Consider the following 1,153,433-nt stretch of genomic DNA (forward strand, 5'->3'; position numbering starts at 1 on the left):
TATAAAAAATCTTTTCTTTCAAAATAAAGATCCAAAGTTTAAACCGAATCAAAGTTTCAAGATCTACAAAATTCTGATGACAACAAAAAACCAAACCAAAATAAAACAAAGCAAAATCTCATTAGATAGGAAGGACAAAGCCAAATTGTCTTGAAATGAAATGTGTGCTACATGGGTTATCTGTTTTGGAGCCACAAAATCAATTTGCCACAAGATAAAATAATTTCAATCAAGCATTTTTAATTAAACTAGTTTACTACGGCACCCCATTACCGAATTAAAGAACTAAATACAGTATTTATAGACACTTCTTAGGAACTTCAAAAATAGATAACAACAATTATACTTAAAATTCCACGTTAAAACAAAATCCTAATACCCAACAGATTAAAGTAAGTTATTAAAGAAGGAACTCCACAATGTTCATTGTTTTTTGCTGCTTATACTGTGCAACATTTCAAGGGTCATGAGAAGACAAACCAAAGAGATTGAGAACATTCCTTTGGCTGAATTATGTCCTTGTAGTTTCCCACAGATCATTCAATTAAAGCAAAAAGCTTTGAAGGATTACAATAATAATCTGAATCTTTGACTCTATTTATACTATTACTCCAAAGAAGTGAATGTTATCCTATGAAAATCAATGACATAGGAAGCAATAAATATGCTATTATTTTGGACATTTTTGAGACTAGGTCTTTAATAATCAATCACAGAAAATTCCTAGCTCAAAAACCATCTTTGCAAGAATAAAAAGATTCACTTTAAAATATGTGTTAAGTATATCTTTCATTCTCAAAGACCAGAAACTGTGTGAGTCCATAGCTATTTCTCCAGGTTCTGTAATGTTCCTTCAACATTCCTTCTGAGGATTTAAATGGATTTAATTTTTACTGGAATGAAATTTAATAAAACCATTCCTCATTGCAAAATGTCAGTTATTGGAATAGTGATCGTAACACAAGCTTTCAGCTTTTCATCCAACTTTTTATTACTAAAGGATTTGATAGTAACACGTTTTTCAAGTCAGCCCTTTCATCCTTAAAGAGCAACTTTCCTCCTTTCAGCTGTCATTCTAACATCTCACCCAGCCCTTCCTCATTCCTAAGCATAGCAGCCCACTTAATCATAAGCATGTTACAAAAGAGAAGTAACAAGTAGGCTCTGCAGATTCGAAAGCATGCCAAGTTGTGGATTTATTGAGAAGACAATTTTAGTTATTGACCTTCAGAATTGGGCTAGGTCTTAACAAACATCGGTCCAGACTCTGACCTCCTCTGTAATATCCCCCACAGATCATATCAGCAAGCTAAACCAGTCTAATTCTAAGGAGTTCATCATCTTTTGTGACAGACCATTTTGCTTTGAGTAGTACGAACGTATATTATAAATTATGTTAATTCTATCAACTTAGATCTGCTTTTCCATAATGTTCACTGATGGGGACTCCTGGATCTACACAAAGAACGTCTATTCCATCTTCTCCAAGACAGCACTTAATAGTTTTGAATATAAATATGCTATCCACCCATCATCATGTTGCCTTTCCCTTTCCAAATTAAACATTGGCACCTTATTCAATTTCATTCCCTCACCCTTTCTTATGTAAATGTACTACAACTTGCCTATATCCATCTTAAAAAATGTGGCTTCCAGAACAAAAGAAGATTCAGACATAGTCTGATCAATGACAACTGAAAAAGGGCTGCCACCTCCCTATTGTAAATCCTCTTCTTGTAGTTTTGCTCCTTAATATGGGATTTGCTTGCTGAGGAATGATATCAATTTTGAATTTACAGTTAATTCAACTCCCTAGGCTTTTTTTTTTATCTGATATGTTGTCAGTACAGTCTCTTTAATCCAGTATTTATTTTTTTGGCCCTATATGAAGAAATTATTTTCTTTTGTATTAAAATTAATCAAAAAAGAATTGGGAAAATGCTTAAATACCCACAATTTCACCAATCTAAGCATGTCAAGCCAACTCTTTAAATTTTTCCCTAAGTCTTTCCTATATGCTTAATAGTAACCATATCACAGAGGCCATCTTGAACTATTTCATTTTATATTATGTCATAAATATATTTCCATATTTCTACATGGATTCCAAAATTTTCATCTTTTTAAAGTCTTCCACAAAAATTTTCATCAAGTTGATACGTCCCAGTTTCATGAAGCATTTCCAGTTTTTATTATTATAAATAATTCTATTTATTTCCTTAGAATAAACTCCCAGAATTACAAACTTGGATGAATCCCTCTATGAGTCTATAGTGCTACTGCCGAACTGTTTTCAAAATAGGAGATGCTTGTGCTAGTTTTCCCTAACTCTTCAGGAATGAACATTTAAGGATATCTTCGTCCCCCTCAGATTACTGAATGAATATTCTGGATATTGAGTTTAACTTCTTTTTTTTAAGATTTTATTTATTTATTTTAGAGAGAGAGGGAGAGCAGGGGGAGGGGCAGAAGGAGAGGGCAAGGCAGAGGGAAAGAATCTCAAGCAGACTCCCGGCTGAAGTAAAAAGCCCCACATGGGGCTGGATCCCAGGACTCTGAGATCATGACCTGAGCCAAAACCAAGAGTCAGATGCTCACCCGAGCCACCCAGGTGCCCCACCCCCCACGAGTTTAACTTCTTAATGTTAGAAAATAAAAAGCCATTATTGTCCTTTTCTACTTGATGCCGAATTCCCCAGCAATGCTATGCAAGTCTCTGTTACAACCTGGCCTCAGATTACCATTCCCCGGTCATCTCCTCCTGGCCAGGCAGGATTAATAACCTCCGCCTGCCTCCTCTGTGTTCTGGATAGCCCTTTGTACATGGACCATGGGTAAGAGAGCTTCAGTAAGCGTGAGTAAGATACACAATCCATCACATCATTTCATAATCATTGTCTACACCTCTGTCTCTCACCTAGACTGTAACTAAGGTTTTCAAGGGAAGTCTGAAGTGTTCATTTTTCTTTTCTTTTTTTTTAAGATTTTATTTATTTATTTGAGAGAGAGAGAGAGCACAAGCAGGGGGAGCGGTAGGCAGAGGGAGAGGGAGAACCAGGCTCCCCCTGAGCAGGGAGCCAGATGTGGGACTCGATCCCAGGACCCTAAGATCATGACCTGAGCGGAAGGCTGATGCTTAACGACTGAGCCAGCCAGGCTCCCGGAGGTCTTTGTTTTTCTATCACCACCACCTACAAGTGTACCTAACAAAAAAAGTTAGTGTTTTATGACAGAATAGAGGAACATACCCATTCCATCTTGTCTACAATGGCCTTATTGTTATAATGGTATCCTGTTATTTTTTTCAGATGTATTTTACTGGTTATTATTAATATTGAGTATTTTCCCATGCTTAATCATTGAATCACCTGTTTGTGGTTATCTATGTCCTTTGTCCATTTATATGCTGAGATAGGCCTTTGTATCTCTCATCAATTCGAATGTTCCTTTAATTTCGTTTAGCAAATAGTTACAGAGCATTGATTATTTGCCATGTATTGTTCTAAGTGCTTCACAAATATTAGTTCATTTAATCCTTGCAAAAACCCTTTGAGATAGCTGTTGTCAGAGGCACAGAGAAATTAAGTAGCTTGTCCACTAGTTAAGTGATAGAGCCAGGATATGATTCTAGGAACTTCAGAGTAAGAAATACTCCAAAGTGGGCCCCAGACATCCTCTATGCACTGACTCCTTCCCACCCTCTCCCCCCGTGCAATCCTGACTGTGGAAATTTTACCTTTGTTTCCGGAAAGTAATTTATTTTCCCTGCTCGGACTGACATTCACTTATCTATAGGACTGACTTTCTCCACAGCTTTTTCCAGCCTCCACTGCTGGGGATTATGCTACTCCGTCAGCTAGACAGCCTGCTTACCTCCTTCAGGCCACCTGGGTGCTAGTAGGTAGACTGTACCCTCCACTGAGAAACTCCCATGCCTTGTCCCAACTATAAGACAGAACACTTAGCGACAATAAAAACTTTCTTCTGATCCTGAGCCTACCTCACCTTTTGGGTGTCACAATCTTAAACTGCTGTTTACACCTGCAGAGATCACGGTGTCCCTTAGAGTGTTAAGGCAGACCCCCATCCTCCAAGGCACAGCATAGGGAGACACAAGCTTCCGCCCCCACCCCACCCCCAACTTTAGCATCTTCCGCCACTTCCTGGTGTAGTTCCCATTGGCCATTGCCCTGGCTTGTTGCACTGAGAGAATTTATTGGTCTTTTTCTTCATGTTCTGTTCTCATTTTAAAGTTTAGAAAGTTGTCAAACCTTGAAAGACACTAGGATGGGAAGGCAAGTGTCATGTACCTCCTTTAAAGTTCAATCTCATTAATTTTCACTAATTAATCCACCTTTTGGCATTCTTCTGACTATGAATTCCGTTTTTCAATATATTCACATTAGTAAGTTTATCATCTAAAACTTGATAAAAATGTCTCTAGTGTTTTCATCCAAATTACTGGCTCAAAACTACCCAGGGTTTCCTATCTTATTTGAACACCTATGGGTTTATGCACCTGTCCTGTAACCCAGCCCACTCTTCTCTCTCCCGTCCATTATGCTATCATAAGAGATTTTGGAAAATGCCTTCCTGAAATCCAGGTAGATTGTTTCCACAGATGTGCCTGATAAAACTATATTTGTGTTAAGAAAGGAAAAAAATGTCCCCAGGGATTTTGCGATCTATATGTTGCATTGCTTTATCTTAATTGTATTTCTCTTCCATATTTGGAAGCTGTAAAGTTGGTGTGGGATATCCCTAAATGGCTATTGATCTTCATTCATCCTAAAAGTCCCTGGGTTTCAGAAGTAGGGCTATCTACTTACTAAGGTCCCCAGTTTTACAGTTTCCCCAAGGTTCCTCTAAGTCTGGTAAATTTTCTCAGGAGAGCCATAAATATTTCACAAGGTAGAATTGACTGTTACCTTTTTTTTTTACTCATCAGATATTTCTTGATGACTAGATTTGCATAAAAATAGCTTTCCAGTAAGTATTATAAGGAGGCAGATTATTTCTTTACAGTCATCAAGAAATAGTAGGAATGATTTTGAGAAGAATACAATGGAGACTTTTTTGAGAAGAATTTGAGAAGAATACAATGGAGACTTTTCCTTTTTGTAAAAAATAGTTTTTGCTGCTTTCAAAATTACATGATTTCAGTTGTTTATAAAAATAGATCTCTTTCCACTTGATCCAGGGGGCTTCTGTCTTCACCTGAAAGACCCTCACTATTTCCACTCCTTCATTTCATTGACCTCTTTAAATTGACATCAAGTAAAGCTGGAGGCACAAAGTTCCAAGTACATTTAACTAACAGATCAGTGGTCTAATCACTTACAGAATTCGATTCTGCCTCAGACATTACTTTGTATTATAAAATAATTTTTCAGTGGCTCAGATATAAGAAAGTAGTTTTACCACCAGATCTTAAAATTTAGAATGAAAGTCTTGAAGTGATTGCATGTAAAAAAATTCCATCTAATGTTAACCCTAGCAACAGGGCAAGCATAACAGAAATGAAAACCTTTTACCTCCTCTATGAAATTCTTGACATTTTCCCATTGCTATAGGGATTTTCTTAGCTGAATGCACACAAGCAACTTTAAAGTAGTGCTTTCCCTTAGCAAGCTCTCATGATATTTTTCTCTAGTGCTCCAGAACTAGAATTGTTAGATTAACCCCTCCCTTTTCAGAAAATAGAATCTAATTCAGATTTCTCCTTTTAGTCATATGTCATTTTAGAGTCACGCTTACCCTATTCGTCCTGACTTTTGGTAACCTCTCATTCCGCAGAACAAGACTGAAAAGAATGAATATTTTGTAGTTAGGAAATTTAGTAACTACCCCCATGGACTACCAGAAAGCTTAAAATAAGAAAGCTAGCACGGGTTTTAGTTCCTTAAATGCAGTGTTGGGTTTTTTTCCTGCTGATTCACTGGCAGGACCAAGTGAACAACTGTTTGCTGGTATGAAAGGCATCCTTTTACTTTAACATGTCATCAAAAGTAACATGTTCAAAATGCACTCTCTTGTTTTTAATTGTCAAGTACTATATCGTTTGTGTGTTTTCATGTATTATGTATTGTATTGTGTATTGTGTGTAATCTTGGCCATTTTCCTTCAAAATCCAATCATAAAAGTAAACTAGCAGCATATATGCCTAGCTCTGTTGTCACACCCATTCGAGTTCAGTTTAGTGATGCTCAGAAATGGGCAGTTAACACCTTTGCAAACTGAGCTAAAGAGCCAGTTTCATTGTGACGTTAATCGCAATTTGTCATAATTTTATTTTAATGTAGGCATCAAGCAAAGAAACAAAATGAAATACACTGTCAAAAAGTTATTTGTGGATGCTTTAGAAAACATGAATGGTTCCATTTATATGCATGACAGTGAGGAGTGCAACAGAAAATGTTAAATCCCACACCGTAGTGCTGAGTACATTTTACCCTGTGGCAATACCAATGGCTGGATGAAACAAATGTGCCCTTTGCTGTGCACTAGCAAAATTACCGTGTCTTCATACACCAGAATTAGTGACACTTCACACTCTTGGGAAGCTTAGAATAAGAAAGCTAGTGGACGAAAGAATATTATCTAATGTACCAACGATTCAAACGCACACGTGATGAAACCATTCTTGTTAGCGTAACACACACAGAATGAGATCTTCAGAATTCCGCAGTAGCAGGTGTCCAATATATAAATATACATCCAGAACCGTACCTTTGGCTTCTCTCTAGTTGTTTCCCCTTTTCTGTTACTCTTCTTTTTTAAGGCACTGACCTTACTGCTTATTCAAGAACAAGGTACCTGAAGTGACTATCGTGTTCTTCAGATTAGAATAATAAATGCATATTGTTTTGTGCTACTATGAAATCCATTTAGAATGCCTTTTAAGTAGATGAATTCTTTTTTCTTAAATAGATAGCTTTTTCCGCCGTAAGAGCTTCATCTATCTGATTATTTTGGATATAGAGTTCACTGCCTAGTATACAATCCTCTGCTTAAAATAATATTTATTTAATATTAAAATATTAAAATGAAAAAATAAAATAATACATTAAATGTATTAAAGATATTAATATTAAAATATATTTTGTGCAGTTGTACTTCTGACAAAATCGCTTATTGACTCACAAGGGTCATTGTCAGCTCCTAAACAGGATATTTTGCAAAAGTTGAGAAGTGTCATATGCCAGATAACCAAAATAAACATCTCCTCATTCATTTCATTTCGAAGAATTAGAATATTACTTTATGGTCTGTACTGCTCTCCCACATGCATAGTGATTGGTAAGACTCACTTCAATGATTTAACACTGTTCAGAAACTTCCAAATAAATTCTGATTAACTAGCTCAAGCTAGGCTGCCGGTACCACAGAGCAGGACCAGATCTACTTACTTACTATATACACAACATTTAGGATAGGCTCTGGCACATTACAGGATATCAAGAAAGGTATTTGGTTTGTACACAAAAGTTACTTACTTATGATTTTAATAAGGATTGGGAAGGCAAAAATGCTGTGCAATGGGAATCTAGGAAGAGGAGATAGTTTGGGAGGTGGGATGGATGCCTAGTTGGGAAGTCGGTCAGGTAAAATAAATAAATAAATAAATAAAGTCCAGGGAATGGTTACATGCTGAGAGAAATGCCTGTAGGAAGGCCTGAAAGTGGGAAAGCCACCGGTACTTGGGAGGGAATTAAAATAAATCCAGCATGCCTGAAGCAGAATAAGCAAGAGAAATAGGCAGGGGGCTAGAGGTTGAGACAGTGGTGACATCGCAGAAGTTGTCATAAAACAAATTAAGGACAGACATTATCCTAAAGCAACAGGAAGTCACTGAAGTTTTAGGCAAGGGAATGACATCATCCACATAAATATATTAACATATGAGGGCTGTTCAAAAGGACATTTACACGAGTGATTATCAATGTATTGTACACCAGTGGGTCATTCACTTCTTCAAGTCTTTACTCAAATGCCCCTCTTCCATGAACTTCCCACCTTTGACCATCCTAAGAGTACATGACCACTCCTCCCATACCAGTTTCCAGATCCTGCTTACTCTTCTTTTTTCCTGTAGCACTGTCATATTTTAACATTTTAGACAATTGTCTTACTTATTAGTTTATTTTCTGTCTTCTCTTGCTAGAATGTAAGATCCACAATGATTTTTTTTTCTAGCAAGTGCCTGGCAGATGAGTTTTCAACAAACATTTGTTGACTTAATGGCACATCACATTATTATTTAAAGCTATACTGTAAGATGGTTCATCTCTCAGTGTTTATGATTCAACACACTCGGTTTAAAAAAACGGTTTCCTAACTATGCAGTCCTAGGCAAAGCGTATACTGTAATTTAATTCTTAAACATGAAAATTGCTGCTGCAGCAGAAATTCATCATGTACTTATTCAAGTTTATGGAAAAATGTTTTTAGTTGATTTTTTAAATTGAGCAGATTTTAAGAAAAGATTATGAAACTTGGGTCAGGAATCATGAGTCACAGTGACAACTTAGCAATTTTACAATGTTGTTGCATATCCCTATCAAAATGTACAGCTATGCTGACAAACTTACAGTATTTTCACAACACAGCAGTGATTAACCCTTTAAACCTTTACTTTTGAATGATTGTAACCTTACTTGACCGTGTTCTAAGGACTGATACGCTGTTGGTAAGTTACTTGTGACAATGTCTAGAATTCTTTGGAGGAAAGCCAGTTGATTTGTATAAAGTGCCAGGCAGTCTGCCTTGAATTTCCCTGTGTGTCTGACCTCATCTAATCAGAAGAACCCTTAGAGTTTCCTGGCTTATTTCACAAATTAAAATTTTCTGAAAAATCCATTCTTTTCATCCAAGTCATTATTATCCATGATTCCCATCCATTCATTAAACTCAATTAAAATTATTGAGCATCTACTATGTTTTAGGTACTGTGTTGGTTATCAGTCCATTCATTTGTTAGCTCACTGGCCACACTTATTTATTTGTATTGGGGGGAGGCACAGATTTTAAGAGGTTAAATGGGACAATTACATAGCCAGGAAATTAATTTATCTGTAAAAAAGTGAGAAGAGTTAAGTAGAGAAAGACATATTTGCTTTCTATGAAAAAAATACGCCTCGAAATAGCTCCAGTTTTAAAAAATTATTTGGCTGTAAACAAGGTTGAAAGCAAGAAGATGAGGTTATAATTGAAAATCTTCTTTGTATAAACATTTATAGATATATGAACCAAATATAGGAAATCAAAAAGTAATATTATTTCAATTATATGTTTAGCACTAGGAGGAAATATGTTCACATATTACTAATAGTCTGCTTTCTAAACCACTTGAAGACAACTTACACATGAAACCATAGTGCAAGATAATAAGACTAAACAGGGCAGAGTTTTTGCTGAGCTTGATGTCTTGCCTCTGCACTCATTTTTAGAAATCGGGGGTACTTTGTCCATATTTGCAAAATCAGTGCTATTCCAAGTCTGAATCAAGCCAGGTAGTATTAAGAATGACTTTTAATCACTGTTCTAGAGTTTCTCTTACCAGCTCTCCTACCAATATTAGAATCCTGCCTCTACCTTGACCTGCTCTACCCTTGACTGGGGTCTGCTCTGCCCTGAACACTTGTCTGGATAACCAAGTACTGTCTGCTTGGTCCGGCTCACCATGGCTAATAGCACTAGCTCTTCTGGCACATTGTTACCCTACTATGTGCGATTTGGGCTTAGGCACCTGTGTCTTGAACCCTAAAGGTCCCTATCCCATTTTTTTACTCTTTCTGTAGCTGGAGCAGCCAATAAGACATCAGAATACGTGTTTTCAGCAACAGTTAAAGCAATCTATTCTACATAGACTTGCTCATAGTTGATAAAAATAGACATAGATTGTACCAGAACATCCTTCCACACCTGTAAGAAAATCTTTCATTCCATTAGCCCAGGATATCCTTCAGCATCATGAAGGTAGCTCATGTTCTTTTATTTCTCAAATAATTCTGCTTAAGTGCTGTTGTTCCCATGCAGAAGTTCCATGCAGAAAGAAATTTGCTAACTATGGCATGAGCACATCTCTACTGACCCAATTTCACACAAGCCTCTGCAAGGTAGCCTTATCACATTCAGGACCTCTCATCCACTCTGTGGGGCTGGAAGCCATAGTGTATTGTTTGATGATAGGTGCCTTGGCTTTCTAAATGGAGGAGGCCAAGATGAAGCTGGTAAAGTTTAAAACTGGCAAGGTATCAAGCTTCAGAGGTATCTGTCTAAACTCCTGGATGACAGTAACACTTAAATCTATCATAAATGTCACATCCAGCCTTTGAGATGGTCACAACGGAGAACAAAGTGGTAACCATGACTCTTGAGCAATGAGTTCCTTGACTGTGGACAGACCTCTGTCATTAAAATGATTCCTCATACACACAGCTGTCGGAAATGAAGCAGATGAGCATGAGGATATGGAAATGCTGCCATGATTGCTAGCTGAAGCTCAGACAACTGCAACTAGAGAAAGCACACGAGATGTTTTAAGGACATACTGATGCCTGGGGGTAAGTGGCAAGGCTGTGGGCTGCTGGGGGACAATAGCCCCTGAAAGATGATGTACTTGAGCAGATGTAATTACCATCAAGGGCTTATGAGCAAGAGATTGTGTATCTGAGGCAGGTCTCAAACAGAAGCAGCCACACCAGCCATTACTGTAGTTGGAAATCAATCAACAATATTTATATACACAGTTCAGAATGGACTATGGCTCCCTAATAGGGACCATGTGGGAATGATAATCAATAACATCTCCAACTGCAAAGGACAGCAACAAGCAATAAACCATGCAGCTGCCAAATAATGTCCCTCACTGGATATCACCAGGCCAAGGACTAAAACTCCCAACAAAACTTCGAAGATGCAAACAGCCGTATGTATATCTCCAATATGCGATGAAATATGTACATCTTCAAAATTTTGTGGTCTATTAATAAGAAATATTTTGATGATCCTAGGAAATAATGCTGCATAAATATTAAGTGTATCGACTTACTCATTTGATTCATATTTTATTGCTTTTGCCCTCAACGTGGAAGTTTTAGGGTTTTCTTCTAATGTCAATGTTCATTCTTACTTAACAGCAAAATCCTGAGTGACGTTAACAGGGTTTGTAGAATAAAGTCAGTAACAATGATAAAAAATTGGCTGTCTCTTCACATCTAACAGATGTAAGAGATGCACCACTGACATTGATTCAGGTGTCATTAAACCAAATGTTCATCTTTGATAATGCCCGTTTAGAAACATCAATACAGAGACATAACAACATCCCAAGTCCATACGTGATAAGCGATGATGCCAGACAATTTCCTGAGTTTTGTTTTTATGACTACATCTAAAATCATTTGCAATGACAGTAGAATTAAACCACTTTTAGATTAAAAACACAAAATCTTAAGGGGAAGTTTTCCATTGGTCAAGTCAATAATGGCCATAAATTCTGGGAATTACAACAATCAACTCATCTCTAGTTTCTCCATAGGAAATAATTGGCACTCTAGCATTTTTTTTTTTAACCTATTTCCTACTTCAAAGTGAAAATGTGAGGATGGCTGGGTGGCTCAGTCAGTTAAGCGTCCGACTCTTGGATTTGGCTCAGGTCATGATCTCAGGGTTGTGAGATGGAGCCCTGCATCAGGCTCCGCGCTCAGCGGGAGTCTGCTTAAGATTCTTTCCCTTCCCCACTCCCTCTGCCCCTCCCCCCCACCCTGGCTTTGGCTGTCTCTAAAATAAATAAGTAAAAACATTTTTTAAAAAAGGTGAAAATGTGATCCTCTCTTGAAAATTTCGTTCTCCAAACTAACATTTTTTTAAAAAAGGAAATTATGTAATTTATTTCATTACATTTTTATTTGAGGGTTAATTTGGGAACATTCTAGCATGAGGCTAACATAAGCATTAGAACAAACTATATATGTAGAGTCCTCTAATTTGCTAAACCTCCCACGACAATGCTCTGTCCTTTATAATGACTCTCAAGTGGCTAAAGTCTAAGTCCTTGGACAAAGAAAAATACTCAAGGCAAGTAGAAAAACAATATCATTAAATGGATTATGCTTTAAAAAGAGTAAGGCCTTCCTTGTTCCAGTCAAAATTAGTTTAAACAGTAACACAGCCGCTCATTCTCATCTGGTTATACTGAACATCAAATAGCCTAAACTTTCCATTTCTCTTTAATGTTGTCTTTACTGGAGACACAGAAATGGTTGACTGATATAATTATAGTTGATAATTATATAATTATGATTGTAGTTGATCTAAGTAATGATTTTTGCAAGAGAACTTTTAACACCGGCCGGTAATGCATATATTCTAGTTACACAATTGGATGAGTGTGAGAATAGCAAGTCTTCTCCCGCACACTGCTATGTTCCCAGAGCTGTATGGAGACAAATGCGTGGCCTTCTACACACTCATGCAGTGAATTATCAGACGGAGCCCGAGTCACTCACCCTAAGCAGCCCAGCACTCACCCTAAGCAGCCCAGACTGTAAATTGAGCTGTGGACAAATACAAACAACAATCAAAAATAGAGGAGAAAGTAAGATCATGAGAGGAAAACTTAAAGATGATAGACTTCTGGAAGGTGAGGCACACTGGCTCAGTCCTCACATGTTTTTAAGTTAGAAGTTTATTTAGGAAACTTCCTTCCCCAGACAGGCTCTCATTTCTCAGAGAAAGTTCTTCTCACTCCCAAAAATTTCCTTGAAATTCTCTCTCTAGATTGGGAAAAGAGACAGAAGGAATGGCTGTTTGCTACAGCATTATTGCACAATGACTATGTGTATGTGCGTGTGTTTTCTACTCTTTTTCTGTGAAAAATAGGAGCTCAGTCCAACCCATGATGATATTTGAAGTAATCTGGTTTTACATCTCAGGATCTAGATAAAATATTATTTTCTCACTTTAGAAATGATACTAGTAGAATAATGTATTTGTCAGAGAACTATATATAGTTCCAAATAATAAAATAAGATAATAAAAATATAATATAATATAACCTTAAGTTAACAAAATAAAAAAATTACTCCAACAACAACTACTCACTGAGTACTATTAATCACATTTATTGGACTTTCATTGTGTACTACACACTGTTATTGGCTTTTTTTTTCAATGAGGTGTTGTTTTTGTTTTTAAAGATTTTATTTATTTATTTGACAGAGAGAGACACAGCGAGAGAGGGAACACAAGCAGGGGGAGAGGGAGAGGGAGAAGCAGGCTCCCCGCCGAGCAGGGACCCCGATGCGGGGCTCGATCCCAGGACCCTGGGATCATGACCCGAGCCGAAGGCAGACGCCTAACGACTGAGCCACCCAGGCGCCCCTGTTATTGGCTTTATATGCCATTATCACATTTGATGATAATAACTATCCTTCGAGGTAGATATTATGATTGTGCCCATTTTGTAGATAAGGAAACCCAGCCTTAAAGGCTGCAGAATTTGCCTAAAGTCACACACCTAGTGAGGGCCAATGCCAGGAACTCAAACCCGGACTTGTCCAATTCTAAACCTAAGATATTAGCTACCATGCTTTCTAGCCCATGCATTTTAAAAAGGGCTTTTCTGACTAAGGAGCAAATTAATATAATGAAATGAGAGTCTAGCATAACCTTATATCTTTATTAGAAGCAATGGGTACACTGCAAAGAACACTGGATTAGAAGTTTGACAACTAGAGTTTAGGACTGGTTATGCCATTACCTCAGTGTGACAGAGGGAAAGTCACTTAAATTCTCTAGTCTTAAAGTTCCTCATCTGTAAAAAGAAGGCTAAAATAGAGGATTTGGGAAGGATTTGCAGATCATGATATAACTTGCTATGAGGTCTTGAAGGATGAGTAGTAGTTTACCTGGTATGGGAGAGAATATTCAAACCAGAGTAATTAATTCATTATATTATTTTAATGTATGCTCAAGTCATTTTTTAAATCATTTTCCAATTATTTTTCAGTAGTTCTCAAGGAATCTTAACCTCATACTTCTGAGAGTACAGATTTCTCCTTATAGGTTTTTCACAAAGTTTTACTTTTGTATATCACTATGGTCATTGGTCTTCCAATGAAATTCCCCATAATAGTTTCCTCTCTTTAAATCTGGGCTAGCTCTGTGACTTGCTTTCAGCTGAGAGAATATGACAGAACTGATGCTGCATGACCTTGGACTTAGGTCATAAGAAATCTTAAACTTCTACCAAGGTTTCTTGGAACATTCTACCTTGGGATGTTCCCTCTTGGAAGCCACTCACCATGTAATATATGTGACATCTCTGGACTCTCACATGAGGAGCCCAAGCCACATAGAGATGCCCTATGTTGGTGCTCGGCTCCAAGCCTCAGCTGAGCTCAGTGAGCAGCCAGCATCAACTGCCAGACATGTGAATGAATAAGTCATCGTGGGCAGCCCAGTAGAGACTTCCAATGATTACAGCCCTGGCTGTCATCTGATGGCAACCAAATGAAAGACTTCAAAGGAGAAATGCCCAGCAGAGCCCTGTTAATTCACAAAATTGTGAGAGAGAGTTAAAAATTATTTTTTAAGGGCACCTGGGTGGCTCAGTTGGTTAAGTGACTGCCTTCGGCTCAGGTCATGATCCTGGAGTCCCTGGATCGAGTACCGCATCGGGCTCCCTGCTCGGCAGGGAGTCTGCCTTGCCCTCTGACCCTCCCCCCTCTCATGTGCTCTCTCTCTCTCTCTCTCATTCTCTCTCTCAAATAAATAAATAAAATCTTTGGAAAAAAAATTATTTTTCAAGACAAAATTTGTTATAGGTAACCAGAACAATAATAGGAAACCAGAACGGCCATATTAGATTTAAAACAGGGAACAAAATGAAAATATCATATTTAAGTTATTTTCATTATTATACATTTAAAATGTACATGTTCCTTCAAATATGCCGATTGCCATGGAATTTATTTATTTATTTATTTATTTACTTATTTATTTATTTTTAAAGTTTTTATTTTTTTGAGAGAGAGAGGCAGTGTGTGCACACGTGTACATGTGCAAATAGGGTGGGGAGGGACAGAGGGAGTGAGAGAATCTTATGTAGGCTCCATGCCCAACGCAGGGCTTGATCTCACAACCCTGAGATCATGACCTGAGCCAAGACCAAGAGTAGGATGCTTTACCAACTGAGCCACCCAGGTGCCCGTCCATGGAATTTATTTCTAACCTGACTGTTAGGGGGAATAAAACTTAATAAATATGGTGTCCTGACTTGGAATATACTGTCTCTTCATTTACTTTTATTCTTAAATAACTTGAATGGTTTCATGGATGAAATGTTATACTTCTCTAAGATAATCTAGTTGTTTGAATCTCAATCTTACTGACATTCTATGCAACCTACTACTTTCTTGCTACATTAGAATGTTCATCAGTTTTACAGTCTCTTTCATTTGTCTCCTTATAAAAGTGAAGCGATCTTTTCGTCTCTATACAAATGCATTCAGGATATTAAAACTTGCTTTTTGTTGCCAGTTGCTTTTAAGTTTGGATAGGCCTGTCACATTTATGTTTGGGGATGGTATATTCCAATATAGTTATTTTTGGACCTCATGGTTTTTGTTTTTTTTTCTACTCTGACAGAAAATATCCCTGGAATAAAATCACCCTGTAAATTATCTTAAGAAGGACATTATCAGTTTTAGACAAAAATGTGAATTTTCCAACACCACCTAAGTTTGTTGCCTGAACAAATCAGGAATTAAAGTTTCTTTTACTCCTGTTGTATCTTACAAATAAACTGAAACCAAGAGCTTGAAGACATTTGCCTTCAGGTGTTGATATAAATGTGTCTACATGTCATCATTGTTGGTTTGTTTTTTCTGTATTAAATCTGATACTCAGAAGAAAACATAGGTATTAAATCAGATTTAGAAAAAAATCTGGGTGGTGACACACATGTATATTGACTCAAAAAAATTTCAATATATATTTTTAAAAGGATGTTCTGAATATCTGTTGTATATAATCTCTTCTGATCACTGAGAGAGATCAAAAGATTTTTCAGTTTGTAAAAATATTGAATGTCATTGCCTATTCCTTTTTTTTTAATAGACAGAGAGAGAGCGAGCAGGGGGAGGGGGCAGAGAGAGGAAGAATCTCAAGCAGACTCCACACAGAGTGTGGAACCTGATGTGGGGCTCTGTCTCACAATCCTGAGATCATGACCGGAACTGAAATCAGGAGTCAGACGCTTAATCGACTAATCCAGTCAGGAGCCCCACCAATGTCCTGCTTGACTAAAATTTATTGAATGTTATTTATTGTGTTCCTGGGCCTTCAAAGGGAATATACTGATAAGGAATCATTTTTCTTCCTCTCGATGTATTTCTACCTTTTGATCAATTTTCTTTCCTTCAATTTCATATACAACATTCACGGTTGTATTTCTAGGTTTTCCTAGATAGAAGAACCTGGCATTTCATTTTTTTTTTTAAGATTTATTTGATTTATTTTAGAGAAAGAAATGGTGCATGCAAGTGGGGGGAGGGAGAGAGAGAATTCTCAAGCAGACTCCCTGCTGAGCATGGAACCTGACACAGGGCTTGATCCCAGGTCCTAACACCATGACCTGAGGTGAAATCAAGAGTTGGCTGTGGGGCGCCTGGGTGGCTCAGTCGTTAAGCATCTGCCTTCAGCTCAGGTCATGATCCCGGGGTACTGAGACCGAGCCCCACATCGGGCTCCCTGCTCTGCAGTAAGCCTGCTTCTCCCTCTCCCACTCCCCTTGCTTGTGTTCCCTCTCTCACTGTGTCTCTCTATCAGATAAATAAATAAAATATTTTAAAAAAAGAGTTGGCTGCTTAACCGACTGAGCCATCCAGGTGCCCCAAGAACCTGGCATTTCTTAATCTTTGCCACTGCAAATATGTTATTATTTTCAAAGCTCAGTAAGACCTTCTTCCAAAACAATCAATAACATTTCAAAAGTTGGTTCTACATTTGACATAATTTACTAATTTGTATATGACACTTTTATAGTCTGCAGATTTTCAAATATTTTTCTGCTACTACCCATGACAGAAGGATGTCCATGTGTGGGTTACCCTCCCATGCATAGCAGCAGAGACATGAGCAGTACACCAGCGATATACTATGGCTTCCCATACTTTACAGTGCTATCTGTACATAAGTAACCACATGTAATTTCAAACTGTTATAGAATTGACTGTGAATCTACTCCAATTTAATTTTGAAAAGTAAATCACTTACAGATTATATTATTTTGACCATTATTGGAAACATGTTACTTGCTCCAAATCTCTTAACTAATATCAATATGTGTGACATGACATTACTATTGGACTATTGGAGAATCACTATTCTACACTATTTCCTTATTTCATGAAAATTGTCTAATTTATCTGCATAATGTTGTTCATAACATTCTCTTATCCTCTTAATGTCAGTGGGATCTATTCTGCCTTTCATTCCTAACACTGGAAAATTGTGTCATCTCCTTCTTTCTTTGACTAGTCTGGTTAATATTTTCCTTGATCAATTTCATTTTCAGAAAAAAACAGCTTTTGGTTTCATTGATTTTATCTATTATTTATTTGCTTTTTCACTTTTATTTTTATTATTTCCTTCTTTCTGAAGGAAATTCTGCTGAATTTAATTTGTTCTTTTTCTAGTTTCTTAAGATTGCAACTTAAAGTTTTTAAGTCTTTCTTCATTTTTTTTTTAAAGATTTTATTTATTTATTTGAGAAGAGAGAATGAGATAGAGAGAAAGCATGAGAGGGGAGAGGGTCAGAGGGAGAAGCAGACTCCCCGCTGAGCAGGGAGCCCGATGCGGGACTCGATCCCGGGACTCCAGGATCATGACCTGAGCCGAAGGCAGTCGCTTAACCAACTGAGCCACCCAGGCGCCCGGTCTTTCTTCATTTTGAATGTAAGAATCTTCATGCTATAAATTTCCTTCTAATCACTTCTTTACTGGCATCCTACAAATTTTGATATGTTGCATTTTCATTATCATTCAGTTCAAAAGTAAACTTTCCTATGGGAAAGTTAGGCACATGGATTATTTAGAATGCATTGTTTAATTATCAAATATTTAGGGATTTGCAGATATCTGTTATTTTTAGTTAAATTCCACAATAATTAGAGAATACAGTTTGTATGATTGTAATTCTTTTAAATTCATGAGACTACAGAATATAGTCTATCCTGGTGAATGTTCCATATGTTCTTGAAAAGAATGTGTCTTACCAATGTTGGGTGGAGTTCTTTATAAATGTCAACTAGATCAAATGTTTATATGGTTATTTCAAGCCATCTATACTCTTACAGATTTTCTATCTACCTGTTCTATCAATTACTAAGTGTTGAAATCCTCAAATATAATTGTGGATTTGTATGTTTTTTTCCTTTTAAAGCTCTTAGTTTTTGCTTTAGCTTATTTTTTTTTAAGATTTTATTTATTTATTTATTTGACAGAGAGAGAGAGAGAAGGAGAAGCAGACTCCCACTGAGCAGGGAGCCTGATGCGGGACTTGATCCCAGGATGCCGGGATCATGACCTGAGCCAAAGGCAGACATTTAATCGACTGAGCCACCCAGGCGCCCCTGCTTTAGCTTATTTTGAAGCTCTGTTTGTAGGTATATAAACATGTAGGATTGCTATATATGCTTGATGAATTTGTATCATTATGAAATGTGCCTCTTTATCCATACTAATATTCCTTCCTCTGAAGTCTACTTTATTAATATTGTCATTCCAGCTCTTTTTCTCAGATTTATTGAGGTATAATTTACACATAATAAAATTCACCAATTTTAAGTGTATAAATTGATAAGTTCTGAGAAATTTATGGGGTTGTGTAACAATCATCACAGTTATGATGTAGAACATTTCCATCACTACAACAAGTTACCTTCTGTCCCTTTGTGGTCAGTCTCTTCTCCCCACTCCTGACATCTGATATGCTTTCTGTCCCTATTGTTTATCCTTTTTCAGAATGTCATATAAATGGAATCACAACATGTAGCATTTGGAGTTTGGGCTTCTTTGATTTAGCATAATGCATTTTCATCCCCATTGTTGGTTTGTTCTTTGTTATTGCTTAGTAGCATTCCATTGTGTGGACAGACCACATTTTGTTTACCCACTTACAAGTAGAAGAGCATTTGGGTTTCTTTCAATTTGGGGCCATTCTATAAAGGTACTACAAAATTTGGGTACATGTTTTTAAATGGAACTATCTATTTCTGTTGGACAAATATCTAGGTGTCCTATTCCTAGATCATATGGTAAGACTAGTATCTGAAACCCAAGAATGGTGGTCTTAGGCTATCTTTCTTTACTCATCACACTTCTAATTAATGCTAGACTCAGTCCCAAAAGTTATGAAATCATGACTTCATAATGAACACTGTACCAGGTAAAAGGAGTACACCACAAAACCTTGATATCTATAGGTAGACATTTTAAGTCCATAAGGCCCAATAGAGGCCACCTGTAGCCAGAAAAAAAATGTCAAGAAAATTCACAGCTTAGTTCTGATCTTGATTCTACTTTGAGAATGTAAGTTTTTCAAGATTACAATAAGTAGCAATCTTTGAAAATGGGAACACCTGAAACTACTAATCCAGTCCAAATCCCCGTTTAAGAAATTCATGTATGCAGTTCAAATGTAAAGACATTCAAACACTATATTTAATTGGTAGACGTTACTTTTTAAGGATACAAAGAGTTTTCTCTACACACCCAAATAATTACTGTGAATATAATTTGGGCCTTGATTGATGGTTTTGTTCATTATTCACACTTGGAGCAGACCTCTGTACCCGTTTAAGACCAACGTGGCTAGAGTTACCTGCCCACCCCGGCTCCCAATTGTAACTGAAACAAGTAAGGGAGCTCCAAGCTGTTGAGGTACAGGTAACGAACGGCACGGTTGGCTTGCAGAATCTGCCATTTAAATGGCCCTGCCCTTCCCGGCCACGGCTGCCTTCGACAGCCGGGCGTGTCAGAGACAGAATGTAGAGGAGAAAGGGCAGGGCTTTGCCCGGCCGCGCGCGACGACGCCCTAGCCTTGGCCTTCACAGCAGCACTTGAAAAGCCCACTGGCAGGGCTGCTCCAACGCCCCCGCCGCCCTCCACGAATCCCGCAGTAGCCCGGCAGGTGTGCGCGGTGCGCGCGCACGCAGTGCGTGCTGGGTGCGGGTCTAGCCGGCGGAGGGGCTGCTGAGAGCCTCGCGGAGGGTGGTTGGCTGGTGGGTGTCGGCCTCCCTGTCATCCCCGCCTCCTCCTCGTCTCGCGCTGGCCGGGGATGCTAGCGCGCGGCGCCCCCTTGCCTGTAAGCTGGCGGTCCCGGGGAAGGGGGGGGTGGTAGCGTGTGTGAGTAGCTGGGAGGGGGCCGCGAGGCGCTCGGCAGAGAGCTCGCCCGGGTTAGTCCGCCGCCGTCACCTGACTCGTTGGAGCAGCCACAGCTGAGGTGGGGGCGGGGATGGGAACGCGGCGCGGATCGCTAGAGAGACCCGGCAGCGCTGGCGGAGGAGGCGGCGGCGGGCGGGTACAGGCTATCGGGGCCACGGGCGGCGGGCGCAGGGACCCCGGAGCTGAGGGCCGGCGGGGGGGGGGCGGCGTGCGGGCTAGGGCTGGAGGCATCTCGCCCCGGGACACCGGGTCCGCGCGCTGTCGCACACACCCACCCGGCGCGGCTTCCCTCGGCGGCCCAGGCTCCGCTCATCCTGCGGCGGGAGGCGCCGCTCCTGGGGCGGGGTGAGTACCCGCGGCCCCGGCTCGGTCCCCTCCCCCGCGCCGGGCAGCGCGCGGCTCCGGAGAGGATAATCCTAGGGCGCAGAGAAGGGCAGCGGCTGGGTGACAGCTCCGCGGCGCGCTCGAGTGCGGGCGGGGGGCTGGGCTGGGCTGTCAGCCCATCTCTGCTCCACTGCCAGGAAGGGCGAGGCGCCGAGAGACTCCGGCGCCTCCGCAGAGCCCCCGGGCGGCCCCTGCGGCGGGGATTGGGGGCGAGGGGAGGGGACTCGGGCGAAGGGCCTCGGCGGGGCTTGGGAGGCGGCGGCGAGGAAGGCAAGGGAGGCGAGGGCATAATATGGCGCAATGCTAGGATAATCTCCACCGCGCCCGAGGGAGGACGAGCCCACTGCTGCAGCAGCGCGAGGAGGAAGAGGGAAACGGTCAGGGCTTGGGTATCCGATTCAGACCCCGGAGCCTGCGGGCTACTGGGAAGAAACGCTGCGGCGGGCAAGCGAGAGGTGGGCACCCGGTGGGCGCGGCGCCCAGGGAATAGCCCCGACGCACGCCGGGGCTGGTCCGACACGCGGGGATCAGGTTGCAGGCGAAGTGCTGATTGACAGGGGGGTGCCGGAGGGGTGAGGCGGGCGGTAGGGCGAGTGGACCGGGACGGTGTCACGAGGCTGGGACCGGAGCCGGTGCTGGGGTTCGGTGACGGACCTACTCTTGTTGAAGACCCCCTAGATCGCGTCTCACCAGGGGGGTTAGCGCGTTGCTGGCTCCTAGATACCCATCCAGGGCGGGGACGGAGGAGAAGAGAGCCGCCGTGCGGCTGGAGGAGGCAGGGCCGGGGTGCTCGGAGGGTAGGGTCTGCGGGTTTAAAGCAGGACCATCTCCCCTCCTTTCCCGCAGAAGAGGAGGTGATAGACGCGGCCGGAGAAGATGTCGGGCCAAACGCTCACGGATCGGATCGCCGCCGCTCAGTACAGCGTGACAGGCTCCGCTGTTGCGAGAGCGGTCTGCAAAGCCACCACTCATGAAGTGATGGGCCCCAAGAAAAAGCACCTGGACTGTAAGCATCTTTTTATATAAGTGGGACATGCGCACGGCAGAGGCGCCCTGGATGCCGGCGTGCGGCCTGGGCTTGCTGTCGATAATGCTGCAGCTTTCAGAACTCCCAGCTGGGCTGCCCCTGAGCTCGAAATCTCCAGACGTGGAGGTGTTGCCTTGGGTCAACCCTGAAACCTTGTTTGTGTAAGAGCCATTTTTTTTTTCTCCTGTTGACCTCCAAGGTCTTGGTGGAGAAAAAAAAATTCTGTATATATCAATAGTATAAAATACTGAGGAATTGTACATTCTGGATTAGACACGTTTCACCTCTTTTTTTTTTCTTTCTCCACACACCACCACTTTGTCCAGGTTACAGGAAATCAGGGGTTGCACAGTCACACAAGCCCCCAAAGAAAATAATAAGAAAGGTGAAATCATAAAAGGTCAAACTTGTCACCCTAGTTTTATAAATATATTTTTGAGTAGTTTTAAAATAGTGTCTTCTTTTTCAGTGTGGCTGCTGAGATTTCGTGTGTGAGTGTGGGTGTATGAGTGTATGTTGTATGTAACCATACCAAACTGAAATAAATTCAAGCTATTGAATGAGGAAATTGGACTTCATAGATAATGGCGATTTCATTTCACACATCCTGGCACACTTCTTTGTCCCTTTCTCAGAAACTGGTGGGCAGAATGACTATGCTGTGGTCACAAAATGGATGTGCTTTCCCAGCATTCGAGATAGTGCACTTTTACAAGAAAACATTTCATTCATAATGCCTTTTCTTTATATTGGTTATTTGATGGGAAAAGGCTTTAATCTAGTTTGGAATCTATGTATTTCTAATATAAATTTTTCATTGGATTAACACAGTAAATATTTTGTTATTGAAGGACAAATAGGGACTTAGAAAAAGGCTTTCACTGGCTTTAGGTAGTGAAGCTCCTTATAGCTAAGGCTACATCAGAATATGTTCTATAGCTGCTGCTCAGTCTTTTTGACCTGCTTGGGACCCGCTCTGCTATGATGTTTGTTGGTAAAGGTCAGTGTTGGCATAAGAGACACAAGTTTAGCCATACCCATTTCCCATCTGGCTTCCTTTCCCCATTTTCTGGGTTTCTTTTGCTTCAGGCCTTCTCCAGTGTCTGCCTTTTGCAGCTGAGAAAATGGCCCTAGTGTTAGAATTGACTTTAGTCCTATTATCTGTATAAGCACAGCTTGATGAAGCTTACAACTGGACATTGTAAGGGTTATCCAGCCTTGTGAGGCTGTTGTGTCATAAAATTGAATAATTTTGCTTCTAGAAGCTTGTCTGAGGGGAGAACACCATTACTCCTTCCCTGAGGGAATTTTTAACAGAATTTGTTGATGTGGTATCATGTGTTATATATACAGTACAGGATGGAAGAGCCCACCAGGGCCAGGGCACCTAACAGAAGTGGAAATTATAAATTCATGACCAGCTTATTTTGCTGCAGCATGCTGAATCATTTAGCCATCTTTCCATCAGTTTCCCCAACTCTGGAAAGATGACTCATGTCTTAAAGGTATATGTCAGTCTAGCAAATATTCGTAATAAAAAAGCTATAGGTGATGGGTTTGCTAAATGCTATGAAAGTGGTAGATCAATATATCAATACATTTCATAGAACGTTCACAGATTTGAGCATTTCATTAAAACATTATTCAAATATAGACTCTTCCATATCTAAATATTTAGTCGCCTTAATCTTTTAGATCTGGATGGTCTTTTAAAAATTTTCAAGGTGGGAGGTTTTCCAGTATTTCCAGCATGTTAGTAAGTGGGGTGATTTTGAAGATGTAGAACATAACGGGGAGATTCTGTATTTAGAAAGCAGATAAAGCAGGAATTGTTATTGAATTATTAATGAGAATAATAATAACAGCTAAACATTTATTGAGCAGATACTATATGCCAGGCACTGGGCTTTACATTATTAATTTATCGCTGCTTAACAGGTTCAGGGAAGGTAATTAACTTTCACAGCTTTTAACCACTGCACTTAACTGTTGTCTGTAGTTTATTTAGTCATATTTTCTATTGGAGGGGGGAAGGAACAGTATTAGCCTGAATGGTTTAATTTACAAAATACCCATCCTGTTTGTATGGCTTTGTGTGAAATCAAGCAGCACAACCCACGTCATTATTGCAATCTCTATGATATTCATGAAGAATTTTAAATTCAGTCAATGAAAAAAATGAGCAAAAGATAAGCCGTGAAGAGTATTAGTTTTTCTTTTTGATGTTTTACTTTTTGAGTAAGTAATAAAATAAATTAACTGCACTTAAAAACAACCTTAGGGCAGAATTTGGAAAGACAGATATCACATTACTGAAAAAATGATATGGAAAATTTGAAAATAGAAATACTGTTGTGTTTATATGCATTGTAAGAGGGCATCTTTGCTTGGAATTCCTTGTGAAGTTCTTTGAAATAACAGTCGACTACCTTAGTAATTCAAAGGTTTTCAGTAACACCAGTTATAAAGTGAATCACACCTATTATTAGAACATGCAAACACATAACTGACTTTCCCTATAGGCGCTGAAGCATTCTTAAGTAATGTTTTAGTTTTGAAAATATTAAATAGTAGTTGGGAGGAAAAGAGCACAATGTAGAGTTGGGAATTTGAGACCAAAAAAATTTAATTTTTAATTTGATTGGTGTATAACTTTTGGGTTTGGAGTTTAGGTTGGAAGATTATAAGATTAAAGTTTATGGTTTTGTGATTTTTTTTCCCAGATATTGGGTTAACTGAATGGGCTTCAAATATTATTTATTTAAAAGGCTGGTTGAAAAGATTTTTTTTTTCCCTCTGCAGGTTGATAGGCCAGGAAAATTACTGTTAATTCTGGTGATTTATAAAATTATGCTTAATGATATATGATTTAAACATTTACAGGAATGATTAGTTAACATCTGGGGGCAGAATTATATATGGTGAGAAGGTAGAGATAAAGAAACTCTAGACATACAGTCTCAGATTTTTTTCCCTTTTTTTTCAATAACAGTTTCTTAGAGGAAAAATATATTCAGAAAAGCTTCACCATAATCAGCAGTTACATATTGAATTTAAAATAATATTAATATTTTTAATATTCTAAAAAAATGATTATATATCTTAAGGTACTTTTGAATTATGTAAAACTTTTATTCTGTACTACTATAATAATGTTACCACTTGTACATGAAAATTAACAAACACCTGACCATTGTTAGTTTGACATTAGTTTCTTGGGGGCGCCTGTACATCCTTGTTTCCTTTTCCTTGTAACTTTGTATACCTATTTGGTAACACATAAAACATCCAGGATTCAGCAAGTATTTACCTTCTTGGTTACAACTGTTTTACATTTCAGTTGCTTTTTTTTCCTTTTCTGCTTTGTAGCTGATGGCCTAAAGGATAGCCCAAGTCAGTAATAAAGTAATAAGATCCAGTAAGGCACCTAGTATCTACCCAAGTGCTGTGTCACCATTAAAGAACAACCAAGAAATAGAGTTGACCCAACGTAACACCTGCAGAGAGAAACTTGGAAAGTTTGGCAGCTCTAGTATAAGATTCATTTCTGTTAGTAGCTTTTACCAACAATTTCTATATATGCCATATTGTTTAAAAAAAACAACAACAACCTCTTTAACATCATCAAAATTCAAACTTAGACATTACTATTACTATCAAACCAAACCTTGTGAAAAGCCAAATTGGTTATCAGTAATGCTATTTTTTTCCCATTCTAAACCTCTTGAGGGTTTTTAAAAATGAGCTTATGCCACATAATGAGCAAATAATTCAAGTTCTGAATCTTATGTTTGAGGGATCCTAGCTGGTATTTTATAAAGGATTCCTATCCTCCCAAATTAAGAAAAAGTAAGATTTGGGGCACCTGGGTGGCTCAGCCAGTTGGGCATCCAACTCTGATTCGGTTCAGGTTATGATCTGAGGGCAGTGGGATTGAACCCCACTTCAGGCTTCACACTCCACAGGGAGTCAGCTTGACATTCTCTGTCTCTGTCTGCCCTTCCCCGTGCTTGCTTGCGCTCTCTCCCCCACCCCTAAATAGATAGATAAATAAATAAATAAATAAATAAATAAATAAATATTTTTAAAAAAGAAAAACAGGATTTTATTTCTTACTAGAATATCTGGTAGAAGTAATGGGAGATTTGGACTGTGTTTTGATTTAAGGCAAATATTGGGCAATTACCACAAAATACCTGCTGTTTTAATTTTATTCATAAAATATCTGTAAAGCAAGAAATTTTGTGAGTAAACAATGTAAATTTAACCCTAAATTTTAATTAATTACAATAACTTTAAGTTTATTTTCTATACCTAAGCTTGCTTAGTATAAATAAAATATATTTTGATTTATAGAAATGCTATTTGCACACCAATTCAGTTGATACCATATCTATATTTGTGATAAGTTAATAAAGCTTTCTATAGTGCACAAATCCAAAAAACAGGCAGAGATTATTGAATAAAATTAATTGGATCAATCTATAAAAGTTTACTGAACACTAGAGTAACTTTCAACATGAGAAGTGTACTGATTTGTTGTAAGTATATTTTACTTTTATCCCAGTTGTTCTCATTTCACTATTTGTTATTGACTAAATATACCCTCTCATTCTTCTGTATGAAGGCATGCTCTGTTCCTTCTTGATTTCACCAGAAGACCCAGCACAAGCGTGAAGATGGAGATAGTATTTTTTAGGCAATCACGAAGAGCTGGGGGAAATATACTTTTGGAAAAGCATTTGAGTCCATGATCATTGATACAGCAAATCTGTAAAGAATCCAGTCTGTATGGTCCTGTGACATTCCCAGACAACACTCAGCATGCCAGAAGAGGGGGGCAGAGAGATCCTGTGAGGGTCAGGGGTTGGCAGGAGCATGCAAAGCAGAAGAGTGGCAAAGAGTCTCAAGTAACAGCAGGGAGCATGTTTGAAAATGACTTAAAATAATTAAGCAGACTTTATATCAGCTAGTGGAATAGTAAGGATTTTTTTCTGGATCTTTTTATTTCTATATTTTCAGAGAAATCTTTTTTTTATGGTATAATGTTAATTCTATTTGGGTCACTTTAGATGTTTTTTTTTCTCCTTTGGTGATCGGTATGGTTAGCAGATACTTAACTTAGAACCAGTATAAAATTGGTAATTCAAATCAATTTTTTAAATGTTGTAAAAATTGAATATATGGAAAAAATATAAAATTATATACAGAGTAGGTAAATTCACATCTTAATTGTAATATTAGCTTGCAGCATTTTAGATTAAAATCTCGATTTTTGGTACATTGCCATATGAGTTTTAATGTTTAATAAATGACTGCTAAAGTCTTAATTGTAAATTTAATCTGTGCACTTAGTTGCTATGGATCCATCTCTTAGCTTTTCACAAATAAATATCCTTTAGATATCTTCCCACCTACCTTCAGATTGATTGATGCTGGGATATGGTGTTTTTGGAGCTTATCTAGGTTTCAATACTTGGTCAAGAAGGTCCGAAGTGACATATAACCTTCTTCCCGGATGACCTAGGATGCTTTCTTTACAGAGACTCAACTCCTGAGCCAGTTGCTACTGACTAAGCCTTCAAATATAATCATAGTTAAGTTAAATAATTTGAAAAGCCACATTTCTTGCCATTAAAAATATTTATTCTTCAGTTCCACCTTGTTGGCAAATGTTTTTCTCTTCACTGAGAAACATTGTTTGCTTGTGAAGGGAAATGTTAGCTGTCTGTTTTTTTCTTAGGTGTTTATGTAACGTGCTCTAGGTTTTGTTTCTCATAAAGGGGAGAATAGGAGAATGGCATACAAATGTCAGCTGCATGATGAGCTGTAAGACAGGATGGAGTCTTCCTAGGAGCAGCTGGGTGAAAGCACAGGCCAGAGGGAGAATTGTACCCTGAAGCCCACAGCCTTCTTAGAACTGGGTTCCTGCTCTCTCTTTGTTCCAAATGTGTGAGGATCCCTCCTGCCCTCCCATGTATATGTAAACTTTCTCTATTATGCATCTTTAAGAAAGATCTAATGTTTCCTAAAGGATTTTGTGATATGCCATTCCTGGCTACTCAGGAGAGAGAGAGAAGCTGCATCTTTGTCTACTTCGTGTGGTTTTGCTTTTTGGCCTGATCATTAATTATTTTCCCAAGGTTAGCACTTTTATTTTAAATGATAACTCTCCTTCTTTCTATATTAGCTATTCTGTCATCTGTATTTTTAAACTCTCCTTCTGTCTCTCTTATAAGCATTTTCAAGTATCTTCATTTAAAACAAACAAAGCCACCTACACACAACTCTCCTTGGACTCTATAACCTCTTCCAGCAACCAACTATATTGTCCCTTGTTTTTCTTTCACACCCAAGCTTCTTGAAACAGAATTTCACCATTCCAAAGAAAACAAACACAAGTCTACCCTTCTTTGGATATTCTGTGTCTTTGGCTTAATCCGTGCATGAAGTAATAGGATTGCTCTTAGGGGCCAGGCATTGCCAACCCAATTGGGCAAGCCACTAATTTGAGAGTTATCCCTCATCTCTCACATCCAGTGGGTACTCAGTTGTTAAAAACTCTCTGAAATCTCCTCCTTAACTGTCTCTGCTTTGCTTTAGATCAGTAATAAACCTCATTTGTAAAAAGAAGTTTAGCAATAGTACCTACCTCATCTTTAGTGAGGAATAAATGAGATAATGCATGTAAAACACCTAGCTCAGAGCTTGATTCACAAATGTGCAATGAATATCAGTTATTACTGCCACTGTTACTGTTAACCATTACTCCTACAATTGCTGTTGGTGCTACTCTTGCCCCTACTAGAATCGTTACTGCTACTCCCACCACTGTAACGACAGATATGATCACTAGTGCTTTGCCATTACCCCTTCTCCATGCTTGTATTTGCTTCCTGCTTTCAGTTGCTTCAGTTTTTTGTTGTTTTTGTTTTGTTTTGTTTTTAGTTACTTCGGTTTTTACATTAATTCCAACTTTCTCTTTCTACAGTTTGGAAGTTTAAAATCTATATTATTTCTGTTCTTTTAGTGATCACCTTGAAAAACTTAATATGCCTACTTGAAGTCTAAAGTAGAACAGTATCTTTTTATTTCCTCCCAAAGAAGAGAAACTTAGAAACTTTACTCCAGTCACCCACTTCTTACTTACATGCTGTGCTGTCTAGTGTTTTAATTCTACCATAGTTTTAACCCACAAAGCTAGACGTTGTTATTTGATACAGGCAAAGTTTATGTCGGTAAATCCTCCTTGACTTCTTTTTTCACCATTCCTTCATTATGCCTAAGATTTTCCTGAACTGTATCCTTTTGAAACTCCTTCCTTCAGTGAGGTTCTTTAGTAGTCAACTCTGATTTTGTCTTAAAAAAAAATTATTTTGCCCATATTTTTGAAAGATAGTTTATCTGTGTACACAATTCTGGATTGACAGTTATTTTTCCTTTGAAGATAATTTCACTCTTTTGGCTTCTGTTATTCCTTTTAAGAAGTCATATATGAGGGGTGCCTGGGTGGCTCAGTCATTAAGCGTCTGCCTTCCCTTGCGTCGTGATCACAGGGTCCTGGGATCGAGCCCCGCATCGGGCTCCCTGCTCGCCAGGAAGCCTGCTTCTCCCTCTCCCACTCCCCCTGCTTGTGTTCCCTCTCTCGCTATCTCTCTCTCTGTCAAATAAATAAATAAAAAATCTTAAAAAATAAAAAAAATTTAGAAAAAAAAAGTCATATATGAGTCCACCTGCCCTTAGGTAATCTCTATTTTTGTGGCAGCTTTTATAATCTCATTTGTCTTGTCCTTCTTTAGGGTATGTGTGTGTAGATATAGCTTTCTTTTTTTATTTTTTTAAATTTTAATTTCAGTATAGTTAATATAACAGTGTTGTATTTATTTCACATGTACAATATAGTAGTTCAACACTTGTAGACATTACTCAGTGCTCATCGTGGTAAGTATACTCTTAATCCTCATCATCTATTTCACCCATCCTCCTACTCTCCTCCCCCTGGTAACCATCTCTGTGGTTCTCTGTAGTTCTCTCTCATCTCTGTAAACGTCTATTTTTCAGTTTGTCTCTTTGTTGTTGTCCTTTGTTTTGTTTCTTAAATTCATATATGAGTGAAACCGTATGGTATTTATTTTTCTCTGACTGACTTATTTCATTTAGCATCATACCCTCTAGATCCATCCATGTTGTTGCAGATGGCAAGATTCCGTTATGTTTTATGGCTGAGTAATATTCCGTTGTGTAACGGAATAAGATGTAACACATGTAACCTTCACATCTTCTTTATCCATTCGTCTGTCAGTGGACACTTGGGCTATGTCTATAATTTGGCTATTGTAAATAATGCTGCAGTAAACATAGGGGTGTATATATCTTTTTGAATTAGTGTTTTCATATTCTTTGGGTAATTAGCCAGTAGTGGAATTACTAGATGATATGGTAGTTTTATTTTTTATTTTTGGGGAATCTCCATATTGTTTTATATAGTGACTGCACCAGTTTGAATCCCCACCAACAGTGCAAGAGGGTTTCTTTTTCTCTACATCCTTACCAACACTTACTCTTTCTTGTGTTTTTGGCTTTAGCTGTTCTGACAGGCATGAGGTGATATCCACTATGGTTTTGATTTTCATTTCCCTGATGATAAGTGATGTTGAGCATCTTTTCATGTGTGTGTTGGCCATCTGTATGTCTTCTTTGGAGGAATACCTGTTCATGTCTTCTGTCCATTTTTTATTTAGATTATTTGTCTTTTTTGGTGTTGTGTAAGTTCTTTATATATTTTGGATACTGACCCTTTATTGGATATGTCATTTGCAAATATCTCCTGCCATTCAGTAGGTTGTCTTTTGGTTTTGTTGGTTTTTTCCTCTGCCGTTCAGAAGCTTTTTATTTTGATGTCCCAGTCGTTTATTTTTGCTTTTGTTTTTTTTGATGTCCCAGTCGTTTATTTTTGCTTTTGTTTCCCTTGCATCAGGAGACACATCTAGAAAAATATCACTATGACTGATGTCAGAGAAATTACTGCCTGTGCTTTCTTCTAAGATTTTTATGACTGCATGTCTCACATTTAGGTCCTTTAATCCATTTTTTAATTTATTTTTGTGTATGGTGTAAGAAAGTTTCATTATTTTGCATGTAGTCGTCCAGTTTTTCCAACACCATTTGTTGAAGAGACCGTCTTTTTCCCATTGAATATTCTTGCCTCCTTTAGTTGGAGATTAATTGGCCATATAGTCGTGGATTTATTTCTGGGCTCTCTATTCTGTTCCATTGATCTATGTGTCTGTTTCTGTGCCAGTACCATACTGTTTGATTACTACAGTTTAGTACTATCTTGATATCTGGGATTGTGATACCTTTTATACTTGTTTTTCAAGATGCTTTGGCTATTCGGGGTTTTTTTGTGGTTCCATATACATTTTAGGATTGTTCTAGTTCTGTGAAAAATCCTGTTGATACTTTGATAGGGATTCCATTAAATCTGTAGATTGCTTTGGGTGGTACAGAGATTTTAACAATATTCTTCAAACCCATGAGCATGGAATGTCTTTCCAGTTCTTGGTGTCATCCTGAATCTCTTTAATCAGTGTTTTATAGTTTTAGGAGTACAGGTCTCATGTCCTTGGTTAAGTTTATTCCTAGGCACTTAATTATTTGTGTAATTGTAAATGGAATTATTTTCTTAATTTCTCTTTCTGCTACTTCATTATAACTGCATAGAAATTCAACAGGTTTCTGTATATTGATTTTGTATCCTGTGACTTTACTGAATTCATTTATCAGTGCTAGTAGTTTTTTGGTGGAGACTTTAAGGTTTTCTTTCTTTTTTTTTAAGATTTTATTTATTTATTTGACAGCGAGAGAGGGAACACAAGCAGGGGGAGTGGGGGAGGGAGAAGCAGGCTTCCTGCTGAGTAGGGAGCCTGATGCGGGGCTCAATCCCAGGACCCCAGGATCATGACCTGAGCTGAAGGTAGACGCTTAATGACTGAGCCACCCAGGCACCCCTAGGGTTTTCTATATATAGTATCATGTCATTGAAAATAGTGAAAGTTTTACTTCTACCTTGCTAATTTATTTCTTTTTGTTGTCTGATTGTTGTGGCTAGGGCTTTCAGTACTATGCTGAATAAAAGTGGTGAGAGTGGAAATGATCTTGTTCCTGATCTTAGGGGAAAAGCTCTCCGTTTTTCATCATTGAGTATGATATTAGCTGTAGGTTTCATATATGGCTTTATTATGTTGAGGTATGTTCTCACTAAACCTACTTTGTTGAGAGTTTTTAATCATGAATGGATGTTGTACTTTGTCAAATGCTTTTTTTTTTGCATGTATTGAAATAATCATACAGTTTTTATCCTTTTTCTTGTTGATGTGATGTATCACATTGATTTGCAAATATTGAACTACCTTTGCATCCCAGGAATAAATCCTACTTGATTGTAGTAAATGATTTTTTAACGTGTTGTTGGATTTGGCTTGGTGATATTTTGTTGAAGATTTTTGCATCTGTGTTCATCAGAGATATTGGCCTGTAGTTCTCTTCTTTTGCAGTGTTGTTATCTGGTTTTGGTATCAGTAATGCTGGCCTCATAGAATGAATTCGGAAGCTTTCCTTCCCCTTAGATGTAGCTTTCTTTTATTTCTCCTCTTTGGAACTTTCGGGTTTTCTGAATATGAGAATTCATTTCTCTTATTCAGGTCTGGGAAATTCTCAGCATTTCTTATTATTGATTGTGACCTACATCCATTTTCTTTTTTGTTGTCTTCAAATATGATTATATATACATTAAACTTTCACATCATATCCTTGTATCTCTAAATATACCTTTTGTAGTTTTAAATGCTTGCTTTACTGTTTAGTATGCTTTGTTTTTCAGATACTTCCTATTTATTAATTCTCTCTTTAGCTATGTTTTATCTGCTTTTACTCATCCTTAGTTTTTAATTTATTCACTTATATTTTTCATTTTTGAAGTTTTTCAAATTTGCTCTTTTTTTGGATGGCATATATTTCTTACATTCTTGAGTTCCTCTTTTGTTTCTTCATTTGAAACGCAATTCATTTCATATTCTGTATCTCACAGATCTCCATTACATGAAGCTCTGTGTTTGCTATTTTTGCCTGATCCTCAATCATGAAATGTTTCCTTTTGTGTTTGTAATTTTGGACTTCATCTGTGGGAATCCTGAGAATTTAGGATTACCTAGAGAGGATTTGTATCTGCCTCTGCCAGATCCCACAAGTGCTACCGTCATGGGAGCACCTTAAGTTGATTTCTGCTATTGGAGTTTCCCCTCTAGTGCAAGTCTAGGTCCATAATTTCAAAGTCTAAAGAGAAGACCAAAATTCTCTTTTGTAAATCATTTGGTAGCAAAATTTGTACTACCTACCATGGAAGTTTTTATGTTGAACTACAGAAATATTGTTGTATTATGATATGCTGTCCAGAGTAGACTGGGGTGTTACTTAATATCTGGGGTATGTACCATATTACTTTTGTAAAATCTGAACAATCAAATTCTGAAACACATATGGCTCTGAAGGTCTTGAATAGAAAAGTGTGAATATGTAGTCTAAATATGAGTCAGAAACTTGGGCAAGAGGAAAGCTATGATTACAAAAGCCCTAGTGATTTCTTCTTTTCCCCCTTCATTTCCCCAGAACCTAGACTAAGTGGGACAAGCTTTTCTGTTGTCTTCCTTTGCTGGAAGGTGTTCTTTTTTGTTTTTGTTTTTGTTTTTGTTTTTTCTACTGATTTTACAAAGCGTTGTAAACCCTTTGTAAAGGGTTTGATGGTCCCTTTGATGGTCCCAGCTTTTTGTGAAGGTCTTTATTCCAACTCGCCACCTTGCTTAGTCTCAAAGACCTCGTTCTCTGTTCCCCATAGGGCTGTTAAAATCTAAGCCTTCTGGCCACTCAAACTAACACCTGGCCTCAAGGAGCCTTCTCCTCCATATCACTTTACCATGTGTTTTTCTGTATCTTCTTTATGTTTTGGCCTTGAGGATCACCTTTTATTTTCTTGTGAGTTCACCCAAATGAATGGAAGGATGCCAGTAATATTTATCTAAATTATCAGGTGTGTTTTTTTTGTGTATGCAGCCTGTTTCCAATCCACTGTTCTTTCCTCTCCCTCCACTCCCCATACACACCACAGTTCATTCCTGAGAAACTGAAATTCATTAGGTTCACTATCCTCTGTATTACTTCTGGGCCTTTGTGCTGTGTCTGTGTTCTAATATATTTTAAAAATCTCATTTCTAAAACCTACCTTTAGTCATTCCTTCTCAGGACTTCAATGGTCCCCTATGCATGTATCCCTGTCATATCATTCACGGAGCTTTAGTGGCATCCTATTTAGTGATTTTTTTTCCTCTAGTCTGCAGTTTAATTGAAGCTGCCTTATCCCTAACACCAAAATAGCATGGAAGCAGGTTTGGTAAACATTTGCTGAATGATTTTTTTTTGTTACAGAGTTCATATTTCCCAAATTTCAGAACTTTTTGTTCTTGTAAACTTTTTCTTGCTAACCTTGCAGAAGAGCAAGGAGTTAAACTTGATCATTTTCTCTCAAGGTTTTCAAAGCCATAGAAGAGTAATATTGAAGGAAAACAATTAAAGGAAACATTATATTGCTTAATGTACATAGCTGCCCATTTCTTGATAGTCTTTCAACACTTGTATCCTTGTGACATGATAGAAATTTCATCTTGGGGGGCCACCTGGGTGGCTCAGTTGGTTAAGTGTCCAACTCTTGATCTCAGCTCAGGTCTTGATCTCAGGGTCGGGGGTTTAAGACCTGCATTGGGCTCCATGAAAAAAAATTTCATTTGGGGAAAATTATATCCTTGATACAAAAAGTTTTTTTGGTTGTGGATTTAAAGCATGTGTGTATTTCTCTTGGTGCATATCATCAATGATTAGATTGTAAGTGATTATTAATATTAGAGAAAATTCTTCACTAGCATTTATTGTGTGTATATGTGTGTACCCATTTGATTTAGTTTGTTTTGAGTTGGATACAGTTAGGTAGCACTGTTTTTTAATATCTACTTTATAATTCACAAGTACATACATTGTGAGTGGTAGGGATAGTTATGGAAGAAAAACATTATTTCAAAGTATATACTCTTAATTTTCATTAAAATGATACTCTATATATAGTGATACTATTCACTAACATGATAATATTACCATTAGAAACATGAGGGGTTTAGAAAAGCCCTGAGGAAGAGGGACAAGCTTAAGCTAAAACTTTGGGTTGTTTTGCCTTTGCAAAGAGAGCAATAAACATTAGCATATTTAATTTGGCTTTTAATGACCTGTTTGTAGAAATTAGAAATTACTTTCAGTATTGGGGCTTTCAATAACTTATTTAGCACAGTGCCATTATTTATTCATTTAACAAATATTTGGGTATTTACTAAATGTCAGGAATTGTTCCAGGAGGGAAGGATACCATGGTGAACAAGGTACAGCTCTTGCAAACTTAGTAGGGGAGACAGAAAATGAAAGAAATAATTACAAGTGGCTCAAAAAGAATTGAGTGTTAAGAGGGGGAGTGAAGACTCCAGTGGAGGTACTTTGCAGAAGTTATGTTTAAACCCCAACCTGAAGAACGAGTGGACTACCTAGGTTAGGTGCAGACAGGAGCTGCTGAACACTGTTCTAAGAAGAGGTTCAGAGGGGACAAGACACATTTTAGGAATTTAAAGAAGTGAAAGGTTACTGGAAAACTGAATTTAGGAGGACCAAGAATGTTAAGCAAGACCTGAGTTGTGAACCGGGACCAGATATGGAGGGCCTGCTAGGCTGGAGATAATCTTCCTTTTCACAGATGAGGAATCTAAGTCCTAAAGAGGCAAAATCATACATTCTGTATGGGTTAATACTGAATAATTCTTATCTGTCTTCCTTGAGCAGATGCCCTAACGGGTCATTGCCTTGGTCACCTAGTTCTGATTGCTGTATTGGTGCCAGGAAATATCTGGGCGAGTCATGTGAGAAATGTAAACATATTTAGGGGCGCCTGGGTGGCTCAGTTGTTAAGCATCTGCCTTCGGCTCAGGTCATGATCCCAGGGTGCTGGGATCGAGCCCTGCATTGGGCTCCCTGCTCGCAGGAAGCCCGCTTCTCCCTCTCCCACTCCCTCTAATTGTGTTCCCTCTCTCACTGTCTCTCTCTCTCAAATCAATAAATAAAATCTTTTAAAAAAAATGTATATACATACACACACACGTGAACTTTGTCTGAAGTCGAACTCACCATAAATGCAAACCAAACCCAGGGCACTTCTGACACAGTGGCCAGTCAGGAAGCAGTCCCTAATGGCATTCCAGATTGCATCTTGCCAGCCTGACCTCTTTTTGTCTTTTCCTTCTTGTCTGTTGCTTGGTTCTTGGGTCATAGAGCTAACACCAGAGAATGCTGCCTATGCCGTTGGTGACAGTGAAGACTAAAAAGATTACAGACTCATGTAACTTAGTTGAAAGTTTTCTAAAAAGTGTGTAAAATGAACTTTAGAGGCCATTTAGTTTGGTCTTATTATTTGGTGACATAATTTATAACATTCCTTAACTATCACCACTGAAATAATAGAATTTTATAATCAGGCTTAATTGTTAATGCAAAACAAAAAACAAGAGTAACCCCCCCCCCAAATCATGATATATACTAAGTATATCTCAGTATGTCTACGCCGTACTTCATGGTTTGTTAGCCTGTTAATGCCCAAGAAAAAAACATGTTAGTAAAATTAAGATTGAGAAAATAGCCAGGTAAAAAATTTTCTTTCTCCTCTTCTCTCCAAAGCTAGTAGTTGCCACTTATCATCCTCTGTAATTCTTTTCTTTTAGTATTAAAAATATCAGAAAATATCATTATTTTTTCTTAAAAACTGAAATAGAATTTTAGAAAACTTCCTATAATCCCATTCTCAACTTGATTAACTTCAGACTGTACACTTTACAGATCCTCCATCGTCTGACTAAACACTGAGACCATGGCTTAACAAAGGTTTGTTATTTTTGTCTCCCTACCTCAATAGGGTTGCAGTGTGTTCATGTTTTTCTGGGCTCTTCATTAAGCATTTTAACATTTAACGTTCTGTTTTGTGTCTGCCTTGAGTGAGCATGAGTGCACCCTTGGAAGGTTCCATGGAAGGCTGATTTTAGGCTGTGCTAAGGACCAGGCTGAGCCCACTGTTTACCACCTGCATCTCCTCATTGCTTTGTGGTTCTGTACTTTTTTTTCCCCACCAGGGAGCTCCTCATAGTTTCAGAGGAGTCACTTAACTTTTAGTTATACTTTATTGCATTTTATGAAGAACTGTGTACTGCAATAACATTACTCTGTCAAGGGTCTGTTCTCTATATCTCGGTGGAAGATAGGGACTTTGGCCTTTCTGTGGACTGTGCTAATCATTTCATGCAGTAATGCTGTGAACTCAAAGAAGTGCTTCCTCGGTTGAGTTCAGCATTACTTTTTCAGATGGATGAAGAAGAGTATAAATTGGGCACTCAACTGGTAGGAGTATAAATTGGTACAAATTTTTGGGAGGGAAAATTGGCAATATTACTTAAAACTCTTAAAAATCCCAGCAGTTTGATGGCTATAAATTTATCTCTGATAAATAATTGGCAAACTGCCGAAAAGTATGCATCCAGAGGTATTTGTTGCAGCAATGTATGTAGGAATACAAAATTGAATACGCCTAAATACTTGACTGAAAAATTGTGGGGTATCCAAACAATATGATACTGGGCAACCTTGAAAAACGACATTGTTAAAGTCTATCTGACATGTAAAGGCAATTTATCAGATGTGATCTAATTTTCTTTAAAAAAAAAAAGTACTGTACGTATATGTTCATGGTACATATTTTGGTAGAGTATATGCCAAAATGTTATCTGTGGTTTATACCCATATTAATCATGTTTTGATTATGGGTTATAGAACTATAGATCAAACTAGTTTGGGCAAAGACAGGATCATTTTGGCCCTTGTAACCAAGCTGAGGGAAAGGCAGGGTGAATGGGTGTCTCTGGTGCTTGCTTAGGATTCTCTCCCCACCTCCTATTTCTCTTGACCTAGAGTTTTACAAATTCATAGGGAAGAATTCTGATATGCCTTGCTCGGGTCATGGTTTATCTTTGTGAGTATGTGGCATGATACTATGGTTGTGGATCTTAACCAGAACTACCTTGTTGGGCATCCCAAGAGCTAGTGACTTGAAACAAGTTTTATGTCTTGCCCACATCTCAGTCTGCTATGGATGGCTCCTTCCGTCTAGGGATTCTATCACAGGGATTCTTTCAGAGTCCTCCACTGGATTCTGTGCATCTGTCTGACAGAGGAAAGAGGACAGAATGGGGGATGGGGTGGAGGAAGTATTATAGGGGAAGATTTACATTCAGCCCTAGACATCATTTAGCCTGTATTCCATTGGCAAGAACTCAGTGGCCTCATGAGGAGAAGGTGGGAAATGAAGACTAGCTGTGAATCCAGGAGGAGGAAATGGCATATGAGCACATAGTGTTGACTCTACCATGCCCATGGAAAAAGAAATTGGATTATGGCCTGTCACCTATATCCTAAAACACTTATTGTATGCCACTTAGATGTCTAGGGATTTTGCTGCTATAGTCATGTGACCGTTACTATCTAGTAATCAGCTAGCTGTTAATTTTTCTTTCTGTGAGACCAGATGATTCTGGAAATGGATGACTAATAGCCAGCCAGTAGACTCACTGCATACTTCTCCGGCTTGGCAGACATTGCAGATTGATCCTGACACAATTTTCTTCAAAGCTTTGATTTGGCCTCCTAGTGCATCCATAGACAATGCTTTGGATTTCTGCTGTCAATTATAGTTGGCACTTAGGATGAGACACATTTGCCATCCCTTGTCTAGGCAGTTTATCCATTCTAGATACTAAGGCAAAGCATTTGCTGGATTTACCTAGAACTCCAGATTGGCATTAAACTTGGATGTTTCCATGCCCAGAATTCATCAGACAATGACCTTGTCTTTAAAATCTAGTAATTCAGTGATTTGTGTGATAGGCCATGGGGAGAAGTTCTTCTTGCTCTATTTAATTGCCAAAGGGTGTTGTTCCTGGTTTTATATTTTGCATTAACAGAGAATGTTATAGCTAATGTGAGACAGGGAAAGGATGCTTGAATTTTTGCATTTAAGATCTAACCTTCTTTAGGCATCAAGTCTGAAATTAATCAATTGCCTTAAAATATGTTATACAAAGCATATTTGAATTTTAGTACCAAGAACTTTTCTTTGAGTTCTTACTTAGGTACCTACATGAATATGGTTTCTTTTTTAATGTAAGATGTTTCTTTATTCACTTTCTGATGTGTAGTACATTAACTGTCTGTCTTTTCCTGTAAGATTTAAATGAAGAAAAATAAAGGGGCTCTCTGGAGTGAAGGAGAGGCCCACACATGAGCATTGTATGTTATCGATTGCTGCCATCCTCACAAACCCCTGTGAGATAAATACTCTTATCCTTACTTTACAGAGAAGGAAAGCAAGGCCTGAAGAGGTTAGGTAGCTCACCCAAGGTCCCACAGATAATGAGGGGAGAGGTCAGGATTTTATCAGAGGTTGTAACTGTAAAACTTATGGGGGTATTTTCCTTTGTGTCATGTTTTTTGCTTGTTGTCTGTGTCTCTAGTGCCACAAGTAGCAATAATCCAAAACAAAACCAGTTAAAGCACCATGCAAATGTTTTAGGGAGAAAAAAAGGGGGTGGGATATAAAGGCGGTTCATTAGCAAATTAGCTAGATGGGCAAAACCCCTGCCAAAAGCCAATGGGAAAAAAAGGTGAAGGGGCTGAGTTCAAATGACTGTTCTTGTCCCAGTCTCACTCCTTGTCAGTTAGGTCTTTTGATGACTTGCTACTGAAGTCATCTTTACTTTACTTTATCCTATGTGTTAAGTAAGGACTTTGGGAGGTGGTGGAAGGTACAGCAGAAGGAGCACTGATTTGTGATCAGAGCACCTAGTGTAATACCGGGCTCTGTTGCTTTCTGGCTATGATCTGGCTACTGTCCAGATTAACTTTGTTTCTTTGGGCCTCAATCTCTTTTTTTCTAAGGCATCCTGGGGATATGGTAACACTTAAATTAATAGATTTGTTAAAAACAGGAATAACAACAACAAACTTTGACCTTAAATTACTCTACAAATTATTGTTATTAGAGGCAAAAACCTTTTGGGTCCTAACAGTTATCTTCCTAAGTACCTTTCAGGTCCTGTATGCAGCAGTAAATATGCCAAAGGAGCCCAGCCTCCGTTGCTCTGTGCTGATCTTGCATTACTTGAGAGATAATAGTTTATTCCTAGAAGATATGAAAAAGAAATGAGGCAGTTAAACCCTCATTATCTGGCTTCATGATCTTGTTTTGCTCTGTTGACAAATGTTAATACTGATTATAAAAGTATTAGTGTAACTTATGTTTGATTAAAATAATCTGAAATATATTAAGACCCGGTGGTATAGGTTTAGATTTAGCATTTTTTAGATATTAAACTTCTCAAATACAGTCTTTTAGAAAAAGAGGATTTAAAAAAAAATAAGGATAATTGTCCATGGAAATGTTCAAGAGCTAGGAAGTGATAAAACTAAAATATGTGGAGTGACTTTATTGTTGGGCCTACATTCTTCATGGTTAGCAATTTGCACTGCTCTCGGATTATGGTTGAAGACTTGAGTAGAAATGGAGAGACTCTAGAGAGACTTTTTTGCATTAAGCATTAATGAATTGCCCTTGAGGAAAGATATTTTTGGGTTTAAAGATTTATTTATTTGTATTAGAGCACACACATGCACTAGAGTGAATGGGGGAGGGGCAGAGGGAAAGGGGTGAGAGAGAATCCCAAGCAGACTCTGAGCTGAGCTCAGAGCCTGATGTGGGGCTCGATCACACAACCTGAGATCATGACCTGAGTTGAATGTTCAACCACCTGAGCCACGTTCCCTGAGGAAAGAGTTTTTTTAATATTTAGAAAAAAATTTTTGAATTGATAGTAAAATTGATTTTAAAGTAAAATCAGGGGGCAATCTGGGTGGCTCAGTCGTTAAGCATCTGCCTTTGGCTCAAGTCACGATCCAGGGGTTCTGGGATCGAGCCCCACATCGGGCTCTCTGCTCCGCGGGAAGCCTGCTTCTCCCTCTCCCACTCCCCCTGCTTGTGTTCCCTCTCTCACTGTGTCTTTCTCTGTCAAATAAATAAATAAAATTAAAAAAAAGTAAGATCAGTTTTCATGGTGAATCTCAGCTTATATTGTATATACTAATCGTGAAATATATTTGAAGGACTTAGACAACTTTTTTTTTTTAAAGAATTTATTTATTTATTAGAGAGAGAGAGAGAAGGAGAGATAGCACGAGAGGGAAGAGAGTCAGAGGGAGAAGCAGACTCCCCGCTGAGCAGGGAGTCTGATACGGGACTCGATCCCGGGACTCCAGGATCATGACCTGAGCCGAAGGCAGTCGCTTAACCAACTGAGCCACCCAGGCGCCCAGGACTTAGACAACTTTTAATACTAATAGGTGAACAAGACTTAGTACTATGTAGCAAAATTTAATAACATTTAGGATATTGTGTTCATTTTTTGAATTGACATTTTGAAAAACTGGTAGCTGAATAATTGAATCATTTAAAATTTTGCATGTAAGAATTTCATCCTTCTAGCTAACAGTAAGTAAGCTGTATGGTTGTGGTTAAGAATTTATAACTATTAATAAACTAATTGACCAGATACATAAAACTTCAAGGAAGTTATAGTTCTTAGAGTTTGTCAAAATCTTAAATAAATTATAAATATGAGCTATTTATTTTTAAACATTTTTTTGTGTTTTCTGTTTAATTTCTTAAACTGCTAAACTTGGCCAGCCACTATGAAAAGTGTGAAAAAGGCAAACATTTGCCTTGACTCAGGAGTACCATTCTTATTTATTTATTTGAGAGAATGAGCAAGGGAGAGAGCAGGAGCAGGGGGTGGGGGAAGGAAGACAGAGGGAGAAGCAGACTCCCCGCTGAGCAGGAGACCCAGGATGTGGGGCTTAATTCCAGGTCTCCAGGATCATCACCTCAGCCAGAGGCAGCCGCTTAACTGACTGAGCCACCCAGGCACCCCAGGAGTACCATTCTTGAGTTAAATCTAAGAATTAATTATCAGTAGTAGAGTATTGGAATTCAAATGCATAAAAAAAGAATATTAGCAATTTTTACATCATAGTATGATCCATTATGTATATTAAATACTGGTTATCTTATGTAAAAGTCAATTATATTGTAGTTTAAGTAGTTTTCTTTATACTATGTGAAAGTTTTTAGAAGAATTAATGCTTTCCCATACTAATTTAACAATTATTTTTGGACTGTTAATTAATATGGGAACCAAACTACTATCCATCTCAGTTTTCTTATAGTGCATACAGAATAGATAAAATTGAAGGGTGTTAGAGGGCGTGAGATATAAGAGAAAAATTGCCAAAATTGTAATGACTTACTTGTCCCTCTTGAGCTAAAGATTCACTATCCTATTTCCAAACTTCTATGAAAATACATAGGGTTTTATAACATTGGCCCATCTCTTTCTTTGGAGTTAACAACAATCAATATGGATATAACTCAACAAAACAACTTGTTCAGTGTATCTATTGCTTTAATAGAGAATTGAGTATTTTATTATTAAATGTATAACTGAGCTGAATTGTGTTTTCTTAGACCTGCAAACCTTCATTCAACAAGTGCTTCCTAATTTTGGAAATCTCAAAATATCTTCTAGTCTTTTCTGAATTATACAGCAAAAGAAAGATAATGAGATGACAGGTCTCTTAAAAAACTGTACTAAAGGAGAGGTACTTTAGAAATGTGTTGCATTTGTTTTGAATAACAGTATTATTTATTCCTCAAGGAGAGATTTGTTCATTACAGTAATATTAGGAACCATTCCCTGGAAAAAATTAAAATTATCAAATTAGGTTATTGTTCTTTGTCCATAATCATTAGAAAAACCCTCAATATATGATAGCCTATTTTCCCCTTATGTATGAGAAAACTTACCTGAGAGCATTTTTATATTAATCACAAATGCAAATAAAATTTTAATGAATTATTTGGAGGTAGGATAGAGGAGATAGGAGGAAACTGTTAAGATTAATAAAAAATTGTAATATATTTGATGACAATAAAGTAAATGATGAGAAATAGAAAGGAAGTAAAAAGGGAAAAATGAAGATAGTTATAGTAAATCACTGAATATAAAATTTTATATCCTGAAAGAAAGGTGGGGAGTTAAGTGTCAGAATGTATAGTACAGAAAATAAAGGTGAAGCACCTGTCATGAAGAAATGGGAGGTTTGGAGACAAATATTTGACATAGTTTAATAGAAAATCAAACATTTGATATTTATATCCATACCTTTTTGAGGATTGATGTCAAAAACTATTTTCCAAATTTGAAACCTCATTTTTTTCCTGTCTCCTCTCTTGATCTTAATTTTTTAAAAAATTTTTATTTACTTGAGAGAGAGAGAGAGCACAGGGGGAGGGGGAGAAGCAGACCCCTACTGAGCAGGGGGCCCAGGTGGGGCTCAGTCCCAGGACCCTGGGATCATGACCTGAGCCGAAGGCAGATGCTCAACCGACTGAGCCACCCAGGCATCTCATCCTTTCTTGATCTTTAAACTTAGAGTAAAGGGAGCCCCATCATATGAAGTTAGGTTAATATTTGTCATATTTTTAAAATATTTATCCCAAAGTTACTTGGAAATTTCCATTTTTAGTACTTGTTTTGTATTTATTTTTTATGGTAATTGTTTTTGTTTTACCATTTTTTGAAATTTTTTTAATATGTCTAGTACATTTTTATTGTTATGTTAATCACCATACATTACATCATTAGTTTGTGATGTAGTATTCCATGATTCATCGTTTGTGCATAACACCCAGTGCTCCACGCAGAACTTGCCCTCTTTAATACCCATCACCAGGGCTAACCCATCCCCCCACCCTCCTCCCCTCTAGAACCCTCAGTTTTGTTTTTCAGAGTCCATCGTCTCTCATGGTTTCATCTCCCCCTCTGATTTTACCCCGCTTCATTCTTCCCCTCCTGCTATCTTTTTCTTCTTTTTTTTTTCTTAACATATATTGCATTATTTGTTTCAGAGGTACAGATCTGTGATTCAACAGTCTCGCGCAATTCACAGCCACTCACCATAGCACATACCCTCCTCAATGTCTATCACCAGCCACCCCATCCCTCCCACCCCACCCCCACTCCTGCAACCCTCAGTTTTTTTCCTGAGATTAAGAATTCCTCATATCAGTGAAGTCATATGATACATGTCTTTCTCTGATTGACTTATTTCACTCAGCATAACACCTTCCAGTTCCATCCACGTCGTTGCAAATGGCAAGATCTCATTCCTTTTGATGGCTGCATAATATTCCATTGTATATATATATACACCACATCTTCTTTATCCATTCATCTGTCGTTGGACATCTTGGCTCTTTCCACAGTTTGACTATTGTGGACATTGCTGCTATAAACATCGGGGTGCATGTACCCCTTCGGATCCCTACATTTGTATCTTTGTGGTAAATACCCAGTAGTGCAATAGCTGGATCGTATGATAGCTCTATTTTCAACTTTTTGAGGAATCTCCATACTGTTTTCCAGAGTGGCTGCACCAGCTTGCATTCCCACCAACAGTGTAGGAGGGTTCCCCTTTCTCCACATCCCCGCCAACATCTGTTGTTTCCTGACTTGTTAATTTTAGCCATTCTGACTGGTGTGAGGTGCTATCTCATTGAGGTTTCGATTTGGATTTCCCTGATGCCGAGGGATGTTGAGCACTTTTTCATGTGTCTGTTGGCCATTTGGATGTCTTCTTTGGAAAAATGTCTGTTCATGTCTTCTGCCCATTTCTTGATTGGATTATTTGTTCTTTGGGTGTTGAGTTTGGTAAGTTCTTTATAGATTTTGGATCCTAGCCCTTTATCTGATATGTCATTTGCAAATATCTTCTCCCATTCTGTCGGTTGTCTTTTGGTTTTGTGGACTGTTTCTTTTCCTGTGCAAAAGCTTTTTATCTTGATGAAATCCCTATAGTTCATTTTTGCCCTTGCTTCTCTTGCCTTTGGCGATATTTCTAGGAAGAATTTGCTGCAGCTGCGGTCGAAGAGGTTGCTGCCTGTGTTCTCCTCGAGGATTTTGATGGACTCCTGTCTCACGTTTAGGTCTTTCAACCGTTTGGAGTCTATTTTTGTGTGTGGTGTAAGGAAATGGTCCAGTTTCATTCTTCTGCATGTGGCTGTCCAATTTTCCCAACACCATTTGTTGAAGAGACTGTCTTTTTTCCATTGGACATTCTTTCCTGCTTTGTCAAAGATGAGTTGACCGTAGAGTTGAGGGTCCATTTCTGGGCTCTGTATTCTGTTCCATTGATCGATGTGTCTGTTTTTGTGCCAGTACCGTACTGTCTTGATGATGACAGCTTTGTAATAGAGCTGGAAGTCCAGAATTGTGATGCCGCCAGCTTTGCTTTTCTTTTTCAACATTCCTCTGGCTATTCAAGGTCTTTTCTGGTTCCATACAAATTTTAGGATTATTTGTTCCATTTCTTTGAAAAAAGTGGATGATATTTTGATGGGGATTGTATTGAATGTGTAGATTGCTCTAGATAGCATTGACATCTTCACTATATTTGTTCTTCCAATCCATGAGCATGGAACGTTTTTCCATTTCTTTGTGTCTTCCTCAGTTTCTTTCATGAGTATTTTATAGTTTTCTGAGTACAGATCCTTTGCCTCTTTGGTTAGATTTATTCCTAGGTATCTTATGGTTTTGGGTGCAATTGTAAATGGGATCGACTCCTTAATTTCTCTCTCTTCTGTCTTGTTGTTGGTGTATAGGAATGCCCCTGATTTCTGTGCATTGATTTTATATCCTGCCACTTTACTGAATTCCTGTGTGAGTTCTAGCAGTTTTGGGGTGGGTCTTTTGGGTTTTCCACATAAAGTATCATATCATCTGCCAACAGTGAGAGTTTGACTTCTTCTTTGCTGATTCAGATGCCTTTTATTTCTTTTTGTTGTCTGATTGCTGTGGCTAGGACTTGTAATACTATGTTGAATAGCAGTGGTGATAGTGGACATCCCTGCCATGTTCCTGACCTTAGGGGGAAAGTTCTCAGTTTTTCCCCATTGAGAATGATATTCGCTGTGGGTTTTTCATAGATGGCTTTTATGATATTGAGGTATGTACCCTCTATCCCTATGCTCTGAAGAGTTTTGATCAAGAAAGGATGCTGTACTTTGTCAAATGCTTTTTCTGCATCTATTGAGAGGATCATGTGATTCTTGTTCTTTCTTTGGTTAATGTATTGTATCACGTTGATTGATTTGTGGATGTTGAACCAACCTTGCAGCTCAGGGATAAATCCGACTTGGTCGTGGTGAATAATCCTTTTAATGTACTGTTGGATCCTATTGGCTAGTATTTTGGTGAGAATTTTTGCATCCATGTTCATCCAAGGATATTGGTCTGTAATTCTCCTTTTTGATGGGGTCTTTGTCTGGTTTGGGGATCAAGGTAATGGTGGGCTCATAAAATGAGTTTGGAAGTTTTCCTTCCATTTCTATTTTTTGGAACAGTTTCAGGAGAATAGGTATTAATTCTTCTTTAAATGTTTGGTAGAATTCCCCTGGGAAGCCATCTGGCCCTGGGCCTTTGTTTTTTGGGAGATTTTTGATGACTGCTTCAATTTCCTTGGTGGTTATAGGTCTGTTCAGGTTTTCTATTTCTTCCTGGTCCAGTTTTGGTAGTTGATACATCTCTAGGAATGCATCTATTTCTTCTAGGTTTTCTAACTTGCTGGCATATAGTTGCTCATAATATGTTCTTATAATTGTTTGTGTTTCTTTGGTGTTGGTTGTGATCTCTCCTCTTTCATTCATGATTTTGTTAATTTGGGTCATTTCTCTTTTCTTTTTGATAAGTCTGTCCAGGGGTTTATCAATCTTGTTAATTCTTTCAAAGAACCAGCTCCTAGTTTCGTTGATCTGTTCTATTGTTCTTTTGGTTTCTATTTCATTGATTTCTGCTCTGATCCTTATTATTTCTCTTCTCCTGCTGGTTTTAGGCTTTATTTGCTGTTTTTTCTCTAGCTCCTTTAGGTGTAGGGTTAGGTTGTGTATTTGAGACCTTTCTTGTTTCTTGAGAAAGACTTGTATTGCTGTATGCTTTCCTCTTAGGACTGCCTTTGCTGCATCCCAAAGATTTTGAACAGTTGTGTTTTCATTTTCATTTGTTTCCATGAATTTTTTTAGTTCTTCTTTAATTTCCTGGTTGATCCATTCATTCTTTAGTAGGATGCTCTTTAGCCTCCATGTATTTGAGTTCTTTCTGACTTTCCTCTTGTGATTGAGTTCTAGTTTCAAAGCATTGTGGTCTGAAAATATGCAGGGAAAAATCCCAATCTTTTGGTACTGGTTGAGACCTGATTTGTGACCTAGGATGTGATCAATTCTGGAGAATGTTCCATGGGCACTAGAGAAGAATGTGTATTCCGTTGCTTTGGGATGGAATGTTCTGAAAATGTCTGTGAAGTCCATTTGGTCCAGTGTGTCAAGTCTTTATTTCCTTGTTGATCTTTTGCTTAGATGATCTGTCCATTTCAGTCAGGGGGGTGTTAAAGTCCCCCACTGTTATTGTATTGTTGTCAATGTGTTTCTTTGCTTTTGTTATTAATTGCCTTATATAATTGGTTGCTCCCATGTTAGGGGCATAGATATTTACAATTGTTAGATCTTCTTGTTGGATAGACCCTTTAAGTAGGATATAGTGTCCTTCCTCATCTCTTATTACAGTCTTTGGTTTAAAATCTAATATGTCTGATATAAGGATTGCCACCCCAGCTTTCTTTTGGTGTCCATTAGCATGGTAAATGGTTTTCCACCCCCTCACTTTCAATCTGGGGGTGTCTTTGGGTCTAAAATGAGTCTCTTGCAGACAGCATATGGATGGGTCTTGTTTTTTAATCCAATCTGATAGCCTGTGCCTTTTGATTGGGGCATTTAGCCCATTTACATTCAGGGTAACTATTGAAAGATATGAATTTAGTGCCATTGTATTGCCTGTAAGGTGACTGTTACTGTATATTGTCTGTGTTCCTTTCTGGTCTATGCTGCTTTTAGGCTCTCTCTTTGCTTAGGGGACCCCTTTCAATATTTCTTGTAGAGCTGGTTTCGTGTTTGCAAATTCCTTTAGTTTTTGTTTGTCCTGGAAGCTTTTTATCTCTCCTTCTATTTTCAATGACAGCCTAGCTGCATATAGTATTCTTGGCTGCATATTTTTCTTGTTTAGTGCTCTGAATATATCATGCCAGTTCTTTCTGGCCTGCCAGGTCTCTGTGGATAGGTCTGTTGCCAAACTAATGTTTCTACCATTATAGGTTACATATCTCTTCTCCCGAGCTGCTTTCAGGATTTTCTCTTTGTCTCTGAGACTCGTAAGTTTTACTATTAGATGTCGGGGTGTTGACCTATTTTTATTGATTTTGAGAGGGGTTCTCTTTGCCTCCTGGATTTAGATGCCTGTTTCCTTCCCCACATTAGGGAAGTTCTCTGTTATAATTTGCTCCAGTATAACTTCTGCCCCTCTCTCTCTTTCTTCTTCTAGGATCCCAACTATTCTAATGTTGTTTCGTCTTATGGTATCGCTTATCTCTCGAATTCTGCCCTCATGATCCAGTAGTTGTTTATCTCTCTTTTTCTCAGCTTCTTTATTTTCCATCATTTGGTCTTCTATATTGCTTATTCTCCCTTCTGCCCTATTTATCCTAGCAGTTACTGCCCCCATTTTTTATTGCACCTCATTAATAGCCTTTTTTATTTTGACTTGGTTAGATTTTAGTTCTTTTATTTCTCCAGAAAGGGTTTCTCTAATAACTTCCATGCTTTTTTCAAGCCCAGCTAGTATCTTTAAAATCATGATTCTGAACTCTAGGTCCGACATTGTACTAATGTCCATATTGATTAAGTCCCTGGCAGACGGTACTACCTCTTGTTCTTTTTGTTGGGGTGATTTTTTCCATCTTGTCATTTTGTCCAGAGGAGAATAGATGAATGAGAGAACAAAATGGTATCAGGGTAACAACGTCCCCAGAAAATATACTCTAAACAAATCAGAAAAGACCTGAAACCAGGGGAAAAGAAAGGGAAAGAACGAAAAAAGAGAAAAAAAAAGAAAAAGAAAAAGATAAAAACAAACAAAAACAGAACAAAATAAAAAAAAACAGAATATGATCAGATATGATCAGGCTGGTGCATAGATCAGTGCCCCACACTAGATTTTGGGTGTATTTTGGTCTGTTAGAAGAAAGTGCCTCCCAAAATTTTAAAGAAAAACTTGTGTATGTACAAAATAAGGGTTGATACGATGAAGGGATGGAATATGACTGTGAAGATGAAAATTATAAAAATTTTATAAAAGGAATTGATAAGTTGTTTGAAAAAAGAAAGAAGAGGATTTTTAAAAAAAGAAAGAAAAAAAAGGGGAGAGTATGTGATCAGGCAGGAGACTAGAACAGAGCCATACACTAGAGATTTAGGGTATATTTTGATCTGTTAGAAGAAACTGTATCTCAAAATTTTAAAGAGAGAACAACTTATATATATATATATACCAAAAATAAGGGTAACTACTATGAAGGGATAGAATATGACTCTAAAAATGAAAAATAAAAATTTTTTTTTAAAAGGATTGATAAGATGTTGGTTGAAAGGGGAAAAAGAAAAATTCAAAACAAAAAGACAGTTAAAAAAATTAACTTTGAAAGACTAAAGAATCATGGTAAAAAAGCCATGAATTCTATGTGCAGTATTCCCCTAGCGCTGGGGTTCTGCCATTCTCATTGATCGGTAAACTTGTTCTTGGCTTCCTGGCTGTTCGTGCTGATCTTCTGCGGGAGAGGCCTATTGCCATGGTTCCCAAATGTCTTTGCTGGAGGCGGAATTGCCCCGCCCTTGCCGGTCCTGGCTAAGTAATCTGCTCGGGTTTGCTCTCGGGAGCTTTTGTTCCCCTCCAAGCTTTCGGTACAGCTTTGGAGGACGAGAGTGAAAATGGCGGCCTCCCAATCTCTGCCCCGGAGGAGCAGAGAACTCGGGCCCCGCTCCTCCGTGCACCCCCAGAGAAAAGCAGTCAATCTCTCCTGTCTCCCTGGTCTACGGACCGCACTCCATGCTCACCCGGCCTGTGACTGATCGTTTCTATCTCTGGCACCCGACTTGGTGTGGAGTCTCCAAACCCAGCAGATCCCTGCGGTTCGCTCCCATGCCGCTCCTCTCTGGGGGAGGAAGGGGAGTCTCCCCGGATCTGCTGTTTGTTGGGTCTCTGCTGGAGGAGAAGGGGCCTGACTGTGTCGCCGATCACGGTTTATGGCAACCCCGAGCTGAGAGCCTGCTCCTTGGCTCCATCTCTGCAGCCGGCTTCCCCTTTGTGATACCTGGGAGCTCTGCTGCCTGGGAGCTCTGTCGCACTCAGGCACCCCTGATCTTTCTGTGACCTCAAGGGTCCTGAGATCACCCTGTCCCACAAGGGTTCCACCCCCGGCTTAGCCACAGGAGCGACATCCCTCAGCAGAGCCGACTTCTAAAAGTTCCGATTTTGTATTCCGCGGTTCTATCACTTGCCAGAAGTGGCCAATGGAGGGCCCCTCCCCCGCCATCTTTCCTCCCGAATATCGCCTCAGATTCACTTCTCCGCATGTCCTACCTTCCAGAAAGTGGTCGCTTTTCTGTTCGGAGAGTTGTTGCTACTCTTTTCTTCAATCTCCTGTTGAGTTCGTAGGTGTTTGGAATGGTTTGATCCATATCCGGCTGAATTCCTGAGACCAGACGAAATCCAGGTCTCCTACTCCTCCGCCATCTTCTGTTTTTACCGTTTTTTATGTGAGCAGAATGCATTAAGGTTCATTTATCATTGCTGTAAATGTTCATTAAAGACCATACTATAATCTGCTAGCGTTTATAATTTGGTAGGAGAGTCAAAATGGAATTTTTAATTTCTAAGATTTAAGTGGATGATTATTTGAAAGCTGTGCCATGTAGTCTCATAAGCATGTACTAAAGACCACAATATATTCAAATATTAAAGGCTCGCTGACAGTTTGTTACCATGATGGCTGCTTTGTCATCAAGCTGTTTTGCGCTGCTACCAGCTTCTCTTTCTTTGGACAGTCCTAAATGTCTTCATCGCCAATGTTGCAGATAGAATGGGAGAGGATGTTCCAAGCCCCACCCTGAGCCATGAAGGGTGGCACACTTGAAGTTGAAAGATCTCAAACAGGTACCTTTGAGCAACACTTAATTCCCTCAGGAGCTCAGTAAGCAGAGGGTGTAAATTAGTGAGACGTGGAAAGCAGGGATAAGACAAGCAGCCTCTACTGAGAGCCTCATTGGATAGCTATATAAGCAAACCAGTAATGATTCATCATTAGAAGTGATACAATGAAGGTATGGTGGATATATTGGGAGAGCACAGAGGAGGGAGTGGCCAATTTTGCCTGAAAGTTGTTGGGAAAGGCTGTTCTGAACTAATGATGGTTAGCTGGATATTGGGCAATGAATAGGAGTTTGCCAGACAAAGAAGCATGACGAGGCAGGACATTTAGTGTGTAGTGAAAAGAAAAGACAAGTAGGGTGGAGCAATGTAGTAAAGAATCACAGAAGCCAGCCCTAAGTCTTATTTTATATGGTAGTGAGAAGCCAGTGCAGAGTTTTAAATAGGAGTGTACCATCATCAGATATATTTTTTAGGAATATACATCTGATTATGTAGAAGACAGCCTCCTTAGGAAGAATCAAGATCAGATAAAGGTACTGGAGGGAGTCAAGTGATAATGAAGGCCTGCACAAGGACATTACCAAGGGAATAAGATGGAGAGGCTAGGGGGCGTCTGGGTGGCTCAGTCAGTTAAGTGTCCTGGGATCAAGCCCCACATCGGGCTTCCTGCTCAGTGGGGAGCCTGCTTTTCCCTCTCCCTCTGCTGTTCCCCCTGTTTGTGCTCTCTTGCTTCCTCTCTCTCTGTCAAATAAATAAAATCTTAAAAAAAAATAAAGGAAAGGCTAGAAGGGAAAGGAATTCTGCTACAGAAGCTATGATGTGGGAGATACACACACACGCACACACACACACACACAATGGAATATTACTCAGCCATCAGAAAGGATGAATATTTACCATTTGCATTAATGTGGATGGAACTGGAGGGGATTACGCTGAGTGAAATAAGTTAATCAGGGAAAGACAATTATATAATTCTACTCATATGTGGAATATAGGAAACAGCATAAAAGATCATAGGGGAAGGAAGAGAAAACTGAATGGGAGGTCATCAAAGGGAGAAAAACCGTGAGAAACTCTTAACGGTAGAAAATAAACAGGGTAGGGGGATGGGGTAATTGAGTGATGGGCATTAATGTGGCACACATTATCACAAACACAATAACGTGGGCACATGATGTGATGAGCACTGGGTGTTATACGCAACTGATAAATTGTTGAACACGACCTCTGAGACTAATGGTGTACTATATGTGGGCTAAGTGAATTTAAATTAAAACAAAACAACAACAAAAAAGAAGCTATGGGCTTGTATCTGAAGGGGAAGGAGAGCTAGGAGACCAGGATAACCTAACATTTTTAGCTGGGCAAACTATGGAGGCAAAATATATGAGTTTGAAGACATTTTCAGACTCTTACACTCAGCACATCCAAGACTGGACTCTTCATCTTGCCCCCAAACCTGGTTAATCTCAGGTCAGTCATCTGAATCTCAGCTGACAGCAACTTCATCCATCCATTTGTTTGTCATTAAAGTTATTCTTGACTCCTCTTTCTCTCCTACCCCATATTCATTTAGTCAGGAAAACCTGTTGGCTCTGCCTGTCTGCAAAACATATATAGATCCAACCACTTGTCATCACCTCCACTGCCACCATCCAATCCCAGCCATTTTATCTTACCAGGATTACTACCATAGCTACCTAATTCTGCTTCTGTTCTTCCCCCACCCCCAACAGTGTATTCTCATCACAATAGCTAGGGTGATCCTTTTAAATGTAATTCCGGTCATGGCACTGCTTTGCTCAAAACCTCCATTTCACTCACCCCCAAAACTAAAAGCCATTGTAATGGCCTTCAAGGCCCTGTAGGATCTAGCCTCTGTCCCCTCCACCTCACACTGGGCTCTAGACACATTGGTGGCCTCTTACTGTTTCTGAGCAAGTCAGGGAGGCCCCTATATTGTCACCATTCTTCCCTCTGCCTCAAATGCCCTTTCCCCAAGTATCTTCATGGGATAAGCATGATGGTCTCTGCCTGAGATGAACTAACAAAATAGTAGGAGAAAAGGAAATATATGTAGAAAAAATATTATTAACCATATTATTATATTTAAGTTCTTGGTCTATTTACATTATTGGTGATACAGGTATGATTTGGAAGTTCTCACCACAGTTACACTGTAGCTGAATTTCAAGTGAACTTTATAACAGACATTTGACCCATTTAGGATATTATTATTTCATGAAGGGCGTGGAATAATTTGCCTTTTTTTTTTCTTAAAATGATGTCTTTCCTTGTCACAGTTTAGGTAAAAACAGCTAAATCCATGCAATAAACATGTTCACTTGAAGAGACTGATATTTTACCATAGATCCCCCAGAACATTTCACTCTACTTATATTATGAGAGCTCATCAAACTCCAGTATGAACTCAACAAGCTAAAGAGTTAACAGCTAGGGGCACCTGGGTGGCTCAGTTGGTTAAGCGACTGCCTTCGGCTCAGGTCATGATCCTGGAGTCCCGGGATCGAGTCCCGCATCGGGCTCCCTGCTCAGCGGGGTCTCCTTCTCCCTCTGACCCTCCTCCCTCTCGTGCTCTCTATCTCTCATTCTCTCTTTCAAATAAATAAATAAAATCTTTTTTAAAAAAAGTTAACAGCTAGCTTAAATGAAGCACAGAATATTTGGCTAACTACAATCAAATCAGTCATATGAAATCCATTCTTCAGTATCAAAACTTGATAAACTTGACCTTTATCGATGACTTAAGTGTTTACATAAGAATTATTATCCAAGGGTGCCTGGGTGGCTCAGTCATTAAGCGTCTGCCTTAGTCTCAGGTCATGATCCCAGGGTCCTGGGATCGAGCCTCACATCGGGCTCCCTGCTCTGCGGGGAAGCCTGCTTCTCCCTCTGCCTGCCACTCCCCCTGCTTGTGTTCCCTCTCTCGCTATGTCTCTGTCAAACAAATAAATACAATCTTCAAAAAAAAATTATTATCCAAGAAAGCCAAAACCTAGTGAACATACCTTATTATTAAAGCAAGACACTGTATGTATCTAAATGGACTTTTATGCCCACCAACAAAAGGAAAGACGTTATTGTTAATTAGCCAAATGTGCAGTTGTGAACATGCTGGTAAAAGTGCCTCAAGTTATTTCTTTTTGGGTGGGGGGACTAACACACCCTTTTAATACCTTTTTAAATATTTTTAAGGTTTAAAAAGTGTTTAAAGTTTGTAATTCCTAGTAGGAAAACATTATCTGAATGAATACCCTAATGGCAAACCACTATAGAATGTTTCAGTTGCATGTGGGGCAGAGGGGTAGAGATTCTCTCCACAGCACCTCAGCTTTCTACATGAGAAGGTTAGAAGTACACTGGTTTGTATTATTGTAACATCCATTAGGTGATTGTTGCTTTTCCTTCAGCAAGGGCTCTATTTGTCAGAAGGGCATTATGCTTGACCTCCAAATTTGGCTGACAATTTACTGATGAGATTCATAACCTTTGGATTGCTCTGATATTTTGACATATTCGCTGGATTCTGGGCCATATCCTAGAAGGCCACCATAACTTCTGGATCCTGCGTGGCTGCGAGAACCTCTGGATCACTAAGAATTTCATTGAGCCCAGGCATTCCTGCCATTCCAGGCATCCCCCCTGCCATTCCAGGCATTCCTCCAGGAAAATTACCAGGCATTCCCCCAGGAAAGCCACCTGGGAAAGAGCCATACTGAGCTCCTGATTGTCATCTGGCTTCTTCCTCCCTCTGGGCTCTCTCATGTTCTTCCTGAGCCTTCTTAACCCTTTCTATTCTTTCTTTGATCTCTCGCTCTTCATGTTTTCACTCATACTTTCTCCGCCTCAAGTTATTTCTAATCTCTATGGAAATTGGCTTTCATCTCATCTTTACTCAGTTGTACCCACATGTTCAACAGCACTAAAGAAAAGTTTGATTAAGCTCTACTAATTGAAATTAGAGTTGGTAAATTTAGCGTCAGCCATTGAATCATTCCATTAATCCAAATGGTTGTAGTCATTGTCCTAAAGGATGTTTAGGCTCTAATATATTATACTCGAAATTCAACCAGGCTACCTAAAGACAATATAAAAGTAAAGTATGAAAGTGATTTTACCCCCACTTAGTGGCCTGGACCCAAATTGGGCTCTAAATTTAAGTAATTTATTTGCTGAATTAGTCACTAAAGACCTACTAGCCACAGTTTAAGCACAAAGCTTTGCCAGTTCTTTGAACAAGAGATTCTTTAACATTTAAATTCTGATGAACTCATTACACTCTACCCCTGTTGTTAAATACCTCTGTGGCGAGTAACTTTTTAAAAACTAAATGGTGAATTTTGTTATGAGTTATATAAATATGACCACCTTATTCCAAAGAATACTTGATGTAATAAAATTAATGGTTAAATAGTTGGCTTATACCTGAGAGACTTCACCTGATTTTGAAGAATTTTCATAGGCCTGATACAGGAAGAAACTAAGCAAAAGGCCTAAGGAAAAAAAATCAGTGCTGACTATAGGATATGAAGGAAAGCTAGAATAGGGCAGTTGAAATCAAGGCAGAGTGCATTCCAGGTTCACAACAAATATTTAACGAATACATCTACTCTACACTATTCTAAATGCCTAGGGGTATGTCTGTGAACCAAGCAGATGAAAATGCTTTCCTCGTAGAATTTATATTTAAGGTGGGAAGTAAGATAGTCGATAAGCAATACACATAATAGGTAAATTGAGCAAGATGTTAAAGACAAAAAATTCTATAGAAAAAGAGAGAGATGAAAGCACAGATATAGGGAGGGGTGCCTGGGTGGCTTAGTCAGTTAAGCGTCTGACCCTTGATTTCGGATCAGGTCATGATCTCAGGGTGATGAGATGGAGCCCCATGGTGGACTCTGTGGTCAGCGGGGAGCCTGCTTGAAGATTCACTCCCTCTGCCCCTCACCCCACTCGCATGCTCTCTCTCTCTCTCTCTCTAAAATAAATAAATCTTTTAAAAAAATAAAAAGAAATCACAGATGTAGGAGTTCATTAGGTGAGGCCTTGAGTGTAAGATAAAATTGATTCTCTCTCTTCGTCTGTGCCAAGCAACACACATTAGGCATTGCTCCAACTGCTTATAGCCTCTGCCAGAAATAAGATGTCTTCCAACATGGAATGAGCTGGTGCAATTCTCTGTATTTGGGGATGGCCAGAGGGGTTTCCTCCCCACCAATAGTCATGCTTTGAGGGCTTTGAGGGCATGACCAGGCATGTGTCCCTGTTGGGTGTGTTCTGATCCTTATTATAGCTTTCTTGAAAGCATAAATTTTGGGCTTGTGGCATCCAATCATAATTCTTGCCTTGTTTACACAGCTAGGGACAAGTTTTGCTCCTTTTTGTAATGGGAACTTAGAGCAGCAAACAGGTATGATCTTTAAAAGGAATTATAGCAAGGCCTATGCAGATATTACATGTCCTCCCCCCCCCTTTTTTTTGCCACGTGTTAGTTATGTTCTAGAAAAGAGGCACAGATCTTGGTGTAACTCATTTTAAGAATAATTGTCATGGGTTTCTCCCTCCATCTGTTCATTTGAGAAAGAGGAGTCATTACATGGTGACTCAAGGGTTTCTTGTAACTGTTTTTAACATCAGTGTGATATTAGTTTCTTATATTTTTTTTAAATAATGGATAGAGCTCCAAGAATTTGAGTATCTAACACAGGTTTTGGAGTTAAGGAGAAAAGAAGCATTTATTATGATTCTCTCAAAAAAGTTTTACTTTATATCCACTATATTTCAGGAATTTTGCTGGTGATGTCTTCCAGAGTTCACATTTTAGTAAAGCACACAGATACGTGAATAAACCTGCATGCTATCATAAGATGAGCTCTAAAGGTGTGTAAAGAGACCATGGAAACGCCTGTTTGGCAAAGTCCAAGGAAGCTCACAACGAAAGTATTGTGTGAACATCCAGCATGAATGGGAGCTCTAGAGTAGACAGAAAAAGAGAACGCCAGGCCTGAACAACAGCATATGCAAATACAGACAGGTGTAAAAGAGTGCAGGGGGCTCCCATTTTTGGAGGCAGTCTATGTGTGAAGAAGTAGCAGGATATGATGGAGGTTGTACAGCAGGAGCCTGTGTCAGCCTTTCTCAACCAGGGTTTCTCATCTGAACTACAGAACACAGATCATGATTTCAGTACCTATTTCCTCAACTCTCCCAGTGATGGTATATAACTAATACCATTCCAGATGCATGAAAGATAAGTCGGTTTGTCATGTTACAGTGGCTGCTTTAGAATATTGAGGAACCTGGTTGAGAAGGACTTGACTATGCAAAGCTATTTGTTTCATTAGTAGAGTGACGTGCTCGCATTTGCATTTAGGAATATACTTTGAGAGCCAATTAGAAAAAAATGCACTGCATCGAAAACTGGTGAGGTGTTGTATGGTGACTAACATAACATAATAAAATAAAATTTAAAAAAAATAAAGAAAAAATGGGTATGGGAACAAGTTATAAGATAAGTGGGATAGTGTTCCAAGGAGAAGATAGTAAGACGATTAAGGCAGAGCAGAGAAAGTTTCAGAGACGTTTACAAGGCAGGATCTGTACGACTTGGTAATTGATAGAATATGGAAGACAAGACAGAAGAAGGGAAAGTGCTGAACTAGAAAGCTGAGGTGCCTTTGTGAATGGTGGTGCCATTTTCTGGGCTAGGCAAAGTAGGTTTGAAGAGAAGGTAAGGATTTCCATTTTGTGTTCTGGTCTCTTTTAAATTATCCAGGTCTAGTGGAAGTAGAGGCATGGAAAAGGTTGCTTAAGAAGAGAGTCTTGACTGAGTAAGGACGACTGAGGAAGTAGTCTTGGGGACACCCATTATTTAAGGGATTGGAGGAAGAAGAGCCTTGATGGAGACTGAGAAGAAAAGGCAGAGATGAGGAAAGGGCCAGAAAAGGGTGGTTCTCCCACATCCCAGAAATACAACTTTGAAAATGAGATCAGTATTGTCCAGTGGCACATGAAATGCATTAGGATGGAAACTAGAGACTATCCATTGGTTTTGGCAGTTTAGTGATCACTGCTGACCCTGGAGCAGATTCAGTGAGGATTACAGTCGTTTCATGGAGGCTCATAGGAGCTGACCAAGTTGTAGTGGATTCCAGAGGTGAATGAAGAAACAGAGAAGTTCTGAGTTTAGGGAGTCTAGAGTATAACTCAGAGTCAGGAGAGGGATTTCATGTTTCTTTCTCCTCAGAAATGGACTATATTAAGCATGTGTTTAAAAGAGACAGAGGAGGGGCGCCTGGGTGGCTCAGTTGGTTAAGCAACTGCCTTCAGCTCGGGTCATGATCCTGGAGTCCTGGGATCGAGTCCCGCATTGGGCTCCCTGCTCAGCAGGGAGTCTGCTTCTCCCTCTGACCTTCCCCCCTCTCGTGTTCTCGCTCTCACTCTCTCTCAAATAAATAAAATCTTTAAAAAAATAAAATATACAGAGGAGAGGGTACAATCAAAAGAAAGAATAAAGATGTAGGCAGTAAGTAGGGAGAAAGGCCTAGGAAGGTGGGAGCCCAGAATGAGCTGTGGCTAGAAAGGAGGAGGGAGGGCTCATCTTTCTCCAAGGCTGAGGAGAGAGAACAGGGAGCTGTCATGTCACCAAATGGAAGGGAGGTGTAGAGGGTGTCAGAGTTCAAGGGAACTTTGGTTATCCTGTAACTTAAAAGCACATTGCGGTGTGTTTGTTGCTCCCACTTCTCTGACTCGATAACGGGAGCTTTGTGACCCATAGAGCTTCACAATTAAAATCTGTATCTCGAGGATTTTTGAGTCCAGGATTCCTGCCACTACTCCCTCTTTTAGACATTTTGGGGGAGTGGTAGACCATAATTAGTCATCTTTGGGACAAGTTACTGGTTTCAGAGTTGATTGTTGATTGATGGATAACCCTCTAACCTACCTCACAACACTTGCTGTCATCTGTGATAGACAATTGCTGCTCAAAGTGTATGCCCTTCAGTTATCTGTTTTCTCTAGAATTTTTCACCTCCAACAAGTGCAATTCTTTTTTCTTTCCTCATCTGTTTTTCCTTTGATGCTGTGTGTATGTGAGAGAGAGAGAGTTGGCCAGTAATATTTGTCATATTGCCAACTATAGATGAATCTTCTGTCTTTTATATATACAAAGACTCATGATTTTTCTTTATTTTGGGAATCTACACAAATAGGAGAAAAGAGCTGAAGAGAAAAGTGGGAAAATAGGCATCTCTGTCCTTGGACTGCAGGATCAAAACAGTTCTGAGGCTGTGTGCATATCGTTCCACAGGGTCTGGAGAGGCGTAGAGCCTCAACAGAAGCAGTGACTGCTCTTGGTGAAAATGAAAATGAATTCAGTAGTACCCAGGGACCTCAAGAGAAAAAGGAGACAGCAGGGGTAGAATATTTCAATAGGATTTTGTGGGAACCTACCATTGCTACAGAAAGAAATTACTAGGTTGAATTATATGAAATCGCTGATGTTGTTAAGCCTTTTTTTTTTTTTTTATTACTGAGACAACAATGGCAATTTTGGATAGTTCAACTGAATGTATTCTTGATTCTAAATATACTTGTAAACTTTTGGATCATAACCCCTTCAAGAGCTGGGGACTGCCGTCCTTGATTAAGTGTGAGTCTCTCTTCTATAAATATTATTTGGTTATAACAGTAAATGCTAACAGTAAATGCTGTATATTCCTTTCTTATAGACTGTTACTCATACAGCATGGTCATCTGCCCACAACTGAAACTGAAGAAAATATTGATTAAAAGCTGGGACAGCTTTTCTGGGGCCCTACTCTAGCCTGACCTGATCTCCTGAGATCTCCAAACTCCTATTCTAGACAAGCGGTCCTCAACAGGGGGCAATTTTGTCCCGAAGGGGAAAGTTGAGAATATCTGGAGATGGTTTTGACTGTCTTGACTGGGGGAGGGAAGGTCCTACTGCCATGTCATGTGTAGAGGACAGGGGAACTGCCAACCATCCTGCAACACACAGGCTAGCATCCTCCCCACCCTTCTCCAACCAAGAATTATCTAGCCCAAAATGTCAGTAGTGGCAAAGCTAAGAAACTTCTCCTAGACTGAGCACCAGGGAACTTAAGAAAACACTTGCAAAGTTATATATCATATTTCTTGGTGGTGAGCCTAAAAAGTTTATAAGGAAATGGACCAGAACTGAGAAGAATTAAATTTGGAGAGAAAGGAGCGAAACTGATGGCCAACATATCCTACATTTGGGAAGCTCCTTGTCCGCAGAGCATGCTTAAAGCATTTAGACATGGAGAATTTTAAGGAGTTGGACCACCAAAGAGTGAATTTTCGGTGGTAAATAACAGGGCCAGATTTTTTATACCATATGAGTGAAGGGAAATGAAAATGAGATCAGAAGTTATAGAATAGGATAAGAAGTAGCTACAACAGAAGGTTTGAAAATTTAAAGCCTTACTTGTTCTTTTTAAATTGTATAGTGATGTGTCTGTTACTGTGGTTACTAATGTGCATAAAGTCCTAAACATGGATTGTGGTACAGGTGTGAATGGCAAAAAGAACTGTGGTGTGATAAACTCTTTGGTCCTAAATTTTTAGACTTTACTGACACACATTAGAGAGGTTTAGCTTTTTTGTGACATAAATTAACTGTGTGACCCAGAAGATTTTATAAATATATTTGACTTGGTTGCTCTTAGCTCTGAGTGCTAAAGAGATGTTAACATGTCTTTATAAAGAGCTATTAAGAATGAGTAATAATAAAGCATTGTCTGTGTAATGGGAAAGGTGGTTCTATTTTGATTTAGCTTATCTAAAGAAATGGACATGAGCAGTATATAACTTTTTGATGCCAATTATGACATTGAAGCTTTGTAAATCCTAAATAACACCTTCCTGTAGAACAGTGTTCTGGTTAGTATTTAAGTTCCCTTGGTGTCTCACCAGAGCCTGTAGTAATCATGAGGTACCTGAAGTATAGTGAATCATAGGACTAACCTACCAAAGAAACTAACTGTTGCAATATTTTTAGGGTTAAAGATAGTGAATTCCACTATGGGTCATCAGAAAGATATTTCCCTCCTGGCCCCCTCATCTGTTGTGGAACCAGGGACTTAATTCTTTCTTTCTGGCCACTGAATGGAAGAGAGTGGTCTCCATTGGCCTGGTGGGGGTTCTCTGCGATTCAGGGCTGGGAGCAAAAGATAGTGAGAGGACCCGGTCTTTCAGGAGTCAGCTTACTGATTTACCTTGCTGCTGATCCCATCTCTTACATCTGAATTTCTGATCATTCATTACTTCCCCCCCATATCCACTAATCAGTAAATGTAGTCTCAACCAACTCCTGTTCCGTGCCTCTAAAGCAAGCGTAGAACCCTTTTGCAGTTTTTCCTCTTATTTTTTTCCCTTTGGAATTAAGGAATCTGTATGGAGGAGAGGCTTACATATTCTTTTCATTTCACTTTAATATTGTTTTTCTTTCTTTTACTGCAGTAAAGATAAAGTTTTATATTTATATAATAAACATGTATTAAGAACTAAAGTATTCCTTGGTATTTCAGAAAGAAAATAGAATTAGGTGTTTTTTGGACATTTCCTTCTAGGAAATTTGGTAAAGTGTTCTGAAAAATAAAAGTAAGACTTTGGGTAAGGTCAAGGAGATAGGATAATGTTGGGAAGTGTTGCCAAGGAATCCTGCTTAGGGGAGGAGCAGGAATGGAAGGTGGATAAAATCCAGCCTTGTACTAGCCATGGAGTGAAAGATGGTTATGAATTTGGGAGACATTCTAGAGGGGAGGCTATAGCTGCAGCAAAGGGGAAAAGTCTTGAGTGTCTGCAGCAGGAGTTGCCATTTTGGGATACTGTTTATTTTTAGGAAACATAAGCTGCACATATGTTGATAGGGAGCTTGATTGGAACAGAAAACCGATGCCTTCTTTCTGCTGTTTGGGTCCTAACTATGAAATATTGCTTTTCTTAGTGGCCTGAGAACACTCTAAAAGGAGGTGTTGAATATAAAGAGTTAACTGAGGATGAAGTGGCTCATCCTTTCTGAGGACAGAATAGGAAGTGATGGGCCATGGTCAGAGCATGAAACTTAAGTTAGATATTTAAAAAGACATGCAGGGTTGATGAGTGTTGGGATATGTAAATTTACTAATGTGGCAAATTCTTCTCGAGAGACCCCTCAAATACTGTTCTGTGGTCATTTAAATGTACACCCCTTGTGCTTATTTTTGGACCTAGGCTCTGTGAAAAAACAGAAACAAAACTTAAGGTCATGAAGTAAATGGGACTTGAGTGAATTTACCTGACGCACCTGAAGACTAGACACAGGTCATTGATCATCGTGTGGCAGTAGAAGGAAATGAGAAATCCACACCACACGTATCTTCTAAAATCTCCCTGGCAACGAAGTCAGCGAAGGCCATCCTTCCAGCAATTACTGCCAGCTTAGAGAACTGGCTTGAAATTCTTTGTGGATTGCCCAGAACACCAAGATCTTCTGTTTCAGTGGCCTGTTACCAATGTCGTCTTCCACCTCTATAGTGCTACCTGCTTTTTACATGTCCTTTTAAAGTTCTGTTCATCTAAATTGTCGTCTGGTTCTTAAAGCATAGAGTTCTTTTGAGCACCACATGGTGATTTATAAGAAAACATTCAGAAGAGAATGAAATGTCAAAGCAATGTAGTATGATGGCTAGTGGACATATGTGATTATTTCTACCTCATGGATGAAGACTCTAGGCTAAAGAAATCCAGGGACTTACTTAAAGGTTACATTGTTAATGCCAGAGCAGACTGTGTATGAATCCTAAAAGACAAAAGTATAAACTTCCAATTTTTGTCCTAATGATTTTCTTTTTTCAAAAAGATTTTATTTATTAGAGCACGAGGGCCTTGGGGGTGGGGAGAGGAAGGGACCCCCAATGCTGGCCAATCCCAGGACCCTGGGATCATGACCTGAGCCAAAGGCAGACGCTTAACTGACTGAGCCACCCAGGCGCTCCCATCCTAATGATTTTCTACCACCAGAGTCTTAACCAGAGTTAACTGAGGATGCAGTATTTGGCACATAGACTGCTTACCTATTTCCCAGCCTGCATGCAAGCTCACACAATAGTGTGGTACATGGCCCTAGACTCAGATTCATGCAGGCAGGTGGTTGGGCACTTAAGCTGGCTCCCTGAAGCTTTGTGACTCATGATGCTACACTAGGGAGGGAGCATGGTCAGTATCTCCTCTACTCCAGTGGGTCAGAAGAATCATAGTAATTTATAATGTTCACTGAAAAGTTGCTGATGCCTGCCCCTCAAACTGACCCATGTTTAGAACACTTTTGGGTGTAGTTTGCCATGATACCTAAACGATTGACATAATTCTGAGGACATCCTTTTATGTGTTCCACAAACAACAGACATACCTTTGGGTGTAGTTCAAACATTACCCAAGGCATGGCATTCCCTGTGGTTGGGAGTGAAGTCAAAGCAGAGAATGTCAGAGTGGGGAAAGTGGTAGAAAGAGAAACAACATACATACAAGCACATGTCTCCCCTACACTGCTTCTATTTCCTTCCTTGCTGCGTTTAGGTCTCTTTAAATGTTATTTCCTTCAGGAGGCTTTTTCTGGTCACCCTATCTGAAACAGTACCCACTATTGTTCTCTATCCCCTTATTTTATTTTCCATCACAGTACTTATCTCTCCTGGGCACGTGATAAGCATTCAGTGAATATTTGTTAATGAGTGAGTTAAATGAATTAATTAACAAAGTATGCCAGTTCTTTTTTGATATAGGTATCCAAACAGTGAATCTAATAATAATTGTGTATATATGTATCCATCTCTTTTAATGTACACTCCTATGTGTATAGTAGAGTATGTATATCTCTATATAAATAGGTACTATTTATATACTGATGGATTTATACCCATTATATTGTTATATGTATTAACATATGTGTTTATATATTATATATAGAATATATATTTATGGATGCTTTGATATCCATCCCTTATGTCTCAGGCTCTGTACTAGATATTTTGCTTGCCTTACCCACTTTAATAAAACAGCTGTCAGATAGGTACCATTATTATCTCCATCACAGTAATGCAGAAATGGAAGTTAAGAGAGGCAGCTTTGCTCAAGGTCACACGGTTACTAAATAACAGATGGTAATTGAACTGGATGGATCTGGTCTGGCTCCAAAACCTTAAATGAGTGACTTAACTATGCGGTATACTGCATCTCCTTATTTTGAATCTGCCAGAATCCTGTAGAAGAACAAACAGCATAAGAAGGAGGTTTCTGTAGTACACATTTCTACAAAGGACTACAAAAACGTTACAAAGTATACATGTTTTTCTTTGAGATGAAAAAAAAAAACCAGTTTAGAAATAGTTTACCTGGTTTAGAAACTAGGTTACATTAAAGTTCACATTGTAGTAATATAAAAATACAAAGTTTTTATGTAGCTATATTGACTCAAGTGAAAAAATTTAAAAGCTCACTCACATTTTGTACCTTTTTATTTAAAGGAGAATTTCTTTGAAGAAGGATACTGTTGTTAAGTTCTGTAAATACTGTTCATCATATAGGGTACATTTGCAAGCTGCCCCCCCCCTGCATTGATTTCTGTAAAGCCGCGGGTGTTTATTCTTTTATTTCCTGCCGTATTCAGCCTTGTTGTCTACACTTAACAGTTGAGGGTCATCAATTCTCACGCCTGCTGTCCCACCTTTGCTGCCCTTTATGCAGCTCTCAGCGCCTCCCCGGTCGGCATCACTCCCACTTCAGCTCTCGCGAGGTCATTCCATTCTACATGCCCAGCCCTGCCTAGACTGGCCCCAGTTCTCCCAGTGCCTCTCCTCAACCTTGGGGATGTCCAGCCACCTCCTTCATATTTTCGTTCTGATTATTTTTCAGTCTTCCCCATGTCACTTCAGAAGTTCTATCTACCAAATTTGTATTTCATACAATTATTTCACGTTGTTAGGTCTTCTTTCTGCATAGGAGAAGGATATTCTCTTTCTCTTTCCCAAAATGTGATCCTTTCATCCATGCTCTTTATCCTAGTTCCTATAACCCAACTCACCTGAAACAGAGCTTCTACACAAAGGACCCCTTATCTCAAGGGAGGGCACTGCTGGGGGTTGTTGAACTCTGTAAAAGGGCAGAAACAATATGATTCTGAGGGGCAGGGAGATGCTCCAATGATATTAGAGCTGGTAGACACTGTAGAGGTCATGGGCCTGGTTCCTTGGTTCCTTTTGTGTTTTGTTGTAGTTTGTATCACTTAGGATTCTTTTGGCTGCAAGTAACAGAATACCCCAAGTTCAGAATTAATAAGCTAATTTACCATCTTCTTTAACAAGAAGTCCGGAGCTGAGGCAGTTCCAGGGTTTGATTAGCAGCTCAGCAGCACCACCACAGACCCAGGTACTTTTCATGTTTCCCCACTGCTGGCTCCAGTCTATCCTCCTGAAGTCTATCCTCCTGTCTCAAGATGACCGTGATGTCCCATGCATACACAGCTGCATCCATTGAAGGAGAGGAGGCATGTGTCCACTTTGTTAATTATACAACACTGTTTATTTCAAAGGACTGCCCTTCGTATGTCCATGTCTAGCTAAAGGGAAACAGGGATGGCACATATCTGGCTTTTTTTTTTTTTTTTTTTTTTTTTGCTTTTCTGATGGGTGGGCCAGGCAGGGGGGATGGGTGGCATTTGCTGGTAAGGAAGAAGAGAGAAGGAACTAGGTATTGGTGAGGAACCATCAATGTCTGCCATTCATACTGAGCCCAAACAACCTCAGACTATCGGCATCATTATCTTTTTGTATTGCCCAAATTGGAAAGATTACCTTCTGTTTTCAAATGTTTGAGCTCTCCAATGTTGTTAACTAGTAGGAGGGAAGGGAAAGAGTAGAGAAGGAAGAAAAAAAAGATACAAATTTAAAAGAACAGTTAATGAATTTACATATAAGGTCATGTGGCAAATACCCTGAGATGTTAATGTTTCAAATCTGTGTATTAATCTATCACACTGTCGCTTCTCATTTTCTTTTTTTGGGGGGGGGTAGGTTTAGAAGATGAATGTAAGATAAAGGAACGACCAATCTTTGTTCCCCTTTCTGGCATTCAGTCTAAGGAAAATTGCTGTTCCATTAGGGTGTGACAGAATCTTGTAATTAAACTTAGGGAGAGACTTAAAAATGGAATATAAGTTCCCTTTCTAAATTTAAGCTGCTGATAAAAGTATATATAAATCAGTGACATAGAAAGTAACTCTTTCTGTCTAATTTGGTGATTCAGTTGCATCCAGTAAGAATTATGGAAAGAAATAGACCTTTGATACCAACTATCAGTTTTAGTATGAAAGTACTTTATATTGAGGCAGAGAATGCTAGCCCAGTCATAGTCGTCTCATTCATTAAGTGTCTTTTATATGCCAGGGCCTGTGTTGGGTACCAGGGACCAAAAGATACAGATAATGACCTCATTCCTACTTACTGGATCTTGAGCTCCAATAGAGCAAAAACGTATGTAAATTAACAATTATAATTTTATGTAATAAGGACTATAATGAAGATGTGTAAAGATTAGCACAAATGACAATGTCTGTCCTGTAAGGCAGTTAATATCACTCCCATTTCTAGGTGAAAATATAGAGCCGTAGAGTGGTCAAGTTAATTTGTCCATAAGTAGCAGAGTTGGGTTGTAAACCAGATCTCTGGCCCCAAGTCCAGTGTCCTTTGCCCCACTCTGCATGGAAGAGAAAACTATGGCCTCTTCTCTATTTGAGGGCAATATTAGAAGAGACTTCTTGGAGGTTATAGTATTTAAGATTGCCTTAAGAGATGAGATCTCAAAAGAGTGAAGGCAGAGATGTTCTAGGCAATAAGGGCAGCATGAAAATGTATCAGTACCATAGTGTTGGTGCACAACTCACAGCAAAGAGTAGGAAAGTAGCTGTGCCTTCTGATAAAAGGCCTTTTACTGAGGGTTGAGGTAATTGTGTTTAATTCAGTGGACAGCAGGAGGCCCCAGGGGGTTTTGAGCAGGTGAATGCCAAGATCAGAAGTGTACACTTGGGCAGTTATTTTTCCACAAGTATATCTAGTTGGGCTGGAGGTGATCCAGAGAACAGGTTACAGAGCAGTCGACGTAAGAGGTAACAAGGGCCCTGTGATGTGCTACCTTTCCACATGGTTGAAGTGGTTGAGAGTCTCATGTAGTAGCGAAAAAAGACATAGGTGATCAAGAATTTGAGAGTTAATCAGGTTTGTTGCTATTTTCTTATTTTAGTGAGCAATTATTTACAACTCTCAAAGGTTAAAGTTCTTTTTCTACTTGCATCTATTTCTTTTATTCTCTTATTTTGTTATATTATCTTTCCTCAGAGGAATTTTCTAATATAGTTTCAATTGCTTAAAACTACCAAAAAGATAGACTTATACTTTGTGGCAAGATGGAGTAACAGGGTCTGTGTTTACCCTCCTGCCTGAAACAACTGAGAAACTGGGCAAAGTATATCAAAGAACTGTTTTCAATGTATTGGACATCAGGCGGTAGAACACAGTGATCCCTGAGAGATGGAGAACAAAGTGAGTTCTGGGATTATCCCAGCTTACTGTCAAGAGAGAGGTTCCAGGCTGTAGCATGAGGTGGAGGATCCCACCTGAATTGGAGCTTCCTCTGAAGCTTCCTCTGGAGCGGAGTCTTTGGGGAGATTGATACAATTGAAATGACTTTACCCAGAGTGATCAGAAAGAAAAAAAAAAAAAAGACATAAATTACCAGTATCAGGTAATTTTGAGATGACATCACTACTGGTTCAATAGATGTTAAAAGGACCATATGAGAATACTGCTAACAACTTGATGCCCATATAACACCTTATATGAAAAGGGCAAATGTTTTGAAAAGGACAAACTACCCAGGCTCATTCAAAAATAAATAAATAACCCAGACAGCCCTATATCTATTAAAGAAATTTAAGTTATGGTTAAAAATATTCTATCAAAGAAAATTCCAGGCCCAGAATACTACCAAACATTTAAAAAAGAAATAATCCCAGTTCTACACAATCTCTTCCAGAAAATTGAAGATGAGAGAATACTTATTTTATGAGACCATTACTCTGATTGCAGAACCAAAGATATTATAAGAAAAGAAACTATAGGCCAATATCCCTAATGAGCACAGATGTAAAAATTCTTTTTTAAAAAAATTTTATTTATTCAAGTAATCTCTATACCCAATGTGGGGCTCGAACTCATGACCCTGAGATCAAGAGTCACATACTCTTCTGACTGAGCCAGCCAGGTGCCCCTGGATGTAAAAATTCTTTTTTTTTTTATTTTTTAAATTGTATTATGTTATGTTAGTCACCATACAGTGCATCATTAATTTTTGATGTAGTGTTCCACGATCCATTGTTTTCGTATAACACACAGTACATGCCCTCCTTAATACCCATCACCGGGCTAACCAATCCCCCCTTCCCCCTCCCCTCTAAAACCCTGTTTCTCAGAGTCCATAGTCTCTTATGGATGTAAAAATTCTTAACAAAATTTTAGCAAATCAAATCCAGTGACAGATAAAATATCATGACCAAAGGAGTTTAGTTTAACATTTGAAAGTTAATCAATGTAGAGGCTTCTGGGTGGCTCAGTTGGTTAAGCAGCCGACTCTTGATTTCAGCTCAGGTCATGATCTCAGGGCTGTGGGATCGAGCCCTGTGTCAAACTCTGTGCTTAGTGCAGAGTCTGCTTGTGCTTCTCCCTCTGCTCCTCCCCCACTTGCACAGACTCTCTCTCTCCCCCTCTCAAATAAATAAAATATTTACAAAAAGTCAATGTAATCCACCATAATAACAGACTGAAAAGGAAAAACCATACGATCATCTCAATAGATAGGGAAAATATATTTGACAAAATCCAACATCCATTTATGATAAAAACTCTCAGCAAAGTAGGAATAGAAAGAAACTTCCTTAATATGACGTTGGATATCTGTGAAAAACCTACTGCTAACATCACATTTACTAGTGAAAAACTGAATAAACTGAATGTTTTCCCCTTATGATCTGGAATAAAGAAAGGGATGTCTTTCTCACTGCTCTTCAAATTGCATTGGAGATTCTGGCCAGGACCAATACCATCAAGCAAAAAAAAAAAAAATTTAAAAAATTTTAAAAAGAGGAAAAGGTATCAAGATTGCAAAGAAGTAAAAACTATCACAGATAATCTATGCAGAATTTATGACAGAATCTACAAAAAAGAACTGATGAGTTAAGCAAAGTTGTGCGACATAGTCAATATACAAAAGTAAGTTGTATTTCTTAATACTGGCAGTGAACAATTAGAAATGGAAATTAAAAAGAAACAATACCATTTACCATATCATCAAAATGTGTGAAATACTTAGGAAGGAATCTGACTAAATATATGTAAGACCTGAATACTGAACACTGCACAACATTGCTGGGACAAATTAAAGCAAATCTAAATACAGGGAGAGACAGACCATGTACATAAGTGGGAAAACTCAGTATTGCTAAAATGCCAGATCACCCCAAATTGATCTATACATTCAACATAATCCCAATTAAAATCCCAGCAGATATTTTTGTTAAAGTTGATAAATTCATTGTAAAACTTATGGAAATACAAAGGATTTAAAAGAGCAAAAACTACTTTGAAAACAGAATTAGAGGGCTATCACCACCTGATTTCAAGAATTATAAAAATTTATATTAATAAAGATAGTGTGGTATTGGTATAAAAGCAGACAAATAGATCAGTAGAACAGAGTAAGTCCTGAAATAGACCCCAAGATATGTGGTCAGTTGATTTTTGACAAGGTACAAAGTGGGAAAGAATAAAAAGTAGGAGAGAATAGGTTTTTCAGCGAATAGTGCTGGAACAATTTGATATATGCAAAAAAAAAAAGACCCTATATCCATACCTCATATCAGTTATAAAAAAACTAATAATGTATTATAGATCTAAACATACAATCCTAAAACTGTAAAACTTCTAGAAGAAACACAGGAGAAAATCTTTGTGACTGACTCAAGCAAAGATTTCTTAAGTACGACACAAAAGCATGAACCCTTAAAGAAAAACTTGGTAGATAGGACTTCATCATAATTGAGAATTTCTGTTCTTCAAAAGACACTATTAAGAGCATGAAATGGGAAGCCATAGACTTGGAGAAAATATTTGCAAATTACATATCTAATAGTGGATTTGATCCAAAACAGCTCAAAAATTAGAAAACAAACAGTCCGATAAAGAATTTATATCTATGGCAAATAAAGTAACAAAACGTACATGAAAAGTATGTTCAACATTAGTAGCCATTATGGAAATGCAAAAAAAACCACCATGAGATGCCATGTCACACCTGTTAGAATGGCAGAAAATAAACTGGAGTGCTGGTACACTGCTGGTGGGAATATAACATGATACAACCATTTTGGAAACAGTTTGGCAGTTTCTTAAATATTTACTTCGAAATGATTTAAACAGTCTACTCCTAGGCAGTTACCCAAGGAATTGAAAGCATATGTCCATGCAAATCCTCGTACACAAATGTTCATGGCAGCTTTACTTGTAATAATCAAAAACTGGAGTCGCTCCAAATGTCCATCAATAGGTGAATGAATAAACAGTTTTGCTCTGTCCATATAACAGAATATACCTCAGTAATAAAAAGGCATGAACTATTGGAACTCTTGATACATGCAACAACCGGATGAATCTCAAAATAATTATCCTGAGTAAAAGAAGCCAGACCTCTCCCCTGCCTCCCTGTTCCCTGCAAATGTATGATTCTCTTTATTAGAGAATTTTTATTGTATTAGAAGATACAAACTAATGTATATTGGCTGACAGCATTTTGGTGGTTGCTAAGGGACAGTAGCAAGTGAAGGGTAGGAAGGAGGAATTATAAAAGGTATCTAGGAAAATTTTGGGGGTGATGGATATGTTCATAATCTTGATGATAGTTTTATGGATGCATGTTTGTCAAAACTTATCAAATAATATCCTTTAAATATGTGCAGGTTTTAATGTCGGTTGTACTTCAGTAAGCTATTTTAAAACCTATCTTTAAAAAAGATGCCAGATCTGGGACCCCTGGGTGGCTCAGTCAGTTAAGCATTTGCCTTTAGCTCAGGTCATGATCCAAGGGTCCTGGGGTCGAGGCCCGCATCAGGTTCCCTGCTCAGTGGGGAGCCTGCTTATCCCTCTGCCCTGCTTGTGCGCGCTCTCTCTCTCTCTCACTCTCTCTGACAAATAAATAAATCTTAAATAGATACCAGCTCTGTCTCCCCAAATTCAGCTAATGCTTTTGAATTCTAAGGAATTCAAATATGGCAGATATTTAACATTTAGATTTTGTAATTTTCAAGAACATTTTTTCTGTGTGTTTATGTCTATGCTTTGTTTTCATTTTTTGAAATTCTTTAAATGGAAACCCTTTATTTGGTGAGCAGGTAAAGCAGTAGATACTTATATAAACTACTGGCGAAAATATAAATGTTACAACCACTATGTAAAAACATTTTGTAAAGTTAAATATGTGGATACCCTACAACCTAGCAATTCTCTTTTTAGATATATACCAAGAATAGCAACTCTCAAGCTGTTTGGTCTCAGGATACCTTTAATAATAAACCTATGGACATATTAACACAAATAATACTTTTAGAGAAAATAATTATTTTCCACAGCAAAAAATATGGCAAGAAGAGTGGTATTGTTTGATATTTTTATACATTTTTTTCATGTCTTGCTCAATAGAAGACATGTTCATATCTGTTTCTATAGTCAGTCTATTGGGATATATTGTTTTAGTTGAAGTGTATGAGGAAAATTTGTCCTCACACACATACACAGTTGGAAAGAGGAGAAGTATTTTAATAGCTTTTTCAGAAAATTGTGGATATCCTTCTTTGATACTATACTATAACTCTTTAAGTGCTGTTTTCTTGAATTTAAATTGCAGTATTGATTCTGAAACTACATAAGTGGATTTTTTTGGACTCTGTTACATTAAGATCTTTTGGCATTGGTCTGTCTTTACTTTGCATTAATTGAATGTATTATTTTGTAACATTACATACTAGTCATTTAAAAAATATCAGTTTGGGATGCCTGAGTGGCTCAGTCGGTTAAGCATCTGCCTTTGGCTCAGGTCACGATCCCAGGGTACTGGGATCGAGTCCCGCATTGGGCTCCTTCCTGTGCAGGGAGCCTGTTTCTCCCTCTGCCCGTCACTCCCCCTGCTTGTGCTTGTTCTGTCTCTTTCCTCCTCTCTCTCTGACAAATAAATAAAATCTTTAAAAAAAATTAAAAAATTAAAAAAATTAAAAATATCAGTTCAATGAGATACATCTTCCAAAACGTTTTCATATTTCATTATATAATATGAACAAGTGTCACCAACAGTCTTATCAGAGAACTGGAAAATTGTGAAGCTTACTGTGGCCAACACAAGTTTTCTAAAATTCTGATTTTTACTCAAAAGATTGAACTTTATCATTGGCAACCAGTACTGTTTGTTTTATTTGAAGTAACAGGCTCACTTTATTGTTGAGAAAGTAACTGCTGAATACCAAGTCAGAATCACCATGGTTTGAAGTCTATCAGTTATTCTTTCAAGTAAAAAATAGTAGTTTACACAAGTTGTTAGTTCAGCTCACAGTTCAAACATGCAGTTGCTTTTCCTTGAGATAGCCGTTAATCTCTGTTGTGCCTCAGAGGTGCTTTATAGACACTTCCCATTTAGTGACAGAACAGGGTCAGCAAACATTTTCTGTAAAGGACCAGAGAGTAAATATTAGACTTTGTGGACCACTGAATTTAGTTTGAGTGTTGTAACTATTCAACTATGTCACTGTAGCATGAAAGCAGCCTTAGACAATATGTAAACAAATGGGTATGGCTGTGTTCCAGTAAAACTTTATTTATAAAACAAGAAGCAAGCCAGATTGCCCAGCAAGCTGTAGTTTGCCAACCCCTGACATAGGATATTAAAAAGATGAATATTTTAAGGTCAAGATTTTTTTTAAGATTTTTATTTATTTATTTGACAGAGAGACACAGCGAGAGAAGGAACACAAGCAGGGGGAGTGGGAGAAGGAGAAGCAGGCTTCCCGCGGAGCAGGGAACCCGATGTGGGGCTCGATCCCAGGACCCTGAGATCATGACCCAAGCCGAAGGCAGACACTTAACGACTGAGCCACCTAGGTGCCCCAAGGTCAAGATTTAATAAAAGTTATAACTTCTCCTTCATCAAGGACATGCCTCTCAGTAGCATTTATCTGATCATTCTTCCATTTCCACTCCAGCACCCATCCTTACCTCTCCTCCTGTGTGACCTTCCTAAGGCTAACTCTGACATCTGAGCCCTGAATTCTAGAGCTCATTCTGCCTCTAGACTTTCCCATAAGTCATGTCTATTCTCTTTGTGCCCCCACCTCTTTTTGCCTTTTCCTACTTGGTCTTAAACATACTTAAATGTCTCCCATCTTTAAACCACAAAAAACCTTCCTTTGGCCCTCTCCCCCTCATACCTAGTTTATATTTGAGCTTTATTTCCTTCATATGGCAGCAGTCCTATAGTTATACATATTCTGTTCTTCAGGTTCAGCTTGTGAGGACTCTGTAGTAGTTGACATTGGTGACCCATAATCGCTTCATGAATTTTCGAAGCTCTTTTCTTAATTAGCTCTCACTATTTCACTTTCCTGGGCTTCTGTTTACCATCTAACTGTTGTTTCACTCACTTTTCTTCCATTCATCTCTTAAATGTTGGTCTTTCTTAGCTCTGATTATTTCTTTACTTATTTATAACATAATTTCCATTGTTTTTTTGTAGGATCTTTGGGTTACCTCTTCTACTTACATGATTTCAGCTCCCATTCCATTGCTGATGACTCCCAAATTTGTATCTAGGCTAAATGTTTGTCCTGAACTTTAGAACATGCTTCCAGTCCCTTATCAGACATCTCAACATAGATCTCCAGCAGCTACTTCAAATGTTTATGTTCAAAATAGCTTGTCTTCTTTGAAACCAACTTTCCTCCCTTTTCAGTAAAAAAAAGCACTTCCTGGACTCCAAATCAGAAATCTGAAATTGTTCACAATTCTTTTTCCCTTCCCCTCTATTATCCATTTGCTCACCTGGAAATCCCATGAATTGAGCCTCCTGAACTGAGTATCTTTCTGCTCCATTCATTATCTCCATTTCCACTGCCTGTTCATTAGCCAGGTTGACCTCATCTGACTCTCAGCTGGGCTTTCTAACTTACTTTTTTCCTGTCTTCTAGTATATCTTTCCAGGCAAAGGTAATTATTCCTTATTCTATGCCTCTGCTTGCAGATAGAATTTAGTAGTCGCCGAATGATGTTGTTGACTATAAAAGTGAAATCTTATACCTCTCTGCTAAAATATTTCCAAGACCCCTGTTGGTCCATAGAGTGAAGTCCAAACTCTTCAGTCATGTGTAAGATCCCTCAGTGGTCATCCCCTAGCTCTTTAGTTAAGTTCCTCCCACCACCTGCTCACACATACCTAGCCCCCAGACCACCACAGTTCTCCAAGGACACACCACCTCTCAGGGCTCCCCACTTTGCACAGTTTTGTTTTTTTTTTAGATTTTTTATTTATTTGAGAGAGAGAGACACAGCGAGAGAGGGAACACAAGCTCAGAGAGTGAGAGAGGGAGAAGCAGGCTTCCTGCGGAGCAGGGAGCCCGATGTGGGGCTCGAACCCAGGACCCTGGGATCATGACCTGAGCTGAAGGCAGACGCTTAACGACTGAGCCACCCAGGCGCCCCCCCCCCACTTTGCACACTTGATAAAAATGTCTTTCTCACTCCTAAAGGCAGAACTGACTTTAGGATCCTCCCTATGAAGTCTTTCCTAGTCCCACTCTGTTCTCATAATGCAGTGTGTGTATAACAGTATTTACAAACATTTATTTTGGGTGCCTACTATGTTCAGACACTTTACCGTCCATGTAATAGTTCTGAAAGGTAGTAATTATTACTTCCCATTTTAAAGATGAGGGCCTAAGTCAAAGAGACATTTAATTTGCCAGAGTTGTACGTCTAGACAGGGGCTAACGTAGCCCCTGTACCTGGGCTCTCTTTGCTCTCTTGCTGCATCTCTTTACTCATTTCATATAGGGCTTTCTTTATTATCTGAACAGGTATTTGTCTCCTCTGACCAGCAATATGTTTCTGTATCCCCAGAGCCCAGTTCAGTAAATAAATGAATAGAAAAGTTTGTGACTGACACAGAATTTCAAGTATAAAGTAGTCCCATTATATAGTCTTAGAAAACAGTGTCACAGCTTAGTGATTTTTCTTTTTTAAAGAACTGTTTGCTTATATTTTGGGTTAAAGTATGGGGGGTTTTGCCCATTTTGTTCAACAATTGTTTATTGTGCACAGTGCTCTGCAAAGCTCTGCACAGAAAACAGACATTGATGTGACCATTTCCATCCTCAAGGAGCTTTGGTATAGTAGAAACTATGGCCCATACACATCTAACCTGCATACCCACCTGAGGAACAAAATGCCTCAGGTTTTACAGCAGCGGGAGGCAACATGGGGCTGCATTTAAAAGGGACCAGGAAAGATTTCCTGAAGGATGAGTAGAATTCTAATAAAGGAAAAACATTGAGGGAAGGTGTTAAAGTAAACAGGGATGATATCTGGAATTTAAAATAAAGTAAAAAGTAAGCCTGGTCTGGTCCATTTATAATTCAGAACAGTTATTGATGCCCTCTACTCTAGAATTTATTTCCGACATGGAGTATCAACTTCTTTAAACCTTATTTTTTGTAAAATGGAGAAATGCATAAAGTAAATGTATAGTTTAATGATTACTGAGTGTGGATTTTGAATAAGGAAAAGGATGGGTCTGTTTCTCTGCATTTGTTGCATGGGATTCTCTTATAACTGAGTATCATATGCAGTTCTCTGCAAGGTGGGTGTGGCCTATGAGAGAAGTCTTGTAGTATTGTCCTGAGGAGGTCATACTGTGCTATAGGAAGTACCAGTTGACCATTGAACAACCCTCAGGGGGCTAGGGGGTGTCAACCACCTGCACAGTCAAAAATCTGAGTGTAACTTTTGACTCCTCCAAAATCCTTACTGGTAACATAAATAATTAACACATTTTTTTTTATGTTACATGTGTTATATACTGTATTCCTTACAATAAATTGAAAAAAGTTATTAAGAAAATCAAAAGCAAGAGAAAATACATTTATGGTACTGGACTGTAAAAAATAAAATCTGTGTGAAAGTGGACCCTTTAGTTCAAACCCATGTGGTGGTTCAAGGGTCAACTGTACTGCTCTGAAGTCTGCCCCAGTGTGACTTAGCTTCTGTTCCTTAATACATTGATCTTTGATTGCCTCAGGTAACTTTTTGACAACACTCGCCACTTTTTCTAAATGCTGGGCAGCCCATCTTGGCCACTATATAAAAAAAAATTTTTTTTCCTCTGAGGTACAGCTGGAATCGTACAGATAATATGTAAATTGGACAATGAATGCATTTTAAAGATTTACTCTTATAAACTCAGGTCACATAATAGTAATTTAATGCATGCACGGTATTTGGAAACTTAGGTAAGTGTAATGGATTTTTTTTTTTTTTTTTTTTTTTTTTTTACTCTTTGCTCTCATTCTGCCACTTAGGTGGCAAGAATATTTATTAGCACCCATCAAAATTAAAATCTAAGTGAGGTATGCATTTAGCTGCTTAATGTTTCAAAGAAATACATTTATGTTATTGCCTTCAAATGGTGTATAGAATAAGTGTCCACATGTTTGAGACATTATACTAGAAAAGAATTAACATGAGACTTAGCTTTTCCTGGAGTTTGTAATTTGAAAGAATGACATTGGTACCAGAAAACAGATAAAATTAGAAGAGGATACAGAAGAGAATTCAATGGAGAAAAAACATTGGGTAAATCATGTATTTATGTGTGCATGTATAAAAATATTATAGCTTAATTTTTTTTAATGTGGTTAGCTATTGTCAGAGCATTTTGGGGCTCCTGTTTTAGTAAACAGGTTTAAATGTTTAACATTTGAAATCAAGTTTCATATGTAATGATTAATATTATTGTTGGATTTCTTCTACTTTCATAGATTTGATTCAGGCTACCAATGAGACCAATGTTAATATTCCTCAGATGGCCGACACACTCTTTGAGAGGGCAACAAACAGTAGCTGGGTGGTTGTATTTAAAGCTTTAGTCACAACACATCATCTCATGGTGCATGGAAATGAGGTAAATGAAGTGAACTTAACTTTTCTTTCTTTGGTGGGGTAAGGAGGCATTTATGGAAGGCTCTTCTACTTTTTATCAATTAGGAGAAAAAGAAGAGGAAATATATGGCTCAAAATCACCAAGAGTACAATTTTAATCTTCTACTTAGCTATTTAAAAAAAATGTTAAGTTAGACATTCTCTTGGGGACATTGAAATATTAAATATTACTGGGACCTAAAAGGTATGTACCATATAAATGTATTAGTGGGCAAAAATATTAGGAGAAAGGAACAATAAAATTATTTTTCCCATTAGGAACAGTCTTTTGCACCTTTAAGTGAAAATTGCTTTTACAAAAATACTTGATTTTGGAAAACATTAATAAAATAAAAATTACCCATTTTATATGGGATGCCTACTGACTCGGATTAAATTGCAGTGTTTCTGTTATATGAAAAATGAAAGATCATAAAATTTAATTCTAATTCAGTGAGTACTTTTCAGTCTTTTTCCTCCTCAGAAAAAGTCAGCAGACTAAGAAACTTTATAACTGAGTAAAAAAAAATAATGAGAATTTGCAATATCCTTTAGTATCAGAAATTGTTTAAAGGTATGATTTGGGAATATTGGTTATGATTCTAGTTTTTGTTTTTCAGAGATTTATCCAGTACTTGGCCTCTAGAAATACACTGTTCAATCTCAGCAATTTTTTGGACAAAAGTGGATCCCATGGTGAGAATATTTATGTTTTCTAATTTTTTGGATAATGCTTTGATGCAGGGTTTTGTTTTTTTGCTTTTTTGTTTTGAAGTGAGGTTCATAATCTATAATTAGTATAGTTGGTAGTTCTGTTGGGTATTTAAGAAAAAATGTAAAAGTAATTATTTAGTTACTTTGTAGAGCTTTAAAATATTTATTTGTTAGAGAATTCAGCATATAAATTACATATTAATTTTACTTTTTGTCCTTTTCAGTATTTACCTTAACAGTCAGTATTCTAGACCCACAGTTGTTTGTTTATGAAAGTACAAAAGGCAATGAAATGAAAGATACTTTCCTAATTTAAATAAAAAGATTCCAGCCTTAAACATTCTTTGTAAATTAGTAGAATTTAAACTGTAGTCATATGTTCATTCATCATACTTATTGGCTGCCTATTATGTATAGGGCAAGCACACCAAGCAAGTGGATAGTTTTCAGATAGCTGCATGTATTAAGCCTGAAACAGCCTGTTATTTGAAACGGTGAACAAAAATGCAAGGAAAAATCAGAAAGGACATTCTGTACAAGGATGGTAGCATAACGAAATTGAAATGTCTTAGAATGTCTCATGCCTACAGTATTTTTGCTTGCAGTAGGATTTTAAATGAGGCTTTTCTGGTGCCTTTATTGACCTCATTCTAGCATTATTTACATTTGGAGAGTTTTTTAAAAAATGGTACTAAGCAAAGCACAAAGGAAGGTATTTTATTAATTAGTTTTACTTCTTCTGCCCCTCCCCCCAGGTTATGATATGTCTACCTTCATAAGGCGCTATAGTAGATATTTGAATGAAAAGGCTTTCTCTTACAGACAGATGGCATTTGATTTTGCCAGAGTGAAGAAAGGGTATGTTTTTTTCTTTCTCATATTTATTTGAGCAGAGTAAGTCTTTGAGGCATACTTGACTTACCTTAACTAAGCTTAAATGCCAAATAATTTTGGTCATGAAGCCCCAGGTTACAATCATCTGAAAAGAGACTCGAAAGTATTATAGAAGTTAGCCTGGAAGTTGTAATATACATTACTTTATTTATATTTTCATGCAAAAAAAATCTGATTCGCTGCTCAGAATTGACATGGTATAACATTTTATTTGTTAATTTCAATTCAAAATTCTTAAGCACGTATATTCCTTTAAATAATTTTAAATGGAGAAAATTTAAAGTACATTCAGAGTTCAAAGAATAGTGGCTCTAGTTTGCAATAGTTATTTCAGTGTGTTTTGATTGAAGTAAAACTGAACTGTGTATATGGTGGAGATCTGTTCTTGGGAGGTAATAATGTCCTAGTATCACACACACACACACACACACACATGCACACCATAATTGAATTGATTATTAATACTAACCATTGATTAAGAAAACCTCACTGAAACAGAAACACTTACATTTTAATTCATAATTATCATTTACTTCCCTCTAAATAGATGTGGAATTTAATCAGAAGTGTTCAGTCATAAATTTGTGCAAATCTTGTATCTGTTCTTGACTTGAAATAATGGCAAAGTATTGTAGAAGGTTTAATATTTTAGTCTCAAGAATTCACACAAAAAGACAACACTCAGTTTTTCTAATAGTGACCCAGCCTTAGCTTTCAACTATGTTTTAATCATGGTGCTGAACAATTTAAACTTGTCTATTCAAAATAAATTAGTTTCTTGTGGGTGAACATTCTATAAAATTAAGGTTTTTACTTCATCCACTTCTCATTATAGATGATTCTAGTTTACATGTCTTCCTCCAACTTCTTACATGGCCCTGGGCAACCATAGCTGATGTGTCTAGCTGCATTTCAGCCTTTCTGCAATAGGTCCATAGCCTTCTTAGAAACTTCTGCACCCTTTATGTGCACATAAGGATACTTTGGGATGCTTTCCCTACCCTTGAAGTGGGAGAGATCCTGAAAGTTGCCATTTTTAGCCCATTGACATAAGCTGGGTATTTTCCTCAACTACTTCAATACTGCCACACCTGGGCCATCACTGGATGCAGGGGCTCCATCAGAGTCCTCTGGGCGGGCATGGGGTTCAGTGCCCTGTCTGATGTACCCTCTGGCATGAACCTCCAGTTGTGTCCTCAGCAGCTATTTAAACTCTATCTCCTTTTGGCCAAACTGTGCATATCAGCTTGCATTTTTCTTCCCTTGATAGTTAATAGTATATACTCTGCTCTCCCAGTCCTACAGGTTTTGAAGACTTCTAAAACATGTGTTCTCTCTCTTTCTTAAAAACAAACTGGCATTCACAAAACCTACACCTCTGTTATAGATTTGGAAAAGTCCATCTAGTAATTCAGCCAATCTCTTTTATACAGACACACTGCTTTCTTCTTGAGGGCAATGCAGAGAGAAAGAAAGCACTGCCCATGTGCTTGAAGAACAAGAATGGGGGAGAGGAAGTGGTGTAGAGAGGGGAATCAACTACAGCCTTTTAATATCTCAAAGTCATCCCACAGGATTAATAAGGACATGGAGGGGGTGCAGTTTGGAAGAATGCACGTGGTCTTGAATTTTCCACATACAAGGAAGTTGCATCTTTTTCTTTTTTAAAAACAATTATAGGGCCGACGGTGTAATGAGGACAATGGCTCCTGAAAAGCTACTGAAGAGTATGCCAATTCTGCAGGGACAGATTGATGCACTGCTTGAATTTGATGTATGTATCTCCCTAGAAAATGTGCCCTACACAATTAGTACTGTCTTCTGTTTGAAGGTGGGCTACAGGTAAAGCTGGAAATCTACTCAGGAACAGATTGAGATCTCCTTCATTTTGATGAGCTAGATGAACACTTCATGTAGGCTTTTAGCATGGTAGAGTTGACTGTGGTTATCCAGATTGAGCAGTTTCCCAGGTGTTTACTTAAGTCATGGAAAAATACGAATAATGCATTCTTGGAACCCTGTGTTCAGAGTAGAGTGATGATCTCCTGTGGTGTTTGACAGGGTGAAGTAGCTGCAAGATGTACCTTTAGCCTCAGTAACTAGTTAAATACCTTACCCTGCTTTTAGAAGCCATTTTATATAGACTGCTTAAATGACACCACCAAAGAGAATTGTTTTTGTCTCGTCATGGTCCTTCCTCCTGGCAATATCAACAGGACATCACTCTTGACATGACATCTCTCACCATACCTGTATCTTGAGTGTGGTGGTAAATACACTGGCCTACACATGTGGTAAGATTATATAGAAAAGCTCTCCCGCCCAAGGAGTGTAAGTGAAACTTGGGAAATCTGAATAAAACCTGTGGATTGCAGCAATCTCAATATCCTGGTTGTGATATTGTCTAGTAGTTTTGTAAGATGTTACCATTGGGAGAAACTGGGTAAATGGTACATAGAATCTCTATATTTTTTACAGCTGCATGTGGATTTATGGTTATTTCAAAATGAAAAGTTCAGGTAAACATATCTGATTCATGAAAATAAAATATTCTGACATGTAAGAAGATTTGTAGAATGTGAATTAATTTCTTAGTAATCACTTGAGACATTTTCATGTGCTTTGAGAAAAATTGCCATTTGATAACATGTAATTAACATATTAAATTTTTATCTTTTTCTAGGTGCATCCAAATGAGCTAACAAATGGTGTCATAAATGCTGCATTTATGCTTCTTTTCAAAGACCTTATCAAACTTTTTGCTTGCTACAATGATGGCGTTATTAACTTACTTGGTAGGTAGAACTGCTGAATGGTATCTTTGAATAAAGACTGCATCAGAATGCAAAGATTTGGATACCATAGCCTTATTAGATAAAAATCTAAAAAAAATGATTCATTCAGGTCACATTTCTCTATTCTTATGTCAGTCAAGGTTAAGTGCAAGAAACAGAAAGCACTCTAGATCTTTTAAGCAGGAAGGGTTGTCCATACAGGGATTTTGGTGCTTACAAAATACTGGAATGACTGAAGGATCTAGGCTTTGCCTCTTAGAATAAGTCCCGGTAAGTCCTGCTCCACTGTGCTAACAGCTACCTCTGATGCCACTCCTAGAGATGTATAGGGAATAAGAAGCCACTGCCACCTCATTAAGTATAATAGAAGAGCCACTCCAGCTCCTAGGTTTCTGGACCCACATACTCTAGCTGTGGTGAACAATGGACCATACACTGACCAGTGGTTCAGAGCATATACTAGAATCTCTAACTCTTAAGTATCTTCTTAGAGTGGGTTTAAAATAGTGTCTTCTGTAGACCATTCCATCATTATGTAAGGTCCACTATTTCGGGACTGAAGGGATTCATCCTAAGACTGACAAATCCTTTGGGGTGCGTCATTTGTCTCACTTCTTGTGCAGCAAAATAGTATTGTGTAAGATACCATGAAGGGGAGTAAGTCCCCAGATGGTGGTACTGGCAAAGCAATATGAACAAAGGTGATAAATCTGTATCCAACATAAACTAACTTCTGGAATAGATCGCTGCTCTTTTCCCTGGTAAAAGGAATTAATCCTTAACTTGTCACTTGGTGGATGACTCCATACTCCCTGGATTATGATGCCATGGTAGAAGCTCAGAGTTGATCTTGGGTATTGACAGACTGAGGACTTAGCAATGACACAGATATATCAGACTATGTTCTTGGACCTATTCATAACTTCCATTCTGATATAATAGTATGTTCATCAGCATATGGAGTCCTTTTATCCCTTGATCATTGCTCTTTAGTCTACATTTGTATGGAATGAAAATAGTCTCATGCTCTTTATCCATTCTGAGAGGTCCATCCACCACCTCTTCTCCAGACCTTGTTACCAATCTTCCAATTTTATTTTTTCCAAGTCCCTGGTCATCAAGGCCAGCAGTTAGTTACTGCTCATATTTTGATAGAGTTCCATTTGTCTCACCATCTTTTTTTTAAAGATTTTATTCATTTATTTATTTGAGAGAGAGAGAGAGCATGCATGGGGGAGGAGCAAAGGGAGAGGGAGAGGAAGGGAGAGAATCTCAAGCAGATTCTGTGCTGAGCCCAGAGTCTGATGCGGGACTTGATCCCACAACCCTGAGATCATGACTTGAGCTGAAATCAACGGTCGGATGCTTAACCGACTGAGCCACCCAGCTGCCCCAACTAACCATCTTTCCTTTGACATAAAGTGGAAATCGGATAGATATACTGCTTGAAGTTTGACCTACAGTAAAAGATTTCTTTCTCCTCTCAGAGTCACCCCTTTGTGGGGATATAATGACTTAGCAAACCACTTTTATAACTAGTGCTGGCAACGGGTACCTGGGTGGCTCAGTTGGTTAAGCGACTGCCTTCAGCTCAGGTCATGATCCCAGGGTCCTGGGAACAAGTTCTGTGTTGGGCTTCCTGCTCTGCAGGGAATCTGCTTCTCCCTCTGCTCCCCCACTTGTTCTCTCTCATTCTCTCTCAAATAAATAAATAAAATCTTTTAAAAAATAAAAAATAATAATAATAACTAGTGCCGGCATGAGAAACCATCTCTAAACCAACCTTGAATTCTTTTTCTCCTCAGACCACTGGTCATGGGGAGCTCCCCAGAGGCCATAGGTATGATTGGAGGGAGAAATGCAGTACAGAGGAGTAGGTGCAGTGGGACTATGAGCCATCTGTTTGTTCAGCCCACATGGGGTTCAGGATTGGCTTGAAGCTGACTGCTTCTATACCACTTTCATTTGATGATAGAGTGTTCTTGCACTTGTCCAACTCATGGGTATGTATATTAGATAACACTTGAGGTCTTATGATCACTTGATATTCTGTGGTTAGAATCTCGGTCTCTATAAGCAAGCCAAGAACAGTTTTTCCAAAGGAGATTAGTTACTGTCTGAAGAAGACACGGCTCTGCTCCAAAACACTAGAGGCTTCCACTGTGTTTTCCTTGTGGAGTGTGCCAGATGCATTCTGCAGCATTTGGATCTACTGCAGGCACTTTGAATACTTTTAGGTCTGTGGGAACAAAGGCCCATGTGGTTCTGGTTTGGAGCAGTTGCAGAGCCTTCTCCTGATCTGGATCCTACTTCTTCCTGACACCATACCTGATACTCTTTTTAGAGCAGAACACATACATGTTGTATATGTTACCTCTAAAACTAAAAAAGCTCAGCAAACTTTGGCCTCCATTTTTAGTAATAGGGGTTACAAGGTGAAGCAATTTGTCTTTCACATGGAGGGGACCTGTGGACCCAAAGACTTTGTTGATGTAGCAGGTGTCTGAGCTTTCATAAATTCTCTGTCCACCTTGTGACATACATGTGACATATGAAGGCACATAGCATAACGGAAATTCTTGCCCACTGGGTACAATCAGCTTGATGTCATTAACGTGATAACACATGGGATTGTGACAGCCAGGGCGGTTGATATCCTTGAAATAAGACAGCGAGTATATACTGTCATCCCTGCCAGATGAAAGGCAACTACTTCTGTTGGGCTCTGTTTATTGAGATAGGGATAAAAGAGTTCACTAGTTTGATAGCTGCCTATCAGGTGTCAAGAACGATGCTGATTTTATGCCAGTAAGAAGGACATGTCTGGAAATCTGCGAGTCAGGGTCATCACCTGATTAGGTTCACAGTAACCTCCTGTAAATCTCTACCTACAACCCATTTCACAAACCAGATACTCAAGTTAACTGAGGAAATGATGGAATTGCTACCCCTGTATCTTTCAAGACGTCAGGAAGCCAGTGTGGGGACTCTGCTAGTTTCAAAGTATTTCTGTTCCAACTATATATTCGGGTAACTGGGGAAACAGCCACAGAAAAGTTACATACATCCACTGGATCTAATTTTCTTTTATCACCTAATCCCCAAAAAGCTTCCACTCAAGTTGGTAGAACATGGAGTGACATTTTGGGTCCCGAGGGAGTAACATCAGTTTAGAGTTAGTGTTTCTGAAAAGTTTGGGTATGTCTCCTTTCCCTGGCCCTACTCACCCTGATAAAGGTCTCCTCTGCAGAAAAGGAAAAAGTGCTCTTGACTGTGTTTCAAGGACATTTCTCAAGAATATTTGGAGAGCTTATTAAAATTCAGATTGCTAAACCTCAACCCAGAGTTCCTAATTCAGTAGGTCTGGGTTTGAGACTGAGAATTTGCATTCCTAATAAGGTCCTGAGTGGTGCTGTTGCTACTGGTCTAGGATTTCACTTTGGGAATCACTGTGTTAGAGCTACTTCCAGATGCTCAGGCTAGCATTTTTGAATTGATGATTTTGGCATATTCACCCAAATTGACAAATTATCAATTATATCACAAAATCTAATGTAATATACTTTCCTTCCTGTTCAGAACCTTTACAATCTATACCAACTGTCTACATTTTTATCAATGATGGTTGCCAGATTCAGAGGGTAAAATGTAAGATGCCCAGTTAAATATTAATAAGTCCTATGCAATATTTGGGACATAGCTATGCTAAAAAGTTATCTATTTACAATTCAAATTTAACTCAGTATCTTGTATTTTATCTGGCAGCCCTGCTGCCAACAGAAATTTGCAAGAACTTGTACTTCTTTTAGCATGTATATTTTTTCCTCTTGGGTCAGACTGTACTTGTCTCCCTAGAGCATGCAGAGATTGCTGCCTTCTCAATCTCATTCTAGGTATTGAGGCAGTTGGCAAGGGGACAGGGGCAAGAAATAGATGGATGGGACATGAGAAAATTTTTCATTCCCTCATGAAAGGTGGCTTGATTACAGGATCACTAAGCAAGGCAGGACCAGCCTCTTCAGACTGAGAAGGAAAATCTTTTACTAGCAAGAGTAGCTCACTTTGGTTTGAATCTATCCAAGCAGTCTCCTTTCTAGTTTTTCTTCTCAATAAACATCCTAACTCTCACAAAGGAGACCGTGGTGAGGCTGGGAATTTAACTTAACCACATAGTTGTAATTCAGAAACTTACAAGATTAGACTCTTTCAGCGATGACAGCCCTGTGTCTGCAAGAGATAAGATTATTTGAGGGCAGTTTTGGAGTACCACTGTCTGACTGGTGCCTTGAGCCAATAATTTAAAATCCTGTGTTGTCATTTCCTTTGGAGTCAGAAGCAGCTATCCACTGTACATTCTACTTGCCTTATTCCCATCATGGTGGTCTCTCTCAGCAGCTGCTTGCTCTGGTAAGCTTCATTTTAGCTGCTCATTTCAGAAAACCATAGGTGATGATTTATGTAAGCATTTTGCTCCTATATAGCAGACTGTGAGAATCCAATTTTCCAATAGTTGCGGGTAGTCATCACTACCTTCGGATCCAGCCAGTTACATATCTAATCCCAGATTCCCATCCTTTTGACATTTTTGAGGGTCTGATTTCTACAACCACTTCAAATACCCAATACTGTGTTTATTCAAGAAACAGAAACCACTCTCCACACTCTAACTAGAAAGGGATCTAAAGTAGGGAGTTGGGCGCTTAAGTAATTATCAGAAGCCTGCAGGAAGTGGTTCCTGAATGACTTATAGAATAATAAATTCTTAACACGCCGGGGAAGCTTCTACTTCTGAGGCCACCACTTTACAGTACACTAAAAGTAAGAAGCTGCTGCCACCACCTCAGCTGCCTTGCGGCCCTAGGAAGCTAGAAACCAGACCCCTGAAGCCATAATCCAGGAAGTAGGGAGTCACATCAAATAGGTGTGACTATAACCACTACCCCTCAAAACTGGGGAAGCTGGAGGGTGGACAGTAGAATGCTGCCAAAGGATAATCTTACACTTCTAAGTTTAAGATTCTTTTCTTGTCACAGAAATAGCTAGAGATGTACAGGAAGATGGCTTCCGCCTCAGTTTTACTTTCCAGATCTCTCACAGGTCCATCTGATTTACAGAACTGAATTTGCATCTGACATCCTGGCTTCTCATGAGTTTAGAAAGAGAGAGAATGGGGGTTGGGTAAGGCAGTCAAACACAGTGCTCTTAGAGAGCCTTATTGGGGAAAGATACCTGTTCTTAATATGTAATCCAACACTGTATTACCTTTATTTCAGATGGGACTGTTTATCAGTAAACCAAACAACAGATCTTCCCGTTCCCCTTTGTGGGTATATCTTACTCTTCCTTACCACTCATAATGTGTTTTTGTTAAGGTTCATTTCTAGCCAGTTATTTGTCTGCTTTTTGTGTATATTTTTCACTGGAAACCCTATGGTTTCCTCTGGAGATGTCCTTATGATGAGTCCCAGGTCTATTATTTCGGTCCATGACCTTTCTTTCGAGCTTCAGTTTTGCAAGTCTTATTTGTAGACACTTAAATTTAGATATATAAAATTCAGCTATCTCCAAAACCGAACTCTTGAATTTGCTCTTCCTAATCTCATTTCTGTTGCTATATAATTAGTCTTTTAAACCTGAAGCCTCAGTTATCTTTGAGTTGCTCCTCTTACTCAACTCCATTGCCGTCAGAAATGAAGTTCTGTTGATTCCTTCTCACATCCTCTCACTAGTGTACCCTTGTTTGTTTCCTGCTTCTGCTTCAAGAACATTGAACTTACTACCTTTAAAATTCATTTAGCAGTTAAACACGTTAAGCCATGTGTTTCTCCTCTGTGTCCTGAACATCTATTTAAATGCTGCTCTGTTTTACTTTCTCTTTATGTTGACTTCAGAGATAAGATTGTGGTAAGAATGCATTTTCTCTGTATTTTAAAATAATAACCATGCAATGTATATTTTTATTTCATCTAATTTGAAAAGGATAGTCTATTGGCTAACATTAGGAACAGAAAAGGAGAGTTGTATCTTCATATTAAAGACCTGACTTCAAAAGTGGTAGAGGCGTGCATTCTTGCCTTATCACATTCTGGTGTTGAGTGGCCTTCATTCAGCGTTGCTGTCAAATTGCTCTTGTGAAAGTAACACTCTAGAAGATAAGTACGCTTACTATCCTAAGTGTTTTGAGACAGGTGTGTTTTTTGTTTGTTTACTAAATAGTGTTAGGAATTAACTATTATAAATACATTATGGGTTAGTTTTAATCAAGGACTTCATGAGCAAGTCTCTGCATCTAATGTTGGAATCAATGTTGGTGCTACAAATCTTTGCAAACATTTTATCACTATAATGAAACTGATATGCGAGTAAGATGCTTTCCTTCTGACTAATGGGCATTAGTAATAGTCTACGTACAAAGCCTCGATTTGTTTCACAGGAATGAGATTTCTTTTCATCTAGTTCTTTTCCTTAGGACAGTTGTTCTGTGAAAATTAATACCAATATGACAAGGGAATTTATCAACACGTTAAAAAGACTCACGTTACAAAGGCCAAATTTAAAATTTCGTTTCAAATACTGAAAATCAATATATCTTATCTTTTGTATGAAATACAGAGGTTCATTTCTGGATGACCCATCCCCTCTGTTAAAAATATGAATTGCTCCTGGCCCTACCCTAGTCTCTAAGAGGACAAGGGCACCTCACATCTCCCCCCTGTAACAGTACATGTTGCTTTTCTGTGCCATTACCACTGTTACAGAAACAGGAAATTATAACCTAAAGCCATAAAATTTTCATTACTTTTGTTCCTGAATCCTAAATTACCATGAAAGATATGAACAATTTAAAAAGCATCCAGAAGAGACAGAGAAAAATTGCTTAAGATTCTGATGCATTGGTTCTAAAAGGAAATTGAGATTATTCAGTTGATTTCTCATTTTGTGTTACTGCTGAAGATCTGATGCAAAGAAATAAACTTAGATTATAGTAAAGAAAAGTAATTTAAACATTTGGAAGAAATTATTTATGTGACGATTGTTTAAAAAGAAAGAATTATATTTTACCAGAATAAGTCCTTTTTTTCAAAAGTTTAAAAAAGATTTGTTCCCTTATAGCACCAAGATTCTATCTGTAGCATTAGAAAACAGGATAGAGACAATAAAGATTAGATTTGGCCATTTTTTAAAATTGAAGTGTAGTTGTCATACAATGTTATATTAGTTTCAGATGTATCAACATATTGATTTGACAATTCTGTACATCATCACTCAGTACTCACCATAAGTGTACTCACCATCTGTCACCATACAGTGTTATTACAGTATTATTGACTGTGTTCCCTATACTAGCTATACTTTTCATCTCTGTGACTTATTTATTTTATAACTGGAAGGTCATACTTCTTAATTCCCTTCTTCTATTTCACCAATCCCCCCACCCTTTCCCTCTGCCAACCACCAGTTTGTTCTCTGTATTTAAGAGTCTGTTTATTTTTTGTTTGTTTTACTTTTTAAATTCTATGTCTAAGTGAAATCATATGGCATTTGTCTTTCTCTGACTTGCTTCACTTAGCATAATACCTTCTAGGTTAGATTTGGCCATTTCTTAAAAGATTCACTTCCTTCTCAAATCTTAAGTGGAAAACAGTATGTGTTTGTTTTCTTGATTTTTTTGCTTCCCTTGAATGCCCTACAGGGGAGGTCTGTGTTAAATGTAAAATTACCCAGCCTGTCAACAGAAGGTAATGAGTAGCTACCCTCAATAATTAGTTCTTTGTGTAATTATATATTATTAAACCTTTCTTGAGAAAATTAAAAATACTTTTAAGGTAGTAAAATTACATGCTGAATGAAATTAAGAACTTTAAAGTATGAGAGAATATAAAAATAGCATGTGTTTCACCATGTGAAAATATAAAATAATGAAGAATACTAAATCATCTTCAGTTATGATCCAGAGTTGCCTGGAAGCCATTGTAGACCCTGGTCTTCTCTGTCTCCATCATCAATGTCAATAATTATTGACTGAATGAATTGATAAATGACTGGCTGGCAAAAATACTGATAAAGTGCTGGTTTTCTTCCAAACACATACGGAGAAGATACACTTGTAATGTAATTATAATGGAGCTATAGCACCTAGTGATTGTGAATTCCAGTCTTGGGAGTGCAGCAGAGAGCAGCAAAGGGATCCTCTGTTTTTCTGTTTGGGAAGCTTGAAGGCTGAAAAAGGATACAATTATGGACTAGAATGCCATGATGAGTTTGGTAAACCAAATATTTTTCACAAAACTCCACTACTTTATAACTAAGAGACACATTATAATGTTTGAAAGAAATCATTTATGGCCAACAAAAGTATCAATTTATAGAGTGTAGACAAGGTGCTTTAGAACCTCATATAGGTTTTAGTGCCTAGTGTTTTGATCCAAACATTCAAGTTTTAATTAATAGTATTAACATAAGCTTAGAAGAAAATTGAATATAATAATCTTTTCAAAATGCTTATCTGTCTCTTCCAGAAAAGTTTTTCGAAATGAAGAAGGGACAATGTAAAGATGCCCTAGAAATTTACAAACGATTTCTAACTAGAATGACGCGAGTATCTGAATTTCTCAAAGTTGCAGAGGTAAGTAATAATAAGTAACTTATGTATCTGGAGTCAATAATAAGGCTTATAATCTGGCAAGACATTCTGTCCCAGAGTCCCAGTGTATTAGGGTTGGAAGTGATCTCCTCCCAACTTCTCATTCAGAACTGTACTCTACACTCCTGCATCCCAATTAGATGATCATTCTGTGTTCAAAAACAAGTTTCATGGGTACTGAGCAGATTCACAGCTTTGCAAGGTGGTTCATCCTTCCTCTCCTCTTAATAGCTATTTTTGATTGTAAGGAAGGGCTTCCTTTTTATTGAACCCTGAAAAAAAAAAAGCCCTTAGGAAAATCCATTTATTGTTCTTAGTGTGTGGAAATCATAAATACGACCTTCTTATTTTGTTAATGATTTAAATACGATGAAAAATTAAAGTATCATTAATTTTATGAAGTTTATAAATTGTTTCTTAAGGATGTCTGTTTGTACTTAATCACAATAACTGTGTTCCTGAGGTAATCCCGTAAGTTGGTGTTTTCTCTTACGAAATCCAGTTATTGATTCATACTGGTATTGGAAGTTATGACATTGTTATTACAGTCCTTTGGCAGGTTGGCCAGTTGATTCTTATCTTACATTGTCAGTGAATGAATTGTTGGGCTGACTGGAGTGCCATGTGCGAGAAGCGTTCTGAAGCCCAACAGCAAAGCATACAAGGCCTTGGGCATGGGATGTTTGGGCCATGTTTTTGCTGTTTTTGCCATTTTGAGAATATAGCACAAGAACAAGCATTTTATACACACAATTCCAAAAGCATTCTAGTCCGAACATTATCTTTCAAATTTCATTTATTCGCAGGAATAATAATTATCACATTCAAATTAGGAGACTGATACTGCAAAATGCTGTCTCTTGACCTTTGGTCCATATAGTTTGTAATCAGAACAGAAGTCTTTTTTTATATATAATATGGGAAACAAAGGGCAAAGAATAGTTTATAGGAATTACATATACTTTAAAGCATGTTCATGTGTATTTTTCTTGGGCTTATTGATACTGATTTGTCTTTATGAAAGGATAGAATTGCTTGAAACTTTTGCTTTGGCTGCTACACGGTTTTACTTTTTGTATTTGAGAGGATTTTCCTGTGGTTTAACCCTAGTTATCAACACAATCTAGTAAAATGTGCCTGACTTTTTTCTGTGGAAAGATCAATTATGCCTAAGCATCCAGAGCTGAAGATCCTTTCATTGTTCCATTAATTCCTCATGCATGTGCTGCCCAGTTCCCCCATCTCTTATTGCGTATGTTAGATAGGTAAAGAGCTGGACAGGTGACAGTCTGAGGTATACATTTCTCGAATCAGCACTGTAAGGCTGGATCTGAGGTCTTCGTGAGAAAGGGGGTACTTATTAACTCATTCTATTTTTAGATGTAAAATTTTACTTCATGTCTCTTGATCACCTCATGTTAGCACGGGCCCATTTCAGGCTGTTGAGAAGGAAATACACAGAAATTAGATGTTATTTTTAGAGTCTAAATAACTGAATACAAATATTCTACTTTTATTTGAACACTATGACTAAGACTTTTTTCTAGAAAGATACTAATTTACAAAATTATTTTTTAATGGAATAAATACTAACTCACAATGGGCTAACGATAACTGTGTTTTCTTTAAGTAAATTACATTGTTCATAATTTAGACATTAATTGTTTGAATACCAGTGTTGAGTGGTTTGTATTATTGGTAAATACAGAAATTTCTTAACAAATGTACAAAGCTTCTCTCTGTACCAAACAGCTCCTGTGTGGTGTGCATATGTATGGACTCATATCCAGTAGCTACCCATTTTCCTGAAGAATGTGTAGAAGACTTCTAGAATGCTATTTTAAAAATACAACTATATATATTGGCTATTTGGTAAATGTTAATAAATTGTCGGCAATATTAAAAGAAACAGGGTAGTTGAACAACTGCTATGGAAATGTTCAAATATCCCAGAGGAATTGCTTGAAGTGTAGAAAACTTAGCATGTTTTGAATTCTTACAATGAAGTCTCCTAAAGCAGGCAATTGAAACTTTGTAAAATGGTTATTTTTTAGGTAATAGGCATTTCTGCTAAACACACTTCCCTTTTTATAGAACTAAGTTATTCTTAGTTTGCTATTCTAAGATAAATACCAAGTCGTAGGAGTTATGTCTCCCAGAATATTTGCAGATAGAAAGTGATGAGATTTCTGTAATATAGTCACACCTCAGCTCAAGCCTCCAATTATATTATGGTTCAGAAGTTCAGGTTAGTGAAAACAGCAGTGTCAAGGAAGAATTCCTAAATTATGTCTTTCTGTTCAAGAAATTCTTTTAACTCTCTATTTAAGAGAAACACATCATCTTTTATCAAGATGATCCTAATATTAAAAATCCATAATACTTTAATTTCAAAAATACTGACTTCATTCATATTAATATTTTTAATGGATCACCTAAAGAGATATTAAAATATGGAAATAAATGGAATGGAATGAAATTACCTTAGTTTGTAATTTCCATAATTTATAATAGTTAAGTGAATTTAGGGAAGCAACGATAGCTTCCCTAAAGCCAGAGTGGAGTCATTAACAGGTAATGCCTGTACCTCTGGGAGGAATCTGCAGCCTAATTTGCTCTAGGAGGATGAGGGTCAGTGCTCTACATCAGTGGTTCTCCACACTTGGCGATTTTGTTCCCCTCTCCTCCCCAGTGTCTGGAGACATTTTTGGTTGTCACAACTGGAGGAAGGGAAGGTCTACTGGCATCCAGTGGGTAGAGAAGGATGTTGCTTAATATCCTACAGTGCACAAGACAGACCCTACCACAGAATTATCATCCTAAAACATTAATGATGCCAAGGCTGAGAAACCCTGCTGTAGACATAGAGAAAGCCAAAGAAAGAACTTAGCTAAGAGCATTTGTCAAACAAGTGAATTTTCCAATTTCTAGTTTGCCTTGTCTTTGTAGGAGCCCAACACTTATGCTTCAGGTATTTGCTTCTGCAGTTTCATCAAAATAAGCAAAGCAGTTCATTTCTCAGAGAGACTTGATTTAACCCACTTTGTTTCTTTGAGCCTTAATTTCATCATTTACATAAAATGAGAGAATTGAAGTTACGGATTTGTATTTTTCCCCAGGTTTTTATTTTGAATAATTTTTAAACCCACAAAAGAGTTGACAGAGCAGTACAGGGAACACATATATACTCTCTTCTTTGGTTCACCTTCATTTATAAATTCCCATATTTGTGCTCTTTCTTGCTCGCTATTTCTCCTTTCTGTTCCTCCTCCTTTCCCTACCTCCCTTCCCCAAGCTACCAACGCTAGAAATTCAATGTGCTTTTACCTAGTAATTCCATTTCTACGGATGTGTCCTACAGATGTGTCCACACAGGTGCAAAATGCTCTGTGCAGCATTGCTTGCAATGGCAGGAGATTGGAAGCAACTTCGGTGTTCGTTAATACATGACTTGTTAAATAAATAAATCATAGGAAAAGAAGCTATTTAAAAAATAAGGAAACTCTGTGTGTTAATATGGATATAGGTCTGAGATATATTGTTAAATGAAAAAGACAAGCTCAGTGTATATAATACATTGTTGTATAATAATGTGGGAAATAAATATGTATTTATATATTTCCAGTTTCCTTGGATATACATTAAAGAAACTCTGGAAGGATATGTAAGAAACAAACAAAATGGTTCTCTCTGTGGAAAGAGAGGTGGATACTACACCCTGAACGAGTTATTGAAACTAAATAAACATTCCCTGTCCCGAGGATTTACTGAGCATTTATAACAATTTAAATTTAGGCTAAGCTTTTTTTTTTTTTTTTATACTTTTTAGCTGCCGTTAGCCATGGAGGAAACCTTAAATTTTATACTTCAATTTCTTAAGTCTTTTTTTGGGTTCTAGTAAAATTCTGTACATTTGTTATATTAAACTACATTAACAAAATTATTGTTCTATTATATTGAGTGGAAAACTACACAAAGCTTATTTTCAAAGTGAGATTGACAACTTTTTTATACCAAGATTGAGCTGTGGTTTTAACTAATTCTGTGGGTGATCTTCTGTTAAATGCAAAGAAATTAGTAAAAAAAAAAAAAAAAAAAACCCATTAAGTAACTTATTTTTTTTAATCCGCAGCAAGTTGGCATTGATAAAGGTGACATTCCTGACCTCACACAGGTAAGTGACTCTCTGAGTGAAAAGTGTAGTATGCATGAAATATTACCCCATAGTTTGCCATAAAAGATCTTACCTAGGGCACATAGTCTTATAAGCATTTAATGCATTTTTAATTTAGGCCAATCAATTTTCTTGGAGTTTATTCTAGCTTGCATATTTTTTCTAGCTATTGAATGTATTTCTGGAGTTACTATGAAGATTTACCTGCCCTCATAACATAGTTTCTTCTTTAAAGGCAATTGAATTTACTGTTTTGAGACCATCTTTTCATTCTTGAACTTGATTCAAAATGAAGCCTTAATTAATGTTTAAATAGTGCTTTGTCTATGAACAGTAACTTGGTAGGCATGTAGTTGGAAAACTTGAAATGTTCTTTCTGCTTGTTCTCCTAGTTTTCAACATTTCCCAAGTACAAAGGAGGGACATGAAAGAGGAGCACTCTGATATCATAGTTCTACTGCACTGATTCTTGTCTCCCCTATGGAGTAGAGGAATTTCTACTATAAAAGAGCCTTTTTTCAATAAGTCGTAGTGGTAGATAAGTGATTTTTCTGGGGAGCATCTAGTAAGCAAAAACACTAGTAGTGCTTTCTTATCAATCCTTTTATCTGTCAAGAGGGTACATTGTAGGGCTCGTAAGATGTAGAATCAGGAACCATTCACATGTGCAGATTTACTGTGTGACTTTTCTCATAATTGGCAGGAACTGTTTTTATTTCATCAACTCTTTGCTATGGTAAATTTCTACCCCAAACATGTCCTTTAACTAGAGATCGTGAGATGATAAGAGAGAATATAGAGCTTCCATCTTACATACCAGTAAGATAATGTATGAGTTTTCTGTCTTTGTAAAGAAAAAGAGTCATTATAATAGAGAAAATTGTCATAATAAAAGATGACCCACTTTTTTAATAATATCAAAATGCATATAATGATTGACTATCTTTATAATCCATTGACATGTTTCTATATTTAAAATAATATTAACCTTAAATTTTTATTAAAAATTAGGATACCATAAAGTAATGGTCTCTGTATTTATATTATTAAAATACCAGTTAAATACCAATAGTTTTTCATAAATAAAAGTCATAGAATAATTCAGAATATGATAGCATTGTATTTTTTGGCTTTAAAAGTTGGGAGATCACTGCTTCTAGTAGACAGAATATTAATATAAAATATTTTTGCTATTGTGAGAAGACAGCTGTACTTTGATCAGGTACATACCTGAATAAGATATTGGTATTATTTTGGACATGGCTTAAATATTAAGTGTGTGCAAAGTACTATTAAAAATCTTTTTATTAGATATAGATTTATGAATTTGATAACCCTGTAATAAAAAGTGAAGACAATCAGTGTGCTTTAATTTTAAATTATTTTATGATAATATTTACATTGTAGTTTGGTAAAATAGCCTAGATAAATAATACATATTAACCTAAAAAAGGTAGATATTAAATATTTTGCTCAATAAATAGCTTTTAGAAATGGTAAATCATCTTTATTTCAACTGTATAGACTGCTCTTACTGTGGAATAAAAGTAAAACTAATTATCAGAGAGGCTCCCAGTTAAGAAGAAAATAGGTCTCATTTGTCTCAGTTTGTATAATGTCTGAAAGAGACAAAGAAAAGTCTAAAAGAATACTTAAATACGTTTTTGTTTTGGGGCCCCTGGGTGGTTCAGTTGGTTAAGCGTCCGACTTGATTTCAGCTAAGGTCTTGATCTCAGGCCCTGCTTGTTCTTTTTTTTTTTTTTTTTTTTTAAGAAAATTGTAGTCTGTCATTGAAAGAAGGACTCACATACTTGGGTTTAATTTTGAATGTTACTATAATATTCATTACAATTTATAGAATCTCCTTCTCTGAAGAAGTAGTCGAGAGACCTACTATTTAATGGTGTACGTTGTGTTATCATAATTTGGTGAACAGAGATCCTATCCTTAAAGAAGGTAAAATCTTGCCCTGGGTCTTCTGTGATATACATTAGAATCTAATATCATACTTTTCTCTGCCTTTTTTTTTTAAGACCTTCAGAGCCACATAAACTTCCATGTTAACATTTATTTTAAAACTACCTCCTCATACACACACAAAGATTCTCTAGTTCATTTCTCCAGTATATATTTAAATCTCAGTATGAAAGTATTGTGTGCTTTTGGAATTTGTTAATGAGTAACCAGATTGTGATTTCTATTGGGATTGTGAGTGACAGAGCTAAATACTCTCTCTAATTCTTATTTACAGCCCCTTCCACAGGTCTAGTGGAGGCTTCTCATTGATCTGGCAACTTAGACCCACTGTGACAATATGATCAGGTCTGAGCTGGAATGGGAGCCGCTCTAGGGTTAGTCCTTTAGACAGTGTTGGGCCACGATTAATCTGGAGATGGGTCAGAGTTGCCAGGTTGTGTGGACTCAGTTTAACATCTTTGAGATTAGAACCTAATCTCTGCTCTCTGTGGCCACCACAGCCACTGAATCTAGCTGTGGCAATGAACCAAAATACCCAATATGGATGAGGGTTAATGAGAAATGGAGACCAGGAGTCTTCCTAGCAACTGGGAGTAAGAATAAGCTGCTTGTAACTGAAAAGAAGATTAGAATTCCTCTTGCAGCAAGGCAGAAAAGAGGAATTTAATAGATGTCATATTGGTTGGAAAATGCACAATGTAAAATACCAGGGTGGTCATCTATAGCCCTCTTTAAATAATTGTGCATATCATATCATCATGATTGCATTTAAATGATTTATGAACATCAGTGAATTTTTAACAAATCATTCAAAAGGGCTGTGTTGCACGAGAAGTGGAATACAATATCAAAACCAAAATGTTTCTCAGCACTTTCAAATGGTTTCTTAGATCTAATGATCAAAAATTCAAATGATCTTTTTGTTGCTTTTTTTTTCCTGTTTGGTTTAAATGATGCTTTAGAATCTAAAGCATGTGAATTATAGATGGATGCTTCATTTTCAATCCCGGACTCACAGTCAGCTTTGAATTTGTTCCAGGAAAAGGATTTTCAAAATATCATTTCCTGTTTGGCGTGTGTGTGTGTGTGTGTGTGTGTGTGTGTGTGTGTGCGCGCGCGCGTGCGCGCGCACTTGCGCACATGTGTGAGCATTCCAAATTTAAAATAGCTCCATTTATGAAAAACATCTTAGGTTTTGATGTTAGGAATTCTGGTTGACCTGAAAACTATGGTAAAGAAAAGATTTTTTAAAAAACCTGTATCACTAATGAATCAGGAACTGTGATACATTGCTGTTACCTGTTAGCTTCCACAGAATGACTCTTGATCTTTGGGTTGGTGTTTCCATCCAACTCGTCTATTGACTTGGGCATTTTTAAAATCAAACAACTAAAGATCCTGCTAATTATGGTTTGTTCTTTAAGTTCCTTTTACAACAGCAAGGGTATTCTCAAAGTTTTGCTCATTGGAAATTTGAGACAGTTTTTGCTTATTTGTCTACTACATGCCAAGATAGACTCAGTGCCATAGATACGAGTCAGGAGGCAGCCAGTATTCCTACATTTGTGAACATTACTATCAAAATAGGGTTTTTTTTTCTCCAAAAACATTTGAGGAATTTATTTCTATTAGATTTCACATGTCCTGATAAGAAATATAAATGATGAAGTATTTTAAACCTTTAAGATGAAATGCTCCAAACTTAATTTTAGGTGCAATTTATCACAAAATAACTCTCCTTAAAGACAAAAGTCAGTTTTGTAGTCTGTGCTCGTGGTACGATTTTTTTCAACTGTTGTTATTTTTGTGACTGCTACTTTATTTTAAACTTTTCATCCACGAATTATTAAGAAACCTTGCAAAAAGAATGAAATTGTAAACTGTCTTCCTGGTTTTTGGTTTGTTTGTTCTTTAAGATAACTAAGGAAGTTTATAGGAGAAAACACCACCTCTTTTTTTGTTATCCCTTATTGTTCTGTTTTGTAACTGTAAGTAGGATTTGTCCTTTTAAACAGTTTCAACACGGAATCACATGTTCTTTACATTGCATTTAACATTTAGAGGACCTATGTCTTGTAACCAGAGAGAGGTTCTGTGGCTTGATGTATTTTTTTCCTTACCATGACCCCAATGAAAAAAAAAGAAATATGAAAATTTTGAAGTTATATGTCCAGGCTTCCTAAGTTACATTATTATGACAGTTATAGTAATTATTATTATTATGACAATTAGCATGATAATTTTGAAGTTACCAGGAGTTAATTCACCTAAAAATTATGAAGCCTTTTCTATTTTCTTGCTTTTAAGAATACAGTGCCTATTCAATTTATTAAATGAATACATCTTTGTAGTATGCTATTTGTTCTATGGAGCAAAATTTTCCTTATCTCTTAAAAATTTATTTTTTTTACAACTTAGAGTTGTACTCTTAATTGCAGTTTATTGGAATTTGTTGAGTAAGTCTATTTTCACCTGAGTTACATTTTTAAATTCTGATTTTTATAACTTCTAAATTTATTATATCCCCCATAATCATTACTTTTTCTACTCTATAGGCCATAACTTTTTAGATAATGCTCATAGGGCTGACTCTATCCTACCTCCATCACGTTAAGCAAGTTAATATTTTTGTTCACTTAGTAATTTATAATAATCATATAATTACATATAATAATCACATAATTGTTCATGAATCTGTTAGTGAAGTGAAAAATGATATTAAATACCCTGAACTTTTAAAATTGAAAATTCTTAATAAAAATTCTGCTTGATTTTGTCATTATAGGTATAATGTAAAATGCACAGTTATATGAATTTCCTTGAATTCTGTGAACTATTTTAGCAGTTAGCATAAAGGTCTTCAAAATTAATTTCATATTAATTTGAAGGATAATTGTTGGAATTAAATGTATCTCTAAATGTAGTTAAATATTTCATTCATGGAATGCTATTCTTTGAATGCTTACACTGCTGTTAAGGTCTAATTTAGATTAAAATTATTTAAAGATGACATTAAATTTCTAATGCTTGAGGAATAGTTAAGGTGGAATATATGTATGAACTTATTATTTCTCTTTCTAATATACAGTAAAATGCCATCACTTTGTATTGCCTAAAATGTTAATATAAAAACAAACATTCAGGTACCTTTTAGTAAAAGAGTTGAAATATATTAAATCTTCTAATACGCAGTAGTTTAACATTACCACATTTGCTAAAGTATTTATTATGTATATAAATTAAATAGCTCAATAATAGGAAAATCTTAATTGTTGTTGACTATTAAAGGTGTGGCCTTTTCTTCACCACTATCCCTTACACCCTCCAACTTTTATTTACTATAGTAGCAATTTTTCCTAACATTTCAGTCACATGTAGATAAGTGAGATTTTACTGTATTTTCAAACTTCTGTAAGTTTCTATTTGGGCACTTAAGTTTTTTACTTGGATACAAATACCTGTTCCTTTTTCATGTGGTCTTGTGGGAACATATGGTGGACTTGATTTGAGTTTACTACATATTAAGTAATATCATAGAAAAAGTCTATCCAGTGTAATCTGTACACTGAAACCATTCTGTAGTGCCATTTGTTGTGCAGTGGAGTTAACTACCTGTAAGATGGGCCTGTCTGAGATTCCTTGGTATTTAAATACTTAAGTGCCAAAAGAACCTGGAATGAAATTATCTCACATCTGTAGTAGGGTCCACCCACAGAACTCCACCATACAAAGTTACAGTGATGTTCTAGTGTATTTACTTTGAAAGAAAGCAATGCAGACATTTATTTTTACTTTCTTATTGTAGGCTCCCAGCAGTCTTATGGAGACCCTTGAACAGCATCTAAATACATTAGAAGGAAAGAAACCCGGAAACAAGTACGCATTAGTTGTATAATTCTAAATAAGATGGAAAATGTTGCAGTCGTTCTTTATAAGAATGAGATGTATCATGGTACTGCTTTTACTCCTACAGTTTTAGGGTATGCTTTACTGTAATTCTTCTAGGTTCCCTCAAAAATCCCATCCGATTAATTTATGACAATGTGGCCCCATGTATAGGCAATCTGTCTGCAGGCTAATGCAGCAAATTAGTAGGTTGTACTTAGGTTGTCTGAACTTGCTGATGTATATATTTGCCCTTACAGGGGATTCACAATATGCCGAAAAAGAGTTGTTCATATTTAAAAATCGAGGCTGTTATCATTGGGCATGAGTAAAACAAGCACAGGTTTCACAGGTAGCCTTGAAGATTCTGTAACGTTATCAACCCTGTTGTGAAAAAAGCAAAGCCCACTATTATAGTTTTCTGCATTTTAGAAATTCAGCATGGCATGCTGCTGACATTTTGCTCAGGGATCTTTTTTATAGAGTGAATAGCAATCAATCAGCAATAAGTGCAGTTTTACTGGATTTGCATACCTTTGTGCTTGGGCATATACATTTTTTACTATTTTTCCTCATTGCATGCAAAAATATGCAGGTTCCATTTCTTGTCTTCTCTCTAGCAAGTATCAAACTTGTCTATTCATAGGTCCCAGTGCTTTCCAGTCTTTGTGCCTTGCTCAAATTATAATTCTGCTAGTCTTGGATGCCTACCCTCCTTGTCTCTGTGTGTAAATCTTACCCCTCCTGGGAGGGCTGTCTCATTAAACCTTCCTTAATCATGCACTGCCCTGTGTTGTGGCCATATTTTCCCCACATATGTGGTTTAGTTAGGTTTTCTGATTCTAAAGTTCAGGGACAACTTTATACTTCATTATCTCCATCTGTAGCTGTCTCTACAGAGTTGGTTTGAAATCTGTCTGTTGGTCCCAGCCTTATGTTTATTTCGTTTAGATTGACAGCAGAAGTTAACAGAGACAACCTATGAACTGATCATTGGAGGGCTGTATGCTGACCGTGGATTTTGCCTATGATACAGCCATCAAAATGCAATTCCTTTCCTTTTTCTTCTCTCTCAGTGTTTGCCCAGAATCTATTCGTCCTGATGTTACTTGTTGCTTGTTGTTCCATTAGCTAAGCATCATTTCTGTCATCTTTTCCAAGTTAGTATAAAAATTATTGCATGTTTTAAATTTTCGACGATGAACAACAGTATAGGAATCTCTCAGGCAGTTATGGTGGAGCTATTTGGTATGATGCATGACAGGACCTCTCAGGAGCTCTGTTAAGATTGTTAACACAGTGAAAGTGCAAGGTCTACCCCCGCTTCATTGTGGCCATGGGTGGTCAGACTTTTGTGGATAGAATGATGCCAACTAAAAAGACATGAGAGTGCATTAAGTGACATGGAGTACATTAAGATGCCCACTTCCAGTGGTTGCTGGAGCTACCCTGTATTAGAGTATCTAAGAAGCCAAAGGAATTGTGTGGGATTTACGCAAAAGGGGGCAGGAAGCCTAAGAAATGTCCCTGCTCCTGTGGTAGAAGGACCTCTTCGGCAAAGGAAATATGCATATCCTCAGGACTTAAAGCCTCTCCCTTGGCAAGGCAATGCAGGATGCTTGGTGAAAAGGCAGCTTCTCCGTATTCTTTTCCCTTCAGGGTCCCCCTCACCCTGCACAGAGCCACACTTTGCCCCTGTTACATCTGCCAGTACTGCAGTCACCAGAAAAAGCAGCCTTCTGGGGTAAATTTCATTAGCCTTAGCTTCATGTGTAAATTCGCCCCCTTGTGGCTACTGTAAACTATTTTTGGAAAACAGCTTTGTACCCATAGTTCTTTCTAAGAGTAGGGAAATAGAAACCCAGTGATCTTCTGTTTTGAATTACCTTTGAGCATAATGTTTCTCTCTCCTTTAAAATCATTTTATGCTTGTCATATTTCTTCTCTGAATTGGCTGAGACCACATATGAACTTGTCTTTTGCTTATTCCCTATTTTTAAAATAAATGAACTATAGTAGTTAACTGTTTTCTTCTTTGTATGTTTGTGCTTACCTGGGAACTTAAGTGAAGGGTGAGTACTACATTGAGTGACTTTTTTGCATTTGGTTATTACTAAAAATGCAAAAAGCACTCTTAAGACTCCACATTTGGTATTTAGAACATTTAAAACGGATTTCTGTCAATTTTACACATCTGTTTTTTCATTATACTTTTTTATTTGTCTCCCAAGGTGACTGGCATAAATGGTTTTACTTTATTTTGGTCTTCTTAAATCAAGACTAACAATCTCTCTTAGGTGTATGGACATTCCTCTTAGATTTTGGAAATCAGATTTTTTTTATTTGATTAGTGGCAAAAGACAATGTGATAAAGAAAATTAAAGTTGTTTGTCTTTAATTAGCAGTATAAAGTGATTCTAATCTCTGAGGCAATGAAGCGTTTTCAAATGTCTACTATAAAAATATGTATACTCCTTATATTTAATGGCTTTTATTCACTGATATTCATTTTTGAAGTTTTATGCAATACTGTGCAATATATTTGTATATTGTGTGTTTCTGTGATTCCATAGAACAAAAGAGAAATTGATTTTATTTTTCATGTGGGTTTACTAAGTGCTGAGGGTACAGAAAACCTGATGAGTCGATTGTAATTAAAATTACTTGGAAGACAGGTTTTTCACATCTGTATTTTGGTTTTTTGTTTGTCTTCTGGCTAGCATTTATAGCCAAAATTATTATATTTATATTTATTATTTATTCTGTTTATTATTATTATAGAGATTATTGTTGTGGATAAGACATAACAAAATTTCCTCTTTTGATGACTTATTATTAACATCCTGGAAGTAAACCTTGGCATTTTCTATGTTCATCATAAAAACCCATAGATTTATGTGTAGCAATTCATTCTCTTTTATAAAATTACATTCGTGCTTTATTCTTTCCAGCGCAGTTCACTATGTACTAGATTTCTCTTGCTGAAATCATTAAAATAAGTATTGATTTTTAGTGTCATTATCAATATATATAAAAGACTGTAGCATTTTCTTTTATAAAGGGCAAATGACTGATGGTAGGGTAGTAAATCAATGAAGAAACAGGTAAAAGGAAGAGAGGAACATGCATGCCAGGCCCATCTGAGTAACTAGAAGGGTCGTTTAGTAATGGTGCTCGTGTAGGAGCTTGGCAAACTGATTCTTGTTCCAGTTATGGTATTGCTACTTAGGTTTGAGGATGATAATCTTTAATACAGGTATTTGCCAATAAGGTTGAACACAAAAGGTTATTAATGTGATGTATATTATTAAATCTGTTTTGCTACATTCAATAAAACAAAACTTCATGATACTGTACAAAATTTCAGTTACTAAATTTCTGCTAATTTTGTTTGGCTAGTGCTGCTTGTGCTACTTTCTCTGTAGATGAGTAGAAAGCCATCCCGGCCATCCTCTAAGACTCTGACAATAGGCTTCCTGTTGAAATGCGTTTTGTCTTCATTTTGTTTTATCATTAATTTATTTTTCACCAACCTGGGTTGGTAAAGTGTAAGCTGTTTAAGCAGTCATTTCTGAAGCACTTTGCTAGAAATGATGTACAAGTCAGTGCTAGAAATAATCTCACTAAAAAAAAAAAAAAATTACTCCTTTCTAATTTTCCCTCACTCCCTTAGAAACGAGCATTGAGGTTACTGTTCTTTTTCAAGTTGCTCCTAGTTCTAACAGGATAATGGGAATATTTTCCATAGATAGTTTTCATTACAGCCATGAAAAAAACAAACCGGGAGTATACATGTGGAAGTTGAGACACATTTCAGGCACACGGCTCATAGGGATTTTTTAAATTCTGGTGTTCCTTTTATGCCTCACAATTATGTTTAAATGAATCACAATGTACCTTAATGAGTTTTCTCACTTTTTAAAATAATAAACCAGAGGGGTTTTTTTTTGTTTTGTTTTGTTTTGTTTAATTCTGTGAGGTCTTATTTTCCCTGTCTGGGCAACATTTTTAAAATTCTAATTTTATTTTTGTTGGATGCAGGCAATAATGATCAACTTGAAGATTTGAGTTGCTAGAGAGATTGATTGGGTTTAAGAATTTCTAATACTAGAAATTAAGTGAATGGAAAACATTGAAAGAGGGTGTCGTAATTGAATGAAGGATAAATTATTTTTTTAAAAAATAGTTTATCCATTGCTAAAACATCTGTATATAAACCAGTTAATGCTTGTCCAAGTGATATCAAACTTCAGTGCTTCTGCAAATATATTCATGTATATTCAATTTTAATTTTTTTGATTGCCTTTTAGATCTGGTGCTCCCTCTCCATTAAGTAAGGTAAGTTTGTTGTTTGTTCTGTTTTGACCGTTTTAGGAATTTTTGAGTGTACAGGCCAGTGACATTATGTACATTCATATTTTTGTGCAACCATCACTATCATCCATTTCCAGAACTTTTGTCATCAAAACTGGAACTCTGCACCCTTTCAATACTAACTGAACATGCTTCTCCTCAGCCCCAGGCAACCACCATTCTGCTTTCTGACTCTATGGACTGGACTACTCTGGTTACCTCAAATAAGTGGAATCATCCAGTGTCTGTCCTTTTTTGACTGGCTTATTTTACTTAGCAAAATATCTTGGGGGATTTATTTATGCTGTAGCATATGTCAGAATTTCCTTCCTTTTTAAGTCTGAAAAACAATCCATTGCACCTGGGTGGTTCAGTGGGTTAAGCATCTGCCTTCGGCTCAGGTCATGATACCAGGGTCCTGGGATCAGGCCCTGCATTGGGCTCCCTGCACAGCGGGGAGTCTGCTTCTCCCTCTCCCTCTGCCTCCTCCCCACCTCTCTCTCACTCTCTCTCACTCTCTCTCAAATAAATAGATAAAATCTTTAAAAAAAAATTCCATTGTGTGTATACACCACATTTTCTTCTTCCATCCGTCAGTTGGTGACTTGGGTTGTCTCCACCTTTTGAGTGTTGTAAATAATGCTGCTGTGTGAACATGGGTATATTAAAATACCTGTTTGAGTTCCTGATTTCAATTTTTTCAGGTATATACTCAAAAGTGGAATTTCTGGGTCTTATGGTAATTTTATTTTTAATTTTTTGAGGACAGGAAAGGTAAATTTTTTGTATTCTACTTTATATTAGTTTCTCAATCTCATGTGGTATAGCAATGTCTACTTAGTCCTCTATTTGGACTAAGTTTTTTTTAAGTAGGAGAAATTTTCATACATTTATATGACAACTGAAAACAAACTAGTTACAAAGCACATACATATTCTAAATCCCAGCCCTGTGAGATAAAACACATAATTTTATATGTGTTTGAATGGTAAAGAAGTCAGTTGTGGTTGAGTGTCTTTCTGCAGGCATGCCTTTTAGACACTCCACTGTAATAATTTTAATAACTCTTTCTCCTCCCTCTTTTTTTATCATTGAAGGACAGGATTAGGGTTATCAGTGACAGTAGCACTTATTTCCATAGGTCTGTAGCTCACATTTGCCATTGTATTTTTCAGACAAAAATGTAATAAATGTGCTCTTTCCTCTACGACAAATTTCCATTATGTGATTGCTATTATTACAGAGATGAAGGATGTCATTATGACTGACCTGGTGGTTCCCAGACACCCTGTACTGTATCAGTACCTGGCTGGCTGCCTAAGATTCCCTCCAGCAGCTCAAGCCAACAAAAAGCTCCCTGGTGATTCTGCTATAAAACCACGTTTAAAATCATTATGTTTATGTGAAAAATTCCAACATACGACTGCAGAATAGGGTGTGGTAAAAATTACGGAACCAATTGTGGATGGTCTGTCTCTACATTTTGGCCAAATCGAATTTTATTGACATTTTCTTTTTGTAATAGGATTATTCTGGTTCTGTTTCCCTAGCTCTATCATTTCTTCAGAGCTTATTGTTACAGAGCAGTTTTTAAATGAGCCTTTGAAGACCTTCATTTTACATTTATGTTGGTAGCTTCATTGTTGTTTTTAAGTTCTCAGTGATATCTTCGTAAACATTACTTTTTTTTTTAAGATTTTATTTATTTATTTGACAGAGAGAGAGGCAGCGAGAGAGGGAACACAAGCAGGGGGAGTGGGAGAGGGAGAAGCAGGCTTCCCGCGGAGCAGGGAGCCTGATGAGGGGCTCGATCCCAGGACCCTGGGATCATGACCTGAGCCGAAGGCAGACGCTTAACAACTGAGCCACCCAGGCACCCCTAAACATTACTTTCTAACCTTATTTACATGTATTGGCTTAAAAAAAAATCCACTAATTTCTTTAAGAGGAGTTGTCAGTGTCCACAGTGGATAACATACAAATTAAGTTTGATTGGTCCTTTCTATTCCCTTGATAATCTTTCATATTCCATTTGAAAATTTTGAATTTTGGTGAAGAGAAAGGCTTGAGTTGACGTTTTCTGAGCAGCAGTTTCCATACTGTTCATGCATTTGTCTTTCTTGATATGCTGAATGCTTAACACTTGTGTATCTATTGAATTTTGACTTCTTGATTCTTGAACAAATTGATATTAGACAAATATTACTTAAGTCTGAATACCCCTGAACATTATCTCCTCAGTCCTTTTTCTTAATTTATACTTTTTAAAACTTTCTTTAAGTTTGGTCTATTTGAAATTAGGTGTCCATTTATAGCAGTATCTGATAGCCTTTGGTTGGTCTTAGTCTTCATGTTTTACTTATTCTTTATCACATTTCCACTTACATTATCAGTGGACTGGTTTGAGATGCCCCATTAATCTTTCTCTTGTAAATACATGGAGAATTAAATATACCAAATAAAGGGAAATAGAATTAGGATAGTTACCTCAAAAAAATCTTAATTTTTAATATGTTACCTGACTATTAAGTTCTCTTTTTAAAAATAAACCAGTCCAGGACAATAAATGTTAGATTTTATTTCACTTTTTTAGTTTTATCTATGTCATATTAGTGATGGGATATTGTCATGATACCTTTAAACTGTCAGTGACTTGAATCTTGTTTATAAATTGTTCTCTGCCATCTGTGAACTATTTTGAAAGTTAGATTTCTAGAATTTAAAGACACCTGAAAAGACTTTATATGATGTCTGGTTAGGATGCAAAGGAAGAATGGTCTTGGTTTTTTGTTTTTTGTTTTGTTTTTCGTTTTTTTTTTTTAACATATAATGTATTATTTGTTTCAGAGGTACAGATCTGTGATTCATCAGTTTTACACAATTCACAGCACTCAACCATAGCATATACCCTCCCCAGTGTCCATCTCCCAGCCACCCCATCCCTCCTACCCCCCACCACTCCAACAACCCTCAGTTTGTTTCCTGAGATTAAGGATTCCTCATATCAGTGAGGTCATATGATACATGTCTTTCTCTGATTGACTTATTTCGCTTAGTATAATACCCTCTAGTTCCATCCACGTCATTGCAAATGGCAAGATTTCGCTTTGGTTTTATAGCAGTTATCCCAATTGATAATTGTTTTCATTTTTAGCAGCTGGTAAGATCTTTCCTGCTAATTTTTTTTTAAAGATTTTATTTATTTATTTGACAGAGAGAGACACAGTGAGAGAGGGAACACAAGCAGGGGGAGTGGGAGAGGGAGAAGCAGGCTTCCTGTTGAGCAGGGAGCCCGATGAGGGGCTCAGTCCCAGGACCCTGGAATCATGACCCGAGCCGAAGGCAGACGCCAACGACTGAGCCACCCAGGCGCCCTTTCCTGCTGATTTTATGTTTAGGAAATACCAGTTAGCCTTGACTTTAAATACATGAGTAGAAATCATTGCAATGTTAAGCCAAATACTTTAAACATAATTTTATATAAATTGCATTTAACTTTTTTAAAATTTGAAACCTGTTTTGTCCAATATTGATTACTTATTACAGTTCTCCATTTCAAATTTTCTTGAGTTTTTTCTCCCACAAGGAGTTACCAAAAAATTGCTGTGAATGTCAGAAGTCTGCAAAGTGGAGGTCCTGTTTCCCTGTGTCCTCTAGATTCGCACTTGACTAGAATGTGTTGTGCATCTTCACTTTCAGTCGTCTCCAGTCACAACTGTTACGTCTCCTAATTCTACACCAGCTAAAACTATTGATACATCCCCACCGGTTGATTTATTTGCAACTGCATCTGCGGCTGTCCCCGTCAGGTTAGTTAATGAGTATACACTGAATACCCTGAACTCTTTATTAATATTTTGATTCGGCTTTTGTTTTATTTTTATGTACTGAACCCAGATGTTTTCACAAAATCAAATCTAGTCCTAGTAACATATGATAGTTTGGGCTATATTTAGGTTCACAAAGTAATTTCTTTTACGTTTTCTACAGTTCCCTAGGCCTGTACTCTCAAAGCATCAGAAAGACGTAAGCTGTAGAAATCACCTTCTTGCTCCCACATTTAGGAAAGGAGGTGGAAGAATGGTACACACACTTCAGATTCTTCTGAAATTGTGAAGATATGGAAAATGATTTCAAAAATTAGCTTCTTCTTGTGTGAAATTTAAAGGGTGTCTTAGGCACTTAAAAAACAACAATAACAACTTTGCAGTTGTAGGCCAGTTAGCTGGTGCTTATGAGGAACTCAGATTCTGGTGGTAGGAAGAGACCATCGGAATCTTCCTAATCAGCTTTTATAGCACCTAAAGGTCAGAAAGTAGTGAGAAAGGTGGAGATGGCTGTGCATTGGGTAAAATCTCAGGGCTGCCTCAGATGAAACTCCAACTCAAAGAGACTTCCTCAGATCATAATTTTAGGTCTCCCTTTGTTTGGTTCTTTTGTCTTGAGAGGATTTATAGTATCTGTGACTGATTATGAATGCCCTGTATTTGAAGACCTGAATTTTGAACTGAGCAATAAATCCATGTCATGTACCCATGTTAACTATGTGTGTTACCCCTACTTGCTTAGTTCCGCTTTTTATAATCACCAGTTTGATAAAACCAAGTCCTTTTTGCCTCTATACTAAGATAAATTGCTTCTTCTAAAAGTTTTGATTCAGGTCTTAATCATGTTTCCCTATCCTGGCACTTAGATCAGTTATGTTTATGAAATGGAAATCAAACCTAGGCAAATTTCATGTGCTTTGAAATTAAAAAACAAAACCAGCAGAATCCTTTCTTCAAAAGAATATTACCTGGAAATCTAATATGTAAAAAAAGGCTAAGATGGAATTGCTATTTATGAAGAAGGGTGGGGAATTTGGCACCCTGGTGGCTTGGTACCTGGTCTGGTAACCTGTAGGACAGTGTGTTTCAATCCTGAATGAAACACCTGAGGCCATGTTAAAATGAAGATTCTGATATAGAAGATATGGGGTAAGCCCAAAATTCTGTACTTCCAACAGTGTCTCAGGATGTTACTAGTTTGAAGACCACACTTTGAATAGCAAAGATGGAGGAGCTTTGAAAAACACAGCCCTAACTGAATGACAATAAAAAATATAGAAGTATTTTAGATGAGGCCTCTTATAGGCAAACTTGCTACATTATAGTTTAACTTAGAAAAAAGGGTATATTAGTGACTATTCATTTTAGTATTCTTTGCTTTATAAATAAATTCTTAAGGCAAGAATTTTGTTCCATTCAAAAAATTTTAGAAAATAGAGAAAGGGGAAAAACTCCCCATAATTCTCTTACTATAATACCTTTAATATTTGGAGCATGCTTTCTTTTATCACAGTCCTAACCAGCACTTCAGATGCTACCCAGTGGACAGTAACATATTTGATAAAATTCCCCCTTAATTTGAGGCATTTAGGTTTGCCCCTTTAATTTCTGCTTTATGATTTGTTGAGTGGCCCAATGCTTGAAGGATGGTTTACCTGTGTTATTGTGTATAGAGCGGGAGTTGGCAAACTATGGCCTATGGGTGAAACTAGCCCACTGTCTGTTTTTATAAATAAAGTTTTATTGGAACAAAGACACATTCATTTGTTTATATATTTTCTGTGTCTTATTTCATGCTATACTGGCAGAGTTGAATAGTGATAGATCATCTAGCCCACAAACCTAAAATATTGAGCTTCTGGCCCTTTACAAAGTAGTTTGCCAACCCTTGGGATAGAAGAACATATGCTATACTTTCCAAAATATTATTCTCTTATTGGATTTAAAATATCCAAAATCTTTAATGCTTTTGGCATCAGTCTTTATTTAAAAGCATCGCTATATTATAAAATTTTAAAATCTGATTTTAAAATTGTATTTTCCTTTCAGCACTTCTAAACCATCTAGTGATCTCCTGGACCTCCAGCCAGACTTTTCTTCTGGAGGGGCGGCAGCAGCCGCAGCACCAGCGCCACCACCACCTTCTGGAGGAGCCACTGCTTGGGGAGGTGAGTGAAACCAGCCAGCCATGCCATTTTTCTATTTAGTTGTTTTTATTCAGGTTGTTATTGTTATACTTACCTTCTGATTGTCCAAAATGTTGCTAGAAACTTGGAGAGAAAATGCTAAGAATGGCACCTATTGATTTAAATATATATTGAGAGAGAGGCAGAGAGTCTCTCTGTAGTTGTCATATAGTTTTTATTTTAAGAGTTGAAACAAAGGCAGTATTTTTCTTTGCTATTCTAAAATTCTGACTATTTTTAATAATTGGCCTGTAGAGATTCAGGCATTAGAGGACTGGGTGTTCCTGTGAACTTCTGAGATTACTCAAAGGCAGCACTTCTAATTTGATTTGTTCAGGTGTAGCCTCCTTCCTGGATTCCTTTATACCTAAATTGGTTTTAGTTCATATTGTATTTGACTTCAGACAGTTGAAATCTGGGATGGATTCTTGTTTATGCCAGAAAAGATCCATACTAAACTAACTGAGAAGAATCACATCTAAGTGCTTGATTCCCATTTTTATTCATGGATCTTGAAAAAATAAAAATTTTATAAGCATTTGATTTAAAAAGCATATTAAATAATAATATAAAAATAAGTTAATTATTTTCAGTGCTGCACTGAGTTGGTTTTAAATACCTTGTCCTATTGCACCAAAATATCAAAATAAAATTTTTTAAGTTTAAAAGTGATTCATACAACTATAGAAACAACACAGAGGGAACAACATAAGCAATGTGGTAGAATAGAAGGTGTCCCATCATAGCTCCCCACAGCAAAAATAATTTTGGCAGCCATTCATGGACAAAGTGCCTTTGTGGGAGCTTTGGGATCCAGGTAGGAGGTTGTAAAACCCCAAGGGAGCCTGAGATCAAGAAAGGTTGTTTTGAGATGGCAGGCCTATGCCCAGAAGGGAGACTCACCAACCTTGTCCCTGGCTACAGATCTGGAAATACCACCTGTCCCTATGGATGCATTTATAGTCCTGTTTGGCCTTGGTCCTGCCATCAGCAACATCTACCAAGGGACCCAGAAGGAGCCATGCTTGCCCTTGCCTTGGGTAACAGGTCTGCTGACCTTTGGTCTCAGCTGTGAATTCTAAAATGGCCTATGACCCAGCTCCAGCCTTTCTCAGTCATGGTCTGGGAGCAGTCCTGCCTGCCCAGGAATCCAGCAAGAAACACACCTGTCCATGCCCCTAGAGGCAAACCCGCCGACCTTTGTCCCAACTATGGACTTTAAATCAGCCCTTTGACTTGGTCCCAGCTCCATTCAGCTATGGCCCAGGACTAGACCTGCCTACCCAGCAACCCAGTGAGAGCCACACCTATCCATGTACTTGCTAATCAGCCCACCATCTGTGGACTCAACTGCAGACCCTGAAATGGACCCTTGTCCCAGTTCTAGCCCTACTGACCAAGGTCCTGAAGGTCCACCCAAGGATGAGGCAGATCCAAACCCATCCAAGCCCCTGGCAAGAGGCCCACCAACCATGGGCATCAAGCATACCCAGCAGGTAGCCAAATGACCTAGCTCCAACCCCTCTCAATTGTGATTCTGTTCTGATACTCTGGGCAGTATCATTAGCACAGAGCAGGTGAAAGTCTTTACCTGCCAAAATGAGTCTTTAAAGACTGGAAGAGCTATTTACTTCTTCAAATGCACAGACACCAACACAAGGCTACATGGATTACAAAGAATCATGGAAACAAACATGATACCACCAAAGGAAGCTAATAATACTCTAACAACCAATGCCAAAGAAATGGAGATCTATGAATTGCCTGACAAAGAATTCAAAATAATCATCTTAATGAAGCTCAGTGAGATGCAAGAGAACAGAAATAGACAACAAAACAAAGTCAAGAAAACAGTATGTGAACAAAATGAGAAGTTTAATAAAGAGATAGAGGACATAAGGAAGAACTAAACAGAAATCCTAGAGCTGTAGAATATAATGACTAAACTGAAAACTCAATAGAGAGCTTCAACAGCAGACTTAATCAGACAGAATAAAGAATCTGCAAACTCAAAGATACATCATTAGAAGATACCAGTTAGGGGAACGAAAAGGAAAAAGAGAGAAGAAAGCACATGCGCCCTGTGGATGCTATCAAATGAATGAATATATGCATCAAGGGAATCCCAGAAGGAGAAGACAGAAAAAGAAGGGCAGAAAGCTTATTTAAAGAAATAGTGACTGAACACTTCCCAAATTATACAGACATGGATATGGACATTCATATTCATGAAATTCAAAAGTCCCCAAGCAAGATCAACTCAAAGAAGACACGGTATAATCAAATTGACAAAAGTCAAAGACAAAAAGAAGATCTTGAGAACAGCAAGAGAAAAGCCACTTGTCATATAGAAAAGAACCCTGATAAGGCTATCAGCACATTTCTCAGCAGAAGCCTTGCATGTCAGGAGTAAGTAGGATGATATACTCACAGTGCAGAAAGGGGAAAAAAAAAAAAAAACAACTTCAACCACAAGTACTGTACCCAGCAAAGTTGTCCTTCAGAAATGGAAAGATGAAGATATCCCTCCACAAATAAAAGCTAAGGAAGTACATCACCACTAGGCATGCCTTGTAAGAAATGCTAAAGGGGTTCTTCAAATTAAAGCAAAAGCATGTTAAGTACCAACATGAAAACATGAAAGAATAAAGCTCACTGGTAAAGGTAAATATATTGCCAAATTCAGAATACTCTAATACTGTGGTGGTGGTAAGTAAATCACTTTTAACTCTAGTATAAAAGTTAAAAGACAAAAGAATTCAAAATAACTAAAGCTACCATAATTTGTTAGTATAAACACGATATGTAAAACTTGTGACACCAAAGCATAGAATGTCAGGGGTGAGGAGGAGGAGTAAAAGTGTAGACTTTTGGTATATGATTGAAGTTAGGTTCTTAGCTTAAAATGTACTGTTATAACTATAAGCTGTTTTATATAAGACTCATGATAAATACAAAGAAAACACTTCTACTAGATGCTCAAAAGATAAAGAGAAAGGAATCAAAACATACCACTAAGGAAAATCAACAGTAAACAAAATGGCAATAATAAGTCCTTACTCATCAATAATTACTTTAAATGTAAATGTATTAAATTCCCCAAATCAGAAGACACAGAGTGGTTCAATGAATATTTAAAAAAAACAAAAACACAAGATCCAACAATATGCTGCCTATGAGACTCACTTTAACTCTCAGGACACACATAGGTAAAGTGAAAGGATAGAAAAAAGATATTCCATGCAAATGGCAATCAAAAGAGAGCAGGATTGGCTACACTTTTATCAGACAAAATAGATTTTTGGTCAAAATCTATTCAAGACACAGAGAAGGTCACTATATTATATAATGATAAAAAGATTAACCCATCAAGATGAAATAACAATTATAAATTAGTATATACACTAAATATTGGGACACCTAAATATATAAAACAAATATTAACAGAACCAAGGGGAGAAATAACCACACAATAACAGTAGAGGACTTTTTTATGCCACTTTCAACAATGGATAGATAATCTAGGCAGAAAATCAATAAGGAAACAGTGGACTTGATAACTTTAAATGGGCCCAACAAACATATACAGAACATTCCATTTAACACAGCAGAATATACATTCTTCTCAAGCACACATGGAACACTCTCCAAGATAGATTGTAAGTTAGGGCACTAGACAAATCTTAGCAAATTAAAGAAGATTGAAGTCATATCAAGTATTTCTAATCTCAGTGGTATGAAACTAGAAATCAGTAACAAAAGGAAAACTGGAACATTGACAAATATGTGGAGATTAAACAACATACTCCTGACCAACCAATGGGTCAAAGAAGAAATTGAAATGAAATCACTAAGTATCCTGAAACAGATGAAAATGGGGGCACCTGAGTGGCTCAGTCGGTTAAGCGTCGCCTTTGAGGCCTGGGATTGAGCCCTCCATCAGGCTCCCTGCTCAATGGAAAGTCTGCTGCTCCTTCTCCCTCTGCCTACCACTCCCCCCTGCTTGTGTTCTCTATCTCTCTCTCCCCCCAATAAAGAAATAAAATCTTAATTTAAAAAAAAAACACATGAAAATGGAAACATAAAATACCAAACCTACAGGATGCTGCAAAAGCAACTCTAAGAGGGAAGTTTATAGTGGTAAATGCCTACATTAAGAAGAAAGATCTCAAATAAGCAAGCTAGCTTTATACCTCAAGGAACTATAAAAAGAACAAACTAATCCCAATATTAGCAGAAGGAAGAAAATAAGAAAGATTAGACCAGAAATAAATGAAGTAGAAACTAGAGAGACAATAGAAAAGATCAGTAAACTAAGAATTGGTTTTTTGAATATAAACAAAATGATAAACTTTTAGCTAGACTAAACAAGAAAAGAAGAGCAAGAACTCAAATAAAATTATAGATGACAGAGGAAACATTACACTTGATATTATAAAAATACAAAGAGCCATAAGAGACTACTATGAATGATTATATGCCATCATATTGATAATCCAGAAAAATTAATAAATACCTAGAAACATACAACTGACTGAGACAGAACCATGAAGAAATAGAAAATCTGAACAGACCCATAATGAGTAAGGAAATTGAGACATGAATCAAAAACTCCGAACAAAGAAAAACCCATGACCAGATAGCTTCACAAATGAATTCTATCTAAACATTTAAATAAGAATTAATGCCAGTCCTTCTCTAATTCTTACAAAAAATTGAAAAGGAGAAAACACTTCCAAACTCATTTTTTGAACCAGTATTACCCTCAGACCAAAGCCAGATAGGGACCTGCAAGAAAAGGAAATTACAGACCAATAACCTTGATGAACAAAAACACAAAAATGCTTTGCCAGGTATTAGCAAACCAAATTCAGTAACACATTAAAAGGATCATACACCATAATCAAGTGGGATTTATCAATATGTGGTTCAATATATACAAATCAGTAAACATATATGATATTACAGAATGAAGGATAAAAATCATATGATCTCGATCGTGTGCCTGGGTGGCTCAGTTGGTTAAGCATCCAACTCTTGATCTTAGCTCAGGTCTTGATCTCAGGGTCGTGAGTTCAAGCCCTGTGTTGGGATTCATGCTGGGCATGAAGTCTACTTTAAGAAAAAATCATATGATCTCAACAGATGCAGAAAAAGCACCTAACAGATTTCAACATCCTTTCATGATAAAAATTCTTGGCAAATTATAGGTAGAAGGAATGTACCTTAACATTATAAAGGCCATATATGATGAGCCCACAGCTAACATCATACTCAATGGTGAAAAGCTGAAACCTTTTTCTCTTAAGATTAGGGACAACACAAGGATGCCCACTCTCCACTTCTATTCAACATAGTGCTGGAAGTCTTAGCCAGAGCAATTAGGCAAGAAAAAGAAATAAAGCACCTGATAGGCTAGCAGAACCTTGGCTCAGGGCCTGATGGTCACTTTTTGATAATCAGACATCATTAGTCTTCTGTCTCAAGAAAATATCTATAACTGTACTATTTCATAGTAGTCGAAGGTCGGCTAGAGAGAAAAAATACTCATAAATTCTCTAATTCCTAAGCAGAATAGTAAAATTTATAAGCCTTAAGAAATTGAAGTAAAGTTGTATAATATGAAATCGAGAAATATTCACTACCTTCAGTTTGTATTTATCCTATAGATACCCAGTAGGGGTTGAACATGATGCTAAGTTATAACAAATATGTTTCGGTCATTTGACTAAGCAAAAATAAATAAAATCACTTTCTCGATCTTGTTTGATAAATTCATGCCACTTCTATTATTGAAACACATTTTAATTTTGCATAACCAGACAATAAACTATAAACCTTAAAACTCTGTAGACTTATTTAGATATTCTTATCTGACCATAATGCTAGTAAGAGGATTCATTTTCCAACAACTAAGGCCATTTCAGGTGTTTATGAATTTCTCATGGGGGTTATGGGTACTGATAAATATTACCATTTTAAGGTACATATTGTAAATGATAGTATTTTTCCTGTTGGCATAACACAACCACATTTTAGCGAATTCATATTTTAGTAAACCTAAGTTAAATAATGCCATATAAGATTTTCATTCTGTGGGCTGATAATGAACATGTTTGACTGAAAGATGACAGAGCGTTTTTTTAATCCCTGCCATTGGCCCCATAATAAGGAGAGTATTTTTCTCTTCATAATAAATTCCTCTCTCAGCACAAACAAGTGAGTCTGTGTGTTGTCTTTCTGTGTATCTTAGAAGTGGGAAACAGATCATTTCTTCTTATAAATGCTTGAAGTGAAATTTCTCTTTTCTGAGAAATACAGAATTCCTATTAGGGTTTTATTAGTTGACCTAATTAGGGTTTTTGTTAGAATTAAGAGACCTAATAGAAAGTAATTACCAACATCCATTTGAAGGCTCACCATTATTATGCAATCATATGACTTTAATAGTTTCCATGGGGAATATTACAGTACAAGCAATTTTAGTGACATATTACCATTTGCTTGCTAATTAAATCTGGGGGCATATCTGTGGGCTATTTTGGAAACATGCATGTGTACACACACATACACGCAGAAAGATTTATAGAAGCTTTGAAAGTCATAGTTCTGTAATGAAAATTATAACTTGACTTAAATGTTAGCTCTTGCTATTATTTATTAGCAAGCATTTGATATGTTCCAGGTAAGGGTGAGCACTTAAATATATTAACACATTCAATCTTTATAATAACCTAGGAAGTTTAGCTTCATATCACTGCAAAATATAGATTTCCTTATAAATTTAGTTGTAGTTTTGTTTCCTCAGTTACAGTGAATATTTTCTAACACACAAAAATAACTGATTATGTACTACTTGCCAGTGAATTGAACTCTGCTGCTGTGGGTTATGGGGAGGAGCAGTTTGTATAGTTTAATCTTTTATAAACAGTGGCAGCTTTGAGAATAATAGCTGTTCCCATCATCGTAAAGTAGGGCTTTCTTTTATACTAGGGAGAATTTTGCATCAAGCAAGAAATAAGTAACATAATTGTATTTCATCCAGAAAATTAAGATTTTTAGAGATTAACACCTGTAGCAAAAGTTTTCAGCATCAGTTATGCACCATGTCTAGTTATCATACATTTCCCTAGGAAATTTTACTTTCCATCTTTCATCATATTGCAGCAAGTCTTATGACTCTCCATCTGAATAAAACACTAGCCAAAAACATGGAACTAGTATTTTAATCTTTCATACTTTTTAAGAATATTTCTATTTCTCTCTCTTTCTAATACACATGAATAGTCTTCTCCTTTCTCGCTTACCAAATGTACGAAATAAATTGTCCATTCCCTGTCATAGACAATAGCAAGTCTGGAAACTGTTAAGTCACATGGCTCTTAGCTCTTCTGCTATCACATTGTTTCTTGAACTAGCCGTTGATAAAGCAAGACGAGAGAGAGTCCCACCAATGCCAGGAGAATAGAGAAACCAAGTCTGTCTGGCTTCTTATGACCCAGTTTGGTTTCTAATTAATATTTTGGGATGTATGAGTATAGAGTAACAGTTGTATTGGGCGTGATACTGTTGGTTTGAGGAATTATTGGAAGTACCTTCTGTTTCTCAGGATTTGGGACCTACCTTTTCAGCTTACAGCCCTAAATCAACATAGCTCCTTTTTGCCTGCTGTTAATTACGCATATGTTCCAAAATTAAAAAACTGTTTCTAATGTGAAGTACCCTGTGTGCTATAATTTGTTAATGCTGTTATGAAATATATAAGATTTGGTTAGAAGGGCCTTGATTACCTTAGTGTGTCTGTAGAGTGCTTTATCTAATATTTATTGGGTTTGTAAATTGCATAGTTAAATGAATATGATTATTTTTAGTGTCAAATTTATGTTTCTCAGTTTTTTAAATGTCTTCTGGAACTTTTAGTTTACTTAGTTCTCATATTGTTTCTAAGGCTCTTAAGAAAATAGCTCCCTAATGAGTTCTGATAAAATTTCTTCATGATTAAAATAAATTTCCAGTAACATTCATGAATTCAAATATGAGCCCTGGGTTATATCACATGAGTGGGAATACAAGAATACTATTGGACTCTCTAAATGTTTAACCTAAAGTCATAGTATAGTTAAGAATTACCCTTCCTGGGCTTTTTATTTAGGATGCCAACTGTAATCCCACTGTTGAACACTAAGAAAGTATGCACCTCCTAAAGGGGTGCAGACCTCAGAAGGCCTGAAAAGTTTGGATGCTACACAGTCTTGTCTCATTCATCTTAAAAATAATTCTCATATGTTGTCACATAATGTTTATAAATGGAAAGATTAGATATAGAATTGAAAAACATCCAATAGTGTGAAATTTATGAAGACAAAAATCATGGAGCTGAGGGTTATTTTTTTCTAGCCCCTAAACTTGGACTGTTCTTTGACTGTGTTTGGTATGTTCTACAGTCAAACTGCAGCTACCAGAAAGCCTGTATTTATTCTATGGTATTCTGGACTGAAGTGACACATCAAATAGAGGATTAATAAAGTTTCATCAACTACAGTTTCCTTAGAATTGATATTTATCGTGTAGTGAAATGCATCAAAGCAGATGAAATGGTAAATCTGGTAAGAAATAGAGTTTGTCAAAGTTATTTAGAGCTGACTTCAGGTAAGTCTCTTGACCTTGCTTGCTCTCTGTTTTCCCATCTATAAAATTGGAAGCTTGATCTAGAGGATCCCACAGTCCTTTCCAGCACAAACATTCCATGATAATAAGAGTTAATACACTATTTCGTGATTACGAATGGTCCAGAAAGGTGCATACAGCTAAAACGTCTTCAGTTAGTACCTCGCCCTGCTTGGACATTGGTGTGGTTGCATGTTTCAGCTTTCTCTCTTATTTCTTCATACGCTGACACGTACTGGACATCGGTAGACCTTTTGGGAGAGGGTGAGTAAAGCTTTATTTTAAGCTTCTGTTGTGAGAGACCTCCGTCTCTGAATAACTGTCCCTATTTGGTCCTATGGAGTCTGGTATATCTTCTCTCCTTTTCCTCCTCTTCTCTCCTGTTGGTTCTCTGTCTGTGGTGCAACGTAGATTCTCTGGCTGCACTTTCCTCTGTTCCCTCTGAAGCACAAGTTTCAGATCCCTTTGCACCAGAACCTACCCCTCCTACCACAGCTTCTGAAACTGCAACTGCTTCAGCCTCTGCCTCAACTACTACAACTGTCACTGCTGTCACTGCTGACGTGGATCTCTTTGGAGGTTAGTCAGTCACATCACGGCTTTGTCCCTTTCCTGCCGGGTTTGCTAAAATTACCTTAGAGGTAAGGTGCTTAAAAATGTTTACATCATTTAACAGCACGTCAGAGTGTTCCACTACTTTTTACATGTTTATTAATATGCATTTATCTTCGCTAACTTCATCAACTTTATCTTCACTTAATTTTAGTGGCTTTAGAGCAAAGGTTGCAATACTTTGGGCCCACTTGATTTTTCCATTTTTTAAAAGTGAGGATTTAAGTTGCTATTAGAACCCTTGTCCCCTATATGCTCCTGCTCAGCAGTATCTATTTGAAGATGGTACCAGACCTCTCTATCATATTTAGGTGTGACTTTTTGACCACATTCACACTAGCTGAATGAGTAGTGCTTGGAGAATATGGAAGGGGAAGTCCTGGCTTAAGTTATTTTTTAAGATGTAAGACAAAAAATCATCTAAGAGCAGTTCAGATTTGGAGGTCTCTGAAGAGAGTTTAGTGATATGCCCATTTTTGTAACTGTAAGCTTGTTCTGTACAAGCAAAAACTTGGAGCATCTTTGGCTTTGGAACTTTGAGAGATCATCTGCTACCAACACTCAAAATGCTGATGGAAAACAGGTTTAGGTCAGGCTTTGAAATGTTTGCCTGAAAATATACTTTACGTGAAAATGTAAATTCTGACAGAGTTGATTTACAGCTGTGAGCTTGAGTCAGGTATCCTAGACTCTGGCAGCATAATATGCCTGGACCTGAGGAACCATCTGCAGCCATTTACACATTCCCATCTGAGTGGTGCTGATGTCCACACCTGGAGAAGTGCTGATGTCAAATACATACATCGAATGGTGTTATAGTCATCATAGTTTTGTGTTTCTTCGTTACCATATAACATCTTTCCCAGGGCCTTTTGAGAAAATGGTAAAGAAATTGGAGGAGGTGAGTGACGGGGAGAGCAGGAGAGGTTTGGCAGGCTCTGGTGGAGTCAGTACATTCCCCAGGGAAGGTACGCTTACACACTGCCACATAGCGCTGTGCTCCCCACCATGGCCCAGTCGCTGAGGCTGGCTGACACTGTCCGAGACAAGGAGCACTCAACTGGACACAGCACTGTGGCAAGTGTTTCACACGAGGAAGTTGCTGCTGTCTTGCCATGCTGCCGTTCCTATTACAGGAGAAAACCATTTTTAAAAAAATAGGGGAAGGCTCTTGAATGTTTTATTAAAAATAGTCAACCACTAGCAAAAGTTAGTTTTTCAGGTATGCCTCTATAACTTCTGAGACCAAAAATTAAATTTTTAGCTTAAATTTATAAAATCAACTTCTTCACCCCCTTCTACTCCCCCCACAATTAGTATTGGATATGAGTGGTTTCTCATAGGCTTATGTTGACAGAAAAACATCAAGGAAAATATGGACACGATGGGTAACTCTTGTGTGCTTGAACATTTCCACATCTTTAGCTGTTTAGATTTTTGTTTTTCAGTCCATTTGTAAGGAGCTTAATTGCCTTTATGAAATCAGTCAACTCCAGCTTGCTTCCCTCATGGCTCTCTAGAATAATAAAGCCTAATATATTGCTTTGAAATAGTCTTTGTGCCATCATGCTGTTTGTGTTGATCACTTATTACTGACTTTTCTGCATTCCTCAAGCAGAAAAATCTGTATATTTGTAAATATTGTCATGGCTCTTTCTAACCTGAAATACAGCTTTAAAAGACTAATGCTTCAGAAAGCCCTCTAACTTAATGCCAAAGAATGGAGCCCTTCTTGGGATTTTACCAGTATCTTTTCTAGACATTTGGCTATAGGTTTAGTGAGTACATCTGTAAATCTCATCACAATCATTTTTATTGATCTGGATAGTCCCACAACCTGTCCCCTGACCTCTGACAGCTATAAAGTCTCTATCATTTATGGTCAGGAGTCTATACATGTCACTGTTATGTAGTTTTCAAGGATATTCCCTAATTTCTTTCATGCTCTTTATTGATTTACAACGAATCATTTAGAGATGGGCCATGTTGTGTGGCCATTTTTTTTCTTACTCTATCACTAAAATGGGCAAGTGATAGAACTCTTTAAATACACAAGGGCACCAGATATTTTGTTTATATGACTTTAAAATATGTGCTTTCAAGGTTTTACCTAGCTTGTACAGCAGTATTAAATAGGTATCTTTAGAAATAAGTTAAAGAGCTTTAATTTCTGAAAAGTAGCTAATTAATTTCATGAGTATGAAATATTAAAACATTGAAATTTTCTATGCATTCTCATTACAAATTTGAAAAATAGGAAATGTTATCAGTTTTAAATATCCAGATTGATACCCACATAACATTTTAGTTATTTCAGTGTAAGTCATTAAAATTTTTTTTTCAGAAACATTATACTTACTAAATGCTTTATTTTTTAAAGTGAACTTTAAGAAAAAAATCTGCTTTCTGTGGTCATGCAGAACAAGACTGCAAGATAGTATTGTGCTTTTAAAAAATCAGTAAAATTTACAGATACTGATAAAAATAAAAGACAAACTTCTTTAAAATATCCTGTTTTTCACTTGAAAACTTTGCTAACAGCAACACATTAGTCTGACACAACACAGGGTTTTTCTAAGCACCGGAATGCAAAATTGATACTAATTCCTCTACACATTCGCCAGGGTACCCTTTCATTCACCTGTGTCAGTATGTGAGCAAGCCTTCATGAGGATGTAGTCTGTGGGCATGAAACCAAGTGGCTGGAAAACCAGAGAACTTAGCTCACAAGACTGCTTTCATTTGCACAAGTTTGTTGACAAACTAAGTTAATCAACCTTCCTTAAAACCAGAACTTAAATACAAGCACTTAAAAATAGATTTCATATAAGAGTCTTACAACCTGGGACCTTTGAGGAAGACTGGAATGGTGACTTCCAGGCTGTTGACAATGATTGAAACCTTTGTGCCAAGTATGTGATTTAAAGATGGTTCGTGTGACTGGAGAACATGGGGAGAGTTCAGGTGGGGAAAATTACAGCTAAGTAAATTTCAAATGAAATAAAAAAATTTTCAAATGAAATTTTTAGAAAGGCAGTCACATGCTAAAAAAAATTAAGAGAAAATTCTTCCTAGATTGCTAGAAGGAAAAAAGGCTGGTCTATAGCGGCAGTATCAGGGAGATGATTTTGCTGGGTAAAGTCTGGACTGGGTCCATAATTGTAGAACAGCAGGCACATGCATTTCCAGGAAATAGCACTGTTTGAAAATAAGCGGAATGTAAAAAACTGCAAATGGGTAACAAGGGAAAGAGAACTTGATTGGGAAGAGCTTGAATTTTCAGAACTGGAAGGATAATGCTGCCATTGATAATGAAAGAAAGCTAGGTAGTAAAACAAGTTTTGTTTTATTTACAACAAAAAAATCCTATTACCTCTCACAGCTCTTGAGCCAACTGAGCTCTGCTGAACTGTTCTCATTCAGGGTCTCCTTCCTGTCTAGTCAGGCAGTGGCTGGGGCTGGGTTCGGCTGCAGCCTCACTCATGCAAATCTCTCCTTCCTGGCCTGGAAGACTTATCAGACAGGACCTGGAGCAGCTGGGCTCCTGTCCTTAAGAGAAGTTCTTTTTTTTTTAAGATTTTTATTTATTTATTTGACAGAGAAAGACACAGTGAGAGAGGGAACACAAGCAGGGGGAGTGGGAGAGGGAGAAGCAGGCTTCCCGCTGAGCAGGGAGCCCGATGTGGGGCTCGATCCCAGGACCCTGAGATCATGACCTGAGCCGAAGGCAGACGCTTAATGACTGAGCCACCCAGGCGCCCTTTAAGAGAAGTTCTGATGGGACTAGCGGAGTTTATAATGTTTAGTTTTAAGTAACAGGAGAAGCATTTAAAAGGAGATGACAGGGAAGAAAAAAACCTCTTCTGAGGACATGGTTACAAATAATGGGTTTCACCCACTTACACATGGGTGATAATTGAAGAGGTCAGCCCATGGATATTTACTTGACCCCCAACACTGATATAACTGGTGTTTATTCCATCCAACAAAGACGAAATAGTAGAGTGTGGCATGGCTCTTGACAGTGCGGCATAGTATCTGAACACACAAACCTCCGTCAGTTTACGACCAAATCCTGACACTACCATTTGCCTGTTTGGTGACCTGTTTGGTCAAGTCACTCAGACTCCCCAAGCTTCTGTTCTTATCTACAAAGTGGAGATAATAGAACCTCTATTGTGAGATAGTTACAGGGATTAAGTTTAATAATGTCCATAAAGTATTTACACAGTGGCACATACTCACTAGTGACCACTATTACCATTTTTACTAGTTCTAGTATTATTAGCCTTGGTTCAAGGTTTTATGGGAATAAAAACAAAGAAAACAGACCTGACTTGTGGCAAAATACTTTCAGCCCTGCCAACCTCCTCTTATACTCTCCTGTGTTCTGCCCCAGCTCTTAAGATTTTCATATTGCTCTAAGCCCCCTATTACAGTGTCCTTAGCATTGCATCTGGCGAAGCAAGCCTGGCCTAGCCACACTCCAGTATTATTTGGCTTCTCCCCTGACAGACCTTTGCTCCAAAAACATATTCCCTTGTGTAGCTGAGGGAAGGAAGCAGATCAAATAAATCTGTAAGATATGAATAACTGATTGTCTCATTGTGTCTTCTAAGGATATTTGTGTTCTTGTAAAGGACCTTTCAACCCAAGTGACCAATTTATTGTTTGTTGTTCCACTTAATGCTGGGCCTCAGGACAGAAAAGGAGGAAAGTCTGTTTCATACTAAGATCAGTTTGGAACATGCTGGGTTAAACTCCAAGACAAGTTCCTTCACTATAGGACTTCCTACGGCCTAACATATACTACGTAAATCTCCAAGAAAAGGGATATACTGTGTAGCATTTCACAAGCATATATAATAAATCCTTAACGGCCAGAGGAACAGTGTTCTAGGGGACACTTGTAGATATTGTGGAAGGCAGTATTTTAGGATGAAAAGTCTAGCAGGTAAGTGGCAGATTCCAGGAATTTCTTCTCAGCAAATCATGCTAATGATAGCTTCATTCTTTTGTACTTTCGAGCTATAGAATCTCTTTGAAGACTCCAGGATTTTTTTTTTTTACCAAATTAACACGGTTTACTGACAGAAACACATTGGGTGCTGTTTGTACACATCAGCCATTTATATATTGGGCATTTATAAACTGGGACTGCCTGTATGTAGATGGATTTTCTGCTATAAATAGTAATACACTTATAGTCTTAAAGCATGAAACTATGTTTTTAGTTTGTTAAAAATAGATCATTTTCTAAATAATGAGAGGAATACAATATTTTAAAACAATAAATTTAAGTTGAAATAAAGGCATTATAGTGTCATCCCCTAATTTTGTTATTTCCTTAAATCCTTGGTTGTATCTGAAAATGTTTTTCAAGGATAACAAAGACTTAACTTTCTTACGAATACTTAGTAAACCTTTCATGTTAACAGTGTAATTATGCCTGTACTAGACCATAAAACTTTTTTAAACTATAATTGTTTACATTACCATCATATGTTTAATTTTATTGCCATTAAAGAAGACATCTATGTTTGGTAGAAACCACCAAAGAGACATCATAGTAACATAGTGAATAAGTGTTCACCGGTCATGAAAGACTAATGTCTTAAATCACGTAATAAAGTTATTTTTGTGTTTTAATTTTCACATCCATTAATTTCTAATGTTATGTAAAACATGCTTCTCCGAGCCCTTATACAATGGGAATCTTGTTACCTGATGGATCCTAATAGGCCTCAGCAGTATGAATCCTGTACCACTTGCATGTAACTAACACGAAGGAGTGCAAAGAATCACTATTTTGTGACCGCCAACAGTGCATGGGCCGTAAGAATGCATTTGAAGAAATTCATGTTGTATAAGGGAGCCTTTTCTGCAATTTAACTTGGTTCTTTTACTATATTTTCTTCTCTTTTTATTCCTTTAATTTGTGTTGTTTTAAAAACCGCACCCAAGATGCCTTTGCAGCTTCTCCCGGGGAGGCCCCTGCAGCATCCGAAGGGGCCGCCGCGCCAGCAACCCCAGCCCCCGTAGCCGCCGCACTTGATGCATGCTCAGGAAATGGTGGGTCGATAGTCACGAGCAAGTCTGTTGTTTTCTCTGTCCCGATGTGAAACTCCCGTAGTGAGATGTGGCCATATGTTTTTCTGACTTTAATTTCTTCTGAGTATAAAGGATCATTCATCATAACTGAATCAGTAGCGCTGGCACTTAAAACATTAAGACGACCAAGTGCATACTTATCAAAATTGACAATTTCTCAAGATTGACAATTTTTGTCAGTGCAAGTATGCTCTCTTAATGTTTTTTTTTTTGGTCCCCTCCTGCTGGATTGTACTCTTTTGTAGCGCTGAGTTCTACTATATAGGCATGTTTTAGTGAATTTTCAAAGCTACCAAATTGCCCAGATTGAGGATTTGAAGAACAATCTCTAATCCTAGACTGTAGGCTAATCTTACATTGAAGCATTTTAGTTTTTTAACTTGTGTTACCTACTAAATTTTCTTTTTTTTTTTCTTGTTTAGAAAAACATCCTAATCACTGACCATTGCTAATAGGATAGTAGTTCAGTCCAGGCAGCCTAATGCCTAGCTAGTGTGTGAATATCTGCATAAGATGTCTCTTACCCATAGTTATGATGCCTCTCTCTCTCTCTCTCTCTCTCTCTCTCTCTCTCTCTCTCTCTCTCTCTCTCTCTCTCTCTCTCCTTACTGATGCTATATGTGTGTCTCCACCTTCCTTTTCCAAAAGACCCCTTTGCCCCGTCTGAAGGTAGTGCAGAGGCTGCACCCGAGCTGGACCTCTTTGCAATGAAGCCACCTGAGACCAGTGTTCCTGTAGTTACCCCTACAGCTAGCACAGCCCCTCCGGTTCCCGCCACTGCTCCTTCTCCTGCTCCCGCTGTCGCAGCTGCCACCGCGGCCACCGCCGCCCCCGCCACCACCTCAGCCACCGCCACCGCCGCTCCTCCTGCTCTAGATATCTTTGGTGGTAATGATTTGTTGTTGTTGAACTCTCTCCATCGGGTGGATTGAATTCTGGTACCCGAGATGCCCTGCACACACAACTGTTACTGCATGACAACTGGGTCAACCCCATGCTGCTTATTTCGGAATTCTCCCCCGTGCTGATGTACAACTGGGAGGTGATGCTGTGTCAGGCTGGTCTGTCCAGTAGAGTAAAGGCATGTGTGTTCTTGGTCTTAGATTTGTTTGAGGCCCCTCCGGAAGTCGCTGCAGCGCCTAAGCCAGATGCTGCTCCTAGCATAGACCTGTTTGGTACAGGTAAAACCAAAGCCACCCCTTTTTTTTTGAACATTAGTTCCCCCCCCTCCAATGTTTTGATGACTGAACTCTTGATGCTCCCTTGTGATAATGCATTTGTTAAATACTGAACTTTGATTTCCGCTTTCTACTTACCTCTGCTTGGTTTTGGTTTGTTTCACTTTGGGAAGACGCTTTCTCCTCTCCACCACAAGGGGCCTCTCCTGTGCCTGAGAGTTCTCTCACTGCTGACCTCTTATCCGGTGAGTGCTTCTGCCAAGGCCAAGCCTTCTGAGATGTCTGGTGGGGGTTGTGTGTGCAGAGGCGGACACGAAGACGTGCAGGTTTGTCTGGAGTTCTTTTAAACTCAAAATTCACTTGGAAAAGAAAAAAAACAATCTCATTTTGGCCCATCACTAACTGATGAGGTTCATAATTTCCAACCTAATGCTGGTGAAAAGAGACAACTTCCCCCCCGCCCCACGCTAAAACCTCTGAGTTCAAGAAGTCAAATGTTATTTTCTTTGGGAGAGTGTATATTTTTAAATCCATTTGCTTTGTCTTAACTGTTAAGACTGTCTGCGATCTTACTGCCCGCTGTTAAACACGAAATCCCAGGAAGCCATCTCTCAAGGCTCATGCATGGCTTTATTTTCCCTTGGGTGACGTGCGATTTTTCCTGTTGTGTGCTTCACTGCAGTGGATGCATTTGCAGTACCGTCTCCTGCAACCACTGCCTCTCCAGCAAAGGTGGATTCTTCAGGCGTGATAGACCTTTTTGGGGGTGCGTACCTCTCCTCCTTCAACATGTAAACAGTCTTTATTTTTTTCCTCCCTCAGAACAGTTTCTACATCTTCTCTTTTGTTATATTCCATCATTCTTTCTTTTGACTCTGAAGTTATTTCCATCTCTTAACTGTAAACTTAAGTTTTTAAGATCTTTCCCATTGCTTTGCCATCATCATCTTCATCCTCATCAGTTCATCACAATTTTCAATGCATGGCCTAACAGAACCAGATCATTTTTCATTCAGAGTCTTTGTGTTTTTAACTTTCTGTGCATCCTAATGTAGAATCAGCTGGTTGGAATTTCCTTCTACTGTTCTTCCTTGGTGAACCTGATCTGTTGGCTAAATCGGCATTTCTAAGTTCTTAAAAGCAATATAAACGTTAACTAGATAATTTAGAATTGAAAACAAGCCAGTCGAAACTGAAAACATAAGCTGTACAGCCATACATTATTCTGTAGGGTTTATTGAGCTTAATGTTTTAAAATCTTTCCAGACGACTAGAAGATGTTTCACTGGTTTAAATGTATTTTCCTCTTACTTTATATGTTATCTGAAGGCAGGGAGATGTACTGAATTAACTCTTGCACTACTCATTAGGGTGATGCATTTAAAGTCATTTAGTAGCAGTAAATTTATAGGGAAAAGTACAGGTTTGAAGTGATTTCTTCATGAACATCCACAAATGTGCGTGCCACAGGCTAAAATGCCATTCTTAGCAAGTTAAACCACACTGAGTACCTTACCTACTGTACGTGGAAGCATCATGGTATGTGCCATGAGGGGTACAATGGTGTCACAGTCTCTGACTCAAAACTTGTGGCAAATAAACACTGAACTCTGATAAATGGGTACAAGTGGAGCTGTTGCTGCTGCTTGAATTAAGTCTGTTAATTTTTTTTTCTAACTTTAATAGAGTTCTAAATGGGAAAATTCCATTGTAATTGCCTTCAGGCAAAATTTTTTAAACCTTGGTCCTATTTTAAGAGATATCAGGATTTAGTCCAAAACTTTTATTTTTTAAAAAAGAATTGTCTTACAAAGGGGTGTTAATCTGAAATATTCTAGAACTCTTTTTTGAGAGAATAAACTGGTCAGAGCATAATTCAGCTCACTCAATCATTTCAGTTATCCCACAGGTGACAAGCTCACCACACAGTGTCATGTCTATGCATTTCTTGGCAAAACACTTAATTTACTTACTGTACTTACTGTTTACATTCTTTTACTTTTTTGCTGCACAATGGATAATGGGTAGATGCATTTGGAAGTAGTGCTTCTGAACCCCAACCTGCACCTCAGGCTGCTTCTAGTTCTTCAGCGTCGGCAGACCTACTAGCTGGTAATTAAATTAAAATAAAATGGTATTTTGTGGAAGTTAAGTTTGGCTATATCTTTATAAGTCATATATGTAAATTTCACAGTGCATGTTTTCTTTCCCTTTTGAGACATAAAATTGAAAAACAAGACACTGTCTGATAGAAGGTTACTTCCTAGGATTTTATTAAATGAGTATTAAAGTCATAGTCGTATACAAGTCACCCCTGTGGTTCCTTGGATGCTCCTAGATGCCTTACTTTTGGTTAGCCATTTCTTTTTGTTTACTAAAAAAGTAATGTGCTTATGTAGCGAATTTTATCTTGTATTGCCTGTGCCCATTTTTTAAGGAATTTCTGTGGAAAGATACCATTATGTTTGACAATTGATTCTGTAGCATGAATCACTCTAGGAGAAACTGTCAGATTTCTACTGGGGTTGAAGTTGCTGCTACCTGTGCCACGTTTTAACTAGTTTTGGGGTTTGTTGTGTTTTTTTGTGTTTTGGGGGGGTTTTTTGGTTTTTGGTTTTTATTTTGTTTGTTTTTTTTAATCTGAAAACCTCTAGAGAGAGATCCCAGTTCAATGAGGACATAGTGTGGTGTAGTCTGGTACAAGATGCCTAGGATTATTGCTTATTGCCAGGATGGGATAGATAAAATAAAAGGGAACATTTCAAAGACTCAAAGGTAGTAAAAGTCAACTATCAGTCTTCTCTGGAGGCTGGGCAAAGAGTGCTTGATGATAGCCGGATTGAGAAATTACTGTTTTTACAGGCAAAGCATTTGCCATTTGCAAGACCACAGTCGTACATTTTCAGGCTCAGGTTATCAGTCAAACTCACAAGACACTGCTGGCTTACCTCACCCTGACTTTACTGAGAAGGGGACGCAGCAGGAAGTGCGGCGGTGGCCTCACAGAGTCCTCAGATACTCAGATGCAGCTTCCAGTGCCCCTCCCTAGTCACCACAAGGGATGCATTTTGGTTATAAGGTTGGCAGGGGACTGATGAGAGTGTGGGTCACGTCGGCACAAGGAAGTTGCCATGTTTGGAGTCTCGCAGTTTAAATTTCCTGCTTTTCATGTTACCCTTGAAAGAATTAGCGGCCGGGTCTTATTTTTTCATGTAATGAACGGTCCTGGCCAGCTACGGCAGGCACAGAACATTCATTCCTGGATTAGTAATGCATGATAGCCTCACAAAAGGACACTTGTCACCTTTCAGTAGTGTAGGAAGTTTGGTATGAGGTCCAGTCTTCTCTCAAGAGGCCGGCAAGGGTAAGCACAGCCCAGCCGCTACCCTCCCCTTCCATCGGTCATTCAGACTGGCAGTTTGGCTGTCTTTTTTTTGAAGATTTTATTTATTTATTTGACACAGAGAGAGAGCACAAGCAGAGGGAAGCGGCAGGCAGAGGGAGAAGCAGGATCCCCACTGAGCAGGGAGCCCAACTCGAGGCTCGATCCCAGGACCCTGGAATCATAACCTGAGCCGAAGGCAGACGCTTAGCCAACAGAGCCAGCCACCCAGGCGCCACTGGCCATCTTTCTTAGGGGCAACAGCGGTTCGTCTGTGTCTGTCCTCTCCTCTCCAGACTACCCTGGCTAAATATGACACTCCTGGTTGTTGAATCCACTTCATACCGGTGACTGCCAGCTGGTATTTTCCTGAACGGTGAAGAACCAGGGTTCCACTGTAATGTCGCTGTGGACTTTGGAAGCTGCAAATACGATAAGAGGCAGGGCACTTAACACAAAACACAGTTGGTTATTTGGAGAAAAAATACTAGCTTGCCTGGCTTTTCTCCTGGCCTGGGTGTTCTTCATCGCGGCTTCAAATTGATCACAGAAACCTTCAGGCTCTTACAAAACCAATAACCTTAATTCAGGTTTTCAAGATTCAGCAATAGGTTTTTAACAAGCCACAGAAATAGCATAGTTTTAAATGGCTATTTGGGGGAAATGACCTTGTCAATTTCAAAATGAGATTACTGATTATAAGCCTTTGGCTTTGCAGTTATAATTAAGGTTGAGATGGCATATGAAATCAAATGTTCTGGCTTTTTGCAGAGTTCTAAGAAGTCTCTCTTTCTCTCTGGGTTACACAGACCCCAAAGAGGGGTTGTAAGCCTATCAGACACAGCCTAGAAGGAGCCTGGTCCACCATGTTGAGCATTTCCAGGGCTGCAAACCTCCCTGTGCTTCCAGGGCTGAAACCTCAGATCTTGTGTTTCCAAAACAGCCAAAAACAGTGGAAGTAGGTGCAGAGAGGCCCGTCAAAGCCTGTGGGAAAAGACAATGTTCCCTTCCAATTCAAAGTCAGAAGTCAGTGGCAGAGCCAAGAGATTTGTTCCTGGGGGTGAGATAGGGTCTAAAACACATCTGGAACAAACAGGAAGAGTTTTGTCACCTACTGCCAAGTGCAACATCGGGGACCTGAGCCTCAGCTGCACAGCTTTGAGGTCCAAACAGGGAAGTACACAAAAAGTATAGGTTAGAACACTTCACCAAAAGCAAGCTTAAAATTGCTCAATTGTGTTGTCCATCCTGAAATCTTAGTAAAATGGGAGAGAAAAGGAGAAAATTAGTGATGAAAGTGACCTTGTCATTTACATAGGTTTTACTGACTGTACACTTCCCATTTTTTCCACCACATCATCTTGTGACTTTTTTAGTGATGGGAAAGTATTTTGTGCACCTTTTCTTCTTTCTCTGTTTTTTTTTTAATTTAAATAAATTAATTTTAATATAAGTAGGAGTGAATGGGTTTAATGTCTAGCTTGCTTTACAGACAATTTTTATAATTTGTACGTATCTGAGTCTGATTTACATGGCACGAGGCCAACTATTCTTTTACCTTATATCCTGATATAAGAGATTTTAAATTCTAATTTCTCTAGGTCTTAATTATTTGGGCTAGTTTTCATACTTCTCTCTGTTCTGCTTATAGAAGAATATTTCTCATCCTTGTTTAGGTAACAAAACAGCAAGAATCCATGTTCTCATTGAAGAATATCACAGAATATTAATATAATCTTATACTGTGAGCTAGAAGCAACTTTCCTAGCCAGAAAATCCTGCTAATGTACACAGTATAAAGTCCCAGTCACATTTATATATTTAATCTAGCTGACAGTGGCTATTTCATACATTTCTGTTGAATGAATATCAATGGTAGAACAAATATTTGGTGCACTGTGCTATGGTAATTTGCAATGAAGCTTAACGTGTCTTATACTTTTGTGTGTATCTATGGGGAGAGAACAGTTAAGTCCACAAGCTGTTGAAATAAAGAGGAAGTTGTTCTTTTGTTTTTTTTAAGATAAATGAGCCCAATCATAGATAAAAAGGAAGTCCACAAATATCAGGTTCAAAGTAGGAATTTGAACTGAAAAAGAGAGAGAGAGAAAGTTATATTCTGTGAGTCTTTAAAGTCTTCTGTTATTGGCTTTTAGTAATAAGACTATTTTGTGGGAGAATAAAAAGGAAAAATAATACACATACACAGTAATGGAAAGTATAGACTCTCTATAAGTAATGTTGGTTGCTGAACAGGGGCTCTTGTTCCTCAAATTTTTTTTGAGGGAATAAATTTACATATATGTAACAAGGGAAATATGATAAATTGATTTTTAGAGGTTTTTCAACCAAAAATTAAGAATCATCTCAAAATTGGGGAAGAAAGCTTTGTCAAAATTGGTATAATTTAACTAGAAAACAAAGACTAAATGGATAGTCTTTTAAATTGGGCATATATCTCATAAAAACTGGTTATTCTTCTTTATTCAAATTTACTTCTAGAACTGTCAAATAATACCAATTCCAGAATTGAACTGTGTATGAAATATCATCTTAGTCATCTTCTACCCCTTGAGTAAAAATTTCACATTCTGTTTGGTGTACCCAAAGTGGTGAAACTAGAGAATATTCTAGAAAAGACATCTGTTTTGGCTAATGAGAACAGACTCAAAGAATAATTCTCTCCAAGTCTTTGAGATTATTGGTAGGATACAGATATTCTCCATATCTCAAGTGAAGTCTGACTAGAAACTTGAAAGTTAAGTTTGTGTCAAATAAAAGGAAATACTATTTCATACAGTGATGAATAAAGCTCTCAAACTTCTCTTCAGGTACACCAGCTAAAAACTTAGATGTTTGAAATATATAGATTACTGGATGACAGATGTAAAAATGGATTATTAAGGGAGATTAGATGTATTAGGCCTAACTTCTGAGGTTGACATCAAACAGGAAAACCATGTTCTTCAATAATAGACACAATTCTGGGGTGACTGCACCATAGGTTTTTACTAGTATAGGAATGTGCCACATCCTATCTTTAATTCCAAAGGCAGGGAATAATATGGGCCAGTCTCATGAGGCCCTTTGTAGTTTTGCATTCTCTGTTAACCAAATGACACAGGTGACTTTTTAGCAGAGCCACAGAGGTCTTTGAACTGATTTAAAATATAAAAATGATCAGTGTGGAGTTAATAACTAATAATATCCACTGAATGGGAAGATCTACAGAGAACCAATTCTTTCATACTCTGGGGTGGGGGGAGCAGTTTGAAATGTGTCAGACAAAAGGGTATTAGTTCTAGAAATATTGACTATCTCAGATTGATCTTAGTAAATGGAATGTATTAACAGCGGATTATATTACAGAGCAACTGAGATGACATCATCTTTTACATAATAGAACGAATCTGAGTGTGGAGGTGGTATGTGTGGGAGTGTGTTTATCTACCAGTGGTTTTAAAATTTCACCTTCCTGACCCAAGTGATATGTTATATCAACTATGACTGTCAGTTTTGATATGTCTGTTAATAGAACTTCCTTAAGTGTGTCGGCTGTTACCTTTAGGAAGATAGATTCATAAGACTACCTGTGACAAAAGGCAGTGTATCTGTAGATGGTTGAGCACTTGAAGGGAGATGGCGATTTAGTTACAGTGTGAGACAGTCCAAATATGCCTGTAGGATATCCGGAAGCCTACTGATTGTTACCTTCAGTTCCATAGAACATCTTCCTTAATATAATTTAGAACCATATAGAAAGAAAGAAAGTAGTGGTTTGGGTTTTCGTATTACTTACCTCTATTCCAGGACTCTAAAACTTTTCACTTAACAGGAGGAGTTTACCTTATTAATGTCTATAATTTTCTTATTTAACCCTTCATTCAGAGTATAGCAATAGGTTTTTTTTTCTTTAAGACAATCAGTTGGTTATTTTATATCACTTACAGCTTTTTAATTAGTCTAGATTTGTGAGGGAGGCACCTACTTCATAAGAACTGAGTATAATGGGAAAAAGTCATCTTTCTAGATCTCTGTCAGTTTATAAGCCTGCAGGAAGAGTACAACTCTGGAGTCATTCCCGGCTATGGAAAAGAGGCCATGCAGTATTGTGGTGAAAAACGCAAGCTCTGGAAGATTGCTGTGTGGAATCCTCGCTCTCATTTGCCATCATTTGACCTTGGGCAGATTATTTAACTTCTCTAGCCTCAGCGTTTTCATCTGTAAAACTTCACAGAGTTGTGAGGATTAAATGAGCTAATATATGTTTTGGTTTGAACAATATAAACCTGCTGTTTTTGTGGGACCAAAATGGTCAAATATTAGCAATCCATATGGTTCATAAGGTTCAACCTAAAAAAAAATGCTTAGAATTGTGACCCTGGTGCTACGTGGTGAGCCTCATGCCAGTGTTGGCTTTACCCTTCACTTTCTTAGAGAAGTCACTAATTTTTTTTCATTATTCACCTATGGACATGATCTACTTATCTTATGAAACTCAGTAGTACTAAGCAGATGAGCCTTGTGTAAATGCCTGTTTTTCTATCACTGAATCCTGGGTGGATATGTTACCCTCCCTTTGCATCGCATCCCTTTTTCCAGTCATGGAAAGATAGGATTGAATCAGATGATCGGAAGGCTTTTTCCAACACTAATATGCTGTGATTCTAGAATAAATTGTCTCTTCTTGGTCAATTTTTAAGAAACTGAGAGTAAAGAACAGTTGTCTCCACATTCACCTATAACAAAGAGAACCACACCATAGAAAAATTGCCTAAATTAACTACAGCCATTTTCCAACTTGAGGTGTGGGATGTTTCCCAAAAGTCAGCTTTAACACAGCCATCAATCTCCCTAAAACCAAACAATCCCATCCACAGAAATACTTCTAGCCCATTTTTGCTTCATAATATTAGTTCTTAAAGATCTGGAGAATGTCTTTTCTTCAGTTAGGAAAGTTACATAATGCCTATGTCACTAAAATACTAAAATCACTTCAGGGTAGCCACTGTGAACTTTAAAGACCATCCTCTATTAGGTAACTTTTCCAGATTGCATTTTTTTTCATACATATACAAGAAAAGCCTAAACTTGTGTCATTATCAGTGTCTGGGAGCAACATTACTTGAACATTATTGCCTGCTTTAGAAAACAGTAGCTGGAGAATTTCAGTGGAAGTCATTTTCAGGCTTATAAATGAGTTCTATAGAATAAGGATTTTTTTTTAAGCATTCTTTATGTTTTTGCAAGCAGTTTGTGAACAAGAAGATGTGGCTAGATTAGAAAGGAATATTTATACCCAAACTGAATATAGAAAAGACTTCTGGAAGTAACAAATTTTTTGGTAATAGAACATCTTCTACTATCTTACTGAGAAATTGCTGCCTTCACTGGTTGCGTGTTTTATACAGGAACAGTACAGAGTGAGCTTTGCTTCTGCTTCTATCTGTCGTTTGAGAGAAATTATTTGCTTCCAGCCTTCAGAAGGTAAATAATTTGAAGGCTGGTTACTTTACAATGGCATTTGATTTCTCCCCACCTTTTATATTTAGAAGTATCTTTATTCAGTAAATATTAATTCAGTGTTTTAGGCATTGTGCTGAATATTAGTTAAAAACAGGAGAAGACACAGTTCCTGACACCAAAAAGCCATCCCTGGAGCAGAGGCTGGGGATGGAAATAAGGACGTGTGATGGGAATGGGATGGAGATGTGTATCAGATGCGGAGGACACAAGAGCAGAGCATGTAACTCACACATATATGCAGTGGGAGGGGCGGGCAGAGCTGTGGCTAATAGCAGTGGGTGACAGTTTCAGTCCAAGAGGCCCTCCTGGAGTGGGCATCTGACTCCCCGTGATGGTGTTAGGGATGCAACCTAGTTTCCAGGCAGGGGAACAGAGACAGAAGAACTTGATTGCTATACAAAGGAATCTGTATTATATGAATCTGAAAGTTACGGAGAGCCAGTGAAGGACGTTAGAGAAGTAACTTTGCCAACGTTTTCTACTCAGATCACTCGAGCTGCACGGCATAGACTAGATCGGAGGAAGTCCAGACTAGATGCAGGAAGCCCCTCTGGGTAGATGTTTATAAATCCTGAGAACTGATCTGGGGGAGCCCACATTTAGCAGGAGCAGCAATGGGACTAGAACATGTATGAAAGTTACTAAGGAGGATTTGGTGGCAAAGTGCATGCATATTTTTCTGATTTGTATTTTATTATTATACTGAGCCAATGTGTACAACTAAGCATTTTCTAGCTGTCCAGTATTGTGCTTTGAAGGAACAAAATTTTGATATAATGAAATTATCTCAATTTTAACCCTAGTGAGACTTTTTAGCTTTACGTAGCTAGGTCCATTGTAATAATAGACTTGGTTGCCACAGGTTCTCTTAACAAAAGTATATATTCTTAAGTGCTATCTTGTTTCTAATGAACTTCGATCTCATTAAGGCATGACAAAACTGGCTGTTCCCAGAGGGGAGGTGGGGGAGGGATGTGAAATAGCTGATGGGGATTAAAGAGTATTTATCATGATGAGCACTGAGTCATGTATCGAGTTGTTGATTCACTACTGTACACCTGAAACACTAGTGTAACACTGAATGTTGTACTTGATTTTAAAAACTAAATGAAAATCTTTTTAAAATACATGACAGATACCAAGGCACATGACAAACTTTTAAAAAACTAACTTTCCAGTTTTACTGACTTCTCATCTATCTGCATGCATTCAGTCCCTCCTCAGTCTCCTATAATTCGTCCTGTTTTCCTGACCTTTACCTACCTTTAGTTGTTTCTGCTTATATTTCTGGAACTGTGTTTTTCCCAGGATTTGGGGCTTCTTTTATGGCCCCTTCTCCATCACCAGTGACTCCAGCTCAGAATAACCTGCTACAGCCCAACTTTGAGGCAGCTTTTGGAACAACACCTTCAACTTCGAGCAGCAGCTCCTTTGATCCATCAGGTGAGGCAGTGATTTTCAAATGTTCTTTTCATTTTTTCTGATTGTGCAATAGCCCACCTAAGGTTAGTATGGTATCAGGAAGCTTACAAGCAGATATTGAGTGGTGACCTGGTTTTAAAACTTTAGTAAGTCTCTTATTCTGTATTTTAAGTAAATATTTTCAGTACATTTTGGAAGATTTAAGGATAACCTGTAATCCTTTTCTGTGTTTCTGTTTTAATTTTTAGCAGAAATCTAACACCACACACACCATCTGTTTGCATGAGCTTCCATGCACATCGTTTAGAGGTGGTTAAGGGAAAACAAACACTTTATGCAGTATCTGAATGTGTGGACACTCCCACTGCTATTGCTTACACCCTCTGAAGCTTGCATGGCCCTCGGTTTTATGAAGTTGGGACACAAGTAGTATTCTTTGCCTGCCTTTAATCTTTCATCCTGCTGTCATTTTGTTTGTATTCTCTTCCATTCTACTCTTCCCATGCTGGGTCCTTACTACAAATTTTCAATTGGTGAGTTTTTGGCAATTAAATGTGTTTCAGAAAACACCCTAAATATATCCCCCGCCTGACAATTTGGTTGCTTCTATTGCCAGTGCTGTCTTTTTCCAATTTAGAATTATTGTACAGTAGTGTTGATGATAAATGTTCAAAATTTTTTAATGAAAATTAACCACAAAAATTTTGACGAGGATAAGATATTAACACCAATTAATGCAAATCCTCTGAGTCTGTATTTTGAATGGTCTTTCTGTATTCTAGGAACTAAGCAAGGTGGTAATTGGTTATATAGTGATCAGGAACCATCAATAACAGCATGATTCCCAATAGTTAAAAGAGTTTTCCCTTTAAACATTCCTTTAAAGTTAGAACCAAAATTGACTGCTAATAATGAAGGGGGGGTCAAAATTTTTACTTCTAAAATATGGTCAACTGTTTTTCAGATACTTATTACTACATCCAGCCCATTAGATCAGGTTTTATTCCAACACTGACTTCATAGGAAACCAGGAGATCCAGCCTTCTTTTCTCATTTAAGAATTGTTTTTAAAGATAAGCATTATAGAGAAAAAAGATAAGCATTGTAGGATCTGAGAATAAATTACTTGGGCTTTGCTGTAAATTACTACCATTTTCAATAGAAAGTATTTCGGCGATTGTTTTTAAATATATATTTTTTTAAGATTTTATTTCTTTGACAGAGAGAGACACAGTGAGAGAGGGAACACAAGCAGGGGGAGTGGGAGAGGGAGAAGCAGGCTTCCCGCGGAGCAGGGAGCCCGATGCGGGGCTCGATCCCAGGACCCTGGGATCACGACCTGAACCGAAGGCAGAGGCTTAACGACTGAGCCACCCAGGCGCCCCTCGGCGATTGTTTTTAATAAGCGTATCAGTGGCTACCACTTACTGACTGCCTGTATAGAGCAAGCATTATAATAAAGACATATATATTATCTAATTTAATCTTCACAACAAAACCATGTGGTAGTAGTACCCTCCCCATTTATACAGATAGAAAACTAAACCTCAGGTGGTAACTTTCTCAAAGTCACATAGCTAGTGAGGCATGCAACTAAATTTGAGCCTAATTCCAACCCCAAAATCTGTGCTCTTTCCTGTACATTACACAGATTTTTTTTCCATCTTTGTTTACTAGTATTTCTGTACTTTATGAGTAGACATAGGTAGAAATGTTCTTCTTGGTGTTATAGTCATAAAAAAGTATGGATTACATACTATCTCTTTTGTAAGATTGTATATTTACTTGTTTTATCGTTTTTCAGAAGATAATTTCCCTTTAATTTTGCATATGGCCTTTTTTTTCCCCCAGTCATTCTGAACCTGGTCTATTTGATTTCCAGTGTTTGATGGTCTAGGTGATCTACTGATGCCAACCATGGCACCAGCCGGGCAGCCTGCACCCATTTCAATGGTACCCCCCAGTCCAGCTATGGCAGCAAGCAAAGCCCTTGGGAGTGACCTTGACTCATCTCTTGCCAGCTTAGTAGGCAGTGAGTAATACAGTTTTTGTTTTGATTTGTTTTCTACTGCATCATATGCGATTTTTTTTCTCTATGTCTTTATGTGTATTTTTTTCTGGATTCACTTGTGGGTGAGTATATCAAGGAGTGGACAGAAATTCTTAGTGCCTTACCCGGTACAGTTCCTTGGAAGATGAACAGTTGCTGTGCCATTGTCTCACAAGCTGTCCCCATGCCATTTTTAATCTAAATTACTACAGGTATAATTAGCATATGAAAGTGTGAAACCAAGTGCATTATGTATAGTAAGTACTTAATTTTTCATTTCATTTGGAAATAAGAACATAGAGTAACTTAAATATTGACAATTGAGCATCCATGTGAATTTTTTTTAAAGATTTTATTTATTTATTTATTTGACAGAGAGAGACACAGCGAGAGAGGGAACATAAGCAGGGGGAGTGGGAGAGGGAGAAGCAGGCTTCCCGCTGAGCAGGGAGCCTGATTCAGGGCTTGATCCCAGGAAGGCAGACGCTTAACCGACTGAACCACCCAGGTGCCCCCATCCATGTGAACTTAAGTTACTCACTGAACAAGTATTTATTGAGTACCAAGCACTCTTCCAGGTTCTAAAGATAAATCATCAAACAAAATAGGTATAAATTTCTGTTCTTAGGGTACTCAGCAAGGGGAGAGACAAACAAACATTTTCAAATAAATTCTATAGTATGTTAGGTCATATAAGCACTATGGAGAAGAAACAGACCAGGCAAGGAGGAATTGGGAATGCTGCAGAGTGGGAGGTAGAGTAGGTCTCACTGAGAAGGTACAATTTGAGCCAAGATTTGAAGATAAACGGATGAGCCACATGGATATCTGAAGGAGAATATTTGCAGGCAAAGGAGACAGCCAGTGCAAAGGCACTGGGGCAGAAAACTGCCTGGCATGTTCAAGGAAGAACAAGAAGACCAGAGACTGGAGATGGGCAAGTGAAGGAGAGAGTCCTAGGAGATGAGGGCAGCTGGTATAAAGATTGACCTTTTCTTTTTAACTCTGAATTTGATTCTTCATTAAGGTTAATGGGTTCACCATTGCAGATACCTTTCACTTTTCTCAAGGCTTTAGAAGGTCCTTGATACAGACTTTTTTTCCTGTGAATTATCCAGTGGACATACTTTTGCTTCCCATTCATTGTTCCTTGTCTGGGCATCCATGAAAATGCTTTGATGACACCCATGGAGAGGTTGTTTGAGTATTTGTTCCTACTTTAAAATTTCATCTCACTGAAGGATGGTTGCCAGTGGTAACTGCTTTTGCTGGCACTCCAATGTATCATCCAGATTCTCCTTTAGAAATAAAGGATTTATACCTCTAACTGCTGAGAGTGCATTTTTTATTGCAAATGGTAGCAAGAGAGAATATTTCTGAGTAATTAAATTGCTATGTGTCCTGATTATAGTAATGATTACATGAATTCATGTATTTATCAAAATTTATAGAAATGTAACAACTCACCTCCCCCCCAAGAAAACACTGATTTTCACTATAGGTAAACATTTTTTTAATGAAAGTATCTTCTGGGGCGCCTGGGTGGCTCAGTCAGTTAAGTGTCTGACTCTTGATTTCAGTTCAGGTCATGATCTCAGGGTTGTGGGATCAAGCCTCACGTCACTTAGGATTCTTTCTCTCCCTCTCTCTCCCCTCCCCAGCCCTCCCTCTTGTGCTCTCTCTCTCTCTCTAAGATAATAATAATAAATAAAATAATAATTAAAATACCTTCCAAAACTGAAAAAAATTATCTACATACTCCCTACCAATATTCTAGTTTGCTTTTTTACAGAAATTGACAAGCTGAACCTAAAATTCATATGGAAATGCAAGGAGGTCAGAAGAGCCAAACACTCTAAATAAAAAAGCATAACCTTGGAAGACTCACACTTAATGATTTGAAAACTTACTACAAAGCTATAGTCATTAAGTGGTACTGCTGCATAAGATAGGCATATACCCCAATGGAATAGAATGACAGTCTAGAAATAAACTTATATATCTGTGCTCAATTGATTATCAACAAAAGTGCCACGACAGTTCAACGGGAAAAGAGTTGTCTTTTCGACAAATGGTGCTGGGTCAGCTGGATATCCACATGCAAAAGGATAGAGTTAGCTATCTTGCCTACTCTAAAATAATTAATTCACAGTAGATGAGAACTAAATGTAGGAGCTAAAACTATAAAACTCTAGGAAGAAAATGTATTAGTAAATAAATCTTCATGACCTTGGATTGGATAATGTTCTTGATATGACACCAAAAGCACAAGCAACAATTGATAAAAATGGATAAATGGAACTACGTTAAAATTAAAAACTTCTATGATACAAATGACACTATCCAGAAAGTGAAAACTAACCCACAGAATGGGAGAAGGTATTTGTAGAACATATATCTGATAAGGAACTTATACCCAGAATGAAGAACTCTTACAACTCAATAATGAAAAGACAAATAACCCAATTTTAAAATGGTCAAATGATTTAAATAGGCATTTCTCCAAAGAATATAGACATGTGGCCAATATGCACATGGAAAGAGGCTCCACACCGGTCGTCTGGGAAATGCATATCAAAACTGCATGACATATCACTTCTCACCCATGCAGATGGCTATAATTAGGAAAGACAATAACTAGTGTTGATGAGAATGTGGAGAAAAATGAAACTCTCTAACATGGCTGGTGAAAATGTAACTGTGGAAAGCAGTTTGGCAGTTTCTCCAAATGTGAAACAGACTTACCTGTAGGCAGAGAGTACTGCACATAAGTAGCCTAGAAAGCTCTTCCACCACACCTCTGCTCAACTTTGCTCAAATCTCGCCTTCTCCATGAGGCTTCCCTGAGCACCCCATTTAATGCTGCCTGCCCCTCACCCTCGTCCTACCTGACCAGATCCCTCGTACCCTACCCTTCCTTTGCTTTTTCCCATGGGCTTTCCTGTCACCTTCTAGGGACCTATGTAATTTATTATTTTATTGTTTTATCATCTATCTCACCCTATTAGAATGCAAATTTCTCCAGGGTTGGGATCTTCATTTTCCTCACTAATATATCCCAAGTGCTTAGAACAGTGCCTGGCATTTGTAGAGGTATTTGCTGAAGTAATACATAAACTGAGATTAGAGTAGAATGAATAAGCCAGTTCTGGGGTCCCCAACACAACTTCACTCAGAGATTCGCTAGGACTCACAGGACCCAGCACCTGGTTGTACTCACAGCTAAGATTTATTATAGCAGCATAATAAGGACACGCAGCTGGATCATCAGGGAAAAAGACACGGCAGAGCTTGGATGAATCCACCTACCGACTTCCTTATGCTCTCCCCTTCCCGTGAGGGGAAAAGCATAAGAAAATGTGGCAACACGCCTGATGTTCCTGCCCGTGGAAGCCCTGTAGAGATTCCACACCCAGGGGTTTTGTTGGATGCTGATCATGCAGCTCCTCTGTGCCTAACATGTCCCAAAGTCTCAGTCTCGCAGAAGGAAAGCAGGTGTTCAGCACGAACCACATTGTTTGTACAAACAGTTTAGACACAGTAAGCCACCGTTATCATTAGGAAAAGTATTCTCTCAGGATAGAGAACAGTTTACTAAGCTAGGTCCCAGATGCCAGGCACATAGGCCTTTCTAAGAGAATAGTCTCCAGCCTGCTATGTTTATTCTTTCCTAGACACCAGTTGCCATTAAATTGTGATCCTTAAGTATAACGTGAAGTAAAAGAAAATGTTAGATTTCTGAACATGTTTCCTAACATAGTTTCTCCTTTGTAAAATTGAATACAGTCATTCTTAGGCAAAATATGGACTTTTTCTAGACCTCTGACTCTTTGATCTTTTAAATGTCATATCATTTAAGCTGAGTATAGAGGTTTAAATTCTGTTTTCTTTTATCCTTTTATAGATCTTGGAATTTCTGGTACCACATCCAAAAAGTAAGTGTTTTTGAAGTTATCTGGCTTTTTTGTGACAATGTATTTGTATTTGAGACTATTAAATTCATTGGAGCAATAACTCACTCTCAGGCTAGGTAATTTCAAAATTCGTTTTTATTACCTTCTGGATTTTTGTTTTTGTTGTTATTCTACTAGAACTTCCAGACTCTTGGCTCTGCAATGAAAAAGGACAATCTATTTTAGTCTCCAAGATTACCACTAAGTTAGGCTAGAAATACTTGGGAATTATGGTTTGAGTGCTTTAATAGCTTTAAATTCTAGAAGCTTTAAATTCTAGAATCATTACACTATTCCTAGCTAACATTGGTTTAAAAAGTCTCTCATGAAGGATCAATTTTAAGGAGCATAGTAAGAATAATAAACAATTTGCCTTTTCTTTAAATGCACTTTTCAACATTTCTAAAATGGGGATGTATTTTACAATAGATGTATCTTACAATTCACTGTAAGGCAGGTTATAGTCATGATATAGTTGTGTGAAACCTTCTGATGAGCCCTCTCAGATCTAGAAGTGCCATCATGTATGAAACAAAATATAGGTATTTGAGAGAGTACAGGTATATAGTTTTTATAATACATTTATTTGGAATTTTTTATAACCAGTGAGGAATTCAGTTGAATTTTGTGACACATTTTTCTATTGGAAGTGATAGGAAATTCCTGTTACCACTGAGATGCAAACTCTAAATGATTTTTTTTTATCAAATGCTTTTATGCTTTCTTAAGTATAATATGATAAGACTCCTTTATAATTTTTAACCTGTTCTCTCAATAACTCAGACTGCTTCTAACCCCAAATTAAAGCATCTAATGAGCCACACACACTCTTTTCTGATTAGTGTCTTTTAATACTTTTGTGTGTTTTTGCCCGCTTGATTTTAGGGGAGATCTTCAGTGGAATGCAGGAGAGAAAAAGTTGACTGGTGGAGCCAACTGGCAGCCGAAAGTAGCCCCCGCAACCTGGTCAGCAGGCGTCCCACCAAGTGCACCTTTGGTACGTAGCCACCTGAGGCCAGGGTGGTGCTGACATTTTGCCACTTTCCTGGTGTATAGGGCCGAGTGCACTTTGTTTAATTTTGCTACTGACATTTTATTTTTTCACCCACATGGAAGGAACCTAAGCCATAAGCAATATTTACCAAAATGCAACTTGCATTAACTTTCTATTTAATAAAGATTGTGACCTATTTTTTATTTTCCTTATTTCAAAATAGTGTTTAAGCTTCTTTAGCTATCAGTTCTATATTTACACGATTATGGAAACAACTTTTCAAAAGTCTTGAACATCATTGATCATTATCTATATTTTTATCTGCTTTCTTGCCCAAGTTACGTGATTGTCTTAATAAGTAAGGAAAAATGTTTTTTTTCTTACCAGAAAGATGGGGCAGTTTTCTATTGTGTAAGTGGACTTTCATTTTAAAACCCTATTAATTCTGCTCGCCATTTTTTTAAATTGAAACTACCAACACCATCTTTTCTATAACATGTAAATAGATTTCATTTTTGTGTATTAAATCTCGATTAATATCATCATTCATTCTGGAAAGAGCATCTCACTGGAATTCATTATTTTGTGAGATTTGAAACCACAAAAAAGACATTTCCAGGGTAGGAAAATTTACTGTTTTCCTGTGTATGCCCCATTTTTAGCAAAAACAATGCTAGTCACTGTTTCCCAAGCTTATTTGTAATTTCACCTTGGCTTACTCCCTGCACTTAACTCACACTATTCTCTAAGGCTTTCTTGATGCCATCTCTCCTTGTTGCCTGAATTAATTCCTAACTATCACCACCAACCCCAGCCAAACACATGGAAGAAAATTAATATAAATTAGAATATAAACACTTTAGATGCCATTAAAAGTAATCATGCTCCACAAATTAAATACTTGAATTTTAGAATTTAAAATGTTTTCTTTTAAATAACTTGATAAATAGTAATGTTTTATATATAAACAGTTTTATTACAGTTTAATAAATAAAAATAAGTTTAAACCAATTGGAAAAAGACCTTTTAAACTAAAATTTACCACTAAACAATACTGATAGTATTAATCGAATTACAATTTATACCATAGTTTCTATAAGAAAAAACATTCTGCGCTCAGTATTGAGTTTTCAAAACCTCTAGTCTCCTTACCTAACCCCATGGTTGTTAGTTAGAATGAAGGAAATTTAAGGACTAATATTCTCTGCCTTTGGTGAGCTCAAAGTCTGAAAGATCTTAATTTTAAGGCATAATTTCTAACAAATAACAATGAAAAAATTGCCTATTGTATCTAGGTACTTATCTCTTTAAATATTTCTTTGGATTATCTTAAAACAGTGTTTAAGATGATCACGTTTGGCTATAAAATAAGGAGTTCCGTTTTAATTTTACAAAGGATACTTAGTAAAAAACTATATATCTCTTAAACTGACCTATGCCTAGGACGACCATATAATTTATTGGCCAAACCAGGACTCATTTTGAGGGTGAAAGGAGCATAATTGTTACTCTGGACCTCAAGTGTTTAGCGGTAGCTGGTGGCCCAGAGAAATGCCGAGACCATAAGCAGATAGTTCTCTGTCTTAGGGGGCTGCACTGCGTTCTCAGAAACAGAAACATTGAGAGCTACTATCTTGTTGGGGATAGAGGGAAAGAGAGTTAATAAATGTAAATAGAATCCCTAAAGAAAGAAAGGGCTTCTTTAGAACTGATCTTATAAATCTCTGAATACCACATATTGACATCAAATCTCACAATTTATATTATCATTACCAAATTAAAGGAACTAATTTTCCTATTCTCTTCTATGCAAACTTAGAGAGGCACCATGTGTTCTGAGAAGTTTATACTTTAGTGGTGTCATCCTTATCAGCAGGATAATCTTTTCATTGCTTTTTTTTTTAAGATTTTTTTTTATTTGAGAGAGAGAGAATGAGAGATAGCATGAGAGGGAAGAGGGTCAGAGGGAGAAGCAGACTCCCCGCTGAGCAAGGAGCCCGATGCGGGACTCGATCCTGGGACTCCAGGATCATGACCCCGAGCTGAAGGCAGTCGCTTAACCAACTGAGCCACCCAGGCGCCCCTTTTAACTGGTTTTTAACAGGTTGATTTCAGAACAGTCATGGTGATAGGTGCTAACAGAATCTAAGGTAGACTGGAGGAAAGGCTGGTGAGAATATGGGTATTTGGCAGATCAAATGTAGGCTTAAAACAAAAAGTGGTTGAGAGCCTGAATTGAAGGTGGAAAGGAAGACAAAAAAGAAAATTTCAGGTAGAATCCACACTACTGGTGATCATTGTGAATGAAGCCAGAAGGCAGTGGTTGTCCAGGTTTCCTTATGGGGCAGTTCACTAAGCAATGAGGCCATTTAACCAGGAAGCAGACAAAGGAGAACTACTTTAAAAATAGTATTCAGGGACCCCTGGGTGGCTCAGTTCATTAAGCATACAACTCTTGATTTTGGCTCACATCATGATATCAGGATCATAAGATGGAGCCCCACATTGGCCTCTGCACTGGGTGTGGAGCCTGCTTAAGATTCCCTCCTCGCTCTTCCCCTCCTCTTTCTCTCTCTCAAAAAAAAAAAAAAAAAAATATGATTAAGTTGGAGAGCTTACTTGGTCAACACATTTCCTGAGATCAAGACTGTAACCATACAAGGTTGGGAATTTATCAGATATTTAACAGCTGTTTTGCTTCTTCAGGACAGCAAGGCCACTAATTATCTGATTGGCAGGCACCATCACTGAGAATGAGATTAATATTCTCATTGTTTTTAAAACTCCAAAACTCCTTATTTTTATTTATGAAGCAGGAGGCTTTAAGTTGTTTGTAATTAAACTCGAGAGGAACAGACATTATGCTTTAGCATAAAGTATCCACAACAGCTGTGGAAAGAAACTAGAACAACAGAAATAATTTATCAGGAGGGCAGAGTTAACGTGTAGTTCTGTTTCTTTTGTTTATTTTCCTTGACATTTTAGACAACAATATAAAGGCGGTCAAATGCAGAGTTATTTTATCTTTGTTAAGATAAAGTCTTAGATGCAGTCTATGTAAATTCACTGCCCTTTATCCCATTTACTGCAAAGCTCTTTAACAAAGCTCTGGCTTTGCTTTTACTTCGAGAAATTATTCTGGCTTAATTCTGTAAGAAGGCCTCTGGCTTCTTCCCTCCAGCCAGTTCTTTCATAAAAGGTCTCTTCTACTTTCCTATTCCTTAAAATATGTTTGAGTCTTCTTTTCTAAGAATATTCAAGAAAAAGAAGAGAGATGACTGACATAAGACTTTGCCTCAGAAGCAGCAAAGCAGTGTTTCCATATTTCCTGGTAATCTGTAGACCTCTCCTTTCAAATAGGAGATGAAAGGGCAGATGTGAGGATGAGCATCCTTCTGCTGCCTTTTAGTTTGTCCTGATAGACAAGAGCTGAGGTTACTCTTCCCAGTTTCTTTCAAATTTCCCTCAGTTGCTGTTTGGAGGTGCAGCTATAGAATTTGTCAGCACAGAACTCAAGTTAGATCTAAAAATTGTTAACAGGACTTGAACCCTTGAAATATGTCTGCTGGCAGGGCTCAGTTGTCATGGCCATCAAGGACCCTGTGTTTCCACGGCTACTTCTTCCTGTTTTCCAGTGCACAACAGACCTCTTAAGTTTTCATCAGACAAACTGGGAAGATACTTGAAATTCAGAAATATATGCATTTGGCAAGAGACCACAGAATCCACAATTTTTTCCCTAAAAACAACATTTTCATATGCCTACAGAAGAAACATTCAGTTGAACATTGAAAAAGAAAACAAAAAAAAATTAGGATAAATAATATTTGGGGAGTAAATTATTAAGAGTTAATCTATTTGGGCAAAATAGCAAACTTAGACTATCTTTAAAATATTTGACCCATTTATTTCCTCAGGAATTTCTACAAGTTCATTTCATTTTGATAACTAGTAAAAACCTTTTTTCTTTCATATCCTGAAGTTCTAATGATAACAATTCTGGTAAATAATACAGTTATCACTGTATGATACAATCCTGGTAAATGATAGGATTCTGGGTCTGGTGAATAGTCTACCACCTAACCTATTGAAATGATGAGTAAAGAGTGAATCTGAAAATATAAGACCTGTAGCATAGAGGAGGAAAAATAACTTGCCCTCTAACTTTCTGAATTCTTGGCTGAGACTCCTATAATGAAAGACAGGTTAGCAAGAGAAAAACAGTTTATTAATATGTATACCTCATATATATATATATGTATATGTATATGTATATATATGTACGTATGTATGTATAGGGGAGCTACCCAGGAAAACATGAGTAACTCCACAAGGTAGCCTAAGCCACTGACTTCAGCACCATCTTCAGCTGAAGACAAAAGCAAGCAAGCTGTTCAGTGGCCAGGAGGGGGAAATTACCAGGAAAAGCAGGGTAATCGAAAGGTAAGATTTGTTTTGTAGATTTCAGGCAGTGTCTTCTCCATTGATAAGATCCTCTTGTGATTTAGTCAACCTTCTCTTCCTGCTACAGTGGGAGAGATCCTTACAAACGGAAATTTCCAGAGATTTCCTTTGTAATATAAATGTCCCTTACAGAAGTTTAACTTCTACTCTGTTTTCAGAACTTCTCCTGCATCTGCTGTTTCTCAAAATAATATTATGTCAAAGAGGCGTACTTAGGGATGGCATATTCTGCTACCCTTCAATATGTTCTCTTTTTTTTATTTTTTGAGATAAAATTTACATAAACACTAAATTCGCCATCTTCACAATTTTAAAGTGTACAGTTTAGTGATTTTCAGTACATCTGCAATGTTGTAAAACCATCACTATTATTTAATTCCAGAGTATCTCCATCACCCCAAAAAGAAACACAGTCCCTTTTCAGTTTCCTCCTCTCCCTATACCCTGGCACTGAATAATTTACTCTGTTCCTATAGATTTGTCTATTCTGGGTATTCAATATCAACAGACTCCTGTAATATGGAGGGTTTTGTGCCTGGCTTCTTTCACTTAGCACAGTGTTTTCAAGGTTATCCATGCTGTAGCATGTATCAGTACTTCATTCCTTTTTAGGGCTGAGTAATCCATGGTTTGGATATACCACTTCATCAACTGATGGGCATTTGTGTTGTTTCCACTTTTTGGCTATTATGAAAAATACTTCTATTATTTGTATAGAAGTTTGTGTGTGAGTATATGTCCTCAGTTGTCTTGGGCATATACCTAGGAATGGAATTGTTGGCTCATGAGTAACCCTCTGTTGAGCTTTTTGAGGAACTGCCAAACCTTCCCACAGCAGCCAATTCATTTTACATACCCACCAGCAATATGTAAGGTATCATTTGTGGTTGTGATATGCATTTCCCTAATGACAAATGATGTTGACCATTTTTTCATGTGCTTCTTGGCCATTAGTATATCTTTTTTTTTTTTTTTTTTGAGAAATGTCTTCATATCCTTTGCCCATTTTATGTTTGGGTTGTCTTTTTATTGTTGAGTTCTAAGAGATCTTTATGTACTCTGGATACTAGATACTTATTAAATACATGATTTGCAAATATTTTCTCGCATTCTATGAGTTGTCTTTTTATTTTCTTGATAGTGTCGTTTGATAAATTTGATAAACTTTGATAAACTCCAGCTTATCTATTTCTGTTTTTGTTGCTTGGTGCTCTTGGTGTCATATTTAAGAAACCATTGCCTAATCCAAGGTCTTGAAGATTTACACTTATGTTTCCTTCCAAGAGTTGTATAGTTTTATCTCTTACATTAGCTCTTTCACTATTTTAGACTCATTTTCATATGTGGTGTGACATAGGGGTCCAAATTTATTATTTTGCATGTGGAAATCCAGTTTTCCCAAAACCATTTATTAAAAAACTATTCTTATTGGTCTTGGCATCCTTGTCAAAAATCAGTTGACCATAGGTGTATGGATTTATTTCCAGACTCTTTATTCTGTTGTACTGATTTATATGTCTGTCCTTATGCCAGACATTGTTTTGATGTAGCTTTGTAGTAAATTTTGAATGCAGGAAGTGTAAGTCCTCCAAATTTGTTCTTCTTTTTCAAGATTGTTTTGGCTATTCTGGATCGCTTGCATTTCCATATAAACTTTAGGTTCCAGTTGTCCATTTTTCCAAAAGAAGATGAAATTTTAATAGGGATTGTACTACATCTATAAAGCAATTAGGAAATATTGCCATCTTAATATTAAGTTTTCTAATCCTTGGACACAGGATGTCTATCTAAGTTTTGGATGTCAGCAGTGCTTTAACAAATTGTTTAACAATATCTCAACAAGTCTTGCCCTTTTTTTGTTTGTTTATTTTTTTTTTTAGTAATCTCTATGCCCAACATGGGGCTTGAACCCACAAATCTGACATCACTCTTCCAACTCAGCCAGCCAGGTGCCCCAAGTCTTATATTTTTTTTCTTAATTTTATTTCTAAGTATTTTACTTATAGTGCTACTGTAAATGAATTGTTATTGTATTTTTTGATTGTTCATTGATAGTGAACACTACACTGAGTTTTGTATATTGATGTTATATCATGCAACTTTGCTGAACTTGTTTATTAGTTCTGATGGTTTCTTTTGTATATAAATTCCTAAGGATTTTCTATATATAAGGTGATGTCATCTACAAATAGAGATTGTTTAATTTCTTTTTTTCTTTCTAGCTACTGTTTCTTTCTTTCTTACCTGATTGCCACAACTAGAACTTCCATTACATCTTTGTCTTGTTCTTAAGGAGAAAGCTTTTAGTCATTCACCGTTAAGTACAATGATAACCATGTATTCTTTGCAGATGTCTTTTTTCAGGTTGAGGAATTCCCTCATAATCTTAGTGTGTTGAGTGGTGTTTGTTTGTTTTGTCATGAAAGGGTGTTGGATTTTGTCAAATGCTTTTTCTGCATCTAGTAACATGATTATGTGGGGTTTTTTCTTTTATTCTGTTAATATGTATTACATTGAGCAAACTTTACATTTCCGGGATAAATCTCACTTGGTCATGGTATATAATTCTTTTAATATGCTTCTGGATTTGGTATGCTAGTATTTTGTCAAGAATTTTTGCATCAGGGTTCATAAAGGATATTGGTCTGTAGTCTTCTTCTAATGTCCTTGTCTGGCTTTGGTATCAGGGCAATACTGGCATCAAAGAATAATTAGAAAGTGTTCTCCCACTTTTTTTTTTTCTTTTTTTGTATGCTTGAGAAGGATTGATATTAATTCTTCATTATACACTTAATAGGATTCACCAGTGAAGCCATCAGGTTCTGGGCTTTTCTGTGGTGGAAGTTTTTTATTGTTGACTATATTGCCTATGCTGTACTTTTCTTATAACTAGAAGTTTGTACCTCCTGACCCCCTTCATCTATTTTGCTCATCCCTGCCCACCTCCCCTCTGGCAACTACCAGTTATTCATATGTAAGAATCTGTGTTTTTGTTTGTTCATTTGGTTTGGTTTTTAGATTTCATATTTAAGAGAAATCATGTGGTATTTGTCTTTCTCTGATTTATTTCACTTAGCAGATACCCTTTAAGTCCATCCATGTTGTCACAGAGGGCAAGATGTTTCTTCTTTATGGATGTATAATATTCCATTTCATAAGTATTCCACATCTTCTTTATCCATTCATCTCTTGATGGATGCTTAGGTTGTTTCCATATCTTGGCTATTGTAAATAATACTGTAATAAACATAGGGGTGCGTGTATCTTTTTGAATTCGTGTTTTCATTTTCTTTGGATAAATAGTAGTGGAATCACTGGATCATATGATATTTCTACTTTTAATTTTCTGAGGAACCTACATACTGTTTTCCACAGTGACTGCACTCATTTACATTCCCACCAACAGCACATGAGGGTTCCCCTTTCTCCACACCCTCACCAACACTTGTTATCTCTTGTCTTTTTTATATTAGCCATTCTGACAGGTGTGAGGTGAGATCTCATTACAGTTTTAATTTGCATTTTCCTGATGGTAAGTGGTGTTGAGCGTCTTTTCGTGTGTCTGTTCACTGTCTATAGGTCTTCTTTGGAAAAATGTCTATTCAGGTCCTCTGCCCATTTTTTAATCAGATTGGTTTTTTTGGTGTTGAGTTGTGTAAGTTCTTTCTATATTTTGAGTATTAATCCCTTATTGGATATGTTATTTGCAAATATCTTCTCTCACTCACTAGGTTGCTTTTTGTTTTGTTGATTTTGATTTTTTTTTTTTTTTTTGGTGTGGTCTCAAGTTTATTTTTACTTTTGTTTCTCTTGCCTGAAGAGACATATCCATAAATATGTTCCTAAGGCCAATATCCAAGAGATTGCTGCTTATGCTTTCTTTTAGGAGTTTTATGGTCTCAGGTCTCACATTTAGGTCTTTAATCCATTCAAGTTTATTTTTGTGAATGATATATGACAGTGGTCCAGTTTCATTCTTTTGCATGTAGCTGTCCAGTTTTCACAACCCCATTTATTAAAAACACTGTCTTTTCCCCATTGTATATTCTTGCCTCCTTTGTAATAGATTAATTTCTGGTTTATTTCTGGGCTCTCTGTTCTGTTCCATTGATCTGCATATCTCTGTATCTGTTTTTGTGTCAGTGCAATACTGTTTTGATTACTGTAGCTTTGTAGTGTATCTTGAAATCTGGAATTATGGTACCTCCAGTCTTGTTCTTATTTCTCAAGATTGCTTTGCCTATTTGATGTCTTTTGTAGTTCCATACAAATTTTAGTATGATTTGTTCTAGTTCTGTGAAAAATACTATTAGTTTTTTTATAAGAATTGCATTGAATCTGTAGATGGCTTTAAGTATTATGGACATTTTAATAATATTAATCCTTCCAATCCATGAGCAAGGTCTATCTTTCCATGTGTTTATATCTTCTTCAATTTCTTTCATCAATGTCTTACTGTTTTCAGAGAATAGATCTTTCACTTCCTTGATTAAATTTATTCCCAGATATTTTCTTCTTTCTGGTGCAACTGTTTTCTTAATTTCTCTTTCTGATACTTCATTATTAGTTTAGGGAAATGCAACAGATCTGTGTATTGAGTTTGTATGCTGTGACTTTACTGAATTCATTTATCAGTTCTAATGTGTTTTGGTGGGGTCTTTAGGGTTTTCTCTGTATAGTATCATATTTTCTACAAATGCTAAGTGTTTTGCTTCTCTCTTACCAATCTGAACACCTTTTATTTCTTTTTATTGTCTGGTTGCTGCAGCTAGGATGTTCAGTACTATGTTGAATAAAAGTGATGAGAGTGGACATCCTTTTCTTGCTCCTGATCTTAGAGAAAAAGCCTTCAGTTTTTCACCATTTAGTATGATGTTAGCTGTAGGTTTTTCATATATGGTCTTTATTGTATATATTATATATATGCATGTATGTATATATTCTATATATGTATGTATGTATATTATGTATATTCCCTCTAAACTTACTTTGTTGAGAGTTTTTATCAACAGGTACTATATTTTATCAAATGCTTTTTCTACAGCTATTGAAATTATCATATGGTTTAGGGCTTTTTTGATTACTGATGGAAGTTTTTTGATTACTGATACAGTCTTTTTCTTTACATCTATTTAGATTTTTTTTTAAATTTTATTTATTTATTAGAGAGAGAATGGGAGATAGAGAGCACGAGAGGGAAGAGGGTCAGAGGGAGAAGCAGACTCCCTGCTGAGCAGGGAGCCCAATGTGGGACTCGATCCCGGGACTCCAGGACCATGACCTGAGCCGAAGGCAGTCGCTTAACCAGCTGAGCCACCCAGGCGCCCCTCTATTTAGATTTTTTATGACTTATTCAATCAGTTTTTGTTGTTTGTCTCTACTCCCATATTTATTAGTTCCTTCTTCTGCTTACCTTGGGTTTAGTTTGTTTCCTTTTTTCTAGTACCTCAATGTAGAAGTTTAGGTTATTGATTTGAGATCTTTCTCCTGCATATGGGCTATATGTTCTTGTTTCTTTGTATGCCTTAGAATATTTTTGTTGAAACCTAGACATTTTGAATATTATAATGTGGCAACTCTAGAGATCAGATTCTACCCCTTCTCCACAGGTTTGTTGTGGTTACTTTTTTGTAGTTGTTGTTTGTGTTTTTGTTGAGTGACCATTCTGAACTAATTCTGTAGTCTCTGTTCTTTATTATGTGTGACCATTAAGGTCTCTGCTCCTTTAGCTAAGTGGTCAGCTAATGATTAGATAACTACTCCTGAAATTCCTTGAACCAGAATATCTCCCAGTCTTTGTAGAGGGGCTTCGAGTTGTGTTGAGGCATGTCTTCAGAGTCAACCAGGCAGTTTGCCACTCTGCCTTAGCGATCACCATCACATACTGCTTGCTCAAAGCCTCAGGGTCAGCTAGAGGCCTTCTCATGTCTTTCCTGAGCATGCACATGCATGTGCATGAACTTCTGAATTCCCAGGAGTATGTCTGAGCTTTTTAAACTCTTAATCCCCCAAACATCTCCTTCTCCAGACTTTCCTCCAAGCTTTTTGTTTAGTCTACTATTTGCCCTGTTATCCATTGCTTCAGACAGCAACAACTGAGACATTTGCCTGTAAACGTTTTCCACAAGTGGCTTCAGGTAACAACTTTAGCACTAGGTGCTTTCCCAGTTTGGTGAGACAAAGACAAGCCTTTTGGGCCAGTCTTTCCAGGGAGCCACCCAGACAAGACAAAATAAAGAATTCAATATATTCTGCTCCCTCTGGTACTATTACTAAGAATGTAAGCTGTTATTTTCAAGACTACAGCTGAGCTGGAGAACAGTGGATGACACTAGGGTAAGTTAAGATGCCACAAAGCTCACTATTCTTGCCAAGATCCAGCTGATTTCCTTGAGTAAGTACTTTCTTGGTTGCTGCAAGCTTTGTTGGTTTCCAGAGTTCTAAAATAGTTGGTTCTAATAGATTTTGACTGTTTTTCCACTGATTTTATGGATTAGGGAGAGTTTCAGAGTTCCTTACTTCACCATTTTTGCTGACATCACTATAGTATTTTCTTTTTTCATTAGGATTTTGCTTTAATGGTTAAGTTAAGTTTAAGGGATTGCAGTAGGGTTAGTTTTAAACATAAGAGAAATATTAGGGGCCCGTTGTATGACTGAAAACTGTCAAACCTGTACCTGAAATGGGATATTTGTGCTTTGTTATGTGTAGTCTTCTAAATGCTTCCTAAAACTTGAAATTAATTTTGGCTCTTGTGCAAATATATAGCAGTCAAAAAGTCAGAGAGAAGTATAATACAGCAAAGGAGAATCTAAAAATGGGGGAGGGGGCAAGGGGCACCTGGGTGGCTTAGTTGGTTAAGTGTCCGACTCTTGATTTCAGCTCAGGTCATGATCTCAGGGTTGTGAGATCAAGCCCCGCAGTGCTGGGCATGGAACCTGCTTAAGATTCTCTCTCTCCCTGTCCCTCTGCCCCTCCCCCACTCTTAAAACACACACATAATAAAAATGGGGGCAAATAGAAACCAAGCACTGATATGTAAATGAAGACACATTCTTTAGATGTCTACCCCAGTACCTGTAGGAAGATATAATGATAGGAAAAGACAAGCTTGGAGAAATTTGACTCATTTACAGTGAGGGTAGAGGAGAAGCTTTATAAGGAGGTAGAGAGGAAGCCCAGTGCTGTCAGTAGGCTGCAAGCTGGGGAGCCCAAATAGCACCATAGCCATGAACATCAAGTTAGTAACCTTGTTCATATCACTGGCATGGTGCTAGAGCCATTTTTTAAAATTTAAACTGAAATATTTTTCTTTACATAGCCACACATATTTAAAGGGGCATACATTTTAAAATTATATTCTGTCATTTTAAAACCAAATTATGTTGGTTCTTTTTGTTTGTTGTTGGTGGTGTGTGTGTGTGTGTGTGTGTGTGTGTGTGTGTGTGTGTGTGTGTGTGTTTTGTGGGGTTTTTTTGGTAGCAAGGAGCTGTACCTCCAGCCAGTTCGGTTCCTCCTGTTGCCGGGGCCCCGTCTGTTGGACAGCCTGGAGCAGGGTTTGGAATGGTGAGTGGCCACCTGTGCTAGAAATTGTAATTGACATTTCTGAGGCCTTTGCCAAATCCCAGATTAACAAATACAGCTACAGAATATAATTCTGCCCCAAATGCTGTAATGTATAACTTAAAAAATTAAGTCATCTGTATTAGACATTAAGAAGTCTACACATGACATGATAAAGTCAGCTATAAAATACTTAAATTCTGTCATCAAAATAATTTCTGTAGCATATAGTTTTGTCATTTGGGGAGTAATATTTACCAAACACATTCTTAGCTCAATCATCAAAATCAACTCTTAATCACTGTACTCGGACTTTCCACTTACCACTTTTATCACTAGCAAATTTTAGGGCCAGAGTCCATAAATAAACAAGGTTTTTATCTCTTCAGAATTATGCTCACAGAAGACAAATAATCACCAGCAAAGCCTGGTTGGGAGAAGGATGCCACGTAGCCAGCCAGGCTTCTACTATACCTCGGTGATTCTCTGCCCTCTGTCAGCCTCACAGCACCCATCATTCAAAATTACAAGTTATACTTTCTCACAGACCTGCTTTCCTCACAGATTTTCAGAAACATTGAAGACTTAAGTGTCAGGCATTCCCCTAGTGGATTCCACTCATGCTGTGAACTGCTCTTCCCTTTCAGCCTCCTGCTGGGACGGGCATGCCCATGATGCCTCAGCAGCCAGTCATGTTTGCACAGCCCATGATGAGGCCACCCTTTGGAGCTGCGGCTGTACCTGGCACACAGGTCAGTTTTTTTTAATGTCCTTAAAACAATGACATTATAAAACTGCCATGTGGCAAACTCTTTAAAAATGTTTTTACCTAAGATAATTCTCATATCTGTTTCTGCAGAAGTAAAGGAGGAGGACCCCTGGGTGGCTCAGATGGTTAAGCTTCTGCCTTCAGCTCAGGTCAGGATCCCAGGGTCCTGGGATTGAGTCCACATCGGGGTCCCCGCTCAGCAGAGGGAGGCTGCTTCTCCCTCTGCCTGTCTCTATCTCTCTCTCTCCCACTCATGAATAAATAAATAAAATCTTAAAAAAAAAAAAAGTAAAGGGTGAACATGGGAGACAGATTAGCAATAGTGTGAGGTTTGGAGGAAAATGATAGAAGTAACTCACTCTCCTAAGTCCCTCCATTCCTCTCCTGCTTAATTCAGAATAGTTCCTGAGGACAACTAGACATTTAAAGTATCTGTGCATTTATTTCAGAAAAATGAGTACTTCTGATCCAGAGTTTTATCATGTGTTCCCAGAACTAGCTAAACTCAAGGTTAGGGACACCCTCCTCCAGGCTGCCAGTTGTGCCCAAGAATTGTGAGGCTAACAGCAACAGGTTTGCCAAACTGCAGAGTCTAAGGGAGCAGTCCCTACAAGACTACGTGCACCTCAGACACCAGCCACAGTTTGGGAGTCCCAGGAGCTACCCCTTCACTTCAGACCAGCTGCCTACAGATTTGAAGGTTCTCAATATCTTAGAACAACTTACAGAACTCAGGAAAGCATGAAATTTATTGCAGTTTTATTATAGTGAAAGGATACAAATTAGATCTAGCCAAAAGAAGAGATGTATAGGGTGAAGTCTGGAACTGGGAGGGTTCTAAGCATGATGCTTTTTTGTCCTCAAGGATGTGTTACTCACCTGACATCAATGTGTAGCAGTATACGTGCAGTGATGCCAACCCAGGAAGCTCACCTGCACTTCAGTGTGCAGACTTTTTATTGAAGTTGCCTTATGTAGGAATGATCGATTGAATTATTGCACATGTGGTTGAACTCACTCTCCAACCCCCCCAACTTCACTCAAAGTCAGGGTGATATCATGTTCCCCCAAGACCTGATGCTCTCATCACATTGTTGGTCTTTCTGGTTGGCTAGTCCCCACCCTCAGTCCTCTTGTTAATATAAACTATCAGGTGTGGTTCCAAGAACCCACCTTGAATAACAAAGGCATTCCTGTTACTCAGGAAATTCTGAAGGTTTAGAGGTTGCCTACCAGGATCCAGGACAGAGGACAAACCTCCCTTTAGATGAGGCCAAATTTCTTACTACCAAGATGGTAAAACACATACACTTTGTTGAAATGTTTTGCTGCCAATAGTGATAGTCATGTTGATGAGTAACCAGTTCTTGATTCCTTTTGTATATTGCCTGGCCAAGGTGGAGGTATAGGTTTTTACCATGAGAAACTGACATGGATGGAGTCAGAACACCATGTTATGACTTTACTAGCACCGTGCCCAGCAAACCAAAACAAAAAGCTCAAATATATTACAATGGTATCAGTAAATGGTTTCACTTCTATAATATTTTTTTAAAGATTTATTTTTTATTTTGAGAGGAGGGAGCAGGGGGAGGGGCAGAGGGAAAGAATCTCAAATAGACCACCTGCTGCACAGGACTCGATCTCCCAACCCCGAGATCATGACCTCAGCTGAAATCAAGAGTCAGATGCTCAACCGACTGAGCCACCCAGGTGCCCCACTTCTGTGATATTTTAACTCACCAAATGGATGTTTATATTGTTATCCATACGATTCCTACTTTGAACTTTCTGAGTATACTTTAATCCCTTTTGCTTCCTTTAATCATCTCCAAAATCTATTATCTGCCTCTTCCCAAATTTCACTTTCAGCTTCTTTAACCCTTCAAAAGCCACAGTGACCAGAAGAGAGAATGGTGGGTGTTCAAAGAGATAAATTTAGAATGTGAGAAACCCTAGCCTTCAAGGCTATACTCAAAGCACTGGCTTCATGAGTAATTTTCTAGTCTGCTCTGAGACTAATGAACTCTGCCTCATATTGTTTCTGAGGGGAGTGAGGAAGGTTTAGGGGGTAATAGTTGGACTTAAATTTAATCTAGACATATTTAAATTCTAAGAAGGATCTCATTTATTATGAATGTTTCCTTGATGGTTGAATACATCTATGATTATTTAACACCTTTTTGAAAAAAGGCAGGACATTTCTATTTTTATTAACTTGGAAGAAGAATCTTAAGATTTTAAAAACCTTATTGTATTTTATGTGCTAAAATCTTTAGAAATAAATTAACACAATTTTATTAAAGTAGCTGTTTTTCTTGCATGATACCAGTGTTACATAGCATCAGTTTACTTAATTCAAAGAATAAAAAATAGATAATATGATGAAAATAGTGTTTTAATCATTTAATTGAATTTATGGTGATTTAGGAAATGGTATGCCATATTTATAAAAGTTTTAGATTGTAGGGGCACCTGGGTGGCTCAGTCAGTTAAGTATCCGACTCTTGATTTGGGCTCAGGTCCTGATCTCAGGGTTGTGAGATCAAGCCCTGTGTCAGGTCACACTCTGCCCTGGGTGCGGAGCCTACTTAAGATTCTCTCTCTCTCCCTTTCTCTCTGACCCTCCCTCCCTCTCTAAAAACAAAACAAAACAAAAAACAACTGTGTTATATTTCCTTTATCAGAGAAGCAGCAGAGGTGATTATACTAAATAGTAAAATAAATATGATTTTATAAGTTCAGAAAACAAAATACTGTTTTCCCTTACTGATTCCTGGACTATTCCACTATGTCTCAGTTGGTTGGTGTCATCCTTCATGATGTTGTCATCTCACCAAATTATTAACGATGAATCAACTCTTATATTTCTTTTTTTTTAAGATTTTATTTACTTGTCAGAGAGAAAGAAAGGGAGAAACAGAGCGGGAGAGCAAGAGCACGGGGAGCGGCAGGCAGAGGGAGAGGGAGAAGCAGGCTCCCCACTGAGCAGGGAGCCTGATGTGGGGCTCAATCCCAAGACCCTGAGATCATGACCTGAGCCGAAGGCAGATGCTTAACAGACTGAGCCACCCAGGCGCCCCTCAACTCTTGAGTTTCTTACCTTCCAAACAGCTTCAACCCTTGCATTTATCTTTTCTGATCTTTCTATGAAGAATGATTCCTGTTTTAAAAAATGGAAATTTGATTGATAGGTAATGCAGTCAGTCAATAGTTTCTAGACATAGGAACAAATCTAAAAATCTTTATTTCTGGAGCTTTATTTACCAAACCAATAAAAACATACATCTCTACCCCCATAATCCCAGATTTTTGAGATTTCTACCAGGCACAAGCATAAGAGAAGAATTAGACTCAAAGAATCCATGTCAATTATTACTCTATACAGATCACATGACCTTTTTCAAGGCTTCATAGCCTAACACTCCTGCAAAAGCCTGCTTCCGCTTATGTCTGTCACATAGTGAAATAATTTAGGTATTAATTAAACAGAAACAAGGTAAGTTAATTCTTTGTTGCTTTTGCTAGCAAGTGCAATATGGTTCTTTCCTATAGCATTTAGTAATTAGTCTTCTCTACAAGCTGGACTGGCAATATTGGAATTTTATGACATTCACACCTGGGAAACTCTTTTCCATCTGAAACAAACAGTGCCCCCAGACTTGACTGGTTTTCCTTTAAAATACTTCATGTGAAATTCTACTATATTTAGCTAATAATTTAAAGTAATTTCTTAAGTGACTTTCTGCAAGTTATTTCCTTTTAGTTTTTCCCTCAAACTCACTCTCACTATAAGGAAAAGTCATTAAAATTCCTTTATTAGTTTAGTGGTACTAATAACTCAAAGTAAAAATGCTTTTGTGTAGAGCAATTGATTGTTGTGTTATTGTATTCTATATTCATAATATCTGAATGTGACTGGTTTTCTACATCTTCCCTAACTCATATCCGTATGGTTGTACCAGAGTCCTCAAATATTACTTTGGCTAAATTTGATGTCAGAGAATTTCAAGAAAGCCAAAGATCATTTGAAGTGTACTTTATGAAACCAAAATTAAACAACACTGTGGCTAAGGAGAACGAAGTAGATTTTGTAAACCTTTAGCCATCTGATCTTCTGCATGTTTGTTTTCTGTGGTATGTGCTCTGCTTAATGCTTACCTGTCTCTCTGTTTGATTTCTGTTTCTGCTGTCTTGGGCTGGCTTTTCCCCGCTAGCTTTCTCCAAGCCCTACACCTGCCACTCAGAGTCCCAAGAAACCTCCAGCAAAGGACCCATTAGCGGATCTTAACATCAAGGATTTCTTGTAAACAATTTAAGGTATCTAATATTGAGCTTTTCCTGTGGGCTTATAATGACCTTGTAATGCTTAGCTATTTCAGGTATGATATTTGTACTTCTGTTCTTTGAACACATGTAAATAATAATAACAACAACTTGAGTGTTTTTACTTTTTAAATCAGTATTAAAAGCTGTCAATGAATTATCAATAAATTTTTTTAAATCTTGATTAATTTACAAAACTAAGAGAAAAGCCTCCAAGTTGTCCTGAGAAGCACAAAGATTTTACTGATAAAGCAAAAAGTTGCCCAAGCTACTTGGTAAATTAGAAAATTACCACTTTATTACCTGATGACAGGAATTTATAGAAAGCTAACATCTATTACATTGCATTTAGAAACCATCTAAGAATATACTTGGCTACAAAATTGTATTTTTTTATTTGTTTATCCTTACTTGGCCTCATCAAATAAAGCTTAGATTGTTACCCTTTGCAACTTCTGCACTTAAGCAGAATTTTAAATTTCTAACATTCTAGTTTTAAATTTCTAATGTGATTTATGACATGATTAATAATGGACTTATGGAAGGAAACTGATAAAGGAAAAAAGTTTACTACTAACCCCAGCACCTAACACAGTGGGTAGATTCTCAACAAGTACTTGCAGAAAGGGGATATACAATAATAATGCTGCTTTTCCTTTACACAGTACTTTTCATCCCCACTTCCTAGTCATGAACTCCTTTGGTCATCTCAGTGGGAAATCAAACCCTGTGACGTAAACTAGACAGATACTTTTTGTCTCCATTTCGCAGCTAAAGGAACTGATCCTTGGCATTGAGTGATTTGCTCAAGGTCACACAATGGAGGGAAGTGTGTCTACGAGTGTCAAAGTTTTGGGACCACTGTCCAATGTAATTTTTATTATGCATTGTACATCCTATACATAAATATATTTTTAAACTTTCTCTACTGCATCCTAAGATTTTTGTGGATTCCTACTTTATGATTTGTTTTTTCTTATACAAGGTTAATGAGTTTATCATTTTGAGGCTTTGACATCTCAGTCAAGTAATTCCTCCTTGTACCTGACTTTTCTATTCCATGTTGGGTTGGGTTGGACTGGGTTGGTGTAGGCATAAGTGAGACAATGAGCACTTCTTAGCTACTGAAGGTTCGGGGCTGCCTAAGGCTACTTCAGGGAGCATCCCTTTACCCACCTCTCGTTCAGTAAATACGCTGTCCTGGTGTGCCAGGAGCTCTGAGAAGCACCTGAAGCAGAGATGCTTGAGAGAGCGCTCAGAGGTTCACAGTCAAAAGGGAGACAGACACAGACTAATTTATGAAAAAGAGTTCCTCACGTGGCTAAGCCTTCACCCCAGGCAGATTCCCTGGCAGGGATGACTGGTGAAGCAGGGACTGGTGTTCCTGGGAGTGACGTTCCCCAAGAGGCAGTGTCACCACGGATTATCTCCCTCCTCCTCTCTTCTGTTACTTGTTCAACCGTTGAGTGACTCACTGAACACCATAACTGAAAAAAAAAGCCAAAAATAATGAAAATTGCTGTCATTCCTTTCCCCCCCATCTGCCCTTTTTAAAAGGCGAACTGTTCTTATTTAATAGTAAATGTCTCACTACTGAGATTTCTAGTAAGTATCCACATTTCAAAATTTTGCTGCTACAATTTTTATCTAAAATGAAACTTTACGTTAAAAGTTTTCCTAAAAATCTCTTCCCGGCTGAAACTTGAAGCAAAGAATCGTGAAAAGTGTATAAATGTGAATTTGTTATAAAGAAACCTTTTGCATGAAGATTTTTCATAGTAACTGTGAGGTAAAAATGCGAGGGAGGTAATATGTTTGAGGAATGTGTCATGTTGTTTTCTAATTCAAGTGCTTTTTATCTTTACAGCTGCAATTTTTGTGACTGAATAGGAAAAAAAATAATGAGTTTGGAGACTTCAAATAAAATTGATGCTCAGAGTTTCAAAGTGAGCCACCAGTACCAAACCCAATGCTTACTCGTAACTTCTCTTCCAAAATGTGTAGCACAGCTGTGAAAGTGAACATTAGGAATGTGTACTACCTTAGCTGTTATCCCTATCTCAAAATTGTAGTGTATTTGGGTTCTTTGTGTGTTGTACGATGTAAAAACAATGAATGGATGTTTCTGATGCCTTTAGTGCTTTTCTGGACCTCGCCCATGGACGGATGATGCAGCTGTTGTGTGGTGAGCCAGTTGGAAAGATGTGTCTGTGTCTTTGAGGGTTTTGATGTATATATGACTTTTGGACAAACCTAAACTCTCCCCATAAATTCTCTGTATCTCTGTTACAAACATGGTGTGATAATATCAAATAGTAAGGAAAACACTCTTAAATATACAAAACTTTTTTGGTGTGGAGTACATTTTTCCAATCACAGGAACTTCAACTGTTGTGAGAAATGTTTATTTTTGTGGCACTGTATATGTTAAGAAATTTTGTTTTAAAAAAAATATAAGGGTAAACGTCCATAATAAATATTTCTCCTTGAAGCTACCTTATCAAGAATGAAAAAATCATATGGAAAGAATTCCATATTTAATCACTGCTATATTAAAATGTATATTTTGATTATATTTGACAGGTTTTGCATCTAAATTGACCTATTTATTCATTCTTGATTAAATGCACTGAAAAGTAAACGGTCCGTTTCTATCCCGTCCGTGAAAATGCAATTAGAGATGTGCTATTCAAATGATTATGAAGACACCCCAAGGTATATGTGTAATTTAAAGATTACTGCAAATATTTTTATTTTATTGTGGGTTTTATGTACATCTGTTAATTTAGTATTTCTTTGTGTGTTCTGTAGACTAGTGTTCTTCCATGCCTCAATTGAGCTCAAAGTAGGTTTTGTTGTACCATTGTGATTAGAATTTAAACTAATTCAGAGAATTGTATCCTTTCCTGTACATACTGTATTCTTTCATTTTTAATTTGTTGTCATACTGTATGTGCTGATGGCTTGGCTTAAGATTTTGATGCATAAATGAGGTCACTGTTGATCAGTGTTGCTAGTGGCTTGGCAGCTCTTTGTAAAAGCATATTGGGTTGGAAAGGTGTTTGCCTATTTTTCAAATTATTTAATAGATGTATGGTACCATTTAAAAGTGGTTGTATCTGAACTTACTGTGGGGATAACATACACTGTAATGGGGGAAAATTACCTAAAACCAATTTCAAAATGGCATTTCTTTCTATTTCAGTTTAAAACCCAGTGCATGTACGCCCTCTGAGATGCAATAAACACCTTGAACAAAGAAATGCAAACATAATCTTTCTCTTTTCGATTATTTTTTAGAGAAAATGTTTCAAATGACACACAGCATATACAAAATATTGAAAATTTAAAAAACATTCACAGTGAGAAATGCTGTTCATGCCAACATAGTTCTGATTATTTTACAGTGAGTTAAAAATAAGGGGGAGAAAAGAACACTTTAATTAGCTGTCATTAAACTTGGGACTCTGGTTGCTGTCAGATAAACTGAAATTCCATATTTCAAAAAAGAAAAGGATGAACTTTCTTTTAAATTATGCAACTCCTATAATAGTTTTGTGAGAATTCTCCATGAAAGTTGAAGAATAATAAGACTTTAGATTATAGTTTAAACACACACCTGCCTGCCCATAAACTCAGACACACAAACCTAGAAAACGGGCTGACTTTATGCCTATAACTCGATTGTGACCATGATTCAAAAACTAGTCCAATCTCAAATAGAAGTATTTCTCAGCTACAAGCATATCCTTATTTCTAAAACTCTCTTGCCCTTCACTATTTAGGATTTCTATCTCGAGAACTAACTTTCAGAAGCTAGTATCTGATTATGTATTATGATTTTTGTAGATTACATTTTGGTCATATATTACTCTGTAGGCATATTGTTACATAAATGTACTTTAGACTTTAAGTAATTTTCAGTTTAATACTGTATTTTTTAATAAGCTTTTTCTCTTCATTGAATGGCCCATTCAGTGGTATAAATTCTCAATAGGTGAAACTGCAAGAGCATTATTTTTAAATCTGACACTTGAACCTTGCCCCATTGAGGTTCTTGGTGGTCCTTGTACAATTGTCACGTAGATGAGATGCTGAATGAGGTTCTCTGGGCACTTAAAAAATGAGTCTCTCTGGATAATTTTCAACACAGGTCCAGTTTAGCCATGATATTCTTCCACACATGAGCCTGCCTCTCTAGCCTCACCTCCAGCTCAGCCCCGTCCTCTGCATGCATGAGGATGTGGGCCACAGGCACACTGTTCTCTGCATCACCACACCACTCCTGAGGCAAGGGGACACCAAGCACTTTGCTGGCTCACACAGGGCCCTCTGCCTGACATGACCTCACCAGCTCCAGCAGTGCAGCTAAATCCTACTTGTCTGTCATGGCTCTCCACCCTACTCTTATCAACCCTTATGGCACTTAACATATTATATTATAATCATCTGTGACACTGGCATCCTCTGGCCAGTTGTGAGCCTCAAAGGCAGGAAAAATCTCCTGTTCATACCCTCAGGAACTAGCACGTCAGTGGGTGCCGGGTAAGTGTTTGGGATGAACACAAGTATACTAGTTCTTAGAGGTGTCCTCACCTACCTGGACATTGCTGAGCTAATACCATATTTCTAATTCCTGAAGAATAACGCTCCTATGGACATTTATTGTCAAATGTTAGAGTTTTAATAGCTGTCAGCTCATCCTAACAGAAGAACTAATATCGATTAAAAACTCATCTTGAGTTGAAGATTTTGAGTCACTTTTTATTTGGTATAATGGTTACAAGTGGTTCTCTCTATATTAAGTGTCTCCTTTGTTTGCTTTTGTGTTATTTGTTGTACCTTAAAGAAAAAGAATAAAGACCAAAGACTTTTTTGGAGGAGTCGTGGGGTTTGCAAGAGGAGGAAAGGAGTAAAACATAAAAAGAGAAATGGAAAGTCACAGAAAGATAAGTTGTGTGAAGGCCTCCTTCTGCCTCTGAGGTAGACACCTTTAATAACATAGCCCCAAATTTTTGTTGGCGGAAGAGGGGCATGCTCTGGTGGCAGTGATTATCATAGTGTTTTTTGTGTGGAAGTACTGGTTCAAAATAAAAATCAGGGTCATCTTAGTTGAGAAGTCACACTGGTCTCTATTTTCAAGGCAGTGGGTTTTGTGGTAGTTTATTGTTAATCCTCTTGGGCTTTAAGAACATTTCAGTTTCTCATAGCCTTGCTGACAGATTTCACTACTGCGCACGTTATCTGGATCCCGTCTGTGAGAGGAAACACGAGGGAGCTGTGTGTGAGTTAGTGATATGGTCATTAACCTTAGCTAAAGCCTCAAAACAGCAACGCTGCATCACCTGAATTCATTTCCGCGCATGCATGCTCAGACAGTTCTGAGACAGAAAGGGCTTCTATAACTGACTCTGTAATAGGTGCCCTACAACTCATTTACAGACGACGGGTCTTCAAACTGGCTTTGCTCTGCACCTTTGCACTTGTTTTTGAGGCCCTCAAAAAGCTCTCATTTATATGGGTTATATCTGTCAATGCTTACTATGTTAGAAATTAAAATTGAGAAACTTTCAAATGTCTTTAATTCATTTAAAAATAAAAATATTAAGGGCCACTTGGGTGGCTCCATCGGTTGAGCGTCTCACTCTTGATTTCGGCTCAGGTCGTGATCTCCGGGTTGTGAGAACAAGCCCTGCATCGGGCTCCGTGCTAAGGGGTGGGGGGGGGTCAGCTTGAGATTCTCTCCTCTGTGGCCCCGCCCACCGTTCACTCACTCTGTCTCTCTCTCAAAAAAAAAAAAAAACAACTCACAATTCAATACAGAGCTGGGGGATGAGTGTGTCAGCTGGAAAGGGTGTCCAGGCAGGGCACAACACCCACCAGAGTTCGACTCAGTCACCTAGAGAATCCTTCTTAGAGTTTCCAATACCTAATGATACTTTTTAAGAACATAAATGGAAGATGATGACATGATAAATGCTTTATAATAGAATTAAGTCTTTCTATCTGGAGATCAAGAAGTTTAATAAATATACTTTGACAGTGATTTTAAAAAAAGCTAGAAGAACTATTTAGTGATGATTGGAGATGGAAGATACTGTCGAAGTTAAATATAACCAGAAGGAACACGACATGTGCAGGTGGTAGCCATCAGGGCTGAGAGAGCAAGACAATTTGGATTAAAAGCCTATGGCCGCAAGAGATGGTAGCCTGCAACAGAAGCCAGGCCTGCAGAAAGCAGCACCCAGAAGGGTCAGGACCTAGAAGGGTACCTTCCCAGCCAGGCGAGGGGTACACAATCATCTTTTCGTGATGGTCTCCTCTGCTGTTAACCCAATCTTAAGTACTAGATTCATCTCCAACCCACCCAAACATCCCATAGTTCATTTCTCTCTTTCAGAGTAGAGAACATCTCTGGGGTAAGTCAACTAATTTCATAATTTATAAACAGGAAGTAAACTTTATAGCCTGAAAAGACTTAAAAGTATATCCCAAGGAAATTTGGAGTTGTTTTTTAAACTCTCTGCTGTTTTGGATCACGTGGATTTGGCACTCTATTGAAAACAGGAAATCGAGTTGTGACTGTGTACGAAATATTTCAGATGTAAATTCAGGGCCAGAGTTTTAGAACACCTATCCCTTCTCAGGGAAAAACAAAGCTATGTCTTCAAAGCTAAATTAAAAGGAGCATTTAGTTTTTAGAACAGAGACAAAGGTGTGGTTGCTATGTGATTGGGTTCAGAATAAAATATAGCTAAATGACTTACTGGGTGGTTATGTGTTAACTAAGGATTAGTTCACTAAAAAACCATGTATGTTTGTAACCTAACTCTCTTGGCATTGCATTCTTTGTGTATGGATGTTCTCAACCTTACTGATAAACAGTCTACAAAAATGTTAAACATACATGTCTAAAAATGAACTCAATCTTTTTCCTCAAGTCTAGTTTTCTGTCTTGCTTGGTGGTCTCACCATCTACCTAGGCTCCCAAGTCTCCCAGCTGTGTGACATGACACCCTCAATTCTCTCCTGCATTCAGTGGGGTACCGAATATACTGAACATTCTGCCTGGCTTGCCCTCTCCTACCATTCCCACTACCACTTCCTTAGCACAGCAGCTCCAGCGGCCTCCACGCAGGGCTCTTTGCCTCTAGTCTAATCCCCACCCAAACCCCCCTGAATCCAGCCTAAAGGGGGTTTCCTTCCCCAAATGCCCATCTGATCACATTTCTCTAACTTAAAAACCTGCATCAATTCCTCATCAACTAAAGGTTAAACTCAAAACTCTCTAACATTGCATTCAAGTCCAAAAATCTTTTCAAGGCTCTCGGTCTAGCTTGGTAACCTCATTTCTTGCCGTTCCTCACCAGTAGGCGGTGCTAATCTCCTATAGCAACAATCCTTAAATACTCACGGTAGCCTAAACACACCACTTACATACTTTTGCACCCCTCCCATGGATGCCCTCCTCTCCCCCAAGTTCCCCACTGATAGGTTGGAAAACCTCAACTTCTCCTTCAAAACCCAACCTAGGCATCACCTCCTCTAAGAAATATTTCTTTATCATATCTGCCCACCCTGCGAGAGCCAATCCTTCTCAAATGTGTTCCTTCAGCACCTTATACTGAACCTTTTCCACACTATTTTTTTATATGTCTGACTTCCTTAGTATGTTATGAATTCTTTGAGGAAGGGTAGAATCTAGGACTTCACTCTATATCCTGTGTGCCTAAGATTGGACTCAATAAAAGTTTGTTGAATTAAATTGATCTGACCTACTTTGTGAAATGGATTATAAATAAATATATATATAGTATCTAATTTTCAGGAAGTATGTAAAATTGGATTTTGTCACAAATTGTAAAATGATTGCATATGCTCAAGAGTTTTGTAAATTTGACTCATTTCTTACCATCATAAAACAGTATTATAACAATGTTATTGCGAAAATGTATTTCCACTTTAGAAAAATACTGAAAAGAATACTCTCTATGTATTTGATAGTTTACCACCACTTTCATTACCAGCGTCCTTGAGGTAGCTTACAAGAACATGTATAAAGGCAATTGAAGCCGAGAAAACATTCACCCTGGAAGAAAAAGACAAAACATCATCATTGTGCACAGAGGGAGAGCTGTGGAAGGTGGAAGAACAATTCATTTAGGAAACACACTATGACAGTGGGTCCCACACCTGGATGATCATCCAGTACTTGGAGAGCTTTATCAAATATAGATCTCGGGGCCTCACTCTGGCGGATTCCAGGGTAGATCTCAGGGAGACCCTGGAAACAGGCTTTCTAAAATAATTCCCTAGGGCATTCCGATGAGCAGCCAAACTTGGAAACCACTAGGCTAAGGAAACCACTGAAAACCCAGAGATCCAGTGGAATCACAGTGAGTAGCTCTGTTTAAAACTTATGGATGATTCCGGGGAATTTTCTAAATACTTCAAAATAGGAAAGCCACAAAGAGTATTGTGTTTCAGCTAGTCTAAAAATTGAGACGTTTAGTTACTAGTCATAAAAAAAAGTGGTCCATATTGCATTATGATACAGTAGTTTCCACCAAAACCCAAGCTTTAATTTGAGGGTATGCACAGGAGAGAGATGCTGCCATCTGTGGGCCTACGACTGCCCAGGACAGTGATGTGGAGCCACATCAGTCATGTGGCCGTCTGCATGAAGAGGCACAGCTGCCCATTTGGTGGGTACAATAGTGTCACTTCGTTTCCCAGGCCACAAAGAGAGCCTTTTAAAGTAAGTGTTCTAAGTACAGTGGCAAAATACTAAATTCAGGTCCTGTCTCCCAAACAACATGCTTTTATTTTTAGGCAATTCCTTGATAAGGTGGTACTTTTGTTTGGCAGTACAATCTTGGCACCAAGCCCATAGTGATTTTTTAAAAGAAAAAATAAGCAGCATGTTTGTAGGTATCACAAACATTTTTTGAAAAATTTAAAGCTGTATCTTCGAAGATTTGCTAGCTGCAACTTTTTCTAACAGCTGATCCATTCAAAGTGGTTTTGAGGGGAAAAAAATTCATGTGTCCTCCCAGATCTCTCTACTATGCACTAATACATTCTTTTCTCCTATACCCTGAGATTTATGTTGTTTTGTGATCGGGCATGTGACTTCATTAGCAGTAGTTTAAACTCTAAGTAAAGCAAAAATTGCAAAGTCTTGCCTCCTGCCAATTAATGGGAGGAGAAGGGCTGGTAGGGGGGAGGTGCTTGGAGCTCAAAGGGACTTCTCCTTACCATCCAGAAGCCTCAGTACTGTAAGGATTATTTTAGGAAATTCCTGAATTGCTTATCTGGTTTATAAGCTCCTTGATGGGCAGTTTTTAGAAAAACATTATGTTGTTAGCTAAACCCCAGTAAGCTGGAAGCTTGGGAGTAACATAATGAGGGGGGTGGGGGCAGGGAGGACGAGTTTCAGAGAACAGAGGCACATTACCCTAAACCTCCCAGCACACGCACCACAGACAAACTCCCTGTTTGTCAGGAGAAATGATTGTTGGCCTCTGCTCATGGGAAATGCCAGTCTTTCTTTCAATTATATCAGGGAATTTCTATAATCTTATAAGACTAACTGTAACTATCAGCATATTTGCTGAGCATTGACTTTATACAAGGCAGTCTAGTGTGGTTAGACCGTTAAAGGTATTTTATTCCACATGCTGAATGTTTTCCGTCACACCAGAGTCGCTGTACCTCTCTGCTGTAAAGTGTAGGCATTCATCGGCGGCAGCCATATGACAGTTTCTGAACCTGCAATAATACATTAACGTTCACAATGCACAGATATTTTAACTGTGAAGGAGGTTGGGGGTTCGATAAAATATTTGGGAAAGATATTTTTCTTGACTTTTGAGATTAGAATTCGTTTGAGTATAAAACAAGTCAATTATGTAGTCCGCTGATGGTTCTCTTAAAACTTTTTGGAAGTGTTTAATGGGGCATCTGGGTGGCTCAGTCGGTTAAGCATTCGAGGCTTGATTCGGCTCAGGTCATGGTATCAGGGTCGTGAGATGGAGCCCCTACCACACGCCCCACGCTGGGCATGGAGCCTGCTTAAGATTCCCTCTCTCCCTCTCCCTCCACCCCTCCCCACACCCCACTTACGTGCACACATGCGCACACACACGCACACACATTTGTTCTTTCTAGGAAAAAAAAAAGTTAAAGCTTTTTGGATAAAAATTTTTCTATGATGTAATGCCTTCCAAAACTCATACTGAACATAACTAAATTTAATATTGATCATGTAATCATTATAAACACGACATATTGGTATGCCTCCACAGGCCAGTGTGGTTCACGTAACAGCACCAAAAACAATAGCTCCAAATGACTATAATTTTGTATCTTTATACCTTTTTAAAAAAAGTCCTTTAGTGGTTTGCCTGCATCCGCCTTTTCTGTCAGGCTATCACTTCTTGGGATTATTGTAGACTTCCCTTGGCAGCGAGCGACCTTCTAACTGTAATTTGAGAAATTAGATCACCAAATTTGTTAAGATTATTTCTACAGCAAAAGTAATTTCATGTCACTCATTTTGGGACTCATATTTTTTGTTGTATTTTGGACATTTGAAATTGCCCACAAGGGAAATTCTAGGTAGCAGATCTTAATTGCATGGCATAGTACAAATTGCTGATGAAATTAGAAGTAAAATATATAGAAGAATAAGGAAATGTGTGGTCATCAGGCTGAGCAAGAGCCTGGAGGAAGCTTCCAAACTCTGTCTTCAGTTGTGGGAGCAGTTTCTGAAGTATTCCCTTTATCTGTGCCCGATGGGTGAAAGTGTACACACTTTTTCAGCTTACGAATCGATACATACAGGATTTCAATGACATAAATGCGAGTTTGTTTTAGTAAAATGTTTACAAACAGAGATGGGAATGTGACAGCCTCAGTTTGGTAACACCACACTGGAATGCAATCATGGATCATGATCACGTGGACTGCAGTGTAGATTGCAGTAGATGTGCTAAGTAGCCTACTTGCCCCCAGGGCTTGATGAAAGTAAGTGGATTTTAAGATGTTATTGGAAAATTTTAAATATTACTAAAGCAAAAAGATCTTAGGGGCCAATTTTGAGGCAGAGATGACCTGATTACATGTTTACGTGGCAGATGGAGAGGATGGGGGTACTACGGGGGCCTGGCTCCATCAGTTTGTAGGCCCTTTTATCAGAAACACACACAAGTCGGGAGGGAATATTGCAAACATCTGATTCCTTGAGTGCCTTGCTTCAGTATTCCCATGATAAAATTCATTACAAATATTACCATTATTTAAAGATGTAGATGTAGCTTTAGTGCAATATACAATTTCGGAGCCTTGTTATGTAGCACAGAATTAGTAATGCCCTGAAAGAGGAAGCCTCAAGGTTTACTTGGTGATATTTTTTAGCATGTATTGGCCACCTCCTCTGTGCCAGATACAAGCACTCGAGGTAATGATGACAGAAGTGGTGAGAAAGAGTTTGGTTGCCGGGAGCTGCCATTCACAACCTTCACCTTGTTCCTCTGTTGGCTGCTGTGTTTGTGAGGTTTCCTGGGCCCGGTGCAAGGTACAACTTCTGGCTTTTGAATGGGCACCTGTTGTGGACCGACTGTGCCCCCACCCCCCAAATGCATACCCCCAGTGTAATGCTATTTGGAAACGGGGTCTTAGCAAGGTGTGTGGAGTCAGATGAGGTCATGAAAGTGGGGCCCTTATAATGGGATTATCCCCTTATAAGAAGAGACACCAAAGAGCTCATTTGCATTCTCTCTGAATGTTCACAAAGAAGAGGTCACATGAGTCTACAGCAAGATGGTACCTAGCAAAATTTTGGTTGTTTAAGCCCCCCAGTCCATGGTATTTTCTTCCGGCAGCCCAAACTAACGAAGACAGCACCTTACCTGGAGGTAAAGCAAACTAGCCTAGATTTGGATTACAAGTTAATTTGGCCACTGTGCTCTCGACAGTTGAACTAACTGAATCAAACTGCCAGTTATCAAACCCAGAAAGAAGTAGACAAGGAATTTCCCTCCCTAGGCTTTATTTGTAAGGAGAAAAGAAAGCCACCTAAGACGGTTTTTCCCCCTCAGTTAAATGGTGAATCAATAAAGAGTCGTGAATCCACCTATCTACTGACCTCATCTGATGAGAACATGATTTCATGATCAATTAGACCAAATCTCCTAAGTATCTTGGAGCCTTATGATTAGGTCATTAAAGAAAGAGCAATTCTAGCTGGGGAAAAAAATCAATTTATTAGAAATATTCTTCCATTAATTAATTGGAGATGTTTACTAAACATAAAACTATTTTTTAAGCCTTGGCAGGTTATCTTTAAAATCAGTAGCGAAAATATATTTAATTGTTATAGTGACACCACATAAAAGAATATATGATCCTATTTCCAGGCTATTTCCGGCTAGAGATCCACATCTTTGTAATGCTCAGTGTTTGCTTCAATTGCCTTACCCCAATATTCTTAATTAAGGATCCCAATTCATTTTTGATAAGAGTAAACACCCAATTTGCTAGCAGAAGGCCAGAGAATTATGAGTAATTGAAATGTGGAGATTGGGATAAAATGCAAGATAAACAATGTAATTTTTGCAGAATGTAACAAACAGATCTAATAATTTAAACTAAAATAGTAAGTTATATTCCTGAATTAATTTTAATAACTAACCAATATTTAAGTGGTGAAGTTTTTATTACTGGAAAACCACTTGAATGGAATGTGATGGAGGGAAGTTAAAATCTAACTTTTGGAGTTAAGCTAAATGATCTTTATGGTCTCTTCTAATCCTGAGATTCTTTCTATGAAAAAATAATTTCAAAGTATTTTTTGATCTACAAATAAAAAGGCTAAACTCTGATCTTGCTCACATATGCATTTAAAACTTTTTTTGAAAAGAACATTTGGGATTTAAGTAAGCACATCAAAAAAGAAAAAAAAATGTTGTCTCTTCTGCCCACACACAACCATTTGAGCAAGAAAAAAACATAAATAAAATGAAACACATTATTTGAGTAAAGAAAAAAAATCACACAATTTTAAATTTCAGTTGTTTTGTAAATACTGTAGTTATTTGAATTCAAATCACTGATAAGTTTCTTCAAGCAGAAACTCACTATAGACCTTTGTACGCAAAAGACATCAAGAGTGTATTTCTTCAGCTACATGAAGTCAATTTCTATTTCAAATCTGGTAAGTGTAACAGGAAAGATTGTGAAATAAAACTTTCTGAGTAATACAGCATACTTTAGTGGTCCTAAATAGGTCATATAAGATTCATGATTCACTTGGTAAAGAAAAGAGAATGACAGAATAAAATAAACCCCTGCAAATAAAATAAGCTAAATTTTATATTTTCGGAAAGTACAATGACTTTAAGGAAATCATATGTATTCAGAATTTAAGTTTCAGCTCCAAACTACTGACACAAAATACCCTAAGTTATTCTGAATTTACAGAAATCCCAGGAATTATTTTCTAAGAATCTAAGATGAAGATTGTGTGCATTTGCAAGCATGCAAGTGTGCAAAATTCATGTCAAAGCACTTTCAGTTGCAGTGATCATATAGATGTTTCCCCCAAAAAAATCTGATCAAAAGTTTAGAGTCAATAGCCCGATCCCACTAGCACCAATGATAAAATACTGCTTCGTGAAATGCAGTTAGAATTAAATAAAATCATTTTTTTAGTAAACTACAGTTAATTTAATATTCGCTGAAACCCTGTATATAAAACATATATGTGGATATAGTAAGAGTTATGATTGATTTATTTTTTTATTTTTATTGAATGATTTTTAAACAGATTCACACTACAAAAGAATGTATACTTGTACTGAATTCCAGCTATTTTGGACAAGATATACAAAATCACTTTTTATTATAACCTAATCAAATGTTCCTTTGCATACTAATCAAGGGTATAACTCCCCATTCTCTCAAAAAAAAATAATAAGTAAAATAAATTTGAACTCTGGCAGAATCGGTGACTTAGTGAGAGAAAAGAATGTGTGCCCTAGAAACTGCCCAAAATAGCAGACCAGAAATTAGGCTTGCAATTCCTGAATTTTATGGTACACTCAACTGCAAATCACTAAAACCCTTTAGACATAATGGCCTGAACAAATTCACTTTTACTACCATCCAGCAAATATCTGTTCATTCAAGAAATGTGTGAGAAACGACTGTGTTTTGCCTGAAGACAGCCACTGGTTCTGTCTGCTGGGGCCGCCATAATGGCCTGAGCGAGTGTGCAGCCTTGGCCCATGATGAAAAGAATCAGAACCTTCTTTTAAAAATTGTATGTGTAAATTATATTCATTTTTAGGGATTTATCTAAAACTGCTAGTCAGAGAAATCGCCAAAATAATATGTGTGTGGCCCTATTAAGAAAGCTGAAATCTATCAAGGGGAAAAAGGCTCTCTCTTGAGAAAGACTAAAATTCTTGGTCCTAAAACTCTTAACATCTCATACATAGAAGACTAGCATTAAATGAAGAGGCTTTCAAAACATGACCATTTATAACTTGTGAACTGTCTTCCTTCTGCCTTCATGAAAAGTCCACGTTCCGAACATTAGTTAAATAAAACCTTGAGATCTTAAAATATCTCAGCTTCCTTATTTTTAAACTAGATTCATTTCATAGAACAAAGTATTTCTCCCATTTTTAAATAATACACACTTCAGCTGACATTTTTTAAAGCAGTAAAATAGTTGTTAGCTTTTTTATAAAATTTGCTGTATCTTGTAATTCTTAAAAACAACACCACCACCAACTAAACCAAAGCTTCTCAGACCCAAGAGAAAACACTATATAAACATGGAGGGCATGAGTTGAATGGGTCCATCTCCAAGTAACACAAGCTGTTGTAAATTATTGTCTCTACCCTGACGCTAATCATGTCACTGTCTCTATGTGTATATGCAGTTTCCCATTTAATATGCAGCCAGCACCCTATTAGATTCTTGACAGAGTAGGACCCTGAGAATAAGTCCCTTAAGAAATCACATATTATTTATGGTACCAGTTTGAAGTTTTAAAGTGTCTAATCTTAAGAAGGCAGAAAGAAACAAAAGACTTCCCATAAATGATACTTATCACCCTATAAAGGATATATACTTGACACTGAGGTGCCCATCTAGTTTCAGTTATTTATACCTAAGTATTTTTTAAACAGATGAAAATCTCCTAATTTTGAAACAATAAATTTATAAAAATGTTGTTGATAGCGTTCGAGTCCAGGCATAACCTAGGAAGTGATCTTGCTACAATAATCATAACTGGAGTGCTCTGCAATTTAAATAATCCATTGACTCACTGCAGGTTTTTGTTAGCCGTAAGTACAGTTGGCGTTATTTCCATGAATCCAGAGGCAGATCTGGGCGTACTTGAGGGGAGTGATGCGCACCGCCACGTTGTAGTCCTTCTGCACACCGTGGACATCGACCCACTGGTGGCCTGAATAGACTGCAATGATTTTGCGCTTCCAATTCTTCTTGTCTGGCTCTTTCAGACGCAGATAGACCCCAGAACCAGTGGAGCCTGACTCGGCATCGCAGTATTGATAGAGGAGATCACTGGATTCATCGGACACACTACAAAACCTGTAGACTAACTGATCGGCCCTATCATGATCAAATCCTGAGAAGTGGATCATTCCCCCAGGCAGCTTCTTGATGGCTGGACTGATTCCTAGTTCCATGTATTTCTTTTTGTGAGCACGCTTCAACTCCAGAAGAGCATAGTCATAGTCCAAAGCAGCATCCCCCTTCCCTCCTCTGGCCCAGCCTTTGGGAATGTGCGTATTCTTGACCCGGGTCCACTGGAAGGAGGGCCTCCCCTCAGGGACTCTACGACCCCGACCAGATTCCTTTCTTCTTCTTCCAGCCTTGGCTCTCTCCAGATTGTCTTTGGGATCCTCTCGCTGGTCGCCACCATTGGCTTCTCTCCTGCTCCTCTTAGAACCCCTCCGTTTCTTGCCACCACCCTTATTTCTCATCTTCAACAACCCTACCCTTAGCTTTTTACTCCCTTTGATGTAGTCCTTCCCATCATGCACACAGTGGGCAGCTGTTAGAACGTGGCTGGGGGAAATGAGAATACCACTGCAGCCCGTGGAGAGCTTCACGGCTGTGTTGAAAGGGAAATTGGTTAAGAACTTTTTGTCCAAGATGCTGAACCTGCTGTCTGTGCCGTACACCTGTCTCTTCCTCCTAACAGATGCCCCTTTCACGCTGACATTTTGAGTGGGCTCAAGGACCACATCTTGGACTTTCACTCTGGTCAAGGTTCGGGTGCCATTCTCAAAGACAGTCTCAAAGGAAAGAGAATCTTCCAGATCAGAAAGGCTGGGAAGTGGGAGTTCTTTCTGGCATTCAATGCCACACACTCTATTGAGCACCATCTTAGCATCTGCCTCAAAGCTGGGGCTGGTGAGATGGAAAGTCCTTTCACTGACAATCCGGGGGATTTTTTTTAAGTGCCACATAAAATCCTGTTCCATTTCGGATCCATCAGTGAGGGTCCACCCAAGGGTGAAAAATATCCAACAAAATAACATATTTTCCATTTTGTTCTTCTCTTTTGTCCTTAAAAATATAAAAAGAAAGAGAAGCTTTATAATGTTCTCTTTTTAACTACATTACTTATCATTTCATTTAGGCATTGAGTCCTTAACGTACCATCACCACAAATAGGAGTCCTTATTAGATTTTACCAAGATTAGAGAAACACCCTGCTAAGTAGGCTCACACAGACTTCCAAAATTAGTAAATTGTATTTCACCCAATCTTCCTTCCACCAGCCCTAACCCACCATCCCCCACCCCCACCTGCCATCTCCGCCTCTACCTCCCCAGACAACCCAACACATGGGAGGGTTAGATGGGGTGGTGAACCGGGGTCCCCTATTGCCTGAGCCACTCTCCCTTCCTAGGTCTCCTACAACCTTATTTCTAGGTGATTTAGAAATAAAGATAGCAGATGTCTAGCATTTTCCCCTGCACTTAGCTCTTCAAGAGCAGGGATCATAAATTCCTCATCTCTGGAGCATAAATGCCTAGCACGGAGCTCAGAAATGTTCATTATAATACAGTGAATTTCCTTAAACCATGGTTTGCAGACCAAGCTGACCGATGGTGCGATGTACCATGCACTTTCCTTAAAACCAAGTTGTGCTTGGAACTACCATCTAAGCAAAGCAACATACAAAATGCCTCATGGTAGAACTTTACTGTAGATTAAAATTAGTTGTAAGAATTTAAGGCTGTGGTTCTGAATTTGCCACTTGGGAGAACATGATCATGATTAAATATAGTCCCTTTCATCATTAGTCTCCTCATCCAAGAGTGGTGTTTTTGTTAAATATGTTTTCAGTTGCCAGTGTTTGATAAATTATGTAATACCCCTTGTATTGTTTACATCTTCTTGCCCTCTTTTCCAGCTTCTCTAGGCTCACTGGTATGTAAAGCTATTTCATAGAATTGATGTTTGCCAGTTTTTGCTCTGTGTGGGTAGGGGACAGTGGTAGTATTCTTTGGAGCAGCAATTTTGAACTTCCAGGTCACTGCTGTTTGTGAGCTCTGCTCCAAGTCTCTTAAACTAATAGTGAAAATACCAACGCTTAGCATATGCTATTCATTTTATAGAAAGCTGAGACAATTCAAGGTTAGATTATTCCTACAATGCCTTTACTCGCAATGTTTTCTGAGAAGGCTAGTTTTTGGTTTGGGTTGGGGGTGGTGGTGGTTGGCATGGAAAAAAAGCTAATGAGAAATGTTAGGAAGGGCCCACAACCCAGTGTAAGGTCCTGTGCACTGTCATGAAAAGCAAAAGTTGTCTCCGAGGCAGAGCTGAACATGGGCATATCTCTCTCTCTCTTTTTTTTTTAAGATTTTATTTATTTACTTGAGAGAGAGAGACAGAGAGAGAGAGAAAGAGCACTAGCAGGGTGAGGGGCAGAGGGAGAAGCAGACTTGCCACCGAGCAGGGAGCCCTATGTGGGGCTCGATCCCAGGACCCTGAGATCATGACCTGAGCCGAAGGCAGACACTTAACTGAGCCACCCAGGCACCCGAGTATGGGCATCTCTTGACACAACAGAGTTCATTTGGCCCATATACAGGTAGATAAGTTTGTTAACAACACTAATGGCATTCTTTTGATAAAACAAAAACACATACTACATGAAGCACTTTATTGTTTAAACATGATATAGTCACTGAAACGTGACGTAATTTGTATCATAATGTATTTGAAAATTATTAAGTAAATTCAGAATAATCTTTACCATGATTTGCATCAGCAAAATTACACAGAAGTTTTGCAGTTTCCATTTTTTATCTACTCATACTTGCATGCAGACAGTGGTGATTCTGGTTAATATTAGACTGTCTTATTTGCTAAATAGCTTGTAATTTGTTTTACTTTGGAGACAGGGCATTCTTTTGTACAGAGTGATGGAATGCTCTCTCTCTCATCCTTTCTCTCAAATAAATAAATAAAATCTTTAAAAAAAATCAATAAAAAAATCCACACTCATGTCACAATATTTTCTAATCATCACCATAGCAAATGTCACTTTATACAAAGCTGTAATTATATTGGTAATGATGTTGTTGAGCCAGTTAGTATTTTCTTTTGTTATCTCCAATGAAATTTTCACAATGACTATTTCATTAATTTTATTTAATTGAATTGGAGTGAAAAAGGCTAACAACTCAGTAACTCTATTGAGGCCTTGAAATCATGTTTTAGTGGGTAGTTCCTAAGATGAAAAATTATGTCTTTGTAAAAAAAAAAAGCTAAAATCAGAGTTATTTGCTGCCTCTTAGCCTAAAAACAGGGCAAAATAGATTATTTTTAAAAACATATGTGTGTGTGTATTTGACGTTATCCGCTTGATTCTTAGCAAAATTTCAATCAAGAAAATTTTTTGTGTATGGGCAACAAAATGTTTAAAAAATTGATTTTTTTTTATTTAGTCCTTTATGACAACAGCTGTCCATTGTGAACTAATAAAAGAATACACCAAAGGGGGTCCCTGGGTGGCTCAGTTGGTTAAGCATCTGTCTTTGGTTCGGGTCATGATTTCAGGGTCCTGGGATGGAGCCCGGGGGTCTGCTTCTCCTCTCCCTCTGCCCCCTCTCCCCTGCTCGTGCTCTCTCTCTCAAATAAATAAATAAAATCTTAGAAGAAGAAGAATACACCAAAGAAGGGCCCCTGGGTGGTTCAGGCAGAGCTGGGCAACCAGCTCTTCATTTTGGCCAGGGTTGTGATCTCGGGGTACCTGGGATAGAGCCTGGCAATGGGCTCACCGCTCAGTGGAGAGTCTGTTTCTCTCCCTCTTCCTCTGCCCCTCCCCCCGCCACTCCCACACACTCACACGCTCTTTCTCTCTCTAATGAATAAATAAATCTTAAAAAAAAGTACACCAAAGACTGAAAGTCAGCTAAATATCCATGTTGAGAAATGCAAAGAATCACTCTGTACATTTTGACACTTGATACTAATGATCCATGGAGTAATCAATGTGTGAAAGGCATTCCTAGGCAAAACAGAGGACATGTAAATCATGGTACTGTGATATTGTTTCCCCGGTTAGGTTTTATTTTTTTTTCACTGCTATTTAATTTAGCCTTACAACTAAAGCTAGTTAGGGATTAGAAAGGCAGAATGCAAGTATTAAATGGTAACTGACAAGATGATCTGTTGCTATACAAACCCCTGACTGGAACATGAATCTCAAATACAGAAGTTCCCCCTACTTTTTACCAAATAAAACATGCACCCTGTGCCATAATTCTCTAGGTAGACTTTGAAGAAAGCCCCATGTCATGGTTAATTTTTTGTGTCAACTTGACCAGGCTGCGGGGTACCCAGATATTTGGTCAAACATTATTCTGGGTGCATCTTTGAGGGTGTTTCCAGAAGAGAGTGGCATTTGAATTGGTAGACTGGTAGATTGGTAGATTGTGCCAACTTCCTCCTGAATGTGGGTGGGCCTTGTGCAGTCAGTGGAAGGCGTGCATAGAATGAAAAGGTGGACCCTCCTGTGAGGAACGGGGAACTCCTCCTGCCTGCTTTGAGCTGGGACATTGGGGTTTTTTTCCTGCCTTTGGACTCTAAATGAAACATGAACAACTCAAAAGAATGTCATTAGTATGTTAATAAAATTCCTAACCTGTGTATGGCAAAATAAACCCTGTTTATTAAGGGATGCCCAGATTGCTGTCCCAGATCAGCAGGGTCAGCATCACCTGGGATCTTGTTAAAAATGCTAAATCTCTGGGCCCAACCCAGAGCTACTTTCCCAAACTCTCCATAATGGGGGGAAGGGGGGCATGGGAGGTGGGGTTCCCAGCTACCCATGTTTTAACCAGCCCTCCAGGTGATTCAGATACTCAGTACAGTCTGAGATCCACGGCAGCAGTAAAGGCCCTGGGGCAGCATCCTGAGCCACACCCCAGAAGGCAGTTTATCCAGGAATGATTGCTCAACCAAGTTCCAAATGACCTCTGCTTCTTCTTTGGGTACAAAACAAATTTATTCTAAACTTTGCTCTTTTACGGTGTTAGCAACTGCTAATATCAAACGGTTCATCCATTAATAAAGAAAAATCATACTTTTTCATAACTATGTTAATAATACATCTGAAAAGATTTAAATTCAGGAGGCGGGGTGGGGGTGGAGGTGTAGAGAGTGAGCAAAACGGGTGAAGGGGGGTGGGACCCAAAGGCTTCCAGTTATGGAATGAGTCGTGGGAATCAAAGGTACACCTGAGGGAATATGGTCAATGGTATTGTAATAGTGTTGTCTGGTGACCCATGGTGGCTCCACTGTGGTGAGCACAGCATAACCTGCAGAATCAACACGTCACTGTTAAACGCCTGAAACTAATGTAACATTGTATGCCCACCACGCCTCAATTAAAAAAATTCAGTAGGCTTGTATGTAATGCTTCCAGCATCTGATGCTACAAATTCTGCACGAGCGTGGGTTTGCCAGGCCCGTCCGGTGCCCTTTGAGGGAGTTCCACAGCAGTGCACCACAGGAATAAAAGCTATGCCCACATCTAGCCTTGGGCAGGGGAAGGGCAGAGCCTTATCATGTGACCTCAGAATCACAGTAAGAGGACATGAATTTAGTTAGCCTAATTTGGCCTGTAATTTAAAATTGGACAAATGTTTAAGGACACTTGCTTCTGGGAAATCTAAGTTTGCCTTGTGGGAAACTGTCAGTGTAAGGTAAATGATAGCTCTTACTGATAGAGCAATCCACGGTTCAGTGGACACAGCTACATGTGCCCAGCATCCAAAAAAGCACCAGCTCATTGATCTAAAAAGAGACACAGTCCCAAGTGGCGGGGCAGCCGTGCCATTTTGAAAGCTTTAATGTCCCGTGTCTTCCCTCCTGCTCCTCCTTTTTCCTGTTTTCCATTATAATTGTGACCTTTGCTGTCACTTTCCAGATGCCTTGGATTTGGGGCTTCAAATTCCAATTTTGGTTAACAAAAGTGAGGCTGCAGTCATCGGTCTCCACCATGAGTCAGTGTACACACAGTTGATGGGTTGGCTCGTGGAGACAAATGGAGTGGAAGGGAACTAGGGAAGAAGAATCAGAATTTGTAGATGAATTCTTACCAGTGGAGTAGCCATTAGCCATTATTTCACCTTTGTACTTGGTCTATACTAATAGAAATGACCACACGAAACTACAAGAGATAACTTACTGTTTGCTTATGCTTTCTTTAGAGGTGTGACTGCTGATAGTATTTAGAATATTGGAGCATCTGTACCAATGTAGTGATTACGTGTATTGACCAGGCAGTAGGAATATTTGGGCTCAGTCTCATCTCTACCACTTATCGGGCACATGAATTTGGGCGATTCATTAAGTTCGGTTTCAGCATCTTCATCTGCAAAGCAGGGAGAAGAGTAATCTCTACCTCGGAACATAAGCATGGGGATTAAGTAAGATGATATGTCCAGAGAATTCTCTCTGAGCCCAGAGCACAGTAAGCAGTCAATAATAGGTTCTTTTATAGTTATTATTCTACTTTAATGGGTGAATTAATATCACTTTAAAATAGTTTATTACTTAAGCCAAAGCTATAGCACTTAGCTTTCTAAAACTTAACAGCCAAATATTTTTATTTCAGGATAGTCTCAGACACACTCTCAAACTCCCTTTTTCTTTGTTTTGTTATGTTTTTTGCTCAAGGACAGCTACATTTTAGAGACTTCCCAAATGAATGCTTTCCTGATTACTCATGCCCATGAATATCTGTGGCTTTGTACTATATTTTTCTCAGAGCTATTAAACTTAAGTGTGACTAAACATTACCCAGCCACAGAACACTCGAATTGCATTTCCTGTGTCTTACTTATAGCCTGGATCTACATTAGGAACTCTAGAACTGCATCATGCCCTCAGCCTAAAAAGAAACAGAGTCAATGTCAAAATAATTACTCCAAGAGGAGCGGTTTATAGTGAAATAAAAACCTAAGTTTTGAGTGGGTCTACCTAGAGCGTATAGAATTTTACTATGGCACGACTAATTCTATTCTAAGACTCAGTACCGCTTCTGTTTTTTGGGGTTTTTTTACCCTGAGAAGTGTATTGCTTAGCTTAAATAGGATAGACAGACTAAATAAATGATTACTCACTCTATTAAATATTTCAAATGAATTATTTTTCCTGTATCTGAAAACAAGAATGCTGACTTACCATCAAGAATCTGCACTATGTGAGGTGATGGATATGTTAATTATCTTAGTTGCAGTAACCATTTCACAACGTGTATATATACATACACACACATATCTATGTATATTTACACCTATGTATCTAAAGATATACAATGTGTATATATTTATATAAATATAAACAACATGATGTACACCTTAAATATACATAATTTTGTCAATCATACTTCAATAAAGCCGGAGGAAAAAAAAGGAATTTGCACTGAGATGCTCTCCCTCGCCAGGTGATAGACTTGCACTTACTCAGGCCTGTCTTTGCACCGGGTCCCTTGTTATGTATCCTCAGGCAGTTGTCCAGATTCATGTGTATACCGTGCTGCCATAGAACCTAATTTTGCATGAACCTGTCACACGATGCCCAGGGGTGGTGTGGGTCAGGGACTGCTCAGATCAATGACCTTGGAGGGCCAATGCCAATTTCTACCTCGGGTGTTTGTTAGGACACAGAAATGACTGGCACAGCCACTTCTGACAACACGCCTGTGCTTTATTTAGCTATCCACGTTTCCAGCCCCCTGCCCCTCCCAACATAATCTCCTCATGCAACAATTGTTCACGAAATCACAGGTGCATTCTCCCTCACCCTGTAAGGAACATATGCACAGGTGCTGGGGATTCAGGTATGGCTTTCTTCGGGAGCCATTTTTTGGGGCATACCACAATGAGGTGTACAGCCGTTAGAGATGTATGAGATCCCTTCTAAATACCTACCTATGTTTTGGTTCCTGTCGTTTGATATTAATAGTGATAGTGGTGGATTCCACACCTTACGTGCGGAAGCACGCACAGCCGTCTTCATTCCTCCTCCTCCTTCAGCCTCCACCTGCCCGGGAAAGATGGACACACAGCGGGTGGACACTGTGGCCTGGGCCAGATAGTCTCAATCACTGCAGACACAAGGGCTGGTTTGGGCAAAAGGCCGCAGCAGGAGGGGAGGAGCATGAGCAGGGAGAGGAGGCAAGTGTGAAGCGAGCGTCACATGGCTTAGGTTGTGAAGAACACTTCGAAAAGCTTTAATAGTCACCCTCACAACCTGGGAGCGGATGCAGGGCAGCGTGGGTGTTTTACAAAGTCTAATTCCCTGTCCACTTGAGCCCTCACCTAACATCACTCACTGACTGGAGTCCTGCATGGAGACAGCATTTAAGTTAAAAAGCGTATGGGATCACGGTGATGGGAAAGTAACGGTAACTAGTAATTAGTGATGGAAGGTGTTTCAGGGGTTCTGGAGGCAGTGGGCTTGGAGGGCAGTATGATTTTCAGGAAGGTTACATAACCTCTCCCAACATTATTTCCTAGTATCATTGGCTAAACAGGAATGATATTTAGAGTATTTTGGTGAGAAACTAATATGCTGTATACAAGCACAATGCCCAGAGCCCAGCAAACACCCACAAATGACCGCAATCACTATTAATATCAAACGACAGGAACCAAAACATAGGTAGGTATTTAGAAGGGATCTCATACATCTCTAACGGCTGTACACCTCATTGTGGTATGCCCCAAAAAATGGCTCCCGAAGAAAGCCATACCTGAATCCCCAGCACCTGTGCATATGTTCCTTACAGGGTGAGGGAGACTGCACCTGTGATTTCGTGAACAATCGTTACATGAGGAGATTAGCTGGGATTATCCAGGTGAGGCTCATGTAATCACCGGGATCCTTATAGGAAGGAGGGTCAGCCTCTAGAACCTGCAGAGGGCAAGGGAACATAATCTCTCCTCCAATTTCCAGAAGGAATGCAACCCCGCAGACCCTCTTTACACCTCTGGCCTCCAGAACTGTAAGATAATGTATTGTTTTTAAATCTCTACGTTTTTGATCATTTTTACAGCAGCAGTAGATGAAGGTAAGAGTCTAGGGCGCCTGGGTGGCTCAGTTGGTTAAGCGACTGCCTTCGGCTCAGGTCATTGATCCCAGGGTCCTGGGATCAAGTCCCGTGTCGGGCTCCCTGCTCAGCGGGGAGTCTGCTTCTCACTCTGACCCTACCCCCTCTTGGGCTCTCTCTCTCACTCTCTTTCTCTCAAATAAATAAAGTCTTAAAAAAAAAAGGAAAGATAAGAGTCTAGTTTTTACAACTGTCTGCCCTGGATGTTTAGAAAGAAAGAATAGTAGGGAGTGACATAAAGTGGAAAAAGAAAAGTTTGGTTCAGAGACTTAGACATAAACGAAAATTTTCACTTTAAGGAAAATTACACAGTCCTTCAATTTTCAAACTAAAAACAGAAGATCGTGTTAAAACTTTTTGGTGGCTGTGGTAGAGAGAGACAAGAACTGGAACAGGGTAGATAAATTTGTTTATTCAGCAAACACATACTGAGTGCTTACTATGTTAGGCACCATTTCAAAGTTTCTTTCCTTGTTTAAGAACCTCTGTGATAATCCTCCCGACCTGCCGAGCTGGAGTAAAAGACTTCTAAGATACCTCTCAGCTCTAAAGTCTCAGGCTAAACCACAAACGAGAAACACGTCACTTGGTCAGGAGTGATCCTCAAGAAGTTTAAATGCTGGTCCCCAGGGTAGGAACTTGCCTGCTGTCCGTCCGTCCTACCACCACTAGATGGCAGCGCGAGGCTGCTGATGGCAAATCTAACGTCCTGCACTGAAATTGTTTACATTCACTGAGCTATGATACAGAATTTATGGTGGCTCAGTTGGTTAAGCGACTGCCTTTATGGTCATGATCCTGGAGTCCCTGGATCGAGTCCCGCATCGGGCTCCCTGCTCGGCAGGGAGTCTGCTTCGCCCTCTGACCCTCCCCCCTCTCATGTGCTCTCTCTCTCTCATTCTCTCTCTCAAATAAATAAAATCTTAAAAAATATAAAATAAAAAAATAAAAGCATGTACGATTCAGCAGGGGTTAAAATCCAACTGGCTAATAATATACTAAACGGTTGTCACATATGGAATTTATCACATTTGAAAACCCATCTACAGGCCACAGAGCCTTATCCTGATGAACTGAGGGCTGATGATGCTGTCTACAGCCAGACAATTTTCTGGCAGGTGGATTTTTCCAAAAACCATTATAGCGCCAGCACTCTTCCACTCTGACCTACAGCACTGCTAAAGAGTCCCCGAAAATGTGCTGCAAGTTGTTTCAACACAAAGAAAAATCTTCAACTCGCCAACTATTTCACATATGTTTATCAAATACTTTATATAATCCATTACCAAAGGAGAAGCTCTCCACTGACTCAACACTGAAAAGAAATGGCAAAAATGTTCATTGACAGTGCGCCAATTTCTATTCAAAACACCATACCGTAGCACTATTTTCTAGTTTCAGGAATGGGGACAAAGTAATGTCTGCTTTAAAAATTTGGCAGTACTCGAGGGCAGGAAGATGGTAAAGTGACACAGTTAATTATTTTACAGTAACCCACAACTTCTGTTTCTCATCACAATAAAAACTAAAACCCCCTTTGTTTTTTGGCTATTTTTCCAGGATATGGACATTTCAATTTATGTAATGGATATGTTGTGTGTAAATCAACTTTGGGGTGAATGGCACTAAGGGAGCCCCAGGGGAACCCTCTGCTGGCTCGCTCATACACGGAGATAGGAAACTCACAGCATATGGCTCCTGACTTAGTTTTTCTCTGGCAAGTTGGCCTTTCAGAGCGAAGAATACATGTAAATGTATGAGCTTCATGACTCTGCAGGCTTTAAAGCCTCTTAGGATCACAATGTTGTTGGCTAATCGTGGGTCGGTTTAACCTATTTGCAGCTCTGGGGGAAAATAACTTTTATACCACTCATTTGGCTATGCTGTTTCCCAGCCTCTCATCTCAGATTTCTCATCTGCAAAGTTAACCCAAGGCCAGCTGAGGTGGCTTCGGCCTCCAGAATTCCGAGTCTGATCCTACTGTTCAAACGCCATATGCTGGACTTGGACATTAGAGCACCAGTCAGAGAAAGATAAATAATGGACTCGATAGGGAAAATTAACTCACATTAGCAATTGTTTATTTTAACATATAGCGAGCACATCCCATATGCCAAGCTCCAAGCTAAACAATCTCACATTTAAAAACATGAAAAAGTCTCAAGAGTGTACGGGTTTCTGAGTTGTCTGCAAGAAAAGTGGTTAGAGTATCCATGCTCAACCTCCTCTCGCACTAAGGGGTCTCCTGTAATATCTCCTAGTAAAAATAAAATTCCATATACTTGGTCACTGCTTTCAAGCCTAGATGTCTTATTTGGCTGGAACGGTTAACATTCTCTCGTCTAAATTATAAACTAGATTCTAGGCACAATGCTCCAGGATTATAGGACTTTTATAATACTCTGTAGAGACAAATGTACTGGGATAAAATGAAAATTAATTTCAGAAGTGAGAAGGGTTAATAAAAGGGGGGACTAACTAGATACGAAAAGCAGCTTCTTTTCAAATCAGTAACAGTGTAAAAAGGCCAAATGATGCTGGGGGGAGTGTTTCTACAACTTTTCAAAAACTGTTTAATTATGGAAAATTTCCCGACTACACAAAAGTAGAGAGAAAAGTAAAAAAAAAAAAAAAAAGAGAGAGAGAGAGAGAATATAACTCCATATGCCCATCACCCCGCTTCAACAATTACCAAGATTTTGCCCATCTTGCTTTATCTATCCCCCTTTACTTGTATTTTAAAGCAAGTACAAGACTGTTCAATTTCATTTCACCTTCTCATTTTTAAAAATGTTTTTCGCTGCTCCTTTTGCTGACCCGTGCAGCCAAGCTGATGAAAGACAGACAGGCAGAAAGTCAGAGAGAGAGATTCCTAGCTTTCATAGTGACCCTGCCAAAGAGGCTTTCAACCAGAGTAGACTTTCCAAGAATGGTTTTACACCTTTTTCAGTGGCATCTGTTAATAATCATAAAATACAGAGGGTCCCCTCTGGTACTGCTTAAGTAGAAAGAATTCCATTTAGAGTCCAATGCAAACACTGTTACTGTTAATATTCAACTGGGCAGAGGCCGGCACCCAGGGCTGCCTATTGGGAGAGTAGTTTCTTTGAGGACTTAAAGTGCTAAGTTCGATCCCTATCTTTGGAGCCCTTCAAAGAAGCTCTCCTCGGGTGGGTCTGCCTTTCTCAGGGAAACGTCCAGATTCTTGGGTTTTGCCCTGTCTGCGGGGGGGGCTCCGTCCTTACCTGCGAAGCTTATTCGGCGCTCGGGGCGCTGCCCAGCTCGAATCAAAGGCCCCCGCGGCGGTCAGAGCGCTGGCCAGGGCGGGCGGGGGTTGCTGCCGCGAGCTTCGCGGACCCGCCCGCACCACCAGCTGCTGGTGGCGGAGACTGCGGAGGCCTGCGCCGAGCAGTGCGCGGGCCGGCACATGGGAGGGGAAAGGGGGCGATGACGCGGGCGGGCGGACGCAGAGGGGGAGGCGAAGGAGGGGAGGAGGTGGGCTAGAAGAGAGGCAGGGAAGGAGGGAGGGGGAAGGAACCCGGACGCCGGGCTGGGCCGAGGGAGGGGGGGTTCCTCGGACGTGCGGAGCAGACGGGCCACCACCTCTCACCCCAGTATCTTTGTCCCCAGAGTGAAAGAATGAAGCACGAGGAAAAATTCATGGGTCGATTCACAAGAGAGGTCTGTCCCCGTGATAGTGTGCATCCCTTGCACGCTATCTCAAGAAGACACTTGAAAGTCTGCGGAGGAAGGGTGATGGGAGCGTGTGGGAGTTGTTCTTTTGAGTCTCACTACCCCCGGCTCTGTCTCGACCCCAGCCATCTAGAAGAACCAGAGCTGTTTCCCCACCCCCATCCCAAGCCGTCTCTGTCGGGGATCTCGCTTCTTGGGACGTATCCCCCACAGGGCAGATCCCACTGGTGCGGGTGCCCGGGTGCCCCGTGTGAGGGCTGCGTCTAACCTCAGGTTCCCACAGGCGCCCACGCCGGGGCTGGGCTGCGGGGTCCCTGCGAGCATCAGGTGCCGCCGCCAGGGGGAGAGCGTCAGTTTCCGTCCGTCCACAGCCTAGTTGGCTTTTTCTATTTTCCAAGAGTTTCGGATTCTTGCCCACCTCTGTCTTACCAGCGTGCTAACCTCGTCCTTTCTCACGCTCTTACTCTCCTCTTAGCAGACATACTCCTTTGGAGTGCGGACCACCTTGCAGGAGGGAGTCTCACTGATTCAACATCTACTAAACTGCTACTGGGTGGCAGGTCTGGGGCAAGATGCACCCATACCAAGTACAAAAACTGGGTCCTGGCCCTCAAAGTAGGGAGATCAAAGAAGTGCACAAATATTTATAACACAAGGTCTTCGCATATTCCATAACACTTGGCTCATTAGTGGGTTATTGCATCTCTCAAGTTTCTCTGTATTTTTTTAACAAAATGAAATCAGAATATATATATAATTTTGTTTCCTGGTTTTTTCACTTAGCATTTTTGTATATGCACTTGCCCATATAATTAAAATCCATTAATACTTTTTATCTGGTATAAAATAATTAGTTCTGAAGCTCTCTGTCTCACTAATTAGGTCACAATCTTCATAGGCATCTTTGAATCCCCACCTTCTGCCACAGAACCTGGCATATAATAGATGTTGAGTATGTATCCCATTGAAAAAGTTTGCCAGTGAAATTGAGTGTGGGGTAGTCCTAGAGAATGCCCAGAACTCAGAGTGGGAAGTCCCATCTGACACTAAATACCTGTGCCCGGGGCCTCATTTTCTTCAACAATAGATCCAGAAGGTTGAGCTGGATTGGGGGGGCGAGGGGGGGTCATCCTACAGTCTGCACTTCTCAAACATTAGGGGATTCTAACAATGCATAAATCCAGAAGGATTTAGTGCGAGCCCAGGTCTGACTCCTTTCATTTAGTCATCGCCCCAGGTGAAACTGACTCCATGTGCTCTCACACTTTCAGGGCCCCCTTCCTGAACCTTATACCCTGAGCACTCTTCCCTCCCCCCCCAGGTTTACTGAGATATAAGTGACATATAACACTGTGTTAAGTTTAAGGTGAACAGTGCAATGATTTTTTACACACAAGCCTTGAAAAATGTTTACCACAATAAGGTTAGTTAACACATTCTTTACCTCACCTTATTGTCATTTTTAAGTTGTTATGGTGAGAACATTAATGCTTTATTCTCATAGCAACTTTCAGAATTACGATATTGTTAACTATAGTCACTGTGCTGTTCACTAGATCCCTGAAATGTAACCATCTTATAACTGAAGGTTTATATACCTTTTGACCAGTATCTCCCCATTTCCTCCCCACCCCTCAGTCTTTGGCGACTACTCCATTCTACTCCGCTTCTGTGAATTCAATGTTTTTAGATTTCAGAGCTCTCGAGTCTATCCACGTTGTCTCAAATGGCAGGATTTCTTTTTTATCGCTGAATAATATTCCATTAAATATATAAACATATATAATTTTTTTTATTTTAAGTATATTTATATATATAAAACCTTTTCTTTATCCATTCACCTGTCAGAGGACACTTAGGTTGCTTCCATGTCTTGGCTACTATGAATAATGCTGCAATGAACATGAGTGTGCAGATCATCTCTTTGAAATAGTGATTTCATCTTCTTCACATATATAACCAGAGTGGAATTGTTGGATCATAGGGTAGTTCTATTTTTAATTTTTTGAGGACTTCCATACTGTTTTCCAGAGTGGCTGCACCAATTTGCATTCCCACCATCAGTGAACCAGGATTCCGTTTTCTCCACATCCTTACCTTGTATCTTTTTGATAACAGCCATTCTAATGTGTGTGAGATGATATTTATTTCATTGTGGTTTTGATTGCATTCCTCTGATGGTTAGTGATATTGAGTTCATTTTCATGTATATTTTGTATATCTTCTTTGGAAAAATGTCCATTCAAGTCCTCTACCCATTTTTCAATCAGATTATTTGGGGTTTTTTGGTATTGGATTGTATGAGCTCCTTATATATTTTGGATATTAGCCCCTTATCAGATACATGGCTTGCAAATGTTTTCTCCCATTCAATAGGCTGCCTTTTCATTCTATTGATGGTTTCTTTTGCCGTGCAGAAACATTTAGTTGGATGTTGTTCCACTTACTTATTTTTACTTTTATTGTTTGTATTTTGGTGTCAAATCTGAAAAACTGTTGCAAAGACCAATGTCAAGTAGCTTTTTCCCCCTCTGTTCTCTTCTGGTATTTTTATGGTTTCAAAGCCTACTTTTAAGTCCTTACCCCATTTTGTATTAATTTTTGTGTGTGGTGTAAGATAAGGGTCTCACTTCACTCTTTTGCATGTGGATATCCCGTTTTCCTAACACCACTGGTTGAAGAGACCATCCTTTCCTGAGTATTCTTGGTTTCCTTGTCATATACTGGTTGACTCTGCATGTGTGGGTTTATTTCTTGGCTCTCAATTCTGTTCCATTGATAAATGTGTCTATTTTTGTGCCAGTATCATACTGTTTTGATTCCCATAGCTTTGTACTATAGTTTGAAATCAGGAAGTGTGATATTTCCAGCCTTGTTCTTTCTCCAGATTGCTTTGGCTATTTGGGTTTTTTTTTTTTTTTTTGTGGTTTCATAAGAATTTTAGGATTCTTTTTCTATTTCTGTGAAAAATGGCATTGAAAACATCATAGGGACTACATTGAATCTATAGATGACTTTAGGTACTATGGACATTTTAACAATATTAACTCTTCTGACCCATGAACACAAGATATCTTTCCATTTATTTTTGTCTTCAGTTTCTTTCCTCAATTTTGTATAGTTTTTGGTGTATAGATATTTAACTTGATTGGTTAAGTTTATACCTAAGTGTTTTATTGTTTTTGTTATTATAAATGGAATTGTTTTTGTTTTCAGATACTTAGTGTATAGAAATGCAACTGATTTGTGTATATTGATTTTGTTTTGTTTGTTTCAAGTTTTTATTTAAGTTCTAGTTAACATATAAGGTACTATTGGTTTCAGGAGTAGAATTCAATGATTCATCACTTACATATATAACACCCAGTGCTCATCACAAGTGCCCTCCTGAATCCCCAGCACCCATTTAGCCCATCCCCTACCCATCTTCTTCCATTAGCCTTCAGTTTGTTCTCTATTGTACATTGATTTTTGTATCCTGAAACTTTACTAAATTGCTGTATTAGGTCTAATAGTTTTTTTGGTGAAGTCTTTAGGATTTTCTATTTACAAAATTATGTCATTAGTACACAGAGACCATTTTACTTCTTCCTTTCTGATTCAGGTGCCTTTTATAATTTTTTTCTTGCCTAATTCCTCCGGCTAAAATGTCCAGCAATATGATGAATAGTGTGGTGAGGGTAGGCACCCTTGTCTCATTTCTGGTCTTAGAGGGAAAGTTTTCAACATTTTACCACTGAGTATGATGTCAGCTGTAGGCTTGTCATATATGACCTTTTATTATATTGAGGCATATTCATTCTATACCCAATTTTTTTAGAGTTTTTATCATGAAAGAATGTTGAATTTTGGTAAATGCTTTTTCTGCATCTACTGAAAAGACCATTCGATTTTTGTCTTTTATTCTATTAATGTGGTATATCACTCATTTATTGATATGCATATATTGAACCATCCTTGCCTTCCCAGGATAAATCCCACTTGAACATGATGTACAATCCTTTTAATGTGATGTTGAGGGGTGCTCAGTTCAATGGGTGTCCAACTCTTGATTTCAGCTCAGGTCATGATCTTGAGGTCGTGAGATCAAGCCCCGCGTCAGGCTCTGTGCTCAGCAAGGAGTCTGCTTGGGATTCTCTCTCTCCCTCTCCCTCTAGCCCTCCCCCTCCTCTTTCTCTAAAATGAATGAATAACATCTTTTTAAAAAATAATGTGATGTTGAATTCAGTTTGCTAGTATTTTCTTGAGAAGTTTTGCATGTATATTCATTAGAGATCTTCACCTGTAGTTTTCTTGTAGTATCCTTGTCTGGTTTTGGTATGGGGTAATGCTAGCCTTGGAAAATGAATTTGAGAGTGTTCCCCCTCTTCAATTTTTTTGAAGAATTTGAGAAGAATTGGCATTAATTCTTCTTTACGTGTTTGGTAAAATTCACCCATGAAGCCATCTGGTCCTAGGCTTTTTTTGTTGGGAAGATTTTAATTACTGCTTCAATCTCCTTACTTATTATTGGTTTGTTCAGATTTCCTATTTTTCATGATTCAGACTTGGTAGGTTGTATTTTCTAGGAATTTATTCATTTCTTCTAGGTTGTCCAGTTTGTTGGCATAGTCTCTTATGATCTTTTGTATTTCTGTGGTATCAGTTGTAATATCTCCTTTTTCATTTCTGATTTTGAGTTCTCTCTCTCTCTTTCTCTCTCAATAAGTCTAGTTAAAGTTTTGTGAATTTTATTTACCAACTAAGAAAGCCAACTCTAAATTTTGTTGACCTTTTCTATTGTTTTTGTATTCTATATTTCATTTATTTCTACTCTAACCTTTGCTATTCCCTTTTTTTCTACTAACTTTAGGCTTAACTTCTTGTTTCTATAGTTCTTTGAGGTGTAAAATTAGGTTGTTTGAGATCTTTTTTCTTAATGCAGACATTTATTACTCTTAACATTCTCCTTAGCACTGATTTTGCTGTATCCCATAGGTTTTGGTATGTTATGTTTCCATTTTCATTTTTTTAAATATATTTTTATTTCCCTTTTAATTTCATCTGTGACCCATTTGTTGCTCAGAAGTGTGATGTTTAATTTCCACATATTTGTAAATTTTCCAGTTTTCCTCCTGTTACTGATTTTTAGTTTCATACCATTGTGGTCAGAAAACATACTTTATATGGTTTAAATCTTAAATTTGCTGAGACTTGTTTTGTAACTAACATATGATCTATGCTAGAGAATGTTCCACATGCACCTAAGAATGTGTATTCTGCTGCTGTTGAATGGAATGTTTTATATTTGGCTGTTAGATCCATTTGATCTAAAGTGTAGTTCAAGTCCATTTTTTCCTTATTGATTTTACGTCGGATGATCTGTCAATTGTTAAAAGTGAGGTGGAAGTCCCCTGCTATTATTGTATTGTTTTCCACTACTTCTTTCAGATCTGTTAGTATTTGTTTAATATATTTAGGTAATCCTATGTTGGATGCCTATGTATCTACAATTGTTATATCCTTTTGATACATTGACCCCTTTCTCATTACATAATGACCTTCTTTATTTCTTGTTACAGTTTTTGACTTGAAGTCTGTTTGTCTGATGTAAGTGTAGCTACCTGTTCTATTTGGTTTCCATTTGCATGGAATAGTTTTCTTTTCCATCCCTTCACTTTGTGCCTATGTGTGTCTTTGAAGCCGAACTGAGTCTCTTGTAGGCAGTATATGGTTGGGTCTTGTTCTTTTATGCATTCAGCCATTATATGCCTTTGGATTGGAGCATTTAATCCATGTACATTTAAAGTAATTATTAATAGGTAAGGACTTACTATTGCTATCTTGTTCATTGTTTTCTGGCTATTTTGTAGTTTCTTCGTTCTTTTATTCCTCTTTTGCTCTCTTCGTTTGCGAACTGATGAAGTTTCTGTAGCGGTGTACTTTGATTCCCTTCTTCTTATCTTGTATGTATCCGCGATAGGTTTTCATTTGGGATTACTCTGAGACCTACCTGAAACATCTCATAAACATAACAGTCATTTTTAAGCTGATAACAACTTAACTTCAACCACATACCCTCTACTCTTTTATCAGCCCCCAACACTTTTTAAGTTTTTGATGTGACATTTACATCTTTTTATATTCTGTATCTATAACATAGTATGATAGCTATAGCAATTTTTATTACTTGTGTCCTTCAACCCTGATTCTAGAATCAAGTCGTCAACACACCACTGATACTACAGTATTAGAGCGTTCTGGATCTGACTATATACTTACCTTTTCCAGTGTGTTGCTTATTTTCATGTTTCTAGTTCTTATCCTTTCATTTCAGCATTTGTTATAAGGCAGGTCTAGTGGTAATGAACTCCCTGAGCTTTTGTTTGCTTGGGAAACTCTTTATCTGGCCTTCACTTCTGAAGGAGAACTTTGCTAAATAAAGTATTCTCAGTTGTGTGTTTCTTTCTTTCAGCGCTTAGAATATGAACCCATTTTCTTCTGGTCTGCAAGGTCGGTGATGAAAAGTCCACTGAGGGCCAAGTATAGAGGTGGGTGGCAGCACCAGCTCCAAGGGAGCATGTGGCTCGTTGCCTCAGGCCGTGACCTCAGGGTCCACAGCATTGACAACTGCATGGTCCTGGGTGAGCACTGCATGGTGTCCACTGAGAGTGCAAGAGTTGTTGGAGTCCTCAGCAGCACCCCTAGGTCCAACAGCTAAGGACTAGGGCAAGCACTGGTAGTGGCCAGAGCCGGTGGTATGCACACGCTCTGCTGTGGGGGACAAGTGCAGGAGCCTGTGTTGTGGCAGGGGCTGGTTTCAAAAACACACGTAGTGGTTCGGGCCAAGGCAGGTGGCAGGGGCCAAGGCCCACTACTGGTGTACTGGCAGCTCCAGGGGCCCTAGCTATTGGCATGCACCACTGTGTCTTGCCATGGGCACACAGCAGTGGAGGCTGGTGATGGAGTTTGGGCTGGGGCATGCAGATGCACAGCTGGAGGGGTTAGCTGCAGGTAAGCACAGTGGTGCAGGCCTGTGACAGAAAACAGGGCTTGACCGGGGCCCATAAGCAGCTGCAGAGATTCTGGCTGTTGGCATGCTTTCCCATAGCTCCAGTCTTCTCCCTGGGCACACGTACCTCAGTGAAGGCCAGTGATGGGTGTCAGGCTAGTAATAAGCAAGTGCTCAGCTGGAGGAACTAGCTTTGACCGTGCGCACAGTGGTGGGGGTCAGCCACCGGGATGTTCTTTCTTTCCCTGAGAGGGGAATTCTGTTCTTTTCTTTTCTTTTTTTTAAAGAATTGTTTATTTATTTGAGAGAGAGAGAGAGCAAGGGGAGGGGTAGAGGGAGAAGAGTCCCCGAGCAGACTCCCTGCCATGAGATGATGACCTGAGCCAAAACCAAGAGTTGGACACCCAGCTGACTCAGCCACCCAGCCTCCCCAGGGGGAATTCTTTTTTAGCCTGGAAGGTTCTTCTTGGTGTGGAGCAATGCTGGCTTAGGAGATGGGATGATGCAGGCAAAATCAAGCTGTCGTCCTGCCCTGTTTGTGCTGTTTGTTTCAGCGTGTTGCTGAAGTTTCTTAACTGACTTCCAGAGCTCTTCCAGATCTGTTTTATTCACGGAGAGCTGCCTAGTAGTTGATCTTTGTGGGGGAAATAGAGGCTAGGGTCTCCTACTCTGCCACCTTGGTGACATCACTTCTCAGTCTATCCCAAGCCCTATTGTACTTTATTTCTGCATCTCTTTGAGGTTGTCTTAGCATCAACTTAACTTTTTAAAAATCAATTAATCACTTCATTTCTAGCATTCCCTCCTCTGGCCCTGATGCTTGATAACTCCCACTTCTCTGGTTCAGGATTCTGGCTTAACAAAGATTCTTTCTCCTGGACTCACACAGTCCCTCAGCTTTCCGGTAGCCTTGTAAAAGCAATTGAGCACCCACATCCAGCTACATCACAAATGGGCCCCTTCTAACTCCTTAAGTTCCCCGTGCTCGTCCTGTTATGATGATCTTCCAATTTTCTACTACTCTACAACCAGTTTTCTACATAAGAATGGACACTTCATACTGTCCGACTCCTACCATTTTAGTAAATAATGCATTGTAGGGAATGTTATCAGTTCTTTTAAAAACACACACACATATTGAGGTTGCTAGCCTTTCCGCCCAACAGTCCTAGACTTGATGTTCCAATATTGTGACTATCATGACCAACAATTTTATGAAATTACTTTTAATACAACCCAACCTCTCCAATAATGCACCAACAGAATTCATAACTACCCATCCTTTGTGGGCCCCTAGCTTAATGGGGACTTTGGCATAAACTCTCCAGAAATGAACCAAAATGCTTGGATACATCTCGTCACATTTGAGGGCATTGGGAATATTGTGATCTAAGGAGAAATCGTGATCCCTGTCATTCCTGGTCTTGATTAAAGCTTTTTTTCCCTAGGCTTGATTTCCCAAGAGACTCCGGACCAAAATAGAACAGCTCCCTAATCCAAAGCTAAATCTTATTTGTTATGGAAATGTACTTGGAAAGTTTTAGCCATGGAAAGACAGGAAGAGGAGATGCTTCATGGTCTATGGTCAAGGTCTAAGTGATGACTCAACTTTGTAGAGGGAGCATGATGTGCTGTGACTGGAAGCTTTTCTGTTAACTTTTAATCCCAAAGTTTGATCAAAACCCTTTACCCATTAGGGAGTATGGATCTGCATGTTTACAAACCCGGGGACTTTTGGTTAAGACAGACTGAGTACATTAAGCAAGTGTAATGGTAAGACAAAGTAAAAGATAAGATGGCATTTGTCCTCAGATTAGATATACTCTGACAGGAGCTACCCACAATCTGCTCATGTGAGGAGTGGTTGCTGGCTTTCCACACACCTCAGAACCACTGACTCTCACCATCCTTCTGTGTGACCTGAGGAGAAGCAATGATGTGTTCCCAAATGAAATCTGAAAATTGGGTCCTTCACTGAAGCCATGGTGTCACCCTTCTTCCATATGGGACCTGCTCTCTCAGATAGGCAATGTTGTTCTCTTCCTCCTTTGTGCCAGCCCGGGATCTGGGTACTTGCCACACTTTTTTGGAATTATTTGTTCCCATGTCCCCCAGACTGGATTGTGAGAGCTTCGGGGGCAGCAAAACTTTTATATCTCCAGCACTAAGTGCAGTATCTGGAATTTAGATGCTTAATGAACAGGACTGAGAAAATGCGAAAGTCTCCAAGAAGGGACTGGCATTAAGGATTCTCTGCCACGCTCATCTGTAGTTTAGAGAGCAGAAAAGATTATCAGAAGAAACTGGATTTCCCACAGAAATCACTGAGACTTAACCTAGAACCAACACAAATAAGTATGAATAAAAAACCTGAAGAGGACTTGAACTCCAGGCAACATAGCTAGGATGAAAGCATTGGGCCCCAACCAGAAAGTGTCTCAGGAACAGGATTTCACAGGAGACTGCTGGAGCATAGAGGCTCTTGTAAAGCTGAATTCATAGGAATGTAAATTGAGGCTAATAGGGCACAATCATTTATGCTTCAAGCTTGGATGCTCATGGTAGCATTCTTCTATTATTACATGTGTTTTTATTTAGGAAATAGTGATAAATAACTAATGGACATGAGCAAGCTTTCAGTAAAGATCTTTATCAGGGTAAAAATGGTCCTGTGCAAACCACACTCTTCATCGTGTATCCAATCAGGAAGAGTAAAGTTCCTCCTCCTTCTGCATGGCCCCAGGATATGGCACTGAATCCATCTTGGGCTTGTAACAACAATGCTCTCAATGGAAATGTAGTTGAAGTTGGAAGACTAAGGTTCAAAACTGAACACTACCCCTTATTAGCTATATGATTTGAGGCAAGCCACTTAACCTCTCAAAGCCCATGTTCCCTATTCAAAAAGTTGGCATGATAAAACTTGCCTGGTTATGAGGCATAAATGCAGGAAGGTATGTGAATGTCTTCAACTGTGGCCTGGCACACGATGGGCATGCATTAACTAGAGCTAGAATTCCAACTCCGTAGATCCAGAGAAGAGGTCCCTGAATATAGTTGTATGGGTGACATCTGGCCGAGGTCACTACTTCACTCCCAGGGGCCAGCAGGAGCTGATCTCCGTGCCTCCACATGACTCCTATGAGAGGTAATAGACCAGGGACCTCCAATGTCAGCTCTTCTCTCTGTTACGCTTTCCCTTCTGTTGTCATGCCCCAACACTCTGACTAGATCCAAGGACAAAGCCTCAGTAACATCCAACAGCCTTCATCACACTGAAGTTACCTCCCAGAGGATGAACACACAAGGAGTGACCACCAGAGGTCAGAGTGAAGGGGCACGAGGAGCCAGGCAATGGGAGATAGGAATAACAAACAGACCGAGCCCCGTTTGATTCTTAGGGTTTGTTTCTGATTGCAGATGTTTTGATGTAGCTAGTAAATTGGAAGGTTACCATGAAAATTCTAATGTCCAGTTTTTGTGTGTGAAAAATTAGATCAGGCGAGTCTGGTCCACAATCCCTCCTGGTGATAACTGAAGCTAAGTAGGAGCTACCAATTCAGATGAAACAGGTCCTCTTGAGTTTGACAGTTTTCTCCATGCCTTACTGTCTGTCCTGTATCCAGTCTAAGTATTGGTTTCCATTTGTCGTCTCAAATGCATTACCATTTCTCTTAGCCAACTGGATTATTTACATGGTAGGAAGCTTCCTAAAAAGATGAGGTCAGTTTGCATAACACTCCTTGAAGCAGAAGCCTTTGTTGTTAGGAAAGAGAAATGAGGTGAAAGAGAACTTGAAGTAGAAAGAACAGCAAAGAGGTATTAAATGGCTCAAGCTAAACATTACAGAGGTTCCAGCTAGGCAGGAACCCTGGAGATGGGGAGAGGACAGAGTCCAGAGATATGTTGGTGATAAAATTCAGTGAGACGGTGACTGAACATAGAGAGTAAATGAAGGGAAAGGATGATTTTAGAGTTCACAGTAGGTCAAGGCTATGTACAAGGATATTTATTGCTTTGGTTTTTATACAGTAACAGAAAAAGAGAAAACAGTGAATGCCCATCAAAGCAAAATGGTACCATGGTGTACCTGTACTCTGGGACATTATGCCATCAGGAATAAGTCAGATCCAAACAAGCTGCCTTGGAGGGAGTTCCTCAAAGTGTAAGTGAAATACACTGAAGAACATATGTCAATGATCCCATTAATATAAAACAACAATCGGAAGACCGAAATGTGTATATATATGCACATATGTATACATCCATAGACATGTACGTGTGTGTAGGATTATGTGAACGAAATGGGGGAGGCAGAAAGACAAGAGCAAAAAAATCTATATTATAAAATGTCTTTGAATTGTTAAAGAACATGTATGATTCCATTTTTGTCAAATTGCAAATGTAGGTATAAGTGTACAAAAGATGCACACACGAAATGGTTATATGGAGTTTGAGAGACTCCAAGTGATTTCAATTTTCTTGTATTGTTATAGATTATTTATAAAATTGGTATTAAAAAACCCACCCTCTATGAACATAGAACTGCTTAAAAACAAAGTTTATTAATTTTTTACAAATCCACAATAGACCTATTTTCATCATAGACACACACAAATCAAGGTACAGTTTCCAGTCATTCAACATTCCTCTTCTATTAGGTGTAAAGCCCACCACAGCTGTTTACCAGCTAGACGAACTCAGGCAGTGTACGTAATCTCTCTCTCAGCCTGACTTGTCTTATGTAAAAAATGGCAGTGATTATCCCAACCCTGAAAGGCCATTTATAGGATCAAATAAAAGAATATTCGGAAGTGCCTGGCCCCTAGTAGGCTCTGCTCAGATGACAGCTACTCTTTTCAGTGCTCTTAGAAAACACTCTCTACCCTGCTCTCAAGGGTAATGTGACTCATTTCAGCCATGGCCTTGAGGTCCTCCCTAACCTCCACTGATACTTTTCTGTTCATATCTAGGGGTAACGGTTCCTCCCTTTTTCTTTAGACTTTAGTCAGTGACTTGAAGCCAAGGAAGGAATTCTTGGCCGCTGGTCAGTGAGCAAGCATCAGGGCTCACCCGTAACTTCTTCCTTGTCCTATTTCTGGTTGATCTGACTTCTTAGCTTAACACTTACCGTTAAATTCAAAGTAATTTTTGAAACTCCTGTCCACATTTAACGAGTAAAAGCCCGTGTTTGCAGGTTTTGCAAGTTTTATTTTTGCGAGTTTTGCCACAATGGAAAGAAAAAGACTAAAAACAAACGTGGGACTTAGGCGCAACAGCATTACTGAGCACTCAGGAACGAACCACTGGGTTTACAGAGCTGCCCTCCCTGCCAGCGCCATCCAAATAGACTAGAAATCATTTGAACTTTTGAGGCAACTATGGTTAAATCACTTTGGAAGAATTAAAATTGCCTTATTTTTGCATATTTGTTCAGGGTCTACCCTTGGAGAAACCAGAGGTACTGAGATATTCCAGGTAAAGCTGCACTGTGTTGGCTCTGAAGTTGCCTAAGAATTTCAGATTTTTTTAGCAAAGAAGTTACACATAAAGCTGGATAAAACCTAACCATTCAATTTTCTGCATTCTCTGTTTTATTTCTAAAATATATCATCGATAGATAAAAAACATATAAACAAGTTTATAAATGTAAATCCCAGTCAACTGAAAGTTTCCCTCAAAATTTGCTTCTGTAGCATACAATATATTAGAACGAGTCTGTCCTGGCCCAGAGTTTTCCAAAAGGAACAAGAGGGCCCTTTTTATAACCAGGAGTTTGGACTTTTGGTATTTCTTGATTTCGTTCATATTTTATTTGTGAGAGAATTCTATTTCTGAATGGAGTCTCCTTTTTGTCTCTAAATTACACTTTGGTCTGCTTTACAGCAGAATATTTTAAATATTTTAGAAAAACAAACCTTCAGTTGTGGCCACTTATGGGTAAGTATTCCATTTGATTTACCATGATTAATATAAAGACAGAAACCAACATTTACTGTTTTTATAATGCCTTGGACATTGTTCTAGACCAGGATTTCTCAAACTTGGCACTATGATATTTTGGACTGGATAGTTCTTTGTTGCTGGGGTGGTGAGGGTGTTGTCTTGTACACTGAATAAGGTTTAGTAGCATCATCCCTGGCCTCTACCCACTAGACACGTCCACTACCACCCCCTACCACCAGTTGTGACAACCAAAAATGTCTCCAGTTATTGTCAAATGTCCTTTGAGGGGCAAGATCACCCCCAGTTAAGTAACCACTCCCTCTTCCAGATGCTTTTACACAAATAATTTCATTTGCTCTTTACAGCAGAGACTGTGTGAATTCACTTAATTTTCCCACATAGGTCACATAGTGGGTTAGTGAGTGGGTCTCTAGGACTCAAATTTCAGTTGGTATGATTCTACAGCTCTTCCTCTTTTAGAGATCATGCTGAAGAAAAAAAAGAAAGAAACCTGACTTAAGTTCAGCATTTCTTAAAATATAAAGGTTATTCTGAGTGCTATTCCTCATATTTTCTACATCTCCAAATCCCATCCTTGTCCCCAAGGGTGTGCTTTTAGTTGCCAATGATCACCAGTCTTCCTGCCAACAAATCCCTCATTTTTCTCTGAGAGATCAAAGTTCTCTGACATGAGGGTTTTGATTTTTTTTTGCCCCAGCTTTTTCCCCTTCCCCTCAAAATTCTTTTGTGATGGTTAATTTTATATGTCAATGTGACTGGGCCGTACTACCCAGATATTTGGTCAAACATTCTAGATATTTCTATGAAAGTATTTTTTTAGATGAGATTAAGTCAATAGACTTTCAGTAAAGCAGATTGCCTTCCATAATGTGGGTGGGTCTCTGGAAGAAAAGGGGATTCTGGCAGCAGACCACATTAGGGCTTGAAATGCAATTCTTGTCTGGGTCTCCAGCCTGTCTGCCAACCCTGAAGATTTTGAATTTGCCAAGCCTCCACAATCCCATAAGCCCATTCCTTAAAGTAAATCTTTTTCTCTATATGTACATCCTATTGGTTCTGTTTCTCTGGAGAACCCTGATACATGTCCCTTTCTGAAAAGCCCTTCCCCTGAATCTGCTTTGCATCTAAGCCCAAACACCCCCTTCTCCACAAAGTCAGCACTACGAGCCTCTCTCCCACTCCTGCTGGTGTTGTCCTTACCATAGGATGTTTGAAATGTTGGGATTTCTGCACTGGGAAATAAGGACCTTCTCTATTTCGTTGTTACATTTCCAAAATATGTCTAGCACAATAACTTGGATATTGTGGATAATTAAGCTTATTCATTTGAAATGTCAAAGTTTTTCTCTAAGGTTGAAAACATCTGGAAAAATGCAACAATAAACATTTCCTTTTGATATTGCTGGACTTAGATGTTTGAATTTGAACACAGTTTATTGAAAACATCCTTTTGGGGGGGGTGCCTTGCTGGCTCAGTTGGAAAAACATGCAACTCTTGATCTCGGGGTCCTGAGTTTAAGCTCCACGTTGGGTGTAAAAATTACTTATATAAAAAAACTTTTAAAAAATTTTAAAAAACCCACAAAACATCCTTTTTGGGTAATTTAGTCCTCTTTTCTCTTAAAGTTTTTCAGAGTTGCAACAAAAGAGCAACCCAAATGCAGAGACCTATAGTTCTGTGTATGGAATTCCAAGATCAGAGAAATCATTCCCCAAATCCAAGTGGTGATGAATAGACGTGTGGTGAGTGGCTGGCAGACCCTTTTATACTTTACTACAAGTTTAACTCCTTCACTCCTGCCCATGATGCCTAGTATGTCCTTACAAAATTTAGGACATTAGAAAAAAAAATGAATCGGGCGCCTGGGTGGCTCAGTTGGTTAAGCGACTGCCTTCGGCTCAGGAAACGATCCTGGAGTCCCGGGATCAAGTCCCGCATCGGGCTCCCTGCTCGGCAGGGAGCCTGCTTCTCCCTCTGACCCTCTTCCCTCTCGTGCTCTCTATCTCTCATTCTCTCTCTCTCAAATAAATAAATAAAATCTTTAAAAGATATATTTAAAAAAAGAAAAAAAAATGAATCAATTATGTGTTTAATTAGGTTTTTTTAAGTCAAAAAGGAAAGAAAAAAGCACCCAAGTGCAAGAGGAGGAATATCTCTGCTGTTGGTGAAAAAGTTATATTGGGTAGAATTTTGACCTTTAGGCTAAAAACTGAGAGTGGGTTTTAAAATAGATATATTTTTACAGAATTAAAAGGAACTTTTAAAAACTCAGTAGAGGGGTGCCTGGGTGACTCAGTCAGTTAAGCATCCGAGTCTTGATTTCAGCTCAGGTCATGATCTCAGGGTCATGAGATCCAGTCCTGAGTTGGGCTCCCCACTCAGCGCACAGTTGGCTTGAGATTCTTTCCTTCTGCCCCTCCCCCCTGCTTGCTCTCTCTCTCTCTCTCTCAAAATAAATAAATCTTTTAAAAAAAATCAGTGGAGATTTGCCACTGATGCTTCAAAAAAGTTTTTAGCAACATTCAGAATGCCTAAATTAAAGAGAAAAATAAATTTCTCACAATAACACAAATACCACAAGTCATATCACTTTCATTTTTATATTTATCTCTGGTTCTGTATTCCTTGTCTATATAGATTTATAATTTTTTCTAATATTTTGTTATAAAATCTATCTCTATCCCTCTTTTTTAAAAAATACATTTCAAAATAAGTTTCAGACTTCAGTATACTTTACCAAGAACAAATGGGATTTATTCCAGGTATGCAAGGCTGGTTCAACATTTAAAAACCAGCTAGTGTAATCTATCACATCAATGGTTAAAAAAGAAGTTATGTGATCATATTAATAAATTATAAAAAAGCATTTGACAAATTCAACACCCATTCATAATAAAAATTCCCAACAAACTAGGGATATAGAGGAGAGTCCTTAACTTGGTAAAGAACACCAAAAATGCATTGCTAAGATCATACTTAATGGTGAGAAACGAGATGCTTTTTCCCCTAAAATCAGGGACAAGACAAGGATGTTCCCTCCCACCTTTCTCTCTTATTCAACATCATACTGGAAGTTCCAGCAAATGCAAAAAGACAAGAAAAAAAAATAAATGGATTAGAAAGCAAGAAATCAAGCAGTCTTTGTTCACAGGTGGCATAAATGTCTATGTAGAAAATACCAAAGAATGAATTAAAAAAACTAAAAACTGCTGGAACCAATGAGCAATTACAGCAAGATTATAGGACATAAGATCAATAGTCCAAAATCAATTATTTTCCTATATGCCAGTGATAAACTACTGGACTCTCAAGTCTTAAAAAAAAAATCACCATTTACATGAACACTAAAAAATGTTTTAAAATAAATACTTAAGTATAAATCTAACAAAATATGTATAAGATCTATACACTTTCTATATGAGAAAAACTATGAAATTCAGGTGACAGTAATCAAAGAATATCCAAGTAAATGGAGAGATATCTTTTTAAAGATTTTTTTCATTTTTAAAGAATCTTTACACCCAATGTGGGGCTCAAACCTACAACCCCAAGATCAAGAGTCACATGTTCTACCAACTGAGCCAGCCAGGCACTCCATGATAGTCTATGTTCATGGATAAGAAGGCTCTGTATTGTCAAGATATCAGTTCTTCCCAACTTAATTTATAGATTCCACACATTCTCAAAATCCCAGAAAATTATTTTGGTGGCTATGAACAAACTAATTCAAAAATGTATATGGAAAGGAAAAGACCCATAATGACCAACACATCACTGGCAGGGAACAAAGAGGAATGATACTACCTGACTTCAAAACTTAGCATAAAGCTATAGTGATTCACATAGTTAGATATTGGTGAAATAACAGACAAATAGACCAATAGAATGAACAGAGTAGATAGTCTAGAAATAGACCCACACAAAACAGTCAACTGATCTTTGGCAAAAGAACAAACAATTGAGGGGAGAAAGGGATTATTTTTTCAATAAGTGGTGCTGGAATAAAAAAAGTAAGTGGTGCTAGAGCTACTGGATATCCACATGAAAAAAAAAAAAATCTAGACCCAGACCTTATACCCTTCACAAAAATTAACTCCAAATGGATTACAGATGTAAAGTGCACCATAAAACTTCTGTACGATAAATAGGGAAAAAATTTAGGTGACTTTGGGTTTGGTGATTACTTTTAGATACAACACCAAAAGTATGATCAATGAAAGAAAAAATTGGCAAGTTGTATTCCATTAAAATTTTAAACTTCTGCTCCGTAAAGGGACACATTCAGTAAGGAAACAACCAATTAAAACATGGGCAAACAACTTGGATAGACACCTCACCAAAGAATACATACAGATGGCAAAACATATGAAAAGATGCTTAACATCAGGAGTCATTAGAGAATTACAAATTAAAATAACCGCTACATACCTACTAGAATGGCAAAAACCCAAACCACTGACGATACCAAATGCTGATTTGGGTGTGGAGCAACAGGAACTCTGTCGTTGCTGGTGGGAATGCAAAATGGTACCACTACTTTGGGAGACAGTTTGGCACTTCCCTCTACTTTTATCAACTGCTCCTATGCTCCAGCTTTCAGTACCGGTGCTGGTCTCTCAGCTTCCTTTTCTCCCCCTCTCTGTTAGATTCTGTATAACTTTTCTCCAGTACATCTTCCAGTTTATTTTGTATCCTTTCTTGTTAAGCCCATCTACTGATGTTTTGGTTTCCCAAAAACTTTTTATTTTGGAGAATTTCAAAATTCTCCAAACATACACAAAAATAGCAGAATAGAGGGAATGCCCACATCCCCACCACCTGCTTCAACCATTGTCTTTTTTCATCTACACTCCCACACATTTTCTCCCCATCCCAGATTATTTTGAAGTGAATGTGGTAATCTTAAAAGACTACTTCGCACATGTTGCTATCTCTCCTCACTAGCCATTCTCTGGCCCCTGCTTGTTTGTTCAACCTCAAGGAGATTGAATAAGAGCCTTAGGGTATAATAGGAAAAGAACAGAAAAGTATAAACTGCCCAGGCAAAGAGAAGCTGACATCAGAGGTCTCCAGGGCTTTCCTGAGAGTCACGTGACACCACGATCAGCTCGGGAATACAGTGCGGTAGTGATAGCTGTCATATTGCCACCTGTTTTACTCTGCTCCTGTGGCCAATCCTCTGGATCCATGGCTTGTGGCTCAAGAAGTTGGGAGTTCTGTGTTTGTATTGCACTACTTTCAAGACAGACCTCACATAATTCTTTCAGACACATTTTGAGGAATGGGAGCTCACCAAGATACAAGACACACGAGCAAGATTCAGGAGAACTAGCTCTACAAAGATTGCAGATACTGGAATTATAGGACAAATTTTAAACAAGTTTGTTTCATACATATAAAGAAATAAAAATTGGAAATATGCATAAGGATGAAGAGATTGGTTTTTTAAAGACCAAGATATCTGAAAAAAGAACCAAAGAGAGTTATTCAAAATGAGATTATGATAACAGAAATGAAAAGCTCGAGAGATAATGTCAAAGACGAGATAGTCATGCTAAAAACATTGAACCTGAATGTGATTAAAGCTCTAATTTACTATCAGTTGACAGGAGCTAGAGGAACTAAAGCAAGATATGCAATTGGCAAAATCCAAACTGTAGGAAATTCTACAGAACAAACAACCCACTTTCTTAAAAAATAAATTGCAAGGAAAAAATAAAATATGGAGGAGAACCTATTGGTTAAATGGCAACTTAGAAGGTATTTACCTATTGCAATATTCATACTTTATTTGGATTCTGATTCAAAGAACTTATTTAAAATATGACACTTATGATACAATTAGGAATTTGAACTGTTACTGGGTATTGAGCCTACCATCAATGCATTAACTTACTGCACAATTTTGAGCGGAATTCAGCCATTCAGCACTCAAAATTCAATTTTGAGGGGAATACAGCTTCAGTGTATTTCTTACAAGTTGAAGATCCCACTTTTTTCTTTTTCTTTTTGTGTTTTAGGTAACAATTTGTCAAAATTTTACAAATTTATATGGCTTAAAGATTATTTTATATACAATTAACGTGCAAGTTACTTATTATAGTTTACATAGAGTAAAATACACAAATCTTAAAAACACCACTTGATAAACTTTTAATACTTACAAACGCATATAACTACCACCAATCATAATGTAGAACGTGTCTATCTTCCTAAAAGAGTTCCCATGGTATCTTTCCAGACAATAAAACCAACCCCGAAGGAGCCACCACGCTAACTTCTCTCACTGTGAAAATAGCTTTGTCTGTCCTAGCATTTTATGTAAGTGGAATCATACAGTATGCACCGCTTTGTGTCTGTTCTATTTTGCTCTTACCATGTTTTTCAGTTTCATCCATGTTTTTATGTTTCTTTTTTATTATTGTGTAGCATTCCATTCTATGAATATACCGTGACCTGTTTGTTCTTTCTTCTTGTGATGAATATTTGGGTGTTTCCTGATTTTTGACTATTATAAATGAATATGCAATTGAATAGTCTAGCATAAGTCTTTTTATGCACATAGTTGTCATAAGCATTTGTTTAACTTTGAAGAGAAACAGCCAGAGAGCAGTGCATGAGAGTCTCAATTACTCCACATCTTGTCAACACAAGTAACTGTCAGTTTTCTTAATTGTAGAACTATACTGAGTGTATATGGAAGGATCTCATTGTGTTTTTAATCTGCATTTCCCTGATAAATATTGTTGTTAAATATTTTTCTAATGCTTATTGGCTATTTATACGTCATCTTTTTTTAAAGATTTTATTTATTCATTTGAGACACAGAGATACAGAGAGAGCATGAGCAAGGGGAGAGGCAGAGGGAGAGGGAGAAGCAGGCTCCCTGCTGAGCCAGGAGCCCGATGTGGGCCTGGATCCCAGGACCCTGGGATCATGATCTGAGCCAAAGGCAGATGGTTAATGACTGAGCCACCGAGGCACCCCTCTTTATACATCTTCTTTTGTGAATTATCTCCTTAAATCTTTTGCCTTTTAAAAAATGGTTTGTTTGCTTTGTTGTTATTGAATTGTAAGAGTCTTTCATATATTCTGGATACAAGTCTTTTGTCAGGTATATGTATTGTGAACACATTCTCCCAGCCTCTGGAGTGCCTTCTCCACTACCTAAATAGTATCTTTTGATGAGAAAATGTTGAAATTTTGAGGAAGACCAATTCGTCAATTAAAAATTTTTTCGGTTTGTGTTGTTTGTGTCCCATATAAAAACTCTTCTCTCGAGGTAGTTTTAGCTTTCAAGTTGACATCTGATCTCCCTAGAATTGATTTTTGTGTATGGCATGAGATAAGAGTCAAGTTTTATTTCTTTTTCATATGAATGTCCAGTTGCTCTAGCATCACTTATTAATAACACCATCCTTTCTCTTTGAAGAGTATGAATGTCCTTTTAGTAAATCAAGTGAACATATATACCTGGGTTTACTTCCAGACTCTCTTCAGTTCTATTGATCTGTTTGTCTGTCTTTATGCTAATATCACACTGTCTTAATTACCAAAGCTTTAGGGTAAGTTTAAAATCTGTTAGTGTGGGTCTTCCAGTGTGGTTCTTCTAAAAAATTTTATTTATTTATTTGAGAGAGAGAAAGAGAGAGTGCATGTGCACATGAGCAGGGAGGGGCAGATGGGGAGGGAGAAAGAATCTGAGGCAGACTCCACACTGAGCACAGAGTCTGATGCCGGGCTCGGTCCCACTACCGCAAGATCATGACGTGAGCCAAAACCAAGAGGCGGACACTTAGCCAACTGAACCACCCAGGTGCCCCTCTTTTTTTTTTTTTTTTTTTTAGATTGTCTTGGCTAGTCTCAGTCCTTTGCATTGCCAAATAAATCATAGATTCAGATGACCGATTTCTACACACACAAAAATTAACCCTGCTAGGATTTTGATTGGGATTGTGTTACATCTATGGATCAATTTGGGAAGACTTGTTATCTTAATACCCCATCATTGATGTGTCTCTTCATTTATTTAGGTCTTCTTTAATTTTTCTGAGCAATGTTGGATACTTGTCACTGTATAGATCTTGCATACTTTTTAATTTTCTTTTTTAGCTTATTTTTTTCTTTTTTAGCTTCTTGAAGTGGAAGCTTAGATCATTGATTTTAAAACTTTCTTCTTTTCCAACATGTGTTTAAATGTATAAATTCCTACTAAGCATTGTTCTAGTTGTATCTCACAAGTTTTGCTAATTTGTATTATTATTATCCATTCAAAATAGTTGAATTTGATTTCTCTTGTGGTTTCTTCTTTGGCGAATAGATAATTTAGAAATATAGTCGCTTACTTTCTAAACATTTGGGAGATTTCTAAATTTTTGTTACTGACTTCTAGTTTAATACCATTGTGGTCACAGAACATATTGTGTGACTGTGTGACTTTGGTCCTTTGAAATTTATCAAGACTTGCTTTATAGCCCAGAATATGATCTATTTTGGTGAATGATCTATGTGCACTTAAATAGTATGTATACTTTCCTCTTTTTCATAGTTGTTGGCTGTAATAATCTATACTATACAAATGTCCATTTAGGTCAGATTGCTCATGTCTTATATATTGTTAATAATTTTTGTCTGCCTTTTCCACCCATTACAGAAAGAAATATTTTAAAATCTCCAATTCTAATTATGGATTTATCTACTTATTTCTGTCAAGTTTTACTTTCTATTTGAAGGCATGCTATCAGGTACATACCCATTAAGGACTATTATATCTTCCTACTAAATTGGCCCTTTTATCATTATTAAATGCCCCTCTTTGTTCCTGGTAATACATTTTGCCTTAGAGTCTACTTTGATCTTATATTTGCAGCTATAATTTTTATAAATATAACCTTAATTTTAAGCTTTCCTATGGTTAGTGTTCACATGGTTTATGGTATTTATGTTTTTTAATCATTTTACTTTTCAACTGTTCTGTGTCTTAATATTTGAAGTTTGTGTCTTGTAAAAATATTGTTGAGTCCTTTTTTAGTCAGTCTAGTAATATCTGCCTTATAGTGGGAATGTTCAGACTTTTCGTATTTAATGTAATTACTGATATGATTTAAAGTCTACCGTCCCAGTATTTGTTTTCACTTGTCTCATATGCTTTTTTGTCTTTGCTCCTCCTTTGCTGCCTTCTTTTGGATTAGTCAAAATTTCTCCCCCTCTATTTTACCTATTCTATTCTATTAACTTGGGATGTTCTGATGATCTAGGGAATGAATTACTAACTCAAAAGCCCTGTGCACCAAAATTCACAGTCACACTTCTTACCTTTTTGCTTTTGCACTGTAATTACAATTTTTGCTATGTGACACTGTTTGGCTTCCCACTACAAAGTCCGTGGTCCATATGGATAGATATGTATGTGTGCATTGTGTGAGTGCGTGTATTGTGTGTGTGCGTTTGTGTGCACAAACGTGTAGGCATGTACATGTGCCTGCATTTAGAGCGTGGCATGTGAATATTGCCTCGAGTCCTAAGTAAATAAACGATGAATTTTAAGAACGTATTTCATAATTTCATTATATCTCTTCACTAACTTCTCAGTACAGTGAAGTAATCCATTAAATGACAACATAATGGTCTATCCAAATGAATGGTTCTGTCGAACTGTTTTAACTTGTAAGCCGAAATTTAACTCGGGTGTTCGAAGAAAAGAGTTGCATGTTCATAAAATATCTCCAGGAGCAGGTACGAATGATGTCCTAATTTAATTCAGTATATATTTCCATGAAATACATGAAAGCCACGTGAGGGTGACATTGTCAGCCACTTCTGTCACCAGAGAAACATGGACTGTTTCATTTTCATGTGGACTTTTTCTTTTCTCACTGATTTCTTAAGAAAACACCTTCCTCTCCCTCTGGTGATGTGGTCAAACTTCGTTTGGAATGCTTCAGGGGAAGAGAGACTTTAGGAAAGGTTTGGGGCCGGAAGCCTAGAACTTGGTGATGGACACAATCAAGCTTGGCAGCCCACAGGTACGACGCAAGGCTGTGCGTGTGTGGGGGCTGTGTTTAACCAAGGGTCTGTTTGCTGAAATGGTGAAATTAAACTTTGGGGAATTTTGAGAAATAATTTGTGAAATGTAATTGTAATGAAGGTCTATTTGTTGTGGCTGAGGTCTTCTCTAGAGGCAGGAATTATATCAATTTTTTTTACCTTGATTTGGCACTATGATATAGACAAAAAGATATATGCTTCAATAGATAAATCCACAATTTTTAAATACTTGTAGTGCTAGGTATTCTGCCAGGTGACGTGGGTAATCTGAAATGAAAGAGTCCAGATTACTACTGCACAAAGACACGGTCAAGTCGATAGAGCTACAATATGAACACAAATAACCATAGGGTAAGGTAGGAAGTGGCATGAACCTGAATTTCTGGAAAAGATTATTTTCACCAGAGGCTGGGATAGATCAAAGAATGCTTCATGAAGAAGGTGACATTTGAGATGGGCCCTAAAGGACCAGTAGAATCTGACAGGTGTTATCAAATTTGATAGAACTTGAGGGCGTTGAAGGTATTATCAGAGGTAGACACGTGGCCAAAGGTATAGTGATGAGTATAGGGAAAAAAGAACAATTCTGTTTTGTTGGTACATAAGGTACAAATGGGAAAGTAGTAAAACAAAAAAAGAAAAGATAAGATGGGCCATATCAAAGAATGTTAAATGTCAAGCTGTCATTATTACTAATTAAACAATCAACTTTTTCTAACTTCCCTTACAATGTGTTTAACATAGGAATAGCTGCGATGCGGAAATACAGAAGAATGACCATTCATGGTCTCTATGTGTATGGGAAATAAAATACCATTCCCCCCAGTTTAAACTGTCTCCATTCTTTTCAACTTTATAAGTATTTTGGTTTTTAAAAATGCTTTGTTTCTACCTATATTCAGTTATAGTTCTATTTAACTTTGTATTTATATTGGATTTGTATTTACCTATCATTTACAATCGCATTAATTAGAAAGCTGCTTCAAATAGCAAGATCGTTTTCCATTTCGCTGTCTGTGGCTACCTTTGTCAGTAACACCTGCCTGTGGTACCTCTCACTGACTGAGCTTCAATCTGCCAAGATCACAGAGATTTCCATGGCCCTTGTTTTCTTCCCCCAAGTCTGAAGCATTCAGGACTTCATGAACCAGATATACTAGCTCATATTTAATATTAAACATCTAGGACATATATGGCCACCACGATATTCTATTCTATATTCTCCCTAGCTCCAGTCTGTGGTAGGTGGAATTTGGTTCTCTAAATCCCTGACTCCTGGTACACATACACTCTCTTCCAGTTATTCAATAAAGCACTAATCTAGGGGTCACTGGAAAAGAATTCTGCAGATGTAATTTAAGGTCCCAAAGCAGCTGACCCTGAGATGGAAAGATCGTCTGAGTGGGCCTGACCTAATCAGATCCATCCTTTAAACCTGGCTCTAGCGGTAAGAGAGCAAGATTTTAAATACAAGAGGAATTTAACAAGGGAGAAAATCTCAGTTGCTGGCTTTGAAAATAGAAGGGGTCATATGACATGGAACAGCTAGGAGCTGAGAGTAGCCCCTGGCTGGTAGCCAGCAAGGGAAAAGGGGATCTCTGTCCTACAACCTGAATGAGCTTAGAAGAGAATTCTTCGCCAGAGCCTCCAGACATGAACTCAGTCTAGCCAATATTTTGATTTTAGCCTTTGAGATCCTGAGCAGAGAACCCAGCCATGCTGTGCCTGGACTTCTGACCCAGAGAACTATGAGCTATGGGTGTTGTTCAATGGGTGTTTAATGAAATGGGTGTTGTTTAATTTGGGGGGGGCTTTTATTTTTTAATATGTATTTTATTGATGTATAATTAACATACAGTGCTATATTAGTTTCAGATGTGCAATGTAATGATTCAACAATTCTATATATGACTCAGCTCTCACCCTAAGCAGCAGTCACCATTTGTCACCAATGTTATTACTATATTATTGACTATATTCCCTATGCTGTACTTTCATCCCTGTGACATATTTATTTTATAAGTGGAAATCTGTACTTCTTAATCCCCTAATCTATTTTACCCATCCTGCACTCACCTCCCCGCTGGCAACAACCAGTTTGTTCTTTGCATTTAAGAGTCTGGTTTTTTTGTTTGTTTGTTGTCTCTTTGTTCATTTATTTTATTTTTTAGATGCCACATATAAGTGAAATCATATGGTATTTGTCTTTCTCTGCCCGACTTATTCCACTCAGCATAATATCCTTTAGATCCACCCATGTTGTTGAAATGGCAAAATCTCATCCTTTATAATGGCTGAGTAATATTCCGTTGTGTATCTATACCACATCTTCTTTGTCCATTTCATCTGTTAATGGACACTCGGGGTGCTTCCATATCTTGTCCATTGTAAATAATGCTGCAGTAAACAGAGGTGCATGTATCCCTTTGAATTAGTGTTCTTGTATTCTTTGGGTAAATACCCAGTAGTGTAAAGGCTGGATCATAAGGTAGTTCTATTTTTAACCTCTTTTTTCCATTACCTCCATACTGTTTTCCAGAGTGGCTGCACCAGTTTACATTCCCACCAACAGTGCACGAGGGTTTCCTTTTTCTCCACGTCCTTGCCAACACTTGTTATTTCTTGTCTTTTTGAGTCTAGCCATTCTGACAGGTGTGAGGTGAGATCTCATTGTGTTCTGACCTGTAGAACTGGGAGCTAATGAATGGGTGTTGTTTTAAACTGCTAACTTTGTGGTAATTGATTATGCAGGAAAGTGGCCCATCTCTCCTGTATCTTCACCTCCTCCTCTTTATTCAGCACTGACTATTGCATGTACATTGTAAGGTACTCTTCTCAGAGAAAAACCAACTTGCTTGCAGACATGTTCATTTTTACCAGGAATGTTCTATGGGTACATTTTTCAACTAATGTACACCAGCAAGGTAGAGTCAGGTTTCTAAATTTTTCCTTTTTATCTTTTTTCAAAAGCTTGAAAATACTTCAAGCATAAGTAGAGAATATAGCAAACCACTTTGTACGCATTATCAGGGTTAAGAAATAAAATATTACTGACCCATATAAAACCCCTGTGTACTCTTCACCCAGTCCTGTTCTCATTTCAGATAATCACCATCTTGAATTTGATGTTTCTCATTCCACATGTGTTTTTATACTTTTAAAAAACATGTATGTATCCATAAATAATATATAATACTGTTTTGCATGATATTTAACTTTACATAAATGACATCATGTTGTCTGTGACTTTCTGCAAACTGTTTTGTGTATTTTGTGGGTTTTTTTACTCAATATTATGTTTTTGTGAACAGTTCCATTTTATTTGGGTACCTAATATTCCTGGCTGAATGCTAGACGGTGCCTCACCCAAGAACTTATAAAGACACTGGGAGGAATGACACATAGGCACCAATGGATATGAAATAAAGTGTATTACTCACACAGAAAGGGCAAAAGGGGTCCCTAAGGAGAAGGGGTCAGGTTCAGTCAGAAGTGAAGAAAGAATGAAGCCGAAGGAACAGATTGGGCCCTTGTGTTGGGTAGGAGAGGAGCCTAGGGAAGAGTTCTTTTGTACAGGCTGGGCTTTGTAAGGTCTGAACTGCCCACTGGTACAAAGGGTGAGTGGTGTGCCCTAGCTGTCTTATCTAGGTTATCTAGATGTGGAACAGACAGAGAAGAGGGGTCGGGATCTAAGCGCTGTCAAAAGTCAACCATCAAAAATAGAGTAAGTCTCCAGCTCCTGGGTGACTCAGTTGGTTGGGCATCCCACTCTTGGTTTCGGCTGGAGTTGGGACCTCAGGGTCGTGGGATTGAACCCTGTGGCAAACCCCTTGACGGGCTCCATGTTCAGTGTGGAGTCTGCTTGTCCCTCTCCCTCTGCTCCTTCCCCTGTTCACACACTCTCTCAATAAATAAACACATAAACAAATAAACAAATAAATAAATAATACATAAATAAAAATAAAATCTAAAAAAAATAGAGTAAGCCTCTTTCTTACAGCAATGTTGGGAGATACAGTTCTTTTTTCTTTTTTGAAAGATTTTATTTATTTATTTGACATAGAGAGAGAGAGACAGAGTGAGCACAAGCAGGGGGAGTGGCAGGCAGAGGCAGAGGGAGAAGCAGGCTCCCCACAGAGAAGGGGGAGCCCGACGCGGGACTCGATCCCAGGACTCCGGGATCATGACCTGAGCCGAAGGCAGTCACTTGACCAACTGAGCCACTCAGGCGCCCAGGAGATACAGTTCTAGTTAGCTCATTTTCACTGTATATTTTGTGATTATATCACCGTCAGGTCCTCTGTTCCTGAATATTTAGGTTGATTTTAAAGATTTATTTATTTGAGAGAGAGAGCTAGGGAGAGAAAGCATGAGTCGGGGGTGAGGGAAGGGGCAGAGGCAGAGGGAGAAGCAGACTTTCCACTGAGCAGGGAGCCCAACAGAGGTTCCATCCCAGGACCCCGGGATCATGACCTGAGCCGAAGGCAGACACTCAACCGACTGAGCCACCCAGGCACCCCTGAATACTTAGTTTTTTTCTAATCCTTAGCTATCTCAAACAATGCTGCAGAGAACATTTTTTTACATGACTCCAGGTATATGGGAGAATTTCTGGGTCATAGGGAATGTATATTTTCAATTCCACAAGATACTCTCCATCGCTCTCCAAAGTGGCTCTAAAGGTAGCATTCTTGTTACTTGTGTATGCAGTGCTCGTTTCTTTACCTCCTTCCCAATACTTGGTATTGTCAGACTTTTAAATTTTTGCCAATCCAATGGGTGTGAAATAGAAGCTTATTTTTTATTTCATTTCTTATTTACCAATTACCAATAAGATTAGACATCTTTTCCTATATTGTTCATTCAAGTTTCTTATTCCATACATTGATCCTCTGTCCTGCCCTTTGATCTTTTATTCTATATTTTTAAATCTTATTTTTTTTTATATTTTTAAATTGTATCTGTAGGACCGCTTTTACATATTTTCAATACTAGTCCTTTATCAATTATAGGCTTTGTAAATAAATTCCTTCACCTTGGGGTTTATCTTGATCTCATTTATGGTGTCTTTTGGTACACAGAAATTTTTAATTTTAATCTGGCCTAATTTATTCATCTTATTTCTTATGGTGTATAATTTTTAAATCTTATCTAAACCATCCTTTCCTAACCCAGGGTCATAAAGACATTTTTCCAAATTTTCTTCTAAAAATTTTAAAGTTTTTCTGTCCACATTTACATTTTTATTCACCTGAAGTGTGTTTTGGGGAAAGATATGAGGTAGAGATTGAGATTTTTTTTTTCCCCAGTATGGAAAGCTAGCTATTCCCATCCTATCCCCACTCAGTTGCAACACCTCCTCTGTTACATAACAAGCTTCCATATGGAAGTGGGACTATTTATAGGCTAGGCCTTCCATCAGTCTGTTTGTTTTGCCCTTGAGTGAGTCTTACCTTGTCCTAAACTACACTGTCCTAATCACTGTAGCTTTAGGGTAGAAGATACATGATATTTTGAAGAGTGAATCCCCCTTGTTCTTCTTCAAAATTATTTTGGCAATTCCTGGTCCTTTGCTCATTCAAATGGACTTAAGAATAATACTGGTTACCTTTTATCAAAAAAGTCTGTTGGACTTTGGATTTGGGGAGAACAGATGTCTTTGTGTTATTGAGACTTCCCATCTGTGAACATTTCTTTCTTTAATATCTTTCAGAAGATTTTTTTTAATTTTTCTGTTATAAAAGCCTTACATACTTGTTAAAGATTTATTTCTAGATACCATACATGTTTTATTGATATTATAAATAACATCTTTAAAATTATATTTTTGCACTATTTGTTGCTGGTTTGGGGGAATGTAGTTGGTTTGCATAACCATTCATCTGTTGGTTCCTTTGCATATTTTATGTAGAAAATCATATAAGTTGAAAATAATGACAGTTTTGTGACTTTTTTGCATACTTATATCCCTCTTAACTATATAATATTACTATATATCGTATAGTATATGGTAGAGTATATTATATGGGATATCGAACTATATATACAGTTGGCTCTTGAACAACATAGATATGAACGGGTCCACTAATGTGCAGATTGTTTCCAATAAATACATTACAATACTATAAATGTAGTTTCTCTCTTTTATGGTTTTCTTAATAATATTTTCTTCTCCTAGCTTTATTGTAAGAATACAGTATATAATACGTATAACATACAAAATATGTGTTAATTGACTGTTTATGTTATTCATAATGCTTCCAGTTAACAATACTTAGTACTTAAGTTTCGAGGGAGTCAAAAGTTACATGCAGATTTTCTTTTTTTTTTTTTAAGATTTTATTTATTTATTTGAGAGAGAGAGAGAATGAGAGATAGAGAGCATGAGAGGCAAGAGGTTCAGAGGGAGAAGCAGACTCCCTGCTCAGCAGGGAGCCCGATGTGGGACTCGATCCCGGGACTCCAGGATCATGACCTGAGCCGAAGGCAGTCGATTAACCAACTGAGCCACCCAGGCGCCCCATACATGCAGATTTTCAATCACATGGGGGGTCAACACCCCTAACCTCCATGTTGTTCAAGGGTCAATGGCATATAGTATATGATATAGTATATATATATATATATATATATATATGGTATTACTATAGCCAAATTATATAATAACATATCAATTTTATAATTATATATACTAATTACGTAATGTAATTTTATCATACATCTATAGTACCACCCTGACACTCTTGCTGACAGATCCTACAGAAAGAAAAGATATCTAACCTATAAAGGGCTCTCTGTGATTATTTTTTAGTGATAAGTCCAGGAGCTGATTAAGTAGCTCTATTCAATGGTTCACTACGAGAATTAGGCCTATAAATACATTCCAATATTTGCCTGAAATAAAATTGAATATACTGTTTATCAGGATCCATTAGTTTAGGCTCTGCACTTTAAGTCAGTTCTCTAGAAATGGTAATAATTTTGTATTGACCCAATGAACTTTGCTGTTAAGTGTTCCTCAGAACCAAAGACATAGTGTTAAGTATAAAAGGATAGTACATTAGTCTGTTCAGACTTCCATAACAAAATACCAAAGGTGGTTTAAACAAAATACCACAGACTTGGCGCCTTGAACAAGAGAAATTTATAATCCCACAGTTCTGGAGGCTGGAAGTAGGTTTCTGGTGAGGGCCACAGGGTAGGTTTCTGGTGAGGGCCCTCTTCCTGGCTTGTGGATGGTCACCTTCTTGCTGTGTCCTTGCACAGTGGAGAGTAAGTAAGGTCTAGCATCTCTTCTCATAAGGATGTTAATTCTTTCTGATCAGGGTCCCACTCTTAAGACATCATTTAACTTTTAATTACCTCCTTACTCAACATGCAGTCACATGGGGGTGAGGCCTTCCACAAATTTTAGGGGGGTTGGCCTTCCACATTCAGTAAACAGATAACTATTTCAATAACCCCATTTAACTTACTTTTCAGGTTAATTGGTCTTCTCCATTCCCTTTGTAAAAGGTGTACATACTTATGGCCTGACAACTGATCATGGCTAGAAGCCTACTCGCTAGTATGCTCCACACTTTATTCCCATGTGTTGATTGGTGAGTGTCTTAAGAATCCGTTGTGTTGGGGGCACCTGGGTGGCTCAGTTGGTTAGGTGTCTGCCTTCAGCTCAGGTCATGATCCCAGGGTTCTGGGATCAAGCCCCGCATCCAGCTCCCTGCTTGGCAGGAGCCTGACTCTCCCTCTCCCTCTGCTCCCCCGGCTTGTGCACTCTCTCTGTCAGATAAATAAATTTTTTAAAAATCTTTTAAAAAAAAGAGGCAGTTGTGTCAATTCCCAAACTTGTTCATACCTGTTGAACTTGTTACTATAATTACATGATGTAATCTGCAAACTAGTAAGTACAAATGTGAAAAGAAAAAGTTACTGTTTCTATGAAAACTAAATTGTCAATTCCTAGAAAGATTCAATAGTTTAAAAAATTGTGGTGAAAATACTTGACAGGACAATTATAAAAGATTAGAAAACACTCAAAATCCAGGATCTGCGCCAAGGATGTTTCAGGAGTGCCTTTAGTTCTCATTCTACTTTCGAGAAACTGAGAGTGGATAGTGTGACAAACACATTACGCGTGTTGTTTATGTAAACGTGTGGTCCTGGAATCCCTCGCATCAGCAGATTCAAAGAATAGATGTCAGTAAGGGCTGACAAGTCATGTGCATTTACACATTTTATGATAAAATAAAATGAGAAGGCATGTTTTTATTATTCTGAACTGCCTTCAGCAACCGACTGCTTTTCCCAATCACTCCAGTAAAACTTCTTTTATACTTGGGACACCTGGGTGGCTCAGTCGGTTAAGCGTCTGCCTTCGGCTCAGGTCATGATCCCCCGGTGCTGGGATCGAGTCCCATGTTGGGTTCCTTGCTCAGCGGGGAGGCTGCCTCTCCTTCTGCCTGGTGCTCCCCCTGCTTGTATTCTCAAGCTCTCTTGTGCTCTCTCTCTCTCTTTCTCTCTCTGGCAAATAAATAAATAAAATCTTAAAAAAAAAAACCAAACTTATCCTACTGACCAGGGCTAGATTGGGGCATAATTAGTGCATTATTGACTGACTCAGAGTCTAAACCACAGACAGAACCGCAGTCTTCAGCACCGGGTCTCTTGCTGGCGTATATCAGTGGCCACCCACTGACATGTTTGCACGGAGGAGGCGCATGCATGCACCAGCTGTCAGAAGGCTGTGCCTGTCAATCGTGCCATTAATTTTTGAAGCGAGAAGGTAACGTGGTGAGTGTGCTGACAGATATTGCTCCACAGAACCCCGGGACAAAGGATGCCAGGGAAAAATCATCTCCTCTAGGATACTGCTTTTTCCTTGAGCAGTAGTGATGGAAAAGACCTTAATTTCTCAACCTTTGCACCTGTGGTGTGTCAAGTGCAGCATGATGGTAAATGCCAACAGCCCTTTAGAGGAACGCACTACCTTTCATCCAAGAAGTTCACATTTTTCAACAGATACTTGCTTTGAGGACAAAGGGGTAAATAGGAGCCGATTCACATTTTCATTTTCCAAAAGAGACACCACACTCAAGAGAAGCTCAATTGTTTATGCAGATTCCCTGATGATTCTACCAGTTCCAGTCTTACTTAATCTCCTCCAGCAGGCCCACAGAGTCAGACAACTCTCAGAGTGGTCAGGTTCACCACACCCTGCTCGTGACTCTCCACAGGTCTGCCGCCTGAGCTCTCTCTTCAGAGACACTGTTAAACAGCTGTTGGAGAATTGCTTCTCGGCCGGTGTCCCTACTCCCATGCCCTCCTGGCACAACTTGCAGTTAATTCAAACAGACAGAGGTTGTGAGAGTGGGGGGAGCCACTTTAGCTCAAATCTGACAGGGCAATGATTGCTGTAAACTGCTACGGGGTAAAATGTTTTGCTGACTGTAATGTTTCCAGACTTTGTTCTGTTATCAGCATCACAGTGACAAATGCATTAAGTTGACTGAAAGGGCTCTTTGAATTCTCACCAGAATAGGCAAGTTATATGCAATTTATGTTCATTAAGATTAATCTCTGTGACTGGCTCCACTGGATTGCCTAAGTGAAAATGACATGGGCTTACAGCAGCCGTAATTAGAGGGAGAGGAAGACAGCACTGAGAACTTTCTAAATCAGTGTGAAGACAGTGGTAGAACAAAAGATTCTTGGAGCTGGGAAAAACGCTGGAATCCATTTAGTCGGAGTGTTTCTTTTATAGATTAAGAAACAGCCAACATGTTTCTCATCAGGAACACCATTAGCATTTGGGTGGGACAGTTCTTTGCTCTGAGGGACCATTCCACACGTTGTGGGATGTTTAGCATCCCTGGCACCTGTCCACTAACTGCCAGCCACCCCTACAGTCATTATGACAACCAAATGCCCCCACAAACTTGCCAATGTGCCCGAGGGAGTTGAACCTCTCCCTGTTGAAAAGCTCTGAGCCAAAGTGCTCATAAACAACCAGGAAGCATGTGGTAATACAAATGATTCACTGATAACACCTTTTTAAAGTTAATGAGCATGAGAATCAACCAGAAATCTGGTTAGAAACACAGACCCTGATTCAAAAGTTCTAGGATGGAGCTAAGATTTTGCATTTCTAACAACCTCATAGGTGATGCTCAGATCCTTAGTTCCTGGATCCCACTTTGAGCAACAAGGAACCAGGGATCTAATTAAGAGGATGTCTAAACTGTCTTGGTGTCCTTACTGGTTCATTTCCCACCCAGAGTTGTGGCTAAGGAATGCCACAAAAGGGTACCGGCTCTTTGTACGGGCTTTTCAGGAGGCCTGCTCTGGCTTTGCCTTGGAGACTCTGCCTTAATTTGCTCCTTCTCCTGGGTGACCTGGTGATGTCAGATTGTCTTGGTCACCCTGCACAGCAGCCTTCAGACTGTCTTTTTGTTTCCGGAGCCCGACGTTCTGTAAGACCCTCTCCTATGGTCACATGCCCTCATCCATCCAGCTACAGCTCCTAGAAGCCCAGGTGAGACCAAAACCATGGCCCCTGCTTGTTAAGTGAGCTGGCCAAGGTGGATGGGGCCTGGGAGCGCCTCTGCACTGTCACATATCTTGGTGACAGAGCTGGCCAGAGTATTTCCTAACTCCCTGCTCAGAAATCCTCCCCAGTGGCCTCTGTTCTTGTTTCCTTTCTAATCCTAGCATTAAGAGAAACTATGTGTCACGCAGTCCACATATGTAACTTACCAGGAAATGGCCACCCACTGGTTTCTCATGGGTTCGTTTCCTGGTTGAAGCTCAATGTAGGGAAACACTCTTGCAACAGGTAACAAATGGCATACTGAAAATTAAGTTCCCGTGGGGCACTGTTGTCATTTTTTTTTCCCATTCCTGCCACTTCTGTGCATCAAAGAGCAATCCACATGGCATATTGGAGAAAATGGCATGGAGAAAATATTTGTCAGTCACGTATCTGATAAAGGATTGGCATCCAGAATACGTAAAGAACTCCTACAACTCAACAACAAAGAAACCAACAAGTCATTTTGAAAATGGGCATAGGTCTTGAACAGATAGTTCTCAAAAGATACACAAATGACCAAGAAGCACATGAAAAGATACCATTAAGGACATGCAAATCAAAACTGCAGTGAGCCACCAACTCACACCCATCAGGATGACAGCTGTGTTAGCTTGCTGGGACTGCCACGACCAAATGCCACAGCCTGGGTGGCTTAGAGAGCGGAAACATATTTTCCCACGGTTCTGGAGGCTAGGAGTCCCAAGGTGTGGGCAGGTTCGGTTTTTTTCTAAGGCCTCTCCCCTTGGCTTGCAGGTGGCACCTTTTCCCTTGTGTGCTCACGTGGCCTTTGCTCTGTGTGCACACATCCCTGGTTTCTCTCAGGATAACCTAATCTCTTCTTATAAGGACACTAGACAGATTGGATTAGGGCTTAGTCCTTATGGCCTCAATTTAATTACCCCTTAAAGGCCTTATCTAAAAATATGATTACATTGTGATTTACTGGGGTTGGAACTTGAACATATAAATTTTTTAAAAGATTCTTTTTTAAAAAAAGATTATTTGCGAGTGGGGGGGAGGAAGAGAGAGAGAACGCACAGGTGGGGGGAGGGGCAGAGGGAGAAGCGGACTCCCCGCGGAACAAGAAGCCAGATGTGGGACTCCATCCCAGGACCCCAGGATCAGGACCTGAGCCAAAGGCAGATGCTTAACCAACTGAGCCACACAGGTGCCCGAACATATGAATTTTGGGAGACGATAATTCAGTCCATTACGGCTACTATCAGAAAAACAGAAAATAACAAGTGTTGGTAAGGATGTGGGGAAATTGGAGCCTTGGTGCAAGCTGATGAAAATGGAAAATGATGCAGCTGCTGTGGAAAGCAGTACGGCAGTCTTCAAAAAATGAAAAATAGAATTACTCTATGATTGAGCAACTCCATTTCTGGGTATATACCCCAAAGAATTGAAAGCTGGATCTTAAAGAGATACGTGTGCACACATGTTCACAGCAGCACTATTCACAGTAATTCAAAGGTGGAAGCTGCCCAAGTGTCCATCGAGGGATGAATGGGTAAAGAAAATGTGGTGTATACACACAGTGGAATATTATTGAGCCTTAAAAAGTATTATTCAGAAAGAAATTCTGACACATAGTTACAACATGGATGAAGCTTGAGGACATTAGGCTGGTCACAAAAAGACAAATACTGTATAATTCCGCTTATATAAGGCCATCAAATTCCTAGAAATGGAAAGTGAAGTGGAGTTGGCAGGGGCAGGGTGAGGGAGCAGAGACCGGGGAGTTGTGTTTAATGAGTATAGAGTTCCCCTTCTACACATTGAATGAGTTCTGGAGGTTGGTTGCACAATGATGTGGGTGTACTTAACACTGTTGAACTGTACACTGGTTAAGATGGTAAATTTTATGTTGTGTATATTTTACCGCAATTAAAAATAAACAAAAAATAGCTATGGAGGTGATAGAGGAGGAAAGCCATCAGAAAATGAGTGAGGGGGCACCTGGTGGGCTCAGTCAGTGGAACATGCAACTCTTGATCTCGGGGTTGTGAGTGCAAGGCTCACGCTGGGTGTAGGGATTACTTAAGAATACAAAAAAGTCTTAAAAAAAAAAAGAGGGGCCCCTGGGTAGCACATCTGACTCTTGGTTTCGGCTCAGGTCGTGATCTCAGGGTTGTGAGACTGAGCCCTGTGTCACACTCTGCACTCAGTGTGGAGTCTGCTTGAGATTCTCTCTTTGTCCCTCTGCCCCTCCTGCTCATGCTCTCTCTCTCTCAAATAAATAAAAAGAAAATGCTTGAGGGGCTAAATAAATGGATGAATGAGAATGAGCAAATACAGAATTTTAAATCCTTATAAAACCATTTCATTACTAAATGGAGATGTTTTAAACTACTAAATTTTGCTGATACAAATCTATCTGTGAAGTGTTTCTTTTTGGTTACCCAGAAATCCGCTGCAAGGCAGGAATGGACTTTGTCGGTCCCGACCTCTTCCCCAGGCTTTGCTCAGTAGGCCACGCAGCATAATACCTAGAATTAGACGCTGCCCCAGTGACAAGCATCCCTAGGGGCTCAGGAGCTTCTCTCACTACTGCTGCACATCTGCAGGATTCTCTTTGGGAGCTTCTGGCACAGGATCCTAAAGAGTTCTGTCCAGCTGTACTTAAATTAATAACGAGAACAGCATAGGGATGTCAGCTTGCAAGCTGTTCAATCCAGAGATGGTTACACCGGTGGTAGTTGTCGACACACTGTCCTACCTCCAATGCTGTGTGTTGCTTAACAAGCCATCATCTTTGACATCCACCAGAAACCGAAGTCATTGCTTGTGTAAGGCCATGGGGAAGTAGGAAATACAAAACCCTCACGAAATTGTTTTACATTCCGAATAGACCGACTTTTCATTTGGATTTGGCTGATATTCCTACCATCTGCCATTTGCCCATACCATGTTATGGACGCTCTATAATCTTCTCCAAGACATAAATGAGGGAGTATGGAATTTACTTTAATTACATACTATTAACTTTTAAATTAATCAATTAATTCAATTTTATAGATATGATCAGCAAGGTTTTTTCTTAGCGAAAAAGTTACTTTATAATAATCATCACAATAAATGTTAGCATTTATGAGGAGTCTAAAAGAGATGACCAAGCTCAGAATGAAGAGAATTTATTTAAATGACAAATTAAATTTATTTAATGGCAAAAATTTGAGTTCCTACTACACCCTTATAGGTGTTGCTAGGTTTTAAAGCAGTTATTCCCATTATTTTAAATGTTCTTTAGTAATTTAGTGTCAAGAAAGTTTAATCCCATTTAGCAGAATACAATTTTTGTATAAAATGCAAAACCCAGTTTGATCACTGGTCTTTAAGAGAGACAGATAAATATGCTTGACCATGTGCAGATAACAGTAAGTGTAATGGAAGGGTCTAGAATCATTTTATGTGATAAATGATTAATGAACCTAAGAATACTAACTTAGAGAAAATCTGAGAGATAGGATTTCCATTTTAAAAAATTTGCAGAGTTACTGGGTAAAAGATAAGGTATATTTGGGGCACCTGGGTGGCTCAGTTGGTTAAGTGCCTGACTCTTAATTTTGGCTCAGGTCATGATCTCAGGGTCCTGAGACTGAGCCCAGCGTGGGGCTCTGCACTCAGTGGGGAGCCTGCTTGGAATTCTCGTTCTCTCTCTGCCCCTCTCCCCACTCATGCTCACTCTTGCGCTCTCTCTCTCTCTCAAAATAAATAAATACATCTTAAAACAAGTTATATTTCCATAGCATGGCGGGAGGGGGGTAGAAATATGACCACTGGATTAAAAGCAGAGTGGTATATTAAGCATATTAATATTTTGGTTGATATAAAGCTAAACATTCCTACAGCCAGTAGGATTTGTAAGTCAAACACTAACATCTGCAAAACATAATTTTGTTTTTTTCTAAGTCTATCAGATTTTTATGTCAAGTCTCCAATTGCAGGGACAAGGCCATGTTAGGGTAAACTAGGTCAGTTCAAGATTCCCCAGAAGGGGGGCCTCTTTCCCTCCCTGAGCACAGCAGGCCGTGCAGCAGAGCAAGGGGCTTAGGTAGGAAGTCACAAACAGCAAACCCTGCGTGGCAGCTGCTGGTGGTGCGGGGAGGCGAGGTGGGCGGGGTCTGGGGACACGTAGCCACACGCTCCTGCTTCTTCTCTAACTCCGCCTCGTGCGTCCCTCAGTTCAGAGGATCGTTGTATAATACGAGGATGGGAGGAGGCAGGGTAGGCAGGAATTGGGTCACTTATTCGTCCAGGTCCTTCTTGACGAATGTGACATTTTGAAGTGGTGTTTTATTTGAGGCAATGGAAGCTTTAGACTGCAGTTCCAGTGGCCAAATGGCTGAGAGTCGTGAAGAGGGAAGAGAGGAGAAGCCTTCACGTGGGGCAATAGCGTCTCACCTTACCACCACTTACAGACGCTCTGCACTGCCAAACCTTGCTCTAGGCGCTTCACATTGAACGCTTATGACAGGTAAGGAGATAAACATTTCAGCTGCATTTTACAGAGGCTGAAAGTGCAAGATTTACGCCTCCAATAACACGGTTTTAAAGACTAAGAACTGAAATCTGAAACCGTATCTGCTCCAAAGCGTGTGAGTTCTTTTTATCTATACCAGCCACTGCTGTGTATACCCGAAAGCACGCCAGCTTTAAACCGCCGCCGCGCTCCCTTGGAATACACCGAGTCGGAGAATTGAACGTTCTTGTTCACCAGAGGCATCTGGGCGAGACTAGAAGACCATGTTGCCGAGGTTGTTTCTGTTGGACAGTAATCTGTGGCATTCATTTCAAATAAATAGAACAGTAAAGCTCGAAGAAAATAATCATTTCCTCCAACCACCCCATGAATTTAAAAGCATCATTTTTCCTTTTAATTCCACAAAATGCTTGTTAAACTTAGGGTGCACGGTAATATTTAAGGAGCTGCAGCGTGCTTAGACTGCCACAGAAACGGGCGTGGTTATGCTGAGGCTGAACTCAAAGCCGAAGAGAAAGACATCTTTCCCAAGGAACGTCTCCCATATCCGAACAGTGTTGACAGAATTCTGACCCGCTGCAGGACAATGTACAATCTCATAAAAAGAAGAATTTATTGAAATTATATGAGCAATGGGGACTAGGCATAAGCAAACCATGGCCTAACTGCCTACTGGTTGCGACAGGCCCAGGCTGACACTCTCCGGGGCTGTGTCATGAAAAGCTTGCTTCAATCGTGCAGTAATCATGGGTGGCACCATGAGCCAGAGCCTCGGATGGGCCGTGGGAGCAATTCGGTTTGGAGCTCTTCTGCTCCACGCTCCTATTTCCAGAAGTGAGTGACGGCTCAGAGTCACTGCATTTACTACCGTTGATGCATAATAACACAGGAATGCACCAGGAGATAATGACTGGCACTTTTGCTCTCTGCCTTTATACCAAAGAGTGCCCTGTTTTAATTATTAGTGCGTGGAGCACTGTTGACTTGCAAAATTGATATATGCTTTGAGGATTCCTGACACCATAAAACATAATGGCAAAGTCTCTCTCCCTTCCCCCATGATATTTTTGAATGTGCCTATGGGTACATTTAACATAGAGCATACAAAATGCACATTTGCAAGACATGGTAACAACTACTATTAAATGTAATAAATAACATAGACAACTACATTTGCTTCTTCATCTGCCCGTTTGGCTAAAATGTTCCCACTTTGTGTTCTGTTTTGTGCTCCTCAAATCCTAAATATGACCTTTAAGTAGATGAGTCCTTTTTATTTTCTTTAAAGATTTCATTTATTTATTTGAAGAGAGAGAGCACAAGCAGGAGGGCGGCAGGCAGAGGGAGAAGCAGACTCCCCACTGAGCAGGGAGCCCAATATGGGGCTCGATCCCAGGACCCTGGGATCATGACAGTAGCTGAAGGCAGACGCTTAACCCACTGAGCCACCCACGAGCCCTAAATAGATGAGTCCTAAATATACATCTCAAGCTTGAACCCTTGCCTGAATCCTAGATTCATATATGCAATGCCTGATTGACATTTCCTTTTAAACTTAACTCTTATCCACTTCCCCAAACCTATTTTCCCCCAATATTTCCCTCAAGCCATAATCTTAGTGTTCTCCTTGATTTCTCCTTTCCCTACATCTATTCTGTTCATAAATCAGTTCACCTCTCAAATATATCCTTAATCTGTTTGTGTCTTTCTGCTCTCTGCTCCTGCCACCATACCGGCCTAGTACAAACCACCATCACATATGCTCCAGATTTTCCTAACATCTTCAGAACTGCTCTCCTACTTCCACTCTTGCTGTCTATCATTGTTTTTCACATCAACCTAAATTATTTAAGAAAAAAAAATATATATGTATGAAATGTTCTCACAATCATCCCCATTTAAAATCCTTCAGGAGGGTGCCTGGGTGGCTCAGCCCCCTGCTCATGCTCTCTCTCTCTCTCTCTCTCTCACTGTTTCTCTTAAATAAAATCTTTAAAATAAAATAAAAATAAAATCCTTCATGAGTCTCCATTACACTTAGAATAAAATCCAGACTCCTCACCACTGCCTGTAAGATCCTATGTAACCTGGCTGTCCTTCTCCAGCCCCATTTCAGTCCATTCCCTGCTCACTCATTATGCTCCAGCTACTCCTTTCTGTTCTGTCAACTCAACAAAACTATTTTCACATCAAGGCATTTGCACATGTGCCCCCTATCCAGAATGCTCTTTCCCCAGATCTTTGTATGACCTTAGAACCACGCAGGTCTCAATTTAAATGTCTGCTCAGAAAGGTTCCCTGACCTCTATATCTAAAGCAGATGTCCCCAGCCCATCTCTATCCCCACTCTATCACATGACCCTGTTTGGATGATCCTAGAGCAATTTTCTATAAAATGTTTCAACTAAAATGGTCTTATTTGTTTACTAATCTATTGTCTGTCTCCCACTATTAAAATACGAGCCCCCTAAAGATAGTGATCTATCTGTCTAATTCACCATTGTGTCCTCAGTGCCTGGAACAGAGCCTAGCGTGTGGTAGGCACACAGTGAATATTTGTTGAAAGATTTGGCTTTTCCTTAGAGCACGAAGCATGTTTCAAGGTAAGATATCTAGGTGGGGTATGGAGTGCATTTGCTTACTTACGATAAAAGATGCAACCCAAAGATTCAGAGGTCACCTAGTTAGCTTTTCTAATAAACTCCTTCCTCAGCCTCATTAATATGAATTAAATTTCTGCCTCTTGAACATGAGTGATAATAGACATTGCCAGTTCATTGAGTCTGACCCCTGCTTGTCACAAAAGGCAACTATTAGGTATTTTTAAAATAGTGAAAAATTAACACCTGTCATTTTATTCTTTGAGAACATTGGTGTCATGGGAGGAACTTTATATTAATTCTTACAGTCACTGACAAAGTCTCTCTCCTTGCCTAAACTTTCGTTAGACTCCTCTGAGTCCTGTTCCTAACGAAGCCTCAACTTTTGCCTCTAGAGAACTTGTAGCTGTCAATACAAATGACTTTGTCCACCTCCCACACTAAGACTTGAACAAACGCAAATATAGTTTTTACCCAGCTCAAGTCTGTGTTCCTAGCATGAGGACCTGAGCCCCTTCAAAATGCCATGCCTGAGAAAACTCAACATTGCCTAAAGAAATTTATTTTTTCTAGACAAAACCTGACTATAGGCCCCTGACCTCCCTTTTCTTGGAGCATTTACTTTAGAAAACATGTGATTGTAAATCTCTTCTCTGTCTTTGAGATTGTGTATTCTACATCCAGGAATGCCTTTCTCAAGGATATGGGACCATTCTTTTGAAATGTAATCATCAAGAAGGATAAGGCTTTTGTCTCCTGGGCTCTGTGAGAGAGTAGGAGCCTAACTTTGACCCCCATTAGCAGACACAGATGGCCTCACCATATTGACCACGCACCTCCCAACACACACAGTGTCCTGTAGTACTTTTTTTTTTTTTTAACACACCCAGGACTTAAAAAGATTTTGCCTGTGTTTTGCAGAACTTACCTCAGTTCTATCCTGAAATCTCTCTCCCATACTGCAGCAGCTCGGGTAAAATCTGTCTTGCCCCTTTTAATAAGAGTCCAGTGAATAGTTTCTCTTTAACATCACGAGGTAGCCAGTTATTATGTGCGGCATGTTTGGCTCTATTTTAGTGTAGGTAATTTCTTATAGATGGTGTACTACATCTAGCTAGCAATTCCGGCTCCCCAAGATGATGATAGTCTTCAGGAATAGTCCTTTTTTTTTCCCTTTAATCTTTATTCTAATTCCAGTTAGTTAACATACAGTGTAATATTAGTTTCAGTGTATAATATAGTGATTCAACACTTCCATACATCACCCAGTGCTCATCACAACAGGTGCACTCCTTAATCCCCATCAACCATTTAACCCATCCCCTACCCACCTCCCGTCTGAGAATCTGTTTGCTGACTTGCCTCTCTCTCTTTTTCTTCCCTTTGCTCATTTGTTTTCTTTCTTAAATTCCACACATGAGTGAAATCATGTGGTGTTTGTCTTTCTCTGAATGACTTACTTCCCTTTGCATAATACTTTCTAATTTCGTCCATGTCATCGCAAATGGAAAGATTTCATTCTTTTTGATGGCTGAGTAACATTCCATTGGCTATATATACCATTTTTTTATCCATTCATCAATTGATGGACACTTGGGCTGCTTCCAGATCTTGGCTCTTGTAAATAATGCTTCAGTAAACAGAGGTGCATGTATCCCTTTGAATTAGTGTTCTTGTATTCTTTGGGTAAATATCCAGTAGTGTAATTGCTGGATCATACGATAGTTCTATTTTTAACTTCTTTTTTTTTTTTCCATTTCCTCCATACTGTTTTCCAGAGCGGCTGCACAGGTTTGCATTCCCACCAACAGTGCACGAGGGTTCCTCTTTCTCTTCATCCTTGCCAACACTTGTTGTTTCTTGTGTTGTTGATTTAAACCATTCTGACAGGTGTGAGGTGATATCTCATTGTAGTTTTGATATGCATTTCCCTGAGGATGAATTATGTTGAACAACAACATGTGTCTGTTGGCCATCTGTATGTCTTCTTTGGAGAAATGTCTATTTGTGTGTTCTGCCCATTTTTTAATTGGATCATTTGATTTTTTGGTGTTGAGTCTTAGAAGTTCTTTATATATTTTGGATACTGACCCTTTACTGGATATGTCATTAGCAAATATTTTCTCCCATTCCATAGGTTGTCTTTTAGTTTTGTTGATTGTTTCCTTCACTGTGCAGAAGCTATTTATTTTGATGAAGTCCCAATAGTTTATTTTTTCTTTCTTTTCCCTTGCTTCTATAAAGAAGTTGCTATGGCCAGGGGCACCTGGGTGGCTCAGTTGGTTAAGCAACTGCCTTCAGCTCAGGTCATGATCCTGGAGTCCCAGGATCGAGTCCCACATCGGGCTTCCTGCTCGTCAGCGAGTCTGCTTCTCCCTCTGACCCTCCCCCCCTCATGTGCTCTCTCTCTCTCATTCTCTCTCTCTCAAATAAATAAATAAAATCTTTAAAAAAAAAAAAAAGAAGTTGCTATGGCCGATGTCAAAGAAGTTACTGACTGTGTTCTCTTCTAGGATCAGGAATGGTTCCCACCCTGATGGGAAATGGGCTCAAGGAAGGTCCTAGGGATGAATCTCTATCTAAAAAGAAAAGAAAATGGTAGTTATGCCCTGAAGTAATGCCCAGACACCTACATCTCCAAGCCTGTCTTTATCATCTGAATTCAAGCAACCCTGAATTCCTTTTATTATCTTATTTTCATCTTGCAGTTTTAACTGACTGTGGGGACTACAAGTCCGGTAGACAGTTGGGTATTGGGCCTGGGGCTCAGGGGAGGAATCTGAGCTTGGAGACCCAGAGTTGAAGTACTCAACCTTCAGATGTATATTGAGTAGATAAGATTACCCACCAAGAATGGGTTAACTAAGAAGAGGGCTAAGGACAAAACCTCCTAGGAAACACCAATGTGTTCAGGAAGGGTGGAGGGCCTTACTGCCCAACTTCTTACATATCAGAGCACATATAGAAAATAACATTTGTATGGCACAGTGCAGGCAAATTGTAAGAGATTTAAGGGTTGTCTATATGGGCTTGGTGAAAGTTTTCATTACTTTCTGTATTCATTTCCTAGGATGGCCACAACAAAGTACCACTAACCGGGTGGCTTAAAACAACAGAAATGTATTGTCTCAGTTCTGGAGGCTTTAAGTCCAAAATCAAGATATTGGCAGAGCTATATTCCTTTTGAAACCTGTAAGGGAAATTCTTCCTCTTCCTTGCTTTTTGTGGTTTACCAGCAATCTTTGTGTTTCCTTGGCTGGAAACGGTCTAACTCCAATATCTGCCTTTGTCATTACATGGCATTCTTCCTGTGAGTCTCTCAGTCTTCACATGACCATCTTCTTTCATGGACACCAGTCATATTGGATCAAAGAATCCACCCTACTCCAGTATGACTTCATCTTAATTAATTGCACCTGCAATGACCCTATTTCCCAATAAGACCATAATCTGAGGCACTGGTGGTTAGGACTTCAACATATTTTTTGGGGGGGCAGCACAATTCAATCCATAATAATTTATTTTTATTCCATAGCTCTAACAAGAAAATAAATTAAAAGTATGGGTGCTAAATATTGATTTATATTTATATCAGCTGGATATTGAATTGTATATATTATCAGCTGCCTTGTTAATGTCAGATTTTATGTTTGCAATGAAATGAATAAACTTTCTAGTAATAATAATGAATAAACTTTCTAATAACCCTTCAGATTTTTGTCTCTTCCAAATTGCTTTGAATGAAGCCATGGGCAACAGAATATGCAACATGACTCAGAACATAGCATAGCAGGGCCTAGATAAGAAGATCTTTTTCCCAACGTCTTGGGGAAAGAGGTGATCTGTATTTCTTGATAAACACTATCTTAAAGATGTAATTCCTCATAACGTTCTCCAGGAGCTGGAGCACAAGAGAATGCACTGGGGACTGCTCATCATCTGATGGGACACCAGAGGCAGTCTCTAGGGAGAGGTAGGGTGTCTCCCCACAGCCAGCAGAACTGTGGTAGCACCTGCCTCTGCAGGAATGTCAGGCAGTAACAAGCAGCAGTGAAGGGACAGAGGGAATGGCAGCAAGGTCTGGCAGCTCCTTTTGCATCTTCATCACAAATATTTGGTAGGATCCAGTTGGTGGCATTGTCACTGGGGCCAGAGAGGCAGAGGGAGCCTTCTCTTCCATGGGGAAGAGAGTGCACCTCTCTGGTTGAAGAGGGAGAGGAGGGGCAGTGGGGAGCAAGGAGTGAGGGAACACAAGACTCTCACTGTCCTGGCGACCTCAGCTGGGCCACAGCTGGGCATCGTGAGCAGGTTAAACCCAGCCACTTTCAGGAGGAGGATGCGGGGCTCAATCACTGACCAGTTTTAGAAGTTTAGGTTCATATCTGTTTCAAAGCTTTTCTCTAGCAACTTACCATCGCAGAAAAGTTCTGAGCTGGAGTAGAAAGTCTGGTTGAAAGTGCTTTTGCACCCACAACAGCCAAACTATGGAAAGAGCCTAGATGTCCATCAACAGATGAATGGATAAAGAATATGTGATATATATATATACACAATGGAATATTATGCAGCCATCATAAGAAAGAAATCTTGCCATTTGCAATGATGTGGATGGAACTGAGAGTGTTATTCTAAGCAAAATAAGTCAGTCAGAGAAAGACAAGTATCATATGAGCTCACTGATATGAGGAATTTGAGAAACAAGACAGAGGATCATAGGGCAAGGGAGGGAAAAATGAAACAAGACAAAACCAGAGAGGGAGACAAACCATAAGAGACTTAATCTCAGGAAACAAACTGCGGGTTGCTGGAGTGGAGGGCCTGGGAGGGATGGGGTGGCTGGGTGATGGACATTGGGAGGGTATGTGCTGTGGTGAGCGCTGTGAATTGTGTAAGACTGATGAATCACAGACCTGTACCTCTGAAACAAATAATACATTATATGTTAATAAAAAAATAAATAAATGAAAAATAAATAAATAAAAAGCAAGTGCTTTTTCAACCAATTTAGTACTGCTGCTCTAGGCCAGGACACTGTTGCTCTTGGAATCTATGGTCCTCATGACCAGCACAGTACTGTTGGAGCTAAACACTGCAGGCACCATGACTTGTGGCACACTGGCTTGAGAATCAAAGTAGTGAATAGGTAGACAGAAGTGTTACAGGCTTTAAGGCATCTCAGCTGGTACATGGGGGAGTCAGGGTTCTAGACACCCACATGCCCTGTCATCTTAAAACAGATGTGGTTATTTTCCTCTGTTCAGAGAAAATTGATTCTCAATTCTTGATCATCACTATTGGTGAGAAATTTATTTAAGTAATAAAAAAAAGGGGGTGCCTGGGCTCAGTCAGTTTAGTGTCTGACTCTTGATTTTGGCTCAGGTCATGATCTCGGGGTGGTTAGATTGAGCCCCACATGGGGCTCCATGCTCAACTGGGAGTCTGCTTCTCTCCCTCTTCCTCTACCTCCACCCCTCTCCTGCTCAAGTGCACTCTCTCTCTGTAAAATAAATAAATCTTTTTAAAAAGTAAGAACATTTTTATAATCACTCAAAAATTTATGATGGTTGAAATTGTACTTAAAGATGCTATCAGCTCATTTTTTAATTGACAAAAGTAATAGTAAAGTTCTCGCAAAGATGAGAATGGATTTTGAATCCAATCAAATGTTCTTTTTTTGAATTTTTTTAAAAGATTTTATTTATTTATTTGATAAAGAGAGAGAGAGAGAGCGCACAAGCAGGGGAGTGGGAGAAGGAGAAGCAGACTCCCCTCGGAGCAGGGAGCCCAATGTGGGGCTCGATCCCAGGACCCTGGGATCATGACTTGAGCCAAAGGCAGTCGCTTAAGCAACTGAGCCACCCAGGTGCCCCCAAATTTTCTCCTTTAAAAAAATATATTGATTTATTTATTTGAGAGAGAGACAGAGACAGAGACAGAGCAGGAGGGAGGGGCAGAGGGAGAGAGAGAGAGAGAGAATCTCAAGCGGACTCCTCACTGAACATGGAGTCTGACTCAGGGCTCGATCTCACAACCCTGAGATCATGACCTGAGCTGAAACCAAGAGTTGGTTGCTTAACTGACTGAACCACTCAGGTGCCCCCCAATCAAGTTTTCTCTTGATGAACAAGAATGCATTGTAAGGATTGTCATCCTGCAGCTACCTTGGAGACTACTGAAAGTGTAGTTGGTGCTATATTATCTGAAGACAGAATTTGGTCTTTTGACTGCTGCTCCAATGGGAGGGAACCCCTTCTAGCCTCCCCACCACAACCAGCTGTGGATTATGCTTTTTGGCCTTGTCAACCTAAATAAAGTGATAAACTGAGGCAAACTCAAAAGTGTCAAAAAGATAAGTTTTTAGGAAATAGCAGAAAAATTGCAAGTCAGGACATGTAAATGGTAAAAGCAAACTGCAGGCAAGTCCCTTGAGGGTTTGGGGAAGGACTGTATTTATGGGCAGGATTGTAAAGAGAAGAGAGCTCAGTTAGAGTCTGTGAAAATCAAAACAAGTGGAGACCACCCTGGAAAATTCCTGAGCAGATAGAACCAGTCCAGTCACACAAACAAAGCTCGAGTCAGCTTATTTTGTGAGACCAGCCCGAGCTGGGTCATTTCTTATTGATGCCTCTCGAAGCCATAACTAAAACGTCCCAAAGTTGATATGAGGCAACCCCTGACCAACTCCCTGTCATATAAGAAAATTCCAATATTACCAGTTTTCTATGAATCAGGCATTTACAGGAAATCAGTCTCCTAGTCCTTAAGCTTTATATTCCTGTGGACACGTGTGTGAGATTTTCCCATCTTATATCCTTCAGTTCTATTTTAGACTAAAATTCTTTCTCATGCTACTAAAGTCGATGTGCAACTTGGCCTCTATCAGAGCTATTCAATAGAGCAGTGAGTTCCATGTGTTGTGGGAAGGAGAGAGACACACTTTCTGATCCACTTTTCTTATGTGGCCCTCATAGGAGCACAGAACAAAAATGTTTCCAATGGTGGCCATCAGCCAGGAGGTTCTGTACTTCTAGGCCCTGCCTGGGTAAAGCAATCAGTATCTCTTTGCTTCCTGTCTGTTGGGAAGCTCTAAGGTAGAAGAAATTTAAAGGCAACTGGTAAAGCCATGGAAAAAACAAAGGAGAGTGATGTCTGAGAATCAAGAAGTCAAGGGCTGATGATACTCTGGGTAGACAAGAACTGAAAAGTTTTCACAAAGAGGTTGGGGAGGGGGGAATTTGGTAGGAGTAGTTTTAGTCAAGTGGTAAGAGCCCAAGCACAAATTTGCCATGGTTTACAGAGAATGTCAGTGAGAAGTGGGGACAGTAGAGGTACACAACTCTTGTGTCAGATGAATGCCCCGTGGTGTCTCTAAGCTTCCTGGATTTTTGTTTTGTATTGTCTTGGGTAAAATGGTCAAATATTAAAACCCACCCCATAGGATTGTTAAGAGGATTAAAATAATTGACATGAAAACTTCCTGAAAATTATAAAGCACCTGAAATCTATAACTATATCTCTATATTGTCAGGTATTTTTAGTTCTACTGAAAGTCTGTGATTTCTCCTATACCATCCCCAGCACCCCCATGAGGGCATCACTCTTCAAATCTGGTTAAAAAAAAAAAAAAGTAGCGAACCAGCAACAAGAGCTGGATGGAGCCAACATTTCTTTTCTTTTCTTTTCTTTTTTTTTTTTTGGTGGGCAGCAAAACAAGGTTTATTGAGCAATAGCAAAGTGATAGCAAAGTGATAGCACAAAGCTCCCAAGGAGGGAGGGGACCCGAGAGCGCTGCCACTGGCGCCAACATTTCTTGATCCTCTTTGGTGCTTAGGTGGTTATGGAAGTAAATGCCCTAGGATGCTGGTAAGAAAGGAAAGATAATCACCCCAAAGAGCTACCTCTCAACAAACCACCAAATTTATTCTCTAAGGAGAAAATATTTTTCATTCATTGTGATTCGAATTTGGCAAAATGCTGAAAGGGGGTGCCTGGGTGGCTCCATTGGCTGAGCATCCGACTCTTGATTTTTGGCTAAGGCCATGATCTCTTTCCCTCTGCCTCTCCCCCTGCTTGTGCTTTCTCTCTCTCTCTCTTCTCTCTCTCTAAAAATAAATAAATAAATCTTTCAAAATGCTTAAAAGAAGCCAAAAGACATTAATTAATTCCTTGAAATTTTCAGAAAAGATAAATTCTAGAAAAGCCTGCGAGGGTAAATTTAGGCTGGGAGTGGCCTTGGCTGGGCCTGAAAATCCTAATGGAAATACAGGAGTGTTTCCCCTTCCCCCTCCTTCCCGACAAGCTGTGGTTTTGCTTTTCACTGTTTCAATTACCCTCCAACAACCATTGTCTAGAAGCAGATGATCCTCCTTTTGGTGAGTCCTCAGGTCAGTAGTAGCCTAACATAACATTACAAAGTCTGCATCATTCACCTCACTTCATCACATCGCATAGGAATTTTATCATTTCACATCATCACAAGAAAGCTGAGTACTGCACAATGAGATATTCCAAAAGGCAGAGAGAGACCATATTCTCATAACTTTTATTACAGTTTATTGTTATAATTGTTCTATTTTATTATTAGTTATTGTTCATCTCTTTACTGTACCTAATTTATGAATTAAACTTTATCATGCAGGAAAAAAATTATATATATATATATATATATGGTTTGGTACGGTCTACAGTTTCGGGCATCCACTCGGGGTCTTGGAACATATCCCCCATGGATAAGTGTACAATCTACACTACTGTAGATTGCTGGCAGTCTCCCCCAGGGAACCCAACTCTACCATTTTAAACCTAGATGAGGTTTACTTTTGGTGTTCAGCCAGAGGAGGAGCATGTTCTAGAAGAAGGTGTTTGTAGATCAAAACCTTGGTTTCCTTTCCCATCATATTTTCATGGTAGAGCAGTTAAACTGGGAAATAGGTATGTGTAGAGTTGAAGCGGTGTCAGGCACAGCTACATGTCATTGCAATTCTATACCCTTAAATCCTGGAATTGGGTCTACCGTTGAAATCAAACCATTTCACTTCGCTCACATAACTATGATTACAACTATGTAGACCATTAATAATTGGTTTATCTTAAGAAAACATCAAAACTATTTTTGGTATATTGAGACACTATTTTGAATGACTATTTCCACTTTTTGAAAACTGATGTCAAAGCAAAAATGGCACCAAAGTTAGGTAGGCAAGAAAGACTTTATTCAAAGCTGTTGCATTAAGGGACAGATGTCAGAACTAACTCAGAACTTAACTTTCACTGAGGCAGAAGGGGTAGGGCTTTTTAAGGGCTGGGGTTAGGAAGTGGGAAAGTACTAGAAAATATTATGGGGGGGGAGTCATAGGCCATCAGTGTTTGCTAATTGGCTTTATCCAAAGGAATAATAAGCTCATAATTTTGTAACCTGGAGCAAGGTGCCCAGTGAAGTTAGGCTCCGACCCTCCCATAGGAACTGGGAGATAGGGGTACTAACTCCTTTGATGATTACATTTCAAAGAGTTGGCTCCCAAGTCAGAGAAAGATATTCCTGGGTTGCAAAACCAGGAGGATGTTTTAAAAGACTTACATACATCTCAAAGGTTCAAAGAAATCATTTACAATTACAAGTTTTCTAAAGAAAATGACCTAAGAAAAAGGAAGTCAGGGGCCCCAGTGTGAGGAAGAAGCCTGTCTGAAGATTAATCAGGCTGAGGGGAAAGGTTAAGGCCATCTTTGTTGTAATAATAAATTTTCATTTGAAATTGAAATAATTTTTTTAAGATTTTATTTATTTATTTGAGAGAGTGAGAGAAATTGAAATAATTTTTGTTCAATCTATTTCCTTAGTTGTATGTCAAACTCCATTTTTTGTTTTCTGCAATGAAAATGCCATCTGTTTTAATTTTTGCAAAACTCCAATTAGCACCACCCAATAGAACATTCTGCAATGAGGGGAATGTTCTATAATGCACACTGTGCAATCCAGTAGCCGCTAGGCACATGTGCCTATTGAGCCCTTGAAATATAGCTAGTGACCCTGTGGAACTGAATTTTTAATTTTAGTTTATTAAATTTAAATAATCACATGTAGCTAGTGGTTGCCATAATGGACATTGCAGCCTCACTATCATTATATCTGCAGAAAAATTGCTACTACCAAATGTAGTGTCTATGACCTGGGCTATCAGTGGAGCATGGGAATACTTATATTCAGTCTGCAGGATTGTGGTGAGAATCAAGTAAGATATTGTATGTAAAGTGCCTAGCAAAATGCCTCCTACAAAGTAACCAACAATGTTAGTTTCCTTTTCAGTCTTCAGGGAGCACATAATCAATGTGGCAGGGTCTTTACAATCTAGAACACAACAAACAATAGGGCCTTGGTTAGGTGGATGTTTAGGAACAGATGTGTTCATATTCTTCCTTGTTACAAGGCACAGATGCTCTTGCTTTTTTGTGATGTACAGGAAGTTAGTTAATCTTGGACACAATCATCTTCTTTATATTGACTCCAATAAAAATGCCAAATTTTAAAATCAGAAATTGCAAGCCTTTGGTTTACTCTCAATATTGATTTAATATTAATCACCTATTGCATGATATTGATGTACTCTTTCCCATGGAAGAGTTGAAATAAAAGCTGTGTAAACACTAAATCAGAATATCCATGGTCTGAAGTTTCCTCTGATCCAAAGACATGATTTTATATTATATAAATTATATATGTGTGTGTTTTTAAAAAATCTACTGCAGTGAATTACATATTTAGAAATGTGGGATACCCAGAGGAGGAAAGGAAAAATAGCATATATAATGGAGGGAAGAGAATAATTTTGGCAAATATGTTTCAGCACAATATGAGGATCTTGGCATACTGCAATTAGCCTTAATCTGAACTGAAGTTGCTATAGCCTAAGCCATCAGGAATTCCATTACCACGCTATAGATACACGGCTGGTTTCTCCCAGATACTGTTCTCTCCTATGTCTGACTTTTCCCTCCTCTGTTGATCACTGTCATGTATTTTCAGTTGTGTTCAAGAGTGCCATCCCAATATTCCCTTGGGAACTGTACAGTGATAAGTTGCCCCAAGAGATGGTAACATTTTTATAACTTGATCAGTGTATTTATATGAAAGAATAATTATTTTGAATGAACTACATTTACCCTACTGATTCAGGAGTTTGGAATGTTCCATTCAACCAAAAGCAGAATAATGGAGCATCTGATCTCAGATCCCAACACACTGACATGTAAGAATAAATCAGTTTAGCAGTTTATTTCATTGGTCTAAATATGGAGATGTCATATACTGCCTTTTTATTCTGAATCTTATGCCAAGCAGATATGACCCATTACTCAATAGCTTAAAAAGTTTCTTTTGTTTAAGCAAACTTTACTTAAAACAATACAATTTTATACAATGTAGAAATGATAAGGTTTTGCTACATATCTCTAAAGTAAATCCATTTAAGATATTTAGTTTACAAAATAATGGTATTTAGTTTACAGAATAAAACAAGACACAGCTACAAACGTTCCTCAATTTACAATGGGATTACATCCCAATAAACCCAACATCAGTTGAAAATATCATAATTTGAAAATGCATTTAATACACCTAACCTACTGAACATCATCGCTTAGCCCAGCCTCCCTTAAACATGCTCAAAACACTTACATTAGCCTACAGTTGGGCAAAATCATCTAACACAAATCCTATTTTGTAATAAGGTGTTGAATATCTCATGTAACTTATTGACTACTGTACTGAAAATGAAAAGGAGAATGGTTGTGTGGGTACAGAATGTTTGTCAGTGTATGGGTTATATACCCTCATGATCGCATGGCTGATTAGAAGCCCGACTGCCTCTGCACAGCCTCACAACAGAGGATGTACCACGTATCGCTAGCCCAGGAAAAGATAAAAATCAGAATTCGAAGTAGTTATAACTGAATGTGTATTGCTTTTGCATCATTGTAAAGTCAGAAAAATTGGAAGTCAACCCATCATAAGTCAGGACCTGTGTGTACGTAACAATGTTTCCTTTGCCAGAGTTGAACATATAATAAACAGGAAGGAAGGAAACTAACATTTGCCTGGTAATTTTCATGTGCCAGATGCACATATGGAAAAGACTCTTCTAATCCTGTTTTGTAAAGATATTTTTAGTTGCCACCTACCTTGCCCTGAATTCACTTGACTTTTTCACTGACAATCATTTTGTGATTCCTTTAGATACCCCAAGTCACCTTTGTGTTGTGATGACTGACTAAACATACTAATATTTTATAGTCTACAAATACATAACTTGCTTTCACTTTTAATTTTTATATCAAATAAAAAACATATTAGTTTCTCACAGATAGCTACTGAACTCAGCATAGACTTTTAAGTACATTATATAGGAATATCCTTATTTATAAGCATTAAAGAGCTAAACCAAAAAATATTAGCAAAAATTGGGAAGTGCTTAAGATTTCAGAAAAAATTCTCTCACAAAGTTAGTCCTTTATGATCATTTAGAAGACTTGATATATTGTTAACCTCTGTATATAATCTCTTTGCAGAATATCTTTTGTCCACAGATCTAAACGTAACTCCTCTCAAACACCTGAGTTAAAGATTTCTGATTAATGAATTGTTCACCAGTATCTGATTTACATTTACCCCTTAAAAGAAACTTCAGTATTTGATTTAAAAAAATGATTCTGAATATATTCAAGGTATAAGGTAATAAGTAGCTTCTATAGAATGTATTCTCATTTTGGAAGTGATTTGTATCAGCTAATCCTATAATGGCTAATACTGTAATAGGCAGACTAATTCTTCCCAAGAATGACTGCTGGCACACTGCCAATATTCTTTTCTCTTTGTTGGACTTCTTTTCACAGTCCGTGATATGAGCTCTGCTTAGACATTCATCTGGAACAATTATCACCCCAATCATTCTACAATTTGCTTTCTTTATTGAAAACTTTCCATTTTATAGTTTCAAAGTTTTAGTTTTTATTTTTACTTGCAGATTATAGGAGTGATTGCATTTGCAGCACAGGTATATTTCTGTGTGCACTTTCCACAGCATCCAGCTAGGATTAAGGGATAGTGTTTCAGCAATTGTGTAAGTTCACATTCTTGGGTTCCAAGCAACAGTTTCAGAAAAGTTTTCTTTTCTTCTTTGTTATGGAAAATAAAGAAATCCTGTTACAGAATCAGTTCCTATCATGAATGGGCTGATTCTATCATAGAATCACAGACTCTTAGAGTTGGACCTAGTCCAGCATCTCACTCAGTTCAAGCATCCATTATCTAGCATAATTTAGCACCCTTGATGGAGGACCATCTAGCCTTGGCCTAAGTGATGGGAAGTTCATCTCCATAAAATCCAAACATCTTGCTCTATTTATGGTGTAGTACAAAACCCAATGGATTTGGAAACAGACTGGATTACAATCCCAGTTCTAGCAACACGAGTTAAGGAAAAGTTACTTTCCTTCTCTGAGCTTTTACTTCCTTGCCTATTTCTGGCATATAAGTGCTCAAAAGATAGCTAATGGTAAACTATGAAGATAAAACTAGTTAATATAAAATATGCTCCGTGATTGATAGCCACCCCCCCCACACAATTTTCTGTCCCCACAGAAAGAAAACTCTTTTTTCTGTTAAGCCCAAATCTGCCTCTCTATAAATTAATTCATTCAATAAACATTTATAGGAACACTGTTCAAGGAACTGTCTATAACTGTGAACAAGGTAGAAGGAAACTCATTCTCAAGGAACTTATATTCTAGTGAGAAAAAACAGGCAAACAGACAATAAGTAAATGAATTAAGTTTACAGGGAAAAAAATCAAGTGAATAGATAGTGATAACCCGTTATACAGAAAATTAAAATAGGGTAATGTACTCATTATTGGGTGGCTACTTCAGGCAAGACCTTGCTGAGGAAATCTCATGCTGAAATCTGAATGACAATTGTACCCTTCTATCCTCCTTATGCTCTCATGAGCAGCCCAGTAAAAAACAAAAACAAAAGCAAAAAACCTTTCAAATAGATGAAGGCAGCTAGTATGTCCTCCCTCAGACTTTTCTTTTTAAAGCTAAACATCACCAGTCCCTCCAACTATTTCTTATATCACATGATTTTTTAAAATTTTTAACAGAGAAGACTCTGGGTTTATCAACACTGTCTTTATTCCATTTATTTATTTTTATTTTTTTAATATTTTATTTATTTGACAGAGAGAGAGAGAGACAGTGAGAGAGGGAACACAAGCAGGGGGAGTGGGAGAGGGAGAAGCAGACTCCCCTCGGAGCAGGGAGCCCGATGTGGGGCTCGATCCCAGGACCCTGGGATCATGACCTGAGCCGAAGGCAGACACTTAACAACTGAGCCACCCAGGCGCCCCTATCAACACTGTCTTTAAACATACATGTAGAATGAAAACAATTATCTAGATGTAGCCCAAACCATGTGAAATAGAATCCCTTCATCTGGATTCTGTGCTTCACTAGTGGTACATAAGCTTGCATTAGCTTTTTTTTTTGTAGTGACTATAGCAAAATGCTGACTAAATTGTCATCAACTAGAAGTGCCTGGTCTTTTCCATAGGAACTCCTATTTGGACACACTGCCTCTTCCCCAGGCATGCACACTTGTTTCTGTACCAGATTTTACATTTACTTTTGCTACAGTTTATCTTGTTCATTTCAACCTAATTCTTCCAGCCTGCAGAGAGTTTTTGAATCTTAGAACTCTCCTCTACATATTAACTCTTCTTTTTAATCTCCATATCACTCATAAATTTAGTTAATATGTTGCTAGGACTGTTAAATAGATGTCTGGCAAATACAAAACTGTTTCAGAGCCATGCTAAATTATTCAAGAAATATAATTTGCCCATGGGAAAGAAAAGACACATTGCTATGGGTAATTTCCTCTGATGTTTTCTAAATTATCTGTAGTAAGCATGAACTATTTTTAAAATCAGGATAAAAAGTTATAAAAAGACATACCCTATTACCTTTTCAAAAGATATGCCTTCACATTTTCATCTAAAAAGTTGATGAGTGTTAAAAGAATATAGACAATGATAGAGTCCTGTGACATTCAATTAGAGATTTCCCTTCAGGGCTGTTGATTTATTAACAGGGTTGTTAATTTAATCCAACTCTTCCATAGTAACATATGCATAGTTATTTTTTTAAAGATTATACTTATTTATTTATTTGACAGAGAGATTGAGAGAGAGAGAGTGAGCACAAGCAGGGGGAGTAGCAGAGGGAGAGGCAGAAGCAGGGAGGCCAATGCGGGGCTCGATCCCAGGACCCTGGGATCATGACCTGAGCCGAACGAAGATGCTTAACCAACTGAGCCACCCAGGCGTCGCATATGCCTAGTTTATTAGTATGGTATGGTAACAACATAATAATCCAGAAGAAGGTAGGCCTTTGATTCTAAGTCCTCCTATTTGTTACATTCTCAAAATACGAGATTTTTCTGGTGGAATTTCTCTTCCTACTTCTGGGTTTAAAAGTACCTTTATCAAGAATTCCTAGAGATAATTACTAACTATTTGAGTCAATCAAGCAGAAAAAAAATAATGTTCACTTCTCTGATAATACATGCTTAAGAAGCTTACCAAAAGAATTTAGAATCAAAACTTTGAAACTTGAAATAAAACGAATACTCAGAGGACCAAGAACACATTTCTGAGTGTGGGAAAGCATTTGCCTTTGAGAAAAATTTAGAATAAAAAAACCATTTTGCTGGGTGTGGGCAGATATTAGGTCTTAGAGAAAAACGGCTACATGATGTAATTGTTTTGATACAATATACACACAGAACACATTGACCTTGAGAAGTTCAGTTCTATTTGAATGTTTATCTATCTCTTTATTTCCCTCAGGACCTGACATTTGAATCTGATTCTTTTTTTGTAAAAATATCTTAAAACTGGGGCGCCTGGGTGGCTCAGTCGTTAAGCGTCTGCCTTCAGCTCAGGCCCTGATCCCAGGGTCCTGGGATTGAGCCCCCCATCGAGCCCTGCATCGGGCTCCTGCTCAGCCGGAAGCCTGCTTCTCCCTCTCCCACTCCCCCTGCTTGTGTTCCCTCTCTCGTTGTGTCTCTCTCTGTCAAATAAATAAATAAAATCTTTTAAAAAAATTATCTTAAAACGTAATCTGTGTGTTTTTTTCTAAGACTTGCCAGTAAAACCAGCAAAAGTAAGGGTCATCCCCTTAATGATATGGTCCTCTTTTCTCCAGCACCCAGATCACTCACTCATTTTAGGGCAAGAGCTGAGGTAGAGCATGATGGGTGAAACTGTTGGCACAGGCTCAGGTCAGGAAAGATGGGGAGGGCTGAAATAAAGAAGAATTTTTGGTTAATAAAACACAGCAATGGGTTTCTAACTAGTTTTCCTTGGAAAGAATGCATATGGTCTTGATAAATACATGTCTTACATCGTATCAGATCTCATATCAATGACACTCATTGGTTTTGACTGAAACCTAAGAGAGAAAACTGCCACTCTGTATTTTACCACTTAAGGCCGAAGCTAGAGAAAGTCCTGGCACGGCAATCCCTCCCGTCAGCCTGTCTCTTTAGGTGTGGCTCCACAAACATTTACTGAACTCCTGCTGAGCCCCCAAGCACTAGGGATTCAGAAATTAATGAAATGTAAATCTTGCTCAAACAATTCACAGTCAAGAAGGAAAGAGATACACTAAAACAGATGCGACTTGGAGGTGAACCCGATAAAGGTATGCCTGCATTATTTTATGATCACAGAGGGGGAAACCCTAATCTAGCCCAGAGAGATTCCCAGAGGAAATAATACCCTCCAAGCCCAGACAATTCACTTCTCAGAGCAGCATGCTCATCCCTGCCTTCCTAGCGTCTAGCTCCAGGCCTAGCCCATAGTAAGTGCTTAATAAGCAACTGCTAGACTGAACTGAGTATACTTTATTGACGTTAAAGGTTTTATGCAAGACCAGAGCGCTGATTTAAGAAGAACTGTATATTCCCCTTAATGCTTCAGAGGATTCAGGTATATATTGCTTATTTTTCCCACAACACTTATCACACCCAATATCAAATATATTAGTGTATTTATTTTATTGTCTGCCAGCCCCCTCCCCCAGAAATGTGAGCCCCTTGAGAATGGGACTTGTGCTTCCTTTGCCTAAAACTTGGCTCGCATCTAGTAGATATTCAATAAATATTTGTTGAATGAATGTGGAGTCCAACACTAGTTACACTGATGAAATAGTTTAAAAGACAATCCAATAAATTCATGAGACTCTATATGAGAATCTAGTGCCTCAATTTTTGTTGCCTAGGGCAATGGTTCTTAGTCTTTAGAGAATCTCATGAATGCTATTAATTCCCTTTATAGAAAAATGTACATACACATCAAGTTTTGACATCAATAAATACCGAAAAGTATCTGGTTGAAGGGCATCTGGGTGGCTCTGTCAATTAAGCATCTGACTCTCGATTTTGGCTCAGGTCATGATCTCAGGGTCCTGAAATGGAGCCCTGGATCCAGCACCGGGCTCAGTGGGAAGTCCGCCTGAGATTCTCTCTCTCTCTCTCTCCCTGTCCCTCTGCCCCTCCTCCTGCTCGCGTGCTCTCTCTCTCTAAAATAAATAAATAAATCTTAAAATATATATATATATAATTTTTTTTCCTCCTTCTGACTCGCCTTAATTTTGGTTAGCCAAAAAAAAGTGTTTTAGATCTATCAAGTGTTCAGATATACCACTAATATGTGAAAACTAGGCAACTATTTTAAAATGTATATAAAAAATTATTTCAAAAAACCTTTTTTCCAGGGTACCTGGGTGGCTCAGTTGGTTAAGCGTCTGCCTTCTGCTGAGGTCATGATCTCAGGGTTCTGGGATAGAGTCCCACATGGGGCTCCCTGCTCAGTGGGGAGTCTGCTTCTCCCTCTCCCCGCCCCCCACCTCACTCCTGCTCTCTCTTGCTATCTCTCTCTCTCTCAAATAAATGAATAAAAATCTTAAAAACAAAACACCTTTTCCCTATATTTTAGAGTACAAAATAAACCACGTTTTATTCAAACAAAACCCACTAACCTTTGGAAATAGTTATCCAAAAGTATTGCAATGTGAAAAACCTCTGGAGTTATAAAGAATTTTCCACATCACGGGACGTAGGCAGTCTCTGAAATGTCTCCCAAAGATCCCTGCCTCCTGGTGTGCACATGTTTTGTGCCATTTTCTCTATTTGAGTGTGACTAAACCTAGTGATCTGCTTCTGAAGAATAGAATATGGCAAAAGTGATGTGATGTCACTTCTGAAATTAGGTTATAAAAGACTGACTTCTGGGGTGCCTGGGTGGCTCAGTCGTTAAGCGTCTGCCTTCGGCTCAGGTCATGATCCCAGGGTCCTGGGATTGAGCGCCACATCGGGCTCCCTGCTCGGCGGGGAGCCTGCTTCTCCCTCTCCCACTTCCCCTGCTTGCGTTCCCTCTCTCGCTGTGTCTCTCTCTGTCAAATAAATAAATAAAATCTTTAAAATAAATAAATAAATAAATAAATAAAAGACTGACTTTTATTTTGCTTGTATTCTCTTTCTGGATCTTCTTGCTTGCTTGTTCTGATGAAGCAAGTTTCTATGGTTGCTCTGCCCTATGGAAGGCCTCAAAGAGCAAGCTCGGCCCACCAAGAACTGAATCCTGCCAACATCAGTGAGCTTAGAATCTGATTCTCCCAGGGTTGAACCTAGAGATGAAAGCAGCCCTGGCTGTCACCTTGATCTCATCCTTGTGAGAGGCCCTGAGTCAGGGCACACAGCAAAGCTGCCTTTGGATTCTTGACCCACAAAAACTGTGAGATAAAAATGCTGTTATTTTAGCCACTGTTTTGTGGTAATTTCTTACATATTAGTAGATAACAAATACATCAAGAACCACCTTATCTACTGCCAGGAACACACTGATGTCATAATTTTTTTTTTTTTTTTTTTTTAGAGAGAGAGAGAATGTGCTCATGTGAGGGTGGGGGAGGGGCAGAGGGAGAAGGAGAGAGAATCTCAAGCAGATTCCACACCAAGGCGGAGCCCAGCACGGGGTTCATATCATGACTGATTTCATGACCTGAGCTGAAATCAAAAGTTGGACGTTTAACTGATTGAGCCACCCAGGCGCCCCTCCTCTGTGTTTGATACAGATTTCAAAGCGGCTAATTCTAGAAAATTTGTAAAACATAATCTCCTCAGAGGTGTGGGAGGCATATGAAAAAGTGGGATCTTTAGGTGCCAGAGAATTCATAATTAGTATAGTGTGGCTCTCTCTGCCACTTTTTAATTGTTCAGAAACTACTACAAAGCTTCAACTGTATAGGGCTTTGTTCTTATGTCCTTTTACTTTTTGTTTGTGCTGATCTACTTATGAAGAAAATATACAGATCGGAGAAAGATATGTATAAAAAACTATTTTAGTCTCATGAGATAAACTTAGTGTCTCTCCAGTATATATCATTGGAAGAATTGCGAGAAAAATGATAAGAAAACAAAGTGCAGGTAATTTAGTATCTGTATTAAGTAATATATTTTCTACAATTATATATTATTTTCTCTGTAAACAGGGCAAATGAGTCAAAGTATGAGTCTCTGGGACTTGACCTGTAAAACGTTCAAACATTTATCCTCTGACAGACGTAGATCAGGGTCTGAACTTCATTCCAAGACCTTGAGAGCATTTTGAGATACTCCTTTTAACACAGTGATTTTTATAGTTTTGCTCTAATTTTGCCTGTTTTTTTGAATGTTTCCTCCTTTTTGCTCAGCATGGTCTTGTCATTTCTTGCTCCTTATTTTTTTCCATTGCCTTAGAGTGGTTTCATAAAGGATGAAGAAAGGAAAGGCAGAGGCCAGAGTGTGGGGGATTACTCCTGTCTCTGTATGGTTCTGGCTAACCTGATAAAACTTAATTCCTGCCTGGCCCTTTTGCACCATCACAGTAAGGCCGTGGGGTGTGTGTGTGGGGTGTATAATGGTCTTAGGTCTCTCCAAAGCCCATTTTAACTGTGGGATAGAGCAGCCTCCACAGTGTAAGGTGAGGAAGAATCCACCTTTGAAGCTCCACTAGCCACAGAAGATAAACGGGCTCTGGGGGTGGAGATGAGGGTGGAGGAGGTAGAGGACAAGTGATTGACTTCTTCCTCCAACAGTTTTTGGGTTTTTGCATATGGTTCTAGCAAAGGACATGTGTCTCCAAATCTGAAAGCCAACAATTACATGTAAATTTCCTGTGGCAATAAAAATTCTACTCTAACTGGGAAATCTTGAATGATTGCATGGATTTGTGTGGAAAACAAGTACTTAAAAGACTGGTTATTTTTTCGAAACCCCAGAATGACTTAATAACTTTCCTACCAAATCCATATAGTGTTTATCCCCTGCCCAAAGATACCTAATTTCCCTTCAGAAATTGTACCATATGTTCAGAAAAAAGGGTTTGGTCATGCTGTTTCCACTATGGCAAGATTTATTTTAGTCCTCAATTTTCCCCTCTGGCCTACGTGCTTTCTCTTGGGTCTCTTCATCTGTCATGAATGAATCTTTTGTATAACTCTCCTGAGTACAACCTTTCATATACATATTCTCCCTCTCCCATAAACCAGAGCTTCTGGAGCTCTGCCACTGCATTAGGAGCTTCAGCTTAGAGCTAGATTTGAAATGCCAAGTTTCTGGTGACAGTACAGATTGATAGTTGGTGCCTAATGCTAGGTTAGTTGTATTTCTGGCAGGTCACTGGATGCTAACCACTAGATGCAGCCCATGGATTTCAGATTAACAAGGTCAATGTACTTTGAGTTGATCTCCAAAACAAAGAATGTTCTATCTCTTAAAATTCCACTTAAGTAAAGCAACTTAATCGGGCTAACTCTTCATGTGTGTGATTTTTTTGTTCATTATTTTTTTTATAATATTTGTTTGACATAGGAAGACAATTTAATATAGTGTCAGAAACTAATGGCAATTTTAAAGCAATGACTAGCTATTCCATCCAAGGAGAACGTTAAGTGGCTTTTTGAAACATTACCTTTTTGCGATTGAAAACGTGACTTGGAAATAAATCATATTTAAAGTTTATTTTCTCTAATTATAACATCAACATTTTCAAAATATGTAGCAGATACTGAGAAGTAAAAAGCCATATAATATCACAATTTAGAGAATTCCTGTTAACATCATGTTATAGTTGAAAATCAATGATTTATTAACTAAATTACATGCAAATCTGTTCTGTAGGTGAGTCAGGGTTAAGTGGTAAATTTTATTATACATTGTTATGAAAAAGGGTTACATTCTACAAAGTTTTATAGCTTTAATTTTTTAACTTTAATTTTTTTTCTTTGGTTTGTTTTTAGTCCAGCTTTTTTGAAGTAAGAAAAGTAGGGTGGATCTGTACAGGTGTTTGGCAGAGTAGGGTATTGTGAAACTTCTCCTCCCTGTGTTGGAGTTGCATTATGTTGTTGGCTTCAGTGCCTACTGGCAAACAGTGAGAGATTTTGATGAATCCATACTGCAGAAAGGTAATGAGGTAGGATGCCAAATGATCATCTCTAATTACCTTTGGAACAAGAGAAAAAAATTGAGCTTCCTAAAATTTTACAGCATATTGCTTTAATTATATACACTCCCCTGGGTATGTTCCGAGTTGTTAAGTTTTTTTTTTTTTTCTGACTATGAAAGTAGTATATACTTTTTATACAAATTTCAAACACTATAGAACTGTAAAATGAAACAAATCATCAATAACTTTGGGGCATATTTTTTCAAATTAAAAAAGAATTCTTAAAAAAAAAGGAATTCTCTATTCAGTCAGTATTTAGTGTCCATTACTAGTTTTGATATGGTATTCCTATACAGCTAAATCAGTACATGATTCTAATAAAGCCAAATGTCTTTGGTTTCTAATATACAATTCTTTTACTGTTCGTTGTTAACAGTCTATGAATCTAGCCCAATTGAATAATCTCCTAATTATTTAAGATAGTTAAGATATTGCAGAATGGTATATTATGGCTAATTTAATGTTCTGGCTGAGCACTAACACATATTTTCCTAAGAGTTGCCGTTTTTCAAAGTATCAGAAGAAAACATACCACATTAAAACACATTGAAAACAATTTAGAAAGCACTTGGAAATCTCTTTGTATTCGGAATCATCAGTGACTCCAAAATCTGATACACCGAAGATATAGTAAGGGATAGGGCCTGAATCTAAACTGAATTGTGAAATACCCTTTAAATTGCTTTTCTGGAATAAATTTTTCTCAACTTGTTTACTTATGCACATTTTACATTGGTGCCAATAATTTGTCTATGTCAAGTGCACCACCACTGCATATTTCAGATGAACTAATGATATATATATATAGTAAAATTTAGTAGTATATTTTGTATGTAGTAAAATTTTTATATGTAGCAAAATTTTAATTCAGTGAAATCAAATGACAAAAATCATTGAACTGGATCTTTATCATAATAGTTATACTTTTAGGTTTTAAATAATATAATACATGCTATTCATGAATGAAAAATATATATATGTATATATATATATATATATATATATATATATAAAGTGATGGGAATAAATGTAAATAGATCTCTTCACTCCTATGTGGTGGATGGTGTTTTCAAATGGCACATCTCCTATCACAAAAGCTCTTCTTACATGTGACTTTGGCACTCCTCTTTGGCTTTTGTGACTGGATCGAGAGAGTATGGGACACTGTGACTTCCAAGGCTAGGTAATCAAAAGGAAAAGTGCTTTCTACCCTGTTTTTCTGAAATACTTGCTCTGGAAACCTTCAAGCTCCACGTAAGCAGCTTCACTGTCCTGAGATGGCCATGCTGTTTGTGAGGAAACCAGCTCACAATGAGAGACCTCACACGGAGAGCCTGAGAATACATGAAAAAGGAGGGGGGGCAGGAGAGAGTGAGATGTGCCTCCACAGCCCCCAGCTGCTCCCAGCTACTCTTTAACTGCAACCACAGGAAAGATCCTTAGCCAGCACTAACCAGCTAAGGCCTTCTCAAATTCTGAACGCACAGAATGCAGGAGAGATAACAAAATGGTTATTATCATTGTACACTACTAAGTTTTGGAGTAACATGTTACATACCAATACCCTACTAGAATACCCTATAAGCTTTTCCAAGTTTTTAGTAATGTAATTTCTTTGCTTCCTGTAGAACCTGAACAGCTCTACCACTCCTCAGTCTAAGGAAGAGGTTTGGACTGGTACAAGTACGAGCGGCGATCGAGTGGTAAGCTTCACATGCAGTATGTAGACAGTTAATCTAGATGGATAAATGATGTATTATGGAAGCTATACTGTGATGATATCTGGGGAAAGCAAAACAAACTAAAAAAGTCCGTGGATTCAGCTGTATTTTCTTTTTGTTTTTAAAGATTTTATTCATTTATTTGACAGAGAGAGAGAGACAGCGAGAGAGGGAACACAAGCAGGGGGAGCGGGAGAGGGAGAGGCGGGCCTCCCGCAGAGCAGGGAGCCCCATGAGGGGCTCGATCTCAGGACCCTGGGATCATGACTTAAGCCGAAGGCAGACGCTTAACGACTGAGCCACCCAGGCGCCCCCCCCCCCCTTTTTTAAAGATTTTATTCATTTATTTGATCAGCTGTATTTTCAAGCACCTTCATCTCCAAATTCAAAAACACGAAATTTAAACAAAATAGGCAATTCCAAATAATATTTATTTAGTTATGAGAGTAAAAAATACACAGAAGAATCAAGTACATTAGTTAGTACTCTGGGATTAGTATTGATACCTGTCAAGTCTCAATTCTGCCAAAACATCTATTTGCTGAAATTTTAAGTAAAATCATATTCTTGGGACACTTAATTTCTTCTAGAGATGGTGAATGGGTATTCTTTTTAAAAGTTCAAGCTAAGTATATAGTATACCTATATACTTATATACACTATATATAAGTATATAGTATACCTGATTTCTTTATCTTGTTTGCCTTCATTTGAGAAATATTCATATAGTGTTACTGCTTGCTAGTGAGGATAAATCACCAGAGGAGATAGAGGTGGTAAGTAATGTAACAAGAACACACAAGCTGGATGTGGAGAAGCTGGAATAGGAGCCTAGGAGGTCTGGCTCCAGAGTCTGTATGTCTATATTCCAAACTACTACTTTTTTTTTTTAAGAGAAAGAGAGAGAGAGAGTGAGTGTATGTGTGTGTGTGTGTGTGTGTGTGTGTGTGTGTATGCGCGTGCGTGCATGCACACATCTGTGCACGCAAGCAGGGATGGGAGGGGCAGAGGGAGAGGGAGAGAGAATCTCAAGCAGGCTCTATCCCAGTACCCTGAGATTATGACCTGGGCCAAATCCAAGAGTCAAATGCTCAACCCACTGGATCACCCAGATGCCCCAGTTGATGGAATATTTCTGGAAATATCCCCACTGGGGACAAATCTGCTATACACATGTAACTGAAGCCTTACTGATGTTATCTGTAGCTACACCTGAAGAAATACTTCTATCATTCAGAAATATTCTCAAGTACTTAAATAAAAAAATCCCAAGTATTATGAAAAAATACAGTTGAAAAAACATTATAAATATTTAAAACTAGTCTTCATGTTACTGATTGCTGAAGTGCACACTAATTTCTTTCACACTTCATGTTTTGCAATGATCAACTTCTTTACTTATGTATTAGCTGTTTCCCCTCATAAGTCTGTCTCTATATAACAGTGCCTAGCCTGGGGCTTAGCATATTAAGTGTTCAATAAATGTTTTGAGTAAATTAAGGGACAAATAACTATGTGAGGGAATATCACAAAAATATGGATATGTATATTTGACCTTCTTCAATCACTTAAAACATTGATTTAAGAACCCAAATGCATTGGATTAGATTTGTGCTAATTTGATAGCCACTGGCCACACGTAGCTATTAAGCACTTGAAATGTGGCTGGCACAAATGAGACCCTCAATTCAATGTTCAAAAACATACCAATGTCTAACAGTTACACAAAAAGATGCTCTAGTCATTAATCATTAGGGAAATGTAAATCAAAACCACAATGAGATATCACCTTATACCCATTAGAATGGCTATTACAAGAAAGACTAGAAATAACAAGTGTTGGCAAGGATGTGGAGAAAAGGGAACCCTCGTGCAGTGTTGGAGGGAATATAAACTGGTACAGCTCTCATGGAAAACAGTATGGACGTTCCTCAAAAAATTAAAAATAGAGCTACCTATGACTCAGCAATTCTACTTCTGGATATTTATTCCAAGAAAATGAAACACTGACTTGAAAAGATATGTGCATCCCTATGTTCATTGCAGCATTATTTGCAATAACCAAGATATGGAAACAACCTGTCTCCACTGATGGATGAATGGAAAAAGAGAATGTGGTATTTGTGTGTGTGTGTATGTGTGTATATACACACACAATGAAATATTATTTAGCCATAAAAAAGAATAAAATCTTGCCATTTGTGACAACATGGATGGCCCTTGAGGGCATTATGGTAAGTAAAATAAGTCAAAGAAAAACAAATACCATATGATCTCTCTTATATGTAGAATCTATAAATAAATAAATAAATAAATAAACACATACATGCATAAATAAATACATAAATAAAGCCAAGCTTATAGATATAGATTGGGAGTTGCCAGAGGTGGGGGAGTGTGTGTGTGTGAGGGGGGCGGATGAGTGAACTGTTTTTCTTTTTTTTTTAGTTTGATAAATTGAATTTAAAAAAAGAAATCACACCAACAAATGGGATAGTTGCTATACTAAAAAGTACTTGGAAGCAATGATACAGATTCATTCATGACAATGATGGGAATTGGCTTTTATCTAGATTAATTGGTAAAAAAACAGATTTAAGAAAGTAGTAAAATTTTAATTCAGTGAAATCAAATGACAAAAATCATTGAACTGGATCTTTATCATAATAGTTATACTTTTAGGTTTTAAATAATATAATACATGCTATTCATGAATGGGTACTTTATTGACAGCAGATATAATTCTACAAGGTGCTAAAACATTACACAATCATACAATCCAAATGAATATTGATGAGAGAACAGCCTCAACCAAAATTATGTTATTCTATAGGAATACAGAAAACATGAATTTTTAAAAAAGTTTTATTTATTTAAGTAACCTCTACACCCAACATGGGGCTCGAACTCAAGATCCTGAGATCGAGTCACATATTCCTCTGACTGAGCCAGTCAGGCGTCCTGAAAACATTAATTTTTCAAGAATGATTTGAAGACCAAGAACTATTTGAAAGGCTGTTACACCAGCTATTGCAACAATGAAGTTTCCATCTCCAATTCTGATGACTCATTAGTTATTTCCAGATAAATCTTTTGCCAAAGAGAAAATTATTTTTTCCCTTTATGCAAAGGACTTAAAGGAGACAGTCAAATAAAAATTGTACATGTGAAAGAAGTGTGTGTATAAATAGATTATGAAAAAGTTAGAAAAGTAGCTTATGTAGAGTTTAGGAACATAAAAGTGTTGGGTTCTGCAGAAAAGACCAAAAAATATTAAATCATCACTGTCAGAGAGTTGACATGTTAGTGGTGGTAGCAGTGAGATGACAAGTAAGTGAATTGCATTTTATATTTAAATGTGAAAAGTTATATGGAGAAAAATTAAGTAAGGAAGAATGATAGAGGGTAAGGAAGGTTGGAGAAGGAGGGATAGTAATTGCTATATTACGTGGGATGATCGGTGAAGGTCCAAACGACATTTAGGTAAAGACTTGAAGGGACTGAGGAAGCCATGTAGAGATCTGCATCAAGAGTGTTCCAGTTAGAGGGAATAGCAAGAGCAAAGGCCCTGAGGCAGGAATATGTTTATCCTGTTTGGGAGGAGGGTCAGTGTCCATCGGAGCAGAGTAAGAGAGAAGGGGAAAGATAAAGGTAACAAAGCCATAGAGATAGGAGACTGGGACAGATCATGGGAAGTCTTGTAGGTCATTTAATAATTTTGCTTCTATGCATGAGTGGGGTACCATGGGAAAATTTTGAGCACAGCACTTAAGTTTAGAATTAGTTCTTGGGTGCCTGGGTGGCTCAGTCGGTTAAGTGGCTGCCTTCGGCTCAGGTCATGATCCCAGGGTCCTGGGATCGAGTCCCGCATCAGCCTCCCTGCTCAGCGGAGAGCCTGCTTCTCCCTCTCCCTCTGCCTGCTGCTCACCCTGCTTGTGTTCTCTATCTCTCTCTCCGTGTCAAATAAATAAATAAAATCTTTAAAAAAATAGAATTAGTTCTTGTTTTTAAGTTTAGTAGAGAAAATCTGAACTATATTTTACATTTGGAAATATTCCTGTGGTTTCTTTCTTAATGCATAGGTTGTATGAATGTCCTTATGAGATGAAAACAATTGTTATTTAAAACCAAATGTGATTGTAGTTGATTCTGCCTTCTAAATCAAGTTATATAGTTCACATTTGTTGGGAACTAAATCTTTATATTGACCATCAATTTTCAGAGGGCCTGTATAGAAGAGAATTCTACTCATGGAATACTACTGAATTGGAATTTGTCTGATATTTTATTCAGAAACATTTTATTTTAAAAACTGCCAGGAAGGAGTGCCTGGATAGCTCAGTCGGTTAAGCGTCTGACTTCAGCTGAGTCATGATCTTGAGGTCCTGGGACTCTGTGCCTGCCATGGAGTCCGCTTGTCCCTCTGCCCCTCCCCCAACTCATGTTCCCTCTCTCTCAAATAAAAGAAGTCTTAAAAAAAAAAAACTGCAGGGAATTACTCTTTGATTCTTTGTATATTTCTGTCTATGGCCATACCACCCTGAACGCGCCCGATCACGTCTGATTCTTTGTATATTTCAGCCATTAGGTGTTAAAGGGGCATTAATAGGATACCTTGGAAGTATTTGTTGTATTATTTCTATGGTAAAATGCAATCTGATTTCTAAATCATTGGCTTGCTTATGAACTTTAGGAAGCACAACGTATTAACAATATGGAAATTGTACAAACACGTAGAAACAGGTAGTATTAATGACTGACCTTCAGTAAATAGTCTTAATGTATTTTTCAAATAGGAAAAAAATAGATTTTGTTTGGTTTTAGTTTAAATATAAAATTTATACTCAATTTAGTCATTGGAAGCTTCTAAGTATGTCTGCAACAACTGGGTATTTATATCCACGATTTCAACTGTAAATTTGATAAAATCTAAGTGCAGAACAAGTATTTCTAATACAATGCTGGTGTCCAAATTGGGATGTGCTATAAGTGTAAAACACAAGATTTCAAACAGCACAAAAAAAAGTAAAACATCTCATTAATATTTTTTATATTGATAACATTGACATATTTTTGATATATTAGGTTAAATAAAATATATTATTAAAATATATTTCACCTGTTTCTTTTTACTTTTTTTAAAAGATTTTATTTATTTATTTGAGAGAGAGAAAGCTTGAAAGAGAGAGCATGAGGACGGGGAGGGGCAGAGGAAGAGGGAGAAGCAGACTCCCCACTGAGCAGGGAGCCTGACTCCGGGCTCAATCCCAGGACTCTGGGATCATGACCTGAGTTGAAGGCAGACACTTAACGGACTGAGCCACCCAGGCACCCCTCTTTTTCCTTTTTTAAAAAAAGACTTATTTATTTTAGGGGGGTAGGGGCAGAGGGAGACGGAGAGAGAGTCCCAAGCAGACTCCATACTGAGTGCAGAGCCAGACTTGGGGCTTGATCCCAAGACCCTGAGATCATGACCTGAGACGAAACCAAGTCAGGCGCTTAACTGACTGCACCACCCAGGTGCCTCTGTTTTTTTTTTTTTTACCTTAAAAAAAATATGGCTCCCTGCAAAATTTTAAATTATATCTGTGGTTCACATTATGTTTCTGTTAGATAGCATTGCTCTATACTAGTGGTCCTCAAATGTGGTAACTTGACCATCAGCATCGGCATCACCTGGGAACTTGTTAGAAAAGCAAATTATAGACCTCACCTCAGACTTACTGAATCAAAGATTCTGGGGGTGGGGCCCCGTTTTAACAAACCCTCCAACTGATTTTGATCTATGCAAAAGTTTGAGAACCATTATTTTAGGCCAGTTTTTCTCAACTTTGGCTACAAACTAGAATCATCTGGGGAGCTTGGGGCAAAAAGTCCTGGTGCTAAAGCTACAACCCAGACCAATTAAACCAACAACTCTTTGGCCCAGTCCCAAGTGTTCTGTGAAGCTCTCCAGGTGATTCTAAAATGGGATAAAGATTGAAAACCACTGGTCTGGATCCATGATATTTGAATTGTGCTTTCTAGAGGAGATGCGGCTCATAGGCACCACTTCCTGCTTCTCACAAGACAGTACCATCGATGTCTGTATGTATTCCTGCCACGGAGATATTGGGCAGGGATGGGCAGGAGACTTTGTAGGTATCAGAAGTTCACGTATCAAATCTATTTACCCACATGTGTCCATCATGCCTGTTACATTAACTGTGAACCTGGCTATGCTTTCTTGGTTTAACATTATTGGGCCTTCACCAGATTCAACCTGGAATTAGCGGAAAATGTAAAAGCTTTGACAGAGCAGGAGTGAAGAATGGTATTCCTTTTAACATTATTATTTGGGGAGGATTTTCTCCAGGACAGAGCTTTATCTTTACATACTGCTCTTCCACACAGCAGAAGCTAGCAGGTATCACCGCACTCACTGACTTCCCCTGTGGGATTTCATTCCATACAGTCCTAGCAAAGGCTAACAGAGATTTCTATTCTTAGTGCCATGGAAAGTACCACACTTTAGTTTCCATAATGGTTGGTTCTCTCACTGCTGGAAGCTAAAAAATTCGGTAAATCTAACCAATGTAACCTTAAAAACCTATGCACGGTTCATGTCACCAGGAAATGATGCATATGAAGCAGTTCACTGATAAACTTTGTCAACCTTAAAAACAAAACAGCCAGTTATTTAACCAGCAAAAGAAGAAAAATGAATTTATTTAGGAATCGCAGAGGAATTGCAATTTGGGACTGTAAATTATGGCAAACCATAGGCAAGTCCCAAAATGGAAGGAAAAAGAGTATCCTTGTATAGAGGAAAGAAGGAAGTTGGGAGCGATTATTTTGAACAAAAGTTCACCGGAGAAGAGGGAGAGTTTGAGGTTGTAGGGCTTCTCATTGGCTAAGTTCATGTGGTTTCTCACTGGCTGGGTTGTTTCTGGGCAAGAAGAATTTTCCATCTTCCTGCCGAGGTAGGCTAAGTAAGCTGCCAGGAGCACTACTGAGTGAAGTGAGAACTCTCCCTTCGTTGTCTCCAGACTCCATTTTCAACTTAGTTTCTTCATTGGTTTTCACAGCTCTAACTTTCAGTTGATCGACCTCACTAACAGGTCTTGTGTAAAAGGTACACCTGCATCACTTTAGCAGAGTATAAACCTTTTCAGGTGCCCCACCTTGAAACTGCTAATGTTTGTAGTGTTAAAATGTTTTATAAATACACACCAATAACATAGACTAAGTGTCTCCTCATGGAAAATTATCTTTTTGAGTTTCTATACAAGTACTGTATAACATGATCCAGAATATACTCGTATTAAAATAAGTGAGACAGCTAGTTTCTTTTTCAAATAGACTTCAGCAAAATATTGCAACCAAATTATGTCATTGGAAAATTAATAACATAATGAAAATTTGTTCAGGTATAAGTGAGCAGTTAAGATATAAATGATACATACATGCTGTGACTTAGTCTGTGGATTTATTCCAGAATTAGCCACCATGCAGTGTCTGTATATGCATACAAATATGTAATGATTGTAATACATAGTAAGAATGAGGTGGGGTTACATTATCCCTAATGGGAATAATGCTTTTACTTAAAGAGTAATATTGCTTTCCTCAGGAAAAAAGAAAACCAAACAGCTTTATAGAGCTCCAGACATTCTAGGGCTTTTGCACAAACTTTTGCTTGAAGAATAAAATAAGGGTACATCTTTTTAAAACATTCTAATGAAATGATTCATACACCCATTTCACCCATAATACTCAAAATACCAATAACTCAGAGCTTGGTTCATCAGGGAATCCTTCAAGCCAGGTATAAAGCCTAGTGAAGGAAACCAGCATAGGTCACCCCAAAATAAATATTTTTGGGAAGAGGAATCAAGAAACAAATTTTACTGTTAGTTTCTTCCCATATATTTACCTTTCCAGTTTGCCAGCCTGGAAAGCCTAAAACTGCTTTCCTTTGTGCTGTCATTTCTCTACAAATGTATTGTTCTTTGCTGAAGATGCCACATAGACCACAGTTTTAAGCTGCTGCTTTGAGTTACTTTGTTTTCTGTTTCTTGGGTGTGATGTGCACTGCAAGCATTAACAAACTTCTTGTTAATGTCCTCTTGTTAAAGAGTGCCACCCGAAAACCTAAGATGGGTAGAGATGGAGTTTAGCACACACCCCCACCCCCAGCACTCATTCTAGTCATATCCGCACTGCAGAATGCAGGCAAAAAGTCAACTCTTTCCTTGGTTGGCAGTTACCCTGGGGCTGGCCATCCCAAGGATGCAGCTGCCTACACTAAATTCTCCACTTTTTGGGTCAGCTCCCCTGGTGAACTTTCTCCTCTCTAATACACTGAACACTGGAATTCTCAAATGAAAACCCCAAAAGGTCAAAGGTTCTCCCTTCATGTAGAAACACATCAAGAACCAGGCATCTTGAGGTTTTCAACTTAAAAACCACTTATTTTACATAGCAGTAACATGCTTTCTGTATGAAGAAATAAGGATCATTTACCTAATATCATATAGCTACATCTTTCTATCAGATTATCTTTTTTTCTCATGAAAGTAAAACATTTCCAATGCTCCATCTTGAAACTTAGTGTTTGTAGTGTTGAAATGCTTTGCAAATATACACCAATGATGTAGACTAATCCTTCCTTGTGGGAACTTTATGCTCTTTTAAGTTTACCATGAAAGTAAAACACTTGAAATGCTGTATGTGCTATATTCCCTGAATTTTTTGTACTTAGTCTCAAAGACATTAGATCAGAATACTACAACCCTATTTTAATGACTAGAGTTCATTGTGCATCAAATTGGGCAAGAAAAATTTATTTTGACTGATAGTATTCTCACCTAACAGAAATTTACAGGTTCTAATCCTTTAGTTTGTGAATCCTACCCATTCTTAACATTACCAATTATGAGCAGAGTGACTGCACAACTGTAGTTTCGTAAAAGGAAAATTAAAACAAGTTTTTTTCTCTTTTCCGAAAATTTTTGGGTTTGTTTGTACATTAAAACCTAACCTTACAAACAAGTAAAAAGGACTGAAATTTGATGTTCTGGCTAGCATTTGCATGGAAAAAGAGCTTCTTCCCAATTCTCTTAGAACTGCACATGAATATAAAAAGTGGCTCCCCCAGTTAGGCCTCATACTATTAGCATTCAAGATGACTGGACTTCCTTTCATAAATTCACATCTCCCCTATGTTTACTTCTCTTTACCTGCACTGCCAGGATCTTGTAATTCCTTTGCAGTTATGGTGTGGGGGAAGAGCCCACATACTTTTTGGGCTTCTCTTTATATTTGTCAGTTTTCCTATCTGTACATCATACATCACAGAAACAGGAATAGACAGGTAACATAGCTAAACTTCTATACGAGGGGCATTATAATAAGGTTCTGGTGTACTGACATTTTTGTTTCTTCAGCATCTTATGTTTGCTTCCTAGGCCTGTAATTAAACTGTTTCTGTTTCTGATAAAGGACTCTAATTGTAACATGCCTCAGTTAACTCCCCAGAGTGAGTTTTGTAAAGCATACCTTCTTCTCAGGTATCCCAGGTAGGTTTAACTATTTATGGATTGTAGCATTCATGGTGAAAAGTGTTAAACACAAGGAATGTTTTAAGTTAAACACTTAAACACAAGGAATGTTTTTAAAGAACTCTGATACCAATAAAGTGTTCACCGTTAATAAAATGTTCTCCCTTGAAACAAATGAGTCTAGGGAATTCAAAGAATAGGTCCAAGAAGCTTCTGGATATAAGTGTGGCCCAAAAATACAGTAGTAGCAATCTTCCTGATAAAGTTTCATAAAACATTAGATGTGTGTCTAGTTTATGGATATATAAAATGAACCCCTAATCAATCCCTAATACTATCTCTTGTACCACCATGAGGTAGAAATGAGTCGGGCAGAAACTAGTGATCCTACTTACCTGGAAAAGAAACTAGGGCACAGAAAGCTTTAGAGGTTTTTGTGTGTCACACACTCCTTTTGGCTTTGTTCTGACTCCTCCTCCATTCCTTGAAACTTCAAGTATAAATATCAATAATAACAGAATTCCAGTGCTGGAAGATCATTTATTTTGACTCTCTCCTTTGACCAAAGAAGAAACTGAAGCCCTTTAGGTTTGAATTACCCATTAATATTCAAAGAGGTTCATCAACATCCTGGTTTCTGAACTCTCACAAAATTATATAGAAGATAAATGTGACTGTTCAGTGGGCCCTAACATATCTGCAGCGTAACACACCCTGGCTTTTACTTTAATCAAATTAAAATAAAATTCCCACTGATTTCTAGAGACTCCCTCAGTGTTCTGGCCCCACGCTCTCCTTTCTCCCAGTTCTATGCTGGCCTCTGCTTTATGGGTCAAGGTTGATTCTGTTTGGCCCCTGGGCGTGGCCGGCCCCCGGATGGTGGAAAGAGAGCTTCGAAGGCCCTAGTAGGAAGGGACAGAGAGATCTGAGTCTCAGGGGCTGTTTGCAGAAGACCCCGACTGACTGAGTCCACTTCGTGAATGCTCCCATCCCTCGGTCCCGCAGCCGCTGTGTCCGCCTGCACCTCTTCATTTCGCACCTTCCCAGCTTACCAGGGGCTCCCGCTAAGGGCCCACCTCGGTCAGGGGCGACGGTACCCTTAAGGCCACCGGGGCGGGCGGGGCAACCTGGCCTTGCTGGCCGCGTGGGTCTCGGGGGTAAGAGCATTCCCTGAACAACGGAGGCACGCCCCACGCAGGGACGGGCGAGGCCAGTTGTGATCAGAAGCCCTGTGCATGGAAGGGAGCGACTCCCGCGGCGGCCTCCCCCCACCCCGCCATCTCCGGGCTCCCGCGGCGCCGCCGGAGCCTCGCTCTTCCTCCTCCTCCTCACTCGCCGGCTCGGCTGATCTCCTGCCATGACTCAGCGATTCTCGCAGGCTGCCCGGCTGGGGACACCGGCTTCTCGCGGGCTCCTCCCGCCGCGTCCACCCCCTCTCGCCACCCACGCCCGCCCCCGACCGCCAGCTCTTTCCCAGCGCGGCCGCCGCCGCCGCCGCAGTCAGCGCGCGCGCCGCCACAGCATCCGCCGCCTGCCCCGCTCGGCGCACGCTCCGGCCCGACCCCGCAGCCCACCCGCGCACCGGCCATGGAGCCCGCAGCCCCCCGCCGCCGCCACACTCACCAGCGCGGCTACGCCGTGACGCGAAACCCCCACCTCAACAAGGTGAGTCCGCCGGCCCACCTGGCGGCCCAGGGGCCGCTTTCGGTCGGACGCAGGCCCTCCGGAGGGTCCCGGACTCGGCCTCGCCCCTCTGCCGGCTCTCCCGGGTCGCGCGGCCCTCGGTGAGAGCAGAATGGAGGGGCCGCCCAGTGGGCTCTGTGCCCCGGCAGTGTGATGGCGCTCGGTGCTGGTCCACCCCGGCATCCCGTTTTGGGAAAGAAGGTGTGACTTGTTTACAGTACTTTTTGGCTTCTCAAGAGCCAAGCCAAAGAAAGTAGCATCAGGCTAAGTGCGTGAGTTGACTGTTTCTGTGAAGAGAGAGCAGGTAGGCTGCCAGCTCAGCTTTGTATGTGCCACCCACTTACTGGTTACACTCAGTGGGGCAGTTATTGGAGGCTGCTCCGGATTGAAGTGGCCCTACTGGTCTATCCTGAGCAGAAATGAGTTCTGAAAGCCTCAGGTCACATTAACAAGCTCGAAGTCAAGGCCTCTTGGTTTCTGGAGCGACACGATTAAGAGGCTGGGAATGCCTGGTGGGTGGCTTCTGCCTTGGACACTTTGCATGGCCTGGTACAAAATCCTTGTCCTAGACATGGGACTGTGGGTAAAGCCATGCCTATTTTTTGAATCTGGACTTCGGGAAATGAAAACATTTTTTTTTTAAGACCTCTTATTAAAACAAGAAATCAGTGTAGTTAGACAACCTTTTTCAGATCCTGGTAACGTTTCATTTTTCTTCACGGTAAACACCTAATATTTCTCTCAAATGAAATATACCTAATTTATAATTTTGCTTATGTAGATACTAAGCAGTCACAGTCTATAACCAGGTTTGTTTCTAGATAGTTCTTTTTGTGTAACTGTGCTTTTGACCTCTCCTTCTTATTTAGGATATGGGAAATGCCATCAGTAAGGACAGAGATCTGTTTAGTCATTTTGGTCGTCTCTTTAGTAGATACTCTTCATTAGGAACTGCACCTCAGCTCTTACCTTCTGGTCATGTTGCTGGTGATTTGTTGATCATTATTAATGGCTTGAAGACTGATTTTTTTTTTTTTTTAAGATTTTATTTATTTATTCTTGAGAGAGAGAGAGGCAGAGGGAGAAGCAGGCTTCCAAGGAGCAGGGAGCCTGACGTGGGACTCCATCCCAGGACTCTGGGATCATGACCTGAGCCGAAGGCAGACGCTTAACCATCTGAGCCACCCAGGCCCCCGAAGACTTGTGATTTCTTTAATAAATTGTAGCTAGTGTGAGTTCTTTCTGATTTTGTGGTGACAGGTAACTTTTACAAATACATGGTTATGTAGTATTTGTGGTCATAAGACATGAAATTTTAAATAGTTCCTACTTATTTTTTTTTTCAAAATAAATTTAATTGCTAGTTTGATTTTTTTCTTTTTATTATTCTGCAGGTTGGGGGCTATTTTCAGTAGAACAAAGGTAAAATCTGATGTGACAGAACAATTTGTGACTTTCATGTGTATCTGCTTCCTGTAATTTATGACCAAATAATGGGTTGTCACTTAAGAAGGACTGCATTAGTGGTATAACCTGTTTGGATTTCCCAAAGTCATGGTCAAGTATGAGTGTTTCGAGTGGATATTTGGAATAGGTAGTCACTGAGCAAGAGTCATTATGCCTTTTCTGTATGCATCAAGAATACATGTTCTTAAAATCTTTTTTGGCTCCTGTGCACCTGTAAGGATTAACTCCTACTTAACAATAATATCACGGAGATCTTCCACCAAGTTGAAAGGTGCAGCATAATATGTTAAGAGCACATTTTTGAGTTTATAATTGAACTTTATTGTCTGCATAGAGTCAAATTGGATTTAAAATCTAGTTCACCAGCTCTGGGGTGATTAATGGAATAAGCTTTACTCTTCTTACTCAGTTCTAAGATAGCTGTGTGGTGCTTATAGAAGTCACAGAATTGCTTTACATGTACCTTTGAAACTATGGCTGTGGGACATTCTTGATCTGCCCTGCACTGAAGATCTCTTGGCTTTAAAGTTTTCTGATAACCCAGGAATTTTTATTGATTTTTATGAGAGCTTTGGCTAGTGGATCATGCCCTCTAAAACCCCAGCCTGTCATCTGGCTACGTGAAGCCTTCTTCAGCCAAAGTAACACAGACCTTCATCACCTTACCTTTTTGGTAACTGCAACAATTTTGCTGGTTTTATTTTCAGTATTACAGTCTGTCCTACATGTAGATAGGAGAAACATTCCTTCATCAATTAGTGTTTTCTTCATGTTACTCTTCTGTCATCCAAGAATTTATAATAGTTTTTATTATGCTGAATGTAAAATCAGTCTTGTCAGGTTTACTGTCTTATCCAAATTGATCTCATTAGTCCCCCAATTTAGTCTTCCACTTGAAATATATTTGCAGAATCTCTTACTTAATGCTTTCCTTTTTGTCTGTGTAATTTCCTACAGTTAAAATGGCATTAGTTGATTTAATAATGATCTCTCTAGGGAAGACTTTCCTAATTATTTCAGTCCTAATATTATTACTTGACACCTCTGTTTGTATGTATTCAGTAGTATCATGTCATTTTGTATTTACTGCATTTTATTTTTTTCTTATTTTGATTGTCATAGGTCAGGAGTCATACTTAGTACAGAATTTTGCTCATTGGGCTTTAAATAAATGTTTATTTAATGAATGAATGAACCATGTTTTTATTTCTTTTGTCTTTTAAACAGTACTCAGCTTTTAAAGCAAGAAGCTTTTAGAGTGGTAGATTGAACATTATTTTAAGACATCCTGTTTAATGTAATTTCGTGGAAGTAAATCGCTTTGAAATCTAAAACTCAGTTGACTCTCTATACGTTTATACAATGTATAATGGATACAGGAGAATAGTTGGAATTCGGTTTAAACCTGACCATCCGTGAAATTTTAATTACTTGCTAGGTAACGTTAAGGAGGTGATTAGTCTTGGTAAAATCAAGGTTGACAGTAGATGTGATCCAAATTTAAAAAAATAAAAAATTGTAAAAACCGAAGGGAAATAAGGTCTTTCTTCATTGATAATATGATTCTTGCTATTTGCTTATACTCAAATTACATAATTACAGGTAGGATTTCTTGTAGTATTTGGGAAAGTACCTCACACTTCTGAGATTCAGTATCTTTCTGTACATAGCCCACACTATCTTTGAGGTGCTTTTCTTTGTGTTATATGTGCTTATCTAATGTTTATGATTTTCAAGGATACCTTCTGATTTAGATTAGTTGTATTTCAATTTTTTTCTCAGGAATTTTCATGTGACTAATAATGTTTCATAAATCAATCTTCAGAATTAAAATTCTACACACAATAAAAATCTCTTATTTGTTATTTCTAAATGTATTAGTTTGTTTCTCTAACAGTGGTAGAAAATACTAATTGATAGCTCTATCATAATTGTGATTACATTGTTTCCATGTCTTTAAGATTAAATAATAACATGACCTACAAGTAAGTCTCCAAAATATACCACTCTTTAATATTTTAAGCATTTTAATCCATTTTAAGTTAGTGACTTACTAAAGTCCATTTTGGCCAACATTATTAGCTTTTAAATCTAAAAAAATGAGCTTCCAGTCAAGTGCATTTGTAGATGATTGTGTCTTGGTATGTCAAGACCTAGTTGGAGGTGTTGTAGGGAAAGGAGAGTCAGGACTATGAAGGAAAGATACGTTAAACCTACTCTTTTTCTTCAGTGTAATCTATACCAGAGTTAATCATCCAGGAATTTTTACCTACCACAGTTCTCTGGAGTTGCCTCAGCAATATGAGAAACTGATGTATTATTTAATGGAATCCCACTGATAGGAATGCCATTGTGATGTGGGTGTACATATACACCTCCATACCTGTTACCTTACAGTGCTTCAAACAACAGCGGTAGCATAGGGTAACACAAAATCAAAATAATGTGCTTGAATGAGTAGAAGGATGAGTTTGATTTGAGAACTTTTTTTTTTTTTAAAGATTTTATTTATTTGACAGAGAGAGACACAGCGAGAGAGGGGACACAAGCAGGGGGAGTGGGAGAGGGAGAAGCAGGCTTCCCACGGAGCGGGGAGCCCGATGTGGGGCTCGATCCCAGGACCCTGGGATCATGACCTGAGCCGAAGGCAGACGCTTAACGACTGAGCCACCCAGGCGCCCCTGATTTGAGAATTTTTGAGACTGGTGATATGGAGTATAGGAAATACTGAAGAAAGTCTGAGATTTTTCATTTTTGTGTTCTAATTTCCTTCTAACTTTTGGGCAAGTACGAAAAATGCAATGTAATGGAATGAACATTCTAAGACATTTTATCTAGAGGAAAGCCTGAGTCCCAAGTTGTGAGATTTTGAGTTGTGAGATTTTGAGTGAACTTTTCTTAACTAGCTTCAGTTACTGTCCTTACAAAGTAAAGTGATAATTTCATTCATTTATTATTTTATTATTTAGAAAATATTTGTTTGTTCAGAACCCACTATATGCTAGGTAATATTCTGGTTCAAAGAATATAGCAATGAAGAAGATTCTTGTTGTGAGTGCACTTACACACTTCTGTTGTAATGTGATTTCTACCTCCTTCACTCAGATATTGAAAAAATTATTTGAGACAGTGAATATTAATGGTTGCTAAATTATATATTCTAAAAACAGGAGGTCTTTTAGTACTATCGTTATTAATATAGCACTTTTGTATAGAAAATCTGAGCTCATAGCTGGAGCAATTATAAAGCACATTTTTTTTAGTGTGCTAACCCCCTTCTCTTGAATTTTTGATGACATGATTGTGTTCCCTCTTTATTTTATAGTAAAAAACAAAAATATATCTTCTCTCTGGGAAAGATTTATATTTTACCCTCAGATTCATATAATTGAGCTTGACTGATGTCACATGACCTTTGCAATCTTTCATACACTTTCACAGAATGCCAGGTATAAAGAATGTATTTGTGAAGAAATAGAAAAAGGAAAGCTTTCTGCTTCTCAGTACTCTGTTCAAAGTATGTAAAGGCTTGGAAATATGAAAGAACTTGGCTTGTTAGAGAAAGGTAGAGGTATGCTTTGATAGTTAAAATTATTGGGAAAAGAGGGAGTGAATTGCAGAGACAGGAAATTTAAAAGTTCCAGTGGTGTGAAACCAGCGTTTACTTGATTCTGTTTGACTTTGGAAAAAATCAGTTACTCTGACAAAACAAATATTTGGACTGTTTTCCAATGGTTCTCAAAATTGACATGACCAAATATTGTGAGAGGCTCAAGATTGCCCTGATTTGGCCTATTTGTTACTTCATTATTTTATGTTGTTGAACCAACTCAACCAACTTTGATAGTATATAGATCCAGAATAAATCGTAAGATATGTTACAATTAAGTAGGACAGATTTGGAAATGTTTCCAACCTAAATGATTAGGTTTTCTTGGACATGGACATGGGGCCTAAATGTAAAATGTGGATGTTTGTATTCTTAAAATGATATTTAAAATATTTTATGGCTTATATGTCAATTTTTACCTGTTTTTAGCTTACTGTATATAAAGTAGTACATTTTATTTTATTTTATTTATTTTTTTAAAGATTTTATTTCCTTATTTGTCAGACAGAGCGAGCACAAGTAGGGGGAGCGGCAGGTAGAGGGAGAAGCAGGCTGTCCGCTGAGCAAGGAGCTCGTTGAGGGACTCGATCCCAGGACCTTGGGATCATGACCTGAGCTGAAGGCAGATGCTTAACTGACTGAGCCACCTAGGCGTCCCTTTTTTTTTTTAAAGATTTAAAGTAGTACATTTTAAACAAAGGATTATTGTTGCCTTAAGTGAATTTAGAGAATTTAAAATATCAACATTTTCCCTCAGGCCTTAAAAATATATCTAGGTTAGCCATTGATTAAACTGTTAGATATTTGAGGCTTTTGAGGTTTAAGAGAGGGGAAAGACAATATGGCTTTAAGTTTCTATAGTTTAATCTGGTAGCTTGGAAAATCAATATAATAATGAATAATAGTCTCTAAAAACATGGAAATATAACTATTAGAGCTTTATACTAATAAACCCTACACCTAAAACACTAGGATTATTTTTTTAAATCAGGTAATGTTGAGTAAGAATATCAGCAAAAGTACTTATATGTTCGTACGAATTTTCATAATTGCATTGTGAGTATCCCTGGGGTAGTTAAATTCTAAACTGCCTCACGAAGACTTGGAAATCTGGAGACTGAAGTTCTAAGACTCCATTGTAAAATTACAGCTAGGCCCTTTAAGCTTAGAATATATTTAATACATTTGAATTGTCTATTCACAGTCCTCTAGAAAGGTATTTTAAAACTTTTGTGATTGCACACATACATAATGCATGTATAAATGTAATGTTATGGGCTGAATTGTGCCCTCCCAAGAGTCATGTATTAAAGTACTTATCCCTCGTATCTCACAATGTAACCATATTTGGAGCTAAGATCTTTAAAGAGGTAATAAGTTAAAACCAGGTCTTTAGGGTGGACCTTAATTCAATGTGGCTGATGGCCTTGCAAGAAAAGGAAAGACGGTGTGAACACAAAGAGAAAAGTCAATGAGAAAAGCCTCAGAATGTAAGCATCCCGACTGACATCTTGATCCTGGAGTTCCAGCGTCCAGAACTATGAGAAAATAAATTTCTGTTGTTTTAGTCACTTAGTCAGGTACTTTGTTATGGCAGCCTTAGCAAACTAATACCCATATAATTGAAACAAAATATCATAATACAATACTTTGCTGCTTTTAGTGCACCCTAGTAGTACCTACTCTATTTCAATTTTTTAAAAAATGTGAGGGGTGTCTGGGTGGCTCAGTTGGTTGAGTGTCCAGCTCTTGGTTTCCACTCAGGTCATGATCTTATGGGTCGTGAGATTGAGCCCCATATCTGGCTCCGTGCTCAGCAGAGAGTCTGCTTGAGATTCTCTCCTTCTGCCCCTTACTCCACTTATGCACTCTCCCTCTCAAATAAATAAATAAAACAAAATATTTTTAAAAAATGTGAATCACAACCCATAGTTAAAAAAAATTACGCTCTATAACTTCTTTAAGTTGTGCCTTCACATACCTAGGGAGTGATTAGAGAGTAACTTTCTTTTCTGTGTCTTAGTGTTGCACATATGAGCCTCTAGTTTGCCTTGGCAGCACTGGCCCAGCCTCCTGCTGTTTTTCTACATGTCCAAATTGAGGTAATCTTTTAAACCAATAATCTTGCAATTATGAGAACATTATTGTTACTAATAGTGGCAGATCTTGGTTAGTTAGCAAAAGTCCTTACTTGGTTGCTCAGACCCAGGAAAAACTAAAACTTGGTTAATTAGCATTTTTGTAAGCTTTTAAAATTTTACTTATTCAAAATCTTATACTTCATTTTTACATACGGTAACTATAACATAATGGTGACAGAATTGAGAGCAAATATATTGGTCATATTGTTGTGGGGTTGTCAAACCCAACAGTCAAGAAAGAATTCTTGAGACGTTTTGTGGTGCTGTTTGGTAAATTTATTTGAGTAGCATGGCAATAGGACCCATGAGCAAAAGAGCTGCACTTTTGCTCTATCAAGCTGGTGGTTCTACGCTTGGTACTTGAGGGATAGGAGATGTGCAAGAAGTATTAAATCATAAATGTCTTCTTTGAATTTCTGCTCATAAAACTACTTTCACAAGATTTCTCTGGTGTTTATCATTCAGTTCGATATTAACTATTGGTGAGATATGCAGGCAGTCGTGAGACTCTTTTAAGAATGTAGCAACCAGGGGTGCCTGGGTGGCTCAGTCTGTTAAGCATCTGACTCCTGACTGAATCAGTGGCTCAGTCAGTTAAGTATCTGACTCCTGATTTCGGCTCAGGTCATGATCTTGGGATTGTGGAATTGAAGCCTGCATCAGGCTCCGCACTGCAGGGAGTCTGCTTGAGATTCTCCCTCTCCATCTCCCCCCCCCCCGCCCCCGTGCCCTGTGCATGCATGCGCGCGTGCGTGCTCTCTCTCTCAAATAAATAAGTAAATCTTAAAAAAAAAAAAAGAACTTAGCCACCAGCATGTATTTGATCCTTATTGGAGCTATGGATGTTATAGATCAGTCTTCTGGGCTTAAAGTGAACATTTTCTGCTTCTATCCCTCATCAGTATCAGTAAATATAAATGAGAATAACTCACCTGTTAATAAAATTATTTTCAGATCGTTCCACAAAGCATAAGCAAATGATGCTATAGGTAAGAGATGTATTGAAAACAAAATGCTGTAAAAAGACTAAAAATAAAGACATGGGAAATGCAAACAGGGTTACACCTGACATCAGACAATGTAGAATCCATATCAAAAAGCATTAAGTGAGACAGAATACTCTATAATGCTGAAAAGTACAATTTTGAATGAAATTAAAAAGTAACGAATATCTGTGCACCAAATAACACAGCACCTACCGTCACAAAAAAAGACCCTGCTACAGAACATGCAAAGAGAAATAAACACTAATACTAGGAGACTTTAACATATTGCTCTCAGTGCAGGACATATAATATCAAAGGGACAAAAACTGTTTCCATATAGGAATTCCTTCCTCAAATTTCTCAGGAAATTTGTTTTACCAAATAATGAGAAAATTCACTTAAGCAAGTGGGAAAATGGAAAACAGTATTATAACTAACCTTTGAGAATCAAAGCTTAATAAATAACATAGAGATATTACTGGTTTGAAAGATCCAATGATATAAGTCAAAAGGAAGAGCTGAAAATAGTGACATACAGAGTCAGAGGTTAAGGTTGATATTTTCTAATCTTTATAAGAACATGTAGGTGAGAGATTGTAATGATCTAATCAATTAGGCTTGTAGCTGTTGCCAATATCTGATAATATCTCTTTTAACTCCTGTCTTTAGACCATTTACATTTAATGTGATTATTGGTATGTCTGGATTTCTGTTCACTATTTTATTATTAGGTATCTGTTTCCTCTGTGTTTCATTTCTTTATTTCTCCTTTCCTGTCGTCGTCTTTTATATTGTTTGAATATTTAGTCCATTTTAATTTGTCTTTGAGTTTTTGACAATATCTCTTTTTATGGTCCTTTTTTGGGACTTGCTCTAAGAATTATGCTACACATAAGTTTTTGGTCTACTTAAAATGACCATTTTACCAGTTCAGTCAGAATGTGGAAACTTTATTATCATGTCTCACTACTTTCCTCTGATTATGTTATAGTTGGTATATTACATCTGCTTATATCTCCATACATTACGTAGAATTCTTTAAATTGATATATAATTGACATACAACATTAAATTAGCTTCAGGTATACAACATAATGAGTTGATATTTGTATATATTGGCAAATGATCACAATAAGTCTAGCTAGTATCTGTCACTGTATGTAGTTATGAAAAATGTTTTTCTTGTGATAAGAACTTTTAAGACTTTACTCCTTTATAACTTTGAAATATGCAATACAGTATTATTAACTGTAGTCACCATGCTGTATGTTCATCCCCATGGCTTATTTATTTTATAACTGGAAGTTTGTACTTTTTGAATACATTTACCCATTTCCTCCACCCACCTACTTCCTACCTCTGCCAGCCAGCAGTCTTTTCTCTGTATCCATGAGCTTGTTTTTTTTTCCTGAGTACTTTTATTATTATTATTATTAACATATAATGTATTATTTGTTTCAAGGGTACAGGTCTGTGGTTTGTCAGTCTTAGACAATACACAGCACTCACCACAACACTTTTGCTGTATGAAGCTGGTGGTTCTACTTCCCAATGTCCTCCCCATCTCTCCAATGTCCATCACCCAGCCACCCCATCTCTCCCACCCGCCTCCACTCCAGCAACCCTCAGTTTGTTTCCTGAGATTAAGAGTGTCTTACAGTTTGTCTCCCTCTCTGGTTTCTTCTTGTTTCCTTTTTCCCTCTCTTCCCCTATGATCCTCTGCCTTGTTTCTCAAATTCCACATATCAATGAGATCATATGATAATTGTCTTTCTTTGATTGACTTATTTCGCTAAGCATAATACCCTCCAGTTCCATCCATGTCATTGCAAATGGCAAGATTTTCTCTTTAGATTCCACATATAAGTGAGATTATATATAGTATTTGTTTTTCTCTGACTTTATTTCACTTAGCGTAATGATTTCAGGATCCATCCATGTTGTTGCAAATGGTGAGATTTCCTTCTTTTTTATTATGGCTGAATTAGATTACATTACATATATATGTGCCACATTTTCTTTATTCATTCATCCATTCATGGACATTTAGGTTGTTTCCATATCTTGGCAGTTGCAAATAATGCTTCAATGAACATGTGGGTGCATATATCCTTTCCATGTAGTGTTTTTGTTTTCTTTAGATAAAAACTCAGGTAGAATTGCTAGATCCTATGGTAGTTTTATTTTTAATTTTTTGTGGAAACTCCATACTGTTTTCCATAGTGGATATACCTATTTCCATTCCCACCAACAGTGCGGAAAAGTGTTCCCTTTTTTCACATCCTCACCAATACTTATTATTTCTTGTCTTTTTGATAATAGCCATTCTAACAGGTATGAAGTGATTTATTGTGCTTTTGATTTGCATTTTCCTGTTGATTACTGATAGTGAGCTTCTTTTCATGTATCTGTTGTCCATCTTTTATCTTCTTTGGAAAAATGTCTATTCAGATCCTCCGCTTGATTGATTGTTTTGCTATTGAGTTATGAAAACAATTTTTGATGTAATAATTTAATGTAATGTTTATTATTTTTTATTTTATTTCATTTTATTATTATAATTTTAAAGATTTTATTTATTTGACAGAGAGAGACACAGCGAGAGAGGGAACACAAGCAGGGGGAGTGGGAGAGGGGGAAGCAGGCTCTCCGCGGAGCAGTGAGCCCAATGCAGGGCTCGATCCCAGTACCCTGGGATCATGACCTGAGCTGAAGGCAGACGCTTAACGACTGAGCCACCCAGGCGCCCTATTATTTTTTATTTTAACTGTCATACATATTTTATTTTAATTTTTTTAAAGTTTTTATTTATTTGAGAGAGAGAGAATGAGAGATAGAGAGCACGAGAGGGAAGAGGGTCAGAGGGAGAAGCAGACTCCCTGCCGAGCAGGGAGCCCGATGTGGGACTTGATCCTGGGACTCCAGGATCATGACCTGAGCCGCAGGCAGTCGCTTAACCGACTGAGCCACCCAACCGACTGAGCCACCCAGGCGCCCCTGTCATACATATTTTAAAGAATTTAAGAGGGAAAGGATAACCTGTTACAGTTACCCAGACATTTGCCATTTCAGGTTTTCCTCAGATATCATTTCCTTTCCATCTAAAGAATTGCCTTTAGTGGGACACCTGGGTGGCTCAGTCTGTTAAGTGCCTGACTCTGTTCAGCACAGAGTCTACTTCTTCCTCCCCTTCTGCTTCTCCCACTGTTCACACATATGCTGTCTCTCTCTAAAATAAATAAATTTTAAAATTCCTTAAAAAAAATTGCCTTTAGCATTTCTTTTAGAGCAGGTTTGCTGAAGACCAGTTGTCTTAATTTTCCTTCATCTGAGAATGTCTTTATTTCACTTTCATTTCCAAAGGGTATTTTCACCAGTTGTAGAATTTTGGGTTGACAGTTGTTTACCTTCAACACTTTAAAAATGCCATTTCTCAGGCCACCTGGTGGCTTAGTTGGTTAAACATCTGCCTTTAGCTCAGGTCATGGTCCTAGGGTCCTGGGATCATATCCTGCATCGGACTCCCTGCTCACTGGGGAGTCTGCTTCTCTCTCTCTCTCTGACCCTACCCCCTGCTCCTGCTCTCACTCATTCTCTCTCTCTCTCAAACGAATAAATAAAACATCTTTTTAAAAAATACCATTCCTCCTTCTTCCGGCCTCCCTTGTTTCTGATGAGAAATCTGCAGTCATTCGAATTGTATGCATGCAGTGGGTCATTTTTTTCTGGCTCCTTTAAAGATGTTTTCTTTGTTTCTAGTCATTTTGAAATCATTTTTCTGGATTTAGATGTTTTTTAGATTATCTTCTTGGGGTTTGCTGAGCTTCTTGAATTTGTAAGTTTACATCTTGTGCCAAAATTGGTAAGTGTTTAGCCATTATTTCTCCAAATATTTTTTCTTTCTCCTCACCTTTTGGCATTGTGTTGATACAAATGTTAGGCTTTTTGGTATTGTCCCACAGGTCCCTGGGCTCTGACTTTTTTTTTTCCCTGTTTTTTTTCTTTGTTTTTAAGATTGGTTGATCCATCTTCATGTTCAGTGACTCTTTGCTCTTATATCTCCATTCTGTTCTTGAGCTCATCTTAGGAATTTATTATTTTAGTTACTGTATTTTTCAGATCTAAAATTTCCATTTGGATCTTTACAGCTTTAATTTCTTGGCCAAGACTTTCTATTTTCCCATCATTTCAAAAGCTTTTGCCCTTATGATTTGGGGTTTGGTTACAATAACTTTTTAAATCTTTGTCTGATAACTCCATTCTCTGTATCATCATTGATTTTCTTTTCCTTTGAAATAAACATTTTCCTGTTTCTTTGTTTGCTGAATAATTTTTGCATATATCCTGGACATAGGCATTAGTATGATATTCTAGGTTTTGGCTAAATCCCAAAGGGAATACCATTCTTTTTAATTTTTAATTTTCAACCTGGTTAGGTCAGTTCACAGGTCAGACCTATCTTCTATGTTTTGTGGTTCCAATATTACATTTTCAAAGCCACTTTGTAGTGCTGTTTGGATCTGTTCCATCATGTGTACTGCCTTGTAGCCAGGGTAGGATCTGTGCAGTGGTTTACACCATAGTGTAGTTCTCAAATCCTTTGTAAGACTATTTAAGATCAGGTCTATATATGCATAACTCATAGGTGAGTTCAGGAGTTCACATAAAACTTTGTGGGATTGCTCTCTTGAGTTCCCTTCTTTCTATGATCTTGCTGATACTTTGTCTCCTTGAGGCCCCCCTTTCCCAGCCCACTAGCCAGAAAACTGGGCCTTTCAGTTTCCTTGCTTGGCAGTATACTTCCTCTACCTGCATTTATACTTAGGGCCAAGTGACTGGAAGACAGAGATAAATGCAACAGACATTTGATCCATGATTTTGGGACCATTGCTCTTCTGGTTAAAACGAATGATTTTCCTTTCTTACAATTTTAGACATCTGTGGTGGTTGTGCTCCTGTCACCCACTCTGAGATTCCCACAGGGGCTGGGGCTGGAGAGAATGGAAGATAATAGTGGATTTCCCTCTTCTGTGACCTTTAGGAGTCTCCTTTCCTGATTCTTGGACCAGAAAAAGAAAGCTGCTCTTGGCATTCTTTTTGTCTGCACTCGGTTGCTCTTTTAGCTTTTTAAGTCAAGGCCTGTTGATTACAGACGGGGGCGGGGCGGGGGGGGGGGGACCCAGGCTGCACTGAAGGGCAAATCTCCAGGAAATTTACCTCGGATTCTGGTCTTCTTCCCCATTCTTATGCTGCCATTTACTTTTCAGACTCTTCAGATAGCTGCCCAATGCAGTCTGTACAGAGTTTATAGTTGTGTTCTTTGGGAGAGACAAGATAAAATATGTTTACACCATTTTGCACAGAACCAGAACCCTTAGGTTGTTATTTTTAGGATGTGAACGTGTGAAACTTAGTCTAACTTGGTTTTAAGTTTCAGGGGGAAAAAATCAGGGAATCTCCTCTCAAATATATATCCCCCCCCATTTACTGGGTACATATTTGCTATAGTAATATTAGTAAGAAAGGTTATCCTATGGAAAATGGTTTATGTAAAAATAAGAACTCAACATAATTTATAAAATTTCTATATTCTAAGGATTTAGAAAAATCCTTGGCCTTTTTAAAAAAGATTTGTTTATTTGAGAGAGAGAGAACGGGGGAGGGGCAGAGGGAGAGAGAATGCTCAAGCAGACTCCTTGCTGAGCAAGGAGCTGGATGCAGGGCTCCATCTCACCACCCTGAGGTCGTGACCTGAGCCGAAATTAGAGTCAGAGGCTAAACTGACTGAGCCACCCAGGTGCCCCACTTGGCCTTTTTGATAATGTATGTTTCACTTCTGTTTCTCTTCATGCTGTGATGGAGAAAATACTATAGAAACTACAAGGTTCAAAATTCCTCTGGGGAAGTGTGTAGGTTGTTATACTGGCTTATATCATAGCTTTATCTTTTAATGTAGTTGCCCATGGGACCTGGAATATAGTTAGTATTCTGTAAAAGTCTGTTGAATGGAAAAATGAGGGATATTTGTTGAAGTAACTTTTTGTAGCTCTATTCTGCCTTTCAGATGTGGCTGTAACTTCTCCACAGATCACATTCTACATTGTGGGGTGTATATGCTATTGAGTATGTGTCCGAGAATCTCTTTCCTGCAGTGGGTATAGGGATGACTGGTGTATCATTTAGGATTGGGTTTTGATATATGTAACAACACCACCAATAAAAACAAATAATAGTGACTTGGTTAAGATGTAGCTTATTTTTCTCTGGCATATGAAGGAAATCGAAGGTGGACAGTCTAGGCCTGTGTGGTGGGTTACAGAATCATCAGGAACATTGCTGCTCTTCCGTCTTCAAGAACACTTTATGGTCCTAACTGACAATTGGTCTATAAATATCATTTGTATATTCCAAGCTGGCTGCTGGAAGAAATGAGAGAAACACAAGAAGGGCCACTTTCCAGTGGGGTCAGCTCTCTTTAAGGGTCCTGCGCCACATCCCATCCATCACTTCTACTTACATGTCATTGCTGGGAACTCAGCCACAGGGCCTCATCTAACTATAGGGGAGTTTGGAATTTTAGTCTTTTATCTGATACAATTCCACCCCAAATAATATTGGGTTCTCTTGCTGGGGAAGAAGGGGAGAAACAGATGTTACAATAGGCAATTCACAGTCTCTGTCAGAACTGCCAGAAACATAAGGATAGAGATTTAACAAATGTAAATAGTGAGTATGGTTATATTATTCTTACAGATTGAGATAAATGGTTCTTAATAGTTTTAATATTTTTCATAGCCTTACAGATTGACTATATAAAAATAAAAATGGAAAAAAGTGGAAAGTTTGTCTCCCACCCACTTTGGTGCCCCAGCTAGTTTGTTCCCCTTTCCTAGATGCAACTATGGTTTCTAGTGATTAGTATGTTTCCATTATATATTAAAATGTATTGTATAAAGTAAATATTTTTAAAGTTAATTTTCTTTTCTTTTTTTTTTTTTTAAAGATTTTATTTATTTATTTGACAGAGACACAGCGAGAGAGGGAACACAAGCAGAGGAGAGGGAGAAGCAGGCTTCCTGCAGAGCAGGGAGCCCAATGCGGGGCTCGATCCCAGGACCCCGGGATCATGACCTGAGCCGAAGGCAGACACTTAACAACTGAGCCACTGAGGCGCCCCCAAAATTAATTTTCTAAGTTAAAATGTTATTGATTTTTTTAAAGATTTTACTTATTCGAGAGAGAGAGAGTGTGTGTGAGAGAGAACCCAAGCAGGGGGAAGGGCAGAGGGAGAGGGAGAAGCAGACTCCCTGCTCAGATCCCAGGACTCTGGGATCATGACCTGAGCCAAAGGCAGACGTTTAACCAACTGAGCCACCCAGGCGCCCTAAAACGTTATTGATGTAGGGCATGAATCAGATCTGCCCTTGGTGTGGTGGCTATGAGGTTGTGTTATGAAGACAGATGATGCAGTTGGGAGACATGGAAGGCAGACTGAGAGTCACGAGCCCAGATGGAACCTTCTGTCATCTGCCTGGTACTCAGAAACTGGTTCTGAAGCACTGTTTTCTCTTTCTTTAATGAGCTAGCCTTTGTATGTAGATTCCTTAGTGTGGTGAATAACAAATATTGTGGGTAAGTGCTGCTAACTCACTTGTAGTGTTTTCACAAAATGACATCATGAGTCAGACAAAGAACTGGGTCTTCCCATTACTCTTAGGATAAAGTTTAGCACTTTATCTAGCTAACAAGGACTGGCCTGCTCTGGTTCCTGCCTGTCTTCCCAGGGTCATCTTTCATCATTCTTCTCATAGTTGATGTTTCCTTCCCAGTACCCTCTCTAAGAAGCCAAGCTCTTCTGCCTCGGGGTTTGTGCCCCTGCTGTTCCCTGCACAATCACCCTGAACCTTTCACCTGGTCAACTCCAACTCTTCTCCTTGTCCTTCAGATCTCGTTTAATATCACTTTCCTTTTAAGCCCCTAAGTTAAGTTAGATAGATAAGTTAGATTTCTTTCCCCCGTACTTATCACATTGTTATTTTATAATTATTTGTGTAGCTCTTCATGTAATATCCTGTTAAATTCTCTAGATTGTTAGCTTCATGAGGCTGTGGACCATATTTGATGTATCACTGTTTCATTGGCTTAGTGCTTACAAGTGTAAGCATTCACTCAGCAAATATTTGGTGAAAAATATTTGGTGTATGTGGGATGATTTTAGCTAAGCTACTGGGTATCCAGACAATTGGTCAAATATTATTCTGCGTGTGTCTGTGAGGGTCTTTCTGGATGAGATTAACATTTGAATTGGTAGACTGAGTAAAGCGGGCTTCCCTACCTAATGTGGGTGGGCCTCATCCAGTCAGTTGAACATCTGAATAGAACAAAAAGGCTGACCCTCTTTTTTTTTTTTTAAGTTTTTATTTATTTATTCATGAGACACAGAGAGGCAGAGGGAGAAGCAGGCTCCCTGCTGAGCAAGGAACCCAACATGGGACTCGATCCCAGCACTGGGGGATCATGACCTGAGCCGAAGGCAGACGTTTAGCTGACTGAGCCACCCAGGCGCCCTAAGTATAAGAGAAGTTCTATTGGAGTGATTGGGAAGAGCAATCGGTTGCTGAAGGCAGTTCAGAATAATAAAAACATGCCTTCTCATTTTATTTTATCATAAAATGTGTAAATGCACATGACTTGTCAGCCCTTACTGACATCTATTCTTTGAATCTGCTGATGCGAGGGATTCCAGGACCACACGTTTACATAAACAACACGCGTAATGTGTTTGTCACACTATCCACTCTCAGTTTCTCGAAAGTAGAATGAGAACTAAAGCCACTTCTGAAACACCCTTGGCGCAGATCCTGGATTTTGAGTGTTTTCTAATCTTTTATAATTGTCCTGTCAAGTATTTTCACCACAATTTTTTAAACTATTGAATCTTTCTAGGAATTAACAATTTAGTTTTCATAGAAACAATAACTTTTTCTTTTCACATTTGTACTTACTAGTTTGCAGATTACATCATGTAATTATAATAACAAGTTCAACAGGTATGAACAAGTTTGGGAATCGACACAACTGCCTCTTTTTTTTTTTTAAAGATTTTTAAAAAATTTATTTATCTGACAGAGAGAGTGCACAAGCCGGGGGAGCAGAGGGAGAGGGAGAGTCGGTTCCTGCCAAGCGGGGAGCTGGATGCGGGGCTTGATCCCAGGACCCTGGGATCATGACCTGAGCTGAAGGCAGACACCTAACCATCTGAGCCACCCAGGCACCCCAAGGCTGACCCTCTTGTGAAGAAGAGGGAATCCCTCTTGTCTGTCTGCCTTCAAGCTGGGACATCAATTTTTTTTCCTACTTTTGGATTTGAACTGAAACACTGGCTCTTCCTGGGTCTTAAGCCTGCTGGCCTTTGGACTAGAACTGTACTCTCAGTTCTCCTGACTTCTCAGGCCTTTGTGCATGGACTGGAATTGCACCATTGGCTCTCTTGGTTCTCCAACTTGCCAACTTCAGATCTGGGGACTTGTCAGCCTTCATATCTGCATGAGCCAATTCCTTATAATAAATTTCTTCATATATGTGATGTTTATACACACACCCTATTTGTTCTGTTTCTCTGGAGACCCTTGACCAATACCAATGACAATCTCCCATAAAGTAACTAAGAGGAGACAAAACATTTCTGAAAATCTCAACTGTGGATCTGAAGTAAGAAAGCCATCTTGTGGCATTTCTGGGAATATCATGTTGATATGTGAAGTATATATCCCTTGGAAACTGAAGCATTATTCTCTGCAACAGTTCTTTATTTTTTAGGTTTTTATTTAAATTCCAATTAGTTAACATATAGTGTAATATTAGTTTCAGGTGTATAATATAGTGATTCAACACTTCCATACAACACCCAGTGCTCATCACAACAAGTGCCCTTCTTAATCCCCATCTCCCATCTAGCCCATCCCTGACCCACCTCCCTTCTGGTAACCATCAGTTTGTTCACCATAGTTAAGAGTCTGTTTCTTGGTTTGCCTCTCTTTTTTTTTCCCTTTGCTTGTTTGTTTTGTTCCTTACATTCTACATATGAGTGAAATCATGTGGTATTTGTCTTCCTTTGACTGACTTATTTCACTTAGCATTATACACTCTAGCTCCATCCATGTCATTGCAAAGGACAAGATTTCATTCTTTTTTATGGCTGAGTAATATTCCTTTATAAATATACACACACCCTCCACATCTTCTTTATTATTAGTTGATGGACACTTGGGCTGTTTTCATAATTTGGCTATTGTAGATAATGCTTCTATAAACATCAGGGTGCATGTATTACTTTGAATTAGTATTTTTGTATCCTTTGGGTAAATACAGAGTAGTGCAATTGCTGGATCATAGGGTAGTTCTATTTTTAACTGTTTTCCAGAGTGGCTGCACCAGTTTGCATTCCCACCGACAGTGCATGAAGGATCCTTTTTCTCCACATTCTCACCAACACCTGTTATTTCTTGTGCTACTGATTTTAGCAGTTCTGAGAGGTGTGAGGTGATACCGCATTGTAGTTTTGATATGCATTTCAGTGATGATCAGTGATGTTGAGTATCTTTTCATGTGTCTGTTGGCTATCTGTATGTCTTTGGAAAAATGTCTATTCATGTCTTCTGCCCATTTAAAAAAATTTTATTTATTTATTTTAGAGAAGGAGGGGCAGAGAGAGGTGGAGAGAGAAAATCTCAAGCAGACTCCCCACTGAGCATGGTCCCCCCCCTCACAATGTAGGGCTTAATGCGGGGCTTGATCCCACAACCCTGAGATCATGACCTGAGCCAAAATCAAGAGTCAGATGCTTAACTGACTGAGTCACCCAGGCACCCCTCTTCTGTCCATTTTTTAATTGGATTAATTGTTTTTTTGGTGTTGAGTTTTGTAAGTTCTTTATAGATGTTGGATACTAACCCTTTATCAGATACATCATTTGCGAATATTTTCTTCCATTCCATAGGTTGCCTTTTAGTTTTTTTTCCTTCACTGTCTGCAACATTTCTTAAAATATTTTGTACCAAGTCCCCTTTGGAAATTTGGTGAAGTCCATGGCTTTCTTAAAGCAGTGGTTTCAGATAAATAGAATGCATAATGTTATAAAAGAAACCAAGTATGATATAGGTACCAAAATATTAAAAAATAAATATGTGATATTATAAGATATATTCTTCTTTATGAAAGACTTAAATAGCAAGACAGTATATTTAAATGTGAGCAATTTAAAGGAAAATTTCATATATTAAAGAGATTGTTGTGAAGGTTGCTGACATGACTAGCTTGTGTGCCTTTTCATGTTACAAACAAACTTATTGTGGGTCTAAAATTACTGTAATTTCAAAGTCATGATAAACGCAAGTGTTATTTCAAGATATATGCTGGAAGTTTAATGTGATAAAAAATATTATTTCTATTTATGACAGTCACAGGAACTACTACTACTGTTTCTTTTGTTTATTATCTTCTTTTACAATGGAAGAAAATACTAAGTTTTACAGTGCAAAAAGATGCCCATATTTATTTATTTATTTATTTAAGATTTTATTTATTTATTAGCACATGTGCCTGAGCAGGGGAGGGGCAGAAGGAGGACGAAAGAATCTCAAGCAGACTCCATGCTGAACACTGAGCCCAGCATCTGACACGGGGTTTGAGCTCACGACCCTGAGACCATGAACTTAGCCAAAACCAAGAGTCGGACGCTTAATTGACTGAGCCATCCAGGCGCCCCAAGATGCCCACATTTAAAGACTCCTGAATTATATCTACTGATTCCTTGCATGTCTGTCATTAGGTCCATGTGTGAAAGTGATATGCATTCAGTAGAAACTGTATTTTGAATTTTGAATTTTGATCTCTTCCTGGGCTAATGATACGAGGTATGGCCTTCTCTTGTGGTGCTAGGCAGTGGCAGTAAGCTGCAGCTCCCGACCAGCCATGTAACTGCAAGGGGGAACAGCTGGTCCACTTAACCATTCTGTACCCATCCGTCTACTCTGTTTTTCACTTGCGGTATTATATTCAATCAGTTATGTGAGGTATTAAGTGCTTATTTATATAATAGACTTTGTGTTAGATAATTTCAGCCAACTGTAGGCCAGTGTAAATGTTCTGAGCACATTTAAGGTAGGTTAGACTAAGCTGAGATGTTTGTTAGGTTAGAGGTATTAAATGCATTTTCAACTTAATGGCATTTTCAACTTAGGAGGGGTTTATTGGGATGTAACCCCATTGTAAGTTGAGGAAGAACTGTACATAGAACCAAACTACATGGAAATGAAAAGTTGTTTCAGATTCATATATTCATCCATTTGTTTACTTAAAACTTATTGAGGCCCTGTTCCATCTTGACATTTTACTGGGTGCTGTTCAAATATGAATATCATAGTTCCTGTCCTCCAGAAGCACCTAGACCTTTGGGTAAAACAGCACTTCAGCAGAAATAATGAAGTATGAGAAGTTGCATGATGGAAGTACTTGATGCTTTGGGAGGACCTTGGAGGATGCCTTGCCAATCCAGAGAGGAGGAGGAAGGCCTCCTCATCATCATTCAGGAATAGGCAAAAGGCATTTACAAATTCATGTTTAATTTAATGTTAAATTTTTCATACTCTGTAGATTCTTTGACTAGCTCAAAGAATTAAGAAATCAAACAAAGTTATAATTCATGATTATCTTGTAATCCCAATGTTTCTGATTCACTATATGAATAATTACTACATGTAGTATCATAGGCATATCTAGAATGGTGTAAATTTGCATGTGATTATTAGGGCCTCTACTGACAATCAGTATTACCCATTTGGTTTGGATGAGATTTGGCTTTTTTTAATCGCTTGTGTGCATTGGCAGTTTCAATAGTTTACTAAGAATTACCAGTCTGCTCACCTCCAGTCTACTTACTTAACAGGTACTTTACTGATTTGGTGACTTTATGAAATTTACCTTAAAACTTGCTTGGGGACACAGGCATTCGATTTTGCTGAAAGAATTTTAAGATCTTTTTTTTTTTTAAAGATTTTATTTGAGGGGGAGGGGGCATGCCTGCACGGGGGGAGGGGCAGAGGGAGAGGGAGAAGCAGGCTCCCAGCTAAGTAGGGAGACTGACACAGGGCTTAATCCCACCACCCCCCAATCTCCACCCCAGTCAAAGGCAGATGCTTAACCAACTGAGCCAACCCAGGTGCCCCAAGAATTTAAAAATCTTACTAATGATTTTAAGAGCTATGTTTGGAAAATGTAGTATTAACATTGATGGTTAATAATTTCTCAGCCTTAAAAGGAATCTATAAAGGCTAGTAATCTGAGTTTTAAGTGAGAAATACTTAAACTATTTAATTAAACCTCTTATCCAATATTTTAAAAATCCATTTGCTCTCTTAGGTAGAGATGCTCTTTCTCTTCATTAATTAAGCAAACATATCACTTAAACTACAAAATAGTTATACTTGCTGATATCCTGTGATACCTAGATGAAATGATTTTTAGGTGTTATGGTTATGATATTTTGCTATAAATTTTAGGGTATCTGGGGCCAAGTATATTTTATTTACTTTTTAATTAAAACTCAATTAATTAACATATAGGGTATTATTAGTTTCAGAGGTAGAGTTTGGTGATTCATCAATTGCATATAATACTCAGTGCTTACTACATCAAGTGCCCTCCTTAATGCCCATCACTCAGTTACCCCATTCCCCCCACCCTCCAGCAACCCTCAGTTTCCTGTAGTTAAGAGTCTGTTATGGTTTGTCTCCCACTCTGATTTTATTTTATTTTTCCCTCCCTTTAGGGCCAAGTGTATTTTAGATTTATTTTTGTAATCATTACTTCTGCCAGTTTAAATTACGCTATATAAATATGAGTAAAAATTAATTGCTGTGTAATGACACAGAATGTTTTTTTTAAAGAAGCTGTTGTTACTATATTATTGGTTTTAAATAATTTTCTGCCTCTTAAAGGAGATGATCACTAGAGAATTTGGTTGCATAGCTGAATGCATGCAAAATAATCATTTAAAAACTTTGGAAATGTGTATCCCATCTGGCTGATTGGTATTTTTGAAGAAATGAGGTTACATACACCAGGAAAGTTCTAGAAGTCATTATTTATATTGTTAATTAGAATTAAAAAAATCAGTTTCAAAGAACAATATTTGGCACTGTGGAAGACTCAGAAGAAGGAACCCTTCAATATATGTCCAGGACAAATTAGAATCACTTTTCTTTCTATAGTTATAGAATATGCACATAAACTCTGCTAATACTTTTGACAATATTGACATTTAAATCTAAAGCTCACTTTGATCTCTTATTTCAGAATAATAAATAATAAAAACAAACATTACAATAAATGCATTTTATAATGAACTATTCATATATAGATTACTTGAAGATTTTTGTGATTTAGACAGTGTTTTCCTTCTTGCCATTCTACTTGATTACTTTGATTTTCCTTATTCAGGAAAAACGGCAAATTACTGAAGCTTATTGCAAACATTAAAGATGGTTAGCACGGAATTCAGATTGTATCTGTTCTGTTTTTATAGTAATCATTTCTGATAAATTACTCAGGACAAAGTTACTTTCTCAGGTGCAAACGTAGTTTCTGATATAAGTCTCTTGTTATGTCAGGAATTTTGTTTTCCTTTCTGCTTGATAGTCTCAGTTTTCTCAAGAAGATATACATAGAACAATTAGTAGAGCCCAGAAGAATAGTTGTCCTGTGCTGTCCTTAGTAGTGAGACAGCATACCATTCTGCCGTCTAGGAATCCGGCCCAGAAGGTTTTGTAAGGAGGAGGGAAAGAAAAATAAAGATAGAAAATGACAAAACCAGGCTTGAACCTAGGGTGTATGAGAAAGCTTTTGGGGAATTAGAATTATAAGTGGTCTGGAAACTTAATATATCTACAGAAGTCTAAATTTTTTAACTACATGAAAGACTCAGAAGAAAGCAAATGGAAGTTAGAAGCTGCATGTATACTTTGGATACACTATCCTTTGTTGGATAGGCCTCACAGCATAACTCTAAGGTAATTCTTTGAAGCAGGTATTTGTTACATCAGCTTTTAAGGAGGAAAATGTATTAAGCTAGTGTTTCACTGTATTAAGCTAGTGTTTAATAAGGAGAATGTATTAAGCTACTGTTTATAATCTCTACAAAATATATATGAATATATTTCTGTTAGTATGAAAAAATGAAAGATAGAGCCAGGATTATTAAATGGTTCAGAATTCTATTTATTGTTTCTCTGACTGAATACTTTCTGGGAAGTTGCTGGTTGGTAATCACATTGATGTGTCATTCTTAAAAACTGGTTTAAGCAAAGTCATGCCATATATATTTTTAAATTTTCAGGGATTTTAAGATTTGAGTTTGCTTACTCATTGACTTACTTTTTTAAAATTATTTGTAAAGTGTAGTAGTAGAATATGAACCTTATCCTAGGACTTTAATTTGACCCAGTTTCCCATATTCTTAAGCCCTAGTTTTTTGTTTTGTTTTTGGTGGTTATTGTTAAGAGCTGAATTGACACTTTTTTATGCCATAGAATATTTGGCTAACAGTGTGTGGGTGTTTGTAGTTACTAACCATCAAAGGACAGGAAAAGATAGCCAGATGGCATTGTCATTTTATGGCAAAAGATACGAGAGACCTGTTAGGTCAGACCAAGATTGGGAAGTTTATGTAAAAAGAAGGACTGATATACCAATAAATGATTAAGTGCCATTATTAAGTAAATGCAGGAGCATATGTTAGTGCTTCTGATAATAAGCCTTATTCTTAGAATATTGATAATTTTGATTTTTATTTTGCAGGCAGATTTTCAAGGCATAATATTCAGAAGTTTACTACTTTTTACATATGTCCATGTATTTTTGAGATTTTTAACTTTAGTTTTTTTCCCCATTTTTAATTTCAGAATTTTTCATTTTAAGCTAGAGAAACATCTATTAAATTTTCTTTCCTTTTCAAATAGATTACTGTATATAATTCTTTTATTCCAAAGAGTTATTCATGACATTTTGCTTTAAATGATCAGTCTTCCCAGTTACATCTGTAACAAGTGAAGTATGCTTTCCATTTTATAGTTACTTTTTTATACAAATATCCCTCTTTTGTTCCTTTTATTTGTTTATTTATTTATTTATTTTGGGTGGTGAGGGCAGAGGGAAAGAGAGAAAGAGAATCTTAAGCAGGCTCCATACCCAGCATGGAGCCCCATATGGGGCTCAAACGCACAACCCTGAGATTGTGACCTGAGCTGAAATCAAGAGTTGGACGCTTAACCAACTGAGCCACCCAAGTGCCCCATTCCTATTAATTTTAAACTTAAATTTACCAAGAATTAATATGCTAATCAGTTTTCTGAGCAATAATTTTGCTGGTTTTAAAACTTTTACTATTTCTCTAAAATTAAATATTTAAAGCTTTCTGTTTTGTTTATGCAGCAAATTGCTGAATTCTAGTTATATCAGGTTCTTTTCTAAGCACTAAGGATGAAGCAGTGGAAAAAAAAAAAAAAGACAAAATTCCCTGACCTCATGGACTTCGTATTCTGACTGGGGAACACAGACCACAGATAAAAAGAAAATGGCATGCAAAAGGTTCCAGCAATACCATGAGTGTCTCCTGGTACCTGCTGGAACTCCTAGACAAGGGCCTGTCAGGCTGCACTGTCTGCTCTTCCCCAGGCATGCAGGAGGGATGGTGGGGTAGGCCCAGCTGAACACACCAGATTATCCTTTAGGAAAGGGCCCATCCATGACCCAGCAACTGGATCACTAGGTATTTACCCCAAAGATACAGACGTAGTGAAAAGAAGGGGCACATGCACCCCAATGTTCATAGCAGCAACGTCCACAATAGCCAAACTGTGGAAAGAGCCGAGATGCCCTTCAACAGATGAATGGATAAAGAAGATGTGGTCCATATATACAATGGAATATTACTCAGCCATCAGAAAAGGATGAATATCTACCATTTACATCAACATAGATGGAACTGGAGGAGATTATGCTAAGTGAAATAAGTCAAGCAGAGAAAGTCAATTATCATATGGTTTCACTCATATGTGGAACATAAGGAAAAGCGTGGAGGACCACAGGGGAAGGGAGGGAAAACTGAATGGGAAGAAATCGGAGGGAGACAAACCATGAGAGACTCTGGACTCCAGGAACCAAACTGAGGGTTACAGAAGGGAGGTGGGTGGGGGGATGAGGTAACCGGGTGATGGGCGTTAAGGAGGGCACGTGTGGTGATGAGCACTGGGTGTTATATGCAACTAATGAATCATTGAACACTACATCAAAAACTAATGTACTATATGCTGGCTGATTGAACATAATAAAGAAAAAGCAAAAGCAAAAAAAAAGCGCCCATCCAACTGCTAAGGAGCAGAGCAGCTCCAGAGGACCTCCAACTGAACACGTAACAATGAGGGCTTTTGCAGTCATAAGGGTGGCTACTATTGGAGAAAAATATCTGGGAACTGGGCACCACCTGTGCTGATAGCACTTGGAGACCTTCTGAGAAGTCAAGATTGTAAACAGTTTCTTATACTGGAGGTTCTGGAGCCATTGGTCCCAGCTAGCCCTTGTCAGCAATTTGGAGAGCTCCGCCAGGGGTCATCCAGGGGACAAATCTATTTGACTTTCTTCAGGCTGCCCCCTGGACTCAGGAGTTGAATCAGATATAAAGCTTTCCACCAGTGACATGAATGAATGGGCCTAAACATATAAAAAATTAGAAGAAAAAGTTGTCTGTTGACCTCCTTCACCTGCTTTCTGAGATTGGATGTGTCATCTACCTCTGGGATGAACCAAATTGTCTTTTTCCCAGAGTAATACTCAGGAGTCACTATTCTGCCATTGTGGGAAGCTCTCAGGGACAGAGGAGGATGGCTGTAGAATCACCCAATACAAAGTGAGCACATTTCTACCATCCAGGTTGTCTAAGAAGCATCAGGTGTGGTTACTGTGAGTGAACCCAACCATCACCTTTTTGGTGAACTTTTGCCAGACCCAGGGGAACAACCATGTCTACTCAGAGAAGCCTCTTGGGCTTTGGTAGCTCCAGGGGCAGTCGTCTTCTCCAGGGGAACTGCTCATCCCATTCTCCCAGATTAATGACTACCAGGGTTTCTCTGCTATTACTTTCCTTCATATTATGTTCCAGCAAATCTCTTCGGTCCATTCTGGATTTTTGTATCAATCCATCAGTTATATTTCATTGCTTCTTTTCCAAGCCTCATGTTTTATTCAGTCAGTGTTCATTGTAAACAAGTAACATAGAATAATAATAGGGTTCTAATGGACATACTGGCTGAGTCTGGAAAGGCTTTAGAGAAGAGGGAGCATTTGAGGTCAGACTTGAAAGGTGGAAAAGCAAGGAAAACATTTTTGTCCATGGTGTCATGAAAGAATAAAAGACTGCTGTGTTCAGGCAATGGTGAAAAATTTTGTGTAGCTAGGAGTATAATAAGAATAGTAGGATAGGGGAAGGGAGGGAAAAATGAAACAAGACGAAACCAGAGGGGGAGACAAACCATAAGAGACTCTTAATCTCAGGAAACAAACTGAGGGTTGCTGGAGTGGAGGGGAGTGGGAGGGATGGGGTGGCTGGGTGATGGACACTGGGGAGGGTATGTGCTTTGGTAAGCGCTGGGAATTGTGTAAGACTGATGAATCACAGACCTGTACCTCTGAAACAAAGGATACATTATATCTTAAAAAAAAAAAAATAGCAGTAGATGAGGTACCTGGGTGGCTCAGTCAGTGAAGCGTCTGCCTTCAGCTCAGATCATGATCCCAGAGTCCTGGGGTCCAGCCCCGCTTTGGGCTCCCTGCTCAGTGGGGAGTCTGCTTCTCCTCCTCCCTCTGCTGCTCCCACTGCTTGTGCTCTCTCTCTCTCAAATAAATAAAATCTTAAAAAAAGCATCAACATTAAGAAAAAAGAACAGTAGGAGATAATTTGGGAGAGGAGTGTTGGAACAGGTGCCTCAATCATATATAAGGCATTTTTTAAATCTATTTTATAGGGGAGGCACAGCAGGTCATAGGTGACCTATTCATGTTCATAATTTTAAAATCTTATAATTCCTACTCATTTATATATTGAATAATGTTAATAGTATTTACATTTTTCATTTGCATATCTTCACATCATTTTCTGCATTACCTAATTTCAAAACTAACAATATGAATGACACAGATCTGAAAATATTATAGTATTAGAATATTTAAAGATGAGGAAACTGAGGTATTGAGAGATGATATGATCTCACAGTTGAATGGCCATGTTTAGATAATACGAGATCTTCTGATTTTTTATTCCATGTATCTGTTGGATCTTATGTATATATGTATATAGGTTTTGGTTTTTATTCCCTTCGAATTATTGTGCTTTTCTTTTCTCCATAGGAGTTGGCTTTTACCCTGGAAGAGAGACAACAGTTGAATATTCATGGATTGTTGCCACCTTGCTTCAACAGTCAGGATATCCAGGTTCTTAGAGTAATTAAAAATTTTGAGCGTCTGACCTCTGACTTTGACAGGTAACACATTCCTGAAGATGATTTTTATATTTCTCTTAGGCAGTTGTCTGGTTTATTTTTTATTGGTTGAGAAAGTTAAAATATTTAGTGACTTGGAAAGAGTAGTCAAGTTTGAGAAGAACTTACCTATAAATACAATGATGTTTTTAAAAATATTTTTTTAAAAACTATTTGAGAAAGAGCATGAGAGAGTGTGAGACAGAGCGAGCATGAGCGGGGGTGGGGAGAGAGGGAGAAGCAGGCTCCCTGTTGAGCAGAGAACCCGATGTGGGATTCGATCCCAGGACTTCAGGATCATGACCTGAGCCGAAGCCAGACGCTCAACTAACTGAGCCACCCAGGCACCCCCTTTTTAAAGATTTTATTTATTTGAGAGACAGAGAGAGACAGAGCATGAGCAGCGGGGAGGGGGAGGGGGAGTGGGAGAGGGAGAAGCAGACTTCTCGCTGAGCAGGGAGCCCGATGCGGAACTCAGTCCCAGGGCCCCGGGATCATGACCTGAGCCAAAGGCTGACACTTAACTGACTGAGCCACCCAGGCGCCACATAAATACAATGATGTTTTAAAAAAAATTTACCCTTGGTACGAACATTGGAATAATATAAAATTCTCCTTTCTTAAATATATCCTCAAAGAGACTGCTTTTCTCTTGTGATGAGATGGTTGCTGTGAAGGTGAATTATCAGGAAATGCCCTTTAAGACAGAGTAAAACAGGACATAATGGCTTTCAGTCAGACTTGAAGTTCATTGTAGATAAAAGCATACTTTTTCAACATCCAGGCTTGGTTCTAATACTACTGCAAACTTGGGTCACTTACTTTTAGAATTTGGCTTCTATGTCTGCACAGAGATGAAGGTAATATTGTTCCCTACCTTTGGAATTGGGTAGCCTTCAGTTGAAATTCGGGCTGTGGTTCACTAGGGGCCTTAAGCACACTATTGCAACCGTTGCCATGACCACTGTGTCTGTCTTGCCCCATACTTGCGGCTGGGCCCTTTCTTACTAAGACACTGCAACTCTCTAAACCTGAGGTTTTTTTTATTTGTGGGTTGAAAGAAATAATAGTTATTTGAAAATAGTATTGCAAAGGTTGGAAGAGGTAGCAAACCAGTACCTAGTATTTGTATTAGTCAGGTTCTCCAGAGAAAAAGAACCAAAATGTACACATATCCTGCTGGTTCTATAGAGAGAGGCTGACTGACTGACTGACTGATTGATTTTTAAGGAATTGGCTTACATGATTATGGAGCCTAGGTAAGTCCTGAATCTGTAGGCTGGAAACCAAGGGAAGAGCTGCAGTTCCAGTCCAAAGGCAGTCTGTTGGCAGAATTCCTTTTTGCTGGGGGGTTGAAGATTAATAATAATTATGGAGTAGATGGGGCACCTGGGTGGCTCACTCAGTTGAGCAGCCGACTTTTGGTTTCAGCTCAGGTTGTGATCTCAGGGTCATGGGATCGAGCCCCGTGTTGGGCTCCACTCTCAGCGGGGTGGCTGCTTGAGGATTCTCTCCCTCTGCCCCTCCCTGACTTGTGCTGTCTCTTTCTCTCTCTTTCTCTAAGATGAATAAATAAATCTTTAAATAATAATAATTAGAATAATAATAATAATGGAGTAGCAGTCCAACTTCCCTTTGGTAGTCAGGATCAATCACCCCATCTAGCACAGTAACTCTTTGCTTGTTGATTCAAAGGCGTATGGTGGCCAAAGTAGCTAGCAGCAATATTAACCTAGAGTTCAATGGAGTCATCATCTCCTGGTAGAAACATTCCTCCCTTTGGAACTAAGACTTCTAGGCCAGTAGAGCATAAATTCACAGGGTCAGGAAGCCGAAATTTTGCTAGTGGGTCACTGGGGGTTATAGTGAGTAGTGCTGCACACTTCATTTCCATCCCTTGATTCTTTGACCTGTGAATCCTGGCTAGGGAGAAATAGCACCGTATAGTGGACAGTGATTCAGCACCATATGGTGGACAGTGATTCTGGCATCCAGGAGAACATTGCCCCAGCTTTGCAGGTTACCACCTACCTGGTGCTGTAACTGAGTCTTCAGAAGGCTGTTCTGCCATTCTGTCACACCAGCTGCTTCTGGATGGTGGGAAACATGGTGAATTCCATGAATATGGGCCCATTGCCAGATTTCATTTACTCTCATTGGAAGTGAGTTCTTTGATTAATAGCAGTATTGTGTGGAATACTGTAATGGTGTTTAAGGCACTCTGTAAATCTTTGGATTATAGTTTTGGCAGAAGTATTGTGTGTAGGGGAAACAAATCTGTATCCAGAATATTTATTCCAGTAAGAACCAACACCACACCTTCCATGATGGAAGCAGTCCAGTGTAATCAGCCTGCCACCAGCTGGCTTGCTGATCACCCCCTAGAATGGTGCCATAACAGCTCTTCAGCATTGGTCTCTTCTCGCAGATGGGATATTCAGCAGTGTCTCTAGCCAGGTTGGCTTTGGTGAGTGGAAGTCCATGTTGCTGAGCCCATGGATAACCTCCATCCCTGCCATGGCTACTTTTTATGAACCCATGAGTGATGACAGGGGTAGCTGGGGAAAGAGGCTGGCCTGTTTGCCTAATGTATATGTTTGCTGCTTCTTAAACTCCTTTATAATCCCTTTCATTTGTTCATAAGTCTTTCCTTCAGACTCTGATGTTTTTACTTCATATTCTTTTCCTGGGCCATTTACCTCTACCTCGTAAGAGCTGGTCACATTTATGTTTTTTACCACAGTCTATTCTCAAATATTTATTGAGCATCAACTGAGTGTCAGGTGTTCTTTGAGATATTGGGATTATTGATGATGATCTCTGCCCTCAGGGAACTTCGGTAAATTATTTGTTAAAATTATTAGATACTAAATAGTAAAATAATAAATTAATATGCTAGAAATTGACAGGTGCTGATGAAAAAAAAGTAGGGTAAGAGGAGCTGAGAATGCTGGGGGTTAGGGTGGTCAGTTTCTGTAGTTATATTTTTATATCAATCAGGATAGACTTCATTGAGAAGGTGATTCATGAGCGAGTAATCAAAGGCAATGAGGTAATTAACCGTGAGGGAATCTGAGGCATAGTGTTCTTCAGCCAGTATGTTCAAGGGTCAGCAGAGACCTGTGTCTGCAGCAGAATGAGCTAGGGGAAAATGGTAGGTTGGGAGGAGAAGTTAGTGAGGTAGTGGAGGACAGATTGTGAGTGGCTTTGAAGGCCACTAAAGGACTTTGGCCTTATTCTGGGTGAGATGGGAGCCAGTCAGGGTTTTGAACAGATCAACATGATCTGACCTATATTTCAAAAAGACTGTCTGCAATGTTGAGAATAGAATGTAGGCTGGAAGAATATTTAGGAAACTATCACATTAATCCAGGTAAGAGATTAGACCCAGGATGGTAATAATGAAGGTGTTTAGATTTTGGATATATGTTAAAGGTAAAGTCAACCTAATTTCCTAACATATTAGATATGGGTGTTAGAGAGCTTTCAGAGAAGAGGAGGAAGCAACAAAGAAACAGGAAAGGAATGACCAGTGAGACAGGAGGAAAACCAAGAAAAATATGATGGCCTGGAAAAAGAGGGTATTGAGCTCTAAGGAAGGGCAGATGTTTTCACAGGTAAAGTAAGATGAGGTCTGAGAATTGATTATTGATTTAGCAATGATGATTTCCACATCACTAAATCAGTTTTAGCATGCCTGAAAGTCATCATCTTCCCAAATGTTACAGGGTTTGCTATAACCCATCTATTTGCCAAACATTAGAATCCTTGGATCTCTGACTCCAAATTCCATGCATTTTCAACTATTCCAGGGAGTGGAAATCAACTTAAAAATGCTGGTAAGATTAAGTACAATTTTGCAAGACTATTTTAAGTTGTACTGAGCAGTTTGGGTTTTATTCTATGAATTATCGAAGGTTACAGGTAACATGATGAGGTTGAGGTTTAAAAAAAAAAGAAAGAAAGAAAGAGAACTCTGGGTTAGGAATGCCTCTAGAAAGAAAAAGGCCATTTGATACAAACAATAAGTCTCTTGAACGTGCCTACCTTAGTAATTTTTAGGGTTGGTGCTAAATTCCTTATTTTCTACTTGTCATTTCCCTTCGTTATTCAGTACTACAAGTTACAGGACGAAGTCTATTTACTTAAGTTAATGTTTAAATTATATCTACAGTGGTATTTTTATTTTAAAAAAGGGATAAAGTCTTTCCAGGTATTAAATAAAACTGTGCTGCTTCAGCAGTGATTTTAATGTTTGAATGACAATTGCTCAGGTTTATGGTTCTTTATTCTTTGAGGTGTTTAAGGATATTTCTAAAGCCTTTTTTGATCAGATGTTTTCTCTGTGACATGAAAAATACTTTGTTGAAAAATGTTTATATTTCTAAGCAGCTGTTTCATAACTTGTTGGAATATAGATCTCATTATGTCCAATTTCCACAGGTATCTTCTCTTAATGGATCTTCAAGACAGAAACGAAAAGCTCTTTTATAGTGTGCTAATGTCTGACATTGAGAAATTCATGCCTATTGTTTACACCCCCACTGTGGGTCTGGCTTGCCAGCAATATAGTTTAGCATTTCGGAAGCCAAGGTATGTAAACTTTGATTTTAAATACCCTTGTGTATTTATTTTTTTGTAAAGTTTTTGCAGTTATTAAAAAAATTGTTGAATGGAATTTAAGTTTGGAAAAACCTGAATCAAATTTCATTTAAAAGAACTTCAGATATAAATTATGTAAACACTAAAAAATATATTTTCTTTCTAGATTTAAGATCATAGAAAAGTATTACAAACCTATTTAGGTTTCCTTTTATAGACAATAACTGAGCTTGTGTTTTGTTTGGAAAGAAAGTAATTAATCATAATTAAGCTTGTCTTTGAGATGTTGATTAACACTATTATGTATACATTTTAGAAGTTAAAGCAAGGATTCCAAATTTTTCTGAAAATGAATATATTTTCTAAATTGAGGGTTGGCATTAAAGTAGCTTTTTTGTTGATTTTCCTTAAGCGAAATAGTAGTAGCCTTTAAAGATGTGTAAAATATAGAATACAGTTTTTCTAAATCCATCGCTTTACTTTATTAATTACATTACTTTAAATACTTTTGAAACAGGGAACAATTGAAATAAATATTAATACTTTTCACAGCAACAAGAAAAGCTCAAGCTGAATATATTTATGTTACAGTTCTGAATTTAAAGATAAAAAAGAAATGTTTATAAGTTTATACTGCAAATATAAAAGCCTATTAAAAGTACTTAGTTTTCAGAGTAAGAGTATTGAAAAGAGTATTTGAAAAGAGTATTTCAAAGGTAATATTTGAAAGTTAGATTGAATATGTGGATTTCCTATAGATATATTGATATAGTGGTAATATTTAGCACATTTGTGCCACATTACTCTGTATAAACAAAAGAATTAGCCGCATCATCCCTCTTATAAAGAAAATAATTAGATAAATATCTGTAGATGGTCTCTTAAATTACATTAATAGCACATATCTATATTGCATTTATAAAATAGTTTTATTAACAGTGAATAAGTATTTTATTCATAGAGCAAGAGTTACAATTTAGCTGGTAATTGTATTGTGAAGATAATTTTGGGGGGCATAGTATATTTATTTGTTAATCATACAAATAATACATACTCATTATTGAAAAAATGAGAAAATACGAATATACAGAAGGGAGAAATGCTTTAAGAATACCTAATGTCCTACCAGAAAACCCGTAAATACACACAAATACATACTGTTTCCTTATACAAGGGATCATACTATATAAGCTCTTCCTTCCCTGTCTTCTCTGAGTGACGTCATGAACATCTCCATGTTTATAAAGTATATTTCTACATAAAGAATCTTAGTAAAAAGGATGAGTGTATAACACTTGGCTGTTTTAAAATGTAATTTAAGCATATTTTTTGAAATTCTAATTTTTTGTGAGATCCTGAGAAATGCTAACAACTATTAGAGATGTAAAATAGTATAGCTCACAGTATTTGGGTTGAAGTTGACATAGAAGTCTTAATAGCAACAATTATTTTTTGAGCATTTACTATGCACTAGACGATTTTTTAAGGGCTTAGGATACATGTAAAATCTAAGAGCAGAAGAGATAGGGCGATAAAAAATAAGTGAATTGTCTGAAATGTTCAAGGGTAAAAAGTGTTAGAAAGAAAAACTAGAGCAGGAAAGAGGGATTTGGAGAGTCAATTTCTTTGTGGGGGACAGTTGCAATTTTAAAGTGCACAGAAAATGCTAGTGCAGGAGTGAGGGGGTGGTCAGGTAGATACAAAATGAACTGTGTGCAAGACAGGAGGACTGGTCAGTGCCAAGGCCCTAAAGGGGAACATGCCTGGGGACGAGAAGCAGCATAGAAGCCAGTGTGCTGGCAGTGTGAGAGAGGGGAGAGGAGTGGGGGAGGTCACCGATGGAAGATAAATGAGAAGGTACAAAACCTGGAGTTTCTTGTAGGTTAGAGAACGCTGGCTTTTACTATTAGTTAAACGGATAGAAGAATCAGATAGCTAGTTAGCTGGCTAGTGCAGTAAACCCAGTGAGAGAGGATGGTGTCTCAGATTAGGGCAGCATTGTAATTAGGGATAATGGAATTATTCTGGGTAGATAAAGAAAATCATGAGGATTTCCTGTTGGATTGGAGGCTCCCTGGAGCAGTGGTTAGAAGTATGGGCTCTGGAGTAGATTGCCCGTTTTCATGTACTTGATTTTGCTACTTGTTTGAGTCTTTAATAAATTATTGACCCTTTGTATATGCTTGTTTCCTCTATAACATGGGATTAAACTACAGCCCACCATCCTTTATCTACATATTTAAAATTTAAATATTAAGAAAAGTCTCCTTTGGGATAAAACCTGATCTGTCTGAACCCATTTGGTGGCAAGTGGAACTGAATTTATATATGGATATTTATAGTATTTATCTGACTTAGTGTCATCTGTTTTTCTTTAAAAGTGTTAATGTATTTAATTACATGGGGATTTGTAAAAAATAAATTGATACATAAAGGGAAAGGGAAGAGGTAGCATAACATTTGTAGCAAAATGCTCACAAATGTTGAATGTAGGTGGAGATACTCATCTTATTCATTCAACTTTTCCACAGTATTTGAAATTTCGGTAAAGAAATGCTTTACTGACAGAAAAAGTAAAGTTCCTAAAATTATTTCTATATGATCTCTTTATGGCAGCTTTTTTGTCATGTTGATTTTTAATGTGTATATCATGCTAAACTTTTGATGATTTTGAAATTCTTTAATAGAATAATTCTCCTGGCTTCTCCCATGACTATAAAAAAAGGAACCTACTTAAAAATGTGTTATGTGGCATATATATTTAGACATTGTATTTAATTGGAAAGGAAATTGTGATTCTGTTTGAATAATGATGGATCTTCAGACCATAGTTAGCATGTACACTATTTTTTAAAGCCAAAATTGGCAAATGTCTATTAAATCTTTCCTACTGCAACAGCAAGTATTCTAAGACATTCAGAAAATTAACAGGAGGATTATACCCCTTGTTATATTTACTTTGTGTATTTGGTGATAGTAATTAGGAACATAATAAGCGAAAGTTAGGGGATAATAGTCCAAGTACTGAGCTTAATACAACTGCAAAGAGATATAGCTTTGTGTGTGTGTGTGTGTGTATGTGTGTTTATTTTTATTTTATTTTTTTATTAACACATAATGTATTATTTGTTTCAGGGGTGCAGGTCTGCGATTCATCAGTCTTACACAATTCACAGCGCTCACCATAGCACATACCCTCCCCAATGTCCATCACCCAGCCACCCCATCCCTCTCATCCCCCTCCACTCCAGCAACCCTCAGTTTGTTTTCTCAGATTAAGAGTCTTTTATGGTTTGTCTCCTTCTCTGGTTTCATCTTGTTTCATTTTTCCCTCCTTTCCCTATGATTCTCTGTCTTGCTTCTCAAATTCCTCATTATCAGTGAGATCATATGATAATTGTCTTCCTCTGATTTACTTATTTTACTAAGCATAATACCCTCTAGTTCCATCCACGTCATTGCAAATGGCAAGATTTCATTTTTTTGTTGGGTGCATAATATTCCATTGTGTGTGTGTGTGTGTGTGTGTATATATATATATATATATATATATATATATATATATATATATACACCACATCTTTATCCACTCATTTGTTGATGGACATCTAGGCTCTTTCCATATTTTGCCTATTGTGGACATTACTCCTATAAACATTGGGGTGCATGTGCCCCTTTGGATCACTACATTTGTGTCTTTGGGGTAAATAACCAGTAGTGCAATTGCTGGATCATATCGTGGCTCTATTTTCAACTTTTTGAGGAACCTCCACACTGTTTTCCAGAGTGGCTGCACCAGCTTGCATTCCCACCAACAGTGTAGGAGGGTTCCCCTTTCTCCACAGCCTCGCAAACATCTGTCATTTCCTGACTTGTTAATTTTAGCCATTCTGACTGGTGTGAGGTGGTATCACATTGAGGTTTTAATTTGTATTTCCCTGATGCCAAGTGATGTTGAGCACTTTTTCATGTGTCTGTTGGCCTTTTGGATGTCTTCTTTGCAGAAATGTCTGTTCATGTCTTCTGCCCATTTCTTCATTGGATCATTTGTTCTTTGGGTGTTGAGTTTGATAAGTTCTTTATAGAGTTTGGATACTAGCCCTTTATCTGATGTCATTTGCAAATATCTTCTCCCATTCTGTCGGTTGTCTTTTGGTTTTGACTGTTTCCTTTGCTCTGCAAAAGCTTTTTATCCTAATGAAATCCCAATAGTTGATTTTTGCCCTTACTTCCCTTGCCTTTGGCAATGTTTCTAGGAAGAAGTTGCTGCGGCTGAGGTCGAAGAGGTTGCTGCCTGTGTTCTCCTCAAGGATTTTGATGGACTCTTGTCTCACATTTAGGTCTTTCATCCATTTGGAGTCTATTTTTGTGTGTGGTGTAAGGAAATGGTCCAGTTTCATTCTTCTGCATGGGGCTGTCCAATTTTCCCAACACCATTTGTTGAAGAGATATCTTTTTTCCATTGGACATTCTTTCCTGCTTTGTCAAAGATGAGTTGACCATAGAACTGAGGGTCCATTTCTGGGCTCTCTATTCTGTTCCATTGATCTATGTGTCTGTTTTGTGCCAGTACCATACTGTCTTGATGATTACAGCTTTGTAATAGAGCTTGAGGTCTGGAATTGTGATGCCACCAACTACTTTTCTTTTTCAACACTCGTCTGGCTATTCTGGGTCTTTTCTTGTTCCATACAAATTTTAGGATTATTTGTTCCATTTCTTTGAAAAAAGTGGATGGTATTTTGATAGGGATTGCATTAAAAATGTGTAGATTGCTCTAGGTAGCATAGACATTTTCACAATATTTGTTCCTCCAATCCATGAGCATGAAACGTTTTTCCATTTCTTTGTGTCTTCCTCAATTTCTTTCCTGAGTATTCTATAGTTTTCAGAGTACAGATCCTTTGCCTCTTTGGTTAGATTTATTCCTAGGTATCTTATGGTTTTGGGTGCAATTGTAAATGGGATCGACTCCTTAATTTCTCTTTCTTCTGTCTTGTTAGTGTATATAAATGCCACTGATTTCTGTGCATTGATTTTATATCCTGCCACTTTACTGAATTCTTGTATGAGTTCTAGCAGTTTTGGGGTGGAGTCTTTTGGGTTTTCCACATAAAGTATCATATCATCTGCAGAGGGTGAGAATCTGACTTCTTCTTTGCTGATTTGGATGCCTTTTATTTCTTTTTGTTGTCTGGTTGCTGAGGCTAGGACTTCTAGTACTATGTTGAACAGCAGTGGTGATAGTGGACATCCCTGCCATGTTCCTTACCTTAGGGGAAAAGCTCTCAGTTTTTCCCCATTGAGAATGATACTTGCTGTGGGTTTTTCATAGACCCTCCATCCCTACACCGTGAAGAGTTTTGATCAAGAAAGGATGCTGTACTTTGTTAAATGCTTTTTCTGCATCTATTGAGAGGATCATATGGTCCTTGTTCTTTCTTTTATTAATGTATTGAATCACATTGATTGATTTGTGGATGTTGAACCAACCTTGCATCCCAGGAATAAATCCCCACTTGGTTGTGGTGAATAATCCTTTCAAGGTACTGTTGGATCTTATTGGCTAGTATTTTGGTGAGACTTTTTGCATCCATGTTCATCAGGGTTATTGGTGTATAATTCTCTTTTTTGATGGGGTCTTTGTCTGGTTTTGAGATCAGGGTAACGCTGGCCTCATAAAATGAGTTTGGAAGTTTTCCTTCCATTTATATTTTTTGGAACAGTTTCAGAAGAATAGGTACTAATTCTTCTTTAAATGTTTGGTAGAATTCCCCTGGGAAGCCATCTGGCCGTGGGCTCTTGTTTGTTGGGAGATTTTTGATGACTGCTTCAATTTCCTTACTGGTTATGGGTCTGTTCAGGTTTTCTGTTACCTCCTGGTTCAGTTTTGTAGTTTATATGTTTCTAGGAATGCATCCGTTTCTTCCAGATTGTCTAATTTGCTGGCATATAGTTGCTCATAATATGTTCTTATAATTGTTTGTATTTCTTTGGTGTTGGTTGTGATCTCTCCTCTTTCATTCATGATTTTATTTATTTGGGTCCTTTCTCTTTTCTTTTTGATAAGTCTGGCCAGGGGTTTATCAATCTTATTAATTCTTTTCAAAGAACAAGCTCCTAGTTTTGTTGATCTGTTCTACTGTTCTTTTGGTTTCTATTTCATTGATTTCTGCTCTGATCTTTATTATTTCTCTCTCCTGCTGGGTTTTGGCTTTATTTGCTGTTCTTTCTCCAGCTCCTTTAGGTGTAGGGTTAGGTTGTGTATTTGAGACCTTTCTTGTTTCTTGAGAAAGGCTTGTATTGCTCTATACTTTCCTCTTAGGACCGCCTTTGCTGCATCCCAAAGATTTTGAACAGTTGTGTTTTCATTTTCATTTGTTTCCATGAATTTTTTTAGTTCTTCTTTAATTTCCTGTTTGACCCATTCATTCTTTAGTAGGATGCTCTTTAGCCTCCATGTATTGGAGTTCTTTCCGACTTTCCTCTTGTGACTGAGTTCTAGTTTCAAAGCACTGTGGTCTGAAAATATGCAGGGAATGATCCCAATCTTTTGGTACTGGTTGAGACCTGATTTGTGACCTAGGATGTGCTCTATTCTGGAGAATGTTCCATGGGCACTAGAGAAGAATGTGTATTTGTTGCTTTGGGATGGAATGTTCTGTATATATCTGTGAAGTCCATCTGGTCCAGCATATAGTTTAAAGCTTTTATTTCCTTATTGATCTTTTGCTTAGATGATCTGTCCATTTCAGTGAGGTTAGTGTTAAAGTCCCCTACTATTATTGTATTGTTGTTGATGTGTTTCTTTGCTTTTGTTATTAATTGTCTTATATAATTGGCTGCTCCCATGTTAGTGGCATAGATATTTACAATTGTTAGGTCTTCTTGTTGGATAGACCCTTTAAGTATGATATAGAGTCCTTCCTCATCTCTTATTACAGTCTTTGGTTTAAAATCTAATTTGTCTGATATAAGGATTGCCACCCCAGCTCTCTTTTGGTGTCCATTAGCATGGTAAATGGTTTTCCACTCCCTCACTTTAAATCTGGAGGTGTCTTTGGGTCTAAAATGAGTCTTGCAGACAGCATATCGATGGATCTTGTTTTTTATGGCATTCAGCCCATTTACATTCAGGGTAACTATTGAAAGATATGAATTTAGTGCCATTGTATTGCCTGTAAGGTGACTGTTACTGTATATTGTCCGTGTTCCTTTCTGGTCTGTGTTACTTTTAGGATCTCTCTTTGCTTAGAGGACCCCTTTCAATATTTCTTGTAGGGCTGGTTTCATGTTTACAAATTCCTTTAGTTTTTGTTTGTCCTGGAAGCTTTTTATCTCTCCTTCTATTTTCAATGACAGCCTAGCTGCATATAGTGTTCTTGGCTGCATATTTTTCTTGTTTAGTGCTCTGAATGTATCATGCCAGTCCTTTTTGGCTTGCCAGGTCTCTGTGGGTATGTCTGCTGCCAATCTAATGTTTCTACCATTATAAGTTACAGACCTCTTGTCCCGAGCTGCTTTCAGGATTTTCTCTTTGTCTCTGAGACTTGTAGCTTTACTCTTAGATGTTGGGGTGTTGACCTATTTTTATTTATTTTGAGGGGGGTTCTCTGTGCCTCCTGGATTTTGATGCCTGTTTCCTTCCCCAAATTAGGGAAGTTCTCTGCTATAATTTACTCCAGTATACCTTCTGCCCCTCTCTCTCCTTCTTCTGGGATCCCAATTATTCTAATATTGTTTCATCTTATGGTATCATTTATCTCTCGAATTCTTCCCTCGTGATCCAGCAGTTGTTTATCTTTTTCTCAGCTTCTTTATTCTCCATCATTTGGTCTTCTATATCACTAATTCTCTCTTCTCTCTTATTTATCCTAGCAGTTAGAGCCTCCATTTTTGATTGCACCTCATTAATAGCCAATAGCCTTTTTGATTTCGACTTGGTTAGATTTTAGTTCTTTTATTTCTCCAGAAAGGGATTCTCAGTATCTTCTATGCTTTTTTCAAGCCCAGCTAGTATCTTTATCATTGTCATTCTGAACTCTAGTTCTGACATCTTACTAATGTCCTTATTGATTAGGTCCCTGGTAGTCGATATTGCTTCTTGTTCTTTTTTTTGAGGTGAGTTTTTCCATCTTGTCATTTTGTCCAGAGAAGAATGGATGAATGAGAGAACAAAATGCTAAAAGGGTAACAACGACCCCAGAAAAATATACACTAAACAAATCAGAAGAGACCTGAAACTGGGGGAAAAGAAAACAAGAAAAAAATATGATCAGGCTGATGAACAGAACAGAGCCACATACTAGATTTTGGTGTATTTTGGTCTGGTAGAAGAAACTGCCTCCCAAAATTTTAACAAAAAAAAACCTTACATATATATACAAAAATAAGGGTAAATACAATGAATAGATGGAATATGACTGTAATGATGAAAGTTAAAAAAGATTTTAAAAAAGGAATTTATAAGATAAAAAGTTGGTTGAAAAAAGAAAGGAAAAAATTAAAATTAAAAAAGGGAGAATGTGATCAGGTGGGAAACTAGAACAAAGCCATACACTAGATTTAGGGTATATTTTGGTCTGTTAGAAGAATCTGTATCCCAAATTTTAAAGAAAGAAAAACTTATACATATACAAAAAATAAGGTTAAATACAATGAAGGGATAGGATATGACTGTAAAAATGAAAATTAAAGATTTTAAAAAATGAAATGATAAGATGGTTGAAAAAGGAAAGAAGAAAAAGTATAAAAAAAAGAAAATTCAAAAATTAACTTTGAAACACTAAGGAATCATGGGAAAAAAGCCATGAATTCTATGTGTATTCCCCTAGCGCTGGAGTTTTGCAGTTCTCATTGCTCGTTAAACTTGGTCTTGACTGGATGGTCTTGCTGATCTTCTGGGGGACGGTCCTGTTGCAGTGATTCTCAGATGTCTTTGCCGGAGGCGGAATTGCCCTGCCCTTGCGGGGGCCAGGCTAAGTAACGTGCTTGGGTTTGCTCTCGGTAGCTTTTATTCCCCGCAAGCTTTCTGGTCGGCCTTGGAGGACGAGAGTGAAAATGGCGACCTCCCAGTCTCTGGCCTCGGAGGAGCCCAGAACGGGGGCCCCACTCCTCATTGAGCCCCCAGAGAACAGCAGTCAATCACTCCTGTCTCCCTGGTCTCCGGCTACACTCCATGCTCACCTGGCCTGTAGACTGAGCATTTCTATCTCTGGCACATGACCCATTTGGCGTCTCCAAACCCAGCAGATTCCTGTGATGCACTCGTGCGCCGCCGCTTCTCCTGGGGGAGGAAGGGGAGTCTCCCCTATCTGCCACTTGTTGGGTCCCTGCTGGAAGCGTAGTGGCCCTACTGTTCCTGGATCACAGTTTATGGCAACCCTGAGCTGAGAGCCCACTCCTTGGCTGCGTCTTTGCAGCCGCCTTTCCTGCTCCCATACTTGGGAGCTCTGCTGCACTCAGTCACCCCTGGTCTTCCTGTGACCCTGAGAGTCCTGAGACCACACTGTCCCAGCAAGGGTTCCACTCCCCGCTTAGCCACTCCAGCGACATCCCTCAGTGGAGCAGACTTGCAAAAGTTCCGATTTTGTACTCTGCTGCTCTATCACCTTACGGAGCTGGCTGAGGAGGCTCCCTCCCGCCATGGTTTATCTTCCCATATTATCACCTCGGATTCACTTCGCACATCCAATCTTCCAGAAAGTGGTCGCTTTTCTGTCCATAGAATTGCTGCTATTCTTTTCTTTGATCTCCTGTTGAGTTTGTAGGTGTTCAGAATTGTTAACTATCTAGCTGAATTCCTGGGACCAAACGAAATGTAGGTCTCCTACTCCTCCGCCATCTTGCTCCTCCCTCTGGGTCCTTGGAAACGGCCAGACTGCACAGTCTGGCCGTTTCCAAGGACCCAGAGGGAGGTTCTCACAGGCCCAACCAAGAGGGTCCTTGACCTCATGGAGGATAAAAATCAAACTTGAGCCAAGAGGAGGTGAGAGCAGAATTTATTAAAGGTTTAGAGAGAGTGTTGATACTGACACAGCATCTGGGAGAGAAAGGAAGAAAGAGTAAGTCTTGTCTTTGCTTGGGGCCTGGGATTTTTACTGAGGATGGTGGTCTGGTGCATGTCTTCTCGGTAATCCTGGATCCAAGAATAGGATTTAGGCATTCTCCGTAAGTCACTTGTGCTCTTCAGCCAGGGGTCTTGTGGAGTCTGTGGTCTTAGAAAATGTTCATGATGACCCTGTCCAAGTAACTCCTTCAGTGTTCTCTATTGTGCTTGAAGACTCCAAAGAAATCATTAAATTCTTGACCTTTACGGGTAGAACATCTGTTCTGTGTTCTATACAGGGTGTGTAAGGGGGGTGCAGGGTAGGTCCCAGCAAGAGTGGAAGCAGGAAAAAGAGTGCATAAAGCAGTTTTTCATGGGATTCTTTTAGTTTCCCTATATCAATATGATATTTTTTTATGCTTAGATATTTATTTTTTATTTTGAATATGGCATTAAAATCTGACTAGGTATCCAAAATTAAGTTCTTATATGGATAACTCTTCCAGCATTTTTTTCCCCTAAGCTATGATGCTGGAGTATTCATTTATTGGTCTTGTGTGGAATTTCTTTTTTCTTTGCCATAGATACTCTGGATTTTTCAAGATGTTGCAGATAATGATTTTTAAGAATGTCAAGTTTGTTTGGATTATCTTGTTCCCATGTACCCATGACATTTTAATTCTTACAGAACTTCCAGTATTTAGTAGTGCAATATGCTTATGTCAGCACACCTAACTGTGGCTAATTTGTAGATAGAGGTGTGATTTTTTGGAGCTAGAGATGATTCTTGTATTTTTGCAGAATGCTGAGGTTACTGTGTTACTTAAATTACTTGTCTTCTGTAAAACTTTTTTAAAGAAACATTTTGTGCAAATTGATAATGCAGATATACATAAAGGACAACTAAAGCAGATTTATGTAATTTCTTTGGAAATATTTCTGTCTGTTATATTTTACACTACATTTTCCAAGAAACGTCTCTCTCTCTCTCATAAGCTCTGATTAGCTGCATATCATTTTACCATGCCTTTGGCAATTAATCATGTTGCTGTTTTTGGTATTTCTAATGCTCTGTCAAAGTATTCTTGGTCTGTTTTTATTTTACTTTTTTATTTTTTTACTGAGGTGTAACTGACATATAACATTGGTTTCAGGTACACAACAAAATGATTTGGTATTTGTGTATTGTGAAATGATCACCACAGTAAGTCTTGTTATAGCTGTCACCATGCATGGTAACAAGAAATTTTTTTTCTTGTGATGAGAACTTTTAAGATCTATTCTCTTAGCAATTTTCAAATGTGCATTTTTATTATATACAGCATTATTTATTATATGCAGTATTGTTAACTGTAGTCACCATGCTGTACATTATATCCCCATGACTTATTTATTTTATAACTGGAAATTTGTACCTTTCAACCTCTTCACCCATGTCACCTACTTCCCATCCCCCATGTTTGGCAATAACAATCTGCTCTGTGAGCTCAGTTTTTTGTTTTTTTTCTCCTTTTGGTCTCTCTTGTTGGCATTTTACTCTTTATTTAGTCCCAACTAGATTATAAGCATCTAGAGAAAAGGGATCGTATTTTAAAATTATTTCTGTATTTCCCATGCTTTTAAGCTTAGTGCCTGATTAGTGCTGAATTAATATATGTTATCTGCTATCTCATAGAAAGAGTAACTTAATACTAACTCTTTATCCACTCACATAAAAAAACATAAAGTACTGGTATGTTCTTTATTTCTCCTACTATTTAAGCATATTATTCTAAAAGGTAAGTTTTCATAAATAATTGATCTGAAAAAAATTGGACTCATACCAAGGAATCAGACTATGAGGAAGTAAAATTTTGATTACAGATAGAAAATACAGCTTTATTTTTGTTATTTTTTTATTTTAAAGATTTTGTTTGTTTATTTGAGATAGAGCAAGAGAGCGAGAGAGAGCAAGAGAGAGAGAGAGAACAAGCAAGGGGAGTGGTAGACAGAGGGAGAAGCAGGCTCCCCACTGAGCAGGAAGCCTGACTTAATCCCAGCATTCTGGGATCATGACCTGAGCTGAAGGCAGATACTTAACCAACTGAGCCACCCAGGCGCCCCAGAAAATACAACTTTAAACTCATGCTGTCCTCTTTTCAATTACTCATCTTGATTAAGTAGATCACTAATATGACTTTGGCAAGAAGAATGAGCTGATAAAACAATTTGATGATTTTTTTTTAAAAAAGGCATTTCAAAAGTTTGATCTGATTAGTACTGTTAATTGGTTTGCCAGAAGTTAAGGTGAAAAAAGCATTCAGTGCTAAAATTAATTGAAGAAAAGTTGAATTAACTGAAATTAAACAGGATTCTTTACTATAAGATTTCTTAGAATAATACCTATTTTGCAAGTTTTTGGAGGGTGGCATTAGATTTAATATAGATAATATACCTTGCATAATTCTTGGCACAAAGTAGGTGTTCCCAAGTAGTAGTTGTTACAACTGGTATTGTTATAACTTCCAGGTTTCTTGATGACCAAATGGACGATGGTATCATTCACTGAGTCTCAGAATAATGGAATATGTTTATAAGGGAGATAGAAAGTTCTTTTCAGGACAGTTGAGAGTTTTTGTTTTTTCTTTTTTTTTTTTTAGATTTTATTTATTTGCACGAGAGAGAGAGAGCATGAGCAGTGGGGAGGGGCCAAAGGAGAGGGAGAAACAGACTCCCTGCTGAGCAGGGAGCCCCATGCATGGCTTAACTTGATTGCAGGATCCTGAGATCATGACCTGAGCCAAAGGCAGATGCTTAACCGACAGCGACCCAGGCACCCCAGGACATGTTGAGTTTTAAATGTCTGTGCGACTTCCAAGTTGGGGAGTCTGGTAAGCAATTAAATGTATGGACCTGGGACTTAGTAGATAATATATTTGAAGCTCCTTATATTTAAACTCACGCATTATGTATGCTGCATAAATGGTACCTGTTTTGATTTTGACAATGACTAAGATTATCAACAAGACTAATGGGCAGAGAGTCAGTCAATAAGATGTTCTATTTTTTGTTTTATTTTTTCCAGAAAATTCTTAGAGAAATGAATAAAAGTAAATGTTGAGATAAACCAAAACAAAATACTAAAAGTTTTTCTACATTTATAGTTTATTTGTATGCATATTTCCTTCAGAATTCCAGAAAGGACTTAAGAGTTTTATTTAAATTGTGAGGACTAAGCTTTTATTACCCCAAGTGCAATTTTGTATGAGGATGAATACCTAGTGATATAGAAACAGTCATAACCATACCATGATTAGACCATGATTAGAAATGGAGATTGCTGGGGCACTTGGCTTAGTCAGCAGAGCATCTGACTCTGGATCTCAGGGTCATGGGTTTGAGCCCCCCTTTGGGTGTAGAGATTACTTAAAAAAAATAAATAAATAAAGGGTGGGCTCAGTCAGTTAAGCGTCTGACTCTTGATCTCAAGGTCGTGAGTTCAAGCCCCATGCTGGGTTCCACACTGGGCCTGGAGCCTACTAAATAAATAAATAAATAAATAAATAAATAAATAAATAAATAAATAAATAAGCAACTGACTGGAAAAAAAAAGAAATGGAGATTATTTACTCCATGGAAACATAATTTCTGCAGATGTGCCAGAAGTTCAGCAAATTTTGTAGTCTTATAGGGTGGAGTGTTGCTTTTGACATTTGGTCTGTGAAACAGCAGTAAGAAAAGCAGTTTAAAAGGAATCAATATAAAAAGAAACCTAGCCAAGGCTAAACACCACTTTAACCCAATAATATTCTCATTACATATTGCAGATTATAACTATAATAACTATTATTGAACAGTTTAGAATGGACACTTTCATATTCTTGTTTTTAAATTTTCTCATGTTAAATCTACCTGGTTTTAAACATAATCTATTTTTATGATGTATGATACAGGTGTATGATGGGAATTTCACTCTATTAAGCTATAAGTACTTCAATATCTCAGTAATTAATTATAAAAAGAGTTTAAGTTGCTTGTGGAAAAGGAATGTGGGTTCACAGCCAGTTTTAATTGCTGTAAAGAAAATGTTGAATCCTTGAAGGAAGGTTGTGGCATCTTTCAATAGTTTAATGCTGTCTAGTTGTTACTGGACTGTTATGATGTAAACAGTCAAGTGATGTAGCTTCCAGAGATTGATAGCTCTCTCCTGCTCTCCTCCATCACCTCACTCTCAGGTATAAAGGAGTTTCTGGGAACGAGTAAGAGCCGGTCCTACCATTCTGGGTAGTCCTGGATAGGACTGTTCTTGACTGGATTTGGCTTTCTTTAATTAAGCCACTTAGGACCCATTAGAAATATTTAGGAGACTTTTGAGAACCAGGGAATATTTTTGGCTTTAAGCTCTGGTTTAGTTTGTAATTTTTATTTTTTACTGTATTAGAATTTTCTATATTTCTAGAAACTCAAATAGTTGATGTTTAAGAGAGTAATTTTTTAATACTTCTAGAAAAGTGATCATTTTAATATTAGATGTTAAACTTTTTACCATTTACCTATAGTCATAAGCCTTTGATCTTAATTTATACTTATTTCAAAATATTCTTATGTTAATTGATAGGCCCACTATTTGCATCTACTCAACTCTAAAGTGTGAGAAAAAAGCACTATGTGTTAGACTTTTTTTTTTCCAAAGATATGAAACAAGTTAGGTGGAATGTCTGGACTAGTTCAAGTCTCTTACCTGTTACTTCAGTGATTTCTTAGAGATAATTTGCAAAAAGTTGTTTTTCATTTATTATGGAGATGTAGATGATGATTCCTAGAACTGGTAGTTCAAGTTAACTTTTTTTTTCTGAGCATACTAAACGCTATATTTATGAAAATTTATATGTGACTTGTGCTAAATAGAAGTGAGGTAGAATATCCTATATCTTAGTACTGGAAATTCAGAAGTAGTTTAAAATTCCAAACTTTATTCTTTCCTAAGTATTGCCATAATTAGGAAAAATTTGGAGAATGGAAAGAATGTAGGCATGATTCAAACATTAATTCTTCATATCAAGATCTAAAGATTGAGTGTATGCATAGACACATAAATCTGCTTAGCAAGGCAATGAAACTTATCTTTTACTGTAAAACCCTTGAAAGTGTAAAGTAACAGTTCATCAAGTCACTACATTCATATAGAGACTTTAAATGTGGAAAACTTGAATGGAAATGTAAGTTTAGGATCCAAAAATAACTCTGCTACAATCTGTGTGGTACATCCAGGTGTTTTGATTTAAATTTCCACACAACATACAAAGAATTAAGAAAAATTGCCAAGTCTTATGTCCAACAGTGTTTATGAAAACATATTAATTAGGGCATCATAATGTATTTTTAAGAGGGGTTATAAATCCCCATCTTTATTACTAAGAATAAAGTTTTTTTTTTTTTTTTTCACATGGAGGCAGTAGTTCATCACATACCCAGATCGCATCTGGAATATTGTGTTTAGTTTTGGATGCCATACTTTTCAGGGTTGTTGGCAAACAGAGAAGAGTGATCAAAGCAGTGACAGTTGTTGAAAACTTGCTATATGAGAAAGGGTTGGAGGAAATAGAAGTAGTTAGCCTAAAAGACAAGACTTGAAAGGGATATAGCTAAGTCTTCAGTTATTTGAAAGATTTTCGTGTGGAAAAATGTATAAACTTGTGTGGTATAGCCTCCAATACAGAGCTGAAATCAGAGGATGGACATTATTACAGAGGGAATAGATTTAATTGCAATGTAAAGGAAGATTGTCTGGTAATTGAACTCTCTGACATTGGAATAGACTTCCTCACTCTCCCTCATTGGAAATATTCACATGGTTTGGATAACCCATTGGTGATATACGTTATAAAAGAGATTCTTGCATTGAGTTGATTGTAAACTAGTTGAATTCTAAGGTCACTTTTAACTAGAAAATTCAGTGTGTTTATAAAAGCAGCCTACAGATGAATAATTCCAGGTGTTTGGAACATCTCACAACTAACTCAGGCCTCATTCAAATAACCCTGCTTTCTAATTCAGAAAGTTTTTTAGTTACAAATTTAATCACAATTTTAGGAATTATTAAAAGGAATATATTTTCAAATAAAAAAGATTTTATACAGATTTAAAGTGATTTGATGACACGTCTCATCAAAATTCCTACTCCCTCCCCCAAACACACAAACTACGTGTCAGTTTACACGGCTGTGTCCTGGCTACAATGTTTTGGTTTCAACATTTCTCTAGTTTTAATGGATAAAAAGTTTAGTGTTGACATTTTCTTACTTGATTAGATCCTTCTGATCTATTCTTTTCTGTAGTTTCTTTCAGATTATTTGTTTTTCTGTATATTCTTTTAAACTCTTGTATTTTTATATATATATTTTAACTTAGTTGCAATTTAGCTAGTAGAGACATTATTAGGAAGAATTTTCTTCAAAACAATGTTTCTACTTCCCCTACTGGCTCCCTCTGCCCAAATCAATAGTTGAAGAGAAATTGCCTGGTTAGAATTTGCTTGTATTACCCTTTCCAAAATTTCCTACGTGCCTCTAAGGTGTGCTTCTGAGATTTGAAGATTTGTTTTCATCAGTTTTCTTGACAAAATAAGCTATAATTATAATTTAAAAATTCTTTTATATACCTTAAAAATGTTGGCTATTATATGCCTAGGTAATTTTATAGTATAAAATATAAGTATTTAGGGGCGCCTGGGTGGCACAGTCAGTTGAGCATCCAATTCTTGGTTTTGGCTCAGGTCGTGATCTCAGGGTTGTGAGATCCACCTCACATCTGGCTCCGGGCTCAGTGTGGAGTCTGCTTGAGATTCTCTCTCCCTTTCCCTCTGCCCCTCCCACTTGTGCTCTCTTTCTCTCAAATAAATAAATAAATCTTTAAAAAATGTATATAACTATTTAAAGGCATAATTGAAATTATCAGTTTTAGCTCCATATATATATTTTACATCCACTGTAGTAAAATTTATAAAATATTTGATAGAATTCCAAATTAATTACCTATGAAAGTTATTGAATTCCACTTTTTTCTAAGAAATTTCTCATTTACCAATATAAGTCCTACTCTTAATATGATTGTCTCATGGCTGAATGAATGACATTTGTAATAATTTAGAGGCTATCATATTTTACAAAAATAGTGTTACCTTGTGAAGTAAAACATTTTCACTATGAAATGAGGTAATATTTTATGTTATTATTTTTTTGAGGTAATTTATTTTAAAAGCTGAAAATGTTGTAAGTATATTATTTCTCTCATGGAAGAAGTTAATTTTTATTGACAGTGTACCAAATAAATGCCATCTGTCTGTTGAATTCAGTGTTACCTTAGGATTCTTTCCAGTATTTTCTACCATGGAAAGTACTTTGGATTTTAACTATCAGAACAATATCTATTAATTTCTACTTAATTGGTATGCTCATACTAATTTTAAAATGAATAAATGAATAATAGCTTACCTAAAATTATTTTTATGTACATTTTCATTTCATGTTTATTTGGAAACTGGTTGAGTTGTGGTATATGGTGGTGGGGTCATTCATGTTTGGTAATTGTTGATTTTTTTTAATCCACTCATTCTGTAATTGAAAACAATCATTCCAAGGAAACTCAGTGATCACCCTGGTTGTAAGTACCAGAGCTGGGACTTGAATTTATGTTTTCTACCTTTTAGACCTCTGTATTAGAGCTTTCCAGAGGAAGGGGATCAGTGTGTGTGTGTGTGTGTGTGTGATCAGTGAGTGTGTGTGTGTGTGAGATCACTGTGTGTGTGTGTGTGTGTGTGTGTGTGTGTGTGTGTGTGTGTGTGTGTGTAGAGATTTATTTAAGGAATTGGCTCACACAGTTGTAGGGGCTGGCAAGTCCAAAATCTGCAGGGTAGGCTGACAGGCTGGAGACCCAAGGAAGAGCTGATGCTGCAGTCAAATCCAAAAGTAGTCTGCTGGAAGAATTCCCTCTTCCTTGGGAGGAGTCAGTCTTTTCTGATAAAGCCTTCAACTTATTGGATGAGGCCTATCCACATGGAGAGTAATCTAATCTACTTTACTCAAAGTCTACTGACATAAGTGTTAATCTCACTTACAAATTACCTTCATACACACACACACACACACACACACACACACACACACACACACACACACACAAATTACCTTCACAGAAACATATAGTGTTTGACCAAATTTCTGGATACCATGCTTAGCCAAACTGACATAGAAAATTAACCATCACATCCTCTCAGACCAGTGTTGGGTCTTTTTTATCTCTGATTGATTATGTTTTTCTACCTGGGGTCTGAGCTGTTCAGAGAAGCTGCACTCTTATCATGTAGTTTCTTAGACTTTTCCTCATTGACTAGTATGTGTTGTGATTTTCAAAAGCTAAAATTATATATTATGTTTGTTAATTAAGATTATTCTCTCAAATATGATAGTGTTTACATGCAAAGAATTTCATATCTTGCTTTCTAGAAGAGTTTAATCCTAATAGATAGTTCATGTGACTATTGTTGAAATATGGTTTTTCTTTAAAAAGTTTCTAGCACTAATTGAATTAATGACAGTAATTTAAGGTTTAAACCTAGTTTTAGAAATTGCCAAATAACATTGTTGATCACTCAGTTCTTCCAAAAGGTTCTTGCTATGTTTTCTTCCCCAACTTTGCCACCTTTTCAAAATCTTTTTGCTGATTCTCTGTGCTCGTTGTTTCTCCTCTCCTTCCTTTCTTTGACAGAAATGTAGAGAGGGTGCACTGCATGCCAGACACTTTACTAATGGGAGTACAGATAAATAAAAGATATATTTCCTGCCTTTATGAAACTTACAGGTAATATTCAAGTGAACAAAGAAATACATGCACACAGCTTGTATTGTGAAGGATATGAACAGAAGGCGGTGATAAAGAATACCAAGGGAATTTCCTTTCATGGTGTATTCAGGGATGTGTTTGAAGAGACAGTATGTAAGCTGACACCTGAAGGGTAAGGAGTTGGCTTGTGAAAACCAGGAAAAAAGCAAGCATTTGAGGCTGAGGAAGCAGCATGTTCAGAAGGTCTGAAAGTGAAGAGGGTGGTTGGAGATGAGGTTCAAAGAAGGCAGGAGTCCCTTGCAGGGCCTCATGGGGCATGGTAGAGTTTCATTGTTATTCTTCATCCATTTGGGAAGCCATTGAAGTATTTGCAGCAGAGGAATAATAGCATTCTATTACAGTTTTAAAAGATTACCTGCTGCTATGTGGATAAATGATTAGAAATGAGGGGCTAGAATGGAAATAGGAAGACCAATAAGAAGACTGTTGTGATATTGGCTCTCCTTCCATCAATCCTCATCGCTTTGAGTGGACTTGATCCTCTTAGGATATGGAGCAAGGAAATCAAGCAAGTCCCTTAGTCCTGCAGTGATGGCTGTAAGGAGGTGAGGTGATGTGGACATATAACACATAGCGTATTTAACTGCCCCTAAAAACATTAGCAGGAGATAAGAAGATCTGCTGTACGTAAGAATTTCTCAAGCATGCAGGCCTAGTACAGTTCATTTACTACCCAAGTCAATACTCTTATGATCTTGTCCTTTGTCCACTGCACAAATCCATCCTGAACCAACCCTTTTCCCTCCAGGAAGAATAGTTAGACTGTGTTTTATGCTGCCATAAAATACTATTCATTGCATTTCTGTGCATCTATTTTTAAAATTAAAATAATATTAATGTGGGGGTGGAGTTCTATAACCCTGCCTGCACGATTCAGTCTCAGCTGGCCCTTCTACTCCACAGTGTTTAACCCCAGCTGTGTTCTTGGCTCATCTCACTCTTGTGGTTGTAAGAATGTAAACACTCTGCAGCTTTATCCTCCTTCTCTCATATATTCTTCCCCATGTCCCCTGTGAATTCATTGTATAACATTTTATTTCCATGATCTAAACCTAATCCATTTCCCGTCTTTAATCTATTTCCTTCGGCATCTGTACAGCTAAGTACAGTGATCCATTCCACCCGCTGAAATGTCAGTGCTCTCTAACGTTTTCTCCTTGGTCCTGTTACTCCTTAGCTTAGTCTCCTAGTCCCCGCGTTTCTCAGCATTGTAAGTTGCAACACCACCCGCTCGGTCACCTAAACCAGACACCTCAGAGATGGTCAGGAGTTCTTCCCCTTTCCTTTCCCTTTTTGAGCCTTGCCAGTTTTACCTCTTTTTTTTTTTTTTTAAAGATTTTATTTATTTATTAGACAGCGAGTGAGAGAGAAACAGCACGAGAGAGGGGAGGGTCAGAGGAAGAAGCAGACGCCCCGCCGGAGCCGGGAGCCCGATGCGGGACTCGATCCCGGGACTCCAGGATCATGACCTGAGCCAAAGGCAGTCGCTTAACGACTGAGCCACCCAGGCGCCCGCCAGTTTTACCTCTTAATTATCTACCGAATCTCTCTTGTCCATTCAATCCTATTGCCACTCCTTTAGATGAGGCTCTTCTCAGAGTGAGTTTTCAAAAAGGGATGTCTAATTATGTCACTTTCTTGACTAAACTCATTGAATGACTCCCCATTTTTACTACCATAAAATCCAAACTCCTTAGCATGGCTTTCAAGGGTTTTTGTAATCTGGCTCCTTTGCCTACCTCTCTGTCTTCATTGTTGCCCCTTTCCTGTTCTTCACACCCAGCTCCCCACCTCAAGTCAAGCATCTCCCAAGCCCCTGGGCGGGTGCTTTCACACTGACATATAGCAACTGACTCTTTTCTGTTTATCTGTCTTTTGACCATTTTTTTCTTAAGAGTAGCAACCATACCCTTTACCTCTATCCCTAAGCCTAGCAGAGCTTAGCACAGTCTTTGTTGAGTGCATAAGTGGGCAAGAGAGTGAATAAATATACCCAGCTTGTAGTGCGGTTTGGACCTGAAGAGGCTTGGTGTAAATCTCTTTATTGCTTCTTATTAACTATGTGATCTTGGGTCTGTAACATAAACTCCCTAATCTGTAGTTTCCTCATCTGTAAAATGAATATTGTGATTATATTTAAATAAGATGATCTTTTTAAAACCTATTTGACAGGAAGTATATAGCAGAAATTAAAAACTGATTTATCTGAAGTTCAGATGTATCTACAGTTCTCAAGTATCTTATGAGGCAAAATTTCTTTTTCTAAGTCATGAAACTTGGTTTAACACTGACTACAATAGCTATAAATGGAATATATCTAGTTTCATTATAAAATGGATTTAGATAAATGTAAGAATAGAAAAGCATGGGTATCATGTGAATCATCAACCCAAATTATTTTTAGGATTAGAAGATTTCAGAATAACTATATGCAAATACAAGTTATATATTATAAATATAATTAAGGAAGATATTTCTAAGACACTAGCAAGTAAAGACTTATAAAAAAATTACCAAGAACATGTTTTTATGAGTATTCATAGAGCACAAAGGAAGTTTGTATGTTATTCAGATTCATGATCAGTATACTTACATTAGGGGTACACCCAAGGAAATACAAATATTTCGTCTTTCAGATTCAGATCATGAATCTGAAAGTTATTCAGATTCATGATCAGTATACTTACATTAGGGGTACACCCAAGGAAATACAAATATTTCTGAAAGCAGATGGAAAGTGTTAAGTCTAAGCAATAATTGATAGTATATAGTTTCTCAAGGAAGTCCTCACTCAGAAAAAATCTATTTAATATTTAAGAGTTCTCTTTTTTTAACTTAAGGTGAGCTCACTAATTTTTCCAGTAAGATACATGAGATACTGATGTCACATACTTCTTTTTGCAAAGATTGTTTCTCTACCAAATTTAGCTTCTAATTTATTATTTTGCATTTATAAGACATTCCTAACATGTGACTGTTAAAGTTTTGGATGTGGCAGTGTGGTTTCTTTTTCTTTTATTACTCTCCATTATTTCTCATGTAGCAAATAGAGCACAAATTTCACTAAATAATGTGAAATGTACTAATAAAATTTATTTTATTAGTAACATAAGTAAGGAAGTAATTTGAACACTGTGTGTATATTAAAGTATGTAACTCACTAACATGAGCGATACCAAAGAGTATATATATAGAACAGCTTTCTTCTTTTATTTGGAATGAGATACATTCCTCTAAAAAAAAAATACAAAATAATCTCAGAGGACAATCTTTTTCACTCCTTACCAAGAGAGAACCACCAATGACTATGGTGGGAAGAATTCCTTGTGGTTGGAAAACAGATGAATATGTTGCTGGAAGTCTCATTTATGTATTAAAAGCTACTTAAAAGAAACTTTTTAAAAAAGATTTTATTTATTTGATTTTTATTTGATTTATTTATATTGATTTTATTTATTTATTTGAGAGAGAGAGACAGAGAGCACAAATGGTGAGGAGAGGGAGTGGGAGAGGGAGGAACATGCTCGCCGCCGAGCAGGGAGCCTGACACGGGACTCGATCTCAGGACCCCGGGATCATGACCTGAGCTGAAGGCAGACGCTTAACCGACTGAGCCACCCAGGTGCTCCCCTGGCAAGAAACTTTTTTTTATATGAAGGATTTCCGTTGTCCAAGTATCTGCTAACTGCCACCTTGAATTTGTATAAAACCTTCCCTCTACTTGTATGCCCCCAATCAGTAGAAAAATAATTACCAGGTAGAGAATATACCTCCTGGTTTGATATTTTAACAACACAGCAAACTTCTCAGTGAAGTGTATTTTTGATTTATTCAACCTGATTTGAAGGTATTCATAACATTATGTTTTTATTAGGGTCCATATGAGAAAGAAATGCCAAATAGAGAAGATTCTTCTATATCTTTTTAGTAAAACTTCTGATGGAAACAATGTCTAACATATTGTTCAATGTCCTTTATATAAAGACCATTTGATAAATTCCTCTCAGAATTGAAGAAATGCTTTTCCCCCTTCCCAGATGCCATGGTATACTTCCTTTAATTAGACTTGAGAAACTAACTCCCTTTTCACACTTGGGCTTTGGCTATATTTTGCACTCAATTGCAGTAGGGTTTTTTAGACCATTTTCTTTTTCCTGTCTCCCCTCCCCCTCATTATGTTCTCTTTAATGAGTATGTCTTGCAAACCCAGGTTTTAAATAATCATTAGCCCCCAAGTGAAAAGCTAAGTGAAAAGCCCATGTCCTCTATTAAAAAAAATTTTTTTAAAGGCATCTTATTAGGATTTCACATCTTCTCTCTCCTCCAGGGTGAGTGGTTTCCTGCAGCTCAGGGAAAACAGACTAAAGCTTGCCAGTCTCTTGGATCTCTGTGCTCACTGTCACTTTTCTACAAGGAGTTAATGGTTTTCCTGAATCTATAACTTGTGTTGGTTACTGCCTCAAACCTTTATTAATTTAGTGAAAACATTGATCAGTTTCTTCTTTCTGTTTTCTGTTAGTTTAAAATGAAAAACAAAAGGCCAGAAATGAAAACCATCATTCTAGCCTTTGTTTTAATGTGTTCTAAGCACCAGTCCCTTTGGTTTCCCAGCTGTGAACGTGGGACAGTATTAATTAACTATTAATTAGCAAGGTCTTGAGAGAGCTCGATGGCTGAGATCCCAAAGGCTTCCTACATTTTTCTTTCAACTAATTCTTCATCAACCTGTTCCCTTCTCCCTTTTAAACTAATTTGTTAAATATTGGGGAGCTTAAAAGATTAAATTCTTTTGATTACCAATATACTGCCAGATATTAGTATAAATTTAAAATTTCTCAAGCATGCTTGAGAGTAACTGTGGTAATTTCACCAATGCCAAAAGATTTTCTTTCCTTTTCTGAAGGGGCATGCTTGATAGAAACTTAATTTTTTTCCTGATACTTCAGGTCATGTTATAAGTGGGCCACTGTATAACTACATCATAGGGAGGATTCTGCAGCTATTCACAATGTGTGGGTAACATAAATCCTTAATAAGAACAATCTAGAAATAGTAAAAAGTGACTTTCAAAATTCATATATTTCATCTTAAAAACAATGAAAACTCTATTTCTTGGATTCTAAGTCATTGTTAATCCCTATCAAGGTACATTTTCTTGGTTTGCCACTTGTTTAAGAATTTTGCTCAATTCTGTTGCCGGTCATATTCAGGAATAAATATTACTTAACACTGAACTTTTAGGGAACTAAGGTGGGATCTCTGTCAACATCTGTGAAAATTCCAACAGCACTGAATTACTGTGTGTCAGTGATCATCTTACTATTTTGCTTGCAGACCCCTTAAGAGAATTTTGAAAAATTTTACCCTTGCCCTTCTTAACTTGATATCTAAAAACTTATATCATAACTTTGAATAGTTGCAAGGAATGTAGTTTCTAGCATATTTTGATTATTAACAAATAAAAATAAAACTGTTATTTTTCATTTAAATATATCCAAAGGAATACAGTCTTATATATTCCATTATCTATTTAAAATATATAAAAACAAATGCTTTTTTAATGGAAATATTGTAATATTCATTTATCTCCTTGTATTTATATTTTCATTCCACTCTTATTGATGGTTTTATACTAATCTAATGCATTTAATGCTTGAAAGACTTTTATTGATCAAGCATTATACTTCTGTGCAACAAAACCATGTGTGTGAGGTGACATTAATATTTTTATTCTCTGTAATTAAGTTTCCGAGTGTTAAAAATTTGTTAAGATTATAACTGGCATACAGGTGATCTAACAATAGATATGTGTATTAAATTTTGATTATTAACATAAAAACAATATTATTGGAAATAAATCATTTAATGAAATGGGGATTTTTTTTTCTCCTCCTGATTCATGTATATCTAGACATATGTTAGTTATGGGTAGAAGGTAATTCTTAGGATCAGTTTTATTCCTATTTCTTAAACTTACCTATGTATGTGCTACAAAACCTTATTCATGCCAATAAATAGATGGGACTGGAGAGAATTTTGTTGTAGTAATATCACTTAATTCTTTGAACTCTTTCCAAGTTATGTGCCAAAAATCATATAGAGATATATCATGAACATTTATTTTGAATGACTTGCCAAATGACAACTCAGTTACTTCGTCCTTCAAAAATGTTGAAAGCAAAGAATTAGAAACCACCTGAATGGCAAAATGCTTTGTTACCCAGTTGAGAGTCACAGTTTTTTTAATTTCTGAGAAGTATCCAAGAGTCTTGACCAAGACTTATTATATATATATTATATATTACCAAATAGCCACTAATATCTTTTACTCTCATCAGCATTTTGTTTAACCTGATATACTCAGAAAGTATTGGGAAAATTGAAACACTAATTTCAATACATCTTTTACAGTATGGACTTTTTAAATAGAAAATATCTTTATCTTATGCTTTTGTCACAACCTGGAAGTTGCAGATTTAGCTCATTCACGTAAAGTACTTGCCATATACCCTTATTGGCCTAAATATTCCTTTTTATCGTCTTTCATCCAAAGACTTGCCAGTTCAAAACGTGTTAATATTTCTTTTTTGAATATTATTAAAAAATGAGAAATAATTTATAGATGGTGATTAATGAAAGTCCTCATGTCAAGATTAAAATGGTACAGATAGGGGCGCCTGAGTGGCTCAGTTGGTTAGGCGACTGCCTTCGGCTCAGGTCATGATCCTGGAGTCCCGGGATCGAGTCCCGCATCAGGCTCCCTGCTCAGCAGGGAGTCTTCTTCACCTTCTGACCCTCTCCCCTCTCATGCTCTCTCTATCTCATTCTCTCTCTCAAATAAATAAATAAAATCTTTAAAAAAAAATGGTACAGATAATTAAATTGACTTATCCATTTAAAAGATAAACTATAAAACAGGATACTGGTATCGCATTCATTTATTATACAGGAATATAATATATACCTGAAATTATAAGTTTTTATGAAGTAAGGAGTTTGAAAGAAAGCATGATATTACTTGGGTAAGAATGTATGTATGCATGTATTAAATTCCGGTGTTGAGCTTTTAGAAATAATTAGGTAAGAAATATATGTAAATGATAAATCCATTAATTTTGTCAGGCATAATGATCAAACTTTCTACATAGTGAAAGGTAAGAATACATATTGCTAAAAATGAATTGATTTGGTGGATAATAATTTTACCCTTGAGACAAAGAGTGGAAAATATCTATTTTATAAAATAGAATAATAGGATTAACTGTAATTAGAATAGATTATAAATTTGATAAAATTATATAATACTTTATTAAAAGATATCCAGCATATCCAGAAATATTTAGTAATTTGGGGAAGTATTCAGTGTATACTTAAAACAATCAATATCAATAACCATTTACTTCAAACCATGTTTGAAGATTTCTTTTTTTCTAGTAGACATATCCTAACTATTGAGAGTAACTGAAAAGGTATGCTTCTCATTAAATAGATGAGAGGAAGAAAATGCATTTTCAGTGTGTGGTTCTTTTGCCTTTTGTTGGTGTGTCCCTCAAGACTGAGGCCAGCTCCCACTGATTCACTCTATACCTTGTCTGAATTATGAGCCAAAAGACCCTCATTCTAGTGCCACACTTGTAAAAGCATTATGTGAAACACAGAGCAAGGGAAGCCTTATCAGATCCAATAGAATCCCAAAAGTTTTCTACCTTGGGACGGTGCATTTTGGTAAAATTCAGGATAGGTAATTTGATGTCTTTCTTTTATAAAATAGAAGGTCTGGTCTAAAAGGAGAGAAAAAGTGGATAATCTGCATGAGGGGATTAGTCTTTAGAGAACCACACCAGGTCGTAGTAGATCAATTTTAGGAAACAGAGAAATAGAAGGTAAATATCTGGAAATTGATTCCCTTAAAACTATTCATGTATTTTGTTCTCCTTGTACAAATACTTACCTGCATCTGTCAGTCTTAGGGCTTTAAGAGCAAGTGTTCTAGGAGACTGGAAACGGAGTTGCTAGTTTGTTTCTCTCTCTTTCCCTCCCTCCCTTTCTCTCTCCCTCCCTCCCTTTCTCTCTCCCTCCCTCCCTCCCTCCCTCCCTTTCTTTCTTTCTTTCTTTCTTTCTTTCAATATTTTATTTATTTATTTGAGAGACAGTTGCTAGCTTCTTAAGAATTGGTTAGAAATTAGCACAGTGTTACTTTTTGCCACATTCTGTTGGTCAAAGCAGAAACAAGGAGGGGACATAGACCCCATTTTCTAAGCTTCTGTGGCCAACTTTAATCTGCCTCAGCTACTATTTACCAAACAATCTGTTAGGTCACTGTAGTAAAATCATGCACAAAACGGACATGACAGTTTGCCTGTTGAAGCATATGGTCTCATGGAGGAGATAAACCCTAAACAAGCAATTATAACACCATGTGACAAGCCCTGTGATAGGAGAGTACAGAGTACTCTGTATACCTCAGAGGAGGTGTCCCTAACCCAGACGGAACTGGAATTGAGGGACAACTCCCAAAGGAAGTAACCCGCAAACTCTATTATGTTGAGTTAATGCTGTTTAATTTTGTCCTTTAATTTTCTGGAAGTCTTATTGAGTGGTGATAATACAGCTTTGGCTTTTTGAAAGCATATTTCTCACTTACACTTAATGGAAACCAGTGACACATTTCCAGTGATAGTATAAATTTGAATTTGTGGAAGGATGGTCTAAATCTGAGGGAAAATGGGCAGGGTTTGGTTCTTGGAGTAAAATTGGAGAGAACTTGTTTCTTAGGACCCAGCAGTGGCAACCTCCCGTGGAAAATTCTTTGGAAAAGTGGCTTCATATTAAAGGAATTTACTTGAACTGTATTTGGTAGTATACCAAGTCTGCTCATGTGGATTATACTTTTCTGTTGATGAATTTTCTTTCTCTGAAAATGAAAAAAGACTACCTAGGGACAATGCCTGTACACAGCAGTATTTTTCTTTTAGGTTAATAAAGACCTGTCCCTGAAATTCTTAGCATATGCCCATGGGTCTCTCAGTTTTCTTTAATATTAGAAAAGGAAACGAGACTAATTGGTTAAATGCTTTGATCACTAATTTTGGGTTTAGATAAAATAGCCTGCAAGAATACTTCCAAAGTAAAGATTAGCAAAAGGAAAGGCTTCTGGATAAAGGCCCAGAGTTAAAGCTGTGGGATTTACTTTATTTGCTATTTGAAAGGAACCCCAAAACAAAGCTTCAACTAAGAAGTTGTTGCTATCCAAGAATGCTGTTTATCAGAGAAATGAGAATGAAAGAATTAAACTCTAGTCCATTTATAGCAACAACAGTATGATTAATAGAGGTTGTTACATTAATATAGAGATTCCCTAAAGATTTTGGACTTGGGATAATGAGCTTGAGTGGGTAAATTTCATGTAAACACTGGGGCAAATCTTAATGGTCTGAATAAAGTGTTATATGTATAGAAGCAGTTGAATTCTCCCATCTCCTTGTTTTCATTCCTGCTACTTGTCCTCAGTGCTTTGACTTCTTGCATGAAATCAGTGGCATAACTGTAGTGCCATCGTCCAGTGTCTCTATTATTTCCGTTCTTGGATCCCACTGCAGTAGTCAGTTTATTCTGGCCCTGGATAGGACTCTCATTCCATAGACATCAAGTAACTGGAGGATTTTTTTTTTTTTGGAAGGATTTTTTTCCCTTGCATTGCCAATAAATACTTGATAGGATATATGTATTTTCCCTTAAAAGTGAGAAGAAAGTGCTTTTTCCCCTTTACTTCTTTATAGTTTGGGAAGGAGACTTGAGATACCAGCCTAGATGAGAGACTAGGTAATTATTCTGTTCTAATAGAATTTGCTAATTCAGACAGGGTCAGTAAGAGGGATGCTTGGCAAGTGATTGGTGCCAATGCAATTATGTTTGCATATAGGAGTTTACCATTCTATGACCTTTTCTCCATGTTTCTCTGTTCTCATTTTAACTTCTTCTTAGCTCTGGGTATTTTTAATTTTCCCATTGTAGTGTCATATTCAAAGAATTGTAGTCTGTCCAGCAGATATTTCTGGTGTCTTTGGGTCTGCTGTCTCGACTACAAGGGAGTTTAGAAGAAGCAAGTATCCCCTAAGGGACTGAACACAAGGTAGGTTAGGGTGACTGGTTTTGTGCCTTGCAGAGTTAAATTGTAAAATTTGTTGTGCCTTTTCTGCTCATCATATAGTATCTTGGAATAATAGTAGGACAGACTGAGAAAAACCTGGCTATATTAGCTACTTTATTTCCTTAACCTCCAATATCACAGAAAATCTTTAACACTTCTACAATCTTCCTAAACTTACCCCATTTGATATTGAAGAGCTTCTACAAATGCAAGCTTGAATGACTTGTGTTTTATCTAAGTTTTTATTCTTTTTTTTAAGATTTATTTGAGAGAGAGGGAGTGTGCACACAAGTGGGGCAAAGGGCAGAGGAAGAGAATATCTAAGCAGGCTCCTGCTGAGCGCGGAGCCCTACACGGGTCTCAATCTCAGGAGCTATGAGATCAGGACCTGAGACGAAACCAAGAGTTGGATGCTTAACTGACTGAGCCACCCAGGCTCCCCCATCTAAGTTTTTATTCTTGATTGAGGTTTTAAAAATAATGATTCATACTTTTTAAATAATCTTATAAATATTTAAAAGCTGTTACATTTTGGGGCACCTGGGTGGCTCAGTCGTTAGGTGTCTGCCTTCAGCTCAGGTCATGATCCCAGGGCTCGGCAGGAAGCCTGCTTCTCCCTCTCTCACTCCCCCTGCTTGTGTTCCTCTCTCACTGTCTCTCTCTCTGTCAAATAAATAAAATCTTAAAAAAAAACTTACATTTTTCCTTTATGTCTCCTCCGCTCCATTCTTTTAAAACTCATCCTTTAATGGTTTCCTTTTAAAACATTGCATTCTCTTTGCTGTTCTTTGAAGACCCTTTAAAAAATTACCTATAATCAGTTTAAATTTTATTGTACCTAAGTTGATTTGATTGAAAATATATAGGACTTTGATTTAATAACTGCCAGGCTTTGACTTGAGAAAGAGCTTATTCCTTCCTCTAATGTAACTTAGAGTAAAATCCATCGTGTGTGCAGTACTGGGGATATGAACTCCAGCAGCTGGGGGATCTTGGGGCCCATCTTAGAAATCTGTCCACCACACTGATTTTCCCTCCTCAGGAGGATTAAGACTAGAAATAGAACTTTAAGCATTGTCTACAATAAAAACAAATTCACAGGATTATCATTGCAGAGCAAACTCAACTAGTTACACCAAGAAAAATATCACTCATTTTAGTAATATTAGGATGTTATGTGATGATAAAAAATAAGATGCTTGCTTTTGGATGTAGGGGACTAGAGGAAATGGGAAATCTACCTTTCTCTTTTGGCCTTAATTAAAAAGTTTCTTTACTTCTATAATAGAATTGGTATTCATTCAGTCCCAAGGATGTCACCATCCATTGCCCCCCACACCTTCTCCTGAGTCCCTCTCCATGGATAGCCTTTGTTTTATCATAGTTTTATTTCTGAGTAAGCAAGACTGAAGCCTGAACCACTTTAAAGCTAGCATGATCTTATAATTCATGATTCTTCCTTAGACCTAGCAGCTCTGGTTCTCTCATTATTTCTCAAGTCCTTTGCTCTCATGAAGATCTGTTGCTCCTGTATTAACAGAGATCTTACACTGCTCATCTCTTGGCCTCTGCGTGTTCCATGTCCTAGAGCTGGGCATTGCTATACTTTCCCAGGGACTTTTCCCCTAAATTTTGAGTTCTTCTATCTGTTTCTTGGTCTTGACATTTTCAGAAGACCCCCGAAAGTATATACATTGACCACATAGCTCCCGAGTGTTCTGCATTCCAGTTTTTTGTTTGTTTGGTTTCTTTTGCTCTAGTGCTTTACCCAAAATTGGGTCAGCTAGTACCATAATCACATCTGAATGACCTTCTTTTCTCCTTACCTATATTCTTTCTACAAACTCCCTATTTCCTTCTTTTCTTTTGGTAAGAAAAGCAGAATTCCTGATTTTGAGAGTTCATGATCTTGTAGGATAGACATATAATGAAGTGAAAAACTATATGACAAATATGATAAATGTTGTAATAGAGAAAAACAGTGAGGTTCTATGGGATTGCAGAGAGATTCCAACTCAGCTTGAATGTGGGTCAGGAAATAGTTCCAAGAGGAGGTAACACTTGAACTATCTCTGATAAGCAGCTAGGAGCTAGCCTGGTCATGAAGAGGAACTGGAGGTATTGGAGAGATGCCTAAAAGAATCCCTAAAAGATCATCCAGAGTTGGAAACTAGATAGTTCTCAGGCTGATTTAGTTGGTCAAATGCCAAAAGCAAGGATGGGACCAAAAAGGGAGATAGATCAGACATTCAGCTGGAGCTGAGGCAAAGGGGACTTCGAAAATTACTCCAAGGACGGGAACAAAGCAGAGTCCCTAGGCCTTCAACTGTGCAGTAGAGTGAAAAAGAACTTTTTTGAGCCTGGAGAATGCCAGCATTTAATGAAGAGGACTGAGTAGCCAGAGGGTGATAGCATGAGGGTAAACTAGACCAGAGGACAATGATAGGGACACTCTATTTATTCACCAATGAATAATGGAAGGACGTTTATTGGTGGATAGCTAGGAGCTGGAAGTTTCTTTCCTAATGAGTTAAGGAAAAAAGGGTGCTAATCTGATGATAGTGTAGAGGGGTGGGAATGGGCAAGGGGAAATATGAAGTAGATTTAATGGGTAATCTAAGAATAGCCAGTAGAAGATTCTTAAGAAAGTCATGTTGAGTTGTGAGGACCTAGCTAACGCTGGAGAGACTGAGAGGTTTTTTTTGTTTTGTTTTTTTTAATCTTAGAATTCCAGTATAGTTAACATACAGTGTTGTATTAGTTTTAGGTGCACAATATAGTGATTCAACAGTTCTCTACATTACTCAGTGCTTACCGTGATAAGTATACTCTTATGAGTGAGTATCACTCATTCACCCATCCCCCCACCCACCTCCCCTCTGGTAACCCTCAGTTTGTTCTCTACAGTTAAGAGTCTGTCTCTTGGTTTGTCTCTCTCATTTTTTCCCTTTGCTCATTTGTTTTACTTCTTAAATTCCACATATGAGTGAAATCATATGGTATTTGTCTTTCTCTGACTGACTTATTTCACTTAGCATTATACTCTTTAGCTCCATCCATGTCATTGCAAATGACAAGATTTCATTCTTTTTATGGCTGAATAATACTCCACTTTATATATATACCACATCCTTTTTATCTATATTGATGGGAGACAATGAGATTTTAATGGATCAAACACACCTGATTGAATGGGCTTTTCTTTTTTTTTTAAAAAAAATTATTTATTCATGAGAGACAGAGAGGCAGAGGCAAAGGGAGAAGCAGGTTCCCTGCAGAGCAGGGAGCCCAATGCGGGACTCGATCCCAGGACCCTGGGATGATGACCTGAGCTGAAGGCAGACACTCAACCAACTGAGCCACCCAGGCGCTCTGAATGGCTTTTTCAAGCATCATTCTCCAGTAGGGCCTGAGGAAAAGAGAAGGCAAATGGATTGATTTAGATTTGGAGGTTTTCAGAAAGGGTGTAATGGAAAGAGAGGAAGGCAAGGGAGTTAAGAATAGTTGGCAGAATGGATAAAATTTAGCTGAATAAAGAAGGAAATTCAGTCAGGACTGACTGATAATTGAAGAGGAAAAAATAAAAGCAGATGTCAAAAGACAGACGTTAACGAGGTCAAAGTGTAGTTACAGCAGAAGTATGATACTTGGCAAAGTATAAGGTGGGATATTAGATCCTTGTATCACAGAGTATATAGAAAAGTAATTGATGAGGCAGGACTCTGTATGCTTAAAAGAAATGTAAGAAATCTAGAAGGAGACAAATCACTTGTTTCACTGTATATAAATAGGAAACAACACTAAACAAAAGTGAAAGATAAAAAAATTAGGAAAATAATTTCCACAAGTATGATGAGCTGAGGACATGGAAATATTTCCAAGCTAAAAATCCTTAATCTGTAAAGATGTGCTTGAGGTTGGTATTTTTCTAGCAGCAGAGAATAATTATAGCTTCTTTTTACACAGCCAGGGCCATTTTCTCGTGTTCCTTAGAGGTGACAGCAGCAGTCTGGCTGTACCCTCCCTCTGCTTCATGGTGCTTCAGTCCTCAGTGCAAAGGATGGGGACCTGGCCAGGAGTGTTGGAGCTTGGGCAGGGTTAAGAACACCCACATAGAAGGACGGCTTGACTCAGGGTGTGAGAGCCTCGCAAGGTGAAGGGGGAGGAAATTTGTAGGAGGATGGTCCAGTGCTGGGTGTCAGAGCCCCAGTGCATGGAGAGGACATCTGTGTAGGAGGGCTGCCTGCTTCAGAGATTGGAGACTTAGTGAAGTGAGCAGGGTGTCTCTGTCCCTCCCCCCCGGGGAGGGGACAAGATTGGTTTCATGCAAGAGGATTGGTCAAATAAGTAAATATATTAAGCATAATGGGAACTAGGTTTCTCACTATAGGAGAAAGTTGTTAAAAGTGTGAAAACTGAAGGAAGAACACTAGAATGAACCTTCTGGTGTTGAATTGGGATTGAGGGTATTAGTGTGAACATATGGTTTTCAGTGTATAGATAGATAAGATGGGTAGCTATAGAAATATATGTGTGTGTATATGTATATATGTATATACATATATTCTTTTTCTGCCCATTGAGTTGCCCTGGGAGCAGCAATACCCAGTAACAATGAACACACCTGACACTCAAATCTATATACTATTTCCATCAAAAGGAACCAGAGCTCCTTAGAGAAATTGCTGATTCCAGGGCTGCACCGGGATAATTAAAGGTGAGTTTGGGACATCTTGTACCAGTAAGTAAGCAAGTGCTCAAAGAATGAGGGGGATGTGTCAAAAGGACACAGCAGCCAGCTTGAAGGGGTTCCTACTGGCCACATCTGGGACATTTTGAGCATCAAATAAATATTTGCTATGGATTAAAATGGATTGAATAAAATAATAAATAGGAGGCCACACTGATATGAATAAATACATGAATAAATTGAAAGTTGGACAGAGAAACAGGGAGGTTTGAAGCATCATCCCATAAAATGCTTGGTAATTACAAAGGGAAAAAAGAGGAACTTTGCCGTGAAGAAGCCTGGAAGACACCACCTTAATCAAGTGATCACAGTGAACTTCACCAGTAACGGGACAAACCAGGAACACTACCACCTAATAGGGTGCAATGAGAGGAAGTGGCATCACTTCTGTGAGATTCCTACAGCAGATGCATAATCTGAATCTAGTCCTGAGGAAATACCACACAAACCCAAATTGAGGTACATTCTATAAAACACTGACTTGTCACTTTAAAAGTATGAAGGTCATGGAAAGACTGAGGAAGTATTCCACATAGAAGAGGACCAAGTAAACATGACAACTAAACACAACATGGGATTTTGAGCTGGACTTTTGTTACGCAGGACATCTTCGAGACAGACGGTGTAATGTGAATGCTGTCTGAGCATCAGATGCTAGTAATGTATCAATATGAATTTTCTGATTCTAATTATGTAAAAGAATGTTTTGTTTGTAGGAAATGCCCTAAATTGGTAGTGATGAGACATCATGTTGGCTACTTGACTCTCAAATAGTTCAGGAAAAAACAATTCTTCTTAATATACTTAGAAGAATTTGGGGCACCTGGGTGGCTCAGTTGTCTAAGTGTCTTTTATTTCAGCTCAGGTCATGATCTCAGGGTAGTGGATCGAGCCCTGCATCGGGCTCTGCACTGAGCATGGAGCCTGCTTAAGATTCTCTCTGTCCCTCTTTGCCCCTCCCCCCGCTTGCATCTGTTCTCTTTTTCTCTCTTTCTCAAAAAAAAAAAAAAAAATACACACACACACACACATAGACACACACTTAGAAGAAGAAGAATTCTAAGCATTTACTGCAGGAAGATAATATTGATCATGCCTTCTTAACACTGTCCTTCCTTCCTTGACTTCTTTTGGCTTTAGAAACACTGGTTGTCCTGTTAGATTGTTTTGTTTCTCTCTTTCTCTCTCTCTCTTTTTCTCTTTCTTTCTTTCTTTCCTCCATCCCCCCTCCCTTTCCCTCCCTTCCTTCCTTCTTTTTAGGACTCTTCAAATCATCCTATTCTTTTATATGGGTAGTAGTTTGTAATGTTTTCCCCTTGGCCTTTGCTTCTTTCTCCTTTGGCAACCTAGTCTACTCCTTTCAACTGTTAGGCATATGCCTCCTAACTCTGCATGTTTATCCAAAGTATCTCCTGATTAGACCTAAATATTACCTTAACTTAGCTTTTTTTTTTTTTTTTTAGCACTTCTTTCCCCAACAGCTCAGATTTGCTGATATAACTCAACTTTGAGCTGACTCCCAGGAGTCACTAATGCATACTTACATTTTGTGAAAAATACGGGGTCTAATTTTCTTATTTCAAAAGATCGTAAAATGAGCTTCTGTATGGAAGAGAGGATTCTTAGAAAATTGTAGAGTGGTTGCCTCCTTCACTGGGTCAGGAGCAGGGTCATGAACTAATTTCCAGAAGAAAATATAAGTCTAGTTATAATAGTTGCATGGTAGAAAATTAATTCTATTTTGATATGAAATAAACTTCATTAGGGATGTTATCTGAGACACCATGAAGAAGTAATATTATCTCATCTTACAAATCTGTTTTGAGAGTGCAATGTATACAATGTTAGAGGTTATGAGAAAAGTTTGAACTATGTACATGAGAAAATGATTCATATTTTAAAATTATCTTAGTTCTGACATGAAATAGACACAAAAGCATGAGTATTTTTAATTGGCATGTTTAAAATACTTTGAATAAAAATTAAATATTCTAAACAAATTGACTAACAAGAACATGGATGGAGAAAAGTGTTTATTGAAATTCCATTCATTTAAAAATATCATTGATAAATAATCTGGTCTGAAGTTTTCATCTTATAACTGTAACTCTGTGTATATGTTGAGGATTACTGTTTCATATTCAGCTCTATACCAGCAAGTATGAGTCCTGTCCTGCTGACTTTTGGGTATCTCATTAGGTTTCTGATCAAGGAGACAGTCCATGAAGTTTTTTTTTTTATTTTATTATGTTAATCACCATATATTACATCATTAGTTTTTGATGTAGTGTTCCATGATTCATTGTTTGTGCATAACACCCAGTGCTCCATGCAGTACGTGCCCTCTTTAATACCCATCACCGGGCTAACCCATCCCCCCGTCCCCCTCCCCTCTAGAACCCTCAGTTTGTTTCTCAGAGTCCATCGTCTCTCATGGTTCACCTCCCCCTCTGATTTCCCCCCCTTCATTTTTCCCTTCCTACTATCTTCTTTTTTTTTTTTAACATATAATGTATTATTTGTTTCAGAGGTACAGATCTGTGATTCATCAGTCTCACACAATTCACAGCGCTCACCATAGCACATACCCTCCCCAATGTCTATCACCCAGCCACCCCATCCCTCCCTCCACCACTCCAGCAACACTCAGTTTGTTTCCTGAGATTAAGAATTCCTCATATCAGTGAGGCCATATGATACATGTCTTTCTCTGATTGACTTATTTTGCTTAGCATAATACCCTCTAGTTCCATCCACGTCATTGCAAATGGCAATATTTCGTTTTTTTTTTTTTTATGGCTGCATAATGTTCCATTGTATATATATATATATATACCACATCTTCTTTATCCATTCATCTGTCAATGGACATCTTGGCTCTTTCCATAGTTTGGCTATTGTGGACATTGCTGCTATAAACATTGGGGTGCACATACCCCTTCAGATCACATTCCATGAAGTTTTACAAATTATTCTCTCAAAATGCTTGACTTCAGTGGGACATTACAGATCCTTCATTTAGTGAGCTCTCTGTAAGAGTAAGCACTTTAGTGGCACCTGGGTGGCTCAGTCAGTTAAGTGTCCGACTATTGATTTTGGCTCAGGTCATGATCTCAGGGTTGTGAGATTGAGCTGATGGGCATGGAGCCTGCTTATGATTCTCTTTCTCTCATTTTGCCTCTGCCCCTCTCCCACTATCTCTCTCTCTAAAAAAAAAAAAAAAAAAGAATAAGCACATTAGCCACAAATCTCTGCTCAGTGCAAGAGATTACAGGTGACCAAATGGCTCTTATATTTAACTGATGTAAATTTTAATATCATTCATTGTCCCCCTCATTAAAAAAGAAAATGATACTATTTCCTGAGACTAGTGATGCTTGAAAAACCTTGGCTAACTAACAGTTTCCCAAGAAATATTATTTAATGGTATATTGCCAAGAACATTTTAGATAATTCAACAAAACTGCCTTCTTCAAAAAGTCCAAATACATTTCATTTTAATTTTAGAATAATTTATTGAGTTCTTATTGGTTGCATAGTTGGATATGACAGGGATCCAAAAAAATATGTAACTTATACATATTATTATCATTTTGGAGAAACTAAATAAATTCATATAAGAAAACCCAGGAAAAGATATAATTTAGTGCCAACTTGGTAAATTAATATTTTTGTTGAGTCAGAAAGTCATTAGTAATCTGCCTGTAGCACTTACTATCATAATGAAATTTTTGGTTACTTAAGTCAATGTAAGTCTGGGTTTATTTCATGTTTTCTGTACATTTAAAAAAATTTATAGAAGCCTTATTTTTTCAGTACTGAAGTCAGCACATATTGTTGGACACAAACTATGTACCAGCACAGTTACAGGCATTGGGGGTTCTTAATATTGTGAAGATGATCAAAATGTTAAGGTGAAGGTACTTTAATAGTTGTTATCAAAAAAGATCTGTCTAAAGAACCAAGCTATGAGTTTGGGCCTGAATGATGAGAGGAGTTAACTAGTTGGCTAAATTTATAGTTTGAGACTCAAGGAAGTGGTCGAGGTTGAAGATAGAAATTTGAGAGTCGTCATCATGAACATGATATTTGAAGCCATGTCAAACACAGTTGAGAAGTGAAGGAAGATGAGAGTTGACCTTTGCCTTTAGCAGATATGAGTCATCACTGACTTTGGAAAGAGTTGTTTCTGTAGAGCAGTGAAGGAGAAAAGCCTTATTAAGAGATTGAAGAGAGAATGGGAGGTAAGAAAATAGACACAATAAGAAAACATAAGTCTTTGAGGGGTTTTGCTATGAAGAGAGAAGAGTAGGGGACAAAATCCAGTTTTTATAAGAGATGGATAATATCAGGGCAGGTTGTTATGCCAATAAGAATAATCCAGTAGAGAAAGTGACGTTGTAGCAGAGAGATGGGTAATTGTAGGAGTGAAGCCTTTGAAAAGCTGACCTGGAATAGAATCTAGAGCACATGTGAGACAATGGCCTTGAAAATAGGAAATTTCTTCCATTAATATGAGGGAAGGCAGAAATGCAGAGGCAACACAATGGAGAAAAGGTAGTCTTTTCAGTAAATGGTGCTGGAACAACCGGACACCCACATACAAAAAGGTGAATCTAGGCAGACTTTATATCTCTCATAAAAATCAACTCAAAATGGATTACAAACAGAGCGTGAGAGGGAGATGGGTGTAGGAGGTGAGGAGAAATGAGAAAGTGTGAAATGGTTTCTCAGAGACTGCTAAGTCTAAGTTGCTACGAAATCATAGTGGTAAACTTTGCAAAAGAAGAATACCAATGTGGGGGTGCATGACTGGCTTAGTTGGAAACGTGTCCAGCTCTTGATATCCTGAGCTCAAGCCCCATGTTGGGTGTAGAGATTACTTAAATAAATAAACTTAAAAAAAAAAAAAAAGGAGAGCCAATTTGAGATTTCTGGCCATAAATAGGAAGTGAATCTTACCATTGCTTTGTAATTTTTCCGTAACAGTACTTTCACCAACCATTAGCAGGTGGGATGCCTATTACCTATATTGTGGTCTTGAAATACCATTTTCTACTAAAACAAACTAGGACTTCTTAGAGAAATGGCTCATTTCAGGCCTGAGGCAGACATTTTCGAGACAACCAGGAACACTTTGTCATAACAGAGAACAAGGAAGCTGTCAAAAACTATCATCATAGAGTGCCCCAGTGGCTCAGTTGGTTAAGCGTCTGACTCTTCATCTCAGCTCAGGTCTTGATCTCAGGGTCATGAATTCAAGCCCTGCATTGGGCAAACCAAAAAACTGTAGTCATGTCAAAAGGATTCCGAGGCCAACATGAAGAGTCTTACACTGGCTAAGTATGGGACAGTTTGAATTCAATAAAGAAAATAACTGCAGTGGATTAAAACACATCAAATATGTTTAAATCCATGAGTTCATATTGATCCAAAACATAGACACACATAACACATATACAATACACGCATGTGCACGTGCGCGCGCGCACGCGCACACACACACACACTTTAGTGGAGGTTCTTGAAGGATTCTAGCAAATGAGCTCCTTTTTTTTAAGATTTATTTTAGAGAGAGAGAGAGCACATGAGCAGGGGGAGGGGCAGAGGGGAATGGAGAGAGAGAATCTCAAGCAGACTCCCTGCTGAGTGTGGAGCACAGTTCAGGGCTCAGTCTCACCACCTTGAGATCATGACCTGAGCCGAAGTCAAGAGTGGGATGCGTAACCTACTGAGCTACCCGGGGTGCCCTGCAAGGGAGCTCTTTATTTCAAAAACTGGCAAAGAGAAAGAATCCAGCATTTGTATCAGCTTTATCATTGAGTAACCAAACAATAGTTATGGTGAACTTTCTCCTTAAATAATAGTTTCAGCAAATAAATGAGGAACGATTGATAGAATTAGAATATTCCCTTTTGTAACCCCTAATGAATTAATGAGTTTAGATATTAAGCATCGGCAGCATTAAAATCAAATAAAGGACAAGATACTGTAAATGAACGAATGTGAGTTCGTTCCTTGGTGAGTCAGAAACTGCACCCCGTTGAGTTGTCAGACAAAGTACTTTATTTTGGGCAAATAAAGAGATCACCAGGAATAGCTTCCAGAACCATGACTCCCCTGAGCAAGGGTGGATGGATTCCTTTTTTTCTTTTTAATTATGTTATGTTAATCACCATACATTACATCATTAGTTTTTGATGTAGTGTTCCATGATTCATTATTTGCATATAACACCCAGTGCTCCATGCAGTACGTGCCCTCCTTAATACCCATCACCAGGCTAACCCCGTCCCCCTTCCCCCCTCCCCTCTAGAACTCTCAGTTTATTTCTCAGAGTCCATAGTCTCTCATGGTTTGTCTCCTCCTCCATTACCCCTCTTCATTCTTCCCTTCCTGCTATCTTTTTTTTTAAATTTTTTTAACATATAATGTATTATTTGTTTCAGAGGCACAGTTCTGTGATTCAACAGTCTTACACAATTCACAGCGCTCACCATAGCACATACCTTCCCCACCGTCTATCACCCACCCACCCCATCCCTCCCACCCCCCACCACTCCAGCAACCCTCAGTTTATTTCCTGAGATTAAGAATTCCTCATATCAGTGAGGTCAAATGATACATGTCTTTCTCTGATTGACTTATTTTGCTCAGCATAATACTCTCCAGTTCTATCCACGTCGTTGCAAATGGCAAGACATCATTCCTTTTGATGGCTGCATAATATTCCATTGTGTGTGTGTGTGTGTGTGTGTATATATATATATATACATATATATATATATATATATATACCACATCTTCCTTATCCATTCATCTGTCGATGGACATCTTGGCTCTTTCCACAGTTTGGCTATTGTGGACATTGCTGCTATAAACATCGGAGCGCACATACCCCTTTGGATCCCTACATTTGTATCTTTGGGGTAAATAACTAGTAGTGGAATTGCTGGATTGTATGGTAGTTCTATTTTCAACTTTGTGAGGAACCTCCATACTGTTTTCTAGAGTGGCTGCACCAGCGTGCATTCCCACCAACAGTAGAGGAGGGTTCCCCTTTCGCCACATCCCCGCCAACGTCTGTCGTTTCCTGACTTGTTAATTTTAGCCATTCTCACTGGTGTGAGGTGATATCTCATTGTGGTTTTGATTTGGATTTCCCTGATGCCGAGCAATGTTGAGCACTTTTTCATATGTCTGTTGGCCATTTGGATGTCCTCTTTGGAAAAATGTCTGTTCATGTCTTCTGCCCATTTCTTGATTGGATTATTTGTTCTTTGGGTGTTGAGTTTGATAAGGTCTTTATAGATTTTGGATACTAGCCCTTTATCTGATATGTCATTTGCAAATATCTTCTCCCATTCTGTCGGTTGTCTTTTGGTTTTGTTGACTGTTTCTTTTGCCATGCAAAAGATTTTTATCTTAATGAAGTCCCAGTAGTTCATTTTCGCCCTTGCTTCCCTTGCCTTGGCGATGTTTCTAGGAAGAAGTTGCTGCGGCTGAGGTCGAAGAGGTTGCTGCCTGTGTTCTCCTTTAGCATTTTGATGGACTCCTGTCTCACATTTAGGTCTTTCAACCATTTTGAGTCTACTTTTGTGTGTGGTGTAAGGAAATGGTCCAGTTTCATTCTTCTGCATGTGGCTGTCCAATTTTCCCAACACCATTTGTTGAAGAGACTGCCTTTTTTCCATTGGACATTCTTTCGGGCTTTGTCAAAGATGAGTTGACCGTAGAGTTGAGGGTCCATTTCTGGGCTTTCTATTCTGTTCCATTGATCTATGTGTCTGTTTTTCTGCCAGTACCATACTGTCTTGATGATGACAGCTTTGTAATAGACCTGGAAGTGCGGGATTGTGATGTCACCAGCTTTGCTTTTCTTTTTCAACATTCCTCTGGCTGTTCAGGGTCTTTTCTGGTTCCATACAAATTTTAGGATTATTTGTTCCATTTCTTTGAAAAAAGTTGATGGTGTTTTGATAGGGATTGCACTGAATGTGTAGATTAGTCTAGGTAGCATTGACATTTTCACAATATTTGTTCTTCCAGTCCATGAGCATGAAACATTTTTTCATTTCTTTGTGTCTTCCTCAATTTCTTTCATGAGTATTTTATAGTTTTCTGAGTACAGATCCTTTGCCTCTTTGGTTAGATTTATTCCTAGGTATCTTATGGCTTTGGGTGCAATTATAAATGGGATCGACTCCTTAATTTCTCTTTCTTCTGTCTTGTTGTTGGTGTATAGGAATGCTACTGATTTCTGTGCATTGATTTTATATCCTGCCACTTTACTGAATTCCTGTATGACTTCTAGCAGTTTTGGGGTGGAGTCTTTTGGGTTTTCCACATAAAGTATCATATCATCTGAAAAAAGTGAGAGTTTGACTTCTTTGCCGATTTGGATGCCTTTTATTTCTTTTTGTTGTCTGATTGCTGTGGCTAGGACTTCTAATACTATGTTGAATAGCAGTGGTGATAGTGGACATCCCTGCCATGTTCGTTACCTTAGGGGGAAAGCTCTCAGTTTTTCCCCATTGAGAAAGATACTTGCTGTGGGTTTTTCATAGATGGCTTTATGATATTGAGGTATGTACCCTCTACCCCTATTCTTTGAAGAGTTTTGATCAAGAAAGGATGTTGTACTTTGTCAAATGCTTTTTCTGCATCTGTTGAGAGGATCATATGGTTCTTGTTCTTTCTTTTATTAATGTATCGTAGCACATTGATTGATTTGCGGATGTTGAACCAGCCTTGCAGCCCAGGAACAAATCCCCACTTGGTCGTGGTTAACAATCCTTTCACCAACACATCATACTGTTGGATCCTATTGGCTAGTATTTTGGTGAGAATTTTTGCATCCGTGTTCATCAAGGATATTGGTCTGTAATTCTCCTTTTTGGTGGGGTCTTTGTCTGGTTTTGGGATCAAGGTAATGCTGGCCTCATAAAACGAGTTTGGAAGTTTTCCTTCCATTTCTATTTTTTGAAACAGTTTCAGAAGAATAGGTATTAATTCTTCTTTAAATGTTTGGTAGAATTCCCCTGGGAAGCCATCTGGCCGTGGGCTCTTGTTTTTTGGGAGATTTTTGATGACTGTTTCAATTTCCTTACTGGTTATGGGTCTGTTCATGTTTTGTATTTCTTTCTGGTTCACTTTGGTAGTTTATACGTCTCTAGGAATGCATCTATTTCTTCCAGATTGTCTAATTTGTTGGCATATGGTTGCTCATAATATATTCTTATAATTGTTTGTACTTCCTTGGTGTTGGTTGTGATCTCTCCTCTTTCATTCATGATTTTATTTATTTGGGTCCTTTCTCTTTTCTTTTTGATAAGTCTGGCCAGGGGTTTATCAATCTTATTAATTCTTTCAAAGAACCAGCTCCTAGTTTCGTTGATCTGTTCTACTGTTCTTTTGGTTTCTATTTCATTGATTTCTGCTCTGATCTTTATTATTTCTCTCTCCTGCTGGGTTTTGGCTTTATTTGCTGTTCTTTCTCCAGCTCCTTTAGGTGTAGGGTTAGGTTGTGTATTTGAGACCTTTCTTGTTTCTTGAGAAAGGCTTGTCTTGCTCTATACTTTCCTCTTAGGACCGCCTTTGCTGCATCCCAAAGATTTTGAACAGTTGTGTTTTCATTTTCATTTGTTTCCATGAATTTTTTTAGTTCTTCTTTAATTTCCTGGTTGACCCATTCATTCTTTAGTAGGATGCTCTTTAGCCTCCATGTATTGGAGTTCTTTCAGACTTTCCTCTTTGACTGAGTTCTAGTATCAAAGCACTGTGGTCTGAAAATATGCAGGGAATGATCCCAATCTTTTGGTACTGGTTGAGACCTGATTTGTGACCTAGGATGTGCTCTATTCTGGAGAATGTTCCATGGGCACTAGAGAAGAATGTGTATTCATTGCTTTGGGATGGAATGTTCTGAATATATTTGTGAAGTCCATTTGATCCAGTGTGTCATTTAAAGTCTTTATTTCCTTGTTGGTCTTTTGCTTAGATGATCTGTACATTTCAGTGAGGGGGGTGGTAAAATCCCCCTCTATTATTGTATTGTTGTCGATATGTTCTTTGCTTTTGTTATTAATTGTCTTATATAATTGGCTGCTCCCATGTTAGAGGCATAGATATTTACAACTGTTAAGAACTTCTTGTTGGATAGACCCTTTAAGTAGGATATAGTGTCCTTCCTCATGTCTTATTATAGCCTTTGGTTTAAAATCTAATTTGTCTGATATAAGGATTGCTACCCCAGCTTTCTTTTGGTGTCCATTAGCATGGTAAATGGTTTTCCACCCCCTCACTTTCAATCTGGGGGTGTCTTTTGGTCTAAAATGAGTCTCTTGCAGACAGCATATCAATGGGTCTTGTTTTTTTATCCAATCTGATACCCTGTGTCTTTTGATTAGGGCCTTTAGCCCATTTGCAGTCAGGGTAAATATTGAAAGATATGAATTTAATGCCATTGTATTGCCTGTAAGGTGACTGTCACTGTATATTGTCTATGTTCCTTTCTGGTCTATGTTACTTTTAGGATCTCTCTTTGCTTAGAGGACCCCTTTCAGTGTTTCTTGTAGGGCTGGTTTCGTGTTTACAAATTCCTTTAGTTTTTGTTTGTCCTGGAAGCTTTTTATCTCTCCTTCTATTTTAAGTGACAGCCTAGCTGTGTATAGTATTCTTGGCTGCATATTTTTCTCATTTAGTGCTCTGACTATATCATGCCAGTCCTTCCTGGCCTGCCAGGTCTCTGTGGATAGGTTTGTTGCCAATCTAATATTTCTACTGGTGTAAGCTACAGATCTCTTCTCCCAAGCTGCTTTTAGGATTTTCTCTTTGTATCTGAGACTCATAAGTTTTACTATTAGATGTTGGGGTGTTGACCTATTTTTATTGATTTTGAGAGGGGTTCTCTGTGCCTCCTGGATTTTGATGCCTGTTTCCTTTCCCAAATTAGGGAAGTTCTCTGCTATAATTTGCTCCAGTATACCTTCTGCCCCCTCTTTCTTTCTTCTTCTTCTGAGATCTCAATTATTCTAATATTGTTTCATCTTATGGTATCATTTATCTCTTGAATTCTGCCCTCATGATCTAGCAGTTGTTTATCTCTCTTTTTCTCAGCTTCTTTATTTTCCATCATTTGGTCTTCTATATCACTAATTCTTTCTTCTGCCTCATTTATCCTAGCAGTTAGAGCCTCTATTTTTGATTGCCCCTCATTAATAGCCCTTTTGATTTCGACGTGGTTAGATTTTAATTCTTTTATTTCTCCAGAAAGGGTTTTTCTAATATCTTCCATGCTTTTTCCAAGCCTAGCTAGTATGTTTAAAATCATCATTCTGAATTCTAGTTCCGACATCTTACTAATGTCCATATTGATTAAGTCCCTGGCAGTCGGTCCTGCCTTTTGTTCTTTTTTTTGAGGTGAATTTTTCAATCTTGTCATTTTGTCCAAAGGAGAATAAATGAATGAGAGAACAAAATGCTAACAGGGTAACAACGTCCCCAGAAAATATACACTAAACAAATCAGAAGAGACCTGAAACCGAGGGAAAAGAAAGGAAAGAAAGAAAAAAGAAAGAAAAAGATAAAAACAAACAATAACAAAAAAGGAAAACTGAATATGATCAAATATGATCAGGCTGGTGCATAAATTAGTGCCAAACACTAGATTTGGGGCGTATTTTGGTCTGTTAGAAGAAAGTGCCTCCCAAAATTTTAAAGAAAGAAAAACCTATATATGTACAAAAATAAGGGTTAATACGATGAAGGGATGGAATATGAATGTAAAGATGAAAATTATAAAAGATTTTAAAGAAGGAATGTATAAAATAAGCTGTTTGAAAAAAGAAAGAAGAGGATTTAAAAAGAAAAAAAGGGAGAGAATGTGATCAGGCAGGAGAGTAGAACAAAGCCATACTCTAGAGATTTAGGGTATATTTTGGTCTGTTAGAAGAAAATGTATCCCAAAATTTTAAAGAGAGAACAACTTATATATATATATATATATATATATATATATATATATATATATATATATAGACACACCAAAAATAAGGTTAACTACTAAGAAGGGATAGAATATGACTCTAAAAATGAAAAATAAAAAAGATTTTTTAAAAAAAGGGATTGATAAGATGTTTGTTGAAAAAAGGAAAAGGAAAAATTTTAACAAAAAAAAAAAGAAAGTTAAAAAAAATTAACTTTGAAAGACTAAAGAATCATGGGAAAAAAGCCATGAATTCTATGTGCAGTATTCCCCTAGCGCTGGAGTTCTGCCTTACTCATTGATGGGTAAACTTGGTCTTGGCTGGCTGTTGGTGCTGATCTTCTGGGGGAGGGGCCTGTTGCCATGGTACCCAAATGTCTTTGCTGGAGGCGGAATTGCCCTGTCCTTGCCAGTCCTGGCTAAGTAATCTGCTCGGGTTTGCTCTGGGGAGCTTTTGTTCCCTGCAAGGTTTCCATACCACTTTGGAGGATGAGAGTGAAATGGCAGCCTCCCAATCTCCGCCGGAGGAGCCGAGAACTCGGGGCCCCACTCCTCAGTGAGCACCCAGAGAAAAGCAATCACTCCTATCTCCCGGTCTCTGGCCGCTCTCCGTGCTCACCTGGCCTGTGACTGAGCATTTCTATCTCTGGCACACGACCCAGTGTGGAGTCTCCAAACCCAGCAGATCCCTGCGGTGCGCTCCTGCACCGCTCCTCCCCAGGGGAGGAAGGGGAGTCTCCCCGGATCTGCCGCTTGTTGGGTCCCTGCTGGAAGAGCAGTGGCCCGACTGTGCCGCAGATCATGGTTTACAGCAACCCCGAGCTGAGAGCCCACTCCTCGGCTCCGTCTCTGCAGCCGGCTTCCCCGTTCCGATCCCTCGGAGCTCTCCCACACTCAGGCACCCCCCAGTCTTTCTGTGACCCCCAGGGTCCTGAGACCACACTGTCCCGTGAGTGTTCCACCCCCCCGCTTAGCCACTGGAGCGACGACATCCCTCAGCGGAGCCGACTTCTAAAAGTTCCAATTTTGTGCTCCACTGCTCTATCACTTGCTAGTAGCGGCTAATGGAGGACCCCTCCCCCGCCATCTATCTTCGTGAATATCACCTCAGATTCACTTCTCTGCACCTCCTACCTTCCAGAAAGTGGTCACTTTTCTGTTCAGAGAGTTGCTGCTATTCTTTTCTTTGATCTCCTGTTTAGTTCGTAGGTGTTCACAATGGTTTCCTCCCTATCCAGCTGAATTCCTGGGACCAGACGAAATTTAGGTCTTCTATTCCTCCACCACCTTGCTCCTCCCCTGGATGGATTCCTTTTATTTAGGGGTGGCGTCAATATTTAGATAGGGAAACCTTGTTTTCGTAAGTAGAGGCAGGCATAAGGTCGCACATGTGTCATTAAGGGAACATGGCTATACACATATTATGTAAATGGAGCTGAGGCTCCTCCTGGGGTAGAGATTTTAGTATTTTAATGGGGTAAAGGTAGTTGTTGATCATTTTAGAGCTCACTCCATGGTCCATATGTGTAGACCCAAGTCAGGGGTTAAGTTTAAACAAGTCTGGCTGGTCTGGGCCGGCTGGAGGTCTTGCCAGGACAGTTGTTATGGCTCAAGGGGTGGTTTTGCTTTCTGTTTGCTGAAGAGAGAAGCTGGAAAGATGAGCTTTAGGAAAAATGTGGAACAAAGATTGGTGGATACAAGCAGGTGGGCAGTAAAGGTCAGGTCTTGGGACCTAGCTGGTAATAGTACTATGTGTCTTCTGGTAACACCAGACCATGAAGTGTCTTATAAAAAATTGGATATGAATCAGATTGAGTATTTAGATTCAATTACCAATTTCTCAAGAAGTAGGGAAGAAAGATTAATTTGTTAATCTATACCATTAGGAATGTAATCAGCAAAATCCAGGTTATGGGAAACTTTAGAAGACTAATTGTAGTGTCTAGGGATGGCTTATCATTTGGATGATAGAACTATAAATTAAATGATGCCATAAAAGTCAGGACAGTTGTTACTCTGAAGAGGGAGTGGTTTTGATTGGGAGAAAGGTGGAAGGCTTCTGGAAAACTGACAAGACTCTCTCTGCTTAAATGGGTGTTATGTACAAGGGTGGTTGCCTTATAAAATTTCATTAAGCTGTACATTGGTTGTATGTGGTTCTCTGTATTTGAGTTACATTTAACAATACTAAAGTAAACTTAAATGAGATTAAGAAATTAAAATTTATTTTTAAGTTTAATTTTTAGTTCCTTGTTAGACTTTCATAGGGAATGGGAGACGGGTGTTAAAGACTTCAGTTGAGTCTAAAAAACAGAGTTGCAAACAGCAACTCAAAGAATTATAACTTGGATATTTGAACTTAAAAAAAATCAAGTACGTTTCACATGAAAGGACTGCTCAGCATTAGTCACTCACTAAAGCCATTTCTAATACAGGCTCTCATCTTCACACTGTGGAATATGTAGTAAGTGGATTATATACTGAAAATGCCTGTTTATACCGGCTTCATGTTTTTCTAGGTGGTTTTACAGATATTATTTAATAAAAAACTAAATGAATCTATGAGTCAAATTGATAATGCTACTTAAATTCTCTATATAAAGAGTGAATGCTTCTTTAATTACAAAATATTTAGGAATATGTAATGTAAGAATGAATCTACCTTTATTATGGATGTCAGTACATTGTTTAAAGTAATTTCTCCCTTATTTATAAGATTTCTAGCTTTTATTTAAGGAAGTAATTTTCACTAGTTTGATAAAAATGGAGGTGTATTAAACTGATTTGAAAAAATTTTAAAAGTTAATGATACTTTGGCAAGTCTGAAGTAAATTAAAACTCCTTTTTTTCTGTCAGAGGTCTCTTCATTAGTATCCATGATCGAGGGCATATTGCTTCAGTTCTTAATTCATGGCCAGAAGATGTCATCAAGGTAAGTCATCTAATTTTTCCACTATGGCAAATTTGTTCTTTTTCCTATTCCATAACATATTGATAATTTTCATGATATCAGATAGCATTTGATGTGGAAATGTTGGAGTTTGGAGCCGAAGGCCAAGAAAGAATTCTTAAGATGGTTCTGGTGCTAAAAGCCTGGGGACAGGACCTGTGAGCAGAAAGGACTGACCTGGGATTGTGAGGAACAATTGATTGTATACTACAGAGCTCGGGGAGGTAAAGACAAGGGAAGTTTCCAAAAGGATTTTCATATGCTAACAAAGACTCACAGGATCCTGGAGTCCTGGCTATTGTCAGGCTAAGGTTGTTTTTTCTTCTAGCAAGGCATTAACATTAAGATTGGGAGTTCCTGAGGAAATGTAATACTCTGCCTGCCTCAAATATTTGTCAATGGGCTGCAGGTTATGAGGACATTTAATTTTATCTACATTTCCTTTTTGCCTTTGTTCTTCACATCAGCATTCACTGTCTTTTCTAGTGAATGTCACGTACTTTATATCTCTTTGATTTTTGCATACTGGATTAATTTTATTTTGGTACCGTTTAGAGACTCAGTATCCCTATTATTTCTGTCTGCTTTCTTAGTATTTCTTGACCCATTGATGATAAATGTTGAATAAATGTTGAAGTTGCCTCTGAATTTCTTTAAGCAAAGTCCCTTTTCACATTTGTTGTGTTTGATCATCCACTAAGAGGAACAGGCAGACAAAAAAAAACAATCCATTAATTCACTTCCTTTATCATTATGACCTTCAGTAGTTCATCTGACTCCCCTCTCTGAGTGATCTAATGAAAATAAAATAAGGATAGTATCCAACATTTAGTAGCCTTCTGTGTGGGACACTACCTGGATTGACTCTTGTAATTATCATGATAATTCAGTGAGAAAAGGAAGGAGGGGCAGGCTATACAGTAGTGCCTGGTGGTGATGGGAACTGAAAGCAGGCTGCAGAGCCCTTGCTCTTAAGCATGTTCTCTACGGCCTTCCTTGTCGAAGGAAAGTGAGATGTACTTGTCTCTTCCCTGGCTCCTTTTTTCAAAACAGCATAACCTATTGACACTTTGCAATTAGACATGGAAAATTTGACAAAGATCAGCTTTATGGAGTATGCAAAAATAATTTTCACCCACTTCTCAAATGTATATATTTTTAAAGCAGTTCTTTAAGAGCTGCATAATATAGGTGAACAGAAAATTGAAAAGATCTCAAAAGTATATTTTAAAATATGTTCTACTCTATGGTATAGTGGAAAAACATTGTACTAGGAGTTAACGTACCCAGTTTCCCATTCTTTGGTATTAACCAGGTCAACCACCTTAGGCAGATGATTTCAGTTCTCTGATCTTCAGTTTCCGAATCTATAAAATAAGAGAGATGGACTGAATATACTCTAAATTCCCCTTCTAAAATACCATGACTCTGCATAATGCTCTTGATGGTAATAGTAGTCTTGATAGCTACAATTTGTTGAGAATTTGCGATGTACCAGGTACTATGTAGGGTAAGTACTTTGTATATCATGTTCTCATTTTATTGAATCACAGATTTATTCAATTAACTAATGTTTATTCATTGTTTACTATGTGCCACATGATGTGCATGGTGTTGGTGCACAGTAGTGAACAAAAGAGTTGGTTCCTATTTTTGTGCAGCTCTTCTGAAAAGTACCTTTATTATTCCTGTTTTACAAATAAGAAACAGAAGATTTAATTCATCTGTTTAAGGTCAAATGACTGACATTTTCCCAAGGCTCCATGGAAACAATGAGTGTAGGAATTTAGAGAAAATCTAATAAATTGTGTTTCACAAGATTGGTTTTGCTTAAATTCGTGTAATGGCCATGAATCACAGAACAAGGATGGTAGATGCGTTAATTTTGTACAGATATCAAATAAAATAGAAATAAAGTCTCCTCATGATTAAAATGGATGGCTTATAGATATTCAGGGTGATTGGAAAGAAACTAAACAAAATTCATTAAGCCTAGTGGAAGATTATCAGGTAAGAGAAGTAGCAGACTGTATGTACTCTGTATATTTCAGAAATGGTAGAAAAATATCCAGTGGTTGTAGGAGTTAAAGAGGATGGATCAACATTGCTGTGAAAATAGGAGGATGGTGCCAAGATGCATAAACTAAACATCAGAGCATTTGGGGGCTACTCAACAATTATGCATTATTTAATAAGGGCACTCCCAAAATTGTGCTCAAAGTGGATGGGACTGGTTTCACTTTAGTTCCCACTTTGAGCTCCTGTTTCCCTGTGCTCTTCCCACTTGCCCCAAAGGCATCTGAATCTTTACGTGCATACTGTCTCTTTCTTCACTGACCAAAGTAATCATATATCTGTATTTTTTAAAAATCGTTTAAAAATGTATATCCACTTTATTTCTTCTCTCCAATCATCCACCCTTAAGATCATATGAAATCTCTTAGATGTGTATTCAATTTATATTTTTTGACAGCTTAATATTCCATCACATAAGTATTAATTTCAGAAGCCAGAGACAAGGAACTGTGCCCCTAGATTTGTAAACATATATTAGTAGGTACTTTTTCTTTCTCTTCTAGGCTATTGTGGTGACTGATGGAGAGCGTATTCTTGGCTTGGGAGACCTTGGCTGTAATGGAATGGGCATCCCTGTCGGTAAGCTGGCGCTGTATACAGCCTGCGGAGGGATGAATCCTCAGGAATGTCTGCCTGTTACTCTGGATGTGGGAACAGAAAATGAGGTAAACAATTTAGGTCTGTAAGACAGCTGTACACCTTAAAATATAGCACCAGCTCTTGTATTATTAGCTTTTTTCCAGAACTTCATGACATTCATTCTTTTCTGTCTGGTTCTTCCTCCCTCCTCAAACTCATCCCCCAACTATTACAAGAAGCTTATTCTTTTCTCTTTTCCTTTTTTCTTCCCCTTCTCTATAATGTGATCGATCTTTTACCAGCATGCTTAGTGCTTTATTCTTTGATGAACATTCACACCATTAGTCTATAGAGTGTATGTTTTACTTTGGGAGATCACAGTTTCTTTTCAAAATTACTATTTTGGTACTATGTAGGAACTAATTGCAAAGGACTTCCTAAGTTTAATCACTATGAAATCTTGTTCTAAAAGTCTGTTTTAAACCTGTGGTAGATGATTTGGAATTTATTTTTATTTTTAATTTAAGTTTTAAATTATTTTTTATTAACATATAATGTATTATTTGTTTCAGGGGTACAAGTCTGTGATTCATCAGTCTTACACAATTCACAGCGCTCACCATAGTACATACCCTCCCCAATGTCCATCACCCAGCCACCCCATCTCTCCCACCCCTCACCACTCCAGCAACCCTCAGTTTGTTTCCTGAGATTAAGAGTCTCTTATGGTTTGTCTCTCTCTCTGGTTTTGTCTTGTTTCATTTTTCCCTCCTTTCCCATATGATCCTCTGCCTTGTATCTCAAATTCCTCATATCAGTGAGATCATATAATTGTCTTTCTCTGATTGACTTATTTTGCTTAGCATAACACCCTCTAGTTCTATCCACGTCATTGCAAATGGCAAGATTTCATTTTTTTGATGGGCGCATCTTTATCCATTCATCTGTTGATGGACATCTAGGCTCTTTCCACAGTTTGGCTATTGTGGACATTGCTGCTATAAGCATTGGAGTGCACGTGCCCCTTTGGATTACTACATTTTTATCTTTGGAGTAAATACACAGTAGTGCAATTGCTGGGTCTTAGGGCAGTTCTGTTTTCAACTTTTTGAGGAACCTCCATACTGTTTTCCAGAGTGGCTGCACCAACGTGCCTTCCCACCCACAGTGTAGGAGGGTTCCCCTTTCTCCACATCCCCGCCAACGTCTGTTGTTTCCTGACTTGTTAATTTTAGCCATTCTGTCTGGTATGAGGTGGTATCTCATTGAGGTTTTGATTTGGATTTCTCTGATGCTGAGTGATGTTGAGTACTTTTTCATGTGTCTGTTGGCCATTTGGATGTCTTCTTTGGAAAAATGTCTGTTCCTGTCTTCTGCCCATTTCTTGATTGGATCATTTGTTCTTTGGGTGTTGAGTTTGATAAGTTCTTTATAGATTTTGGATACTAGCCCTTTATCTGATGTATTCTTTATTTTTTATATATTTTTAAAGGTTTATTTATTTATTTAAGAGAGAGTACTGGGGGAGGGGCAAAGGGAGAGGGAGACAAGCAGACTCCCTGCTGAGTGGGCAGCTGGACACAGGACTCAATCCCAGGACCCTGGGATCCTGACCTGAGCCCAAATCAAGAGTTGGATGCCTCACCAACTAAGCCATCCAGGTGCCCCTGATGATTTGGAATTTTTTGTTTCTCATTCCTGCATCAGTATTTTAGAATCTTAAAGTTGTCTATCAGTACATATTTTTGCTCATCCTTTATTGCTAATATTTAGGTTCAGTTATGGTGATAGATACAGAAATTAAAGGTAGAATATGTAGTTTTTATAGTCTTTTGTTCCCTTCAAAGCAATTGACCCATTAATAGTATAATATTAACTTGAACAGTTTTGATATTCATTAATAGAGAAAGTTATAATACTTAACTTCCTATATATGTGAGTGCTCATTTAACCTTTATAAAGGAAACATTTTGATAAAAGCACACTGCTTATCCAATATTTTCTTTTTCAGTACTAATAGAAATGACTTAGAAATTATCAAAGCTGACCTCTTGGAATAATCATCCAAAAATTATGTATATACATTGAACATTAAGATTTCCTCTTTATTTTTTCATATATTTAAAAAACATTCTTCTGTGGTAAATTGCAGTGACATCAAGTAAAGCTTAAAATTACAAAATCTGGGGGGGCCTGGGTGGCTCAGTCACTTAAGCATCTGCCTTTGGCTCAGGTCATGATCCTGGAGTCCCAGATCAAGCCCCGCATTGGGCTCCCCGCTAGTGGGGAGTCTGCTCCTCCCTCTCCCTCTGCCACTCTCCCCACTTGTGTTCTCTTGCTTGTGCACTCTCTCTGTCTCTCTCTCTCAAATAAGTAAATAAATAAAATGTTTAAAATTACAAAATCTGTAGAACATCTTAAGAATTTAGGGGGAGATGAAGAGGAGTGAGGAGTGATGAGAAAGGCATGCAAAAATGTAAGAATTCAGTTTTAAATTTGGGTTTTTGTTTTGTTTTTTAAAGATTTTATTATTTTTTAAAGTAATCTCCACACCCAGTGTGGCGTTCCAACCCACAACACTGAGATCAAGAGTCACATGCTCCACTGACTAAGCCAGCCAGGCACCCCTAAACTTGGGTTTTTTACTGAGATGTTGTCAGTGTAATGTGGACATAAATTTATGCACTAATGATTACACCATAACACTAGGACTCTTGCACTGATCGTTGTTTTAGTCACAAGAAATACTTTATTTCATGAAAATAGGTCTTAAAATTGTCAAATTGGCCAGTTGTCATGAGTTTTCTCACATTATCTGCTGGTATTTCTAGTATTGCTTTCCTCTTTTGGCATCCACTGCTTTTATGTTATTCTATTTCTGTCCAGTGTCCTACCCCCTCAGCCTACAGAATCCATATCCCCTGATCCTTCATCAAATTTCTTACTTTACTTTGGTGTAGATCTTGCTTTCTTTTGCCCTTCTCTCATTAAACATGGCCTGGTGCTTATTACATTTGAAACATTTTCAAGTTACTAAATTATAAAATAATCTGATAATTTAAATGAATCTGTTATTAAAATACTGTGTGTTATTTCTAGAGATTTTTTACTTATTGCTAGTGGACTTTTGGAGATATTAGGGAAAAAATGAGTAGTAGAATTTTAACTCTTCGACAGGTCACTGAGAATATCTTTTTAGCCTGAGAGACCTTTCCAAAACTCTTCAAATTCCATTATATAGATTCACTTGAATTAGACAAATATTGAGCACCTACTATCTGTTAAGGCCTAAGCAAAACCTAGGTAATAAGAGAGTTAATAATTTAAGATCTTGCCAGCAAGATGTTATGAAGCTAGAAAAGGAGATACATGTGTAACTAGTTTCAAAATATATTAAATGCTTAGAGAAGGACATTTGGCAAACCATTAGGGACAGTCAGCAAACCATTTCTCTGCCAGTTACAATATATTGTTAGTCTCTATATTACGTTATCTGCCTATAACTCCCATTTTTCTATAAATCATATTTAGTAATGGTGAAAATGTATATTAATATATGATCAGCTAGAGTTCCTATTTTAAAAAGAGTAAATTATTTGTTCCTTTTAAAAAGATAACTTAGTTGTATGTGGAGTTAGCCAGACTACAAAGTCCCCACATCTGTCTTTACTTCTGACACCAACTGCAAGTTTGGCGGGGACATTCCCCAAAGCTGATTCTCAGGCTTGATAATTCACTAAAAGGACTCACAGATCTCAGTGAAAGCTATTATAATCACAATTATGGTGCATTATAGGGACAGGGTACAGATTAAAATCAGCAAAAGGAAGAGAGGCATAGGGGAGAGTCTTAGAGGGTTCCAAGTGTGAGGCTTCTATTTTCCTCTCGGTGGAGTCAGGGGCAAGTTACCCTGTGGTGTTAACGTGTGGGGTTGATATGTAACCCCACTGTTCAGAGTTTCTATTGGGGCTTCATGACCCAGGCATGATTGATTGATTGCACATGTGAACTCAGGTACCAGTCTGACTGATTACATTTGAACCAAAACCCCTCACCCTGGGTCACATGGTTAGTTTTTCTGGCATGGCTAGCCTCCACCTTGTGACAATTAGTTGAGGCTCCTAGGCTGTTAGGTAAAATGATCAGGCTCTATCCAAAATGGTTGAATGCTCGTGAAACAGGTCACCAGATTTATGCAAGCATTAGACAGAAATATAAGAGACAAAAACACAAAAGGGAAAATAGGTCTAAATTTTAGAATTCAGTTTTAAACTCATATAAGATTATGAATTTGATCATTCAAACTTTCAAGGAAATGTAGCTCCTGTACTCTATAAAGTGTTCCAGAGCATATTAAAATTCACAGCTTCACATTTCATTTTATGAAAAGAACATAAGCTTGATATCCAAACCTGGTAAAAAAAAAAAATAGCACATAATAAGAAACTGCTAATTTGTCTCATGTTTACCCATGTTCCTACCTTTACCACATTATAGGTGTGCAATCTTGAAAAAGTTACTTAGCTCTTCTGTGCCTTAGTTTCCTCATGTAAAATGAGTACCTACCTTACAGAGTTGTCAAAATTTTATGCTCTTACAGTGTGTATGATTGTGGTTGGCATTTTATAAGCACTTAGGAAATGCTAGCTTATATGAATATAGATGTGGAAGCAAAAATCCTTCATAAAATACTGGCAAACTGAATCTTGCAGCATACTTTTAATATCAAACACTACTCAAACCATTAGCAACATCATAATTAATGGTGATGGAGGCATTCTTTTATTGTTTTTAAAAAATTTATTTGAGAGAGAGCGAGAATACGCATGCGGGGTGGGGGGAGGGGCAGAGCAAGAGGGAGAGAGAATCTTTAAGCAGACTCCATGCTGAGTGCAGAACCTGAAACCGGGCTTGGTCCCACAACCCTGAGATCGTGACCTGAGCCGAAACCAAGAGTCGGATGTTTAACCGACTACACCACCTAGGCGCCCCTAGAGGCATTATTTTAAAGAATTATCAAGACACTTGTTGGGGCACCTGGGTGGTTCAGTTGGTTAAGCGACTGCCTTCACTCAGGTCATGATCCTGGATTCCCAGGATCGAGTCCCACATCGGGTTCCCTGCTCAGCAGGGAGTCTGCTTTTGCCTCTGACCCTCCCCCTCTCATGTTCTCTCTCTCAGATAAATAAATAAAATCTTTAAAAAAAAAAGACACTTGTTATCACTATTCTCTTTGATTGTTCAGAAAGTGCTAGCCTTTGCAATAAGACAAGAAAAACAAATGGGGTAGTTGACTGACTGGAAAGACCCAGTTATCATTATTTATAGGTAATAAGTTTATTGATGAAATCCAAGAAAATCAAGTAAAAATTATCATGACCAAATTAGAGCCCTCAGTAAGGTGATTGCTTACAAAGTAAATATTAAAAAATCAAAAGCTTTCCTAGGTCTTTGTAATAACTAATTTACAAAAATTGTTTCATTTGCAATAGCAAAAGTAGTTTATTCTGCTAATGTTATATGGTGTTCAAAATTTCTAAGCAAAGAAATAATACATTTGATTTAGTTCATTAGAAGAATGATTTTTTTTTTTTTTTAAAGTACACATCTGCCTTGTCTTTCCCAAAAACTAATAGAGATATGTTGGATTTATAAAGCAGAATATGTTTTTGTCTTTTCCTTAACTTTCTCATAATTTTATTCACTTTTGGGACACACATGTCAACTGTATTCTATTAACAATAAAGCACTTACATATCAGGAAGAATAGAAGGCATTTAGATTCTAAATTAACTTTTCTGTTGCTTAAAAGAGATAGAAATGATCCAAAACATGACTTTCTTTTATTTATTTATTTATCTTAAAAAAAAAAATTATTGTTATGTTAATCACCATACATTACATCATTAGTTTTTGATGTAGTGTTCCATGATTCATTGTTTGCGTATAATACCCAGTGCTCCATGCAGTACATGCCCTTTTTAAATACCCATCACCAGGCTAACCCATTCCCCCACCCTCCTCCCCTCTAGAACCCTCAGTTTGTTTCTCAGAGTCCATAGTCTCTCATGGTTTGTCTCCTCCACTAATTCCCACCCTTCATTTCTCCCTTCCTACTATCTTCTTTTTTTTAAACATATAATGTATTATTTGTTTCAGAGGTACAGGTCTGTGATTCATCAGTCTTTCACAATTCACAGCACTCACCATAGCACATACCCTCCCCAGTGTCTATCACCCAGCCACCCCATCCCTCCCACCCCCCACCACTCCAGCAACCCTCAGTTTGTTTCCTGAGATTAAGAATTCTTTATATCAGTGAGATCATATGATACATGTCTTTCTCTGATTGACTTATTTCGCTCAGCATAATACCCTCCAGTTCCATCCATGTCGTTGCAAATGGCAAGATTTCATTCCTTTTGATGACTGTGTAATATTCCATTGTATATATATACCACATCTTCTTTATCCATTCATCTGTCGATGGACATCATGGCTCTTTCTATAGTTTGGCTATTATGGACATTGCTGCTATAAACATTGGGGTGCATGTACCCCTTTGGATCCCTACATTTGTATCTTTGGGGTAAATATCCAGTAGTGCAATTGCTGGGTCTTAGGGCAGCTCTATTTTCAACTTTCTGAGGAACCTCCACACTGTTTTCCAGAGTGGCTGCACCAGCGTGCATTCCCACCAGCAGTGTAGGAGGGCTCCCCTTTCTCCACATCCCCGCCAACATCTGTCATTTCCTGACTTTTTAATTTTAGCCATTCTGACTGGTGTAAAGTGGTATCTCATTGAGGTTTTGATTTGGATTTCCCTGATGCTGAGTGATGTTGAGCATTTTTTCATGTGTCTGTTGGCCATTTGGATGTCTTCTTTGGAAAAATGTCTGTTCATGTCTTCTGCCCATTTGTTGATTGGATCATTTGTTTTTTGGGTGTTGAGTTTGATAAGTTCTTTATAGAGTTTGGACACTAGCCCTTTATCTGATATGTCATTTGCAAATATCTTCTCCCATTCTGTCGGTTGTCTTTTGGTTTTGTTGACTGTTTCTTTTGCTGTGCAAAAGCTTTTTATCTTGATGAGGTCCCAATAGTTGATTTTTGCCCTTGCTTCCCTTGCCTTTGGCGATGTTTCTAGGAAGAAGTTGCTGCGGCTGAGGTCGAAGGGGTTGCTGCCTGTGTTCTCCTTTAGCATTTTGATGGACTCCTGTCTCACATTTAGGTCTTTCAACCATTTTGAGTCTACTTTTGTGTGTGGTGTAAGGAAATGGTCCAGTTTCATTCTTCTGCATGTGGCTGTCCAATTTTCCCAACACCATTTGTTGAAGAGACTGTCTTTTTTCCATTGGACATTCTTTCGGGCTTTGTCAAAGATGAGTTGACCATAGAGTTGAGGGTCCATTTCTGGGCTCTCTATTCTGTTCCATTGATCTATGTGTCTGTTTTGGTGCCAGTACCATACTGTCTTGATGATTACAGCTTTGTAATAGAACTTGAAGTCCGAAATTGCCAACACATGTCTTTCTTTTTCTCTTGTGAGCTATTGGAATTCAAAATATGTTAGTAACATTCTTTTTTTTTTTTTGGATTTTATTTATTTATTTGACAGATAGAGACACAGTGAGAGAGGGAACACAAGCAGGGGGAGTGGGAGAGGGAGAAGCAGGCTTCCTGCTGAGCAGGGAGTCCAACGCGGGCCTCCATCCCAGGACCCTGAGATCATGAGCTGAGCTGAAGGCAGACGCTTAACCACAGCCATCCAGGCGCCCCTGTTAGTAACATCCTAATTATAAGCAATCTAACCTAAATTTTTATGTTTATAGCTCTTAGTTAATAAATAAGGGAGAACAGAAAAATATTTAGCGTGAGATGAGTTGTTAACTCTTAATATTCTTATTTATTCATTCTGACACTTTATTCTTTTTATTTTGTACCACTGCTTTACTGAAAAGACAAAGAAAATTTAATTCAGTAAAATATGACTAAGTGTAAAATGTAATGGAGTTTTTATGTTGCTGCTTTATGTTCCGGTTTCACATGTGGAAAGCTGCTTTCAGTAAAAACATTCCTGTGGTAAAAACTTTTTTTCCCCCTGTTGTAAAAACTTTTTATCTCATCTCTTTTGTGAATCTCTGTCCAATTTTACACCTCATTGTAAAAATATAAAAACATATTGATAACACCACTTATTTTCTTATCCAGAATACTCTAGCAAAGTTTAATGAGAACTAGATCCCTTTTTTATAAACACTTTCCTCTTTTATCATAAATACCTATGTTGAGTAGTAATGAAAACAGGAAAGAAATGAGGAGCCAACTGATAGGACATTCTTCACTTGTTGTAAACTCACACTTGCCTGACTTCTTTAATCTCTGCAGCTTTCACCTAAAGGATGTTTAAAGAATAAAGACACTGATTGGGTGACTGGCTGGCTCAGTCAGTAGAGCGTGTGGCTCTTGATCATGGGGTAGTAAGTTCAAGTCCCACGTTGAGTACAGAGATTACTTAAAAATAAAATCTTAAAAAAAAAAGCCAAAGACAATGAAAACAAACCATTAAAGTGGTTGGCTAAAAAACACTCTTAATCTTTAGGTTAATAAAGCGCAAAGCATTCATTTAGGTGGGATGTTTGTGTTTCCATATTATCTTTCATTTGTTATTTCACAGTTCACATTTTCTTTATGTTACTTGTGAAACTGTAGCTATATACAATTTACTTCTGTTACCTGAAGTAAAGTTTCTTCAATTATCTTTTAAGAGCATACCATACTGGGGTGCCTGGGTGGCTCAGATGGTTAAGTGTCTGCCTTCAGCTCAGGTCACGATCCCAGGGTCCTGGGATTGAGACCTGCATCAGGCTCCCTGCTCAGCGGGGAGCCTGCTTCTCCCCAGTCCTTCAACTCGTGCTCTCTGGCTCTATCTCTCTGTCAAATAAATACATAAAATCTTAAAAAAAAAAAAAAAAAGCATACCATATTCAGTTTCTTTTTAAAATCATTGTTACAAAATCTTTTCATAGTAATTATGTTTATTATTTGTCTGTTTTCCTTTTATAAGTGACAAATATCAAAATTTGCTATTGGACTAAAGATGTGAATAGATGTTCCTTGTGTCTGCTACATGCTGGTATAGATTTTATTAGGTTTTAAAGACTGCTTCATATGTTACATGGTGTCTTCGTTTTCTAGGGCTGCCATAGCAGTACTATAGACTGGGTGGTGCACCAAAAGAAATCTATTTTCTCGCGGTTCTGGAGGGTAGATATCCAAGATCAAGGTGTAACAGGGTTAATTTCTTCTAAGGTTTCTCTCCTTGGCTTTTCTTCGTCTGGTTTTTGTCTAGTGTCTTCATATGATCTTTCCTCTGTGTGTATCTGTGTGCTAATTTTTTCCTATAAGAACACTAGGTATATTTGATTAGGACCCAGCCTAATGACCTCATTTAACTTAATTACCTCTTTAAAGACTCTCTTTCCAAATGTAGTCATATCCTGAGGTTTTGGGAGTTAGGACCTCAACATATGATTTTGGTGAGGACACAATTTGGCCCATTACATTTGGTTAGTCTTCAAGAGGGCATGGACAGTTGTTTTTGCATAGTTATTCTTCATTTATTAAATCATTGCTCCAGGTCTCAGATTTCTGATTCTGGTTTTATGTTTAGTCTGGCCTTTAGTTCATGTATACAGTATTTCTAGATCTAGAATACTTGCTGGAACTTGAACTCACAATGTTGAAGCCTCCTCCCATTTAGAAAGTTCACCCTTGTATTCCAGAAAGTACTCTTTGTATTTGGCATGAACTGGCTATGATGGAGGAAAACTGAAGGAAAGAAAAACCTAATAGACTTTCTGTCACATGTAGCTGCCCTATGTCAGAAACTAGTGTTGGCACTAAAATGTGGCCTGTTTTAGTTTTCTGTTGCTACCATAAAAAGTTATTACAAACTCAGTGGCTTTAGACAACGCAAATATATTAGCGTTATAGTTCTATGGGTCACAAGTCTGACACAAGTTTCATAAGGCTAAAATCATCAAAGGTGTCCACAGGGCTGTGTTTCATAGCCTGTCTTTTCTAGCTTCTAGAGACTGCCTCCTCTGTTCCTTGGTTCATGGTGCTCTTTTTCCATTTTCAAGCCAGGGATGTGGTATCTTTCTGGCTCTGCTGTCGTCATCACAGCTCTTTCTCTGAGTACAGCCGGGAAAGATTTTTCACTCTCAAGGACTCACCCTTAATCACATCTGCAGTCTCTTTTGCCACATAAGGTAACATATTTACAGGGTCTAAGGATGGGGGAAGTTGTCATTCTGCCTACCACAGAGTCCCAGCCAGAATGTCATCATTTGTCCCTCCACTCTCCTTCTTTTCTTTTTCCTTTCATAGTACGGAATTGCTTGTCATTTCAGACAAGTGGTCCTGCACTGGAATGAGCACTAATTATTACATAAAGCCAGAGGAGAGAAGAAGGTCCCTCAGTTTCCAGGCTTTCAGTTTGTAGTGTCATGGGCTTACTCTTTGCTGTCTCTTTTTATCTCACCCTCTCTAAATTAGATGATAATGGCTTGTATCAAGAATTTCTTTGGTTTTTGAGATACTACACCAATGTCTTGGGAACAAGGTGGGACCTTTCTTCAGTTTGGCTTTATATGGCACTGAAACTATCAGGAAGTCTTTTGAAATTTGTGGTATATTTTAGGAATACTGATTATATAAACTAAAATAGACAAGATATTTACCTGAGACAGGAAACTTTTGGGAAGTAGAATACTTTTATTTTAACTTAATAATATAAATTTGAAATTAGTGGTTCTCAGTATAGTTCTATGAACCAACCACTTCAGAATTACCAGGGGCTTGTGTTAAGAATGCAAAATCCTGGGCCCTGTTCCAGACTTACTGAATCACAGTCAGATTTTAATCATTTTTATTTCTACCACTTTTTAACATTCATGCCAGCTCATATGCATGCTGATTTAAAGTATTGCTTTTATGCAATATTTAAAATTTTATGCCTCAGACTCTTGGCTAAATGTTGGCAGTTAGTTTCCTTTTATTTATTTATTTAAGAGAGAGCGAGAGAGAGAGAGAGAGAGAGAGAGTGAATGGAAGGGAGAGGGAGAGAGAGTCTGAGGCAGACTCTGCACTGAGTGCAGAGCCTGACACGGGGCTCAATCCCATGACTGCAAGATCACGACCTGAAGTGAAACCAAGGGTTGGACGCTTAACAGACTAAAAGCCACCCAGGTGCCCTGGCAGTTGGTTTCTGTAATTGTATTGATGATGTGAGCCAGCAAAAGAGCCAAAATTATATATTCTTTACAGAACCTGATTTTTTCATATGAAAATGAGTAAACGGCAACAAAGATGATTATCTGTATATTATAAATAAAATTTTTAAAATAAATCCTAAAGTGGGGAATATTCATAACATTATGGCAGATAAACATTAATAATATTCTTAATATTCAGAGAACACTTTCAAGGCAATAAGAAAAGTCAAATGTGAAATATAAAAATTGCCTGAGGGCATATGTGCACAGATAATTTACAAATGAAGAAATAAAAATGGTCAATAAACTTATAAAAAGTATTTAACAATGTTAGAAGAGAAATACAAATGAATGCTACTTGACATTTTATATATGCAAATATATGTATTTTATATATTTAATATTTGTATATTCTATATTTATGTGTATATTTCATATACATATACACATATATATGGAAAGATTATACTTTTACCTGATGCTGCAAGAAAATAGATACACAGATGGTTCCTGGCTTATGATGGTTTGACTTAGGATTTTTGGACTTCACAATGGTGCCAAAGCTATATGCATTCAGTAGAAACCATACTTCAGGTTTTGAATTTTGATCTTTTTCCAGGCTGTGGTATGTGGTATGATCTCTCTCTTGTGATGCTGGGCGGAGGCAGCGAGCCACAGCTCCTAGTCAGCCATGTGGTCACAAGGTTAAACAGCCAATACACTTACAACCATTCTGTGCCCAGACAACCATTCTGTTTTTCAGTGTAGTAGTCAAGAAATTACATGAGATATCCAGCACATTATTATAAAGTAGGCTTTTTGTTGATGATTGTGCCCAAGTGTAGCCTAATATAAGTGTTCTGAGCACATTTAAGGGAGGCCGGACTAAACTATGATGTTCAGTAGGTTAGGTGTATTCAATGCATTTTTTACTTAAGATATTTTCAATTTATGTTGGACTTATTGGGATGTAATTCTATTGTAAGTTCAGGAAGATCTGTACTTAGATGTCATTGGATTAAGAGATTAATTTGTTCATCCTCTATAGGAGGGCAGAGTTTCAATACAGTTTGCATGCTTTAAAATGTTCATCTAGTGACATGAAAACTTTTCATAATATAGTCCCCTGTGAAAAGGGGTTATAAAACAGTCTATGATATTGTCACACATTTAGAGAGATAGTATTCTACATGCATAGACATAGGGAAAAGGATCTAGAAGAATATGCATCAAGATGCTAATAGTGGGTAGAGATTATTGGTATTCTTTGTTTTTAATTTTACTTTTCAGTACTCTGAAATTTTCTGATAGGCAATATTGCTTTTTTAATGATAAAGAAGACCCTAAAATATTAAAAAAATACTTTTTCTGACTACTAAATTTTTGTAATTTATTGAAAAAAGCTGAATACAGAATATTTAGGGTGTTCTGACAAAGTCGATATAGGACACAGGGTAAAAACCATGAAATTCAGGACATGTCCATATATATAGGATACCTGGCAACCCTAAACACACACCATCTATTTGGGAATGAAAAATAAATTATTTTTTTTTCATTATTAAGAAAATATTATTTAATTCTCAAACTCCAGATTGGAAAGGTAGGAATGTAAGAAACTAGAACAGGTAAGAGTTGATAATGATTTCTATTAACATTAAATAAATGAATACTTCAAATAAAAATTTCCAAGTTTCCAGAATTGAGATCTTTCTAATGAGTAAGTAATTACCTTCACCAGTGTATTCCCTCCTTATCTCCTCTTTGGAACTCTCTTCTATTCCTATATATTTTGTCTTTTACTGTTTTTGCCCTACTCTTCCCTTCTTTCATGCTTCTGAGTCTTTGGTGACACCACATGTATTGTATGTGACACTTCTTGCTAAAGGAAGTCTAACCTTTTTTAAGTGCTTGCTTAATTTCAAGTCTTTCATTTATTCTCCAACAAAGATCTCTTCAGTGTTTACTCTTGGCCACAAGAAGATTTTAATCCAATGAGTTAATATCACTTCTGTGCCAGGCTATTTGGGCTGTGGAGCCATTATCAAAACTGGGTAATCTTGTTAAATTGCTTTTTGTAGATACTAATTTTTTTGGTCAGTCAGATTTCCAAGAATGCACTCATTATTCAAGCCTTAATTATCATGAAATTTTTAAAAAACTGTAACTTTGGCAGGGACATTATGACTGGAAGAATTTTATCACTTCCTGATTTAATTCAAAGATAACAAGATAAAGTATTCATAAGTCTTCCTAATTGACACTTCACTGTACTCAGACTTCTTTATGAATTATACTTTAATTATTAGCGTGGGAAAGAGTGAGAGAAAAGGCAAAACCCGTAGCATCTTTTCTCAATTGTGTTCTTTTTCTAATTCACATTTTAGAGGTCCAAATATATTCCAGACTTGGAGAAAGTATTTTAATTCTGGCAGCCACTGGTAGCTCATTGGTGTTTCAACCTCAGCCATTCAGAAGCCTGCCAGTAGACTGATTAAAGATTTTAGGCCTCACAAAATAGCTGGGCTTTACAGCAGCACTGTGTCAGATTTTACATTTTATCTTAAATACATTTATATGATTAAATATGTTAACTTACAGCTAGCTGGAAAGCTTTAACTCATTGTTGTGCAGTGTAAGTCGGATGACCACAGAATCTATTGGCCAAACACACTGAAAGAGGATGCTGTTAATAATTATACTAGGACAATAGGTATGAACTGGGCTATAATTTCTTTTGGCTTTAAGCACATCCCAACTCAGATCGTTCAGATGGTTTAACCTTTTGACATCACAACACTTGCAAAAACATATCATTTATCCATAACAAACCACCTCCAAATTTAGTGACTTAAAACAATCACTGTTTTACTAATGTTTAGGATTCACTGGATGGCCAGGAAGGCCAGGATGCTTGGCACAGCCTTTCTCCATCTAGATTCTCATCCTCCACAAATTGTTCACATTCCACATGTAAAATATGCACATCTCCATCCTAGGTTCCCAGAAGTTTCAACCCACTAACAACAGCAGGCCCAAAGTTCAGGGTCCTGTCATCTAAATAAGTTCTAGACGCAAATGAAGCTTCTTGTGTTCTGCTTCTAGTCGCTGTTCAGTGGTGAGGCAGGGACAGAATAACCATAATCCACACTTCAATTAAAAATGGGAGGACTGGGCATCATATTGCCCTCAGTGGTTCATGGCAATTCTGAATTGCCCCTGGACTCAAGTTGCCAGGCCACCTTCCCCGGGTCAGGGGATATTTTTTGAGTGGGGCCTACCTAGTTCTGTTTCCTTAGAGTGGTTCTATAGTTCGTTGTTCTTTTAGGCTTTTGGATCTGCTCTCTGAGCTCTTGGCTCCGTCCTTTGAGATATCTTTCCTTTTCCATAAGACATTGTGGTGCTGCCACTGAATAGCTTTCTCTGTCTGCTTTCTGCCTGTGGAAAGTTGAGGGCCCAGAGAATAATGTTCATTTTGATGTGTCTCTGTCCCATATCATCTCAATAGCACAGTACCCTTAAGCATTTTTTAGGCTTTCTATGTATCAGACCAATGTCTACCCTGTTAGAGAAAGGACTTACTCACAATTCTTTTCAAAACAGACCTCCCTATATTGACTGGCATGTCAGTGTGCTGCTGAACCAGCTCTTTTTAGCTAGCCATGGTGGTCTGTTGGGCTCCACTTTAAATTAGTCAGTTTTTTACAAAAGGTATTCCAGCCACACACTTGGTCTTTGATTGTAGGACTTCTTTTACTTTAGAAATCTTTTACAAACAAGTGCTGTGTCCCCTATATTCTCTTTAGATTTTGCTCACAAGCTAAACTTTTCCTTCTCCATCTCATCCCTGTTTTAACTTTATCATACAGCTATGAGAAGCCAACGTACACATTAGGCATTCTGCCCGGATATCTCTTCCACCAGATTCACAAGTTCTTTAGGTACATTGTCTTTTGAGGTCACTGAAGATAACAATTTGGTCTATTGTTTCACTATTACATGACATAGATTACAAATTTTTTTTCCGGCCCACAAAAACAGTGTGTCCTTTTAAATCTCTTTCAGCAATATTTTGTAGTTTCCAATGTATAAGGCTTACACATATTTTGTGAAATATGTCCCTATGAATTTTATATTTTGGAATGATATTTTAAATGGAGTTGTGTGTTTTATTTCATTTTTACCTGTTCATTGCTAGTATGTAGAGATATAGTTCATTTGTATGTGTTAATCTTAGAGCCTACTATTGTGTTAAATTCACATATTTTTTCTAGTGGGTTATTTTGTGTGTAGATTTCTAAATATTTTCCATGTAGATGATCATGCATATACAAATAAAAAGTTTACTTTCTTCCTTCTAATCTGTATTCCTATATTTTCTTTTTCTTGCCTTATTGTAATGGCTAGGGTCTCCAGTATGGTGTTGAATAGAAGTAGCAAGAGTGGATATCCTTGGGACGCCTGGGTGGCTCAGATGGTTAAGTGTCTGCCTTCGGCTCAGGTCATGATCCCAGGGTCCCAGGATTGAGTCCTGCATTGGACTCTTTGCTCAGTGGGGATCCTGCTTCACCCTCTGCCTGCCCTCCCCCTGCTTGTGCGCTCTCTGTCTCTCTCTCTGACAAATAAAGGAAATCTTAAAAAAAAAAGGGTAGATATTCTTGTCTTGTTTCCAATCTTAGGGGAATAGCATTCAGTCTTTCACCATGAAATACGTTGTTAGGTGTGGGTTTTTCACAGATGCCCTCTGTTGGGTTGAGGAAGTTCATTCCTATTCCTAGTTTACTGGGAGCTTTTGTTATATATGTATTTTATAGTATATAAATTATACCTTGATGAAAATGGTCTCATAAAAAACAGTATTACATATACTAAAACTTGAACAGAGTGGTTCTGTTCATATCTATCAGTTTTAGAAAAAACTTGAACTATTTGTTGAAGATTTTGCCTTCAGAAACAAATCTAAGAAAAGAATTGGTATCTTTCCATTTCCTAATAAACTAATATAATATTTCAAAACTCAGTATTACTTTTCTATGTGATAAACTTTGCTTGTAAAATCAGAATTGAACTTTTCTAATTAGCACCACTGAAAGATTTTATTTCCTTTTATTTCCCCCAAATAAGGCAGAATGTTTTAATGTTTAGTAATTCTTTTTCTTATTTGACATATAAATACTATAGACATATTCTGTGTAATACAAAATAATACTGTAGGTTAATTCTCACTCAGTATGGAAAGATTTTATTTCCATTTCTCTCCTTCTATAGATGAGGAAACTGAGCTCAGAAAGTGTGAATGACATCCCTATCATTATTTCTATATCTGTGGTAACTTTTTTTTAATAGGATTTACTCAAAGATCCATTGTACATTGGGCTACGGCAGAGAAGAGTGAGAGGTCCTGAATATGATGATTTTTTGGATGAATTCATGGAGGCAGTTTCTTCCAAGTATGTATAATCTTTATTTTATCTATATTTGAATTGAATTTCAAAAATTTAAAGATAACCTAACATGGGTGCCTGGGTGGCTCAGATGGTTAAACGTCTGCCTTCGGCTCAGGTCATGATCCCAGGGCCCTGGGATCGAGCCCTGCATCAGGCTCCCTGCTCACAGGAAGCCCGCTTCTCCCTCTCCCACTCCCCCTGCTTGTGTTCCCTCTCTCACTGCGTCTCTGTCAAATAAATAACTTAAAGAAATGATTTGTATGAAATGCATACACACATACTGTCTTAATTACTAGTGACCAAATGATAAAGTCATGCGTCTATCTCAGAAAAGGTTGTCTTTGTTGCTATCCCTGAAGATACTTTTATGAAAATCTTTAGATCGTGTGGTTATTGAAATGCATGATTATGGTGAATGAGGCAGTGGTCACAGACCAAATTACCCAAGCAAGCCATTTTATGATTGTCAGTCTGTATTTTGTTTCTGGCTGCTAATAAAATGTGATCTCCAGTCATCTTTGTGGGTATATTTGACCCTTTTGTGGTAGGAAGTGGGGACTGAATATGAGTTAGTATAATCCACAAGTCCAGAATGGTGTTTAAGAACCAGGACATCCAATCACAATTCGTGAGTCTCTGATTAAATCTCTACTATTTGGTTAAAATGCAGTACTCTATTACACTTAATTTAGGTAACACTTAATTGTAGGCCAAGTGCTACTATAAAGTTTTCCAATTTTTTTTTCTTTCAGCAAAGAGACTTCCACCATAATTTAGTAATGTATTCTGAGAGAATTTTGTCACACTAATGAGACAGCTATCCCATTTATTACTATACAGCCACAAAAACCATGGACTATTTTAAAACCTGTATGCTGCCTTGGTTTTTCGTAGAAATAAACTCATCACTAGAACCAGCTATAACTAGAGACATAGTTCGGGGTTTTTTAATTATAAGGTTTAATTTTAAGAAGTTGTATGCAACAGCAGAAAGTGCTTTCATCAGCTTGCACAATATTTAGAATATATTGAATCTCTCATTGCCTAAAGTTTCAGGGCAGAGTATATTTGCCAGTTAGTAAGGGCTACTTTTTAAAAACATGGGCCTGGTTTATTTATTGTAGTTATTAACTTATTCGGTTAAGCTGTACTTATTCATAGAAATAGTTAAGGAACTGTACAGTTTAAGCTCAAGATTGCATGGTACAGTTAATGTCTAGTAGTTTCTCATATATAATGTAATGTTTTGAAATTACCTGTAACTCTTTAGATAGTAACATTAATCAGGAGATTATGTAGAGAACATTGTGATGCTATGTAAAAGTAAAGGGAAATGCAATTCTTCTCATATTTGTTTTTATTTATTTTTATTATGTTATGTTAATCACCATACAGTACATCATTAGTTTTTGATGTAGTGTTCCATGATTCATAGTTTGTGTGTAACACCCAGTGCTCCATGCAGTACGTGCCCTCCTTAATTATTTGTTTTTATTGTCTGTGTAAGTAGAGACTATCTTTATATGTACAATTTCAGTATACTTACAAAGAAACTGTTAAACAAGTTTATGAACATAGTTTGTATGGCCTATATACTTAAGTGCTGATGAAATGAAAATAGAAATAATTCCATTTGGAATCAAGGAGAAGCTTTCCTCAGAAAATGAGATTTGAGCTAATTTTGAATGCTCAGTGTCAATATAGAGTCAAAAGCTTTTTTAAAAAAGTGAATTGAAGGATTACCTAAGATGTCTGATAAAGAAATGAGGATTGACAAAAGTCAATAATTTTAAATGCAGAGAGCACCTATAGATCAGGAGTTATGCCATAGACTCTTCCCAGAGAAGAATCACAAAGAGTTTCCAAAAATAGTTTCTAGCATGCTGAGGCTTTGGGAAAAGTTTTCTAGAAGCGACACCTAGCACTACCCAATTAAATTGGGAAGTGGTCCTGAAGATAAGCCCAAGATTATTTAAAAAGAAAATGTAACCTAAATTCAAGGTGAAAAATGACTGTTGCAAGTTGAGCTACTCAGGAATCATATTGTAAGATGGAATTGATAAAGGAGTGCCCTTGGAATGAGCCCCTTTGGAAGGGAGGGGAAAGAAGGAGTAGACAAAGGGGGAAGGATAAAGTGGGTAAAGGGAGAAGTCGAGCTTCACCGTAGAACCACCAACAGCCTTGGATAACTTCATTAGAATCATCCCTGTTGCCAGTTAGATACTTAAGGGGACATGAATTTCTGCCAATCTCACGCCCCCATGCTATATTGTTTTTTTTACTTACTACATTCTCAGTGTTGGGTGGGGCAGTTTCAGATTCTTCTTCTTGACTTTCTTCATAATTATACTCTTTCCTTCATAGGCCAAGGACTTGATATGGGTGTTGTGGCATTTACTAATCATGTTAGTCTATTCTAATTATACATTTGGGTACTGAGAAAATCACCAGGCCAGTCTGTGGTCCTAATGAATGGACCCATTATGAGCTAGACCTTGGCCAAGGCTCCATTTATTACTGAATTCCAAATGCCTTTACCCTAATGAAGAGGGTGATGGCATATAGATGCTTTTGGTCTTCTGGTATCACTGTCAACTCTGTGCCCTTGAAATGTTTGGGTATTCCCTGCCCCCAGAGCACAGTTACTTGAATAAAGAGGTATAGGTCCCACTGGAGAAGGATTGAGGGAATTATTACCCTCTATTCTTACCATGGTGTTGCAAGATCTTTCCTTCTGGATTCTAGGCCTCTTACGTTAGAGGGTTCTGAGTCCAAAAATTAGCTGAGGCATGGAAGCTGAAAAAGATGTTGACTTCACTGGGGCAACTTCCCTCAGATTTGTTCATTCATCTTTGATTTATTTTGATTGTACACATTGACTAGTAGCCTTGTCAGCTGTCTGTTTTGTGTCTAGGGATGCTGTATTCTTTTAACTATCTCAATAATTCTCTGTGGGTCAGCCGCCCACTGACCCCAGGCTTGCCACTCTTAGGATAGTTAGGTCCATCTAGCTTTTCATGGCTTCTGATCCTCACCTGGACCTATCATCCCCATTTCTATCAAAGAGCCTAGTTCTAAAACAGCCTTCCCTTATGTCAGTTCTGGCCTTCAGAAGAGAACTGCCACAAAACTTGCTAATGTGGGTTCTTCTCCCTGGCATCTTCCTTATGGCTGTGGTAAATGGTGTGGTAAATGGTGTGTTTTCCGGGCCTTCATAATATCTGATGGGTTTTCTGGCCTTACAAAGCACTTGCACATACCACAATATGGTATTTGTCTTTCTCTGACTTATTTCACTTAGCATAATACACTCTAGTTCCATCCACGTTGTTGCAAATGGCAAGATTTCATTCTTTTTGATGGCTGAGTAATAGTCCATTGTGTAGATATACTACATCTTCTTTATCTATTCATCTGTCAATGGACATCTGGGCTCTTTCCATATTTTGGTAATTGTGGACATTGCTGTTATAAACAATGGGGGGCATGTGCCCCTTCGAATCACTATTTTTGTATCCTCTGGATAAATACCTAGCAGTGCAATTGCTGGATCATAGGGTAGTTCTATTTTTAACTTTTTGAGGAACCTCCATACTGTTTTCCAGAGTAGCTGTACCAGCTTGCATTCCCCCAAACAGTGTAAGAGGGTTCCCCTTTCTCTGCATCCTCGCCAACATCTGTTGTTTCCTGAGTTGTTAATTTTAACCATTCTGACTGGTGTAAGGTGGTATCTCACTGTGGTTTTGATTTGTATTTCCCTGATGCCAAGTAATGTTGAGCTTTTTTTTCATGTCTGTTAGCCATTTGGATGTCTTCTTTAGAGAAATGTCTGTTCATGTCTTTTGCCCATTTTTTGACTGGATTTTTTTGTTCTTTCGGTGTTGAGTTTGATGAGTTCTTTATAGATCTTAGATACTGGCCCTTTATCTGATATGTCATTTGCAACTATCTTCTCCCATTCCATAGGTTGCCTTTTAGTTTTGCTGATTGTTTCCTGTGCTGTGCAAAAGTTTTTTATCTTGATGAAGTCCCAATAGTTCATTTTTGCTTTTGTGTCCCTTGCCTCTGGAGACATGTCTAGCAAGAAGTTGCTGTGGCCAAGATCACAGAGGTTGCTGCCTATGTTTTCCTCTAGGATTTCCATGGATTCCTTTCTGACATTTAGGTCCTTCATCCATTTTGAATTTATTTTTGTGTATGGTGTAAGAAAGTGGTCCAGTTTCATTCTTCTGCATGTGGCTGTCCAATTTCCCCAACACTGTTTGTTGAAGAGATAACCTTTTTCCTTGGATATTCTTTCCTGCTTTCTTGAAGATTAGTTGACCATAGAGTTGAGGGTCCATTTCTGGGTTCTCTATTCTGTTCCCTTGATCTGTGTGTCTGTTTTTGTACCAGTACCATACTGTTTTGATGATTACAGCTTTGTAATACAGCTTGAAGTCCAGAATTGTGATGTCTCCAGCTTTGCTTTTCTTTCTGAACATTACTTTGGCTATTCAGGGTCTTTTCTTGTTCCATACAAATTTTAGAATTGTTTGCTCCAGCTCTGTGCAAAATACTGGTATCATTTTGATAGGGATTGCATTAAATGTGTAGACTGCTTTGGGTAGTTTAGACATTTTAACAGTATTTGTTCTTGCTATCAATGAGCATAGAATGTTCTTCCATTTCTTTGTGTACTTACTCAGTTTCTTTCATAAGTGTTCTGTAGTTTTCAGAGTAGAAAATTATTTCTTCCCATTCATGAGCATGGAATATCTTTCAATTTATTTGTGTCTTTTTCAATTTAGTTTTTCCCCACTTCTTCAGTTTCTTTCATCAGTGTCTTATAGTCTTCAGTGTACAGGTCTTTCATTTCCTTGGTTAAATTTATTACTGGATTTTTAAAGATGCAATTTTAAATGAGATTGTTTTCTTAATTTCTCCTCTGGTAGTTTGTTAATATTGTATATAAGCACCATAGATTTCTGTATATCAGTTTTATATCCTATAACAGTTTTGTATCCTACAACAGTTTTTTGATTGAAGACTTTATGGTTTTCTGCATATAGTATTATGGCATCTACAAATAGAGATGGTTTTACTTCATTCCTTTCCAATTTGTATGCCTTTTATTTTTTTTCTTGTCTGATTGCTGTGGCTAGAACTTTCCAATACTATGTTGAGTGTAAGTGGTGAGAGTGGGCATCCTTATCTTGTCCCTGGTCTTAGAGGAAAAGCTTTCAGCTTTTTGCCATTGAGTATGTGTTCATTGTGGGTTTGTCATATATAACCTTTATTATGTGGAGGTATGTTCTTTCTATACATGTTTTGTTGAGAATTTTTATCATAATTAGATGTTGAATTTTGCCAAATGCTTTTTCTGCATCTGTGGAGATGATCATATGATTTTTATTCTTCATTTTGTTAATATGGTATGTCACATTGATTTGCAGATGTTGAACCATTTTGCATCCTTGGAATACATCCCATTTGATCATGCTGTATAATCCTTTTAATGTTTTGTTGAATTTGGTTTGCTAATATTTGTTGACAAGTTTTGCCTCTATGATCATCAAGAATATTGCCTGTAATTTCCCTTTTTGTGTGGTGTCCTTATCTGGTTTTGGCTTCAGGGTAATGATGGCCTTGTAAAATGAGTTTTGAAGTGTTTACTTCTCTTCAATTTTTTGGAAGAGTTTGGGAAGGATAGGTATTAAATCTTTTTTGAGTATTTGGTAGAATTGACCAGTAAAACTGATTCTGGGCTTTTCTTTGTTGGGAGGTTTCTGATTACTGATTCAGTCTTCTTACTAGAAATTAATCTGTTCAGATTTTATATTTCTTCATGATTCAGTCTTGAAAAATTGTGCATTTCTAAAATTTAGCCATTGCTTCTAGTTTGTCCAATTTGTTGTATAATTGTTTGTTGTAGTCTTTTATAATCCTTTGTATTTCTGTAATTGCTTTTTCATTTCTAATTTTATGTGAGCCCCCCTTTTTTTCTTGGTTTGTCTAGCTAAAGTTTTGTCAGTATTTATCTTTTCAAAGAATCAGTTCTTAGTTTCATTGATCATTTTTATTGAATTTTTAGTCTCTATTTCATTTATTTCTGTTCTGATCTTTAGTATTTTGTTCCCTCTCCTAACCTTAGGTAGGCTTCATTTGTTCTTTTGCTAGTTCCTTTAAGTGTGAAGTTAATTTTTTATTTGACAGTTTTCTTGTTTCTTGAGGTAAACCTTTATCACTATGAACTTCCTTCTTACAACTTCTTTTGCTGCATCCCCTAGATTTTGGTATGTTGTGTTTCTGTTTTCATTTGTCTCTAGCTATTTCTGGTTTCTCGTTTGATTTCTTTGATGGCCCATTGGTTTTTCAGTAGCATGTTGTTTAATCTTTGCTTATACTTTTTTCAGTTTTCTTCTTGTAATTGATTTTTAGTTCATACCATTGTAGTCAGAAAAGATGCTTGATATAATTTCAGTCTTCTTGAATTTATTGCGACTTGTTTTGTGACCTTACATATGATCTACCCTGGAGAATGTTCCATGAGCACTTCAGAAAAATGTGTATTTTCCTGCTTTTAAATGGAATATTCTTGATATATCTATGAAGTTCATCTGATCTAATGTGTCATTTAAGGTGATTGTTTCCTTACTGATTTATTGTCTGGATGATCTATCCAGTGATGTAAGTGGGATGTTAAAATCCCATACTATTATTGTATTGCTGTCAGTTTCTTCCTTTAGGTTTGTTAGTATTTGCTGTATATATTTTGATGCCCCTATGTTGGATGCATATGTATTTATAAATGTTGTATCTTCTTGCTGGATTGACCCCTATATCATTATGTAATGTTCTTCTTATCTTTTATTACATTGTTTGAGTCTATTTTGTCTGATATGAGTACAGCTACACCAGCTTTATTTTTATTTCCATTTACATGGAATCTCTCTCTCTCTCCCTTCACTTTCAGTCCGTGTGTATCCTTACTTCTGAAGTTAGTTCCTTGTAGGCAGCATATAGATGCATCTTGTTTTCTCATTCATTGGGCCCCTATGTCTTTTGATTGGAGAATTTAATCCACTTTTATTTAAAATAATTATTGTAGGTATTTACTTATTTCCAATTTGTTGTTTTCTGGCTGTTTCTGTTGTTCTTCTCTATTACTTCTCTTTCTCTTTCCTTATTTGATCGCTTTCTTTATTATGTTCAGACTTCTTTGTCATTTTATCTTATATAAGTTTTTGCTTTGTGATTACTGTGAGGTTTGCATATAACATCCTGTGTTTATAATGGTTGATGAAACATTAAATTGATAAAACATTAAATTTGAACACATTCCAAAAGTTTAACACCCCCCGATATAGTAGCCTCTTTTTCCTGAATCAGTTGCCCCTGAATGTTAATAAGACAAGTAATGACTGCTTCAGCTCTGCTGCCTAAAATTCTCTATTTAATTGATGATTATTAACTAAATGAGAAAAATAGCTGTACCTCACGTGAGCTTTTAAAAAGCTAGTATTAAATTTTTTAATGAAAGAAATAAAAAGTGTTCAGCAAGGACTCTATTTTTAAATTTTTTCCCCTTTTTTACTTTAAATGATCAAAATTAAAAGTCAATTGGAAGCACTAGGAATGGCCACAGAGATGATGATTATCATATTTAGATGACATTCCCCAACCTTGGCTGCCATCACAAATTTTAGTATGATCTGTCAAATAATATTTAAGAGAAATAATCTTAGTCTAAAATCATACCATCTGCCATATACTGTAGTGTATGATGATGGTGTTTTCCTCAAGTGATGCTTTTTTTTTCCTTTCACTCCTTCAGTGTTAAAATAAAACCTCTGTATGTCATTCACACTACTCAAGAAGCTATTAATTTGGTCAAAGTTCTTGGAGGTCATATCTCAGATTTCAAAGGAATAAGATAGATAGCCCCTGATTCATGGCCGGATTTACTAAATTTATTTTTATTATTATTCATAATATTCTCTCTTTTTAAAGAAGTCATCAGAAATATAAGTTTATGTGCTCTTCATCCTTACACAAGGTTGCAATTTAATAGTTTCTTCACCATTCTACACTAAATTTTTGGCCTTAACATACATTCCTATTGTTTGTCTTTCTGCCATTTCTGCCGCAGTGAATTCCATGGCTAACTTTTTATGCTGCCTTCTTCCACCTGTTCCAATCATTGCCTTTTATGCCTGATACTGTTTTTAGTTAAATGGATATATTTATAACTTAGATGATTTGATCTATAAATCTGTGAGGCCTTTTGGATTCCACCCGTCATTTTAATCAGCATAATTTACTTTGGTTTTCATAAGACATTAAATGAAAACATATGACTCTGTGGGACACCATCTGCTATTTTTCTCTGTGGTCCAAAGGTGATGTAAACCATTTGAAAAAAAAAAATCAAATGGAAAGAATGTCTGTCAATATGAGAAAAATCAGCAACCATGTTACTTACCAAGGAACATGACTCAAATCAAATTTATGACTCAGAGTTTTTTTCCACTTTTCCATACAAAGAAAGATCAGATTGACAATTTAACCAAAGCCATATTTTTCTTAAAAATTCTATTTCTAGGGGTGCCTGGGTGATCAGTCGGTTAAGCGTCTGACTCTTAATTTCAGCTCAGGTCATGATCATAGGGTTGTGAGATTGAACCTCCATGTTAGAGGGGAATTGGCTGGGATTCTCTCTCTCCTTCTCCCTCTGCCCCTCCCCTCCACGACATTTGCACTCTCTCCCCCCTCAAAAAAAAGAAAGAGAAAAATTCTTTAAAAAATATTTTTAAAATTCTATATTTATATCTCACTCTCCACTTTTTTCAAGTGACTGAAGATAGTAGGTCATATAAGAATTAGAAATCTGCAGGTATGCCTTATGTGTATGCGTGTAAGAGTATGTACATAGATTTATATTTCTTCAAAGATTTAAGGTGGATATTTTGTTAGTTTTGCATCTTTGCCTTTATCCTGGCCCACCGTTAGAGGTACCAATTGACTTGGAGGAACAAGTCAGATTTACTATATCTTGCTGAACGTGGTTTACAACTTTTTCCTTTTAGGTGCTTTCTTTGCCTAATCATTTTTATTTAAATTATTAATTCTAGTTGCTTTAATTTCAGCATTCCTTTAATATGGGTGTAAATGTTTTACACTGATTTTATTCTGTTTCAGTCTTATGAATGTATTATTCCACTGTGCCCTATTTTCCTTACTAGAGTATGAATTGTGTCAGAAAAAGAACTTTATTATCAAGGGGTTACTGTTTTCCAGAGTATCCCACAATATACTCTATCACATACTGGGTATAAAATAACTGCTTTTGAAAAAGCATGCCTTACTGGGTGTTATGAACAAACAATGAATCATGGAACACTACACCAAAACAAATTATGTAATATATGGTGATTAACATAACAATAAAAATTAAAAAAAAAAGAAAAGAAAAGCATGCCTTAAACGTTGAATCTGACTTTCATGAAACTACAGTGACAAATGTATAAAGAAAAGGTGGTTCACTAATGTAAGCTAGACAAACACAGAATTTTCCAAATAAAGTAATTCTGCCTGTGTAAACTGAAGATTTGAGTTTTAATTGCATAGATACATTTATGCTTTAGATTTTGAAGTTTTTCTAAAGAAGAAAATATTTTAATAAATTTCTATTGCATCCATCATTACTGTTTCTTTTTTTTTTTCAAGTTTTTATTTAAATTCCAGTTAGTTAACATATAGTATAATACTAGTTTCAGGTGTAGAATTTAGTAATTTAGCACTTACAAATAACACCGTGCTCATCGCAAGTGCCCTCCCGAATCCCTCCTTAATCCACATCACCTATTTAACCCATCTTCCTGTTCACATCCCCCCCAGTAACCATCAGTTTGTTCTCTGTAGTTAAGAGTCTGTTTCCTGGATTGACTTTCTTCCCCCCCGCCCCCGTGTTTATCTGTTTTATTTCTTGAATTCCACATAAGAGTGAAATGATACGATATTTGTCTTTCTCTGACTGAACTTTTTTCACTTAGCATACTACTCTATAGTTCTATCCACATCTTTGCAAATGGCAAGATTTCATTCTTTTTTATGGCTGAGTAATATTCCATTGTGTATATATACCACATCTTTATCCATTCATCAATCGATGGATATTTTCCCATAATTTTGCTATGGTTGATAATGCTGCTATAAACATTGGAGTGCATGTATCCCTTGTAATCAGTATTTTGATATTCTTTGGGTAAATACCTAGTAGTCCAATTGCTCGGTCATAGGGTAGTTCTATTTTTAACTCTTTGAGGAACCTCCAGCTTCTGCAAAAGAAACAATCAACAAAACGAAATGCAACCTATGGTATGGGAGAAGATATTTGCAAATGATATATCTGATAAAGGGTTAGTATCCAAAATATGTAAAGAATTTATAAAAGTGAACACCAAGAAAACAAATAATCCAGTTAAAAAATGGGCAGACAACATGAATAGACATTTTTCCAAAGAAGACATACAGATGGCCAACAGACACATTACTTTTTCTTTTTGAATGAATCAAGGTCTATATAGTAGAATCCCTAAATATTTTATCTGAGTTTATTAAAGGTAAATTATATTTATTAAAGATGATATTAAGGTTTGACAAAGTCTATGTATCATGCTTCTTCTTTGTCTCTCTTCTTTATTCTCTTGACTTTTATTTAGCCAGGTAAAGCAGTATAATTCCTTAAAAGCTGTGTTTCTTATAGTTTTCCATGTATATTACCATGTGTAATAAATTGGAAAGTAAGAAGGAATATATCTGCTCCTTGGTAATATTTAAAAAGGAGACTCAGTGTAGATTTCCTTAATTGTGCTCATAGATTAAAAACAAAAGCAAAACCAAACAAACAGAAACAAAAAAACCATCAGCAGCAATGCTTTATGGGTCAAAATAAGATCCTTTGTTGTAATCTTTTCTTGCCCTCCTTAATTTAAATGTATTTATAAGCAAAGATAAAGCAGGATTGTGCTTATGAAAGCAGTTTAGTTTTTATTTTTAAAGATTATCTGTGTGGCCAGTTTGATGGGGGGAATAGTATAACAATATTTGGACAAGATGCAGTTTCATTAATGGGGATTAAAGATGCTGAAAGGAAAAGAATTGTTACAGAAACAAAGTTGGAAGGTTGGTTTGGGGTAAGGTCAGAAATTAAGGGGACTTTTTTCTTCAGTAGAAAATGTGAAAATAATTTGCAGTTAATACCCTGTGTTGACCTAACCTTATTGTTGATGGGCAGTGCGTTTCAGCGAGTAAAACCTGTTCCTTTGCGCCCCCCGCTCCTGACCTCCTCTCCCAGCCGTCCCGTCTGCCCTGCCTTTGCAGTCATGGACCTCCTGAGCTAGGCTCCCCACTTAGAATATTTGTTCTCACTCTTCCCTCTGAAATATTCTTCCCCCAGAAATTGACTTGTTAACAACTGAATCTTTTTCAGTATTTGTTGAAATCTTATGCTCTTCTAGACTTATCCTGATTACCCCAGATAATACTGAACTCTGCCCCACTTTCTATCCATCCCTGGCTCTCCTGATACTCTTGCTTTGCTCTATTTTTTTCTTATTATATAACTTTATATAATTTAGCATTTATTGCATTTACTGCTTATTGTGTGTCTCAACCACTAGAATATATGCACCCCAAGGACAGGAATCTAGTTCTCTTTGTGAACAGGTTCCTATATCAATACCTGGCACAGAATAGACACGCAATAAATCTTTGTTGAATTGTACTACTCAAAGGGAGGCCACACAAGAGAATGTGAGTGCATTGGCACAAATCTTTCACCATTACTAGAAAATTAAATTTTAATCATACTTTACTTTTGATGAGTTACTAGCATCATTTTTATGTGGAAGGGAGAACTGTAGGACATGGTGAGGGGTGAAAACCTGATTTTCTCAGGTCTCATGAACAGGTTATCCCTTGAGGGGTGGAGATAAGTACTGAGGTTGGTATGTTACATAAAGCAACTACATTTAACGTAAGTTGGTAAATATTTTTTTAAGCTAATAGATTTAAAAGTTCTGTCATTTAAAGTTGTAACAAAATTTGTATAAAATTTGCTATAATCAAGAGTTAAAAACAAAATAATCATTCATATTGCCAAGATGGTCACTTTCTGGCTAAGTCAGTTTTCCATCATTGACTGTTGTTTTTATTTCACAAACTGTAAAACAAGCCAGAATTAACACAGCATGCCATGATTTTGATTTAACTGTGATGTAGGGATTAAGTCATAAGACTGTTTTTCTTTTTGGCATTCACAGATGGTGACCTTTTTTTTTTTTTTTACATCTTCAATCAAAATCATACCGTATCCTATAGTATTCATGGTAACGATCACCACATTTGTAAACAGAAAACAAAACAAGCAACTGTTACAATTATTGCTAACCGATATGGTTAGATTGAGATGTGTAGAAATTTGAATGGAAAAAAGGTTCAGTCGTACTGAGCACATGTTGGAGTGGTATTGCCTGGAATAGGTTCATAACCCATTTCTTTAGAGGCCTCATGGCATGACTTTTTTACTTCAGTGGTTTGAGATCTGACTCAGCTCAGGAAGTTTAGAAAACTGGTTTTGCCAGCCTACACAGACCATGTCTCAGGGACGAGTGGTAAGTAAAACCTGGGCTTTGAAATCAATCCTCGGCTCCATCAACTACTACATTTGCAACCTTGGGAAAGTTATTGACCTTCCCTATAGCTTAGTTCCTTCTCTTGAAAAGTGTGAAAAATCGTAACAGCACCTACTTCACAGGGTTGGTGTGATGATTGAGATAAAACATTAAAAAACCCCAAATTACTTTTATTAAGTGGTATACATAGTAATTATAATTTTTTCCCTAGGAAGCATGATTAAGGCCAATTATTTAGTTAAAAGTTATAGGCTGGCAAATTTGGTTTAATATTAGATGGAACACTTAATAGTCAGAATTATCACAAAATAATGTATGTAAAAGTACTTACTACAATGCTTGCACATAAAAATCACTCACTAGTTGTTATTCTTGGTTGTTTTTATTGTTAATATTATTTGTGACCTCTCTGTCACTCTAAGTATATGGGGAGATATGCTTAATATGTGAAGATTTCTGCCTTAAGTGGAGGATGGATTAGAACTAAATATTCTCTGAAATGAAATGAACTTTAGGATTCTAGGAAAGTATTAAAGAAGCTGTATTTTCCTTCAACGTTCAGGATTGATCTGTATCAAAATTCAGCAGTTCACTGATCATTGTTATCATTATGAGTCAGTTGGAAATGTTTGATCATCACATTATATAATTATGCTTGAGTCAGAGGAATAAGCTTCTCAGTCAGCATTTTAAACTATTTTGTTTTACATAAACTTTAGCTTTCCCTTGCAATTCAAAGTTTATTTCATTAGGAGCTCAAGAGACAGATGGCAAGGTGATGAATTCAAGAGAAAATATTTCACAAAAAGTTTTTATTTTCCTTGTATTATATTCCATATGCTACATATTAATTTATAGTCATCTTCAAAGTAGGCTTATAATAGAAAATAAAAGTAAATACAATAAAAATGATACAAAGATACTAAAAACTATTGAATTAACTTTACAAAGAATTAAAATGAGACTTGGGCATATATAAACCATTTATGCCAATCAAGTAGACCAGTCTTTTCTCTCTTTCTTTCTCTTTCAAACATCTATATCATGTGATTATATCCCAAAGGAAATTGAAGTAATTTCTTCTTCTTGCGTATCTTCTATGACCCTCCCAACGTTTTCCTGTGCATTTACCTCAAGAACAGATCGATTACTAAATCCATCTAGACAGTTCCTCTGTTATGTCTCTGATCCATATCATGACTCCATTTGCATAGCCGTACCCAACTTCCCTAGACATTTATCACCATCTCAGAACCCTTCAGTGACTTCTCGTTGTCTTTTATGTTATATTAATAAGTTTTCATGAATTTATCTTTACTTTTGTATTAACTGTTTTCATCTTCTACGTACAAATCCCTTTCTGATCTGGCCCCTGCACTTCACCTTCCTTTCTTACCACATATTCTTTGCACCACTTATGAGGAACCAGTTTTGGGGCACCCAGGTGGCTCAGTTGCTTAAGCACCAGACTCTTGGTTTCAGCTCAGGTCATGATTTCAGGGTCATGAGATCGAGCCCTGCATAGGGCTCTGCACTCAGTGGGGTGTCTGCTTGAGATTCTCTCCTTCTCCCTCTGCCCCTACTCAACTCCTCATTTGCAGTCTCTCTCTTTCTAAAATAAATAAATCTTTAAAAGGAAAAAAAAGAACCAATCGCTGTCTGTCACACCTCTGTGTACATACTGCTTCTTGCCCCACTGTTTCTGCTTATTTAATTCTTGCTTTTCTTTCATAACTCAGCTTAAATGTCTAGAAGCTTCCTCTATGGTTCCTGAGCATGTATACACTGTAATAGCATGTATCATACTGAATTTAATTACATTTCTTCACCTGAGTTGTCACTAAGTCGAAGATACCAGAAGTCAAGGATTGGGTCTTTTTTCTTTTCCTTTAGAACACCTATCATAATAAATAATAGATGCTCAACAAATGGTTGTTGAGAGAGGGCTGAGGTAAAATCTTCTGTTCTGGAATGTCAGAATGTCAGAGATGTCATATCTGAAGACTGTATAACCTTAAGGGAATGTATATTGGATGATTATTTGAAACTGATTCTGATTCTAGAAGGAAGTATGGCTTTGTAGTGTAAAACTAACAATTCTTCATCAATGAGTGAAACATAGAGTGACTGTGTATTTGTTCAGTGTTTGTGGACAAACTTTAGTATTGTTTATTTCAAGGTAAGAGGATTTTTACATAGGAAATGAGAGGTTAGCTTTATGTGTTGCATACTTAACATATGATGTAATCAGCAAGCATTTATGTTGTTTTTCAGTTACAAACAGTTGAAGATGTAATGACTAATAATTTTAACCTTTTTTAGTTTTATTAATTAAACTCTGGATTACTATAATATTTGGATTACTCAGACTGTAGTCTCTGCACAGTGGAATTTACAACTATTGTAAATTTCATGTGTGCACAGAGAATAGAGATGCTACAAGTAAATGCATGAGAAGAATTAAAATGTTTAGTTCATCTTAGTGGTGTTTGTGTTAAATGTGACCCTGGAGAATTTGTATGGGGTTAGAAATAGGAATTTGTCAAAAGAGAGATGGAGGAGTTACCTAGAATGAGGGCAAATGCAGTGAAACAACTGGTCCAGAAGCAGATATAGTTTGACCTCTCTTTCCCCCTCCCATTGGCTCCCTTGCCCCATCCCACATGTACATGTGGTTGATTTACCTGGAAAAAAATCATTTCCATTCAGTTTAGGTTAAAATGCTAGGCACTGAATCTGCAGTTTTAGTAAAACATACCTAAATAAAATTCTGCCCATAAGAAATTGTTAGTGTACCAGTATATTTATGTGAAGTATCTAAGTTAGTCAAAATCATAGGAATAGAAAGTAGAAAGGTAGTTTCTGGGGCGCCTGGGTGGCTCAGTCAGTTAAGCATCGGACTCTGGATTTCAGCACAGATCATGATCTCAGGGTTGTGAGATTGAGCCCCTGCTCGGGCTCTGGCTGGGTGTGAAGCCTGCTTAAGATTCTCTCTCTCCCTCTGCCACTCCCCACCTCATGCGCTAGCACGAGCTCTCTCTCTCTCTCTAAAAGAGAAAAGAAAAAAAAGGAAGTAGAAAGACAGTTGCCAAGGGCTGGGGAGAAGAATGTGGGGAAATTAGTATTTCACATGGGATATTTATAGACAAATACCTGAGGCTATAAGGAAGCTTTTAATATAAATATACATTTTCCAGAAATAGTTTATACTTGTAAGGACTAAAGATCCTTGGAATAGCTTCCCTGCTCCTCTGTTTATCAGTTGATTGTATTTTTCTCCTAAACACTATAAAATACAAAAGAATTTGTTTTTAAGTATACCTTTTACACTCTGCTGAGCACTCATAAATATTAGGTATTAAAAGTCATATTTTCCTCTGACTTAGAAATTATCAGAAGGTGACCTGATTTGAATGTATTGTTCATTTTCTTGACATTTAAAAATAGCTCTTTAAAGACATGGATGCATATGCATTCAAATCTTATCATACATTTGAATCCTAAAAAGTTAAAGAATGATTTTTACTGTTGCCATCAAGAGAAACAAAGATGAAAAATTGAGTAATTCCTTCTTAGTTTGGTTATGACACTTGGAAAAAACAAAACCCAGCTGTCTTCCATCAGTATTAGTAAGAGTAAAAATAACCACAACAGCTAGCACATTTTAAAGGCATATACCAGGCTCTAAGTGTTTTTACATTCCCTTAATCCTCAAAACAGCCCTATGAGACTCTTACAATTTATCCCCACTTTTTTTCTGATAAGAAACAGAGACACAAAGAGATTAAATAAATTTCAATAGCTACCCAACCAACCAGAAAGTGACTGGGCTGAGATTCATATCCAGGTAGTCTGGCTCCAGAGCCCACGCTCTTAATCATTGCATGACATTCCTTTCTGATCTAAAAGAGTGTTATCCAGATATGTCACATGCAAATGACATGGCATCTGTAGGACAGACATCTTATAAATGCAGCTTTTGGTATAATGGTGAAGAGAGAAATGACAACAACTGTAAGCTTTTGGCTTAATTTTAAACAGGTAGCCGTGAAGATAAGCAGTACCCTAACAACTGTGAAAAAGCAGTTAACTAGGTAATTTGGTTGAAAACTGTAAATTTCTCTCTTTCCCTAAATGTTATAATTCTCTAAACAAACAAAACAGTGTGGTGTTTTGTGGTATTTGACTTATAAACAAATAGGAAATCTATGTGAATTCAGTGGAAGTTTCATTCAATGGGCATTCCAAATCTTGCTGTTTCTTGTACACTTCAGGTGCACTCCCACCTCGGGGTCTTTGTCCTTACTGTTCACTTGAACCTGCGTGCCTTTCTCTCTCTCTTTCCCTCCTTTCCTTCAAGTCTTTCCTCATTTATCACTTCAGTGAAGCCTTCCCTGCATTATTCTGTCTTAAATAGCACCTCTCATGCTGGCTGGCTTTCTCTGTCTCCCTTCTCTGTTTTGTTTTTCTCTGTGCTAATTATCACATCATAACATGTTAGATAATTATTATTTGTTGTCTGTCTCCCTTAAATGCAATATATATACTCTGTGAGGGCAAGGATTTCTGTTTTGCTCACTGCTATATCCCCAGAGCCTGACTGCTAGGAATCACTCAGGAAATATTTGTTGAGTGCATTCAATTTATCTCTGATGTCAAAATATTTCACATTAAGATTTATCTGGTCTGAATGGATAAAAAAGATACACATTTATATATATCTTACATACATACACACATACACAATGGAATATCACTCAGCCCTCAGAAAGGATGAATACTTACCATTTACATTGATGTGGTTGGAACTGGAGGGTATTACACTGAGCGAAATAAGTTAATCAGACAATTATCATACAGTTTCACTCATATGTGGAATATAAGAAACAGCGCAGAGGATCATGGGGGAAGGGAGGTAAAAATGGGAAATCATCAGAGAGGGGGACAAATCATGAGAGACTCTTAACTGTAGGAAACACACAGGGTTGCTCGAGGGGAGGTGGCGGGGGACGAGGTAGCCGGGTGATGGGCATAAGGAGGGCACGTGATGGGATGAGCACTGGGTGTTCTATGCAACTGATGAATTATTGAACTCTACATCTGAAACTAATCAGGTACTATATGTGGGCTAATTGAATCTAAATTTTAAAAAAGGGAAGAAAAGATTTATCTGGTTGTTAACTAGAATTAAAGTATTCATGCTTTTTGTTGCAAGTAAAAGAACAAAATTGAGAAAACCAGTCCACTTGGTTTTGAATAGTCCCGATCACATAGTAAGATTGAACTGTTAAATATCTAAAACAGTTGTTAAGGTTGTTGTGTTAGTTTTATAATCTATTCTACTCCCATTTCTATTCTTTCATTCTCACGTCAAGAAGAGACAAAACAAGCAAATATATTCCATAATTATGCATATTTTATTGTAAACACAGAGTAAATAGATTTTTTCTGAAATTATATTCTGCCTTACAAGCAGATTTCATCCAGCTAAAGCTCTGGAAGTCATCACATTGTTTTGGCCTTTGTTCCTAAATTTTATCTCAGTTTAGATTGATGTTTATTGACATGTCACTTTGATAAGAATTCCTGTGTTGTTTTTTTTTTTTTTGTAAAAACTGAAAAAGAATAGAAGTCATGTTTTACTTTGGAATCACCTTATACCTCTGATGTGCATTGGTTGCCATTAGATGTTGGTTTACAGTTATGTGTTATTTTTCAGTGAGGATGGAAGTCATTGTCTGAAATTGTAAATGCTGGCCTGCAGAGGTAAAACATTTTCCCAGACATCTTTTCAAATAGAAAGATAGCCATTTTAATTTGATAGTTTCACCGATTTTTAGCAATATAATTCTGTATTCAGGAAAAGAGCACGTTGTAGGTGAACAGGACGTAATGTGAATGTGCGCTTTGCTGTGGGTTCACAGTCGTCCAATAATTTTTATAGCTGTCTAAGTTATACTTTCCCCTTGGGTATGCTATACTGATCTAAGGGAAAGCAAATAAATGAGAGGGTAAGGGGAACAACAAAAACAAAGACACTGTTGCCCAGTAAACCAAGAAGTTAGCCTAGTCTTCTAGAGCTATTCCCCAGTCATACCAATGATCCCTGTAAACTTAGTTGAAGAAAATGTTCAGGGTACTTTGAATTATTCATTGAACAGACACATTGAGCATCTTTACGTGCCACACATTCATTTTGCTAAATGTTCTTGAGGAACTCAGTGTAACGGGGGAGAGAGATAAATAAATAGACATTTTTAATAAGCCTCCAGTGGAAATGAGTGTAGGGTGCTGTAAGAGAATATAGTGTACCTAATAAATAATGTGGGGGAGATGAGTTGTCAGAGAGGACCTATTTCACTTGTCTCTTCTGGCTTTGTAGAAAGAATAGTATTAACTGTTCTTTTTCTTAAGTGGCAAACCACATGAAATTAAAAGTAGGGGCAGATTTTACTCACTTTGTACATTTTGATTCACCATCATCCCTAGATATTTTGAAAAGTTACATTGAATTTCCATGAAATTGGCTTTAATCATGGAGAAAGGCTGCCTAAATGTGCAAACATAGTGAAAGCTTTCAAAGTATTTTTTCACAAGTGAGTGATTTTATGTTTAAAGACTTAGACACCTGGTCTCACCACCTTTTAATATGCCAGATGTAAGATCTTTCCCAGGCATACTCTTAAATACTTGTGTAAAAGTTAGACTTCAGAAATACAAACCAATATGGGAGACTTAATCTTATTTGTAAGATGGATGTTAAAGCAAGTTGACAAATAACATTAAAAAAATTTTTTTTGCTCCTCAACAGGTATCAAATATTCTTTTTTAACATCAATTCTGTTATTCATTCAATAAATATTGAGTGTATGCTATATGCCAGGTGGTGTTCTGAACACTGTAGATAAAGATATGTTTTTACAACTAGTATTATTAGACACATCTGTATAGAGTTCTAATCAATGAATACCCAATTATATGTTCATGGGGAGGCAAAGGTTATAGAATTCTGCCAAACTTCCACGTGTTTAGTCAGTGTGGTTGTTGGATCTTTCATTATTGTGTGCAGCTTTTTTCGTTTGTTTCCTTAACGTGTTCACCATCTTGCTGAAACATGAACAGGAAAAAGATAGAGCAATTGGAGGATCCAAAACTTGAAGTACACAGAGCTCCAAAAGACCCATGTGACAGATACTGTAAGTAAGGGCAGGCCAAGGAGTTAATTAGTATAAGAAGAAAGAAGTTCTGACTCTAGATTCATTTTCTCTTTTGCAGTAGTGTATCACTGATACTTCTTTAAAACAAACAAACAAACAACAACAACAACAACAAAAACCTTATAGTGGTTGCCCCAGAGTTTGTAATATACATTTACAACTAATACAAGTCCACTTTCAAATAACACTATATCACTTCATGGGCACTCTTAGGTGTGTTATAATACAATATTCCCAATTCCTTCCTGCTATCCCTTATAACATTGCTGTTATTCAGCTCACTTGTCCATAAACCATAATTACCAAATACATTATTACCATAATTATTTTGAACAAACTGTTATCTATTAGATCAATTAAGACAGAAAAGGTAATGTTCTTCCTTTCTTTATGTAGATCTGAGTTTTTGACCTATATCACTTTCCTTCTCGCTGAGGAACTTCTTTTAATAGTGCTTGTAAGGCAGGTTTACTGGCCCAAATTTCTTCAATTTTAATTTCTCTGAGAAAGTCTTTATTTCTCATTTACTTTTGAAGGATCATTTTGCTGGATACAGAATTCTAGATGGTGGGTTTTTTTCTTTAAACATTTTAAATATTTCACTCTACTTTCTTCTTGATTACATGGCTTCTGAGGAGAAGTCTGATGTATCATTAATTTTCTTCTTCTCTAGGTAAGGTGTTTTTTCCCCTCAGGTTTATTTCATAGTTTTCTCTTCATCTTTGATTTTCTGCAGTTTGAATATGTTATACCTAAGATATACCTATAGATTTTTTTTGGTGGGGTGGTAGGGTATTTATCCTGCTTAGTAGTCTCTGAGTTTCCTAGATCTGTGGTTTGGCATGTGTCATTAATTTTGTAAAATTCTTAGCATTATTACTTCAAATATTTCTTCTGTTCCTTTCTTTCTTCTCCTTTTGGTATACACATTAGGCATACATTATACCTTTTGTCCCACAGTTCTTGACTGTCCTGTTCTTTTTCTCTCTTTGCATTTTAGTTTTAGAAGTTTCTATTGACATATCTTTGAGTTCACTAATTTTTTTCCTCCTGTATCTAGTTTACTAACGAGCCCATCAAATGCAATATTTATTTCTGTTATGACGATTTTGATTTTTAGGATTTCTTTTTGATTCTCTTAGAGTTTCCATTTCTGTCCTACATTACCCATATGTTCTTGCATGCTGTCCACTTTTTCTGTTGGATCTTTTAGCATGTTCATCGTAGGTTATTTTAAATTCCTGGTCTGATTATTCCAAAATCTCTCTCATATATGAATCTAGTTCTGATGCCTGCTTTGCCTTTTCAGACTGTATTTTTTGCCCTTTTAGCATGCCTTGTAATTTTTTGTTGAAAGCTGGATATGATGTATGGTGTAAAAGGAACTAAGTAAGGTAGATAGGTCTTTGGTGTAAGGGTTTCGTTCTCTGGCTAGGAGTTAGGTTGGTTATAGTCTGCTGTAGTTGTGGTGTTAGAGGCAAAACTTTCTCAGTGTCCTTGTTTTTGTCTCCCTTACTGTCTTTGGATTTTCCTACATCCTTCTTAAATAGAGTCTGAGGCTTATAGTTCTTTTACCTGTAATCTCCTGTTACACTGGAGCCCTGTTGTTTTGTTAATAAGATGTGGGGGGAGGGGAGGATGCTCCAGTCCTATGTTTAGGTCTCAGTCTTCAGTGAGCCTAAGATGGGTATACGCCTTCCCCCATTTTGAAGGCTAGCGGGGCCTTTTTTTTAAAAAAAGGAGAACAGAAACTTTGGGAGTATTTCAAAATGGTTACTTTTGCCTTCCTTCTGCTGTAAGCATGAGGGAATTTTTCTCTGATCTTCACCTTGAGAACCTGGTAAAGTTCCTGGAGGATAAAACTGTGAGGGGTACCCCCCCCACCCCACCAAGAGTGAGCCCTCTGGGAGTTTTTAACTCTCGAGTTAGTCTTCACTTGGTGGCCAGCAATCCATGAATTAGAGTTCAAAGCATTGGCCCCAGTGGCAGGGTTGCTCCTGGCCTCCTGCTCCCAGTAGACTATGATTATCTGTATTTGCCTGTTTGTCTCTCCAGTTTTGCGGGCACCCTGATTGTCTACAAAGAGTTGTAATAATTTTGAGTTTGTTCAGTGTTTTTCTTACTGTGATGACTGTAGTGTCAACTTCCAAGCTTTTTGCCTGTTAGACCAGAAACGTTGACCCTAGAATCAGAAGTCTGGGATGCAGATGGCAGGAGGTCCAAGAAGATAAGGACCCTTTGCAGCACACTGAGTTGAATTACAAATTTTATTTTTGTTCTCAGTTTTAGTTTGACAGCGCAGACTATTGACCTTGCCTTAGCACATCCTGTATGAATCCTTTCCCCGTGTTGTATTACCTTGAACTCCATAGTGTTCTGTTCTGCCACATGCCCAACTAAACCTCTGATTTTCCATGACCTGTGATTATCCATGACCCACAGCCGTCGTACTTGTGGTGGGTACTGTGAGCATTGGTCTTCAGGTGCATTTTCTGAGAATGTAGAATTGTTGGCTGATTCTGAGTAAAATAGGGGCTGAGAGCTCAGATTCAAAAGCCATTGAATTTCACACACTACAGAAAAAGTGGGTAGTAAGTGGTTGGCATTACACATCTTGTCTCTTAGAGTGAGTAAATATGAGAATATAAGTATTCTGTTTATAAAAGACAATATAATGGATATCTAAGTGGCTTGCTTAATTATGGAGTTCACAAACTATATTAAGAGTTACATTTGAGAGAATGTTTATTGCTATATTTTCTTATAAAGGAATGCTATCATTCCTCTCTTAAGTATTTCTTTGAGGTGGGATTAGGTTTATTTCAAAACAGATGACTGTCTTAAGACTTAATGTACTGGAATTCAGTCTAAAAATCTTTAACAGTTTATCATAGAACCAGAGAAGTATAGCATATTAGTCTCTTCTGCTGCAGTTTGTTATTAGAGATAGAACTTTTTACAGTCAAGAAATTAATAAAAATGCACTTTCCATCCATTCTTCTTTTTAACATAACCATGGATATGTACACCTATCAATACTGTAGGAGACTAGAAATTTAAAAATCAGGTAGTAAGTGTAAAATAATTTTATATTCTCCCTTTCCATATTTCAGTGTTAGCAGATTATTGGGTATTAGCCTGGCAGAGGGAAGGAGCCATATGCTGGAAAGGTGGCAGTGAGGCTAAATGATGAGTTTCAGGAAAGAGGGACTAACAGGGTCCAACACAGAAGTGAATCAAGCAAGGTAGGGATTTAAAAATTGCAATTTAAAACAGCTCTTTTTAGGGTACTTAAATAGGGTACTTGACCTTAGGGGTTAAAGGTCCCAAAGGCATACTTGTGGGGACAGTTAAAAGGCTTGGCAGAATCACTATATTGTACACCTGAAACTAATATTACACTGTATATTAACTAGCTGGAATTGAAATAAACACTTGAAAAAAAAGAGGGGGGGAACCTCAACAGAATAAGACAACTGAAGCAGCAGAGATGGTGTCATGTAACTCATTTCTTAACACAAAACATGAAATACATTCTTGTTGTTGGCAGACAGAATCTCCTTTCAAAAATGGTAGTGATTTTACCTGATTTGGCACCCTAAAATCAATCATCTGCATCTATTAGTATAATTATATTTAAAGAGCTCAAGGGAAGACCAACCTCTGTCTTTTTTTAGATAAAAAATACTTTGCCATAAAAGAAAAACTTGTTTGCAGTCATGGAATTTTGTTTTTGGTCACAGGAAAAGGCTTAACTTTTAGGGTTTTTTGTTGTTGTTGTTGAAAATATGTTTTGGGTTGAGACGTTTGATTGTTTTATAACTTTTTAAATATTTTGTTAAAAATTGATAGTAGTGGAAAACTTGGAAAGCAGTCTTTAAACCAAGGCTCTTGTGAATCCAAGCTGGAGAAAATAGCATTTCTCTGTAATATGTTTAGTCACTGTTTATATTGAACTGGAGTTTTGCAGAAGATTTGCTCTTGGGAATATTAAAACTTTCTTATTTTGTGTATCTTCTTAAAAGAGGTCACTTGAAATTCTCATTTTAGAAACTAATATTGCAGCTTTTGCCTTTATTCCAAGGAGCTATTAGTTCCTTTTATAGAATTAATCTACATGTAAAGATTAATTCTATAAACAGATAAATATGAATATAAAATCTAAATATATAGAACTATAGATATATAAAATATATATATATATAAATTTATTTGCATACAGCTGTAGATATGCTAAGTATATGCATGCTAAATCAGTAGAGACTCATTTTGTAAATACATGATATGTATGTCCTCAGTTTTAAAGGAAAGCTTCACCTTGGCTTTAGTTGTGTGAATCTAATCCTCAGATTTAGGGAGCCAGGCAGAGTAATTTCCAATTACCCCTAAATGGAACAAAGCACAGCTTCCGTGAGACACAGAACCATAGGATTATTTGAAAGCTCAATATAGAAATCTCCCCGACTTTAATCCTGCTATCCTTTGTTTCACTTTCTAACCTATTTCTGATAGTTTTTAGAAATCTGTCACACACTTCTGTATTAAGGCCTAGAATATTGTGCTGGGATACAATTAAAGGGTGTTAAATGCAGATTATCTTCTATAACACTTGAAATTGGCACCTTTTAAAATTTAACACACAGCACTGTGAAGTATAAGGTTGCATATTATGTTTCAGGAAAAAATCCTTCTCTTTGTTAGGATTCATGGCAGTGTTAAGACTTTGCTATGCCATGGTTTCAAAGGAGATTTTGTGGATTTGTTTATTTATTTATTTGGTGGTGGAGTATCAGGAATACTTCATATTTATATCTTTAAGGTCCTTTAGCCTACCCTGATGAGTTGGTTTAATGATGTGCCCATTTTTAAATGTTGTCCCTACTGTCTTACATTCAGATTCTGAAGTTGAAAATTTTTCCTTGAATTCATAATCTTCATATTGTCTTTACATTGCTTGGTATGTGAAGAATTTGGAATGTCCCATAGTTGATATTTTGCTTACAAACCAGCATCACTCCAAATCTGTAATCTCCTCTATTGAAAAATTCCTTCTTAACTGGGGATTTGAAAATATAAACCTTCCCCTTTTTTCCAGATACCACAGAATCCACAAAATGTTGTTGTTATCGGCTTATGGGAAAACAAAGTGACTAATACAGCTCATATGAGAAAGAAGAGTGGGGATTTCATTACTCCACATATGCTTATGATTTAAGCTTTGCCAGCTTTTACTAAACCAGTTGCAGCCTCTGCATGACTCAGTTGTAACCACATTCCCCTGCTCAGCTGCTGGGCACTTCCCTTGTTAACTGATAGGACCAACCCTCAGAATAGAAAACCTGGTGAATTCGTGAAACCATGTCTATAAACTGTATTTGACTTACTTTTAAAATTTTGATCCCTCTTGAGTTTTGTGAAACTTTGGAAAGTTTCTTACTGTTCAATAAATCTAGCTTTGAAAAGAGAGCTATACCAATAAATAATTGCAAGATAAGAATATCCTCAAATTGCAAGCCCATTTCTTCTTGAGATGTTTTTATTTTGTATTACCAGAAAGTGGAATGTCTTTTCCTGAAATTTTGTGTAGGGGTCCTCTGTTAGACTTACTTTTTACTTCTTAGCTCAGCCACAAATTTCTCTTCCTTTGAAATTAAGTCAGTTTTTGTCATTAATGATACATATACCTCATTTTGACTAAAAATTTTCTCCTTCAAAAAATGACATCCTTATTCTATTTACCAGTGTAGAATAATATTTCTTATAGATTTTTATCTTTATTATAAACTATTTGAACAACTTAAGAGCTTTCTTAACCCTATCTTAACAGTTGCACATGCTTGGTCTTTCAGTATTGTTTTCAACTCTTTTTGGGCTATGAAAGGGTATTTTCTAGTTAAATGATAAATTCACATATTATGCAGCCTCTTCTTAGAGATTATCAGTTCACAATAGTATTTTAGAGTTCTGCGAACTCAAATGCTGGGTAAAGGAGACCTGTTTTGTTTTGTTTTGTCTAGTGTTTCTCAAAATCACTTGCTCAAGGATTGCTATTTTTGCAAAATCCCAGTTAACATGCTATAGCACATGGTTCTGAAAAATCCAGTTTCTTAGATGTTTCTAATCACTAAACAAAGTGGTGATCACTTTACTCAGAGGAAAGTTTAATGATTAAATAGGATTTGTCCTGCATAAAGATTAAGCTTTTTTTTTTTTATTTTTTTTTGGGGGGGGTGGTTTAGAGAGAAGAGGGATTTTGATCATTGCTCATTTACTCGGAAACCTGGAACCTGATCTGTTCTGAAGTTTAGCTAATGACTAGAAAAGAAATGAAAGTGGTAATGAAGAAGATGAGCTAAATTATAGTATGTAAAAGCCAGATACAGTCTGATAAGAAATATATTTTAATAACATATATGTCTTAGAAAACCCAATAGAAATGTATTATGCAAATCAATTGAAGGATGATAATATCACTCATTTTACTGGTAAGATAGTACAAATCTTTTTCTCATTCCACCACTTGCTTCAGCACTATTTTCTGATATACTATCCTGGTGTTTTTTCCATTGGGTGGATTGAAGAATGGGATATATGATCTACTTTCACAAATACATTACAGAGGTCTGTAGGCCCAGACCTCTGGGTATATATTTCATACGGGGTTTTGGAATAACACAGAGGTTATTTTCCTTGCTATGGAGAAATAGAGAATTTTGGAATGAGACAGAATCATAAAATTAATGAAGACTTTTATTTTTATAAGCCTCTTATTCTAGAAGTTTATATTTGGCCAAACCTCCCTTGTTTTAAAACTGAAGATAGGGAATAGACTCTGATTACAATAAATGTTTGACTGGGTCATTCTTAAAGACTTAATTCTTTTCCAAATTCTTATTAACCTGGTCTCTGAGGACAAGAGTATAGGAAGAATGCGTTAGTTGCTGACCTCTTAATCTTTCTGCGTAGATAGATTAATTTGGGGCTATAATTACTCTAGATTTTAGAAAAATTATTGATTAAAAGAAGGGGGGAACCGGTGGACCTTTCTGAGAAAATAATTTCAGGGAAAAAATCGATTTAAAAAAGAGTACTAGCCCTAACTTCTGCATTATCTTAGGAAATTTTTATGATATTATTTGACTGATTCTTAATATCACCCCTAAAGGAAACTAATAGAACAGTCTCAACATTTGTAGACTATAAATCCTAATGTATACGGTAGTTTATAATAGAAAAGGCATTTAATCAAAACCTCCCAAGAATATTTCTTAAGTGTTATAGTTAGCATTCCTCAATGTTATCTGTATATGTAATTTATTATGAGCAAAAAAAATCAAAACACAAATGGTAGAGGAACTCGTTTTAGAATATAGATTTATCAGGGTGCCTGGGTGGCTTTGTTGGTTAAGCCACTGCCTTCAGCCCAGGTCATGATCTCAGGGTCCTGGGATCAGGCCCCACATCGGGCTTCTTGCTCAGTGGGGAGCCTGCTTCTCCCTCTCCTCCCAACTCGTGCTCTCTATCTCTCTCAAATAAATAAATAAAATCTTTAAAAAAAAAAGAATATAGATTTATCATTGACAACAATAATCAGATTGGAACTATTTATCACGGAGTATTTTATTTGAGATGCCCTATCTTTACCAACATATTATAATACTTACCTCAGTACATTACACACATATCCAAGGAAAGGACCCATAAATATTCCCAGGTCATTGTTTACTCAATCATGGTTTCACATATCCTCAAGCTTAATCACAACTCTTGTGATAAATAAAGAAATCACATTGGACAAATAAAAACTGATACCTACTGAGTGCTTATTATGTGCCTGAGGTTGTTCCAAGGGCTTATATTAATTTAATTCCCTCAAAGCTGTAAGGCAGGTACTGTTATTATTCCCATTTCAGAGATGAGGAAACTGAGATACAGAGTAATAACCTGCCCAACTTCTAGAGGTAATAAGAAGCAGTTTGATTCAGTAAAGGCTTGAGCTCTAATCTACCCATTATATCGGTTTGTATTTTCCGTGAAGCAGTTCCTGAGATGGTGTTGAAGTATGAGAAGTGTATTAGGGGTAATGCCTGTAACACATTAACGAGGAGGGAGGATTAGGCAGGAAAAAAGCCTTCAGACCATAATGCACATCTGGGAAGCAGAATTGGGCAGAGAGCACCTCGGACTGTAATATATATCTGACAAAGTCTCAGCCAACCTAATAGGGTGCTCCAGAGCCAAAATTGCTTGTTAGATGAGTTCACCTTGAGTATAAATGACCTGGCCCTAGCATTACTGCTGTGCTCAGTAATTGACTGGGGACCCCCTGGGAAGAGTGTGGCTGTGGATGGAATGCTGAATCTCCCATCTTAAACCACTGTGGTAGAGGCAGCTGTCTAGCTGCACCCTTAGGCAAGTTCTTTCTTGAAGAGCAATCCAAGCAGCCTCTTTGCTTGGCTGCCCAGCACCACACAGCCATTGCATGGATGCCAAGTACCATATCACCTCCATCAGACTGGCAGAAATGTTTAAATCTGACAATGCCAAGTGCATGTGAGACTGTGGGCAGATGAATACTTACACTTGCTTTCAGGAGTGCAAACTCATAAAACACTTGGGCAGTATAGTTAGGAATATCATAACCTACTGTGTGGCATTTGCACCCCAGAGAAACTCGTTCGTAAGGAGCCATGCTCAGAAATATTCAGAGCAGGATGGTGATTAACAAAACATAATAATAAAAAAAAATGTTCAGAGCAGCATTGTTTCTAGTAGTGAAAAACGGAAAGTATTTTAAATGTCCATCAACAGGAGAATTGATAAATTGTGCTATATAGAGTATACAGTAATGTACAACACATAAAAATGGAATGAACTAGTGCTTCATGTGTCCACGTGAAGATATCTAAGAATTACAGGATTGAGGAAAAAATTGCAAAAGGAAACAGTTCAATCCACTCACCCTGAGCTGTTAATAGTGGCACTCCGATGTCATTTCCTAAGAATGAGGTACCATTCAACACCCATCAGATGCATATACAGTTTATTCATGTATATAAAGCTTGAGAACAATGTCAGATTTGCTTTTGGGTAGCATACATTTGTAGTAAAAGTATAGCATGTATGGGAATGGTAAGCATCAAGTTTAAGAGAATGGTTACCTGAGGGAAGTGGGGTCAAGGAGGGGCAAAGGGGTTTCAAGTGATGCGTGGCCCTGCTTTTGGTCTGAAATAAATACGGCATAATGTCAGCATTTCACAGAATTGTGTAGGGAGCACATGGATGTTAGCTAATATTATTCTCTAATGCTTTTCTCTATGATTAAAATATTCTTTCAAATAGGTATTCAGTAGTGAAACAGTCGGTGCATATCTAAAAGTTACTCACATGCCGGCATCCTATTTATAGATCCAAATAAAATAATACATTGCAGGAAACTCTATACCATTTCACTGAAATCCTTTGTTAAAAAGTTTTTTGAGGCAAAGCACACTTGAAAAAGAAGAACCAAGCCAGAGGTATCACAATCCCAGATTTCAGGAAATACTACAAAACGACAGTAATCAAAACAGCATGGTACCGGCACCAATACAGACAGATAAATCAGTGGAACAGAATAGGGAGCCCAGAAATGGACCCACACATGTATGCTCAGTTAATCTATGACAGAGGAGGCAAGAATATGCAATGGGGGAAGATAGTTTTTTTACTCAGTAGTACTGGGAAAACTAGATCACTTTCTTACACCATACCCAAAAATTAATTCAAAATGGATTAAAGACCCAGTGTTGGTTAAGCATCTGTCTTTGGCTCAGGTCATGATCTCAGGGTCCTGGGATCGAGCCCCATGTCAGGCTCTGGGCTCTGTACTCAGCAAGGAGTGTGCTTTTCTCTCTCTTTCTCCCCCTCCCCCAGCTCATGTGTGTGTGCACACATGTGCGCGCTCTCTCTCTCTCTCTCTCTCTCTAATAAATAAAAATCTTTAAAAAATGGATTAAATACCTAAATGTGAAACTTGATACTATAAAACTCCTAAAAGAAAACATAGGCTATAATCTCTTGGACATTGGCCTTAGCAGCATATGTCTCCTGAGGCAAGGGAAACAAAAGAAAAACTATTGGACTACACCAAAATAATAATAAAAAAAATTTTTTTGTACAGCAAAGGAAACCATCTTCTAAACAAAATGGCAACCTACTGAATGGGAGGAGATATTTGCAAATGATATACTTGAGAAGGGGTTAATATCCAAAATATATAAAGAACTTATACAACTCAATGCCAAAAAAGCAAACAATTCTATTAAAAAATGGGCAGAGACCTGAAGAAACATTTTTCCAAAGAAGACCTACAGATGGCCAACAGACATATAGAAAGATGCTCAACATCACTCATCATCAGGGAAATGCAAATCAAAACCACAATGAGCTATCACCTCACACCTGTCAGGATGGCTCATATCAAAAAGATGAAATAAGTGAGAACAAAATTATCAGACTTTTATTTTCTCACTTTCACAAATCAGATTGGTAACAGAGTCAAATTTTTTCAAAAACAGTATTTTACATACTATTAGGTGGCCTGGGTTGTTAATTTGACCTCTGTTGAGTTTATTTTTCCAGTTCTTTTTATAGATTTAGATTTGCCAAAGAAGTTCTCAGAAGGGTAGTGGAAAGACTGAGAATTTGAATTAAAATATTCAGTTTGTAAGTGAAAAGGCAGAACTTAAATCCAGGTAGTTAGGTTCTAAACCCATTGGATTATTAACTTCATTTTAAGGGTTCCTTTCAATAAGTATTATTTTAGGCACAGAAATTACTTGTCTTGGCTTATATTTCCCAGTGATACCAGAATAAAATTAGTAGTTTACAAATATTAAATTATACTTCCACACACCCCTGTGGTAGTAAACTCGGTAAACTACCCAAAATTACCCTTCTAACACAAAGATATCTTTGTTAATCAGATTTGGAAATATGTCAGTTTGTCAGAGACAGAGTTGCATTCTTGAAAATTTAGACTGAAATATGAGTGTACTTGTTAATTCAAAAAAGTATCATGGTCATTTAAAAATGGTTTAATGCGAAATGAAGTTAAAACAGTTCTTAGCACTTCAAAATTAAGTAGGGATTCTACAATAGAATTCTAATTTTAGTATGTTGGATTAAATCAATTCAACCAATTTATTAAGGTATTTTAAAGGAGAAAAAGACATTGACATGCAGGTAAGTGTACCCATACAGTTGCCAATAGAAATAGTTTTAAACCATTTTGGGTTTAAAAGACCTTCAGTACCACTAGAGCATATGATAGCTTAGTTCTTAAGGCCCCCAGGGAAGAAAAGAGCTTATTAATAAAGCAGGGAACATGATATTCTGGTATTTTTATTGGTATTAGGCAATAATACTCCCATAAGAAATACTACTAACATGGAATTATAAATAGGCATAACTTCAGGACACATTATTGGTAGGTGGCCTCTAGTTACGGAAGATGGTTAGTGTTCAAACTTTGACATTAGTCCAGATGATTGTGCCAAAAAGGCCAGATTTGTAATTTATATTGGATTTGTGCCTTCGGCTATTTCTAAATGTACAGTTCTCAGATTTGTCTTGAATAATATGATTATTAGATCTAAATCTATATTAGATGAATATAGATTTGTTATTCAGTGGCACAAGAATGTATATCATCTTTCAATGTTTTTATTTTAAGTAGTTACACATGCAGTCTTTCTTTCATTTTTACTTTGATTTTCAGGCTTCATTATAGAATAATGTGATTTTTTTTTAAAGCAAAGCTAAATCTGAATGAGTATTATCTCTTTCCAAAGTAATACCCTGGAACTCTGTAAATAATTACTGTTAACGTTCACAGTACTTTTGGAATGCCTCTTTGAAAATTATCTTTAGAACCTATACCAATTCTTTTAAATATCACAATGATGACATTTTAAGAAAAATCCTTTGAGGCTGATATTGATTCTTGGGAATAATAAGAATGAGGATATTGATCCAAGTTAGTATTTGTTGTTTTTTTTTAAGATTTTATTTATTTATTTGACAGAGAGCACAGCAGGGGGAGTGGCAGGCAGAGGGAGAGGGAGAGGCAGGTTCCCTGCTGAGCAGAGAGCCCGACTGGGGCTTGATCCCAGGACCCTGGGATCATGACCAGAGCCAAAGGCAGACACTCAACTGACTGAGCCACCCAGACGCTCCCCAAGTCAGTATTTAGATCTAGTTCTTATTTTGCAAAATATTTGTTCAAATCCATTATAGCTACAAGGTAGAACCTTAAAACAGTCAACTGGTTATAGTAGATTTACCAGATTTTTAGTGGATTTTACTATCTGCTAGCATCCTAATACCAAGTATTTGACTTTTCTGTCTTTCTCTTAGGGGCAGTACTCACTGGTATGTCTGTTCCCATGATCTTGGGTGTTAATCAGCATTCCTGGGCATTACTTGTTGCTAAATGGTGTCTAAGGATCTTTCTAGTTTGAAAATCGTATGACTCTAATCACCTGCAGCAAAATAACATACAATTCTCTTGCCGCTCAAAACTTGATCCCTAGTGTTTTGTGGAAGTTGTTGGCTTTTAGAAATAAACAGTTTGATTTAGACTAAATTGAGAAGGAAACATAGACAGATTTAGTGATTCAAACTACAGAAGTAAATGACATGATTGAGGTTGGGGATAAGGTAATTTACTGAAACCTGCATTTGAGGAGACCTTTAATTCTCTATGTTAAATCTGCAGATGGAGTTTATAAAAACACTTTCTAAGTTTCTGTGAAGGCGTTCTGGTCAAGAGAAATGATGCAGGCTAGAAGTGGAAGGTCACAATGCAGTGGTATGCAGAAGCACAGATCGGTCCTTTAGAGCCAAAATTGCCCTGAGCATTTCAGCCTATATGGGTGCTGCCCTCGAACTGGAGAGACCGGGATGCAACCTGCCCCTTCCCAGATACCCAGCTCTCCACATTCCACCTTTGCAGTCCATTAGATGGCCTCTAGACATAATTCTTAGAAAATCTTTTTTTTTAAGATTTTATTTATTTATTTGACAGAGAGCACAAGTAGGCAGAGCAGGCAGGCAGAGGGAGAGGGAGAAGCAGGCTCCCCGCTTAGCAGGAAGGACATGGGGCTCAATCCCAGAACCCCAGGACCATGACCTGAGCCGAAGGCAGATGCTTAACTGACTGAGCCACCCAGGTGCCCCAGTTCTTAGAAAATCTTGCTTCATGTCATCATTATAATTGGTTTCCTGTTAAAATTAAATTGTTACAATGTAAAAGTAACATGTCATTTGTCTAGTTCCATATACTCTTTCATATACTTGATGCTTTTCCATACTTCAAGCTTTGTGTTTCATGTCCACTGAACCAAACTCCCAACACTGCCCTCCCTCTCAAACCTTCCCACTGTCTTGCTAATAAAAGGCTCCCTTATGTCCTCACTTCCTGACTGGATGTTCCCTTTCCTGTCTTGCTTCATGGCAACATGGCTCCCATTTAAGACTTCCACTTTTCATGTAGTGCTTTCAAACAGTGATGCTTATTGGTCCACACAATATTTTAGGGTTGGGAGATGAGATCAGTGGCTTCTCTCCTCTGTCCCTTTCAGACTATCAGCCTTCCGTCCTTAGGTAACCCCCCCTCCCCCACATGCTTTTTGAGGTTTATGTCAAGTAGCTTATCATCTCTGTATCTTCTCCCAGGTTCTTATCTACTCTCCCCCGTTCTTGCCCATTTTCAAAGTCTTGTTCTCAGCTCCCTTTAACTTTCATGTTAATGACCCTTCTTGTATGTTGGCCTTTCTTGTTCTTAAGATCATTTCTAATGGCCTTTAGTGCCACGTCACTTGAGATGCACACTCATTGCTGTTATCATGGGCCTAGTCTTCCCCTGCAGCTGTTCAGACTCTAAAATACCAAAGTCATACATCTTAATATCTCCTGACAACTTCCTTTGCTTACATACGTCTGTGGTTGCTCAAGCGCAGCTTACCCAAAGCTGGAGTCAAAATCGTCCTTATCAAACCTGCTTCTTCTCCTGAGGTTTCCTTTTTTTTTTTTTTTTAAATGTAATCCATCCTTTACCAAGTTGCCCAAGCTATAAACTTGGAATTCATTCTTGATTTCTTTTTTTCTCATTATCTGCTTCTCTTCACTTGATATTGTTAATTCTGTGTCATGAATGTTTCTCAAATCCATCTATTTGTCCCTGCCCTCATTCTCGTTTCCAAGTGTGGGGCTGGGTTTTTGCAGTAGCCTCCTAAGTAAGCTTCCTGCTCTAATCCTGCCCCTCTGGTATCCATTCTTCACCCTGATCACACACCGTGAGTCTAAAGTGGAAACTATCATGTCACACTCTGCTTTAACATCCCACTCGTAGGGTCAAGTATAAACCCCCTAATACCAGTGAGGCGCCCTGCATAATCTGGCCCTGTTTACCTCTCTAGCCTTAATTCCTATCTCTTTCCCTCTAAACACTGTGTTTCAATCATACTTAGTTTACTTCAGTTCCTGGAATCTGACATTGATTTATTTAACTCTGGGCCTTTGAGTATGTTCTCTCTGCCTCCCAAATTCTTCTTCTTTCTCTTTAACTTGGCAAGTTTCTACTAATCCTTCAGGCTGTAGCTTCCTCTAGAAAGCCTCTCCTAATCCCCTTAATTCTAGATGGTGCCTTAAATTTCCTCTATTACAGCTCTTATCACACTGCATTGTAATCTCCTATTTACTGTATCCGCCACAAGATTATAAACTCTGTGAGGGCAGGAATGTGTCAACAGCACTTAGAGTAATTCCTGACCCCCAGTTGGCACTTGGTATGTTACTTGATAAATGAATAAATAAGGGAAAGAAGGAAGGATAAGGTTTCTTTTTGAGAATAGCAGAGATAAGGTTGGACAAGATCTCATCACATAGTACCTATTTAAAATACCATGACAAAATTTTTTTTAGCATGTAAGTGATTGCAGTGGGAAAGAAAATAAAAGCAAGGAGACTAATCAGGAGATTGTAGTACTGTTGCAATCATGTGGTCCAAAGAGCCTGACCTTGAATTGAGGCACTTAGAACAGAAAGCATAACAATTAATATGAAAGAAAGAAGAATGCATAACAGAACTTGACCACTGGGATGTGAGGTGAAAGGCAAAATAGAAAATGCTCCTCTGGTTTCATCCTGTTTCATTTTGCTTAGCATAATACGTCGTTGCAAACTGCAAGATTTCTTTTTTTTTTTTTTTTCTTTTTTTTTTTGATGGCTGCAGGGGGAGAGAAACCATGAGACTCTTAATCTCAGGAAACAAACTGAGGGTTGCTGGAGTGGAGGGGGGTGGGAGGGATGGGGTGGCTGGGTGATGGGACATTGGGGAGGGTATGTGCTATGGTGAGCGCTGTGAATTGTGTAAGACTGATGAATCACAGACCTGTACCCCGAAACGAATAATATATTATGTTAGTAAAAAAAATAAAAAAGAATTAAAAAAAAAAGAAAATGCTTATAGTGCTTTGACATTGGTGGTGCCGATGATAGAAATAGGGAAAGTTTGAATAGTAAGTTTTGTAAGGAAAAAGTTTAGAATTTTTAGGAGCTTTATATACACATATTAAATTAAAACCATGAAGGAAAAAAGTATACTGATTTTGGAGGCAAGAAGTGACTTTTAAAATGCTTTTCAGTAAAATATACTAAGTGGAAATTTAAGTTATAAATGCAGCTTTGGAATTTGTTGAATTTTAACAAACTCACAATCTCACAAACTGCTATTTTTTGGGGGGAAGCAGTTGACACCTAAACAAAATGACTCAGTTTTGTTTGTGATTCTTGGTTGTCCTTGATATAAAAGAGTTGTAATTTTTTTTGATGCTATAGAAAATTTCACAGAAATCCATTACAAAGAATGGTTGACGGTATATACAAACATTATCTTAAATATTTATTTCTCATTTAAAGAAAAAAAGATCCATAATATAACATTTCTCTGTCTTTTTTACTGGCATTTTGATAAGAGAGAGTTGGAGCTTCTTTGAAAGATCAGCAACAGAGATAGAGATTTAGAAGTCATTTGTCTGAAGATGACGGATGAATCCCTAAGAATCAGTGAACTTGATAAGGGGAAGATTGAACGAATAGATGATTACTGCTGAATCTTTATAATCTCCACACTCACGGAGAATAATTAAGAGGTGTCACCAAAATATAATAGATGGGGTGATAAGAAAAATGAGAGGAATATCTAAATGTTACACAGTGATACAGAAGGTAGTAGGAAGTAGAGCCCTAGTACAGTGAGCTAACATGGGAGTGAACAATTTTCTGTTCTTAGTTCTTACCTACAAGGAAGAATTATACTTGGATGGTTCTTGGCCAGAGGGAACCTCAGTGAACTTCAAATTACTTATCCTAGAATTCTAGAATATCCATAATCTGAAACTTCGCAACCAGTACTGATCTTCTGAAGTTCCTCAACCTAGCATCCTTCATGTCCTCCAGCACAAACTTTGAGGCCTCTGTGATTTTATTCCCCAACCCTGCTCTTTTCCTCATTTGAATCCTAGCCGAGGGCCCAGCTGAAGCCTCTAATTCATGTTGTCTTCCCTAAATCCCAAAGTGGTCTCTTTTATACTCCTGATTTTCCTTTTAACCTGAACTTTTAAATTTTTGCTTATATCCTTTGTCTTCCCAGTGAGACTGTAAGCATTTTAAGTACCAGATCCACGTGTCCTGTTGCTGCTTAATTCTTTGAGCACCTCAGACCTCAATTACATTATTAAAAAAGAGTAATTTGTAATAAATTATCTTTGAGGTACCCATCAAAACTAAAGTGCTCTGGATCTTAACTACTACACGTGTATGCAATAAATCCTAAAAGAATGACATTTTACTGTATCTCTTGGGGAAAATCAAAATGTGCTTGGTTGACGTGGTTATAGTGAATTCTTAACAGTTTATAATCAAAGAAAGACTAATTGTTTTCACCAATATCTGTTTATATACTTTCTATAATGACAATACCTAGTATATTGAATACATACAAATGCTGTCTTGCTAGTTTTATAAAATGGTAACTCCTTTATTTTATCACTGCAGTCCTTTTATTTGTAAATATACTGTTCACTTTGTTGATTTGATCATGACATTGGTGCTCTGTGGGAGCTGGTATATATAGTAGTTAAAATCCTGGGCCCTGCGGTTCAGTCCAGACCTTACCACTTATTAGCAGTAGTGCACTCAGCTATGGCCCTTAATCTCTCTGAGCTTCAGTTTCTTCATCTGTAAAATGGGTAATAACTACCTTCTTCTTTGGGTTGCTGAGAGAATTTAAATGACATAATCCATGTAAAGAGTAGAGCACAATGCGTGGCACTACCTAGATGTGGTGATTAGTCACTGTAATGAGGTTTTCTGTGATTTAACAATGCCACAAGAGAAAATTTGCAGTTTTCACAGGTTAATTTTATGGGTGGTATTTCTGTTAACTTTTAAAACGATTTACACCCACTATTTTATGTGATATTTTGATCATAAAATAGTAGGTTCTTTTCATAGTTATGTAGAATTGAATTGGCTAACTTCCTTGTGTTCCTCTACTTATAATTTCATAGTGACAAGGTTGGTTCAACGTGGAACAAAATATCTCCTACATGGTTTTCTTTTATTATATGATGCAGGATGCTGTATCACAAAATGAATCCAGGATGCCTCTCTCTAAATCTTTAAGAGTCAAATCAGAGTTAACTACCAGGTAGAGAAAAGTCATGAAATTAAAAATGGTACACAATATTCTCCAGGGGATAATTCTAAAATAAACTTTTGTAAATGATAAAGTATCTTGTATAGCATTTTACTCCCTATGGCTGGCTATTCCTAGATTTTACTTAGAAAATATTATAAAATTGTAGCCTGACCACATTGTGTCCTAAACACTGAAGGCAAACCATATTGTGGGGATTTCATTTTAACCACAGAGAAATTGTAACAAGTCCAAAACCGCAGGACCCAAGTAAGTAGTAGATCCGGGAATAGAACTGAGAAGGCTCTGATTTGTCTTCACGTACTGAAACCACAAGGTTCTGCTGCTTCTGAACATAATGACAGATTGTCTAGTGTTGCTAGACCATCAGTACATGACCCATCAGGAGCAAACTGTATGAGGACACTGTCTAAAAGCGTGCAGCCTTTGCTTTCTAAAGGCCTGTGTGGAAACCAGAGAAGTAGGGAAGGAGCCATTACAAGCACCAGATGATTATCAACTGATACTTGTGTTTGGGGTAATCAGTTGCTACCACAAAGTTTGCTTCTTTGCTAAGGTTGTAAAAGAAAAGTAGTAATTTCTAACCAGAGAAATGCTTTTGCCCATTCTTAAAAACATTTTAGTGATTTTTAATAAAGCTAGCTAAAGAATTTACTAGAATGGCATCATATATATAAGGAGCATAAAAATGTTATGTTCCTTTCAAGATTTGACCTCACTCCCACATTTTACTTTAAAATTTTTGCTCCTTTTGCCTTTAGTTGATTTCCAGAGCCCTGAAATGGTTGTTTTGAAGGATTTGTTCTGCTCTACTGTTGCTGTTTGGGGAAAAATTTTCCCAACTCCTCACTCTGTCAGGCCTTTTCTCCCTTAATATTTTATATGGATAAAAATTCCTTGTTATTATATTTTACTGTTTTATTTTATCATAGACTTTTTGCAGGATTATTTTCTTTCTTCCTGAAATATACCCTTGAAAAGTTCCTTTAGTTGAAGTCTTTTGGTTTTTATTTATCTGAAGATGTCTTCGTTTCAACCCTACTTAAAAAAAAAATTCTTTATTTTCACTTTTTTTAATTGAAGTATAGTTGAATCACAACCTTACTCTTGAAGAATAGCTTTGGTAGACATGCTATTCTAAGATGACAATTATTTTCTGTTAGGCCTTTGAAGATACCCACTGTCTATTGCTTCTGTTGTTGCTATTAAGTAAAAAATATTTCGTGATTATAGGGCACTCGTGTCAGTCTTCGCACACTGAGAACTTATGTTAATCACTTAGTTCTGATAACAAACTTATGATAATATGCCATTATTATTCTCATTTATTGTAGTGGAGACATAGAAGCACAGGACAGTTAAGAATACAGAATAAGTGAGGACAGGATTACACCCCAGGAGCTCTGACTCTAAAGCCTGTGTTTTAAACCACTGCCACAGCCAAGTGAATGCATAAAGAGAAAGATGAGAGATAAATATTACTAAGTATTAAAGATATTTAAAAACTATAGTGGGTGCCTGAGTGGCTCAATTGGTAAGCAACTGCCTTCAGCTTGGGTCATGGTTCCGGGTCCCGGGATGGAGTCCCACATCGGGCTTCCTGCTCGGCGGGGAGTCTGCTTCTCCCTCTGACCTTACTCCCTCTTGTGTTCTCTCTCTCTCTCAAATAAATAAATTAAATTAAATCCTTAAAAAAAACTGTAGTAACGAAAACAGAGGCTTTTTTTTTCTGGATAAAGAGATCAGTACACTAATCATTACCACTGGACTATTATTACAAGGCAGCATCAATATGCTGTGCCTTTTTTCTCATATGTAAGATAATACTACTATCTGCATCATAGAGTGGTTGTAAAGAATAAACAAGTGTATACAGACACATGCATATTACTTAGGAGTGAAAAAATATTTGTTGCCACTAGCAATAGTAGAATAAAAGAGGAAAAGCACAGAAACCAACCCTACTATATAACAGAATATAGTATCTGGTTACAGGTCATGAGAGGAAATGGTAGACTATTGCTGGCATAGTTGGGTGAATTGTCTTTTTTTCTTGAAATTCTATTCCCTAGACTTCTGGGATGTCATACTTTTCTGTGCCTTCTCCTAAACATGTGATCATTTCTTCTTTCTCCTTGGTGGCATCCTCAGCTCTTAAACATTGGTGTTTCCTATTACTCTGTCCTTGGCTACTGTATATAGGTGTGTGTGCCTCCTAATAGAGTCTCAATCATGCTCATGGTTTTAATTGTCAACTATATATACTGACTTGTAAATATATAAAACAGAAATTTTGATTATCTTTTTTTTAAAAAAGTACCTCAAAACAGTAAAAACAAATTATACCAGATACAGAGATTATTTCCTAAATTGATGATATCACTAGAAGAAGTTTTTGATTAATATTTAAGTAAACGTTTGTGGAGAAGACTGTAATAAGCATACCATCAAGGACAGCAACTATAAATAAGAAGATCTGACTACAAAAAATTTAAAATTCCTGGGGCGCCTGGGTGGCTCAGTCATTGAGTGTCTGCCTCCGGCTCAGGTCATGATCCTGGGGTCCTGGGATTGAGCCCCGCATTGGGCTTCTTGCTCCGCGGGAGACCTGCTTCTCCCTCTGCGACTCCCCCTGCTTGTGTTCCCTCTCTCGCTGTCTCTCTCTCTGTCAAATAAATAAATAAAATCTTTAAAAAATTTAAAATTCCTTTTGTAAAAACAAACAGGAACAGTGTACATGATTAATGGCACAGTATACTAGAATAGGGAAACCATATGCATGTGTAGGAGACAAGTGAAGAAAGCAAGATTTAAAAGGATTGGGAAACATTAGGAGTAACCATTGGGTGTACTAGAAGGGAAAGCTGACCCAGAACAAATAAGAGGAATCACAGAGCAGCAGTGGGAGTCTAGCCCAGGGTAGAGACCATAAATTGGTAATAGCAAGGATGTTCATGGCTATATGGCTTTCTCTGGCAATGCTTAGAATCTTGGGTTATCAGTAATGTTAATTTCTTTTGCCTTGGCTAGGTTAGGTAGGTGGATGATCATACGAATAAAGGGTCAGACAAGGAAGCTGTTCATATCAGAAATAAAAATCTGTCCAATATACTTCAAAAGCTCAAAGCCCTACAGTGTTTGGCCATTGCTGTAGAATGAAAACCAGAACCCTAGGCTTGAATTTTAGAGTTCCCAATATAAAATTCTGACCTTTTCTTTTAGTACACCCTCACATGTATCACCACATGACAGCCAAATAGGGCTTCTTGCTATTTTTTGAAAAATGTTTTCTCTTTGAGTTTTCACCTCAATTGTGCTGCTTCTAGTATTTATCTGGCTTGTAAAAACCTATATCTCTATTTTTGAAATCATAGCTGTTCCTTAAAACTTAGTTCATTTATTACCTGGTCTGTGACCCCAGCTAGGAGTGATATCTGTCCTCTCAACATCTATAATGCCTTGTTTATATCACTTTTACATTACTTCTTATTTATTTCAAAATACTTTTGTTTCTACTAAATTTTAAATTATTTGATGGTAGGGACTGTATTTTTGTCATTTTTTTATTTTACAGTGCCAACACAATGCTTTTCCTGTAGTAAGTATACAGTGAATATTTGCTGAAGGACATTGTATTACATATTTATACTAAGTAGCAAGATAGGACCTTTAGAAGAAAATGTTTTGTCTTTTCTATAGGCTAATTTTAAAGGTTTATTTTTATATGTTATTTCACAGACCTCTTCTCATGTGAATGTTTTGTCCCATAGGTATGGGATGAATTGCCTTATTCAGTTTGAAGATTTTGCCAATATAAATGCCTTTCGTCTCCTGAAGAAATATCAAAACCAGTATTGCACATTCAATGATGATATTCAAGGTAAGCTGGATGGGGAAGGAAGAAGATACAGGACAGGAGGGCCCAGATACTCCCATGAAGTTTAAGAATAGATACAATGGGAACAATCGAATAACCTGGAAAGGAGTGAGGTATTCTAATATAGTATTTCCATGAAGGATTAGATCTGAGTGATGGTAAGCACCAGCATGGAACTTTGGAGGAAGACAGTCAAAATAAAATAAGACGAATGCTATTGGAAATGAGGTGGTCAAAGAAAAGCTTAACTGTAAGATGAGGATGATCATGTTTCTCTATCCATAGTTTGTTACTGAGAACAAATATTCATTTGTAGTTTATGAACTAAAATGTACTTTACAAATATAATTTTTAAAATTCACTATGCTTAAAATCTATGGTGTGACATAGCTAGATAAATGTGTTTAAAAATAATGAGTCTCTGTACCTTTTGGGGCACACTAAAGTAATGGGTGGAATCTTTCTTTTCCCCAGATCCTTTGTGATGTTAATCACATTGTTACTTTAGTGCCATTTTCATGACAGAGATGCTTTACATTATTTCAGCTTTGTTTTCTTCTTCTTTTATTAAATTTCTTTTTGAGTATTTATTCATGAGAAGTGAATATTTGGAGGATTTCAGAAGGGAAGAAAAGAGTCTAATTTTACAGAGCTATAGCCCTAACTTGAAGATACTTGTATAATGATAACGTGCCTTTGATGCTGCAAACATAGATTTTGTAGACCAGTGTCTGAGTCACTTACCAGTCCATTTTGCAGTGGTCTCTAAAATATGTTAGGGGCGCCTGGTTGGGTCAGTTGGTGTAGAGCATGTGACTTTTGATCTTGGGGTTGTGAGTTTGAGCCCTATGTTGGGTGTAGAGATGACTTAAAAATAAAATCTTAAAAAAAAAGATAGCCACATAAACTATTGAACAAGCTGTCCTTTCTTTAATATTCTTATCTTTTGATTTTGTGGGTCCCACAGAAATGTCCATGCAGAAGTTAAAAGACTAATATTACATACTTTTGAACCATTATGCAGAATTAATAGACATCAGAGTTCAGTTTAAGACAAAGAATGCTAAATTCAAATCACCAAACAAAATGAACATTTTAGAATTAGGGTCAGAGCTCCCATCAACTAGGACTAAGAATTTAGAGGTCAAGGCCTGGGCTGCATCAGCATTAAAGTCAGGAGCACAGAAAATCTGAGGCCGATGCTAAGCCAAGGCAAGAGCACTACATGTGGAGTTGCCCCGGAGGCTCCACTGCAGAATATTCCCTCCTGCACCCAGAGGGTCACCACAGGGGAGGCACTAAATAATTAATTTTTCACTCCAGCTAATCTGTCCTAAATCTGCATATTTATATACTAACACATAGGAATTTAAGAGTATTACTGCCTTAGCCAACAAAAAGACAGATTTGAGAAAAATGGGCCCAAACTCTGACTAGAGAAAACTTTTGGCAAGTTAGTGGGGTTCTGACTAGAAATGACCAAACTTTTTTGTGCATTTCTCCATACCAAAATAGTGTCCCTAGTGACACTTTTTCCCCATATGTTTCTATTTTACCTTTTTAACCTTATGTTTTTTGCCATTTTGCCCACAATGTAATACTTTCCCCACTGTGGGCATAGAAATTGCATTCCAGTGCCAAGGAAAATAATTATGTAGCTATTACAGCCTCACCATGTAAATAAATGTTTCACACTGAACCCTTGGGAGAACTTTTTTCTTTTTTTTTTTTAAGATTTTATTTATTTATTTGTGAGAGAGAGAGACAGACAGACAGAGGGAGAAGGAGAAGCAGGCTCCCTGCTGAGCAGGGAGCCCAATGCGGGACTCGATCCCAGGATCCCTGGGATCATGACCTGAGCCAAAGGCAGACGCTTAACCATCTGAGCCACCCAGGCACCCAACTTTTTTTCTTTTTTTAACAGATATGTTATTTAAAGATAGTTTATGAAAAGTATTTGATTTTAAAAATACTTAAAATTCTATATTAGTGATCTAAAATAATTTTAAATGATAGAGATTTTGGTCTTGGATAGAGATTTAGACTCTAATGCATTCTAACTATAAATTATTTTTAACTGGAAAAGTGTGCTGGTTAAATCTATTAAGAAATTGGACATTTAATAATATAATCAGGAGACCATCAGAATTCAGCAAATTCAGATCAAAATAATAAGGTCTCATCCTCTGGTCATTTAAAATCATTATAAAAAGAGTTGTTCTCATTATGGCCTCTCTGGAATGGCTATTCTCTACCATGACACTGTAAATATTTTATGTAGAAGTGTTAGCCATAATAAACTAGTTTGATTATTAAGATTATTTATTTATTTATAAGATTTTATTTATTTATTTGACAGAGAGAGGGAGGCAGGCAGAGGGAGAGGGAGAAGCAGGCTCTCTGAAGAGCAGGGAGCCCGATGTGGGGCTTGATCCCAGGACCCTGGGATGATTATTAAGATTTTTTAAAAAATAAGGTAAATATAGCCTAATCTTATACTAAATGCTTTGATAATTGAAAAGATCAAAATCAGACATGGTAGAACAGACTTTTCACAAAAGAAGGGAGACCACTGGCCAGAAAACAGTTTAATAGCTTCAGAGTTTAACGCCACTAAGTTTTAAAAAATGTATAAAACAGCAAATGAGAAACTGATTTTCTCTATCAAGCTAGCAAAGATTTTTATTATAATCCCAGTGTTAACGATACTGTAAGAAGATATGCACCCTTATATATCTATGGAAATATAAACTGGTACAACTCTTGGGGAGGCAGTGTGTGTCAAAAACCTTAAAAGTCTACAGCTCTTTGATCCAACAATTCTCTTTTTAGAAATTTACCCTGAGCAAATAAAGGTGTGTAAAGAAAATATACAAGGGTATTTATTTGTTTATTTTAAATATGTATTTATTTTTTTAATTGAGATATAACTGACAACATTGTATTAGTTTTAGGTGTTCAACATAATGATTTAATATATGTATATATTGCAAAATGATTACCATAGTAAGTTAACATCCATTATCACCACATATGGTTACAATTTTTTTCATGTGATGAGAACTTTTAAGATCCACTCTCTTAGCAACTTTCAAATGTACAATACAGTGTTGTTAACTATAGTCACCATGCTCTACATGACATCTGCAGGACTTACTTAGAAGTTTGTACCTTTTGACAACCTTCATGCCACCCCCTACCCCCAATCTTGAGTAATCACCAATCTGTTCTCTATATCTATGAGTCTGGTTTTTGGTTTTGTTTTTTTTTTTAGATTCCACATATAAGTGAGCTCGTACAGTATTTGTCTTTCTCCATCTGACTTATTTCACTTAGCATAATACCCTCAAGGTCCATTCCTGTTGTCGCAAATATTAAGATTTCCTTCTGCTGAATAATATTCCATTGTGTGTGTGCCTGTCTGTGTATGTATCACATTTTCTTTATTCCTCCATCCATTGATGGACATTTGCATTGTTTCCATGTCTTGGCAATTGTAAATAATACTGCAGTGAACATGAGGGTGCAGATATCTTTTCAAGATAGTGATTTCATTTCCTTTAGATACCCAGAAGAGAAATTGCTGGATCATATGGTAGTTTTATTTTTAATTTTTTGAAGAATCTCCGTACTGTTTTTTCATAGTGGCTGCAGCAGTTTACTTTTCCCCTAGTAGTGCACCAGGGTTCCCTTTTCTCCACATCCTTGCCAACACTTGTTACTTCTTGTCTCTGGTAATAGCCATTCTAACAGACACAAGGTGATACCTCTTGTGGTTTTGATTTGCATTTCCCTGATGAGTGATGCTGAAAGCCTTTTCATGTACCTGTTGGCCATTTATTTATCTTCTTTGGAGAAATGTCTGTTTAGATAAGGATATTTACTGTTATTAACATTATTGTTAACATTTTTTTTATCATTAATATTATTATTGTTATTTTTTCAATTAATTATACTGATCACAAATGATCTTTTTTAAAGCGTGCATATTCTTGTGATTCAAAACAAATATTTCAAAAGAATGATATACCTAATAAAAATTGACATGAGTGTTTTATTTTAAATTACTATAATAAAAACAAAGACATTTAGAAGGTACTTGTCTCATTGTAGAAAATATAGGCTTTAGGCCTTAAAAATAACTTTCCAAACTCATTGCCAGAATTAAAATTTCACATCATGAAAATGTTAATGGCAAATCTTAACACACTAGAGTTGAACAATAAATAAAACCCTAATTATTTGTTTACCAAAAAATCGTGAACTAATGAATAACAATAGAAAGTTAACATTAATTGCAAAAGAAAAGACACATCCAAACAAAATAGTAAAGATGGTTTGTAAAAGGCAGCATTTTATTTGTTCTGTTCTTGATCAGTTGAATGCAGTAAATTATTCTGGAAGAGCCTAAACTCTGGCAGTAATAGTTGTAAAGCAGTGCTGATATGAAGCCCCCCCCCAATAGAGTGTTTTGTTCCTGATGTAGATGGCTCCCAGAAGTGTGCACTAAATGGACACCCACAGAAGTGTCCCAAGCTTCTGCATTCCCATACACAGTTTTCACTTTGTGAAGTCATGGGTCATCTCGGTGCCCTCAGGGCCTTGACCTTCTCTCCGGAGGTGGCACATACTTGGGAATGCAGCTCTCCACAGCACTGGGGCCAGTAAAAGGCTGAGCATGGTCACACTCAGGATTAGGAGGTACACCTCTGAGAAACGATGCCTGCTCTGTGTGCTTTGCCCCCAAGATGGAAGAGAACATGCTCCCTTGGGCCTCCGCAGCCATGATCCACTTGACATCCACGCTGGTCTTTAGCAGGAGGAGACAAGAACCAGAGATGCCAGAGCAAACTTCATGATCACCACTGACAAAGTGTAGGGACTGTCAGGACGCTGAGCTCCTACACCACAAAAGTGGGAAACAGACCTACATATGGATGCCAAGAAAATGATAACCAAGAAGTCACAAATAGGCTTAATTTAAGATAGGATCTCCTCGGTAACCATGTGGCCTTGGGAAGAGATGAGCCCAGCTCTATGGAGACATCCAACAGCTCTGTGACTATTAACATTAAAAAGATGAAAGCAGAGATTCCTAAGATACAAATTTTTTTATTCCCTTTGCTTTCCATACACAGCTTTAGATAATATGGTCCTATGAGGTGAATCTTTACAACAGTTTTATAGAAGAAAAGCAGCATGCATGGAGAAAAGAATCTGACCAACAAGCCCATATTCACAGGACAGCTATGACAATACTGAAATCAGTACCGGCCCCTGCTTGGATAAGTGTCGGCAGGCCAGCCATGACTAGGAAGCCCAGCAGCACATTCTGCACTTGGAGCATTTCATGCAGCATGGTCAGTGCTACTTTTGCACCCCAGGCACTACCCATGATGGACACGAAGGGTATACTCGATAAGGACAAGCAAGTAGAAATAAAGCTGCTCTGAGTGGGTCTGATCTGTAAGAGGTGTCCCCAGAATAAGCCAAATACAATCACTAGTCGTGTCATATGACACAGTCCTGGTAGGGCAATCTTCCCTACCTTTCTTAGCTTTGCTAGGGAAAATTCTAAGCCAATAAGAAAAAGAGTAAAGAACCCCAAATTCTCCTAATGTCTCCACTTGTACAATAAACTTAATCCTATTTAGTCCTGGAGTTCCCAAGTGTACCGCAAATAGTGTAACGAAACATTGTAAGCGGTCCTGTTGCGAACAGCTGGCTACAAGTAAAGATAGCATTCCTGTGTTAACTGTGTTCTTTGCAGAGTGGTGCGACTGGGTTGTCACTCTCTGGGGTTCTGGGAGTCAGCACGCTAAGACCCACATCATACTCCATTTCTCATTTTGTGCGATTTTGCTTGGAGTTGAACTCTTCCTCCACCCTCAGAACTGCCTCAGAATTGACCCCTTCTTTGACCGATGCATTGTCATCGAAAGTGTATTCTTCCATATCTTCCTCAGAGCAATATGCTGCCTTTCTCCCATCCTCAAGAATATCATCAGGGATGGATAAACTTTTGTTTTGATGTTGTGTATTTTTGAGGGTTTCACCTTGGTGTTTTCCTGCTGCCGGAAGTCCCACACATTCTGTCTTTTCCTTTATTATAGCCTTGCACAAGGCCTCCAGGTGCTGCATGCTGCTCTCCTTGCTCACATCTTCATAATCTCCTTGCAGGGCTCTCTGGAGGCCATAGATAGCCTGGAAGACTGTGCATTTCACTTCGATTCAGCTCTTTTTGGAAAATTTCAAATGTGTGTGCCTGGAACATTGTTTCTTCATCCCACAGGCCAGCATCTTTTTCCACTTCCACTTTCAGTTGGTAAAGAACCATAGTCTTTTAGCAAAGATGCCCAGAGAGTTTTCTGCAACTATGGAGGACCCACTGCTTCCTCTGAGTTCTAACTGCCCCTCTGCTTCATCAAGCTGTAACTTGATGGCGTGTTCCGATACTTCTTCTGGTTCCACAGCATCCACTAGCACATGAAGCATTAGAAGCAACATCCAGAAGTCATTTTTTTAATCCCTTCGTGATCCAATTTTAGAGGATAGTGCAAGACTGTCCAAAGATTTCTCCTAAGCTGAGCTTGCATTTTATTTATTTTTATTTATTTTTTATTTATTTTTTAAGATTTTATTTATTTATTGGACAGAGAGAGACACAGCGAGAGAGGGAACACAAGCAGGGGGAGGGAGAGGGAGAAGGAGGCTTCCCGCCGAGCAGGGAGCCCAATGCGGGGCCTGATCCCAGGACCCTGGGATCATGACCTGAGCTGAAGGCAGACGCTTAACAACTGAGCCACCCCAGGCACTCCTGAGCTTGCATTTTAGAGACCCATTTTCAGCTGATACCAAATGGGGCACCTGACACCACACGTAAGGAATTCTGGAGCAAGCAGTGTGAGTATGGCTGGAGCAGAGCCAATGAGTCCAGCATCAGTTACTTAGCTTCTTTGTAGCCTGGCCCATCCACAGCATGTCCTGAGTCTGGGTCAAACCTTCCTATATCCCTTTCTAGGTGGCAGGTGACGGGGCTGCCCCCCAGGGCAGGGGAAGGAGATTGGGTTAGGTTCGAGGATGGCCCTCACTACCCATTGCCCTCTCTGGAATGCAGTCTCTATTGTAATGTTATTTTTAATAGCAAAAAATGAGAACCCCTCTAATTATCCAAAAATAGACATTAAATAAATTATGACATATTATGGAATATTTTAACTATACAAAATACTTTAAAATATGTTATTGACATGGTACGATAGTCATAAGATATTTTTAAGTGACAGAAAATATGTTAAAATAATAGGCATGGAATGAGATTTTTTTTACAAATTAAAATTTTCTTTAGTTTGCAATATCAGATGTAGAGAACAGTTGTAAGAATGTTCATGAGAATGTTGTAAATGATCCGACCTAGACAGTCGGATTATAGGTGATCTTTTTCGTCTTTGTCCATCTGGATTTTAACTGTTTAATGCACTTGTTACAATGGGCATGTACTTATGAATAAATTTTTCAAGTGTAAAAAGACAGCACTTTTTACTGAGTTCTTGAGCCATAACACAAAAATACGTAATTTTTCATTATTTAGTACCAAAAACCTATTGCTTCTATTAGTGTTCTTTTCAAAGTGGTACTGTTATTAGTTAATGTTGTAATTTGGTATTTGCTGTCATCTCTTAGAAGAGACACTTTTCGTGTTACCACTTAATCGATACCAGTTATATGAAGGAATATTAGATATAACTGTATCATACAAGATAAGTTATACAGAGAAAAAAGGAAAATAGTATTCTGATGACACTTCTTCCTCTTACTTGTAGATTCTAAGTTAATACTCAGTTAATTTAACGTTAATATTCCAAAGGACTTTATTTTACATGTAGACACCATAATTACATTTCCCTGCATTTCCGCTAAGATGTCTTTATCTTAAGACAAAAAACTGTGTAGACTATTTTGCTATATTAGAATTTGTCAAATATTTATCCAAAAAAAGGGGGGGGCACATGAATTAGAATGCAGGACTATTTTGTCAAATATTCTTTTTACCAGAGAATTTAATTGAGCAGAATTTTTCAAACACGACTTTGCTTTCCTAATAGTGAAACCAGACCAATTAGGAAAAACTCATTAGTATTATGAGCAAAATAAGTCAATCAGAGAAAGACATGTATCCTATGATCTCACTGATATGAGGAATTCTTAATCTCAGGAAACAAACTGAAGGTTGCTGGAGTGGTGGGGGGTGGGAGGGATGGGGTGGCTGGGTGATGGACATTGGGGAGGGTATGTGCTATGGTCAGCGCTGTGAACTGTGCAAGACTGTTGAATCACAGATCTGTACTTCTGAAACAAATAATACATTATTTGTTTAAAAAAAAAAAAGGAAGATAGTAGGAAGGGAAAAATGAAGGGGGGGAAATCAGAGGGGGAGATGAACCATGAGAGATGATGGACTCTGAGAAACAAACAGGGTTCCAGAGGGGAGGGTGGTGGGGGGATGGGTTAGCCTGGTGATGGGTATCAAGGAGGGCACGTACTGAATCAGCACTGGGTGTTATACGCAAACAATGAATCATGGAACACTACATCAAAAACTAATGATGTAGTGTGTGGTGATCAACATAACAATAAAATAAAAAAATTAGTGGATAGCTTCTTTTCCTGTGTTTTAGCCTCTTCCTCTCTACTGCCTTCTTCCCATGCTTAAACTGCTTTAATTCTGAAAATAATTGCCTTGACCCTAACATTCTTTCCTCCAACAGCCCTTGTCATTCTTCCCATAAAAACATAAAAATAAAATATTTTTCTTGACCCTGTTTCCCTCCCATTTCCATCTCCATCTCCATCTCATTCTTTTCTTACCTACGCTCTTCCAAGGATTACTGTACACCTGCTGTCTCTGTTCTTCATCTTTTATTTATTCCTCAGCACACTGCCCTCCAGCTTCGGCTCTAGCATATATCACTAAAATGGCTCTCTGAAAGGTCATCAGGATGGAATCGCCAGATCCAGTAGTTATTTAGCATTTTCTTTCTTGATTGACCTTTCTTCTTTTGTTGCTACTTCTTCCCTTTGGTTCCATGGTACCATATACTTTCTTGCTTCCCACTCCTTTTTGATCATTTTTTTTTTTTTTACTTAGCCATCTTCCCCTGTATCACATTCTTCTGCCCTTTTCCCTAAATGTTTATCTTCATTTGGGTTCTCTCCTTTAGCCACTCACTGAATAGTGTTATCAATCCACATGACCTAAATACAACTGCAGGTATTCAAATTCCAGAGCTTTATCTCTGACTTAGATTTCTAGGCTGAGTTCCAAACCTGTATATCTAACTACCTTCTTGACATTGCCCCCCGAGCAACACACAGATAGGAAGCACAAGCTCATAAGTTCAAAACTGAACTATTTTCCTTGCAAACTTTTTTTCTAGTCATCCAAACAAGAAAACATATCGTTCTTGACTTTTTCCCCACCCATTCTATGCATTTAATCACACTAAATCCTGTTGATTTTTATCTCTTAAATATTTCCTCCCTCTCAACTTGCTTCTCTCTTGGGATTGTTGCCATATCCTCTCTCCTCAGTAATTGCAAGACCTCCTAACTTGTCTACATACCACCAGCCTCCAACTCCCAAATCTACTCCCCCCCCACTGCTCTCTGAATTTAGACTCTTTCAGCCTCCATCTGTTACCTGTAATAGATTATAGTTATATAATTTTATAGTTATATAGTTTATAATTTTAGTTTTATTTATGTATATAGTGTATATATACATTATATATTTATATGTATATAAAACCATATATATAATTACTGTTAGTATGTAGCAGAAGGCCCTGCATGATCTTATACCAGTTATATGAAGGAATATTAGATATAATTGTATATAATGCTTCTCCAGCATCAGCAACACTATAATACCTACAGTTTCATATATGTTCTGTGTTCTTGCTCCTTTTACATTTTGGGAGGCTTGGCATACAAATGGAGCTTGTATTCTGGGTCGTTACTCTAAGATACTTGATTGAGCCATTTCCTTAAGGAAATCCTCCTTACCAGTCTCCTCTTCTTTTTTTTTTCTCTTACACTGTTTTCAGTCTCTCTCTTGACATTAGCTTTCTTTTTTTTTTTTTAAGATTTTATTTATTTATTAGAGAGAGAGCATGAGTGGGGAGGAGCAGAGGGAGAAGCAGACTCCCGGCCTCCCATCTGAGCAGGGAGCCAGATGCGGGACTTGATCCCCGGACTCCAGGATCATGACCTGAGCCAAAGGCAGACACTTAAGCAACCGACTGAGCCACCCAGGCGCCCCTAGTAGCTTTCTGCTAGGATGAGCTTTTTGCCAGTATTCTTTGAGCCAAATAGGGGAAGATTGGGGGTCCTCCATACTGAGTATGTAAATTTGCATTTAATCTTCTTGTTTTCAAGTACGGCACCCTTGCACCCAATTATACCTGATGCCTGACAGTTATGTCTGTTTTCTTACAATTCAGATATCCTTTCTAGAGAATAAACTTGTAGTTTTTTAAATAAACCTCCAGAGTGTGGAGGGTTAGCCATCTGCGAGAAGGTGAGAAAAATGGACCTAGGTTATAACTACTTCTCAGCAGATTTTTGAGCAGCCTCCTGTTTTTCGCCTCTTCTTCATCCGCACTTTCAGAGGTACTTGGTGCCCCCTATAGCCAGGCCTTTTGAGAGTTCTGCTTTCTCAATCCAATTGCTTCTTAGCATTCCCCATGGCTGGCCAAGAATTCAGCTTTTTCACATCTACTCTCTGTTGCCATTTGCCCATCTGCCTTTTAGCTTCTAAAATTTTGTTAACTATCCTCTTCTGGTTCCTTGATCTTTTTTTTTTTTTATTTTAATCGTCTTTCTGTTGTTTTAGTAGAGTATATTTGGGGGAGGGAAAACTAAATTATGTGTTCAGTCCCTCATTTGGCCAGTCCAGCCTGCCTCCATGTCTTTGCACATGCTTGCCCTGTCGGAGGTCCTTGACCTCTTATGTTAATCCTTTGATACTGTACTCTCGGGTAGCATATACTCCTAATGCTGTGGCCCCTGATTCAACAAAATTACTTCTGCTCCCCTTGCTTCTAGTTCTGTCTGATCTATTTAGTTAATGGCACATGAGGATTATAATTATTTGATTACATATCAGTCTCCTTTGCTAGTTATAGTAATTCTAATCAGATTTAACAAATTACTGCATTAGTAAACATCCTTTGATCAGTGTTAAATACTAAGTACTCTAAAAGTCATAGTACAGAGATAAACTTCAGCCTGTCTTTGCGTAACTAAAAATTTAGTTTTCAATCTCAAAACAAAAATTACTTTGGAACAATTTATTGTGAAACTTGCATTTTTGTGCAATATTGTCTTGCCCCATTTACTCCCTTGACTGTAGTGAAATTTAAATCAAAGTAGTACCAGGAAGTAGGTCTAGGACATGTGCAAGAATCATGTTCAGTTAAGTTTTTGGTAGTGCTAAAAGTGTCTTTTTGATTTTTATTAACCAATTCTATGAAGAGAAGTTTATGTCCTCATGAGATGTTTTAAATAGAAGGCTCTGCCATCCAATGTAGACAGATTTATTTTCTCTTATTTGAGGTAATATGTACAAACTTAAAACATCTTGGCTTTTAATACACAATGATCCAGCATAACCATAAAAAGATGTCACCACATTATAGTTTGGATCTCCTGAAATATTTTATTCTGTCTGTTCTTAAATGCCCAGGTCTATTTAAAATCAAAATGATAATACAAACACAGTGATTGCTGGTAATACTTCAACTTTGATTCTTCAGCTGGTTAAATCTTGTGGTTCTGGTAGAATCCATAGAGACCCTTAAAATGATAGAATCTCGGGGTTGGGAGGGAGATTAGAGTCCCTCAAATCCAGACTTTGGGCCAGTTTACTTCAAGAAGCCTGAGATTGAGATAGCTTGAGCTACTATTAGCGAATGACTACTTATCTGGTTACTGGATACTTAACACCTCTCTGAAGTTCTCTTTTTTTCTATTTAACAGCTCTTGTGAGCCTGTCGTGTTGTCTTTTCTACATAGATCGCTGTAGTTTTACATAGGCTCTCATTTTATTTATTGTATTTATTATTTTTTTGAGTATAGTTGACCCACAATGTTATGTGAGTGTCAGGTGTACAACCCAGGGATTCAATAACGCTATATGTTATGCTGTGCTCACCACAAGTGTAGCTACCATCTGTCACCATATGGCACTATTACATTACCATTGACTATATTTCTTACGCTATGCCTTTTATCCCTGTGACTTGTTCATTCTATAACCGGAAGCCTATATCTCCTACTGCCCTTCCCCCATTTTGCCCATCCTCCCTCTCTGGCAACCATCAGTTTGTTCATTCTCTGTATTTATAGATCTGACTCTACTTTTTGTTTGTTTGTTCATTTATTTATTTATTTTGGTTTTTGCTTTTCTATTTTGTTAATTATAAAGGCAAGTTTCCCCACCCAAACCCAGAAATCAGTGATAAGAATAATAACAGGAAAAACCCCTACACCATATCATAAAAACCCGTGAGCACAGGTGAGGTGTGTCCTGGGGGCAGGGAATGGACAGAGGCCCGGCCACCAAGGATCAGGCAGAGATATCGGGGCGTGGAGGCTGCCATCCCCTCAGCCTACTGGCCTCCTCTGGGTCTTCACCAGCAGGAACACAGCACGCAAACTTCAGTGCAAGAGGCTCGTAAACCATGGCACTCTTCTTGGAGCCCATGACCAGGTACTGGTTGTCAGAAGACACATCACAACACAGGACATCCGTAGGCTCCTCTACCTGAAACAACCTTTGTGGAGAAGGTGCCGCTGTGCAGTGGATCGCCTCGTCCATGTGGTCACAAAATAGCTCCCACAGAAGGCAGACTTGAGGTTGTGGTGGTTGACGGATAAGGACTGCCTTAAACTTCTCCCTCTGGTGCGTGTGGAGAATTATGATATCGCTTGTTCTCAGGCCTACTAGCACCCCCTCACTGGGGCCGTGGGTAATGCTAAGATCTCATGCCGTAATTCATGCTGCTGCAACCTCTGGTAGCTCCTCAGGTCCCAGGAATATAGTCTGGTGTCTTCACCTCCTGTCCAGAACTTATTGCCTGCGATGTCCACACAGCGGGACATTTTGTTTTTTAGATGCCACACATAAGTATTTGTCTTTCTCTGTCTGGCTTTCTTCACTTAGCCTAATATCCTCTAGGTCCATACATGTTGTTGCAAAGGGCAAGATCCCATTATGGCTGTGGAATACTCCAGTGTGTGTGTGTGTGTACACACCACATCTTCTTTATCCATTCTCCTCTCAGTGGACACTTGGGTTGCTTCCAAATCTTGGCTATTGTAAATAATGCTGCAGTAAATATAGGGGTACATATATCTTTTTGAATTAGTGTTTTCATTTGTTTGCAAATATATCCAATAAGAGGTTAATATCCAAAATATGTAAAGAACTTATACAATTCAACACCAAAAAACAAATTATCTGATTAAAAATAGGCAGAGGACCTGAATAGACATTTTTTCAAGGAAGACATACAGATGGCCAACAGACACATGAAAGGATGCTCAACATCACTCATCATCAGGGGAATGCAAATCAAAGCTACAATAAGATTATAACCTTATACCTGTCAGAATGGCTAAAATAAAAAAGACAAGAAATAACAAGTGTTGGCAAGTATGTGCAGAAAAAGGAACCCTTGTGCACTGTTGCTGAGAATGCAAATTGGTGCAACCATTGTGGAAAACAGTATGGAGATTCCCCCCAAACCTAAAAATATAAATACCATATAATCCAATAATTCCATTGCTAGGTATTTCCCCAAAGAGAACAGGTTTTCATTTTAAATAATGTATAGAAGAGAAACCTCTACTTAATATATGACTTACCACAGTTCATACTTTATTATAATAGTGGCTCAAAATTGCAAGCATTTTATTTTCATGTTTTACATTATTTCTAAATAAAAAACATGCGACACACAGGTCTTCAATAATTATCATTTATTGTGATCTTATTTATGACTACCAAATTCTACAAGAAAGAAACAAAGAACCAAAGAATTGAAAAGAACAAACATACTATACTGATGGTAAAATGCTTAATTCATCTTTGGTACTTGGCATATGTAACACTTCATCATTGTGTCATGCATCAAACCTATTCTAAATCTTTTTTTTTTTTTTAAACCAGATATGGGTGTTTAAAGTTTAACTAAGTTTTGCTACCTTGGTGAGTGATCTAGGGATCGTTATAGGTAGAGTGTTATTTAGAGGAGTAACATGTAGATACAGCTGGAAAATACTGCAGGAGGGTCCAAAGTTTTATTTCAGACATGAGCCAATAAAGTAGTTGAGCTACATAATTACGTTTAAAAGCAAGAAAACTGCTCTGTGATCTGTGAAAGCTTATATGTCAAAGTAGTAAATGTAGAACTGGTGAAGTTTCTGTGACCCTGGGGCATGATGAAAACAACTCAGTCTTCATCCTAAATAAATTTTACATTAATTTTGTCTAGCACATTTGGAATCCACCCATGATTATTACAGGTAGGAAGCCAACTAAAGGACACATAACATCAGATTTTAATTGCTATTAACTGTCAGTTTTTCAGATTGAAGATTAAAAGATTAAATTCCAAATGTATTGAAAACCTCATTACCACCACCACCATTATCAGCAAGCATTTACTGGGCACTTACTTTGTGTAGACGGGATCAGCAGTAGGTTTCAGAGTCCCTAGAATAATTAGGTGGGAGAATCTAATAGCGCTTAGTACTGTTTTGTCTCACACAGTGCAACTAATTTACAGATGAGGGAACTAATATACAAAATAATTTCTCTAGGGGTGCCTGGGTGGCTCATTCAGTTAAGCATCTGCCTCAGATCATGATCCCAGGGTGTCCCTCTCCCTCTGCATCTCCCCCAGCTTGTGCTCTGTCTCTCTCACTCTCTCTCAAATAAATGAATAAAATCTTTAAAGCAAAACAAAACAAAAAAACAAAATAATTTCTCTAAATTCATCCAGCTGGAGTCCACATAAGAATCCAAACCCCATGCTCTTATGCATTAAATCACCACATTAAGTCACAGAATCTTTTTGGGAAATTATCAAGAATAGTAGTGAGTGGCTATCCTAAAATATTGATGTCAGTAGCCTGAGAATTTCACCTCATCTATAATCATGGGGTTGGACAACTGCAGGTTCCCTTTCTGTACCAGTTACCCTGTTGTGTGATGAGCTAAAGATGTGAATAAAGATTGCAAGCTTTGGATTTGGCAGGATCTGTTTGAGGATCACTGCAGACGATTTCTTACTTGTTTCAGGAACAGCGTCTGTAGCAGTGGCGGGCATCCTTGCGGCTCTTCGAATAACCAAGAACAAACTGTGTGATCAAACAATACTCTTCCAAGGAGCTGGAGAGGTACCTGCCTTATACAATACTTTCTTTCCCTTAAATTAATGAACAGACTTCATCTTAATTATTCATCAATTTGAAGTTTGAGGTATTCTTTCAATTTTTAGTATATTGCAGGCTATAGGTTTTATTGAAAGATTCCCCAGTTAAGTGTTGAGGCATATTCATTTGTCATAGGAGACTTTAGTATAGAGGTATACTTTATACAATCTTAAATTTCTGGAGATTATCAAATGGTGGCGTGGGTTTTTGTTTTTCATATTTTGCGGGAACAAAAAAGTTTACATTGTGTGATTATGTATAAAAGCCTTTAAGTATTTAGGCTCTTATATCTGATGCTTTTAGTATCCTCCAGTGGCACATATGAGTTTTCTTAATTTGACTCACGAGTCACTGCGCACTTATATAACAATATACAAGTTTTTAAGAGAAAAATATTTGAATTGGAGACTTGTCGTGCATTATAACTGTTCACATGCAAAAGAACCAAAACATTTACAGTTGCTGGAAGGAGATGGCAGCAAGACAAAAGTAGGCTGTTTTCTGTTCTTTTTTGCTATGAGTTAATCATTTGAAAGAAGAAAACTAGACTCCAATGATAATTCACCCCCCAAAATAGAAATTAAAATGTCAATTGAGTTTGAGCTTCTTGTGAGAAAACTGCCCAGATCTGTTCAGAATTATAGAATGTAATGAATGGAGAAATACTTTGTGGCTATATATATTTTAAGAAGCTTTAAATTTTCAAATTGAATATGATTGGGGTGCCTGGGTGGCTTAGTCGTTAAGCATCTACCTTTGGCTCAGGTCATGATCCCAGGGTCCTGGGATCAAACCCTGCGTCGGGCTCCCTGCTCCACGGGAAGCCTGCTTCTTCCTCTCCCACTCTCCCAGCTTGTGTTCCCTCCCTCACTGTGTCTCTCTCTACCAAATAAATAAATAAAATCTTTAAAAAAAAACAAATTGAATTTGATTAAGTGTATTACACTGGTAGAAATTGTGTAGAGTTGGTTTTGATTTTACTTGTTCTTAAAATGAAATACACAAAACTGATACTTAAGTGCCAAGATGTAAACATGTCAGAGTATTCAGAATATAAATCACAAGTTCATTTTCACGTCAAAATAAAAATCAAGGCTAAATTACATCTTATTAAAATTTGAGTTTTTTATTTGTGTGGCTGTTACATGCTGTATTTAATTTTAGTCAACTTCTTTGAGTTCAAATTCTTTGAATTTCCAAAGGGTTTTTGATGAATGGTACAGGCCAGTTCTTAATACTCAGCAGGGCAGAGGTATTCATGGTTGGATGATTCAAAACTGGCACTTGTTTGTCCCTGAAAAGGTCTTGGACATTCACAGATTATCACAAAATTTATCAAATACCAAAGAAGTTGATTCCTTTAATCTTGCAAGAGATTTCACAGTACTTTCTTTGTCCAAATTAATAGAGTAAATAAATGCTTGGGGACAGAGATTTTATGGGTTTTATTCTATTGTCTAATTGGTCAGGTTCCCATCCAAATGACCAGGCTTCATTCTTCAAATTCAATTAGAGGAGCTGGGGCCCAACAATAAACAATACAGTCCAATAAGCAAGGCTGACCAGGTCATTCTTTTAAGTTCAGTATTTCCTCATTGGAGCAAATCTTAATTGCATTAATAGGATTAAAGATGGTGACAGTCAAGGATATCACTGGTTTATCTGTAGCTATAGAGCAAGCCACATAATAGTGGTTCTGTTGTGATAAGAAAAGTAAATAATTGTCCTTTAGCTTACCCCAAATGTGACAGAAATACTTGGCTCCCAGTATAAATGAATGAATATAACTGTTTCGGTCAGTAGATCCATTCTCTTCTTTCTTATTAACACAGATAAAATGGAGTGAAGCATAACTCTTGATAAGTTATTATGTGGAACAACTTTTTAAAGTTTTGTTTTCATAACGTTCTTCACAGGCTGCCTTAGGGATTGCACACTTGATTGTTATGGCCATGAATAAAGAGGGTTTACCAAAAGAGAAAGCCATGAAAAAGATATGGTTGGTCGACTCAAAAGGATTAATAGTTAAGGTAAGAATTTGTCATTTTCAACTGAATAAAAATTAATGTGCCATTCCGGATGCCCATCTCAAAGATTACTACTACTTCCACTTGTCCTACCCCCAACACTGGTTAAATGCATAGCCATTATGCATGAATGACCATGTCATACAATAATACTGATACTCTTCTGAAAAAGAAGACTGGCTCAGCTACAGAATTGACCCGTGAAGTACAGAGGCCCCTAACAACTCTATGGGTTGTCAGTGCATTTGAATTAGTCTCCAGAGGAGGCAGTTTGATGCTGATACAGCTGAACGCCTAGGTATAGCTCCTTTTATTTAGGGCTGTCTGTCAAATTGCACCCTAACTAGGAAAAAAAAAGAACAAATGATGAAATAGCTACTCTTCAGCCTGCTACTTTCTCTTGACTAAATTCTTGAGGGTTTGAAAAAAAACAGTATTTGAGAAGGGCTTTAATAAATGGGCTGCTTCAATGTTAAATACAAGGTTGTTTCCCCAGCTCTAATAGAGATAACAGGAACTACTTCGTAGGTTATTGTGAGAACCAAATAAGATTAGGTAGGTTGACCATGTTGCTACATAGTTACAAGACATTAATATTGCTTCTTTACCATCTGTGCACATTAAACACTCTTCCTTAAACCGCCAGAAAAAAATACTTGTAAATTTCCTTTCTACATGAAGATGAATTTTTAAAATAACCAGTGATAAGCACAGACTTCAGGAACGTAATATAGAAGAAGCAAATGTGAAGGTGTACAAACTTTCTGGAAAACTAGCTTATGTGTATCCAAAGCCTTAAAAATTTTATGTTTCTGGGATGGCTGGGTGGCTCAGTCGGTTAAGCATCTGCCTTTGGCTCAGGTGATGATCTCAGGGTCCTGGGATTGAGTCCCGCATTGGGCTTCTTGCTCAGCGGGGAGCCTGCTTCTCCCTCTGCCTGCCACTCCCCCTGCTTGTGCTTTCTCTCTCTGACAAATAAATAATCTTTAAAAAAGATAAATAAAAAATAAAATTTTATGCTTCTGATCCAATAGTTTCCATTGTAAGAATATATCTTATAGGCTAGAGATGTACACAGTCTTTTATGGTTTTTTTTCTTTTTTTAAGTTTTTATTTAAATTCTAGTTAGTTAACATACAGTGTAATATTAGTTTCAGGTGTACAATGTAGTGATTTAACACTTACATATACCTGGTGCTCATCACAAGTGCCCTCCTGGATCCCCATCACCTATTTCACCCATCCCCCACCCACCTCCCCTCTGGTAACCATTGGTGTGTTCTCTGTAGTTAAGAGTCTCTTTCTTGGTTTGCCTCTCTCTCTTTTTCCCTTTGCTCATTTGTTTTGTTTCTTAAATTCCACACATGAGTAAAATCATATGGTATTTGTCTTTCTCCGACTTACTTATTTCACTTAGCATAATACTCTAGCTCCATCCATGTTGTTGCAAATGGCAAGATTTCATTCTTTTTTATGGCTGAGTAATATTCCATTATGCATACATACATATAGGAGGAGTAGGGTAGAGTACAGGCAGGAATCTAGCCAGACTCCTTGGGTGTCTGGAAAATGATGTGGCCATTACTGTTGAAAAGGAATAACGAACAGACCAAGTTTAGGAGAAAGATAATGCAATCCAGTTTGGACATAGCAAGTTTAAGGTACCTTTGCATATCTCATCCAGATATATATATGAATACACACACACACACACACACACACACACACACATATGGATGCCACATCTTTTTTTATCCATTCATCAGTCAGTGGACAGTTGGGCTGTTTCCGTAATTTGGCTATTGTAGATAATGCTTCTATAAACATCAGAGTGTATGTATGGATTCCTTCAAATTAGTATTTTTGTATTCTTTGGGTAAATACTTAGTAGTGCAATTGCTGGATCATAGGGTACTTCTATTTTTAACTTTTTGAGGAACCTCCATACTGTTTTCCAGAGTGGCTCCACCAGTCTGCATTCCCACCAATAGTGCAAGAGTGTCCCATTTTCTCCACATCCTCGCCAACACCTGTTGTTTGTTGTGTTGTTGACTTCAGCCATTCTGACAGGTGTGAGGTGATATCTCATTGTAGTTTTGATTTGTATTTCCCTGAGGATGAGTGATATTGAGCATCTTTTCATGTGTCTCTTGGCCCATCTGTATGTCTTCTTTGAAAAAATGCCTATTTGTGTCTTCTGCCCATTTTTTAAATTGGATTATTCATTTTTGGGGTATTGAGTTTTGTAATTTTTTTAATGTATTTTGGATACTAACCCTTTATCAGATATGCCATTTGCAAACATCTCCCATTTTGTTGCCTTTTAGTTTCATTGTTTATTTCCTTTGCTGTGCAGAAGCTTTTTATTTTGATGTAGTCACAATAGTTCATTATTGCTTTTGTTTCCCTTGCCTCAGGAGATGTATCTAATAAGAGGTTGCTATAGCCAATGTCAAAGAAGTTACTACCTATGTTCTCCCTTAGGATTTTAATTGTTTCCTGTGTCACATTTAGGTCTATAATCCATTTTGAATTTATTTTTGTGTATAGTATAAGGAAGTGGTCCAGTTTCATTCTTTTGTATGTTGCTGTCCAGTTTTCCCAACACTATTTGGTGAAGAGACTCTTTTTCCCATTGGATATTCTTTCCTGCTTTGTTGGAGATTGACAACAAACTCTTCGGTTCCATTGATCTATGTGTCTGTTTTTGTGCCACAGTGTTTTATGTTTAAGGATGTTATCACAGCATTACTTAGAATAGTGATATGTTTTATTATACAGCCATTATAAGAGTAATATGCTGTCTTAGCTGAAGAAAAAAAAGTAATATGTTGTGTTTACCTAAATAAAGGATGATTGTGAAATAATTGCGGAGTAGCCAGATGAATAGAATATACAGTCTTAAGGTTTTTTTTTTAAAGAACAATAAATAACATTAAAAGATTAGCAATATAATGTTAGATGAAAAAAGGAAAAGACCATGTTATATGTTACTATTTTATTTTAAAAATTGAGTTGCATTGTTGCCTGGGTGACTCAGTTAAGTAGCTGACTCTTGATTTCGACTTGGGTCATGATTCTGGGCCATGGGATTGAGCCCTGTGTAGAGCTCCATGCTCAGCGGGAGTCTGCTTTAGGTTCTCTCTCTCCTTCTCCTTCTGCCCCTTCCCCAACCTTGCTTGCATGCATGCACGCTGTCTCTCAAATAAATAAATAAATCTAAAAAACACTGCGTTGCATATAAAATTACAGAAGTAAATGTATAAAATATGTATTAGCTTAAAACATTATTTTTAATGCCTTTCTGTATATTCCAAATTCTTCTTAGCAATTGTGTTCTTTTAGAGCTATAAAAAATTTTTTTAATTAATACAGACTTTGCGTTAAAGAGTGTATGCATAACTCTTTGTCGCTAATGAGTATCTGTAAGGAAGTAAAACAAGACAGGAAGTACTTTTACAATATCTCCTGAGAACCAAATAATCATTTTATTAATTGTATTAACTTGAAATGTAATTTTTTATAATATATAAGAAAGCATAAAGTTTAAAGTTTTTTGGCTTAAAAACTGCTATGGCTTTCAAGAATCAGCATAAATAGAAAAAGTTGTACATTGTGGCCACTCATATTATGGTCATGAAATGAGATTTACTGAATGAAATTACCTCTGGGTCAGGCTCTGGGACTCAGTAAATCCCTTGATTTCAGGAGGCTCACAGACTAGTGGGAAAAACTCAAAACAAGCTGAAAGTTATGTCTCTATATGAAAATGTTATAGAAATATGTCCTGGGCACCTGGGTTGCTCAGTTGGTTAAGCGACTGCCTTCGGCTCAGGTCATGATCCTGGAGTCCCGGGACTGAGTCGCACATCGGGCTCCCTGCTCAGTGGGTAGTTTGCTTCTCCCTCTGACCCTCCCTCCTCTCATGTGCTCTCTCTCTCTCTCTCTCTCTCTCTCTCTGATTCTCTCTCTCTGTCTCAAATAAATAAATAAAATCTTAAAAAAGAAAAGAAAAGAAATATGTCCTTAGTGCCAGGGGTGCCCTGGAAATGATGTTCCCAGCTGCACTGACGAGAATAATGAGAATGCCAGGAGGGTTGCTAGAAAAGGTGTCTCTTCACCTCAGTTTGAAAGGAAGAGTTAGGAGTTTATCTTGAGTCTCCATGAACATCTGAAATGCCTCCTATCTGAAAGTGAGACAGGGAAGTATAATGGAAAGTTCGCTAGGAGATCTTGGCTGAACCTGTGGATCATGTCTTTCATTTCTGTGTCTTCAAAGCTCTACATAGTGTCTAGCACATAATTGACAGTAAATATTTTGTTAATAAATGAATTGATTGATGAATGGTCTTCCAGGCAGAAAAACAGCATTTGCAAAAAGAAACATTTCACTATAAGAGGTATTTAGGGATTAGATTTGAAAGGAAGCAGAAGGCTCTTCTAAATCCTGGCAATGAGCAATTGAAGCAACTTATACAGAGGAGGTTTGTGTCTTGTCAATCTAGGCATTGTGGAGGATGGATTGAAATGAGGTGTAACTGAGTAAAGGAAACTGGTTACAAAGCTGTTGTAGTAATACAGATAAAAATTAATTGGTGCCTGAAATAAAGCAGTAATTATGGGGGGTGAGTAAAAGACATTTGATTCAGTAGATGTTTAGCAAATAGGATTGGCATGCTTAGTAACCACTAAATATGGAAGGAGGAGTAGGGTAGAGTACAGGCAGGAATCTAGCAGGACTCCTTGGGTGTCCGGAAAATGATGTGGCCATTACTGTTGAAAAGGAATAACGAACAGACCAAGTTTAAGAGAAAGATAACGTGATCCAGTTTGGACATAGCAAGTTTAAGGTACCTTTGCACATCTCATGGAGATGTCCCCTTGGCAATCAGAGGTACAAGACTGATGCTCAGGATCAGGGTCTGGGCTCCTGGAGATAAAGATTTCAGGAATATCTGCATGTAAAAAGTTGGAGCCATGGAAAAAGCTATACAAATTGCATTGTATTTAGGGATGTAATACATGTAAATATCTTAAAAAGTGAAAGTCTGTGACTATGGATTTCTTTTGTGATTTCTAATGACATTTTTATGTGAAATCTTTATAAAAATATACAGATTTTAGCATCTCAAATAATTTTAGTGTAGACTTACTGAACTGAGACTCCAAATTCCATGGATTATAATACTTAGAATAACTGTGAAGTTTGTTGCCTAGACCTAATCAGTCATTCTTACCTCATGTCTTTTACTTGCCAAAATAAAGAACTGCATATATTCTGCTTGCCAAGATAAAGTTACATTTCAAAAGGTTGTTATATATTTAACAGCTTGTGCGCTATTTAATATTAAAGAAACATGAAGCTTCAATTTACCACTTTTTTTTCAAGTTTTTAAAAAAAGTCAAAATTATGTTGATTTTTGTTGCGGAACTAAGTCTAAGGATAACTAGTAAATTAATATAATCTTGCTTTCAAATTTTCATGACTTTTTGTTGTTCTTTATCCTTAGTACTTTCACAACCTCTCCTGAGAACCAATAAGAATCATTTTATTAATTTTACTAACTTGTCATGTAATTGTTTATAATACGGAAAAATATACCAAACTCCTTCACTTTTTAAAGACATAAAACCAAAAACTAAAAAGTATGGTGTGTGGTTGCCTCGTTTATGGAGTTCCATCATCATCAGACCAGATTATAATTATTCTGACAGTGAAATGGCATTGGCAGTCCGCAAGGAGGGCCCTGTCTGTAGATGCAGAGAGGGGCCCGATTCATCTCTGATGAACTGATGACCTGGCAGCAGTACTGGGCCAGTGCCATGGGGCCAAACGTCCAAGCAGGCGTGGATTCCAAGAGAAGGCAAACAAAAGCACTTGTGGAAGGGGTCCTCTAGCACCTGTGTGTAGGAAGGAATAAATATTTATCAGAAACAATCCATAGTTAATTTTTTATACCTATTCTGGGTCAGGAAGTGCTAACCCCAAATCTTGATGGTCTTTGCCACCTATCCTCTCCACCCGTACCAGAACATCTGTGCTTTTGAAAAAGGTGGTAATTCAGTATGGCTAGCCCGTATCTTTTGTCTTCTCCTAAGAGTGAGCACAAAATAAGGGGGTAGGGGAGATTGAAGAAATAATAACACTCAAAAGAAATTCTCAGCTATCCGTGATACATTTGGTATAATTAAAGACTCGTAAAAAAAGAGAAACACACAGGATTTAGGATTTCTTCGATAAGAAATGCCTATGTGCACTTTGCCAAAGGAAGGCAAAAAGCATTTCAGTAAGGGATCCTGGAAGTGGGAATGAACAGAAAAGAAGTCTTCTATACCCATATCCAGCTGATAGGAGTAGGGTAAAGAATGTGGATTCCCAATCAGATTTTGCAAGAAGGAGGAAAATGAGCCATTGGTGCAGAAAACAGAAAGTCTTCATGAAGGTGTGGGCATTTGCCTTAATGTTGCCGATCTAGAGGTCACATTCCAGTAGTTTATTCTTCTAAACCACATCTTCAAATAGACTTTGAAAATGGTATAGAAATTACCAGAGAGACCTTTATTTTTGTCTTTTGATTCTTCTGTTTTTGGCAAGTAGAGGCTTTCGGTAGTGCTAGTATTCCATTTCATGATTCCTGGCCTTCCTAAATCTCCAGCAAGAATCAATCCTTTGGGGGAGAGGCTGTGGGTAATCTGTGTTTCTTACTGGGTGGATGTCTTATGGTCAAGATCTGGCTTCGGTTGGCTGGGAGCTAGCCGTGCTGTTGGTGTGATTCAGAAAGTAAAGTGTTCATGCTGAAAGCATACATCTTTGCCTTTCATATAATATGTATCCATTTTCTTTGTGATTTGCTTCTCATTCCAGGAAATATAGAGGATTTAAACCACATTAAATTTTTTTTTAAGATTTTATTTATTTGTTTGGACAGAAAGAGACAGCAAGAGAGGGAACACAAACAGGGGGAGTAGCAGAGGGAGAAGCAGGCTTCCTGCTGAGCAGGGAGCCCGATGCGGGACTCGATCCCAGGACCCTGGGATCATGACCTGAGCTGAAGGCAGATGCTTAACGATATTTTTCACTAAATGATTTAAAGTTGTCAGTCAAAAAAAGCAGTACTAGAAATCTGTGATTAATAATTTGTTATTCTGAAACTTTTCTTCTTTAGTAAAAGAAAAATCATTTTATACATTTTTGAAAACATACCACATATCTTTTTAAAATGCATCTAGTAGAAATCTGATAAATTGTTTGGTGCAGTGATTCTCAAAACTGGTAATCATCCTAGTCACCTGGGAGACTTTAAAAAAATAGGCCCAGATTCCAGAGCCTCCTCCTGGACTTGAATTAGAATATCTAAAAGCAGGGCTCAGGAATCTCTCTTTCCTGAGGTGAGTCTGGTGCTCAGTTAGCTTTGGAAAGTTCAGATCTGGCTCACTTTTCATCACACTGTCATCCTCACTAATCCAGACTGTTTCAATAGATGGAGAAATCAACATCCATGGACGTCTCAAAGGATATGCCCTAGGTCATGAGTAAAGGGAAGAGCCTGGGGACTGCGATCCTGAGCCTTAGTCCCATGTTCTGTCTCCAGCATTTGTAGATGGTATTTTCTGTGTCTCACTCGGGAGCTTTTATTTACTTTCTGAATATCATGAGTAGTTATCAGGAATAACATAAATTTATTTGCTGTTGGCTCCTAGAATGCATTCTGCTACTGGTGATTTATTCAAGTTCCTAGCCAACAAAATTTATCACAAATTAATGGTATATTGACAGCAATGAATTGTGTGGACAACGTGGTAAAATACATTTAAAATTTTATTTTTTTGAAGATTTTATTTGTTTATTGACAGAATGGGGGTGTACAAGCGGGGGGAGGGGCAGAGGGAGAGGGAAAAGCAGGCTCCCACTGAGCAAAGGAGCCCAATGTGTGGGGCTCGATCCCAGGACCCTGGGATCATGACCTGATCCAAAGGCAAACTCTTAACCAACTGAGCCATCCAGATGCCCCTACATTTAAAATTTTTTTAAATTTACAGTTTTGGATAATCTGAGACATAGGTCTCAGGAAAATACTTTGAATTATTGAAGTACGAATGGGGATCATGTCCGTCACTTTCAGATTACTAAGCGTCTTCTAAACTCATTTTACATCATGGATTTGCAGGTCCCCATTCAATATAAACAGGCAAGACCCCCTTCTTTTGTTTGCATTTTGCAGCAGCACAGTTCATGCTGTACCAGGTTGAATTCAGTTATTTCAGCTGCTAAAAAAAATCATTTCTAAGACTTTTATGCTAGTTTTATTTTCTCACGTGGGAGGCTACTTCTTGCCTGGTGATCTAATGAAAATGAACAGATTGCCATTTTTATGGAGATCGTATGTGAATTTATTTTAAACTGTATACCAGAAGCAGCTTGGATGTATTTGCCTTGTCATGTAGTTTGTCAGTAGTTGAATGGTCAAAAACTGGTTGTTTTCTCAGACTGGGAACACCAGATGCTTTGGGCCAGGCTGTTTTTCTATGGATTGTGTGGAATCTTACTGTTTGACAAGCCTAAGCACTTTTTAAAATAAAGCAGTGGTGTATTTTCCTCTTTTTTTAGTATTTCCTATTCCTATTCTATTGATAATTCTGAAAATTTTATAAACGTTCTTTTCTCTCACCATCCTTTCTGTGGGGTTTCTCCTTTCTATTTGATGTAAATCCCAAGGAAAGACTGATTATATTTTACTGTTATTAAAGAAGAAAACATGATACTAGAATGCAGTAATACAACATTTAAAGCCAGATCTAGGAAGTGTGGTCTTCCTTGACCATATTCAACATTGGTTATTCTTTTGATGGAGTGCAGTTTTCAGTTGTGTGGTATATAAAGGGGAACAAGAGCATCTGAGAGTTCAGTTGAGCCACTAACCCGTGATAGGGAAGAGAGATGGGTTCAAGTAGGAAAGTAGATTAAAAACATTGGGGTTCCTCACCTGGGAAAGGAGACAGTGTGATTCAGTATCTGTTTTCAAATACACAAAATATTATTTTTTTTAAAAGTTTTATTTATTTGAGAGAGAGAGGGAGAAGAGAGAGTGCAAGCGGGAGGAGGAGCAAAGGGAAAGGGATGAGCAGGCTCCATGCTGAGTGCCGGAGTCCATGGTTGGGCTCGATCACACGACCCTGAGATCATGACCAGAGCTGAAACCAAGAGTCAGATGCTTAACCACTTGAGCCACCCAGGCACCACCCCCAACACAAAGGATTACTTAAGGGCACTGATACAAAATTGAACAAAAAGAAATTGTATTAAATTGCAGTAAGCAGGAATTTGGGAATAAAAAGCAATTGTTTAAGTATGGAGAAATGGTAGAATTTACATTGCCTTGGATCTTTAAAAATGTATAGACAGTTTCTTGGTTTTAATGTTTTGGTCATTGGCCTTCCCAGAAGAAAAGGGTTTGTCAAAGCAATTTCCTCCTGATTGTGTGTGTGCTATGTTCAGAGATGAAATGAAGAGACTACTAGCCTAAAGGTATGGATTGGTTAGATTTTAGGTTAAATTGATATAGAAGGAGACCCCAAAATATGGTAACTTAAACAAGTTAAAATTTATTTCTCTGTCACCTGATAGTATAGAGGTAGGCAGAAGAGAGGCATCTGTGCATCCATCTCTCCCGGGGTACAAAGAAGCTTTCCAGTTCTCACTGTCCTAGCCAGCTGGGGAGAGAGGGTGGGGGCTGGCCGGAACATGGCAGGGAAGGTGGCTGTGTCAGAAGTTGCACACATCACTTCCATTCCATCCTTTTGACCAGAGATAGTCTCATGCCACTCTAGGTGCAACGAGTCTAAGAAATAGTCTCCACCTGGGTAGCAATGTGATTGGACAAAACTGGGAAATCTTAGTATTAAAAAGGAGTGAATGAAAAAAGTTTTTTTTTAAAAAAGGAGAGATTATACACCTAAAGATTTAAGATTTCATATTGCATTTTTACAATCATATAATTAAAAAAAACCCAGGAAAATATGAGGTTTCTGGCTGGCTCAGTCAGAATAGCATGCAACTCTTGATCTTGGGGTTGTGAGTTTGAGCCCCACAGTGGGTAGAGATTACAAAAATAAAGCTTAAGATAAAAGAATTTAAAAAGGAGAGCATGAATATTGGTGGACAATTAGGATTCTCTACCATAGCATGAAAAGGGTTTCAGGATTTGGACGTAAAATTAATATGACATTTTCAAGGGGTGCCTGGCTGGCTTAGTCAGTGGAACATGTGACTTTGGATCTTGGGATTGTAAGTTTGAGCCCCACTTTGGATGTAGAGATTACTTAAAAATAAAATCTTTAAAAAAATGTAATATGACATTTTCAAATACTATAGTAAATTTATTGAATTATATTTGCATAATACTTAACACTTTGTCAGGTGGAAAATCAAAAAGACCAGTAGGCAAACCCTCTGATACGTTGTCTTCTCTAAGAGTTAATGCAGTTTCTCAGCAGCTCTCGAGACATTGTGCTGAGGTGACTCTAGCCAGTTTGGAGTAGTTTGAATAATTATCCTAGGATCTTTTTCTCTGTTTGAGAACGTAGTACACATTAAAGTTCCCTTGATATAAAAACATTCTGAAGTGCAAATCTTTAAACCTTAGAAGAACTAGACACATGGGACACTTGGGTGGCTCAGTGCATTAAGCGTCTGCCTTCGGCTCAGGTCATAATCCCAGGACCTTGAGATGGAGCCCCACGTTGAGCTCCCTGCTCAGCAGGAGCCTGCTTCTCCCTCTCTCCCCTGCTCATGTGCTCTTTCTTGCTCTCTGTCTCTCTCTCAAGTAAATAAATAAAGAGCACTACCACAAGCCTCGGGAAGAGCCATATGGCCACTACTTCGTGATATGCATTTTCTTCCTCAGGATCCTATGAAGGTTCCTCAGCTTGGTGATTGCTGTGTTGAAAGTAGAAACTCTGGCTGCAAGATCTAGTTTAGCCCTTTAGCCTCAAGTGTGCAGGAACCATGCCAAAAGCAATTTGGAATTCTGTAGCGTTTGCCATATAGAGCCTCAGGTAGACGTTAGTCTAACTTCTTGCCTTTATACTTGAAATAGAGTATATGCATTTCTGGGAAAGAGCAACAAGCCAAAACTATGTCATGTTTAGTTTAGAATGCTGGAAGCTAAAAGTTGTTATTCCCAGGAAATATGTCTCCCCAAGCTGCAACTTTATTTAGTACCTGTCCTAGAAATTTCATTGTTGTGAGAACAAAAATGGTCATGAATTTTAGCTTATATGACTTCCAGAAATAGTTCAGAAATAATTTAAATACTGTAACTCTCAAATGGTTCCAAGTTCTTATTCCTATCCAAGACCAGAATTTTTCCTTCTTTTCCAATAATGCAAGATTATTATTATTTTTTTTTTTTGCCAAATAACTAAGCAGTAATAAGAGCACTGAAGTAGCAGATAGATTGCAAAAGCTTTCCTTTCATTAAATCATTTCAGGAAAGGGAACCTCTTATTCCCAAAGCAACAGATAAGAACAATGAGTAAAAAGAAATGGTGGAATGTATAATCAAAATTAAAATTATCTCCTGTATCACTCAGCTATTGCTGGGTTATCAAAAGCCACAAAACCTCAGTGACATACAACAATAATAATTTATTTCTCACACCCCTGAGGGCTAGGTGGAGTAGCTCTGATGATGTTGGCTAGGTGGCTCTAAGTCATAGGTTGGGTTTAGGTCTTTTTCACAAGGTTCTCATCCTTGTTGGACCAGCCGGCTAGCCAGGTGACGCACTTTTAAAGCACAAATGGCAAAGGCACAAGAGAATAAGCAGAAACACCAATTACTCTTAAGGCCTAAGCTTGGAACTGGCACACTCTCATTTCAGCATACATTTTATTGACCAAAGAAATTACATGTTCAAGTCCAAAGACAAGAGCTTAGAAAGCATAAAAACTGCCTTTTGTGGAAGGAACTGTCAGACAGCACAAAGAACATTGACACAGGAAATGGATGGTGAGGAATTGGGGCTTGAGTCAAAGTCTGAACTATCAAAATATTTGGAGGGAATTCTGAGGTACTCCAAATGGCTTTGTTTTTTCATTTGTGACTAATAAATTATCATTAGACCTAGCCTTTGTTTATGTACTAGGATAATGTTGAATTAACCTCTGTAATTGAGATATGTAAGTGAAATAGATTTCCTGGCTGAGAAGCTAAGAGAGACGAGGATGGGGGCACCAGGGAGCCCTTCCCCTCAGTTTGGTGAGAGTTGTAAAGATTTCAGTATCGTCATACATTTCTTTATATTATTAAAAGGCAATTTTAAAAAAAATCTTGTCTCATAAATACAAAAGTAAAACTGAGAATATTTAGTGTTTACTCATGAAATCAGTCTAGGTTTGTGTAAGCTATTTGTTGTTAGACTTATAACTAATTCTATAAAGCCTATGATGATAGATAGGTTTTATTGAACAATTTGATGCTTCCTGATAAAAGTGGAAACTGAATTTATATGACGCTTTTGACTTTTTCTTAATAAATAAGATGAATATGACCTAACTATATTCAATTTAATATTACTGAAAACTAGAATGTTCTCTCAAGTGAATGTGAAATAGTAAGCTTCAAATTTTATTCTGAATGAAGTAAGATTTTTTTACTGATATATAATTGACATATCATTTTGTGCCAGTTTCGGGTATGCAACACAATGATTCAATACTTGTGTATATTGCAAAATGATCACCACAGTAACTCTAGTTAACACCATCATCACATATGGTTGGAATTTTTTTTTTTGTAATAAGAACTTTTAAGATCTATTCTCTTAGCACCTTTCAGATATACAGTACAGTATTAACTATAGTTGGCAAGCCGTACATTATATCCCCAAGACTGACTTATTTTGTAATGGGAAGCTTATACCTTTTGACCTCCCATTCACCCATTTTGCTCCCTCTCCCCGCCACTCCTCACCTCTGACAACCACAAATCTGTTCTCTGTATCTATAAATTCAGGTTTGTTGGGGTTTTTGGTTCTTTCTTCCTTTTTTTTTTTAGATTCTACATATAAGTAAAATCATACGGTATTTATCTTTCTCTGTCTGACTTATCTCATTTAGCATAATGCCCTCAAGGTCCATCCATGTTGTTGCAAATGGCAAGATTTCATTATTCTTTATGGCTGAATAGTATTCTCTGTGTGCGTATGTATATGTGTGTGTGTATTTTTTTATCCATTCATTCATCTCTTGATGGACACTTGGGTTGCTTCCGTGTCTTGACTATTGTAAATAACACTGCAGTGAATGTGAGGATACAGGTATTTTTCTAGTTAGTGTTAAGATTATTTTTCACAGTGTCTCAGAAGAAAAGGTAAGATAAATAACCTCTTAGAACTCAGAAATGACTAATGATGATAACTGTAAGAAATGTGCCAAAATTATAACTGTTGCAATTATGACTTTTTTCTTCTTCACAATAATTTTAGTTACAACTACAACTAATGTTGAGCTCTTGTTAAAAACTGGCACACACACAAAAAAAGAAAAACCTGGCATAATCCTAAGTACTTTATTTTTTTTAGATTTTAAAATTTTATTTATTTTAGGGAGGGAGAGTGAGCTCGAGCAGGGGGAGGGTCAAAGGGGAAAGGAGAAGAAGAGGGAAAAATCCCAAGCAGACTCCATGTGTATTTTAAAAACAGAAATAGGGGCTCCTAGGGGCGCTTAGTTAAGCGTCCAACTCTTGATTTCGGCTCAGGTTTTGGTTTCAGGGTTGTGGGATCCCTATGGAGCTCCACACTCAGCAGGGAGTCTGCTTCTCTCTCACCCTCTCCCTCTGCCCCTCCCCCTGCTCTCTCTCTCTCCCTCTCTCTCTAAAATAAATAAATCTTTAAAAACAGAAATAAAATGGTAATAACCTTTCAAAACAAGAAAATTGTAACATCTTCAGGGGTAACAATTTATAAGCAATCTGACATATACCATTTAAAAACAAATGTACGAAAACAAACATACCATTTGTAAAGCTTTTTCTCCTCCTGTGCTGTTCCAGCATCTGCCTTGGGCAAGTCCCTTAACATCTCAGAGCCTCTGTCTCCTCATGTAAAATGACTCTAATTAGTTGCTCTATTTCTTTTTTTTTTTCTTCAAGACTTATTTATTTTAGAGAGAGAGAGAAGTGCATGCGAGCAGGGCGGGGGCAGGACTGGGGTGGGAGGGGCAGCAAAGGGAAAGAATCTCAAGCAGACTCACCACTGAGCTTGGAGCCTGGAAGGGGCTCCATCTCACGACCCTGAGATCATGATTTGAGCCGAAATCAAGAGTCTGACGCTCAACTGACCGAGCCACCCAGGCACCCCATAGTTGCCCTACTTCTTAAAATTGTTGAGGGGATCATATGAAATATATGAAGAGAACTTGTAAGTCATAAAGTACGATATAACATTAGGCAGTGCTTTATTATTTTAAGTCAAAATCTTAAAAATTTGCAGCTAGAAAATTATAATTAGATGTTTCCTAGATAATACATGATACATTCATAAACAAAACATTAAGATAAAAATACACAAAGCTAGTTCTTATTCAGAAAATCAAACTGTGATATAAATATGGCATCAAGTTCTATTTTTACTCAGTGGTACATAATTTGGAAGTGCTGTGGCTAAAGCCAGCTCTGCATTCTAAGACAGTATTTTTTAACACAAATAATGTTTCATAAATGATATATATGATGACATTTCGCATTGCTATTTATTAGTGCCAGTTTCTCACAAATGTCTGTAGAATCAAGATTTTTAATATTAAATAATAGTTAAGAAAGGGAAAGACTTTAGTTTGTTCATTGTTACATCCCCATTGCCTAGAACATTGTCTGAGACACAGTATTTGTTGAAAGACTGAATGAAAGAATACTCCGATAATTGGAGAAGAGAGTTTAAGAACAGCTGTAACACATGATACATGAAGACGTTAAACACAAATACTGGTAATATGTGTAATATTCTGAAATTTCTTTGGCTCACATACGTTTGGCAGATTTAACATTTCTTTTTATTTGCTTTACTTAGGGACGAGCTGCCTTAACACAAGAGAAGGAGGAATTTGCCCATGAACATGAAGAAATGAAGAACCTAGAAGCCATTGTTCAAGAAATAAAACCAACTGCCCTCATAGGTAAACTTCTCCCTCTTTCCAGTAAACCCTACCCTGACCCCATTTTGGCCTGATTCATTTTCATACTGATTTTTGAGGCATAATTTAACTTTTTGAAATTTTACTTTTGGAATTCACAAACACAATTACATGTTTACTGAATCAACAGTACCCCATGGACACCTAGATTTATAAATTTAGTACTTACTGTCTTTTCAGTCTTAACTGATTCCAGCTGAAGTGGGGGGTCCCCCTCTGCTAATTCGGTCAACCTGTTGATCCTTGGCATAATGAACTCTTCACCAGGCTTGATAACTCCAGATAAACAGCGATTGTCAAATGGGAGTGATTTTGCCCCCAAAGAAATATTTGGCAATGTCTGTAGATGTTTTTGGTTGTCACAACTTTGGAGGGGTCGGGGGTCGGGTGGTCAGGGCTACTAACATCTAGTGGGTAGAGACTAAGAATGCTGCTCAACATCCTACAATGCACAGGAAAGCCCTCCCCGCCCCCTGACAACAAAGAATTATCCAACCCAAAATGTTAATATCCCAGAGGTTGAGAAACACTGAACTAACTGGACCCTCCTTTAAGACAAGGACCATACTTATAATCCTCATAGTACTTAACACAGTAGCTTACACAGTGCATGTGCACATATGATCTTTAATAAGGTCAAATTTAATGTGGTTAAAAAAACTCAGTTGAAGTTATAAAACTTTATGCCTTATTTTTGTGTGTATATGATGTTAGTCTTTACTTTGTATTATACTTCATATAGCTAGAAGCTCTTGTGAAACAGATGACCGTATTGAGAACAATTATGTTAATCATAATGAAAGCAAATACGCTATAACAAAAATAGCAGTAAGCCTTTATTGTTATTTTTAACAAAATTTATTATATTAGGAATATGATTTTTTTCCATTTCCATTATGCTAATTGCTTTATTCTTCTGTTAGGTTTCTTTCATTGAGTGATACTTCAATTTTACAATGGAATTGGATGATTGTCTTAAGTGTTAGCGCTGGTTTATAAAACATAATTACTTTATACCCTGAGAGACTGGAATATACTCATAGAGTTGTTTATAGAGAAGTAATAAGTATTAGGCACATTTTAGTTTCCTGATATGTTTGTAATCAAAATACCTGGTAAATGGGTCACTAACTCTATGATGAGCCAAATGTTATATCTGTGATTTTTTATATAGATACTTGTAGATTTGTAACCCTAAAGATCATTGGCATTAATAAACTTATCTGTTTTTGTCGCTTTAATGCAGATATTCTACAGTTTGTTTAGGGTCTCTTAGACAGTGACCTGACATCTCTCATTGTTTTGAGGGCATGAACTTCTTAGATTAATTAACCAATAATAGTCTATTCACTGCTTTCTCATTTCTACATTAGGAGTTGCTGCAATTGGTGGTGCATTCTCAGAACAAATTCTCAAAGATATGGCTGCCTTCAATGAACGGCCTATTATTTTTGCTTTGAGTAATCCAACTAGCAAAGCAGAATGTACTGCAGAGCAGTGCTATAAACTAACCAAGGTAAAGCAAAAGTATAACTGATTTCTACCTGCCCCCATTCCCCAGCTCCACCAATGCTGACGTACACTCTGATATTTTAATAATCTAATTCTTATCCATTATAGGGGAGCCAAGGATATCTAAGTTTCTTACCACTTAATCTTTAAAAATTAAACAACCAAGATTGAAAGAAAAGTGAGTAAGTCAGAAGGGATAAGAGCGATTTCCTTTTCTAGAATGTTGTTGTATAAATCCTCCTCTTCAGTAAAACAAAATAAACTCTGCTGTGTTTATTGATAATTTTTCCCAAGTGATTTGGAAGTATCTAAGATTTACATATGAACGCTAAAGAGGAAAAAGTTTGATTCAAATGCTTATTAAAATAACTCTTCACTAGCTATTTCTGAACATTGAAGCATACAGTATAAAACCACAATCTTATTTTTGCTTTGCTAAATCCTGGGTTTGGATTTTGATGCCATGGGTGGTACACTTGGGCAGCTCTTTTGACATCCAGCCAGGTTGGAATAGGAGGCTTCAGAGCTTCAGTACTTTATTGTTTCAAAAAAGAAAATGGCTTATTTTATACTGCGTTTGTATTAATATATATTTGACTGATAGGTTGACAAGAGCTCTCTTCCCTTCAAAGACTTGAAAATGTCATTACAACAAAATAGAGGTTGAGTCATATATATCTAGCACATTTATTTTGGAAATAAATCCAAAATGAATTAGAAAAGGTAAATATGACACAAAGTTAAGTCACTCTGCACAAATCAGAACTTGATGGTTCAGCTTCTTTAATATTATAACCTTAAATGCTCATTACTAGAATTATTGCAATTGTTGGCAAGGAGGTACTCTCTTATCTCTCTTATTTGGAATGACATCAGTGTCCTCAATAATTTAAATTTTCAACCCATCTCTAGATTTGGGGAATTTGCCTGGCATCCCTTCAGTAGTTCTTAAGTCTGTATAAGGGAAAACAAATTCCTCTGGGCAATAAAATTTTAGCATGGTGCATTGCACACAGTAAGCACATAATAAATGTTTATGTAATTATTTTGTCATATATCTCAGTAGGTGTGAAGAGTTTATAGACTCACCAGTAATAGACATAAACAAAATTAGCCAAATTTATATAGTTGTATTTTTTATTTGAATGTCTGATATAAATGGCCTAAACTCTTTCTTATCCTCTTACTTAGTGTTCTGTGTTGTTTAAAAAGGATTGAAATAGGGGCACCTGTGTGGCTTAGTCGTTAAGCGTCTGCCTTCAGCTCAGGTCATGATCCCAGGGTCCTGGGATCAAGCCCCGCATCGGCTCCCTGCTCCACGGGAAACCTGCTTCTCCCTCTCCCACTCCCCCTGCTTGTGTTCCTGCTCTCACTGTCTCTCTCTGTCAAATAAATTAAAAAATCTTAAAAAAAAAAAGAATTGAAATAAAATTGGAAGTCATTTTGAGGCTAAAAATTTAAATACTGGTTCAGCCAAAGGTTTATGGCAAAGCAAAGACGAGTAGAGACTCAGGCACAGGTGAAAGGTCATCAGGAAAGGTTAAAAAATGCAAAATGCAGTAAGATTATTGAATCATGAAACACTATAGTCCAAAAATAGTACGGAGAGATTTTCTTCTCCTTATTAACAATCCATATCCATGAGAATGTTTATTAGCTGTCATTTATTGAGTGCCCTTCCTCCTTAAAATGATGATTTTAAAACCGTAGGCAGGAAGGGAAGGCAGGGGGGCACCTGGGTGGCTCAGTGGTTAAGCGTCTGCCTTCAGCTCAGGTCGTGGTCCCAGGGTCCTGGGATCGAGCCCCGCATCGGGCTCCCTGCTCTGCGGGAAGCCTGCTTCTCCCTCTCCCATTCTCTCTGCTTGTGTTCCCTCTCTCGCTGTCTCTCCCTGTCAAATAAATAAATAAAATCTTAAAAAAAAAAAAGAAATGAAGGCAGGGAGGGAAATAAACATTTATATAATATTGCAGGTCTTTTTCTCAAATACAGGTTTTTGAAGATAAAAATATATATATCAATAATAATTAAGTTATATTAGAAAGTTGCTTGTAATTATTTTATCTGCTAAACAGAGCTGAAGGTAATCAGACTTGTCTGAAAACAAGACCTAATGTTCTATAAAATAGTGTCCTACAGACATCTAGATGAGAATTTCAATTTTCTTTCTCATCTGTCTTCATCCTTTTATACCCTGATGAGGGTTGAACTTTACCTATATACAAAAAGTGTATTATGATCTTTGTTAAAAATGAATATTAAGTTAATATTACTAACATTATAATGGATTTAGACTCTAAATAGGGATGAAAGTTACAGCCCAGCCTGTGATCATTTAAATGATGCTGTGGGTATTTGGTGCTGTGGACCTCTCAAATAGATTTCTTAGATTGTGATGCTTTATTTGTCAAGGGTTTCCTATACCTATTTTAGAAGCCTGAAGTTCTCAGCTATATTTCTACCCTCATCTTTGCAGATCAGTCTCCCTTTTTTTTTTTTGAAGAGAGAGAGAGAAAACGTGAGCAGGGGGGAAGGGCAAAGGAGAGGCAGAGAGAGAATCCCAAGCAGACTCCATACCCAGCACATGGCCATCATGGGGCTTGCAACCCTGAGATCATGACCTGAGCTGAAAGCAGGAGTCTGACGTTTAACTGACAGCCACCCAGGTGCCCCTCTTCCTTTTTGATTAGCAGTATGGAATTGCAGCACCTGGTAGGCCCTAGGTCACTGCCATCTAAAGCATGCAATATATGAGGTTTCTCAAAAACAGTGTGACAAAATACGAAGATTAGGGAAAACATGATAATTTTTGACAGTTATTGATAATTTAACCTTCCTCTTATTTGCCAATCCCATTTGTGCTAATGAGTTTGTTTCCTACATGATTTTCTATATAATTCTTTACAATATAGAAATACATAAGATTTGTTGAAATGCGTAGCTCCCTAAACTCTAACCTAAAATGTCATTCTTTCCAGTGCTCTAATGTTAACCTATCACTTTTTTATCTTCAGAAGTCTATAATCTGAAGCCCTTATAGAAATGGTTGATAAGCTTTTGGGTTGGACCCCTGCAGAGAACAGGGTTGGGGTCTTGGGGTATCCTGTGCTTTGCACACTTTTCTGAGGAGAATGAGGCAGAGAAGAGTAGTAATCACCCACTCCAGAACTTATTGCCAACATCATAAAAACTTGCCCGGATTTATTAGAGAGTTAATGAAAATTCGTCTTCTTTCAAACACTCAGTACTTTAACTATGGCGTAGTTCTGTTATGATACATTTGTTTTCAAATATCATGCTTCTTTTTAAAGTTGGTTGTGTGTCTGTGTTATAGGGGCGTGCGATTTTCGCCAGTGGCAGTCCTTTTGATCCAGTCTCTCTTCCAAATGGACAGACCCTATATCCTGGCCAAGGAAACAATTCCTATGTGTTTCCCGGAGTGGCTCTGGGTGTCGTGGCGTGTGGCGTGAGACATATCACAGATAAGATTTTTCTCACAACTGCTGAGGTATTGTAAAATACTCTGTGTTCACCAAGGCTATAAAACACCAAATGAGAGCTCAGTGTAGGTAGTTTAATGATTTATTTATATAGCATCTCACCTTGCTCCCTATAAGGTACAAAGTCGAAAGGGGAAGAAAATCTCTCCTAGTGGACAATAAGGGGTGGGTAGCAGGTTCATATTGAGTCACTAAATAGAAGACTGTTCTTCAGCGGCCAGTAGAAAAATTATTCTGATCTCTTACAAGGAACCCTTTTTTGTCTTCACACTTCCAGTCGAATTCTGTGACAGTAGTAACACAATTAAAAATACTGTTTCCACATCATAATGAAGTGGTAAGTATTTCTCCAAACCTTCGTAAATAACAGCATTTTGGAAGTTGAAAATGAAAGTCTTATTTATCATTGAGGGTTTAGGGCAGAAAACAGAAAATACTCTAATATTTTAAGCAGAAAGAAAGTTAAAATAGGGAATTAGTGTTTATAAAGTCATTAAAAGGACAGATGTAGGTTTGAGTGTGGGCCTTAAGGAAAGATTCTCAAAATATCACAGAGCAGACCCACTAGAGGGACTGTTAAGCTACTCTAAGGAACTGAAGGATCTAAAATTTACCTTAGTTGGAAGCTAACGAGTTAGCCTGCCATAGTTTCATAGATGGTGGCACAAAACCCTTAGGTCAGAGACAAATGCCTTTATTACTTATGGTACAAGAGGTACCATAAATTTCAGGTTCCCATCACCTCCCCTTACCCCACAAGCTTCAGGGGGGATGATACAATGATCAGGCATATATTTGTAAAATCATGAGCTTTTGATAATCAGAATGTTCATCTAGTTGATACCATGTTTGAACAGGATGCAATTCATGATTGAGAAATTTGAGTGAATTTCCTCTAAAATTAAACCACTATACAACATTATAACTAAACCGAGCTAAATAAAAATAAAAATTGATTAAAATTCAAATATTTTCATCTTGCAAACATACTATTCTTTCTGTTTTGAAGGGGAACTCTAAGAATATAGATAAAGAGTCTTATGCTATTGATATGATCCAAGGATTATAATCCCAATGCTTAGCACTTGGCCTCGTTCTGTGAGAACAGGTGTCTGAAGGCTATAATGTTCTGCTCCTCTCTTCACTGCACTAAAAGCATGACAGCTGATGTCTCAGAGTTTCTTTAACTCAAAAATCTTGTTAAACATAAGTAGATGTCTAATTACTCAGCTTTTCAAAGCTGTTTATACATTAAGGAAAATGTAATCGTTGTTCTATGTAACTGACACATCAAAGGGGTAAAAAAATCTTTTACTCATTGCTGTCCATGTTTGCTTTCCTAAATAACTCCAGCACCATCTAGTGACAAGGTTCATGAAAAAAATCCTTCCATTTACTGTCCAGGCAAAGTAATAATCACTACCAAAAAACTTTGAAGAAAAAAAAATGTAATGTCAGTAGTCTTATTCTTATCATAGATAGTGATCTCTCTGGTGAAATCTTTTTGACCTTTCCCTTGGTTTTCTTTCAGGCTTCAACACAACATTCCTGTTTTTCATACCACCTCATTGTTTTCTTTGTCTTCTTTTCTGTCCCTTTTAACTAAGAGCTTTTTTCTAGCATTCTTTTTTTTTTGTCCTTTTTTCTTCCCTTTTTGTTATGCTTTTAGAGATCTCATCCATTCTCTTGTTTCCATTATCTTAATTCTAAAAGTGGCCAAATCTGCGTATCTCTGGTTTCATCGTTTCCCATGTCTTCAGTTACCTGATGGATATTTCCACAGAAATGCCCTGCTCTTTCCTTAAACACAAATGCATAAAACCTTCTCACCCTCCCTCACCCCTCAATATTTGCGTTGCTATTAGTGACACCCCTTTCTAAGCAGACATTAAATCTTAGAAGCCTGACATTCTTTCATTCTCCCTTATCCCAAAGCTTTAAACACACTGTGCATACATACAGCTGTATAACTGCTCTATTATCCTGCCTGGAAAACTCTGAGAACTATTTTCCACCTATCTAAGCCTATCCTTCTGGTCACTGCTTAGGTCCCACCTCACATTTGAATCCTTTCGTGACTACTGTGGCTCATCTTGATCTTTCTCCTTAGCCGTGGCTGTCTTTATCAGACCCTTTGATATTTAGTTTAATTTCTACTTGTATTATGCTCTTGAGAGCTTTATGTTTTAAACAGTTAAGTGTTGCTCTACAATTAAATTGTAAATTAACTTTTTAAAGACAGTCTTTTATATACTTCTTTCAAAACACTGTTAGCACCCTAGTGCAATGCTAAAAAAGCACATAATAGAAACTTAGTAAATACTGAATGGAGCTAAATAGAACTAGTCATATATATCTTAGCAAGAAGAATAAATATAATACCACAGATGCTCATTGCTAGAGGGCCCAAAGAGGGAAGTCCTTGTCTAGATTATATTTTGTAGTTAACAAAAGTTACATGTGGGAGATCTAGGTGACTCTTCTTGTTTGGCAACCCAAAATTTGTTAATTTAGGATTATTACTGAAATACTAGTTGGGTCTCTTATGGAACTGGAAATCTCATGGATCAGGATCAGTCCTGAAGATTTTCTGGGCATTTTTATATCACAAAGAGATTTCTGGCTTTCCTGGTACTCTGGCAGCCTTCTGGACCTCTGATAAGAACACTTAGTGCTCCCCTGGGTCAGCCCCCCTGGCCCTGCCTTATCTGTACAGCAGCCTGGGAACAGACGCCTCACCTCCTGTCCACATCTGATGCAAGCCTTGGCCTCCTACCCTTACACTCTTCCTCCTGAGTCACCTTCTTTGTGTCCTCTCACCTGGCTCGCCCCACACCTTTCTGATGTCTGTCCAGAGGACGCTAGAGATGAGCACCATAGACAATAGCATCTTCAGGAAACGGATTCATTTAAGTCACTGGATAACTGAAAATCTAGCCACTGTAACATTTCAAAATGAAACGAAGAGAGATAATTTGAAAGTGGACCCAGTGTAGTTAGAGAGACACCAATGGAATATCAAGAGCAGCAAATAATTTTTGAGTGAATGAGCTAATAGGTGAGAGTGACACTAAGACTCTTGTATACTCTCTCTTTTCCCCAGGTCAGTGCCTTCCGTTTTAGTGATTTTGTTCCTAACGGTAGGCTCCCCTCTGTCACCTGTTGCTGCTTGACTCTGTTCCATGGTTTCTTGGCTCCCTCTCTGTATGACAGGCATCCATGGAGAGCAAAGACTCACACTGATTCTTCTTTACTCAGCCATCTTCTTCCATTCTACCATGCTGGCTGCCAACTGTTCTTTTAAAAGTGAAATAGATTTATTGTGAAATAGATAGATCTCACTTTAAAAGTGAAATAGATAGATTAAAAGTGAAAAAGATTTATTGAACACCTAACTTTCCCAGACAATGTGGTAAATTCCTTACTGGTGTTTATTTCATTTAATCCCCCGACTTAGGAATTGTTATTAGTCTTATATCACCGAAGAGAAAACTATGTTTAGGAAGGTTAATTAATTTGCCTGAATTCAAGCAAATAGTAATTATTGCAGTTAGAATTTGAATATGGACCTACCTCCCATCAGAGCCTGAGGTTTCAACCACCATGAAATTCTGTCCTTTCAAGGTTGCACTACTCATTTTTTTCTCTATCTGGGTAAATAACAATACTGGATCCCCATGCAAGTTTTTGCTTTAATATCTAAGAAATGCCAACTGATTTAAATCTGCCAAAAATCCTTTGCAGAAAAACAAGAAGTAACATGATTTTCTAAACAGCCTGTATTCAAGGAGGGGGGGGAATCAACATAAAATGGTTTTATTTTGCCCTAATCGCTGTTTGGAATAATTCTCCTTCAAGTCTCTCTTTTCTTTCTCTTAATCGCATCTCAGTAACATTTAATTCTGTTTCAATTCACTCGTTCTTTTAATGAGTGTTAATTAAGCACCTACTATGTGCTAGGCATTATTCTGGGTGCTGGCGCTACCTCAGTGAACAATAATTAAACATCTGTCAAGTTCAGAATTTGTACCTGGTTCAGATAGCATGCCCTCTCCCTTCAGTACAAGAGGCCTGCAACAGCCGCCAGCAGAGAGCCACCTTCTCTTCTCCCCCATACCAGCGCCTCGAGGGGCTTGGGTGTGGCCAGGTTCTGAAAAACCTCCTCCCTCTTCCCATCAAGGCCTATCTCCTCAAATGTGTTGGATATGAAAAGAAGGGTATGGAAAAGGTCAATCATGGCTTTTATTTACTCTCCACTTTTTTAGGCCATGAAACCATTGGAGGCAGGGGCCAAGATCTAGCTTTCTCATGGGGCACGTATACAAGAGTTTAAAGGATCCTCTAGGGCAAGACATGAGCGGTCTGGCTCCAGCTCAGCCTCCCTCCCCTTCCTCAGCTTTCCCAGCCTGTTGGATCTCATCCTCCGCAGTGGTCACTCAGCCTTCGAAGCACATGTCTTCTAGGATATGGGCTCCTCCCCAGCAACCCCCTCTTCCCATTCTCTTCACCTCTCCTTATATACATATGTCTGTAACTGCTCAGGCTAAGTGGGGAACAGAATGCCAGTCTCTCCTTCTTGAAGGCACCTAAAGCTTTCCAGGGGAGGCAGCATGCAGCAAGAAGGAGGAAAAGCCACTGCATTACTCACTAGGCCAAATCATGGTTCTAGCGACTCTCCCTGTTTCTCCCCATCTCAGCCTCTGGGAAGGGGTGGCTGTGTTTGTGGGGGTGGCAGGGCTGATTCTGCCACCTTTTGGGTTCTGAGGGAGATGGCAGTCCCCACTTACTTAGTGGGTTCATTATAATGTCAAACACTTAATTCTCTTTGTGCTAGAGTTGGGGGCCCTAATCACCAAATCTGGGGCAAAGGAAAAGTTTTACTCAACATCCTGTTACAAAGGCAAGAAATAAATGAGTTGAACAGTGTCTTTATTATAAAGTTCTTTATGATCAACTTTTGTGAATATAATTATACATTATAATATTTTGCACAATATGCGATATTCTATTAATCAAATAACAGTTATACTAGTAACTTCATCTTGCTCTCCTTCACCCCACACCCCTGCCTAAATATCCTTGTTCAGAAGTCCTCAGTCACCCATAGGATTTAACCAGAACTCCTTAATTTGGCATTGACAATGCTCCAATCCCTATTCTCTATACAGTTCCCCCCCCCAGATCAGGTCACTTGGGCTCGCTGAGTCCAGCTCATACATCTCTGCCTTTGGTCTGAATCTTCTTTCTGGAGGGCCACCGCTTCCCTGTTCATATAACTTCTAGCTCTCCTTCAGTCCCGTACTCAAGCTCCCTCCAGTGTTCCTCTGGATTTCGTAACACTCACATTTCACCTTTAGCCTAGGCTGTCCTCTCTCAGCATTTTCCTTTTCTCCCTCACTAAATTATAACTCTCTCAGGAGCAGGAACTGCTTTTTTTAACCTCTATTGGTGTTATGCTTGCCTAGTGTCTTTCATATTTGCTGATGGAATAAATTGCAGAAATAATTTCATGATTAAAAAATTTCAAAGATAGGGCGCCTGGGTGGCTCAGTTGGTTGGGCGGCTGCCTTTGGCTCAGGTCATGATCCTGGAGTCCTGGAATCGAGTCCCGCATTGGGCTCCCTGCTCAGCGGGGAGTCTGCTTCTCCCTCTGACCCTCTTTCCTCTCGTGCTCTCTATCTCTCATTCTCTCTCTCTCTCTCAAGTAAATAAATGGAATCTTTAAAAAAAAAATCTCAAAGATATTAAGAGATACTGAAAAATAAGTGTTTGATTATACAAAATGTTTCAAACGAAGAAGATTGTCTCCTTCCTCTCTGCATCCTCAGGTCTATTAAATAATAGACTCAACTGGTTTAGACTTGCCCTGCTGAAATACCTAATCAAAGTCTTAGAGCTGAAGGGAACTTCAAGGTTGCTGAGTCCGCCTCTGTGCCCCAGCAGGTTTAGCAAATAACTGAGCATATAGAACTTTATTGTTGAACCATTTGAGAGCAACTTACGGTATTATGTCCCTTTACCCCTAGATATTTCAGGACTTTTTTTTTTTTTTTTTTTTTGACGTGGTCTCTGTACCATTTTCAATTCAGGAACTTTAACACTGATATAATAGTATTATCTAATGTACGGTCCAAATTAACATTTTGCCAATTATTCATAAGAAAAGGCCTTTCTAGCCTCTAGACTAATCCTTTAATCTGCAAGAATATTTCAGTCTTTCTTTTATGGCGCTGACATTTGGGAGCAATATAGGCCAGTTGTTTTTTTACAGTGTTCCTCACTTTGGGTTGATGTGATTGTTTCCTCATGATTGAATTCCCGGTGTGCGGTCTTGTTAGGAGCACCAACGGCCTAATAATTGCATCCTACCTCAGGAGGCATATGATGTCAATCTGTCTAATTAAAAAAATATGTTATTAAGGTCTGATTGACATACAAAAAGCTGTACATATTTATACAACTAGATGAGTTTGGAGATAAGAATACACCTGTGAAATGATCACCAACACATGCACCATGAATACCTCCATCACTGCCAAAAGCCCTTTCCTGTTCTCTTTATTATTATTATTTTGTGGTGTGTGTGTGTGTGAGAGACAGACAGACAGAGAGTGCTTGAGAAGGGAGATAAGAAGACTTACCATAAGATCTACCCTCTTAGCAGATGTTTAAGTATATGCCGTTTGATTTAGAAATAGGGAAGGGTCCAGGGACACTGAATGCCGAGGCCAGTTAGGTGATTTAGATAATCCAGAATCTGGGTAAATTGAAATCCTCTTTGCAGTGTGGCTCCAACATGGCTGTCTCAGCCTCCTGCTCCACCGCTTGTGCCAGAATATGGGAAGAGAGGAAAAAATAAAACACGATGACATCGGAGAGGGAGACAAACCATAAGAGACTCTTAACTCTAGGAAACAAACTGAGGGTTGCTGGAGGGGAGGGGGATGGGGGGATGGGGTAACTGTAATGGACATTCAGGAGGGCGTGTGAGGTAATGGGCACTGAGTGTTTTATAAGACTGATGAATCACTGACCTCTACCTCTGAAACCAATAATACATTATATGTTCATTAATTGAATTTAAAAACAAATTAATTAATTAACTTAAAAAAATGTGTGAGCCGGGAGAAGCAGCGTGATCAGCATCGGCCCCCTTCCCTCCTGTACTCTTAGGGTACTTTTCCCCTCACTTCTGTCATCCTCCTCCGCCTTCCTTGCTCCTCTTCCCCCCTGTGCCTCTAGCCTATCAGAAGGAAAGCTTCCAGCACTGCATGGCCCAGTAGAAAAGGAACTGGAGAAACAGACAATGCAGATTCTGTTCCCATCTTACTAATGGTGTCCCCCAGCTATCCCCAAGTCTCTCGGGGCTGTTTTCCCATTGACAAAGGGAGAGACGAATCAGGTGATCACATTAATGTGACCCACTTCTATACATCACCATATGTGACCATTCACCTAGTTATCCTTTTAAATATAAGTAAAACCTTTTTTGTCTTTCTTTTTTTGAAAGGTTATAGCCCAGCAGGTATCAGATAAACACTTGGAAGAGGGCCGGCTTTATCCTCCTTTGGACACCATTAGAGATGTTTCTCTGAAAATCGCAGCAAAGGTAAAACCACTCTTGTTCGAGTCTCATTATTTTTCCTTCCTTCTATTGCTAAATATGCATTTTTAGGTACTGAAAATCCACTTCCTTGAAATGTATATCTGAATCAACTTACTTTGTCAGAAGTCAGGGAAATGAGACACAGTGCCTCAGCAGAACTTAGGAACTACACTTCATCCCTAGGAATTGAAGAATTAGGCTGAATCATTAATTTTCCTATCATTCTTTTTCTGTTCCATAATCTAAATAAGTTAGTAGGGTTTCATTTCAGTTAGGTTTCCCCCACTTCATCTTTTTTTTTTTTTTTACTTATTGTTTTCCATATCACACTTGGAATAGTCACCAAAATACTGCAGATGTGGTAGAGTAATATTTAGACCTTGAGTCACCTGTCTTATCCATGGTGCCTTGATATATGGCATCTTCAGGATCACAACTGATAATACTGGGCAGGGGGCAAAACAATGAGGGCAAGCAACTCAAAGCTGTTGGGCCGACAGATGAGCTATTGGAACAATTAGCCAAGAAGAGCATAAACTCAGAGAAATTTTCTTTAAGATGAGTGAGAAATTTGATTTTTTTAATGCAATATAAATGTATTAGCCTATTAGGGTTACCATAACAAAATGCCACAGACCTGATGGCTCAAACAACAATTTGAGGGCTAGAAGTCTAAGATTAGGAGGTTGGAGGCTTGATTTTCTTGGAGGGCTCTCTCCTTGGCTTGTAGATGACTTCTCACTGTGTCTTTGTGTGGTCTTTTCTTTGTGTACAAATATCCCTGGTTCTCTTGGTATGAGAAATTCACCCTTCCTATAAGAACACTACTCAGTTTGGGTCAGGGCCTACCAAACAGCCTCAGTTTAACTTAATTACCTCTTTAAAGGCTCTGTCTCCAAAGAGAATCACACTCTGAGGTACTGGGGGTTAGTACAGATGAATTTTGGGTGACAGAGGTCAGCCCATAATGGTTATGTTTAAACTAGGGTTTCTCAACCTCAGCACTATGCTCATACTGGCTGGATAACTCTTTTGTGGAGGTTATCCTGGGCATTATGGGATGCTTAGCATACCTGGCCTCTACCCACTAGATGCCAGTAGCCTCTGCCCAGTTGTGACAACCAAAAATGTCTCCAGACATTGCCAAGTGTCCCCTCAGGGGCAAAATTACTTTTGATTGAAAATCAAAACCATTAGCAAATTTATCAAAACAATACCATATTTAGGACTCACATACCATTATTTGTCTTGTTGATTGAGGGCACATGCTTCAAAAACCACATAATACTTCAAAAAACTTTAGATAATCTGCTTGGTTTCCTGTCCACGAAAGAGTATCCTATTTTCTACTGTTTATATCTCCTAGTTTTTAACGAGTTTGGATTGTTAATGCATGGAACAGGACATTATCATGTTAAGTTCAGTTTGAAGATTTAAATGAGAAGGTGTTCAGACAGACTCAGATATTACACCTAGAATAATGGGAAAACGCAGAGTGCAGAGACAGAAACTAGCAAGTCAGGACAAAGAATCAAGTTGAGGGAGGAAGATGGTCTAAGTGGACCTCAAGCTTGAGGTTTCAGGGCATGTTTGTATACAATTCCCACAATTCCAGCAAGTCTATGGAAATGACTGAAACTTAAAGAGACACTAGATATACAGGCGTGGGCAGTATTTCCGTGTGGTTACGGGGGAAGGGCCAGGAGTGGTTGGGGCTACCAAGACAGCAAGTACAGACAGGTGAGAACCAAGGATAGAACATGGTTTGTTATACTGTCCGGAAGACAGAGGCAAGAAGCCAGTGAAGAGAAGTCAGGATTTTGAGAAGAGACTCAGAACGGAGCAGTGGGTCAGAAATTAGACAAGGCCCAGTGTCAGAACGGGCATGGCAGTTATGATCGACACAGCTGTGGTAGTGAGAAACACAGGTGAACTTTTTAGTGCCTGCGAAGTTATCAGAACCTTTTACAAAAGCAATTTCAGTAGCACAGAAGTTAGGGAGAATTCAGAAAGCAAGAGAATACAAGCTGCTCTTGCAGAGTCTGGTATTGACGAGGAGAGAGTGAAGACCTCACTGAGAGAGGGGATCATTGAAACAGTGTGTCCTGGAAGCAGAAAAAGGAATGAACATAGTCTATGTCAGGAACGCAACAGTGCATAGCACAGGGGGCCTCTGGGGTGATGGAGATGTTTGATAACTGGATGTGATCACAGTTGCACAACTCTGCCAATTTACAAAAATAATTTAATCGTGCACTTAAAATGTTTGGATTTTGTAGTCTGAATTATACCTCAAAAAAGCTGTTAAAAAGTAATAATAGCATATTATAGGTACTTTGGGAAAAAGAGAAGAAACTACCCAATACTCTATTTTTCTAACATAAGCAGTTTTATTGTTTTGGTGTATTCGCCTCCAATCTTTTTTCCATTTGCTTGCTTTCTTTGCTAACATCATCCTAATCATGGTGTATACATCTATTTCATGTTTTTCACAAACATTTCTCCATAATATGGCACAGTCTTTGTAACCATAATTTTTCATAAATGCATAATTTTGCACTGAGAAGAGATACTTAATCATTCCAGTAGTCTTCAAAATCGGACTTATCCAAATAACTCTATTACATAAATAACCCCCAGTGACTACTTTTTTACAACTGGAGTGAATTAAAGAGCATAGAGTGATTAATTTTGACAAGAGGGAGAATCCATTCTTTTCAAAGAAAGTAAAGGAAGAGCGAATGTTTAAAGATACAGAGGAGATAGTTTTGAGTTGTTGGAAGGGGAAATTGAGATTGTTTTCTCTGATTAGCTGGAATGTTCTCATTCCAGTGATGACAGTCAAATGCAGATTTGACAGAGGAAGGTTTGAAATTGCCTTGTGGGAACTAGGAGAGAAAGGGTTCTTGTTTGTTTAAAGAAAAGGATAAAAGCATAATGTGTGACCACATGGACCCAGGTAGGATTAGGAAAAGTATGGCATCTCAGGAGGCAGCCATGGAGGAAGAAAGCCAGCACTGAGGGTTCCCCAGACTGGTGACCAGAATGGCAAGTGTGACAGCAAGACAGGGAGACGAGATTCTGTGATACTGGCGAGGAGCGTTAAAACTGACCAGAGTCCAGCTGATTAGGTGAGCAGGGTTAAATAAGGACATTTTGTAGGACACTGTGGTCAGCATAGGGATTGTTGAAACTGCACACTGAGTTCAAACTTAGCAGGAATATTAAGGTATTTAGTTCAAGTTAATTATCATTCAGGTCATGTCAAGACTTTTGCCACTGGATTGTCTGTGAAATCCTGTTATGATTACATTTGATAAATCTCTCTTGTGCACACTTTCTGTCGCTATCGTATTCTCCTCCTGCTATATGATTTAAAATTGCATTTTCATTTTATACCTTCTTTGTGTATGTGTGCTTTTATTATAATCTAACTTAATTTTTTTAGACAAGACAAATTAATTTTTTGAAACAGATAAAAACTGACATGTGCTCATCACCAACTCTATTCATTAAAGTAATTAATATTCTTTTTTATTCCTAGATTGTGAATGATGCTTACCAAGAAAAGACAGCCACAGTTTATCCTGAACCCCCAAACAAGGAAGCCTTTGTCCGCTCTCAGATGTATAATACTGATTATGACCAGATTCTACCTGATTGTTATTCTTGGCCTAAAGAGGCCCAGAAAATACAGACCAAACTTGGCCAGTAGCATAATAACTGACATTTCTAATTCTGTTAATGAGATCTTAAAGTCTTTCATAATTTTTAAAGATTGGAATCTTTTATAATAATTCATTAGACTAAGAATTTTACTTTAATAATAAAAGTTCATGGAAGGATATTAATATACTTTAGGGTAAACATCACACTAGACAATTTTGCTTCATTTACTTTCTTGTTATTTATGGTTTCTCTCTTCATTATTTTGCCCAAGTTCTCTTTAAAAGCTGTTGTACCTACTACTGAGAAACACATAATTTTTATATAGGGAACTAATGGAAAGACCAAAATTAGTAATAAATTGATATACTCAACATTAAAATCCATAGGTCTTTTGTTGACTGTTTTGTTAAAATCTGCTCTTTTTTTATAAAGACAAATGAATTTAGGCATAGGTGAACTTTTGCTAAAAACAGAAACGACACTTACTTTGTTGCCTAGAGAAAAATAACTTCTCAGGTATTTTTATTCCAATCCTAGATTATATTAGTTCTTTTAGTGCAACTGAACTCTAACATTTCTAAGAAAGATCGTTGCTGTTTACAATGCCTTGTGCAGCCTTAGATTTTAATATTCTTCCGCCATTGTTACATCTTCTTACCACCTTGGTCCTCAGTCAGATATCCCTTCTAAAAGCACCTTTCTTCTGCCCCTGGCTGAATGTCCTCTCCTCGCACTGTTGCTGCCAGGCATTTACAGCCTGTGGTCCCTGTCCTAAGGTTGGTATCCTCAGTTCAGCATAGCTCGAGCCATGGGAAGAGCTGAGAGAGGGAGCAGATAATCTCCTTGAGAAAGGGCTGCCTCTGGAGCTGACCTCTTAGGACAGAGATCTCCAGAGTCAGGATCGAGAGCATGGTTCCCAGAGAAGCTGGGTTCCAACATGAGTGACCTGCCCTCGCGTTTCCTTGATTAGCTCAGGTAATGAGGAGCTCACTGTGTTAACAACAAACTCACTTTCCTCTGGGTTTGGAGGAAATTTTGTAACCAGTTCCCCAATATCAGAAATTATCTTGACGTCAAGTATTGAGATACTCTAATTACCATCAGTAGTTCTAGCCCAGAAATTAATATTAATTTCAAGTTTTACTTTAGACATTCATAACTGAATGAATGGAAACAATTTTAAATTCTTAAGCTCAGGTGCAATAACATTTGCTATTTATTTGTAGAATTATTTGGAGGATTTTGTTTTTGAAGTAAAGCCTTTAAAAAGTAGAAGAAGATGTTCAAGATAAACTATACTATAAAATGATTTATTGAAGGTTGACGGTTACACAGATTGTTTTAGGTGTGAATAGAAGGGGTGGGGGTATTTCTGAAAGTAACATTTAGTCAAGAGTTTCCTCAATATAGTTTGAAAAGATCCAGAATGCTGATTTGTTTCATGTTGTCTTGTAGCTCTAACTAAATGTATTTACCTATGCAAAAGATTGATTAAAGCATAGAAAAAGTGAATGAATAAAATTACGATTGTCTGTTTCTCTTAAAATATTGTTACATTGTAAAATGATAATGCTGCATCTCAGCAGTCATGTGATAGGGTATACATTTTAAAAATATTCTAATAGGTAATTTCAGCATGACCTTCGTTTAATACATGTGTTGTCATATTTGCTGTATGTTATGATAAATGAACTACTTTCTTATCCTCAGAGAAAGATAATGAAACAAGCATTGGATGATTACTTACTAGGTTTCAGGTATTCTGTGTAGATTATCTTATTTACTGTAGCCCCTACAAGTTCCTTACAAAGTAGATATTTGAAGGAACTTAACCAAGTCCACAGAGCTAATAAGTGAAGGAGGTGAGCTCCGTGTTTAACCTTGCTTCACGGTCTGCTCTCTTCACTAGAGTGCAGTCTAGAACAGCATTGTCCAATAGAAAAAGGAAGTGAGCCACTTGTGTAATTTCTAGTGGCCTCATAAAAAGAAGAAACAGGTGGAATCCATGTTAATAATTTATTTTATGTACACTGACACGTCCAGAATATTATTTCAATATGTAATTGATATAAAAATACTAATGAAATATTTTACATTACCTTATACTAAGCTCCAAAATCCAGATATTTTCAAATACATCAAAGTCATGGAAGCCCACAGACCCCCTGAGTATGTGAATCACAAAGGTAGCACAAAAATCAACAGATAAAAGGAATAGGGTGTTTAATAAAAGAATTGGGAAAACGGGCCTACCGCACATGGAGAAAATTAAAACTAGAACCCTACCTTACAGAGACTTCCGATGGGTTAAAGAATTAAATATAAATAGTAAAAATATAAAGTTAATAAAAATTAACGTAGCAAAATATCTTTGGGACCTCAAAAACACAACCATGAAGCAAAAAATGGAATGCATTATGTGAGGCTGGGAAGGTTAAGGCCGACAAACGGCTGCTGCCATCAAACAGGGTAAAGTGGGGAGAAATCCAGGACTGTGGGAAAGGGTGGTTGCTTCTACAGAGATGGGTTCATCAAGAAAGTGATGATCGAGGCTCAAAGGCTTAAATCAGCTCAAGGCATGGCATTAAAAACTAGAAAAATGCCTATGTTTTTGCCAGAAGAATCTTTTCTGTCTTGCTCGCTGTAAGGCTGAAATAACTGAAAACAAGAACATTCTTGATCCTACTGGTTGCCAAATTCCACCAGGAATTGCATTCACAGCTTTCACCAGGCCTCATATTTAAGAATATTGATCAGAAACGGGAAGACTTTGATCTGGAAAGGGGATTTATGGGTAGGGGGATTTGGAAGACATGTGATACCCTGCTAGTGTGAACAATAACCCAGGTCTGAATACTGAAAGTCCTGTGTCCCAGGAAACCCCTCATCCCCTAGGCAAACCGGAAGAATGGACACGTCCTCCCTTGCTAATCAAAGTGGGAGCTCTTCCTGTCTAAAGATTTTGTTAACTGCCCAGCTCGAAGATCCTGTAATCAGCTCCCTCAGTTTACCTCCCGCTCTTCCCACATTATTTCTCTTTACCTCCACACACTAAATATCAGATTCCAGAGAGGAGCTGTGGTAGATACAGTTAGAAAGGGAAACCCATAAGAAGACTCCCACCAAAAGAATTCTTGATTTTGCTTATTTATATTTTCAAAACCTGAGGGAAAATATATGGGATTCTGAAATGTACTGAGAAAGGAGAAGTGCAATTTTGGATTGGAAAGGATTGATAGGGGTGCACTTGCCATCGATTCTGGATTCAGTGTGTTGCCTTGAGCAGCTGAAAGTCATTCTACTTTTGGATCAATTAGTTGGCTGAAATGTACACTTAATAATGGCCCACATTAAATGAAATTGAGAATGCAAGCATTCCTTGAAATAATGTTAGAGGAATTCAAAGATTTCAATGATAGGAATGTTGGAGTGGATTTGTCATGTGCAGTCAGACCATCTTAATCCTGGTGATCTAAGTCTCCCAAGAAGACCTATCCCTGACCCTCCTTTCACTAAAGCCTTGAGAAATACAATGGTGATGGGAATACCAGCATCCATGAAAAGCATTTTCTTAAAATATTGGGGTATAATTCACATTATATTACTTTCACATACACACCATGATTAGATATTTGTATATATTAATGCAAAATGATCACAGTAAGTCCAGTTAACATCCATCAGTAATTTTTTTTCTTGTGATGAGAACTGTTAAGATTTACTCCTAGCAACTTTCAAATATGCAATACAGTGTTATTAACTATAGTCACCGAGCTCTACATAACATCCCTATTTATTTATTTAGATTCTGCATACAAGAGCAATCACACAGTACCTGTCTTTCTCTGACTTATTTCACTTAGCATAATGCCCATAAGGTCCATCCATGTTGTCACAAATGGCAAAATTATTTTTTTTATGACTGAACTACATATATATATGAATATATACACAGTATTATACATTTTCTTTATCAATTCATCTGCTATTGGACATGTAGGTTGTTTCCATATCTTAGTCGTTGAAAATAATGTTGCAGTGAACATAGATGTGCAGATATCTTCTCAAATCAGCAATTTCATTTTCTTTGGATAAATACCCAAAGGTGGAATTGTGGATCATAAGGTATTTCTATTTTTAATTTTTTAAGGAATCTCCATATGTTTTCCATAGTGGTTATACCAATTGGCATTCCCACCAAGAGCGCATAAGTGTTCTCTTTTCTCCACATCCTCACCAACACATTTCTTTTTGATGATAGCCGTTCTATCAGGTGTGACATGATATCTCACTGTGGTTTTGATTTGCATTTCCTTGATGATAGTGATGTGAAGCATCTTTTCATGTGTTTGTATGTCTTCCTTGGAAAAATGTCTATTCAGATTCTCTATTTTTTAATTGGATTTTTTTCTATTGAGTTTTATGAGTTCTTTATATATTTTGTATATTAGCCTCTTGTCAAATATGTGATTTGCAAATATTTCCTCCCATTCAGTAAGTTGCCTTTTCATTTTGTTGATGGTTTCTTTGTGTGGAAGTTTTTTAGTTTTGATGTAGTCTCAGTTGTTTGTTTTTGCTTTTTTTGCCTTTGCTTTTGGTGTTAAATCCAAAAAATCATCACCAAAACTGACATCAGGGTGCTTACCGCCTATGCTTTCTTCCAGGATTTTTATGGTTTCAGGTTTTTCATTCAAATCTTTAATCCATTTTGAGTTGGTTTTTGTGAATGGTGTAAGATAGTGGCTGAGTTTCATTCTTTTGCTTGTGGCTGTCCAGTTTTTCCAAAATTATTGAAAGACTCTCCTTTCCCTGTTGTATAGTCTTGACTCCTTTGTTGTAAATTAATTGACCATATATGCATGGGTTTATTTCTGGGCTTTCTATTTTGTTCCATTGATCTATATGTCTGTTTTTATGCCAGTGCCACACTATTTGATCATTATGGCTTTGTGATATAATTTGAAATCAGGGAGTATGATGCTTCCAGCTTTGTTCTTTTTTTCTCAAGATTGCTTTGACTATTTCGTTCTTTTGTGGTTCTGTGCAAATTTTAAAACATTTTAAAAATGTTTTTTGCATTTCTGTGAAAAATGCCATTGGAATTTTGATAGGGATTGCACTGAATCTGTAGATTGCTTAGGGCAGTATGGACATTGTAACAATATTAATTCCTCCAGTTCATGAGCATGGAATACCTTTCACTTATTTTTGTTGTCTTCAATTTCTTTCATTAATGTCTTATAATTTTCAGTGTACAGATCTTTAATTTCTTTGGTTAAATTTATTTCTAGGGGTTTATTTTCGTGTAATTGTAAATGGGATTGTTTTCTTAATTTTTCTTTATGATAGTTTGTTATTCGTGTATGGAAATGCCAACAGATTTCGTATATTGATTTTGTATCCTGCAACTTTACTGAATTCATTTATTAGTTCTAACAAGATATTTGGTACTTTAAGGTTTTCTATATATATAGCATCATGTCATCTGCAAATAGAGACAGTTTTCTCTTTCCAATTTGGATGCCTTCTATTTCTTTTTCTTGCCTAATTGCTCTAGCTAGGACTTCCAATACTATGTTGAATAACATAGTGGTGAGAATGGGCATTTTTGCCTTGTTCCTGATTGAGAGGAAGAATTTTCAGCTTTTTACCATTGAGTATAATATTAGCTATGGGCTTATAATATGTGGCTTTTATTATGCCCTCTATAAACACTTTGTTCAGAGTTTTTATTATAAATGGGTATTGAATTTTGTCAAATGCTGCATCTATTGAGATGATCATATGATTTTTTCCTTAATTTTGTTAATGTAATGTATCACATTGACTGATTTGCTGATGTTGAACCATCCTTCCATCCCTCAAATATATCCCACTTGTTCATCGTATATGACCCTTTTAATGTATTAATGGAATCAGCATTTTATTGAGGACTTTTTCTAAATTGACATTTTAATAACTCGGAGACTTGTGGGAAATGCTGTGGTTAAAATGGGCTCCCTATTTTATTTATTTTTTTATTTTTTTAATAGGCTCCCTATTTTAATGGAGACATCAGAATCTTAGGGTTGACAGAGACTGAATAGCAGTGCTTCCAAATGGACACACAGTGGAAACAGTTATAATAGGAAGCTGGTCCACTGTAATCGGCGTAGTTTGGCCTACAGAAATCTTTGGTGGTGGCCAGTAAATCACTGGGTTTCATAGCCTGAAATGATGTTGAAAAATCTAACAACTAGGATAGCACAGTTATTGACCAAGAAAAATCAGTGCCAGTGTATACAGCTGGTACAAACACACCAGTGTATATCAGCTAAATATCAGCTGGGCTTCGGACCAAACAGGTGGGCAACCCAATGTAGACCTTACTTGCTATGAATAACAACAACAGCAGAAAAACCTGACTAGAGCCACCAATATAGAGTGTCAAGGCCTTCAGCAAATTGCCATGCATAGATATGAATGAAAGACCCCTAAGGTGATGAACTCTGTAATATCCAAAATCTTCAAGGTTCCATTTACTAGAATAACAATACATTGCAGAAAGGAAATCACTAGTCCTTTTGGAAATCACCTGGCAACAGAGCTCTGAACAAATACAAATTTCTAGTGTCTCAGAAATTATTGTGGTCTATGGGACTAAGTGTATGCTTAGGACTAAGTGTATATAGGAACAAATCCATCGTCTAATCATTTTCTCAGTGAAGAGTTAGAGTTAATTTCTTCATCATCTATCACCACATTGGATTCCTAATCACACACACAAAAGGGTTATTCTGACTGGAACTACCCAATGATTTGCAGCGGTAAGTCTCACCGTCAAAAGCTTTAAAAGAAACGGGTATGATTCTTTTTTTTTTAAAGATTATTTGTTTATTTATTTATTTGAGAGAAAGAGAGAGAGTATGAGAGGGGGAAGGATCAGCGGGAGAAGCAGACTCCCTGCTGAGCAGGGAGCCCAATGCAGGATTTGATCCCAGGATCCTGGGATCATGACCTGAGCCTAAGGCAGACGCTTAACCGACTGAGCCACCCAGGTGCCCAACAGGGGTATGATTCTTATCACATCTTGACTCAATATGATCTTTGGATCATATTAACATAATCAGATGGTGATTCCAACTGTAGCTGACAGGTTCTCTTTCTTGTAGCTACTGATTAGGCCAATGCTTTTTTGTTTTTCCTATATTCCATTAAGTAGAGTGCCACCAAAGCAGTTTGTGCTACCAATAAACAACATTACAGACTGTCTTTTTTTCAGTGTTCCATTAACTCTCTGACTCTGTGCCAGAATATAATTCTTGACACCAGACCTTGATCATCTCACTGCTAGACAAGGTATCACGCTGGTCTAACAAATTGATGATGATATTATGTTCTTGGGCCTAGAGCACAGGCATCATTAGATTTCCTGAATACCTGCTAAGATCTCATGAAAGCACAAGAGTCTGCCACCCTCAGCCAAATTTGTGGAGGTCGAATGTCTTACGCATATTAGGATGTGACCTCCATAGGGAATAACTAATTGTGTACTTTGTTCCATCTATGACTAAGAAGGTCCCTCAATATTTGCTGGGCTTCTTTGCAATTTGTGTCCACTGCTCAAACTGATTTATGGGTTGATCCAAATGCTTCTAGCTTTAACTGGGCTCAGAAAAAGGCTGTTCTAGCTGGCCCAGGCTGCAGGGAAAGTAGTTCTACCATGTAGACCTTATGAGGGAGACCCAATGGACTCAGAATTTTGAGGCAAATCAGCATTCTGTATAAAACAAGGATTTTTCAACAAACCATGTCAACTTCAGAAAATACCTATTCTTTCAACTTACTACTGGGCTACATAAGATAAAGCAAATGAAAGAAAATTGTTTTGTTCAAAAGGGTTCTGTGAAGACCTCAAGTAGGCTCCCTCAGGCCTTCACAAGTTCTCTGAAGGGATGGTTGGCATGTTAAACAGTCATATATGGAAACTCAAATTCATAGGCAACATACTTCTGATTTAATATAGGGATGTTTTAGAGGTCCTTGTATTATGTCCGTCAACTCATCTGGTCCACTCCTTAATCCACTATGCAAGTATCCTTAGCCTTTAGCCCAAGACATGATAGACCAGTAAGGAAGGAGAGGCAGAGAACGTATGTGAAGAAAGGTTGATTTAATCAGTAAGTTTTTTAAAAAGACACTGCAATATTTATAAAGAGCATTCATTCCAAATAACCATTTAAAAATATAATGTATACAATATCATGATTCTTAAATTCCAAGTGATTCAGACTGATTCTGACTTTCAAGAAAAAAAGGGCAGATGTTGGGTAGCTCAAAAGAAGTGTTGAACAACTGAACATTCAGTAGGCCAGAAATGAGGGTGGCCTTATGGATTTAAGCAGCAAGAGCTCTAAACCATCTCTCTAGAAGGCTCCCAGAGGGTGATTTGATTCCAATTACTTCTCCCAAACCATACAGAGAAAGGGCAGTTCCTCAGAGTAAGTGTTTTATGTATGTCTCTGTGTGTGTGTGTGTGTGTGTGTGTGTGGCTGGTGGTGGGGGGGCGGCAGGATGGGAGGTGCTAGAGGAGGAGGGTGGTCTGTGCTCCTATCGGGCTGGGCAGAGAAAATTAGCAGTCTACTATACATACAAAGCAGAGCTTTGAATTATCATGTCTATTTTTTTCTATAAAACCTATACTTCTCCCATAATTAATGTCTATTATTAGTGTTTCTGATAGGAAAAGAAGTATTGCTGCATGGTAACACCAAGCATGTAAAAATAGGTTCTGAAAAATTACCACCAGAAATAGCTCCAGAAGCAGTAAAGAGTTCATAAGTTATTCCTTTCATTTAGTGAATTACGTAATTTTTTATTCTATATTATACTTCTTTAAGCTTCTTTATCTTTCCATCCCTACTTCTGCTAATTTAATCATAGAAAAAAAAATCCTCTATGGGAAGTTGAGGCACATTATTAGGTGGATGGCATCTGATATGGAAAAAAAAATTAACAGTAAAAACTTGTGAATGCTACTTACTGATGGTCTTGGGGACAATACGTAGGATACCGACTCCTATACTATATTGTTTTCAGTCCTGACAAAGATTGAGAAATGAGTCTTTGGCAATGTAAGTCCCATTTGTTCCCTTTGTATAGAGGTAAAGGTAAAATATAAGGCCCTTGCTTGCGTCCCAGCCACATCCAAGGCTAGGATTAAAACATGAATGGACAAGCTGCATCATCTGGCAGGGCAGGCCCGTGACCAGAGCCTTGGTTTGAAGGTCTGAGTTGTGCCCTGAAAAGAAACTCCTTCTGAGCTATGAGTGTGTAGGCAGGGCAGAGTAGACCCAGTTCCAAGGCCTCAAGGTCAAGATAGCTTAGTGCAGGGTCTGCTGTTGCATTAGATCCTTGCCCTAGCTCAAGCACATGTGTCTGTATCCTAGACACAGAAAGTAAAACCAGAATGTGCCATTTCACCAAAAATTCTGTTAGCTCCCTGGCACATGCAGCAATGTTTGGCATCTAAGAGAATGTATCACAACATAGGGAGTGAGGCACTCATTCCCCCTGAGGTAGTAACTCTCAGCATCCATTTTTGGCATCCTGGTGGGACCAGGGCATCGGTGGGGTGCCTGAGGCCAGCCGGAGAATGAAATGCTCCCTGAGAAAGGGCAGTAGTGGTTAAAGAGAGACCGTGGAAAGCAGAGAAAATTGCAGAGTCAGCTCAGGACATCTCTTAACACGGGTGGGACTCCCAGAAATCCCTGGGGAGGGTGGATACTTTGCAATGAAAAGGAAAAGGTGTGGCAGGTGCTAGTTAGAGGTCACTGTCATCAAAATAAACTCTCATTTTTGACAAAGGCTGGTGAAGCCGGCAATTTTCAGAGGAGATGGCAGTGACTTCTCACCAAAATGCAGAGCTTGATTTTTTTCCCCCAAGGTGATGGAGCAGAGCCATCCATCGTGGTCCTCCTCAATACTGGCGCCCTACAAAGCAATGCATCCTGGCACACAGGGGAAGGCTGCCAGTACACATTACTTGTGGAACACTCTGTAGGCACGAAACTGCATCTTTTTTGTGTGTATAACGAAGAATCCCGGTATTCTTACCCTTAGTATCATTAATCAGCTGGTCAGAACAGCCAGACAAAGGACACATAGCGTTACATGTCATCTTCAGTGCTCTTGAGGCTGCACTGTTCTGATTCCTCTGCCACCGCACTTAGGATTGAGTTTTACTAAGAGAAAAAACTAGAAATAGGGGGTCTGACTTAAAGGAAGAAATGTAGTCACCGTGTGCTCTTCTCACTTTAAGCTCATTCTCCGATAATGAAAGAAAGAAGATGTGCTGTGCCATCATGTGCCAGTATCAAGAAAGAGAGGAACATTACTTATATGAGTTCAGAGCTGCAATTTGACTATCAATATTAATTACGGGTTTTGGACTCCTCTTTAATCAAGTCAGCTTCACTGGTTAAATTGACTGTTTTTATTAATTTACACTTAGTTTTCAGTTAACACAAGAACATAGAGATAACATCACAATTGCACTGTTATAAAGTTAAAAGGCCTTTGTGTTTCATTACCAGGTAAAAATTTGGGGGCTAGTTGTCTCACAGAGGATGCTAAACAGCCACTGGTCCTTTTATTTTGGTCTTATTAACAGAAATACTGCCTTAGTGAAATTATAAGCATAGGCCTCTTAATTAAGCTTCCTAGGAGTCTGAACTTTTACTTTCAATACCAAATAGTATCTGGAACACATGCTCACTTTTGTGTTTTTTTAGAAATTCTAAGAATTGGCCCAGATTCATGTGATAGTCATTCCTTAATCCATAGTCACCATGGGCCTCAAGGAGTAATTCTTCGAAAGAATGGAAAAGGCGCAGATCCTCTCCATTTCCTTCGGTTTCGACACTTTCAGCATGCTTACAGGAAATGTGTTTCCAGTTGGGATACCTAATTGTGTGCCAGAATTCCTCACAGTGCTCTTTGAAGCCCTCCACACAGATTATACCCGGCTTTCCTGTCATGCAAAATCCAGTCACGTCTAACCTTTTCCCGACATCCAAAATCTTTTTTCTTAGGTCCTGCTGATATATGTGGTGACTGTAGATCCACATTCGGAGGAATGTGTTCTTGACTGGCTTTGCTTGTGTAGATGGTTCGTAAACAAGCTTTCTGTTCAGGAAATAGGAGGCACTATTGTCCTGCAACCACTGGATTGCCGCACATACACAGAGCTCACCTGGATCAAAAGTCCCTATATAAGAAGTGAGACCTTTGTTGAGAAGTAGTTGCTGTTGTCTGTCAAGCTCAGACGACCGTCCAAATAGCTGCAATGCTGCATAGGGGTAGCTGTGAGGCATGGTTACTTGCAAATCAATTTTCACCTTAAAATGAAAATCAAATAGATTTAAGTACCATAAAATCACCTAAGCTAGTTTATCAGTGGCAACAGCATGATTTTGATAAATATAAGTTATTGCTACTATTAAGTGTCAGCTATGGGCCAGAAACTGCACTGAGAATGTCACATACACTATTCCTTCCATGTATGCATTCATGCATTCCAGTATTTATTGAACACCCACCATGTGTCAGGGACCCCATGCTAGGATAAAGAAGTGAAGAAGCTAGATGAAATTTTTGCTATTCATGAAGACTAGAGCCCAGTGAAGGAGACAGACATTAAACTAATAATTACACATCACAAGTACTTAATTTCAATGGTGAGAAGAACAGGGATCCGCTGAAATGTGTAACCAGTGAGACAGAAGTCAGTCTGGGAACCAGGAGATCTTTGGTGAAGGAATGACAGCTGAAGGATGAGCAGGAAATCACTACAGGAGGTGTTCTCAAAAGCCTAGTCCACTTGTTACCTATGCTATGCTCATGTTGGTGGAGACAATGGATCAGAAGATGAAGGTAAATTCATTCATTCATTCTAAATACTAAAATACTAAATACTAAATTTAGATTTCCTGTCTGTATTTGCTTTGTGTCATGGTACTAACCAAAGAAACATTCATCCACTCAAGTCAGTTTTGCTAAAGGTAATACTTAGATTTATAAAAATTATAATACATGTACAAGACAGTACATACTACAAGAGTTGGAATGGTAAAAAACTGGTTGAGTGAACAGAATAATAATGGTAGTATGAGACTGCAAGATGTTTTTAATAAAAACCACTTTTTTAATAAAAACATTTGTTAAAAAGATTGCATGTTTATGTAAAATTCAAGATATTTATTGAAGACAATTTACAGGGCATCCCATATTTTACATATTTCACTTTCAAACAAGTAAAGGATAGACGAATCTGGAATATTCTCTATTTGCTTCCTGGACAGAAATCTCACGTTCCAAGTGTTTCCACTAAAAACCGGGCACCCGGCAAAAATGAAAACAACTCAGGGTTCTTACCTTGGGCTCCTCAATCTGGAGGGTAATCACAAATTCGATTTTTGGCGGCAGCGCCTCCCTTGTGCCTTCCAAATATCGCTTTATATTCGTCAGGACATTTACATCTTCAAGTTTTACTTCTCCTTGGTTAGGAAACATAGAAAACAGCATTTCCATCTCTAGCAGCTGAAGCTGCAGGCATTCTTTCATTGAAGAAGACATGTTGCCTCGAAATCCACCTGCCAGGAAAACTGGAAAGGCCCAGGGGCACTAGGTTTGTTAATTTCAGCGGTGTCCAGAGAAATTTCCCGAAGGTCCCTTTCCGTGGAAGCAGTTTTGCAGGAACGCTACGCACCGACAGCTAGGGGCACAAACCGGGACACTTACACTCTTTCTTCGCTTTATCTCCCAACCCCCAAATTTAGTATACACAATATCCCTTAAGACACCTCGTTAAAATTCAGATTCCCAATTCCGTTATCTCCCCACCCCCACCCCCGCTTCCGATTTAAATCCGGGAATCTGGACTTTCAACAGGTGTTCCAAATTATTCCGTTGTAGGTGGTTGGCAAACACCTGCAGATGCTCTGCAAGCCTGAATTCTAGGAAAGGCAAGGAGCCCAGCTTGCAATCCCACCAGGGTCTCGGGCTTGGGTGGAGCTGCGCCCTGTGGCGAGGGAGGCCCGCAGTCTGGCGAGGCGGTGGTCGCATCCCTTGGCTCCGGGGTCTTGGGGGCCCCGCCGCCCGCAACGCCAGTTGCGGCGCCTAGACCCCAGCGCCAAGGACCCCTTCCGAGCGGGCCTTTACGGCTCACCCGGGAGCCACATCACCCCGGGATGGCATCCTGATAGCTCCGGACGATTTGGGTCCATCTGGCCTGTGTGTCGAAGGGCCCAGGCTAACGGGGAGTCTTACAGGTACATTAATAAAATGATGTTTAGTGCGAGCTGGTGCGGAGAGATGGGGTGGGGGTAGCGGCTCGAGAAGGCTCCCGGAGTTAAAGTTTGGGGAGATGAACCTCGAGGATCTAGAAGGTGATGCGGGAAAGGGGAGATGGCCGAGTCCACCTTGTCAGAGGCCCCAAATCAGGGTTGGTACCCCCCATCTGGGATCACTAGGAACCCTGGCTTCCCAGGAACGCAAGACTGCCACCCTCTGAGACCCAAATTTGGAGGCGGGGACTGCGTTTTTGCCGGTCGCAGTGCTCTGATGGCCCACGACCCTCGGCCCCAACCCCCGGGCCACCGCGGGGGGCCTCACCCTTCCCGGTCATTCAAAGGAAACAGCCCCAAGCCCTCTCAGAACCGGGATCCGCAGTTCCGCAGGCGCGAGCTGCGCATGATCCGCAAGGAGGCGAGGCGGGGCCAGCGGATCCTCCCCCCTCCGTGATTGGCCGGGGGGCGTGGCGATGGGCCGGAAGTCACGCAGCGCCACGTCTGCGGGTTCGGAGAGCTTCAGTCAGGTAGGAGGAGCCGCCGCTGGCTAGCTGCTCTGTGAGGTGGGGGTGAGGGTTAATCTCCGGCGGAGGTGAGTGGGGCCCTAAGGCTTGGCGACGGGAATGGGACTCTCCAGTCCGTAGGGGTTCGGCCTACCGATGGGCTGCGGGTAGGCTAGCGGGCAGGCTAGCGGGTAGGCTAGCGGACTGACCCACGGACCGCGCGCGGAACACACCCGCCCCTGCGCCTTCCGAGCGGGCCCGAGGGTCTCATGCTGGGTGTTCTGGTCCAGAGGCCTGGAGCTGGGGGTGCTGGCTCAGGGTTGAGAGCCGGGAAACGTGCAGCCATTTGGGGGCTGGAAGGAAAGCGGAACAAGCAAGCGGTTGATAATTGAATGGAGGGAAGGGGGATGCTCTCAACTCTTGTAGAGTGGTCACTGTTTGGGCTTGTAAGCTTTGAATAAAAGTGGTCGCGCCCTCATTGAACGTAGTTTTAGGACCGAAAACGCTTTGAAGGGTGGAAGCATTTTTTCTTTTTAAAAAGATTTTCTGGATTTAACAGGACTGGTTTACGCCCTTATGAATAATCATGATATATTACCGAATGGTCAGTTTTTAACAAAGTGTATTCATGCTTGTGAAAGAGATTTGATCACTTTGGACCAAACTAAATTAGCTTGCTGAATACCAGTTTTTTCTAGCTGGACAAAAGAAAAATTTTTTCACCATTTCCTTTAACTTTTGTTCATTGAAGCAATGAAAGAAAATGAAGAAAACAAGATAGGACTGCTGCTCATCTCTGGGCTAACTGGGAATGGGACTGACCCAAGAATTGAATAAATAGTACATACAACTGAGGTTGGAAACCCCAAGTTCCACTTAAAATTGGAGTATCCCAGAGAAGGAAGTACTGGTGGGCTAGGGGCCAGTTAAAGGTAAAAAGAAGATGTTACTTTCAGAGCTTAATTTAGAAGGATGTCCTGATCCTCCCTTATGAAAATAGAAAAATCCACTGCAAGAAACATTAGGAGGTCTGGGCAGTCTTGGAGAGGAGGCTGTTGTCCTTTGCTTTTCCTTTGGGTGTATGTCTCTGTGGTCTGGGAGGAATAACAAAAGAACCAACAGATTTCCCAGATATTTTGGATATGTAGTCCCAGTCCATTTGACAGTATGACCTTAGGCCCCAGTCTGTCACCAGCTACCCATGTAAATTTAGGTTATTTAACCGAGGCCCAAGCTTAAGTTTTTCCATTTGTGAAATGAGGTAATCTTTGATTGTGTAGGAGTCTGTGAATCTATGTGTGGAATCTTCATTTTAGTTGAGAGTGGACCATTTTAAGTTCACCCTGTGTCCAGGAATAGCCCTGGAGCCAAAATGAGAGATGAGTTGGGGTAATCTGCCATCTGCCCTGGAGGGGATGATGCAAATTGGGCAGGATCTTGTAGGTAATGCCTACCACCAGGACTTACTGTACCATTCTTTTCTTTTTTTTTTTAAAGATTTTATTTATGTATTTGACAGAGAGAGACACAGTGAGAGAGGGAACACAAGCAGGGAGAGTGGGAGAGGGAGAAGCAGCCTTCCCGCTGAGCAGGGAGCCCGATGCGGGGCTCGATCCCAGGACCCTGGGATCATGACCCGAGCCGAAGGCAGACGCTTAACGACTGAGCCACCCAGGCGCCCCTGTACCATTCTTTTCTTTCTCAAACATTCTTTGTTGGGGTTCAGAACGAGGCAGACCTGTTAGTTTAAGGTGGCAGTTTTTGAAGCAAATGGCCCTTGAAAGATTTCTTATGCTTGAAAAATATTCCTTAATTTTGTAGACATGGATTTAGATGCTATTAGAGAATACTCAGCATTACATGCCAAACCCAGTGGACTCGTTCTTCAATATGGGACCGCTGGCTTTCGAACGAAAGCAGAACATCTTGATCATGTCATGTTTCGCATGGGATTATTAGCTGTCCTGAGGTCAAAACAGACAAAGTCTACAATAGGAGTCATGGTAACGGCATCACATAATCCTGAGGTAATGCCTTTAGTGCTCTTATAAAGCAAACCTTTATTTACAATAACACATCTTAGTGTCTGAGCAGTTTGACCCCAAGTACAAATTCTAATTCTAGGAATGTGCCTACTCGGTATGTGCCTTTGGATTTGAAATGGCTTTTTCTTAAAGATTAATTTATTTTAGAGAGAGAGATAGAGAGTGCATGTGAGGGAAGGGGCAGAGGGAGAGGGAGAATTCCAAGCAGACTGATCACTGAATGTGGAGCCAGACACCAGGCTGGATCCCACAAGCCTGAGACTACACACAACCCGAGCTGAAATCAAGAGTCAGACACTTAACCGACTGAGCCACCTAGGCGCCCCTGAAATGGCTTTTTCTTGATGAGTGTTCATTTAGCTCATGACTGTAGAGGGTGTGGAGAGAATGAAATTGAGAGTCATTTCTTGGACTGTGTCCATATTAGAGAAATAACAGAATGTCCTTCCAAGTTAGTTGTATTGAGACAGTATAAGTAACAAAAAGTATTACTTATGTTAATTTGGTAGAGATTAGAGAGATTGGAGCCAAGGTGGGGAGAAGGGCAAACATTTGAAAAGATGTAGTGCATTTTGAAAATTTTTTAGACTGGTTTTCTTTTCTTTTTTCTTTTAAAGATTTTATTCATTTGAGAGAGAGAGAGCACACGAGTGAGAGACCACAAGCAGGGGGAGCAGCAGAGGGAGAGGGAGAAGCAGACTCCCCACTGAGCAGGGAGCCCGATGTGGGGCTTGATCTCAGGACCCTGAGATCGTGACTTGAGCCGAAGGCAGCCACTTGACTGAACCACCCAGGCACCCCAGACCCGTTTTCTGTAGTTAGGGAATATTAGGGAAGAGTTTCCTGTTCTAAATGAATAGCCAAACAGGTGGCTCCACGTAAACAAAAGTGAGCTTTGGGCAGATTACTGATGAGGCCTGATGATTCTAGTGTTATGAGAATTACTTTTTTTTTTAAAGATATATTTATTTATTTTAGAGCGAGAGAGTGTGTGAGCCAGGGAGAGGCAGAGAGAGAGGGAGAGAGACTCTCAGGCAGACTCCCAGCTGAGCGCAGGGCCTGATGTGGGGCTTGATCCCGATCCCATGACCCTGAGATCATAACCTGAGCCGAAACCAAGAGTTGGACCCTCAACCAACTGAGCTACCCAGGTGCCCCCCAATTTTTTTAGCAAAGTATTCTTTTTGACATAGTTTAACTGTTTTATTATGTATTGCCTGTAGCTCACTAATATGTGGTTTGAATAACGCCTCTTTTTGATTGCAAGAGCGTGAGACTTTTGCCTTTGTAGCTAAATCAGCAGCAAGTTAAAGCTCTAAGTCTGTGAAGGATTATAACCTCCTCTTCCCCCCACACAAGAGGACATTGCTTGTCCAGCTTGTAAATGTGGATCATTATAAATGTGTAAGTGTCTGAATGTCTAAATCACCACAATTAATGACTTGTGGGCTGAAGCCTATATTTATTGCTAGGTCTAGAATTACTTCTTAAAACAATACTGAACTGTTTTCTTCAGTTGACATTCACTCTGAACTACACTTTATTTCTTCCCCAAAATTTGAGCAGAACAGAATTGGGAGTCAGTTTTCAGCTTTTGTCACCTACTGGTTGATATATTGGCCAGTATGTTCTTAAAAGAGTCCAGTGTCATAGTGAGGAGGATCTCTCGGTGCCTTCATTGTACTCCATTTGTGCCCTGGTCATGTAATTGTTGGTGAATGCACAGATGACAACCTTTTTAAAAAACTAGTGTAGCATAGTGGCTGGTGGGTTTAAGAGTCATGTAGACTTGATGTTTTAATAGCAGCACTGATACTGTATGAACATAAGCAGATTACTTGCTCTGAATCTGTTTTTTTTTTCAAAGTAAGATTGGAGTAAGAATAGCATCATTAGTAGGATTGATGTTTGTTATGAGGATTTATATAAAACACCTAGTCCAGTGCCTGGCATTCCATACGGTCACAGGTAAAGCCACTCACCCATCAGTGTCTTTTTTAGGGGAAAACAGCTTGAGTTTACTTCCTCAGCTCACCCTTGTGAATATGCACAGATGACTTACTGTTTGCTTTTTTTTTAAGGAAGACAATGGGGTAAAATTGGTTGATCCTTTGGGTGAAATGTTGGCACCATCCTGGGAGGAACATGCTACCTGTTTGGCAAATGCCGAGGAACACGAGATGCCGAGAGTGTTGATGGACATCAGTGTGAAAGCAGCCGTGAATCTGCACCAAGATGCCTTCGTAGTGATTGGTAGAGATACCAGGTGACCATCAGAGTTACTGGTGAAAGCAGCTTTGTGAACTGGACCTAAACGATTGCATTAGTTTTAGTACCCATGATAAATTGAAAGAATTAAGTGGAACTAAGAGGCTCCTCCACCTACCTGGCCTTTTTATTTTTAATAGGATGGAGGTGGTAATCCGCTCCTGCATCTTAGGGGTTTTGGAGTCTGAACCCCAACTCTAACACTGTATGACTGGGTAGGTTACTTAACCTTTGGAGCTTCCATATGCCCATCTATAAAATGTTGATGTTAAAGCCCAACTCAGGGCTTTTGTGAGGATTACATGAGATAATGTATGCAAAATACCTATTTCCTGACCCGAGAGAAGTACTTAACGTATGTCTCCCACCCCTTTACTTCTATAGATTTACTATTTTCTCCTATAAAGTAAGAACACGTGATTGTAATTCAATATTTATAGAGATTTACCTCATAATCTACATTATTGTTGGTTCATATATTTATATCATTTTCCCATGCTGGCGTTCACTGGAAAACATTAACAATATATTATTTCACATACAGTAGCTCCCCCTGCCCCTTATCTGCCGGGGATACATTCCAAGACCCCCAGTGGATGCCTGAAACCATAGATAGTACTGAACTCTATATACCATGTTTTTCTCTATACATACATAATTATGATAAAGATTAATTTTTAAAGATTTTATTTATTTATTTGAGAGAGAGAGCATGAATGGGGGGAGGAGCAGGGGGCAGGGAGAGACAGAAGCCCAGGCAGACTCTGTGCCCAGCGCTGAGCCTAAGGTGGGGCTTGATCTCAGGACCCCGAGATCATGACCTGAGCCAAAATCAAGGGTCCAGATGCTTAACATTGACTGAGCCACCCAGGTGCCCCTATGATAAAGATTAATATATAAGTTAAACACAGTAGTAGATCAACAATAAATAATAATAAAGTGGAACAATTGTAACAACATACTATAATAAAGTTACGTGAGTGTAGTCTCTCTCTCAAAATACCTTATTGTACTGTACTCCCTCTTCTCTTTCTTGTGATGATGTGAGATGATAAAATACCTGTGTGAGAGAGGATATGAGGCCAATGTAGGCATTGTGATGTAGTGTTAGGTTCCTGTTGACCTGACAGTATGTCAGAAGGTGGATCTTCGACTTCTGGACTACAGTTGACCTCAGGTAACTGAAACCATGGCCAGCGAAACCGTGGACAAGAGAGGGCTACTTGTCATATTTGGCAGCTTTTGCCTTCCTTTACAAAAAGATATTATTGTAAAATGTTAGATTAAAAGTGTACTTTGAAACAGAAGCATTCTCTTTAAGATTTCATTTTAGAGATTCTTTCTAAAGGAAATTTCTAGTCGTAGTCTTAATGATAGGACATTAGGACAATGTCTGGTGTTTTATCCTTAATGTGTTACCAGAGAGACTTCTAAATACCACTGATTGTGGATTTGTAAGTATCAGAAATAGCCTAGTGACTTAATGTTCTGAAACAAATTATTATCCTACAGTAAAGCCATCCCACATGTAATTGCCTCTTACCGATTAACTAATTTAAATGATATAGAACTTCATTTTCTACAAGGCAGTTATAATGATCTACTTTATTTTCAGATAGATAATTTGTTCTGACTTTTTCAAATGAAAAATAGGTTCTGTATCCTTGGTAGTTTAATACCCAGTACTGCATTATGCAAAGTGTTTGCATTCAGTATTTATTGCTACTATTTTTAGGTGTTGTATATGGTGTTACAGTCAAACTTGAAAAGGTTTTTGGGTATGGTGTAGTTAGTGTATTTTTATATTTGTTTTCTAAATTCATTTAAAAGCCAAACTCTTTCCAAGAAATGTATTGTGAAAGGCTGCTGGAAAATGCTTATACTCTATACCTCTATTATCTCTGCAGTTTTCAGACTTTACAGGTTTCAGTTCAAATACAGTGAACCTATTATCCTGAAATTTGTAGCATTTGCTTTCAGAACTAGCAACTCTTGGTTTCAGAATGGGATGTGTTATTTTCTTCCTTTTCTTTTCTAGGCCCAGCAGCGAGAAACTTTCACAGTCTGTAATAGATGGTGTGACTGTTTTAGGAGGTCAATTCCATGGTATGTAGCTATCCTGAGTTGTAAATTAAACTTTAAAAAACTTAAAAAACTTTTAAGAAAGTTGTAAAAGTAGTACCATTTATTTTAGAAAAGTTTGAAAGTACAGATAAAATAACTTTTTTAAAAATGAACTTCCAGGTACAGGGGCACCTGGGTGGCTCAGTCAGTTAAGCGTCAGACACTTGTTTTCAGCTCAGGCCAGGATCTCATGGGTCCTGGGATAGAGCCGTTTATTGGGCTCCACACTCAGTGAGGAGTCTGCTTAAAGATTCTCTTCCTCTGCCCTTCCCCCCATTTGCATGAGCATGCACTGTCTCTACCTCTTTCTCTCTCATAAATAAATCTTTTTTTTTTTTTAAAGATTTTATTTATTTATTTGATAGAGAGAGACACAGTGAGAGAAGGAACGCAAGCAGGGGGAGTGGGAGAGGGAGAAGCCGGCTTCCCGCTGAGGAGGGAGCCCAATGAGGGGCTCGATCCCAGGACCCTGGGATCATGACCTGAGCCGAAGGCAGACGCTTAATGACTGAACCACCCAGGTACCCCAAATAAATAAATCTTTAAAAAAATGAACTTCTAGGTATAAAATACTAGCTTTTTAAATTTAAAAAGTTAACAATTTTTTCTGGGTGTGCATATTTTGTTTTAGCTATAGGAGATTATATATAAGAAATACTGATCTTAACTTTCTTTACTTTAGTAAGGCCAAATTTCCTGAAATAAAAACCTTTGACGTTAACTTGAAGGTGTTCATTCTGGGGAGCTTTTGTCAATATCATGTATTCCCAAATAGCTGATCACATGTGGAATCAGCTGTTACCTATCGAATAGTGGTGGAAAATATCTTTGGCCTGCTTATAATCTGATTTTAAGTTTTGACAGGTTTTCCTATTTTAGCAAATGAAGAACTACATGCAGGAAAATGGAGACTAGAATCCTGCTCTCACATCGTTCATGCCCCTTGTGAATGCAGTGACTCCATTTTGCTTGGAGGTGAATTTCCCTAGTATCTCCCTAGTTTCTCATTTTAGAGACTTCTTTAACCTCCTTTCCAGCTCCTCTGTGCTCGTCCTTCAGAGTTAATTTGGCCTGTTCCAGGAGCTTACTTCTCTGCTCTTCAACTCATTACTTAGCCCACTGCAGGCAAAGTCTCCGTCCTTGCCCCTTCAGTGAAGTGTCTCTCTCAACACTCACCTGAATTCTAATTGCCAAATCCAGTGGCTATTATAAAGTGGGGATTCTTAGCCTGGGGCCCAGGGCTCCCTGGGAAATGTGTGGTTAAGCTGCAGGGACCTGGTTGATCTCTTGATAACAGTGTGCAGAGTGTTACCAACCAGCACACGCACTTTTCTCGGGAGAGGAGTTACTGCTTTCGTCAGATACTCAGAGGGATCTGTGACCTAAAAATAACTTTCAGAATTTATATTTTGAAGTTTTTATTTCAGTTGCTGTCTTGATAGCTCTTCACACTGTGACCTCTTCCTTTCTTTCTTGAAGCTTCGACTTTCTTGGCCACTATTTCTTATCGGTCTTCTTTGTGGGTTCACTCTCTTCATATGGGTGTTCCTTATTTCTCTCTTTCATTCTGCTTGATTTTTGAATGATCATCTTTACTGCCAAAGCTCCAGCTATGTATAGTTTAATTTTTTATTAGTTCATCAAACTTTTTTTTTTTGAAAGATTTTATTTATGTATTTGACAGAGAAAGACACAGCGAGAGAGGGAACACAAGCAGGGGGAGTGGGAGAGGGAGAAGCAGGCTTCCCGCCGAGCAGGGAGCCCGATGCGGGGCTCGATCCCAGCACCCTGGGATCATGACCTGAGCCGAAGGCAGACGCTTAACGACTGAGCCACCCAGGCGCCCCCATCAAACATTTTGACTGCCTGCTATATACAACCCTCCAGGGAGTCTATTTCATGCCGCTCACAAATTAAAGTAAGAAACCCATTTTGTATCATGATGTGTGTATATGTACCTGTGTGTGTAACTGACACAAAAGTATCAGTAAATAATACCCACACTGCATGACGTGCATTCATCTGTGTTATTTAAAAAAAAAAATGCAGAGATGCTGGTTGTGTCTTACTAAGTGGATTCCATGATCCCTGATGGGCTCAGGTCTGCAATTTGTAAAGCACTAGGCTAAGTGAGGTCTCCACTTAGGTGGTCTGCCCTTACTCCAGCTTCACCTGGTGTAACACTATTGTTTATACTGTCCTCAGAATGCTTCACCTTTTGCACTGTCATTCTAGCTCTAGAACCATCACTGTTCTAATGTTTTAATCTAGAAAAACGTGAGAGTAATTTTTTTTTTTTTTTTTTTGGACCTTTCCGTCATTTCTCTCTTCAGCTTAGTGTTCTTGAGGAAATGAAAGGTTAATGTAGCCACAGCATAGGGAGAATGGGGGAAGCTAGTAGATAAGGTCAGGGAAGTAAGCACGAGTCATAACATCCCGACGTTGTAGTAAAGATTACTTACTTGAGTAAGTCTTTTGGAATACTGTTATCCTCTCCTTATACACCTCCATCGCACTAGGTTAAGTGCTGATCCACTTTGAACTCCTCCCTCTCCTTCTTTCCGAATCTTGTATCAGAGCCGTGGTTGCCTTCATAAAATACCATTTCCATTGTATACCTGCGGGGCTCAGTAGCTTAAATGACTTTTTGTCTCTAGTCCTAACTCATGTGCTTGACTTTGAAGACCTCTGATGGATTTAGTTACAGAATATTTATTGGATATTGGTCATCTCTGCTATTTCTCCTGTTTCTTGCTCTTGCTTTTGGTGCTTTTCTTGTGTGGTTTGCTATTTTTGACTATAAGCGGTTTTTCTTGGGAAATTATTTGTGGGACATTTTTGAGGTTTATGGTGAAGGCCTATTTCTGTGGCAAAGTTTGGTTATTGCTTTTGCTGGGTGCCTGGGGGTGCTACCTGACGGGTGGATGACAAGTTTCTTGATGGGAGTTCTTGGTTATGTGATTTGGGCCAGAAATCCAGGCGAGGCCTGTGCTTCTGGTGACAGCTCTTCAGGGATGGGTTATCTCCTGCTCTTCTTGATGTCAAGACAAATCTCCTAGGAGTGGGCACTTGGAGCTAGTTCACTTCTGACTCAGCCTTGCACTGAAGAATAATTCTTTGAGGCTTCAGCTTCATGAGGGGCTGGTCTTCTACTGGGTTTCCTTCCCATCTTAAGTCAGCAAGGATTTTTTTTGCACCAAAAGTGGTAGGTTAATTTCTGCTTTAGAGGAATGCCCTCAAAGCCACACTGGCTTCCCAGAGCTCAAATTTTGGAATTCTCTCTTCACAGAGGTTTTGGCCTTAGTCCTCTGTAACTTGTTGGCACAGCGATGCTTTTTTAAAAGAGATTTTTCTTTTATCTAGCATTTTTGGTTGTTTTCAGGAGTACGGTGCATCTGAATTAAATAGTTGCAGTGTTGTTGGAAATAGAACTCAGTTATTTTTCTATATTCTCTTTTTATGTTACCTATCCATATTAAATGTGTGTTTTTTTCTAACACTACCAAACAATTAACTTAATTCTCTGACATTATCTACCTAGAGGTAGGGTCAGATCCCACAGGTAAAGGGCTCAGTGCCATGTCTCCTCCCCTTCCCCCATTTCAGAATCCAGTCACCTGAGCTTCTGACGACCTCCTCCTTGGTTTGAGTAGTGTGCTAAAGGGCTCACAGAACTCAGAAACATTTTACTTCCAGATTACTGGTTTATGATAAAGGATAAAACTCAGGAGCAGCCAGCTGGAAGAGCTGCACAGGGCAAGGTATGTGGGAAGGGGCATGGAGCTCCCATGCTCTCTGTCTGGGCAGCCACTCCCCCCAGTCTGCACACGTTTATCAACCCAAACCCCATCCTTTTGGGTTTTTATGGAGGCTTCATTACATAGGCACGATCAATTAAGTGATTGGCCATTGCTATTTGAACACAATCTCTAGTCCTTTTCTCTCCCTGGAGTGGCAGGGGGCCCAGGAATAAGGGAGAGGTCTGGAAGTTTCAACTCTTTAATCACATGGTTGGTTTCCCTGGCAACCAACCTGGCCCTGTCTAGGAGCGGTCCTCGTCGTCTCATTAGCATAACAAAAGACAATTCCTTGCTCTCATCGCTTAGAAATTCTAAAGGTTAGAAGCCCTGCCAGGAATGGAGACAGAGACCAAATCTCTATTTCTTATTATAAATCACAACATCATAATGTAACAGTTACTTGTAATGATTTCAGTGGATATTTATGCATATTTCTGAATAGTTTGGAAGTTAGCATTTTAGTTTTCTGAGATGTCTTTTTTTTAAGGAAGATCTGTCAAATTCATATGGTATCAATCCATTTAAACTTTTTTTTCTTTATTAAGAAATGTGACAAATTGCTTTTTGTATTTCTCTGACAGATTACGGCTTGTTAACAACACCCCAGCTACACTACATGGTGTACTGTCGAAATACCAGTGGCCAATATGGAAAGGCAACCATAGAAGGTTACTATGAGAAACTCTCTAAGGCCTTTATGGAGCTTACCAAACAGGTGAAAATCTCTTGAACATGGTTAGAGTTTAAGCAAATGAGTAACATCAGTTGAATAATTTATCTTAATTAGATAGTTTGTCACTCCTCCTTTTTTCCAAAAATGCAGTGTATTTCCTTTTTCTTTCTAGGGCACCACAAGGTTTGACCCTTGTATCTTGCTAAATATCTGTTGGCATTTACTTGGCAAGGCACGTAGTACATTCTGAGATAATTGGGAGAGAAAACATGGGGTTCTTGTGGTTTCATATTCATTCAGATGAATTTTCTCATAGGGTTAATGTTAGGTGCTATTGGCGTGATACTTGAAGTGTCTACTGCTGAGAAAGATTTTATCTCCTGGGTAGATTAGCTTCTTAAACCAGGTTGAGAAAGATTTGGGGGGGTATAATTAATTTGACCAACAGATACTGAATGCATGTTGTTAACCCAACAAAGCCCTTGTTCTCATAGAATTTATATTCTGAAGTGAGGATGGGCCAGGGAGGAGACTGACAAGGAAAAACCCAGATCTGCCCAGTGGTGTTACATGCTGTGAAGAGAATGACAGGTGTCATTCTGCTCATCCGTCTATATAATTATTCCCACATTTGAATGCCTGTCATGTAATATAGGCTATAGTATTATTTTGAAGGGACCCTGCTTAACTGAGGCTAAATTTTGACAAAGCTCCATTACCATAAGTTATTCCATCAGTGAAACTGTTCTAGTGTCAGTGTCCAAAAAAAAAAGTTTTTAAAGGTTTTTAAATTTTACTTTGGTTTTCTACAATTTTCACCTGAATGTGTGTACCCTTTTGTTTCCCAGGTTAAAATAGATGAGTTAACTGAAACAATGGAAGATGTTTACATATACTTATATTTGCCTTATGCTTTACTCTTTTATAACTTGAAATTTTTCTTCCATGTGTGTTTTCCTTTTAAGGCTTTCTGCAGTGGAGATGAATATAGATCACTTAAGGTTGACTGTGCCAACGGCATAGGGGCCCTGAAGCTGAGAGAAATGGAACACTACATTTCCCAGGGTCTGTCAGTTCAGCTGTTTAATGATGGAACCAAAGGGAAACTCAACCATTTATGTGGGGCTGACTTTGTGAAAAGTCATCAGAAGCCTCCACAGGGTATGTAGAAAATTTGTTTTTAGAGCTCTTGGAAACCAGTCTTATTTCCAGACAGAGTGGCCAAGTGAGTTGAGTCCATGCAGCTAGTCCTGGCACTGCTGCTTGAGACATCTGGGCGTCTCCTTACTCGTCAGTGCCATTTAGAACGTGGTCTGCTCTCTGCCGTAAGTCACACAACTCCTACCATGTGGGGGTGGGGGAAGGAAAATCAGAAACTGGTGTTTAGAGCTGTGAATCTCGAACTGTAGCGTGCATGAGAATCACCTGGGGGGCTTGTTAGCACAGATTCCTGGTCCTGCTCTAGAGTCTCTGATTCTGTAGGTCTCTGGGGTAGGATTTAGGTATGGTAAGGACTTGCATTTCTCAAGTACCCAGCCTTCCTTAATGGTGCTGGTCTCCTGGGACCACACTTTGAGAATCATTGATCTAAAGGACAGCAATAGTAAGTAGCATTTTTCACCTTATCTGAATTAGACACACTATGGAAAGGGAATTCAACTCTGCTTAATTATAATTGTCTGCAAAAATCACTGTTCTCCACAGTCGGTATATTAGAGGAAAACTTCTGTAGACTGTAGTTGTACTAAGAGGTGTTCTATATTTAACTGCATTGCAGATACTAAATTGTTAGCGGGTGGGCCACGCTTGGCTTGCAGATGTGTTTTGTTTGGTCTGCTGTGTGTGTGTTTAATTGTCGCCATTTAAAAACTCCGTGATTTCACTTAAATATTAGAAACTCTGGCTTCTTTTTACCAAAATCAGAAAATGTCCATTCTCACATGGCAGTAATCAGCTGCCGTGGAGTGGCTCCTGCCCACTTCAGACAGAACTCCACAGACCTCATCCAGTCAGCTCTCTCATTTATATGGTCCTGCCTCACTGTAGTAAGCAGTTAAATTTTTAGTTGAATCAACCAGTTTGAACTTTTTATTGAATTGCTTGTTTCGACCTTTACTGACAGTTTGGTTCTGTCCATTCACTGAATGTGGAGCTCTTCCTCTCCCTTGCTCTAGGCACTGGTAAGGAGAACAAAGGCATGAGAAATGTAGCTAAAATTAATCTCTTTACAACTTGTAGCCCACTCATACCTGAGACATGCAGAGTGTGACATACCTCAAGGAACTTATGGCTGCCTTCATGTTGATGTTTATTAATAGAGACTAAAAGCAACCTTATCTTGACAATAACCAGACCTCCAAGGTCCTGTAAACCTCACTTTCAGCATGGAGAAATTCCTTAGAAACTTCCCTTATCTCTAATCACTCCTCCTCGCGAACTTAAAAGTATATAATCAGTCACTCCTCACCATCACAGTGCAGCTCTTTCTGGTATGGATCCTGTCCCCTGCTATAATAGAAGCACATATTTGTACTTTAAAATGCCTCAAGAATTCTTTCTTGACTCTTGCGCTGGCGGCCCCACATCACAGGCTACAATATGAACAAAAGCATAGGCCCTCTCACTTTCCTGAAGCTTGTGTTATGCCCTGTAGTCAACCTTATGTTCATATTCCTCACGGAAGTCTCATGTTGGATTTGTCCACCTGCTGCTGTCATGGCTAAGGAACAGCAGAATTTTCTAATAAGTTTGACATGACAGTTGCTGAGGTTTTGATAGCTTTATGCAAATTACACAAGCCATATTTCTCTCACAGTTTATAATTCTTTGCTCTTAGTTACCAATGTTTCTTGTTACTGATGGTGTGAACAAATAAAAATCATTTTTATTAGAATTAAAGCACATACCTCATCTATTGCTGATTATTATTTTTTTAAAGATTTCATTTATTTGAGAGGGAGAGTGACAGAGATAGCGAGAGAGATCACAAGCGGGGAGGAGAGGGAGAAGCAGGCTGCCGCTGAGCAGGAAGCCTGACGTGGGGTTCAATCCCAGGACCCTGGGACCATGGCCTGAGCTGAAGGCAGACACTTAACCAACTGAGCCACCCAGGCGCCCCTATTGCTGATTATTTTTTATATGTAAAGGACGTCATAGTACTAGGTCAGTTGCATTCACAAATATCTGTAGCTTTCAAAAAACTATATGGGAACCTGTCTTGCCAAACCAACTGGCTTATAAAACAGAATTTTATTTTAATATTACATCAAGTTTCAGCATAGAATTCTTTTCCAATTAGCTGTGAAAGAATTTACCCTGTAAAAACGACCAATAAACCTTTATACTATTTAAAGATTAAGACATTGGCTTTTATTTAGAAGGATAATTTTTTAAGTACCACAAGGCCAGTTATGATCATACTTTAGTGAAATATTTTTCCTTTGTAACCAATGTAAGAGAAAAAACTTTTATATGGAGGTTTATTCCCATTTCTATGACTGAAATGCATTTTAAAATTCTGTGTGCTAGGAATGGAAATGAAGTCTAATGAAAGATGCTGTTCCTTTGATGGAGATGCAGACAGAATTGTTTATTACTACCTTGATGTAGATGGTCACTTTCATCTCATAGATGGAGACAAGATAGCAACACTAATTAGCAGTTTCCTTAAAGAGCTCCTGTTGGAGGTATGGTGGGGTGATCGACTGCCCTTTAAAACAAGACTTACTGGTGACTAACAGGCATTTGAATGTCTCAGAGGCACTATTCTTACAGAGTTCCTTACCTTTGTGGCCAGAAAATACAAGAAGATACGGTAATTTTAGTCATTTCAACATGGGGCATTTGGAACCTGAAGGTAGTACTCTTTTCTTATACTGGCAGAGTTTGTGATTTGAAGCTTTGTGAAGTTTTGGTTTCTTCATAACTGACACTTTAATGAGAGTTCCCATTATCAGTCCCAAAGCCTCAAGTTTAAACAGAAAATCTCATCTTCTGAGAGCTATATTTACTGTGTTATAATATGCTTAATAATGTGAGAGAGGTTTATTCTGTTTTGCTTTTTTGGAAATCCTAGGCCAGCTTTACATATAGAACGTAATGAGAAGTAATTATTATAATATTGGGAAAGATATACTTTGAGAATTCAGTTAAATACTTTTTAATGCTCAAAAGTATTTTAGCTTTTTTTCTGGCATTCATGTAAATTTTCACTTTAGGCATTTATTGCATAAACTGAGACACAGCTGACCTAGGCGATGATTTTGTCATCCTTTAGAACTCTCATTATATGTTTGCTTTTGTAATTAATGTCATTACTTTTGATGGCCAGGCAATTATTATTTTTATCTAGATTGGAGAAAGTTTGAATATTGGTGTTGTGCAAACTGCATATGCAAATGGAAGTTCAACACGGTATCTTGAAGAAGTTATGAAGGTATTGAACCATTTCAATTTTCTGGTAGCTTCTTAATATATTCTAAGATATTTCTGTGAGGAAAACAATGCCCTCATATAAGTGAATAGGTTGTAATACATGAAACTGAGCTGTTGTCCATTTAAGGGTAAGTAGAAATCAAAAATAGGAAAAAAATATTGTCCCTGATGTGAAAAGAGAGATTCTCCCCCCTCCCTTTTTTTAAGAGCATTTCTTTTAGAAAACTTATAAATTCTTTCTCTGCCTCCTTTATAGTGAATGTAAATCTTTTTAAAGGCTAAGCAAGTTTTATAGCTCGGGAATGTTTTCCATAAGGGTCTGGAGTCCCCTCATTGAAATATAATCTTAAGGGAAGATAGCACCCCCGTCTCCCAGGCTCCTGAGAGTTTCCGTTAGTTAGAGCTTGGAACCAGCCACTTATCTACTTGTTATAGAGATATGAGAGGTTTTATTATTCTTTTGGTAAGGACTAAACACTGCCACCACAGTTATCAGGCACATTTAAGACAAAGTGTGTGACAAATGGTCCTGTGCAGTCTTCTTGAGAAGTGGGCCTATTCAGTAGGCATAGGGACTATTGCTTTGGGGTTTCACAGTGTGGGAGACAGACTGGGCTCAACTAATACAGCAAGGAAAAGTGGAGATTTTGGAGCCAAGGAGCAAAGGGGGTGGGGGTCATTAGATGGAAAATTACTGAGCAGTCATCAGGGGTCAGGGAGGATTCTGGCTAAATCTACCTGAACTCCTGAAGGCAGGCTGGGTGATTAGATATTACCTGGGGGATGGTACAGCGTGAGGACTTTGATCAGTTGTCGAAGGTAGGACATTCTTGCTGAGGTTGGACTCTGGGAGACGCGCCCACGGGATAGGACCTGTTCAGGCTCACAGGGCAAGTTTGGTCTGAGGATGGAATCTGTTACTAGTTTTGTATCTTATTTTTTCCCCCAACATCCACCAGATGACTGACCATCCTCTATACCACATCACCTGCTCTAAGAGTGAGTTAGAGGGTCCATGACCAAAATTAGATGTTTGTCTTTCTCTTTTTCTCACTAGCTAGTGTATTATTTTCCAACTTTTGTGTATCCTTTTTCAGACTGCTGCATTTTACTAGTTTTTGGTACCTTTTCATTCTTTTTTAAGCAAGAATGGCAAAGTCAAATTCTGGTAGAATAGGTGAGGTAAGAACAGCAGGGGTATAAGGACTAGGAACAGTGCCCACCAGGCCCACTGCTATCTCCTTTAGTCAGATTCTTCAAGAGAAGCTGAAAATCTGAATTTTTATGTGAACCTCCTACTTTTTTAGTCTTGGCAATTGGTGCGAAATTCCAGAGGTAGGCAAAATAAAACACATCAGGAGGCTGCTAGTTTGTGACCTAAGTAGAAGGTTGCAGTAAACGCCCTCGGCACTCCATCTGGCCCAGTGGCCTGCTGTTCATGAGGATTATTCTCAGTACTTGAGTTATCGTTTTAGTATTTTCTCATGTTCTGTCTTAAAAAATTTTTATAGGTAAAATGCCCTGTTTAAGAAACTGAATGCACCAGAAACTGTTAATCATCAATCCATTCTCCTCTGGGTGGATGAAGTATTTTGAGCTCTAGCCTTTCCTGAGGTCTTTTAAATCCAGTCAAATGCTGATCTGACTTGATCTTGGTCTCCTCGGTAGTTCTGCCGCGATCAGTCTTAACCACTCTTCTCGTTCAGATCTCTCCAAGACTTGGGCTGCCCAGTGTTGCTAGTCTTACCACTCTAATTTCTTAATGGGATTAGTCCTAGAAACCTCCTAAACCAATCTCTTTGACCCTTCTAAGCCAGGGGATGGCAAACAGGGGCCTGTGGACTAAATCCAGCCTGCCACGGGTTTATGGTTTTATTGGAATACAACCATGCTCATTTGTTGCCGTTATCATCTGTGGTTGCTTTTATACTAGTGGCAGAAGTGAGCCGTTGTGATATGATCTCTATCATATGGTCTGTGCACCCTAAAATATTTATCATCTGGCCTTTTGTGGTAAAAGCTTGCAGACCCCTACTGTAAGCCATTCTCCACACTGTAGCTAACTGAGCTTTCTGCAGTTAGATCATATCACTCTCCCACTTGGAATCTTTCATTATCTTATCAGGGGACACACTCTCTCTCTCTTGCTTTTTCCTTGGCTGTGGGCTTCTTTACTGCCTTCTCTCCCGCATACTGATACCACTTTGTATTTTAATTGCTTGTCTTCCTCACTAGCGAGCTCCAGGAGGTTTGTTCCCTATTGTATCCTTGGGAGAGTAGGTACATAATATCTGCCCATTGAATAACTGCTGTTGTGTTTCTTTAAATATATGTTATAGGTGTCTGTCTATTGTACTAAAACTGGTGTAAAACATTTGCACCACAAGGCTCAAGAGTTTGACATTGGAGTTTATTTTGAAGCAAATGGGCATGGCACGGTAAGTTTTTTTAATCAGCTACAACCGGCTTTAGCTGGACGTTTAATGATGGGAGTTCTGTATCTGGATGGCAATAGGTTATACCCCCCTTTGTTGAAATGATCAGTATGATGGTAGAATCAGATTATTTGGTTAACATACTATATTCTTATGTGTTGTGAAACTGGTTTTCTTTTAGATTGATAATGATCTTTGAGTATGAAGAGATGATTCTTAGTTTCTTAAAAAAAATATGCAGTTCTTTTTTTACAAGCAGATCATCTATATATTGTTTAAAATCTTTTCTTTGAACGGGCCACAGGTGGTACAAGGAAAGTTCAGTAGCTTTGGTGAATTGAAGTGTTGGAATGCCTGAGAATTAAGTTATGAACAACTAGAAATGAATGTAATTAGCAATAAGCATATAAAATTTTTAGGGGGCTTTCTGTAGGTAGAATGTTTAAAAAGTTTGAGATATAGTTCACATACCTTAAAATTCACTATTTTGAAGTGTATTATGTGGCTTTCAGTATATTCATAAGGTTGATTTTTTTTTTAAAACGTTTTTATATCTCACCTCATTTCATAAATGGATTGGAGGTGGCCAACAGAAAATATGTTATCTAGGTCAGATTATTTTCCTCATTAATTCCGAGCTGGCTTCTAGAGGCCTTGAACGTAAGAAAAATAACTTCTTAGGAAATGCAGTTAAAATATAACTTCAGTAATCTAATTAATGCAGAGGTTGATAAATGATTTTAGAGGGCAGATAGTAAATATTCTAGTCTTTGGGCTGTAAGGTCGCTGTTGCTGGTATAGGGTTGAGTGAGTGGGTGTGGCTGTGTTCCGGCAAAAACTGGCCAGTGTATTTTAGTTTACCAACAAACATCTATTTCATCAAGTGCTGACTGTAGTATTGAGCCTTGGAAGGCACTAAAATCATGGCCAAAGAATTTTAAAAATGACAGGAATCTTGAGGAACATGATGTATATAATATCCATGGTACTGTTTGCCATAATGTGATAAATATGATGAACCGCTTTCTACTTTTACCTAGCTTATATCCTTTAAATTTTTAGGATAAGAAAACTGCACTACTTATGTTAAATTATATATTCTTCCAAGTAAAATGGACACAGGCTTAAAGAATCTGGTGGCACAGGACAGATGGAGCTGGCCGAGGGGCAGACATAATGAACTCATGTATTTTGCCTCTGCCAGGGTGGTACTTTCTTTGTAATCAGCTCTTTAAATTTTGATAACCAGTGTCATAATTTATAAATGAATCCCCCCTCCCCCTGTAATATCTTTTGGGTACTGATTCAATCTTGTTAATTTCATTCATTCGACGTCTGCTATTATTTTTCCCCTCAGTTTTTCCGGATTCATTTTGAGTTTCAAAAGTGGTTTAGCTAGGGTGCCTGGGGCATGGATAGTGGTTTGTGACTTTGTGTTTTATGCTTTCATTACAGGTACTGTTTAGTAAAGCTGCTGAAACAAAGATAAAACAACTAGCAAAAGAATTAGAAGATAAGAAACGGGAAGCTGCTAAGATGCTTGAAAATGTTATTGACTTGTTTAACCAGGTCAGAGCTGGTGGGGTGGCAGGCTCTTGGTTACTTTTACATTATTCAGAAGGTAGAATAGTATGCTGGGGGAAAAGAGAGAGGGAGAAGCAGACTCCCAGGGAGCAGGGAGCCCGATCCCAGGACCCTGAGATCATGACCTGAGCCGAAGTCAGATGCTTAACTGACCGAGCCACCCAGGCACGCCTGAATAAGACATTAAAGTAGAAAAGTCCTGGCAGCTTCCTTGCCACAGTGGTATGTATATACAGTTGAGATTTACACTGAAATGCGGTGATAAAACATTGATGTGCTTCCTTCCCCCTACGTTTTATGATGAAAATTTTTAAGTATAATGAGTTGCTTGCACCTAGAGGCAAGATTCAGCTATTGAGTCTATATATATGTGTTGCATCGTTGAGATTGGAGTCTACAATATGGCAATGGAAGAGCAAGCAAAGAGTGGGACTAGGAAAAGCGATGGAACTAATATTTGAGTATCTTGCACATACGAGGCACTTGACATACCTCATTGTGTAATCCTTGTAATAACACAGGGAGGGGGTTATAATTCCCATTTCATAAGAAACAAAGAGCTCGGAGCTACTAAGTGAAGAGTATGGATCTAACTTCAGGTGTGTCTTATACCACTTTACCATGCATGATGCCTTCCATTGTCATGGTAATAAATATCTCAAAAGGGATCTAGTTATAAAGGAAAATTTGAATCATAGAATGTTAATGCTGGAACCTTAAGAGTTATCCAGTCTAATTTATAATGAGGAAGATTAGAGGCAAGTTTCTCAAGAGCTAGTTTCAGTGTTCTTTGTTTAACTCATTATGGTCTTCCATTCCCTTATTTCTCCATCCACTCCAGTTTAATAATCCCGTGTGGGGGCAGGGAGGAAGCACAGGATACTGTGATTGGTTTTCTAAGACAAGAGCATTCTTATCCAAGCTTTGCTGGCATTAAAGTACTTTCTTCCATTGTGTCTCGTAGGCAGCTGGTGATGCTATTTCTGACATGCTGGTGATTGAGGCAATCTTGATTCTGAAGGGCCTGACTGTACAGCAGTGGGATGCTCTTTATACAGATCTCCCAAACAGACAGCTCAAAGTTAAGGTGGGAGCGAGATTTTAAAAACTACTTTTCTGAAAATTAAAATGTATTATCTCCAATCTCTATGTGAAAGTAGTTCCTTTGTGTCATAGTTCATTATGTACGTATACTGCACAGAAAATGCCTTATATCATCTGTGTTTTGTCACATCTTAAAAATTATGGCATAACCATTCAATTGTTTGAGAAGTATTCACTTTACAAACTTTAAAGAAAAGGTGATACATATTTATAATGAAGATTTTATTATGGAAAGTTTAAAACACAGAAGTGTGGGGAGAACAAAACTCAGCTTCAACAGATTTCAGCTATTGTCCTTCACCATATCCCCCATGTTATTTTGAAGCAATCCTGATAGCCTATCATTTTGAGTGAAAATATTCCCTTTGCGTGATTCTTGGTTCATATAGTACTTTCCTGGGGCTAGATGCTGCAAAGTAGGAGATAATTTTTTTTAAAGGCATTTCATAGAAATGTTGATACCTATACGCCATTGTACACATTTGTGAAAGATAATTAACAGGTAGTAAGGCCCGAGTTCACACAAATGGCTACTGATTGTTCAGATTAGTTTTTGGCATATTTAGGCAATTTTTATCATGACCCTCTTACATAACAGGTTGCCACTTTCCACTTTATAAAAATACTTAGGGTTATTTGATCAGTGACTTAAGGCCTACAGTACTTACTGGCTATTTTAGTGGTAACTATAAGACAGTGTGGAAATGGTATCTTTTTTGCTTGAGGTATTCTTTAGATATTGAAGAAAGAAGCTGTACAACTGAAATTAACCTTGATTTTGTCAGAAATAAAAATCGTAAAAATTTTTAAAACATTTTATTAGAAGTGTGAGCTCGTGAGTGGGTGGAGGGAGAGAGAGAGAGAATCTCAAGCCAACTCCACGCAGAGCATGATGCGGGGCTGGATCTCACAACCCTGAGATCATGACCCAAGCTGAGACCAAGAGTCACAGGCGCCCCATAAAATTTTAGTGCAGTTGTATTCTGTGCTTATTTTGGTACCTTACTGTCTGACAGTGTTGCACTTGGGGGTACAATAAGCTGAAATGTAGGTCTGTTACTATTGAAATGGCCACAGTCTTTCGGTAGGAATTACGTTGAAGAGGTAGGCTTCTGAAAGGAAGTGTAATAGTGACAAATACAAAATGTTTTGCATAGGTTGCAGACAGGCAAGTCATTAGCACCACTGATGCTGAAAGACAAGTAGTTACACCTCCGGGACTACAGGAGGCCATCAATGACCTGGTGAAGAAGTACAAGCTTTCCCGAGCTTTTGTCCGGCCTTCTGGTACGGAAGATATAGTCCGAGTATATGCAGAAGCGGACTCGCAGGTAAGCTGGGGCAGTGCTATTGAAAAAATGTGCAGTGAGAGTCTGACAACATGGGTAGTGGGGTTGGTGGCAGGAGAGAAAAACTATTTTAATAGTGTTGCAGTCTCACTGATAATTAAGGGTTTAATGTCAGATTTGTTTATGCAGATTTTTAGGTTCATATTAATAATACAAAATTATTTTCATCAGTAGTTGAACAAAATTAGATGCACTTAGTTTATTTCCCCAAATATTTTTCTTTTGATTTACTACAGACTTCCTGAAACTGCCCTATTTCTAGCTATGGTATGAATAACAAATAGAGACTTGGTTTGCCTTATGTGGCCTGAAGTGGATTATCCTTTTTTCCCCTCCTTTAAAAACATAATCCTGCTGCTTTATGAAAACAATCAGCTTTGCGGTCCATGTTTAAATTAACTGGTACCATCAGCCATGCTGATTGAAATTCATCTTTGTCTCTGGACTTTGTTTATTTGAGAGAGACAGACAGTGTGCACAAGTGGGCGGGGGGAGAGGAGCAGAGGGTGAAAGCCAAGCAGACTCCGCACGGAGCTGGATGTGGGGCTCGATCTCAGGACCCCAAGATCATGACCTGAGCGGAAACCAAGAGTCAGATGCTCAACTGGTTGAGCCACCCAGGCACCCCTTTGTCTCTGGACTTTTGTTTTTTAAAGTAATTTCCTTTAGACAGCCTTGCCCTCTGCTGCTATTCTCCTGATAAGGTAAAGACCTCATGGTCTGGACTTTTAAATTTGCCCTCTTCACACACCATCATCTTAAACCCTGATAACAGGCAGTCAGAAGGAGGCATTTTATAAGGGAGCTGGCAGCTTTTTGGCAGAAGCTTAGGCCATCCCAGAATATAGGGAATAAAAATCCCTGGTGGACGGGGAGAGGCCATCTGGGACCTGAACGGTTACTTACTCTTAGGCCAGTTGTGGCCTTGCTTTTAAGGAGTAGGTTTTATTGAATTATTCAGAGTTTGGGAATAATCAAATTAGATTGTAAAATCAGTTAAGGACTCACCTGCCTTAAATAAATGGAAAACTCAAATTCTTCTCAGAGTCTTGGAATTTGTTACTGAAAGATTGAAAAAAAGAAAATTTTTCATTTGATACGTTGAAATAAAATCAAGAAGCTCCTTCCCCTTCCCTCAGAGTTGATGCTAGTTCTCATCTAATCTCCTTTCATGTAATTTGCAGGAAAATGCGGATAGCCTTGCTCATGCAGTGAGCTTGGCAGTATTTCAGCTGGCTGGAGGAGTTGGAGAAACACCCCAACCAGGTTTCTGAAGACAATTTTTTATGTTCATGAGAAACTGGGTTTTTAAAAAGTTTTTTACAAAATAGTACTGCCATTATGGTGACAGGTTCAAACACATTTGTAATCAAAATGTTTACAGTGCATCTTACTAGATTGCTTCTAGAACAGATTGTTTTTCTTAAACACTACCATAAGTAATTGTTTAGAAGTAGGTAAGCCTTATACTTGTTAAATTTAGTTTTTAAAAAGCAAAACTTACCGAATTTCAGTCTCACTAATGTAAAGTACCTGGGCTTCACTATGTGATTCAGTCATTAACTTTCTAATACATGCAGGGAAAATTCATGAGGGCTGCTGGAAAAGTAAACCTTATTATCAGCTCCTTGGAGTGTCTTTTTCCATCGCCGTTACCTAGCCACACTTGCTGTTTTACAGGATTCACCATTGTTGATACGGATGGGGAGGGTGGAGAAGACTTTTATACAAACAATTTTTAGAATGATTCTTAAATGACTTACCTCTTCAAGGAACATCACCAGGAATTCAGAGGTGTGAGATGGAGACTGTGCATCTCTACTCTGTACAGAGGTTGAAATGCTCATGCTACATTTAGGAGGATGCATGGCCCAGGCTCCAGTTATTCTTTACTCCTCTTAGTGAAGGCATGCGGGAGAAAACTAATGGTCATACCTTACCATGCCTCCGACAGAAAGGTGACGCCATTCTGATACTAGAATGTGGTAATAGAAAGAAGATCCCAACAAATCTAAATTAAACAAAGCCTGAAACCAATAGCAAAAAATGTGCAGTGTGTATTTTGCAGGTTTAAGACAATTCAGGACAGTAAAACAATGGACTATAGATGTATATAGATCTCTCTCAGGCACCATAATCAATATGAGCCAACAATATTTAAACTTGATTCAGGCCACATTCAGACATTTGCTCTTATTTACAAATATTTAAATTAAATACAACCTGAAATGTGTTTTGTTACATACAAAAAAGAAAAAAAAACTATACAACTCGGAGCAATGTTTGTTTTAAATAATTACATTTACATCTAGTTAAATGGAACCACTTGTAATGCCTCAAGTTTTTATCACCCCTTCCAGAAAATCTTTTTCTACCATCTCTTCTATTTTTTGCCTGGCTTTGCTGGAAAATGGTTTGTGGTTTTCCAGTTTCATGTCCTTGTTAGGGAAGGTGTTTGAGTAGAGGATGGGGCTCCCTGAGTGTCCTGCACATCGGCTGGTGACTTTGCTGTTGAAGACTTGGCTGAGCACATTGAAGAACGGCAGGAGCTGCTCGATACTGCGCACGGCGCAGATGGTGAGCAGCAAGTGCCCCGGCTCCCAACCCAACGTTCTCCCTGAGTTGTCTTCCTCCGGATTCTTCTGTAGAAAACACAAGGAGATTGTTATACAGATGAATACAGTCCATGAGAACATTTCAAAGGGTATAAACATCAGCAACAGTTAACAAATACAAATGATGACAGTAAGTCTCCATTCCAGACTTGATTAAACTCCTGCTTCTAACTGAAGCCTCTTCATGCCAGTTACAAAGTGTGGGTAGATGGGTCCAATGCCGTAGTCACGTTTTCCAACTGGAGTGCGTAAGTACGCTCATTAGCAGAATTGGTTTTGGAGAGGGAGAGTCAAATATTAACAGTTTATGTTGTGCTTTGCATATACTCAAAAAGCTCCCAGATTTCTGGACTCCCACTAAGGTGACCCAGGACAAGTGACCACAGAAGAAGGTTAAGAAGAGACTGCAGTCTTCTCCACGTCACCACTAGTAAATCAGGTAGTTCCCTTCTAGCCAAATGGCTTAAACTTGCCACAACATGGTAGCAGGCTTCCAAGTGAATAACTGAGTACGAGAGAAAGGAAAGGAGCACTCAGGAGAGACCCTGCCATCTGCTTCTTGTGTTAAACAACATAGGGAGGAAAGCTGGACCTGGGGTCGAAATAACAGGGTGGGTGTCACGGCTCTATTTACTCACTGGGGGACATCCTTGGGCAAGATACAGAAAGGTTCCTCATTTTAAAAAAGTGGGGAAACAATCTATTTTCCAGCAGAGAAGTCAAACGAGAATGTAGGTGAAAACTGTCAACTAAATGTAAATGCAATTAAAATAATTTGTGTACGAAGAGGCTGGTTTCAAAGGCCAACTAGATTATACAAAGATGTAGACATCAGTCTATCTAAGGAAAGTTACAAGAGAACTGGAGATGTCTGAGTTTGGGCAGAATCACAGATATAAAAACAGTGGAGAGAATGAAAACAGACATGGACTAGATAGAAAATGGGAAAAAAAAATCATCAAGGGGGACTTAAAAAGCAAAACTACTACAGTCTGTCCTATTGGTTAACAAATGGAGTTTGCCTTCTCAGATCAGATGTTTCTTTCACTAAGTTTTAGTAACACTAGTTTCCTAGTGGAGAAAGCAGATGCAAAATCCAGCTTATCATGTGTGATCACAAGCTTTGTTTGCTTATTTAAAAATGAAATCCTGAGAAAGGAAAATAGATTGAAGTTAAAATAGCAAACAAAAAAAGATCATCCAGTTCTTTAGAGCCAGAAAAAAAGAAAAAAAACCCAGCAATTCTTTAACCTCCAATCTAAAATACAGGCTATAGAAAACCTCTTCCTTTTGCTTAACTAGAACACTGGCTTTAATGACAGTCCCGGGACCGACTTTCCCATCACTGGCTACCGTTCGGTTGGCTGACCATACCACCTTTCCAGTCCCCGAAATTAAACTGCAATCCAATAGTAATTCAAGAGTAAACATGAATTTATCCTGAGGGAAAAGGCATAATATGCTTGAACCCTCCATACAACTAGTTTACAAATGTAACTGAGGTGTAATCTTTTGTTTATATTCTTGCCAAGATGTACCTGTAAGAGAGGGACTTTTACTACTAAGCTCTTGACCGATAAAGAGTGCCCCTGTTTTGGTGTTCTGCTCTTCATCAGAACTATAACACCTCCTCAATAATAAAATTAAAAACTCAGACATGTTTCCATAAAAATGATTTCTCCTTTCACTTCACCAGTCTACACTTGAAGACAGACTTCCTTCCTGTTTACCTCTCTTGTACTTGTTGAGATCCAGACCTGGGTTTGTGTCTCAATATTTGGTCCAGATGTGGCAACTTTTGCTGCCACATCACAAGCATCAAAAAGCCACCCTCACCTGATGCTTGGCCATCTCCAATCCCTCCAAAATCACTGTCTTAAAGTCCTCCTCCTTGTCCTGTGGAAGGAAAGAGGAGAACTCATAGCCTTTGTTCCAATTACAAATGTATGTTTGGCCATGAAGACCTTGTTTAAAGTGTAGAAAATGCTTTCTAATCAAAACTGTTTTCTTATTCTGGGGGACACGTTTTTGGCAAAAGGCTGTCTTGTTTATCCCTTTGGTCCAGAGAGGGGTCTTATAAAAATGGTCAATACTAATGAGATGTAGGGATGACAGAAAGTGCACGGCTTCTGGATTTATCATCACAATTATTTTTTCAAACCCTGTAATATCAAAGTGAGAAGTACCCAAGTCCTATCCCTAAACTCTGGATCCAACTTTCATCTTCATCTCTGCCCTTTTACTTAGTTCCTGAAGAATTTTAAAATCAAGTTCCTCAGATCCTTCAAGCACAACCTCCTCTTTAATCACTTTCCTCCATCCCATTGTTTGCAGAATGTGGGTTAGTTTTAGGGGTGGCTGCCTGATTAGGGGACCCAGAAGACTGGAAAATTTCTGAGCACTCAAAGCACATACTGCAAACCCCAAAAGCACATCCCCAAACTTTACATTTTTGAAAAAAATAAAAAAACTTAAAGATTTTGTCTTGTTTTATTTGTTTTGTAAGTAATCTCTACACCCAACATGGGGCTCAAACTCATGACCCAAGATCAAGGCTTGGATGCTCAACTGAGTCAGCCAGGTATCCCTGAAAATTTTTTAATTAAAAAAAAAAAAGACAAAAGATTTGGAACAAAGGCTCACTGATGAGCATGCCAAATTCATTATTTTCTGGGGCAAAGATCTCTAGCCTGATGCATACTGAAAGATATAAAGTACATAAGACAGGATATAAGTACACTTTACAAATTTTTTCTTCTTATACTTAAAAAGAAAAAGAATGCAATACCTTTGCCCTTTTCCGAAGAAGTTTTGCTAGTCGAACCACATAAGGTTTAAATTCTCGTTGGTGTATGCCCTGCCTTCTGACTTCCAAACCAGAGTCATCTGAGGCTTCTGGAATAAAGGCCCATCGGTACCTACGTATAGAAGAATTTCAACGCTGCTAAGACAAGATGTGCCATGTAAGACAAGGCTACATGAGTGCAGTGGAAAGACCACGACCCCACCACTTCAACAGATTCCAGTGGCAGCTGTGCTGCTTGCAGCCCTGTCACCCAAGACAGGATTCTTCACCTGACCCTTTTCTTCCCCATGAAATAAAGATACTATTAACTACCTCATAGGGCTGTATACACTAAATAAGCAAAGTGTTCATTTTTTGTCAGGAGCACAAAGTAACTGAAATGATTCCATCCTCATCTGTTAATGGGCAAAATCTCTACCATGTACTTGGCCAGATGATCCCACACACACAAGGAGGCAAAGAAATAAAACAATTAAGACTTCTTTCATACCTCCCTTGTATTTTTATTTTCGTCTTCAATAAGTGAAATTAATATCTATGGGAAAAGTTCAAACAGTATAAAAGGACATACTAAAGAAAAGTGGTCTCCCTCCCTCCCACCACAGGATCCATCAATATCACGCTTCCTGTGTGTCCATCCAGAGTTCATGAATAGGGCACATCTGCATACAACCAACCTCCTCCTTTTTAATGAAGTTAAAAAAGCATGACTATTGCTTGTTCTGATTTAATTAGATATCTTGGAGATAATGTCCTATAAAAACCCCATTCTCTTTAACAACTACACAGTACTCCAGTGTTGGAATGAACTGAATTAACCTGTCCTAGATTGTCCCATTTCTTGCTATTACAAATAATGCCACAATGGCTACCCTCACATAATGCTGACTTTTGTACTCATCTGACAGTACAGCCATAGGGTAAGTTCTTGGAAACAGAATCACTGGCTTAAAGTGTATCTTGAATTTTGGTAAATATAACTTCCTTGGAGAATTACTGGATGATATCTGTGTATGCTTGCAACTAGAATAATGCTTCTGTTAAGGTTACAAAGAAATATACTTTTAGATCTTTACCATTATGATAGTTACTTATAAGTGGAACTTCTGAGTATGGCTTTTCCATGTTTATAGGCCATTTCTTTTCTATAAACCATTTGTTAACTGTCAGTGGCTCATTTTCCTACTGGGTTACTGATTTTTACATATTAAGCAAGTTCACAAATATCTTTCCCCAACTCATTGCTGCCTCTTCCACTTCATGGTAGTTTTTGGTCACACAGAAACCTTTTAGGTTTTTTATGGTTATTAAATATCTTTAACTTTTGAAATATATATCATGTTTAGAAAGATATTATTCTTTCAAGATTAAATTCTCCATGTCATCTTCTACTACTTTATAGATTTTTAAAAACGGTAGTTTTAAAAAAAAAATTAGTTTTTTTTTTTTTTTTTTTTTTAGTATTACAGCCTATTCCATCCCTTTTCTTTAGTAAGGCTGTCCTGACAAGTAAACAGGATGAACTCATTTTGGTTCTGATCACGGAAGCCAAAAATCAGTACCATGAGCATACTACTTAATGTTCTTCCTAGAGCACCGAAGACTGTAGTTCTATCACTTTTGTGACGATAAGCCTCCTAAATTAATTCTGGCCACTTTCTGACAATTCTGCTTAGGGTCCCTTTCTGAATTTCTTCAGGAATAACATCAGTTTAAAGATACACGACTCTTCAAATTTATTAAGAAGTAGGTGTACTTTTCAAATGGAAGGAAAAAAGGAACTAGAAATAATCTATAAAGAATTTCTAGTTCTTACCATTAATGAAAAGTAAGCTTGTGAAACAGCACTTTTTAGAGACTTAAGCATGTCTGGTATAGAAAGCAGATTCTGGTAGCTTACCCTTTTTCCTACTGATACTCCATTCCAGAAGAAAAATAAAACATTATATCTAAAAACATATTTAATCATATGGCTAAATTCTCAAGTTAGCTATGTTTGATAAAACAATCTTAGTTTGCCTATTAAAAAATTTAAATATGAAAAGCCATAATGAAAGATTTTTGAACACTTATGAGAATTTACTTCTATTAAGTTTCTCCTTAGTCCCCTCTGCTATCATCTCTCCAGTTCAGTTCACTATCATCTGAAATGAAAGCCTCCTTGATTCCAGGCTTGCCCATCTCCAGTCCTCTGTCCAAACTATGCAGCCAAAGTAAAACTCTTAAAATGCAAGCCTGGTAACATCACTTCGTTCCTTATTATGATTCAATGGGTTCCCGCTGTCCCTAGGTTAAAGTCGAATACTCTAATACAGCTCACAAGGCCTTACGTTATTCAGCCCCTTTCCAGCCTCTTCTCACAACATTCTGCTCCTACAATATTGATTCCTCAGCATTTCACACAAACCAGGTCCATTCCAACCCCCCAGACTCCACGTGTGTCCCCCTTGTTCTTCACCATGTCAGTATAAATCTGCACTGGCGCCTAAAGCTAGGAGGGAGTCTCTGTTGTGTGATCTCAATAGCCTCCTGCATGTCAGCTATCAGAACACCCAGCATGCGTTCAACTGGACTGGAAGCTGCTGAGTCACACATCCCACTGCCTCACATACAGTAGGTATTCAATTTGTTAACTAAATGGTGTTAATTTATCCACAGCAACCATTTACTTCCAGTAACTCTTGCACAACTCCCCCCCAAATATTTCAACTTACACAAAAAACTTTTAAATTAGTCCTAGATGTCAGTTACCAAAGCAAATGCATTTTCAAAAATATCCATTTAATATCCTTGCTTTTACTTACATCTGAAACTGAGGAAGATTTTCGGAGGGCAATGCCAGAGCCAAATCCAAAAATTTGCAAGCAGACAGATAGAGGTTTAACCACCGCTGGCTGTTGTATGAAGTAGAAAAGCCATTACCTCCTGTGTAGGTTGTCTCCAGACCAGCCACAGAGGGGCCTGAAGTCCTGTAAGCAGCAGACAGTGATGTCAGCAGTTGCACCCATTTCCTAACAGGTGATTCCCAAGTGCCAGCTAAGAGTTCTCATTCCGGTACGTGTACCAGTAACTGCTGAGCAAGGTCATGACTAAATTAATTTTGCCGTTTTCCAATAAAAACTTCCCCTCCCCCCCTTTTTAAGGCAGGGTGAGAGAGTGAGCAGAGGAGGGGCAGAGGGAGAGGCAAAGAGAATCTCAAGCAGCCTCCAAGCCCAGTGCAGACTCCAATGTGGGGCTCGATCTCAGGACCTTGAGATCATGACCTGAGCCAAAATCAAGAGTCAGGGGCTTAAGTGACTGAGCCACCCAGGTGCCCTAAAAAGTTCACTTATGTTGAAAATGTAAAAATAGTACAGGATAACTTAAGTTACACTCAAGAAATATAAAAATACAAGCTGTAAAACCAAAAGACCTCCCTATTACTCGATGTCTCTCTGTAAAGATTAGGGGGGGAGGTCTTTCTATAAAAATTGTTATTAGGACTGGGGAATGCTTTTTTTTAAATAAACCTAGCACTGAAGAATAAAGTATATTCAAGACATATGGTGTTAAAGGAAACTTTTCAATTTATAAACTTACTTATACAAAAGTTCCTACATATAAAAAATTATATTTAGTCAATATTAGTACATTGCCTGTACTAAAAATAATACAGTGTAGTACACTGAGATCATGCTGGAAGATCTGGATATACGGATACCTTATTTACAGGTTACCTGACATAATAGGTTTTGCTGATGTTTCAGGGACAACATGTGACCTACCAAAACCAACACAGTTCAGGAGCTGAAATAATATTGTTTTAAACTAAATTTGTCTCAAAGACAAAGGCCATGCGTGTTGAGAGTTTAGTCTAAAATGGTTAAGGAATAAATGATACTATATTATATCCAAATATGATCATTTAGGAAATAACAGATGAATATACAAAGTATTCATATAAAACAGTATCTATACTCTCCTAGTTGTAACATTCTGGATGACTTTAGATACTGAACACTGACAAAATATGGAAATGTTAATACATATTACCGTGAAATATCTTCATCAGCAGTGAGTTCCTGCTCCATCAGTAAAAATACCTGTACCTGAAGACCGTGAAATTCATGTTAAATATTTAAACTTGATATTTAATGTTTCTTTCAAGTTCTCTTTAGGATATATTTTCATTAAACAAAAAAATAAATTTTAGGGTCCGATCAAATTAAACCCTATCTAGTTTCTGAAAGTTAAACTGCAAAGTTAGCACAGAGCCTTCCTATTGACCGAGCTGGGATGAAGCCAGGCTTTTGTCTGGTGATGATGGAACATGGTTATAGTTACTTAAAAAAAATAGTAAAGCCAATGTCTTTGTGAGGATTATAAGGGCTTGGGTTTTCGGAGTTGATTCACTTCCCTTTCTTCACTCATGTCCTCTTCCCCAGCTCCCCAAATCACTCGGTTGAGGGCGACAGTATGATCCAGGGAGGAGAACGGATGGGTGTGGTGGGACTCAGGAAGGCTGACTGTTTGGGAGATTACAAAATCTATGAAAGTCTCCGTAAAGGAAGCTTAGCTCGGGTAAGTGCTGCCCTTCCAGAGTGAGCACATGCCTCATGGCAGGTAACCCAGCGAAGCCAGCTCTCAGCCCTCCAGAGGCACCGCTACAGCGGCCTGCAAACAGGCCTGGAAGCCATGACCAAAAATCTGGTGTAGAAGAGAATACATGAAACCAGATCAGACAGGGTAACGATTTCCAAGGAAGTTTCAGCTCTGTGGAAATGGAATCTGACTAGTTTTACCGTTTTCAACTGTAAAAATTGTCAGTAACAAGCTTAACGAGAGTTCGGTTCTTTTCCAAGATTAGTTTTTATCCAGTAAGCCTGCTGATGCTAATCACACTGTTTTAACCTGAGGATTAAAATTAACTCACAAGTTCTGTAATCATGGTAGGCCAGAGTGAGGTAAGATGTTGTGGAGACATTCTTAAAAGTAACACTCTGAAAAACAGGAACACTTGCGAGTGAAGAGTTGGCACCTGGGGCAAACGGAGACTCTCAACCAATCTCTCTGAAAGACATGCAGTGTATTTTCAATAGGTTAATAATGACGATCATTTTCATGTAAGCTTTTCCATATAAGCTAGCCTACTACTTCTCAAACTATCTGGTGAAGGACCAATTTAAAAAATAAATTTCCAAACTGTTGCAGATTGTTACTTTCATAAAATAAAATAAAAATGAATTACTAGAAAAAAAGTCAAAGGAAGATATAAAGTACAGATGCCATTTTCTTATTAGATTCAACAGATTCTGTCAAATTTATATAAGTAAGTTTAAAATGCTTACTCTAAATTTCTGTACTTATCATGGACGGGATAACAGCCTGGTACTGGTCCAGAGACCACACTTTTGAGTAGCACTGATTTTGGTCAGCTTTAAAAATAAAATCACATGATAAATATAAATAGTGTGCAATGTTGCATATCAGACACTCGGTAGAAAGAGTTAGGAAAGACGGAGCCATTTATCTTCTGAGAGAAATGATCTCACTCAAGAGATGACAACTGTCCTTCCCAGCCCAGTCCCCAATGGTGGCTGTTGAAGCTGGTGGCTGCCTAAGTACACGAACTTGGGTATGGAACCATTCTACCCCAGGCCAAGTTCATCTAAACCCATTTGGTAAAGCTTATCAAAAACCTTATGCAATCCCCCATACAAACGACAGATCTCAAATGTTACTTCTGGCCAAAATGTCTCGGCTCTGCCTTTATTTTAGTTCTCCTTAAAAATAAAACAGCCCCCTATCCACAATAAAAAAAAAATCCCACTAACATGCCTGCCTGCAGCAAAATAGTCTTATGCCTCATCTTTAAGTATGAATTCTTCAGGAAACTCAAACCAAACAATAAGTAGTGACCATATTTAGGAAAACACTACAAATTCAGTGCTTGATATTTTTTTTACGTGATGGTAATCTTTGTTGATTCTGCAGAACAGATTTCTGTTTCTACAACATTCTCCATCCACCTACACTTGGTATATTTCACCCCAACTTATAGCTTAAGGAAAGTAGTTCCTAAGGAACAAAAAAACAGTTTGGAAGACAGAGAAAATAGGTTTTCACTATTTACCTTGTATATCTGGAAGATATTTCTGGTACTGGTCAATTTCACTGCTAAAAATAGCAAATGCTAATCTTTTGAGAAGCATGGCTCTCTGCTCTAGCTCCACATCTCGGTTTGCAAAGAGATTAAGGGAACTGCTCTGAGCCACAGCTACACGAGCTGAAAGAAGAACGCAAGCGAGAGGCTGTGATACACTCACGCAATCATCTGAAAAAAGATCATTCTGTCATGTTTTTAAAAATGGTGAGACACCCTATGACTTCCAAGGGTGGGAGGAGCTTGGGGTAGAGGATTCCCGGCTCTTTTCTGGGGCAGAAGGGCTGGCAAACAGACCCAGCATAGGGGAGCAATTGTGAATGTGGAGAAAGGAAGATTTAGAAAATCCCGAACACCAACAATGCCATTTTATAAAACCCTTTCACATTTCATGCCATCTGCCTAATGCCTCATTGCTTTAAAAATAATATCTGGCCTGCCCTTTGTAATTTTTGTTCCCTGCATGGAATGCTTTGTCCCTAGGCCCTCCCAGGGTTGGCTTGTTCAGTTTCACCTCACCTGTCAGCTCTTTAGGTGTTACTTAAAATCTATCATATCACCCTACTTTCTTCATAACTATTGACTCCCTGAAATAATCTTATTTATTTGATTAAGGCTAGCATAATGGCCTGGCCCATTTTTGTCTTGTAATAAGTATTTGTTGAACAGATGAATTTGAACCTTAAAACAACCCTGTGTGATCAGAGGACAGAGAATATGCTGCCCCTTTTCCAGATGGGAAACTACAGTTTTTGTTCAAGAACTTATATGAAATCATCAGACTTATCCTGCTTTAGTGCTATTTAGTCATTAGTTTAGTAACTTTATACTTTAAAAAACAAAACAAAACAAAACAAACCAACCCCAGGGCCCCTGGTTGGCTCAGTCGGAAGAGCTCGTGACTCCTGATCTCAGGATGGTGAGTTTGAGCCCCATGTTGGATGTAGAGATTACTTAAAATAAATTAATTTAAAAAAAAAAGGAAAACCCTTTTTTCAGATGAAATACTATAGGAACCCTACTATATAAAACCAATCAAGACAGAGTAGAAGGCGGGTAGAGTGATTCTGATCTTCTCGGTCCTTCTCTTTCTTCCTTCAGAGGAGATAAACAGAGGCCCAGCATTTAGTGACTTGTCTGACAGGCTGAACCCAGCTGTCAGCCCTTCCCTGCCCCCCCCACCTGTCAGTCTTTCATTCATTTAATCATTTCTCATGGAGTGCTCACGATGTGGCAAGTGCCATGCTGTGTGCTGGGGGAACAATTTAAACACAAATTAGACACGACCAAACAGTTCTACTGATTATTTATCACCTGTTGTCCTCTTTACATTTTTAAAAAAAGATTTTATTTGAGAGAGCAAGTGAGCGAGCGAGAGAGCGTGAGGAGGGGGAGGGGCAAAGGGCGAGGGAGCAGCAGACTCCCGCTGAGTGGGGAGACTGACTCACCCGGGATCATGACCTGAACCAAAGTCAGACCCTTTAACTGACTGAGCCACCCAAGCATCCCATCCTCTTTCAATTTTAACATTCCATCCCTATAGGATATTAAGTATAACTTGACAAAGAGCTAATTCAATAGTTTCTAAAGAAAAAGGTAAACAATAAGAATGGGTCATGATCAGGAAATACACTGCTTAGGTTGTCATCCCATAATACTCACTCATTAAATCTCTAAATGTTGTTTTATCATGTGTCATCAGATTGTCCATAATTGCTCTCCAACTGAAAGAAACAAGGATTACGATACATAATTAAGATTTTGTTGCTGCTACCGTTAAAAACACAGTGTTCTACTTTGCAGGATAGTCGTTGGTTTCAGTGAGATGCATTATCACAGTGAATGAAAGCAAGACCACGACTTACTGATTAACACAAGAGGCATCCATCTGAAAGAAACTGGGATCCATAAAGAGGTCAAACGCTTCTTTTTTCCAAGCTCTCCGTGTGTACTGATACCCGCTAAGACTGCTAAGCAGCTGGACACAGGCCCGGTAACTAGGGGCATTATGTGCACTAGGAGGAAGGAGAACCAGAACCATTTTAACTGATACGGTCTAACTTGAATCATGTGATTCATGTATGTTCACATTCACCTAAAACGGTGATATGAAATGAAGGCCCCATAACAGAAATAATGTTTTTCTTTAAAAATCATTACAATTCAAAGCAAAAATAATGTCATTTTGTGGTAATTCCAAAAATGGCAATAAAGGAACACAATTTGTTTCTAATAGGCTTTGAATTAAGAAATCTACTTTAATAAGAGTACCTGTGATTTCGGAGGTAGGGCACAACATAATGCATAATATTTACAAGTAAAGGAATAACCCGTTCCTTTTCATCACTATAGAAAACCATATCCAAAAGATGAGCCAAAACCTAAAAAACATAAGAAATGAAGTATAATCTAGCAGCTAAAACTGACAGCATTTGGAGGTGGGTTTCAGTCTGTAAGTCGAATACCTAGAATACCTTAAAATTATAAAAATCTAAAATCAGATCTAAGCCATTTTTATATGAATGGTTTCTGTCACTCTTTGTTTTTTTGCCCACTATAATTATAGGATAGGAGTATGAGCAAATTTTTACTATTTCCAACTGAGATAGGGAAGTATGGAAAAAGAGAGATCAAGAACCTTCTAATGTGACAGTGATTAAACAGTGAATTAAAGACTAGACACTCAGTATTCTCTTTGACAGTTAAAAGAGGGCTTGAAATAAACTAACCAAATGAACCGAGCTGTTTTAAGTCCCAACTCTATCAATTAATAGTTCTTTGGCCTCAGTCATATTGTTCTAATCTTTATGAGGCTTCGTATCCACAACTGAAAAGCGGAAACAAAAGTGACCTACAAGACTATATAACAGGATATAAAAAAAGAGCATGTCAGAGGATAGATCTAAAAATATTTGGTAAACTGTAAATTATTTCAGAGTGGCAAGCATCATTAAGCATCATTATACCACCTCTAGCCCTCCTGACCATACTGTGATACAAAAGCACTTTTCTTTTTAAAAATCATACTTAAAAAAATAGTGCATGGGGAAGGAAGCAATATCTAAAGCTATCGCTAATATTTAACAAACTAAATAGTCTGAATACAAAGTCAAAACTTTATTCTTTATAGTGATCTCTAGAAGTACAAAATGGTTTTTCAAATTTAAAACTCCTCTGGCAGAATTACCTGCTATTACTGAATTATGACATTGTTTTCTTGGAAGTTCGTGTGAAAAAACTTGATATTTACCTCAGAAAGTAATGTCAATGCATGGACACTATATACAGAAGGAGTTATGTTTGAAGTTTCCATTGCAGGTGATAACATATCTAAATAAGAGAAAAGACAGGTAAAGTTACAGTTACACCTTTTCCCCGTAAAAAAAGCTACCTGCTAACATGAGAAAGGGATGGTCTTATGGTGCTTACAGTGCGAGTTGCCAGGATTTCGTAGTAAACAGGTGCCTATAAATATGAACCCCAATGTTTGAGATCAATACCTTCAACATCAGATTCCAAATTGGTTCCATCCACCATTATTTTGGGAGAAGGCTTAACTTCAAGATTTCGTCGCAGCCATGTTGTCTGTTCCAAAGAAGAACCAGCAATGGCACCAATTGCATCCACTATTTTATGAGTCACGTCCTAAAGAAAAAAGGAAAAAAAACCACTCTATGTATATGTGTGTGTCTGCGTGCACACATGTGCTCTTATAACTTCAGAGATGATCTTATTTAACCTTATCTTTTTAGAGCTGAGGGCACCGAGACACAGAATTTTGGCAACGGCCCTCAATTCAGAATGCCTTACCTGAAGGTCTCTTTGGTCTTTTTTATTTTCCAAACTAGGGTTTTTCATAATAAACTCATTCAGAACCCTAAAAGGGCCAAAAGAAAAAAAAAAAAAAACAGGAAATATCAGTGTAAAGGAAATGATGCAATCTGATTTGTCCCAGTGACCAAGTGGCTTTGTGGCCTCAACTTCTATTTTATGTGTTTAATGAATATATGAGTATCCTATGACTCTGTTGAAAGGAATAAACATATGCACAAAAACACATGTAAAGGATGTTCCTGACAACTTATTCATAAAAATACCAAACTGGAAAGAACCCCAAAGTCCAGCAACAGAAGGGAATTTGTAGCATAATCATACAGTGATACCGAAGAGCAATGAAACAATAAATTATAGCTACATGAAATTACATGGATGAATCTTATAAACATAAGTTGTGTGAAAGAAGCAGACACAAAATAAAATATTTACATATACTTATAGTTCAAAAAAAGGGCAAAATTTATCTGCGGTGTTAGAAGCCAGAATAGTGGTTATCTTTGGGGAGAAGGAAAAGGACAGTAATGAGGAGGGCACCTGAGGAGACACATGGTGTTTTATTTCTTATTTTAGACTTGATTATATAGTTGATATGTTCACTCTAATAACTTGTGGGGTAGTGTACTAATTATTTGTATATTTTTCTGTTTGTTTTGTGTATCAACAAAAAAGTAAAAAAACAAAAAACAAAAAACAAAACCCAGCAATTTTAAATTGTAACAGAAATGGTTTCTTACCCTGTGTGTGTATAACAGATTAAAAATACTTCATGAATGAAAAAAAATGTCAACTTCTGTTATTTGCTAAAATTCCACTCAATATTTACTCTGACACTTATCTTTTGTTAAGATAAATTATATGCATAATTATTTCCAAACTAACATGTGAGGTTATATTGAAAAGCAACCTTCATATCAATTTCTATTTTATAATTAAGAATTTTTAGAACATCAGTGGAATGGTCGGTAGTAAACAAACACATAACCAGAAATTTAAAAAGGGAATTAAGTTTCTAGTCTAACTGAAATGTCCAACTTTTTACTTAAACAATCTCAGTATATACACTTGAGAAGGAGGTAGGATCCCTTATTTTCTGAGAAACGAGAAAGGAAGAAAAAGCAGGTGAGGAGAGTCTCCTATGGGGAAGCTAGAGGTGACAATAAATAGCTTTAATTTCTAATGAAATTAGGCAGCAGGGTTATTTGCTGTAACTCAAAGAACTGTACGTATAGTCCCTCTTTGAGCCTTAAAGTAACTTAGGTAGGTAGGGCAGGTGCCATTATTTTTGCTTGACAGACAGGAAAATAGCCTTGGAGAGATTTATGCGGTACCCAAGGTCACAGGAACGAGGGCTGGAACTAGAGATTAGAAAAGAAGAATTAGAAATCTTCATGAGTACGTTGTTTGATTTCTAGGATTTATATTTATCTTCTCAATCACTAAAACTCATACACACCAGTTATCTGAACTTTTGATCCAGGAATTGCAGACATTGAGTCAGTTGTTCTTTTCTCATTACATCTTCAACATCTAAAACTCCTTCAGCTTTTTGATTTAGATAATTTTCAAAATAGGTAGTGTGAGGGACTGGGAATCATCATGAGCCTGAAATTCCTGGGCAGGGGCTCTGGCTCACTTTGGCTGGGCTGGGACCTTAGTGTTACTCAGCTACCTCAGCCTGACCTGCTCTCACCAAGCTCTCACCACGATTCCTCTACCTCCTCTCTGCTTCCTAGAGCAAGAGTACATGTCCGCATTTACCAGAAAACTTGACACCATCTCACTGAAGGATCCTCACCTTCCTTCTCCACTTCAAAATTTTCTAGACCATTGGTTGCCAAATCAGAATTGCTAGTTCCCATAAGGAAAATAAGGGTCGAAGCTAAGTCTGTGTATATAGTCACACACCTACACATATAAAATCCCCATCAGAACTACAGAAGTCAACCAAAAGGTCAAAGTTCTTTGGACTTGGTTAATTTATATCCATTCAATATGAGAATATGTTGACTGTCGCTGGCCACTGAAGACCTCATTGGACTGTTTGAGGTAATGTAAAAAGGCTGGGGAAAAGTTTACTCTATTCCCTCCCCCGCCCTTATATCTTAAGCAGTCCTTTTCAGTCCTTTTCACACTTTAGTGTGCACTCACTCAAATCACTTGGGGATCTTGCTAGAAAGCAGATTCTAATTGGGGTGGTCCGGGGTGAAGCCTGTTTATGTTCAGGGCCCTGAACTCAAATGACTTTCCTCTATGAAGTTCCCTATCAGCCATCCTACTCATCCCTAAAGTAACTACTATTACACGTTTTATGTTAGTACATTTACATTTTGTATAAACATGCATTGTTTCCTCCCTACGGCCTCCTCCCCTTTTTTTCAGGCCTCATACCATATGTCTAGTTCTATACCTTGAGAATTCCATGAGAAGACAGTGATCGTGTGGTCACCCAAAACATCTGTTATTCAGCAATTAGGTCAGTGAACATTATTCTGTTCTTCAAAATAATATTTTTAAGCGAAATTGCTTACCCAAGTATAAGAAACTGCCCTGGGGCTGGAAGACTGAGTTGTATAGAGTCTTTCAGAAGTATCAACAGTGATGCCCAGCTATCCACTAAATTGGGCACTGGAATTCTGCAAGATAAATAGAGTTGTGTATATATAGAGAGAAGCACAGCAAACTTTAATTTTCTTTATATTTTCCCACAGCCTTTAACACATTTTCCTACTAGTTTCTCTGAAACATTCCCTAAATTTGTATAGACTATATAGGACAAAATTCCTAAAAGCCTTGTTTTCTATTAATATTAAATTAAAAAAAACCCAACACATTTAAAATATCCAGTGTGACTTATTAGTACAGAAATTTTGCTAGAGAAATCCCAGTTTTAATTACATGGACTCTCAGAAGCCAAATACAATTGCAGTAAGTCTCAGTTTAATTACTGACATCATACTTGCTCTCAGTCCTGTTCTCTCCATTTATATTAGCTCCTTTTCTTCACCTATGAGTCTTTATCTCATCGAAGGGAGAGTTATCAATCTGTCCTGAACCAAGTGGTCTCACATCTAGAGAAGTTAAGATTATCTCTGTTTCAGTCTGGCCTTAACCATAACACCTCTATGTATCTAAGTTCAGATGTTAGGTAGTCCTTGCTCTAAATGACAATCAGTTTAAATATATTACCTAACCTAAGTTTATAAATGTTAGTCATACATCACAAATTGATGCCAAGTTTGGTGATTAATATGGAACTGCCTTATAAGGGAGGATTAAGATTTAGGTCTTCAGTAAGGAATTTATCAAAGCTCAACTGACCTCTGTTCAGGAGAACATAAAACTGGAATACCAGAAAAAGATATTTTATCATCATTCCTAACGTTAAAAAAAAGTCAGATTAGATTACATGTTCACCCATATCAAAGTAATAATGGATTCGGTGTCAAGAGGCATGGTTTCAAGAGTTGGATTCAGCATTTCATTTATTCTTAAATGATTTTCTTACAATTCATTGTTTCAGTAGCCACAGAATCTCTAATACACTTAGGTCTTTAGGTTTGCAGGATCTGCCTGGCTGGCTCATTAACATACCCACTGACTTGTATAAATATTTCCATAGACAATGTTTCTAGCATTTGTTCTTTTAGTTTTAAAAGGAAAAATAGCAACTTCTTGAAAGGATTCAGGTGCTTGTCTCCTCTATTCCCTGACCTTTATGCGTTGCTAATGCAGTAAGGAGAGATTTCTATCAGTTATCTTACCTCTGAATATAAGCATAGAAAAACTGAAGCATGCAGACTTCCAAAGAAAGATGTTTCTATAAACAAAAGAAATCAATTTTACATTGAAGAAAAACGCTGCTTTAGCTTTTTTACTGTTGCAACCACTCTGTACTTTACTGCCAATTTTTAATATAAAACATTAAAAGAAAACAAAAACACTAGTTTGTCATAAAAAATAAAGCCATGCGAATTCATTTAGTAGAAAAAAATTTAACCCAAGAGCTGTTTAAAAAGCTGAAAATGGATAGAAGAAATCAAAAGGTTGTCAAACCTCCCCCACAACACATCAAAAGTTGATACTCCAGCCATTATTTTTACATGATCCATTTACTCTGTAAGCATCAACATCAGTTTTAATCAGCTTATACTTGGTTGGTGCTAGCAGAATTGGGTTGAAGATTTTTACGAAATTTGAATTTAAATCTATTTTACTACAAGTTTCTCCTAACTTAGTGTAATTTGTTCAAATCTGAGACCAACTCCTAATAGCCTCCTAATGTAGTCTTTAAATAGAGATAGTGCCGAGTGTAACATATAATAAAAAAGAAAACACTTGTCGTTAGAATTAGCACACTCGGCACTATCTCTAGTGGGTGGGGGGATGGGTGAGCCTGGTGATGGGTATTAAAGAGGGCACGTTCTGCGTAGAGCACTGGGTGTTATACGCAAACAATGAATCATGGAACACTACATCAAAAACTAATGATGTAATGTATGGTGATTAACACAATAAAATAAAATTAGTAACAGGCAAGAAAATGATACTGATGTCCACTGACATTTACCAATTTGTTCCTTTTTAGTACCAACTATTCCCTTGAAGGTTCCCCTTTATCATACACAAAGAAAAATCCAGTATCTAATGGATTCAGAATTTAGACTCAGAGCAAGGAGGCAGCCGTTGGAGGGTGTAGTGGTAGAATTTGTTCTTGTTTTCATGTCCTTCATGCCTAGTCCAATGTCTGGCACAAGCAGGTGCTCAAAATATTATGCTGAATTGAGCTTTCACATGCAAATTTAAAATCCTATCGCAAATGCCCCAGGGGTGATGTAGGAATAGTTAGCATGTTAGAAGCTAATATGGATATTAGCTATTCACACATGCAGGTATACTCTTCCCATTGGCAACTCAAGAAAAAGATAAAATTTTTAAAAATAAACATTTTCAGATATGTGTAACAATTCTGTTTATTTTCTCAGAAAATATCTCTTAGTATTGCTGGAACAAAGAACAGAAGAAAGTAGAGAAGTTCATAATTTTACTCATTTGCAGACTTTTATATCTGCCTAATTAGAGACAACGTGCTGTGAATAATGTATTATTACTGTATTGTATTATTATTACTATATTATTATTCATTTCCTGTAGCCCTTGCAAAGTGCGGGTTTGTACATGGTCAAGAAATGACACTGACTAGAACTAAAGTTACGGCAAAATGTTGGACATCCATTCGAGAGAGAAAGCAATAAAGAAGCTGTAAAATAATACTAATGATAATAATAAGGCAACAACTGAGGTCAGCTGACCTTGGGCTCTGGCTTGTAGGTTCTTCCTTTAAATGACCAGAAAAACCTCCCCTAAGAATTCGGTCATACCAGTCTGAACTGCCTTAGATGTTCACATAAGAGATCTAAGCAGGGAATGGCTCTTCACCAGCTACGGGAATGATCACAATAGCAGTCACTGCAGATACTGATAAATGTTGATTATGGTAGTGTGATGCCTTCCTCTCTGCAATCTGTAAAAGGACAATGCTGTACAAAAAAATATCTTACCTCCCAGCATCATTTCTGAAACAGAGTTGTCAATAAATGCAAAGAAAAGCTCTTCTTACCTTGTCCTTGGCTATGGCTGGGGGCTGCTTTAAAACTTCTTTCACGGTCTGCATAACGGTTTCTGCTCTCATGACACTGATGGAGCGAACGAGTTCTACTAGTAAGAGCTGTTCTTCACTCGCTGCAGGAATGACCTGGATAAATACATCATTGTATCTCTGTATGTAGGTGGGTACATAAGTCTTTTAAGAGAAGTCACAGAATTAAGAGAATATTTCATGGGCTCTTTTTAATATAAAGGACTTTGCAAGTCTGATTAGGTAAAAAAAATATATTTTTATCAATACAATGTACATATATCATTTCAAAAAATCAAATAGGACAATAAGCCTTACAAGAAAAGATAGCAGTGTCCTATCCTGTATCTCACATTCCCAAAGCAACCCTGCTCAATTCTTAGCTCTTTTCTATTAGAGTGATACACAGCTTTTTCCCCCATTTCATGATTTTTTTTTCAATTTCCTACTGACTTCCTACGTCAGAAGACAAAAATTTAGCTCCCCTACACTTCTCTCCCTACCTCCCAACATAGTTATGTCATAATTTTACTTAAATCAATATCTAATATTCATTAACTATTTACGGTTGTACTGTGTATTATACTGTCATACATTTCTTTTACTTTTTCTTTTTCCTAGAGTTAATAAACTGCTTTATTTTTGTTTGGTTTTCTCCATCTCTATCATAAATTCATCCGCAAATTACTCCAACAACTGTAAACCTCTCATTACATATTCAAATATATTAGATAATTAATCTTCTACCCTTTTCCTCCTGTTTTTTTTTTTTTTCCTTGAGACATCTGTTAGAGGTCTTTATGCTCTACCCTGGGTTGGTACTCCCTAGGCTTGCTACAAAGTAACATCTTGATATCTTTTCTGTGACCATCAGTCTAGAAATTCCCATTCCTTGTCTTCTCTGTCCAAACCCCTCATTCTTGGATCCCGTGTCTTCTTCCTTCTTGGTTTATTCCTCCTCTAATGGAGATGCATCTTCCAGTAGCCGAGAAAGGGTGAATTGATGGTAATACCTTTATAAAAAATAGATACTGCATGGTTCAAAATGCCTTGAGTGACAGTTTGACTGGATAAGGCATTATAGGTTGAAATTAATTTTTCCATCACAATTTCCAGCGCTGCTCTTGATAAGTCTTATCATGATTCCACTGAATAGGAATAGTATTTTCTCTTAAGAAGATTTTCAGATCTTTGATTTCTAGTGTTCTGAAATTGCATGCTGATCTTTGTGTAAATCTCTTTTCACAGTGTCTGTGGAAACTTATTTCCTTCATTTCTGGAGAATTTTCTTGTACCATTTCATTAATATTTTTTCCCTTCATTTCTTCTGTTCTTTCTTTCTGCAAAAAAGATACTGACCCTCCAGTATCACCTCTCCTAATTTTCTGATCTCCTTTCCCCTACTTCCCATATCTCTAAGTTTATATTTTATTTCTGGTATTTATCCACTTTCTCTTCCAACACTTGTACTGATTTTGTTTCATTTCTGCTATAAAAAAACATATCCAAGAAAAATTTTAATTTTTGCAAAGGTCTTTCTTAGAATTTTCTTGTATCATGGATGCAATATAGCTTCACCTCTTCAAAGGCATCACTATTATTACTTACATGTTATTCTGTTACCTGTATTGTTTCTTTTGACTTTATCTAGTTGTTTTGGTCACTGTCTATCAATAGTAGAGGCTTTCTTCATGTGGCTGGTAATCCTTGGCTCTTTATTCATATTTAAATGTCAGGAATAATAATACGACTAATATTTACAGAGTGCTTTTAAGTGCCAGACATTGGCTCTAAGTGCCACATACCTATATTCTTCCAATTCTCACAACTCCATGAAGTAGTATTTCTACCTCAGGGTCATACAGTTAGTAAAGTAAGGATTTGGTTTCAAAGTCTGTGCTCATAACAACTATTATTGCTTTTGAAACAGAAATTAAAAAGTGATGAGAACTCAAGCATTTGTGTGCAAGACCAGTGGGTAGGGAGGCCTCCCTGTGTGGTCACTGCAGCCTAGTGTTTTGTTAGTAGCCTCAAAAACTTTAGTAGCTATATGTCTTTTTTCTTGGTCAGGTCATCTTCCCAGGAGGGAATCCTCAAAATTCCTACCTAAGGGCCATATTGCTTCCTGCTACCTACTGGGGTGAGGCTAGTGCCCAGTTTTCAATATATAAAATTTTTGCGAACGCTCCTGTTTTCACCATGAAGTCTAATGTGTACCTGTGTGAATCTTGTGCCCTTGGGTTCAGAGCCTTTCTTGACCAACTCTTTACAGGGCAAACGACTCCAATTTCCTGCTTGGGTGCTTAATGCTAATTAAGAGCAAGTGGTTGCTTGAGCTGGGGAAAAGGGATCTAGAAGTTGTCCAGCTGCTCCTTATATAAATTTTCAATCAATCCTCCAGATTTCAGCCACATCCCAACCCTGTGCCTAGAGGTACCTGACACTTCAAATTCCAGAAACCATCTGTAGTTTTACAGTGGAAACTGCTTCCTTTCTTGCAATTTAGTTATCAATTTTCTCTATTAAATCAGTTACCACACACAGACGTGTTTTTTTTATTCTTGCAAAATTCTGCTGACACTTCTTATTTTTCTGTGGTCAACTCAATTTTTTGTTGTGGGTTTATGCATTTTTAAATTCTTTTATTCTCAATTTTGAAAGAGCACAGAAAAATGCATGTGTTTGTTATGCCTTGTTAATAACAAAACACAGGTCCTTGACTGATTTTAAATAGTTCAGGATTTTACTTGTCTAATGTAGTATCTGTTACTGAATCCTACCATGTAAAAAATGTCATAAGTATGAATATTTTTATTCCTTTTGAAATTTCAACATATATGTAATGTGAAATCAACACAAAAATAACAGATCAGAAACCTTTAAGTACACAAATCATATATCTTCTGTGAATGTTAATTATTTAATAGCCTTAGTAGTCTAATGAGTTACTATTTCCAATATAGAACATTTTTGAGCTTTCGAACTCACAAAGCTGCAAAAATTTCACATATATAATCCAGTTAAGCCAATATATGGATTACATTTAGAAACTAACTACTTAAGCTAGTAGTTAGTTTCTAATGGAAATCTAGTCAAGATGAAAACTCTCCATACCCTGAATGACTAACATTTAAAAAAACACCCTGTACTATGTTAACTTTTCTATTTCAAATAGAGTTAATATACGAATTTCTTTTCTTGCATAAAATGATGCTTTTTATACTTATTTAAGACATTTGGGCAATAAATACATCATTATCTAAACCTGTAGAAAAACTATTGCTTTTATATTCCTCATCCCACCCCAGGCCCACTGCAACTAACGGGGAATTGAAGATTTGCATGTACTCACCAAACGCTTCTCAAACGACACAAGAGAAGTACCAAATGGTTAAACATGTACCTTGGTCCGGGTGGTGGTTTTGTTCTGTCTTCTTTCATTCCATACAAACGCAATAGCAGCCATAAAGTGAACACCATGATTCATTGAAATGGGGCCCAATAATTCAAGGATCTGCTGTCTCAAGTTCTAAAACAATTTAAATAAACAAGTGAATTAAAAATTATGAAACATTAATAGACTGTACTTTTACCTTTTTTTGAAATACTGTATAGTGCTTTCATTTTTGCCACCTAAATAACAGTACAGGACACTTTAATAGTGTTAAAGGAGGCAATCACGGTTATTTTAACTGGGAAAGGAAAAAAAAACCCTATAAATATGACAACTGCCAATTGTCTATATGACGTAATAGGAAAACACTATATATGAAGTCCAATTACATTAGTAGATTCCTTTAAAAAGGAAAGGGAGTGTTTTATATTTAAGTGAAATTATACAACGGAAAAGCATAATTTAATCTATACGTAAGTACTTAAGTAAAATTTTAAAGTAGTTTCCACCCTTCCTCTTCCCCTAATTTCAATTGTGCTCCCATTACTCCTCGATCTAGGGAGTCAAGTCTAAGAGTAAGATTAGGTAACTGAGGACTATCAATTCAACAACTTGACTTTGCATAACATGCTTTCAAATAGAATTTTCATCTAAGTATAAAGTAGAAAATTTGGAAAATGCCAGAGTGTAACAAAAAAATTTAAACACTCAACCATTAATCATATTATGCTGAGATAATCACTATTAACATTAATTTCTTTTTCTGCATATAATTTTTTATAGAATTATAAATACAAGATTTGTTCAATTATGTAATATCCTTTTTTCACTGAAGTTTTACACATTTCCTATCCAGAGATTTCTTTAAAACCACAATTATTAGTAGCTACATAATGTAACATTAAAAGTATAATTTATTTAACCATTTCCATATTTGCTGTTTAGGATCTCTCTTTTTGCCACTACATAAGTCTATAATGATATGTATGTATCTTTGCATAATTTTGATTACCTTAGAATTCATTACTAAAGTAGATTACTAGGTCATAAACTACAAAACTTTTAAAGCTCTCTGTGCATATTGCTAAACTATTTTCTAGGAGGGTTTTGTATATTAAAATGTCAACTTAAGATGTCCTAAAGAAAAGGAATAAAATTATAATATGTATAAATGAACCTCAAAAACATTGTCACATGAAAGAAGCCATATACAAAAGACCAAGTAACACATGATTCCATTTATTAAAAATGTCCAGAAAAAGAAATGTATATGTAGAGAAAACAGATTAGTGGTTGATTGGAGTTAGTGAGGGGGAACAGGGAGTGACTGCAAATGGGCACCAGGAATCTTTTTGTGGTGATGGACACGTTTGGTGACTGTGGTGACAGTTTCACAACTCTGGATATGTAGTAGAAAAAAAAATCATTGTACTGTATATACTTAAAATGGGTGAATTCTGTGATATTTCTCAATGAAACAGTTAAAATTATTTGGGAATTAGTCAATTCATGCAGCATGTCAAAAATACTACTCAAATTATTCACAAATTCTGAATACAATCTTTAGGAAAGTCCCTGAATCAACTCCTGAGCTCCACAGAAGAAATGTGAATTGTCTAACCTTTGTGGCTCCAAGATTAATGGTGGTAACAGATGCAGAGGCAGCAACGGTGATCTTTTCTGAAGAATCAGCCTGATGCAGGATGCTCCAAAGCAATGTCACAGAAGACATGATCATATGAAGGATCGAGAGGATTCCACTGCGGGCTTCAAACAAGTGTTTTTGGTCTACGTTGACCAAAAGCTTAAATCGGGGGAAAAAACACGTATCACTTACTGAGGTTTACAAATGGGTACTTATTGGACCTCATTCTTTTCAAACTAGCCAAATATTCATGCAGTCTTACTTGGTGATACTGAGTAGTAGGATCCAACAAACAGTAATGGATAATGGCTGTGATCCCTTCTAAAAGAGTAAGAATCATATCTGGTGGAATGATTGATGCCATCCACAGAGGCCTGAAATAAAATGTATTCATTTGAACACAAGTTCTGTGAAAGAAAAGTTCATGTTCTTATCAAGAGTAAATGTCCAGCAGGTGCTAGGCACATAGTAGGTGCTCAATAAATAGTACAGGAGTAAATAAGAGCATATATTAGAAGCTTTTATATCCTAATCTCTAAAATAAGTGAGTTGTACTAGAGTTCTTTTTGGCTAAAGAATTCAATACAAAATAAACAAATATAGCCAGTAAATTTCTAGTAACTATGTAAAAGCAGTCATATCAATATTAAATGATAAAGGCAGTTCTCTCATACTTTACACGTAGTAGCGAAGGTTATACAGGAGATAAACCAGACACGAGTCTATTAAACATCTGGCTAATTTCTGATGACTGAACATGGGGATACAGATGGAATTCACCACTAAACACGAAAATCGGAAACAAGAAATAAAATCAGATGGGAAAACAATTATTTTTAATTTAAAATTAATTTTTAAAAAAATTTATTTGAGAAAGAGAGAGAGCACAGGCAGGGGGAGTGGCAGGCAGAAGGAGAGGGAGAAGCAGACTCCCCGCTGAGCAAGGAGCATGATGCGAGGCTCGATCCCAGGACCCTGGGATCATGACCTGAGCTGAAGGCAGATGCTTAACCCACTGAGCCACTCAGGCGCCCCTTAAAATTAATTTTAGTGTGACATTAATTTCCACTTAGGTAACTTATCAGATAAATCTAGGGAAACCCTTTGTTGGGCTTTGCATTACTTTCGCCAGCTCAGTCAAGAAGAACATCAAAATTAATTACAATCCTTAGAATAAAAAAAGGCCTGTTTACTCCTACCATTCTTGCATTCTTTTATCGACACTCTTTCTCAAGCTGAATTTCGTTGTGAAAATAATATACTATCTGTAATGTACTGATAACCACTAATTTATTTACTCAAATGGTAAGTGACTTTGTGGACAATTCCGTGTCAACATGTGAAAGATGTCAATGATAAAGTTAAAAATCAACCTTACCTACTATCAGATAATCCTGTTTCGTATTTGTACTGCTGGATTAGATTATCTAAATTTCGGCAAAGCTGCAGCGTCACAGAAACAACCACCCTCTGTAGCACTTTTCCCATGTAAGGCAGAGTAGACGTGATTAAAGCAATCCACTGCGGGTGCATCTTACAAGCACAATGTTGATGCAAAGCTCGTATCACTGCACAAAGGAACATGCCTTGACACGTGATTGGCTGAGCGTGCAGATACTGAAGAGAAGTCATGGGCTGGTGGGGATTGATGTGTTCCAGGTCCGAGACGACAAAATCAAAACCCGTTTCGCTCTCTTCGGGGATAGTCATTACCCGGTGTTCTAGAACAATGAGCCTCTGAAGCACTTTAAGAAGTTGTGACTGGAGTGTGCTGCCACTGTCAAATTCATCCTCCGAGAAATTGATAAGGCTGTCTTCTGAGAAACCCTCTTCGACGGCGACCACGTTCTTGCCTGTCACCTTCTCACTGTGCCATTTCTGTGCGCTGAAGATAGAGGACAGCAAGCAGTGAAGAATCACCTTCTGAACTTTGCACTTAGATAACATATCAGAGATAAAACTCGGGAAACCCTTTGCTGAGCTTTCTATTACTTTTGCCAGCTCAGTAAAGAGAAGCGTCAAAATTTCAATGCTCAGCATCTGCATGTTTCGATTGCCTATTAAGTCCTGTGCAGTGACCTTGACGTGAGTTGGGTAGTGGCTACGCATGTAATACAAGCAGAGGGAAATAAGGATTTCTATGTACATAGAACTCCGGAAGTTATGATTTGAGTCCACTGGAATGTGACTATAAAAGTCTTTGCCCATAACAGAAATCCGGTGTCTGGCCAAGAGATTCTGAAGCAGAGACAACTGAGGGGTGTATGCATTATTTACACTAGTGGTTGAAATGGCATTTACAAAAGTAATAGGGTTAGTTTTTAAGATGGCTTTGATGGCAGAAAAAGCATAGAGAGTCCTCGACGAATCATACAACTGGAGATACAGAAGCACATGCTGATAGAGCGGATGGATGTTGAAATTGGGAGATTTCCGTGATCCGGGAGAACCCATATCACTTTCAATTTCAGAAATTTCTCCCTCTCCACAGCTGTACCAGTTCTCTAAATCCAGGCCATCGCTGAAGAACACACTGTTTTGTTTGAGTTTTTCATTTGAAGTTTTTTTCTTGTCATCATCCTTTTTTCTGGCAAGTTTTACTTTAGGTTTTGCTCCTGGTTGTTTACCAGACTCCTTAACGATGGTTTCTTTCTCAGAGACTTTTTCTGATAATTTTTCTTTGAAGCTGAACTGAATGCTACTGTGACTCCTCTGTCTAGATTTGGTTTCTACGGAGGCAACATTAGAGTCCTGGAAAGTCTGTGTGGTTCCTGAAATACAAGGTGAGGAACTATTTCTGGAGATTCCATTTGCCACGCACTCATGGCCTCCCTCCGCAGACACAGACAGAAAGCGGGAACTGTCATTACTCAGCACAGCACTCTGGCTCTGCGGAGCGGACTGATCATCAGTTTGGAGCATCTCTTCGCCTGGGCCTACATCCCTGTACTTTGGGGGCATAGCTTCAATTTCTAACTGAGATGTAACTGATGCAGATTCTGCTTCGAGGCCACTTACAACTTTACAGATCAGGTCAAACACTACCTGCTGAACATCATCATCTGGGGAGCTCGCATTTGGCATTTGGGAATCTTCTTGGACATTCACATTTTCAGGATCGACTTCGTAACTCAAATTGTCCCCAGCAGAGGACTGTGAACATCCAGAGTCAGAACTCTGAAGTACTTCTATCTGTTGGTCTGGAAGATCAAAATCAGATACAACCATTGGAATTGTCTCACTGCTGGTACTTAGAAGGGAAAGTCTGTCGCTCAATGGATTAACAGTGAGACTAAAATTCTCTATTTCATCCATGGTAAGCGGCTTTTCACCATTCCCTTTAGATGCAATGAGTTGTACTTGGCTTACTGGCATATGAGGAAAATAGCAAAGAAGGAAAAATAGAAGACATATTAAAATAATTGAAATGGTAGACTGAACTCAAGATTTTTAATCATTAGCTTCATCACCAACTTATACTTTCCTAAAATTACATTTTAATTTATTACTATTTTAGACCCTTTAAGTTAGAAAATTATGTAGATGACTATTAACTAGAATTTAATAAGACAATTCAACAAGAGAAAGCCTATTAATTCAATTGAATTGAACAGAACAACACATTTAAAACAGATACAATATAAAAATTTGCCCTTATCCCCAAATAAGGTATCTTTTTTATGGCAGTTCAAAATTTTAGTTTTTTTCCTCCTTGTGTGATACTTCCCTTTAGCTATGTTATTTCTAAGAATTCAAGTAGTTTGGGAGTAGGTATATATATATATGTAGTTCCTTGATTTCAATAAAATTCAACATTTATGAATTATCTAGTATGAGTAAGGCCCTGAACCTAGAGACAATGGCGGTGAGAGAAGGAAAAGACATCATTGCTCTCTACAGAGTTTGAACTCAGTAGGGGATCACAAACACATTCATCCATTTCTATACTTTTTGAGGGGCATACTAGGCTGACGGCATTCTTTTTAGAAAGAGCAGAAGGCTTAGTTCCATATGAATAGTACCAAGCAAATGTTATAAAACTCAGGGAAAGCATGGTGACCCTACAGCTAAGGAGACTGATCTCAAGGTGAGAATTCAGCAGACAGGCAGGAACTGCAGCAAGTAAAATGCTAACACAAGGAAGTTGGGGTGATAAGCAGGGTAGGGCATGCTCTGAGAAGACTCAGGGGAAGCAGTGGAAAGGAAGGCAGAGAAAGGAAAGAAGGCTCTGTAGAGACATACTAAAGATGAAGTAGGAGCACACCAGCTCGGTCACAGCTTCATCACTCAGCAGCCATGGGACTGTGAGAAAGCCACAGCCCGCTCAGCAGCAGCTCCCTGCTCAGGGTTATTTGTGAAGGTACAAATGAGATATGTGAGCATCTTTTGTCTCTGAAGTGTAATAAACTTATCTAATCTATGGAGCCATTATCACTGTATTACAGATGGCATCACTTGACAGTTTGTAAAGTGTGGACTTCAAGTAATAATAGTGAATATTTAACAAACACTTAGGATATGCCAGTCTGCACTAAACATGTCACAAACAGGACGACATCTGATGTTCACAGTGAAGCCTGGAAAGGTGGGTGCTACGATCCCCATTTCACAGAGGAAGAAAATGACTCATGAAAGCTAAGTGTGCACTACAAGCTTATTACACATTCCCAGTGAAGTAGCTCCACAGCCTTGCAGGACCAAAACTGCTAATTACACTCTAAAGGCATTTTCATCAAAATTGAAGACTGTCTTTGCCCAGACCTGTGTTGACTCCTCCCTTGAAAGAGTCAACTGATAAGAGAGATCCCAAGTCCTCTAAGGTGCTCACTGATGAAGGATATTCTGACACATCCCACATGAGCACCGCCAGGGCACGCGGCGGGGGAAGCCCACGGAGAACACCTCACTGTTGCCAATCACCACTGTGTTCACCTCTCACTTTATTTTCATAATTTAATTGTAAATAAAGCTGTTCTACTTCCATGTGATATTCACCACTGCTGCAGGCAAAATTCTGCATGAAATGCTTGTCACTCTCTTCTCCAGGGTAATAGGGAGCCTTATTCCAATAGCGTTCTGCTTGTACACGCTGCACTGACACCCTCTGAGTTTTAGGATGAAGCAGGAGCAATAGCAATGGTTCCAAAACTCTTGCAATATCATGTCTTTGTAGCACTTGGTTCAGCCAGGCTTGTCCCACTGAGCTGGTAGAACCATCGAGGCTGTTAAGGCTATCTAACATGATGAACAGCGACCTACAATAAACACCGATAATTAAAAAAAAAAAAAAAGAAAACACCTACTTGAATTGTAACACTATAGTTTTTCTTAAATCAATATTATTATCAGTGTTATTATTTTGAATTAACTTTTTAAAAAGTAGTCATACTTAAGGATAACTGTTGACCACAGTATTTTAATAATCTGAATCCCTACAGTCTCAGTAGATACGAGAAAGGAGAAAATCGTCTTTCCCCTCTTATATACTTGTGGTTTTTTTTTAATTTCACAAGCATGCATTACTTTTATAAAATAGAAAAAAAAAACCTTAGTCTTGTTTCAGCAACATATTCCTTTTCAAGTCACCAAATATTGAACTCCCTGCAAGTCATCACTGCTCCCATGTTCTTCTGCACCTAATCTCTTTACACGTCAAACTTACGAGCTTAATTCAAGGAAAGACCTGTGAAAGGTATGGAGGTGTGGTTTGGAATCAGAAAACCCAAGATTCAAATGTAGGTTATCCACACAACCTCATGTGTGGTTTTGAGTAAGCCACTTAATTTCTCTGGTCCTTCAGTGCCTCGTCTGTATGATGAGCAAAGGCAAGCGTCAAATGAGAGATAATTATATGTAAAGTACCTAGGTCAAGGACCTATTTCATTGTACTGGTTCAATAGCAGATGATTTAAAAATGGTGATGCTGTTGAAAAAGTAATGTCCAGTAAAGCACACATTGGTCCTGAGCTGGGGCTATAAGCGTAGTCAGATCTGTGGCCTCCTCTAGGAGAGCTGCTGGTGAGACTGCTATTATCCTATGCCAATATCTAAACCACCACGTAACAGCATCTCCTTGGAAGTTGATGCAAATCTCATATTTGGGGGATGAGTCATCTTAAGTGGTCTAGACAAGTAGCAAAACCACTCTCAGGCAGCTACAGGTTCTCTGAATCCACATGAAGTGGTCAGTATTTTAGCTATAGATCTATTAGGTCCATTTCAGGCAGAAGACTGAAAATAACTGTTGGAGAAACAGTTACATAATCTACTGTTTTCTTCCTTAGATCCATCACTGCCCCCAGAAACATTTTACCTAATGGGTTTAGCATCCACTGATACTCCTTGCCCGAATCAATTACTTCATTAGGGATTGCAAGAGGGTGTTTGCGAATACTATGCCTTTGACATTTATTTGCTGGCATTGTTCGGTAAGGAAGAGCTTTCTTGTATCATCAACTGGGGCTACGTGGTTATCCTGAAAGCGGAACTACTGGTTCCTTCTTCTTGCCCTTTTGGAAACCTGGCCTCTTCCCATAATCTACTGTTTTAATGAAACTTCACTGTGAATAAAGACTCAAAATGCTGTATTCATTGCTGTATCCCCGACACCTAGAATGGTATCTGGCACACAGTAGGGTCTTGATGAATTGTCATCTAGTGAAAGAATGGGGCTCTGGGTGCTTCAATGCCATGCATTTTAATATAGCTTCGATTAAAAAAATAATTTATAAGTTCTCCTTATAAAATCTGTAAATTCTTATTTTCTACTCCTGCCAAACTAGCCAGAGGATTCAAGAAAAGAGACATTGAGATATCTGACTGTGAATCCGAATATCAAACACACCAACCTGTCAAAAGAACGTGCAAAAGATGACGACTTATTTATATGGAGATCCCTTGTGAGATGCCAAAGAACTGCAAACTTTGCATGTGCTTCCATCCTTATTTTCTGAGGAAGAATACGGGAGATTAAATTATTTTATTCTCCCTTGAAGATATTAAAGGATTTTAGTAAATCAAAGTAGCAATTTAAGAGGCAGTATTAGGTTCAATATTCATAGTACTCAACACACAACACAATAAACTGTTTTTATGAAAGCAGAAATGTAAAAAAGACTTAAATATATGCAGAAATATTAAACCTGAAGGATCATCTCATGCTACCTCACAAATCATTAGAATTTAGTGTAGACTAGGTAACCCGGTTTCTAGATTACTATATAACAGGGGATGGAAAGAACTAGTAATGCACATGTTATGATGTCTTCAGTATAGGAAGCACTTTCCCTCTTATTTTAATATAAATACTTAGTCAAAATTTATTTTATTACACTATACAATTTACTTTTGCTCTCAGAAATTATATATTAATCTCAAATGAATTTGTCATTACTTATAAAGCTGGTTTATTAGATTCAAAAATTTAAACACCTAAAAAATTATTTCTGTAAGAAAAACACATCACTTTGAGATTATCTTGAAAACATTAAGTGTTATGGTAATAATGGAAAGAACCATGGAAAAATACATTTTTCAGAAAGAGCAGCTTTTGGTGATAACGAACATGAATTAATATAAATCAGGTAGGAAATGTGAAGTTATCAAGATTTTTATAGTCTTCCTCTAGCATCTGTGGAATCCTTCAAGTAGAGGCCTCCCAAAATCAGGGACTGAAACTGTCTAAATTGCTTGTGATCAGTTAGGAGTGCTTTCTTTTTTCCCTCAGGCCTAATAAATGCTTTTCCTATGAAGGCTGTGTTTGTACATCAACCAATACAAACATGTAAAAAAAAAAATAGTATTGTAATTTTTTTCACAGATGTATAATACATTTATTCAGAACTTACGAGTTCTTTAAAATGTTATACAAGTAAACAGGTATATAATTTATCCTAGATTTACACTTAATGTAAACAAATGAAATTAAATGCAAGGCTTTATTAAACATTTTATTCCTAAACAATTTTCAAAGAATGTGCTAAAGTAGAAATAGAATTTTAATAGAATAAACTTTTTATTCCTCTCATTTACTCCTTCATTTGCCACTTCCCTCCTTGCCAAAAGCTTCATTTACTCTACAGAATGCCTTTTTTTAGGGTCCATTAAAACTCACTAGCATTTAGAGTTCTTAAAAATTAGGGTGATGCACCTCTAAAAGCTGTTTGATAAAATCTTGATGTTCCAGAGCAGGCATGGGAAGACCACACTCTTCACTGAACTGCCTGAATAGGTCAACCAGAATGACAATTCTGGCTTCTTCTCAGGAGCACCCAGAACTCTATCACTTTTACTGACTTATGGATTACTTTGTATACATTAGGATACAAAATCCTTATTTTGGATATTTATTATAATGCAAATAATATCTCCACTATTAGCATTCTGTGCCTTATAAATGTAACTTGACACACATATCACTTCATTTCACATGCATTTGTTAATGTATCCATACTTCCATAACCAAGGCCACTGCTTCCTCTTGAAATGATCCAAGAACTTGGACCAGCAACAACTTTAATCATCGCTGCCCACAATTTGTGTCCTGAACCAAGAAATAAACCCAGTATCTGATTGTGGATTACTTGATTTTTCATATTACTGGTGCTTTGGCAAAGAATTTTCTTCCAAAAACGACAGAGCAAATTTGTTTTAAAGACATGAAGATCACTCTGAAAGAATTTATATAATCTCTAATCAGATACTAGCCACAATAATTTTCCTAGAGTTTCTTTAATTTTCCTTTTGGTATAATGGGAGTGGGGTGGGTGGGGGTGGGACAAGATAAAAAAATTTACCTTATCTTTGTGGGTTAGCTGCTGACTTATAACATCCTCACAGATGCTAGAAGAAGGAACCAAGTTATGTAATTGATAAAACAGTTCCACACTTTTCTGGTGGTGTTGAGGTGTCCTATCTCCCAGCTGATCCCACAATGTTAAAGCTACATGCTATAGAAAAAGATGTAAAAGTGACAGTGTTATGAAACCATAAATTAAACCTTCTTTAACAAGCATTTCCTGTTAGGTACAACAAGCCTCTGAAGGCCAGACTTCGAAGGTCTTCAATAACCATTATGCTACTAGGATGCAATTAAAAGTGTAGCTTTCCATGTGCTCACTTTTTGGTCATATAGGCAATTAGAACCTCTATGATAGACCTTTAATGATTGACTGATTATTTTCATTTTTTTTAAGGTCCCTCCCTAATGGTATTGTTTTAAACATCAAACATGGAAGCACTTTCTGCAGGGCCCAGAGAAGACCCCATTTCACTATTTTAGTGACCTTTAGTAAATTGTTGCTAGAATACATTATCCTTAAGAGGATACAAACCCCACATTGAATATAGCTTAATATTTATGGTTATATGTTACAAAATGAAATCTAATTCATAGTCTAAATATCCAAATTATTTAAGACACACAAAACAGGTTGTATGTATTTCAGAGTTACATGTGTTAACACAGCACTTGATGATCTACGATAGCATTAATAAAAAATGTAACCATTTTTAGGGTTTACCACTATAATACTGTTACAGAAACCAACTCTCATCTAGCAGGAGAAACGATCCCATGAGGCACAATGAATTGAAATGAGATAAAATTAAGAAAAAAATTTTTTATATATAAAGAATCTACCTAACCATGAAACACTACATCAAAAACTAATGATGTAATATATGGTGATTAACATAATAAAAAATTTTAAAAAAATGTAATATAATCCAATATACTTGATGTTCTTTCTATGTAGAGGGTATCTCAAAATAAAAAAACTGCATTTTTTTTCTGAATGGCATCATACACCACAGATGATGATCAGACAATACAGAGTCAGAAAAACTTTTCCTGGGGATTTTGGAGAGCTGAGATTGTACTCTATGAAAACCAGAAGTGTCATAACCACATCACGGGGAAATAAGTTTTACTGTGTAAATGATCTTACCTCATTTTTAGCTGAAATTGTTTCCTCTGTGACTTTAGAGCCCTAACACATGCCTTCCCTAACCTCATCCCCATCTCCTCTCATCCTTACCTTCTTCCCTCTCACAAAACTGGGGACAAGACTGGCAAAGCAGTACAGATTAAGCTGGTATCTAACTTTTTCTATACAGTATAATGTGAAGAGGTATTCAGTGAAGCCTGATTATCATCTTGAAGATCTCTGCTAAGCAAATGAGGTCAAGTACCATCTTAGTAATGTATGGACTTCTTAGAATTTACCTTGAAAAATTCAGTCTTCTCAGCGATGTATCTCAGGTTGCCTGGAGTGAGGGGAGGTCTAATAACCACTGCGACTCTTCCCTGGTTTGGACTTAAGGGTTGGGCAGGCTCCACGCTGTTGATGTTCTCCCCAGTGACCATGGCCACAGACTGAGTCAGCCCCACCAGGTCCATGACCAAAGAAATAGCAACACTCTGCACACTGAAATCACTTGCTTGGCTACAAGCATTCATTAGAGTCTGGAGCCACAGCGGAGGCTGCACGTGCTCCCAGTCTGAAACAAAAAGACGGAAGCCAACAGGGTTCATTATGCTAAACCTTTCATGCAGACTCTAACTTCCAGGTTAATTTAAAAAAACAAAGCACCTCCTACTACCTTTAGGCCTTGATTCGTTAGTAAAACCACGGTTTCTCACCTAGACTGGAGCTTTAAGAAAATAAAGCAGCAACAAGAATTTCATAAACTTTTTCAGTATGTAGTTTTCTTATGCCAAGTCATAAATCTATTTCCCTGTCCTGAAAAATAGTACATTCGTCAACACACATTATGTAGCACTCATAGCACTCACTGCACTATGCGTGTGCGTATATAAAAATTAAATAATGGTAAACATATATGATGCTAGTCTTAATAAAGGAAACCAATGGATCTAAATGTTACATTACTTTTCTCCAGAGAAAGGAGTTAATGTCCTTTTTAGCTTCTACTCATTTGTAAGCAAACTAAGACATCAAAATCACAACATTTTCTAATATATATCTCCCCATGAATATAGTATTTCATTTAAAAAATCGACATATTAAATAACACTTTAAAAAATGAACTGGCTAAAAAAAAGTCCCAGTTTTAATATCTGAGTTCTCCTTAAAAAAAGAAGGCATGCCATAAAAAATATTTAAATAAAACCAAGACGACCTTACCAGTCTCCGATTTTTCCAAATGTAAGTCTGAGGTATGGTTCCCCTCAGCAATGTAAACTGGGAAACTGGAGCACTCCAGGAAGAGCTGACAGGCAGAAAGGAAGGCAGAAAGGTATTCTTTTGAAGTTTTTTGTTTACTTATGTTTCTCTCTTTTACATCTCCGTGCGAATCTCTGTCCCATTTTGGAGTCTCTCCTTGCTCTCGCTCTCGACTGAGATCCCCTGGATGCTCTGTAGCCAAAGCCTGAGAAAAAGTGTTACCCTGAATGACGTAGAGGTTGATAAGTCTGGTGAGAAACTGCTGGACATACTCCAAGCAGCACTGCATTGCAGTTTTTTGGGCTGTCTTCCCACTTCGGGGTGCTGTCCCCTGAGTGACTATGGAAGGGGGCTGGATGATGGTTTCTTCAGATCCCACAGTGGAGGCCGTTTCTGTCTCGGAGGATGTGCTACCGATGGGGATGGCAGCCGTCCCCTGTCCCTCACTCAGATCTCTGTCAATGTCATCACTTCGGTCTGCTTGATACTGTATAAACTCAGTGAATCCACTCTCTGATGATCGACTACTTGGTGGATTTTCTCCATCTTCAAACACTTCAGTAGGATTTTCAAGAGAAATTGATGATACCTGATAGACATTAAAAAGAGCAAAGGCTAAGTGGTTAAGTGTGTATATTAGAAAATAAAAATTAGAAATGGCCATGTTTTGAGAGAAGTCAGTTTGGATTAGATGATTTAAAACTTAATCTACATGTCCGCTAGAATCTTAGAATAGTTTCTATCACTGATTCATATGTCTATGATAATCAATAGGAAATACTGGTATGGGTCTAATGAATATATTAATATAAACTCATTTGCTAAATATTTATCATTCACTACCTGCATAGCCTAAGGCTAGGTTCTTGAGGGCAAAATATGTGTATGCACAAATCTCTAGGATCCATATCCCTGTTTTCAAATGACGGACAATTTATTCAGTCTACTTCATGAAATCACTTTCCTAATGTCTAAACAATGCAAAGAATGAGAAATTTTAAAAAACAGAAATAAATTCTAATAGGTCATCTATTCAGAACCCACGAGTGTGAAATTTCTGTATGAAATGTGTAAAGTACCATTTAAAATATGTGCCATTAATCTTACATTCTTTCAACAAACAGTTATTGAACCCACATTATGTGCCAGACACTGTATTAGGTACTAGGAATAAAAGGAATAGTTTGTAATCTGAAAGAGAAGATAGGAAGACAATTAAAATATCAACGAAAGATGGACCAGCTGCTGGAGTAGAGCTGGAATGCATTAACCATCCCCTTCCTACAAAGACAGGAGGAGTACAACTGCCAAGCATATTTTCTGGCTTAGTTTAAGGAAACAAAAGTTGTACATATCATAAATTGCTTAGGGACTGTGCCAGAGCATAAGTTGAATTTGAATATGAGTACATTTTAGTAACTAAAAAGTGATCTTAGTGAAGATTATTGAAGATACAAAAAATGTTCTGCGGTTACGAAGCTGGGCCTTGCCCAGTGTTCCTTGCTTCAGTGAATGACACCACCATTCATCAAATCAGAAGACAGAAACCTAGGGGTGATTCTTGGGATCTTCTCCACCCTTCCTTCCCACTTCCCCTACATCCACTTCAGAACAGCATTGAAGGGTACTGGCCATGAGTCAGCTAAGGTTCTGCCACTTACTAGCTTGGCAAGTTATTTAACCTAAACCTCTGTCTCCTGATACATATAACTGAGATAACACTAGTTCCTACATTTTACAGTTGCTGTGAGGATTAAGTAAGACAGTACATCTAAAGCACATGGCCTAATGCCTGCCATTTAGTAAGCACTCAATAAATGTTAGTGATCACTCATCACCCTTACCAATCCGTTACTAGGGTTACTGATTGTTTTCTCTTAAATGTAAGTCTAATCCATTTATTTGTCTTCAGGCCCCCATCTTGTTAGCATGTTACCACCTCTCACCTGCACTACTGCAGGTCTCTCCACATCCACAGTTTGAGATCCATGCTGCACACTGCAAAGTAACTTATCTATTACAGAAATCATGTTATGTCACTTGCCTTTTAACCTTTCAGTGTCTTCCCAATGCTTCCAAAATAAAGAATAAAAGCCCTGGTATAGTGAAAAGGCTCTGTATGACCTGGACCCTGCCTATCTCAAGACTGCATCTCTCCCTCACTGCGTGCACAGCATTCCTTTCTGCCGAAGAGCCTTTCGGAATGCTTCTTCCTTTCTCAAGTGCTCTCTTCTTTCTACCTCATCCCACCCCCATTTCTCTAGGGCTTCACTCAAACAATCCTTCCTTAAGAAAGCCTTCCTTACACCCACAATCTGGGTCAGATCACCGCATTTTCCATATTCCTACCACTCTATGTTTTCCTTCATGTGTTTATCACAACTATAATTAAATGTGCAATTACTTGTTTAATGTATGTCTTCCAACTAGCAAAAACGGGTCAGGAAGGCAGGGATTGTGCCTACTTCACCACTGAATACACAGAGTGGGTACTGGATAAAGAAAGGCTGTTTTCACTGTTTCAAAGGTAAGCACACTGAGGGCTCAGGGAAGTTAAAAACAAAACTTGCCCAACGTTACATAGCAAATAAAGTTAGTAGTTATTAGAAGAGCTTAGCTTAGGTGATTCTAAACTTCATGATATTTTTACAGTAGCCTATCACTGTAGCAGTATAAGAACTATACATATTATAGGGTGCCTGGGTGGCTCAGTTGGTCAAGCGACTGCCTTCAGCTCAGGTCATGATCCTGGAGTCCCTGGATCGAGTCCCGCATCGGGCTCCCTGCTCAGCAGGGAGTCTGCTTCTCCCTCTGACCCTCCCCGCTCTCCTGTGCTCTCTCTCTCTCAAATAAATAAATAAAATCTTAAAAAAAAAGAACTTTTCATATTATAATGCCAGTTTAGAGGCATCTATCAGAATTGAACTGTTGACATTTCTACTTCTAAAACCTTGTATTTTAATACCTTTTTGAAAAGAAGTCTCACTTAAATGGTAAAACTGTTATTAGCTTATTATTGTAAAGTTATTTCTGTATTAATCTTTTTTCATATAAGTATCATAAAACAATGGATGTTACATTAATAGAATTCAAGCTAGAAATTCAATTACACTTGTATACATTTATTTGTCTGGTCTATATTATATAACTATGTTTCAGATTATTTTATAATAAAATGTCTTTCTGAAGAGAGAAAGAAATGACATGTTTTGGACATTCAGGTATAGATACCCAATACACTAATTTTATAACAATGTATTAAGTGTGCATGGAGACAAAATTAGAGTCACAATTTTTTTAAAGAATTATCCCTTCACTTATACTTTTAAAAAAAGGAGTAAGGAAAATACTCTTGGCTTTCAAATATGATAAATTTTAGACATTTCAGTGAAGACAATACCATTGTGCCGTGGTTAAAAAGAAAAAGGAAAGAACATATATGGCCTGAGAATACAGAAGCAAACCAAAGAGAGGGAAAAGCATACTCTCAGGTTAATGCACCATTATGTTAAAAAAAAGTATATTATATTGTCCTTCATTTAATATGAATGCATGTTCCCATTTACCTTACCCTGTAACCATTGGTAAGTGCCTCCAGATGTTTTCTATGTAGTAAATATTCACATATTTGAACATGCTATTGGGAGAATGCTGAGGTCCTCCCCCTACTGGAACTAATCTCACTCAAAAAACAACAAAAAAAACAAAGCAGTTAATACCTATTTTAGTCTTATTTCTAAGAAGGTCCTAGAGGCATAAATTAAGGAAACAGCAATACAAAATGAATTCTCCTCCAACAGAATCAGTATATACATCACATATAAATAGTAAGCAGGTAGGAAGGAAAATAAGAGACTGATTTTAACTTATGTAGGATAATCCTGGGATATATTTAAATTGATTGTCAGTGACATTCATTTCATATATGAAGAGCAATATATTTAAAAGGTCCAATAAAAGAGTTTTAGGATTAATATTTGATGGGAAAGGTTGTATTAGACTATCCAGATAAAATATTTTGCCTGGCTGGAAACAAAAAAGCAACTGAAAAAAAAGTAAGGGCAACTATACAAGCCCAAACCCAGAATTAAGGTAATGAACCCTAAATGCCAGAAAATTTTAAACCTTTGTTTTAAAATAGAGCCACTGTGCCTAAATTCAACGGAATTATATACATTTTTTTCCATAGGTGCATCACAAGTGTTTTAAGTAAGATACTATGGACAGCCATTACAATTATAATTCTGTTCAACGTCATAAAGCTAGCATTAAGAATCTGGAAGACTGAATAGAGCAAAAAGATTCTAGATTGAGAAGAGCACACCAAAAATTTAGTGTATATATGAAAAGGATGAGTAAAGTTTAGATTATAAACCTGTTGTCCTATATGGTAGCTACTAACCACATGTGACTACTGAGCTGTTCAAATATTCCTGATCTGACAAAGGAACTAAATTTTTTTCAGTTAATTTAAAATTCACAAAATACTTAATTTAGTTACGATAAAACTTTTAAATATGTTTAGAACTTGGATATGTGAATCTAATTTTTCAAATGTACACTTTATAAAATTAAATACAGATCAAGTATTTCCAATAAAAATTTTGCATTTCAGTACTGTAAGTAAAAAACACACGTTGGAATTTTGAAGACTTAGTACAAAAATGAATGTGAAATAGCTCATTTTAAAAATATTACATCAATTTTATATTGATTATATGTTGAAATGATAATATATTAGCTATATTGGGCTAAATAAAATATAATTAAAATTATTTTCACCTGTTTCTATTTTTTTAATGTGGCTACCAGAAAGTTAAAAATTACATATGTTGCTTGCATTATATTTCTAGTGGAGGGCTGATATAGACAGTTAAATTGCCAAAAGCCTATAGGATGGTCTACTGCCACAACACTTGAATCTAGAAAAAATTCATTAATATTTAAATGACTACATATAAACTATTCTGCTTTGAAGAAATATAATTGGTCTAATGCCAAAAATAATAGCAAACCTTACCTTTTTGTCTTCCCATTCTTTGACTGAGTTGCTCTGCCCACTTGTAAACTGCAACACACCTCCAGTGTTGGCAGATAAGAGTGGAGGTTGAACCTTGCTAAGGATCTTTGAGCAGAGCCTGAGTGAATCTGTGAGTTCAGACAAGTGCAACGTTTGGAGATGGCTTGTCAGGGCAGAAATCATCCTGAGCAGCAACTGGGGCAAGTGTTCTGTCTGGATTTCAATGTAAGTCTCCTGAAGATGGAAAGTGAAAATGACAGAAGTTTATATAATGTATAACCCCAAAATTCTATTATTTCATTTATTTTTAATGTACATAACAAAAATAATTTTATTCATCTGCAGTATTTTATATGTATCATGCTCTTAATTAATATTGTATGGTCATTTTATTACTGACTTAAAAAATTTCTATCCCCAAATTCTCAATTTAAGTACTTCAAGGTATATATTATAAAATAACCCCAGTTTCATCTGCTATATTACAGAAATTATAATATTAAAAAAGTGAACACAATCAGTTAAAGACAAGACAGGCAGAACATCATACCTGACAGAGCACCCTCATACTTCTAGTAGGCTTCAAAATGAGAAAGCAAAGAATTGAGGAGAGAAAAGGAGAAAAGATTTCCAACAGTCTTCATTTAATAGAAAGAATTATTAGTATAAATGCAGCATTAGACCACTATACACTAAACATTTAAAATTTCAATAACATGCAGCTATGAGGTATATTCCATGTATTATGTAAGACTTATATATATGTCAGAGGACAGAACACTTGGAAAAATTTATGGAAAAAAAAAAAGTTATGCCAAAAGGGAAAAAAATCAATTTAACTTTAAAGATGAAATTTATTTAAAGATGCGGTTTATGTCCAACATGAAATATTTGAACTACTGTTATTTAACCTTCCTCAATACTTTTTTTTTTTTTTTACCAAGATGGTCTTACCAAAGAAACTATGTCCAACAAAAAATCCACCAGTAAGCAGAAATTCGTCAGCTGTAACTCAGATGACTCACTACTATCTCCAGGCCCAATCTGAAGTCTGGCATGCAATGTCCTCCTAAAAGGACAAAATTCACTTTATCAAGTATAAGTGATATGAATATTCATTATCATACATACATCACTTTCTTTTTAATGAGTCAACAGTGGGACACACACAATGATGTTCCTGTGAACATTCCCTTTCCCCCAGGACACTTAACTCCAAGTGGAAAATTTCCAAAGCAAGATTCCTAGGTTTGAACTCCCTGGAGCTCCCATCCTGTACTTCCAAGTGTTCTGGGTGGATCTCACTTTTTTGGACTTGCTCCCACTATACATATCATCTCCTAGTTAACATGGATTATGTGCTGCTTGATTTATAAACCTCAGGGCCTTCTTTCAATATCAACTTGTCCTCCTGATTTGCTGTCCCTCTCAACCTCAATCTCACAAATCCAGAATGCACCCATCCTTTATGGTTTGAGATCAAACATTATCTCCTCCAGGAAGCCTCTTCTGATCATTCCTCCAACAAACATTCACTTTAAATCCTGTAAGATTTAAAGTCCCAAGTCCTATTAAGTCCTATAAGACCATATACATTGCCCTACACTCTGAAGACACAAAAAGAATATGACAGAGTCCCTAACCAGCAAAAATATAAGCATATAGACAAATAAACATACCAATGTGGCAGTGTAGGAGTTGATTCTGATGAGAGATTTGAGGGAGTCATGGAAGGCTACTGAAAGCTGGGTTACTTCTCTATAGGACCTCCCAGAGGGGCTGAGCGTGGGGGAAGAATGTTTTAGAAGAAATAGCACAAGTGAAGGCTCAGCAGCAGGAGTGAAGGCTCAGGCACTGTTATGTTCAGGGAATAGTACAGAAGGGTGAAGAAGGGCAGATGAGTGTGTGTAAATGTAGAAATGAAGGTGGAAACCCAGGCCAGGGCTAGGTGGCAAAAAGATATTCATAATTTCCTCAATATTCCTATCACATTTTAATTTATTAAGTATCTATAACTTTTTAAAAAAATTTTATTTAAGAGAGAGAGAGAGAACACAGCAGAGGGGAGAAACAGACTCCCCGCTGAGCCTGACCCAACCTGGGGGTGCAATCCCAGGACCCTGGGATCATGATCTGAGCAAAAGGCAGATGCTTAACTGACTGAGCCACCCAGGTGCCCCAAGGTATCTGTAACTTTTAATTTAATACTAGGAATAAGCATGTGCATGTTTTACTTGTTCCCATTATAAGGTCTCTGAAGACTGGGACTGTCTATATTCTTAGGTGCTCATTATCTGTTGAATGAGTAAGCAAACAACTTTCTAAACCATTGTAGGGATTACTGTTTTGTATTTTTTTCTTTTTTCTTTTATTATGTTATGATAATCACCATACATCATTAGTTTTTGATGTAGTGTTCCATGATTCATGTCTGCGTATAACACGCAGCACTGGGTGTTAAACTGTTTTGTATTTTTAAAAGACTTCTAATTCCAAGATCGCACATGCTTACTTTTTGACTACATGCTCCCAAGGCTTGAGAGGTTAATCTGGTTCTGAGAGGATTTGGTCTAGAATCCAGAGATTCCACTCAGGTTCACCAGTATTCCTGGGTTTTCAGTTTTTAAACTTTATGTCCTAAGAGGTAGAGGATACTTATTACTCACCAGTGACAATATGGGTTGGTTCTAGGATTTTAGAAACACAAAAATGACCAAGGAATTTGTTATTAAAAGTGGGAATCATTTTGGTAAAGTGTGCTGAGGCAGCAGCCCCAAAATCTGGTATTTTCTCTACAACGAAGAAAAACCAGATTACTATAGACTGGAGAGGGGAAATTTTTTATCTATGCTGGTAACTAAGTAACTTGTTTTCTAAATTCCTTTTCAATTCTAAGATTATATGACCAATGATTCTATGTTCTAGAGTGACATGACAGAGCCAGATTGTTTATCAAATAATAGTTGTCAGTAGAATATATGTATATCTTCTTTTTATATATATATAATATATATAAGAACATTTTTTTCATTAGACTCAACTTAAAAAAACTGGCTTTGGATGCTATTAAATTAAAACAAATGAAATAGTTTAACATACCTACAACATTCTTCAAACCAACGTGCAACGTAATCCCACATATAATAAGGCTCAAAGGAATTAAAGAGAAGGTTGGCAGTTTTAATCAGCTCTGCTGTTTTCTTATTTTCCCTTAATTTACTAAAAAAGGAAAAGAGAAACAAAAACTGAGAAATATTAACATTTATTTTTTTCAGAATTAAATTTGAATGCAATGTTGTTAGAGCAGTACATATTCCTAGGTAGTTGCTAGAACACTTGCTAGTGAGAAAATCACAAAAAATAATTTTTATATACTGACACTCTATTACTTTATGTGTAGTTACTTCTCAAAGTTCAGGTTTTCATACTCAAATGTATGATCAAGATCAGAAATTAGCCTATAAGAAAAAATATCTGTGCTTCCAGCAAAGGAAGAGCAAGTTATTTTTGAACTTTTGAGTGCCTATTAATTTGGCATTACATTCTTTTGTTTCCCTTGGAAATTATTATTCTTAGCTGAAAAACAACAAAATAATACTGTAAATTGCCATAATTACTGAAATTCCATCAGGGAAAAATAATTTATTTCAAGTGGGGAACATCTGGACTATTAAGCACCCACCTACCTACCATCTCCTGCCAACCTACCTAACAATTAAAACAGTTGTTTTTATATATAGTGAGGTACTATCAATACAGCTAGCATATTATAGCACAAAAGACTAACTGAATACTCTATGGGGCAATACAGATTATCAGGCAGAGTACAAAATGAAATCAAGTACCAGGGTAGTCAATATTAACTTCTCAAACAAAAATTACAGGAATATTTATCAGAAATCAAAAACTGTCTTATTTAATAATGTAAAACTGTGTTTTAGGAAAGCCCAGGTTATCTCCAAAGCCCACTAAGGAAACACAAATGGAATGCAAATTATGTAAAAGAAACTACAGTCTTGAAACCTTTGTCATAATGATAGATGAGAATGGAAAACAGGCTGCGGAAAGTAGAGAAGAAATGAACAAGTAAGACCTTGTCAACATGAATCTATCACTGACTTAGAGAAAAGGATATGCTAATATTACATGCCTTTTCCCAGGGATTAAAAATATATATATTTATATATATGAAAGAATAACCATAACTTGAAAAAAAAATTGTTGAAAGAACCCCTGGTGCCCTTTGATTCATTTAACCCCAAGTTCAATCTTTTTCTGAACTACGATTTTGTCTCCTGAGTGTGTCAAGTAACCAAGAGGCACAACCCCATGCAAACATCCAGGCCTAGTACCAAGCAAGGTACAACTTCCATCCCTGACATATGGCAGTTAATCTCTTCTGAGCTTGGAAAGGGTGAATAAATTCCCTGGAATCTATATCTTCACATTAATTGCTAAAATTTAGTATTCTAACCAGATAGATTGAGAACCAACCTGGAATATGGTGGTTCTACTATATAATGCTTAGGCTGTAAATGCCTATTTGAAAGATCAGTGCAGTTCATTATGAGAGTTCATACTGCCAGAAGACAGTAATATTTAAAATCAGATTTACTCATTCAGAACATAAATTCCATGAGGACATCTTTATATCATGCTTAGGTTTTTGGTAATCCACCTGCTTAACTGAGCATGATCCTTGCTGAAGGGTGGTTCCATTTGAAGATCCAATTCTGCTTTGCACTGAGAATATAATGTTCTAAATACTTCAATTAGGACATCTTCCAGAATTACAGGTCCTAAAGTTAATATACATATTAAAGACAATAATTAATTAGCACTGACAAATCAGGATTATTTACAAGTTGGCCTGATCATAGGATGCTTTAAAACAACTATTTTGGAAAAATAATTTTTTTCTGGAAACTACACTAAACTTCACATTTTGATCTGAACAAATGTTTATTTAAAAATAGGTTGACATAATAAAAATGACAAAATCAAGGAAGTATGTTTTGGCAGTTAAAATAGCAATATACTTGGAAAAGTTATTTAACTTCTCTGAGCTTTGGTTTCCTCACCTAGAATGAGGATAATACCAAACTTACAGGGCCGTTACAGGGTTGGGAAAAAAATATTTGTAAGGTGGGGAGCATAGTTCCCAGAATATAATGAGTATTCAATAAATACTTATATTACTACCGTTATTTTAAATGATATAAAAATGCACAAGGCAAATTTTGCTACAACAGATGCTAATCTCCTTAAAAAAATTTTGAGCTTCATCTATTATCACACAATAGCTAAAATAAATTCTCAAAGCCACCGACCAACTCAAATTATTTATATTTAAAATTTTTCATTTTTATTCTGAGTTGGTGAGAATACATGCACATTTGCTAAAACATCTGCATGTAATTTAATAAAATTACATATTTTATTATTTCATTTTATTGTTTCAAATATTTTTGGTTTTTCTTAATTTGTCTCAGGTGCCATAACTAACTTTCCAATAGAGCTAATATCTGAGAAATATACAATGAAGATAGGGAAAACACAGAAAACAAGGGGGTTGTGGGGAATCAAGCTGAGGGAGAGAACCCATAAGATAGTCATAACATCATAAATGCTTCAATAACTTAATCAGGATTAAGAAGAGCTTAGATAGTATCTTTAAAATGACTCCTCCATTATATATATATCACAAGGTAAAAATATGAGAACATATGGCTTGGATGTATACATCCGTATCTTCTTAATGTTCTAGAGTAAATTTTAGGTAAGAAATTGTTGAGAACCTGTATTTGAAGGCCACCTCAAAATACAGCAATTTCTCTACGTAATGACTTTGTCTTATTTTTATTATGAAACAGTACAAAACAACCACACGTGATCTTATGCCCTAGGACAGTATATATTACCTAGCTCAGGTTTGTCAAGTAAACTGATTAAAATACGAAAAGGTTTTAGATCCTGCATTAAAGTGCTCTCTTCTCCAAATCCATTCACTTGTAAGATCCCCACCATTGCCTTTAAAAAAGAAAAAGTATATTAGTCATTTAAATAAACAGATGCAAAGACTTTTTTCTTAAGAAAAAATTTAAATATGACCATATATAATGGAGATTTACATCTACTGCTTTTCTGAAGTTCTGTCACTGGAGTTAGCTTTTTTCCCCCTGCTAAGGGGGGGAAAAAGTTATATTCATCCATTTTGAGGGAAAAAGAGTGCTTACATTTTCTCTAGAAAAAAAGTGGAAAAGTTAAAGAAAATCTAGAAACATAAATTCATGAGTTACTTTGACTTTTTGCCTAAAAGATAAAAATGTTTCTATTTAATATCATCAACAGGCCCCAAAGTACGCACAGTACCATGACAGTGTCTGTTACTATGCAATTGTCTTCCCACTGGTAACTCAAAACTGTATTCTTATAACCTCACTCATTTAAAAATGCTTCAGATACCATATATTTTCCTTTACTGAGTTAGCGTGAATATCTCATAATTAAAGTAAAAATAATATAAAATAAAACTATAGCTCATTTTAACCTTTCCATTACAATAGTAATTTTACCACATTTAGATTCCTCTTGCAACCAAAATTTCCATGAGGCTTCAGAGGAAATAACACAGGTCCTAGCTCATTTTTGGAAGAGCTCCAATTCGTAGGGCAGACCAGTGAGAAGATGAAACTATGTTTTCATAAAGTCATGAGAACAAAGTTGAGAAAGATCTCTGGACTTATAAAGAAGTGAATCTATCTTAAGATTACTTATTCGTTTTATTGTAATCATTTGCTTGTTACAGTCATTCTTAGGATATTTGTGAGCCTTGTCTCCCCCCTTCAACGATGAACTAATTCAATTAAGGCAGGACCTTGTCTTACACTTTGTTGAGTAACTCCACTGATCAGGGAGTAACCAAAAAATAAAGTGAAAGCACTCATTACCTGGACCAACAATTCTTTTGAAAAGGTAGTGAAATAGTAAGTGGCATGTTCTTCAGGATTACTGTGCCTTGTGCTTCTGGGTCCTATGATAGCACCGTTGTTATCAAAACCTCCATGGAAGCAAATAGCAAAATAAATTAAAATGGAATTCTCGTAACTGTTGTTCACTAAATACCAAAACAGCAAATATCTCAAAAACAGCACCAAACACTTACCAATTAGCAGCCCAATCAATGTCAGCAAGAGAGATCATTTTAGATAGTTTAATAAAGGGAAACCAGTTCAACTTAAGTGAATATCATAGTATTCTTCCAGCATTATCCTGTATTTTTTTTCAATCTTATGAAGAGTGAAATAACTGAAGGTTCAGAAAATCCAAGATAAGTTATATTGTATCTTTTCACTCTGGGCGTAAGGAGTTGTGAAGACAGGCCAAACACTCACAGAAAGTATGGAAGAACAAAGAACTTATTGCTTGAGTGGGAGACTGGTAAGGAACCGTGTGTGGGACAATAGTAACTGTTCTGATTCCTTTGATGATTTCAGAGTTTTGGAAATTGTTATTAATTTATCTTTCCTTGTCTACATACTCTTGTCAAAGGAAACACGACTTATGGGTTAAAAATGCCTTTGTTGTTAAGATTTTGAAATTTCTTCATATAATACACAATACTACTTATATTTTTATTGTCTATTTAAGCAGACTATGAGTTTCTTCATTTAGGACATACATACAACTTGATAATACTTATGTATGGCAAATTTCCCTCTGTCTTTCCTCAGCTAAGACAATACACATCAAACACCTACCAAGAAGCCATGCATAAAGTCTCCGGTTCAGGGACATATCCCTCCTCAGTACTACGTGAAGGGCTGCTGACAAGATTCTGATCATATCTGGTCGAGTGGCCTGAAAAAGTTAGAAATGTGGTTTTACTTAATCACATACAAAAACACATTCCTTTCTTTCCTCTTTAAAAAAATCCCACCTTGCAATATACTCAGAACGATAGGGCTTAGGAGGTAAGTTTCATCTAGGACTCATTTGACTTTTCAAACACAGGAATGATTACTTCCATTTTACAGATTAGTAAACAGTAAGAAAAGGTAGCACAGATATTTAGTTGTGTAACTCAATTATTTTAATCTCCAGTTTAAAGTTCTTTATCCTATCCAATATTAGCAAGATCTGACACAAAACAAAAAAAATGGAGCAAAATGGAACAGATTCAAGAAAATCATATGCCTTTAGTCTTTCACATTCATAGTGGTGTCAACTGGTGGTAATTAAGTTAGAAGTTCACTATCTTCATCAATTCCAAATCTTTCATTTCCTGATCTTTAAAACATTTTTATCTTGTAGTATTTCAAATATATAGAAAAATAAAGAAAATATAATGAAATGCTTTTGTACCCATATCCAACTTTAACACATCTTATTTTTTTTTTTCATTTTACTCCAGATCTTCTAAAGAGAAAATTCATTTCTTTCTTTGCCTTTCCTAATAGCCTTAATTAGATGTTCAAAAAATGATTTCCTGGTGGTCTGGTTTTAGCTAAAAGAGGTGACATTAAAAGAAGATAAAAGGAAGACAGCTAATTGAATTGCTATTAATTTAAAAATATTACTAGATAATGACTTTAGAATAGAATCTTGGAATCCGAGGAATACCGAAGGTATTCGTGGATATCAACTAGTCTAAAAATCATTCTAGAATAAAAAAACAGAACCTCACAGGGCCTAAGTACTTAACCAAATTCAAATACCTGGTTAGTACCTCACCTGAATAAAGAACCTTTTTTTTTAATTTGAACAATTTTTTTTTTTTGAGAACAGACTTCTTAATCATTGACTCGTCAACTTTTCACTACACCATGCTCCTTGACAGTACTGGAAAAGGATGCACCCAGCTTATTTCTTTTAAAGGAATCTTAGAAATTTAAGATGTTACAGAACACAGATCATCAATAGCTGAAAAAGTATGGTCACTCATCTGAGCACAGATGCCTTTTATTAACCTAAGCAATTCTCAAAGGGTGGTTCCTGAACTCCTGGGGATTCCTAAGAACATTTCAGGAGGTCCACAAGGTAAAAACTATATTCCTGATAATACCAAGATGCTATCTGCCTTCTGAGATGTGTTGACATTTGCTCTGATTGAGCAATACTGGGTAAACCTGCCAGCACCTGAGCATAAACAGAAACAATACAGCAGTGGCATTTACTGTCCTTGGAGTCAGGGGATTTTTTTACTGTCATGTATTTACAGTAAAATTAAAAACAAAGACAAAAAAGCTAGTTTCACTTAGGAATGTTGGTAATGAAGCAGAAAAAGGTTTATTTTATTAAATATTAGCCCCTGCACACAAATCTTTTAGTATTGTGTAATGAAATGGGGAGTATACACAAAACACTTTTGACATTACATGACAGATGTCTTGAGGAAAATCACTGTGTGACTGTTTGAATTGTGAGCTGTACTACTCGTTTTTGTTTTTTTACCAAATACCACTTTTACTTGAAAGAGGGACTGATACAAACTATGATTACTCAGACTTGAACACCTGGCAGATATTTTCTCAAAAATAAAGGGAGACTGTCACTTCAAGAAAAACAATATTCATAATAACAGAGAATAAATTTTGAGCTTCCAAGAGAAAATTAGAATTGTTAAGATTTTATTTTTAAGGGGCGCCTGGGTGGCTTAGTCGTTAAGCATCTGCCTTAGGCTCAGGTCATGATCTGAGGGCCCTGGGATCGAGCCCCACATCGGGCTCCCTGCTCAGCAGGAGGTCTGCTTCTCCCTCTCCCCCTGCTTGTGTTCCCTCTCTTGCTGTGTCTCTCTCTGTCAAATAAATAAAATCTTTAAAAAAAAATTTTACTTTTAAGTTATCTCTACAGCCAACATGGGGCTCGAACGTAACAACCCCAAGATCAAGAGTCACATACTTTACCAATTGAGCCAGCTAGGCACCCCAAGAAAATTAGAATTTTAGAAAATCTGTATTTGGCTTGAAAGCTTCCCAATACCTAAAAAACTACCTATGAGATCGGTGGTAGTAGTAAGCAATGTGATAGTTTGTTATTGTGTTAACCCCTGGAAGATCTGCATAATTCAGTAAACTAACATTTTCCAAATAACCAATCATGATGTTACAAAAGCGTGTTTGGGGGCACCTGGGTTGCTCAGTTGGTTGAGTGACGGACTCTTGACCTCAGCTCGGCTCCTAATTTCAGGGTCCTGAGTTCAAGCCCCACCCCATGCCCAGCAAACAAACAAAACTTTGGGTAAAAGATGTATTCAAAGTACAAGACAGATCAGCAGATTTTCATGAAACAGAATATGAAAAGTTCATTGATTTGGTTTTAGATTCCATATTGCAATTAATTTTTTTAAAACTACAGCTTACTGAGTTTTGGTGTAGTATCGAAGAATATGCTGTTTTAACAACAGCAAAAGACTGCTGAAACACTCCTTCCTTTTCCAATTACATATCAGTGAGAGATTTTTTTCCCATATACTTCAATTGAAAGAAAAAAAATCACAAAAGATTGAACACAGAAGCAGATATGAGCATTCTGCTCTGTACTATTAGACCAGACATTAAAGAAATTTGCGGAAAAATAAAACAATGCTACTTTATTCACCATTTTTTACTAATGCGTTTGCAAAGTTACTTTCACAGAAAGTTATCTATACTAACATAACTTTGTTACTGTTATCTTTATTTTTATTTATTTTTAACATTTCACCTTTTCATTTGAGAGAGAGGGAGAGCACAGAGGAAGAGTGAGAGGGAGAAGCAGACTCCCCAATGAGCAGAGAGTCTGATTAGAGGCTCGATCACAGGACCCCAAGATTATGACCTGAGCTGAAGGCAGACTCTCAACCGACAGGCGCTCCTGTTATCTGTTATATTTAAATGAATTAGTAAATATTTAAAAATTTGTTTTAATTTCTAATATGATATAGACAGATCTAAACTACATAAGCAAAATGTTTTTAGGATTCTCAATATATTTTTTTAAAGATTTATTTATTTTACAGAGAGAGCGAGTGATCAGATGCACACATGCAAGTAAGCATATGAGCAGGGGAAGGGACAGATGAAGAGGGAGAGAATCCTCAAGCCGACTCCCCACTGAGTGGGGAGCCCAAAGTGGGGCTTGATCCCAGGACCTTGAGACCTTGAGATAATGACCTGAGCCAAAATTAAGAGTCTAACCTCTTAATTTTAACCACCTCCCAGGTGCCCCAGAATCCTCAATATTATTTACTTATTTATTTATTCATTCATTAAGATTTTATTTGAGAGGGAGAGTGTGAGAGAGAGCACACGAGCAGGACCAACTGAGCCACCCAGGTGCCTCAGGATCCTCAATATTATTTACTTATTTACTTATTCATTCATTCGAGATTCTATTTGAGAGAGAGAGTGAGAGAGAGCACACAAGCAGGGGGGGAGCTGGACGTGAGGCTTGATTCCAGGATGCTGGGATCATGTCCTGAGCTGAAGGCAGATGCTTCACTGGCTGAGCCACCCAGGCACCCCAGGAGCCTCAATATTTTTAAGGAGTGTAATAGGGTCCTAAAACTAAAGCATTTGAGAACTGCTGCTCTATCTAATATCAGACAGGAAGATTACAGATATTTTCACAAAATCTTGGTAAGTACTAATGTCTTGGGGTGCCTGGGTAGCTCAGTTGGTTAAGCATCAGACTCTTGATTTTGGCTCAGGTCATGGTCTCCAGGTTGTGGGATCAAGCCCCCTGTCTGGCTCCCTGCTCAGCAGGGAGTCTGCTTCTCTCCCTCTCCCTTTCCCTCTGCACATGTGCTTGCTCTCCCTCTCTCCCCCTCAAATAAATAAAATAAAAAAATTTTTTTTAAAGTACTAATGTCTCTCAATCTTATTTTGAAAAAAAAAAAAAAACACTTTTTTTTAAAAAAAGATTTATTTATTTTAGAGAAAGTGCGTGCATTGGGGGGAGGCCAGGGCAGAGAGAGGGGAAGAGAAGCAGACTCCCTGCTGAGTGTGGAGCCCGACACAGGCTGCATCTCAGGACCCTGATATCATGACCTGAGCTGAAATCGAGTCGGTTGCTTAACTGACTGAGCCACCCATGTGCCCTCCTCTCCCCTAAACTACTTTTTTTTTTTTTTTTTAAAGATTTTATTTATTTATTTGAGAGAGAATGAGAGATAGAGAGCACGAGAGGGAAGAGGGTCAGAGGGAGAAGCAGACTCCCCGCCGAGCAGGGAGCCCAATGTGGGACTCGATCCCGGGACTCCAGGATCATGACCTGAGCCGAAGGCAGTCGCTTAACCAACTGAGCCACCCAGGCGCCCTACTTTTTTTTTTTTTAAGATTTTTTATTTATTTATGAGAGAGAGAGACAGTGAGAGAGAGAACACAAGCAGGGGGAGTGGGAGAGGGAGAAGCAGGCTTCCCACTGGGCAGGGAGCCTGATGTGGGGCTCGATCCCAGGACTCTGGGATCATGACCTGAGCTAAAGGCAGACACTTAACGACTGAGTCACCCAGGCGCCCTGCCCCCAAACTACTCTTAAGAACGTTAAGAAGTCACTTCTTGATTACTATTGACATTACCACACATTTCTAATATGGAAAAGAACTCTAACTTAAAGATAAAAGTATTAGGGATTAGGGTCAACTTTCCATGAAATAAGTAGAGTCTAAGAACCCATCAACTGCTGAAGCTATTAACAGCAATCACTTTTAGGACAATGTAATGAAGGCTCTCTTAAGTTATGATTACAATCAATATTTGCTTAAAATTGATTATATATGAAAGATATGGAAAGAGGAAAAGTGGGGAACAAAGATGATTTGTCTTTCCATATTCTCACGTAATCTAAAAATCTGGTAGAGTAATAGGGGGAAAATATAATTGGGTCTGGGTAGGGTATGTATTAAAAAAAACATTAAATACAGCTATTGGTTTTAAAATACAAATTATAAAAGGTAAGGCTTAAGAAAATCTTGTCTGGTAGGAATACAGAGGTGGTACATTAAGAAAGTACTGAAGGAAATTCAGCTAAACAAAAGGTTGAGAAACACTGGTCTAATGAGATTACAAATTAAGTTCTTCCCAATTTGTCTACCATGATTTAATCCTTCAGATCTTGCTGAGTCACCTATCAGTATACTGAAAGACTAATAACGTTGAATGCTTGGAAGGGAAGAAAACAATGGGAAAGTTTAAGAGTAAAGGTCAAAACATTTTTTTCAATAAAGACCCAGGTAATAAATATTTTAGGTTTTTGAGCCATATACATTACTTTAGCATATTCTTCTTTGCTTTCTTTTATGAGTCTTTAAAAAAGTCAAACTCATTACTACCTGACAAGCTGTTTGCCCAACCCTATACTGGTAAGTTTAGACTAGACTGATGTCCCAGCAGGTGTTTCTGTGAAAAGCCAGAGGCAGAATAAAAGCCTCTGGTTTAAGGATGGAAAATCTCAAAAACAGAAAATGGGGACAGTTTATGTCCCACTTAGGGACTACAGGCAATGACGTGTAAAATTCTTCAATTATTATTAATTCAATTTCAAACTGAATAATTTTGAAAAATGTGAACATGACAATGAAAATTCATTAGTTATCTACCAACCATAGTTCTTACAAAAACCCAAAATAACAGTCTTTTCTGCTAATGACTTTTTAGAAATAAACATCTTTTTCCAAAGTAGAAATTTTCCATATCTTACTACTTTTGTTCTTCCATTCTGAATGTTCACATAATGGTGTTCTACATAACTCCTTACCAAAGTTTAGAACTCAAAAAATTCAGACCACCTCTTTAAAAATGAAGACATTGATTACATTTCCATCAATGAAACACTTCACTCATGATTTGTTAACTGTTCTCATTTGTAATATAAGTACTAGAGAATGTCACAGTGACTGAATATTTGGCTTTCAAACAGCGAACTCTCCTAAGGGTCTGTGATGTATGCCAATACATCACCAAATCGCCAAACTAAGAAAAGGTAAGTTACATCAGGACAGAGATAACAGCTGGGTAGAAGGCCTGGGTCACAGAGTCCTGCCTCACTCAGAGCTAGCAATGATTATCTCTTGTTTTTTACAGGTTAGAACTTTTTTAAAGGTATGAAAAATCTATTTCAATTTCCATGTTCTTATGCAAATCAATAAGCTTTTTTTTCAAAATTTCCACAAATCCTATTTTTTTTTTAAAGATTTTATTTATTTTATTTGAGAGAGAAGGAGAAGACGAGTTGGGGGAGAAGAAGAGGGGGAGGGGGAAGCAGGTTCCCTGTTGAGCAGGAAGCCCAGTTCAGGGCTCGATCCCAGGACCCTGGGATCATGACCTGAACTGAAGGCAGATGCTCAACTGAGTCACCCAGGTGCCCCTACAAATTCTACTCCTTAAAAAAGGAACTTGTTCACTGCACCTGGGTGGCTCAGTTGGTTACGTGTCCGACTCCTGATTTCAGCTCAGGTTTGATCTCAAGGTTGTGAGTTCAAGCCCTGCATGTATTGTACTTACCAATTCATAAAACAAAAGAATTCAACTTAAATCCAACTTAAAAAATAACTATACATCAGGAATCTATGGTTTTCCAAAGAATTCCTTATATTGTCATTATTAATGTTTTACCTGACTCATGTGGAATGGAAAACAGAAGAGTATGAGGTCCAATGTGCTTCTCTGTACAAGTACACTTGAGTCCTGCACTGAAGTACTTACTGCTTCTACCTGAAATAAGAGAGCTTTTAATATCTATTGCCTGTTACATTGGGAAAGATTTACCATGCAAGTGGAATGCTTCATTTTCTCCAAAAGACATAAGTATCTTTCTCAGTTTCTTATCACTGATTAAATGTATTTACATTATTTTGAATAGGTAAATGTATCATGATGGTTTTAAAAAAATTAAGGCACACAATAGAGTATATACAGCAAAAAGTTCTCTCCCATATTTGTCTCCCAACCACTCAATTTCCTTTTTGCATGCAACCAGTATAACTAGTGAATATTTCCTACAAATATAAGTAAATAAAAACATACATGCATATATCACAAATTTTGCCTTTTTCTTTTAATAATAGATTTTGGAGATCTTTCCTTAACACTACATACAAAGCTTCATTATTTTTTCATGGCTAAAGACTCTATTTCATAGATGAATCCTAATTTTTTAATAGGCTTCTAATGATAGATATTTATGCTGTTTGTAAATATTTACTATTGTAAATAATGCTACAATATACAGATGTACAAGTACCCACGTAGGATAAATCCCTTAAAATAGAACTGCTGGACCTTGGGGTATACGCATTTGCAAAATAAATAACGCAATGCATTCCATTAAGGTTATATATATTTATATTCCCACCAGCTTTGTGTGACAATTTGTTTTTCCATGTTTCCCCGTGTGTGTGTGTGTATGTGTGTGTGTGTGTGTGTGTGTGTGTGTGTGTGTTTCCATTTTTGCCAATCTGATATATGAAATTGGTATCCTGGTGTAGTTTTTTATTTCTATCATAAGTAATGTTGAGCATCTTTTCATATGTCTGAGTTATTTTTATTTCCTTTAGATTATCTGTTCAAATCTGTTTTTCTACTTAATATTTGCCTATTTATTTATAGTAACTCTTTGAATAATATGGAGGGTAGTCCTTTGTGATGTGTTACAAATAGCTTTCCAATTATGTCATTTGTTTTTTAAAGAAATAAGAAAGTGACTTGCTTAAAATTTCCATTAAGTTATTAAAAGGAAATATAACATTTTAAAATCTGCATAAAAATGGTATAGTCATTTTGGAAAATAGTTTGGTGGTTTCTTATAAACTTAAACATACACTAAAAGAAGATATAGGAATAACTGTTTGTGATCTTGGATTAGATACAATTTCTTAGATAATATCTAATACCAAAAGCACAAATGACAAAAGATAAAACAGAACTTGAAGAGACATTTCTCCAAAGAAGATATAAAAATGACAATAACCACAAGAAAATATTTTCAGTGTCATTAGTCATTAGGGAAATGCAAATCAAAACCACAGTGAAATATTTTACACCTGCTAAGGTGTCTATTATAAAAAGACAACAAGAAGTGTTAAAAAGGATGTGGAGAAATGGGAACCCTCATATGCTGCTGGTGCAAATGTATATTGGTGCAGTCACTTGGAAAACAGTTTGCCAGTTCCTTAAAAAGTTAAACCCAGACGTACATTTGACCCCAGCAATTCCACTACTAAATGAAATGAAAACCTATGTTCACACAAAAACTTACACATATTCAGAGCATTATTCATAACCGCCAAAAAAAATTATGTGATGGACAGATAAATAAAATGTGGTATTATCCATACAATGCACTATTATTCAACCATAAAAAGGAATGAAGTATTGATACCAGCTTCAACCTGGATATTAAAAATATTGACAAGTGAAAGAAATCATTCATAAAAGGCTATATATTGTATAACTGCATTTGTATGAAATGTTCAGAATAGGCAAATATATAGGAACAGAAAGATCAGTGGTTGCCAGAGGCAAGAGTGAGGGGAAAAAGGTGGTGTGATTAATGACTATGGGGTTTCTTTTTGAGGTGATGAAGATGTTCTAAAAATTAGATAGTAATAACTGCACAACTTTGCAAATATACTAAAAACCACTGAACTATACAATTCCAAAGGGTAATTATTATGGTATGTGAATTGTATCTCAATTAAGCTGTTATTTAAAAAAAGGTAAACATACCTTTACCATATGAACCAGGAATCCCATTCCTAGGTACTTTCCCAAGAAATAAAAACATATGTCTCCACAAATAACTGTATGCAACTGTTCACAGCAACTTTATTCATTATTGCCCAAACCAGAAACAAACATTAACTGGTGAATGAATAAACAAATCGCAGTACATTCACACAATATACTACATAGCAATGTAAAAGAACAGATCACTGATATGTGCAAACACATGGATGAATCTCCAGTGTGTTCTACAAAGCGGAAGAAACCAGACTTAATGGATGATATTGTATGATTCCATTTATATAATATTCTGGAAAAAGTACAACTAAAGGAACAGAAATCAGACCAGTGTTCATAGGGCCTGGGAGTACACGGGAAGAGAGAGAACTACAAAGGGGCCCAGAAGAACTTTTTGGAGTGATGGAAATAGTCTTTATTTTTACTACAGTATTGGTTACACGACTGTAGGCATTTGTCAAAATTCATACTACTGTACACGCAAGATGTTATTTTCAGTGTACATTAATTATAGTTTAATAAATGTAACCAAAAACCTGCATAAAAATCTCAAGTCATTCCATAATCATATGGGAAAAAAGTGTAGGATGATTAACCATAATTTAAAAAAAAAAAAAACTTTTCATAGTGACCATTGAAGGTTTTTTACTCCTTGCTAATTTTCACAGTATAGCACTCTACAGAGATAAAAGGTTTCCCTCTGTTCTTAATCTAGAAATTAAAAAGTATAAGCAATCAATGTGATTTTTTGGGTACTATCTTTCACCATCTCCTTTGGTACTATATCTTCTTGTACAAATTCCATACAGAATCTGGCTGTCACTTTGTCGAAAATCCATCATTCCTATAATGAAAGCTATGACTGAGGAGAAGGTCCCCTTTGGAATGACATAATTGATGTGGCTATGTTAATAGTGGTCTGATCAGTTATAAAGACAGTAATAAAGACCATTTATTTGCTTGAGTAACAGCTGGAGATAACATATAACCTACAATTCCTTCCCCATGAAAAAAATTTTTTGAAGCTTTTAAAAACAATACTTAGTGACTAATTTGGTCTTTAAGTTTCCTTGATGAAAAATGTGAGTTCCATGAAAACAGGAACTCTGTTCGTGGCACAATTCTATCTGTCTGGAATAGTGTGCCTGGCTCGGAAGAAGTATGTTATGTGAGCAACCATACATAGACGTACCATTAGCTCAATATCACTGCCAATTATATAAAGTTGATCTTCCATGGAAAGCTTCCTGTTCAAATGGGCGAGAACATATGTGATTCCCGGTAACCGTACAGCAGGACTGGTGAGGAGACTACCCCAGAGGGCACTGTAGAAGGCTGACTGGTCCACGGCAGCAGCAACCTTTTCCAACAAGGTATTTGTTCTGAGATACAAAACAAAGGGGCTTAAGAAAACAGGCATTTAGTTTCACATTAAAAAGAAATTCTTCTCCTCCAGAATGTATGAAAGCATTCCCACTGTTATTCCATGCTTTGCCCTGGAGACAAGTGTGATAGACTAGAACTGTATTGTTCAGAGGACTAGATTTCAGCCATGGCTCCCCCATTTACTAGCTGTGTAATTTGTAAAAGTCACTTAATCTTTCTTCAGTTCCGTGTCCTCATCTGTAAAATGAAGATAACAACAAAACACCCCCAGTCCTATACATCTTAGTTACTAGTAATCCTACAGCAGAATATATTTTCTGTTGTATTTCTATGAAATTCCTTTTTTTTTTTTTAAAGGAGGCTCTACACCCATTGTGGAACCCAACATGGGGCTTGACCTCATGACCCTGAGATCAAGACCTGAGCTGAGCCACGTGCTTAACCGACTAAGCCACCCAGGTGCACCCCTCCCTTAAGTAGACTCCACACCCAGCATGGAGCTCAATGTGGGGCTTGAACTCACAATCCTGAGATCAAGACGTGAGCTGAAATCAAGAGTCGGTCGCTTAACCAAATGAGCTACCCAGGTGCCCCTCCTTCCCCACCCCATGAATTCTTAAAGGACGTTTTCCAAATGTTTCCTTCTCTTTGAAATCATATTATGTAATTCACAATAACTTTGAAAGTTTGTTGGAGATTCTAGCAGGGGAGCACAGCTACTCATATAGCCTTGACCGGAGAACGGTCCCCCTCTATTGTGGAAGGTTGTCCACTTTGATCAAGCACACAGCTTCAGGAGGGACACACATGGAACAGTGAAGGAAGAAGCGGCCACCTGTCTAGTCAGCCAGGTCAGCTGATTCAACCCTAGTGATCAATGCACCGGTGACAGATGTCACAGCCAGATTGCCCTCACATCCTGTAATTCATAAAACTTTAATGAATCAGACCTATAACAAAATCAAAGATGCATTATTGCTTTATTAAGGACTACATTTAAAAATAAATTACATTTGATTTGTTTCAAGCATAGAATAACATAATACCTAAAAATTTATTACATTGTAGTACAGTAGAGTCAGAATTAAAAGAATCTGATGATGCGTTCTACTGTTTACTTGCTATGTGATTTAACCTAACTCTATACTCCCTTCTGGCCTTAATAGAGCTATGGATTAAAAGAACATGTTTATAAATCCCTTTATTAGAATTTGTGTGGAATAACTGCTAAAACATAATGCTATGGTCTGAATGTTTGTGTCTCCTCAAAAGTCATGTTAAAACCCTATCCCCCCAAAACGATGACATCAAGAGAGGCAGAGCCTTTGGGAGGTGCTTAAGTCATGAGGGTGGAACTCTCATGAATGAGATTAGTGTTCTTATGAAAGAAATCCCACAGAAACTCCATAGTCCTTTCCACTGTGTAAGGACACAGGGAGGAGGCTTCAGTTATGAACCAGGAAGAGGGCCCTCACCAGAACATAACCTTGTTGATACTGATACTGGACTTCCAGCCTTTAGAAGTGTGACAATTTAGTTGTTTATAAGCTACCCAAACTGTGGTATTTTGTTACAGCAGCTCAAACGGACTAAGACACGTAATGAGATAAATCATAGGCATACCACACTCATAAAAATCATTATTATGTTAAATTTTTAATTGTGACTAGCAGACTTATAAAGTGTTTCCCTTAGAATTAATATAACATTAGAAACACAACTCAGTTATACACTAAATGAAATTACGTCGTATGTTTCTAAAATTCTAAGCAAGTAAAAAAGTTAACAAAAGAAAAGTTTTTAGACAGAAATTATATTTTCTCCAGTAGTTTAGGAAGGTAATCCAGTATTTTCAGGATTAGATTCTTACTCCCATTATAGGAACATATGAACCACAATAGAGTAGCTGGCCAATGCATCAGAATAAATTATTTAAATTTAAATCATTAAGTGTACTCAACTTAAGCTTGGCATTTTCTGTTTTTGCTACCTTAACTCACAATTTCCTTTGTGGTAAGAATATCAGTAACAAGCTACTAAAGATAGTTAAGGCCATCATGCATTGTCTATAGCTATAAACTTCCTAAGAAGTAATTATAGGCTCCAAAACAGATTAATTCATTTTCTTTAAAAAGTTAAAATATCAAGAGCATCATGTTACAGCTAGTGAAATAGCACTGTAGTTGGTGTTAGGCTCTTTTCCACCACTAGTAATTTAAAAACTGTTGGCACATGGTCCAATTTCCCTTTTATTAATTTAAGGTCCTATATATTATTATTTTAAATTATGGGTTGCAGTTTTTTGAGTGACTTATATGTGCTAGGGACTAGGCTAAGTGATTTCATTATTACAGTAACAGAATAGAGTATTACATTTGTTTTATAGATGAAGAAACTGAATAAAGTTCTGAAATGCTGAAAAAGCTTTCCTAAGCTGTCCAGTGTCTGTTGAGCCAGGATTTGAACCCAGTCCATCTACCTCCCAAGTCTGTGCTCTTACTACGTACCTATATTTTCAGTGCAATACACAAAACTACATATACTAAAATATTTTTTTTGTTATAGAAACTTTCAGGTCATATACTGAAGCGTCTAGAATAATTTTTGTGAGGTTAAAACATTATTAATCCAAGGATGCTTACTGACAAATCTATGACTTTGCTTACTTAGCTGCACCAATAACATTACCACCTTACCTCTCATAGTACTCCGATCCTTCTTCTAAGCCAGGCAGAATACCAGTTAGCAATCCTTGAAGACCAGGTTTCAGTGTTTTACCCAAAGGCAGGTAATAGATCTCATACAAACTTAGCAATGTTGGTTTCACAGACATGGCAGCATTCGCAAGAAGAGGAAATAACCCAGAACTATTAAAAAAATAGAAACAAAAGGGGGTGGGGAGCACTTTAACTACAAAATGTTAATTCATATGTACCTACATATATATATAAATCTTGATTCAAATTTTGATGAAATAACTTCTACTGATCAACTCAAAATGATATCCTTTATATTGATGACTTCTACATCCATTTAATCAACTCAGGTCTCTCACCTAAGCTTCATACTCATAAACCCAGTGGTTATTTCACAAAGTCTTCAAATTTCACAATTTCAAAATATGGCATCACCATCCATCTGGTTGACCAAAAAGCTATAAATTTAGGAGTGATCTTTGACTCTTAAAAAAATTGCCTCTAACTTGTCATCAATCACCAAGTTTTCTCTCCAAGTCATTCTTCTAGATATTTTTAATATTGTAAATTATCTCCATCACTACCAGACTTTTCCTTAGAAGACACAAACATTATATAGAGCTCAATCACCCTGACTTAACCAGGTACTGCTTTAGTATTGACCCGAAGCACCTGTTCTCAGTAAAACCTTTCACTGGTTTCCTGTTGCCTTTCAGATACAATCTAGTTTAATGTAGCTTTTACCATTTTTTGACATTTTGCTACTACATACCTCTGTACAGACCACATAAAGCTCACCAATTTTGCTCTTGAACCTTCTGCTCCAGCTATACTGAAGAATTCCTTTCAGGTTTGTTTTAGAACCTTCCATGCTCTTTTTGGTGTCCAGACCTTTCTACATGATGCTCTGACAGGTTCAATTCCTGCTCCTTTACTTACATACTTTTTGTTGTCTGGTGACTCCTAGACTTTCAGAAATTAGCCTAAGCCATTTCCTGGAGGAACCTGTCCTCTAATTAGACTAGGTTAGGCTCCCTATTTTGTGTTCCCATAGTACCCAACACTTATTCAAGTACGTAATTCTGTACTTATTAATTCTAATAGGTAGTTCTGTAAATATCAGAAAGCAAGGTACCGTGACTATTTTTTTGTTTCTGTATCCTAACGTCCTAGCATCAAGTCCTCTTGTGCTGAAGTGCTTAGCAAATACATTAAGAATCTCTTGCTCCTAGTTTATATAGTAAATAGAGGTCATCGAGAGAACTCCCTCAGTTTCCCACTTTTCTGCCTCCAATTTTAGGTAGTCTGATCTAAATTTACAGGTGAAGCCTCCTCAAAGCTACCTTCCCCCATAAGTGCCAGGGCCCAATGCCAGCTTTTCCCAGGGTCCTGCTTCATCCATTTTCCTTTTTTTTTTCCTCCTGTAACTTCTTTCTCTTTTTGAGATTTTATTTTTAAAGTAATCTCTATACCCAACATGGGGCTCGAACTTACAACCATGAGATCAAGAGTTGCATGCTCTACCAACTAAGCCAACTAGCCAACAGTTTCGTAAAGTAAAATTTGTGTAATTAATGAGTTGAAAAAGTAGCAAGCATGAGTTATAGAAGTCTTGCATTAAAAAAAGAAAATCTACTACCTCTGAAACTAATAATACACTATATGCTAATTAAATTGAATTTAAATAAAAGATTTAAAAAAAAAGAAAGTTATTAGAAAATTACATGCAACACTGATTCAGAAATTTGTGGTTTTTCTAAGTGCTGTTCTTTGAAATGCAGTATTTATTACTATTAAAAATAGCCTGTTAATGAGTTTAAATAGTGTTTTTTAAGACACTGATGCAGAATTTAAAGATAAAACATATATGCACAGTAAAGCAGACCAGGAAAGCTAAAAGGTTGTTTTTATTTTTTTAAAGATTTATTTATTTTAGGGTTGACTGGGTGGCTCAGTTGGTTAAAGCATCTGCCTTTGGCTCAGGTCATGATCCCAGGGTCCTGGGATCAAACCCTGCGTGGGGCTCCCTGCTCAGTGGGGAGCCTGATTCTCCCGCTCCCTCTGTTGCTCCCACTGTTTGTGATCTCTCACTCTTGCTCACTCTCTCTCAAATAAATAAAATCTTAAAAAAAAAAAAAAGATTGATTCATTTTAGAGAGGCAGCATGAGCAAGGGGAGGGGCAGAGAGAGAGGGGAGGGGAGAGAGAAGCAGACTCCCCACTGAGCAGGGAACCTGATGTGGGGCTCAATCACAGGACCCTGAGATCATGACCTAAACCAAAATCAAGAATTCAATGCTTAACCAACTGAGCCACCCAGGTGTCCCAAGTTGGTTTTTATTTTTATCTATTTTCAAAGATTTTATTTATTTGAGAGAGAGAGAGATGGCAGGGGGGAGAGAGAAACAAGCAGACTCTGCACTGAGCATGGAGCCAGACATGGGGCTCCATTCCATGACCCTGACATCATGACTTGAGTCAAAATCAAGAGGGGGTTGTTTAACTGACTAAGCCACCATAGTGCCACTAAAACTTTGTTTTTAAAAAGACTAACAAAACTGATAAACCCATGACAAGGTTGATCAAAGGAAAAAAATAAGGTCTGAGGTACCAACATCAAGAGTGAAAGAGGGAAAGTGGATATGCATATGCAAAAGAATGAAATTAGACCCCTACCATATGCCACACACAAAAGTTAACTTGAAATGGAGTAGAGATTTAAATATAAGGCCAGAAACCATAAAACTCTTAGAAGGAAACATAGGGGAAAAGCTCCCTGACATTGGTCTTGGCATTGATTTTTTTTGATAAAGCACAAGCAACAAAAGCAAAAATAAACAACTGGGACTATATCCAACTAAAAAGCTACTGCACAGTAAAAGATGATCAATAAAATGAAAAGGTAATCTATGGAATGAGAGAAAATTTGCAAACCACAGATCTGATAAAAAGTAAATATCCAAAATTAATTTAAGGGACTCACGTGACTTAATACCAAAAAGCCTCAAATAATCCAATTAAAAAACAGGCAAAGGACCTGAACACTTTTCCAAAGAAGATACTAGAATGGCCAATAAGTACACGAAAAGGTGCTCAACATCATTAATCACCAGGGAAATGCATATCAAAAACACAATGGGGTATCACCTCTTAACTGTTAGAAAGGCTATTATCAAAAGGATAAGAGATGACAAAATGCTGGCAGGGATGTGAAGAGAACCCTTGTATGCTGTTGGATGGAACGCAAACTGGTACAGTAATTATGGAAAATATGGAGGTCCTTCAAAAAATTAAAAATAGAACTACAATGTGATCCAGAAATCTCACTTCTGGATATATATCTAAAGGAAATGAAATCATGACAATGAAGAGGTATCTGCACTGCATGTTTACTGCAGCATTATATACAATAGCCAAGACATGGAAATAACTTCTATCCATGGACAGATGAACAGATAAACTGTCACACGTGCTTGTGCAGATGTACACACACACACACACACACACACACACTCTGGAGTGTTAATTGGTCATTAATAAAAGAAACTTGCTATTTGTGACAATCTGGACGGACCTCGAGGGCATTATGCTAAGTGAAATAAATAAGTCAGAGAAAAACAAATATTATATGATCTCACTTAAATATGGAAACTAAGAAAACCAAATGCATAAAAACAGAAGGGAATGGTGGTTGCCTGGGGTGGGTGGGGAGGAGAAGTGGGTGGAGGTGGGCAAAGGTACAAACTCAGTTAGAAGATAAGTTCTGGGGATATAAGGTACAGGATGGTGACTACAGTTAATAACACTGTCTTTGAAAGTTGCTGAGAGAGTAGACCTTGAAAGTTCTCATTGTAAGAAAAAAATCATAACTGAGGTTATGATGGATGTGTTGACTAAACTTATGGTAATCATTTCACACTATATACATATATCAAATATGTTGTACACCTTAAACTTATCCAATGTTGTATGCCAACTACACCTCAATAAGGATGAGAAAAAATTTCACATATATATGAAGAGAGAGAGAGAGAATTAGTAATCTGGAAGCTAGGTAAGAGGAAATCACCCAGAATGCAACAAAGACAGAGAAGAGGTTTGAGAACAAGGAAGAGAGGATAAGAGATGTGGAAGCCAGATGAGAAGATCTAACACATGCTTATGCATAGTTCTAAAACGGGGAGAGAGAATAGATGGAGTAAAGGCAATCTGAAGAGATTCAGAATTGATGAAAGTTACTGATTCACAGATTTAAAAATCCCAATGAATCCCAACCAGGATAAATAAAAAGATACCTCCCCTCTAAATACATCACAGTAAAACTACAGGGTACTAATGACAAAGATGTAGAGGAAGGGCTCTTACAGATAGGGTAACTAGGCAAGTCTTCTCTGAGGATGATATTTATTTTATTTATGACAGAGAGAGAGAGAGAGAGAGAGAGAGAGAATGCACGCAAGAGAGGGAACACAGCCGGGGGGTGGGGGGGTAGGGAGAAGCAGACTCCCCGCCGAGCCAGGAGCCCGATGCGGGGCTCCATCCCAGGACCCTGGGATCATGACCTGAGCCGAAGGCAGACGCTTAACGACTGAGCCACCCAGGCGCCCCGAGGATTTGATATTTAATCAGAGACCTGGATTAGAGCATTACAGGGTGAAGGAAAGAAACAAAAAAATGAGGAAGAGTAAACAAAGAGACCTGTGTCACAGAATGGAGTAAACTGGGTGGAAAGTGGTAGGAGTTGGACGTAATTGAGACAGGCAGGGCCAAAGTATATAAAACTTTAGAAGCCATAGTAAGGACTTTGAATTTTACTTTTAAGTAACAGGAAGAAGTCAATGGAGGTTTTTAGCAGGAGAATGACATTTAATGTATTAAAAAGTTTACTCTGGTACTGTGTAGAGGAAAGGGTATAAAAGGATAAGAACAATATTATGTGTGTGTTAGGAGGCCAGTGACATTAGAGCAGATGCTGCCAGTGAGGATGGAAAGTAGATGTACTGGAACATCTATCAGAACAATAGCTAACATTTATTGAGTACTTCTCATATGCTGCATTGTTCTAAGTACTTCATACGTCTTTACATTTTTAATTCTATTAACATCCTGTGAAACTGGTAATCTTATTCTCATTTTGCAAATGAGAATACGCACAGAGAGGTGAAGAAAATGATCCAAGATCACAGAGCTGGTAATGGTAAAGACAAACCATTTTGATTCTTAAACTTCTGTTCTTCACCACTATGAAACAAAACTCTTGGTGAAGACTGTTCATGGGAGGAAGAATAATATGGGCAAAGAAAACAAGATACTAAGTGTAACCCTTGGATTTCAGGCTTGTATAAATGGATGGAAAATGGTGCCATTTACTGAACTTTAGTGCACTTGCAGAAGGCTGGGTTTATAGAAAATGAGGTTAGGTTGGAAGAGGGTGAGCTTCAGTTGCTTTTATAGAACCACACAGAGATGACAAGTAAGCCAGAAGTTTAAAGCAGAAGCCAACACTGGTGATAAAAAGTTGGGAGTCAGCACTTAAAGGATAAACCACAGGTGTGGATAAGCTCACCCAACAAAGGAATATAAAGTGAAAACGTAAGACTAAGCAGGCTTTAAGAAATTCCATATGTCCATATAAAGACTGAGAAAGTAAACTGCAGAATATAAGCCAATAGAAAAAGACTATTTCAGGTAAAGAACGGTCAACTACATTGAAAGCTGCTGAGAGATAAAAGTATCTTATTTTTTCTCAGTGTAGTCCTCAAGTTTAAAAAGGCAGAAAGTAGTGTAGTCTCAACAATTTTAAACAAAAACTTTTCATAAATGACATAGAAGAAAAAAATCTTACATTAAGGAATAGCCTAAATTTTTCTGAGGCACTTAACTACAGAAATATTTGACACTGATGTCTAAAAACTTCCATTAAGGAGTTTTCAATATTTTAGCTTTTACTGCACAAAACATAAAACAGTTAAAAATGTTTTTTTATTTACACATAATAAAATAATTCTTACCTGTATAAAAAAAGATCTTTGGCAAGTCTCTTAGGTCCAATGATTTTGAAGATAATTTCATATGTTTCAAGTGCCTTTCGATGAACTCCACCTGGTAATGCTGGATGTAGGCATTGAGCTAGGCGTTTGCCTATGGTCAGCTTTTTGGGTACTACTTGGTACTTCGCATTATTTTGTAAAACCTTGAAGAAAACATTTTAATTCAGTTGAGAAAAACAAATTTTATCTTTTATTTCCATTTTCTAACACAGAATTATCAAAAATCGTATGGGACTTCTTTACAATCTAAAAAATTATAAAGGGTGCCAAACAATTCTTGTCTTAGTCAGTTACATCTATCAGTATATGCCATATTTAAAATTAAAACCGAGGATGTAAAAAAATTATTTTGTGGAAAAAACCCACTACATGTTAACAGAAATATTTTTATTAAAAAAACAATATTTTGCCAAATTTATTCAGAAGAGAAGCAATGATTTAATTTTTGAAAATCTTTTTTTTAAAGATTTTATTTATTTATTTGAGAGAGAGAATGAGAGGGAGAGAGCACAAGAGGGGGGAGCGGGAGAGGGAGAAGCAGACTCCCTGCTAAGCAGGGAGCCCGATGCAGGACTTGATCCCGGGACTCCAGGATCATGACCTGAGCCGAAGGCAGTCGCTTAACCAACTGAGCCACCCAGGTGCCCTAATTTTTGCAAATCTTTAATGTCAGTTATCCTTCAATCTATTTCTGATACACTGTTTGAAAGATATGAAGGAAACCAGATCTCAATATAAATATGTAGTTGGAAGAGGGACAACCTTTGCTTTAATATATCATATGATAGCAAGGAATTCTAATGCTTAAAAGAATCTACTTAAGATTATAATTGCCCAATTGTTTTTACTAACTTAATTTCCCAAGTGAACCAAATACAACTGTATTTATTCAAACATAACATTTCTTTAGAGATAATAAGGTAGAATTTATAGAAGATTCTATTTTACAAACCACCCAAAGGAGATTAGTTATTAAGTAAAAAAAGAAGTTATAACTAATGATCTGTAACACAAAATGTTTTCATAAAAAATTCTATCAGTACCAAGAAAAATTTAAAAAGTAAAATATAGCACCATTTTCTAAAAGTATTTCGAAGTTGAAAAACTTTTATAAATGAGGTAAAAATTGAGTATATTAATAAACAATAAAATTTTATATTAAAACATGTATTTAGACTATGGTCAACAAATTTATATTACATATAGAACATACAATCCTTGCCTGTTTCTCAACTTAAAGTAAGTTTTTTCAATGACTTGCATATCCTACTTTGTATTATCTGGACACAGGAAAATGTTTTCATAAATATTGATTATGTACTCAGTTATGTACATTAATTTCCACAATTTAATAAATTACTTTTAAACATAGTTTCTAGTAAGTTTTCAGAAAGAGACTCTTCAGAACAAAAAAGAACCTAACTACTTTTAAGCATATTCATACTTTTGAATGCAATTTCTTGAGGCTATTGTAAAAAATCTGAGAATTTATCAAACTGCAAATGATAAATGTTAGAAGTTAACATGTCAAACAGAAGTTTGTGCATCTAATTTTAAGATAAGTCCTTGGCACATTAAAAATGAAAGTTTTTATTTTTTTTTTTTGAAGATACCAAAGTAATTACCCATAGTATGTATGAGGTTGAACGGTAGTGTCCTTGAAATGCATTTTAAGACAATTTCTTTACTAATAATTGTATGCTCAGCTGTTTGATGTTAAAAGCTACCAGAAGAGCTCTCATTTCCTATCTTCTTCTCCACTCCATTTAATATTTAAAAGCATCCCAATTCAAGAACTGTTAAAAAAACAAAACAAAAAACCAAAAAAACAAAAACCCTCCAAAACTATAGGTGTGAGGTGAGAAAAGTTTGATCTAAGAAAAAAACAAACAAAAAACAGCATTAGAATTTAAAACTATGAGTTGATTCATAATGCCACTATAACAGGGGATTAAAACCAGATATGTTAAGGGGAAATACTCAAGGTGGAACCGCCAAGGCCTAAGTGACTACTTGACACTTTTGTAAAAAGTACTGAATATATCTAAGGATTTCCTGGGTACAAAATTTTCCTTACTGCTATATGTATGACATTTGCAAAGGACAGAGAAGTTACTACATTCTATACGCAGTTTTAAAATTTTGCTGTCAGGAACTGCAGAACCGTATCTGATGATCAATTACAGAAATTTGTTAGCCCTCGGAGTTAGCATATTTGCTTTCTAGTCTTGTGTTTTTAACAGCAATGATGGAATAACTATATTTTTCAAGTACTGTTGTTGTTTTGGCCACAAAAATATGCCTGGCTATATAGGTAGGCAACTCATGAAGTAAAATAGCAGTACCAAAAGTAATTCTGAGCTTTTGTTATGTTTTTACAATTCTTTACTTCAACCTTTAGAGAAATCCAATAAGTATAAATTCAGACTTCTGATTTTTACTTTTTATGAAATGAGTAAAATGGACATACCTTATTAAGTTTTCCAAGTGCTGATATCAAATCTGCCCATTCACTGGAATATTCAAAATTCTTTAGTGCTTTGTCTATTGCAGCTACATAGTTTCTGTATTTGGAGTCACTCAGTAATTCTAGCTCTTCTGTGTTCATCCTCCCACAGCGTCCCACTAGAGACCAGTTCCAAAGTCATGTAAAATCATTACCTATAAAAAAGTTTGCAGAAGGAACCAAAGTTACAAAGTAAAGTACTGAAACAGGCTCATATGCTCTTGCTACAAAACTATTGGCTAACTTCAAAATGTTTCTTGAGTTAAAAGTGGTCAAAACTGGTCAGCTAGTATATAGAGTCATGAAGTACTCAAAGACAGCTTCAAAGGTAACTACTCATATGCTCCTTCCCAGGGACTGGAAAATGGCTAGTGAGAACGAAGGGATAGAAAATGGGAAATATTTTGGTACTTATTTCAGTTTAGAAATCATGTTATTTTTCTTATATTTTCTGATATGACATTTGTGATAGACATACTTCTCTGCTTTGTTTTGATACTAAGATATACTAAGAGTGGTTGGATTGGAAACATCAACGACACGTAAAAAAAAATATTAATTACTTGGAAATCATCTCATTAGGCAACAAATGAGCATATAAGATAAAGGAACGTTAGCTTTTCAGAATTAGACCTTACTTTTAATAAAAAAGACAAATACATATGGTAGTTTAAAACGTTCACACATTCTTCGATATTAATTTTAAAAAGTGGTTCCAGGGGTGCCTGGGTGGCTCGGTTGGTTAAGCGACTGCCTTCGGCTCAGGTCATGATCCTGGAGTCCCAGGATCGAGTCCCGCATTGGGCTCCCTGCTCAGCGGGGAGTCTGCTTCTCCCTCTGACCCTACCCCCTCTCATGCTCTTTCTCATTCTCTCTCTCAAATAAATAAAAATCTATATTATATAAAAAAAAAAAGTGGTTCCAAATCCTGCAGCCCCTTGGGGTGGATCTGGTGACTCAGTTCTGACAAAAACAGCAAGGCAGAAGTGACAATGCATAATGGCTAGGACTGGGTCATAAAAGCGCTTCAGCTTCCTCCCTTACCCTAAGATCATTAGCTCTGGAGAAAGCCAGTTGCCACATGATGAGAACACTTAAAGGAACTTAAGGGAGCCCTATAGAGAGGTTCCCATGGTAAGGACTGCTGCTTTCTGCCAACAGCCATATGAGTGAGCCATTTTAGAAGCAGGTCTTCCATTTCCAAGCAAGTCTTGATTTGATGGCAGTACCAACATACTGACTGTGACTTCATGAGAGATTCTGAGCCAAACTACATAACTAAGTCTCTCAAATTGATGACCTACATAAATCACACTGATTTAGGCCCCTGACTTTGGGGGTAATTTTTTTTTTTTTTTTTTAAGATTTATTTAATAATTTGACAGAGAGAGACGGTGAGAGCAGGAACACAAGCAGGGGGAGAGGGAGAAGCAGGCTTCCCACTGAGCAGGGAGCCCGATGTGGGATTCGATCCCAGGACCCTGGGATCATGACCTGAGCCGAAGGCAGACGCTTAACGACTGAGCCACCCAGGCGCCCAGGGGTAAATTTCTTATACAGCACTAGATAACTAATAGAGTAGTAATAAGGATTTAACTTACGCTCAACTTAAAACCCAATGTGGTTTCTCCTCCACTTTTTTGGTATCCTATAGGACTTTCAAGTAACTCTGTACCTTTCTTTAGAGCTAGATTGATGGATGTGGAGGAGGGTCTAAGAATGGGACTCAGAGGATGCCAACATGATTAAATGAAAGGTAAAAATAGTCTCTTCAACAAATGGTTTTAGGATAACTGGAAAACTACATGTACGGGTGCTGGGTGGCTCACCTTCAGGTGAGCCTCAATGTGAGGTGCTGAGCCTCACATTGGGCTTCCTGCTCAGCAGGAAGCTTGCTTCTCCCTCTCCCACTCCCACTACTTGTGTTCCCTCTCTTGCTATCTGTCAAATAAATAAATAAAATCTTTAAAAAGAAAAACCACATGTAAAATAAAGATGTTGACTCCTTCCTCATATCTGCATTTCTCAAAATGGATGATAGATCCAAATGTAACAGCTATAAAAATCTTAGAATAAATACAGGAGTAAGTTTTTATGGCCTAGGGCTAGGCAGTCTTCTTAGAAATAACACTAAAGAAGACATCACAGGTAACAACAAAAAATAAATTGGACTTCATCAAAATGAAAAACCTTTCTGCTTCAAAAGATATCATCAAGAAAGTGAAAAGAGGAGACTTCTAGGGAAGACGGCAGAGTGAGAGGCCTCTAAGCTCACCTTGTTCCACAGATACTAGATAATAGCCGTATCAATGTAAATAACTCAAAAAAAATGACCTGAAGACTGTCAGAACAAACTTTCCACAGCTAAATGTAGAGAAGAGGCCATATCAAAGAAGGTAGGAAGGGTGGTGATAGGTTGAGAGCTAAATGGATCCATGGGACTCTCCTTGGGAGGAACACCCCAGGCCTGAAAGAGGAGAGAAACAGACTCACACCAGGGAGCCTGCACAGGGTAGATGAATCACCGTATTTACCTTTGAAAACCAGAGGGGTCAAATTTTGTGAGTTCTTACCATCAGCAGGGCTTAAAACCTGGTCCTTTAAAAATCAGGGGGCTTGTGAGAGAACAGAGAGGGTGAGAGGAAACTGAGCACCCAGCCTTAAAGAGACAGCACAAGAAACAGCCCCAATGAGATAGAGCATAGAAGCAGCAGTTTGAAAAAAACCTGGGTATCTGGGAGGGAGATTTGCTTACTAACCTCAAAGCAAGTGCTGGAGGAGCAGGGATCTTTGGGAGACTTCTCCAGGAACAAATGAGCTGGCAGGCACCATTGCTCTCCCCCACCCGCCAGCATAAACACAAAGACACCTGCAAGAACCAGTGGGGTACCAACACTTACTACCTAACTTACTAATAGTGCCTCCTGCCCACCTGTTCTCCTGCAGACACACCCCAACCAGCCAGAACCCCACTCCAGATCTTCTCCCACAGCAGACCGGGCAAACCTTGCTAATACCACCTGATCCACCCCCACACGCTTCTGTGGGCCAGTCCCCTCCAACCCATGTGCCTCTGTTCCCAACAGCTGCAGGTCTCCTTCTGTTGCTGCCAACCTTGCTGACACCATACACCCTGCCCTCATGTTCTCCTACAGCTCTGTGCTACCATATGTCTGGCAAACATTTGTTCTGACTCAAGTTAAGCCCAAGGTGGCCCCAGATGGGCTCACTAACAAAAAAAGGATCAAATCCTGCCCACAACAGGCAGAGAGCCACAGCAGATGAATGGACAGAAGGCAAAAGCAGCTCAGTCACAACAGCAGGGCACATGCAACACACACAGGAGACACCCCTGAAGCACCATGTTCCGGTCAACAGAGAACAACACACTACCGGGCATTACAGGCCCTCTTCATAGGCCACTACTTTCAAGAGCAGAAGACGTAGCTAACTTTCCTACTACATAAATTAGACACAGAATTAGACAAAATGAGACAGAGGAATATATCCCAAATGAAAGAACAGGATAAAATCACAGTGAGAGCTAAACCAAACAGAGGTAAGTAACATGCCTGATAAAGAATTTAAAGTAATGGTCATAGAGATACTCATTAGACTATTAAGAAAAGAGTGGAAGACCTCATGAGACCCTTAACAAAGAGACAAAAACCATAAAGAACCAATTAGAGATGAAGAACTCAATAACTGAAAAAAAAATACACTGGATGGAATATATAGTAGACTAAAGGAAGCAGAAGAACGAATCAGTGACCTAGATAACAGAGTAATAGAAAGCACTCAAGCTGAGCAAGAGAAAGAGAAATAATAAAAAGTGAAAAAAGACTTAAGTAACTCAGTGACACCATGAAGCGTAATAACATTTGCATTATAAGGATCCCAGAAGGAGAAGAGAAGAGAGAGAAAAGGGAAGCAGAAAATGTATTTGAAGAAATATGAGCTGAAAACTTCCTGAATCTGGGGAAAGGAAACAGAAATTGAGCTCCAGGAGGCACAGAGAATCCCCAACAAAATCCACCCGAGGAGGTGCACACCAAGACACATAGAAATTAAAGTGACAAAAAGTAGTGACTTAAAGAGGGAATTTTAAAAGCAGCAAGAGAAATGGAAAGTTACATACAAGGGAAACCCCATAAAGCTATCAGCTGATTTTTTTAGAAGAAATTTTGCAGGCCAGAAGGTGATGAGCATGATATATTCAAAGTGCTGAAAGAAAAAAACTGCAGCCAGGAATAGACTATCCAGCAAGGCCATCATTTAGAATAGAAGGAGAAATGAAGAGTTTCCCGAACGAAAGTTAAAGGAATTCATAACCACTAAACCAGCCCTACAAGAAATATTAAAGGGGACTCTGAGCAGAAAGAAAAGACCATTAACAGGAATGAGTAGGAAATACAAAAGCCGTAAAAATAAGTATATCAATAAGAATCAGTCAAGGGATTCACAAAAGGATGACACCATATACCTAAACATAAGAGTGAGAGGAGTAAGGAATGCGTTCAAACTTAAGCGATCATCAGCTTTAGACTGCTATATTCATAAGATATTATATACAAACCTAATGGCAACCACAAATCAAGAAATGGTAATAGATATGCAAAAAATAAATAGAAAGAAATCCAAGTATATCACTACAGGAAGCCAACAAACCATGAGAAAAAAGAGCAAGAGAAGAAAGGAACAGAGAAGAACTACAAAAAGACCATAAAACAAGTAACAAAACAGCAATAAATACATACCTATCAATAATTACTTTGAATGTAAATAGGCTAAACACTCCAATAAAGGAATAGAGTGACAGAAGGGGTAAAAAAGCAACACCCATCTATATACTGCCTACAAGAGACTCATTTCAGACCTAAAGACACACGCAGATTGAAAGTGACAGGATAGAAAAGCATTATCATGCGAATGAAACGAAAAGAAAGTGGGTAAAAATATTCAGATTGGGCAAAAAAGACTTTAAACAAAGACTGTAACAAGAGACAAAGGAAAACACTATATAGTCATAAAAGGAATAATCCAGGGGCGCCTGGGTGTCTCAATTGGTTAAGTGTCGGCCTTTTGCTCAGGTCATGATCCCAGGGTCCTGGGATTGAGCCCCTCATTCGGGCTCTCTGCTCGGCGGGCAGCCTGCTTCTTCCTCTCCTTCTGTCTGCCACTGTGCCTACTTGTGCGTGCCCCCCTCCCCGCCCTGTCAAATAAGTAAATAAAATCTTAAAAAAAAAAAAGGACTTATCTGGACTTATCCAACAGGAAGATATAACAATTGTAAATATTTATGCACCCGACACAGGAGCACCCAAATACATAAAGCAGGTAATAACAAACATAAAGAAATTGATAGTAATAGAGTAACAGTAGGGGATTTTAATATCTCATTTACATCAATGGATAGATCATCCAAAAGGAAATCAACAAGGAAACAGTGGTTTTGAAGGACACACTGGACAAGATGGATCTAATGGATATATTCAAAACATTCCATCCTAAAACACCAGAATACACATTTGTTTCACGTGCACAGGGGAACATTCTCCAGAAGAGACCACATATTAGGCACAAAACAAGTCTCAAAAATTCAAAAAGAATGAAGTCATGCCATGCACCATTTTTTACCACAATACTATGAAACTAGAAATCAACTGCAGGGAAAAAAATCTGGAAAGAGCACAAATATGGAGGTTAAATAACATGCTACTGAACAATGAATGGGACAACCAAGAAATCAAAGAGGAAATAAAAAATACATGGAGACAAATGAAAATGAAAACACAATGGTCCAAAATCTTTGGGATGCAACAAAAGTTGTTCTAAGAAGGAAGTTTATAGAAATACAGGCCTACCTGGAGAAGAAAAATCTCAAACAACCTAACCTTATACCTAAAGAAGTTAGAAAAATAAGGGGCACCTGGGTGGCTCAGTTAGTTGAGTGTCTGACTCTTGGTTTCAGCTCAGGTCATATCTCAGGGTTGTGAGATCGAACCCTGCATCAGGCTCTGTGCTCATCGGGAAGTCTCCTGAGATTCTCTCTCCCTCTCCCTCTGCCACTCCCCCTGCTCGTGTGCTCTAATATATAAATAAATCTTTAAAAAAAAAAAGAGTTAGAAAAAGAACAAACAAAACCCAAAACCAGAAGAAGGAAGGAAACAATAAAGATTAGAGCAAAAATAAACAAAATAAAAAACAAACAAACAAAAAAAACCCAATAGAACAGATAAACGAAACCAGGAGCTGATTCTTTGAAGAGATCAACAATTGACAAACGTTTAGCCAGACTCATAAAAAAAAAAATGGGGGACTCAAAATCAGAAATTAAAGAAAAGAAATAACAACCAACACTATAGAACTACAAGGTGTTATAGGAAAATATTATGAAAATATTGTATGTCCACAAATTGGACAACCTAGAATTATATCACCTCCCAAAACTGAATCAGGAAGAAGGAGAAAATTTGAACAGACTGATTACTAGTAATGAAACTGAATCAGTAATAAAAAAACTCCCAACAAACAAATGTCTGGACCAGACAGCTTCACAAGTGAATTCTACCAAACATTTAACAAAGAGATAATACCTATTCTTCTCGAACTATCCAAAAAATTAGAAGAGGAAGGAAAGCTTCCAATTCATTCTATGAGGCCAACGTTACGCTGATGCTAAAACCAGATAAAGACACTACAAGAAAGAGAATTACAGGTATCTCTGATGAACATAAGGATGCAAAAATTATCAACAAAATATTACAAACTGAATCCAACAATATATTAAAAATGTCATTCACTAGGATCAAATGGGATTTATTTCAGGGCTGCAAGGGTGGTTCAATATTTGCAAATCAATCAATGTGTATATCACATTAATGAGAGGAAGGATAAACACTATATGGTCATCACAATAGATGAAGAAAAAGCATCCGATAAAGGATAACATCTATTCATGATAAAAACTCTCAATAAAGTAGGTTCAGAGAGAATATACCTCAACAATGTGAAAAACCCACAGCTAACATCATACTCAGTGGTGAAAAGGTAAAAGCTTTTCCTCTAAGAAGAACAAGAACAAGACAGGATGTTACCTTTTATCACTTTTATTCAACACAGCACTGGAAATCCTACCTGCAGCAATCAGATCAGAAAAAGAAAAGGCATCAAATTGGTAAGGAAGAAGTAAAACTTTTACTATTTGCAGATGACATGATACTATATATAAAAAACCCTAAGGACTCTGCCAAAAAACTATTAGAACTGAAATATGAAATCTGTAAAGTCACAGAATACATAATTAATATACAGAAATCTGTGTATTCCTCTATACTAATAATGAGGTAGCAGAAAGAGAAATTAAGGAAACAGTCTCATTTCTAATTGTACCATAAAAGAACAAAATACAGTACCATAAAAGAACAAAATACATAGGAAAAACTTAACGAAGGAGGTAAAAGACCTGCACTCTGAAAACTATAAAAGTGATGAAAGAAACTGAAGATGACACAAATAAGTGGAATGATATTCAATGTTCATGGATTGGAAGAATATTATTAAAATATCCATACTCTACAAAGCAATCTAGATTTAAAGATTTAATGCAAATTTCTATCAAAATACCAATGGCATTTGTCACAGAACTAGAAAAACAGTCCCAACATTTATATATGGAACCACAAAGGACCTTGAATAGCCAAAGCAATCTTGAAAAAGAACAAAGCTAGAAGTTATCACAATCCAAGATTTCAAGATATATCACAAAGCTGTAGTAGACACAACAGTATGGTAATGGCACAAAAAGAGACACATAAATCAATAGAACAGAACACAGAGCTCAAATAAACCTATACTTATATGGTCAATTAGTCTACAACAAAGGAGGCAAGAATATATAATGGAGAAAAGACAGTCTCTTTAACAAATGGTGCTAGAAAAACTGGACAGCAACATGCAAAAGAATCAAACTGGACCACTTTCTTACAGCATACCCAGAAGGAAACTCAAAAGGGAATAAAGACCTAAATGTGAGACCTGAAACCATAAAATTTCTAGAAGAAAACAAAAGCAGTAATTTGACATCGGCCATAGTAACATTTTTCTCCCTATGTCTCCTCTGGCAAGGGAAACAAAAGCAAAATTAAACTGCTGGTACTACACCATAATAAAAAGCTTTTGTTCAGTGAAAGGAACTATCAACAAAACAAATAGGTAACCTACTGAAGAAAAGAAAATATTTGTAAATGATATATCCAATTAGGGGCTCATTTTTAAAACATATATAACTCAACACCAAAAGAATCTGATAAAAAAATGGGCAGAGGACTTGAACATTTTCCAAAGAAGACATACTGATGGCCAAGAGACCCATGAGAAGATGTTCAACACCAATCATCAGGGAAATGAAAGATAAACCATAATGAGGTATCACCTTATAACCTGTCAGAATGGCTAAAATAAAAAAGACAAAAAATAACAAGTGTTAACAAGGATGTGGAGAAAAAGGAACCCCTATGCACTACTGTTGGGAATGCAAATTGGTGTAGCCACTGTGGAAGACAATATGGAAGTTCCTCAAGAAATTAAAAATAGAATTACTATATGATCCACTAGTGGAAATTCACCCAAAGAAAATCAAAACACTAATTTGAAATATACTCTTGTGTTTACTGCATCATTATTTATAATAGCCAAGACATGGAAACGACCCGAGTGTCCATTGATAGATGAATGAATAAAGAAGATGTGGTATGTGTATCCACAATGGACTATTATTCAGCCATAAAAAATGAGATAGTGCCAATTACAACTCCATGGATGGACCTAGAGGGTATGATGCTTAAAGTCAGACAGAGAAAGACAAACACCATGATTTTACTCATGTGTGGAATTTAAGAAACAAATGGACAAAGAAAAAAAGATTTAAAAAAACCCAAGCTCTTAAATACAGAGAACAAAATGGTGGTTACAAGAGGGGCGGTATGTTGGTGTATGTGGGAAATAAATAAAGGGAATTGAGACTACGTGTATCTTGATGAGCACTGGAGTAATATACAGAATTGCTGATTATACTATACACCTGAAACTAACAATGTATGATAATTATACTTCAATAAATAAAATTGATTATAAGGATGGTCACACAACTCTGTACTAAAAACTACTAAATTACACAATTTAAATAAGTGAACTGTATGGTAGGTGAATTATCTCAGTGAAGTTATATGTGTATATCCCTACATATTTTTTTTCTATATATTGGGTCTTAGGGAATCTGAATTACCTCAAATTACATGCAAAATTTACCTCTTACATTTTATTGGGGAGGTAGTCTACTACTTTTATAATATTCTCAAAAATGGTTTTTAACAAAATCCTCTAAAAGGTTAAGAGTCACTACTCTAGAAAATATAATCTATATTAGTAATAAATGCTTGCACTGAAAAAAAGGTAAAAATCTATGAATTTATTAAATCAAAATTTTCTTGGTTAAGGCTGTGACAAAAAGAATGATACAAACTTCCCAATTCTCCACCTTAATTCTTTTATCCATAAAAATAAAAACAGACAAATCCCCAAATGCCATTTCTAGAGAGACTACCTTAAACACAGAGTCACTTGACTTATTCACTTTAGTACACCATGTGCCAAGCACTATGTCTGGGTACTGATTAAAAAGAATATTCCTGACCCTGATACTTTCACTCCCAATTGGGGAATTAAAATATTGCAAAATTTATGTCGGGAAAAAACTGTACTTTATTGTTATATCTTCATATTCTGGATTCTCACAGCAACAAAATAAAGCAGTATTTTGAAGTACTGTGAGAAATCCAAGATGAATAAGAACTTAAATGATAAATGAATCAAAATGAATCTTAACTACCTTCCCTTTCAACATTGATTTGTTTTGTAAAGAACTGGCTATGCAATTCACCTATTAGGGAAGACATCTTTGAAAGCAGGAACTATGTATCATAAATATTTGTATGTGGCACAGCACATAACCTACAATAGTTAAGCTCAATCTGGATGCATACACAGTATCATAAGTATAACAGTTAAGACTGGGAATGAGTTAAAAATTCTGCAAGCTGTTTTATTATCAATCTGTATATTCTAAAAATTTTAAAAACTGGATTTAACCATAAGCACAAACACACACAGCAACATATGCTTTGGACACAAAAGACCATCTTCATTTTAAAATCTATTTCTTCTAATATAAGTATTGTTACACCGGCTTTTTTCCCTCCCATTTGCAGTTTTTCCATCCCTTCACTTTTAGTCTTTATGTGTCTTTAGGTTTGAGGTGAGTCTTTTCTAGGCAGCATAGAGATGGGTCTTGTTTTTTGTTTTTTAAATCCAGTCACCCTAGGTCTTTTTATTATAGCATTTAGTATATTTACATTTAAATTTATTGATAGGTATGTACTTATTGCCATTTTGTTAATTGCTTTTTGGTTGTTTTTGTAGTTTTTCCCTGTTCCTTTCTTCTTCACTTGCTCTCAGGCTTGCTTTAGTGCTATGCTTGGATTCCTTTATTTTTTTTTAAGACTTGTTTTTTTAAAGTGCAGTTTTAGGTTTACTACAAAATGGAGAGGAAGGTACAGAGATTTCCCGTATGCCCACTAATCTGACACATTCAGAACCTCCCCATTATCACCATTAACATCACTCACCAAAACAGCACATTCTTTACCAAGGATTAATTAACCTACATTGACACATCATAGTCACCCAAAGTCTAGAGTTTACCTTAGAGTTCACTGTTAATGTTGTATATTCTATTGGTTTTGACAGATGTATAATGACATATCCATAGCTGTAATATCGTACGTATTTTTTTACTGCCCTGAAAATTCTCTGTGCTGCACCTATTCAACTGTATCATCCCTGTCAACTACTGACTTTGTAGTCTGTAAGTTTTGCCTTTTCCAGAATGTCGTATTGTTGGAAATACACAGTATGTAGCTTTTTAGTAATGTGCATTTTATGTCCCTCTATGCTAAGCGAAATAAATCAGAGAAAGACATGTATCATATGATCTCACTGCTATGAGGAATTCTTACTCTCAGGATCATTTTTTTGTGTGTTTATCTATTGTAGGTTTTGGATTTGTGGTTAACGTTAGGTTCATATAGAACATTTTGCGTATATAGCAGTCTATATTGTTGATGGTTGCTTAAGTTTGAACAAATTCTAAAAGCACTAAATTTTTACTCCCCCCTCTCTATATAATGTTATATTTTATGCCTTTTTATTTTGTGTAACCCTTGGCTGGCTTTTCTAGGTATAACTGATTTTACTACTTTTGTGTTTTCACCTCCATACTGGCTTTACAAGTGATTAATTTACTACCTTTACTACATGTTTGCTTTTACCTGTGAAATTTTTATTTTCTTCTAGTTATGGTCTTTTCTTTCCAGTTAAAGAATTCCCTTTAACATTTCTTATAAAACTGGTTTAGTGGTGATGAACTCCTTTAACTTTTGTCTGAGAAACTATCTTCTGTTCTGAATGATAGCCTTACTGAGTATTCTTGGTTGTACATTTTTTCCTTTCAGCACTTTATATCATGCCACTCCCTTATGGCCTTCAAAGCTTCTGGTGAAAAATCAACTGATAGCCTTATGGGGTTTCCCTTGTTTGTAATTGCTTTTTCTTGCTCCTTTTAAAATTTTCTCTTTATCATTACTTTCTACCATTTTAATTATTATGTTTTGATGTGGATGTCCTTGGGTTAATCTTGTTAGGGGCTCTCTGCATTTCCTGGATGTCTGTTTCTTTCCACAAATTAGGGGAGTTTACCTATTAATTCTTCCAACAAGTTCTTTGCCTCCTTTTCTCTCTTAATAAATAATGCAAATGTTAGCAGACATAAAGGGAGAAATTGACAGTAATACAATAATAGGAGGGGATTTTAACACCTTCCTTAAATCAATGGACAAATCATCCAGACAGAATATCAACAAAGAAACAGTGGCTTTGAATGACACATTAGACCAGATGGACCTAACATATACAGAACACTCCATCCAAAAAGAGCAGAATACATACTCTTTTCAAGTGCACATGGAACATTTTCCAGGATACATCACGTTAGGCCACAAAACAAGTCTCAATAAATTTAAGACCGAAATCACACCAAGCATATTTTCTGCCCACAATGGTATGAAACTAGAAATCAATTACAAGAAAAAATCTAGAAAGAACACATACATAGATACTAAGCAACATGCTACTAAACGATGACTGGGTCAACCAAGAAATCAAAGATAAAATTAAAAAATACATGGAGATAAATGAAAATGAAAACACAGCAGTCCAACATCTTTGGGATGCAGCAAAAGAAAGCAGTTCTAAGATGGAAGGTTATGGTGACACAGGCCTACATCAAAAAAAACAAGAGGGGTGCCTGGCTGGCTTAGTCAGTGGACTATACGACTCTTGATCCTGGGGTTTTGAGTTTGAGCCCCACATTGAGTATGGAGATTATTTTCAAAAAATAAAAAAAAACAAAAAAGAAAAATCTCAAATAAACAACCTAACCTTACACCTAGGAGAGCTAGAAAAAGAACAAAGCCCTAAGGTAGTAGAAACCAAAAAAAGATATACAGATGGCCAACAGAACAATGAAAAGTTGCTCAATATCAAAATCACCAGGGTAATGCAAATCAAAACCACAATGAGGTATCACTTTACTGTCAGAATGGCTAAATTAAAAAAAAAAAAAAGACAAGAAATAACAAGTGTTAGCGAGAATGTGGAGAACAGGAACCTTCATGCACTGTTAGTGAGAATGTAAATTGGTACAGCCATTATGGAATGGCTGTATGGAGGCTCCTCAAAAAATTAAAAATATAAATACCATATGATCCAGTAACTCCACTACTGGAATTTACACAAAGAAAATGAAAACACTAATGTGAAAAGATATATACACTGCTAGTTTATTGCAACATTATTTATAATAGCCAAGATATGAAAGCAACACAAGTGCCATGGATAGATGAATAGAGAAGATATGGTACACACACACACACACACACACACACACAGGAATATTTCTCAGCCATAAAAAAGAATCAGATCTTGCTATTTGTGACAACATGGATGAGCCTGGATGTTAACTAAGTCAGAGAAAGACAAATACCATATAATTCCATTTATATGTTGAATCTAAAAAATCAACAAATGAACAAACAGGCAAACAAACCAACCAGGCTCTTAAATAAAGAACAAACTGGTCATTGTCAGAAGGGAGGTGGGTGGGCATATATGTGAAACAGATAAAAGGGATTAAGAGGCATAAACTTAGTTATAAAATAAATAAATCACAAAGATGAAAAATACAGCACAGGAAGTATAGTCAATAATACTGTAACAATGTTGTATGGCAAGCACTGAGTAATAATTGCTGAATCAACAGTTGTACATCTAAAACTATTATAATATTGTCAATCAAATTTCAATAAAAATAAAGTAAAAGCATAGGCCAATATAAAGGTCATTGTAAAGGTAAACTAGAAGGCCAAAAACATCTTTATATTTCTCTTTACTGATTTTTACTTTATAAAAGAGAAATAGGGGTGCCTGGCTGGCTCAGTTGGAAGAGCGTGTGACTCTTAATCTCAGGGTTGTTAGTTCAAGCCCCACACTGGGGGCTGAGCCTATTTAAAAAAAAATTTTTTTTAAATAAAAGAAATATATATTAGAAAATGCATTAAATAAAATGCAAACAACTGAAAATAAGCAGGTGGATATATTTGCCAAATAACAATGTTTATTAACATGATTACCTACTTAATTGTTAATGCATATTTTTTAAATAGCTAAGATCATAGAGCATATATGTCTTGGTATTCTATATTTTTCACCATTTCCCTATTACTTCTTATGCAATAATTCCTAATGGTTTCATTAAATGGATATATTACACTTAAATTCTTCAAAAAAAGAGACTGACATACTAAACAATTAAAGCCATAAACTTTGATACATGATAAAATAGCTAAATATTAACACATAATGACATATAAAGAATGAAGGTTAGAACGAACACAAACTAAATCATTTCTGGTTTTGCTTCTGAGAAATCTTACAAGAAAGAACTGTAAAACCAAATTAAGTTCAGGGAAAAAAGTCAACTTGACTGGATTATCTGAAAGCATATAAAAGTAGTATAAAATAACTAAATTCTAATCAATAAACCTAAGAATAGTGGTAGAGAAAGCACACATATAATTTTTACGGACAAGGACTTTTTTTTCCTTAGCAATATTGCCAGTATAAGATATAACACATCATTTTCAAGATAAGACATATAGTATCTGTGCATGGGGAAATTAACCTAAAAATCAATTTAGTAGTAATTCCTATAAATGAAAGTATGTTAATTGTAATCAGAGTAGTAATATAATTTTGAGGCAATTTTACCTCAACTGACATATTCTTTAGACATACTTTTTAAATTTGGTATAAAGAAACTAACCAATAATGACCAGCTAAGTTTGTGGGGTTTAGAACTCTTTCATGTATTTGCAGCTAAAAAAGCTAAGAAATTTGATTTTTTTGGGGCGCCTGGGTGGCTCAGTCGTTGGGCGTCTGCCTTTGGCTCAGGTCATGATCCCAGAGTCCTGGGATCGAGCCCCGCATCAGGCTCCCTGCTCGGCGGGAAGCCTGCTTCTCCCTCTCCCACTTCCCCGCTTGTGTTCCCTCTCTCGCTGTGTCTCTGTCAAATAAATAAATAAAATCTTAAAAAAAAACAAACAGAAATTTGATTTTTTCTTAGCTAAAAATCATCTAAATATTTAAATGTAACTAAAAAGAATCCATATAGTTTGGACATGTTTAACAATCAGGTAGAATATTAAAAGCAAAATCTTATGCAAACAGCTGAAAAATTAAAAAGGGTATTTTGCGGAAGTTTCATCAGAGCTATGTATGGTATTTTCTTTTGTGTGAAAAGATGGTCCAATCCTGGGACTAGAAATTAGGTTATGCTTCCTCAATGACTTTTAATGAAAATAAAATTACTCATTACATATCAGAAGTCTAGGGATATATCACTTTTGAATTTTTCAACCAATTTATAAATGCAAATTCCAGCTCTCACATATTTTTTTCCCGTATTTTATTTTCAAGTGGCTTAGATCAATACTTCTTAGTGTGATGAAGAACCAGTTTTCCCCCAATCCACTGCTTACTGATATAAATATAAATCATGCATGTAGTTGTAGGGATATCAAATTGCTATAAACGTGAGAGACACCTGGGTTGTTCAGTCAGTTGAGCGTCCCACTCTTGATTTCGGCTCAGGTCATCATCTCAGGGTCCTGAGTTTGAGTCTTGTGTTGGCTCTGAGCTCCAAAGTCTGCTTGAGTTTCTTTCCCTCTTCCCTCACCCCCATGTGCACTCATGTTTGTTGTCTCTCAAATAAATACATCTTAAAAAAAATGTCTAATGCTTACGTTCACCTGTATTTATCTCACGTTTCCTTAACAAAGAATTTGTAAATGGTCCACAAATCACACTTTGAGCACCATTGGCTTAGATCATAATGCAAATAAAGCATTTCCCATATTGGATCAAGGAAACTTTATACACTGCCTCTTCTCCAGAAATGTAGTAACAGCTGGCAAAAAATGCACATGTTCAATAATAAAACAGTTTTCTGTAGAACCATCTCCCCCCCACCCAGCCCACAAAGATAGTGGGAGGCAGGGTCTCAAAGCACAGGACTTAAAGTCAAGACAACTGGGGATCCAAATCCTAGTTTTAACACTTAGCTGTATGACCTTGGGTAAGATGTCAAAGTTCAGTTTCCTCATCTGTAAAACAAGATGATAATACTTAGCTCAATAGTTGTCAAAACTAAATAAAAAACATATTAAACTTATCAGAGTGCCTAGCACATAGAAAATGCTCTAAAAAGTTATTGCCACCATTAGAACCAATAAAAACAAAACAGTACTAGGAAGCAAGTATGCTAATTTTACGGACTAATAATTAAGAACCAGATATCGCTTTGAACTTAATAAAGGTAGTAAAATGGAAAACTGAAGACTCACTAAATTATATCCAATTGTCTCATGAATGCAAATTAAAATTTATCATTGCCAAATGTGTGGGTTTTTCTATTAACCTGTACATATTTAACATACCTATTGAGTTCTGACTAATGTATATACCCATAAAACCATCACAACAATCAAGATTCCTCACCAGAATTGATATAGAACATTTGCATCACTATAAACAAGAAACCAAGCAATTCTACCACCTCTATCAGATGAGGTTTGAAATTAAAACAAAACAAAAAACTGGGGCGCCTGGGTGGCTCGGTCTTTAAGCGTCTGCCTTCGGCTCAGGTCCATGATCCCAGGGTCCTGGGATCGAGCCCCGCATCGGGCTCCCTGCTCGGCAGGAAGCCTGCTTCTCCCTCTCCCACTCCCCCTGCTTGTGTTCCCTCTCTCGCTGTCTGTCAAATAAATAAAATCTTAAAAAAAAAAACAACACGAAAAAACAAAACAAAAAACCCAAAACCTATTTCCTGGTAGATACAGTAACTAACATAACTAGGAAACTTGAAAATGTAAATAAAAGAAAAATTGTGATTTGTTTTTTCTTAAAGTGATGCAGGTAAAGTCAAAGTGGCATTTATAACTTTTCTTTCAGTATGGAATTGTTGAATCACTATATTGTACACCTGAAACTAATATAACACTTTAACAAAAAAAGTTATGCTTGTTAAAAAAAATTTTTCTTTCTGGAGCTGTTAATAAGCAGGTTTTTTTGACTTAATCTATAATCATATCCCTTGACAATTTAGCTGTTCTTTCAAACTTATAACTCACATAAATTGGACCTGAATTGCAATAAAGCATGATTTAGTGTAGTGTTTTTGTCTCATTCAAATATAAAGTGAAACAAAGTAGCTATTAAAAAAGGCATAGATTTCTCTAGGCAAATTAGGCCCTATGAAAATTATGAGGGTATTCATATTTTACAGGGTGAAAAGGCAAAATTTAAGAAAGAAAACATTTCAACAGACCATCTGAACTTTTAAAAAATTTGTTTAAATCATTATAAAAAATAAGTAGACCTAATTTCAGAAAATAAACACACACAGATACTTCGGCTGATTTGCTTATTACTAGCTGAGTTCCCTGCTTCCCTCTCTCCTTTGCCAATGAAAAGTCAGAGGAGGGCTGAAGAGACAAAGGACTATTCAGTATTAGCCAATTCCACAGATATATCTGGGAACTTTCCAAGAGTTTTATCACATTCCAAGTATGTAAATAAAGTACCATGCAGTTCAGGGGGAAAAACTCTACTTGTTGATTATGAATGAAAAAGTACTTTAAAAAATGCTTTATATAAATATAAATAGTATACTCTTTCCAAACTTTTTTGACTAAATGAAAAATTATCATTAACTGTTACCATTTAACAAATGAATGTGACACTTATTAATAAATCTATTTCATTTTGGTCAAAAGTTCTGGGTTTCAAATACTGACACACTAATACTCTTTAGCAAATAATTTATTCAGTCAACTCATAAATCCAGTTACTCCAGAAAACTGGAAATTCCCCAGGAGGGCTAACAATATGGATAAAAGAAAACACCTACCAGGTATTTCACAAATAAGTTAAGGTACCCACTAGAACCCTGATGGTCTGTACGTCCCCTCATCTGACCCCATCTCAAACCTTCAAAATGGTATGCACTCTAAAAAACTCCAAATTTGTGATCAACAGATCTTCAGCTTTACTCTGCACATCTGACTGCCTTCTAGTCCTAACTACCTTCTCAGGTAAGACCTCTGATGCAGCAGAGATAGCAGCATCTTAGCTAACCTTATGCTGTGGCTTACAACATGCCAGGGACTATTTAAATGCTTTGCATTATTTTAATCAATTTAATCCTATTTGAGCCTATGAAGTATGCATTATTACTGTCCACATTTAGAGAGACTGAGGTATAGAAATATTATGTGATACATTAAGTACTTCAAGGCTCAATCAGGAACTCTCTTCTCTAGTCCTATAGCTTCAAATAGCATTTAAGAATATATCCTAAATGTCTCCACCACCATTTTTCCTTTTCTATTATTCTGCTTAGAGTCCAATCCACTCCACCACCAAATCCTGTTTCTACTCTTAAGCCCTTATAATTCATTCTCCACAGAGAAGCCAGAGATCTTTTAAAATCGTATTATGTCATTATGAGAATATCCAAACTAAACACACAAATATTTTTTGCATTGTAGGGCATTTTATATTTGCTATTCTCTGTACCTGAAGACTCTTAGGTCAACTCTGTGTGACAAATTCCTTTCCATCCTCCAAGTAATATCAAACCCTGAGAAAAGCCTTTTCTGAACAGTCCATGTCAAGTGGCCTATGCCAAGCCCACAGTCTTAACATCTACTTTAGAATATCACATTATTTCCTTTCTAGCACTTCAATCTGAAATTTCCCATTGTTTGCATGTTTCCTATCTACCATCCCTTAATGGAATGCAAATGCCATGAGGTCAGAAGCCAACGTCCAATAATGGACTTGTTCATTCTTGAATCAGTGGACCCATAAAAGTGGCTGATACATAATAGGCCCTCAAATATGTTTTTGAATAAATGTATCTATCAATGTGAACACAGCTCACAAACCATTTTGCTTTGTTTTTTTTCCTGAGAAAAGCTTTGGAGAAAAGAGCAAAACTACACTTCTATTTTTTAATCGATAGCCACACTTGACCTCACTCCCTTTAAACAGACTATATTCATGTGGTTATTAAGTACTTTAAAAAATTGAAAGATTCTCCTAAGAACACCTATTAAAAAAATGTGCTTTGTCCAGTTACGTTTTAAAAAATTAGCTGAGTTTAGCATCTTTATTTAGCATACCTACTTAAATATAGAGGATGTCATTCGAGCCTCATGAAAGGAAATGTATGATACTCCCAGGGACGCAATTAATTTTAAAAGCTTTTAAAATTAATTAAATGCAAATCTTTAGTTGGAGAAAATTCTGACAAAGAGTTTTACTGCATTTTAATTATATATTTATATTTTCACTTTTGATCTTGGTGAAAATTATAAAAATAAAACCTAAGATTCAAAAAATAAAAAATCCCACAATTCTAACTAGATGACAAACAGCAAGTTTTATTTGCTTGGAAAAAAGATAGTAAAATTAATCAATATATAAAAAATTATCTATTACAAATAGTCCAAATTCTATAAAAAGGATAACTAAAGATTTCTTCTAGCTTTAAACTCTGATTTTTGTGGCACATAAACATCATGAAGAAAAGTAATTCAGAAAATAGAACAGTGTGAGCACATATTACCACCTAGAATAATTCATTAATGGGTAGCTAGGATTCTTTTGTAAGCTTCAAATGTTAATAGCTGTAACAGTGAAACATATGCCCTTGAGTTAAAGGTAATATCCTGTCCCCAAACCATAGCAGCCAAATAAATACTGCCCAAACATTATTCAAGTTGATGATGCTTACTAATAGCTCACACTGACATTGTGTAGCACGCACCATGCTAAGCCCTTTTACATAAATTATCTCATGTAATGTTCATAACAAATCCAAGAGGCAAGTACACTCATGCAGCCATGTACATATGAACGTTCTGGTGTTTGAGGTTTCACACAAAGTTAAGAGGAGGAACCAGGAAGAACTCTGGCTGGCTGACACCTAGGCCCGGTCCATAATCACTGCCTTTCCCAACTATCTTTTTTTTTTTTTTTTTTAAGATTTTTATCTATTTATTTGACAGGGAGACACAGCGAGAGAGGGAACACAAGCAGGGGAAGTGGGAGAGGGAGAAGCCGGCTTCCCGCAGAGCAGGGAGCCCGATGTGGGGCTCGATCCCAGGACCCCAGGATCATGACCTGAGCCGAAGGCAGATGCTCAACCACTGAGCCACCCAGGCGCCCCTCAACAATTTTTTTTTTTTTTATCACAACTCTTTAATTCTTCTGCCTGACATATCCTACCTCTCCTCTCTTGGTCAACTTTTCAAAAACCTGTTCAGGCTATATAGCCTTTCCTGACTCTTTAACTCATTTTTTAGACATTGTTCTTTCTTTTCCTATTCCACTTACTTTATAAAATACTATAATGGTGCAAGGACATATATTTCTGTCATTCCTTCTAGACCTTGGCTTAGGGACAAGAACCAAAGCTTAACTCTGAATACCCCAAACCTACATCACTGCTCAATACTAAAAGTGTGTAGGTTAAAGCATAAGGAGAAATAACTATAAATTCTGATATGAGGGTTTTGTTTGGTTATCTGTAAAACAGTGATCCTATTTCAATAAATGACCATGGTGGAAGGAGCACTCTATACAGGATGTATAAGAACACAACCTACTCCTGAGAAGACAATACCAAAAAGGTAAAAATATGCTCTCATATGGGATTAATCCTAGAGGTGCTGCAGGTTGGATTGTGCATCCAAAAACAGAATTATAGGTGTGGCAGTCCCTAAATTAAGGATGATGTCAAGATTCCTGTTGGATTAGGGGTATGTTCAAGGTTAGAAATTTTATTATGAAGCACCCAACAAGACCCAGTAAAGACAGGTTGTTTTTTTCTCGGGAAAGGGAGATAGAATTCATGAGGGCTGTTATGGGGGGACAAAATAATAGTTCAGAAAGAAAATATTTCAAAGAAATTACCCACATTTTTATGAAATCTGTGGACATCACTGATGATTCAATTACATATTCCGATTTAGTCATATATTTGTATCAACCACATAGAAAGAAGTAGAGTGAATAATCTAAAACTGAGAATGTCAAACAAAAAATTTGGCTTTGGGATTCAGAATGCTTTTTTCAAACATATCTTTTTAATGTTTAGTATTTGCTAATATTAAAATCCATTTGATTTCCCTATATATACACTGATTGAATTTGGTGGTGGGAAATGAAACTAACTTTTTAGGTGGCAAGAGTAAGTCAGCCTGAGAGTAAGTGTCAGCATAATATACTTAAAGGAAATCTAAATTATTTAGATCAACCATATTCTCGTTTTGTTTTCAATTATTAGGAAAAAAAACACTGCTTGTTTTTTTATAAATAGAAGGTAAAATGTGAGATAATGTAAGTAACAATGAGTGTGTGACTATACAGAATGATTAAAAAGAAAGATATGAAACACAAGATGAAGGACAACACTAATGTTAGCTATCCTACCAAGTACTTCCTCAACTTTATTTAAAACATCCCTTTTCAGAAAGTATCCTTCTCAAAATAAATATGCTCATTAGTCGCTGAGTATTATTCTTCATTTAACAATGACAAATGAGTTTGCATAACCTTTGAAAGAAATATACTCTTAACTGAAACTACTAGAAAAAATGTTAAAAAAAAGCAAAAATAATTTACTATACACTTAAACCCACCATATTAAACATTTATTTCCAAGAAAATAAAATTTAATCATTTTTAAAATAATAGTAATGTTCTCAGCATTTTTAAAATAAGTGACACACCATCAATTATAGTATCCAATTTAAAAATAGAGACTGGTTGTTACATGAACATAAAAAAATGTTATATTATATATACCGAACAGTACAAGTTTTTCTGTATTTCCCAGTGTGTTTAAATGAGTATCTGTAAACCAATTTTCTAGCCTGTGAAAAAAGATGTAATTTTTTCTAAACAACAAAAAATCCCATGCAGAGTTTTATTTTCTTTTGTAAATTTTCTTTATTATGTTAATCACCATACATTACATCATTAGTTTTTGATGTAGTGTTCCATGATTCATTGTTTGCGCATAAAACCCAGTGCTCCACGCAGAACGTGCCCTCTTTAATACCCATCACTAGACTAACCCATCCCCCCACCCCCCCTCCCCTCTAGAACCCTCAGTTTGTTTTTCAGAGTCCATCGTCTCTCATGGTTCGTCTCCCCCTCCGATTTACTCCCCTTCATTCTTCCCCTCCTGCTATCTTCTTTTTTCTTAACATATATTGCATTATTTGTTTCAGAGGTACAGATCTGTGATTCAACAGTCTTGCACAATTCACAGCGCTCACCATAGCACATACCCTCCCCAATGTCTATCACCCAGCCACCCCATCCCTCCCACACACCCCCACTCCAGCAACACTCAGTTTGTTTCCTGAGATTAAGAATTCCTCGTATCAGTGAGGTCATAGGATACACGTCTTTCTCTGATTGAATTATTTCACTCAGCATAACACCCTCCAGTTCCATCCACGTCATTGCAAATGGCAAGATCTCACTCCTTTTGATGGCTGCATAATATTCCATTGTGTATATATACCACCTCTTCTTTATCCATTCATCTGTCGATGGACATCTTGGCTCTTTCCACAGTTTGGCTATCGTGGACACTGCTGCTATAAACATTGGGGTGCACGTACCCCTTCGGATCCCTACATTTGTATCTTTGTGGTAAATACCCAGTAGTGCAATTGCTGGATCCTATGGTAGCTCTATTTTCAACTGTTTGAGGAACCTCCATACTGTTTTCCAGATTGGTTGCACCAGCTTGCATTCCCACCAACAGTGTAGGAGGGTTCCCCTTTCTCCACATCCCCGCCAACATCTGTCGTTTCCTGACTTGTTAATTTTAGCCACTCTAACTGGTGTGAGGTGGTATCTCATTGAGGTTTTGATTTGGATTTCCCTGATGCCGAGGGATGTTGAGCACTTTTTCATGTGTCTGTTGGCCATTTGGATGTCTTCTTTGTAAATTTTATTAAAACTGTTCCAAAAGTGAAATCATGAGGAAAACACAAAGATGCAAATTCAACTGTTGCCTATGCATCTAAAGAATAAGATCACAGTATTACATGAGCAAGAAGAAACTAACATTTTAGCTGAGTAATTGTACATATAGGAACATACAAAAAAGGATTCACATTGGACACAAACCATGCATGTGTCTGCACATCAGTTTACCCAAAGTTATGAAAGTATGGTGCTGGACAGGAAGTAGCACTGCAAGGGTTAAATCCCTTAATGAGCAAAGGAAAGCAGCTATAATTAATTTTGAAGATATCAAGATACTTCACAGAGAAAAATGGGAAACTACCTGTGGCACCCCTGCCTCTGCTTCTATTATCTCTTCCAATGGGCATCTTGTATCATGTTTTAAGGTTTAAATGAAAACAGAACAACAGTATTAATATCATGAATAAACAAAAGAACCGTGCTGAGGTGTTACCTACCTGGCAAGAAAAGAGAATTAACTCTAGATATTTTAGTAGATTCTGAAAGCACCTAACAGAATCAGAACCAAAATACGGTGTTGCTTATTGTAAAATCTTTATTCAGAGTCTCTTTACAAAAACTGGGTATCCTCCGAAACACTGATAAACCATGAACTATTATCATTATTATTACACTTCTCCTCACTTTGTTTCACACTCTGCTCTTACATTTTTTTAGGATATCCCTCCAACACTAGAAATATAACCGGTCAGGCACTGCAATTATTATTGTTTGTTTTTACTTCATTACTGAAACAGTACTGTCATCTTCCCAATCACACAAGCTTGCACTTTGGCCTTATTTCCTCTTCTTGTTCAAATCTATCTATAAATTCACCACCCCCCTCACCCCCTCTCAAAGTTGACTGTGGTAGGCCCTATCTTTCAGAATGGTCTTTTAACCATGTCTCCTGAATAGTTTCCACCTGGGCTATTATAACAACCTTCTACTTTCACCACCTTCAGCTTTCTAAGAGCCAATTTATTTTACACAGCAAAACAGTTTGGGCATACGCCCTGCTGGAAACTCTGAAAGTAAACTTTAGTCCACAAGAAGCACTTTAGACCAGGGCTTACTTAACACCTAAAAAATACTCTATCATTGCTATAATCGTAATAATTACTTAAAAATGAAACATAGCCCCCTTAATCATATGACTAAAGTCTTTTCATAAACTGGACCCATTCATTCAATCTTACAGTTCGTATTTCTGTCCTAGCTAAGCAAAACCTGGTGACAAAGTTTCTTTGCTTGACTGAACTTTAGTAAAACTTCTGAATCCTCTCCTAGGCCCACCTGTGCACTTTCTGCTAAAATGTAGTTTTATCAAGAACCCTGCTATATCAGCTTAACCAGAAACCCACACCTTCAGTAACTGACCACCCTCCATATCTGATCAGCCTCCTCATCATCATCTGGACACCCCAATCTATCTTCAACAAGAATCCTGTTACCCGTGATGTTTCCTTTTAGACTCATTTTCCTCCTCTGACTCCGACCCTGCTCCTTGGCTATAAAGTCCCACTTGCTGTTGGAGGTCATCAAGAAGATGCGACTGCCTGTTGAGCCATGAGCTGGACCCAGGCAACTGGAGGCTCCCCACTTCCTTCCCTGTCCTTAGAATGTGTGATATGCTTGCCTTCCCTGCTCCCAGAAGCTGGTCTGAGGATACAGCCTTGAGATAGAAACGTGGTGTGGAGGCTACCTGTACTGGGTACATGACTGAACCCAGTAAAGGCATCTATATAAACTTTTTTTTTTTTTTTTGTGGGCTTCACCTGTTTTTTTTTTAATTTTTTATTGTTATGTTAATCACCATATATTACATAATTAGTTTTTGGTGAAGTGTTCCATGATTCATTGTTTGTTCATAACACCCAGTGCTCCATGCAGAACGTGCCCTCCTCAATACCCATCACCAGGCTAACCCATCCCCCTACCCCCTCCCCTCTAGAACCCTCAGTTTGTTTTTCAGATTCCATCATCTCTCATGATTCGTCTCCCCCTCTGACATACTCCCCTTTTCTTCCTCTCCTGTTATCTTCTTCTTTTTCTTTTTTCTTAAAATATGTTGCGTTATTTGTTTCAGAAGTACAGATCTGTGATTCAACAGTCTTGCACAATTCACAGCGCTCACCATAGCACATACCCTCCCCAATGTCTATCACCCAGCCACCCCATCCCTCCCACCCCCAACCACTCCAGTAACACTCAGTTTGTTTCCTGAGATTAAGAATTCCTCATATCAGTGAGGTCATGTGATACATGTCTTTCTCTGATTGACTTATTTCACTCAGCATAACACCCTCCAGTTCCATCCACGTCGTTGCAAATGGCAAGATCTCATTCCTTTTGATGGCTGCATAATATTCCATTGTGTATATATACCACCTCTTCTTTATCCATTCATCTGTCGATGGACATCTTGGCTCTTTCCACAGTTTGGCTATTGTGGACATTGCTGCTATAAACATTGGGGTGCACGTACCCCTTCGGGTCCCTACATTTGTATCTTTGTGGTAAATACCCAGTAGTGCAATTGCTGGATCGAACGGTAGCTCTAATTTCAACTGTTTGAGGAACCTCCATACTGTTTTCCAGAGGGGTTGCACCAGCTTGCATTCCCACCAACAGTGTAGGAGGGTTCCCCTTTCTCCACATCCCCGCCAACATCTGTCGTTCCCCGACTTGTTAATTTTAGCCATTCTGACGGGTGTGAGGTGGTATCTCATTGAGGTTTTGATTTGGATTTCCCTGATGCCGAGTGATGTTGAGCACTTTTTCATGTGCCTGTTGGCCATTTGGATGTCTTCTTTGGAGAAATGTCTGTTCATGTCTTCTGCCCATTTCTTGATTGGATTATTTGTTCTTTGGGTGTTGAGTTTGATAAGTTCTTTATAGATTTTGGATACTAGCCCTTTATCTGATATGTCGTTTGCAAATATTTTCTCCCATTCTGTCGGTTGTCTTTTGGTTTTGTGGACTGTTTCTTTTGCTGTGCAGAAGGTTTTTATCTTGATGAAATCCCACTAGTTCATTTTTGCTCTGGCTTCCCGTGCCTTTGGCGATGTTTCTAGGAAGAAGTTGCTGCGGCTAAGGTCGAAAAGGTTACTACCTGTGTTCTCCTTTAGGATTTGGATGGACTCCTGTCTCACGTTTAGGTCTTTCAACCATTTGGAGTCTATTTTTGTGTGTGGTGTAAGGAAATGGTCCAGTTTCATTCTTCTGCATGTGGCTGTCCAATTTTCCCAACACCATTTGTTGAAGAGACTGTCTTTTTTCCATTGGACATTCTTTCCTGCTTTGTCAAAGATGAGTTGACCATAGAGTTGAGGGTCCATTTCTGGGCTCTCGATTCTGTTCCATTGATCTATGTGTCTGTTTTTGTGCCAGTACCATACTGTCTTGATGATGACAGCTTTGTAATAGAGCTGGAAGTCCGGAATTGTGATGCCGCCAGCTTTGCTTTTCTTTTTCAGTATTCCTCTGGCTATTCTGGGTCTCTTCTGGTTCCATACAAATTTTAGGATTATTTGTTCCATTTCTTTGAAAAAAGTGGATGCTATTTTGATGGGGATTGCATTGAATGTGTAGATTGCTCTAGGTAGCATTGACATCTTCACAATGTTGATTCTCCCAATCCATGAGCATGGAACGTTTTTCCATTTCTTTGTGTCTTCTTCAATTTCTTTCATGAGTATTTTATAGTTTTCTGAGTACAGATCCTTTGCCTCTTTGGTTAGATTTATTCCTAGGTATCTAATGGTTTTGGGTGCAATTGTAAATGGGATAGACTCCTTGATTTGTCTCTATTCTGTCTTGTTGTTGGTGTATAGGAATGCCACTGATTTCTGTGCATTGATTTTATATCCTCCTACTTTACTGAATTCCTGTATGAGTTCTAGCAGTTTTGGGGTGGAGTCTTTTGGGTTTTCCACATACAGTATCATATCATCTGCAAAGAGTGAGAGTTTGACTTCCTCTTTGCCGATTTGGATGCCTTGGATTTCTTTTTGTTGTCTGATTGCTGTGGCTAGGACTTCTAATACTATGTTGAATAGCAGTGGTGAGAGTGGACATCCCTGCCGCGTTCCTGACCTTAGGGGAAAAGCTCTCAGCCTTTCCCCATTGAGAATGATATTCGCTGTAGGTTTTTCATAGATGGCTTTTAGGATATTGAGGTATGTACCCTCTATCCCTATACTCTGAAGAGTTTTGATCAAGAAAGGATGTTGTAATTTGTCAAATGCTTTTTCTGCATCTATTGAGAGATTATATGATTCTTGCTCTTTCTTTTGTTAATGTATTGTATCACGTTGATTGATTTGCGGATGTTGAACCAGCCTTGCAGCCCAGGAATAAATCCCACTTGGTCATGGTGAATAATCCTTTTAATGTACTGTTGGATCCTATTGGCTAGTATTTTGGTGAGAATTTTTGCATCCATGTTCATCAAGGATATTGGTCTGTAATTCTCCTTTTTGATGGGGTCTTTGTCTGGTTTTGGGATCAAGGTAATGCTGGCCTCATAAAATGAGTTTGGAAGTTTCCCTTCCATTTCTATTTTTTGGAACAGTTTCAGGAGAATAGGTATTAATTCTTCTTGAAATGTCTGATAGAATTCCCCTGGGAAGCCATCTGGCCCTGGGCTTTTGTTTCTTGGGAGATTTTTGATGACTGTTTCAATTTCCTTAGTGGTTATAGGTCTGTTCAGGTTTTCTATTTCTTCCTGGTTCAATTTTGGTAGTTGATACATCTCTAGGAATGCACCCATTTCTTCCAGGTTATCTAATTTGCTGGCATAGAGTTGCTCATAATATGTTCTTATAATTGTTTGTATTTCTTTGGTGTTGCTTGTGATCTCTCCTCTTTCATTCATGATTTTGTTGATTTGGGTCATTTCTCTTTTCTTTTTGATCAGTCTGGCCGGGGGTTTATCAATCTTGTTAATTCTTTCAAAGAACCAGCTCCTAGTTTCGTTGATCTGTTCTACTGTTCTTTTGGTTTCTAGTTCATTGATTTCTGCTCTGATCTTTATTATTTCTCTTCTCCTGCTGGGTTTAGGCTTTATTTGCTGTTCTTTCTCCAGCTCCTTTAGGTGTAGGGTTAGGTTGTGTATTTGAGACCTTTCTTGTTTCTTCAGAAAGGCTTGTATTGCTAAATACTTTCCTCTCAGGACTGCCTTTGCTGTATCCCAAAGATTTTGAACAGTTGTGTTTTCATTTTCATTGGTTTCCATGAATTTTTTTAATTCTTCTTTAATTTCTTGGTTGACCCATTCATTCTTTAGTAGGATGCTCTTTAGCCTCCATGTATTTGAGTTCTTTCCAACTTTCCTCTTGTGGTTGAGTTCTAGTTTCAAAGCATTGTGGTCTGAAAATATGCAGGGAATGATCCCAATCTTTTGGTACCGATTGAGACCTGATTTGTGACCTAGGATGTGATCAATTCTGGAGAATGTTCCATGGGCACTAGAGAAGAATGTGTATTCCGTTGCTTTGGGATGGAATGTTCTGAATATGTCTGTGAAGTCCATTTGGTCCAGTGTGTCATTTAAAGTCTTTATTTCCTTGTTGATCTTTTGCTTAGATGATCTGTCCATTTCAGTCAGGGGGGTGTTAAAGTCCCCCAGTATTATTGTTTTGTTGTCAATGTGTTTCTTTGCTTTTGTTATTAATTGCCTTATATAATTGGCTGCTCCCATGTTAGGGGCATAGATGTTTACAACTGTTAGATCTTCTCGTTGGATAGACCCTTTAAGTAGGATATAGTGTCCTTCCTCATCTCTTATTACAGTCTTTGTTTTAAAATCTAGTTTGTCTGATATAAGGATTGCCACCCCAGCTTTCTTTTGGTGTCCATTAGCATGGTAAATTGTTTTCCACCCCCCTCACTTTCAATCTGGGGGTGTCTTTGGGTCTAAAATGAGTCTCTTGCAGACAGCATATTGATGGGTCTTGTTTTTTAATCCAATCTGATAGCCTGTGTCTTTTGATTGGGGCATTTAGCCCATTTACATTCAGGGTAACTATTGAAAGGTATGAATTTAGTGCCATTGTATTACCTGTAAGGTGACTGTTAACTGTCTGTTGTCTGTGTTCGTTTCTGTTCTTTGCTGCTTTTAGGTTCTCTCTTTGCTTAGAGGACCCCTCTCAATATTTCTTGGAGGGCTGGTTTCGTGTTTGCAAATTCCTTTAGTTTTTGTTTGTTCTGGAAGCTTTTTATCTCTCCTTCTATTTTCAGTGATAGCCTAGCTGGATATAGTATTCTTGGCTGCATATTTTTCTCGTTTAGTGCTCTGAAGATATCATGCCAGTCCTTTCTGGCCTGCCAGGTCTCTGTGGATAGGTCTGTTGCCAATCTAATGTTTCTACCATTGTAGGTTACATATCTCTTCTCCCGAGCTGCTTTCAGGATTTTCTCTTTGTCTCTGAGACTCGTAAGTTTTACTATTAGATGTCGGGGTGTTGACCTATTATTATTGATTTTGAGAGGCGTTCTCTGTGCCTCCTGGATTTTAATGCCTGTTTCCTTCCTCACATTAGGGAAGTTCTCTGCTATAATTTGCTCCAATATACCTTCTGCCCCTCTCTCTCTCTCTATTTCTTCTGGGATCCCAATTATTCTAATGTTGTTTCGTCTTATCGTATCACTTATCTCTCGAATTCTGCCCTCGTGATCCTGTAGTTGTTTCTCTCTCTTTTTCTCAGCCTCTTTATTTTCCATCATTTGGTCTTCTATATCGCTGATTCTCTCTTCTGCCTCATTTATCCTAGCATTTAGTGCCCCCATTTTTGATTGCACCTCATCAATAGCCTTTCTGATTTCGATTTGGTTAGATTTTAGTTCTTTTATTTCTCCAGAAAGGGTTTCTCTAATAACTTCCACGCTTTTTTCAAGCCCAGCTAGTATCTTTAAAGTCATGATTCTGAACTCTAGGTCCGACATCGTACTAATGTCCGTATTGAGTAGGTCTCTGGCTGACGGTACTACCGCTTGTTCTTTTTGCTGAGGTGATTTCTTTCGTCTTGTCATTTTGTCCAGAGGAGAATAGATGAATGAGAGAACAAAATGCTAACAGGTTTACAACGTCCCCAGCAAATATACTGTATACAAATCAGAAAAGACCTGAAACCAGGGGAAAAGAAAGGGAAAGAAAGAAAAAAGAAAGAGAAAAAGAAAAAAAAAAAGAAAAAAAAAGATAAAAACAAAAAAAAAAAAAAACAAAAACAGCAGAATATGATCAAATATGATCAGGCTAGTGTATAGATCAGTGCCACACACTAGATTTTGGGCGTATTTTGGTCTGTTAGAAAAAAGTGCCTCCTAAAATTTTAAAGGAAGAAAGACATATATGTACAAAATAAGAGTTGATACAATGAAGGGATGGAAGATGACTGTAAAGATGAAAAGTATAAAAGATTTTATAAAAGGACTTGGTAAGATAAGTTGTTTGAAAAAAGAAAGATTTAAGAAAAAAAAGAAATAAAAAAGGAAAAAGGGAGAGAATGTGATCAGGCAGGAGACTAGAACAAAGCCATACACTAGTGATTTAGGGTATATTTTGATCTGTTAGAAGAAACTGTACCTCAAAATTTTAAAGAGAGTACAACTTATATATATATGCCAAAAATAAGGGTAACTACTATGAAGGGATAAAATATGACTCTAAAAATGAAAAATAAAAAATGTTTTTTTTTAAAAGAAAGGGATTGATAAGATGTTGCTTGAAAAAGGGAAAAAGAAAAATAAAAAAAGTCAACAAAAATTAACTTTGATGAAATAATGAATCATGGTAAAAAAAAAAAAAAAAAAAAGCCATGAATCTATGTGCAGTATTCCCCTAGCGCTGGAGTTCTCCCATTCTCCTTGATCGATCAACTTGGTCTTGGCTTGCTGGCTGTTTGTGTTGATCTTCTGGGGGAGGGGCCTGTTGCTATGGTTTCCAAATGTCTTTGCCGGAGGCGGAATTGCCCCGCCCTTGTCAGTCCGGGCTAAGGAAGCTGCTCCGGTTTGCTCTCAGGAGCTTTTGTTCCCTGCAAGCTCTCGGTACAGCTTTGGCGGACCAGGGCAGAAATGGTGGCCTCCCAATCTCCGCCCGGAGGAGCTGAGAACTCAGGGCCCCGCTCCTCAGTGTGCCCCCAGAGAAAAGCAGTCACTTCCGTGTCCCCGGTCTCCAGCCGCACTCCGTGCTCACCCGGCCTGTAATCGAGCGCTGCTATCTCTGGCACCCGACCCCGCACGGAGTCTCCAAACCCAGCAGATCTCTGCAGTGCGTTCCCGCACCGCTCCTCCCCGGGAAGGAAGGGGAGTCTCCCCGGATCTGCTGCTTGTTGGGTCCCTGCTGGGGGAGCCGTGCCCCGACTGGGCCGCAGATCACAGTTTATGGCAACCCCGAGCTGAGAGCCCGCGACTCTGCTCCGTCTCTGCAGCCGGCTTCCCCGCTCTGATACCTGGGAGCTCTGGCGCACTCAGGCACCCCCGGTCTCTGTGACCCCAAGGGTCCTGAGACCACACTGTCCCGGGAGGATTCCACCCCCCGCTTAGCCACTGCAGCGACGTCCCTCCGCCGAGCCAACTTCTAAAAGGTCCGATTTTGTGCTCCGCGGCTCTATCACTTGCCAGAAGCGGGTGGCAGAGGCCCCTCCCCCGCCGTCTATCCTCCTGAATATCGCCTCGGATTCACTTCTCCGCACGCCCTACCTTCCAGTAAGCGGTCGCTTCTCTGTTCAGAGAGTTGTTGCTACTCTCCTGTTCGATCTCCTGTTGAGTTCGTAGGTGTTCAGAATGGTTTGATCCCGATTCAGCTGAATTCCTGAGACCAGACGAAATCTAGGTCTCCTACTCCTCCGCCATCTTGCCCCGCCCCCTGTCTATATAAACTTTTAAGATTCCAGCAGGTGAGTGGGTGTGGCAATCTACTTGTTTTGAGGCCACCCAAGACAAGCCTCATATGTAAATTCCCTGTTATTAAACTTGCCACCTATAAATCTGGAGCGGTTGATCCCTTTGTTCTGTCACTCCTTTCTCACCACAGACAGGGATTTCAGAGTCTGAGGTTACCAACACTTGGCACATGCTGTATTCAGAATTGAGGCCGATCTCTCTCTTCCACTGTAAAATCCCATTGCAGTGGTCCCTATACCTATCATGATGATCCTTAATAAAACTGGCCTATCTTTAACAAGAGCCAATGCCTATTTTTTAAAACTAGCCAACTGTGTAAGACTTGTTGCCTCCCACCTCAGTGCCTTTAAATATGCTCCCTTTCATCACTTAAAATTTTTCTACCAAACTATATTCAAAATGCTATAACTCTGTATATATATATATATATATTTTTTTTTTTTCCAAGTTAGCTTTATGCCTGATGTGGGGCTTGAACTCATAAGCCCAGGATCAAGAGTCATATACTCTACCAACTGAGCCAGTACAATTCAACCCCTCTAGGCTCATTCTTTAATCAGCCCTTTTTTTCAATATTTAGAGACATGACTTTCATTACAGGATAGCATTTTAAAATGCATATATACTTCATGTTTCTAAAAGTTTAATATTATTTATCTTTTCCAATTGTAAAAAAACAAAATTTATCATTTTAACCATTTTTAAGTGTACAGTTCAGTGTTAAGTATATTCACATTGTGTAATTAACCTCCAGAATTTTTTCATTTTGCAAAACTGAAACTCTACACACATTAAAAAACTCTTCTTTTCCCTCTTTGCCAGCCCCTGGCAACCAGCGTTTTACTTTCTGCTTCTGACTACTTTAGATACCTCAGGTAAGTGGAACCATACAGTATTTTGGCTTTTTTTGTGACTGATTTCACTTAACATAATGTCCTCAAGGTTCATCCATGTTGTGGTATGTGACAAGATTTCCTTTTTTTTTTTTTAAAGTAGGCTGATGCCCAGAATGGACCCTAACGATCTCCTTCCCTTTTAAGGTTTTAAATAATATTCAGTTCTATGTGTACATTTATCCATTCATCTGTTCATTTATATTTTCTACTTCTAGGCTATTGTGAATGGTGTGGCTATGAACTTGAGTGTGCAAATATTTCTTCAGGGTCCTCTTTTCAATTCTTTCGAATATACCCAGAAGTGGGAATGCTGGACCATATGGCAATTCTGTTTTTAAGAGGAACCACCAAGCTGTTTTCCACAGTGGCTGCACCATTTTACATTTCCACCAACAGTACATAAGGGTTCTAATTTCTGCACATCCTTGCCAACAGTTTTCAGTTTTTTGATAGTAGCCATTGAAATAGGTGTGAGGTAGCATCTCATGGTAGCTTTGATTTGCATTTCTCTAATGACTAATGTGGCTGAAAATCTTTTCATATGCTTCAGCCATTTGCATATAATCTTTGGAGAAATGAAAGATTTCTTTCATTTCTTGAAATGGGCACTTGAATAGTGTCTGCCCATTTTTTAATTGGGTTATGATTTTGTTGCTGAGTTGCAGTTCTTTATATATCAGGATATCAGTCCCTTAGATACATTTCTGAAAATTTTCTCCCATTCTAGATTGCCTTTTTATATTTTTTACTGTATCCTTTGATGTGTAAGAGTTTTTAAGTTTGATGTAGTCCCACTTACCTATTTTTGCCTTTGTTACCTGTATTTTTGTTGTCATATCCAAGAAATCATTGCCAAACCCAATGTCAGGGTTTCCCTTATGATCTCTTCTATAAGTTTTATGTTTAGGTATTTAATCTGTTTTGAATTAATTTCTCATATAGCATAAATTTCCAACTTCATTCTTTTGCATGTGGATATCCAGTTTTCTCAATACTATTTGTTGAAGAGGCTGTCCTTACCCGATTGATTGGTCTGGCACTCTTTGTTGAAGATTATTTGACCATATATACACTAGGGTTTAATTCAGGGCTTTCTATTCTACTCCACTGGTCTACAGGTCTGCCTCTATGTCAGTACCACACTGTTTTAAAATTATTATAGCTTTGTAATATGTTTTAAAAATCTTTTTAAGAACTTCCTTCTGCCTGAAACACTAAATCCCAACTTAACTTGGCTAGTACCTACTCATGCTTCAGGCTTCAGATTTTACCCCTGTTGTGAAGTCTTCCCTAACTATTCTCTCTCTCCAACAGTCACATATACATCTCCTTGCTGTGAATTCCCACTACACACTGTACCACAGAACTTTGCTTTACCTGACTGAACTGTGTGATTCCCAAGGGTATTAATCCCTGTGATAAGAGTACTCATCTACCATTTTTAGCTCTCACATCCCCAGCTCCTAGTCAGTCCTTGCCTGACTCACAGTAAATGACTAATAATTATAAAAATTAAAGACAACAGAATATACTCAGCTGGTAAAAAGAATAAAGTCTATGTTATTGATTTAGAAAATGCTTATATGAACTAAAAAAAAAATCAAGGTGCACAACAGTGTACATAGTATGCTACCATTTATATAAAAAGGGAAAAATACAGTCACATAATCTGCATGTATACGATATAGCTCTGAAAAAACACACAAGAAAATAAAACTGATTACTTCTGGTTGGCCAGGTGGAAATTGCATAGATGAGGGCTGGTGGAGGGAGCCTTTTCTCTGTAGAGTTTTTTTATACTTTTAAAATCATGTAAATTATTCCCTCTTTTTGGTATTAAATAAGCTTACTTTTTTAAAAAAAAGTAAAGGAGTAATGTCCCCATAGAAAATCAAATAGCAGCTGGGTAACATGTTGGCTTTACCTTCCTCCTTCATTTAAGAAATAACAAAATCAAAATGGATAAAATCTGTATCGTTAGTGTTACATTTGAACCCAGAATCATCCCACCACCCGCCAAAGAACCACAGAAACTAAGAATTTTGTGGATAAAGTACATGCTTCATTTAGTAATGTAATCCAATAGCATATTAAGTTAATCTTTAAATATTCTAAAACCATGAGCTGCGTATAAACTGCATATTGAATAAGTATGTACTGCTTATTAGTGACATACACACATACTAGCTTTTTAAAATGTAGTAGCTAGCTTCCAGGATGGCCTCCAATGATCCTCACCTCCTGATATTCTCTTGTATAGTTACCCCTCCTACACAAAATCACAGCTGGTCTATGTGCTGTCTCTTGGATCACTCATTCTGGCGCAAGCTAGCCTTTAGGTGATAAGGACACTTCAAGTAGCGCTATGGGGAGAAGCTTAGGTTTCCCTTCAACAGCCAGAAACAACCTGCTAGTATGTGAGCGAACTACTTTGGAAAGGGGTTCTCCGACCCCAATTGAACCTAAAGATGACTGCAGTCCGGGCCACTATTTGACTACAACCTCACAAAACTTAAGCCAGAACCTCACAGCCAAACTGCTCCCCAAACCCTCCTGAAAGAAACTGAGAGGTATTTATTGTTTTAAATCACTACATTTTGAGATAATTTGTTATGCAGCCATAGATGACTATAGCCTCAAAAATATTTTTTTTGTATAAACAATTTTTTGAGTATAGTTGACACACAATGTTACATTAGTTTCAGGTGATTTGACAGGTTTACACCTTATGGTATGCTCACCCCAAGTGTAGCCACCATCTGTCACCATACAATGCTGTTACAGTAGCATTGACTAGATTCCTCATGGTATACCTTTTATTCCCATGATTTATTCACCCCATAACTGGAAACCTGTATTTCCACTACCCTTCATCCACTTAGTCCCCTCACTCCCCTCCCCTCCTACATCCATCAGTTCTCTGTATTTTCATAGGTCTGATCCTGCTTTTTGTTCACTCGTTTCTTTAGACTCTTGATATGAGATCATATGGTGTTTGTCTTTTTTCAGTCTGACTTATCTCACTTAGCGCAATACCCTTTAGGTCGATCCATTTTATTGCAAATGCCACAATCTCATCCTGTTTATGTCTGTGTAATTTTCTATTGTGCGTGTGTACCACATCTTCCTTACCCAACTGTCAGCGGACACTTAGGTTGTTTCCATATCTTGGCTATTACAAATAATGCTGCAACAAACATAGGGGTGCATATATCTTTCTGACTTTTTTTTTGGATAAATACCCAGTGGAATTGCTGGATCATATGGTATTTGTTTTTTTTTTGAGAACCCTCCATACTGTTTTCCACAGTGGCTATACCAATGTGCATTCCCACCAACAGTACACAGTACGTGGGGGTTCCTCTCTCTCCACATCCTCACCAACACTTAATATTTCTTGTCTTTTTGATTTTAGCCATTTTGGCAGGTGTAAGGGGTTTGCATTTCCCTGAAGATTACTGATGTTGAGCATCTTTTCATGTATCTGTTGGCTATCTGTATGTCTTCTGTGGACAACAGTCTATTCAGGTCCTCTGCCCATTTCTTAATTGGATTGTTTGGGGGCGGTTTTTGGTGTTGAGTTGTACAGGTTCTTTATACATTTTGGACATTAACCCCTTATTGGGTATAAAGCTGGAGGTATCACAATTCCAGATTTCAAGATATACTACAAAGCTGTAGTAATCAAAGCAGTATAGTACCAGCACAAAAACAGACACATCTATGGAACAGAATAGAGAGCCCCAGAAATTAACCCACACTTATATGATCAACTGATCTATGACAAAGGAGGCAAGCATATACAATGGGGAAAAGTTTCTTCAATAAATGATTCTGGGAAAAAGGGATGGATACATGAAAAAGAGTGAAACTGGACCACTTTCTAATACCATACACAAAAATAAAATGGATTAAAGACCTAAATGTGAGACCTGAAACCATAAAAATCCTAGAAGAGAACAAAAGGAGTAATTTCTCTGACATTGACCATAGCAACAGTTTTCTAGATAGGTCTTCCTTGGCAACAGAAAGACAAGCAGTAACTATTGGGACTACATCAAAATAAAAACCTTTTGCAGAAAGCAATCCATCCACAAGAAGGCAACCTACTGAATATTTACTTTTTAAACCACACCTCTATACTCTAACTTAAAAAAACATAATAAAAGCAGCAGTTATCACATCACATAAAACTAATGGGCAACCTCAAATTAAGAGAATCAGGTAGGCTTGGGGCACAATGCTTTGAAGATAGCCTTCCAATAAAATGACAGGTACCATAAAAATAATCATGTTGCTGGAATCCCTTTTCAGGCTTAAGGGTGGACTCCTGACTAACTGGTGATAACATTTATGGACTTGCTGGTATACAATATGGAAGTCATTTAAATACTTATTTTTCTTCCAAAATGACAGATATAACTTTAACCAAGTACTATAATCTATTTTTTTCTTCCTATGGAGAAAAACTTCTGTCCAGGAAATTTTAAAATCAAGACATTGTAAGACATGTGTTAAGTGTATATGAAAAGCCACTATGCAAAGTACATCGTGTTGAAGACAAGCAGAAGCATAATAGCAGACTGGGATGACATTTGTGGTGTACAATATACACTGGAAAATTTGATTATACTAACACATATTCTAAGGGTTTCAAGTAGCTGATACAGCACACACAGAAAGCAAACGGTTATTTGCCTGTATAACTTAAAGGACTAAGACTGCTATGTTTTTATAGTTTTTCTGATTACAGTCAGTTGTTACTTTCAAATGTAAGTTAAGAGTTTATCTGCACTGCTTTATTCCTGCTGCTTTATTTTATAGTAGAGACAGGAAAGAAACTACTCCTTTGGGTGAAAGCTCTTTAACGAAATAAAGACTATTCATCAAGAGGGCTCTTTTCTTCCAAATCGAGGTTGTATCGCAGAACCTTAGATTAACAGCAACCTGACCTCTGGTTGAGTAGCAAATTATTGTGTATACTCATAAACCTAGTATTACCATTCAGGTAAATTATTTTTTGGAAAACAGAAACACCAAACCAAATGGTCTATTCACCTGAACTCTTTGTTCATGAACACAAAATAAAGGTAATTTAAACATTAAGCTCGCAATACATATATAAGCCTGAAAATAACCACAGCAAGTTGAAATACAGAATGTATTTTACAGAACAAGAATAGGGAATTTATTTTCCTGCCTATTCACATTAAACTCTTACCATAGAGAGAATTTTTTTATTACCTCAGAAGAAAAAAAAAAAGGCCAGAAATGTCTTTTGTAGGATAGAAATATTAAAATCTAGCTCAAACTTAAAAAGTGATGAAAGGAAGAAGGGAGGTATTATATTCTCTTAGTTTATTACCTTATCCATGCTTATAGGAGCTTTGCCAGATAAACATATCAACATTTCATCACTCCTGAACAGTCATCACTTTGTCATATAAAAGGTGCCCACTGATTTTTAGATTTCTTTAGATTCAAAGGTTTATCTTACAGCTATGATAGCCTAATAATAAAAGGGTGGATGTTTTATTTGTAAAAGTAACATTAAAAACATTTTTTTGAAGGGCGCCTGGGTGGCTCAGTTGTTAAGCGTTTGCCTTCGGCTCAGGTCATGATCGCCGTCCTGAGATCGAGCCCTGCATTAGGCTCCCTGCTCAGCGGGAAGTCTGCTGCTTCCCCTGCTTGTGCGCCCTCTCTTGCTGTATCTCTGTTAAATAAATAAAATCTTAAAAAAAATTTTTTTTTTGAAAAAAGACTTATTCAATAAAGATTGTTTAGTCTTTTTATTGTATTTTTAAAGTTAACTCTAGTACACCTTTTAATTTGCAATTAAGGTTTTATTTCCCAATTCTTTCACAGATAAAATTCTAAGGAATTTTCAGGCCCTGATTAATCCAGTGTCTTCCCAAATTTTGGCCACCAATCAGATATGAAATGATTTTATGGGGCCCAAGGAGAGGGCTAAGTGACACTACTAAATCAGTGAGGAATTTATTCCCTCTTCATTCTCTTATAATTCCTCTGACTGCATCAGGAAATTCTCAGATCGATGGTAGAATGTTATCAACACCTCTGTAATTCTTGCTAATCTCCCTTCTAAACAAAGAACAGCAAGTTTTAGGCTTAAGAGTGTTCAATAGCCAATAGTGTCTAGAATTTAACAAGTTTTGTTTTCATTATTTTCAACTTTATGTCTACCTTTTGTTGATGGCAAGTGATACTTTATGGTGATTATTTCAAGTTTTCTTTTTTTTTAAAGACTTTATTTATTTATTTGATAGAGAGAGAGATTGTGAGAGCAGGAACACAAGCAGGGGGAGTGGGAGAGGGAGAAGCAGGCTTCCCGCTGAGCAGGGAGCCCGATGTGGGGCTCGATCCCAGGACTCTGGGATCATGACCTGAGCCGAAGGCAGACGCTTAACCACTGAGCCATCCAGGCACCCCTTCAAGTTTTCTTTAAAAATTATGTTAACAACTACACGGATATAAAGAAAAACAAAGAAAGTAAGTATACAGGAAATACGGAGATATGGTCAAAATTTTGAAGATATAAGAATGACTGACATTTGAGAAATACTACACTTACCCATGTGGTCAAGAAATAAATATAAGTGCCTACCATGAACTATGAGCATACCATTGGTTTAGCCATCAAGGACAGAAAATAAATGCTGACAGGAAAGTCAGAAGAGAACAAAGTTACTTCAAAATGAGGTAATCCAAAAAGGATTCACAGACAAGGTGGCACTGGAGCTAGGATAGTATGAAGTAGACATGCCAAGGCAGGGAGCATGCATTTGAAGAAAGCAAAAGCATAATAATACAGGCCTGAGTGGTGGCATGTTCTAAATCTTGATTGTGGTGGTTACCCAGGTATGTATATAATGTACACATAAAATGAATGCACATTATCTGTAATTTTTTCCTTAAACTTGGTACGTCTTTGACCTATGCAATGAAAACTTATTGAGATTTTAGGCTTGGACAGCTGGGCGGGGGGGGGGCGTAAATAGGTAAATACAATAAAAGGGAATCGAAAGTACTTATTTTCATATCATACATTTTCAGTAAAACCTGTGAGCTCTTATACAAAACTTGCAGCTCTATACTTCTCAACAGTTTCATTTCAGGGAGAAAATCTACCTGAATTAACGGTTACCTATTAAATGTATTGTTCCCCCCCCCCCCCCCCCCCCCCCCCCCCGGCAAAGGAGCACAATAGCACTCATTCCTAACAAAGTAACAAAGAACAGACTAAAGTGGTCAAACTGGCTGTGTGACACCTGACAGAATTTAGCAAAATAATTTAAGATTGCATTCAACACTTAGATCCCGTTTATCAGCAACTCAGAAATGACTGCCTTAGAATTTGTTTTAACCTTGAACTCTTTCCAATGATCTAAGCTCTTAAAATTTAGTTATTAATTATTAAGTATATTTCAAGTGGCTTTTATTACATTTCATTTTTTTTTCAAAGACCTTATTTATTTATTTGACAGAGAGAGACACAGTGACTGAGGGAACACAAGCAGGGGGAGTGGGAGAGGGAGAAGCAGGCTCCCTGTGGAGCAGGGAGCCCAATGTGGGGCTCGATCCCAGGACCCCGGGATCATGACCCGAGCCGAAGGCAGACGCTCAACCAGCTGAGCCACTCAGGCGCCCCATTACATTTCATATTTTTAAAAGCTCATGACTAGAGAGGGAACTCATGCACAGTAAAAATAATGCCATTATCAACAAGTCTTGTTGGAACTTTATAATGCCATTCTCAATAAAATTAATGACTTAACCATAAAATCAAATCCAAATGTGAATTAATTATGGTTATAGAAAAGCATCAAGAGACCAGAAAAAAAAGATAGTATTCCCCTGCCATAAATCAAAGCATTAAAGTGCACTGAAACCTATGTGCATCCTTAATATTTTACTAAGGAAAATACAAGCCTTTGTTACATCAATGCATTGCCACTATATCCTTATGCCCCAGGAAGCTTAAACTGAAAGCTAGAAAGCATAATGTAGGGAATTTTAGAACTGAAAGGAGACTGAGCTCTTAATATAGGCAGTCCAACTCATGAGAGTTAGATTTACAATTTTTCAGTGGCAGCAAGCCTCAGCTCCTAGTCAGCCCTGCAATCACGAGGGTAAACAACTGATAAGCTTACAACCACTCTTTATCCATTCAGTTTTTCGCTTTCAGTACAATATTCAATAAATTACATGAGATATTCAAAACTTTTATAGTAAAATGAGCTTTGATAGATTTTGCCCAACTGTAGGCTAATGTAAGTATTGTGAGCATATGTAACATAGATGTATTGAATGCCTTTTCAAATTATATTTTCAATTTATGATGGGTTTACCAGGACATAACCCCATCATAAGTAGAGGAAGATCTGTACAGTAATTTTCAAATTGGTATTCTATATAATTATATTCTAGATGTTAACAGGTTGGCCATGAGAAAATAGGCTTTCTGGCCAGGTAAGACCTTTTAACCTTATGTGTTCCTAAATTATTTGTCAAGGAACACTGTTTTGGGGGCAGTAAGGCTGTTACTGGATTGAGCACAGTGTTTAGGGGAAACATCAGTTTGGAAAATTCTGATCTTATGAAATTCCCTTTAATGGATGACAAAACTGAGGCCTAGAGATCACATCTGGTTAGCACGAGAAAAAAAGAATGCGAACAAAATCTTTCATTCCCAGGCCGGAACTCTTTTCATTTTAACTACAAAATAGGCTCTTTAAACCGTATATAGTCAAACATTTAATTTACATTTAACATTTTGGTTATGGTGTCACATTTTCTGGTTTGTGTACTAACTCAGGTGTTTTTAATTCCTTCAAGACCTGGGCTCCTAATAATTAGACCCACCTGAAGATTTACTATTGTTTAGTACTAATGAGGAATGATTTCGTTCAGAGTGGCAGCTTAAAGTAATCACTGGAATAAAGCATTTGTATTACAACTGGTTTTAATTTACCCTTGTTACAACTTGTCAGCTCAACTAAATCACTGTGTTATCAGGTGAATTTCTTAGCATATAATGTCAACATATGTTGACATGAGAATATAGGAGATCTGCCTGCGTAGATGACAGTCAGCAACAACAAAATTGAGAGATTTTTGTCTTTCTACAGTTCTGGGCTTGTCAGGCAAACACTTAGTTTCCTATCTTTTTGGTAATTATCAAAAAAATGTTTTGATTGCTTTAACTGCAGTGTCCAAATCAGATTATCACAGTATATTTCTCAAACTCCACGGAACTGTAAGATAGTGTAAGAAACACAATTCGTTCAGCTTTAAAAGTAGTTAAGTACCACTCACCCTCCCCCCTCAGGGTAGGAGAGAAAAATGGGAGAGACCCAACAAGTAACTACTGTTATGCTGCAACTTTAAAAGGCTTGAGAATCAAAGGTGATAATGGTTAACAACTTCCTTATGACTACCCTGACTTCCTCTAATAAACTTCTGCACTCCTTTCGAACCTCCCCTCATGGAATATTAACTATGGCAGGTATTCATGTCTCCTCAATCTTAAAAGAACCCAGTAGATGAATGACACCGCACGAAGCCTGGATTCCACCAACAAAGAGATTACTCTGCGCGCCTTTACCGCACAGGTGCGACCTCCACCCCAACCTTGCGCACCGCTGGGCCCCAGCGCAGGAGGCTCGGGAGCGGCCACCCCTGCCTGGGGCCGCCCTGCAGCCTCCGCCCGGCCCCGGCCCACCGAACCCCCGCTCAGCTCCCGCCTCTCCGACACCGGAGGGCGGCCGGCCGGTTTCCAGGCTCCAGGCGGGGCCAGGGCGGCAACACCCCGGACGCCACAGCTGCTTGCCCCGAGGGGCGTCCCCGCGGCTCCGGAACCAGCCAGGCCGAGGAGGCCGCCCAGGGTCGGCAGCCGGCCTCGCGACCGCGCTGGGGGCAGGGACGCTGTTACCTGCTGTGGGCTCGGCCGCTTCCCGCCGGCGCCGCTCTCCTGGCAACCGCGGCAGCGACGCAGAGGCCGGGAGCCGAAAGGCCTAGTGACAGCTCCCAGTGTGCACTGCGCCCGCGCCCACGCCGGCGTCGACGTCGACGGCCCTCGATCCCCGCCCCCGGTCCGTGCCTCGCCTCCCGGCGCTAGTTGTCGCCACAGCGCCCTCGAGCGGACAGTCGGGGAAGCGGCCTATAGCCACCAACTACGGGGATGGTGTTTCCAACTCGCCAGCGCCAGCAACATCTTAATGGAGACTTGGAAGGAATGCTAGGAATTGAGGACAGCTTTTATTAAACAATCATTTAAGTGTTATTTAAACGATTCCTCGATATTTCATATGAGGAATTTGAGGCCCAGAGAAGTTGGGAGACTGGTGAAGTTAGGAGATAAATAGTTGTTAAAAGATTTGGACACATTTTGAGTTTATTCTCTCTCTAAATCATGTAGTAACTACAAGGAAGATTGCATTGTTTTGCCTAAACCGTAGGGTCAAAGAAAAAAAAGATTGTTTTTCACAAATGTGTGACTATATATTAAGTATAACAATCTTTTTTTTTTTTTTTAAGATTTTATTCACTTATTTGAGAGAGAGAGCAAGCACGAGAGGGGGTAGGGTGAGAAGGAGAAGTGGACTCCTCCCTGAGCAGGGAGCCCGATGCGGGACTCGGTAGTCACTTAACCAACCACCCAGGCGTCCTGAAATATAGCAATCTTTAAAAATAATCAAACACCAAGTACGAAGAGCATGTTGTGCTAAGACAAATATTTCAATAGAATGTGGCAGTATTTAAGACTTAAGCTTTGGGGGCGCCTGGGTGGCTCAGTCGTTAAGCGGCTGCCTTCAGCTCAGGCCATGATCTCAGGGTCCTGGGATCAAGGCCCGCATCAGGCTCCCTGCCCCATGGGGAGCCTGCTTCTCCCCCACCTCTCTCCCTCTGCCTGTCCCTGTGCTCTTTCTCTCTCAAATAAATAAATCTTAAAAAAAAAAAAAGACTTAAGCTTTGAGAACTAAAGGTGGAAGATACTAGGAGTTGAAATCATCACCCATGATCACCATTATTTGAAGTGGAATAGTGGAAAACAATTCTTTTAACTACGTTGTTACCTCCATCCATGATTTTGAATTATTGTGGTGGATACAGGAATTTGTGAAGCACCACAATAAACTTTAAGAACTGCAAATACTGACTTTAAGAAGATTTGTCTTAAAATAGTATCTCTAGGGATGTGGATTTGTTATTTGGAAAATCTTCGCATTAAGAGGCTATCTATAAACATGATTTTCTGAATACAAGCCATCGTTTCTCTTTTTAAAACCTAACAGCCTCTTGTTTTTGTTTTGTTTTGTTTTTAAGATATTATTTTTAAGCAATCTCTACACCCAACCTTGTCTCGAACTTAACCTGGAAATCAAGCCTCCAATGCTCCACCAACCAAGCCAGCCAAGCACCCTGAGCCTCTTGTTTTTAAAGAATTCTTTATTGTAAATTTACCACCCTAGCCTTATATTTTAGTATTTCCCCATTTTAAGTATCCCCCCCTTTTAAGTACTTACATTATAGTAGAGCCTTTTCTTTACTAGGTCAAACTTTCCGAAATTATCTTCTAGAAGTATTAAGATTGACTTCTGTGAATCAGTTTTTACTTCTGCAAAACATGACGAGTGGAAAAGTACCTGTGGAATCATTCTCATCCTCGTTTTTTCAAAGGTTATAGGAATGGCTAATCCTGTGATTCATGGTACTGGATTTAACCACACTCTCTTCTGTATAGATAACAGAAAACTTCTTAACATTTTTTGCAACTGTTTCTATCTTAGAGCAGTTGTGTCTAAATCCAGAAGCCATGCCAGGTCAATCCTGGACGTTTGTTGTCTCAGAGGAGAGCTACCAAAGGACTGACAGGGTTCGTAAAAAAGATACTGTAGTTTATTAAAAAACGAAACAAGATTGTGTTTGGGGTGGAGAAATCTGCTCTCGAACCTCCTGGGGCCAGTGCCCGCCTCTATCTCCTCCTTCCGTCATCCCCCTCTCTTTCAGCCTCATTCTTACCCACTCTAGGCAAAGGAGTGTACTTGGGCTCGGGTTTTTAAGGTCACATCCTGGGAGACTAACGCACCGGGCCACGCCCACAAGAAGAAGAGTGGGAGGACAGTTTGGCTCTCCCTGCCCACCTTTGTTCCCGCTCAGACACCAGCCAGGATTTGAAAACGCTCACGCCCCCGGGTCGAGATTTCGCGGCAGCGCGTTCTCCGCCCGGCAGGTGGCGCTGTGGGCTGGCGGGCTGTCTCCATCCCGCGATCTGGTCGCGGAGACCCTCCCCGCCGCCACTGCCGCCGCCGTCGCACGTGCAGCCGCTTCTGGCCGTGGTGGCCTGTATTCGCCTGAACCTGCGGCTGGGCGCCGGCCATGGCGGCACCTGCGGCGGGGACGCACGTGTTCCTGGAGGTGCGGAGACGGCTGCAGAGCGCGCTGCTGATCCTGGGGTAAGGCCGGCGCTGGGCGTGTGGGCATCTAGGCGCAGTGCGTAGTCTGTTGTTTCTGCGGGTCAGGGAGCCTCCGCCTCCCTCAAAGGGCGGAGTTCTGAGTTTCTTTCCAGTTGCTTAGAGCCTGTCATTTACTCAAAGTGGAGTTTTCTCTCCTACCCCGTGCTTTTATCGCCCACCCCCCCCGCCCCGGTAATCTCGGCATCACCTGGGAGCTTTTTAGAAATGCAGAGTCTCAGCCCCACACCAGACCTGTGGAACCAGAACTTATATTTTAACACGCTTTCCAGGACTCAAAATACACACTTTGTTTGAGGAGCACTGATATAACAGTGCCAGGGTTTTCCAAAAACAGTGCAAAAACAAAAACAAAAACAAAAACAAAGCCTTGCCTTCTTTTTGGGATCCTCATTAGAGGATAAAGTCCAATGTGAGAGCTTCCTATTTTGTACATAAACTCGGGTTGTTGTTTTTTTCTCCCCACGCTGTTGTCTGCAGAAAAACTGACACATTCACTGAACGACTAACAAAGGTTACAAACTTCTTATTGGAGCTCATTCTTGTATTCATATTGCGCGTTCCAATGAGAAGTCAGCAAACGTTTAACTTGTTATTCACTACACATTCAAGAAACTTTTAGGAGAAATGGTCCCTTGTTTGTTTGGTAGTATGTGACCCCCTCGATTATTCCCTTGTGACTGCCGTTTCAAATAGAGTAAATTAGATGTTAAAATCTTGAAATTTTTACTACGCGGAGCCACTCAAGAGGTAGGTCGATGCTTGCTTTTCCTTTATCGGCCTTTTCCTTAAATCGGCCAAGTATAGGTGTGGCAGTTTGGAAATTTGGCATGAGAACTGAATTCAAATCCTAGCGTCTTCGCAGGAGTAGAGTCGTTTAATCTGAATTTTTTCAATTGTAAAATATGGGTAATACTTATTAGTCTTTTTTCTTTCTCTTTTTCTTCTGTTTCTCCCTCTCCATCTCAAATCATAAGTTCAGATAAGTATCTCCAATTCCAGTCCACCCTGTAGGGTTATTAGCAGCCCTAGTCTTAAAACAAAAACAAGACAAAGTCCCTACTTCCTCTCATCAAAGGGGCCCTTCAAAGTTCCCCTAGGTTACTGTCCCTTGTTTAAGCAAGTGAAGAAACCTGACTTTGCTAGACTACTGGTTTGTCCCTAATGGTCTTTGGCTGTTGAGTTTTATCACCAACTTGCCCCTCATAAAAGCAAATGCAACCATTCTTCTGATTTCATTAAACAAAGATTGGTTTTGCCATTTCATGAACTGTATATAAATGGATTCATACAGTATGTACTTTTTTGATTCTGGCTGCTTTCCTTCAACAGTGCTTCTGAGATTCGTGTTTCATCTGTGTCATTGCACATGACAGTCTATTTTTTTCTGGCTGAGTAGTTTTCTACTGTATGAATATACAATATTTTTACCCATTGTATTGCTGGATATTTTGTGTGTTTCTAGAACTTGATTATTATGAATAAGGTTGCTATAGCATTTTAGTGGTCATACATTTTCATTTTACCTAATTCTGTAATAGTCCAAAAGTCTATACCTTTTCATTTGGTTTTTGTTAATTCATACGTGTTCCTTTGGAAAGTGTCTTCTGATTTTTTGCCATTATAAAAAATCAGGTGGTTTGTCTTATTGTTGAATTTAAAGAGTTCTTTCTAGAGTCTGGAAATAAGACTGTTCTTATTTATGCCTTGTAAATATATGAATACTTGTTCCCAATCAGAAATTTACCTTTTCATTTTCTTAATAGTGTCTTTTCAGGAACAGAAGATTTTTAATTACAATGAACTTCAGTTTATTGCATCTTTTCTTTAATGGTTAGTGTTGTTCGTGTCTTAAGAAATCTTTACTTACCTCAAGGTTGTAAAGTTTTTTCCTGTGTTTATTTTCTAGGAGTTAGTTTTAGCTTTTATAGTTAGGTGAAATTCATTTTTTGTGTTTGGAGCGAGATAGTCAAATTTCATTTTCTTTTTTCTATAAGGATATCTGGTAGTTCCATTGCCATTAGTTTAAAAGAGTGCCATTTCTCCCATCGAAATAACACAATGTCTTTGTCAGAAAACCTTTGTACTGTTTGGCATCACATATCTCTTTCTATCCTTTTACTGTTAACGTATGCCTTTAATATATAAATTTTTTAAAAGCATATGCTGGGTTGAGTTTTTCTGAGTCCATTCTGATAATCTCTGCATTTTAAATTTTTAGTCTGTTTACAGTTACTGTAAATGATATGATTGAGTCTTATTCTTGTTCCTAAACTTAAATGTTTCTGATGAGGGAGCAGAAGGCTAGCTGATACCCTGCAACCTCCCCCTACCTCCCACTCTTGGGTAGGACGTTTGTGACATTCTTCCAGGAATCTCCCACTAAATGTTAATACCTTGCTAGAGGGGAAAGCAGCCTTGGCTTGACAATGGCAAGACCTCTGATATCTTTTATCTCGTAGGTTGGAGCTCTTTAGCATATGAAAGTTCTTTTGAAACCTCCCTTTTTCCTAAATTCCCCCAACTCCAGAGTATAATCAGCCACTTCTCAAGACCTCGGTGCAGCAGCTGTTTCTGCCCAAAGGTCCTTTCCCCATGCTTTAATAAACCACCATTTTGCACCAAAGACGTCTCAAGAATTCTTTCTTGGTCGTCAGCTCTGGACCTCATCCCACCGAACCTCACGTATATTCCAAAACCCCCATCATTTCTAGCATTTTATCACTAGGTATGATGAAATTGACTTTTTGCGAATCTGTGTGGTAAATTGCATGTTTCCTTTCTATTCCTAGCATACTATGGGTTTTCATCATTAATAGATACTATATTTTCTGAAATGATTTGTGCATGTATCGTGATGGTCATTTTTTTCCTTTCATATTTACATCTGTGAATTGCAATAGAAAAATCTGTTTATATGAAGCCATTTTAGTATGCCTGGGGTAAACCTTCAGTCCACAGATGTTTACTGAGTTCCTATTCTCATTCCGAAAACTCAGATTCTAAGTGCTGGAATCCAGCTATGAAGAGTGACAAGGGCAAAGAAAAATATACTTGGCTGTCGTTGAGCTTATAGTCTAATGGTGGCAGTGGGTGAGAGGTGAGCAGAAATTATACAAAATAAATAAAATATATATGATATTGAATGGAGATAAGTACATAAAAAAAATAAAACAAAAAGGGATAGGGAGAAAAAAGTATAACCCCTTATTCCAAATGAGAAAGCAACACTTGAGTAATAAACCAGAAGGGGAGAGGTTTAGAACTGTACAATATGTGGTGAAAGACTGTTTCCCTCTGAGAGAATAGCAAGTTTGAAGGGGTGCCAAGTTCAGAGAGATGTGGGTGGGCTGGTGGAGCGCATAGTAAAGGGTCTTAACAGAGGTATGTTAGTAAATGTTTAACAACCTGCATTCTGAGAAAGCCAGTGAAACTAACAAAAAATCTTCCCTATTTGCAGCATTTACTGATTCCTGTGGTGTAGATATTTTCACTATGGGTGATGTCAAGCTACCAAAGTGATGTCAACCAGTTTGCAAAATGCCTGGAATTTTAACATCTGTCTCTAGTATATTACTGGGTCTTAGGAGCCATTGAAAGAATTTTAGCTTGTATTCAGAGTGAGATGGGAAGTCACTGGATAATTTCAAGCGGGGTGTGGTACCTGAAAGAATATAAGTTCACAGTGAAGAAAGCCTCAAGTATGGAAAAGGTGTGGACAGTTAGGGTTGCAAACACTTTGTTTTTGGACAGTCTCAACCTTGAGAGTAAGTTACTGTCACTGCTGAATACATTACTGTGGATTTCCTACAAATAAGAACATTCCCCCATATAACCACTATACAGCCTTCAAAGCTGGGGAATAAGTTACTACCATCTTATACTCAGACCTCACTCAAATTTTCCCACATGTCTACATAATATCTATAATAGCCAAAGAACCCAGTTCAGAATCATGCGTTGCATTTCATTGTGTTTCTTTAGTCTCTTAAAATTGGAAGAATTCCTCAGTTTCCCTTGACCTTCACAATCTTGACACTTCTGAAGATTACAGCCTTACCATTTGGTTTGTTTCATGTTGCCTCAAGATTAGGTTCAGGTTATACATCTTTGGCGGGAATATCACAGAAGTGATGCTGTGTTCTCATTACATCCTATCAGGTGTCACATGAATTTGACTTATTCCATTAAAGTTCATATTAACTTTGAGCATGTAGATAAGATGATGTCTGCCTTCGCCACCATAAAGTTACTTTTTTTTTTTTTTGAGGGTTTAACATTTTTATTTAGGAAAAGATTGAGTGCGAAGCTATAATGGTTCAACCTAAACCATCCCATTTTCAATAGTGGAGTCAATTTATTCAGAATATTTTTCCTTGTCTATAAAAAACAAATTGAACAGTATTTTAATGATAAGGAAATACAAACAGACTTTAGCCAGTGTGCACTATCATAAAAGAAATAGGATGGTCTTTCCCTTCCCCTCCCTCAGCCAAAGAAGAGAATACTGCAAACTTTAAGAACCCCACCAACTATCATCAGAGTACCTGCAGAACAAGGGTAGCGCAGGATGAAACTATTTCTCTATATTCCAGAAGGCAGAAGCGTGGGTGCTCTGGCTTTACAAGTAAAAGTAGCACAGGCAGGCAAAAGCTCACAGTAAATACACAACAGAACGGGGGCCTCGGTGAAGTTGTCTGACTGGGTTACTGCTTTGACAGGAAAGAAGAAAGACAAATCTGAAGTGTAGTAAACACACACACACACACACACACAAACCTTTTGTCACATTTACAGGAATTCAAACCTTTTGTATTCCCATGCTCATGGGTAGTTTTGATATACACTGTAAAGAGCTGCAATATTCAGGAAGAATACTGTAAGGTTGACAAAGGACAGGAGAATTCTTCATACTTCTGATATCTCAGATTTGCTGAGTCCAATAGCCAATTCTAACTGTTCCTACTCTTACTGATTCAGTTGGACAAGACTCTTTTTCTCTTTATAATCAGTAAGTATTAACTGGAGAGGTCCTTTGCGACTATGTATAAATACCCTTGTTCCTCATCAGGCTTGCATTTTATTCATTCATTTATTTACATCAGTATGGACCCATGGTCTTTTATTCATTGGGTTACTTATTTTTGCTCAGATTATACCAGATGTGTCCAGGGGGAGTCTCTTCAAGATGATTTTAATATGTTCCTATTATTCTTTTTTTAATATGTTCTTTTTTAATATGTTCCTATTACTCTTTGATTTTTTTTCTTTGTTTGCACGGTGACATATTCCAGGCTTATCTCATTCTTTTCCTTTCCCATCCCTGGATGTAGTTATTTTTTCAAGGAACATTATTTTGTGTATGTTCATTTTTTTTAATTTTATTTTTTTAAAGATTTTTATTTATTTGACAGAGAGAGAGGCAGCGAGAGAGGGAACACAAGCAGGGGGAGTGGGAGAGGGAGAAGCAGGCTTTCCGCCGAGCAGGGAGCCCGATGTGGGGCTCGATCCCAGGACCCCGGGATCATGACCTGAGCCGAAGGCAGACGCTTAACGACTGAGCCACCCAGGCGCCCCTGTTCATTTGTTTTAAAGTGGAAAATCACTAGGGCACCTGGGTGGCACAGTTGGTTAAGCATTGGACTCTTGATTTTGGATCAGGTCACTATATAGGGGATCGAGCCTTGCATTGGGCTCCCTGCTCAGCATGGAGTCTACTTAAGATTCTTTCTGCCCCTTCCCCCAGCTTGCGCACACATGCGTGTGTGCTCTCTCTCTTTCTCTCTCTTTCAAATATACTTTAAAAAAAAATGTAAAGTGGAAAATGACCCTTAGAAACCAAAATCTGAGCACAAAGTATCCTCATTACTATTGATGTGTCATTTTTTCCAGGCCCTAGTGCACAAAACTGTAGTGTGTATGTGACCTGTACATGTTTATGTACGAATGTATGCATGTGTATTTGTGTTTGTGTATCATACATCCTTCTACACACATATATATCTGTATTACTGTATCTCTGTATGCATTGAAGACCATGACTCCACACAGGTATTTTCAGTTCTAGTCTACCGCCGTAGGATCCATTCTGATTTTTTCCCTTGTCCTCTTTGTAACTCTTTCTCCCACAGTGAGAATTCTGGCTTTCATTATTCTCATGACATACATTTATTTGGTCAATTCCCCTCTATGTAAATAATCTCATGCTGGCATCCTTTGCTGCTTCCCTCCCCCTCCCCACTCAGTGTTGACACCTTCCTCATCTGCCTGGGCTCTGTTATGGAATGAATTTTTGTGTTTTGTGTTGAAACCCTAACCCTCAATATGATGGTATTAGGAAATGGGGACTTTGGGAGATAATTGGGTTTAGATGAGGTCATGAGGGTGGAGCCACCATGATGAGATTATTGCCCTTATAAGACGAAATACCAAAGCTGCTTCTCTTTGCAATATGAGGGTACAATGAGGACGTGGCTATCTGCAGGCCTGGTAGAGGGCTCTCAACAAGCGCCAAATTCCCTGGCATCTTGATCTTGTATTTCTCAGCCATCAGAACTATAGGAAATTGTGTTGTTTAAGCCCGCCAGTCTATGCTATAACAATATAGCAGCCTGAGCAGTCTGAGGCAGGCTCTGGAACCCTATGCTGAGTTGCCACACCCCGCCCCCCCCCCCTTAGATTTCTCCTCATCCCTCTTGAGATCTGACATCGCTTTGGGGTGGCTGTCCTGGTGGATGCCCTCCTTCCTCATTCTGCTGGGTGTCTCACCTCTACCCCAGGCCACTGTGGTTCTCCCACACTTGCATCCATGCCTCCTACCTTACTCAGCCCTCTAATTGGCTGAATTTTTCGAGAAGGGGAAGAAGAGTGGTAAGCCAGAGATGGGGTGGGGCAGAGGCTTAGAAACGCAGTAATACCCCTTGAAGCACTTCTAGTGCCAACGGCACAGTCCAGTTTTTGAAAATAAATGAAGTAGCAAAATGGACAAATTGTGTATCTGTAGAGCAATGTTCAGCAAACTATGGCCCATGGGTCAAATCTAACCTGTGGCGTGTTTTGGTACAGTTTATGAGTTAAGAATGGATTTTACATAATTTAAGCATTGTTAAAAATAAAATACACAGTATAATATGCAACAGACCATATATGGCCTGCAAAACCTGAAATACATGCCATCTGGTCCTTCCGACCTCTTCTTTTTTTTTTTTCTTTCTTTAAATTTTTTATTGTTATGTTAATCACCATACATTACATCATTAGTTTTTGATGTAGGGTTCCATGATTCATTGTGTATAACACCGAGGGCTCCATGCAGAACATGCCCTCTTTTTTTAAAAAAAACTTTTTATTTTAATCACCATACATTACATCATTAGTTTTTGATGTAGTGTTCCATGATTCATTGTTTGCATATAACACCCAGTGCTCCATGCAGTACGTGCCCTCCTTAATACCCATCACTGGGCTAACTCATCCCCCCACCCCCTCCCCTCTAGAACCCTCAGTTTGTTTTTCAGAGTCCATCATCTCTCATGGTTCGTCTCCCCCTCCGATTTCTCCCCCTTCATTCTTCCCCTCCTGCTATCATCTTCTTTTCTTTCTTAACATATATTGCATTATTTGTTTCAGAGGTACAGATCTGTGATTCAACAGTCTTGCACAATTCACAGCGCTCACCATAGCACATACCCTCCCCAATGTCTATCACCCACTTCTGACCTCTTCTTTAGAGGATTATTATTTTTTTTTTTAAAGATTTTATTTATTTATTTGACAGAGACACAGCGAGAGAGGGAACACAAGCAGGGGGAGTGGGAGAGGAGAAGCAGGCTTCCTGCAGAGCAGGGAGCCTGACTGGGGGCTTGATCCCAGGACCCTGGGACCATGACCTGAGCCGAAGGCAGACGCTTAACGACTGAGCCACCCAGGCGCCCTGAGGATTATTATTTCTTAAACATCATTTCTTAAAACTAGACTTTTGACTCTGGAGCACTTGGGTAGCTCAGTTAAGTGTCTAGCTCTTGATCTCAGCTCCTGTCATGATCTCAGGGTCATGAGATCAAGCCCCACATCTGGCACTGCACTGAGCATGGAGCCTGCTTAAGATTCTGTTTCTCTCCCTCTCTCTCTGCCCCTCCCCCCTGCCCATGCTCTCTCATGTTCTCTCTCTCTAAAAAAAAAAAAATAACTTTTGACTCAAGAGTTTGAGGATCTATTCCTTGGGAAAGACTCAGGTTCTTGCCAGTTAAGTTCAGGTCCATATGCTTTGAAAAGGAACTAGCCAGAAAATAATCTTAAGATTTTCTAAGGCAAGTTAAGAGGCCTAATCAAGATTCACCCCTGAACACATGGTATGATCTCTGTACTTAGATAATCCTCAGGTAGATGGCCTGCCTTCTGTACTTAGGTGATTCCAAGTTGCTGGCCTATCCCTGCTGTCTGCACTTAAAGGGGAGTCAGAGTGCGCAGCTCCTCTGTTTCAATGCTAAGCGTGTTTTAGCTTCATAGGATCGTTTCTCTACGTCTTCATCCCCTGCTGTACTTCTCGTGTCTGGTGGACAGGGAATGGACTGTGTTTTACTCTTGATTGCTTATACCAAGAGATTTGTGTTTGTAGTGAATTAGACTAGCCAGTTCTTTCATATCTGGTATTCATACATCACTAGACTGTTTTATTTTTTTTTAATCTTTTAAAGATTTTATTTATTTATTTGAGAGAGAGAATGAGAGAGAGCACGAGAGGGGAGAGGGTCAGAGGGAGAAGCAGACTCCCCGCTGAGCAGGGAGCCTGATGCGGGACTCGATCCCGGGACTCTAGGATCATGACCTGAGCTGAAGGCAGTCGCTTAACCAACTGAGCCACCCAGGCGCCCTTATTTTTTTTTTTAATTTTTAAAATTGGCAAGAAGTTTTTTCCTCCTCTTCTTTTTGTTTTGTGTAATCCTGGTCTCCTTATCAAAATCCTGTATATCAAACGACAATACTTATTGTAAGTAAAATACAGCATCATTGTAATGCTATCTCAGAAGCAAGAATATTTCCCTGGCTCATCCATTTACTGTTCAAATAGCAGTGCTTGACCTGTGATAGTCACTGCAGCCCTCCATGTGTTTCCATAGTATTCTCTATTTATCATGAACAAGTACAATGTAGTTTTTGTTTTTTTGTGTTTTTTTGACAGTCATATCTCTTAGAGGGGATAGGGCACTGGGGGTGGGCCCGGGACACCCCTACTGCGCAGCATGTTCATTGGCGCTGCTTCCTGAGTCCTGTGGCTTCATCACAGTAGGCAGCTCAGGAAGGCTGGAGAAGGGCTCCATGCACAGGGCCTTGAACCATTCATGTGAATGGGGAGAGCTGCTCAGGAGGCCAGGCCCACAGTAGCTGGGGCCTGCGGCCACACCGTCCAACTGATGAAGCCACACTCTCCCACTGTCTTGCCATCATCCAGAAGCTGGTCATCCTTGTACAGCTGCTGCTCATCGGGCAGCTGCTTGAGGATGCCCTGGAGGATGCGCTTCAGCCTGAACATGGTGCTCCACTCCTTGGTGTCTGTGAAGATGGTGGTCCTGTGGTTCTGGATTATGAGGAACCTGTCCTGGGGGTGGGCATCCCTCCCAGTGTGGCCTGCTGCTCCCAGCCCCTGCCCGGCCAGTACAATGTTGTTTTAATGCTCCCTTGATCATTCCTGTTTACTTGCCTGTGCCCTACTTGGGGTGGGGGGTGAGGGGCCGAGAAGGTATCTTGTTTATGGTTGTAGTCCCAGTACCTGACACATTACAGAACTCAGAAAAGCTATATTGAATGAATGAGAGAGAGAGTGAATGAATGTACAAACCATGCTAGGGTCAAGGGATGCAAAGATGAATAAGCCCCTGTCTTATGCTGCCTTGAATCCTCTTTCCAAAATATTTTAAAGAACAAGCGCATGATGTATGACAGGCCAGCATTAGATTGTGCTGATTCAAAGAACCTGAAGTTGGGGAGATGTGTGGGAGGAAATAGGGGGCTTTAGGAAATGGAAGGTGGGCTGTGTGAGCAGAATGGCTCTGGGAGCAACTCCAGGAAGGTCCAGGTTGGAGTAGCTGCAGGAAGCATTAGGATAGAGAATTGGGGCTCAGGATCATTATTAGCAATGGGGAAAAGTACACATTTAAAAATGCATCATTGGGGGCGCCTGGGTGGCTCAGTCGTTAAGCGTCTGCCTTCAGCTCAGGTCATGATCCCAGGGTCCTGGGATCGAGCTCCTCATCGGGCTCCATGCTCGGCAGGGAGTCTGCTTCCCCCTCTCCCACTCCCCCTACTTGTGTTCCATCTCTCACTGTCTCTCTCTCTCTCTCAGTCAAATAAATAAATAAATGTCTAAAAAAATTTAAAAAGTAAAAAGATAAAATAAAAATGCATCATTGCCATAAAAAAAGCCAAGAATAAAAAATATGTTCCAAAACTTTCATGTTACGATGACAGTGAAAAGTATTCTCTGACCTAATCTAAATCTTACATAGAATGATTTCCTTTTTGATCTATTCACTGCTATTTTTGGGGGGGGACAGTGACTTTAGACCATTTATTGAAGAGGAACAGAGAGATCCTTGGCCATTTTTGCCTGTTTGATCATGTGGTTTTCATCAATGAGAGGTAATTTTTTTGTGTGTTTTGTTTTTAATCACCAGGGAGCCTAAAGAAGGAGGTATGCCCATGGATATTTCTCTAGCGCCCTCCTCACTCCAGGTGAAGACCCCGGAAGGCTGCACAGAGCTCCGGTTTCCAGCAGAGGTCAGGCTCGTGCCTTCCTCCTGCCGCGGGCTGCAGTACGTCCCGGGAGATGGACTGCACCTGCGGCTGCAGGTGCGGGCAGAACCCGACAACACCAGTGAGTGATCTCAGTGCTCCTGCTCCTGCATTTAGTTTTTCTTTGTAGATCAAAGGTGATTTTTCCTTTGAAAAGTTGACCTTTTCCCAGGTGAAAAAGACTGTTCAGCAGCAACATGGAAAGAGCTGGTCAGAAGGTTCTTTGTCAGCTCTGCCACTTAGTTGTGCAGTTGAGCATGCCACTTAACCTTTCTGGAGCTTTGTTCCGAAGGCTGGGGGGCGGGGTTGGGGGGGTGAAGCAGTTAGTGTTTTTTTTTTTTTTCCTCCTAGTAGATTTTATTCTTTAGAGCAGTTTTAGGTTCACAGCAAAATTAGCAGAAGGCACAGAGATTTCCCATATAACCCCTGCTCTGTTTCTTTAACTGTAAAATTGCCCAGCTCACAGGGTTGATAGGAAGATGAAATCAGATGACAGTTGTGCAAGATCTGGTGGATTTTAAAGCGTTACATAGAAATTCATCCATTCAACAAACACCGCCCTACACTGTGTGTTAGGCTTTGATCTAGGTGCTAGGGATACAGAAGTGAATAGGCTAGGAAGGCCTCTGCCTTTTGGGGGGTTATGTTCTTGTGGGTGGGAACAGATAATGAACAAATAAGTTGCTTGGATACAGAGAAAAGTGCTGTGGTCAAAGAGGAGCAGAGTAATGGGATAAGGAGTGACTAGTGTGAAAGGTGCTCAGGGAAGGCTTCCCTCTGAGGAGGGGTAATATGTGCCCAGAGAACCGAATGATGGAAGTGATCCAATCCCTGTAGAGACATTTCCAAATAGAATAGTATATATACAGATCCTGAAATTGAGTTTGATGCATAATTTGATTTTGATTATTGCTATGCCTGTTACATTTCTAGTATTTTGTTATTGCCACATTGATTCAGTAAGATGGTAGAAATGTTTCTCAGAATAACTTATTGAATAAAATTATTGGCTCATTGCATCTCTTCACATGTAAGTAATGTGCTTCACAGGATGAAAAATGATGTGAAAGGGGAACAGGCTGTAACAGACCTGTGAGATGCTCATTATCAGGAGAGGATTATGATTTTTTTCAACTGCACCCCGAGACTTTGTGGCTGCCGCATCTATACTAAGCCTTTCATTTGAGCTGCGTGGAGCCTCCAAGTGGGGTCAGCAGGGTGGTTTTAAAGAGCCATGTAGGAGATGTGGAGCATTCCCCTGAGTTCTTGCTGCTTTAGTCATTGTCGAGTAATTTTTGCTCAAGTCCTAAATTAGTGAATAACTAGTCTTGAGTTGGGCAGAGTTGGATTTAGGAACAAGGCGTAAGGAACCGAAATGTCATGGAGCTGAAGTGACGTATCCACATGCTAAGAATGACTACTGTAATAACCATGGAAAGAAGAATGGGGTCACCAAGATGGGAAATAGACTGACAATGGAAACTGGGCAAAGGCGGGCACGAAAGCCACACTGAGGTATTTTCAGATCTGCCAGTTTTCTGGATTTGGGTTTTAGGTCCCATACTGAGGAGGTGGTGTGGAGGCCTTCTAGAGACACAGTTGGTTTGTCACCTGCCCGTCTTCTGTAACGGTTAATAAATAGCAAAACTTGAACTAGTAAAGAAAATTTAAATCAGCAAGCATGATTGTTTCATTGTAACTGTAGGACACAATAAGTTGACTGCTGAAATGTTGGTTTGCATATTGCTTGCATTCCATTGGTCTGCTGTGGCTTTACATTTTTTAAAACATTTTACTCAAATATCTGAAAAGGAAGACTTTCAAAGCCCTGTTCTGCAGTGCATGAAAGGGTATGCAAAATAGATCTCAGTATTTAATAACTTTAGTGCTTTCCACGTAATAGGTGGTGAGTAAATATTTGCTGAATGAATAAATACCGGATTGATGCATACTGATGCTGACTTGAATCAAAATGTAGTGTAGGAAGCAACTTGACATTTTTAGCATTCAGTTGTATTTTGAGGTTTTTTTAAGAAGTTGGCTTTTCAACTATAAATGTTCTTTTAAGGACTACAGTAAGCTTATTGTTGTGCTGTTCTGAATGTAACATAGGTCAGATCATGACCCTCGACATGGACATGGCTACAGTAAAGTCTGAGACAGCGCCAGCATTAGACTCATCCGCAGGGGGCAGTACTCTCCCATGATGCCACCTTGTCAGGAATTCTGACTTGAACTTGATCATGCTGGGTGACCAGCAGGGGGGAGTGTTTCTCTGAAAGTTTGTTTATTGGTTTGGAAAAGAATGTTTGGATGACTTAACCCAGGTCTACTTATTATCTGCTCAAAATTAAGGAATACTGTTTATTTCACCTTAGTGCTACAGGGATTGGCAGATACCCCTAGAAATTAAAAGGTTGAATTTTTAATTGCCAAGGCTTAAACTTTCTACCATCAGTCTTTAAAATCTTAACATATGTACAAAGTAACATAAACCAAGTTCAAATTGCTTGATTCTAATGAGTATGACCTCATTTCTTTAAGGTTTTTTTTTTTTTTTTTTTTTTTACAGACATATCTTTGTGTGTGGGTTTTTTGTTTTGGGGGAGTTTTTTTTTGAAATGAAAGTTTCCTTCATGAATAAAATAATGGAAACTAAGGGAATGCTGTGCTTCATATAGTGTGGGAAATAACATTTTTCCACAGCTTTAATCAGAAATTGAGTTTTGTTCTTAGAAGATTGAATTCTTCTTAGGAGCCATTCCATTCCCAGGAATCTGTCCAATAAAGACCAGTTTCAAGATGATTCTTGTTTTATGTACTGGTAATAGGCCAAAGTGGACATAGACTTTATTTAAATTAAACTTAAATTTGAGGGATAGAAGCAGCAGTCACGCTGATGAAAACTGGACGGAGAACATAGCCGCCGAGGAAGGCTGAGGATGGTGAGGCCCCCTGTAGTGAGCTTGATGTGAAAGCAATCGCCCTCTTTCTTCTTCCTTAATGTTGGTATTTATGGAATGAGTGAAATAACTCAGTGGTATGTTGCAGGGATAATCTAGGGCCATACCTAGCTCTGAAACACTTAGCACAATCTGTTGTTTTTGAGAACACGTCACAATATTTGCTTCTCTTTGAGTCATCAGATAATGCTAATTAAATGTGTACTTCTGGGTGGATCGTAAACAGTGTTTATTGATAGTAATTTATTGTGGCTGTTAAACTCTTTATGTTAATATATTTGTCCCACACTTCTGAGATTTGCTCTTTCATCGATTTCTCTTTAGAGCTGATTTCAATGTTTAATCAAAGCTCACAAGCCCAAGGATGTTGCACATTTTATTGCCAGTCCTGCGGTGAAGTCGTAATAAGGGACAGGTAAGGAATGTATTTTACACTGATTAATTCTGTGCCTGGCAATGGTTTTCTTCTTTTCTATCAGAATTTTTGAAGTAATTACCAGGGGAGCCGTATATGGCCTTAAAATGAGAGCCAGCTTAATGTCACTTTGAGCAAAATCAACCCTAAAACCCTCCAGCAATCATAGAGCAGTTAGGCCTTCTAAAGGTGACAAGGGGGAACATAGCATGCTGGCTTTGAGGGAGGAAGGCTTATCTTGATGGAAGCCTGTGTTGATCACCGAAGCATGTCTCTTCTGAAAAGAGGGGCTTTGGTGCATGTTTTATCCATCGTGTTGGTGAATGAGGTTTCTTCCACAATAAGTGAATTTTCTAAATCCCAGAGGCTCTTGCAACACAACTTTTTATTTGAACTATTTCTATTAGTCCCTTTCTAAAATCCATTTCCTATTTCCCTGCTTATTAAAACAGAGCATACAGAGCACAAATTAACCTTTTCTTGATGATTAGGTTAATCTTATTACCTGTTCTTGCAGTGTGCTGTGATTACTCTTTTGAGATAGGAAAGGGCCCTTTGCTATAGTCTTTGTATTCCCAAGGTGTCTCTTTTTATTATTTTTTCCATCTTCTCCTTTCCTTCTGTCATCCTACTTGTTTCCTGGGCACAAAGCCTTTCCCCTGAATATTCAGTTTCTAATCACTCATAGGTTGGAAAGACAGATCAAAACCTTATTGTTGTGAACAATCCTTACAGAAAGAAGTTAGATTTCTTCATTAGATATATTTCCACTGAGCCGGGTGCCTGAGACTTATCTGGGGATGGATCCTTCTCCATATCTGAAACCTGCTCCTCTTACAGTGTTCCTTGTCTCAATGAATGCCAGACCTCTACCTGCAGAGAGCTTCCTCTCTCCCCCTGGGGTGTGCCCCAGACCCCCTCTCTCCCTCTGGTTAGCTCCTACCTGAATTCATCTGACAGAGTATCTATTGCCAGGAGCCTTCCCTGAGCCCTGGGTTGGTTTATGTGCTCCTCCAAGGTTTATTTGCCTGTCTTCCCAATTGAGCTATAGGTTCTGGGGTTGGAATAGTCTTACTGACCTATATCCCTTATCCCCACTCATATTTAGAGTGCAGTGTAGGGTAGCGGCTAGTGGTATAGACTCAGAAGCGAGACTGTCTGGTTTGCATCCACTATTTACTAGCTGTGACTCTGGGCAAGTTACTTAATTAACCACTTCATGCCTCAATTTCCCTATTACAAAAGTTATAGATGACGATAGGAGCTACCTTGGGTTGTTTAAGGGTTTATTGCAGTGCCTGGCACATGGTAGGCATTCAGTATATGATGGCTACCACTATAATTATTATTTTTATCACCCCTAGCATCATCACCATCAGCCCCAGCATCAGGCCACAGTGCCTGATGAATAGTGTACTCCCAATAAATTCTTCCTGGGTTGAATAAACAGTAGGGGGCTTATTTTGGCCTTCCACCAGCCTCTCTTGCTTACTTTCTGATTCCTGGCAGTGCCCCAGGTAGATGAGATCATGGAAAGTTACCCTAGTATAAGTGGGGGGATTGTGAATGGAGCACCTCCGAATGATTATCTTGGGTAAGAGATGAGATGACTAAATCCGCAGAAGAAAGGAGAATGTCCTTGCTCACATTACCTACGGGCTGAAGTTGCTGCAGAGTATGCAGTCCGTGACAGACCTACTGTAGCCTGAAATGTCCAGAGGATTCCAATTTGCATTGTAGTTAAACCCGGAAACTTCTCCTTCTCTCAGTCTATTTCAGGCTTTGGTTGAATTCTCACATGAAGTTTCTGAAACATGCACGCCTATACAACAATGGCATGACTTACAAGTCACAGGAAGAGCAAGTTAAATGCAGTGTAGCCCTGTTTCCTGGTACTGCTCCCTGTAAAGGATATGCTCATCCATTATTGGCTGATATTTGTGTTTCACTGGGAAAGGATGATGATATTAAAAATGGTTACCTGTAGCGATTTTTCCTATGCAGGAACTATATCTTCTGTTTTGTGTCAATTCTTTTTCTGATCGTGGAATTGAGAACTAGAAGAATTGTGAACCTGGAAGGACAGTTTCAGTCTCCCTAACCGTGACCCTCTGGAGGCTGTGTGCTGTTAAAGCAGAAGTGGGAGAATGGGACCTTGGGTTGTAACTCCAGCTTCACCACTTAGTAGCTGGGGAACCTTGTGCATGTCAGCTCAGCTGCTTTTTAAGTAGACATAAGGAGTCTTCTTAGACATGTCAAGAGGCAGGATCTTGGTGATGGAGAAGACTTCAGAGCTTATTTAGGCCTAACTCCCACTCTAAACAGGCACCCTTTATTGGATTTCTTCCTCTTTGTAAAAACTCAAACCTGACCTATCACTTCCCTGCTTGAAATTCTATAATGCTTCCTGTTTGTGTTTCTTCTTAAGTAGACATAATAAGGCCTATTTTCCAAACTTGTCAGAAGAGTTAAGGGCTGTCATATATATAATAGCAAAACTTGACAAGCTCTTTTTAATTGGTTTTATAGACTCCTTCCACCCCCTTTTCCATATTGGTCTTTATTAACAAACTAGCAAATGACCTTGTGTAGTGTGTCAGGTCTTTTTGATTCAGGACTCTATTTTTGAGGTGTGCCAGGGAAATGACCCTCCTTTCTCCCTTTTTCTTTCTGAGAAGATAAACATGGACTTGACTTAGGCCTTGCCTCACTTAAACAAGGTTTACCTGGAAGCCTTTTCCTGTCACACCTGTGTGGCTGGCAAGTGTATGCCTCTTGAACAATGCAGAGAAATCCTTAGTGGGAGAGTCAAGGCTTTGCTTACATTTCACACTTAGGCAGCATGCCCCATGCCTGTTTGTTGGAAAAACAAGCATCCTCCAGTATCAGCACAAGGATTTCATGTTGACTTTTTATATTAAACCCAATGGTCTTCTCATTTCTCCCTCAGTTATCTGTGGGTAGTAAGGACATCTTTTGTGCTTGTTAAATAGAAAACAAAACCAAAAGAGACTTGTGTGTTCTATAATCAAAACCAACTAATTGTAAGCATCTTTTCCAGGAGGGTGTCTTGGGATAGGTTGATTTATCTGTACTGGGAACTCTTCTAATAAGAGGAGGGAGCAGAGTTAAGATCTGCTTACTGGCTAGCCTTATTATATGGGAATAAGTAAGTCGCTTTAATTTTCTAGGCCTCAGTTTCCTTATCCGTAAAATGAGGAGTTGGATTGGATACAACTATAGGAGTCCTACCACCAGAAAATTCTGATTAGTGAACCTCATAAAGTTGTACCTTGGGTTCTGTGACTCATGGTCATTTGGGTAGTGCAAGACTAATCCTTGTTCCTTTTTTTCTTTATTGAAAAAATTTCTCATAAAGCAAATTATAGAAATGAGGTGCAGAGGACTGTTTAATCTATTAAGACTCATTAATGGCTTTTAATACCTATTAGAATCAAGGTGCATGAAATCTGCTAATTATTAAGCAGTCTTTTTTTCTTAATTTAGGAACATATGATCTCAGCCATTTGTTTTGGTTATTTGAAAATAAATAATGCTTCATTTCCTTGCCATAAAATTCTCCAGTTTACATTTTTACCAGTTCATAGTATTTGTATAAAAATTGTCTGACCAGGGGCACCTGGATGGCTCAGTCAGTTAAGCATCTGACTCTTGATTTTGGCTCAGGTCATGATCTCAGGGTTGTGAGATTGAGCCCCACGTTGGGCTCCACACTCAGCATGGAGCCTGCTTGAGATTCTCTATCTCCCTTTCCCTCTGCCCCTTCCCCTGCTCTCCCTCTCTAAAAAAAAAAAAAAAAAAAGAACATGTACAGTTTTTGATTAAGCTATTGATTATGCTCTTGTTGAGACTAACAGGCCTTAATATCAAGTAACAATAATGACAAAATTTACTTTTTTGAAAATAGTCTCAGAAACAGCTGAATGGTTGTGTTTAGAATTTGTTTGTATCTCCTAGAAATAAATTCATGCCAGACTTGAGTTATATCAGTTGGCCAAACAGACTTTCAGACATAAAAGCTTTTGATTTTCTGTCCATTTGCGAGGTCTCCTAAGGTCTCTGGACAGGCCTTCCTCATTCCACCTGCACCGCAGAGCTGGGTGTCAGCCCAGCAGTTAGGGAGGCTTGGAAACTCTAGAAGAAAACAAGTAGAATGGACTTTATGGAAACATAAGAGATATCAGACTATCCAACCAGTTGGTCCACTTGACAGACCAGCTATAATTATAGTCTGAAAATAACTACTCCTATGAATGCAGTCACTTGTCTATGAAAGAGAATAAAGAGGCGGAAAAAGAGTACAGGCACAAATTGGATTGTTGGTAATATTGTACAAACTTTTGGAAAAAAAAGGATGATACTTTTATGGTCTAATTGTACTATGTACAAAATGGTAATAAAATGCAAAGCTTGGTTCATAGGATTTGTCGTCTACCAGTTGGATATTACCAGTTGAATTTATCTAAATTTCGGCAGCCATATTTTGAGCTTTAGATGTTTGATGTTGTTCTTAAGGTTCTTAACGTCCACTTGGTTATAATCCAATCTGTAAAAGCTCGATGTTGTTACCATTGTTATTGTCACTGAATAATGGCTCATTTTAAAGTTAGGGGCATTTCATTTTCTTGTCTACATGTTTAAGTTTTGAATAAGCATCATCAATCAATAGCATTGATTAACATTGTGTATTTTATTTGTTCCTAAAGCTTGTGGTTAAGATACATTAAAAATAACTAGCAAAGTTTAATTTATTATAAATTAACATTTATTATAATTTATTATAAATTTACATGTGTTGTTTCTGTTATTTTAAGCTGAGAGATAATTCAAGAAATCATTTCACTCTTTTTCTGAGCTTTGGCAGGTTTTTCCCCAAAAACTGCCTTGAAAAAAATGGTATCTATTTTATTTTGAAAGTTCTCTTGGGAAGTAGATCATATCAAAGTTTCAGGGTTTTTGACAGATATACTTTGAGTAGAGCTGTGATTATAATACATCCTTTCTTCTGACAGTTTTTATGTTTTTCAAAATATCAGAAAAATTCTTTCTGTTGTAAAAACATTTTTATCTTTGCGGTGACTTATGAATTAGGCACTTTGTTGCTCCTGATGTCTTAAGTAGATAGTTATGGGATATAATACAGCTTTTATTCACTGTGATATGGGGTCAAGTTCAGTTTGAAATACCACATTTTGTGCTAATATGCATCAAGTCTCCCAGATTTCTGTCAGTCTCGGTGCAGTTTTATTTCTGTGATCTTGCGTGAGATTTTGGCATGGGTGTCTTTTGCACTGTCTTGAGGCTTTGTTCATTGGCACTACATGCAAAATGTCAAGAGTTAGAGAATCTTAGTGATGGAGAAGATTTAGGAGCCTATTTAGGCCTGCCTCCCACTCTAAATAGGTACTGTTGCTTCTTTGTAAAAATTCAAATCTGACCTATTGCTTCCCTGCTTAAAATTCTGTAATGCTTTCCACCTATCTATAGAAACCAGTCCCTACTCCTTAGGTTGGCATGTTAACACCCCACACAGTTTGCCACCATCCCACCTTCCCAGTCTCCTTTTCTGATGTTCTGCATTGTCGGAAGGGAACGTATTCCAACGGAAAGAATTCAGTTTTGGAGCCCAGAAGACCTGGGTTAAGATCCTGCCTTTATTCATCACTTCTGGTTCTGTGAACTTACACAGATTATTTAACATTTCTGAGCCTATCTTCCTCCTCTGTAGCAGGGGAATAGAAATTCTTACCTCGTAAAGTTGTAGTAAGCATTAAACGGAATAAGGTGTGTGTGTAGTGCCCACCAGAGGTCTTGTGAAATTCAGTTAAATAGGCAGACTCACAGGGCATCTGGGTGGCTCAGTCGGTTAAACATCTGCCTTCAGTTCAGGTCATGATCCTGGGGTCCTGGGATTGAGCCCCATGTCAGGCTCAGCAGGGGATCTGCTTCTCCCTCTCCCCCGCCCCTCCCCCTGCTCGTGCTCTCTCTCTCTCTCTGTCTCAAATAAATAAATAAAATCTGCAGGCTCACAACACTACCACAGACCACATTTCTTGCCAGCTTGCCAGCAGGGCAGCATCAAGAGTTCCTCTCAGCAGGGGTCCTGCTGAAGCAAGTGACAGCTCACATACCTGTTGGGGGACTCTTATCTTCCCATGTGACACAGTTCCAGGTACAAAGCTCAAGATCCATAATCAAGCAGGTGCGGGAGCTACCCTGCGAAGAAGCCTCGTGACCTAAGCAGCCCGTATCTCTTGTAACAATTCTTTGGCATAGTTTCTAGGGTACCTTGAAAAGGACAGCATTCAGGCAAGTCCCAAGCATGGCACCCTCATCAGATATTTGCAGCTCACTCATACTTCCTTTCAGTCCAGATGCAATTTACCAGTCAGGGTTCATTTTTACCATAAGCGATGTTGCCTAGCAATATAATTCTTGCCTACCATCTACCTGGTTTCCAGGGCAACAGAGCTCCATGGTTAAACCAAAGGTGAGATTCTCAAGCAGCAAGGAGAAAGGTTTGTTAACCCTTTTATTCCAGTATGCGACAGACCTAACCAGGGGCCTCTCGTGTTATAGTTATCAAAATGTGCTTATTCATTCCTTTAACAAGTATTTAAGAACTTATACTGAGTCAGGCACTGTGCCAGACACTAGGAATATGGTGCTCATCTTTATATTGTTAACTCCCCCCATGACACCCTTAATTCCTTTTATTGTCAAAAGAACTATTTTTCCTTCAAAGGTCAACTCAGGTATTACTGCTTCTCTGAAATCCATGTCCACTCTACTCCCCTAGCACTTTGTATTTACTGCCCTGAATTTGTGGGTTGGTTTTGTGAAATCATGAATCCTCTGAAGTAATATGCAGATTTGTGTGCATGTGGGAATGTATATTTGAAGAAAGGATGAAAACTTTTGTTAAATTTTCAGGGGGGTCTAACCAGTCCCCTATGAATTTAGAACCATTACTTTGTCATGAACATTTATTATATTTATTTTATAAGGTTTTATTATTTGCTCATAGGTCTATATCTCCTACTAGAACCCTGAGTACCTTGAGAGGGGGAACTGTGTGTATTAATATTTTGTGTCAACAGAGTGCCTGCTTCATAGAAGACTTTTAGAAAATGGGTATTGAAAGAATCACTTAATATCCTAAACAGGCTCAGCAGCTTGAGTGATGCTATTAGTGAACATTTCCTAATTTGAAAGGGAAAGTTCTTCCTTATCTTAAACTAAAATCAGCCTTTCTTCTTCCTAACTTTGTCCTCTGGACTTATAAATTAAATGTCTACTCTCTTCCATATTGTAATTGCCTTTTTAAAAAAAAAGATGGACACATTTTAGTATATTTTACTTTTATATTGATGTAAGAACAGTAAGAAAGAGATCTAGAAGAATGACCATTAAACGGTAATAAAGGGAATCACATTATATTTACAAATGCCCCTCCCCTATCCCTGATCAAATAGCTGACCAGTCCATGAGTGCACTTGCTGGCAGGGCTCCAGGTGGAATGTTTGAGGGTTCCCTGGGTTTGTTGTTGCTGGTGGATCCAGAATTACTGGACAGAGGCCTGTGGCGGATCTTGGCTTTGGGCTGATGCTTGAGAAGCTGGGTGAGGTGGTAATGGAGGTGCTGCTCAAAGACCTGCTTCCACGGTTCCCTTCCAGAGACTCCAGTGGGAGAAAGTGGTGTGTTCACCTGTCATTTCCTTACTGGTAGTTCTTTTTTCTTTAAGTTTTTATTTAAATTTCAGTTAGCTAGCATACAGTATAATATTACTTTCAAATGTTCAATGTAGTGATTCCGCACTTCCCTGCAACACGCGGTGTTCATCACAACGATCCCCGTCACCTACTTAACCCATCCCCTGCTCCCCTCCCCTCTGGTAACCATCGGTTTGTTCTTTGTAGTTAAGAGTATTTTTAGGAGACTTACAGTTGAGGAGATCAAAGAAAAGGGGCTAACATGGGGGAAATCATTAAAAAATAATACATTTGCATTCAAATATTTTAACTTAAAACATGCAAATGTAGATTAATTTACTAATATTTTATTACGGAACCAATATCTTTTTGTTGAACATGACTCCACTGTTGAGTAGCTTTTTTTTATTATCAGGTATTTCATCCAAAATTCACCATCTACAATTTCTAGTTTGTGTTTTCTTAAATGGAATGAGAAGTTACTCATTCTTAAAGCAGGGGAATTGTAGACTTCTAGATTTTTACTCTTCCTCCCTTTTTCCAATGTTCTGTAATTGTATCTCCCATGTCTTACCAGTTAATTTTTTTTTTTTTTTTTACAACTGGCTTTCATTTAGTCTGAAATCTTTAGTTTCAGGAGAATAGCAATTCATATTTCCTTTGTTTACACACTATTAAATTATGTAACTAAAATAAGGTATAAGAGACATAAACAGGTCTAATCAAATACAGTTGACTCTTAGCACATGTTTCTGTGCATAGGAACGGAGGTGTGCAAGTATTCAGGCTGCTTTAAGCATTCACACTGCTGCTCATGGGCATTAGGAAGACCATGAACATGTTTTTATTCTGTTTTTCTCAGGATTAATTATTTTGAAGTTTCTCATCATCCTGCCCATATTTCTTCTTCTCTTACACTATGGATCTCCCTACTTAAGAGTAGAATAGAGGTAAATCATGTTTAGCCTTTCTTCTGATAAAGTCTGAGGTATCTCTTGTCCAGAAAAAAAATGGAACCATTGGAAAAAAAAAACAACTGGTAGCAAATATAAGGGCCTACTTAATTATAAGGCTTTTTTAAGCATAAAAAATAATAGTAGAGTGGAGCTCAATTTCTTTCCCCTTGAGTGTGATCTGGGCTTAGTGATTCACTTCCAAGGAATAGAGTATGCAAAGGAAGGAATAGTAGCTTTATTAGTGGAGAAACTTGGTAGATACCGCCCTGGCCAAATGTGCAAGTTTAACAGCACCAGTGATAAGTCATATTGATTGAGAGAGTGTACCGTCTGATAAGATGTGCTGAGAAGGTCACTTCACTTCTGTGGTATTCTTTTCCAAACCCATAACCCCAGTCTAATCTTGAGAAAACATCAGGCAAACTTAAATTGAGGGATATTCTGTGAAACACCAGACCACTGCTCTTCAAAAATTTCAAGGTCCTAAAAAATAAGGACAGACTAAAAAAATGTAGCCGACTAAAGGAGACTAGGGAAACAAGATGACTAACGGCAGTGTGTTATCTTGAATTGGTTCCTAGATGAAAGGAAAAAAAGGACATTAATGGAAAAACTAGGGAAATCCAGATAAAGTTTGTAGTTTTGACAAATCTTCCATGGTTATAAAAGATGTTAACCTTAGAGAAAGCTGGGTGGAGTGTATATGAGGATTGTCTGTACTATTTTTTAACCTTTCTGTAAATTTAAAATTACTCCCAAATAAAAAGTTTATTGCAAAATAATTAATGGGAGAAATCACAGAAGAAAGGGTTAGGTAATTTGAAATTTAAGACAAACCAAATTAAAGGGGCAATAACACTGAAAAGGTATTTGTCACAGATGATGAATAAAGGGCTAAGATTCTTAAGATAGAATATACTTTTAAAAATTAGTAAGAACATTCTAATACTTCATTGGAAAATAGTCACTGATCACAGCTCACAGAAGAAACACGCTGGTCAATAAATATGAAAGCCAGTTCAGTCTCACTAGTAATTAAAGAGTTGCCAATTAAAACCGTATGTATGGAGAATATTTTCACCCCTTACATGGAAAAGTGATAGTATTCAGTTCTGAAGAAGGTAAGTGGAAGAATTAGAGATTCATACAGCCTTTCTGAAAAGCAGTTTGCCAATATGTATGGGATTTTAAAATATGGATATCATTTGTGATTGTGGTCTTACTCTTGCAAGATTTTTTCCCAAGGACATAATCAGCTGTGTATACAAATTTTTTAATAAGAAGGTTCATCACAGGGTTGTTGATACCAAAAAACTCAAAACCTGAATATCCACCAGTGAGGGAATGATCTAAAAGTTAACTGGCAGGCCTTGGGGCGCCTGGGTGGCATGGTCGTTAAGCGTCTGCCTTCAGCTCAGGTGATGATCCCAGGGTCCTGGGATCGAGCCCCGCATCAGGCTCCCTGCTCTGCGGGAAACCTTCTCCCTTTCCCTCTGCCCCTGCTTGTGTTCCCTCTCTCACTGTGTCTCTCTCTGTCAAATAAATAAATAAAATCTTTAAAAATAATAATAATAATAATAAATAAAAGTTCACTGGCAAGCCTCTAGAATAGAGTGGCATCATTAAGAATCATAATAGAACTAAATAAACAGTGAAAGCAAGGTACAGTTTGTGTGTATCTTCTGTTCCCGTACTGTGTACATGGGTATAACTATGTTTCTTAAAAGGATTGCAAGGAAATATCCCGTCATTTTCGAAGTAGTTACTTGTCTTTGGATGGTAAGGAAAGGGTGATTTTTATTTACTTTATACCTTTACATTTTCAAACTGCCTATCACAAATAAGTATATATTACTTTTGTAATCTGGGGGGAAAATTATTGCAGACAATGTAGCTACTGACTTTCTTTCATCTTTCATGCTGATTTAATTAAGAAAATGCTACATTTCCATTTTGTTCTTTAAAAAATTGTTTTTCCTATCATCTGCAAAGAGTGAGAGTTTGACTTCTTAATAAAATAAAATTAAAAATTGTTTTTCCTCTCTCTACTAGGAAGCTCCTCAGGGTACTCCCATTGCCGAGTGAGAATTGGGGAGCTCTAGTTGAAGAATGGTGTTGTCATCCTGACCCCTTTGCTAATAAGCCACTTCATCCACAAGAGCATGACTGTTTTATTGGAGACTCTTTCTTCTTGGTGAATTTAAGAAGTGATTTATGGCAGCCAAGACCTGAACTAGCCCCAGTGGAGACACAATGTCCTTCTTCTGAGAGCCATTTTAAACTGGTAAAATATCTTTTCAAAATAAATGCTAATTTGGAAGTTGGCTTAGAAACTGGTTTCTTCTATCTTTTCTTAATTAAAGCATGCTACACAGACTGTTCCAAGGACCAAAGTCCATGATTTTCAACTGCCTCTATTCACCACCTCTGCTCTGCTCTATTGATAGAGGAAGAGATCATATGGCTTTAGACCAGAACAGCTTAAGGGGCTGGAGAAAGAAGAGAAAGAGGACTTTTTCATGCATAGAATTGGGAATGTTGCCATTTTACAAACCAAAATGCCCTACTTTCTTGTTTTTAGGACAACATATCATAATCTATATAATCTGATTTAAATTAAAAGTGTTCTTTTATTCCAAGATATATACTATACAGTTAGGCCTAGGTATTTCCCCGTGTCTGCCCATTGTTAAGACTTCTGCTGATGTCATAAAAGCAGATGCCATCAAGGAAACAGAGAAAACGGAGGAGTCAAAATGTGGAAATGAAGCTTATGCTGTGATTCCAAGTTGGTGGTGGACAATGTGAGGACAGGTGCCTCTTGCTATAGAAGTTGATTTAGGGAGAAAGAAGTTTTTTCCTTTCACTGCAGAGGACAAGTGCTTTACCTCACTCTAAAAGAAAATCAATGGCATTGACTTGGCCCTTGTGAGAAATCATTCTCCTGATGGCAGGTCAATACAGATGTGATTTAAAAAGTAAAGAAAATCATTGCCAGAGAATCTTCATTTTTAACATCTGATTATCGGTAGGAATAAAAGCATTGTATATTAAATTTCATTTAAAACTTATTTAATTTTTGTAACAAAAACTGAACCACCTCAGGAAATGTGCAATAGTTGGGCAGCTCTCAGGTTTATGTAAGTTAGTTTATAGAACTGTTTTATATTTTGAGGGTAGATTAAGGAAGTTGATCAAAGATTGAAGTTATCAGAATTATTTAAGTGCCTTATCTCTCACCATAAACACCCATCCCTTTACCTAAATATGGTTCGTTTAAAATTATCGTACCTTATCCTTGTGTAGTTTTCCAAAAATAAATGGTAAGAAGTTAATAAAAATCTGTTATGTTTAAAATGGTTATGTTAAAATCATATTTTAATCTAAATTTGTAGACTAATACTGTACTGTTCTATGTATTTTAACTTTCATTCTTGTGATTAAGCTATAAATTTTTAAAATATTTGCAAGGTGTGAATAGAAGAGGAGAGGAGAAAGATTAAATAAGAGAAACCATGAGTTTCCCTTTTTAGATAAATTCTGCACTCTATATGGAAATACATTCTTCATATTTATGTCTTTATCAGTTATATGATGCCATTTACAAGAATTTCTCTCAATTGTGAACAGCCATCCTATGCATTAAAGGAAGACCCTTTATATTCAGACATTATGGTGTTTAGTATCAAGGAGACTGTGGAAAACTCCTGTCATGACAGCTGCTTTGACAAGATTGTTTCCAAGTTAGCCTAGATGGAAGTTCTCTTTAATTGCTTATTGCAGCCATTGAAAGAGTATGCCTGTGTCCAAAATAGTAACATATATTTGGAGGGACTACTTAAACAGTGCTCTCAAGGCTCCTGTGGGAACAAGGCTGCCCTGTGCTATTGAAAACCTGTTTCTCATATCAACAAGTCTAGCCATCTAGCAGGGTTTTGAAATGTCACATGGTGACACAGCATCCTAATGCTATCTCTTGGGAAACATTTTTTTGGCGAGACAGTATCAAGGGTCCTTAGAAATTGAAACAACGCAAAGGGAAATAAAAACAAGGACAGGAGGCTAATCCACATCTCTGAGCAGTGGTGCCTTCTCTCAGATATATTGATTTAATTAGTCCACAACAAGGTCTTTCTTTGATGTCGGGTTCCCACACTGTTAGGCTGCTTCATCGCACAGCTTGCTTTATTATTTCCTTTAAGCATCGGTCAAGAGAAATGCATTACAAAACAGAGTTTCTCTTTAAACAAAATTTCAAATGCTATAAGATTTTAATTAAAAAGGCCTGATTTTAAGGATAGCATAAACAAACAAAATCCAACACTTATTTCTTTCCCTCAAAACCCCTTTTGAGTGTACAGTATGTTATTTGTGCCTGTTAATGTGGCAGTATATAGGGGCACCTGGGTGGCTCAGTCGTTAAGCGTCTGCCTTCGGCTCAGGTCATGATTCCTGGGATCGAGCCCCACACCGCACCAGGCTCCCTGTTCAGCGGGAAGCTTGCTTCTCCCTCTCCTGCTCCCCCTGCTTGTGTTCCCTCTCTTGCTGTGTCTCTCTCTGTCAAATAAATAAATAAAATCTTTAAAAAAAAAATGTGGCAGTATATACCTTTTGTTTTCAAAAGATACCTCCTGAAGATTTCCTTATTTCTTGCATTTATTGTTTCATGCTATTTTTTTGCGTCTACCAGCATCTTAAAATAGGATGATAAAGATGGCACCCCACCCTTTTATAAGATTCATAATAGTATTCTAGACTTAGAAAGTATGGTCACACCGTAACTTCACCCTATCTTTTAAGGAACAAACGAAATTGAACTTTGATTATATCACAGTGTGACTAACAGCTTTACTTTTTTTTTCTTTCCTGGGGTACTTGGCAATAATTTATTGATTTTTAGTCATTTGTTTTGTTAAATCCATAAGGCTGGGTTTTTTTTTTTTTAATTTTCTTAGATTAATGGGTTGAACTTTGTAAACATTCACAAATGTAAAAGGGAAAGAATTGTGAACTTCAGTGTACCAATCATCTTGATTCATAAAGTAGGCTTCATCTGTCCCTTTAATTCCCTCCCCAGCCGGAGTGCTTTAAAGCAAATCCCAGACTTTATGTCATTTTATCCCATATGGATTTTTCTTTTTTAAATAGCCACAGTGTCATTTCACATTTGACAAAATGAACAATTACTACTTATGATAAAATACAGGCCATATACAGGTTTTACCAATTATATTAAAGGTCCCTTCTACCATCCATTTGTTTGAATCAAAATACACATATTTGGTTGTTTGAGATAATTTGCTTTTTATTGATCACATTTTAAAATCCTGATTACCAGTGTCTTGAAAAGGTAGACTCCTTTTTTTTTAAACCAACAAATACCACTTTTCCTGCTTCATTGAAAGATAAAGCAAAATGTGCTGTAAGAGCAAGTATAAATGAAATACGTAACAGAGCACCTGATGAAAAATTCTCTGCTTTGAATAGAAAAATTTCTTCTTCTCAAGCATTGCTACTCCAATACCTGGTATTAGTTTTTAGTAAAGCCTTTAGTTTTTGGTAAAATTTAATGAAGATGGTTTAATTTAATTTGTACAAAATAGATCCTTTAAAAAGTGTCTTTACTACCAGTTTGGAGCTATACAGATAGATTTTATTGTAAGAAAGCGTGAAAATGCCCAAATTTACAGTTGAGCATACCTGCTTTCTGAGCTGTCTTCTTCCTATATCCTTGCCTACACCTGAACAGATTATCACCTGCCTTTGTTTCTATGTCTGTGGCTTTGACTTTTTTGACCTCTAATTAAAGTAAGAAATACATATATTTTTAAAGATTTTATTTATTTGAGAGAGAGAGAGCACAAGCAGAGGGGCAGAGGGAGAGGGAGAAGCAGACTCCCCCGTGAGCAGGGAGCCCAACACGGGGCTCCATCCTAGGATCCTGAGATCATGACTTTAGCCAAAGGCAGACGCTTAACCTACTGAGCCACCCAGGTGCCCCAGAAATACATTTTTTATATCAAGATCTGATAACACTATGCACACACATGAACACATGTCAAGTAAAAGTTTCTTGAAGTAGTACTTACACTGTGTTTGAAGTACTGTGATATTTCTATTCTATTTCTTTTTTTAATTATTATGTTAATCACCATACATCATTAGTTTTTGATGTAGTGTTCCATGATTCATTGTTTGCGTATAACACCCGGTGCTCCATGCAGAACATGCCTTCCTTAATACCCATCACCAGGCTAACCCATTCCCCTCCCCCTCCCCTCTAGAACCCTCAGTTTGTTTTTCAGAGTCCATAGTCTCTCATGGTTCGTCTCCCCCTCCAATTTCCCCCCCTTCATTCTTCCCCTCCTGCTATCTTCTTTTTTTTTTTTTGTAACATATAATGTATTATTTGTTTCAGAAGTACAGGTCTGTGATTCAACAGTCTTAACACAATTCACAGCACTCACCATAGCACATACCCTCGCCCGTGTCTATCACCCAGCCACCCCTTCCCTTCCACCCCCCACCACTCCAGCAACCCTCCGTTTGTTTCCTGAGATTAAGATCATCTTTTTATTTTATTTTTATTATTTTTTTATTTTTAGAGAGAGAAACAGAGCCAGCATTGAGGGGGGAGGGTGGGGCAGAGGCTGAGGGAGAGAGAAACTCTTAAGCACGCTCCACGCCCAGCGCAGAGCCTGACACGGGGCTTGATCTCATGACCGTGAGATCATGAGCTGAGCCGAAATCCAGAGTTAGATGCTTAACCCATTGAGCCACCCAGGTGCCCCTCTGTTTCATCTTTTTAAAAAATGTAGGCCATAACCAATTGAACTGATTCTATGAGTTAGTTTGGAAAACACTTGACATAGTGCTTAGAAGCACAAATTTTATTTATTTGTTTTTAAAATTTGTTTTAATTTAAATTAAATTAATCAACATATAATGTATTATTAGTTTCGGAGGTAAAGTTCAGTGATTCATCAGTCTTATATAATACCCAGTGGTCATTATATCACGTGCCCTCCTTAATGTCCATCACCCAGCTACCCCATCCTTCTACCGCCCTCCCCTCCAGCAGCCCTCAGTTGGTTTCCTATGATTAAGAGTCTCTTATGGTTTTCTTCCCTCTCTGATTTTGTCTTGTTTTATTTTTTCTCTCTTCCCCTATGATCCTCCATTTTGTTTCTTAAATTCCACATATGAATGAGATCATATGATAATTGTCTTTCTCTGATTGACTTATTTCATTTAGCCTAATACCCTCTAGTTCCATCCACGTCATTGCAAATGGCAAGATTTCATTTTTTTTTGATGCCTGAGTAGTAGTCCATTGTATATATATATATATATATACCATATCTTTATGCATTCATCTGTTGATGGACATCTGGGCTCTTTCCATAGTTTGGCTATTGTGGACATAGAAGCGCAAGGTTTAGCATTGAAGGGATCTAGATTCAAATATCAGCTCTATCAGTTACTAGCAGCACATCCATGGAACTCAGTTTCAATGTGCCTCTTATGTAGTTTTTTAGGAAGTAGTGATTAATGCTAAGGAAAATGTAATTGTACTCAAACTTACCTTAATCAGTTAAGATTCCTTAGATCAATACATACGTTATCCCACATCAGAAAGGCACTCATTCCTTACTTAGACCAGCACTCTATTCTGTGGTTTCCCAGAAGAGATGGCCAGAGTTACAGAAATTCCTTCTCCCTGCCCACTTTTATGCAACTTCTGCCATGTTGCAGTGTATCTTTGTGAGAGGACTGTTGAAGGGCTTTAACAAAGATATTGCTATGGAAACATTTTTTTTTTTTTTTTTGTAGATTCTTAATACACAGTGGCTGTCCAGTAAAAGACAAAAATTGGTCCCTTTTGGGAAGGTATGGGTTTTCAGCCTATCTTGAATGATGTGTGCCAAAAGTATATTTTGTTTATGTAACATCCACTTAGTAGTTACCACGTACCCAGGACAGTGCTTTATAACACCCCTTTTTAAATCCTAATAACACTATGAGTTAAGCGCTACTATTAACTCCCTTTTACAGATGAGGAAACCAAACCAGGTTAATCAACTTGCTCAAGGTCATGTGTGTAGTAAATAACAGGGCCAGGATTGAAACTTAAGGAAGTCTGGCCCAGACTCAGGGCTCTTAATCACCATGCTATTGCTTATAACATAACCTCTTATAAAAAACTACAAATCAGTAAGTTTTTTTTAACTTGAGGTATAACTGACATATAACATTATATTACTTTTAGGTATATAATGATTTGATATTTGTATGTATTGCAAAATATTCACCATAATCTAGTTGACATCCATTACCATACATAACTACAAATCTTTTTCTTGTGATGAGAACTTTTAAGATCTACTCTTAGCAACTTTAAATATATAATACAGTATTATTAACTGTAGTTGCCATGCTGTACATTACATCCCCATGACTTCCATGTTCTGTCACTGGAAGTTTGTACCTTTTGACCCCTTTCACCCATTTTTACCACCCCACCCCCTGCCTCTGGTAACCACCAATCTGTTCTCTGAATGTAAGAGAACTTTTTTTTTATTTATTTGCTTAATGATTAGATGGATGCTAGCCATTTAATCTGTATCCCACATGAATGAATTTGGATTTTTGAAGTTTAAGAATGGATCAGGAATTTGTCTCAGAACACTTTGCGGTTTTTTCAGGTACAATGTGTATCTTAAGTGGAAAAATAGAATTAGATGAATGGGTTAAATATTTTTGACTTCTGATGAGTGGTTATGAACCATAGATTACTTTTACATGAGTTACACTGGACTAGGAGTCAAAATAATGGCTCCAGGTTTTGATTCTCCTGTTTTCTAGAAACATGAATTGGGACAAGTCACCTAGTCTCTCTGCCTTTGTTGTCCACCGTCTGTCTATCCTAAATGGTAATGGATGTTTGGAAGTGCTTTTTAGAAATGTAAGGTGCTTCTTGCTCAAATTATTTACAACAGTTAGATTATCAAGAAGTGGCTAGGTTTGGAAAAATCAGTCTGTTCATTATTCTTTCTTTAGATTAAAAAAAAAATGATCTCTGTGCATGTGAATTATGCATACAAGCTAAATGTGTTCCCAGTATTTAGTAGAGGGCAAAATAAAATGTAAAGTTCAATGTATACTCTAGAGACTATGTTAAAATTATATATTCCTTTTAAGAAAAGCTGAATGACATTTAAATGACATTTTTCTGTTCTACAGAAACCAAAGGCAAATACCAAAGTAATTTGTAAGCGTTGCAAGGTAATGTTGGGAGAGACCATGTCATCAGGTAAGAATTTCATAATAAAAAAGCCAAAATGATTGCCTTCTTGTTAAAAAAAGAGTAGAAGGAGATTTTATAGGAAATATATATTAAAGGTAACTAATATATGTTATAGAATTGATGATTTTTAAAATAGAAATCAGCTAACATATCATCTAATATGCCAAGAAATTTGTATATTTTGACCTTTATAAGTACATAGTATTGTGTTTTAAGCATTAAGAAGTTGGGTCATTTTCAGTATTTCATATCCTCTCTGTGGTTATAAAGCAATATTATAAAGTTTGTACCTGCGTCTGTCCTGAAGAATAGCAGAGCTTTTTTCTCAGTACAACTCCTCAGTCAGAATTGTTGGTTGCTAAAGATGATGAAGTTTTCTTGGCTGCCCTCTGCCTCAGGGCTCTATGTTAGGGCTGGGGGTTGAAATGGAAGAAACCACATTCTGAGTTTTGTACTCTGTTCCTTGTTCATTATGTAAAGTCTGTTATACCACTTTCAAATATAATAAAATCCTGATAATTAAATTGCATTGTTATTTAAAGATAAGGTTTAAAAATGTCTGGAGAGCTACAACATGCTGCATTAGCTTTGGAGGTGATGAATAATTGTTTTTAATATAATTAACTAGAAGATGTGATTTAAGTGAAGCTAGTGTACCCAAGAGAAGGCAGATGGTGGTCTTTTTGTTTGTATTTTAAAATTATCAGAATATTGTAAGTAGTTACTTGCTCAGAGTGAACAGAAAAGGAAGAGTGAGTAGGGATAAAGGATGCCACTTTCAACGTCGTTTTGGAGAATGAAAGCAAGTGCTTTAAGCAACAACTTAGAAAATGTTAAGGCCTCTAGTCAAATTAGGTGAATTGATTTTTTTTTTTTTATTCTTTTCTCCCTGAAGCCCAGTTAAAATGTCAGTTAAGGAATAAAAAAGATGTACATCCACAGAGAAAGAAAAATGGAGAGGAAGCAACAGTGATGTAAACAAGAGGTATAAGCACACTCTTTTGGAAGCTGTAAAGCTGAGAGGTGTGGGAACATGCTTGGCGGTACGGAGGAAGTTGCAGCCTCAGTGTCTGCAGATCATCTGAGTGAGGAGTGAGCCAGTACTCACTGTAGAGCCTCAGAACTAGTCTGCTCAGAATTTGTAGGCAGCACGTAACAGGGAAAGCAGTCTGAGACAAGGGGCTGGAGGAAGGATGATTAATTCAAAATTTTTATATGGAGCTGTAAGACAACTAAGATTCCTCCTCTGTTTAAAACTTGCTTATACTCTCAAGGCAAGAGATTAGACGACTCTTTTCTTGGAAAATGGAAGAATACCAACCAGAGAAGAGATGTGCAGACACTGATTTGTAAGGGTCTTTCCACAGTAAAATGAGCTTCAGCCATCCTACAGTCAACAAGCCTTGTACCTACGCCTGAGAGTTTCCTGTCAGCATTTTATTACCTTACACTTAAATATGAATGGATTAATGAGAATCAACAAGTATTTGAGCAAACCTCCAACTATAAAAGAGACTGAAGTAAATAAACAATGAAGTAAACAGAATAAAGGCACTGAGAAGAAATATGTATAAAACAGAAGAAAATCTTTAACAAAAGTAATGTTCTTAAAGAAATGGAATAATATTGCCCCCATAATTCAAAGAATGTAGACTGAAAGATGTGATTGCCTAAAAAACCTAATCAAAGGACTAGAAAATAAATTAAGGAACTATCTTATCTCATAAATCAGAACCAAAATTCAGAGATTGAAAATTGGAAAGGAATTATAGGAAAAAAAATCATCATGTAAATTTCCTGAGGATAGAGATATTGTCTATCTCATTTATCACTGTAACCTCAGCACTAAATATAGTGGGTACCCAGTAAATACTTGTTGAATGAATGAATGAATGGAGACTTTTAGGATATTCAACATCTAGCTAATAGAAATTCTAGAAAAAAGAAAGACTAGAGACAACAGAGTTAGGAAATTATCAAACAACAGAAATACTAAAAAAACATTGCAAGGCTATTTTCCAGAGCTAGGGCTATGGTTTCTCAACTGAAAGGGCCCCACTACATGTCCAGTGACATGACTAATGGGATGGCAGAGAAGCTACTCAAAGCTGTATTATTGAGTAATTTCTAAACACCAAGGAAGAAGTTTCTGGAGGAAAAAAAGCAAGTAGTATACAAAAGATCAGGAATTAGAATGACATTGAACTCTTAACAGCATTGTTGAAATCTAGAAGATGGTGAAGTAATGCCTTCATAATTTAGAAGGAAAAAGATTCTATCACAGTCAAACTATCAATCAAGTATGAAGATAACACATACAGTTTTGGAAATGCAGTGTCTCAAAACACAGACCTCAAATGTATATTTTCCTTAGGAATGTACCATAGGATATACCTCACCAAACCTAAGGATTTAACCTTTAGAGAGAGGACATGGGATTTGGGAAACAGATTATCTAACACAGATAAGGGAATCCTAGGGTGAGGGACACACAGGCAGGCGCAGGGAATAAGAGTCTAGATTGAAGCAAAGGAGAGAAGATTGCAATAAACATTTTTTCAACTACAAGATGAACTGATACATTCTTCAGTTTGACCAGACATAACAATCTTGAGATAAACCATTTTATCATATGGAAGGAATTAGCTAAAGGTGCTTGGAAAGCTAAACACATGAAAAAGAAAGCAGTTATGCACTGCAGGAAAACAGAAGGCTGAACAAGAAAGGAAACATTTCCATGGTATCATGGTCATTATAATATAAGGTATAAGAGGCAAAGGAGAAACTAGAAATTTAAGAGGGAGATTTTGGAAGCAAGAGGCAGGGGGATGGGCTGAGATGATAACTTCTCCACATAGCTGTGGCTGACTCTTAAATGTGTTAAATGCATCTATTGTGTAATAGATGCCAGAGAGTCCAATAAGAATTAAAAGCTCGGGGAGACCTGCACATTTCCCATGTGTTTGATTTCATTTCTCAATCTACACACAATTGGGCAACAGAAGGTAGGAGCCTTAATGGCTTGAGGTATTTGAGCAAAACCTCGCCCCAGATTTGCTGACAGCTAAACTCTGCAGCTATAGTGAATGGTCTCTAGGGAGCCAGGCTAAGCAAAATAAAACTGAGCAGAAACATTAGCAGCTACACACTGTGGGAAGACATATTTCATAGTTTGAGTCCAGGCTAGTTAATTGACTATTATAAGCCAACAACCCTTAAAAGAACAAAACAAAATCCAGAATAGCAACATTATATTACATACAGTGTCCTACTTCCACTTAGAAATTATTAGACTTGCAAAGAAACAGAAAAGAGTGATTGATAACCAAAAGCAGCACTCAGCAAACAGGTACTGAGTAAGCACAAACATTAGATTTAGTAGACAAAGATGTTAAAGTGGCTGTTATAAATATGGCTAAGAATTAAAAGGGGGAAAAAAAACTCAGTGAACTAATGGCAAATATCAACAAATTGGAAACTTCAGAGAGAGAACTATTGGTAATTACAGAGCTGAAAAGTACAGTATCTAAAAAACTCACTAGATCAGCTAAACTACGTATTTGTGATGACTGAAGAAAAAATAATCATTGAACTTGAAGGTATATTAATAGAAATTAACCAATGCAAAGAACAGAGGAAAAAGTCTGAATCAAAATGGACAGGACCTCGGAGATTTGTGGGACAATATCAAATGTTTCAGTTAATGTGTAAATGGAATCTCAGAGGTAAGAAGAAAAAAATAACTCAGGAAAAAGTATTTGTAGAAAACAATGGCTGAAATCTTGGCAAATTTCCTGAAAAATATTAACTCTTAGATTCAAGAATTGCAGTGAAAAGTAGGATCAACACACAGAGCACTTCACCAGGCACATTGTAGTTAAACTGATAAAAGCCAAAGATGAAGAGAGAATCTTGAAAGTACAAGAGAAAAATGGAACATCACACACAGGGACTTCCTGATACAATTAAGGCTGACTTTTTGCAGAAATAGTGAAGACACTAAAATGAGATATTCAAAATTCTGGGGGGTGGTGAAGAAAGAAGAAAAAAACCTGTCAACTAACAATTCTTTATCCAGCAAAGCTGTCCTTCAAAAATGAAGGCAAAATAAGAGCATTTTCATACAATAGATGGAAGTTATGCATTATTAGCAGATCTTCTCTACAAAAAATGCTAAAGAAAGTTCCTCAGGCTGAAGTGAAAGATACCAAATGGTGATTGGAAACCACAGGAAGGAATGAAGATCAAGATAAATAGAAAATATATGAGTAAATTACCACAAGAGCAAACTCAAAGTTTAGCACAAAATTGAAGCCACCTTTTCCCTGCAATATGCCACTTCTCTAAAATTATTTTGATTGCTTTGAGAAGTAAGGACATAAAGACTACACAGAAAGGGAACCTAGCGGACGACTCTGCACAAAAATTTGGGACCCGAAAGAGCCATACCCTTACTGTGAATGTGGAATTACAGATAGGTATCAATCCTTTGGCACTTTAGGGAATTTCAAGTCTTAAACTTGGTAGTCTGTCTTGGACTAGCTATAACACCCATATGCCTGGCAAAATCAAATGTAAATCACCTCTGGAGTAAAATACCTTCATTGTAAAACTCACACTCCCACAAATAATTTGTCAAGTACAGTGTTCCCCATACAACCAAAGACAAATAAGCACACAAGTAAACTAGACTTCCTTCAACAAGAACTAACAAAAACAGAAACAACAGAAACAGACTTCTGTTATTAGAATTGTCAGATGTAAACTAGAACAATCGTGCTTTCGTTTATTGAACAATATAAGAGACAGGTTTGAATATCAAAATGCAAAGGAAACAAGAGCAAGCATATTTGGAAAAGATCTACAATAGAATTTCTAAAAAATATGTAACGGAAATTTAGAATTTAGTCGGTGATTTAATGGCAGATTAGGTATAACTTGGAGAAAGAATTAATGAATAGAAGATAGATGAGAAGAAAAATCTGTAATCTAGCACAGAGAGACAAGAAGGCAAAAAATATAGGCATGAGACATAAAACATACACCGAGAAGATGTAACATATGCTTTTTGTTTTTTTAGTTTTTATTTGAATTCCAGTTAACATATACTGTAATACTAGTTTCAAGTGTACAGTTTAGTGATTCAGCACTTACACACAATACCTGGTGCTCATTCAATAAGTGTGGTCGGTAATCCCCTTACCTATTTAACCCATCCCCCCACCCATCTCCCCTCTGATAACTGTCAATTTGTTCTCTGTAGTTAAGAGTCTGTTTCTTGGTTTTCCTCTCTCTTTTTTCTTCTGTGTTTGTTTTTTTTAAGAGAGAGAGAGAGTGGGGTGGGGGTGGGGAGGGGTAGAGGGAGAGGAAGAGAATCTTAGGCAGGCTCCACACCCAGCGCCGAGTCAGATTCAGGGCTTGATCTCACAACCCTGAGATTGTGACCTGAGCCAAAATCGAGATCTGATGCTTAACTGACTGAGCCACCCAGGTGCCCCCATTTGCTTTGTTACTTAAATTCACACATGAGTGAAATCATAAGGTATTTGTCTTTGACTTACTTCACTTATTATAATACTCTCTAGTTCCATCCACATTGTTGCGAATGGCAAGATTTCATTCTGTGGATGGCAAGATTTCATTCTTTTTGTGGCTGAGTAATAGTCCATTGTGTGTGTGTGTGTGTGTGTGTGTGTGTGTGTGTGTGTGTGTATGTATGTGTATATACACACCGCCATTCATCAGTCAGTGGACATTTGGGCTCTTTCCATAATTTGGCTATTGTTGATAATGCTGCTATAAACATCAGGGTGTATGTATCACTTTGAATTAGTATTTTTTTTTTTTTATTCTTTGGGTAAATACCTGGTAGTGCAATTGCTGAATCATAGGGTAGTTCTATTTTTAACTTTCTGAAGAACTTCCGTACTCTAACATATGTTTAGTCAGACTTCTCGAAGGAAAAGAAATATAAGGGAGCATGGCAATATTTGAAGAGATAATTGCTAAGAATTTTACAAAAGTGATGGAAAACAGTAAGCAACAGATTGAGGAGGTCCAATGAATTCTAATTAAATGAGACCCAAGTAAGATAAATAAGAAGTTTATAGCGAGACATACAGAATGATACTGCAAAACAAACAAAAACCAGAAAATCTTAAAAACTAAGAAAAATGACAGGTCACTTTCAAAGGAGCAATAATAATGGAAGTTTGAAGACAATGGAATGATAGTGTCAATGTGCACAAAGGTTAAAAACTTAACCTAGGATTTTATGTGGTGAAAATGTTCTATATGAAAGAATCAAGACAAAGATATTTTCTGACAAAAACTAGAATAATTCATTTCTAGTGGTTTGGCTTTTTATTAAAAGAAATTATACTTGTGGAAGAATAGAATTCTACCTGTAGAGAATAGAAGAAAATGATCCCAGATAGAGGGTCTAAGTTCAAGAAGGGTTGGTAAAGACAGCGGTAAATACGTGGGAGATATTAAGTGGATGCTAACTGCATAAAGCAGTAATAATGATACCTTGTAGGATTAAAATAGTAGAATCAAATTATAGTTTAACAGCAGCTGGGATAAAAAGGATCACTTCATAATGTTAAAAGGTTCAATTCTGCATCTAGTAACAGGATTTCAAAATAGTAAAATGAAAAATTGAACTTAAAGGGGAAATAGATAACTTCATCACCATGGCTCTAGATGTATAATACTCTGTTAAACTGTCTATTGATTTTTTTCTGCCTTTTTTTGTGTGTTGAGCAATTGAAAACATTTTCAGAAAATGTACTGAGAATAACTTTCCATCTTAATTCACAATTGTTTGGCACACCATTCTTAATTATTGCATGGAATTCTCTTGCCTAAATGTATAATTGTTTAGCCCAACCATTCTCAATTTTTAGACAATTTGTTTTCAGTTTAATATGAGCATATTTGTAGATAAATTTTTATAGACATGAATATTTCTTTGAGATAAATTCTTAGGTGTTTAATGATTGGCATCAGAATATTTTTAAGGTCTTCATCAAGTGGCTTTCCAGAAATGTATCATTTGCAGTTCTGAAAGCAATATGTGAACAAGTATACCATTTCTCCATATCTTCTTCATTGCTGCGTTTTGTCATTCACAAATATTTATTTGATGCTAAAGAATATCTTTTAATTTGTATTTCCTTCATTACTCGTGAAAAATATTTTTCATGGATTTCTTAAAAAACTCAGAATGGTTATGTTTATATTCATTTCTGTAAGATATTTAGTTTACTGTTTAAATGTTTCTGTAAACTAAGTAATTAGATAACCAGATTTGTTGGGAATTGTACATTAATAGACTCGGTGAGATTCTGGGAAATACTAATAAGAGGTTTACAGCATCTTTGCATGGGCTTTGGGACACCATGATTCAAAAGCCTTTTCCAGTGACTCCTAGGTTTTAGACTATAGAAATGGGGAATCAAATGACAAGTTTCTGCGTAAGTGGGCTGTGGCTGTAATGTGGCTGATTTTTCATGCGTGTGAACAGAGTGTCGTTGTGCCAGTATCCACTTGGGGCGTGTCTTTTAAAACACCAGGCCCTCCCAAGTCTCAGGATACTCTCCTTGTAGTCATCAATGCGTTGGTATCTTACACTAAGTCATTTTGGGAAAATTTTTACTGAATGTGAATTTTACCAGTATGTGTATGAAATATTTAGTTTGGGATGTTGTAATTAGGACCAACATGCCCACCATAAAAATGTTAGTGCAACAGGGAGATTTTAAATTTTCTTATTTTTGTTTCTAGAAACCACCAAGTTTTTTATAACAGAGATAATTATTCAGCCGTCTGAAAGAAATTTTTCCATCGTACCAAGGTACAAGTAGCAAATTAAGTTTATTCTGTAAAATGTGGAGAATGATAGGTACAATTGATTATTTGGGAATTCATTTTTATTTATACCTTTCTTTACTTGGAAAAGAAAAATAAAAACCTTTGAAAAAGGCTTAGACAGTTGAACCAAACCACACATATAAAAGACTTGAGGATTTATGGTTTGTTTATTACATAGTGGCATAAGTAAATGTGCTCATCATATAAATCTTCTAAATCTGAAAGTTTTTTGTGCTTCTATTTGTCAGATAATCAAGGTCTTATAACTTAATCATCAATAGGTTTTTGAATAATTATTTCTGGAATTAATTTGATTTATCTAAAATTTGAACGAGTCAGTTTTCAAATGACTCCTGTGTTTAAAAAAAAAAAAAAGTTACTTAGCCACTAAATCCATTAGCGTTTTCTCTCTTTGAATCTTTTTAGTTTGCAAACAGAAGTTAACTATAGTATGTCTTTCAGTTTATTTATGGATATCTAAAAATTATGGCGATCTGAATATAACCTTAAAATTTATCCTTCTGTAAATACTTTGATTCTGTGCCTCAGCTCTGACTCTTTGAGGGGATGTACATGGAAGACATTGTATTTAATACTGTCTAATGTTTGGGAGGAAATATCTCGCCTTCTTTTTTAACTTACTCACTGTTTAATGTGCTACAGCACAAATGGAATATTGACTTGACTAACACAGTATTTTTTCATTCAGTCAAGGGGAATAGTTAGGTTTAGGGTGGGAAGTGTGTTAAGGATTGGAGAATAGGTTATAAGAAGACTGGAGCAAACACAAATACATTAAAATATATTAAAATCCACATTAGCACAGTCTGTGAAGGAATGGGTAGCATATAGAAAAGTCTGGCTGCACACACCTCTGCCTTTTTAGGTACCCTGTGGGTATTTTTGGCTCCTCTTGCCAGTTAGAGTTATTATGAAAGGCACATTGTGAAAATTGATTTCTGTTCAAACAGGTCTCAGTTTGTACAGAACGTTATCGCCCAGTGTCTGGTGGAACTCTCCTCTGCTAGAAGCACTTTTAGATTCACTATTCAAGGTCACGATGGCAAAGTGTACATCTTGGTAAGAAGTGACTTCTCCCAGCTTTCTGTAGCTCGGTAATCCAGGGTCTCAGAAATTCTTTAGTCTTGCCATTCTCTTTTCTTTAATTCTCAGGTCTAGAAAATAAATGATCAAAAATTGAATTCATATATCAGTTTAATTCACAAATCAAACTCCCTTAATTTAATAATAAAAGATCAAGTGCCTCTATGTGCTAGGTACTGGGGATATAGAGAAATAAAACCTGATTCCTGCTCACACCACAAAATAAAGTTTTTCACTCCAAGTTGTTAATAGGCTTTTCTTGGTCACTAACTTAATTCTGTTTCTGTCACTTTTTTCCCCTATTGATTTTTCCCTATTTTTCCCTCTTGATACTCTTCTGTTTAAAATATGTTCTGTTGCTCCTATTTTTGTGTATGTGTGTATGTGGTAAGAATGCTTAATGTGAGACCTACCCTCTTCATAGATTTTTTTTTTTTGATTTTTAAGTGCGTGATAACAATATTGTTAATTATAGGCACAGTATTACGTGGAGATCTCTAGAACTTATTCATCTTGCCTAACTAAAACTCTGTGCCCTTTAGTGAGCAACTCCTCATTTCTCCCTTCCTAGCCCCTGGCAACTACCATTTTATTCTCTGCTTCTATGAATTAGACTATTTTATATTCCTTATGGAAGGTGGCATCAGGCAGTACTGTCCTTCTGTGTCTGGCTTATTTCACTTGGCATACTGTCCTCAAAGTTCATCTGCGTTGTTGCATATTACAAGGTTTCCTTCTTTTTAAAAAAAAAAATACTCCATATGTGTATGCACCACATTTGCTTTATCCATTCATCTGGTGACGGACATTTAGATAGTTTCTGTATCTTAGCTATTGTAAATAGTGCTGTAGTGAACACGGGGGTACAGATACCTCTTCGAGGTCCTGATTTTAACACATTGATGTTTGAGAAGTAGTGGCAAGTTTTGGATAAGAGGCCGTGCGGTTAGAAGAATCGTCCCCTGCATCTAAAACATGGTAGCTCGAAGGAGGGAGAGAGTTATGGTTGTTGTTAAGTGTGGCTTTGTAGCTGGCCATCCATTATGGGGACCCCGTGCTTCTCTGATTCCAGATCATTTCTACCAAAGCTAACATACTTCTGGACTGAAGTTAATACTGAGTGTGCCTCATAGTCATAGTCTGAAATCAGTTTTAATTTTCTTTTACTGTAAGGTTTTTCAGGTTAAAACTCAGGAATAGGAAACACCTGAAAACCTAAAACTTACTGCTAATATATATTTAAATTCAGGGGCGCCTGGGTGGCTCAGTCAGTTAAGCATCTAGCTTCGGCTCAGGCCATGATCCCAGGGTCCTGGGATCGAGCCCCACTTTGGGCCTGTTTCTCCCTCTCCCCCTCACCCTGCATGTGCTCTCCCTTGCGCTCACTCTCTCTCTCTCTGTCAAATAAATAAATAAAATCTTTTAAAAAATAAATTCAAAGAAACTTTGTTGTAAAAGTAATACATTCTTGAAACATTCAGACAACAGGAAGAATGTAAAAGAAATGGTATTCTCCCATCTTGTCTTCACTCCTTGTCTTGCTATATCACAGTATTTGAAGGTAAACATTACTAACAGTGTGGTATGTGCACTTCAGCATCTCCCTCTCTATATACAACTCTGTGTTCATATGCTCACATTCTGCTTTTCTGTTCGTGAAACATACCCGAGTCACATAACAAGCATTTTTCTTCTTCATGTTTACTTCACTCAACAGTATAGCATAAGGATTGTTTCTTGTGAGTTTAAATCTAGACCAGGGTCTTGAGTGACTAGAAATCCAGTGTGGCTGTTAAAGACAATGCTGCGATGAAAATAATCTTTTGTGTATTTTTAGTACTTCTTTGGAAATAGACCTTTCTAATCTAAGACACTATTAGAAGTTGTGTTTTTTAAACCGATAGTTATCACCCTCCAGAAAACTTGTACTCACTTATCCCACATAGTTAGACATTCTTGGTGCCCTACCCAGACCCTCCTTACTCAGGCTGGTGCACCCAGTTCCCAGCTGCTGAGACATGCCCTTACATGACAGGTGCCACCTTGTTCGGAAAGTTACCTCTTCCCCACCCTTGCCCTGGTCAGTCTACTGCCAGTGATTTGACCCTCGGGTACAGAAAGCAGGGGCCTCCTGTCTCAAGGTGGGACAGACTCTGTAGGTGCCATTCTTGCGTCAGAGCTCCCCATGGGATGAGGCTGAAGCCAGACTCCAGCTGAGCCCCTCAGTGAATAGCGTGCATCCAAATCCCGAAACCCTCTTCCACCAGCAGACCAGCCCCCTCTACTGAACTGGATGCTATTATCTTTTTTAATTTTTCTTTTTTAAGATTTTATTTATTTGTCAGAGAGAGAGAGAGAGTGCACAAACAGGGAGTGGCAGGCAGAGGGAGAAGCAGGCTCCCCCACTGACCAAGGAGCCCGATGCAGAACTCAGTCCCAGGACCCTGGGATCATGACCTGAGCTGAAGGCAGATGCTTAACCGACTGAGCCACCCAGGTGTCCCTGTTATCTTTTTGTACTTGCCAATCTGATACGTGAAAAAGGGTGGCACATGATTTTTACATTTCCTTATTATTATATTAACATTTTTACATATGTTTATCACTTATTTCTTCTGTTAATTCTGTTCATATTCTTTGCCTTTATTTCTTTTGGGCTGTTTTTGCCCCCTTATTGATTCCTGGGAGCTCTATATATTACAGATAATAACTTTGTTATCTACATATTAACTATTTTCTCCTAGTTGGTTGTCTTTTTTTTTTTTAACTTTATGATCTCATTGGCTCTACCAGATGTTACACTTTGAAAGACTTATCATACTTAAAAATTATATACAGGTTTCTTCTTTTTTTTCTGGTATTTTTATAGTTTTGTTTGTGTTTTGTTTTTTAGTGGTGGTATGAGATATGGACAGGGTGATGATAATATCCTTATACTTGGACTTTTCTCTCTGTATCTTTAGCTGTGGCTTTTAAACTCAGACAGCTTGGTGATTGAATCTTTGGGAAGTTCCAAGAGTATCAAAAAATTCCCCCTGTTGGAAGATATCTTGAAGGCAGATTCCAGTTCTGCCTGGAATGCTGTCAAGGTCCTCTATCAGCCATGCATCAAAAACAGGAATGAAAAGTAAGTTGTGCTTTTGTTTTCTCATTCCACATTATGTTTTAGTTTCTTTTGCCATTTGGTGTTGAGAAATCAGTGAATTAAATGGTACCATACCACTTACCTATTTGAAGCTTCTAGGAGTTGTATTGCTAAATATTATGCTTTAAAGTAGATTGAATTATTACAGATGATTCATGCTAATGTGCAGAAAGCTTGCTTTTACTGAAAATAATTGGTCTTTTTCTTGTAATCTCAGCTGTCTGTGCATATGGCTGCAGTACTAAATCAGGTATCAACACTATGAATATTTACTTATAAGCACTTTCCAGGCATTCAGGATGCAAAGGTGAACAAAACACAGTCCTTCTTTCCCCGGGCTTGTCATTGTAATAGGGAGAAGGCAGACCATCAGCAAGACAGTCATAAAATCATGAACTGATGTGGCTCCTACTAGAGCCAGGCACTCATCGGAGGGCTTCTGGCTCATTTAAGCCTAACATCAACCCTGCAGGGTAAGGTACTATTATCACCCTCTTTAGAGATAGGGACACTAAGACACAGGTGTAGAAATTACTTTAGTGAAATATAAAGCAAGGCAAAGTAGTTGGGGAGTAGTAGGGTGGGTGTAGGAGGTTGTCATTTTATATTGAAAAGTCAAGGAAGTTTTCTCAGATAAGATGATATTTAACTGGAAAACTCAAAGGAAGAAAAAGAGTGAGCCTTATCTGAGAGAACAGTGTTCCTGGCAGAGGGAACAGTTGGAAGTTTATACTTGTCTTGTACTCTCCAGTGAGTTTGATCAAATTGTAATAAGAACAGAAAGATCCCAGTCTTTTTGGGGAAGTAAATAAGAAATTTTGAAAAATTGCTCTTTTCTTTTTTGGATTATACAAGCAGTACAAATCATAAATATTCAAACAGTTGAGACATACATAAAGTAAAATATGAAAATTCTTCCCTCTCTGAAAATAAAAGTATGTTGTCTATTCTTCAACTCCTTTTTTCTATTTCTATTTATTTTTCATCTTAACATGATTTGAACGATACAGGTGTATTTTTTACACTTAAAAAAAAAAGGCAACATTGTAGAGTCTTGGAAATTCTTTCCACATAAGTGCTTGGCATTTTATGAAATGGATGTACTATAAATAATTTAACTGTTTTTCTGTTGATAGATACTTGGGTTATTACTGTTTTCCTTCTGTAATTAGCATTGTGCTGTGTGTTGTTACGCAAATTTGGTTTGTAATTATGTGTACTTTTCTTATGAGGGATTTCTAGAAGTAGAATTGCTGTGGCAAAGGTATGACATTTAAAATTTTGATAGATAATATCAAGTTACTTTGTAAAAAAGCATCGCCAGTTTATATATACTCCTACCTGGAGTTTCTATAAATTCTACTTCCCTGAAGCCTCACCCAAACTGCCATTTAGATTTTTGCCCATTTTTTGGCAGTCTAAATGAAACAGCTCAGATGACTACCCTTGTGTTGTTTTGAGGTATGATCAGAGAATATGGCTTATGCTTTGATGCTTTGGGGACTTTGGTGTGTGTGTGTGGCCTAATACAGTCACGTTTTAAGCTGTTGGTTGCTTGTATCCTCTATTTACTTGTGTGTGTGTGTGTGTGTGTGTGTGTGTGTACTTCTGTATATTTAGACTTATATAGTGAAGCTTATTAAAAACCTTTTCACATTTTTTATTCCTTTGAAATGTGCATTTTTGAGAAGGGTGTGTTAAATATAGAAAAGGTTTTTTTGTTCTGATTTTGATATCAGTTTTTGCATTATATATTTTGAAGCTATGTTTTTAGGTACATAAATGTTTGTGCGGTGACACTTTGCCTAATTACATATTTTATCCATGAAAGATTTTGCTCTTCTTCCATTTGATGCTATTTCCCTTTAATTCCAATCTGCCTGATGTTAATATTGTTATATTTCCTTTCCTTTTTTTTTTTTTTAATTGCTAATTTGTTAGACAGTAGTCCCCTCTTACATGGAGTGTCATGTTCTGTGGTTTCAGTCACCTTTGGTCACCTGCATCCACAAGCAGATGATCCTCCTCCTAACGTATGGTCAGAAGGTCAGTCATAACCTAATGCAAGGTCATGGTGTCTCCATCACTTGCCTCACTTCATCTCATCACATAGGCATTTTGTCATTTCACATCATCACCATCATAAGAAGGTGAGTTCAGTACAAGAAGATATTTTGAGAGAGAGAAAGAGACCACATTTACATAGCTTTTATCACAGTATATCATTGTAATTGTTCTATTTTATTATTAGTTATTGTTAATCTCTTACCATGCCTGATTTATAAATTAAACTTTATCATAGGTATGTATGGATAGGGAAAAGCATAATATATATAGGGTTGGGTACTATCTGGGGTTTCAGGCATCCACTAGGGGGTCTTGAAATGTAACCCCCATGGAGAAGGGGAATGTTTTTCCATTTCTTTCTTTACAGCTGTCCTTTGTTATTTTATCTTAGGTATATGTCTTGCTAACATGTACCTTGTAAACTCTGTAGGTGGATATTTTAAAACTACATTATGACTGGGGCACCTGGCTGGCTCAGTTGGTAGAACATGCAACTCTTGATCTTAGGGTCGTGAGTTCAAGCCCTACATTGTGTGCAGCCTACTTAAAATAAATTAAAAACAAAAAACAAAAAACAGGTGAATCCAGAGAAAGACAATTATCATATGATCTCACTGATATGTGGAATTTAAGAAACAAGGCAGAGGATCATAGGGGAAGAGAGGAAAAAATGAAACAAGATGAAACCAGAGAGGAAGACAAACCATAAGAGACTCTTAATCTTAGGAAACAAACTGAGGGTTGCTGGAGAGGAGGTGGTAGGGTGATAGGGTAACTGGGTGATGGATATTAAGGAGGGCATGTGATGTAATGAGCACTGGATATTAAATAAGATTGATGAATCACAGACCTGTACCCCTAAAACCAATAATACATTATATGTTAATTAATTGAATTTAAATTAAAAAAAAACCCTTATGAGTGGCAAAAAAAAAAAAAAAGAATTAACCAAAGATATAGGTACTTATTGGGGTGTTGGAATAAAGCAAATATAAATGGTCCATTAAAAAACAAATAAACAAAAAACAGGTGAATTAGAAGAAAACAAACTCCAATACAACAGTCTATTTTAAAAGTGAATTTAATCCACACTAACTGTGATTATTAATGTAGTTGAACTTATTTTATTGTCTTTTACATTGGTTGTCTTCTCTATCATTTCTTGATGATTTGGAAGTAAAAAAAAATATATCTATTTCAAGATGATTTTTAGTGGTTAACCTGAAACGCTAATATATGTACTTAAACTTCTTTTTTTTATTATCAATTTCTAGATTTAACTAGTACCCATACTCTTCACCAGAACAAGAAAAGACTCTTAATAAGTTTCTCATTTCTTCTTTCTTTCCCTGTCTTATGCACTTTCCTCTATGTTGAGATCATTTATGATTCTACTGATAGTGGTTCTTTCTTCTTAAAGAAGCCCTACCCCATTTGCTTACCTCTTACACTCCTGTATCACGGCCATAAATGTCTTTATATTTTTATTGTATCTCTACTTCCATGAAAATATTTGATGTTTTTAAAATATTTATAAATAGTATTATAGTATGTATTTTTTTGCTGTTTTTCACTTCATAGTCTTTGTTTCATTGTTTGCTTTGATGAAATATGCTCTTTCATAGTTCTTTTAAAGTTGAACTATAGTCAGTCCTTGAATACCTGATAATCTCTTATATGATATTCTCTGAAAACCTAGAGGATTTCTCTTTATCTTTGTTTTTCTAAGATTTCAGACAGATATATCTAAATGTTAGTGTTTATTCAGAATTTTCTCATGTCACATCTGTTCTTATTTTACAAATGAAGTATTCTCTCAATATCTGAGAATAATAGTGATACTTCAAGTCTTCTATTTTCTCTACTAACTCTTTTCTTTGGGTGTTAACTCTTCTCTTTGAAAAGATATTTTGTGATTGATACTTTGTTTCATGGTGTTGCTTTCCCCAAATGTTTGATGCTTCTGCTAGAATTCCTGCCTTCGGATGTATACTCCAGTGAATCAGGACCTTGTCTATCTTGCTCATTACTACATCTGGATGAGTTGTTTATTTTTTAAGATTTTTTTTTTTAATGTATTTATTTGAGAGAAAGAGAACACAAACAGGGGGAGTGGCAGAGGGAGAAGCAGACTCCCCTCTGAGCAGGGAGCCCGATGCGGGGCTTGATCCCAGGACCCTGGGATCATGACCTGAGTTGAAGGCAGACATTCAACCGACTGAGCCACCCAGGCGCCCCTAGATGAGTTCTTGTAGAAGTGTTTAATACATACAATTATGGTCACATTTGACAAAACATTTGTTAAATGAATGGTTCATAGTTTTCTGCTCATCTTTATATTTGATCATTACTGTTCATCTATGGGTAACTGTAGGTTCTTGTTCCCATAGTCTGCCTTTACGGATTTGTGAAAGAGAACTCAAAGGATATACCAGTGTGGATGGGCCAGTTTGTCTTTTGAGAGCTTTTGGGTGCTAAGGAAAAGGAATTGGTAGTAGATTTCAGTTACAGTGGTGAACTTATATTCATTATTGTGAAGGATCTTTACACTGCCTCTCTTGAGGAGAGTGACAAGGATTCAGTGTACTGTCTCATTATTTCACTCATTCCTAACAAATCCCTGTGACGCTGGAAATAAAATGACTATAGTCAGTTGTGTTCTGCTGTATTTGATTAGTAGACTTTTTTTTTTAATTTTGTATGTCATGTCTTGGGGACATAATAAATGAGTTTGATGAGTTCAGTTGGCCTGTTGTATATCATCTTTTGTTTTGCTTTTTTTCCTACTACTGGTTGACTCTGTATCCCCCAAAGGTAGTAAAGGAACTTCATAAACTGGGTAAGCATCCTGCGAGTTATTTGCTTTTGTCTTTAAGGACATTGTCTTTTAAGAGACATTAGTTTCTTTCTTTGGGGGCATTACTGAGTAAACTGTAGACTCCCTGGCATATTTTTGGCACGTGGGGTGGTACATTAACTATTTTAGTCCAATCGGCTGCAATTTTAATTTTTTTTTTTTTTTTTTTTTTTTTTTTTTTTTTTAGTGGAAGTGTGGATTGCCAGATGGCAGTCTAAAAGAGGAAAATAGCAAATGTAACTGGTTGAGCACACACAAAAAGTGGCAGGTATATATTTAGAATGTTCTTTCTTTCTAGCAATAGGCACACGTCTCTTAATATTTTGAAGTCTATTGTTTTTTTTTAATCCCCCTCCCCACTGCCCACAGTTATCCTACAACTTACTTGTTTAGTTTGCATATCAGAGTTTAGATCCTAAATGTTAACTTTGTAGCTTTGGACCCTAAGTTAAAGTATGCAGTTTAATTGTGCTAATTCATCAATTCACCCACGGCCTCATATTCTCTAGACTGGGGGTAATTTTGCCCCTTAGGGGACATTTGGCCATGTCTGGGTCATTTTTGGTTGTCACGACTTGAGGGGCTGCTGGACTCTAGTAGGTAAAGCCCAGGATACTCTTAAATATCCTACAATGCCACAGAGAGTCTCTATAACAAAGAATTACCCAGCCCAAATGTCAGTAGTGCCAAAGTTGAAAACCCCTGTCCTAGTCTATCTCTTGAAATCAAGCTGTGTCTGCCTTTCCCTCTCGGTGTCACAACCCACAATGTTCTTGAAATTTTATTTAGGCCAGCAAATAAGAGAAATTTTACTGCAGCATGAGCTCAATGAACCTCTATAATCCCACATGTTAACTTAGGGTAAACAGGATAAGTACAAATATAACGTTTATTGTTATATTTCTCTCATTTTCTCTTAGGGAAACATGAAAAATAGATTTATTTGTAATAAATGATGAAGAATTTTATAGGTTTCAAGTCCTTTGTTCTTACGTATTTAAGAGAACTTATAGGAATGTAATCACTAAGTGTAAATAAGTGTTTTTTTTTTTTTTTAAAGATTTTATTTATTTGACAGAGACACAGTGAGAGATGGAACACAAGCAGGGGGAGTGGGAGAGGGAGAAGCAGGCTTCCTGCTGAGCAGGGAGCCCGATGCGGGGCTCAATCCCAGGACCCTGGGATCATGACCCGAGCCAAAGGCAGACATGTAAGGACTGAACCACCCAGGCGCCTCAATAAGTGGGTTTTTAAAAAAGCTGAATTGAATTCTCTTCATTGTTTAAGTTAAATGAGTCTGAGTACTGGCAGTACTGGTAGTAGCTACTGGTAGTAGCTTTTCAAAAGATAAAATATGTGATTAAAAAATCTAGAGAATTTAAACTGAGAACTGTTCTGTGTTCCACAATTAGTAGAAGCATTTTCTGGCCAAATATATGGAAGGAGGAAATGATGATATGTTATATTCACCCTTAGTTTTAGTGAATTTAGGGATTATATTTAGCAAACTAGGTTTTTCTTTGTTGGCTCTGTATTGGTAAATATTGTTCTAAAAAAGAAGTATTGTTTTGCCTTAAGACAGTCATCATTACTGCCTTTTTTTAAAAAAAGATTTATTTATTTTTAAGAGAGAGAAACTTAAGTGGGCTCTGTGCTCTGACTTGGGGCTTGATCTCACGACCCTGAGATCAGGACCTGAGCCGAAACCAAGAGTTGGATGCTTCACCGACTATTCTACCCAGGCACCCCCCATTATTGCTTTTTCTAATGAAGTAGAAACACATAAATCACACCCATATACATTTCATATGCATAAAATAATACTGGTAGTTGTTTTTATTTGTGAAATAGTATTTTTTTTAATATTTTATTTATTTGAGAGAGAGAGAATGAGAGAGAGAGAGCACATGAGGGGGGGAGGGTCAGAGGGAGAAGCAGATTCCCTGCTGAGCAGGGAGCCCGATGTGGGACTGGATCCCGGGACTCCAGGATCATGACCTGAGCCAAAGGCCGTCACTTAACCAACTGAGCTACCCAGGTGCCCCTGTGAAATAGTATTTTTAAATCTTTTTTCTCCATTATTTCAGCAGGAAAATTGAAATTCTGCTTAATTTTTTTAATTGGGTAAAAACCACATGGAATAAAATTTACTATCTTAACCATTTTTAAGTATACAGTTGAGTGATGTTAAGTATATTCACATATATGTTGTGAAAGAGTTCACCAGAACTTTTACATTCTGCAACTGAAACTCTTTACCTTTTCCCCCTTCTCCCAGCCCCTGGTAACCACCATTCTATTTTCTGTTTTTATGAACTTGACTATATTAGTCTGCCAGGCCTGTCATAACAAAATGCCAAAGACTGGATGACTTTAGAACCAGAAACTTATTTTCTTAAAAGTTCTGGAGTTTGGAAGTCCAGGATCAAGGTGCCATCAAGATTGGTTTCTGATGGGCGCCTGGGTGGCTCAGTTGGTTAAGCAACTGCCTTCGGCTCAGGTCATGATCCTGGAGTCCCGGGATCGAGTCCCGCATCGGGCTCCCTGCTCAGCGGGGAGTCTGCTTCTCCCTCTGACCCTCTTCCCTCTCATGCTCTCTCTCATGCTCTCTCTCTCAAATAAATAAATAAAATCTTTGAAAAAAAAAAAAAGATTGGTTTCTGATGAGGCCTCTCTTCCTGGCTTACAGACAGCCACCATCTCCCTGTGTCCTCACATGTTCCCTTCTTTTTGTGAGAGCAAAGAGAGAGGTAGATAGGGAAGGGGTAGAGACAAGGAGAAGATCTTGATTCTCTTCCTCTTCTGATGAGGACAGCAGTTCTATCTGATTAGAGCCCCGTTCTTATGACCTCATTTAACTAAGTACTTTTTGAAAGGCCCTGTCTCCAAATATAGTAACTTTGGGGATTAGAGCCCTAACTATTCATATGCAACATAAGAATTTTTGGGGAACACAATTCAGTTCATAACACTGACTACTTTAGATACTTCATATAAGTGGAATCATGGAATATTTGTCTTTTTTTAACTGGCTTATTTCACTTAGCATAATGTCCTTAGGAGTCTTCATCTATGTTGTAGCATATAAGAAGATTGCCTCTCTTTTTAAGGCTGAGTGCTATTCCATTTTGTGTGTGTGTGAATAACTTTTTGTTTATCCCTTCATCCCTCAATGGACATTTGGGTTGTTTCTTGTGTATTATGAATAGTGTTGCTTTGAACTTGGGCATGCTAATATCTCTGAGATCCTGCTTTCAGTTCCTTTGGATATATACCCAGAAGTGTGATTACTGGATCAAATGGTAGTTGTAGTTTTAATTTTTTGAGGAACCTCCATACTGTTTTCCATGGTAGTTGCAGCATTTTACATTCCCACTAAGAGTTCTAATTTCTCCACATTCTCACCAACACTTACTATTTTCTGTTTTTTTTTAAGGATTTTATTTTAGTTTATTTTTTTAAAGATTTCATTTACTTATTTATGAGAGAAAGAGAGCACATGAGCAGGTGGAGGGGGAAAGGCAGAGGAAGAGGGAGAAGCAGACTCCCCGCTGAGCACAGTGCCTGATGGGGGACTCGATCCCAGGACCCTGAGATCATGACTCGAGCTGAAGTTAGATGCTTAACCAACTGAACCACTCAGGCGCCCCTTAAGGATTTTATTTTTAAGTAATCTCTGTGTCTAATGTGGGGCTCAAGCTCACAACCCCGAGATTAAGATTTGCACGTTCCACAGACTGAGCCAGCCAGGTGCTCCTATTCTCTATTTTTTTAATAGTAGCCATCCTAATGGGTGGGCGGTGGTATCTTATTGTGGTTTTGATTTGCATTTCTCTGATTAGTGATATTGAGCATCTTTCATACACTTGTTGGCCATTTGTATATCTTCTTTGGAGAAATGTCTGTTCAAGTTCTTTGCCTGTTTTTTTTTAATTAAAAATTTTTTTATTTAAATTCAATTAACATACAGTGTATTTTTAGTTTCAGAGGGAGAGTTCAGTGATTCATCAGTCTCTTATAATACCCAGTGCTCATTACATGATGTGCCCTCCCTAAGGTCCATCATCCCATTACCCCATCCCTCCCCCGATCCCCCTCCAGCAAGCCTTAGTTTGTTTCGTATGATTACGAGTCTCTTATGGTTTGTCTCCCTCCTAATTCCATCTTGTTTTAGTTTTCTCTCCCTTCCGGAATCTTTGCTTCTCTATTTTGTTTCTTAAATTCCACATATGAGTGAAATCATATGATAATTGTCTTTCTCTGATAGACTTCTTTCGCTTAGCACCCTCTAGTTCCATCCACGTCATTGCAAATGGCAAGATTTCATATTTTTTTTTGATGGCTGAGTAGCATTTCATTGTATATATGTGTGTGTGTGTGTGTGTATATATACACACACACACACACACCACATCTTCTTTATCCATTCATCTGTCGATGGACGTCTTTCCATATTTTGGCGATTGTGGACATTGCTGCTATAAACATTGCGGTGCAGGTGCCCCTTTGGATCACTACATTTGTATCTTTGGGGTATGTAACTAATAGTGCAGTTGCTGGGTTGTAGGGTAGTAGCTCTATTTTTAACTTTTTGAGGAACCTCCATACTGTTTTCCAGAGTTCTTTGCCCATTTTTAAATCAGGTTATTTGGTTTGGTTTTTTGTTGTTGTTGAATTGTAGGAGTTAATATATTCTGATATTAACTCTTTATTAGACATGACCTGCAAATATTTTTTCTCATTCCATAGATTGCGTTTTTTGATTACATCTGTTGATTGTGTCTTTTGATGCATAGAATCTTTTAAGTTAAATGCAGTTCCATTTATTTTTACTTTGATGCCTGTGTACTCATAAAATCATTGCTAAAGTTTGCTTAATTGAGGTGCCCTACCTGATGTATCAGGCACTATCATTGCCTAAGATAAACTTAGGTGATTTTGAGGAGATTTAGAGGAATTTGTCCTTTTTGATTGATGAAAACATACACCAAATGTTAATTTATGCTAATTTTATATCCAGCAGAATATCTCAGACCTGTTAATTTAATAATTATATAACTTACTAAAACACTTCACATGAATTCATTTGGATAGTGTGTGACTACTATGCTAGAATGAACGAGCAAGCGATGAATGAATTTGTAAGTGTCACCAACCCCTAAAGAGCACTTTATTACACCATTTAAAGAGCCTTCTATGTGCCCACATAGAAGTCACAGGCTGACATTGTCAATGTACTTTAATTAGGGGCATTCCTTTTGCAGAATAGGATTAATTTAGACTTCAGGTATGAATGTCCAAGTCATATTTTATAAGTGAGGAAACTGAAGGTTAGTTAGAGAAATAGTCACTTTGTTAGTTGGTGATAGAGCCAGAATTTGAGCCAGGTTGTCCTGATTCCAAATTCACTTCTTTTTCATTATATCATGTAGTCCTTCACCATAAAATTTTAGGAGATCTGAAAATGTCACTATAAATGTATATTCTTCCTCAAGAACAATTCCTTTGGTAGTTTAGAATGTGTCAGCATTTTGATTACTCCCCAAAATACACTACTTACTATACTATATTCAGTAAATATTTATGCATCTTAATATGTAACATCAGCAGTGGAAACTTCTGATTTATAGTATGTTCATATCTGATCTTCTAGATCAGAATTTAAGGATACAAATATGATTTTTTTCAGAAGTCAGTGCCTTAGCTTCCTAGAACAGGAATCCATTGAAAGGAAATTAATCTAAAAATACAGGAAAGTTATCAAATACCTCTGGGAAAAGATAAATGCTTCTTCGGAAAGTACTTTTCACACATTTGTCTGCTACTACCATATTATCACCTAGACGTACCCATCTGGAAATTGTTCTTCATTACAAAGCAAGTTGAGCACATGCTTCCTTAATCTGTAATTGAAAAAATTACACTGTGTATGTACAGTGGCCTAAATTCAAACTTACTTTATTTGGAATTCTTATCTATGAATTTATAATCATTAAAGAAGATATAGGAAATAAGACAGTGACATATAATACAAGTGAGGTTTTTCCCTCGAGATGCTAGTCAAAGCAGGTTTTACCTGTGGAAAGCAATGCATCTCTTGGAATCGCTTTCTGGAAAGAATCTGGTTTCCCTCTTTTGATTCAAGAATGTGAGATAAGTGTAATCATGAACTGTGGGAGTAGAAAGGGCGAGGGACCTGGGATTGGCTAAAGCAGGAAGGAGAATGTGTGTATGAAATTGTTACTTCACTTTCCTGTGTTTTCTTATCATGTGTTAGGTATTTTTATGAATCCAACCTGAAGTAGTTGTCTTCAGTTTTCACGTCAGAAGGGTTTGGGTTTTTCTTTCCTCTTTTTTTATTACCTCCTACTATACTTGGTATTATATGTGATTCCAGAGCAGGAAACCAAAGATTATTGCCATAAAGGAGTTTATAGTAAAGGCAACATGTACAAAGAAAAATTCTTTGAAAAGAGCAAAATCTACATACATGCTAAAAGCGTTTTCATAGAAAATCATATTCATTAGCTGAATCAAAGAAAATTGAAAAGAGTTAAGAAGTAGTTTCCTGCACTCCACCCCTACCCCAGTAAAAGTTGCAGAGGGCTGGGCAGGGAAAGCATGCATGTTTTTTCTTTTCTTTCTTTTTTTTTTTTAAGACTTTATTTTTTGAGAGAGAGAGAAAGTGCACACGCAGCGGGGAGGGGCAGAGGGAGAGAGAGAGGGAGAAGCAGGCTTCTCGTTCAGCAGGGAACCTGATGCAGGGCCTGATCTCAGGACCGTGAGATCATGACCTAAGCCAAAGGCAGACACTCAGCTGACTGAGCCACCCCAGCGCCCTGAAAGCATGCATGTTTTCATGTAGGGAGCTCCAATAGGCTGCCACTGATATAGTGGCAGGTGACTCGCAGAGGGGTTGAGTGGGAAGTGGAGGGTGGCAGTCATCTGCCCATAGAGATGCTCCCATTTATCTGTGTGGCCTCCGAGGGTCTCATCAAAAGCTTTTGTTTGAAGAAGGGGTTCCAGAGCTGATACAAAAATGTTTGAGAACCACTGTTCTCTTTGCTGTGCATTTCACCAGACTGGGCTTGAATTCACTGGGTCATGGCAAAGTCCCTACTTTAACAAGATTGACAACATTGAGATAGTTTTAATTGACTGAATGGTCTTCCTCTTATTGAGCTGAGATCTATTTCCCAGAAACTCTGATCCAGAGCTACCAAAAATCAATCTGTTGATTCTTGAATATGACAACTCCTCTAATATTCAGATAATCTGAAATTCAGTCCTAGATTTTCTCTTCTCCAAGCTTAAAATAGCCTCAAATGGAATGGTTTCAAGCTTCCTTTTCCTTGTGCAGTCTCTTTTTTTCCCACTTGGTCCCCTTTCCTATTACCATTTTGATTGCCCATAAGAAGATGTTGCCCCAGCCTCCTGTCAGCTTTACGTAATAGGGTAAATCAGGTACATCTTTCAGGGCTGTTTTAGGTAATTTAGATGTAAAGGGAAGAAGGCATTTACAGTGGTACCAGACAGGAGAGACAGAATTTCAAGAACCCATTAAACAAAATTTAATGTCAGGTGTTAAAGATGGTCATTTATTCATTCATTCAACAGATATTAAATTCATACTACAGTGCTAGGTACTGGAAATAGAAAACTGAGCTAAGGCATCATAGACCTTAGTAGAGTCTAGTGGGAAAGACAAATAGATAATCAGTGCTATGAAAAAGAAGCGAGCAAATCATAGACAAGCCAGGTGAGGATAGGATTCCAGGAAGAACTGATGCTTGACTGCTGTCTGAAAGATGAGAACAAGCCAACTATGTGAAGAGGCTCTGGGCTTGCCCATAAGAAAGCAGTACAAAAGGACCTGTGGTGGGAGAGAGCATAGTGAGGGCAAGAGATGGGAAGAAGACCAAGGTGGCTACACTGGAGAGAGTGAGATACGGGGACAGGGTAGGAGGAGCCAGACCAACTCAGGATCTTGGAGGCATTTTAAAGAGCTTGTGTTTGTGTTTATCCTAAAAACAATAAGAATCTTTTGAATGTTTTGTCCAGAGAGAAGGGTGAGATGGTTTAATGTATGCTTCAGAAAGATTATTCTGGCTGCCAACCAGGGAACAGTTGAATATGGTAGATCAGATAGGAGGCAATTGCAGAAGCCCAAGAGAAATGACTATAGTGGACGATGGCAGCTGAGATAGAGTTGAGAGATACTATAGTAATATTGCAGTGTTTGTGATTGATTGGATTTTGGAACCAAACCACTATTTATTGGGATAGATAACATTGGAAGAAGATCAAGTTTTGGGAGAAGATCATGAGGTTTTATATGTGTTGAATTTGAGTTACTATTTGAGTCATTCAAGAGGAAATAGCAAATAAAAAGTTAATATATAGACTTGGAGTTCAGATGAAAGGTTTGGGCTGTGTTTTTAAATTTGTGAGTCATCTTCATAGTGGTCATAATTGAAGCCAAGGATGGGTGGGATTGTTTAGGAAGAGAGAATGGAAGGACTGAGCTGTAAAGAATGGCCCACTTTTATGGGCCAGAAAAAGGAGGGTGAGCCTTGAAAGGAGCTGGAGGAGCGGAGCAGCAGGAGAGGTAGGAGGAAAGCAACAGAGTGCTGTTTCATAGAAGCTGAGGGAAGAACAAAGTACTTGAAGGAGAAGGAAGAGGTCAGATTGCTGAGGAGTCAGATCAGATGTTGAACGTAAAACGTGTATTTGGTTTAGACTGACACAGCCATCAGTGACCTTAGCAGGGACTGTTTTGTCAGGTGACAGTGCTGGGAGCTGGATTGGAATGGGTGAGCAGTGAGTGGCAGGGGATGTGACAGAGACAAGTGTGGACAACCGTTTGAAGAAGTTTGGCCCTGAGGGGAAGGAGCAATAGGAAGGGGATAGGGAGCTCACCGAAGTTAGGCAGGTGGGTTAGACCCTCTTGAGCCTATTTAAAAGCCAACAACAGGGCGCCTGGGTGGCTCAGTTGGTTAAGCGACTGCCTTCAGCTCAGGTCATGATCCTGGAGTCCCGGGATCGAGTCCCGCATCGGGCTCCCTGCTCGGCGGGGAGTCTGCTTCTCCCTCTGACCCTCCCCCCTCTCATGTGCTCTCTCTTTCTCTCTCTCTCAGATAAATAAATAAAATCTTAAAAAAAAAAAAAGCCAACAACAAGGATCCTGTTGAGAGGAAGAGAAGAGGTTGATTACACATGAGAAAGAAGTGGTGGTTGATTCCGACAGGACAGGAGGGGCTGGTTTCTCCAGCTGAGGTGTAACAACTAGCCTTAGGAGCAGGGATAATTCCCTTTCTGTAACAGGAGGGAAGATCAGAATTGGAGTGGATGGAACAGGTTTGCATACTAGGTTTGGGGACAATGAGAGTCTCGGCCTGTGATGGCTTCTATTTTATCTATAAAGTAGGAGTGATGGGGGAAGAGGCATAAGAGGAAAAGGGGTGGGTGTAGTGGACAGTTGGAAGTTTGAGGAGAATGGAGAAGATTCAAACGGTCATTTGGAGAGGAGGTGAGTGAGATGACTAGAGATGTGTGGGATTGGTAGGCGTCATTCATTGCCTGTTGAGGTTTGTGGTTGTGAATTTATAGTGTGACTTGGTCCAGTGTATCACTGAGCTGAGTATCAGCACAGAGAAAACACGGTTGGGGTCAGCAAGGGTCAAGCTCTATTGTCTCGATGCAAAGGGTATTGTGTTATTTTTGTGTTATTAAAATGATGGACTACAGAATCTGTGTCGCCTGTTTGAATGAAGACTGAGAGTTGGAAAAGGGCCTTGGCTTCTCAGCTACTGAAATGTAGCTATAGTAGAGGAGACATTTACTTTTAATTGTATAGCTAAAGCTTCTCAAATGTTGTTTTAAAAATATCGGATTACTGATGGGAAATAACCTCTTTTAAATATATTAAGGAAAACTAGTACTTTAAATGGAGCTCTAAGCACTTATTTAAATATATGCTCTGAGTTAAATTTTCTTCAAGATTGTTGGTTCATAGGATTTTTGTAATGCCACTTTATAAGGAAATTTATTGGCTTAATGTGGGATAATGAGTATCAAAGAAAAGGTACTTAATCTTCCGTATCTGCCAGAATTTCAGTTTGACATTTGTCATCTAAAGCAACTGCAATGGTCCTGGTTGATTCTGCTTTTATTCTAGTCATTGAGAGTGAAAAATGAACCTTGGATTCAAAGGCCAACTGAGTAGAGGGAAGAAGTCAGTTTCAGTAGCACTTGGGGAATTTTTTTTTTTTTTTTTTTTTTTATCCAGATGGCTGCATGAGCCCTCCAAGGTACTTAAGCCTCTATTGGAAACAAGATACATTGAACATTATGTCATTGGTCTCTCCATTGTTAAGGCTGGCTGCTATTGTAACACCTATGAGAGTAAGTGCTTGTCTCAGGGACTTAGGCAGGGCTTCAGGCCCAGGGCCTCCTGCAATACTGCCAGTCTCCAGGGGATGCCCACTATATTACTGCATCATAGCAACTCCCAAGAACCTTACTCTAGCCATTTTCTCTACTGTGTTAGAGGAAAATGATCTCCTTACCTTAAAAAAATTAGTCACTCATAATTCCCCAGGTAAAAGATAAAGGCATTCTCCTCAAAAGTAACTTCAACATCATGGAATAAAGCTCAAATCCCCTTGGCCACCTCGAGTTCCAGTTTCCCCTCTAGAAGTCACCCCTGTAACCACTCTTTATCTCAACGTAGACATATGTATATAAATGCCCCAAGAGTGTCTATAGAAATGTTTTGTGTGTTACATTCTGTGTATCTTTTCCTTTCTCTCATCATATATTGTAGTACCCTCCCACAGTCTCTGTTCTCACTCGGCATTGTATCTTCTCAGTACATATAGATCTGTCTCATTTTTCACAGCTCTCTGCTGTTCCATAATGTAGATAGTCCATGGTTTCTTGTGCCATTCTGTTACAGTTTTTTACATTTTTTTTCTCTGATTCTAACAATTCTGCAGTGAAGACCCTTGTACACGCCTCCCCGTGCAGTTCTGCAAGGACTTGTTTAAAGTGGATGGGAAGAAGGGGAGTTGCTGCTCCTGGGATATATTTATTTTACATTTTTTAAATAAACATTTTATTTGGGGTAGTTTTAGATTTATAGAAGAGTCATAAAGATAGTACAGATGGCTTCTGTGTATGTACCCTTCACGCAGTTCCAGGTTTGCCTCATGTTATCTTACATCACCCTGGCACCTTTTTCAAAACTAAGAAACCAACTTTGGCACATTCATATTAACTAAATCCCAAGCTTTACTGGGACTTCACCAGGTCTTCTACTCATGTTCCTTTTTGCTCCAGGAGCCAGTCCATGGTGTTACATTGCATTCATTCATTGTGTCTTCTTTGTCTCCTCTGGTCTTGGACAGTTTTTTTCAGAAGGACTAGTTAGGCATTTTCTAGAATGTCTTTTAATTTGGGTTTATCTGATATTTTCCTCCTGGTTAGACTGAGACGATGGGTTTGGGAAAGAATACCGTCACATACCAGGAGTACAGGGTATCCGCAGCCATCACTGGTGATGCACACCGTGATCTCTTAGCTAAGGTGGTGTTGGCCAGTTTTTTCACTGTGAAGTGACTGTTGTTTCTTTTCCATATTTTGTTCTCTGGATTCAAGTCACTGAGTCCAGCCCACACTTAAAGAGGAGGGAGGAAGTTAAATCACATCTCCTAGAAGAGGGGTGTTATCTATATATGTTATTTGGAATTTTCACATAAGGAAGATTTGTTTCTTCTGTTTATTTATTCAATTATTTTTATCTGATGGACTCGTGTATTTATTTTCTACCTTGGGTTATAATCCAACATCACATTATATGTTTGTTATTAATTTATTTTGTTCAAATTGTTCCAGTTTTGGCCTTTGGGAGCTCTTTTAGGTTGGCTCCTGGGTCCCTTTGACATGCCCCCATACTTTTAATTTTTGATCACCCTTTTACTTCCGATACTGCAGAATGCCCCAGACTCCTATTTTTCCCTGCACCAGCCCTGGACTCTGCCAACCAAGGAGCTCTGGTTCTTTTTTATTAGAGAGTGGGAGTGGCCCTTACTACTGATGTTTTAAATTTTAATAGATATTGTCTAGTTGTTCTCCTAGGGGCTATTCTCTTTGGCACTTTTACCCTTCTCCTCATACCTATTCCAGTGTTTAATACCATCAGGTTTACTAATTTTGGTCAGTCTGGTAGAACTGCATCTTTTATAAATGAGTGTTTTCCTTAGTGGTTGAACATCTATGTTTATGTTTACCAGCCATTTCAGTTTTCTCTTTTGTGAATAGCGTGTTCATGTTATTTTGCCTACTTAAATTTGTGTGAGTGTGTGTGTGTGTTTGTGTTTGTGTGTGTGTATGTGTGCGCGTGCCTGTGTTTGGTATTAGGATTTCTTACAGATTGTGAATCTTAGTAGTCCTTTATCTGTTGGAAATATTTTTTTCCAGCCTGTAGCTTACTTTTAAACTTGGTTTATAATGTCTTGTGAAATATTTGATCCTATCAAAATTAGGCTCCTATCATAATTTGATCCTATCAAAATTAAAATCAGAATTGGCAGGCTTTTGCTTTTGTATCATGTTTAAGGAGATCTTCTTTCTAACAAGTCCACCTATGCTTTTACTTCAATTATTCACTGAAGTGATGATCCAAAGATCTCAAATGGTCACTTGGTAAGCAAAATCGTTTGCTTTCTCTCAGTCCTGCACATTCATCCTTATTCACCATTTCTTCTTGGACATCTTTGCCCTGGCATTCTCCTGGTTTTCTTCTGGCTTCTTTTCATCCTCCCTTTCCTTTGTTTTGACCTCTTCCCTTCCTCTCTTACCATCTCTGCTTTTCCTATAGCCTGACAACTGTATCCCCGACTTCTTTTTCCCTTTTGCTAAAGCTCATCTGCTCTCATGGTAGAAAGTCTAATTTCTATTGAGTAAAAACTTTCAACTCTACATTTTCAGACCTAACTTTCTCTAAGTTCTTTGTTTATATCTCCATCTTATTTCTAGGTTATCTCTGCCAGATATCCCACTGGCTACTCAAATTCAATATGTGCGAGGTAGAAGAAATTCATTAACGTTCCTGGTGAACATATGTTTTCCTCCCATTTGTATCTATCAATGACATCTTGATTCTCCTAGTCACCAGGCTCAGATCCTGAAGTTGGCCATTAATTGTTTCCCAATTACCCTACTTCCAACCAGTTAGGAGGTCAATGTCCAGTGTTCTTTCAAAATCTCTTCATATCTATTCTTTTTCTCTTTAGTATTGTTGCCAGCCTAGTTCACGTGTTCAATACTCTTCATGTGGAGGTTATGTGCGTCTCTTGAGCCTGCCAGAACTCTCTAATCCAGCCTACATTCTGAAGCCAGCCTAGCGATCCCCAATCACATCACTCCCTTGCTTCCTTCTGCCTACCCAAAATCTTTATCTCCTTGGATCATTTTTGAGTTCTTCTACAGCCTAGCTCTGATTTAACCACTTTAGCCCTGCCTTGTCCTATGCCTGACACATCTTCTGTCATGTCCAATCAGAATGGAATTCCACAGTTTCTCAAATATTCATTCATCTGTGCAGATCATATATAGTTCATTGTGTTTAAGAGTGCATAATTAGGGGTGCCTGGGTGGCTCAGTCTGCCTTTGGTTAGGTGTCTGCCTTTGGCTCAGGTCATGATCCCAGGGTCCTGGGATCAAGCCCTGCATCGGGCTCCTTGCTCAGCAGGGTGTCTGCTTCTCCCTCTCCCTCTGCTGCTCCCCTGCTTGTGCTCTCTCTTTCTCTCTGTCAAATAAATAAAATCTTTAAAAAAAATGTATAATTACCCATAGGAGTCTAAGCTTTCCATTTCATCCAATGTCCTTATTTTTTTTTAATATTTCTATAAGAAAGGGATTGATATGGAAATGGATATCTTTGTTTATAAATATTGTTACATGGGTAAGGTCTTCATTAACAGACCTAAAAATTTTTTCTTCTATTGTACATGGCTCATAAACTATTCCTGACATCCTGGGGAATTATATGAAGATAAATATATAAAAATTTATTCTAAGCCCTGTGTGTTTCTGGGGTTTTTTTAACTCTTATTTTCTTAGCATCTCTTATTTCCATCATTTTTCTCCTTTTAGCGACATAAAATAATGATACCTCTACTGGTGAAGTGACTTAACCTTACTAATTTTATCACGGAGTTTGTTTCTAAATCGATAAGGCCGAAAGGGGGAGGTTGGAAGTCACAGTTGACATTGTATGTGCTAGGTTGTTCAAGTTAACTCTGAAAAGTTATTCAGGCATAGTTGAGTTTTCTGAATAGAAGTGTCTGTGGGTTCAAATAAGGTTTATATAGACACTATAGACTGTCATTCTGCTTTCCTTTTTCTTGGGGTAATACTTTTTTTATTTTTTTGTGCATCTATATCCTCTTCTTTTTTGTAAGCTTGCTATAAATCCCCTCCTCTTTAAAGTCTTTCCTAAGGTTAAGTATTGTGGTTTTAATTATCTAATAATAATATTTACTATCTTTGAGCTTTTACTATACATCAGACTTGTCCTAAGCTTTGTAATATACCATATCATTGAATCCTTTTAACGTGTGTGGGAAAGTGCTGTGGTTAGAACAAGTCATCGAAATTGAGGTTACTGGCCCAGTGAGGCACAGCTAAGATGTAATAGATTCAGGATTCGAAAACAGGTCCGTCTTCTAAACCCTTGGTTATGTCTGCTATGTGTCCTTGTGTCAGTATTTACAGACCACCATCAAAAACACTGCCTGTAAAAGCAAAAAAAAAAAAAAAAAAGAAAAAGAAAAGGATGGGAATGGATTTATTTACTAAGTCTTGCTTTTGGACTCTTCAGATTGATATCATCAAGGCTCCTTCCTGTTAGCTCCCAAGTAAGACTAACTAATCCACTCTTTTTACCTACCTAATGAAGCCTAAACTTGGCTTCTGCTTCTAAACCTAATTTCAGTCTCTACTCTTTTCCCCCGCTGGTTGCAAGCACCAGTCTTAATTTGCTGCTCCCAAGCCCATCTTAGTCTATTTTTACACCATGTACTCACAAATGGCTTCTAACCATATTAACACTTTTTGGGTTGACCTCCTTTGCTCTCTTTTCCACCTTTGACTCACATGCTCGGCTCCTTTCCAAATACTTTATTTTTTTCAACATTCTCCATATTGAGTTCTCATTTAGGTCTCCTACCTGATTTGCTTTCCCTGGCCTTCTTTGGACCTAATTCCGATAACTGCTTGTATATTCACCCCATTCTTCTCCCAGTGTGGGGTGACAGCCTTAGTCATTGTAAAACCTTCAGATCCACCTTGGCTTACCAGCCACTTTTTACCTCTTTGATGAAACTATTTGGTCGGTGTTTAAAAAACAACTGCAGTAAAAACAGAACTTTAGGGTGGGAGATTATTTGGAAATGCCTTGTCATTAGCAAAATTCCTACCTAAACGGTTTTTCAGATGCTTATAGAAACATGCAAACTATGTAATGTTCACTTTACATATAACTCCGTAAATGTCTTCTAGAAGAGTAGAGTGAGCCTAGAAAAATAAAAGTGACCGTGTTATCTTCTAGTTGAAAAAGTTGGGTATGGGGCTTCATGATGCAGTTGTAGAAATGTATTTCTTAAATTTAATAATCTGACTTGGGACTTCAGTGTGAAGTCAGTCAGTCACAGGAATGATTCTCCCATCTGTAATTGGGGGTGATTGTTAGGGCATTTGATACTGAGATGACCTGAAATATTTGGGGCACTTAGAAGTTGTAGGAGGATATTTGACACTTTACAACAGGGAGAGTATGGGATTGGAGTCAGACATGGAATCTTGTCCCAGATTTTCCATTGACTAGCTACGTTGCCAGACTAAGTGATAGCCTTTAATCTGGCTCTTAATTTCCTCATCTTTTGGGGTAAGTATACTTAACTTTATGCAGTTCCATGACTTTGGGACACTTAGAAGCATTTTAAAGAGTGTGATCTCTGTTGTATTTAGTTTGTCTTATAAACTGAAGGCTTAGTTTTCTCTTGCTACAAGTATTTAATGAATGCAGTGCTTAGCCTCAGATTTAGTTCAGCAGACATTCACTTAGGCTTCCTGTGTGTAAAACTTTCTGCTTAGAGATATAGAAGATAAAAATATAAATGAGACAGAATTTTTACTTCCAGAGTTTCAGTGTTTAATCTTGGAAACTAACAAGTTACATAAAAGCTCTAAAAGGTACACATGCTCTGTCCTATGATAGAGATGAACAAAGGGCTTTCTCATTAGTTCTAATTAAGGAAAATTCCATAGAGAAGGTAGCATTTGATCTGAGAATTAAGGGATGGAAAGATAATGGGGGCTGGAGGTTGAAGAGGAGAATTCTGAACAAAGATGGGAAATTGCAGGATGCATTTCCCAAAATGTATTTTAAAAGATATTAATAGGTTTTTTTGTGGGAGCAAAAAAGGATGCAATAGTCAAATAATACTAATTGAGATTCATATCATACAATAATTATTGCTTATTATTGTCATTTTTGTTAATAAATTTGTGAATCAGTGGGCTCAGTGAAATTGTATGTAAGCATTTTTACTGCTAGACTGCTCAAATAGCAGTAAAGTTCAGGGTGAATTACTAAGAAGCATACAGTACTTAGCACTTGTGAATCTTATGTGATTATGGAACACTTTTTCATGGGAACACTAGGTCTAAAGAATATACTTTTGAAAAATTGCACAAGAAGATCCTATATATCAGTGGAGCAGAGTGAATATAGAAAGAGAGACTCTCTGATATTAAATGAATCAAAGTTGGCAATTAAGAATTTAAGGAAGAAAGAGACTGGAGTATATACACACAGAAGACATTTTCTGTCAGCCAGTAGGTGTCAGCATACGCCAAGTACAGCTCGGTTGTATCCAGCAAGGAGAATAGACTGAAGGAGGGCAGTGAATTGTTGATAATTTCCATGAGTGCTTGTATACCAAAGGAAGGGAATTCATAAGAGAATTTATATTTATTTAAGGTTAGTATGTTTTAAGCCACTCAAATAGTGCATTGTATTTTGCTAACACATACACATTCACAAGAACCTTGCCCTACTGTACCACACAGGTAAGGTAGAAGATTTGTTTATTTATGTGCTTGTTCATGCATTCAACTAATAGTGTGTCAGGTGATAGGTACACATTGGTGAATAAAAACTTTGTAGAACATATAGTCTAGGAATGGGATTCACCTACAACTGGTATTAATCTAGTATCTGTATTGTGTATTCTGGTGACTTCATGGAAAATACCCAAAAGGCAAAGTTAGTTCTTATTGGGGGACTCAAATAGAAGTAATCCCTAGAATGGTTTATAATATAAAATATGTCCAACAGCATCAATATGTACACCAGCCACTCATGTTGGACTTTGTCCAGTGTGCTGGGCTCCCAGGATTGGGAGCTAGAAATAAGCTGGCCTATGAGGAATTAACAACTACTGGATCTCTTCTGCAAGTATACATGTGTGGCCAAGTGTTACTCACTGTAGTGCCCGGGTCCCATAAGGAGGGGAGGGGGTGGAGAGGTAACCAACAGTTCCAACTCACACTTCCCTTGGAAAATTCAGTTTCTCCTACTTTATCTTCCCTTCCCTAAAGAATGCAGATGTTTTTACAGAGACAGACTTAACTACAGATCCCATTTCTGTACCTTGGAGGCATGACCTATAAATGTTGGAGGGCTTATTTGACATCTTGGAATATTTATATAAACTCTGTACATATTTGCACTGAAATCGGTTGAAACTAAAGAAAATTTAATGGAAAATTTTTAACTTCTGACTTTTTTTGCATGAAGATCTTAATTTTTTATTGATGTACTTGGGACTTTTGCAGGTGACACTGATAATGCTAATGTGACACGTACATCTACTTCTTTCCAACCATATTGATTATGCCTGGCAGCTCTACCTCCTGAGGCTATGTGCTTGGCAGGTTTATAGGTAATCAAAGCCTTGGTGAAAAACCTTAAGGGAAAATTCCAAAAGTTGGGAATTCAGGAAATGCTCAGGGGAAGATAGTTTTTGTTTAGCCAGTTTGGAAGGTAAATCTTAATTAGCTATGCTAATTGCTATGCTATTGTTCTCTTTTTTTTTTATTTTCAAAATGATAACTCTTTCTTGTCAACAAAATCTGTCCTTCTTACATTCTTATATAAATCTCCATAAACCAAAATTTTGGGGGGAAGAAGATTTACTTGTAAGCCATGGCAACATACCTCAGGAATCATCATCCATTCTTTATTTTATAGTTTAATTCATTTGCCCAAGTTAAATAACTAAAGATTCTGTTGATATATACCAAATTCACAGGGTTATTTTGAAAAACCACCTGATTCCTGCCTAACTCAGTGTATTAATGAATCAGTGCCAGGTATTTATTTGATAAGCATGGTGCTAGGAAAGCTGAGGTATTACAGGCAGATTAAATAGAATCCCACCTTCTTGGTATCATTGGGTGACTTGAAGATATGTGATGGTTTTAAAATATGCCCACAAATTCTTTATTCCTCTCCTTAAGAAATGGAGTTTAATTCCCGTCCCTTGCGTGTGGGTTGGACCTAGTGAAACACTTCTAATGAATAGAACAAAGTGGATGTGACAGAGGGTGAATTCTGAGAGTAGATCATAAAAGGCACAGTGAATTCCTTGTCTATGTGTCTCACTCAATCCCAGGGGATCCAGCTACCAGCATGAGGACCCTGGGGCCCCAGCCCAGCCTTCAGATGACTATAGCCCCTGCTGACATCTTGACTACAGCCGCATGAGAGAGCCTGAGCCACAGCCACCCAGCTGAGTTGTTTCAAGATTCCTGTCTCACAGAAACTGATGTTTGTTGTTTTAAGCTGCCCAATTTAGAGGTGATTATGTAGCAGTAGGTAACTAACTCAAGAGATAAGACAGAAACCTGGAGTTCTTAAGACATTTTGCCCTCACTTCCAGCAAATTTCGTGGTGTCTGTGAACCCCATGAAATTGGATAAAAAATTATGTGTGTTATGTATGTGCATTTTTATGGCAAGTGTCCAAAGCTTGCGTCAGCTTCTAAACAGGGCTCTTAATCTCTGAAAGGCTACAGATCTGTTTTTATTCGGAGGAAATACAGCAGTGGGGCCCAGAGAAATAGAAAGGTTTCACTGAGGGAAACATCTCTTATATATAAGTAATTGATGTGTATTTGTTGATGAAGACTGGAATGAATTGAACTTTAAAAAGTGAAAAGAACTAACATGGTTATATGGAACAATTCTCTTTCAAAGTGTGCTTGCTTGCTTTGGATCAGGGGTGGGCAAATTGTAGCCAGCAGAACAAGTCTAGATCCACCCCCCCTTGCTTTTGTAAATAAAATTGTATTGAAACACAGCCACGCCCATTTACATAAACATTTTCTATGGCTGCTTTTACCATATACAGCAGCAGAGTTGAGTAGTTGTGACAGATGTCCAACAAGTCTAAAATATTTATTATCTGACCCTTTATGAAAAAGTTTGCTGACCTTTACTTTTTACTAATGAAATGAGGTTGGCATTCTTGTGGCAAAAAATGGTAGGTAAAATGCACTTTCCTAACTGATGAGTGAGTGTACTACATGTACTACATGTCATGTAGCGGCCTGTGTTAAAGGGAAGTAATACATTAATATTGACTCTTCAAGCCCGACAGGAGTAATTGCTGTCCTGGTCAAGGAAAAAGTGGCTATCTGGACAGCCTCCTGGAGAAATGAGATTTGTAGAGCAGAGAGCAAGGGTTAATGATGCTGGATCCGAGGTAAACACACTGGGGCCTAAACTGCTAACAAGGCCCTTCAGCCATAAAGGGCATAAGTGGGAGAGGCCTGTGTAATTTCTTACTATAAAGGAGCTCTTGCTTCCTCTGTATTTGTCTGGACAGCCTAACATTTTACTTTTTTAGCCAAAGATTTCATAAACCCGATATATAAATGATACATACGTTATTTTGAAATAAGTTTCTTGAGGGCAAGATTCAGGTCTGTTTCCTTTCTAATTTCATTTTGTATAAGTGTTGTGAACTCTCTTGTCACTAAGAGTTCTGGATTGATTCTTCCAGATGAAAGTGATACTTACTTTAGTACTGGGCTTTAATCCTGGAACTTCTGGTCTGATTCCGTTTTCTTGCAATTAATTTCCTGGCAACACTGGTTTTGCTTTGTACTTTTGGTTCCAGTGTGCTAAATGTTTATCCTTAAATATCTAAGACATTTCTCAAGCTTTATTAATAATCTAGTTTAGAAAATGTCAGGAATGGAAATGGCACGTAGTAGATCATGTCAGTGTTTTATACATTTCATCTTATTTCTGTTGACTGTGGCTGTCCAGGTGCCTGCCGTTCCCCAAGCGCAATACCCAGTGTATACTCATATGGACCTCTGGTGAACACTGGCTGAACACTTCGCTGCTCAGCATGGAAGAGCAATTACCAAATGCATGCATCTGTATTTGAAGCTAATTGTTTAAGAGTTCTGTCTGTATTGCTGGTTATGTCAGTGAGAGTATTTGTTTTCCTCACAAATTATACTTCAGTCAGGGGGCCAATCTCTCAGAGTACTTTAGCTAATTTCCTAAGAGTTCTGACCAAGTTTATAATCTAATTAATTACATTTTGCTATGAACTGTTTGGCATTTATAGAATAGTCATTGGAGAATAATATAATGAATATCTGTTTTCTTCCCTGTTTTTAATACACCTTACCATATTACCGTATTTGTGATAGATAGGTAGGTAGGTAGATAGGTAATTTTTAAAAATAAAACATTAAAACAGTTGAAGCTTCCTCTGAATCCATCCCTTGTTATCTTTCCCTGGAGGAAATGTGGTACCTGAAATTTGGTGTTTTTCATTGCCATGAATACTTCTATCAATAAGAGTGTATACTATTGATTGCCATGCATACTTTTACTAAATATGTGTACTTTTATACTTTTGCTAAATATAAATACTAAGATTATATGCTCTGAATTTATATGTTTTTAATGCCATGTAGATGGTTTCCTGTTGTATTTATTTTTTTCAACTTGCTTTTTAAAACATTTTTTAAGGTTTTTCCATGTTGATACTTGTAAAATATTCCTTTATCAAAATATACCACAACTTATTTATTGATGTATCCTTTCAATGGACATTCAAGTTATTTTCAGTTTTTTTCTATTACAAATAATGCAGCAGTTTGCATTCTTATTCATCTCTCTTTGTTAGTTTGAACTTTTCTTTACACTAAGAAATGGAATGATTGAGTCATAGAGTACATTTCAGTATGATTAGATACTTCCAGGTAGCTGTCCAAAGTAGCTGTACAGATTTACACCCTCACCAGCATTATAAACCTTCCTGTTGCTTCACATCATGGTCAACATTTTATAACTGGCTGCTTTGATATTTTGTTATTATAAATAGTATTTTCCTAATTATTAGTGTGATTAATTTAAATACTGGCTCTTTTTTAAAACTTTAAAATTTTTAACTCTTTCACATTGTGTTGGAGATAGTAGTAGCTACTTCAGTGAGACAAGAGAATTTGGCATAAGAATTATAAAAGAAGAAATAAAACTATTTGAGGGTGTTATGATTACATATCAGGAAAAAACAAAAGTATCCATGAAAAAACTACTATAAACAGTAAGATAATTTATTAAATTAGCAAATTATGTAAAGGTTACTATTTTTTAATATATAATCAAAAGCCAGTTAGAATATATTATGGAAGGGAATAGTCCATTTACAATAGAAAAAGACAGAACACATTGACTTAAGAAATGTTCCAAACTTGTATGAGGAAAATTATAAAATACTCTTGAAAGAGACTTCAAAAGTGATCTAAAATAAATGGAAATATATGCCATATTCTTGGATAAGAAGGTTAAATGTCATTGAAATGTCAGTCATCCCTAAATTAATATATAAACCCAATAAAATAAAACTCTAAAAATACTATAAGATTTTGTTTTGTTTTCAGCTAGACAGTTTGATTATAAAGTTCATTTGGAAACAAAAATAATTAGGAAAACCCTGAAAAATAAAAGAAATCATGGGAGAGATTAGCCCTATCAGATATTAAAGCATATTATTAAGATACTGTAATTAAAATGGTACTGTACTGACCCATGAATAGACAGACCATTGAAATCCATTAGAAATAGACCTGATCTCATATGGACATAGAATATATAATAAAGGTGGTTACACAAATTGGTGAGGGAATGTAGAATTTATAATTTGTATTTGGATGGTAGGGTACATACAAGGAAAAAATAAGATTTTAGTATTCACATCATACACTATGACGCATTCCAAGTAGATCAGAGGTTTTAACAAAAAAAAATTATGGGTGAATTCTTTTATCACTTTGGAGTGAGGAAAATTTTTCTCTCTCAAAATCTAAAAGCAATGAGAGAATGATGAGTTTGATTACATAAAAATAAAAAAAAACTTTTGTTCAACAAAAAAGCATCATAAAGTAAAAAAAGAATAACTATGAAAACTCTAAAAATTCAACCACAAAGGCTGATAACCCTCATATATGAAAATCTACACACAGAGAAGAAAGCAAGCTAAAACCCTATAGAAAAATGGACTACAGATGTGCACAGATATTTCATAGGAAAAGAAATGCAAAAGAACTCTTACACATATGAAGAGATGTTCAGTCGTACTCTTTTTTTTTTTAAGATTTTTATTTATTTATTTGACAGAGAGAGACACCACAGTGAGAGAGGGAACACAAGCAGGGGGAGTGGGAGAGGGAGAAGCAGGCTTCCCACTGAGCAGGGAGCCCGATGAGGGGCTCCATCCCGGGACCCTGGGACCATGACCAGAGCCGAAGGCAGACGCTCAATGACTGAGCCCACCCAGGCGCCCCTGTTCAAGCTCACTCTTAATAAAAGAAGTACAAAATGAAACATTATATTAGATTTTATTAGATTGGCAAGAATCCAGAAGTTTGACAACATATTCTACTGGTAAAACTATGCAGAAATGGGAAGTCTTGTACAATACTGGGAACACAAAATGATAAAATCCTTATGGAGAGGAATGTGGCAAAATTTTAAGTGTACTTACCTTTTGACGGAGCCGTCTCACTTCTGTAAATTTATTTCAATTAGACATTGGCCAAAAATGAAAGGACAAACACACAGGACTATTCTTAGTACTATTTGTATTGTCAGTAACATGAATGAATGAATAAAACAAAGAAACAACCCAAATGTCTGTCAAGAGAGGACTAGATAAATTTTGAGGCATGCTTGCAGTTAAGAACCATACAACCATAAAAAGTTATGACAGGTAGCGCTATGGCAAAGTGAAGAAGAAAATGTGAGGAAAATGTGAGGAAAATTTTTGAAGAAAAGTATATAGTAGGCTATTGTTTGCTGAAGAATATGAATATATTTGCTTGTATTTAAAAAAATGAAAGGATAAAACATAAAATTTAAATGATATTTATAAAAGGACGATAAGAAGACGAATAGAACAAAAATAGAAATTGGACTCTTTAAAATTTACCTGATTTTATAGCTCTGTCTTTGGAACAGGTACATATTTTACTTAATTATAAAACAGAATATAATTTTTAAAAGCCATCCCTAAAAATCTAAAGGAAATTTAAAAAGAAAGAATGTAAGTTGGTAACATAAATGCATAAAGAGGAAGGGCTCCAAGAGACTTTAAAACACGGTAGCTGGATTGCATATCTTTCTTGGGACATACCGTAATACAACAAAAGAAAACTTTAAGAAAACCTTAAAATCTCTTCAATAATCATACTATTGGTGATAGTGTGGTACTGATACACTGAGACTGTTTATATGCATTTTAGGGTAAGTCAAATGAGTAATTTTGTTAGTGTCATGAAAACTGGGAGTTTGGGCAAGGGAAAAAGATACAGATGCAAGATTGATGAGGTTAAGTAAAACTGTTGTCCTAGGTTTACAATAGAACGTTAAAATAAATACATGATTTATTTTAATCCTAAAAGATAATACTTTTTAGCTTTATTTGCTGAGAAAGGCCTAAAAATATTGACTAACCCAGTGACGGTGCATTCCTAGAACCCAGATTATTTGGTTTTTAGTTGCCATTTCCCACTAAAAGCAACCAAGATTCCATCCAGGAATGGGTGATTGCAGGTATGTACAGGTAGTGTACAAGAAGAACTTGTAATATCTTGTCCTAACTGAAAATAAGTTATCAGATATCAGGGTCATGTCAAAAGGACTAAGGAGGCAACTTGAATAGGCTCCACTAGCTAAAGATGGGTTGATTTGAGTATCAGTAAGGGTAATAACTTAATATAAGGATAAAATAATAAATATGTTTAGATCCATAAGTTCTTAATGATACTAAAAAAAAAAAAATCCAAGAAATTTCACTGGTCATTACTTTTGGAAGATGCTAGTGAGCCATCTCATTGCTTTGAAAACTGGATGATAAAGGGGGGGCAAAATCTACCATTTATCCTGCTTTTCTTCTTTGAACCCTACCTCAAAGTAACCAAATAGATAATGAAGGGAAGTTTCTTTTTATAGAAAGATTCCAGCTGATCAATCAAAAAGAAATCCTAGAATTAGGATATCACCATTTACTGACCCATCATGAAATCATGGAACTTGGGAACATCACAAAAAGATAAAGGGTGGTGGTGGGGGTGGTGATTATATGTCTCCTGGCAGAAGTATATAACCCTACCTATGAAGTAAGCTTCCCCAACGCAGCAAACCTCGTCATGTCTCTAGATCCAACTCTCAGCTTGCAGGAAATTCAGGAGAGAAGAACATATTAAATTATACCCTCACGTTGTAATTGGCAAAATTCAGACTGAGAAACACTACAAGACAACCTGGTTTCCAATGAAAAGTTAGCAAGGGGGGGAAAAAAGATAAAGAGAAAGAGAATCTATTGATTAAAAGAAACATATGACTTAATAAACAATACATTATAGAACTTATGTGGGTCTCAAACGAACTGAAAAAAAATTTAAAACAGTTGAGGATGTGAACATTTGATGACATTAAAGAGTTACTGTTAATTTTTTTTAGGTATGATAATATTGTGGGTATATTTTTAAGTGGGTCCCTATCTTTCAGAGTACATATTGAAATATTTACAGGTAACATGATAGTATTTGTGAAATTGACTTTAAAAAAAAATCAGGGGCTGAGGGTATTTGGTGTATACAGCTGAAACAAGATTAGCCATTGATAATGTTGAAGCTCATGATGGGGATGTGGGTGTTCATTATGTTTATTTATACTTTGGTGTATCTTTCAAATTTTTGACAAAACACTTGTTAAAATTTAGCTTAAATCATTTTCATTGAGAAACAGGCAATTTATTATAGGTTTCTGCTTATCAATTCATACTTCTAGAAAACAATTAAATGAAGGAAATCCTCACATTATCGTGGTGTTTTTGCAGCAGTACCTGATAAAATGTACCTGAATTGAAAGTCAATTCTCCATTCATCAACTAGCTCTAGGATGTATACTTCTACTTTATTCCCCTTGAAAAATAAGACTAAAGTAATTACTTAAAATATCCTATTATGCATTAGAAAATTATTAATAGGCCTTAATAAAGGGGAAAAGAAAAGGTTCTTCTTTCCTTACAAATGGGTATATCTCAAAGTTTCTTTCCTAGAACTACAACAGTGTTTCTCATAGAATTATGTTATAAATGTCAAATAAATTTCCAGGCTAGTCCACAAAAATCCGTAACATACTGTAATGTAATTTACAAGGCTGACAGAGTACTAAGCATTTATTACAAGCAAAAATTAAATAATTTTTCTAGGAAAGTGCTTTCTTAATTGAATTCTAAATTCCAAAGGATGAATGACTTTCCCATATCTTTTTAGGGGTTAGTCTCGTTAATATTCCTAGATCATTAGTTGCCATATGCTTTGAATTCAGGAAGCAAAGAATGATGACATTCACATTACCTGTGACTCAGACTTCTCCTACTCATAAATACTTGAAAGAGCTTAGATTTTCTGCATATGAATGATTTTAGCAATAAAAACCTGCTTTTTATGTTTTTTTCTATACATTGTAATCTCATTTGATATTCACAAGAAACCTTTGAGGCTTAAAGCGCAAATACTATTTCCCCCATTTTACAGGTGAAAAGACTGAGGTTAAAAAGTGTAATGGAAAACACTGGGGAATCAGAGGTACTGATCTGAGCCCTGATTCTTTTGTGAGGACATATGCATGTCGTTTAACCTCTTGAACTTAATTTTGCTTATCTGTAAAGTCTGTGTAATGAAACCTCATTTTACAATGTTCGTGTGAAGACTAAATGAACTGATATATGTGAAAGAGTCTGATGACATATAAGATCCTTTGCAGATTTTCATTCTGCACTGATGAAGATAATGGTAGGGCTGTTTGAATAAATGGTCATAAAAAAAGAGGAATGTTTAGGAAATGGGATATATTTCCTATTAGAGGAAATGGGGAATGTTTATCTTAGAGAAAAATCAGGAGAAAGTGTTAGATGTTGCGAGACATTTTCTGAAAGGCTCAGGTTCTGAAGAGTAGATTTCACTCCGGTTAAAGAACTGCTTTGCAGTGAGTCTACCTGTTACTGGAGTTTTTCAAGCAAAGACCATATAGTCACATGTGAGTAATATTGCAGAGGGGCTTAATTCCTCTCAAGGTGGATTATGCTCTGAAGTTCTATCATTGAAATCTAACAAATTTTCAGAGTTGGGTGAAGATTCCTGGTCACTGATTCCAAGGCCTGAGAAGCACGAATGATGAATGTCCCATAATGGGATAAAATGGCAGAAAATGATTTATAAGCTGATTCCTTTCAAGTTCACTAAGTAAATATTAATTAGGCACTTACCATATTGCAAGATGAGGTGCTGTGTACTGAGGCATTTTTAAAAAGCCTTTTCTAGTGTTTTATTGTTTGAACATACAAGATTCTGTTCTGTTTTCAATCCTTCTCTCACCTTTTAAATATATTGTGTCAGTCTTGATCTTCTCAGGTCCTGTGAGGGATATGAAGAAATGTTAACAGTGCCCACTACTATGTTCTTGTTATTCCAACTGATTTAGTTTCCAATTTTGTTGGAACTTTCCTGTGTGGACTTTAATTCTCCAGAGTAGCGTCAAAAATGTGTTGAAATGACCTCCTAAAAAAAGAAAGGGAAAATAGATCACCTAGTACAAAATATGTTTTTGCATCCTAGGCTGTAGGGATAAAATATGTGGCTAGATGAGTAATGTATAAGAACCTTAGTGCTATTTAAACATACGGATGAGTGCATTGTGTGTATTTTGTGTATTTAAAATTGAAATTTTTGTTTGAACAGTGTCTTTCATTTAGTGTACTTCATGGTGATTTATCATAATAGACTGCTTTAAATCATCAGAAATAGCAAGACATATGAATTTCAACAATAACTTCCCCAAGGCTAGAGAAGTCAGCAGGAGCTCAAACTGCTAGGTAGACACTTTTTTTTTCAAACTCATATGCAAGTGTAAAACTTTTATGAGGCTGCTTTAACGAGGTCCTTTGGGACTTAGGGTTATTTATCTAAGCTCTTATTAAAAATGAAAACTTTTCTATGTTTAGCGCTGTGAAGCAAAACTGATCTTAACAATACTGTAAGCTGGAAGAATGAATCCTGTTCTGCAGACCGACTCAAAAACAAAGTTAGGTAACTTCGGGGCTAGTGTTGCACTGACATGGTGGTAATGGGATAGTGACAGCAGAGCCAGTATTTCAAAGTCTCCTTTAATTAAAAACTTGAGCTTTACAATGCTGGTAATTTAGGGTTTGACATGACATATTAAAATGACTTCCAGCCCGGGAGCCCTGTTTCACAGAGCACTCCAGTGTCTGCCTTGTGGAGTCGTGTTGCCCCAGGACTGGGTTGCTGGGTAAGAGGTCTGTGAGCACCTTTTCATTTATGGTATCTGCACTTGTTGAAATGTATCTTTGGCTTCCGCCCTCCCCCACTGAGAAGTGGGGCACAGGAGAGAGGTTGTTTCTAAGATTAATGTGCCAGAATCACGCTGTACATAACCTAGCGGAAGAGCTGGAGCTGCTGCAGGAAAAAATTTGTAATCTTGAAACGTGTTCAGCGTCTTTGTAGGTTTGTTCTGGTTTGATGAGTCTGGGTCCTGCCGTAAATCTATTCTTAGACCCTGGGAGCCAGGATTTTAAATTATCTGTAATGCAGTACAATTTAAAGGAGTGAGGACATTATGAGGGGAGAAAGCAAATGTTACAAAATCAGCGTCAAGACCTTTTGTAGACTTTTAAGAGCATATCAGAGTCAATTTAGTCTGTGTATATCCAGTCTGCTTGGCAAAATTTTAAGATGAGAAGGTGCTGGAAAAATAATGAATGCATGGATGGAAAGGTTGGGTAGAGAGATGGACAGACAAAAGTACTTACTCATTGGTAATAGGACTGTTGGTGAAAAGGTTTCTCAGCTACGTAAGTATTAAAAAATTGAACAAACATATCTGAATGAGATCATGGTGACAAGTCCAGAATTTTGAAAACATTTATAAAATGACCAAAAATGAAAACCATTAGCCAGAGAGCATTTTAAGAAATTTTTTAAGGTTCTTACTTCAACAGTTAACCTTAATAGTGCTAATGTAAGTCATTGGAAAGAATATATCACTTAGTGGAGTCTGGGGACTCCTGAGTTACCACCTCTGTTTCATAGGAAGTAAAAATACTTCTAAGACAATAGAGAGAGGAATAAGAGTATAAAGCACACAGATGATATTTCTAAGGAGGGAAGTACAGAACCCCCAGCTGGTAATTATGGTTTAGAGTATGAAGGAGACAAAGGGCAAACACCAAGAGAGATGATGATGGCAGAAATATTGACGGAAGGTCAGAGAGAGAGGCAGTGCAAGTATAAAATTTTAAACAGGTTGGGAAATGTCAACATGAACTTAAGTTTAGGAACTTCTATTCTGAAAGAATCTCATAGCAGTTGCAAATGGGAAGAAGACTGTATGTACACGTGGTTTTACCTCTTCAACTTGAGCAGCTGTTTCAACAGTTGAGTTGCTAGGCACTGTCAGGAATAGAATATTTTAATTTTGGAGAAACCCAACTGTTAAAACAGCTGTTTGGTCTGATTAGATTTGAGCTGGCTGGGCTTAGGTTGTAAGACCTAATGGGAACATAGCACCAGGCAGATTGGCTATTATGATTTTATTGCACATAACAAAAATATGAACGGATCGTTGGTTGGACACTGACTTTCCAAAGAAGTCACATTCCCTGGTTTGTTTTGGCAAAGGGCTAAGGCAAATAACATGGGCTTTTACCTTGTTCCAGGTTCATGGACATTATCTAAAATAATTGTGCCTTATAGTCTTTGGATGCAAACATTTTTCCTAGTGTTAAAAAAAAAAAAAGAAAAGGAAAGAAAACTCCCTAGTACTATTAACATCTCTTTATTTAGTCTCTTAATAGAAAATATACCTGCTCAAGTCACTTCAAGTAGTCATTTGTTTTATTTCCTATTCTTCGTGATCTAAGTAAAGAATCCTATTAATAGCAACCACCAAATTAGTCAACTTGTAGGCAATGCATTTTTAATATCGAGATCAACTTGAGTGATGCTCACAGTGATAAAAATCTTGAATTCCAAATTTATCTCAAATACCTTTTTTCATGGAAAAGACTACACATTAGGTTAGTTTCAGGTAAATGAAAGATTTAAAGTACTTGTTAAGATGATTTGATTGTTTCTTGCTTAGAAAAAGCTGATTTTATTTGATATAACATTAATACACATTTTAAACATTCCAAGATAGGCTTCATTTCCTTTCTTTAAAAAAAAAGATTTTATTTATTTATTTGAGAGAGAGTGAGCAAGTGCCTTTGAACAGTGGGAGAGGTATACGGAGAGGGGGAGAGAGAGAGAGAAAAGTAGACTCCCCGCTGAGCACAGAGCTGGACTAGGGGCTCCATCCCATGACTCTGAGATCATGACCTGAGCTGAAATCAAGAGACGGATGCTAAAGCACTGAGCCACCCCGGTGCCCTATTTTGCTGTTTTGTTTTTTTTTTAAACTGATCAAGATAGTGTGTCTTTCCATGTCAGTATAGATTTATAATTATTATTTAAGTCTTGATTTTGGAGGGTTTCATACTTTGAAGCAGTGACTTTTAAAACTCAATGTTCTAAGTAAATTAGAAAGCAGAATTGAAGATAATACTTGGGGCATTAATAAGAGATGAACTCAGGTATCAAAAGTATAATTTTGTTACTTTCACTGAAAACTGTGTGTTTATTTTACTAACTAAAGCAAATTTTTATTTTTGAATGTTTATATCAAAAGTTTAATAAAAATACTTTGTTTATAAATGAAGTATTTTATTTTTTAAAATAAAATTAAATAAGCTTTTTTTAGTTAGATCATTAAGAAACATTGTTTTCCTTTCTTCCTATTTTGTAGGCTAAAAAATACAAGCTTCCCTTATTTTAACACTCACAAATAATTTCTCATCATTATGAATTGTTTCAGAAGATGACAGTTTTTTTATATTCACAGTATGATGTATTGTTGCTGAAGAAAAGGACAAGTCAGCTTTTGTAGCTCTTCTAGCACTGGTAAATTCAGGTGCTTAAGTACCTTTAACTAATTTCTGAGAATACCTTTAATATTTTACTAGAATATTGATTTCTTGAGTATCCCATATTTAACACTTTCCTTCCTTCCTACCTCAGTTATACACACGTACACTGTACAGTGTTGATTACTGTACAGGGATGATTAAAGAGTCTTTTTTTTTTTTTACCTTGGTTTCAGATATTGAGAGTAGCCTCTCCAAAATGAACAGAATGTAGAGTAGTGAAGCCACCTACCAGAGACACCTCATTTCAAGGGTGTGGTGGCAAGGAAAGAAAATATTGTGTATTTAATAATTTGTAAAAAATCATGGCCTTTGGAGATTAAAATGAAAGTCCTCTTAGGTTCCAAAAGCTTCCATTTAATAATATTTGATTCTGCCTTGGAACAATTTAGTCAAATATTTCTATTCTTTGACTTAAGGTGCTCCTCCTAGGGAATACATCTTAACTCATAAAATTCTTGAATAAAACTTTAAAGCATATTTGCCCTAAAATCCTATCTTTATAGGGCTAATGGGTAAATGATAGACATAAAATTTAGGAGACTTTCTGGCCTGACCTGGTAGATCTTAGTGTTTATTTTACTAAGGTATGAAAGAACCAGAGTATTACAGAGGAATTGAATTTAAGTTGGTAGGAATAAATTTTCTCTATGCAAAATTACTTGGAAATTGATTTTCTTACCTTGCCTGAAATGGATGTGGCCAGCTGCGCTTTCACTCTATCAGAGTTACATTGATGTGTGACTTCGTAAAAGGTCTGAAACGAGAGGACATTTTCTAAAATCAAGGATTGTTGCATAGAGAGCATGTGTAGGTTAGCGATCTTGGTATTTAAATTCTCATCTCTCCTCATGGAGGGACACAATTTTAGTCATTGGGATTTGCCTTTTAATGGGTCAGACAGAGTCAGCTGTGACTTTGGGTTATGCAATTTAGTATAGCTTAATAGCTAAGACACAAAGATTGGCCAGGCCTAATTCATCTGAATTGAGTTACACCATTGCCACTTGCCCTTTTGTGCAGAAAGAGTGTGTGGATTTCCAGGAGAAGGCCATCTGAAGGTGGACTTAGGAAGACTTGTAGAGAGAAGCCACAGGTACTAAAGATGACGGTGTTCCATAAAGGCAGGGGAGAGTAGAATTGGATATGTTGCCAGACCACCAGGTTACATCCCTGTCTGAAGCCATGGGCTGATAGAGCTCTGATAGATCTCTCTCTCTTCTGCTGAGACCAAACATGGTTTCACAATACATCTCAACACAGCCACTGCCAACCAATTTGAATTGAAAAATGAAGAAAACCTCTCTGTTTTACTAAGCCTAGGAAGTAATAAAAGCAGCAGTCTTAAATTTTTGCTTTGTACTCTGTGCATCACAAACACTTTTCCATCCACATTGGCAAAGGACTTAAACTGTGGGGCAGACTGGGCAGTGTTGATTAATGAAAGTGTTGGCTGAGTTGGCCCCCTGATGGGACAGGGAACCAAGTGGTTGCCAGTATGAGGTTTACTTTGGAGGATGTTATTAGAGTGGACCTAATTTATTACATCCCAACCCTCATACTTTGATTTCCAGTTACTCAGTAAAGTGATTAAAGCGTTGGAAGTGCATTTCTCAGCCTTCCCTTCCATTGATATTCTCTGGTAATGGAATGAGGTAAAAATGTGAGCCAGGAGACCTCTTCAAAAACTGAAAGCTTTTCGTAAGTGGTTATACTTATTAATATGCTAACACAGATATTATATATAGTTAAATATGGAACTGTTTTTAATATTTTATAAAAAGTGGTATCTGAAAGCAAGGGGTCCTACTCTGAGATCCGTGTATCTTGAAAACATTATGTTAAGTGAAAGAAGCCAGACAAAAAAGGTCACATATTGCATAATTCCATTAATACGAAAGGAGGACATGATTAGTTTTGGGGAATTGGGTGGTCTGGGAAACATTCAAATTTATGTGCAGAATTTTTTTTTTATAAATGAGCACTGTTGATGGGCCCTGGGGTAGCTCAGTCGGTTAAGTGTCTGCCTTTGGCTCAGGTCATGATCCCGGAGTCCTGGGATTGGGCCTGCCCACCAAGGGCTCCCTGCTCAGTGGGGAGCCTGCTTCTCCCTCTCCCTCCGCAGCTCCCCCTCCTTATGCTCTCTTGCTCTCTCTCTCTGAATAAATCAATCAATGAACCAGTCAATCAATCTTAAAAAAAATGAGCATTGTTGTGGGGAGAGAGTCTATAGTTTTGATCATATTGTCAGAGACCTCTCACCTTCAAATGGTTTAAAATTCACTACTTGCAAGTTAAAATTCACTACTTAAAAATGAATTTGTGTTGTCTTCCTTTTATAAATATATAGGAGAATATAGTTCTTTCTATATAAAGTTTCCTTTCCTCTGCCTGTGGTTTTTAAAGATTTTTTATTTCTTAACAATACAATTTTTTTTTTTTAAGATTTTATTTATTTATTTGAGAGAGAGAGAATGAGAGCCAGAGAGCATGAGAGGGAAGAGCGTCAGAGGGAGAAGCAGACTCCCCGCTGAGCAGGGAGCCCAATGTGGGACTTGATCCTGGGACTCCAGGATCATGACCTGAGCCGATTGTAAAACCTTATAGCTTATGGGTTTGTCATAGTTTTCTTAGATTTTCTGGAAAGATTTTTTAATCAATTTTTTACATTTAATAACTTTTACTTTAATACACCTTGAATTTAATTTTGAATATAGTATCAGATTGGTTTTTTAATTTATTTTCTTCCAAATATACTTTTGTATATTGTATATTTGTATATAGTTTTGTATATTTGAAATTTTTTGCAACAAAAAGTTAAAAAAATCTGAAGGACTAGTTGGCCTTTTTTGATGGACTTCTAACTATTCTAATGTTATTATGGGAAGTTTCTGGCAAGCATGTTCAAAGAGGTGTACTCTCCTTTAATGAAAATGTTTCCATTATGCAGCCATAAAAAAATGAGATCCTGCTATTTGCGACAACATGGATGAACCTAGAGGGTATTGTGCTAAGTGAAACAAGTCAGACTGAGAACAAATACTATATGATTTCACTCATGTGGAATCTAAAAAACAAAACAAATGAATAGACAAAAAGCAGAATCAGACCTATAAATACAGAGAATAAACTGATGGTTTCCAGAGGAAAGGGGGTGTTAGGGGTTGGGCAAAATGAGTGAAGGGGAGTGGGAAGTACAGGCTTCTAGTTACGGAATGAGTAAGTCACAGGCCTAGGGAACATGGTCAGTGGTATTGTAATAGCATTGTATGGTGACAGATGATGGCTGCACTTGTGAGCATAGCCTGATGTATAGAAAAGTTGAATCACTATGTTGTATACTGGAAACAAATAAAACATCGTGTGTCAACTATACCCCCCCAAATTTTTTTAATAAAACAGAATTAAACCAGTGTTTATAAATTGCAAAATACTTGGAAACAACAATAAATAAAGTATTGCCGGTCCAATCCCTAAGTTCTCAACAACTGGTATCTTGTAATAACATATGCATTTATAAAAAACAAAATCTTTTATTGTTTTTTGGCATGAACAAATAAACCTAATTTTTTTTTTTTTTAAAGATTTTATTTCTTTATTTGACAGACAGAGACACAGTAAGAGAGGGAACACAAGCAGGGGGAGTGGGAAGAGGGAGAAGTAGGCTTCCCGCGGAGCTCGGAGCCCGACGCGGGGCTTGATCCCAGGACTCTGGGATCATGACCTGAGCCGAAGGCAGACACTTAACGACTGAGCCATCCAGGTGCCCCTAAATACACCTTATTTTTAGATTGCCTTGTTGGTGTCTTATTCAAAGCAGAACCATTTTCCCCGTGCTTTTTGATTTGTGGGAGAGAGAGATTGCCTTGACAATTCATATGTCTTATGGACAAAGTTTAAAAGGCATAGCTTTCAGGGATTGTGTACCTAAATTTTTTCTCTGAAGAGCTTTTTAGTTTAAAGAGAACTGAAGAACAGTGTTGACATTTATGACTTAAAAAAACTCGATTTTTTTCTGTAATTTTCAAAGAAAATAATTTCAAAGAACTGCTGTTCATGACTTATTGAACCTTATTTTGAAATTTATAAGGAACAGTTGATTTATACTTTTCAGGTTCTGTTTTTACTAATTAGTTCTTTTAAAATATTTAAATACCTGGGAGTTAATATGGTTTATCATAACAGATAAACAGTATATTTAGTTGATTCTGAATTTTGTGTTCTTGACAGTATAAGAATTTATAAAATTTTGATTCCTTCTCCAAATTATTTATTAAATAGTTGTATGTTTATAATAAGTCTAGCACTTAGTTGTAGTCATTTGCTCGTTTTGGTATTTTGAGAGCTTAAATTGTTGAGCTTTATCATTGTTATAGCTTTGAAATTTAAATTTAAAAACACACAGATATAAACAATATTATATTTTAACATCATTAATAGGCTATTTCCTTTCTTAGGTCCTTCTAAGACTGAGGAGTCCAGATCCATTGCTAAAATATGAGAAACATGAAATTTAAGTTAAATACTTTTATCTTGAGTTCTCCTATACCATATTATTTTTTTCTATACAATATGTTGGACTCATTTGAAATATTTTAATTTTTGGTTGAGTTGTTTTCTTATCTCTATTTGTCATTTTCATCTATTACATTAACAACCTCTGGTTTTTAGTAGACTGTATCACCTTTCTATTTTCTCAGGTTCTTTTCTTGATATTTATTGGTGTTTGATTCATTCTCAATTTCACTATTTTGTTAGAAGTGATGGAAAGTGACTTTTTTTCCCCCTTCTCATTGCCTCATTAAAAATAAAGAGGCCATAGTTGTTTCTCTAGGGAATTTTGTCAAGTCAAAAGTTCAGAAATAAGGATGGTGTGTCCTCTGCTTGCATTTTGGTCTCTTTGACTAAGGTCACCTGGCTGACAGTTCTGGTCTCTTAGGAAAGCTTCTCTCCCACTACTTTGAAAATCACCAAAATAGATTTCAATTAATGTCAGATTGTTATTCTCTTTGAATTATCTTTCTTGTCAGTTTTATAGTGGAAGTTTGCTGATTTATGTCTAATAGTCTAGGATGTTTTTGCAGGAAATACCAGAAATAATCCAAATTCTGGATTATTATAATCCTGTGTTTCTTAAAATGTTTATATCATTAGCAGAAATTTGTATTGATATTTGAGCCATGGGTAGATAGTCTCAAGGATACTTCTGGCTTAATTAACACAGGCCTTAAATTTTCATAATGAGTTTGGTGGTTGTTTTAAGATAAACTGAATTTTAAATATGCCAGACCATTTCTCCATCTTCCTGCTTTCTTTCTTTCTTTCTTCCTAAGTCACAACAAAACAAGATAAAACCAAAACAAAACAAAACACAAACCACAATGTAAAAACATTAACTGAAGTTTTGGGGAAAAGTTACCCATAGTTCTAACTTTTCAAAACAGCTGTTATCATTTTTTTTTCATGTATTACTTTCTGTCTTTGTCCACATATATGGATGTTTCATGTGATTAATATGTGGTTAAGATTATAGAGAACATTTATAAAACTTAACAATAAAAAGGTAAATCCTGGGGCTAATGAATATATACTGTGGGAAAAGAAAGAATAAATGGATAAATATTAGGATAAATGAAAGGATAAATATTAGGAATTTAAGCCATCGTAGGTCCAGCTGGGTTGTCTAATTTAAAAAATAAGGTGGTTCAAATTACTAAGAAATGAGGTGTTCTAAGATACCTGAAATTTGCTCCATCATTTACCCTTGGGCTTTTCAATTTTTTTGGCTAGAATTTGTTCAGAAATACCAAGCATTTCTAGATACAAAAGAGAATGAAATTTAGATGGAGAGGATCATGCTTGAGTTTCTTTTCTATTACGTACCATGTGATCAGGACAACACTCTTCACCTTCATGAGCTTCAACAGGGAATCACAGAATACTTGAAGGATTAGATTTAAAATGCCAAAGTTGAATTCACATACCATACAAATATTTGTAATTACATAGAGACATGAATAACTAACACGTATAACTAATTGTATCTTTTTTGTTACTATGGATATCATTAGTGTGATGAATGTCCCTTTGTGTAAATTTTGGTCGTTTAGTACATTGTATAGGTTGTGTGTGAACTCCAGGATCTCATGAGGAAACCAGACTTGTCCAAGAGTGCTTGTCACTGGTCAGTGACAAGGAATGCTAAAGAATTTTAATTTCTACTTGAGTGTCCTTTTTGATAGATCATACCATAGCCACTTAGCAGCATGTTGACACCTTTGAGCAGCAGTTAAACATTCCTTTGTGTGACCCAGAAATCCCATTTCTGATTATTAAAATGACACTTGGAAAGTAAATTGAATTATTGAACATACAAATGTAAGTGGAATGTTTTTCTTACAGCCAGTAAAAGGTTAATACCTGGGTGTGTCTGAGGAAAAACAACTAATCTAATCTTTGTTTCCACACTGGGTAGCAAAGTTAGAGGAATCCACAGGTTATGGTTGCTCATGTCTGATTTAGGATGAGTCACACAGCTCAAATAAGAATACAAGGAGGGTGGTGGTTAAGTGTTGTAATGGATACAAATATGGTATTAGGCAAGTAGTTCATTCTTATAAAGGAAACAGGAGGATGTCTCCAAGGAAGTGATACCTATGTAGGGCTTGCCGGATAAACAGAGAAGTTCACCAGGAAGCCTAACAGCCTTCCAGGTCCAGAAAACTGCACAAGCAAGACATAATGTGTTTAGTGTAATGCAAGTAATGGCGTGATTTGTAGAGGGCATAAGGAAGGGGTTAGGGAGAATGAGCTTAGAGCCACTGCACTAGTGCTACATTTGACTTTTACTAAAGACAGTGAGATTTTTATTTCCACCCCAGAGAAATGTTGACAATGTTGTATAATTAATAAGAGGAGAAAGAATAACATAGCCAATCAATATAAAATAACAGAGAAGTGTTTAAAACACGAAGAAGACACTCCAAATGTGCCCTTGCTGAAAACAGACCATTTTTTGGGAAAGCGGGCAGTGTCATATTCCAATTCAGCTAGGTGGCAAATGCTTCAGAGAAGAGTTAATTCCCCACCCCACGTCAGAAATGATAGCACGGGTAACCTGACTGATGACACAGCTAAACCATCTGCTACGACTTATCATATAAACGCTAAAATCCATTATTCTCTTAGCCACTGATGCTCTCTGACATTCCAGAATTCACCGATTGGGTTAAAGGTCGCTTTACAAAAAGAAGTTTATGTAAATGGCAAATATATATATATTTCTTTTTAAAAATTAGGACAGTGATAAGAGATACTTTGATAGGGGCACCGTCAGGAAATACTCAAGTAAATGTTTTCCCATAATGACTTTCTGATTTTCCCCTTTACTTTAAGCACTAGATAGGAAGTCAGGAAACTGGGATTCTAGACCCAGCCATATCGTTTCCCAACACATACCTCATCCCAGAGAAGTCTCTACTTTTCTAGCCTTTGGTTTCCTCATTTCTTGAATGAAATAATTTTCAAGTAGGTTCAATGGGATGTAGCAGAGATGCTTCATAGGCTGCTTTGGAAGATGAAGAGAGCCTCCTGCCAACCTTTCCCGTTCCAACAGAGCAGCTTTGCTTTTATTTGTATTATAAATGGAGCTTTCACAAGACTTTGTGATAAAAGGATTCCGTCACTTTTTAAAGGTTTGAAAATCAACGAACTAGACACTTCATAGGGCATATCCAGCTCAGAAACAATTTCCACATCTGTAGAATGAGAATAACGATAGTTTCATTTTATAGGTATCTGAGGGGTGATCACGATGTTACATATAAAAAAGGGCATAGACTATAGGAAGCATTCAGTATGTTAGCTGTTATCCATCCCCCACCCCAAGTAAGTCCCTCACAAATAAGACTGCATTTCATGTGAGTAGTGAACTTTGAGTATGAAATACCTGAAAAAATTGCCTGATCTGTTTTATATCAAAAACACTATAAAGATGTCTTGGATATTTACTCTGAATTTTTAGTGTAACCATTTTATTTCTATTTTTTTGTGCATTGCTTTTCCCTTCCACACTTGAAAGTCTTCTCCTTCTCCATCAGATTTTTGAACTAATTATGACCAGACACATTTATGAAAAAAAAAATTTTTTTTGAGAGAAAGTGTGAGCGGGTAGGGGAGGGGCAGAGACATAGGGAGAGAAAGAATCTTTAGCGGGCTCCAGCTGGGCCTGGAGCCCATCACTGAGCTGGATTTCACAATCCTGAACTCATGACCTGAGCTGAAATCAAGAGTCAGACGCTGAACTGACTGAGCCACAATTATGAAATTATACACATCAATGTGTTTCAGGCTTTCCAGTGCTTGGGAAAGTGATATCAGCATCCACTCTCTAACCCTGCCCTCTGCAACCTGCTTGGAGCTTCTGTTGATATTATCAAGGAATAATGCCATGCTGCCGCCATCCCTTCGCTCTGTGAATTCCTTTCAGGTAAGTACAGCTCCTTTACCAGAGGATGATTTTTCAGTTTTACTTGTAATTGTTTTTTAAGGATCTTGTATTTCACAGGAGATAGCCCACAGAACCCGCACTTCCGGATGATAACAATAATAAGCACAATGCATGTAATGCCTTGTCTGTCTCTTTGAAATAAATAAACAATAGAGGCTCAGATTGATTAGGTAATAGTCTAATAGTGGCAGAACCTGTACTTTTCTAACTCCAGAATTTGTTCTCTTAACCTCCATCTCTCCTGCGTCTGACAGAAATGGCAAAAACACCTGACAAAGACACTGTGAATGCCACTTTCCCTTTCCTAGCTTTGCCCTAAAACAGATTTTCAACCATTATTAGTAGCTTTTGCTACTGTTAGCTTGCAGTCAGATTGCCAAATAGATGTTTAACACAGATGGTGTTACCCACTTCCAGCACTTTTTCCCTTTCTCCCAAGTCCCTCCCTCATCACTTTGACACTCCTCTGGATATTTATCTATGCTCCTGGTAAAGGACGTGGTCAGAATAGAACAACATATGTGGTCTGACCAACGGGAAAACCTCCTCCCTGGTAGGCAGCTAATTGTCACTGAGGTGGCAAATGGGAATTAAGATGCTAACTAGTTGCTTAAGTTATGACCCATAGCTACTGAATGTAACATTGAACTTATCTATGACTCTTGACAATGGAAAAATACTCATGAGCCCTCTGAGGCTGTTGAGAAGGTCACATGCATTGCTGAGAAATAAGTAAACATGGGTTGGCTCTACTTTTGAAGGATTGTGGCTGTATCCTAAGATAACTTCAGGATCAGTGTATATTGCTTGATATACCTCTGTGGTAAAACAAGATGTGGATTTTCCTATGAATTATAGCTCAGGAAATTGTTTTAAAAATTGCTGCAAGGGAATGCTTCCAAACTCATTTTACAATGCCAGCATTACCCTGATACCAAAGCCAGACAAGAAGCCACTAGAAAAGAAAATTATAGGGGCGCCTGGGTGGCTCAGTCCTTAAGCATCTGCCTGTCGCTCAGGTCATGATCCTAGGGTCCTGGGATCGAGCCCTGCATCGGGCTCCTTGCTCGGCGGGAAGCCTGCTTCTCCCTCTTCCACTCTCCCTGCTTGTGTTCCCTCTCTCGCTGTGTCTCTCTCTGTCAAATAAATAAATAAAATATTTAAAAAAGAAAAGAAAAGAAAATTATAGGCCAATATCCCCGATGAACATAGATTCAAAAATCCTCAAGAAAATATTAGCAAACTGAATTCAATATACATTAAAAGGATCATGCACCATGACCAGGTGGTGTTTTTTCCAGAGATGCAGGGATAGTTCAACATCTGCAAATCAATCAGTGTAATTAACCACATTAACAAAATGAAGGATAAAAATTATATGATCATCTCAATAGAGTTAGAAAAAACACTTGACAAAATTCAACATCCATTTATAATTAAAAAAAAACAAAACCTCTCAACAGAGTGGGTATAGAGGGAACATACCTCAACATAATAAAGGCCATAATATGACAAGCCCATATCTAACATCATACTCAGTGATAAAATCAGGAATAAGATAGGGATGCTCACTCTCACCACTTTTATTCAACATAGTATTGGAAGTCCTAGCCAAAGCAGTTAGGTAAGAGAAAGAAATAAGAGGGGATCTAAATTAGAAAGTGAAGGAAGTAAAACTCTTTGCAGATGATATATTACGTAGCGAAAACCCTAAAGACTCCACCAAAGAACTGGTAGAACTAGTGAAAGAAAGTTTCAGGATACAAAATCAATATACAAAAATCTATTGTGTTTCTATATTCTAATAACAAAATACCAGAAAGAGAAATTAAGGGGCACCTGGGTGGCTCAGCTGGTTAAGCGTCTGCCTTCGGCTCAGGTCATGATCCCAGGGTCCTGGGATCAAGTCCTGCATTGGGCTCTCTGCTCAGTGGGGAGCCTGTTTCTCCCTCTCCCTCTGCTGTTCCCCCTTCTTGTGCTCTCTTTTTCTCTTTCTCTGTCAAATAAATAAATAAAATATTCTTTTAAAAAAAAAGAAATTAAGAAAACTCAGTAGCAAAAAAAAAACCACACTTCAATTAAGAAATGAACAAAAGATCTGAACAGACATTTTTCCAATTAAGTCATACAGATGGCCAACAGGTACATGAAAAGATGCTCAACATCACTGGTCATCAGAAAAATGCAGATCAAAACCACAGTGAGCTATCATCTCACACCTGTTAGGGTGGCTGTCATCAAAAATATAGGAAAGAACCAGTGATGGCGAGGATGTGGAGAACATAAGGGAACCCTTGTGCACTGTTGGTGGGAATGTATATTGGTGCAGCCACATGGAAAACAAACCTTTTGGCCAAAAAATTAAAAACAGAACTGCCATATGAACCAGCAATTCCACTGCTGAGTGTTTATCCAAAGAAAATGAAAACACTCGGGGCGCCTGGGTGGCTCAGTCGGTTAAGCGGCTGCCTTCGGCTCAGGTCATGATCCCAGGGTCCTGGGATCGAGCCCCATGTCCGGCTCCCTGCTCAGCAGAGAGCCTGCTTCTCCCTCTCCCTCTGCCTGCCACTCTGCCTACTTGTGCTCTCTATCTCTCTGTCAAATAAATAAATAAAATCTTTAAAAAAAAAAAAAAGAAAATGAAAACACTATCTTGAAAAGGTCTGTACATCCCCATGTTCATTGCAGCATCATTTACAATAGCCAAGATATGGAAACAAACTTAAGTGTCCAACTATGGATGAATGGATAAAGAAGTTGTGGGGTATATAGATGCAATTCAACCATAAAAAAGAATAAAACCCTGCCGTTTGTGACAACATGGATGGACCTAGAGGAGATGATGCTAAGTGAAATAAGACAGAGAAAGGCAAATACCATATGATCTCATTTATATGTGGATTCCAAAACACAAAACCAAAGAAACCCAAGTTCTCTCTATGGAGAGCACAAAATGGGTAAAGGCGATCAAAAGGTCCAAAGTTCTAGTTATAAAATAAGTCCTGGAGATATAATGTACAGCATAGTGACTATAATTAATAATACTATATTGCATATTTGAAAGTTGCTAATAGATTAGATCGTAAAAGTTCTCATCACAAGAGAAAAATTTTTTTGTAACTGGGATGGTGCTGGATGTTAACTAGACTTATTGTGATGATCATTTTGCTCTGTATATAAATGTGAAATCGTTGTATACCTGAACTAATATAATGTTATATGTCAGTTATACCTTAATTAAAAATATTTTTTAAATAACTGCTCCAGTCTAATTTGCATCCATATTCTCCTGGTAAGCCGTGATACTATGTTTGATTTTCTTCCTGATACCAATTTCATACTTTGGCCTTGGTGTACCTGTTTTATTTATCAGTACTTGATTATCAGCTTCAATCCTGAACCCTCAAAGGGACTTCTGAAAATACCTTCTCATTTTGTAAGAGAGGAAACTGAGATTTCAAAGAGGTGGAGTGAGTTGGCCAGGGAATACCCACCGTGTTAGAGACAGAGCTGGACTCACCAGGCTTGTGCCCTGGTAATTCCACCTGCTACCCAGATGCAATACTTGCTGAAGTCCTGGAAGGTGGAGAGGGTATGAGTGGTAGATGAAGGCAGGTTGTATCTACCTTGGAATGTCTACACACACACATACACACACACACACCTTATTTTGCAGTAACTTAAAATTATTTATATACTACCCTGAATCAGAAATGATTTAAAATTCTGTATATCAATCCATATTTCTTTTAAGGTTTGCTCATTGGAGTGAACATTGAATAACATAAAAGTTTGTATATGCCCACAAACATTTATGGAGGGAGATACAAGAAACTTAATAGTGGTTATCTTTGGGGAACAAGGCTGGAAGACACCCAGCCCCACTCGCTCTGATCTATTTATGTCACTTTCTCATGTACTGTTTGAAATGTTTATATGATGGGTGAATGGGGATCAAGAGAGATGACTCTGACTTGGAGGATGTTGCAGCATATGAGGGAGATAGAATAAGCATCCATGATTATTGTGTGATATAAACTGAGAATAATTTTATTACAAAGTAGCCTCAACTCAAGCCTTAAAGAGATTAGGTAGAAGAGTAATTCAAACTGGGTGTGGGGGAATTGACAATCATTCTGTATTGTCCCTGAGACAGAGGAGGTCTTAATCCCTTGACGGATCTCAGCTCAGGCTCATGTCAGCACCTGGGCACGAAAGCCCTGTGTGCTCTTAGTGGTGTTAATGTCTTCTCATAGCAGCTCAACCACAGGAACTCTGTGACTGACTCTCCCTCCCTACTAGTGATTATACTTCATCTGGTTTCAGCCTGGTTGCTGAATATTATTAATCAGGAGCACAGGCACTTTCCCAGTTTCCAAGGTTCGGAGAAACTTGGCACAAGTTCATGAACAGTATCTGCTAAAGCAATGTAGTCCTTGCTGCTGCCTCTGGAGAGAAACATTCTTATCAGGAGAATACCAGGAATCACTTCCTTATGCAGGTCTTCACTGCAAGATAAAGGATCAGTGAAGAAGGGGAGGATGTCTGTCAGGATTAGAAAGAGATGGCTCTGCTTTTTCATCTTTGTAACACCTACTTAATCGTGTATTACAATGACAAGGAATGGGGCTGCTAATTTTGCCCATATTTGGGGTTTACTTTTTCAATTGGAAATTCACTGTAATGCACATCTTTTAAAGAGCTGTAAAATAGTAGAATGACACTTGTTAAAGATACCATCTTTATATTTCCAACTCTCTTACTTTCCAGGCCAAGTTAGTGACTGTGAACACTGCGGCTTTTTTTTGTAAAAATGTTATTTTAGGTTTCCAGGGATTCAGATGGCACTCCTGCTTGAGCTGTTCTCACTGCCAAATCCCAAAAGGAAAGGTTTATCGTATTAATTAGAGCTATTAACATACATGAAATTCTAACTTCTTAAATTACATTGTAACATTTCTTTCAGGCCAATAGGGATATCTTTTGGTGGATTTGTTGTAATTTTAACATGTTCCGTGTCACCATACCTTAATATCCGTAGTGTAACTATGAGCAAACAGAATCACCGATGCGTTGCTAAGCACATACTGTAGTTGTTGCACCCCAAGAAGGAGGATGGACTTATGTCACTCTCTGCTTAAGACTCTTCCATGACCTTCCTATTGCAATGAGAACAAAATCCAAACATCTTACCAGAAACAAGACCTACCTTTGGCACTCTTGGTGTACACTTAATCAGGCCAGAGGCCCAAAGGCCCCCAGCTAAGCATTATTTTCCCAGTATGTGCATGCTTCCATTTCTTCTGCATTTGGGTCTCATCCACTCTAAACGTGGAATAACTAAGTGGTATTAATAGGTGGAGCCATCTGGCTAAACTCTCTCTCTCTCTCTCTCCTAACTTAAGGTTTGACTTCCACAGAGAATTCCCAATAAGAGTCTTCCTTGGAAACTTATACTCAACTGAGAGATATGGTTGTTCCACCACCTCGAGCCCTGAGCTGAGGAAATCTTTCTTGTTCTTTCCTACACCTTACCTCATTAACTCCAGCTCCATCAGCTGCTCCTGGCCTTCCCAACTGTGTGGGTGGCATTTCTAAGGGCATAGAGCCCCCCAATTAAAGCTTCTTTGTTTCCCCCAGGTAGATAGCTAGGTTCTACAATAATTGTAAATGTTTTTACAGACATGATCCTTTTTTCTTAAATCCTCACAACAACAAACCCCATTCTAAAGGTACAGAAAGTAAGTAATCTAGACAAGTTCATGTAACTACTAATATGCAGGGCTATTTTTTTTTTTTAATACCTACCTAGGTCCTCTGATTCTGAGTCTGTTATTTATTCCATCCCATGACCGTTTCATCAAAGAAAATGGCAAATGGTCCTTTTTCACAGTCCTGGGTTTGGTATTATCTTATTTTTACCATCTGGCAGCAACAGTTTTTCTTTTATTAATATCACCCTTTAGAGAACCACAACCTTCAAACGTGGGTGCCGTGTGAGTAACATTCTCAAGCATTATGGATCTTAGCAGAAAAGTTGAGTTTCATCAGGTTACAGTTTCATGTATATGCTGTGTGATTGAATTATATAGTGAAAATATGTAGAAAAGAAGACACAGAAAAGCTTTATAGAGCTTATCTATTACCATCTGATAATTAGGGTTGGTCAGGGATATTTTCTCAGCTCTAGATAGATTTGAAATCATACACTGTTCACTGAGGAAGGATGAAGCAGATGAAGCATCTTGAGTAAGGGACCTGTATACTATGTAGAGAAAAAGATTCTCATCTATGTTACTTGTATGTAGTTTGATTTTTAACTTTAAGAAATCCACTGATAGTTGAATTTCATCATTTCCATGATGTAAAAACTATATATTCAAGTTCTCAATTGTTCAGAAATTAATAATTCTACAAGTAATTCTCCCATCCATCTGCTTTTTCACTGCCTGCTAAGACCTCTGTCATGAGAGAAGAGGGAAGGAAAATAACACATGAAAATTTGTTTTAATCATTTGGCCATTTGTTGGAATCTCAGGTAAAAAGTTTTGATGATACAGCAGTTTGAAGGAAGCTGTGGTTTAATTTAAAACTTTTTTTTTAAAGATTTTATTTATTTATTTGACAGAGACACAGTGAGAGAGGGAACACAAGCAGGGGGAGTGGGAGAAGCAGAAGCAGACTCTCCACTGAGCAGGGAGCCAATGTGGGGCTCGATCCCAGGACCCTGAGATCATGACCTGAGCCGAAGGCAGACACGCAACGACTAAGCCACCCAGGCGCCCCTAATTTAAAACATTTTAAAAAAAATATATAATCTATAGGGGCTCCAAGAAATTGTTAGGCAGAGGCCTGAGAACTTTACAGACGAGTAGCAACAAAGGGCTACAGAGAAGAGAAAGTGAGGTTTCTAAGTCTACACCATTTTTTTCATCTACTTTTCAGACACCACACAACACAAATGGCCTTATCTGTCTCTTGTGTGCCATGTTCATCTCTGCGTAAATAACAGCCATTATTACCTTTTAAAGTAACATTTTACAAATTGATTATGAAAAGATCACTTTCATGTAAAAATTGGAAAATACAGAAAAATGTAAAAAAAATTGAAATCTCTGGGAATAACCAATAATGGCATTGTAGGGTAATTCTTGTTAGTGTTTTTTGTGTGTGCTTCGAAAATGCATGTGCCAATGTACATACACCAATACAAATATATTTTAGTATAAAACTGGGCTCATTGGAAATGCTGGGAATGAGATACTGACAGTATTCTGCTCTTTCCTTTGCTTCATCTTCTGGCATGATGACAGTCTTCCTGGAGACTGCTAAAGGGCCTTGGGGGTACTTTTATATAAAGGTCCTATTATTAGGTGAGTATAGATAAGATAGGAGGCTGTAAGCCATTGCAGATGTCCAGGGTCCTATTGCTGCAGACATAACAGGAGGTGGATAGACCTTCATGAAGATGGGCAGGCACTTGCTAGAATTTGTGCTCAGCTCTCGTTGTAAAGGGAGTAGTGTTGGCACCCTCAAGTCCTGAGAAGTATCAGCCTTCTTTCTTTCCTGCTAATTCCTTTGTCCTCAGTGGACAGAGATAATCAGGAGTTGAGTGCTACTCATTATATTTAGGGAATCCAGTCTCCAAGGTAGTGATTACTGCTCTATTTTCAATCTCTCAAAACAGATTTCTGAGAATTGCCTCAGCAGTTTGGGTGTGAAAAGGATGTTGCCTTCTCCATCCCTTGTTGCCCTGCAGGGCATTCTTGGTTTGGGAAAATGAGCAGGTATCCTTAGCTTAATACAGTTCTCTCGTGTGGCTTCTGCCTTCCGCTGCCTCCTTTCCTACCTGACTACCATGCTGCCCCACTCTAGAGAGTGTTTGGAGGATGGGGCCAGGCAGAAAGCCAGCCAGAGGCCACTCGCCCTGCCCAAGTTCTCTGCCACGTGCACGCTCCTCAGGAATTTCTGTCCCTACCAAGGAGTTAGGGTTGTAGGCAGAGCAGGCTAGTTCCTAGGCCGTCTGTGGCACTGGTGTATACTCTGAGGAGCTGCTAGACTTGGGTTTGGGGAGCTTGAATAGGCTGGGGGTGCTCTGCCTTTGGCCTTACGGAGAAAAGCAGGAATTAAACGATTTGCCCCAAAAAGTTAATCATATTATCTCTTGTTTTGCTTGTTTTTAACACATTTACCAGCCCCCCCCAACTTTAAAGGAAATGCATACTCATGGCAGAAAATGTGGTATGGTTTTCATTAACAAAATGGTACGTATTTGCACTTCTAGCCTACAAAGATAGAATCTTAAAATTAAACCAACTACTACCAGCCCAGTTCAGTCCATCTGTCCTTCCTGACATGGTGGGGAGAGAAGGCCTGATGGCAAGGCCTGGCAGGCCCTAAGTAACCTTTGTGATTTGAGGGCACTCCCTGTCTCTGTACCTCTAACTCTGAAATGGGTGTGGGGAAGGCTGAAAACAAAAAGAGTCTGTCTAATTCTGTGGTGATGGCATTATGGCTGGTTTTGATTCTTATTTGTCGGTATCTATGGGAGGTTTGTTTGAAATTCAGGTTTCTGAGTCAGTAACCCTGGAGGAGAGCCCAGGAATCTGCATTCTAACAAACATCCAAAGTGTTTCTAATAAAGGTTTTCCAGAACCAAGGTAAAAAACACTTACATGATAATAGAATATATACTCCCAGTAAATGTTAAGGGAAAAATCTTTTAATTATGATGAAAACCTGGTCACTAGCTCAAATAGGTTATTTTCCTCTTGTCTTCACTTTTTATTATTAATCTGCACTTAACACAATCCCTGACTATTGAAGTAAAGTGAATCAGTGTCATGAAGCTTGTATTTTTTCTTTCCTTTTTTTTCCTTCTACCATGACCTCTCCCTTTTACACTCAGGTGCTTTGTAGAATCAAGGTGTTGGTTACCTCTGTAAGTCATCTTGCTGCCATTCAAGATGAACACCTAGCATCCCAGTGTCTCCCAGCCTGAGTTTCTTCCTTCCCTGGGGGATGTACAACATCTGGAGCCCTCTCTCCCTCTCACGGCAAGTCTGGTCTGGTAGGACAATCATGCTCCCTGAGGTAGGACACTCAAGGTGTCGTGTGGTCTTAGATCTGCCACCAACTGGACTTGTGACACTGGTCTAGTTAGGTAACCTGTATGGGTCCCAGTTCCTTTATCTGTACATTAAGGAGATTGGATTAGATTATAATGTTCCTTTTAAAGTAGATGCACACAGAGTCATTTTGTCTGTTCCCAGCTGTTCCTAATTTATTCACCAAGGCTGAATAATATAACTTTATTCCTTAAAGGGACTAGGTTTCTCCTGAATGTCTTGAAAGTGTTTAACTGAATAAAAGCATAGATAAAGCCACATTATGTAGTTTCTTTTTTTCTCTCCAAGAGAATGGAGTCCATGTCACAGGACCTTACTAACAGCCCCAAAGAAGGGTCAGGAATGATGAGACTGGAGTGCTGTCTGGGCTTCGGCTCTTCCTGCCTGAGAGACCCAGGTCATTGCTTCATGGGAGGACCCCCGGCAGATGGGCTGTCTGTCGGAGAAAAGGAAGGGAAGAAAGCTGGGATATGCTCTGGACAGCCCTTCCGCCCTCCCTCAGTCTTTTTCTGCTTTCGGGTTCACCTCCTCTGTCCGACTGTGGATCCTGGTCCACACTGAAACATTTGTGACTTAAGGATTTTCCACTGCTTTTGTATTTGCGTTTATTTGCAACTATGGTTATTCCAAGAAAGTTGTCTAACATGTGAACTTTTCCCCTTGCCTGGAGCTATTAAGGAGAGGACTTGGTTCTTTCTCACACATTTAGCACAGCTGTGGTTCAGTCAGGTGGCTTCCTGGTGGCAGGTCTTGCTTCCTTAAAAAGGTGGCTAAAGATATATGTCTGCTTTTATTATTTTTTAATTTAATTTTATTATATTATGTTAGTCACCATACAGTACCTCATTAGTTTTTGATGTAGTGTTCCATGATTCATTGTTTGCGTCTAACACCCAGTGCTCCATGCAGTACATGTCTGCTTTTAGAAATAAAATAGCATCACAATTGAAATGACTGTACTTGCTCCTCCCATGGAGGAAGCCACTCTGTTGTTCACAGGAGCTTTGCTGGCTGGAGGGGAAACAACAGCCTGGGAATGATGCCAACCTTCAAGGGAATGATGGATTGGAAGGTGTCACTGTTCTGAGCCTCCACTGAGAACCTCTCGTGAGCCCGCCAATGACTAATAGCTTCAGCAAAGCGAAGAGATGTAGAACAGGAAAGGTGTTGGGGAACCAAGCCAAAGGGACCGTGAGAAACGAAATGCCTTTCTGTCCTTGCCTTTCTAGACCTAATAAGTGACACAGTGGGGAAAAGCCCTGGCATGGAGGTGAGAGATGGGTTTGGGTTCTGAGCTGCTTCACCTGCATCGGTGTGACGGGGTACATGTCATTCACCTGCCTAGATCTCAGGTTTCTCAGAAATCCACTGATGTGAAGTGTCAGTAGTTAAAGGATTCACAGTACTGTGAAAGCTTATGAATTAAGTTCACCTGAAGAAGGAAGGCTGGCATCTAATCTAAGGCTCGAATCCTTTTAACGATAAAGACCAACCTGTTGCTTCTTACTAGGTTAGAAGCTGGGAATGTTGGTTGCAGAGGACTGACTATGTTGGAATGGCAGGGAAGGTAGGTCTGTAGCTTCAGCTGGGGCTTCATGCAGTTAATATCTGCAGTTGGCTTTCCACAATATAGGGCAGTCGGATTAATCTGTAGCATAAAAAAGGGTGCATTTCCGAAGCTATAATAAAGGAACACAAACTAAACTGGAGTAAAGAATTAGCTGAGGGCCACCTGGGTGGCTCAGTTGGTTAAACGTCCGACTCTTGATTTCAGCTTAGGTCATGATCTCAGGTTTGTGTGATCGAGGCCCATGTTGGGCTCCAGGCTGGGCATGGAGCCTGCTTTGATTCTCTCTCTCCCTCTTCCTCTGTCCCTCTAAAAAAAAAAAAAAAAAAAAAAAAGAGCTGAGCAATGTTTAGGTGCTGGTGCCTTTTCTTGTCTCTTTAGAACTGTACATACATAGTTCTTTATAAACAACTGCATTTGTCCGTACTTGCAATTTTTCTGATTCTCTTCTTTCTGGTCTTAAATTATTGTTTTCTTCTCATTTAACTTCAGCTTGAGTATCATTTGTAAAGGAAAATAAACATTTGAGACATTGTCCATTTGAACTATCAGCTGCTTTTCAGAAAGTCTTGCTAATATACTAATATTTTTAGCAGAAATCAGAGCACTGCAAACAGAAGACATGGTTCTTGATATTTTTATTTTAAATAGATGTGTTAAATCTGCCTACATGATTGTAATCTCTAATATAGTGGGAATGATGTATATCATCTTTGTATATGTGAGTGTGATGAGAGGAGTATGCATTTTTTTGGTTGTCATACTTTTCTTTTTTCTTATTTCTTATTCTCTGTTATCTTGATTTTTTTCATCCTTTTAAAAAAAATTCTCTGCTTTCTTGGAAGCAATAGTGTGCAGGGTTTTTTTTGTAGTGGTTGCTCTTAAAATTTAAAAATACATAGAATAGAAAGTTTTCTAGCAAAAGCAAAATTGTTCAATATCTTTACCTTTTTCAAACAGGCAAGAATTTTATCAATATTTTATCTATTTTTTTTATTATTGACGTATAGTTGACATACAGTGTTATTATGTTAGCTGCAGGTATACGATGTAGTGATTCAGTAATTCTATACAGTACTCAGTGCTCATTACAATTAAGTGTAGGCACCATACAAGGTTATTACAATATTATTGACTATGTTCCTTATGCTGTACTTTTCATCCCTGTAACTTATTTATTTTATAACTGGAAGTTTGTTCCTCTTAATCACCTTCACGTATTTCACCCATTCCCCCCAGCAACCATCTCCCCTCTGGCAACTACCAGTTTGTTCTGTGACTTTTAAAAGTCTGTTTTGTGTGTGTTTGTTCATTTGTTTTGGTTTTTTGGATTCCAAATATAAGTGAAATCATACAGTATTTGTCTTTCTCTGTCTGACTTATTTCACTTAAAATAATCCCCTCTCTTCCATCTATGTCATTGCAAATGGTAAAACCTCATTCTTTTTGATGGCTGAGTAATATCACATTGTATGTATAAACCACAGCCCCTTTATCCATTCATCTATTGGTCACTTGGGCTGATTTCACATCTTGGCTATTGTAAATAATATTACAATAAATATAGGCGTGCGTATATCTTTTCTTATTAGTGTTTTTGTCTTCTTTCAGTAAATACCTAGTAGTAGAATTACTGGATCATATGGCATTTCTAGTTTTAATTTTTTGAAGAACCTTCATACTGATTTTCATAGTGGTTGCACCAATTTACGTTCCCACTGATAGTGCAGGAGGGTTCCCTTTTCTCTATATCCTTGCCAATACTTGTTATTTCTTGTCTTTTTGATACTAGCTGTTCTGGACTGGTGTGAGGTAATGTGTCCCTATGGTTTTGATTTGTATTTTTCTGATGATTAGTGATATTGAACATCTTTTCATATGTCTCTTGGCCATCTGTATGTCTTTGGAAAAATGTCTATTCAGATCCTTTGCACACTTTTTTCTTAATGGATTGTTTGGTTTTTTGAGTTCTGTAAGTTTTTATATATTATGGATATTAACTCCTTATTGGATATATATTTGCAAATACCTTCTCCCATTCAGTGGGTTGCCTTTTTATCTTGTTGGCTGTTTTGTTTGCTGTGCAAAAGCCTTTGATATTGATGTAGTCCCAGTAGTTTATTTTCACTTTTGTTTCTCTTGCCTGGGGAAATAAATCCATAAATATACTGCTGAGAGTATGTCCAAGAGATTACTGTCTACATGTTCTTTTAGGAGTTTTATAGTTTCAGGTCTCACATTTAGGTCTTTAATACATTTTGAATTTATTTTTTAAAAGTCATAAGATAAGTATTCCAGTTTCATTCTTTTGCATGTAGCAAAAATGTCCACTTTTTCCTACTCCATTTATTGAAAAGACTGTTTTCTTCACTGTATATTTTTGCCTGCTTTGTTGTAGGTTAATTGACCATTTATGCTTGGGTTTATTTCTGGGCTTTCTATCCTATTTCTGTGAGTCTGTTTTGGTGCCAGTACCATACTGTTTTGATTGTTATAGCTTTGTAGTGTATCTTGAGATCTGGGAGTGTGACACCTCCAGCTTTATTCTTTCTCAAGATTGCTAAGATTACTTTGGCTATTTGAGGTCTTCTGTGATTCCATACAAATTTTAGGTTATTTGTTTTAGTTCTGTGAAAAATGCTCTGGGTATTTTGATAGGGTTTGCATTTAATCTTTAGATTGGTTTGGGTAGTATGGACATTTTAACAATATTAATCCTTCCAATCCATAAGCATGGAATATCTTTCCATTTGTGCCATTTTCACGTTTTTTTTTTTCATATTGCCTTCTAGTTTTCAGAGAATAGGGATTTCACCTTCCTTGTTAAATTTATTCCTGGGTATTTTAATCTTTTTGGTGCAGTTGAAAATGGGATTGTTTTCTTAATTTCTCCTTCTACTTCATTATTAATGTATAGAAATGCAACAGATTTCTGCACATTGATTTTGCATCCTGTGACTTTATTGAATTCATGTATTAGCTCTAGTAGTTTTTTGGTAAAGTATTTAGAGTTTTCTCTGTTATAGTATCATGTCTCCTACAAATGGTAAAAGTTTACTTCTTCCTTACCAATATGGATGCCTTTTTTTTTTTTTTTTCCTTATCCGATTGCTCTGGCTGGGACTTCCAGCACTATGTTGAATAAAAGGGACAACATCCTTGTCTTGTTCCTGATTTTAGAGAAAGCTTTCAGCTTTTCCCCATTGGGTATGTTGTTAGCTGTGGGTTTTTCATATATGGCCTTTTCTTATGTTGAAGTATGTTCCCTTTAAGACTACTTTTTTGAGAGTTTTTATCATGAATGAATGTTGTATTTTGTCAGATGCTTTTCTGCATCTATTGAGATAATTGTATGATTTTTTTTATCCTTCTTCTTGTTAATGTGATGTATCACATTGATTTATGAATATTGAACCACGCTTGCATCCCTGGAATAAATCCCACTTGGTTGGGTGAATGATCCTTTTAATGTATGTTGAATTTGGTTTGCTTATATTTTGTTGAGAGTTTTTGCATCTATGTTCATCAGGGATATTGGCCTGTAGTTCTCTTTTTCTGTAGTGTCATTGTCTGGTTTTGGTATCAGTGTAGTGCTAGCCTTGTGGAATGAATTTGAAAATTATCCTCCCTCTTCTAGTTTTTGGAATAATTTGAGAATAAATATTAATTCTTATTCAAATTTTTGGTAGAATTCACCTATGAAACTATCTGTCCTAGACCTTTGTTTGGGGGAAGTTTTTTTGTTACCAATTCAATTGGTGTTAGTAATTTGTGTATTCACATTTCCTATTTCTTCTTGGTTCAGTTTTCGAAGGTTGTATGTTTCTAGATTTATACATTTCTTCTAGGTTGTTAAGGTTCTTGGCATATAATTTTTCATTGTATTCTCTTGTAATTCTTTGTATTTTTGTGGTTTCAATTGTTATTTCTATCCCTTTATTTCTGATTTTATTTATTTGAGTTCTCTCATTTTTTCTTGATGAGTCTAGTAAAGGTTTATCAATTTTGTTTATCTTTTCAAAGAATCAGCTTTTGTTTTCATTGTTCTTTTTTTCTATTGTTATTTTCATCTCTATTACATTTATTTCCATTCTGATCTTTATTATTTCCTTCCTTCTTCTAACTTTGGACTTTGGTCATGCTTCTTTATATTGTGAATGGTATTAATGCTTGATGACATCACGGAGGTCCCCTAACCTCTTCTCAATTTTTATTATTTTTTCTTTTTACTGTGCAGCTTGGTTGCTTTCCATTACCCTGTCTTCTGGATCATTGATTCATTCTTCTGCATCCTGCAGTCTGCTGTTGATTCCCTCTAGAGCATTTTTCATTTCAGGTATTGTATTCTTCAGCTCTGTTTCTTTTTTATATTTTTTATCTCTTTGTTGATGTTCTCACTGAGTTCATCCATTCTTTTCCCAAGTCCAGTGAGTATTTTTATGACCACTACTTTGAACTCTTTATCAGGCATATTGTTTATCTCCATTTCATTTAGCTCTTTTTCTGTGATTTTTGTCTTGTTCTTTCATTTGGGACATATTCCTCTGTCTCCGTATTTTGTCCAACTCTGCATTTATTTCTGTATATTAGGTGAGTAAGCTACATCTCCTGGTTTTGAAAGTAGTGTCCTTGTATAGAAGAGATCCTCTGGTACCCTTTAGTGAAATCCCCCCTGGTCACCAGAACCAGGTGCTCCAGGGGTATTCTCTTTGTGGGCTGTGTCTGCCCTCCTGTTGTGGTGGAGCTGCAGTTTCCTTCAGCCCTGCAGGCTGCAATAAACTGACTTGCCTGCTATGGGCACACTAGGCAAGGTTTACTCCCTACACTGTTGAGAGGACTGGCTGTGACAGCAAGGGCTCATTGGTAGGTGGGGACAGTACTCAGCCTGGCTATCTGCAGTTAGCCTCTCTGCCACAGCTGCAGGTGCACAGAAGGCAGGGCTTACTCCCTGCACAGGAAGCTGAGAGGCCTACCCGGCTGCTGGAACTGTGGGCATCCTGCTGTGTGAGGTTACCTCCCCTGCCTTCCCAGGGCACAGGTCACTTTGGAGGTGGATCTGCTAGGGAATGCCAGGTGGGGCATTTGGTGCTTGCAAGGTAGATGGAGAGTGTTAGAACTGGTTTCTGCACATATCTGGCTATGTAGGCTGGGGGAGAGCAAGAGAAATGGCACGTGCCTAGAGAAGTCTCCTATAGATTGCTGCCCCTCCTGCATGGATGTAAGATTAGTCTATAAATCTCATTCACCTATACCCTAGGCACTTTTCAGACTGCTGCTTCTCTGCTGTGTCTCAGGCCGAGTTATTTAACATGAGTTCTCTAAGGGTGGAGACTCAATTTCATGACACCCGCTAGCTCTCCTGGAGTTAAGCCCCACTAATTTTCAAAGTCAGATATTATGGGGATTCATCTTCCCAGTGCAGATCCCGAGGGTGGGGGTGCCCAGTGTGGGTCTGATCCCCACTTCTCTGTTTATGATGCCCTTCAGATTTTGGGTAGTCATCGAGGGGTTTGGTTCCCAACTGTGTGTCTGCCCCTCATACCCTTTTTCTCTGTGGCCTTCCCTCTGTGACTAGGTGTGGAAGGTCTTTTCTGCCAGTCTTCGTTTTCAGAGTTAATTGTAATGGATGTACTTGTCTTGGTATATCTGTGGCACGAGGTGAGCTCAGGATCCTCCTACTCTGTGTCTTCCCCAACATGTTCCTTAACTCTCTTTTAAGCACATTATTCCCCTCACCCCACATTTTCCCCATTATTGTCTACTGTTTTTGTTTGTTTCACTTAAAAACAAATAAATTAGTTATTAATTTTAAGTATTTTAATGTTCATTCCATACTATCAGTTGTTATGCTTTTTTTCTCTTGCATCCCATATCCTTTAGTATTCCTTCCACTGACAGCCTATGAATAGCATACTTTCTTAGTCTTTCTATGTCTAAAATGTCTTTATTTTGTTCACAGTCTTGACTGATGACTAAGCTAGGTACAGAGTTCTGTACCTCTTTTCAATTTGAAGATCTATCACTCATTGCTTTCTGCCATCTATTTCTGTTGGTAAGACAGCTTTTGTAAAATTATTTGCTATTCCTCTGAAGATAATCCATCCTTTTTTCCCTACCAGTCTGTAAGAGTTTATCTTTGTGCTTGATGTGCTGTAGTTTGATAGTGATGTCCAGGTGTGGATTTTAAAAAAAAATTTTCTACTTAATACTCTGAGACCACTTCATCTGAGGACTCCTGTCTTTAATTAGTTCTAGAAAGTTGTTAACAGTTGTATAGTAAATTTCCATTATCCCTCCCCTCCCATTTCCTTCTTTTTACCTCCTATGAGGCATATATTGGAGTCTTTCAAGCTATTCTCCTTTGTCTATTAAATGTTTTTTCATATATATATATATATATATATATATATATATATATATGAATTCAAGATAAATCCCTCAGTATTGGGTTTTCCAGTTCACTCATTCTGGTGTTTATCCCCATTATTGAGTTTTCTTTCAATGGATATATATTTTTTATTTCCAAGACACCAAGTTTCAAAAATCTTTCTCAGAATTTGAAATCAGCATGCTCTTAAAGTCTTTTTCATTTGTTCTGTTTTTCTAATTTTGTCTGCAGCTGCTTAATCTTCTAGTTGTTAATTTTGTGGCTAATGTAGGGTCGATTTCTCGTGTGTTTTAGAATTTTAGTGTCATCCTTGGCTTTCTATGACTTAACCCTGGTTTTCATATCTGTGGTAGGAGAATAACTACCCTTCCTGTCTGAAAGCACTTTGTAAAGAATAAAGGCAAGATCTGGCCATTTTGATAATTAATGTGTTTGGTAGCACATTTTACCACTACTCTCTATCTTTGAAGTCAAATTTGTTGAGGACGGGTGGGTGGCATGGGGAGGAAATGAAATATGTTAGGTCATGATAGAAGTACACACCCCAGATTTTTAGTTGTCTGCTAAATGTTGTCAGCAGTTCAGGGCACAAATTGCAGAGTAGTTTCTAGAAGCAAATGGATTGTGGCTTTGTTTTTACTTTTAGAGTTCTGTGAAATGGAAAGGAAATTGTGTTTAATGACAGTAGCGCTAGCTCAGCCATTTGTATTTTCAGTTTTTCTTGACTCTGTTGTTTCTTTTTTAACCCAGTAATAGTGTCTACAATGTACCTTGCTAGTTAGCGTTTAGGTGCTTTTAAAAATCCATTTAAACTAAACTTGCTCTGGATATATAAGGGTTTCTTATATTACTTCTGTAGTTAATTACTACTTTCATTTCATAATGTCGAGGGCTTGGAGAGTCTCACTGTGGATATGATGCTTTCTTTCAGTTTTATAAACCACTTTGTTTGCATCCTTCCCTCCCTCCCCCCAAAACAAAAACAGAAACAAAAACTGTGCCTTGGCAGTTGTTGAGAGTCAGTGAGAGAAGTCACAGACTGAGTTTGATGCTGGATACACAAAATTAAACGTTTTCTTTTCATATTGCTACATTCTTGGCAACAGTCAGCTGGAGCCCTGCTTTTCTTAAACTGGTCATTTTTTTTTTAAATTGAAAAATTTGCATCCTGCTCTTTCCCCATCCTCTGGAGTGTCAAAAAATGTTCTGTACATTTTCCAGATAGCAGAAAACAATGGTAGCTATGTAATAATCAGCCTCAAAAACTGAAAACAATATGAAACAATTTCCCAATTATGAAAGCTCGCCACTCATACTTGGAGACAGACAATGCCAAAAGTGCAAAATAACTGTGAGTAAATAGAAAAAAAAAAACAAAACAAGTTCTGATGTCCATTTCCTTATACTTCCTTTCCACCTCCACTCTGCCATAAGGCTTTTTGTGAGCAAAAGCAGAAAAAAAAAAAAAAAAAAACTCCAAGGAAGACAAAGAGAGACGCTAGCAAAAGTGCCTAAGGGTGATTTTGAATGGCCACTAGAAAAGTTAAACCCATCCTAAATTTTAAAATGCTGGAAAAATGTCCAAGCAGATAAGAGCTTGGAGTGTAGAGAAGAGATTTTAAAGTACATGTGATTTAAAGGGTCAGGTGACATATAGGACCAGGTATAACATTTTAAAAGACAGGCACAGTTTAAAAGGGTAAGCATTAGTTACTGGAGCAGTCTTTCTTCTGGAGGAGCGGGGGAAAAGGCAAAAAAAAAAAAAAAGTGCTTTTTAGTGATTACATGAAGGAAAAAAGAAAAGTGGGTTGAAGGTGGGGGTGGATTTAGGGTTCTCTAAGACAAAGAGAATCGTATAATCAGGACTTGCAGCTGTTTTCCTACCACCAAAACAAACCCATTGACAGAAAAACTCATTAAAGTACCTGGGCTTTTGCTAGGCTGACAGAAAAGAGCTCCTTTCAAAATAGGGATTTTAAAAAAAACCACTCCAATATCATAAAAATGAGAAAAAGAAAGTCAGTAGAGAAATTTTGCAGAAAATCAGAAGACACAAAATCACAACCACCAATTCAGGAAAATCCTTCCCTGCAAAATGAACTGAAGCAAAAGAAGAGTGTAAATTCACACTCCAGACAGAATTAAGGACATCAAGCATTTGAGGATATGAAAAACAACTCTGAGTCAGAAATGCAAAATGGACAAAAACCAGGATAAATAAAAAAGGAGTTGATTGAACTCAGGAAATGGAAAGAAGACAAAATGGTCTCAGAAATGAAGCATAAATTTAAAAGTGCCCAATTGAAAATAGACTCTAATGAAAATTTAATAAGGGGTTTGAAGATAGACATGAAAATGACATAAAGAAGAAAATAAGGGTTTGAAGGAGAGGCAGATTTTTACCTCTGCCCTCTTAGGTTTTTTTTGGCTGGCTTTGAGAAACTGACATAAGACAGATTAACAGGAGAAAGGCATACAAATTTATATAAGTTTTGCATGACATGGAAGTCCTCATAAGGAATAAAGACCCAAAGAAATGACCAAACCCACATTCTTTTATAGTTGGTTGAACAGAAAAGCAATTGGGAAAAACTATGTGAAGAGGCTAAAGGAAGCTAAGAATTATTTTAACAAGGTCTGTTTGCACAAAAATTTTTTTGTCTCAGCTTCTGGTCCTTCATAAAAATATTACTTTCCTTCTGGTTTAGGGAGGACATCTTTCACCTGGGAATTTCATATCCTGCTTTTAAGAAAAAGAAGGAAGGTCAATGTGTTTTTCCTTGATTTGCTGTTTTTCAAGGGCTTTAACTCAAAATAATTTTTATATTAAAGTGACATATTTTAGAGTGCCTTATTCTGCCACCCTTCAGGTCTAAGAGAAATGGGAATGAAAGATAAGCAAAGAAGTCATTTAAAAAAATTTTTCAGAGTTCCGGAAACAAAACAGTGATACACAGCTAATATTTAAAACTATAAAAATAAATTATAGAAATAGAAAAAGACCTGAATCTACACAATGAGAGAATTCACTGGGTAGTTGGGAAAATTAATGTAGACTGACCAAATCTGAAACATATCAGACTAAATCTCTTAGATTTCAGGGATAAAGATAAAATACTCAAGTGCTGTCAGTCAAAAGATCAAATAATTTGCAAAGACAAAATATTTAGACTAGCATGAAACTTAAAAATCTAAAATGAAGACAGTAGTGGGGGCAGCATTTATTATTTTTTAATTTAAATTCATTTAATTAACATATAATGTATTTATTTCAGAGGTACAGATCTGTGATTCATCAGTCTTATATAATAACCCAGTGCTCAATACAACACATACCTTCCCCAGTGTCCATCACCCAGTTACCCCATCCCTGCACCCCCACCCTCCAGCAACCCTCAGTTTGTTTCCTGAATTAAGAGTCTCTTATGGTTTGTCTCCCTCTCTGGTTTCATCATGTTTCATTTTTTCCACTCTTCCCCTATGATCCTCTGCCTTGTTTCTTAAATTCCATGTATCAATGAGGTCATATGATAATTGTCTTTCTCTGATTGACTTACTTTGCTTAGCATAATACCCTCTAATTCCATCCACGTCGTTGCAAGTGGCAAGATTTCATATTTTTTTATGGTTGCATTATATTCCATTGTGTGTGTGTGTGTGTGTGTGTGTGTGTGTGTGTGTAATAGAATTTAAGCCACAGAGCATTAAACCTGACAAAGGACACTTTTTAATGCTAAAAGCCATTGTTTACCGATAAAAACAAAAAAGAGGAAAGCCTTTATACCTAGATATTAATAAATTCTCTTATTAAACAACTCCTGGGTGGAAGGGGACACATAAATTGAAATTACAGAGTTTTTAAAAAATGATGACAGGGTAGTCTTTTGTGATCGGCTTCTTTCAGTGAGCATAGTTTTCATGGTTTTTCTATGTCATAGCATGTATCAGTGCTTCAGTCTTCTTTATTGCTGAATAATATTCCATTGGCTATATCACATTTTATTTATCCATTCATCAGTTATTGGATATTTGGTTGTCTTTATTTTTTGACTGTTGTGAATAATACTGATGTGAACAGTTGGGTAGCTTTTTGGAAAAAGATAAAATTAGATCCACATATCACACCATATATAACAACAAACCCCAAATTAATTAGGGATGTAAATATAACAAATGAAAAATGATAGTGGAAAAACTGGTGAAATTTGAATAAGATCTGTAGTTTACTCAATAATATTATACAAATATTAATTTCCTGGTTTTGGTAATTACTGTGTGGTTATGTAAGATGTTAATATTAGGAGAAGCTGGTTGAGGTGCATATGGGCATGCTCTGTACTTTTCTTGCAACTTTTCCCTAAATTTAAAAATATTTCAAAATAAAAGTTTTAAAATATCAGGTAGCAAACCAAAAAAAAAATAAAGTAAAAATATTCCCCACAAGATGGGGGACTAGACCAAGGCTTATCCTTAGAGCCTTAAGAAAGGAAACATACTGGTGCCAACTAGAGAAGAGAGGTGTTAGAGGCTGGCCAAGCTCCTTTTGAGAGTTGGGACCAGGAGGTAGCTGGTTACAAATCAAGAAGGCATCAGACTGAGGGCAGTTTACTTTATTACTATAATATGTAAGATAATATGTAAGCCTTGAGATAGAGGTGGAAATTTTTCATGTATATACCATAATTAATTGTCTTTCAGTTTGGCCACCATTTATTTCAGAGCCTTGAAGCTTGTAATGGTGTGAATTCACATTCTGAGGGAAGGATGGATGGAAAAATGCTGAAGAAGTAAATGTTGGTTATCTTCATCTTTTTTATTTTTTTTAAAGATTTATTTATTTATTTGAAAGAGAGAGAGAGAATGAGAGAGAGAGAGAGCACACATGAGAGGGGGGAGGGTCAGAGGGAGAAGCAGACTCCCCGCTGAGCAGGGAGCCCGATGCGGGACTCGATTCCGGGACTCCAGAATCATGACCTGAGCCAAAGGCAGTCACTTAACCAACTGAGCCACCCAGGCGCCCTATCTTCATCTTTTTTAAAGACTCCAGGGTCTTCACATCAATGTTCAAAGAATAGCTGGTGGTGTTAAGGAGCTGGAATCTTAAGAAAATTGGAAATCTTCTAGTTTTTAGTTTTAGAAAGCCCATATCTAGGCCTTAATTATAAAAAAGCTTAGCAAAAATGATATTTTCTCAAAAAGCATGAAGTAACCCTTTTTTGTTCCCAAAAGTCTTAGTTCTACGATAAGATAAACAGTTCCATTAGGTCAGAGTTTATCCAATGTGATCAGTGCCCAAGGTCATGCAGGATAAATATGGCTATTGAAAAGCCACTCATCCCTATGAAGTAAGAAAATCCTTAAGAAAGCATTTATTGGTTTTCGTAGGCTAAATGGACATCTTATGTTTCTCCATAGAAGGATTGGTTATTTCTGTGGTTCTGATTATGCCATTTCTGATTTTTATCATAAAATCAAGCAGGAATCATAGTAGGATGTTTTTATTATTTTGGTTACCATTTTGGTTTTTTGGAATTATGTTTGAAATAATGCAAAATAGTTGATTAAATGAGATGTTTATAGTCATTATATATAAAGTTCAGACTAGGTTTAGTTATGCAAGGCTTTGTTACAATAGTGTCTCTATAAGAAAATCAAATTCATATTACATCACCTAACTTAGAGCTTTTTGTTCCCCTCAAGAACATAATTTACCATATGTACAAAGACTGCTGCTATTTAGAGTCCCCTGGATATCTTTATCCAGCATTTTGTCAAAGGAGAAATTGCCTTATGCATAATCTGAAATAATTGAAATAATTGGAAGTATAATGAGAGCCAACATTTAGAAGCTCCCTTGTGCTTCTTTCTACTCTGCAAAATAAAACTATCACTGAATGCATTCATGTTTTAAGATTTAAGTGGACTTGCTAAATGAATCTTGTTTTCTAAATGTGCAGAGGGGCTAATATAAGGTGGTTCGTCTCCCTAAAACATGTGTTAAAAGATCTTTTAAAGTTTCCCAGTACATTTGCAAATTTACCATGATGAAGTGGCAATTTGCAATATAGAGCTGATTACAGAAATCAGGATATAGTTGAACTGTATTTTAAAAAATTCATATTATTTCCTGTTCCTCTGCTTTTTATGATATATGTAACATCATTAATAATGTTCTCAGATGTCCCTGAGAGATTTGTAGTCTTGTTTTGTTTTTAGTGATTGATAGGAATTGGCTTTAAAAAGAAAGTCGTTCATATGTGTGGTTCCCAGGATCCATTTCAGCATCTGACCAAATTTCCATTCTTACTCACTTTTTATATGGATTTCATTCCATTTCTACATTTCAGTTTAGAAGTCACAGTAAAGTGAACTGAAAGGTCTGAAAAAGGGCTTGGGTAAAGCACACTGGGATTTCCCTGCTTAGGAAGTATTTTTGAAGTGTCATTGGATGTTTGTTTTATATCCCCTGTTGGGTTGTGTCAGGGGAGAGGTTTTATGTCAGTTATAAGATTTCAGACTCTGGAGCCAGAAATATGTGGATTTGAATGCCAGTTCTACCATGTGCTTACAAGTTGTGTGATCTTGGGGAAGTTTCCCCACTTGTAAATGAGAATTTCATCTCTATTTAATAGGAATAAAGGACCAACCAGTCAGTGAAAAGACTAGTTATTTATTATATTATATATTTATTATATTTTATTTATATTATATATTATATTATTATATTTCTGTAATTTTGTGGGGCATCTACTGTTATTCCTCATATTTTCGGGTTTCTTTGAAAACAACAGAATCCACCCTGGCTAGTTTGAGTGGAAGCAGAATTTATTAAAGGATATCCGGTAGTTAGGTGTGCAGCCAGGAACAGAGCCCAGTACACCAACCAGGCTGTTTAAGGGAAAACATCACTATATCATTTATCCAGGAGACCCTACCGTGCTACCCTCAGAAAGTCTGATACTTCCCTCCATGGACTCTGTAGGATGGGTTCTCCATTATTTCCTTCTCAAGTTAATTATTTCCCAAGCTCAGTGCTGAGCAGGGCATCTGGTTGGTAGAGGCTGGTCCATCATGCTGTCCTGGCTTCATGGAGGGCCTGGGAAACAAGTTTTCTGGCTCTACCTAGGAAAGTAGGACCAATAAAGAAAGAAATTCTTTAAACATTTCGAGGGTGTTCAGAAGGTGCTGGGCGGGCAGAAAATATGACAGCACTCCAGGGACTTTTTTTTTTTTATAGTAGATTGATTCATAAAGACTAAAATATATCTAAATTACAAGAAAGGTGATATTGGTTTATTATTCCTTCTTCAAATCATGTGTTTTATTTTTTAAAGTAGACTTTGTTTTCAGGCATAACTGTGTCACTTGCCCTTATCATTCAAATATTTGTCTTTATACATATAGGACATCTTGACTTTGTGGGCCATAATCACAAAAGCTAAGCAAGTTAAAACTGAGGGGATAAAAACTCATCTTCCTTATCCCCAAACCTCTGTTAGCTTTTAACATGAGTGCCATCACTAGCCAATCTGTTTCTCTGCATGGAAATATTGAAACTATTTCTCTCCTCCATGACGTGGGAACCTGCCAATTTTTCCTTTCTGATATTTTTTTTCCTTTAGACATCCTTCTCTTATCTTACCTACTAACCTGAAAATTATGTGGCTAAATTGGGTCTCTGTGAAGAAAATGAGCATGCTAGCATGGGGGAGGGGGGTGGTACTAGGATTCAACTAGAAGAAACAGGAGTCTTTTTTTTTCTTTTTCAAGTATTTCTAATTTTACAAGAAATGTATAATGATTGTTGGAAATTTAAAAACTAAAAGATCTAAAAGGAAAATGAATTTCCCCAAGTCATATCCTACAGAGTTAGCATTTTGGTGTGTTTCCTTCCAGCGTTTTCTCTGCAGGCATGCTTCTGCGTAAGGAGGGCAGTTTAAAGGAGAAAGAGGGCAGTTGTTTTTACAAAACCAGAATCGGGTTGTGTATAATGTTAAATCCTACTTTCTTCATTTATGTCATAAATAGTTTCCCGTATCATTTAATAATAGCTAATATTTATTGAGTAGTATGTGGTAGTCGCTCTTCTGAACACTTTATACATAGTAACTCATTTAATCTTTTCAAGAGTCCCTATGATAAGTACTATTATCATCTACATTTGTTCCATGAGGAAACTGAGTCACGGAAATATTTTCAAAGTTATCTGTGCTCTCAAAGTAGGTAAGTGATAATGACTGTGAGCTCACATTCTCCCTGGTATTTATCTGTGGGAGCTCTTTGAGGCCTGGGTTGAAAGTATGTTCCCGCCAGAAGGATTATTTGTGAAGTCCCATAAATAGTATGAATTCTATCCCCAAACATTCCTAAGAGTAGGCTTGTGATTAGGAATTCTCAGAGGTGCTTTTCCCTCCACCCTCCTTGCCAGACTCTGACCAAGGCTGAGGCAGGCAAATAGCCTCGTCTACTGTCTGCCTCTGGAAGGCAGAGTGTTTTTCCAATTCATTTACCATGGGGGGAATGGCAGGGAAGGCGGGGCAGATATCTCAAGGGCTTGTGATCCAACCTTTTATTTTCCAGGGCTCCAGGCTTGTCCTCTGACCTCCAGCATTCTACAGGTTAAAGCTCATGCTCTTCTACTCCAGACCTTCAAGGATGAGCAGAGTCCTCTGGGAAAACTCTTTGTTCAGCCTTGGCTTTCCAAGGGGTTTCAGAATTCTTTCCTACCTCCTAGGATTCAGCTATTCTCCTGACAATTCAACTATGTATTTAAGATTTTTAAAATATTTATTCAGCATTTTTAGTCTTTTATGCTGAGGGCTGCTTCTGACCTCAAGTCTACCATATTGGAAGAAAGGGAGTAAGATCTTTTTTTTTTTTTTTCCTAAAAGAGAATATAAGTTTTAAATTTTATGTGGTAACTTCAGAAGTTAAACTTAGAGGTCAACTCAGTTTTCTAGATCACAATCTTGAGCAGAGAAATATATTAAAAAGAAGCAGTAACTACCATTTTGGATCTCTTGATAGTGTAAAGGGCTCAATGCTAAGTGCTTTGCAGGGATGATCTCATTTAAACCATCATCACTATTCTGAAGGATAGATACTATAATTATACTATCATTCCCATAGTAAAGATGAGGACACTGAAGGTTCAGGTGATTTGCCCAAGATCACACAGCTGGTAGGTAATTTATAATACCGACCTTGGGTCATCAAGAAAAGGTTAAATTATGCTTGATAAAATCCTTTTAGGCTTGGTGCATTGCTATTTTGAAAGACAGCAAAATGTGTAATATATCTTAAATTTCCATTTAAATTGTGTTGTTGCAGATCAGCGTGCTGTTATGTATTAAAAAGATAAGCATATCAAAGAAATACTGAAGGCAGTTCACCTTGCCTTCCTTACTCCTTTGCCTCCTCTAAGAAAAATTACTCTTAAAATACCTCCCAAGGATTTTTCTGGCTATCAAATCCCAAAACACATTTGTCAGCTTGGATGAGAAGAGAAACTTTGGCCAAGGACTTGAGAGATTAATTGCTAGACGTGGATACCTTTTGTTCCATTATTCATCCCCAAACACTTCTCTCTCAACTTCAGCCAACTGTGTGGTATTTGATTATAGTGTTAATACATACTTCCTTCAGTGGAAGTGTTTCTTAGAAATTTAAATATTTTTCCAGTTGAACATTAATGTTATGACTCAGACTTAAAAAATGTGGAAAATTTCTTAGTACAATAATTTCATGTGGTAGTGTTTGAAGTACTGTTTTCTCAGGTAGTCAGTGTTTTCAGTGAACCTTCTTTTTCGTGTGTGACACTGTTTCCTGTTTGCCAGTTAGGGGATAAATATTGAGACAACAATGTGTGTTTTTCTCAAGCAACTTTTTATTCCCCTAAAGTAGCCAGTCTCTGTCAGTCCAGGAAAATCAGAAAAAAAGATTTCTGGTAAGACACTCAGCTCAAATTCAAAAGTAGACAGTTTCCCTGGTGTTTTGACTCCCTTCGTGTCAGACTAGTTCCGGAGACCCATGCTGCTGCCTCCAGGATCTCCCCTGGCATCCTTATAATCATCTGCCCTCCCCAGGCTGATAACTTCTAAGGCCAGGCACTAAAAACAGGGCCACCCCTCGAATTTACCAACCCACCCTTCCCCTGACTTGCATCTCAGGAAGCCTGCTTTGTCCTTGTGGGGTGGCCCCCTTCACTCGCCTCTGGAAGCTCTAGCCTCAAGGAAGGGTAAGGGAGGCCAGTATTCAAACTCACTGGGGTCGTTTTGCCTTTCCTATGCATGGGAGAAAGGCAAGGGGAGTGAAAACTTAAAATTTGCAGAGGAATCCGTAGCAGCAAAGACGGTATGCTAGTTTATGTCTCATTAAGTCATCCTGTTACACCAAACCTTATGTTTCCACAGCACTGTAATTATCTAAGCTAAACTAGGAACCTATCTAAGCTAAACTAGGAACCTATTCTGGTCTTCTTTTCAGCTTTTCCATCGAGTAAATTCAGGTATGTTTCTTAGTAGCTCTTGCCGTCATTTTCTCATTTGTAAAATGACTTTGAGAAGCTCAAATTCATCGAGTTCCTATGACAGTAAGATTCAGGACATCAAGGTCTTTTGCTTGCTCTTTCCTTTTACTTCCCTAGGAGAAGGGCCAATGAGTATTGTGCTTTCAGGAATTAAAAGACGCCTCAAAGGCAAACACAAAACTGTTGCCAAAACAAAGAAGTTAACTTCCTCTCTTCCTGCCTTTGCCCCGGCCTTTTGCACCAGGCTTGCCCTCGCTGTGTCCTTTTTTCCCTGTTGAGCTTCTGTAATCTGTCAGGAGAAAGTGGAAATTCATTTCCTTACGAGAATTGGAGAAAGTTCTCCATGTGAAATGTCATTTTCGACATCCTTTAGAAAAGGAGGCTCACGCAGGATTTTTGAGGTGGAAGGTTAGCCTTTCCTTTGTTCTCTTAAGTGGCCCTGTGTACTCCTTCTCCACTGTCAGCTTTAATCTCCAGATTCAATCTGTAGAACACCGGCTTTTAGTAAGTAGTGTCTGACTTCAAATGGGACGCTGCAAGTGCCAGAAGCTGGGTAGATGAAGTGAAAGGTTCCTTCTAAAATGTAATAATCTAAAACTAAATAAAGTTGGCATTATGGGGGCTGGCTGAACACACCCAGGCATGACATGAATTAGTTGCTGTGTCCAGAAGTGAATGTACCTTTAGCTGACTTTCTTCATGCAGCAGATGGGGCCGTGATAAGTGTACTTTCCTTATACTGAAAATAGAGTCCATTGTATTTTGTTCCTACTTAAAAGTTGTTCTTGAAATGTGTGTAGATGTTGTTTACAGTTACTTTCTTATAACAGTACCATTAAATGCATCAGACTTGTATCTGCCTTCACCCACCAACACTGAATTTAGCCATCCCAATGCTTAAATATCTTGAATTCATCTCAATGTTCCATTCATCAGAGCTAAATAAAATAGCAAAACAACGTACCAGTTATGAATGTATTCTGAATGATACGAACCTTCGGAAATGAAATATAATGTATATGTTATGGTCCTCTATTTCATTATCTTAAAGATGCTCTAGTAATAGTCTTTACAATATATTAATATTGAAAAGTAAAAAATTATTACATACTGAGATATCAGAATTTCTGCAGAAATGTCTATATACTTTATGAGCTTTGCTATATTTCATAACTGAACAAGGCATCATCATAGGTGTGTTAACACATTTATAGAATCTTGGAAATAACAGGACCGAAGAGTTGGGATCAAAGCATGGGCTTAGAAATCAGACAGGTTTGGTGTGAAATCTCAGCCCCTTTATGTGCTGGCTGTAGGACCTGAGGCAGACATGCCTCTGAGCCTCTGTTCATTTATCTATATATTAATAGTATTATTTACCTTATGGGTATTGTAATGATAAAGTCAGTGATTATATTAAGGAATACTTGTAATATAATAAATGCTAAATAAATGGTTGTTACTTTTATATCTGTGACTCTTCCTTCTATTTCTAATTTTGAACATCTACTTCTATCACTTTGAGAGACATGGCCCCTTATATCGCAGCCCAGGGCTATATTATGTTGTTATGTTATGTTCTTCTAGTGCAACAGCCACATTATACATTATATACCTCATATTGGCTACTTACTGTAAAGGATACCAAAGAAGGCAATAAGATTAACATGCCATCACCCCCCTGCTCTGGCTGCCACCACTTAAAATGACTAACAGCTGCTTAAATGTCTGTCTAGGGTTGCCATTGGGATCATAAATTTCTCAAAAACAGGAGCATTATCTTATACTTTAAAAAAAAAAAGATTTATTTGAGAGAGAAAGGGAGAGCATGTTGGGGGGGAGGGGTGGAGGGAGATGGAGAGAGAGAATCCTAAGCAGGCTCCATGCCCAGAGTGGAGCCCCACACAGGGCTCAATCTCACAATCATGACCTGAGCTGAAATCAAGAGTCAGATGCTTAACCGACTCTCCCACCCAGGCACCCCTGTCTTATACTTGTATAATATAATTCACAATACCCAGAAAATCGTTGGGTATAGGCCCAGCTAGTCAATGAGAGATTATCTTTGAAAATCCTAAATCTATAGTGTACCATACTGACAAGTAGAAACGGTTACAGTTGTGGAGAGCAGGAGACATGGAGTTGAACTGACTGATCTCTCACTACCCCCCCCAACCCTGGGGCTCTCCCATCCTTCATAAACATGTTAAGTGAAGGGCAAAATGCAAAACAAGAGAAACATCAAACCTCAAATAAAATATCTTGTGGGATGGCCATTTTTCAATATGGTACTTATTTTTGAAGTCATGTATTTATATGCAAATTGTGTACAAAGTCACACAGGCCCAGGCCATGATCTTGATGTTTATAACTCAATCTGTAGGAGTGATTGCTTGCCAAAATACTCCTGCTAGCTGCTGCTAATGTTATAACTGTTTTTTGTGATTTCCTGTAATCTACTTTTGCCATATTATAGCTTAAGGTTAATGCAACACAAACAACATTATTTAGGCTTGTGTCTTAGGGGCATGAAGTTCTAATTTTGGGTGAAAATGACCAAATATATTGCTTTCTAAGCTTTATTGCTTTTTGCTAGTTCTCATTTTTCCCCATCCCAAGTTATCAAACATTCTATAAAGCTTAAAACTACTTGTTTCTAAATATATACTCTCAGCTCTTTATTATCTGAGAAAAATGGAGGGGAGAACTTTTCTTAGGTTATAAAGAAAAAGGTGGACAATCCACTTGGGGTTTCTGATACAGCTATAGCAGCACCTAGGCCTTTGGGATGAAGATCATCCTGTGAGAAGCCAGGAAAAAGAAAAAGGTGATTTCTCTTACCCTCACGGAGTAAGAAGGATGGACTCTGGTTCTTTTCTCCAGCCACTTTTAATTTCTGGTCCTCATTTTCTGGCTGCTAGCAGGCGTTCATGAAGATGTGGGGAAGACAAGAGATAACCTTGATTGTTAAACACAGAAGTAGAGAACAACAGATAGAGTCAGGGGAAGGGGCTTTTGGCAGAATGCCAAAGATTATTATTTTTTTAATGGGCGGAGGGCCGCACCTTTGCTGAAATGTTATAGAACATGGTCCAGCAGTGGCTTTCATTCCCCCTACTGCCAGCAGCAGCAGCCTTCCCTTCAGCAAACCGAACAGAACACCAATGTGGAAAGCAGGTTTAAAATAAAGCCTCCCTTCTGGAAAGCAAGGTGAGACCACAGAGTTCGCTTTCCCAGCCAGCCTCTCTGTACCCCGCATCCTCCATGTCTACACTGGAAGCATCCCAGCCTGGAGCAGCTTGGAAACCCCTGGTCTTACTACCCTTGTTTCTCCCCAGTCCACTGCACTTAACTTTGTTTTGCTCGCTGATACTTTTGAGACTATGTCAAAGCTTTGGACCTTATTCCTAGGAAAACGCCCATCCACAGGGCACCTGGGTGGCTCAGTCGGTTAAGGGTCTGACTCTTGATTTTGGCTCAGGTCATGATCTGGGGGTCATGGGATCGAGCCCCGTGTCAGGCTCCAGGTTCAGTGGGGAGTCTGCTTGGGATTCTCTCTCTCCTCTCCCTCTGCCCCTCCCCCTCTCTTGCTCACATTCCCTCTCTCTCTAAAAATAAATAAATAAAATCTTTAACAACGACAACAAAAAAGATTCTCTTTCCCTCTGCCCCTCCCCTACCCCCCTTAAAATTTTGCATGTAATTTCAGGGCATTCATGGCCTGCTCACCACCACCACCAGGCACATAAAGTAAATTGCCCGGGTCCAGACCCCTTTTAAAAGTCAGACTGAATCTTCTTCACACTAGACATAAATAGCAAACAAACAGATACAACCACCTAAACACACTGTACCCTAGTCATTTTAAATTTCTCTTGGAATGAAAATGTGAGAAACCTAGATTCTAGAATGTTCTAGTTGTACAGCAGTTAGCTGGGTTGCCTTCAAAAAGACATCTCAGACTTCTCTGGGCCTCAATTTCTTTATCTTTAAAAAGATGGGATTTGACTGAATTATTTTTGACATCTTTTCCAGCTCTAGTGTTGTGTAATTTTGTGAACCAAATTGAGGCGAACACAGGAAATCAATAGTCCTCTCTACACCCAAGCGTCAGTTTCTGTTGCTAGGCTTGGATCATTAAGTCCCTCTTTTTGGGGGCCCGGTTATCCCTACATCCTTATTATTCTCTTCCTCACATTTCCCTCACCTCCATCCCTAAGCAAAAAGAAAATTGATTTATCCCCTTCCCTTTTGTTGACTCATGTAAAGTAGCTGACTACTTCCCTGTGTTCAGCTATCTCTAAACAAGTTTGGGCTAGAGAGAGAAAAAGATAATGATGGCAAGTAAGAGTCAGTGAATAGGTGGAGGGCCATGTATGGAGATAATAAATGGGGTGCTTGGTGAGAGAAATAGCACAACTCAGGAGGGGCAGGGCTAATATGGGATACACTGATTTTCAGCCTGTGTCTCCTTGAAATCAACTTTATCATTCCCCTTCTGAGAAGAAAAGAATTCCTTGGTTTAGGGCAATCATTGCTTCTAGCATGTAAAACCCAGTCATGATAATGATACTACTAAAATTACAATTTATTGAGCATCAACTTCGAGACGGGCACAGTAATAGAAGATGTGTGGATTTCATTTCATCTCTGGGGACTGGGGCAGCTAGTTCTGTTTTTCACAGAAGGAAACTGAGGCTCAGAGGGGCTAAGAAAAGCCACACAAGCAGCAAACCACAGAGCAAGAATCCAATCCAGAGTCTTTCCCCCAGACTTGTCCTTCAGTGCTAAAATGGGGGGAAAAATAAGGATGAATGTGGAAGGAGAAGGCAGAGAATAAGCTCGAAGGTCATTAATGACACTAAGAGGAGTAAAAATGATAAAGTGAACACAGAAAATCATATTCTGTAAAAAAAATGAAATAGGATTGCTCTGAGCAAGAAGAAAGTAAGGAAAAAAAAAAAAAGGACAGAGGAAAGCTTTTTTAGTACATTTGCGGGGAAGAGAGGAAGGACTGCACCAAATGGTACCTCAGAATTGGAGCCAAAGAATGGGTTCTATCCCTTACCACAACTTCAGAACAAATTTCTTTAAAAATATAGGTCAATAAGAGCACACCGTTAGGAGAGAAGCCTGGGTTCCTGGAGATAACTTATCTCTTCCCTAAGAAGCAAGTGTGTCAGTCAGTCTGTGAGCCCAAGTGCTTGATTGTAAAGAGCCTCAGCAGTGACCTGGAAAAGCAGCTGGTGTGGGAATCAGTGTTGTGTCTTTCTGACTGATGACAGGACAAAGCCTTAGGCAGTGTGGATTTCGGCCTCTCCAATGAGTTTCCTGAGATTACAGTGTCATCCATGTCAATGTCATGGTCCCCCTTCCCAGTACCATCCGCCCCTTTTTTCTGCCCTCTTCCTTGGCACTGGGAAAGGTATTTTTATTATTCAGAAGGCAAAGGCATGAGTGCAATGCACACAGCTCAGATTGTTTTTGAAAGGTCTGTCTGTTGAGTTTAAATAGACATATGGACAAAAATAAAATGCCACCCCACACGTGCCATATGCTGAGTTTAAAAGGTTGCTGGAAATGCTGTAACCTTTAGCCTCTATGACTATATTTTGCCTAGCTCAGACTCCTGATAGATGTGCTAATTTATGATGATAGGTTTTATTTTCTTGTCATTGGAAATAAAACAACAATAAAACCAGTGGCTGCCTCAAATCCTGCAGCTCTTGTTAGTTCAGAAGCAGCATTCGGGTAATGGGGCTTTTTGCTGTATTTGCAAATATTGCATTTCAAAGCCTAATTCTTGTCTCATTACCATGTAGAGAGATATTTAGAGAGTAGAGCGTGAACCAGTGATCAAGTCTTACATTCTTACACTGAGTTAAAAAATTAAAAGATTATGTCACAAAACCCATTCATGTCCACTCTGGGTTTTGGGGGTGTGTGTGTGTGTGTGTGTGTGTGTGTGTGTGTGTGTGTGTGTGTGTGTGTGTGTGTGTGTGTGTGTGTTTGTGTGTGTTTTGTCCAAATGTTCTTGCTGTGACCTACTTCTGCAGATAAGAAAAATGATTTTGCCATCCTTCTATGACATGGCAATAGTGAACTGTTCCCAAGTGTCTTGGTGTAGGTGGCCTTGTGAGGATAAGCATTAATTATTTTCAGACTGCTGATGCATCACCTCTGTGGTGTCTATATTTGTCTTCTAAGAATGCATCATCACTCTCTAATTATAGGTGATCTTGTGGGATTAAATCTTTTGAGTTAAACAGACTAGAATGACATAAAATATGCATGGAAAGCAAACACTTGAAAAACCGGTGAGCCATGGTCACTGTTGAGAACCAGACTCTGCCTCAGTGTTCAGAATAACACTTGGAACAATCTTCACATTGTCAGTGTTGCTGCCTGCCTAATCCCTATATTTTATTTTATTTTATTTTTAAAGATTTTATTTATTTATTTGAGAGAGAGAGAATGAGAGATAGAGAGCACGAGAGGGAAGAGGGTCAGAGGGAGCAGCAGACTCCCTGCTGAGCAGGGAGCCCAATGTGGGACTCGATCCCGGGACTCCAGGATCATGACCTGAGCCGAAGGCAGTCGCTTAACCAACTGAGCCACCCAGGCACCTTAATCCCTATATTTTAAATCACTTGATGATTGAGGCCATCTTTAGGTTCTTGTTTTCAGTATGAAGACTCTTATCCCCTGATTCTAATTGGAATCCTACAGTGTTACCCCAACAAATAATTTTTGTAAGAAACAAAATCACCCGGAATCCTCAGGACCCCACTAGTGATAGTTAGCTCTTCATAGAGCTGGGAAGAGCAGTGAAGGTCTCTGCTCCTTGATCTCAACTTTGGGACCTACGAAGCAGTGCTGGGCAAAGCTCCAAGCAAAGGCATTTTCTGGCCGGGGTGCTTTCTCTGGTAACATAGTAGAAGTATTGGAGTACTGGGATGGGAAATATAGAATTCCCAATCTCTTTTTAGCTCCATCCTAGAAAACATGATTTTCTTTGATACTCCTATAGAAATTAGCTAAACCTGTATTCTAGTTACATAATTCGTTAATTCAATCATTTCTTCCTTCCAGCCGACAGATATGTATTGAAAGTGTCCTGTGTGCAGGACAGGGTTATATAGAGATTTAGATAAGACGTCACCATTCCACATGCAAGTTTGGTTTTGGGGAGCAGGTGGTAAAAGAATGGTTTTACTGGGAAAACAAACACCGAGTGTCAGCAAGAAGAGGCATGTGGTCCCCCTTTCAGTGTCTGTGTGCATGAGCAAGGGCTGCCGGACATACCAGGGAGCTATGTCACGTGCAAGGTTTGAGAGTTAAAAAATCACTAATGCTTTTTCTCTTGAATCCCTCTCTAAGAAGTAGCTCTCTGAATTCAGCGGTTCAAGTGTCTAATCGATGATGAACATAAAGCTGGAGTATTTGAATATGTCAAGGATAGTGACCAAAGTATAAGGGTGCCTTTCTTGTCCACCGCCTACCACTTCTAAGACTCAGTGCCATTTTAAACAGCAAAGTTAGGAAGTGGGGGGAGGACTGCATCCAATTTCATTCCCCCACTGTGCAGCAGATGTGCCCATAGGAACAACTAACTGCACAGTGTGAGGTTGTTGGGTTTCCAAAAGGATTTAGCAAAATGGGCTTCATTGCTCATAGACCTCGAATCCTGGAGAATCAGCGTGAAGGTTAGAGACAAGTATAGAACGTCAGGCTTCTGAGAGTGAGTGAGTGATGAAGTTTTTCTGGAACATTTTTTTAACTTGGGAGTTCTAGTTTGCCCCACCCAAAGGATGAAGCAGCAACTCCTACATTAAGGGAAAGAAAGCAGACATGGATTTCCTATATTAAAAGTCAGTTAATTTAAACTTAAAGAAAAAGTTCTTGGCAGGGGAGAAGGCCAGAATATTGAAGGAGCTCTGCAGCATCTCCTCCAGAGGCATTTCTGAATAGTATCTCCTGAATGGCTTAGGTGTGCAGGTAATAGGAAAAGCTGACTCAGGGCTGCCTCCAGGCTTAGCAGAGAATGTACTCCAGGTACCACTGTAAGCATTAGGGAAGGCCTAAAAATCACGGGCAGGGAAGGGGCTAGTATTATACAGTTCAGATTCCCCCAGTGTTTATGAAATTCAACTTTTGTAACCTGAGTCATGAGCTCCTTGTTTTCTGCAAACATCAGAGTTAATAGTACCTGTACCATAAACTAGTTCACAGCATTACATTTTCGGATCCATTTTTCTTTCCACTTAAGAACAACTTTTTACTTTGTACTGGAAATTTCCTCTGAGATTCAGTTGGAACCACACAAATCCGTTGCCAGCCTGTTCCTGTGACCTGTGGGACAAAGTGACACCCCTTTGGAATTTGTCACCCCGCTCCATGCCTGCTGCACCCCGTGGCTGCCTCAGGCCCTGTGCCTTCATTGAGCACGGAGTGAATGGGCCCCGCAAGCGTGTGGCGGGCGTTCCAGGTTGGGTAAGGGAATGCTGGGGCTTACTGGGAAACCTGACCTGACTCACCCGCAGCCTGCGCCAGGCCCTGCTCCAGTCCCACGCTGCTTTCTCACCCCGGGACTGTCTGTGTATGGACTGTCTAAACATTTCCCTGAGGCCAAAATTTAATTCCCTCAGGAAGTCTTAGGTAGAGTAGTCCAGGTATGAGTTTATACAAGTGGAAGAAGGGAAGATAGGAAGAGCGTGTTTGAAAAAGAGTTGTTGAAATGACTCCCAGACCCCATCCATCTTTCCCCCAGTATTTGTTTCACACTTTATAGGTCAAGTTTTTATTGAAGTGTAACATGTAGGAAAGTACACAAATATTCATCAGTGAATTTTTTTTAAAGATTTTATTTATTTGAGAGAGAACAAGCAGGGGGCAGGGAGAGGGAGAGGGATAAATGAACTCCCTGCGGAGCAGGGAACCCGACGACGTGGGGCTCGAACCCAGGACCCTGAGATCATGACCTGAGCCAAAGGCAGATGCTTAACTGACTGAGCCACCCAGGCGCCCCTGTCAGTGAATTTTTAAGAAGTGGGTCCACCTATCTAACCAGCATGGAGATCAAGAAATAATAAATGGAGTGTGGATCCTGCCCTTCAAAGGGCAGCCTCCACTCGGACTTCTGTCATAGTTCATGATTATGGCCTATTCCAAAATATCCTGTCAGTGGAATCATACAAGAGGTGCCCCTTTGTGTCTGCTTTTTTTCAGCATTACAATTGCATGTGGCAGTCGTTCATTCGTTCTCACTGCTGTATAGTATTCTAGTTCATGAGCGTAAACTGTAGTTTATCTATTCTTCCATGGACAGACATTTGGGGGGTTTACAGTTTGTCACTATTCCAAGTGGTACAACTATGAACAGCCCTATAGTGTCTTTGGTGCTTGTGTGTTCTTTTCTGGTGGATATTTACCTAGGAGGAAAATTATGGATGTTCAGCTTTAGTAAATATTTGGCAGTTTTCCAAAGTATTTGTACTAATTTAAATCCCACCAGGGTATATGAATTCTGGTTCCCCTAAATCATCAACAACATTGGGTATTTTCTGTCATTTTTGTTTTAGCCATTCTGGTAGATGTGGTGATAGCTCATTGTGCTTTTAATTTGTTTGCCCTAATGACTAATGAAGTTGAGCACCTTCTCTGTCCGTGGGCCACATGGATATCTTTTTGGTGCAGTATCCACTCAAGTCCTTTGCCCAGTTTTAAAATTGGGTTTCCTATCTTTTTCTTAATGATTTATAGTTCTTTATACATTTTACTCTGTCCTTACTGATTTTCTGCCTGCTGGATCTGTCCATTTCTTAATAGAGGGTGTTGAAGTCTCCAACTATGATAGTATATTCATGTTTCACCTTATAGTTCTCTTAGTTTTTGCCCCATGTAGCCTGATGCATTGTTGTTGTATGTATGCATGGTTAGAATTGTTAGGTCTTCTTGGAGAATTGACCCCTTTATCATGATGGTAATGTCCTTGCATGTCTGCTTTGTCTGAAAATAATAGCTACTCCTACTTTCTTTGATTGGTGTTACCAAGGTATATGTTTCTCTGCACATTTACTTTTAATCTATATGTGTCTTTCTACTTAAAGTGAGTTTCTTATAGACAACATTTGGTTGGGTCTTATTTTTGATTCACTCTGACAACCTCTGTCCTTTAATTGGTGCATCTAGACCATTGATGTTCAAAGTGATGATTTATAATAGTTGAGTTAATATCTACTAATTTGTTGCTGTTTTCTATTTGGTCCCTATATTCTTTGTTCCTCTTTTTGTCTTCCACTCCTCTTCTGTCTCTTATGGTTTTAATTGAGCATTTTATAGGATTGCATTTTCTCTCTTTTGTTAGCATGGCGGTTATACTTTTTTTGAAAACCTTTTTAGTAGTTGCCCTAGAGTTTGTAATACACATTTACAACTAATGCAAGTCCACTTTCAGATAACACTATACCAGTTCACAGGTAGTGTGAGTACTTTAGAATAACAAAACAATCCTAATCCATCCCTCCTGTCACTTATATCATTGCTGTCATTCATTTCACTTATATATACATACACCCACAGAAGATATATGCATAAGCATACATAATCAAATACATTGTTGCTATTATTTTTTTTAACAAACTGTTATCAGTTAGACCAGTTTAAAAAAAGGTTGTATTTTACCTTTACTTACTCTTTCTTCAGTGTTCTTTGCCCTTTCTTTATGTAGGTCTGAGTTTCTGACCTATATCATTTTCCTTCAAAAGAACTTCTTTTGGGGTGCCTAGGTGGCTCAGTTGGTTGAGTGTCTGACTCTTGATTTTGGCTCAGATCATGATCTCAGGGTCATGGGATCAAGCCCAGAGTTGGGTTCTACCCTGGATGTGGGGTCTGCTTAAGACTCTCTCTCTCCCCCTCTCTGCCGCCACCCCCCCCGCTCGTGTGCTCTCTTTCTCCAAAAAGAAAAAAAAAAGAACTTCTTTTTAACATTGCTTGAAAGGCAAGTCTACTGGCAACAAATTCCCTCAACTTTTGTTTCCCTGAGGAAAATTTCTATTTCTCTTTCACTTTTGAAGGATAATTTTGCAGGGTATAGAATGTAGGTTGGTGGGGTTTATTTTTCCTCAATACTTTAAATATTTTACTTTACTCTTTTGTTTACATGGTTTCTGATGAAAAATTGGATCTCATTCTTATCCTAGTTCCTCTGTTGGTAAGTCCTCCCGCACCCAGCTTCTTTCAAGATCTTTTCTTTATCTTTGATTTTCTGTAGTTTGAAAATGATGTGGCTAAGTGTAGTAGGGTTTTGGGGCCATTTATCCTGCTTCATGTTCTCCGAGCTTTCTGGATCTGTGGTTTGGTGTCTGACATTAATTTGGGGGAAATTCTCAGTCATTATTTCTTCTGTTCCTTTCTTTCTTCTTCCGGTATTCTCATTACACGTATGTTACATGTTTTGTAGTTGTCTCACAGTCCTAGGATATTCTGGGTTATTGTTTCTTTTTTTTATCAGTTTTTTTTCTTTGCATTTTGGTTTTCAATGACTCTATTAATATAGCCTCAATTTCAGTGATTCTTTCCTCAGCTGAGTGTGGTCTACTATAAACCCCATCAAAGGCATTCTTCATTTCTGTTAGTGTTTTTGATCTCTAGCATATCTTTTTGCTTCTTTCTTAGGATTACCATCTCTCTGCTACATTATACATCTGTTCTTGTGTGTTCTGTTTTATCAGAGTCCTTAGCATATTAATTAGTATTGTTTTAAATTCTCAGTATAATAATTCCTTCATGCCATGCCTGGCTCTGTCTCTTCAAAATTGGTTTTTAACTTTTAGTATGCCTTGTAATTTTTTCTTGATAGCTAGACGTGATGCACTGGGTAAAAGGAACTGCTATAGATGGGCCTTTAAGAATATGGTGGTGAGGTGCATGAAGAGGGGAAGTATTCTATGATCCTACAATTTAGTCTTAGTCCTTTATTGAGCTTATGCCTCTGGACTGTGAACTACACAACTGTTTCTCAGTTTTTTTTCTCCCCTCAGGTTGGACAGGATGGCTAGAGCTGACTAGAGTTGGCTGTTTCCCTTTCCCCAGGTAAATTAGGCTCTGATAATACCCCAGCAGGTTAGGCTGTGGTTAACTTGTTTCCCCAGAAGACAGATCTTGTTAAGAAGAAGAGTGCTCCGGTATTTGTGAATAGAACTTTTTCCCCTTCCCAATCTGGAAGCATGAGAGGATTTTTTTTTTTTCCTTGATAGTTGCTGTGAGAACGTGGTAGAGCCCTAGGAGGTCAGTCTCACAAAGTTGTGGACTAACTTTATAATGGATCCCCCTGGAGTCTTTAGCTCTCAGGCATGTCCACACTGAGCCTCCAGCACTTCATCGATTACGAGTTCAGGTTTTCCTATTGTGACACTAGTTCCCACAGCAGTTTCTGCTCCAGTAAGCCATGGCTCCCGGTATTCTCTTGTCTCTCCAATCTTGGAGGCAGTGGTTTGCCCTGTGTCCTCCCCACTCACATTGACCCAAGAAGAGTTGTTGGTTTTTCAGTCTGTTCAGCTTTTTACTTGTTTGTATGGAGTGGCAACTTCTAAGCTCCTCACATGTGGAACCAGAAACTGGAAGTTCCTTCAATATTTTTTTTTTAAGATTTTATTTATTTATTTGACAGAGAGAGACACAGCGAGAGAGGGAACACAAGCAGGGGAAGTGGGAGAGGGAGAAGCAGGCTGCCCGCTAAGCAGGGAGCCCAATGTGGAACTCGATCCCAGGACTCGGGGATCATGACCTGAGCTGAAGGCAGACACTTAACCACTGAGCCACCCAGGCGCCCAATATTTTTTTGTTTTAAACATTAATTGGGTACAGTTTGGATATGAAATGCATTTATTGAGCAGGTGAATTCTCCTAAGTTTAAAATACGAATTTTTTTTTTTTTGCCCATCTTTTCCAGCTACAATTTGGGGGTGAGAAGGGGGTTATTGAGGTCTCTTTCTCTTTCTTTCCTTCTTTCAGTAATAATTAACATTTATTGAAATGTGCAGACCTTAACTTTTCAGTTTGATGAGTTTTGACAATTGTATATATACTATATATACTAGGTTTCTTGGCCTTGGCACTATTGACATTTTGAACTAGATAATTCTTTGTTCTAGGAAAGCTATCCTGTTCATCCCTGGCCTCTCCCCACTAGGCACCAGTAGCATCCCCCTAGTCTTGACAATCAAAAGTGCCTCCAAGCTTTGCCAGATGTGCCCTGGGAGGCAAAAATCACCCCGACTTAGAACCACTGATATATAGCTACGTAACTACTGTTGAGAAAAAAAGATATAGATCATATCCATTCCTCTAGAAAGTTTTCTTTGGGCTCTTTCATTAATCCACCCACCCTCCAAAAACAGGGTATCTGATTTCTATCATCTTAGGTTCATTTTGCCTATATATAAACTCTGCATAACTGGATCATACACTGTGTATTCTTTTTTTTGTCTGGTCTCTTTCACTGTTTTTGCAATTTATCCATGTTACTGCATTTATCAGTGGTTTATTCTTTTTTGTTGCAGAATAGTGTTCTATTGTATGAAAGTGCCACAATTTGTAAATACATCCTGCTGTTGATGGCCACTTGGCTTGTTTCTGATTCGGGGTTACTTTGAATAAGGCTGCTATAAATATTCTGTAGATGTCTTTTGGCATATTTTAATTTCTCTCAGTAAATATCTAGGAATGGCATTTCTGGGTTGTAGGGTAGATGTACATTTAACTTTTCATAAACTGCCAAACACTTCTGCAAGTGGTTATGCCATTTGATGTTCCCAGCAGCTGTGTCTGAGTGTTGAAGTTGTTCCAAGTTATCATCAACAACATCGTTTGAAGTTGTCAGTCTTTTTTATTTTAGCTTTTCTGGTGGCTATCTCATTATGATTTTTGTTTGCGTTCCCCTGATGACCTAGAATATTGAATAGCTTTTCAGATGCCTTTTGGTCATTCATCTTATTTTTTGAAGTGTCGTTTTAAGTCGTTTTTGGTTTTTGTCGGAGTCCCCATTAAACCCCCGGCCCCCACATAGTAGTCTTATAGGAACCTGCTCCTGTGCCTCAGGGACTGAGAAACCTTTTGCCATCTGAATAAATTTGGTCTAAATTATAAAAAGTACTGTGAAACATACCCTTCTGTTTTTTGTTCTCCTTTCTGTTTCCAAATATATTGTGAGGTTTAGAGAGTATTTTCCTTTAGTGAGGTCAGAAATACTCCTCCTAATTAACCAGACAAGTATACAAAACTATTTCTATTTTCTTTGGGATAGTCTTCGAATGCCCACAGCCTCACACAACAATCAGACTTATGTCATCCTTTACAGCCTTGACAAACAAATCACCAGCAGGGACCTGTCCCACACAAGGCAGTGAGTCACCTTCATAATTCTATGTCCAAGGGAGGTTCATGGTGAGTCTTTTTCTGGAAGCATTTTTCTTCTACTCATATAGGAATGTCTTTACCTAGTTAAAAAAAAAAAAAACTGTAGAAAGATTCCTTTTTCCATCTAAGTTCTGAAAATGGAACTAAGCTATTTCCTTTAATTCCAATGGAAAAGGAAGGGATTCATGAGCTTTCTTTGTTTTTAGTTTCTGTCCACCAAAATAGTTTGTTGCTAATGTGGTATTTTTTTTTTAACCTGTCCCCTGGCTGACCAGACAAAAAGATTCATCTCTGAGTTGTTTAGGACCTGATTTCTGAATGCAAGCGTGCTTGAAGCTCGGTGTTTTCTCACTGAACTTTGAAAAGGGAACATGCTGAGTCCCAGGAGAGTGTCTTGTGTATACATGCATACATGAGGTAACAGGTACAAAGTGCAATCTGTAGTTTTGATCTCTAAATACCATCCCCTTTTTAAAGGAACCAGACTCTTTGGGGAAATGGCTGATTCTATGTCTAGTTCTATGTCTAGGATAAGAAATAATGTAAGATGAGGCTGAGTCCTCCTGAATCCTTCCTACCAGAAGGAAAAAAAAAAAAGCAAGTAAACAAAAAACTATTATAAACTACTAGGATCATATCAATAGGACACTCAGGCTCCAAGGTGGAGAGGTTCTCACTGACCAAGATAGTACAACTTGAGTATCAATAAGAATGACTGCATTGGATTAAAGCATATCAAATATATTTTAAATCCATGAGCTCATAATGACGAAAAGCTACAAAAACTGTCACCATATTCCAATCTGTGGAAAACCCGACAGGACAAAAGATCTGCTTTCTTTGAAAGATAAAAGCAAAGGGAGAAAAGAGGAGAGACGAGGAACTTAAGATTTAAAAGAGAGGAGGAGGAGCAAGATGGCGGAGGTATAGGAGACCTAAATTTCATCTGGTTCCAGCAGTTCAGCTAGATAGGTATCAAACCATTCTGAACACCTACAAATGCGATAGGAGATCAAAGCAAAGAATAGCAGCAACTTTCTGAACAGAAAAGCGACCACTTTCTGAAAGGTAGGACATGCAGAGAAGTGAATCTGAGGTGAAGTTCGGGAAGATAGACCGTGGCGGGGAGGGGGCCTCTGTCAGCCGCTACCAGCGAGTGATAGAGCAGTGGAGCACAAAATCGGAACTTTTAGAAGTCGGTTCCGCTGAGGGATGTCGCTCCAGTGGCTAAGTGGGGGGGTGGAACCCTCTCTGGGACAGTGTGGTCTCAGGACCCTTGGAGTCACAGAAAGACCGGGGGTGCCTGAGTGCAGCAGAGCTCCCAGGTATCAGAGCAGGGAAGCTGGCTGCAGAGACGGAGCCAAGGAGTGGGCTCTCAGCTCAGGGTTGCCATAAACTGTGATCCACAGCACAGTCGGGCCACTCTTCCAGCAGGGACCCAACAAGTGGCAGATGCGGGGAGACTCCCCTTCCACCCCCGGGAGGAGTGGTGTGAGAGCTCACCGCAGGAATCTGCTGGGTTTGGAGACTCCAAACAGGGTTGGGTACCAGAGATAGAAACACTCGGTCACAGGCTGGGTGAGCACGGATTGTGATCCGGAGACCAGGGAGACAGGAGTGATTGACTCTTTTTCTCTGGGGGCTCACCGAGGAGTGGGGCCCCGAGTTCTTGGTTCCTCTGGGGCAGAGATTGGGAGACTACCATTTTCACTCTCCTCCTCCAAAGCTGAACGGAAAGCTTGCAGGGAACAAAAGCTACTGAGAGCAAACCAGAGAGGATTACTCAGCCTGGCCCCCGGCAAGGGCAGGGCAATTCTACCTCGGATAAAGACATTTGAGAACCAGTGCAACGCCCTCCCCCAGAAGATCAGCACGAACAGCAAGCCAAGGCCAAGTTTACCGATCAGTGAGAACAGCAGAACTCCAGCACTAGGGGAATACAGCACATAGAATTCATGGCTTTTTCCCCCATGATTCTTTAGTCTTTCAGAGATAACGTTTTAAAATTTTCTTTATTTTTTCTATTTTTTTTTTGAATTTTTCTTTTTCCCTTTTTCAGCCAACATCTTATCCCTTTTTTAAAAAATCTTTTTTTTTTTTTTAATTTTATTTATTTGACAGAGAAAGACACTGAGAGAGGGAACACAAGCGGGGGAGTGGGAAAAGGAGAAGCCGGCTTCCCGCGGAGCGGGGAGCCCAATGCGGGGCTCGATCCCAGGACCTTGGGATCATGACCTGAGCTGAAGGCAGATGCTTAACGACTGAGCCACCCAGGCGCCCAAAAAATCTTTTTTAATTTTCATTTTTAGAATCATATTCTATCCCTTCATTGTAGTTAACCTTATTTTTCTGTACATATATAAGTTGTTCTCTCTTTAAAATTTTGGGATACAGTTGCTTCTAACAGACCAAAATACACCCTAAATCTTTAGTGTATGGCTTTGATCTAGTCTCCTGCCTGATCACATTCTCTCCCTTTTTTTTAAAATTTTTTCTTCTTTCTTTTTTCAACCAACTTCTTATCAATACCTTTTATAAAATCTTGTATAATTTTCATCTTTAGTCATATTCCATCCCTTCATCATATTTGCCCTTATTTTTGTACAACTATAAGTTTTTCCTTCTTTAAAATTTTGAGAGTCAGTTTCTTCTAACAGACCAAAATATATACACCCAAAATCTAGTGTGTGGCTCTGATCTGTTCACCAGCCTGACCATATTCTTTCTTTTTTTCTTTCTTTCCCTTTCTTTTCCCCCTGCTTTCAGGTCTCTTCTGATTTCTTTAGTGTATATTTTTTTGGGGTCGTTGTTACCCTTTTAGCATTTTGTTCTCTCATTCATCTGTTGTCCTCTGGACAAAATGACAAGATGGGAAAACTCACCTCAAAAAAAAAGAGCAAGAGGCAGTACCAACTGCCAGGGTCCTAATCAATATGGACATTAGGAAGATGTCGGAACTAGAGTTCAGAATGACGATTATAAAGATATTAGCTGGGCTTGAAAAAAGCATGGAAGATACTAGAGAATCCCTTTCTGGAGAAATAAAAGAACTAAAATCTAACCAAGTCGAAATCAAAAAGGCTATTAATGAGGTGTAATCAAAGAATGAAGGCTCTACCTGCTAGGATAAATGGGGCAGAAGAGAGAATTAGTGATATAGAAGACCAAATGATGGAGAATAAAGAAGCTGAGAAAAAGAGAGATAAACAACTACTGGATCACAAGGGCAGAATTCGAGAGATAAGTGATACCATATGATGAAACAATATTAGAATTATTGGGATCCCAGAAGAAGAAGAAAGAGAAAGAGGGGCAGAAGGTATATTGGAGCAAATTATAGCAGAGAACTTCCCTAATTTGGAGAAGGAAACAGGCATCGAAATCTAGGAGGCACAGAGAGCCCCCCTCATCAGTAAAAATAGGTTAACACCCCGACATCTAATAATAAAACTTACGAGTCTCAGAGACAAAGAGAAAATCCTGAAAGCAGCTCAGGACAAGAGGTCTGTAACCTACAACGATAGAAACATTAGATTGGCAGCAGACCTATCCACAGAGACCTGGCAGGCCAGAAAGGACTGGCATGATACATTCAGAGCACTAAACAAGAAAAATATGCAGCCAAGAATACTATATCCAGCTAGACTGTCATTCAGAGTAGAAGGAGAGATAATAAGCTTCCAGGACAAACAAAAACTAAAAGAATTTGCAAACACCAAACCAGCCCTACAAGAAATATTGAAAGGGGTCCTCTAAGCAAAGAGAGAGCCTAAAAGTAACATAGACCAGAAAGGAATAAAGGGTGTATCTAACAAGAAGATCTAACAGTTGTAAGTATCTATGCCCTTAACATGGGAACAGCCAGTTATATAAGCCAATTAATAACAAAATCAAAGAAACACATCGACAACAATACAATAATAGTAGGGGACTTTAACACTCCCCTCACTGAAATAGATCATCTAAGCAAAAAATCAACAAGGAAATAAAGACTTTAAATGATACACTGGACCAAATGGACTTTGCAGATATATTCAGATCATTCCATCCCAAAGCAACAGAATACACATTCTTCTCTAGTGCCCGTGGAACATTCTCCAGAATTGATCACATCCTAGGTCACAAATCAGGTCTCAACCAGTACCAAAAGACTGGGATCATTCCCTGCATATTTTCAGACCACAGTGCTTTGAAACTAGAATTCAGTCACAAGAGGAAAGTAGGAAAGAACTCAAATACATGGAGGCTAAAGAGCATCCTACTAAAGAATGAATGGGTCAACCAGGAAATTAAAGAAGAACTAAAAAAAAAAAACCAACTCATGGAAACATGAAAATGAAAATACAACTGTTCAGAATCTTTGGGATGCAGCAAAGGTGGTCCTAAGAGGAAAGTATGTAGCAATACAAGCCTTTCTCAAGAAACAAGAAAGGTCTCAAATACCCTAACCCTACACCTAAAGGAGCTGGAGAAAGAACAGCAAATAAAGCCTAAACCCAGCAGGAGAAGAGAAATAATAAAGATCAGAGCAGAAATCAATGAAATAGAAACCAAAAGAATGGTAGAACAGATTAACGAAACTAGGAGCTGCTTCTTGGAAAGAATTAATAACGTTGATAAACCCCTGGCCATACTTACCAAAAAGAAAAGAGAAAGGACCCAAATCAATAAAATCATGAACGAAAGAGGAACGATCACAACCAACACCAAAGAAATACAAACAATTATAAGAACATATTATGAGCAACTATATGCCCGCAAATTAGACAATCTGGAAGAAATGGATGCATTCCTAGAGACGTATAAACTACCAAAACTGAACCAGGAAGAAATAGAAAACCTGAACAGACCCATAACCAGTAAGGAAATTGAAGCAGTCATCAAAAATCTCCCAACAAACAAGAGCCCAGGGCGAGATGACTTCCCAGGGGAATTCTACCAAACATTTAAAGAATTAATACCTATTCTGAAACTGTTCCAAAAAATAGAAATGGAAGGAAAACTTCCAAACTCATTTTATGAGGCCAGCATTACCTTGATCCCAAAATCAAAGACCCCATCAAAAAGGAGAATTACCAATATCCCTGATGAACATGGATGCAAACATTCTCACCAAAATACTAGCCAATAGGATCCAACAGTACATTAAAAGGATTGTTCACCACAACCAAGTGGGATTTATTCCTGGGCTGCAAGGTTGATTCAACATCCGCAAATCAATCCATGTTATACAATACATTAATAAAGGAAAGAACAAGAACCATATGATCCTCTCAATAGATGCAGAAGAAGTATTTGACAAAGTACAGCATCCTTTCTTGCTTAAGACTCTTCAGAGCGTAGGGATAGAGGGTACATACCTCAATATCATAAAAACCATCTGTGAAAAACCCACAGCGAATATCATTCTCAATGGGGAAAAACTGAGAGCTTTCCGACGAAGGTCAAGAACATGGCAGGGATGTCCACTATTACCACTGCTATTCAACAAAGTATTAGAAGTCCTAGCCACAGCAATCAGACAACAAAAAGAAATCAAAGGCATCCAAATCGGCAAAGAGGAAGTCAAACTCTCACTGTTTGCAGATGATATGATACTTTATGTGGAAAACCCAAAAGACTCCACCCCAAAACTGCTAGAACTCATACAGGAATTCAGTAAAGTGGCAGGATATAAAATCAATGCACAGAAATCAGTGGCATTTCTATACACCAACAAGACAGAAGAAAGAGCAATTAAGGAGTCGATCCCATTTACAGTTGCACCCAAAACCATAAGATAGCTAGCAATAAATCTGAAGAGGCAAAGAATCTGTACTCAGAAAGCTATAGAATACTCATGAAAGAAATTGAGGAAGACACAAAGAAATGAAAAAATGTTCCATGCTCATGGATTGGAAGAACAAATATTGTGAAAATGTCAATGCTGCCTAGAGCGATCTACACGTTTAATGCAAGCCCTATCAAAATACCATCCACTTTTTTCAAAGAAATGGAACAAATAATCCTAAAATTTGTATGGACCCAGAAAAGACCCTGAATAGCTAGAGGAATGTTGAAAAAGAAAAGCAAAGCTGGTGGCATCACAATTCCGGACTTCAAGCTCTGTTACAAAGCTGCAGTCATCGAGACAGTATGGTACTGAGACAAAAACAGACACATAGATTAGTGGAACTCAGTAGAGAGCCCAGAAATGGACCTTCAGCTCTATGGTCAACTAATCTTTGACAAAGCAGGAAAAAATGTCCAATGGAGAAAAGACTGTCTCTTCAACAAATGGTGTTGGGAAAATTGGACAGCCACATGCAGAAGAATGAAACTGGACCATTTCCTTACACCACACACAAAAATAGACTTAAAATGGATGAAAGACCCAAATGTGAGATAGAAATCCATCAAAATCCTTGAGGAGAACACAGGCAGCAACCTCTTCAACCTCAGCCGCAGCAGCTTCTTCCTAGAAACAATGCCAAAGGCAAGGGAAGCAAGGGCAAAAATAAACTATTGGGACTTCATCAAGATAAAAAGCTTTTGGGGGTGCCTGGGTAGCTCAGTTGGTTAAGCATCTGCCTTCAGCTCAGGTCAAGATCCCAGGGTCCTGGGATCAAGCCCCGCATCTGGCTCCCTGCTCGGTGGGAAGTCTGCTTCTCCCTCTCCCACTCCCCCTGCTTGTGTTCCCTCTCTGTGTCTCTCTCTGTCAAATAAATAAATAAAAACTTTAAAAAAATAAAAAAAGATAAAAAGCTTTTGAACAGCAAAGGAAACAGTCAACAGAACCAAAAGACAACCAACAGAGTGGGAGAAAACATTTGCAAATGACATATCAGATTAAGGGCTAGTATCCAAAATCTATAAAGAACTTCTCAAACTCAACACCCAGAGAACAAATAATCCAATCAAGAAATGGGTAGAAGACATGAACGGACATTTCTGCAAAGAAGACATTCAAATGGCCAACAGACTCATGAAAAAGTGCTCAACATCACTCGGCATCAGGGAAATCCAAAACAAAACCTCAATGAGATACCACCTCACACCATTTAGAATGGCTAAAATTAACAAGTCAGGAAATGACAGATGTTGGCGAGGAGGCGGAGAAAGGGGAACCCTCCTACACTGTTGGTGGGAATGCAAGCTGGCGCAGCCACTCTGGAAAACATTATGGAGGTTCCTCAAAAAGTTGAAAGTAGAGCTACCTTATGACCCAGCAATTGCACTACTGGGTATTTACCCCAAAGATACAAATGTAGTGATCCGCAGGGGCACCTGCACCCCAGTGTTTACAGCAGCAGTGTCTACAATAGCCAAACTATGGAACGAGCCTAGATGTCCATCAATAGATGAATGGATAAAGAAGATGTGGTATATATATACAATGGAATTTTATGCAGCCATCAAAAAAAAAGAAATCTTGCCATTTCCAACAATGTGGATGGAACTAGAGGGTATTATGCTAAGCAAAATAAGTCAGTCAAAGAAAGACAAGTATCATATGATCTCACTGATACGAAGAATTTGAGAAACAAGACAGAGGATCATAGGGGAAAGGTGGGAAAGATGAAACAAGATGAAACCTGAGAAACAACCATAAGAGACTCTTAATCTCAGGAAACAAACTGATGGTTGCTGGAGTGTTAGGCAGTGGGAGGGCTGGGTGGGCTGGGTGATGGACACTGGGGAGGGTGTGTGCTATGATGAGCGCTGTGAATTGTGTAAGACCAATGAATCACAGACCTGTACCTCTGAAACAAATAATAAATTATATGTTTTAAAAAAAATTTAGATAGTAGGAAGGGATGAATGAAGGGGGGGAATCAGAGGGGGAGATGAAGCATGAGAGACTATGAACTCTGAGAAACAAACTGAGGGTTTTAGAGGGGAGGGAGGTGGGGGGATGGGTAAGCCCAGTGAGGAGTATTAAGGAGGGCACGTATTGAATGGAGCACTGGATGTTATACGCAAACGATGAATCATGGAACACTACATCAAAAACTAATGATGTAATGTATGGTGACTAACATAATATAATAAAATAAAATTTAAAAAAAAGATTTAAAAGACACATGAATTGTAATAATTGGAGCATATTTGGATTCTGATTTGAACAAACAACTACTAAAACATTTTATGAGCTAGTTGCAGAAATTGGATCACTGACTGGATATTTTTGTTAAGGAATTATTAATATTTTAGTTGTAATCATGGCATTGTGGTTTTATTTTTATAGTAGTCCCTTTTTAAAGATATATACTGAATTATATACAAAATACTAGGTCTGGGATTTGCTTCAAGAGTTATGGCAGGGATTTGGATGAAACACAATGGCTATGGGTTGGTAATTATTGTTTCTGAGTAATATTTATGAATTTGTTAGACTATCCTCTTTACTAGAGAACTTTAATATCTGAAATTTTTCTTAAGTTAAAAACAAAAAACACTTAGGTATCCTGCAGATAGCTGGTGTCATGGGTTAACTGGCAGAAGTTTGAACAGGGAGGGGTAGTTGCTAGGGATCACTGGACTTGAGTGAGGAGCCCTATCCTGCTGGGTTTCTTTATAGGTTTTTCAGAGCAACAACATGAGTATCCCACTGATCCAACCTGCCCCCAACATTTTTCTCTCCCTATTTGTTTATTAACATCATACTAATGTTATGAACCTAGGGTTCTTGAGAAAAGGAATGAGATTGTACACACTTATCTCATACTGGGTCTTGATCACCCAGATATCCTTACTGAGGGACTACCATCTGGGCCCACTTATTTCTCACGGCTTAGAAAGATGAAGACCTCTCAGGGAAAGAAATTCCAGGGAAATTTTTAAAAAACATTGTTTCTTTTCAAAGACATTTTTTACCCCTAAATCAATGGAAAATAGAAAACATTTGTCAAAAGTGTTTAAAGCTTATGCTGAGTGGAATAGTTCTGAGAGCACAGCACACCCAGTGGAATACTTGTTTATGCTCACAGCCTTTTAGCAATCGAGGTGTGTTAAAGACACCCAAAACAATATGTGAGTTTCAAAATTCGCTTCACTTCCCATCAAAACATAATGTATTTTTTTCTCACGGTTGACTTGGACAAGTTATAGTCTTTACTCTCATCAGATCAAAACTTATGTTTCCATGTCTCCTCTTAAAACTCTAATCCTGCAGAAATTACTTCTCGTTTCACTGTGAAATAACCCTAGATACTTGATGTTCCATTTTGTAGCTTACCAGTCATGAATTTCAGACCTCTTTTAGGCACATGGAGGAAGGCTTTTACTAAGCTTTCCCAGACAGGAGTGTGGAGAAGAGATTGCCTGTTTGGGGCCAGTCACAAACATTGCAGTGTCTGGTGCAATCCTTGACCAACAGAGGAAGAGGGAGACCCCTTCTTATAGATGAAGAAACTAAGGCATGAAGACTGAGTAGCCTGGACCATGTTGTCTCTGGAAAATACATATGTTCTTTCTCCTAAACCAGGCTATCTCTTTCAGGTATATGTTGTTTCTGCCCTGACTTGCATTGAAATAGGCACATTCTTCAGTTAATTGGTGATGCCAACTCACAGAAGGTGCATTTTTGTGGAGAGATGGCAAAATCCAGTCTCATAATGAGTTAAAGTCCAGCATTTTAGGGCAGTTAGCTGATTTTAAAGGATGCTGACATTTCCCAACAAAATACAGTTGAACTTTGGTCATTTCCAAGTATTTGATGTCCCGGTAGCCAGAATGGTCCAGTCCACATTGTAATACACTAATGACTGAGTGGTAATAGGTTGTGTTTATATCCACCTATTCATTCCCACTGTTTTACAGAATATCTTGAATAATCAGTCAGACTCTTGTTTCTAGTTAATATGATACAGTTTGGATATATTTGGTAAGGGCCTGATTGTTGTAAATTCATCCAAATAATTTCATGTATTAAAGGACTCATACTATAGTCTGTCATCCTGGATTCAGTGCTGAATTTTTAAGTAGATTATGTCAATAGCGAAGGATATACTAGTTATCCCTGGGTTACTCCCCCATGAGTGCTACCCATTACACACCTCCAGAGAACCCCTACACAATCCTATCAGTGGCCTGTGGGCTTGGGGTTATTTTTCACATAGCAGGTGATATTTTGCACTAAGCCATCTACGTTTTTATTTACAAACACTGTAGGTTTGCAGTGTTTTCTTCGATATCTGCAATTTTGGTAACTGTCACTAGTAAATGTTATTGTTACTTAGGGTAATGTAAACAAAACAAAAAAAGCCTTAGTTAAACCTTGGATATTATATATATATAATCAGCCATTTGTACTTATTTCTTTCAAAATAATTAAAGAGACATAGATTCATTCATGAACAGCAGACAGAAGATGCATCTGTAGCAATATTTAAAATACATGAAACATTTAGGTATAGTAATAATAATAATAAGCTCTATTCATTTATTGAGGGACTCATCTGTTCAGGGCCTTCCAGGCCATTTACATTCTTTATCACTTATCCTTACAGCCATCAGAGGTCGGAATCAGAGGGAGCTGGGGCTCTCGGTGGTCATTCAGCTCAGAGGGTGGGGGCGGGGCGGGGGGGTTGCAGGTTTAGTCTCGGCTTTCCCTTAGTCCAGAGTCTGGATCTTTGCTCTCCTGCAGCTTCTATCTGTGCACGGAGTGCTGCCTTCTCCTGCTAATCTGTTTTAATCTGTTTTTATATTTCTCTGTTTATTGTACTCTATCTCTAGCTTTCTAGTCTTTCTGTATCAATTAGAGTTCACCTTTCTGCACTTTCCTAGTATCCCTCTGATCTTCTGGCTTCTGGAGCTTAGATGGTGGGTATAAAACTTACGACTCTGAACCTTGATTTCTACATGCCCTTTTCTAGTCCCAGACCCTAGGCTGTTCTTGACTTGGAGAAGCCCCATAAGCAGTTCTGTGTAAAAGAGCCCCTCTTTGTTTTCCTTGGGGCATAGAGTGAAAAAAAGGCAAAGCTCAAAGTAAAACATCACATAGCATTTTCCTCTTCAGTGTGTTCCCCTCTGTCAGTATGAGAGTTTACTTCTGTTTCATTTTGTAGTTATAAAATCCTCATAAGCCATTCTCTATCTGCTCTTTAAAATAAATAGATTAATTAACAGTTTTATGATCCCTGTTTATTTCTAGCAACTCTAAATAACAGGCTTAAGAAATAAATGGTGTTTATTTAAAAATGGATATATTACCATGTTTTCCTTCTTAAAGATTTATGTGTCCTTAAATATTATATTTTCAAAGTAATGCCTAAGTAGTAAATGGCCAAAGAAAATAAGCATCTGGTTACAATTTGATCCCTTTCTTGCCAGTCCTTAGCTGTTATTTGATGATTCCAAGTCATAATCTTTTTTACTGAACTGCCTAAACGATGCCAGTATAACTCATCCTGCTTTTTAAACTTACATACAAAAATTCCTTTCTGAGATTTTGTGCCAATTTCTCACCTGTCCTGTTGGCTATCCTCATTTGCCAGAAGCTCTCTCTTCTAATCAGAATTATTTTCTCTTTACAAGAAGGGCTTTAATCTGCATTCTAGCTCTTCCTTCTCCTACTGATGTCTAATCCAAAAGAAATAATCTACTTTCTTCTTAAGAAATAGAGTGCCTGCATCATTTTAACTGCTACTAAATCTGGCTTAAAATTGGAATATTATGGATTCTTTCTTCAACTGAAGTTACTATAGCAATTATCTCTTAACCATAATTAGGTAGAAGGGAGCTTTTATGATGGAATGAATACTAGGCTCAGAAACAAAGACCTGATTGCAAACCCAGTCTTGTTCCTTGCTTAAAGTAGTGAGAAAAGTTACTTACCTTCTCTGAAAATCTTGGTTCCTCTTTTATAATTTGGGGACAATCAAATTAGATATTTAATTCAAGTGGATTTTGTAGGATTTAGTGAGATGAGACTGCCTGGCACTTAATTTTTTCACTGCATAAAAAACGTATTAACATTTACTAAGAAACTTTTACAAACTATAAAAAAAGAAATTAAACCCCCTAGTGGTAGGTAAAGAAGAAAGATGTGAATTCAGTTAACCAATTCACAAGAAAAACAAATTATTAAACATTTGGGAGAATGTTTAAACTCATAGCAATTAAATACATTCAAGAAGCATTGAGATGTCATTTCTTTTATTAAATTAGTACCGATTAAAAAAGACTTAATGGTGATGACATTGCCAGTTGGTACAGCTCATTGGAAAAAATATGCATCAAATTATAATAGTATTTATACTTTTCAATCTAGTAATCCCATTTCTATACTTTTCAATCTAGTAATCCCATTTCTGAGACTCAATCCTAAGGGAATATTCTAAAATATGGAAAAAAAATCTGTAAACATAAAAATTATTTAATTGTTGATTATGATCTTAATAAACTTGGAAACAACTTAAGTTTGTAATGGATTAAGTTCAGATGAATTATTTTGCAGCTATTAAAATAAGAGTAAAGACTTACTAAGCAACATGGAAAAATGTTTATATCAGAAATATGCACATATAATCATTGATATAAAAAATGAATCTTAAAACTATATAGAAATAGATCCAAGTGACAATATTTTTAAAAGATTTATTTATTTGAGAGAGAGAAACAAAGTCAGGGTAGAGGGAGAGAGAGAGAGAGAATCCTCAAGCAGACTCCCCACTGAGTGCAGAGGCCAACGCAGGGTTCAGGCCCACAACCCTGAGATCATGACCTGAGCCGAAATCAGGAGTCAGACACTCAACCAACTGAGCCACCCAGTGCCCCTAGACCCAAGTGATAATTATGTTAGATTATTATAGTATATGTTTTTTTCTTTTTTCCTGTTTCTCCAAATCTTTTGTAAGGTAATACTACTTTTTTTTTTAAGGTAGTATTACTTTTAGGAGTAAAATTAGAATTTAAATCTAATGTATTCAGTCTGAAGAAATATTTATTGAGTGCTTATTATGTGTGTGGAAAATCTGCTATGACATTTTGAGTCTAAAAACATGCCAGAATCTTTCTTCATTATTTACTCTAGGGCAATAAAAAAAGCAAAAAAGAATGTGCTTAGTGGACTATTTAGAATAAGTAGTTCATATACAACCTAAGATTTAAGGTGCTATTGTGTGTCACCTAAGCGTTTAATGCGAGGCCGTCAGCCCAACCACATTAAATGTAATGGTGTTCTGTCTCACTATAGCCATCTGCTTTAGGACTCATTCCAAAATTAACTTACTGGCTTACTCGGGTCATTCCATGGAGGAATATGGGATCTCAGTGATATATTGACCAGAACATCAGTGTGGGCAAGATTTTTAATAATGCATCTGAAAGCTACGTGTAGAGGTAACTGGATTGAAGTAAGCTTTAGACAAGGTCATTTGCCAAGAATTGTAGCATTTTTTTTTGTTGTTGAAATTTTTACTGAAATAATTGTAGATTCACTTGTCGTTATAAGAAATAATGTCAAAGATTGCTTGTGCATTTGTGCACTTTGCCCAGTTTTCCCCAATGGAAACACTGTACAGAAACATTCTACGGTGTCACAACCAGGGTATTGACATGGTACAGTCCCTCCCATCTTACTCACATTTCCCTAGTTTTATTTTATTCCTTTGTGTATGTGTGTACACATGTATTTCATTCCATACAATTTTATCACCTGTGTATGTTTGTTTCTACCACCACAGTCAAGACACTGAGCAGTTCCATTAACATCTCAACCAGGATCTATCCTATTGCCCTGTTATAATCACACATCTCTCCCCTCTCCACCACTCCTAGCCCCTGGCAACCGCTACCCTGTCCTCTATTTGTAAAATTTTCTCATTTCAAAATGTTGCATACAATGGAACACAATAGAAAATCCAGAAAATAAACCCACAAGTATATGGTCAGTTAATCTTCAACGAAGCAGGAAAGAATATCCAATGGGGAAAAAAATCTCTTCAACAAATGATATCGGGAAAACTGGACAGCAACATGCAAAAGAATGAAACTGGACCACTTTCTTACACCATACACAGAAATAAATTCAGAATGGATTAAAGACCTAAATGTGTGACCTGAAACCATAGAAATCCTAGAAGAGAACATAGGGAGTAGCTTCTTTGACATCAGCCATAGCAACTTCTCTCCAGATAGATCTCTTGAGGCAAGAGAAACAAAAGCAAAAGTAAACTATTGGGACTACATGAAAATAAAAAGCTTCTGCACAGGGAAGGAAATAAACAACAAAACTAAAAGGCAACCTACAAAATGGGAGAAGATGTTTGCAAATGATATATCCAATAAAGGGTTAGTATCCAAAATATATAAAGAACTTCTAAAATTCAACACCCAAAAAACAAATAGTTCAATTAAAAAATGGACAGAAGACATGAACAAACATTTCTCCAAAGAAGACACACAGATGGCCAATAGACACATGAAAAGATGCTCATCATCACTTGTCATCAGGGAAATGCAAATCAAAACTGCAAAATCAAAACAATAAGACCACCTCAACACCTGTCAGAATGGCTAAAATTAACACAAGAGACAGCAGGTGTTGGCGAGGATGTGGAGAAAGGGGAACCCTCTTGCATTGTTGGTGGGAATGCAAACTGATGCAGCCACTGTGGCATTTCCTCAAAAAGTTAAAAATAGAACTACCTTACGATCCAGCAATCATACTACTGGGTATTTACCTAAAGAATACAAGGACGCTAATTCAGAGGGATATATGCACCCTTATGTTTATAGCAGCATTATTTACAATAGGCAAGATATGGAAGCAGCCCAAGTGTCTGTCGATTGATGAATGGATAAAGAAGAAGGGGTATCTATATACAATGGAATATTATTCATCCATAGAAAAGAATGAAATCTTGCCATTTTCAACAACAGGGATGGAGCTGGAGATATAATGCTAAGTGAAATAAGTCAGAGAGAGGCAGAGACCATGTTTTTGTTCATAAGTGGAATTTAAGAAACAAACAAGCAAAGGGATAAAAATAGAAAAAGACAAATCAAGAAACAGACTCTTAATTGTAGAGAACAAACTGACAGTTACCAGAGGGAAGTAGGGGTAAAAGATGGGTTAAATAGGTGAAAAAGAAAAAAAAGTTGTATAAATGAAGTTCTATAGTATATAACCTTTTGAAGTTGGCTTTTTTAAACTCAGCATAATTCCCTGAAGATTCTTCCAAGTTGCATGTATCCATAATTTGCTTCTTGTTATTGCTCTATAGTATTCCACAATAGGGATGTACCACAGTTTGTTTAACCATACCTCTGGGCCGATTCCAGTTTTTGGCTATTAAAATAATGCTGCCAGAAACATTTGTATACAGGTTTTTGTGTGCACATGAAGTTTTCGTTTCTCTGGTCTAAATGTCCAGGACCGCAGTTGCTGGATCATATGATAATTACATGTTTTCAAAGAAATTGCTAAACTACTTTCTAGAATGCCCATACAATTGTATATTCCCCCAGAAATGTATGGGAGATTTTGTTTCTTTGCCAGCTTTTCGTGCTGTCCTGGTAGCCTTATTTTGAATCAAAATTTGGGACAGTTTTCTTTACCTCAACTAACCAAATAGTTTTGGTAGAGACCCATGTGGGATGACTAGATTTAGAAAAGAAAACCACATTAGGGCATATCAGAAGCTGTCTCTCCCACCCGACACCCCCACCCCTCGCCAGAATCATTCACTTAACTCTTAATAGACTACAGAGTAGGTTGGTTTGAGATATTTGGCCCCTTTAGTCTCCAGATAACTAACCAAAAGGATTCAGCTCTCCTTTTGTAGCTGTTAGGCCCACTCTCCTTTATCAATATCAGGAAATAGGATTGGACATTGTTTCTTTCTCCCTTGTTTGATAATCTTCTAGAATAAAAATGTCTTCTAGAAGAAAAAATATTTTTATATGTATTTTTAAACACCCTAGACCAGTGTCTTCACTTTGCACTGGTCTGGAAATGAAGATGCTGGATTAGGAGTTAGAAGACTTGTGTTTGAGTCCTTATTAGCTGTGTCACTATAAATAAGTCAGTTACCCTTTCTAAGTTTGCTCGGCTGCATAAAATGGATGGACGAGACCAGTAGCTCTCAAACTCTAACATACCTTAGAATCACCTGGAAGACTTAGGAAACCAATTGCTGGGCCCCATCCCTAGAGTTTCTTATTCAGCAGGTCTAGAATTGGGGCACAAGAACTTTCCTTCCAACTTCCCAGGTGATGCAGTGAAGCTGGTCCAGAGACAGTACCTTGAGAACCACTGGGCTAGATTATGCTAAAATACCCTCTGGGCCCAACAGTCAATACCATCCTTTAACCCCCCCCCCCCCCCCGAAAGAAAACCCTCAAATTTGCTTTCTGGTGAAACTAGTTTTGCATTTGTCTTTTTTTTTTTTTCTTAAGTGATACAGATATATGGCAGAATTTAATGCCACCATTAAAAAATATCATAGAAGAACAGTCATTGTCATGGGAAGCTTACCACAATACATTATTAGGCTTAAAAGAAGCTATATATTACAAAACAGCATATATAGAAACACATAAAAAATGGTAGTCTGGAGAGATCTAAAATGTTAATAGTTATTGCTGTTAAAATTTTATTTTCCTTTTTTTGTGCTTTTCTGTGTTTTCTAATTTTGTCTATAATTCATATAATCATTAACCAGTTATTGAAACAAAAAAATTGAGCAATACAACTCTCAGTTTCTCTTAAGTTTTATTTTATTTTATTCTCTATGTTTTAATAATTGCAGTAAAGAACGTGTTGAATGCCATCCAACAGAAGTAAGCTGTTCAGGTATGAGATAAAATTGTCCAGGACCCTTTACAAAGGCAGCTATGACCCTCCTTAGCCCTTTCCCTAAAAAATTTGGTAAATCACCTTGTGCCTTCTTCCTACTTGGTCTGGCCCCAGGACCATGCATTACAGCATTGCGTTACTGCCTACTTAATATGTTCATGACACTTTGCCACTGTTAACTGGTGGGAATCACAGCCTCGGCTTCACAAGCTAGCCTCTCCCACATCCTTGACAGTAGGGTCAGAAAGCATTTTATCTGGCATGTTTCTTGCTTGCTTGCATCTCTCTTAGAAGAATTAATATTTACAAGTAAAATAGGAATTTAAAAATGCCTAAGCAGCCTGAAGTAAGATCTAAGCAGTCTGAAATACTAAGTCTGTTTAGATGGCAGAAAGCAGTCATCTGCTATAGAAGGGGATTTTGTTTAGCAGGTGGGTTCAGGTCCCCACCCAGGATTTCTAATTGTACTGATATCCCATATTGTCTTACTCAACACTCATGCATGTCAGTAGTAAGAAAGATAGCTAAGAACGAGCATATCTTCCTTGAAAGATGACTTTTAAAGTGGTTTTGCTGCTAAATGTTTGAATTAATCAATACTGGAGAAAAACACTCCTCTGTTTCAGAACTCTGGGAACTCTGGTTCTGACTAAACTTGTGTGGTCCGAGGCCTGTCGCCAACGGCCGGCACGGTGGGGTTTCTGCGACCCCATGTCCACGGCTGCACCTGTAACCGCGGGTTCCCTCCTGCCACCTTCTCTGCGGTAGATATTCCATAGGAATTAGAAACTCAGAAGACTTTTTGATTCGTGAGTGGTGGTGTATTTTATTGTGGTGGCACTGTTTTATATCATGCATTTGAAAACCCACCCAGAATTATTTATTTTAACAAATACATGTTGTGCTTGAGGCCGTATATTTTTATGTGATACCTAAAGACTACTGCTGTCTAAATGTTGGCCCCATGCGTTTGCTGTCATTAGGCCAGGGCCTGGATTTGCTTTCTAGAATGGGAAGCTTCAGTAATGGCATCCGAACTCCTTGTTCATGACAATGCCAGCAGTATTGGCCACCGTCCCCTTATTCTGGAAGAACTGATGAGAATTTCATGTCTGGAACCTACTTGCTTTGGTGAATAGGATCAAGATCCGGTAACTGTTGAATCAGCCCACGTTTGCAGCCCTATCTAGAGATGAAGGGGCATCAGTCTTCCTCTCTCCCCCACATATAACCTCTCTTCTGATACTCGACATACTGCTGGCTTTCCACCTAGATGTCCACTGCAAAACAGCCGTGCCTGGCTTACCTGCATCCCACGTCGATGAAAATCGGCAGGCTTTTTATGTATATGGAAGTTATCACAGTGCATCCCTGGCTTAGAGAAAATACAAGGTCAAGGTTTCAAATAACTCCCAGATGTCCATCTTAGTACATTTTCCTACTTTCTTTTTTTTTTTTTTTAAGATTTTATTTATTTATTTGACAGAGAGACAGCGAGAGAGGGAACACCAGCAGGGCGAGGGGGAGAAGCAGGCTTCTCACTGAGCAGGGAGCCTGATGCGGGGCTCGATCCCAGGACCATGGCATCATGACCTGAGCCACCCAGGCACCCCTTTTTCCTACTTTCTGAAAGCTCTTACAGATTTTGTGCAGTGTGGAGTTGGAAGGGTGCACTGATGTTCCCTTAGTCTAGAGTTTTGGTCCACAGTTAAGTAAATACTTAACTGCTGTCATTTTAGAGGGACAAGCTCTTCTTCCTCATTGTATTGTTTCTCTGGTCTTTTGTTCCATCCCCCCTCTTTGCTAATCCTTCAGCAAGCCACCGTCCTTCAGGAGGAAAAAGTGTTTGCCACACTGTTCCAGGCCAGCTTTTTGCCGCCCCATCAGCACAATGTTCATAATCAGAGTAAGAACGATCTCTCTCAAGGTACTGCCTCAGAAATGTACTTCCTTTCATAACCCAAGAATAGTTTTTTTCTCCCGGCAGGCATTCGGCATCCATCTTAAACTTATCCCACCTTATTAGAATCATCTCGTTCCTGGGCTGTCTCCCCCGCTGTCATGTTAGCACCCTAAGAGGACGCCTCCTGTGTGTGCTCTGGGACTGGCACAGTCACTGGCACCTAGACAACACTTCATGACTCAATGAGTTGAATGAATGAAGCCAGCCTGCCAGCCCACAGGAAGGAATACCTTCTACTATCTGTCCCACTCGAAAAGTGGAGGCCAGGTATTACCAGCATGGACCAGACCCATGCTGTATTTACGAGTTAGCAAAAATTGCTTCATCTTATGATTTGACAGATGCTTGAAAAAGTCATTTTCTGATATTTTTATATTTACATTTATATTTTTTTATTTTGTCCATGAGGTTTGATTTTAGAAACTGTTGTATAATATAAAGTATAAACTCTCTTTTTCCATGCCATTAAAGCATTCTGTTTCAGAACCTAACTTTGAACATGAGCCATACCTACACAAAAATACATATTGAAGGCATGGTTTTATATACTTATTTTTTTAAGTCTACAGTACCCTTTAGAAGGAACATTTGGGTATGGCTGTGCTTATTAAAGAGTCTTTTAAAAATTTAAAATTAAAGAGTCTTTTCTAAAGCTTACAAGTATTACGAAGTTCACATTTTCGAGTATTTTCCAGTTTTATCTGTCTTGTTAACACACCCCAAAGCACTTAGATAGCCTTTTCTTTTAATGCTAATGTTATCTTGTGCAGCCTGCCTTGACGGCATATTTTTTTACTGATTGAAAGTTCAAATCTATGTTGAAGAATTGAATTTAGTAATATGAATGTGTTAACTAAGATAAAAGAACACTAAGAAGTGTTTTAACATATTATGTAAATGTATTGAAGCATTTTAAACTTAACATCTGGTCAGCTATCACATCAGCCTAGCCCTGTTTGTTGTGGTTGAAGAAGATTGTTTTTCGGTGATGACTCAAAGCAGAGACATTATTTTCAGACATCTTAACTTCCTCTCCTTCTTCCTGTTCCCAACTGTCCAAATTCAGGTGCACAGAATACGGAGACTCAAACCTTATAGCCAACAGGAAAGAGACCCTCTTTGCCTTGTTTTTAATAATAATATATACTTCTGTAACTATATGTTCCAAAAATGTAAGCTGTAGCTTTACTTTCCAGAATAAAACTAAAAAGATGAAATACAAGGAGTTTTCCCAGTGTAATGAAACAAAATTATCCTCAAAATAAATGGCAGTTAGGGAAAGCAATTTTTGCTGTCATGGATAAAAGCTAGAGAACACAAAATCAGCATTTGAAATATATTAACTCACAGTGTTTTAAATAAAAAGAAGCTAAAATGCATTGTATAGTACCTGTTCCCAAGGATGATTGCAGTTTCTTGTTGTTAAGTCCTGTAAAATACATTATGTACTTGGCAGGCAGAACTATGAAAACCAGAGATGAAAAAAGACATATTAGGTCAAATTTTAAAGTTTTTCTTCTCTTGGGGGGGTGGTGTACGGCGCCATTTTGCATTATTTAATCAGCTCAGTCTCTTATGCACCTGTTCCATCCCAAGTTCATATTCACAGGCATGCAAAAGAAGATAAATCTTTGATATTTGAGGCAATAATGAAGATTAAAAGTCCCCAAACCTCTGCAGTTTACCTCATTCATCTGAAAACTTCTAGTGGGAAAGGCATGTATTGAGAATCAAAATTTCTTCCTCAGTCCATGATTGCCACGTAATAGCTCTGTCTCCAGCGCAAGTCACTTAATTTTTCTGAGCTTCTGTTTCTTCATTTGCTTTATGTAAATCACAGGTTTGTGGTGAGTCCAGAGCAGTCCAAAGAGGCTTCCTGTGCTATGAAGTGTTTTACAAGTGTTGGCTAGGTCCCGTTATAATTCCCATTTTGCAGATGAGGAAGGGCTGAGAGAGGCTGCTGACCAGTTTGTTGAAGGTCACATGGCTGGCGAATAGAGATCTAGTTTTAAGATCCTGTATCTATAATGTCGGTATTTTTCAGCATCAGTACTATTGACATTTTAGGACCGGTAATTCTTTCTTGGGGGTCAGGAGGCTGTCCTGTGCATCATAACATGTTTAGCAACACCCTTGGCTTCTATCCCCTAGATGCCAACAGCATTCCCCAATTTATGATAACCAAAAATGTCCGCAGAGACTGCCACGTGTCCCCTGGCGGGCAAAATCACCCCAAGTTGAGAACCACTGGTCTGTGTGATTCCAGAGCTAAAGTTATTAACCACTTGTATGATGACATTTATCAGTATTATCATTATTCTGAGTGGTTTCTGGTTGGAATACTCCATGACATAGCAATTTTCAGAATTAAAAAGGAGATAACTGGTTTTCATCCATGGTTTCTCTGTTTCTGAATATGAACAGTGGCATTGTCTTCTTTGGAAGGTCCCCATGAACTGTTCTTACAGAGGCAGGGTCACCTGACGGAGACACTATCCACAGTGAGCCAGAAGTCAGACTGAACAACCTTCCCCTGTAATTCTGTGACCATCCCCTCAGGGGCCCCACTGCTGTCTCTTGAACTGCCCCTTCTCGTCTGGTAGGTGCATGGGCTCCTATCAGCCGAGAGGCATGGAAGAGAAACACACGTATCTTCATAACCATGATCCCATTTAATCTTCACAGTAAGCCCTTGAAGTTTGTATCTGTTGTCTGCGTTTACATTTTGTTTAGGAATCTTAACCTTTCTTCCTTGCCTGCTCCTTCAACTTTGGTGTTGTCATTGCAGAACCTGATATAGAAAACTCAGCAGGAAGCTGATATGGAAACTCAGCAGGTGCCTTTCTCACCAGCACTGTAGGAAGAGTAACATCCTTCTGAATTACTCAACATAAAGCAGATGCTTTCTGCCCTGCGTGACTCTTCCTTTTTCCTTTCCCCTTAACAGGGATCATTAAATACATGCCTCCTTTGACTGCATTTGGGGACTTAAGAACCAGCTGTCCAAGAGTAGAATGTATTTATTTCTGTGGCTCACTCTCCCCTCCCCAGCCCCACGCCCACAACAAGGCCAAGCATGAGCTTGCCAGTCCTCCCACACTTCCCCATCTTTGTCGCTAATCTGCAGTCTGCTGTCTTCCTGATACAGGCACACTTCCCAACTTATTATCACCTCTGAACTAAAACTTTCTAAACTTCTATGATTAGCTTTATTGTTTGTTTCTCTGTGGTTTAAAACTATTGGGAAAATAGATGCATTTGATCTGGGCCTCATTCAATTTGTAGGTAGGCCTGTCTGAATTATTTTACACACTAAGTTTTAAGATCAGTTGCTACTGACAAGCACAATAAATATAATTGAATGTGATGAAAAGCATCGGCATGACCTGAGGAGAGGCTAGCCGTGAGGAACTGGACTTGCCCAGGAATCTTCAGGACTCGAAATTCTGCTCAAGGAAGGTCCAAAACAGTAGTTGGAACCAACGGGAAAGAGGACTGGGTCACTTCAGGGCAGTGCAACCTGAGTGTCAATTAAAACTTTTATTTATTTATTTTCTTTAAAGGGCATGTGAATCATGTTAATTACTACATGGTTCATTAAAAGAGGAGTAATTGGTTCCTGCTGTAAAATGGCAATGTCTGCCCCGACGAAGAGTCATTTTTCTTTCTTAGATCAGCTTGCATCCTTGTTGACCAGATTTACCTGATTATGAGTTGATGTGCGTTTAGCCGTTTCATCATGTTGTATAAGTAAAGCATCATGGGTTTTCTTTGCTTCTCCAGGTGGCCTTTTTGAAGATGTAACCGTTGGTTGGAGCCAAGGCACCCTCCCTGGCATGCAGCTCTCCAGGCCGGAGGCCAGCGTTCTGCATGGCGGGCAGTCATCACAGACGCAAGAACCCAAGCTCCAGAATAAGAGTGTTGCATGAAGTTGAGAGTTGACTTGTTGGCATATTGTCTCTAAGAGAAGAGTTCACTTCAAATCTTTGAAGAACCAAGGCTGTGAAGAAAGTTGTAGTCGCAGAGAAGTTATGTCTCTGTTTCCCACTGAGAGGAATAGCCAAATATGTGCTGTGTCAGCAGCACCTGGGAGGGTATTTGCTCCTGGAGTCCCGTCTGTCCTTTGGGGGATGGAGTGAGGGACTCCGTTGGTGGAACTGAATGTTAACTGCTATGCATCCAGGCAGGTAGACTTAACAAACTTCCCATTCGGTTTGCTGGAAACAAATTTTTAGAAAGAAAAATAGAGAATTTTGTATACCTTATTCGGAAGAGATGCTCTGTGAATAAATGTGTGTTGAATGAATGATTAACAAATTGAAGGTTTTCCTGTGTATGCAGACCTGCACTTGTTCCTTTTGTTCTTTATTTCCTTTACCAAATACTATTGCCTATCCACAAATAGACCTCGCCGGCCTCCTGTTACAGAAGTATCTTAGTCCCTGTGTGCCAGAGCACCTGGAGAGGAGACCATGGATGGAGAAGGACAGAGCTAGAGGGAATCCTACAGAGCACGGGTGAGCTGCTGATTTCACAGAGAAGGTTCGATCCTCGCCTGTCGTCACCGGCTCCGGGCAGAGCTGGAACGGGAGCCGGAGCTGGGCAGATCTCCTTTCCCACTCTGCAGTCAGGAGAACCATCTGCATGTAAACTGTACTGGCTGCTCATCCAGCCTGTTGGCGTTCATCTGAGCCTGCAGACCACCTAATACCTCTCTGCGCCAAATACTCAGGGTTTTACCTCCCCTAATTTCCTAACACTCAAAACACCGGTGTCCCTCAGACTTGTGCTTTGGTGAACTTTTTGTTTCACCGAGACGCTTGCCTGCCAGCATCACAGCATGGTGGGGCACTCCTAATCTGTCACCAGCAGACCGGCCGAGGAATAAAACCCATCTGTTTGACCCTGCAGAGTCCCTTTATTAAGCACAGTTGGAAACATGGAAGATCTCAGTGATATGTCCAAGACACATGCCAGAGACAAGAATTAGTTGGGCTTCTCGTAGGCTACTAAGCTCCCAAACAGCAAGCTGATTTTTTGTGCTTTAGATTTCTAGCTGTCCATATAGAGCAGGATCTCTCAACATTGGCACCATTTACATTTGGGGCCTGGTGATTGTCTTGGGAGACTGTCCTCTGCTGTGGGGAGGAAAGATCTTTTTCCCTGTACCTTTCTAGGTTCAATGGCTGCAGCTTACAAATCAAACTGATAAAAGATTAACAAGAAAAAAAAAACAATTTAATTACATACATCCACACAGGAGTTTCACAAAGGAATGAGACTCAAGGAGGTGTTCAGATAATTGAGGTTTATATACCATCTTAGGCTAAACAAAGAAAAAAGAGTTTTGGGCTTCTTGGCAAGGGAGGCAAATTATAGGAAGGTGAGGGAAGGAAATGTATGGTAATAGGGTTGTCTTGTTATGCAGATAAGAGTTGCTCAGATGATAAGAGTTGTCTCCCAGAGTAGCTCTCTTCCTGGTACAGAGACTTCTTTACAAATGGAAATTTCCTTTATAAATGTAAATTTCATTTGCAAAAGAGGACATTTATACTTTATTTTTAGGCATTTACATGGAGGTAAAGAGCTTTTTCTGCCTCTGTCTTTAGCTCAAGATAATACTTATATCACAGCGGTGGATTTTGCGGGGACATAGTCTGGTACCCTTCAGTGCACTGAAGGATATTTAGCAGCATCCCTGGGCTCTACCGACCAGATTCCAGTTGTCCCCCTACCCCAGTTGTGACGACTAAAAACATCAGCAGACATTGCCCTGGTGTCCAAAATCGACCCCAGTTGAGAACCACTGCCTTAGAGAATGAAACAAAATTTGGTGACTACGTATATTTGTGTGTTGCCACTGACACAGCCATTACCAAATCTAGGTCTTTTTGTGGCATGTGGTCTGGCCTTAGTATACCATTGGTTTCACAAATGAATGCGTTAATGATGAATACTTTTGTGTGTGAATATTTCTTAAGAGTTCCGTTTGTATTGTTGGAGACTGGAATCAACTCAATGAAGCAGAGTTCAGTCTGCATAAAAGAGAAATGTCTTCTGAGATAGCCTTTCTTCCTCTGGAAAAGAAAGCAGCCGTGACTGTGTTTGTTTGCATTTTGGATGGTGAAGGTGCTCATGGTTCAGGACAACTCTACCACTCAACAAAACCCAGCTAGAAGAGTGTTCTAATTTGCTAACCTTGTCTGCATAAAATCAAGTTGAGTCAATAGTTAGACCCCTTCTCGCTCTGAGTCTTAGGAGGAGCCAAGCCACAGAGAGCTAAGCACAGCTTCTTCCTGATGGCACAGGTGGGGAAGGGAGGTGGAGTGGCTGTGAGAAGCTCGGAGGGAGGGCAGGAATAAGAGCAGGTCAGTCTGTTTCTCTCTCTCTCTCTCTCTCTCTCTCTCTCTCTCTCACACACACACACACACACACACACAGATTTCTTTCCGTAGACTGCAGTTACTGTGTGAAGTTGCATCTGTTGTGCAACTTAAAATCTTGCCGTGGTGAGGTTCTCAAGCTCAACAGGTTTCCACTGGCTCTCTTAGGGTTCGGAAGGGAGGTGTGCCCCAAGTAAGCTATTAACATCTAAGCACTGGGTAGGTCTTGAGGGTAACGTGTAAACCTGTAAGAGTCTTCTTCTTTAGGGCCACAGGGAGTGGGGAAAGGAGGGAGAAGGGAGCCATTTTATTTCATTTTTTCTCTTTGCTAAAAAGAAAAAATTGCTTCTCTCTCTCTGAGAAGGAGAGACAGAAATTTCCAGCATTAAAGAGATTTAGTTAAACCACATAAGGAGGGCTAGAGAGAATTGAAGCAGGCTGTACAAACTCATTGTTGGCCCTTGGAAGTCATTCCACATTAGTCTCCTGTGTCTTATGAGTACAATTCTGGTATCTATTCAGTAGCAGTCCTAGATAATGGTAACACAGAATTTTGATATACTATTAAGAGTTGCAAAAAAAAAAAAAAATCAACCAGGGGTTAGCCAGCAAAAAGAGGAGAGGACATTGTGGGTAAAAAAAAATGTTCACTATCGTCAAGTGAGTAATTCTATGCATGACACTACTGATGGTCTTTAACATTAAGTACCTCATGCAGTGCTCTCCAGGAGTTTGTGAGACAGGTGCTGGCATTTTCCCATTTTACAGATAGTTTTACTCTATCTGTACTTTACCCAGACAAGAGAGCCACTTGTGCAATTTGCCTCAGATGGTCAGAGAACTCTGAGTAAGAAGCCTCTGGATGAAAGAAGATCAAACCGAATAGATATAATGAAGCAGGTTTTTTTCTTTTTTTTTTAAAGATTTTATTTATTTATTTGACAGACAGAGACACAGCGAGAGAGGGAACACAAGCAAGGGGAGCGGGAGAGGGAGAAGCAGGCCTCCCACCGAGCAGGGAGCCTGATGCAGGGCTCGAACCCAGGACCCTGGGATCAAGACCTGAGCCGAAGGCAGACGCTTAACGACTGAGCCACCCAGACACCCCATGAAGCAGGTTTTTTAAATAACTGGGAATAAGGCAAGAAACAGGGCAAAAAAAATACCATGTAGTATTTGAGAATGATTGAAGTTAAGGAAAGGTACAGGTAAAGTAAAAAAGAAATTAGAAACCCCAGAAATAGTAAAAATCCAAATGACAGCCAAAATAATAATAATAACAGGTACTATTTATTGTTAGCCATATCCCAGGTCTTGCTCTACGTGCTTTCATGTATTATCTCTCTTTTAATCCTCAAAATAATCCTATGAGGGAATTCTTATAATCCCTATTCATATGTGAGGATGCTGAGGGGCCAGAGGGTAGGTGGATATTTCAGACACACAGTAAGAAGCAGAGCTGGGTTTGGAGCACAGGCACCTAACCATTTTCCATTGAACCTCCTGGATACCAGTGATGGAATTAAAACAAGAAAGAAAGAGAAGGCGGGGGGGGGGGGGGGGGGGGGGGGGGGGGGGGCGGGGGGAAGGAAGGGGCAAGAAAGAGGGAAGGAAGGAAAGAAGGAAAAGGAAAAGGAGGTTGACAAGGACCAGAGCCATATTAAAACACCAAATTTCCAATCCATTTTGGATATCTGAAAACTGCTGTAAATTAGTGTTTCTGTGAACTCATTCTTACCTAGTATAACAACAATAGATAGACACTGTTGAAAACTTCTATTGGCCACCCGTTTTGGCAAACTGATCTCTAATAAGTTTGTTCATTTGATGTGTATTTATCGAAAACCTACTATCTGCCAGGCGTAGTTGTGAGTACTGCAGATAGGATCAAAGTCCCTGCCCTTAATGAGTTTACATTCTCAGGAGGGGACAGACAAAAAAATATTATGTTTATATGTGAGGTTAAATGCTAACAAGGTTAAATGGTTTTGTATGATGGATAAAGCCAGTCTAGTTGTTGTCCCTGGGACATTTGTTTTTGTCCTTAATGTATAACAAAGATTAGTTGGGACCCACATTTCATTATAATTCAGGAATGTAAGGATGACTGGTATATCTTAGTCTGTAGTTAGAAAAGCATTAACATTTATCTTACACATCAGAGGGATGGTTCCCACTAATTGCTTATCTAAGAGTCCTACATCTTCTTAAATACTCAAGAGCTCTCAGTGTGACATAATATAACAATTTCTCTTTGCCTCTTGAGATTCTTCAGGCTTTTATCTACTGAACCAGAGCTCATCATCATTCCTTAATCTGGGGGGAAAAGTGGGAGGGAGTTACATGGAAATAAGTTCTTTTAATTACAGGGTAATTTCCCTAGTTTTAAGAGGAATTATAAACACTTGCTTAAAAGAACATTTTATTTTATTTTATTTTTTTAAAGGTTTTATTCGTTTATCTGAGAGAGAGCTCGCGAGAGCACACGTGCAGGGGGGAGGGGCGGAGAGAGATGGGGTGGAGGGACTTCCGGCTGAGCAAGGAGCCCGTCATCACAGGCTGAGATCATGACCTGGGCGGAAGGCAGACGTTTAACCGACTGAGCCACCCAGGCACCCCTTAAAAGAATATTTTAGAAAGCATCAAACCTATACCATACTATTCTTTTTAAAATACGGTTTCATTTTCATTCAGGAATAGACTAAACCAGCTCGACCTCAAACTTGTTACAGATAAAGTAAGAAACCCATTTTCGGGGCCCCACCTATATGCTAGTGCCCTTTGGCTACAAGGTGCAATGAACAGAGTGCAGGGTCTGCCCAGACCCACCTGTGATTCCACAGCCTTTCTAGTCAGAATGGGAATTGCTGACAAGAGGACTCCATTTCATGTTCCAATAAAAATTTTTCCTTTTATCTTATTATGTTTTGGAGGAAAAAAAAGAGAAGGATTCGTATTGCCATAACTTGTTTATACACACTCTCTTAGTGTCCTGGTTACAAATTTCAATATGTATACCAAAAAGACCCAAATCAGGGGCACCGTAAGTGGGTAACTTCATTTAAAACTTAATTTGGAGTTTCTGGCTGAACCTTTTCTAAACTCAAGAAAAGAGCTCATTACTCTATGCCCAAAACCTTCCAGGCCTGAGTAGGCCATGGCAGGCTTTCTGTAGACTTAAGCTAGAAAAGGAATTGTAGAAACAAAGCACTTTATACGTGCTCATAAAATAATGAAATCTGTTTCTTCACTGAGTCTTTGGAAACCCGTGCTTGGGGACAGGAACAGATCTCTCTGACATACCTCCCCTTCATTTCCTACCACTCTCCGTGCCCCTCCCTGAACAGTACCATTTTTAGGAAAATGAGCCAGAAGTGCTGGTTACTCTTGTATTCCCTTCCAGACTCAAGACTTAAGGGTTGTGGCCTCTTCATTTGAAACTGTTGGAGAACAAGAATTCTTGTCCCCTCAAAGAGACTTCTAGCTGCACTAAGAATCAAATTGACATGAGACAGATTAACAGGAGAAAATCAAATTTAAATAGCGTATGTATGAGGAATCTGCACAGACATGGAAATTCCATAGACAGGCAAAATGAGGTCTATATATCATCCTGAACTAAGGAGAAGGGGGATCTGGGACCTCAGAGGGAAGAATGTAATTCACTGGATGATAGGAAGTAGAGCATATGTGTGGTAATTAGATGTTTGCCCTGCCACACAGATGGGTCACTCAGATAAAATTTATTGCTGCTAATAACCCTTATTCTGAGAAAGACCCCCCCCCCCCCCAGTTTAGTCTTCTAGGCAATTACAGGAGGAGCAAATGTTCTCTTGAGCCTGTAGGGTCTCAGTTGCCTTCAGCTCAAAATAATCTTCAGGCCAGAATGGCCCATCTATAGAACTTTCTCCTCACAGGATGGGAACAATATCAAAATTAGTCATTATTAGGGTTTTGTTCCCCATGATAAAGTCTTTTTTTTTTTTAATTTGACTATAGTCATCATTAGTTTTATGTTCCATAATAGTACATATTGGGCTTAGAAAGTATACCATCCACTTAAACTTTGTAAAAAAAAAAAATTAGTTACAGCTGCTTCCCTTTCTTCCAAATGTCCTGAATAATAAACTCAACAAAAGGAACTATAAATTCTCTCAAATGTCCTTGTGATCATAAAGCTTAGTCCAAATGTTAAGAAAGAAAGAAAAAAAAATTGAAAGGCACATAAGGTAACAAAGGCATTTAAATAAAATTCCACTTTTTAATTCAATAAAATCTGAGAAGCAATGATGTCAGGAAGAAAAAAAGTGGCCAAGGTACTCTCATCAAGCACAGACAAAAGAAGTCGTTCTATTGTTGATATTAGAGAAAAATAAGTTGAAATCTATTTTTAAAACTTATTAAATGAAATCACCAGTAAATTGGAAATGTATGTGTTAGAAATCACTAGAGGAAACAAAGAAGACTTGATCAATAAAACACATTTCCTGTGTATATCTTCAACTCTGTGATAATTGTTCAAGGCAATTTTTTAGAAGAGCTCGTTTCAATACTTGCGTTTGTTTTTTCCTCTGCTTTATTCTATCAAGCCAAGGATATCCTCTAAATAAAGTCTCTGTCTATGGAACATTTGGTGGTTGTATTTCTTACACAATCAATAAAGTTTCTGAAACGTGTACTGTCATTAGACCTGGTTTTGATGGGATTAAAACTGAGAATGGAGGTGAGAAAAAGCATATTGGAAGAGAACACTGCAAAGCAGTGAATGCTGATACCACACCACCAGAATGGACCCCAATGATTGTGGGAGTCCAAAGAGGTCCCCTCAATGAATGTGGCAGAGAAGGTGCTTTTGTTCGGATGAAGTGGATTTGTTGTGGGCTTTGAGTGACGGTTAAGATTTGGAAAGGCAGGAAGACAGAGACCCTCAGGAAGAGCAGCATTCAAAACAGCAAGAACATTTGGCTAGATTGGAGGAATTAAGAGGGGACAATTAATGATAAAATAGGAAAGAGTTCTTAGAATGTGGAAGGCACTGAATGCCTGTCTTAAGTTCTCAGGGATCAAGCACAACATGAACAGGAAACAGTGTGTGTGTGTGTGTGTGTGTGTGTGTGTGTGTGTGTGTGTGTGTGTGTGTGTCTGCCCCTGAGGGCCTCTTGAGCTTTAGGATTTAAATGCAGTGGTTAAGGGGCTCCCGGGTGGCTCAGTCAATTGAGCATCCTGCACTTGATTCCTGCTCAAGTCATGATCTCAGGGTCATGGTGAGACCAAGCCCTGAGTCAGGCTCTGTGTTCAGAGCACAGTCTGCTTAGGATTCTCTCTCTCCCTCTCTCTGCCCCTCCCCCCATCCCATACACGTGCTCTCTCTAAATAAATAAAATCTTTAAAAATAAATAAATAATAAATAAATAAGAGTGAGAGAGGCCTGGCATCAAACTGCTTGGGTTGAAATGTCACCTGTATAATCTTGAGCTAGTTCTTTGGTCTTATCTTTAAAATGGGGTAAAAAAATTAGCATCTATCTCACAGGAGTTTTTGAGTATTACCTGGTCACTGCATGCACCGTGCTTAGAACAGTGCTTGCTTGGCACACAGCGCATGATACGTTTTAGCTGTAGGCATTACTCTATGAATTTGCTCTTCTCTGCCACTCCTCCTTCCCATTGCCTATGAAATTTATTTTCTGAGGCTGTGAGCAGAAGAATTACATGATGAAGGTGATGCCTTAGAAAAATTTATCCGGTAGCAGAGCACAAGGTTGATGGACAAGAAGAAAAGACCATTGTTGCAAAATAGGAAGAGGCTTTCTAATGCCAAAGAAACTATCATAGAATGTCTTCACCAAAGAACTTCGTCAGTGCTTTTTCCTACTCTGCTTTTAATTCTTGTTGAAGGGCATTGAAAGTACAATAGGATACATACTTTTCCATTTGCAGGCAGGTTAGGTCCAACCGTGCAAGATAACCCGTTTTGAGCATTTTCACATCTTTTAAAATGAGTTCTTTTTCAGAGTCTTCTCTCGTGAGCAGAAAACCTTTTGCAAAAATCTTTAAATGAGGAAGGGAATCCAGCCCCAAATCAGACATTTCACAGGTATGTCCTCTGGACTAAAGTTCAATTTACCTTTTATGTAATTTCCAAAAGTACCCGGAATCCTTTTTTGTTGTTTAGTGTCACTGGTTCCCAGGAGAACAAGGCAGTCTTCATGGCAAACAAACCCTATTCCCTTGTATTCTTAATTCTCTTGTGTGTTTGTTTCCCCCAGCCCCATACACACACTCATGTTCAGAAGTATACTATGGTCACAACAGTGCAAAGTAGGAGTGCTTGACCAGAAATACCACAGATGGAAAGAAGTTGTTGAATGTGTTACTAAATTTCAGATAAGTGAGTGCTTTTCTTCTTAGAGAATAATTCAGCATATTCTTGAAATGAATTAGGACCCTAACATTTGGGTAACTTCTGTTTGTGTAGTGTGTGTAGTCCATTCCAGCTGAGGGAAGCAGACAAACGGGGTCAGATGAGCAGGAATAAACCATATCTCTGGTTCTTATCCCCACCTACTATGGAAAGTCCTGCAACTCACTGCAAAATGCTCAAATTATATCTACGGTGCCCTAGGGGGTGCTCATATGTATCGTCTACCGCCTGTCATTTACCTCAAGGCAACTGCTACCTGCTTCCTTTTCTTCTTAATCAGCATCATTTGGTGCAGGTGATCTCCACTTCTAAGGTGTCCCCAGGGGGCTGTCCTTTGTGAAGTGCACCACCTCACCTTCCTGGATGTGCCAGTGGAGTAAAAGGGTGCCATTGTCTTGGAGACTTCCATTAGCGAAAGTTCAGCTGTGTAGTGCGTGGAAGTAGGGAAAATGTAGATTCTCTCCATTTTGTGCTGCACTCGGTGACATGGATCCCAAAGCAGTGTTATCTCACACCCCGGTGTCTATAAAGTTTTTAGTAAAAATTGCTTTATCGTTTTTTAAAATTTGACGTCCCCAGCCCAGCCCAGCCAGCAGCTAGACTTAAAGACAAATTTTGAGTACTATACATGAACACACCATTTTTTGAACCAAGCCCATGTGCAGAATTCTCTCTTCTTTTAAAATGAGTTTCTCCCAGTAAATCTCTTGGTCTCTGATATAAACACACTCAGGCCAAAAATCCTAGATGTTAGCACTGTTTGGGTTCTAGCTGAGACTCCAAATACGTTGATATTTTATACTATTCTGCCCTTACAAAAGTGCTGTAACCTAAGCATTAGTCATTTACTTTTTCTTTTTTTGTTTTCAAGCAGTTTTATAGAATTACTAAGTCTGTGGCTATGGTTATGATAAATTTATGCAACTACATTCTGCCCTTGAAAAGCTGTCTTCTTTGCGTCTTTGCCTGTTCGATTTCATTTTACAGAGAAAATTGCTATGAAGCAAAACTTCCATGTGGAGCTTCCCAATGGACCTCAGGATCAATTTATAATGATTCTCATGTTTTATTTTGTCTAATAAAATGAAGCAACAGTGGAGCTTTTTGAAGAGTGAGAGCTCCTTGAGGGAGGTCCAATGTTGCATTCATCTTCTTAATTCCATGCTTAGCAGTGATACCTGGTTTAGAGAATACAGTCAATAGATGTTGGCTTCATTAATTACTCTATTGGGGGCATTAATATTTGAAAACTAGTGAATTGGATCTCTAGGGTAAGATTGATTTGAGTCAATCCATTCCTACAAAACGTTTATGCATCTTTGTGACTGTTAAAAGGTCCTACATCCTTCACGGTTTATTTCCAATATTGCCTCCTCTCAGAAATGTTTTCCTTATCAGTCCCAGCTCAAAAATATTTATTTCTTTTTTGAAAATATATTTTTCAAAAGCAAAATGAAGTCTTTGGTCCTATGGGAAACGCATTGAAGACATTCACCAATGGCTGTAAGATGCAGATGGAAATTCAATCTTTTATTGGATTATATGGTCTTAGATGAATGTAATGACCAGGTTTACAAATCCATTCTGTGTCCTGACTCTTTCCTGACCTGGTTTGGAAACTTTGTGTAAAGTGGCCCTTTATCTCTTATTAATTCCAAAGATGACAGACACTGGATTTCATTGTCTAGTTAGGGGAAACTGTGTTCTCTGATTAGCTGCCTCACCCTTTTTGAGGCTTTGATTTATTGGGGCAGAAGAAGCACTGGCTTTTGTATGTGCTGAAAAGAAACGAGGGTAAGGAATAATTTATAGTTCTGTCTTTGCAGCTGAGCAAAAAATAAAGGTTATTTTCATTATATTGCTATAGGAACTGCTCTAAAACAAAAGAAAGCTACTCTAGTAAGTAGAACCCCAAAGAATGACACTGGGCTACTGTTTCAGTTAACTTAAAAAAAATGGTTAAAATCATATTTTGAAGCAGATCGGCCCTTCTGAACTCTTACCTTAATTTCACAGAGAACAATGTTTCTTAAAATTTGGCATCAGGGCTGTACAGAGTAGCATTTCCACAGCTCCCAGGCAAGTTACATTTGCCAAAACAAAGCGGGGGTGGAAGGTAGCAGGAAAGTAGCACTTTTCATCCGGGAAAATGTTGCCAAAAAGGAATCCAAAATAGAAGTGCCAGGGAAAAAGTGCTCAAATGTCCATGCAAAAAGAAAAAAAAAAAGCAAACATTAGACGTGTCCAAATTTGTTTGGGCTTCCCAAGTTCTCATTTTTCTGCTTTTCATACTCGATAAAGCCTGTATCTTGGCACGAGATCTGCTACATGATTCCCTCTATTAAAACATATTAGATCACCTCACAGAATCAGAGTATTTTCTATAACAGAATAAATTCTGGATTTCCCCTCTGAGCCAGCCAAGACTTTGTGTAATCGGAACAGTGAATGTGCAGACTCTTCCAATCTTGGGGATAATTCCACATTCCCACCCTGGCTCTGAGAGTCAGGAGTCGGTTGGATTTCAGGATCTTGAGTAGGGAGTAGGTGAATAGTAGGAATGAATCCTGTTGGTGGGTGGGGTGGGGTTAGGGTAGGAGAGCATGGTGAGCTGTGAACAGCAGCAGGGGCAGAGGACAGGAGGGAGGAAAGTTCAGGGTATGTTTGGCGAATCGTAAGTCATCAGGTTGAATAACAGGTAACATTTATAGGCACTTAAATATGCCAGATACTAACTCAGTTAGTTGTTAAAGCAATATTATGCAAAAGATATTTTTATTATCACCATTTTATAGGTGAGTAAACAGGGCTTAGAGATCTCAGCCAAGCTCGTACAACTAGAGAGTGACAAAGCTAGTATTTGAGTCTAAGTCAGTGGGGTCCAGAGCATAGGCTTCTAACTGCAGAGCTACCTGTAACTTTTCAGCTTTAACAGAGGAGACGGCCTTTTTCAGAGGAGAGGGCAGTAGAGAAGTGCCAGATAATCTGGAAATTATTGAGCACCGGTCTCTTTTTCTGATAGTTTGCTGGACATCTCCACATGAATATAGTATCCGGCCTTCAAATCCAACTGGTCTAGGGACACCTAGATGGCTCAGTCAGTTAAGCATCTGCCTTCAGCTCAGGTCATGATCTCAGGGTCCTGGGATCGAGCCCTGCATCGGGCTTCTGGCTCAGCGGGGAACCTGCTTCTCCCTCTGCCTGCTGCTCCCCCTGCTTGTGCGCACTCTCTCTCTGTCAAATAAATCAATAAAATATTAAAAAAAAGATCCAACTGGTCTAAAGACAAAGCTCATTATCACCTCCATCTTCCTGGGCAACCCTCCCAAGGTAGTTGGCAGTATCAGGGTTACAACATCATCACCAGGAGCTCATGCAGGCAGGCCAGAGCCCTTGGAGTCAAGGTGTACCCTTCCTCCCCCTAATCCTGCTCCCCATAAGTCTCTCCCTCCACCTTCTTGTTGCAGTTCAGCTACTGTTTCCCACCTTGCTAGTCTCACCTGGACTGGTACAACTGCTTACTACCACAAGTTCCTTTCTTCCTATCTTCTCCTGGCCCCTAATGCATCTTAGACCAGCTAGAAAATTTTCAGGAACCAGGGAAGGCTCTGGTCATATCACTCTTCTCAAAACTTCATGGCTTTTGGGGCGCCTGGGTGGCACCTCATTAAGCGTCTGCCTTCAGCTCAGGTCATGATCCCGGGGTCCTGGGATCGAGCCCCACATCGGGCTCTCTGCTCAGCAGGAAGCCTGCTTCTCCCTCTCCCACTCCCCCTGCTTGTGTTCCCTCTCTTGCTGTGTCTCTCTCTGTTAAATAAAGAAAATCTTAAAAAAAAACAAAAACAAAAAACACTTCATGGCTTTCTGTAGAATTGCCTGCAGAATTCTGTCCAGACTCCTCAGTCTGGCTTTCAAGGCCCTCCATGACTGGGGCCCAACCTTCCTTTCCAGCCCTACCTTGTCCAAGACTCCTTACTGATGTTAACTTTCTGAGATCACTAACCAGACTCTCCCATGGCCTGCCTTACACTCTTTAGCTTCTACTCCACCCCCTATTAATGGAGTACCACCTGCCTGAAATATCCCATTCCACTTTTAAAACCTTTCCTCAATTCTCCCAGGTCATATTAGTTACTCCCCATATGAGTTCTCCCATAGCATTTTGCTTATACTTCACACTTCAGATTCTTCTATTCCCTGCATCATGGCATAGTCTTTTGGGTTTAAGACTTTCTCCCCAGTTAGATTACAAGTCTTTTGTGATGACGGGCATTATCTTACTCATCAATGTGATTCTATTAGTAGTAAGTTCACTGAAATGAATTATGCTGAAATAAAGACATACCTTGTCCGGAGCAGAGGCTACCTCTGAAAGTGAAAATGATGGGCCCCTTTTTTCCTCTCTGAACCAGGGGATCATCCTTGATAATAGACCATACCTTGAGGGAGCAGGTATTAATGAAGTCACACAGGGCAGGGTGGCTTAGAAACATACCCAAAGTTGTTTACCACACAACACCCAAACCAGACTAATTCACTGAAATGAAGGAAGAAAGAGTTTATGAATTCTTTACCTTGACAGATTCTTAATATGGACAACTTTTCATAAAAAAGGGAGATCCGAAGTCATTCTCTATGTGGTGTAGGGCAAATTTGACAGGCAGACTAGGACCCCTCATAGAAATGAAATCCATATATATATATATATATATATATATATATATATATATATGGATCCACTGACTATAATACAAATAAGAAATGAAAGAAAGTGATATAACAACCTACATTTCAATATGTAAATGCTCAGTTTAGGACTACAGTGAGGACCCTGAGTGTAAGAGCCACACATGCAGACTCATGCAGGTGGGTGGTCTCAGTAACTCAAACATGTAAGTGGCATTGCTGGGAAAGTACCAAACAAGACAATGTACAATCTTCCCTTCATTTACATAGTGGTTATAAATCTGGAAAATTCCGTGCACATTAAAATGATGCAAAAACATAAAGTGTTTTTACATATAAAATAGAGTTAGGTTCTAGGCTCAGACAATTATAAACAGATATTTCACCTAAACAAATGTCTGATAAAACATCCAAAATATGTACAGGATGCGGAACAACTCTTTTTTGGGCAGTTCTGTCATGGAATATTAAAATCTCTGGCTCCCTCTAAATGCCAATAGCACTCCCAAATGTTATGACAACCAAAAGTAGCCCTAACAATGTCCAAAATGACCCCTGGTGGGCAAAATTACTCCAGTGAGAATCCCCGACCTAGGTCATTCAGTTTAGGAGGAAGTGGACTCCAAGAAGATGGGTTACTTACCAAAGTTGACTTTTCTAGAAAGTAGTAAAGTCAAAACTATAAGTATAACCCATGTCTCTTGATTACTAAGCCAGGGCTAATTTCTTAGGTCTATTTATACAAATAGAGCCATATATGTATGTTACATGTGTATATATTCACACATATATGATGACATTTACTTTGTTGAAAACCATCCAGTCAGGGTTTGACTAGGTTTGATTCCTAAAAGATGGTTCTGATATTTTGATTAAAATTAGTTCAATCATACTGCTTAACTTGAATAAATAGTTCTGTATGTAAACATGGACTAAGGGCAGGATAGTGTTGCATTTCCTAATTATTACAGACTCTTCCATTTCTGATCATATGGCTAGCTAGGTAATGAGACTTTCTTCCCACTGAAAGCAACAACTTTCCATTGAAAATAATTGCAGAGTTGGGAAGTCCCCAAGACCATCCTTACTTCTGATACCAATTTCAAGTTTGGGGCTCCCAAAGATACCCACAGGTTTGATAATTTGCTAGAAGTACTCAGAGGACTCCCTGAAAGCCATTATATCAATGGCTATTGTTTATTACAGTAAAAGGATACAGATTCAAATCTGCCAAGGGCAGAGCAGGGGAGAAGAATCCAGGAAAGCTTCACGTATGAAGCTTCCATTACTCTGTCCACATTGAGTCATGGCTAGAGCTACCTCCTCCCAGTGTGACACTATGCACAGAGTATTGCCAAAAATGGAAGCTCACCTGAGCCCTGTGGGCCAGAGTTTTTACTGGGGCTCAGTCACTAAAGACATGGTTGGTAGCCTGTGTGGCTCCCCCCTCCAGAGCTGATGCTGAGTGACTCAGAGCCCCCACCCTAAATCCCATTGTTAGACTATTGGTGTGACCCCAGGCCCTTAGGGAAACCAAGACAGTCTTTTCGGGCTGTACATTCTGAGGCCTTAGAGATCAACCTCCCCAGAACCAAGACCAAAGGCCAGACTTCTCTTTGAATAAGGTTAATTCCTTACTATACAACAAACTAAAATGCTACAAAATACTTAAAAGTCCCCTTTTTAGGAACATCAGAGCACTGACAACAGAATTATTAAGCCAAAATTAAGTGAAGGTGGGATCTGGAGAGGTAAGCGATCCCCAAAGCCATTCCTGCCTTGAGGACAATTGCATGGGTAGTGGGTTTGCCACGCTGGCCTCACAGGTGTGGGGAACCAGACAGAGCCCAAGGTGACAGCTGGAAACCACAGACCCTTCTGCTCATCAGGCTGGAACATCAAAGTGAAAGTGTAAACCAGAAATATTCACCTCACACCCTCCTCCAAGAGAATGCAAGGATATTTACCTTGGTGCCAAGCAGTGACAGAAGGAGGGAAATGTGACATGCAACTGCATGCTAATCCCAACAAAGATTTACAGCCTAAATTCCCAGATTTGGAGTCTAATGAAATCCAGGCTGTGAATTTTGTTTAAAGTAGGCCTTAAATTGGCAGAGCCTCCAAACACTTGGGAGGTGTAAATTCCAATCTTCTCTGGGGGAATGCACCTTTAACCTAGGCCTCAAAGAATTGTCACAAATAATTTTCTTTTTTTCTTAAGATTTATTTACGTATTTGAGAGAGAAAGAGAGAGAGCAAGGGGGAGGGGTAGAGGGAGAGAAAGAATCCTCAAGCAGACTCCCCGCTCAGCTCAGAACCCTATGCGGGGCTTGGTCCCAGGACCCTGACATCATGACCTGAGCCGAAATCAATAGTCGGATGCTCAACCGATGGAGCCACCCAGGCGCCCCCTCACAAAAAATTTTCTGAAAGAAATGAGCATCTTATAGTAAAAGATATCTAAGCATATAAGGAAGTAAGACACAAGAGTAAGAACGAACAGAATAAGAGACAGCAGACACAGACCCACAAATACTTTAAATATAGAAGTTAGATATGAGAGTTGTTTGAGATAAAACAACTATGCTTCCTATGTTTCAAGAAATTTAAAACCCTAATTACGGCAAAAGATATTAGGAGAGCTTAGAAAAGTAAATCTATATCTTAGAATATTCCAAGATTTGAGCCTCTTCACATAATACTCACATGCACATAGACAATAAATAGAAATCACTGATCTGGAAATGTTTACAGAATTGTGATGAGCTAAGTTGGCTATAGTCAAAAGTGCATTCTAACCTTTGACCCTTTGATCAAAAAATGTGGAAATTTTATGATTTATATTACACAATGCTATTTTTTGAAAATGTAAATACAGCTGTTCCTCACTTAATCTGTTTTATTGTAAAAATTAAAGTAAGTTGGGTCTACCATTTATTAGCTATTTGGCCTTGGGGAAATTATTTAATATCTTTTAAGTCTAAGTTTTCTGGGAAATGAGGATAATAACAGCAAGGACTCTGTTGTTGGTAAATGAGGGGGAGAATAATATTGACTTCCTGAGGAGCTAATGAGACAATGCATGTAAAGCACTTAGCACACCTGACATGCAGTGAGTGATCAATACATGCCTGCTTTTTTTTTTTTTTTAAGATTTTATTTATTTATTTGACAGAGAGAGACAGCGAGAGAGGGAACACAAGCAGGGGGAGTGGGAGAGGGAGAAGCAGGCTTCTGGCTGAGCAGGGAGCCTGATGTGGGGCTTGATCCCAGGACCCCGAGATCATGACCTGAGCCGAAGGCAGACGCTTAATGACTGAGCGCCCCGCCCGCTTCTTTTTAAATAGGAAAATGCTGTGTTTAGAAATGGATGAATGATGGGACAACTATTCACTTGACAAAAGTGTACAATATGGCGTTCCTTTAAACAGTGGTATATCGGGCGCCTGGGTGGCTCAGTCGTTAAGCGTCTGCCTTCGGCTCAGGTCATGATCCCAGGGTTCTGGGATCGAGTCCCACATCGCGCTACCCGCTCGGCGGGAGGCCCGCTTCTCCCTCTCCCACTCCCCCTGCTTGTGTTCCTGCTCTCGCTGTCTCTCTCTGTCAAATAAATAAATCAAATCAAAAAAAATAAATAAATAAACAGTGGTATATCTAAGACACACTGATTAAAATATTCCTCTACTCCCGAGTAGACTGGTGTGCCACAGACACAGGGAGGAGAGCCAGCAGAGGCCACTCTTCACAAGTCGTCCTGGTCAGGCCACTGGGTTCTGCCAGTTCCAGCTCCAGTTTCTGTTCCAGCTCCAGTTCCGTCCCGTTCCAGCTCTGGCTCCAGTTCCAGTTTCAGCTCCGGCTCCAGTTTCTGTTGTAGTTCCAGTTCCTGTTCCATCTCCAGCTCCAGCTCCAGCTCCAGCTCCAGCTCCAACTCTAGGTCCAGCTCCAGCTCCAGCTCCAGCTCCAGTTCCAGTACCTGTTCAGGCTCCAGTTCCTTCTCATGTCTCCCTTCCTTCTGATTCCTCTGTCTTTCTATTCCTGCAACACTGTGAACAGTTGGATACATCTTCAGCAAAATAACACTCGGGACACACGAAAACAATTTTATTACTTTTCTCTGTTGTTCAGGTTGAACACATCAACTCATTTAAACTGTGCACTTGGTCAGAGTTTTCCAAAGCTGTAACATCACTATTTTAGAACCTATACATGTTTAATTATATCCCACATGAGTGTGGAGCCCAAGGAAGACATTTCATGGAGTGACCGCCTGACTAATGTAGCTGGTCTGATTCACTTAGAAGATTAATTTCCTGCTCCTACTTAACGTTTTCTAGTACAGTCTCATACCTGCTTTTATGCTTCCAGGGACCCAAAGAAAGAATTTGACATGCAGGCTAAGTCTACCCACGGCCTGTTTATGTAAATAAAGTTTTATTAGAACAGAGCCACAAATAAGTATTCACTTAAGTATTGTGGAAGGCTGCTTTCTTGCTACAACCAGAAGGTTGAGTACTTGTGGCAAAGACCTTATGGCCCATAAAAGCCTATGCTATTTACTATCCGACCATTTACAGGACAAGTTTGCTGACCCCCTGCTCTAAAATGTTATTTTGCTGCTGACGCCTATTTTCCTGGACACCTTCTCTCCCACCTCATCTCTCTCTACCCTCTCTCTTGTTCATTGTGCTCAAGCCACACTGGTCTTTCAGTTCCAAGGAAAGGTTTTGGTGCTCACCTTTCCTGCCCAGGGAATGACTGCAGGATAGTGGCTTGGCCTGGACCATTCCTCTCTGTCCGGAATAGTGTCCTTCCAAAACTGACTGCATCTCATCTTTCATGTTCTGGCTCATGTCCCCTCCTCAGGAAAGCTTCCCTAACCAACCACTCTACCTAAATAGTCCCTCCTCACACTGAGCTCTTCTTTTTCATATTAGTCTGCTCTTTTCCTTCAAGCACTGACCATGATTGGAAATTACATTTTTTGTTTGTTTATTTACTAGTTTAAGGCCTCTCTTCTCTCTTGTCTGTGAGCTCCGTGAGTGAGGGACAATATCTGTTTTGCTCATCACTCTATCCTCAGAGCCTGGCACATAATAGGTGCTTAATAATTAATTGCTAAATAGATAAATAAATAAATAAATGACAAACTTGCATGGATATTGACCTTTTTACCTTTTAGTTTGGATTTTCTCCTTCAATGTGTTGCCTTGCTCAGATAACGTTTGTTATATTTTCTCTTCTTTGCTCCAAATTATCAATGTCATACTATACTTAAAATTTGTTCTCCCCTTGGGGTAATTTCTCTTCTAGCTTGGTGCCATCTGTAAACTTAATGAATGCTATTTGGTTATTGGTGTGGTTAGGAGCAGAATGATGAAGACAGGCTGTACTCACTACTTTGCTGCCTTTGGGTCATTTCAGTAATAGGAACACTGAGTCTTCCCAGAGGAAGTATCAGCTGGCTCCTGAATGAGATGCTGGAAATAGTATATCGGTATATTGATAAACACCTTGTAAATTGCATAATGTTTGTTTCTGGAATATTTGTGTGTTGATGCCAGTATGCATTTTGATTTCTAGAAGAGCCTTCCTGTAAGCCAAAATTGATTACACATATATTCTCTAATTATAAAAATTTCCCTTAAAAAGTGCAGCAAATGCCTCTTCTGAGTAAAATGAGATGCAGCAGAGTACATGAAAATCCGTATGCAATGCACCAATTATGGCTCTGATTAAACTGTGTTTCTGTTTTGCATTGATGGCTTTACTGAAATGAAAGCTCTGCTATTGCCGGTTCCAGCGTGCACATGTCCTCACCTACCCCGCCATCAGGCCAGCCTCTGGGTAAAATCCAACAGTTCCTGAGCAAATCAAGAGCACTACCCACAGTGGGAGCGTATATAGAGCCTGCAGGTAGGGCCAGAGTTCTCAGAGTGTAGATCCCACACCAGCAGCCTCACCAGAAACTTGTTACAAATGTAAATTTGGGGTCCCATCCTAGCCCTGCTGGAACAGGAACTGGGTGTGGTAGGGGAGGGAAGTCAGCAGTCTGGGTTTTAACAAGCCCTTCAGGAGAATCTGATGCAGGTGAACTACAGAGGTAGGCAGAAAAAAAGTAACTCTCAAGTAGACCCACGGAAAACCCAGGTGGTGTGAAGCTAGGGAACTTGTGTTTTTAATTCCCTTATGTAAAGTACAGAGTTCCTCCAGCTTTATGCTAAAGAGTGAGCCTTTCCAGTTGGATCCCTTCTCTTTTGATACCTGCTAAGACACTGCTTCTGGGGTTGAATCTCAAAGAGCCAATGAAAATCTCTGTTGTGGAGAGATCTCCCGCAGGTTAGTCTTACATTCACTTCTGACTCACATGTGAGGGGTACTTGGGTAAGTGGTGAGACCTTTTTACTTTGCGGTCTGTGTTACATACTTACTTGCCTGTGACCACCTACACTTCTTTTTCCGGTAAAACTGACATAGGGTTCCTCTCATTAGCTTTTTGTACCTTGACTTCTTTCCCTTGTGGGCTGAACTGGAAGAGAGATTTTGAAATTTGTAACAGTGCACTCACCTTACAGTGCATCAGAACCACCTGGAGAGTCCTGAAAACAATGACTGCTGACCTCCCCCTATCACCACCGAAGTTCTGATCCCGTAGGTTTGGGAAGCAGCCCAGAATTTGCATTTGTAACAATTCCCTGGGTGATACCGATGCTGCTGGTCTGGGGACTGCACTTTGAGGAACACTGATCTAGAAAAGCAAAAGAACACTTTAATTCATCAGACAGTACGTGAGCATTTAAAACAGACAGGAGTGTTTCCCAGGTACTCATCCAAAGCTAATCCTAACAGGGAGGACTTACTGAATTTTTTTTCCAGCTTCACACTACTCAATATGGGGAAGAGTTGGTGGGTATGCTGAAATACACGGGAACCAGATAGAGAAAGTCATTTCTACACATCTCTTTCCGACTCTGTGTTCAGTGGCATCATCTTAGTGGCCTGGAAGTCATCCATGGTAGCAGAAGATATAGCATGGAAATCAGACAAAGGCTACAAATCAGGGCTCCTTTTGAACCCCCCACCCCCAGAGTCGATTGTTAAATGTTTAGCAGTGAAGCACTGGGAAGAAGCATAAATAATGAACATACAAGGTAAGATCTGACATTTCATTGCAGGAGCATGCATGTGAATTAGAGGGGTATGGGGAATGAAGTTTGTAAATATATCTGCTTTGCAAGTAAATGAGAAAGGAAATGGTGAGGTTAAATGGTTATTCAGCAGGTTTGTAGGCAAGTTGACAGGGAGTGAGATGCTAGTATGGTATACTATTTCAGTGGTGGGCTTTGGATTCAGATACGCCTGGGACGGAATCTGGCGCTCTCACTTATTGGATGTGGGATCTTGGGAAGGGACCTGACCTCCACAAATTTGAATTTCCTTATTTGCAAAATAGAAATAACGTGTTCTCATGAGGCTTACATGTGAAAAGTAGTTTAAAACCTAGTGCAATGCCGAACACATGGTAAATTCTTACTTTCCCTCAGGAAATGTTAACTATTATTACTATTACTAGTAGTACTATTAGTACTATTACTACTACTATTAGTAGTAGTAATATTACTAAGTCTGTAAACAAATATTTACCGAGTACCTTTTATTATGCCCAGCACTCTGCTAACACCATTAGTAAGTTGTGTAAACTCAAGGAGTTTACAATGTAATGGTGCCATCACATTTTCTGATCAGATTCCAAGAGGGAGACTTGAAAGTTATTTATCTAGGTACGTATGCTAATACTTTGGAGTATAAATATTTACCAAAAAGGAAGTAGATGAAAAGAATTAACAGGATTATGAACTAAAAAGAACTGTGATTATGAAATATATATAATATAAAATGATTGCTCTCTCTTATCATGCTTTGGCAATAACTGAAGTAATTTCTCAGGCACTAGAACACTTTGCAAAGAATACATAGAGGATAAAAATCCTCTTGTTTAAACAAGAGAAAATGTTAGCATATGATTTAAAATGATTAAAAGGGAGAACCTTTTGTTTCTTTTCAAGATAATATAGAATCGTGTCACGCAACACAATATGAACTAGAGTATTAATTGGCACACCAAGTTAAAACATTAAGATATAATTCTGTAGTAAGGGGACTATTTGTCTAGTTTTCCATTCTTTCTACCAGGGTATTGACTGAAATATTTATGTAGCTATTGTTGACATTAGTCAGAGGGGTCCTTAAACATATAATTTTATGAAGATATCAAAATAATTCATTCAGAAGGTCTGAGTCCCCCTTCTGTAAAGAGAGTGACATTATTTTATTATATAATTTTTGAAGTTTAAATATATACATTGGTGATATATACTGAGTGGGGTTCTGATGTCAGAATCATGTTCTTTTTCATTAAATATTAGATAACTGTCCTTCTATGGGATGAGAAGGGTCTGTTTTGGATTGCTCCTCTCCTGTATTGTCCAGACTCTCCTTACGTCCTATGACTACTACTACCTGGGTTCTGTCACATATATGCTGTGTGATTTGGGACAATTTATTTAGCCTCTCTGAACCCATTTCCCTCTCGGTGAGATTGCTAAAATAATGGTTCCATTATAGAGTTGGTGTGAAAATTAATTAAGATAATGCTGTAAAACACTTTGCATTCTGCCCAACACATGGTACACACTCAGCAAAGAGTGGTGGGGTTTGTTCTTTCTCTCCTCTCAGGGTTCTTATTATTAGTTGCAAATTGCCTCCAGTCAATGAATATGCAAATATAACTGTTCATTTTAAGCGCAGTTTTTATAAAGGTTTTTCCTTCGCTGTGCTCTGCAAAATGCTGGCTGCCTGCCTTACTGAAAAACTGTAACTTGAAAAATGGCCTCTTCCTGTTGCTAGACCCTGCTGTAGCTCTCCCTCTAACCCTGAATCTGTTTCTCTAGCTGGGTACTTTCTCCAGTCCTGTGTCCTCAATTTTGATGGTTGGGGTTTCTTCTTGCTAAGGGATTTTTCTTCCTCTGGGCCTTAGATTAAGAATGGACGCCCACTATATAACTTCTAAGACTCCCTGGGTCACAACATTAAATATCCCCACTGTGTTCTGGAAGCACGTGGGGGAAGAGCTAAATCAAAAGCCTTTAAAACTTAAAATGTATGTTGTCAGCCACAGAAGCATTTCTAGAGATGGGCGCCAGAGAGGACAGAGGTGATGAAATGTAAGTCAAATGGTAAAAATTGAAGGACAAGTGAAATGTTTGGATAGAGGCACGGAGATGAGAAGAAGAAGTTCAGGTAACAGTGAAGACTCCATCCCCAGAGTGGGTGAGGGGCAGAGAAAAGAGGAGAGTGATTTAAAGAGAGAAAGAGGGAAAATGGAGATGGTGCCAGGAAAGATTTCAGGAGGAAGAACTATAGAGGATATGGCTCAACCTGTTAAGAGGCTCTGAGGGAGGGGGGGCCTGGGTAGCTCAGTTGGTTGGGCGACTGACTCTTGATCTCAGGGTTGTGAGTTTAAGCCCTGCATTTGGCTCCACACTGGTCCTGTAGCCTACTTTAAAAAAAAAGAGGATCCGAGGGAAACAAAGCAATGAGCTGTGGATGTCAGGCAGCTCAACTGAGTCGCAGATAGGATGGGTACTTGTGAGGGGGATGATTTGTTAAGCTATATATATATACTTTCTCTTGTGCATTTCCCTACACTATTCTGGAGATCATTCTTTGCGTTGGAGAGGTTGAAGATTGTTATAACAGGAACACAAAGTGGGAGGAGGGATATAGGATAAATTGAGTTTCGGGTAGGGGTGGGGCTGGAGTTGGGGAGAACAAGATGAAAAAAAAAAAGCAGAAAAGAAAAGCAAGAACGTTTTAAATTAGCTCCTGAAATCTGAAGTCAAATTTTGCAAGAAGGCACATTTAAGAGTGAGACTTTTTAAGACGAAGGAATGGTCTGATTCTTTTAATGATCAAGGCCTAGGGGACTTGACCAGAGAAGTACATCTGATTGAAATCCCTGCAGGCAGGAAGAGGGGTATGAATTGAGTTTCCGTGAGAGATCCTGGCTCCTCATGTGACCTGGACAAGACAGGGGAGTTTTTTGCCTGCTCCTAAGGAGAGGTACCAGGGATATGGGATATGGCCAGGTGCTGCCACTGGGGTGGGAGGAACTGGCCTTGTGGCTGAAAACTTTGAGCCACAGTCTGGGCCAGGGATTGGATGGACATTATAAACGCACTTTTGATGTTGTATGGGTTGATGGGATCCAGGCTGAAAGAGAACAGTCTGTAAGTGCCCAGACCCTGTCATTGCCACAAAAGCTCTGAGGACGGCAACACAAGCCTTTGGTTGCTTTCTAAGTGCCATGTATAAGAATAATGCAATGGCCCAAGGTAGTAGAGCTAGATTCTTTGTAATGATGTTTTTTGAGCTGATGGATACTGGTTTACCTACAATAAATTTTCTACATTTTTACAGAAATTGTGCTTCAAACATAAATATCTGAAAACACAAAGGACATGATGCATGAGACCCAGTCAATGCAGTGGGAAAAAGAAGTTACCTTAGGAGAATTCCAGGGCACATCATAAGAGTAAGGCATGCAATTTATTTATAACATGTGAAGGATTTGACTATTTAAAAGGTGACATATTTTTCTCTTTACACCTGGACAAAGATGCAGATGCCAGCTCTACAGGTGTATGAGAGCTGTTGATCCTCACCCCAGTCTCACCCCACCCCAAGCAGCATCTGTGATGAGAACGTTGCTGGAGAAAAATGTAAATGATTGGACGGGGTGGGAGAGAGCCATTAAGCAAGGCCATTCATGAAACATTTACTGTGAGTCTTCTGTAAAAATGTTAACATCAAATATGAAGGGGATGAGAGATGAAGAAGAGAGGGAGAAAGGAACTTGAAGATGGAAAAAGTCATAGCTCATTTGGACCCCCTCACTTGTTAAAGCTTGAGAAGGGTTGACTTAACAACCATCCCTGCTCAACAGGTAGTATTTGTTAGTGAAAAATGAGCGTCGGTGAAGGAAAGATTCATTCATTCACACATTGGGTTTAATAGGGCTCTCCTTTCAGGGGCACAAAAGCACTGGGGCTTTTACTGATCCATCTGCTGAAACTGCCCAAAAAAGGAAAGAAAAAGAGAAAAAGTACAAGGACAGACTACAGCAATGTCATTTGTGAATCCGTTGACCACCCCCTCCCCGCTGGGCAGAGATGGTCACCTTGCTGCTTCTGGTCACTGCAGGGCTGTAGGAATTCGATAATCATTAGCTGTTTCCTGTTCACTGGACTGGATGCAAAACAGATTCAGGAAAGTGTTAGCCACCCACCCAATCAAAGACTCTTGGGAGTTAACACTCATCCAGACAGTAACTTTCCATGAGGGCAGCTGGAGGTTTTTTTTTTTTTGGTCGTTTTTGTTGTTATTTGCTTGGTTTTTGTTTTGTGTGTGTGTGTATGGGGGGGTGTTTTTTTGCTAAAATAAATTACCCATCTCATGTTTATAGGATCTGGTAGATACCCAAGTGTGACAGGTGTTTATTTTGTGTTAGGTCAAGATAATTTGTTATATGAAGTGGCCCTGGCATATAAAAATGGCCTAGATTCAACTTTTAAACTAAATATTTACAATTGGAAGTAATTAGCCATTAGGACAATAACACCTGGTAGTTTCGCTGGCATATTTCAAGAACATTTATAGTCATGGCTCAATAACATTTACTGAACTCTGTTAGCCCAGTTGTAAATAGTAGCCTGCTCTCACTCTGCTGATTGAAAAACTAAGGCAGAAAAAGTGTGTGTGCTCTGGACTAGTGGCTCTGTGGCACAGTTAGGATTAGAATGCAGAGAAGCTGGTCTGGTCCCAGGGATCTGGTCTTTGAGGCATAGCAGAAGCTACACTGCAAATGCCAATCTCTGTTTGCCATGATTGATCCTGGGAGAAATCTGTGACTTTAAGGATATGATGTTGCTTTCATAAATAATATTTACCAGGTTATTTATTCATGGGTTATACATAATTTACGGGTCATAATTGTGAATGAAGCCATTGGAGCTGATCTTGCTGTGATGGTTCACATTACATTACTGCATGGGATGAGAGAATAAATACAAGCAAATCTTGTCAATAGAAGAGGAAGCCAAAATTGAGCTGACAGTGCAGACAGCTTCTAGAAATTAGAGGATTTGCCAGTTCTCTACTGTAGACCCTGCAGTCTATTAGGGAAGGCTGGGAACACAGACAGGCAAGGACATAAAATAGAGCTGCCTGTGAAGAGGGCTGATTTCTCATTTGCAACAGGAATAACTGGTGATATTATGAGCTAGAGGACTTGAGAGAGAAGCTTGCGTGTGGATAATGTGTGTACTCAAATGTTTCACCATACAAGCATTACATCGAAGGCCTTTACTTTCTTCTCTTACCACACCTATGGAGAAAACCTGAATGCATGATCACTTCAATGGTAATTTCATCTCACTGTAAAACATAAAGATATTTATTGGCAAAACACCTCACAGGGGTGTTTTGTTAGAAAAATGAAGGCCATGTGTGCTAGAGTCTCTAGGTAGTACTTTCTTCTCTTTTGTTCTGCAGAACTGCACTGCTTTGTACTCTCACTTTTAGCAAAAAAGCAATTTTGTAAATGGTGCACTCAAATTCTCTGATGAAGTTATAACTGATAAAGGCACCAAGACGGAGATGCTGCAGTGAAAAATGGGGCACATCAAAGGAAACTGATTCGTAATCATAAAATGTGGTCAAGGTGGTAAAAAGTGGTATGCGTATTGCAGGCCGTCAATTGCCCACTTCCATGTTTGTCCACAGCCTGAGGGAACTATATCTTGTCAGAAATGCTTGTGGATGCTAATCGGTTAACACTTGTTCAATGTCAAATTGTATCAGAGGGTTCAGTCTCCTTTTGGACTTCAACAATTGCCTGCTGGCTCTGTTATATCTCCTTTGGTGGAAAGAGCTTTCGTTTAAAAACTGTCAGGATTTTTTCTTACATCTCTTTCCCCATGGAACTGGGAAGGTAGGCTGTTCTTAAAGCCACATGTATGGTTTGCTTCCTTTACAGTGATCTCATAGATCTTTGATATAGAATTACAGTCTCTCCCCAGAAAACACAATATCCAGCACATACCCCTTCTGTGGCCCTTTATCTAACAGTCCTTCCTGCCTGGGTCAACAGTTTTCCCCTCAGTCATGGAAGCCAACTGCTTTACCTTTTCCCATTATGGATTCTTTACAAGTGCTGCTCTCCAGCCTGGGGAGCCTTTTTTCTCCTTCCTTGCATTCATGTTTCTCTTTCCCTTTCTCAGCAAATTAAACCCTCCCCTAAGATTCATCATCTCACAGACCTTTCCAGTTTGTGAGACTTTCTTGAGACTTTCTCTCCAGACAGTATTTTATACTAAATAACCTGCAAATTCTCCCATAATGAAACACTTAGAAATTCTGGGTGAATATTTGTTAAACCTCCCATTTAAATGCATAGATGAATTCACAAAACATAATCTTTATTTTTTTTTACAAAACATAATCTTTAGAAGCAAGTGAATAAAAAGCCATATCTGAAACTGTAACAGCTACTGCTATTGCTTTGTGTGTACGCATGCGCACACGTGTGTGTGCATGTGCATGTGTGTAGGAGGATGGGTGCCAGTAGTCATGATAACCTAGGGATTTAGATTGTAACACCGGAGGGATGACAAGACTTGAGGCCTGTAAGAGGCAGGAGTTGGAACTAAGACCTCTGTATAAAGATGAGACTCTTGGAGGGTAATACGCTCCGTAAGAGTAACTAGAAAATAAATCTCATCACCCACACAAAGAGACCATGTAGAAGCTTTAAAGCTAAGCCTTGTTGCTGGGGGACAAAATCTCCCCTAGAGAATTTCATAATCACAGGCTTGTCATCTTATTGGTTCATTATTCAAATATATACTACTCTGATGATTCATGAATCCACAAGCTGAGAATCAACATGAAAAATAGTTATAGGTTAGTGAAACCATGGGTACCTGGGAAAAGCAAATACCCAGACTTGACCACAGAGTTTTCCCACAGAAATAGATATGCTGAAGATGAGCTCACAATCTAAAATTACAAAATATTTAAGGAAATCATTCATCCTGAACCAGAATCAGCAAAGACAGTAAACAAGTATCAGGATCATAACCTGAAGAAATTCAGATGTTACATTTATCAATTAGACTTTGAAAAGGTGTATTAAAATGATTAAAAGAAGAAGTGTAAGAGAACATGGCATGGATAGTATCAAAGAGACAAATAGAATCTCTAGAAACTTAAATGTAATCATTTAAATAAAAACTCGATTATACTGGATAGAATATTAGACACAGCTGAAAGTGAAATAGTGAATTAGAAGATAGATCTGAAGAAAACTATTTGTAATGCAACTCAGATAAAATTATGGATGATATGAACTAGGGATAGACATAAAGAACAGACTAATGTTCTAACATATATATCTAATTCAAACTCCAAAAGAATAGAGTTTAGAATTCTCCTTAAAAGAAAAGATCACATACATTTCTTCTTTGCTAATACCACAGACCCACCCATTCATCTAGCCATCCATTCATCCCATCTACCTATTCATTAATCCTTCATTTCCATATATCCATTCAATAAACATTTTTTCAAGTAAATACTTTATCTTGTATATTGTGTTATGTGGTATGTACACAAAAATAAATATCTAATCCCATACTTAAACTTCCAAAAAAAAAATGCTTAAAGTTGTGCAATCTTTTGGATGATCAGAAACTCTCAAAGGGGGGAATTAAAGTTTATTTAGGATCTCAATCAGATTGTCATCTCAAATTCTGCAATACAAGTATAATACATCAAAGTTAACTATCTGAGGGAAAAGAAAAAAAAGAGAAGGACATTGTGTAGGTATATGAATATATACATAACACAGCAAGGAAAAAATATGCAACTGGCATGAGCCATGGTTGATATTGCCTTCAGCAAGCACCTCAGGTTTTAGGATTTCTTACTGAAACCTTCATTCCTAAAGAATCTGAACTCTTGATGTCCAATCTGTCTTGGATTGAAGGACTCTTCCATTTATCTTGACTTAATATAAACATATTGGGATCAACTGGGTTCTAGCCAGACTCCTTTATGCTCCCATTGTGCTGCAGTCACTCTATTTCCCCTAGGGAGCCAGGACCAAACACCACTTTTTTCCTTTTTATTTATTGTCCCCAAGAGGACCCAATGGACAGATGGCAGTTGCCACCTCCAATTTAGTTGAAATATTTTTAAATCCTTTGATGGAAACATTTCTCTTTGGATATTGAAAATGCCAAGTCAGCAGAGTAAAAAGTCATGGAGATCGGGAGAAAATATTTTGTGAGTGAGTCATTGGGTGTAATTATAACAGGTGCCAACCCCACTCACTCCTTGCTGGGACTCATGTCTTCTAGTCATAAATTGAATCCTCTCCAGAGCATTTATCCTGTAGGATAGCATTTCGTAGTGCAAAATGTTAACGTACTAGTTTGACATGGTAACTGGGTATTTAATAGGAATTTTCTACTACATCTGGGTAATGGGGAAACAGATATAACCAGTGAATTTTTATTGCATTGACTTATTTCTTTTTATAGTGAAAGGACTTTCTTGCCCAGAAGCAATATTGTGTACCATGAAAATGAAAAAAAAACCATACAATAAGTTTATGGTTGGTGTTACTTGAAGACTCTCCAACATGGAAGGAATATCCAAATCCAGAACAAATATTTGTTCCAGGGGATGTAGCAGGATTCAGCATTATCAATCTGCCACAAGATGGCTTCCTGGTCCAATTAGGTATTCTACCATATTGAAGGGTTCAGGCTCAGTAACTGCACTTTTGTGCAGGGAAGCTATTATAATTAGTGTCAATGTGAGACACACATATTCTCTTTGTCATCAATCCTGTAATTGATTGTCATTAGGGAACTTTTCATGAAGCAGTGTGAGCCCATGAAGTGAGCTGAGGGAGAGATGGCAGCATGAGAGACATAAACCGACTATGTCTGGACAATGTTCTTTTTCAATTTTTGCCTTGAGGATCTTCCTAAAGCTGGTCTCTAATATACCAACTTCTCCTTGATTGTTCAGTACATTGCTTAAAGTCAGTTTTAGGGCTAGGTAGATCTGAAAACTCCAAGTACATTATAGTCAACTGAGGTTTCTGATCACCAGATGTCCTATGGTTAGCAGGACTCAGTGGCAAGCAATTGTTCCCCCAAAGAATAACAGTTACACATCAGAGAGGATGTGGCTTTCTTCCATTCTTGGGAGCCTTCACTGTGACTCTTCTGGGATTTGCCACACGTGTAATACTTTATCTTAATCTGCCCAAGACATTTAGTTTGCCATGCCATTGAATTGGCTGTCATAGGGATCAAAGGGCAAGGCTGTTTGCAGTGTAGCTTGGACAAGAAGGACTCTTCTCTTTCTCTGGGCTTTATTCAAATCAGGTAGAGTTTCAGATCATGAAATAAATAATCTAGTAAATATAATATGCACAGTTTCCAAAATGCAAAGATCCTACCAAGAATTGTAGGTACGAGATACTGCAACTTATTTTTTTATCCTGTCTTGTAACAAGTTACTGGTCTGCCAAAAACTTCACTGAGCTATCATATACCTCTAATTTTGTAAAGAATACTTCCCGTCTCCTGCTGAGTCTGTGTCTAACTTGGGCCTCTAAGCAACTTGCAACTTTCTGCTCTTCAGGTTATATTGTTATCTTCAATGTGGTAAACCGGTGAGATATGTTGTTGACTGGGAAATAGACAAGTTTCCTGAGAACTAAGTTGTGACACAAACCTGGGGAGCTGATGTATCCCAAGGAAGGATAACAAAGATGTACTATTCTCTCTTTCAGGGGAATCTAATGATTTCTGTTATTTTCTGCTTGTTGAGATTAAAAAAATAAAGTCACTGGAGCAATAGCTGGTTACTAGGTGCCATTGACTATACTAAGTTAGTCCATTAGAAAGATTATATCTCAAACAGCAGCTTTTGTTGGCATCATCAACTAACCCAAGTTATGAAAATTCATTATTCCTTTCTGAGAATCAATAATATTTTATATAAACTGAACTAGAGAATTAAATTGGGCATGTTGGAATTACCATCCTGCATTTTCCAGCCTTCAGTGGTAGCAATAATCTCTGTGCTTCTCCTAGGGGTATGGTATTGTTCTTAGCTTACTAATCTGTATAAAAAGAGAGATACAAGGCTCCACATGAACCTACTTTTCTATAGCTCTTACTCTGTGAGTTGGAAATCTAATGTGAGTATTTTCCCAGCTACTGAAATATATTCAAGCATTATGTTCAGGACCTAGGGAAATAACTATGTAATGGGTTGAGTGTCAAACATAGCTAATTGTGAGGGGGACTTGTGGGTGAAAATTCTTTTCAGAGCTTATAGCTCTTGGAATAAAATGAATGGAATACCTTTGTGTGTGTGTTATGAGGGAGGGGTCTTCTTTTTGGGGAAAAAAATCCAAGTACTTCATGAGACATAATTTTTGGTATTTGGGTTTAAAGAATTAAGGCATATCTCAAAGACGCTGGAGGGAAAAATGGAAAAGCTGTGAGGAGTCAGCAAACAACAAACACATATGAAAGAAGGGATTCCTTCAAAGTCAGGAAGCAATGGTCATTGTGGCCAAGAAACTGTGCCCTGGCCTGGTGACAAGGTGGGGGTAAGAAATTACTAACCCCTAGTGTCCCCAGGTTAAGCCTGGGAATCTTGAGGGTGGCTGAAGTGGTCATAGGTTGGTGGCTTATCCTGACTCATGGCTTCTTCCTTGCTAAAAGTATCCTTATTTTAGGCTCTCAGGTTTTCCACTGATTAAGTTCAACCAAGTATAAGCCCACAAGCAAGGATTGCCAAACATGCAAATGAAATAAATGACATTAGTGATATAGGTAACCTACAACAGACCTAGACCCTAAAAGACTATGGACATGGGAATCACAAAATATAGTTCCATAAGATGTGGAACATAAAATGACATTCCATGACATAGTTAAAGAAACAGAAGATGAAATGACCAAAATGTGCAAGCTACAAGGAACTATTTAAAATCTCTGGGTTTATCCAAAGCCAGAATAAGGCAGGAAATAATAAAAATTGAGCAGAAATAAATGAAATAGAGACCAAAAAATCCCAATAGAACAGATCAATGAAACCAGGAGCTGGTTCTTTGAAAAGATCAACGAAACATAAACTTTTAGCCAAAGTCATTTAAAAAGAGAGAGAGAGAAAGAGAGAGAGAGAAAGGACTCAAATAAATAAAATAAAAAATGATAGAGGAAGAATACAACCAACACCACAGAAACACGGGATTATGAGAGAATTTTATGAAAAATTATATGGCAACACATTGGACAACCAAGAAGAAATGGATAAAGTCCTAGGAACATATAAACCCTCCCAAAACTGAATCATGAAGAAGTAAAAAATTTGAACAGACCAGTTACTAGCAATGAAACTGAATCAGTAACCAAAAAACTTCCAACAAACAAAATTTCAGGAGCAGCTGGCCTCACAGGTGAGTTCTACCAAATATTTAAAGAAGAATTAATACCTACTCCAAAAAATAGAAGAGGAAGGAAACCTTCTAAATTTGTTCTATGAGGCCAGCATTACCCTGATACCAAAACCAGAAAAAGAAACTACAGAAAAAGGGAAACTACAAGCAATAGTTTTAATGAACATGGATGCAAAATTCTTCAACAAAATATTAGGAAACCGAATCCAACAATACATTAAAAAAATTACTCACCATGATCATGTGGGATTTATTCCTGGGACACAAGTGTGGTTCAATATTTGCAAATCAATCAAGGCGATACATCATATCAAGAGAAATTATAAAAACCATATGATCATTTCAATAGATGTAGAAAAAACATTTGGCAAGGTACATCATCCATTCATGATAAAAATTCTCAACAAAGTAGTTTTAGAGGGAACATATTTCAACCTAATAAAGGCCATATATAAAATAACCCACAGCTACCATCATACTCAATGGTGAAAAACTAAGAGCTTTTCTTCTAAGATCAGGAACAAGACAAGGATGTCCACTCTCACCACTTTTATTCAACTGAAAGTCCTAGCTACAGCAATCAGACAAGAGGAAAAAAAAAAAGCATCTGTATTGGTAAGGAAGAAGTAAAACTTTTACTATTTTCAGATGACATGATACTATATATAAAAAACCCTAAAGACTCCACTAAAAAATTACTAGAACTGATAAGTAATTTTTAGTAAAGTCACAGGATACAAATTAATACCCAGAAATCTTTTGCATTTCTACACACTAATAATGAAGTAACATAAAGAGAATTTAAGAAAACAATCCCACTTATGATCATACCAAAAAGAACAAAATCCCTGGGAATAAACTTAACCAAGGAGGTAAAAGATCTATACTCTGAAAACTATAAAATGGTGATAAAAGAATTGAAGATGACACAAACAAGTGGAAAGATACTCCCTGTTCATGTATTGGAAGAATCAATATTAAAATGTCCATATTACCTAGAGCAATTTACAGATTTAACACAATCTCTATAAAAATACCATCAATATTTTTCACATAACTGGAACAAATAATCCTAAAATTTGTATGGGATCACAAAAGACCCTAAATAGCCAAAGAAACCTTGAAAAAGAAGAAAAAACTGCAGTATCACAATCCTAGATTTCAAGATATACTACAAAGCTGAGGTAATCAAAACAGTAAGGCAGTGGCACAAAAATAGGCACATAGATCAATGGATCTATCAACAATAAAGAGCCCAGAAATAAACCCACAATTATATGGTCAATTAATCCATGACAAAAGAGGCAAGAATATATAATATGAAAAAGACAGTCCCTTCAACAAATGGTGTTGGGAAAACTGGACAGCTACATGTAAAAAAATGAAACTGGACCACTTTCTTACACCACACACAAAAATAAACTCCAAATAAATTAAAGACCTAAATGTAAAACACGAAACCATAAAACTGCTTAAAGAAAACTTAGACAGTTGTCTTATTTTTTCTAGATATGTCTCCTTTGGCAAGAAAAATAAAAGCAAAAACAAACTATTGGGACTATACCAAAATAAAAGCTTTTGCATAGTGAAGGAAACCATCAACAAAACAAAAAGATGATTCACAGAATGGAAGAAGATATATGCATAGATGTATCTGATAAGTGGTTAATATGCAAAATATCTAAAGAACTTATACAACTTAACACAAAAAGGGCTACCTGGGTGGTTCAGTCGGTTAAGGGTCTGCCTTAAGCTTAGGTCATGATCTCAGGGTCCTGAGATCAAGCCCCTCATTGGGCTTCCTGCTCAGCAGGGAGTATGCTTCTCCCTTTGGAGAGAGAAGTTTTGGGGGAGTCAAAATTTGTATGTTTTGGTGTGCTCTCTCTCTCTCTCTCTCTTTCTCTGACAAATAAATAAATAAATAATTTTTTAAAAATTAGAAAAAAGAAAGAAGAAAGATTATTCTAGAAGGAAGGTCTGAGAAGCAAGAAGGAGGTGAACAAAGAAATTGATAAACTTATGAGCCTAAACAAACATTATTTGTACTATATCTAATTTGTGAGATATTTGTGAAATAATATCTAATTTGTGAGAGTTTAAACAAAGGGCAGAATTAAAATACTTGACAACTTATACAAGGAGTGATTTAAATTAAAGTGTTTTAAAATTTTTGTATCATCTGAGAGAAGATTAATCTGTTAACCATGGACTGCACTGTGCTAAATATTCATGGTAAAATTTCAAGGATAACCCCTAAAATAATAGAAATAAACAGCTGGGGGTGCCTGAGTGGCTCAGTCAGTTAAGCGCCTGACTTTCGATTTCAGCTCAGGTCACGATCTCAGGGTCGTGAGATAGAGCCCCGTGTTGGGGCTCTGTGCTGGGCATGGAGCCTGCTTAAGAGATTCTCTCTCTCCCTCTGCCCCTTCCCACCCCCTCTCTCCCTCCCTCTCTAAAATAAATAAACAGGGCGCCTGGGTGGCTCAGTTGGTTAAGTGACTGCCTTCGGCTCAGGTCATGATCCTGGAGTCCCGGGATCAAGTCCCACATCGGGCTCCCTGCTCGGCAGGGAGTCTGCTTCTCCCTCTGACCCTCCCCCCCTCTCATGTGCTCTCTCTCTCTCTCAAATAAATAAATAAAATCTTAAAAATAAAATAAAATAAAATAAAATAAAATAAAAACAGTTGAAGGTTTCAAAAGAATGTATAACTATCTGAAAGAGTGCATAACTTCCAGTTCGATTTTAAAATAACATTGTTTACATTAGTTTTAAATGTATGGGTTAGTTTCTAGTATGGCATCAACATATTATAGTATTTGAGATACACCATCATCTATTTAAAAAATACACGAATAACATTGTCATTACTAGCCAGAAATTTTACATTGTTCTAGTTTCCAATTTAAGGTAGATTTCCATTTCATTCTTGCTTCAAAAACTATAATAATATAATATACTTCCTGGTGGGAGGCTTTTTAACTGATCACTCTATCACAGTTATTCCACAAAATTATGGATATACAATTAGGTTAAGGATGCCAAATCCCATGCAGTCAAAAATCCACATATAACTTTTGACTCCCCCAAAACTTAGCTACTAATAGCCTACTGTTAAGTGGAAGCCTCACCAATAACATAAATAGCCAATTAACACATATTTTATATGTTATATGTATTATATACTGTATTCTTACAATAAAGTAAGCTAGAGAAAATAAAATGTTATTAAGAAAATCATAAGGAAGAGAAAATACATTTATATTACTGTACTGTATTTATTGAAAAAAATCTCTATGTAAATGGACACACACATTTTCCCAAATTTGTGTTGTTCATTTGTGTTGTATTTATTGTGATGATCTAATTGTCTCAAATTTGCCCAGTGGGAGCACCTTCAAGATGATTTCTTGATGTTTTTGAAATGTCTCATTCATTCTATGAGCGTTTTCTGGCACAAAATGTTCTAGGTTCATCTGATGTTTTCCTTGTTCCAGCCCTGAAATTAACTATTTTATGAAAGGGCCTTGGTTCTTTTCAGTGAGAAATGGTATTTAGATATGTTTTTACAACAGTATGTCTAAATTCACCTGTTTCAATTGTATCCTATTGTACCAATTAAATAGCATTATCTATTCATCCTTGGCTTCTATAAAAATTTGTGATCTGAACAGATTAACACTAATTTTTGTGTGGTTGTTCATTTTAGTATTTTTATAGGTGAATATACAGATATCTTAATGTGTATAAAGGAAAGAACACAATCATATCTCTGTGTAGAAATTGGCATAGATGACTCCTCGTTCTACAATTTATTTCTGTGAAAGAAATGAATCTCATTTATTTCAAACAGGACAAATTAGATCAGAAATCTAATTAGTTTCCCAAATCCTGCTTTCATCCCTCAAATCAATTCATCAGAGATGTCACCTATCAGAATCCACTGCTTGGATCTGATAGGAAAAGCCAAACGTCTGTCAGGCTTGTCTGGCCACTCCTGAAACTATAATATGAAAAGTAATCTGTGTATAGAATGCAATTTGAAAACATTGACCTAAGGTGCCTCTTTCCACACAAGCACAATTGCATCTAAGTTAAGAACACTTGATTCTGAAGGGCTGTCTCTTTTAGTTTATTTACCACATCTTACTGAGAAATTATTTTTAATTTTCTTTGTCTTTGTATTTGCAACTGGAAAAATAACTTGGTTATTTCTATTCTCGGTTTAAAAACTGTTCTTTTCCTATTTTTCTTTCCTTTATTATGCTTCTCACCCCCTTTTGTCCTTCTTTGCCTGTCACTGTTTAGTTAGTTCATATCCTCTCTGGATATGGTCAGAATCATCAGTGGTGGAAAAATGTGACTGCCAGGAAGTCCACCTTCATTTTTAAAACTAAATAGCTTGACAGCCTTTTAATTTACACTCTTTGCAGAGATGGCATGCAACTTTTAAGCTTTGTTGCTGATTTCTGACATTTAAATCTGTCGAACAGTGTGGAAGGTGAATCCAGGAACTTCATATTGGCAAAAAGACATATCAATTTCTTTACAATATGTATCTTTTGAGGTTTTTCTTTTGGGAACTGTGACACACCCTCCAAGAAATGAATTTTTTTGAGAACTAGAAAAACGTGTGTCTAGTCCATGTGAAAAACGACCTACTTCTGGACAATTGGACAGTTGGAGAAAGCCTAGCACGCATATCATCTATAAATGTGACTTTCAAATTCTAATATTTATGAACAAGTCTCTCACAATTTATGATAAATGATGTCATAGGAGCTAATTAAAAATAAGCAGATTTTTAAATAACTTTCCACTTTTGCACTTCTTTGGACTCTGACTCAGGAATCATCTTTCTCTCATAAGGTGTTTGATAAACTTCAAAGTGTATGCTGTAGTTGATATCCACTATTAGCCTGGTTCTTTTAAATTGTCTAGGGACATGTCTAAAAGAATGTTCAAAATATACTCTGTGACACATAAACAGTTTAATTTAAAGGTCAGTGGAAATTTAAAAAATCCAAATACACAATAGGAAGTATAATCAAATAGGAAGTCAGGATTCATTTCCTCTTATTTTTCATCCTCATTTATTTTGAAATATCAGCCAGCTCCTTAGGTTAACGGGCATTTACAAGCTAATGTATATTTCATGTTAGCAGTTATACAAAAATATTATCATGCAGTAAGATCCTTTTTTAAAATTTTTACAAAGGAAGCTTTTTGTCTCTATCTGTTAGGCTGCTATAACAGAATCCCATAGGCCGGCTCATAAACAACAGAAATTTATTTCTCATGGTTCTGGAGGCTGGGAAGTCTAAGATCGAGGAATTGGCAGAGTCAGTGTGTGCTGAAGGCCCACTTCCCCGTTCATAGATGCTTCTTCCTATGATGGAAGGGGTGAGGGAGTTCTCTGGTGTCTCATCTACATATACGAGGGCTTCATATACATGGGCACCAGTCCTATTTGTGTGGCCTTCACTCCTATGATCTACATCTTCCAAATTACCACCTCACTGGGGATTAGGTTTTAACATGAATTTTGGGGAAACACAAACATTCACAGTCTGCAGCACTTTTTATTTAGAAATCAAATTCTTTTTGATAAACAATATTTTGTACAGTCACCTATTCATAGAAGGCTGAATAATAACAATTACAATTCAGTTATGGCTACTATTCATTGAGCATCTACTCTATACTTGGCTTTCATATATCTCTCATTTAATTCTCATGGCAACTCTACAAGGTAAAAATATTATGTCTCTTTTATGGATGGGAAACTGAGGCTCACTAAGCCTTAAGTAACTTTCCTATGATCCACAGATTGAAAATAAGAGGTAATGGAAAAACGTAAGTCTCGCTAATTAAAAAAATTAATAAAAACTGGGTGCCTGGGTGGCTCAGTCAGTTGAGCATTCAACTCTTGACTTTGGCTCAGGTCATGATCTCAGAGCCATGGGATCAAACCCTGTGTCCAGCTCCCCGCTTGGTGTGGAGTGTGCTTGAGATTCTCTTTCTCCCTCTGCCCCTCCCTCAACTTGTGCGTGGGTGCACGCTCTCTCTCTTGCTCCAAAATAAATAAATAAAATCTTTGAAAAAATTTCATAAAAACCCTTTTCATTATATCACACAGTCCTGGAACAAGCTACAATCTTTTTTTTTTTTTTTTTAAAGATTTTATTTATTTATTGGACAGAGAGAGACAGCGAGAGCAGGAACACAAGCAGGGGGAGTGGGAGAGGGAGAAGCAGGCTTCCTGCTGAGCAGGGAGCCTGATGTGGGACTCGATCCCAGGACCCTGGGATCATGACCTGAGCCGAAGGCAGACGCTTAACGACTGAGCCACCCAGGCACCCAACAAGCTACAATCTTTGAATTGCTCTCACTGTCAACATATTGAAACATAAACCCTGATTCCTAGGCTCATGATTTCCCTTTTCTATATACTCAGTAAAAATCATGTAGACTTCTGTAGAATTATTTTCCCTGGTCATAATAGGCCTGAACAAATATGTATTGATTGAGTGCAAAATTCATTTCAGAGCAATATCAGTTTTGTCTTTTTAAAGGACAGTAACACCCTAATAAACACTGACCTGTGGAATGTTGTGTGTTGCTGGAGATTTTGGAGAGCCCTGGTTCCCAGATCTCTACAGTAGAATATAAAAAACTAACACTTTCCTTCCTGAAACAACAACTCCTCCCTGTGGAGTAGCTTTTAGGCCACCTGGCATTTTACAAATCCAGTATCATTCATCCAGTCATTTCTTGAGATGTCTAGGGGTCTGAATGCAGATCACGTTTGTACAAACCTTAGTGTAGGTATTTTTTTTTTTAAAGATTTTGTTTATTTATTTGAGAGAGAGAGAATGAGAGCCAGAGAGCATGAGAGGGAAGAGGGTCAGAGGGAGAAGCAGACTCCCCGCCGAGCAGGGAGCCCAATGTGGGACTCGATCCCGGGACTCCAGGATCATGACCTGAGCCGAAGGCAGTTGCTTAACCAACTGAGCCACCCGGGCGCCCAGTGTAGGTATTTTTTTGACCTGAAAAGTGAACTCAATGACAATTGCTACAAGGGTCCAGCTTCCTTTTCTAAGGCAGCTCACCACAGTCAAGAATTAAGAAACTGACTTGCTGTTCCTTTGGTCACTATCGAGAACTTGAAGATTAATAAGATGGTACTGTGCAAAGATTCAAAGCAGCCGCTAGATACTCCAAGTTCTAATATATTTTCTGTCTATGAAATGCTGTAACAATTACAAATCCAATAAAATGCCAATCTAACCACTTTTGAAGTGGAAACATCCCATTACACCAATTGTATTAAGACACTGGATAATACATTCTTTACTCCTCATGGAATGTCCCTCTTGATGTTTTTCATAAGGTTTTCTCATTTTCCCCTGAATGAATGTGCTTATTAAACAAAGTGAAATTCTTCAGGATCGTAAGACTTGTGCTTCAAAGTGAGAAAAGAATAAGATGCAAACTGTTAAAACAAGACCTCTTTTATCTTCATAGATTGAAGCCAAAACGTCTGCTTATCTCAAGTAGCCATCACAGGGTCTCTTCCTTCCTGAAAGAGCACAAGTGGTCGAGGAGGCAGCTTGCTCTCCTGACACCTCAGAGCCCAGAAAATTGCTCTCTCCCTCTCAGTTTGTATTTCTGTACTCTTGTACTAGGTGCTACCAAAGGCTGGTGGGAAGCAAGGACTAATGCTTTCCATTTCAAGTGCTGGCCAAGGACCCGAGAGGTAACAGCTGCCCTCAAGAGCCCTTTTCATCTTGTAACTAGGCTCTGCAGCTCATCCTGCTGGAATCTGGGTTGCCTTCAGAAACTCCGCTCATTACCTAGAGATGTGAGAAGTCTTGACTGACCTGTCCTGCTTCTACAGCTAATAGAAATGTCAGCTCTCCTGTCACTCAGCCATCACCAGCCCTCGAATAAAATAAAGGCCTTGAAGGTAATACAGAAAGTGGAACATCCCAAGGGCACAACCTTCTCGAAAATGAGGCTGGTTGGTTGAACTAAATGCTTTATCTCAAATGTCTGAATTCATGGCAGAGGGGAGTGAACATGATACAGCCTTATTTTTTTCTTCAGTATAATTTTCTTTTCCATTTCAGCATGTTCATATCACTTCAAACTATGGACATCCGAAGGGTAGCAATATAAAGTTGAACCTGGCAAGGTCAGAGAAGGTCACTCAGAGAGGGCAATGATTTGTGTGTGTGTGTTGGAAGATATATGTGAGTAACAACAGTTAGTTGTGAGGGATGTTTTGCCTGTCTAAAGGAAAACTGAAACCCAGGTTTCAGTCAATAGCTATTAAATTCTAATTCAATTTCTTGAACCAGTCAACATATACCGAGCTCCTTATCTTGACGGGCATTGTTCCTTCTGCTGAGGTTAGACACAGATGATGCTCTGACAGATCCTGTTAATGTTCAGAAAATACCCATGCTCTCCTTTACATTTCCCAGACCCTCTTGCTACTATTTTTAGACCATGTGACTAAGTTCTGACCAATGAGATCTGAGCAGAGAAGATGTAAACCGCTTCCAGACCTGACCCCTGAAAACATACCATGTGACTGTCCAGGTCTCTCTTCCCTAGCCACATGACTTTGGAGGCCACAGGTTCCAGATGGCATTACTACAAGGTAGAAACTACCTGGATTCCTGGGTTTCTGCTTAGGGAAGAATGCCCTAGAGAGCTACCCAACCCAGTTAGATTTTGAATAAGTGAAAATAAACTTTTGCTTTATTAACCTGTTGGGATTTTAGGGTTTGTTTCTTATCACAACATAGATTATCCCGGTGATTTTTTAAAGTGTAGTATACAGACTAGCAGCATGAGCAGACCTGGGAACTTATTAGAAATGCACATCCTTGGGCTTACCCGAGATTTTCTAAATTAGAAACTCTGAGGATAGGACACAGATATCTGTGTTTTAACAAACCTTCCAGGTGATTCTGATATATACTGAAGTTTGAGAAGCATAACTCTAAACTGTCTTGTCAATATAGACATAATCCTTGATCTCAAGGTTCTCACTGTCTAGAGATCCAAGGTCTCACAGTCTAATAGACAGATGCCCTTATATCATAAACTGACAAGAGAGGGTCCTAAGACTCTCTTGCTTTAAGTGAAGCCAGGCTCTTCCCTGAGGTCAGGGCATCCCTTGTAGCATTCAAAGTGGTGACATTTATTCTTTTACCACTCACATCCCATACCATGTGGTTGGAGATGGAATCAGTATTCAACTTAGTACTCCCTTACTCTCTTTTAAAGTCTTTTTCTTTGGCTATGAAACCCATACCATTCCCTTCTATCACTCCCTCTTTCTTTCTGTTGGTTCACGTAATCTGGAAGTCCCTGTGTCTCTTTCATTTGTTGATAATTTTGGCATCTGGATCAAAGTCTTCACCTCCACTATGAATATGGATCATTTCTATGCACATTTATACTTGTTGAAGTTTCTCCTGAGTAAAATAAATTCTTGAACCTCAGATATCTATGCAAGTTTCTATCCCATTTCTTCTCTCCCTGTTCACAGCTCAATTTCTTGAAGAGTCGTCTACAATAATTGTTTCATTCTTTACTCTTTGAAAACCATTACAATCTAATTTATGCCCTCAACAGTCCACCAAAATACCTTTTGTGCCTTTTGTGAAGATCACCAATATCCTCTGTGTTGCCAAATTCAATGGATAATCTCGGAACTCAATTACTGACCTGACTCTGATGACCACACCCTCCTTTTAAAATAACTTATTTTCTCGGCTCTCCTAGTATTCTCTTATATACTTCTATTTCCATCTTATATTTTCTGGCTGATTCTTCTGTGTCCTTTATTCATACTCATCTCCCTAAACGTGGAGAGATGGACTTATACCCCATTTTTTCCCATGCTGTTATTCCTTCCCTAAGGAATCTCAGCTAGAACTATAGTTCGATTACTGTGGGTATCTCAAACATACCTTAAACTCAACGTGTCCAACCCGGACTTTAGAATCTTGCCATACACTCTTCTGGTCTTCTTTCAGGATTTCTTATCTCATGATACTCTCATCAGTCCTTTTGTATGAGGCAGAACACAAGTTATCCTGGATTTAGACTTTTCCTTCACTTTCTATACCAAATATATTACCAAGTCCTGTCAATTTTATCATACTGAATATCCCTTAAAATTTTTCTGTTCTTACCCTTCCCCCCACCTTCACTCTAATGCAACCCACTATTGATACTTGTCTGGACTACTTTATATCGCCTCTCAAGTGGCCTATCCACATCTGTTCTCTAGAATGTCAACGCATTCTTCCCTCTTAAAATCTCCAAGTAGCTTCACATTATTCTTAGAATAAAGAATAAAGTCCTTATGATCCTATGGTTTCTTTCATAGATTGGTCCTTCTTACAACACACTTCACACTCTTCCTCTTGCTATCTTCCCCATAGCCACAGGGTCTTCTTTCAGATTCCCAATCCTTCCTTCCTGCTTCCTACTACAGGGCCTTTGCACAAGCAAATCTATCTTTGAAAGCTCTCTTTTGGCCCTCATCCTCTTTATGTAGTTAACACTGTATCATGCTTATGATCTTAGGTCAATGGTCCCTTCTCCAGGGAAGCCTTCCCTGAATTTTAAATCTTCATTTGTTATGTGCTTTCGTAGATTAACATTTTTTCCATAGAGCTCCCCTTTTTTTTTCTGGTATGTTCATAGCATTGATGATTTTTGTTAAATATCTTTCTTGCCCACTGAATATGTTCTATGAAAGCAAAAAAACCCTTTTATTTGCCTACAGTGTATCCCCAGTGCATGAGAAAAGCTCCTGACATGAAGGTACTCAATTAATATTTGTTGAATGAATGAATGACAAAAAAAAAATCTTTTTGTAATTCATGTTTTCTTCCCTACCATTTCTCTACCACGGTCATAGCTAAATCCCTTGCTTTAACTCCTGGAAAGAAGGGTTATCATCAAGGTAAGACTACACAAATGTTAGAATAAATAATTTTATAATTAGAGGGAGATTCTTATTTAGATCCCACAAAGGAAAAGAACATCAAGGAAGGGAAATCAAAAATTTGGTCAATTTTCCAAGTAACTTAGATTTTACCTACAAAAGGAAATGTATGTGTATTTGGTTAGGGAGATGGAAGAGAAGATGATAAATACAGAGAGGCTAAGAAACACACTGAGAAGACTCAAAGGTGTCAAGAGCTAAGAAGTCACAGCCACAGCCCATTTTAATTAAAATTAGAGAAGCTGATAACAGTTAATTAATGCTACAGAAACCATATTATGATAATAACAATTTTTTTTGCCTGCATATTTCCATCATAATGAAGCTAAACCTGACCCATCATAAGAGGAGAGTTTTATGCTTGATAAGAGGATTATATTTGCTTATTAGCCAATAATGTTTCTATCATTTGCTTGCCTTGCATATCTGGTTTCTTTTATGATCATGACAGAAAAAGCCAATGCTATGAGTATTTTAAGTATTATTAAAGATTATCAAGTTATATTTTCAATTTGTAACATAGTATTTTATCTTCATTAAAATGACACCTAAATATTTTTCACAATTAAAAATTAAAAATTAAATAGTGGTGTCATTGAAAACAGTAAAGTAGTAAAAGTAGTAAATTCCAGGTGTCAGTTCCTCTATGGAAAAAATCATTAAGCTGGACAACAAGATCAGAATCAACTATTTTGAACTCTGAGACCTGATCAAACACTTAAGAGTAACCAAGGGAGTGCTTGATGAAGGGAGAGGCTGCTGAACTTTGTTAAGATAGTGACATGTGTCAACCAACTATCTTCCCCATTCCTCAGAACCTCCATGGCTATGGAGATGGTGGCCTATGTTCCTAGAGTGGCTGGCTAGTGCTAGATGGATACTAAGGCACTTGTCATCCAAAAAGTTTGGGTTGTTCATTTTAATTAGTTTGGCAGTTCCCTTAGGGACTAGAACAGGCACTTGCTTTTGTTTCACTACCCTTGGGCTGCACTGGTTTTCCCTGTAGTGTCCATTGGAAGATTTAAAGAGATATACACACCTCTAACAAATTTTAATCCAGACATTTAAGGAAATTTCTGTTAGGTCACAGGCTGACTGCAGAGATAATGGGACGAAAACTTCACACACACAAGGCCTACAGACTTTAAAACTTAGTTTGGAACAGTGACTATATGAATGGACATCTAAAGCCCTCACTATGCCAAAAAAGCAATCCTGATGAGAGGGAGAATCTGATTTCCAGAACTCACTACATTATAATACTTTACAATACTCAAAATGTCTGGTTTTCAACATCAACAACAAAATGTCAAAGCATACAAAGAAACAGGACAATATGGCTCTTTCACGGAAAATAAAGAATTTGATAGAAACTATCTCTGAGGTGCCCAAACATTGAAATTACTAATCAAAGATGTTAAATCATCTGTCTTAAATGTGTTCAGTGAGCTAAAAGAGATCAGAAGAATAACGTATGAACAGATAGAGGATGTCAATACAGAGAAAAATTTTGAAAAGGAACCCTATAGAAATTGTTTGGTTGAAAAGTACCATGGCTTAAATAAAAAATTCACTACTGGGGTTCAACAGCAGATTTGAGTAGGCAGAAGAAAAAAAAGTAGTGAACTCGAAGATAAGTAGTGAAATTGTCCCATCTGAGGAACGGAAAGAAAAAGAATGAAGAAGAATGATAGGACCAGAGGGACCTGTGGAACCTGTGGGACACCATCAAATGTACCAAATTATTCACCATGGGAGTCCCAAAAGGAGAAGCAAGGAAAAAAAAAAGGGACAAAAAGAATATTTGAAGAAATAGTGTCTGAAAAGTTCCTAAATTTGATTAAAGACATAAATCTATACATCCAAGAAGAATGAACAAATGCCAAGAAGGATAAACTCAAAGATATCCACATATTTTAATAAAATTGTAAAAAGACAAAGACAAAGAAAGAATTTTGAAAGCAAGAGAGAAGTGACTTATCACATACAGGGGATCCTCTATAACATTAACAGCTCATTGCTCATCAGAAATCATGGAGTCCAGAAGGTAATGGATGACATGTTATAAGTACTGAAAGAAGCAGAAATTGTCAACCAAAAATTCTATACTGGCAAAATTACCCTTCAGCAATGAAGGAGAAATTAAGACATTCCGAGATAAATATAAGCTAAAGGATTTCATTACCAGTAGATCTGTTCTACAAGATTGCAAAGGAAGTTAATACTTTTTTTCTTTTATGATTCATGCTTTTTGTGTCCTACATAAAAAATCTTCACCTACTGAAAGGCCCTAGAATTTTACTCCTATATTTTCTTCTGGAAGTTTTTAGTTCTATCTTTATAATGTTTAGGTCTAAATCCACTTCCAGTTAATTTTTATATATACCATGAGGTAAAGTTTGGGACTCATTTTTTTTCCATATTGATACTGAGTTGTTTCAGCACTATTTGTTGAGATGACTATACTTTCTTTGCTGAATTACCTCTGCACCTACACAGAAAAAAATCAATTGACCATATATGTATGGGTCTATTTCTGGTCTTTATAATCAGTTCCATTGATCTCTGTGTCTTCCTTATCAATATCACACCATTGTAATAACTAGGTTTGGAGTAAGTCTTGGAATCTGTTATTGTAAGTCCTCCAACATTTTCTTCTTTTTCAAAATTGTTCAACTGTTCTAGATCCTTTCCCTTTCCATATAAATTTAGGAACTGACTTGTCAGTTTCTACTAAAATGAAAGAACTGCTTGGATTTTTTTTTAGAATTGCACTGAATCTAGAGATCAGTTTGGGCAAAATTGATACTAATATTGAGTCTTTCAGTCCATGAACACTGTATCTGTTTCGATGTACTTGGGGCTTCTTCAGTTTCTCTCAGAAATGTTTTGTAGTTTTTTATTGTGTATTTAAATTTATCTCTAGGGCGCCTGGGTGGCTCAGTGGTTAAGCAACTGCCTTCAGCTCAGGTCATGATCCTGGAGTCCCGGGATTGAGTTCCACCTCAGGCTCCCTGCTCAGTGGGGAGCCTGCTTCTCCCTGTGACCCTCTCCCCTCTCATGCTCTCTCTCACTCTCTCTCATAAATAAATAAATAAATAATAAAATAAATTTATCTCTAAGTATTTCATGATTTTTGGTGCTACTGTAATTATATTTTTAAAATTCCAATATCAACTGTTCATTGTAAGTTATAGAAATAGTTTTTTTTTTGGTTTGTTTTTAATATTGACTTTATAACGTGTGAACTTACTGGTTAGCTTCAGTAACGTTTTAGTAGATTCCTTAGGATTTTCTACATGGATAAACGTGTCATCTGTGAATAAAGACAATTGAATTTCTTCCTTTCCAATCTACATATACCTTTTTCTTTTTAATTTTTTTTTCCATCTTATAGCACTGGCTGGGACTTCCAGTATAATTAGTGTGACTACTGGACTTTATTTGGGTTCCTTTCTTTATCCTACACCCTGAAAACCCTTCAGCCAGTAAGCTGGGGTAGTTGTAGGGCCCTCTTCATTTGTCGGAAATCATAGTTCTACACTGCTTTATGTCCACTGGATGAAAATAGTAATTTCCCATATTTTGTCTGGCTTTCTAGTTATTTATGGCAGGATGGAAATTCTTGTAACAGTTAATATTTCAAAGTCAGTGTAAAAGTTCCATCTAAGGGACATTTTAAACAACCACTTCTATATACTCCAAGACTTATGCTTATTCTAGATCACTAAAAAATTATGTACCATAGAATTTTTTTCATAGGATGGTGATTTAACATTATATTCTCAACATTTTTTGAGGACTGATCTTAGTAGTAGTTACACAAGGAATATTTGTACATTTTTTTACAAATCTGTGCATGGGAGAAATTGTGTTCAATGGCCCATCTCTTAACTATGGACACAATGACATTTCCTTAGAACTTAAGTGCTAGGAAACCTGATAGCTCTCACATTACTCCTCTGTTTCCTTTTATCAGAGAGAGAAACATATATAAAGTATGTTTCCTTTTTACTCTGAGGGTTGTCTAGGAAATCATATTTTAATTGGGACCTTTGGTATCATGATCTCCCTTCCTTGTTTACATTTCTTATACCACTGTTTTAATATCTGAATTACATTTATTTCTTTGGGCAGCCACCTCCAATCATCATCATGAATTATTTAAAAATAATTTTTAAGGAAAAGCCTGAGCTGCATAGCAGAGTATTTATGAGCATGGACTTTGAAATTACACAGAGTTGCATCTGTTTCCTATCTCTTTTACTTTTTGTCTGTATGACCTGCTGCAAGTTATTTAACTTTACTGATTTGCAGTTATGGGGTTATGCTCAGTGTTTGGAATACATCATACCATAAGTGGTAGTGGGGTTTCTAATAACTGTTATAGAATTTCAGCAATTCTAATTCTGTCTAAAATCAAATCTCTTTTCAAAAAGATTGTTCAATACAAATCACGAAATGCCATGTTACAAGTCTTCTGTCATCAGTGTTTTTTGGAGGCCCATTTGTGGTAAGAAATGTAATTCCTGAAGCCCTCTGGTTGGGTCCTTGAGATATGTAATTCCTTCCAGCCTTTAAAATGCTACTCAGGACAAGTAAGACACATTCTTAGGGGTTCTTTATTGTAAATCCTCCTTGGTCAGTTAATTAACAGAGTTGGAGATTTTTTTTTAAATTCAGCAGTTCTCCTAGGTTTCAATTTGGTCCTATGTCAATGATGCATGAAGAAACCATTAAAATGTAGGCTTTCACCATAAATAGGCAATGTGGATGCTTAAGATGAAGAATTTAATTAGATCAATTACTCTCAAGGTAATTATAAAGGGGGTATTCATTTCATGTTGCTCAAATTGTTTCAAGCTTGAGAAAATGTCATTCCTGGATCTTCAGGTCTATTATTTATCTAATGTCTAACCCAAGTTAATCTTTTGGATGATGGTTGTTTGGAAAAGCTAGCTGAAATATATTGTCCTAAAGGACCATTGACATGTGGGATACCAGATGAAGCCTATGCTTTTGTTCTTTAAAGAGTTTTCTTCTCTTTTATCCTCTAAGATAAAAATTTAAGAAAGAATTAGAATAGAAATAATAGACATGCCAAATTAAGAAGAATTAATAGGCTGGCACAGTTGAAGCATGATAATTCTAGTCATTCTGGTGATGTGTACCTAAATTTCCCAGGGCCAAACTTAATCCATCTGGACACTTGCCTGTGTGAGCAAGACACTGTGCTGATTTTCATGACATGAACTGGCTCCTTCATTGACTTAGTAAAATAACTGCTTTTCTGACACTATATATACATTATTATTCTTTTAGTTATAAAAGAAGCAAGTCAAAATCATGTTAAGATCCATGGAAACATAACTTGCCAAGCATGCTGTAACATAATGGCATATCTTCATTTATTTGCCTCTGAAACTATAAACTGGAGAGAGCTCAGTAAGTAAAGGTGAAAATAATGTTCTCATATGAGCTCCTGAGATATCCAAACCAAAAAAAAAAAAAAAAAAAAGGAGGGGGGAATAAAATAGTTGTTTACTCACTATGATCATCCCAGTTCTGTCACACTGCAAAATGAGACACAGGACATTCACAGGAAAAGAAAACGGGGGATCTGCTTAATAAAAATATAAATTAAAAGCCATGAAGGCCCTCAGAGAATGTTTTGAGGAAGCCATTCTTTTTTTTTTTTTAAGATTTTAATTTATTTATTTGAGAAAAAGAGAGCCAGAGAGAGAGAGCACAAGCAGGGAGAGCAGCAGAGGCAGAGGGAGAAGCAGCCTGCTGGCTCAGCAGGGAGCCTGATGTGGGGCTCAATCTCAGGACCTTGGGATCATGACCTAAGCCAAAGGCAGACGCTTAACTGGCTAAGCCACCCAAGTGCCCCAAGGAAGCCATCCTTTTAAGGATACCCATTGAGCCTGCTGGGAGAAGAGTTTCAATGATCAGATGCTCTAAGGATCACTCTCGTAACTACCAATTGTTTCGCTGTTAACAGAAATGTCTCTTCATCATTGCTAGATGGTGTGTCTTCTTTTTCACAGATCAGTGAAATTCCATTAAATTCTACACATATTGATTGGGCACCTATCATGTAGGTATTTAGTATTATGTCAGGGACTGAAAAGCTAGAATTTAGCATTTTGAGGCACATATATCACCTAGGTAGGGAAATCTGACATCATAAATGACCAAATAGTTAAGAGCAAAAGCTCATGAATAATTTTCTAAATCAATGATGTACATATTACACATGCTCTAAGAATTGAGAGGTGTGAGAATACTAGGTGATGTAGAATGTTTCATTATAACATGAAATTTAAACTGTATCTTGGAGAACAGATAGAATTTTGAGTGGAAGGAAAGGGAAGAATGGAAAAGATATCTCTATATCATTTATCTATCATCTATCTATCTATCATCTATCTATCTACCATCTCCATCTATATTTTGGTGGAGAATAGCTTGAATAAAGTCACTATGATTAGGTAGAGTAAATCTGAATTTCCAAGACATGAGAATAATTACTGGGTGTAATGGACTATTTACATTTAGGAAAAGTGGGAGAAAAAGTTTTAAAAGTTCCAATAAAGATTGCACTAGTAATAACTTTCTTGCTCTAGCATATAATCTTCCTCTCTTCTCCCACCATATATAGTTCATCTGTCCCCCAAATCCAGTTCAAATCCATTTATATTTTCTTTAAGCCTCCACTTCATATTGTGCTGTGTAGACCCAGACCAAAATTGGCACATCTACATAATATAAGCTGTGATCCAAGCCCTGTATACAATATTCAAAGATGATGCCCTAAGGAATGTAAAGTTGATTGCTTTTAGCAACTTCTTAAGTATTATTACTTATATTTTTAGGAAAAAATTATCTGTATGAATTATATCATCTTGATACCTGATTCCAAGGAAATATGAAGGTCTTATCTAGGTACTTATACCTCATACACAGTGGTTTTAACACATAGAGGATACTCAATACATATTTTCTGAATAAATGAATAGATTAATAAATACATTTAGGTTCTTTACAAGCTTTAATCCTTCTAGAATGAACGGCATGTGCTGCTGTTATGATTCTGGAGCTTTCATGGTGAGGGATTTTTAATTTGTTCAATGAATGAGTCAAATGATACCTTGGATACTTCTTGGACAACTTGACTCCTCACAGCTATAATTGGAAGTAGATTTTATTTTTTTTTAAAAGTAGATTTGATTAAAATTATGAGTGAAATAATAAAATTATAGAGGAGTAATATTTTACTAGCCAAAAATTAAATCTACATCTGGTATTTATTAAACTATCTCAACCCACCTCTGAATGTGGATGGAGATCACTTTCTATGACCCTGAATTCTCTTCTGCCCAGTTCTGATTAAAACCTAAGTTCATAATGTGGCTTTTCTAATTAAGATTTCTTGTTTCTTTGACCACCAGAAAACTCTGAATAAAATTTTCAACCCACTTCTAATAATTGTTCATGCTGCACTTTTTTCTTTAATCAGATTTTTATTTTTATTTATTTATTTTTAAAGATTTATTTGAGAGCAAGAGCACATGGGTGGGGGGAGGAACAGAGGGAGAAGGAGAGAAATCCTCAAGCAGACTCTCTACTGACCATGGAGCCCAATGCAGGACTTGATCCCAGGACCCTGAGATCATGACCTGAGCTGAAACCGAGAGTTGGAAACTCAACCAACTGAGCCACACAGACCCCGCTTTGATCAGATTTCTAAAATGCATTTGTCATATTGTATGTGTTTTGTAAAATGCCTCAAATCCTCTTTTAAAAATGATAAAGTATAAAGAAATATACATTTCAAAACACATACTCTGTTCCAGGTACTGTGTTCGGTACTACAGATAGAAGGCAAAACTTGGTAAGTAAATTATAGGAAAGAACACTGAAGCCTAATGAAAATTGGTAAAATTTCTCTACTCCCTAAATATATGTCAGTTTGAAGGATAATACGGGAGATAGATGCAACCATAAACTCTAGATGTAGGAAAGGACTAAAGAGGTATTTAACACTTTTTCCAAATGTGTTCCATGGAACACTATTGCAGAAGACAGTTTTAGTTTCAAGAAATAAATAAATACTTCCTGTGGTCAAATAATGACAGCACAAAATAGGTGGTGGGTACAATTGCTGGTGCCTTAGCACAAATCAGGGGAGTGTCTCCAAAGTGTACTAGTCATCATTCCTCATTGCCACACAGTTTCAGAAAAACAAAAACAAGAACATGATATCTCGTTGTAGTTTTGATTTGCACTTCCTCGATGATGTGTGATGTTGAGAATCTTTTCATGTGTCCATTGGCTATCTGGATGTCTTCTTTGGAAAAATGTCTGTTCAGGTCTTCTGCCCATTTTCTAATAGGATTGTTTGATTTATTGGTATTGAGTTGTAGAAGTTCTTTATATATTTTGGATATTAGGCCCTTTTTGGGTAAATCATTTGCAAATATCTTCTCCTATTCAGTTAGATGTCTTTTTGCTTTGTTGATGGTTTCCTTTGCTGTGAAAAAGCATTTTTAGTTTGATATAGTCCCAATAGTTTATTTTGGCTTTTATTTCCCTTACCAAATGAGACATATTTAGAAAAAATATTGCTATAGCTGATGTCAGAGAAATTACTGCTCTTGTTCTCCTCTAGGATTTTTATGGTTTCAGACCTTACATTTAGGCCCTTAATCCATTTTGAGTTTATTTTTGTGTATGATGTTAGACAGTGGCCCAGTTTAATTCTTTTATGTGTAGCTGTCCTGTTTTCCCAGCACCATTTATTGAAGAGACTGTCTTTTCCTTATTGCATGTTTTTGCCTCCTTTGCCATAGACTAATTGACTATATAATCATGGGTTTATTTCTGGGCTCTCTAGTCTATTCTATTGATATATGTGTCTATTTGTGTGCAAGTACCATACTGTTTTGATTACTAGAGCTTTGTATTATATCTTGAAATCAGGGATTGTGATATCTCCAGCTTTGTTCTTCTTTTTAGGATTGCTTTGGCTATTCAGGGCCTTCTGTGGTTCCATACAAATTTTAGGATTATTTGTTCTGTTATGTGAAAAATAAAATTGCTTTATATGGACATTTTAACAATATTAATTCTTCTAATCCATGAGCTTGGAATATTTTTCCATTTGTTTCTGTCATCTTCAAATTCTTTTGTCAGTGTTTTATAGTTTTTAGAATACAGATCTTTCACCTTTATGGTTCAGTTTATTCCTAGATATTTTATTCTTTTTGGTACAATTGTAAATGTTTTTTTTTTTAATTTCTCTTTCCGTGACTTCATTAGTGTGTAGAAATGCTACTTATTTCCAGGTATTAATTTTTTATCCTGACATTTTAGTGAATTCATTCATTACTTCTAGTAGTTTTTGGTGGGGTCTTTAGGATTTTCTCTATATAGTATCATGTCATCTGCATATAGTGACAGCCTAACTTCTTCTTCTTCTTCTTTTTTTTTAAAACATTTTATTTATTTATTTGACAGAGAGACACAGCGAGAGAGGGAACACAAGCAGGGGAAGTGGGAGAGGGAGAAGCAGGCTTCCTGCCGAGCAGGGAGCCTGATGTGGGGCTTGATCCCAGGACCCTGGGATCATGATCTGAGCCAAAGGCAGACGCCTGATGACTGAGCCACCCAGGTGCCCCACTCTAACTTCTTCTTTACCAATATGGATGCCTCTTATTTCTTTTTCTTGTCTGGTTGCTGTGGCTAGTACTTTCAGTGTCATGTATAATACTAAGTGAAATAAGGCAGGCTGAGAAAGACAAACCATATTCCACTCATAAGTGGAATCTAAAAAAATGAATAAATAAACAAAAAGCAGAATCAGACTTATAAATACAGAGAACAAACTGATGATTGCCAGAGGGGAGGGTGGTTGGGGATTGGGCAAAATGGTGAAGGGGAGAGGGAGATACACACTTCCATTTATGAAATGAATAAGTCACAAGAATTAAAAGCACAGTATAAGGAATACAGTCAATGATATTGTAATAGTGATGTAATGGAGCAGATGGTAGCTAAACTTGTGGTGAACACAGCATAATGTATAAACTTGTCAAATCAGTAAGTTGTATGGCTGAAACTAATGTACTAATGTAACTAATTGTGTGTCAACTATACTCAAATAAAAAAAACAGAAAAACTCATAAAAACAGACAAAAGTTAGTTTTACTTAGAAATGTCCTCAGTGGATCAGTAAAAAATATTAAAGTTAGTAAATCTTTACTATTGAGCACACTATTTTTAATAATCTAGATGGATAAATGGGAATTATGCATAAAACATTTCTACTGCATGTGAAGTAGGCTGGTTTTCTTGAGGAAAAGTATTTGTAGATTTGTTTGAGTTATAGGTAAACTAGCCATGTTTTTCTTGGAATACCAGGAAGTTTCCTTTTCACTTGAAAGAATGACAAACAAACTATTGGTATTGAGACATGAATATTTAGCTGACATCTTTTTAAAAAATGTATGACTTGGTCCTGTCACTACAAGGAAAACAACTGAGAGCAGTTGTTATTAGTGAAAAAGTTTGAGCTTTTAAGAGAAAATTGAATTTTGTATCACTACCATGAGCTAGATAGCTTTCCAATATGTAAAAAACTTTCTGATCAGATTAGTGGTGATATTAATGGATTTGTTTTTTTTTATATTGTATAATGAAGGAAGATATCCAGTGAACCAACATGCTCCAAATGTCAAATATCATGAATGGATAAAAGATCCCTCAAAGAACAAGCTAGACAAGTAGATTTTAATGTAACACAGAATAAAAGTTTATTGTTATGGATTCTGATTCCAGATTGCAGTTAACCTTTCAGAAATGATCACTTGTTGAGTTTTGGTGTAGTATCAAAGAAGGATATCCACAATTATCTGGATATTAAAATACTCTTTCCTTTCCAGATTATTGATCTTGAGATGCTAGATTTTCTTTATATCACAATAAATTGAATGCCGACACAGATACTAGACTCCATCTGTCTTCTAGGAAGACAGACTCAAAAGAGATTTTTTTAAAATGTAAAAAAGAATAATATTCTTTTTTGCTAAATATTTTTTATTTTGAAAAATTTACTTACTTTTCCTAAAGATACATTATTTATAGTGGATTGTAATGCATATACTATTGTTATTTTTAAATGAGTTAAACGTACAAAGCTTTTCTTAAATTTCTAAATGAGTAAATATGAATAGAACTAACATAAAAAAAAGCAATTTGTATCCTCAATAATTTTTAAGTATGAAAAGGAGTCCTGGGACAAAAAATGTTTGGGAACTACTGGTCTAGAAAAAAACCCCCACTGGGGTCACATTTAAGTCCTTTCATTTATGGATCTTTTATTTACTAGTAGAGAAATGAAAACCAGCACTCATATTTCTATGATGTGGAAAAATAGCTGTAAAAAAACTTTAATAGTAGTGTAACTGCGAAACGTATGTCTTTTCTGGTTATTTCTAGGTGCAAATATTTATGGGTAGTGGAAATCCTGAAATACTGTACTTGTTCTATTTTACCAAAAATACTTTGTGTCTCAAATAAAAATCCTCCATAAAGTTATATTAAAATATTAAAATGATGTTGCCATGCAGATAAAAGCTGAGATTCTTAAGAGATGTCAGCATAAATAGAAATTCAATAGTAAGGAATACATTTATTATAATTTCCCAAGGGATTTCTTTTTCATAGAATTATGACACCTGACAAATGGCTGCAGGGCAAATATGCCAAATGTGTTCCCCTGTTGTTTACAGCTTGTCACAGACACTATAGTACAATACAAAAAGAAGATGAATGCATCTTTCCCACTCCAGATTGTCTCTACTCATAAAGGGAAGCTGTTCTCTCCCCATCTCAACAATGATTGGTTTAGATCACTACAACAGACCAATGATGTTCTGGTTACTTGATGAGTTTATGGAAATAGAACAAGGAAGATGGAGTCCCACTCATGGATTTCCCTGCAAGGTGATTCCACAGTAGCCAAAGCTGAAGAAGCACTGTTTATGTTTTCTATGGGTGCCCCTTTTCTTGTATCCAAATTGCCCTTTTGGTTTTTCTGATTCAATTAATGCCACCCTTACATATGGCTACATACATACCATATGTTGGTCCAAGAGTGAGGTACAGACAAGCATCTGTAGCAAGCCCTGAAACATTTTAGAAATGTATACTCTTGGGCTCTACCTTAGACCTCCTAAATCAGAATCTGCATTTTAACAAGATCCCAGGGGATGTGTATGTTTATTCATGTTGGAAAAGCACTGTTGTGCATCAAATGATTTCAACCATGGCTGGCTGCACTTTGAAATCACCTCAGAGTTTAAAAAAAAATCCTGATGTTTGGGCTACACTGCAGAACAATGAAATCAAAATCTCTGAAGGTAGGACACATTCAAGAAGAATAAGTATTCTTTAAGCTCAGTAACTGCATATATATTCATAGATGCACCTCAGGATTTATGATGGAAGTCAGTGTGGAAAATACTCCATAAGCAATTTTTTTAAAACACCTTTATTGAGGTATAATTAATATTAAAAAATGGCACATGTTTAATGAATACAATTTGGAGTTTGGACATTTTCACACACCCATGAAAACATTGCACAATCAAGGTAATAGACGTATCCATTACCTCCAAAAATCTCTTTGTGTCCCTTTGTTTATTTTTCTTGTGGTAGGAACACTTCTTGTGTGCATGTGTATGATAAAAACATGGGATCAGCCCTCTTAACACATTTCTAAGTACACAATACAGTATTGTTAACAATTGCATTGTTTTACAGGAGATCTTTAGAACTTATTCATTTTGAATAACTGAAACTTTATGCCATTGAACAACCCTCCCCATTTCCCCAGCTCTTGGCCTCTGGCCACCAACCTATTCTCTGCTATTATTTTGACTATTTTAGATACCCCTTATAAGTGGAATCATGCAGTATTTGTCTTCCTGTGATTGGCTTGTTTCACTTAGCATAATGTTGTCAAAAATCCAGAAATAGCAAAATTAAAACTACTGAATCAATAAATAGTACTTGGTAAGAGTTTATTGTGGATTTAAGAACAATTCTTAAACTGGAAACCTTCAAATTCCAGGACTGATGTGAAGTTCAGGGGGATGAGATTACATGATTGTTTATAAAGTGAAAATGAGGAAATTGTTTAAACTTTACAATGATTAGTTATTGCAGTGAGGGTTTCCAAAAGGCAAGGAATGGGTTAAAGTCATTATCTTACACAGTTTTTCAAAAGATGACTTGTTTCTTTTATAAGAATCGACCCAAGTTAAATTTCAGCTTGTTTTGCAGAATAAGCTAAATTAGGTTTCATTTATATGGCTCAAATGTTTTTGTGTGTTCAGAGAATTTCCAAATCTCCTCTCCATTTTGTATTTAATTTTAACAATGTCCTCTGGGTTCGTCCATGTTGTCGCATATGGTGGGATTTCCTTCTTCTTAAAGGCTGAATAACATCTTATAGTATGTATACACATTTTTCTTAATCCACTCATCTGTTAACAGAGACTGGGGTTGTTTCCAATTTTGGCTATTGTGAATAATGCTGCAATAAATGTGGGAGTGAAGATCTCTCTTTGAGATCCCGATTTCAAGGCTATTGACTGTATACCCCAAAGTGGATTGCTGTCTCATCTGGTAGTTCTATTATTAAATTTTGGAGAAAACACCATTCTATTTTCCATAGCTAGCCACATCTTTTTACATCCCCACCAATAGTGCACAAGGGTTCTAATTTCTCCATAGCCTCACCAATACTTGTTATCTCTTGTCTCTTTGATGATAGTTATCCTAACAGATGTGAGGTCATAGCTCATTGTAGTTTTGATTTACATTTCCTAATGATTGGTATGTTGGGCATCTTTTAATTTATCTGTTTGCCATTTGTATGTCTTCTTTGGAGAAACATCTGTTCAGATCCACTGCCCATTTAAAAATTTAAAAATTATTTATGTTTTTGCTATTGAGTTCTAGGCATTTCTTATATATTTTAGATATTAACACCTTATCAGATATATGGTTTGCAAATATTTTCTCCCACTCTGTAGATTGACTTTTCCACTCTGTTCTTTTCTTTGCTGTGCAGAAGCTTTTAGTTTGATGTAGTTTCACTTGCCTGCATTTTTGGTGTCATAACCAAAATGTCATTACTAATACCAATGTCAAGAAGTTTTTCCCCTGTATTTTCTTCTAGGAGTTTTACAGTTTCAGGTGTTATGTTTAAGTCTTTAATCCATTTTCAGTTGATTTTTGTGTAAGGTGTAAGATAAGGATCCAATTTCCTTCTCTTGCATGTGAGTATTCTGTTTTCCCAACACCATTTGTTAAACTCCATTGTATATTCTTGACACTCTTATCAAAAATCAGTAGACCACTTATGCATGGGTTTATTGCTGGACTCTCTATTCTGGTCCTCTGGTCTATACGTCTGTCTTTATACTATACTGTTTTAAGTACTGTAGCTTTGTAATATATTTTAAAATCAGGATATATGATGCCTTGTGATCTGTCTAGCTTTGTTACTCTTTTTCAAGATGACTTTGGCTCTTCTGGGACGTCTGTGGTTCAGAATAAATTTTAGGATTTTTTTTCTTTAAAAGTGACTTTGGTCAGTCAGAGAAAGACAAATTCCACTCATATGTGGAATTTAGGAAACAAAACAAACAAGCAAAGGGAAAAAAAAGAGAGAGAGACAGAGACAGAGGCAAACCAAGAATGAGACTCTTAACTATAGAGAACAAACTGATGATTGCCAGAGGGGATGTGTGCGGGGGGATCAATTAAATAGGTGATGGAGATTAAGGAGCACACTTGTGATGAGCACCACATATTGTATAGAAGTATCGAATCATTATATTATACACCTGGAACTAATATTACATTGTATGTTAATTAACTGGAATTTAAATAAAAACTTTAAAAAGTGCCTTTGGGATTTTGACGCAGATGGCATTGAAAGTGTAGATTTCTTTAATATGGACATTTTAACAATATTAAATCTTCTAATCTATGAACACAGATATCTTTTCATTTATTTCTGTCTTCTTTAATTTCTTTCATCAGTGTTTTGTTGTTTTCAGTGTACAAGTCTTTCATACTCTTGGGTAAGTTTATTTCTAAGTATTTTATTCTTTTTGATGTGATTGTAAATGGGATTGTTTTATAATCTCCTTCTCAGGTAGTTTGTTGTTAGTGTATAGAAACACAACTGATTTTTATATGTTGATTTTTATATGTTGATTTTTGTCCTGCAACTTCACTGAATTCATCTCTTAGTTCTAAGAATTTTTGTGTCTGTATTGGAAACCTTAGGGTCTTCTGTACTTAAGATCATATCATCTACAAACAGAGATACTTTTACTTTTTCCTTTCCACTTTGGATAACTTTTATTTACTTTTCTTGCCTAATTGCTCTGGCTAGGACTTTGAGTACTACAATTGGCAAAAACAGGCATCCTTGTATTGTTCTTGATCTTAGATGAACAGCTTTCAGGTTTTTACTGTTAAGTACAATGTTAGCTCTGAGCTTGGTCATATGTGGTCTTTATTATGTTAAAGTACATTCCTTCTATACCTAATTTGTTAAGTTTTGATCAAGAATAGATGTTGGTTTTCGTTGTATGCTCCTTCTGTATCTTTTAGGTATTTTGTCCTTCATTTGTTAATGTGGTATATCACCTTAGTTGATCTGGCTTATGTTGAAACATCCTTGCGTCCCAGGAATAAATCTCATTTGATTGTGATGTGTGATCATTTTAATATATTGTTGAATTTGGTTTACTAGCATTTTATTGAGGATTTTTGCATGTATGTTCATCAGGGATATTGCACTATAATTTTCTTTTTTTTTTTTTTAAATATTTAATTTATTTATTTGACAGAGACAGACACAGTGAGAGAGGGAACACAAGCAGGGGGAGTGGGAGAGGGAGAAGCAGGCTCCCCACCGAGCAGGGAGCCCGATGCGGGGCTCGATCCCAGGATCCTGAGATCATGACCCGAGCCGAAGGCAGACGCCCAACGACCGAGCCACCCAGGTGCCCTGCACTATAATTTTCTTTGCTTGTGACATCCTTGTATGGTTTTGGTATCTGGGTTGTGCTGGACTTGTAAAATGAGTTTAGAAGTATTCCCCCCTCTTCAATATTTTGGGAGAGTTTGAGAATGGTTGATGTTAATTATTCTTTAAATGCTTGGTAGATTCACCTGTGTAACTTTTGGTCTTGGGCTTTTCTTGTTGAAAAGATTTGATTATTGATTCCATCTCTTTACTAATAATTGGTCTGTTCAGATTTTCTATTTCTTTATGATTCAGTCTTGGTAAGTCATATATTTCTAATAACTTCATATATTTCTAGTAACTTCTCTACTTCCAGATTATCCATTTTGTTGGCATATAATTATTATTACAAGTTTTTTATGATCTTTTGTATGTCTCTGGCATTAGTTACAATGTCTACTTATTCATTTCTGATTTTATTTATTTGAGTTTTTTTCCCCGAGTTTAGCTAAGGGTTTGTTAATCTTGTTCATTTTTTGAAAAAACCAGCTCTTAATTTTATTGTTTTTCTAGTCTCTATGTTATTTCTCCCCTAATCTTTATTATTCCTTATGCTGACTTTGGGATTTGTTTGTTTTCCTTTTTCTAGTTCCTTGAGGTGTAAAGTTACATTATTTGAAATCTTTCTCCTTTTTAAATATAGACATTTATTGCTATAAACTTCCCTCTTGGTACTGCTTTTGCTGTATCCCATAAGTTTTGATATATTGGGTTTCATTTTTATTTGTTTTAAGATACTTTTGGATTTCCCCTTTGATTTCTTCTTTGACACCCCAGCCCCCTTTTCCCAGGATAGTGTTGTGTAATTTCCACATATTTCTGAATTTGCCAATTATCCTCCCGTTATTGATTTTTAGCTTCATACCATTGTGGTCAGAAAAGATATGTGGTGCATTTTCGATCTTAAATTTGTTAGGTTTTGTTCTGTGGCCTAATATGGGATCTACCCTGAAGAATGTTTTGTGTGTGCTTGAGAAGAATGTGTATTCTATTTCCATTGGGTGTGGACTATTCTGTATATGTCTGTTAGGTCCAATTGGTATATAGTGTTGTTGTTCAAGACTGCTGTTTCCTTACTGATTTTCCTTCTGAATGTTTTATTCATTGCTGAAAGTGAGGTATTGTAGTCTCCTACTATTATTGTATTGCTGTTTTTCTCTTCAGTTCTATTAATGTTTGTTTTATATATTTGAATGTTCTGCTATTGGATGTATATGTAATTATTACATCTTCCTGGTGAATTGATCCTTTTGTCATTATGTAATGTCCTTCTTTGTTTTTTGTGACCATTTTTGACTTAAGGTCTATTTTGTCTGTTATATATACAGCCACGCCTGCTCTCTTTTGTTTACTATTTGCCTGGAGCGGCTTTTTCCATCCCTTTATTTTCAACCTATGTGTGTCCCTAAATCTAAAGTGAGTCTCTTATTCAGCATATAGTTGGGTCTTATATTTTATCCATTCTGCCACTGTATGTATTTTCAGTGAGGAGTTTAATCAATTTATGTTTAAAGCAAATATTTATAAGGAAGGACTTAAAATTGCCATTTTCTGTATGTCTTATAGTTCTTTTGTTTCTCTTTCCCTCTTGCTGTCTTCCTTTGTATTTGGTTGATTTTTGTCCTGATGTTCTTTGATTTCTTTATCTTTTGTGTGGTTTCTATAGATATTTTCTTTGTGATTACCATGAGGGTTCCATAAAACAGCTTATAGTTTTAACAGTTTGTTTTAAGCTGTTAAAAACTTAACCTCAACCATATACAAAAACTCTACACTTTTATTTCTCCCCCCAACACATGCTTGTTACTGATAGTGTTAACTATCATTAACATAAAGGGAAAATACAGAATTTCATCATTAAGAGCTTGGGCTTTAGAGTGAGAAAGACTTAGTTGTGTGGGCCAGAACTCTTTGGTTGAAAGTAACAGATGCCAACTCAAGTTAGCAGGTATCTGTATCCAGATATTCAAATAATATTATCAGTGACCTCTTTCTCCCTCTCAACTTTTTTTCCCTCTATTCTGACTTCATTTGCAGGCACACTCTCTCCATTTCCCAGCTCTATGCATATGTTTTATATACAATTAGTGAGCCCAGAGAAGAGGGAATGCTTCTTTGTTTAGAGGATTCTGACTGGCCTGGCCTGAGCTGTATGTCGGTGGTAGGTAGAATTTTCAGATGGTTCTGAAAATTTCCAGCCCTTGATGTGCAAAATATTATTTTGCAGTTATTCTGTAGAGCACTTGTTTAGATGTTGCTGTGAAGGGATTTTACAGATATAACTAAGGTCCCCAAATTAGTTGATGTTAAGAGTGGGAGGCTCTCTGGGTGGGCCTGATCTAATTACACAAATGCTCTAAATCTGGGTCTTGAACTCAGAGATGGTGATGTCAGATATTTGAAGTATAAGAAGCATTCAACACACTATTGCCAACTTGAAGATGAAAGAGGTCATGTGGCAAGGAATGTGGGTAGCCTTTCGGATCTAAGAGTGGCCCAAGGCTAACAGCCAGCAAGGAACAGGGACCTTGGACCTACAATGGCAAGGAATGGAGTTCTGCTAATGACAAGAATGATTCTAGAAGTGGACACCCCTCCACCCCCTGCCACCACCCAGATCATCAAGATGAGAACTCAGTCTGGCCAACACCTTGATTTTAGCTTTGTAAACTCTGAGCGGAGAATGCAGCCATGGTATGTCTAGGCTTTTGACCTACAGAACGGTGAATGTTGTTTTAAACTTCTGAGTTTGTGGTGGTTTGTTATGCAACAAAAGAAAACTAATATAATGCCCATCCCTGAATCAACCATCATGGCCAGGAGGATGGGATGCTTTAGCTGGCCAGCCTGAGTCACATGTCTAATCCTATATTGGGGGAGGTTAGGACTGAGAGTCCCTAGGTGAGAAGGAAGGTGGTCAAACAAAAAGTAATTCTGGGCAAATTACTTAACCTTGCTATGTTTTGGTTTCCTTATCTGTATAATGGGACATTAAAGAGTACTTACCTTTTATAGTTCTTGGGTTGCTTAAATGAGATAATGCATGTCAAGGGCTAATTAGTGTAGTGCCTGGCACAAAGTCCGAGTTCAATAACTGTTAGATAGTATTATTGTTAATGAAACTAGTTCAGGCACACTTGGCAACATCAGTTACAGTAACAAGAGTTGGAGAGAAGGGTGAGTTGCCAGCTCCCCTCTAGGTCTACCCAAAGCCTAGAAAGATGATAACACCTTCCAGGACACGCTGGTGTCCTGCCATTATGTTAGGGTTCATCTCTTTTTATCTAGTATTTTGGCTGGGGTTTGGTAGTAGAGAATGAAGAATGAGCTGCAGGGGCTCACGAAAACCAAAGATAAAAAGAACTACATGATTAAAAGTCTGGAAAATAATGGCATTCAAAGAGTTGTGGTTTCTTATAAAGAAATATTTTCTTTTGGGATTCAGTGTTTCCATGAGTCCCATGATCACTTTTGGAGGGCAAAATGTAATAAGAATTATATGGGCCGAAGAAGAAGAATGCGGTGCAGACATTCTCTATAGGAGAGTACGTTTTTCATTTAAAACATCAGCATATACTTGTTCTCTATGAAAGCCCATTGCAAAGAATCTTGGTTAAAAAAAAAAAAAGAAAGAAAGAATCTAGTTACTACTAATTGATACTAGATCTCAGTAGGATCCCACAGAAGTTAACTGCTCACTGATGCACTAAAGCTTCCTAAGTTTCTCACAAAGGTTCCGAGTCATTGTCAAGTATTTTCTGGAAGTCCATGGATTGCTGAAGTTGTTACCTGGGGAGGTACTGTGAGGCTTGAGCTAATGTTGTGAGTTCTGAGGCTAGTGTTCAGCTGGGAAGTACAGGGAATGTTCATGAAGACCCAGCAGAAGAAAGGTTTCCGATTTTATAGAATCTGAAGCTTATAACATTTGGGGAGGTCTTCTTTAGGAGACAGACTTTAATTACAGTAAAAAGAATTGCACTTCCACAAATTTTACAAAACCCTATGACATGTGAAATCATACAAGAGGGCCACCCAGAGCTCTGGAAATATTGCCTGCGTATGTAGTAAGGCTTCCTTGGATGTAGGGTAAATCCACCTCTACCTGGCCGTGCAAGTCAATAACCAACTTTTTGTTTAGACAGCATGATCTGGAATTAGGGTCCTGCAGCCTGTTTTCACTCAGACCTTTGGCTCACTGAGTGGTCTCAGGCAATTTATTTGCTCACTTACAATCTTAGTGTTTTGGTTTGTTCTGGAAAACAGATTTTTTTTTCTTCTGTGAGTGTTGCTGCAGCAATAACTGTTTTTAAGGTAATATCTTTCCTTGGGAAGAAATACACCATCTGACTACATTTTTCATCCTAAATTCATCTTTTGAGTGACCTCAGACTCCGTGGAGCAAAGGCTTAAATTTAAAGTCATCTTTTCATGTCTTTATTTATCCATCAATATAACAATGGAAGACAGAAAAGCCTTTGTTTTGAAAACCTGTAAATTCTCCACAAAACCTATTTAATAAAAATGTGTATTGTTATAGAGACTAAAGTGCTATCAGATAGCTGTTTAGTATGAACAGAAAGTAAAAAACAAAGTTTTAAAGCAAGTATTTCTAGGGTTACTTCAATACAAATTTAATGACATGGAGGTGTAAAAGTGTCTTGGTTAAAGTAAAAGTGAAACATAATGAACCAATGGAGACACCAGGCTTATTTAGACCAAGTAAGAGATCTACAGAATTCTTATGTCTGCTCTCCTAAGGCCAATATCCCAAATGCTGCTTTTGGGTTTTGAGGAAATATGGTCACTTTTTGAGTTTTACCTCAAAATCGCTCGTTAGATCAGTTTTGAGCCTGATTGACGTGTATTCTTATTCAATGCATAATAACTCCCCAGTGTGATTTGAGACAAAAGATTCTGAAACCTTGGCACTTGTGAGAACTGGATGAACACCTCTCAGGCTGTTTGAGACAGAACTATTTACCTCTTCCTCTAAATTCCCATGACATAATCTGATCTATTTGTCTTTTTAAAATGCAAAACCAAGCTGTCTTGGCTTTCCCTTTCTGCCATAGCTGGGGGACTTGGGTGTAACCTCCAGAAGCACATCCCAAGACAAGATTTGAGGGCAAGCAGGGAGTGGCTAAGCAGGACCGGGAAGCCAACGGGGGTGTGTGGGCAGACAGGTGACCCACGTTTGGGATATGGTGTAATGCACACCTTCGAGCTGTCCCACTTGGGGACACAACGCTGGTTAATAATCTAACTTCTTTGTGTCACTGGCTGAGAGCTGGGGCGTTCACTCCCCAACACCTGCCTCCTATCCAGGCAAGCCCAGCTCTCCCTCAGGCAGGTGGAGAGGCACAGGTGCTCGGGGTAGAAAGCTGTGGGCAGGTGTGGGAACCTTGATGGACGAGGGGGGAAAGGAAAGCACCAATAGCTTCCGCCATATTAGGAAATCACAGTTTCAGCGCTGGAAGGAAATTTTGAATTCACCCTACAGAATTGGGTTTCTGTGATTGCAAGATGAAGGTTGTAGACTAAATTCTAGTCATTTTTGTCCCTAACTTTTAAATTCTTTCCTTGGCTGTAGATCTTTCATGTATGTATGATCCTGTACAAAGTCATGTTTTGGAATTTGATGGGTTGAAGTGTATTTGCTAGAAGCACGATAGGAGCACCAAGAGGCTTATGAATACTTTGGAAATGAGCAAATTCAAATATTTTCATTCTATCCCAGCATTAGCATAGGGGCTTTCTGTGTGTGCTAATAAGTGTGACGTGACGTGTGTCTGAATCAAAATAATGGCTCTTTGGCGGTGAAGAAGAAAATCTATACTGAATAAAATCAAGTAGGGAACTTAGTATTTAACTTGAACCTGGTTTTAAAAGTGGTCACAACTCAGGCAATTGTTGAAGTTAAACAAAGTGAAAGGTTAGATATTTGAAAGTAGCAAGAGGATGACTTTCTGTATTTCTCTCTGAGCTCTTCTTCCTTAAAAAGAACCAGGGAATCAAACAACAGTGTGCTTTCCCTCAGCGGCCACGTTGAACTTTAGACTTGCCAGGTTGGAGTTTTGTTGTGTCTGCTATTGATCGATGGGGACAGGAGGACTTATGGGTGCTGGGCTGTGAGCAGCACCGGCCAGAGATGCAGGCAAAAATCCCTCTGTGACTCACTTTGGGAGCTGCGTTTCCAGCGCCAGGAATATCCTCCAGTGAATGGCAAGGCAGGGGGTCAGAGGCGTGGAAGAGCTATGGCTTCTGCCCATCCTGCGAAGGGTGGGGACGCCCGCTGCCGGGGGTGGGGGTGCCCTCTGAGGGTTGAAGATCTGTTCCTAGTCTGTAAACAGTTTTAGCCTTCCCACACGACAGACACCCACAGCCTTCCTTTGCCTTACACCGAGGGAATAGGATTATTCTAAACCCACGGGGCTGACGGGAGCGGGGGGCTTGGGGGGGGGGTTGGAGTTCATATCAAATTTCGGGGAATTTCCAGTGATCTGAACTTTGAATTATCCTAACGCTACTGCACAGATGTGACTATGTTTGCTGATATATTTTATTTAATTTTAATTTTTTTTGAGAGAGAGAGAGAGAGAAAGAGCGCGAGCGCATGAATGGGGGGGGGGGGGGGCAGATGGAAAGGGAGAGAGTGCAGAGCCGTGCAGAGCCCCAGGTGGGCTCATTCTCAGGACCCTGAGATCATGACCCCGGCAGAGATCAAGAGTGATGGCTTAATGGACTGCGCCACCCCAGGGCCCCTTGCTGATATATTTTAAATGCCTTTAAGGACCAGATGGGAAAAGCCCTTTTCCATTGAGCAATTACCCTAAAAAGGTAGAGACCTTTACACTTCAATCGCTTTATGAATAATCTGGTGAACTTGTTAAAATGCAGATTAATAGTTCCCATGTGGAGCCCAGAAATCTGCATTTTAATATTTCCTAGGAAGATGCTGAGATGGATGGTCTAGGACTGCACCTTGAGAAACATCTTGTCCTGAGGGTCCCATTCATTTTAACAAAGAGGGTGGGGAGGGAGGGTACCTGTCTCACCTTTGGGTAAAGAGCCAGAGCTGAAAGTAAACAAATTCTTGGACTTTGGCTAATGTGGGGGAAAACACACCCTCTCCCAATTCCTGTTGGAATGTATCTAGTTAAAAATTAGATGTTTAATATGGTGCCTATATTCTAGTTAAAAAAAGCTAAGAGGCTTTTTTTTTAATTTCTTTTTTTAAAAAAGATTTTATTTATTTATTTGACAGAGAGAGACACAGCGAGAGAGGGAACACAAGCAGGGGGAGTGGGAGAGGGGAGAAGCAGGCTTCCCGCTGAGCAGGGAGCCCGATGCGGGGCTCGATCCCAGGACCCTGGGAGCATGACCTGAGCCGAAGGCAGATGCTTAACGACTGAGCCACCCAGGCGCCCCTTGGGGATTTTCTTAAGCCTGTGTACAAATTTAACCCAAGCAAGGAAAGAAGGAGAACCCCACATTTGCTGAGAGAATAGATGTCTGTCACAAACAAGGTTTTGAGATCTAGAAAACAGCCACAGCCTAATGCTGGGGAGGATTCCGAATGGGAAGCCACCAGGATGATGGGCGGAGAGAGGGGGAGACCCTGAAGACAGGCCGGGGTTCAGCTCAGAGGGCTAAGCTGTGTGTCTTCCATTCTGATCTGTCCTCTCTGCCCTGCTGCTGCCCTGGTTCTCAGGCTGAACGGTTCCTCCTTCTGCAAGGAGCCAGCACCTCTTAGCACACACAGATGAGTTGTGACTCCCAGCATGGCTGTGTCAATGTCACAGCTTCTAGTTTGTCACACCTCACCCAGAACTGATTATTCTGGAAAGTTAGTCAGTGCTTGCATGGCAGATACTCATGTCTGTACGGAGCCATATTGCTTTCGTCTGTTATTTCTCTAGGCTCGTCCTCATTTCAGCTACTGTTACCAGGATCGTGTACTATGTAAGTGTCATCTACAGGTTCTCAAACTCTTCAGAGTAGCGACGCTCAATATTTAATTACTTGAACCTACATCATAGGCCCTAGCCTCTTTCAAATATAACTAGAAAATCTGGGGAGACCCTTTGGGATATTTTTGACAGGTTTAGGCTTTTTTTAAAAATTTCATCTTCTTTTAGGTATTTTATTTTTTATACAGGTCTACTTATTAGACTTCTATCTACCTGCTTTACACTGTGGGAGTTTATTGTAAATGGGAGTTTTCTTTCGGTTGTATTTTATTTATTTTATTTTTAATTGAAGTAGAGTGGACATATATTACAGTAGTTTTAGGTGTGCAGCATAGTGATTTGACAAGTATATACATTACCAAATGCTCACTGTAAGTGTAATTACTATGTCACCATACGAAGTTGTTATAATATTATCGACTATATTCCCTAAGCTGTACTTTCATCTCCATGATTTATTTATTTAATAACGGGAAGTTTGTGCCTCTTAATCCCCTTTACCTATTTTGTCTATTCCCCATCTCCTCTCCCCTCCAGTGGTTTAGGTTTTTGGAAATCCAAGGTTAAGATTTCTCTGTTAGATTAAAAGGATGGTTGTATGCCAGCCATTTCCTAAACTGCAAGAACATGGACCACGTTGCCTGCTGGCTGGCTTTACTGCAGTGCAAACAGAATATTGTGGTTGTGAAAAGCTAGCCTCTGTGGCCTGAGATTAAGGACTGTGCTGAGTTATCTTTGCATGTCCAGTGTCCGGCATAGTGCTGGCTCATACTCAATTCTAATTAAGCCGTACTCAAGTTCTTTTAATTGTGGAATGAATCAGATAAACTTTGCAGCCCTGATGATTACATCAAGAGTAGTAATTTACCAGATGAGAGAATTAGGCAAATGGGGCACATAACTAACATGTATGTCATTGCTTTTTATTCTTGATCACTTAGCAAGACATTGCTAATGCACTATAATACCTTTTATTTTCTTTCTTTTTTTCCTAAGATTTTATTTATTTTTTTGACAGAGAGAGAGAGAGAGAGCCCAAGTAGGCAGAACGGTAGACAGAGGGAGAGGGAAAAGCAGGCTCCCTGCTGAGCAGAGACCCTGGGATCATGACCTGAGCCAAAGGCAGACGTTCAACTGACTGAGCCACCCAGGTGCCCCTATAATACCTTTTCTTGTTGGGCCAGGATGCTACCTCTTGATTATTTTAAACACAGTGCTCCAGCAGAACTACTACCAGTCAATCAGAATGGGGTTGGGGGGCATTAAGGAAAAGAAAAGGAAGATTTTTTTTTTTTTGGTTATTTCAGTACTAAGGCTTAAATAAATTAATACTTTCTACTGCCAAGAAGGTAACAATTCTGTAGAGATTGCAAGCAGACTTTATCTTCCATGGCCACTCATATTAATTGCTGGTGGCTGTCTCTAGCCCTGTTTTAGACTTTTGAGGTTGCAGGTAAGTGTCTTAAGAATCCACTAATGATTTTTGTCCCGGGCAAGTGAAAGACGAGTGGTGACACTGCTCGACATTTTCCATCCCTACCCAGCAATATTTTTAGCCCAAGGGCTAACCTAGGCACAAGCAGGGCAATGGGAATAATGGAGCAGGGAAGAAGAGAGAGTAGCAGAGGAGAAGCAGAGTGAGGGAGAGGGGAGAAGCTCTGTGGGAGAGACTTGAGAGAGGGCTATGCAGTGGGCAGTGTGTCACCACTGGGGACTTCAGGGGCCGTGTTGTCATTTCAGTGCCATAGGCTGCCTGTCCCTGCACTGAACTGTCATGGGTCTAAATTGCCATTCTGTGCAACAACTGCCACATTCAGATGAGAGTTATATTGTAGCAATAGAATTGAAGGGAGAAGGAGAATGAGGGCTATGGGATTGAGAGGAACTCAGGGGAAATCATTTTAGTGCTTCAACACCCCGCCCCTCTCTGCCCTGCCACCCCCATCCCAGCATTGCTGTGGGGATTAGGCACAACAATCCTCTGGCTACGAGATTTCATTATTTATTCATCCATACTGTGGAAGGCTCTGTGCAAGTTATTGGGACTTATTCAGAGATGAATAAGGCCTGTGGTCCACCTTCAGGGGGCTCCCAATCAGCTGGTAATAAAAGATCCATCAACAGCAGCACCCATTAAAAATGTGAGAAGAATAATGATATATGTATGAATAAAAGCTATTAATTCTGCCTAAGGGGGTTGGGGAATTTCACCTGTGAAAAATATTTAATAACACTGTACCTTAGGAGATATTTATTTTGATGGATTGTTAGTAAGATAAATAACTTGCTGTTGAAAGAGAGATTCTAACCTACTATAGAATTGCAAAGTAGATACAGCATACCTCCCTGTATTGATGGACTTACTAGGAAGAGCCAGGTAACACTTGAGCATGTCTTTCCTCTTAAAAATAATGTACGATACATGTGCATTAAATTTAATGAAGCAAACCAAAAGACATGGATAAATTTGCTGTCGGTAAAGGACAAAGTGCTTTTTCTACAAAAGCCAATCTAAACGTTTGCTGATTGGAGTTGAATTTCTTAATGAAAAAGCCTTATTGCTTAAGATGACCCCAGAATACTTGTGTTTAATATCACTACTGATTCCTAAAGGCAAGAAGTCCAAACTAATCTAGGCTTATTTATGTGAGGCCATCTAATCAGTTTGGGGCTGGTAGGTGTTAGTGTTTGCAGGCCTAATTGCTCATTGGACCATCCACTGGAGTCAGAAGCACAGACGAAGGGAATCTATTCTTCTATAAGAATGTGCTTATATTGCAGACCTAGTGCCCATTGGGGATTTTCATTTAGTGGACTTTGCAGTGGGCGGTTCTGCTTCATATGCCCAGTGATTGCTCTATTGATCTTCTCAGGGGGTTGGCAGGCATTTCACGGTTTAGGATTGCCTGCAACATTTGGAAAGAATGTTTAATTTTAGCACTGTTTCCTAGATCCATTCTCTTACCTGCTATGAAGTCAGACCATCAGTCCCCAAGGAGCTTACACTAATTAAAGGGCAAGGTTCACGAGAACACTCTTCTTGTTTCACCAAAAACCTTTTATATGAAATAATAGCCTAGAGTATATGGATAAACAGTCCAATAAAGACTGTGGGTAATTTCAGTTTATATGGGGAGAAGTGGAAATAGTCTTTTGGGAAGAAAAACTTGAAAATGAGATCATTGTGTAGATATCATTTTCAGTAGGTTCTTTAGACATGACACTAACTATTACTCAAAATAGGAAGTATCGGTGTGGTTGAAATCCATTACAAATTTAATTGGTGGTCAGATGTATACAAGAAATTGTGTGGGTTGACAATATAAACATTACAAAAAGGTCAAGAGGTCTTCAAACCTGAGTAATTTGGACCATTCCAAGACCAATAAAAGAGATTTGAATCTATAGAGCAATTTGGAGTCAATGCGGGGTGATTTTGTTTCTTAACTCTTCTGATAAAAAAAGAAAAATTTTCTTCTGAGATTATGCTGTCAGATATGATTTTTTATATGATTACTTACTATTTATCAGCTTTTATGTTTTTAAACTCATCCCCAAATATGAGCAAATGTAGCATATGTTTCTCTTGAGAGATGGACAGAGCAAAATAAACTATTCTCTTTCCTTTTTCTCTTCCTTGAATTTCTAACAAGACAGATTAAAAAAAATTTTTTTTCAGTCTAAATGAATCAACCTACACTGTAGGGTTAACATGTCAGAGATAGAAGATAGAAGGGTTGCCAAGCAAAACCCTGTATGATTTAGTCTGCAATAGAATAATCCCATCTCTGACATAGTAAAATACTTTATTTTTGGAATGGACTTAGAATTTGGGGCATTAGGAGTTATAGTACTTATATTGTAATAATTGTCATACTGGGATAAAGTTGATTGCTTAACTCCAATATTATAATGCATTTAGACAGATAAAATTAGACAGAAAGTAATTTTATGATAAAAATGATCACTTTTGGCTTAATGATTATGATAATATTTTAAACTAGCAATCTATAGGCCAAATCCAACCTATAGACTAAAAAATAGTTTTATAAAAAAATTCCAAAGCCATCTTTTGGTTGTATAGGGAAAGGCAAATCTCTCTTCTACTATTGTCCCTGGCTGAGAAACTGTAACCAATTTCTTATGTATCCTTCCCGAGATAGTTTGTGCACATGTGCATATAAACAAATATGTGTGTCCGTTCCCAAACCCTGAACCCCAACTTTATGCCACTGTTCTACGCCACTTTTTTCTTCCTTTTCCCTCCTTCCCCACCCTCTGTTCTTTCCTTCCTTCCCTTTCTTACTGTTATTTCTTGGAGGTCATTCCATTTCAGCACATTCATTTCAGTACATTATTCTTCTTTCTGATTCCATTGTAGGGATGTACCAAAATTTAACCATTTCCCTGTTAATGTGTCCATTATGGTTGTTTGCATATGTTTGCTAGTTCTCTGTGACTATGAGTACCTTTGTACAAGCACCACATCAGATGTGTGACTGTGTATCTATCCATAGGATACATTTGTGGAAGTGAGGTTGCTGGTGGGACTGTTGTAATTATGTTATTGTTAAAAAGTCCTCCGTGGTGGTTGAATGCGTCTGGCCCCCCAGTAGCACTGCGTGAGAATGCCTTTTCCCTCCCCCTTGCCAGCCCAGTGTCCTACCTCACTCTTTGATCTTTGCCAACACAAGTGGAAAATATCATCTCAGTGTTTAGTATCTTTTCAGATGCTCAGGAGCCATTTTTACTTTCTCCTCTGCGAACTGTTCATAGCTTTTTACAATTCAGTCATTGGTCTTTCACATATTGAATTGTATGGGCTCCTTTTAATTTAGCAATATTAGCTATCGGGATATGTGCGTAAATAGGTTGTGGTTCTCCCCCCCTCTTATTTTACCTTTTTTTCTTTGTATTTTGCCTTTGCCATGTGGAAATTTGTACTTTGCATATTTTAAATTATTGGTCTTTTATTTGGTGACTTCTGGATTTTGTGTCAAACTTAGAACATCATGAGATATAAAAATATGTCTTCCATGACATTTCACCAGGTATTTTTATGTTTAATTTTTTACTTTTAACATTTTAATCCATCTAGAAATGATCCTGGTTTAAGGTGTGGATATCTTTGGGGTCTAATATGTTGTTAATTTTTGTGAATGTTTATGTTTATATGAAATGAAGGTATAGTCTCAATTTTCCAAGGTGCAGAATTTTATATTTGTCAGTCAGATCTCTATTGTTAATCTTTATTTTATTCTTCTATAACTTTACTTATTTTTCCTCTATGCTATTTGTCAATAGACTGAGAGAGATGACTTCACATCTCTTACTTCTAATGTGTTTCTCAGTATTTTTCTTTGACTCTCCTATAATTTCTTCTGTATTCATGATACTGCTGTTCTTTGGTGCAGAAATATTTGTAGCAGTTGTTTTCATTGTAGATTTTACATAGTGTCATTACAAGTAGATTTCTTTGTCTTGCTTAATGCATTTTGCTCTGGATTCCCCTCTGCCAGTTAAAATCATAAGCCCTCCTTCCTTTTTATTTGCTTTTGCTTGTTAAAATGCTCTCTCTTCCATCCATGTCATTGCAAATGGCAAGATTTCAGTTTTTTTGAGGGTTCTAGAGGAGAGGGGCGTGGGGGGGATGGGTTAGCCTGGTGATGGGTATTAAAGAGGGCACGTTCTGCATGGAGCACTGGGTGTTATAAGCAAACAATGAATCATGGAACACTACATCAAAAACTAATGATGTAATGTATGGTGATTAACATAACATAATAAAATAAAAAAATGCTCTCTTTATTTTCACTTTCTGAATCACTTTTACTTTTTATCTATATGGAATTTGGGTTTTGATTTGTGATTCAGTTTTTGTCTTTCAATTAGTGTAGGCCATTTAGATTTATTGATATGACCTGTATATTTGGTCTGGATTCTGTCATATTAGTTCATGCTATCTTTTCTACTTTGCAGAGTCTTTTACTTTGTGGTCTGTTTTCATTCAGTTTGCCTCTGTGTAGTTTTTCTGATATTAAGAAGTTTGCACTTTTGCTCTAGTTACCTTTTAATTATACTTTTATATAGTATCTTTGGTTCCTCCGTGTTTTTAGACCGTACTTGTTAGTTTCCTACTATAGGTAATACTGAAATTCACATATTCCACCTTCCTTCCCCTTCTCTTCTTTTACTTTATTAACTTCTTTCTTTTTTTTTTAAAGATTTTATTTATTTATTTGACAGAGAGAGACACAGCGAGAGAGAGCACAAGTAGGGGGAGTGGGAGAGGGAGAAGCAGGCTCCCCACTGAGCAGGGAACCCGTTGTGGGGCTCGATCCCAGGACCCTGGGACCATGACCTGAGCCGAAGGCAGATCCTTAACGACTGAGCCACCCAGGTGCCCCACTTTATTAACTTATTTCAATCAATACTACTACCTTTTTAAGTGTTTCCCTTTGAACAGCTAAGTATGTTTAAATTTGTATTATTTGACTCTGTTACCTTTGACATCCTTTGATTTCCAGGTATTAAAGATGAGGGAAGCAGAAAACTTATCACCTTCTTTCACAATCCTCTCATGATTTTAGTTAGTTGTATCATATTAAAATACTCTTTCTTTGGTTTATAGTGAAATACATTCAGTGTTCATCAGCCATCTCTTGTTACTTTCTCCAGCTATATTTTGGTCGGATGAAACTTGTCATCTAGTAGTTTTCTTAAGGAAGAATCATGGCAATATTCACTGAATTTTTACATATTTTAAGTGGTTTGACTGAAGCTTTTATAAAACTTGAAGGATATCTTGACTGTATATAAATTCCACAGCTCCCGATTTTTTTCTTTGATAGTCTTACAGGTATTGATTTATTAGGTTTTGGCATTGGATTCTGTGGAGAAAGCTAGGTCAGCTTTATTTCTTTTCTCTCTTCCTATCTATTGCTTGATATTTTGCCTGGCTGTTACCAACATTTTGGGCTTATTTTTAAAATTCAAGAACTTTTCTAAGATATGTCTCAATTTTGATCATTCTGGATTAATTACTCCTGGGTCAGTGTGTACCCTTTTCCTGTAAAGAAAAAACTTGAGGTTAAACATGATATATTTGTTAAATAATGTATTATTTAACATGTAAGTAGCATTCTAGCAATGCATAATAAAAGCTTACATTTCCATTAGCACTACTCATTCAAATCTATTTTGTACTTGTTTATGCTGATACAAATGATGGATGGATAAATGTTTATAGGTCTAGTCTCCCCAACAAAAGTTTGATGGTAGTTGATGCAAATCATTCCAGGTTTTTTTCTGTGCTTTATTTTGTCTCATCTTCAAGACAACTCTATGTGTAAATTCTATTATTATCCTTATTTTGTAGAGGAGAGATTGAGGATTGGTAGAGACAGGTAGCTTGCCCGTGTTAGTGAAAAGTAGAGCCAGGATGTAAATCTAAACCAATGGACTCATAACCACTAGGTCACTCAATTGGCTAGCTATTTAGATACCTCTCTTGATGCTGAGGTTTTACTCAATCTGTCATTGTATCCTTCTTATGAAAATCATGTATTTAAAATTTTTTGAGCTTTAGATCCAATTAGTTCTCAACTACAGGTGATTTCGTTTTCAGGGGACATTGGTCTGAATGTCCTGAATGTCTGAAACGTTTTTGGTTGTTATAACGGGGGCAAGAGGTGGTGTTAGAGGCTGAGGAGAGGCCCAGGATACCATTACACATTCCACAATGCACAGGACAGGCTTCACACAAAGAATTATCTAGCCCAAAGTGTCGATAGAGCTGAGGTTGAGAAAATCTAACATAGATGCTGATTTTCTTGAAGGAAAAGTCCTCTTTCATACTTGTATAACTCCGTGTAATTTAATATAGTGTTATGACTGAGAAGATGCATAGAAATGTGACTATTAATTTAACAAAAATAATATTTAGATATATTTTTTAAAGTTCCAATACTCTTTAGAATTTCATTCCTTCAGTGCCAAAAAGGACAAGCTGTACCTTATTCAAGATTTGACCTGTTTTTTAAAAAATTGCTTCTTTTTCCTTTCCTTGATGTAGTTTTATACCAATAAATATTTCAGGAATAGTTGTCTCATCATTGAATTAAAGGGAGGCTGTTCATTAAAGAACTTCATCCCATTACTGATGAAGAGCTCCAAATTAATTATTTCCTGATTGCATAGTACAATATTTATGAAAATTAGGAAGAGTTGCTCATTTTTCTTTGGGGATGGAGAAAGAGGTGGTTAGAATAATGAAATTGGACAGAATTGTCAGAGTTTCTATTTAAAAGACCATTTTATTAATTAGCTTTTCTTTCCCTTCAGGGGATGAGATCAACACTGATTGAGATTTGCTCAAGATCACTTTCCTTACGGGAAGCTTACCTTTCAATTTCACCCCACACTTTAGAGCAAATAAGAACACTCATACACTATCGTTGTAATAAAGTCTGGCCACCCCAAAGACAAGGCCCACCACCAAAATGGTAATTTAAGAATTTCTCTCTCTCTCTCTCTCCTTCTCTTTATACCCTCTCTGCCCCCCATAAGCCACATGTATCCAAAGCAAGAACTTGTACTGATTGCTTCTGGATAGGGGTGTGAAAGTGTGGTACAGAATTCTAAGCACAGTATCTTTTAAAAAGTAATTTAATGATATGTCCAACAAGGAAGTTCCTAAAACGTGGCTTCAGTATTCAAAACTCTGTTTGCAATTCCCCTACAGTACAATACCAGAAGCTCCCACTCACATACTTGGGAAGTTTTTAAAACATTTTAGGGAAATGATTCCTACTGTAGGCTTCCATGAGCTCAGAAAATGTTTTTTTTTTTTTTAAACTGGTGATAAATCTTTCTTATCTTAATGAGCTCTCTTAGTAATTGAAGGAAACTGATTTAGGAAGGATGAATTGTGCATTTTAGACCAAAAATAAGGAGCATATCCAAGGGGTTTATCAGTATGAATTCCTCTGAGACCTGGTAAGTGCTCTTCTAACAAGTTTTCCAGCTAAAGGTTCCCATTAGCAGCTGTTCGATCGTTAATTGTCTTCCTTCAACAAGTAGTCACGGAAAGGTTTCATGGCACCTGAGTTCTGTGTATCTCCTCCATCCAAATTCAAAGGCATCATTAGAACATCTGGAGGACAGTATGACAGCACAGTCCTTCTGGTACATGTACCTCCACGTGTCTCTCGATGTCTTCTTAATTAGGATGCAAAGTAGAAGTGACAGAGCTGTTGCTGGTGAACAGGCAGCAGTTGACACTTTCATGAGAGGGGGCAGATTTAGCAGTCGGGGCTGTAGCATAGTCATTCATATGTCCTGACAGACAGGACACTTTTGAAAAGGAATGTTGCAAGGTTCTTTGCTCGTCTGATGTCATTTCCTTGTTACATTTTGCAGTTTTGTGTGATGAGAATAAATGGGGCTACTCAGGTGCCACCAGATCTCTCCCTTCTGAAGCACTCAGAACCGAGTTTGGGGGAGTTGGGTCTCCTGAGGAGACAGTGGGGAGAATTGAGATATTTCTTTGGGAAGGATAACCTGCATGTAGTCGAGTAAAAATGTCTTCAAGTCAGTCTAGAAGCTCTTGGTGAGGGAGCTGATTGCACGCATTAACTAATTAGAACTGTTAACGTGTGAAGGGTAGGAAAGTAGACAAGACATTCGAGATAGGGCGCCAGAGTACTGTTTGTAAATTGTAGAACAAAATCATATGCATCTGTAAATTGGAAACTGATATCTCCCCTCTTACTAGTAAGATGGCTATAATGGACAAAGAAAATGTGATTTTTGTGCTATATTCATGGAACTCTATTATATCAGACAAATAGGAAAAATCAGTTTTGTCAGCTGGTGCAAATTCATCAAATTGTATACTTTTCTGTATATATAAAGTTAATAAAGCCTTTGAAGAAGTCACTTACCTGTTACATTCTCACAAAACCAACCGAACAGAGTAACTTTTGCACCCTTGTAATTGACCAAATTTTAAAAATTTGCTTACTTACAATTGAGGTGGGTTGTTTTCATACTGGATAGAACATGGTGTTGATGTCCCACTATTTTGCCAATTGTTAGCTATATGTGAGTTTGGGCAAGATCTGCCATTCCTCTGAAGCTGACTTTCTCCATCTGTAAAGTGTGGCTAAGAGTATCTGCCTTGTAGAAGTGTTATGAGGATTAGTGATCCCCGGCATCCAGCATTGCATTGGGCATATGGTAAACCCACCGTAACTGGAAGCTAGTAACGTGATTATGATGATGATGGACGACAGTGATAATGTAGCTTATAGTCCTGCAGGAAATGGAAGCAAAACAAGTTTAATGTAGCATAAAAACATACTCAGGTAGTTGTTCAGAAAATATACACTGAATACTTACCTGCTGTAAATCACCGTAGTAGTAATTTGGGGAAATATTAAAAAGATTGAAACTAGCTCATGCTGGCTGGGTAGGGTCTCAGATTAATCTTATTGTCCCAGACCTGGTATGGGATGTTTCTGGATTCAAGTCCAGGCATTGGCAGTCTGCTTATCAACTGGAATGGCCAGGACCATCTTCTCTCAACTTCTTTAGGTACTCAAACACTGAGAGGGACTGTACTCTGTCTCCAGCCCATGGCTGAGCCTTTGCCAAAGTGTCTCCCAGGCCCAGGTTCTCAGGGTCAAGGAGCGAGACATGAAACCATGGTTCTGTTGACCCTCAGACTTCAGATGCTCCCTGCTGTCTGGGCTCCTGCTGCTGATCTCCCAGTTGATGGGGCTGTGTTCAATATCAGGCCTGAAAGAGGGTATATATCCTTTAGGTTCCTTTATCCATTGTCCCGTTTAGGCTGTGGGCTATTTCCTTTTGGGACGAGTTGTAGGCTGGCCAATTACTGTAGCCTCCATTTCCACCCCAATTAAAATACTCCATCTTTCTTATTTGTCTTTGAGCCCCTTGGAAAAATTTTACTCACCTCTGAAGGCCCAGAACAAACGTTATCTCCTGATGAGTTTCTGTCTGGCCTTTCTAGGTGTAATGTAAATCCTTACACCAGGATTTTCGTTCCTTTTTTATGCCCAGAATCCCCATTTCATACTTGTCTAATAGCCTTCATCACATACCATGATATAAACTTGCCTATATAAAGATGGCGAGTTTCTGGAAGGCAGGAAATATCTAACATATTCTGTGTCTACTGAGATTAGAACATATGGGCTGATTAGTAAGTGCTTGTTAAATGGTGCTGATTTTAGGATCTTATTATTTGACCTCAAAACTTATATATGATTATTATAGTCAATCCTAGGAAAATAGAATAAAAGTTGCTTACATTCACTTTTGGAACGTATGGGGCCAAAGGGAGGAGGCAAGGAGGTGGGGGGCTTATAAGTGAAGGTAGATATCTATAATGTTCGGGGAATTTATTAATGAAGCTATAAAGCATCTCAGTTCTCTCCGCTCAGTTCCCTCCTGGAACTTGTGCTTCACTTTAAAGCTGTTGTCTGGATCTCGTCTTTCCCAGCGCATCCGTGGGGGAGGTAATTAAGTGTTCCAAAACCAAATTACGTTTCAAAGTTCTATCTTTGTGTTGTGTCAGGTTTAAGACAAGGGGGAAATGCTTTCTTTACTGATTTTTTATCATTGTGGGAGGACATTACAAATTTCTTGCCTTCTTTCTCTACCAGACCTGTGCCTCTCTTGGGCCCAACCAGTGTTAATACCCCATTTCTCTTCCTCTCTTCCATTAAAGTTACTCTGATGGTATCTCCGTGGCATCCCTATTTTCATAATTCCACCTCCAGTGTTTTGCGACAAGGAGACTGACCCACCACACACATGAAAGGAATGGCCTGTGGAAGGAGACTGAACTAGGAGTCAACAGACTGGAAATCTAATTCTGGTCCTTCAGTGGGTGGCCTTAGGCAAGTCCCTTAACCTTGTGGAGTATCACTCTCCTATCTGTAATGGGAGCCATCAAATCTATTTCATGGTGTCTAGAGATGAAACAGGTGACATTGCTGGTACGGTGGCTAGAACACAGTAGCCATTCAATAAGTCACAGTAGTTGTAATTATTCTTGTTGCTATTATTATTACCATTGTACCCTTGGATCTTTTGTCTACCATTGTGCCCATAGCTTCAACCTGGGTATTTTCTTTCCTAAATTTTATTTGACCACTCACTCTCTATCACCATATCTCTAGTTGCCCACAAAAGATGTGTGTTCTGCTTCTCCTAAAATCTCTCATTGACATGATTCATGATCTGCCCCCCTCAGCCACTTCAGCTTCCTTTCCTCATTTCCATCAAGAGCCCCCACATTTTTTCTAGCCACCCCCCCCCCCCCCGCAGGAGACATGGAGCCATCTCTCCTTCATTGTTCTCCCTACATGTAGCTCTGAACACTTCTTTCTTACATCTCTCCCTTTCTACTATTACCCTCAAGTCCCAGCAATTGTTATTTTAGGTTTTAAATCATTTCAACAGCATGCCATACTAGGCTTTCTGTCTTCAGTCTTCTCTTCTAATTCATCCTGTACACTGCTGCTCAGATCTTTCTCCTTGAAGACTGATTTCGTCATGTCACTGGGTAATTCAAGAATCTTCAAAAACTCTCTGCTCTGTCATCCAAATATCTTCACTTTTTGGCCTCATTCTTATTTTCAAGTAGTGACAAAAATCATTTACTCCCAATTTATCAAAGACAAGTTAGTATTTTGACAGGAGAGGAGTACTTAACTCTCTCTCTCTCATCTCTCTCTCTATATACATATACAGATTTTTTTTAATTTTAGGAAAATCATTATGTAATGTATTGACACCCTACAGGATCTCAGCTTGAATTGCTTTCCTTCCCTTCAGCCCTGAAGTTGGCATGGCCTCTAGGCTGGTAGACTTCTCTATCAGAACTTGTTTTTTTTCTCCCTGGGTAGAGTCCCACGGTCAACATCTCCTTAGATCCAGAGCTGGGCTACACTTCAGCTCTGGCCAGTGGCTTCTTCTCCTGGACCCAGTCAACCTGTGTCGACCTCCTCTATGAAGAATATTCTGACAAGGACAGCCCACAGCTCACTAGCATGAGGGGGATGGGACAGTGAGCGTGAGGTTGCCAGAACAAGTCCATGGCACTTTCCTGTTCCACAGAGTCTGTGTGTTGTAGGGGCCTCCTCCTTCTTTCCTATTTCTGGTCTCAGTGATGGCTCTGGTTTGATAACTTGCTAAACAGAGGTGACAGGCCCTGATCCCGATAAATATCATAAGCCTTCTGGGCTCTGTTCAGATGCCTAATGGCTGTCCCTGAGAAATGGATCTTGCAGAATTCTAGTTCTTACAGGCTATGACGATAACCCTGAGGAGCTCCTCTCCTCTCTGTTTCAAAGAACAATGACAGTACTATTCCACTTTTACTTGACCCTACTGTCTTCTGGCAATTTCCTTCTTAGCAACGGGTTAAGGGGGAGCTTTACCTCGCCCAGTCTGTTTCCTCTATATCTGCTTTCTCAGCTTGAGCTGGAGCCCTTATTTCTGTAACCTGCTGAGCCTTGTCCTGGTCTGCCTCCTGCAGCCGCTGCTGGGTCTCAGCTGCAGGTCTTCAGCAACAATTACCGAGAAAGACAAATACGTTTCTTCAAAAAGAAAACAGTTTGCAAAGTCCAGCCCTGCCAAAATCACCCAACGGGTAGACTCCCACAGTGATGCTAAGTTTCTCTGTTCAGCATGACTCAGGTGTCCAGAAATTGGTCAGTATTCCCAAACTGAGCACTCTTCTTTAAAAATAAATAAATAAATACATACATACATACATACATACATACATACATACATACATACATGCATGCTCTGGATGTCCCCCACTCACCACTTCAGTTGACGAGTTTGAATTTGTGCTGAAGCCTTTCACAGGTTCCTTCACTTGAAATTCTTTAAATGACTATTTAACTCAGTGTTAATGTCCTCTGATGCTTTTAATTGTTGGCCACTTCTGACTCTTGATTCAGGACCTCCAGTTTCTCAGCTTCCAGAATCCAGGTACGGCTCTGGCTGAGCGATGCTCTTAGTCACAAGCTGTGCCTCCCTCCCTCACCCTCTTTCTCCCACTTTGCCGCTTCCCGCTGACACCTCCTGTACCTCTTTTCCTTATTCCTCTAGGAGCTCAGCAAACCACTGTTGCATTTCCCCCATCCCCAGATTTTTCATTCCTTCTTCCGGCTGTAGCAGCTTTTGCTTCTTCTCTCATCCCCTCTGCCAACTTTACGGACCTTGCAAACACGGCTCTAGAGCTGCTGTCTCCCAGGAGGGTAACTAACACAGCTACCACTCCTGTAGCTGTGTGCAGTCCCCGGAGCGGTTTGTTTTTTTGTTTTGTTTTTTTTTTAAGATTTATTTATTTGAGAGAGAGGGAGAGCATGAGTGGAGGGGAGCGGCGGGCAGAGGGAGAGGCTCCCCACTGAGCAGGGAGCCCGATGCAGGGCTCGATCCCAGGACCCCGGGACCACACCTGAGCCCAAGGCAGAGGCTTAACCGACTAAGCCACCCAGGCGCCCCGATTTGAAGTTACCAAATGAGCCTCATGTAGCTCAGTTCTCTTGTCCTGGGGGATTCCTTAGAATTTAAACACTTAGCACTATTGTAGCTTGCACGTGGAGATATTATGGGGTGGGCGCTCTGCTATCTTTCTGTAAACTCAGTCTTCCCACAAAAATGGTAAGTCTTGAGAACAGTAGTTCTTTAATTTCGTTTGGAAATGCTCACATTTTCCCCTCAATTAGTACCGAGCTTTAATGGAGGCAGTGACTGAAGGAGGACGCTGTGACCCAGGGCGTGGACTTCAGTCAGGAGAAAGGGAAGGAGCTGGCCTCACTGAGCCCAGCCCCAAGCCCCCCCGCCCCTGCCCCCCATGCTGAAGCAGTGGATCCTTATGGCAGCCTGAGGCCAAAGGAAAAACCAGTCACACCGATCCTGTCTGTATTGAAAAGTTTGGTATTTGTTCATCATGGATTTTTTTGCATTCATTTTGATTTTTAAAGCATCGCACTGAAGTAGTATCTAACTTGATTTCTGCGTGTTTTGGCACCCCACTCACCTTGCCCTAGGACCAATCTTATGCTGGGGCTCCGTCATCAAACATGGTAATCTTTTGCTTGTGAATTTATGTGTTTGCTAAAAAATGGAAAGTAGAGGGGCACCTGGCTGGCTCAGTTGGTAGAGCATGTAACTCTTAATCTCGGGGTTGTGAGTTCGAGCCCCACGTTGGGTGTGGAGATTACTTAAAAGTAAGATCTTTTTAAAAATTTTTAAAAAACAATTTAAAAAAAGGAAAGTAGAGATCCACTGACTTGGAGCAGTAGCTATGGAACTTCAGCAAGCATCCGACTCACCTGGAGGGCTGGTTAAAACACAGATTGCTGGGTCCTGCCCCTGACTCAGCAGGTCTGGGCAGACCAAGAATCTGTCTTTCTAGCAAGTTGCGTGTGAAGCGGACATTCTGCACTGACTGCTTTAGGAATCACCGACTTGGGGATTCCTCTGTGTCTGAAATTATTCAGCATACATGAGGTGGGCACTCCAGGTGGGTTCCCTTTATTTCATCTCTGAAAATTTTCTTTCTTTCCTTTTTTTGGTGTGGGTATGAAAAAGAAGCAGCAATATGTAGTAATGAACCCAAATACATCTAATCTTATTTAAGACCGTTCTCAACGTTTAGTTTTTTTACAGTGATTTCTTTTTCAGGGGAAAAAATATGTTTTTTTGTGGGCAGGGAAAACTCAATCAACTCTCAAAAGAACTCTATTTTTTAAGCGTAGAATCTGGTATGTTTTTACAAGTCAACAGACTTTAGTTTTTAGAACAATTTGAGGTTTAAAGAAAAATTGAGCAGAAAGTATAGAATGTATACTCCTCAGCCCCCAAACACATAATTTCTCCTATTTAACATCTTGCATTAGTGTGGTACATTTTTTACAATTGATGATTCAGTCTTAATATTGATCCATTACTATTAACTCCAAAAATTTGCATCAGGGTCACTCTTTGTATATTCTGTGGGTTTTGACAAATATGTAATGATATGTCTCTATCATTGTGGTATCATATAGAATAGTTTCACTATCTTAAAAATCTCTTGTGCTCCACCTATTAATCCTTCCCTCCTCCCTCCTCCTGAAACTTTGGCAACCACTGATCTTTTTCCATAATTTTACATTTTCCAGAATGTCATTCAGGTGGAATCATACAGTATGTTGCCTTTCAGATTGGTTTCTTTCACTTAGCAACATGCATTTCTGGTTCCTTGATCTTTTTGTGGCTCTATCATTCATTTTTTTATTAATAAAAAATATGCATTGGATGAATGTACCACAGTTTATCCATTCACCTGTTGGACATCTTGGTTGCTTTTAAGTTTTGGCAATTATGAACAAAGCTGCTTTAAACCTTTGTGTGCCAGTTTTTGTGTTAACCTAAGTTTTTAACTTATTTGGGTAAATACCAAGGAGCTACATTGAGTTGTTTTTTTTTTTTTTAAGATTTTATTTATTTGTGAGAGAGTGAGAGCTAGAGAAAGAGTGAGGATGAGCACACACACAGGGAGAGGGAGGGGGAGAAGCAGGCGCCACGTTGACCAGAGAGACTGACATGGGACTTGATCCCAGGACCGTGGGATCATGACCTGAGCAAGGCAGACAGTTAACTGACTGAGTCACCTAGGTACCCTTACAGTGAGTTTTAATCATCACTGTGATTCCAGTGGAAAAATAGTGGCATGGGCATACAGTCCTCAAACTGAGCACTGCTGGTACGGTGACTATTGCTTGCTACTTGTATGGAGTCAATGAGTTTATTCCTATAAGACGCTCAGATAAGTGCCTGGCAAATAGTAAGCACTCAGTAAAGGTCATCATCAACATCATCATCACAGTTACTAGGTTCCAAACTCTGTGCTCGGAGCTTCATGTACTTTGTCTCTTCTCAAAAAAACTTGGCAAGTTAGAACTCCTTTTTCTTGCTTTTCATGTGGATTTCTGGAGCTTAGGGAGATGAAGTAACATGTCTAATGTCACACGACTAGAGAGTGGTAGACCGAGACATAAACCCAGGACTTTCTGATGCTGAGGCTTTAAAAACCCTTCCATGGTAAGGGGAGAGCAGTTTACTAAAAACACTGGGATTTTTAAAAAGCATTTTGGAAAAACAAAAAACGAAGAGAAGATTAATTCTATCAACCCTTATGAAAAAAAAAAACAACAACAACCCAAAACCACTGTGCTATAATTACATGCCCTAATCATGGGTCTAACTGTTGTAAATGGTTCATTCTGCATATTTGTACAAATTACAAAATGAGTTGTAATTATTCCCTCGTTGTAAATAAGTGACAAGTGACTACATGCTTCCTGAAAAACATAATGAAATGACTTGTCAAGTACATTGTTCTTATTAAAGCAAAGGAATTCCACCTCACTGATACTAACTTGTATCCAACCCCAAGATCCACATTCCAGTCAGAGCCATGCCTTTCTAAACTGCCCTGCCGTCTCTACCACTTCCTCAGATTAATACATTTCTTTACCATTTTCTCACACAGTCTTGGGAACGCCACCTTTAGTATAATGTGGTGGTTAAATGCTTAGGCCCAAAAGACAGAAGGGTGTAGGTTCAAGTTCTATACTTACCCTTTATGAGCTGTGCCTTGATGTGCGGCACATTACGGCTAGGCCTTGATTCTTCATGTGTGCAGTGGTGATAAAGTGGATCCTGACTGAGGGGTTGTTGTAAAGAGAAATGTATACAATGTGTAAAGGAATACACACATACTTAGCACATGGTCTGGAACCTAAAAAGGAATCAGTACATGTTGCTCCTGTAATTAGGGCCCAATTCTCATAAACGCTCTTCAAATGGTGAGTCAGAGATTCAGCACCTTGGGTAAATGGGGGTGAACAGGTATGGAAACAAGAGAGTAGGCTGTCCACTAAGTGATATTTTAAAAAATTCATTAAGCACTTACCAATCAAAATTTTATTTCTAGACATTTTACACAGAACCGAGGAGAAACAAAACAATGAGATAGGTCTTCTGTCCTCACAGAGCTCACATGCCAGAGGGGGAGGATAGGCATGTGAATGTATAAACTGATAAACTATAAAAAGTGTCATAAAAAAGGTGCAAACACTAGGGTACTGGCTATTTTTGGTCTCTGGCGATAGTAAACCACAGAAGCGCAATTAAACCTGCTTATAGTCACTTGATAGAGACCTGCAGCTGAATTCAAATTAATACAAAATGAAGCCTTCCAGAGGCAGAGCGAATATTCCACCCACAGAGTTGGTGCATCTACAAATCCAGCTGGGAAATGTGGCCGCTACAGCTTTAACATTGGCACACACGAAGGGGGTTACAGTCAAATTCTGGGCACAGCATTGCTCTAATTTTGGTTCTTGATAGCACACACAAGAAAAGAGCACAATATCAAATATTGAAACCTTGTTTAATGCTTCAGTGTCACATTTCAAACCAAGGGCTATTAACCAAAAGAGCCACATGACTCCTGACTACCTCGAAAAATAGCCTAATAACTTGATACAAAAATGAGAAGATGAGAACCATAGGCTAGCTGTGAAAGACTTCTGTGGCTCTCAAGGGATAGTGAGATCCTTATATAAACACTGAGACTCCCTTGTGAACTTCCTGTGAGCTGCTTTTCTGTCTTAATCATCTTTGTGTCCCTCAGGTCCTAGCAAAGGTCCTGTCACCCAGACTCTAGTCAAAAAGTTTGTTGAGTATAAGTGGATTGAGCTATTAGATTTTAAAGACTTGCAAAATACTGAGCCTTATTTGAGCTAAAAAAATTATCTTAATTAAAGCATAAGAGGCCTATGATACAGAAGTGAGAATGCATGCTTGGGTAATTCAATATTTTTTAAAGGACCATAAATTAACACTCTAGAAAGTATCTTTGGCTAAGTGCTTGCATATGGATATATATAAATAAATATAATTAATAAATTATAATAAACACTGGCATTCTTCCTTTTTATAGGAATATAATGCTAACAACTATCCATGGGGAAAACGTTTTAATTTTTTTTCTTCCAGAAGTGATGAGTAGCATTTTGCTCAATTGTCCATTCTCTTGACTAGTGTTCATTAGTTTTACTATAAATTTGTGTTATTTTAAATTTTTAAATGAGAAAAATTGCAAAATTAATACTTGTCTAAAAGAAATGTAGGAAGTAAAAATGGAAATCTTTCATTTCCTCCACCTACTCCTGATTCTGACGTTTTGGTGTACAACTTTTCAATTCTCTTTCTAATGTATGCATAAACCTACATCCACAGTGCATACTTTTATATTTGTATAATGTTTTAACATAAAACTGATCATGTTACATATTTGTTTTCTGCAACCTAAAGGCCTTTTCTTAGTTCTCAGTCTCTGTACAGAAGTCCTAATGTAATTATATGCTTATTTCTATGTTTATTTATTTATTATCTTCCCCATCAGATTATGAGCTCCCTAAGAATGGTTATTCTCCAATGTGTGCCTAGTGCTTAACACAGTTCAAGCACATAATAGTCCCTTGATTAATATTGACTGAATTAGTATTGACTGAATAAGTGAATAAAAACCATTTTTATGAACAACTGTAGACATTCTTCTGTGAGGGCCTTGAGCTCCCCTTCTGTCTTTCCAGCACGTGTCCTTCCAGGGTCTACCAGGATTCCTGCATGGATACATTACCATCTACTGGATGGTAATACCAATTCCCTATTGGTGAGGGCCCACCCTCATTTTATTTTTCTCATTTTAAGCTAGTCTTTATTTATTTATTTATTTATTTATTTATTTATTTATTTATTTATTTGACAGAGAGAGACACAGTGAGAGAGGGAACACAAGCAGGGGGAGTGGGAGAGGGAGAAGCAGGCCTCCCGCGGAGCAGGGAGCCCGATGTGGGACTCGATCCCAGGATGCTGGGACCATGACCTGAGCCGAAGGCAGCAGCCTAACGACTGAGCCACCCAGGCATCCCTTAAGCTAGTCTTTTATAAAAATGAAAGTTTTATCTAGGCATGTATCAGGCTGCTATAAGAAAATACCACAGACTGGGTAACTTACAACAGAAATTTACTTCTCACAGTTCTAGAGGTTGGCAGTCTGAGGATAAGGTGTCAATATGATCAAGTAAGGGCCGTCTTCAGGCTGAAGCTTCTTGCTATGTCCTCATGTGGTAGAAGGGGGTCAGAAGCCCTGGTGGATCTCTTTTATAAGAGCCCTGAGCCCACCCATGAGGGTTCTACCCTGACGACCAATCACCTCCCAAAGGCCGCACCTTTTACCATCACCTGTAGGGGTTAGGATTTCCAACATGAATTTGGGGGGACACAAACATTCAGACCATAGCAGCATAGTAAAAGTATTCAAACAAAAAGGAAAAAATATATATAAGATGAAAAACAAGAGTTCTCATCTCTCCCTACCCCTAATTCTATTTCTCAAAGGGAGTACTAGTATTTTCAACTGTTTTTATTTCATATCTTTTGGGGCTCTCCTTTACAATTTAGATAAAATATTTATGATTCATAATTCAGGATTTAGAGTGTACCTTTTAATCCTTAACTGTGAAAGATGAGGAACTTTGTACATGTAGTTTCTTAACCACAATCCCTTCAATTTCCTCTTTTTTTTATTTTTAAAATGTTTTAATTACAAAAGTAACAAAACCCAATTTGTTTTTTTTTTTTTTTGAGGTAGTGTTCCATGATTCATTGTTTGCATATAACACCCAATGCTCCATTCAATATGTGCCCTCTTTAATACCCATCACCAGGCTAACCCACCCCCCCAGCCCCCCTAGAACCCTCAGTTTGTCTCTCAGGTTTCGTCTCCCCCTCCAATTTCCCCCCTTCATTTTTCCCTTCCTACTATCTTCTTTTTTTTTTTTTAACATATAATGTATTATTTGTTTCAGAGGTACAGATCTGTGATTCAACAGTCTTACACAATTCACATAGCACATACCCTCCCCAATGTCTGTCACCCAGCCACCCCATCCCTCCCCCCCACCACTCCAGCAACCCTCAGTTTGTTTCCTGACATTAAGAATTCCTCATATCAGTGAGATCATATGATACATGTCTTTTTCTGATTGACTTATTTTGCTCAGCATGATACCCTCAAGTTCTATCCACGTCATTGCAAATGGCAAGATTTCATTCCTTTTGATGGCTGCATAATATTCCATTGTATGTATATATATATATATATATATATATATATATATACATATACATATATATACACCACAGCTTCTTTTTCCATTCATCTGTTGATGGACATCTAGGCTCTTTCCATAGTTTGGCTGTTGTGGACATTGCTGCTATAAACATTGGTGTGCACGTACCCTTTCAGATCACTACATTTGTATCTTTGGGGTAAATACCCACTAGTGCAATTGCTGGGTCCTATGGTAGCTCTATTTTCAACTTTTTGAGGAATCTCCCTACTGTTTTCCAGAGTGGCTGCACCAGCTTGCATTCCCACCATCAGTGTAGGAGGGTTCTCCTTTCTCTGCATCCCCACCAACATCTGTCGTTTGCTGACTTATTGATTTTAGCCATTCTGTCTGGTGTGAGGTGGTATCTCATTGAGGTTTTGATTTGGATTTCCCTGATCCTCTTTTAAAAAAGGCTTATTCTTATTTTTCATGGCCAAAGTCTATAACATTTACAATATGATCTTTATCTATAATTCAGCATTCCCTGATTTTTCTGCAGATTGTTTCTAAAAATTAAAACCCAAATAAAAATAACACAGTTATTAAATATTCTTCATTGCAAAGTCAGGTTTTCTTTTTGCTCTAAAAAAATAGAGAACTGAAAAGAGTCTCTGAACTCTACATACAGGGAAAAAATATATCCCATTTGCCAAAGAACATGGATTTGCTTCTTCAGTTTTCTTGTCTTCTTGTAGGTAATACTCAGTTTCCATAGTTCCTTATATCTCATTTCATATTCTTTCTTGTATTCCTTTTCTGTTTTGCTTTCTTCTAGAGAACTAGTTTTCCTATGGGGTGCATGAATGTAAACTTTTCAAATCCATACAGAGCTGAAAATATTTTATTCTTATAATATTTGATAATTCAGATAGGTATAAATTCCCACTTGAAAACTTTTTCTTTGGGCCTTGGAAGGTGTGTAACTTGGTATTCTAGAATTCGGTGCTGTTGATGAGAAGCCTGTTGCCAGTTTTGTTCTCATTTCTCTGTAGGTAGGTGGGAGTCTTGTTTTAGCAAAGTAGTTCATGATTCCAAGTTGTTGCTATTTGCTAATTGAATCAAATAGCTCTAAAAAGCTTATTAAATAACTTCTTACTGTCACTTTTGTTTTTTTTTTTTTTAAGTTTTGGGCATTTTCCATTTATCTTCTGTAGTGGAAATTGAAGATTTATCATTCTTTTATCAGTTCCCCCAAGCAGTCTTACATCCCACCCATCTTGCTGATGAACTTAGAATTTTGATTAGGTCAATATTAACATTTTTTTATGATTATGACCATGTAAACTTTATTCAAAGCTATCTTGCACATCTTTTTGCTCTCCCTAGAGTCATTCACTTCTTTTTTGTTAGTTTTTTTTTTTTAACATAACCTCAAGATTTTATTGTCTTCATAATGTAACAAAATATGAAGCTTAGACTGGATCAGTTGACCCTTCCTCTTCTTATCTCCTTCCAGTTCAAAATGCTTGTGTCTCTTAATAGCCAGCATTCTCTTAGATCTGCAGCTGGGCTTGACACATTGAAGCCTCAGCACAATCTTCTTTGTAGTTTCAGTCTTTTTCCAGAAAATTGGCTTAGTCTGCCTACCATAGCCACTCTGCTTCCTGTCATTATGCTGCTTTCCCTGGGCATAAAGAGAATCTTTGCCTTTCCTGTACTGTGTCACTTTGTGGGGTTGCTGCTTGCCACAATTCCTGTAGAAATTTTTAGGTTTTAGGAATGTTCACCATGTTTGCGAGAGCACTATCAGCTTAGAAAGCTTTCTTTAATGTTAGTTTTAAAAATACATTTATCGTTGATTTATACCCACACTTTCTGCTAATTCTTAAATATTCTTTTGATATATATATTTGAGCACATGTGGTATGCCATCAGTTTTGTCTTTTTGGAGAATTCTCTCTAGAAATTTCTGAACTCCTCTAATTTGGACCTGTTTCTTTCCCAGGCTTGTTGCATAGCTATCATCCTGGGTCTCCCCTCACCATCATTTTGGGAATTTCCTCACTGCATTTGGATTGGATGCCCTGTTCCAGAATCTCACATTTTATTTCTTATTTGACTTGCTCAGTTTGGAGGAATGCCTTTCCTGCAGCTTTCTGAGAAAGAATGCATGAGATATAAGTTTTGACATCTTATGTTTCTGAAAACATCCTTATTCTACCCTTATATATGACTGATGATTAACTGGATTTAAAATAAATTCTGTGTTGGATTCCATTTCCCTCAGAATTTTTGAAGGTATTGTTCCATTTTCTTCAAGTTTCCAGTTTTGACATTGAGAAGTATGATACAATTTGATTCTTTTTTTTTTCAATACGCACACCACCTATTTTTAGCCTCTGAACGTTTTTAGGATTTTCTCTTTATTTCCAGCGTTCTAATATTTATCCATCATATATCTAATTTTAAGAGATGTTTTTGTCTTGCATGCTTCTTATTAAAAGCATCCTAATCTTATTTTATGGCTATAATATTTTCTTTTATTTCTCTGAGAATATTAAGTATTTTTCAAAGTTTTCTTTAAAACAGACTGTTTCCTCCAACTTTCTTTATTCTGGATATAGCTTTGATCTTTCCGATTATACTTTCTTCACACATATATATATTGATCCTTGGTTCTATGTTCATTTAAGAATGGGGCACTAAAAAGCTGGTGGGAAGCTCTGTGAACGTAGTTGGGGCTATTGACCATTGGTTTTCCAGCAGGGATATTGACCAGGCAGTTTAATTGGGGAATTCCTGGTGTCAGTATCCTTTGGTCTGTTCTTTTGGGTCATCTTATTTCTCAGAGAAGAATCTTCTGGTGTTCTGTCTGAAGGGAAAACACATCACTGAAAACATTTTGGGATCCAGGTGGGAATAGGGCCCTGGGTCTCAAGATTCTGTATATACCTATCTAGACTTTCACTTACTTCTCTGTTTTTTTTTACGGTAACTCTTCCCTCAGCTGTATCTCATTTCCCCCCAGTCAGGAGATTCTGTTTAGTTTAGGTGCCCTAAGTCAGTAACTATTTATCTTTCTGTTTCTGGCTCCCCCAAATTTTGTTGTTATAATCTTTCTTCATGTTCTTTTTATCCTCATTAATATTTTTTATTTTAAAGATGTTTAAACTCATTCATATTTATTGCGATTAGCGATATGCTTGGATTTATGCTACATGCTATCTTTTCGTTTTCTAGTTTCCATTCATTTAAAAACTTTTTTCCCTCTGTTTGCTCTTTCTTGGATAGATAATTTTTCTGTTCCATTTCTACCTCCATCCTAAAGTTTGGAAATTTTATAATCTTTATACTTTTAATTTCTTTTTTTTTTAAGATTTTATTTATTTATTTGACCGAGAGAGACACAGCAAGAGAGGGAACACAAGCAGGGGGAGTGGGAGAGGGAGAAGCAGGCTCCTGGCTGAGCAGGGAGGCTAATGTGCGACTTGATCCCAGGACCCTGGGATCATGACCTGAGCCGAAGGCAGCCGCTTAACAACTGAACCACCCAGGCGCCCCTATATTTCTAATTTCTGGTGGTTGGTCTTAAAAATTTAATAGCAATGAACATTTTTTAGCAATATTTTTAAGTCAATATGTATATAATTTCTCCAAAAAAGATAAGAACCTTAGAATGCTTATCCCCAGCTATTTCCCATGTTGAGATTATCTGAGATTTTAGTTCCAGATTGTCAGAAATATTTATATATTTGACATTTTATTTATATCATTATGTTTAATATATTATGATATACCACATATATAATAGCTATTATATATTTATATGCTATAATTATATATACTATGATACATGTAATGATATATATATATATTATAGTATTATTCATATTATTATTTTTGCTTATCATTGCTTTTTTGGATCAAACACTTAGATTCATTTTTTGTTTGCCTTTTTTTGTCTTATTTTTTTTCTGAAGTAAAACTGAGTCATTCATTGAGAGTTTATTGGTTAAAAAAAATTTCTGATTCCTTGTATGTTCAAAGATGTCTTTATTTTGATTCACTCTTGAATGATAATTCGCTGGACCTATAATCCTAGGTTAATTTTCCCACATGATTTTTTTTTTCTTTTTAAGAAAGAGAGTGAGTGGGAGTGGTGGGGAGGGGCAGAGGGACAAAGAGAATCTCAAGCAGGTTCCATGGCAGGTGCGGAGCCCGACATGGCATGACCCTGAGATCATGACCTGAGCCAAAATCAAGAGTTGGATGATTAACCACCTGAGCCACCCAGGCGACCCCCCGAGAAGTGAATTTTTAAGAGATGGATATTTTTGCACGTACTGTGGATGATGAAAAGGCCTATGTCAGTCTGATAATTGTTTCTTTATTTAGAATCAGGATATTGTTCCTCTGTGAAGCAATTGAGATTTTTGTCTCTATCTTTGGAGTTCTGGGTATACACTATAATGTGTCTTTTTTATTCACCGTTTGGCACTTGGGTCCTCCCGTCTTGGAGATACCATCTTCAGTTGTTGAAAATTGTCTTCCATTATTGCCTTGAATATTTCTTCATTTCAATACTATATAATCTCCTTTCTGGGATAATAATTAGATAAATATTGAAACATCTGTGTCTAACCTCTGAGCCTCTTAACCTTTTTTGTTGTACATTCGATCTCTTGAGTTGTGTTGTGCAAGAATTCCTCATTCTGATCATCTAGCTCATTAATTTGCTTTTAATTGTCCATTTTGCTATTTAGCCTAGCTATTGAATTTATGTTTTGATTTAAACGATCACATTTCTAGTTGTCAAGACCCACACTTGATTTACTTTATAGATGTCATATTCACTGTTAGGACTTTGAGGACATTATTTTTTCCTATCCTAAAGGTTTATTCTGTTTGCTCTATTTCCTCAGGGTGCAGGTGCTTCTGTTTGCTATGTTTGGTGATGTTCTACATCAAATGCTGGTGCCTCATGGTTTTGCATTCTTCTTTAGATTGGAGCCTCCCTGTTAACCTGTCCATGAAGCCTGCCTTTGGGAGAGGGTCAGTGACCAGAGGACAGGTAGACATGCTTATATCCAGAGGACAGTGGATACCAGTTTCTCCTCCTTTTACCCAGGGCTTTGTTCTGTGTGCAAGACCCAAGTGCTGCAGTCATAGTTTTCCTGGGGTTAGCATTTCTGTTGCTCAGCAGCACAGCGCAAGGGCAGGGTGGGGTGCTTGTCTCCTCAGCTGCCCCAAGGCCTATTTCTCTCCCCAGTAACTGCCAAGTCTGGTCTTCAAACACCCTAGGCCTCCTTCCTCTTTTCTCTTTAGTTCTTTTTTGCAAGTGTTTTGGTTTGTGGTTTCTTTCTTTGATCTCTTTGACTTCTGTCTTTCATGAGTCCTCAAAGTTTCTGGTTCTATGAAGGCGTTCCTTGCTTTTCATTGTAGAAATGAATACTAAAAATTTTTTGTGGCTATTATTTCTGGGGATGGTCTGGGAAGGTAAGGCTAACAGCTGGTGCTCAGTCTGCCATCCTGAATTTGAAGCTCCTCAACTTCATAAAGGAGCAGTTTTCAAATGGCCTTCTATGGCAGTGTAGTATAGATGGCTATCGGAAACATCTTTTCTGGAGCCAAACTGTTCCTGGGTTTGGATTCTATCACTTAATAGCCAAGTGACTATAAGTAAGTTGCTTAATTTCTCTGTGCCTTAATTTCTTTATTTAACAAGTAAGAATAATAATAATACCTGCTTCAGAGAGTTGTTGTAAATATTCAATGAGTACCTGGCTTTTTTAGGTCCTCAACAAATGTCAGTCCTTATAACTACAGAAATTGGAAGGGGCTATTTGGCTCAACTGACATTCAGCTCTTTGTTAATTACCTTGATGAGTGCCTCAGGTTCCGGTCCTGCTTTTTGTATTAGTTGACCTAAATCTTGAAGTTTCATTGAGCATGATAGTTTTGAAGTGCTGTTTTTCCTACCCTGTTCCCTTTGTTCCTTTGATCATATTTGCTTTCTCTCTTCCTGGTTCCTTTGGACTTCCTGTTCTTTTGCTTGATTCCTTTCCTGCCAGCATTGTGATAGGTTCATTAAAAAATTGAATCGCTTTTCTCCCATTTCAATAGGACACAAGACGAGGAAGGATACATGATGCATAAGCTCAGTTTTCCATCTTGAATCTGTATCCTGGCTTAGGAAATACTGAGCTTCGCAGCTAGCATTGGAGTGTAATCTGTGGTCATTGGCAATGACACAGCACTTTATCCCTGAATACTGCACTGAATCGCAGTTTTGTTTTGTTTTTTTTTCTGGGTTTTTGTTTATTTGTTTTAATTTGCTTGCATTTCTGTGACTCCCAGTTTCCTCTTTCTGTGGCTAATCACACAATAGCACGGATATTTATGAAACTCAGCTACCCATTCAGATTAGAATATCGGCACTTTCAGATCTTTAGCCATAAGGCTGAGCAGCAGGTTCTGTTTCCAAGCTAGCTTCCTCAGTGTCTCACAGCCCCACACATTCTGTTTCTCCATGGTTCACAACTCTGAAAACATGATTCTTTCAGGAAATTTTTCTTGCATTGCTCCAAGAGCAAACACAAAGTCTAGGACTAAGTAAACCTCTTTAAAGTTTAAGATGGAAAAGGGCAAAAAAAGAGCAGAGTGTAATAAATACAGATTGATTTGCATTTACTAGATTAGAAGCTACTCACTGGTTTAAAAAGGCCCATTTTCTAAGAGATTGAAGCAAGCTCTATTAATGGGTACTACTCCCTGAAGGAAATCGTGCAGCTTGTGTGTTATTAACACTTGCCTTTTATAAATAGGGTTTGCCTGGAAATGAATTTATGAGTGATAATAGTAATATGTATTATTTAAGACAAGAGCTTAACTTGCAAAGTGCTATGTAGTCACTTCCATTCAATAGTTAAAATGGTTTAACTGTTAAGTGTGGTGCTGGGGAAAATGTTTGGGGCTACAGAGAATTACTACAGATACCCTTCTGTCTGTTTCCAACCAAGTAAAGAGAATCTTCCTCTTTTCTGAAATACAATAATCTTAGATTTAGCTGTGTGGAACACATTTCTGTAAGTAAAGATACCACTGATAGTCAATCTGGAGAGAAATACAAATAGCTACTGGAAAACTATTATCCAGATCCTTAAAACTATGGTTTTAGCCAGAACTTTATTACAAAGACATTGCTTTCACATCTGTAATTACTACGGTGTATAAATCGCCCCCAAATTAAAGCACAGTACTTCTTTATTCCTTCCGCTTGGGAGATTAAAGTAAATTTGATACCAGGGCAAGGCCTCGTCTATAATACTCTCATATCACTATGCCTACTTTGCTCAATTTAGACCCAAATGGATTGTATCAATCTGTATATTTTTTTGGAGGATGTTTGCAACTAGATGCAAAGCATTAGATGATTTTAAAGCTGCAGAACACTGAATCTTGCAGTTTTGCTCTCTTATGCCCAAATCAGAAATACCCCATGTGACTTCCATTTGTTTTACTTATTACCAAATTAATACTAGAGATGGGTTAATAATTTAGGTTAAAATGAATCCCACCTTGAGCCTTTATTAATTAACTGACCCTAGATAGTTTTAAAGACCACAAGAATTTGAAATGAAATGGGGGGGATATCTAACAGAGGGGTAGATCTCTGTTCAGTTGTGACTTCTCCGTAGATGGTGGCCCTATTGGTATTTAAAAATTGGTATTGTAGCAGAATAGTCCTGACAGCTTTCCTACCTTGGAATGGGAAGGCTTATTTGTCCCTGGAGAACAGAAATTTTCAAACTGTCCCAGGGATTTCTGGGAGTTATCTGGGCCTCTTGGGGGCTGTGGAGGAGGTTGGTTGTTGGAGAGAAGGCAGCTGGCTCAAGGCCAGACCCTACCCTGTTCCAAACTCACACACCTTCACCCTCACATACTCACAGATTCTACTGATTTTATGGAGATTGTTGTGCTTCAACATAAGATTTCAGTTAATAAAGATTGTCCACCTCAAAATAAAATAAAATAAACAAATAAAACCCCCTCCTGTTTGGAAACTGGTGCTTTCAAAGAACATGTGTGATTCTTTCTGAGAGTAAAGTGGTCTAAGAATTTTGAGGTTTTCTGAAGGAAAGATCAGTCCGATGGATTGAAAACTCACTATGCTCTGAATTCTTCTCCAGGGATTTGGGGTAGGGTGGGGGCAGCAAGAGATTTAGAAGCCACATATATTTGTTCAGGGACTGAATATATCTAGCTTCAGGTTCAATTTGTTATTCAGACTCACCCAACATTTGCAGAATTCTTCCTTATTGTATGTCTAGCCCCATGCTAGGAGTTTTTATTCATGTTATCTTGCACATTCCCCAAGGCACATCTGAAGTATGTATTATTTTCCCTATATTATAATTGAGGAAACAAATGCTCATGAAGAATAAATGTTTTGTGCAAAAGCACACAAGTCCATAAGTGGTAGGGCCAAGATTTAAACCCATCTTCTTGGACTTTTTTCTATAACATGATTTGGGTCTTAGACCCTAAAACTAGAGTTTATACATTATATCCTACTTCCATATTATTTGCACCATTCATGATTAAATATAATTCCAAGTATATGAAATTCTGGAAAAGGCTAGATTATGGAGACCATAAAACCATCAGTGGTTGCCAAGGGTTAGGGAGGGGGGAGGCAGAGCACAGAGAATTATACGTTTGTTCAAACCTATAGAATGTATAACACCCAGAGGGAACTGTAACATAAACTGTGGGCTTTAGGTGATAATGATGTGTCATTGTAGGTTCATTGATTATGACAAATGTACCACTCTGGAGTGGGGGATGTTGCATGCATGGGAGTAGAAGGTGTACAGGACAATCTCTATACCTTTCCTTTAATTTTGCTATGAACCTAAAGGAATATAAAGTCTTTTTTTTTAAAGATTTTATTTATTTATTTGAGAGAGAGCAAGAGAGAGAGCACAAGCAGGAGGAGTGGCAGAGGGAGAAGCAGGATCCCTGCTGCACAGGGAGCCTGATGCAGGACTCGATTCCAGGACCCTGGGATCATGACCTGAGCTGAAGGCAGATGCTTAACCAACTGAGCCACCCAGGCACCCCGGAATATAAAGTCTTAATTTCTTTTTAAACAGAAGTATATTTAATAGTGAATACTGAAAGTATATTTATTAGAGGCAAAAAAATTCTGTGGGTGAAATGACTCATTTTTACAGTGATTCCATGAAGATGCCTTTGCATTTCCTGGGTTTTCCTATCCTTCCAATAATAAGCCGGATCAACTTTGGGAAATCAGAGTATAAGGACACCCAGATTAAAGAACTCCTGGAGCTGTTCCGGAGGATCAGGGAAATTACTTGTACCCCACCCCCCAACATTCTGAGGGGTTTCCAATGGGTCCAGTATTAATAAATTGCATTTTAAAGGGCTACAGATTTTAACCTGAAAGAAATTGCCCATCTAGTTTGCACGCAGGTTGTAATAAAAAGTAGATTTCATTTACGAATGTTTATTTAGGTTCTAGTAAAGTTTTCTGACTTCTCGACATGATTATATTTGATAACGTCTTAGTATTTAATGTGTATTTTCTCGAGTTCTAAGATAATAACTATCCAAACTGTGCCCAGGAAAGTTCTTTTCTTATACATCAAATATATTGTACCAAATTATGATGCTTTCTCAGCACTATGTGGTTTTATTGTGTGTTCTTGCTTTTTAAAAAAAATTGTATTCTTATTTTGTATTTATAAAACACTAAGCACAAGCTGGCTTGTTAAATATAAGAGCTACTGCAAATATTTCTTTGAAGAAATGAAAACACTGAATCAACATTGTTGCAGCAAAGTTGGAAGCTGAATGTGTTTTCTCCTCTCGTGTCATTGGATGGCCTCTGCTTTGTTCTTGAACATTCCCTGAACATCACTGCAGATTTCCCATACCTAACCTATCTATAATATTTTTGGATGAAAGAACATTTATAGTTTACTATACATATATACACATACATGTATGCATATATACATATGTACATATCAGACTATAATTTCCTGGCCACTATAGGATAGCGAGAATCATATCATAACAGTTCTTGGCCTCCAGAGTCGGAAAATAAAGCAAATCTCATAAAATCATTCTGTGTGTTACTAAGAAATACATTTCTTGGGTTGGTGAAAAGTGTCCAGGGAGTTGAGTGCCCTGGATTCAAAGTCTAGATCTGTATCTTATTAACTGGATGGCCTTGGCAATGTCACCCTCCCTCTATGCCTTACATTTCTATGATGTAAAATGTTGCCATTAGTCCCTAATTCAGAGGGGCCTGATATGAATAGCTGCTGTGGGCACCTGGGTGGCTCAGTCGGTTAAGCATCGGCCTTCAGTTTGGGTCATGATCTCGGGGTCCCGCATTGGGCTCCCGGCTTAGCAGGGAGTTTGCTTCTCCCTCTGACCCTTCCCTCTCTTCATGCTTTCTCTCTCTCTCTCTCAAATAAACAAAATCTTAAACCAAACCCAACCAAAACACCAAAACGAATAGCTGCTACTTAACAAGTACTTTCTCTACTCTAGTCGCAGTGGAAAATGTTCTCATACGTTAGATCATTTTATCTTCCCAACAATTCTTTGAAGTTAGGTATTCTTATCTGACTGTTCTTGAAGAAGTCGGCCAGTCTTGCCCAAGGGCACGTAGTCAGTGAGTGCCTGAGATGGATTCTCAAACACAGACTCCTTTCTCTGGACTCGAAAGCCCATGTGTTAGGAGCAGCTGTAAAATTACCTTGTAAACTGGAAAGCATTTTCACAGGTAAGGCATTTCTTCTGGGGAAAGAGAGAGAGCGAGTGAGGAAAGTGGAGGGGAGTAGAGAGGACAGGAAATGAGAGAGGAGAGACCTGGGAGCGCCTGTCTGTGTTCATGCCCCTCCCCCCCAACTGAGGGAGGACGAGGGATGGAGCGCCTGTGGACTGGGTGATGTCACATATCAAGTGCCCACAGTCAGGTGTGGGGATAATTTCTTCTGTACTCTGGGCACCTTGGTGTAGGCAATTAGCCTGTTTGGGAAGAATACCGAACTCCTCCAGGTGAACACCCTGCTGGGTCCCAATGGCCAGGCTTGAGTTAAGAGTGTCACCTCCTTCCTCTGAGAGTCCAGATGAATAAAAAGACCTGTGGAAAAGTAAACATTTGCAAAGCTCCTGTTTGTATAGGAAACCTGTTCATCAGAGGCTGATGTGGAAAGAGGCAAGGGCTCACGAGCTGCAACTAGAAGCTCAATGGATTATTTTCCAGTACCTCCAGTTTCTCGACGCTCTTTGAAATTCCAGTGTATGGTCAGTTAGCTAAAAATTGACTGCTCAAGCCAAAGACATCTAAAGATCCTTGCATATTGCTATATTAAAACTTTCTTAACTGCTTAAATGTTCTTTATTTCCTTATACTTTATTGATTACAAACACCCCTCCCCAAGTGCTTTCTTTGCTTCGCTTCTCATGCCAAAAGAAAGTGGCCTCTTGAAAAGTAATTTCCATTTATGGGCGGGGGTGGGGGGAGAAGGATTTTTGTTCTTTTCCATTGCAGGTCAGGGCCACATGAGTAATGAAGCCTTAACGAGCAGAGTAATCAATCTTCAGCAACGGAGTATTTCTGTGCACTCAGAGGACTTAACTGCAGCATTTTACAGAGACTAGGAAGTGTCTTGTAATAACAACAACAATGAAGAATTGACATTTATATAGTATTATTGAGTTTATGAAGTATTTTCACAAGTCCATGTAATGTCATCTCCAGCATTTAATATGATTTTAAAAAGTAATAGCTAACATTCCCTGAGTCTTATTAAGTGTCAGGCAGTTATATGAAACCCATTCGGTACATTGTTTCATCAGTCCCCAAGACAACGTTATGTTTCCTCCATTTCCTAGATAAGGAAACTGAGACTCAAGGAAGTTAATGACTCACCCAGGCAGTCATCAGTACATGGCAGTTTCTATTTCTTCACACCCACACTGCCTGCAGAAGGCTCTGGTCAAGTCATTACCTACAAGGCTAATCCGCACCTCAATACTGGGATTCCCTTGGAGGAGGTGAGGGGTCCTTAGCCTCTGTCACCGCGTGTTCTCTGAACTGTTGATCTGCAGGGTGCCAGGTGTTGTATGGAAAAAAGTCTCTGTGATCAAGTGAGTTTTCACACTGTTGCGTTTTATAAAACTAAACAAGTGGTTTACTTAAAAAATGGCTTTTCAGGAGCCTCAAGTTTCCCCAAACACACTTTGGGGGTTGCTGACCTAGGTTATTCCCTCAAAACAAGAGGCAGAGCCAGAAAGTGAGTCACTTTGGTCTCCCAGGGCTTGAAACCCATTCCTCTTTCTATCCTAAAAATAGTTAGAAAAATACTGAATTGAAAATGGCTTCACTTAGAAAAAGTGCATTAAGCAAATATGGCTGCCCAGAGCCATGCCCTGCATCAGATATCTTTCCTAGTTCCAACGCCAGCTTCTGTGTTCTAGGTCAGAGCCCTTCTCGGGGCTTGCCTGCCCTCCCCAAGGCAGCTCACGGCAACACATAGGACTTGGGAGGTGAATGGCTTTGAGACCCAATCCCATCTCTGTCACCTTTCAGCACAATCACTATGGGTAAGTGTCCCCCTCTATGCTTCCATTTCAATATCTGCAAAATAGGAACAATGATATCTGCTTCGTATGGCGTTTGTGCGGATTCAGATTATAGAATAGGGCAACTAGTATAAAATGTGGTGCTGAGCAGGTGATCTATAAAGGTAGTTATTCTGGCAAGCTAGAAATAGAGCCTTCAAAAGAAAAGCTGATCTCAGCTGTGGCTGTGGTCCAAGCATACAAAAGGGGTTTAGTAAATATTTGCTTTGCCGGCTCCTTCTTGAGTAGCATTCAGCAATATTTTATATTAGTTATATTTATAACAAATCTCCATGTTATCCCTTAGCCAAAAAATTTGAAAATATAATGTATTTCTCATACACGGCAGTAGGATCATAGTGGATGGTCCTTTGGGAATCTTTTTGTATGTCCTTTGCATAATATGTAATTCTAAATGGATTTAAGAGGAATGTGAAATAGAACATCCATTCCTTCCAATTCTATAGTGTGGCACCGTTTGTAAGCACTTTCCATCCTCAGTGCCACACCTTGCTGCCAGTCCCTTCTAAGGAGGTGAAATCTTACTCTTCCATGGAGCTTCATCCTCCTCTCAGGGACTTTGGAGAAGTGCACTGAGCCCTCTCCCTCAGGACATGCCTTCCAATCTCTGACAGCACCTGTCATGTTCCCTCACCGTCTCCTCCGCATCAGTAATCAGGAGCACATGGGAAAGGCATCGGGATTGTTAGAATGATCCCCTAACTAACCACTCTATCTCCAGTACTAATGTCCTTTATACATTTTTCCATGTTGGAGAGATTTTCCTAAAGCAAAGAGAAAACTCCTGGCCCTTCTGAAAACCTGTGGCCCACTGAGTGAAACCAGAGTCCTTGGCAAGGCTTTCCCAGTTTAGTTACAACCTGTCTTTCAAGTTAATCTCTGGCTCTCTCCTCCTTCCCTTGGCCTTACTTACCATAGTAGTATGGTACTACTTCCATGGAGTATGTAGTATGTGCCCAGCTCTTTGGTCAAGGCTAACTAAGAACACCTCCCTCTAGGGGTCCAGATTTCCCTTAAGTCATCTCTGCTCAGTCTGCTAACTTCAGCAAGTTTCCTCGGTGGCAGAGGAGTCAGGACTCGAAAACAAGTCATGACCCAATTAAGTGATCCCGGACTCTGAAACAGCGCCAGCCGCCACAGAACAAAGCAAGTTTTCAGCGGCCAGAGGGCCCCTGAGGAAATCAAGAGAAAGCAGTTTCATTGGAAGCATGTAAATAAACTTCCTCATTCGATGAATAGGCATGGCTCCAAGTGGTCAGGCAAGGGGATTTGTTACCTTGGGGGTGGCTGTGGAATTTTCTTTCCTGGGGATTTTAACAGCGGGTTACATTTTTATCTGTCAGAGTCGTTCAGCTGTGAACTGTCCTGGAAGTGGGGAGGGAGTGGCAGCTTGAAGAGATTAGTCTACCCTTAATTATGGAATCTGCTTCGGGGGAGGTCTGAGGGGAACTGTGTATGATCTGTAGATATATTTTTACCACAGGCAAATTTCCCTTCAGTTAGCCGTGGAGGAATGTCTCGTTTTCTATGATGATTCAGAGTTCCTGGGATTCAGCAGGCTAACTGAGCCCCTTAATCACTATCCAGAATAGTCTAAGAGTTCCGGAAGATGAGCAGATAGATATAAACCGAAAAGTTGCTTTAGCTCATTCCGAAGGCTAAAAACAGCTTTTAAAAAACCTGAATCAGTAAGGTTATAAGCAGGTTGTTAGAATAAGTAACTACATACTTAATGTGAGAGGTAGCGTGGTGTAGCAGATTAGCCCTGGAGACAGGCTTTAGGTTCACATCTTTACTCTTCCCACTCACTAGCTCTGTGATCTTGGAGAAGTTTCTTAACCTCTCTGTGCCTCAGTTTCTTCTTATAGAGAAAGAGAAAATAATAGTTCCTACTTCAAATGGACATTCTAAGTGTCCGGTGAGTTCATTTGTGTGAAGCATTTAGTGTATAGTGCCTGGCACAAGAACAGTACAACATAAAGTACAATATGTTAGCTGTTCTTGTGTTTGCACAATGTGTGCATATAATAAGTCTGTTATATAACTGACATATATCATTGTATAAGTTTAAGGTATACAGCACAATGATTTGACTTACAGAAATTGTAAAATGATTACCAAAGTAAGTTTAGTTAGCATCCATCCTCTCATACAGATACAATAAAAGGAGAAGGAAAAAAAGAAAAAAACTTCTCCTTGTGTTGAGAACTCTTAGGATTTACTCTCTTAACAAGCAGCAGTGTTAGCTGTCGTCATCATATTTATCTTAGCACTGGAAGTTTGTGTCTTTTGACCACCTTCTTCTGATTCCCCCTCCCTTCAACCCTCTGCCTCAGATAACCAGAAATTGGATCTCGTTTCCTATAAGTTTGATTGTTTTAAAGAAATTTTTGCTTTTGATTTTGTCCTGAGATTCCACACTTAAGAGATCATACATTATTTATCTTTCTCTGACTTATTTTACTTAGCATAATGCCCTCAAGTTCCATCCCTATTGTTGCAAATGGCAGGATTTCCTTTTCTTTTTTTTTAAAGATTTTATTTATTTATTTGAGAGAGAGAAAATGAGAGAGAGAGCACATGAGAGGGGGGAGGGTCAGAGGGAGAAGCAGACTCCCTGCTGAGCAGGGAGCCCGATGTGGGACTCGATCCCGGGACTCCAGGATCATGACCTGAGCCGAAGGCAGTCGCTTAACCAACTGAGCCGCCCAGGCGCCCAGGATTTCCTTTTTTTTTAATGGTGAAATAATATTGGAGTGTGTGTGTGTATCACAACTTCTTTATCCATTCATCCATTGATGGGCACATAGATTGTTCCCATGTCTTGGCTGCTGTAAATAAAGTTACTGTGAACATGGGGGTGCAGATATCTTTTTGAGTTAGTGTTTTCTTTTCCTTTGGATATAGTCCCAGAAGTGGAATTGCTGGATCATATGTTAGATCTATTTTTAGTATTTTGAGGAACCTCCATACTATTTTCCATAGTGTCTGTACTAATTAACATTCCCACCAGCAGTGCCCCAGAGTTGCCTTTCCTCCACATCCTCGCCAACGTTTGTTATCTCTTGTCTTTTTGATGATGGCCATTCTAACAGGGGCGTACCTCTAGTTTTTGTGTAGCCAAATCCCATTAGAATATAGTAAGAGTATAGAAATGAATATCTTAGGGATTCCTATACTGAGTAAAAACGTCATCAGCCATGACTAGGGGATTTGCCAGATTTAAATAGTTGGCATAATTGGTAAGTCCAGCTTCTTCGAATGGATTTCCAAGCTTTCTGTCCCATTCCTTCCCTTCTTGCCTTATGCACCACCGTCTCATTGAGCTGTTAGTATCCTGGTAGCATCATAGCCTTTTCTTTAGTCGTTGCCGTTCAGTTGTCTATTCTGTCTTGAAACTCACTCTCCCCACGTGTTTCTCTGTTCATTGAAATCTCACCCATCCTTCAAGACCCCTCAACTCCTGTCTCTTCCTGTGCTCTCCATTCAGCCTGCCCAGACTTCTCCAAGGAAATGGTTTCCCCTTCCTCTGTATCTAATAATCTTTTCTATATATTTTTAGGATTGTGTATCTTCTATGTCCCCTACATAAATCCTTCTTTGTCACGAGTGCTTGAACCCATTTATTGAACTAAAGTCAATCTTGTAATGCTTTCTAGGGAAAACTTCTGTTTTGGAGATGTCAAGATTGAGTACTACCGCCTATGTTTCTGATAGCAGGCATTACTAGGGAGAGTGATTGAACAAAACTTTTATTCTTATGTCAGAAAATGTGTGTTCCTGGAAAGGGGCAGAAGTCTTTGCACCCAGGTGCCAATGTATTACTGTATCATATTCTGCTCGGTATATTTTAACATGGACATTGACCAAGTAGGATATACTTTCAAGGATAGCATCCTGAGGGGAATGAAGGGTCTATCTCTAAATGAAGAGGTGTGGAAATTGGGAATGTATAGCCTGGGTGAAGAAAGCTTTCATTGCCCTCAAATATTTGAAGAGTTGTCATGGTGATGGATGAGGGGTTAGACCCTGAAATGCTTCAGAGGATAAAACTAGGACCAGTGGGTGGAAATTACCAGGAGGCAGATTTCAGCCCAATATTAGAACATTCTAATAACTTTTGCTCTTCCTCAGTGCAAGGGGCTGCCTTAAACAGTGGTAAGCTCCCCAAATGGAGGCTTTTGAACACGGCTAGATAATCTTCTGGCTGTGGGAGTAACTGGGTAGGAGATTGGGCTTCATGACCTCCGAAGCCCCTTCTACCCCTGAGATTAATTGATTTTATGGAAATCTGTATTTGTACAAAGGGTGGTAGGATAAATATCCTGCATTGTACTGCATTTTGGATGCTGGCTAAGTTAGAGATTAAAAAAAAAAAAAAAAAAGTCAATGGCTTATTTTGTTGCCTTTCCCAAAGAAAGGGATATAGGCTTTCATTTAGGGATTTTTAAAAATCTATTTAGTTTGATTTTCTCATCTCATAGCTAAAGTACAAGGAGGTACTAGCCAGGTTTTCCATATAGTGCCAGGCTAAACTTGTTCCTTTGAATCCTGTTTTGAGTCCATATTTATAGGCTGTACTTGATACTAGGACTGTATTTCTTTGCCTTGATAATTAGTACAAAAATGCTCGTGCTCTGCATGTAGGGAGAGGGAAGAGCTATTTGTAATCTTGTACTAACCTGAATTTCCTGAGTGACTTGAACAGTTTTCACACAATTTCTACACTCTTGTGGATAATGACATTGCTGGCCTACTCCCATGCTGTTAATGTATTCATGTGTATTCTGTTTAGGAGAAAAAAATGTGCATTCGGGTGCCTGGGTGGCTCAGTCAGTTAGGCATCTACCTTCGGCTCAGGTCATGATCTCAGGGTTCTGGGATCGAGCCCCTCATTGGGCTCCTTGCTCAGTGAGCAAGGAGTCTGCTTCTTCCTCTCCATCTGCTGCTCTCCCTGCTTCTCTCTCTCTGTCAAATAAATAAATAAATAAAATCTTTAAAAAAAATGTTCAGTGTTGACGAAGTGGTCCCTTCATTTCCTCCTCCTCTGGTCCCTCCCAGACAGAACTAAGTCTTTCCTGCCATTGAAAAAGACCTTGTTCGCATTTTCAAAGTAATTAGTAATTTTACATTTTTTTCCATATTGGTTGTAGCTTACAGTCATACCATTAGATGCGGAGCTTGCATTATACTTACTATTGACGAAATCATGTATATCAAAGCCTCACGAGTTCCTGCTATAATGTTACTGTGAAACAGTCAGAGCGAGACATCTTTTCATTCACTAAGTTATTGGAAAAGCAGGAAACATTGCCTAATTCTTATTTAAAAGAAAACAATGCCTCAGCTCTACCCCCAATCCTGCCCTATCTCTTGAGTTGAACGCAAAATAGTAAGGCTATTCTGGAAATTCTAGGTGTCTCAGGGCAGTTGGAGACAGGAATTGGCTTTAATTAAATTTAAACAGAAAATAAACAGTCTTTTGGTAGAGGGGCGTTCCCCTTACTTTCCAGGAGAACAGGGGAATTGCCCTCACCATACTTATTTTGGGAGAAGCTTTGCTGCTAGCAGTGCTCTGATTTAATTAAATGGATTGACCTACAATGGAATTCAGTTAATTTAAGTGACAATGGAGAATGTTATATATATTAATAATGTTTGCATTAATTTATATTAGATTTAGAGGCTATTCTCCTTAAAATAATTATTGAACTTTATAAGAAGAGCTTCTGAGCAAACAAAAATGCCTCCATCTCTAACCCAGAAGGGGAGGCAAAGAGAGGAAAAGTGCCTTTGGTAATCATTCACCTATCACAGTTCTCTGTTCTCTGTTATTGGGATTATTTGTCTTTTTCTCAAATTCACGAACAATAGGAATAAGGAAGGAGCACCCCCGCCCCCATCTTCTGCTTAAATCACTGGACAAAAGTTGCAGCCAAAAACAGGTTCAATTTTCTAGTTCTTCCTTAGGTTCAGGAGGTAGCCATATAACACATTTCTTCTCTCCACACTTACATTTTGTGCTGTTCTCAGTGTTTTATTTTGGACGTGATTGGTTTTACATACCACGAGATAGAGCAGAGAGAGAAATAATTTCCCCAGGAGGTCTCCAGGCTATTAGGCTATTACTATAGAAACAGTCTTCCAGTGCTGACATTCTCACACATCAAAATTTATTTATATAGAAAATGAGCTATATAAGCCATCCTGATTGCACTCGTCCCCCTCCTCAACTAACTGAGCCCTGGTCTGGGTTTGGATTTTGATGCCATTCTCGGAAATTATTTATTCCACTAAATTAAAATCAGTGGGCTTCTCCTTGCTTATGCATGACATCTGCGGCGTGTTCTATTGCAACCTGCATGCAGAGTACCTTGAGGATCTTGCTTGGCTGCAGCAATGTAATCAGAAATGCCATCTTATTTTATCAGTGTTGGATCACTTTACCTGAACTGTACTTAGGTTTTTATGAGCAAAGTTGGAAGCTCATCATCACCAACTTTAATCCTCAGAGGTCAGGCTCTCATGTAGATGGTGGCAGGGTGCCGTTTGGGAGGACGTGCTCTCATCTTTGGAGTAAAATCCGTAAGTCTTTTTAGAAACTCTTGGTTGAGATATTAAGCTCAGATTTATGTGCTTACTAAATCACCATAGCTTTCCAAGTGTCAAGGTAGTTTTAATATCCCTAACTAAGAGAGAAATTCAGAATGAAACTTTAAAAGAAAGGATAGAGCAGAAAGGGGTAGGGGGATTAAGATTTCCATAATCTGGTTTATAAAATCAAAGATGCTTCTTACTTTAAAAGGATGATGGCATTATTCCTTGCTTGCTGAAATGCTCCCCCCCGCCCCCAGCCCCATGAATTCTCTTGGCCTTTTTAGCAGAGTACTACATTTTTGACCACAAAGTATTCTGCCTTATGAAAGCCAGTCTGTTGAGAGGCTGTACAGTGAACAGAGAGAAGAAATCTCAGGGAGAGAATGCTTCCTTCTGGAATTACTGGTGTACTTGGAGCTTCGTAATGCCACCGCCCTCTGATTGCTGTAAACATAACAGCACAAACAGTTAAGTATGGCACACACAATATTTGGACCTCAATTATTCCAATTATTGTTTACTTAAAATCAGCTCAACATACATGAAAGGGAGTTTTTTCTATCCCCATTTTTAAAACCACATCATCTGCTAGGAAATTGACACAACCCAGGCCTCATTTATACTTTATCTGATGACTTTTTGCCAAGAGAAACTGTCACCAGTTGCCAAGGGTCACTTCTGAAGTCAAAGCCTGAATGACTCATTGATTGTGGTTGAGGTGGACGGTTTTGTGGGAACAACAAGGATGTTGTTCCCAAAACAAATCCCTAAGACTTTTGATTCTTTGTGGAGTGTGAACACCATGGGCCCCGTAGGTACAAATAGCGATCCTGGCCACATTCATGGAGCCTGGCTCAGAGTGTTAAGGAAAGTACGTGAGATTAAGAAGGAAAACTTAAGGGATGATGCAGAAGAGGATACAAAATGCTGTAGTGGGGACAAGCAAAGGTAGGTAGGGGCAAGCCCAAAGACAGAGCTACAGAGGTTTAATTGGCTAGAGAACTTAGCCCTTACTTGTTCTCTGAGTGAGAACCAGGTTGTAAATGGTGATGTCTGTGGCATTTGTCTCCAGTGTCCCTATCTGCCGTTTCTATGTCCTTTCCCTTCTGTTTGGCAGCCTATGAGCTCTGTCGGCTCTGTTTTCATATTTTTCTGTGTTCTAGATGTACCATTTGTGAGTGCTATGCTGTTTCTTCATAGCTTCTCTGGTCTTTAAAATTTATTGTATCTCATTTTGAAATGCTAGATTACAGTTGTCGGGTCCTTTGTGATCATATATTGTTTTTTTCTGGTATGAGGTAATTATCCCAGAATAGTTGACCCTTGATTAACATGGGTTTGAACTGCATGGGTCCACTTGTATGTGGATTTTTTTGATACAGTACTGTAAGTGTATTTTCCTTATGATTTTCTTAACATTTTCTTTCCTCTAGCTCACTGTATTGTAAAAAAATAGTATATAATACATATAACATAAGATATATGTTAATCAACTATTTCTGTTTTTGGTAAGGCTTTCAGTCAACAGTAAACTTTTAGTAAAATTTTTTTGGGGGGGGACAAAACTTATCTGGGGATTTTCGAATGTGTGTTGGGGGGGTTGGTGCCCATAACCTCAGTGTTGTTCAAGGCTCTGAGAGTCTTGATTGTGATGCTCAGATCACTCCTTTCCTGCTCCATCTTATGTCTTCCCATGACCCCTCTGGGTCTCTCTCTGGAGGCTTTCTGCACATACTCCTAGTAAGAGCCTTCAGAGCCCCTGCAGGTTAGTGTGGTGTCCCAGGATCCCCCCTGGAAGTGTGATTCCTCCCTCGGGGTGTGATCCCTTGGGCTGCTCCCTGTTTCCCAGCTCAGTCCTGTCACATGTCTTCTGTTGCTTTCCTGACACCAGGAAACACCAGGGGCTGGAGGGGAGAGGAGAGAGACCTGCCCCTCAGCCCCACTCATTTTTTGAGGATTCCTTTTTATAGAGGTTCTCTCTTCCTCTCTTCTTTCTTGCTCTCTGCCTCTCCCCACCCACTTCTGTTATATTACACTGTTTTGTGAAGAGCTTTGGAGAGATCCACAAACTTTTCCAGCAACCTCCCCATTTTACTCCTCTCAGAAGGTCCCCTGTACTAGTCAGGGTTCTGCAGTGAAACAAAACCAATAATATATACATAGGTATATGTATAAGAGGAGAGTTATTACAGGAATTGGCTCATGCGTCCCAGAGGCGGTGATGCTCCATGATCTGCTGACAGTAAGCTAGAGGACGAGGAAATTCCACGATGTGATTCAGCCTAAGTCAGAGGCCTGAAAACCAGGACCTCCCATGTCTGATGGCAGAGGTGATGGATGTCCCAGCTCAAGGGAAAAGAGCAAATCCCCCCTGCTTCCTTTGTTTTGCTCTAGTCAGACCTCAGTGGTTCGCCGATGCACACCAGAGTTGGAGATCACAGTCTTCTTTACTCAGTCTACCAATTCAAATGCTAATCTCTTCCAGAAACATCCTCACAGACACACCCAGAAATAATGTTTTACCAATTATTTGGGCACCCCTAGCACATTCAAGTTGACACATAAAACTAACCATCACACCATCCTTCCCCTTTAGGTTGAAATTGTTCCTTCTTTGGGTTCCAGGATTTCAAATCCCTGTCTTTGGGCCTCCTACTTCTTGATGACTCCAATACATTTTTACAGTTCCCTTGTCTAATTGCCCCTCCGTATGTAATCATCAAGGGCTGTGTCTTTAGCCTTTTCTCCATACTTTTTATGGGCAAGTTTTACTGTACCTGCTATTTTTAAATCTTTTTCTGTTTGGTGAAGACTTCTCTGATATCTAATTCTCTGCCAATTTAGTTCTCTGCTAAACTTCAGACCCATGTTTCAAGTTGGTAGTCAGATGTACAACAGGTGAATTATATTTGGAAAATTCCAAAAATAAACATGTCACCTTCCAACGAGGAACTATTTTACCCTAATTCCATGGCCAGAATCAATTTCTCTGAAACTAGGTAGTCATTCTGGATTCTTCCCTGGACTCCTCTATTCTAGAAATCTCTAACTTCTGTCAATTCTAGCACTGCTATAGACTGAATGCTTGTGTCATATTTCGACATTTCAGATGTTGAAATCCCAATTCCCGATGTGACGGCATCGGGAGGAGGGGGGCTTTGGGGAACTGATTAGGTCACCAGTGTGAATTATTCATGAATGGGATTGGTAGCCATACCACTGTGTTATATAGTTGTAAGTTGCTAAGAGAGAAAATCTTAAAAGTTCTCATCACAAGAAAAAAACTTGTAACTGTGAGGTGATAGATGTTAACTTATTGTGGTGATAATTTCACAATATAACATATACCAAAACATTATGTCATAAACTACTATAATTACACACATATATAACCATATGTTTTATATACAACTATATATTATATATATATATATCAGTAAAACCAGAATAGTATTTTAAAAATTAAAAGATAGAAATAGAAAAAAATTCTACCGTTTGAGTTAACATTATGTAGACATTCGGGTTAATATTGTCTTAACACCATTTAGATAAACTAGACCTTTGCATGTTTTGAATAAATGTACTGATAAGAAATGTTTAGTAAGCTATTACATTTTTATAAAAGATCTTATCTCAGTGTATAGCAACATAGTTTTATAAACATCATTAATCTTTCACATTAACAATTGTTTTTAGATGTAATTGAGCAATGCTTCAACAGCGTTGAAACAGCTCAAGGCAAGGGAATTTAGCAGAAAAATAAAATAGTAGATTTACTAGCATGAGATGAATTCTTGTCTCCAAAAACCTATTGCTATCAATGAGATCAGACTACTCTATAACATGGCTGGGAAATTTTTGTCACTTTGAAATGCTTTTTCCTTTGCTTTCAAATTTTCTGGCAAACAAAACATTGTTCAGAAACTCACCATCATAAAAGGAAAACTGTATTTCTGATCTTTTTCTTCCCTTAGTCAAGAGCAGCTTATATGTTATTCTTTGACATTCTCTTCTTTTGAAACTTTATTTGTAGCCCCAATTTCTCACATCTGAATCATTTTTTCTAAGGCACACATTTTTTTCATTTTTACACACATGCAATCCTTTTTCAATATATGAAGAGCTTCTTTTTATTTCATCAACATGTTAGTACATATAAGCAAACTCTTAACAATAACATTGTTATGACATTTTGTTTACTTTCTCCCCCAGATTCTTCCATTAAGTTAAAAACCTGGGTGGCTGGGGGTGCTGAGTGGCCTACTCTTGATTTCAGCTCAGGTCATGATCTCAGGGTCTTGAGATCAAGCCCCGAGTCATGGTTCATGCTCAGCAGGGAGTCTGCTTGGGATTTTTCTCTCCCTCTGCCCCTCTCACTCATGATCTCTCTCTCTCTAAAATAAATAAAATAAATCTTTAAAAACAACCAACCAAACAAAAACAACCCAGGTGTCTGGTCTCTATCTTTATTCTGAAATAATTTAGTCTAGTACATTGGTTGTGATTCTTTAATTTTTTGTTTAAGAAGGCTTGGTTGGTACCATCTTTGGAACATAAAAAAACCGATATTTACAGCTAGCTGTCCTATCATTATATGTCTATAAAGTGATTTTAATATTAATTTAGTTTTTATATCTTATTATTTTAAAGATGTCTTTTAAGGTCTTCACTTTACAGCTTTAAATTATTTTTTGTTTTAATAAAGAAAATTTGACAAAATATTTAAAATATTTTCTAATTTAAGTTGTATAATTCTTTTTTTACAGAAATGAGTATTGCTAAAGCAGTTGTAATCAATCCTGGACCATCTTGGAGTTAAAAAAAGGAAAACTATTCTAACATGTTTTTCAGAGAAATGATTATTTTCAAATAGGCCACGACTGATTCCAGAATGAAAATCAGCCACTAGAAAAATTTAAACCGTCAATACTGCTTTTTAGAAATCTGATAAAACTTCATGTTAAAATTGAGAAGAGGATCAGAAGTTCAACAGTTCTCTTAAAAAAATGGGGATATTTAAAAAAATTTTAATGAGCCTTGCTTATACTATGTAAATAAAGAAATGCATCTGATTTTTGCAAAATCTAAGTCATGCAATCATTTTATATGCAAGAATGTTAATGGAGAAGATTGGCTACTTCTTGAAATTTAGTTGGTCTGACTCTTAAAAGCTTCAGGGCACACTCCCACTCAGGAATTTGGCTGACCCAAATTTTAACTGCCAATTTGCACGGAGGAGTACAGTGATGAGAGCTAAAACTTTCCTTTTGAATATACTTGTAATGTTTTTTCCAGGAGTTGTGGGTATAGCCAGGTGTGTCTTTCCTCAGATCTTTAGAATATCTGTACAGGTACATTATTTTATAGTGATATAATATCACCGTAGGGAAATGTTTTGAGCTTTGGATTCACAAGGGAGATGAGATGCAGTTTGTGGTTTGGACAGGGTGGGAGTCAGGCTATGGCTGGTAAAGGTAAATAAGGAAGGTAAATAAGGAAGAAGACAAATATGTAGAAAAGTGTTAATAACATTCTTTTTACATCAACTCCTGATTTCTCCCCCCAAAATCATTCCTCTGTTCCCATTCCCCCACCGAAAGACCCTTGTCTCACACCATAAATTTGGTTTCTCAGGCCCCAAACTTTTCTGAGTCATCATTGAATATTTCTTTTCACATCCCACATCCAGTCTACCAGCAAATCCTGTTGGCATTGCATTCATAATATGTCACAGATTTGGCCATTTCTTACCACTTCTGCCTCCACCACCCTAGTCCCCATATACTTTTTCACGAGGACTATTGCAAGGGCCTCCTAACTGGTATTCCCTAGTTCTGCTCTAGCTCCCTTGCTTGCTTTCTTCTGATACCTGGCAGCTAATGTGATCCTTTAAAAATGTAAATCAGATCATTTCACTCCCCTGCTCAAACTTATCACACCTTCCCATCACATTTGGTGCAAGGCTCTGTATCAGTGGTTCTCAAACTTATATCTGCACATTAGAATCACCTGGGGAGTTTTGCAAATTACCTTTGCTTGGGGACCATCCCAAAACAACTGGAGTCAGTTCTCTGGTTAGGATCTATGAATTTTAAAAGCTCCCCAGGATGCACCTGGGTGGCTCAGTCCATTAGGCATCTACCTTCCCCTCAGGTCATGAGCTCAGGGTCCTGGTATCGAGCCCCACCTCGGGTTGCTCAGCTGGCAGTCACCTTGTCCCTCTCCCTCTGCCCCTACCCCCCACTCGTGCGCTCTCTCTCTCAAATAAATATAGTATTTGATAAAAAGAAATAAAACTCCCCAGATATTTCAAAGGCACACTGATGGTTGAGAGTCTTTTCTGGCTACCTCTCCAACCCCATTGCTTACCCCTCTTCTCTGTACTTCTTCTGATCTATGTTGACTTCCTTGCTCCTCAAGCTTGCCAGGGATATTCATGACTCAAGGCTTCTGTAGTTGTTGCTCTTCATTTCAGCCAGCTTCATAGCTCATTCCCTCACCACGTTCAGATCTCTACTCAAATGTCACCTTCTCTAAGAGGCCTTTCCTGGCCATCTGATCTAAAATAGGTTATTGTTAAATATCATCTTGCTCTAGCCCATTGCCCTCTTTAGTTTTCTTAAAGGAAGTGTTAATATTATGGTACAACCACTTGTTTGTAGTTTCTTTTTTCTTTCTGTCTCACCACTAAGAATATAAAATCGAGGAGGCTGGAGATTTTGTCTAAATTGTTCATTGCCATATTTCAAGTTTGTAGGACAGTTCCTAGCACATAGATATTGTAGAAGCTTACTACACATTTATTTATTAGCATTTTAAATTTATTTTTAAACTTTTTTTAGTTTGGCTCTAGTAGTAGAAAGGATGCCACTGCCTGGGATCTGTGGCTTAGAAATTTAGCTTTGCCTCTTAACTGATTTTTGTTTCATTTTGACTTTTTTGGAATTTTGCCACGGTCCCTTGTCTGCGAAGCCTGGCCTGGGCACTTGCCTGCAGTGCACTCTGGGGCTTGCCAAGGCTCTGTGGTCCCTAATGAATCTCAGGCATATGGGGCTGGCCCGCCCCACCGCACCTGAAGTAGTTGCAGCTGGGCAGGCTCCAGGGTGAGCTGGGAAGCTGCAGCCCCCATTGTTTCCCCCGGACTGTGCAGGCGTCACCGGGGAGAACTAGACTGTAGGAAGGACTCAGCAGAAGAAAACCTGGGATTTTAAATCCAATTGTTGCCCAGTTATTTCGAGAGTCTGTTAAAAATGCAGAGGAGGTAAAATGGAAATTAGTTGTGTTTGTTTGTACAGCGATATAATTGACATAGCCGTTTCAGATATACAGTAATTTGATATATTTAATATTGCAAAAGATCACCACAGTGAGTCTAGTTAACCTCCATCAGCACACATACAGATTTTTTTCTTGTGTTGAAAACTTAAGATTTAACTTAGCAGCTTTCGAATATACAATATAATATTGTTAACTATAGTCACCATAGTGACACCATGACTTACTCATTATATAACTGGAAGTTTGTACTTGTTGGTCACCTTCACACCCTCTCCTTTGTATCTATGAGTTCTGTGTTTTGTTTTTGGATTCCACATGAAAGATCATACAGTATTTTTTAAAAGACTTTTTTTTTAAATTTTATTTATTTGACATAGAGATAGAGAACACAAGCAGGGGGAGAAGGAGAGGGAGAAGCAGGCTTCCAGCTGAGCAGGGAGCCTGATGCGGGGTTCGATCCCAGGATGCTGGGATCATGGCCTGAGCTGGAGGCAGACACTTAACCATCTGAGCCACCCAGGTGCCTCAAGATCATACAGTATTGTGTGACTTCTCTCACATAGCATGGTGACCTCAAGGTACATCCATAGTGTTGCAAATAGCAGGATTTCCTTCATTTTTATGGCTGAGTAATATTCCATTGCACATATTTTCCACAACTTCTTTATTCATTCATATGTGGATGGACTCATGTCTTGACTATTGTAAATAATGCTGCAGTGAACATAGGGGTGCATATATCTTTTTGAGTTAGTGTTTTTGTTTCCTTTAGATAAATACCCAGAAGTAGAATTGCTAGATCATATGGTAGTTCTATCTTTTAAGTTTTTGAGGAAACTCCTTATTGTTTTCCATAGTGGCAGCATCAATTTGCACTTCCATTAACAGGGCACAAGTGTTCCCTATTCTCCACATCCTTGCCAACACTTGTTATTCATTTTTTTATAATAGCCCTTTCTAACATGTATGAGATGGTATCGTGATTTTGATTTGCGTTTCTCTGATGATCAGTGATGTGAAGCATATTTTCATGGACCTGTTTGCCGTATGTATGTCTTATTTGGAAAAATATTTATTCAGATCCACTGCCCATTTTTTAATCAGATTATTTGTTTTTTTGCTATTTAGTTGTATGAGTTCTTTATATATTTTGGATATTAATTTATCTGATATATGATTTGGAAATATTTTCTTCCATTTGTTAGATTGCCTTTTCATTTTGTTGGTGGTTTGCTGTGCAGAAGTTTTTTAGTTTGATGTAGTTCCACTTGTTTATTTTGCCTTTTTTTTTTACTTTTGGTGTCCTATTTAAAAAATCATCACTAAGACAGATGTCAAGGAACTTAACACCTATTTTTCTTCTAGGATTTTTATGGTTTCAAATGTACTGTTCAAGTTTTTAATCCATTTTGAATTGATTTTCATGTATGGTTTAAGATAACAGTTCACTTTTATTCTTTTGTATGTGGCTGTTCTGTTTTCCCAAAACACCCTTTATTGAAGAGATGATCCTTTTCTCTTTGTATATTCTTGGGTCCTTTATCATAAATTAATTGCCCACATATGCATGGGTTTATTTTTGGGCTTTCTGGTCTATTAATCTATGTGTTTTTATGCCAGTACCATACTGTTTTGATTACTACAGCTTTGTAATATTGTTTGAAACCAGGCAATGTGATGTCTCCAGCTTAGTTCTTCTTTCTCAAGATTGCTTTAGCTATTTTTTTGTGTGTGTGATTTTATGTGAATTTTAGAATTGTTCTATTTCTTTGAAAAATGCCATTGGTATTTTGATAGGGATTGCATTGAATCCTGTGGATTGCTTTGGACAGTATGGACATTTTAACAATATTCTCCCAATCCATGAGAATGGAATATCCTTCCATTTATCTGTGTCTTCTTCAACTTCTTTCATCATTGTCTTAGGATTTTCAGTGTGACCTTTCACCTCCATGGTTAAATTTATTCCTAGATTTTTTTTAATGCAATTGTAAATAGGATTTTTAAAAAAATTCTTTTTCTGATAATTTATTAGTATAGAAATTCAATTGATTTTGTATCCTTCAACTTTGCTGAATTTGTTTATACTAACAGTTTTTTGGTGGAGTCTAGGGTTTCTTATACGTGTTATCTGCAAACAGAGACAATTTTACTTCTCTCTTTCTGTTTTGGATGACTTTTATTTCTTTTTCTTGCCTAATTTCTCTGACTAGGACTTCTAATACTTCTAATACTATGTTGAATAAAAGTGGTGAGAGTGGGCATCTTTGTCTTGTACCTGACTTAGAGGAAATATTTTCAGCTCTTCACTGCTGAATATGATATTAACTGTGGGCTTGGCATATATGGCCTTATTATGTTGAAGTATATTTCCTCTATACCAAATTTATTGAGTTTTTATCACATATGGATGTTGAATTTTGTAAAATGCTTTTTCTGCATCTATTGAGATGATCATATGATTTTATATTTTCTTTTTCAATGTGGTATATTACACTGATTGATTTGCAGATGTTGAACCAACCCTGCATCTCTGGAATAAATCTCACTTGATCATGCTGTATGTTTTTTGAAATGTATTATTTAATTTGGTTTGCTAATGTTTTGTTGAGGATTTTTGCATCCATGTTCATCAGGCATATTTGCCTGTAGTTTTCTACTCTTGAACTGTCCTTGTCTTGTTTTGGTATCAGGGTAATTCTGACTTTGTAAAATGAGTTTGGAAGTGTTGTCTTCTATTTCTTGGAAGAGTTTGAAGACTGGCATTAATTCTTTAAATGTTTGGTAGAATTAACCAGTGAAGACATCTGGCCTTGGAGTTTTGTTTGTTGGGAGATTTTTGATTACAGATCCAATCTCCTTACTAGTAATTGGTCTTTTCAGATTTTACCTTTCTTTATGGATCAGTCTTGGTAGGTTGTATATTTCTAGGAATTTATCCATTTCTTCTCGATTGTCCAATTTTTTGGTGTATGACTGTCCAAAGCACAGTACTTGCTTATGATCCTTTGTATTTCTGTGGTATCAGTTGTAATGTCTCTTCTTTCATTTCTCATTTTAGCTCTTTGAGTCTTTTCTTTTTTTAGTGAGTTTGCTAAAGTTTTGTTTATCTTTTCAAAAAACCAACTCTTAGTTTTATTGACCTTTTCTCTTGTGTTTTAAATCTCTGTTTCATTTATTTTCACTCTCATCTTTGTTATTTCTTTCCTTCTAATAACTTTAGGCTTAATTTTTTTCTAGTTGTTTAAGGTGTAAAGTTAGTTTCTTTGAGATCTTTCTTGTTTTTCAATGTAGGTATTTATCACCATTAACTTCCCCCTTAATAGTGTTTTTCAGGCATCCCATAAATTTTGGTATGTTGTATTTCATTTTCATATGTCTCAAGATAGACATTTTTAAAATTTCTTTGACTAAATGGTGGTTCAGTTATATGTAGTTTAATCTCCACATATTTATGGATTATCCAGTTTTCTTCTTGTAATTGAATTTTTGTGTCTTTTTTGTTTGTTTGTTTCATACAATGGTGGTCAGAAAAGATGCTTGATATGATTTCAATCTTAAATTTATTAGACTTGTTTTGTGGCCTAACATATGATCTGTAATGTTCTGTACAACCTTGAGAATAACATGTATTTGATTGCTTTTGGATGGACATTCTGTAAATGTCCATTAAGTCCATCTGGTCTAACATGTTGTTTAAGGCTAATGTTTCCTTATTGCTCTTCTGTCCGGATAATCTATCCATTATTAAAATAGGGTATTAAAGTCCCCTATTATTATTGTATTGCTATATATTTCTTCCTTTAGCTCTGTTAGTATTTGCTTTATATATTTAGCTGCTCCTATGTTGGATGCATAAGTATTTACAGATGTTAAATCCTCTCATTTGATTGACACTTTATCATAATGCAGTGACCTTGTGTCTTATAGTCTTTGTCGTAAATCTATTTGTCCGATGTAAATATAGCGACCCAAGCTTTCTTTTCATTTCCATTTGCATGGAGTATCTTTTTCCATCTCTTCACAGACTCTTTAGTCTGTGTGTATCCTTATATCTGAAGTGAGTCTCTTGTAGGCAGCATATAGGTGCGTCTTGTATTTTTATCTATTCAGCCACTCTGTCTTTTGACTGGAGAATTTAGCCCATTTACATTTAAAGTAATTATGGATAGGTGTTATTGCCATTTTGTCAATTCTTTTCTAGGTGTTTTGTAGCTCCCCTCCATTTCTTTCTTCTTTGGCTCTCATCATTTGTGATTTGGTGATTTTAGGTAGTAGTGTGCTTAGGTTCTTTTTATCTTTTGTGTATCTACTGTAGGTGTTGCTTTGTGGTTACTATGAAGCTTACATGTAACAACTTACATTTATAAGAGTCTATTTTAAGTTGGTGACAACTTAAGTTTAAATGCGTTGTAAAACTCAACATTTTTACTCCCCCACCAAGTTTTATGTTTTTGACATCACAACTTCTTTTTAGCTTGTGTATCAATTAACAAATTACTAGAGTTATATTTATTTTTACTACTTTTGTCTTTTAACCTTTATACTAGCTTTATAAATGATTAACCTACCATCTTTATAACATTATATTATTCTGAATTTTATTATGTTTTTACCTTTACCAGTGAGACTTACCCTTTCATTTGTTTTCCTGTTATGAATTAGTGCCCTTTTGTTTCAGCTTAAAGAAGACCCTTTAACATTTCTTGTAAGGCCTGTCTAGTGATGAGGAACTCCTTTAGCTTTTGCTTGTCTGAAAGACTCTTTGGGTCTCCTTCAATTCTAAAGGATAACTTTGGTTTGTAGATATTCCTGTAGGGCAGCTTCTCCGGTATTTTGAATATATCGTGCCACTCTCTCTGGCCTGCAGTTTCTGCTGAAAAATCTGCTGATAGTCTTAATGGGATTCCTTTGTACATAACAAGTTGTTTTTCTCTTGCTGCTTTTAAGAGTCTCTCCTTGTCTTTAACTTTTGACAATTTAAGTATAATGTGTCTTAATGTGGGACTCCTTGGGTTTATCTTTCTTGGAATTCTGTGGGCCTCCTAGATCTGGATGTCTGTTTACTTCCTCAGGTTAGGGAAGTTTTGGGCCATTATCTTCCAAGGGGCACCTGGGTGGCTCAGTTGGTTAAGCATTTGACTCTTGATTTCAGCTCAGATCATGATCTCAGGTCATAAAATCAAGCCCTGCATTGGGCTCTGTGCTCAGCGTGGAGTGTGCTTGTCCCTCTCCCTCCCCCAACTTGTGTTCTCTCATAAGTAAGTAAGTAAGCAAGTAAATAAATAAATAAATAATATCTTTAAAAAAATCATTCTGCCCCTTTTGTTTTCTCTTCTTTTGGGATCCTTATAGTGCAGCTGTCAGTCCACATGATGTTGCCTCATCAGTCCCTTAAGCTGTCTTCAGTCTTCTTTTTTTTTCCTGCTCCTTTAATTGAATAAATTCCATTGCCTGTCTTTGAGTTTGCTGATCCCTTTTTCTTGTTCATCTAGTCTATTAAACTTGTCTATTAAAGTTTTTAGCTCAGTTATTATAATTTTCAGTTTTGTGTTTTTGTTTGGTGCTTTTTAAATATTTCTCTCTCTTTCTTGAAATTCTCACCTTATTCACACATTGCTTTCCTGACTTCAGTGATCATCTTTATGACTGTTATTTTGAACTCTTTATCAGATAAATCACTTATCTGCATTTCATTAAGGTCTTTCTGAGATTTTATCTTATTCTTTCTTTTGTAACATATTCCTTCTCTCTCTGTTTCTCCTCCTCCTCCTTCTTTGATTCTTTATGTTGGTTTCTCTGCATTAGATGAAACAACCACCTCTACTCATCTTGAAGGAGTGTTCTCATATAGGAGATGACTCTTACTGTTCAACCCTGTCCTAGCTCTTGGCTCTCTCTCAAATCTTTGTGATTGTCCAAGCAGCCTATTTTATTTTTAATGCTCCCAGTAGTTGAGAGTGTGCCAAAACATGTCCAGGTCCCAAAGGGGAAGACCTCAGTTAGCACCTAGTCTCAGGCTGATTGGAAGGTGAACCCCAGGCAGCAGCTTTTAAAATATGCAAATATACCTCTTTCAGAGGAAGACTGGGAGATAAGAATTTCTGTCTGTTCTCTCTATGTGGAGACCTGGAGTGATAGTTCTGTTTGTTTGCTACTGTCCCATTGAACCCATGAACACATGCCCCACTGGCCATCAGAGCCAGGCTATCAAGGGATGTGTCCTTTGGGCAGCAGCCACAGAAGATGGGGCACCAGATATATACACAAGTTCCTTTCTTGGAGATACTGGTGACCTGGTGCAGTGTAGAGCATGAGTGTGGAGATGGTGTTTGCCAGCCTCCCTGGTATCTGGAGAGTATTCAGTCTGCCCCTAGATGTTTGTTTAATTAGAAGTCTGCCCCTTCAGGGGTACCTGGGTGGTTCAGTCAGTTAATCGTCTGACTCTTGGTTTTGGCTCAGGTCATGATCTCAGGGTTGTGAGATCGAGCCTTTCATTGGGCTCTGTGCTGGGCATGGAGCCTGTATAAGATTCTCTCTCTCTCTCTCTGCCCCTTCCTACATACCCTTTAAAAAAAAAAAAATCTGCCCTTTAGACTACAGCTATGAAGGTAAGCTAATAGGCCTTTTTCACAGAAAGACTGTGAGTTTCAGTCCACTGCCTCTCTACTGTACAAAAGCTGGAAGGCTAATAGGGTTTTCTAAACTCTTACAGTTAAGCTTTTGGATGCAATTTAAATTCTGCCAATCAGATGCGTATGTAGGAGAGCATAATTCAGAATTGATTTAAGTGGGGAAAGAAGCAGTGGTACATGGCCTATCCACACTTCTGGTGTAGACTGAGCAGATACTACAAGGCTCTGAAGTCAGCAGTTCCTACAGCCACTTTTTGATCCCAGTATCACTGTGCTTACTGTAATCTCTACCCTAAACTCCTTCACTACTTCATTTGGGTGCAATTGCCATAGTTTTTGAAGTAATTTTTGTTGGGTATACCATTCTAGGTTGACTGTACATTACTCTCCACCCATTTTTTAATGATTTTATTTATTTATTTTATTTTATTATGTTAATCACCATACAATACATCATTAATTTTTGATGTGGTGATCCAAGATTCATTGTTTTCATGTAACACCCAGTGCTCCATGCAGTATGTGCCCTCCTTAATACCCATCACCGGGCTAACCCATCCTCCCATCCCCCTCCCCTCGAAAACTCTGTTTGTTTCTCAGAGTCCATAGTCTCTCATGGTTCGTCTCCCCCTCCGATTCCCCCCGCTTCATTTTTCCCTTCCTTCTCCTAATGTCCTCCATGCTGTTCCTTATGTTCCACAAATAAGTGAAACCATATGATAATTGACTTTCTCTGCTTGACTTATTTCACTTAGCATACTCTCCTCCAGTCCCATCCATGTTGATGTAAAAGTTGAGTATTCATCCTTTCTGATGGCTGAGTAATATTCCCTGTTTTTAAAGATGTTGCTATATTCTCTTTTCATTTGCATTATTTCTAATGAAAATTTTGCTCTCTTTTTAATCTGTCTCTCTAAATAATGTATATTTTTCCTCTGCCTGCTTTTAAGATTTTCTCTTTATCACTGGTTGTGAGCAATTTGATTATGATGTTCCTTGGTGTAGTTTCTTCAAATTTCTTGTGCTTGGGATTCATTGATCTTCTTGCTACTGTGGATTTATAGTTTTCATTAATTTTGGAAAATTTTGAACAATTGTTCCTTTAAATATTTTCCACCTCCTTTGAAGTTGTCCCCAGAGCTTACTGATGCTTCATTTTGGTTTTTTATTATTATATCTTTTTCTGTTCCATTTTGGAAATTTTCTGTTACTGTGGTTCACTAATCTTTTCTTCCAAAATGTCTAATATTCCTTTAGTCTTAGTGTCTTTTTCATCTGACCTGTGGTAGGCAGGATTCTAAAATGACCCCATGAGAGTTTTTGCCTAATCCCCAAAACTGTGAATATGATGAGATACCAGGCTCCCAATTATGTAATGCTACATAACAAAGGGAATTTTTTAGATGTAGTCAAAGTTACTAGTCAGTTGACTTTGAGTTAGTCAAAAGGGAGACTATCTGGGTGGGCCTATGTAATTATTTAAATCTTTAAAATGAGTGAGTTCTTCAGGATGGTATCAGAAGAAACCAGAGAGATATGAAGCACATGAAGGATTGAGTGCACTATTGCTGGCTTGAAGATAGAGGGATCCATATAAAAAAGATCTGAGAGTGACCTCTAGACTTCCAGTAGCCTCTGGTTCACAGCAAGAAAATGGGGATCTCAGCCTTATATCCACAAGAAACTTGATTTTGCCAACAACCTGAGTGATCTTGAAATTGAATTCTTCCTCAAAACCTCAAGATAAGAGTCTAGATCAGCCAATAGCATAATTTCAGCTCTATGACACCCTAATCATCTGCTCTAGCCAGTCCCTCCTGGACTTCTGACCCATAAAACTGTGTATTAATAAATAGGTGTTGTTTTAAGCTACCAAAATTGGGATAATTTTTTCCCTAGCAATGGAAGACCCGTATATCACACCTTGTAATTTTATCTGTAGAAGATTAATTGGGGTCTTTTATATCTTCCATGCTATTATAAAAATTGTTTTAATGTTCTTTTTTATTACTAAAATTGTTTAATGTTCTGCTGGTTCTAATATCTGTCAGTTCTGTGTCAGTTTCATTTGCTTGATTTATCAACTTCATTGTGGATTATATTTTTCTGTTGTTTTCCATGCCTTGTTAATTTTTGATTAGATGCCATACGTGATGAATTTTACTTTGTTGGGTGCTAGATATTTTTGTTTTCCTATAACTATTCTTGAGTTTTCTTTTTGGGGTGCAGTTAGCTGATTTGGTAACAGTTGGCTCCTTTCAGGTCTTGTCTTTAATATTTGTGAGGCAGCACCAGAGTGGTATTTAGTTTAGTACTATTATTTTTCCACTCAGAGGTGAGACCTTCTAAGTAGCCTGTCAATTCCTTGTGAGTTACAAGGTTTTCCAATTTGGTAGGAATAGGCACTATTCCTGGTCCTCTGTAAGTACTGAGATACTATTTCTTCTCATTCTTTCAAGGGGCTCTTTTTCTGGTCGTTCTCACAAATGCATGAGCTGATCCATGCTCAGGCTTTGAGCTTTTAGACTTCTTTGTGAAGCTCTCTCCTCTCTGGTATTCTTATTCTGCAAACTCTACCCTCCTTTGTCTGCTTGGACTCCAAACTCTGTCTCTTACACTCAAGGAGTCTACCTGGGCTCCACCCAGGTTCCTTTTCCCTGTGCAATAGCCTGGAAATTCTCTCAAGGCTGTAAACTGAGCAATCATAGGGATTACCTCATTTGTTTCCTATCTTTCAGGGATTACTGGCCTTCGTTGCCTGATGTCCATTGTCTTAAACTGTTGCTTCATGTATTTTCTGCAGCTGGTGTGTGTGTGTGTATTGTTTCAGGTTCGATCGTGAATCTATTTCCTCCATCTTAGCCAGAAGTCTTTCATTGATCTTTTGAGGTGCAGTGGTTTATCAAGATACACTGCTCATACCTAGAAAACGTATCTTGTTAACAAGTGTGTATTGTAAGGCATAAATCAATGAATGGCATGTATTGTGTACCACATTTATTTATAAATTTACTTCCATGTTGTTTTGACATCCAAATAGAATTAGACAACAATTCAAATCAGATTAAAGTTGCCATTAGAAGATAGTGGAGAAAAAGGCAAGTTGTGAGAATGATCAGGAGTTGGCAGTAGAGGATATGGCAAAAATAAAATGCTGAATAAGGAGGAGGGCATATTGTAAAAATCTGTGAAGTAGTAGCATAGGAGGAGGAATGGAAATAAAGATAAAGAGGGAAATGATCCTTGGAGGACAGTTTTTATGTAATGAATATGTCGGGGGTAAGGCTTTTTTTTCTCCTTTTTTTCTGTGTGTCTGTACTACTCACTTCTATACATGCATCTTTTCTACATGCATCTACAGGCATGTAGCTCTAAATAGAGGATATGATAAATGAGGACGGTTGTTCATTCCTTCAATAAGTAATTTTTACTTATCATCTATTCTAATTAAGGCACTGGGTTGTAATGAAAGATGCAAGTTTTCAGGCTAGATACAGTTCTTTATACCAAGGAATGTAGAGTCTAGCAAGGCGGACAGACAGTAAACCATAACAACAGACTTTATTGCTAAACTAAGAGTAAACAGGGCACTAACAGAGCCATAGAATGCCACCTATTCCAGAGTTGGGGTGGAGTGCTCAAGGGAAGTATCTCTGAGATGAGATTTGAAGGATGAAGAATTGGGCAAATGAAGGGGGAGAGGGAGGAAGGGACAGGTGTTCCAGGCAGAGGCAACAAGGCTTGTGTTAACAGAGAATGGTTTTGCAGAATGGCAGAGCTCAGTGTAGCTGGAGCAAGCACTGTAAGGGGTAAGGGAATTTATTGGAAGGTTTGAGAAGCTTGGGGGTAGACTTGGCACTTTCTAGGTGTTAATGTAAGTGGTGACTAGAGTCTAAAGAACATCTATCCTAAGGATTCCTGGTCATATGTTTCCTAGATATATAGACCTGTCTGCAGAAGAGACACAAGGTGAGAGATGACATTTTTTTCTTGGATTGGTTTTCCTAGGCAAATCCTCTCTCATCATTTTATAGCCAGGAACGTACCTCCTACATGACAAGCTGGAACTTCTTATAGATTTTGTGTATGCATTCTGGCAGATTGTAGAAACTCAAGAAAGTGCTTCTGTCTCTTCCAAATAGTTGGACATGTTGCTTATGACTTTTGCAAATAAAGAAATGAGGACCAGGCAATATGAAGCAATGGATAGGTGACTACATCTTGGCAGTTTTGTTTTCAGAAGAATATTTGATTTTCTTTTGAGCTTTAAGGTGGGGCATTTGAGTGTCTTGAGCTCCTTGGTCTGTAGGCATACAAAAGTGAGGGTGAAATAGCAGTCAAGGTATAACAAATGAGGATGTATCACAGCGACTCATATTTTGGCATTTTAAACATAATCCAAGCAATTTCTTAATTGTCCAAATATATAGAGTGCAAGGAACAGGCTAAATTACCTTCTTTGATCACTTGAGCAGTTATGAATCACTGATTACATAAGTTCTTTTTCTTATTTACAGAAGGCTGATAACTTTAAATTTGCATAATATTTCATAATAGTTTATTTAAAAATGCACAATGTAGAAAGCAATATATCATTTAAATTACTTACAAAGTAAAGGCATTCACCTTCCCCTGCCTTGTGGTTTATTGGAATAGATTTGATTGTAAAATAGCATTGTCTTTAAGAAAATTTGTATTTTTTTATTAGTTTTCCAGATATAAGATGTGGAAAAGGAAAAAATAATTGTAAATTCTCTATCCCCTGGTGGCCAGTCCTCCCAGACAACATAGAGGTAATATTAGTGTGATTGTCTTGAACATCTGTCTGGGCTCAAATTTGAACCCTGCAATTCTAGCTGTAAAAACCTGAGCTTGTTATATAAACTCTCTAAGCATCTGAGCATCAGTTCGCCCACCTGTGGTACAGGTATCTCAATAATACTTTTATTGTAAGATTACACTGAGAATTAAATTAACTCTTTCATGCTAGTACTAGGCATATATTAAAGGTTCATGGGCTCCTGGGTGGCTCAGTCGTTAAGCGTCTGCCTTTGGCTCGGGTCATGCTCCCAGGGTCCTGGGATCGAGTCCCATATCGGGCTCCCTGCTCGGCAAGAAGCCTGCTTCTCCCTCTCCCATTCCCCCTGCTTGTGTTCCTGCTCTTGCTCTCTCTCTCCCTGTCAAATAAATAAATGAAATCTTAAAAAAAAAAGGTTCAATACATGTTGGCTATTATTATTATTATTATTAGCTCATAGTGGGGTTAAATATTTTGGCTCCCTCTGAAATTTTGTGAAAACTATGGATGTTTCTCCAGAAAAAAATACTTATGCACAGGACATTTTGCATGTATTTTCAAGAGTCTCACCAACCCCTTGAGGCTCTTTCATAATTAAGAGCAGATGAGAGGGGGTGATATCCAGTGTACATGGGGAGGGATTGGCTGGATAAGAACAAGAACGTTGATATATATGAAAAATTGGCAAATTTGATAATGAGAAGATATGGAATTCTCCTCTGTTTGCATCTATTTTCTCATTGAAATAAGAAGGAAAGCTGTTGGTTGAGAATAAGGAAGGTAGGGAATGTTGGAAGCCTAAGGAGAGGAAAGTGAATAATTGGGAGAATGAGAAAATGAATTGCATAGGGGAAATAAAGCAGGATTGCCAGGCAGTGCTGGGGTCCACTGGAGATTTGTGATCACGAATTCAAAGAGACCAGACAACTATTTAAATACAAATGCAGAGTAGAAAAATAGTTGAGTGTAATCAGGTTTAGGGATTTCCAGATGAGTATCATGGAAGGAGAGGCAAGGGAATTGGGGTATATGATAATAATTCTCATGTGACTTCACCTACCCCTTGTTTTAGCCTTTGGAGAATCATGAGCCATGTGGTGACATGCAGACCCTCTGTTACTGGGAAGTGGTAGGATATCCACCGTGGCAGAGGCAGGAGTACCCTCCCTCCCTCCTACTTCCCCATTGTTCTCTTCTTGATCTGGAGCCCGAGGGCTCAGAATCTTCATCTGCTGTTGCCTTGTAAGGAGGAGATGCCTTTCTGAGGTGGGGCAGGGAGGGACTCTGTACTCTAGAATAGATATTTGTGCTGCTTTCTAACTATTGCTATCTTAGGTAACTGTATTACTTATGCTAATTCCATCTTAGGCAACTGCATTTCTGACAAAAGAGTGTTCTGTTGGATTATCAAAGTGTTTTTTGATAATCAAAGTACCTATGCCTTTAAAAAACATTTTCCAAGAAGAAGCACTTTGTATATAAAAAGTCATGTTCACACTGAATTTCTGTTGACTTAAAGGGGAAAATATATGCTTTATTTCACTTGCCTTAAAGGGTAGGAAAATCAAAACGAATGAAGATAAAGGGTATAACTTTCCATGCTCTTTTTAGAAGAGTGTTCTAAACTTCTCTATGTATTTGATTCCACTGGTAGCATTTTATTTTCTCCATCAACTTATTTCTGCTAAGCCCTTGAGAACAGGAGTTGCTAGCAGTTTCCTTCTGATTACTGCCAGCATTTGCACTGTGATGAAACTTAACCCAGGGAAGCCACAGAACAGAAGGAGGGCCAACAGTTTCTGCTCCCACCACCTCCATAAGATCTGGGTTTCTCCTTTCAAGACTGAGTTCCAGGAGTAGTACTCTTTCACTTCCTCTTGTATACAGACCTTTGTTTCTCAAGCAAAGCTATTTTACCAGCTGGTGTGGCGATCCAGGGCACATCCTACTCAGGGAGGAAATTAAGAATGTGCTCTTTTCTGCCATTCACTGTAGAGAAGCAACGTGAGTTGATAGTGGAAAAAGATAGGCTTTCAATGTCAGCTAGACATGAGCTAGAGTATGAATTTATTGCAATTGGTAGTAATTTTTCTTTTTTTTTTTGGTAGTAATTTTTCTGAGTCTTACCTATAATTGAAGATTTTAATTTCTCCTCCTCATCGTTGTTGTCATCCTCCCCGTCTTCCTCCTCTGGCTCCGACTTCTTTTCTGGGGCATTCTAGCTACATATGACAAAAGCATCGAGGTCAAACTGACTTCAACCATAATAAGGATTTTACTGGCGTGTGAAACTGGAAGTCCTAGGTAGGACAGTTCCGAGTAACTTAATCTCATGGCCCCTCCTTCCAGTTTTTGTATTTTTTAGCTCTTCTCTTCTTAGTGTACTGAATTCCCAGGTTGGCAGCAGTTGAGGGCCTTGTGTCACAAAGAACAGTTTTTGAGGAGTATCCAAAATGTCTTCCAGAAGATGAGGAAGAACTCGAAGAAGATCCAGGAAGCCTCTTTCTGGTATCAGTGGGTCACATGACAGTGTACCAGCCTCTGGAAAGGAGGATGAGATTTCTTTTAGCTGGCTAAGACTCACCCTAAGAACTGGAGACACAGTCAGCTTTCCCTGAGGCTGTATAGCAGAAGAGAAAAATCCATGGAAGGAAATCAAGACCGTTAGGAAGGAAGAAGTCAGGAATGGATGGAGGGTAGATGAGAACAATCCAGTCTACCCAGAACTCAGGCACCGCTCTCTCTCAGCTCTTCTGTTTATGTAACACGTAAGCTCCCTTCTCTGTTTGGTTCCAGGCTAAGATTGTTCAGCCACCTGGCCCCAGAGGTTGCTTACATCTACCAATGGCATTCCCCTGAAGTAGACTTTCTGGGCACACAACCTGTACTAGAGTCTTGGAGACTCTGCCCTCTTCCTTTGTCACATTCTTTCTTTGTGCTTTTGGTGGGCTGGCTTTTCTGATAGGATTGTAGATTTTCTTTCATGAGTTAATATTCTCCTTGGCATTCTCACCACCTGAGGCTTCCAGGTCTCATTTGAGATTCCTGTGCTCCACTCAGTGAAACTACCTTTCCCAGGAGCTCATCATCTGGTCTTTTCTTGTTACACACTTTGAAATCAACTTTGAAAAATCTAAAACCCAACTATGTCTGGTTAATCTCCATCCATTACACCAGATTCTTTTCAATACCAAATTATTCTCATTGTCATCATCTGGGGGCATGGAATGGGTAGAGTAGAAAAAGCACATACTGCTGCTGGGAGGAGCCACAGCTATGATTCCTTTACTGGGACAAGAATGACTCCACTGAGGGGAAGGTGTCCCAGCTTGTGGATTGGAGGATGAGGCTCCATCTGCAGCATGAAGAACTGGTCTGCTTGCTCTGTTTTGAGGAGTTGCTGCCACTGAGGAAAGGGAAAGCACTGTGTTCTGGTAATCATATACTCACCAGTGACTAATTTCAAAGAATTTTAAAGCATAGTCCCAATTTTTCAAAAACACAAATTAAAAACTGATTTACTACAAGGTTGTTTTTCACTCCTGACAGCAACTTTGTGTCATAATCTGTCAAACTCCCTCCAGAGAGGAGTATGTATTCCTGTGAATGAGGGGGCTGACACAGGCCCCTTTCTTATATTCTCTTCCGGAGACAATACTTTTTTCTTTCTTGGAAAGAATAATGGCCCTAACTTGGCACTTATAGATGCACACGTTAAGACTTTTTACATATATTTAAGACACTTTAAAAAGGTCAAGGATTCAAGTGATATTACTTTCATGATATTAACCAACTTTGAGTGCAAACTATGTGCTAAGTATTAAAGTGTATTAATTTATTTAGTCTCCACAAACTGCTATGAGGCTAAGTGGTATTATTTATTTACTGAAGCTAGGACCCAGAGGAAAAGCAATTTGTCCAAATTAACCCAGGTGGTAAATAGCAGAGATGGATTCAAATCTAGCACTCTGTCTCCAAAACCTTTGCTTTTTACCACTTACATCTCTTGGAAATCTGCCCTTCACCCTTTTACAACACATCCCTTGCAGATTATATGTTGTGTTACTTCTCTTATCCTTAGGACTATTCCTTTGTTGTCTTTTTTTCATGGCTCCTTTACTCTCTCCTATTCCTTTTCATGATTTCAGTGTCCTTTCCATGTGGAGACCGGTTCATGCCAGCAAGGAGTGGTCTGATAGGTCCTGAGGGAAGAACCGGGTAAAGTTGAAAGAGGGGTACTGGACTAGATGAAATCAGTGAATAATAAATTGATTCCAGTGGATCAAAAAGATTCCAAGGGCCTAGAAGAGAGGGGTCCAGAATCTTAGCAGATAGAAAGTTAAATGCAATGGCCTTAGTAAGCAGTCAGACAGCAGAGCATGTGACCACAGACCTTCTGTTTCTCACTTGGGCCTGTCCATCACTTTATCCACTCTATTTCTAGTTCTGTTTCTGGTGATCAGAACTTTAATATGCCCTTCCCAACATTGTTCTTGTGACACACAATTATTTTGCCTTTGATGGGCTCCTGGACCTTCCTAGATATAGTAGGAAAAAAAAAACAACCCTAGAACAGAAGCTGTTTTTTCTTAGTTTTTTTCATCCATCAAAAATTTATTGAATGCATACTATATTTCCATACACAAAAATCATGCCAAAATGGATTTAAAAATTGAATGTAAGACCCAAACCCATACAAATCCTAGAAGAAAACTTAATAGGTGAGTTCTTCAACACTGGTTTTGGTAATGATTTTTTGCATTTGACACCAAAAGCAAAGGCAAAAAAAGCAAAAATAAACAAGTGAGCCTACACTCAGCAAAGGAAACCATCAACAAAATGAAACCCATGGAATGGGAGAAAATATTTGCAAACCACATATCTGATAAGGGGTTAATAATATCTAAAATATACAGGAATTCATGCAACTTAATACAAAAACAGATAACAAAAACAAAATTAAAAAATGGGCAGGGGCACCTGGGTGGCTCAGTCGGTTAAGTGTCTGCCTTCAGCTCAGGTCATGATCCCAGAGTTCTGGGATCAAGCCCCACGTTGGGCTCCCTGCTCAGCAGGGAAGTCTGCTTCTCCCTCTCCCCCTGTCCCTCCCCCTGCTCATGCTCTCTCTCTCTCTCAAATAAATAAAATATTTTTAAAAAATGGGCAAAAGACCTGAATAGACATTTTCCCAAAGAACACATACAAATGACCAACAGGTACATGGAAAGATGTTCAACATCCCTAATCACCAGGAAACTGCAAATCAAACCTACAATGAGGTATCACCTTGTACCTGTTAGAATAGCTAATCTCAAAAGAGATTCTTCGTATGAGTGAAATCATATGGTATTTGTCTTTCTCTGACTGACTTATATCACTCATATATGGAATTTAAGAAACAAAAGAAAGAGAAAAAGAGACATAAAACATTCTCTTAAACACAGAGAACAAACTGATGATTGCCAGAGGAGAGGAGGGTGGCTGGGATGAGTGAGGATAGGTGATGGCGATTAAGAGTATACTTACCTTGATGAGCACTGAGAAATGTATAGAATTTTTAAATCCTTATATTGTACACCTGAACCTAATGTAGCACTGTTAATTATACTTGAATAAAAGATGTGAAATTAGGAAAAATAAAAATGTTGGACGAAGGAAAAAAAGAGATAATAGTGCTGGCAAGGATAAGGAGGCAAGAGAACTCTTGTACACTGTTGGTGGAATCATTTTCCTATTATGGAAAATAGTCTAGAGGTTCCCCAAGAAACTAAAAACAGATCTACCATATGATTCAGCAATCCCTTCTCTGAATATATCCAAAGGAAACAAAATTATTACCTTGAAGTGGTATCTATACTCCCATGTTTATTGTAGCATTATTCACAATGGCCAAGATGTGGGAACAATCTAATTTTCCATCAGTGGATGAATAGATCTCTGTCTCTCACTCTTTCTTACACACACACACACACACACACACACACACACACACACACACACACACAGAGGAATATTATTCAACCTTTAAAAAGAAGAAAAGCCTATAACTTGTGAAAACATGGATGAACCTGGAGCACATTATGCAAGTGAAATAAGTCAGAGAAAGACAAATACTACATGGTATCACTTATATGTAAAATTAAAAAAAATTCAAACTCATGGAAACATAGAATTGAAAAGTGGGGTCCTGGGCTGGGGATGTGTGCAATAGGTAGAGGCTGGTTAAAGGGTACAGACTTTGAAGTAGAAGATGAATGAGGTCTGAGGTTCTAATGTGTAACATGGTGACTATAATTGATAACACTGTGTTGAATAATTGAAATTTGCTCAGAGAGTAATACTTAAGTGTTCTCCCACACAAAGAAAAGGGTGCGTATGTGAGGTGATGGACGTGTTAATTACCTGGATGGGAGGGATCTTTTCACAGTGTGTATGTATATCAAATCATCACATTGTATACTTTTTTATACAATTTATACACAATTTTATTTCTCATTTATACCTCAGTAAAGCTGGGGGAAAAAACCCAATGCTTTCTGGAGCCTTTTCCTGTGATGGTGACAGTGGGATAGAGAGAACATGGGAGCACTTTCTATGTAAGGCTTTCCTTGGAGGTCCCCAGAATTAAAACCAAATTAAACTTTCATCACTACAGGTGATGGGATATTATGTTTGTCTTGTGAGCCCTTATATTTTCTCTCACTTTCCCATTGTCTTCAGCTGTAGGATATCTGAGGCAGGAGACTGTGAGAACAGAGATTTCTCTCAGAGACTGAAGGTATGTGGCCTAAGTGAATCATGAAGAGACACTGCCTGGCGTCTTCCCAGATGTCACAGGTATGTGAGAAGAGGGGTGAGGGGGAGCTACGTGTTGGGTAAGGACTGTGGGAGGTTAGCTCTTTGCTACTGCATGTTTTTATACTCTGGTGAAAATGTACAATTACATGGCATGCTGATTTAAATTCGTTTTAACACCAGATATAAAATTATCAGAAGAAAGATTATCAACGTGCCTATTTATTGAAAATCAAGCAAGCTGTGGCTGAAAATGTTTAATGAAAATAGACTCTGGGGGAAACCATGCTGAACTGTCGTAGCTTAAGGGACTGTGTGCAGGTTTCTGTTATTGGCAGGGCACTCACTCCATCACCGTGAGTGACATCCTTCTCTCCTCTGGCCTTCCGCTCCACTGGCTCGTGGCCATTACCATTCTCAAGGTTAAGCTATGAACAAGAGTGTTAGTGGGAAGCCTGAGCGTGTGAGAATCTTTCCTTGCTGGTCCTGATTCTGAATAATGTTCACTAGCAATTCAGGCCTGTCTTTTCACCCATAAAACCAATGTGATTCTCATGCTTTGTTCTTTTTACCTTGCTGCACCTCAGTTTCTTTGTCTATTAAGTGGAGAACATAGATTTCAGAGTTTCTTTCCAGCTCTGGCCTCCTGTGGTGTCTATGATCTGGCAACCCTGAGAAGAGGAAGGAAGGAGCTCATCAGTGGGGAACCTCATCTTAAGTAGCAGAAGAGTTTCTGGAAAAAAAAAAAACATGTGTAGAAAATTGAATTTTAAACATGCCAAAAAAGTGGTTTTTGAAGGAAATTTTTAGGGTCTGCTTTGGAAAGTTCTTTTCTCCAACCTCACCTAATTTGACGTGTTTTGATACCTTGACTTAACCACTTATCTGTTGTTTTCTGTCTATAAAATATAAACTTGTTTCACCATATGCTTGTTAAATGGTAAAAGCATCAATAAGATCCTCAATCTCCATGGTGCTGTGTGGAAATCATCCAAAGAGAGTTAAATATACAGTACTTGCCTCTGGGAGAGTGTCTGATATATCAGTTGTGTGTATAGATGAAGGACAAAAAACAAGTTGAAATTATGATATTTTAATTTGAGTACAGGGAATAGCAAATATCTCAAGTGATATACTGAGTGCACTTCTATTCAGCGGAAGGAAGAAGACATCATCTCCTGTAGTAAACTAAAGAGCACAGGTTGAAGGATACCAGAATTTATGAACCCCCAAAGGGAAAGAGAGATACCCTATCCATTTGGGGAGAAGAAGGCGTGAGCATTTGATGACATCTGGAAGACTTGAAAATGTGAGCTTAAGTCCTTCTGAAGAAGATCCAGTTTTCTTTACTGTGGTAGGTGGGATAGCACCCTCCCCCAAAAGATGTCTATAACTAATCCCTGGAACCTGTCACTATGTTGCTCTGCATGGCAAAAGGGACTTTTGCAGCTGTAATTAAGGTTGGGGAGATGAACCTGGTCTAATTATATTAGTCCTTTAAGTCAGAGCACCTTTCCTAGAGATGTGATCAATAGAAAGGGATCAGGGAGATGGGGTGTCACTAGCTTTGGTGAAAATGGAGGAAGAACCTGGGAGCTAAGGAATGCTGGCAGCCTCTAGAAGGTGGAAGAGTTGACAAAACAGATTCTCCCCGAGAACCTCCAGAAAGGAATACAGCTCTGCTGACGCCTTGATTTCAGTTGATGAGATGTGTACTAGACTTCTGACCTACAGAACTGTAAGATAATAAATTTGTTGTTTTAAGCAACTAATTTTGGAGTAATATGTTACAGCAGCAATAGAAAAACAATATACTTACTCAGATTTCATATCCATGTAAATAAAAACTCTGACATTTGAATGTCAAATGACTTTCCCAAAAAAAAAAAAATCAAGATTTCATCCTCAAAATCTCTTATATTATGCTCCAAGACGGAAGTGTTTATGTCTTGCAATGCTGAAACCAGATCAAAATAAAAATGGCGTGCTTCTTTAATTTCTCTGACTACCTGTGGTCTTTCCTTGGCTCAAGCAGGCTGATCCTTTTTTGATGTACACCAGGCTTTCTTTTGGGGATGGTGGCCCTCTGCCTTTCATCACTAACTTGCATTAAAAGCCTTTTAATTTGTACCTTGCCATTTGAATGATTTTTGTTAAGTGTTTCAAGATTTTTATGGAGTACAATATTCTAATCTTTTTCTTGAGAATTCTTGCTTTAACTTAATGCTTATTATTATTTGAATGTATTTTGAATGAACTCAGTTTGCTGAGTCTTTGTTCTTTCTCCTAATGTTCAGATGCTCTTGGCCTTGAATACTGAGACAAGATCTACTCATCTCATTTGAATGCATTTTGTATAATTTGATATGCAAATAACTCGTTGTAGGGATTCCCAGGTATAGAGGCCTCTACACAAATATTTTCTACAGATTCCTTCTCCACTAAAGACTTGCCCTTTTTAGTCTCTTTCATCTGAAGAAGTAGAGCCAACCTATGCAGTTTAGAGTAGAATCAACTGAGGGCCATACCTTTGTCCTGCTTAGTCCAAATGTGAGGGAAATTCCAAAGCAATGGATTCATGCAAACCTATGGTGCTTCCCTTGGTGTAAAAGGAAAGAAAGGAAACTGTCCCAACCTATATCAGTTGAAAGCTAGAAGCATGGAAAACATTCAAAGGCCTTAGAATTCCATTTCTATAATACACCCAGCCCGCCCACTTCAGCCACAGCTGTTTTTATTTAGTCTGAATGTTTATATACCCCCAAAATTCATGTGTTGAAATCTTAATGGCCATTGTAATGGTCTTAGGAGGTGGGGCAGGTGATTAGGTCACCAGGGTGGAGCCCTCATGAATGGAATTAGTGCTCTTATGCGAGAGACCCCACAGAGCTTGCTAGCCCCTTAATTAGTGAAAACACAGAGCGAAGTCTCACCTGGAAGAGGGCCCACCACCCAATTATGCCGCCACCCTGATCTGGGACTTCTGGTGTCCAGAACCGTGAGAAGTAAATTTCTGTTGTTTGTAAGCCATCTACCCTGTAACATTCTGCTATAGCAGGCTCAATGGATTAAGACATCCCCTCACATTAACTAAAAAAAAAAAAAAAAAAAAAAAATTATTAGGCTATAGAGAAGTCTCGTGGAAGTCCTGAGAATGCTGAACAACTAGTTCTTAGGAAGAGCAGACACTGGGGTAGCATGAGCGAGCTCAGCACTCAGCTCATGGACTTTCTAGTATGTTACCACTCAGAAGCTTTCCTTTCTCTTTGTCTTACACCAGTCTGAGGTTCTCAGCATCCCAATACAAATTTCTAGAGGAAGAATATGATTGCCGCCCACCCACTCCCACCATGACGGTCCCTGGAACAACCATCTTGCTTGGGAGAATCACACGGAATAAGTAAGCATAGTCCTCAGGGCTGGCCCTTATCCGGGGCCAAGACTGGGAATAACTCCTAGAGAAGGTGCTTTTGTGGAGCAGGACGCGGACATGTCTGGCGCACTGATTCCCGTGTCCCACTCCACCGCTCCTCTTCATACCCTCTACATTTTAGCCTCTTGCCCCTCAATTGGTATATCATTGTTCGCATTCTTTTCCTGCTTTAACTTCATTACTTTTTTTAGACTACAACTTCAGATTTTCTCTTTAGCAGTTTGTTACTACAATTAAGAGGCATTCTGGCCAATGTTTTATCTTGAAGGCTATTACCAACAGACTGGGTCCATTTCTTGTCTTGTCCTTACTACCGTCAGGAGCTGTAAGGAGCAGGAGACATTTGATTCCTTCGTTTCTTGTAGCAACAGCTCCTCTGGTTTATAGGTTATGACCCTATTTTGCATCTTAGAATGATCATTCTGGCTGCTGTGTGATGAACATAAGCCATAAGGGAACAGGAGATTAAGTAGCATAAGCATCCTAGATGCTATTGCAGTGGTCCAGGGGAGAGACAGATGTGCTTTGGACTGGGCTGGAGAAGTGGAGGCTATGAAAAGCAATCAAATGTGGCATGTATTGTGAAATTAAAGTCAATAGTACTTGCTGTGAATTGGATGTGGAGGGTGAAAAAAAAGAGAAGTCGAGTAACTCCAAGTGTTTTGTGGTATTTGAGTAAATGTTGATGCCGTTTACTCAGCCAATGAATACTTGGGAAGGAACAAGTTTAGGGAGAATGGGAAAGAATCATCAGTTGAGCTCCTGACCTGCATAATTACTCTTTCCTTGAAACATTTTCTTCATTTGGCTTTGGGAAACATCTCTTGCCTTTTTCCTGCCATGTCCACCACTCATTCTGTTTCTTTTTTAGATCCTCCTCCTCTTCCCAACCCACAAAGATTATAATAATGTAAGGATGTTCATTTTTTTTTCTGCCTAGGTGATTCTTCAAGCATTTAAATACGATCTATGTGTAATTTCTAAATTTATGTCTCTAGGCCAAACATCTCTAACAGCAGAAGCATATAAGTAACTCCCTCACCATGTCAACTTGGGTATCTAATAGGCATTTCAGACTCTTGACTTAACTTTTTGGGCCAAGATTGATATTTCTCAGAACTTCAGATATTCTATAGTGGGCCTTTTCGTCTTTTTCAAACTATGTCCTTAGGTTATACTGGGAGCTTTTCTAAATTTCTTAGACTTTTAGTGATATAAACTCACTGGCTAGGGCTTTTTCTTGGCCATTATATGCCAGGTTTGGTTCAGCCAAGAAATGCTATTGGAGAGCATTTTTAGGAGTTTCTTATCCAAAGCTATCCTATAACTAGACTTCTGACAGTATATTCAGGCAGAGGTAAAATGTTTTATGATATGCTCTAGTAACACCTTCACTGTGCTCATTTTGCTGGTGAAATTTAAATCTCTTCATTGTTATTATTGGGGTTGATAATAGATATTTGATAATTTCACCAAATATCCAGGTTTGGATCCCTACTGGATTTTTTCTCTCATTTATTTATTTTAATATTGAATAAAATATTGTCAACATCTTGCAGGAAGCAAGATGACTAGTGAGAAGTGTTTAATAATTTGATAATTTGTTCTCATTGTAGATAGACCATACTGAATTTTATAAGGTTTTAAGTTCAAAATAGATTTCAAAATATTCTTAGTAGGCACCCTGTTTGCCAATGTGCTGAGAGAGAAGGGCATAGACTTTGGGAGTCAGATATTCCTCAATTCAAATTCCAGCTCTACCACTTACTAGTTGCGTGAACTTGGGTGAGTGGTTCAATTTCTGTATCAGTTTTCTCTTCCTTATTAAGGAGTTAAAAACTGCTTTTGCAATGAGGATTAAGTCAGTTTGTGTTTGTTAACAGGCTAGCGTGCTGTCTGGCACCGAGTTATATCTCTTGTTTTACTACCTTCTTTGTTTGCTGCATAAGTCCTTCTACAATGAGTTTATTCAAATTTCAGTGTGGAGTTACTGAGATACTTGAAATTAGATTTCTACTGCCTGATTTTCAGCACTTTTCCTTTTAAATAGTATCCCAATCTTGTTGCCAAATGATAGTTAATATATTCTTTTAATACCTAAGGTAGCAGGTGTCCCAGATTAAATCTAAATTATTTCCTCCCTAGGATTCTAGGGGGATTTGATGGATCTTTACTTTATCAAACCAGAGAACCTCATAGGAGAGAATTCACTCCATGAGAGAGAGAAGGGGGTAAAAGTCTGGCTTCAGTTCAATGGGCTATGGCTCGAAGGGGCCAACAGCAAGTTGAGTGTGGAGCTTTAGGCCTAGAGCTTGATTTCAATCAGACAAGGCTCTTATTCATCATGTTTCCTTGGAAGGCCTTTTTTTCTCTTTTTTTAATTAGAAGGGGGTTTTATGCCTTAGAAAAGTTTGACTACTACTTCCCTTTGGTATAGAATGTTGGGATGTGGAGAAAATTTAACTCAGAAGTCAAAATGAGTAATATTCATGCTAATATGCTACTACTTTCCTCATATGCCAATAACATTTTCCAGGACTTAAGATTTTTTTTTTAATCTAACATTTGGCAGGATTCTTATTTCTATTTAAATTTGTAGGTCATGGCTAATGTTCATCAATCAATTAATATGCACATATGACCTCAAAGTCAGTTGAGTTTATAGCCACACTTATTTATAAACTTATTATATTATTAATTAATGATTTTTAAATTTTTATTAGACATTGCTGCATCAAAATGACTTTCTTGAATCTGCAACAATTTGTGCTTATCTCCATTTCACAATATGACTTTTTAGAAAGCATTCTTTTGACGTAATGTCTATTTCTCTTGGGTGTGACACCATTTCTTTGCTTTTTAACAATTGCCTTGGTTAAAACATCCCATTGCTTTAGATCTCTCTTAGAAATACAGGTATTTCCCCCCTTTTTGTCACAACAAAGCATTGGATACATAAACTGAAAGGCTAAATCAGGTTATACAACTCATAACAGAGGAGGAACGGCGCCCATCAATATTAGTCCACAAAACAATTCAAATTTATCAGATATATTCCTGAAGTATGACTGAGCAATAAGTTCTCATGTTTCTTTTTCTTGAAATAAAGAGAGTCATTGTGACCTCAGTAGGTAAACCATGTTATTACTATTAGCCAAAGTCACCATATGCCTTCTATTACACGAAGAAGTAAAAGCAAAAGTTGCACAAGGTCCTGGGAAATCCTGGCTACATCCTAGAACACACTTTAATGTTATGGCACTTAGAGTTGTGCTTTAGTCATCGAGCTCTCTTTTGAGTAGCAGTAGTTCTTAGCCATTATAGTCATGTGGGGAGCTTCCAAGAAATACTGATGCTCATGCTCCTGGACAAATCAGAATTTGCCTATATAAATCTAATATGCTGCCTAGTTGAGGGCCTGTCACTTAAATGTTTAATTCAACAGTCATTCATTTCTGGAGAGAGCAGGTGACTATGACTTACAGGGCAGCCTTGTGGATTTTTCTACAGCTAGCTTGGTTGCTTGCCTGAGGAATTTAAAATTTTATGTCTGAGATGGTTCTAAATATTTATTAATGGGATCTCTTGAAATATTCGTTTTCACTCTCCATAAGGAGGTTTGCTACTAGTAACAGAAATAGAGTTCATAGGTTGTTTTTTTTTTTTCCCCCATCCTGTTCACTTGTTGGGGGATTCAGATTCACACCTTTGACCATTCACCCATACAATGGAAAACAACTGGCCAAAGAAAACTCAAGCTATGTATTCAGTTAACAGCTAATCTGCATACTGGCAGTTTCTTCAAGCTACTCTGGAGGCTGCTGTGGTCTGTCATGGGAGGTTTCCCGTCAAAGGTATTAATTAAGACCCATTCGGCTAGTCAAAACGGATTGTCTGTTTTGCTTCCATCTTCACTCTCTTGCATCTCCATTAGTCTTACAGTCATAGCCATGGCTGTGACTCTAACTTTTGTTTACTTAACCACTACAGAGATCTGCCAATTTCACCCCTGCATAAGTTTGGCATGCCTTTTTGACATGCCCACCTGGTGTCCCTACTTCCCAAGTCTGCCTCCCTGTTCTGCTATTCTTGCTCCTCTTGCTCACTTGCCAACATCTTCCTTATTTGTCTTGACACTCATCTCTTCTGATGCTCTCTACTCCTGAACCTGAGTTCTGTATCTATTCTTCCTCTTGACCTCTACCCACCTTGCTAGCCTCCATCCACTCAGGAGACTGAGTCATGAATTTCTATCAAATTATGTTAAAAAAGAGATTTTAACCAAGCTCTGTTTTTGTTATTGCTATGAAGGCCTTTAATATTGGTGCTTGCCTACATTGGTAAAATAACCCATTGTAAGATAAATGGAAATTTTTCTAATGTATAATTAGAGTATAGTATAAAATTATATATACTCATAGAACACTGGCACATCAGGGAGCAATTAGCATGCAAAATACAACCTGCAATTACAAATAATAATAACTACATATAGGAGTATTTAATTTTTCATGTCTTATAAAATACAGCAAGGAAAATAAAGCTGCAGCCAAAGTCTTATGTCTGGAAGGAGTTATGTCAACTTTAATAAGCATCTGTCTTTGGTGAGTGAGATTAATAAAAAGGCCAGGTCAGTGGACACTTCTGTAGACTAAATGATATCTTCTGACCTTATGAGCATCATCTCTGTCCACTGTAGGACTATATCAAAATCAGGTTTGGGGAGTAATTTGAGGATCTGTGTAGTTCAGACTATCTCCAACATTTTTTTGGGAATTTTCATGTACATTCTGGTTCTAAGAAAGAAAAAGGCATGTTTTTATAACTCAAATATTGTTTTTCTGAATTCTATAATATACAATTAGGTTTAATTGGAATCAATCGTTCTTATGGAACAAGAGCATTAGACCATTTAAATTTCTGAGTAGTGGGAGTCCACATGGTAAACAGAATATGCATCATTATAAATAAACCCTTTTTATTTACAGTGATCCAGCAAAATCTGAGTGTCTTTGTATAGATTACTAACAGAATTGGAAAATCAGGTGAGGAAAGTTCAAGAATAATCTTTCCAAAGAAAGCTATGGCCCAATGTGAATATTAAACATTAGTGTTTAAAAGTAAAAAACCTTAAATTTTTGCAGAAGATTTTCTTAATGAAGCAATTCTGGACTTTTTATGCTGTCTGGAAAACAAGGCAAAAGCCTGGCTTCTTATGGGTGCTTGACATAATGTGAAAAGTGTTAGTTTTCCCTGTAGGGGTAAAAAGATAATAGAACAGTCCTGGATTCTCAAAATAGATTCTTATCTAGATAAGGGACAGAAACACACTCCTCTTTATTCAATTCTCAATAACTCCAGAAGGGGTGGCCTGATTTTTGCTTTGTTGTGATGTTAAAGGAGACCAGTTTAGGGTAAAATATTAGGAGTCATGGCTTTTTTTTTTTTTAATCTTATTGCATCATTAAAACATCAATTCTTGAATGGAAAATGATAATTCACGTTTTATTCAGAAGTTTCAGATTCCTGGAATTCTTAATAAAAATTCCATAGCTTCCAGGAACAAGTTTCAATGTCTACACTTTATACTATTAAGTTGCTCTTATCACTTGTGTAAGTAAACATAGGGAAACATCTTTTTCTAAAATCTTTCAAGAAAATGGTAGGCAAAAACATTCAAAAACCAGTTTTGTGTCATGGTTGAAGTATTCAGGGGATTTCCATATTGATCTAGACCAGTAGTTGTCAAAGTGTACCCCTCTCCGCCACCAACAGTATTGGCATCACCTGTGGGGGGGGCGGGGTAAGTGTTGTTAGAAATGCAAATTCTCTGCCCCTCTCCCAGATCTGCTGAATCAGAAACTCTTCAGGTTTCTCTTCAGGATTCCAGCAATCTGTATTTTAACAGATCCTCCTGGTGATTCCAATGCATGCTAAAATTTGAAAAGTAGATCAGTGTGTCTATTCATTGATTCATTCAAAATAGCTATTGCCACCAAATATGTAATATATAGTATTCTAAATTGCTATGAAGGAATGGGAGGCAAGGAAAGTGATAGGAAAAAAGGGAGGTCAAGGTTGTGTATCTGGATCACCTTTGGAGATTTGTCAAAATAAAAATACCTGGACTTCACCTCATACCGCAGTGAACCACCACCTTCCTTGTATTAGTCATGCCTGTATCCAAGGAATAGGGTAGACAGAATGGTGAAAGCTTTCCTTACATCTAAAGGAAGGACAAAATATTGATGGAAGATCCCTTCTCTGTAGGCAAAGCCTGTGCACAGAGCAAGAGGAGTATTTCCACACTAGAGGCATCATTTGGTGGCAAGTCTGTTTACTACATTTGCAGGAAGGGACAGGAAACACACAGAGATAATAGGACTTCTAAGGAATGGGTGTGTTTCCAGGCATCACTCAGTTCAGAATATATTTTATACAGTAGATATTTATAAAACTCTTCCTGCCATTGAGGTACAAAGCACAGGGCTCTGGCAGAGCATGTGTGGAATTTTAAAAGAGGAACTTAGATTCCAGCCAAATTGGACCATCATTTTTTCCTGAAAGTTTCCCACCTCCTCCCATTTCCTAGGCTTTGATCAACCTCTTTCTGCCATCTGGAATGCCTCCACCTCATTTCTACTTCTCAAAATCCCATAAATTCACTAAGGCACACTTAAAAAATCTTGTTAAAAATACTGGCCTGATATCCCTCTGCCCCTCAGTGTAATACAATGTCTCCTTCCTTCAGTTTCCTCACAGTACTTGGTGTGTACCTTTGTGTTGTGGGCCCCATGTTCACACTGTCTTATGCAGAAATATACGTGGTTTTCCTATCAATGAATCTAACTTATCATCCACCCCCATCAGCCATATAAAAGACTTGATTTTACCACTTCAAGTATACTCATTCACTCGTCAAGTCGGGATTTAAATTCAGTCAATTTAGGTTCACACCTCCTACCAGGGTTGGTGTTCCCTTGTAAGTACCTCCTTTCTCCTTTCCAGCCTCTGGAAAGGAAGCTCAGGGGCCTCATGACATGGGGGAGGCCAGTGTGCCTAGTTTGTCTTCTGTGACATCTCACTGTGTCTGTTTAGGAGGTATCTCTGGCTGGTATTGGTCATCTGTGCTCTTGGTATGGTTAGTGTCTTCCTGCTATCTTCTCTCTCAACTCTACTCCCAGTGGTGTGGCTGTTCCCATAGTACCCTGGCCTTTCAGCCTCTGCTGAGGGTCCCCTATCTCCCTGATGCAGCATTTTAAGGTAGGCTCAAGGACATTTCTTCACACACTGAGGTTCTTCATTTTTCAGATATCTTCCATGCCCGTCTGAAAGGACTCCAGAGATTTTTCTGAGTTATTTTCTAGATAGAGGGTGGGGCTTTTCACACACTCTCTCAGCCTAAACACAACTTGCTACTAATTCTACTCAGTGGGCTCAGGGTGGCCCAGTTCACTCAGTGAGGAGTCCCTGCAGGAAGTGATGCTCAAGCATCCTGCACCCTGGGATTATCAACCTACTGTTTCTGCATCCTCCCTCCCCACCCAAGGCTTTCAGCCCCAGAGGTGCCCAAGACAGAAGCATCTCATCTCTCTGGCTCTTCCCTCCCTTTCTTCAGTTTCCTTCTCCAGCCTTAGGATGGGCTTTCCTCAAATCCCTCTTCTTTTCCCTACCATCTCCCTACTTCATGTTTATAGTTAAAACTCTACAATCCAGTCTTCTGTGCTTGGCCAGTTGGTGTTTCAAAGCATATCTTTGAGATTTCTGAGAAAATCCTCTGCCTTTCATGTGTCTAGCTCTTGTATTTGAAAGCTAGGGGTTTTCATGTCTGTTGTGAACCCTCTAAATTAAAAAAAGAAAGTCCTAGTGTGGCTGTGACTTCTTTATTCTAGGCAGATCTACCCTCTCCCTGAAAATGATGAGCACTTCATCCTTGGTGTGTGGGGAGCCCCAGGGTGGAACTTTTCATGTTTCATTGGGAATGAAAAATAGAGATATTGAAAAACAAATGAAAAATATGATTTTTCTGCTACACCTCTTTTGGTTTATCACATTCTGCCTTTTATCATATTACATATCTTCTTCTTGGTTTCACATACCTCTTCCACTTTTCTACTAACTCTCACTTAGACTGTCAACTTGAGTTAAGGGTGGGGCCAAAGCCCTATTCATCTCTAGATGCTCCTCAGCAGCTAATGGGGTACTATCTTCAGGAGTATTTCCTGCATTGTATTAATTCTCAATATTTTATTAACATTTTCTCCTATAAAATAACCATTTGTTTATTATTGAAAAAAATTTCCCTTGCCTGCATCATCTTTTTGAGTTGCTTATTTAAATCCTGAGCAGAAAATAAATTCTCAGGAATCTACCTGTGATTCCCCTGAAGCTTACACTGCCTTTATTTATAGTGATGATACTAAAAACCACCATCTGATACTGGTTAAAAAACAAAAACCCCCAAACACCAGCACTCATTAGCTTTGCCTAATTAAAGGACTGCTCAAATCTGATTCTTAATAGCTGTTAACCACCTCTGTGAGTTCTTGCTCTCCCTCTCCCTCCCTCCCCTCCCCTGCTTGTCCCCCTCCCTCCCTCCCTTGCTAGCTCTCCCTCTCACCTGAATGTGCATTTTGAAGGCAGATGTATAGACCCAGAGGAGGTCCTTAAGCACACTGGTGTCTGAAGAATGGGTCTAGGCAGTATGATGATGGGGAAGGCTAGCTGGCTTGCTCATTTTGGTTCCCATATGTCCCAACTTGTAATGGAACCAAAAAGAACCTTGAGTCTGATCTCTGAAATCTGCAAGATTAGAAGAATATTAGCAAGTTTTTTTGGTTTAGCACTCTAAGAACACAGGCTGGTATTATTCAACTAATAAAAATTTGTGGACACAAAAGGAATATCTACCTATCCATAGTGTTAATATAGGTAGATAATACCTACCTGTCTATAGTATTTGTTGTCATTTCACAGATCAAGATTTGCATCTTAGTTCTCACAATTGTTTCAATAATCAAGGTATGAAAACTGCATATATGAGTCAGAGTCTTAGTTAGAGATGACTTGAGCAGGAATGGGATTTATTAGGAGAGTGGGTCATGGAGAGAATTACCAGGAGTCTGGAGCACCTGGCTCAGGCTCCATGTCCATGAGCCATTGTCACCACAGCTGCAGAGTGTTAGGTGCTGCCAACCTGGACCCTGCTGGCATGGAGATCGGCATGCTGCTGATAACAGCTGCTGCCAGGGCACCTGATCTTGCTGCCACAGCTACCAGGGCAGAAGTGAGCTTCCCCTCCCTCCCGTGATCCTTGCTGCTTTATGTTGCTAGCCAGCCAGGTGTGTCTGGTTTGGTCAGGTGCTGGCACCCTGGCTGCACGGTTGGCTTGGGAAAGTGAGAATCTGACAGGCTGAGCCTGGGGAGTGGGAGAGAGCTCTGCCTCCCAACAGAACTGCAAGGAGAGAACATTTTCAGACAAATGAAAAGTGGGAGGAGGTTCAGATGAATGGCAGCCCAATAAGGAGAGATGTGGACTTGACTGCGGTTAGAAGAATAGTAGGGGAGGGGCACGGATGGAGGGCCATTTGCAACAATTAGGCTCTTGCTTACCTAGGGGAAGATCTCTATGCTTTCGTGTTTGGAATATAACATTAAAAATATTGTGAAGGAATAAACTGCTTGGTAAAGTTTGGTATCTAGCTCACTAAATACTAAGTATTTTTATTTCCTTGTTTTCTGTTTTTTTTCTTCAGTGTTCTAAAAAGAAAATTTTGGAAAAAAAATAAAAAAGAAAAAGAAAACTTTGGGTTGAAAGCCTCCAGTCTTAAAAAAAAAAGAGAGAGAGCCTCCAGTCTTATATGGAGATAATAGTTTCTCTTAGCATAATCTCCTTCAACACTTTGGCTTTATAAGCTATCTCACTGTCTCCCTCTCTCTCTCTTATCTAATGGAGATAATATATAAAGTCCAGATTGTTGAAGGAACTGCCAGAGAGCAAACGAACTGCTTCCTTTTTGATTTCTTGCCAAAGCTTTTTTGACTTTCTATGTCTTAGGCATATAACAAAGGAAATAAATCATTTAGGTGAGAATTCATGTTGAGAAATATAAGAAATATAAATATAATAGTCTTTTTCTAATTGGAAGAGAATAACTTTCTATCCTCACTTAAAAAATAAACAAGAATCTTTCCTATACTAAGAAGACTATTGATGCACTCTCAGTTAGAGGATGGATGTAAAAGGAACAGCCTCTGACCATTTTTCCTCTCAGAAGTCATTGCAAAATAGGAAATGGTAACAGCAGCAAAATTACAGGTGTTCAACTTTATCTTTGATCCAGCCAGAAAATATCTGAAACTCCAAACTATAGTGTATGAAGATGGAAAGTGGATGTGTGGCTGTTCAACCATTTAGCAGATCAAAGTTAGGTTGAATCTAAAAGTGTGTGTGTGGCACTGGGGGAGGTTATCAGTGAGAAGCTGCGTGATTTACCCTGCCAAATTCCAGGAACTCTTAGAAATGGAAAACACCAGGTACCACACAGGATTAAGGAGTCAGGAAGCTGAAAACAAGAGGTCTATTTATTTAAGGAGTAATTGGACCTCAGTTCCCACCTTCATTCTGAGGAGTTAGGTGACTACCTTCCTGTATCCCAATAAGAGTTGAGAGATCCATGTCTTGGAGAAATTTCAGAAATAGTTTTTGGAATTGAGATACCAAGCACAGAAGAGGGCAGTGATTTGGTTTGGCAAACAGAGGAACTACAAGAAACTCTGCATTTATAATAAAGAGGCCTCTATAGTGTTCTTTTGATGTAGGAAAGACGTTGTTAGGGTTCGAAGCTGACGGCCAAGAAAATTCTTGAGATGTCTTTGGTGCAAAAAGGTGGTTTTATTAAAGCCTGGGGACGGGACCCGTGGGCAGAAGGAGCTGCACCGGGGGCATGAGGAGTGGTGATTATATACCTTCAAATTAGGAGGGGGTTAGGAATAGGGTAGTCTCTAAGGAATTTTGGAAGCAAGGTTTCCAGGACCTTGAGGAGGCTAGCTATTGTTGGGAAAAGGCCATTTATTACCATCTAATAAAACCTCAGTCATGAGACCCTCCAGATGTATATTGGTGGGCCACGTGCTTGGGGGATGATTGCCAACATGTATCTTGCGGGGGGGGGGGGCGGTTAGAGATAAAGGAAGTTTCCAAAGGATTTTTTATATGTTAAAGTAGACTCACAGGATCTGGAGGGAGGGGGTAGTGGGTCAGGCTAGGATTGCCTTTTGCCCTTAGCAAAGTATTAACATGGAGGCAGTTGAGTCCCTAGAGGAATGTCACTCTGCCTGTTTCAAGGACTTGTCAGTGGGCTGTAGGTAGTAAGGAAATTTAATAATTTTTCTTCTGCTTTTGTGTCCCACATGACTTTCATCACCTCACTTGAGAATACCAGCAGCCAGACTCCTATCCCAGGGAAGGGATTAAAGGATTCTTCTCCTAGGAAACTCAGAAACTGACCAGACCTACAAATAAAGATATTTTGGTGGGGTTTCAATGAAAGAGCTAGATCCCCACTTGATTGCCCTACAACGAGGCTCACTAGTTGTCAAGCCCTGCTCGTATAGCAAGGTTTCTGATCAGCATTTTAATGCCTCGTTTTTAACTATGAACAAATGACCAGACATTTAAAGAAAGCCTCCAACATGAACCTACCCCCCCAATTAAGAAACTCAGAGGTAACAGAGGCAATGCAGGGAATTGGAAAAAAAACAACAACAACAAAACAACTATAAATTAACTCTAGTTAATATCTTTAATGAAATAAAATAAGAATGCAAAGCTATAAAACAAATACAGTCAGAATAAAGAGCACTTGAAAATTCAAAATGATACTTGAAATTAAAAATGCTCATCATGATTTGGAAGATAAAATCAAGGAAAGCTCCCAGGAAGAAAAAACAATAAAGACATGAACAGTAAAGGAGAAAAACTAAGACAATTAGAGGCTTAATCTAGTAGGTCCAGTATCCTCACAAATAGGCGTTTCATAAAGAGTAAAGAGAGACAGTGATGGAGACAACATTTTCAAAGTAATAACAAAAGAATATTTCCTTGGATATGGGTCTCCAGATTAAAAATGTCCACCATGTAGCAAGCATAGTGAATGAAAACTGTACTCCTATTGAGCACATCATTATGAAGTTTCAGAACAACAGGGATAGAGATATAATCCTAAAAGCTTCCAGAGAGAAAACACAGACACGTACAAAGCATTATGAATTAGAGTGATATCAGCTCTCTCAACAACACTGCAAACTAGAAGAAGAATCTTCAAAATTCTGGGGGGAAATTATTTCCTCCTTACTTGCAGATTCCTATCTATTTTCTTTTTTTTTTTCAGTTCTGCCAATTCCTGACCCAGTTAAACTGTCATTTAAGTGTGAGGCTAGAATAAAGTTATTTCTGATATACAAAGCCACACAAAAAAATTTATTATCCAAGGCCACCTGGGGGGCTCAGTTCGTTAAGCATCTGACTCTTCGTTTTGGCTCAGGTCAAAATCTCAGGATGGTGAGATCGGCCCATGTAGGGCTCTGTGCTCAGCGCAGAGTCTGCTTGAGATTCTTTCCCCTTCCTTCCTCTCCCTCTGCTCCTCCCCACCCACCCTGCTCGCGCACATGCACGCTCTCTCTCTCTCTCTCTCAAAAAAAAATTTACTATCCATGCAAGATTTGTAGCTATTAGCATGAAAGTTATAAACACGTATAGTGGGCAGTTTAGCTGTGGGTCATTCACTCAGGCCCTGTCTATATGCAGGAGCAGCATGGGGGAGCCGGTTCTAAAGCTGTGATCTCCTGGTAGGTGGTAACAGGACAGTTATGGGGAAGACAGTTGCTAGGCAAGATAAGGAAACCTTGGGTCCTTATGTACACAGTGAGCACATACTAAACGTTCAACTTGTATTTGTTAATAAGAGTATACTGGTATAAAGATGGATGATGTTGTAGTGGGTAAAAACCCAGGATATGGCCATCATGAAACTTACCTGAGCTGAATAAAGCTTTTGAAACTGTGACTCTGGGTTCTACAAAAATTTGGTAATCTCAGATTCCTTAGAAAGAAGTTGATAACTAGAAGAGAGTGATCCTGGTAGTGATTTGACAAAGAGAATTGATTGTGTATAGATTATGAAGTAAAAGAAGGAACAGAAGGGAGAATCCTGTAAAGAAGGGGTTGGCAAAGTGTTTGTAAATATTCCAGGCTTCTCAGGCCATATGGTCTTTTCCCTTTGTCTCAACTACTCAGTTCTGCTCTTATAGGGCAGAAGAGCCATAGATGATACATAAGTGAATGAGCATAGCTGTGTTCCAACAAAAATTCCTATTTTTACATTTAAGAATCATTCATAGTTCACAGGCAGCATAAAAACAGGTGGCCGTGTTTACCAACCTGTGCTCTAAACTAGCAAAGACCAAGAGAGTGTATTTTCCGTCAGTATAAAACCAATGACAAGCCTTCAACGTTTGCCTAATCCCTCCACAAAGGGTACCAAGTAATCCAAAATGGAAATGCATATTCCTCTCCAGGCTTAAGTGACTAGGGCACTAGGTGGAAATGCTGGGGCTAAGTAGGGAAAATCAGGATAGTCAACAATTTTTATCAAAAAAAGCAAAAAAAAGGGTACAGGGACTTTATTATAGTTGCTAAGCACAAAGAAGTCAGGTAGTCATGTTTTTGGAAGATGCTGGTCACTGTAAGAAAAAAATAGAGTGAATTGGTCCTCTTGTATTTAGTAAAGGGATAGAATTTGGGTCAGGCCAAATATAAGACCATGAGAATAAAATTCATTTTAGTCTGGTTGTATCTAGGTGTTCATGTTTCTTTAAATTTTGCTTCAAATCATTTATCAATTTGTAATGAAACCACTATGATTGTCTAGAACTGTCCACTGCAAGTAAAGAATACAAGATGGAGAGTCAAGAGACGTGAATTTGAGTCCCAGCTCTAGCAATTAGCTGTATGTGTTCGGCAAGTAACTTAACCTTTCCAAATCTCTGTTCTGTTTCTTCTTTTTTAGGATTCAGTGTTTGACTATATAATCTGTGAAGTGACTTCCTGATCTAAAACTCTATGTCTGAATGTATTTAAAATGTTCAACCTAAAGTACACACAAAATAGTATGCTCCCTTTTATTTAAGAATGTTTTTGGGAGATGAATACATTATAATAAAAAATGGGAAGACAAAAAGTGAAAAAGGGGGCAAAGAGGGAAGAGACAAAATAGAGGTAAAGGAGAGAGAAACTAGACTTCTCTGATTAAACTTTAGTTTGTAGATTTTGATTTGGAACCATGCAAATATTTCATGTAATTCTAAAATAAAGTAGTAGAAAAGCATTCTCATAATTGAATGGAAAGAAATCTGTTTATAGAGTGGTAGTATAATAGAGAGAAAGAAATTCAAGTAACTAAAACACTCAGTGATTTGGTCACGCTTCCTAGTAGAATGTATCATCCTAAGGACAAAAAGAACTTAACAATTTTTAAACTATTTTCAGTGTATTATTGGTGGTAATTTTGATATTTTTATTCTGAATCTGATATGTGTATATTGTGTATATAGTATGGTGTTATTGAGAAATGAGATTTTTGGCATAGGAGAGAAGAGCTGAAATTACCAGATTAAGTACAAATATATAGATCAGAATTGAATTGGAGAGAATAGTATAAAATCAGGATATATTCTATTTTGAAGAACATATATGTTTTCTCTATCTCTGTTCCTGAAAAATTCTAGAAGCAACCCCCTACCCAGTAGCATACTAAATACATCAACGCACACCTTGCTGTCTCAGCAGTATGAGACCTTGGAGTTTTATTTATTGAGTCTCCCACTTCCCCTGTGTGTGGACTGGATTTCAAAGTGGTTGAGAGTTTGGCTGAAGAGTCATTCAGATGGAGGTTCCATATCAAGGTGAATTGAATCATTAATGGCAGTGGAATGACCCTTGGATAGGGAACTAATAGAAATCATGGCCAGACTTACAGGTGACATACTAATGAGAACCAACATGGGGTTGATCAGCATGGGAAAATCATAGAGCTTTGGCTTAGCTGAAAGCAAACAGATCAGGAGTGTGCCAGTCCCTGACATTAGCAACAGAAAACAGAATGCCAAGGGAGGCTAGACTAGGCAAACTCCCTTAGCAGCCCCGATACCCAGCTCATAATCAAGTATTCAGGCAGGGGGCCAGGTATCCCTCCCCAACTAAGGCCATGAGTTTATCTGAGCCACACTCCTTTCCCCACACCCAGACATTATTTGGAAGCAGAGGAGGAAAGAGCTCTGAAATGTTCTTCATTTTCCTGATTTATATAAGCCAAGTCTGAGTTCCTTATGGACACATTTTAAATTGTTGGATTGAGATTATTGACTGGGACCAAACAATTTCTTCCCTATCTGCAACTCAGTGAATGGTGCTGATGAACAAGACCAGATCAATTATAGATAAAATAATAGGCCTATTTTTTTTCTTTTTTATAAATCTGAACTGTAAGGTAATTTTCCATCTCACCAAACAGTTTATTAAAGCAGTCATTAATAATTTTCCTCTTTTGAAAAACAATCATTTACCAGTTTCCTTAAATAAAACAGTATTTACCTTACCAGCTAACTGAAAAGGATGCTCACTCTCTCACACGGACACACGCAGACACACACACTGCCAGTGTACAGTTTCTCAGAGTGTAGGTAGTAATCTGCCAGAGTAGGAAGGCACCAGGGACCTTTGCTCAAGTTGTTGCAAAGTTAAATGCTCACAGGGACCCAGACAGGTGAGAATGGAAATGGTAAAATCCCACTGGGTGGGACTCGGGGACCTTGGGGAGCCCATGCCCTGCCTGTGGGGAGGAGGTCAATGCTCTGCTCTGGGGTTGGCAATGTTATAGGACTGTTGGAAGTCTAAACTTGTAACTGAAACCTGTTTTTTAAATGTGGGCATCTGGATAAAACAAAAACCCTACTGTGAGAGCCAAACATCGGATTTAACTCAAGGACATCTGGTTTATAACCTCGAATCTAGTCCAAAGGCACTTAACACATAGGAAACCGAGGCTCAGAGAGCCTGTGACTTACTCAGTTGTTCAGTCATATTTTAACTGCCTTAAAGGTTGTATTGTTTCCGAAAAAAATTATTTTATTTACATAGGGAATATGTAAAATGGCTCAAAATTCAAAAGGGACATGAGGTATAAAAGAATATATTTTTTAAAGATTTTATTTATTTATTTGAGAGAGAGGAGAGAGAGAAAGAGCCCAAGCACCAGTGGGGGGAGGGGCAGAGGGAGAAGCAGACTCCCTGCTGAGGGGGGAGCCCAACACGGGGCTCAATCCCAGGACCCTGGGATCAGGACCTGAGCTGAAGGCAGATGCTTAACTGACTGAGCCACTATAGGCTCCCCTGTAAAAGCTTATTTAAAGCCCTAGGTTAGTAACCAATGTTAACAGTTGCTTGTATGCTTTTCCAGAGATATTTTACGTGACTCAACAATACTACTGTATTTTTGTAAACAATATCTTTATTAGCAGATGCTATGATCCTTTTTGTAGAAAATCAAAAAGAATCTACAGATAATTTATTAGAAATGATAGAATTGAACATGGTGGCTAGATATAAGGGGTTTTTTTGTTTTTGTTTTTTAACAAAAGTCAACTCCATTTTTTTACACCAGCAACAAATCCCTAGAAAATATCTGGAAAGTATCAGAAAATATCACATAAGTACAAAGGAAAAATCCCATAAAAGACATGCAAAATCTCTATGAAAAACTGTATTTAATATACACTGAAAACTATAAAGGAGACATTACCTGAAGACCTGAATGAATGGAGGGAGGAACTGTGGGTAAGAAGTATTTGTAGAGAGATCAGTTCTCCTCCAGTGGATCTGTAGATTCAAAGCACTTCCAATCAAAATCTGAATAGGTTCTTTTCATGGATCATGGTAAGCTGATTCTCTTACACATTTTCAGGCAAATTCATCAGCATTTTTGGTGATTTTGGTGAAGTATTCTTAATGAGCAAAACTAACCTCTGCTTTCTTTTCCCTCTTTACATGTTTCTGATGTATATGTTTACAATGTGTATTCATCTCATATCTAAATTTGAGCATCTAGTTAAATAATAAACAAAGGCCCTGGGCCCCTTATGTTTGGGCAAAAGGTCCTTTAATTCTAAAGATTTATTTATTTGGAGAGAGAGAGAGCTTACACAAGTAGGGGGAGGGGTGGAGGGAGAGAATCTCAAGCAGGCTCCCTGCTGAGTGTGGAGCCCATTGCTCGATCCCACCACCCTGAGATCATGACCTGAGCCAAAATCAGGAGTCCAATGCTCAACTGACTGAGACACCCAGGTGCCCCAAGCATCCTTTAATTCTATCCCATTTTGTCTATCCACAAATTACCAACCCGGGACAATGCAAATTAAAATGTGGGTAGCTGTATTCCCTCTTCCATGCTTCTCGGAAGTCCTCTTGGTGTGTGTGTGGCATCATCAATCTCCACATGTCAACAACATTTTGGGTGGGGTCCACCCTGCTTCTGTAGGGGGGATAGAGCAATGCATTATGCGATGCATTTGTTGCTGCTCTTATTTTGTTTTGTTTCCTTCAAATTCTGTGTACAAATGTGAGTAAAAATTGTGGTCATGCATAGAGGCATGTAAATCTCAGGTAAGTTTTTCTGTCTACCTTGGACTGGAGTGGTGACTCCAGAAAAATGGCCTCAAGTGTAACAGTTGCTGTACCGCCACTGTAGGCAAGGACCTAGGTGAGCAGGCTCAGGACCAGCGGGAGGAAGTGAGAATAAAGCCCTGGTTGGTTAGTGGGACCCACAGACACCTAGTTACATTGTATTTTCATATAAAAATAAAGGATTCCGGGGCACCTGGGTGGCTCAGTTGTTAAGCATCTGCTTAACTAGAAAAGTTAACTTTTCTAAGTGTATAAAATACTGGTTGCCAAGTACTGTGAACACTGTGATCTTATGAAAAAGCTTCCTTTAAATTTATGAGCATAAAGATGTAGAAGGATACAAAAAAACACCTTTTGAGGACAGTGGAATTGGTGAGTGTTAGGGAGACTATTTTTTCTTTAAATGTATCTTTATTATATGCTGTGTTATAATGAGTATGCTTTGGGGCACCTGGGTGGCTCAATCAGTTAAGTGTCTGCCTTTAGCTCAGGTCATGATCCCAGCATCCTGGGATCGAGTCCCTTATTGAGCTCCCTGCTCAGCGGGGACCCTGCTTCTCCCCTCTCCCTCTGCCACTCCCCTGCTTGTCTCTCATGTGCTCTCTCTCCCTCTCAAATAAATAAATAAATTCTTAAAAAAATGAGTATGCTTTACATATATAAACAGAAAGGTAATTTCAAATGAAATACCCTTTCCCCAACATTTTATTATAAACATTTTCAAACATATATCAAGGCTGAAAGAATTTTATAATAAACATTTGTATGCCTGCCATGAATCCATCTTATTTTTTGATGCATTTCAGAATAATTGTGGATATCATTATACTGCCCTCCTAAGTACTTAAACATGTATATCATTATTAGAATTCTATATTTGCTTATAGTTTTTGTGCAATGACTTAAATTATAAAAGTAATATGAATCCATTGTAGAAAATTGGAAATTATAGATAAACAATTTATAATTTTATCCATTAATATGGATTGGTATCAGGTATTGTGCTATATACTTTACTAGCATCATTGCATTTAATCTTTTCCCAAACCCTAAGAAGTAGCATTATCCCCATTTTACAGATAAGGAATCTAAAGCAAGTTGCCACAGTTTCCACAGTGGCAGAGTTAGAATATGCACCAAGTATGTCCCAGACTCTCACCCTTAACTACATGCTACTCTGCTAGTCTTGACCGAACTTCAAGATAACCACTGTTGATAACCACTACTCTCCAGACCCTTTTCTAGATGTCTGTGTTCCCACAACTGTATTTTTCCACAAAAATAGGATTCTGTCTTATGTGTTTTTTTTTTTTTTAAGATTTTATTTATTTGAGAGAGAGAATGAGATAGAGAGAGCATGAGAGGGGGGAGGGTCAGAGGGAGAAGCAGACTCCTTGCTGAGCAGGGAGCCCGATGTGGGACTCAATCCTGAGACTCCAGGATCATGACCTGAGCCAAAGGCAGTTGCTTAACCAACTGAGCCACCTAGGCGCCCTTATGTGTTGTTTTATAATTATCTTTTTTCCATGTTTGCAAACCTCTTCCTCTAGCTTCTTATTCATGACTGCAGAGCATTCTGCTGAGTAACTAAGGCATATTTTATCACTACTTTATTGTTGAATACTTTTCCAGTTTTTATTACAGACTGTGAAAATATAAATCTTTATGAATACTACTAATTACATCCTTTGGGTCCCAAGTAGAATTGGTGGGTCAGAGATTATGTGGTTTTTGCTCTCAATACAAATTTCCAAATTGTATTTGGGAAATTGTTTTTTTTATCAATCTCCTCCCACCAGTAGTGTATATATGACCAGCAGGTTTTTCCACATGCTAGCCAACACTGACACTGCATATACAATTAAAAAAAATCCTTTCTAGTTAGATAAGCAAAAACATTTGTGCTTTGTTTGGCATACCTTTGATTATTCATGAGGTTGTACCTATTTTCTCATATTTATTCAGCATTTAGGTTTTTCCTTTCAGATACTGAATGCTGGCTTGTTCGTGTTCGCACAGTTCATTTTTAAGTGACCCTTTTGAAGGATTTCCACCCATTTCATGTTAAACCCGTATTTTGACTGAAATTTTATTTTTGGTGCAGAGTCTAGTTTTTGAGAAGTGCAGGAAAGGCAGTCACCCTTGGAGTATCCCAGTGACAGCAGAAAGCTTTACATTTTCCTCTTTGTGACAAGATAAAAACTCCATGAGATTGCCGTGAAGGAAGGGAGGATTTTAGAATTCATTTGTATAGAGAAATCCCAGAGCTTCCCATCTGACACAAATGGCCTTGGGAGAGTCTCCTGGGCAACCCACAAGGACAGAGGGTTGGCTAATTTAGTAGCTGGCTTTGAAGCCATGGGAATCCTTCAGGGGAGCTGAGGAGAGCTCAGCTGAGAAGGTGGCCCACCCTAGTGAAGAAAGGGAGAGTGTATCTGGGCAAAGAAGTGGGGACTGGGTAATGTTAGAGAAACAGAGAGTGAGCTGGTGGTTTAGCTTCACTGTTTTCTGATTAATAATCCTCACCTCTTCTGTCTGACCTGCTTCATTGTGAGGAAGATCAAAAGTGTGCAGTCTGTGATGCCCTAAGGTCTGCTTCCTCATTGGTGGGGAGACATGGGGGCTCTCCTCTGTGTTAGCTCTCCGAGGATGGCTGAGAGATCATCTTCAGCCTGGCATAGTTGGTAAATGTATTTGGTTAAAATTCATCTATAGTTTCAACTGTGCTCCTTCTCCATGGGAGCATGATGATAAAATGCAAGTTATAAGGGAAAAAAGATCAAAAGAAACTACTTGGAATCATATCAGTATTACTTGAAAATGTTAATACTTGTATTACATGTGATGATATTTTTACTCCTTTCTATTTTTCTTTATATTCCATAATGGATAAATTTACATATATAATGGAAATACTAATAAATAATAAATTAAATTTAAAATTTCTCTGCCTGGGTGAGAATCTTCCCTAGCAGCTAAGTCAGGTTCAAGAAACAGGAAATCCTGTTGTTTGTAAACATCCCTTCCAATAAAAGCTACAGCTTGTGAGGATGGGCTCTTTATATTAGTATATTGGTAATTTAAGCTTTAATAGAAAAGGCAGCAGTTCAGTAGCAATAATAATTTAAAGCCAGCACTCATCATTCCAGATCCTTCAAATCCTTATGTGGACAATATGACTGGCAGTGTATGCATTTCTTGGGGACTGGAGTGCCAAAGGAGTCCATGTTGAAATCTGTCATATATCCTCTGATCCAATGTGACCCTTTTGCTTAGAGACTTAAATTTAATCTCAGTGAGTGTGGGTTTCTATTTTTCTGCTAATCCCACAAAAAGGCTCTAGAAGGAAAGGTTACCAAAGGAAACTTGCATAATGTGATGTCATTATTTCCCCTCATCACAGGTCCTAGGAGGGATGGCACGCAAGGTGAAATTTAAAGCCAGTCCCTCCAGTGAGCTGGATGGTGTCCGAGCAGAGAGGGCCAAAGTGTAAAAGGTGCTTGAAGTGGGCATGGAAAAGTTCTTGAAAACTGGAAAAGGGTACCATTGTGTCTTTTGTTGGCTTGAAATTCTTGGCATGTTAATTAGTCTATAAAAAGGGTCTTGCCGATGTCAAAAGGCAAGTTCTAAAAGCCTCAGGCTTTTAAACTTGAAGTAGTACAGTGAAGGACGGACCTCACACAGAATGTTCACAATGTATTGCAAGAAATGACAAAAATTGATTAATTACTTATATTAAAACGAATTTGCAGTGATGGCATTAATATTCTGAAGCCAGCTATTTCTTTCAGTGTGTGTCTTGTGGCTGGGAACCTATCTTCCTTCTTTGTTCATTTCTTAAAGCAACCATCTTTCATTTTCCCTCTTTTTTTTGGTAACTGTTTCTTCCAAGGACTATAAATATCTGAGGTTCACTTATCTAATCAAAATTTCCTTCTTGATAGAGGTTCTTAGAGAATTCAGTAGCAAAAAAATGGGTTCTATGTTTGAGGTCTGAAAAAACTAAAAAAAAAGAAAGATAAAAATTGATAGGACGTTCCTTTCCTGGGCAGGATGTTTGCAACAGTTCTATGAAGCAGAACATGTTAAGGACATTATCTCATGTCAATCCCTTACTGCCTCCCTGCGAATTTTAATCAACAAATTCTACTTAAGAAAAGTCTTCTTGGATCTATATTGGTTACCAGCAGGTGTTCTATTTCCAAAAGTTATCTTTCATACATCTATAAATGATACAGATGCTCAAACTTTTAAATATTTAAAGTATGTGAAGTGCTTTTCATAGTGTCTTATCCGTAATGCTCAATTAAAAGTAGTGAGTACTTTTCTATCTTGATGGAGGCATTTCTGTTCTGCCCTTGGTGGGAGTGATGAAGAGTGAGGAACTGCCTTCTCTCATGTACTCCAACTGTCTGGGGCAGCAGGGCCCTCTGGGTGGATAGTATGAGGAGCTGAGGACTCTTTATTGCACTCGTTCCTTTTTTGTGGTCCACTGGCCAAAACTTACTGTATTCCATCGAGCAGAATTTTCCAAATGTGTTCCATGGAACAATGGTCCCAAAGGAGGCTCCGTGAAAAAAAAAAAGGATTATGTGTTGAACTGAGTTTGGGAAGCACTAGAGGAAGAATGTTAAATAAGTTTAGTGTTTTCTACTTCAGCTTGAGAGCTAATGATTATGCATGTCTAACAGGTGATGATAAATCATAATGGTAATTCTGTCTTTCCATCAACTTTTAAATTGTTGTAATGCAGTGAATCCTTCTGTATAAGGTATTTGTCTCTGGTCCCAACCAGACTCCTTCCCACTGGGGCAGTCTTTCCCTCCCCACTGACCGTTGTAACCTCCACAGACTCCAGGGTTAACAAAGCCAACTGGACAAAACAGACGCTGTCGTAACTCTGATATGCCTCTGCTGGCGTGGTAAAACACTCTGAATTTTAAGTTGAATCCATGGCACAGCATTAGTGATGAGATTTTACTTTCTTCTTCAAGAAGCTTTTCAAGTACAGATTTCTTAATGAAAACATCCTGGTGAGGAGGGAGGTAGTCTTTCATGATAATCTGGAGTCAGACTATGGAGTCTGACTAGCTGTTTGTAGACTTGCCATAGATTATATATTTGATCTCGGGCAATCAGTTAAGCTTTTTGTGCATTAGTTTCTTCATCTATAAAGTGTGAATAATAGGCTTACCTCATGGGGTTGTTGTGGAGGTTAAATGAGATAGTACTTACAGAAGAATAGTCAATGGGACATGACTGGTAAGAAATAAGTAGCAATTACCATCATCATCATTACTTTCTCAGAAGTTGAGTTTGGAGTTAGCATTCACTTGATACTGCCTTTGAGCATGTGTCTACAATTGGATCTCTCTGGTCTCTTTTAGGGGGCATGTTAATTCAATAGCCATCTAAGATATAGTCTACACTTAAGCAACCGCATCCTGAGGAATTGATGTTAAAATGATAGCTTGCCGGAGTTGGAAAAGACTGCAAAAGCGACCGAGTCCCGTTCTCATTTCATAGGTGAAGATGCTCCGTTCCAGACAGGTGAAGAGAATTTTCCAAACCCCACACTTTGCTCCAGGTGGAGTTGACAAGAAAACTTAGCCTCCTGATCTCAGGTTTCCTGCTTTTCCTTCTTCATACTGCCTTGGTACTAGAGATCTCAGCCTGTGTAGGATAATGACATGAGTTATTTTGTTTTGGCTTGAATTTGTGGATTGTTTCATAGTTGAGATTGACATTGTTGGAGCATAAAGAAGCAATATGAAAGCAGAAGAAAGGAGACATGTTGGAAGAGACATGGGTTTTAGAGCCAGAGACTTTGTGTTTCAATCCCGGTGTGTGGCTGTGTAACTTTGAGGGGAATTAGTGACCTTCTGTGACTTTTACTTTCCTCATGTGTTTGGGGATAATAATATTTGCTTTTCAGAATTATTTGGAGGATTAAGTGAGCAAATATATAAAACTGCTTGGAATGTAGTAGTTACTAAATAGATGGCAGTTATCATTCAAATTTATTGCTAATGAGTTTTAATAGATGATGTCATTGCCAGAAGCAGCTACCTGAGAATAATAGAATTGGAAATAATATGTGGGGCTTACTTAATCCCTTGTTTTGGGACTGGAGTAAATATAGTCCTGGGGTAAGAGGCTGTGTACAAAAGTGAATAAAATGGTATATCATTTAGAAGTGTTGATTTTATTAGGAAAAAAAAAGCTTGAGGAAATTTTATGTGGCTAGTAATTGAAAACATTTAAAATATTATATGGATATTCTATGGAATAAAATTTAAAGTTAATAGACATTTTTAAGAAAAAGCACAAGACTTCGGGTGCCTGGGTGGCTCAGATGGTTGAGCATCTGCCTTCGGCTCAGGTCATGGTCCCAGGGTCCTGGGATCGAGTCCCGCATCGGGCTCCCTGCTCCTTGGGAGCCTGTTTCTCCCTCTGTCTCTCTCTCTCTCTCTCTGTCTCTCATGAATAAATAAATAAAATCTTTAAAAAAAAAGAAAAAAAAAGAAAAAGCACAAGACTTCTAATACATTTTAGTTTTGCAGCAGACTTGACTTCCCCAAAATATACAGCTAGCCTCCTATTCCACCACCCACCCCAAACTCCATAGTGTTCACTCTCCATGGCTGTTGGGGCTATTTTGATGGGAAAGTTTGAGAAACATTGAATTAACCTGTACTCTCACTGCTAGGTTGTAAATCTAATCACCTAGGGAAAGTTAAACTGAGATGAGTTGCCAAGTTCCTTTAATAAATGGTGTGGAGGTGATGCTTGGAGTGTGGTGACTGTGAAATCATGTTGGCTCTCAGAGACCTGTCTGGTCCCATATATCTGCCTTGCTAACCTCTCATTCTCACTTCTGAGAATGCCCAGTCCTTATTTTTGGGTTCCATTTGAGATGGCATCTATTATCTTTGCCTGCTTATCATCTGTCCTTCCTTCTGCTGGTAATCGCTCCTGATTTTCTTCACCCTCCCTGACTCAGTCCATGAGTGATGGATGGAACTGCTGGGCCAGGGTGGCCATACAACACCAGCCTGACCATGAACTTATTCCTTCCTTCTCTGGCTTCTGTGGTGCTTTCTGCTCTCCCCCATCCCCCTCCCCCCAAACTTGAAGCTGCAAGGTTGTAAGCCTGGAGCTGTCTAATGCTCTGTCAATGAGGAAAGCTACATAGAGGCACACAAATTAAATCCTTTGTTTTGTCTTTGCATAAAATTGTAGGACTTGAGTTTTCTGTTACTTCTATCATTCTGCATTGGTATGTACCCTTGGCTTGTCCACCCTAATCAATTATCAAGATTATCTGCCTATCTTTATCTTGAAGGTTAATCATTTATTCTTTCATATGTTTATTTATTCTCTCATTTATACTTATAACTATCATAGGATACCTACTGTGGCAGATACTGATAGTGTATGCCCAATATCCATTTACTTCTCTTCTTTGTTAATAGAACTGTAATTTTATTCAGACCAATGATGTACCGTCTGAAGCCATGGGTCATAATTAGTCTAAAGTTATAAATTAATCACACTAATCCTGTTGCACACCAATTCTATCTGCTTTCTCAGCCTCCTTTGTAGCTAGTGGTGGTCATGTGACCTAGTTCTGGCAAATGAGTCCTCACTGGAAGTTTGCTGAGGGATTTCTGGAAAATTTTCCTTTCCTGATTAAAGAGTACATAGACAACTGGCACAATTCTCTTGCTCCTCCTTCCTGTGGCTGTAATGTGCTGAGCTGTGATCACCACCTTGCAGCCATGAGGCTGCAAGTATGAGGGAAAGGCTTGAAGAATCTCAGAGAAGCCAAGCTTTAAGTTGCTGAGCTGATGAATCGCCACCAATCTTCACTTCCCTTAAGATTTATCATGTAAGAATTACAGATCTCTATTCTTTTTAAGTCTCTTCCATCTTTCTGTTACTTGAAGTGGAAAGTATTCCTGCTAGATACACCTGGGTATGAAAGAACTGGGTAATGGACTGAATGCTGGAGATACATAGATGTAAAAAGACATGTCCTATTTCAAGAAGTTTGTCACAGAACTATTCAATTACTGCAATGTGTGAGGTAATTGCTATGGTGGAGGTATATATTTAGGGTGGTGCCTAAAATACCTGAGCTTTGAGTTAACTCTTAAACAGGAATGAGGTTTTCCAAGTGGACCCAGGCATGGAATTGGGAGACTAGAACAATTCATGGGAGTTGGAAGAGAATGTACAAAGATACATAGCTAATTCAGGAGCTATAAGCAGTTATAAGTTGTAAAATGTGGGGAAAAAATCAGTAGTGGGAGATGAGTATGTAGAAGTAAGCTCCAGATTTTAAGGACCCTTACTTTCCATGCAAAAGAACTTAACCTAACATGTGGGTCGATGGATCAGCACCTGGGTGAATCACCAACAGGCTTTAAGAGTACAGCTTCCCAAGCCCTAACCTAGATCTGCTTTGCAATCTATGTGTATACATTCTGGGAGTCTGTGTTTTTTAAAACTTTCACAGATGATAGTGGTTAAGAAGTACTGATATAGGTGATAAAGAGATAGTGAAAAATTTTGATCAGGGTCTTTACAAGATCAGATATGCCTGTTAGAAAGATTCAATTGTGTACCTGGCATATTTGAACACAGAGTGCATCATTTTTTTAAAAAACACATTCCTTCTCTATATGACAAAGCTGTTTTCAGTAATAACAATGTGAATATGTTTTGGTACTTTGTTTTTTAAAAATTAAGTATCTAAAAAGAGTAAATTCCAGTTTTGAAGATCCAAATCTAATAAGATATTTTGAGTATGAACTAAAATTTACATGTACTAAACAACACCTGTTTTTTGCACCCTTTTCATTGTTTGAAATGTTAAATACTAAACATCAATTGGTCACAGAATGACAAAACTGAAGTAACACAAGTTCTATTTATTCATCTTTATAATCACTGTACTATCATTGTGAATCTACTACAGACAGTCTGTGCTTTGTGTGGTTCTGATGGCCACGAATTTCAATTTCGTTAAATAACAAAAGGGAGGGAAAGGCTTGGAGAATCACAGTTAAACAACTATTTAACAAAATAGTTAAATAACACCAGTCCCTCAACATCAAGGTTCAAGTTTCAGTTACTAGTTTAGTTTATTAACTGTGAATAATTGCACAAAGTACAATTACAAAGTACTTACACTGGGAGATCTTCGGTCCTTAAGTCACTATGTAAATAACAGATGTGCAGTAGGGTCAGTAACCAATTATGACACTTCATTAAAAACCTTTGCTGATTGGTCACTGTGCATCTGTTGGTTAGTTTATGCACAGACAGGAAAGTGTATAGTTGTGTTACATCCTTGTTGCCCAGTGAAAATCCACATGACATTTTACAAAAATGGATAACCAAAAGAGGAAATTGATCATCAAAGGTGAAAGTGCAACAAAGAAACAGAAGTGATAATACTAAAAGTGAAACTCAAATCTAAGTTGCACAGGGTTATGGAAGAAGTAGCTGACCATGTGAACGTTGAGACTGTCTTGTTTGAGACTCTAGATATGCAGCCAGAGAAACTCTGTGAAGGTAAATTTACTGACATTAATGAGGCAAGTGGCTGTAATGAAAAATATAAAGATGTCCCTGAGGAAGTGATGCCAGCAAAAACTTCACATTAAAGAAACTCTTACAGATATTTCACGACATCAGAAAAGCAAACTTATCCAAACTTAGAAGGGAGTATGACAATTTGTCAAGGCATAGAACAAATGCTCCTCCCATATCATAAGTTCTAGAACAAGAAGAAGGCAAGCACCGTTCAAACTACTCTTGGTAAGTTTTTTTTACAAAGAAAGAAAACACCTTTAATTCACAATGTTTCTCCTGTTTTGAATTACAGTGTACTAAATAAATGTAAACTTTAATACTTTCTCATTTCCCTATTCATTTATAATAATGAGTTTTTTTTTAACATTTCAACCAAAAAGTTTAGGTCACAAAGGAATCCTTCATTTTCCATTGATTATGACAATTGTTTTGCTGTGATTATGAAGATTTCTGCATGTGTAGTTATTTTTAGTCCCACAATGCTTTGCAAAGCAAGGACTGCCTGTATTTAAGAATGTGTGATAGCATAGGAGTTGGAGAGATAAACTGCTCCTAAAGTGAGCTTGAACAGTATTGAATCATGACAGACTTACTCATTAGATAAACACAGGGTGCTGTGTAATTGGGAATTCTCTGAATTGATTTCCATGTAAAAGTTGTTTTATTAAAGGATATGAAACTAAAAATGTGCTAATTTGAAGCTCATGTATCTAATATTAAAAAGTAGTCATCACAGCAATTGTTTGGAACTTAGAGTGAGAAAAGATTTTTTTTTGGTGGGAGGAATAGTTTGTCATTGACATTGGTTAGACTCACTGACTCATATTTGAAAACACACCGAGTTCTTGTCAGTTTTATTGTTGTTTCAAACTCTCAACTGTCTTATGCCTACACTCGGGGGGATTATTCCCACCACCCTGCCTTTGGTCCGGTGCTGGAAGCAGTGCAGGGGGGCGGGAAAGTAGTAGGCTGAGAGATAGACTGAAAGGCATTTTGCAGAGAAACTGATGGAGAGGACTTGAGCTAGAGCAGGCACATTGGAAATTAACTTATGTCAGGCTATTGTTTTGTGTAATGATAATCAAGTTTAATTCCTGCCTGAGATGGCCACTGCCTCTCAAAGTTGCTGCCACAATTCATCTCTATCAGATCCATCCCTCCAGAGTTGGCATTGCTGATTACTTTTGGGCTTTCCTTGAACTTACCTGTGAACTTGCTAATTGCCCTTCAGCTTGTCACTAGGCTTCCAGTTCTCCCTGTATCTGCATCTGACCTTCAGTGTGACTTAGCCATGCCCTCAGTTGGGCTTGATGTCTAAACAGTCTAACCTGTTACTAGAATTGTTAAATAAAATTGTTAGTGAAATAGGTTCTAGAATTTCTTTATTGATAACATCTTTTAGAATTTACTAACTTTTAAAGTCAGGAATTTGCCCTGCTCTGTTTTCTTGAAATGACTATCCCTATTTCCCTTCTATGTCATCAACCTATAACACTTTTATAAGTTTGGTTCTTTCAATAGGCTGGAGACATATGTATTTACTTTAACATATATCTAAATGTCTTGGAAAAAGTTCAATAACAACAAAACCTGGAGTTATAATAATGTAGTTGCCAGAAGTGACAAACTGATGGCCTGCAGGCCAAATTCATTCTTCAACTGCATTTAATTTGGCCCAATTAAATCTTTTTAATTGGTTACTAGTACTTCAAATTTGAGATCCTTTGCACAAAAATAAGGCTTTTCTGCTTTGTCTTAAAAGTTTTCATTAACACCAGGTCTGTATTTCTATAAGGTAATAGTCAACTGTTGCTAAGTAGGGGCTACTTCTTTAAGGGTCTCTCTAAACGTGATTTCTGCTTTTATGAGACCTACTTGAAACTAGTAGACATTTGAATTTGTAACTCATGATTTAGAATTTAGAGGCTACATGATTATCAAAGGCCACATTAGTCAAGACTGTTTCCTTCAGAATAAATAATCAGACTGTTGACTGTTTATTCCCCAAAAGGCGACCTAATAAATGTAGCTTTGATCAACATGGTTTATTTTTTTTTTAAGTTTTCAGCACCCATACATAAAGATAGGGTAAATTTTGCTTGGCTTTGGAAGGTGAAAATGCAGGAGGGGTTCTTCTTCCCAATTATGCAGATAGGAATAAATTAAGTGTTATAAAAGTAGGTGCAGATTTCCTAAACTGTGACCACACCATGCACTAGTCCAGTCTATCATGGCATAATATCTGGCAGGGGATCTGTAAGTATTTGCTTGCATGTCCATCCCAAGGTCTTTTCCAGCTCCACTTCTCATCACCACTCAAGAACACCCAGTGATTTAAGCCACACAGGCATGTTCTTTCTAAAGTGAAAAACAAAGTCTGCATACTCATAAATCCGCCAAACTTACTATACAGCCAGTTTACCTAACCAAACAGACTGCTCATTTTTTCCCTCTAAAATACCTGCTATTTGGGTCAGTTCACTGCAGATGGGTCTTCTTTAAGAACAAAAGATGTGCACTTGCTTTATGTTTTCATGATTAGAAGGTCTATTGCATTGGTTGTCCTAGAACAAAACAACTTTAATTCAGAGCTCCTTATTTTAGGAAACCAACTGAAACTTGCTTTCACATTTAAAACAAAAGGAAGCTTTTCTTTTAGCATAGTTTTTGATTTACAGGAAAGTTACAAAGATAGTACTGAGAGTACTCCTCACCAAGTTTCCCCTATTATTAACATTTTACATTACTGTGGAACATTTGTCATAACTAAGGAACCAACATTGGTGCATTACAATGAACTGAAATCTACATTTCATTTGGATTTAACTAGCTTTTCCTTGATGTTCTTTTTTTCCGTTCCAGGATCCCATTACCACAAAAAACACATTACATTTATTTATCATGTCTCTTTAGGCTGTTCTTGGCTGTGACAGTTTCTCAGATTTTCTTTGTTTTTCATGACTTGGATAATTTTGAGGAGTACTGGTTGGATATTTTATAGAAGTCCCTCAGTTTAGGGTTTTCTGATGTTTTCTCCTAATCAGCCTGGGATTATGAGATTTTAGAAATAATACCACAGAGGCATAGGCTATCAACATTACTTGTTAATGAGGATGTTAAGCTTGATCACTAGGTTTACCTAGTGTTTGCCAGCTTTCTCTACTGTAAATTTACTGCCCTCCCTCACTCTGCTTCTTCATTTGAAAGCATGTCAGTAGGTACAGTCCATACTCAAGGTGTGAGGATTTAAAATCTTATTTCCTTGAGGGGGTAGAATCTACATAAATTTATCTGGAATTCTTCTGCATTGAAGATTTGTCACTTCTCTCCATTTATTTATTCAGTACTTTATTTGTATAAGTAAAGGCTCACAAATATGCATTTTATACTGTGGGTTATAATTGACTACTACCTTATTTATTTTGTTGCTCAAATTATTTCCGCTTTGGCCTTTGAGAACACTTTCAGTTTGGCTCATGTGTCCCTTTGATACGCCCCCATCATTTTGTTTATTGAGCACTTCCTTACTTTCTAGCATTGCAAGATTCTCTAGGCTCATCTTTTATATTCCCTGTCCAAATCCTAGAATCAGTCATTTCTCCAAGGAGTCCTGTTTTCTTTTATTAAAGATTGGTATTAGAAACCAAGATCTGGGCATTGGATGTGCTCATTGCTCCTGGGATGTCATTGTTTCTACGCCCTCTCAGTGGGCAGAGCTAGGACATGTGTAAAATCATTTCTGTATCTATCTGTATCTATTTTAAATGAAACATAAGTTCATACTGATGTTTCTGACTCTAACTCAGCACCACATGGTTCATTCTGCTTCTACCCTGATTTGTAATGTCTCAGTAGTGAGAAACCTAGATCCTACCACCCATCATCCATTTACTCATTTGTGCAATCCCAGTATAAGATTTTCTTTTCTCCATAGTCTCTACATATCATGGGTTCATGAGAGATATTGGGGCCCAAACTCAGGTAGGAAAACCGTGTTACTTTTAGTTCTTTCTAAATAACTATGTAGGCAGTAAAGCACATTTGGCTGCACTGCAAAATAAATTTCTCAGCATGTTTTCATAATCCATTGAAATAGATAAGTAGGCATTAGCAGATAATATATCTGTGCATACGTAGGATACTATGGATACTATGAATGCTAATTAGGGGTATCAGGTCTAGAGGATTTATGAAGGCAAGTGATTGAACAGGTAAATATAGAGTTCAGTCATTCAGCATATTAGAGGTAGAAACTTTGTTTTTTGTATACAATAGAAACCCCTTGGGAAGCTCTAGGATACTCACTACTTGGTTGCAAAAAAAAGATTTCTCATAAAAGGATATTTTATAAAGTTGTACAAATGAAATTTTACCATTTGGGAGTAAGAAAAACCAAGGTGAGTGATATTTAGGGAATTAAATTACAAAATGAGATAACAAAGTTTGGGGTATACTGAGCTATTGCATTAGGAGTTGTTTGAATGCAGAAACAGCTTAATGTATTTCTGGAGTAAAATAAATTTCTAGTTTTCTTGAAAAAAATGCTAATGCTAACATATTATAAAAATTTCCCATATCATTAGATGGAGGCAAGTAAAATAATGACTGTACTTCTGGGAAAGCCTGCAGTGCTTTTGGAAGAATTGATCATGTTCTCCAGTGAGAGCCTTGTTCTGGGTGCTGTAATTGTACCAGAGATGGAATGTGAAACTACTTTTATTGCAGAGAGATGGAGGACTAATAATAACAAACACAAGGAAACCATTGAAAAAGACTAAAGAAGACCTCTGAAGTTCACAATCAATATGAAGTTTTGGTACAACATGGAGTATGAGTTGGGACTATGACAGTAGGAGATAATTCTACAAAACTTTCATTAAAACTGTAGCTCATGGCCTATTACTATAATTACCAAAATGTTCAGTAATTATAGTAATGTCTATTACTGATTGTACACTCATCACCTTGGGAAGCACAAAAATATTACAAAAATAAAAATACGGATGTGCCCTTTCCAGATATTAAAAACTAAAATTGACATCCAAGTCAATATCCAGCTATTCCTAGCTTGGTGATCCATATTGGGAAGTTTAAGTGGCAATGTTAATTTTCAAGAGAGGTCTTACAGGTATCTCTAGTTCTGTCTGTGTTCCCATCCCCCTTAGGTCAACAACACTCATTTCTGCTGGGGACACATCTAACTGTCTATAGATGTTCTTGTCATCTCACATTATTTAAGGGGGAAAGGGTACTTAGAAACCCTAACATCGCTGCAGAGAGGCTTAGAGAAGGAAACTCTGCCTGGGCTTTATTAAGTAAATCAGATACAAGTATATGAAGTGGATTAAAGGGAGAAGCTAGGAGATCATGTAGGGAGACTTAGAAAGACTTTGTGGTACATTCTTGAAACATTTGATACACTATTCAAACTATCCCATTCTTTAATATGTAGGGTTTAATGGAATAAACACCCATGACTGGTTACATTAGTATGGATAACCAAGAACCGATCGACCAGATGAATCTGGTGCAATTGTTTGAGTTAGTGCAATTCTCAACAATGAATGATTGTGTCTATTACTGATTGTACACTCATCACCTTGGGAAGCACAAAAATATCACAAAAATAAAAATACTGATGTGCCCTTTCCAGATATTAAAAACTAAATCTTTTACAAGGTATGGTTCATTTTTGTTAAAAAAAAAAAAAAGGTTATAAAATATTCCTTATTGATGTGCCATGAATCTGTCAAATTGGGTAAGTACAAAAATAGATTTTATCTCTTTATCCTCAGTAGTGAAATCTCTCTGTTTTATGGTTCCAAGTCAAGAAAATGATGTTCTATATTATATCCATACTAAATACTTTCAAAATACGATGTTTGTGTAATTATTTTTTATAAAATATTTGACAACCATTATTTTAACTGGAGCTACCAAACAGGACAAATGTCAGATTTAAAAAATATTTTCTTGGAAATTCTGAAAGAAAATGATTCTTTTAAATGTTCTATTAATATTTTATCTATTCAGATATTACATCTCCTAATCCCAATGTATGTTATACTATTATAGTTTCAGCTTTAAGGTAAAGATAAAGTTTTAATGACACAGAAACTTATATTAACGATACAATGAATACTCATCATAGGAAAGATTTTCATTAAAGAAAACTCTATTTCATTTTAATTTCTTCCAGTTTGATTTGACTATTCCTGAACATGTGTCCACTATGTGGAGGGTGCTATGCTGTGGGCTGTAAGAGATAGCATGAGTAAAACCACTTTCTGCTCCCAAGAACTAATAATCACACATAAAGTAGAAGCAGTTCATGAGGAGCTTAGCTCTCTGCTACGGGGAGTGTGAGAGAGTCAGGACAAGGACAAAAGAAACTATGATGCGAAGCAGTACACGATAATGCTAGAAAAATAAAAAGCAATGTGCTGTGGGAATTCAAAGGAAGAACACAGAGCCCCGATTGGGAAGATTGGGGAAAGTTTCACAGAGGTAGTGAGTAAGACATGACCTTTGAAGAATACACAGAATTTAGAGAAGTGAAGAAGTTTAAACATATGTGTGGTCAGAAACAAAAAGTATTTGAGCTCAGGGTGTCTCCATGAGTTGAACTTTGTTTCCTGCCAAAGATATCTGTAAATCATCATTTTATCAGTGAAAGACCTAGATATTTTTTAAGAGCCTTATGATCTGGGTTATCTCAAATTTTCTCAGAAAATTCTAGTCCAGAGAAATTAAGTGCCAGTTCAGAAACCATGGGGCCTTGTTAAAAGGATCAGATTAGAGCCATCTCCTTATTTCCAGGCCAGTGCTAAACCCATTTCACTTACAAAACAAAACAAAACAATGACACAAACGTCAATGACTTGTGGAGGTTTCTTTTCATTATTTAGGATGTTAATATAAAGACAAAATTCAAGTGACTATGTTTGGGTAATGAGAGATGGCATCTGAGACTTCTTTCTACACTATGTATATTGGTTTGATACAGCTGCCTTAATAAAAATACCACAGACTGAGTGGCTTAAACAAAAGAAATATATTTTCTCACAATTCTAGAGACTGGAAGTCTAAGATGAAGGTGTTGGCAGGGTTGGTTTCTCCTGAGGCCTCTCTCCTTGACTTAGAGATGGCTGCCTTCTCCCTGTCCCCCCATGACCTTGAATCTGTGTGTATGCATCCCAGGTGTCTCTGTCTTTTCATATAAGAGCACCAGACACAGATTCGGATCTACTCGTATGATCTCATTTTACCGTAATTACTTCTTTATTTTTTATTTTTAATTTTTTTTTTTAGAGAGGGAGAGAAAGAGAGAGAGGGGCAGGGAGAGGGAGAGGGAGAGGGAGAATCTGAAGCAGGCTCCACACCCAGCACAGAGCCTGACTCAGGGCTTGATCTCACAACCCTGAGATCATGACCTGAGCCGAAATCAAGAGTTGGACACTTAACTGACTGAGCCACCCAGGTGCCCCCGTAATTACTTCTGTAAGGGCCCTATCTCCAAATACAGTTATATTCTGAGGTAGTATTGGAGGTTGGAAGTTCAACATATAAATTTGGAGAGACAAAATTCAGCCCATAACACTATGTCACAGTCTTGACTAAATGGAAGGAAATAATAGAAGCCATTTCAACCAGGCAGGCACTAAGCATATGTTATCTCATTTAATCCTCACAAAAAATGAGGAAAATGATTCTAAGAGAGGGTAAATGATGTGGTTAGTACCACATATGTAGAAAATGCTGGAATCAAGACTCAAACATAGAGTGTTGAGTGGATCTCCACTGCCACTTTGGAACAGAGGTATAAGAGCCTCTGGTGGGGAATGACAGCATGAGATCCCTCTAATCCCTTTAAAACTACTTTTCCTGGGCGCCTGGGTGGCTCAGTTGGTTAAGCGACTGCCTTTGGCTCAGGTCATGATCCTGGAGTCCTGGGATCGAGTCCTGCATCGGGCTCCCTGCTCAGCGGGTAGTCTTCTCCTCCCTCTGACTCTCCCCCCTCTCATGCTCTCTATCATTTTCTCTCACCCTCAATAAATAAATAAAAATCTTTAAAAAAAATAAAACTACTTTTCCCTTTTCTCTAAGGTAAAGAAAGGTTTTGGGACACACATTTAGGGTATATTTCCTCTGATATTTGGTCCATAGGCTTTTTAGAAAGATAAAATATAAAGAGGGGTAATTTCTTCCCTTAGAAAAAGATGAAACACTGAAACTAATATGACACTGTATGTTAACCAACTGGAATTTAAATAAAAACTTAAGAAAGATGAAACACCAAGCATGTGCTTACTAATAATGTATGGAAAAGTGTTACGTTAGCAACTCCTATTAGTTTATTCTTCTGGAGAGGTCATTTATAGGCTGTCACCTGCAGTCTTGCTCTCAGCTGTCTGAAGAGTTCCAAGGCCTAGGATCATTGTCCTCTCCCACCAACGACAACTGTCAGGCAAGTTGCTCTCTCTTGGCTGATCTCTGTTATTGCTCCTTTACTGATGACACTTGGGGTCATTTCTCCTGTATAGAGAGGTAGGTAGACACTACCTTCTGGTCTTATAATAGATGAGTTTTCCCGAATTCTGAATGTAAAAAGATTTTTGCCAAAGTGATTCTGTGGAAAATGAAATTTTCATTTGCACACAAAAATGGAGAAAAGCAAAATGGAAACTTCCAGAATAGGGTTTCAAATACACAGACAGGTATCCTGATAAAGACAGGCAGTTCTCTCAGCATACTGCTCTTGTTTTATTTTTAATTACAGTGAGTTGCAAGGTTAGTCCTGCTCTTTGGTTGCACTTTAATTATTCTCCCAATGTTGTCTTTCTGTGTTATGATCCCTTTAAGAGGCAGGAGGAAATAGACATTTAATTAACCAGATGTCACTCAATAGATCTTAAGTGTTATTCTCTGTATCAGGAAAGCAAATGCAAACCACTAAAAAAGGGCCTGATTTTTAAACATTAATTTGGCATAGTTTAGGGTTTTTATGATAATGACACCCTTGAAAATAAAATTGAGAAAGTCTTTTAAAATGTGGGGTAGAAAAGGTTTCTTATGTGAGCAGTACCATTAATGACTCACCAAGTTCTCTATCTTTCTATATGTTTATCTATTGATTTATTTGCTGTAGTTTGTTTCTGAAGTGTCCTTTTCTTCAAGTAAAGGAGGCTGATTCCAGAGGAAGACTGAACAGGGCAGAAAGTTGAAGGTAGCAGGCACTTTAGATTTCATCAATAGCCGTTTCCCTTCAAAAACAGAATTTTGATTTTTGCTCACCTTCCTCCTAGGTGTAACTCCTTCAAGGATGGTGGGCTTTTTCCAACCAAGGAGGTAACTTATGATTCATCTAAGCCAATTGTAGTGGTCTAATTTTCTTTCATAAGTAATTGGGTTTAAATGTATGCATGCAACAAAGCCCAGCCAGTGAGACATGAGAGGAAATCTATGGAGCGCTCCTGAGAAGACTTTTTTCCCCCTCCCTGTTAAAGAGACCAAAGACAGGGTAGATGTGTTTAACACCTCACAGGATACTTGAAACTGAGCCAGACATCTTGAGCTGAGGAGTGGTGGAGGTCAGCCTAAGAAAACAGTCATTATGCTGGAGATATGGATGGCATAGCAGAGAATGGAAGGAACCTACTTAATAAGTTTTTGATAATTTTTTTTCTTTTTAATAGACTTTATTTTTTTAGAGCAGTTTTAGGTTCACAGCAAAATTGAGCCAAAGTTACGGTGACTTCCCATATCCCCAGGTCCATACACATGCATAGCCTTCCCCATTATCAATATGTCCCCCACCAGAGTGGTACATTTGTTACAGCTGATGAATCGACACTGACATCATTATCACCCAAGGTTCAGAGTTTACATTAGGGTTCATCTTAGTGTTGTGCTTCCTATGGGTTTGGAAAGATGTATAATGACATGTATTCACAACCAGTTTAGTCTCATTCAAAGTAGTTTCACCGCCGTAAAGATTCTCTGTGCTCTGCTTATTCAGCCCTTCTTCCCCACTAACCCTGAGCAATCCCTGATATTTTCACTTGCTCAATAATTTTGCCTTTCTCAGAATGTCCTATAGTTGAAATTGTGCAGTAGGTAGCCTTTTCAGATTGACTTTTTTTCATTTATTAATATGCATTTAAGGTTCCTCTCTGTCTTTTCATGGCTTGATAGCTCATATCTTTCTAGTGCAGAATAATATTCCACTGTCTGGATGTACCACAGTTCATCCATTCACATACTGAAGGATATCTTGGTTGCCTCAAGATTGGGCAATCATAAATAAAACTGCTATAAATGTCTGTGAGCAGGGCTTTAGATGGACATAAGTTTTCACCTCCTTTGGATAAATATTAAGCAACACAGTTGTGGAATTATATGGTAAGAGAGTGTTTGGTTTTGTAAGAAACTGTCTTCCAAAGTGGTGATACCATTTTGCATTCCCATCAGCAATGAGAGAAATTTCTGTTGCTCTGCATCCTCGTTAGCATTGGTATTGTCAGTGTTTTGGATTTTGGACATTCTAACAGGTATGTAGCCCTTGTTTTCAAGGAACATACACTGACATATTTGCAGGCAGAGAGGCGTTGTAATATAATCTTACATAGCTCAGAAAAAATTGAGAGCACATACTGGACACTCAAAAGGAGTAGATATTAGTAGTGATTCCTCTACTTTTTCCTAGCTACTTCACCCTCCACCTCTTTTTCCTAATCTTCAACTTCTCTCTTTCTGTTTTATATCCAAAATAGCAGGAAGAGGGTTTTTTTTTTTTTTTTTTTTTTTTTTTTTTTAATGGCCAGGGCCAGGGTTGATGGGAGGAAGTAAAAGAAACACATTTTAATTTCTTTTAACTCTGACCATAAATTCTGGAGCAACAGTTTTCAAACTTGGCTGCAAGTTGGAATCATTGGAAGAGTTTTAAATAAATACTGATGCCTAGAGATTGTGATTTAATTGAATTGGGGTCTTGTCAGGATATTTAAAAGCTCTCCAGGTTATTCCAAAGTGCAGTAAAATTTGAAAGCCACTATCACAGAGTAATCTTATGATTTACAAATGCAAATAAAACAATTTGTCAAGGAAAAAAGTTTGTCAAAAATAAATCTGGACTTATTAAACATCTAAGTCCGAAATCAAATAAATCTGTAGAGACAGGTATCTCTTGTGTTTTTTAACAAAGCAACCGTTTTGCCGAGGAGTCCCAAGTGATTCTTTAAAAAGGCCTCATGATCATAATCACTAGAAGAAACCCTTGAAAATACTTTTAGATATTCAGATCCCACCCCATGCCTTCCTAATCATAACCTCTAGAAGAAAAGCCTGAGTAAATGTTTGCTTTAAAACAAAACAAAACAATAACACAACCCTCAAGTAATTGTGCTGATCAGTGAGGGTTTGGGAAATATGGGGATTGTGTACACTTTAAACTTCAGTGAGCCTCTAGCCATTTCATTGACTTCCAAAGTATGTGTCTATTCAGATTAATGTTGATTTATTGAGTATCAGCCAGATAGTAGCTTCTATGAGGTAGGATTTCTTAATCCAGACTAATGAATTCCCTTGGAGATCCAACTTGAAAGGGAATAGGAAACACCTGGAGAATTATTAAAATGAAGTTCTGGGCTTGATCACCAGAGATAGAGATTTTGTAGTTCTGGGAGGGGCCCAGGAATCATTATTTTATTTTCTTCCTCTTCTTTTTTATTTCTATTTTTTCTCTTTAAATTTTTTTATTGTTATGTTAATCATCATACATTACATCATTCTTTTTTAAAGATTTATTTATTTATGAGAGAGAAAGTGCGTGCGTTCATGTGAGTGAGGGGAGAGGCAGAGGGAGAGAATCTTCAAGCAGACTCCCTGCTGAGTGGGAAACAGGACCCACAGGGCTGGATCCCATGACCCATGAGATCATGACCTGGGCCAAAACCAAAAGTTGGATGCCCAACTGACTGAGCCACCCAGGCACCCCAGTAATCATTATTTTAATGGTTAGGTTGGTTTTGAAGCAGATGTTTCAAGGACCAACTTTTAAAAAATTCTTCCTTGGGGGAATCACAGATCCACCTCAAGGGGTCTTCCAGTTTACAGTTGTATGCAAAATTGTGTGTGTGTGTGTGTGTGTGTGTGTGTGCATTTTTCTGGGGTGGGAGGCCTTACTGGTACATCAGATTCTTAAAGGGGCCAATGACTCCCTACCTAGGATAGAAAATTTGAGTAAGATACAGAAAGGAGTTATTATCTAATAGGGAAATAAAACAAAAGATAGCATTTTTATAAGCCATATTCTAAATGTAGTCATAGATATAAAGTAAGTACGGGGAGCTGACAAGAGAATAAGATTAGTTCAGTACTGAATATATGACAGGTAGCATACAGTGCTTTCCATATGTTATATCATTCTCACAATAACCCAGTATGTCAGGATTTATTATCCCTGTTTTACTGATACGGTTAAGTAATTGGTTCAAGGTCAGCATTGAAGTCTGTTTCACTCTATCACAGTGGTTCTCAAAGTGTGGCCACTGGCCCCTGGGGTTCCCCAAGATCTTTTCAGGGGGTCCATGTAGTTAAAATTCAAAATAATCCTAAAATGGTATTGCTTCTTTCACTGTATCACTTATAGTGATGGCACAAAAGCAATGGCGGGTAAAAACGCTGGTGCAGAAATCAAGACAGCAGCTCCTAATTGTGCTGGAAGTCATCGTATTCCTTAATTGCCACACACTCATGATAAAACAAAATGCTAGTTTTACCTAAAAATGTCCTTGGCTAGGCAGTCAAAATTATTGATTTTATCAAATCTTGATCCTTGCATACATGCGTTAATATCCTATGTGATGAAATGGGAGTTCCTATGGAATATTGAAGGACAATGGTCATCTTAGTAAAAACATTTGCACGATTGTTTTTGTTGAGAGCTAAGTTAGCAGTTTTTTTTTTTTTTTTTCCCATGGCACTGTGATTTTACCAGAAGGAATGATTGACGAACAAACTGATTATTCAGACATGGGTATTTGGTAGACATTTTCTCAAAATGAATTAAATGAGCTTATCACCTCGAAGAAAATAATTTGACAGTATTTGTTGTTAATGATAAGACTCAAACTTTCTAGTGGAAATTGGAATTTTGGAAAACTTTTCATGAGTTTGACAGTTTCTCAATAGTTGAAGGCTTTTGTGATGAGATTGGCGGTGATATGTGGTTTTTAAAATTTTATAGAGTTGAATATTTGGAAATTCTGCATAACTCAATGAATGAGTAGTTTTCAAATGATGAATGCATAATGTTAAAAATTCATGCATGGGTAAGCAGGTACAAAATAGAACAAAAATTTAACAGTATTAAAAATTCATTAATGTTGTTTCAGATTCCACATTGAAACTAACATTTAAGAAAATTTTACCCCTTGATAGAGCATCAAAAAATATATACATATATATCCACAATTATCTGAAAAGGCTACCAAAATACTCCTCCCTTTTCCAACTACATATCATGTGAAGCTAGTTTTTCTTTAGATGTTTCAATCAAACAGTATATGGTACTACATTAACTGCAGAAGCAGATATGAGATTCCAGCTGTCTGTCTTCTATCAAACCAAACATGAAAGAGATTTGTAAGTTGTAAAGCAATGCCAATCTATTAATGATTTGGGGGGAAATAGTTATTTTTCACAGAAAATGTATTACTTATGCCAAAATGTAATGAATTTATTATTGTTAGCTTTAATGAATTAATATTTAAACATTTTTAGTTTTAATTTCTAATATGATAAATATTAATAAGTATAATTAATTTAAACAAAACGTCTTTGAGGTCTTTATTAAGTTTCAGGAGTGTAATGGGATTCTGGGACTGCATTGATCTATCATCATTCACTTGGGAAAATCAAGAAAAATTTCCTAACATTGGATGGTGTCTTCATTGGTTGGCTGGGAATTTAGCAATTGAAGACTGGGGCTAGTGTGTGAAGACATTCTAGCCAGAGGGATCAATGTGAGTAGAAGCCCAGAGGTGTGGGAGTTGGAAGAGAATTTAAGAAACAATAGAAAGTCCATTTCATTTTGCCAAGTATTTGCAGAGTACCTTCTGTATGGCAGGTTCATGCCTTGTATACAGTGCTGGGGAATAAGACAGGGTCTCTACCATCAGCTCACAGTTCATGCTGGAGCACTGGATTTTGAGTAGGAAAGCAGTCCATGTTACACACGACCCGACCTCAACATTATTTTCCTAGGGGCTTTCTTTTTAAAGCAGCAACAATGATTGGCTTCATTTCATAATAATTTCTCCTTTATTATTCAATGCAGTAACTTATATTTAATTATCTGTAATGCAATGGGACTCAATTATCCAAGCACTCTCTATGAGCATTCTCACTTTTTCTTCATGGGCATCTTTTTCTTTACTCAGCCAGTTTTACACAGAAGCAGGTGAAATCTTTCAGTTGATATATGAGCAAGTTATGTCCATTAAAATTAATGGGGGCTGAATATGTGCACCGAGGGAAGGATCTACTTCAAAAAGTCAATTTACACAGTGTTCCTTGTTACGTTCTCATTGTAGGATTTCTATTTCAATTATACTTAATGAATTGTATTAGATGCCCCTGTCTTGAAGGTTAGTGACATCAAATATGCGTCTAGTTCTATTCGTGTCTTCGGCTGCCCAAAGCAATCTTCACAAGTGGAATTAACCTCACTGCCTATGATGTTTAGACAAACTTAATGGTTTCCAGTATAGTTCAATGCCAAAGTCTCCACAGCCAGAGAATATGATTGAGAGATTAATAAAGGGGGGGGATAACAGATCACTTATAAAACACATGCCTTGGAGAGCTATTCATTAGAAGAACACCTGGTAGGAAAAATCAACAAAAAAACCATCACACACATGCACGGACTTTCAGGGGAGGAAATGGACATTTTCTCCCGGGGATCCTTTTGTTGTCAATAAACCTGGGTTTCATTAAAGATTGTTCATCCTTTTACTAATAAACCACATTCTCCAAGAAACTCCAGAACAATATATTTATTATCTATTTATTGGCTTCTGGACATAAATTGACCCTCTGTTGACCTGGCTGTTTCAGCCTTTCTAATTGGCTCAGGAACTGCCTGGGGCTTTTACTCACAGGAACCAATGGATCTGGTGATCCTTTGTTGTTTATTTTTAATCATCTTTCCTAACATCTTCCAAAGGAACACCTAATAAATGTCTCAGTTCTCCGTGGGCATCACGGGCATTACTATTACAGGAACCTTTTTTTTCTTTCCTTGCTGTTCTGCTTCTGGTGACTTCACTAGGTTCTTAGAGAGCACTAATGTAAGACTTCACATCAAGAAGCATTCCTTGGATTGAGCTTTTGTAATTTTCACATTTGCTTTTGAGGAAGGAGATAGGGGGAAATTATAGGAGTGGTCGAAACAGGTTTTCTTGCTGTTACTCAATGATTCTGTTCATAGCATTTCCTGCTGCCAGCACTCATTTTTCTTTTGAGTGCCTGTATATGAGCTGGGGCTATGCAAGGAACTTTATTTGTGGGATTCTCTCATTTACAACTCTTTGAGGAAAGTACTATAATTAATGTCTTTTCCTTTTTAAAGACAAAGAAATTGAGACTGGGAGAAACTAACAAACTGGCGTGAAACTGCACAGAATTTGAATGCAAACGGATTGGCACCCAGCTTGAGCTTTTAATGACTTCACACTTTGCTGTATTGTGGGGCAAAGGAGGATTAAATCAACACTAAGCAGGTTTGTGTGTTTGTCACGACTTGCTGTCCATGACCACCCTCTAACAAAGGCTTGTTCTCATCAGCTTTGTTTCCCACCCATTCATTACAGAAGCTGATACGATTACACATTTATCCACATGTATATCTATCCTATCCTCTATTCAGGAATTTGCCTCAAATCCCTTTTGAAAGTAGATTCAGTATAAATAACAGATAATTAGTTGATGAGGAATGACATGAAAACATCCAGTTTTCTAAGCATCCTTTCCCTTTCTAAGGAGAAGGCTTATTTTTTACCTTTTCAAACTTTTGCGGGGCTTATGACTCAGGATCTGACATCAGACAGACCTCAGTTGTAATTGTGGTTCTGCCCTAACTGACTATATGATATGGGCAGGTAACCTAACCTCTTTGAGCCTTAATGATCTCATCTGAAAAACAAGGTTAATCTTGGTGCTCACAGTGTGGTTGCAGGGACACTGTTGAACGTTCATATAGCGTTGTTACAAAGTATGCACTCTGTGAATGGTGCTATTTTATTATCAGTTTTCACTTTTCGCCATCGTGTATCAGTCATTCTGGTTTTTGGAAAAGGTCACCATGCCTTCATTCGTTCACCTGCCACACACAGTAGCAATCATTAACACTTAGTCACTCTCCTTAAAGAGCTTTGGGTTTAGTGACCAATTGAATACCTATACTTTATTGTCAATGAAAATTAGATTTAAAAGATTGACTTTGCACTCAGTGAGTGGCATTTTGTTCTTCACACTTATATTGGGACATATAAAGAGAATCCTGAGCCAAAAGATAAAAGCCAAGATTATGTCTTATAAATAATGCTATTTCTTTTGCTTGTCTGTTTGAACAGTCTCTCTTGTTAAGAAGACATTTCACTTCAGAGGGTCTGCTGGCTGAGAGGTAGCTGTGCTGCTCTAGACCCAGAATGTGGGTGCCTTTGGTCTCTATAAGGAGTAGTGACAGGCTACACTTGCGGATTCTAGTACGGAGCAGTGTTTGCGCATACTCCTGTTCCCTTTCCTTTGTTTTTAACTTTTTTGCCCCCACTCTCTGTCCAAGACTCTTCATAGAGACTACAGGCTTCCCACGAAATTTTATTTTAAGTCTTTTTGTTTTTTTTTTAAAGTAATCTGTCCTCCCAGTATGGGGCTCGAACGCATGACCCCAAGATCGGGAGTCACATAATCTACCAACTGAGCCAGCCAGGTACCCCCCAGAAAAAATTTATTTTAGTACTTAATTTTATTTTTGTGCTATAACTTCCCTTTCTTGACCTCTTAAAAGGTGCTTTCGATCTCCTTTATTTGTTGGTACCAGTGTTTCTGAGGACATGCTCTTTTCAGTCACTATGGAAATTGGTTCACAGGGAATGGGTCCAAATCATCTAGAATGTGTCTTAAACATTGCAAAGAATAGAACCAGCACCTAAACTAGGTGCTGAGGTATTGTGTGGGCTGAAGGGGGAGCTTAGTTTTAAGTTGAAGGTTTATGATTGGAACTAAAGTATTTTGGGGAGAACATATAAATCAATATGCTTTGGCACAGTGGCTGTCAAGCAATGGCAGATGTGGAGGTGAGGAAGGAAAGTTACATTTAACTATGTCGTATGGTCTCAAAGTACTAGGATGAAGAAAAGAGACAACAAAGGAAATGTAATCTATTCACAAAGTGTAAATGTCTACTGAGAGATATACTAAACTGCAAAAAGAACCTTTAATGGAAAGTGATAGGGGCTTACTAGTATAAACACTCTGCCTATTTTTTTTTTTAAACAAATCCATTCAAAATCTTATTGAGTAAATAAATCTCAGATTGAACGTACATGGAGGAGTCTGGGTTCAAAAGGAAATTCGATGATAAGGACAGTTAATGAAGTGATTTCTTTCCATTTCAACCAGCAATGTTTCCTTAAGGACTGCACTCTCTAGATTGCTTTCCTCACAGGTAAGTGCAGTTGGAATTATTTTGTTCACCAGTCAGTAAAAATGTCTCATCAAGATGTGGAATGGTTTTCTCTTATTCTAGGAAATCACAAGTATTTTGATAAAACAATACCATTTTAAGCATTTATTTTATTTAGATTTGGGGGCCATTGTGATAGTGGAAATAAAGAATGGACAGATTAGTTCCGAGTACATAAAAATTACTGTTTACACAGTACCACTCCAGTGATAACATCTATGCTAAAGCCAGTCTGCCGGTTTTATTTTTATGCTGCAATTATAGCATGAGGTAAAATGGAAAGCTACTAGTATGTCTCCTCACCCAGGTATCGGATGCATACAAATGCACTCCTACACGGGTCGTAAATCAGGGAAGTGCTTGCTCTCCTTTACCAAGGCATGCTTTCAGAATTTGGTGACCATTGAGCTCCATTACAGCTGTGATGCGTGTGTGGATTGGGGCTCTCACTCTGTCATCTGCTGCTTTCTGCCACATTCTGAGTCACACTCTCTCCCATTTGTGGTTTTGTTCGTTGTTAGTCCTGCAATAAGTTATTAATATTCATCATCGTCATCATTATTATTTTAACCACCTTCCTGCCACAATTGCTGAGAAGCTGGATCTGAGATCCATATAAGAGAACAGCATGTTTTCATGTTGTCGCTTTTTAGAGGTTTAATTAAAAACTAAAGAATTTTAAGCTTAGTTTGATCTGTTCTCATAATCTTTTGGTCTTTGGTATGCAATCATGAAAATAAAAGCATTCTAACTTTTTAATTCATAGGTTTTTACTTATTTGAATTTTAGACTTAGGATCTTATCAAATGCTTGTTACATTTCTTTAAACTTGGAGATTCTGAAAGCTTCTCTGCACTATGAAGTGGAATCTCCCTGCCACCTCCACACACACACACACACACACACACACACACACACACACATTATGAGGCTTGCTTTTTTTCTCTCAGATGGACACCTTTGAAAAGTTTTAATAAAAAAAAATAGGACGTAAAATATGGCGATTTACTTCACTGGCAACATTTATGCAACTGTATCTATTTTGTAAAGTGGGAAAAACTAGTTTTACAGTCAGGCCCATGACTCACATTTGCAGGAGCAAATGGATGAAATCCAGCTTGTGATCCAGCTCCAAATTCAGCTGGGAGAAAAGGGCCCTTTTTCTACTTGGTCCATCCAGAGAGGTGATTTTTTTCTAACTCCTACAAATGACATGGCATAGGCTAGTGCCACACCGAGTAAGATGCGCTTAAAAACAATTTTAAAATGTTTTTGGAAAAGGTAAAATTTAACTCTTATTTATCTTTTTAAACAATTCCAACAGTGAAGTCATGGTCAAGTAAGACAGCCATGCTACAGTCTTTTTTATATTTCTGGGTGCATCAAAATGTGTTCCCATTCCCACAGATATGTGTGCATGCGTGTGTGTATGTGTGTGTATGAATATATAGAGAGAGAACTAATTTCCAATATAGCTGTGGCCCCATATTTAATGAATTATTATGCTGATAATCCAGAAGCTTGAAGGTAGTAACATTTCTGCTGTACATTCATACTGGAAATGATAATAGAAATCATTATGTAGCTATACATCCTCATTGAGTTTAGAAAATACTTCTTCTAGAAAGAATTGCTAATGTCAGAATAATGATAAATAAATTTTTGTACTTGTAATCCAGAGTCATGGTATTTGCTATATGAATTTGCATAGGCTATTCTCTGTTTTGATCAGAGACAACACCAGTAAGCTATTTGACAGGGAATTGTAGAAATCACCTTTCACACTGTGTTATTACTAGAGTCACCATAAAATTTATCTTCCAAATCTGGGGACTTTTGAGAGTGAAAGGGGGGGGACTATATTGGGACAGGTGTTAACCAGACCTATCCTAACAAGTTGGCATCCATGAAGACCTTGGTTATAGAGCACAGAATAGTCTGAATTAATACTTCAGTGTGGGCTCTAGGATATTGTAGTATCTAATACATCCCTTACTTTTTTAAATGCACACTAGGCACTTTATGGTGTGCAAGTTCTTGACGTTGAAGTGTGTACAGTTATGAGTCAATGACAGATTCTGGCCTCAAGGAGCTTACAATCAAATAGGAGGTAAAGGACAGGCAAGTACAGCCTGGTTCACCACCTTTAAGATGCTGCTTCTGGGCTGGTAAAATGTGAGCAGGCACACAGAGAAACGTAGAATTCGCAGCCCAAAGTGCTAACCGCTCGGGTGTAGGAGCATGCACCTCTCCGCTCCCTGTGTCTTCTTGACTACCTCTGTTCTCCCCTCCTGGCTCCTCTCTGGCAGGCCTTTAGGTTTCTCTTAGTTGCTCACCTTAATACCTCTTCCTGCTTTGCTTCCACCTTCCTCTCCCTGGCTTAGTCATCTCTTCTTCCTCTCCTGTTCCCTCCCCAGGCTCAATAGGATGGGAGCTCCTCCAGCTTTCTCCTCCAACTCTTCTGGAAAACTCGCAGCTTACTACATGTTTTATGGATTTCTTTTTAGCATTTATAGCATGGATTAATTTTATTTGCATATGTACACTGATTTGTTAGTGTGTGGGAGATTGTTTATTAGTCAATTTTCTCTTCAATAATATATTTAAGATTTTCAAACCACAGCTGCAACTCATTTTGAGTTTTATTACATATTATAATTTTACTTTAAAATTGTACCATGCATGTAGTGTTGTCTCCTATTTTTACTTATTTTTATGTTGTCTCTCCCTGGCAAAAGTAGTGATTCTTTTTATTGTATTCTGTCCAACAGAGCAGGAAAAGAATGAAAAAACAAACCAACTAAAAAGGAGATAAGTTTTAAACTTCTCACAGAGATAATGATGCTCTGCCCACTGAATAATAGTCCTCAAATCTATTTCCATGAGATCCTTTTAATATTAGATAATCATAATTTATTTATTAGCATAGAGCATGTGGAAGACAATGATTATAATTAAGGGAAAAGGAGCTAATTGCAGAAAGTCCAATATGAAATCTAGTGACGTCTGACTATATTGCCCCAATGGAAGCAGATATTTAGCCATTATCTCTTTGGTACAATCAATACAGTCAAACTGGGTAACTTAGGCCCTAAATAAAGAGCCCTCAGATCATCTCCAGAGGGCCCATTTGTGAATTTGATTCAGTTCTAAGAGTTTGGAATTTCAAAAGGGAAAGCAGAATTCATATTTAGGAAAATATGAAGCCTTCAATATTGAACAACAATCAGTTCTTCCCTATTTCTTATATGCCTAACAGTATAACCTACTGGGGTTGTAGCAGCAAATGAAATAGATTCCCTTCCCTGTCCTTAAGGTTTTTAGTGTAGTGGAGAATAAGACATTAACTATGAAATTATGAACATGGTGAATGTTTCCGAGGACAGGTACGTGGATGCACGGAAGCTACATCGGTGAATCACAGGCTGATAGACACTCAGATTTGGTAGGGGCACTTTGACTACTCAGTGAAAGTGCCAAATGAAATGATTTTTAAGGGATGAGGGTGTTTCAGCAGTTGGAGCAAATGTGGACGGGGGGGCAGACGGCAGGTGCACAGCAAAGAGGGAAGGACACACCAGAGCATGGTCTGACGGGAGCATGGATTGAAGCTATATCTTGACTGCCCTTGAAAATCTGGTCAAGGAGTTAGGGCTTCAGCTAGCAGGTAATAGGGCCACTGAAGGTTTTCCTGTTTCTGTTTTTGTTTGTTGGTTTTAGCAGAGAAACGGCCTCAGAAATTCACTGAAAGGAAGATTAACCTGGCAGTAGTATGTTCAGTGGATTGGAACAGGAGAAGAGTTTGGGAGGTTTGGCAGTTGTGCAGGGGAGAGGTAATGAGGTCGACATAGTAGGGTGATAGTGGGGCTTCAGAGGAGGGGCATGAGGCAAGAGACATGGCAGACTAGGGAAAGCAGTATGGTGGTTCCTGAAAAAAATTAAAAAATAAAATTACCGTATGATTCAGCAATTCCCCTTCTGGGTATATACCCAAAAGAATTGTAAGCATTCTCTCTCTCTTTTTTTAAAGATTTAATTAATTTATTTGATTGAGAAAGAGAGTGTGTTGGGTGGGGAGCAGTGGGGAATGGAGAGGGAGGGGGAAAGAATCTCAGCAGACTGTGCTGAGCAGGAGCCTGAAACTGGCCTGTGTCTCATGACCCGGAGATCATGACCCGAGCCAAAATCAAGAGTCAAAGGCTTAACCAACTGAGCCACCCACATGCCCCTTAAAGAGATATTTGTACATCCCTTTTCATAGCAGCACTATTCATTATACATCAAACATGGAAGCAACTCAAGTGTCCACTGATAGATGAATGGATAAACAAAATGTGATATATACATACAATGGAATATTTTTCAGCTTTAAAAAAAAATCACATTTTGACAAATGCTTTAACATGGACGAAACTTGAGAACATTATACTAAGTAAGCCAGTCACAAAAAAAGATAAATACTGTGTGATTTCACTTATGAGAGATACCTCGAGAATAGTCAAAACCATAGAGACAGAAAGTAGAATGGTAATTGCCAGGGGCTAGCAGGAGGGCAAATGGAGAGTTGATTAAAGGATTTAAAGCTTCAGTTTTGCAAGATAAAAAGAGTTTTGGAGATAGGTTGCAAAAAGTGTGTATGTATTTAACACTACTGAACTGTGTAGTTAAAAATGGTTAAGGCGATAAGTTTTATGTTATGTATATTTTACCCCAGTTTAAAAAAGACAGACATAGACATGTAAGTTACTATTTTAATTGAGAAATACTACTGAGATCTTGATTGACTCTAGATACTATTTCAAAAATCCATGTTAATGATAAGGCTTTATTCCATTATTTCTCCATTTTGTTCTGGGGAGTGATTTACTCACATGCTACCTGGCCAAAATTAAATTTAGTCTCATCCTGTATTTGAAGACTGAGATGTTTTATATAAACTCAGCTTTGTGCTATAAAGTGCTGAATTGTTTACTCTTAAAAAAAAATACAGTGCTATGTAGAAAACACAGTAAAATCGAGTCACAAATAACATTTGTAATAGCAGGATATGAAGTATGACTTCCTCCAGTTAGAATTATAAACACCTTGTTTATGGAATTTATGAAAGTTTTGGATGTGTAACTGAATTTCTGAAAAATGAAAGTTGTAACTTTATTTTTTTAATTTAATTTTATTATGTTATGTTAATCACCATACAATACATCATTAGTTTTTGATGTAGTGATCCACGATTCATTGTTTTCGTATAACACCCAGTGCTCCATGCAGTACGTGCCCTCCTTAATACCCATCACCAGGCTAACCCATCCCCCCACCCCCCTCCCCTCTAGAACCCTCAGTTTGTTTCCCAGAGTCCATAGTCTCTCATGGTTCATCTCTCCCTCTGATCCCCCCGCTTCATGTTTCCCTTCCTTCTCCTAATGTCCTCCACGCTATTCCTTATGTTCCACAGATAAGTGAAACCATATGATAATTGACTTTCTCTCCTTGACTTATTTCACTTAGCATACTCTCCTCCAGTCCCATCATGTTAATGTAAAAGTTGGGTATTCATCCTTTCTGAAGGCTGAGTAATATTCCATTGTATACATGGATCACATCTTCTTTATCCATTCATCTGTTGAAGGGCATCTCGGCTCTTTCCACAGTTTGGCTATTGCGGACATTGCTGCTATGAACGTTGGGGTGCATATGGCCCTTCTTTTCACTACATCTGTGTCTTTGGGGTGAATACCCAGGAGTGCAATTGCTGGGTCATAGGGTAGCTCTATTTTTAATTTTCTGAGGCACCTCCACACTGTTTTCCAAAGTGGCTGTACCAACTTGCATTCCCACCAACAGTGTAAGAGGGTGCCCCTTTCTCCACAACCTCTCCAACATTTGTTGTTTCTTGCCTTGTCAATTTTTGCCATTCTAACTGGTATAAGGTGGCATCTCAGTGTGGTTTTGATTTGAATTTCCCTGATGGCTAATGATGATGAACATTTTTTCGTGTGTCTGTTAGCCTTTGTATGTCTTCTTTGGAGAAGTGTCTGTTCATGTCTTCTGCCCATTTTTTGACTTGATTATTTGTTTTTTGGGTGTTGAGTTTGAGAAGTTCTTTATAGATCTTGGAACACGTCAAGGATGCCCACTCTTGCCACTATTGTTCAACATAGTACTAGAAGTCCTAGCAACAGCAATCAGAAAACAAAAAGAAATAAAATGTATTCAAATTGGCAAAGAAGAAGTCAAACTCTCTCTTTTCACAGATGACATGATACTTTATGTGGCAAACCCCAAAGACTCCACCCCTAAATTACTAGAACTCATACAGCCATTCAGTAATGTGGCAGGATACAAAACCAATGCACAGAAATTAGTTGCTTTCTTATACACTAACAATGCATCCGTAGAAAGAGAAATTAGAGGAATGATTCCATTTACAAGAGCACCAAAAACCATAAGATACCTTGGAATAAACCTAACCAAAGAGGTAAAGGATCTATACTCTAGGAAATACAGAACACTCATGAAAGAAATTGAAGAAGACAGAAAAAGATGGAAAAACATTCCACGCTCATGGATCGGAAGAATAAACATTGTTAAAATGTCTAGGCTACCCAGCATAGCATAGCAATCTATACCTTCAATGCCATCCCGATCAAAATTCCAATGACATTTTTCAAAGTGCTGGAACAAACAATCCTAAAATTTGTATGGAATCAGGAAAGACCCTGAATCACCAAGGAAATGTTGAAAAAGAAAAAGCTGGGGACATCACGTTGCCCGATTTCAAGCTCTATTACAAAGCAGTGATCACCAAGACAGCATGTTACTGGCACAAAAACAGACATATAGACCGCTGGAACAGAATAGAGAGCCTAGATATGGACCCTCAACTCTATGGTCAAATAATCTTCGACAAAGCAGGAAAAAATATGCAACGGAAAAAAGACAGTCTCTTCAATAAATGGTGCTGGGAAAATTGGACAGCCACATGCAGAAGAATGAAACTCGACCATTCTCTAACACCATACACAAAGATAAACTCAAAATGGATGAAAGACCTCAATGTGAGACAGGAATCCATCAAAATCCTAGAGGAGAACATAGGCAGTAACCTCTTTGACATTGGCCACAGCAACTTTTTTCAAAATATATCTCCGAAGGCTAGTGAAACAAAAGCAAAAATGAACTTTTGGGACTTCATCAAGATAAAAAGCTTCTGCACAGCAAAGGAAACAGTCAAAACAAAGAGTCAACCCACAGAATGGGAGAAGGTATTTGCAAATGACACTACAGATAAAGGGCTGGTAGTGGTAACTTTATATAAGATATAAATCTCATTGACCCTAGAAATTATAATGAAAAATGTGTTTTAGATTTTAAACCATTGAACTTCCTAGTTGAGCAAGTTTCAAACAATAGCTCTTGGCTTCCAGCTGTGGGCTCTTGTTCTCTCATCCTGCTTCTGTTGAGTCCTTTGGTCCTAGTGATGGTGGTGAAGATAGTTAGCATTTGTGTGTTCACTGGAGTAGCATTTTTAATTTCCTCAAGAGCTTTTCTTTTGAATTCACAACTTGGCTAACTCTTGGGTTCAAAAGGCTTAGCTTTTGGCCTACCTCTGTCTTCCTCACTAAGCTTAATCATTTTTAGGTTTTGATTTAAAGTGAGAGAATGCAACTCTTCCTTTCTCTTGAACACTTAGAGGACATTGCAGAGTTCTTACTTGGCCTGATTTCAATATTGTTTTAACATACTTCCAACATTTTACCTGGTAGTGCTTCTGGACCTTCGAGCTCACAGAGTCTAAAATCAAACTCATTCTCTGTCCCATATTATAGCATTTAATTCCCTATTTTAGAGATGAAGAAACTGAGGCTTAGAGAAGTCAAGGACCTGATCTCAGGTCTGTCAGCTAGGACATGGTAGAACAAGGATGTACAGATTGACCACACAAACTTTTGCTTTTCTTCATTTTTGCAGCATTTGCTGGAATTCATTTGCTCTCCTACGGGTTCCTCAGACATTTGAAATAATTCCTTTTTGGCCAAACCCAAGGCACTCCCAGCCTATGTCCAAGACAGATTCTACCTGGTGACCTGACTTTTTGGTTGGATCCAGCAGACTTGTGAAAAACACAAATAGTGGTGTAACAGAGACAGCCTAGTTGTATCTTAAAGATACTCAATATATGTCTCCTTTCTCCTTTTATCCTTCTTTCCTATTTCCTGTTTTACAGAAGACACAGGTTTTTATTTGTTTCCTCCCCCCACCCCCCACCAAGAAACACTGTAATTTAATTCAGGGCAGTCCTTACCTTGATCCTTTCGAAAAGCACAGAGACCAGGCAAATGGCAATGTAGAACATGGAATGGGTTATCTGAGAATCAGGTAATAGGCAAAGGCTTCCATGTGATTTATCATCGTGTTAGTTAGACTTTGACTCCATCAGTCTGTCAAAGAAAGTTAGACTCCCCTGAGCGGAGGACACACACTTGATCTTAGACTAAGAAGGGTAGATGAGTCATTCCTGTTATAAATCGATCTTGACAGGCAATGTCAGAAGCTCAGGGCCAATAAGTCAGTGTCACTGAGTCCTAACCTGGCCACTGTATAATTACTCCTGGGCTTTTCCCCTTGAGGGCACCACTGTCTTCCTATTTGACAAGGTATTAATTAGTGGACCTGGGAAGTTTGATGTGTCTGATTTCACTCAATCACTCAAACTCATGTCAGTCTCTATGCATGTTACAATTAGGCATGGGGAATAAGGCTAGTGGAAAGTAGGGACTAACTTGATCTCCACAGTCCCTCCAGGCAAACCTAAAATATATATATACTTGGATGTCAGAACATTTTTATTAGTTCATGCCATTCTATGTTTTCATTATAATTGTCACTGCTGTTATTGTCATCACTAGGAAATCTACCACATGCCAAAAAAAATAAAAGTGATTTTTGCTACATTCTTGGACCACCTGGAGTTTAATTTGTGAATTGGGAAAAAAATGATTTATGTAGGTTTTTCCCAATTTACAAAATGTATATTCTTGAAGGTTAAATGTAAGTTTTATATACATGAAGATTCATCTTAAAATCATTTCTCTATTTAACCATCTCTGGGCCTCGTTTTTGCCTTGGGCAAAGTTAAGCCCCTGGCTTTTGTGTCTGCATTATATAGCCAGTCTACCTCTTTAGAATAATTCTTCTTCCTACATTTTTTCCTTTTCCCTATTTCAAGCAAGTAGAGCTTTTTGGCCTTCTTAACTCAGGGACGGTTTCTGAGCCAAAAGCCAGTTTCCTGCAAGATGCGCACCTTCTGGATTTTTGAAAAGCCTAAACCCATTGAGAAATTATGCAAGGTATGTGGGAGGTCAGCAACACCATAGAGGGCATAGGACACTTGAGAAGCTACACAAAAGAGGACAGGAGGGTTTGTGGGATCTGAGCATAGTCCCAGAAAGAGCGGAGACTTGCATTCTGCTCTGCAGCAGCCCCTGCTGATTCCGAGGGCAGGGCTGGGCCTGGACCCTGCTGGGAGGTTCCCGCCCTTGTCAAAGATGCCTGTTTCCCACACAGGCGCAGAAGCAGTAGAGCGCTGGGTCTGAAGGGACCATGCGGACTACAGTGTATTGCTGCTCAGGTAGCACCGGGGTAGGCTGTGGACCGATGACTGCAGGGGTCTCCTGGCGGCTTGGCTCCATGGAAGATCCCCGGTCTTCACTGGCCCTGCTGGGTTACTCCCAGCAGCACTTTCGGAAACTGTCCTCTGTTACCAGTATAAAGTAACCGACACTCTCACAGCAGAACTGACCACTTTAATAAAAATGTAATTCTGCTTTCCTACAGAGCAGTAACAAGAACTTTACCCTCTGCTTCTAAACTCTTTGTCAGACCCCTGGTCTAATGCGTTCTTTTTCCTAACCTAGTTTGGAAAGTTATCCAAACCCACTCCGTCCAAATACGATTATTGGATCTCCGGGGACCTTGGGAGTCCTGATATCAAGCAGTAACCCTGCTGACTCTGACCCTTTCATTGACTTTAATTACTGTGCCCAGCTAGTGCCTCCCTGAAATGAGTACGTTACTGAGAATAAAGTGGAGAAACCTGGCCTTTGTGCTAGGCAGATGATTCTAGGAAGATAAGCCTAGGGAGGCCAGAACGGACCCTAAGTCAGGCTCATCAAAATGGACTACAGCGAAGCAAGCAGAGACATACAGAACTGAAGCTTACATAAGTTAAGGGAGGTGCGGGGTCTGCGTTAGAAGGTATCTATCTACTTCTGGGGAGCTCTCTCTGCAGAATGGAGCGGCAAGAAGATATTGTCCGTTATCTGCTTTCATTAGGCTTGGCAAGCTCCCAAGTATACAGGATTGCACAGATAAATAGTAGTCACAATCAACTTTAATAAACTTATTTTAGAACATTTAGAAGACCCCAGGCAGGCTGGCTGGTCCTGTTGCTGCCAGTAGAGACCAGTGTCACATTTACTGTGTAGTTCATCTACATGGCTGGGTGGTACTCGCTTAATTTCTTTTATGTCCTGAATGAGTTCCTCTGTCTCCACTGGCTTTGTCTTCCTTAAATCATAAATGCCTAGAGGTTAGGTACCGCGTCTGTTTAATTAGCTTTGTATAATGCCTAGCACAACTCTCCACACAGGAAATTACTAAATGTGCTTGGATAATGAGCCAATGTTTGAAAAGTGGAAAAGGGCTCTGAGTCACTTAAAATAAAGATCATATTTCACATGATGCCTCTTACCCTCTTTTTGGGACTCTTTAGAGGAAGTATGGGGATATCACTGGGGACACATGCGGCAAGGGTGTTTATCTCTGCGGATGAGAACTGAGGTCCCCATGTGGTTGCCTTGTTTAGATGCCAGGAGTGCTTGATTCCAGTCCCTCTGAGCATCTCCTATCCCATGCCCATCTGTCTTCTCTCAGGAGACACTGGGTAGCTGGCATTGAGACGTCTTTGTAATAGATGTGAGCCTGGCCACAGGGAAATGAAACATGTGGATGAAATGGCTTGCCTTGTTCATTTGCTCAGGGTAGGGACCAACCAAACCAAACCAAATAAAAACCTCAAAGCCTTGTTAGCTCAAAGAATGACTTTAAATTATCAAAGTTTTAAGGAACAAGAATCAGTAATAAAAGAAAATCCAAACTTCTTTGGATTTGTCTGGCCAAATTTTGGACATCATTGTCCTTGAAGTGTAAAGGATTGTGAATGTATTTGTGGCAGAAAACCTGAGAGACAATTGGACCAGAGAGGACAGACTATTGTTGACTCTGACAATGGGGTGCGGCATTGAGCTCCCACAGTGGCAAGAGCCTCAGAGCTAATGAGGTCAGTGGTCCAGGAATTAAAAAGAAAAAAAAATTTTTTGAAAAGCCTTGAAATGTTTTCCAATAATTGTTCTGGAGCCATTATCACAAGCTGTCATGTCTGCAGGGCCTATTTCAATAACTGCTTTAGGTGTCCAGCCTGTTAGATATCACACACTTGAAGACTTTTCCTTGGCAGATATTTACTGAAGGAGACAGCTAGTAAAAACTCCAACAGGCTTGTTAAACTATTCAATGAAGACTTTGGAGAAGGGCCTAGAGACAAGAGATGGTTAGTATAGAAAAGAACAAATCTCTCAAAGTGTCGTCTCATTTGATTAATTAGCTAAGGTTTAAATTGGAGGAGGAAGACTTAAAGGGCAGCACTTGGAGTGATGGATGTCTGGTGACTTGGTTTTAACAGCCCACCAGCCATCTAGGAAACCGAGCACTTCAGGCAGAGTCTGCCATAGAGGTGTTGGTCCCAGCCCTCTGCTTGTTTCCCTCTGTCCGGTGCCTCCAGGTCTCACTGGTGCCCTGTGTCTTCACCTATCAACCTTCAGAGCAGATGGCTTCCACCTCTGTATCTCTGGCCTCATTTTCTCTGAGTCTCTGTCATTCATATTAAATTATTCAGCGGATGTTTCCACCTGGAGACTAAGCTTTGGCCCTTACAAACCTAACTCACCACTTTCCATGAAAAACTGCTTGCCTCTCCTAACTTGTTCTGTCTCTGAAGGACATCCTCCCCCTTTTGTTTTTCTTGTAGCACCAAAAATAAATCCTAAGATCACAACTGGCTTCTTCCTATCCCCAACTTCTCCATAAGTCATCACTCATTAGAACTAGCTAACTCTTTCTCCCAATATCCTTTCCCACAACCGGGGCATTTTCAGCCCTTTTCTTGGCAGATGTGGATTATTTCACCCATCTCTGCACTGTACCTCTTTGTGGTTTCAATCTTCCACAAGAATGTGATTTCTATTACTGAGGACTTTCACACCTGCCAATTCACTTGATCTTATAATCATGGTTATGAGAACAAGGAAACTGAAGGGCACGTCAAGGTCACAGCTATGCAATGGTAGACTAAATCACCTGACTCCAAATCTCTAGCTCTTTTTGATCCAAGGAGTCTCTTTTCATGTCATGTAATTTTGGAGTCGGGTCAGTGCCCTTACTCTCCCTCCAGACCTACCCCTCTCTAGGCAGTAATAACAGATGCACTATACACTTAAGTTGTGATTGTCTCTTGAGTCTCAGAGGATCCTCCAGAACCCACCACTTTACTCATTTCACATTTAGGTCTACAATCCATTTTGAGTTAATTTTTGTGAAGGGTATAAGGTCTGTGTCTAGATTAATTTTTGGTTTGTTTTTGTTTTTCGTGTGGAAACCCAGTTGTTTCAGCACCATTTGTTGAAAACACTGTCCTTTCTCCACTGAATTGCTTTTGCTTCTCTGTCAAAGATCAGTTGCCTATATTTTGTGGGTCTATTTCTGGGCTCGTTACTCTGGTTTATTGACCTATTTTGTCTTTTCTTTCACCAATAACACATTGTCTTGATTACTGTAGCTTTATGGTAAGTCTTGAAATCAGGTAATGACAGTCCTCTGTTTTGTTCTTCTTCAAAATTGTGTTGGCTATTCTGAATCTTTTGCCTCTCCATATAAACTTGAGAATAGTTTGTTGATACCCACGAAATAACCTGCTAGGATTTTGATGGAGAGTATATTGAATCTGTAGATCAAAAAGAATTGACGTCTTAACAATATTGAATCTTCCTGTCCGTAAACATGGAATAGCTCTACATTTGTTTAGTTCCCTGGTTCCTTTCATCAGAGTTTTGTAGTTTTTCTCATATTGAACTTGTACACATTTTGTTAGATTTATACTGAAGTATTTCATTTTTTGAGGTGCTAATGTAAATGGTATTTTGTTTTTAATTTCAAATTCCAGTTGTTCATTTGTTAGTATCAGGAAAGCAGTTGACTTTTGTGTATTAATCTTACATCATGCAAACTTGCTATAATCACTTATGAGTGACAGGAGGGTTTTTGTTGTTGTTGTTGTCGATCCTTTCTTTTTCTACCGAAACTTTATCTGTGAATAGACAGTTTTATTTCTTCCTTCCCAATCTGTATACCTTCTGTTTCCTTATCTTGTCGCATTAGCTAAGACTTCCATTTTGATGTTTAAAAGCAGTGGTGAGAGGAGACATCTTTTTGTTCCTGATATTAGCTGGAAAGCTTTTAATATTAAGTCTGATATTTGTTTTCGTTTTTTTTTTTTGTAGGCTTTTTTTTTTTTTTCTTTTACCAAGTTGAGAAAATTCCCTTCTATCCTAGTTTGCTGAGAATTTTTGTTTTATCCTGAATAGGTGTTGGATTTTGTCAAATACTTTTTCTGTACCTATTGATATAGTCACATGATTTTTCTTCCTTAGCTGGTTAATATGGATTACATTAATTGATTTTCAGATTTTGAACCAGACTTGCATACTTGGAATAAATCTGAGTTGATAATGGTGTATGTTTTTAAATATATTTTTGAATTTCATTTGCTAATGTTTTGTTGAGGAATTTGCATCTATGTTTATGAGGGATATTGGCTTATAGTTTTCTCATAATGTCTTGGTCTTGTTTTGGAATTAGAGTAATGCTGGCCTTATAGAAAAAGTTATGAAGAATTACCTCTACTTCTATCTTTTGGAAGATATTTTAGAGAATACTAGATTCTGCTAGTATAATTTTTTTTTGCTTTAATATTTAGTAGGATTCACTAGTGAACCTATCCAAGCCTGGTGTTTCCTGTTTTAGAAGGTTATCAGTAATTGATTCAATTTCTTTAATAGATACAGGCCTATTCAGATTGTCTATGTCTTCCTATGTGAGTTTTGATAGATTGTGTCTTTCAGAGAATTGCTCCATTTTATCAAGATCATCAAATCTGTGGGCATAGTGTTGTTCATTATATTCCTTTATTATCCTTTTAATGTTCGTGGAATCTGTAGTGATGTCCTCTCTTCTATTCCTGATATTCGTAATTAGTGTCTTCTCTCTTTCTTCCCTTTAGTTAGCCTGGCCAGAAGCTTATCACTTTTATTGGTCTTTTCAAAGATCCAGCTTTGGTTTTGTTGATTTTCTCTATTGGTTTTCTGTTTTCAGTTTATTGATTTCTTCTCTGTTTTTTATTATTTCTTTTCTTCTGCTTACTTTGGATTTACTTTGTCTTCTTTTACTTATGTCCTAAATTGGCAGCTTGGAGTATTGATTTTAGAACACCCTTCTTTTTTTTAAATATGCATTCAATGCTATAAATCTCCCTCTAAGTATTACTTTCACTGTATTCCGTAAGATTCAATAAGTTCTATTTCCATTTTCATTTACTTCAGAAAATTTTTTAAAGTTTCTCTTGCGATTTCTTCTTTGATCTATGTGTTATGTGGAAATGTGTTGTTTAATCTCGAGGCATTTGGAGATTTTCTAGGGGTTTTTGTTGTTGTTTTTAGCAATTTCTAGTTTAATTCCACTCTGGTATGAGGAAATACACTGTATGGTTTTTCTTTTTAAAAATTTGTTAAGGTGTATTTTATAACTTTGAATGTGGTCTGTCTTGGAGAGTGTTCCATGTAAGCTTGAAAAGAATGTGTATTCTGTTGTTAGATGATGTGTTCTCTAGATGTCAATTAGATTCAGTTGATTGATGAGGCTGTTGAATTCAACTATCTCTTTACTGATTTTCTGCCTGCTGGGTCTGTCCATTACTGATAGAAGGGTGTTGAAGTCTCCAACTATAATAGTGAATTCACCTGTGGGTTGTTTTTTGTTTGTTTGTCTGTTTTTGTTTTTTTACACTTCTGTCAGTTTTTGCCTCATATCTCCTCATCTTTTTTGCTCAAACATATCTAGTTTGCCTGTTGATGCCCCTTTAGTTTGACAGCATGACCTGACCAAATGTTCTGCTTATCTTTGTTTCACAGTTCCACCTAAGATTCTGCTAGCCCCGTTTTCATGTACTGTGGCCAAGGCAAGTTCAAACCTGATGCCCTGACTCAATCTACTTTCCTCAGATCTAACCTGTTGGGAAGGGACAAGTAGCTATGCTACTTGAATTAATTCCTCATTACTGCAGGCCAAACTTTTGTAAGAATATCATGTGGTACTGTATATTGGTCTCAACATGTTTTTCTAACATTAAAAAAAAGTGAACATAGGGGTAGGTATTCTGTTTATTGGTCTCAGCACAGTGCCAAGAGTATGGTTGACACTTACTATATGTTTGTTTGGGAGTTGAATGAGCACATTAGTTTTGTTTGAGGAAGAGATTTTGTGGTCTAATGTTTTAGTTCGAAAAGATAGATACCAAGAATGAAGATTTTTTTAAAGAGAAGAGGAAAAGGGAAAAAAAAACTGGTTCTCTGGAATCACAACTACTCACTAAAGAAGAAAGAATATATCAATATGTAGTCTGACAATAATAGTATATTTAGAATTATATCTAGACATGACTTCTGGCTTCATCATCTTGGACAATTTACTTATCTTCTCTAAGCTTTAAATAATACCTCATGGAATTATTGTGAGAATGCAATGAGACATGATGCTCTACAAATGTTATTAAATATTTTCCAAGAAATCTTTATTAAGGGTGAGACTACAATGACATCAAATATTCGTTCACAGATAACTGTTTGAAAAATGCTGTTTGAGCATGTGCATACAAAGCAGAGTAGCCTCTGACACAGAGTTCACTTTTTCATTTCTGTTTAGAGAAGAGGTGAATCCTGATTTCACTGTTTTACTTGGCTTACATAAAAAAGTTCCACATTGTGTTACTAGTTTGCAGAATTTGAGATTAATGCTTAATGGATGTTTACAAAGACATGTTTTGATTTTTGTAGCATGAGTTCATGCTATTGGGTTTACACTATCTGTCCAATATAAGCTCACTTCAATTCTAAGCCACAAATATGTTTCTAACTAGTGAATATATAATGGAAGCACTGAAAAATCTTTTCTTTCATCATGAAGTGAGGCCTAAAATTATTTGTTGGTTTCATGTGTGCTTTGTTTGTTTGTTTATTTAAGATTTATTGCCAAATGGAGATTTTATTCCCTATAATGCTTCAGCTAAACTAATAGTTTCATAATAGAATTTCTGAAATATCACTTATATAGTGTATATGGGCTTTCTTAAAGTATAACTGATTTCAAGGAGGTCCTGATCCAGAACCTGAAACCTGAACCTGCTTGATTTCTATTAAAAATGTTTTAAAAACAAGTTCAACTGAGGCCTCAGTGAGGAGGACACTTCTCACTTGTTAATTCCTGTCTTTTCCCCACTAATTTTTGTCTTCCAACCCAAGATTTGTCTTCCCCAGACATCTCCAGCCATGAACCAATCTTAACCATGTAGTCATGTCCACAGCTAGTGGGGTTGTGAGTTTATCCTGTTGCTATAGACCTATACCTGTAGTGAGCCCTAGAGAACTATTCTGACTAATTTGTGTGACAGAACTTTGGCTTCTATCCTTGAATAGCACCTAATTCTTCATCATCCTCAGCCCAAGCCCACTTGGGAGGCTCTTGATACCCTGCCAAGCTCTAGTCCTTCCCCTTTTCTGCAATAGAGTTTTACTCCCTGTGCCATCTCAATCCACTAATCAAAGAATAGCTGTGATTGAGAAATCACTTAAATCCATAGCTACTACCAAGATTCCTTTTAAGTGTACCATCCATGTTGGATCTTCTTAGATATTTCATCTCTCATTGTTTGACCCCTGGAACTCAATACTCCAGCCATACTAGGCTTCCTTTAGTTCTTCTAAGGCTTTAGGCTCTCTTTGGTGTCTGAATATTTTCATGTGCACCTCCCTTTGTAGGGAACAGTTTCCTACTCCCACTCTCCAAACATTTACAACCCCAAATGATTCTACAGGCTTTCCAAGACATTCCAGTTTGGGTTAGGTATTTTTCTATGTATTTTCATTATATCTTGTTGTACTTTCCCTAGCTTTATTATTCCACATTATAATTACCTGTTTACTTATCTGTTACATCAATCCCCAGATTTTAAGGGATCTTGTCTATCATGTTCACAGTTGAATTCCCATGCTTAGCATATATTAAGACTGGCATATATTAAGTACTTGATGAAAACCTGTTGAATGAATAAATGTGTGTTCCAACCAAGTGTAAGTTTACCATGATCCTACAACTGAATATCCAGCTACCCTTGAAAAAAACAGCTCTGTAAACCCCCTTTTACTTCTCCTTGACCTTGTTTTATCTAGGCCTAAATCATCCTCTTACCAGTCTGAAATACTGGAATTTTGACATAGTCCTAAGACCGTGCTGATCGGGGCTGGAGGAGGTGTGTGGGAATGTCAACCTTGGTTCATAGCGTCTCTCCTCTATCCTGTGATTCCTCTGAAATTCTTCCTCTTCAACTCAACTTAAAGGAGTTGTGCAGTCATATCTTTATGCTGATTCAGACCTTTCCGGAAGCCATCATTCCCTTGCTCCTCAGCTATGCCAGAAGTAGGAGTTTGCACTAATAGTAGAACCAAGGGAAAGAAGACGCTTCCCCTGCCTCTCCTGCCCTTAGTATAAACTTTTTTTTCTCTAGGCAGGAGGGGATCAGACTCACAAGTGCTTCTGGGTCTCCTGGATGGATATCTGTGCATGGATCTTTTCCTGGGTCTGTTCCACACCCTTTGTACATGTTTGGTTGAAACAGATAGGTGAACGAGACTAAAATGATAAAGCTGTAGTGAACCTCAATCAGATTTTATGATTCAGAGAGTATCCAGTTCTCCAAATTTTAATTTGGCTCCTACCATGATAATCCAGCTAGTGTAGGGGCCTGTACTTGTAACCTATGGATTGAGTCTAGCTCTCAGACAGTTTGGTTTTGTTTGCATAGTGTTGGCCTGATAGTGTTCCTTAAAACTGTCCATTAGTTGTTAGTTCCTCAAAATTAGATAATACATTGAAAAATTTGGATTTCTGGCTTCTCTTGAAAAAAATGAGAAGAGTGGGGCCTGATTTCAGATATAATAATAATTTTCTTGAGGTGGGGAGGGCTCCCCTCTTTAGAGGAGCCCATACTTTCTGGTTCACCACAGTCCTTTTCACTCCCTATTCTTGTCCCCATGCCCAGACCTGGCCAGTATTTATGTCACCTCTTGGTTCCTTATGGCCACTTGAGTTTATGATTCCTAGTCCAGAGATCCAAAATCATCTAGTTTCTAACTTACTACAAATAGGCTGTGCATGATGTTGCTCTGAAGACTACATCTAGTCTACTTCCCTTCTTAATGTACATGTGACAGACTATGGACTAAGAATACTTAACTTTCCATAAGAAGCCTGGATTATGCATGAAGAGAAGTATTATCAACTTTAAGCATGCTTAAACATGGTGGATCTATCTGGTGGCATATAGGGAAACATTAAAGATGATTTTTGGAAGATTTTAAGGCAAAGGAAAATAATCATTATATGTTAAGTAGGAAAATGCAGACTATATCCCTACATATGGTATAACTCTAATTTTACAGGAAAAAATATATATATATACATACCTCAAAAAAAATCTGAAAGGAAGGAAATGTATTGAAGTATAAAGGTGGTAATCTAGTGGGATTGTAAATAATTTTTTAGTTTTTTAGGGCTTTTTAAAATGCCTTCTTCAATTTTTAAATTTTCTTTTGAATACCTTTATTTTAAAAAATAAAATAGCATTATTTTAGCGATCTAAGTGTACCATTCCAATAAAATTTTTTATGGAGCTAGGGAAGATTTTGGTCTGTTGAGTCTCTCAAATTACCCATTGTGTGTGTGTGTGTACATGCACGCACATGCACATGTGTGTGCACATGTATGTCTTTTTTTAAACAACATTGAAAGGAATATGGACCCCATTAAATGGGAGCCTGAGGGACAGCTGGAGGATGGCTGGAAGAAAATAAGTACTAATCGCTTCCACTATTGGGTGCCTTACTTCATAATTCTCCCTGTTCCCATGTTTCTGGACCTGTAAGAAACAAGCACAGAAGGAAGTCAAAGAACTGACATCAAGATACAGAAGACATTAGGAATAGATGAACTCACAGAAGCAAAAGGGTAGGGAACAAAAATTGAGACTAAAGTGTAGAAAAGAGGAAGAAAAAAAGGACAAATAAAGGATATCTAAAACACTGAGATATAGATGATTAAACAAAATACAGTTAAAATAAAAACAAGTAAGGAAAAAATCCTACAAGCTTAGAAATTAAAAATTTCAATAAAGAGAGAGGCAAAACATAAAAGGAAAAAAAATGGATAAAGGCTCAGTAATAAAACAAAGGCAACCATAAAAGAATTAAAGTTAACTACAATGATGCAGTAAAAAGTGAGCAAGAGAAACTTTAAAAAAAAAAAAAACCCTAAAACTTTGAAAGGGTAGAGTAAAAGATTACAAAGACATAAAAATAATAAATAAAAAATTTAATGATTTAAAAGAAGATAAAATGGTAAAATCAAGAAGCTTAAAAATTAGAAGAAGGTATAAGACAATTCAGAAGAAAAGTCATAATAAGAACTGTAATAGCCAGCTTATATTAGAAGCTTACTGTGTACCAGGGACTTTATATTAATTCATGTAATCTTTTCAGTCACTCTGAGGTCAGTGCTATTATCTTCCCCCTCCCCTGAAGCAAGAAGGCAAGGCACACAGGTGAGAGGCTCCCCTGCAGGGGTTGGCTGGGAAGGGGTGGCTCTGGGGCTTGAAATCTTCACCTGGCTCCAGATATAGGAGTCTTCTTGACCACTTGACCGTACGTACTATGATTTAGTTTAGATGAAATGGTGATCCTAGAGATAAATGCTGCTAAAACAGTATGTCCTCTGAAGTTGAAAAGTATTTAAAGTAAATAAAATAAATAAAATTCCGATGAAGAAAAAGAAGGAGGAAGAACACAAAGACCAAGACAATGGAAGTAGCAAAGCCTACTGGGCTGGACTGAAACCTCCTGGGGATGGGCACAGATGCATGAGGGCAGAGGGCAGGCTCTGGGTAATGTTCTGTACTCTCCCCAAGGACAGCACACAGACTTGCACAATCTGCATAGAATACAGGCTCCCCTAGCCCCAGGAGGTTCATGCATCCAACACGGGTCCCACAGCGATGTTAGCTGCTCAGACATTGTGAGGAAGGCTAACATAGAGCTATCTTTACTTATTTAAGGGGATAGAAGGTTTGGGAATAAGTAGAAAGTTGTAAGAAAATCCCATATCTTTTCAGTTAAATCTTTCTTACAGAGGGTTGAGATATTTGAGCCTCATGACTGTATACTTTTCTTTAAAAAAGTATCTTTTTTTTTATTTTTTTTAAATGTTTTATTTATTTATTCATGAGAGTCAGAGAGAGAGAGAGAGAAGCAGAGGGAGAAGCAGGCTCACCACAGAGCAGGGAGCCCGATGCGGGACTCGATCCCAGGACCCCGGGATCATGACCTGAGCCGAAGGCAGACGCTTAACCATCTGAGCCACCCAGGCGCCCTAAAAAAGTATCTTGATTACTGTTTTTATTTTCTGAAATATCTTTAGCAGATAAATGCTATAAATGTAAATCACTAACTTGCTGCAGTGTTTATAGCACATTATTTTTTGAGACTTCTCATTTAATGTACACCAAGTGGCTACATGGGAAAGCAAAGAAGTGGTATAACAAAAAAGAAACCTTTTTTTTTTTTTTTTTTGCTACTACATCCCCCTCGGTACCTGTTGACAATATCAAATCTGAAGTGCTATTTTAACAAAATTTTAAAAGTCAAATTCAACTGGTTCCTGAGACTCAATACCTCTCACATAGTAGGTATAAATAACTTAATGAAAAAGTACTGTTTTGGGTAATGCAAACACTTAAATATGGGAACTTTTATTGTGAGGTCTAGGAAGAATCGCGAAGAAATTCCATGTCAATCTGTTAGAACTCCTTGTTGCTAACCAAAAGCTTGACAAAATTTTACGGGAAACATAGAGTGATTTTATCTTTTGTTTTAGCAGTTGCTATTATGCTAAAATGCATATAGGGCATTACTGTTCTGACCACCTTAAAGTTCAAAAGGTACCACAAAATTCCGTTGCAATCTACTTGGTCTTAAAATGTAAAACTAATACAAGATAGTGGAAATGAGGGGAAAGAGTGCTGAGCATTGTAGGTAACTTTTTAATGTTTACTTTTCTTTGAAATAAGCTAATATTGGACTTTCTGGTTAGAGATGTTGGAATAAAGATCATTCTGTCCCTATCTCCATGTAAAAACTGACTTCAAAAAAAGAGGAGGATGAGAAATAGCAAACTTTTCTTTGATGAGATTAGAAAATACTCCAAACTCTGGACTGAAAAATAAACACAAAACTGCTAAGTACAGTAAACACTGGACCAGGGTAAGGGTGTATGTGTGTATGGTGGGTGCAGGGGATGCCAAGAGTTGAACTTTGTCTCTTCAGATCTTAAGCAAAGAGTGCAGAGTGCAAGATACTCATAGTTGGCAGCTTACATAGCCTGAGGTACAGGGTTCAGTGTTTTGTGAGCCATAGAAGATTCCCTGAACTCTATTTAACTCCCAAGATTAGAGATGCAGGTGGGGGCTAAATGCCTAACTCAAGGTAGGATCGATCCTACCCAGGATACCATATTACATTTAGTCATCATGTCTCCTTAGACTCCTATTGGCTGTGCCAGTTTCTTGGATTTTCCTTGTTTTTGATGACCTTGACATATCTGAAGAGTTCTGGTTAAATATTTTGTACAATGTTCCTCGGTTGAGAGTTGTCTGATATTTTTCTTATGATTAGACTGGAGTTATAGGTTTTAAGGAAGAAGTGCCATTCTGATCAGAATGTATCAAGGGTACATCAACATGGCTTATTACTGTTGATATTAACCTTGATCACCTGGCTGAGGTAATATTTGTCAGATTTTTCCAGTAAAATTACCTTTTTCCTCCCTTTTCATATCGTATTCTTCAGAAGAAAGTCACTATCTTAAGGAGTGGTTGCTTTTCCTCAAGGGAAGAATATCTACACAGATTATTTGGAATTTTTCTGCATGGGAGACTTGTCTGTTCTCCATTCATTCATTCAGTCCATCAGTTTATATCAATATGGACTCATGACTATTTCTTTTATACTTTAGGTTATGATTTAATACTATATTTTGTTTTAAAAATTGTTTCATCATTGGAGCTCTCTCAATCAGCTCATTTGTCTTTTTGACATACCTCATCATTGTGAGTGTATATATATATATATATATATATATGATCTTATTTATTTACTTATTTGAGAGAGAGAGAGAGCGAGAGAGAGCACATGAGCAGGGGGAGGGGCAGAGAATCTCAAGCAGACTCCACACCGAGCACAGAGCTGGACACAGGGCTGGATCCCATGACCCGGAGATCATGACCTGAGTGAAAACCAAGAGTCTGATGCCCAACTGTCCGAGCCACCAGGCACCCCTTTAATTGTATATATTAAGGTTCACTCTTGGTACTGTAAAACTTTATGGGTTTTGACAAATGCATGATGCCATGTGTTCACCATTAGATATCATACGGAACAGTTCTACCACTATTAAAAAGATCCCCTGTGCTTTACCTATTTAACCCTCTCTGTCAAGCCCCTGAACTCTTGGCAACCACTGGTTGTTTATTGTTTCTGTAATTTAATCTCATATAATGGAATCATACAGTGTGTAGCCTTTTCAGAATGTTTTCTTTCACTTAGCAATATGCACTTAAGATATGCACCCTTGCCTTCGCATGTCTCAATATCTCATTTATTTTATCATTGAATAATATTCCATATTTTATCACTGAATAATTATACTACAGTTCATTTATCCATTTACCTGTTGAAGGACATCTTGGTTGCCCCCAGTTTTTGGCAGTTTGAGCAAAGCTGCTATAATCATTTACATAGAGGTTTTTGTGTGGACTTAATTTTTCAAATCAGATGGGAATGTGATTACTTAGGATACCTAGGAGGACTGTGATTGTTGTATTGTATGATAAGACTATTTTTACCTTTGTAAGAAACTGCCAAACTGTCTTCCTAAGTGGCTGTTACATTTTGAATTGCCACCAGCAACGAATGAGTGCCCCTGTTGCTCCAATTCTCACCAGTAGTTGGTATTGTTATTCTTTGGAATTTTAGCCATTCTCAGAGCTATGTAGTGGTATTTCATTGTTGTTTTAGTTTTCATTTCCCTAATGACATGTGATTATGAACATCTTTTCATATGCTTATTTGCCATCTGTGTATCTTCTTTGATGAGATGTCTTTTCAGATCTTTTGCTCATTTTTTAATTGGGTGGTATTTCTTTTTTCTTATCTTAGAAATTCTTTCCTGGGCCTCAGCTTGCTTTTTTTATGGTTTCTTATCTCTAAGTGAGGAGATGCCAACCAGGCCTGTTATTTGTATTCCAACTAGTGTAGGATTCCCTTGGCCCCCCTCTCACGATTCACCTGGGACTCGAAGGAATCTCTTTGGCTCTTAGAGGGCATGTGATTTACACAGATACTAGTTATTTACCTACTGTGTATCTGCTTGGCAGGAAAAGAACTTGCTTCTTTTGCCTGATTCTGTGATATGTGGAGAGAAATTACTCGATAATTTGAACCCATCTGTATTTTTCCTTTGTCAGACCCCAGAATCTGTCATTCCCATGGCTCTTCCTGTCTTTTCTATTCCTTCTTATGGCCAGCACACCCTAGGTGCAATTAATGCACCTGGCCTAATTTTTACTCCCAGATACACTGAATTACTTAGACTTGAAGGCTGTAAAACAGAGGAAGAAAGTTACTGATGCATGGGATGAAGGATGTTTCATTGATTACTTTAGAAAACAGGTATCCCAGTAAGAGTGTGACTGCTAGCTTCTGCAAATATCCTGCATCTCCAAGGACAGTGATACAACGGAAGAAAGAGAAAAATCTCACTAACCAAAACAGTTCCCATTATTAAGCTCTTAAAATGTGTCTGGCACTTTACTGAACAATACTGTAAATGTATTATGACATTTAATTCTTAATGCAACCCTCTAAGATAGGAATAACTGTCTTCAATTTACAGATAAGGGAATATAAAACTTAGGGAAGTAGCTGAGGACACACTGCTAATAAGTAGCGGAGCTGGGATTAAAACTGAAAACAATCTGACTCCGAAACCCATGTTCCCAACCAATATTTTCTTCCTTCTTATTGGGCTTTGCTCTTCTGGGTCAGTTACACTTTACTCAGTGGAATTTCTCTTTGGAGTCTGGAAAACCATATTTCTGGTTCTGTAATAATTTTATATTTTAATGATTAAGAAATTTGTAGAATGAACTTTGAGTTGCTCAGGAGCTGCCATTTTTATCCATCTCTATAATTGACATTAGAAAAATGAACTTATAAAAACATATTTCAACTGCTAAATTATAATCCACATTTATGAATTACAAAACTGCTATGCTTCATTTCAATAAAGATACTGTAAATATTTTCAGTTGATATATCACCTTTCACTTGAGGACTTTACTGTCTCTATGTCATTCATAAATCATCAAACCATTTTGGGATGCAGTAGAATTACTTAATAAATGACCCTCATTAATTTGAAGTTGAATGTTGAATTCTCTGATATTTTCAAATCTTTCCATGTTTATTAATAGAAAAAAAACCCCCAAAAACAAAAAACCACAGTGATGTTCCAAAACAGGAATGAGGCTTAAATGTCTGGGTCTTTTTAAGTGGCTCCTCTTTTCTTCTATCTCATCTCCTAAAACCATTAAATAAATGTTCTTTGAAAAGTTAAAATCTGTGTGCTTAAATATATCGCTTGGATTTCTGGGACAGATGGAGTGTTGACTTTAGCCAACATAACATTTTATGTTATTCCTATTGTGATCATTTTAGTACGGGACTTGCCTTCTTATACCTGGATCATTGCAATAATCTTCTAACAGGTATACCTATCTCTGCTGTCCTTTCCTCTCCTTCAAAACACATATATGTACATTATTGTGTCGTTAATGGTATTAATCACATCTGGGAGGTTCTCATTTGCATTCTGAAGGGAAAACACAGACCAAGTCTCACATCCCATGGAAACTGCTTATTATTTGAAGTCAGGGCAGCCCTGGACTGAAATTCTGTCTGCTTCACTGATTAAACCTGAGCAAGTTATTTAACCCAGCTAAGTTTTAGTCTCTTATTCTTTGAGGAAACCCTGGAAGGTTGCTGTAAAATTCAATGAGATTTTTAAAAATTTCATTTTCATTTCCTTATCCACAACTGGCTTCTACAGAATGTTACAGCTTTGTTTCCCAAATTACTGGCCATGCATTATCTAGCATTTTTCAAACAAGTTTTTTCTTTTCCTGGTTTTGTATATTCTATCATGTGTTTTCTCTGACTGGAATGCACTTCACTCCATATTTTCATCTGCTGAAGGTGTCTCTTCTTTCCTTGTCCAGCCTAGGTGCTGACATGGAGGGCCTTCTTCAGATGGCTCAACCCCATCGTTTCCTAAGCTAAGATCCTGGACAGGGCAGACCATGAAAGAATACACTCCCCATCCTTGGGGTGTATGTGGTAACTTACAGGTATTCAGGCCTATTAAGCCACAGGGCACCCACCATATTTCTCCAGTATGCAAAATTGGGATTCTGTGTCAGTTTTTTTATGGCACTATAGTTGTTCCATGTTAGGAAATGCATTTTAGCACTGGGCTCCAGTACTCTTGACTGGGATCCTGATGCTCCCTAATTCTTGATAGCTCCTGCTCTAGAGGAGTATCACTACCTCTAGTTGGGGTCTTAATCTGCAAAAATTGACTGACATATGATATCACACCTAACTAATCTAAGTATCTTCACTTGAGAGACTCATACTACAAGCTACCTATAGGAATGGATCACAATTCTGATATCTGCCATGCCTCTTTGGGCATTATAATTTTGACTTCTGGCTTCATAGGAACAAACTTTACAGCCAAGTCAATTTTTTTTTTTTTTGACCAAGTATTCCTAGTTATTCTCTCAGTCTGGGCACTGAGTATTGAGATTCTAGCTTGCTTCATAGCTACAGTCAGAAGCAACTCATCAATGAAGACTAGCTCAGACACTTCTTCTAGAACACTCCCCCCACCCTGACATATATGACCCATGAGCTCCTTCATTCAACAAATATTTATTGAGCATCTATTATGTGCCAGGCACTTAGGACTCAGCAGAGAAAAAAACCAAACCAAAACAAAACAAGAAAACACAAAACCTCTGTCTTCATAGAGTTTTTGTGTACATGACTTGGTGATTTTCAGATTGCCTTTTATTAGTTATTTGTAAATACTATAATACAAGAGCAGGAGACAAATTATTTTGTCTAACTCCACCTATAGGGGTTGAATGGTAGGCCTACAAATGTATGTCCATGGTCTTAACCCTCAGAACCTATGAATGTGACCCTATTGGAAAAAAGGAGTCTTTGCAGATGTAATTTGTTAAAGATCTTGAGATGAGATCATCCTGGATCATCTGGATGATACCTTGATCCAATGAAAAGTATCTTTATAAGAGAAGAGAAGAGACAGACACAGAGAAAGAGATCGTGTGAAGATGGAAGCAAAGATGGAAGTGAGGCAGCCACAAGCAAAGAATACCTGGAGCCCCCAGAGCTTCCTAGGAGAGGCAAGGAAGGACTCTCTTACAGTCCTTGGAAAGAGTGCAGCCCTGCTGGCACCTTGATTTCATATTTCTGGCCTTCTAAACTGTGATAGAATAAATTTCTACTATTTTAGGCCCCCAAGTTTGTGACAATGTGTTACAAAAGCCACAGGAACTGATATATTGGCATACTTTGCAGTTGACCAGGGCTAGTTAAGATCTTTAGAACTCATAACTACTGAAAAGATTATAGTCTTCCTTCTTCCATCTCGATGTTGCAAACCATAATTTCAAATAAAATAAATTCAAAATAGTAAAACCCAAATATGCATACTGAGATTAAAATAGTTTCCTTTCAGTTTTTATGATTATAAAATGCTGAAGAGTTCATAAAGTATGTTTTCTTTTGTTTTTGTTATCAGTAGAACAGAAATAATAAGCCACCCTATAGGGTTATTGTGGGGAGAAAATGATACAACATGCGAAAATGCCTCACATGATGCCCATCACTTGGTAAATGTGCTTCTGTATATTTTAGGGCTGGTGATGGGGTAGTGGCAAGGGCATAATGAAGACTTGAGACATACTTTGATTTGTTTCTTGGCTCTCTCTGCTGACTCAGAGATTCCAGATCTGTGCAGAAACAGGAGACAGTTGTCCAGATAATTTGAATTAAGAGAGCCCTACATTATTCTACCATACAACTGGCACTTAGTGCCTCTGAAATCACTTCATTTTTGTACTTTGGTTTTTCTGCTTACCAGACAAGGTCATTGGTGACTTTCTCATTGGGATTCTAGGGCCATGAGGCAAGATGAAGTTGGTGTCACTCCCAAGAAACAGATGGTAATATGGTAATGAACTGGAATTAAAATAAAAACTTTAAAAAAAGAAACAAATGGTAAAATAATTTTCCTTGAGAGGATTAGAGGAAAGTAAGCAAGAACTTTCTCCTTGAGATGCTTCCGTGTTTGTAAGTGGCTGATTGAGTGGCTATGAGCCACGCGTGGGCCTTAGCATTTCTTCTAAATGAGAGCGAAAATAATAGAATTTTGGGGGGAAATTTTTCACACTGTCAATTATATCTTACCTCCTGGAGAGACTAACCAGATAGACTCCACTGACAATATGTAGAAGAAGCATTTAAGTGCCACTGTGTTGTCCCCAGAGCTTTAGTCACTCACAATCCTTCCTCAAGACTATAAAAACATCACCCAAAATTATTTCACCTTTTTGTTAATTAAAAGAATGCTTTGACCTTTCTCAAACAGCTGCTCCCTAGAAAATTCCTTTTAGCTGAATCCTTACTTTACTCTGGCCTTCCAAACAACCTAATTTCTATGCAAACAAGTTTCCTCATACTCATTTGAAAGTCAGGAAAATAACAGGGTTTTGTTGAGCCACAAAGTTATTTTCTGGATTGACTTCCAATTGAATTAGATCCAACAGACTGGGACTGTGATCACTAACATGCATTCACATGTCTGCCTTATCCCTAGGCAAATACTATATATTTTTGATGTACTCCAACACATTTTTGGTGTTCAACTTTCTGTATTCCAAGTTAAGCATGAGCTCAGTCTTAGTAGAACTTAGTAGCTAGTACAATCATGAAGTATATGAAGTATACTTGTTATTTATAGCCAGTTTCTGTTCTGATTGCTGCTTATATTAGCTATTTGGACTATCACTTCTGTTAAACAGCCATACTTTAACACTGATATGTGGAATATGTGGTTATAGAAATACAGAAATTATTTACAAAGTACCACAATGTTTGGAAAACATTTTATTTCCTAGAATGTGGTGAGTCAAATCTTAGTCTCTGGAAGAATGGGAAAATGAATGGGCCGTATTATGCCATATAACCATGTAAGTTTGTTTCTCCCTTTAGTTTAAATGATAGTTATTGCGGGGTGCCTGGGTGGCTCAGTTTTTAAGCGTCTGCCTTCAGCTTGGGTCATGAACCCAGGGTCCTGGGATCGAGCCCCTCACTGGTCTCCCTGCTCAATGGGAAGCCTGCTTCTTCCTCTCCCACTCCCCTTGCTTGTGTTCCCTCTCTCGCTGTGTCTCTCTCTGTCAAATAAATAAATAAAATCTTTTTAAAAAAATGATAGTTATTGGGAGAGACAATCTGCCACAGGCCCTGAGCTTCCTTGCACATTCTTGCTGGATATACCAAGAATGCAAGGCTTTTACCACTCTTTAACAGACCATTTATCAGAGTTGTGTTTGCAATAAGGAATTCTGAGGTACCATCTTCACCAAAAGCAAGGCCAGCTTACTTCTGCTTACTCCAAAAGTGGTGAGTTCCCAAGCTTAGCATTTCTGTCCTCTAAATGCAATCCATTTTGTTTGGAGGCATCCATCATGAGCCCTTTGCGTTGCCCTCATGAAACTTGGGAGTATGGAGACCTGAAGCAAGTAACCATGAAGCTCACCACTGCTTTTGTTCTGAGTAATAGAGTTCTTTGTTTCCAACCCAGGCATCTCATGCCTTTTGTCAGCAGCCAAGAAATAGTAACATGCTTGTTTATTAGTAAGTACAGTAAAATTTCAAGACTCTACACCGTTCCTGGTACTTTGGAGATATTTCTATTTCTACCCATAAAATAAGTCCTATAAGTTATATCATTTCAAACAATGTGTGACCATGGTCAGTATAGAATCTTGGGTTTTAGTTCTGCCTCTACTACTAAGTGAATGATCTTGAGTAAGCTTTTGTTCCGCTGGGATTCTGTTTCTTCATCTATAAAATGAGGGGGCTCAACTAGATCAGTGTTTTTCAAATACCCTCTGGAGAAGCTGTGGCCAATCATTTCAAGGACCCTCTCATCGGCCCCCTGAGTGAGGCTGTTGGATACAGTTGGGGGCAGGGATATTGCCATGTTGACTGGCCTTGGCCTCTAACTTCAGTAGGGCTACCAGCTGTGCTGTGGTTGCTGTCCCTGGTCAGGACCTTTCACATTTCCCTTAGCCACCATTTCCTCTGCTGTTCTCCTCACACTTCCTAACTTTCTCATTTCCTGTTTCTCAGACAGAAAAATGCAGATAATCAGAATTTTTCCTCTCTATCTCTTGACCCACTGGCTGTTTTCTGGGTACTACTAAGGAAAGAAGAGAAGACAGTTTCTCCGCTCTCAGATTCCCTCACCTACCTGCCATCAAATCAGTCTTTCTGAGGTTTGACTGGTGTCAAGGCACATGGCCCTACCTCAGGGACTCTTGCTTTCCAAGACCATGGGATATTTAGCTAAACAAGTAGCAAGAAAAACTGACTTTTGCTAGGATGACCAGCTGTCCGATTTTCCTAGGACTGAGGGTGTTCTCAGAACATGAGATGTTCATTTTTCAAACCAGGATGGTCCTGGGCAAACCAGGACAGATTGGTTGCCCTACCAAACCTCTAGTTCCACACTTGATGGTATAAGTTTACATGATGGCGTCCTCAAAGATTAGGGTTTTTAAGCTCAAAAGTCAAGAATTGGACTTTTCCCCTGGATTTTTCTCTAATACCCATATCCCAAGGAAGAAAAAAGAAGAAAACAGTGGGGAATGTTGGCTAACACAAAAAGTATTATCCTCCTTAATAACTTACACACTAAAATGGTTTCATCATGATCTTTTTGTCATGAATTCCTAGATAGTAGGGCTAAAAATATTCATGAATGTGCTAAAAGTAAAGGCCTAGTATAGAGAAGAACAAAAACAGAAAGAGGGAGAATGTATATCCACACAGTAAAAAGCAACTATTAGGAAATAAAATTAAATATGAATAATAGTGGTTAATTCTGGGTTTTAATTTTTATTTTAATATTTATACTTCTTTGTATTCTTAATTTGATTATAATAACCACATGTTATTTTTACAATTGGAAAACCTTCATTAAACAAAGCTTAAAAATGAGAAGAAAAGTATGTCAAGGTCAAAGTGTCAAAGACTACATCAGGAAGTGTTAGAATTCCATGCTAGAGACAATGGGAATCCATTTTTAAGCAAGGAAATAACTTACACTGGATTAGAGAGCATTAAAGATCAGATTTTTAAAGGATCCTGGTGTTACATAGGGAGGTAGTGCCCTGACTGGGATATTTGGATTGAAAAAGAGGTCTTTTGCTTTCAAATTAAAAAATAGAGGGGCACACCTTCAGACAGGTGACTTGAGATTCACTTGGGACAGAGGACCCAGCTCAGTGCCTGCCAAATATTTTCAGTTAGGTGAGCACTTCTTTCTCCAACTCAAGTGAGCTGTCCTTTTCTTCATCAAAATCATCTAAAGGTCAGCTAGAGCGCTTGTTGAATTTGTCAGTCTCCACTGCCTCTGAATGTCTGGTAATCTGTAGGTTTCTGTATTGAGTCACCTTTTTTCTAAAGACAGAGTTTTTAGGAGTTTGATTTCATGCAATTGGTTGTACTCATTTGCAGTGGCATGCTACTATAGTGCAATGAGAAATTATGCAACTAAGCATGGGATATATTTTTTTTCTGTGTCTTTCTGTCTTTCACTGTATACATATATTAGAGTTTGGGACTTTATGTGGTTCTATAACCATTTACCAAAGAGAGAATTTGAGTAAAAAGAATATAGAGAGACTTCATCAAAAAGTTTCACAGCCACATTAATTAATATGACTCAATACCATCATATGAAGAGAATTATGAATTAAGCTACGTAGTGCTTCTCAGTTCTCTTCAGTTTCATTTAGGCATGAGATTTCAGGGATTTAAGGTATGTGCTAAGATAACATGCTCTTGGCAACTCTCTGAAACTGTGAATCACCAGGTTTTTCTGAGAGGGTCACTGGCTTCTATCTGCAGAGTTTAACACACACAACTGTATTGCATAGTTCTTTGCTGTTCTGCATTTTCAACAAGCAATGTCCAAAAGGAATTTCCTGTCTGCTGCTTGCATATCATGTTGTTGTCATCTTACTAAAACATGAAATGATTTAAGCTTCACAGCTGTTATTGTTTTCAATGGAGCAGCTGCCCAATACTTTCGGGGACAATGCCAGGTGCACAAGGAGGCTATCTATGCAAATTACAGTGAAAAGTTGAGCAATAATCTGGTGGATTTTATTACAGACAACCAGTCTAAATAATTCAGATGCAAATAATATAAAGTTATTTTCACTGGCCAGAGCAATGCAGCAAATTGCTTCAATTCCTTCTCTTGATTTATGCAATTTCGGACTTAGCCTAAGTGATTGACTTAACCAAATTCACAAGAGGGTGATGTGTGAACCTGAATGCCAGTTTAGAAATTCACATTGGGAACCACAGTTCATGCTGGTAGATTCTCTCTTGGTAGCAAGATCTATGTGTGAAACTAAGTACTATAATCAGAAAATTTGCTTATAATTACATCATGAGGAAGAACAATCAGTTATTTTAATTGACAATGATCCCAGTTATGGAAATAAAACTGACTAGTGATGGATCCAAGTTTCAAATCCAGAAAACATGACCATAGAGCCACCTAACCATTATAGCATGTTGTCTGGGTCATTTTTTCTTTATTGGTTTTAATCTTCCTGAATTCTATTTTACATACTTTATATTTTTAATTTAAATTCAACTAATTAACATATAGTGTATTATTAGCTTCAGAGGTAGAGGCCAGTGATTCATCAGTTGTATGTGACACCCAGTGCTCATTACATAATATGCCCTCCTTAATGTCCATCACCCAGTTACCCCATCTTCCCATCCCGCTCCCCTCCATATTTTACACACTTTAATTGCCTTGAGTATTTTCTAAATCTGCATCCCAGATTTGTACATATTTACAAAATCCTGAATCATGTCTTCAAATGGCAATCTCATTCACTGGGATTTTTCCGTGTTTCACTTCTCAGATATTAAGTTGTTTGTGAATTTGGGAGGCTCTTTACTTTGGGCCTGGACACTAGAAACAGATGGAATGAGGGTTTCAGAGAACAATCAGTAGACTGTAGGTGTTCAGTAGAGAGAGACATTATTATGGGCTATGATATGAAAGAGCAGGGACATGATCTGGACCTTTAAACTGGCATTCTGAAATGCAGGAGGAGAGCCCCAGAGACCGTGCCTAAATTCATTTGCCTGGGCGAAAAGTTAATGCTGCAGAGACACCCAGATGAAGTTAGAAGTGCATGTTGGGGCCAGATTCTTAAATGCCAGGATAGTAAGCATGGATGTTTTTTAGCAGGTACTGGGCACCCTTGAGAACTTTGGTTTAGAGGAATGATATGATCAGTCCAGGGCTTGACAAAAAAAAAAAAAAAAATTAACATCATTTCATAGAAGGGAGAGATAGAGAACAGAGCAGAGAGAACAGGGAGGAGGCTACAACAATAGTCCAGATGGAGGTAAAACTGAAATGGGCCCCAAGCAAGGTCACAGAGACTGTATTAGTTTCCTATCGCTGCTGTAGGAAGAACCTCTGCTTCCTTTGTTCCATATCCTCCTGCATTGAATCTTCTTCCATCCCTCTCACGAGGACCTGTGAGATTCTTTTGGGCCCACCTGTATAATCCGGGATCCTTTCCCCTTCTCAAGATCCTTAATTTAATCACACGTAAAGTCTTTTATACCATGGAAAGTAACATTCACAGGTTCTGGGGTTTGGGATAGGGACATTTTGGCGGGGAGGCACACTTATACAGCCTACTACAGAGATATAAAAATATTCTAGTCTGGCTCCTGTCTCGCACTACTCCCCCTCAAAGACGTTGAATTCGATTACTTCTATCCAAACACACCTTCCTTTTTGCTTTTTTGCTGCTTGTAATTCTGCTCTTTTCTTTGCCTAGAATATCTTTCCTCGATTATCAGTGGCCTCAAATCCCGGCTCAGATGCTTGCATCTTCCAGAATCCTTCTGCTATCCACTTCATTCTCTCCCTTTCACCCGTGCATTGAGGAGGAATTCTCACTTTCCTTTATCTTACATTTGCATTTTATATTGCTCTAATTTTTTAATGAAAACCTTTAATTTTGAAATAATTTCAACCTTGCAAAAATAGTGCAAAGAATTCTGTACACCATTCACCCAGCTTCCCCAAATCTCAATAACTTAAATAGCCATAGCATAATGATCAGAGCCAGAAAATTATATTGATACACTACCATTAACTAATCCATACCCTTTTTTGAGATTCCAGCAATTGTCCCACTCATGTCATTTATCTGGTCCTTTCTCTGGCATGCTTCTTTAATTTTTCTCCACTCAGAGACAGTTCCCCAGTCTGTTTTCATGACCTTAAGACGTTTGAAGAGTCTGAACAGTTATTTTGTAGAATGCCTCTTGTTCTGGGTTTGTCTGATGTTTCCTCATGATTTGATTCAGGCTATATATTCATATATAGCAAAAATATCACAAAGGTAAATGGCCCTTCTCAGTGCATCGTTATCAAGAGGTAAATGATATCAGTATGTCTCATTACTGGTGATGTTTAATCACTAGTTTAGAAGGAAGTCTGCTAGGTCTCCTATTGCTCTTGACACATTTAGCTTTGTGTTCTATATATTTTTGTCATAGCATTTTAGGACTGGAGAGGATCAAAGAAGTGATTTGTCAATAACACTAAAAGCAACATCGTATCAGGTAATACACAGTAAGAACTTATTATGTGTCCCTTCCTTGCTGACCCACAATGAAAACATGGTGGCCAAAGTGGGTGAAGTGAAGTCCACCATCAAATTCCTGATGAAGAAGGTGCTATGTCTGGCAGGGGCTGTTGGCCATGTGAAGATGACAGAAGATGAGCTTGTGTATGACATCCACTTAGCTGTCAATTTCGTGGTGTCCTTACTCAAGAAGAATTGGCAGAATGTTAGGGCTTTATACATCAAGAGCACCATGTGCCTGAACTAAGGCACAGTTTAATAAACCCTAGTGCTACCAAAACAAACAAACAAACAAAACAAAAAACAAAGAGCTCTCAAAATACCTCTATAAAGTAGACACTTTATCAACTCTGTTTTACCTTTTTGGAGAAGATATTCGTGACTGACAGATAACTACCTTGGGATGAGGGAATATAACTTGCTCATTTTTTATGCCACATAGAGCCTAGCACAGTGTTTTGCATAAAATAAGGGGACTGTAAATGTTTGTTAAATTGACTTAAACTGAAATTAAATGGATGGCAGAGTGTTCAGGTTGTGTAATTAAATATATGTCAACAAAGGAGAAGTAATCACGGATAATTATGAAGTACTGAATTTAAGAAAGAAGACCACATAATGGTGATGATTTATTTTCAAACGGGCAAAGCTAAGAAAGAAGATGAAATTGCTGTTGTCCAGAGTGGGTTCAGAGCAAAGACTTGGTGAAAGAATCACATTTAGGGAGAATTGGCAGGAGACAATTCAGAAAAGGAGAAAGGGAGTTAAATGTAAATAGGGTACAAGAAGCTAGATAGTATAGGGTGATAGCGTTACGGAAGCTGGACTGGATCGCCTGACAGAAGAACCAAGCAGCACTCAGAGCTCTTGGAGGATAGGAGGTTTATTTAACGCCAGTGGGCTCAGAGGAGAGTGGTCTCCAAAGGTCTGAGCCCCGAGCACAAACAAAGGGGGCAATTTATACACTTCTACTTCCACACACTTGGCACTTTTGGCATGTGTGCAAAGCGGGGCAGGGAGAAGAACCCAGAATAGGCCTGGGGCAAGGACTGGGACTCTTTTGCTGGCTTGGTCGGCCATCTTAGGACACAGATTTTCCTTATCATTCCCCCTTTTGATGCCCCTTTAAACACCTAGTTTAGAGGGCATCATTCTGTTTGACTCTGAGGGTTGACTGCAAGGCTTGGGGCGAACACAGACTTAATCATAAACTTAACAGCACACCAGGTAGCAGAAGACCATGACTGACTGGGGCCAGGAAAACCATGGTAAAATGCGCTCAGGAGTAGACAGCAGAAGGCCAGTAAAAGTAGGATCTATGACCTTAGGTAGAAGCTTCTGGGGGAAAGTCCAGTCAGGAGGGGCAACAGTGTAGAGTCCGACTCCCAAGATGAGGTAAGTCGTGCCAATGAGAGCCAGGGACCACGAATGAGCAGGTGTTCATCAGTTGGTGGGGTCTCGTTGAAGGTAAAGCCGGAGTGGGTTCGTGAAATCTGGCTGGACTCTCCATTGGTGCGGCTCCTCGTACGAATGATGAGCTTTCTTTTTTCTTCCAATCTTTGACCCAAACTGAGTCCCCTGTCTGGAAAGAGTGTACCTGAGACCCTAAGGAGATTGGGGCCCTCTCAAAGGTGTACTTTTGTAATTTATTTAGGGGGCCCCCAGGGCCTGAAGCTGCTCCTTTATCCCTTTATCTCCAACCTGATGCAAGTTTCCTGGAAGGCTTCCCAAGCACAGGGGAGGCTATCCATATATTAATTCGAATGGGGAGAAACCTGATGTCCCAGGTGTGCAGTGAGCACACAGGAGAGCTAAGGGTAGCAGATCTGGCCATGAAAGTTAGTCTCCGGACAAAACTTTGCTAAGGTTCCCTTGAGGGTGTGATTCATTTGCTCTACTTTCCCTGAACTTTGGGGCCAGTAAGCAGTGTGGAGTACAATGTCTGCTACAAATGCGGGTCCATTGTCACTATGGATTGTTAATGGCAGGCCAAACTGGGGTATGATGTCCTGCAAGAGGACTTTAGCTAGTTCCCGGCTTTGCTCCATCCTGGTTGGGAAGGCTTTGACTCACCCAGAGTATGTGCATACTATTTTTTTTTTTTTAAAGATTTTATTTATTTATTTATTTGACAGAGAGAGAGACAGCGAGAGCAGGAACGCAAGCAGGGGGAGTGGGAGAGGGAGAAGCAGGCTTCCCGCTGAGCAGGGAGCCCGATGTGGGGCTCGATCCCAGGACCCTGGGATCATGACCCGAGCTGAAGGCAGACGCTTAACGACTGAGCCACCCAGGCGCCCTGTGTATACTATTACTAGGAGATATTTGAACCCCCTGCTCGGCTGCACATCTGTGAAGTCTACCTCTAGATCTTCGAAGGGGGTTGCTCCCATCCTCTGGACACCTGGAGGAGACCATGGTGCAGACCGAGCATTATTTTTAGCTCATGTTATGCATCGTTCACTCATTGCTTGTCATAGTGCTGCCAGCTGACTGATGTAGTGTGCTTCTTGAGAAGGGCCTCTAATGCAGTTTTTCCCAGATGAGTGAGTCAGTGGTGTTCCTTGACTAGCTGCCCTCCAGTTGCTGTTGGAACAAAGATGTGCCCATCTGGCATCATCCACCATCCCTTTTCAGTCAGGGTGGCCCCCTCAGCCATGGCCCATTCCTTTTCCTTTTTAGTGTAACTGGGTGAAGGGACTTCTTCTGGAGGTGTTAGGGCCATGGTGAGAGAAGGGGCTCTGTCTATGTCCTCACCGGCTGTGGTCTTGGCTGCCTTATCTGCCAGACAACTTCCCGGTGCTATGGGGTCGTCTCCTTTCTGGTGTCCCTTATAGTGCAGGATTACTACTTCCTTTGGAAGCCAGACGACTTCAAGGAGTCTCAGTATCTCCTCCTTTTTCTTGATAGCTTTTCCTGCTGTGGTTGGGAGGCCCCTTTCCTTGTAGATGGCTCCATGTATATGTACAGTAGCAAAGGCATATCGAGAGTCAGTATAGATGTTGACTCGCTTGCCTTCACTGAGGGTGAGGTCTTGGACTAAGGCATATAATTCAGCCCGTTGAGCTGACCACCCAGCTGGAAATGCCTTAGCTTCTAGGACTTCAGTGGTTGTGGTTACTGCATAACCCGCTTTCTGGGCATCCTCCTGTAGGTAACTGCTGCTATCACTGAACAGCATGAGCTCTGGATTCTTTATGGTTTGATCCTGCAGATCTGGATGGTTTGCATAGACTTCATCAGTCACCTCGGAACAGTCATGGTCTGGTTCCCCCTCTTCCGTGGGGAGAAAGGTTGCTTGATTTAATGTCCTTACTGTTTCGAGGGTGACCCGTGGGTTTTCGCAGTTGAAAAGAAGTGGTGTCCCTGTGCGTTAAGTTCTTGCCCCTCCTTGTCCACCTCCTTGATGAGTAGGACTGTGGCTGCCAGCACCCTGAGGCATGGTGACCATCCCGCTGCCACGGGGTCCAGCTTCTTTGACAGGTAAGCAATTGGCCATTGCCAGGGTCCAACAGTCTTTTCATGCACAAAGGGATTGAAGGGTTTTCTACATCTGGTAGGCCCAGGGCTGGAGCCCTGACCCAGTGGTCTTTATCTCTGTGAAAGCGGCTTCTGCTCCCTCAGTCCAGGCAGGGGTTTCTCAATCTGGTCCCCTTAAGAGATCATAAAGGGGTCTTGTTTTGCCCAGAACCCAGGGATCCAGATGAGGCAGAACCCTGCAGCCCCCAGGAATTCTCATAGGCCCCTTTTTGTCTGGGGCTGTGGCAGGGAGATGATGACCCTTTTCCTCTCTGGCCCTTTCCCTTGGGTGAGGAGAAAACCAAGGTATTGGACCTATTTTTGGCAGATTTTTGCCTTCTTCTGTGAGACTTGGTATCCCAAGTCTGACAGGAGCTGTAGAAGGGCCTTGGTGCCTTTTGTGCAGTCTTCTTCTGTGTCACTGGTGAGGAGGAGGTCATCTACATTTTTTTTTTTCTGAGCCACTTAGGTGCCCCCGGGGGTTGCTTTTTAAACACACAGCTTCTGGGATATTCCCCCCATCCCACCCATTTTGATTCAGTGGGTTTACATAGGTCGGATAGTAGTTACACCCAGTGCTCATCACGACACATGCCCTCCATAATACCCGTCACCTGGCTACCCCATCCTCCAAATAGTTGCCTTTTTAACAAGGTCCTCCCAGGTGACTCTTATAAAGGAGGTTTGGAAACAATGTCAGCCCTACCCCAGACAGACAACTGGAATCTGCCTTTGAACAGTGTAGTAGCTTGGCTTTTGATCTGACCTCTTCTCTGTTTTCATTTTAGTAGGGTTCCTCCCCCAACTTCCTTGCCCCAGTCCTCTCCAGAAGAGCCAGTGTCCCCTGCCTCTCCCTACCTGAGACCTGTCCCATCCCTGGGGGATGTTCGCCCCAACCTCCCACCACCCAGAGATGACAGGGAAAGGTGCTCTGTGAAGCTAAAGAATCTAAACAGCTGGAGATCTTGCCTTGTTAGAGAAGGCCGACTTGACTCCGAGGTCCTCCAACCTCTGCAAATTCCAGACCCCCAGGCCTGTCTCATGATCTCAATTTTGGTTGCTCTGCTTTGTCTCCATCAAGTGTGCTGAAGCATTTCCCACACAACTGGGCTTAGGCAATTTGGCCAGACCTGTTCGGAGACCCTGTCTCCTCTTGCCTTGGGTTCAGTCGGAGTTTAGTGTGTCCAGTGGGCTCAAAGGTTATCTGAGCCCTAAGCTTGGACAGTATGTCTCAGCCCAGGAGAGGGATGGGGCAATCAGGCAAATAAAGGAATTCCTGTCAGACCTTGTGGCCTCCGAGTTCACACTGGCAAGCCTGGCAAAAAGGCTATTGTATCACCTGCGTCCCGGTGACCCCAAGGATCGTTGCATTCCTTTTGCTGAAAGGGGCCACTGGGGAGGTGACAACAGAGTGCTTGGCCCCAGTATCAACCATAAATGTCATTTGTTGGCCCCCCACCTTCATTCTGACCGTGGGCTCATGGGGGCCAAGGAGGAAATAGCCCACTCCCCCTCAGTCAGAGTCCATTCCCACAAGGCCAATGAGGTCCTCCTCTCAGGGTTCTTCCTTGTAGCGGCTGGGCGTTCATTTTTCCAATGCCCGTTCTCTTTACAGTAGGCACATTGATCCCTTGCCAAGGGGGTTCTGGGCTTACCCCTTTTGGTTGGGGTCTCCCCGGCTCTGTGTTGTCCTTTTCTTTCAGGGTGGCGGCAAGGAGGCTGACTTTCTTTTTCATCTTTTTTGTCAGCTTCCTGTTTGGCTGCAACCTCCCTGTTCATGTAGACCTTATTGGCAATCTATATTAGTTGGGTGATGCTCATCCCGGCAAAACCCTCTAGTTTCTGAAGTTTTTTTCTGATGTCTGGGGTGGCCTGAGCCACGAAGGAGGTGTTTACCATCTGTTGGCTTTCCTCTGCCTTGGGGTCAAATGGAGTGTATATCCTGTAGGCTTCACATAGTCTCTCGTAGTAGTCCCTGGGGGACTCCCCTGGTTGTGGAGTGACTGAGGATACTTTAGTCATGTTCATGGGTTTCTTAGCTCCTGCCCGGATTTCCCCAAAGGAGGGCCTTCTCATACTGGTGGATGTGGGCTTGTCCCTTGGTTTTGGTGAAGTCCCATGCTGGGCGCTCTTTGGGTGCAACTGTATTAGCCCAGGCAGCAGGGTTGATGGCTCCCGCTGGTGCATGCTCTTCTAGATACTGCTGTGCACCTTTCATTATTCTTCTCTTTTCCTCTGTGTTAAACAGGGTGCAGAGTAACTGTTGGCAGTCTTCCCAGGTTGGCTGATGAGTCTGGAAAAGGGATTCTATAAGTTCTACCATGGCCTGTGGTTTCTCAGGGTATTAAGGGATGTTATATTTCCAGTTAAGGAGGTTGTTGGTGGAGAAGGGCTGATAATACATCATGGAACAGCCAGGTTGGACCGTCCCGTCTTCATCACGCCTCTCGGGTTCCTGTGTCTCTTGTCCGGCATTTGGAGGGCACTTGTGCCTGGCCTGGGGTGCAAACTGGCTGCTGGTCCTTTGGGCCTGGGGACACCCGTGAAACTGATGGCGGCAGAGTGTCTGGAGCTAAAGGGCCTGTAGACGGTCTTGGGGGTATGTACGGTGGGGGCAGGTTCTGTTTGTCCTCAGGATCTCTGGCTAGGATTTGTGGGGACTAGGGCTTTTGCTGATTTTCTTTAGGTGACTTGGATGCAGCAATTAAGACCCTGGCCTTTCCCTGCCTATTGCAAGTGAATCGCACCCAGGAGGGAAGGGTCTGAGCAATTCCTAGCCAGGAGTCAATGTATGGAAACTGGTCAGGGTGTCCTGGTTCTCCTGTTAAGACTCGCCATACTCGAATTGTTGGTACATCCAGTGTCTCTTCTGAAGGCCACCCGACATCAAAGGTGGGCCATTCCAATTTGCATAGGGTTCTCAATTTGCCAGGGTTCATCCTGACTCCATAGTCTCCCGAAAACCCCTTCTTGAAATTTTTGATCATGGTTTCTAGAAACGTAGGTTTACTCTGCCCTGACCCCGTGGTGATGTCCCTGTGTGCGGTGGCACAGAGACAGACAAAGTGTGTGTGGGGGGTGCCTCCTGAGGTGAGGAGACCAATCAGATACCCATCTGGCTGTGTCCCAAAGGAGCTTAGGTGGGGCTTAGCCATAGCGGTCTCAGTGTTGTGACTTACGATCAGAAACTATTCCGATGCCGCCATAGACTGTATGCTGTTCACCACAGAATTGCATACGGGCCCACTCAGCCTCCGTAGGCTTCTGGGGACCTTAAGGGTGCCCGCCTGTGGAGTCACAGTATCAGTCCACTCAAGCAAGCCAGGTCGGACTGCACATTCACTCACACATTCACACTCCAGAAGTTATTACATTCCCTCCCTGGGAATCCCTATCTGTGAGACCTCTAAGAGGTCTCTGGGAGGTGATCAGGCTCCCCTTCCACCCCAGTGGGGTGGGCCTGTCTGGGTCCTGGGACCCCAGTCCTTACCGGAATCCGTCGGGACTAGGTCCTCACCAACCAAGTGTCCTCAAGTCCGGCAGGAACAGCAGAGTGGGGCCAGCATGAGGCGACCGGGGTGGGAGACAGCCAAAAATTAGGCAGGGCGTGCCTTCTCCTTTATGATCCCTTGTTCCATCACCGCCCCGCCCCTTACCCCCAAACCAGTGGCAACACTGGGCCAGCGCGGTTGGGTTTCCCAGTCAGGGAACCAAATGTTTCAGAACCTGGACTGGATCACCCGACAGAAGAACCAAGCAGCACTCGGAGACTTGGAGGATAGGAGGTTTATTTAATGCCGGCGGGCTCAGAGGAGAGTGGTCTCCAAAGTTCTAAGCCCCGAGCACAAGCAAAGGGGGCAATTTATACACTTCTACTTCCCTATACTTGGCACTTTCGGCATGTGTGAGAAGCGGGGCAGGGAGAAGAACCCAGAAGAGCCCCAGGGCAAGGCCTGGGACTTTTTTGCTGGCTTGGTCGGCCATCTTAGGACACAGATTTTCCTTATCAATAGCAAGCCAATTTTCAAAATTGGGATGAATAAAATTAAATGAGGGTACGCATGCGGGCATTATTAAATACCAGTGGATATTTGGCAGAAACTGTGAAAAATGCACATTTTATAAAGTTGTTGCAGGTTTTTGTTTTATTCTAATTTAGCCAACACAGTTATCTACAGTAACAGAAGAGAAAAATGTTAAGGTAAGGCAGAAGAGTGGGTAAACTCCAAACAGGTAGAATTGAGTATAAAGCACATTGTATATGGTTTATTAGGCAGCACATTTCCCTTTCAATGTTTTCTAGATGTATATGAAGAATAGCTCTTATTTCTTAACACAGAACCTGAGTGCTGAAAGGGAAAGAGAACTGGTGTTTGAAAAGTGGTCACGTGTTTATATTTGTGGGCTTATTGTAAATATAAAAGTGCTTCCCATTGTTCTAAATGTAAATCCTTTCTGGCTTTGTCTATCTTCACATTTTACAGCAAAGAGATCAGATCATTGGACCACAACTCAGATCTGGTTTCTATTCTTAGCATCACCACTAACTAACTGTGTAGTGCAGCAGGGAAACTTTCAGGCCCTGTGTGCCTTGGTTTTCTCACCTCGAAATGAAGAGATTGGCTAGATGATCTCAGTTATGCCCTCTGCAACTAAAACACTATAGATGTTTCTATTGTTTGGGGGATGCTAGCTAAATAACTGGTTCGCGTTTCATGCAAATTTTATTTACTGAACGATTTGACATATGTAATTGCTTCCTTAAACAAAGATTTTCTAGAGAAAAATGTAAGTGGAGAGATTCATTGCCGGAGCTACATAACATGGTAATTGTGGAATCAACAGTTATAAGAATAGCTTTTTATTTAAAACAAGCTTGGCATTTTCCATTTGTTTGGGGTTTTCTTGGTCCTATAGAGGATGGCCCTTGCCAATTAGTTCTCACTCCGAGTCCCTGGATGAGCTGCTTCTGTGTGAGAGATTGGTCTTTAAAGCCCAAGGCAGCCGGGAAGAAAGATATTGAAGCTGGAGTGCTCAGCAATCTTTCAAAGGGGACAGATGGAGACGGGTAACTAAAGACGGGAGGATTCTGACAAAGGAATGAAATTAATTTGGATGGAACCCCTGGAGACTGGATAGAGTTAAATTGTCTAACAGTAGGAGGCTTATTTTGCAGCCAGAAGTAGTTTTCTTCTGAAAGGAGAGTCTTTTACACTGGGAAACATTCTTTCTTCTTCCATGGCAATCTCTGTTTGGAGTCTTTATTCTCGCCTTCCCCCTCCTCAATTTTGTCTTTCTCTGCTCCCGCCTTCATTCTCTCTCTTCCTTTCTTTTTAACACATCCTTTCATGATGAGATTAATTTGTTTACACGGACTAGGGGGAGAATGAGAGTTTGCATACTGATAAGAACAGGCTTCCTTTCCCAGTGCACAGGGGCAGCTGAAAACATTGAACTCTCCCTTCTGCCTGGTGGAGGCTGTCATCAACAAGAAATGACATCTCATCTGAAAACAGAGGGAAAGTTTCTGAGATCTTTTAAAATTCTAACTAATCAAAATCCTGCTGAGGTGAGGAGAGGGGAGTGTGTGTGTGTGTGTGCGCGTGTCTGTGCACGCGCACGCGCACGCACACGTACTGACCCACAGTTCTGAGGGACTGTCATGGGCAGTCTCTGCAGAGGAGCCAGACTATAATAAGGATCTGATAAGGACTGATGCCAAGGTGATGGAGGGTGGGAGGAAGCACACAGGAGCTCTGTTGTTGCCAAGAGGTATCTTGAAGTACGGGAGATAGGCTGAATGGAATATAATTCTCAAATAGTGCAATTTTGATACTGCCAAGTTCATATCCCCAGGAAGTGGGAGTCTAGAGTAGAAGTCTAAAAATCTCAATTCTCACTTAAGGTCTGGGTTCCTTATTGGTGTGTAGTCCTGAGCAAGCTACTTAACCTCTCTGAGTCTCGGTTTCCTAAAATGAAATTGGCATGGTCGTATTTCTTATGTTTATTTTGGAAAGGCATAAAATAGATCATCTTTGTGCTGGTGCTTAGAGAGCTGTGTGATAAGAAATGCAACTTTGAGCATTAAATTGCCATCAGTAAAATGGGAATAATGATACTTAGAGGGTTGTGAAAGAATTTAATGAGATAACAGTGCCTGGTATAGGAAAATGCTCAATACTTGTTCATTCCCTTACTTTCCCTTGGGTGTTGGTTGGTTATCTTGGATATTTGGGACATAATAACAACTTAGTTTGTATTACTGACCTTTGATACTAGCTTAAAACCATGGTTAAAAGTTTGAACTTCCTGAAAATCACATAATGAATTCCAAAGTAAAATGAAGAGCATTTAATGTGATTTGCTGTGTTTTATATTATCAATCAGCCATTGATATAACGAACTCAGAGTTGACTCTATATGCACAGATGATTAGCAGAAAAAAAGTATACAATTATATGATCTCATCAGCTTTCATTATAACTAACTGGCACCATGTGGGCACTGGCCAATTACAATAGACTGAAACAGGGGTCCAGAGGCACTCTACTATGACATGCCAGACATTAATTCTTGAATTGCTGGATCCTATGGAGTTTTAAGGATCTGGGACAGAGTTTGGGGAAAACAGGAAGTCCTTGATGGGTTTTGGGGCAGTGCATCTTTATTAACTAGTATGAAAGTATTTTGATATTTTAAAAAGTGGAGAGCTGAACTCATGCAGACAGAGTATCCCTGCTCATCCAGAACTCCACAATAATCTCATGTAAACAAATAAAAATATCCTAACACAACCCCTTTTTCTCCAAATACCAACTCTCAACCCATTATTATATTGATTGGCAAATTTCTGAATGGGTTTTCAAGTCACTGAAACTTATTCTTTTGGTAACCCAACAGAATGGGGTCAAAACAGGGAAAATCTTAGATGGGATCCCAAAATAGGCATGGAACACATAGCTTGTGCTAAAAAATATGCATATACATACCCTTCTTTTGACACTTTTGATACTCTTCCATTAATTAGGAATCAGTTTCTATAAGTAGTCCTGTGAAGTCTAAACCTATCAATCATTCTATTTTAGAAGGATTTATTTAGTTTGTTATGTTGAAGACCTGGGGACCCTCCTAGGAATCAGGATGAGAAGAGAGAAAAGAGATTATTTTGAGGGATGGTTTACTTTAGAAGTGGGTAGACATGATGGCGCACTACATTCAGGCATTTGGATATTCATGAATCACTCCTGAAGTTACTGGCTGCCTGGGAGTTATGAAAAAGGATTCGCAAGAAGTAGGAGGCATCAAGCCCTTTTCCCTGATGGCTGACCCTTTGCATACATACTGTGCTTTGGGCATGTGTAGCATCAGATGCTAACATGGGCTCCAGCATTAGAAGGAGACTGGTCAAATGCACATGGCAGTTCTTGTGCTGGGCATCGCTGTCTGCAAACAGGGAAGAAGGAACGGAGTTAAAATGTAGCCAAGTGTTATTTTCCTCTAATTGCAAACACAAGCATGCACTCACCTATGACATTCAGTAGCTCCGAACTTGTATTCAGAGGAAGGTCACTTGAAGGGAAGGGAGCCTAGGAAATAAAGAAGACAGAGTCACCTAGAGCTCCAAGCATAGTTTCAATGGGGAATCTCTTGGAAGATAGTGAATAGCTAACTCCTCAACACTAATTCTTGAACCATTGATGTGGCCTGCTTGGAGGGCAGTCTCACATGAAGAAAACTTGCTCAGCAAAAGAGAACTGCTATGATTATAGCTCAAGGCACACAATTTACAGCTAAAGTCCTTAGTAAACATAGATACTACTTTAATTTTGCAACTGAAGTGAACGGTCATGAATAATGTTTATAGTTTATGTTCTATTATGCTATCTTCTTTCTTTATACAGAATTCCTAAAAAACAGAATTTTCTGGTTAGTGTAATTTTTTAAAGGAATTTCCTTTAGCACTATATATAGATCAACAATTATTAAGAATTAAATTTAATAAAATATACTTAATAGTCCAGTAGTTCCTTTGTGATTTAAGAACTTCTAGAGGAACTCATCCTTCCTAAAGCTCATCAAAGGCACCAAGTTTAGGGTGTCAAAAATGGTTCTTAATCTGATGTCACCATAAGAATATACTTGAGAAATTGGTTGAATTGATTTTTAAATGGTTTCAGCTAGGATTTTTTTTCAATTTTCTCAAACCTCAAATGTAAAAACTGAATAAAAATAATCAAAATCAAATTATGTATGTGTAAATATTCATTTGTGTATATGCATATCTATCACTTTAACATATATGCTGAATAGAAATTTTTTTTCCCAGATCAGTTTTGAGCTTATTTGACCTAAAAATGGCTTTGAACATGATTTAAGATACAGCATTTTCTGATTTCTTTTACTAGAGTAATTTAAAAATAAGAAAGAAGAATTTCTCTACAGAACTCAGAGCATATAATAAACTGACTTCTAAACTTTCAGTTATCTTAGAAGGATCCTGCTTCCACATAAAGAGGTTGTTTTTAAATGGAGGTAAATTTGCATACAGTGAAATACATTAGATCTTTAGTGTTACAGTTTGATGAATTTTGACATATTTATACACCTCTGTAACTACCACTTTAATGAAGATATAGAACATTTTTCCCACTTGAGGAATTTCCCTTTTGTGCTTTGCCAGTCAGTGCCTGCTACTTTCTCTTCCCCAAGGCAAACACTATTCTGATTCCTATCAACATAGATTAGCTTTCTGTATTCTAGTACTGCATGTCTGGTAGATTACAGATGACCACATATTCTTTGACACTCTTTCCATCAGGAGGTGAGATCTATATCCCCTCATTTTGAATATAGGAGGACTCTATAAAAACGTAACTAATAGAAATGGCAGAAGTCGTGCTGTGCCAACTTTCAGGCCCATGTTTTATGAGATGGGCAGCTTCTGCTTTCTGAGTTTTGGGACACTCTAAGAACCCAGCTAGCAACCAGGACCTTAACCAACAGCCCTGGCTGAGTTTCAACGTCCAACACCAATTTCGCAGCCATGTGAGTGAGTGATCTTGAAAGTGTGTCTGACCCTCACAGCGGAGCTACCCAAGCTGATATTGTGTGGAGTGGAGATGGGATATTCACAATCTGTGTCCAAATTGCAGATTTGAGAGCAAAATACCTAATTTTACTTTCTTTAAACCATTAAGTTTTGGAATAGTCTATAACACAGTAGATAACTAGAAAATTTGTATACATTGAATTCTACCATATGTACTTTTAAAAATACGACTTCTTCAACTCCACAGATTTTTAAAGTTTTAAATTTTTAAAGATATATCCATTTCATTTTGGATATCCATTTATACATTAGTAGTTAGTTCCTTTTTATTGCCCAGTAGTATTCCATTAAGTGACTATACCACAAATTTTTTATCCTTTCTGATGTTGAAAGATATTTGGGTTGTTTCCAGTTTTTGCCTCTTATGAATAATGTTGCTGTGAACACTCATGTACAAGTTGTGTGTGGACATATGTTTGTATATCTCTTGGGTCAATACCTAGGAGTGGGCTTACAGGGTCAAATGGAAAGTATATGTTTAACTTTATAAGAAACTCCCAAATCATTTTGCAAAGTAATTACATAATTTTATAGTTCTACCAGCAATGTATAAGAATTCTTTTTTCTCTACATCCTTTGCTACATTGTCAGTCTTTTAAATTTTAACCATTCTGGTGGGTGTGTAGTGATATATTATTGTTCTTTTAATTGGCATTTTCTTTCTTTTTTTCTGTTTTTTTTAAAGTTTTTATTTAAATTCCAATTAGTTAACATACAGTGTTATATTAGTTTCAGATGTACAATATAACTCAATACTTCCATATATCACCTGGTACTCATCATGACAAGTGCACTCCTTAATCTCCATCACCTATTTAACCCATCCCTCCACACTTTCTCCTCTGGTAACCATTGTTCTCTATAATTAAGAATTAAGAATATGTTTCTTGGTTTGTCTCTCTCTCTTTTTTTTCCCCCTTTGCTCTTTGTTTCTTAAATTTCACACATGAGTGAAATCATATGGTATTTGTCTTTCTTTGACTGATTTATTTGACTTAGCATTATACTCTTTAGCTCCATTCATGTCATTGCAAATGGCAAGATTTCATTCTTTTTTATGGCTGAATATATTCCCGTGTGTCTGTGTCTGTGTGTGTGTGTGTGTATACATCACATCATCTTTATTCATTCATTGATCAGTGGACACTTGGGCTACTTCTATACCTCGGTTATTGTAAATAATGCTGCTATAAACATAGGGGTGTATGTATCCCTTTGAATTGGTGTTTTGTATTCTTTAGGTAAATACCCACTAGTGTGATTGCTGGATCATAAGGTAGTTCTATTTTTAACTCTTAATCTACATTTTTTTAATGAGTAATGATGCTGAGCACTTTTCTGTGTGCTTATTGGCCATTTATATTCTTCATTTGAGAAGTATTGGTGTAAATACTTTTCCTATTTTTAACTGGGTTGTTTGTCTTTTTATTATTGATTTGTAGAAGTTATTTTTATATCCTATTATCAGTTGTTTTTCAAATTTAGGTTTTGTGAATATATTCCCCTGGTTTGTGTCTTACCTACTCATTTTATTAATATGTCTTTTTCTAAAGATTTTTATGTATTTATTTGACAGATAGAGAGAGCCAGAGAGCACAAGCAGAGGGGGATGGCAGAGGGAAAAGGAGAAGCAGGCTCCCCACTGAGCAGGGAGCCTGATGCGGAGCTCAACCCCAGGACTTTGGGATCATGACCTGAGCGAAGGCAGACACTTAACTGACTGATCCACCCAGGCACTCCTTATTAATATGTATGTCTTTAAGCAGAAAAGTTTTATTTCAATGCAGTCCAATTTATCATTTTTTTATGATTAGAGCTTTTTGTGTCTTGTCTAAGAAATTTATCCCACCCTAAGGCTATGAAGATATTCTATATTTTCTTTTAGAAACATCACAGTTTATATTTCAGGCCGATGGTACAAATAAATTTTGTGTACACTGTGAGATAGTGGTGTTTCTTTTTTTCCAACTAGATATGCAGTTGCTTCAGCACCATTAATTGAAAAGAATTTCTGTTATTAATTGGATTGTTTTAATGCCTCTGTGGAAGATTAATTACTTGTGCATGTTTTTGCCTCTTTTTAGATTCTCAATATATTTTGTTGATCTAATTTCCCTACCCTAAATCTATACCACACTGTCTTGATTAACGTAGCTTTATAGCAAGTCTTGAAATCAGTAATATAAGTCCTCCAACTTTATTCTTTTTTTCAAAGTTGTTTTTGCTATTATATATATTTTTATATTTGCATACACATTTTAAAATCAGCTTGTCAATATCTAGGTTAAAAAAAAGCTTTCATGCATTTTTATTGGGCTTGTGTTAAATCCATAGATCAACATCTTAACAATATAGTCTTCTAATCCATGAACATGGTATATCTCTCTATTTTTTCAGATATTTCTCTTGTTAACATTGTTTTCAGTTCAGAGGTTTTGCGAATCTTTTATTACATTTTTAATGATGTGATTTTAATTAATTGTTCAAAAGTAGGTATTGAGCATCTATGTTTCATGCACTGTTTTAGGTGCTTGAGACACAGGACCAGGAAATCCCTTGCTTTCATCCTAGAATGTAAAACATAAAACAAAAACAAGTAAGCAATATAGCTTTGCATGTTAATAAAGATTATAATGGAAATAATCCCCTGTAAGAATAGAGAGTAATGAATGGGTGCCTTTTTTTTTTTTTTTAAGGGAGAGAGAGGGTGGAGAGGGGCAGAGGGAGAGAGAGAATCTTAAGCAAGGGGATTCCATTTCACAACCCTAAGATCATGACCTGACCTGAAATCAAAATCTGATGCTTAACCGACTGAGGCACCCAGGTACCCCTGAATGGGTACATTTTTGATGGAGTAGTCGGGAAACATCTCTCTGAGAAAGTAACAATTTAACAGGGGCTTACATGATGTTAAGGAACAAGTCCTAGTGAAAATTTGAAGAACGAATCTTATAGGCAAAAGGTCCACAAGCAGAAATACACTTGTTGTATTTCAACAATAGCAAGAAAATTTGCTGGTAATTTTGCAATGTGATTTTGAGATATTCTCATCTGATTGCTTCTATTTTCTCAAGGAGTAAGAATTGAGATAATCATTTGAGAAAGCATGGAATAGATGTTAAAGAGAGGAGAAATTGTACAATAGTTCTTTTGAGGAGTAAGAGAGCAATTATACAAGAGAAATGTAGCAGTATTTCTTGGGCACCTTAAAATCTGGGTTATGAATTGAAAAGTAATGATTGTGAATTTTGCTGCAGCCAAATTCATCTGTTATAGAGTAGATGTAGAGCTGGCATGGAGTTGCATTTTACTAGCACTGAGTTTGTTTTTCCTTTTACTGGAAAGAATGCCAGAGAAGGAGATGAGGGGAAGAGAGTGGATAGTTCATGTAATGAAGTGATTACAGCAATGTTTTATGGAATCCAAGCTGAGAGAAGTGAGAATATAAAGGGAATAAGAGAATTTTAAAATGTGCCAATGCACTTGAGATCCAAACATCTTTGGAGTTGGGATATTAAAATATATGCATTCCCTGGTTTTATAGCACTTCACTTTATTGTACTTCACAGATACTGAATTTCTTACAAATTGAAGGATTATGGCAACCCTTCATTGAGCAAGTGTATTGGTGCTATTTTTCCAATAGCTTTTGCTCACTTTGTGTCTGTGTGTCACATTTTGGCAATTCCAACAATATTTCAGACTTTTTCATTATTATTATGTTTGTCACAATCTGTGATCAGTAATCTTTGATGTTACTCTTGTAATTGTTTTGGGGGCACCATGAGCCATGCCTGTGTAAGATGGCAAAGTTAATTGATAAATGTTCTTGTGTTCTGACTGTTCCACCAACCAGCCATTCCCCTGTCTTTCTATCTCCATGGGCCTCCCCATTTACTGAGATGCAACGGTATTGAAATTCGACCAATTGAAAACCCTCTAATGGCCTGTAAGTGTTCAAGTGAAAGGAAGCGTCACATGTCTCTCACTTTAAATCAAAAGCTGGAAGTGATTAAGCATAGTGAGAATGGCATTCAGAAGCTGAGATGGGCCAAAAGCTAGACCTCTTGGGCCAAACAGTTATTCATATTGTGAATGCAAAGGAAGAGATCTTGAAGGAAAATAAAAGTGCTACTCTAATGAACACACAAAGGGTAAGAAAGTGAAACAGCCTTATTGCCGATATGGAGAAAGTTTTAATGGTCTGCATAGAAAATCAAACCAGCCTTAAAATTCCCTTAAGCCAAAGCCTAATCCAGAGCAAGGCCCTAACTTTCTTCAGTTCTAAGAATGCTAAGAAGTGAGGAAGCTACAGAAGTAAATTTTGAAGGTAGCAGAGGTTGGTTCATGAAGTTTAAGGAAAGAAGCTGCCTCCATAACATAAAAATGCAAGGTGAAGCAAGTGCTGATGTAGAAGCTACAGCAAGTAGCTTAGACCAGAAGATCTAGCTAAGATACTTAAAGAAAGTGCCTATACTAAGCAGATTTTTAGTGTAGATGAAATAACTTTATAGTCATAGAAGATGCCATCTTGGACTTTCATAGCAAACAACAAGTCAATCTCTGTTGAAGTCAATGTAAGTCAATGCATGAAGTCAATGCCTCTTGCAAGTCAATGTAAGTCAGTGCATGGCTTTAAAACTTCTACTCTCTTGTTAGGAGCTAGTGAAACTGGTAACTTTGAGTTGAAGCGAGTACCCATTTACCATTCCAAAAATTCTAGGACTTTTATGAATGATGCTAAATGTACCCTGCCTATGCTCTATAAGTGGAACAACAAAGCCTGAATGACAGCAATCTGTTTACAACCTGGTTTACTGAATATTTTAAGCCCACTGTTGAGAACTACTACTCAGAAAAAAAGATTCCTTTCAAAAAGGTTATTGCTCCATTGGCAACACCTGATTACCCAAGAGCTCTGATGGAGAATGTACAATGAAATTCATGTTATTTTCATGCCCGTTAACACAACATCCATTCTGAAATCCATGAATCAAGGAGTGATTTTGACTTTTAAGTCTTCCTATTTAAGAAATACACTTTGTAAGGCTATAGCTGCCACAGATAGTGATTCTTCTGATGGATCTGGGCAAAGTATATTGAAAACCTTCTGAAAACGATTCACCATTTTAGATACCATTAAGGGCATTCATGATTCATAGGAAGAAGTCAAATATCAACATTAACAAAAGTTTGGAAAACGTTTATTCTAACCCTCATGGATGACTTTGAGGGGTACAAGACTGCAGTGGAGGAAGTAAATGCAGATGTGGTGGGAATAGTAAGAGAATTCGTGGAGCCTGAAGATGGGACTGAATTGCTGCAGTCTCATGATCAAACTTGAAGGGATGAGGAACCTCTTATGGATGAGCAAAGAGAGTGGTGTCTTGAGATAGAAGCTACTCCTGGTGAAGATGCTGTGAAGACTGTTGAAAGGACAACAAAGGATTTAGAATATTTCATAAACTTAGTTGCTAAAGCAATGGCAGGGCTTGAGAGAATTGACTTTAACTTTGAAAGACTTCTATAGTAGGTAAAATGCTATCAAACAGCATCATGTGCTTCAGAGAAATCATTCATGAAAGAGTCAGTTGATGCAGCAAACTTCATTGTTGAATTGTTCTAAGAAATTGCCATAGTTACCCCCACCTTTAGCAGCCACCACCCTGATCAATCAGCAGCCATCAACACCGAGGCAAGACCCTCCATCAGCAAAAAGATTATGACTTGCTAAAAGCTCACATGGTGGCTAGCATTTTTTTTTAGCAATAAAGTATTTTTAAATTAAGGTATGTTCTTTGTTTTTTAGACATAATGCTATTAAACACTTAATAGACTACATGTAGTATAAACATAATTTTTATATGGACTAGGAAACCAAAAAATTGATTTGATTTGGTCTATTATGATATTCACTTTATTGTGGTAATCTGGAACCAAACCTGCAGTGTCTCAAAGCTATGCCTGTACATGATCTGGAAAGATAGAAATTAGTAGAGTAAGATTTGGGAAGTGATGCAGTGAGTAACTGTTAATGAAAATTTCTGAGTCATAACCTTGAGATTGGATTGCTTAAGTGGAAAGGACAAAAAAAAAATGTTGGAAATAAGGAAGTCAATGAATGAGAGGCCTGGATGTTAAATGGATATCAACATGAATACAGAGCTCACTAAGAATGATGACAGAAGTAATGGTGGAGAGTAATGGTGGAGTGGACAACAAATGAGATAGAGGGATCCAAAGGTTGATGGTGCCTATAGGATCACCATCTATACCACTGTAGAATGATACCCAAGGGTACAGTCTAATGAGTATGCTTCAAAGATTTGGGGTTTTTTATAATGGAAGGTGGGAAGAAAGGACATTTTCTACAAGCAGCAATGAAGATCAGAGACACTAACTTGATATCCAGGCCTGTGGTGTCACATGGGATATGAGAGGAAAAAACAGCCATTTGTGAGAGGCAGCATATTCAGGTAGTAGCTAAATTTTTGTTAGATGAAAAAGTTGGAATTAATATCTAGGAGAGTTAGAAGCTCTAGAAGAGAGTTGGAAGAGTGAGTTTCAGAGAGTACAGTGCAAAGGTTTGGAAGCTCAAAGATTTTGGATTAGGGAATGGACAGAGCAGTTATTGAGTACAGTGTGGTTATGAGGATAGTGAGAATTTTGGACTTCTGGCAGTGGCTGAGAGGCATGTTGAGTTTCCTTCAAATACTCTCAAGGGCAAGTGTGTGGTCAGTTCTGATCTAGCTTCCTTTTCAGGATCAGTGTTTTGTGCCATTTGTGCTAGTGAGACAGGTAGTGTTAAAGTTGGGAGAGGCACCGTTTGGCTGGGAACACTTAGAGCTCATGTTTATGAGATGCTTGATGAATGAGGCAAAAATCTCGTGGACCTCATATACTTGGTGGTGGTTATAAAAATGAAATAAAATTTTCAAGTTTGTATTGATGGATTTAAAAGCAATCTGTTACTTCTGAAAGAAGGAGAGGCTTGGGCATGCATGGACTTGAACTTGAGACACATTATTGTTAGGATGTGTTTGTCTTCTTTTTAAGTATTCCAATTAATTAATTAAACACCATTGAAAATGACATAAAAGGACAGGGCAATAATCTTATAAAAATGAAGACTGACACTTAACGTGATATTTATATTATTATATATGTGAACATATTCACATATATAGTTAATACAGCATATATATCACTAGATTACATTATGTCTTCACAAGAGCCAAGTCCATTGTTTGCAGTATAATTTTTATACCTATGAAAAATAATGATAGTTGCCCACAAAGATTTTTAAAACATATTCTATGTGCTTATGTTTATTCAAAATTTTAGAATCTGTTTCTTCAAATGTTTAAAGGTAGCTTTAATCCAAGAAACACCTTTTTGATCCACTTTTACTCTTTAGTTTTCTTTTGTCACCTTGAGAGATGCAAAAATAAAAGGGGAAAATGTCTATATTGAAGACAGAAGAAAATCTGTATTTATTATTACTGTTCTGTTCTGGGCTGGGAAGCTGATGTATCTTACCCTTGGTAAATGAAAGTAAGTTTTTGTATATGATCACATCCTGGAAAGCACTTACCTCCCTATTTTCTTCTCTCCTGCTTCCTCCCTTAATGGGAGAGTTCTTCTATTCTTATAGCTTAGACTGTTATCTTTCCGTAGCTTCCCTGCAAATTTAATTCTACGCTCAAAATTCTCTCTGCTCCACAGCTCCTCTCTACCTGACACTCAGATGTATCAACTTAATGTTTTTTTCTCTTTGCAAGTTAAACATGGAAAAGACAAAAATAGAAGAGCTCATTAATCGATGTAAGAAAAACATGTCAGGCTGAGAGAATGAAGTTATGTTATAAGGGCAAGCACTGTTGATTTTTAGCAAGTTGACCCAAGATCATCCTTCATTAAATAGCTGTAATGTAGGTCATAGTTTGGATCATGCAAATATTATGAAATACTTATTTGGCTTATAAATTTATTATTAATGAATGATAATACTAGTAATAAACTTGAACTAGACTCAGCTGCTTCATTTGGCAATATAATACTTATAAACTCTATGTTCAGATAAATAGGAAAAAAAAAGCAATAAAAACAATTTGCCAAAGGGCCTATTTCCCACTTGATATGACAGTTTTCTTAATTTGTTTTCTATGCCTTTACTCATTTTCTCATTTATTGCAACAGTTTCTGATTCTGGAAGTAAACAAGGTTACATGTAAAATTGTAATTAAATTTTTCCTCAAGTTCAGTCTCCAAAGAGTTGGGTTTAGAGGCAAAGCAAATGTTTTAGTGTTATAGCAAGGAAGGTTTTTCTTAATTTATTCAGAAAAATGTAACAAATCTGACCAAGAAAATCTGAAAGTGGAGAAAGAAGTGCAGCCTTACTAAAGTATGTTTCACAGGTGAGTAAAAAGAATAGAGGCTACATTTTCTTTTTAGTGGTGTCTAGCATTTCTTTAGATAATAATTTGTTACCATTTCTCTGTATTTTTTCTTTTCTTGCTCAGTTCCTAGAAGGTATCAAAGACTTTGTGTTCCTTTGCCTCTAGGAAGGATTGTGTTACAGAGTGGAAGGAAAAATTGCTTATAGAATACAAAGCATGACATAGAGATAAAAGAACAACATGGAGTGAGTTTGGACAATGGGAATCTCAGTAATAACTGTAATGGCTGGGTGACTGGAGGGGTCTTCCCAATGCTTTTATTCTGATAAGACCCTAAGAGCCTTATGGAGCATGGGTAGGAAAATCCTCCAAATACTTGGGTTTAAATTTCCATCAGTTTGGCAGGATAGAAGTTGTAAATGGAATTCATTTTATTTATTTATTTGTTTGTTGTTTTTGTTATTATAATTACGATTATTATTTATTTTTTACCTGAAGGCACCACATAGGACTAATTATCATCTTTGGTTTATGTCATATTGCCATCATTGCTTATTCATGGCCTTCATTTATTTTATTTATTTAATTTTATATATTCATTAACAATATGATGAAATTATATGAATCTATTGCCCAATTCAAGAACTGGAATCTAATATACATCTATGTGCTGTTTCCAATTCTGTTTTTCTATCTGCCCTAGAATAGCCATTACTTTGAATTTTGTCTTTATCTTTGCCCTACCTTAAAGAAAAAATATTATATGCATATATTTTAAAAAATATTTAGTTTTGCTTTTTTAACTTTACAAAGTGGGTATCATAATGTATGTATCTTCTGGGACTTCCTTCTTCCACCCACAGTTATAATAAGACTCATCCATAGTTTGGGTCATTAATTTTCATTGATATTTAATATTTCTCTGATTAGGCTATAGTTTACTCAAACTCCTGTCAATGGAGATCTGGATTGTTTCCAGATTTGTGCTATCAGTAATACTGCTGCTGCTAGGTGTTTTGTGGCATACATTTGCTAAACTTCACTTGGGTAAATACCTAGGATGAAATGGCTAATTTATTGGGTGTGCAAATATTCAACTGTAGAAAGTAATGCTAAATTGTTTTCCAAAGCAATTATTCCAAGTTATATCCCATCAACAATGTGTGAGAGCCCCCTGATCTACAATCTCTGCAATACTTGGTATTGTCAACAGTTTAGTTCTTGCCCATTGAATGAGGGTAAAATAACTTTCCTTCTCTTTTTTTTCCACATTTCCCTTAATACTAGTAGATTGAGCCTGACTTGATATACTTTATAGTAATACATGTTTTCTTTTCTGCAAAATACCTATTTAGGTCTTTTGCCCATTTTTCATTTCTTTTTATATTTTTATTATTGACTTATAAAAGTTCTTATAGATAATATCACAAGTTTAATCTTTTCTTTCTTATTAAATATTTTTGTGGTAGTTTAAGAAATCATTTTCTACAGTAAGGTAGATATTCATCTATGTTTTCCTCTTAAAATTTTAAACTTTTTTTCAACAACACATCACCACTTCTGTTCAACAATTGTATAGGAGTTTCTAGCCAGATCTCTAGAAAAAGGAATTAACTAAAAGTCATAAAGATAAGAAAAGAGATAAAAGGTCATTTTCAGATGATATGATTATCTACTTGAAATCCTCCAGATAATATTAATAATAGTAATAAAATAATAATAAGGGAGTTGAGCAAGGTAGCTGAACATAAGGTCAATACACAAAAACACTTGATTACACTTCTATATACCAGAAACAATTAGAGCAATAACTATAAAAGATACCATTTAAAATAATTAAAAAAATAAAGTACAATATTTAAGAATAAATCTAATGATAAATGTGTAAAACCTATATACAGAAAACTATAAAACGTTTTTGAATAAATTTTTTTTTAATTTTAAAAATAGAGAAGTAGCCCATACTCATCATGGGAAGATGTTATAACACCTGAATTCTTCCTACACCGATTTATAGATTTAATGTAACTTCAGTCAAAATCCCAAAAGGATTCTTTGTATAACTCAGTAAAGGTCTCCTCTTTTCAATTCTTCCAATTACCAGAGAATACCCTAAGTTAGGTATTAATGTCTTTAGCTCTTACAACTTTTTAAAATAAAGAGGGAAGATGAAGGGATGTTGGAGCAGCACTGAGGAAAGCAAGAAGCAGCAAATATTAAGACTTTGAATTCTGAATATATGTCTTAACAGTTCTTATGTTTGGCAGATACTATGGGCTGACTACCACAACACCCATTCCTTTTTTTTTTTTTTCCACTTGCCTTCCTCCATTTTGGAAATTCTAAAGCTAAAAGCTTATTTTTTTCAGATTCCATGTTCACTATAGATGGTCCTGTGACTCAATTCTGGCCAATAAGACATAAACATTGAAGTCTGTTGGTGCTGCCTCTTCTTTTCCCTCCTTTCTGCTGCCTGGAACATAGAAGCCATCCCAGAACTGTATCAGTCTTTAGTAAGCATGACAGAAGAGAAGAGCAAGGGTCCTGCTTTCTTGATGGCATTCTTGAGTTCTTATACACCCCGTAGACCTAACTGCCTGACTACCTAAAAGTTTTTGTTACATAAATCAGTTGCTATTTCGTCACCGTTTGTTGGGCTTTCTCATACTATTTTTTTTAAAGATTTTATTTATTTATTTGACAGAGAGAGACACAGCGAGAGAGGGAACACAAGCAGGGGGAATCGAAGAGGGAGAAGCAGGCTTCCTGCAGAGCAGGGAGCCAATGCAGAGCTCGATCCCAGGACCCTGGGATCATGACCTGAGCTGAAAGCAGATGCTTAATGACTGAGCCACCCAGGCGCCCCTCATACTCACTATTGAATGCAATCCTAATCAACACTCTACAAATAATACTTACTAATTCACATGTGTGTACCTGAGTACAGTGATTACCATTCATGCACTTGAATGTGTGCAACTTCAGTATACCTCTATCAGAATTTAAAAATTCTGGTAGATAAAATTAAATAGCAAATATACAGAAGAATTGAATCATATAATTAATACATTAAATCTTATAGGTATAAGTAGGCCTTTATATTCCTTAAGAAGAGAATAATAATTTCTATACATTTCTGGAAATTTCACAAAAACTGATCATGAATTTGACCACAAAATGTTAAATTGATTTATGGTATTTTCAGCTTTTTGTAGGTCACAAATTCTGGTCATAAATCTATCATATTTGAAATGAATAGTAAATAGGTAACCAAAAATTCCAACTACTTAGAATCATACTTCTAGAAATATTATGTTGCGCCAGTGAGGAAATGAAAGAAGAAATGATGTCATTTGGGAAGCAAAGAAAATGAGAATACTTCATCCCCAAATCTACAAAACACCCCAAAAGGTGCATTCAGGAGAAAATCAATAGTCTTAAATGTCGTCAATATTGAAGAAAAATAGAAAATAAAGGAGCTAAGAATTCATCTTAAAAAATTAGAAAAATAATACCAAAAGAAACCAAAAGAAAATAGAAAGAGGAAAATTTAAAAGATGAACTGGATTTAATTAGGTAAAAAACAAAACTCTATAGTAAAGGAAAAAATAAGTCTAAAATATGGTTTTTAGAAAAGACCAATAAAACAGATAAACCTGATGATAGTAGAGAGAGAGAGCAAAATATATACAAGATTAGGAATGAGAAAGTGGACAGAAGTACAGACATAGAAGAGATGTAAGAGAATTATAAAAGACCGCACATATATTTTCATAACAAATTTGGAGACCTGGAGGAGATGGATGATTTTCTAGCAAAAGATAAAATATCAAGTTTGATCTAAGAAGATATAAGATCCTTGAAAAGACCAATTACCAAAGATAATCTTGAAAAGGTGAATAAAGATGTACTGTTCAGACAGACACCAAGGCTAGATGCGTTTTCAGCCAAGTTTTATCTAACCTTTACAGACTAAAGTTTAGTCCAGGTTATTTAAACTATTGCAACCCATAGAAGAAGCTAACAATCTTCCCATTTTATTTTATAAATCTCACAAACTTAATAACAAAACTTGACCAATTACCAATTTAGCACACAAAACAAAACAAAACTCATTTATTAATATATGCTAACACTCTAAATAAAATGTTGGTAAATAGAATATATCAAAATAATACATTATTATTGAGAGGTAGCTCAGATATCCAAAGGTGATTCAATATCAGTATAATCCATTATGACTTCAGTAAAAAGACCATGTGCTCATATAAATAGATGTGAAAAGGGCATTTAATAAAGCAGTTTTTCCTAATAAAAATTCAGTAAAACTGGATAAGAAACTACTTAATTACATTGTTTTGCCATATACTTACAATAAATACCATTCTAATCAGCGAAACACTAAAACTTTGACTTAAATCAAGAAAAAATATAATAGCTAACACTTTTATAGTGCCTACTATATGCAAGGACGGTTCTAGGCACTTTACATATAATAATTCTCACAAAAATCATACGTGATAGATATTATTATAATCCCCATATTAAAGATAGGAAAACCAAGACATAGAAAGGTTAAATAACTTGCCTAAGAACACACAAACAGCAAATGGCAAGCTTGTGATTCAGAGTTATGCATTAATGCTTAAGAAACCATGCTCTTAGCCCTATGCTGGATAGTCTCCATAACTAATCAGAGATTCCTCTTATGATTGTTACTATTCAGCATTTTTTTGAGTAACAACTGTAGTACAATAAGAAAATGAAACAGTGTTGGAAAAGAAGAGATAAACAGATTTATTTTGCAGATTTATTCTTTGAAAACCAATGACCATCTAGTGAAGTACCATAAAAATTAATAAGGAAATTTAGTAAGGCAGCTGGACAAAAGATAAACAAATTGTTTTCCTCTACTCTTGCAATACAGACCTAGAAATAGAAATGGGGAATATTTCATCTATAACAGTAACATACATGAACAAATACACATATATTCATGAAGAAAACAATTTTTAAAGTTGGCAAAATTTGATAAGAAAATCTCAAGACTTATTGAAAGAAAATTATAGCCTTATTAGAAGGCATACAAAGAATATTTGGACAAATGGAAAAATGCATCAAATGGAAAGACTAGTTATTATTTAAAATCTAAATTCTCTAAAATTAATATGTAATTTAAATGAAATCCCAAGAACAAAACCTTGGGGGCATTAGATAAAATCATCTTAAAAGTGCACACCAAAAAAATGAATGCTTCAAAATAGAAAGTAAGCATGAAATGGATGAACAGTGATGGGGACATTTCATTACCAGGTGTCTCTCTTATACCAAAGTCAGTATGGGCACAGGGAGAGACAAATAGTTTAAAACCTCAGGTCTATGAGAAGTTTATATATTATGAGTGGGGGTTCAATTTAGTGGGAAAAGGATGGATTATTTCAAAAATGGTTTGACACAATTGCCTATTCAACTGGAGTGGAAAATATAGGGTCATCTTTAGTTATCCAGTCTGTAGCTTTTCAAGTGGCAGACCAAAAAGCCAGGCCATTGGCAACAGCCCAAGAGTTAATGAAAATATAATGAAGTTCATTAAAAAGAATATTGGCTCAAGCCATGAGAATCTGGAGTTCTGCTTACTCAGTGGAGCAACCATGTCCACTTTTAGTTTGCATAGCTGACATTGAGGTTGAAAAGTCATGCAGCCCAACAGACACTATTAGGTTTCAGCTTAGCTAAACCCTTAGTCAACTAGGTTCAGGCACTTAGGTGAACCTCCTTGAACTGAAGGTGCCAATGAGCCAGCAGTTTCCTTCAGGTGATAAAGTAGGGGATAAAGTTTCCCCCCAAAGGAACAGCTGTTATTCTTTTTTTTAAGGTAAAGCTGAGATGTTACTCAAGCCATGCTAGCTATGTTCTCGAATATAGCATTTCCATGTGAGAATTAAGGCTTGTTAGGCCCTTCTTCTCTTGTTAATTGAGTCATTCTCACCCCCAAATGAGACTATCAGGCTGTGGGGAGAGTCACAAGGCCTCCATGGGTCAAGTGTTCAGTTTCAAAAAGTCCTCAGTAGCAAGCTAGCATGTTCCTAATGGGCATGTCAGGGAGGTGACAAATTTAAAACTAAAAGAGGCACTTTTGGGTGGTGACTGCCTCTCTTTACCAGAGGCTCAATTGAAAAAAATCATCAGTTACAGAAACCTGTAGCTCAAAGGTGTCTTTGGGATGTGGGGCCAAAGGTTGAGTGTCTCCCATAGCTTGCCAGACAACTTCCAATGCAACCTGTTCATCTGGGCCCCCACCCGATGGATACTAATTTGTGAATTAGCTGATACAAACACCCAAGTGGAATGCCCAAGTGAGTCACATACTGTCTCTAGTACTGAAGAGTCAAATAAGATGTTGATCTCCTTTTTGGTGGTTGGAGGCCAGAACAGCAGGTTTTCCCTTGACTGCCAAAGGGAATGAACATTGTGATTCCACCCACATAGTCCCAAGAAACTTTACTCAGCAGACCCTTGAATTTCATCAGTGTTTATCAGCCACCCCTGCTGGCAGAAATGTGATAACGTTGCAGTTAGAGTAGCTGAAACTGAGCCTTCTCATTTATCAACCAAAGGATATTATCTACCCAGTGAAAGCTTTGGATATCAAAGGGTAGAAGCATTTGTCCTGATCCTGACTCACCCACTGCTGGCAAATGGTAGAGGACTTGAGGTAGTCATAAAGATATTCCCAAGGAGAATGTTGTAAATGTATGTTGAAGGATATGCTACATGAATGTGAATTGATTTTGGCCAAAAGATACCAGTGAGCTAGAAAAGAAGGTGTTGTCAATGTCTAAGACATCATACCAGTTTGCACAGTGGCTTCAGTTATAGTCACAGTGTCTGTAAAGCCAGTGCATTGGGAACAGCAGTTGAAATCAGTAAGTCTGAAGCTCCCATTAGCCTTTGTCACTGGCTATATAGGGTTATTATTGAAATATATTGCATCTCTTACTACTCCTGCTATCTCTAAGTCAAGCCTTTGGGGCTGTCATTTCCCTTTTCCCCCTGGGATGTTATAACTGTTTTTGTTGGACCATGTGGGAGGGGACAGGGAAATGATATGAAGAGAAATTTACAGGTTTTGTTATTACTTCTCTCCATGTGGCCATTTGCAATTGGGAGACTTCCTCCTGGCCTTTATGAGATAGGGAAGAACAGTGATCTAACACCTCAACTCTTGTTACATATTCAGATACAGAAGAAATAGCAACAGTACATTGAATTGGCCCAAAGTTCCCCAGGATGTCACAAAATCTGTTCTTTCCCCGCTGTGAACCCAGCTCAAACCCCATTAGCAAAATCCAAGTGCCTTTTCCTTCCACATGTCCAACTAGGATAGTGACTTGGTTGTCTATAGCCAAGACAGCCATACAAGTTTGAATCCCTCCCACTCTGAAATTCCCTAGGGTATTCAAATGGTTGTATTTGGCCTTGATTTGCTTTTGGTGACAAAGAGTCCTCAGTGTCACCCCTAATCCTTTTTCTTAAAACAACTGAGGTGGGGTAGAGGGGGAGGAAAGGATCTGGGAGCACCTAGGAAGAGAGCTCTATGACTTTAAGGCATATTTATGTTTGGTTTCAAGCAGTGTAGCCACTGCTAGCAACTCAACCAGATGAATTTTGCCTCCCTACCACCATCTCCTCCACAGCCCCCATGTTGAGTGATGAGGTTCTTATTTGTGACATATGTCTATTTCTGCCTTGAGGACTCTGATTTAGCAGCTGCAGCCATATTGTTTTTAGGCTAGGGCTTATGGGGTTTGCATATTTTGGTGACTTGTTCTTGACTCACACAAAATAATTAAAAAAAAATCTGCTTTAGTCTAGGTCACTTGATGCCCCATTATTATGCTAACATGTCTTAACTTTTTGCCCAATTTTAACAAAAGAGCTAAGGGAGTTTTCCAGGGCAATGAGGCTGACGGTAAAAATATATCTCATGTCCTTTGGGTTAGTTTCTCATTCTCCACTGATTCACTTTCATCAGCATTGTAACCCAACCTGGGCAGTAAGAGCCTGAATACTCATCAGTGACTCAGCTGTAGTTCCCCCTAAGAATTTATCTCTTTCAGAGAAACCTCTATGTGAGGGTTAAAGATCACCTAAAGCCAGCCAAGACCCACTGCAAAAACTCTGAGGCCTTTTTCTATCATCTCCGAACGGATCTAAGTTTGGATTGAGAGCCTGCAGAAGGAAGTAAGAAAGAAGGTGTCCCAGCTGTTGCCATTCTTTTTAAACAATCATTAAGTACCCCACCCTCTTGTCTCGCAAATGATCCAGACAGAGCCCTAACAATTAGTTGGTTTCTGCCACAGTTTCTGCAAATTTGCCTTCTCTCACACTCCACGTAGATGCTCGTCTCTGTAATTGTTGGGATGGAACTTTCTGCAACTCCAGGATAAATCTTAATACTAGTTGTCACAATGTGGAGGATTTAAGGTTGATAGCCTAATTGTTAAGAAAGCATACCCATCTGGATGAAGGTTCGTAACAACCTAGGCACCTTTTGGGCAACTATCTTTGTTTTTTAAATGTTTTTATTTTAATTCCAGTTAGTTAACATACAGTGTTATATTACTTTCAAGTGTACAATGTAGTGATTCCACAATTTCATGCATCACCTGGTGCACCTGGTGCTCATCATGACACGTGCACTCCTTGTCACCTTATCACCTATCACTCCTTGAATCCTTATCACCTACTTAACCCATCCTCCACCCATGTCTCCTCTGGTAACTATCAATTTGTTCTCTCTAGTTAAGAGTCTGTTTTGGTTTGTCTCTCTCTCTTTTCCCCCTTTGAATTAGCATTTTTGTATTCTTTGGATAAATACCCACTAGTGTGATTGCTGGGTCATAGGGAAGTTCTATTTTTAACTTTTTGAGGAACCTCTATACTGTTTTCCAGAGTGGCTGCCCCAGTTTGCATTCCCACCAACAGTGCAAGAAAGTTCCTTGCAACATCCTCACCAACACCTGTTGTTTCCTGTGTTGCTGATTTTAGCCATTCTGACAGGTGTGAGGTGATAACTCACTGTAGTTTTGGTTTATATTTCCCTGATGATAAGTAATGATGAGCATCTTTTCATGTGTCTGTTGGCCATCTGTATGTCTTCTTTGGAAAAATGTCTGTGCATGTCTTCTGCTCCTTTTTTAATTGGATCATTTTTTTGAGTGTTGAGTTTTACAAGTTCTTTATATATTTTGGATACTAACCCTTTATTGGATATGTCATTTGCAAATATCTTCTCCCATTCATTTGGTTGTCTTTTAGTTCTGTTGACTGTTTCCTTTGCTGTGCAGAAGTTTTTTATTTTGATGTAGCTCCAATAGTTAATTAACTTTTGTTTCCTTTGCCTCAGGAGATCTTGTGCTCTCTTTTAGAATTTTGATGGTTTGTTTCAGGTCTCACATTTCTGTCTTTAATCCATTTTGAATTTATTTTTGTGTATGGTGTAAGAAAGTGGTTCAGTTTCATTCTTTTGCATATAGTTGGCTAGTTTTCCCAACACCATTTGTTGAAGAGACTGGCTTTTTACCATTGGATATTCTTTCCTGCTTTGTTGAAGATTAACTGACCATATAATTGAGGGTTTATTTCTGGGTTTTCTTTTATGTTCCATTGATCTATGTGTCTGTTTTTGTGACAATACCATTCTGTCTTGATCACTGCAGCTTTGTAATATAACTTGAAGTCCGGAATCGTAATGCCTCCAGCTTTGCTTTTCTTTTTCAGGATTGCTTTGGCTATTCAGGGTCTTTTGTGGTTCCATACAAATTTTAGGATTGTTTGTTCTAGCTCTGAGGAAAATGCTGTTGGTATTTTGATAGGGGTTGAATTAAATGTGTAGATTGCTTAAAATAAATATTTTAACAATATTTATTCTTCTAATCCATGAGTATGGGATGTCTTTCTGTTTCTTTGTGTCATCTTCAATTTCTTTCATCAGAGTTTTAAAGTTTTCAGAGAATGGGTCTTTCACCTCTTTGGTTAGGTTTATTCCTAGGTATCTTTTTGGTTTTGGTGTAATTATAAATGGGATTGTTTTCTTAATTTCTTTTTCTGCTGCTTCATTATTGGTGTATAGAAATGCAACAGATTTCTGTATATTGATCTTTGTATCCTGTGACTTTACTGAATTCATTTACCAGCTCTAGCAGTTTTTTTAATATTTTATTTATTTATTTGAGAGAGAGAATGAGATAGAGCATGAGATGGGGGAGGGTCAGAGGGAGAAGCAGACTCCCTGCTCAGCGGGGATCCCGATGCGGGACTCAATCCCGGGACTCCAGGATCATGACCTGAGCAGAAGGTAGTCACTTAACCAACTGAGCCACCCAGGCACCCTCTAGCAGTTTTTTGATGGAGTCTTTTGGGTTTTCTATATATACTATCATGTCATCTGCAAATAGTGAAAGTTCTACTTCTTCCTTACTGATTTGGATGCTTTTTATTTCTTTTTGTTGTCTGTTTGCTGTGGCTAGGACTTCTAGTTCTATGTTGAATAAAAGTGGTGAGAGTGCGCATCCTTGCCTTGCTCCTGACCTTAGGGGAAATGTTCTCAATGTTTCCCCATTGGGGATGTTAGCTGTGGGTTTTTCATATATAGCCTTTATTAGGTTGAGGTATATCCCTGTAAACCTACTTTGTTGAGGTTTTTATCATGACGATGCTTTTTCTTCATCTATTGAAATGATCATATGGTTCTTATCCTTTCTGTTATTGATGTGATGTACCACATTGATTAATTTGCAAATATTGATCCACCCTCGCAACCCAGGAATAAATCCTACTTGATTGTGGTGAATGATTTTTTAAAATATATTGTTAGATTTGGTCTGCTAGTATTTTGTTGAGGATTTTTGCATCTATGTTCATCAGAGATATTGGCCTGTAGTTCTCTCTTTCTGTCGGGTCTTCATCTGGTTTTGGTATCTGGGTAATGCTGGCCTTGTAGAATGAATTTGGAAGAGTCTTTCTTTTCTATTTTTTTTTGGAATAGTTTGAGAAGAATAGGTATTAACTCTTCTTTAAATGTTTGGTAGAATTTTCCTAGGAAGCCATGTGGTCCTGGACTTTTGTTTGTTGGCAGTTTTTTGATTACTAATTCAATTCCTTTGCTATAATCCATCTGTTCAAAATTCTATATCCTCCTATTTCTGTTTTGGTAAGTTATATATTTCTAGGAATTTATCCATTTTTTTATATTGTTCAATTTGTTGGCATATAGTTTTTCATAATCTCTTATAATTGTTTGTATTTCTATGTTGTTGGTTGTTATTTCTCCTCTCATTTGTGATTTTATTAATTTGGGACTTTTTTCTTTTTTTCTTGATAAACCTGGCTTGCAGTTTATCAATTTTACTGGTTTTTTTTCAAAAAACCAGCTCCTGGTTTCATTGGTCTGTTCTATTTTTTTTTTTTTTAGTTTCTATATCATTTATTTCAGCTCTAATCTTTATTATTTCCTTTATCCTGCTAGTTTTAGGTTTTGTTTGTTGTTCTCTTCTAGCTCCTTTAAGGGTAAGCTTAGGTTGTTTGAGATTTTTCTTGCTTCTTGAGGTAGGCCTGTATTGCTATAAACTTCTATCTTAGAATTGCTTTTACTGCATCCTGAAGGTTTTGAAACATTGTGTTTTCATTTTCATTTGTTTCCATGTACTTTTTTGTTCTTTTTATTTCCTGGTTGACCTATTAATTGTTTAGTAGCATGTTATTTAACCTCCATGTATTCGTGGTCTTTCCAGTTTTTTTCTTCTGGTTTCATAGCATTTGTCAGAAAAGATGCATGGTATGGCTTCAGTCTTTTTTAATCTGTCGAGCCTTGCTTTGTGGCCTAATATGTGATCTATTTTGGAGAATATTTCATGTGCACTTGAAAAGAATGTGTCTTCTATTGTTTTAGGATGATGGAATGTTCTGAATATATCTGTTAAATCCATCTGGTTCCAGTGTGTCATTCAAACCATTGTTTCCGTGTTGATTTTCTGTTTAGATGATCTGTCTACTGATGTAAGTGGGGTGCTAAAGTCCCCTATGTTATTGTATTTTTATTGATTAGTTTCTTTATGTTTATTATTAACTGTTTTATGAATTTGGGTGCTCCTGTGTTGGGTGAATAAATATTTACAATTGTTATATCTTCTTGTTGGATTGTCCCCTTTATTAGTATGTAGTGTCCTTCTTTGTTGTTACAGTCTCTGTTTTGAAGTCCATTTTGTCTGCTCTAAGTATTGCTACTCTGGCTTTCCTTTGATATCCATTTATGTGATAAATGTTTCTCCATCACCTCACTTTCAATTTGCAGGTGTCTTTAGGTCTAAAATGAGTCTCTTTTAAGGAATATATAGATGGGTCTTGTTTTTTTATCCCTTCTGTCACCCTATGTATTCGATTGGAGTATTTAGTCCATTTACATTTGAAGTAATTATTGATAGATATGTATTTATTGCCATGTTATACCTATTTTGTGGTTGTTTCTAAATATTTTCTCTGATCCTTTCTTGTCTTTTTCTCTTTTGTGGTTTGCTCCTTTTCTTTAATGATATATTTAGATTCCTTTCTCTTTATTCTTTGCATATTTATTAGTGGTTTTTGATTTGTGGTTAGCATTAGGTTTGTATATAACATCTTCTGGGGGCACCTGGGTGGCTCAGTTGGTTAAGCATCTGTCTTCAGCTCAGGTCTTGATCCTGGGGTCCTGGGATCGAGCCCCTGGTTAGGCTCCCAGCTCATTGGGGAGTCTTCTTCTCCCTCTGCCTCTGCTTCTCTCCCCTGCTCATGCTCTCTCTCTCTGTCTGTCTCTCAAATGAATAAATAAATCTTTAAAAAAAATCTTCTGCATATAGCAGTCTATACTAAGTTGATGATTGTTTAGTTTGACCCATTTTTGCTCCCCTCCTCCCACATTTTAGGTATATGGTATATGTTGTCATATTTTACATCTTTTTATTTTGTGAGTTCCTTGACTGATATTTTATGAAAATATTCATTTTTACTGCTTTTGTCTTTCCTACCTTTATACTGTCACTTTTAGTGTTTCCTTTCCACTCAGAGTCCCCTTTAATATTTATAGCAGGAATGGTTTAGTGGTCATGAACTCCTTTAGTTTTTGTTTGTCTGGAAAACTGTTTCTCCTTCTGTTCTGAATGATAGCCTTGCTGGATAGAATATTCTTGGCTGTAGATTTTTCCCATTCAGCAGGTTGAATATATCATGCTATTCCCTTTTGGCTTGGAAAGTTTTGCTGAAAAATCCCCTGCTAGCCTGATGGGGTTTCCCTTGTATGTTACTGTCTTCTTTTGTCTTACTGCTTTTGAATTTTTTTCTTTATCACTATATTTTGCCAGTTTAATTACAGTATGTCTTGGTGTAAATATGCTTTTGTTGATTTGTGTTGGGTTCTCTGTGCCTCCTGGATCTGGATATCTGTTTCCATCCCCAGATTAGGAAAGTTTTTAGCTATTATTTCTTCAGATAAATTTTCTGCCACCTTTTATTTCTCTTCTACTGGGACTCCTATACTACGAATGTTATTACATTTGATGGAGTCAAGTCTATTCCCATTTTGCATAATTCTTTTTTCTCTCTTTTGTTCACTCTTTTGTTCACCTTAATTACTTTCCATTCCTCTCTTTTCTGGGTCATTAATTCCTCCTCTGCTTCTTCCAGCCTGCTGTTCCTTCCATCAAGCATGTTTCTAATCTTGTTTATTGACCTCTTCATCGCTGATTAGTTCTATTTTTATCTCTCTGTGAAGGGTCTTACTGATGTCTTCTACTCTTTTCCCAAGTGAAATGAGTATCTTTATGATCATTGTTTTTTTTAAGATTTTATTTATTTATTAGAGAGAGAGAACACGAGAGTACAAGTGGGGTGAGGGGCAAAGGGAGAGGGAGAAGCAGACTCTCCACTGAGCAGGGAGCCCAATGTGGGGCTTGATCTCAGGACCCTGAGATCATGACCTGAGCCAAAGGTGGACGCTTAACCGACTGCACCACCCAGGCACCCCATTATCATTGTTTTAAATACTCCATCAGGCATGTTACTGATATCTGTTTTGCTTAGATCTCTGGCCATGGCCTTTTTCCATTCTTTCATTTGGGACAAATTTCTCTGTTTTCTCATTTTGTCTAAGTCTCTGTGCCTGTTTCTCTGTGTTAAGAAAGTCAGCTACATCTCCTGTTCTTGAAGGTAATGGCCTTATGAAAAAGAGGTCCCATAGTGCCCTACCATGTAGTGTCCCCTATTCCTCAGTGCCTAGCTCCCCAGAGAGTATCTCCAATATATGCTGTGTCTGCTCTGCTGTTGTGTCCTGGCCACTTTGTCCTTTAGGCCAGTTATCTTCGAGGCTCTCTTTGCCTGTTGTAGGCAGTGTTTGGTACCTGGCCTGAATGTGGTATGTTTTAACTTATGTATGCTCTGGTCTGCTTGTGAAATGAGACCTGTCACTACCACCGCCAAAACTCCTGGATCAGGAGACACTGTGTAGGCAGGGGTTTGTGCCTGTTTTCCAGGGGAAGGGGTCCACTGCACTGGGACTGAGGCAAATGTGACTGGGAAGAGCAGTTCCACTGGAGTGTGTGTGTGGAGGGGGAGCTTGGTGTAAGCAAGTTAGGTAACAAGTGTCTGCAATGCACTAGTTCCCACAGGTGGCCCTGTGGTTATGCTGAGGGGTTGGGGAGGGAAATGGTACCTGCCTGTTCCTTTGTTCTTGGAGAGGTCTCTCCATGAAAGCTACATCTGTGGGACATGCTCCAAGATGAGCAAATAATCACCCTACTGTGTACCCCAATCCTCTTCAGATTGCCATTTCCACACTGAATGTCCACAGGCTATTTGCCCTGCCTTTTCTCCAAGAGCAGCCCCAGTGCCTCTAGGCTCTCCCTGACCCAAACCCGTTGACATGTAGAACTCTAGACTTTATGCCCCACTGTTTGCAAGAACTCATGAAATTCAGCCCCTCACTTTCCAAGCCAGTTGCTATGGGGGTTCATTTTCCCAATGTGCTCCCATGTGTGGTTAGTTTGTCTCTCACCCTTCTCCATGACCACAGTTCCCTCACCACCACAGTGGTCACAATCTGTGTCTCTCCCAAACTGTGTCTTCTTTGATGTGGCCTCTTCTCTACTTTTAGTTGAAGAGTTTGTTCTGCCAATCTTCAGGTTAGTTTCTGGGGTATTTAGGATGAGTTGATAGTTATCTAGTTGTATTCATGTGATAAGGCAGGTCTAGGGGCCTCTTACTCTGCTACCACCTTCCCTTCTGGGCAGCTATCTTTGAACTGATTTCCCAGTACTTAGTTGACAACCACCTCCTCAATTCTTCCTCATTAACAGGTGATGAATTGGAGGATCATTTATTGCCCGTTGACCAAATAAGTTATGGGCTTCCCTCAAATTCCTTTAATTGACCCAAAAAATTCTCCCTCCTTTTCTTCTACAAATTCATGCCTCTATCAGCATGCTATTCTCATCACACCAACTAGCAAGAACTCTGACAAAGTCTGAAGTTTGACCTTATTTTCAAGCTCATATGTTGGCCTGCCAGTTTTATGGATGGTGCTAGAAGACATGAGCCTCCTGGGTCAGAGATGAAGGACAGTTTAGTATTTATAACAATAGTAACAGCCAGAGTATTGAAATTTTTGACATTAATTCTCTGAGCCCCAATTCTCCTATCTGATGCAAAGAGCCCCAGAGGAATACTGCACCCACAATGAGTTGTATTATAGGAGAGAAATCTTGATGTTAGAGGGCGTGAATCTTTTATAATGGGCAGTAAATATGCCTGAATTTTGCTTCAGAGAGAGATACTATCTTTATTTTCTAATACTGTCCTCTGCTCTGGAGGGAGACATTATCTCTATCTTCCAAGGCTATTCTCTGTATAAACATCCTTGAAAAGGTAGTCTAGAAGAAAAGATAGTCACTTGTCACTCTGAAGACATACAATAATGTGGGATACCCATGGAGAATTGTCTCTTAACAATGAATTTATATTCTTTGTCAAAATGGAATAAAATTGAGGAAGACTAAAATTTTGTAGCATCTAAACCAGCTGGGACTTTAAAAAGGATCATAAATTTAGAGAACTCATTTGATGAAAACTACTGTGACTGACAGAGAAGAGTCCATTGAAAGTGTCAACAATTTCAAATATGTAAACTGAATAAATTTTATGCATCTTGAAGATTACAAGCAATTTCATGAAAAAGAAATTCTAGGATATTGAATTTTTTTAGAAAAATACTAGCAATACAGTAAGTATTTAGATCAAATACTGCTCAGACACAGGTTGATTATTCTGCTTATTTTTTAATATTCAGATTATCAATATAAATAAGTTCTGATAAATTGGCTTTAAATATATATGTCTTTTTAATTTTCATAAAGAATTTTAATTTTGGAATAGCTTCTAAGTACTATTTATAAATCTGCCAATGAAATTTAAAAAAATTTATTTTCAATAAATAAGTGTTTTTCAGAACAATATATAATTTCAAATTTTTGGTCCCCTTTCAGTATCAAAAATCTCCTGGTGTGGATGACAAATTGTCTGTTCATCTAAGAATGAATGAAAGTTACCTAGTGAGAGGAAGGAATTCTGAGTAATTGTAGGAGACTAATGGGGAGTGGAGAAATTTTAAAAAGCTTCCATGAGAAATGTGAAAGTGATCTAATACAGTATATACACAGAACAGTGCTGTTCAATTCATTTATTTTTTCACCAATGATTCTCTGAATCATTTGATTCAGATAGAATGAAGGATAGAAGGAAATTCTATCCTTTTGAAATAGAAGGAAATTTAAAATTCATTTATTTTAATGCTCAACTTAATGCAATGTCTTTTTAATCAACCTTTACAGATTTAATTTTTATTTTAAAAGCATTAATTATATTTTTAAATAATTTAGGGGACATGTGAAAAATAATATGTCAGATATATTCGATAGAAAAGTATATTCTATTCATGCTGCTACCATTCAATTGGAAGAATAAACTATATTCTCTCTGAGGGTTGACTTTCCTCCTTTCAGCTGAGTATAGGTTTGTTTGACTCTTTTTTTTCTTTAATTTTATTATGTTATGTTAGTCACCATACAATACATCATTAGTTTTTGATGTGTTTGACTCTTAATTTAAAAGCTGCTTTAGTTTGGGGCATTTTCTACACCAGCAGGAACATCAATTTCTTGATGTCTTCTTTATTTTCATAAATATTTCCTATTTTTGGTTGCTGTGTAGTTTAGTCACAAAGACTAGCATGATGGGAATATAGAAAAGTTATTAAAAGCTGGGTCTTTGGGGCCCCTGGGTGGCACATTCGGTTGAGCAGCTGACTCTTAGTTTTGACTCAGGGCATGATCTCATGGGAATGAGATCAAGCCCCGTGTTGGGCTCCATGCTCAGTGTAGAGTCTGCTTGAGATTCTTTCTCCCTCTCCCCCCTCTGCTCATGCTCTCTTTCTTTCTAAAATAAATAAATAAATAAATAAATAAATAAATAAATAAATAAATCTTAAAAAAAAAATGGGTGCCTCAGTCAGTTGAGCATCTGACTCTTGATCTCAGCTCAAGTCTTCATCTCACAGTTGTGAGTTCAAGCCCCATGTAGGGCTCTGCCCTGGGTTTGGAGCCTACTTAAACTAAAATAAAATAAAAATAAGAAAAACATTTAATTAAAAAAAAAAAAGCTGGGTCTCTGGGGTCAGTTAGAACCAAGTCTGCAGTCCAGTTCCACCTCTTACAAGTCCTATGCTCTGTTATTTGATCCTTGTAAGCCTCAAATACATTCCCTGTAAAATGGGGATAATAATGACAATTCACTCACTGCATTGTTTTGAGGATTAAGTGAGGTAGTCCAGTGCCTGGCAGCTGGTTAACATTCAATAAATATTGATGATGATGAGTATGATGACAATATTGATATAATACAAAAACCAGGAGTCTAAAAAAAACTCAGTGTAATCTTAATAAAAAGAGGCCATTGGTATCAGAATCTAATTCTAACTTTGTCTTAGTTACTGATTTATGTATCGCCTCACATTTCATGAAATTATTTCAGAAGGGGTGACCTGATGACATCTGCCCTTAGGCTATTTTCTCACCTGAGAGAATCTATTATGTGGGAGAAGAGAATGAATGCTTTGAGTGGGAAAGGATGGTATTTAGAAGGATGGGCAGAATAAGTACATCCTTTGCTTGAGTGTGATTTTTGCAGCCTGATGATTTTTGAAAGCACTTTGCAAAGCTGGGATAACTAATCTGAACCATAGCCCTATTAGTAAAGTCAATATTTTTATCCCTGTTTTACGGATAGAGGAACTGAGCCAAGACATGGTAAATGTCTTTGTCAAGGTTATGTAGAAAGTCAGGGGTAGAACTACACATTTATTTCAGAGTCCTGATTCCAAAGCCATAGGTTGTATAATTATGGCAATGTGCAAAACAACCAAAAACACACTCTATGTGGTAGTTCTTTCTAAAATAATGCAAATATCATCTTCAAAATCTCTAGATCAAAGTCACAGCCGTGTAATCATTTATTTCTAACATTATTATTTATGCCAGTGGTAGCTGAAGCATGAAAGAAAACATATTTGCAAAAAGAAACTACTAATTATATTGATAAAGCAGTCTTTGCAACACAGAACTGGAACTAGAGAGAGAAGTACTATAGAAGAAGGAGTTGACTTAACACATTTAACAAATGTATACCTGGTGCATTTTAATATTGAACTGAAATTCATGAAAAAAAAAAAAAAGGTGGGATTTCCCCCTGACATAATGGCAGTTCTGAATTTCCTTCCCCTTCTGCAGCTTCAGCTCATCTGGGTCTGTATGGCTAAGTGAAGGAAAGAGTCGGCAAGCCTGAGTGAATTCATCAGAAAACGTAGTAATCCTTGTCCAGCAGAAAAGAGCTATTTATTTCTTCTGTATGTGTGCATAGACACCTTAATTAGAAGCACATTTCGATGCAGGGAATAACTACATTTCCTTTCTCTATTTTGGTCCTCTGCCTTTTGCTGAAATGTGTGATCGGGCAGCTCCTGGGAACCATTTTAAATTGGCATAGATGGATCTTCCTTGGCTAAATTTAGTAGGATAGTCAAAATTTTAGTAGTCTGTCTCACCCACTCTAAGTTAATTTCCCATTTAGCATTTGTGCCTGCTTGCCGGCTGTTGTTTATGTGGAAATGTATAGTTTTGCTTTCGAAGAGAAAGGAGGTGGGGGTCGGGTATAGTCAGCCCTGGAACAGTTCCTATGCCAGGATTAGATATTATTTTCATCTTCTAGGGGGAGATAAGCCAGACAAGTACAGACAAGCCTCCTATGGAAGGCCGGCTCGGAAAAGCCCTCCATAGAACATACCTACTTTCAGTATTGCTATTTCAGAGAAGTCAACATTCCTAAATGTATAAACATTGTCCAGTTGCTAAATTTGGTTGAAAAAAATCATATTCCATCTGGATGGTGGATAAAAGGCTGTCATCCTTGTGACATCTGATACAATAAAAAACAGTCTCATGTGGCTTGCTTAAGGAAAAAAACCTGCTGTGCTTGGGGCTAATTTCAAGTATGGCTTTTGTGCTAAACAACAGTCATACAAGCAAGCCAGGTTCTATCACCACCTACAATAGGAATTTGAAATGTACTTGGTCAGGAAATCTGTGCTATTAATGATCACACTGGAGTCCAAATGGTGTGCTGATCTTTTTTCTCATTAACCAGATGATTTCATGAACAGGAAGCCGCCCCCATTCCAGCTCCATGATAGATAGAAGCCCTGCATAGTCTGGTTCCCACCTCCCTCTGAGGGTTCATGTTCCAAAGAGGTGTCTGCTACGCTCTCGTCTGTGGCCCACCAGCTGACGCTTCTTGAACCAGCCACATCCACCTTGGCTTGAGCCTGCAACGGAACTTTTTCCCTTCCCCTGGGGTAGTTCCTTCAGGTGGGTTTCTGGGTTGCACCCTCATAGCCCTTGTTTCTACTCTTGCTCCTTTTTTTTTTTTAATCTGTGTAATTGTATCTTCTTTGGTAACAGTATTTGCTGAATCCCCTCTCCCTGCCCCCAACTATAATCTCTTTAAGAACAGAAAATATTGTCTCCCTACCTCTTAGTTCAGTGAGTGGCCAGCAGCAATAGAGAGGAAACTCAGAAAGTACTGGGTGAGTGAACGACTGAATAAATGAATTTTAGGAGAACTTTCTCCAAATCAAATGTCAGTAGAATGCAGAAGAGCCACCTACGTCTGGAGCCAGGATTAGTGAGTGGCCTCACTGACATAATAGCAAACAGAAGAGGCTAAAATGTTGAAGACTGATTTCTCCAACCTCACAATTTTGCTTGAGGGCTCACTGTGTTACCAAGTGCCCAGGTGCCTTGGGACAAGTTTACATCATTAGTGTCAGATTTTGAAGACCCTGATCTGTAAAAGAACTGTTTCTGCAGGAACTTCCCAGATAAATGAAGTGATTTTTTTTCCCCCCAGGAGTGCTTGATAAACTTAACTACAACCCAGAGTGAGAGAACTGAAAGGAGCCCCAAGAGAGAGGCACAGCCACATGGAAATAAGTTTGGCGTGGCAATGCATCCATGAGATTTGAATTGCAGGGTCATAATATGTGGAAAGTATGTAGGATGTAGAAAGTATGTAGGATGCCCATCCTAATTGGCAGGCCTAGCTGGCTTCCTGTTCCTTTGCTCTGCTTCATCTCTGTGATGACTGGGGTCAGGTCTGAGCAGTCATCTTTGGTCCTAAACCTCTTCAAACCAAGACAGCAGCAGCAGCAGCCGCAGCAGCACAGTGGCGGTTGAGATCACGTGCAGAGGATAAGTGAAGGTATGCAACAGGAAGGAGATCTCTGGCAAAACACACAGTTCTTTTTGGTAGCTGCCCTTTTCAAGACATAACCCTAAGAGTGCTGGCATGGGATTCACCTGTGTGCTTTTAAAACATTCAGATTTGTGCCTGCCTAGCCTCAGCTGAACCAGAATTTTCTGTTGGTGGTGGTGGTAGGGGTGGTTACTGGGGAGTTGTGTTAGTTTGCTCAGGCTGCAAAATATTACAGGGTGGCTTAAAACCACAGAAATGTGTATTCTCATAGTACTGGAGGGGAGATGTCCAAGAAGAAGGTACTGGCAGGGTTGGTTTCTCTTGAGGTGTCTCTCCTCGGCTTGCAGATGTATGCCTTCTTGCTGCCTCTTCACAGGGTCATGCCTCTGTGATTATGTACTCCTGGTGTCCTTCTGTGTGTCCTGATCTCCTCTTATGAGGACATGAGTCAGGTTGGATGAGTGCTCACTCCAAGGACCTCGTTAATTGTTTACATATTTGTCTTTTTTGCCAGCTAGTAAATTTCTTGTGACCAGGGGCCAACACTAGACCTTTATTGAGCTTTGTTTCTCTAGAATAGTGTCTGGCATAGACATTTTAAAAATGAATGAATGATGAATTTGGGAACTCTCTTTATATTTGAGATTTGTCTGAAGAGGTACTTTATCCCTTTACTAATCTCACTAAATTACACGTTTCATTATTTTAAATTTCTGTCTATGGAGGTGAAATATTTAACAAAGCATTTTATTCCAATATTTAATATAATATGCTGTATTATATTTTTATTTTTAATAGTAAACCAGTAAGATAAAAGCAAAAGAATAATCCTATTCTGGAAAACACAATATACCTGTGTTAGTCATTTACCTTGTTACTGTGGGCTCAACAGAAATAAAGTGGCCCTCGAATGGGATGAGTCAAGTCTTCAAGGGAAAGGGTACAGAGCCCCCTGCCTTCTCCCTCTCCTGCCACCACGTGCAAACACCAGAGAGTGATTTGTCTCTAAAGAGGGGGCTGCTTTTGGAAAAAGGATCTCTTTTCTTTGAAGAACGCGTCTATAACAAGTGTTATGGAGAAAAGCTGGTTACTGAGAATTTCCAGGGCGTGAGCACATTCTTTCAATGTGCTGCCACAAATAAGCAGGTCTTCATTTGGGGCTAGGATTTTTTTTTTTTATTTCTTTGTGGGAGTTTCTCATTTTTGAGCTATATTTGGGCTTTTCATTTGCATGAAGTAGAATCTTTAAAAAGTTATATTTTGAAAGCCATTTTTTATCTTCCTAAAACAATGTCTTTTTAAAAAATATTTCTAGTTTAAGACTGAAATGTGAGCATTTGCTGGAAAGATAAAAATATTACAGAGAGCAGGCAGAGGATTCAAAAGAACAGAGTTATAAAAAGAGTGTCTTAATAGTATAATATCTCACTAATGGGGTCTCCCATGATAACGAATTTTGATATTTCTGATAGAATTGAAACTGAAAATATCTTATGTGCTTCTGTAGAAAACCAAGATTTTTCTTTATTAAAGAGAGCATAAATACAATAGTTCAGAAAGAATACATAAAAACCTATTTGATGAACACACCATTTTCAAGTAACTTAGAACCACAAACCTATGTATACACGACATAATAAACTGTTCCTTTTATCTCTTTTATTCTTTTACCTCTTCATTAAAAGTGGTGGTGAGTTCTTCCAGAAAAATAATGCAATAGATCTTGCCTTGAGAAGTGATGGGTATTGGCAAAAGGAGGGTCTTTTTTGTCTTTTACATAGCCTACTCTGAAAAATAAAGAATCCATACTTGCTCTCCCAGAATGGATCCAGGAATGGCTTCCCATGGCTTTGATAGCAATGAGCAGTAGCTGAAAGAAGCTGAGATTCTATGGGAAGACTGTGGGAAAATAGATTTTTGGGTGCCCAACTGTGGATAATGCTAAATAACCTAACAGGGACCTAGAGAGCACAGTAAAGGGATGCTGTGACTATCTTTTGGATTTGGGAATGTTTGGAATTGGCTGCTTACAAGATTGTGTTCTTTCTGACTGGGGATTTACTGGCATGCCTTTCTAGGTAACTGGTCATGTAGGCAGGATTGCATTTACCTCTTTGTTAAAGGTTTCATTTATTGCATAATTCTCTTTAATCACCCATAAACAATAAAAATGTATTTCTTTAAACATATTTTAGGAATCAGACTTTTAATTATTTTTTACTGGCTTTCATTCCAGTAAGCCCATCTCTGACATCCTCTTGCTTTGATATTTTCCAACAGTTGGCTTCTCTAATTTTCCATGTCTGGTTACATGCTCTGGTTCTGCTGTTAGACTGGGGTCAAGTTCCCTCACAGTAGGGGGACCTTGTTTTACATTCCCCTTATAATCTCTAAAGAGTAGAATATAATACAGGAGCAAACAAGTGCTTAATAAAAATGTATTGCTTGTTTGGAATTTTAAAATACTGATTGCATAAATCAAACAAGGTTCTTCTGATTTCAACTCAGTCTTTTCTCAGCTTTTCTTAAATCTCTTCTTGACAGTTTTTTTTAAAAGCTATGAATATTAAAGTTACCAGTGTCTTTCTTTTTTTTTTTTTTAAAGACCTCCCTTTTCTGCCAGAAGTAGATATGTTATAAACAGTAGCTCACTGAGTCTTCTTACCCCATCACTCAGGAGATCTTGTTTGTAAGTTAGTTGCAGGCTGAACTCTAGTGCTGTTCAATTGACTAAATATGGGACATATTTTGTGTTGGCTACAATTGCTCAACAGTTTTTCATCCACTGTGTGTTCTTGATGCATATCAGCCACCTTTCCCCCAACCCCCATCTGAGAACCTTCATAACAATTACCACACCCTGCCTGTCCTCCATCCATTACTTACCATACAGCTTTAGGAAATGGTAACTCTCATTTTAGAGAAGAAATAGGAAGTTCTTTTTCCCTTCCATTCTCCATTCTTGGTGTTCCCACAGGGCTAGCCTGCCACTGGTCATCCAGCTTACTAATGTGAAACCACAGCAGTACCTTTCAGTCATATTCTTTCATCATTTGCCCTGTGTCCTAATGAATTTACTTGAATATGTACACCATTGCTCTCCGGAGGAATATAATGGGTCTGCTTAAAAATAACCACTCTTTTTCCATGCTGTCCTAGCTCATTCTCAGTAAACACTCTATATTACAAGAGACTTTTCGCTTTTGCGATGACTGTTGGAGGAAAGATCTGGCAAACACTGCATATTGTCAAGAAAAAATATGGAAATGAAGTTAAATTTTTTCCTAGTTATTAGATAGGCATGAAATTGAACAAAAAAATTTAGTAATATTACTGGGCTGTTAATGCCAATAGTCTTAGGATTTTTTTGCTTGTGATAAATTTCTTGGCAGATTTATGTCATGAAATCACAGAATTTTAGAAATAGAAGTAACCTTATAAACCTCCTATCCAACCCCATCAACTTAGCTTGAGAAAAAGTTAACAAAAGAATAAAAGAATAAGTGATCTTAATATCATATTTTAACATTTTTTTAATTAAATAAACTTGTAATTTTAGAATGTCAATTCATAGGAAGTTGCAAATATAGTACAAAGAATCCCCACATACCCAAACATAGTTTTCCCTATTATTATCATCTTACATTGTTATGGTGCATTTGGAACAATTAATGAAATAATATTGCTATTATTTACTAAAGTCGATATTTTATTCAGATTTCCCTAATTTTTATCTAATGAATATCCTTTTTCTGTTCTAGGATCCCAGCCAGAATGCTACATTACTTTTAGTTGTCAGGTCTTTTTAGGCTCCTCCTGGCTGTGCCAGTTTCTCAGACTTTCCTTGTTTTTGAGAGTTTTGAGGAAAACTGGCCAGGTATTCATTCTGCAGAATGCCCCTCAGTTGGGATTTGTCTGATTTTTCTATGATTAGGCTGTAGTTACAAGTTTTGGGGAAGACACAGAGGTAAATTGCCATTTTTATGACATCATATTAAGAATATATACTATCAACATGACTGTTGATGTTGACCTTGATCACCTGGCTCAGGTAGTTTTTCAGGTTTCTCCACTATAGTTCATGGGTTTCCCTTGCTCCCTACTGTTCTCTTTGTGGGGAAGTCGCTATGTGCAGCCCACGGTTAAGGAGTGGAGACCTATGCTATCCTTCTTTAAAACTGGTGTGTCTACCTAGATTATTTGGAATTTTTCTGCATGGGAGATGTGTCTCTTTTCTTCCATTTGTTTATTAATTCAATCACTTCTTTATATCATTATGGACTTGGGGATATTTATTTCATACTTTGAGATGGAATCCAATACTTCATTTCATTGGTTAAACTGTTCCAGCTTTGACCATTGGAAGCTCTTTCAGTTGACTCCTATTTCTTCTGATGTAATTCCAACATTGTGGGTTTTGTTTTGTTTTTAAGCATTTGCTAACTTTCTGGCACTACTAGATGTCGTAGTAGTTCATCTTGCATGTTTCCTGCTCCAGTCCTAGAATCAGCCATTTTCCCAACTAATCTTGGCTCTTTTTATTGGAGAGTGGTATTAGGAAAGATCTGGATGCCAGTTTTGCTTGTTGCTACTGGAGTATTGTTGCTTCTAGGCACTATCAGCTGGCAGAATAAGGGAATATATAAATATATATACCAACCCATGTGTATACATATATCTATAAATATTTTTATATGTCATCATTTGGGTCTAGATTAAGCTAAACATAAGTTCATATTGATGTCTCCCACTCTAGTCCATTACTGCATGGATCATTCTAGACGTCTCTCCTCGCTTGTGTGTAACCTCCCACTCCCATAGTAAGATACCCTGCTTTTATCATCTGCTATCCATTTATTTAATTATTCAGTTCCATATATACTGATTTTAGAGTTTTTAACATATATCCCTGTGTGAAACAACTCTATCAACTGTAGAGTAGTGCTTGGGCACAGTTCCTTCTGTCTTTAGTCTTATAGACTTCCCTTATTTCCAAAACTACACAAGTAAGCATCTCCTCCCTTCAGTGAGTTTCATACATTTTTAATACAGTTAGATTCTTTTGTCACAGTCTGCATTCCATCCTGTGATCCTCTGACCTCTTAAATAATTTCTTTTTAATGTGCATATAATAAAATTCACTCTTTGTACTGTAAAATTTTGTGGGTTTTCATAAATACTTTGTATTTATATCCACTGTTATATCATACAGAATAGTTTCATAGCCGTAAGAAATCCCCTCTGCTTCACCTATTCAGCCCTTCCCCAACCTTCTCCTTCCTAAACTCTGAAAACTAGCGATCTGTTTATCATCTCTATAGTTTTGCCTTTTCCAGAATGTTATATAAATGGAGTGATATAGATTGACCTTTTCAGACTGGCTTCTTTTACTTAGCAATGTATATTTAATTTTCATCCATGTCTTTACATGGTTTGATAACTCATTCCTTCTTACTGCTGAATGATATTCCATTGTAGGGGTTGACCACAGTTTATTCATCCAGTCACTTATTGAGGAACATCTGGCTGCTTCCAGTTTGGCAGGATTATAGTCATTCTTGTGCAGTTCAGTGTGTGTTAGAGTGAAGGAGTGGGAGCTCTTCTCCATACAACCTTTTAACTGAGGTTGGTAAATAATCTGTCATCTTCAATGTGTAGCTCTCAAGTTTTCCCTGGTTGTTGACGTCCAAATGGCAGGGGTGGGGAAGGGGAGAGAAAGTAGAAGATTCTGCCATAGATTTTATGAACTAAGTCTGAATGTAGTGTTTATATCAATTCTACCAATATTTCTTTGGTCAGGACTGTTGGATGAGCCTATTATCTGTGAGGGAGGCTGGACTGTGTGCCTTGGAAGAAAAGGAAATGTGTTTGGTGAGCACAGCATTGTCTTTACCTTAGTACTCCCATTTGGTTACCAAATATCTGTTTTACTATTCCTTCTATACACAGCTGCATGACCCCAAGCTACATAATCTACAATCCTATCTAGCCCCTGCCTCCACTCAAAGTCTAGGACCTCAGGCTGGTATGGGCATATGGGTGTGGCATTTCATGATGTGCTGACTTTTGAACTCTAAAGACACCAGGCAATGATAAAGCCAGGGGAGGATGGCCACAATAAACACTCCCATTCTGCTAAGGGAAGAACGGAAGCCCCAGCAGTCACTGGTGCAGAGCAATGTGGTAATCCCTTGGGGCTGGCGTTATGAAATTTTTCATGTCCTCATTAGCCCCTGATTAAACTTGATTCTCTTTCCAGTAGGTACTTCGTGGCTCCTGGATCCATTCTCTAGGGGATTCTTCCTTTTTATTCTTCTTGGCCACATCTGAAAGGGGCATTTGGTAGGCCTTTGTTGGAAGCTGTAGAGCTCCCCGCATGAGGAAGATCGAAGATTCAAGGATTATTTTAAGTCCTAAGAGTCAAAGACATTCTAAGTCCATGCTGTGGTTCCTTTGGTAATGAAATTCCCTTAAAAACTTCAGTAACCTCATAACAAATTCTTTACTATATATGATTTGCAAATTGTTTTATTTCTTGGATTCCCCTCGATCCTTCCCCAATCCTTTCGCTCTCAATTAAATGGTGAATATTTTGAGGCCATTAATCTCAAGAGGGAAGGCCACATTCTTAAGGTGATTTTGCTGTGGGACTGGGTTTTAAAGATTTCTTTGGCTCAAAGGCTATTTTGAGCTTAATCCTCAAATCTTAAATTGGGATAGAAAAGCAGTTGGCTTTTCCAATCCTGGCCCAATTTCTACACACTGGCCAGTTTTCTCCTATGTACGTCTTTTTTTTTTTTTTTTTTCCTCCCAAACCCAGCCAAGTTCATCAACACACACTAATCCACTCATTCTTTCTAACCATTTCCTCCAGAATGGCCACGTCAGTAGGCAAATGAACTGTTTTTAGTAATATTGCAATTTTCCCAAATGTTTTGTCACAGTATAATATTGATTGCCATTCTTCTGGCATGTTTAGTTTCTTTGCTAATGCCACATATTTTGTGTTACAGCAGCATCTTGCAACAAAAGTATTAATTTCTATATTAGGCAGGATAATTAACACTGATATTGGTTCTCAACAAGAATCTCAACATAAAAATATCATTAAACTTATATTAATTGCTCTCATCACATTCTAGTGTGGGTCCTCAGGGGGATCTTTTTCTATATAGTCATTTAGAGAACCAGATTGACAGATGTACCTCCCGTCTTCCACACATGGCTCACAAGGTCATCGTGGGCATCAACATCCAGCGAACAGATAGGAGCGAGACCCCACAGCTTCCTATATTTCATTGGCCAGAACTCACTTATGTGATCTTAGTTAAGTACAAGGCAGGGTAAGAAACATGGTCTAGCTATGGGTCTATATGTCCAAGAGGATATTTATGTTTCTAGGTCTGATTAATATAGAGCATTGACTTTGCCACAATGTCCTGGAGCTTCTGTCACCTTATCAATGAAATGAGACCATTAATAACCTACTTCATAAGGTGTTGTATGTGAATGGTATAGTTTATATGAGCAACATTTGAGTTTCTGGTATATTTTCTCATATTTGAAAAATGGGAATAATCCTACTTGCCACCCCCCAACCTTCTCTCCCTCCCTTCTTCCCCACCCTTACCTTTTTTTAGAAAAAGTAACTTAAATTGTGCCCTTCAAATTATGAAGTTAGCACTTGGTGATCTTACACTGTGCATCCTATGATCAATGGCATTAGATAGTAGCTGGGAATAATTCAATAGTCAAATTTGTTTTTGCCACTCTTTTGGTGTCTCCCTTCTTTTAGCCATACTTAATCCAAAAAACTTGTGAATTTTTATCAAACTAACCTTTACATACTGCAGTTTTCTGATATATGGGTATTAGAGATGAAGAAGAACTTCCTGGTCTTGTCTTAGATCATTGGATTTTTGTCCTCATCAAAAATCATTAGGGTCCTGGAATACAAACTATCTATAATTGAATTCACCGAGACTTTTATTAATTTATAAGCCAAACACTGAAGATAATGATCATCCTTGGATCATCACTCCAGATATGTCAGGCAGCTCCTGGTGATAGGCTGCAAGAAATTACTATCTTCTCCCAGGGTAGGTACCAACATGTCAAGCTCTTTTAAACTGATACATCATGATAATCAATGCTTTAAAAAAAACACTGAGTGCTGCATAATGAAGACATAGAAACACTGGAAAGTCTCAGCGATGCTTCACCCTAATTGCCACACAACTGAAAGCCTGGGATCCCCCAATAGCTAGCATCTGCTGCTATGGAAACCTTAATGTTCCATCATCTGAGAGATTAAAAATTGAGGCTATTAATGGACTCGACAGTAGTTTGCACGTTTCATTAGTAAAAAAAAAAAAAAAAAATGCCATTACTCTAGGGCTTACGGGAATTGGATTTTGGATGATTTTTTTATTCTCTATTAAAATGATCCAGGCATAATTGGAATGGTATAACAAAAGAAATAAAACAACTGAGGAGGAATTAGGACATTTCGGCAAATCAATCCTTCCTCTTCTCCCTGATCTTCCCCTGCTGGCTGATTGTTTAACTGGGCACAGGTGAGGTTTGGAGGATGGGCAAGAAATGAGAGAGAAGACTATTTCAGCTTCCATTCAAGTCCAGGGCAGGTTCTTTATGAATCCCAGACTCTTTTGTTTGGGAGACAGCATAATTAGTGCAGTGTTTGGAAAACCAAGGACCCCAACCCATTACTGAGTCAGAAAATAAATTCAGTCTCAATCAGCATTTCTTAAAAGCTGAATGGAAAAGGATAAAAAGAAAAATACTGAAAGGTATTCCCAATTGTTAGGATAAGTATTATCTTTAAAATTATTTCTACTAGTTTACAGGATAGTAGTACTTTCTACTGAGTCATGGCCAAAAAAACGTTTGAAAAGCATGGTTAGAGTGTATGATTAAGAGGCCAGGCTATGAAGCTAGGCTATCTGAATTTGAATCTTGATTTTACCACCTGCTAGCTATATAAGCAAGTCATTTAACATCTCTGCACATCCGTTTGCTTATCCATACTGCAGGCATGATGGTAGTCAAATCATAAGGTTGCTGTAAAGAGGAAATAATTAAAACAATACGAAGTGCTTGGAATACATCTATCGCAAAGAAAGTGTTCAAGTGAGAGTTAGCTATTGAAAAATGTCATCGATTACTTTGAGGAATTACATTTTTAGATCACTGAACATGTCTATCCTCCCACATTTATATTAAAATAGAGCCAATTCTTGCCAGTTTAGAAAAGCATTATTATAAATTGTCCTGTTAAACCACACAGTACATCACCTCACTTGCCTTGCTCTTAATACCATTGTGCTGGTTTTATTCCTTTCCCTTGATACCAGAATCATAACGGATTCTACTGCATCATGGGGTCCATAGAGAAGTGTTGTAAAGACAAATGCAAATATTAAGGGTCTTTTTTTCTAGGAAACAACAAAGTTTTTAGCCCAATTTCTCCTTAAAGGCAGCATCATATCTGAATGGACCACTAGGGTACTATTTAGTGCATCAAAACATTAATCCACTAAATGGTGCCTGAAAGGTTAATGCAGCTTCTGAAAATGACTGACCTGCTCCCAGAAGCCTGTCCTGGGAGAACAGAGTTCTCCAGGTCAGACATGGGGCATTGCTCTGGAGAACCAGTCAGAGAAGAGCAACATAAAGTCCGGGAGACAGACACATGGACTTTGCTTGTAATGGCATCTTTGGGATATGAGTCTAGGGGTTGCCTTATTTCCTAAACGTAAAAGATGTCTAAATGGCTCCCAATGTCCTCTTTTAACTGATTGACACTTTGCTAAATGGAACTTACTAGGGATAGAGGTGTTATGAACACTAAAATGTGATGATAGTTTTGTGTGTTTGAAATTCTTTACCTTCATTCGATCACTAGATGGGGGAGAGTTAACTCAAAAGGGCAATTGCATTCTAATTTCCATGGGTGTTGCGTAAGTACCATCAAGAGACCTGTGGCCCAGAGAAATTGAAAGGGCGTTGGAAGGTGGTTTATTATTGTAAATGATTTCATTTCCTGAGCACTTACTAAGTACCAGGCTCTCCAGGGAATGCTTTATATACATGAACTAATTGAATACCAACCATGGCTCTATAATGTAGGAATTCTTACTCCTATTTTCCAGAAGAGGAAATTGAGACTTTGAAAAATTACTGAATAATTTACCAAAAGTTAGAATGCTGGTACCTACTCTAACACCTGCATGTCAATGTCTGATAATAGAGACCTTCAATCCATTGATTTCCGTGCTTCTTTACTCTCCATCACCCATCTATCTGTATCCTCACTTCTCTCCTAAGATTCTAGACTACTTTTGAAGATTCTCTGTCTTGCACAAGCCCTCACCGTTGCCCATCTCTCCTCTAATGTACTCACCTGGGGAAACTCCAACACTGGTTAAACACCACCTTCTGCCTACTCCAAGGTGGTCTTTGAGCAGCCCTCCATCGTCCCACACATCCAGTTCTTCCATATGATATACATCGATCTTACTCCAATATAGAACCAGAATTCGTCCCATTCTCTGGCTCTCCATTGCTGCCACCTGAGACTGAGCCACCATCATCTCTTGCCTAACTGCTGCCATAGGCTTTAAATAACCTCCTTGCTTCCACTCATGCTCCCTACACTATTCCCTGAACAACACCAGAACAGTCTTTAAAAATATTATTCACTTCATGTCCTCCATGTGCTTCAAGCCCTCCAGGGGTTTGCCATTGATTATTGGATAAAACCCAAGGCCCAATGTGATCAGCCCCCTGTGTGCTTTTGGACCTCAGTTTGAATCATGCTTCCAGCTGCTCACGATGACCTAGCCCTGTGGATCTTCTCCTTGTTCCTTGAACACTCTGCACTTTCTCCTGCCCCAGAACCTTTGCAATTGCTATTTGCTCCATCCTGCAGGCATTTTTGCCAGCTCATTCCATACCTTGTTCCTTCTTGTCACTTCAGATCTCACCTCCTCTGAGAAGCCCTCCCTGGATACTTGGTTTAAGGGGCTTTTCACGTGGTAAAGAGAGCAAAGAAATCCCCAGGATGGCACAGAGAGCTAGTGGCTTAGTTGAGGCCAGAGGACATTTTCTACTCCTGTGTTCATGTTCTCCCCATTATCTGGTGCTATCTCCAAAAGTTTGCTTTGTTTTGTTGGAAACATAAACAACCTGGTCCAAATCTTTCAAATTATCACTTTAATAAGGGATTATAAAATTCCAGTAGCACACGGGCAGGATTTCCTTTCATGACTTCTCGGTATTGTGGCCTGGGCTGTTGACTGTGGCTGGAGGTCGGGCCTGCTCCCTGGCTGACGGGCAGTGTGGGGGACCAGCTATACAAATACATGTAAATACTGTTCCCAGTGCTGTGTGGAGGAGAAACTTGGTGCCCCACTGAGGCATCTGCAGTTTTTATATTCACAGGGATAACTATTATGTCATAATGACCAACCACACACTTTATGTTTATGTATACATTGTAAAAAATGAATGCTGCCTTTTATCAAAGGTCTGCTCTGTGCCGGGTGATTTTACATATATTATCCCTGAGGCTCTAAGAAATGAAAAAATCGTGTTTAAGTTCCCGTCTGAATGACGCCAGAGCCTGTGTTCTTTCTGGAGCATCATGTTGCCTTTAAAATACTGTATGTATTTGATGAGCTTCCCTTTAGGCATAATTTGCAATTAATGTTTTCCATCTCTCTGTACCACCCCTTTCTCAGTCCTAGCATCCCTGACATAACTAGCCCCTGTGGCTTTTCCCTGTTTCTTAGCTACTCAATATGTAAACCTCACAAATGTATTACTTGATATGGCCCACTCTGAAGTATTAAGTGGTTGAGGGGAAAGGTGGGTTTTTAAAATTTCATTAGGGAAATGAAGCTTAGTCATGTCGAGAAGGGACTTTGGCAAGAGGGTGGAGGAGATTTTAATGAGTGTCAAAGACCCTCAAATAAATGGATGTGTCCCTACCACATTAGTGGCCACCTACTTCTACTTACGTGCTAATTCTTTCCAACAAATCTACCCACATTCTTGTCTGAATCCAGCTGCACCTGGTCCTGCAAGTGTATTTCTCATGTGAAAGTAACCAGCCCAGTTAAGGATTAACTCTGTATCTTACTTTCATTCACACAGATTCTAACTAGAGCTAACTGCTTCAGACCTAATATTAGGACACAGTTTTGGTAATGTGTGTCTAGTAGCTGCTAAACATCTGAATGAATATTCTCCTCACATTGGTCCTCAGCGCCCTTTGAGTACAAAAAAATACTTAAGAACTAGGTAGGACAAGTTTGTGACTTGCCTTTTTTTCTCTCCTGACTGCATAATGAGGCTATGCTGCCTTGCCTCTGGTCGTGCTTTCCCAAGGCTGCTTTGTGTATCTTTTGGGCAATAATCATTACCCATTATCATTTTCTTGGCATGGTTTTTATTTGCTGGGGAAGCTATTCACAAGCTTCCACACTCTACTCAGTGACCCAGATAGATAGGGGGGAATCGACACCTCTGCAGTGCCCATGACCAAGACAGCAAACTAGCGGCATTGATTAGTAGCCTGGATAGAGTGGCATTTTAAAATTCTACTGGAATTTTATTCGCGGTATTTATTTAAAATGAGAATCCTCTCATTTTAAAAACCCTTTTAAGAAATTCTCCTTGGAAACTCCTAATAGACTCTGTGGTGGTGTTCGTGCCAAGATAAACACGAAACTTAGCTGAAACAAAATCAACTATCCAGAAACAACAAAAAGTGGACAGGAAAGAGAACCTTTACATTTGTATCTCCCAACTAGAAGTTGAATTAAATTATCTTGATGACCCTTCAATTCTGATCTGATCGTGGGTCTGAGCAGGTGTTAGTGTCTGTGCTATTTACTTGCTGTCCCTCAGCTCCATGCCTGTCCTTGTCGGCTCTGCTCTGTACCGCTGGACTGGTAGTCTGCCCACTACACTCCCTTTCTGTTGGGTGCTGCCCATGGAAGGCACTGGGGGACAACCAGAAGGCTGAAGGTAGAGAGACTTCTGCCTTGGACACCAACTCCATGGCAGGGACTGGCGGGTGCTGGTGGTTTCTGGGGATGGGAGAGACAATTGTGGGCTCCCCAGCAGCACATCTCTGCAGCTGTCCAGTCCTGAAAGCAGTGGTGTCTCTGGGGCAGTTCTGGCTCCAGTCATGGTGCTTTTAGCCTTGGCCGTGGTGGCAACATCTCTAGCAGCAAGGCGGCAAGGGTGAGAGGGCGGGTGCCAGCCCAGGTCACATCACCAGCTTCTTGGTCTCCAGGGGTCCCGACGCCTTCCTTTTTCCCCTGTGCTCACCCTGCCAACTCCTCTGTAGTCAGTTCCCGCTATTGGAAATCCTCAGTGTGGTTTCTGTTTTTCTGATTGGATTCTGACTGATATATTTATGAACAAATTACTGAAACACTTCTTACATTTTATTTCTAATCGTCATCTGATGGGGCTTTTATGTAAACATTTGTAGTAGAAAATTAAAATCATTGTAGCAAATGATAATAAAGATGGCTAACCTTTAATTATCATTTACTATACGCTGGGTGCTGTTCTCAGCTCTTCAGATCTTATTCAGTCCTTGCAGTGACTCTGTGAGATACATACTATTTTTATCCCCTTTGATCCTGAGGAACATAAAAGTCAGAAAGGTCAAGTAGATTGTCAGTGCCCACTACCCACGCGGGGGGTGGGGGGGAGAGCCAGGATTTGACCTAGGACAACCTGACTCTATAGCCTGAACTCTTAATCATTATGGTATATTGCCCCTGGCCAGTCTATGTTCTGATTGTACCTATATATTGTAGACAATGAGGTCTTTGGTTAAACCACAGTCTTTTATGACAGGTTTTGCAAATGTGCACCTTGAAGTCACTTCTGAAGTTGGAGCATTCTACGAGTAATGTAAAAAATGTAAATTCTACTCACTTGTAGATTGTAAGCTCCATGTGGCCAGAATTGAACCTGCCACATTCATCACTGTATCCCCAGCACCTGGCATAGTTTCTCTCACATCTGAAGCTCTAATATGTTTATACAATAAATATCTATGTAATAAACAATAAATCATATATAAAATAAATCACACCATATACAATAAATCGATAAATCGAAGACTGCATGGGCTTGAATATGGTTAACTTTCCACAGCCAGGAAACTTTTTTTTATTGCTAAATACTTCCTTTTGGAAAGAGATCTACTTAACAGGAAAAGAAGGTTTTATGTTCATTTTCTTAGCCAGAATACGACACAACCAAAACTCAGGAGAGTACATTTTCATAAAGGCAAAAATATGTCCTAAGAACATCAGGGATGAAAAGTAGGAAATTACTTTATGATTAAATATTATAGTTAACAATTTTTATAAGCCCATAAGAGGTGTATAAACAAATTATGGAGATAAAATAATACTAAGATATAAGAGAATTCTGGCAGGTCTTTAGGATTATAGAGGAGGCAATCAAGAACAAACTCGACCCCGCTCTATTTCCTTGGGAAGGAAAGTGTACAACATTGAGAGTGAACAGGTACAACAAGGCTTGAGTCTTTGCGTGTTAGCTTCAGCAGTATCATGAAAGAAGAAAGAAGATGCCTTTGGGGAGTCGTGTGCTGGCACTACGTCGGGAGGGAGATGAATGGGATACAGGTAGGACTCTAAACATGATGTCCTATTGAGCTGGCCGTCCAACTTGAGCTGGCCAAGAATTCAGAGAAGTATGTGTAGGTCCTAAGTAAGGAATGTTTGTGCAGTAGGCTTCTGTGAAAAAACTGGATAACATTATTTGATCTATGGATGGAGATGGAGGGAATGTTTCAGATTACTGTATGAGTCTGGGTCCATCAAAATTGCAATCCAACATCATTAACTCAGAAGAAGTAGCTTATCGAATTTGGGTGAGTGGGATCAATCTACCCCAGATACAAGCAAAAAGAGGTGTGTTTTGTATAGGGAAGGTAAAAACAATAACAGAACCATGAACATTGATCTGCTCTGCTATTTATTATCACTATGAGCCTGCAAGTCTAAAGGCTCTCTGGAAAAATACTCCTCCCTGAAAAAATTTTTGTTAGCTTAAGATCTAAACAAGTATAGCAGTTACTGTTGTGTTTTAAATGTATATGATATATAATATATATCATATGCTTCAAATTAGCTCCTTTTAAAGGACTTATTCCTCACTGAATATTGTATTCCACTTGTAAATTAGAGAACTGCCAGATGTGAAGTTACCCCCGACACGAGACTCAGCTACATGTATTTGTTTCAAGAGTAAGTTTGTAATTATTTAGGATCATTGGTGTTCCCACCTGCCATAGTTTGTATCTTCACATATTCCTGTATTTAAACTGTGGGTTTTAAATAATAGTTGTAAATACAATAGAACAAAACTTGAATTATTTCAATTCTGTCATCTTATGTGACTACTTGGAGTTTTTTATTTGTTTAAGATTTTCAAATTTGCAGAAGCTAAAGCTCAAAAATAGAAACTGTAATGGTAATCATTCATGACAAAACAATATAGGTATGTTTTTCTTTTTTTTCCCCCCCCAAAAAGTATCTTGAGTAAATCAAGATCACAAGAACATAATCCATTATTTTCTTCCTTTTAGAACCCGAATGTTCATCCATCCATCCATTTGTTCATTTCTGGTATGATTATGTTTATTAAGGTGAATAAAGAAAAAGATTCAGTCTACATTTCTTGACATTCTTTTTGTTTCATGTCATAGTTAATACTGAAAATAATTTTGTCGTATAGAGGAAAAAATGTTTTCTGTGTATCAAATATGCTAGGGATGTCACTGGTTGGAAATATATGAATTGCTGTTGAATGTGTGGCAGAACTCTCCAAACTGTTATTGCAAATGAAGCCCATGAGACCCTGGGAAGAGAAATACTATCAGTTTTGTCCATCCTGTGCTTGTTAACTGACTCCCATGATAGGGAAGAAGAGTACTGCTGGCCTATGTTTTGAACCTTCTTCCATGTCTCATGAAATTCTTAATGATCTATCCACTTAAGACATTTTGGTGAATCCTTTTAGGTTTCCTATATGACATATAACATTTCATTCAGAGAGACTTTCTTCAAATGGATATGATGTCTGTTAGCAGTGTATTCCTTTTCATTCTCAGAGCTAATGAGTTAAGAACAATTTGCTAAGGGGGTGCCATCAGTGAAAATTTTTGAGTTGGATACCAGTTAGAAGCTAATAATATACTTGTTAATTATCTACACTTTCCATTGCTAGGAAGAAAACGCTAAAGTACAATAAAGAAAAAAATATTTCCTTTACTCAAATAAACATTGGCATAGCAACCAATAGACTTCATATTTACCTTCCCTTCAGGATTTAAGCGTCCAGGTAGAAGTTTTCATTTTGTATTGTGGAATAAAGCAAAGGTAATAAAAATGAATTTGTTGCAGACAATTTTTTTTTAAAAAACTGGAAAAATGTAGACATATCATATCTGGTATCTGAGTTAGATTTGGCAAGTATGGTGAGAATAAAGAGGTTTAATATAGAAATTAGGGCTTCCAGGAATATCGGGAGAGCTGAGTGGGTTCTTCTGGTCACCTGGTCATGCTGATCTCCTTCTTATACACGAGTGACATGGTCACATCAGTGGGTTTTGTGGTAAGTGATCAAATCTATAATGACCACAGGACTCAGACCTACTGCAGCTATCTCTTCAACAGGAAGAGACAAGCACCACCAGGTTATCAGAATAATCTGGCCAACACCCTCCTCCCTGGATACTGTTTGGGTGGCCACTGCCAAGACCTGACTGTGTGATTCTTCTGTTTCAAGCTTTCATGGCTGACCAACACCTCTCTTAAGTGACACCATCTTTCCTTTAAGGTATAATCTTTAATCAAATGGTCACACTGTTGATTCTAGATTTTACCCCCAGTAAAACTGTGTGGGCCATTTTGCATTGATTTTATAATTTCATCCTCAGAGGACAATCTTATAATTATTATTTTCTGGCAATTTATCATTACATACCAACTACAGTGACCATAGGGAAGTTTGCCAATCAACCAAAGGTTTTATGAATCTCTCTTCGGTGCACTCACTTCTGAATTTATAGACAAGTATGAAGAATTGGAAAGGGTTCAGAGGAAAGCCATGAAGATGATTAATGAATGTGAGAATGAAAATATGAAAAGACCAAAAGTACTGAGGGAGAGAAAGCTGAACATGAATTTAATAATAGTATCCAAAACTACTGGATTGTTAAACATAAGAGACCAAATTATTTTGCCACATAAAGGAATTAGGCTTGACAGAAAGAAGAACTTCCTTATGGTGAGAAATGTGACCCATGAATGGCTACCAAAAAAGGATTGAAATCTGCTCTGCAGAGTTTGAAAAATGATGTATTTTCACTTTTTATAGACTGTAGTCCTTTCTGAAGGCAGAGAAATAGGCCACATAACATTTCCATTTTTTTCCAGATCTGAGATTCATAGGTTAACTTTCTCTGGAATAGGGTGATGAATCCTTCCACAGTGAAGTGAACCAAGAACTAAGAACTTCAGGTGGTGACTCAAACTAAATTACAAAGAAATTCCTTTTTTTTGTGCACTGGTTCTAAGTTCTTTTTGGCAAAAGAACTCTTTGAGATATTGATAGACCACCACATACTTACCTGTGCATGTGCCAAATTTGCATACAATTTCTGGGTACTCATGGACTCCCCACAACCTATACAAGGAGCCCTTTAAGGGTCAAGGGATCCAAGTTAATACATTCTTCTTCATAGGGGATTTAGTCTTTTTTTTTTTTTCTTTTTTACTGGCTGCTTGTAGTTTATTTTCCACTTGGTGCAAGGCACAGGGTTACAGGGTGTCAGGAAGGCTTGCGTGTGGCTTGGCTAGTAAAGAGTGGGGTTCTCTCAACTTCCTTTTTGCTATTTTGCTATTTTGCTATAAAAAACCCACTGCTTCTGCTTGGAGCGGCTTTCCTAGTCTGCGGGGAGGGAAAGGGAGGAAAGGGGACGGGCTCTCCTGAGCCTAGCACCTCCTGAAGCCCGGTGGTGGCCACTCAGGACCGGAGCCGGCATGGGCTTTGCCAGGCTGGCCTCCAGGCTGCTTCCTCGTGGCTTCCAGAGCCATGTTGCAGGTGATCATGCCTCTGGAGGCCTGGAGAGATTTGGAGCGTCCTGGGGACTCCAACACTGTAGCTGTGAACGGGAGAGTGGACTTACCCCAAATGAAGTTTGCCCAGCAGTGACCTGGGTCAGGGTCCTGGGGAGACGGGGGGGTGGTGAGGGATGGCTTCCCCAGGGTTCTCTGCACTTCTGCAGGGGCTCTTAGTGGAAGTGGAGTCCAGGTGGTGCCAGTAACAGCCGTGGCCACAAGCCAGCCATGGGAGGGGATGGCTGCCATGCTGGTGCTTATAGGCTGGTGGAACCCTCGGTGGCGACCCCTTGAAGGCTTTGGTGTACGATCACAGGTGGTGGGGACCCCGACGCTAGCCATGAACCCATTTGCAGAGGAGTCCCATGTTTTCCCATTTCTTAGGATTTTAGGTCTGAAGGGTCTGTAAAATATGGAAGCCGTATGACTGAGGCGTGGGTGAGATCTAGAGGAAATTTATTCTTATCTCAGACATGGCCAATCCCATTTTTATAGAAAATTTCTTCTGGAATATTCTTGTTATCGTGAATTACCTTCACACCACAGGAAATGTCTGATTGGAAATACCTCTTTTCTTTCTCATCTTCTTTTGTTCTCCTTCCTATTCTTTTCTCTTACTTTGAGTGTCCCACATCCTTCCCTGGTCTTCTCCTTTGTTTCTTCCTTTGTGTCAAGGTCTATTAGTTGCCCCCAGGACATAAGGTAACAAAAAGATTGCCTATTAAAGCCCAGAATCTGATTAAAATTACATGATAAACAAAGATCACTTAAGTCCACTCGCATAAGTTGGTCAAAGTCCTTAGTGTCACTCATACTTTATAGTTACCTGTGAAGGAAGAACTGTTTATAAGCACAGACTGTAGAATCTGGAAATGGCTCTTGTGCTCCTGGGATTCTTAGAAAAATCTGGGAAGTGGGGTGCCTGGTTGGCTCAGTTGGTTGGGCATCTGCCTTTGGCTGGGCTCATGGTCCTGGAGTCTAGGGGTTGGGCTCCCTGCTGGGCGGGGAGTCTGCTTCTCCCTCTGCCCCTCACGCCACTTGTGCCCTCTCTCTCTCTCTCTCTCTCTCAAATAAATAAAATCTTAAAAAAAAAAAAAATCTGGGAAGGGGGGCCTGGCTGGCTTAGAGGGTGGAGCATGCAACTTTTGATCTGGGTGGGGTTGTGGGTTTTAGCTAAAACTCCTACCTTGGGCATAGAGATTACTTAAAAATAAAATCTTAAAAAAAAGAGAGAGAGAGAGAGAAATCTGTAAAGTCTCCTCTTTTGGTTGGGGTCTGAGGCCCTTAAGGAAACCAAATTTCTCAAACCTCTCCACATAATTGGAATCAAGTTCCCTTAGAAAAGGTTTACATGAGAGGCGCCTTGGGTGGCTCAGTTGGTTAAGCGACTGCCTTCTGCTCAGGTCATGATCCCAGAGTTCTGGGATCGAGCCCCACATCAGGCTCCCTGCTCAGCAGGGGACCTGCTTCTCCCTCTCCCTCTGCCTGCCGCTCTGCCTACTTGTGCTCTCTCTCTCTGTCAAATAAGTAAATAAAATCTTTAAAAAAAAAAAAGTTTACATGAAAAGCCAAGGGGAGATTAGGGTAAGACTCACGCTTTATCCCTAACACTTTTTTTTCCTGCCCTTTCCCAAGAATGAAATTATATGAGAAATCATTTTGCCTCATGTTACTTTGCAGAATTTCTACTTCTGTGCAGCCCTTTCTTCTTTGCTGGTTTCTCTTTGAGGAGCTGTTATGGAAGCCATTTTCCTGTGGATCAAGGACAACACATTCATTTAATACTTAATCAAGTGTTTATTCATGGAACTCACCTTCCCCAATTTTGTAGCATTCTATTGCTTGTAGGCCAAAGATATCCTCGCTGGGATTCAGTTTGAGGAAAATCTTGCTGTAAAATAAACTTTCCGGAAGTAAGAGTATTTATATATGAGATCTAGAAGAGGAAATAATACCAGGAGACATATTTGGAAGATTTTCTCCTACCTTTAACTTAAAAACATCACCTGAAAGAAGTAAAAAATTTAAATTTTGATTTGAAGTATTGACCAAGTATCTGTTTTAAAGCATGAGAAACAAAGAAAAAATAAGCTATACTTTTCTTTTAAGCAATGAGCTTGATTTACAAAGGAATCTTTTGCTGTATAGGTACTCAGATCATTTTAATCCAAAGATAGCAAAGTCAAGGGGATGGCATTTCTTATTGCCAAATACTACATATTGAGATGCTGTACTACATTTTTTTTTAATTTTATTTTTTAATTGAGGTATAATTGACATATAACATTATATTAGTTTCAGGCAGTTAGCATAATGAATGACTAGATATTTGTACACAGTGTGAAATGATTACCACAGTGAGTCTAGTTAACATTCATCACCATATAATCATATTACATTTTTAAGGTTAGCATCAGGTCAATTAGGGCCTGACCTATTTCAGTTGTTAAGTATTTTACATATCACCCCGTGTTATGGACAACATGAATTCCATAGTTTACTATATTCCCCTTCCAGGTTGGGCAACAGGGGAATCCAGAATTTACTATGTGGTTTCCCTTATCCCTATGCAGAACCTTGAGGCATGCATTTCTGTGAACTAACTCTCCTGGGCTTTTCTTTTTCTTCTTTTCACTTTGCTCTGATTACTCTATCTTTAGAAAAGCATCTCATTGTGCTACTTTTAAGTCCATAAATGACCTGAGATCTATTTTGTACTATGGTAGGCATTAAATAAATGACACAGATAATTTTATGATGATATAATCTTGAAACTTAAAATTCAAGAGGAAATCACACCTTTGAAAAATGAGTGAGTTGACAAGTTCTATTTCAGAAAATGTGAGTCAAAGAAAATTGCATGAACCCGAAGTTTCTGCATAACTCCCCACAATTAAGCCCACAGCAATGGCAAGCTCTTGAATAAAAAATATTTTTCCAGGTCCAGATTTATGTCATACCAACAGGTACGTTTGGCAGAACATCATCAATAAGGAGTTATACAGAATTTGTAACAAAGTCCCATGTTTTCCCATTTCTTAGGATTTTAGGTCTGAAGGGTCTGTAAAATATGGAAGCCGTATAGTGAACTTAAGTATTTTTCCATGGAACTTGGTCATGGAAGAATTCTTCTTGGTAGCACTTAAGGTTCCCTGTTGCCATTTCTGGTGGAGCTCTCCAGCTTCTAGAGCCACTGCTGGTTTTGTGGAAAGGCTGGATAGTCCCCTGGAGAACACAGAGCAGAGTGGTTGAGTAGAGAGGCTGGCTACACCGCTGTGGGTGCAAGCTGCAGTAGAGGGCACACCACAGTTTAGGAGTGAGTTCGCTTATTTGTTGTAAAAGAATACTTTGGGAGGAGAGGGCACTTTTCCTGAACAAGGTGTGCAGGAGTTCTTCCAACCATAGCACTTTGTTTTTCTGTTGTCAGCACTTGCCTGCTTATTTATGTATTTTTCTTGAGCTTCAACAATTTTCAACTTTGCATTTCTTCTCATAACCTGGGAATCAAGGAAATAACTCTCCTTACAGTCACTTGACTATTCTTTGGCAGATCTCATGGTATCCCAGAAAGTGACAAATGAGAGGGAACGTGAAGGGTTGAAGGGAATCACCCAAGAGGTTGAAATGAGCAAAGAAACTGAGTTTCTTGTATTTGTCCTTGGCCCCTGGGTGATGGAAGAACTTTTACTTCTTGAGACTCCAGCATTTTAAGGGACTCTTCAGATTAAGGCTAAAGCAATTATAAGTTGGGAGCCTGGTTAAACTTTAAAAATAAGCCTTCTGCTACAAGACATAATCTTTTCCAGTTTCTGAAATCTTTTGGTAGAATCTTAGAAATACTTTTTCCCATTATGTTCTGTCTTTTCCTTTGAAGAATACATTAAATGAACTGAGTTCTGGAAAATATAAGGTGCCAAATAAGATCACAAAGAGAGGTAACCTAAGGTCCCATCCAGATAAGAAGAATGAATAACTGTGTCCTGCCATTTTCCTGATGGATGCTGAGCATCCAGTTACTCTTGTTATGTGCTGGTCATCAGACAGCAGAGTATAGGGAAATGGAGCAATAGCACAGGAAATCAGGGAACTCTGTTGGTGGGCTTGAAGAATACAACAGGAAGACTGTATTTGGGAGCTCTGACATTAGGCAGATTTGAGGTTATATTGGGCAGTTACTTCCCCTCTGTCTCTACTTTCCAATATGTAAACATGTCCTAATCTGTAAATAGCAGAACAATGCCATTAAATCTAGTTAAATGAAATACTGTGCAAAAAGCGGAATTCACTCATGTTTTTTTTCCTAATATTTACATGGTTTCATATATTATATTAAGATTCCTGATCTACTTGGAGTTTACTCTGGTGTGTGGAGTGAGGTATGGATCTAATTTTATCTTTTGCCAAATGACTACCATTTATTAAAAAAACCAATCTTTAAAAAATAAAATAAAAACTCCATCTTTGCCCCACTCATTCAAGATGCACCTTTATCATACACTAAACTTTCAGATGTCTTTGGATACATTTCAGTTCTTTTTATCTGGTCTACTTGTCTATCATGTGCTCGCACCACAATGTTTAAATCACAGAAACCTTACCATAGGGTGTGCTTTAGGTAAAGCTGGCTCCCCCTTACAGTTTACTTTTTCAGTGCTTTCCTGATTACATGTTTGTTTTCACATGAACTTTAGTATCATCTTGCCTAACTTCATAAAAAAGCTTGTTGGTATTTTATTGGGATTGTTGTAAATTTATCAGTTAACTTGGGAAGAGCTAATGTCTTTATAATGTTGATCATTCTATTCAAGAACAGGGGAGGTCTCTGCATTTGTTCTACTTTGGTGTCTATCAGAAGAATGCCATTAATGTTTTAATCCAAGGAAGAGATTAATGATGAAAGATTCAGGGCCCAAGGAGTCACTAGGCACCACCATCAAACATGACGTGATAGTGATTGCCTCCTTCTCATAATCCATTCAACTAATATGTAGTGAGCACTTACCGACCAGATGGTAGACTTTATGCTAGGTCCTGTGGATACAAAAGTAAAACAGCTGGTGCCTGCCCAGGAGGCACTCACAGTCTAGTGGGAGAGACAGGTTATTAAATTGACAGTAGCAATTACTCTTCCTTTCTGAGGACAGCCCAGTCCTTTCACAGAGGAGAACTAGATTCAGTGTCCATGAGACATCCAAGAGGATGTTGAAATTGGTTGTATGAAACCTAGCTGGAAATTTGTTTCTCAATTTCATTTGTGCATTCAATAACTTTCACTTACAACTGCATCTTAGAAGATAATTTAAAAGTCTCATTGTAAAGTGTTGAAGCCCCTCTTGTTCATGCGTGTGTATCTAGTGAGATATCAAGTGGAATGTTGAAATTAGTTGACTCCAGCAGCAGCTGGTACACAGCAAGGTTCTCTCCTCCAATCACTTTATTTTCCCATGGTCGTTAATAATTTGCCTAAAAAGGAAGCATATCCTTAAAGACTTTTATTACTCTCCCCCAATTTTTCTACCAGTGCTTGCAATTTAACATTTGGCTAGCACTTTCGGGGGGTCATGGCAACATTGGGTATCATATTTATATGCTTTTAACAAAATAGAGTTTCTCCCTCAGCTGAGCTAATAGTCACTTCGAAACTTTCTTACTGTGACTCCTTCAAGATTAATTCAATCTTATTTTAACCCTATGGAGAATCAAGCAGAATCTTGAGTCAAGTGTGATCCTGTGGGAAATTACTTAACCCTTTCAGGATTGTCAGTGTTCCTGGAAAAGAGACAATTTACTTTCTGAGCTCTTTCTGGCCAAATATCTAGTATAAAATTCTCAGTCACATTCTCTTGTTAGGAAACAATTCTAGGTTTCAAAATGGAAATAAGATAATGATGACCTGTGGCTGCGTGCTTCTAACTGCAGAATTAGAGGTAGCAATCGCTGATACTCGGGGCAGGGGATGTGGTGGGAGAAGGAAAGTAATCGTATGCTTTTCAATTTTTTCTCATCTCAGCTTGAAAGTAAAAGGAGACATGTTCACTATACCTTTTTTTTTTTAAGATTTTATTTATTTATTTGAGAGAGAGAGAAAGAGTGGTGGGGAGGGGCAAAGGGAGAGGGAGAAGCAGAGTCCCTGCTAAGCAGGGAGCCTGATGCGGGGCTCCAAGGGGGGCTCGATGAGGGGCCCCAATCCTAGGACCCCAAGATCATGACCTGAGCCAAAGGTAGACGCTCAACTGACTAAGCCAGCCAGGTGCCCCTCACTATAGCTTTTCAAAAAGCAAAGACTGTTTCTTCAGGGAAACCTAAGAGTCCTAGACCGAAAGGGATAGAAGGTAGTCTGAGAAGCCTTTCAGAAGGGGAAGGAGGCAGCTATTATTCAAACATAAGCTGAAAGTAACCTTAGATGGAATTTGCTCAGGTAACTCCTAGAATTTTACTAGTGGGGTCTGTTTCTTCCTTCCTTCCTTCCTTCCTTCCTTCCTTCCTTCCTTCCTTCCTTCCTTCCTTCCTTCCTTCCTTCCTTCCTTCCTTCCTTCCTTTTTCTTTTCTTTTCTTTTCTTCTCTTTCTTTCTTTCTTTCTTTCTTTTTATTAATTTTATCCCTCCTGTTTTCTGCACAGCATTGTAGTCATTCAGCTAAATCCATTCATTCCCCATCCTCCATACCAACCCCCACCGGGAACCCCTTTCTCCACCCTCACTTGCACCTTTGCTCTATCATGTCATTCTGGAGTGTGCTACGGGAGAATTACATGGTCTCTAAGGCTCTGTGGTTTATCACCATCCTCAACGACCTTCACAGCTGTTCTTTTTGATTCTTATCCCACTTGCCCAAGAACATGTTATGTCCAGAGATCACCTGAAATCACTGGTCAGACCAACTAATATCACAAGTTTTCTACTAGTCATTCTTCCATCAAACAAGAGCATTCCAAAATAATAGGCAACACTTACATAATGACACAATTTATGATCAGAAAATTTGAAAAACTTAAGAAAGTGAGGCTACTGTGCCAAAGAGTCATTAAATACTGGCTGACAAACTGGGAAATGTGAAATATGGAATGAAATAGGAATTTTCCCATTTAGTCTTCTTATAATTATATAAGATTAAAACATCTTTGATCTTTTTTCCTTTCTTGTCGTCTGCTTTGTTCAGAGTGTTTGACAAGGTACCAGCAGGAGAGGAAGGCATGCCGAGGTAGCTTGCCAGTAGTAAGCTTGCTCCCCCTTTCCCTCCTGCCAGTGTGGACAGAACATCCCCCCAGCCCATGCAAATCTTTTAGGAAGAACAGGAATTTCTCACCACCATTTAGGGACCTCGAGGCTGACCTGGAGGTAGTATTTAATCCTCATCCAGTGCAACCACATCCACTAATGCACTTCATAGATGAACTTCTGCTCCTTGGACTCCTTAGCCTCTCCCCACCTGGTCACTTCCATTTCATTCCATGTTAAGATTTGACAGAATACATTATTAAAGGGAGCATTTCCAGATTTGCTTGTTACATCACTGCTCCTTTCCCTTCAGTGGCTTCAGTTTTGTGTTTTGAAAATGTCATGCAGAGAAAACAGAGGGATTATTTGTAAACTGATTAAATGAAATGTTAATGTTTAATATTGCTTCCATGCCCCCTCCCTTGCAACCTCCACTTCCCCCAGAGATTCAGAGTTTGGGTTTTATCATGTTTGGACTAAAAAATAGAACAATGCAGTAGTTATTGGTACTTACTGGTTCATTGTCTTCCGTGGATTTGGAAGTTACTACACCTTGAGTCTTAGAGCAAGTGTACTCTGACTTAATTATTGTAATTCAGGACCAACCATGCTTCCAATAGACACCACTGTCCACATACCCATACCAGTTCTTGCCCAGGGAGAGGTGGAAGGGAGAGAGCAGTTAGAAGGCAGGAGAGAGAGACCCCACTGTGAAATGAACACTTCGTTGCTACAAGAAAAAAAACTACTTCAAATTTTTTCCTGACTCAATTTCTCTCCTACTGGGACTCCAATTATATTTGTGTGATATTATCTCACAGTTACAGATCTTCTGTTTTAAAAACTTTTTTTCCTTTTTATTTCAGTTTGGGTAATTTTTTTAAAAAGATTTGTTTATTTATTGGAGAGAGAATGTGTGTGTGAGTGGGGAAGGGGCAGAGGGAGAGGGAGAGAGAGAGACTATCTCAAGTATACTCCGCGCTGAGGGCAGAGCCCAACATGGGGCTCAATTTCATGACCCTGAGATCATATCCTGGACCTTCACAGGAGATCATGGCCTGGGCTGAAACCAAAAGTCAGACTCTCAACCAACTGAGCCACCCAAGCATCCCTGGTTTGGGTAATTTTTATTGACTTGTTCAAAATTCACTCATCTTTTTTTCTGCAATATCCAATCTGCTGTTAAACCCATCTAATAAATTTTGACTTCAGATATTGCATTTTTAAGTTGTAGAACTTCTATTTGGTTATTTTATAGTGTTTACATTTTTCACAGAAAATTAAGAGAAAATTCCATTTGTTTACCCACAATACACATTTTCCTGTAAATTCTTTGACAAATTTATAATAGTAGTTTTAAAGTTCCTGTCTACTAATTTCAGTAACTAGGTTATCTCTGAGTCTATTTCTATGTCATCCAAATTTTATCTTATCACATTTTTCTGCTTCCTCAGATTTTTGAGAGAGATAGTGCGAGCATGAGTGCAAGTGAGACTTGGAGAGATTTCCAAACATTGTGAATGAAAGAACGTTGGAGCCTTTTATCTTGAGCTGGGAGGGGTTGACTGCACTTTCAGGTATACTGGATTCACTTTTGGCCCTGAAGTCCAATCACTGTTAAATGCCCAGGACCATGTGATTGCCCTTTGCTCACCAGCCCAGTCATCCAAGAAAGGACTGACTATTTCCCCCCCACCCCACAAAGTCTTCCTATCTCTGACAGCTCACCTAGGGCCCTGAATCCAGGTATAGAAGCTGCTGCCATTCTCTGCTCACCTGTGATGGGCTCATTTCTCTCTGGAATATAGTTTATCAAGGCTTCTTTGCTGTCAGTGTTTTCACTAACCTCACAGAGAAGTATGGTTTTTATTTTGTCTGGTTCTTTTCTTGTAGTTACTATCAAAGCAAAGGTCTTTTGCATCCTTCTACGTCCTAACTGGAAGCAGAAGTCTAAGCTACTTCGTTAATTCAACATTTATATACCCTAGTAAAGGACACAGGACTGTGAGGAATATCCATAAAGTCATCAGAGAATTTCTGTGGCATCAATGGCTTCTGTTACAAAGTAGGAAAAAAAGGTAGAGAATGAAATTTCTTGAGAAGATATCATTTATAATTATCTTTTCGAAATGAAATGACAGAAATGCAGAGAAAGGGATGAATAAGCATAGGATCATTAAGTGCTCCACATCACCAGAGCAGAGAGTATAAAGAAACCACACATTACAATCACAGTATTTTAGAGCTAGTAGAAAACCTTATGTGGTCTAAAGTCCAAACTCCTTATTTATAGACAGCAGTATGTTTTTGGGTTCACTTGACAGAATGAATGTTTGTTTTGCTTTTTCCAATGTATTAGACAACTTGTGACTAAACATCAGCATTTCTTCCCCAGACCTATAATGAAAGTCAGTCCTCCTTTGTTATTTCTCATAATCACAAATCACAGGAAGAATATATCTTTTCCTGAGCTCTCAATTTGAAGTCTTTTTTTTTTTTTTTTTTTGTAAAACATCAAACTTAGACCTTATATGTCAGGGGAAAATTACACCATCTCTGTATAATGGAAAACAAGTTGTGGTAGGTGGTGGTATCATCTTTTGACAAAAGAAAACACCTCAACTTAGTTTATCTGAGGCAAAGCAGGATGAAGGATCAAGGGCATTTTGTGATGCATATGAATCCTTAAAGATATGTAGGATATAGAAAAATATGTTAACTAAGAATAGACCCCAAACCCTTTAATACTGACTCACAGGCTCAGTGACAAAAAAATTAATGCTTTGGGCATATAAAAACTAAAATTAGAACTCATAGTAGTTGAGCTATTTATCCATAGTCTAAGGAGTGATGTCTCTAATGATTCTTATCAGAATATAGTCAATTAGTTTGTTTGGTTTTCAATTTGAGCTGGGGTTTGTAACCTTGCTTTCTTAGGCAGTGTTTCTCAAAAGTTTTAGGGAAAGGTGCTTGAGAGTCATCTTTGTGTTCTAACAGATCAATAGTTATTTCCTAAGGGAATTTTATAGTTCCAAACAGCTTAAATAATTCAACCAGAAATAGCCAAAGAAGAAAAGAAAAACTGTGCCAATGATAAATACCCTGTTGAGTCAACATAGAATATGAAAGAAACAGAACTTGGGAGGTGTGTATATCTTTAGGGAGGAAAAGTGAAGTTTGTGGTAGATAGAAGAGCATGGTCTATGACTGGTTACATCAACTATGAAATGGAAAATCATTCTTTCAGAAAATAATCTATTTATTGAATATGGCCAGTGCATTCTTTGGAATTTATGGCACTACCATAAACCAAACATCTGTGAACATTCTTCCTTAGTGTCTCACAGAAAAGGTAATTTCATTATTGTAAGAACTTTTAAAAAAATAGAGATTAAATTCTGCTAGCTTTAGATTAGCTCACAATGGAGATGATTTGGAAGGTCCTTAAAAGTAATTTTGATAGCTTCCTCCAACCATTTTCAAGGTTCTTAAGGACGCTTTGTAGTTTGCTGACAAAATGCATTAAGTGTAGAAGTTTTGTTTGCAAACTGTGTTCTCTTATCTTCACTTGAGTTGTGGTTCCTTCTATTTGATTTATTTTATTTTGCCTTATTTATTTATTGTTATTATTTTAATTTTAAGAAGATAGTCTTAACCTTCCCTCCTAGTGGTGAGTATTCCAGAGAGCATTGCCATAAGGCAAAAATGGGAAATGGGAAAATTTATAATGCTGAGATTTGTGTTTCAGCAACTTGAGGCACACAAGGAAGAGAAAAAGTAGCCCCCGTTTCTTCCTACCCCTGACTGCCAATGCCCTCATCAATCAAACTCAGCCAGAAACCAGATGGTACCGAGGCCTTTGAAATGCAACCCACAAGGGTCAACAACCGACCCTTACCTCCCTAGAACAGAGCAGAGTGAGGGAAGGCAAAGAATGACTGAAAGAAACCATGCCCAGGATCAGCTCAAAGCCAAATTCATAAGGAATCTTATCACTGAATGACAATATGGCGTTCATAGTAACAGTTAAAGATTGCTTACCTGGCATCAACCAAGAGCTCTTGCTATCCACTCACTTCACATCCAATGTTGTGGGGGGGGTTTATTTAAAATGGGAAGATATGTTTATAAACAAGGGTTTTCCAGCAGGATTTAAAGAAAGATAACTAAAGATTAGTAGTCATCATTGTTTTACAATATGTGTTTGTTTATTTTTTCACTGTTCAAAGTTTATTTAGAATTTTAGTTGGTGTGACAGATGGCTAGTTGCATTGATCCATCTAGGACCGCACCAGGTAGGGATCATCCAGCATCAGGATAGAGCTGCCCCTGCAGCTCTATGTGTGAACCAGGCCTGTCTGTAACTCTAGGAAACGGAGGTTTTCCCCAGGCCATTTCAGTATTACCACTGAGCAATAACAGATCGGATAACAAGGACAATATACACAACCTCCAACTAGAATCCTGCTGTGGTCTAGACAGTGAAGTGGGACGCCACTAGGAAATGTTAGAATTGCAGCTCTTTGGGATCCCCCGGAGTGTACATGTGCTCTCCTTCAAACGGGCCTCTTCCTCGGCAGTCAGAGTCACCTTCTGAGATTCTACTATTCCATCCCAAGGTGCAAGGAACACTAAGGAGGACATCATCTTTTATTCCACAGAGACCCTTAATCATGGTGGAAATTAGATGCACCCGCCTAAGAGTCTTCATTATACTTTCTGCAAAATCAGCCACAGTCCAATGGCCAGGACGTGCAGCCTTTCAGGTGGCTCACCTTGTAGGCATTGCCATCCACCTGTTTGTGAACCTCTGTCTGCTGTTCCCTATCTGCATCAGCGCCTAAGTCAGGGTGCAGATTCTTTAAGGGGACACCAGCAACATTGACTCCACTCCACACGGGCATGCTAGAGTCTCCACGCTCCCCGAGGACCTGCCCACGACAGCTCAGTGGGCAAACTCCCAGCCTTTCTCCTATTAGGTAATGGAACCGGGCTGGATCCTGATTGCAACCACTTCCAATTACAGAGTTTTGGGGAAAGACACCTATCTTCCAAGCCACATAGTTCAAGATATCCACTGGATTGGAAACAACAAGCAACTTGCAGTTTGGGCTCTATTTCACAATATTACAACATAGCCTTTTGCTACTGGCATAGTTTTTTATTTTACTTCTACCACACTTTTGAGAGCTACATAAAAAATTCATATATATTTATGTAAAATTAAATATGAATACAAATACATTTTAAAATATATATAAAATATATTTTTATATGTGTACATACATGTCAAGTCATATTAATTGAAAGGCTATCTTATATGTCCATCTCCATGTAAAGGTCAGCGCATGATACTACAAGTTCCATTTAAGGCTATGACTAAGCTCCACTTTCTCCAGAGCACTACGGCCCAAAGAGAGCTTTTCCTGACCTTCTACTGACCTTCTTATCGAAACTACTCACCTGAGATTCATATGTTGGTAGGTATATTGCCTTATATTGCTCTCTTATATCATTTTTAAACTCTTAAACATTTGGGTAGTCACACATTTTTTTCTCTAAGAAGGTTTTATGCTCACTAAACACTGTTTCCTTTATACTTTTCCTCAGCCCCATGTATGGTTTTGCCACAGAGTTGGCCCTCATTAATCGAGGAGAATGCCTGGCCCTGCTAATTCACTGAATTTCTAGCTGGAACCCTCCTCAGAATATCTGGGTTTCCAGAATTGCTAGGCTCCCAAATCTGGAAGAGTGTTATTCTCTCTCTAATAAAATATATAATGATCTTTTTTAAAAAGCATAAGACAATCCATGGGAGATACACTCCTTGTTTTCAAGGTTATATGATAGAGTTGGAGGGATAGTTCCCCTAGGAAATGCCCTTTCCTCCTGAAATAACTCATCAGTACCTTGGCAGGTGGATCACCTGCTGTTACTGTTTCAGCACCTTTAGCAGAAAGTTGCTTTTTGGCAGTCCCCCTGTTAGACCCTAACAACTGGCTCCCACTAGAAGATTTAATTGAAAATCTGTAAAGTCTTCATAAAATCAGAAGTGCAACCTAAAGTGCAACTTTATTTTAGCTTACTTTGTTGTACTAGTTAGGGTTTTCCAGAGAAACAGAACCAATAGGATGTGTGTGTAAGTACATGTGTATATATACATCTATGTGTGCATATATTTATATATGAGATTCTAAGGAATTGGCTCATGTAATTTTGGAGACTGGCAGGTCCAAAATCTGCAGGGTGGGTTGGCAGCTGGGGACACAGAGAAGAGCCTATGCTGCAGTTCAAATCTGCCATCTGCTAGAGTTCTTCTCTTGCTCAGAGGAGGTTAAGTCTTTTGTTCTGAAGGTCAGGCCTTGAAATGAGTGCAAGAGGCCCACCCATTATGGAGGACAATCTGTTTTATTCAAAGTCCACCAATTTAAATGTAAATCTTATCCAAATCACTCCCTCAGAAGCATCTAGAATAATGTTTAACCAAGTATCTGCGCACCATGGCCCAGCTACATTGACACATAAAATTTGCCATTACATCTGGTTTATTACTTTATTTTAACCACAGATACCTCAACACTTCCTCGGCTTAATGTGACTTTTATGTACCCGAGAGCAGGGACCTCCTGCAGCTTATTCATCACTGTATCCACAATAACAGTTCCATAGATGGATGAACACCAAAAATTGTCTCTGTCAAAGACTATAATGTGACTGCAAACTCCAAGCTGCTTATTATCACAGCTGGGGCATCAGCAAGAGGGGCAAAGCCATCTTAATTTGGTCCAGCCTAACATGAACATCTTTAAATTCATCATTCCTAATATTGTGAAATATTAGGCTGCACGTCCTGGCCATTGGACTGTGGCTGATTTTGCAGAAAGTATAATGAAGACTCTTAGGCGGGTGCATCCAATTTCCACCATGATTAAGGGTCTCTGTGGAATAAAAGATGATGTCCTCCTTAGTGTTCCTTGCACCTTGGGATGGAATAGTAGAATCTCAGAAGGTGACTCTGACTGCCGAGGAAGAGGCCCATTTGAAGGAGAGCACATGTACACTCCGGGGGATCCCAAAGAGCTGCAATTCTAACATTTCCTAGTGGCGTCCCACTTCACTGTCTAGACCACAGCAGGATTCTAGTTGGAGGTTGTGTATATTGTCCTTGTTATCCGATCTGTTATTGCTCAAGTGGTAATACTGAAATGGCCTGGGGAAAACCTCCGTTTCCTAGAGTTACAGACAGGCCTGGTTCACACATAGAGCTGCAGGGGCAGCTCTATCCTGATGCTGGATGATCCCTACCTGGTGCAGTCCTAGATGGGTCAATGTGAAGTGGCTCCACCACTTTAGGGGCACCGCTGCCAACATGGCATCTGCTGCAGCAGCTCTTCGAAGCACATGTGTGTTCACTGTGTGTTACAGAACTCCTGGTTCCCTCACCCACCATGCCCAGTCCAACTTTTTTCTCCAATCACATGCTGGGATCCGATGCCTAAATCCAGTTTTGCATGTATTGTGCACAACTGTTCTAAAGGATCTGATTTTGTGCACTGTAGATATCAGGTGACTCACTTGGAGGCCATAGGGGCACATACTTAAATGGATCATCCTAAATATGCAATCCATAATAAACAGATTTCTACTCATGACACAAGCCAAATCATATTACCCTACATTGTCACAGGGACAGGAAGTGTGCTTGTTACTTGATAAAGGAGACTCTATTTCTCTTGGCACACTGTAGCTTTTTGATACCTGTCTTCCTGCTCCTCTCCCTTGTCACTTGTCCTTTACACACACGCATGCACCTCCTCCTTCCTTTTTTGCCAAATATTTCTCTACCTTAGTATTTTCCCCAAGTGTGGAATGGGAATAATGTTCATTCTAGAATTTGAGCAGCTTTTTTTGTGAAATTCTCTTGTTCTCAGTAAGGACTGTCAGTTGATCTTCTGCCTCTTGCCCTGTTCGTACTTACAAGCTAGAGCATCACAGCCAGGCAGGTGGTAGTCATGATGCTTGTGTCACTAACCTAAATGAAACAAGGCAGTAGACCTACAAGTCACTTACTGTGCCTTGTCTCTCCTGCTTCCTTCCCTCCTGCTAGTTTTTTCAGATCTATATTTACAGATGGAGTCAATGTGCAGACCAGGTGATTTTGCTCTTGAACAGGAAATAGGTGGAAATATTTGCAAAGAAAAGATTCATAATTGTTGGACACAATTTGAGTCTAATAACTTTGGAAAAAAATGTTTATGCTGGAGGTGGAGCAAGATGGCGGAAGGGTAGGAGACCTGGATTTCATCTGGTCTCAGAATTCAGCTGAATAGGGATCAAACCATTCTGAACACCTACAAACTCAACAGGAGATCGAAGAAAAGAATAGCAACAACCCTCTAAACAGAAAAGCGACCACTTACTGGAAGGTAGGACGAAGGTGCGGAGAAGTGAATCCGAGGCGATATTAGGGAGGATAGACGGCGGAGGAGGGGGCCTCCGCCGGCCGCTTCTGGCAAGTGATAGAGCCGTGGAGCACAAAATCAGAACTTTTAGAAGTCGGCTCCACTGAGGGACGTTGCTCCAGTGGCTACGCTGGGGGTGGAACCCTCGCGGGACAGTGTGGTCTCAGGACCTTGGGGTCACAGAAATTCTGGGGGTGCCTGAGTGCGGCAGAACTCCCAGGTATCGGAGCGGGGAAGCCGGCTGCAGAGACGGAGCCGAGGCGTGGGCTCTCAGCTCGGGGTTGCCATAAACTGTGATCCGCGGCCCAGTCGGGCCACTGCTCCTCCAGCAGGGACCCAACAAGCGGCAGATCTGGGGAGACTCCCCCTCCTCCCCCAGGAGGAGCAGTGCAGGAGCGCACCGCAGGGATCTGCTGGGTTTGGAGACTCCACCCGGTGTCGGGTGCCAGAGATAGAAACACTCGGTCACAGGCCGGGTGAGCATGGAGTGCGGCTGGAGACCAGGGAGACAGGAGTGACTGCTTTTCTCTGGGGGTGCACTGAGGAGCGGGGCCCCGAGTTCTCAGCTCCTCCGGGCAGAGATTGGGAGGCCGCCATTTTCACTCACGCCCTCCAAAGCTGTACCGAGAGCTTTCAGGGAACAAAAGCTCCCAAGAGCAAACCCGAGCAGATTGCTTAGCCTGGACCGACAAGGGCGGGGTAATTCCACCTCCGGCAAAGACATTTGGAAACCACGGCAACAGGCCCCTCCCCCAGAAGATCAGCACGAACAGCCAGCCAAGACCAAGTTTACTGATCAATGAGAACAGGAGAACTCCAGCGCTAGGGGAATACTGCACATAGAATTCATGGCTTTTTTACCATGATTCATTATTCTTTCAAAGTTAATTTTTTTAACTGTTTTTTTTTTAATTTTTCTTTTTCCCTTTTTCAACCAACATCAGTCCCTTTTTTAAAAAAAAATTTTTTATTTTTCATTTTTAGAGTCACATTCTATCCCTTCATAGTAGTTACCCTTATTTTTGGCATATATATATAAGTTGTTCTATCTTTAAAATTTTTAGATACAGTTTCTTCTAACAGATCAAAATATACCCTAAATCACTAGTGTATGGCTTTGTTCTAGTCTCCTGCCTGATCACATTCCCTCCCTTTTTCTTCCTTTTTTTTTATCTTCTTCTTTCTTTTTTCAAACAACTTCTTATCTTATCAATTCCTTTTATAAAATCTTTTATAATTTTCATCTTTACAATCATCTTCCATCCCTTCATTTTATCAACCCTTATTTTGTACAAGAGAAAATCTTGAAAGCAGCTCGGGACAAGGGATATGTAACCTATAATGGTAGAAACATTAGATTGGCAACAGACCTATCCACAGAGACCTGGCAGGCCAGAAAGGACTGGCATGATATTTTCAGAGCACTAAACGAGAAAAATATGCAGCCAAGAATACTATATCCAGCTAGGCTGTCATTGAAAATAGAAGGAGAGATAAAAAGCTTCCAGGACAAACAAAAACTAAAGGAATTTGCAAACACGAAACCAGCCCTCCAAGAAATATTGAAAGGGGTCCTCTAAGCAAAGAGAGAGCCTAAAAGCAGCATAGACCAGAAAGGAACACAGACAATATATAGTAACAGTCACCTTACAGGCAATACAATGGCACTAAATCCATATCTTTCAGTAGTTACCCTGAATGTAAATGGGCTAAATGCCCCAATCAAAAGACACAGGCTATCAGATTGGATTAAAAAACAAGACCCATCAATATGCTGTCTGCAAGAGACTCATTTTAGACCCAAAAACACCCCCAGATTGAAAGTGAGGGGGTGGAAAACCATTTACCATGTTAGTGGACACCAAAAGAAAGCTGGGGTGGCAATCCTTATATCAGACAAATTAGATTTTAAAACAAAGACTGTAATAAGAGATGAGGAAGGACACTACATCCTACTTAAAGGGTCTATCCAACAAGAAGATCTAACAATTGTAAATATCTATGCCCCTAACATGGGAGCAGCCAATTATATAAGGCAATTAATAACAAAAGCAAAGAAACACATTGACAACAATACAATAATAGTGGGGTACTTTAACACCCCCCTGACTGAAATGGACAGATCATCTAAGCAAAAGATCAACAAGGAAATAAAGACTTTAAATGACACACTGGACCAAATGGACTTCACAGACATATTCAGATCATTCCATCCCAAAGCAATGGAATATACATTCTTCTCTCCATGGAACATTCTCCAGAATAGATCACATCCTAGGTCACAAATCAGGTCTCAACCGGTACCAGAAGATTGAGATTATTCCCTACATATTTTCAGACCACAATGCTTTGAAACTAGAACTCAATCACAAGAGGAAAGTTGGAAAGAACTCAAGTACACGGAGGCTAAAGAGCATCCTACTAAAGAATGAATGGGTCAACCAGGAAATTAAAGAAGAATTAAAAAAAATTCATGGAAACCAATGAAAATGAAAACACAACTGTTCAAAATCTTTGGGATACAGCAAAGGCAGTCCTAAGAGGAAAGTATATAGCAATACAAGCCTTTCTCAAGAAACAAGAAAGGTCTCAAATACACAACCTAACTCTACACCTAAAGGAGCTAGAGAAAAAAGAGCAAATAAAACCTAAACCCAGCAGGAGAAGAGAAATAATAAAGATCAGAGCAGAAATGAATGAAATAGAAACCAAAAGAACGGTAGAACAGATCAATGAAACTAGGAGCTGGTTCTTTGAAAGAATTAACGAGATTGATAAACCCCTGGGCAGACTTATCCAAAAGAAAAGAGAAATGACCCAAATCAACAAAATCATGAATGAAAGAGGAGAGATCACAACCAACACCAAAGAAATACAAACAATTATAAGAATATATTATGAGCAACTCTATGCCAGCAACTTAGATAACCTGGAAGAAATGGATGCCTTCCTAGAGAGGTATCAAGTACCAAAATTGAGCCAGGAAGAAATAGAAAACCTGAACAGACCTATAATCACTAAGGGAATTGAAGCAGTCATCAAAAATCTCCCAACAAACAAAAGCCCAGGGCCAGATGGCTTCCCAGGGGAATTCTACCAAACATTTAAAGAAGAATTAATACCTATCCTCCTGAAACTGTTCCAAAAAACAAAAATGGAAGGAAAACTTCCAAATTCATTTTATGAGGCCACCATTACCTTGATCTCAAAACCAAAGACCCCATCAAAAAGGAAAATTACAGACCAATATCCTTGATGAACATGGGTGCAAAAATTCTCACCAAAATACTAGCCAATAGGATCCAACAGTACATTAAAAGGATTATTCACCATGACCAAATGGGATTTATCCCTGGGCTTCAAGGTTGGTTCACCATCCGCAAATCAATCAACGTGACACAATACATTAACAAAAGAACAAGAATCATATCATTCTCTCAATAGATGCAGAAAAAGCATTTGACAAAGCACAGCATCCTTTCTTGATCAAAACTCTTCAGAGTATAGGGATAGAGGGTACATACCTCAATATCATAAAAGCCATCTATGAAAAACCTACAGCAAATATCATTCTCAATGGGGAAAAGCTGAGAGCTTTCCCCCTAATGTCAGGAACATGGCAGGGATGTCCACTATCTCCACTGCTATTCAACATAGTATTAGAAGTCCTAGCCACAGCAATCAGAAAACAAAAAGAAATCAAAGGCATCCAAATCAGCAAAGAGGAAGTCTAACTCTCACTCTTTGCAGATGATATGATACTTTATGTGGAAAACCCAAAAGAGTCCACCCCAAAACTGCTAGAACTCATACAGGAATTCAGTAAAGTGGCAGGATATAAAATCAATGCACAGAAATCAGTGGCATTTCTATACACCAACAACAAGACAGAAGAGAGAGAAATTAAGGAGTCGATCCCATTTACAATTGCACCCAAAACCATAAGATACCTAAGAATAAATTTAACCAAAGAGGCAAAGAATCTGTACTCAGAAAACTATAAAATACTCATGAAAGAAATTGAGGAAGACACAAAGAAATGGAAAAACGTTCCATGCTCATGGATTGGAAGAACAAACATTGTGAAGATGTCAATGCTACCTAGAGCAATCTACACATTCAGTGCAATCCCCATCAAAATACCATCCACTTTTTTCAAAGAAATGGAACAAATAATCCTAAAATTTGTATGGAACCAGAAGAGACCCTGAATAGCCAGAGGAATGTCGAGAAAGAAAAGCAAAGCCAGCAGCATCACAATTCCGGACTTCCAGCTCTATTACAAAGCTGTCATCATCAAGACAGTATGGTACTGGCACAAAAACAGACACATCAATCAATGGAACAGAATAGAGAGCCCAGAAATGGACCCTCAACTCTATGGTCAACTAATCTTTGACAAAGCAGGAAAGAATGTCCAATGGAAAAAAGACAGTCTCTTCCACAAATGGTTTTGGGAAAATTGGACAGCCACATGCAGAAGAATGAAACTGGACCATTTCCTTACACCACACACAAAAATAGACTCCCAATAGTTGAAAGACCTAAACGTGAGACAGGAGTCCATCAAAATCCTAAAGGAGAACACAGGTAGCAACCTCTTCGACCTCAGTCGCAGCAACTTCTTCCTAGAAACATTGCCAAAGGCAAGGGAAGCAAGGGCAAAAATGAACTATTGGGATTTCATCAAGATAAAAAGCTTTTGCACAGCAAAAGAAACAGTCAGCAAAACCAAAAGAGAACCGACAGAATGGGAGAAAATATTTGCAAATGACATATCAGATAAAGGGCTAGTATCCAAAATCTATAAAGAACTTATCAAACTCAACACCCAAAGAACAAATAATCCAATCAAGAAATGGGCAGAAGACATGAACAGACATTTTTCCAAAGAAGACATCCAAATGGCCAACAGACACATGAAAAAGTGCTCAGCATTGCTTGGCATCAGGGAAATCCAAATCAAACCTCAATGAAATACCACCTCACACCAGTCAGAATGGCTAAAATTAACAAGTCAGGAAACGACAGATGTTGGTGGGGATGCGGAGAAAGGGGAACCCTCCTACACTGTTGGTGGGAATGCAAGCTGGTGCAATCACTCTGGAAAACAATATGGAGATTCCTCAAACAGGTTGAAATAGAGCTACCATCCGATCCAGCATTTGCACTACTGGGTATTTACCCCAAAGATACAAATGTAGGGATCCGAAGGGGTACATGCACCCCAATGTTTATAGCAGCAATGTCCACAATAGCCAAACTGTGGAAAGAGCCAAGATGTCCATCACCAGATGAATGGATAAAGAAGATGTGGTATATATCCACAATGGAATATTATGCAGCCATCAAAAGGAATGAGATCTTGCCATTTGCAACGACATGGATGGAACTGGAGGGTGTTATGCTTAGTGAAATAAGTCAATCAGAGAAAGACATGTATCATATGACCTCACTGATATGAGGAATTCTTAATCTCAGGAAACAAACTGAGGGTTGCTGGAGTGGTGGGGGGGTGGGAGGGATGGGGTGGCTGGGTGATAGACATTGGGGAGGGTATGTGCTATGGTGAGCACTGTGACTTGTGCAAGACTGTTGAATCACAGATCTGTATCTCTGAAACAAATAATGTGATATATGTTAAGAAAAAAAAAAGAAGATAGCAGGAGGGGAAGAATGAAGGGGAGTAAATCGGAGGGGGAGATGAACCATGAGAGACTATGGACTCAGAGAAATAAACTGAGGGTTCTAGAGGGGAGGGGGGTGGGAGGATGGGTTAGCCTGGTGATGGGTATTAAAGAAGGCATGTTCTGCGTGGAGCACTGGGTGTTATGCACAAACAATGAATCATGGAACACTACATCAAAAAAAAATGTTTATGGTGCACTCTGTTTTACGTTTTCTTCTCTATGAAAATAGTGTAACATGTAGGAAACTCAGACAGAAACAAGTTTGTTAGTGAATATTTTTAACTATGGAGTGTTTACTTAGTTTTCTTGCTCTGAACACCAGAATCTTGACTAGACAAATGAGTTATGACCTGCCCAGTTCTGATTTTTTCCAGAATACTGATTCTTGACCTTGTAGGGTCACAGTTCTCTTTGAGGGTCTAAAGAAAATCATGGATGCATTACCTAGGAAAATTGACATATTGACATGAAATTTTGTGTAAATCTTTAGTCTTGATCTAAATATCCCTGCAAGTCTACCCACATGATTTCATTTAAGACTCTTGATCTATGACAAGGGATTTTGCTTACTCCAGATTTTGTAAAGGATTAATTGAGAATAGTGGATCCTACTCATATTCTGAAAAGAAGCTGTATTATTTCACTAAATTATTAACCTAACAGTGAATCTCAAATGAATGGCAGTGGTTTTGTCACAGACTTCCCATTTCCTTCTCTAGGAGCTAGTCTCTGTCCTGGGGTAGCTCAGATTTCATGGTCCCTCAAGCTATAATAGGACCTGCTACTCTTCTTCTGGAGCCTTACTGGGGCATACATGTTTATAGTCAAGACCTAACTCACTCTTCACTTATGCACTGTGTAAATTTCTTTTTAAGTACAAACTCTCTCAACTGTATAGCTAAGGAGTTCTTTTTCTCTCTTAAAAAAAATTCCTGCTACCAGTAAGTTCCCAAAGGACTTTTCTCTCTGTTTGCAGGAAGCTGCAGTTTACGACCTATCTTTGTATTGAGTATGTTCCATCACTCTTTGTTCTGTGCTCTTTGCTATCCTTAGGGGCTGGAAGAAGTTTTGAAACACCTTTGGTTGAAAAAAATGTCTTTGTAATTGAGGTTTGAGCTACAAGCAGATCCCTTGCCCCAAATAAGGTAGAAACATGTAAGCCATTGTACCTCCTGTCCCTCTCCCCCAACCACTGGCTGAAGCATCTAGGCTGCCCCCCCATTACCTTGTTATGCTCAGTAGGCAATGGCAGATTGAGTAGAGAATGTAAGCAGAAAGTAAACTCACTTTATTTCATAATTATCCAGTCTTATCTCACAACTTTAATCCAGATACTTTTAGAAATTTGCTTCAGGCTGAGGTTTTAAAGCAAAATTTTATGTTGTGAAACATTTTGAATCCCATATCCAAGCAAATAAAATCCAAGAAGGCAAAAATTATTTCTAAGGCCTGTAAGTTTAAAGGCAGTTAATATATTCATTCATTCTTTAACCCATTAATTATATAACATAGAGAGTAAATATGAAATAAGCCTTCTGCCTTCTCAAAAATTACTGAATGATAAAAATAAAGATTTCAGATAAGAGATCAACTATTAGCCTTGGATTCAACCTACATAATAGACCTTGTGGAACCAAACATCATTTTCAAGTTTCTAGTGATTTAACAATCTGCTCTTAGGAGCTGGTAGAAGCTGGGTCCAGCACATCCTATATCAAGTATCCATCTTATTGGGTTCTCTATTCTGTTTCATTGGTCTATTTATCTGTTTCTATCTTAATTGATACAGATTTATAATAAATATTGGTAGGCTAAATCTTTCCATTTTATTCTTTTTGGGGTAGGGATGTTGGGTGTTTGTGGGGTTTTATTTTCTTATAAAGAAGAGCCATATTTAGTTTCTGTTGTTCAATTTAGATTCTGCTGAATCAGTATTAACTCTTTTAGGAAATTGAAATGCAACCTCCTGCATGCAACTGGTCTTCTGGAAGGTAAAAGAGCTGAAAGGAAAGAAGTAATCACTTTGCCCGAGAATATCTTAAATCTCTGCATTGCTCTTTTGATGACTTCTCTGGCCTCCACTGTTGGCAGGAGTTTGGTCTATAATGGCATGATGTTTCTTGACACTTTCAAAGAGAAGAGGAAAGGAGAAGTGCTGTTGAGGTTTATTACATTTTAAAGGTTAAATTTCCACAGTAATTTCTAAACTTGTGCCTAGGAGGTAGGAAGGAAGAATTAAGTTGGTATGAATTTTTGACTCATCTTTATAGTGTGTAAATGACAGTGGAAGATAGTTTCAGGTTGAAGTAATGGATCCATGACTATCACAAAGGTCATTTCTCAGGTTACCTACATTTATATTTTCTTTAAATACCTATAGCCATCATACTACTCACAGTTAAAAACATCTTTACCTAACAAAATTATAATTTTCTTTAGATTTTCTACATATAATATAAACAAGAATAGAGATTTTCCTCACAAAATATATGGAAATAAATGTAAACTTTTTCAGTGCACTTTGTTAACATAAAGGTTTTGGTCATTTGGGGGGGGTTGGACAAAACCCAAAATACCCAGTGCAATCCTTAATTTTATGTGTCAATTTGGGTAGGCCATGGTAACCAGATATGTGGTCAAACACTAGTCAAAATGTTGCTGTTGAAGATATTTTGTAGATGATATTGACATTTAAATAAGTAGTCTCTGAGTAAAGCAGATTACCTTCCATATTGTGGGTGGGCCTCACCCAAACAATTGAAGGTCTTAAGAAAAAAAAGACTGGCGATGTTTCCTATGGGGAGTGCCAGCAGACTGCCTTTGGACTCAAGCTGCCCCATCAAATTCTTCCCTGAGTCTCTAGCCTGCAGCCCTCACCTACAGATTCCAGACTTGCCAACATCTACAATTACATAAACCAATTCCTTAAAATCAATCAATCAATCAATCATTCAGTCTCTCTCTCTCCGTGTGTGTGTGTGTGTGTGTGTGTGTGTGTGTGTATATGAATATCTTCTTGTTTCTGTTTCTCTGGAAAACCCTGACAGTCCTACCAGAAACCACCAAAGTTATCTAATGCTTTATAAGGATGTATATGTATAGCTATGACAGCACACTTTCATTTTGCTACTGTTACCTACTGTTAGCTATTGTTACCTACTGTTACCTACTGTTACCTACTATTATCTACTGTTACCTACTGTTACCTACTGTTAGCTACGGTTACCTACTGTTACCTACTGTTAGTTACTGTTACCTACTGTTAGCTACTGTTATCTACTGTTACCTACTTTTAGCTACTGTTATCTGTTACCTACTGTTAGCTACTGTTACCTACTGTTACCTACTGTTATGCTATTGGCCTCTAAAGTATAGTCTTGACATGGTACTTGCTGATAGGGATCAGAGGTTACTCCTGCAGAGACTTACGACAACTAAGGAAAAAAGTGTTAATTTTAAACTTGTTGTAAGAGGAAAAGTTAATTTAAATTCTGTCCCCAGTGCTTGTGATACTTGGTAAAACTGGCACATACCTAAAGAGATTGGCAGTATACCTGGGTACAATATATTTGGAAAGCAATAAATATAAAAGGTGTATATAACTGTTTATATCTTTTGACTTAATATTCCAAGTTCTAGGTTTTTGTTTTCAAAACTTATCTAGAAAATTAGAAAAACACTATGCACATATATATGTATATATAATACATACATAACAGTATATATATATTGATCTATAATTAGTTATCAGATACAGTTATATAGTTGTATATATTATATATACTTAGTTTTTTAGTTGTGGGCTGAATCATGCTTCCCCCAAATTCACATGTTGAAGTCCTAACCCCCTGTAGCTCAGAATGTAACCATATTTGTAGATAAGGTCTTTAAAGAAGAAATTCAGTTAAAATGAGGTCTTTAGGGTGGGCCCTAATCCAATATGACTGTTGTCCTTATAAGAAATGGAAATTCGGACACAGACATGCACACACACGCAGAAGAAAGACCACGGGTAGCTAGAGGGAGAAGATGTCCATCTACAAGTCTAGGAGAGAGGAATAAGAAGAAATCAACTCTGCCAACACCTTGATCTTAAGACTTCTAGCGTCCAGAACTGTGGGAAGATCAATTTCTATTGCTTATACTATCCAGTCTGACACTTTGTTATGGCAGTGCTAGCAAACTAATACTTGTTTAAATACGTATGTCTATACAGATTAGTTCTAAGACTAAATAAAATCTAAATAAGCAATAGCAGGAAGATATTTAGATTTAAATTGATGTATCACTAGGTTGGACTATTATATAGTCCTTAAAATGAAAATTAAGAGACTTTATTGAAAAGAAATTACAATAGGATATAAACAAACAATAGAATATTATCCAACAGTCAAAAACAAAACAAAACTGCATACATTCACATGCATAATGCTCCAAAACATAGCACTTGAATGATTTAAAAAAAAACAACAATGTGATTTACCATTTGATACCGTTAATATAAATGGGAAAGCACTTTCACAATGAATAGTTTATATAGCTCATGGATAGATATGCACTTAGATAAAGGTAGATAATATGTATTGGAAGAAAATACCTTAAGTGTATAAGCATGGGTCCCTGTGCGTGGAGTCTGGGACTGGGATATACAAGGCGGGGAACTAGCCAGGAAACTAAATATCCTGAGGAGCATGGATGAACTGATGCAGATAATGTGCCTGGAGGCAGAGACAGCCAAAGAGGCTTGATTATATCCAACTCTGCCTCTGAAGTGCAACTGGAAACAAAGAGATGGTAGTGAAAGACGAGAATGCAAAAAAGTCTATCCTATAGTGAAACCTCTATAACAGAATTTATAGGGCTGAATAAGAAATTAAAGAACAGGGGTGCCTGGGTGGCTCAGCCATTAAGCATCTGCCTCCAGCTCAGATCATGATCCCAGGGTCTTGGGATGGAGCCCCGTGCTGGGCTCCCAGCTCAGTGGGAAATCTGCTTCTCTCTCTCTCTCTCTCTCCCTCTGCCCCTCCCTACCACTCGTTCTCTCTCTCTCTCTCAAATAAACAAATAAAATCTTTATAAAAAAGAAACTGAATAACAGAAAAATAGATAAATAATGGTGGTAACATTGAGGGTAAATTTAGTTCTTTATTTTTGTGTTGAGAGATTTTTTTACTTTGGTTATTATTTTTGTCCTATAAATCAAATTCCTGAGGCAAAATAAAAGAATGAAAAGTTGCCTTTAGTCCAAGATCCTCATTGTGGTATTCTGTTCTTTCCAGAGAAAATAAATAACCTGGCTGTTGTCATCAACAAAACAAAATAGATATAATTATCCAAAAATTCAAGCAAAATTCTACGGTGACCTAAATTATGTATTCAGTCAAAGCCCAAAGTGAATTTGCCACTAGAGATATGGCTTGAGCTGAGTTTTGTCTTTTTCATTCTGTTCTCCTTATGGTTTCTTGTTCGCAGTTCCGTCTCCCTCTCTCCCGCTCTCCCTCCAACAAACACCTAAAGTAAGTTTTTGACCTCCTAGCTTCTCCTTGTACCCTGCTGTCAAATGTAGTAAAGAGAACAAAGAAAAGCCAATTTGATTCTGACTGCTCTGAGACCTTCAGTAGTCATCTCAGTCACTGGGGGAGAAAAGAAATCCTGCCCACAGACGCCAAGTCGCTCCTCGCCCACGGGCACTGGCCGGTGCACGGAGCTGCTGCGCGGGCAGAATTCTGTGAGTGGGCTCTCGGTGGCTGAGAGAATCCAGGGGAGGAGAGTCCGTCACGTGGAGGTGGCTTTTGAAATTAGATCAAACTTCAAACCTTTTCATTATAGTCAGCTATGATTTTTTTCCACCTTGAGGTGAAAAGCTTTAAACGCTGGGCAGTGATTCTCAACTCCCAGTGCATGTTACAATCACCTGGGATGTTTTCAAACATATCCGGGTGTGCGCACCAAACTCGGACCCAATGAATCAGCATCGCTGGGGGTGGATCACGGGTATTGGGAAATCAGATGTGCAGCCCGCGCCATGAACTACTGGGCTAGAATCCTCATTTATTCAGTGTAACTCTTCTGTAGTAAATAGAGTCACCGTGTTTAGCGTTAGTGTCAGCCGTCTCCTGTAACAGATGTCGGGAGACTCTTACCTGTTTCTAATGAGACTGGCTTCTCTGTCAGCTTGGATATTGAAAAAGAGGAGCATAGTGATGGGATTATTTCTTTTTAGAATGAGACCTTATTATTCTGTTGTTAATGTGACTTACTGTTGAAATGAATGAATTTACAGGCAGGAGGCACTCTTTTATTTTATATTGCTAATCAGAAATATGTGAAAATATCTCCCTGCCCATATTTCTTATTAAAAAACAAAGCAGATCAGGATAATTTTTAAAACTGATTCTCTAGAAGCCTTTCAGAAATGTGGGAGTCAGTAGTAAAAGTGTAAATAAATATTCTTTTCAGAGTTTAACTTAGACAAGATGTCAGATTTTGATCTCAATTGCATGCTTCTCCCCCAGTTGTATTAAGTAATTAATTTAGAGAGATAAGAGAAGGGACTCAGAGGGAGGTTGAATACCCTTCTTTCATGGGTACAAACCTGCTATGTCTCCCACCTTTAAAAAAAACAATAAAACTTCTCATCGATCCTATATCCTTTCCAAGTGACATCCCATATCTGTATCCCTTTAGAAAGAGTAGTTTATAATTGTTTTTTTCATCCTCATTTTTCCTGCTCCTGTTCTCACTTTAACTCTTTCGAGCCAAGTTTTGTCCTTGCATTCCACTGAATTATCTTTTATAAAGGTCACTAATAACCTCCTTGCATTCAAAAACAATGGTTACATCTCAGCCCCATGTCTTACTCATCTCATCAGTAGAATGTAGCAAGGTCATTACTCTCTTGATCCTCTACTCCACCACTTTCTCGTGATCCCCATGCCATCTCCCAGAGTGCTCTTCTCTCTGCCGTGCTGGTTCCTCCTCATCTCCCTGATCATTCCTATCAGGTTGTCGCAGGGCTCCTTCCCCTGCCCGCTCTCGACCCTTCCTCTAGAGCCAAGGAGATTTCATATATCCTAAAATTCCACATATATTTTAATGTCTACCCATTTGTATTTCCATCTTCTACCTTTATCCTGAAGTATAAACTCATTTGTCAACATCTCCTGTTGGATGTTAATATCTTTAGTTTAATACACAAAATGAACTCTTGTTTCTTTCCTCCTCCAAACTATTCCTCCCACAGTCCTCCCTATCTTAGTAAATGGCGACGTTGTTCTACCAGTTGCTTGGCCAAAAATCTTGCCTTCATCCCTGATTTCTTTCTTCAATACTCCATAGCCAGTTAATTAGCTAATCCTGACAACTCCACCTTTGAAATTATCCAGAATACTACCACCTCCACTGCTACCAGCCCCTTCCTGATTACCATCACCTGTCATGTGGATTATTCCAGTAGCCCACTTACTGTCCTTTGTGTTCCCATCCTTGCCAGCTCTTCTCCTCCAGTCCTCTCACCCCACTGCACAAAGCAGCACACAGCTCCACACATAAGCCAGGTATATCATTCCTTGTTCAAGACCCTTGCAAGCTGCAATGCTTGGGATGCACAGTCACTTAAGGGTCAGACTCCTGGTTTCCCCTCAGGTCGTGATCTAGGGCTTGTGAGATCTGAGATTGAGCCGTGTTGAGCTCTGTGCTTAGCATGGAGTCTGCTTAAAAGACTCTCTTTCCCTCTCCCTCTGCCTCCAGCTCCCCCCACCCGCCCCCACTCAGGCTAGCATGCTCGCAGGCGCCTGCCCTCTCTCTCTCTCCCTCAAATAAAGAAATAAATCTTCAAAACAAAACAAAACAAAAAAACCCCTGCAAGCCTCCCCCACGGTTCGGAATAGAGACCAAATCCTCATGGTGACCTCTGAGGTCCCACATAACTGGGCCCTACCACCTTTGGCCTCTTCTCTTAGAACTGTCATGCCTGCTCACTAGCCCCAGCACAATAGCCTCCTTTCTATTCACAAACACTCCTAGCATTTGTCCTCCTTTTCTGGAATGTTCTACTTCCTTGCTCTTTCCTTTTCCAGAATGCTGTATTTCCAGGAGACACATAACTTAATCCTTGCTTCCTTCTCTGCAAGTGTCACCTCCAGAGAAGACCATTTTGACCATCTCATCTAAAATAGCAATCTTCTTCTACCTCCCTTCCTTACCTTAATCCTGACCACTTTTTTTCTTCACAACACTTATCAACTGACCTTATACATTTTTTTAGAATGTATTGTCTGTTTCCCCCACTATGGTGTAAGCTCCACAAGGGTATTTCGTTCATTGCTTTATCAATAGCACCAAGAACAGTGCATGGAAATGGTAAATGCTCAATAAATACTGTCTGAATTATAACTCTGATTTCTTTAATTTTTAGAAAATCTCTTTCCCAGCCCATGTTCTGAATTTCTATTATTTGATCATTTATTCTTTGTATTTTTTTAAAGATTTTATTTATTTATTTGAGAGAGAGAGAGAGAGAGTGAGGTACAGGGGTGGGGGGCAGAGGAGACACAGACTCCTCACTGAGCAGGGAGCAGGATTTGTCTGATGTCCCTCGCCTGCCCCCCACGCTCGCTCAGCACCTCCACTGAGGCTCCACCAGCTCCTGAGCTGCTCACTTGTACTGGCCCATGTTCTCACATCTTCCATTCCATTCACCAGAAGTACCATAATCCAGGTCCTGCTCCATTAGAGACACAGTAAGGGAGTGGCCAGTTAAAGAGCATGTTAGCGGAATGTAGTGGTTAAGAATATGGGGTGTGGAATCAAAGAGACCCAGGTTTGAATTGGCTCTGACTCTTCCTAGTTATATGAGATTGGAAAAGCTGCTTAGTCTCACTGAGCCATTATATTTGTCAGGTAAAATAAAGTGAATGCCTACCTCTTGATGGTGGTGAAAGAATGAAATAAAATTGTGTTTGCACAGGGGACACTATTGTTTTGATTGCCCCAGCAGCCCTTTCTTTCTCTTTCTTTCTTTCTTTCTTTTCTTTCTTTCTTTCTTTCTTTTTCTTTCTTTCTTTCTTTCTTTCTGTCTTTCTTTCTTTCTTTCTTTCTTTCTTTCTTTCTTTCTTTCTTTCTTTCTTTCTTTCTTTCTTTCTTTCTTCTTCTTTTTTCCTTCCTTCCTTCCTTCCTTCCTTCCTTCCTTCCTTCCTTCCTTCCTTCCTTCCTTCCTTCCTTCCTTTCTTTCTTTTTCTTTCTTTCTTTCTTTCTTTCTTTCTTTCTTTCTTTCTTTCTTTCTTTCTTTCTTTCTTTCTTTCTTTCTTTCTTTCTTTCTTTCTTTCTTTCTTTCTTTCTTTCTTTCTTTCTTTCTTTCTTTCTTTCTTCTTTCCTTCCTTCCTTCCTTCCTTCCTTCCTTCCTTCCTTCCTTCCTTCCTTCCTTCTTTCCTTCTTACCTTCTTTCTTTCTTTCTTCTGGTAACAAAGTCTGTCCCCAATTCAATGCCTTATATCCCAGCTGCAATAAGTCCATCTGAGTCTATCCCTGGGATGTGTTTCATCCTGGGGCTAAGGAGAGGATAACCCTTTTGTGCTCTTGTCATGATCCAGACCTGCTGATGGCCATGTCTTCTGCCCTGTGGAAAGGCCAGGCTGAACAAATCAAGCTGAAGACCAGTTTAGAGTAATATGGCAGGTTAGTTATTTAGAGTAATATGGCAGGTTAGTTATTTAGATCAATTCTTACACTAAAAAAAAAAAAAATACTGTAAAATATTTTTTATTCTGTTTTCTTAAAATCATTGAGGAGCTAAAAAGATAGTAAGGTTACAATCTAAGAATAAGAATGAGGGAAAGCTGCTTACACCCATAGAGGATTGCAAAACTGAGCTTCTGTTTTAATTAAGTCAGCTGTACAGGGGACATAAATCTAATCCTAAAATTCGTCCAAGTTGGAATGTTTAATAGCATACTGGTCTCCATAAAGCTAAGGCCCCAAAGGGCTATGACCTTAGAGTAACAGTAACTTGAAGTAAACCTAACTCCCCCATCTTACTATCACTACCCACCAGAAGAGACTGCAAAGACAAGGTCCCTTGGAATGGTGCAGAACAGAAGGGGGAAAAGTCCCTGAGAATTTATAACTACAAGCTAGCCTTCCTGCAGTTTGCAGCCCCAAATCATATCACCTAAACCGCCAAAAAAACTTTAAGCCCAAATTTAGCTTAAAGTGGTCCTAGGCGGGTAAAGACATGTGGCAAAAGCAAAAGAAAATCCTCACTAAAGAAATATTTATTGTAGGCCTTAAAGACTTTTCACAAATGATTTTCCAGTAAAAAATAATAAAACCCACAAGGAAACAAAGCAATATGAGTGAAACTTCCAAATAATAACCCAGAGAAACAAAACTAGAGACCTCAGATGTGAGAATTAGCAGCCAAGGATTATTTTTTAAAATGTGTAACATAGTTAAGCAAAAAAAGGTAGGCTTGTAAACATCAGAAAGCAAATTTCAAAAGACTGAATCCATATGGTGCGTGTTCTTGGACCACAATGCAATTATAAATTTGAAATAAAAATTTAAAAGACAATTATAATGTCTCTATGTATTTGATTTTTAAGAAAAACATTTATAAATTAATAGAAAAAACTATGGACATCAGAAAATATTTTTAACAGGATGATATTGTTTTCAAATAAAACAAGCAAACAAGACTTGTAGGGTATATTGAGGGTCAAATTTGAAGGAAATTTATAGTCTTAAAATACAGATAATTACAAAAAAGTAAAGGTTAAAAATTAACGAGCCAAGCATCCATCCCAAGAAGTTAGAAAAGAGGAAAATAAAGCCAAGAAAGTAGAAAGAAGGAAAAAATAAACATGAGAACATAAATAAATAAAATATAAAACAAACATGTGAAAGAGAGGATTCAATAAAACCAAAAGATGGTTCTTTAAAAATACTAATATGAATTATAAGCCTCTGGTAAATCTTGTGAAAAAAACAGATTTCTGAGTCCAAGATGGGGCACAGAATCTATGTATTTTTAAGAAGCTCTATGGCTTAATAGACACATGAAAAGATGCTCAATATCACTCATCATCAGGGAAATACAAATCAAAACTACAATGAGATATCACCTCACACCTGTCAGAATGGCTAAAGTTAACAACACAGGAAACAACAGGTGTTGGTGAGGATGCGGAGAAAGGAGGACCTTCCTGCACTGTTGGTGGGAATGTGAACTGGTGCAGCTACTCTGGAAAACAGTATGGAGGGTCCTCAAGAAGTTAAAAATAGAGCTACCCTATGACCCAGCAATTGCACTACTAGGAATTTACCCAAAGGATACAAAAATACTGATTTGAAGGGCTACAGGCACCTGGATGTTTAAAGCAGTACTGTCAACAATAGCCAAACTATAGAAAGAGCCCAAATGTCCATCAACTGATAAATGGATAAAGAAGAAGTGATATATAATACTCAGCCACAAAAAAAAAAAGAATGAAATCTTGCCATTTGCAACGATGTAAATGGAGCTCAAGAGTATTATTATGCTAAGCAAAATAAGTCAAGAAAGACAAATACCATATGAGTTCACTCATATGTGGAATTTAAGAAACAAAACAAACAGGGGCGCCTGGGTGGCTCAGTCGTTGAGCGTCTGCCTTCGGCTCAGGTCATGATCCCAGGGTCCTGGGATCGAGCCCCATATCGGGCTCCCTGCTCGGCGGGAAGCCTGCTTCTCCCTCTCCCACTGCCCCCTGCTTGTGTTCCATCTCTCACTGTGTCTCTCTGTCAAATAAAGAAATAAAATCTTAAAAAAAAAAAGGAAACAAAGCAAACAAACATGGGGGGAAGAGAGTAAAAACAAGAAACAGACTCTTAGCTATAGAAAACAAACTGAGGGTTGCTAGAGGGGAGGTGGATGGGTTAAATGGGTGACAGATATTAAGGAGGGCACTTGTGATAATCATTGGGTGTTATAGCTAAGTGATGAATCACTAAATTCTACACCTGAAACTAATATTACACTATGCTAACTAAATGGAATCTACATAAAAACTTGGAAAGAAAAAGAAGTTCTATGGCTTAACAATTCACATCATGTCAAACAAAGACCAATTATAAAGTTGTGATTTATTTATCAGCTTTTTGAAAGGTTAAGGTTCAAATCAACGTATTTACAATAAAAAAAGATAAAGTGTAGGTGGTGATTATTTATTCTTCCATGATCCCTATTGTCTCTTATCCTCTTATTTAGGTTATTCTTATTCTAGAGACTTCACAGATTTGAAAGTGGAATAGCCAGTATGACGGGGCCATTCTCCCAGATTTTATCAGCTTCTTTTCCAAAAAGGCTCTCTAACTCCCTTAGAAGCCATGGAACTGTGGGGCTCCCAGTCTTCTTCTCTCAGAAGTGGTAAAATTTGAAAGTAGGCAAAATTTGCCTTGCAGACCATCTCTCTTCCTTGAAGTTTCCCTCTCTCTTCCACATGGGCCCAGCCTCCAAGATGCTGCCTCCACCTGTTGAATATCTTCTTTTTACAATACCCTAAACTGTACTGCTGTACTCAAATAATTTCTGGAGTTCTGGACCTCCTTTGATAGTCCCATTTCTAGAAGGATCCTAATCTCAGCTAGCTTTTGTGATAAGCTCATTTGTTTAAAATGCCAATAACCAAAATGATTTAAGTATTACTTCCTTGAGGCTGGCAGTTACTCACCTTCTAGAGAAACAAGGTTGGTCTGAACATTTCTAAGGTTTTATTTGGATCTTGAATAGTGTTAAATGACCAATTTCATCTTTTTAGACACTCATGGATACGGAATCTTCTCAGAACTAAGGCTAGAAAAAGTTCTGTCTGCCATAATCAAGAATGACTGAAAGAAATCTAATGAAGTTTAAAGAAACCATCTCAGTGGTTTTACAAACCAGAAATGTGTAATGATTTACTTTTCTTGTTTAAAATAAGCATTTTGGGGATTATATAATCTTGGTCCATAAAAAATCCCTAGTCTGATATTGTAAAATTATCATGACTTCAGTCTTTACCAAGAATGTGAAGTATATACAAATAGGACAAAAAAATATTGTCCTAAGAAAGATTTGAAGGTTAGTGTAAGTGAATAAAATAGAAAATCTTTGCAAGACTTGCTCAAGTTAGTGATAGCAATAGATTTACTCTCATACAAAATCACACTGTTGCCCCCAGACATTTGGGTCTCTAAAAGTGACCTTTGATGGCCAAAGTTATTATACATGCACATGACTATTTTCTCAGTTGTAAATAAGGGTTAAAATGCTAAGGTATACTAAGTTAACACTTTCAGGTATTTTATTTATTACATTAAAAAGATGAATAAGAGTCCTTAATTTCATGAATACAGAAATGGAGACATAGCAAGGCAAAGTGACTTTCCTATAGTCGCAAAGGAAGATGGTGGCACATTTCCAATATATTTGATCTGTCTCTTCTCGCTAGCCTATGGTTCATTTAACCAGCTAAAGCACAGCAAACTCTGGGATTTGCTCACATAATTTTTTCTTTTCAAAAAAGGTGTGAAAACACTCAAAGTGTTAAGGTTGGGCAGTGAAGCCAGATGTGGGCATATGGCAGACTATGTGTGAATAGCCCTGACTCTTGCAAGGTCAGTGGAAGGCTGTGGGGCATTCATTTGACATTCTATTCAAATCTGTAATCTCTCAAGGCACAGTAGGAGGGAAGAGCCTCCCTCCTTTCCCGGAACAACCCAGGATGGGTGAAAATATGTGTTTGTGAAGGTCAGCGAAGGACCTGGAAAGAGAAGATAGTGGGTCCTGACACTTGGCATTCTCTACTTGCTGCTATCAGTTAGCCCTTCACTTGCCCTTTGATCATGACTGGGCGTATAGCTTCACGTGCACACAAGGTCACATATACAAAGTTATTCGTTTTAACATTCTTATAATGGGACAAAGGAAGCAAGCTTGCTGTCCATCAGTAAGGTTGTGGACAGATTGTGACAGATTCATTAATAGGGAAATTTTAAGGTAGTTAAAGTAAATGAATTAGATCTATAAGAATCATTAAGTCTTAAAAGCATAATATAGGGGAAAAAATGAAATGGAAGTTGCTGGTATCTTTTGACACCATCTATGTTGACCCCTTTTGGTTGTGTGATCCTAATAAAGGCCAGATAAAGATTTTCCAAGAAAATCTGCATCATTGAAGTATGATTTTATATTTTCTAGCATATCCTTTTATAGTAAAATAATCTATTACTGCTATTTATTAGAGTAATTGGTTTCTCTTCTACTGTATCTGTTACTAATACTGCTAACTCTGATAAATCCTATGTGCAGAATTCCCATGAAGATGTGGCACTGGTCTACGTACCTTATATGTGTTTAGAAAGAAAACTTAAATATAAACCCATTATTATAAGACACATTTTCCAATTAAACTTTTATGCTTTTAAATTAGTTTTTAATAATCAATACATGTAAAGAATTCAAGCATCAAAAGAGTATAATAGGGCATACAGAAAAAGTTTGCCCTCCCCCAATCTTCTGTCTACTCAGTTTTTCACCCCTCCAACAGGTAAAAACTGTTACTGTTTTTGTGTTGTAATAGATTTTTAAGCCAGTTGAAGAGATGTGTGATAGCTATGTAGTCCTACTGATTTGTTTATTAGGAAATTTATATGAACATATTTATGGAGAACCTGGTGTCCATAAATCAATAGCCAGTCCAAGAGATGTAAGACCCATCTTCTTCCACTACAGAGCCTATCCTCTAGGAAGGAAAACTGACAAATTCAGTTGTAATAAAAACCCCAGTATGATCAGTTTGTGGTTCATCGCATTGTCAGAATCCACAACAGCTCACAGGTTCTGATCTTTATTCTAAAAACATGGTCATAATAGCCATAACCAGTTGTATGAAAAAAAGAACACAGAAATACATCTGACTTGTTAAAGAGAAGACACATTTGCCATAACCTCAAATGATGGCTATGATATTGACTTTGGGAGAAAGGCATTCCCAGCAGAAGAAATCACATTAGCAGATATCTAGGGGCAGGAGAGTGTGGGCACACTCAAAGATTTATAGGTAACCTGTTTTGCTTGAAGGGTAGTATGTAGCTAGCTGAGATTTTGTTTATATTTTGGGAGATAATGAAAGGCAAGCCAGGAAATTTTAATTTCGGAGCAGCCTATGGGAAATCCCCAAGTCCTGAGGTAAGCAATTTGTGTTTAAATCCACATGGATCATGAAACTATTGAAAGTTTTTGCACAGGAACATGGCATGATCAGGCCTGGCCTCCAGAATGAGGAATTTAGTGACAATGAAACTTGAATTGGAGAATGCAAAAACTGGACTCAAAAAAGATGAGTTAGGGGTAGGAGAAGCATATATTGGGTTGATTGTAGTTTATACTTATTCTCTGTATATAATCATTAATAGCACATTATTTCAATCTCAAAAATATTTTAGTCTGGATGATAAATTAATACACTCCCCCCACCAAGAAGACTTTTACAACATCCCAGGCACGTGAAAGTTGGAACTGGAACTTGGGAAGCATTTGCAAGATATGGGAGTTAATATTTGTGATGCTTGGTAATAAGATACAGAGAAGCAGAAGAGTCTTGTCAAAGAACCAGTGTTAGAATTTTGAGTCCATTAAGTGAGAGGGAGATTTGTGGTGCCAAGATATAAAATAGGACTGTTAGGGGTAGGAGCTAGTTTAGAGGTAATTTAAGAGACATTTTTGGTGGCCTATCCCAAGCTTTCCCTCACCTCCACTTCTTCCTCGTTAGAAGAAATCCAAATTTGACTAGTTACTCACTTTTTTGCTATGTAACTATATTCCTAGGGGAAAGGAACCTAGGTTAGTCTAAGCTAATCATGGTAACTAATCACTGCCAGTGATTGGCTTGGGAAGGGTCATGTCACCTACTTCTGGCCAATGAGATGCTGAGGGGAGGTCTAATGTGAGGTAACACATCTGGAAAAGATTTATTAGTTCTTATAAAGAAGTCTAAGGGAGAAATGGGGTCTCTATTCCTGCCTTCAGACATTGGTGTGAAAAAAGTAAGATGCCTGAAGCTGCTAGAGTCATCTTGGGATCTGAAGTGTATGCCGCGTGATGTGCTAAGACAGGCAGAGTGGTAAGATAGAGGGATGCCAGTGATACTACTGAGCCACTGAATTAATCATTTGTGGATCCTCTCTGCCTTGGGACTTCTTGTTAGATGAGGTGACAAATCCCCTGTTTAGAACATTTTGAATTGTGTCTTCTATTATTTATATTTCCGAAATTCTCTTAAGTGATACAGAGGTAAGTGCAGGGATGGATTAAGGAAATAATAATGTGACTTCTGATTAATATCTCAAGCTGAAGTAAACCCTTTATCATCTAAACTTCCAAAGCATTTCAGCTATACATCTCATCTGTCTCTCTTCCCTTTCTACCCAATATTCCCTTTCTAACCAATACTATAGCTGTCAAAGTAGATGTCCCGCGTTGTCCTTGAGATTGTAAACCCTTCTTCCTGTTGTATCTTTGCAGCACAAAGACCAATGCTTATATAATGGAAGTCCTGAATAAGTAGGTCTTCAAGTAATTAATGAGTACATTGAACAAAACTAAGTAAGGCACTTAGAAGGTAGACTGCCCCAGATGTCAAAAATGTATGTGTTAATTGAGGCAATATTAGAAAGTAGGCTATTAGAGATGTTTGAGAAAAGGTTATATGTGTATCTACTATTTTGTAGCCTGAACTGTCTGGATAATTTTGTCACAGAAATGTTTTTTTTCAGAGTAATTGATCAAAATGTGTGAAAGTGTTTTAATAATTAGATCTACTTTGCTGAAGAAGTGTAAGAAACATGAGGCTTAACCTCAATAGAATGGGCACAATGGGTTTTAAAATCTACTTCACTAGAAACAATGAGGATAAGTAACTTAATGTATGTGAAGTCACTTTGAGTTCTTTGGAAACTGCTATGTGAATCAAGTATATTGTAAATACTAATGATCCATATTTGCAGTCTGCCAGATTGTTAGCAGTGTTATATTGATGCCTAAGTTTCAAGAATAGAATTTCTCTAATTCCAGAAAGTTAAAAAAAAAAACAATAAATAGAATGACAAATAATGATTATTGCTTCTCATAATTGTTATTTCTTAGCATTGTTGTTAATTATCGCATTACCACAGAACTCTAACACTTCACATTATTTTGTCTTTGGAGGCAATTTCATGCTTGCTAACACTTGAAGCTACTAACACTAACACCTGATACAGCAGAAGTTTGGGTTTGTCAGATTATAAATATGAAGACTGGTGGAATTCTAAAAGCAGCAATCTAGTAGGAGCTTCCTGAAGTAAAAATTGTTTAGAGGTTTAAAGGGAGAGAGGTGAACTCAAAGATGATTATAGACCAAATGTGAAAAGAAGCATAGATAACAAGATTAATTCATTGTCTAAATCAAGAATGTGTTTTACATTAAAAGGGCTCAATAAAAATAAATGAAAATATATCATTTTTATAATATATATTGGACAAAAACTGATTTTATCGTGGAACTATAAAATAGTTGTATTTCAACCATTTTTGAAATAAATATATTTCTCATGTATATACACACATATATATGAAATATATTTATACTTATAATAAATTTTAATATATTTAATTAATACTAAATTATATTTTATTATCAATTTGTTATGACAGCTGTTATATTTATTATTAAATTTGTTTATGATTTTATAAATGTAAAATCTATAAGTCAAATAAAAATATTAGCAGCCATTAGTATACATTTAATAAAAATTTCAAAAACCTTCTTTATATCAATTACCTCAAGATTAAAAATACAAAAGCAGGTAATAGTACCTATAATGTATTTATATACTTTCTCTAATTCTCTTTATTAATAGCATTTTTCTGAAAAAAAAGAAAACATTTTTTCAATATAGTCCTTTTTTTTATCAAAATGCCTGAATCTTCTTCAGATTGAAATTATGGTTAATTGTGTTTTCATTTGATTTCATTTCTATAGACCATGATCTTTTCAACAGAGAAAATACTATTTATTTAGGTGCTGATATAACTGGTAAATTCAGAGAAAATTATGACAAATGGAGGATAATGCCAAATACATTTTTTTACATTACATGTCAGAATATTTCCTCAAGAACTTATTGCCTCCATTTAGATTATCTTTCTTCAGCAAATTATTTATAAGACAAAACTCATCAGTAAGCTGCCTCTACTCATTATTCATGTGGATGTTTTGCCAAATTTAGATAGTACAATATCTTTAAATTTTGTTAATTTTATTTCATTACAAGACAAAATATAAATTTACATGATTAAAACATAAGCTACATCAAAAGTTTCTTTTTAAATCAAGATATTCCAAAGTACAATTATGTAATTTCAAAATTATATCTTGTACATTGTTAGAACTCTCTTGGTTTAATTTGTTCATTTCCTTTTTTGCTTTTCTAGGATACATTAAATATTTCATATTTACAAATTTTTTTATTAACTGAAATTTGCTAAAAACTTGAAAGGTAAACTTTATTCACTCCATTTGTTGATTATTTGACTAAAGATGTTTGATTTTGAACAAAATACAACATTAATTAATATAGATTTGTTTTTAAAAAGGTCTAATATCATAGTGGAACATTAGGTTGACTTAAAAATCAGTGCTTTAAAGGGTCAAACATTTTAAAAATCCAATTTTTGATGGGCAGCCAAAGAGAAATTGCATACTACCATGCTAAATTATTTTCAACATCAGCTCTGAACCATGCCTCCACCAATTCCAAGTATCTTTCTGATCTATAGATTTCTTAATTGAGTAAAAATATTGTTTTTTTTCCGCAATGCCTTATTCACCAAAATTTTATTTGTATTTCCACTACAAAAGCAATGAATTTTCCTTCAATGATGAACTTTTAAAATGATTTCACATTCACAGTAATAAGCTATATTTTATTTTTGATAGGATGAAACTATAAAATACTATAATTTCATGAATTAGATTAAAAAAACAAAATTATTAGTGAATTTAATTGATTTTCTATTGAAACTTTTGATGATACTGATGTTATGCTGATATCATTTAACTATTTGCACTTCTTTTTCTATTACTGGAGCCAACATGTTAGCAATTAATGATTCATTTCTCAGATGTACACAAAACCTTGGATATATGAGTTAAGCAGTTATTTGATCTAAATGAAAATCATGCTTTATGAAGTCTTATGTAAACTTAACACCTGCAACTTTGGGTGTTAAATCATTATCTGTGAGCAGTATTTCTAAAATCCTCCTGATTTTTAGGTAGATACTGATGCTTTTTTATCATATTTGTATTTTCTAGTTCTGAAATAGTCAGTGCTGTCATTGTGGCTCCAATGCTGTTAAATGTGAGCAAGTATCTTGTGCAAGTTCCATATTCATCATAGTCATGAACTCTTTATTTTTTATTTTATTTATTTGAGAGAGAGAGAGCACAAACCAGGGGAGGAGCAGAGGGAATGGGATAGAATCTTAAGTAAACTCTGTGTTGAGCACAGAGCCTGACACAGGGTTTGATCTCACCACCCTGCGATCATGACCTGAGCTGAAACCAAGAGTCCGAAGCTTAACTGACTGAGCCACCCAGGTGCCACAGTCATGAACTTTTTAAAAGTTCATTGCTTCTTAAACGATTTATTGCAAAAGAGAAAAGTGTTACCAAAAAATTAAATCAATATTTTATAGAACTGCTTAGCTTCTGTTTTCTACACATATTTCATGCTTGCCTAATCTATTTTGTCCATGTTTCTGAGCAACCCTGCTGGGTAGAGGTCCAGGAGCTTTGTGTATCTCAGAGTGGTCAGCAGAGTTAACAACATCAGATACTTCTCTCTCTACCATTAGAGAACAGAATGAGGCGGTTGTCCCCAACTACTTGTATCTAAGCCTACTTCAGTTTATAAGCAAGAGCTATATGTGCTATCCTTTAAAGTAAGGTGTGGTAGATCAGTATAATAATGGCCTCCAATGAAGCCTGACTTTCTGTGTCAATGCTCTTCTACAATGGAATATTGTCACTCTTCCATCAAGAGATGGGATCTGTTTTTCCACTCTCTTAATCTGAGTTGACCTTATGTCTTGCTTTGACCAATAGAATGTATTAGGGGTGATGTTGAGTGAATTCTGGAGCCTAAGCCTCAGTAGGAACTCTTCCAGCATCTACCTTGGAACACTGAGACCAATACACTATGAAGAAATCCAGATCAGAAGCCACATGGAGGAGGACCAAAACATGCCAGCTGACAGCCAGCACCAAGGCTGCAGACATATGAGTAATGCCATTTTGGGTATTACAACCTATCCCAGTCACCAACTAAAAGCAGCCACACAAGTAAGCCCTGATGAGATTAATAGAAGATCCACCAGTCAATCCACAGAATTGTGAAAAATAATCATCATGGTTTAATATGATTTATTATTTTTAGCCACTATATTTGGAGTGGTTTGGTATGTAGCAATAGATAACTGATACAGAAGGTGTTGATTAAATTCTATCTGGAAAGGGTCAGCCAAGGAGAGATGAATTGTCACTAGTCATCTTTCACATTTAACTACATGTTAAGTGTGAACTGTGATCACTACATGCATGTTTTGCATGCTACTAGATGACACTGTATCAGAAACTGAAAGTACAAAATGGAAGTCTGTCAAACTCATCCTCAGTTATTTTAATGTCACTATTAATCATCATTAAAATTTTTTTAATGCATTCTGGACTAATAGTAAAACAAATGAGATACCAAAATACCAGCCACAAACCATGACTATCCCAGGAAAATGGAACATCTGGTCATATTAGTCATAGTCCAAAGTGAATTTCTGATCATCAGAGAATCAGGGTTCTACCAGTTCTATGCAAAATCCAAATAGGAAGATCTTGAAAGTGCTTAAAATTCTATTTGTCCCAATCTAGACACACAGGAAATTGTTTTCTTACTCTTCCTTGACAAACTCACAGTTAAAATATGGCTCTATGAGCTTTCACCCACATGGTGAGAAAATAAGATATCAATTTTCTTAGTAGTAAATATATTTAGATTTTGTTCTTCATGAGACTGATGGTTTTTAAAACCTATGGTGATATGTTCTCCCAATAATAGGGAGCATTAGAATATCTGTGAGCTAAAAAATCTCTTGTGCCCACATTGAGAGCTGTTTAAGGCATTTTGATAAACTCCTCACATCATTTTTGAAATCTTGCTTTTCTTATGTGTTCTTTATTTGTCCTAGTGTGTTGTACCAAAACGGAAAGTTAATTGATTTTTAAATGGTGGAAGGAAAGAGGTAATATCCTAAGGCTGTTTATAATTCCGTTTTCTCTAATCATGTGATTTTTTTATATCTCTTCAGTAGCTGGCATTCAAAAAAACTGAGGGGTTTTGAAATTACTTCTGCCTACAAACAAGTGTTAAAAAAAAAAGCAGTTTTCTACAGCATGCTGGCTAACTACATGAACACATAGTAGCACGTACATACAAGCCCACATTCTTCAAGTAAATATTTGTAGGGTAGTTAGTAGAATCCTTCTCACTTAGCGCTGCCATCGATCTTTGGAAACCTGTTGGAACTGCTACTGTGGTGTGTGTCCTAAGTGTAGTGTTTCTGGTAAATATAAGTCATCATCGGGAAGGCTAAGCGTAGCACCCAACACATAAGAGGATTATGCAGATGCATGCCGGCTCTGCCTAAGACTGCTGGAGCCCAGAAAACAGGCATTCCTAGTTTAACCAGTGATCCTCACCTACTCACAAAATGCTCCATCAAGGGCTTCTTTTTTTATTTTCCCTCCTGAAAGCACTACTTTTTAAACTTTTACTTTCCTGATTCTTTTTAGTATTGAAAAATGTGAAAGTTTCTTTGTAATGATTCTTTCATGAGTAGCGTTTATCGCATATGACTGCATCAAAAGTTCTATATGGTGTAAATCCTGGCTTTCGCAATTTGAACTTTTTCTTACACTGTTATAGATCTAAATATTCTTTAAATACACACACACACACACACACACACACAAACACACACAGTCTCACATAGGGGAAAAATTCTTGAATGTCAAAAGCTACTGATATCATTGTCGGAATTCAAAATCCTTCATGTTTCAAAATCCTTCGTGTGACCAACTTAATTTCTTGTACAGATTATAAAATTTAACTTAAATGGGACAAGGGAAAGGGTAGGGTAAAAAGTAGGGCCTGGGGTTAACAACCCATGGCTAGATCTAGTGGTTAAATTGGAAGTAGATCATCGATTAGACAAAAATCCTCAGGGGGAAAAATATATGGGAATGAGTTTTTTAAGCCTAGAGGAAGAACTGATGTGATGACAACGATAATGACCCAGAGTGGGACAGTCGCTTGTAGTTACTGACAGAATCAAGGGCAACTTAGACATTTCTCAGGAGAATGTTAGAAAATTCTTTTTTTTCTCTAAAGGAAACATGTTGTTTCATCAACAGATTACAAATACCACAAGCCACAGTCTATTAAATACATTGTCTCTTGGTTCTCATTTGGTCTGGTAGCAATTCCTCTGTTTATCTGAACAAAGCTACAATCCCTGGTGTGTGTCTGCCCTCAGAGCACAGGATCTGTGTTGTTTAGTTCACGGTGATAGTCATCCTGAGCATCTATCACAAGAGCAGTGTCCTAATAACCTCATATTGTACACATACATTTTTGAGTATTGGGCTGTTTGAAATATTCAATTAGTTTTCACTACGTATGAGCTCCGTCAGTTGCAGTGGCAATCACAGTTATTGGTCAGGGCTTTACAACCCACTTGTTTAGGCCACTATCTCATTTGTAGTTCCCGAACAACCCTCCGAAATACTGTGACTCCATTTTACACATACAGACGCCAGGCTCAAACCGGAAATACATGTTGTTATACTTTGTACTAACAATGTCAATGATTGTCTGCTTACCTACACCCCCTTCTAAGGAAAACTGCCTTGTCTCTGTCCCTGCTGCATGGGTGTCTGTGTCCTGTGCTAGGAAATCCATTCTCTACTCCCATTCCAACCCCCTCACCCTCGTCACACACAACTGCTTGGTCCTGACACATTTAACTGACCAAGGGACTTCCAATGAATAGGCTTGCCAGCAAGCAGTGACACATCCTGGAATAAAATGCTTATCTCAGCCAGTCAGTGTTAGTCTTAGGATCAGAGTTAGGAAACACAGAGTCACAGGAGCAGCAAAAGCTGAAAAGTCATGATCATGGCCAACTTCACGGCATAGGATCTGTGTAGTCATGCAGGACACCAAGCTTAGAAAGGCTCCACTTTGGTTTAATGCGCTGCTGTTGCTGTCTTGAAATTCTTAATAATTTTTTAACAAGGGAACCTGTATATTCATGTTGCACTGGGCCCCACAAGTTACTGTAGCCAGTCCTGGTCATGACATAAAAATTAGAGCAACAGTCCTCACCTGGAGAAATGGATCCTAAGAGAAATACCAGCAACCTCTGGTGGGGGGGAGGGGGGAAGGGGTGGTGGGGAGGAGGCAGTTGAAAAATTTGAGAAGACATAATCGATCTTGTCATTTGTTTTTGTTTTTTTTAAAAATAGAACTCTCATGCTTATAATGCCACCTTCAGAAACTGAAACACAACCACACCCGTTTCGTTGCTAGGTTACAAAGAAAATACAGAAATGGCCGACTGGAGTTTCCACTTCCCTAATCCTGAGGGACATGTTTGAGTTTCTGGGGGAAGAGGGAATGAGATGTTTATATTTGTGAGAAGTTGGCATCGGTTTAAGGGGTTGAAAACTGGAATAGGGAGAAGTGGGCAGCCGTGATGTGTCCAGGGAGAGTGGAAGGTACAGGAAGCGGACGTGAAGAACAGGGAAAGCTGCAAATGCCCGAGCTACCCTGGGAATTCAAGCCTCTCGCACTGCTCTGTTTCATCGGAGCATACAGCCAGCCCGGTCCGCAGAGCTCCAGGATCTTCCCTGGCCCATCTGCTGCTCATTTACAAAGAAGAACAAAACCACTGTGCTTGGTGTTCAAAAGGAATGTGGCCCTCCTTTGTCAGATACAGACAATTAGCAGCTTATTCGTTTAAAAATCAAATAATTTTCTGTTAGGACCTAATCGATGTAATCATAATGGGAATACCTCAACTCCCTCTTTTTATCTAGAGAGGTCCAGAAGCCCTTTCTGTCTCCTCTCCCCAGCTCTAGGAATAGTTATAAGAGAAAAGAGACTTTGCATGATTTGAGAAGAAAACGGTCTTTTGCAAAAGGGCCGTTAACCACCTTCCAGCTCTTCTTAGTGACACCTTTAACATTAAATCTTAGGTCATCAGGAAAAGAGCTTTTCACCTCTAAGTGCAAAAATAGTTTCAGATTAAAGAGAAACAATCATTAGGGCTTTCAACCATTACAAGCAGACTGTTAATGAGATAAGAATTGCCTGAAAATATGGGGTGCTTTTTCATTTCAAAATATGTGGGGCATTTTGCATTTGATTTAGATGCCAAGTGTCTGTGGGCACAAAATACAACTTTGCATTCATTTGGGAACCAGAATGGAGGTGTAAATACCATATCAGCTAACTCCCCCCCCCCCTTTTTTTTTGTTTATTTCAGTTCTAAACACATGCCTTTGTCCCTTTCACCACTCTGGAAAATTTCTGTACAGAAAATATGTATTTTTTCAATTGAAGTGACTTAAGTATTATTTTGAGAAACTTTTCAGAATTTCATGACACCTCGTGAAATAGCTAAAGACCCCTGGGGTGCTGCAAATTCAAATAATGAAAGCATTAAAAATAGCAGAAAGAAGTCACCTGAAGCAATGAGGAATGAAATGTTACCTTTTTAAAGAATATATGTACACACACACACACACACACACACACACACACACACACACCATCTGCAAATACTCCCATGCTCACTCTCCGTCAAAAAGTTTATCTTTCCAAAATTTCAAAACCCTTTAACTATATTCTCATTGTATCATACTGATGATAATTTATTTTACAGCATTGGGTTTTTTTTTTTTTTTTCCAAATTAGATTTCATTAATTCCCAGATTCTGGGAGGTAACAATAAGTGTCTGAAATTGCATAATAATGAAGAACTGAGGCAAAGAAAGGAAAGTTTGCTTTTTTGTCTGCCCATTTCAAAACGATAGCATTTTAACTCTACTTTAAAAAAAAAAAGAGGAAGCCAGCATTTTAAGAAAGACGTGAGGGAAAGGTGGGGCACAGTAGCCCAAGTGGTTAAACCAATTGATATTTCTCAGTGACCTGATTTTTTAAAAGTTATTTTGCTGTTTTATGGTCTTGCTTTGAGGGAGTGAGGATCTCTTTGTTTCTCATGGAGAAAAGTAAAGGCAGTTATTGAAACTTTAAGTCTTTAGCATGAAAAAGAAATGAAGTCGGAAATAATCTAGATCAGTGGCTTTCAAATCGTAGTTCCTGAACCAGCAGCATCAGTATTGCCTGAGAACTTGTTAAAACTGTGAATTCTGGGGATCTTTTCCAGACCTACTGAATCAGAAGCTCTGGGGGTGGGACCTCGCAATCTGAGCTTCACCAAGTCCTCTGTACTAGGGTTTGAGGACCACTCATCTAGACCATCTTTCCAGCCACTGAAGAATTCTCTCCCCCGGCAATTTGGACAGAAGCTCACCCATACATGTAATTAACATATATAAAGTGCCCCTATCTGAGTGTAGACATTTAACCTATTGTAATGATAAGAATTACAGTTAAATATAAACATCTTATCTTCCTCATCATCCACCCACTGCTTGCATAATATCTCCATTGTCAGTCTACTGCGAGCCATCAACACTCCATTCTTTTAGGATACATCCCATTATTAGGAAGTTCCGTCAAGCTTAGTTAAAAATGTACCTCTTTGTAGCAGTTAACCCATCCACTCCAATTCTGCCTTCTTTTGTAAGCAGGATCACGTTCTTTTGTCCTTTACTATGACTTTTCCAAATGTTTGGACAGGCAAAGCATGTAATTTGAGGGACTGAGATCATAAAGATCTCATAAGTTTTAAGCTCCTTCATTTTATGTAAGAAAAATCTGAGACCCAACATAGTTAAATGACTTGAAGTCGCTCTACGTGTTTATCACTGTCTTTTATTCTCCAGACTAAAATTCCAAACTCCCTCAACCTTCTTCTGATGGACTTGTTATGCAGGATCGTCACCTTTCTTCACTGCTTTCTGAACATGCCCCTTTTTTTGTCATTATCTCTCCTAACAGGGTATCTAGAATCTCACACGAAACTCAAAATACGGTTTTACTATTAAAGAGTGCATGGGGAAGGTTTCTTTCCCTGATCTGGGGCTCTTTCTTCTTGTAGTGCTACGTAAAGATTGTATTTGCTTTTTATTTCCTTCCAGCATCTTTGAGGCATAATTGACAAACAAATATTGTAGATACATAGGGTATACAATGAGAAGGCCAGCATCCCATTCACTTCACAAATGTCATTCATATTCACAATGATTGATCTTCCAGGTGCCAAGCTATTTCACAGTGTAATGTCCTTGCATTTTCTTGTCTACCGTTGGATTAAGTGTATTATGAAAGTCTCTGTTCAGTGCTTTGTTGAAATAAAGACATGCTGTGTTTTTGAGCTTTTCTTGATAAACACGTCAGTAAACTTATCAAAAATGTTAATGAAATTAATTTGGAGCAACTTCCCTTTTTTAGTGGACCCAGCTTTCTGGTTTTTCATTAGATCTTTCTCTCATAGGCCTGTTCTATGAGTTTCCTGGGTACTGATGTCAAGCCTACCGGTTGTAATTTCTGAGAATTTGCCATTTTTTAGCCTTTTGAAAACTAGGGACATTTGCTCATCTCCGGTTTTCTGGAGATACTCCATGACTTCTCAGCTATGACCAACAGTGGCTCTGAGGCATAAGCCATTTAGTTAGGCTGCAGTATCATTTTTCTGGGCCTGAAAAATGTATTCAAAGATTTTACAGGGTCTTTTACTATCCCCTTTTCTGTCTTGATTTTCAATTTTCTCTTAATCATGTTTTGCCATTTCTAATTTAGTAAAATATTCCATTTTCTGGAAAAGCTGTCATTCTCTCCATCATCTATAAGCTTTATTCCATCTTACATAAAACGTATGCAAAATGGTATTGCTAAGTGGTTAGGAGCTCAGGCCTGAGATCATACAAAGCAGGGTTTTGTTGAAGTCTTTGAGAAGCCTGTATGCCGAACTAGCCGAGAAACAGAACCCCCTCCCCCCAATGAAGCCTATGGGAATAAAAATACCATCTGTATGACTGTTAGAGCTGATATTGGAGAATTTGACATGTCTGGTAGCTAGTGAGCTGGAGTTGCACCCCCGGATCTGACTGACCCTCTCGGTCAGTCACAGGCAGCTGTGGACCACTGCAGACTTCCCCAAGGGGGCAAGACCTCACCTCAAAGTTGCATCAAGCCTAGAGTGTCTGAGAGCATTGCTGGCAGAGGTAGCTCTCTCCTGAGAGTTGGAGGTTAGAGAAGGAGGAGAAGGAGGAAGAAGAGAGCCAGGGGAAGGGGCTGGCTAGCACAGTTGCTCCTTCTAAGCCTACCAGTCAGGTATTTATCCCTCCACCCCTGCAGTGGAGTGTTGAGAGAGATGGAGAAGGACCAGGATTAAAGGATGTTCCTCCACATGGAAGGAGACATGAGTAAGGAATAAGGGTCCCTCACTGGTTTGAAATCTCTGTTCCACTGTTTAAAAGGATCAGGATATGGCAGAAACGATTTTACCTCTTCGCACCTTAGTTTTCTCCTCTATAAAATGGAGGAAATAATGGGGTGCCTGGGTGGCTCAGTCGTTAAGCATCTGCCTTCGGCTTGGGTCATGGTCCTGGGGTCCTGGGATCAAGCTCTGCATTGGGCTCCCAGCTTGGCGGGAAGCCTGCTTCTCCCTCTCCCACTCCCGCTGCTTGTGTTCCCTCTCTCGCTGTCTCTCTTTCTGTCAAATAAATAAATACAATCTTAAAAAAAAAAAAATGGAGGAAATAACAGCATAGACTTCATGGTCTGCACTACCCCACATATAGCAAGTACTTTCAACAACACTGTGTTTTCCTCAGCACTCTTATTTTCCTCGTCTCTGTTCCTTTAATTCTTTCACTTCACTGACGTTCATGCTATTGTTTATACTTGCCCTTGCTTTTCTTAATTCCCTTTGTATTTGACTCATGTCTTCTAAGTCTGAGCTTGTCAGAGGGCTCCTTAGACAGCCATGCTGGTCTGTCCTGATGGCCACCTCCTCCCCTCCAGCTCTCATTGGAATTGTTTGAATGTATAGTCAGAATTTCATTGTTCACCATCTGTGATCTTCATGAGTCATTTTTTTTCCTTGTGTCTCTGGCTGTTGGCATATACTTATTATTCCCAGGAATTTCTGAAGTCAAGCTTTTAAGTCAGTCTGGCATGTATGTCCAGAAATGTCCAGCACTTCATTCCATTTCTTTTGTGAATGCCTAGGTGATACCATCTTTTTTCCCTGTTTCTGTCACTCTCATGTTGCCACCAAGTCCTTCTTTGTTGATCAGAATTCAGTTCCAAGAATTACTTCATGGCTTCTCTTACTTTATGACGTTTTGCTTAAGGGCCTAGAATTTAAATGAATAATTCTGGGTGGAAGTAATTTATATGGTCTTGAGCTGTTTAAATGCCAAACATTTACTCATCCTGTAGACTTTTATTATGCTTCTTCTTTTTATCTTGGCAGCCATCATGGTTCCTTTAAAAACTCTGTAGGTTTCTCATAATTCATCTCTATACTCATTCATTACTTTAATGACCTTTTTTTAAATAAATAAAGACTTGATATATAAGAAGATCTGAATTTTCTGGCAAATAGGCTTAGTACTCCCCAAACAGTACAATGATTGATAGAAACTTTTAACAAGTTGAAAATCTCTTTTGTTCATATTTGTGAACATTTATATCTTTCTTAAAGTGAATATCCTTAGAAGGAAACACCATTAGGAAGAGGGGAAAAAAACCCCAACCTGTTCATTGTTAAGAAAAATGGATGAGAATTTTTTTTCAAGCACAATAGGCAATAATGCTCAAGGACACAGTCTATTAAATTAATGTTTACATATCTTGTTTTTATTGTTTTAAATAGTCATTAGAATTATGGCAAAGACCATGTTATTTATTTAGGAAAAGTATGAGATTGCATAATGAAATGACTATTGCTTTAATATGTGTGTAATGTCTAATACAGATTAAAAGAAATTCCATACCCTAGTCTGGTTGTTGCTAACCTTTTGGGGGAATAATAAATAGTCCATTGAAAATGATAATAGATTCTCTCCCCAAAAAAGGTATGTATAAAGTTACACTTGAAATTTTTCATAAAATTCTAGCTTCCTCAAAAACCATTTGAGCATTTACTCTGTGCCAGATACTTAGCTTATGCATGTTGATTTTTCATTATTTGAGAAGTTGATCTATTAATCTGTGGGATTCAGATTGTGTACAAAAAAGTAGCTGGCTAGAGTTATACTTCACATTTGCATAATTATTTAATCTACACAGGACATAGCTATTTGAGAGTAGACATGGGGATAACTGGAATGTCTAAATAATTCAAATTTCTCAATTTTGCTTTTGGTTTTATTCCTTTTATCAAACTACAAAAAGTTAACAGGTGGCAAGAATATTGTATGATTTAAAGATCTTAGCTCTTTATTAACTGTATATTCACTAAGTAATAAAGAACTGATCAAAATTAAAATAGGCAGGCAGGTTGCCACTATGCCTGGCCACCAGTACATTTAGAAGACATTATGTCACAGTGCATCTATAAACTTCTCTCCTTGTCTTCTTTCCTGGCTCTTTCCTCCACTATTTTATCTATTAAAAAGTCTCCTGGGAAGTGATTCACTTGTTAGGTGGGGGGAGTCCATTTTGGAATTATCTATTTATAGAAGTAACTGTGTGCTATTCTGATCCCTCAGCATCTTTTGAGAGTGGTGAATGCTACATCAGGGCATGAGGGGTTAAAATAGCTCAGATCCCACAGGGCTGCCAGGTATCCAGAGCTTGCTGAGTAGGATAAGGAGAGAGCCAAGGGAAGGTGCCATTTCTGACAGGGAACAAAGAGCCTACCCTGCTCCTTCACTGAAGACAGTAGCACCTGAGGCGTAAGAACATTGACGTGGGATGGGGAAAAACCTCAGTGTCTGTACCAATTGGCAAATGTCCACATTAGAAAAGCCCAATGTGCTAAGGACAGATATTATCAGTGGCTGTGACACCCAGTTCCTCAGAAATTCTATCATTTCTTTTGACATTAGCTAGTGATTTCATAATTAGACCCTCTCTTCTCCGTCAGCTTCTTGGAGGGTAATACTTAACCTTGAGGCACCTGATGATGGGAAAACCCTCCTAGAGGTGACATCTTTTGGGCCAGTGGAATCATCAGGATATTGGAACTTTGAGAAGTGATCAATTTGATGCTCGTTGCTGTTTGTCTCTCCAGGTGGACGGAGGTATCTTTGCTCAAGAGAGAGTTAGGAGATTGCCCCTCTTATTTCTGTCAAAGCAAGACAAGTCATTGCCCTGGCACAAGGGCATATCAGGAGCTTGTGTAGTTCATAAAATCTCCCCCTTTTGATACTTCTTGGTTTATGAGCTTGTGGATGAATAGGCAGGGGCTAAGTAATTTCGCAAAGATGTCAACATCTTGGGAGAAATGGCATGGAGACTATGACCACCTACTTTTTGAGGCTCACTGTGATAAGATTCTATCTATTGTGCTGGAGTATTCCTGCCTGAGGTTTGCTAGCAGGAGAGAACACAAAAGCCTCTTGGGGAGATGCTTCGGGCAGTGAAGGGAGTCTAGCATAATACACCTGCACTGTGTTCTGGAGGGAAGGTGGCCATCTAATTTTCCATCAGCAGAGGGCATAATACTGCAGCAGTGTGTTACCATTCCTCACCTGTCAGACTGACTGTCTTAGTCCATTCAGGCTCTATAACAAAATACCATAGACTGGGTAACTTATAAACCACAGAAATTTATTTCTAACTGTTCTAGAGGCTGGGAAATCTAAGACCATCGTGTCAGCAGATCTGGGGTCTAGTGAGACCCATCTTCCTTTTTGATGGCCATTTTCTCCGTGTAACCTCCAATGGAGGAAGGGACAAGGAGTTTTTCTCAGACCTCCTTGATAAGGGCACTAATCGCATTCATGAAGCTCTGCCCTCATGACCTAATCATCTCCCAAAGGCCTTACCTCCTAATACCATCACATGGGGTGTTAGGATTCTGATGTGTGAATTTAGGGCAGGGGGGAGGGCACAAACATTTAGACCGTAGCACTAGCAAATACTAAGAAGTATATCGTAGCACATTCTGTTGGCTAGGCTGTGGGAACACAGGTACTCACCCATTGCTGGTGGGAATGCAAGCCAGTATAACCCTTTAGAAGTGTATTTGGCAATATCTAATACAACTACATATTCATTTATCTTTTGAATTAGAAATCTCATTTCTGTGAATTTTGCCTAAAGAGACACTTGAAACCTAGTAGAAAAATGGGTAAAAAACAGTCATGGCCCTGTGACATATGAAAAGATATTCAGTCTTAGAAAAAAAGCAAATTTTAAAAATCACACAGAGATATCACCTATGACCTATGAGACTTATAAAAACTAAAAGTATGGAAACACATTTGGTTGGCATGACTGTGAGAAAGCACGTATGCACGTACATTTCTGGTAGAAATACAAATGGGTACAATCCTTTTGGAAGGAAATGTGGAAATATATACACATAAATTTATCTTTTGGCCCAGCAATCCCATGTCTGGGAATTTACTCTTCGAATAAGCCTCCCACAACACAAAAACACATTGCAACATTGTTCGTAATGGCAAAAACTTTGAAATAACCAAAATGCTCATACATAGGAGAATGTTTAAACAAACTCAATGTACCCACAAAATGGAGTGCTATGTAACTATGCAGCTATATAAAAAAAGAAAAAGGGAGAAGAGTAAAAAGGGTTAGTATAACCTCTCCTATTGGGAGGAAGAGTCCAGTCTGCAGGTGGAAGATGTTGCTATCACTTTGAGGTCCAACCCCAAACACCAAGAGTAGCACATGTAAGCAGAGGGCTTGAAAGGAAAGCTAGAAATATCCAGTTGTTGGAAGGAGGGTGAATTTATAGGGAAAAAAAGAAGTAGCATCTGCCCTTTAGTTGGAGTCCATTTCTTTCTATGTCCTCAAATACTGAAATTTCATCTCTTCATTACGAAGACTGACAATATTACCACAATTGACACAGAAAGTGACAATATCTCTAAATCTGGCAGATTATGAAGGTGTTCTGCAGTTGTCTTTCCGTTCTAATGTTCCAAGTTTACCATTCACATTTTCATATTTTATAGTGTTTATGGTAACTTCTAGTTACATTATCTGACTTTCAATGTTTTGAACCCATCTCAGAATGGCATTACTGCCTTTACATTTACTCCCAATGGTCTTCAATTTAGATTAACGAGTTTTAACAGTCAGTAAAGATTGCTTTTCCCCTCCTTTCTCCTTTTTTGCTTGTGTACCGCCTCCTTTTAACTGTTCTGTAAACACTTATTGTAAGCAAATTATGTGAATTTAAATCAATCCCTTGAAGAATCAATTTTTGTATTTTAAAAAATTTTGTTCACTTTATCCCTAAATGTCTGCTGGTTTCTGCTTTGTCTATTTAAGACATTACTTAACTGTGATTATCAAAAAGATATCAAGCTTGATTATCATTTGTTTGATTTTGGAGGATTAGAGCCTCAGTAAGGAAGCCATATCTCTGTATGTATGAATCTGTCATCTCTCTTTCTCTGATAACACAAAGAAATTAGAATGTATAAATACCATGAAGTCCTTGCCTATGAAATAGTTCTAGTCTAGTGAGGAGACATAAAAAAAATACTGCTTGATGAGTGTCATAATAAGGAGAAGCATTAAGGGTACTTTGGTAATACATAAGAGAATAAAAATAATAGCAAGCACTTAATTATAAGGATTAAGTTCTTTGAATAGTCTTAGTAATTTTTTTTGTCTTGGTTATATATAAACATAATGACAAAATTATCTTGTGAAATTTGCATAGTGTACTGAAACATATTAACATCAAATCATAATTGCATCTGTGTCTTTTCCAAAGAAGAAGGGCTGCGCTTCATCGATAAATATAAAGTAAGCTTTAGTATATTACTTATATATGAGGCAGACAAGTATAAATGACCATGATGATTTAAAAAAAAATTTTATATGATGCAATATTCATGATTATTACATACAAAATAAAAGAGCAAAGGAAAAGTGTGGGAGCAAGGGAAAAATGCTTCTTTGACAGTATGAAGACTGAACGTTTTTGAAGGGCAGATCACCTGAGCTCAAGTTTATCAGAATGCCTTACCCTTGAATATCTTCTACAAATGCTGAGAGACTTTCTGTCCTTAAGCATTTCAAGCATTATTTTCTAAATACAGCTTCTTCAGAACATTGATGTGCAATTCTCCTTTTCCTTCATAGGTAATGGTGTCCCAGTTTATTGCAGGTAGTGAGATTTTTCTGTCATGCAAAGCATTTTCAAACAGTGTTTGCACACATTTGGTACATGTGGCTGTGCAGGTGTAGACATGCGTCTGTCTATCTGGATCTATGTGGGTTGCAGTCGGTAACTGGGGACTCTTGTTTCCTAGAAGCTTTAGTCCCATAGCTAGTTTGACAGACAATAGAAACATCAGCTATAGCTCTGAAGGAAAGAATAAGTTGTGAACCATTTATCTCAGGGCTACTATATCATAATATTTAGCAACATAATATTAACTTATAAAACACTCTAATATTGTACAATTTGTGGGTGTGCAAATAATCATGGTGTGAAATGTGACTTTCACTTTTTAAAATATTGAATTATAAATATTTGTTAAATTCTCTGAAATAATTTTGGTAAAGAAAATAAAATATATGAAAATCACTCTGCTTCTAGAGATGTTCATGTACTCAACTACTCAGAGGCAATGAGAGCTAAACATTTTATCACAAATAAGACTATAAAATATGGTAACTAATTTTCTTTAGGAAATGGTAGTGCCCAATGAGATCATGAGCTCCCGAAAGCAAAGACTTAACCATCTGTTACTGCTGCACTTAAAGGAAGCTTGACATAGACTGTGGGATCATGGAGTTGTCAATTTCAGGATGTGTGTGAGACCTGGGGACCTGAAGCAAATGGCCTGTGTCTACATATCTAGTTAGGAGTGGGAAAGAGAGGGGCTCCTGGGTGGCTCAGTCAGTTAAGCATCTGACTCTTGATTTCAGCTCCAGTCATGATCTTGTGGTCATAGGATTGAGCCTGGCGTGGGGCTCCGGGCTCAGCCTGGCGTCTGCTGAGTTTCTGTCCCTCTGCCCCTCTCCCCCACATGCATGCCCTTTTTCTCTAAAGTAAATAGATATGTCTTTAAAAGAGTCAGAAAAAGAAACTAGAGCTTTGAATTCTGGCCTCTAATTATCATGAATTAGGATATTATTTCTCCTTTCCAGGAGCTAGAGATTTTTTTCCTCTTACGGGTTCTGAAATTGAGCTAAACTGAGAAACCAATGCAAGGATTTACTTTAAGAAGAGGCTTTTCCATTAAGGTTGTGTATGAAAAATAAATTACTTAAAGACTCTAAGATGCTTCAAATCTTCCCAGGCATCTAATATTTAATATTTAAATGTTACCATCATGCAAACTGTTATATAGGCTTAGTTTCCCAGAGTTTAAAGTGTGATGGTGTGAGTTACTAAAAAGAAAATGAATCCTGGAGTTCAGGCCGTAAAAAAGAGGGAGAGGAAAAGAATAAAATATATGTGTGTGATTTAGGCTTTCTTTTCCTGTCAACACAACACTACTAAAGTCAGGCCCTTTAGAAAAAGAAAGGAGAGAGAGAGAGATAGACAAAGAAGTATATCCAAATAAAGTATCTCATCATTTTGAGCAATCCTTAAAAAGCTTTTACCAAAAAACATGTTTTAGGAATAGGGTCATACCTAAGTAAAGAGGAGGAATTTAATTATCAATACCTGGTTAAGAATTCCTTGCTGTTCTAAACTAAAAATGAATGAAATGAAAGCGACTCATTGCAAGCTTATCTATTACTGGTAATTATAAGTTTGCTTTCGTGATTTAGCTTTTGAGGATATAAAGTTAGGAAGCTTTGAAATCTATCATTTGTAGTGGTGATCCATGCGTTTAAGGAAAAGCTTATTCTCATGTATATAAACTATATTCAACTAGTCGTAACATTGGCTTTGGGTATTTTTTTTTCCTGATTACTATGTCTTTCTATGCCAATTATTCTATTTTTACACAGTTTTAGGAAAAGGGAGTCAAATATTGTTACCTAAAATGTAGCTGTAATATATATGAGATAATGTGCAACATGGCTTACCTGAGCCTTTACAATAATTTTTTTAATTTCTTGACATACTAATCATAAGGTAATTTTGACATTAAAATATTTAAATACAGTATTGCATGGCATTTTAAATTTACTTCATCACATGACACATTTGATATGAAAGTTATCTTCTAGAGATTATATTGGGACAAATGAAATACCCCCCCACACCCTTTGGAATCTAGCTGGTAAGAACATTTATTTAATATGAATTTTTAAATGTAGTTTGGAAGTAAAAATGCGAGTGGACTAATCTATGAGTCCATTGAAAATGGGCAGACATATTAATATGAGTTCAAAATGTGTAATCACAGAGGAGCGGATATTAGAAAAGTAACAGCACGTCATCCTTTTTATAGAAAGTTTAGGCCCAGGGCAGCATCAATCAAGAATAGAACTGACTTTTACTTAGAATACCTAATGTTAGCAGAAACGATACTCTCAGAATAAAGGACTATGAAGTGGCAAAACAATAGCCATTGAGGGAATAGATTCACCGGAGACATGAAATAAGAATTCAAAGCAGTGTTTTACTATAATATCTGAAAATGTGAAAAATATAAATAGGAAGGTTGCTACAACTCAACTGATGCATGGCCCTAATAGAAAACAAGACATTGAGTATAGTTCATAATAAAGTCGTTCTCACTTTTAAAGGGTCTAAGTATTATGCCAAGTTCAAGTCATTTTATTATGGGAAGTCTGCCTCGTTCAAGTTACTTGCTAAATGGTGTCCAAAGACCCTGATATACTTACCTGCAGGCTCCCCATGGGATCCTAGAGCTGTGAAGATGGGTCTGTAAATGCCTTTCATTCATCCATTTACTCAGTCAACATTTATAGATCCTCCCATGCTAGGTAATATAAGGATGCAAAGTTGGATCAGATACATATGACTTAAAGAACTTACATTCTATTAAGGGATAAAAGGCTCCTACCCAAGTGACTTCATTAAGAGATAAAAGGAGATTGCCGTTAGAGAAGCACAAACACAGTGAAAGAAGAGTTCAAAGAATAGGTGGCTTTTATCTCGAGAGGACTGTGTGAAAGGAATAACATTTGAGCTGTATCGTCAAGGATGCATGGAATTTGATCATGTAGAAACAGAAGAAAATTCCAGGAGAAGAAAACAAGAGCAAAGGAAGTAAGAAATTACAAGTGTTTCATAAAACAGCTTTACCTGTGTACAAAAAACCCTGGGAAACAGGGAAAAAGTAGTAATAGAAATTCGAATCCATTTCTGTCTTATACTAAAAGGATAGATTATTATTTGAAAAATAAATTTAAAAAAGAAGTGTGCGCTCTGTGAAATGCGGTGCAGATGTTACTAATGCTAATGAGGAGGGAAAGCACCGTCTTTTTGGAGTCTGACAGACCTGGGTTTGGATCTCAGCTCAGCTTGTCAATAGTGTGTGAAGTGGGCGTATCCCTCAAAGCCTCTGAGATTTCAGCATTTTCATTTGTACGGTAATACATTGCAGAGTCACTGTGAGCCTAGAGATAATGATATAATATGCCTGGAACATAATTGGTGTCAGAAAATGGTAGCTAATGATATAATTTTGTGTCAATTAGGATCGTTTTGATTACAAGTCAAGAAAGGAACTCAAACTGATTTAAGCCAAAGTGACCTTTTCAGTTTATGTCGCTGGAAAGTCTAAGTGTAGAGCTGAGCTTCTGGCACAGTTAGGGTCAGTGTTGGTACAGTCTGAATGTTTGTGTCTCCCCAAATTCATATGTTGAAATCCTAGCCCCCAGTGTGATGGTCTTAGGAGGTAAGGCCTTTTGGAGGTGATCAGGTCATGAGGACAGGGCCCTCATAAATGGGATTAGTGCTTTATAAAAGATTAGTACCCCAGAAAGCTCCCTTGCCACTCCTACCATTTGAGAGACAGTGAGAAGACAGCGACTATAAGCCAGGAAGTGGGCCCTCATCAGATGCTGAATTTGCCAGTGTCTTCGTCTTTGACTTCCCAGCCTCCAGAACTGTGAGAAATAAATTTTTGCTGTTTAAGTGCCCCCCCATCTATGATATTTTGTTATAGCAGCTTGTGCAGACAAAAACAAGTATCATTATGGTACATGCACTCCCTCTCTTTCCTCATCTTTGTCAGTTCCTTTCCCTTCTGTTGGCTCCATTCTCATTCATGCCCTTCCCGTGTGAAGGCAAAAATGGCATTGATGGCTCTAAGATGACAACCTCATAGATTAGCAATTCTGGCAGAGAAAGGTCCCCCTTTCTCAACAGCTAACGTCAGTTTGCTAGTGATGCTGCTCACTGGCCTTGCTTGGGTCACAAGCTCAATCTGGAACCTGTCAGCACAGCCCCCTTGCTGGGGTCATTTCAATGGCCAATCCTGGGTGGCAAACCCTGTGGAGGTAGAGATTTGGGTCAGCCCCTGAAACCACATGGAATAAGAACTAGAAAACAAAGTATATCAAAGAAGGTTTAGGCTGAAAAAGACATGCCCACTACAGGTAGTGACTCAGCCACTGACTTACAGCTGACTCACTGGCCTGTCATCTCTTCAATGGAATTTAAGCAGAGTATAGAAGTTTGACTGCCTTCAGATGCAACTAACATAAAACCTGGCTTAAATAATGAGGAAATGTATTACTTAATACCAATGGAAAGTTTCCAAGTGGAGAAGACCTCAGAGTTCTTTGATTTATTGGCTGAAAGATGTCACTGAAGGCCCAAGTTCCTTCATTCCTCTCTTCTGCCATCTTGGTGAGGCTTTCTTCCTCAAGCAGCAAGATGCCTGCAGTAGTTCCAGGCCTTACATTCAGACCAAGCAATGTCCAAAAGCAGAAAAGGAATCATCCCTTCTGTCTCTCTGTTAGAAGCAAGGACATATTTCCTAGAATAAGCACCACCACCGCCACCACCACACTGCTCCCCGCCCTCCTGCAGCAAACTTCTCTTACATCTCATTGGCCAGAATTTTGGTACATACGCATTTCTAAACCAATTCTTGACCTGGATTAGGATACTCATCAAAAATGGAATGACAAATGGGAGAGGGGGGAAAAGATGGCAGAGGAGTAGGGGACCCTATTCCAACCAATCCCTGGTATTGAGCTGGATTTATACCAGATCACTCTGAACACCCACGAAATCAGCCTGTGATGTAAGAAGATAGATCTGAATCTCTACAAACAGAATATCGCAGGCAGTTTGTTTCTAGGTATGAAGTGGGGAGCCGTGCTTCCCCGGGCAGATATGGGAGGATAAACAGCAGCAGGAGGGAGCCTGGGCGTGGGGATCCTACACCGCCCACTCTGGGGACAGGGCACAGACTTGCAGAACTATAGCGGCAGGGAAGGACTTTAAGGCAGTCCCCCAGAAGGAAACCCAGAGTGGTGGGGCTGCGCGTGCAAACTGGGGGCAGCTGGCAGTTTTAGAAGCACAAAGGGCAGAGACGAGCCCCAGGTGGAGGCGAGGACTAGGAGCACTGCTGAGGGTTGCACAACCCAGGATGCTACGGTTTATAGCAGCACAGACAGAAACAGAGATAATGTGGCCTGGAGAGCTCACTGAAGAACAGACTGTGATCTCTCTGCTCTGAGGCAGAGGGTTGGAAATGGTCTCTTCTGCTCTGACTCTCGGAAGACATGTGGAAAGCCACCAGTGAAAGCCGCCAGAGAACAAAAGCCCCCCAAAACCGGTTTTCACTGAGCCCATCCCCACCAGAGGGGGCAGGGCAACTCCACCCAAACACGGTTGCCTGAGTACCAGCGTGGCAGGCCCCTCCCCCAGAAGACAGGCTGGGAAAACAGGAGGCCAGCAACCCTAGGGTCCCTAGAAAACAGGTGCATCTTGCTTGGGTTATGGTCAATAATTTGGACTCTATACATTCCCTCAACCACCCCTCAACAGAATGACTAGGAGGAACCCCCAAAATAGGAAAGACTCAGAGACTATGACTTATGCCACAGATTTACAAATGGATTCAGATATAACCAAGATGTCGGAGATGGAATTCAGACTAGCAATTGTGAAGACAATAGCTAGAATGGAGAAATCAATTAATAGCAACATAGAGTCTCTAAGGGCAGAAATGAAAGCTGAATTGGCAGAACTTAAAAATGCTATCAATGAGATCCAATCTAATCTAGATAATCTAACAACTAGGGTAAGTGAGGCAGAAGAATGAATTAGTGACCTAGCAGACCAAATAACAGATAAAAAGGGAAAAGAGGAGGCCAGGGAAAAACAACTCAGAATCTGGAATCTGAGATGAAAATAGAATCAGAGAAATAAGTGACACCATGAAACGTTCCACTGTCAGAATTATTGGAATCCCTGAGGGGGTGGAGAGAGAGAAAGGACTAGAAGATATATTTGAGCAAATCATAGCTGAGAACTTCCCTAATCGGGGGAATGAAACAAACATTCGCGTCCTAGAGGCAGAGAGGACCCCTCCCAAGATCAAGGAAAACAGGCCAACACCCCGGCAGGTAATAGTAAAACTCGCAAATCTTAGAACCAAGGAAACCATCCTAAGGGCAGTTAGCGGAAGAGATTCCTTATATGCAGAGGGAGGAACATCAGAATCCTATCCACAGAGACCTGGCAAGCCAGAAAGGCCTGGCAAGACATATTCAGGGTACTAAACGAGAGAACATGTAGCCAAGAATACTTTATCCGGCAAGGCTGTCATTTAGAATGGATGGAGAGGTGCAGAGCTTCCAAGACCAGCAGGAACTGAAAGAATATGTGACCACTAAGCCAGCCCTGCAAGAAATATTAAGGAGGGTTCGATCAAAGGAGAAAGACCCCAAGAGTAATATAGAAATTTACAAGGACAATCTATAAAAACAAGGTCTTCACAGGCAACATGATGACAATTAATTCATATCTTTCAATAATCACTCTCAACGTGAACAGCCTAAATGCTCCCATAAAACGGCACAGGGTTGCAGATTGGATAAAAAGACAGGACCCATCCATATGCTGTCTACAAGAGACTCATTTTGAACCTAAAGATACATCCAGACTGAAAGTGAAGGGATAGAGATCCATCTTCCATTCTAACGGACCTCAAAAGAATGCTGGGGTAGCAATTCTTATATCAGACAAATTAGATTTTAAACTAAACACTGTAGTTAGAGACACAAAAGGACACTATATTATTCTTAAAGGGTCTATCCAATAAGAAGATCAAATAATTATAAATATCTACACCCCCAACATGGGAGCAACGATCTACATAAGCCAACTGTTAACCAAAATAAAGAGTCATATTGATAACAATAGGTTAATTGTAGGAGGCCTCAATACTCCACTCTCAGCAATAGACAGATCATCTAAGCAGAAAATCAACAAAGAAACAAGAGCTTTGAGTGACACACTGGACCAGATGGACTTCAGAGATATATACAGAACATTCCACCCTAAAACAACAGAATACTCATTCTTCTTGAGCACACATGGAAATTTCTCCAGACTAGACCACATACTGGGTCACAAATAAGGTCTCAACTGATACCAAAAGACTGAGATTATTCCCTGCATATTCTCAGACCATAATGTTTTAAAACTGGAACTCAATCACAAGAAAAAATTTGGAACAAATTCAAACACTTGGAAGCTAAAGACCACTCTGCTCAAGAATGTTTGGGTCAACCAGGAAATCAAAGAAGAACTTAAACAATTCATGGAAACCAATGAGAACAAAAACACATCGGTCCAAAACCTATGGGATACTGCAGAGGCGGTCCTAAGGGGGAAATGCATAGCCATCTAAGCCTCACTCAAAAAAATAGAAAAATCCCGATTCCACCAACTAACTCTACACCTTAAAGAACTAGAGAAAAAGCAACAAACGCTGCCTAAGCCATGCATTAGAAGAGAAATAATTAAGATGAGAGCAGAGATCAATGAATTAGAAACCAAACACACAGTAGATCAGATCAACGAAACTAGAAGCTGATTCTCTGAAAGAATTAGTAAGATCGCTAAACCACTGGCCAGACTTACCCAAAAGAAAACAGAAAGGACCCAAATTACTAAAATTATGAGTGAAAGGGGAGAGATCACGACTAACACCAAGGAACTAGAAACAATTATTAGAAATTATTATCAACAACTATATGCCAATAAATTAGGCAACCTGGAAGAAAGGGATGCCTTCCTGGAAACCTATAAACTGCCAAGACTGAAACAGGAAGAAACCGAAAACCTGAATAGGCCAATAACCAGTAACAACATTGAAGCAGTGATCAAAAGCCTCCCCAAAAACAAGAGTCCAGAGCCTGACTCCGTGGGGAATTCTACCAAACATTCAAAGAAGAAATAATACCTATTCTCCTGAAGCTGTTTCAAAAAATAGAAACGGAAGGAAAGTTTCCAGACTCATTCTATGAGGCCAGCATTACGTTAATCCCCAAACCAGGCAAAGACCCCATCAAAAAGGAGAAGACTCCACCCCCAAATTACTAGAACTCATACAGCAATTCAGTGATGTGGCAGGATACAAAATCAATGCACAGACATCAGTTGCTTTCTTATACACTAACAATGCATCTGTAGAAAGAGAAATTAGAGGAACGATTCCATTTACAATAGCACCAAAAACCATAAGATACCTCGGAATACACCTAACCGAAGAGGTAAAGGATCTATACTCTAGGAACTACAGAACACTCATGACAGAAATTGAAGAAGACAGAAAAAGATGGAAAAACATTCCATGCTCATGGATCGGAAGAATAAACATTGCTAAAATGTCTATGCTACCCAGAGCAATCTATACCTCCAACGCCATCCCGATCAAAATTCCAATGACAGTTTTCAAAGTGCTGGGACAAACAATCCTAAAACTTGTATGGAATCAGAAAAGACCCCGAATCGCCAAGGAAATGTTGAAAAAGAAAAACAAAGCTGGGGGCAACACGTTGCCTGATTTCAAGCTCTATTACAATGCAGTGGTCACCAAGACAGCATGGTACTGGCACAAAAACAGACATATAGACCAATGGAACAGAATGGAGAGCCCAGATATGGACCCTCAACTCTATGGTCCAATAATCTTCGACAAAGTAGGAAAAAATATGCAACGGAAAAAAGACAGTCTCTTCAATAAATGGTGCTGGGAAAACTGGACAGCCACATGCAGAGGAATGAAACTCGACTACTCTCTAAGACCATACACAAAGATAAACTCAAAATGGATGAAAGACCTCAGTGTGAAACAGGAATCCATCAAAATCCTAGAGGAGAACACAGGCAGTAACCTCTTTGACATCAGCCACAGCAACTTCTTTCAAGATACATCTCCAAAGGCTAGTGAAACAAAAGCAGAAATGAACTTGTGGGACTTTGTCAAGTTAAAAAGCTTCTGCACAGCAAAGGAAACAGTCAACAAAACAAAGAGGCAACCCACAGAATGGGACAAGATAATTGCAAATGACACTACAGATAAAGGGCTGGTATCCAAGATCTATAAAGAACTTCTCAAACTCAGCACCCAGAAAACAAATAATCAAGTCAAAAAATGGGCAGAAGACATGAACAGACACTTCTCCAAAGAAGACATACAAATGGCTAACAGACACATGAGAAAATGTTCATCATCATTAGCCATCAGGGAAATTCAAATCAAAACCACACTGAGATGCCACCTTACACCAGTGAGAATGGCAAAAATTGACAAGGCAAGAAACAACAAATGTTGGAGAGGTTGTGGAGAAAGGGGCACCCTCTTACACTGTTGGTGGGAATGCAAGTTGGTACAGCCACTTTGGAAAACAGTGTGGAGGTGCCTCAGAAAATTAAAAATAGAGCTACCCTATGACCCAGCAGTTGCACTCCTGGGTATTCACCCCAAAGACACAGATGTAGTGAAAAGAAGGGCCATATGCACCCCAACGTTCATAGCAGCAATGTCCGCAATAGCCAAACCGTGGAAAGAGCCGAGATGCCCTTCAACAGATGAATGGATAAAGAAGATGTGGTCCATATACACAATGGAATATTACTCAGCCATCAGAAAGGATGAATACCCAACTTTTACATCAACATGGATGGGACTGGAGGAGATGATGCTAAGTGAAATAAGTCAAGCAGAGAAAGTCAATTATCATATGGTTTCCCTTATCTGTGGAACATAAGGAACAGCATGGAGGACATTAGGAGAAGGAAGGGAAAAGTGAAGGGGGGGAAATTGGAGGGGGAGATGAACCATGAGAGACTATGGACTCTGAGAAACAAACTGAGGATTTTAGAGGGGAGGGGGGTGGGGGGATGGGTTAGCCTGGTGATGGGTATTAAAGAGGGCACGTACTGCATGGAGCACTGGGTGTTATACAAAAACAATTTATCATGGATCATTACATCAAAACTAATGATGTGTGGTGACTAACATAACATAATAAAATAAAATACATTTTTTAAAAAGTTAAATAAATTAATATAAAAAAATTGGTCTTTATCTTTCACACATTGGAGCAGCTATTCCCATGGCTGGTGACCCATAATCTCAGTGTCACAATCATCTCTGTGAAACCTCTTCCAATTGTTCATTTTCCTCTCTTTTGATAAATCTGTACCTAGCTATTTAGACGTTGCATTAGGGTTTTTCAGGGAAACAGAACCAATAGAATGTGTGCCTATATACATATTTTAGGCAGTGACTAATTTTTCATCTTATTCCTTGCCAAAAAGTATTCTTCCCATTATTTAAAGTAAATCTCTATTATTGTGTAAGAGTGGAAAAGATAGAAAAGTATAAGGGGAAAATACCATCACCCAAAATGGTGACTAATTAAAAATAACAACAACAACAACAAAAATCTTTGTATTTTGGGAAATTTCAAACACATACAAAAGTAAAAAAGGACAGTATAGTGATTGTCCATGTCCCCATCACCCAGATTCCTTAATACCAATCCCTGGACAATCATAGGAAAGAGATTTATTTTAAAGACATGGCTCATGTGATTATGGAGGCAGGCAAGTCCAAATCTGTAGTAAGGGCCCCCAGGCCTGAAGCCCAGGAGAGCCATGGGGCAGATGAAGTCTGAAGGCAGTCTGCCTGGAGAACTCCCTCTGCTCTGGGAGGTTAATCTTTTTGTTCTATTTAGGCCTTCAACTGATTATATGAGGCCTACCTACGTTATGGAAGAGCAATCTCCTTACTCAATGTTCACCAATTTGAATGTTAATCTCATCCAAAAACATGCTTTTAAATTGACACAGAAATTTAACCATCACAGATTAATATAGGCCTATATCTATTTCTACATTTATGTCTCTCTAAATAGATATACAGATATATCTTTTGCTCTCCCTCTTTCTCTCTTACTTTCATCAAACAGACCTAAATCCAAGTCACAGCCCCGAAATTATGTGTGACTTATGGCATCTTATTCAACCACCATAAGGGTCAATATCCTCATTTATACAATAAAGATATCACATGTATTCCTTAGGGTCAAACAGCAAGAGTGTTCAGGGTGGAAATCCAGTCCTCTTGAGTTCTGAAAAATGGCATCTCTTTTATTCTGCTCAACAATGTGAAAACGCTCTTGATAAGAATTTTTGACACAATGAAAGTGAAATGTGTTATCTCTTTCTTCCTTGATGCCTGCCTAAAATGGAACATGTGAATTGACCTATGAAAAAAAGTATGTCAGTTGGAAGCAGAGCACACTTATGAGAGAGAGCACACGGGGCTCCAGATCCTACTATCAAAATCAGATGTTGACTTTCTAAATATTAAAGATGAATTTTGCTATTGAATCAATATTAAAGCAGGTGAGACACCAGAATGAGGTCTCTTCCATCAAGCGCTCACATTTTATGTTTAGTCTAAATAGTATTTGATCCTTCCTGCCCAAACCTTTGGACTCAGCAAATGAAAGAGGTGTACCAAGGCTTAGTAACTCCAAATCTGACCTTTTAACATCTTTTTTTTTTAAAGATTTTATTTATTTATTTGACAGAGAGAGACACAGCGAGAGAGGGAACACAAGCAGGGGGAGTGGGAGAGGGAGAAGCCGGCTTCCTGCAGCGCAGGGAGCCCGATGTGGGGCTCAATCCCAGGACCCCACGATCAAGACCTGAGCTGAAGGCAGATGCTTAACGACTGAGCCACCCAGGCGCCCCTGACCTTTTAACATATTGATGTAAAAAGACCACAGAGGTGAGTCAAATAGAGACTTTTAACTCAAATTCACACTCAAGAAAGCCAGAATAATGCCTCCCTGTGAGTTGTAAAGGGAAAATATTGAATCCATACTTCGCATGTTTGCTTGCATAAGACCAATCAGTCTAAGCACGTTTTTCAGTAATGTGTCTTTTTTTTTTCTTAAATAACCTGTTAATTTGGGTCTTCCATCAACTTCAACCCTGACAAAACACAGAAATTAGATTTTTGCTACATTGGCAGGATATAAACAAGTTGCTTTAACATGGCAATTAGCTGTTTTGTTTTTCCTTTCTTTTTTTTACTGCTCTTGAAGGGTTTCAAGTTTAAGTTGTCTTTGCCCTGTGTGAAAAGGGGAACTGGCTTTGATTATGGCTCTGGGTTTGTTTTTCCAGAAGACTTAAAAGAAAAGGGATTTGTATCTATAGACAAAATGTTTTTTTAAAAGCAGGCAGGAAGTAGAAGTTTTCTTCCAGGCAAGAAAATATTTCCTCTTACCTGGGTAGGGTGGGAGGAGGGGAGAAGTGAAAAGCAGCAATGCCCTAGAGGAGAGACTGTGAGAACTTTCTAGGTAGGAGGCTTCTTGGGCTCCTGCACCCCAGGTAAGGTATATGAAGCCATAAAGGAAACCCTGAGGGGCTCACAAATGGGGAGGGAGGGAGTCATCATCCTTGGCACCACTTCATTCCCGCAAGCATGGCCTCGCAGGCATGGGCAATCTATGCCCAGGGACCTCGTCCCTTTCAATGCTGTGTCATCACTAGCACTGCTACAGAGGCTGCAAACCAGGACTGACACGTGTCCGTGTCCCTAGACTTCACAAGACCATACTCTGAGAGGGCAGTCTCCCTCTCAACATCTCAGGGCACCCCCACACAACAACAAAAGAGTTTAGATGGCGCAACTCCAGAGCCTCTGAGCCAGGACAGAGATTAACGATGCCTCCACTAGACAACTTATTTAGGAATTTATTTTGGTCCCTTGTAAATAAGCGTATTTGTTTAATGAAACTTCTTGGGCAGGACTTTGTAAAAAACTGGAAACTTCTTTGCTATACTTCCCTCACAGGAAATACTTTAGTGATTATTCTCACTGAACCCCTAAATATAACATTGCAATATTGAATACCCAGAGTCCCAGAAAGAATGAATCACTGATTTTGCCCTTAGAATTTTTTTTTTTTAAATAATGAATACAGCTTCTGCCTTTTACCTCCTCAGTTCTCTCTGTTCAATGAGGAAGAAACTCCGACTGTGGGAAGTGGATCTCCTGAACTGTTACAGATTATAAATCAGTGTCACTATTTTGGTGATTTCCAAGAGAGATGACTATAGGAAACTGCATCAAGCTATAGAAGACAGAACTGGCTGTCTGAGTTTATTTCGGACACAATGGCTCACAGTCCTAACATAGTTGCTTCTTTGACCAGTTCCTAATGGAAAGGCAGCCAAGGGTCCTCCTTGTCACTAACGGGTTACCCAGAGACAAGAGTTACACTCATCTAACCCTCTAACTCGGGTAGAGGTATTTTCAGATAATATCACAGATTCTGTTCCATGTTCTCCTCTCCTTGAGGAATACAATACATTTCCTCCTCCTTTGGAAATGACACATAATTAGCATCCCTACTGAACTCAAAAGAGCTGGCAAGTGCTTATACTTACCCTCTCCACGTCTCCATCGCCCACCTATACCATCCCCTATATACCTATACACATTCACATACACCATCATGCTTTCAGAAAAACCATGAAGAATTTAGGATTTTCCTATTTTCTGATAAGGCCAGAGTTAAAAGTTCCAGAAAGTTTTTCTTGATTTGAATTCTTTGAGTCTTGCAAATATGTCAAAAAAAAAAAAAAAAATCACCGTGTATGCAAAAGGTTTGCTATGGTTTAGAATTTGATATGAATAATGCAGGTATCATGAATTTCCTTTAAATCTTGAGGTGAGCTTTTCCAAATATCCTAAGTCCTGCCACCACCACCTTTCCATTTTCTGTAAAGAACACGGTGCACTTTTCCTGCCCCGGCCACAATGACCGGCTGGCGCATTAAACCAACAGATAGCTGCAGGCAATTGACTAAAGACATGTTCCTCCCCCCAATTTATTGATCCCACGGTAATATAGCCACATTTATCTTACTTCTTGGAAATTGCGCTTGCTAAGTTTACTTGTGACCTAGCAGAGTCAATCCAAGGAGCATATTTTGGTTCTTACTTTACTTGACCATCTCTCTTGCCCTCTTTTCTCCTTCTTCTTATTTGACATACTCTCCCTCATAGGGTTATGACTTCCCAATCTGTATTTCCAGTTCCAACAGCTTTCTAAATATCTCTATTTGGGGGGCCTGGAGGCATTTCCAATTCAACATGGTCTAACCATATTGGAATATTTTTCAGCCCTCTCTCCTTATAAACCTGCTCTTCTTGAATTCCCTACCTTCCTTGGTGATTGGTGCCCTCCACATGTCCCTTGGTGGGATGAGAATGGCTGCAAAAGGGGAGAAGGATCCCCGAGCCAGGCCAGAGCCTGGAAGAGAAGTTTATTGGGGCCAAGGTAGACACCTAAGTCAGGGATGTGTACACAGCTAATAGCCAAGTTGGAAGTGAACTCTGGACCAAAGGGACTATGATTGGATGCCAGAACCAGAAGGACCCAAAGCCAGAAGTGTGAGTGCCAGAGAGAATGAAAGCAAGACGGAAAATCTGAGGAAACTGCTTAAAAAGGCACAGTAGACTGAGACAGGCCATTATGTACTAGAATAGTGTGCAAGCGGGGAAAGGACAGTCAGTGCTTTACAAAATACTTTCACACTTCTATTCCTTTAAAGCAACAGCTCTGTTACAGAGATGAGGAGTTGAGTAGCATACCTGAGGCCACATGCTTGGAAAGCAAGGAATCCTGGCTTTAAAGCCAGGCCACTGACTCTAGGTCCTACATCTGCCTGCACATGCACTCCATCCAAGTTGAGGACAGCTCCAGTGGAGGCGGCAACAAGAGCAAGTGCTAAAAATGATGTTGATATTTCAACCACAGTTGTACCTCTTGTTGTAACGTTCTTACTTTCTACTCTCTCCCACCTCTACCTGTGACCCTGAGGCCAAGAGAAGACAAAGGTTGCCTTCTGGAGGTTCTTGCTATTTACCAGTAACACTTACTTGCGTGGAAAGCCACCAAAAAGGAATAGAAAGGAGAGTTGATATATCATTACTTGGAAGGCTAAGACTGATTCATTTTGCCCTGGGCTCACTACTTTCATGATTCAGGTTTTGAGGAAAAATCCCTAATTGAAAACCACAAGTGTCCAGCACTGATGCCGATCATCATAGAGTAAGACAGAATTTTCTTTTGTCTTTCAATTGCTTCTTAAAAATGGTCAACTTTGTGATGAGGTGTGCTTCTTGGCAATTCAGTACCTTTTGGAACATGATGGGCTGTGACTCCAGAATACAGTATTTGCAAAATGGGGGTTTAAAAAACAAAAATTCACTGAAGTACCAATTTCATAAATCAAATTACAAATTGTGTACAGAGTAATTATCAATATTTTCCCTAATGGATGCTCAGAAGGCATGCACAGTCTCACAGTTGTACTCCATTTCACAAATTACAATAATTTATGGTGTACAGTGTGCTTATAAGGACAGTGATCTTTAGAAGAACGGGCCATTATGCTGACTAGATTGTTTAAATTGCAAGAGTGTGGGATGACTCTAGGTAATGGACAATTCTGACTTGATATTTTTTCTTGTTTTTGGAGGAAAATTGGGCTGGTAAGCAAATGTTTAAAGTTCAATTATATTTCTCTCATATGCAAAATATACCTTAAAATTATTTTTGCTTTTTTTAAATGTAAATTTTAAATTTTTAAAAAATGTAAATACAGAACCAATAGAAAGTAAAAACAATGGCAAAATGAACCATATACAATAATGCCACTACCCTTATACAACAATTGTTATCATTTTTGTGTGTGTATTCCCTTCCACTGTTTTTTTCATACATATATCTTTTACACAGTGATAATATACAATTCCATTGAGTAGACATATCATAGCTTATTAAGTAATTTTCTTGTTTGACATTTAGATTCCTTCTGATTTTCCATTATAAACATTGGCTTTTTAAAATGCTTAATGGATAGGGGCACCCGGTGGGCTCGGTCAGTAGAGCATGCAACTCTTGATATTAGGGTTATGAGTTCAATCAAGCCTCACGTTGGGCTTGGAGATTGCTTTAAAAAAAAGAGTCTGTAAAATGCTTGATGGATATAGAATACGATTGTTATTATCTTCCCACGGTGGAGAAAGGTGTCACCCATATATATCCCAAACAACTATAAGCCCAAATTCACTTAAGAATCCTTTTTAGTTGTATTTATTGACCTCCTCTGGCCTCCAATTTGGTCAAATAGATGTTTCCACCACTGATTGTCATTAAGCCTGAAATGGCTCTGCTCCAAAAGACCTAGGGTCCTTTATTAAGTGTTACAAAAAATCGCTAACACCTGCAACTGTAATATAATACATCCCCATTTGTCCCTCTAATTGCTCAATAAAATGATAGATCATATTTCTAAAACCCAAATGTTTATCTCAGTATAGCTCAGTGGTGATGAGCCTGGGTTTTGAAGTCAAGCTGACCTAGGGTTCAAGCTCTGATTCTACTCCTTATTGCTGTGGACAGGGAGCTACCTTGTTCACCTCCGGGAACATAATCACATTATAGTCTATATGAATGGCATCCCCTGAATAGGACAGTGTAGCCACTTACCTACACCAGTGGTAATATACTCATGGAATTATATGAAATAGCTGGACAGGCTTTGAGTAAATTATTTAATCTCTGAAACTAAGCTTTCAAATTTGTAAAACTGGGGAGTGATAATGGCGCCTAATTTATCAAGCTTTGTGCAGATTACAGGGGAGAATATTGTAGTAAAGGCTTTAGCATAGTACCTGGATGTGGTAAGACCTCAATATGGTAACTCTTATTACAGTTTTCCCAAAGATGTACACTTTTCAAAAAAGAACTTAGAAAGATTAGGGTTTTTTTTTTTCCATGCTTTTCCATTTTTGGAAATGGAATTTCCAAAATTCCACAATTTTGCTCTACCTTTGCTCTTGATTACTACCTCAGTCTACTCAGAATGGAAGAATAGCATGAAAAAGAATTGAATAGAATAACCATCTGCTTATTTTTCCATTCCTGAGCCTGAAAGCTGATCTAATTTTATCTTAAACCAAAGTTTAAGAAACTATCTCTGAACTAAACTGGTTGTAAACCAAAGCCTCTTGAGAAATCAGCTATAGGAATCTCTTTTCACTTGGATGGGATTCAGTGGCGCCACAAGCTACACCAGGGACTCCTTAACTAAACTGAAGGAGCAGGAGTAGTTGAGGACTAAGTCTAGATAGAGCTGGAAGACATGCAGGAATGACCAGGTTCAGAATGCTGCCAGAGGAGTCTGAAAGGCAGCCATATTTAAGAATAGTCAGAGAAAAAGAGGATGAATGCAATCATGAGTCTATGGAAAAATCATTCACAAATCTAATAAACACAACTGAATGCCACTATGTGCTAATTCTTGGGGATAAAGATGGGAAGGAATGCGAGAGATAATAATATCACTTATTCCCGTTCTACTTTTGTTTGTATACTGGGCATAGGATGGGGGTAGACTGAGTCAGAGTAAAGAGTATCACTAGAATAGACATGACACTAAGGTCCCAGTTCAATCACACGTTGTGGAGCCACTCAGATGCTTTCTAAGGAAGTTCTAGATCTCCAAAACTATCTATCTTAATTCCTCTAGTGGCTTACAGGTTGGGAGGGAAGGAAAACCACTGAGGTCAATGGACATGTCTTCTTCTGCTGTCTCCTATCCCAACCCTCCAGGGACTGGGAACAGATCCAACTATTTAAGGACTAGCCAGAGGAACTAAGGGTGAGAAAGGGGGCACGTAAAAGAGTTGTCCAATTGCATGCAGCCTAACCTCCGCTGACTTCCTCAAGGAACAGACTATAGTGAAGCAGACTGGACTTTTGGGGTTGTGAATCGACAGAATGTTCAAGAAGGGAAAAAGAATCTGGGAGTGGACAATATGCTGCAAATTAAGAGATTTCTTGGACCTGAACTCTTCTCCACAGGATGACAGTTTAATCACACTGATTCTTCAGCACAAAATGTAGTTTTGTCAGATAGATTTTAACCATAATTTACTTTTACCACCCTACTGCAGTTCTAAGACAGAAGATAGGCAGCTCTGTCAGAGAGGACTCAATTTTGTTCTTTACATCATCAGAATGTTCTTGTCTCAGGTGAAAAGCCCTGATAACTATGTGCAAATCTCTTTATAAATTACTTATCTGTTAGATGCTGTGTATTTGCCACTTCACATGTTTCTTTTAGGTTTAAGTTTGTAGGACATGACTCATACCATATTTCTAGAAGACCAAAGCAAAGTAAATATACTTCAATATAGTAACATTCAAGGATGCAATTAATCTTGCAGGCTTCATTTAAGGAAGGTATAAAGTAAGATAATAATTCACTCTGAAGTCATTGGTGTAGGCCCTTGAAGTCATTTTTTTTTAGCAATAAAAAGGGTTGTTTTCTGGAAGAAATAGAAGTATACACATGATACTTATAATACTAATATATAACATTAAGACTAGTATGTTATATTAGTGAGACCTTTATCTATCTGCAAAGGTCTTGCTTCTGTTCTCCCAAGTGAGTTAACATTTTTGCACAATGATGGAGAAGGGATGTGGTATGAACAAAACAGCCTCCTAGGCAGCAGCCGAGGAGGGTCTACATTCCATAAGAGGAGGGACAGAACTGCGGCATGGCTAAAGATTTCAGGATTTAGGGGGCCCACTCAGAGCCAGTTCCAGACATAGGTAGTTAAGGAGGTTAAGGATTGTCCAGACAGTGATTGTTTGGTTATAAGAGACCGAAATTCACTCCAGTGAGCTTAGGAAAAAGATGTGTGTGTGTGTGTGTGTGTGTGTATTTAAAGACTTAAGGGCAAGAAGCACAGTCTGGTCTCACAAAAGAATGGAACCACCTCTGGAAAAGATCTCTGTATCTCTAGGACCCTATGATCTCTCATCTTTGCTACTTTCAATGTTTATACTTAGTTTTACTCTCTGCAGATTGGCTTCCCATGTTTTGAGATTCACAGGCCAAACATGGCTACGGGCCTTAGCTTTGCATCATTTCCTGTTCTAAGGCTGTCACAGACTCACTAGAGCCCCTGAGTCCCAAATCGAAATTCTTGTAAGAGAGACTCTAATTGGCTATCTGGGCCCAGGCACCCATTGGGCTGGCTGCCCATTTAGTGAGGGCAATGGGGGAAGATTCTTTAAGGAGTATTGGGGTGGGAGGAATGATTGGCAGAGGAAATGATTGAAGAAACACAATGGCAATTCTTTAGCAAAATGTCTTCTCCTCTGTTATTTAATCATAATCCCTCTTTTAGCTTTAGAAAGTACTATTAAAAGATATTGGCATCACCTCACAGGGGTAAATACATTAATCCACTAGTATCCATTTTAAGATCCTATCACAAAAGAATCAGGTTAATCAGTCAGTAACCTATTCAGCCAATAACCAATAGCCTACAAAGTCCCTAAAGGGAAAGTGCTAAGGACAAAAAAAACATGATTGCCGTTAAGGAGAAAGAGAAAATGGTTAGGTGGTGGCGTGACCTAGCAGATGTGTAACAGATGGGGCATACTGGGTGCTCACAAGACAAGCCCCACCTGTTTCAGCTCATTACAGATCCAAACTCCCTCTCACCCCTGTGCCTTTGCACATAGACACATCACCTCTTCTTTACCTCGCTAACTCCTACTCTCTCTACAGTACTGTTGTGGATTGACTTCTATCCTCCCAAGAGATATGTTGACGTCCTAACCCCAGGTGACTGTGACTGTGTTATTTGGAAATAAGGTATTTGCAGATGCAATCAAATTAAGATGAAGTTATACTGGATTAGGGTGGGCCCTAAACCAAATGAATGGTGTCTTTACGAGCAGATGGAGATTTGGAGACAAAGACACACACAGGGAAGAAAGCTATGTGACAATAAAGGGTATGTGACAACAGAAGCAGTGATGTAGCTATAAGCCAAGGAAGACCAAGGATTGCCAGTAGTCACTACAGGTGAGATGAGGCAAAGTAGGATTCCTTTCTAGAGCCTTCAGGGAGAGAATGCCAACACCTTGGTTTTGGATTTCTAACTTCCAGAAATCTGAGAAAGTAAATTTCTGTGATTTTAAGTCATCTAGTTTGTGTACTTTGTTATGGCAGTCACAAGAAATGAATGTAAATGCTCTACTCGGGTGTGGCCATCCCTGGGTTTGCTTCCCAGATAATGTTTGTATAGATCAAATGTCTGGGTCCCCCAAAAATCTGTATGTTGAAATACTAACCGCTAAGGTAATGTTATTAGGAGGTGAGGACTTTGGCAGGTGATTAGGTCATTCAGGAGAATGAGCCCACAGGAATGGGACCGGTGCCTTGTAAAACGGAGCCCAGAGAGCTGCCTTGCCCCTTCCACCATGTGAGGACATAGTGAGAAGACCACTGTCTAGGAACCAGGAAGCAGGCTCTCAGTAGCCCCTAAGTTGGCCAGTGCTTTGATCCTGGACTTCTCAGGTTCCAGACTGTGATAAACAAATTTCTGTTGTTTATAAGCCACCTGTTTGTGGTATTTTGTTACAGCAACCCAGACGAAGGCAACACTCGAGGACTGTGCTAGGGACCTTTCTCCGCCCTCTTGTACTGTGAGGCTTACTGTTGTAGCTGCCTCCTGGTCTCACAGTACAGATGACACAGTTCTATACTGGTGTGCTTTTCTGTCTCTGGATTGTAAAGATTTTGAGGTACCAGAAAGTGTCCTTATTTTTATACCTCCAGTGCCCGGCAGATAGTAGGGAATTCCATAAGTGCTTATTAAAATGAGATAAAAAAAGGACGCCTGGGTGGCTCAGTCATTAAGTGTCTGCCTTCGGCTCAGGTCATGATCCCAGGGTCCTGGGATGGAGCCCTGCATCGGGCTCCCGGCTCAGCAGGAAGCCTGCTTCTCCCTCTCCCACTCCCCCTGCTTGTGTTCCCTCTCTCACTGTCTCTCTCTCTCTGTCAAATAAATAAATAAAATCTTTTAAAAAAATAAATAAAATGAGATAAAGACTTCCACTTGTATTAACCCTACAATGCTCTTGTGTGAAAATATTTACATTTCAAATACTTAAGACAAGCAAGTATGGAATAAAGTAAACTCACGCCGTTTAATTTTACCCCATACATTAAAATATGCTTCAGAAGAAATTAGGAAGCCAAATAATTAAATAACAGAATGTACCAACTTGTAGTTGGTTGCCCCCAGCCCTGGTAAAGTAAGGAAAAAGTTCTTTGAATTTAAAAAGTGTACATTTTTGAGGAAAAAAAGAGGCCTCAGGTTGGTTTTATGAATTTAACTCTCCATAGAATCCCTTCCCACTCGAATAAAGTAATTGTAATTCATGAATTCAGAAATGTAGTACAAATGCAGATGAAGATAAATAGCACATGAGCCATTCGAGACAGACAGATTCACGGGGGAAATTAGAAGCTGTCATCAGGAGAGTCAGTGGAAAGTCCACTAATCCTAATTTTCAGACAGGATAAATGGGAGTCCTGTGCTTCCCAACCAATTCACTCTCACAGAGGTCTGCTTGTCTAGAGAGGCTGGGAAGGTGGTTCCATTTACCCCCAAGTACGTATTAGCAGCCCCAGTGCCATTTTTGCAATGTCTGCTATAAATTTTGGACTTGTATTTATTTTTTTTAATAAAGACATAGCCAAGAGACTCTCTGTGTTACATAGGAATTTAGTTCTTTCTACTGTGAGTAATCGCTACTTAATGTTAGACTGTTCAGATAAGTGGCACAAGTAAGTGCTGAGTGGCACAGAGTTCAGGGGGTACTGGGCAGAATGTCTCATCAGCACATTAAATGGCATAAATACACATTTTGTAATGCATGCCACTCTGGTAGTTGGGTAGGCAGAGTCTGTTTTTATCTATTTTTTTTTTAACATTCAAAAGAGCTTCAACTTCTAGATCAAGATTCCAAGCATAGTCTCTGAGAATCATTCTTCCATTGTATTTGTTATACTCACTTAACCAATCTTCTGAAACTTATTTCTCATATCCAGTTCCTTGCGTAGTAGACATGGAGGGTCCTTTTCCAATTGTCATTCCATTTTTTTTTAATTTTTTAAATTTTACTTTGTTATATTATGTTAGTCACCATACAATACATCATTAGTTTCCCACGTAGTGATCCACGATTCATTGTTTTCATATAACACCCAGTGCTCCGTGCAGTACGTGCCCTCCTTAATACCCATCACCGGGCTAACCCATCCCCCCACCCCCCTCCCCTCTAAAATCCTCAGTTTGTTTCTCAGAGTCCATAGTCTCTCGTGGTTCATCTCTCCCTCCGATTCCCCCCCTTCATTTTTCCCTTCCTTCTCCTAATGTCCTCCAAGCTATTCCTTATGTTCCACAGATAAGGGAAACCATATGATAATTGACTTTCTCTGCTTGACTTATTTCACTTAGCATCATCTCCTCCAGTCCCATCCATGTTGATGTAAAAGTTGGGTATTCATCCTTTCTGATGGCTGAGTAATAGTCCACTGTATATATGGACCACATCTTCTTTATCCATTCATCTGTTGAAGGGCATCTTGGCTCTTTCCATGGTTTGGCTATCGCGGACGTTGCTTCTATGAACGTTGGGGTGCATATGGCCCTTCTTTTCACTACATCTGTGTCTTTGGGGTGAATACCCAGGAGTGCAACTGCTGGGTCATAGGGTAGCTCTATTTTTAATTTTCTGAGGCACCTCCACACTGTTTTCCAAAGTGGCTGTACCAACTTGCATTCCCACCAACAGTGTAAGAGGGTGCCCCTTTCTCCACAACCTCTCCAACATTTGTTGTTTCTTGCCTTGTCAATTTTTGCCATTCTCACTGGTGTAAGGTGGCATCTCAGTGTGGTTTTGATTTGAATTTCCCTGATGGCTAATGATGATGAACATTTTCTCATGTGTCTGTTAGCCATTTGTATGTCTTCTTTGGAGAAGTGTCTGTTCATGTCTTCTGCCCATTTTTTGACTTGATTATTTGTTTTCTGGGTGCTGAGTTTGAGAAGTTCTTTATAGATCTTGGATACCAGCCCTTTATCTGTAGTGTCATTTGCAATTATCTTGTCCCATTCTGTGGGTTGCCTCTTTGTTTTGTTGACTGTTTCCTTTGCTGTGCAGAAGCTTTTTAACTTGACAAAGTCCCACAAGTTCATTTCTGCTTTTGTTTCACTAGCCTTTGGAGATGTATCTTGAAAGAAGTTGCTGTGGCTGATGTCAAAGAGGTTACTGCCTGTGTTCTCCTCTAGGATTTTGATGGATTCCTGTTTCACACTGAGGTCTTTCATCCATTTTGAGTTTATCTTTGTGTATGGTCTTAGAGAGTAGTCGAGTTTCATTCCTCTGCATGTGGCTGTCCAGTTTTCCCAGCACCATTTATTGAAGAGACTGTCTTTTTTCCGTTGCATATTTTTCCTACTTTGTCGAAGATTATTGGACCATAGAGTTGAGGGTCCATATCTGGGCTCTCCATTCTGTTCCATTGGTCTATATGTCTGTTTTTGTGCCAGTACCATGCTGTCTTGGTGACCACTGCATTGTAATAGAGCTTGAAATCAGGCAACGTGTTGCCCCCAGCTTTGTTTTTCTTTTTCAACATTTCCTTGGCGATTCGGGGTCTTTTCTGATTCCATACAAGTTTTAGGATTGTTTGTCCCAGCACTTTGAAAACTGTCATTGGAATTTTGATCGGGATGGCGTTGGAGGTATAGATTGCTCTGGGTAGCATAGACATTTTAGCAATGTTTATTCTTCCGATCCATGAGCATGGAATGTTTTTCCATCTTTTTCTGTCTTCTTCAATTTCTGTCATGAGTGTTCTGTAGTTCCTAGAGTATAGATCCTTTACCTCTTCGGTTAGGTGTATTCCGAGGTATCTTATGGTTTTTGGTGCTATTGTAAATGGAATCGTTCCTCTAATTTCTCTTTCTACAGATGCATTGTTAGTGTATAAGGAAGCAACTGATGTCTGTGCATTGATTTTGTATCCTGCCACATCACTGAATTGCTGTATGAGTTCTAGTAATTTGGGGGTGGAGTCTTCTCCTTTTTGATGGGGTCTTTGCCTGGTTTGGGGATTAACGTAATGCTGGCCTCATAGAATGAGTCTGGAAACTTTCCTTCCGTTTCTATTTTTTGAAACAGCTTCAGGAGAATAGGTATTATTTCTTCTTTGAATGTTTGGTAGAATTCCCCACGGAGTCAGGCTCTGGACTCTTGTTTTTGGGGAGGCTTTTGATCACTGCTTCAATGTTGTTACTGGTTATTGGCCTATTCAGGTTTTCGGTTTCTTCCTGTTTCAGTCTTGGCAGTTTATAGGTTTCCAGGAAGGCATCCCTTTCTTCCAGGTTGCCTAATTTATTGGCATATAGTTGTTGATAATAATTTCTAATAATTGTTTCTAGTTCCTTGGTGTTAGTCGTGATCTCTCCCCTTTCACTCATAATTTTAGTAATTTGGGTCCTTTCTGTTTTCTTTTGGGTAAGTCTGGCCAGTGGTTTAGCGATCTTACTAATTCTTTCAGAGAATCAGCTTCTAGTTTCGTTGATCTGATCTACTGTGTGTTTGGTTTCTAATTCATTGATCTCTGCTCTGATCTTAATTATTTCTCTTCTAATGCATGGCTTAGGCAGCATTTGTTGCTTTTTCTCTAGTTCTTTAAGGTGTAGAGTTAGTTGGTGGATTCGGGATTTTTCTATTTTTTTGAGTGAGGCTTAGATGGCTATGCATTTCCCCCTTAGGACCACCTCTGCAGTATCCCATAGGTTTTGGACCGATGTGTTTTTGTTCTCATTGGTTTCCATGAATTGTTTAAGTTCTTCTTTGATTTCCTGGTTGACCCAAACATTCTTGAGCAGAGTGGTGAAAAAGAGCAATTAAAACATCTCTCTTTTGATGGTATTCCTTCCTGAACACAGATGACTTTCAGTTTTCAACATAGTCTCCTGTATGATAAACTAGTTAGATTACTTTACACATTGTATATGCATTTTGTACCCAAACTTGCCAGATAGACATGAATGCACGCGGGAGTGTGTACACACAGGCATGCACACACGAACAGTCTTGGCCAAGAATACCCATCTGAGTCTGTAGACTTGAAGAGCATTGCTGACCTCTGTTACTTCTAGGGTGACATAGAAAGAACATGGCTGCTCAACCCAGGGAGACTTCCAATAGTAGACATTTCTTTACTGAAAACAGCCATGGCAGAAGGAATATTTTCTTATTTCAGAACAAGTGGCATCGTTGTTCTAGTGGTGGGGAGGGCAAGATGCCTCCCGCTAAGAATTTGGGAGATTATGTTGTGATAGCCCAGCTGGCTAGGCAAACCACAGCATGGCAAACAACAAAAATGCATTTCATCTCTTCTAGCTCAAGTGGCTTCAGCTCTATGATGATACGAAAGGGACTCAATAAAAGGATATTAAAAGACTGAAAATGTCATGGTGACATTATCTTTTGGAAATACCAGACCATCAGTTAAAGTGCTGTTTCCCAATGGCACAGTTTGCAAGATTTGTAGCTGGAATTTGTGGGTTGCCTATTGCTGTTTGCAGAAGATGCTTCACTGACTGTTTTATGGGGGAACTCACCCTGCCCCCAACACAGCAGGAATTGTATCTAGTTGTACGTTCTGTGCACATCCCAGCAAAATTTTTAGTGTTGGTAAATGGCAATAAATTGGGGACATGTGACAACTAATTGCATTTGGCTATAGAAAGAAGTTTTAGAGTGAAAACACATGTGCCTAAAACTCCGTGTTTCCTGTGAAGAGTGTCATTGATTTTTATTAGGACTACAGAGCATTCTTGAGGTAGCAAAGCTTTTTATTTCTTTCTTGAAGATTTACAAGGACTTCATCAATTCTATAGATCTCATAGCCACATCCAGAATGTAGAAATATACATTGCTAACTGGTATAGATGACTTCCAGCAAATTCAGCTTTAGGGCTTATCCAATTTCCCTTGGATATCCTTTAAAAGTTAGACATGATTTTCCAAAAAGACAAAATCTTTTCTTTTTTTTTTAAGATTTTATTTATTTGACAGAGACAGAGACAGCGAGAGCAGGAACACAAGCAGTGGGCGTGGGAGAGGGAGAAGCAGGCTTCCCGCTGAGTAGGGAGCCTGATGTGGGACTCAATCCCAGGACCCTGGGATCATGACCTGAGCTGAAGGCGGCCGCTTAACAACTGAGCCACCCAGGCGCCCCAAAAAGACAAAATCTTTTAACAATCTTATCTGCCAGCTCTTAGTGAAACTGTGGATAGCCCACTGGCATGGTAGATCATGGGGTACTCCAAATATATTGATGACAGATTATTAGCTTCAATTTAAGAACGCATGTTTTCCTTGTATTTTCCTTGTTTTTACCTAATATCATCTATTTTTTCCTTCAAGTTAACTCATTTTATCCAATACCACAAATATTTTTTCTAATTACCATCATTAACCTTATTGTCCTTATTTTCACGTCATTTTTTTTTTTTTATTCAATAAAGAGTTACTGGTAGACAAGCACAGTGAAGGAATGTGTATCAAAAAACAGTACCCTGTCCTCAGGAGCTTACATTCAATAGAGGAATTTTCAATCTCTAGTAATATTTTAACTTCCAATTAATACTGAAATTTGTATGTCACTTCACAGTTTATAAAACTTATTCATATAAATTATCTCTTTTAAGTTTTCAACAACTTCTTACACAGTAGGTAGGTTACACATTTTTATGCCTCTAAATCTCAGAGAAGTGAAGTGACTTGCCCAGTCCTTGCCCATGTTTCTTGATGGAGAATGCTGGTTCAAATCTTGTGCTCTTTTCACTGTGCTACATTATGCATAGCTGTGATGGTTAATTTTGTGTCTACTTGACTGGTCAAGGGATGCCCAAATATCTAGTTAAATATTATTTTCGGGTGTGTTTATGAGAGTGTTTCTAGGAGAGATGATCATTTGAATTGGGCTGAGTAAAGCAGATGGCCCTTTCCATTATAGGTGGGCATCATTCAATCCGTTGAGGGCCTCAATAGAGGAAAAAGGCAGAGGAAGGTTGAAATAGCTCTACCTGACTGGGCTGAGACATCGCTCTTCTCTTGTCCTCACCATTCCTGAATATTAGGTCTTCAGATTCAGACTGAGTCTGCACCACTGGCTTTCCTGGGTCTCTAGCTTACAGATGGTAGATCATAGGATTTCTCAACTTCCAAAGTTGTGTGAGCAATTTACAATAAATCTCTTTCTAGATATGTATATTCTATTGGTTCTGTTTCTTTAGAGAACCCTGACTAATACACTAGCAAAGCCTTTTTTTTTTTTAACAGAATTTCATATTTCTTTTTTGGTATGGTCTATGTCTAATAAAGCATATATTCATACCACATATAACTGATAGGTGCTATTCTATCTAAAATCTAGGTTCTTAGCTATATGTCATGGCTCACTGTTATATTCTAGTCAGTTGACTTGGACCCAATGAAATCATAAATGATAATAAAATGGAACAGAGTCTAGTTTTTCTCTCATTACTTCATTCTCTCTGTAGTGAAAAAAGAGAGCTGGAGCAAAAAGAAAGAGAATTTTGTAATAAACCTACCTAGGCATGTAGGATGAATGATAATATCTCCTTTCAGTGAAGTATAGCAGAATGCTATAGAACAGAATAAATGTTGAGAACCATCATATTATATGATAATCCCATCCTTACAATTCTTGGGTTTTAGAATGAAAAGTACATACAATTAATTCATTCTCTACTTGCTCAATGTAAAGAAAATTGAGGTTGTCTTAACAATACCCATTCTTACCTTTCCCATTTTGTGGCTATGATGAATTTAAATGTAATTGATATCTTCACCCACCCTCCCCTGCAAAGATGGACTCTGATAACCTTATCCAATCAGAAAATGTGTATCTTTCGTCAGTGTGATTCATAAAGGATGGTCCAATTAACTGAAAGGTCAGGAATCTTACTTGATAGTTTGTGGAGAGAAGATTCTTACTTCTGCAGTTTCCCTGCTCCCTTACCCCACCACCCACAGTTGATATGAATGAGGAAGCATGAGAGACACTGGTGCAAGAAACCGTATTAAAACCATGGAGGAAGCCATCCTAAAGATGACGTCAATATGGAGCTGGGCAGATCTGAGCAAACTGCAAAAAACAGGCCCAGAGTTTGGCTGGACTATGCCTAAAGTTCACCCTACCTCTGCACTTTTCCATTCCTACATCAATAAAATTCTGTAATTATTTAAGCCTCTGTTACAGATCTTCCTTGACTTATGATGAGGTTGCATCCAGAAAAACTCATGTTAAATTGAAAATATTGTATGTTGAAAGTGCATTTAATACACCTGACCAACCAAACATCATAGCATCATAGCATCATAGCATTATAGTTTAGCTTAGCTTTCCTTAAACGTGCTCAGAACACTTACATTAGTCTATAGTTGGGCACAGTCATCTAACACAAAGACTACTCTATGATAAAGTGTTAAATATCTCATGTTATTTATTGAATACTCTACTGAAAGTGAAAAACAAGGACACCTGGGTCTCTCCATTGGTTAAACATCTGACTCTTGATTTTGGATCAGGTCATGATCTCAGGGTCATGAAATCAAGCTCTGTGTCAAGCTCTGCGCTCAGTGGGGAGTTTGCTTGAGATTCTTTTCCTCTGCTGCTCCCCATGCTCTTGTTCTCTGTCTCTCTCAAATAAATAAGTCTTAAAAAAAGTGAAAAACAGAATGGTTGTATGAGTACAGAAAGGTTACCCTTTGATCATGTGGCTGACTGAGAACAGGGGCTCACTGACTATCCAGCACCATGAGAAAAGAACATACCATATATCACTATCTCAGGAAAAGATCAAAATTCAAAATTGAAATGCAGTTTCTACTAAGTGTGCATCGCTGTCACACCATTGTAAGATCAAAAAATCACAAATGGAACCATCATAAGTCAGGGACCATTTTTATTGGGTTTTGTTATTTGCAACCAATAGTATCATATAGTATCACTGAAATAATTCATTCAGAATATATAGTTAGGAATGAAGAATGCCAGAGCTGAATATCATTTATAAATTTTAATTTATCTAGGGCAAGATTAAATATTCCTGCACATTCATTTAAAAAAAACAAACAATGTGGATGTAGAAATTATTTATGAACATTCAAAAGTGAAAATTTCAAGAGGATTCTAACTAGGTTCAGCTTCCTTAAAAACCAAAAAAATCGCCTCTAAGATAACATTCTACCCAGTAGGCAACTTTCTTGCTCAGCATTAGCTCATCAATCCCACTGAAAAATGAACGCTTTTAGGTCCATCTCAGTAGCCTAATCACTGTACAAATTGTTGTACTTATGAAGTGATTGATTTTCTGCCACCTTTGGGATAGTATTCTGTAATAGCTATTCACAAACTAATGCCCTTACGCACGATGTTTATGCTTCTTATGAAGAGACTCATTAGGTTCAATAAGAATTACTATTTTCCTAAAACCTGTGATTATATAAAAATTGTTATCATGGGCAGGCCCTTGATTAAAAATTCAAGAAAGGTACCAATCACACAGGTAGATGATATTCAGGCTCACTATACTGGTAACATAGAAATGAATCTAGTGAACTAAGGAAATCTAAGATTAATCCAAAACCATCTTTTAGCTCAATGATGTCTCTATCAGTGAATATATTATAAACTGTGCTTTGATCACCTGACAAGTCTCTAGGCCATTGTCTGTCCAAAATATCTCTATAGGCTGTGAATTATGCAACTTTCAAGAAAAACATAATTCACATCACACCCTCTCCTCCCTTATCAATCCATAAGTGGACTTGTTCTGTGTACTACTACTGCCTCTGTATCTTAAAGCATTAGAGACATAAGAGTAGAAACCTCCTCTCAAAAAGAATTGTTTGGCTCTAACTATTCTTGATATTCTGTCTGTCTGAAAAATACATCTTATACTGCAAACCTAGGCAAGAATTTCTGTATGCAGATAATTCCCATCAGAATATATAAACTATTTGATCACAAATATTTTAACTGTGGTCTAAACTAATGCATTAAGTTTGGGATACTTGAGTCACATATATTCAAATATAATATTCCCAAATACGGTTACATTTTATCTGTTTATAGGAAGTCAGGTTTCTGTCTGGTGAGATTTATGTTGTTTCCTATTATTGTATAGATTTGAAACTGACTTTAGATAAGTCTTAAACTTTTGGGTCCTCAGTTTCTTCAACTGTAAAATGAAATGTTCAGAATGATGATCACTAAGATTACTTTCAGTTTAAAATAACAAAGATAATAAGAATGGCATCAACAACAGAGTCCCCATCTCAATAATTCTACTAAATACAGTGGCAGAATATATAAAGATGGATTTTCAGTCTCACCATCACCACATTCAGCAGCTCTGTAATCACTAATAGGTTGAAATAGATTGATCAACTAAGATTTTACATCTTCTGCATAGTTTAGGAGTTTACTCAGAATCCTAGAGTCTTCCATCCTTCCTCAAAGACAGGAAAAGCAAAGGGACACCATTTCTCCTAATTACTCCTGGAACAGAAGGAAGTGTCCAGGACAATCCAATAAGTAAATTAAACAACAGGTTACATTCCTAATAGATCACTTTTGCTAAGGCTGTATCTCTTTAGTTGGTGATGGCTGCTCTATCCAAGTGGTGGGGTTAAGGAAGGAAGCATTCCAGAAGGAGAAATGGAAACACATTTGTTGGGTCTATTTATAGCCTCTAGCACTGCTACCAAATTAAAACCATCCAGAGAGTGTGGTTTTGTTTTTTTCTTTTCTATTTTTTATTTTAGCTGAGGAATTATTTAGATTTCAGAGCAATTAAGTAGAAGCTTGACTTTGAAGCAGTAACAAAATCAAAACCAATACCAACTTTTGAATGAGTTTTTGAATTTCCTTTAACTATAAAACTTCAATGTTCCTTCATAGTGGGGAGGGCAGTGTGGGGAGGAGGGAAAGAAGGGCTTGATTGTTTCAACTGGATGTGATTTTCATAGAGTCCTGGTTTGTTATACAATATTTGTGTTCCTCTAAGTTTGTGCATATTGCTTGTTTAATGATTGTTCCACTATCTTTCTAAATAATACCATAAGAAAAGTCATCTTGTATCCTTACAGAGGAAAATTCAAGCATAGAATGCATTTTATATTTTTTTAAATCTTTGAATATAACCAGTTTTTTTTTAAAGTGGAATGGTATTATTCACTCATTCAACAACTATAAGAGCACCCATTCTAGGCAAGCATAGTGCTATGCATTGCAAATACAGGTGAACAACACAGACCACATCCCCATTCTCATGGGGTTTATGGTCTAGTGGGGAAGACAGACAATTAAATAAGCAACTCCACTACAGTGTGGCAGGTGCTACAATAGGTAATAAACAGAGTGCTGCAAGAACTCAAAGAAGCCACCTCTGTCCCAATCTTAAGTAAGGGAGTCTTCCCGAAAAAGGTGATATCCAAGCCAAGGAGTCTGATTGTTTGGGATTTGAGTTCAGGTAATCCGTTCATAGTAGCAGGCAGCTCATACATAAACATAGCAAGGACAGTGAGTTCCTACTATGTGTCAGACACTATTCTTTGTGTTTTATATGCCTTATTTCATTTAATTCTCATAAGAGATCATCAAGATAAATACTGTTATACTTATTATAAGGCTGAAGCTTAAAGTGATTAAATGAATTTTTCAATGTTATATGACTAAGAAGTAGCGAAACCAGGATTCCAATATTGGTCTGTTTGACTTTAAAGCCCAGGATATTTCCAAAATCTAGCCATGTAAGAGAAATCTTTTAGCTAAAATATGGGATAAAATTTTAAAAATAGACTGGCTTTTTAAAATAGTATGAAAAAAATAAATAGTATAAAAATAATAGTACAATAATTATGCACAATAATAGCACAATAGTAACTATTATTACAGTAATTGTACAATAAATAGTACAATAGTATAATAATCAGTAAACGTTACACTGATTGACCATTAAAGATGGTGTGCTGACCACACACAATTGTGTCCTCTCTTTCTAGAAACTTGATTTAAATGCCAGTAAGGGGAAAAGGTCTCTAGAAAGCTACAGTGATAAAAAGAATGGTAGAGTCACCATCATTCATAAACCAGGGATATCAGTGGGTTTCTGGAGAACAAAGGGAGAAGGAGTTATGGTTGCTGGTGAAACAGGGCAGGGGAAGCTGAAACCTTATTGAATGTAGAAGAAAAGGACTAGGAAGGAAGAGAGTTTCCTCCTAGAACTTGGGAGAGGCTCAAGAGTAGAGCTGGAGTGAGAGTAGAAGTAAGGCCTAGGACTGGAAATAATGGGGTCAATTAAAAGCATGTATTTGGAACAATTGGACAAATCTTTATGAAACAGAGATCATCTGTAAGTGGGAATTAAATTCCCAAGCAGAAGACTAAATGTCTTTAATTTGGAGGAGCTAAATGGTTCTAGAGGCAGAACATGATAGCATCCTATAATGAGAGGGATGGCTCTCTGTCTGATCCACCCAAGCAATGCCTAACTGTCAACAAGCCAAATCAGTTTTTAGTGACTCATTCTTAAATATGAGGGATCAACTAAAACTCAGACATTTGGAAAAAGCCTCCAATGTGAACAGCAGAGAAAACAAGCAAACAAGGTGGGGAAAGACAGAAACAAAAAGATCCCAGAGAAAATGAAGCCAGTTCATAGAACACAAAAGAAGTTTAAAAAGAGAAAGAAAGGGAAAGAAAACACTCTAATTAGCATCTTTTGAGATACATGAGAAGATATTGAATCCATAAAACTAAATCAGCACACAAAGAAAAGGAACAATTGGCAACAAGAAGGAGTTCTTGAGAATTAGAAATGAGATTGGCAAAATACTAAATTCAATAGATAGCTTGAGAGATAATGTCTAGGAAATCTCCCATAATGTAGAACAAAGCAAAAAAGATACAGAATGAGAAAGAAAAGCTAAAAGTTCAAATATCAATCTAGGAGGTCCAGAGAGGAAGAAATAATCAAAGAATAAATAGACAAAAATTTCCCAGAGTCAAGGACAACACAGGTGGCCAGATTTAAAGGTTTAAAATCCCACTGATTTTTCAGCTCTCCAAATGGGCAGACACCCACACCAAGGAACATAATTATAAATTTCATAAGTTCTAGTATGAAGAGATGATCCAAATATCTCTAGAGAGAAAGATCCCTTTGAAAGAAGTGAAAATCAAAATGGCAGTGGACTTCCCTGCAGCATTACTAGATGCTCAAGCTTTTGAGAAAGAAACTGTTTTCATCTTACAATTCTATACTCAGCCACTCATGAAGAATTCTTTTTTTATCACAGTCATGCAAGGACTCAAAACTCAACCTCCCACATACTCTTTCTTAGGAAGTTAATGGAAGACATGTCCAAGAAAACAAGGACATGAACTTAGAAAAAGAAAAAAATAGCATAGAGGAAAAAGTAAATCCAAAAAAATGAAGTCCCAAGAAGACAACTGTGTATCCGGTCAACAGCATATCCAGTCCAATTTAGAACAAGAGGAAAAGGGGCTCTGGCAACAAAAAACGGGGATGGAAGGCACCCTGTTACAATGCCTCCCTTGAAAATCTGAACACATAAAAATGGGCAAATATGGCAAGAGAGGAAAACAACAGAGACCTAGGAAAAGAAGCTGTATAAGAAAGTAAATGTAATCAAAGTACACTTCTTAGCCTTCCAGTAAAAAATGTATATATTATCAATTTAATTTAAAAGCTACGATATGATTAATTGGGGAGGATAGTAGTAGGAGACGTGTGCATCTGTGTGTAAGTATCATACCCTCATCTGACGCAATAAAGAAGTTAAGACACGATGTCTAAAATGGATAGATCAAGGAGCAGCCTGATAGCATATTATTTGGCAGTTTGGAAATAACTGCCAGAAGAAGCAAATAAAAGAGTTATAAGTAGCTGACCCTGGGAAGCTGAGTTGAGCAGTAAGGAGGGCATGGGACCTAAGATTATTTTTTGTCATTACAAGGATTTTGAGGCTATTTGAACTTTTAGCTATGTGTGTGTTACTAACACAAATTGAAAAGTTTATAAAAAGAAAATAATATCATATGTCAAATCATCTGTTAAGAAGTCAGAATGGGTTTCTGTTTAAATTTGTTAGATGTCCCTGGTCCTAACAGAATAAGAATCAATGACAGGAGTGCCTAGGTGGCTCAGTCCGTTGAGCCTCCCACTCTTGGTTTTGGCTCAGGTCATGATCTCAGGGTCATTGGATCAAGCCCCTCATCCAGCTCCACGCTCAGTGGGGAGTCTGCTTCAGAATCTTTCTCCCTCTTCCTCTGCCCCTCTCCCTCCTCTCTGCCCCTCCCAGCTCACGCTCACACACACTCTCTCTCAAATAAATAAAATCTAAAAAAAAAAGAATCAATGACAAGTGTACATGTTCAATAAACAATTTCAATTCCCTGCCCACCACTGAATTCTTATGGGTAAATGTATCTTTTGTTTACTTTTTGATTCAGATATGATGAGTAGGAATTATGTGCTACATAATTATATATATATATGTATATCTATACATATATAAATATATCTCACATAATCAAAAAACAAAATATACTTAATTGTATGAGAATTTTTTGAGGACTATTTACCAGATGGGTCATTCTGTGCAACTTGTTCAAACTGAAAATTACATAAGTGAAAATTCTCAGGAATAAGTCTCAAAAAAAAGAAAAACCTTTACCCTATTTATTTTGCGTTGATTTTCTGAGATTTGTTGGTATGTTTTATGTGACATTTTCCCCTCAGAACTGCTTTTTGTTTAAGCAAAGAAAAAAAAATAAAACAATAGTTTTTCCTAGATAGGAAAGCAAGTTAGAGGTATATTCCTATCACCTACATTTGAGGTCAATATTGCCTTCTGGTTTTGATGAAGATAGAATAAAATATGCAACTATTATGAATTAAAATTCATATCATTGCCATCTGTATTTGTTCTACAACATCATTCAACTTACTCTGAAATGTAAAGAATGCCTGTGGCAAACAGCCTCTGTGTGTTGGTTCTGTTCTTTCCTCCAAGAGTATTTTCATTAATGATAAAAATGGTATTTTACTCTTATTAGACATATGTACGTTTCTCTCCATCTTGCTAGAGCTGGCTTTCCTGGCACGGTGTGGTTTGGTGGCTGAGCGCTCCGGGGGATAACTTGGCTTTGAATCTTGGCCCAGGTACTTACCAGGTATGTGACTTTGGACAAGTTGCTTACTCCTCTAAGTTTTAGTTTCCTCCCTTCCAAATGGGGTTAATTAAAGCACTAACTGAAGAGTTGTGGAAAAGATTTAAAAGATAATACAAATAAAGTCCTTGGTAAAGTGCCTGGAGCAGAGTAAGTGTCAATAAATGATAGTTATTATTGTTGTTGCAAACTTTCTGTAACATGGCATGGTTGAAAAATGAATGGACTAGAGATCAGAAATAGTAGATTATCCTCAAGGTCCCTTGGAGTCATGGCTTTCTATAGGGTATGATTAGGTCCTTAATACCATGATTTGCAAGACTATTGGGTGTATTTTAGTAATACCAAATAGAAAAATAGCTACTAAGGAGTTATCATATTTATGTGTGAAGAAACACACTAGATTAAGTAGAAAGGAAAATGACTTTAAGAGTAAGATTATTGCTTATTCTTGGGGGAGCAAACAACAGTGATATAGGACTTAAGGCCAAGAAGGTAGAACAAGTCATTGAATCATTATTGGCTTCACACTTATCTAAGAAAATCCAGGCAGTTCACAAAGATGCCACCTTTGTATTTTAGAATCTTAGATTAAGATGTTGCAAATTTAATTCAGTTCAACAGTATTGATTATGTTCAACCGTTTAGTTTTGAGGTAAGTATGCTGCTGTTGTGAATTTTCTGTTGTAGTTTGGTTAGGATCCAAACGCACCCTTCATTAGCTTCTTTATTAATATATTTCAATCCTCCTTTGGCTTAATTAAGCTTCAAATGGCTTTATTCTCCATTCAGCAGTATTTGTGTTCAGTAAATTTACCAACCTTCCTTATAAATCTTCCCACAGCAGATGTTGAGAGGCATGTAGCATGGGGTGACTCAGGTTGTGGGTAGTGGTCCATTTTTTTTGAATTTAGGAAAGCTATGACTTTTGTTGCTACCACACCTCTGTGGCCCTATGCATACCTCTCTATCTAAGCCCCTAAGGGACAAGAGAAGAGTCCCAGGTGGACTCAGTCAGATGTTCTCTTATGGTGTCCACCTGTGTGGTATTACATTTGAGAGGTAATATTGGTAGCAAAATACCATGAGTTAAAGACTCATTAGGATTCACTCAACCCCTTCCTTCTATTGGCACTGCAAATCCCCCAAAGACTACCCCAGATGTTGTCTTGGTTCTAACCATCAAACTGACCCTAATAAATGCAACTTAAGTAGACAATTCCAATTTCTCTCTCTAAACAGGCAAATTAAAGGGAGCTCTAATCCCTGCAACAATGCTAGAATAGAACTTTCTGTGATGGTGGAAATGTTCGATATCTATGGTAGTCACTTGCTATAGGTGGATATTGAGCACTTGAAATGTAGATAGTGTAATTGAGGAATTGAATTTTTAAATTTTACTTCAATTTAATTAATTCAAAAGCCCTAAAAAATCATAGTTTACATGGATGCTTATACAATAAATATTATAAAAAGATATTTGGTCCCAAGGGAGAGGGATTTAGACTTACTATAGGAAAATAAGTTAAAAAAAAAAAAGGATTTCTGCCTAGTCTTAGGGACTCTGAGCTGATTTTGTGGATGGCATGAAGGAAAGAACCTCCAGTTCTCTATTTTTGGTTGGTTTACTGAATGGAGTTGAGAAAGTTCAACAGGTGCTCCTCGTGAAGGCTTGGGGAAACCTACAGGTGGTTATAGACCATAGATCTGCACCCACGTTCATCTATTCTCATGTGTTCGGAAGTCATTTCCATTTTCTTCTGAGTACAATCTTTACAATAAAAATAAAAACATAGGTTGGTATACTTGAGATTTTTTTTTAATTTTACTTGAAATTTAGGAGAAAGCTTTATTTCAGAGCTTGACGAGAATGTTTTTCTGGCCGTATTCTCTCTCCCATTAAAACTTATTTATTGTACTGTCTATTATTTCACCCATTTCACTGTCATTACTATAATTTTCACATTATGAATCATAAGACATTTCATATAATATGTGAGGAGGGCTTCTTTTGTGGGGAAGGGTCTCTTGCTCATTGTTGTATCCCCAGGGCCTAGAACAATATCTGGCAAAAGATAGGGACCCCATAATATTTGTGGAATAAATGAACAAATTAAAGACAGTGTCTTTTTTTAGTGCTAGTTTCTGGCATCTTCTTGTTACTTTGATGTTACTGTTTGGGCAGGGAATAAGCAAACAACTAGACAAACATGAGCTTAGCTAGACAACTGAAAACTGATTAGTTCTCTTGTGACTCAAGTCAGCCCAGGCTATTTCTCAGGCATCAGAGGTCTGGTTGTAGTTTGCTCAAAAATGTGTGTACTCATTGTGCGCAGAGTGATTTTTATCTCAACTGGCATCTTCCCTTCTTGTTTAATGACTAGAAGACAAACCATGTTAAAGACTGGAAGAAACTAGCAACTGTGTAACATCTGAAGGCAAAAGATGTCATAGCTGGGGGAAATGAGTCAGTGCTCCTCTTTTACCTTCCCTGTTCATTGCTGGAGGTGCTCTGGTTAGTTAAGTAGAATTTATCAAGGTAGACCTTACATGTTACATGATTTCCACCAAGTATAACTCGGCAACAGGGAGGTATGATTAATGATTTTTCCGTTTAGCTTTGGAGAATATTCCATTTGTCACTTGTGATATTTTCAGTGGCTTTCCTCTAGAAGTTTATTCTGCAGATGGCCAATAAGACGTGTGACAGACTTGAAGAGAATGTTGCCGGCAGGAATTACCCAAACTATATCCGCTGGGGACTGAACATAAGCTCATGTCTGCAAGAAATAGAGTTCTGGAGTGATCAGGCCTACTGAAGAGTCCCATAAACCATGGGAAAGAACTGAGTAAAGTACCAGTTGGTGGGAAAATACTTCCATTCTGCTAAGTCTGACCTGATAGATACTTTCAGTCAGAATGTGAATAAAAGCTGGTTCTGTTTTGCAGGAAGCCTTAAAAAGGTAAGGGACAAGAGAGTAAAAAGAGATCATAAAAAACCAGTTCCCAAGCAGAGTAATTATGCAGGTCTAAGAATTATAACTCACTTATTGTTCCCTTTGCTATACAAAGACAAAACCTTCAAGATTTGACGAATTTGGATGTCTTTAGGAAATTATGGTTTCTGAATTACTGTAGAAAGCACCAGCTGAAATTTTGCTTGCTATAAAAATGGGTGGGAGGCAGGGTTGCTCATGATGGTGTTCTCTCAATGAAAATATATCTATCTTTTTCTGTTAGTCATGTCTGATGTTTGGTTAACAAGTTCATTCTAGCTAACAATGGGCCCAGCCTTATTATAATGGGTCTAGTCCTTAAGGTACATTTTCCTGCAGCATAACCCAAGAACCTTCTTTTTTAAAGTTTTATTATATTTTTTTAAAAAAATAATAACTGCAGAATAACATACTAGTGAGGCATACAATTCCTAAGTGTAGTGTTCAGTACATTTTACACATTACATTTCACATATCCCACAAATTTCCCTCCTGCCCCTCCTAGTCATTATCCCTGCAAAGATAACCACTATTCTGACTTCCTTCATGAAAGATTCATTTTGCTTACTCCCAAATCTGCATTTTAATAAGGACCCCAAGGGATTCTTCTGTACCTTAAAGTGTGAGAAACACCGATGAGTTTTGGAACAAAAAATGAAATAGACATCTCTGATCCAGGTCCTTTAAATAAAACAAAGCACAAAATCCATGTGTTTAGATTGATCTATAGTGTGGTGATCACAAATCAATATTTTCAATTTCATCATGAAAGCTCTGCAAGGAAATAAAATACAGCTTTGTGCCTGTACTAATATTGATGCCAAATATCAGAGAGGTTCACCTGAAGTCAGGCACCTACAAATTCCTATTATCATAAATAGACCATGATGCTTCCTAGACTCGGAATGCAACTTCATTTGGATGGGCAGGAAATTCAAATTCAGGTCATGTTTTTTCCCTGTCAGCTGTGGTATATTTTCCTTACCCATTCTAAATCTGTCATTTTCAGTCTGATGTGTAAACTTTATGGTTTACTGTACTGTAATTTTAATATTGAATGAAATCTTACCAGGTTGTAGGTGGTGGCACACCTTTCAGTGAATTCAAACAAAACTATAAATATTAAGATAGGAACTCTCCACATTCACTCTTTATGGTTTACAAAATTTTATTTTTGGTTGAATAAAGAAAATGATTATGTCCTCATCTTTCCCCTGTCCCTTTAGTAATCTAAGTCCCTGTGATTCTTCAGAATACCATCAGCAGTCCCTTTTGACTTTCTGGACCAACTTCTGATGACCTGCCTGCCTGATAATCTATTCATCTCTTCTCAGCTAGTAGTGAATACTCACTACATTTAAATCTGGAACTTCTGAGAGCATCACATCAAATCAATATTTTCTAATTAAACAGACATTTGAACAAGGCTACATTAAGTCTCTTTCATCTCTCACTGTTCCAATGAATCCAGCCACTCCCCAGAACATCTGAGGGGTGATGATGTTTGATAATGTTTGTCAATGGCTATGGGTGATTATCCAAATATTTTCATTACTTGTAGTGCCCATTACCATATTCTACAAAGAAGGCACAACTATGGATATCAGTGGTCAGCGTTAAGAAGACTCAAGTCCTATCAATCTCACTCTGACCGACTCCAACACAGTCTTTGTGATTCATGCAAATGCTATGTCAGATCATGTCTTTGCTGTCATAATGACAAGTGAAAATTTTGCACCAAAAATTTACATTTTATTCTTACTGAGTAAATCCTGGAAAGCAAAACTATGACTTATGAGGAGAGGAAATGAATAATGTTAATGTCCATATTACATATTTATATGGGGTACCTGTATTTCTGTTCACCTCTGAACAGCATTATTCACATTGTGATGCATGAAGTGAAGTTGTTTTGTGGGGGGTTTGTTTGTTTTTTTTTAAGATTTTATTTATTTGAGAGAGAGAGAGCAGGGAGAGGAGCGGAGGAAGAGGGACAACAGACTCCATGCTGAGTGCAGAGCCTGGCACGGGGCTTGATCCCACTGACCCTGAGCTTACGACCCTGAGCTCATAATCTGAGCTGAAATCAAGAGTCAGACACTTAACCAACAGAGCCACGCAGGCGCCCCTTGTTTTGCTGTTAATTGCACCAGCTCTTTGTTCAGTAGCACTAGGCTAACATGAAGTTACTATCAGCGCTTTCCTAGAAATGAAAATTGATTTTGTATTTTCCAATATAAAAATAATACAGATGCATTATAAATTATAGACAATACAGCAAAGTAGAAATAAAAAAAAAAACACTTGTATTCATCCATCCATGGACAGTCATTACCATTGTGATATATTTCCTCGTAAGCTTTTTCTGCCTGCGTTTTTGACACAGTTGTGATCACTTTGTAGTCTACTTATTTCATTTGCTATTTTATCATGATACTCCACGTTACTGAAACACTTCAACACAAATGTTAACAATTACATATTTTACTGTGTGACTATAATATAGTTTAATTTACCATTTGTCCAATGTTAACAATTAGCCTGCTTCAAATTTTTAGCTGCTAGAAGTAAAACTATGATGAACATCTTTGTTCATAAGACCTTTATATTTCTGATTATTTCCTTTAGATGGATACTCTGAAGAATTAATGCAGGTCAAAGAGAATTATCTTTAGAGTACATACCTTTTTTTTGTCCCAAAGAATGACACCAGTAACACATCTGTCAATAATGCATCCTTTAGGTTCTGCTATTGATTCAACCTTAGCGAACTCTTGTTTAGAACCATTATACATGAAATGAGTTATACCCTCCTTAATGGCCTGGCTCATCTAGCAAAAAAACAAGATGGAGAAAAAAAGCGAAGAAAAATAAAGGAGGGGAAAGAAGGATGGAAGGAAGGAAGGAAGGAAAGAAGGAAGGAAGGAAGGAAGGAAGGAAGGAAGGAAGGAAGGAAGGAAAGAAAGAAGAAAGAAGGAAAGAAAGAAAGAAAGAAAGAAAGAAAGAAAGAAAGAAAGAGGAAGGAAGGAAGGAAGGAAAGCAGACTGAAAGTAAGGGAGGAAGATAGGCATGCAAGAAGGCAGAACTTTTATAAAGGAACTTGAATCTGCAAAGTTTCCCCAGTCCAAATGCTAGTCCTCTACACTAGGTAGCTCTTCCCCTCCTTCTGATTCATGACTAGAGACTTATGCATACAGCGGGTTCCAAATCTCAAAATCCGAGGCTTGTGAAAATAGAAACAGACTTAAAATTAGCCCTCTTTCTCCTTTTGCCAGGCTCTATGAGTTTTCACACACATCTGTTTGTCCAGTTAATTATTGTGAAATAAATATTATTACCGGAAGTTCACAAATGAGAAAACAAACTCAGAGGCATTGAGTGTCCTCTCCTGTGTCAGCTAGTGAATGGTAAGGCCAGAGTTCACATCCAGGTTTTGTGACTCCAGTTTTACTTTGCTCCGAGGTTTCTCTGGCTTCTTGATTTCGATTCACTTATTTGATTTCTCGTGTCGGCACTGCCCCGGCACTCTTGCATTCTTGCCTCGGCTTTGCTTCTTTAGTCTGGGCTTCTTGCCTAGTTCCTTCAGATTGCCACTGCCCACATCTCAACCTGTCAATCTGCCAACTTTGTGTTACTAAATTGTGTTCATTTAAGAAAACTTCCTTTTGGTGTGTTTTAGACGATGAGGAGACTTTATTAGAAAATCTAGTGGAGATACTTCCCCTTACATGTAACCACTGAGTCCTTGTGCATTTAAAGGCCTCTGCCACGAGTCTCCTGTGTGCCTCTACCTGCATGCCTGGTACAGGAGAACAGGTGCTATTCCTGTAAATGCCCCACACTGGTCCGGTTGCTATCCCGTTGCGGAAAAAACTGCTAATTTTTTAATCAACCTTGTATCTCATCTTCCTGAAAACATAGAGTACCTTCCCATCTGACTGAGTTCTGGCCACTGGAATGTGAATGAACGTCTTATGTGCTACTTCCAGGCCTGGAAAAGTCTTGCATGTGCATTCAACTCTTTACACTCCTTTTTCCTCCCACTGGCTTGAAGCAGACCTTTGAAGGCACGTGTTGAAGATGGCAGAGCTACAGACAAAAAAGAACCTGGGTTCCTGAATCATTGCTTGAAAGAGAGCCAGCTACCAACAAGGAAAACCTATTTAGGACTTTACATGAGCAAGAACTTCTTTCTTGTTTGTCCCATTATACATTTTGGGGTTTATATGTTTATATAGTTATACACCGACTAGTATAGCCATGAACATCTTTGTAATTGCTAATTAAGGAGAACCTCTTTAGTGTTGTGGTTTGCCTATAGAGCAGAATTAAAGACTTTCATTTTTAAGTGGGAATTTTCAAAAGGAGTTTGTGTTATGTGAATGTGCATGTTTGCATGTGTGGATCAAATACTTTTGAGGAGCTAGGACTCTTATAGTTCCTTCAAGCTTTTAATCTATAAAACAAATCTCTATTATTGATACTTTGCTTTTTTAAAAGGCACGTAGTCACAATGCATTCACAGAATCTTATCCCAGGGTTGGAAGGGGACAGATCCTTGTGAGAGTAAAGTGTCATAACCCAGTCCACTGATGCAGTCCTAGGACAATGGCAGGAATCTGCAAGGAAACCCATGTGCTCACCCAGTAGGTGGAACCGCTAAGGCAGAATGAACCTACTCCTTCTTCCCACGTTAGCTGTCAGCTACAGAGGGTCATGAGCCCGATAGGCCATTCTTCAGGCTATTGGAGGATGAGAAAGGATTAATTAAGGGGCCTTGATAACTTATGAGGGTGTGAGAAGCATAAAAGGAAATTACTTCAGTGTTTAAATCCAGAAGATGAGAGGATTGGGGGCTCCATTAACAGAAATAAGGAAGTCAGAAGGAGGAAGGACATGTTCTGAGAGGAGGACTGGCTTCTACTTTGGTGGTGTTGATCCTGACGCCAGCCAGCAGCCACTCTCATTTCAGTGACAAGTATCTTCTTCTCTTCTCTCCATAGGGCCATCCATTCTGTTAGATGACCTAATTCCCTTATCTCTGCCTTTGACGTGTATTTTAGCACACTACTGAGTGATCTCACATGCATTTCTAAGTATTAACATCTTTTGGAGATGTCTTGCCAGAAACTGAAATTTTTTTATTTTATTATTATTTTTTTAAATTTATTTATTCATGAGAGAGAGAGAGAGAGAGAGAGAGAGAGAGAGAGGCAGAGGGAGAAGCAGGCTTCCCGCAGAGCAGAGATCCCGATGCAGGACTCGATCCCAGGACCCCGGGATCATGACCCGAGCTGAAGGCAGATGCTTAACCAACTGAGCTGCCCAGGCGCCCAGAAACTGAAATTTTTTTAAAAAGGGGGAGCCAAAGGAGAGAAGCCAAGTATAATTTATCCATATTTTATTTCATTCCATCATGTTTTTTAGTTAAAAAAAATGCTAATCAAATATTGGTCTAGTTCTTGAGCTGAAGCAAGTCTATATCATGTTTTTTGACGAGGCTGTAACAATGTTGATAGATCAAATTTCTAGTAAAGAGATTGAGTCAGTAATCAAAAACCTCCAACAAACAAAAACCCAGGACCAGACTGTCACTGGTGAATTCTACCAAACATTCAAAGATTTAATACTTATCCTTAAACTCTTCAAAAATATTGAAGAGGAGGGAATGCTTCCAAACTCATTTTACAAGGCCAGCATTACTCTGATACCAAATCAGACAAGGACACCAAAAAGAAAGAAGGAGAGAGAGAGAGAGAGAGAGAGAGAGGTGGGGGCGGCTGGAGGGGGAAGAGGGAGGGAGGAAGGAAGAGAGAGGAGAAAGAAAACTATAGACCAATATCTTTGATGAACATAGATGCAAAAATCCTCAACAAATATTAGCAAACCACCTTCAACAATACATTAAAAGAAGCATACACCACGATCAAGTGGTGTTTCCGGATTTATTTGTCTCACCAGTTAGTCTGCCCTGCTGAGAACAACCATGAACATTTTTGCCTAGCAGCATTGCGGACTAAAGAACACCTCACAGGTCAAAGTTAACTCTCAAGAGACATTCATCAAAGTAATCCCACCATCACATTAGCTGAGTTATGGGAAGAAACAAACCTTCATGGTCCTGGATAAATGAAAAATTCATTCAAAAAGTAATTGTAGTTTGCTAACTTGTTGCAGCTCTATATATTTGTGAGACATCCCAGCTCTGAGCCTTTTATCTCCAGCAGCCTGTACCTTTGTTCCTCCTCAGTCACCCTGTTCCCGGGGTCACAACCTGAACCACCATCTCCCAAAACAGCTTAAATATCCCACAGATTACAGCCCTCCTCGTTCTAGAAATCGCACTCCGTTGCTCCGGATACATGTGCTCTCTAAGCTCACTGAAGTTTCTGATGTTCTGACCACCTCCACTTTCTTGCACTCCCCCACCCCAGCCCTCACCACCTCCCTGTCTGAATTCCTTCTGATCCAGCCTACACTTTATGGCACATCATTTCAACAAATTCCTCATCAGAATCACTTCCCTCTGTGCCAGCCCTGCTCACTGAAGACCCTTCTCAGGCCTACCATTTGCTCTCTCTGCTCTTGTGCCCAGACTCCTGAAGACTAACACAGAACATCATGCTAAATATATGCTGCCTCTTACCTCAGCTGACAGCCCCAGGTCACTCTGATTAGCCCTATTTCCATTCCTTTCAGTGGCTGTCCCTAAGGTCTGTCACTCCCTCCAGGCATCATATCCTCTCCCCAACCTCTTCTCCCTAGGCAGGTGTTACCTCCCAGTTTACAGGGGAAAAGAAGAAAAAAAAAGTGTCTATCAGGAAAGATCTTTCTCATCCTCCTTTCTCTACAGAAATATGCTTATTGAGAACTGTGCCATCTTTTTCTCATGTCCTAAAGGAAGAAAACTTCTAATACTGTCCCTCCATCTGTTCTTTAGATCCTATCTGCTCTCAGTTACTCAAGGTCTTTATACTCTCCATGACCTCTTCTCTTTCCTGCATCATCAACTTCCTCTCAGCTGGATCCTTCCTTCAGCACCATATAAATTTGTTCACCTTTCTTCCATTTAATAAAGAGCCTACCTTTGACCTCTCCTTACTTTTTCCCTTCTCAAGTACCTCTCCCATAAGAGTTGTTTCTACTTCCTGTCTCCACATCCCCTTTTGCATCCCTCAGCCTTTTGCTCTTTGCGGCTACTTCAACCACACTATTGAAATCACTCTTGCTAAAATCATTTCAGTCACTTCCAGGTGTCCAAATTTAAAGGCTAGGTTTTTATTCTCTTACTTGTCCCCGCAGTATTTGATGCTTTTGGTCAATCCCATGTCTCCAAGTGCTTTCTCCTGATTCTAGAATAACATTCTCCCTATTCCTCCTCTAATCTCTCTCACCAGTCTTTCTCAGTCTGCCTCCTGGTCTCTTCTTTCTGTCCATATCAAAAAAATGTTTAAAAACAGATGGGCTGGCATCCCAGTGAATTTCTGGGCTGAGCTCAACATAGCAAGTCTCCATCGTGACAATATCGTGTACATTGTGGCCGCCAGCACACGGGCCTGTGGGCTTGAATAGTCTATATGCCATAATCACGGAGTTTGGTGGCAATGTCAGTTTACAGCAAGTCATATAGGGTGCTTTCAGTTGCCCTGACGAGGAGGAAGGGGGCCTCACTGCTGTGCCAGAGGGCAATTAAATTTGGGAACGTGTACACTTGCACACATCTCAGGAAATAGCACTCCCTCGATATGGGAATGGCCTGCTTTTTCATCAGTCATAAAGCATTGTGCCCTTGCATCCGAGGCTGGTAAACGTTTTAATCAGTGAGCAAGATACCTGCAAAATTGGTGACTGGTTGCTCTGAGAAACTGCAAGATCTGTGCTTCCGCAGACTCCTCCGTACCACCCAGATGGCACACACACCCACCCGGCCCCAGAACTCCTAAAAGGAGAGACCATGTGACCGAAGCTGACATCTGTTCCTTTGTCATCACTCTCTGGCAAGTGACTAGCAAGGAGCTGCCTTCTCAGAGAGCTCTACACTGCAGCGGCCTATAACCTTCATCAGTCTCTCTCAGCAGCCGTCTTCACAGACTGTCTCTGGGAAAAGGCTGGAGAAGATCATCCAATGCTGCTGGGCAGCCAGGGCTTTGCAGCCGCCAAGTGCAAAACTTGTGGTTGACTTTAACTCTTTAAAAGCTAAATTTGGGGGTGCCTGATTGGCTCCATCAGGAGAGCATGCAGGGTCATGAGTTCAAGCCCCACATTGGGCATGGAGCCTACTGTAAAAAAAATTTTTTTTTTAATTAAAAGCTGAATTTGGCTGACTCTAAACCTGTATCAAGATAAGTTCTTGTCTCTGTTTCTATTCATTTTTAAAGAAGTGAAGATGTAGGAAAAAAAAAAAAACACTGATAGGAGGGATTTTTAGAAAATAAAAGTACTAAAAACTTAAAGAAATTTTCCCGAAGTCTTGGAAACTTTATTATCTGTGATTCTACTTCCTCAAGGAAAAATTGTTTGTAAGTGGCCTTTGAATAACCATTAATTGAATTGGAGAGCTAAGACTAAACCATATATATATATAGCCTGTATATAATTTCTATGATATGAGTGCGTAAGTGCAGAAAGGCTTTGATTTCATCAGATAATGAGGCTGGAAGACAGACTGCGTGGGCTCACAACTTGGCTTTGAAACTCGCCTGCTGGATGAGCTTGAACAAGTCACTTAATTTCTCTCTGCCTGTTTACTCATCTATAAAATGGAGATAACTTCTGTGCCCAGGTGCCCAATTGCTCTAGCAGCCGCCTGGTCAGTACATGCAAAGTGCTCAGCACCGTGCCTGGCGCATTGCGGTCACTCAGTAAATGAGAGCTTGCTGATATTGTTACAGCTACTGTTAGGATGCTGACTTCTCCTGAAGCAAAAAGAAGTCAAAATATAAAAATAATAATAAAAAAATGAGTGTGTCATGTTGAACCTAAAAAATGGTCATAAAAACTCTTTTAAAAAAATCTTCAAACCAGAAATTTCTGTTCACCTTGTATATTTATTTATGTTACTCCCCTAACATACACCCCTTAGAGTGGCCTAAACAGTTTGAAAACTCTATTATTCAATAAGCAAGAAAATGCCAGGAATCTAAAATCTGTCTAGATTAAGTAACTGCATTCAATGCCCTCTCAAAAATCTGTATTCTCACAAAAAGGGATGAGAAAAGACAGCAAAACCGTATCTCAAATATATTAATCTCATTAGTTTCTCCTGATTTCTTTACTTTTTTATTTTTGGTGTAAAGACAAAGGCCTTAGTCTCTCTAGTTTAATTCTAGAGCTTTAATGGTAGCAAATATACTAATTGTGCACCTACCGTGTGCCTGGCATTGTTCAGGGCACTAGGGATGAAGCTTAAAGCCAACTGTGGTTCTTAAAAACGGGTCTTATGCTATTTTGTCAATTGTCAGTATTGCCTATGTTCGTCTCTTAACATTGTATATTAAACTAAAATTCTCATTTTAAAGTTTAAATAACAGTAACATAAATATTAAATGCTGGAATCAAGAATAAAAATCAGTGTCTTTGCATGTTTTCATTTATCTTTTTAAATTGATCAAATGCCTACTCTGTGCTAGAAAATGTGAAAGATAGTAATTATCTTTTTCAGAGATGTTTCTTTTATATAAAATTAGAAAGCAGAATACTGCTATCATTATAGATCTTATTGAACAGTTCCGGTAAGTGGCTTTTTTGGTTTTGCTGGAATCTAAATGCATCACTTTTAAATTTTGGGTCAGTGGAACATAAAAAAAGTCTTAAACAATTTATACTTCAGATTCATCAAGGTAAAACATTTCCACATAGAATTTCTTCAAGAAGAAAGCATATTTCACAATATGCATAACTGTGTTTCTTTACTTAACTGGAATAAACTATTGACAAATTCATCTCTAAGAAACCAATTACAAATACAATTAATAAAAGTCCCCTACTTCTAACATGTCTTTCATCGTATTACATGTAACACATGATAGAGAAATATGTCATTAATAATCATAATTATGTAATGTCACAATCATCCAGGTGTTCATTAAATTAACAAATATTTATGTAATCCTCATGATGGTCTGGTAGGACAAGCTATATCTTCTTTTATTCTATACAATGGCAAAAAGGAGGTATTTTAAACATGGTGTATGATATAATAATAGCTAATATTTATTGATTGCTTACCTCATAAAGTACTTTCCTAAATATCAATTCATTTAATCTTAACAAGTCTTGCTGTTGGATACTGTTATCCCCATTGTAAAGTTGAGGAAACTGAGGCACAGTGACACAGACCCACCCACAGTGACACAGACACACTAGGAAGAGAAAACTCTGTAGCCTGGACCAAGGTCCTGTTCTTGGCCCCCATACTGTATTCTCATGGAGCAGTCTCCGTCCCAAAACAATTTGCTTTTGTCTCTTTCTATTTGCTAAAACATACAAGTTTTTCTTCCATTTTTTTTTTAATCCTAAGAAAAATGTTCAAAAGTATGACCTGCTTCTGTGTCTCCCATCAAGTAATAATGGTTCTGGTGTTCTGGACATTGATTTAGGTGCTTCTTTTTATCTCTAGGTTCTTTGAAAGCACCTATCATTATAATGCCTGTGCACTCAGACAAATATATGAGACATGCTTTAAAGAAGAGAGATAAATTTCCTCCTGGTCTCTATTACATTTTAATAGTGTGAAGAATAATGCAGTGGACAGATAATGGAGTAAGGCAAGGAATTGTGGGAGGAAGCTTCTTTAATGTTTTTTGGCTGAATCACCAAATAGAAACTCAGACCTTGGCTACCCTGGCGTAGATTTCTGAATCTTGGACCAAAAAGACAGAGAAATAATAGTAACACTATGGTGCAATAGTATAAACGCTGCGATATACATCTAATCCATGAGATTTATAGTGGAGGACTAGGCTAAATGTTCAAGTGTTTTAATTAAGTTTTCTTGTACTTCCAATAATAACTGTCTTTGGACAAGATACACAGTGAGTCTGTCTTACAATGAATTCCACAGTATAGAACAATCAGCACTGCTACAGGAAGAATCTAGGTTGTTTACATATCAGATACAACTGCATAAATTACCAGTGAAACAAAAATGCCATGTATAAAGATACTAGAAACACATCAGGATGAAACTAACTCTACGTTCTCATGTTTTCACATTCCTTGGGACATGAGTGCCTTCCTTTCCTGGTTTATTTGCTTGTAAATAATTGAGTTAATTTAACAATTTTAGTTTTATTGGGTTCTGTTTTCTCTAAGTTGGGAATGGAGTGGAGGCGTCTTTCAGCCCTGTGTTCAGGCTCTGCCCCTCTGGGCGAATCTCTGGAAGACGAGTCTTAGCCATTTGTCACTCTCACCTACCATAGTCTGTCAGGCTTCAAGTCGGCAGCAGAGAGGTGAGACCTTGTCTCACAAGGCCCCGTCTCACAAACGCCTTCTGAAACTGTTCATGCTAGTGGCAGCTTGCCAAGAGCAGCTGGTGCCCTGGGGAAAGGCAGGGAGCCTCCCAGTTAGAAATAGCTCTGTGGGGCACCTGGGTGGCTCAGTTGGTTAAGCGACTGCCTTCGGCTCAGGTCATGATCCTGGAGTCCCAGGATCGAGTCCCGCATCGGGCTCCCTGCTCAGCGGGGAGTCTGCTTCTCCCTCTGACCCTCTTCCCTCTCATGCTCTCTATCTCTCATTCTCTCTCTCTCAAAGAAATAAATAAAATCTTAAAAAAAAAAAAAAAAAAGAAATAGCTCTGTGGATCACCCCCCAAAAGCCATTCTTCCTGCAGCTGCCATGAAGGCTGTGGACACAAGGAAATTGTTTAAGTTCGGTGTTAGTTCCAAATGTCACGTTGGTGACATAATTTTGAAAGAAGAAAATTAATTATGATTTAAGTTCAGTAACTTAGAAGACAAGAAACTACAAAAGAAGTGCAATAATTTACATTACCAAAACACCTTTAACATTCAGAATTTAAAGCAGTTTTTGTTCCTGAAATGAATATAGTTCCTATCGCCCAGAGAGATTTGTAGCTTAGCGGTTCTGGACTTTTTTTTATCTTATTTATGCTAAGTGAAATGCACAGTACCTGATACTTTTTAAAAATATAAAGCATAACAACATTTATGTGTGAATATGATAATATTTACACAGAAATTTCTCACCTTACATTGCTCCAAAATATATGTAAGAAAAAGTTAACTTGAATTAATAGTGTGCTTATGAGGAGACTTCCTAAAGGGTGGATTTTTCACTTCTAAATCCACTTTCACCTTTCTTAAAAGTTACCTTGCTTATAATTAGAATATTTTATTGTTATTTAATCTTTATTTTCTTACAGCATTTGTGTTCAGTCTTTTTGAGTAACATGATAATATCACATTATATTAATCTTCAAAGTGACAGCAAATAACAGTGGTGATGGAGGTTAGTTCGTTTTATGCTGATTTCTTTTTGTTGCTGATGTTTGACGAAAAGCAACATACAATAAGAGAAGGCTAGTAAGATACTGATCCTGAATAAAGGATTCACCTTAGACATTGTTTTGTTGGACATCTGTGTCTTCTCTCTCGTTTCTATATCGAGCTGTCAGTCGTCACAGTGCTGAGTTCACAAAAAGTCATAACTTCTGTACTGTTACATTCTACCCATCATTACATCATACTGTTCAATATTATAACTTCTGTACTATGATATATTTCTATCTTCCTTAGTCTTATTTTTACCTAAGCTTTTTAGTTACTAAAAATTTAAAACCGATATCTTTATTTCTAAAATCAGTACAATCATAATTATCCAGTTTATATATTGTTATTTTTGAAATCTGTAGCCATAGTCATCACTAAAAAATAGTATTTTATTTTTAATTTTTAATTTTTTAAAGATGTATTTATTTTATCTTATTATTTTTTTAATTTTTTAATTTTTTTAAAAGATTTTATTCATTTATTTAACAGAGAGAGACAAAGCAAGAGAGGGAACACAAGCAGGGGAAGCGCCAGGCAGAGGGAGAAGCAGGCTTCCCGCAGAGCAGGGAGACGGATGCAGGGCTCCATCCCAGGACCCTGGGACGATGACCTGAGCTGAAGGCAGATGCTTAACGACTGAGCCACCCAGGCGCCCCAAGATGTATTTATTTTAGAGGGGGGGGAGGAGGGGCAGAAGGAGAGGGAGAGGGAAGGGGAGAGAATCTCAAGCAGACTCTCCACCAAGCGTGGAGCCCAATGCCAGGCTTGATCTCACAACCCTGAGATCAAGATCTGTGGGGAAATCAAGAGTAGATGCTCAACCAATTGAGTCACCCAGGCATCCCTAAAAAATAGTATTTTAAAAGGTACACAGCTCATTGCTGTGTCTCAGTGTCTGATCTGATAGCCTTTGATGTTCTTCCATAGTTTATGTGAAACCCTAGAGAGCAAGAGATACTGGTATAAATAACATTGAGAATCCTAAGTCAGAGAACCTGGGCTCTAATCCTGAGTTTGTCACCTAAGAACATTGTGACATTTAGAGAAATCTGTTTTTGTATGTATAAAAATGGAATAAGACATCCTTTCTCCTTTAGTTGTTTTGAGGGTTTACGAGCTATGATTTAGTAAGTGGCCAACACCATGCATGACCTCCAATAGGTGGTCAATGCATGTTCCTTTTCCCTCCCTCATTTGAGTTCCAGTTTCCTCATCTGTAAATCAGCGATAATAACACCTTGTTAGTTCAGTGGGGTACTAGAGCTGGCTTATACCAGCTCGTGAGAGCTACTTGCTAAATTTTTAGGAACTTTGCAAACCAGTTTTTAAATACAGCCAATAATAAAGATTAAATGATATAAATTTACAATTAAACAAACTATATTAAAACACAAAGGTAGTATATATTTAAAGTGTATCACTTTGTAAGTATTTTGCTATTACCTATGTTCTTGAGGTTATTTAGGTGTACTGTATCTATGTGGTGAAAATATTATATAAAGGACACCACATTCAGTGTGGAATTGGCCGTGGTGGGAATATTTACAATGCAGAAATTGTCAAACTCTTTAAATCTGAGATTTTTTTTTTTTTCCTAAGAGAACTGGTTGCTAACATTTATCAGCACTATAGATATCTAACTGGGTTTGAAATGGAAAAGCCCTCCATACATGTAGATAATTGTAGGGGTTCCTTCGAAGTTTAAAGTCTAATATTCCTATAATGTTGAAAACATTTTATGACAAGACAGACAGATGCTGTTGGTGATCACTGAAACATCAACAGTTAATAGTAGGTTGACTATAAACTTGGAAGGAAATAGCCCTGAAGATTGGGCATGAAGATGATTGGATCCTTGGATTCAAAGAGATTTAAACATATGACCATAATCATTTGGTAGGCATGTATTTCAGGAAGTAAACTCTGCAAATAGCCCTAAATATTATTTAGTCTCTCATTCTAATTATAATCTGTAATTTAGTGGCTTCACTTTTAGAATAGACATAACAATACTGCATCTTCATTCTTTACAGTGTTATGATATACATTTATAAGATGCCTTGTTGATAAAAAAGATCAGTGAGCCTTGTAAATGACTTTTTTCTGAAGTCAAAGGTGTTTGCCGCTGAAAATATATTTTAATTATTTGAGACCATGAGAGCCACCAAAAAGGGGTAAGGGAGGGTAGGTTTTACTCAAAACTTCCTGGAAAAGAAAAAAACTGAAACTTTTAAATACAAGCTAGCAGTGAGGTGTTTCTATATATATATCTCAATTATTATTTGGAGTATTTTTTCTCATTAGTTCTGTTAAAAAAAGCTCTAATATCCCATAAAACTCTACTTTGAAGCAGCTATTTGCACCTAAACTTTTTTTCATTTTCAGGTAAAAGATGAATCTGCTAAAAAAACAGTATCAGCATGCCAACTTTGAGAGAATAAAAAATTATAAATTGTAATGTTTGGGAAAATACTATAAAGGAGCCATTTTGAAAATAAAATCTGGAAAATATAAAGAATTAGGGGCCCCTGGGTGGCTCAGTTCGTTAAGCGACTGCCTTCAGCTCAGGTCATGATCTCAGGGTCCTGGGATTGAGCCCCGCATGGGGTTCCCTGCTCAGTGGGAGGCCTGCTTCTCCCTCTCCCACTCCCCCTGCTTGTGTTCCGTCTCTCGCTGTCTCTCTCTCTCTGTCAAATAAATAAAAAAAATCTTAAAAAAAAAATAAACAATTAAGAACAAGTTAATATTTGAATATTTCCAGCAATGATTTTGTTTTATTTCTCTTACACTAAAATTCATTTTACTTATCCAAGAGACCAGCTTCTATTACAAATTACTTTAGTATAAAGTAAGTTATTTTAATCTAATTATGTAATTTTATCCTGATTATGTAAAATAGCATTTTATTGATAAATTTTCTCCCAAAATTTATATTTTGCTTTTAAATTATTAAATTATTTTCCTATCCATATTTTTCTTAGATTCATGCATAATGTTCTTTTTTTATTGAAGTATAGTTGACATACAGTATTATATTAGTTTCAGGTGTACAACCTAGTGATTCAACATTTATATATACTATGAAGTGATCACTTAAATAAAGCTAGCTACCATTTGTCATGATACAAAGTTGTTACATACTATTAACTGTGTTCCCTATGCTGTACATTGTATCCCCATGTCATTTTTTTTTTAATAACCAGAAGTTTATACCTTTTAATTTCCTTCACCTATTTCACACATTTCCCTACCTTCATCCTCTCTGGCAACCACCAGATTATCCTCTGCATCTATGAGTCTGTTTCTGTCTTGTTTTGTTTTGTTTTTTAGATTCCACATATAAGTGAAATCATACCAAATGTGTCTTTCTCTGTCTGACTTATTTAACTTAGCATAATATCTTCCAGGTCTATCCATGCTATCCCAAATGGCAAGATTTAATTCTTTTTATAGCTGATTAGTATTTCATTGTATACAATTACTACATCTTTTTTATCCATTCATCTGTCGAAAACAAAAACATAAGCTCTTGGACATTCGTCTGAGCAGTATTTTTTGGATATATCTCCTCTGGCAAGGACAATAATAACAAAAATAAGCAAATGGGACTACATCAAACCAAAAAGCTTATGCACAGTGAAAGAAACCACTAATAAAATGAAAAGGCAACTTACTGAACGAGAGAAGATATTTTGCAAATGATGTAACTGGTAACGGGTTAATATCCAAAATATGTTTTTAAAAAACCCACACAACTCAACATCAAAAAAATAAACAATCCAATTAAAAAATTAGCAGAAGATCTGACATTTCTCCAAAGAGGACATAGAGATGGCCAAACAGACATATGAAAAGATACTCAACATCACTAATCATCAGACAAATGCAAACCAAAACCACAAGATATCATGTCACACTTGTCACAATGACTTTTTTATTTATTTATTTATTTTAAAGATTTTATTTATTTATTTGAGAGAGAGAATGAGAGAGAGAGAGAGAGAGCACACCAGAGGGGGGAGGGTCAGAGGGAGAAGCAGACTCCCCGCTGAGCAGGGAGCCCGATGTGGGACTCGATCCTGGGACTCCAGGATCATGACCTGAGCCGAAGGCAGTCACTTAACCAACTGAGCCACCCAGGCACCCTGTCACAATGACTTTTATCAAAAGACAAGAAATAGCAAGTGTTGTCAAGAATGTGGAGAAAAGGGAACCCTTGGTGGGAAAGCAAAATGGTGCAGTGATTATGGAAAACAGGAGGGAGTTTCCTCAAAAATTAAAAATAGAACTACCATATAATCCAGCAATTCCACTTTGGGGTATTTTCTGCAAAGAAAATGAAAATGCTGATTTGAAAAGATATATATACACTCCTATGTTCATTGCAGCATTATTCACAATAGCCAAGATATGGAAACAACATAGTGTTCTTGTGACATTGTAATTATGAGATTGGGTTTGGTCTCTATTGCTTACTGATCATGAATAAATTAATATAATTCTTCTGATTAGTTTCTTGCAGTCATAAAAACTAGGAAAACAGTACCTAAGAAGCAGTCCTGAAAATGTTTTTATCAAGCAAAAGTTGATTTCTACAAATGTTCCTATTGAAGATGATATAGGATTTCTTCTCACACTCGAGTGTATTTAGTAGGTAAACTACTATACCAATATCATACAAGAGTTCAAAATTCCAGCAAGAGAGCAATCCTCATTAAGACCATTTTAAGCTTTGACTAAAATATAGAACTTAAAAATAAATGAACGTCCACAACACTAAAAACTGAAATTGGTTGTATTACATACATGAGACTGTAAAGAATCTGTCCAAATTATAAGGCATGTTGAAGGTAGATTAAGGAAAATTCAGGCAGACCTCAACTCTCACATGAAATGAAGAACATTTGGAAAAAGGTGCAAGATATTTAAAGTACCTCAAGTCTACCCCATTTGTCACTGACTGCAAAGAATGTGGGTGTTCACCCATTAGAAAGCAAGATAAACAATTCTACATGTTCCTTCCACAGCAACATGTGCATACATCATATTCCAATGGGGATAGGAGTTGATGGAGAGATACCCTACCCTTTGTCCTTGGAAGACAATTCTGTGGTACATTTTACATGTTTCTCCAAAGGTCCTCAACGGAATAAAGCTCTAGTTGTCCACAGTTGTAATGAGCTCAAAAACAACATTTATGACTTTCTCTTCTTACTCTGCCTCACATTCTTTCACTCTAGCTTCCTGGATCATGCTGCAAATTACTTATACCTGAATCCTGTGCTAAGGGAAACCCAAACTAAGACTACTTCCCTTTCTTAGACTTCTCTATAATTTTATTTACCCTTTAAAACTTAGCTCAGGGGCACCTGGGTGGCTCAGATCGTTAAGCGTCTGCCTTCGGCTCAGATCATGATCTCAGGGTCCTGGGATCGAGCCCCACATCGGGCTCCCTGCTCGGCGGGGAGCCTGCTTTTCCCTCTCCCTCTACTGTGCCCCTGCTTGTGTTCTCTCATTCTGTCAAATAAATAAATAAAACCTTTAAAACAAAACAAAACAAAGAAAGACTTAGCTCAAACAGGGGCACCTGGGTGGCTCAGTCCTTAAGCATCTGCCTTCGGCTCAGGGCATGATCCCAGGGTCCTGGGATCGAGTCCCACATTGGGCTCCCTGCTCAGCAGGAAGCCTGCTTCTCCCTCTCCCACTTCTGCTGCTCTCTTGCTGTGTCTCTTTCTGTCAAATAAATAAATAAATAAAATCTTAAAAAAATAAAAAAGACTTAGCTCAAACATTACCTCCTCAGGAAAGCCTTACCTGACTGCTCTACTCTGATTTAGATATCTCTTTTATTATAATATTATAATTTCTGATTAACTGGAGTCTTTCTCCCACCATCAGATTGCAGCGCCCCCCCACCCCAGGTATAAATCAGGACACTTTCCTATTGCTTTTGCACCTCAGTGCCTGGTACATGGTAAGCTTTCAATGTATGTGTGTTAAATGGGTGACTGAAATGAATTTTAAAAAGAGTAAAAGGAGAAGAAAGAGGAAGAAGAAGAAATAAAGATAGTCTTCTCTTGCTAACATAAAATAGATCAAGATTTTGTGCCTGATCATCCCAAAATGCAGCTCCCCATAACCCAACTATATTTCCTTTTTTTGGCTTACAAACTCATCCCATTAAAAATAGCCTGAAAAAAGCTTCCGTATCTTAACTCCTGAGTGAAAGGTAAAGGACTTGGTAAAGTGAAGGTGTCTGAGATTTTTTCAGCAACATCAGGAAAATAGACCTATCTTCTTAGCCAACTCCTACAAGAAATTATTTGGTAATTCCCTTGATAGATAATTCTCAGGAACAAAAAAAAGTCACAAGGTTACACTTGGAAAGTTATTAATACCTACAACAGGAGTGGTAGCAAACCCTGGAATGGTGGAGCAAAACCCAGGCCAACAGTGAATGAATGCTGTGCTGTGCCAGGTGGGACATACACAGACAAACCAGGGGTCTGCAGCAAGAGCTAAAGAGGAAGGGGCTTGCCAATGGGATGCAGAGCTGTGGCTGCCATTGTTAATAACTGATGGTGTGGTGAGACAGATGGAAACGACTGGCACTTTTAAATGGAACTTTCAAAAACACTAGAAACACTTTATCCCTTTACTTTAGGGCAAAGGAAGAGCAGGAGGGAATCCAGTCTTGCCAGAAATAATCAAGTTAACTAGGTATGCAGGTATGATGCTGACTTTTTGTCTGATATGGAAACTCTTAAATTAGGAAAAAAGAATGCATGCAGTATAAATGTAAACCTTCTACATCAATATATTATAAACTGTAGTTTGTGACCAATTAATGAAACATGGGATCAGTTTATGAATCTTGCCCAGTATCTTTAAAAAAATACGGTAAAATGGAATAGGTTCAAGTAGAAAACATCAGAGGAATTTACATACATGATGGCACAATTAAGTTTTCTTCCATCTTCCTTTAAAGAAGACTGATTTTGACAATCACCCACAGACAAGATTACCATAGATTGCCATTGTGGAGGTCCAGAAGTCCAACAGAGAAGTTCCAGCATACTGCTGAAGAAAAAAAAATCCAAGATTGGATGTACTGAAGGGGATAAGAGGAACAGCTTTACTTTACCCCTAACATTCTGCAAATCTCACCCCACACACCCTACTCCTTGGCCAGCTGCCTGTACATGCTTCAAAGGTGGCAAGTGTGAGCCTCTGCAGATGGCAAGCTTTGCAGGTGAGCAAATGCAGAAAACCAGCCTGATTCTGTAGGATTGGGAGAAAGTACAACAACTTGACAATTCAGCACCACCCTAGTGAAAGCAATGGGAGTTTTTCAACAACCAACCTGACTTTGCAGGAATACAATCTTAAGAATTTAAGAAGGAAAAAGGAGTGTAGAGCAGGCATATCCATAGAAAATGTCTAAGAAATCCTCAGAATCTCTAGCAAGAGTGACAGAAAGTGTTTCTCTTCTGAAGCCCATCAGTAACACTGGAGGATATGACTGCTTCTTCAAATGTGAAGGCAGCAATTCGAGAATTCAAGGAACATGAAAAATTAAGGAAGCATGACACCGTCAAAGGAACACAATAATTTTCTAATAACTGAACCCAAGGAAGTGAAGATCTGCATTTTGCCCCATAAAGAATTCAAAATAGTTGTTTTAAGGAAGCTCAGCAAGCTAAAAGAAAACACAGACAATTCAGTGGAACCAGAAAAACAAGACACTATTAAAATGAGAAGTTTAACAGAGATATAGAAATCATAAAAAAGAACTAAGTAGAAATTCTGGAGCTAAAGAATACAATGAATGAAACAACAAAAAATGCAATGGTGAGCATCAACTACAGACTTGATCAAGCAGAAGAAAAATCTGTGGACTTAAAGACAGCACATTTGAAGTTATCTGGTAGGAGAACAAATTAAAAAGAATGAAAAAAGAATGAAGAAAGTCCATGTAAATTATGGAACATCATCCAAAACAAAACAAAATCAAAATAATTTATGCATTTCAGGAGTCCCAGAAGAAGAATGACAGAAAGGGACAGAAAGCTTATTTGAAGAAATAATGGCTGAGAACTTTCCAAATCTGGAAAGAGATTTGGACATCCAAGTTCATGAAAATTATAGGCCCTGAACAGATTCAATCTGAAGAGAGCCTCTCCAAGACACATTATAATAAAACTGTCTAAAATTTAAAAAACAAAGAACAAACCCACCCCAAGACTGAGAGAATTTTAAAAGCAGCAACAAAAAATATTATATATGAAAGAAACCCCATCAGGCTGTGAGGGGATTTCTCAGCAGAAATTCTGCAGGCCAGTAGAGAGTGGTTAATATATTCAAAAAGTCTTGAAAGAAAAAAATGCCAACAAAAAAATACTTTACTCAGCAAAACTGTCCTTTATAAATGGAGAGATAAAGACTTTCTCAGGCAAACTAAAGCTGAGAGAATTCACTACCACCAGACCTGTCTTAGAAGATGCTAAAAGGAGTTCTTTGAGCTGAAATGAAAGGATGCTAATAGCAACATGAAAATATATTAAAACATAAGATGCATTGATAAAGGTAAAT

At 38.1% G+C, this 1,153,433-nt stretch overlaps 7 protein-coding genes, 1 long non-coding RNA gene and 4 pseudogenes across 34 annotated transcripts; 5 read left to right on the top strand and 7 right to left on the bottom strand.

The window, feature by feature from the left end:
* The first annotated feature begins 20,238 nt into the window (after window positions 1–20,238).
* On the top strand, window positions 20,239–167,732 carry SNAP91 (synaptosome associated protein 91). 12 transcript variants are annotated; one of them, XM_027603046.1, is made up of 30 exons: window positions 20,239–20,374; window positions 21,685–21,844; window positions 77,474–77,616; window positions 78,254–78,329; window positions 79,103–79,205; window positions 80,922–81,015; window positions 81,925–82,036; window positions 90,556–90,662; window positions 94,813–94,854; window positions 100,637–100,707; window positions 102,783–102,788; window positions 105,027–105,054; window positions 108,769–108,878; window positions 110,946–111,064; window positions 119,999–120,013; window positions 120,161–120,328; window positions 126,326–126,433; window positions 127,121–127,360; window positions 127,576–127,653; window positions 127,824–127,895; window positions 128,333–128,416; window positions 129,679–129,762; window positions 137,867–138,001; window positions 139,863–140,012; window positions 143,935–143,965; window positions 144,869–144,980; window positions 156,924–157,007; window positions 157,652–157,756; window positions 161,991–162,093; window positions 163,967–165,358. In XM_027603046.1, the coding sequence occupies exons 2-29, from the start codon at window positions 21,715–21,717 to the stop codon at window positions 162,081–162,083; spliced, it is 2,700 nt and encodes an 899-aa protein (XP_027458847.1). In that variant the 5' UTR covers window positions 20,239–20,374; window positions 21,685–21,714; the 3' UTR covers window positions 162,084–162,093; window positions 163,967–165,358. The 12 variants fall into 12 exon arrangements, with proteins under 12 accessions (XP_027458847.1, XP_027458851.1, XP_027458856.1 ...); XM_027603050.1 differs by having other exon boundaries at window positions 20,239–20,291; XM_027603051.2 differs by lacking the exon at window positions 20,239–20,374 and adding an exon at window positions 20,400–20,512.
* Window positions 167,733–174,283: 6,551 nt separating this feature from the next.
* Window positions 174,284–190,221, bottom strand: PRSS35 (serine protease 35). Of its 2 annotated transcripts, none has more exons than XM_027603952.2 (2): window positions 183,852–183,897; window positions 174,284–178,711 (listed from the first exon to the last, which is right to left on the bottom strand). In XM_027603952.2, exon 2 carries the CDS (start codon window positions 178,690–178,692, stop codon window positions 177,454–177,456), a length of 1,239 nt encoding a protein of 412 aa, XP_027459753.2. In that variant the 5' UTR covers window positions 178,693–178,711; window positions 183,852–183,897; the 3' UTR covers window positions 174,284–177,453. The 2 variants fall into 2 exon arrangements, with proteins under 2 accessions (XP_027459753.2, XP_027459752.2); XM_027603951.2 differs by lacking the exon at window positions 183,852–183,897 and adding an exon at window positions 190,025–190,221 and having other exon boundaries at window positions 174,285–178,711.
* Window positions 190,222–265,601: 75,380 nt separating this feature from the next.
* Window positions 265,602–458,521, top strand: ME1 (malic enzyme 1). Its single transcript, XM_027602107.2, has 14 exons — window positions 265,602–265,679; window positions 293,360–293,493; window positions 297,934–298,083; window positions 346,763–346,838; window positions 349,436–349,597; window positions 366,137–366,240; window positions 407,666–407,775; window positions 423,140–423,237; window positions 425,190–425,303; window positions 440,367–440,472; window positions 441,864–442,006; window positions 445,335–445,508; window positions 453,011–453,109; window positions 456,651–458,521. The coding sequence occupies exons 1-14, from the start codon at window positions 265,602–265,604 to the stop codon at window positions 456,819–456,821; spliced, it is 1,719 nt and encodes a 572-aa protein (XP_027457908.1). The 3' UTR covers window positions 456,822–458,521.
* LOC113926766 lies at window positions 412,367–414,279 on the bottom strand (annotated as a pseudogene).
* Window positions 458,522–467,134: 8,613 nt separating the features above from the next.
* RWDD2A (RWD domain containing 2A) lies at window positions 467,135–470,564 on the bottom strand. Of its 3 annotated transcripts, none has more exons than XM_027602424.2 (3): window positions 470,429–470,549; window positions 469,190–469,311; window positions 467,135–468,153 (listed from the first exon to the last, which is right to left on the bottom strand). In XM_027602424.2, the coding sequence occupies exons 1-3, from the start codon at window positions 470,439–470,441 to the stop codon at window positions 467,476–467,478; spliced, it is 813 nt and encodes a 270-aa protein (XP_027458225.1). In that variant the 5' UTR covers window positions 470,442–470,549; the 3' UTR covers window positions 467,135–467,475. The 3 variants fall into 3 exon arrangements, with proteins under 3 accessions (XP_027458225.1, XP_027458223.1, XP_027458224.1); XM_027602422.2 differs by having other exon boundaries at window positions 467,136–468,153; window positions 469,190–469,419; window positions 470,429–470,546; XM_027602423.2 differs by having other exon boundaries at window positions 467,137–468,153; window positions 469,190–469,529; window positions 470,429–470,564.
* A 63-nt stretch (window positions 470,565–470,627) lies between these two features.
* Window positions 470,628–494,324, top strand: PGM3 (phosphoglucomutase 3). Of its 3 annotated transcripts, none has more exons than XM_027600896.2 (13): window positions 470,628–470,695; window positions 472,428–472,633; window positions 474,733–474,917; window positions 476,958–477,025; window positions 481,425–481,558; window positions 482,482–482,677; window positions 485,045–485,202; window positions 485,868–485,951; window positions 488,290–488,388; window positions 489,841–489,954; window positions 490,934–491,056; window positions 492,231–492,404; window positions 493,607–494,324. In XM_027600896.2, the coding sequence occupies exons 2-13, from the start codon at window positions 472,430–472,432 to the stop codon at window positions 493,694–493,696; spliced, it is 1,629 nt and encodes a 542-aa protein (XP_027456697.1). In that variant the 5' UTR covers window positions 470,628–470,695; window positions 472,428–472,429; the 3' UTR covers window positions 493,697–494,324. The 3 variants fall into 3 exon arrangements, with proteins under 3 accessions (XP_027456697.1, XP_027456699.1, XP_027456698.1); XM_027600897.1 differs by lacking the exon at window positions 470,628–470,695 and adding an exon at window positions 471,361–471,538; XM_027600898.2 differs by lacking the exon at window positions 472,428–472,633 and having other exon boundaries at window positions 470,633–470,695.
* On the bottom strand, window positions 474,831–476,948 carry LOC113926240. Its single transcript, XR_003521245.2, has 3 exons — window positions 475,923–476,948; window positions 475,368–475,427; window positions 474,831–474,961 (listed from the first exon to the last, which is right to left on the bottom strand). It is a non-coding gene; the product is annotated as an uncharacterized LOC113926240 (long non-coding RNA).
* A 137-nt stretch (window positions 494,325–494,461) lies between the features above and the next one.
* DOP1A (DOP1 leucine zipper like protein A) lies at window positions 494,462–608,325 on the bottom strand. 10 transcript variants are annotated; one of them, XM_027600884.2, is made up of 40 exons: window positions 606,601–606,701; window positions 579,864–579,896; window positions 564,025–564,215; window positions 561,516–561,697; window positions 555,506–555,676; window positions 552,616–552,805; window positions 549,297–549,395; window positions 542,463–542,562; window positions 541,653–541,762; window positions 540,624–540,732; window positions 539,381–539,501; window positions 537,802–537,921; window positions 535,657–535,771; window positions 535,253–535,282; window positions 534,703–534,936; window positions 529,644–530,271; window positions 528,722–528,996; window positions 527,292–527,444; window positions 525,345–525,445; window positions 523,492–523,751; window positions 519,875–521,864; window positions 518,759–518,870; window positions 518,473–518,655; window positions 516,861–516,986; window positions 513,440–513,574; window positions 511,584–511,639; window positions 510,351–510,455; window positions 507,796–507,862; window positions 507,486–507,630; window positions 507,236–507,315; window positions 506,257–506,366; window positions 505,851–506,000; window positions 505,648–505,709; window positions 503,956–504,108; window positions 502,756–502,892; window positions 501,876–501,931; window positions 500,648–500,812; window positions 497,826–497,955; window positions 496,874–496,933; window positions 494,462–495,064 (listed from the first exon to the last, which is right to left on the bottom strand). In XM_027600884.2, the coding sequence occupies exons 3-40, from the start codon at window positions 564,160–564,162 to the stop codon at window positions 494,759–494,761; spliced, it is 7,464 nt and encodes a 2,487-aa protein (XP_027456685.1). In that variant the 5' UTR covers window positions 564,163–564,215; window positions 579,864–579,896; window positions 606,601–606,701; the 3' UTR covers window positions 494,462–494,758. The 10 variants fall into 10 exon arrangements, with proteins under 10 accessions (XP_027456685.1, XP_027456688.1, XP_027456692.1 ...); XM_027600887.2 differs by lacking the exons at window positions 579,864–579,896; window positions 606,601–606,701 and adding an exon at window positions 608,195–608,325; XM_027600891.2 differs by lacking the exon at window positions 496,874–496,933 and having other exon boundaries at window positions 494,462–495,061.
* A 643-nt stretch (window positions 608,326–608,968) lies between these two features.
* Window positions 608,969–763,139, top strand: UBE3D (ubiquitin protein ligase E3D). Of its 2 annotated transcripts, XM_027600824.1 has the most exons (11): window positions 608,969–609,124; window positions 619,816–620,015; window positions 623,221–623,311; window positions 634,053–634,284; window positions 639,834–639,890; window positions 641,244–641,313; window positions 649,096–649,165; window positions 650,154–650,262; window positions 653,250–653,413; window positions 697,408–697,546; window positions 762,126–763,139. In XM_027600824.1, the coding sequence occupies exons 1-11, from the start codon at window positions 609,048–609,050 to the stop codon at window positions 762,144–762,146; spliced, it is 1,230 nt and encodes a 409-aa protein (XP_027456625.1). In that variant the 5' UTR covers window positions 608,969–609,047; the 3' UTR covers window positions 762,147–763,139. The 2 variants fall into 2 exon arrangements, with proteins under 2 accessions (XP_027456625.1, XP_027456627.1); XM_027600826.1 differs by lacking the exon at window positions 639,834–639,890 and having other exon boundaries at window positions 762,126–763,137.
* Window positions 618,373–618,920, bottom strand: LOC113926767 (annotated as a pseudogene).
* A 287,406-nt stretch (window positions 763,140–1,050,545) lies between the features above and the next one.
* Window positions 1,050,546–1,107,546, bottom strand: LOC113927906 (annotated as a pseudogene).
* Window positions 1,107,547–1,107,902: 356 nt separating this feature from the next.
* Window positions 1,107,903–1,140,548, top strand: LOC113927907 (annotated as a pseudogene).
* The last annotated feature ends 12,885 nt before the right edge of the window (window positions 1,140,549–1,153,433 follow it).

Source organism: Zalophus californianus, chromosome 7 (genome assembly GCF_009762305.2).
Source record: "Zalophus californianus isolate mZalCal1 chromosome 7, mZalCal1.pri.v2, whole genome shotgun sequence".
Lineage (NCBI taxonomy): Eukaryota > Metazoa > Chordata > Mammalia > Carnivora > Otariidae > Zalophus > Zalophus californianus.

Excerpts from the sequence above, each read along its gene's own strand:
- SNAP91 (XM_027603046.1), top strand. The coding sequence starts at position 21,715 with ATGTCGGGCCAAACGCTCACGGATCGGATCGCCGCCGCTCAGTACAGC. Across the intron at positions 81,016-81,924 it reads ATGCACTGCTTGAATTTGAT|GTGCATCCAAATGAGCTAAC; the intron begins GTATGTATCTCC and ends ATCTTTTTCTAG. Across the intron at positions 144,981-156,923 it reads TCCCACCAAGTGCACCTTTG|CAAGGAGCTGTACCTCCAGC; the intron begins GTACGTAGCCAC and ends TTTTTTTGGTAG.
- PRSS35 (XM_027603952.2), bottom strand. The coding sequence starts at position 178,692 with ATGGAAAATATGTTATTTTGTTGGATATTTTTCACCCTTGGGTGGACC.
- ME1 (XM_027602107.2), top strand. The coding sequence starts at position 265,602 with ATGGAGCCCGCAGCCCCCCGCCGCCGCCACACTCACCAGCGCGGCTAC. Across the intron at positions 442,007-445,334 it reads AGTGCTATAAACTAACCAAG|GGGCGTGCGATTTTCGCCAG; the intron begins GTAAAGCAAAAG and ends TCTGTGTTATAG. Across the intron at positions 445,509-453,010 it reads TTTTTCTCACAACTGCTGAG|GTTATAGCCCAGCAGGTATC; the intron begins GTATTGTAAAAT and ends TTTTTTTGAAAG.
- RWDD2A (XM_027602422.2), bottom strand. Across the intron at positions 468,154-469,189 it reads TCCAGATTGAGGAGCCCAAG|GTGAAAATTGATTTGCAAGT; the intron begins GTAAGAACCCTG and ends TTTCATTTTAAG.
- PGM3 (XM_027600896.2), top strand. The coding sequence starts at position 472,430 with ATGGATTTAGATGCTATTAGAGAATACTCAGCATTACATGCCAAACCC. Across the intron at positions 489,955-490,933 it reads TTATTGACTTGTTTAACCAG|GCAGCTGGTGATGCTATTTC; the intron begins GTCAGAGCTGGT and ends TGTGTCTCGTAG. Across the intron at positions 492,405-493,606 it reads ATGCAGAAGCGGACTCGCAG|GAAAATGCGGATAGCCTTGC; the intron begins GTAAGCTGGGGC and ends TGTAATTTGCAG.
- DOP1A (XM_027600887.2), bottom strand. The coding sequence starts at position 564,162 with ATGAACACAGAAGAGCTAGAATTACTGAGTGACTCCAAATACAGAAAC. Across the intron at positions 507,631-507,795 it reads AAGACCAAAGAGACCTTCAG|GACGTGACTCATAAAATAGT; the intron begins GTAAGGCATTCT and ends TTTTTTCTTTAG. Across the intron at positions 501,932-502,755 it reads CTACCATGATTACAGAACTT|GTACAGGTATTTTTACTGAT; the intron begins GTGAGTTAATTT and ends CACGGTCTTCAG.
- UBE3D (XM_027600824.1), top strand. The coding sequence starts at position 609,048 with ATGGCGGCACCTGCGGCGGGGACGCACGTGTTCCTGGAGGTGCGGAGA. Across the intron at positions 639,891-641,243 it reads AATTGGTCCCTTTTGGGAAG|AAACCAAAGGCAAATACCAA; the intron begins GTATGGGTTTTC and ends TCTGTTCTACAG. Across the intron at positions 650,263-653,249 it reads ATGGCAAAGTGTACATCTTG|CTGTGGCTTTTAAACTCAGA; the intron begins GTAAGAAGTGAC and ends CTGTATCTTTAG.